At 38.2% G+C, this 1,125,783-nt stretch overlaps 5 protein-coding genes across 20 annotated transcripts; 2 read left to right on the top strand and 3 right to left on the bottom strand.

Annotated features, from left to right (window-relative positions):
* Positions 1-177,335: 177,335 nt before the first annotated feature.
* Positions 177,336-402,223, bottom strand: NALCN (sodium leak channel, non-selective). 2 transcript variants are annotated; one of them, XM_035557055.2, is made up of 44 exons: positions 402,116-402,223; positions 399,547-399,729; positions 379,683-379,766; positions 377,927-378,066; positions 377,087-377,215; positions 356,434-356,588; positions 321,079-321,221; positions 320,861-320,965; positions 318,017-318,103; positions 285,559-285,690; positions 277,645-277,812; positions 272,696-272,887; positions 265,606-265,743; positions 262,019-262,093; positions 231,357-231,493; positions 229,530-229,671; positions 217,660-217,733; positions 210,184-210,285; positions 209,680-209,749; positions 207,965-208,056; positions 207,697-207,819; positions 205,391-205,447; positions 204,902-205,022; positions 204,672-204,803; positions 202,750-202,917; positions 201,474-201,578; positions 200,646-200,752; positions 198,637-198,757; positions 198,453-198,551; positions 195,479-195,572; positions 194,835-194,941; positions 194,355-194,429; positions 191,502-191,621; positions 190,381-190,449; positions 188,490-188,638; positions 187,700-187,793; positions 186,731-186,863; positions 186,058-186,173; position 185,607; positions 183,173-183,329; positions 182,347-182,497; positions 180,052-180,201; positions 179,258-179,375; positions 177,336-177,760 (listed from the first exon to the last, which is right to left on the bottom strand). In XM_035557055.2, the coding sequence occupies exons 1-44, from the start codon at positions 402,221-402,223 to the stop codon at positions 177,567-177,569; spliced, it is 5,217 nt and encodes a 1,738-aa protein (XP_035412948.1). In that variant the 3' UTR covers positions 177,336-177,566. The 2 variants fall into 2 exon arrangements, with proteins under 2 accessions (XP_035412948.1, XP_035412949.1); XM_035557056.2 differs by lacking the exon at positions 318,017-318,103.
* Positions 402,224-420,475: 18,252 nt separating this feature from the next.
* Positions 420,476-566,378, top strand: ITGBL1 (integrin subunit beta like 1). Of its 2 annotated transcripts, XM_035557119.1 has the most exons (12): positions 420,476-420,577; positions 421,805-422,016; positions 422,096-422,197; positions 480,268-480,414; positions 485,545-485,667; positions 489,299-489,439; positions 492,189-492,329; positions 496,800-496,946; positions 545,691-545,807; positions 559,202-559,348; positions 564,624-564,737; positions 566,253-566,378. In XM_035557119.1, the coding sequence occupies exons 1-12, from the start codon at positions 420,486-420,488 to the stop codon at positions 566,342-566,344; spliced, it is 1,575 nt and encodes a 524-aa protein (XP_035413012.1). In that variant the 5' UTR covers positions 420,476-420,485; the 3' UTR covers positions 566,345-566,378. The 2 variants fall into 2 exon arrangements, with proteins under 2 accessions (XP_035413012.1, XP_035413013.1); XM_035557120.1 differs by lacking the exon at positions 422,096-422,197.
* A 6,030-nt stretch (positions 566,379-572,408) lies between these two features.
* Positions 572,409-982,649, bottom strand: FGF14 (fibroblast growth factor 14). Of its 13 annotated transcripts, none has more exons than XM_050708059.1 (7): positions 982,456-982,640; positions 981,982-982,046; positions 748,603-748,642; positions 677,424-677,534; positions 667,822-667,925; positions 576,821-577,019; positions 572,409-574,254 (listed from the first exon to the last, which is right to left on the bottom strand). In XM_050708059.1, the coding sequence occupies exons 1-7, from the start codon at positions 982,502-982,504 to the stop codon at positions 574,118-574,120; spliced, it is 705 nt and encodes a 234-aa protein (XP_050564016.1). In that variant the 5' UTR covers positions 982,505-982,640; the 3' UTR covers positions 572,409-574,117. The 13 variants fall into 13 exon arrangements, with proteins under 13 accessions (XP_050564016.1, XP_050564022.1, XP_035412992.1 ...); XM_050708060.1 differs by lacking the exon at positions 982,456-982,640 and adding an exon at positions 790,272-790,350 and having other exon boundaries at positions 572,415-574,254; positions 981,982-982,035; XM_050708062.1 differs by lacking the exons at positions 981,982-982,046; positions 982,456-982,640 and adding exons at positions 790,272-790,350; positions 829,327-829,421 and having other exon boundaries at positions 572,415-574,254.
* A 79,809-nt stretch (positions 982,650-1,062,458) lies between these two features.
* On the top strand, positions 1,062,459-1,112,589 carry TPP2 (tripeptidyl peptidase 2). 2 transcript variants are annotated; one of them, XM_035557005.2, is made up of 30 exons: positions 1,062,474-1,062,668; positions 1,067,606-1,067,734; positions 1,068,207-1,068,302; positions 1,068,671-1,068,775; positions 1,069,439-1,069,563; positions 1,070,265-1,070,428; positions 1,071,494-1,071,648; positions 1,072,028-1,072,104; positions 1,072,629-1,072,756; positions 1,074,386-1,074,485; positions 1,076,898-1,077,046; positions 1,077,175-1,077,290; positions 1,078,864-1,079,032; positions 1,080,888-1,081,045; positions 1,081,443-1,081,519; positions 1,083,383-1,083,489; positions 1,084,202-1,084,356; positions 1,085,424-1,085,540; positions 1,086,777-1,086,877; positions 1,088,357-1,088,453; positions 1,088,719-1,088,856; positions 1,090,318-1,090,562; positions 1,090,760-1,090,838; positions 1,092,693-1,092,731; positions 1,098,694-1,098,845; positions 1,098,966-1,099,062; positions 1,099,999-1,100,129; positions 1,101,426-1,101,633; positions 1,109,652-1,109,771; positions 1,110,400-1,111,324. In XM_035557005.2, exons 1-30 carry the CDS (start codon positions 1,062,507-1,062,509, stop codon positions 1,110,487-1,110,489), a joined length of 3,786 nt encoding a protein of 1,261 aa, XP_035412898.1. In that variant the 5' UTR covers positions 1,062,474-1,062,506; the 3' UTR covers positions 1,110,490-1,111,324. The 2 variants fall into 2 exon arrangements, with proteins under 2 accessions (XP_035412899.1, XP_035412898.1); XM_035557006.2 differs by lacking the exon at positions 1,092,693-1,092,731 and having other exon boundaries at positions 1,062,459-1,062,668; positions 1,110,400-1,112,589.
* On the bottom strand, positions 1,111,696-1,118,848 carry METTL21C (methyltransferase 21C, AARS1 lysine). The gene is made up of 5 exons (XM_035557086.2): positions 1,118,700-1,118,848; positions 1,114,963-1,115,123; positions 1,114,002-1,114,144; positions 1,112,365-1,112,482; positions 1,111,696-1,112,090 (listed from the first exon to the last, which is right to left on the bottom strand). Exons 1-5 carry the CDS (start codon positions 1,118,846-1,118,848, stop codon positions 1,111,696-1,111,698), a joined length of 966 nt encoding a protein of 321 aa, XP_035412979.1.
* Positions 1,118,849-1,125,783: the final 6,935 nt, after the last annotated feature.

The following is a 1,125,783-nucleotide window of genomic DNA, read 5'->3' as shown; positions in this document are numbered from 1 at the left end:
TAATTTAAGCGTATACAAATATGTGGAGGATTCTGTGAGTCAAGGTTGAGCTTTGCCTCACTGGACTAACTATGACGATTGCAGGCCTTATATTAGTTGAGTCACTTCCACATTGCTACGTTATATTTTGTTCAGCAGAGGATTTGTCATTTTCACATTTGCTGATGTATTTATTCCTACTAATGGCCCATTCAGATACTCAGTAGCTCCTTTGCTCGCATTTCTTATACATCTGCACATACTTGATGTATGTTTTATAACCGGAATTTCATTTGTTCAGTGTAAGTCTGCTGATATCATCAGTTCTGGTCAAATTTATCTATATCCACACAGCCAGATTAACAGCTGATATAAATCACCTCATTGCTTCTTATGTCAATACAACAATACTGATTAACATTTCCTTATGATGTAGACAACACGTACAGTAGCCATTCCTTCCCACTTTTTTCCATTTTGAAATAAGCCCGTTTTTTATAATTTTATTATTTTGCTTTACACATAATATAGCAACTTCTATAATGACCTTCTGTTCTGTTTCAATTAACGTGAAGAACTAACTGCAGAGCAAATACTCATTCTGGAGAGTTCCCTCAAAGCCTGATTTAAATCAGCTACAATTGCATAATTTATCTCCTGTCTGTTTCTTCAGAAGGGTTATTATAGTGCTCCAGTTTAAAACAGTTCCTAAATACAACACTATTTTTTTAAAAATCTGCAGTTTCTGGGAAGGTTTATGTGTGAGGTGAGTATCTACTTGTGCTGTAGTTTTCTCAGCATGCTAAATTGATCCACCTAAGTGGCTATTGCATCCTTATTTTTAGAAGCCTGTCATTGCAGATTTGCACAAAGGCCAATCTTTCTTTTGTAAGAAGGGAGTGTGCAAGAGACATATTTCAAGGGATCAGCATTTGCGAGTATTGCAGTGACTTTGCAGACATGAATAAAATGTCAGTGACTATGGTAATGAGGGATTCAACCAAAACGTTTCAGAAGCCTTAAAAGACTATCAGTCTTTACCATAGCTGCATTCGAAACAGATGCCTCTTCATGCCATGGATTTTGCCTTCATTAATGTGGCTGTGCCCATTAAGCACAATTGCTCCTAACTGGACCTAATCAGCTGCTCATTAGGTGTTGCATGGTTGGGGCATGCACAAGCATCACATGCAAATGTGCTAGTTGCTTGTTAAAAGTAGTTCAGTGGTCTCTTTCTCTAGGCAACTCAATCCCAAGTATTCTGCTATGAGGCCTTTCAAGGTCTCGGGTAGCTAGTTTTGTGTGTAATTATATATATTTGTGTGTGTATACATATATCTGTGTACACAGGCAAACTCATATGCTACAGCTGCAGTCTTGATAAACCCTAAATGATAAAAATAAAACACAAATGAAACAGAAGTTACAAGATTGTTGCAAGGGGAGTGGAATGAATGAAGGTTTGTGTTCCGTGGATAGGTGTCCCATATCCCCACACCTTGCTTTAGTAACTGCAATTCCACCCATGACCAGTATGAGTCATTTTCATTCGGATCTCGCTCCGTTCTTCCTTTTGCTTTTTCGCTTGCCATCTGTTCCAGATTCAGTTTATCCTGCTACTACCCAGAGCTGTGATTGTGTTCACCACTGGATGGCCCGCCCAGACTTCTGGGCTACCCCACAAAAAGCGTGATAGCTTGGTCTCTTGGTGAAAGTACCTGTCAGGTTGCTCTCATTTACACAGCCCCTACGATTTTGATGAAACATGTAAGAACTCCACATGCTTGCGTTGAGGCTCCTGCACTTTGATAAATCTGGATCATGTGGGCCAGAAGGTTTTAGAAGAGGACTGGTGAATAGACCCCATAACTTAAATTTTCCTTAGAAGTCAGGCTTCCACTAAAGTGCTAGATGCTTCAGCCCTGCTACTGCAGAGATATCCTTGCTCGCTGGATGAGAATGGGCAGATCCATTAAGACTTGTTGCTAAATCCATGTAATGTTTAGCAGGGATTTGAAGGATTATGGCTCACTGTCTTAAATTACATTAAAGTGTACGTTTAATCATGCACTTTCCTTCCCCCAAATAGGTAGCTAATACATATTATTAAAAATTATAGTTAATCCTGAAAGCGAAAATCATGCTCTACTATGCAGGTAGTTGTGAAATGGGTTCTTGTCGATATGAAATGGAAATGTAGCAGGTCAAACACTTGCGAATAACAAATATTCTGCTGCTCTGTTGTTCTCTGAATGATAAGAATCCTTATCACTACTCTTCACTGCAGTTTTTCAGAAATAGTATAGCATATACTTTAGCTTTCATAAAATATAAACAAGTGCATATTGGTAATCAACTTAAACCTTTCCAGGAAAGTACCAATGTAGTTATGCCAACTCATTAAAAGTTCAGCGTTGAACTGCGTTGTAAGCCTGAACTACTTCACTCTGTGCACTCTGCGCACCTGCCTGGCTTTTGTCATGTTAGAGAAAATACAAAGTTTTTACTTAACCACAGTACATTTTTTCCCCTCCACTCTCTCTTTGCCAGACATTGAAATGAAAGTAACTATCCACGCTTGACACAAAGAAGCAGAAGATAAAAAAGAAAATTTAGGTGGAAAGTGAACTCTTAAATCTTTTTCAAAAGTACTCAAATTTCCTTCCTAAAATTATTTCACGCTGTATGAGGAATAGATTGGAGACATAGTCAGGCTGATTGCATGTGCTAAAATATGATTTAAGAATATTTCCACGTTTTACATTTAAAAGATTTTATTGTCCTAATCAAAGGCCGTACAAGCATCCATTCTGTCAGAAACAATTTGTAATGTACTATTTTTACCTTTCATTTTAAGTCTTTTATCTATGTTTATATAAATAAACAAATATACAAATATAGAAATATATATAAATATAAAAATAGGCACTTTCAACCATGTCTGTAACTGTCTTAGGGTTAAATTGATGGGAACCTTACTGCACGCTACTCAAAGTTGTACTGGGCAATTCATTAGAAGATTAGGGAAATGATAATCTAGTGGAAAGCCAAGCAGCATCTAAAATAAATTCTCTTGAAAAGCATTTGCAACTGTGATCAGAGAGCTAGGAAAATTATTTGCCTTTCCTTATATTACACAATATTTAAAAATTGGACCTTCTTTTTGCACTTACACAGCCTAAGAGAAATATAAATGCTGAATATGGTAAGTCAGATGATGACATTTTGTACTGAATAATCTAAAACGATATGAGGTACAAGGAAACAATGAACTGGGGCCTGTGCCATTTTCTGTGTAAACGTTCCCTTCCCAACTATTTTTAGCTTTTCAGCTACAGGTCTAGCTTTGTCTTTTATTCCATTTTCATAGACCTACTTACCTAACAATGGGCTCCATGAAACCTTGAAAGTTCATCCAAAGAACTCCAGGACCAAGACCTATATATAAAAAGTAGGGGTAAAAAATGATCTTTGAAGCTAACCCTAAAAATGGTAAGAGACCTCTTGGGAAATATATTGAATGAAGCACTCTGTAATATAAAGAAAAAAAGAGAGAAGTTAATATTGCGTGATTCATATGAATCCAGTTCATAACTCATAAATCAAAATCTAGATTGAAAAATCTCAAAACGGCATCGGTGCAAAGCTGTTGAGCAGCATCAACCAACATGCAGACATTAGACAACATCAGGCTGCAGACCAAGACATCAGACAGAAACACTAGCATAAAACGCAGAAAAGATTTTAAACTTTTCTCATTTCTGGCATTTGTGAAATGAAGCTAGTATTCTTACTAAAATCATTTCGTTTAATAGACAGGTCTGGCTGTAAGTGTGAGATCAGACACTGATGCCTAAATTTTTGTGTCTACCCAAGAAAGAACTGAGAAATATAAGACATATGAGCATATGAGTTACTGTGGAGTGAAGCTAGAGTGGTTGCTTTTAGATAATTTCCAGCTGTTATTTGTAAATAACATTTTTCTTCTCCTTCTTGCTCAATGGTAATTATAGCTGCATAAGACATTTAAGAAGGAATAGTTTATCTGTTTTTTTGTTGTTGTTGTTTCTTTTTCTTTTTTTCTTTTTTCTTTTTTCTTTTTTCTTTTTTCTCTTTTCTTTTTTCTTTTTTTTTTTCTTTTTTCTTTTTTCTTCTAGACTGCTTGGCAAAGGAACGCCTCTAACTGTAGAGGTGGAGAAGCTGAGGAATAATGAGATAAAGTCACTTATCCATGACTGCACAGCAATTCAGTGTCAAGAGCAAGAAACACAACCCAACAGAGTGGATTAGAACATGGCATTTTTCTTTCTGTTAGGAATTCTGAGGTCTTAGAAAAAAAAAATCCTGCCTATCCAAGAGAACTCCATCTAAGGAGAAACAAGACTGAATTCCTCAGCAAACCAGCTATCATCTGGAAGGCTTTTTGAAGACGAATTGACATGAATCCTCCAGGCAGCCTGCCATCGTCTCTGAATGCTGTGGTTCTTTCTGGCTCTCCGACTAGGGAGAAAAAGATTGTTCTCATCTCTCTCCATACCCTGACTTTAGTTCTGGCCTGGTTCCTGGCCTTGAAGATTTTTGTCCGTTGTTTTGATTGTTTCCTCTGGGGAAATTATTCAGAAAGGTATTTCACGACCAGCTTTAGAACCCAATTCATGTGGCTCCTAACATAGCCCCTTATTCATAAGTCTGTCTGGATAATATTTTGGCTGCTGAGTGCTTGGCTTTGTACAGAGCCCACTACATTTTTTCTTATTCTTCTGCTGCCTACCCAACCCTAATTCTTATTTCTTTTCTGGTAAGGTAGGGCCTCTGGATCAGATTCCTGTTGTGATAGACATTGTACAAAAATGTAGGAAATACGTTAATCTCTGCCCCAAAGAGATCATTTTTCAACCCACAATTTTGTAACATCTAAACCTGTAGAGCAGCATTTTTTTAATAACATTTAGTAGATCCTGCAAAGAGTAAGGCAGGCCCATCCTTCCATCAGTGCAATTCTTTTGCATGGACACAGGCAAACCATTTATGTGCCCTTCTGTTCTGATACTGCTACAGAGCTCATTAAATTTCCTTCTTGCAAGGAAGGCCTGAGGGCTATTAATTACTCAGTTTTACCATGTATAAAATGGGCAGAATGCTACTAATCTGTTGACAAGTCTGCAGGAAGCTGTCCAACTGTGAAATGATACTGAAAATTTCATTTTCCTCAGAGATATTGTCATCTCACTTTTTTTTTCTTCTTCTAAATATGTTAGGAAAGCACTTCCCATTACCATGGAGACTAATATTTTATTGCAAAGATTGTAATTGCAAGCAAGTTTCAAGGTTGCAAGCAAATTTTCTAGAAATCAGGTCAATTGATGAAGTACCTGCACTCACTGTCAGCTGCTACAGTGCACATCACTTTTATTCTGAGTCTTATTTACATTCCAAGCCCCAGGGCTCGACTGCCAGCAAATCAATTGTGGAATTGTTGGGCTGTGATAGATTCTGCAACAGGATAATCAAGGGAAAATAACTTCACTGAAGGGTAAACTTGCTTGCATCTACCCCAGGGTACGGCAGAGTGGCAATGTGTATGCAAGCAGTGACAGCCAAAGAATTGATGCCCCACAGAATCATATGTTGGCTTACCCATGGCAAGTTGTTCTTGTAACTGCAGAAAAAGATCGGTGGCTCAGCGCAATGCAAATCAAGGCCTGACTTATAATAAGCATCTCTTGCAATTATTCAGTTTGATTAACTGAGAAGGAAAAAGAAAGAAAAATCTTACTGCCATTTTTTTTCTCACATACTCATTTTTTTTAGCACATCAAAGATAGGTTAATTAATGTCAAAAAAAAAAAAGACAAAAAGAAGAAGAAAAACAAATGGCTCCAATCTGCAGGCTGGATGTAAAATATGAAAAATGCACTCCAGTCCCACTCCCTGAGGCAAATATATGGAGAGCTTTCAGCAAAATTGTCTCTTTGAACCTTCTGTAGAAACCTTCAGGCAGAATACGTAGACCTAAGAGATTTCATGGATTTCTTAGGGAAAGGACATTTCTACTTGTTTCTTACTTTTGTATTTATTCCCTTCCAAGCAAGTCAGAAACTTGAAGGAATCTTCCCACAGGTGCAGTGACCTGCACGATCTCATAGCCCAGGCATTGGTTATTTTTAGTAAAGGTATCTGTGGCTTTAAAGAATCCTTGACAATCCACACGCTTTTTGAGCGTTTGTATGCTTTTTCTGTATCCACTGAAGGCCCATTTCTGAAAAGCACTACGTGCTCTAATGTCTGTTGACTGCAGTGGTAGTAGTTGTATGAAAGCAGATCAACATTTGGGTAAGGAAGATCAGAATGGTAGCCCTGGCTAGTATCTACAGGCATTCGTGTTATCTTCTAAAGCTTTCTTCTCCAAATGTGATTGGTTTTGAAACCATTTTCCAAGATACCAGCTGTCAGTGAGCAAGTCTGCTGTATTTCACAGGATCAAACTTGGTAATGCCATGTCCCTGACCTCAAATGTAAAGTGATGTGTCACAAGGAGGTAACCCTAGACTTGCCTGGGTAAATTATCTCTCGGTACAACACCGTAGAGAAATGTCAGAAAATGTTGTGTAGCATTAATGAACAAACATTTCTAAAGGAGCACATTAACCCAAAAGAAGTTTTCTGCTTTTACAAGACTATCATGATACTCACTATAACCAGAAATAAATGCAGAGAAATTGCCTGATGTAAGACTGCTAAATCTGTTTGAGATACATACAAAATGATAATATAAATGTTTAGCTGTATGACTCCTCTTAAATTCTGGGTTTTGTTAGAACTGATACTCAAACTCCAAATTCTGAAAACATATTTAAAAATGTTATTTTCTTAGTGTGTTTTATTAGCATATCACTTCTTAAATGCTAGGTAGTGTTCGACAAATGGTATACTGAAACATGAATAAGAGTGATATCTCTAGCAGAATGAGAAGGAAAAAAAAAGATATAAGAAAAAACTAAGACTCAAGGCAATAATTATAACAGGCAATTATTCCAATTATATTATCCCAGGAAGTTCTATAATATGAATTTTTAAACATTTGCTTTAGTGCAGTTATGGCCCCCTAAATATGTGGCAAAAGATTAATAGCTTTCTACTGCAATAATATATATATATTTATTTTTGTGCATCTCACTTATGCTCATGCCATTGATTTTACAATTCCTTCAGGAACCATTACTTCGTGTTTAGGTTCACCAAATCTTGTGCTGGAATGATGCAACATAATCTGTATCAAATCCTTTAAGTATTAAGCTAAAGTTCATACAAGATAAGATTTGTTTAAAGTATTTATCCATCTTGAAAATTAAGCACAAAAACTTTGAGAAAGAATTTCTAAAATAATTTTTAGAAGGCTATGTAGTTCTCCTGAAATATAAGTAGAAACTGATTGCTAAGGCTGTGTAGAGTCAAAACATATTGATATAGTTATACCAGTGGTTTCCCATGCTGTTGGACACCGATCAGTTTTGGAAAAGGGATTTCAGCTTCATGGGCAACATTCACATGCACTACCTACACACAACATTGCATCCATCAGGAGATAAGCAATACACTCTCCAGTTTCAGCTCGATTTTTATCAGTACAGCATTACGCCTTGCTGATTATGATCCTGATTGTATAATAAGGAAAGAAAAAGGAACATATGGGAAAGTTTTCACAGTGCCTAACTTTCCTCTTGCTCTAAATTCCCCTGTATGGCTTCACAGGCTACAAGCAGAGACTAGCAAAACTAACCTTATAAGGCTTCTGTGAATTTCACCACAAAATCAAAACTGATTTTCTGAATCCCGTGCAAATAACTCACCTCTAGGCCATCCACCTGTGTTATCACTTTTGTTTTGGTTTGTTTTGCTCTTGAAATAATATTGAGATTTCATATTAAGTCAACTGTCTAATTTAAAAAGTGTAGTTCTCTAGTAAAGATCTTCCTTCATCTTGTCACATCTATAGCATTGCATCATTGGCAGTAACAATAACACTTTTTCTTTTCCTTTTTCCTTACTGTATTGAAATTGTGGGATGGCTTATTTTGGAACAAGGTAACAGACCTCCTTAGCTGAAATATGCTGATGCTAAGTGAGTTGCTCTCTGTGCACCCATTTCTTGAAAGAACCACCTCTCACCTTCAGCCTGATGGAAAACCAAGACTAAGAGCTTGGGTGAGCTTATTTCACTTGGCAAAGTTTAACATTTCCACCAGCCCATCTCTACATATTAAATATTAGCCTATGTTAAATATTTCAGTGAAGACAGGCCAACTTGGAGTAAGTTCAGTGTGTGAACCATTTGGTTGTTTTATTTAAGCAAGGATATTTGTGTTTTTTAGAACTAGTGGAATTATCTAGACCTGATTGCTGTCTTCTCTAAAATTAAGTCTTTTTTGTCTTTGGCTGAGGTAATTTAACTACCTAAATAAACTATCATATAAAGAGTAGTCGTATAGTTCTTATACCTATTTGTCTTACAAGCAGCAGATAAACCAATTAAATACATATGAATATATTATTCAACAACAGTAATTTTCTAAATCTTTAAACAGAAGAAACAGTAACAATTTGTTAGAAAAACAGCTAGCTGAGGAGCAACATTGCTCAGGTAAATCTATATGTTGTAGTCAGATTCATGTGCCATTTAGTCATTCTACGCTCTACCAAAGCTGTGCCACTGTCGCTTCACACGTTTTGGTTCAAGGAAGACCTACAGCACCAAAATTGCCTGCCTGTGTCTTTAGATATGTACACCAGCTTCTTTTTTGTTGTTGAAGATTCTCAGGTTTTGGAAGTAGGAAATCTTTTTGTCTGTTAAAATATGTAGTGGATTTTATACTATTGCTTTTTAAAAAAATATATCTAAAAGCCTAATCGCTGTGAATTCATGCAGTATTGTTTGACAGTGTGTGTTACTGGTAATAATTAAGTCATATATTAGCAAGAAAAGTGTTCTCAGAGGAAGTCCCCAAGGGCCACTTTAGCTGGCGATGGTGTGTACTCTCTGGAGAAAGACTACCAAGGTCAATTGGAATACTTGAATGAATTCTTATCAGTATGAATGAGGATGGATAAGGAATCCGTGCTCAGATTTGGGAGATTGAAGCAGGATTTAAATATACCATTTAAATGCAGATTTACTGTCATTCTTCTATCCCCTAAAGTTAATTACCTCTCTGATGTGAGTATGCCATACAGCAGGGTGACAATTTATTTTTTTTTAAATTTTTTTAATAAGCTCGGTGCTGGAAGGTTTGTATGAAAACACCTCTTGGATTTTATGTTTGGGGACTACAGGAAAGATAAAGCAATTGCTGATGAAAACTGTTCCTGTTTCTGAATTTGGCTTGCTATTTTCTGCATCAGGTTTATTGTTCTGACTCAGTCCCATGCTGCTCAAGAAAAATTCCAAATCAGCAAAGATTATACACATAAAAATATCACTGGAAGACAATCAATATTTTGTTGGTATAGAGATATATTAACATATATATCAGTGGGACAGTACTTTAGGTGGGTCATTTACAGCAAGCAGCAAAAGGTGCCAAACAGGAAAAGCAGGTGAGAGCAAATGAAGTATAAATATGTACGTATATATTTATAAACATATTTATACACACACTTGCACACATATGTACACGTTTATATACCTATGTATCTATATAAAACAGTGAGGAACTGTAATGACTGCTCAAAACATCATGTCTAGAAACCTGCTTGGAGAGGAATAAAAGCAGCTTTTTAACTGTCTCCTGATAACTAAATTGTTATTTTTGAGCATTCACCATACTGTTATTTTTTTTCTGCTTTATTCATATAGTGTCTTGCAGTTTTTGTGGCTTTGTCATTTTTACATCAGAGATTTTAAGCTTGTTCTTCATTGCAAGAGTGGAAGTTCTGTGGATCTCTCAGAACTCCATGTCTGTTACACAACTAACTGTGATTTAGGAGGGCAGGATTTGGCACAGGTGATTCCTTCTGTATTGCTGGGTCCAGATGAAGATCTTCTGCAATAGAAACAGTGCTTGCTGGTGTGATGGGAGAACAGGATTGTGGCTGAACAGGAGAGTAAACTCAGTTGCACAGTAAATGTATTCTTAAGCCTATACCCATTTTTGTTCCATCCTGTTAAGCTTTCACTTTAGTGAAAAGAAGAGCTGTAGGGGAACTATGCATAAATGTATGAAAAGCCAGGGAAGAGTTCTGAAGTAAAATTGAGTATGGCATCGTGACTTGCCCTCTCTCTCTCTCTTCACCTCCCAGCCCCCTTCTCTCCATACATATGTATATGTTTGGTCCATACACAACATGTTTTGCTACAAAAGTAAAAGGCAAAGTTGAGGCAAATTCTGTACTGTCTGTAAACGTTGCATACATTGCTATGGGCTTTCAGTGGGCTCAGGTTTTCAAAGGCAGCTTTGATAAACTAAATAGAGAGCAAAGACATGTCACATTTGACTTTTAGCAGGGTACTTTTGATGAAAATAAACAGCAGATATTTACGTTATTGAACCAGCTAGCAGTGAATCTATTTTTGACAAGTATATTTAAATAAACACATATGCAAAGTATTTTTGAGGCTTCTCCCAGAAGATAACCCAGTAATTTATAGGGATAAACAAAATGTCCAGCCACCCACTAGGTGGTGGCAAGGAGCATAGTCAGGTAAAATTGTATTTACAGTTGTATATGCACTGTCTTTAGCAGCAGAATCAGATTAATCTGCCATGAAATCCTCCCCCATAGGCAGATGTTACAGCTAATTCTGCTGTATAGTAGGGAAGTCTTGTAGCAGTGGTCTAGGACAATAGACTTGCCCAATTAGCCGTGCTGTAGAGAAGCAAGAAAAGGAATAGTTGGTGCAGGGGTGGGAGCTAAGCAGCACAACCATGCATCTGTGCTACAGTTGAGACACCCCAGGAATGAAATATTTCCCAGTGACAGCTATTTTATAGAGCTGCAAAAGTACACCAATGTATTAAGACAAACAGAACACAAATTACAGCAAATATTTATTGCTTTTAAGACAGAAGAGTGATGCTGGTGAGTTAGAATACAGAAAGAAAAGCTGTGCAACAGCTGAAGTGCCTGCCTGTGTCTTCCTTCTCATAGACCTGTGTTACTTTTCATCAGTTCTCTTCAGTAGTGATGGGTGAAAGCCCTCACAGATATACAGTCAAAACCATCTGCAATGAGCCCAGACTAACTCTTTGGTAGATGATAATATGCATAGAGCATCTGGAACACCAGATTCCTCATTTGGTGCCATAAGGGTGGTGATATTAAGGGAAGTAGCGAGCGAGAAACAAACAATCTGTGGCTGACTTCTGGAAAGGTAATGCTGAATGGGAAGGCACCTTTACCATCTGCACGGCCTGTTATAAAAACAAGACAGCTGCCACAGAAAGGATTCTGGTGTTCTATGTATGCTCTGCATACATCTGCTGCACACGGCTAGTGTGTGTATTGCACAGGGATTTCATTGCCTGCCCATGAATACAGCTACAGAAGCGCTGGGAGATGATGCCAATTGAACAGCAGAATTTTGCTTGCACTTATAAAAAGAACATGGATTACCCCAGCATGATATGTGGATCATAAATATCAAAACAGCATATAAAAATTGCCCAAGAGGCAGAGTGTCACCTATTGCATTTGATGAGGTTGCTGCTGCAACCACTGACAGAGGCTGAATACAAGCAAAGTCAGTTCTACATTGTTTAAGGAAAAGGACATGTATTGTTGGAAGATGTGTTTGCTGTAGTCTGCAGGAAGAATAAAATACACTGTGAACCACACTTTGTCTGCTGAATGAATGTTCAAATACATTTACGTTGCTGACTCTCAAGCATATAGCTTGATGCTAAACAAGTCATACTGCTAAGTGTTGTAAAGGTTATAGAGGAGACTAAGCTGTAAATTTGCTATTGCTCTTCTCTAAGGGTAGGCCTCTGGGTCACAATCATTTGCTTGTACGAAACTCCTAAAAAGGCTAGGAATTTTCTGACTGCAGTGTGGGACTTAGTAGTTCCCACAGCCATTCTTTTTCCAGACCACATCTGTCTACGTGGTGTGCTTGAGGGCAAACTAGCAGCTTGTAGGCAAACTTTCAACACTGAGTTTGTGCATCGTGCAGGCTAGTCTGTCAGTGTGAGTTCAGTGGCACATACCCGTCAGATCATTTAGAAGCCCGCATTTGCTCAAATACCTGCTTGATCAGCACACATGATCAATGTATACCTGTGTACCTGAAAGGGCTCACATGGACCAGGAAGCTATTGCATACATAGGAAATGGAGGGGATGCAGAACATACCATGCTCACAAGGGTTTTTCTTACACAGCATTACAGACAAACCTGTTGTCTTGTTTAACCACCACACAAAGTCTTCATCTGACAGTCAGCTGCCTGATATTCTTTCACGCCTGTTCTCAAGCTCAAGAGGGTTTTCTAGTTACCGACGGACCGTCTAGAGTGAGTGCCTCTTTTAATGTGCCTTACCCTTAGCAAAAACTTCAACCCTTTAGGAAGTTCCTTCTTAAAAATGTTCTGCTCATCTCAGAATTTACAATTTCTCAAGGCAAGCAATGTCACTTTAGAAACAATGGTACCTTTTCAGATTGGTAGAATTTCAAAATCTTGCAGTGCACAAAGCATCCGGTTCATTCCTTTTCCTTTCTGATGGAATTGCTCCTGAAGATATGGAGTAGAGTTTTGAATGGCATTTATATCACCACTCCCAGGAAGACCATCAGATAAATTTCCTTCACTTGAAGTCAGGTTCAATCAAACTGAATGCACATGGCTCTTTATCTACAGCTGAGCTACTCATTCCAGGTTTCTTTACAGTTAACTGAGAGAAAAAATAGATGTGCCTAGATCCCAAATTGTGAGATTTAGAGATCTGTATTAATAGAAGCTGGATTCTAACCTGACAAAATCCGTTTGTCTCCTTTGACACAGGAAACCACGTGTCAGTTCTCAGGCATGAGATCCTCCTAGACAAAGAGAGTTTCAGGAGACAGACCCCAATAAAAGCTTCTCAGTGAAATGGATAACTTTTTATTTTTTAATACTTAAAGTCTTAAGTACATGGTACAAGAACCATATAAAAATAACGCAATACAGATAGCACAATAAGAATTCATATCTTCAATAATATGAAATGCATTAACAGTAATTATGGCCATAATAACTGAGAGAGAAAACAGGTGAAAAGAAGTGAATAAAAGCAGTCAAAATGGACTTTTTACCCACCATTATTAGTTAGTTAACCTATTGTGGAAGGATTCTTACCTAATTTGCCAAAGTTTAAATATAAAAAATTTAAAGAAGGGTTTAGGAGAGTCTGCAGATGGGAAACAACGTGAACACTGATTCAATAACAGTGAAGTACTGCTTCAGAGCATAATTCTTCTTTTATTGTTTTAACTGTGATATGAAATCAGGCTAATATATACAACAAGATATTATCAATACTAAATTATATTAGTCTGTATGAGGTAGAAAAATTAATCTACTGATAATACAAAACAGTCTCACTCTTACATGAGGCAAAAGTTAATTCTGTGAATGAGCTAGCTTCTCTGTTTTTGCTCATAGGAAGCCCAGGCATATTTCTTGGGTACAAATGTTCTCACCATCAGTGTTTTCTGGTCATCTGATTTCCTTTATGTGATTTTTACCCATGTATTGATAAAATGCAACTAATATCTTTAACCCGTAGTATTTAATGTATTAGTGTCTGATACATGTGTTAAGATTTATTGCTGGGTTTGGAAGCTGCACTTCATATCTTCCCTCTGTTTCTGAAATGCTTCTGAATCACGCTAGAGTTCCAAAGCCTTGAGGACCATTGGGGCTGTTCAAATGGGGAAAAATATTCAAAATAACTCTACATATAATTGATGTATTGGGTATACATGACAAGGTTTTGGCAACAAGCAGCTTCAGGGGTGGCCTATGTGAGCAAAGCCCAGCAGCTGCCCCATGTCAGATCAGAGCCAGCTCCAACTGGCTCCAAAAGGGAACCGCCACTGGCCAGAGCTGAGTCAGTGATGTTGGTTGTGCCTCTGGGAAAGCTGATTTAAGAAAGGGAAAAAAAAACTGCTGCACAGCAGCAGCTGGGAGAGAAGGGTAAGGAAATGTGAGGGAGACAGCCTTGCAGACCCCAAAGTCAGTGCAGGAGGGCAGGAGGTGCTCCAGGCACGCAGCAGCAGCTCCCCTGCGGCCTGTGGAGAGGCCCCTGGTGGAGCAGGCTGTCCCCCTGCAGCCCATGGGTCCCACATAGAGCAGATCTCCACGCTGCAGCCCCCCCGTGGAGGAGCCCCCAGTGGAGCAGGTGGATGTGGCCTGGAGGAGGCTGCGGCCCATGGAGAGCCCCCGCAGGAGCAGGCCCCGGGCCGGAGCTGCAGCCCGTGGAGAGGAGCCCACGCAGGAGCAGGGGTCTGGGGGGAGCTGCCGCCCACCCGTGGGGGACCCGTGCTGGAGCAGTTTGCTCCTGGGGGAAGGACCCCGTGGTACGGAGCCGTGTGGGAGCAGTTCTTGAAGAGCTGCTGCCTGTGGGCAGCCCCCACAGGCTCAGTTCGGGAAGGATGGCATCCCGTGGGAGGGACCCCACGTGGAGCAGGGGCAGAGAGTGACTGTGAAGGAGCAGCCGAGACGAAGTGTCAGGGACTGACCGCAGCCCCCATTGCCTGTTCCCCTGCACTGCTCACTGGGAGGAAGTAGGAAGGGTGGATGAGAGAAGGTGTTTTTAGTTCACTTGTAGTTTTTCACTGCTCTAGTCTGCTAGTGATAGGTAATAAATTACATTAATCTCTCTATGCTGAGTCTGTTTTGCCTTTGATGATAATTCCTGAGGGATATCCCTGTCCTTATCTCAACCCATGAGCCCTTTCCATTGTATTTTCTCCCGCTTTGCCTTTGAAGAGGGGGAGTGAAAGAGAGGTGGTGGTGGAGTTCAGCTGCCCAGCTGGGTAAAACCACCACGGATTCACAGTTCAGTCCCATCTCTCATTTTAGCACCAGTTACATACATGATCTTGGGCATCATTTACTTTTCATATCAAGATTGAACCCCTGCGGGTAATTTCAACGGTCTTATTCTTGCACTCCAACAGAGGTCCAAAATCCATTGGCTTCAGCAGGAGTTCTTCAGCTGACTTTCAAATGAGCTTTGAATCAGGTCCTCAGTAAATATGGATCAAATACAGAGAAAAACTGTTTTGTAGGACATTTTTCTGCCAGGATTCTCCATTTACCATTACATTTCATGATGATAGCCTCTTCAGCTTTTCTCTCAGCAATTGCTTTAGATCAGCTAAAAGACCTTTTTCTCTTTTTAATAAAAACACATTTAAAATATCTTTGTGCAATCTAGCCTGCTGTTACCAGCTGCAAACTATGCTATTACATTATGCATGGTTCTTGTCTGCTTGGAGTATGGAAAATACCACCTTACTATAGTCCTTGTATTAATGATTTTAATGTTATGCTAAATGTTCACAGTTTATTATTCCAATAAATATGGCAATCTAGTGATATTTACACATTCATAATGGGTTGTTAATAATGATACAATGTGCTCCTATTTGGTATTAATAAAGTCAATTTGAAATTAATTTACTAAACAGCAGAGAGATTGTTCTCTAGTGCATCTGTTTGCAAAGAGGCTTCATATTAAAGAGGAGTCAGGTAGAGAAGATTGCTCACTGCTCTGGGTTTGTGTGTTATTGAGCAATTTTCCATCCTCCCCTTTCCATGTTTATAGATTTTGATAACTGCTACAATTCACTGAACTTAAAATTAATGCTTAACTGCACTTAATGCCTATACTGCTTATTTGAATTTTGATTCTAAAGACAAACAACTGCAGAGTTATATATGAAAAAAGTATCCTTTCAAATAATGTTTAGTAATGAACTCCTTATATTCCAAACTTCTGGCATTGGTTGGGCTTAACTTTTAAAATAGCCAGCTGCTTAGTAGAAGATGTAAAAAAAAGTTAAAAGCAGAAAGACCAGTAAAACTATACATTTAATAGTTCATAATTCTGTATAAAATAAACATAAATAGAAATTAATAAAGATCAGAATGAATGTACAGAAAATGGACATAACTGCTTTGCAGATAGAAGTGAAATACAAAAGGTTTATTTACGCAAGGTGAAAGTATTGAGCAACAACAGACCTACTATCTAATCTCAACTGCATGCAAGATCAAATTATAATGGAATTCATAATTTTTAACAGAAAGGTAACAGAAAATGAGATAAAATGTAACATGTTTAGCCAAGGGCAGTTTATACCAGAATAACTGGATTCATTTTTTGGATAACAGATTTTATAAAGAAGAGATATATGAAAGATCTAATTTATTTGGTTATGGATGATGGGATTCATCTAACTAAATATACTTGTCTGCTCTGGAGACACCTACTTCTAAACTTATCACCCCAGGCTCCCTTATTAGCAGTGCCTAAAAAAAATTCCTTTTAGGGTATGATTCATGCCATCCTAAAGTCAGTATCTAAAATAAGTCAGGTGAATCGGTACACCTACAAGTGCTTATTTCTCTCCCTTGACTGTAGAGTTAGCCAGGGGTGACTAGCTCAGCTGCAGATAACCACCCTAAAGACACTGAAGTTAAATGGAAGTAATTCCACTGAGACAGACTAATTTGTGAATAAAGCATCTGAAATGATGTCCATAGGAAAGTGCTCATTAATAAGACAGAGGTAAGAATTTTAAGGTAGGGAGCTGTTTAACGTGAAGATGACAATGGGCAATGTTAAATAAAAGATGTAATGGACTGAAGGAAACTACTAAAAACATTTTTCATGAATTAGTCTTTGAGTGGATCTTAATATTTTCTTTAATGACTTTGGCATGAGAAGTAGGATTGAACTAATGATATCTGGTATGGAACTGGGTTGCGTTGTCAAAGCAGGAGAGAACTTAGATGTCATACAAAAAAAAAAAAAAGATGACCTTAAGGATAGAACAATGGGAATGAGACGGAATTTAATACAACAAAGAACAAATACTTCACTGAGAGAAAAATCTGAAAATATTGCCTAGGTGCCTAAAGTGTATTTTGAAAGAACATAGATGCCTAACTTTACTGGAAAAATTACAAAACAAACAAACAAAAAAACCTCAACCAGCCAACCAAAAAAACCCCAGCCAAACGAAAAACACCCATAAACCTGTTCAATCATCTGTGTGCCTGAAAAGCAATAGATCCTTCAGTTTTCTACTGAAAATTGTTTATGTGCCAAAAATTTTAGTATTCTGCATAGTTAAAAGTACTGCTACTGTGGTTGAACTGAATGTTTGGGATCACCCCCTGCCTGGACTTCTTTGGGAATTACAGTCTAAGTTCCCCAAAGAATGCAGTGCTTCTAAGCATTTTGTCCCAATACCTAATATATTAACATTCAGTTTTGCCTTATTTAAAGTCATCAGATAGTGGCAGATGAGAAAAGTGGCAGATCAGAAAAGCCTGATTTCTGCACAATGGCGTAGTTGCTTGCATTCCTGAGAGTTGTGCAGCCCGACCAATGCATAACTTAACCATCTGGTTATCAGAAAGGTACTCTTCATTTTTCATGGGCAACAAAGAATGTAAGACTCAATGAGGCCAAAAAAGTATAGTAGGAATTCATCTCAGCACTCGTCTTTGCTGAAGAAATAGAGGACTTAGATCTGGCTTTAAGTTTTGTTGCTGTTTCTTAATCGTGACTGCTAATCATGGAAGTGCTGAGAGGAACCAAGATGACTGTGATTCCAGTTGAGTGGCATGGCCACTTGGTCATTCCCTTCTACTTGCTTGAACAGTGGCCCACGTGTAATAAGAGGTAAGGGATTAAAGTTCCCTTCTGCCAATATGCAGTTACAAATCTGAACCCTGTTGGCCATGGAAAGAATAAAATTCAAGTGTCCTATTCATCTGGTAAATGTTCTAATCACCAAGCCATTCCTGAAGTCAGTCAACATCTTTCATGGCCATCTTTTCAAACTGACAAACTAAGAGTCATCTGTTGAAATGTAGACCCTCCAATACAGAAGTCTTTATCAGAATAGTTGTCTAGAAACCTTCTCTAGAAACCCCTAAGATGTGATTTGTTATTTGTTTCATCTCAAGATAAATACCTAAAAGCAGACAAATTAATCTTTCTGGGAGAGCTTATTTCTTTCTCCCCATTGGATATAAAAAGAGACTAGCTATATCACTGAGAGGTAGATATTATAGGTAAGACATGACAGGTCTGCATGTGTGTGACTTAGGTACTTCAATGCAGAAGATGCTTTTTGTCTCTGAACCCATTTCACTTCGTATCATAGGTCTGCAGTCAGAACCTAAGCTCTACAAAATTTCCCATTCCTCCCACTTGGCTCTCCTCATTGTACAGTTCAGATGTTGCTCTGCTTAGTGGTCTGGTGTTACAAAGCTCTTACAACCCACATTCCTTTTCCATTCACAGCATATGGACTGCAGCATTTTGGAGCTCACTCGTAAATGTTGTGTTTAATTTTTAGGTTATGGAGTGTTGAATATCGCAGTGCTTAGGAGAAATGAACTATCAGGATGTCCCAACACTTTTGAAGTGCAGGGGTCTAATAATCACAAACTCAGTCCTGGTGAGAGTTCAGCCAACAGATAATGGTGAATACTCTGCTTTACTCAGACGTGGCATCCCACTCTGTATGCTGCGTAGAAGAAAAAGTGCAGACATCTGAATCTCAGCTCCTTTGTAAAACTCCTTCCTGATGTCAGAAGAGGTGAATCTTATTTTAATTTATAAAGTGTTGCCATGAAGCATCAGATTAAAATTGATGAGCTAGAGCTCTGTGCCCCAAAAGTTAATTGGGAAGAAGCTAACCTTTTCTTTTTCTACATCAGGCTCTGTTTTTTTAAGCAGAACATTTTTGTGCCCTATTCTTTGTCATAATCTTTTCAGTGTCAGAAATCGTTTTTTTTCTGTCGGTCACCTGCGGGCAGTAGGGGCAATGATTTTGTTGTGTGATGATTTATGAGGGTGAAAAAAGAATGACCTGCTTCATACGACTTGCATTTCAGAAAATTCCAAAGACTGAACATAACCCAGGAAGTGAGAATACAGATTATGTTGGCTCTGGTGTTTAAAACAAAAACAAAACAAAACAAAACAAAACAAGACTTCAACAAATTTAAAAGCAAATAAAACAAAACCAGCACAGGGAGGATGATCATTTATGTGGCTTTCTGACTGATGATTCATGCTCATCCCTGCTGGGTGTATATTTTGGAGAGGAACTTAGAATACCTCAAGCTATTTTCCTTCTTTTGCTCACTTCTCATGTGTATCACCAAACATCCCTACTGTGTGTTTTGGTTGTGAGGAGGAGGGGATTCTGTAGCTCTGTGTGAACGCCTTGGATGGGGTCCAGCTATAACTGAGAGAATCAGAATAGATTATTTTTAATGACAATCACTTGTTCTTCTTTTTAACTCCACATCATTCCTGACATTGTTACACCAGAGTTCAGAGAAGCTAGCCCCCCTTTTGTGTAAAATTACTACAGAAGTTCTGTTAATTTTTTTTTTCCCATTGCCATTTGCCATTTTCTTTCCTTCTCACAACACACCAGCTTTTCAGCAAGGCACAGGTAAAATTTTTGGCACACTTTGTTACTCCGATTATGCCTTTTGCAACACCAGCTATTCTGAAGGATTCTGAAAATTTGGACTTTCTGCAGGAAAATGGGCTGAAGCATTGGAGAAGGTCAGTGAAACCTCATTTTTCATTTTATACTGCTACACTGACCACAGCAGCTCTGCTGTCACCTTTTCTGTGGTAGTTGCTCTTAACTGCCTTAAGCTATAGACCTCAAGCTGATAGAGGGAGCTGAACTTTCAGAAGAAGGTGAAGACACGAGCTGCCTGCTGCTACGTGCAGTTGCAGGGGAAGCCAGGTTGTTCCTGGCTGCGGGCAGCAGATGCTCAAAAAGTAACTGCCAAAACAGTGTTTGGGGAAACAATACATGTGTTACTTGGCACCAGAGTATTAGGGAAGCCAATAGGTTGCCTGCTTTTTCACTCAACACAGTGACATACAATGAAGTGGAAGATGAGACTGTGCGATCCTAAAGTCCAGTGGAGAATAAAGATCTAGGAATGATTTCCTAGAACTGTCAGAACTGTGTATCCTGTGAGAAGCCGAATGGAAATTATTCCAAGCTAGTTTGGCGCATGTATAATGAATGGTAAAAAAGAGTACTAAAGTACTAGTATAGATATAAGGGTTACCAGTTGTCTTCTGTTACAGAAGGGTGCCTTAGTTTGACAGGAATTTAATGCCTTTTTTGCCCCTTCCTAGGCTGATTATACAATCTCTCACTCTTAAACACATTTGACAATCACAAACATGTTTTATCCAAATTGCTACAAAATCTCTCTGGCTTTGTTCTTTTATTCACGCATGATGTGTCAGAGTAGAAAGCTGTAACTTGTTTAAGATTTTCTTCGATCAAAATACTTTTAAAGTGTACTTAGAAGTGAAAGGTTCCATTTGGCTTCACTTTTTTAACACCACCATTAAAACTAAAACTGGAATAAAAACAAATCTGTTGGGCTGCAATATTTGAAGCGTTAATAAAAGCTAGAAAATTCAGAACTGGAATTTTATGCTCAGAGTGAGTGCTGCAGAAGTTTGCAAGCAGTGGCTAATCTTATTGCCACTGGGGATAACAGCCCTGGGAATTTACCTTGTCTCCTAGAGTAACAATTTTTTAATGAATGAATAAATTTCAATAAAATATGAGATCTCCAGCATACTTTGTTCATACCGAAGAGGATCTTCTGGCTTCAGAGTGATATTATGGGGAATTCATCATTCATGCTCTTACGTCTCTCTCTGTAACTTAAATGACTTCATATTCCTCCTTAACTATACCCTTGTAAGGGCACTGGACATATATATATATATTTCACTCAGCAGTCAGTCTGGATTTCAGTCAAAGGATTTTTCCTTGATTTTTGTAGCATTGTCTTTGTAGCATTTGGCCACTGGTAGTCATTATGAGAACAATGGCATCGAAGTAAATGTAATTCTAGGGAAGCCCCCATGCTTGCCTGACAAATCATAACCATTCTGAAGCTGCAGTATTAGGTTCCTTCTAAAATACACCTCACATTTCTTCCAGCTATGTATTGCCCCAGCAATCTGTCAGTAGTGTAAAAATATTGGAATGCTCCACTAGAATTCCTTTAGTAACTATTTTGTGCTTCTTGTATGGTGAAATTAGAACAATGTGTTAAAAACAAAGAAATATGCTTTTTTTTTTTTCTACTTTTTGAGATGTTTAATCTAAGCTGCATTAGTGCATTAATTCAGAAGAAAGGTGTAATTTGTTTTACCTAACTGAGGCTGTACAAAACTCAGTTCTTCAGTCCATCATGGCATCGTGCAGACTGGCAGCACCATAGGGGCTGAGGACATGGAAGCTGAGGGGGGCTCCCCATGGGGCTGGCAGGTTAGGGTCTCCCCAGCTAAGGTCCATACCAGAACCCCAGCCAGGGAGTAGGGCAGCGGGGGGGAAGCTGGGGGCAGCTGAGTACAGGCTGCCAGGAGGAGACAGGTACAAGGTCGAGGCGGGAAGTCAATCCACAGGTCAGGGTCCATGTCTGGGTCTTTGTCTGAAGTGGTGGGGCATGGCAGAGGCATGTCTGCAATGCAGTATGGAGGCTGCGTCTGGCAGCCTTTCCCCAGTACCAACAGAGAGAAGGAGACAGTCTTTCACACTTTTGCTGGGAAATCAACACTGCCACATGCCCGTATGAGCTGCCTGTATGCAAAATGCAAGTGGCATGGGGAACAGACAGAAGGAATTAAAGGTCTGTCTGCAGTTTTATGGGTATGATCTCATTGGGATCACAGATACAGTGAGATAGTGCACGAGTGGAGTGCTACAGTGGGTGGGGTGGGTACAGGCTTTTTGGAAAAGAAGGGCCAGGGTGGCAAGGGAGGGGAGTTTCTCTGTATTTGAGAGAGCAGCATGAGTGCGTGGAACATGTGGTATGCCAGATGGAGCTTATGGGACAGGATTAGGAGGCAGACCAACATCAGTGACATTGTGGTGGGTATCTGTCATAGATCAAGAGGAAGAAATAGATGAGGCCTTCAGACAACTGGAAGAAACCTCACATTCAAAGGCCCTGACTGATCAGGGACTTTATTCACCCTCTTATCTGCTGAGAGGGCAACACAGCAAAGTCCAAGCAATCCAGGAAGTTTCTGCAGTGCATTGAGGACAACTTCCTAATGCAGGTGATGGCAGAGCTGACAAGAGGAGATGCTCTCCGGGATTTGATATTCACCAACAAAGAAAAACTGCTGGGGATAAGAAGGTCAGAAGTTACCTTAGCTGCAACACTCATGAGATTGTGGACTTCAGGATCTTGCAGGGAGGAAGCAAAGTAAGTAGTAGTAGGAAAGCAGATTTAAGCCTCTTCAGGGATCAGTTTGCAGGAATTCCATGCAAAATGGTCCTGGAGAGAAGAGGGGTCCAGAAAAAAAAAAAAAAAGAAAAAAAGTTGATTTTTAGGATTTCAAAGTCTTTCTCCTCCAAGCTCAAAAGTGGTTTATCCTGATGTGCAGGAAGTCAAGCAACCATGTCTAGAGGCCTGCAAGAAGGGGTTCCTCACTAAATTCAAGCACAAAAAAGAAATCATACAAGGGTCAGGCAACCCCTGGGGAATAGACACTGCTGTTAAGAAACTGGAAGTACACAAGTTCATGGAACCTGATTGAATGAAGCCACAGAAGCTGAGCAAGCCAACCAAATGTCATTGTACAGCTACTCTGTTGTCTTTGAAAAGCCATGGTGAATGGGAGAGGTTCCTGAGGACTGGAAAAAAGCAAAGGTCACTCTTGTCTTCCAAAAGGCAAGAAAGAGAATCTGCGGAACTGCATGTCAGTCAACCTCACCACGATCCCCAGGAAGGTGATGGAGCAACTAATCCTGGAAACCATTTCCAAATATATTAAAGACAGAAAGGTGATTGGGAATAGTCAGCATGGGTTTATGAAAGGGAAGCCATGCCTGCTCAACCTGATAGTCTTCTCTGATGAGTTGAATGGCTTGGTAGACAAGGGGAGAACTGTGGATATTGTTCATCTAGACTTCAGCAAGGTTTTTAAACGTTGCTAAACACACTCATTGACGAAGTGATGAAGTATGGACTATTTTGTGTGGAAGTATTGTATTTTGGGGTGCATCAAACATAGCATTGCTAGCTGGTTGAGGGAAGTGATTGTTCTGGCCTCTTCTGTGCTGGTGTGGCCTCACCTCAAGTACTGTGTGCAGTTTTGGGTGCTACAATATAAGAAAGACATAAAACAATTAGAGAGCATCCAAAGGAGGGTTGCAAAGGTGGTGAAGGGTCTAGAGGGGAAGACATATGAGGAGCAGATGAAGTCATTTAGTTTGTTCAGGCCAGAGCAGAGCAGGCCGAGGGGAGGCCTCATGGCAGCCTGCAGCTCCCTCATGAGGGGAGCAGAGGGGCAGGTGCTGAGCTCTGCTCTCTGGGGACAGTGACAGGACCTGAGGGAATGGCATGGAGCTGGGACAGGGGAGGGTCAGGGAGGATCAGGGAGGATCAGGGAGGCGTTAGGAAAAAAGTTCTTCACCGAGAGGGTGGTTGGGCACTGGAACAGGCTCTGCAGGGAAGTGGCCACGGCACTGTCTGCTGGAGTTCATGTGTTTGGACAAAGCTCGCAGACGTATGGTTTGATTCTTGAGTCATCCTGTGTGGAGCCAGAAGTTGGATTTGATGATCCTTTTGGTCCCTTCAAACTCAGGATATTCTATGATTCTATTGTTAGGTAAATGTCCAATAAGGTGGCCTGAAATGTGGCTTAAACGCTGGCCTCCGAGGCCTGTGATCAGCAGCACAAAGTCTGCCTCAAGGCCAGTAATGTACCACCACCAATACTGGAGCCAATACTGTTTAATGTCTTCATTAATGACCTGGATGGTAGGACAGAGTGAAGCCTCAGCAGATGTGCAAATGATGGAAAATTTCAAGGACTGGTTATTAGATGTTATGGCTGTACTAGCATTCACAGAGATGTCAATAGGCTGGAGAAATGGGCAAACAGAAATCTGATGAAGTTCAACAAAAGCAAATGTAACATCCTCCACCTGGGAAGGAATTATACCATACACCAGTACAGGCTGTGGGTCAATTGGCAGGGAAGCAGCTTTGTAGAAAAGAACCTGATGGTCCTTGCAAGCAACAAATCAGACACAAGGCAGCAATGTGTCCTTGCATCAAAGAAGGCCAGCATATCAAGTGAGGTGATCCTTCCCTTCTTTTCAGTACTGGTGAGATTATGAGATTGGAGCATTTATATGTGAGGAGTAGCTGAGAGAGCTGAAACTGCTCATCCTGGAGAAGGGAAGGCTCGGGGCAGTTTTCATCAGTGTACATAAACACCTGAAGGGAAGGTGCAAAGAAGACAGACACCACCTTTTCAGTCATGCCCAGTGACAGTACAAGAGGCAATGGGCACAAACTGAAGTAGAGGAAATTCCGTTTACACAAGAAAACATTAATTTCCTGTGAGGTTGATCAAACAGAGGAAAAGGTTGCCCAGGAAGGTTGTGGAGTCTTCATCCTTGTAGACATTCAAAATCTGACTGACAAGGTGCTGAGCAACCTCCTGGTGCTCTGAGGGGCATTGGTCCAGACCATTTCTGGAGGTCCCTTCCAACCTCAAACATTCTGTGATTCTGTGAACTGGGAAAATAAAAATTTTCACATGCTTACAGTTCTTTTAGGTCCTGTGTAAAAGAGAGACCAGTGAATGGAAAAAATAAGTAATGGTGTCTCCTCACTGAAAAATGGTGGAAATGCTGTAGGCTGTAGGTCTTTTATAAGTTGCCACGTACCATGACTTCTTATTCCACCAGTGCCATCTACTGTATATGAACTAGAAACAAACACCTCAGGAAAAATGATAATTTGCAGAAGTATGGCTTTTTGTGTATTTACTAAATCATCGCATTCTGACTGGAGGAATTGCAAAGAACAGATGCTAACTGATACAGCAGCACACACCCTACCGAGAGAATAATGTGACAGTCCTTGCTCTACTTGCTAAAATATATTTAAATTTAAAATGGCCTTGCATTTTTTCATTTCTGTGTGTTATAATGAACATTCATTTCACTGAATGATCCAATAGAAAAATTGGCTTTAGTTTTTACCCAAATTTCCTGAGGGCTTCAAAACAATAAACACTTTGGCTACACCTATTGGCATTTACTACACAACAGGGATATGTTCCTCCCATCCTGCTACATTGAGGATGAAGAATATTATCACCTACATATCTCATTGTTACTTCTATTACAATTGCTCTCTTGTGATGCAATTCAGAAATGAGGCATTTTTCATTAATGGAGTTTGCCATGGAAACTCATACTTCTGCTGGTAGTACATGAGACTTTATTCTCAGACATCACTAGGTTTTCTGGCACTATATTCTTCTTTCATGTTCTTAGCTGCAAATATAACTAAAGCAATAGCACACACATGTATGCATGTATGCATGTGTGTATGTATAGATATAATGTGTATGTGTATGTGCAAGCATGCACTTGTTCGTAGACATAAACACATATGTGCATGTAGAACTATGTGGACAGAGGCAGGTTATGCTAAGACGATCCTCCAGTAGAGGCCTGCTCTAGAATTAAATTGCCCCACTGTCACCTCTTCATGACTCATAGGGACCCTGATGTCACCTGCTGCCCCTTAGAAGGATCAGCAGAGCTCTCTCTCTGCAGCCTGGCATAAGTGCGCTGAAGAGAGCAGGTAGGGGGCGTTTCTTAGGTGAACAGTATGTATGCAGAAAAATGCAGTTTTTATTTGAATGAAAATATTTGTGAAACTGAGGTTCTTTCTAAAATATTAAAACTATTGGTTCTGGTATTTACAAAGTGCTGTTTCAGTTGCTTATTCTAAAACCATGTTTCACTACTGCATTTAACAAAATCTATTTTGACTAATAGAAGCAATGACATTACAAATATTCTAAAGAATGAAAGAAAATAAAACGCCTTGTTTGGGGTTGACTTTTTTTTTTTTTTAATCCTACATCACTTGTTATGACTTCAGTGAGGAAAATTAGAAGATAATGCTTGGAATAGGCTTGAAATGCTTTTCTTTATGTTTCTTTTTCAAAACATACACTCATTTGCCAAGTTCTTTTTTTTTTCTTTTTTTTTTTTTTTTTTTAAGTTTGTACATAAAACTAAATTTTGAGTGAGTTTGACCTGGATATGGCTTGGTTAATATGAGCCTAACCTGATGTAACCTCAGCCTTAACAATGCTGTGGTTGGCACACAGGGTAACTAAGATGATTTAATTGATTTTATTGATTATATTTCATTTTAGACAAGACCTTATGTTAATAAGTTTTCTTCCACCTACACTGGGGAAATAGGTTAAATTAAAACACATTCTTATCTAGTGATGCTTGGGCTACTTGTTCATAGGACACAGAAAATCAGTGACACAGCTGGAAACTTAAACATGGATGTCAGTGCAGTGTTTTAATGGCAAGTCTGTCCTTCTGATATAACAATTGATATCAGAAGTTATGTTTTAACTTTAACTTTAATTTCAAGTAAAATAGATATAAGAGACTGCCAAAGATATAATTTAATAGCTAATGCAGACAATCTGGGTGAATTTTTAAATATGTCTTTGCTGGTGTCATGAATTGGCTGGGACAGGGTTAATTTTCTTTGTAGATGCTCACACAATGCTGTGTTTTGAATTTTTGATGAAAACTGTGGTGACAAGACACCGATGGTTTCAGTTGTTGCAGAGCAGTGCTTGCACAGAGCCAAGGACTCTTCTGGTTCTTAGGCGGGGGGTGCACCAGGAGCTGGGAGGGGACACAGCCAGGACAGCTGGCCCAGGCTGGCCAGAGGGATGTCCCATAGCGTGTGGCATCATACTCAGCAATAAAAGCTGGGGTAAAAGTAGGAGGAAGAGGGGAACATTTAGAGTGATGCTGTTTGTCTTGCAATAAACCATTACGCGTGATGAGCCCTGCTTTCCCGGAAGTGGCTGAGCACCTGCCTGCCCATGGGAAGCAACGAATGGATTCCTTGTGTGGCTTTGCTTGCACATGTGGTTTTGCTTTACCTAGTAAACTGTCTTTATCTCAGCCCATGACTTCTTGTACTTCTACCTTTCCAATTTTCTCCTCCATTAACCTGGGGATAGTGAGCAAGGGGCTGTGTGGTGCTTAGCTGCCTGCTGGGGCCAAACCACAACAACTGGTTGCAGACAAAGTTTTCCAATGGGTAGCTGAGACCTTTTAAAGAAGGTCTTTAAAAATATGACCCATCTATGATCTGATGGAAGAAACTGTTTGACATGGTTGACACTGACACCTGAAAATGACAACTTCAAATATAAATCTACTTAAATATTTAATTACTGACTGTTTCAACTATATTAATCAGGAAACATGCTTATCCTCTTACTCTTAAAGTAAAGAGCTTAGAGATAAGTGAATATAACATTATTTATTTCAACATTTTAATCAATTGAATTCCAACTGCCAGGATGCAGCATGTTCTCTCTCTCCACTTTACACAAAATTCTGTAGAAGTCAGCATCCTCACTGTGGATCTGAGGTTCAAGCTTCCTCCTGGCACGGAAACCTGGGCAATACAAGCTTGCCCAACTGGCTTGAAATATATTTGTTTACTTGTCTCTCCATTTTTTGATTTCGAAGAAGAGGAGCTGTATTTAGTTTCAGTTGGTGGAATGGTCTCTCACAGAAAGTCATGGTGTTTTTTCTTCTTTCTTGAATTCTTCTTTCCTTAAGGAACTTGCTATGCTTAATTTTGCTTTATTTTAGGATTCTTGTGCCCTCTCTGACCCCAAATGGCCTCTGTGGTGTTTATTCACAATTCTTGTAGGTGAGAATTCTTACCATATAACCTGGAATATAGGAATTTTTTCTTGCTCTTTCCCTTTGATTCCTGTAAGGCTCAGTCACGCTGGCAGTGGCTGAAGCCTATTCACACCTCTATTCCAAAGCACATGTAAGGTAAGATATTTCCTTCATAGCTATGCTGATATCCTGTCGTCTTTGGATTCATAAAAGAAAGCTAACACTGCAGCTAAAAGGAGAGTAGGGAAAGAAGAGAAATTTAGGTTCTCAGATCTGATCAATTAAAATATATATTGCTACACATAGGTATAAGATGATGAAAATAATTCATTTTTCACAAATCTCTTTTTCTACCCCCTTTTACAGCCTGCATCTTAATCATTCTTGTAATTTCTTTCAATAAAATTATGGTATAAATGTATGAATTTTCACTGTTTCATGTTTCTTTCAGAAAGCAGAAAACAGAAGAAAATGGTTTCCTAATGCTGTTCCCATTACTTCTATTTCCAAGGCAATTTCTTAGAGGCACTTTTATCTAGTCTAGTCTATCCCATATCTGGCTGGCAATGAATGAACACATTGAATGTAGTTATTGATCAATAACATCATAAACGATTCTAAATAACAGGTTTATTCATGTGTCTTGTCAGAGAAGAAATAATGCAATACATTTGACAAAGTAGATGACGGTGAAGAATCTAGTGTCTGTGAAAACTCTTTTCTATATAGGTACCCTGACAGAGGTCTGTGGATCAAAACCAAGGCTGTGACATGGATCTAACTATTGTGGTTTTGACAAGATGACCAGGGTCTTTATGTTGTCAAATTTTTTTTCTTATGTAGAAAGGTTGTAATTATTTCAGGGAGCAAAGGATAAGCAAAACTTCAGGGTAAGAGACATGAAGAGGGCAGCAGGGAATTCCACTGCCTCTTCAGGCCAGTAGTCAAGTTGAAACACAGACATTATACATACTGATTTTTTTTTTTTTCAGAAAGCCAGTAAACATGAAATGTTGAAGTACCATTCCACCCCCTTACAGATAATAAGGATCACAGCAGTTAGGTAAAGGAAAGATCAAACAGGTTGCTTTGGTTCTCTACTGAAACTTCGTTCCAGTGTCTATGTCCTGCTTGGTGCCAACAATTGCTCAAGTTTTTTGCTTAGACCCTGGTCCCTCCTAAAACTTTAGTTACTTTTAAAACAGCCTGAACCAAGGAGTGGTTTTAACTACAAAAATTAAAAAAAGAAAAGCATATACAAACTTGTAGATGAAAATTAGTTGTAGGATTTTTCAAGCTTTATGTATGTAAGTTTTCATTTCAGATATGGCATTACAGAGATTAAAAAAAAAAGCAAAGAAAATATTCACACTGGTCACTTGTGTCTTATTTATCAGACTTTCCAGAAGTGCATGAGCCTGAGTCTGTTTTTAATTTTCATGCCTTATATACATTTCCAGTAACTTGGTTGGCCTTTTAGCCTGAAGAGTGGTTTCAGGATTAATCCCCTCATCCTTATTTATGGCATAGTGTTCAGACCCTTTGTCCAGGTCTAGTTTACATCAGTGATGCTGCCTGTAGGAGCAAAAGCTATTATCTCAGTGAGCACTCCTGGGAAGAGAGCATACTGTATGTTGATATGTAACAGATTGCAAATATATTCACAGAATTATCAGCAACTGTGTGAGATGTTTGACATGCTTTCCTAAATAGCTGCTCTTGTTATTGATCTTTATAACTTTTTGCCTAGGTCTACATGGCATCAACTGAACATGCAACATCTAGGCTGGTTACAGAGATTGCTTCAAATTGGTACCTTGATTTTCACGGGAATATTTTTCAGCTCTCTAGAGAAAGGGGCTCATGATCTCACCCATTTCAAGTCAGGCTATCAGGCTATTTCTCTGAATGTGGCTGTTATTAGCTCCATGTCAGTCTTTTTTTTTTTTTTAATGTAACTGAAGCGTAACATAAATGAGTTTTCTAGACTGAGCAGATTTTTTATGGACTTTTTAATAAGCACCAACTCTATTGTATAACCTTTATCAGAACCATCAAACAGTAAACAACAGCTCACAGCTTAATTGTTCTTTTTTAACTGCTCTGTGTATTTGGCTAAAAACAGCTTGGCTGTCTTTGAATCCATGAATTCTCTATGAAACAATGCCGCATAATCCATAGTTTAAACAATGATCCAGGTTTTCAAGAGTCAGTATGACAGCAGCTGAGGAAGCAATGAATGTTATTCTCCAAGGGTCATTTCCCTGACAGAAAACAGTCTTTTAGTTACACTACCAAATTTTATTTTATGTAGCTTTGTATGTATGGGACGCATTACCTTCCAAACAGTTACTGTTTTGTGGGTTATAATCACTTCAACCCCCCACAGAGGTAGGCTGATTTTAAGTAAACAGCAGCTGTCTATAAAGTTTTACTTTCTTCTCTTGGATTTTCTTTGTTTTTGTTGTTGTTGTTGTTGTTGTTGTTGTTGTTGAATCACTTGTGGTGCAAGAAAGTGACCTTTTTGTATTTCAACCATTTTAATTTTTTGGGGGATAAGTCTACCAAGACACTGTAAAAATGTGAGAATGATAGTACCATGTAAACAACAAGCATACGTCTTAAGTTCCTGAGCTACAAAAATCTAACAGAGTAGCTTGTTTGAAGGAGGAAAAAAAGGAGGCAGGGAAAGAAGGAAAAGGTTGTGCTGTACACTGGTCTTTTTGCTACCTGGTCTTCCCATTTCCAGTGCAAGTTGTCTGAGCTCGGGGAGGAGCATTGGAACACTTGTAGGAAAAGTCCCAGCCATCTGGTCTGCCTAACATGGTCAAGTAATGTTTTTACAAGGGAAAATGCATTGAATGCAGGTTAGCATTAGGTAAATAAGGGTAGACAGAATTTGTCCTCAAGGTTACACCCTGTGTGGTGGTGTAGATACAGGACTTAGCTTCTTCTGTTGTAGCTGCTGTAGTTTATCAAATACACTCAGGGATTATGAAAACACCTCTACAGATATGAATTCAAGCCCTTGTTCCAATTTATTTTTAAAGTATTGCTGAGGGTACTTAGGTCCATTAACCTCTTTAGCACCTCTTGTAGGTAATTTGGATTGCCTTTTCTAATCTTGTTTCTTATTTTTGGGCAGCATACTCTGCTATTACAGCTTCTCTGAAAAGAGTCTGGACAAAGGCAGACTACCTTGGGACTGTCATGGGCTTGTGAAATGTGAGTGCTATAGCATTTTGTCTCAGTGTTTCAGTCTCTGTGGATTTATTTCTCAAGCCCATAGTACTTAGGGCATAACCTTTTCATATAAGAGGTTCTGCTTTATGACAGAGCCGAACAATGACATATCTTGGAAAAATGCATAATACTCATGATGAATACATCTTTCATGATCATTAATTACCTGCTAAATTCTCAAGGGCCTAACTAAGAAAATACTTAACTGACTGGTAATGCAGTGGCCAGCATAAAATTCATTACTGCTTAAGCATAACACATTGATCTCCAGGGTATTCTGAGACTAGTGTGTCTTAAACATGTTTTTCAAAGAAGCTACACAACAGTTTGGTGAGGCAATTAATTTACCATCTATGTTTCATCCAGAACAGACTGTTTTCATATCATTTCCTTGTAAATGGGAGTGAATAATTCAATCTTGTGTCTAATGCTACAATTTAATGGTCAAAACCAAACAAAAGCTCTGCAGCATAAGATACTTGTCTGTTTCTTTTAATGTTTTATATATCTTAGCATAATGCATCACAATATATTATGAATAGATGGATGAAGAAATTAAGAAAACATACGGTTTGTTCTTCTGTACCTCATATTTATTGCCATGATTTATCTGATCTCCGTAAAGTGCTGGTTACTGCTGCTGAAAATATTAATTCTTCACAGGATGAAGCATTCAGCTGCTATCATAGCTCCAGGCAGTTCTTTCACATCTGAATGCTAGCAAGACGCATATGATTTATTTTCCGTATGAGAACACATACTGGAGTCCAGTTTTAAGAATGGTCTTTTAGCATACATTATATGGCACATTTCCTATTGAAACTTTGGCTTCTGCACTGAAGGACTATTTTTGTTATTTGTGACTTATCTTATGTCCTGCTGATTAATTCATGTTTTTTTCTATTTATGTTATAGATTTTAATTGCCAGTAGTTAGCTGGTAAGGTATCTCAGCATGCTAAAGAAGTCCTAGAAGTGTAGCTCAATTACCAGGACTATTGAGCCTGTCAGAGATTACAAGGGGAGATGAGAGTTTTTATGGTTCTGGATCTCAACACGACAGGTAATAAGGTTGTTTCTGGAACAGTACTGACTCTCACAACAAGCCAAATGTGTCAGTATTGTCTAATCACCATAGCTGAGGAACTTCTATTGTCCTTTCGTTTTGCGCTACTCTGAGTGTGTAAACTGGTGTGAATATTCACTTACCATCCAGTGTTTGGCCACCTAAAACATACAGTGCACAGCTGCACAAGGGCAGTGAGAAACACCCACTCTTCTCATTGTATGACAGAGGTGAAAATACACATAGTTACTGTACAGAAGCCATCACTTTGATTATTACGTTTATGCCTGGAAAACAAAAAAAAAAAGAAAAAGAAAAAGAAAAACAAACAAACAAACAAAAAACAAACAAACAAACAACCAAACCACCACCACCAACAACGAAACAACCAAAAAGCTAAGAAAGAACTTATTCAGGATATTTTTGAGTCCAAAGTGATATTTCATTAGAGCTTGCTTCAAAGTTCTTCTTATCCATTAAGGAGACTTAAATTACATTACATGAGCTGCTAACCAGCTGCACTATAATATTATGCAAGGATTTTGATTGCTTGGAGAAGAGACAGTATACACCATATTTAGTTATTTGTAATTTTATGCTAAGCTTTGCAATCTGGTACTGTCAGTTCTGTTAATGTGTTAACAGTTTGAATATTTTATGTTGAGTCATGCAGCTGCAATTTCTGTATTTTCAGATATGATAAATAAAGCATATTCCTACAATACTGTGTTAACTGTAAGGTAAAGGTACTTTGTGCACTGCTGACAATCTACCTCATACACTGATATTTACTGGGTAACTTAAGAACTCTCCTACTATGCATAATTTAATAGCTTTCTCTAAGGGAAACAGAAGAATTAACAGAGTTGGTGGCCTGTCTAGTGAATAATTGGGATAATCTTTACATATTGCACTGGATATAAAAGGCTATTTGAACCCTTCAGTCTCAAAACAGAGACAGTTATCACCTGGGTGCTGTATGTAGACTGTGTCCCCCTCCCTTCTCCATTTTCATTTTGATTCCATGTTTTGCCAAAAGAAGTTGAGGACAATGTTGCACCTCTAAGATTTTGGTGAGGTCAGGAGCTGGTGCAGCATTTGTACAAGCTGTAGCAGTGGTAGGTATTCCAAACAATCACAAGGTCTTTTTTTGCAGCACAGTCTGTAACACAGATTGCTTTGGCTGCAATCTTTTCCTTACTGCTATACATCTGCCAGATCACACCCCTCCTAAGACTGCATGAATGACGTCTGGACAGAACCAGTGGACATTCAAGCTGAATTGCCAAGAAATAATTTTGACTTCCAGAAATAGAGACAGATGTTTTATAGCCTTCTTCTACATCCACATAATTGTAACCAGAACACAGACCATGACCAAGACCGTGAGTCTATATGTATAATCCTCTTTTATTCTTCTTTTCCTTTTCGCTTTGGACTGTTAGCTGTTCTGTGCCTTTCTTTTTATACTGCTTAGTGCCTAGCTTGTTGCTGGTACCACAGGTATCTTACTGCAAACAGAAGACACTTCAGACAGAAAGAAATCTGCTGTCTGTACTCATAAAAACAGTTCCTCTGAAACTGATGACTCTTCCTACATATCGGTCTTACATACAGCCTGAAACTAGCTTGTATGAACATGCCCAAGCACATACAAGTATTTGGGTGTGAGTCTCACGCTTCAGAGGCAACACTTTACCTCCTCAGGATGCCGTGAATGCAAACTTTGTATTTCTGTGAAGCACTGTCAGCTGGCAGTATAGACAATGATATTTGGGATTGATTGCAGGAGTTAGGAGAGTCAGTTTTGGCTCACTATGTGGCTGTACCTGTTTCATAGTTAACAGGTTACAGTAGTACATCTTGTGAAAAAGGACAGCAAGCTCAGGTAAGATGTGATGTGCACTGTCTTCACTTTCATACCATATTTTGGCCACTGTGTGTTTTATTAAGGCAGATTGAAGAGGCAATATGGGTCAAGAAATTCCATCTTGGGCAAACATAGTATAAGGCTAAACTAACTTTTCCTATTACTCACATCATCCCCTTTTCTTTTATGCTGTCACATGGGATGGCACAATGTATAGGCCAAGTATCTGCAACGAACTATTTCCCTTCCCTTCCCTTCCCTTCCCTTCCCTTCCCTTCCCTTCCCTTCCCTTCCCTTCCCTTCCCTTCCCTTCCCTTCCCTTCCCTTCCCTTCCCTTCCCTTCCCTTCCCTTCCCTTCCCTTCCCTTCCCTTCCCTTCCCTTCCCTTCCCTTCCCTTCCCTTCCCTTCCCTTCCCTTCATGGATCCTTCTGGAAGTCATTACTCAGACTTTGGTGGCAAATGCTGTCTGAAATTTAGGTCATTAGCTGACAATGTGCCAATATTTTCTGTGCCTGCAGTTTTGCTAAATTGTTTATTTTTTTTCATGTTATTTAATTTCATGTTATGTTGGACAAAGCAATTTTGAAGAAAACACTATACTCTGAAAATCAATTAAATTGCCAGCACTAGTAGCTCTGAGCTGGATTTTTGCTTATATGAAGAAAAAGCCTTTTAAAAGAGGGAAGAAGCAGGGTGAGTTTTCACACATGGAGCTTCTGCTGTATCTTTCTACTGCAGGGCAGGGTGGGGAGAATCTGTGCAGTACCCTTGAGAAATTTGGGCCCTGCAAATCCAGCTGTTTGTGATGCCGCTACAAGCTTTAGCTTTCCATGCTGAAACTTCAGCACCAATACTATTCTCCTGACACCTTGCCTTTCTTTTCTGAAACCAGCTGCTCTGCTATTATCTGTGATCTTTGTGTGGGAAAGCTGTTTGACCCAACCAAATAAGATCACAGTGAATAAATCAGAGGTCTCCTATGGGGATAGTGACAAGGTCAGCTAAAGGCAAGGAAAATAAAGATTAAATCACTTATAGTCTCAAAGTATTCTTCAATTGTGAAACTTTGTTATTCACCTACTTCTTTGCCCTTGCAGAACAACTGCTTGCTGAGGCAATTGGATAAGACCTCAGTACTTGCATGCTACTAAGAATTATACTCTGGGTGGTTTGTTTCCATTAAGCTCACCACTTGATGTAAGAATCTCAAAAAACAAACAAACAAACAAACAAACAAAAAACTAGTACAGAAAAAGAGAGTGATTTATTTCCTGTATTTGTATTTTAGAGATATTACCATTTTTCTTTTACTCTTAGTTTTATGCAGCCTCTCTTTTCCCTATAAATTATTGATTTTGTAGACAAATAACTACTCCGCTGCCAGAAGTTAAATGTCTTTGGCTGCCAGGCACATGAGCTGGCCCTCAGCTTGAGCTCTGAGAATCACTCAAGTAGAATTTATGAACAATAGAATTGATATTCTATTTTTGCATGAATACTTGTCAGTGTGGGTCAAATAGCCAGAGAGCAGACTTTGAAATGCATGTGTGTACTGAAACTAAAAAAAATATAAATCATCCCAGCGCCTTGGCAACTGCCTTTTACCTGAGATCCCTTGCTCCTGGCTGGAGGTTTGCTGTGGCACTTCAAGTTTCCTGGGGAGTGTGCAGATCGCCGAGCACAAGGTGCTCCTCGTGATTAGTGTCACAGGCTGAGTAGCCGCGTTCTGGAGAAGTGGAAAACCCAGAGGCAAAATGAGAAGCAGGAAATTATTAGAATTAGAGTGACAGGTGCACAAAAACTCATAGAGTACTCGTGTTGCCCCTGCATTTTGACAGGATGTTATGCACATAGCAGCTCTTGGTGCGGGTGAACCTGGGTCAGGTGGAAAGGAAAGTGCTCTGGTCAAAACACATCTCCTCACTCAAACAGAAAGGAAACAGTATAAAAGCACAGGCTCACTGACACATGTGACAGCTGTGGGTAAAGGAAGATTTCTGACAAGATAGTTTTACATTACAGCTCACCTGTCTAGGTGTATGTGTAGAGCAAGTGATGTGTGCTGCAGAGAGCTCTTCAATCCTCTGAAAGTAGAAGAAGAGATGTAGAACAAATCCAGATACAGATGTACTGCAAGTAAAGCAGATAAAGCAAAGAAGAGAGGAAAATCTATCCTATCCACACACTGGGTTGGCTACAGGCCAAATCATAGAATCATTAAGATTGGAAAAGACCTATAATATCATCTAGTCCAACCATCCACCTACCACCAATATTACCCACTAAACCATACCCCTGAGTACCACATCTAGCCTTTCCTTAAACACCTCCAGGGATGGTGACTCCACCACTTCTCTGGGCAACCCATTCTAATGCCTGACCACTCTTTCTGATAAGAAATTTTTCATAATGACCTAGCTGAACCTCCCCTGATGCAACTTGAGACCATTCCCTCTAGTCCTGTCACTAGTTACCTGTGAGAAGAGGCCGACCCCCAGCTCCCCACACCTTCCTTTCAGGTACCTGTAGAGAGCAATAAGGTCTCCTCTGAGCTTCCTCTTCTCCAGACCAAACAAACCCAGTTCCCTCAATTGCTCCTCACAGGAGTTGTGTTCCAGACCCTTCACCTTCGTAGCCCTTCTCTGGACACACTCCAAGGCCTCGATGTCCTTCTTGTACTGAGGGGCAAAATCTTCAGCCAAACTTTTTAATGATCAGTCTGTATGTGAGAATTTTCTTTTACTTACACTCATGATCACTTCCAAATTTAAAGTTTCAATTTCCCTGCTTTTGAAGCTGTTACTTAAGATTCTTATGACAGTAGCCTCACTTGTGAAGTCCATCTCCATCTCACTTATCCTCTTCTCTAGAATCAACCTAAAAGTTGACTCCCCAGTCTTTCCTGTTGTGGCACTGCTTCAGCATCTTCAGCATGTTTAGTGCTTGTTTCTGGACACTTTCCACATACCTTGCAGCTACACAAACATTGTGGTGATGCACCATGCATGCCTTTCAATTTCATAATATGAAATTCATGGATTTTGGGAGGTTCTGCCATTATTCACACTAGCTGCCGGAAACCATAAATTTCCAGTCCTCACCACTGTGAGTGTCCCTTCTAATCTTCCCTCTCAGCAACCTCTATGTAAAGTTGAGTCATCAAGGTTACACAAAGCTGTGAGAACGAGGTGTGAGAAGTTCTGTAGACAGATGAGAAAAAGTTCTCTCTCCAATTTGGAGAGACATGGATTTGACAGATGGACTACTCAATGGGTAAGGAATTGTCTGGATGGTCACACTCAAAGAGTTGTGGTTAATGGCTCAATGTCCAAGTGATCAGTAATGAGTGGTGTTCCTCAGGGGTCTGTATTGGGACCAGCACTATTTAACATCTTTGTTGTTGACATGTATGGTGGGATCGAGAGCACCCTCAGCAGGTTTGCCAGTGACACCAACCTGTGTGGTGTTGTCAACACGCTGAAGGGAAGGGATGCCATCTAGAGGGACCTGGACAGGTTTGAGAGGTGGGTCTGTGTGGACCTCATGAGGTTCAACAAGGGCAAGTGTAATGTCCTGCATCTGGGCAGGGCAATCCCAAGTGCTGCATTCATCTCCAGGGTCCCCACTGTAAGAAAGACACAGACCTGTTAGAGCAGGTCCAGAAGATGATCAGAAGGCTGGAGCACCTCTCCTATGAAGACAGGCTGAGAGAGCTGGGGTAGTTCAGCCTAGAGAAGAGAAGGCTCCAGGGACACCTTTCTACAGCCATTCAGTTCTTAAAGGGGACCTAAAAAAAAGATGGAGAGGGATGCTTTATCAGCGAGTGTAGTGATAACACAAGGGATAATGGCTCTAAACTAGAAGAGGGTAGATTTAGGTTAGAAATTAGGAAGAAATTCTTTACTATGAGGGTGGTGAAGCACTGGAACAGATTGGCCCATTCTTGGCAGCAATGAACAGTGTTCATCTTTTTGCCATTGTTTGAAGTTTCCTCTCACTGTGTAGCTGGACCCTGTCTTCATCCTTGTCATTCTGCTTGTGACCATATAGCAAATAAGAGGACACTTCTGCTAATGTGGAGGACAATTGCCAACTGACTTTCAGCTCTTTCATCAGCTGTATTCATTCAATATTGCTTCATCGTTTCATATATACCCACCTGAAATTGCACATTGGTCTCTCATGACTGAGAACACCTCCCTAAGCAGCTTCCAATATATCTCCCCTTCCTTGGTGACTCTTCTAAACACAATTGTGTCAGCTGTATTTCAGCTATTTTTTTCAGTATTTTGCCTGTATTATTGTGGGAAACATAGGAATTCAACACTGTTACAGTTAAAAAATGGAGTTCAGGAAAGAACTCTTAGCAGGAATTGGATTAATATCCTGTGATGGCCTCCTAAATATCAAGAATGCATCAGACCTAGTTCTATGAAGTGCCTTGTATCTTCACTGGCATAAAGGTTATTTATGTTATCTGCCTTCAGTGACAAACCTACCCCTCTCCACGCTTGAGTTCTCCTAATCACATAAAGATTTTTCTATAGTAATTATACCATGAATATACAAGTACCTCTACTGCAACTATGTATTAGTATCTACATGTTCTGGTAAAAAACTATAGTATTCTGAGTTGTCAAAGTGTTTTTCACTGTAAAAGATATAATACAAACTTTTTCAGCTGTTGCCAAAATTTGTGGAAATAAAAGGAAACTGCACACAAATGATCAGAAGACAATGTAAAATGGACATGGTATAACAAGGAGAAAGTGCAGTAGGAGATGAAAGGACACCACTGGAGGATGGTGCAGGAAGAAAAGCAATTTTCCTCCCACTTCTATCTTTTAAGATTTCAATATTTAATTAAACACTGAGTATAATAACCTAGTAATAATCATATCCTGGGCTAATAAAGTCCTTGGCCTTCAGCCACAGAATCTATTAGTCCAGATTATGCACATTACTTTATAAACAAAAGGTGCCCTCAAGTTATTATTATAATCAGGTTCTTGAGTTGTTAATTTCCACTACAGAAAAACTACCAGTAATGTGTTGAGATAAAACCAAAAGCAGTAAAGTAAGTCAGAATGAATAATAAGGTTATGAAAATGTTCAGGTGGACACTGTCTTTGTGTAAGTAGCTTTCAGTTCAAATAAGAGAGTCAAGTATCTGTCTTCAAAGCAATGGAAGAAATTTTGTTCTGGTCAAAATGTTGAAATAAGAAGCTTTGATTTTTGATTGTCCTATTTCTCTGAAAAACATTCAGTTAGTCTTGTGTTTGGATTGGCATATTCTTAGGCTTTTGGTTTTAGTCACTATACTGTATGAATGAAACTTAATAGGCACTTGGACACTTTTCTGGTTTATCTATTTAGTTTGTCTATCTCATTATTTCATATAGGTGTGAAGGGATACTAACATCCCTTGTCTTAAAATGATATATTTTTATATCTTTCAATGGTACTGTGGTCATATATTAACTACAACAATGAAGCCTCCTCCATCTCTTGGTGAAGGCTGGCATTCTTCCAGTCACATCTGTTGTAGAACAGATGAATTTTGACTATCCTTTATTCAAGTAGTTTGCAGTATGTTTTCAAATAAAAAAATCTACATTTAATGCCCATTACCCAGGAAGAATATTGACTTACAGCATGTTAGTGTTGTAAGTACTGAGTGCTGTGAAATTGCTTCTCCTCTGCAGTGCTGTTTGTTTCCAGGGTTAAAAAAAAAAAAAAAAGTAAAAAAAAAAAGAGGAATTACCTAAAATTTAAATATAATTAAATCACATTAAAGATTTTTTTTTCTTTGATTGAAGAACAGAATACAATCTCAGTTCTTTTGGACCCAGGGTTACCACTGTTTTTCAGAGTCCCAGGCACTGTACGTTGATTAGTTTCCAAATGTCAGTGTAAGAACTCTGCAAATCCCACTAAGGAACCTATGCCCATTATTATTCCTCTTTTACTAAAATATCATTTACACAGCTTTCATCTTGACTCTTAAGAACTGGATGATAGTGGGGCTGCATGATTTTAAGTTTCTTTTAAATGTCTGAGATCAAAACTGTACAGATTATTGATTTACTTCACACATGACACAGTACAGTATAGCTGGGAGAAAAACAATTACTATTTTAATTCTTAAAGGTGCTAAAACCCCAATAAATTCTGTAAATAGTGCTTTGGTTGAACAAGCAATGAATATTTAAGAAATATCCCTTAACTGCAATATTTAAATACAGCAAAGACTGTGTTCCACTGAGGCTATTCTGTTTCCAACATTAAACTGACTTTGGATGGAACCTTTCAGGCATATGAAAGAGGAACATTCCTCAGCCCAGACCCACCTGAGTGAGAACACATGATATCCTTTGTCTCAGTCTTCAAGAATTTTATGTGTACACTCATGTGCACTCTCCGTAATTCTTTCTAGGACTGGTATCTGCCTCCTGAAGCTCTAGAACCTCTCCCAGATTTTGTTGTGGCAATATCACTATGTACTTAGAGGCTTTTTTGAAGATTGCTTGTTAAATATTTAACATAAAAATTAAATGTAGCATGAGTAATTTAAATTACTTCTTGCAGTCAAAAGCAGTAAGTTCTACAGATGAATTCAGATGTACTATATTACGTTTAGATGTGTTATATAGAATAGCTGCACTATAAATACAAAGTCCTATATTACAAATACATTCAGGCAGAATGTCATGTCTTTTTAAACAACCCTGAAGCAACAAAGTAGTTGCAGGATTTACAGTCCTTGTGCGTGTTTAGATAAAGTGTTTTCAGGATTTTTATTTGGAGATGCTCACCATTTTTGTCAATCCAAAGGCATGAATATTTGTGCTCTAATAAAAAGGGGTAAAAGCCATGCTTTTTCTAGTTTAGTGCTGCATTTCTTGACAAGGACACAGACTTGCCTTGTCAGTGTCCATCGCTGAAACACCAGGGATGTTTCAGCTCTCTTCAGTAGTAAAAAGAAACCCAGAAAAAAATAGCCATTTATTTCTCAGGTCTGGAAGATCACATTGTCTAATGCATTTAACTAAAGATCTTCTTTGTCTATCATTTTAAAAACAAATAAATCTTATGTTTTTCCTACAAGATTACCATCTTCACTGTTGCATACAACATGTTGCTGTATCTTTTCTACCATCTGTTCTTTTGTTATTTCTCTCCTACTTTCTTGCCAAATGGATGGAAGACAAAAATCTTTTTATGTTGACACTCAGGATTACTTTTTTTTTTAGGGTAATTTTATTGTTTATGCAAAGAAGTGGCAAAGCTGCCTGTCCAAAAGTTATGGATAGATCTGTAGGTACAGTGTAGTCTCTGTATACAGCTTCATCAGAGATCCCTGTAACATTCCAGTATATCCATGACTTTTGGGTTCATGAAACATGTATATCTGCCAGTAAATATTAAATTTAGGCTCAAAACTTTCTAACAGGCAGTCCAAAAGTCATTTATTGCTAGAAATCATGTATAATATGAAAAGGGAAGGATCTTTCTATTACATGTACTCTTCCTAAGAATTTGCTGCTGGCTGGTTGCTGCCAACCTACTGCTGAAGGCAAAACTACAAAATTCATGTTCTGCCACGACATAACCAAATCTTTATACTTATTTTCATCAATTTGCAATGTCATTTACTGAGTGAAATCATTGCTTCTTACAGCACCAGCATTTATCTGTGCAAATGTTTGTGATCGCCTCTGCAAGAATAATTTAGCAAATCTCTTATGAATCCTTCAAGAAGAAACAACTTGGTTCAGATTCAGATAGGATGTTAGGCTGTCTGAATTTCACTCCCAGAGTCAAGCTGCTTAATTGCAGATGTCTCAGGGCTCACCTTAGCCACACTTACATCCATTTATGTGCATTCAGCACTGACATGTTTTGTACTAGCAAAAATCTCTTAAATATGTGGGAGCCTGACAGGGAAGATTCGTGCACTGGGCCACAGTCTGAAGAGACACTTTGATGCCCACCTGTGTATGAAGCAGTATGATGGATACCCCCCTCCTGGTGGGAAGAGATGACCTGTAGCATCAAGGTGCCACACTTCATAGCTCAAGGACCCAACCCTTTGGGGGCTGGAACTAGGTGATCTTTAAGGTCCCTTCCAACCCAAGCCACTCTGTGATTCTATGATTCTATGACCCTGTGTATTTGATGCGGCTAATTGGTGGGTCCCAGATCTGCTAATCACCTTGCACGAACATCTGCTGATCCTACCTCATGAATATCTTGCAAGGAGTGGCACATCTGCTGCTGTAACATAGCCCTTTCACAAACTATTTTTTAAAGACAAGGGTGAAAGTTCTTTTTAAGGTGCACCCAATTTATTAATTTCATTTTGCTTATGATAGTGAGATACTCCAGGTAAAAATTTGATTGAAATAGACTATGGAAGAACTTCAAGCAGCAGTTTTTTGCTATGAATAACCTAAAGTGCAGCTCTGATTTCCATTTAAAACTAGCTTTCTATGAAAACAGTGGCTGCAGAAACTCTTTTTTATGCAATCACATTGGTGATTATTATTTTTATTGCCTTTCAGAAGTGGGTTATGTTTAGTCTATGTTTAGAAATAATAGGTGTAGTAAATCATAGGTATCATTGAGCGTAAGTGGGTAAAAGTGACTGTTTTACAGAACCCAAGGGATGTCTCCTTAATATATATATAAATCCAAACCAAACCAAACCAAAAAACAACAACCATTTATGGAGGCTGGGATTATATACCCTTAAAGAATATTTTGAGATCCGTCCACTAGAAGATCCTTCAAAACACCAGTTAAGTAGGCTGACCCTCCGTGGGGTGGTTGACATTCCCTGGAACTATAATGGCTATAACTGATCTGTAGGATGGGTGAGAAAATTAAGTATTGATTTAAGAGTAGGTCTGAGGTTGCACAGTGTTATTAAATTCAATTTGGTGGTGTTAATTCCATGTTTCACACTTTCTCAGAAGATTACACCATTATTTTAGTTTCCCCAGCAACATGATCCTTGGATTCTTTTTACTCAGAAAATCTTGTGAAAAATGTGAGTAAATAGAACATACACACGTGTATGGGAGCATGTTTTTCTTTTAAAAGTGTTCATGTTTTTTTGCATTGATTTTCACATATCAGATTCACACTATGTCAGGAATGTCAAAGGTTGTTTTCAATCTTCTTTTACAGTTTTACACTTCCCATAGATTGTTGTGGTGTTACATTAAACAGGAATTATACTTCTAAAACTGCAACAATTTTAGTAGTATCTCTGTATTTAGAAGCTGTGTTTAAGTCTGCTTCCCGGCCTGAAACCTTTGACAGCTATTATGTGTCAGTGTACATTAGTGGTGAATCACAGTTTGATTTTATAGCTGCTTGTGCTGTGTGTCCTTTTAATGTAGTGTACAGAAAAGGCAGACCATGGGCCTTGTACGCTTCTTGAAGTCAGGCCCAAGTGCTGCACATCTCCAGAATTGCTCACCAGAAAAGGAGGTAAAGGGAAATTCCTGAGGCTGCCAAAGGGAAGAAGGTGAGGGTCTTGCCCGTTTCACGCTACACCACAGCTCATGAAACTATCCCCTGGCTGAGACAGCTACTTTCACCCCATCTAGTGCTGCAGTGCAGAGTTCTGTGGATTTAGTATGACTCTCCCGTGACCATAAAACACAATAATTATTTTCTGTCTTTTTTACAGTTCAAAGGTGCTGAAGTAACATGAGGGCTGAATTGCAACTCCTCAGTGTGGTATCGTCAGAGGATGAAACTAAAGGTATATCTTGGCTGCCCTGGGATGTGGAACAAGGACCTTGAGGGGGCCGGCCCTGCTGGGGTCATGTTGGAGGGCTGTTTTGAGGGGAACCAGGCAAAACCAATATATGACACCTAGATATCTACTTTGAGTGGTCCCGACAGAAAATTATCCCTTGAACTGTGCTTGGGCATTGTCTTGGAGGCAGTGGTTGCCTAGTGTCCTGAAGCAGATCCTGAGTGAGAAGGGGTCACTGAGGAGTGTAGGTGGTCACAAGCGCAGTTCTTGAACTCTCTCTGGAAGAGCAGATGTGTTCCCTATCCTAACATTAGACCAAGCAGTATACCTGGATGGTCCCAAAGGCATTTTCTTCCATCTTATACAGAAACAGAAAATAAATTCTTTCTTGTAGGGAAGAACCTGGAATTATCTCACGTTTCCAATGCTAAGACTTTTGCTTTGAAGTTTCTGTTTCCACCAGTGTGTTGAGATTTATATGTTTCTGTAATTCTAAAAGGCAATATAAATCCTCAAAATAGATTTCCCAGTCTCCGAAAGCAATTGTTATCTTGGAATCAGAGACAACCTTGAATGAAATATAAGTGAGGGACAGAGAGAGGCAGTGAGAGTGAACTTCATCTTGTGATTCTGCCTTCTGTTGCCATATGACCTACAAAGATAAGAGTGAGGTGAGAAAAAAAAATTGCACTTTTCATGCTAAATTAGTCCCAAGATGCTTCTGAGCAAAGATTGCTAACTAAACCACATGCTTTGTAAGTGATTAGGTAGTGTTTTGTTTTGACTAATTTTCTGTATACTGGAGCTGAAGTGAGACCATATGGTTTATGTATTGTAATAACCCTCTCCTAAAATCGAAAGAGTTGGTGTTGGATTAAAACACTCTGCTTAAAGAGAGAGATAAATATTTAAGACAGAGAGATTTTAAAAGAGACAAATTAAACTAACAACCATTAAGAAAACTGCTACAATGTCAAAAGAAAAACAACAAAAACCCAACAATTGGAAATGTCAGCCGATCTTTTAAATATGGAATGTTAATAAGTCCATACTATTATTGTGAGTACAAGTTATTGTGAGGATATCTTAGGATAAATAATCCAGTCATATAAGCAAGCATATTTTTAAAAACTACCAGAAACTGTTAGGAAAACAGATGATCTATGATAAATCTTTAGCACAGTATGCAAGCATTTGTCACCCTTTTAAAAACACTGCTCTTCCTTCACAGCCCTCTAGATTTATGTTCATTAGTATATGGAATTTTTACAGGCTTCCTTCTGAAAACATGAGACACATATTTTCTCTAAAAAGGTTTTGTTTTCCACCATGAATTTCCTTTCACTTTATGCAAATAATTTTCTTGCTAATCTGTACTTATTTTACCTGGCCTCATCTGTGCTGTCATTGACCTGACAGAGCAGTGGGCATAACATTCAAGCACAGCCCTATTATGCTTTAGCTCATGTACCAGAAAGCCATGCAGAGCTGTCATAAATCTCACTCATAGATCGGCTGCTCTTCCTAGGGCAGCTCCTCAGCTCAGCTTGTTCAGCTTATTTCTATGATACTGAAATGTTCAAACTTCCCTTTTTTAAAAAGCACGTTAGAAAAATTGCTGGTGAAAAACACAGTCAGTGTGGCACAATTCAGGCTGTAAGGAAGACCAGATAGATAGGTCTCCATGTGGATGTCTGCTGAATGTTCATCATTTATACACACAAATTTTATTAGATTTTCCTGAATCTGTATGTTTACTTCATTGGTTGACATAACATAGAATAGGGAAAGGAGAAGGCTTTAATTAGTAAAGTTACTAATAGCTCAACTACTTTTGAGACTGGTATTTCTATTTGGAAGAGCTGGAGATAGGCTGGAAGGGAAAGGGCTTCACCCAGCTGTCCCCAGATAGACATGTAGTGCTAGACCCAAGGTGATGTAGGGTATTTGTCATATGTACATGGTGCTGCCAGATGTGACTGATAAGACCCAATGTAGACCTTTGCCCTTTCAGAGATGCAGATGCAGACTAAGTGCCATGTCCCAGACTATCTCACATGGCAATGTGTTTTTGCAGCTGACTGGGGCCTCAACAGTATGTGATCCCTCAAACTATTTCCTCTTCTTGTCCTTGACTGGGAAGCAGCACTAACAAGAGCAAGGCTGCTGCTTCTTTTCTCTCTCTCTCTCTCTTTCTCTCCTTACTAACATAACCACTAATGGCAATTTTAGCCCTGCAGTAATTATTACTCTGACCTGAAGCACAAACTCATTGAGTGGAGTCAACTAATAATGATTTTCAGTCACAAGTGATTTGAATGATTTTGAACTGGTGACCTAGCTATAGAGGTGAAAGTCGCTACAATTATTCCTCTGAGCAATTTTCTTTCCCCTGAATTAGTTTGTTTTACTATTCTTCTCAGTTTCATAACAGAAGCAAGAGTTGTGTGTCTGAAGGCAAGTCTAAATTGATAGTTGTTTAATCACCCAACCTGTGTCTACACATGAAATGAAGAGGCTTCAGCTAATGGGGATCTGAGGTAGTGAATCCATCTGCTGCAGCTCTACGTGCAGTTTAATGTATCTTACTACTGATAAGTTAGTGAATGAGTATCCAGATCCACTTTATTAAAGTCTGCAAGGAGTTCAGGTACAATGTAGTGACTTACCATTGCAGGTCTTTTCTAGTTCAGGTATCTCTTCACTATGCTCTGTTTCACTGTGTGGACACATTGTCTGTAATTTGCCTGGTGCCATGAGTCCTGCCCTACTTTTGAACTCACTTATTTTATTAACATAGCAGGTCCTGCTGCACAAGATGCAGATTTCTCACGTTGTCTGAAAACAGCTCTGACAGCCTGGTGTCACCTTATGTTTGACCAGTTTGGATTGACAAGTTATTTGTCAGGATGACAGTGGTCAAGGCGTGTGTTCATGCTTTTTTGTGATGCTATTGTTCAAATACTAAGTACTGCAAGCCTGAACTTTCCCTAACTTACCTGTTTTTCTAAGACTGGGATGACTGGAATTCTCAAACTGCAGGATTTTCTTCCAGAAATTCATTCTTTTAGAAAAGTTTACATAAGATATTGACACCCCCAAAGGCTTCCCCCCCCCCCCCCTTTTTTTCCCTTTTTTTTTTTCCTTGCCCTTCAACAGATAGTAAACCAGCAGGTACCATGCATAAAAAATACTGGAGAAAGCACTGACAAAGGAGTACAGGCTGAAAATTTTGAAGACATTAAGTGTTTACATGCATGGCTAGACAATGTTCTTTCCCAAGACAAGACCATCCCAAGTAACAAGACCATCAGCTTCCATCAGTATTACCTTCCACTTAGAAGGTGCAGCTTCTTTCTGGCTAATGAAATTCTTTTTGGCGTATCCTTTTTGGCTTGTGAGGCTGTACAACTGTTGATGTGACTGCAGCATACTTCACAACTTTTGCAAAGGTAGAGATGAGATGGTTTCACTAAGTCAGATATGGATGCTACTGCTGCAAATAGAGCAGGCCTTGAGTCAGGCAAAGGTGTGGAACTTAGGAGGCCTTATATGCCCACATTTATGCAACAAATATATATATACACACAGATATATATATAATCTATAAAGTAGGCTGCATACCAGGGTTACTTTAGGAGACAAGAGAGGCTTTGTAACATATTGTTCTGGCTTCTAAAGGAGTTTGCCATTGTTTGTTCAATTAGGTTTTTAAACCATTAGGGTCAGGATCTGCCAATGTTCATAGAGTGTTTAACTTCTGATATGTCATACAGGTTTTGTAGGTAAAGCACTGACATCTCAAATGTAGGTTCAAATGTAATTTTTCTTCTAGTTAGGGAGAGTCTGAAACCATACCTCATAATATTGCTTGCCTTTTTATACATTTCAGTAATAACTTTTGGTATAGCTTTGGCTCTTCATTTTGTACAGCTGGGTGATCAGACTGGTACATTTAGCAAAAAGTAAATATTAGCCACTTGCCAACGTGAACAATGAGAACAATAATGACAAAGAGGCCAGATCTGCCTGCAATAAAACAATGGAAACCCAGCAATGTTGTGCAAACAAAGCCAAGCCAGGCAGGCTGAACCAGTTTTGCAATTTACATGAACAAACCACTGAATCAGACAAAACAGTCTGAAACAGAAACTGGAAACCAAAATTCCTCTTTCAGCTCCCTTTAAGCACTGACTGGGGCTGAAAACTATGCTCCATTTTTCACTGTCCTTGTCTCACTAAATATGAGTGTTTTTTTTTTTTTTTTTCCTACACATTGCAACATCTTCAACAGGAGAAATTAGGAACTTTTACTCTATATCACCATGTAATCTGTAGTACTTTGGATGGAGCCTGAGCGACAAGACATATGGCCTTTGTCCACTCAAGAAGAAGATAGAACTGATCCTGAATATTTCGTACACTAAATGAAAGCTCAGAAAATGTGGATACATTTAAAATTAATGCTTGCAGACTAACTTTGTTTTACTTTTTGACTTTTCTTAAAATATTTTTTTGGATTGGATGTAAAAATGCCCTTCATTCAAACTGTTGCTTTTTGGTACATCTGTCTCTTCAAACAGTACAATAGAATAGAATACTTAGTTGGAAGGGGTCTACAAAGATCATTGAGTCTAACTGCCTGACCACTGCAGGGCTGACCAAAAGTCAAAGCATGTTACTGAGGGCATTATCCAAATGCCTCTTGAACATTGACAGGCACGGGGCATCAATTGCCTCACTAGAAAGCCTGTTCCAGTGTTTGACCACCCTCACAGTAAATATATATTTTTTCTTTAGCACCTCCCCTGGTGCAGCTTTGTGCCATTCCCAAGTGTCCTGTCATTGGTTACCAGGGAGCAGAGACCAGCACCCCCCTCTCCATTTCCCCTCAGGCAGTTGCAGAAAGTAATGAGGTCACTTCTTAGTCTTTTCTCCCCCCAAAAAAAACTAGACAAACGAGTGTCCTCATCCTCTCCTCATAGGACGTGCCTTTCAGCCCTTTTACCAGCTTTGTTGCCTTCTTCTGGACACATGCCAATAGCTTCATATCCTTTTGGTATTGTGGAACCCAGAACTGCACACAATATTCAAGGCAATATTCATTCTCTTTCTGCTGAGCTGCTCTCCAGCCACTCATCTCCCAGTCTGTGCCTGCGTCCAGCATTACTCCATCCCAGGTGCAGTACCTGGCATTTACCTTTGTTGAACTTCATGTCACTGATGATTGCCCAGTGCTCCTATCTATCCAGATCCCTCTGCAAGGCCTCTTATCTCTCCAGAGAGTCACCAGCACCTCCCAATTTAGTATTGTCAGCTACCTTGCTAAGGATGCATTTCACTCCTGCATCAAGATTCATTGCTAAAAATGATGAACAGAACTGGTCTAGAGTTGAGCCCTGAGGATCACCACTAGTGACTGGCCACCAGCCAGATGTAGCCCCATTCATTACAACCCTTTGAGCCCTATTGTTCAGCCAGTTCATCACCCAGCATAGCGTGAACCTGTTCATCTCACAGCTGGACAGTTTGTCCAGAATGGTACTGGGAGGGTTGGTAGCAAAGGCCTTACTAAAATCCAGAAAGATAACATCGACTGCCTTCCCTTAATTCAGTAAGTAGGGGACCTTATCATAGAATCATAGAATGATTTGCAAGGGACCTTAAAGATCACCCATTTCCAACCCCCCTGCCATGGGCAGGGACATCTCCCACCAGACCAGGTTGCTCAAAGCTCCATCTAAGCTAGCCTTAAACAATTCCAGGGATGGGGCATCCACAGCTTCTCTGGGCAACCTGTGCCAGTGCCTCAGCACCCACGTAATAAAGAACCTCTTCCTTATGTCTGATCTAAATCTACCCTCTTTTGCCTTAAAACCATTACCCCTTGTCCTATCAAGGAGATAGGAAGGAGATCAAATTACTAATTCAGCTTTTTCTGTTCATGAACCCATGTTGACTATGCCTGATAAAAGCTTTGTTCTTTAAAAGCCTTTCAGTATTCCCCAGGATAATCTTCTCCTCCTTGCAGTCAGCAGGGAGTGACTCACTCCTAACACCTTTCAAAAATTGTTGGGAGAGGTCCAGATATAAGATCCACTAACTACTTCAGTACTCTGGGGTAAATCCCATCAGTCCCAACGGGCTTATGAACATTCAGCTGAATACAACTGTTCCCCTACAGTTTCAGTGACCACAAATGGAAAGTCACTGCTCCCTCTGTCATGGTACTCCGACTCAGAGGACCAAGCAGACTTACTTGTTCAGTGACCATCTTCATCAAGTATCAGTCCAATGTTTTTATTAGACCTCCTTTTGCTGCTGAAATACTTAAAAAATCCATTTTTATTGTCTGATAGTGTAGTGGCCACTACCAACTCAAGCTGAGTTTTGGCTTTTCTTGTTTTCTCCCTACAAATGCAAACTGCAGCTCTGTAATCTCTCTGTGACGCCTGACCTTGTTTCCAGAGATTGTATATTTTCTTTTCTTGCATAAGTTGCATGAGGAGTTCTCCATTCAGCCAAGCCAGTCTTGCTTAACTTGCAACACAATGGGATTTTACACATGCACACAAGTGTTTATATACAGCACTCTGAGAATGGCTTTCCTGAATATGAGCTTTGTACAGGATGCTGCTGCCTTCTGCATCACCCCAGCTCTTAAAAAATCTTATGTTTTAAATAATTCATGTAGCATCCACAGATTTTTACTGCAAGTGAGGACCATGCATTTGTGTTGGAAAATTGAAAATGTTAACTTATTGAAAAATTACATATAGAAGTTGCTACCTACAGATGATCCACTCAAGCTGCATATGTTCTTAGAATTCTGTTTGAATATCATGTTATGAAGGACTCTCGACATCTATTCACAGTAACATAACTGGTGTTTCAGGTCCCACAGAGTTTTTGGACCAATTGTCTGTCTTTGAAGCTCTCTGTGCATCTCTGTACACTTGTGCATGTATTTATTGTGCTTGTTCATGCAGATTGGAGTTAATACATTTAATTAATTTAGATTATTTTTCATCCCCTCACCCATAGCTGGGAAAAACTCAGATTTAATTTTTTTTTCAGTTCATTGTTGTAGCAGAGATGTGGGTATCTTGGAGAAGCATGCAGATCATCACTGGGAGGGTGGAAGAGAGAACAGAGCTGATAAGAGAATTGGACTCAGGAAACTTGAAGGCCAAGGAAAAGTTTGGAGCTAGAGAAGGCACTGCCAGTGATGCTTATGGTAACTTTGCATACTATCACTTAGTTTAAGAAGACATTTACTGACATCCTAACCTGCATTTTATACTTCAGTCATACTTCGGGACTTTTCAGGTCTTGTAGTTACTTAACTTTTATTTTTTATTTTTTAAATAAACTTTCAATATTTTCAGGAAAGTATCTCAGAAATATTTTCCCCAATAAATTCACCACATAAAGTTATTTTACAATGAAATTCTTTCCATGCCTTTGAATTAAATAGACCAAGATTCTCCCCAGAGGGATTATTTTTTTGTGAATCTGGCTATCTAATCCCATTAAAATTGGCAGTTTATAACTGACATCTCATTAAATGACAACTTCTGCATACTACTAGAATTGGTGCTTCATTTCAGTTAGTCAAGGCCTGATCCTATAACCTTATGCAAGTAATATTACAAAAGAATAATCATTGATTGCATATGTGAGGTCTCTGGGTCTACAGAATAATATATTTTGATGAGTTCAATAATTATCTGTAAACGTTGTTGTTCTTTTATTGTGTGTGATTCTGTTTCTGGATTTAGCTGTGTAATTCTGCACATGTATTAGTCCTTCATTAAGAGTCACAATAAATTATGTAGCTGGAGTGAGATAATTGCATCTGTGGGGCATAGCAAACTGCAAGCTAGAGATGCCAATTCCCTGAGGTTATGATTAGTCTATAGGAACCATTCTCCCTTGAGCCTTATTTTGTTATTAGTGTTAAGTCTTTATTGTAGTGAAGACGCACTTCAGCATAATGGAAGAATCGTACTCTGAGTTCAAAAATTTCTTTAAAAGTTAGGTGAGAAGTAGGGCACAAGAAAAATTTAACTCCTTACATGCCAAACTTCCTTCTGCTAGAATGTATGACAAAGAAAAAAATAAGGAAATATCTGCTGGCTTCTGCTAAGGATGCTACATACCTCTGAATGTAGCTTTAACAGTCTTGCCACCTACCTGCCACTCAAGTTCCTCCATCTCAGAATGAGACTTGGAAAGCCATTCTTACAGAGAATTATAGGAGAATGATACTCATTCCCATTTGGTGTCAATGGAAATTCACAGAGGGAAGTCAGATCTCTTCAAGGTAGTTTCTCCACTGAGTTTCGACATGTTAGTTATTACAATGGGGTAGGTTATGACCCTCATGGATACAAGTTGGGTGCTGAAGCTACTGATCCTGGTAGATTTGCAAATGATTTGCACCAGTGTAGCTGATAATGTTTTACAGTAGTGCACAAACTCAAGCAGGCTGACAGACCAGGCTGCACTGATAGATAATATGGAAAGATTCTTTTGTGGGTTCAGTTATTCTTTTTGATTTTGTAACTGAAATGGAAATAAATTTGCAGTTAGTTTAGAAGGACCAACAATTTCTACTGAGATCCTGACATCAACGAAGAGGCTTTTGCAGACATAAAGTTAGTCATAATCTGTCCACTGACTTCCATGGTAGCTGGCACAGATCTTAAACAGCATGAAGCAAGAGTAAGCATGAAGTTAAAGCTGACAGCACATCCCATCTCCCAAGACAATTCAGCAATGCATCAACAGTCACAGAATCTAATAAGTACTTAGACTCCAGGGCTTTATTCAGGTTCATTGATGATATTGATGACTGAGGAGAGTAGATCAGAGGATAATTTGACTTCCAACAAATTACCAGCTATGTGTTCTATGTGTTTATGGCAGCTGGGGATATGTAGAACCTAGTCATATATATGTCATATACATATAGTTATATACATACATATAGTCATATACAACAGCTAAGATCCTTATTTTGCACCAGTGATGAGTGAAAACAACTGAAAAACAACAAAAACAACAACAAAAAAGCAAGGTTGTGAGGTATGCCCTGGTTATTTAGTAAACAGGTCTGCAGTAGGATATTTTCTTTGTGATTTCCTGACTATGCTGGGATAATTGCCAGAGTTAATGTTTATTTGGGAGATATGAAAGTGTTTTAATTAGATGCTCAGGTGCCAAAAGGTTAGGGTAGAATTGTTCTTTCTTTCCAGTTTTTGCAAAGAGGACACAGAAGGATCCTATTAATATTAAACAAAGAGTGAACACTTCATGAAGTCTGGGAGAAAACATTGCTGGCAAATAAAATAATTCCTGAGAGGACAAAGGCATTTGAAACTTTGGAAAGGTTCTTCATTATTAGAGGAGTTTTTGTTGGCAGAATATTTGGAAACATGCACATAGCAGCCCTATACTTTAGGGCTCATGGAAGTCATGAATAAGTCAAGAAAAACATTACAGTTTATTTAATCCTTCTATGGCTCCATAAATAAGTATCACATTTGTTGGGAATTATTGATTTTTTTACAGTCTGTTGAAGGATTGATTCTCACTTTTCTCTGTCTCAGGAAGAATGTTTCACCAAAAAGTCTTATTTGTACTTGTCCAGGGGATGAAATACCGGGAAACAAACATAAGCACTGTTTACACCTTACAATGTATGCAGGTAAATTGCATTTGATGCGTCTTCAGTTGCAGCAATTGTTGATAACCTTCATGATAACATAAAGTTTTTGTTGTTGTTGTTATTTCTGGAATGTAAACCATTCATATAGAAACGGCTATAAAAATATACAGCTTCGAACGTGGTTTCCCTCTTTGCTGCCATGCTTACTTGTATGAAACCTGACCTTTTGAACTCACGCTTCATTACCTCAGAGACACATGAAGGCAAATCTCCGGAAGGTAAAGCAGGCACAAGTTTAGTCCGCCATCTCTCTCTTTCTCGTAAACTTCTCACACAATACATGAACATTCCCAGGACAGCACAAAAGGCTCAGATCAGCTGGAGCAGTTCAACTCAGTCACTGTCTTGAGAATTGGGTGGTGTGGACATATAATATGATTACATTTCTTAATGTGTGGATGGCTTTAAATTCAACTTTTGTTCACTGGAATCTCAAAAAGATCATATTCTTTACTTCCAAAATATCTACTGCTTCATTGTGCTTGAGGAAATTCATTCTATTACATTCTTTTTTGTTTAATACATGGCTTTCTGGTGTTATCATATAACAATCTCACATTCGCTTCATATGAAAATACTTTACAAAACTGGTCTTTTGATTTTTCACACATCATTTCACAAAAATATGCCACAGATTTTTAATTGTCTCAGCATAAATGTCAATGCTATATGTTTATCTTACTCAAACGAGTAGTTTCTGTTGAGGAAATACAGAAACAGAGGGACACTGTAATAACATTAGCATGAATAGGTTGATGCAGCATTATACCCACCACACCACTTTTGACAGATAGCTTTCTCCTCTGCCAAATAGTTGCTCTGTGACTGGCAATTTAACTTTAGCTAAAAGCTCTCTTCATTTCCCAGTTAAGAAAAAGAAAAAAATGAACAGTTTTGTACTTTGTCTACACTTCCACAGGCCTCTCTGTTTCTCTCTGTTGATAAAATTTCTTGACTCCTCTGTGAGATAACACTAGAGAGAACATCCCCTATTATGTGTTTTCAAAGTAGGTTCTTAAATCTGTAAACGGTTCTTTTCCAAATTGTAAGGTAGTTCAGTGTCAGAGTTCGCCAGGACCACAGTTTTACAGTGTTTATTGCTGTTAAGGTTGTCTCGTCTTTTTCTTGTCTTCTGCAGACCAGCCCTGGTTCACCAGTAATACTGCCTAGCCTTATCTGTGTAAAATTCTCTACCACTGAGGGCAAAGGTGACAAAATCTGGCCCTCAGTAAAGAAAAGGATATTCAGAAGGAAAAAAAGAAATGTGTGGTTAAATTAACCAGACACTAATGACTAGTTGCCATGAGCACTGATGAATGAGCATTCAGGGATGAATTATTTATCTCAGCTTCACAGACAATATTCAGGTACATGTTGTGTAAAATTAGATATTATATTACTAGTCCAAAGTTTAAACACCATGTATAATGCCTGCGATAGCTGAAAAACTTCTTGACAATTGAATGTTTTTAGCTTGTTAAAAAACTCAGAAAAATAGTGTAAACTTTTTGCTATGCTCTTTATAGCCATGATGGTTAACAAATCAATTAACATGCTATTATGTTAGTAATTCCTATCTGTATGGATTTGGCTTAATAAATGTTGCAAGACATCATTCATTTGTATTGCTCCAGAGAACATACACTCTCTGAATTCTACTTGTGTTCATTAATTCTTTTCCACTTCACACATAAATATGGTACTTGACATGCTGTCTGTGGTGATATATAATAGCAATTTACTTCTGACCTCAAGGTCGCTTTCTTTTTTGTGTGCTATGACCTAAGATTTCAGAAAGCCTGTATGAATGTTTATGGTGGATCTGGCACTCTCCAATAACCCCTGTGGCTATGTGGTAAACTGTTAATTACTTCTAAGATTATCTTGTATTCTAAAGATACAGCCCTTTTAATGTGTATTTGCTGTGTTACAATCATGCCAAACTGCTTCATGGCCTGGAAGGAGGTATGTGCCTACTTCTTGATATACAGAAGCACTTCATACCCAGTTCAGGCTACTGCTTGCAGATGTACAATTTGTAATATTAGTTGTTGTTTACCTCCAAGGCCTGAGTTTATTAAGTGAGTAGGCTCAGATTAAGGACCTGGCTGAAAGGGACTGGCTGGGTAGTTCAGCTGGAAATCCTCCACTGGGAAGATATAATTGTTTGTCATAAAAAGGAGTTTAGTATAAACTCTATAATTAAAAATAAGACTATGTTATATAGCATGCATCCCTCATATTTACAATTCTGTAAATGAAGCAAAATCTCTGTATGAATTTGTAAGCTAGAGAGCAATAGAAAGGAGAAATGATTCTGTTGTGTAGCCTGAAGTGATGGCTGGCAGCCCTGGCCCAAAGGACATTTGGGGTAAAAAGAAAGAGTAAAGTAGAGATGCATGTTCTATTTCCAAAGTCTGGTCATTATGCATAATACCACTCAGTCTTCCTCCAATAAAAAAAGGACTGAAAGCATCAAGCAGCTAACGATTTGGGGGTTTGAAAGGTCCTTGCCCATGAATATCTGAACTTGCCTTTAAGAGAGCAAACTCAAGATGTGTCTTGGTGTGAACTCAAGTACAACCTGTTTGCAACCATACCCTGCAATTTATTACTTGTCAGTTTCATCCAGAGAGTAGGTGGTATTTTATCACTACCAATTCATTTCTTCGTCCCCTTATACATCAGAAACATGCAGAAAGGTCTTCACAGCAGTCTTCTTGGATATATGAACAACAAACAATAAGTCCTTAGGAAAGAATGGTATCAGTTGCAAGACATACATTCAGTTGGTGAAAAATGGAGATACTCATGTCCTCACTCCTTTGCCAAATGTGCCAAATGTGTGTGCCTGGTCTCGAAATGACAAAATGGAGGCAGAGCACTATCTGGAAGCTTTTTTGCTTATACCAGTGCAGGACCCTGACTAGAGGTGAGGAAGCTGATTAGAGAGGACTAACTTCAAGCCTGTGTTGACCACAGATGCTGAATTCATGAAGCAAAGAATGGAGACCAGGAGACAAAAAGACTGAATGGGGAGTAAGAAGGAAGGTAACTGACTGCCCATCAGTCAACAGAATAGCAGCAAGTATCCTGCTTAGTATTAAGTCTTGGATACTTTTTACAACCTCATGTGCTGTCCTACACCGAATTTGGCATAGATTGTCGTCACACTAAGCTTCAAGTGAGACACCTTTACATGTAGATTCAACCTATTTAAACATGTGTGAAGCCTGAATGTGCATGGTGAAGCAGTTCCCCTATAGTCATAGCCATACTAAGATGCCCTTCCATGAAGGGAAAGGTTAAATCCTCTTGTACAGGTTTGTGCTTCTTACTCAGAAAACATCCACCTGGTTCTTTGTGAAATACATAAGAGAAATCATATATCTTTTTCCTTGTATTTCAATATAAACAAAGTTAATTGTTCTGAGGATCCTTGTGACATATTTCCACTTTCCATTTAAGACTGAGGAAAAGCTTAATGGTCATAAGGTCATAGAATAATTCAAGTTGGTAGTGCCCTGCAAAGGTTTCTAGTTCAACCTCTAATTGCCTAGATAATTCTTTTTGTCTTTTTTGAAGATGGGTGCACAAATTACTTCTGTCCAGTCAAATAAGTTGACAAAAAAGGCAACTGTGTGGTGGTGAAATTTGAAGAGCTAGGAACAGTGGTTTTTTTTAATAATTATTAGATGTTTCTAATATAAAAGATGCGATGAATCATGAGAAGATCATTTTTTACTGAGAATCATGAATTCTAATTTGTGTCTGCTCCACTTCATAAGTGACAAAGATTACATTAGAGACAGGAGTTCCAAGAGCTGTCAAAGGAAAAATATATAACCAAATAGGAAGGCTATAAAAACAGTCTTCAAAAACCTCCCACGCAGTTAGTTGTTGTTGTTGTTGTTGTTGTTGTTGTTAAGTCACTATGCCCTGTTAAATCAACTCTGTACTTGCTTTCATTTTTGCAGTAACTTCCCACCATCCACTCAAAATGTGTGAATGATTGCTCCTTAGCTCTTCTGGGGGTTCTCCAGAAAGATTTTAGATTAGGATAACGGATACAGGATTTGAAGAAAAGAGCTGATGGCTTTTTCTTCATTTCAGAAAAGATGTGATGGACCTCTTCTGACATCTGAAGAAAGCTTCCTGAGGTTCATACTTCAACTGCATTGCTCAGGAGAAATAATACTTCAAACTATTAAAATCCATGAGTTCAGTCCAACTGACTTCTAGCTCTGTAGATTTTGCAATTTTCGTTATAATTATTCTGACTAATTAAAATTTGTGTGATTTTAATGGTTTATGGAAGCCTTTTTGTCATGTGCATTTCAAGCTATTTGTTTTTTTCAGATATTTTCTAAATTATCTTATCATCTCAAATTTGTGTAACCAGGCTGAGATCCCACTAGAATGAGATTAGTGTGTAGACATTTCATCTCTGAATTTTCTAGCTACATATTTAAGTATGATGATTATCATAATTCCAGTATACTGATATTCACAGAATCACAGAATCACAGAATTGTAGGGGTTGGAAGGGACCTCGAGAGATTATCAGGTCCAACCCCCCTGCCAGAGCAGGTTCCTTAGAGCAGGTTGCCCAGGTAGGCGTCCAGACGGGCCTTGAATATCTCCAGAGAAGGAGACTCCACAACTTCCCTGGGCAGCCTGTTCCAGTGCTCCGTTACCCTCACTGTGAAGAAGTTCTTTTGCATGTTGGTACGGAACATCCTGTGCTCCATTTTGTGGCCATTACCCCTTGTCCTGTCCCCACAAACCACTGAAAAGAGGTTGTCCAAATCCCTCTGTCTCCCACACCTCAGGTATTTATAAACACTGATGAGATCCCCTCTCAGTCTTCTTTTCTCCAGGCTGAACAGACCCAGGTGTCAGCCTTTCCTAATAGGGAAGATGCTCCAGGCCCCGTATCATCTTTGTGGCCCTCCGCTGGACTCTTTCCAGGAGATCCCTGTCTTTTTTGGACCGGGGAGCCCAGAACTGGACACAGTACTCCAAGTGAGGCCTGACCAGGGCAGAGTAGAGGGGGAGGATCACCTCCCTTGACCTGCTGGCCACACTCCTTTTAATGCACGCCAGGATCCCATTGGCCCTCTTGGCCGCCAGGGCACACTGCTGGCTCATGGTCAACCCGTTGTCTACCAGGACCCCCAGGTCCTTCTCCTCAGAGCTCCTCTCCAGCAGGTCGCCCCCCAGCCTGTACTGATATGTGCAGTTGTTCCTTCCCAGGAACAATTTATATTCCCTATATTCCAGTAGTGTGGAATTAGAATTACAAAGCTAGACCTGGATATGGTTCAGTCTGTGAACATGAAGTCTTTTGTAATTGTGGATGTGTAAAATTAGCAATCTAAAAGACTGCAGCTGAAGATATTGTCTTTTTTTTTTTTTTTTTTTTTTTTCCCCAAACCCACAATAAAACAGCTTCATTGTGCTGCTTTCTCCTCAGTGATGACACTATGAGCAGTGCAGCTGGAGAACCTCTGTTTTTAAGGGTGGAAAAGTGAAAACTGACTCAAAGAGGGAATGGCAGGTCAAAAACACTGCTTGAAGAACAGACCTTTGTCACTAGAATGGCACCACTCTTCATGTTGCCAATCTTTTTGCATTATAATTGATATATTCCAGCAGCCTTTATGCATGCCCTGCCACTTCTGCTCTGCTGAGTTCTAGTCTTCCTTCATTTTTGCAGGGTTTTACTTTCACTCTGCAGGTTTCATAGACTGTTTATATTTGAGCTACTCATTGACTTTATATGATTAATCTATGACAAAGGGAAGAAATTACATACCTGCATGAAATAAAGGTTATATACTCATCTGAAATGGGGCATCTTGACTGCTAGACTCAATGAAATTAAGACTGAAATGTTTTATAAGACAAGGGTCAAGATGCAATCTATGGAACTGATGATGAATATAGCTTCTATCCTGTGCCTGAGGACGAACATAGGTGTGTTAAAGACTTAAAAGAATGGTAATCTATATTAATTAAAACTGAATATAGAAAGGGCAGAAGAGGTAGGGGCAACAGTCCATGTTAGCCTTCCACCATTTTTCTGATTTAGCTGCTCAACGGATTTATATTATGTGATTATTTGGGGTGTCTCTAAAAAAAGAAGCAATGGAAAAGAAGAAGATGAAGGTATGGGATACAAATGATCAAGGCAGAAACAGTATGATAGTAAGAAATTGGTGTAACTAATTACTTGCCAGAAATGCTGATATGGAAACTGGAGGAGGGGGTTCCCTTCTACCTTTTTATTCTTGTTCTCTTTCTTTCACTCTTCTTGATTTCTGGTTTTCAAATGCTGGAATGTGCAGTCTAAATTTGCAATAAGAACAAGTATAATTTCAGGTTGTTTTTTGTGTTCTCCACTGATATGGTCTAATATTTCATTCTATCATCAGTCTTCAGATTAAGGAAATGGATGTTTAGAAAAGAGATTTCTCAAGTGGTAATATTTAAGATGGCTTTGCAGGGAACTTGAGAACTCTTTAGGAGAATATCTATGGAAGAAAAGAGAGGTAGCTTTATAATTGGTTTCCCCCTTTTCTATTTACATTCTCTGTGTCAAGCTCCAGAGGTTAAGGAAATCAAGTCTTTGAACTAAATATTATTATTTCTGCCAGAGAATGGGACCAGTTTCTCAGTGTAGTAGAGGTAGCTTTTAAAAGGAGAGAAAATTCTTTTTTGGTTTCCTTCTGGATTTGCTGGCAACTCTCCTTAAAGAAGCTTGACATGGTAGTACTTTTGTCTTTGGCTGGAAATGGTCATGCAGAATACTGGAAGTCACTCAAGTCCTTCACAGTTTTCAAATGAAGCTTGGGTTTGCTGTGTTTTTCTCCCTTCAGGTTTTGAGCCCTCCCTCTGAGCATCTTCCTGAGATGTGATGCAGTAGAGCTAACTGGGAAATCTCAGAGCACTTTTTGGAAAAGTGAAGAAGGCTCCTCTACATTTCTCAGCATGGTCCCAGTGCTGCTGGAACCCAAAAAACAGAGTCCTGAGGTGAGCAGGGTAAAAGATGTTGTCCTTATTTACAGACTATTAAAAACAAGATGCTAACACAAAGTTTCTTTATAATTTGCTTACAGCTATTTTTTTTCCAGGATTCCTCATTATTATTTGAAGTATACCCCAAAAAAGACTTTACAGTCTAGAAAGATCTTTGTGCTAACTTAAAAATTTAGGACACAAGCAAGTATTCTAGGATGAGCATTGATGGAAAATTACAATATTGTTTGCTGTCTGCTGAAAACACAAATCTAGGAGAATGAATGTTATAGGGAGACCTCAGTGGTCCTTGTGTTCCTCATGCTCTTTATAATTCCTCTTTCACACCAGTGCTAGGGAGGCAGCTTGGTAGCTCCAGATAGTCTGCTAGGCAACTCGCATCTGGCTCTTTTTAAGGGAGTTACTCTTAATGAGCTGACACCTGGGAAATCAGAAGTGAATGCCCAAAGTGACATCTTCATTTCTTCATCCACTCATATAGGAAGTATGACAGCCTGAAAGTGTGAGACTTTGCAGTCCTGGGAGACTAAAGCAGCTAACAAGCATATTTGCTGTTCAGTGGCATAGCATGAATGGCCATGTCACTTACCTTGATCATGTCAGGACTCTGCTCCTGCAGATTCAACTTTAGGGGGACCATACTAGTGAGGGCTTCCTCTTTCATTAGGGATTTAGTTTTCACATTCACAACTCTGAGAGAATCTCTAAATTTTTTAACTGCAGTGCAGCATTTTTTTCATGCTCCTCCTGTGACATACACTGTTGTGAAGGGCTTCATCAGTTTTACAGAGTGGACACAGCACAGGCAAATCACTGACAGAAGGAGAACAGTTTTCAATTTGCCAAAATGTAGACTTCATAAGTACTTCCACTGATAAAGAGGCTTTGAAAAGGCATGGTCTTGTGAGCCCTGCAGCCAGAGTGAGGAACTAGTGTCTATTTCAGTCTCGCACATGTGTAGAATACAAACAGCAATCTCAAATTCAAATACTGTCAAATAAAACTATTATTAACCTCTTGTCTAAAGGATTTTTCACTTTTATTCTCCTGAGGTTCAGCTGCTTTTACTACAGGTTATTTGCAGCTCCCAGGGTGACCTTAGTTAGGAAACTCATTAAACGTCTGTGTCTCGGTTTTCCAATCACTAGAAGTGTTGATGATAACATTTACTTACTGAACAGGGTTCTGTAAGGCTTAATTAGATAACATTTCCAGAACATTTTGGAAATGCTGTAAAATCTTTACCCTGTAATTGCTGAATGTTACCAAATTAAGGCATGGGTGGTATCTCTGGCATGTACAGTGTGGTGAAAGATGTTCTAGTTTTGACTGAGACATCAATATGTCATGTTGCATCAGCCACATGTGTGAATGGTACCAGATTTGCATATGGTGCCATATAGTTACATATAGCCTGTGATCCTATATAGCAATGCCTTCCTAGTGTATTAATGATAACACACATGAGGCTTGATAATAATTTTGTGCTGATTTCATGCTAACATAATTTCATTAATTTCAGGAATGCCTCATTTACAACAAAAATGGCAGAGGCTATACAAACTCTGTATATGGCTTGCATTGAGCCTGATGGGTTTCAGTTTTGTCTATATAGGAGCAAGTCTTTTCCATTTTCATTTATTCTATTCAAGGTTAGAATGAATACAGGAGTGTGGTTGTTACTCTTATTGTGGTGGATGGCAATTGCTATTATTAGTGCTTGTTGCTGAGGTATCTGGCAAAAATGCAAATGGAAAAGCCAGGCTCTGGAAGGATGAAATGACTGAATTAGTAGCTCTTCTTTGGAAAACTGAAAGCATGCTTTAGAATCAGATTTTGCTTCTATTTTTATTCACTTGCACAGATGTACACACACTCTGACAAGTCCCTTAAAGCTTTAATCACACTCACTAGAACCATCACTCTGCTTTGTGCTTTACATCAGATGATAATGGCTGAAATTGGCAATCTTCACAAATTCCACACTAGATTTGTCCTTGCCTTGTGGCCGGTGACAATTCTGGCATTGGCTCCAAAAGCCATCACCTTCCCCCTCCCCCTCTTTTTTTTTGTTTTCATTGGCGTTATTAAAACTGTCAAGAATATCTGTAGATATAGCTTGGAGCTTTTTCTTCTGCAAAAACAGACATGTTAAAAGGGACGAAATAACTACCATTTGCTATAAGCTGGGTGGGGAGGAAAATGATTTGAAAGTGCCAGTCCAATGGTGCATGCACTCGGCCATCTGCTACAGGGACAGCAAGCTTTGGAGGAAGGAAAGGAAGGTTATTTTCCACTTTCTTCCACATTCCTGAACTGCCACAGTGCCAGTGCACAATGTTATAGTCCTGCTGTAGGTTTTCTTGTTGTGCCTTTTCTGAGTGAAATGTAGTTCTTGTGTGACCAGAACCATGAGTGAGCAGCTCCCACTGTACCTTCTGCAGGTGCAGAGCAACATTTCTAACTCTGAGAGGACAAGCTGAAATAATAGCAGGTTTGGGGTCAACTTGCCATTTCTTCAAGTGGCCCAGGATGTACTCATCTTTTAATACCGTGTAAGTGCAGATTCAGTGCAGAATAGCTAAGATGCAGTGAAGTGGCTGGCAAACCAATGGGAGAGTTTTCCTAAGGCTTGCCATTTGGGAACTTCTCAGTTGTCTTATAACTAAGAAAATCAGAACTTTAAATATTCACTTTGCTCTGGTTATGAACACCATCCTTGCACAGTGCCTTAACCTTTGAAATGCTAAAGGTCTTCTGTTTGCATCCTTGTAGTCTCCCTTTTACATGCAGTCTACAACCTTTTACCTAAGCTGTGGCAGTATTTTCCATTGTAGTTCTCATTGTTGTTCTGCTGTTATTCTCCCTATCTTCCACCATCAAACTGCGATGTCACTGTTAGGTTGGGTTCCTCATGTGAAGCAGTTGCCACCTGCAAGGGAATCAGCTCATTACCCGCTTTTTCTTAATCCTTGTTTCAAAGCTTTTAGTTCACATCAGAGGAAAAACAGGCCTCAGTGAATAGCAAAGTACCATTTAAGCAGTAGTCATTTAAACAGATAGTAAGTGTCGCTCAATGATGTGCATGCACAGATTGACGACAGATGATTGGACTGCACCTACAGCTGATCAAAACGTGCTCCAGTCAGTGTTAATAGTGGGAACAACTATGAGGGAGGTTGAGTGGGTCCTGATGAAAAGTATCCAGGATTATCAGAAGAACCTGCCAAAAAATCATCATCAGCATTTTTTTTTTGCCCTTTGTGGTAACTTTGAAGTCAATGTATGGCCAACCACAAACCCCACAAATAAAACTTTGTGCATGTAAGACTATCTCAACATCCTCTGTGTGACACCACACTAAATGCATACAAAGGAGGGATTCAAGACCAGGATGATTTAGCTATTGATGTGAGCTATTGTTTTGTTGAGAAGGTCTGACAACATGAAACCTTAAAGATCCCTAATTATTCAAAACAGGAAAGAGGCTTAGCAACCACTGAGCTCATCACAGCCAACTTCAGTACCACCTGGTGCAAGAGAGGAAACACCCTGGTAAAAGTGGAAAAATCAAGACCTTAGTAGTGATTGAGCATGATCTGTGAGAAAAGTAAGTTTGCTCTTCCTGTTAGAGAGGAAGGAATAAACCAAGGTAGGATTCATTATGCAGCTCATATGTTGCTTGGTCCAACCCAATGAATTCAGAACATTTCCCCCCTACCTACCTTGAAGAACATATTCCAGGTAATCCTCTGGCATTGCTAAATGTTTCACCCTGATTGATAAATTTCATCAAGGAGGATTTGTCCTTTTTAATGGGAGTTTTCAGACCATCAATTGCACAGCTTGATTCAGGACAAAAGGTAGACTAATGAGCAATCAGCTGGCAGGCCTGCACAGACAGTCCAAGTCATGCAGTAAAATAATAAAAGTTCCTCTGCCATTTCAAATTGGGCACTCTACCCTAGCAAATTTAATTAGCATTGAATGCTACTTTTTCTATCAATATTTGGTAACCTACTAAGCAGAATGGAATAGTGTGGATTGTGTTAATTAGATCTATCCAAAAGATTACCTGTGTGCTTATTGACAAGGGCCTAGTTAACTTGCAAATAAAGACGTATATACACCCAAATTTCCTTGGCTATTCAGACAAGAGGGGTAGGTGCTTTTGGAGCTTTGAGTCCTGGCACCATAACCTGCTTACACATGACTAATGGAATCAGCATAGCTGTTGTTTCTATTCCCATGTTAGCACATTCATTATTTTTTCTGTTGATACCTGACATATACAATTGGATTATCAGTCCTATATATCTAATTGCATTAAATAAAGCACCTTGCAATATGCCAGTATGTAATGTGATTGGAGCCCTTTTGTGGCATCACTGAAATTTCTGTTTACTTCAGATCTGAACTCCCTTGAACCACCACGCTATGTCTATGTCCTATTTCTTTTCTGCTTCATAGCAGGTGTTGGTGAGTAGTTGTCCCTTATTTACACCAAGGGAAAGGATGAGTGTCACTTTAGGAGCTACTCTCCTTGTGTTTTTCTCGCTTCAGAAGTCTCTTCCTCCTCAAAAATAAAAAGCAAGTAAGCAAACAAGCAAGAAAGCCAGGTGCCAGCTGAGTATCTCTGGGGTTTTTGTTCTTCTCATCTGGTAAGCACAATTGAGAACAACATTCACTACAGGTCACAGTGAAACAAGCCCATCTGCTTGGATTAGCCCAAGCCTGATCTACCGTGCTAATAACATTTGTCTTCTCGTTTCATTGCCTTTATAGCAGCATCTTATGCCTTTTACATACTTTTGTTTATAAATTATTGAATCTTAGTACACGTAGACTTTTCTGCAAGAAAAAAAACACAGGTAAGACAGCAGAAAAAAAATCTGAAATGAGAATGGGTGGGAGACAGGTAACAGGAGAGATGTTGTTTTCAAGTATACAGGTATGTGGGGTTTTGTTTGCATTTAGAGAAGAAATCCTAACCTATTTGTCAAACAATCTTCTGTTGATAGGCTTTCTCTTGCACTCATCAGTGTTATTTAGAACATATATTTTCACCTAACCCAGGGCATTATTATTGCAGATGATTTCACTCGCCTTCACAAAAATACTTCCAGAGGATTCTGCTGTCTGAAAAATTTCTAAATCAGCTGTCTTAAAAACTTCCCTTGTGAACTTCCTCATTCAACTTATTTTTGGAGTCAATCTCGAACTATGGTCTATGAACAGTCTTTCACTGTGGCTTGTAAAGATAGGATTACCCATCGCATTAACATTTAATTACCTCACAAAACTGGAGTCTTTGAATCTCTCCTTTGGGCCGTACACAACATCTGGGAGGTTCACTACTTAATGCATTTGAATGACCAGGAAGATTAATACAGGAATACAAAAAGCATCCACAGGCACTTAGCACTCCCTCTTATGGAATAATATAAACAGGGCTTTTGCATGCCTGAAAAACAAACAAACAAACAAAACCCAAACCAAAAAAACACATACATTTAAATTGAAAATGATCTGTAATATCTTTGTCTTTGCAATAAATATATTTTGTTATGTTTGTTATTCTCCCAAACTACAGCAAATGATCCACTATTGTCACTCAAGCTGACACGAATAATCACAATTGCTACTGTACAGGTAGCAATGGTACAGCACTGCACTATTATAACTGTGGATTATAATTATTTCAGCTTTAAGATAAATATGATGATGCATTTTGTTTGTTTGTTTGTTTGTATTCTATCGGAAAGAAGTAATGCACCCATTAGAATGATTATTTTTTTCTTTTTGCCTGAAGAAGACAATGCCATAAACCCAAAAGGAAACTCTTTTTTTGCCATTCTAAAATTAGTAGCCTAAATAAACATCGATGCTAAACAGCAAAAGATGAAGATGCTGTGGTAGACCTGGAAAGAAAATCAAGGACTACCATGATCCATAGTCTTTTGGACGAGATGATCTTGTAGGTCCTTTCCAACCTTGTGTTTCTATGATTCATATATTTCTTCAAGCCTAGGCAAACAGTGCTGTGTTTGCCATAGTAATGTGAAGCATGATCCCTTCCTCAGATTTCTTGGCATGTTGACTTTTTTAGCTAACCATCCTAAACGTCCCTACGATTTTAGGCAAATAGAAACCTGAAACAGAAAAACCACCTGACCTTGAAATAAAAGGTCAAAAAGCCTGATCATTCCTGCTTTTTTTTTTTTCCCTGTAAAATCTTGTCTAAATTTAGTAATTAAAAAAAAAAGAAAAAAACATAGTCCAAACAAGTAACAGTCTGCACATAGTCTGCAGCCATGCAGCCACATTAAAAAGGGTTAAGGCCTTCTGTCAGTGTTCCTAAAGAAGTCTTCTGTTTTTCATTTGCTAGGAGATAAAGGGCGAGGAAGGGATTTTGCCCAACCTGTTACCTGGGTCCATAAATATAAGCAGATATTCTTTCAAAAGTTCCGTGTTTAAGGGTCACTTTATCATAAACATTTTCTGTTTCTAGAAGCAAACATAAAAAATATAAGAAAGAACATCTTTTTCTTGCAGAGATTTTACATTTCCAGCTTCTTGTCGTAACATTAGAACTCCCCATCCCAAATCCTTCTTGACAGACTTCTCATGAGCTCTCTCAAGCTCTCTCCCTTTCCCACTAGCTCTGAAATTCCCTTCTGGTTGGATTTGCAGTGGCCATACACATGTACGTAATTGGCACATAACTCCTAAGTGTGTACCAAAAGCCTTCGGTTACTGAAGCATTGCATCACATGCCTGCCTTCATGTTACAGCAACAAGTAGAAGAGAGACACAATCCTCAAAGCTGTGACTTAATTCACAGCTTCCACTCTTGTTGAAGCAAGGTTTTATTTTTGTCACTTCAAGGAGCTCTACAAGAACTCCAAGGCCAAGATCAGAGTTGTTTATAGGTGTGGAGGGACTGGACTTTCACCTGTGTACTTACCATATTTTCCCCCCACAAAATGAGCTTTGAGCCAGAATCACTGCAAAGTTAACAGGATTACTTCGATGTTCTGTGCACTTTTGCTCTCTTTTGTTTGTTCTTTCCCTTAGCATACTGGCTACTACATAAACTGTTCTCTGGCATAGGCTTCATTGCATGACAAACCATGGTTTGCCTATCTAGTCATTCCAGAGATGTAATTTCTGGATTGAGATTTTTACACATATTTTGGGAATGCAACCACTTACATGTCAATGGGGAGGGAATGTCTCAGTAGGGCTGAGAGCATCTCCCCAGGTGCTTTTCAGCTAGAAATAACTCAGCTTCTGTTAGTGCCTGTCTAGCAATGCCCTTCTGTGTAGCCCAAAGGTGGAAATGAATGGTATCTATGAACTCTGTCACCCAGAAGAAAAGAAAACTAATGTGGTTTGTGTTTCTCCTGTAGATCCATTCCTCTTCCTGCTTTATGTCTGAACAAAGTGAAGGTCAGCATCTGAGTGGGATCAATTCATGGCTCTGCAAAAGGTTCCCGTGACAAACAACAAACAAAGCACCTTGTAAGTGAGAAAAGCTAAAGATTTTGCTCTGCAAAATCCACTGCATTGCTCAACAATCTCAATAGAAGCTGAGGAAGCTATGGATTTTGCAAAATGAGATAACGACACAAGCATGAATGGGTGGACATGAAACAGTTCAGTTATCCTGGTATTTTACTGCTATAATCACCAGGCTTCTGATTATTCCTGATCTCTTCTGACAATATACATAAATAATAAGAGTTGTTTAAATCAGATTATTGTCAAATAGGGACACCCATTCATATTTGAAATGCCTGTATGCAAAAACCTAAAATGAGGCATTTTCAGAAGCATCTGCTACTTTCTAAGACTGAAAATATGAATATGTTTTCTTTCTTTCTTTCTTTCTTTCTTTCTTTCTTTCTTTCTTTCCTTTTGTGTGTGTGTGTGTGTACTTTTACCTCTGTCTATCAATGTCTAAAATAAATGGAAAGCTGTGGAAAATAAATGAAAACCAATGAAAGAGAAACATTTCATTAGGCCCTAAAAAGGCTTTGTTTAGATTTGGACAACCAGTTTGTTGATGCCAGCTTGTGCCTGACACACGGTGTTGTTTTCTGGATTTTTACTGTTTTTAGGCTGTTTACTGTTGTACAAACAGATCAGAAATCCTCCTAACAGCCCTGGGGAGGAACTGCTAATTGACCCCATTCTTTCGGGGTGTGTGTGTGTGTGTGTGGGTGGGTGGGTGGGTGGGTGTGCTGCAGCCTCCTTGCAAATGTGTGCCATTGCCCATCTCTCTTTAGCAAGCTGCAGCTTTTTAAGAAGACTGAAGTTGAGGAGAAACAGTGTATTTGCTCCAAAGCTTTGACACTGCCTGATGTGGCACTATTAGGGCTGGGCAAACACATCTATCATGGTTTAACCCAGCAGGCAGCTCAGCACCACATAGCCACTCACTCTCCCCAGGTGGAATGGGGAAGAGAATCAGAACAGTAAAAGTGTGAAAAATCATGGGTTGAGATAAAGGCAGTTTACTAATAAAGAAAAAGCTGCACATGCAAGCAAAACAAAACGAGGAATTCGTTTGCTGTTTCCCATTAACAGGCTTCCAGGAAAGCAGGGCTCATCATGTATAATGTTTACTTGGGAAAACAAATGCTGTTGCTCCAGACATCCCTCCCTTCCTTCTTCTTCACCCCAGATTTATTGCTGAGTATGACACCACAAGGCATGGGACATCCCCCTGGCCAGCTTGCGCCAGCTGTCCTGGCTGTGTCCCCTCCCAGCTCCTGGTGCACCCCCAGCCTCCTCGCTGGCAGGGCAGCACGAGAAGTTGAAAAGTCCTTGGCTCTGCCAGGACTGCTAAGCAACAACTAAAGCAGCATAAACAGTGGTATGTATGGCACAGCATACGACATAGTGTATTATCAACACTACTTTCATCATAAATCCAAATCACAGCATCATAAGACCTCTACAAAGTTAACTCTATCCCATCCAAAACCATAACAATATCTACCCATGTCCAAGTCCCATACTATCCAATACATCCTTATTAACCACTACTCTTTGATTAATACACAGTTTTAATTCCCTTACTCTATGAGCCACCCCTGTGAAATGTCCATAAAATGTCTACAGAGCTCTTTAAGTCCACGACTTAGGTTTTATCTGCTATGCTGGTTGCTCGGGACAGGTGAGGAGAGATGGTGTGTTGCATGGAGTTACTGGCCACCAAAGCCAGCTCAGGTCAGGTCACGACTGCACTTGCTCTGCTTTTTGGGAGCCTCCTCCTCTATCAGTTTGAGTGGTTCCTGCTATAGGACCTCCTATAACGTGCAACTCAGGTCACGGTTTAAAGCAATTTAAAGGTATATCCATCACAATCTCCACTCCCAATCTCTTCGGACAAGGCTATAGAGTTTAAAATTGTAATTAATTCCCCCCCTTGCCCCTCACCTAGCTAGAGAAAAGGGGGTCCTGCTCTAAGTTCCTATTATATGCAACTCAGATCATGGGTTATAACAGTTTAAAGGCATATCCATTACAATCTCCACTGCTTGTCCTTTTGGATCAGGCCATAGGGTTTAACATCGCAATTAACTTTTCGCCTTGCCCCTACTCCAATCCATTGGCCACCATCCCCTGGAAGTGTACCTGCTCCGACATGGCCTTATCCACGAGCCACAGTCCCTTCAGAGGAGTACATACCGTGTCGTGGCCTTATCCATGGCCACAGACGCTTTGAGGTATTCTGTCATGGCCTTATGCACAGACATGGACACTTCAAGGTGTCCGTGCACCTGCTCAGCACACTTACCCATGACCACCATCGGTTTGAGGTGAACGTCCCCACATGTGGACTCATCCACAGGTCACAGTCCCTCTGACTCAAGTTCAGTCTGGAGCTTCATCCTGCCCAGTGCTGCAGCAATGTCCTTGCCATCTGCCAGCCCAGGCTCATGGCCATAGCTGTTATCAAATGTTCCTAGGCCCAGCAAACCAAGATGATAAGGAGTACAGCAAACAGCAGAAGAAAAAACAGCCACTAACAAGCACTAGACTAATATACCATAATGCTTGCAAGCTCTGTGGCAAGCACAGGAACCTGCAAATCAGCAGCTAAACAGCTATTAACTTAAATTCCTTCTAGCACACTCCAATCTAATCTGTCATTATCTCCACCCTTCAAGACCCACACTGGGCACCAAAAAAGGACTGTTGTGATTTTAACCTGGTACAAGCCTCTATGAAGAAAACTAACTCCATCCCTGCCAAAACCATGGCAACATCTTTCATGTTATACACATGTTTCAGTGACATTTCTGGAAGAGATTGTCATGCCCAGAAGGCGGAGAGCTCCTTGCCACCACTCTCCTGCCAGGGGGAGGAGATCGTCCTCATATCTGCCTGCTGCACTGCTCATCTAGTTGCTTGCTAATTCATCCTAGGTTTGATTAGCCAGACAGGCTTAAGGAAACTAACTGCTAGGTCTTCATTATCCCATCTCATATTTTCAAAGGAAACAGATTGGGAGCATTCATCTGAGCTGCTCAGCTGGCTACCTGATCAGCAAGTCTTCTTCCATGAAAGAGTAATGACAAGCAACTGCATGTGAGCAAGGGCGGGTGAGCTCTTCATCTAGCATGGCTGAGACCTGCTGAGGATATGTGTCCAAAGGCAAATGCAGGCTCCTCTGATGGTACAGGGAAAAACATTTCCAGTGTTCCAGAATAAAGCTTCCAATCTTGGGGGAAAAAAACAACTCAGAATTATTTGGAGACAGTGGAGAAGGAAGTCCCAGAGGTAAGGAACTTTGCCTGTCCCAAAAGTTTACCTTCATATTGCATCTCAGCTCCTTCAGGATTGAAGTCAGCAGTGCTGAAGCTGCTGGGGAATGAACCCTGGCTGTCTCTCTTAGGTCAGCTACAGCTACAGAGATCTAGCTTATAGCTGTGTATTTTGGGGCAGATTTTTTAGAGCTCTCAAACAAAGAAAAAAAACCCACAAAATTTTTAGTGACATTAATGTACTGGAAAGATAAGGAAAGTAATACAGCAGTGTAGCTGAAGTTTCAAATTGGAAGCTCGGGGGCTGGGTTAATAACTTTTCACAGCAGGTTTCCAAATCTTTCTTATCACAATTTATAAAGGAAGTTGAACCATATGACGTGTGTACAAGGAATACAAAAGATATGTAAGGTGAGTTTGAGTGGCGAGAATAAATGTACAAGACCTGGCAAAGAGCAGCAAACCTCTGCAGTAGTAGTTGCAAGAAGGCAAAGCCAGACCACCAAGGGAAGTCTGTACGTGTAGATGCAGGGAGAGGTAAGCTTATGTCAGGGAACAAGCTGCTGGTACACTAGGATTTACTCGACAGCATACAGAGTAAAGGACAAGAACATACACATGTTGAGGATAGCCAGTATCAGAGAACTAAAACAAGAGAAAGCTGTGATTTGCAAAGTCAGAGGAGAGTCCATCATGCAAATGTGACAAAGAAGAGCTAGCTTATTCTGAAAATAAAGGCGACATTGCTGAGCTTTAGGCAACAGTTTGCCAAGTTCCAGGATCTCATTCATGATAGTTCCAGATGAAGCTTTTCCTCTGTTTGATTATATGTTGCATTACATGTATCTCTGCAGCCTGCATTACAAAATTCTGTATGCCTGTATGAAAGGTGAGGTTATCCAACACCTCTGAAAAAACAAGAGCATGGCAAACATCAAGCCAGATCACACCTCCAGTCCACCTAACTCTCTGTGGTATCTTTTTTTATTGTCAGCAATGAATGTTTCAAAAGGATACTTGAGACCTGGGAAGATGACAGACAAAATAATCTCTCCTTCACAATATTTTTGCAAAGGAAAACACTATTGTCCTCTCTGAGGAAGAATAAAAGATTCAAGAATATCATTATATTTCTCAGACATTTCAACTTCAGTTTGGATTTGTGATGTCCAAATTTTAGATGCTGGCCTGAATCTATTGGTGTCTCCAATAGATGGAGGACTCAGTCAATAATCCTTAGTGACCTTTAGGTGAATTATAATATGGAGTAAGCAATGAAGATAAATGCTACATCAAAATTTTTCTATTTACTGAGTATAGTATTTGTGATCTATCTTCAGGAGGTTTTAGAAGGTTTATTTTGGCCTTCAGGAAAGTTTCTCACTGCTGAAAAATGAATTAAATGTTGATGCAATAAGACATGAGACAGCAGTGTGCCCTTGCAGCAATAACAAAAAGCTAACAGTATCCTTGGCTGCATTAGGGAAAGTATCACATGCAGGTGAAAAGATGATCCTTACCCTCTACTCAGCATTGGTGAGGCCACACCTGGAGTTCTGTGGGCAGTTTTGGGCCGCTCAAGTACAAGACAAGCATGGACATGCTGGGAAGAGTCCAATGGAGGGCCACCAAGATGGCCAAGGGACTACAGCACCTCTCCTATGAGGAGAGGTTGAGAGAGCTGGGAGAAGCTCTCTCTCTTCTCTTCTCAGCCTGGAGAAGAGAAGGCTCAGGGGAGATCTCATAAATATGTATAAATACCTAAAGGGAGGGGATGAAGAAGATGGAGCCAGGCTCTTTTCAGTGGTTCCTTGTTCACAAGACAAGAGGCAGTGGGCACAAACTGGCATCCAGGAGGCTCCTTCTGAGCACCAGGAAGCACTTCCGTGCTGTGCCAGTGATGGAGCACTGGCACAGGTTACCCTGAGAGGTTGTGGGGTCTCCTCCTTGGAGATCTTCAAAGGTTGCCTGGACATGGTCTTGGGCAACCTGCTCTGGGTGGCCCTGGCTACAGGACAGCAGCCAGTGGCGGGGTGAGGACAGGTGGGGTGAGGTGGCTAAAGAAATGAGGATAAGGAACTATCACAGGTATCTTTCTTCCCTGGGTAGCTTCAGGAATATAAGTTGGTGTTAGTGGCCCTGGGAATACAGACACCATGCTCAGAATATCCTAGCATAGGGCCGAGACCTGGGTAAGAGCCAAAACTGATGTTCTTTTTATTTACTCTGGGGCTACTGAAAACATTGCTATTTCACAGTGGAATATGTGCGGGTCTTTGGAATGAAGGGAAGACTTTGAGTGGTCTGAGGCATGGTTAAGTCAGTGTCAGTATTTTGCCCTCCCTTTCCCTTGCCTGCCTTTGGTATTCATGCTTTTAAAGAGCAGAGAAGCCAAAATAAAATAATAACAAGAAAACAGAACTAGGATGGTTAACTCTGAAGGGCTAAGCTGCCATCCTTTGAGTGTGATGAACAGCAGCCAGCTACAGATGTGAGCATCTGAAACATATCCTGTAAACTCAAAGAGCTAAATCTAAGAAGGGGGAACTTAATAATTTACAAAGAGAACTTGTGAATAATTTAAAGGTTGCAAGAGAGCCATTCCCTGGCCTGAAATCAGTTAGTCTGGTTGCCTTCTTGTACTTGTCAGGCTGGCAGCTCTTCCAGGGAGGGGGGTTGACTGTTCTCTGTGCTTGTTCAGCACCCAGTGGAGCACAAACGTTGAGAGGAAATAATAATAATAAGTCAGTGGTGCTAGCAGCCAACAAATAGCAACCTCAAAATAGAAAGAGGGGGGGTTTCTTGCTGCTTCTGCAGAGTGTACACCTGTTTGGAGGAAACAGTCGAGGCAAGACAAGATTTCTCCACTCATTACACAGCCAGATAGGGGTCAGTTTTTGGAATGCACAAATGCCACATCCCTTCCAACAAGATGATTTCCCTGGTAATCTCAAGCTCTCTTCCAAAGGCATGGCTCAGTACACATCCTCAGTGCCACAACCACATGGATTCCTTAAAGCAGAAGATGGCCAACCCAACTAGGGATGGTGTCATCCTCTCTGTCCACCCAGCTGTTGAGACAGATAGGTGTCATTGGCACTGTGTGTGACATGCTGCATCAGTGGAAACAGATCCTGGATAGGAGAAAGGCCAGGCCATTAATTTTGAGTCTGGCAAAGTTTTAAGCAAACAAATAATGGATAGAAAATCAAACAAATAAACAAAAAAACATGCCATAAACCACAAACCACAACCCTAAACAAACAAACAAACAAAAAAACAGGAAATCTTAACTCTAAGCTTTGCTACCAGCATTGCCTGCAGTCACATTTCTTTTTCCTCAGACTATCAGAAGCCATTTTTCTCAAAACAAACATGCTCTTTTCTTTTCTTTTTTCTTTTCTTTTCTCTTTTCTTTTCTTTTCTTTTCTTTTCTTTTCTTTTTTCTTTTCTTTTCTTTTCTTTTCCTTTCCTTTCCTTTCCTTTCCTTTCCTTTCCTTTCCTTTCCTTTCCTTTCCTTTCCTTTCCTTTCCTTTCCTTTCCTTTCCTTTCCTTTCCTTTCCTTTCCTTTCCTTTCCTTTCCTTTCCTTTCCTTTCCTTTCCTTTTCCTTTCCTTTCCTTTCCTTTCCTTTCCTTTCCTTTCCTTTCCTTTCCTTTCCTTTCCTTTCCTTTCCTTTCCTTTCCTTTCCTTTCCTTTCCTTTCCTTTCCTTTCCTTTCCTTTCCTTTCCTTTCCTTTCCTTTCCTTTCCTTTCCTTTTTTCTCTTTTCTTTTCTTTTCCTTTCCTTTCCTTTCCTTTCCTTTCCTTTCCTTTCCTTTCCTTTCCTTTCCTTTCCTTTCCTTTCCTTTCCTTTCCTTTCCTTTCCTTTCCTTTCCTTTCCTTTCCTTTCCTTTCCTTTCCTTTCCTTTCCTTTCCTTTCCTTTCCTTTCCTTTCCTTTCCTTTTTTCTCTTTTCCTTTCCTTTCCTTTCCTTTCCTTTCCTTTCCTTTCCTTTCCTTTCCTTTCCTTTCCTTTCCTTTCCTTTCCTTTCCTTTCCTTTCCTTTCCTTTCCTTTCCTTTTTCTTTTTTCTTTTCTTTTCTTTTCTTTTCTTTTCTTTTCTTTTCTTTTCTTTTCTTTTCTTTTCTTTTCTTTTCTTTTCTTTTCTTTTCTTTTCTTTTTTCTTTTCTTTTTTTTCTTTTCTTTTCTCTTTTCCTTTCCTTTCCTTTCCTTTCCTTTCCTTTCCTTTCCTTTCCTTTCCTTTCCTTTCCTTTCCTTTCCTTTCCTTTCCTTTCCTTTCCTTTCCTTTCCTTTCCTTGTCTTGTCTTGTCTTGTCTTGTCTTGTCTTGTCTTTCCTCGTCTTGTCTTGTCTTTCCTTATCTTGTCTTTCCTTGTCTTGTCTTTCCTTGTCTTGTCTTTTCTTCTTTCCTTTCCTTTTCTTTCCTTTTCTTTCCTTTTCTTTCCTTTTCTTTCCTTTTCTTTCCTTTTCCTTTTCCTTTTCCTTTTCCTTTTCCTTTTCCTTTTCCTTTTCCTTTTCCTTTTCCTTTTCCTTTCCCTTTCCCTTTCCCTTTCCCTTTCCCTTTCCCTTTCCCTTTCCCTTTTTTCTTCACAGCAGTCATCAGATCCAGCCCTTTTCCTCCCTTTATCCCTAGTCCCAGCAGTTAGAGCATCACAAAATACAAGTTTTTGCCTTTCTCAAGAGGTATATCTACTTGTAATTCAGCTATGAAAAGATATCCCAGCACGAGAAGAGCAAATGTTCTTTTGTATAAAATTTAGTTTTCTGAATCAAAAGTAAAACTGAAGTTTTAACACTTGTGTTTCGTAAAGAAGCATAAGTATACCATTTGGAAGTATGCTTGGTGTGGTCTGATTTCACTTTACTTTTGTGCAAGTCTGTCAAATCTTGGTGTTATGTGCCCATCCAGTTGCCCATTTTCCCTGTTAATTATTTCTGGACACATTTGACAGCTTCAGTCACTTTGCAACAGGATAGACATCCATTTCTATGAACTTCAGGAGGGTGGGTACTGATGAGAGAAGTCCTGTTGAGGCTCTGGCAGTGTGACATTCTCCTTTACTGACACCATAAAAATTCAACAGGAGAGTTGATCTATGAATGTCCCAATTCTGACAATAGTTTCACTGGTGCTTGAAGCTTCTTAGGGACCAAAGTCAGCCAGCTACAATATTCAAGCCTGACAGTAATCAGACTTTATTAACATCTCACAGCAACACTTATTCCTTCCTAACATGTCCTGAAATTGGAACCTGAAATATTTTCCTGTTGCTGTCCTGAATATTTATGTGCTGCTGCTGCCTATGTGTGAGTTCAAACAATCTCTGTAAAAAATGGCTGCCCTAATATGTAGATAAAAAGACATCTTTATCACTTACCTAAAAGCCTAATGTGTTTTTGATATCGTTTGTTACATAAATGTCACATAATGTCAATATTATTATGGGACAGATGAATAAGTATTGTAGGATTTGTTCATTAGCTGTTGACAGATAAAAATCTGAGTGGGTGGACGTGAAATAACACCTTAAGATGGTGCCTACTTGATAAATATTGGGATTGTAATTGCACCTCTAGAAATCGGCTCTAAAAATAGAGTGAGACAAAAGAAAATGAGATGTCAATGAGAATTTATAATAGTGTTTTGTATAATGTCTCCTTCATTAGCATCCATCTGGACAGAACTGATTAAGTCTCTTAGCACACGTCACTGGGCAGGAGAGACAAAGATGAAAGGATATTCAACAGCAGACAACAAGAAGTTGTGCCATTGGTAGAGTGAATGCATAAACATCGACAATCTGCAGGCAGCACTACATTTTCCGTGTTTTACTTCTAACTAGTACTGTCACATATGTGATTCAAAAATATGTTATTTTCAATCAGGGCTTCTCTTGTCTGCAGTTTCCCTTGCCGTGTAATGAACACACTCAGAGGGCAATGCACAATCTCGTCAAAGGCTTGATCCAGACAGAAGGGCCAAAGTTGACGGAGACATTTCTAAAAGACCAGGTGGAAATGCATTCCATACAGAGAATTAATTAGAGAAAGTGAATGCATTATTCAGGCTGTTGAACTAAATGGAAAAACAAAACAAACCAAAAAGCTAGAACAACATATGATAGATTTTCAGGTTACAGGCAATTCATTATCAAACAAATATATTTATGTAGAAAAGATTTACTGTCTATAGTAAACTTTTTGGATTAATGGTTTTCATTAGCAAAAAAATAGCAGATTTAAACAGGTGAATCACTCTACAAAGATATCCCATGCTCTACTAATGCAGGTGGTATTAATTTTGAAAAGAAGTCAAGCATGGATTTTTTTTTCCTTGCTAAATGTTTCCCTAAAATATTAAATTAAAAACCAAGCCATTATAAACAAAAAAACACAATCAGTTTATGCATTCTGAGTTGTCCAGGCTTAGCCTGAAATCAGATGGATAATTTGTCAGGCTTTTATTAGGAAGTGTTAGGAGAGTCACTATAAAACCATTTAAATCACAGGAAGTTTCTGCATTTTTAGCTCTATTTTACAACAAATAAATAAAAGCCAACAAACAGTTTATGTTTTATTGTATACTGAAAGCACGATCCAGGAGAGATGTCTGCTAAGGCCCCTAAGAGAGGGAAAGGCTTCACTTTTAGCTTCCATTTTCTTGGACACTACAATGTGCACATGGAGAGAAACCCTGCCTATGAGCAGAGATCAGTCTGAGCACTGCGAAGGATGTCTGCAAAGCTCCATGGGGAAAAGTCGTTTTGAAGATTAATGGTAAGGCTATTGAGTGCTTGGGATTCCTGAGCAAGATGAGGCTGGCACGGGAGCTGCTTCCCCATCCCATTTCCCTCTTGGGATTCAGAGAGCGTCACCGAGAGGCTGTTTCCAGGGATTCTGTTGCTGCTGCCAAGCCAAGCCAGAAGGCGTAGGAGTCCCTCTCTGCCTTGTCAGCAGCTGCTGTGAAGGGTTTCATTAGCCCAGGCAGTGTAGTAGAGTTCGGCTGCAAATAGCTGACCCTTTTTGGAAATCCAGCAGTTTTCCTTCTCTTGGCTGACCTGATGCATCTCCCTTAGCCATTCCCTTCCTGAGTAGCCTTGACAGCTTTCCCCGTTGGAGTGAGGCTGGCTCACCCCCAGCTCTCCTCTTGCAGGCTGTGGACTGTACTAAAGACCACTTTTTCTGAATGTTTGCATCTTGATTTCCCATGGAAACAAGCCTGGGATGATCCTTTCTTCAGCCCGTGCGTCTCTCTCCTCACTCTTAATAACTCTTGAACTCGGTAGTTCCTTCCAGACAGTTTTGACAGAGAGACTGAGGTCTCAAAAGTAATTACGTTTTTAGCAGTTTTATAAAAACAGGCTGTTGGGTAGATGAGGGATGGGATCAAGAAAACTTGCAAATTCACCCCTGGCTCACGTCTGATCCCTCTGGCTTATTGGCATGACTGAAAGTGCCAGCCCAAGGATCAATGCCAATGTATTCCGTGGGAAGACATTGCATGTATTAGTGGTGTTAATGGAAAGGTTTTGTGTGATTTGGCAAGCAAAAATAGTATCAGAGGACACAAATGGCAAGAAGTGGAGGCTTTGTCGCATTTGATGCTCACGGAATTAACTTGTTCTGCATGACTGAAAGAACGCTTCTGCAGCCAACACTATGAAATTCATATCTATTCATTAGTTCATCTCTGGTTTGTGAAGCTGTTCGTCAAAGTGTAGGCCAAGGGAAAGGTTTATTAGTAGAAGAACCATACCAGTAACATGATCTGATCAGTGCAGAAGTGCTAGGCAGGCTTCTGACTGGTGCCAAAATTAGAGTGAGGTGTAAAATAAGGGGCCTCTGCATCACTAACAGTAAGTTTAAAAACAAGGGGGAACAATTGGTGTGTACTAAATTGGGAAATGTCGCTGTTCCATTGCTCTGAAGTCTGCTGTACATAATTATAAGGACTGACTCTCTAATGATGTATTTTACAGATGGGTTGTTTATGACAACATATATCAGGAGAATGAAACACTTAGGATCGCCCCATAAATATCTCCCTAGCACCAGCATTCTGCTGGTATTTATTAGTAGATTTGATTGTGCTCAGGATGGGGGCCAGGCATTTCTGTGAGCAATGAGTGCTCTAAAGCTATCTTTTTCTATACAGAGACCCAAAATTGCTCCATAAAGAAGCAGCCCCTCTATTATCCCCACAGTGAGGCATATAGGCAAAATTGGGTTACTATGTATTGCAATATTTATGATTACAATTCAAAAGAAAGGTCCCTTAGCTTCCCTGAAGGAGCTCCAAACCCATTTAAATGGTGGTTACTAGCTTGCAAGTTGTTTTTTGCCTACAGTTCTAGCTGGAAATTGCATCTGCTATGAAATGCACATATCTTTCCAGCTTTGCCCTGTTTCCCTGCAAATCTCGAAAGCTGTGAAACCAGGAAAGTTGGAAGAGGAATGCTTTATAGCATTATGAATTCACTGGCATAAATACTTACTAATCAGAGTGATAAATTTCTGTCTGATCCAAGCAACAAAATAAAATAAAAAGGACATATTTGTGCCAGCATATATCAGAACCCCTTGAGCTGCGCTGCTCTGTCAGACTTCATAAATATTGGGTCTGTCATGCCAGTTCAGCTGCAGAACTGCAGACGAGACAGCAGGCAAGTATTTATTTGATATGATTATGATTTAAACTTCATGTCTGATTCTTTTCTCCCTCATAAAGCAGAATATTAGATTAGATGTTGCCACGTGTGCACTGTAATCAGCCTTCTTTTCTCTGACTTCTTTTTGATCGATGAGAGAACAGTTTTGCTTATTTTACTTCAGCCACGAGAAAGATAATTATATGCATTTCTGAAAATATGAAGTCATCAGAGTTGAGAGAAATGGCTCTGAATAAAATACAGACTCAGAAAAATGATTATTTCTATTATTAGCAACCAAGCACGTTCTCTCTGACATAGTTGTGGGGATACTTGAAATAATCTGTCCTCTCATCACCATTGTGGAATGTACCAAATAACTGCACTTGAGCCAGATGTGTCTCCACTAGCACTACAACCATCTGTAAGCTACTTGACTTAAGGTAGTTTGGGGCGGGGAGATCCTGAGAGAGAAGAGAGACAGGCAGTTAAAAGGCTTTCCCCCCCATTCATCTCCTTTAATCTCTTCTCTTGTTTCTGTTTTTATCTCATCCATCCTTTGGCAGTAGGGTGGCATGCTAATGAGCAAATACTTGGTGCAACAGAGACCGTCACTGGCGAATAACTAAAGCTGGTACCAAATGCCCACTCTGCAGTTTATCAGACGGTGTGTGATTGTGTGTGGTTACGTGGGAATTCATATATATGTGCGGATTAAGAAAAGTGAATAAAGATGCTTTTATTTCCCATGCTCCATAACAGGACAGTAAACATCTGACATATTCAAACTGCTCTAGTTCTGCTCTTTTTCCCTTTCAAAGAGCTGTTCCTGTGCTAGGATTCATATAACTTCTTCTTTTCTTGGCTTTCTACTGAATATAATTTGACATTTGCAATGGAGTTGCATATTAGATCCAACCATTTTCTGCTATGCTCTATTTCTATAACTTTTTTTTTTTTTTTTAGTGCATCCTTCTGGAGGAAGGCAGTGGCATTATACTGAAGCAAACAGCCAAACATATTTAAATCAGGTTCTAGATGAATGTCAGCAAATATCAAAGTGACAGCTTGCTGGCATTTACAGTTCCATCTTCAAATGCTGAACTATGCATTTAATCTATGTATTATCTGTTCCTGCAACAACTTTTTCCTTATTACGGGTAATATAAGTGGTGCTTTCCTAAATATGTAGGCAACAGGTGTTCTGTCAAACAGCAAACTGAAGTTAGAGGAACAATAAGAAAATAATTCTAGGTCTGTAAGATGTAGATCCTAGAGACCAAAAGACAAGGCCAATGTTTGTTCAGGGGAAAAATATACTGTAGAAATAGCATTTTGTGGAATAGAAAAATTGTATAAAGCAAAGGTGAATTGCATCACATTTTTCTGCAAGTAGGAGTGTCCCTTCTAAAGCTATGGTGTATGTTCTATACCATCAAGCAACTTCATGAAGTTGTTTTGCTATCACCGAGCAATTTTCTTAAAATACACCTCACAAAATAAGATCCAGCTAATATAAAAACTTATTTTCCTAATTTATTAAGATGACTATTTGGTTTTATGTATATTAAATGTTATTTTTTTTTAGAAATTGACCTTATTTAATTTTATACAAGCTTGTTTCTTCAAACAGAAACAGTATTTTTTTATTTCACTCAACTAAGCTTTTCTATACATTTATTGTCACCAAAATTCATTTTTGATCTGCTAAAAATCATTTGAAAATGGTATTTGAAATTACTTACTTGTAAGCTCCATTTTTTGCCACTTTGTGTAAGGGCATTTCTGATCATGATGTGTGCAGAAGTATCTCTAGTAGATGCCACAGTGCACCCTGGTTTGCTCAGTGACATGGTCAGGGTTAGGACTCATCAGAGTAGTCAAGTCAACTATTACAATCATTTTCGATATTTACAAAGTGATCTTTCTGACCAGATGTAGAGGAGAAAGAGAAACTAAACTGAGCAGAAATTGTAAGAAATGGAGGTGCCTGTGAAGGTGTAAAGGAAAAACAAGGGCATGTGTGATTTTGTACATGGCAGAGTGGTGCTATGTTGCTTGGCTCTCCAACTTTAACCTGGCCAGGGTTAAAACTGAGGAAGAGCTTTTACTGAGGATAAAAGAAAATATGTGAAAATCAAACTGAAGCAACTGTGCTTTCTTTCCCCTGCAAGTAAAATGGTCAACACAATGTCGCGAAACTGAAGCACAGTTTGTATGGATGCGTTATGAGGAAACATTTGAAACAGATTGCAAGGGGTGCAAAGTGCCTTCCTTGCGTTTTGGATGAAAGCTAGGTGGAGGCAGGGTGTGTGTGCAAACCTCTTTGTTAGGAAGGGAGAGCTGGTGAGTGACGCTGATTTGGTGGTTTAGAGGAATCAATTATGGGAAGAAGGGAATGAGCATTTGCAGCTCCAGCAGGGTTTGCTGACATGTCCAGCAGTGCTGATGCTACAGTGCTGCTCCCCAGATGGTGGGCGGCAGATGGCTGAAGCTGCCTGCCCTGCATCCCTGGCACCTCTGCAAGCCTGCTGGTGCCATCAGCTGGCTCAGGGACAGCTGCTTGGCTGCAGGGTGGAGTGCTGGCACCCCCAAATTTCACTCTTTAAACTTGTATGCCTCTGATCTGGCATTGTAATGCTGATGCAAAAGGCCACAGGTGGAGAAGTTGGAAAAGCAACAGATGATAGAAGAATGGAAGATAGATGAAGATGAAGATCAAGATCAAGATGAAGAAGAAGAAGATGAGGATGAGAAGGAGAGTGCATTCCCAGGGAAGGTGACCCAGTGGAGGAGCTGATTCTCTGGACAGGGCTCACAGCTGATCCACCAGAGCAGATGAAGGGGCTCACCCCTGGCTGGTCAGCCATACCTACCTGGTCTGGCATCCCTACAATCAGGTTTCTGAGCTCTTTTCCTCTCTTTGACTTCAGACCTGTCCTCAAAGCAGCACACCCAGGCATTTGCAAGATCTGCCTTTCCTCTGACCAGAGCTTGGACTGAGCTCCTGGCTCAGCCAGTGACCAACATCTGGAACATTTCCATATTTTGATATTTTGGAGGTGCCATGTCAGGGTCTGCTCCAATTCCTGGCTGCCTCCATAGCCAAATTTCAGGTCTGTGCAACCCCCTTTTTTAGGTACTCCACTCTCCTAAGTACTTTTTCTTTTTTTTTTTTTTTTTTTTGCGAGAGAAGGCAAAATAGCAGCACACCCTGTGGTGGAATTTCTCAGATGGGACACCTTGTCATCCCAGGTGTGATGCTCTAATCCTTTGCCAGAAATGCAGAAACTTTGGGATTAAGTACCACTAATCCTGCTCATAGCAAATTCCTGGCCACTGAGGCACCCTCTTGCCAACCGGGCAGGAAGAGTAGCAACACCCTCTAAGTCAGTCAGAAGAGCTGAAACCTGCCAGCTTTAAACAGGAGAGCTGGCTCTCCCTCACTTTGATTTATTTCAACTCCTGCCAGGTAGAAAGAGATAAAGCAGGCCAAAATTCAAATATTTCCTTCCTCCCATGCCCTCAGCGCTAAAATAAATAGAAAAATAAATTCTTGATAACTAAGCAGAGCTCTGAACTGGCTCTGGCAAGTCATTACAGTATGCAGATTTGTTTTCTTTTTACACAAAACCAGAATCAAAATCCTATATAAGCTTCTTTTGGCAGTACCTGAAATAGCGTGTCTGATCTTTTATGCCACAATCCCTCACTGAAAATGCTGCATGCAATTTAAATGCTGCATGAAGCATTTACTGTTCATACTCTACGCAGAGGGCTAATGGAAGAAACAGGAATTTATCTTATTGCAGTCATTAATGTGACTGTCTTCAGCTACACAGGGTAGTGCAGTATTCCTGGATATAAGCGGGCCCCAAACTATTTTTTTATGGTCACATATAAACTGGCCCATAATAGCGTATCAATAAACCTCAATTACACTCAGGAAAATACTAAAAGCAAAGCTCAAGTGAAGTTCAATAAAGTCTACAGGCATATTAGAGCTGTGTTGAATAGTGACATCCATCTGGTATTTTTCAGTGACTTCTAGTCAATTACTACATTTCATCATATGTAATCCTCTTTTATCTTCAGCTCCTGCTGCTACAGTAATTCTCACTCTGCTACATCTGTGGCTTTACTGTGAATTTTTATCACCTAGGAGTAAGTGAATTTTTTTTTTACTAGCAGTTGCAGTGTACCTGCTTGGTAAACAAACAAACAAACCAACCAAACCCCAAACAAAAACAAACAACAACAACAACAAAAAGAGAAAGATTTAATTGCAAGAGAAGTGAAACACAAACCTAAAGACTGCAAGGTAAGGATGTAAAGTAAACCTGTCCAGATATGGAGAGATAATGAGGAGCATTGCGAAAATAACTTCCCAATTCAAACATGAATTGTTGAAAACATTGTGTAGGTTGAAGTGTGTGGAGTGTCATATTTTTAACAACCTCCTATGGTTTGATCATATCTGTGACAACCTTTTAAAAAGAACATTCTAAAAGAATTCATTATTGTATTTTTCTTGGAGGGGGAAGCTTTGGCTGTCATGTCCTTATGATGAACATGAAATCCAGAGGTGTTATTTCATGTTGAAGAATGCAAGGTTAAAATCTGTGGCAGAAGAGTTCATCTTGCCCTGCCTGTGCTCTGTGTGAGTACAATCACGTGCTAAGACCAACAAATGCTCCCACTGGTTTGCGTGCAGAAGGAGAGGGTAAAAGCAAAAGCCTGCTCATTCCACAGCCTCATGCAAAGGACAGGCAGCATATAAACCTTTGTGCTGCGAGGAGCAGAGGGACCCTAATCACTGTGCTTTAGGCAGAGAGACCTGGACTGGAGTAAGTGTTGAGATTATCTATGGGAATACTGATTTATGCGTGGAGCCATCCTCACAGCTACCCCAAATGCAGGGGGCACTTCTAGATAGGTAAGGATCTGAAGGAGTCAAAATGAGAATAGCCCCACACAGGAAAAGGGTAGAAAAGAGCAGTGATAAATGCATGGCATGGACCTGCACCCTGGCTGTTCTGCACTCTTGCAAACACCCAGTTTCATGACATTTTCAGGTGATTTATATCCCTCCCATGGAGAGGCAAGTGAAAATGTCACCTTATGGCATGGTCTTTTTCTACAAAGATGGCTTTCCTTCCCAAGTACAAATTCCCAAAGGGTATGGAGCAGAGTTTCTTGAACTTTTTTTTGGTTGGAAGTTATTTTGCTGAAGATGAGATAAAAAAGAAACACGGGCTCAGCTTGTTTAGCCGAGTGAAAGAGAGACTGATTGCTCCCTCAAAACACCTCAGGGAAGCAGGACTCTGTAAGGCAGAAGACAAGGCAGACAGCAGAACTAAGTGGTATAAACAGGCTAGCTCTGCACATAATCTGCAAATTAACAGACTTCTAACCAGAGAAAGAATGAGGCTCTGGAATGGCCTCCCAGTAGGAACTGGGACTGCAGGAGACATAAGTAGATCCAAGATAGAGCATGATCAGCTGATGAAAGAGATAAAGTGACATGATTGAAAGAGATAGCAGGGAACAGGATCTGATGGTGTGGATTGCTTCCAAGTCTGTACTCCTATGGAAAAAAAAAAAAAAAAAAAAGAAGAAGAAGAAAAAAAGCCTTTTGCTTTAAAAACAAACAAATACAGGCAAACTATTTCACTCTGTCTAGTTTCTCCAGCTGGAATGAAAACGTCATGGATAATATCACTGAGAACTGCAAATGAGAAATTAAAACTGGTTCAACATGCACATATTACCCTTCCTTGAAGACATTCCCTTACCCTTCCTTGAAGACATTACATTACATTTATTTTTCATTTTCGGAGAGGTGGATTCAGGGACAGCTAAGTCCCTCTCACCTCCCCATACCAGATGTACCTGGAAGAGGGATGCTGCTACCCCAAGGACAATGCTGCAAATGCACATTCAGGTATTCAGAGTTGGTGAAAGCCCAGAAAAGCAGCTTCCCCTACACCCTTTGAAGTCCACCCCAAAGAAGCAAATCTAAGTCTCTGTTCTGATTTGCTTGGAGCTTGAACCTAACATTACTCCTGAGTTGCAGATCAGATGCTGGAATCAGAAGAATGACATAATTCCCTAGCCTGACTAGCTGCCTGCTTAGATGCATACATTCAAATGTCATTCAGCTCCCCCAGTAAGCAAATATGCAGCTGCCATGAGAGAACAGTTATACACTTTAAGCCTTGGTTATAAAACTTGTTATGTATTATTTACTCAGTACTGACAGCTTGCTCTGTGCTGTGCAGCACACAAAGTGTTCTATGCCCGCAAGAGCTTTTGATCTCAAGGATTAAAAATCAGACACATTCCAAAAGTTTAGGAGACACCGTCTGAATCTGGATTACCAACTGGGGGTACAACTGTGCACCCAGCATCCTGGCCTACTGCTGTCTTGGAGAACAGAGTATTTGCTCTCCCATGCACAGATATTTGTTTTCTTTCTGTGGAAACTGAGGTGCATCAGGGAAGGGTTCTTCACCTTGAGTTGGGATAATGCTGGGATATCATTCTTCAAAATCAAGGCTGCTACTCTTTCTCTTGTATGGCACCTTGTTTAGTGAGAGAGCATTTGACCTGTGCTTAGCCTGGACTAAGGCTGAAAGAGTTCCTCAGACCTGTATCACCCAGCTGGCAAAACACAGACCTCAGACAGCAGTTGATGTTCTCTCTGGTGCTCCTTGGTAGGGTGTATTTCTACCTCGCAGTGATCAAGTGGCTTTGATAATTTCTAAAGATTGTGACAGGATTCAGGATGCTGGAACTGAAGGAGGAACGCCATTCTATGCATAAAGAGGGGTGGATAAAAGATGTGGAAGATGAAGAAGGGAAGAGACTGAAGTAACTGATGGAGCATGGGAACCAGAGGACAGAGGACAAAACACAAAAGGAGCTACACGCAACTTCATGAGTATGCTGAAACTAAAGATCCCTAACAAATAAGAAAAAGCCAGTGAACACCAATCTTTTACTTGGAGTGTATTTTGGTTATGATAAATTAAGATTACTGGGTCTGCAGGGACGGGATTCAGCTCAGTGATAAAGCCACCTAAATTTGTGTGTTTATACATCACACTTTATGTGTGAGCTGTGAGTACAAGCTCCTGCTGCAGTTGATGGAGGTCTAGGAGATCAGTTACCTGTGTGTAGGTGATCAGTGCTTTCTGAGAGGCCACAGAGTAACCAAGATATTTCTCTGCAGATACCAGGTGTGTCCCATGACTTATTCTATCCTGAGAGTCTGCTTAATGACAAACAGGATACCCCACAGTACCTAAAAATAAAACCAGAAGCCTAAGTATAAGCAACTAAATCATGTGCCTAGTCAACACAGCCTGAGTGATCCAATGCATGAGTGGGCTAGGCCTTGCAAATGATGCCGAATGGCTGTCTGGCCCAGTCGAGGGTGGACTCAATCCACTGCATGAACTTGGACATTCAGTACCATGGGGGATCTCTCCTGAGATCTCTGGTGGTGCTCAGGAGACTCTCATGCCTTTTTTCACTCAATCACAGGATGGCTAAGGTTGGGAGGGACCTCTGGAGGCCGTCTGGTCCAACTCCCTGCTCAAGCAGGGACACCCAGAGCAGGTTGCCCAGGACCATGTCCACATTGTTTTTAAAGATCTCCAAAGATGGAGTCTCCATAACTTCTCTGGGAAACCCGTTCATGATACAGAAGTGCTTCCTGATGTTCAGAGGAAATCTCCTGTGTTCTAGTGTGTGTCCATTGCCTTTTGTCCTAGCGCTGGGCACCACTGAAAAGAGCCTGGCTGCATCTTCTTCATCCCCTCCCTTTAGGTATTTATACATATTTATGAGATCTCCCCTGAGCCTCCTCTTCTCCAGGCTGAGCAGTCCCAGCTCTCCCAGCCTCTCCTCATAGGAGAGCTGCTGTAGTCCTTTGGTGATCTTGGTGGCCCTCCATTGGACTCTTTCCAGCATGTCCATGCCTGTCTTGTACTGAGGGGCCCAGAACTGTTCACGGTACTCCAGGTGTGGCCTCACCAATACTGAGTAGAAGGGAAAGAGCACCTCTCTTGACCTTTCTGCTCCAGTTGCCTTCCAAGTTCTGTGTAAAAAACAACCTCCTGGTCTTTTTGCATTCACTATCATCAGGCAATATTTCCAATAATTACGCAGTGTAACCCTCTGCCATGCAACACAATTAATCTTTATGAAGTCATAGTTTCACTGAAGTGGAGGACTTGCTGGTGTCCATTAGTGGCTGTTGATTGATGTAATTCTCTTTATTTTGGCTGCCCTTAAACTTTAATTATGAAATTAGAGGTTGTTCAAAATGCTGCAGTTAGGCAGCCTCCTGTTACAGCTTTAAATGATGAAATTCTTCCTGATCTTCATCTTCTGAGCTGGCTTCCCAAACAGTTAATAACATCTTACATCGGGTCAGATTAACAGGGTTCTCTAGCAGTACAAAATTTGGTGCTCTGATTTCACAGTTCTTGCTTTATTATTTTAGGCCCTCATTATACTTGCAATGCATTAGGGACCAGAGCTACATAATGAGAAAATTCAGCTATCTTTTTAAACGGTAGCTTGTGTTCAGTGAAAATCACCATTCTACTGTCTTTTTACACACTTGGTGTCCACGCATCCTCTTCTGTTTTCCCTCCAGGAAGAGCAGCTGTATGAGGTTCTGGCTGAAGAGCCCCCTTCATGTTTCATTAAAGGGTTGAATAAAGAAAGAATGAGAAGTAAATGCCTTAAGTCTTCTACTGGAATCAATCCTTTGGAGACATAATCATGAGAAGTGTGGGGAGATTAGAGACAGGCTATGAATGAAAGCTAATGGCAGGGGATGGGGGTCAAAAACACCTAAGTTGCAGAGTCCAAGCTTATTTCTACCACCCTTGTTTATTCTTTGACATGTTGCAGTAACCAGTCTGTCCTGACTATAGTTTTGATTTTGCAGCTTTTGCAAAACCGAGTCAGAACAGTATGAACCTTCAGTTCAATTCAATTTTTTGAGACAGAAATAATTGCCTAGTTCTGACTTCTCCATTTCTTTTTTTCTTTTTATACATCTCTTTTATTGGCAATATGTAAAAGTATACTATAAACAAAAATACAAAACAAAGAGAGAGATCAAATCCTGACAAGTTATACCAAGAGAGGAACATAATCAGGGCAGTTTTATCTGAAACTACTGAACTGCCATGTGTTCCTGAAAGATAACTTCCCATATCATAAACTTCAGAATACGGCAATCAAAAAGATGATGCCTTATAATAAACACAATATTATTTTAAGATTATTTTAAGTTTAAACAACACATACACTGAATCAGTGCAGCATGGCTAACTCAGCATGAACCAATGTTTGTTTTCATAACTTGTACTGGACATGAAAACACATATATTTACTTTCAAAGACAAAAAGCTGTGAAGAAAGGATACAGATAAAAGCAAGAGAAACAAAGAATAAACAGCCATTTAATTTTGAAGTGATCATATTGGGATAAAAATGTTAGCTCAGGTCAAATAAAGCAAATGGGAATGAGAGAAAGTGATCAAGGACTAGAGAGTTGAAACTGAGAGCCTTCAGATACCTCTGTAGAGGCATTTCTGTCAGAGGAGAGACTTCTACAGGAGAGCAAAGGCAAGTCTTTGAAATACGGACCTGAAACCTTGACAGGAGGGAGTATTAGCTGCCTGTGTAGGTCTTGAGGTTTTCAAAGATAAAAACAATCTCATATATGAAGAACGTGAGGCATAGTCTAAAGGGGCAGCCAAGGAGGGAGGGTCAGTGCCCCTCCGTGCCCCTTCCCTGTGCAGAGGCACCTGGGAGGGTCAGGTGCAGAGACCACACTGGGCCAGTCTGACAGCACCTGCACCCCATTCAAACACTGATTTCCCAGTGTGTTCCCTTGCCTCAGAAGGGTCATGCGTTCCTGGTGGATGGAGAAGGAGGGGATTGTCATCTGGCCTATGGGGACTTTGAAGAGGACCAAAGACTTGGTGGTAGACCTGCTCAAGAAGAGCAGCAGGTTTTGGTGGGATGTCTGTCTCTGGACAATGACATCTGCAACTACTTTAAATGGAAAACACCAGTTTTCAGACCTATTTGTAGAGTACCGTGGTGTTTAGGTTTCGGATGATTTATGCTGCCATGTCATTCTGCAAGTCAGGTCTGATAGGTCAGGTCAGTGCTGTGCCACTGCCGTTCCTTGTGGCACCAGGACATGCTGTGTGGCAGGAGAAGCACAGCACTGGCGCCGTGCTGGGGGGGAGGTTCTGTTCCTCGCTGCTCCGGTTCCTGTCACTGCTTTTATCTCTGCTTCTCAGCTCTCAGCCTGGCTGGGAAGCCTGACCCACTGAGGAGACAACAGAGAAAGCAAGCTGTTGTACCCAAGGGGCATTGTAGCAGCAAGTCTTAATTGAAGCATTTTATCTGCTGGGTCTCTTATATATGTGCGTATGTGTGTGTTGGAGCATGACAGAAAGCGGGGAAAGCAGCCTTAAAATTTTCTACTGGAAAGAAGTTACATTTTAAGTTTTTGGGGCAGTCCCACTGGTTAACAAACTGAACACGAGCTCCCACTGAGATGCACTGGCTGAGAATGCAGATGAGATGCAAGGAGGTATAAACAGCAGGATGTCAGGCAGGAGTGGGAGGCTGTATTGCCTCCCCATACAGCACTAATGGGATCATTTGCAGAATATTGTGCCCCATGCTACTGCCAGGCTTCAGAATTAAAAAAAAAAAAAAAAGGAAAAAAAAAAAAGGAAAAAAAAAAGGAAAAAAAAAGGAGAAAGATGATAAAAGCTGAAGAAATTTTAGAAAGGATCATTTTAGAAATCTAAAGAGATTTTAGAAAAGATCAGGAATGAGTATATGTATGGAAAATATTCTCTGCCATAAGGCTCACATGGAAGCAACCCTTTTAGCCTGTCAAAACAAAACAAAACAACCACCCTACCAAAAACCAGAAAGATTTTGAGCTGAGCTGAGAGCAGTCTTTGAACACCCCTGAGGATGGAAGCACCTGACACTAGAGCATGGCATTTTAAGGGGGGGTAGGCAGTTTTGTATAGCAAAGGTAATTAATCATTGGAGCAATTTACCAAGGGACGTATCTTTAATTCGGAACTGAATCCCTTTCAAAAATATATTATTTAACTCAGCCAGGAATTACCCTACTGTTTTGTAGGAATTTAACCCATACAATCACAGCAGCCCCTGTGGCCTTGAAATCTATTAAGCTATTATTTTTTTAAAATTGATCCAAGCTATCTTCCCTCAGATAGTTCAATTGCTAACCCAATCACATCAGCCATCTTAGGGGGATTATTCATAATTATGGAAGAGAATGTCATCTCTGGGGAAGAGAGGTAGAGGCAGTGATTTCTTTGTGTTGTTTAAATAAGTCTGAGCTCTAGTAGAGGATAATGCATATGAAATCGTAGCTGTGTTCAGTGAGGTCAGTCTAAAAGGAGGCATGGTACAGAAGCAGCTTTAGGGGAACTAAAATTAAATCCAGAGGAAACTCCAGGTTAATAAAGCTTGTTTCTGAGGAAGGGCAGCAAGAGCACTGATTGCCCTGGCCCAAATGCACATTGTATATCTTGACTCTTAAAAAACAAAAGCAACAATACAAAACAAGTCAAAACAAAACTAAACAAAACCAATTTCTTCATGCTCTGTATAGAACAGACACTATGGAAAAAGATGAAAGATTTCATGTGACAGTCATGGCAAAAATGACAGATTTTATAGATATGAACTCACAAACAAAGTCATTTAGGTCATAGAAAATAAAGTTCAAAGTAATTTGAGCTATTTCTGAAATGAATATAAGTAATGAAAAAATGTCAGCCTATGATCCCTGCATTTTTAGTTAGAGAGTAGGGGATAGCATAATGCCTGAATAATTAAGATACTACAGACACTTGTGGAAGCAGGGGGAAGAGCCGAAATAGGTCTTTAGACGTGAGTATGAATTTGACTGACTTTTTAATGACATACATAAAAACAACCATTTTCATGGCATGCTTAGCATTTCATGGCTGGTACCTTTTCAGCCTTTCAGTAATTAAAGGGGGCTTATAAAAAAGATGGAGAGGGACTTTTTACATGGGCAGATAGTGATAGAAAAAAGAGGAACGGTTTTAAACTAAAAGTGGGGAGATTCAGATTAAATGTTAGCAGGAAATTCTTCACTATAAGGGTTGTCCAGAGAAGCTATGGATGCCTCATCCCTGGAAGTGTTCAAGGCCAGGTTGGATGAGGTTTGGGGCAACCTGGTCTAGTGGGAGGTGTCCCTGCCCATGGCAGGGGTTGGAAATGGATGGTCTTTAAGATTCCTTCCAACCCAAATCACTCTATGATTCTATGATTAATATTAACAGCAATATGTATATGAGCTGGCAGAATTAGATGTAGTATGTGAAGCTGATATCTACTTGGCATTTACTTGCCCTATGATTACTCAGTCCAGCTTCTTGTACTCAGGCCCTTGCTTACCACTCCCCAACAAGTTCATGTTTTCTGTTTGAGCCATACACAGGTTTCGGAAAAAAAAAAAAAGAAAAAAAAAAGAAAAAAAGAAAAAAAGAAAAAAAAATCTAACAACCCCCTCCTCCCCGGCCATCAGGAAGGCAAGGATATCATGGGATTCGACCCATTCCTTCTGCAAAATAATACACAGCCTTTGCATTACTTTGCAATGCATTTGCAAAGCAATACTAATTTATCTAGTAGGTCACGTAGCTTATTGATGATGTGAGTTGCACTCACAGGGTTAGTCATTTTGGTATCAGTGAGATTCCCTGAACGTATAATATCTACTCAGTGGGAATGAGGCTTCCAGAATGGGACTCAGAGAATATAAATGTCTTGTGCCCTAAAGCAATAGCTGCGATGCCCTGGTGTGGATTTGCAAAGTGTGACAGAGATTCCAAATGAAGGATACAAAAAAATTAATTATGCAGACAACTGAACTTGCTGAGGATTCCTTCCTTTAGGGTACATCATTCTTTCTGCTACCACAGGCTCATGATTATTTATTTCAGCTCATAATTTTCCATCACAAAAGTGTGGAGACACAAATCTGTGCCAAAGGGAGATGACTTCTGAATTAGAATTGGAAGCATCCTCAGAAGGCAGCAGGATATGCACTTAAAATGTGATTCAAGGGGCAAGGACAGAAGAAGCTGCTTGGGGAATCAAGTCTAGTCCCCTATAGGGGTGGCAGTACTGAACAGCCCTGGGTATGTTTAAACAGCAGAGCAAGTGTAAGCTGCACCATGTCTTTCCCTCCCCAGACATTCGCACTGGGAAAGCTATACGTGACCCTTTCCATTTTAAGGGGGCCAGCTTCCCTTCCTGTAGAAACTGGTCACGGGGACAGGAGAGTTTACTCATGTTTTGGTTGCAACCTGCAGCATGGAGCATGCCCACAGTGCACACCCAGAGCAGGGCATGGAAATGTGTTTCCAGATCCCAGGAGAAAAACGTAGCAGTTGGCTCCTTGCTGTAGGTGCATGAGTCCAGAATGGTCTACAGAATGCTATGCACCTAAAGCGTTTCCATTTCTGTATCAAAGATGCAAATGCACAAAATGAAGAGGCACCTCACGTGGACATTAATTTACACATGCGAACTTAATTTGTTCATGCAGTGTTTAAACCAGGAATCCAAAGGATGCTATCAAAAAGGATTTAATATTTCGAGAACTAGGGAGGCGAGAGCGCACAGAAGGAGTAAGGCTATTTATGGATTCAGTGGTAGTGCGAGTGTTACATAATTCTTTGAACTGGAATGTAAAATTGCACTAATTCTTTGGTTTCAGTTCCACTTTGTCTGAAACCGAAAAGGCTTGCTTGCAGTTCGTTCATGCTGTGAACCGATGTAGAAGCTTTTTGCAGATAGTTTTGGCCTGTCTGAATACATTATCGGGTTTATTCATGTAACTGAGACCATTTAGACAGAATTGGCAATGCTCTATCTTCTGAGTTCAGAGAGATCAGTTTGCCTTAGCAAAAGTTGTTTTCCCTGCCTCCTGTCTCATTCATAAAAGCTGACAAAATCAAAACGATCCTAGTCCTGGGATTCACACCCTTCACCCTTTGCTGTGTAAATTTCTGTGAAAGCAGACGGAAACCAGACGACATTGCTTTTCATGGGTGCTTTCAAGGCTGAAGCGGGAGCTGAGAGGGAAGTGCTGGAGAGCAGGTACGCATGAATCACCTCTCATCTAGATGCCAGGATCAGCTTTAGATACCTGTTCTTACAGAACACAGCCTGGCCATAAATATTCCTGTTAGAATGAGAGGTGAAGACGTGTCACAGCTGTGATCTTTGCTGAGCAAGATGAACGGGGCAGCTTGATGCTGTGCTTTGGTACTGACCCATTGGAGATGCACTTTGCTAACGTGTGCTAGGCAATAACACATGTTCACAATGTGAAGGCCTATGCAAGTAAAACTTATGTACTCAGACTTTCAAGTCTTAACAGAGTAAAAAAGAGCAGATATAGAAGAATTTTCTGGGTAAAAATTAAAGAAATATCAATCTTTACAAAGAATTGTTTCAGGATTGATGAGTCTCTGTTGGGTTCTTTCATAGAATCACAGAATCATTAAGGTTGGAAAAGACCTCCAAGATCATCTGGTCCAACCATCCCCCTACCACCAATATCATCCACTAAACCATGTCCCTAAGCACCACGTCCAGCCTTTCCCTAAACACCCCCAGGGACAGTGACTCCACCACCTCCCTGGGCAACTCGTTCCAATGCCTGACTGCTCTTTCTGAAAAGAAATGTCTCCTCATTTTCAACCTGAACCTCCCTTGGTGCAACTTGAGGCCATTTGCCATGGGCTTGGAGAGCTGAAATGGAGGGAAGCAAGACGTTCCACAGCCTATGTACCAGTGTAAATATTATTTGTTACTGTTCACAGTGCTGATAGCAGTGTTATTGTGGAGATACTTAAAGATGTATTACAAAAAGATCATCCCTGTCCCCAGTGAAATAGCAGTGTGAAGAGGCAGAACAATCACAGAATTAGAGAGGACATACAGGCGCAGAGGATGATGTGAATGGCAGAGGGTTGCACAGCAGGTCAGTGGCAGGGGGGCACAAACCTCCAGTGTTCGACCCAGGCTGTGCTTCCTCCCCAGCTCTCAACTTGCACTATCAAGGGGCTTTCCACCCTCGGTGATTGTTCTTAAAATAAACAACATGAAAGCATCCCATATGCGGTCCCTGAATTAGTGCAGAATGGAAACTGGTTTTACAATGTCTTACATTGTTTCCCTGCTGCTGCTGTCACTTTTCAGCAAGATACCCCAGACAGCAGTCTGGCTCAGCAATGACAATTTCAATTAAAAACATTTGTTTTCAAATCCTCTTAACAGTTTCCACATGGTGAGAAGTGCCTACTCTCCCTATGTGAATTTTGGGTGTAGGACAGTGAGCAGAGCTTCTTTCTATATGGAAAAAGTTAATTCCATAGTGGCTTCATTTGGCGTCATGCTGTAGCAGTGCCAGGGTTCTGCACTGTTGTATATCTCACAGTACTAATGTGCTTTTATTAGAGAAAATTAGCCTTTTCCCAACTTAGAAAAAAAAGCAACTAACGAACAAAGAAAAAAGGAACTGCATGGAAAGAAAAAAATTTGATTTGCTATGATATCTAGCCTCTAATTTTTCTGTTAGTATTTTGCAGATCCTATTTCTGCAACGTTTAGGGTCATGTACAATTTCTGGAATTGTAGGCAGATTTAAATAAGTCGAGCAGTTCCATAGGTTAATATCCTGACATTGCAAAGTAAACACATTTTTTTCCAGCTATTCAAGACATTATTTTCACATCAAAAAGGTAGGATTAAAGAAACATTTATGATGTGTTGCAAATGTGTCCGATGACCACGGTTGGGTCTGGGACAAAGAGTTTTTTGGAAAACATTGTTTTCCGTCTACTAGCAACGTAGCCCCTCTTCCTCCAAAAAAGCAAACAAAAGAAAGCACAATAAAAACAAACAAACAAATCAAACAAACAAAACAAACAACTCCCCCAACCACAACAACTAAAAAAAACTATTTTCCCTCTCAGTACCAGACTCTACCTTGTATCACAGAAGAGTTGCAGCAATCAGCAAAATGTCAAGGGGCCAGGACCTGCCCCATGTTTGAAAGTGATAGACAGATACATTCCTGTCTGTAGTGAGAGGCAGACATGAATAGAACCCTATCCAGGCATTTTCAGCCTCGGAGGAAACAGCACTCACTAGTAGTGATTAAAACCTACCCTAGGGTGACACAGCAACCTGGTTCCTTCATTTTGCAGGACTGCTTGACTCTTTTAAGTACCTTATCTCTCTAGATACCTTCATACTTAACCTGAAATTCCTTCTGGTGCTTATTATTAACTGCCTGTGAACAGTAGTCCTGAAATGACTGTTTTTGGGAGATGGGTAACATCTCCCATTTTCTAAAGCTAGGTATCTTCTACTTTTGTGCAGGCACTTGCTTAAATTCCTGCAGAAGCTGGATGCATTCAGATCTAGCTTAACCTATGTCAGAACAGCTACTACCTCTTGTGCAGGTGTCTAGGTGCTGGAACAGTCAACCAGGGTGAGAGAAACTCAAAAAAGAACTATCAAAAGGCCCAAGGCAAGTTCAGATGATGCAAAGGGGCATTCTTTAATATCTATATAATATATCTATGTAATATATATAATATATAGATATAATATATATCTACATATTATGAGATATGTATTTATATATGTATAGCATTATGAGAGTATCCCCCTCAGTTCCTGCTGCAACACACCTAAGTCAGGCACCAAAAGTAAGCAGACTGTGGAAACTCATGTTCTTTTTCTCTGTTGCATCAACAAAGGACACGAGCATTATGTTGCCTGTCTATCTGAGTGTAGCAACTGTTGTGTGACTGCAGTCAGGGACTTCCCAAGTAATATAGAGACCATATTGTTCCATAAGGATCCAGGTTATTCGTGTTCAGGGGAAATTAGACTACATATGGAGAAAGTGATGGAGAGAGGTGGTGAGCTGACTATGTTTTAAACTAGACAATTTCAGATTTTACAGTTACATTACTGGACAGCCTCCCTGTTTCAGGAGGACACTGTGCTGTAAGCAAAGATTTGGTGGCTTGGAAAGGGCAAAAATGGGATGGGAAAGGTATGAGCAAGTAGGATATGGAATATGGCAGAGGAAGTCTATACTTCAAGGAAGACAGAAAAGCAGAACCCCAATGAAAGTAAGACCCCAATGACAGTAAGTGATAGATGCGCAAAGGAGTAAAGTGGAGAGGAGATTTTCTCAAAAGAACTCTACACAACCAGCAAAGTGAAAGCAGCAAAGCAGAGGGGTAAAATGGATACCTAGGTTATATGATTTTTTTAAACAATGGCAATCAAAGTTTTAGGAAAATCCTGTACCCTGCAAATTGTCTTTAAAATTCCAGGAAACACACTGGGCTTTGTGAATCCCCACGGGACCACCATCCTGAGGAAATGCTGTTGAACCCTGTGTCAGTCCAGATTTCATGGCACGAGCAAAATTTAAGGAAATTTTCCTAAGCAGGAAAGCAAAATCAAATAAGTAGTAAAATTATTTTTGAAATATTTTTTAGTAAAGTTCAGTAAATAGTTCTGGAGTTTCCATGCACAAATATATTAAATAAACACACGTATCCTATAGACCTGTGATATTACTTATCATTTGTATCTTTCTTCTCTGTTCCATTGCAAAGGGCATGAGATTAAAGCAATATGTGTGTTATAGAACTCACCATTTTATAGAGCTCACCTTACACGGGAGGCTCCTAGAAACAAGAATAGATATAAGCAGCTTTTTGACCAGCTAAATAATATCTTTTGCATTTCAATAGCACTGGAATAATGATGTAGTAGAAATGAGACGATATGTATAACTAAAGTTTTATTGCATGTGGACAGCTTAAGGCACAGCTATGCAAGACTTGATGCAAGCCTGCTGATCTGAATTTTCATTGACTTCAGAGGCCCCTTGCGAACATCCACCAATCAATAAGTGAATAGATTAAAACAAGAGCCTTCTAGAAGCAAGTACTAGAGATGCTTGTTCTATGGATTGGTATTATAGCAATTTAATCCTGGCATGAGAACAAATATACCTGCTAACTGTCTGAGTAAATTAAATGGTTTGCTAGAACTGTTGTTGATTTAGCAGGGCTGGGTTCATGCTAAAATTACATTATTGTCTAAGGAAAAGGTGTGGAGTAAACAAGTTGTCTCTCTTTAAAGTTCCTGGAGATGGACAATTCCAGAATTGTATTCATCTCAGGTAACACAGATACCTAAAATGCCTAAGAATAGTGAGTGCACCGACCATGCCAACTTCGTATGTCCAACAGGCATCAAAACTAGTTGACTTCAGTGGCCACCTAGAGATCCAGCCTTGGTAGCCCTGGATGTTTTTCTGTCTGAATCACTCATTAGCTTCTTGAGTTTAGATATCACAGTTTCCAGGATGATTAATTTGAACATCTATAACAAGCATAAAACAACAGTTTCAGGTACCAGGTGATTGTTTCTGTGATCTATCTCCTCACCACACTGATACTCTGTGTTTCTGGAGAAATCTGGATTGAAGAACAACCTAGAAAGGAGATGTTGCTCTGCACAAGGTTAAGAGATCTCTCTGTTTTCCTGGTAGATGAAGAACACCCAGAATGGAAGTTGATAATCTGTCAGATTTTGATCAATTTTAATTTTATTCTTCTCAGGCAGCTGTGAATTTGTCTTTGAATGTTGGTGGGGTTTTGTAACTGAGAAAATAGTTCTCCTCTGGAGAGCAGTGGTGATCAGAAACATGGCTTTTTCAGGCTGCCCATACCTACTTCCTTTCTACGTCAACCAAGAATGTGTTGATATTCTGTGATATGTTGATATTCTGTGATATGTTTTGATATTCTGCACTGCAGAAGTGAAGAAAGCACGTGAGCTGGAGCTCGTGCTCCCCAAGGCATGTCCATTCCTCAACAGAATCATTAACTAATTTCTGACATCACCTGCTGGGCCTGCTAATGTTTGTCTTGCTGTGGCTGCACAAGTTAGAAAGATGCCAGCTTGTCTGGCAAGATCCGAATGGAATTTTAATAGTGAGCAAAACCAGTATTAGCACTCTTGACAGCAAAATGCGGAAAATAATGATACAGCTGCTATCAGCAAAGACAGTAGTGAAGGCAGGAAAGGGGACCAACTGTGTGTGTACTCTGGTCCATAAGAAACAAGCATGACACAAATATTACTTTGAGTTTAAAGAGTGATTGAGACTGGAAAAGTCAGAAAGTAAGATGCTCCATAATCTTTTATAAGGATTGCTTTCTTACCACTGTCTGGTACATAATGGTATTTGCTGCTGGTTTTCTCTTTGTAGTTTGATTTGCGGGGGGTTTAAAATGTCAAAACACACTTTACCCACTTTTTATACACTCATAAATCCAAATAAATAATAAAATAAAAATTGGGCCATTTATTCAGTCACTTTTCAGAGTATAACATTATTGTTAAAAATACAGGTTTAGCTGCAGGGTAAACAATATTTCAGCATTATGTTTCCAATCTGTCAATCTGATCTGAGCTTAAAGGTCTCACATTCTGTTTTTTCCATGGAAACAAAACACTTTTTTGACAGTAAGTATAGCTTAAGCTACCTTATAGACAATATGCATTCCTACTTCTCTGTTCTTATTACTTTTGAAAATTGGCCAGTTGTCAGCTTGAATGGACCTTGATACCAGGTACTTTGAAGGTCATTATGTGGCTTGAAGCAGAGGATTTGGCAGCACAAACATTGACAGACTCTGAGGTAAATAACTGACGGGGAGGAATCTCATTCCATCTTCCTGATCACGGCAGTCCTCCCACATTTATGTTTATGTGTAAACCAAAGATTATACATCCTTAATTATAACTGATGACTTGTTTCACCTTTACAAGCTCATTTTGTGATGCTAAGTAGATCAATATACATAAACGTCCTTGTATTATTTTGTAGGCTAAGACAGCTCTGTCCTATTCTACTTTTTGGACTTTATCACATTGATCTCAAAGCCATTTCTTTATTCCTTGTAGCTAACTACATTGATGCTCTATTCATTCTCTTTTTATATCAGTTTTATATGTTAAGTCTCTAAGAAGAAAATATCACTGGCTCCAGTTTTTTGAACACCATGGAAGTAAAATTAACAGTGATATAGGTTGTAAAGTCTCAAGTTGTCATTATTTGGAAGCACATTATAGACTATCTCTAGTATGTAGAGCTCTATTGGGTATCTGATCCTCCTGATTTGCTTACTGACCAACTCATTTCTTAAATCATACCAAGTTAACCAATCCTAGAAAATGGATATATTCAAGCTGCTAACTTTCATTTGTTCCATTGTTTTACCTTTTTTTTTTTTCAGGAAAAAGTGAAAAAAAAATCCAACTCCTTCTGAAAATTAAAACTGCATGCAGTAGATGTTTCACTAGAAAGGCCCAGAGCAAGTATTTGCATCTAAGTGGGAAGTGTGGAGACTGGTGAAATAATCTTAACAATATTTCTAAAAGTAAAGAAAAAGTAGAATTTGTTTATTTTCTGACTTTGGCATAAGCAACTCATTTGTATTTCTGGGTGGCCAAGAAGTTTATACTGGAAAGTTTATCCTATAACCCCCAAACAAAGCCAAACCACAAATATTTAAACAGCTATAAATATTTTATAGTAAGATCCACTGGAAAAAATAAAAATAATAATAATAAAAAAAACCCTCTTGTGGAAAAATCTCCCAATGAAGGAGACATATGAAAAAGTTTTCAAAATTCCTTCATTTCTGAATTTGGACAGAGACAATGGGAAGTTGTCTGCTCTCTACATGTAACATTTGTAAATACTGAGTTTAAAATGTTGATTATAGTTGTGTGAGTTTACAGTTTTACCTCAAAAATATTTTCCTAAAATAATAAAGACTGCTGAACATAAACATACAAAATTAGTTTCAGTATATTTTTCCAGTAAAATAGAAACTAAACCTTCTTCCTTCCATGCTTGTTACAGAAGCCTACCAGGGGACATAGTCCTACTTGTCCTTACTTGTGCTGTTTAGTACCAAGTAGCACCCAGCACACCTAAGTTAGAAATAGAAGAAATTGGCTTAGAACCACAAACTCACTTGCCGAGGCGACCGGCTCCGGGGCAGACGCGTGCTGCAGCGGAGCGCGGGATCGGGACAGGCAGGGCTATTTTTCGGGCATCGAGCCTACGTGAGGGAGCCGCCAGGCACCGGCAGCCCTCGTGAGGGAGGCTGACGAGGCGTAGGCGGAGCCAGCAGCGTCAGCGACAGCTCCTCCCCCCGGCCGTTCAAAGGCAGCCCTTAGGGAGCGCGAGCGACCAGGGCCGGCAAACAGGGAGTGACGCGGCAGTTAGCGAGGGCAGGGCGGAGCGGTCACACCCGCCCATAGGGACACCTCCTCTAACGGCACTCTCCCGTCAGCTGGGCTGCAATGGTCTGCACCAGGCACGGTGCTTTCTCTAGGAAGTCAGTACACACCCAGACCGACTGCCCGTCCAAACATGCGGCAGTTCAGGTCTCCGGATGCGGGGAGTGTCTGAGCCTCTTGCTGCCATCGGCGGGAGGCAGAGGGACTGCTTGCGTGAGGTGCGAGCAGGTGGACGACCTGGTCCGCATGGTGGCGGAACTCAAGGAGGAGGTGCAGAGGTTGAGGGATATCAGGGAGTGCGAGCGGGAGATAGACTGGTGGAGTGACTCCCTGCAGGACCGGAGGGAGAGGGACCAGGGTGAGACACCCCAAAGGGGGGTGGACCCCCTACCCTGTCGCCATCGGGCAGAGGGAGGGGACCTGCGAGTTGAGGAGGAATGGAGACAGGTCCCTTCTCGACCTCGCAGGAGATGCCCTCCCCTTCCGGCGCTGCCTTCCCAGGTGCCCTTGAACAATAGGTTTGAGGCCCTGGAGCTTGAGAGACCGGTGGGTGAGGACGAGGTAGGAAGCCTACCCAGGAGGATGCCTGAGGTGAGGAGGTTGACTCCACGCCTCAGGACTGCCTCCACCAAGAAAGAAAGAAGGGTGATTGTTGTGGGCGACTCCCTCCTCAGGGGAACGGAGGGCCCTATTTGTCGGCCTGACCCCACGCATAGGGAAGTCTGCTGCCTCCCTGGGGCCAGGGTCAGAGACGTTACCAGGAAGCTTCCAAACCTGGTTCGCCCCTCTGACTATTACCCGCTTTTGATAGTCCAGGCTGGCAGTGATGATCTTGAAAAGAGAAGCCTGAAGGCTATCAAACAGGACTATAGGGGGCTGGGACGATTGGTGGAGGGAGCGGGAGTGCAGGTGGTGTTTTCGTCTATCCCTACGGGGGAAGGGAGAGGCACGGAGAGGACATGGAAAGCTCACGTGGTTAATAGGTGGCTCAGAGGCTGGTGCCAGCACAGAAATTTTGTTTTTTTTCACCATGGGGAGCTTTACTCGGCACCCGGCCTGATGGCCCCAGACGGGTCCCTATCTCCAAGGGGAAAACGGATCCTAGGCCAGGAGCTGGCGGGGCTCATAGAGAGAGCTTTAAACTAGGCAAGAAGGGGGACGGGGCTCAAACAAGGCTTGTTGGAGCCGTGCCGGGGGGAAACAATGGCTAGGCTGGGGAAGAAGGCGATGGCCCAGCTGAAGTGCATCTACACTAATGCACGCAGCATGGGTAACAAACAGGAGGAGCTGGAAGCCATCGTGCAGCAGGAAGGCTACGACTTGGTTGCCATCACGGAGACGTGGTGGGACCGCTCCCACGACTGGAGTGCTGCAATGCCTGGCTATCGGCTCTTCAGGAGGGACAGGCAGCACAGAGGGGGTGGTGGCGTGGCTCTCTACATTAGAGAATCTTTTGATGTTGTGGAACTCCAGGCTGGGAATGATAAGGTTGAATCCCTGTGGGTTAGGATCCGCGGGAAGGCCGGCAAGGCTAGCGTCCTGGTCGGGGTCTGTTATAGACCGCCGAACCAGGATGAGGAGACGGATGAGGAGTTTTATAGGCAACTGACAGAAGTTGCAAAATCGTCGACGCTTGTCCTCGTGGGGGACTTCAACTTCCCGGATATATCCTGGAAACACAACACGGCACAGAGAAAGCAGTCTAGGAGGTTTCTGGAGAGCGTGGGAGATAGCTTCCTGACGCAGCTGGTCAGTGAACCCACCAGGGGTGGTGCCCCGCTAGACCTTCTCTTCACAAACAGAGAAGGACTGGTGGGAGATGTGGTGGTCGGAAACTGTCTTGGACAGAGTGACCACGAAATGGTAGAGTTCTCTATTCTTGGCGAGGCCAGGAAGGGGACCAGTAAAACTGCTGTCTTGGACTTCCGGAGGGCTGACTTTGAGCTGCTCAGGACGCTGGTTGGCCGAGTCCCTTGGGAGGCGGTTCTGAAGGGCAGAGGAGTCCAGGAAGGCTGGGCGCTCCTCAAGAAGGAAATCTTAACGGCACAGGAGCGGTCTGTCCCCACGTGCCCAAAGACGAGCCGGCGTGGAAGAAGACCGGCCTGGCTCAACAGAGAGTTGCGGCTTGTGCTTAGCAGAAAAAAGAGGGTTTATAATCTTTGGAAAAAAGGGCGGGCCGCTGAGGAGGACTACAAGGATGTAGCGAGGCTGTGCAGGGAGAAAATTAGAAAGGCCAAAGCTCATCTGGAGCTCAACCTGGCTACTGCCGTTAAAGACAACAAAAAATCCTTTTACAAATATATCAACGCGAAACGGAGGACTAAGGAGAATCTCCATCCTTTACTGGATGCGAGGGGAAACCTAGTTACTAAGGATGAGGAAAAGGCTGAGGTGCTTAATGCCGCCTTTGCCTCAGTCTTTAGCGGCAATACCGGTTGTTCTCTGGATACCCAGTACCCTGAGCTGGTGGAAGGGGATGGGGAGCAGGATGTGGCCTTCGCTATTCATGAGGAAATGGTTGGCGACCTGCTAAGGAGCTTGGATGTGCGCAAGTCGATGGGGCCGGATGGGATGCACCCGAGGGTACTGAGCGAACTGGCGGAGGAGCTGTCTGAGCCGCTTTCCATCATTTATCGGCAGTCCTGGCTATCGGGGGAGGTCCCAGTTGACTGGCGGCTAGCCAATGTGACGCCCATCTATAAGAAGGGCCGGAGGGCAGACCCGGGGAACTATAGGCCTGTCAGTTTGACCTCAGTGCCAGGAAAGCTCATGGAGCAGATTATCTTGAGGGTCATCACGCGGCACTTGCAGGGCAAGCAGGCGATCAGGCCCAGTCAGCATGGGTTTATGAAAGGCAGGTCCTGCTTGACGAACCTGATCTCCTTCTATGACAAAGTGACGCGCTTGGTGGATGAGGGAAGGGCTGTGGATGTGGTTTACCTTGACCTCAGTAAGGCTTTTGACACCGTTCCCCACAACATTCTCCTCAAGAAACTGGCTGCTCGGGGCTTGGACTGGCGTACGCTTCGCTGGGTTAGAAACTGGCTGGATAGCCGGGCCCAGAGAGTTGTGGTGAATGGAGTCAAATCTGGTTGGAGGCTGGTCACAAGTGGTGTCCCCCAGGGCTCGGTACTGGGGCCGGTCCTCTTTAATATCTTTATCGATGATCTGGATGAGGGCGTCCAGTGCACCCTCAGTAAGTTTGCAGATGACACCAAGCTAAGTGCGTGTGTCGATCTGCTCGAGGGCAGGAAGGCTCTGCAGGAGGATCTGGATAGGCTGGAGCGATGGGCTGAGGTCAACTGTATGAAGTTCAACAAGGCCAAGTGCCGGGTCCTGCACCTGGGGCGCAACAACCCCAAGCAGAGCTACAGGCTGGGAGATGAGTGGCTGGAAAGCTGCCTGGCCGAGAAGGACCTGGGAGTATTGGTTGATAGTCGGCTGAATATGAGCCAGCAGTGTGCTCAGGTGGCCAAGAAGGCCAACAGCATCCTGGCCTGTATAAGAAGCAGTGTGGCCAGCAGGTCTAGGGAAGTGATTGTCCACCTGTACTCGGCTCTGGTGAGGCAGCACCTTGAGTACTGTGTTCAGTTTTGGGCCCCTCGCTACAGGAAGGACATGGACGTGCTCGAGCGAGTCCAGAGAAGGGCGACCAAGCTGGTGAGGGGTCTGGAGAACAAGTCTTACGAGGAGCGGCTGAGGGAGCTGGGCTTGTTCAGCCTGGAGAAGAGGAGGCTCAGGGGCGACCTTATCGCTCTCTACAGTTACCTTAAAGGAGGCTGTAGAGAGGTGGGGGTTGGTCTGTTCTCCCACGTGCCTGGTGACAGGACGAGGGGGAATGGGCGAAAGTTGCGACAGGGGAGTTTTAGGTTGGATGTTAGGAAGTACTTCTTTACCGAAAGGGTTATTAAGCATTGGAACGGGCTGCCCAGGGAGGTGGTGGAGTCACCATCCCTGGAGGTCTTTAAAAGACATTTAGATGTAGAGCTTAGCGATATGGTTTAGTGGAGTACTTAGTGTTAGGTCGGAGGTTGGACTCAATGATCTTGAGGTCTCTTCCAACCTAGAAATCTCTGTCTGTGTCTGTGTCTCACTGTCACATGGTGAAGAAATCTTTCAGTAACTAAGCTAGCTCCATGCTCCAGCATTGCAATATTATCTGGGTGGCTAATCAGACAGCCAAGAAGCATGGTGCCAGCTGCCAAGACATACACTTGCCCTCCACAGTAGAAAAGCACCTGTGGTGATCAGAGCCATGCTACAAAACTTCTGCTGTGTCCTCAGTGAGCCTCCAGAAGCAGGGACAAGATTATTCAGACCTGGAGACCTGTGGATAAAGTCTTCAGATATATTTTCTGGCTTGATTTTCATAAAATCAGAATACGTTCAAACCGCTCATTTCAGAGGAAGTAACATTTGAGAACACACTTGGGAAGTGGAACTTCACATAGCTGGGATTAAATGTAACATAAATAACCCTTTGTGTCTAGCATCCTCTTAAAGTAAGTCTAATAAAAAAGACACGAAGCAACAAGAAAGCCACAATTTAGGATCTGCTGGATCTATAAATAGAAAAGCTAACTCATAAGGAACTAGCACAGATCTCCATAAATACTCATTCACGACATGTTTACATTTGGGCAGCTAAGCTTAAAGGATATAAATTTTAGTATCACTTGGCCATTGGTAAAAAGTATGAAACATACTGTGTCACATGTGGAATTTATCTTATCCACCAGGAGCCACAAAAAAATCAGATGTCTACTAAGAGCTAATCATTTAGACTCATGCTATATAGTCAGCAAAGACAAACCAAGAGAGCTCCTTATCCTGCCATGTCTTAGACACCTACCATTACATGGGTTAAGCTTCTATCTGAAAATGTCAATTTCCTCTCTAACTATAAGGAAGACTTAAATTATTTGATTAGATTTGAACCCTACTTTTTACCAGTTAGGGATAGAAAGCATAAAACATTAAGATAAAATAAAAACTTGGAAAACATGAGAACACAGAAAAAATAAAAAATGCAGAAAGACAACAGACAAAATTTGTAAAGGGTTTTTGTAGGAATCCAGTTTCTAGTTACATTTAAAATTAAGAAAGAAACCAAAAAGCATGGACTGTATTACTAAAAAATATTTTAAAAAATGTTTTTAAAGAATCCATTCAGCAAACACAAACCCTACATTTAAGCAATCTACTGACCACACCTTTCATGACCTTATTTTTGCATAAAGAAACACATAGCCAACAAATTTTAACAATGGCTTTAGATTCTGTTTTGTGCTTTTTTTTTGCTTTTTTTTTTTCTTTTTTCCTTTTTTTCTTTTTGATAGCCCCTGAGTCAGTAATTGCATAGCAAAGATAAACTCAAAACAATCTGCAGCTGGATCTAAGCAGCATTGTTTCACTGTGTTATTTTTGTGACAAATGAAGCTCTCCCTGTGTTTTGGAAGGAATGGAACTATCCAACAATATCAGAGCATTCAAACTAACCATCAAGATACTCTCTTTTGCTGATCACCTGAAATGCTCTAACATAATCTGTGTGACTTGCCCTTCAGCAGATGGTGTACAAGATTTTTCTCTTTGGGATGTAGTAATATTAAATATTTGTATGGAATCCTGGTCTTATCTTAGTGAGAAATTGCCCTGGTTGTGCATGTGCATGATGGTATGGCAAGATACTAGGAAAAAAAATCATTTTGCATAGCCTGCAAGACTGGCTACCCTTGCCTTCTGTGAATTTACAGAGCAATCTTTTCAGCAAACTCTGCAGAAATAAGATAAAATCAAACTAGAAAATAGTCAGGATCACATATGGTGTTTACAATGAATTTTTTTTTTTTTTTTTTGTCAAAGACATGGAAGCCATGTAGATTAAGAAAGAGGAATTCCATACAAATATATGAATGCTGGGTAGTCTTAGAGGGAAAAACTTATGCTTAAGAACCCAATGTAAAGAAAAACATCTGGAGACTTCTGAATCCTGAACAGTACATGGATTCTAGCTAACTGTAAATAACCATGAACAAAGAATATCTCAGTAGCCAATATTTTTCTCTGCTGGTATCAAATGAAATTCATTTGGTATCAGCTGGAGTTTTTATAGTGCTAATGGAAGTTATTTTCAGTTATCACGTCAGCCTATAAGTATACAAAGGCAGCAATTTTGCTGGTAATCTGGAGATCAGTTTGTATGTAGGGGGTATACTTTAGTCTGTTTCTGCAGTGCAAGCTTTTATCTTAATAAATATGGTGAATCATAAATAAAAAGGAGATGATAAAAAATGAACATTCAGCCAGGGCTAAGGCTGAGTTTGGAAACATTTCATAGTGTGAATGTTTCAACTGTAAAATGATGATGTCCAGTAAGTCCTGTGCTCAATGGGGAACCAATGCACCCAAGAACTAAATATGACTGATATTTTCCCTACAATAATTCTTCTGATATTCCTTTAATGCATGACATGAAATATAAACTAGTAAAATTCTGCTAGGCTACACAACATATATGTAATTGCAATTCTATTTAATAAACTCATGCTTTTTAGCACATATCAGCCTGCTGAAGGATAAAGTAGCCCAATAAACAAGATAGAGTTTAACTCTGCTTTTTATAGCTCTCCACATCCTAACAACGCCAGTTTCTAATTGTGGTATGCTGATTACTATTTCAACGCACTTTGTTAAGAGGCAAAATCACCCTCCAAAATTGCTCACTTAGAAGAGCTTTCATATCTCAAAACTGTGTTACACATTTTCTCTTATGACAAATTTTACATTAGCTAGTTAAAGTTTATCTAGCGTAATGCACGCATAGTACTCAGAAGTTACGCAACATGGGGCTTTACAGCGTGTGTAGACAATTTGGCTCTGCAAGAGAGTAGGGATGGATTCTCAAAAGGCAGTGCAGCTGAGCTTCCTTGTCTTGCTTTAAAATGTCAATGGCTGTGGAGTGTTAACAGTAATGGCCCTCAAAGGTGAACAGAGCTGTCTGTAATACTCATCAGTCATTACGGCGGTGTGAGATGCAGACCGATGCACTGTACAGTGTTCCCTGATGCCCCAGAGCCTCAGTTGTCACGCTGGGAGGTCCATCAGGGTATAAAACATCTCCGAAACTGCTTGACTGCTAAAATTGCCATTCCATTGAAAATAGACTGTGGTGTGGGCGCAGATGTTATGGACCCAAGTTTCATCTTCTCACATGGCTGGGACCCAACTGGGGGTTCATCGCTCTTGGAATTGCTCCCATATCCCACTCTGGTTGAGTCCTGTGATGCTCACTGTGACAGCTACAGGCTTGTTTCTTACACATTTATAATGGAGAAATACCTTAACTCACCATGTAATTACATGCAATATTTCTAAATTAGGATGCCTGCTATTAATGTTGATAATGTAGCGCAGCCTAACTGTGTACTAACCTTCTGTGTTTCAGGTAAGTCATAATCAGCTAATGAGATAAACAAAAGCAACTGGCTGAATTAAGAACACACTGTTGCTTTTTTTAAACAATGCTCAACTCCAACATTCACCACTATTTTCTACTTGTGTTCAAATTTGTGTTATATGAAAGGCACACACTCTAGTTTTCTGAATATTTTTTAAAACGACAAAAGGCATACAGTTCATTTTTTAACGTATTCAATGAATGTAACTAAATTTATTTATTAAGCAGAAATGTAAATAAAAAAAACTAGAAAACCCTAAGCTGTCACAGACTAGTCCTGTAGGATTTGCACCTTCAAGGAAACCGTTTCCTTGGAAGAGTTACAGGCATGTAGATTAAAATCAGCACTTGTTTCATCATTTTCCATTTAGGTAAGAAAGCATTGTGATACAACAACCATTTGTTTATCCTTTTTTTTTTTTTTTTTTGTAGTCTTCTTCACCTGTAGAGATGGTTAAACATCAGTCCCCATTCTTTTTGCTATCCTGGTAAAACAAGCGAGTCATTAAATATAGCTGAACTGACAGGCAAAGGCAAACTTACACTTCTTTAAGTTACCAAGAGGACAAAGCCTTTTTTCCCAGTACTACTGGATCTTCACTGTCTTACCCTCTGTACAATCAGTTCCACTTTTGCAATAATTCCAAGACTGTTAAAAAACATCAACAATAACAAAAAACAAACAGCACCACCATGATATTCATACTTATTTTGTATTCATGATTCAAGGCAGTACAGAATTAGGATTTTTCTGGTGAATGCTGGTGTGTAACAGATGTAATAATTGTGGAGAATTTGCATTGTAGTGTGGTGACAGGCCAAGGGTTGGAGTGTGTGTAAATTGCCCACCTTTGTCAGTGCTGTAAGGTTGTGTTGATTTTGCTGTAAGAACTTTTTGTTGAGGTAAGTGAAGTTTGAAGATTGTGTGATGAATGTATACTTTAATGTTAATTCTCAAATTTTTATTCTTAGGTTAGAAGGCTTTTGGAGAATTATATCTGCAGTGCTAGTCAGCCTCTGGTTACACTCAGAAAGAGAAGTTCAAGTGGCAGAAGGTGCTGAGTTTTGTGATGGTCCTTAGTTTCTGTGTGAGTTCAGTCTACAGTCCTGCAGCATCCAGTCCCTTGAGAAAGCTGTCTGTCTGAAACAGAAAAGCTATACCTTTAAAACAGGAAATTACCTCATGCCTGCAGAAAAGAATTGTCAACTACATAGTCAGCCTGCAGCATTACAACATTTTTAATTATTCCAGGCTTAAGACACAGACAGTCTTAAAGAGGAAGCGCAAGACAATTGATATTTTATGGAAACCCAATGCAGAAAGCAGAAAAATGTTTTTATATGCTCCTAGGATTCTGTTTTGCTGAAGATTCATATTGAATATTCAGTACTGGTTGAAGTCTGGGTTATTTCATTGCTTTTGTCCCTATGGAAGTGATGAAGGCATATAAAAGAAAGGAAAAATCAATAGGCAGAAGATAGGATGCTCCCTCCTAACCACAAAGAACTACTTGATTAATTAGGAATACTCACACGAAAGAGCTTAACAACAGTAAAGAAAATGAAGTGAGGACTTGAGTGTACTTCTGCGGATGTAAATCTCTGCAAACTTTTCAGAATGTTGTCCTTTGCTTTTTTATCCACTTACTCATTGAGTTTGCAGTTGTAAATAGATGATGAATATGAAATGAGTGACACATAAACATTGGGAGGCATAACAAAAAGAGATGGAATTTCCTTTTACTATTCTTCAGGACAGATTTAAACTGTTCTAGTGAACCTTTTGAGCCACCATTTCAGCTTGCACCACTACGGCTCGTACTTGAGACAGCCAAATGTTGCAGAGAGATCCCTGCAGATGGGAATGGTATCCATTGACAGCAGCTGATCAATCATAGGCAGTGCAATAGCTGTTCCCACTGCACCTTGTAGCCTGCACACACAACTGTCTGTTTTCAGGTTATAGCTTACACTGAGTGAGTAGTTAGCCTTTGCCTAGTTTCTCTTTCTGCTCGCCTAAGACTGAGAAGCTGGATGTTGGGCTGACAGCAGGTCAAATCGATACAAACTTCTTCAAGGCTCAGCACACAATTGGATGTGTCAAAGAAAAAGATGAGGTTCCTCTGTAGAATGAGCATTTTGGTCTGAAACAGTGCAGAGCAGTTGTGGCTCTTTTCCAGCAGCCAAGAGATGCTTCAGAGGTGCTCAGTGAAGGTTTTTTTTTTTCTCAGCCCAGGTTGTTTCATGAGCGAATGTACTGAATACTGGCAATGAAGGCAGGCTGTTAGCTGAGGTGCTGCGTGAGCTGGATCCTTAGTAAGGAAAAGTGACGAGGAAAAATTTAGAGCTGTATGATGCTTGCTATCTCTTTTCCTTTATAAAAAGGCAATAAATACTAAATAGTTTCCTCACATGACAGTCCCATGTAGGGATTTACTATGGCTGAGTCAGGGCTGTTGTGTGACCACCACTGAGTAAAAAGGGTGGTACATGGAAGTGCTGATGGACAGTCACACAAGTCTCAATTAGAACAACAGCAAAGGCATTTAAAACTGTTTTCCAACTAGTAATAAACATGTGCAATGCTATCCCATACCGAAAAACAGAATTTCAAATGAGTAATTAGTGGACCCAGCCTACCTTTCAAAGAAAGTTTCGTTTATGGGTATGCTTCCCCTTTCTGTGAAACTATATTTGACACACGGTTTCTAAGAAATTCACAAATGATTCAGGAATGACCAACAAACTCCTTGTCCCCAGTTTTCTTATCATGACTGACCTGAATTTCTTTTAAGTCAATAGGAATGTTGTTTGGATGTCACTGAGCATCCTATAAATCCTACTTGTCAATTCCAATGAGATTATTTGCAGATATTAAGGCTGACAAAGTATTTGTGGATTTGAACTGATATTTATCAAATGTAAAACTGCAGTAATGGTGAGAGAAATAAACAAATTGTGATTGCTTCTGTTTTTTGTTTTTTTTTTAACAATGAAGGAGAAGAATAAAGAATATTTGTTTTATATGCGATGCAAAACTTGCAATGCTCAAACTAAAAAAATCCCAAACTCACAGTAAAGACATGGAATGTGTTCTAAAGCTGTTAAAACAAGCAGGGAAAATCAGATTGGCATAATTCTCATGAATATTGTAATTAAAACTAGATCAACAGTAAAACTTGAATATTTGCAGTGTTACTATGCTGAAAAAAAGTTTTTATGTTAATTTTTTTTTGTTTTTTATGTTAAATTTATGTTAAGTTTTATTTTAAGTTTTATTTTAAGTTTTATTAAGTTTATTAAGTTTTTATGTTAAATTATGTTAAATGTAAAATTATGAGAAATTTGCCTTATTTTTGTAAGGAAATAAATTGCTGCCTCTGCCTCCATCAAATTCTACATTCAAAGCTGTGGAACTTAAGTAACAGGAGGAGAAAAACCAAATATTTTCTTAACAAAGTTTTCTGTGTTTTGGCAGTAGCCATCTGCTGTAGTTGAATATTGCTGATACTGAGAAAGTTACAACCATCATATCCAGATGTTAGAGATTTATAAATACTGATTTCAAAGAGCTTGAAATCATTAACCTGATTAACCTGAACTTATCAGGTTTCTAAAATGAGATTTTAGTTTCTTGTCCCCTTTCCCAATATTAAAGCTCAGATTCACTTTCCTATATCTTATTTAGTTATTGTTTTATATTATCGCATCAACAGCCTCTTCTATCTTCTGGATATGCTAAGTTTTCTTTAATTTGTGACAGAGTATTTTCACATGAACAATGAGTGAAGAGTGTTTCTTCCATGGTGAAGTGTCACATTTAAACTCAGAGATGGCTTCCAATTTATTATTATTTTCCCTTAATAAAGGGACTACTATGTTCATAGTGTCGAGAAAATTACCTGTTGTTAAAACACAAATCATGCCCATCACCATTCTAGAAGTTGCTGTTTAAAAACAAACAAAATCAAAATACAACTTGATATAATAATTATATTCAGCATCATTACATCATGAAGATATCTTAGAAAGAATATTTTTCCTGTTGGGTTGAACTGGCATGGAGACTGTCCCTCCAATGAAAGTCAACAGAGTTATATCAGAGTATATATTTTATTTTATTTTTTTATTGTCTCAACACTACCAAACCTGTAATGAAAATGCAGAGAACATCTGAACTTCTTTTTCTTTTTTACATTTTCTCCTTTAAAAAAGGAAGAAGGAAACAACAAACGTATGAAAAGAAAGCTTTAACATTTGAATGTTTGATATACAGAAAACAAACAAACAAAACACCATGATCTCTTCTTTGAAGTTCATTTTTTGGACATTTTGGAGCAAATGACTCCTTCATTCTGCATACCAGAAGGAATGTTTATAACAGCCTACTCTGAATACCTTTAAACAGCCTATTCCAGAAGGAAACAACCTCTAGCTATGTTGAAAGCACAGTAAATCATAGAATGGTTTTGCTTGGAAGGGACATTAAAGAACGTCTAGTTCCAACCCCCCTGCCATGGGCAGGGACACCTCCCACCAGACCAGGTTGCCCAAGGCCCCATCCAGTCTGGCCTTGAACACTTCCAGGGATGGGGCATCCACAGCTTCTCTGGGCAACCTGTTCCTGTGCCTCACCACCCTCAGAGTGAAGAATTTCCTCAGTGTCCTATCACTCCACTCCTTGACAAAGAGTCCATCCTCAGCTTTCCTGTAGGCCCCCTTTAGGTACTGGAATGCTGCTATAATGTCTCCCCAGGGTCTTTTCTTCTCCAGGCTAAACAACACCAACTCCCTCAGCCTGTCTTCATAGGAGAGGTGCTCCAGCCCCTTGATCACCTCCGTGGCCCTCCTCTGGATCTGATGTAACAGGTCCATGTCCTTCTTGTTCTGGGGGCCCTAGAGCTGAATACAGCACTCCACGTAGGGTCTCACAAGAGCAGAGCAGAGGGGGAGAATCAACTCCCTTGACCTGTTGGCCATGCTGCTTTTGGTGCAGCACAGCATAAATCAATGCTTTGCCAATGGTGTTGTCCCCCGTGGTTGTCCCTTAGTGTTTCTTGATTGAATTAATGCAATTATCAGCCTCTACAATTGAACTTTTAAACTTGACAACATCAGACACAATGGTCTACAACTTATGGACACAAAACTGCAAGTCTGTTTTTTTCACCTTAGCTTTGGGTGAGAAGCTAGACTGAGGAATTCTAGAAGAGCTTCTTGTTGCATCCCTTCATCTCCTTTGTGAAAAACAGATACCCCGTTAAAATTAGTCTTCTGGGAACCCATTGGGCATATAAAAGGAAAAAAACACTTCCAGGAGGAGATTTTTCTCATTCTCAGAAAAGTGTCAATTAGAGTTGCCTTGGTGAGGAACCTCTTTCTGTCCATTGCCTGTTGAGTTTGTGCAAAGGCACTTGTACCATCTTAGCTGAATCTTTACAGAAAAAAAAGACCATAGGAAATTTCTCTGGAAATGGTCTTTTCTGCCATCAGACTAGCTCAACAATGGAAAAAGTACCAGCTTAACTGAAGATGAAAAGAAAACTTCTTCAAATGCTTTTGTAAATCTTCTGTTAATAGCCAGCTGCAGAACCAGTGGGGGAAAAAAAAAAAAAAAAAAAGGAAAGGCTGACAAACACTGTAAACATTTGTATATTTTTATCAGTCAATCTGATGTTTTCTTCAAGTGAGAGATGCGGAAGACAGATGAAGAGACAATAGGTGCCAAAAATGTTTTTTTCAGCAGTAAAAAAAAAAAAAAAAAAAGATTTTGTTTTGGGAAACATGGCCCAAAATAGTTAGCAGTGCTCTGAGGCATGCCCATCATTTTTTTTTTGAAAACCATTTCATTTTTGAAAACCATTTCATTTTGAAACCAGAAGACATCTGTGGCTATCTCACAGACTGTTATTCAGACTGATGCCACTAACTCTAAACTTTTTTTGACTGTTGTAAGCATGGCTTTATTCCCAGGTGCTTATTCTGTACTCTCGGGCACCAAGAAGCCACGGTTGTTTCACTGAAATCAATGCACTCCTCAACATTATCTTTCATAATAGGCAGTAGCCTATTGATCATGACATCAGCTTTAATCAGTTTTTATAAAGGTTTTAGTTCTTGTTTAAGGCACTTGTATGGAGGCAGATGATTTCATGGAGATTTAGAAAGAGTTTAGAAAGAGAACATTCAGTAAAAATGTCAAAATGTTATCAATAAAAAAAAATCTTTCTTCCTGTTAATATTCCTTGTGCTTTACAGAGGACAGTTGGTTTTAAAGGAACTCAGGGTTCAGCCTTCACTACAATCCTCTGAAACAGGCTGAACATGAAATAATCACTTTCTGTACTTAATAGTTGCTACACAGACACAGATTTCTAGGTTGGAAGAGACCTCAAGATCATCGAGTCCAACCTCCGACCTAACACTAAGTACTCCACTAAACCATATCGCTAAGCTCTACATCTAAATGTCTTTTAAAGACCTCCAGGGATGGTGACTCCACCACCTCCCTGGGCAGCCCATTCCAATGCTTAATAACCCTTTCGGTAAAGAAGTACTTCCTAACATCCAACCTAAAACTCCCCTGTCGCAACTTTCGCCCATTCCCCCTCGTCCTGTCACCAGGCACGTGGGAGAACAGACCAACCCCCACCTCTCTACAGCCTCCTTTAAGGTAACTGTAGAGAGCGATAAGGTCGCCCCTGAGCCTCCTCTTCTCCAGGCTGAACAAGCCCAGCTCCCTCAGCCGCTCCTCGTAAGACTTGTTCTCCAGACCCCTCACCAGCTTGGTCGCCCTTCTCTGGACTCGCTCGAGCACGTCCATGTCCTTCCTGTAGCGAGGGGCCCAAAACTGAACACAGTACTCAAGGTGCTGCCTCACCAGAGCCGAGTACAGGTGGACAATCACTTCCCTAGACCTGCTGGCCACACTGCTTCTTATACAGGCCAGGATGCTGTTGGCCTTCTTGGCCACCTGAGCACACTGCTGGCTCATATTCAGCCGACTATCAACCAATACTCCCAGGTCCTTCTCGGCCAGGCAGCTTTCCAGCCACTCATCTCCCAGCCTGTAGCTCTGCTTGGGGTTGTTGCGCCCCAGGTGCAGGACCCGGCACTTGGCCTTGTTGAACTTCATACAGTTGACCTCAGCCCATCGCTCCAGCCTATCCAGATCCTCCTGCAGAGCCTTCCTGCCCTCGAGCAGATCGACACACGCACTTAGCTTGGTGTCATCTGCAAACTTACTGAGGGTGCACTGGACGCCCTCATCCAGATCATCGATAAAGATATTAAAGAGGACCGGCCTCAGTACCGAGCCCTGGGGGACACCACTTGTGACCAGCCTCCAACCAGATTTGACTCCATTCACCACAACTCTCTGGGCCCGGCTATCCAGCCAGTTTCTAACCCAGCGAAGCGTACGCCAGTCCAAGCCCCGAGCAGCCAGTTTCTTGAGGAGAATGTTGTGGGGAACGGTGTCAAAAGCCTTACTGAGGTCAAGGTAAACCACATCCACAGCCCTTCCCTCATCCACCAAGCGCGTCACTTTGTCATAGAAGGAGATCAGGTTCGTCAAGCAGGACCTGCCTTTCATAAACCCATGCTGACTGGGCCTGATCGCCTGCTTGCCCTGCAAGTGCCGCGTGATGACCCTCAAGATAATCTGCTCCATGAGCTTTCCTGGCACTGAGGTCAAACTGACAGGCCTATAGTTCCCCGGGTCTGCCCTCCGGCCCTTCTTATAGATGGGCGTCACATTGGCTAGCCGCCAGTCAACTGGGACCTCCCCCGATAGCCAGGACTGCCGATAAATGATGGAAAGCGGCTCAGACAGCTCCTCCGCCAGTTCGCTCAGTACCCTCGGGTGCATCCCATCCGGCCCCATCGACTTGCGCACATCCAAGCTCCTTAGCAGGTCGCCAACCATTTCCTCATGAATAGCGAAGGCCACATCCTGCTCCCCATCCCCTTCCACCAGCTCAGGGTACTGGGTATCCAGAGAACAACCGGTATTGCCGCTAAAGACTGAGGCAAAGGCGGCATTAAGCACCTCAGCCTTTTCCTCATCCTTAGTAACTAGGTTTCCCCTCGCATCCAGTAAAGGATGGAGATTCTCCTTAGTCCTCCGTTTCGCGTTGATATATTTGTAAAAGGATTTTTTGTTGTCTTTAACGGCAGTAGCCAGGTTGAGCTCCAGATGAGCTTTGGCCTTTCTAATTTTCTCCCTGCACAGCCTCGCTACATCCTTGTAGTCCTCCTCAGCGGCCCGCCCTTTTTTCCAAAGATTATAAACCCTCTTTTTTCTGCTAAGCACAAGCCGCAACTCTCTGTTGAGCCAGGCCGGTCTTCTTCCACGCCGGCTCGTCTTTGGGCACGTGGGGACAGACCGCTCCTGTGCCGTTAAGATTTCCTTCTTGAGGAGCGCCCAGCCTTCCTGGACTCCTCTGCCCTTCAGAACCGCCTCCCAAGGGACTCGGCCAACCAGCGTCCTGAGCAGCTCAAAGTCAGCCCTCCGGAAGTCCAAGACAGCAGTTTTACTGGTCCCCTTCCTGGCCTCGCCAAGAATAGAGAACTCTACCATTTCGTGGTCACTCTGTCCAAGACAGTTTCCGACCACCACATCTCCCACCAGTCCTTCTCTGTTTGTGAAGAGAAGGTCTAGCGGGGCACCACCCCTGGTGGGTTCACTGACCAGCTGCGTCAGGAAGCTATCTCCCACGCTCTCCAGAAACCTCCTAGACTGCTTTCTCTGTGCCGTGTTGTGTTTCCAGGATATATCCGGGAAGTTGAAGTCCCCCACGAGGACAAGCGTCGACGATTTTGCAACTTCTGTCAGTTGCCTATAAAACTCCTCATCCGTCTCCTCATCCTGGTTCGGCGGTCTATAACAGACCCCGACCAGGACGCTAGCCTTGCCGGCCTTCCCGCGGATCCTAACCCACAGGGATTCAACCTTATCATTCCCAGCCTGGAGTTCCACAACATCAAAAGATTCTCTAATGTAGAGAGCCACGCCACCACCCCCTCTGTGCTGCCTGTCCCTCCTGAAGAGCCGATAGCCAGGCATTGCAGCACTCCAGTCGTGGGAGCGGTCCCACCACGTCTCCGTGATGGCAACCAAGTCGTAGCCTTCCTGCTGCACGATGGCTTCCAGCTCCTCCTGTTTGTTACCCATGCTGCGTGCATTAGTGTAGATGCACTTCAGCTGGGCCATCGCCTTCTTCCCCAGCCTAGCCATTGTTTCCCCCCGGCACGGCTCCAACAAGCCTTGTTTGAGCCCCGTCCCCCTTCTTGCCTAGTTTAAAGCTCTCTCTATGAGCCCCGCCAGCTCCTGGCCTAGGATCCGTTTTCCCCTTGGAGATAGGGACCCGTCTGGGGCCATCAGGCCGGGTGCCGAGTAAAGCTCCCCATGGTGAAAAAAAACAAAATTTCTGTGCTGGCACCAGCCTCTGAGCCACCTATTAACCACGTGAGCTTTCCATGTCCTCTCCGTGCCTCTCCCTTCCCCCGTAGGGATAGACGAAAACACCACCTGCACTCCCGCTCCCTCCACCAATCGTCCCAGCCCCCTATAGTCCTGTTTGATAGCCTTCAGGCTTCTCTTTTCAAGATCATCACTGCCAGCCTGGACTATCAAAAGCGGGTAATAGTCAGAGGGGCGAACCAGGTTTGGAAGCTTCCTGGTAACGTCTCTGACCCTGGCCCCAGGGAGGCAGCAGACTTCCCTATGCGTGGGGTCAGGCCGACAAATAGGGCCCTCCGTTCCCCTGAGGAGGGAGTCGCCCACAACAATCACCCTTCTTTCTTTCTTGGTGGAGGCAGTCCTGAGGCGTGGAGTCAACCTCCTCACCTCAGGCATCCTCCTGGGTAGGCTTCCTACCTCGTCCTCACCCACCGGTCTCTCAAGCTCCAGGGCCTCAAACCTATTGTTCAAGGGCACCTGGGAAGGCAGCGCCGGAAGGGGAGGGCATCTCCTGCGAGGTCGAGAAGGGACCTGTCTCCATTCCTCCTCAACTCGCAGGTCCCCTCCCTCTGCCCGATGGCGACAGGGTAGGGGGTCCACCCCCCTTTGGGGTGTCTCACCCTGGTCCCTCTCCCTCCGGTCCTGCAGGGAGTCACTCCACCAGTCTATCTCCCGCTCGCACTCCCTGATATCCCTCAACCTCTGCACCTCCTCCTTGAGTTCCGCCACCATGCGGACCAGGTCGTCCACCTGCTCGCACCTCACGCAAGCAGTCCCTCTGCCTCCCGCCGATGGCAGCAAGAGGCTCAGACACTCCCCGCATCCGGAGACCTGAACTGCCGCATGTTTGGACGGGCAGTCGGTCTGGGTGTGTACTGACTTCCTAGAGAAAGCACCGTGCCTGGTGCAGACCATTGCAGCCCAGCTGACGGGAGAGTGCCGTTATGTACACATGCCTCATGGGTTAACCATGCCTTCACTGAAATCTCTTCTGAAATGCAGAGAGTACCAGTCACGTGTTCTCATATCTTGAATATTTACTTTCGTATTTGGAAGCAGAACATGTTCTGTGATTTATTCATTGAATGCTTTATAAACATAATTGCAGGAAATTTGTGTAGGATGCTTTCAAGCAATGTCCACAGTCATGAACAAATACATTGCTTACTCCACTAGCTTGAACAGTAAGTTTGAGACAAATATTCAGCTTACATCAAACCAATTCTGAGGTACACATCCTTTGCATAGAGAAGAACTGACGTTTAAGGAAAAGTCAGCAAGAAAAGTGAAGAGCTGTGCAGAAAAGGAGATTTTAAAATCCACGTGTTTTTTTTGCATCACAGAGAGGTGGTGATTTTTTTCCACCCTCTTAGGTAACCCAGTATCAGCATCTCTCGTAACTTACATGTCAGTCAAGAATATTTTTAGGTCTTGATCCTGCACACTGAAGTAAAGCATGTGGGACTTTCTGCAGGTATCTAATTGCCATACCTTCTGTGAGTTGTTCAAAATTAGGTGTTATCTTTGCACATAACACACCCAATTTTCTGTTACAGTTTTCATAAATAAGGAACATTCTCCTTGAAATATATTAGCCTTTTGAAATGCAGTAATAAGCCCTACTGAAATAAGAAGCAAAATTTTTCTGTGAGTCCAAAATCCTATTCATACTTTTGCCTGCAGTAACTTGCATCTATACAGAGATTCAGTTATCATTATGGATCTATCAAGTGCAAACCTTTAATTGTCCCAGAAGCTACACAAGAGAGACATTCATATTTTACATTTTAATTATGGCCTTTGCCTTATTACAAATTATTTTATCTGAGGAGAAAAATCGTAGTAGGGGGGTTTCTTCTAAAATAATATCTTATATGATTAAGCCCCCTAATGTCATCTGATGATTCACAGTGATAGTTCTCATTTATGGCCAATTGACACCAAATGTCAGGAACAGACCTGAGGGCAGACTGAGCAGATTATTTTTTTACAGTTGAAATCAGCCAGCACACCAGCTGTATAATTCCACCATACGTTACTACTTTCAGGGAAAATGGGAACAGCATTTCCTCAGTCTTTTAAGGAATGCAATACAGCGCTATCAGACTTCTGGACCTTGGCCCATGAAACAAATTTTTATGGAGCTTCAGTACTCTGATCATACTCTTAAAAATTAGGGTATCCAATAAACAAGCCTTTGCATTATAGAAATTACTGATCTCACAGCTTAGCTTTCTTTAGTGTTCTGTGATCACTGTAAAGAAAATACGATTAAAATGGAAACTTTTGAGGCAAAAGCAATAAATAAATTAAAAAAAACCCTGTCCATCAAAATATCTTCAATTAACAGTTGGTGCTTTCTATTTGATTATCTATGCCAATTTCAGTAAGTTCTACCACCTTTAAAATATTTTTGCTCTGTATAAATTGGAGTACCAAATCCCTAGTGGCAGATTTCACCCCAGCCATACATGCATGAATATAATCTTTGTGCATATGCAGAGATGGCCATCCAGCCTAGGTCTTTCTCTTTCCAGGCTACAAATGCTTCGTCATCCAGTTTTAATAAATAACTTATTCTGAATGGTAACCATGAATTCCCAGTCATCGTGTGCTTTATCTGTACTGACTGCAGACACAAAATCCTTAGTGCACCCTTCCATATGCCCTCACAACCCACCCGTGCCATGCAGCCATTTGTCTGGGCTTGTTTGCAGCTTAAGAGCTGTTTCTCCTTTCCAGGTTGATTCTCACAGCTTCAGAGCTTTCAGTAATGTAGGTAACGTGGTATTGATTTAAGACCTAAATTCAGTGGGATCATTCACATGATTAAAGTTATCATGTGCTAAAGTGTCTACAGCATCAACACCCCAGAGTCATTTTGCACGTCAGTCTCGAGTTACAGACTCCCTAAGAACATAGAGTCCACCCTGGTCAGTTCACTAGCTGCATGTGCTTCTTTGCAGCTATCTGTCCCGTCTCTGACTATGGCTAAAACATTATTTCTAAGAGGTTTCTTGGAAAAGTACGGGAACAGGACAAGGTATATGATACTTCTCCTGAAAACTCCACCAACCTCTGACTTTTAGCATCACCAGGTATTTTCTAAGTGAAGTATGGTTACAATGAATTTAATAATAGTTAGTGGAATTCCCTTCTGTGAGCCTAAACAGTCTTCTCCTGAACTTCTAGTAAGTGGTCCATCCTGGGGCAATGAGTCCCACAGCTGAGTTAAGACTAGTCTTTTTTACCTGCTCCTCATTACTGATGCTCATCACATTTTCAGTAGTTTAAATGTATTTAAAGTTTTCTATCTTTTAGAATTTACGTAAATAGGTATTACATTATATGGTATTGTACTGTATTGTACTACATTACATTGCATATTTGGGGGTTTTATAACCTAGATAGCTATACGAAAAACAGTAGAGACAGTTAATTTCCAGAAAGACAATGTTCAGTTAGGGCCAAGGTGGCATCAAGTACCACAACTGGCTATGTGAGGTCCCTCCACACATCTGCATCAAATCAGCAACCCGCAGTGCTTCAGGGCTCTCATTTTACCACATTAGCTATTTTACCGCATTAGCCATTTTACCACTGAAGGTTAGGAGAGATTTGTCACTGGCTTCCATGGGAGCCATATATGAAAGACTCAAGGTCACCCAGCTATAATGTACCATATCCATGAAATGAACCTTTATCTCCTAACTCCTTAGGTACTGCTTTAGCCTCAAGGTGAGCTATGTTTTCAAGGTACCTATGTTTTCGTTGGATATATTTTAACAAAACAAAACAAAAATATTAATTTGTCCTTCATTCTGCATTACTCATATCTCCTGCAGTATGTCTTGGTTACATTTCTCATACATTTTTGATCTGGAAAGAAAAATAACATGCAGTATCTTCCAGCTAAGTAAGTTCTCTGTTGAAAAATTAATGGAGTAATTTTATACTTCGTATTGATCAGACTTTCCAAATAGGCTTGTAAACTGAAATCTAGTCTTCCTCAGAGGAATCAAAATCTGAAGTCTCATGCCATGCTTACCCATGTTTTTGGACAACTTTGAAAAAAAATAACAGTAAAGCGAGGTCTTTTCTGCTCTTCAGAGGTATGCTGAACAGAGGCAAAGAACCCATCTGATAGTTCATTGATGACCAAGACTTGCTCTCAGTCAAATACCCTGGGATATACAGAAAGATATGTGACTATAGCTATGACCTCCTGTTCATTTTACAGTGGAGATGCTGATGAAGTGTGAGCAAAGGGGTTGTGAAAAATATGTTTCAATGCTTAAAAAATACTTTCAAAATCCATTCCCCCACCAACACTTACCAAAACAGCCTCAGCCTTTTGGAAACTTTTTGCCCATATTGTTTTTGTCAGTTATTTTAGACTGGGGACCATAAAGTACAGCCAGCCAGAAATGTGAGTCTTTTAAGGGTAGTAATATTATTAACTAATGGCATGTTCCCATGCTGCCAAAGAGACCAGATTCTATGGTGAAAGAAAAACAACACAGAAACAGAAAAGCACTAATACCCATTATGATGTTCATCTCTAAACATTCTCTGAAGGCATTTTATGAACCCATTTGCAGGAAATGAATCCATACAAGATATGGGTTTAGATGGGAAAAACAGCACAAGCTGCTATTTATGTACTCTGACCTCAGAAATGGTATCAGATTGACTGTCAGTCTCTGCAGAATGAATCAACAGCCCCTGACATCAGGGATTTATTCCCTAACTTGACTCATTTGGTTCCCAGAGACAGCTGTGGAATTACTGCTGTTTGCTGACAGACAAAAGTGTGACTATCACCTCAGACAAATCAAGAAAATATGATAGGGAGTTGTTTTAATTAAAAGAGAAAAGCAAAAGGGAATTATGAGTTTCAGTGAGGAGCACTGCTTGCTAATTATCTAACATATGTGGGAGATGTAAGCTACTACAGCTAGCACTTGGGAGAGATGGGATGTAGTGTAGGATTTACATCAGTAGCCAAGGCAGTTCCCAGGCTTGCGCTCTTCCAGGACTGACAGCACAGGTCTGGCACTTTTTCTCTTCATTGCTGCCTTTGCCTTTTGTGCTGTAATGTTGGTGGAAGGGAAAGCAGAGTAAGGATTTGTGTTTGTCATTTTATACCTGGTACAGAGCAAAGCATGTACTGTATAGGTTGCTTGTATGTTGACCTGCAGGCAAAAAATAAATACACAAAATCATTTTTATGTTCTGTCATCTATTCATAATATGTTAAGGAGACACAGAATGTTAAAATGTTCCGGATTTGCATTTTTAGCATCTCAATTAGACTGATTACTGACAATAAATTAAAATAATGATAATAATCTTAATTCCTACTAGAAAACAGCAAAAGGCATGGGAAAATGTGAAAAATATGAGAAAGCTAATTGGGGTAGTAAAAACTATTAGTAAACCAACTGCCAACCTTCTGGTATTTCTGATTTATTTCTTTTTGGTCTATTTGATGTCACTTGGTCTAAAAATCCAATATCTGTATTTCCAAATAATAATAAAAAAAAAAAGACAAAAGAAAATCAAAGCCTTTACAAGTGAAAGACTTACATAAATGTGCAGCTTATAATGCTGAATAAATGCACTTGGCTTTGCAAATATGACTTGGCCAACTAACTAATATTTTTCAAATTTGTTCTCAATCTACACAAAACCTCATTAACCTGAGGATAATTATTCATACATTAAAATTTTCATTTTATACCTCTTCAAGGACTAATCGCATATGATATGCATGGAACAAGTTTTGAAATGGCCACTCTGAGCAAGGAGCCAACGTTTCAGGTACCCAGCTTTATAGATACAGGACAATATTATTGGGGAAAAAAAAAAAAACACTTTTGTTATTTTTTCCCTCTAGAATTAATCTTGGGAATCTCTCTCTCTCTCTCTCTTTTTTTTTTTTTTTTTTTTTTTTTTTTTTAGTAATCTTGGTTGGCAAGGTTGTAAGGTTGCAAAAGGTTGGCATCTCACAAATGAATTTGCTAGTGCTGATGCCATAAAGCTGGTTGGCACTATTGATATCAAAGAGAAACAGAGCATTATGTTCAAAGTGGATGACCCTGCAGGTTAGAGGGTTAGAGCTGTGATGAAATTTAATAGCACAGAGTGAAACTTCAGTCATTTAAGGAAAAATAACAATTACTGCTGTGGGTTCATGAGCTAGCTGAAAACAGCAGGAAGCAGGAAGAGGAGAAAGAGCTCGGTGTTGATACTTTATCGGATGGCCATTGTCTGATGACCTTTTAAAATGAGGCACAGTTCAAGGCTGTTGTCAGAGCCTGGGTGGAGGACTGGGCAGTGTTGTGGTCCTTCACATTGACTTGGTGCTGTCTGATATTGGTTTAGCCATATTGTGAGAGCAGCCAGGTGTCTGTCAACTAATCTGTATGTGCTAAACAACATATGAGAGGTGCTTACTGTCATGGTGGCCTGATAATGGCAACTCACTGTAAAAAACTCCTGTTTCAATTAGAAATGAGCCACCTTGTCAAAGACCCAAATTGACTCAGGGATCCATTGCCTCCTGCATAGGAGGCTCCTGGTCTCCAGTTCTTCCTGACCACCCCACAGGAGCTGCAGAGGTTATAAGCAACGTATTCCTGGAACTTAATCCACTCTACCTGCTTTTTTATGGTCGTAATAGGAATTCATGTTTTCTCTGCTTTTAAATCCAGTAGCTAGTAGTCAGATTAAATTCCACGCTTTAGTATAAAATAAATGTTTTATCATGAGGCAGCCCCTGCAAGTAGGGACTGCACTATTACTGTGTGATGCCTAATTCAAAGGGGTTTATATTTGATTCCTTTGCCTCTTAAAATAACCTTGAAACATTTTTTACACCAGTTCAACAGGCAGAGGAGATTATTGCTATATAGAATTTGCAAAAATGTGTTTGAACTCTTAGTTTTTTCAGAACGTTCATCCTCCAAACAGTAAGATTGTAGTCTGTTATCTGGTACAGTGCATTTAATAAAGAATATTGAAGCCCTGATCATAACTGTTAATTTTCAGCAGCAATAAACAAAGAATCCTACAAAACCTGTAGCATTAATAATTATATTTGGATAATAATAAGTTAATAACATTAATAATTAGAAGTTAACATGTTATTTATTATTTGTTATTGTACTTCCTGCATGTAGTTGTATTTTAAACAGTTGGCAAAACAGATCCTCTTGAATCCCTGCTTAAAAATGTCTTCCTGGCTATTGATGAAGCCTTCTAATGATAATATAGGTTATTACAGCACTTTCACTTTGTTTCTTTTACAGTACCGTCAGTCCATGTCTCCAGACTTCCATAAAATGATTTTGCTTCTTAAAAATACAAAAGTTGTCTGAAGACTGAACATAATGTCTATGCTCCTAGCCTTTGAACAATTTTCATGCTGCTTCTTACACTCACTCTGACTGCATTTTTTAGGCTTTTGACTGGAAGCTTTGTCCCAGCTCTATATCATGTTAATGGTTTATGATCTCATAGTTCAGTGAACTTCAGTATTGTCTTGATTTTACTCCCTAGCCTTGAATTGTGATCTGAAGCTGTCTCCTCTGGTCTGTCTCTTCTCACTTACCGCTATTCTCACCCATGCTGCTATTAGCACTGATGAGAACACGCTTTGATGAAGGGTAGGTACTGCTGTTGGTTGTTAATCTCTGTGCATGCATATTGTTGGATTCCATAAAGTCAACCAAAAGCTACAACCAAGGCTATGAAAAGGAGGACATAGAAGGGTCAATTCTCATGTCAGCAGCATGAATGAGGATCTGCCATAACAACACTAAAAGGATTTGTAGGTGCAAGGCCATAGAAAAGCAACATGAAAGCAACAGCATGAGAGCAACGAGGGAAAAATACTGCCCTGGAGGTTCTGGAAAATGCTGCTATGGAAGCCTGAGTTAGAGGGTACAGAGCTGGCAGTGAAAAGCAGGCTGCAGACCTGTGACTGGAAAGCCCTCGGCAATGCACATGGTACATCAGATACTGAGCAATTTTATGAAGTCCAAAAGTTTCCCTCACTTTCTCCCTTACATGAAAATATATTGCGAATTGCATTCTTTCTAGGATTACGACAGAATTCATATCTCTTTAATACGCCCTGATACCTGCCTTGCTCTTCCTCATTTAACTGTAGAGTACTAGACAAATCTTGAGTCTCTGAAGGGCAATAATAAAGAATAGTTTATAGAGTGGGAAGGGAAGATCAGTAGTTTTCTGTTCTTGATGTGCTCTGAAAAGTTAATTAAGAGATAAATGAAGAAAATGGCTGTGAAGGCGGGAGGAGAGCTTGTATTCCCTTCTATTAGCATCAACTGAGTCTAACAGAACCCATTCACACCACAATGATTGATTTTCTAATAAGCCAAGCCAGGAGGTAGCCTGTTTTTATGTTTCCCATCTTTCTTTGAATATCCTGCCTAGGGCTGTACATAGGAATGGTCTTTTATGCAAATGAGATCCAAGTAATTTTAGATGTCCCAAAAAGGAGACATCTATGTGTGAATACTCTGCATGGCTTCTTGATCTCCAAGGAAGAAAAGAAGTGTCTGTGTTATTTCTAGTCTGACTGTCAGGGCTCACTTCATGCCAAAAACTCCTTTTTGTACAGAAGGGGTCTTTCAAACCTTAGCACTTCAGTAGTCTCTGAGACAGCCCTTAGGTCTCTCTCCTCCCTTCAGTGCCTCCACTTCCTTGGTGCACAGGGTGGAAATTCCCTTCTGTGTATCCTTCCTCCAGCCATTACACATTTTGGCCATTTGGCCTTGGGGTTTTGGCATCATACAGGAAAGAGGGCAGTTGACAGACTTTTGTTGACAGCTTAGGGAGATACGGAGAATAAAAGAGTAGGTATATGTAGTGGGGTCCAAGAGTCTCTAAACAAATATTGAAGACCACCATAACTCCAGGGCATAACTTTTCTTGAGGCTACGCTGAATACATGGAACAGGTCCCAGCAGTGTCTGAGGGGGCAGCACAAAGGTTAAAAGCTGAGATTTTTTGGCTGCTGGCCTGTGTATTTATCCCATTGGACAAAGAACTCTGGTGGGAGCACAGTGAGAGACATGTAGGAATTTCCAGAAATAATCCAAGAAGTCAATATATAAGAAGAAACTGGTCCTCGTGAACTTAAGTATGCATCAGGAATAGACAGGTCTGATAGTCATCTCTTGCATGATGTCTTGGGAAAAATGGTTTCTTTTCTACCAGGAAAAGGACAGAGAGAGCACCCTGAGCAGAGAAAGCTCTTCACCCACCTCTTGGAGCTCTTGCTCACATGGAGGATATGGATGGTAGAGAAATCCCCTTGAAGGGGAAGTTACCCAGGAAAGAGAAGGGCAGTCTAGAATCTTGAGTCTAGGTGAAGATATATGCATTGGTCATGATTAGTCTTTGAGGATGGTGGGTCTGGCAATACCAGTGGACCTGGTGTCACACCCAACCACTTATTGCACTGACTCATAGCCTTTAAGACTGTGAAAAGACAGTGTTAGAACAGGTGAGAGCCTGCAAAAGCACCCTGTGCTTCTTGAATCCCTCTGTATAAAATTGCCTCTGTGTCCACCAGTGGTGCTGAACAAAAAAACAGCAGGAGAGAAGGAAAGAAGTGTGCTATTTACTCATGCTCTGCTGCCTAGATACAATACACTATACACTGGAGTAACAAGGTGCTATTGCTGACATTGCATGTACTTCCATGACATTTTATGTGACCCGACAGAGGGAGTAGCCAGCCTGACCCATGAGGCTGAGGATGGCTTTACAAAACATGTGAAGATTATGTATACTTCCTCTGTGATCAGCGTGCATTAAGCAGTCATAAGGTTGGCCGGTCTTCTGAGGATGATTAAATGACATCAGCTTGGTTATATCATCCAAAAACTGCCTTGGAGAAGATTCAGTAAGGACATCAGTTTTGTTGATGAGCTCAGTGCAATGTCTCTCCTTCTAAATTCCACAATGATGTATGTGTGACCAGTAGCCCCAAAGATGGACGGCCCCCATGATATTAAAGATTGGCATGCGTTTACTGATGCACAGTGAGACATTTGACTGACACACATGCAGCCTGGTGAGCACCCAAGGGTCATTGCTCACTCTCTTGGGGCCCAGAAATGTGTAAGCTGTTTCTCTCAGGCCAGGTATAGAATTGCTCCTCTTGAATGAGGCCAGGAATATAGCCTTGCTCAATCTGGAAATATTGGCTAGTCTGAATGCAAGGATAACATTACAAAACTCAAAAGCCTGTGATATATATGTAAATCGAGAGGACATGGTCTAATAGTCCCTATGGCCTTATTTCCTGTGAAAACGATGTGCATCATTAGTACTCAATTAGTCCTAACAATCATCAAAGCAGGCTCAGAGTCACCTAGCACCAGGCAACATGTTGTCTCTTTAGGTACAACTTGAAGATTATTTGAAAATCCTACCTGGGAGACCAAAAATACAGGAAACGCCCAGCAGTGGTCAAGATTTCATCTGATATGAACTACGTAGTAAGAATTGATATTGGAGGACCCAACTTAGTACTAGAGCTACTCAGGTAAGTGTTGCAGCAAGTTTTGTTTGAGATAACTCTATAAGACACAAAGATATCATGCAGTTTCACATCAGGAGGAAAAATACAGAGCCGGAAAAGAAGTGCTATAGAAATGAATGAAACATAACTTTTTAAAAAAGTTGAGTCTTTGGCAACATCTTTTAATTAAAAACAAAAACAAACAAACAAACAAACAAAAACAAACAAAACAAAAAAAACACAAACCTCTGTGTGACACTTTTTTTCATTAGTTTCATGAATGGATTGAAATGCTGTGAAAATTGAGAGGATAGTTGCAGTGTCTCCTGCTGCAAAATACTGAGGCAGACACAGTGGTACAGTGTAACACTGGCAATACACAGAAGGAATTCTCATTTGTAGTTCATACTTGCACTCTGAGCAGTGCCTCGCAGTGAGCAAGCTATGATTTTCCTCTTTGTCTAAAATTGAACATCTACGAAGGCTCACATTCATCAAAAGTAGATGAAAGTTGAAAAGGTTGAAAAAAAAATTACACAAAGAAAGTGGAGGTAGAGAGATTTGTGCCCTGAGAATCATAGAATCATAGAAACACAAGGTTGGAAAGGACCTACAAGATCATCTAGTCCAACCGTCCAAAATTTGTGGTCTACTGTCACAGTTATCCTTTCTGTAGAATAAAGAATGCTGCAGATGATCCCCATAAGCCCTCATCTTTACACTGCTTAGGTTGGTGAACATGAACTGATATAACTATAACACCCTAAAAACTTCATGGATCGTCTTATTTTGGTAGAGGTGCTGTTTTTTTGGCTGAGTCTGGTGCACAGGTAAACGCCAATTTCCAGATTTAGCTGAGCCAATGGAAGATGATACAGCCCTTAGATGTACATTATCCTGTCTTGCTGGAGGTTATTAACTTGCTAGATCTGTTTTCCTAATTATAAGTTCAGATTTACCAGTTTGACTTCAGCAGAGCCCAAACTGAATGTCTGTCAAAGCTGAGATTCATTTAACAGAAATATGTGAGATCCAAGCAATTAATACCAGTACCATTCAAATAAACACTCTATTATCTGCAAACAGTTCCCTTGGCCTCTCTCTGGTAATCAGGGATTCTGAGTTTTTATTAATTTTTTTTTTTTTTTGTAGGTTTTTTCCTGGTTGGGTTTGAACAAACTAAGATTTTAGCTTATACATCTTCTGTTAAACATCCTGATGCACAGCTGGATGAATGCACTTGTCCTCTTTAGCTATAGCCCCACTAATCTATGCACCTGATTTTGTAGTCTGTTACATGTATTTGTGGAACCCTGAATGAGCTACAGCCTCAGGCAGATCAGCTCAGACCTTCTTCTATAACAAACTTCTCCAAGAAACCTAAGAAAGTTTTAGACTTGGAAAAAGTCAATCTTTACTGGAATAAAAACTAGAAACTTAGCCTTTGAAATAGATATAACTCAAAACAACTAGGTCAGACAGAATAAAAATTATAATGGTTTATGCACAGGTCCTTCGTGCCCCTGTGACTTTGCGGGCAGATTCTCATTTCAGGCTTAGTTGCAAATAACTCAGTGACTTTCTCAGCCTTAACAAGGGTTTCCCAGTCCCTTCTGCCCCCTGGGAAATTCCTTCTGTTCCTTCTCAGGCCTTGCCATTGGCTTTCTGGATATGACTGAAGACTCTCTGGCTTTCTGAAGGAGGTACAAGCTCCCAGCTCTCTGCTGTCTGTGCCCCTATTCTATGTCATTCCCTGCAGCTTCAAGAACCTTCTCCCCATGTAATTTCCTTTACAGCCTTGCTGAGGAGCATGGCAAATAACTGAGAATACAGAAATGAAATAAATATCATCTGTCAATTTAAAATTGGCAATCTAAATGTGAAACTGAAATAACACAGAAAACCCTTATTATTCAATACCTTCCTTCACAATCTAACAGACGAAAGTAGCCACTTGCATTATATCTCTCTACATTACTATTTGGCAGGCTTTCTCATTCTCAAAAATTAATCAGCTAAGGCAGGCATTTATGTCAATAAGAGCAAGGTTTGGGCCCATAGACCTGCAAAGTGACACATGCATGTGCTTAATAATTTGCTATAGACAAAATCAGTCAGGTAAGCTTCGACCAAAGATTTAAACTGTCTAAGACAATCAGCCTGAGTTTGCCTGAGAAGAATTAAGTCGTTCCACTGTCAGACTGGGCAATGGTTTCTGACAAGGGGTAGTCAGCACTTCTAGAGCTGGATGGGGAAAAGTAAATCTCTCTGTGGCCTAAAACCACTTGCATTATTCAGCCTTTAAGAGGCACTTTCACTTCCAGTTGGACCAGCTGAACTTTATTTGTTGCTGAGTCTTAAGTGTAGCCAGAGAGGGAAGTTTCCAATAGACATGCCAGTGGGAAAATGAACATAGCTATATGCAGATTTCATGGCGTCATTTTTAACATATATCTTGACTTATCAGTACTCATCTCCCTAGTAGATCTAGGACACTAAAGGCATTCAGTAAAGAAACCTTTCACAGTATTACAGATTTCCTCTGAGAGCTTGTGCCAGGTCCCTGAGGGTACCACTAGGCCTTACAGTCCTCACTGGGCCTCTCCTGGGACCCACCACTCAGAACCCCAGGCCCATTTTGGCTCAGCCATGCTGTACTCCAGCTGCAGCTACACCACAGGGCTGCCTGTGCCTGGCCCCATCTCAGTATTGACAGGGCCCCTGCTCACCACTCCCCAAAGTTTTGGGGGCCCTGTTTTTGGTCCTGGCTCTTTTTGCTACACTCAGCCATGGGGTCCAAGCAGTGCCCTGCTCCCTGGACCTGAGGGAGCAGCCTTCTGATGCTGATTTTGAAATTTGCAATGCGTAACATTTGTAAGTAGGTAGCCAGATCTGCCAACACCAGCTGAAGGGCATTTTCCAAAGCAACAAAGTGTGTGCAGTCTGCTGTCTGTACTTACTCCTTGCCATCTCACCTTCTCTGCTCTCCTTGGTATGCGCTTTGTACTTCCATATGGGAGGGCCTTTTCTTTTGGCAATTCCCTCTGGTATCTTCTGTTGCATCTCTTGTTCACATATCTTCCTACAGCTGTGTTTTTTTGACGTGGGAAAGGGCTGCTGAAGCAGTATCTGTTTCTCTCCTGGGGAGGACTGCAGGTGCTGCTGAACATGAAATGAGCAGACTGTTTTGGGGAAAGTGTGTCATATAGGGGTCTAGATTCACTCATAGTTTATGGCACCTAAATTTAGGTTTTCACTCTTAGGTACTCTTAGAAATAAGCTGTCTCTAGCACTCATGTTGGTCAATGGAGCTCTCCAGTCTCCAGTTCTGAGACAGCCACCTTCCATTTGGTCACGGATATTTAGAGACCTACTTTTAGATACCGCCTTTCTGAAGCTCAATCACAGGCAGGAAGTTGCCATCAGAAGAGCAGTTTCAGAGATGCCTAGGCTGCAAGACGTCTGTATGGGCTTAGCAGACACAACACAGGGTGTTAGGGTGACCCACATGCTGGAAGGCCAGACAGGCTGCCATATGACATCTCAAATATCACTGGGTGCCCTTGCTTATGTAAAATTAACTCCGTAATCAGTGTTGTCACTGAGGTCTTGAGAGTGGTTCAGTTTGCTCTCCATCTGCTGAGTGTCTCTCATGGTTCCTTTGACAATACCAATGCTGTCAATAAGATTTCTATTAACTAGAACAGGAGTTCAGATACATCCATTTGGAATTCTATACAGAGGCACCAAGAATCGTAGAATCATTAGCATTGGAAAAGACCTCCAAGATCAGCTGGTCCAACCATCCCCCTACCACCAATATCACCCACTAAACCGCGTCCCTAAGCACCACGTCCAACCTTTCCTTAAACACCCCCAGGGACGGTGACTCCACCACCTCCCTGGGCAACTCATTCCAATGCCTAACCAAAAACTAAAACCAAAGCCTAACCTACATTTAATCTGTTGGTTGCATACCACTCTCAAACTCTGTAGCAGTATAACAGTGCCAAAGTATAAATCTTAAGCCAAGATGAAGATTTAAAAACAAACAAGCATGCAAATTATTATTCAGTCCAAAACACCTTAAAACAGCAGATTTTTCACTGTGAGAAGTTAAACTACGTTGTGTTTTTTAAGTGAGAGATGATATTCTCATAGATTTCCAATTCCTTTACACATAATTGAAGCTGAACACTTCAGAGTAATACCAAATATATTCAGATTTATGATGCCTTTGTAGGAGCTGACACAATAGCTATGTTCAAATATCCTCTGCTATTTGTAAAATAAAGTTCTTACCCAGTTGTCATTTACACCGTCCTTTAGACCTTTAGTGTGAATAAGGAATGCTCCCATAAATAATGGTGTGCAGTCCCTCCTTCAACGTCCTGACAACCCAAATTGTTCATCAAGGTAATACCAAACAGCTGTCATAGGAACAACCTTAGAAATACCAGTCCCATACTTTGCATGCAGAAGTTCTTTTTCTGCAATAAACACACTTTTTATTTCCTTCTTTTGACATCACCAGAGATGTGTATTTGCATTTCAGTAAGTGTATGTAATTCCATTAAGAGCGATTGGAAAGTGCAGCAGGAAAACCTATATCTTACTCCATTCATCTCTTGTATCTGCCACTGTGTTTATCTAAGAGTACAGAAATTTCAATCAGGTCTCTTTCCATAAATTCTGTATAAAATGGAAACTAACAAGTGCCTTTATTTTTTTTTTTCTCAGAGAAATTTTTATAATAATTTTCTCTGAAAATTGTGGAATATCAGCTGGTTATAGATTACCAAAAGCCTCTTTCTGTAACTGCAAAAGTATTTATTCTTTATGAGATAAAGAGAGGAAAAACATGGCTATGACAGAAAGTGTGTTTTGTCTCTTTGATAGATACTAGATTTGATGGGAAATCACCTAGATCCCACTTTACCTGGCTGTGCTTAAAAGTGCTTTATGCTGCGAATTATAAGAACAGATAACACTATGTAGAGAAGAAATCTCTGTTAAAAGATGAAAAATGTACTTTATCTCTGTGCATTTCCACCGAGTTTTTGAAGCTTGCAGGCCTAAAGCTAGGCCTGCATCCAAGTGTAGGCAGCAATGTTTGTATCTGCATTTCAAAGGTAAGTTCTGTACACACAGGTTTGAAGTCTGTGGCTTTTAAACAAATGTACCTTTGTCTCTTATGAAGTTGGAGAGAGTTACAGAAACTGTTTTTTTTTTTTGTTGTTGTTGTTGTTTTTAAACACCAACCACAATCTTTAACTTTCATAATCTATGAATGAAATTTCTCAGGAAATATTGCTGAGCAAATCTTTACATGGGTTTTATTCCACTGAGACGCACTGGAGAAAATGAGAAACTGAAATGGGGCTACATTTAAGCAGGACTGGCCATTTGTCACACCTATGGGACTAGGAGAGCAGAGTGAATGACGCCGAGGCTGAAACACTTGCGAATGTCTTCGGAATGAAATTAGCAGCAGTGTACTTGATAGAAAAGAATGTTCTTCCTTTGTTCAGTGTTTTTGTGCCAGAAATTGGAAAGTGAGATGACCTAATTATTTCTTTATTGTACCAGCATGTCTTCAAGTGACTGACGTTTCATAATGATGGAAGATTATTGTTGCTAACTATGTCGCTGTAGAAGACACACACACTCTTTCACTTCAATTGGAAAGTGTTATGTTCAATAAAGACCGTTGTTTTGTGCTGAGACTTGCAGCTCAGAAGTTTGTCCCATGGGTTTCTTATTATACAAAAGTAGAGAGATCCAGGGGAAAAAGAAAGAATGAAAATTTAGAAGAAGACTATTTCCTAGTCCAATCTTTGCAACTCAGACACTAGAAAACTTTTTTCAAGTTACTCGTGCTCTTTATGCATCTTCAGAAGGAAATAAATTTCCCTTCGTTTCTCAGTGAAGCCCTTTAGGGTTCGCAGTGTTTTAATTGGCAAGAATGAGCTGACACAGAGTTTCAATGACAGTGATTATGAGAAACAAAAGTGCACATCCTTAAAGGCCAAAGGCTGCACTGAAACCTATATCATCATCTCACAATTACTTTTTTTTTATTTTTTTTAATTTTTTATTATGTGCTAGGAACATTACAGTCTACGAGACTTCCTAAAGCACCGATTCAGCTGTGAAGTAAAATGTAATATTTTATCGTCCTGCCATTTTGTCAAACTACCCACGCATTGTTAAAAGACTGTTGGGGATTGTAGAACCTGCATTAATTTCTACATTCATTGGCTACAAAGATTAGAGTGCCTCTGTATTTCTGCTATGAGAGAATTCACACGTGTTTAATTAATGCTAGGTTATAATGATATTCACTATAATTTACTGTGTCATTATGGCTTATTGTAGATACTCGATTTGAAAGGAGGTGACAAATTTGTGCCTGGAAGAGATGACATTTTTTAATTTTGCAGGTGATTAAAAAGTATAGGTCAAATTTTGTCCCCAGATTTCACAGAATTCCTCTGAGATGGAATCTGGTCCTAGTTTACAATAGACTTGTGCAATTCGGCAAAGAAAGCTCATTTGCACTATGTTGAAAGAACTATGTTCTACAGGGTATATAAAATAGCTCAGCTTGTCTTCAACTGCTAGCGAACTCATGTAGGTTCAAGCTAATTACTTTTTGGCACAGAGAGACCTAAAGTTGTAGTTGCTTGTTTTGAGCAGTCACTTATAAATTAACTGTCAAAATCACCCCAAACTGCATGAGCGCAATGGCTCATTAGATTGGCCAAAGTTAGCATATAAGCTTTAAATCAATTTATAAAATACATTGGCTTTGCTACTTGAATTTTTTCGTAAAGCCATTACTTGTCTTAATGCAAGTTAATTTTACCATCTTATATTTTTTAAACTTTATGCATTAAGCTGCCAAAGCCTAGGCAACAAGAAAAAACTCCATGGGTATGCATCTCTCACAAGAGTTAGAAATAGCTTCACTGAGACAATATAACATCTTGTGCTTTGACAGTCAGCTTTCCCATTAACATAAGAATGCTTTGGATCAGATCTTATGAGAATAGTTTTTGAGTTCTTAGACACTTTTAGTTTTTTTTTTCTATATATTTCTGAACTGTGTTTTTTATGTTAGGAAGGGCCTTACAGTAAAAACAGAGTAGAGCCAGATCGTATTTTATTATGTCTTCATATGAAATGGTTTATGTTGCATTCCAGTATGCCATAAATTAAAAGTATTTCATTTTGTCCTCTGTTTTTTTTTGTTTCTTTTCTTGATTGCAGTCCACATGTTAATCTCTGAATCTATATGTAGACTAAACGAGAAAATTTCAGGACTGAGTGACTGGCACTGATTTCAGAAGTCTGATCATAGTTATTCCAATTTGAAAGTATTGGCCTGGGATACCACATACTTTGGAAGATTTCTTATTTAATATCTCTTTGAAACCTGTTCATGCTTTATGGCAAACAGTGGTATTGATCTGTGTGAGGAAAAGACCTTTCTTCAACAAATTTCCTGTGTATATGTTCCTCTTCTGTGGTGGTGTTTTGTGTGTGTGTGTATTTAAGGTGTCTTCAGGGATTTTCTGAACTGGTCAGTAACTAGGCAAAACTCATGTCTTCTTGTGTATAATACTCCACAACTGCCCCAGAACTCATTATTTGGACTGCAGCCACATGAATTCTTAGTGACAATTGTTCATTTGATGACTAATGTCCCAACCTTCAAAAACAGTGGGAGAGAGCCAGTAATCATTACGAAAGGCATTTCACAAGGCTAATATGTAGCACTACAGGAAAGTGTTCACTTTTTTCTCTTCTAATTTAGATCTGTTTCTGCTTTTCTTTTATCTGCAAGGGGAAAATTGAAAGCAGTTTCTATGTTTCAGTCTCTATTTTTTTCAAGGCTTTACTAATTAATCTGGTGCCAGCATCTATGCAACTACTACTCAAATTTATCTATAAAAATAAACACATTTTTCAGAAAACTGAAACCAAACATGAATGGAAGCTTTTCAGCAAAGATTTTAAAACTTCAGTAAAATTTTCTCCTTTATTTTGCTTTCTCCTTCACCCCAGGTTCTGGGTGCAACTGGCAGCAGATGCTGAAAAACTCTGATTTGGCAAAAGTTCAGCAGCTTGATGCACAAACACAAAGCTTGATCCATGAGCACCATGTGAGATCATGTGGGACTGAGTCTAGTAAAGAGATTTAGATACTTTAGCTAAGGTTTATATGTTTTTCTAAACATTTTTGCCTGTAATTTAATCAAACTGCTTCATCTTTTGTAAATTTATTTTCTCATTTCCTTGGCTTCTTTTTCCTTAGTATTAGATGATCACATTTATCAGTCAATCAGTAAGTTGTCTGTGAGATTGCAACTTAACCTGCTGTCCTGGTTTCGTCTGGGATCGAGTTAATCTTCTTCATAGCGGCTGGTGTGCTGCAGTGTTTTGGATTTAGGAGAAAAATAATGTTGATAAAACACCAATGGTTTAGCTATTGCTGAGCAGTGTTTACACTAATTTAAACACTTTTCAGCTTCTCATGCTGCCCTGCCATTGGGGAGACTGGGGGTGCACCAGGAGCTGGGAGGGGACACAGCCAGGACAGCTGAACCAGACTGGCCAAAGGGATGTCCCATGTTGTATGGCATCATGACCAACAAATAAAAGTGGGGGGAGTTGTCTAGGGGGGCTGCTGCTGCTCAGGGACAGGCTGAGTATTATTTGGTTGGTGATGAGCAATTGTGTTATGCATCACTTGCCTTTTTTATTCTGTTTGTTTATTTATTTATTTTATTGTTTTCTTCCTTTTCTGATTAAACTTCCCTATCTCAACCCACGAGTTCTCACCCTTTTACCTTTTTTTTCAGCTCTCTCCTCCATCCAACTGGGAGGAAGCGAACAAATGGCCTTGTGGTGTTTAGCTGCCTGCCAGGTTAAACTGCAACACCTGTGAATAATAGTGCTAGAAAAGCAGGTTCTTCACTTTAATCTTTTTTTTTTCTTTCTTTTTTTTCTTCTTTTTTTTCTTCTTTTTTTTCTTCTTTTTTTTTCCCCACAAATGAACTAATGTTTCTTTTTCCCTGTTTTTTTTTCTTTTAATTTTACTTACCATAGTGCCATAGTGTGAACAAGAAATAAACAATTTAATTGATGGAATTGAAAAATGGGGATAAGTGAGATGAGAATCTACTTGAAAGGCTTGAGCATTGTGCTCCAGACAATTTTGAGTTGCCTATGTAATTGTCATTAGTCATTAGATTTCTTATGCAGGACCTAACTCACGTCTGATTTACTTCCATGACAAAAGACTAGCAAAAGCTTATAGAAATGCAATACATCATTTTTTGCAGTCTGTGTGCACAAGTCTAATGCTGCAAGATACCTTCTATAGTTGCAACAAGTGGTGGCTGAGGGATATTTTGGATTTAGAAGCCATAATCAGGAAAAAAAAAAAAAAGAATGTAGTGAAAAGGTAGATTTTTCTGGCAAAGTTTTTGTACTTGTGTGATCCATGAGTACAAGGTTAGATGGTTGACTGGGAGTTTCCCTATGACCTGAAGAGCTGAATGTCACCACATCCCCTCTACCAATGCTGCTGCTGAGCAAGGCGCTGCAGGCTCCTGTCAAGGAAAAAGAAAAAAAAAAATCAATCTTTATGGCAGGTAAATGAAGTTTCCCTGGAGCATTCATTTGATCTGTCCCTGTGGAAAGGATAGCTTCCTTCCACTGGTAGAACATGCTGAGAACAGTGCTTTTTTTCTCTCTCATGGTGTCTTCATTCTAAGTCCTGATGCAATTTCAGTAACTCATCTTAGACATCTATGGATTAAATGCATAAACCTAAGCCCCGTCTGCAGCCAGTAGAGGAAAAGAGGCCCTCAAGAAGGCCCCCTTCTTGACAGTGGTCTGAGGGTGCAGTGTCATGATCGGCCTAAGCCTGTATGAGATGTGACGCTGCTGAAATGGATTCACTCAATCTCCCTCCCACTGAGCACCTGCACTGCCCTCCCTGTGGTGGGTCTAGTAATCAGACCCACCTTCTCAATGAGAAGGATTTCTGCTCTTTTCTTTTTGTCCAGAAAATGAAAAACACCCAGTGTCCATCAAGCTGATTTGACTCATATCACAGCCAGCATCATCAACACTAGGGACTTGGCTTGAGGGTAAGCATGGGTTAGGCAGAAACACAAGAGAACCACAGCCTTGGGCTGGTAAAAGGTTATTGTGAAACTTCAACCTCCCAGGATGAATATCTGTTTGGATTTTCCTATTTCTTTCCTGTAATTATAGGAAATGTAGCCAGTTAGTGTGTAGAGAGATGAAGCTGGGTGAGATGAATCTAACCTTTTAATTGGGAATCTAAAAATAAGTTACTACAGAAATACTGTAATATTTGGCTAATTTTTTGTATAGAGTAACATCTAAACTACAGTCATATTTGCTGTCAGAAATATTTAATAGTGATATAGTCTCTTGGGAAAGCTATGACTAGCTGTTATGCATTTGTTGGGAGTTAATCCAATATTTGTTTCCAAATATAAATAGGCTTTTCTGGAAGTCAATTACACTAAATATTTATGCTTTTACATGAAGTTTGTGTCTCTTTTCTGGACTTTATTGTTTCATTAATTTCTCTTTCTTTACTTGCATAATCTCTAGCAAATACTTTCAAAGAATTTGAGTAACTGAGTTGTCTCTAGGTAAGACTCTACAGGAAGATGGAGATCCTACCAGCTGAACCTTGCTTTACTTTTACTTTTCCTGTTGGGAGCCTGTCCACTAGTTCCAGAGTCTCTAGTCTTCAGCAGACCAAACAAGAGGGTCATTTCACTGTGTGTTACTACCCTGACAAAACAAGTATTAAGATCTTTTGCAGCTCACATTAAGAAATATGAGTAAGTGGTTTCCTACTTATTCCATAATGCTACAGCAACTGCAGGAGGGAGAGAATTAACAACTTCTTTTCTAAGAAGGAGAATCAACAAAGCTAGTGGTGAGATGTAGTCTACCTAATTCAGAGATCAAACAGGTTCTTAAAATTTAGACAAGGAGTGAGGCAGTGCACCTGAGGTAAATGTCCCAGGTTCCCACATAATCAGTGGCAACTGATTTAGGAAGATCACAACAATTTAGGTAGATCACATTTCCTCTCTAATCCTTTGAAGGCATCTTCCACTCTCTGTTACTAATACAGGAAAGGTAGGCATCATCTTTAAGACACCAGGAAGAAAGTCATTACAAAAAATGGATATCTGAGCTAGTCATCCTAAAATCATTTATTATCCATGGACAGGGATATACTGAGGGTACAATTCTCAGCTCCACACAGACATCTAAAATGGGTCATATGGACAGGACCCTGAATATCTTTATTTTTCTCCATGAAAAAGGGAGTTTCAGGTGATTACTTCAGGTGCAGATATACATGTTGCAAAGCTATGAGATTTCCAAGGTTGTTTACTCTCACCATAGATATCTAATATTTACATCTGTGACAGATGCCTATTTTGGGGGAATAGCTGCCCCTGTCTGCCCGGGATATCTGCCAGATCACATCTCTGTGGCTCTTCTGATGTCTGTAAATGAAGGAACTACAACTGTATCTTTTCCCTTTGTTTGGATACTTACAGGATCTATCTTCCTTGGCTAGCTGCCCAATTTCACAGAAATTAAAACCAATTATAAGACAGATGTATATCTAAGAATACCTAGAGATAAATATCTGCATTATAGATAGCTGAATTTAGGTAGATTGAATCCCATCCACAGTGGTCATGCAAGACTGCTTCCACAGAAAAATAGGCTGAAATGGGTCAGGAATTTAAAATAATTGCTTCTCCCTGCATTAGTGTAAATGGGCATTTAAAAACAATGTTGGAGTTAACTCTACAGCAACAAGAAGTGCATTTACTGCGTGAGGGAATACACAATTGAGAATTTTAATGCTACAATTCAGTGAGGGGTAGCAAGAGTACAGTGTGAATTTAAGCCCTAATATTTCAAATGGGCTTCCTTTTTAACTTCAGCAGGCCCAGGATTAAGTTGATAGTGAAGGGGATGTTATAAATTAGCATGTACAATAAGTGATTCTTAGACCTAATTACCTGCAGCATTATTGTAGTTGTAAGATGTGTTAGCAGTACATTTACAGTGCACATTAGTGTCTAAAATGAACTATTTGATTTCTCCAAAATAACATTGAAATGGAGGTTAAAATACCTTTGTGACACTTTTTTTTTTTTTCACAGCTTTGCAAACTTAGTATCAAAAATAAGCCTAGTTCCCATATTGCCGATCTGAGCGATGTCAAATGACCGAGAATGTCAAGTCACCTCTTTGAACAGAAATGGAACAGGATGCCTTTGTCATGCTCCTGACAAGGCACAACCAAATTTACCCATGACTAACAAGAAACCACAGTTAGTAAAAACACGTTATAATTAAGAAGGCTGTATCTCTTTTATTCAGTTCTTCCATTATTAATATCCATCTACTTCTCAATTCCTTCCCGCGAATAAAACAGCAGTTTAAACAAAAGTAGCTCCATTATATTTCTGCATTGCATTGCTTTGTCTTCATTCTGTGCTGGTGACAGGTTCGCTTGGAGGTTAAGCCAGCCTAATTGCATTAACTATAAGATTTAACACCAAGGAGTGGTTGGATGCTCTGATTTTTCTGGTGATAAAGCTCACTAAAGAAGTTCTTGCCTCCTCTCAAACCCAGCTACACATGCCTATTCCCTGAAGGCAAACCATTTTCTCCTTCTTAATGTTGCTCAGATATATGTAAGTTTGTGTTCTAAACTGGGTCAAGAAGGTGGTCCAGGTTCAGACAGATTGTCCAAATAATATTTATTTAAAAAAAAAAAAAAAACCTTCACTAATTTCATGTTTATAGTCAAATAAGGAACGTGTATGTTCAGATCAACACCAAGCAATTGAAAATCACATGTTCAATGAAGTAAAAAAAAGATAAAAGGCCAAGCCATAAAAGCTTAATATATTATTGCTTTTTATTAGCTAGGCAACCTATGGGTTTCATTCCATTTTTAAAGAGAGCATCAATGATTTTTCCCAGCAGAAAAAGATGCCATTTCCACCATTTAGTCACGATATTTGTGGAAGACAAATGATGAGTTACATCTCTTCAATGCCTCTGTATCTTCCTGTTTGATGCTGAGATTCAGAGAATCTTTTGACAGTGGAGGTGAGGTACTTTTATTAGTTAATAAAAAATAGAACAAAAGTGCGTGGTCTTCAGGGAACAGTTAGTTTTATTCGTGCTGCTGGTTATGAAACACAGAGTGAGGGTCATATACAACTTTCTGACATTTGATTGCAAGGCTTTTCTCAATGCACTTCCATCTTCTGGGATCGAAGGTCCCCAGTGGCTTCATTCTCACACTAGACAGCTATATTGACCATCAACCATAAAGTCTGCTATAAAGAACACACTTTGTACCTCACACTGCCTAATTCAAAGTACATCAGTAATTTCAAGGCAACCTGAGTAAAAGCAAACTTTTGCTTGCTTTTCTTTCAACATCTCTCTTAAGAAGGACGTTGGTGTGGTTGGAGCAGTCCTTTGAACTGAGACTGGAAAGCAGGGCACATACAAAAGCTTGCCTGCACAAATGGAATTTGCTTTATCTACCAGGTGGACAGTCCTATCTTTTCTATTCTTGAGACAGCTTTTGAAGCAGATGCTTCCCCTACAAACAAATGTCAGCACATCTTTCTTCTAGATGAGATGTTTGTTTAGAGAGAGCTTGTATAAGGGGAAGAACCTCTTCTTCCTCTAGGGAAGTGGTGTCCTGCTTTTTTCTAAAGTGAATAAAAATTATGATGCTCAGTTTTTTAAAGTAAACAGTATGAAATAATATTTTTATTAACAGTTAAATTTATTTCAACTGTGCATCAAGAAAGATAAGAAAGATATAGAACCAATAGTTCAGATCCTTAGCCGTTGTAAATCACGATGACTCAGAGCCTTCATGCAGGAGATGGCACCAGATGACTTCACTTAACCGGAGTCTTGTTCCTTTGGAGGAGGTGCCTGTCAAGTTTTATCTTTGGACTGTGGTGTTAGAAATGATAGAAATCACTGAAAAGCCCAGGTTGGAACAGATCTCAGAGATCACCTGGTCTGACCTTTCATGGTAAAAACAGGGCCTACATAAGGTTTTCTAACACCAAGAAAGCCAAGTTGTAAAATTATCCAGTGCTGGAGGATCCACCAAATCCTTGGGGAGGTTATTCCAGTGACTGATTGTTCACACATAAAAAAATATTAAAAATAATAATGATAATAATAATAAAATCCTCTTACATCTGATCAAAAACTATCTCAGTATAACTTGCACCCATCGCCCCTTGTCTTTCCCATGTGTCTCCTTGTAAAAAGGGAAGTGTGGGGTTTTCTTTCAGTTTGTTTGTTTGTTTGGGGTGTGTGTGTGCTGTGTGATCCACAGCCTTCCAAAACTGATATACACCCTCAGGAGAAAGACAGGACTTACCAGATCATCTATAGTTGGTTATAATATAGCAAATGTATGTTTCTTACCTTCTTTTGATAACATTTTAGAGACAAACTTTGTCAATGGTCATTAGAAAGTATATGAAATTCCTAACCTCCTTCGTAGTTCAGCTCCCAGCCAAACTGAGAATGCTGAATTGCATCTCAATTCTTTTTTTAAAACAAAAGTGAAATTTTAAACTGTTTTTGTTAATAAGCAAATTAGATGTCTGGGTCTACAGTCACAGGAAACTGAAGCAGGACACCAATCCACAGGTTTCCTTTCTGTGTTTTGCTGGTAATTTTAATCACAACCCAAAAGGCCTGCATCCAATAACTCAGAGAAACTTCAGTTTAGGTCTTATTCAGTTCCTGAATTTTCTGATAAACTGACTAACAAGGGTCCACACAGATAGCTGTAAGGCTTTCTTAGCATTACTGAGAAATATTTTTCAGTAGAAATCAGCCTTACTACAAGTATTGTGCATTCTATTCAGCATGATCAGAAAGTAATTCCAGAGTCTTCCTTCCAGTTTGGTTGTACAGCAAAATATCTGTTTGGTGGTAAATAGCTATTAAGGAGCTAAGAAAATGACTTTTTAAGTCATATGACTCAAGTTCTTTTCATGTGCTCTCTAAGTTTCCCATGGTTAGTAGATTGATTTGGTCAAGTGCTACATTTGGCAAATTTCATTTAAGCATCTCATGTTGAAGTGACTGGAAGTTTCACTTAGAGATTGCAATCCCTGACTTTCTGTTCTGCCTTAAAAATATTGAGGAGTCACAATGCTTAATTACGGCTCAGATAATGTTTAGAAGGCTATAACACAGGGAGGACTGTCTTGATCTGTTTATAATACAGCTCTTCAACAAAGAGAAAGACAAAATCAATTTGGTATGTAATGGGCCACTCTTCATTTATTTTTCTGATCTTCAAAAAATAGTCTCTAATGCAATGAAGAGTTACAATAAGATTTATACACATTAGGATAATCCTTCCCCACAGCCTTCATTTCAAAGCTTTCATAGTCTCGTCAGTCAATTTATTTCAGCATCATAACAAAAGTAGGTCCAATCTTCTTGGCTTTCAACACACCTTTATTTTGAGCAAATCAAGCTTGTAATAACAAGAATTAGAGTCATAGACTGGTAGTGCATGATAATGGCTGAATCTCCCAGGGTAAGTAGTTGTCTTTCACAAAATATGTGTTGATTTATCTTCATTAAGGGGCGGAAACTTACCACAATGGATCACACAAGAATTTACTTGCCTAGCTTCCAATTTACATCGTTGGGTCCTTTTATTAATTAAAAGAGAGGTGTTAACCCCTTTTGTTAAAGTTGCTGAAGACTTTTCATTTCATCTTTGTGTTTTAGTTACTGAAAATTTTCAAGCACTTCCATTTATAGAAACCCTCTTTGAGGACCCACTAGAACGTTGCTCCAGGCTTATGCAAGTGTTGTTCTACAGAATCAGATGAGTAAAAAGTAAAAATGAGTCAAATATTTCTTTTCTGCCTTAAGGGGGTGGAATAAAGGAGACAGGAAAAATAGATGAGGCATTTTTTGAGTTTGGGGAGATTTAGAACAGGCTCTTGTTTTAAGCAGCTGTATAAAATGATATGAGATGAGTGAAAAGACTTTGGGCTGTAAGTGGAATTTGGCAGGGAAACAGCTTTTGCTGAAAGGAACTATCTATGCTTCTTGTGTGGGGAATTGGTTTCATTTGACCAAGCCATAAGCCTTGTAAAATTATGAGCAGTAGCTGTAAAATATGCAGCTTTTAAAATGTATACTAGACACATATGCATGGTAAAGTTAGCTATGTAATGAAAACCTAGTAAGGTAAATTGCTGCAATTCAGCCAAGTCATCTTGAAAATGGTGTCTTGCAAGACTCATCAGGTGCTAAACGACTGCATGTGCAAAAAAGGGTTCCTGCTGTCTTAGTAAAAGACATTATCCTGCACTTACATGTCCCAGGGATGTATTGCTCGCTGGCTATTGTCAAGGACAAGAAAATGGACAAGACAGGATTTTGGTCCAGTTCAGCATGGCAATTCCTATAGTACTAAGAACCTAAATTGTATCTGAAATGGAAAAGGCAGAGTATGAACTTGAGATCTCCTAAGCAAAGCTCATTGTGTTAGAAAACGCAAACCACACTTAATGTGTCTGGTTTCACTAGATTAAGCTGTGAGCATTGCGCCATGTCACAAAGAAAACAGTGGGCCAAGACCAGTGTTGGACCATATCAGTGAGCAGAAAGGGATATTTTGGTTTCTAGGCCAAATTCCCAGCTGAAGGTTCAAGGATGCCCTTTTGTGTGTCTATGTTCTAAGTCTGTGTAAGAAGATGCCCATATAGCTAGTCAGTATTGCTGCTGCCTATCAGCGTACATAAGCTTTCAAATCAATTTTGTGGGGATTTTGCCATTATTCTGGAAATCTCATCAGAAACAACTGACTGGGCTATGCTCATTAAGTATGATCACCTTTTGTTTACAAAGAATAACAATCTATGTCAGACGAAAGAAATAAAGCTCTGCAGCAGCTGTTTGTAGGGTCAGGGGTCTTGTCTACAAAGGTACTTCAGAAGTTATTTCAAACCGCAATTACATCTTAATATCATAAATTCCTATAATTTTAACCTGGAAAAAAAAAAAGAGTTTTGCATTAATTATTTTTGTGACCACTCAGCTCCTCTTGTTCTTGTTTCTTACTTTAAATAACTTATGTGCAGTCTACTTTGTATTACATATGCTTTCTCTTCAACATCCCTTGTTTGCCATCATATCACGTTCCAAAGGTCTAACCAAAACATCTGAAGAAAGTTCATACCCTTGAGAGCACTAAACTCAATATTACTTAGTTACGCAGTCATACTAAACATCCTAAGCTAATACAAAAGTCAATTAGTTTGCTGATTCATGGAGACTTTTTCTTAGGTTTCTGCTAGGATCAATAAAAAATAAGGTTGAATGTGCCTTCCAAAAGGCAGTCTGGGTTACAAGAAAGCTTAGAGCTGAATTATAGATGGCTATTGATGATAATTGATGATTAGCTGCTTTGCTTAGTACTGGTGCAAGCTTCTCATCTGGGGAACTGTTGAGTTTATTGCAGGGAGTTCTCAAAGCCTGTTAAGGAGAGCTGCCCCAGGAGACCATGCAGGCATCCTGCACAGGCAGTGTCATAAGGGTGTATGTCTGTGTGCTGAGGCTTTGCCTGGACATCCAGCATCATAAAAATAAAGGCACAGGAGAGGTGGTCCTGGGTGGAATGTACCTAAAAGCTGTTTGGGTGAGAATCAGCACTGAGGGCTCCTGCTGTGTTTAGAAAGCTGTTCATTTAAAACGAACAAACAAACAAACAAACAAAAAACTTTAAAGAATTAGTCATTTGAGCCCCTGTGTCTTTCAGATCTGCCAATCAAGCAGGGCACCATGCCATATCCCCCTCTCCCAGGGACGTGTTTCAAGAGGCCGATTCCCGAGGAGCTGTTAGCCAGCCGCGCTTCTTAGCAGTGATGCTCAGGTGTTCGCTTAGGAAAAGAAGTAGGAGGCATTTAAATCAGTGTCTCGGGCTGCCAAGATCAAAGCAGAAGTTGCACATTTTTAAAAGCGCAACGTGGCAGAACATCTAATAGCTGTAGTGTGGCAGCGCAGCTGGTGCTGGGAGCGCAACACACGAGTGGCCTGAGCCTGGGATGTGGTTGGTGGCGCTGGCAGGATCTGCCTCCCCCAGCAGGAGAGCAAAGGGGGAGATCCCCAGAGCCTCCTGTCAAAGGGCTGGACAGGGGAAATAAGTCAAAAAAAGGGGAAGGAAAAACATCCATACAAAGGAGTATGCAACAGCAGTCTGTAACTTTCCTTGGTGCTGTTAGCTCTTTAAAGACCCATGCCCAGAAGCTCTCAGCCATCAGAAGGCAGAAGAAGAGACTTGGTATGGTGCCTACACTTAAATCCATCATTACAAAATTCAACTGATTGAAACTGCTGCTGACACTGGGAAGAAAACAGGGTAATTAGGCAGCCATGCCACTACTCTTGTTTAATTTGTATTACCAAAGCAGCTGGAAACAGGAGGTATTTCTCTGTCAGTGTGTGTTACACACATACAGAACAAAGAGACAGCCCCTCTCCCCACAGCTTGGGACCTTAATGAAACAACAAAAATGCTGAGAAGGGTGAGAGGTTGCAGCCTGAGCACCTCCCCAGGAGAGGGAAGGTGGGAGCTGACCTGTCTGTGCTGAGGGAGGGAGAGAAGAAGAAAGAGAGAGAGGGAGAAGAGTGCTGCAGGGGAGGAAGGCACTGCCTTTGTCTGACACAGCTAAGCTGGTGAAAGGATATGCAGATGGGGTGAACTGACAAAGTCATAGGTTTAGGGAGAAAATCCTTGCAGTGATGTCCTGGCTGCACCCCAGAAACACAAGGTGGCATTTGTCACAGCTGGAGCAAAAGCTGTTGCACATTGGAGCTATGGGATTGTAATGCTGGGAGCATGCCAGCAAAACAACCTGGGCATTTACTGGTAGTTCTCATGCAGTCTGCATGAACTCCAAAAAGCAAAAAGCCAGGCTGTGAACAATGACAATGTACTATAGCTGGGGCCAGGTGGTCAGCTGTAGCCATAAGTGTTTGCTTAAAAAATGAAAAAATAAAAAATCCACCCTCCCCTCCAAGGATTTACAGCTTGTCAAAGGTGTCAGTCTGACAGTCCTGGAGCCTGAAGTCTTCTCATTATCTGCAGACCAGGTGCAGCATGGGAGGCAGTAGGACAAGTTTTTCAGCACTGATGTGACAAGCCTGCCTTTAGCAATAAGGTGCCAGTTTTCTGAGACAGATAAATTGTCGTTCTCCTGATGGAGTCTGCAATTTGTGGTTGTAGGAGTGGTGGGTTTCAGAGAGCGATTTCGTTCTCATTGAGAGCTGAGTTGAGGCAAACCACATGTTTTGGATTGCTTGAGTGAGAAGTCAGTCAGAAGCAGTGCATTACAGTCAAGACCCATTACAGTGCAATTTAAAGTAAGACCTCAGACAAAAAATTGGTGCCCCAATTCAGTGCTTCAGAATTTTCTCACCAAAGCTCTGCGTGCTGAGTGCTGACTTTCACCCCACTGAATCATTCAATGTCCTACAAATTCCTGTCTTAGATCTCATTATACCTCTTCACCTGGCTCAGTAATCAGGGTCCTGAAGTTTTTAGGAAAAACTGGTGAGAGGAGCATGAACCAGGTTTGACCTAGAGTCAGCAGAGCTGCCTCACTCAGGTGCTGTGCCCAAGCATGTGCACTTCCACTTGGAAGTTTCTTATTCAGTGTTTGACATCTGATAAAATGCAGAAGCAGCTCAGTCACTCAGGACCTGCAGATTAATGATTGACCTCAGATTCCTGATAGCCTGGAAACTAGGGGGGCCTGGACGGGCAATCCTACATCTGGTCAGGAGGAACTAGAGGAGGAACTCCATCCCACTTCCCTCAGAAGTGTCCTAACCACTTGGCCATCACACAAGAGGCAAAGGCAACTGAACTGCCGGTTTTGAGCTGAGATCTCTGCTGCCTGAGTATGTAAAAACAGATTCTGGAATACCTGGCAAGGGCCTCTGCTTTCTGTCTTAGGTCTGAGGATGCCAGTATTGTAATTTTCTACATCTCTACTATCTCCATGGATGGAACAAGTTTCATAGATAATTAAACAATAGATTCCAAGGATTGGTTTACAAAGACTGCAGCCTATCTCTGCAATTTGGAAAGCACTAATTAAGCAAAAACCTCATGCTTTGTGTATGTATGGTCAGAGGAGTGTTATGGGATCAAATGTCTAAGGTAGGTGCCTAAAGTTTTTCTCAATTTTTCCTCATGTCCTGAATATTTTTTTTGCATCTCACCCTTAGCCTGGAACTCCTTATTGGCAGAAACCACAGTTAACCATCATTTAGCTTGGGGCTTTCGTTTATTTTCTTCATTTTTCATATCAGGCAAACTGGCTTGTAAACCCCTTGAACTCATTTAATATTTGGAATTACACTGGTTGTGCTTAAGGCTTTCACTAGTTTATGCAAGATCTTTGAAGTACTAGCAGTATTGTCCAGGATAGCAGTATACTTTTTGACTTGCCTTTTGATATTCTGCACTGCAACTGGAAGATATCACCATTTTCCAGTATATGTTCCAGATTAAGCTGATGGTTTCAGAAAGCTCCTCACCTACTTTCTTTTCAGATTTAGATTGTCTGTGTGTGTGCAAAAGAAAATGTGAACCTTACCACCTATTTCACCATGAAGTAGGTGGTAATTCACTTTTTGATGTCAGTAGTAACTTTCTCCATCAGCATCAAATAGGGTAGATACATCATCCTGATTTAAAACATAGAATAGATATATTTACTGAATATTTTTATACCTTTGCTTCCCATTTTGCCATCTGCATCTATAGTGTCTGAAGGAAGGCTCATTTCCTTCTGAGTACATCTTGAGTACTCAGTGTCTTTATCAGTATTAGTTGTTTGCTTTCCTCATTTGTATTTTTCAGCATTCCCTTTTATCCACTCTTTATGCATTGATTTGCTTCAAATTTTTTATTGATTATTAATGCGCTTTTTTTTTTTTAAAAAAAAAAAAAAAGCAATGGGCTGTTTGCCCATGGCATTTATGCAAACTATTTTTAGAGCATTCTTGAACCACATTTAAAACTAGTCAGCTATGCCAACAGTTGCTGTAATTTTTAGAAAATTGGTGGTTTTAAACACTTAAATTCATACATCATCTGTTGGTGCCATGCCTGTTTGTACAACACAAATGTAATCAGATCATGATCATTGCTACCTAGGCAACAGATAATTTTTAGGTCATCTTGTACTGGTGATTGGCTTGTAGAATACTGTATCCCCTGGAAGCAGGGGTTTATTGTTTTCTAGAAAAACAAACAAAAACAAACAAGAACAAACAAAAAAAACCCACTCTCTGTTCTAAACAGCAGCTATTTACTGTCAAATTCCTAGATGTCTTTTTTGAACAACTGCTGTAAAGTCATTTCAAAATGTGGAATGCCTTTAAGCAATGGTGCTTAAAATTTGATGGCATGGACTATTCAATTACTTGAACAAGTTACTCATCAAAGAACGGGTCATAACTTCAGAAGCAGATGATCATCCCTCCAGAGCAGGAAGACAGGGGATATATCAGTTCAGAATTGCTTGTTTTGTGTGGAAATTGACTCATATGATCTATATAAACCCTAGGGGAGATCCATGGTTTCAGGAACAGTCTGTCATGTCTGGACTGGTGGCTTCAACAGGTAGGAGGAGCAGGCATGCACTTGTCCTCCCTTCTCCATGAAAGTACGTCATTGCCAAGTGTGATGCGAAGATCTTGGGACTTTGGAAAGATCTGGATGGAAACAGCATCTCAGACAATCAGTCTGGTCCTGACTGAGAATTCCTCTCTTACAAAATGGATGAGTGTGGGACAAAATGGATGAGTTGGAGGGACAAAATGGATGAGTGTGACCGCGCCTTGTTCTACAGATCTCAGATGTTAAGCCTTGGAGGGCTTAAGTCCAGGGTGGTGGAGTCCCCTTCTCTAGTGTTGCACCCAGCACCTGGAAAATTGCCTTCCACCTCTTTGTTCTTTGTGACCTCTTTGGTCACAAGGGAGGTGTTTGTTCAGATTATATTGCCATTTATTCATCTTTAAGAGAGGAAGGTGGCACTTTGCATATTAATAGATTGAAATTGCACATCCATTTTCAGCGTTAAGTAGACCAAACAGTCAGCAGATATTTATAGTAAGTTCTCAACCTTACGGTAAGTTTTTATATTTGAAACATTTGGGTAACATAACCACTCAGCTTTTTAAGTGGTTGCCGTAGGAAGAAAGAGAAACATTTACATGCAGCGAAGGAGAACTAAAGCAAGTCTTGCTAGGTACTGTTCTGCATTATCTCAGGCACTTCAATGTCAATGGGGAATTGGGCATGGCAGGCATCCAAGTGCTCAGCTTTTTACTACCAGTGATGTTCCCTCTAATGTTTTTCTCTTTGAGTGGAATTCATCAGATGTAAAATCTGAAGAGACATTATACCATTCTGATTATCCTCCATTACTCTTGATCCATATGTGTTTTAATACTTCTGACCCCAAATGTTCAAAATTCACAAATCACACTCCCTTAAGTGATATTGAGTTAGAACCCAGGAGATTTTAGGGAAAAAATATAAATAAGAAAGAGCTTTTTTATTTCTTTCTGTTTTATGAGCTGTTAGGGTACATATGACTCACTATCATAAGGATTCGCCCGTAAAAGTTAGGTCTAGGTATTTCTCCTTGCCTTGCCTTTCACCTCCCTTTCCCTTCCCCTTTCATATCCTTTTTCTCGTCCCCTTCCCCTTTCTCTTTCCCACCGTTTTCTCCTGTCCATTTTTTTTTTAAATCTGTAATTGAAGCTGAGACTCTCAAAAATAATATGATCCTTGTCTCTAAGAAAAAATACATATCACAAAACTGCTAATAAAGGCCAGAGCATTAGCAATATTGGAATTTACCTTTTTGGACAGGGTCCCCAGGCTGCTGCATAGTTGCCCTTCTGAACATGGTGTTAGAGGAATGATGCTTCCTTTCTCTATTTATGGTTAAGCAAAACCCAGGGTAAGAATGATTCCTGCCCCATTTTATGTCTTGACATTATGTACAGTGAAGAGAAAGATTATGAGTTATTCTTGTGCCTGTCTTCAGTTTTTTAAATGAGGGATGATAACTTTGTTCATAAAGTATGTGAAGTCTGTGAGATCAGTTTATGGTTCCCTGTAGGCCATGGCTTGACAATATGATTAATTCTGCTATATATATGCATATACATGTATAAATGATCACAAAGGAAATCCTTAACTATTTAACATGACCGGTAAAAAATTGTTTTACTTTGTTTTATACTGTGGAGTCTAATGTGGACTCATTAACTTGAAGTGTGCTCACTTACGTGTCTACATATGAACGGGGTTTCAAATCTCTGTTACAAGTGATGGAGATTTCTGAAGGAATTGTCCTAACTAAACATAGGAGTACAGAGTCATTTTAGGCCACTCAGTGTCCAGAGGCTATTTCAAAAAAAAAGCAGTTAGCTTGTTTTTTACCTGTCTACCCTGCACAGGTATCTGGGGTGCTCCTGAGCATCTCACAGAATCACAGAATCGTCTAGGTTGGAAGAGACCTCCAAGATCACCGAGTCCAACCTCTGACCTAACACTAACAAGTCCTCCACTAAACCATATCACTAAGCTCTACATCTAAACGTCTTTTAAAGACCTCCAGGGATGGTGACTCAACCACCTCCCTGGGCAGCATATTCCAATGCCTAACGACCCTTTCAGTAAAGAAGTTCTTCCTAATATCCAACCTAAACCTCCCCTGGCGCAAATTTAGCCCATTCCCTCTTGTCCTGGCACATTGGTACCAGACTCCTAGAGGTGTCCCTGTCTGGCCAGCACAGTCAGTGGGGCCAAGGGAACTGCTCAGCTGACTTGTGGGTGTCTGCTCTAGAGGCAGATGAATCCCTCTTCACACACAGCATAAAGATCAGTCTTTAAGTTTTTTAAATAGAGGCATCTGGCACATCTCTGACACCCCAAGCAGTCTGAGATAGCTGCACTGGGCTGACAGGGCTGTTGTGAGGATCATGCCTTGAGGACATAGTGTGACGTAGTGGCTGGAGACAGGGTGGATGCCTATAGGGCATCTCTCATGGGCCTACAGATCACTGTGTGGGAAATGAACAAATCTTTATGTATTGTCTGGATTTCCATTGAGTATATAGGGAACTAAGACTCCCAGCTAACAAAAAGATGGCTCAAACTGTCTTAATCTGTGAACAGAACCCTTCTTTGGTTGTCATATAGTAAGGTACAAATGTACAATTTAAATCTGACAGATATTTCAACCGGTGGCATTTGCACTGCACACCTGCACAATGGTTCTTGTTACCCACCTGCACAAAGGTAAGACATTGTTCACGTAAGAAAAAGTCAAAGATAATGCTTGCATCTACAGAGAGCTAGTTTTTGGCTCAGTTTCCAGATTATTAGTTTTTGTCTTGGTATGCCTGTGTGTTGTTTTTTTTTACTTCAGTGATGTATTTTGGAATTTGTATTGCACACTTTCAAAATTCCCAAATGTATCATTAGAGAAGCACACCAAATTATGGGTTTTCAATGGCAAGATGCATATCTGTCTCTTAGCATGTGCATTTTATGTAAAACATGAAGATGCATCTAATTTACCCGCTACTGTGTGACTTTTATATTGAGGTTTTGCTATGAGAGTTTCAAAAATTGTTTTGAACCATTGGCTCATGTATGAAGGAGCAAAACAGCCAATACATTGCTGCTTTTTATTAAGGCTAATGCATGCTAATAAATGCTAATGTCATTTTCAGATAGTGATAGTAGGCTCCAGTATAAAAACCAGTGCATTAGCCACAGGTAGACAAGAGATGGATACACCACTAAACTCAAATATCACAGATTAAAAAGGAAATAACCTGAAGTATCTGGCTGTCCCCTTCTGCTACAGAACGACAATCCTGAGATACTGCATTTAGACACGTTTAAGTCTTTCTAGTACCAGTGAAAGCCGATACTTTACAGGATCCCAGGTGTGGCTGTGAAGGTCACTATATTTCCTGTAGAAATGTTCTAGTCATTTCTGTGTACATAGGAGAGATTTCATTCCACCTTGTAAGGATAAAACAGAGATCTCCCCTGACTAAACTGGAATCCCATAAGTTAGGTATACCTCTGAAAAAAAGCAGAACAGGGAAGAGATACTCTCTGAAGTCAGTCAGCCATAAAAAAAATATTGCAAACGACGGGAAAAAAATAATGTCAAGGATTCAGTTGTATAGATTCTCGTTAACTGAGAAAAAAGCCAGAATGCCAGGTTTTTCTCTGGATACCAGCAAAAATTTCCACCTGATTTTTGCTGAACAACAGAATTGCAACATTTTTACATGTTCTTTTCTTCTGGTTAAGACAGACAATCAGCTCTCACAAGAAATCACATTTATGGTGCCCCAGGTGAGAAGCAAACGATGCATAAATGCCATTCTCTCTTTCTGCTGTAATCCTGAGACTGCACCCCTCAGCAGACTGTGATAACAGCTGTCCACCCACAAATACATAGTCTTGTGATAAGGTTAGCGTGAACAAGTTTGGTTAATTTGATTTGTTGCATAAGAGCAGCATACAATCTCAGGAATAGTCACAGAGTAACAGAAATCTCATAACAGACAAGGATTATTTTCTAAATAGTTATTTCAACAGTGAGCAGAGCTAGATTTCCTGTGCAGGTTTTGTTTTACTCTCAGAAATTAAATATTCTAGAAAACCGATGTCTTGGGCAACCCTGTGTAAGTATGATCCCTGCCCAAGTCATGCATCTTTCCAAAGTGAGTGTTTTGGTATCTGGGGGTTGGTGCAATGGCTGCAGAAAGCTCTTGCAGTGCAGCTGACACAAACACTCCAAAAGCTGGGCTGGAGAACTGTTAAACACTAAACAAAGGAGCCATCACTGTCTTTATTCCTCTATTATTTCTAAAATATTTGGAAGAAGACAGTTGATGTAAGCATTATTCAGCCCTTTCTCAGCCTTGTTGCTACTTTTCTGTTCACTTTTAACCAGAGTACTATAAAAGCACAATCAACAAGAGATAGGATATTTTCTGTTCCTTAAAATCAGAAGCTTGCTGTGCTTTGCTAGTTTTGCTACCCATTAGCCAGAGGGAAATCTGATATTTTTCCTTTTCTGGTACATTGAAAAACGCCCCATCCAAGGAATTAGAGAAAGAAAATAGTGACTGAACACACAAAATAGACAGCAAGATGACAGCTGGATGATGGCAATAATATGTAATCTTGAGAATGAATTTTGTTCATTAAGCCTGCAGGGATCCTACACTCAGCCTCTGTAAAACAAGGTCCTTAAAAAATTGCACATAAAGACTAAAATGGCTATAATACCTCCTTTTGTAAGTGACAAAGTAATCACTTAAAAACATGAACCATGGCTCTGCAATGTGACTTGGGTCTGTGTGTGAGCAGGACCCAAAGATTCGAGCTCTTTTAAAAAATGATCGCCATCGGGAAGTTCTGGAGCAGAACTATGAGAATAAGAGAAGTTGTATTGCTCTTTAAATCACGCACAGGAGCAGCTGCATTTTGGTGTCTGCTGTTATCAGCTTCATTCTTTATGCCACCCCTGTTTCAAAATCCTCTCATGAGCTGCCCTTTTCCCCTTTTATCATGTTTTCGTTTCTGAAGTGGAACTGGACACGCTGAAATCTGCAGAAGACTTTTCTTTACTTCTCTGGTGGAAAGTGGTCATATTTGGTTCATCTTAACAGCCCCAATAAAAATCCGGGCTTTCTTACATATCCACGATAATTTCTTACCCCATAACCCTTCCTTCTCTCTTGCTGTCTTCCTGCCTTCTAATTTTTCCATCTTCTTCACCAGTGGCAATGGCAGTAGGTGCAAGCAGACACTCAAGGAGCACAATAACTTCAGTAACAGATATTATTAGCTCTATTCTTGGTAGTACCAGCAGTTGTGTACTGAAGGCTTATGTATACTCCAGAATATGATCAGCTAAACAACCACTTTCACAAGCATAGAGAAGTGACTAGACCAATCTGTACGCTCACCTCCTTTTTCATATTTAAAAGATTTTTTTTTCCAGGTTTGTCAATAGATTATAGAAACACATTGCTCAAATCAGTCATTCATGTAAGTTGTTGAGGCAACATTTTCTCACACATAAGCTACCTTTCCACAAGTCAACAGCAGGTAGTAGCAAAAAATGAGTGACATCTTTAATCCACACGTGCAGCAGTTAAAGGCTTCATTGCAAATGTGTATAGTAAGGAGGGACAAGCTTCAGAGAAGGTGGGTGACTATATTTAGTACACAGTGACCTGTTAATAAGTAGACTGACTAGGAGAAGGAAAAGCAAGTTAAATGGTATGGGCAACAATCAGTGGAGTCTGTGTAAACATCAGTTAAACTTTGGAGGGTCTGAAGCAGTCTGCATGGGAGCTCTGACCTCTTCTGTTTCTGACTGAGACTATTCTAATTAATGTGACTCTCCAGGGCCCCTGAACTGATGCTTAATTTTGTGCATGTACCTGATCACCATAAGTAGAAGCCCAGAAATTCAGATTGCGGGTGCTTCACTATATGCTACTGAGGAATATTTTCTGTTTGCATGCAAGACATGAAGTCCCACAAAAGAATTGCTCAGGCACTGCTTTGAAAATTCACTCCACACTAGTCAGATCCTTTTTCATTCAGCCTTACTAAGACCGAGTGTTACCTTCTCTATATGTGATTTTATTTAAGCTATAAATAGCATACTTTGTAAGAGTATATTTTCTCATCATTTTCAAGAGTATTTAAATACACCATGGGCTTTTTCTTCATGCACTTTTGCTAGGAGGTGGTTGCATGTTGACACTTTTGCCTCAACAGCAGAGAAGTCTTATTAAAATTGATGGTTTCCACTACGTGACCTTTTCAAAAAGCATTTTACATCTAACTTAAGATTCCCAAGCAATCAAAAACCTATTATTTATGCTACATTTCTGTCCCATTTAATTTTCTCACTCCTCTTCCCCCTAGAAACAATTAGAAACCAGACAGGTTTTTCTCTAAGAGACTACTTCTTAATGGCACGCAAACAGGAGCTTTCTGAAACAACATCATATCCCTATACAGATGGAGATACAGGCAGCCAGTGACTAAATAATAAATCCGGGCTGCCTCCCCACTGGGAAAATCATAAGTGTCAGAGCATGAGCCCAGGCACTCTGGTGCAGTCAGCTGCTCTGCAGAAAGGGTGGTGGATCTGCAAGGGCATGATGCCACGGGACGCCTTGGAGACCTGTGCATGTGCTTCAACCCCAGAGGATGCCCTTGGTGAGAGGTGCAGGTCCTCAGCAGCTAGCTCACACTTTTGTATGCAATTTCACCACGAACACCTAAAATGTCCCTTGGCGCATGCCGCCACAGTGGCTTTATCCCCATTTTCTGAGGAGAGGAAAAAATGTGTGGACTAAAGGTGAAGAGTGGTGACACAAGGGTTAACATCGCTTGGATGTAATTTTAATTTTTTTTCTTTTTTTTTCTTTTTTTTTTTCTTTTTTTCTTTTTTTTCTTTTTTTTTCTTTTTTTTTCTTTTTTTTTTCTTTTTTTTTCTTTTTTTTCCACAGATGCATTTCTAGTGCCATGCTGGGATGCTAACAGACGAAGCACGTCTGTTTCCATGTCCCTTAATATTTCAACCTTTTATCTTCTGGTCCAGTGAGAAAGTGGTGCAGAACTGAAACGCCACCCGCACTGTGACAATTCAATTGTTGTTTTATATTTTTAAAATGTCCCGTAGTTCATGGAAATATGACACCACTAGAAAACCAATAGGAACTATCTGGAATTATTTATTTGCCTCAAACATCAGATTTTTAGCTGCAGCAAATTCATCTTTCCTTTGTAAATATCTGCTAGGAATGGGATCAGCTGGATTAAAATAATTGAGGAGTTAAAGTATCAGTACAGGGAAAAGAGTTTGTTATAAGCAGTACAAGGTCAAAAGGATGCCACATAAAAAATATTGTTATTTTTCCTTAGCTTTTTGTTGTATCTTTGAGTACAAACTGAGATTTGACACTAAAGGATGTACACTAATCCTGGCAGCTTGTGCCCTTATGCTTTTAAAGTATATCACTGATGAATTTTGCTCTTTCGTGACCATTGAGGATTTTGCATTTCCATCTTAGCATTTAAAACACGTTTCCTGCAAGTGAGTAGGATGATGGTGAAACACTGCAGAAATGCTTCGGGTATATTGACCTTGAACTAGGCATCTCTTGCTGGCAGCATAAGGCTGGTTACTGCTGCTTCTCATCCGGGGCTGGTGGAGTAGCATGAGGGAGAGCACTAGTTGGTGACAAAATATGAGCACTGTGCACATACATGACCGAACACATACAGAGGTGGGAGAGGTATTTGAATCAAACTCACTAATTAACAAGAATAATTCCACATCCTTTTCTGCACTATATATCATACAGTTTTGTATCAACAGGTCAAGCAAGGAAAATTGCTTTTTTTTTTTTTTTTTAATAAAACAACCAATTTTGAAATTGCAGAGCAGGTAAATACATTGTATAGTTTGAAAGAAATTTGCAAGTTAAGTGTACTTCTCAATAAAAAGGGACTGATATTTATTTTATAGGCTATTATTTCTAGAATTGCTAAGTCCTTTACTGCTACATTGCAGTAAGTAAAAGCCAAGGGATTATTGATGTATGCTCTAATTAATCATTTTCCTCCAGATCTGTGGGACCACCACCTATTCTAATAACAGAAGATGAAAAATAGGCATAATTCAAAACAATAGCGAAGTATAGCATGTGAATGGATGGAGAAAAGCAGACAAAACCAAGCAGACAAGCGGTGGTAAAATGATTAATGATTTGTTCAAAAAACTCCATTGATTTGATAATTTGGGGCTGAATGAGGTGTATTTTGGAAAGACCAATTAGCTGATGGCTAGGAGGAGATAACAGTGTGTGGAGTGCCCTTGCTGAGTGCATAAGGACAGCAGCATCTAAAGGTTAAAAATGAATGCATAAGAACCTGCTAGGAAACAATTCAGCACCAAACGTGCATGAGGTCAAGTGTGAAAACAGTTTCCTGCTTATTCTGTTTTTTATCTCCAAGCACAGAAGAAATCAATAATCCCATGTAGTGCACACTTCTGAATAAGAACTAACCACCCCATTCTGGGCCCATTCACATGAACTCCATGTATTGCTAATAATAATAATAATAATTTTTAAAAAGGGTCTTTTTTCTCCATCACCATAAATTAGGGCCAGTAGTTTACTTCTTCTTGGTGCTGCTTTAAATACAGCATAGTTCGTGGACACTACACACCTGAGAGGGACTTCAGCAGACTCTACACGCAATGCTGAAACATCCAAGAATGGGAGGAAGAATTTGCCCTAATTCAAGGAGCAGCATTTTACCTTCCTCCTCTCCCTCTCTTTGCTGCTCTCTCTCTTTAAACGGGGGCGATTGCCTACGGGAGCTGAGGCAGGGATTCACAAACCCCATTCCATCAGTCAGTCCTCTTTGGTGCACCTGAGTTTCTTTTTTCTGTTAGCAAACATTGATTTTCTTAGTTTTGTTTCTTTGGAGGTTTACTCTCCAAGGCTCCGCTCGCTCTCATTGTGCTGCTGCAGATCATCAATAACAGCACAAAAAACTCTGACAATAATGTGGGCTACTTACCTGCTGCTCTGGAGCCACAGCACAAAAGCACAAAAGGAAGCAGAAGGAAGATGCTCTGGTGGTTGATCCCTCCTTGAAACACTGCTCTTCTGTGATGCCAACAGCAAAACTTTGCGGTGGTCGGGCTGCAGCTGAGCAGAGACCTCTGCCTAGCACCATGGCTGGCAGCATCCCTTTGGTTCACTGGTCTCTTGTGCGTCTCCACCCGATTTACCCATCCCTTGTAAAGTTTTAGGTGGGGACCATCTTTTCAACTGCTGTGTCACAGGGAAATGGTCACGTTGTTTCACAGAATCACAGAATCACTGAATCATCTAGGTTGGTCCCCTGGGCGCACACTTCTGTGCGATGTGTGGGCATCCCAGACCTGAGGGTAGCCCTGCCACCCCCCACAGCTTGCCCAGCCACAGAGGGAGCCCAAACTTCCCCGAGCAGCATTCTGGAAATGGCATTTCAACCCAGGGGATATCACATCTGAAGAGCCATCCACCCCCTCCTGTTGGACAGGCTTGGCCTGACATAACGCCCATGCAGTGCAGGGACATCTGATGTGCCCAAGTTAATATCCAGGCTTGGAAGCACAGCAGCTGAAAAGGCTGGCTTGGTCTCGCATTTTGCAGGCAGAACGTAAACTGCTTGAACTACTATTTTTAATTGAAGTTCTTCAGGATTTTGCTACCACAGCTACAACAAAAGGCTTTTCCAGAACCGTCCTCTTCTGAGACTCAGAAATATTTGTCTAATTACCATCCTAAATATGTTCACAGCCACTTTCTACCCACTGCCTCTTGCACTAGCAACATTCATTAGTCTGAATAACAGCTATTTCACAGGCGGCAGCACAGGAGGCCTGGTGGGGAGCCCCAAGAACGAGACAGACTTGTGGGCATCCCAAATCCATTTTTCAGGGAACTCTTCAAGGATGGGGAAATGGCTGGGTGAGAGAGCTGCATGGAAGCCAGGCTCTCAGCTGGTGGGGAAAACTAGCAACTGTAGGAAAGATTTCTGGATGAAAACCAATAAATGCATTATTATACAGGATTTTACATGCAGTGGGACCCAGTTAGCTTCACTTGGGAGTGAAAGACAAATTTTCCTTGGTCATTATTGCATCTCCACACCTGATGTAAGATGGTTTCCAGGGGAAGAAAGAAAATCTTCAGAAAAAAAGTGGAATCTTCATCTGCGGATTTAACTAACAGGAACTTAGCATTAGAAGGAAGGAAGGAAGGAAGGAAGGAAGGAAGGAAGGAAGGAAGGAAGGAAGGAAGAAAGAAAGAAAAAGAACGAAAGAAAGAAAGAAAAAGAAAGAAAGAAAGAAAGAAAGAAAGAAAGAAAGAAAGAAAGAAAAAAGAAAGAAAGAAGAAGAAAGAAAGAAAGAAAGAAAGACAGACAAGGAAAGAAAGACAGACAAGGAAAGAAATGAGGAAGGCTTATCATTTCAACCTGCATGCAAGAATGCTTAACTCAGCAAGTTAGAAGCTAAATTCACACCCAGACCCATTGCTTTCTCTCTTGTCTTAACATACTCATCAGTTCTTAGCTGATGGAAAAATCTGATTTCCATGCATGGCCAGAATACAGTTTTTGGGCTTCTGGAGAGATATTTTCTTCCTTTTCATGACGTGTAGCTAAACTAAGTCATCAGAGGCTTCCCTGGCACAAACAGTATTGAAACTAATGGTAGCAACAGGCTCTGATTTAATTGCCCCAGCCTAGGGATACCACCTTGTACTGGTATCTCCAAAATTTAGCGTAAGAATTCAAAATTAAGTCACAATTTCTTATTATTACTCCCACAGCTGCTGCTGCTCCTTCCAAACAACATAAACCTGGAGGTGCCTTCACAGATATGTCCTCCCCATCTTGGACTCGCTTTCAGTTTTTGTGTCCCAGATTTCTGCTCGTAGCAATTTTGCCTGTATTTAACTACTTAACAAGTGGGTATTCTTCAACAGTTTTTCTACCTATACTCAGGCTAGTAAATCAGCTCTTTCTCTCTGACCTGGAGGGTAAAATTGTTTCCATAGTTTTTCAGCTTTCCAAAGCACATCAATAAACTATTTTGAAGATTGTTTTACTAAGTTTGTATAAAGCACAAACACTCACTTCTAGTTTTGTTTTTAAGTATTGCCTTCTCAGAGTTCACTGATGACTTTCAGATGCTTGGGAGCATGTTATGCCTCTGGCAGACTTCCTGGGAAATTTACGAGTGCAACAAGCCTCCAGTTCTTCAGGGGACTTCGAATAAACTTATACATCAGCATAACAAGAATGAGCAGCAAGCTGCTGCTGGTAGTCACGGACATTAGAAGACTGCCCAGGGACAGGACGCTTAGGAAATTAATAACCTTTACACTCTAAGTTCTGCTTTTAAAATGTAGAGGAGATGAAATGGTTGTTTGTGGATATGAAACCAGATCAAAAAGACTGAGCAGAACTCTGGAAAAATATTTAGGTGTATGGGTCATTTGTCAGCTTGGGCAAGGCAAGTAAGCTGGATAATAAATAGTTTTACTTAAGTGCATACAGCAAAGTTAAGAGATGCCTGTTGAAGGCTGAATCCTACCATTTCAGATTCATATGGCAGGACTTGTGGTGCCAGGACTTTGTCTTAGAGGAATGGACCACTTGAGCTGGAGGGCTAGTCTGAAAAACAGAAGAGATTTTGTGCACATCTGAAGGCACGTCTCTTTCTGAAGTTCAGGAGCTGACTAAGCCGTTATGTTTCAGGTTGCTGCATGTCACTGGTGGACATACTACAAGATGACCCATGTTGCTTGTGTATATTCTGCATGCCAGATGTAGCCCACGGCTGGGCATGAATAATGGAGTCATACTTACATGTGGGATCCTTTGATAAGGGTCTGACTATGGGCTGTTGCTTTACGGGGACGGCAATGTCGCATTAGGCTGTTGTTGAGACCTAGGGTCCGAGATGAACTTCTTTTGAACATGGGGCTGTGCCAAAGACCCCAGACACGTCTGTGCGTGGAATGACTTAGCGAGGGAGCCTGGAACACAGCAGGAGGCAGAGCTCTTGTGGCAGAGGCATGCAAAGTAGGAAGCACCTGGGTAAGCCTCCCACTTGGCAGTGGCACCTGGCAAGCCTGGTAAGAAGTGACCCCAAGACACCACGCTGCGTCACGTTTAGTCCCATAAACCCCATTCTGCAAAGGAGCAACACACAGCCATTATACAGACAGAGCCATATGCCTCCAGCCTCCCCTAAATTAAATCTTTTCCCAGCCTTGCCACTTTTCATCACACAGAAGCCAATGGGTATCACTGGGTTATGGGCATCTTCAGCACTGCTCTGTGGGGGTAGCCTTGGCAAGCACATTTCCAAATGTCCGTGTACACCAAGATTTTCAAAAACGCTCATTTCCTGCTGGAGACGAGGCTCTCCATGCCCACAACAGAGTGGCCTCAGGCTTTTCTCCACAAGACCTTAAAGATTCTAGACTCAAAAGTCCTTCAGGCAATGACTGCCTTTTTGTGCATATTGTTATAACACCAAGGAGACCTGAGCTTAGTGGAAGCCATCAAATGGAAAGCGCTGCTTTGGAATGGCTCACAAATAAAGAACAAAGGATGACTCTCAGAGAGGAGGACTTAATCTGAAAACAAGAAGATGCTAAAATAATTATTATTTGGAGCCCAAGAAACTGGGATTTGCAAAGTTGGGGGTCATTTTAAAGTAAACCTACTTTAAAATTTGTTTTAACTGATTGCTTTAACTTGATCATCATTCACCTCAGCAAAAGAACAGGTGGTCAGGGCTTTCATGTTTGGTAGTTCATACTGCATTTATGCTTACATGCCCTGCAGCACCCCACATCAGAAGGAAACAGCGTGGTAAAATAACACACACACACACCAAAAAAAAAAAAAAATTAAGCCTGCTTTTATGTTGTATTGTTGTTTTGGCTATTGTTGCTAGCAGAGATTCACAGGAGAAGAGTAGCAATTAAAAACCACTGGAGTGACTTCGGGTCATTTTTAATTATTTGTGACACTAGCAATGAAATGCTAATTCCAAGTCAGCGCAGCTAAGGCTTACCATCCCTACAGAAACTCCTGCTACCGAAGTTCCAGCCGTGTTATCATAGAAATGGCACACTTTGCTGCTTCTGGGAAACTTAACACCCAAGGGGACACAATCAATGAAGGTGTGACTCAGACAATCGCACATATGAAAGGAAAGGCAGCTTGGGCACCAAAGCAGGAGGCAGAATTGGACTCGGAGGGAATTGCATGTGCTTGGGTAACAATCTCTAGGACACACCAGATTTGAAGATGGTGGGGGAGGATGAACAAGGGCCCATTTCTGTTGATGGTGGCCTGGAGAGAGCTGCTGTATATAAGGTACAAGGGAGATGTGAGACCTTCTGAGCCCAACCAAAGGCAAAGAGACATTTCTCACTGCTCCTCTGCTTGGCTGATGATGAGCTGTTCGCACCCCGAATCACCAAACTGGCTTCACAGCAACTGGCTTCTAAAAATTGCAAAGCAAAATGTGAAAAGGGAAGGGGAAAATGTTTCTGAAATCCAGAGGCCATGCATTCAGTCCCTGAATAGACCTTGTCAAAGGTCCCTGGGTGCAATGTAGTACTTTTAGGCCTTTTGCTTTATTTTTAGATCAGACAGGTTTCTACCGGTTTGACCCATTTTTTATTTTACCTGATCAAAGTAAAAAGGCAAAAAGCTTTTCCCCTTCATGCCACACAACGTGAGAGCTTTTATTCACCACAGCACAACTAACAGTATCAGAAAAGGGTTTTCTTCTACTTTGTAAAGTATCTAAATATATAAAAAATATACTTATGTTAAATATTGTCATTATATGGAACAGAAATAATAATAATGGAAGTAGAAAACAACTACTTCTAATGGGAACATACTGATCAACACTGACACATCTTGCTTGTATTGCTTAATACTCCAAGAGCCTAACAAAAAGACACAAACACTATTAAAGGATTTTTTCACTCAAGTATTTTAAAGTTTTCCTTGTACCTGCTGCTGCAGATTTGACCATAAAAACAGAAGATTGACTATGCTGAGCCAAGCTAAGGTTCCAATATCCTGTCTTTGGCAGAGAGCAATAACAGATGCTTAGAGAAAAAATGTAAGAAATAGTGCATTTATGGAGTGATTGTTCCCCTGGTATGCACTCGTCGTTTCCAGCAATAACCATTTAAGAGTTTCCCAAGCTGGCCGTGGCATCCAAACCATCACGTTTAATGAAGGAGTCCTCTCGCTGGGCTGTCACCAGGTTGTTGTAATTAGGTACCAGGTAATTCCGTGCCAGCTGGAGGTGGGCAGCATCCGGACAGCTCCCAAAAAGGGCTCCAAGGGGGCAAACCTCCCACCTGGCACCCTTCCTCCTACAAATGGGGGACCTGCCACTCGTCTGCGTGTGGCCTCACAGCCACCGGCACAGCATCCCTCAGATTCACCCCTGTGCAGGTGCCCTGGTCTGCGGTGCTGTTCCTGGGAGTGAAGTGACAATTAAAAGAAAAAAGAAAGAAACATGAGCACTTCCAGAAGCCCTCATGGTAGCTATTGCTGCTGGAGAGCTGTAATTTTGTGTATGTTTCAGAAAAAAAAGAAGTAAAGCCTGTACACACTTCCCCATGGCTTACTGAAGCAGTTTCCCAGTAACTGAGCATCCTTCTTTATGAATGTTTCAAATGACTGAATGACTGAGTCCTCCCTTAGGTCTAAGACACTGCTTTCTAGAAGAAATTCAATAAATCCAATTTCAATAAATCCAAGTGCTCTTCTCCCCTTCCATTATTTTTCTCTTTGTGCTCAGACCTAACAGCCTCGCTATATTTGCTTGTGAAAGTCCGACCCACTGTGTTGGTATGTGTTACGGATGCATTTAACCACTCAAGTCCCAGTTACCCACTGTTGGTGAGCTCTGATCTGAACAGGGTCTGGCTGGGTGCACTTGGACTATGTCCATGTCCAGGTGCCCAGGAATAAAAGGGATCAAAAAAAGCAGAGAAAACAGACAATGTCACAAACAGTTTACAGGTATTTGTATCATGGAGCCATGGACAAGCTGGATTTTACCTAACCTGCCTGTGGTCAGCTCCCATGGTAGCCTGTGACTGAGATGTGCCTTTTTAAGTTGAGTTTTTCCCGTAGCTCTGACACACCATGCAAATCTGGGACAACACACCAACACACCTCTTCACTCCTACTTTGTGTGATCCAGGACTTATGAACTTGATCACGTCTGGTGGCTGTTGCTGCAGTAAATTTGCAAACTCTTGCTCAGCTATTAGATAGACGCCTTAGAGTCCTGCATTACAGTGAAAAATACATCCACATAGATGCCGATGGCCCCAGTGCTTACAAACTGCATTTTGGGGAATGTCTAATTGTTCCAAGTGCAAGAGCCACACAAAACAGACACAGCTGGTGAGACCTTACTGGTCCCTCCTATCCCAGGTCTCAAATAACAGGCTGGTTCAGCCTAAACAAGAAGCCCAACTGCAACGGGGGTCACTTTGGTGAAGGGCTGGGTGATGGATGAGGTGTCTCAGCCACCCCAGATGAGTTACTGTGCTGGATGCTGGTTGGTCACAAATGCAGCCTTGGGGGTTATGAAGCACATGAAGGGCAGAGCATTTGGAAATATAATTTACATGTAGATAAGTGATCAGTGTCATAGAATCATAGAAGGGTTTGGGTTGGAAGGAAACTTAAACTAGTTCCAACCCCCTGCCATGGGCAGGGACACCTCCCAGCAGACCAGGTTGCCCAAAGCCCCATCCAGGCTGGCCTTGAACACCTCCAGGGATGGGGCATCCACAGCTTCTCTGGGCAGCCTGTTCAGTGCCTCACCACCCTCAGAATGAAGAATTTCATCCTTATATCTAAGCTAAACCTCCCCTCTTTTAGATTAAAGCCAATCCCCCTTGTCCTATCACTACACCTGCTGACAAAGAGTCCCTCCCCAGCTTTCCTGTAGGCCCCTTTAGGTACTGGAAGGCCGCTATAATTTTGGCCCGGAGCCTTCTCTTCTCCAGGCTGAACAACCCTAACTCCCTCAGCCTGTCTTCACAGGAAAGGTGCTCCAGCCCTCTGATCATCTTTCTGACCCTCCTCTGTACCCCATCTAACATGTCCATGTCCATCTTGTGATGGGGGACCCAGAACTGAACACACTGCTCCAGGCAGGGTCTCGCGAGAGTAGCATCAGAGAATCACCTCCCTTGATCTGTGTCACCTGTGACCATTTCCACAAAGGCAGACCATGGAAAATGGAAGGATTTGGAAGATCCTTCTTGGCCCCACTTTCAGGGCTAAGCAGAGAAAGCCGCAGCAAAAAGCATACATGACAGCTACGCAGGGAAGCTGTAAGGACTTTAGGTTAGGAGGCTGTCATATTAATGTTTTTTTTGGGCTACTTATGTTTTTAACAACTCCTTCCACCCACTGCTCAACAGAGAACACTTCACCAGAAACCAGCCTCATCTCTTTACACTACCACAAAACGTCCCGGACTTCTCTTCTGCAGTGCTTGTGTGTCGCTCCTCACCTGCCTGACTCTTCTTGACAGCAAGCTTGCAGAGCTTCACCCAGGAGAGCACTTTTACCAAAGAGGCTGAAATAAAGCAGGGTGTCATTGTTCCAACTCTTGTTTTTAGTAATGTCCTTGGCTTTGAAGCAGCCTGAGATACCATGCTACACCATCATTTGCAAGATATTTTTTTCTTTCTTTCTTTTTTTTTCTCTGTGAGCTCTGAGGAATTCCTTCTCCCTCTCACTATTACTTTTACAGTGTACTATACACTCACTTGCAGGTGTTAGTAGAGATAATTTTTGTGCCAATTAAAGCTCTGATTTGGCACAGAGATCATACAGCTTTGCAAGTTGCTTTTCTCCCTCTTGGAGAATTTGTTTCCTTCTTCTTTCTGCACCTCAGCTTTGAGGACAGCTCTGTACTAAACAGTGGCACGACCTGACTTCCTGGGCTGCTCTGCATGATTTTGTACGGAATCTGCTGGCGACACATCTGATGCCACCACTGTCCCTGATTTCTAAGCTGATGTAGTGAACCTGCTCTTCATACTGAGAGTGTCCTTGCTGCCCTGAGGCTCTACTGACTGCGTGACTCCAAGTCTGCAGCAGCCTACTTGTAGTTATTAGAGGATGACGACAGAAATTGCCAGTATTTACTCCCTTAGTTCCTTCCCACCCAGCTAAATGTTGGGGAAAGATGGAAAAGAACAATGGAAGGATTTTACTTTGATTTGTGCTCCTGATAGCGTTATCCCACTGCACACAGGAAAGAAAATCTCTCTCTCTTGCATCCCTTGTCTTAGCACACAGAAGCTGAGCAGCGTAAGAGATGTTTAACCGTGAAGCTAAATGCCATATGCAGTCACAATAGTGAATGGCAACCATGCCCTCGCTGCAAGACAGCAGCAGTACGCTGTGTGCTCACAGGCTGTGAGCATCACTTTGCAGTGCACATGCAGCAAATTTCAGATGTTGTTGTGCATTGTGCAGTGGTGAAATTTTTTAAACTAATTCATGTGCAGTTCGAGTCAGTTAATCCCTTGGTAAGACAGCTTACCTGGCAAATATTTTGACATGGCATAGAATCCTGTGGTTTGTGTTAGATGAATCCTTGAGGTAGAAGCCCCAAATAGCATAATTAGTAATGTCAAACAAAGATGTGGGCACATAACCAAATGTGGGTGAACCACAGCTGATCAAATCACTGCACACAGCTGAGTATGCATGTGGGCATGTGTGTAGCCAGCCTGAAACTGTGAAATAAATCACATTAGCTTCAAGGGCCCATTAAGGAGAGGCACCACAGGATCATTGCAGCCATAGGGAAACTTCACGCTGGCTTCAATGGACATTGCATATAACCCTGTGCTTTTTCATTCCCTTTCCTTCTTGATGTAAAAATTGTTATGAAAAAATAACACCATTCTCTGCTTTTCACGTTAAAGCACAGAAAGAAAGCAGTACTTCAAAATGTTTCCCCAAACGATTAACTATTAGTCAACAAATGTCATCTGTAGTGGTATTTCTTATCCAACCTGTATTGGGTTTACATGGCAAGGTTTTGGTAGCAGAGAGGTTGCAGGGGTGGCCTCTGTGAGCACAGCCCAGCAGCTGCCCCATGTCAGATCTGAGCCAGCTCCAGCTGGCTCCAAAAAGGACCCACTGCTGGCCAGAGCCGAGACAATAAGTGATGTCGTTTGCATCTCTGGGAGAGCAGACTGAAGTAAAGGAAAACAACAACAACATCCTGCTGTGTTACAGCAGCTGGGAGAGGGGAGTGAGAACCAGCCCTGCAGCCACTAAGGTGAGTGCAGCAAGAGGGCAGGAGGTGCTCCAGGCACGTAGCAGCAGTTCCCCTGCGGCCTGTGGAGAGGCCCCTGGTGGAGCAGGCTGTCCCCCTGCAGCCCATGGGTCCCACACGGAGCAGATCTCCACGCTGCAGCCCCCCCGTGGAGGAGCCCCCTGGTGGAGCAGGTGGATGTGGCCTGGAGGAGGCTGCGGCCCATGGAGAGCCCCCGCAGGAGCAGGCCCCGGGCCGGAGCTGCAGCCTGTGGAGAGGAGCCCACGCAGGAGCAGGGGTCTGGGGGGGAGCCGCCGCCCACCCGTGGGGGACCCGTGCTGGGGCAGTTTGCTCCTGGGGTATGGACCCCGTGGTATGGAGCCCTGTGGGAGCAGTTCTTGAAGAGCTGCTGCCTGTGGGCAGCCCAGGGGCAGAGAGTGACCATGAAGGAGTGGCGGAGATGAAGCGTTAGGGACTGACCGCAGCCCCTGTTCCCCATTCTCCTGCACTGCTCGAGGGGAGGAGGGAGATCTCCCTCAGGAAAGGGTGGATGGGGGGAAGGTGCTTTTCTTTCACTTTTTGTTTCTCACTGCTCTAGTCTGCTAGTGATAGGCAATAAATTATATTAATCTCCCTATGCTGAGTCTGTTTTGCCCATCACGATAATTGTTGAGTGATCTCCCTGCCCTTATCTCACCCCTTGAGACCTTTCCATCATATTTTCTCCTGCTTTCCCTTTGAGGAGGAGGAGTGAGAAAGAGGTTGTGGTGGAGTTCAGCTGCCCAGCTGGGTAAAACCACCACATAACCATAGCTTGTAAATGAACATATGCTTAGAGTCAAGGAAAAAAAATATCCAGATATGGAAATCAGACATCATAAAAAGCAGGTGTCACAGTTCAAATTATTGAGCACAATTTGTCTCAAAAAAAAAAAAAAGTGCATTTATTTCAAAGTTGAGGTGCTAGATTTTGAAAATTACGTCACTCCTGAATTTTTCTTGGAGTTGAAATACAAAGATAAGCTGCACTTCAGCTGACATGCAAATATTGCAATCACCGGAGACAGAAAAAATGAAACGCTATTGCTAATGCAATCTTCTATTACAAATTCTGTGCATATCATATACAGGTGGGAATGCAAACGTCATTAAGTTTTCCAAAAAGTCATGCTTCCACAAAAAAAATAAAGCAATTTTTTCAGTACGTAACACAAGGTTAGTGAAAGATCCCTTGTTATGTAATCACGCTTAAATTTCCTTGGCATTGTGGTATCTAAATGCTGTGCAAAACAAAAAGATAAAATAAAATTTTGCCACAGAGATGATCAACCTACTGATCTTGAATGTGTGTGTCTGTGTACGCACATGCAGACAGGCAGTGTAAAGCAGCGTTAGCCCTCTAGTGTTAGGAAACAAAAAAAAAAATGCCTTTAAATTTCTTGTAGTTCTGAGATACCTTAAAAGATGGCTCAGTTATTGAAAATTGTTGAAATGGCCTATCTTTGGCATTTCTGACAGTCCAGCTCAGGAGCATTATAATGTTTGATCAGAACTGTGTCTGACAGAACATCTATTAAAATACATCGCAGCTGGATTGGCTCAGAGACCCAGTTGTACAGATTGTACTAAGACATTTTCCTACTGAAAAGCACTGACTAACTTAAGAGAAGAAAGACATTACAAAAGCAACCCAAGCCCAAGCTAGCAGCATTTGTACAAACTGTTTCTAAACAGCGAAGTAAGAGGGAGCTTGGTGTCCCTGACTCCAATGGCATGTGGCAGGAGCCACATGGCCACACTGCATGGGGAGAACCCTGTCACATCCATAAGATGTAACACTTGGTCCTGAATATCCCGTGGGCCATGTTTGGTGCTTATATGGCCCTCGTAAGCAGCCATCACATATTCTTCGCATGTTTTGTTCAGTTCAGTTGTCTGGAATAAGGCAAGGGACATGTCGCACCAACCATAGCGTGAAGCTGAGAGGACATGCTACATGCTCTGTGGCATGGAAAGGGGCTTCTAGGGATGACTGGGAGCACAAAGCTGCTCACGTCCTATCTGAGGGCTGTGCAAGCCAGAGGGAGCAACACACAGCATAATCTCATCCAAAATGTCTCCTGGGAGGGTGTTCCCAGAGGGAATTACCCAAACTGCCCAGCAATGTCTTGGAGCAACCGGGCTGGGGGGGCCTGACACAGAGCTGGAGCTGAGCTTAGCCAGAGACCCAAAGAAAGACTTCCTCTATACAAAGAATTTACAGCCATATAATTAAAGGTGAGGCTTTTAAAACCAGTTAAGATAGCTGATACATAGACCTGTGGGAACACTCTTGCCATTAGAATAAAACCAAGGTTATTTGGGTTTAACAAAGATCAATAGAAAAAAAATCTTTAAAGTGAAATAAGCATTTCCACAGGTATTCAAACTGATTTAGTGAAATCAATTTGCAATAACAGGTTAAGTTTAAGCTGGTGCAACTTCCTTGTGTAGATAAGCTCTTACAGATATACGTTGAATTGGAGTATGCATACAAAGCCGAAATACATTTATAGGCCAAGGTCAGAGATACATTCTTGCTGTTGCTGATCCAATTAAGATGAAAGTTTTAATATTTGGCTTTTAAAACCAGGAGTATTTGGCAGACCTCAGGAGCAGAAGCAACTGGGTGAAGCATTAAACTGGCCAAGTTCAGGACATCGTACTTCCTGGTGGGAGAAAAGGTGGAGCCGGTTACAAGCAGCCGTGTTTGAGAACTTCTTACTCACAGCAGCTACAACCATTCACTGGATCATGCCCTCAAGAGCATCCACAGAACAAGAGTGGATTACACGCACACTTAACATCACAGATCTAAAAAGTTTTGGCAGAAAAGCTCAGGTGAGCCTCACTGTGCCCATCACCTGCTCTTGGCTGCCCAGGCACCACAGCGCTGGAGGTTTCCCTTCCGTGGTGGAGCAGCCAGCTGGGCCCTGCATCTGCTCACCTTCTGTGGCCAGCATTTGGCTAAACCACTTCCAGCAAAAACAGCAAAATGTTCTATTTATTTATTTTTGTATGCAATATACTGATAACAAAGGCAGTGATCCTCTTTTTCCTCTGTCACTTTTCCATATGACATTCTTATGCCAGATACAAAGATTTATAGGAAAAAGAGAACTTTTTCCGTATGGAAATATCTGAGTGAGTTTTTGTGCATTGTAACTATTCATGTGGAAAAGCAGTTTTTGTCTGACCAAAATATTGAAAATTTTAAGTCAGAAGCAGCAAATAGGTGACATTTTCAGCTAGAAACAAAAAAAAAACAAAACTCAAAAACTCTTCGTTTTGAAACCGAGGTGCATTTGAAAAATTAATATATCAAGGAAACAGTAAAAGGTTTCTAAAAATATGTTTGTTTGTTTTTTTTCTTTATTCTTAGCTTGGCCAGAACAACTGAGAAGCTTGTCTTTAAGCAGAGACACAGATTTTTATCTTTTTTGCTTTTAAATAGGTGCTAAAACAAACAAATAGGTAACTCTATTTTCTTTTCCTTTCTCCTGTTTACAAGTGTAGTAAACAGACTCCCCAGGCAGTTTGAATTTAGAAATTCCAAGAGGTGAAAGTGCCTGACCTGTACAACATGTACTACTCTGGAATGGGCACTGAGATAAAAAAAAAAAACAAGACTGATTATCCGTATAAACTGGCATCCCATACGACATTATAATGAAAGCATAACTGTGTTGAATTCCCCATTTCTTGGGAGCACATACTGAGAATGCAGAACATGCCACTGCACGGTCTGCCTCACATGCAACTGGGGAGTGAAACCTAAAAGAAAACCAAAATACAGGGCTTGAGAGAGGATGCAGCATCCAGCTTCTCTGCCAATGAATTCAAGGACTATCTTTCTTCTCTTACCTTCAAGGATGAACGTACCCCAAAGTTACACGGAGAATCCCCTCTCAGTGACTTTCATCATAGGGATGACCCAGAGCCGTATTGCCCAAGTCTTCGTCTAGGACAGTGTTATCTATCTGGTATAAACCAGTTTGTTTCCAACCTCAGTGGAAGATTTCCTGATACAGAGCAATGCCTACTGAGACTCTGGAGGCTCGTGCCAGTTATGGCTTGAATTCAGAAGGAAGAAAAGACTAATGTCAACGTCTCCTCAGGCTGACAGACGTTTTTTTCCTTTTCTACCTATACTTAGACATTTTTTGCCCTTCCAGTAAGCTATCATTTTATGAAACGCAATTTTGTAGGTGCCCAAGTAGTTTGCCCAAATTCCCTAGTGCAGATATGCAAGGCAGATAAATGCATGAAACCAGTAATGGCACTGAGACATCTGAGAAAGAAACCTGTGGAGGGGGGCTAAAATGCAACCGCCTGTACACTTAGCTCGCTGATGGGTTAATAACTCGGTGCTTAGAGGTTCGTCATTGAGAACAATGGGCAACAGCTGCTAATGGGGTCGGACACTAGCACCCTTGGGAGGAAGAGGAAGGTTAATTGAATTCTAGTGAGGCTTCCTTTGTATTGCAGAGCAATTGAAGAAAGCAGGGCAGCCAACTTCCCAGCATCAGCAGCAAGTTCATCCTTGGTGTGATTAAAATGCCTGCAGTAGAAGGGACGGAGTAAGCCTTCTAAAACTAAAGTCAATGAGACTGACATAATCATATTGGTAACTCTGACTGACAACTCAGGCCAGAGTTTATTTTCAGGTGTGGAAATGCTGTGGGAGGAGAAGAGCAGGCATCCCGGATGGGAGGCTTAGCACAGATCTTGCTTGCTGGGGCTCCAAATGTACTGTTACAACAGTGCGAGCTCTTTTCCTGCTTTGGTTATTCATGGACATCCTTATCTGCACAATAACAAGAGCTGTGGGCATGTTGTGAATAACAGAAGAGAACAAAAAAGATTATTCTTACAAAGTCAGTCACTTGCTTTTGGCATCCAAAGCTCTGGCTTCTCAGAAGCTGTGATACTGGTCTTTGAATGTAGACAACACTGAACGTAATTTTATTTTGAAGATATTTAAGCCTGATTGGTCCTGATTAGTTAAAACAATGATGGTATTTTAGCTTGCCAGATAAAGTGCATTTTATATTTTTAGCTCTTAATTCAGTTGGATATCATCCAGTAGCAAATGGTTTCAAATTATTAATTTCTTCGTTCTACATGTGATTGTCTGAAAAAGGACCTGACTTTGGAACGCTATTAAGATACAAGTCTGCTGCATGTTCTCAGACTTCCCACAGGAACATTTTTCTTTGAGCACTGACAACATGCACTACACATTTTGCCCCAACCAAGCCACCAAGACTTTTACAGCTTGCTTCCTATGGAAGAGAGCTCTCCTTGGGGATGAAAAGGGGTCTAAACACTTTATTCTTTTTATTTTTATGGGATAACGCTGGATTTAATTCTATGAGCCAAGAGCGCTGTAGGTAGTGATATTCCCCTGGCAATTTTTTGTTTACCTTTGTCTAGGATCTGTTCTTGTTTGAAGATTTCTCCAGGGCTGTCTGGACTGACTCTAATTTCCTAATGCACTATTATTCCCTCCTTGTCTCTCTTCCATTGTTTGTGCATGTTGTTTTGAACTCTGCTTCTTCACCTTCATGTGCAAATGTGCAGTGGTTGCTCTGTGGCAAAGTAGGAGATTATTAGTTCCTCTAGTTTTGCCAGGGGTGCCATCCTAAGAAGGTTTTCACCCTAATCTAGTCCCCTGGGTGCTCTGGTGTGTATTATTTTCATATCTATGCAATTGCATTTCACAAAGTGAGGGAGGCAGCAGGTGAGCACTTCTTTCTTAGAACCAGATTGCAGGTTAAATGAATGGTCCAGGGATCTCCAGTGTTTTGTAAAATGTTTGGAGGCAGCCTATAAAACCATCACAACCTTTCCACCACAAACTTACCCATCACACACACATACACAAACGTTCACATCTTGGAGCTAACCAAAGAAAAAGAGTTAAGCAGAAATAAATAATGACCAATCCTATGTAGTCCCATTTTCTGAATGAGAAACATTGTGGCAGTACTGCTGAGGTCAGTCACTGAAACTCCCTCTAAAAAAAACACAAAGGCCTTCCAATTACAGGAATTTCAAAGCATCGCTTTAAGTGATCCTCGATAAACCACACACCTAGCTACTATGCAGCATTATCACAGATGAGCTAGATATAGCGAATGCAGTTAGAATGAAAACCAGGGGGAGGAATATTGCTTAAAGCAACTCACTTTTATTGACAGAGTACTGTAAGGCAAGGAAAAAATGTCTGCCAGATTTTTTAAAAAGAAGATTTGCAGCAAGAATGGTTCAGAAAGATCTGCAGTTCAATATATTATTGAAATTTCAAAGATACCATCTTTTATAAATCCAATATTTATCTTATTGTCATATATACAAAAGCTGAACTTAAGCACAGAATAGAACACAAAATCATGGATTTGCATACGAGGTTTTGTTGATGGTTCTTAATCTAGCCAGTAAACAAGAGAATGCACAGCTTCTGTTACATATAGTTAGAATTGACTAGATCTAAACTTAAATATATCCCAAAGCAAACAAAGAAACCACAAAATACAGATGTGTGCAATATGACATTTTTTGGAAAAAAAAATCTAAACAATGTTCAACCATATACTGAGAACAAAACGCTGATAGATGCCAAGAAAAGTGTATTTTATGGCCAAAGCTAATTTTGCATTTATGGTGAAGGCATCTGTGAAAACAATTCTGTATTCTGACCACCCTATGTTAATATTTTGGCCAGAAAACATCACAAAGCACTGGCTTTTGTTAGCTTTTTAAAGGATATATATTTTAAGTGGTGATATACATTAGCTGTGAGCCTCTTTCAAGATCTCACATCAGGCCATGTTAGAGCAACCTATCATTTCCATAGGAAACAATGGTAATGGAAAGTCCCATCTACGCTAAAAAAACAGTCAGTGGCCGAGCTATAAAATGTACAATCTCTCAGTTCTTCCTTGAAGGAAGGGCAAAGTTTAGCCCACATTTTTAGACACCTTAAATTCTGAAACTAACAGACTGTGTGCAATACTGCTCTGCTATATTGGGTTGCTTTTCTTCTCTACCTCCACGTCTGTATAGCATTGGCCTTTCACTGGAAAAACTTATGAAAGGGACAGCTGCTTTTTCACCAGCAATAATTTAGCACTATCAGTGCTTCATAAAATAAAAGAATGCTAACATGTAAGAATATTACATATCAGGGTAAAAGGGACAAAGATACTTAACCACAGTACTATGTCATGCTTCAGCAGTGCACAGCTATAGCATGAGTAGTATCATAGGTAAGTAAAATTCACTTCTACCTATACAGGCAAAACTGAACCATATTTTAAAAGCCATACAACACTACTCTTTAAAGAGAACCCCCAACATGCTAATTTCTATCACACAGACAAGAACAAAGTTATCCTATGGCTACACAAGGAAATGGGACCCAACTAACAGGAGAATAATGACATATATGACCAGCATAATACATATATGTAACCAGCATAATCTGAAAATGTAGCATAAACCATGTTTTTTCACATGGAAGTCTTTTGATGGATGATTAAATGTACAGTTTTTATGTCTTTTTTTTCTTTTTTTTTTCTGTATGAAAATCAAGCTCTTTGCATAATTAACCAAAACCCAAATATATTTACATTTTAAAAGCCAATCCTTCACCTTCTGATTTTAAAATGAGTTATCTTGTATCTTGCATATTTTAAAAAAAGGTTCAGAAAAAGCTTAGATTTGTAATTCAGAATCTGCACTTTGTAAAAATACTTCCCTTGAACATGAAGTCAGTGCTGACCTCTTCAGGTCATTTGTGAATAGTAAAATCTTTCTAAAGAAATCTTAATAAATAAGAACTGAAGGAAAACACAAGAAGAAATATATTACCTTTGTATTGTAAAGTGTTGCAATTTTAAAGTACAGTATAGGTTGAAGAAAAACACAGATGCGTATATCAAAATGCATTTCCATTATGTACCTGCAGAACACAAAATCTTTCAAAGCTCTGTCTCTGCTAAAGGCAATACAGTCGCTCTGGCTTTAATAGTAGTGCTATTGTATACAGGTTTCTTAAAGTACAGTTAATACCTATAGAAGTGAACTCTAACATGTATGTGCTATGTTTCATATGGCAGAAGGATAAGCAATTGAAAGATTTTATGACACTGATTTTAAATAAATCGTACATCACTTACAGTGTGTTCAATTCTAAACATAGAAAATTAGATTGTGTTTGAAGTGGTTGTTGTTGCAATCTTACTTAAATCTTTCTCAGATATCAAGTAGGTCCTCTCCACTTTCATCGCTCTCCACAGTTAATTGTCTTGTCCACCACTTCTTGACTTCTGATCCACAAGATGCAGCATCAGACATGGGATTCATTTTGCATACGACAGATTTCATAGTTGAACGTCCACCAAAGCGAAGGTTGACTGAAGACACAGAATGGCTTATTGGTTTGGGGGCTATGAAAGTAAACAGAAGGCTCTGTATTAGAGTAGATTTGCTTCTTGAACATTTCTGCTTAGAATTCAGGTATACAGAACTAGCTGGACTGGGGTAGCTTTGAAGTGGTTTAGTGCAGAAACAGAAAGATGCTAACCTAATGATTTTTTCAGCTCCAGCTGCTCCCACTGCTCCCACTCATCTGCTGGTAGAGCAGTTTAACTAAGCAGTGCCTGATTTCCTTCTGCTGGGATAGCTGATGCAATAGGTCTCTCCTTACCTGGCTGATTAAATGATTTAGGTAGTACTTACACGAGCTGATGTACTGGAAAAATGGTGAAAGTGTTACCACTTCAACCAGAAAAATGGAGGAAAAAGAGCATTTCTATGCCTAGAAAGCGATACTTGACAATGGCCTTGGAGTAGAAACCAGTGCAAGGTGCTGGCATTGCTTTTGGAAAGCAGTAAAACAAGTGTAAGTATATGAAAACTGCAATTGATATTAATGATGTTATTCATAATCTTTGTTGGACTGGAAACAGAGTACTTACCACATGCCAGCCTGTCCTGTGTATGGGGGTGCCCCTCATTTGCTGTCCAGCATCGAACAGTCAAGATTCATGTGGTCAAGATCAGTGCTAAGAAAGGGAACCCTGAACTCCTTATTCTTATTTGGAAAACATATCCAGCTGGCTATAGTCCAATGATCCCTCCTTAGCATGTTCCCTGTTTTACTCTTCCTCTCTGTTTTGCTCAGTGACACTTAAATGGAAAATGTGGACTGAAAGCTCTCTAGTAAGCTATTCCATTTCTTGGACAAGTACTCTGGTCACTAAAGCAGGGTTAATGGTATTCACTGCATGATGATCTCTCTGACTTTATACGTGGCACCTTATACACTACATACACAACATAGTCATCTCTAAACTGGACAGACATGGATTTCACAGAATCACAGAATCATCTAGGTTGGAAGAGACTCCAAGACCACCGAGTCCAACCTCTAACCTAACACTAACAAGTCCTCCACTAAACCATATCACTAAGCTCTACATCAAAATGTCTTTTAAAGACCTCCAGGGATGGTGACTCAACCACTTCCCTGGGCAGCCCATTCCAATGCCTAACAACCCTTTCAGTAAAGAAGTTTTTCCTAATCTCCGACCTAAACCTCCCCTGGCGCAACTTTAGCCCATTCCTCTTCATCCTATCACTGGACACATGGGAGAATAGACCAATCCCCACCTCTTTACAGTCTCCCTTAAGGTACCATCTTCCAAACTTTCAGAATTGGCAGAAAGGAGAGAGATTGCTGTATTTCAGCACAGATGAGGGTAGAAAAAGTCTGATGTGAATGCAAGCTACAGACAGGAGGTAGAACTGTGACTTATGAAGCCTCTCCCTTGGTGTTTGCTCCATTTTAGTCTCTCTAATACTTCATATTTTTTTATGGTCTTGTTACTGTACAGCAGTAATTTGGCGCATGGGGACTCTACTGAAACACTTTTTTCACTTACCTGATGGCAAACGCCACTGTCCAAATTTCCGCTGAGGTTTCCCAGCATCTGCAGAGTCTTGTCGATAGCCACCTCTGTCAGAAAGCGTTGGGCTAAGGAGCTGCTGCTGGCTACTTGTCTGAACAGAGAAACAAGAACCTCAGTCAAAGTTCCCCATCGCATAGAAAGCCCCAAGAAAGGCTATCTAACCTTTCTATTCTACTTCCAACTTTGTACGCGAATCCAAACAATATATATTACCATTTGTTAAGGCAATATAGTTTCTATTCTTTACTGCCCCAAAACTCCACAACCGATTTGAAAATAAAGACCATTTGGGCTCAATTCCATTATGCAATTTCACTGAAGGGTACAAAATTGTTCACAGCCTTCTACAGTGGAGTCCTTATGCAGTACCTTCCTCATTTCCTACTCTGGAAGAACCCAGGACTCCTACTCACAGGACCCAGCATGCCCGATGCTATCATTCCCAGTGTAAAAACTACTTGAGAATTCTTGAAGAGGTAAACTTCATGTCCCTGACCCTGTACATAGCTCATGCTAGAGCTGGAAGTTGGTGCTGTGAGTGTTGTACTGCTGAGTTCACCCTACATAGTGCTAGCTAAATAAGCTGGGGAATTCCTGCCTTAGGTCATCTTAACTTTACATCTAAAGGCAAAGAGGAAAGCAAAATAAAATATAGCTTTCAACTTTTCCAGAGAAAATGACATTTCAAAGAACAAATAAGAAAAATTGAAGTTTTTTTTTTTTTTAAAATTTGCTCTGAGTAGCTGATAGTCTCCTGGTTAACATACCTCTGGCTGCGCGCTGTTATCTTGATTAATAGCATTCATATCTTCGCTTGGCTGTGTTGTCTCAATGCTGGGAGGATTCAGAAATCGGCTCAACTCCTGCTGTTGACTCTCTCGTAGACTATGGATAATGCTGCACGACTGTTGTTGTTTCTATCAAGGTACAATATGTGACAAAAATAATGTTCTCATTGGTGTATCTCAGTGTTTGATTGTTTAAAAAAAAAACAAAAGAAAACAAACAAACAAAAAAAAAACATAAACTTTTAAATATTTAACCAAATAGTGAGTGCCAAATGTGGATTCCAGGTGCATCAATAAAGCCACATGTATCAGATGGCCATTATTTAAATAAAGTGACTACCAGCACATCTATCCTTTATGTATAAACTGAAGGCTAAAACTTATAAACTACATTAAGTGGAAGACAAATTGCTCATAAAAACCTAGAGGTTAAAAATACATACAGTTTTTAATTTGTATGCTAACTTTTCTGCAAAAGAAGAAGAAACAAGGAAATTGCTAGAGATACCATAAGATTTACATGAATGCAATGAAAAAATTCTGATTGTTTTCATGGACTTTGGAACAGACTTCCAAAAACAATGAATAAAACAGTAGTGGAAACCTTGGGACTGAGTATAGATTTACAGTACAAATAGAAAAACAAAACCACTACCATTATAATCATACAATCTAATTTGCTTTTAAATTAAAATAAACAGCCCTTAGGAAGGGTTTCACTTGCCTGGGTAGTTTTCACAGGCTCTCTCTTTAAAGACTAACAAGAGAATTTGAAAATACATCTTAACTTCCATAATTATATTCAGTTTATAAAAGGTTCATATAATGTGAAATGATCTGAACTGTATTAAGAGAATGAAATGAACAGCATATTTAACATAGTGTAATTCAATATCATAATGAAATGAACATCTGAGTTGAACAAACCCAGAACTGAGAGCTGAGATTAAATTTACTGTCATTGCTATTACAGAGACGGAACCAAAATGAAACTATTTATCTGAATATGCCTTGAATGCTCATGTTTCAGCTTGAATCTGCATTACATTCATATCGCTCAGTTATTCTTTCTATAAATTTGCAAACAGGAAAGGCCAGATCCCATGATCACAGATGTTTACAGAAAAACTCCACACAAGAAGTAAGCTTTTATAAAAATAAAAAATAACAAAACCTGGACTCAGCCTTAGAGCCACTGAAAAATCACTCATTAAGATAGCCAGGATAAAACTTTTTATATAAAGGATGAATTGTTTTTTGAAGAAAAGAGGAGAATAATTGCAAAGGCCAATTCAAATTTCCTGAAAATACTTAATGCAAATTTCATCCAAGACAAAGTTTGATCAGCAAATACTGAAGTAATGCTGAGCAAAGGCAAAAATGTTTCTGACAATCAGCAGCACTGTGTAAAGAGAATACAGAAGCACTGGCTCTATCTGTGCTAGTGAATTAAACAGGCTGAGATTTCCTGCAGTGCTGAAGCCAAGCGGTAGGCCAAGACTTGAGTGATCTGGCTGACCTCCTCTACCACACAAGAAAGCTTCAACTTCACTGCTGACTGGGAACAGTCTCTACTCGCCCTGAACTGTGCCTGGAGGGCATTGGTGCTCCTGTAGCAGGGATCTGGAAGGCCTTATGGCAGGAGTCTGGGAGAGCAGGAGTTTGCATGGACCAAAACCGGGCCGACGAACATGAGTGTGGGTGATCCCTTGCCACTCCTGCGCCAGTGACCTGGCCCTAGTTAACCTATTAGCATAGACACAGCTACTGTTTGCAGACTTGATTTGCATGTACACATTGCTCATTTGCACACAGTTAATCTCATGGCTCATTCCAATTATGTATCTTGATACAGATTCCATTTGAAGAGTCATCTGCTGGTGGCTATTAATGGTATCTTGTGTCAGCAGAGGCAAGGAAATAATACAATTGTATTTAGAGGCATGATTAGGCCTAAGAGGTTTCATCAAATGACATTGTTTTTCCTTTATTCCTTTGACTTTGGTCTTTGCACATACATCTTCCTGATGTATTGAAAAGACAGATATATTTTTGGCAGGAAGAGAGCTTTTTGCCTTCAAAAGATGATTATTTTTCTAATGCTTTGAATTGATCTGTTGACATTTTTTTTGCTGAGTTAGCAACTGCTACATTCTTTTTCACATAAATATTATTGTGGCTCCAGAATAAATTAAGCATTGTGACAGCAAATTCCAGCTTTGTTGCAATTTAGCAATGTTGCAACCATTTAGAGTCTGTTTTAGCTTGACTTACTGCTCTAATTCGCTTTAAGCACTTCTTCAGCCACATGCGTATGGTCTGTTTGGCCACCTCCTCTTCTATGGTATATTCCAGTTGTTCCCTAGCAAGCAGCTCTTCCAGTTGAAGACTTTTTCTGATATCCACAGACCTATATGAAAGCATGCTGGAAGAAACATACATATTGTCTTTTTTAAATGCTGATCCACACCTAATTGAATTTAGAAAATCAAAACTCATAATTAATGAAAAAAAACCAACAACGTAATTTTGGCGCATGCAATGAATTCATATCTGAAGCTAAAAAAATGCTAAGATGATTCTAGAAGAGACTTTTGGTGCTTGAAACAAATGAAGACTCTAGCAGCTATATTAACAATCCAACAAAGGTGATTTGCTGAACTGTAAGCAGCTAGGGCATTTGTAGCTTTGGTGTTTTTTTTTTTTATATAAGTTTTTACATTTAGATAATTCTGATTCTGTAATGTTCTCATTTCTATTTTATTTCTAGTCAGATACACTGTCTGTTTACTTCATGTGTGAGAACAACTTTGCATTTCTTGGGATTCAAGGTCAATATAGGACTGCTGGTTAAGACAATTTGTCTCAAACAAAAATGTTAAAATCACTTACAGCTGATTCCTTAAGATCCATGTTCTCCATCATAAATATTTTTTTCAGGAAAAAAAGGGAAATCCAATTTTTGTATTACATTTTAAATGGCAATGCCTCTGTGGCTATTGATCTTGCCTTTTCCCAAGATTAATGAATACCTTTTAGCCTAGCAAGAAATACAGGACATTATATGAGTTCTACAAATTTAGAGAAAATCTCACAGTACCTCAGCACATCGTGGAAAGTGACATCACCACCATTATGCAGCCGTTCCATTTCATAGCACATGTGCTTGAACAACAGCTTGTCCTTGTCAAGATCCACCTCCAGCCTGCCACGCAGAAGTCTCAGCAGAAATTTCACTCGGAAGGTAGGAATTACTCCTGGGTAAAATTGCATAATAGCCGGTATATTATTACTGTGATCTAACAACCAACTCAGATACTCAACTTGATTGGTGAGAGAAATACTATTTCTCCAAAGATTCCATGTCAAACCTTGCAGCCAGCTCTTCAGCACATGCACATCACTTGTAGTTCATGGAACTTTGCTGTTATTTGAGTGATACATAATGAGATTCTGTGCTGTTCATTTTGTCAGAAATTTTCAGAAATTGCTTCAGGGATTTAGTTTCCCCATTTGCATTAATCTGAAATGAGTTATAACACCAAAAAGCTGCCTTTGAAAAACTGAAATTAAATTACAGTTTAAACATTCACAGCCTGGCCTACACCTAGCTGTAAAACTCTCCCTTTCTGTGTGAATTTTTGGACAGGATAACGTTTGTAGTTCACTGTCTTTTCAAAGGTCTTCTGTTCTAAGATTCAGCGTAGCCTAACTGGATGTATTTTTGCTGTTGTTGTATTGTTGTTCCGCATCACAGAGAGATACTGTCAGTCCTGGGCATGACAGATGCACAACTCTCCACCTCCATCAGTACAGACTGTGGCTTCCAATGCCACCACAGCCACCTGCCACCTGCAGATGACCAACTTCTGTCACCGTATTTTCATATCTTAGTGATGTCATGAATCATTCAGTTGATGATTTAGTTCAAGTGGGTATCAGAATTTCTGAATAGCTCAGGCTCTCGGATGCTTTTCTCATCCCAGAATCCCTGAATAATTAGGATTAGAAAAGACCTCTGGAAGTTATCTTGTTCAGCCCCCTGCTTAGGCTGGGCCACCTAGAGCCAGTTGCCTAGGTCTGGGTCCAAATGGCTTTTTGAAGATCTCTGAGGAGGAGACCCTACAACTTCTTGGGACAACCTGTGCCAGTGCTCCATCACCCACACAGCAAAGAAGCGCTGCCTGATATGTTCTGAGGGAGCTCATTTGAACTTGTTGCTTCTTTTCCTGTCACTGGGCACCACTGAAAAGAGTCTGACTTCTGCTTTGCACCCTCCCTTTAGGTATTTATAGACATTGATCAGATCCTCCTGAGCCTTCTCTTCTCCAGGCTGAATAGTCCCAGCTCACTCACAGCCTCTCCTCAAATAAGAGGAGAGACTCCAGTCCCTTAGTCATCTTTGTAGCCCTTTGCTGGACTCCCTCCAATAGCTTCATGTCTCTCTTGTACTGGGAAGCACATCACTGAATGCAGTTGTACTGGGTCTGGCTGGGATGGAGTTAACTTTCCTTGCAGCAGTCCGTACAGTGCACTTGTAGCTAGAATAGCATTGGTATCACACCAGTGTTTTGTTTATTGCTGAGCAATTCTGGCACAGCATCAGGACTCCCTCTAAACCCCCTCAGAGCCAGTAGGCTGGGGGTGGGCAAGAGGATAGGGACAGGATATTACCAGGGCAGCTGACCTAAACCAACCAAAAGGATATTCCATACCATATGATGACACACTCAGCAATAAAAGGTGGGAAAGGGGAAGCAGGGGAGGGCTCTCATTATGAAGACGTCTGTCCTCCCAAACCGCTAGGTGTATTGAGGCCCTGCTTCCTGGAACATGGCCAAACATCACTCATTGATGGGAAGTACGAATAACTTTTTTTTTCTCTATGTGCTTTTGCAAGGCCTTTGCTTGTTGTTTTTTTTTTCCCCTCTTCCTTTAATTAAATTATCTTTATCTCAACCTGTGAGATATTTTTTGTTGTTTTGTTTTGTTTTTCTTTTCTTTCCAGCATACTCTTTTCACCCTCTTCTTCTGAGGAGGGGGAATGAGAGAGTGGTTATGGTGCAGCTCAGCTGCCCAGCTGTGTAAAACAACATCAGTACTCCAGGTATGGCCTCACCAGTGTTGAAAACAAAGGAAGGATCACCCCCTTTGGCCTGCTGGCAACACTCCCAATTAGCCTTAGCCATTAGCCTTGTAAGCTGCTAGAGCACATTGCTGACTCAAGTCTACCTTAATGTCCAACAGCAACCCCACGTTCTTTTCTGTAAAGCTGCTTCCCAGCTGGGTCACCCCAGCATGTTCTGGTGCCTGAGGCTGTTCCTCCCCAGGTGCACAACTCTTCACCTCCCCTTGTTGAATTTCATGAGGTTCATCTCAGCCCATTTCTCCAGGCTGCCCATGTCCTTCTGGACGGCAGCATGACCCTCTGGTGCTGAGTTTTGTGTCATCTGCAAACTTGCTGAGAATGCACTCTGCCCCATTATCCAGACTGTTACTGGCCTCCCACTAGGCTTTTTGCCCCTGACTACCACCCTCTGGCTGTTCAGCTACTTTTCAATCCATCTTGATGTTTGCTCATCCAGCCTATACTTCATTTGCTTCCCTATGAAGATCTTACTGGAGACAGTGCCAAAATCCCAGCAAAGCACTTCTGAATATCAGACACATAAATAGATGTGGGTCTGCAGAGTGAAGAAAACGAAACAACTGTTGTGGAGCTGGGAGTACGAGTTCTACTGCGTTGATACTATGAATATTTACATCTGTTTTTAAAACTGCTGTTGTAAGTACTTCATGGTGGTAAAGATTACAGGTTAGTATTTGATGGATCATGAACAATGTTAGATCATGTTCACTGAGTTTTCAGAACCTGGAAAGTAATTGTTCAGTGAGCTTTGTCAGCAGACTTTGTTTTTCCCATATGATTTTTCAATGAAAAATGTGGACTTACTGGATTTCAGTGCTCATTTTCAAGTTTCTTACCTCTCTCTTGTCATCAACCATGTTCCAAATAATTTGAAAATGCCTAAGATCATTATAACTTAAAAGTTGGTCTTCTTCAGTTGAGTAAAACAATGAGAAATTCTCCACAATGATAGCTAAAAAACACAAAACCAAAATACACTGTAAAGAAAGCCTGTAGTACCATTCTAACTGATGAAATATAAGCAACAATGAATTTCAAAAGAATGTGAATTCTGCTGTGCAAGCTTCACAGCCAACCAATGCCATTAGGTGAATGTTCAGATGAACATTTTCCATGGGCTATACCATGCTGCATAAATATTCATTGTGCTTACTTTTAAAAAGTTGTGCTTAAATGCTAGAGAGATGCCTAATCAAACATTTTCTAAAATCAGTTAGGAGAATTCCCACAATATTGGAAAAATGTTAACTGGAGGATAGGGAAGGTCAGAACATAATACATATATAATTACACACTACAAATACAACACATCTCTGTTCAAAAAACTTGTGTTCCCAAACTTCCTAAGTTTTAGCGTACACCATGCTAGAGAATTATCAAAAGCATGACATGCATATATGGTAGCAGTGAAGGTACAAAGTAACTTCATATCTGAACAGCACAACAGACTAAAGTCTAATAGACTACATGCCAAGATGGACTGTTATGTTATTTCATATTTTCACTTACCAACAAGCAAATTTAGCATGATGTATGCAATGATGACATAAAATGAACAGAAATACATAAGAGCACCAGCATAATTTCCACAGTCTGTTTTCCAGTAGGTGCTATTATCTGGTGTACAAAATGGAGGCTGAACCTTTAAAACAAAAGAAAACAAAGTCAGTTATTCATAAAAAGTCAATCATCAATTTCTCTGCAATACATATGATATATATGACTATCATTTTTTTAAAGCTTCATAATTAAGGAATAATGCTGAACATCAGATGTGGGGGACATTTCCCTTTATAGAAAAGGAGGAAAGATCTTTTTCATTGACTCTTGTGGGCATTTTTTGTGGTTTCTTTAGTGGTTAGAGATCAGAAAAAGAAAGAGGCATGACAAAAAAACCCTAGGCATGGATCTCACTAACACATACAAGGCACTCTGCAGTTCTACCATTGGAAAGAAACAAATTGGTGTTCTGAAACATGGATTTCAAAAAGCTTCCTTGTGCATTAATTTTAAGAAGGAAGTGAATAATTCGATTTTCATTGCAACAGAAACCACGGGCAGAAATTTATTTAAGCAATGTAAAATGATTCAAGGACAAATTCTGAGGTCATTAAGACCTTCATTCACTTGGAACAAACCACAGTACAGGCATTAAAGACAAAGTTTATCTGAAAGTCCCCTTGCCACAATCAAAGGAGAGATAACAATGGAAAAGTGTTTTACTGCACTTCCAAATCTGAAAACACATTTTTATTTTAAAATCATTTAATAGGTTAGCCCCGTGAAATATTCCATTACGAGTCTGTGATTGAAACTGCAATTTTTGTGTCATATTCTGAGGTTTACCAAACTATGTCTCTTGAAGAGCTAAAGGCAAGCACATCACTCCTTGTACCACCTAAGGTACTGGAAACACACTGAGATGCAAGAATGTTTCCTATTCCTTGCCTATTTTATCTCTGTTAGTATTGTATTTACCATGCAGTCGTGCATAATTTTGTTCCAGTCTTCTCCAGTAACTATTCTGAAGAGTACAGTAATAGCCTTGCCAGCCGACGAAAAATTTGCATGTCTGTTTTAAACAAAAAGAGAGAGACAGAGAGATCATTTTATGTCCCAGAACTAAATTATGGCAAGAAAAAAAGGCAAACCATTTCCATTTTCTACTGTTCTATTTTGAACTGAAAATAGTTACAGTATTGTCTGAACGATCTCATTGAATTATTTATTCCATGACTTAAGATACAACAACTAAAATTTAGCTCAGACACAGGTTTGAATATTCTGGCTCATTCTTTTAAAGAGCAAAAGCAGACTCAAGGCCAGATCCTTTCTCCTGTCTCTGTTCTCTTCTTGAAGTCTGATGATGATATTGATTGGGAAATCTGCTAATGCTAAGTTGACAGAATTGTCCCCTCTCTGTATCAATCTGGTATATAGATCCTGTTGCTGCATGACGCCAAGAGTATGCAGTAAGCACACTGTGTTTCTGCAGCTTGTGGCTAGTGCTTTGCTGCTCTGAAGTGTATTCCAGCTGGCATAATGAAAAGAAGATCTCAGTCTGCTCTGGACTGGACTGGGTGTCATTTGGTCCAATGCACAAGGATTGGAAAGATGGCTCAGTGCTTCCTATCAGAAATTCTGTTCAGAGCTCTTCAGCTAGACCAGGGGACGTGTCTGTTTTTTACCAGGGATAAGCTTCTAACAGAATGTGATTTTTTGGGGGTGCTTTTTAAGGAACATCCCCATGAAACTGTACATACTGTACCTATTAATGTTCTCTCCGTATTTCACTGTACCAAATAAAACCACTCCAGCAAAAGCATAACAAAGGAGCAGTAAGAACATTCCCACTATGATGAAGAAACTCTTGTACATGCTGACAACCACAGTCAGGAGTAGCATTTTCAGTGTCACCTGGAAGGACAGAAAAAGCAATCCATAATGTCATTCAGGAAAGCAGAGATAAAAGTGAAAGGAGAGTTATTGCAGTTGCCATTTTGACAACGAATTCTTCACACACATAAGTTAATAGAAGAACCCAGTGAAATGGTACATTATGAATCTGATTGGAACTGAACGTTTTGTGTCTTCCTTTGAAATTCAGTGTGCTTTTTACTTGTTGAAGATATCACCACATCCACCTAACAACGTCAAAATGTTGGTCCTCAAGCAGTATGTATAAGATAATACCATATAGGATGATATAGCAACAATACAGCATACGCTTTACTATAATATTCTAGGATCAGTATACTCCAGAAGTATCAAAATTAGCATTGTACAAATGGTGGTACAGTAAACTACTGTGGGCTTATCTCAAGGAGTGGGCTAATGTACAGAGAAGGGGATTTCCTTAAAATCAGCACAGATTGATTAAACTAGTTAATTTCTCCTGCAGGTTGGCCAAAGAACTTAAGAAGAGACCATAATTCTGGAAATTACATATGCAGTGGGTCTAGATAATAGATATTATTTTCCAATGCAGCCATATTGTACATTTATTACTCTAGATTGCCCTAATACCCTTAAACACTTTGGATGCTATAGAAAATTGTCTTTAATGGGACTGAGATAGTGGTTTTCTTTAGAATCATGCCAAACTGGTAAATCATACTGACTTTTAGGTATCACACTGTATCACAGCAGACAAATTAATGAGACTGATGCAGCTCCTAACACAAAAGCACAAATGACTATGTTAAAGCCTTGGAAAAACTTCAGAATCAATCAGAAAGCTTTGAAGGCAATTACATGGTCTGGCTGCATTAGAAGAAGCAAGGATATTTCATTTGACTTCCAAGGCTCTACAGGCTCTGTGTAGTTTGATTGAAGGAAAAGTTTTTATCTTTACTCAACAAACCTTCTGGATCACTGTTCTTAACCCTGGTGACCCACTGCAGCAATCTTTACTTTTTAACGCACTTACTTTAATATATCAGACTTCACAGAAAATGTTTGGATAATCTAAGTTCTACAGCAAGAGAATGCAGTGTCACCACATGTTAAACAAATGTGTTTGTTCTCTGTCTATGCTTATTCTGCCAGTCTACTTTCAATTACATCAGAGCAAATCCAAGCACGAAAGAAATATAAACTTTAGAAATGACTTGCTTTGTAGCCATCCCAGTGCCTCCAGAAGAATATCTTGGCACATTTTTTTTTCAAATTGAATATAAATCCTTTACTGTGGTAAGACATACAATGCTAAAGAAACAGACCTACATTCTGGAGGAAGAAACTTCTATGACAGAACACAATCATAACAAGATGAGTGGGTCTTCCACCACTCCACTAGTTAAATAAAATACATAGTATGCACATCACACCATACTGAAATGAAAAAGACTGAGAGTAGCACAATACATGTTCACAGAGTTTTAGAGAACATTTTTTAAAAATCTGTTTGTAGTGCAGTACCACTTTTATTTTTTTAGAAAGTGCAGCTTTTCCAGTAATTATAATATATTATTATTATACGATACCTAAAACTGTGGCTTTTATAAGACAGCATATAAAATTGGAGACTGCTGCTGGAAGTCTCCTTTGTTGGCATATAATATTGATCCCTATAGAATGTGCACTAGAGACACATAGCAACTACTACTTCAGTCTACACATGAGCACTGCAATGGCTGTAGTAGCTAATTTATACTTACATGCTTCCCACAAATTGAGAAAAACCTGAAGACAATTACGCATGCCCCCATCATGTATGTGTACGCATTCTGGAACAGAAACATGAAAGACTGAATACATCACTTTCCCCCAGTGATCTCACAGAAAGATAAGGGTAATCTGTCTTCTAATAATGAAGGGAAGTCACCATATAAAATAAGAGAAACCATGAACTAGTAGCACCAATATTTCAATAAGAATGATGAAACAGTAAGAAAATAACAGAAGATGCTCTACCACTTCAAAATACTAACCCAGCCTCCCCACACATAAAATAAAAATACTTTCAGTCCTCCTATTAGCTGGGCAGTAATTATGTCCAGCTCCCCTGGTCTACTTGTCTAGGCAGCTGCTTGCTTAAAGAAACTCCTCAGGCCTTTCAAACCACTCAGCAGCAGGGAGCAAACTGAGGATGTCAGAGCAAAGGAGTAGCCACACTGAACATGTTTTCCTCCAAACAGAGCTTAGGGCAGACAAGTGAAGCCCCAGCCGTTATATGGTGGTGACTTCCACAGCTGGTGATTAGTGACAAGCATAAAAAAAAAGGATGAGATGGAGGAAAAGCTGATTTCTTCCTCTCTCTCCATGAATGATTTATTCTGCCTTCTTGGATTAAACACAGCCTCTTAACCAACATCAGTGGGCCAGAAACACTGCTGGGTTTGGGACAGATTGTACCATTCAGCAGTTTTGAACTTATGCCTTCTGCCAGTTCTTTGCTCCTATCTGGATTCTGTGTGTGGTCTACTTCCTTGCTCCTCATGAAACTCCTGCTGATAAGAGCTCTCAGTCTTTTCAGGTTCCTTCCTCCTTTTCAGGTTCCTTCCCCTCCTCATTTACATTCCTGCTAAAGACTTCAATTTTCTACCATATTTACAGACACTACCTCATACCAGTCAGACGACTTTCTTACTTCATCATTGCCCAAGAGAAGGATTCCTTCTTCTTAGCAACAAGCTTAATTTGTTTCATCCATATTTCAGCCTTTTACTTGTTAAACTACCAAGAGCTTATCTGGATGTAGCACAGTGGTGATCCTACTGCTGGTGCTTAACAGATAAAATTAAGCTTAAGCACTGGAACTGCATTTTGTAAATCTTACCAGCAAGGCAAAGTGAAGTATCACCCATATAACTCCAAGAGATGTCACCAAGAGATCATACCGATTTCTTCTGCTTTGCCAGAAGCCAGAAGGTGACATGGCAATAATCTTCATTGTGACCTATAGATAAAAAGCAAGTTTTCAGTTGTACTGAAGAAATTACTATTTCTTACTATAGGAACCTCTTCCATTCTCTAAAATGGTTGATGGAGTACCAAAGGAGTGCAGCTGACCATGTCAGACTGAATGATTAATGTATAGATTACTGAAGTGAATGTGGTTTTAAGATTTCTTATAGTTAAACAAGTTATTAAGTTAAAAATGATTATGCAGATAACATGTAGCTACAGGAGGTAGTAATATGCTATATAGCTGTCTATACAAGCAGGCTAAAATCACATAATCATATTTGAATTCAAGAACACAGTTGTGTTCTGTAGATCCTATATTTCAAATTAATTAAAAAGCATTCCCGTATTGCAAATATTCATTTCTTTGAAGAATTGTCTGTACTCAGCACCATCTGTACTCAGCAGTGTATAAGAGAAGAAAGCTAAGAACAGTAAAGGCAGTACATTTCACAATGTTCCTGGTAAAAACTGCAGCAAAAGTGGTTGACATTTCCAATATAGGTAACAGAAGTGCAGACAGGAAGCTTAAGAATTGATACTGATAGGAAACTCACAACAAGTAACAGATATTGAGGTAGGGTGATGCAGGCAGAAGGGACACCAGAGAGTTTGTCATACACAATTCACATCAAATCTCAAAGCAACTGAAGTGTTACTATATAAAGGGAATAATTGCCAGGCATTCATTACATGATTTTTTTCCATCCCAGCTTGCAACACTGCCTTTTAGCAGTATTCTTGAAATTTTTGAAAACTAAACTACATATAAAGGGACACTAGTTTGTGGCAAAAATCTGTTTCTCTGGTTAGTTTTCTGATGTATATTTTCTGAAGCCCAAATAAAGAATATAGTCTCTGACTCTCTAATTAGCATTTGAGGTACCTAAGGGTGTCTTGCCTCACCTCTATCCAGTCAGTTCAGATGCCCTAGAATATCAGAGAGAGCTGCATGGGGCTGGCAGGGATAACACATGACCTGTAAACAACCTTGCCCTCCTGTAGCAGCTTGTGGAGGCAGGGGGAGATCAGCTCTTGATGCCTTCAGTTATTTAGGCAACCGAATCCCACCTTACATCTCTCCTGATCACAGCAACAAATCAAACACCTACCTCATTTATACAATTTAATTAGATAAGATGGGGTGTCTATAGTCTTGAACTGAATATCACTCCTTGGAAATAAAAAATCACATCTTGCTTTATTCTGTGATCATCAGTGTTGCAACAAAAGTGAGATTTCTGAGTTCTTCCTATTCTTCTATACCTCTTCTATACCACATATAAGGATGTGAGCATTAGAGGTTTAGGACAGAACCAGGACTCATAAAACTGGATGCAGGGCCACTAACAAGATAGAAAGGCTTGGCCTTCCTCAAGTACCATGTCTGCTAGTGGTAGCAGACAACGTACATAGCAGAGTCTGAAACATCATCCTGCTGCATTAGGGAAGATCCTGGGCAGGAAGCTGCTTCCTATCTCCATAAATCGAGTGCACTCGTAATGTGATAGCTTGCCTGTTGAGACAGCCAACAAATTTTTCCTGGCTCTGAAAAAGTTCCTTTGAAATTCTAGAAGTGCATTTGTTTCCCCTGGCACTGTAAGAGGAAAAGTATTTATGAAGACATAGTTACTAGGTAAGTTAAAACCTGTCTATGTATGATAAAAATCAAACTTTTCTGTGTTTGCTCAGTCTCTCAGGAGATATTGATTTCTCCTGGGTAGAGAAAAAAGAAGCAACAACATGGACATACTCTATCTACAGCTGCTACAAGGTATTCACTTCATTGTTTATTCATCACTGCTGGCAAAACCTATCACTGGAACATAGGAACTGTCATATTGGATTAGAGTGGTGGGAAATCTAGTCCACTATCCTGTTTATGATAGTGGTCAGTACCAGCTATTCAGAAGGGACTGAAAAGAAAGATACTCAACAACAAACTTATAAAATAATTCTGTATTAACAGAGGAAGCACCCTCTTTAACCTCATAAATGTGTGCTTTGCTATGCTATGGATATCCTTATATATAAAAAATAATAAAAAATTACATTTTACATTTTATAATTACATTTTAAAATATATTTAGGTCCTTAGATTCCAGTCTTATGAAAGCAGGCTAATTGCAATTTGCTCAGTTGATTCTGATGACAATTTTGTCATAGATACAGAACAGTTACCACACAGGATCCAGATCGGTACAACAAAAGATAGACAATACTAGAATTTGACATAGCTTACTGAAAGGTATTAAAATGAAATAATATGATTGATAATTTAAAAACAACAACAACTGTGAGAGGTTTGAGGATGTCACAGCTACACAACAGTGGGGATTAATGTCCTCTGTCCTGAAGGTCTAGGCAAAATATAAATGGATCAGGCAGAACTCCTGTGACAGACAGGCATTGTGTTGTAGAGTGAATTTAATTTGAGACATTCTGTAAAAAAAAGAGTTCACTGGGTTCACCAAAAACACAAGTTGAAGTGATGAGAGTTGAACATATATAAAAAGCCCCAAGCTCAAGGTGCCATAGCATTATGACTATAATAAATGAAAAGTTATTCCTATAGTACACGTTTCAGGACAAGCAACATGGAGAATCCCAAATGTACATGTTATGAAATAAAACTAGGGAAGAATGAGACGGCATTCCTAAAACCAAAACAAAATATACACATACTATTCTTAATCTCAAGAAGACATAAAGTATATTACTTTACCTCAAGGACAAAAATGAAGGTGAAAACAACAGACATCGTTGCTAAAGGCACAGTCACTGGATCTGCAGCATCCCACTGAAATGCAAACAAAATCTGTTCATAGAAGAGTTGATGTTAAACAGAAATAAATGTCTATTCTTGCCTTAACTTTTCTTAGAAGTATTTATTAACGAATAGATTTAACTTTAAAATATATTCAGATAGGAACGGTATTGAGGTGTATTCTTCTCTTGCGGATTTACAGCTGAACCAGAAATTAAAAATAGTTGACCAGACTACAAAAAGGCAGAAATTGATTTAGCTCCACAAATTACAATTAATCTACAGCGATCTGTGCCAGCTGAGATTTCTGTATCCAGAAATCATATGTTTCACTACATTCATCCCAGTAATGGCTCGATTGATCGTTAATTGGTGTTAGGAAATGTGCAATACATTCTACACGACTATAATAAAACACTTAAAAAGAAACACAGTTACCTTAACTGATAACAGCACTGACTGGGCCAGAACAAGCACAGCAATAGTTCTCTTAAAAAATGGATGCTGAGTTATATCATACATCTTAGCTCTAAAGCCATCGTTATCTGAAAAAGAAAGAGTTATGGGAAGAGAGTTAAAATACGCAGTGGTATTCTTCCCTCTCCACTTCTTGACATATTTTCTATGTTCATTAGTGGCAACATAAGCCTTGACCAGTTTTGAAATTCATTTCTAATTTTCTGCTACAATTTCCCATATCAAATAGGCCTTCTGAACATATAATTTCAAATACTGAACACCAGTGTTGCATGAAGGTTTTGGTACTTGTAGGGCAAGTGCATCATTCAACTGCTGTCAGGTTAATACATTCCATTCATATCATTAAGAGCCAACTGCAAATATATTTCATTTAAAAATTCATTTTTTCATTAAGGCTTATCCTAAAACCATCGAAGCGCAACCTTTTTTGGGTTGATTTTAATAGCCTTACACAGAGATCTGTGGTTGCAGCCTGTTTCCACATTAACTTATGCACAACCTCCTAGTGGCCTCACGATTACAATTTTAATTTGAATCTCGGACTCCTGGGGAATTACGAACACTAGGGCTCAACATGAATAAAATTAAAATATCTTTGATACCCGGACGAGGTGGGAGATGAAGAGGTTGTGCTATCTTCAGTCTGCTTTTCAGATCTTCCCATCGTCTCTGATCTACAGTCAGTAAAGCTGTCCCCTTAATAAACAAAGGGAAGCGTATAAAGCTTTTGTCATATAAAAGCAAGAACATTTAATGCAGTAAACATGAAAACAACATCCTCCTTGGTGTCTGAAATAAAGTTACATACGCAACTCTCCTTAAATAACACAGCCTGGGTAAAGGAGTCAAAGTATCTGCCTGTACTCAAGAGGATTTTGGGATGCATTAGCCATGAGTTTCTAGGACTCAGCAGGCACAGTTGTTGCTCTTTGTAGCAGCAGCCCAGTGTGGCCAGTGAAGCACTGTAGGATGGATGTCTTCCATTTGACTGAACATCACTTGCCAGGAAGAGCTGTTTTAGAGTGGTCGATTTTGTCTGGACTTTGCTGCAAAAAATCCTGCGGCTTGTCAGTGTTGCTATAGTTTCTCAGATAGCAAGCCTTCTAAGAGTCTGCTGCAGCTCTTCACAGCTCTTCTGCCTGGGGTATAATTGAAATAAAGTAAATTCACAGTATACTGTGAATCTACAAGAGTTCTCCACAAAGGAAGAGCAAGAAGAGGTGAAGATACACACACCTTCAGGACAGGTTGTGGTAGATGGTAATGTGTTTTCGCAACATAGGAAAAAATAAGCAAACCCCAAACAGAATTCAACATTATTCAGAATGACCTTCAAAACAAAATAGGGTCCTCATCACTTCAGAAAACTGTAAAATCTCAGGGAAAGAGTCTGGAGTTGCACGCACAAGCGAGACCTTTTCAAGGTAAATGTCAGAGCCCCGTCTCCCTGACACGCAGCGGCCTACCCAGGTAGCACAGGGCCGCGCTAAGTCTGGGCTTCCCTTGGCATTGGCCTGTGTATGCGCTGGAACCGCAGCCGGCTGTGCTGCTAATAAGGTCAGGAGAGCTCCCTCTGTAGCAGACATAATCTCTTTATGAAGCTGCATCCCCAAATGGCACCCTGGGAGCAGGTGCCTTCAAACATGATGCAGACAAAGCAACAGATACAAGGATACCTGTTATTTGTGTCAGGTCCCAAACCGTACTGCTTAGAAAAGCTTAAAGGCAACTCTTTCATCCAAGTGTGTGTGTCTGTTTTATGTTCTTGGAGGGCTTTCACCACAAAGAAGACAAAAGGTGGCAAAAAAAGTGAAACATAAAATTTATAAACGGAGTTGCCAAGTCGATCTGTTTCTCAAAAACTGCCATTCCACCAGCCAGATTATTACAAAGGGTCACAAAGCACAGCTGGATCTGTGACTGGGGCTACTACTGGCATAGGTATGTTTGCATTCAGACCTCAGTTCAAAGCCGCCAGACAATGTTTGAGTCAATCACATCTTCGCTGCCAACTGGACACGTGGCATGGCAAGCGATGCGTGGGGGCTGAGCAACAGAGGGGGCTTGGGACGCTTTGGGCTGCAGCACTGGGATTGCTGGAGACCCAGCCCTGAGTCCCCTGTGGTAGTTCCCAGACCAACATCTCTAGGCCTGAAGCTCCTAGACATCCCGTGAAATACTATGGCATATCTGAAAATATATTATTTCTTTCAGAAAATTGTTGCTTCTCATGTAAAACGCTTTACTCAGTAACTGTCCAACTCTCACCCTGCTCAACAAACTCCTTCCAACCTCCTTCCTGGTACTATTTTAACCACATATCAGCTATGAACTTTCCAAAGCCAGCATCTGGCTCACACTGTTACTCACTGTTACTAACCTCAAACAGTCCTCACTGGACTGTTTTGCTCTATTCTTTTTGGACTAATTTCTAGCCCTCTCTGTATGTTATTTCACATTTTTTTCAGTTCCTGTATATTTTTTCATTCTACTTGATCCTGCTATTTTTTGCTGTTTGCTTTTTTTCTGCATAATTAACATATTAATCTTTTCAATTCAAATTTTAAGTTTTCTTTTTCCTCATAGTAAATTCTACAGAATTATTGCACTACTACTCCTTAACTGCAGTTCATGATGCTGTACTTGCCCACACTGAAGAGAAGGTAGCGTGTTGCTCAGCTCCCTTCCAGAACGAGTCAAGTAGTTTCCACAAAGGGCACACCTGACAGTTGTGTTTGCTGCGAGTTCATGCCAGGGCCATAGCAAGGGCAATGCCAGCACCCAGTCTGTCTCCAGCTGTAGCTCACCAGGATGTCTTGCATCCCCAAGCCCCAGAGGACACAATGATCCCTTCCCTCCAGTGCCATGAGTGATAAGAATATCACTCTAGATAGCTGTAACACAGTCATCTCATTATTTTGGGGCACTGTGAACTGCAAGATAATAAAAATCACTAAGTATGTCTTGGTGCCACAGGAGCACCACTAGAGGCTCAGAAAAAAGGGGACTAGTTTTTCTACTTCTCAGGGTAATCCACAAAGCCCATTTAAACCACATTTTTTTCCTAGAATACTTTGTCTTTTTGTTTGAGTGATGGACAATTAATTTTACAGTGTGCTTTGCTGTCTGCCAGGAAAAAGCCATGTAGCTTTCTCTGGATCTGAAATGCTATAATTGCAGGGCTATAACGAGACCATTTATTTGTAACACATACAAGCATAGCATGACTTTTTACCTGCGACTGCATGTATGCCTGCATCAAACTAAAAGAGCAGACTCTGGAGCATTTGTAAATATAGTGTGCTTTAGGTTCATTCTCCATCTGCCAGTATGGCTGCATCATAAATAAACTCAAAGAGCTTTGAAAGAGAATGTGATGGATTGCCATCATTCCAGGCTTGAGTTTTATAGCAAATACGGATTAGGTGTGTCTGAGGCCATGCTTGCAGAATGTAAGACTAGTAAGTTCATCTTAAAGGCAGTCTTACACCACCAGCTAGTGTAGACAGTGTAAAATCACATTCAATATTTATTGCAGTGCCAGTTCTATACACAATAAATCACCTCACTCAGTACCTTGTTTTCATTGAAATTAGCGATGACAACTCCAACGAAAAGGGTCAGTCCAATCATGCAGCCAAGGAATACAAAAACATGTATATAGATTCCATGGATCTGAATAGAAGAAAAACATGATTAATTGTCCAAACAAATCAAAGTATGTGCTATAGAATTCAAAGACTCTGCTGCTTTTCCTTACCGGCCCAACGCGATGAATAATAACATCTCTGACTTCCACCCAGCCTTTTAATGAAAGAACTTCGAATAGTGCCAGCATTGCATTCCCCACATTATCAAAATTAAAATTCCGAGGATTTGCCCTGAAATGAGTATACAAATAGGTGTAAACTCCTGAAATGAGGCTGTTCTTTCTATTTGTTATCTTTATACTTTATAGTCTACCATTTAAATACCTTGCAAAGTTGGTGTGAAAGACCAAAAAATATAAGAAAAGTTGTCTCAAGAAATAATAAAACAATAGCAGCAGTAATAAATATGACTAGCTTTATTTTTCTTGATCCCTATGTATGTTTTATATTGTTATTCATAATCTGATTCACAGTAATGAATCTATAACAGGTTGCTGCATCTTAGTGTTTTTGTCAATAAAGCAAAACACAGCATTCGTGAAAAAATGGATTTAATGCCACTGGCCAGATTCTCTTAAATTTACTTTAGGGAGATCAATCTCAAAGCCACATAAATGATTCAGACTTCTAAGTCAATGAGATAGTTTTGCAAATGTTATTCATAATTTCATTATCACCACAAACTGATGGTCTAAAACAAAACTTGCTAAGAGGAAATCACATCTTCTTGGCATTCCCATACCACGGGCTCTGACTTCATCTATCATTTGAGATTCAAGAGGATTTCTCCAGCTGAAAATTAAAAGTACCCACTATGGGCTAGGTTAGCACATTGCTCTGCCTCTGCAATCTCAGATGGATACTCCAAGGAGCTGAATTAATTTTCAAAAACTTATAAATGCAAATAGTTGGATTCCAGAAGAATTGTTGAGTATTGGGTGCTTCTGAAAGTCTAACCACTCAGTGAAAAAGAGAGCTCCCAGACGTTGATATATATTTGTTTTTATGTGGCCTTTACTATTGCCCTTTTTGTGGCCCTTACGTGTCATCAAGCTCTTGAAAATCTGGCCAGACATGGCCAACAGGTGGCATGAATGTCCTTGAGGTAAAATCTTTTCCTACAATAACAAAACATTCCCCAAAGTTTACAGTTATGCTGATGAAGACAGTTTTTGCTTATTTCTGGATCAAGCTGAAGTGGATTGAATTTGCTTACTCGAGGAAGAATTTTGTCTGAAGCATACAGAAACAAAGACTTCTGCAGATGTCAGAGTTTCACTGACTGTTTGAATCACAGCATATTATTTCATTACTGTAGGATGGCTCTGAATATACCATTGCTGGTGCTTTCTTTACCAATTTAGTCAATTAAAATAATTGTGGCTGTTAAGCTGATTTTGCAAAATGCCAATCAACTTAAAAATATAAACAATTAAAGAGAGTTTTTTGCTTGTTCAGGTCTTAGGAACTATTAAATGCACTGTATCAAAATATTAATCACAAATATAATATTAGGTCTTAAAGAATTATCACTGCACTGTTGTGCCAGATAGACCCCAAGCATTCCCTACATGGGACACAGGAAGCAGCTGGCAGCTGGCATAGCTGAGGGCCATAGAAGAGAAAGGTTGGTTTCAGGCATGACTTGTTCACTGGTTCTAGTGGCTATCTATAGGCACATTGATTTCCACTTCTTTTTCTTCCTAGCTTTTCCCATTTATTCTGAGGTTCTGGTGTTGAAGAATAGCTCCCAGAATGTCTTCATAACATCACTAAGCACACTGAAGTGACAATCTTGGTTCAAGCCAATTACTCCCACTGTAATAATAATCATATGTCTAATTCCTGAATTCACAAACTATGTTTTTTTTTTTTCTTTTTCTTTCTGCTTTATGAATAAAACAGCTGGCTAAGATTGGAAAACTTTCACATGCCTGGCTTATTACTAAATATACCAGAATTCTTACCCCCTTATTACCTATAATGGTAAGATTATTCTTACCCATTTTACTTATAATAAAAACACTCCATCAGCAGTCTAATGCCATGAGATTTGAGTTATACTCTACATCAATAGCTGAGATTTTGAAGAAAGACAGGCCAAGGTGTAGCAACTCACCAGACTCGTGGCACCCAAAATCCAGGCTTTTTCTCTCCAGGTCTTAGCTTTAAATTGAGATTTTTGGAAACACTTACATTTATTCTGAAGATGCCATGACAATCTTCCTATAGTAAAATAAACCATAGACTGAGATTAAATAACGGCCTGTGTGAGAGGCTATAATGCCAATATAAACAGCACATTTGCCATCACAGGGAACCAGTGTAAATGGAAATGATAGGTTTTTTTTACAGGCCTGGGATTAATAGCCATGGACCTTTACCCAAAGGAAAAATGCAGCTTAGAAAGGATTCAAAAGACTCTCCTCCTTCCAGGGTTAAGAGCGCTCTTCATTTTGCAAGCCCATCTAGCCTTTCACCTCTTTCCTACAGACCATTGCGTTCTTTAAGTAATGATGGTATTTCTCCAAATTAAGTAAGAAACACAGCTAACTTTCTGCATGGAACCAATAAAGCATTCCCAGTGCTTTTGATTTCCAGCAGCTAACCTATTTTTAGCCACTGATTTAGTAATGCAGAAGTCCCATATTCCATGGTTAATTCCATGTGACATACAGTCTTTTGCAAATAATATGGAATGAATTTCACAGCTTTTTCAGACAGTCCCCAATATCTGGACTTACTTTCCTTTTTGACATGAGAACCCAGCCTTACCCTCACTCTTTTCTTCCTTTATCATTTTTCCCTCCTTCATCCTGCTTCTGAAACAGAAAGTGCCCAAGATCTCCATTTCTCATATGATCGCTCTGATTGCCCCATTTGCTTTCCCCAGCAGGCAGAAATGGCACAGCATACTACTATTTTGAAACAGGAAAGCAGTTCTTACCCTAGAGATGATGTGAGGATCATTGCATTTAGCCAGTTTTCCAGCAAATAGCTGTACTCCAAAGCTTGCAAAAACAAGCATTAATGTCAGCAAAAGAATAGAAACCTGTAAAGATGAAGTTAGACTTGTCAAGCTCTCCTCCTGCAGAGTTGAGAAGGGGGGTCAAATCTTTCCGTGAAATGCAGGAAGAATCATTTTGTTACATAAACCTGGAGATAAGGCTTTCATAACGTTACTTCAGGTTCTTATCCAGTAACCAGGTGCTGTGTTATTATTATTATTAATATAGCATCTAAGAATTGTAGATAAGGATCAAAGCTTTCTTGCGCTCAGTGTACAACCTTGCTAAATTCTGCAGACATAAGAATTTCCATTCTCTTTATAAAGAACTCTCCAAGTACTTAAATATGTGCATTTTCTGCTTTGCTGAATCAGGCTTTACCATTTAATCTAAGTAAGCCATCGTTGGATACTTAATTCTACGATATCTACAATAAAGATATGCATGAGCAAGTTATGATGTAAATACCTTTAACAGGTTACAGCATCTATGAAATGCTAACTAGCTTTGTACTTTTTGTCATTGCTGTATTACTAACTGACTACAAATATCTTGTAGCTTGGCTTTTTGTAACAACCTGACCTAATACAGCATTCTGTTCCAGCACAAACTGCCTGGTGTTTAGGCTGATACACACCACTTAGGGAAAGATGGGTCCCAAGACAACAGATTAGGTTCTAAACAAGCAGTCAGAGACTCCATTATTATCATTACTTTTACTATAACTGCGAATTCATGAACATTTATAATAACGACATCATAATGAGATCCAGATCTATGATAAGCAACTGTATTGTCTCTGGTTGCCTTTCCAAAAAAAATGGAGTTATAGACCTTCAGCTCAGAGATCAGGTTAACTTTTTTCTTGAAGAGCTGCCATACCCTACTTCTCATCTTCCTTCCCCAGCCAGACCAGTGAAAAGGGGGTCGATTTCCTTTCAGTAGTCTTTCTATGTAATTATGGTCAAATATATGCTGAAAAAAGTATCATTTAAAAAATAATTATTACAGTAGCTTCATTCAGTATAAATGAAAATGAGTTATTTATATTCCTAATTTTTAACCTGTTCTGTGCTCATCTGTAGTGGTAGCTACAATGAGATGTAAACAGACAGTAATGGAGATTAAATAACATGAACGATATAGAGAAATGTTTATCTTATTACTCCTCTACATCTGTTTTTTAACAACAAGAAAAAAATAACCAAGACATACCAAAAAGATTTCTTTAAATCCACTAAACAGCTCTCGTACAACTTTCCTCATCTGAGGGACCAGTTTGAATATTCGAAGAGGTCGGAGGCAGCGGAGTACCATTAAGAGCTGAGCTCCGGATTTGGCAGGGACATTCTGAGGCATCCAGCACAGGAATATCAAACTCACCTTGAAAAGACAAAGCAGAAAAGGCAAAGAAGGACCAGGATTATAACGTTTTACCTGACATAAAACAGCAGAGAAGATCAATAAATGCTTCCCTTCCTTAAAGGGAAGATTAAGGGAAAAAAAGACTAATTTAGAAAGAGGACTCGGATCTCCTGTAGCCTGGCTGATTGTCCTAACTAATGGGCACCAGCCTCAGCCTCTGTCTTCGCCTTTGACTCAAAATCTATTTTATTCTTTTCAGCAGATGGAACAGTTCCAAAAGAAGAAATCAAATTGGTTGATTCAGAGGAGGGACATGAACTCTTTTCCTGGACCAGGGCGTATCATCTCTCCCTCCTCTTCTCATTTCAGAGACTCTGTCCTGAAATCGAGATATCCTCACCTTGAAAGTGTTAACAGTTTCCTCACCAATTCTTCCCACCACTTTGTTACAAGTATAGGTAGCATTGTCATTCTGTGGTTTTATCATATGAATGATATGCATTGCAAAGTGTGGCTATGTTTTGTAGCCTGAACAACCTCTGATAGGCAGTTATTTATTAGAAAGTCTGTTAATTACTTCTGATTTTTTAAAAAGTATTTATAAAGCCAGTGTTATTACAGGGGGATAGAGGTGAGAGTGTTACACACACGTAAGTGCACAAAAAATGGAGGATCAACCTGATACCACCAATATGATTTTAAATGTAGCACGATTTGTTAAAACAGTGGTAAGAGACAGCCACTCTTAACAAAACAAAAACATTTGCCAGTGCTTCCAACTTTCTTTCATATTGTTTTAAAATCACAGGCACATCTAGAATAACCAATGTACACTGCTTATTTTTTTTCTTCAAACGAACAGAGGGATTCAGAGGGATTTCAAGAGACTAATGCACTTACTGATTATGCATACTATAGTAGGAGCTTTGTGTAAGTATGCATATTTTTATTTATGGTAACAATGGAATCTTTGATACAAATTGATCGTGACAAATTTTATGCAGCACATCTGTCTGGTGGATTAATCTCTAAAAGATTTAATCTAAATCCATCAAAGCAATTTTACTTAGTAATTTCTTCAGTTATAAAATATTTCATACTGTATTATACCGAGCACTGGTTTTGACACATTCTCTGGTATTTATTGTCATATGTGAAGAGGAAATGGAACCCCTTCTCTTATATTTAAGAGGAATGCAAGAAATTTCTGGGGAACAATTTATTGAGAACAATTTCTAATAGGTATGCAATACAGAAAGACTGCTTTGTTTTCCTTCTGCTACAGCAACACCAGCAACAAGGATGTGTCCTTCTGTCAAATAGCAGAGGCTTTTGAAATATCTTTTATAAAGCAGAAGAACTGTCAAGAGGGGAGGAAGCAATGAATGACAAAGAAATAGATACGCAGATTCTCCTGCATAAAAATGCTAAAGCAAGGTCAGAGATCCTGAGCTTATGTTGGAATGAAATGAGATCTAATACTTAAAACAGATCAACAAATAAACACTTAAAAGGGACCATAAAATGTAAAACCTACACTGAGTTGCCAGACACTTATCAAACGCCTGTGTATTTTTAAATGTCTGAACAAATATTTGTATACATAACTGACAGTATTGCACATGAATACGGTTGTGTTTGCACACAAAGTACACTACTGCATTTGCAACAGGGTGCTGAGCCAAACCTTTTAACACTCCTAAACATTTATACATGCAAAGAGATCAAAATTAAGAATGCTACAGAAAACTCCCATAAATATAAAAACTTACAAGATATATGAATATGTCCATAACTCCTCCAAAGTCTCTAATGACAGCTGTTGGTGTAAAAAACAGGCCATCTGCCATAATCTTCAGATTAAGCTCAATGCTCATGAATATTACAAAAACATATTCAGCAATCTGAAAATCAAAGCAGAGAAGTTATAATTTAGCAAAAGCAGTGAAGAAACACAGGGTGGCTGTGCTTCATTAGAGGTAATATGATTCATTGTCAGTACCTGGAGTGTTGGAGCATGCATAACTCTTCTAAACGGGGACTCAAACATCATGGAAATGCAGGAGCATATAGTAACAATGATCATGACCCAGTCCAGGTAAGTAACCAAACCCAGCAAGTCACTGTGAAAAATACATAAGGATAACCAGTACAGAAAGGCTGAGTACTATGTCATTTGTGTTTTGTCTACACCACAGTTAAGCAATTCCCTATGAAAAGTAAATTAAACTGAGAAATGTCAAAGGTTTCACTATTTCACAAATATGTAGTAGAACTAGGGAAATTACAAACAACTAAAGAAAGAAGACTGATTAAAAAAATCCTCTTCCTTTTCATCTTCCTCCCCATACAAATCCACGGAGAGAAAAACCTTTCTGGGGAAAGAAGAGATATGCAATGTGCATGCACACATACACACACACATGCATGTGTGTGCTCACTTATATTGCAGGCTTATGTGACCAAGCAAAGTTACTTTTGTAGTGCTTACTAAAGCTGATGGTATTTGGTATTTTTCACAGCTCCAGTAACCGGATCTGTTTTAGAACTATAAAAAGAAGAAAAGATACAATCATTTACATTTTATTTTAGTCAGCATTACCATTATACCATGCATCCATCACCTCAACATAATTCACAACCAAAATCAAGGACACATTTTATATTGGCTTAATTTCAAATGTCTGTATAAGTTTTGTTTAATTCTACACAATTTTAGTCATATTATCAACATAGCTAGTATCACTTCATGGCCTACATGTACTTTCTCTAGTGACTGTTTAGCTGGCTAGTTTTTTAGGTCTTGCTTTTGTAATCAAGGACTTAATTTTCTCTTTCGCTTGGGGGTGACCTGCTACTGAATTTTATGTTCCAAAGTGCTTCCTCAGGAGTTCTTTCCTTTTACCTCAAAACCTATTGGACTTGACACAAAATTTCTTCCATAAGCCTCATTTCTTTTATTACTCATTTAGTCATTTCCTGATTAATATTTCTAGACTTTCCACATCTGATTTTTCCTGTGAAATTGTCTTGCTTCACCTACAATATCCAAACACCCATTAGGCAGCCTGAGAGGGTAAGAACTGCTCTGTATATAATAAGCATGTATCTAGGTGACATGAGTTAAGATCTTGCTCCAGCAATTATTCAGGCTTTTTATACAAAGCAGAATGGCTTCAGCAGGAGAAGCTGTAAGAATCCTATCCAAGAATTCTCCTCTGTCCCAGTGATTAAGGGCACTTTTTATATATCTTTCAAATCCTTGTAGCAAATCATGCAGAGAAAGGATCTGCACTGAGGAATCCTATATCCCATGTGAGGGCTCTAGCTATTGGGATGTGAAATTGCCATCACTTCCTCACTGAGCTTGAAGTGAAAAAAGGACTGACCTGACTTGAGGCATTACCACTAGAAGAGATTTCATGGTTATGGATTACAAGAATGTAAGATGCATACAAGGAGAACAAGTCATATCTTCCACAGACAGGCTCAGCCACTTGCACACTTCAGTATACAGAATATACTTGTTTTGGTGCCTTGTCACTGAACTCACTGATTTTTGTGACTTCTTAAGCTCATACCTCTTTCCCACTTTATATACAGTGGCATTCCTCAGCCTTTTTTACTAGAAAAAAAGTATGCATCTTATCAGTTTGAAAAGATCTCTAAGAATATCTTGCTTGGCAAGCTGCGTGTGGCAATGAAGAAAGTAGGCATGATTTAAACAAATAAATATTGTTTAACAAAATCATTTTTTTTCTCACGTAATTACAAGCATTTTAATTAAACTGTTGTTAATATAAACATCCCGTTACCTTTAGGCAGTCCACATTTCTAGCAGGCACTGACATGTATTTCAGATGTGTGTTTGCGTATTTTGTTTTGCTTTTTCAATTTGTAACTGCTTCACAGGCCAGTGGCTGCATGGGAGACCTAGGCACTTAACTTCAAGGATGTCCTTCTATGTAAGTGGCAGAACGCTTAAATATAGGTATTGTAAAGCTGAGTATCTAACCTTCCTGTTCTACCTAAAAGTAATTTGTTGAAGGGCACAGAGAAAATCAGACCTGAAAAACAGACCTTCCAAGTGCCAAGTTCATGGCCTTGAACTATCTTGTCTCACACTTTGTTGGTAAGATGACGTACATTAACCCCTTTAGGGTGATGTGCACCCTAAACAAGGGTGCTAGCCATAGACAGAAGTTTAAAAGAAGAGTTGTAAGATGGCTTTATATCATGCTACTTGTATACCTATTCCTTCCACACTCACATACACCTACAGCTTAGGTACTGAGTCTGCATGGTTTTCAGCTGGTCTCTGCTTTTCTGCTTTTATCTCCCACAGCTGAACACCTCCCTCATCCCATTCTCAGTCTCTAGTTATGGGCTAAGGAGTCTTCAGGTGAGCACAGGTGGGATTCATTTATCTTCACTTTTTTCTACTCTGTGAATAACTGTTGGTGTTACTTCTTGCCTCATGATGAGGACAGGAACGGAACAGCAAATTGGTTCACCAAGGCCTAAAAATGGCAGTATAAAACACTACCCTGCAGTTTCCCCACAGTCTTGTCTCAGCTCTGCATTGCAGACTGCTCAAGTGTGTTTACCCTTACATAGCATTTTACTGTTCCTGTCCTCCAGAGCAAGGCTACCCCAAGGGCAACTGGCTGCCAGCTGTTGTTGTGACCATATGGTAGGCAGTTTCCCTTTCAAAAGAAAAGTTATGCCTAGGTTTTGGAGAACGTGAAAGAAAGCAAATACTCGTCTGACCCAACTGTTGATATGAAATAAACTTACGCGTTAAAGCGAGCTCGTACAACAACTCGGCAGAAATTCCTGAATCTGTGCTCACGACCAACAATGAAAAGTGGTTTGTCGAAATATGGATGATTCTCTCGAAGCTCCTCTTCTTGGACTTTCCTTTTAAAATACAGAATGTGAATTACTAAGTGATATGCATTATACCTGGCAAAAATATTCTTCTTATTTCATCAATACTTTTTCCTTCATATAGAGAATACTTAATGCAGAAAAGTGTGCACTTAGACTGTTGATTTTTAAATACCTTTTCATTTCAGCTTGTTCTTTTTTTTCTTGGATCATTTTTATCTCACTGTCTTCTCTCTGTGCATTTCTGTATCTCACTGTGTTGGAGTGCTAGAAAGAAAATGATCCCTTTTAAATGAGGTTCATGGGTTGTTGTTTTTTAATGTTTCAGATGAAAGTAAGATATGGTATTTTACATAGAAATATTCAGATGAAAAATCTTTCTTTCCGAATGCACAGCACATCAACTCAGCCAATCATCTTGTACAGTATTTTCTAACTACAGAACAAGGTTGTTTTTATTTTCAGCAAGGTTCATTTCAGTTTTAATTTCATGTGAGAAGTCCTGCAACTGTTAACGTTAAAAGCAAAGGTCATGGAAGCACAGTTGGTGTGTCTGAACTAGAATGAATACCATCAAAGCTACCAAGGACAACAGTTGGGAAAGATAAGGCTTTAGCCACACTTTTGTTTTCTAGAGCCTGCTACACCAATGAGGAGACTCGGGGGAGACCTTATTGCACTCTACAACTACCTGAAAGGAAGTTGTGGGGAGCTGGGGGGTCAGCCTCTTCTTGCAGATAACTAGCCGTAAGACTAGAGGGAATGGCCTCAAGTTGCACCAGGGGAAGTTCAGGTTGGAAATTAGGAGACATTTCTTCTCACAAGGAGTTTGTAGGCATTGGAATGGGTTGCCCAGGGAGGTGGTGAAGTCACCGTCCCTGGCAGTGTTTAAGAAAAGGTTGGACGTGATGCTTAGGGACATGGTCTAGTGGGTGATATTGGTGGTAGGGGGATGGTTGGACCAGGTGATCCTTTTCCAACCTTAATGATTCTGTCATTCTCTGATTAACTGCTGGGCAAAACAAAGAAAGACAGCAAGTTGTGCACAACATCCAGGTAGTGACCACACAGACACACGGAAGGGGGAGGCTGAGTGAAGATGGTTGTCTAAGCTCATCCAATGGAGGGTACAATATTACTGCTCAGAGTTAGATGATTCTTTGGATCACTTCTGGAGTGGTAATGTTGGGTGTCCTTACTATCGGACACAGGCAAAGCCACACCCTGCTTTAAAATATTACATACCTACACCTTTCTACCACCATGCGGAGTAAGTCAACAATTACTTCTTAGGCAGTTGTTTCTAAGTATGAAAATGGCTGTCATAGTTTGCAAATGGAGGGACAAAAATCTCCCCTTGACATAGTCACAGAGATCCACATAATATCAATATGAATTTGCAGGAGTGAAGATGCACTTAACTGCGTGAAACTATACCACAGTGAAATCCGTGATTACCATTCTCCCTTTTAGTCTTTGTCCTTTTGTCTGACAGTTCATGTGTTTGAAAAATATTGTTAAGCTTTCACTGGGAATTTTGAAGTGTTGTTTTGCCACCCTGAGTTATTTGTGTAATTCTAGAGTAAGGCCTTTTAAAGTGTCCCGCATAGCAATTTTTGTGTTCCTAATGTAGTGTCTACAGCTTCAGCAAATCTATCTCAGCAAGTGCTCCAAAACCAGTAAGCCTATCAGTGATAAAACCATCGCAATTATTTTGAGGATAATTTAAATGCAATTACAGTATTTGTTTTGTGATTTCAAGATTTCAAAAGACAGACTGTAAGCAAGATCACAGATAAAAAATTAGCCTTACACAAGCATTTACTATCTAGTACATATTCATATTTCCTATATTCCCAAGTTGAAACCATCTCTTCTGTGAGGACTTACATCTTGAGTCAACGTTTCAAGAGACTTTCCTCTACTGATTCGCTGGCTGTTGGAACCATGTCTTAGTGACCTGAAACAATCATAATCAATTTAACGATATATCTCAAGATGAAACTTTGACCTTTATAGGATAGCCATTATAAAGTACTGTTCTCCAGCCATAAAATATCTCATATTCTTATCATTTTTTTCTTGCCAACATCAGAAGCTTATATGTACTTCAATTGTTTTCAATCTGGTCTAACACAAGCCAATTTATTTCCTTCTGATCTTTAAATTGATAGCTTTGTTGTCAGCAAAGGAAATGACATTTGAAATAAAAAGGCATTTTTTCCATTTATACACTACAATGAATTTCATTACATTTACAGTGAAGAATGTAGAATTCAGCTCTCTGTACATGTAATTAATTTCATTTTTACACATGCCAGGTATTGCTCAAATTTAACTCTGTTCATCACCCTCATGTTAAGAACATTTTTAAACCATTCTGTCTGTTTTTACCTGCGTTCTTGTCGTATATGATGCTGGACACTAAGTATTGACCTTTCCTTTGCAGGCTGCCCCTCAAAGGACCCACTCAGCATGCGTTGTCTAGTGCAGGCCCTATGAAGAAATATGTTGATGATGGCATAGAATTTTCAGCATAAATGATAATTTCTGAGGTAGTGCATTCAGACAAGTCAGATTGGCTTTCTGGGAAGCAAGAGTGTGGTTTAACAGACAAAAACAATAAAACAGCAACAGATTTTCCATGAAAATATATTATTTCCAAGGTAATGACTCCCACTCTGCATCATAACCAGTCATTTGGTGAACCTTTTCCGTGTTTTAGCAAGGCTTATCTTTGAAGTATTTTTTCAGTTTTCTGTAGAATTTATGTTCCCTCAATACTTAATTCTTTAAGTGTGCAAAGGGTCAAGCAATGCATCAATAAGCAGTAATACCAGCTTCTCAGCAACAGGGACGGGGAAAGTACAAGTGCAGCTGTCATTTTTGGGTACTTTCCTTCCAGGGCTGTACAAAGCAAAATATTTATGTCCATGCTCCAGACTTACAGCATATCTTTGAGTGGTCTTCTGTAACTGGGACCAAATATGGTTTGAGATGAAACACCGCACACTGCTGACATCCTGTAATATGCAATATCTACTTTCCAGGAAGGCATTGAACTTGCAGCATTTTCCTGCTTTTTTTTTTTTTTTTTTTTTTTTTTCTCACTTGTTTGCTCATTTGTTTCCTTTTGCTTTTAGTGAATTTTGGCAACCACATATTGTACACTATTTTGTCAGAAATTAGTACTTAATTCAGAGATTTGGTTAGTAAGTGTGCTTTAGCTAAACAGAGCATCCATATCCTTCTTTCACTAGATAGATTTGCTTAAGAAAAAGAGAGGTTTCCATTAAAAGAGAGTTGACAGAACTCCTCTGATAGCTGAGAAATGGAATTTCAACCTTAGAAAAATATTTTCACTTTCCAAGGGTATTGCAATTCTAAGTTGACACAGTGCATGACTTATTGCTCATTCTGTGCTATGCAAACGATTATTCAGAGAAACTCACACAAGACCCAGCTGGTGATATTTCATACTTTCTAATGAATTGAATCTCCTTTTTTTTTTTTTAAAACATAAAAAACCTACATGCTGTTGGAGGGACCACTCTATTCACCACTCTACTCTACCTACGGTTGGATAAATGCTATTCTTGACAGCACGGCATCATCATGCTTGATGGCAAAAGGCTTCCTGACTGTGTACTTTCCCCACTATGACTCTGTTTTTCACTCTTCTCTGGTAGTTCTCCTTCTTTTTAATTAAAACACATAAATAATAGGAGTATGGATCCAAAGTGAGATCTGGAAGAAAAATGAGAAGCTTAGAATGCTTGTCAGTGCCATCACCTTCAATCACACTGTCATGCTAGAAAAATACTTTGTGCTACACTTGTTAGAGAGTTTTGTATTCTCATTGTCATCCCTGCCTTGCTGTTTCAGCATTTCTTCTACCAGTTGTTAGAATAATTATTATTTTCCTTGGGTTACAGAAGAGGATTTCGGAAGAATTGATAGAATCAACTGAGCAGAAGGAACCTCAAGGGTTCGACTAATTTATCATCTCTCTCAAAGCAGGATGGATGGTATCTACAGTGCTTTGGGCAGATGTTTGGCTAACTTGCTTTGCAATACCTGCAGTGTTGGAGCCTTCACAGCCCACTAGCCCAATGTCACCACAGTGCTATTTATCACAGAGATCTATAACATGGTGGGTCTATTACTTGGCACTAAAAACATAAATCAGAGTAACTTCTTTCCAATGGATATATGCATCCCGGTATTTCTTTCTGTTTGTGTTTGCAGGAGGCAGGTGAAATCCCATGATGTCATATGCTCGTGGAGATTTAAGAAGGTAGCGACTAAATCTGGATTTTGTGCCTCATGACAATCATCATCATCTGAACTTAACTAGATTATTTGTTCTGAGAAATGCACAGTATCAAAGCCTGGCAGTTAGGAAGAAAGAAATCACACACTTAAGAGAAAATGCAAATTATATGTAGAGAAACTTCTCGTAAGTGATTTAAAACTGATAAACATGAGGACTAGACAGCAAAAGCTTCAGGAGGTTTGACAAGGAAATGTGCAACGTTTCACACCTTGTGCAGAATACCTCCATGCATCCATGAAGGCTGTGGAGTGACGGGCTGAGGAAAAGGATCTGGGAGTCACACTGTGCACTGTATCTAGCTGGGATGGAGCTAACTGGATGGTAAGTTGAATATGTTCCTACCATGAATAAGGCGAACTACCTACTATATTGCAGAGGAGTGTAGTCAGCAGATGGAGGGAAGTTATTATCCCTCCTTTACTTTGAGCTGGAGAGGCTGCACCTGGGGTACTGTTCTGGGTACTCCAAGAGGGATGCTGAAACACTGGAGCATGTACACTGGGGTTACCCAGTTGGCAGGTGGCCTACAATACAGGGAGAAATACTGCCAGAGAAAGTTGAGGGAGTTGGGCTTCTTTATATTGGTGAAGAGGATGTTAAAGCGTGGAGCTAAGCTCTTGTTAATGCGAGACGACAGAAAAGTCAGCACTGGCCAGAAACTGTGGCTTGCGGGGTTCACACTGGACATAGGGAAAACCTTTCTCAAGAGTAGGGTAATGCAGTACTGGAACCAGAGAAGGTGGAAAATGCACAGCTGACCAGATCCAAGGTTAGCAGTAGACCTACTTCAAGTGGGCAGTTAGACAACATAACTTTAAAGTTCCTTTCCAACCAATATGTCTGTGTTTTTCTGATAAACAAACTAATGATAAATGTTTGCTCAGACCCTTATGAGAGGAGATGTATGATATCACTGTATTACTGTCCAGAGAGAATTTATTCATAGATTAACTTTGTAACTTTCCTAGAAGCACACTCAATCTCATTTCTTGCATACTCCAATATCCAGAAAAAAAAAATCACTGTATTTTAATGAAATATTTGTATGAACACAGCCTGAATTAAATATCTTCTAGCATATTAGCAACTTAGTAGAACTGGATATTTAATTCAAGCAATTCTTTGTTTTTCTTCCCCCCAGAAGCACTCATGGCAGTTTCAGTTTTGGATATATGATAAATGCACTTCAGTGAATTAGCTGTTTGTGAAACTTAAGCACTTAGGCATGAGTTGTGTTATTCCCTCAGGCCCAGTAAAAGCATCAGACAAACTTTGACCAGAACAGTGAAAATCCTGTTGCAGATGCCTAGCACCAGTTTACAGTTTCACTATAGCATCAGCTATAATGGAAAGCAAATTAAAAGCTACTCATTTTAAAAATGCTGGTTTCCAAACCTGTCACAATATATTTTATAATAAACTGAATTTTAGTGATTTTAGTGAGTTTGATTGCCTTATCAACAGACCATAGAACTTTCAAATTATTCCTTGTGTTTTAGAAAACATGGGCATAAGCCCTTACATGAGAGTGACTGATCACTGGCACAGGTTTCCCAGAGAGGTTGTGGAGTCTCCCTCCTCAGAGATCTTCAAAAGCCAGATGGACATGGTCCTGGGAAAACAGCTTTTCGTTGGTCTTGTTTGAGCACAGGGCCTGGGGGGCTTGATAGGTAGGATGTCCTCCAGAGGTCCCTTCCAACTTCAACCATTCTATGATTCTATGAAGTATGGTTTAATAGACACCAGAATCATGTTCTGCACTATGGATACTTTGATTATATTTTGGCCTATGTGAGACTACTGTTAATTTGCTCAATTTCCCCACCATTCTACATCATTCACGACTTATCCCCAGCACCAGAGAGAACAGATTACTTTATAGACAAGATTTTGACTGGATCTTCTCCACCTTCACCACTTCAAAAAGCCAGTGGGAACAATCAAGGACTAGACACTCATTTTTAGATGATAAACCCACAAGGAATGAAGGTCAAAAGAACTGTATGCACAGAACTTGCTTTTAAGATAAAAAGCAGTGAACATAGCAAGAAAGAGTGGTAAAACATGGGAAACACTGAAGATACACAGAAGGAATGAAATTTGCTAGAAGCAGTGGCTATTGCTGCTGAGGAAAACACATCTTAATTTTTGGGAAAAATGGAGCTGGTTGTAATTCATACTAAATGTGATCTTGCTTTGAAAAAGTTATGCTAACTGCCGATAACTCACTTTTATATTCCTTCATTTTCCTCAGAAAGGTGAAGCTCTTGATTTATGTGAAGAATCAGGCTGCTCTGTGCTCTGATAATGGCAAAGGTGATGCAAGTCACTGGTCAGAGTCAAGGTACTCAGGACAGTAGCTGCCACATCCTTGACTCTGCTCCCAGGACTAACTGCACCAAGACCTCAAGAGGAAAAAGTGAAGGCTGGTTTCCAAGCAAGGCTCTTCAGAAAATAGGTGGTTCACCTGAAATAGAGTAAGAAACTTAGAGGATAATGAAAAGACCCAAGGTAGCCTCTACTTTGAGGGACTAGCAGTCCATTTTGTTGCATAATGTAACAATAGATGAGCAGGTGAGACACCTAGAATTGAATGTAAGAACTGTAACTCTGCATGGTTAGGACAGTTTATGCCCTTCTTCTTCCTCTTGGGGGAAGAAGATGTCAAACAACAGTTCAGTGTTTCACACAAAGAGAAAAACAAAGTTTGGATAGAGGAAGATGCACAAGAAAGGGGTAACCGTACCTGTTTTCCTCCTGCTTGGTTGGTTATGTTGAAAAAGTTAGAATTTGATTAAAATGCAATTTTGCAAGGTTTAAAAACTAAGGGGAAAAAGGTAAGAGGTGGGCTTAAGCCAGAACAGACTTAAAATGCTCTTTTTAGTACAGCAATTTGGTCAAGCTGAAGTTGCCTGTGGGCAGCTTTACCTTGAAGAGGCATTGCTCTAGATAAATGATACTTAATTCAGGTAGACAAAAACTAAAAAGACGTTTAGAAGGAATCTTTTCAGAAGGGATGTCTTGAATTTTCTCTTATTGTTTTTGGCATAAATGTCATTTCTTCTTTTGTCAGATATTCAGAATGGCTGAGATTCGGAGTATATAGCTTTTATGATGAAAGTAAAAATAAGAAAAAGAATCTCCCATCTCTTGCACATTTGGGTTTTCCTGTGTTCCTAGAGCTGAATCCAAATTTTCAGGTGTAAAGATTATCCTTTTTTTAATCACTTCTTTTTCTGTTTGTAAAGCTCCCTTCCACTATTATCATGGAAAAACTGGCAGTGCTCAGCACCAGCATGCCCATCACTGGCAATGCTCTCTACCAGCATGCCCACCAAATAGATACACCATGAACACAACCTTTTTATGCTGGAACATGCAGTGGAGATGTCACAGTTCAAAGCCTACTTAACAATTCTGAGGCATAAATACATATATTCTGAGGATATGAATATATCATTGTTCCATTTCCTCAGGAGGAGATTAAAGACTGTCTCTTTGTAAGTGACTTACATGCAGCCCTATAAAGCACTGGAGGACATATGATCCCACATTTTGCTTACTTGACAGAAGTTCTCTCCTTTTCTCTGTGTTCCTCAAAAATTCATCAATCATGACACAGGAAGTAGATGGGAAAGCACATTAAATGTACATTAAATTATCAATTTAAATAGATTAAAATAAATTAATAATTTAACTAATTATTAGATTAAAACTTTCTTCTTCTGCCTCTGAATCTTTTCTTCAGAGGAATTCAGAGATGAATTGATGAGAAGTCCTCCTTGATACATAGATTTGGCAGAAGTCAGGCTCTAAAGGACCAAGAGGAAGTCAGTGGGATTGAAATTGGAGGGACTGATTTCTGATTCTGTCCTGGTACCTCTGAAAACCTTGTGAAGTTCAAACAAAGGTTCATTTGGATTCTCCTCCCACTCTGCTTCAGACTTCTCCTGAAAAGGAGGAAGTTCGGGGCTGATGGAAGAACTCACCAGAAATTGAGCCCCTACAGATGTGACAGTTTAAATAAACAATATATATGTATATATAAAGTGACGTATTCTCTCTGTCCATGTTTTCTCTGTGGAATAGTGTAAGGAAAATGCCAAAGAAACTGAAATTTGTGTAACCCTAGAGGCATCAATAACATTTTGATAATATAATAATATAATATATAACATAATAGCAAAGAATATATATAAAAATATATATAACATAATAGCAAAGAATATAGCAAAGAATTTTATTATGAATTCTTTACTGAAACACTGCCATGAAGTGTTTCAGTAAAACCATATTTTTAAAGGTTTTTGATTAAGACAAAGAAACAGGTATTTACCCATCCGTAACAGCGATGCCCATAAAATCAAAGTATATTCACGGACTTCAAATGCTTATAAAAAGAGCCCTAAGTTTTCTTAAAAATGAATACTTATGGCCTTTCAGTTATATTTCTTGTTAATATTTTGACAAAGAACATTCACTTGAATTTGTAATTGTTTGTGTTTTCATTACAATGGGTTTCAAGATAGATAAAGTTGCACATTAATTTCTACAGTTCTCTGTGTGCTGTATTCTTATAGAATATTAAAAGAACTAAAGAGCTGTAATATTTCTCAAATAGCATGTAAGTATAAGGCATTTTTCAAGCAACTTCACAATTCAGAACTCACACTGAATTCTTAGTGCACTGCTTCCCATAAAACACTGCCATACTTCATCTAATCCCACAACTGTACTTCTCAAATCAGTTATTCATGCTTATACCGATTATTTCCCTGGGACAAGTCATTTCCCAGCCACAGCATTCTAGAAATGAACCTGCTTTGGTGACAATGTAAATATAAAATATGAATGATCTATAATTTGTTGACATTGCTAATACATATTGTATCAATGATAATCATTCTAATGTGAAACAGACAGTGGCATGAAAAACTGCAGCATGGCATTACACAGACAATAGCTTTAAACTTGGGTCTTAGAGACTTGGGACTGCATTATTTCCTTACAGTACTGAGTATTTACTTTTTATGGAATACCAAAGTGAGTGATTATTATTAAAACATTCAGGGATATCTTCTACAGAAGTCACAGTTTTAAAGTCTTTTTCATTGTATGTCTCCTACTTGGAATACAATTATCTGAAGTCTATGCTTTCAAGTGCACAAAGCCTATGAATATTTATTTGCATGTCTACACAAGAACTAGGTTGGAATTCTTTAGGCAAAGTAGCATTGCCTCTGAAGAGATATGTTTGGGTTAATTTTGAAGGAAGAAGTGAAAGGAACTGAAACACAATCCTTCTACATAGCACAGAGTTCAAATACATGTTGAACATGTACATCTCTCTCTTCTTGCTGTTCAAACACATAATATACCCAAAGAGCAATTTATCTTTGATAATGAAGACAACACATGTACTACAAAGGGACAGGTTATCATAAATATTGTACATGCAGTAATATTAATGAAAAGCAAAGTTAGGAGAAATCAGTTGACATTCAATATAACACCAAATCACTGCTGATTCCTACCTTAAAATTTTATTGATTGCTGTCTCTTTTTCAAGAAGATTTCTTGCTCTGATGCTGAAAACAGATTTACGGAGCTATAAAATTAAGAAAAAATGTATTTTTTAATTGCCATGAAACAGCATGCACATTGACAGACCAATGAAACATCGTGCTGAGTGTATATAAAATTAAACACATAATGTTGTCTGTCATACAGATATTTTTCACAGTCTGTGGCACTAGTGTTTTTTTTACAGGAAAATGGTAGAGGAAAAAGATCAAAATGGTCATGCAGGGCAAATTTCTTGAGGAATGTGTAAAGTCCTAGCCTTATCTTGCAGCTTTTGGCCTTCCTATCGCAATCCTTAGCTGGCTCTGGGTGCAAAGAAGCAGATAGTTTTGCTGATTAGCATTAATATTATTCCCGTTATTATATTTTCTTCCCAAGTTGGCCAAGTCACAACTTTGTCTTAATCCTTACTAAGCTTCCCCCTGACTGCCTCTGGTCATGATCAGCATTTTAAGCATGTACTTGCGAACATTGTTTGGGAATTCCTGGACGTTAAACGAAAGGACTGGGCTACAAGAAAAGCAAACAATTCCTGAGAAAGTGGTAACAAACATGGCAAATCAAAGAACAAATCACAGCTGAAGAATTTAGCTGAAGAATTGGACCTGTGATGACCAGAAAGCCTCTAGTACCTTATAAGACGTAATTCTGTCAACTGTTTGGAGATTATCATCTTGAAACATACGTTTGAGACAGATATTAGGAGCTTCTAGCAATATGTGCTCTTTTTAAATAAATCAGTCTGAAATGGAACCTTTAAGCACATTTCTTTAAAACTGTTTATTATAACTATTTGATTTATTTAATTTGTGCATGTCTGACTTAAGGATGTAAGTATTACTTACAGAAGTATTACTTACAGATTTCTAAAAAGATACCACAAATCCAGAGTCATTCAACAAACAATTTTGCTACAACTTCTCTCGAGACTTAGATCGACTCTGATTCATGGTAGGATGTCCACTGTGGAGAAAAATAGAAGCCTAAAAATTACCTTAAAACTTGTTACTTATTCTGGCTGTCCTTAATATAATGGCTACTGCTTTTTAAGTCACACTTGTAACAGCAAACTACAATCTCTTTCCTAAAAATTGCCTTTTTAAGTGATCCCTTTCACCCTTCTAAAGTCCTAACTCATCTCTGTATAGACCGTGGAAGTAAGAACACGGATGAATTGAAAATACCACTATTCTTGGAATTCTAGGGTTTTCTTAAAAAAATCTTGCAGCTTGAAAACTGAAAAAGGGTATGGAACACTTCAGAATGTAGTTTGGAAAATAAGATATTGGCATGTCAGGAACTATTCCAAAAATACTAACAGCACTGTTAGTATAGTATAACTAACATAATATGTTAGTATAATATAGCACATAATAAAAAATTGTTCTGTTACCTGGATATTGTTAACAGCAAGATAAACTGAAAATCACAGTATGATATAAACCAGTTAAATGTTTTGTAGGAGTAAATATTTTATATATCAAATCATATTTCAGTATGTTTAAACTTATTTACAGTACCTCAGCATGGTACCTTACTATGGATTTACATATAACTCGTACTGGTGAAAGCAATGGCAACTCTTTCACATCTTTTTTTCTTCTAATGTCAGCAATTAGGAGCTGAAATTCCAGATGATTAATTTTTTCCTGTATACAGATTGGGGAAAAAAATTCCAAACCTCAGGAGTACCTATGCTTTTGCAATATTAGTTTTTTTGTTTTGGTTTGTTTTGGTTTGGTTTTTGTTTGTTTGATTGTTTGTTTTAGGACTTAACTAGAAATCTTAAACTTAAGGGAATAATGAAGGGGGAAAAACAGCTTTTTTGATTCAGTTGTTTTTTCTGTTATAGATAATTTTCTTAGAATAATTAAAACTGCATCAAACATCAGGGAAAAAAAGAGTACTGCTTACTAGTGTAATCCATTTATTTTTAATGTCAATTACTTGCTTGTTGACGTGTCTTAGAAATGTAAAGTATTTCAAATAGTGAAAGCATTAATTTCCTTCCAAATCCAGTTTTTGTTCATCCAATTTCAGAGAAAAGCTGAGTCAAATCATTTTTCCTGAAAATTTCTACAGCTCCCTATCTGCTATAGACCACTTATTTTAGGTGTTTAAAACAGATATCAAAACACCTTGGCATTAAGCGTGTGGCCCAAGAAGGAAATTTCACCCAGGCTGTCAACAAGGGAAGGTGCCCAGGAAAAGTGGGAGTTTATAGGGAGGCTGGGCATATGTACAGATACATTTAGTGCCTCCCCAGGCCATCTAGTGCCAGCGAGTAAGAACAGCTGAAGAAAAGCTGCTAACATGTCTAGGCCAAGGATTACATACATCTGGCACATTCAGCTTCTGGGGACTGCTGAATCCTCTCTCTGGACAGTGCAGTTAACAAAGAAGGACTAGATGTGAAACTAACTCCTGAAGAAGTATGTACTTGGGCATTAACTGGTCTGAGCATACCCGATGGATTGAGTTTTAGGTGAAGGTCTGAAGGTTTGTTATCACCCTGTCCACCTCTCCATTGTGATAGAATTTAGACTGGAGCCAGGTATCCCGTTGCTTAATCCAGGAGTACATGAACATGAACAAGGTCCTACACCTTGGTGCCTAGGGATCTCAGTGGTCCAAAATGGAACTGATAATACATACAGCTCAGGAATGTCCAAGGATTACACCTTTTGAAGATTATGGTCCTCACTGCTCTTAAGACTTAGGAGTCCTTGCTTCAGCCAGAAGAAGCAATACAAGACAGTATTTTTAGATGTGTACAAATGATCCATTTATTATATTTAAAGGATTCAGTAGTCAGTCAAATAGCAACATGTTTAAGAAAATCAAACATTATTGTAGATTTTTAAAATGTGCCCTTATTTCTATATAAGATAAAGAGACCAAACTGCTTCCCATTTAATTTCCCAAATTTGCATAGCACACCAAGCAAATGCAATAGTACTGTAAAAACAGCAAATGGGGCTGATGATCACTATTTTGTTTAATAATGCCTGGATACAGCATGCTGGTGTAGGAGGCTGGCAATTAAAAACTTGTGGTACCTGCCGAGTTCTTCAATGTTGCAGAGGAAATTACTAGCAGTGCTAATGTGGAAAACACATTACTTGATCAGATGATACAAAATTAAATAAGTATACAATACTCTACTGAGGTTATTTTATTGTCTATCCGTGTAGCCTGCTGATTTTTTTATTATAGATTGTGATGTACTGAGGATACCCTCAGTGTATCATTATTAACCATTATTTATTTATTCACTTATTTATACAGGCTATAAGTACACTTAGTGCATAAATAACAATGCCATATAACGTTCTGCTATAAAGCATTTTTTCTTAGCACAAGACACCATCCTGAAATCGCCTAACATTATCTGTTACCGTTAAATATGTTTTCAACAACACATTTAAGGAACTCCTGGAGGTTACCTGGATCTGTAAGGAACAGCTGTGACAGGTCAGCAAGCTACCAATAATACTTCCTCGATGAAAATATTTTAGATAGGAAGTGTGTACTCCTATCAAAACATGAATAAAACAGCATGGTTCCCATATTCCTTTCAGTTTATTTATACAAGTGTGCCTGTAGACACAGAATTAGGAAATCTGTTTGTAGTGCTTCTTCCACAAGCGCTGGCGTCTTTCATTGCTGCTGTTGGTAGGACAGACTTCAGGCAGATAAAATGACTCATTCCTGTCAGTGTGAACTTGATCTGAATTCTGCATTCCTATGCAATTTGTCCAAAATGACAAGGACAAAGCAATAAACCACTGTAACCATTGCAAAGGCAGCTAAAGCACAGAACATTGTTGCTCTGCAAGTGCCACCCGCTGCTTCGAAAAGGTACTGCAGACATTTTAAATGAAAATCTTTATTTAGTAGTACATGTAAAATTCCTAGGCTTTCTATCCTGGAAAAAAAAGAAAATTCTTTGTGTAAGATTTAAAGGAAAGCAACACAAGACAGTACCATTGCTAGATGACTGCTAATGATTGCGGATCAGTCCCACAACTGGCACAGCACTGCTGACTTCAGGGAGATCTGTGATAAGTGGTAACAGTTGATACATCTCAGCAGTTTTAAGTTTTGAGAAATGCTATTCATTGTCAAGTGACAATGCATTCATTTTGCAAGTGACATGTATGTGGTGCACAACAGCAGCCAGCACTACATAAATCAATTAATTTCAACTTGAATTTGACATAAAATAGCGTGTTATCAAGAGGTTAAACTGCGGTGAGTAGTGTATTATTTTTATATCAGGTGCAGAGCTGACAGAAGAGACAAGTGCTAGGTGTTCTGCAACACAAGAGGAGACAAGGTCGCAAAGACAATAATGAAATATAAATCTCTGAAATGTTTAGGTGACAACAGAAAAAAAAAAGAGAACACAACATACTTTTCTAAGTCAATCCCTCAAGTGTTATAAGAACATTAGAATTTTAGCTTAGTGCTGCTAATAACAATCTTTTATAGGCAACTGCAGGACCATATGGGAATAGTCTTCTGTACCATGGTAGAAATTCCAAGCTAGGGGAAAAAAATCATCCCAAGCTTCTGTTTCAGTTTGGAATTTGTTGGATGCCAATTAATGGTTTATGTAGAGTTGCTGAATGAACAGATTGTTAGGTATTATATCATTATTTAAACATGTACAGATTCTAGGGAAAATATGAAGAGTCACTACAGTAAATGATATTTTAGAGTTATTTATAAGAAACAGTGAGGAAATGTTTATTTGGGCTGAATCTGTTCAAGATTTGAGCATTCCATTAAATACAAGATAATTTTGGCCCACATGAATTTGCTGTGTAGCCTCTCAAATGCATACATAATTATTTGTTCAACAACATCCTGTCTATGCATCTTCGGCTTGAAGAGATCAGACTCTATCAAAATGAATGTGAGAGAAACCTGAAGAGTGTTGGAAGGCCAAACTTCAAGACTGCAAGTTGTTGGTAGGCACCTAACAACATTTCCAAAAGAATTGATGCAGGTTAATGTTTAAATCGTGTAGAAATCAGTGGGAAATTTCTACAGCTCTTTTGAAAACTTTACTTAATACTTATAGAATCATAAAGGATGTAATTACAAGGAACCTCTAGAGATCTATATCCCTCTCTCAAAGTAGAACTAATTATTTCCATTTCGACTTTGAAAATCTGGCCCTTGGCAAGATTGTCCTACATAAGAAACAGGCTCACAGAACAGTCAAGAAAGTGGCCTACCATTAGCTAAGTGCCACAAGGAGTCAAGGGCTGTCCCTTTTGATCAGAAGGCTTGAGTGAGAATTGGGCATTATCTCCTTAACTGTCTCAAGCCATTGACCTGAAGTAGTCTTAATTCCTTTTGTAGACCTTGATTGCTGCCTGTTTCTTAAGGAAAGACATGCTCTTCTAATTAGCTGATTACTGGTCTGGAAAATCTACATGGTCTTTCGTAACCAGGAACCTTTTTCAGTTAAGTCTGAGAATGTGGAGAGGGCTAATACCAACACACTCAGAAAACCCCAGAGACTTAAAGAGGATGCTAATAGTCCATCTCAGACACACAGGGGAGCAGCTCCAGGAAGGGAGAAGAATCCCTTTCTTTAATGTTTTGTCATAATATGGTTGGGTTTCCGTCTTCAGCATATCAGAGCTTTTTACTTTCAGTGTTTTCTTTTGTTTTCTTCTGTTTTCCATCTTTACTCCAGGCAGAAGCCAGGGAAATCATGGGAAAGGCCAGTAAGGAGGGCTGGGTAGATTACTGATGGCTGCCAACAGAAGGGTGGAAAGTGAGGACTCCTGGCCAAGCTGATATGGGGTTGTGATATACTCTGCCGGTGCACAGCGATGGAGCAGGAGGCCCCACTCCACACCTTCACTTCTAGGTAAGAAGGTACTGCCAGTCTGGGCTGGACTGGGAGCAGAAGAAGACTGAGATAGAGCGAGAGTTTCAAGTTTGAGGTAACCTGGGTCAGGGGAATAAGGAAGAACGTTACTTCTGGTTGTACAAGCATATAATTCCCTTCACTAGAACAAAGTGATCATGACTATATTTAATCAGTTTTTGTGAATGAGTATGATAAGTGGGTAACAAGAGATCAAAGGGCTTGGAGAAGGCGATCTGGATATTCAGTAGAATCAGGGAAAGGGAGAGTAAAGGCTCAACTGGAAAGGCTTTTCTGCAACCCAGCCCCTCATCAACGCTTCCTTCCTTCCATACTTATGTATGCTTTTGTCTGTTAGAATCCATCAGCCCTAAAAATTTTGCCATGTATGAATTTTGGTTGATTGAAGAAACAAGAGGGGTATGATCAGCCCCCCGTGTTTTAATGCATCTTCCCAGACTTTGCATCAAACTCTTGAAATCTGTAAGAGCAAAACTGATAAAAATAGAAAGCTAATACCAGAAAGAAGTGCTGAATTGTGGCACTTTGAAAATGACAAAGTATCCAATCCCCAGTTTCCTTTGTTTCAGAATGTAATTGAAAATTGGTCTTTTCCAGGCAGAATTTTGAGCACACTATGTAGAGGCGAGAATGACAATTTAAAATCATCAGTAGCTAGAGACAGACCATAACAAGAACAGTGTCTTATTATTATTGCAGTTCTATCTTCTCTGCTCTGAAACATGGTCACAAAAGTAAAATATTAACAAATGAAATATGTATGTGGTAAAACGCTTTATGAGAATGTACTTCATAAGTTTTTCTTTTCCTGTAAATTTATTATTTCAACATAGGGACATTGTTACATATCTGTTTTATCTGAAAATAAACAAAATCTCTGAAAAATGCAAAATTAACAAAGAGGCCTCCTGATTAATTTTCAAAAAACCTGAAATGCATCAATGCATTTCCATATATTAACTTCATTAGAAAGATCTCGATAAGAGTAGACATGGGACAAAAATCATCTCCTTTGAAAATTAAGGTTGTAATGACCAAGAAAATGATAGGTTCATAAGCCACTCTCATTCTATCAGGTAGATTGTTTTAATGGCTTTTCTGAATGTTATAACTAGACAGATTTTGGCAATATCCTGTGAATGACATAAATAGGTAAGACTGAAGCACTTGGCTGTGTTTAATTAACAAGAGGTACAAGGAAACTGAAGTTGTGAGCGGGGATCTACTCAGATACTCAGTAAGGGTAGAATAAGATGAGGTTTGAGTGATTTTTGTTGATACTTATTCACAGAGTTCTGCAAAAAAATACTTCAGAAAAAAATGTACTCTTAGTGTTTATAAGTACCCTCTTCTGCTTGGAATTCATGTGCAATTACACTTTATTAGCTTCTGTTGTATTCAAAAGTAGTGTGATATAGTCATTCTTTCAAATTACATAGGGAAAAGAAGAACCAGGAACACAACAGAATGTTATACTTTTTGTGCCCATGTTCTGCTTTGCACAATACAATAGCCAAAGAAAAGTTCAGAAGAGGCTGATTAACTTGGGACATGAGTTTATTAGCATAAGAAGTACAAATTCACCTCTGGAAATAAGGATTTATGAATAAATATTCTACCCTTGTTTCTTTTCTAAGAAGAAAAAAGAGGAATAAAGTTTATAAGCATGTCTTCACGCCTGATGATTTTCTGAAAGGTATCTTAGGACACCCTGTTTTTGATTCTAAAAGGTATTTCAGCTCTAACAATTACAAACACCTTTTGCAAGGAGAACTCCTTTCAGAATACTCTCAGAATATATGTGGTTCTTTTTGCAAAAAAAACCAAAAACACAACAACAGAATAGTTAATGAAAGAAGCTGAGCACAGGCCACTAAAAGACATGCTGAAACAAATTTCCACATTAAACAACAACATCTTATCAACAATAGGTGGCATGTCTCAGCAGCTCACAAATGGAGCATCTATGATGCTAACCAAACATGCATTAACAGTTGTGGTCAATCTTGTGTGTTCAATGTGTGTTTGAAATAGTAAACAGATAAAAATATAACCTTTCCCTGAGGTGTTGAAAACCACTGATTTCTACATAAACCAAGGGGAGTTAATCTCCAAGGGAGTACTCAGACCCTTCCAGGATGAGGCTTGTAATTGGGTTGATGTTTGTGTCCCATCCCATCTAGCTTTAACAGATATCAGCAGGATCACATCTGGAGATGAATCCAAATAGCCTAAAAAAAAGCGGATGCAAAGCTCAGCAGCCCACCTGCTAGGTAACACAGGTCATCATGAACATGTCACCTCAGTGCGCTGTTCTGTGCACTGACTCCCCAAAGAACACAGAATCCAGCACGAGGTCTGCTGCTTAATATTCATTGTCCTCCATGGTAATGGCCGTGGCTACCTTTGAGATCAGCATTCCCTTTTTGACCATCACCTCCTGTCATATGGCTGCTGCTGTAACTAGGAAATCAGCGGGAGAGGCATATGGTGTGGGAGGACGAGCTTCCATGGAAGCTAGACCTCAGTTATGGATCTTGGTCCCACAGGAAAAAGGAATAGCTATGAACTTCAATGCTTGCGGAGCTAAAAACAAAACTCATACAAGTGAAAGGAAACAGGATGATACAGGGGATGGAAAAGAGAAAATACATTTGCTACTATCCAGTTAATCTTAAAAATGCAGAAATAAAGGCACTAGCTTGTTTATAATATTTCAACTAAATGGAAGATGCTAAAAGTCTGAGCTATAAACAATGTGGATATATTGAAAGCTCTTTTGCTTTGTTTTGTAATTCAGTCCTGCTGTGCCACAGCTGTAGACATGCACATGGGCATATCTACATAATGAGCCACAGGCATTTTTAAAGTTCATCTCATAAGCCTGTCAGATTTGAAACATAATTTAACAGTGATGTGCTGTGTTGTGTGGTCAAAGATAAGTAACCTGTTCAGGAGCGTCCTCCTTGCAACATTTTTTAGCATGGCTTACTAAAAGTTTTACGTCTCTTATGAAAGCGCTCTGAGGTGTTTGTGCCTTCCTCTGATTCTAGTCTCGAAGTTAAGAACCCAAGTCCAATGCTCAAGAGCCAACTCAACTGTATTTTACTAGACACCTGATTTGTTGTAAATCTTACAGCTTATTCGCTTTTGTCCCTTAAAACTGGCTGTAACTGTCCCTGAGGCTCTTGTGAGAGCCATCACAGTGAGATGTCTTCATTTTCTGCCAACTTCCTTTCTTCTCGTCCACCCACTCACACAAAAATTATCTGTGTACACATATTTCATCCTGTTCTAAGAAATCACTGAAATATTGGTTAGCTAAGGAATTTCCCAGCATACTGTGAATAATTTTCATACAACTGTGGAAGTATAAAAGAACACTTCCCTCTGTCTTTGTAAAACTCCCCTTCTCCAACATCTACAATGTTCACGTGATGACATTTTTATTTTTTAACCCTGTTTTTCAAAACTGTTCTTTTGATTTGGCGTAGATGAAAATAATTTCAAACCGATTTTCATTATGGTTATGGGTAACAAATAAATACATTTTTCTACTATTTCGAGAAGATAAAATACCTTAAAATAGGAAGAATTCAATGAAAATCCACTCCCCTCCTACAACTTAAAGCTGCTTTTCAAGGAAGTAGGTAATTATAATTCTGAAAAGACTTACTAAAGCTGTTATATAATAGAACATAGAATGATTTGTTTTACTGATAATGACAAATTATAGGTCAGATTGATTTTGAATGAAAAAAAAGTACCACAAATATAGTTGCACATTTTTGGAGAAAGAAAAGAAGAATGTTGATGAAGTGGGAAGTAAGGGAACATATGTATCATATACACTTCCAATCACTTCAGCAGATATGGAATGCAGAAATGCTATCTACATCCAGAAGAAATTGGAGGAGCCAGCCATATTTCAGGCACCTCAAAGGAAGCCAAGAGTCAAACCTGACAGCAGAATCCCACCTTTTGATTCTACCCTATTTTTTTTCACCAACTACAATGTAAATGAGATATGAAAAATTTCTGAAGCCACTGTCATCAGAAGCAGTGGGAGTGCATCCTGGTATGCAATGGTACCAGTAAAATATTTGTTCAGGTTTCTATTCTTACATACATGCAAGGTTTACATTTAAATGCAACCAGTCATTCCAATCTTGTTTTAAGGATACGATATTTTTAAGAAGATTTGTCCATACAAAAGTAAGGTTGCTTTGGCAACTCTAACTATAGGAAGCCATAGTAATTACTTTCACAAAATCCTACATAGTGCTTTCTCCCTCTTAATAGGAATGTGTAAATACCTCATTTTAAGCTACATTTATCAGAAATATTACTCATCATTAATCCTACCTTTGAGGCATGAAAATCCAAAAGTACATACTAAAAGCAGGTTGAATAGTGCAAAAACAATTTGCAAAAACTTATTTCAATTAAAAAAGTGAAGTCAGATCATGCATATTTGCTCTTGGAGGGAAGTGAAAAACTGAAAAGAATGTACCTTTCTATTTTCATATTTCAAAATATCATTGAATAAACTGTGCCATTTATTCATGTATCTTAAAAGACAATCAACAATGATTCACTTTTGTGGACAGCAGGCAGAAGAAATTAAAACTCCAATGTAATATACTTCAGCTACATATTAATGTGAACAGATCTACCAAATCATTGCACAGCTCTGCACTGCACACTGTGGAGTTCAGTGTGTGGCTCAGACCAAGTTTAAGGCCTCCATTCATCTCTTCATCATGTGGTAGAAATGTACTCTGATTTCCCAGGCATGGTGTTTGAGATCCATCATTAGTAATATTTAGTGTAGTTCTGCTGACCCCTACGTTTGCTAGTTAATAACTTCTCCAATATTTCTGCTGTGCTTGTTAGAGTAGATGGTGCCCATATAGGCTTGATTCCTTCCCATGGACTTGTCTGCTGAAGAATATTGCACCACAGAGCTCCCTCTCAGGCCATGCTGTTCAGCTTTGGCATACTGATGGCATAGACTACACTGGCCACAGGAGTGCGTTCTTGCATTGCATTAGGTAAGAAAATTAACAGTTGTTTGTAAATAGGCTCTTTACATACACTATCAGAGGAGCATTGCTTTCCCTAACTCTGCTTCCTGCCTGTACGAATGCTATCCTGAGTTTCAGTTGCAAACCATGTACTTCCATGGTATCTTCCGTGGTACACACTAAGTTTTTTTTCTGACCCTGTAGTTTTGCAAGGTACCAGAAGTCACACACATTTACTCATGCTGCTGCACCGTTGTCATCATCATTCCAAGCAGTCCTGGTATTTTTCAAAACCAACCATCCGCGCCAGTCCAGCTGGGAGACTATCAGCATATAGTACAATGAGCCTCAAAACTGTTTGTTTATCATCTGTTTTCTAGCAAATCCCAGGCCTACACAGAGGTTAATGCCCTCTAAGTAACTAGAATAATTCTTAGGTTTTTACATATCTCCACTGATTACACTTTACCTTGTTTCAGTGAGTGTGTAAAGCACTGTAAAAGTAGCAAGACGCTCAGAAATCCACTGTGATATTCATAAACTTTTGATTTTCTACTAGCTTCGCAGTGATTAACAGCAAGACTATTTTACAAAAATTAGGTTCATAAGATGGATGCTTTGAACAAAACTATGTATCACATCCTGCATTTTGAGTCGAAGGAGAGAGAATTCAAACAAAATAAGGCTCTACTATGATGTCAGTTTTAGGATACCTAAAACTGACTACTAAATTAAGTATACTAAATTAAGTATAGCGTTTTATTCTGTGTTCAGTTGCCCTAGCTTGTGTGTGCTTTTATGTAATTTGACAAACTGAATAATCTGAGGTCTCTCCTCACAATACTCGAGGATAGACATATATTGCTGTGAATTCTTGATTTACCTTTTGATCAATATATTTGTTTTCTTCAATTGCTGATCTTTTAGAGTGGTCACATGAGGAAGAAGACGCTGAAGGAAGTCTTCGCAGCAGACAGCTGGTATCTTGTTGCTGGCGATCAATAAACTGCTTCATAAAACTTTCCCTTGTGAACAAACAGAGGATATTGATAGATTAAAAACCCAGGAGCAGTTAATATTTGCTTTTCTTTACAATGTGTCACAACCCATTAGTGCTAAGATAAACTGTGAGAAACGGATGTACTGACCTGTAGATGTATAAATGGACAGAATGAAGAAAAAAACAACTGATACAACTTACATTCAGTTTATTAAAAGCATCTATAGCTGAATTGAGAAGTGTGTGGCTTGCATGTAGCTTTGAAGAAAATAGTTTCACTCCATTTTATAATAATAATTTTATTTATTTATTTACCAAATAAAGTGCTAAATATTTGAAGTGCCTCTTGCAGTTTTTGGCTCTTTTGAGCTCATTACACAGTGAGTTGTTACTGCAATATAAATCAAATGCTGGTATAATCCAAAGGAAACATACTTCCTGCAAGAAATTGTTTCTTCAAGATTTCAAACAACATCTGTTCATATAACTGCTTTGAATGCCAGTATTAAGGCACTTCAGCAATTCTGTGCTTCACATATGCCACATTTAAAAAGTATTTCTGTTTACAAGAAACATTTATCTTGCTGTCTTTTAAATTTAATATCATTGCCCTGTTTTCAGTGTAAATTGACTATGTCATAACTAATTTTTATCTGGAGACATAGTTTCACATAGTACTATAGCTTCAGATTTAAAGATTTAGCATGATCACGTTTAGATGGTGCCGGGAAAAAACACAGCTAGAAAGAAATTAAAAAAAAAAAAGAGGGAGACTGGGAGAGCACCCTCAATATATAACTAAGCGGTATTTTGTTACTAAGAACAAAGTTATCTGTGACTGTTTCCTTGAGGTTTGGAACACTTTTTCCTGACCTTGTTCACCAGCATTATTCTTTGTATTCAGATAAGATGGTACAAACAGATCAAATTAGTTGTACTAGTATCCTTGTGAGTTTAATCAGAATGTAATATAATTTCAGAAGACAAATAACAATGACATCCATCTTTCACACCATCCTGTCTCCAAGCATGTGCTCACTGGGGATACTGGTATGGGCACAGCCTGACCTGCTCGGCCAGCCTGTGCTGTTTCAGCAGTCTCATCAGCCTGTATCTGCAGCAACAGCCCTTAGACTTCTGTAATAATTGTCTTTTCTTGGCACCACACCAATTAAAACAGTAATATTAATTGACGATCCAGTAGCCAACCGAGGGACCTATCCTTTCTTAAGGTGAGTTTTACAGCAAAATAGTAACAGTGCACGTCCAAAGAGGGGACAAGGTCATCACAATGAAACTGCTGTTTGATGGCCTGCATTATCCACTCTTAATGATTTGCTGCCAGTTGATCTCATCTTTAAAAAGCCACATGAGAATTGATTAGACTGCTAGCTGTCCATTTCAGCCAAGAACCTAAAACCCAAATGGGAGTGGAAGAACAACAATGTAGTTTTCAATCATATTTTATTTGTGTTGGTTCCAGTCAATCTAGTTCCTTTCATGAATATGTTATAATGAGTGCTAGGATTTTATTTTTTTAAGTAAAAGTAAGATAAAAAAATGTCAGCTCCTTTCAACTCTGTTAATTCTGTTTCAGTTCTGATTTTCTGAAGTATCTGTTTCATCCATAAGCAAAACAGTTAAATATTTTTGGAGCTCTGTGGCACCAGACCAGCTTATGGCATATTAGCAATGGGAATATTTCAATACCTTATTTTTGGAACTGTGAAATCTGAAGGAAGCTTGGAGATTTTCACCATTTGTGGCCTGTTTGGAAATTTTTCAAAGATGCGTAGACGCAGTGGAAGCTTCTCTTTTGTATCTGCATTTGCTTCACTTTGCTTCAGCTAAAAACAAGGAAATGAGAAAAAAAGAAAAAGCAAAAATTTGCTCTGTAATATTGCAGCCTTGTTTTTCATAATTCAAATAATAACAGCAATTATCTAAAGAAACAGAAGATGGCAGCAAAGAACTACAGAGGGTAAATTTGGTACTCTATTTTATTGGTCTGCCTGTGCTAGAAGCTGACAAATTCCAAACAATACCATGCCTTTAACTGAAAGTCATAAAATGGGAGGATTGCTAATAATTTTAATTTTAAAATATGAAACATATTAATGCCCTATTCAATATGGTTGTTTCTATGTTTCCTTCACAGTTCCCTAACACTTTATCATGGAAATAAACATCTATGCTCTTTTCTTATTAGTCACATCTTTCCGTATTTCTTGACAGCCCTAAAATATTCCAATAGAAAATAGCATTTATAAAGGGAGTAATTTTAAAGAAATCTAGCTTTCAGAACATGGAAGTAACAGGAAAATTGCATTTAGATGAATATTAAAAATAATATCAAAAGACTCAAAAGAATCCATCTACGTCAGTAATTCTGATACTGAGCTGCAGCAAATCTAATGATGAACATTGCATTTGTAAATATCCACAAACATTTATGCCAAGGAATACCACACATTTAAATACAGAAAAGGCAGATACACCTATGTGGACAGATAATGGATACATCTAATTATATAAGATAAAAGAGATTTGATATGGAGATATGATTCCTGAATTGTGATTACCATGTTTGCAACTCACTTGTGTTGCAACAACATAAGACCAAGTCAGAAGGATTCAGTGAAACACATTTGTTTTTACATTTATGTTAAATGGGAATTTAAACATTAAATTTCTATCTAGTTCTATATATTCAAATATCATGTGCCATTTCAGTTAGCACACATCTAGTTATTTAGATATGAAGTTTAATTCTTCTTCCCATGCCTGCTTGTGAACGCAAGCTTAGAAGCTTATACTTTAAAACAGAGTTGCCCAATCAGCACCTGCAGGGAATACTGCTGATAGGTATCAGCTATAGATTTTTACTGTGGTGAATTGCCCAGGAAGTCAAATGGAGTTTTAACTCCCATTTGCACTGCCTTGTGTAATCCATGCTTTCACAGCATGCTATAGAAGAACACCTGCTTTGCTGCACTGTCATGCTATCAGCAACATCACCACTTCCAGCCACAGGACAGTTTAAACTGAAAATCAATTCATATTAGGCTGGATACAAGTTGTCAAGTGGATAGAAAACTGTTTGAAGTGCTACAAACAAAGATTAATGATTAATGGTAAAGCACAGGGTCAGAAGAGAAGGGGAATGGAATATCGCATAAATCTGTAATATGTTCAGTCCTACTTAATGGCTTCATTAATGATCCTTAAATGGAAGAAATTATGACATTAATGAAATTCACTTGATATTAAAACGTGGAGTAAAATACCACAGTGGAGAAAAAAGACGACAGATTTAGAAGTAGGGGCAGGAAATAACAAAGACTGAAAATAATTCTAGAGCAAGAATAAGAGAAGAAACTAAACCAGAACTTGTACTTCAATACAGCATCAAAAGGGCAATTTGGGCACCAGCCAAAGGTTGGTTATGTATTATACAGTCTTAGAAAAATGGTACAGAAGTTCACAGCTCCTCTCTCTGCTGCTTTGAGGAGCCTGTACCAGGGTAAGCATTCAGTTCTGAAGACCATTTAAGCAGTCTCACACGGACAAGCCAAACCAGTGCAGAAGAGAGACATGAAAAAAAGGAGAGAGCTACAGAAACCAGTTGGAGCGGGAGAGAAAAAAGGAATGAAAGACTTCAGGGGACCAATATTTATATTTCAGCAACCACAACTGATAGTGAAAGAAGAGGAGGAGATGTAAAATTATGGAAGAAATATTTGAAAATATATTATTTCAAGAATATAACAGTGTGACCCAAGTATAGGAATTAAAAGATGAAATTAGGGAATTTTTAGGCTGAGGATAAAGATTAATAATAGTTACAAAGAAATCTAGGAGTGTTCAGAAAGGCCTCTGGAGGGAAGTGCCTCATCATTCCAGATTCAGGCGAGACAGAACCCTTGAAATGCCAGCGTACCGCAGAAAGAAATCCTTCACTGTCACGGAAATGAATCAGATTATCTACCAGGGCTTTTCTGCAACATTGTGCTGTTGAAAAGCTTTGGGAGGGGGTAATTTTGAGAAGAAAAAAGGGTTTTGAGTTTCTGCTAGTTTGCTTTACTGAGAAATCTCTGTATAAATAGGCAGATTCTGGCATGGACAAATAATGTCCCTTGCAACTATGGACTCCCATTCACAGAAGTCAGTGTACGCAGAATAGAGTGCACACCACAGATTGCAATGCTGCCTGAAGTCTCAGCGCAGAACAGATCAGGGAGAGCTTGGAAACAGGGAACTGCATAGCTGAAGTGATAAGCAAGGGAACAGAAATATCCCCCTTCTAACCAGGAGAATGATCCAAGACAGGCTTTAAAATAACCTAAAGTCAGAGCAGTTCTACCGAATCTCTCTCCAATTACTCATGCTGTGATAATATTACATGTTGGGGAGCGTGAAGCATTTAGCTTCACTGAATTCTTCTCTACACATTTAGGGTGTAATTGTTGCTCTGCATGACACACATCCCATTTTGTATTGCTGCTTAAATCCTTTACATTTCAACTTTCTTTAACAGATAACAAACACGTATATTTTTAAAGGTACAGGATTTTTTTTAAAGGTACAGGATTATGTTGAAATATGGTGATGATGGTGCAGAATGTTTCCAGCAACAGCTAAACCCAAAATAAAATACCAGGACTTTTTTTCTATGATTTTTATTTTTTTAGTTATTATTATTATTATTATTAGCAAGGAAATGTGCATGGGCTTGATTTGTACTGCTTGGCTCTTGTCTCCAGCTCCTAAGAGTCTACTGGAAGCAGTTCAATGACATTTTGTCAGCCTGGGCTGGCTAAATTCTCATGTGCCTGCTAGAACAATTCCTGTAAAACCACAGAAGGAATTTATGTCTATTTTCACTATTTCCATGGTGCTTAAGTTTATAAGGGCAGATTTAATGGCACAATGCATACAGTACTACTGTCTGTTCTGAACCTAGATCAGAAGTTATTAAAACAGTACCTAAATGGTGGGGAGTGATGGAGAGGAAATCTTAATTTGGGATTCCACTGGATAATAGCAGTTGAATAACACATTCAGATACAGGCCTAAGGCACCAAGATATCTAGATCTGGTTTACATAACTATCTCAGATGAGTACAAAAGACAACTGATAGAAAGGTACACTTATTGATGGTGTTTAGATTTATTTTTATTTTTTCCAGAAAGACATGATGGCCATGCCTCCATTTGGTTCAAAGCAGTTTGAAGTGAATCCCCAACTATCTTCACTTGCTGTTTGGTGATTTATTTTGTGAGTTGTGTTGGTAAGCAAAACAGATTCTTTTTGGAGGAAACAGAACTGCAAGCTCCACTCCACTCTCATTGAACACAAATGCAATCCCAATCACTAAGACTGATGGAAGGATCAGAACCAATGGCTGCTTGTTAGGGTGGCTTCAAACCCCTTGTGCAATGGGGTATTTAGTCCAGTGTTACACCAAATCAATTATTTAGCAAACACACACACAAACACCCTGAACTGCATCTCCTGTTAACTGTGATGCATCAGCGGCTGCATTGTTGTGATTCTCTCCTGTGGCACAGTTCAGGGCATTAACGGCAGATGACTTCATTCATACTACTACATAATACTACAGAATATTTATTTGTGTCTTCAAGGCTTCTTTATAAAAGGGTGACTGTTAAAATCACCAAGACCTGGGCCCTTAAAACCAAAGAGAACCTGTAAGAAGTTGTTCTAAACACATGAAGTATGGTGGTGAAAGTGGAAGAAGAAGGTAGAGGCAGGGGGAATAAAAGAGACATCAAGTAGTGACGAGTGAGAAATAGGGGCAGGGTCAGCTCTTTAGCACATATCCACACTGGTTATGGTCAGACGTTTGAGCTGGGATGGTCAGCAAAGCAATTGCCCAGCTGGAGATAACAGCCTTCCCAGGAGGATGCTGGCATTTCCCACATAATCACACTAGTCCAGCCAGGACAAAAGAGCCACAGCACAAGACCGTTCACAAACCATCCCTCCTCTGCCAACTACAAAGACTCTCTCATCTGTTTTAGAAACTAAAGTGATGACATTTAAAAATTTTATAATATATGCTGTATTAAAGTAATTGAGTGACACGCTATATACTGCTGTATAGAACCTGCATAGATGAGTAAAGCAACAAATGGTGGATCTAAATTGTTTTCTATTTTAAAGCATTGTAGTACTATAATCTCACAGATCTCAATCACCAAAATTGTGCTCGGGGCAAAAGTAGCAAGTTCTTTTCAAGTGTATACTGCAGCTTCTTTGATAGGCAGGAGCTAACAGCCTGGGACATTGAAGTGCTCTGGGGTCAGGTAATATAAATGTGATGACTTTAACAGTTCAAAGAGCTAACTAAGGTGAGTTTCTGTTCATATCACCAATTTGCATTTAGAGACAGAAACATCCTTGAAAGTAATGTTCTTGGCAAGGCAAACTGAAAGCTCAAATTGAATACAGTCATTGAGTTTCTAGGACATTGACACATTGGTGGGAACATGCCAGAGGAAAAACAGAGTTAACCATATCCAAAGGGGTAAGATCTACCCTTCCTAACTTTTATTTGTTTCTCTATTCAATTAATTCGGGTTGTGGAAGAAGAGCTAGTAACATGCAAAACGTTAAGAATGAAAGATGCACTTTTCATGTAGTCTGTGAAATTCACTTAAACATTGCATAAATATTTCAATGAAATTAAATAATTATGAGAAATGTACTGCATTGCTCAAACTCTTGTCATTTCAGTTGACAGTTTTCATAACAGGCTGAGCTCAATCATGTTCAAAATTAAACGCTGTGCAACTGATGTACACACAGTTTATTTAGGAACTGGCCAGCCGCCCAGAATACTTTCATGGTGAGTGTGGAAAGTTCAAGCTGTTGGAGAAAGTTCAGGGGGTCTCACTACAGGATAGTTTTAAATTAATATTGTTTGGTACATTAGAGTGCACTGCTATATATCATTTTTTCACTGGAAATATCCCCTAGGGGCTATATTTGAAGAATGCAGTTGCTATACACTATCTGTGCTACCCTCTTAGTAGGATATGCGCTGTGCTCCTGCACCACATACTTTGAGCATGATACAAATACAGGAGGGGATGAACAACAATACAGACTGATACCAGCACCTATCCAACGGTTTTCCAGATATTTTTTCTCATTCAAATTTTCGTATTTATCATCATCTGATTTGTCAACAGCAACTCTGAATGTAATCCAAGTAATTAGTAATGCTAATTATAGCATTAAATGACACATTAAATTAAACAATTAAAAATCAGAATGGTGGGTTAAATGAGCTGTTTTTTCCCTTTCTGTTATTACTCTGAAGCCATATAGGTCTGGTAAATTTTTGGACATGAATGAGAGCTGTACTAAAAGAAGACATGTATGTGGGTAAGCTTTCACAGCCCAGACTCAGCTTTGGCATAAATTTGTGCCAACACATTATACCTACATTGGATTAAAATTCAAGAGAAATCAAAAGTTGTAATGTAATGTAAAAAATACTACTATTTACACCTGTAATTCCAATAAAAATGAAGAAGCAGCTCAGTTTTCATTGAGCAAACTGCAACATGAAAATAGAAAGGCAAAAAAACAATCTGAAAATTAAGGTAAAAAATACTGATAAAATGCAGTAGGTTGAATTTGGGTAGAAGTAACACTTTCAACACAGAAAAAAACACAGCACTTATGACATGTAGATCCTATTAGGTTTGTCTATAGTGCTAACTAAAAGGCTGCCAAGGGCCTAACCCCTTGCCTAGAGTCCTACCAGCTGACTTCAATCATACTTCATAATATTTGGCTCTCGGTTTCTCTGGGTCCCTTGGGATGGCCTTGAGACATAATTACAGTAGTTATATTTCTATGCATTTTCCAATTCTTCAAGGCACCTGAAATAAAGTAAGAGTTTTTATGTGCAATTCACCTGAGTCACATTTCTGTGTTATGAAATTTGGGTTGTGAACTGCCTACTCTGAGAGAGACAAGAACTTGTGAGTTTGCCTGAAAGCATGACGCTTTCTGGGAGAACATGACAAGGACTGAGTGGCTTAGAGGTGACAAACCTGGTGAAACCTTGTCCATGCTTCCTTTGAAAGCAGTCACTCAAGTAAACTATTCCCTAAACTATTCCCAAAGCATTGTCTGGGAGAAAGTCCAGGAAATCAGGTGGAGGCCCAAGACAGAGCCAGCCACGAGCAAACAGTTAAGCAGCGTGCATAGACAAGGGCTCTATGTTTCAGCTTGCTCTAGCTCTCGTCCTCTTTTAGTTAACAGTCTAGATGTACCAACTGTGCATTTTGCCCTTTGGGCTCACCTAAACAAATGGGGACATTGCAGGCAATAAAAATTTCTCCCATGTAGCAACTATGAAACAGAACCTAAATTGATTTTAACCACATTCTGTGGTGCCTTGGGGAATTTTCACTGAAATGTAACAAAAAATATGATTACAGTGGTGCTAGCATTCACAGCAGAGACTGCACTGTTGATAATCAAAGGGTAAAATAAACTGAAAAAGTTCCCAGCAGATGGAGGAACAAGATTACACATATATTTCTCATATGCACAAGATTATTTTTTTTATAAACAACTTTTATGTGTCACAGGGTTTATACGCTGTGTGTAGTATGATTGGATGCTGTGATTGCTATTTCCCAATTGTTCATTTAAATAACTTTTTCCTCAATTTTGCATGAAGTCTCCCAAATTAATAAGATATTGAGTAAAGTTTCACAAATGTGTTTTCTTAATAACTTCCTTTCAGTAATTGTAGCTCCTATCGGTTCTTCATGAACAAATGCTGCTGAAAAGATGTGATTGCAATTCAAATGGCATAAAACTCCTCTGGCAAAACTCAGCTAAGATTTAGTCCATTTATTTAATAGAGGACAGGAATCCAGTGTGTCAGAGAGTTTCCCTTTGATTGAGATAAATGATTTTTTCAGAGTGATTACTTCATATTCTCTACAAGCTTGGACAAACATTGCTATGTTGATTAAACTTCAGCCGTTCTTCCATTTTTTTTCCTATCTTTTGGTGACAAGAATTGCATTTAAAAAAACAACAAATGAAATCTGTGATTCTGCACAGTCAGTGACCAGATTCAAGGCCTAGGAATGTGCTTACCAGACCAGATTCAACCTCCATGCCTTCAGACTGAGGTACCTACCTTAGTTAATTGCATTTCGGTTGTTATAGGCTCTTTATAGCCAAAAGACACAAGTACACACTTCTTAGTGGTCAGTTCAGATAGTGGGTTTGCTGTGTCTTTCGGCCATGCTTATCTTTTTCCATTGACTAAACAGGGAACTTAAATCCAGTATGTTCTTTAAGTCACATGTGTGATGCCCAGTGAAATAGATAATGGAAATGAAACATACATTTAATGCTAATACATTAACTGTTCTTTTAATAGCTTTTTCACATAAAAATTGCATCTTTGCCACTTTCATATTAATTATTTTTCTTTTGGGGTAAGTAGCAGAAATATCTTTGTTTCCATACAAAGGTTATTGAGTCACAAAAGAATATCCATTATAATAAAAACATGCATTACATGCTCCATTTCATCAGAGGAAACTACTTGAGACTTCACCACAACTAGGCACCATTATTTGTTATGAATTGTATGTCCTGATGAATAAGCAACTAACATATTCTCAAGTGAACAAATGCACAAGATGTATGATTTCTGCTCTTGTACAAACAGAATCATTCAATATTGACTAGGTACAATGTGTTAATCTTCCAAGACATATGGCAAGATTAATTACAACCTGAATGGGTGCTTCTGTCTGGGAAGCAAAGGAAGTAGCATTGCAGAGAAATTCAGAGACTCTTAATGTCCGCTTACCTATTTCAGACCCTGCACAAAGGAAGATTCATGGAGGTAGTTCTGTAAATGGCGCTTACCAACATGTTGTCAAGACATACAAATTCATCTGCTCTGCTGGGTTCACAGAAAAATAGGGCCAATCTGGGAAATGATAATTACAGACAGACTTTCAAAGGTTCTCACCACAGGCAGCGCCCATTTAGTTAAAAAGGAGCTGAAGAGAACCGGGCTGTGATTGACCAAGGAAGTCATCATCTTGACCTCCTATCAAGGTACAGACAGTGAGAAGCATAAAAAATGCAGAATGGTACTGAGGTCACACGGATAAAAGACTCAATCTGCAGGGAATCTGTGTGCCTCTGCTCACAGCCTGACAAAGAAAAAAAAAAAAAGTAACTTTCACTACCAAATTATAGGAAGACTGGAATTTGATGCAAAAACATTATTCCTTGTAATTCATATAGGTCGATTAATGGATTAATGCATTGTCCTGGGGATTACACAGGATGGATCATGAGTAAACTGGTGTGGAGATACAGCATATCCAACTTGATATACTCCAGAAGCCCCTTCCAACCTGGACTTTTCTATGATTCTTTTTTGGTGATAGTTATCTGACCCAAGACAATTCTTCAATTGCCTTCAATTTCACTGTTGTATGCCTGTATCTGCCATCTCCTGATAACTTGTACTTTCATTCAAACCATTACTGGGCTCTGTTAGATTCTGTGAGAGTATAATTTATATAACTTAGATTTAAGCTAGTATTTGTAATCAACACGGTGGACCAAGTTCTGCAATTGAATATCCATAACACTGAGAAAACATTACTGAAGTTGAGAAAAAAAATCATGGCTGAAGCTTAAGGGCAGAATACAGTGTATTTCTTTAAACAAGAAAGACTTTGTCTTTGCACAAATGAGCTGCCCCTTGCTTTTTCAGCAGTTTCTTTGTTCTGAATCAGAGGCAGTACATTTTACTTGACACAGCTGCCCTGAGTTTTAGATTCATTGTAGTTTTACAGTATTTCTCCAGTACAGAAATTCACACATAAAATCAATTTAAACAAAGGACACGAAGAGGCAAACCTATATGAGTAATAATGGGAAGGCCACAGAGGCCGATGCAAGCTACTTCAGAAACCTTGGCTGGACTAGATGAAAAGAAAGATAGTTTGGTGTTACTAGCTGTCCTTTCTACCATACAAGTTTGCTGATGAAATTTTAGCTGGGGCTGGAATTATGCATCCTGCTTTTCCCTTTCACAGGCAGTGGGAATGGTCCTCTTTGTGTTCATGTGATGATGGATTGCATCTTTGGAGAGGAAGATATGGCATGAATTCTCCCTTAATTCTGAAATAGTGCTTCCATTTGTTGGATATTATGCAGCAAAAACTGTGTGCTTCCTCATCTTCCGTCATGTTTTTAAAAGAGTGCCTGATTCATTCTTGAGGAGCTGTAAAGAGAAGTCCTCTGAATTCTAAGTGGAAAGTAAGTGACTTACTCTAAGGAACCTAAAAATCTCGACAAAAATGTAATGAATTCACCCTTCTAAGCAGCTAGCTTTTTTAGTTAGTGAGCAAAGAATTAAATCTCATGCAAAGCTTCTATTTTTGTAAGGATCATAGAATCACAGAATCATAGAATCATGTAATGTTTTAGGTTGGAAAGGACATTAAAGATCATCTAATTCCACTCCCCCTGCTGTAGGCAGCGACACCTCCCACCAGACCAGGTTGCCCAAAGCCCCATCCAGCCTGGCCTTGAGCACCTCCAGGGATGGGGCATCCACAGCTTCTCTGGGCAGCCTGTGCCAGTGCCTCACCACCCTCAGAGTAAAGAATTTCTTCCTTATAGCTAATGTAAATCTACCCTCTTTTAGTTTAAAACCACTACTCCTTGTCCTGCCACTACACTCCCTGACAGAGTCCCTCCCCAGCTTTCCTGTAAGTCCCCTTTAGGTACTGGAAAGTTGTTATAAGGTCTCCCCAGAGCCTTCCCGTCTTCAGGCAGAACAACCCCAACTCCTTCAGCCTGTTTTCATAGGAGAGGTGCTCCAGCCCTCTGATCATCTTTGTGACCCTCCTCTGAACTCATTCTAAGATGTCCATGTCCTTCTTGTGCTGGGGGCCCCAGAGCTGAAGGCAGCACCCCAGGTGGGGTCTCACGAGAGCAGAGGGGGCAAATCATCTGCGTCGACCAGCTGGCCACTCTGCTTTTGATGCAGCTCTGGACATGGTTGGCTTTCTGGGCTGCAAGTGCACAAAGGATACAAAGGTTGTCTACAGTGTTTACAGAAGTACACAGATCCACAAGCTCCTATGGGCCTAAGACAGTTCAGAAAAGGCAATGCAAACTTGCATGACACAAATGAACCCCAAAGCAAATACAGCACGGATTTGCAATTGCCATCAAAATAATGAGCAATGCTACACAAGCCCTCTCCTTCCTTCCAAAGACCAACAGGATTGTCCCTTGCTTCAGAGGATGGAGCATCTAGAATCACTATGTGCACTGGGAAGCACTTGCATTTTTTTCTTAGGTATCAATGAAATAAAAAATAAAGATTAGATGGTGATATAAAAGCTAGGTAAGTATCTTCTTCCCTAGTGATATAAAATGAAGCAGCAGCAGCTTACATTTATATTTTCGTTACTGCTATTCACACATTCATAGCCAATCGAACTCCCATCTCTCCTCCTTGAAAAGTGTGTGCTTTGACTATGATCATCGACTAGAATTTTCGAAGGCCCTTATCTGATACAATAAAATCTTCCTCCAAGAGAAACCCTCTTAAATTGAATGTGTGTTCTTGACAAATAATACAGTACTGCAAATACCAGGGAGTGGCAACTTCTGAAATAACACCCAGATGTTTATTTTACCACTGGGCAGAAATATATAAGCCAGAATTTATGATCCAGTTATACTGTTTTTAAAAAAAGATGGTAGATGAGGTAAGAGGTGGAATAAACAAAGGTGGAAGCTACAACCTTCAAGGAGACTTTCAAAATTTTTTTAGTTACTCAAAAGTAAAGACTCTGGCACAAGTAGTTTTCCAGCTGACCACATTTTTCAGTTTTGGAAGGACAGCTTGTTTTCTAGAAATGGAAACATTCTCTGTTAGGTTTTAAAATAACACTGCTTTAAATACTCTGTATATGGCCTGTGAATGGAGGACCAACATGTGTTTTTGAACTTCCTAGTATCTTCCCTCTATGATGATAAGATGGATTTCATCCATATTATGTAGTACTTAAAATTCAGTTTGGAACCATTATTGTACTTTCCATGTTAATAAAATGTGCTCAATACTTATCTTTCCTACCAATTGTTAAAAATCCATTTACATGGCATCAGATATAATGGAAAGGTAATTTTTCATTTTTATTCTATTTTGTATTTATTTCCCATTTGGAATTACCTCTAGCACTATCCTCAGAATAATAATACTCTGGAGGCAAGTAATCTAACTAGGCTTTAAAAAGCTCCTTGATTTTCACACACACACTCACATATATATATATATATATATATACATAATGTCATGCCAAGAGGGTGTTTAAATTAGATATACCAATTATAACACCTTGTTCACACAATATGTTCACAAAAAAATCCCTATGCTGAAACTCCTACTTCAGTGATGAAACCTCAGCACCCAAAATTTGGAAGTGGCAGGTTCGATGCTACTGCTGAAACTGTCATTGGCATCTTCCTAGATCTGCTGAGTGTCTGGTGGTGCTTGGGGAAAGGCACCAGGATCAGGCTCTGTGTTCTGACCATCCCAGCCCTATCAGGACTGGATTAGGAATACCTTGATTTTTTGCCTTTTAGCTCTTCACTGTGCGATCCTGAGGAGAGGAGAGGAGAGGAGAGGAGTGGAATTAAAAAGAAAAAAAAAAGAAAAAAGGAAAAAAAAAGAAAAAAGGAAAAAAAAGAAAAAAAAAGAAAAAAAAAGAAAAAAAAGAAAAAAAAGAAAAAAAGAGAAAAAAGTAAGAAGAAAAAAGAAAAAAAGAAAAGAAAACCCCATTCACACTTAAAGGTACAACTGGGTCACCAAGTGTGAATATGGTTTTGCTCCTTGCTGAATAAAGGAGTTGTTAATAGCTCTGCCAAAATGATGCTTGCATTGCCAGGATAGTGACACTCCTTAGTATTAATAGGAGTAAGGTCCAAACTATCTTCTGAATGAATAATGACTGTATCTGGATGGCCTGGACTTCCCCTAGAAACAGCTTGCTTTCAAATACTAAGCTGCTTCGCCAGAAAATACATCTGAGGAGAGGAAATGGAGACACAGAGGAGGCAAAAAGATGGACTCCCTGAAAAACAGCATCAGTAAGCCACCTGAATGCAGGGAGGCAGGACTTCTGATTATTTCAGACCGTCTTGCTAATATATATTTTTTTCTGTTATTGACAAGATGTTTGTATTTCATGTTAAAAAAATGCAATTTCCAGGAAGTGGTGTTACAGAAATTCTATCCTATGCTTAGAAAAATCTTAGAGGTTTTGCAATGGATATTAAATATGACTTATTCCAAGATGTGTTAGTTAAACTGCCAAATGTGCTTGCAAATGCAGGACACTTTAAATAGACTTACCCAGTGAACTGAAAGCTTGGTCTGATTGTAAAGCTGTATGTATAGTTATACAAAAAGAGAATACTGTGGAAGTAATAACAGGCACTGTAGGAAGGAGAGAGCACTAAGGAATTGTTTGACTGGAATGACTACACTTTGTAACAAAAAAGCTAAGGGACATCACAGGAAATAATCAAGTGGCAGATTCGTAAATATCTCTTCACATGATGCATAGTAAAATTTATCATTGCTACTGCACACTGTAAATGGTAAAATGTACATAGATTTGAAAACAGATTTAACAAATACGTGCAAGAACTACTAAACAAAAATACAGCACGTTAGGCACAGGAAGTTCCCAAGCCACATATGCCTGGAGAGAGTGAGTATCACTGAAGTATGAAATATCACTAGAGAATGAAATACTACTCACTGTGTGCCTTCCCTGTTCTTCTGCTATTCCCCAGACATCTTTATTGGCCTCTGCCAGAGACTGCATATTGAACCAGAACAATAATTTTTTTCCCCCCATTATAGCTGTTGTTACATTCTGAACCTACAGGTTCTTCCTTGGAAGAACCTTCATAATAACCTTTTTCTCATTATGAACCTTCTCATAATAGACGTTTAAGCACAATACTGGCATTGCTTTTTTACCTAAAACATTGCTAGTGAAATCATATCAGTCATTGGTCAGAAGAAACCACCAAGTGTCTGTCAGTGCCTTGGTTTTCCTTTCAGATGACTGCCATGTTGGGACCAATCTAATCAGGGCTAAAAGGGAGACACAGGTTACCAGGAACTATCCCTGCCTCAGAAATAGGGGTTCCTGAGGGAAAGGGCTGCAGAAGGCTTCCCTCTAATGTCAGTGACCATCATCTTGCATGAGTAACATCAAGTAAAATCATACTCAAAGAGCAGTAGTTTTAGAGTAGAGGCACAACATGACTTATATTTGAACTTGGTATACTTGGGTGACCAAAATAAATTATTTTAATGATAACTTTTTCTCTAAGGACAGTCCACTACCATTACAAACAAGATATGTATGTAAGTACCGCACACCATTCCGTTACTGACAATAGATAAAATAATCTTGTGGAATTACAACATGCCCAGTGGAAAAAAAAAAAAACAACAAAGTACTAAACACAAGAAGTCTCATTAGAGGTGCTGTGTTTTATATATGGCACTGTAGGAGCTGTTAAAACTTGAGGATTTTTTTTTTTTTCAGAAGCAGCATTCTTACAAGGCATGCATACAAACTTTCAAGCTTTGGGAATACATTCAGCACTTACATAGAATTGACCTGATTTTGAAAGGGATCTGTTGTCATTCTGCAACCTGCAAAAATCAGGGCAGTTTGAAAAATTCTGTATATTTGACAAGTTTATTGCGTGTGGGTGGGTGTGCACACCTGCATTCACATATGCATATATAAGGAAGGTATTTGCAGGAGCAGAAACGGAGGAAAACTTTTATGGTTCTGAAACCATTTGTGCATATGTGTCAGTAAATTCTAAATCATATAAGCTGCTAGTATGTTTATACATTTGAAAACAAAAATATATATTACGTTTTTGTAGTTCAACAGGAAAGCAGACACAAAATATACATTTAGGATACGATAATCATATGCCTAGAACAGAAAAATATGCATCTGCAAAAACACTCAGGAGGTCTTCATATTCTTTACTGTTTTCAAATAGCATAAAAACAACTGCATAAAGAAGAGCTTGTCCTGACATTTTGATCAGTGCTTTTTTGCCCCGAACATAACTGCTTATACCACTGCCCAGAGGGTACCTCATCTTCCCAGAACTCACATGTTATTTTTAGTGCAGGATGGAATGTAGCACACTGTAAGCATTCTACCTACCCCAAGGCACTGCTGGTATAACCAAAAAATATCTGTTTCAGATATTTTTTTCTTTTTTGAATGGCTTTAAAGATAAATATTAAGATTCTTTAGTTTTTTATCTTTTTTTTTCTCTTTTTTAAAACCTGTGTGAAATATTTTAAACCAGACTTAAGTACGCGTTTCTTTTCAGAAGGATATGGTCAATGCAAATGACAGTTCGCCTCTCCATTCTTTGTTGTGAACTGCATTGTACCTTTTTTACTAGTTCTTTGTGTTAGTCTGCTCTCCCATCCTAGTTTTTAGCCTGATGCTTGGAACTCTCTGATCTGTAAGTTAGTGAAATTAATTGCTATTGGCTTGTATGTTTAATAGCTGCACTTCTACAAACATACTGCTTCCATGTGTAGGGACATAATATGAACCTAAAGTGACTGAATTTTGAATTACTTCTCCAGTAAAAGTTGCTCTGTGACACTGAATTAATCTCTGTCAACTGTAAGCAATTAGCTATGTAACTTAGCTTAGTAGAACAGGCACCTGGACTCCAGCTGCAGGAAACAATGAGATGGAGAGAAAGATCTGAAGAAGACAATTTAGGATACCTAAGATCTCACTCTGTCTCTGGAGAAGCCTATTCCTCTCCATTGCTCAGAGAATGGAGGCAACAACTATATTGATAAGGCCAGAAGTTAGAGACTGTGAACCCAAGCCTTAAAAGTCAGCTCCTACAGGACTAGTGTTAGTGAGTTCTAGCAAGATCTAGGCTTTAACATTTAAATGATTAGCTGTGAGCATTTATAATTTAAAATTCTGTATACCATTTTATGATGGCTTTGATTTAGTTTAAGCATTTACATTACTGGCTCAATCTAGTATATATGTCACTGTATTTCAAGGTAAGATAGGTAAGGATTACACCACCTCTAGTAGTGTAAACCAGAAATGATTTTTTTTTCTATAAAGAAAAAGAAACACCTTGAAAGGTTTCTAGAATAGCTTGCATAGCCAAACAACCAATACCATTTCACTATGCTGAGTTAGTGGCACTGTTCCCACTATGGCAGTATAAACGCATTAACTGAGATCTACTTTTTTGTCTACTGCTTTCAAAGGAGCTGGGCAACCACCAACAATATGAAGTTTAACGAGAGCAGGTGAGAGATTCTGCACCTCGGAAGGGGCAACCTTGAATATCAGACACATGGTCTGATTTTTGGGTGGTCCTGTGCAGAGTCAGCAGCTGGACTTGATAATCCTTGTGGGTTCCTTCCAACTCAGGATATTCTATGATTCTATTCATATAAATGTAAATTATATTACCTGGTTATGTGAAAGTAAAGTTTAATCTGCATGTATCATGCATCTTTTTCTTCAGCACACAATCATCACAACCTAAACACTTATGCATAGAAGGAGAAAGTATGTGGACCCCTTTTCTGTGCTATCTCCTAGCAAAAGCCCTCACCAGCATCTAATAATTATTACAGATATTCCGACAGTGCTTAGAGGTTTCAGCAGAGCCTGGGACCACACCGTGTCAGACTCTATCTGTATCAACACACTGTAAACAGGCCTTGTCTGTCTTCAGGAGGTCAGAATCTGAATTCACCGAGACACAGGAAGACTGGACTGTAAGAATTTCTGTTATCCCTGTTTGGTAAATGTGAAAGCAAAAGGTTAGCATTTCACTCATATTCAACTTGCTTTATTCTTTAAAGTGATAGTAAGAGGCCTCCATAGAAATAAGGAATGGTCCTTAGTGACCTGTCCAAATTAGCAAAGGAAGCTAGGTTTCAAGAAAATAAAGCCTTTCTCCCCCAAGTTTTCACAGGGACACTGAAAGACTTATGGAGCTCAAGAATGAAAAGACTAGTGGGTGAGGCATGGAAAAAATGAATGTCCAAAAAGATTAAATCAGGCCTAAGGTCACTGGTGCTATTTGAAATCATGCAAGAGATCACTTCTGCTCAGTTGGGCATGACATTGCGAGGACAGTCCTGAAAAATGGCAGTGATAATGATGATGCAACATTGACCTAAGTTTATACTTGACATAAAAAATCAGCAACCAGATAGCCGGTAATGTAATTCAGAAATCTTAGCTGCTGCTTGACCATTTTGTGGAAGTTTTATTGACACATTTCGGCAATAGGAATTCATCATCATTGCACTGTGATGACCAATAGACAGTAAGTGTTACCATGGCCATGTCTCATTTTTCTAGATTTTGTTTTCTCTGGTGGATAGGAAACTCCATTTTGAAGTACACTCATTTCAGCTGCCAACAGGAGACCTTGAACTCACAGATTTGATTTCCACATGAAGTGATACTGAGTGGAGATGATGGTCGTTATCTAGGTTGTACTGCAGTTCACCTTAGCTTTATCTAACTTGATTCTGTTGAAGTCGATGTTGAAGCCCCTGCCACTTGCACCAGTAAGTCAGCTTTAGTATTTTGCAGTGGCAGATATAACTGTTTTTTAGCTAGTAGGGTTCTTAACAGAAAAAACATAGGAGACGTGTGTTTGTGCGTCTGTGCACATATGCATGTTTAACACAGAGGAGGTCTGAGAGAACAATATCATACAAAGCAAGAGTATATGCTATTCTTTTTCAAAGTAACTCTAACAAGACAAGGAACATTTAGTTGTTATATATTGGAAAACAGAAAGCAATGGCCACCTCATTGTGAAGGCCCTTATAACCTTCTGCACACACCTGCTCATGCTCAACCCAAATTGCCATGTTCCTTGTAAGCTTAGGGGGAGCTGGTGAAGTCCTCACACAAATGCACAGAACATGCATTCTCTGTATCACATTAAGTGTGGATAAAAAGTATCTGCTGAAAATTTTACCATCTCTAACAAATTAAAATTTTCAGCAGGTTTCCATGGGTAATATTCTACTTTTTTATTATTTATTTTTTTTAAACTTAAATGCATTAAAGACTGTCATGTCAGATTTTTAAGACAGACACGTTTTGAAAGAAAGGAAAATAAAACTGGTGTCAAATGTAAATGAAGATCACATTAAGGCACTCATGGAGAAAGTCTAGTAACAATTTCTTACAACTCCTATGAACTATGAACTCCAATATAAGCTACGGATTCAGTAAATGAACTAGGAGAAGTCTGCTTTCCTAGAACTGAACCACAAAATAATTTTTTCACATCATATAAAATAGAAAAATACTGTAAGGATTTTGAGAGAGATTCACTGAGTTTTTAAAGGAGAAGAACAAAAAGAGGAAGAGGATGAGGGATAGTCCAGAACCATAGAGATGAAGTACTGTTTTACACCATGTGTATCATCCTGTATCCCATCAAAATGTATTGTCCATTGCTTTTTGAAAGACTTTAATGTAAGCCTATGTTGACATGATGTGGTAAATGGATAAAAACTGACACCAGAAAGTCTTTTTAGAGAAGCTTTATGCATATCTGTTGATATCACAATTCAAAGATTAAAAATGACAGCTAGCATTAACAGTTTTAGTTCCTACAGTAGCTCTGGCAAGTCTTTAAAATTACTTGCAGCTACTGCTAGCAGCTTGTTTTCTCCAAGCTCATCTACATCTTTTCATGATTTCAAAATTACTTGATACACATCAGAAACTTACCTAAGATACAGACTGAACAAATGAATGCATTGTATTTTTCTCATCTGTTATCCATATGAGTATCCAGATCCAAAAGGCTAAGGCATATACTTAACATAGGGAGCATTCTAAAATAACAGGCTGTTGAATACAGCTACGTTGTTTGATACAACCTTTGTTGTTGTTAATGTTGTTAAAACTGCCAATTGTTTAAAGCTTCACAGTTGCAGATGTTCTGGTTTCAGAATAATGCAGATTCTTGCACTCTAAATACACATTCACAGATGGTTTGGGCTGCAGATAGCTGTGTACCTGTGCCTTGTTCTGAAACCTGAATTGTTTATGCTTTGGTTTTCATAATAAGGTGAAAGGGAGGATCAAGGACTCTTCCAAATCCTTATTTTCTTTTCCTTAACAGAGTGCTTTTTAAAATGGCTTGTGTTACAAAGAGCTATTTCCCTCCAAAAAAAGGAAAGTACTTAGTTTGGCAGGCAGTTCACAGAATACCGGCTAACTGGCATGTGAACGTGTTCTGTGGGAAAGCAAGGTTCTACATTGAGAACACAAGCCCTGTAGGGCCTTGGCTGGTTTATGTGCTTTCTTTTTAACAGAGGTGAAAATCATTGTTTTCTAGAGCTCTTTTACAGTATGGAACTGTATTTTCCAAATCCACATTAAGGAAACCTTTTAATTTTTGTATCGTTTCAAGAATCCCATTTCAATTATCCCTCATGCCAGACAATCTAGATTTCCTTCTCCTTCTGGAACCAAGCTTAGGAAGAACTTCTCAGCCTTACTCATTGTACTTCACCACACAGGCTTCAGTTTGGCTGACAGTCAGATTGTAACTTATCTTCTCTTTATGACCAATTCTGCTGAATAAATTACTTTTTTAGCCCTTACCTCTGTAAAGTTATCAGAGGAGTTTAATTATGAAGATTTATTGACAAAAACATAAGCAAAGATCAACGCAAAAATACTTATTCTTAGAAGTTCACAGGGAAAAGTTAAAGGAAAATAAGCAGGGGACTGAGTTCAGGTTGGTTTCTTCAGTTGTTCTATAGACAATCATACAGAAAGACAGCAGCAGGAGTGTCTAGCAGAAGCTATAAAAATAGCATGTATTTTCACTAGCGAGAAAACCAATGTGCTGTTTCAGTTGTTAGAACTGCTTTACATAGAGATGATGAGTATCTGGAGGGCAAAAGCATATGGAAACCAAATTCCGTATCTTAGTATCTAGGAACAGTTACAAAGCAAACAGAACCTAGAAACGTTTAAATACACTGATAAACTGTCTCAGCAAACATCGTGTGCTTCATCAAAACAAAAGTTATCATGTGATTCAGGCCAGTGGCAGTACCCTGGCTTTTTCTTCCTGTTCATTTGACTTCAACAGAAAAACAACAAAAATAACTCAAGCCTGAAAATGAGTTAAAATTTGTAACCTTCCCCAGCACTGACAGTAGAAACATGCTATATGTGAGACAGAGAAAAGCACACTAACAGAAGACTAAGTTGCAGAATGGACTTCTGTGTTTAGCTCTGGGAAAGATCAGTGTACTGCTCATTTTTATCTCTTTGCCAGTGTGACTCCCATATTGGAAGCCTGGTTTGTGTGAAAGCTTTTTCTCACATCACAAACTTCAGCAATAAGTACATGCTTTGGACACAGAAACACTGAGCATCAAATATCAGTAGGAAGTTTTGTCCAAAAGAGAGCAGTGATCATTTGCAGAGCAACAGCCAAGTTCAAAAAGGAGAGAAACCTTGAAAGACTGCAAGGAAACCAGTACTGCATTTGTGAATTTTTGGAGGCTCTCTTAATAAAGAGATGGCTGTTTTGCAAATTTTCAATGATGGAAGGATGGATAAATCTCTTTGACAATGAATGGGGAGAAGTGAATACAGGCAGATGTGAACATATGAACTAATGTAAACAAAAGACTATCCTTATTGCATCTAGATATGAAAGAAAAAGAAATGACGGGTGAAAAAATTAGAACCATAACAACGATGGTGCTGAGCATATTGACAAGAAGAATGAAGTATCATAGGAAATAAAAAAAAATAAATAAAAAATCCCAGAATCCTGGTATTGATGTAGCAACACAAGCTAATGTGTCAGTGCAGGGAAAATAAGATGGATATCCTCAACATTATTGATGGTACAGTTAGAGCTTTATTCTCTGGGGAAGCAATTATTTGTGTCTTTGTCTTTCAAGACCAAATATAACTAAAAAAACTTAGTGGGATACATTAAGACCCATGAGAGCCACATTTCTGATATATTCCCATGGCAAATGGTGAATATCTGGTTTCACACAGTCCATCCTGTCTTTTTTTTTTTCTGTGGATACCTTTTGCTCTTCAACTGAATAAGGTCCATATTTCCTTCTGTGCCCATAAAGAAGGAAGTTGGGAAACTCTGCAAAGACCCTATTGGATTCTTGTAACACACCTTTAGAAAACTAACTGCAGTGCCAAAGCCAGGAACCTGTTACTTTATGAACCTAAGTTCACAAACTACTAACTCTTTCTCTGCTGCGAATGGACAGAGATAAGCAGCTTTAAATGTTGATTTTTGTGCTTCTTTCTTTCTATTAACATGTGAGTGCCTAACCTAAATTAGGATCCCAACCAAGGAACTTCTGTAAGATGCTTAACATTACAGATGGTGATTTTGGGCCTCAGTAATGTAAAAGCACCCATACTATTAAATGTCAATGAAACATGGTTCCCAAAGTTGGAGATTCATGTCATTAAACTTTATCCATTGGAAGTCAGACACTGCCTAATTAGTTGTCTAGACTCCCTCTGTAATAAATAGAAAAAGTGAGCACCCATTTTGGAAGGTATGAGTCATTTCTTAGAGGGTGACTATGACTACAGGGGAAGCAGAGATGACTAGTTTAGACTAATGTCTAACTTTTTGCATGGCTAACAAAGTAACATGAATTCTGTCCTTTGACATTTTATAAAATGCAACCTTTATCTAAAAGAATAAGAATTTGTCCTCTTGGTACATAATTGTTCTAAAACTTGAGGATAGTAGCTTCTAAAATTCTGAGTGTTGGATAAATTACAAAAGCATGAAAACGTTTTGTTATGCTGCTTACTGCATAAGCACAGAGAATTCTAAGGATTTATTTATTTATTTATTCAGTGTATATTAGAATAGAATAGAATAGAATAGAATAGAATAGAATAGAATAGGTTTCAGTTGGAAGAAACCTACAAAGATCAAATATCAGAGTACTCTGGGGCTGATCCGAAGTTAAAATATATCATCAAGAGCATTATCCAAAGTCCTCTGTAAGACAGGTAGGCACATCAACCACCTCTCTAGGAAGCCTGTCCCAATGTCTGACTATTCTCTTGGTAAAGAAGTTTATCCAAGTCTAGTCTGAAGCTCCTCTGATACAGCTTTGAGCCATTCCCAAGTGTCCTGCCACTAGATGCCAGGGAGAAAAGACAAGCACCTCCCTCTCCACTTCCCTTCCTCAGGAAGTTGTAGAGAGCAATGAGGTCGCCTCTCCACCTCTTTTCCTCAAAACTAGACAAACCCAGTGTCCTCAGCTTCTCCTGAAGAGAAGATATGCTGTTACTTCTGTCTCAAAAATAAATACATCTTTTTAAGTGCACTATGTTTTTTTTTTATTATTATTCTTTGGAGATTTCTTTAACAGAAATTCAAAACATGTATTTAATTGACATGTAATTTGAATGACATTTGAATGAAATGACATGTAATTTAAACATGTAATTTAAGTTAGATATGAAAAGCCCAGACATTGGAAATATTTTTATCTGCATAAAAATAATAACTGTAAAATCAAAAACTAGTGGGGTTCTGCAGAGCTCAACTTTAAGGCCAGTTCTCTTTAATGTATTCATAATTGACATAGATGCAGAACTTGAAGGTATACTAAGTAATTTTGCATATGGCTCTAAATTGGGAGGAATGGTTGACTCTGTCAAGAGCAGAGAGGCCTTGCAGAGAGATCTTGACAAATTGAAGGGCTGGACAATCACCAATAATACAAAGTTTAACAAGAGCAGGTGCTGCAACTGGGAAGGGACAACCCTGAATACGTACAAGCCTGAGGGATGAGAGGCTGGAGAGCAACACTGCAGAAAGGGATCTTGGTGTTTTGGCTGATGGCAAGTTGAATATGAGCCATCAGTGTGCCCTGGCAGCTAGGAGGGCCAGCCGCATCCTGGGGAGCATCAGGCACGACACTGCTAGCTGGTCGAGGGAAGGGATTGTCCCTCTCTGCTCTGCAGTGGTGCAGTCTCACCTCAAGAACTGTGGGCAGTTTTGGGTGCCACAATATAAGAAAGACATAAAGCTGTTAGAGAGTGTCCAAAGGAGGGCCAGCAAAGATGGCGAAGGGCCTAGAGGGAAAGATGTACAAGAAGCGGCTGAGCTCACTTAGTTTGTTCAGTGCAGAGCAGGCTGAGGGGAGGCCTCATGGCGGCCTGCAGCTCCCTCATGAGGGGAGCGGAGGGGCAGGTGCTGAGCTCTGCTCTCTGGGGACAGCGACAGGACCCGAGGGAATGGCATGGAGCTGGGACAGGGGAGGGTCAGGCTGGGTGTCAGGGAAAGGTTCTGCACCCAGAGGGTGGTTGGGCACTGGGACAGGCATGGAAGAGGTCATGGCATCGAGCCTGCAAGAGTTCAAGAAGAATTTGGACAATGCTCTGGGACACACTGTCTGATTTTTGGGTGGTCCTGTGCAGAGGCAGGAGCTGGACTTTATGATCCATGTGGGTCCCTTCCAACTCAGCATAGTCTATGATTCTTTGAACTGATTGCATGTGAACTTAAGATCAAAGGTATACATTTTGCTTTTTCTCTCCAGCTTACAGACAAACAAAACTGAAAACTATAGCAATCACAGAAAGGAAAATTTATATTTGTTCTTGGGATGTAAGTTGGAATTCTCTGGCACGTGAGTGCTGCTATTAGTTGAATAAAAATTACAACTCTACAAGCGACTAGGTTCCAGTAACCCTCTTAAAATCAACAAGATGCTATGGTGATCAGAATCCTACAACACTGAAAAAATACTTTATCCTACTTAGTATAAATCTTTGATTTGAGTCTTTTATTTGAATTAATGCTACTTTAGAGAATAATGTATAAGGACTAAGCACAATTTTTAAAGACTAACTTACCCTGTCTTCACTGACATTAACCAAAATTTTATGTATGCATTCTTGCATGAAAAGTGATCGGTATCAAAATCATTTTTAGAATATTGTCCCCAGAAATATTTTGTATAATGTTCAGTAAACACCAGGTACTCTTCTTTTACATAGTAAGAGGCCAAAATTTTCATTATAAATCAGGGATTTTCTAACCTTAGTACCAAGCAGAATAGTGAAGAAACAGAAGTAACTGCTTAGTGAGAAAAAAAGAAGTGTTAATTGCTCTGTTTCCCTAACAACAAAACTAGAAAAAAATCAAAGAAAAACCAAGGCAGATTTTAAGACCAAACGGATTAACACCTAAAATTTTTCTTCCTTTTTTTTTTTTTCCCTTTTGTTTATTTTTAAAGACATCTGTACCCTGCTGGTGCTGTAGTTCTGGACAATCAGGTGGTAGTGGATTCTAGTACCAGTACCTCCCTACTCCCTATGCCCCCATCACTACCACCACCACAAAAGACAACAAGGAGTACTACAGAACCAGATGCCATCATCGAATGGATAGTACCCAAGTCTTGATTAACTTTATTCTGCTACAATTGCTCCTTCTTATCAAACAGAGTACCTAACAGTTTCCTTCTTGTCTTTCACTATGAAAATCCTGTCAAGAATACTGATGCTTGTTGAACTGTTTCATTTTGGAAAGCTTCTAAGCATTTTAAAACCTGACCCTAAGTCACTGACGTCAAATTGAGTTGTTCAGACATTAACTGTTGCCAAAAACAAGAACCTATCACAAAAGACAAAACAAGCAAAGAAGCTATCTTTATCTCCAGGCTTCTCTGTTTATGGAAGTTTCTGTTTTCAACGTCAAAGAGTTAACATTGGGATTTTAAAAAAGTGAAACTAAACGTAGTAAACATCTGCTGTTTTTAAAAGCACAGAGGCCAAATAATGTATTTCTAAAGGCAGGATTTCTTAAGAATATATACTATATGTATATACTTATACACATCTCTGCATCCTCCTGCATATACAGCTTAGATATGGATTCAGGGAAAAAAAAACAACTTGTATGAATTTTATGGTGTGGAGCAGAATGGGAGGGAAAGGAGTATGTATATCTGGCAAGTACCTTCACTGGTGAGAATAAGAATTTCATTAAATTGGAAGAAAAACGTCCTTACTGCATATTCCTATTAACTCCTCCAAGAATTTCTGTTGCTAGGTAGTAATGCATGTATTGAGAAAATATTTTTAGTAATGAATGCAATCTGTACTCATGTTTTAAATGTGCACAAGAGAGCAAAGACAGCACATGTGTGATGGTATGACAGAAATCTGACCTTCCCTAAGGGAATATTCCTTTGAAGCAGCAGGACTACACTTATGTATGACTTCAGTAATTGAAAGTGGATGGATACTCCTGTCTGACTTGAGGGGCCTAGGCACCAGAGGGACTTTGTTCTCCTCCTCTCCATGTATGAAAACCCAGATGTTGTCAAATTATATATGAACCTAAAGATGACACTTCAGCTTTGATTCTCTAGTTCTAAAATAGGGACACAACAATCTCATCTGATATAAGCCTTAAGATACAGACACAGACACAGACACAGACACAGATTTCTAGGTTGGAAGAGACCTCAAGATCATCGAGTCCAACCTCCGACCTAACACTAAGTACTCCACTAAACCATATCGCTAAGCTCTACATCTAAATGTCTTTTAAAGACCTCCAGGGATGGTGACTCCACCACCTCCCTGGGCAGCCCGTTCCAATGCTTAATAACCCTTTCGGTAAAGAAGTACTTCCTAACATCCAACCTAAAACTCCCCTGTCGCAACTTTCGCCCATTCCCCCTCGTCCTGTCACCAGGCACGTGGGAGAACAGACCAACCCCCACCTCACTACAGCCTCCTTTAAGGTAACTGTAGAGAGCGATAAGGTCGCCCCTGAGCCTCTTCTTCTCCAGGCTGAACAAGCCCAGCTCCCTCAGCCGCTCCTCGTAAGACTTGTTCTCCAGACCCCTCACCAGCTTGGTCGCCCTTCTAAAGATGAACCCTTCAAAGTTAGTAAGGTAGGCAGGGGTTGTTATCACAAGCATAAAGCATATCAAGAACATTTTATCTTCTAATACTGTTGAAATTACATATATTTTAACTGTGGAGCTCCAGAAAATAGGATTACAGAAGTAGGATAACATGGCCAAGGAAGAACTGCTTACATTCAGAGATGCTTGAGAGGCTTGCTCTTTCCCTTGTGGAAATACAACACACTTATATGGTGCATTGTTTTAACCATCACTGAGCTCTATGACTTTAGTTCTTCATTGTGCTACCTGCAAATTGCTTCTGAAATCCTGTTCAGATTATGGAAAATTAGAGGCTTAAAAATGACTGCACTGGGTCGGATCAAAGGTCCATCTCACCAGTGTCCAGTCTCTGACACGACCAGCAGAAGATGTCTGGGAAATGAGTATAAGAACAGATCAAATACAAATCAGTTATGCTTCCTGCATACTCTCTCTGCTTTGACAACCTCTGGGGCTCAACCCTGAAATCAGTAAATGTGTGGAAAATATGATAGGAAAAGTTAACAGAGCCGTTGTGAAGGAAAGTCATGCTTCACAATCTGTTAAGAGTTCTTTGAAGTAGTCTAACAACACCTGGATTATAACTCATACTATGCAGCTGAATATCCAGAAAGAAAAGTCCAAAAATTGGCTTTCAAAGAAATCCTTTCAGCTTCTTAAATTTTAAGCAACAGTTTATGGACAGGGGGCAGAAGAAAAGAATAAAAGGGGAGGAAAGCAAGATTGTAGCTGATAGATTTCTTGTTCCTTAGATCTTTGTCATCCGCATAACTCATGATACACTGAACGCCACAGAAGAGGGCATCACTGGAGAATGAGCAGGATCAACCTCATATCTGAAGATGAGCTAACGTGTTAGGGTCAGTCTGTATTGCAGCAAAGGATCAAGTTTATTGTACAGACAGCTAGTGAACATGAGCTATTGCACAAGCCCTTTTCACTTGACATGAGCTATCAAGGCAGACAAAGCCCAATGAGACATGTGGCAAGTGATGGGAGATATATTGTGAATGAAACACAGAGCTGTAAGAATACAAAGAATGATTCTGTTCCTAAACCAACTGAATGGCGTATTGGAAAAATAGATTCTATTCCTATGTACACCTGTGAAGCTAAGTAAATCACTTAAATCAATCTTTTACAAGTGTTATTTTTGGTCCAGATACTTATGAAGGGCATCATAGAAAGTCAGGAAGGCGATTAATAGTTTTGTCTTCACAGCAAAGCTTGAATACTGTACAATAAATAATACACACATCACACATTGTACAATAAAGAGAAAAAATATCAGCTAGTTGCTTGTTAAAGTGAGTTGTATGTGTTCTTTGCCCTATATGAGGTTAGACTTTTGGAAAGAATATTATATAATGATCTAATTGAAAACTGAATCATGATATATATCCTCAAATAAATTGAGGATATAAATTCACACAGGTACATTTACTTCTAAAAGTTTACTAGCTTTTAATTACATTATTTTACATTCTTACTTATAATCTCCTACTTGTGTAATGTATTCTTTGCTTGGATTTATTCTTATGTAAACACATTTACTGAACCAACACGAATACCAAGTGTTTATATTTCACTTTACATTTTAGAGTACATTGCAAATATTAGCAAATTAGTCCCTTCTCAATAATCTGAAAGATAAGTAATAATATTTCTGTTATCAAGATCAAGAAAATGAATTAAGTTATAATTAAGAAGTACACATCCCAAAGGGATTATTAGCTAGGTGTCATATTCTCCCTTCTTCCTTGAAAATCATCCAATACTTCATCATTTGAAAATGCCCCCAAGCTTAACAGCCATTAAATGTAGAGAAAAAAATGCAAATATGAGGACAGAAATACTTTTGAGAGCATTATAGTTTCACCATTTTTAACAAATCAATGTCTTTTACATTAACAGTTTGAATGATTGATTTATCCCTTGGCACCATTCAGCTTTGAATTATAGATGTCAAAAAACTTCGTTTGCAGTGATACAGATCTGTTTCCTTATAGAAATGGTCTTGATTAAAACATAACAATTACCTCACAGTCTTCCTTCTTCTTATAGTTCATTTTTAGTGGAGAATTCAAAATATCATTGAATTAAAAACTCTTCCTGCTTTATCTTCTGAGATAAGACAACCAGTATTTCAGTATAATAGTGCACAGCCACTATCAGCACTGAGCCTGTGATACCATCGCATTTACCCCACAGGAAACCTTTTCTCTTCTAGTCACTTAGTCAGGTGTGCAATCATTCCAATAATTCCCCGTGATTCAGCTCCAAGAACCAATCTCTTACTTTCTTTCACCTTAAGCATTTTTAAACTGTACAACACTTTTCATATGAATTTGTTTGGATAAAACACCAGAAGAGAATATATTCAGTAGTATTGAGCAATAGTCTTTGAAGAGAGGCTACTATTTAAAGTAATATTTTAAAGCATAAATACAAGGGAATCACTGTCAGCCAACCTGGATACATTTATACATCAAAATGGTGTATAATAAATGCATCACTAAGCCAGAGTCAAAAAAACTGGCATGTTCAATGGCAAAGTGCAATCCTTTCCCTTAAATACTGGCTTGGTCATGGGAATAAAATGTACTGTCAGTGAAGTGATGGTGCCACACTGCATGACAGCTAGAAAGTTTGGCAGCTAGAAGGTCTGCTCACTTGGGCATCTGTTTTAATATGGCTCAGCATCCAACTTGTGTAGTTGTGCTGCTGCCACTCTCAAAGTTATGAAATTCGGGGACTTTTTTCAATAATTATATTTACGTCTTTTAATTGAGTGTGATCTACTTATACTCTATGGTTATGATGGAGACAGGGTCACTACCTGGCTAAGAAGATTTTGGGCTAACACAGTGGCAAGCACTGCAAGTGGTGCTGCTTCCATGGACATAGCCAAACACTGCTCATTGATGGGAAGCAGAGAATATTTTTTTCCCCTCTTTGCTCTATGTGTCCTTTGCTTGTTTTTTCCTCCCTTTTCCCTTTGATTAAATTATCCTTATCTCAACCCATTAACTTTTTATTTTTTAATTTCCATCATACTTTCTTCTCCCCCTCATCTTTTGAGGAGGGGAAGTGAGAGAGCAGTTGTAGAGTTTAGCTGCCCAGCTGGGTAAAACCACCACAGCCTCTCATCATTGCTTTTTGTTCACCAGTTCCAGAGGAGTGCACCTAAAACATGAAGTCATGCTGCTGTCATCTCATAAGCAAAGGTAGATTTTAAAAGTGGTTTATGAATCAAAGAAGCCAAGTTTCACAGGAAAGCTACAGGATTTTATGTCTCAAGCTGTTCGCTTCAGAAAGTTGATTTGTGCTCCTAATTCATGCAGACATTATGAAAATTTTCCTGTAAGATTATCAGTATGATATCACATTGCTTATCATATATCTGAGTCATTTTCATTTCAGATCATTTTACCTCTTGAGACTAGTAAGGAACAAAATGAGTAAACTTGATTTGGTCTATTCAATTTGCATACTCAAGATTGTCTGGCCATCCCAGAATCAACTATAAGATCTCTCATTTCACATATGTGAGCTGATTAACTGATATCCAGTATTTATATTTCTTTGTGCCCGAAAATGCCTACTCTTTTAACTCACTGCATTTGCAGTATACACTGATATTTAATACTGTAGCAGCAAATGCCGTAATGATTTTTAGATTGAATTCTATAAAAAAGATCTTAAAGGGCCTATATTTTTATTTTGTAGTGCCCTGAATATTAGAATTTTGGGAAGGAATAGTAGTTTGACACATTACTATTATTCAGTGAGCATACATGAAACATACAATCCTTAAATCCACATTTAACATTCTTAGACAAATGGAAAATTTATAGAAAATAAGCACAACCAATACAAACATAATAAATGAGGAAATGCATAACTTCAACTTTAAAACTAAAAGAGAAATAATATGGATGGAAAAATAAGGGAAAGTTAATCTGGCACATTAGCTTCAGTGCAAAATAAGTAAATTGTCTGGGAGATTATTTTTCAAGGATTAAAAGAATAAAATTCTACACCAATTGCTGATGCACATTAAAGAAAAACAAAACCAACAAATGATGGGTGAAAGAAGGCTATAACCCAAATATTTCTAAAGCACTTTTGACATATTAAGCTCTCAGTATGCTATCTCACACATGAAATAGGCAAATGCTTATGATTTTGTGTCTCTGCACAAATAAAATCACACCCGTGTATTTATGTAAAACATAGAGACACCTTCCTCTCTGGTGATTTTCCCACAAGGTCAGAATGGCCAACATGAGCCCTCTATAGTTATATTTGTTTTATGTGATTTTCATTCTGGGGTTCAAACCCATAACAGTGGCTTCTAGGTAATCTTGATCCTCAAATCTGGAGAATCAAGAAGCAAGGTAACTTTGACAAGTGTCTTTAGGACTCACCCAACACATTCAACGTAGGCCCCTCTATCACTTCCTGTCTGTTGACTCTTGCCAGTACTCTCACCTGCGGCGGTTCCACAGCGTGCTCATATACTGTCATATGGCTCATAGCATTTTAACATTTGAGGCCTAAAGTCAGGGAGATTGTCTGCCTTGCTGTAAATCAAGTATTTTTACTTAATTTTACTTACAAAAGGCTATGGGAACTACATCTTACAAAAGTTTACCCTCTGCAGAAGTGGGTCCATGGTTTGGTGATGCTTCTTATCCTACTGATGACAGATGTGGTAAGGGGAAACACTGTATTTTCGCCTTTTTTTTCATAGTGTAGTGCAAATACAGACCTATAACTATTTAGGCTGTAGTACAGTAGTCACATGGTAGAGCCTTTGTGAACACAAAAATAAGCTAAACAACATTTTGTTTATCAACAAGCAGATTTTAAGCAAAAAGATTACCTAGCTATGATTTTTACATCATTTCAAATATATGACAATCTGGGGGGTTGGAGTTAGATGATCTTTAAGTTCCCTTCCAATCAGAGCCATTCAACGATTCTATGATGTAAGCTATTTTCTAAATCTTTTTTTTTTTTTTTTTTAATAATCTCTTAATTTCTACCTTATAGTGTGTGATGGTCAACTATCCATCAAAGTACGGCTATTCTTTTCAACATCTACTGTTTTCTTCATACTCATGAAATGTCTCACATCTTTTGCCATAAGAACAACAGTAGAGAAATGTTTTATTGAAAATACTTTCAAGCGCAGAAAAAACATGTTCTTACTTGTTTAAGTTTCTTCAGATCTTCATCAAGTTCCAAGTTGTCCAGAATAACAGCAACAAACAAACTGAGTAGAATCTACAAAACAATTACAAATTATTTTTTAAAGCTTGCCTTATATTTCTCCAGAAATACTATTAAATACAATGGAAAAGTGAGGGTGCTATTGATGTAAAAGGGGGTACTGCCTTTGACATTTGTTGAACTAATATCGCTTGCCTATATATGCCCGCTAGTCATTTTGTAAGTAGTAAATTGTTTCTGGCATGTTTGGCTTGCTTAATGCTCACAATGTCTCTGTGCAAAGTAGCTAACTGCACTTGGAAAGAAAAGTAAAATTATTTGAGTGCATCTGGAGCCACAGTGTTGGAAACACATGCATTTTCAATTACTGTCCATTAAATATTGTGTAGATATGCCTTTAGGAGGAAGAATCACAGAAAAAGAAAGTATGTGTATATCAGATGATATTTTCCTTGCGTAGAGGTAGTGACTAGAGGCCAAATAAGGGGAAAATTTCACTGACATAGCTGTGAAGGAGACAGAACAGGCGGAGAATTGATGTAGGTGAGGGAGGATACCTCGATTCAGCATCTCTCTTCAGATGACGTCTTAAAGCAGCAAATGCATATAGATGTAGCTTTACAGCTACTGCAAAGGTTTTAATCTCTGAGGATCAAGGCAAATATTTACAAACACATTGAGCTTCTACAGGCAAGCACCAATTTCCTAGAGATATCAGTAAGGATTTCATCTCTTTTACAGGAGTTACAGGCCTAAAATATTTCTTTGGTTTTGAACCACTGACTGACAACCAGAGCAGACAATCATATCTGTTCACAACTGTTGAAGTTTGCTGTCGTTCAAGCATACTGGAAAGAAGACAAAGAAAGGACTCTCACTCATAAACTTATAAAATGCCAGTCTTCAGAAAAGGGATTTTTTTTTTTTTAAATAGTGAACTGTCTTTAGCAATATTTAGAATTTCCTGCATCTTTTAGAAAAGACACATTAAATATGCCACGTACTTAACCAGGACTTCAAACTGTTTTCGATGATCTGATTACTGTGAACTGTGAAAGTTAAGATGGCCTTCAGAATGCAAACCAGGACAGAGTTCTGAAAAAATGCTTAATCCGTGGCACATAGCACTTTGATTCCCAATTGCTAATGAACGGTTTTGCTATCATTCTGTCAGGATTTTACAGTATGGCGTTTTTCTTCTTCAGATACTTTACACAGCCTATGATACTCTAGTACCTGCAGCTCAGAGAATACTAGTTAAGGAAATATTGTTCCACACGAAAAAGAAATACAGTACTCATTAAATATATCACCGCTTACAGCATTGCTGCTTCATGCACAGATTTGTATCAAGGCATCAAGACTTTCATTAACTCCGTTTTCACTTTCTTCAACAAGAACCTAAGACCACAGTCTTAGTACCACAAAAGAAACCACAGGACCACAAGTAAAAAAAGGAAAAAGGAAAAAGAAAAAAGGACCACAGTACCACAAAAGAAAAGTTAAAAGCAAACTTATTACTTAACTTCCTCTACCGCCATCTCAACTAATAACAGTCTTGACTTCCAAGAGAGGTTTTGTTTTTTGAGCTTTTCAACTTTTCTTTGCTTTCTCATGTGAAACCTATTCATTTCTTTCCAAAGCTCTATAGTCTGTGTTGCCAAATGCCTGCAATTATCACTTCTCAATTCTAATCCTCCCCCTTCTTCTGGCTGGTGAAAGTTATTTCTCCATTTGACTTCATTTTTGTTTTTCACTTAGGGCTGTTTATTCTTAGATCTCTTCTGTTTGGTTTCAGGAGCAGCCCAACCGTTTTCATGCTACTTTACCAATTCCACGATATTTTCTTTCTTTAAGCTTCTTTTGCCTCTAGACAACTTTGTCCTACATAGCTTTTCTCTTCCAAGGTTTGAGGAAAATCTTAGAACTGAAGCTAACAACTTCATAAGGCCAGGTAGTTTTACAAAGTTCTCTTAAAAAATAGTTTCTTCATCCATATAAAATTTGCACAGGTGAATGAGGAGTATACACTTATAGAGCAAAGCAAGGACTGCTTACTTAAACTGTGAATGACCTGGAAAAGGAGTGAAGGATGGTGTACAGACATGAGATTTAGCTTCTAGCAAAATAAGTAGTTTGAGTAAACAAATGTAGGAATCCCAGAAAATTCTTTCAAAACATAACACATAAAGCAGAATACTAACAATTTCTTACAGCTAAGTTACTTTTAAATTAAGATGTGAATTTTTAGCACAGAGGTCACCTGGCACTAGTTTATTACTTGTTTAGTGCTTATCTAAGAGGGAAAAAAAAAACAGATTCCAGTTCACACTGGAAAAAAAAAGCAGTAAGATTCGCTAACCAGCAACTTTTTTAAAATTCATAACCAAAATCCTCTTCCTTTTTGCTTTTTTTCCCCACTTCCCATGGAGTTTTAAGGATTTCTTTGGCATAAGAAGTTGCTTTTCCAGACCCAATACTCCTTAAAAGTATAAGTTCCATGTAACTGCTGACAATGTACCTTTGCTCAGATTATATTTTAATTTGGTTAAGCAGCTCTAAGAGAATTGAATGCCTTTTACTGCCACTTATTGAGGATTTAAACCCATGTGAAGAAATCTCCTGCACCCACAATTACAGTCTGATCAGTCAGTCATTATGACTGAAGTGGAACACATAATAAAGTAAAAATGTAACAGGAAACTGATGGAGATTGTATAAATACAGTTAGCACCTCACCTAAGTAGGCAACTGAGCAAAAAAACAATACGAAGAAAATGAAAATATGAATAAGTGCATCAAAAACTGCAGTGAATGCAAAATACAAAATGAACAAAAGTAGGAGTGAAATAAAAGTGGATAAAATGGTTATTCCCCCAATTGTGGTATTTTCTCTGTGTTGGTATTCAAAATACGGTGCCAAGCCCTTATTGATGTAGGATTTCCAAAACCATGTTTTCCATACCATTTTCTCTACTGAAAAATGTAATCATCTCATTTGAAATGCATACAAAAAAAACATCTTTTTATATATAATCCCCATTTTCATACACATGCAGGAACTGCTTCATTAATTCTCATCCTTTTATTGCCTGATATACTATATCACATATTTTCCATGCATTGATTTTGCATCAGACAACAGGAAAGCACTGCTTTATAGTTAGGAGTTTGCATCCTAAGGCTTAACAATTCTGACTTTAATTATAGCTGCAAAGAAACCGCAATGGAAATTGAGAAGACCATTTCAACATGATAAATAAAAGTGCTTGCTTCAGTCTGCAATCATCAGAGCTGTGAAGGCACAAGACAGTTAACAATTATATTATTAGTCTACCAGTGTGACTTGAATCTTAGGAAGAACAACTCACACCAGAACAAAGGCTCCCCACTTATGCCACATGGCTGAAGGGTGAATTCTACTACATCAAAGAACTAAAACGAAAGCCCCCTATGCTGAAAATAAGCATCACAATTAGTTTTAACTAGATGAGAAAAGCATTGAATAGTTATGAGAGTAATTCAAAACAAAGAAAAGCACAGTGCATTTGCAAGTCAAAACTTACCAGTGTAGCAAAAAGATGATATAGTATAAAATAAATGGCAACTACTGGTGCCCACATATGTCCTACAGCATTCAGTGTCTGATCCATGACATCTACCCATCCTTCCTGTGTGAGAATCTGAAACATTGACATGAATGCCTGCAAGAAAAAAAATCACATAAATATTAAAAATTCATTAACTATATTAATATGTTTTTATAGACACATTCCTCAAGTTGATTTAACAGAGCAAAACATTTCCTTTTTCTTTTTTTTTTTTTAAATCTTAATAAATTAGTGTATTTCAATGTGTAAAGTCAGGTGAAATGTTATTTCAGAGCACAAGCAGAAATAAATAGCTTAACCTCTGACTGCACTGTAATCTGCAACTTATAAGCATAGTCTTGCCTCCATTAGCCCATATAAATACCTTTTTGGTTTCCTTGTGGGCTAACAAAATAGGAATGATAACCTGAGCATCACAGCTCATTGTTTACAATACAACACCGTATTGTAATTCTTTGTTTATGTACATTCTTCAGGGTTGCCTCTCTATAAATATGCCTACAATAAAATGTAAAAGTTAAACGAGATCATACATTGATGTTATCTTAACAGCAGAAGCACTTTAGGCTTCCTACCGATGAGACTAAGCAATACAAAACAAGGTCCCAGTTCTTCCGTCTGTTTCAGTCAGTCATACCCTTCCCCTACACTTTTTAGAGAATCACAGAATCATTAAGGTTGGAAAAGACCTCCAAGATCATCTGGTCCAACCATCCCCCTAGTACCAATATCACCCACTAAACCGTGTCCCTAAGCACCACATCCAACCTTTTCTTAAACACCCCCAGGGACAGTGACTCCACCACCTCCCTGGGCAACCCATTCCAATGCATAACCAAGTTTTGACGGTAGCATTCTTTGTGCAATTGTTTCTGTAACATTTTCAAATTCCTTCAGACCAGGGGTGCATGTCAAAAACAGAAGGAATAAATGAAATGTTTTCCTATCTTTGGTGACAGGATATGAATCCAGATGAGCCCTAGAACCCACATGCCTCATACCTTTGAAACTCCATATGGACACTTGAGCCACAGGTCAAAAGGCAAGCACTAAACAGTGTAAAGCACAAGACAAGCTACATCCCAACCCATGGTGGATAGTGAGATGCCAGTAATATGCCAAAACTGTTATCCTTTTGCAGTGTAGACAAGTGGTCACTATCCATTTGTGCAGCCTAGCTGCTGGAGGTGTGTTAAAATCTTTTCAGGTCAGAATTTGGAAACAGGCTCAGAGAGAATGAGGCCAAAGGTGGTACCTGACACACACACTCTCAAAATGAGCCCTCTGGGTCAAGCTGAGACAGCTCCATTTTACCAAAGGATTGATTGCTCATGGAACTGGGAATCACCAGGAAAAAAACAGAACCTGAGTCAGGGGCAGGATTTATATGATCAGATTCAGCCATAATCATTACAGACATTTACATCTGGATATTCACTAAATCTTGCTCGACATTGCTCATCTGCTTCAGCAGATGCATCACCCTCCGTCTCCATCTCTTCGTTGACTGTGGAGGCAAGGTGGAATGCATAGATCCAAAGGTTTACATAGTCACTGGCTCAAGGTAGGTTAGCTAATGGCATCCATAGACCATGGCACAGACCATAACTCAATATGACAAACCTGTGAGCATGAAATGTACATCATACAAAGGCACTGACGACTGCTCCACCTTAGTCACAGAAGTTTGAATACAGAGTAGGAATGATGTGTGGATCCTGAGGGTACTAAATCTTTCAATGATGCCAAACTATCACACAAGTTTCCTTTGCTTTTGCCTGGCATCAGAGGTACTATCTTTCCAGAGAGCAAAGATCAAAACTGAGATCTTACTAAAGTATAATACATACCAAAAAAGTGCTAGAAATTGAAGACATTACACCCATGAAAAAACTTTATCTGGAGAGCCTTTCATATCAACTTATCCTAAGCCCAAATGCATGTGGAATAAGCTGAAAATATGTAGATGCAAACTTTTTCACTTGAAAAACAATGAAATGGATTCTCATAAGCAGTCAGGCTAAGACCATGGAGTTTGAGTGAGGCACCTATTTTTACAGTTTTTTTTGGAATTAAATCACGCTAACCAAATTTTCAGAGATGATTAGGCCTACACGTCCAAATCACTCATAAGAAGGGAAGCTAAGGTGTACATGGAATAGATCAAAGCATCCAAGTGAGCAATTGCACACACTGGGGGATGAAGTTTGGCTTATGACTGCAATTTCTGTGTCAGCAATATCTTGACCAAATGTCATGTCCCAGCTTTTCCTTTCAACACATAGATCACACACAAAACAAAGGCTAGTATAAACTAGAAGAGAAAACTGTTCACTATTACCTTTCTATACATCCTTTATGTCAGCTAAAATCTCTTCTACGTCATGTGTTAGGAGAGCCCGAATACAGACTGGAATTTGCACAGTGCCCTCTACTTGCATGTTCCTGCCCATAGGCTTGGTGTTAACCAGTGTGCTGCAGGCCTGTGCCCAGGTCCTGCCACAGGCACGACGCCTTTGAACTCGTGTCCCCTCCCAGCCACAACTGCAGACTCCTTGCATGGTGCCAAGACAGAATCCTATTAGTGATTCTTTTCCTCACAAAAAATCATGCTGAGAATCCTGCAAAAAAACAGGCACAAAACTAACCCCTGACCCTGTCAAAATACCAACCTGTGTTATCTAGCTCTGTGAAATACCTCAAGTCCCTCCCATGCAAAACATATGGAGAAGGAGACATCTGGTATCTGTGGCTGTGGAGAGGCTGTAGACAGGGGAGCATGTTTGAAACAAACGGGACATTCAGACTCCTTTATATCAGCCAGTGGTCCTTAAGGACAAGAAGACAATGACCCCATCAGTGCACAGCACTGGTTCTCAGCCTCCTGTTACGAACTGCAGATAAAGCTAAAAGAGGCATTTGCTGTTTCACTGTGCTCAGAGCATCTCTGGAGACAGTGGTGGCCATACCTGATGGGTGTGATGCTCTTTAGCGAAACATAAGATAGGGGGATACTACATTAAGTAATACATCCCACTGCTGGCTTTAAAAACACCTGGGTTACTGGGTAATTGAACCAGTGCAGTATCCTTCATTCTGAATCACATTAAAATATTACAGTTTCTTGCTCTTTAAAAACATGTATTTTAATTAATTCTTCAGGTATAAAGATACCTCCAATTCTCTGTTGTGGACCCCATATTAGCACAGGCACTAATGGAAAAAGCCCACTTTTAACACTATAAAGATTAATCTTCCATCTAAATCAGCTGTCCATAAAGCATGTAGCTATTTAAAGTGGCCTTTCAATATCATTTAAATATTTAGTTATCATGTTAAAGTCCGGTATACCACAAAATGTTAGTTTTAAGAAAACACGGCAGTGCACAATGAGTTTGTTTTGCACCCGGCAATCTCCTTCAGAGCAAGCTATTTTTAGCTGAAAGGTGCTCTTCCCACTGTTTATTTTAAAATGAATTTGAAATGCAACTATCTAGCTGACAGAATCAACATCTGTGAAGATGAGACTTAGAGATTTATGCAAATGGTGACTTTCTGAATTAATTTATGTTATAGAAAAGGCTGTCAACTTCTTTGAGTATTTATGCCCTATTACTTAATTAGCTGTTTTGACGATGGAAGTCAAACTACCTTTTTATTTTTAGTGGAAGACTGGCAAATGTTTGGTGGTACGTACAGGCAAAAGTGCCAGGTCTGATAGCCTGTCCATCTATTTTGGGGTGGTGCCACGCAAAGAACTACTTTCAGCTATAATGTACTTGACTTGTAACTGCTGCTTTGTCCAAAAAAAATTATGGGCCAAATCCCTGAGGAATTTGGTAATCAGTTCCCAAATTCCCTAATTCATGGAAGCTGTCCTACAATCAGTGGGATTACTTCTGCAAATGAAAATAACAGGATGTACGCCAATGCTGTGTAATGCTTGCGCTGCATCTACCCACGTTGAACTTTTTCTCTTGACACAGTAAGAAGTGCTCCATGACACTCTGTGAGAAGAGCAGCTGCCCTCCAAAAACATATCCACAGCACCGAGATTGTAACTGCATCAGAGAATTAAGACTATGTGGTTTAGCTTTTTTAAGGGAACTTAAAATTATATTGAACTAACAAGCCACAAATGGAGCTTCCTCCAAGCTCAAGGCTAGGTCCTGGTTTTACTGAAGATGGTGGGATTGTTGCTGTTGGGATATGCTGGGCCTGGATTTCATTTTGTATTGACCCATTTAACAGAAGAGCAGCGTTCCTGGCTTATCGTTTATCTGAGCCACGGGGTAGTCAAATATATGGCCCCAAACTTCAAGAGAAACTGGGGCATGGAAGTCAGAGACACTAACAACATATTTTGTTGTCTATACAGTGAATGCTTAAATTTCTTAGCAGCCATCTTACGCTGCTGCCTTTGAACAGAACTCCCCTTCTCATTTCTTCTTCATTTAGGGCCCAACACTCAGCCGCCCTCTTTTTTATTTCCCCTCCTGGCTCAGTATGTGCAGCCAAAGAAGACACGCAAAAATAGAGATGGCAGATCTGTTAGAAACAGGAGAGCAAACATCTATATTTTTACACTTTAGTATTAGAGAGAAAGCCAGTCCATTTGGAAAGTTGCAATGGGCAAAAGAAGAGTGAAATTTGTAACCATGGCAACACCAAGCTTGTGCCTATTGACTGTTGTCAGGAAACTATGTGAAAACATGCAATTTATGGGCATTAGTGAAAGGAGGAGGTCTCCTTGTTCCAAAACCCATACTGTGCCTTCTTATAAAGCACTTACGGCTTCAAAAATGATTTTACGTTTTGTCTGTCTCACTGTGGAAGGCACTTCAATGTAAAAACTCCAAATTTAACCTCTGGTGCCACCACTTTGTTAGCGTACTTGTCCTCTGCATATTCAGAAGTGAAAGAAGCCCACAGCAACAGTGCTGGCCATTTGGGGTTCACTCTTATTTGGGGGTAAGCCCCTAAAAATTCATTGTCACAAATCCTGCTGATGCAGACCTCGTATTATCTCCTACATTATATAGTAATGCAAGCATTTCTTCTGTACATTATGAAAAGAGTATGTTCCAGGCAAACCCAGAGCTGCATATTTTATTACTGCCTTATTGCAAACTCGTCTTACTTACTTGTCTTGCATTATTTGTCTTATTCTGTGCTCTTTATTCAGAGCAGACAACATTAGAGGTAATCCCCCAGCCTTTAGTAGGAAGACACACTTTAGAGGGGCATTGTCAGTCAAAATTTCTTTAGTACAAAGTTTTCACTGACTCTATTGAACTATTAAAAACTGCTTCACTAGAAAATTACAGGAAGAAAACATACTGTAAATTAGACTTCTGAATCATTTATGACTAGCTGAATATGTATACAAATAAACAATATCTAAAAAACAAGCAGGCACTCTTACTATAGGCTATCATACAAAAGCTATTGAAAATATTTCAATTCATTACTACTGGAACACTCCTTTATTATTGGTAACTGGCCTTGCATTTTTTTTTCAGAAAATTCTATCAGAAAATAGAAAACAACCTTGGATATTTTCTGTTTTTTTTTTTTTTTGTTGTTTTTAAATGTATAATTGACTGGAGAAAATATTTTCTCACTCTTCAAATGTATTTTAGTATATACATATATCTGTTAAAATTCAATACACTAAAAGTTCTTATTAAATCCTAATTGGCCTCAGATTGAACACCCAAAATCATTTAAAACTTTCCTAACATCCTGATATATCTTGGCAACATTTTACTGCAAATCAATCTTTCTCAGATATTTATACCAATTAATCTAGTTAAAATACACGTTGTTGTGAATGTCTCTTATTTTAATTATACTACAATAATTCCTTCAGGACTGTCATCACCATTTTGCATAAATAACAAATTAATAATAAAACTAAATTCTATGGCACTTTCAAACTTCTGCAGCTGGATTTTTTTAATCAGAAGTTATGCATTGGACTTGGACTTAGAATACGATGGTAATATCACTCACTTTAGAGACAGAGGCCTGATTTCATAAGTAAAGCATAGGTTATATTATCTTCTTTTTGCTTTCTTCAGCATTTCAAAAATGAATTATACTGAGTTCGTTATGATCCTACTGGCTGTTTTTCTAAGCACATTTTCTAAACTAGAAAGCATGGCACTACTTTATTCCCCGTGTGTAGGTAATTTTTGTCTTACATTCGATGGCTAGCATCCCATAAATCAAATCCAGGTTGATAATTACAAATTGTTGCCTAGCCATTTTGTTTGCTAAATGCATGATCCTTGAGGCTGTCTTGTTCATTGTTGTTTAATTGTTCCCACCAATGCACTTTCACCAAAATAGATGCATTGAATAACCAAGCTGTAATGATAGAAACAAATAAATTGTGACTAGAACCAATCCATGTACGCTCAGTCTAATACATTATTAAAGAAATGGCAGTATTTTCATTCAGAACAGTGTGCTTCAATAAATACATTAGCTCCAATTTCCGCTGATTTTCAGTGTTCTGTTCTGAATTAACGTAATGCCCATAAATATCCACTATTTATACCCAAAAGACAAACACTTACTTTGTCAATGCAGACAGGTTTTATAACCCTATGTAAAACAAGCATTCCTATACAAATCAAGATCAACCACTTCACAATATGTAGATATAAATCACATGAAGACATTTTATAGAAATTTTGTGGATAATATCTATGACTATGCAGATGGATTTTTTTTTTGTAGCATGCTAGACTACTGTTAAGCCATATGCTTTGTTTTATCATCATCCATGTCCACACATAAAAATTCTCCATATTCCCTGAACAACAGAAACAGAACACAAAACTCAACCAAAATAGAAACTTCGCTACTGAAGGAGCAGTGGAAGACTATTGCACACAGAAAATAAAATTATTTTCTCTCTGCCTAACTTGATCCTGCTCCATGGTTCTTAGAAGAAAAGGAAAACTGGTCATGTAATAACTAATATAATATATATAAGAAAATAATAATACAAAGTATCAATGCGTCTTATACTTGCCCGTGGAAAGGTTGTAAATCTATCCAGTTCTTCCACAAAGCAAAACATCTGTAAACTGATCGCTGACATTACAATCAAAAGGCTGGCAGTGAATACAACCAAACTCCCAAGTTTTTTTCCTGGTCCAAATATCTTATACACAAAATCCTCCAAAGCAGGAGAAATCTTTATAAGCCGAACTACTCTAAGAACCTGTAAAGAAAGAGAAAATACAACTGCATTAATTATTTGATTACTATGTTAACCAACAACTTTTCAGGAGACTTCAAGGCAAAAGGAACCTGTCAGGCTGTGTACTTATCTAGACGTGCCTTCGGCTTTGTTTTAGCTAGTAACAGCAGTTACCTAATGATCAGGTGACTGGTCATTATTTTGTCTATTTTGTCTTTTGCATAGCCTTTTAAAATTGTGTGCTGTTAATGCTTATTGTTCCATATATCTTTGCATCTAACATATTGTAATAAAAAGCTGAAATTTTGCATAGAATAAGTTATGTATGGTCCTTTCATAAAATGCAGCATCAAGGTATACAGGCACGGTATGACAGCAGAGGTCTTGAAAGTATAGGCACAGGAGTATAGTGAAGGCCACAGTGCTAAAATCAACTCACCAATGACCCACGGTCATCACAGAAATGCAGCTGGGGCTTTTTTAGGGGTTACAAAGGGAACAAAAACATACGCAAAACATATCATAGATAGTAAATCTGGGTGTAATGAGGGATTCCAGAATAATAAAAATGGTCTCCAGCAGAGGACAAAATAATCTGTCTTGATATAGCAACTGAGAATTGATTGCAATGCTAGGTAAATTGCTCCAAAGCTTGCTTATCATCACTGTTAAAAAATCAGACTTATTTTAAATGGACAAGGTCCTGAATAGTCTTTGAAGAAAGCTCTGCTTAGAGCAGCAGGCTGAACAAGATGATACTAAAAGGCCACTTCTAACCTAAACGTTTCTGTTATTTGTTACTCCAGGTTACATATCTGCATGAAAACTGCCAAATCTTCTTCCACAGGTCATCTTTCCATTTCAGTGACCCAAGGCGAAATTGCTTGACATTGCGTACAGTATAACCTAGCAAGTTTGGTAATAAGCACATGCTGCTATTTCATACTCTAAACAACAAGGGAATTTTGGGTGGTATTTCTCAATATCAGAGGAAACAGCACTGGGGGCCACTGATGTATTTGACATATTTTACACCTCTCAGTGTTAGTAGTGGCAGCAGAACTGTGATCATGTATGGAATTCCTGACCCATTTGCTACTGAATCTACCTTGGAAAAGCTGGTGAAAACTCTGATCCTCCCATGTAGATCAAAAAACTGTGGCAGAAACAGTGACATGAATGTTAATATCAACAGGAGGCAGTGGCAAACCACAGCAGTCACTGGAGACAACTGACAGGATTCTATGACTCTGTGATTCTCTGTGTGGCAAATGACATTTGGCAGTTCTTAAAAAAAAGATTCTCTAGCCCAAGTTAGAGCCCATATTTCCACACGAATCACATTGAAACTGAAAGGTAGGAATTACAGTGCAATTATAGACTGACCCTATGTGCAAGTCAAATACAATTACCGTGCTGCTTTTGGATAGAAAATAAGATTGACAGAAGGATATGGCAGTTATTCACAGAAAGACTTCAATGTACCTTGTAGCTTGCTAATAATGTACACCTTTGTATTTTGCATGCAACTCATCTCCCTACCTATCTGTTGAGTACCCAGAATATGCTGTAATGTCTGGCAGGGCTCAGAACAGGCTTTACTGTCAAAGTGGAGGTGGAAAGTTAACACCAGAGAGCAACTTATTTCAAACATAGCAAACCCCTAGTGTGAGATGGGGGAGCCTTTGCTGTCTTCAGTATTTAAAAAGGGCCCTGGACAGAGAGCTTACACTAGACAGCTTAACTTTCACATCGTTAGAATAAGGTGAGATACTTAAAAAACGTTGGTAATGTATTCACATTACAAATAATCTAAGTACAAAAAACTGGTTACTAAGACAGTGACAGCCAAAGACATTAGTGAGAATTCTAGGTACTATGAACATTTAAATGTGGTGTCTTTACTTACAAGATCTACCTGCAGTGTAAATGTTAGCACATCTACTTAGTGCGTAAATGTTCTTCAGTACTAGTGTCAACAATGACCCCAGTGGAGTGAAGATTTCATGCTAGTCCGTATTCTGAGTTTTGTTTTAGATAAACGTACTTTAGATAAACTTTACTAAATGCCTTATTTTTTCCCTTCCTTTGGGGAGCTTTAATTGACCTTTAAGCAACACACTAATCTTATTGATACTGTATTTTTCATTTATTTTCATTAGGCAACAAATTAAATCTAGCAAAAGTACACTGTAATGAACATTTATTCATTCCATGTAGTTGGATGGCAAACTGTATTAAATTTGAAAGATGTAGAAGGTACCCTATCTGGATTAAACGTAAAAATATGTTGAAAAATGAATCAAAAATAAAACTACAAGAGAAACCACCGCTCTGTCCCAAATAATAGCTGCATTTCCTAAAAGTGATATTTATTCAGAAAATGACTCAGCAATATGTTCCCAGACACAAATACTCTCTTCAATCCAGTGTAGTTCAAATTCTGTTTAAATCTCTAATAAACTGGCATTTTTATGCCAGATATCTGCAATAATATGCAAATTCTGCCATTTCTCCGCTGATGAGATGTTCTACAGATAATGGCCACGGAGTGGTGCCTTGCTTGTTCATAGACATTTTCTTTCACAGACAGCTTTGCAAAGTGCTTTGAATGAACATACAGCGAGTATGTTGTCAGTATGTTGTATGTTGTAAGAAAGACAGGTGGGAAGCTGGACAGTAGCCAATGTGGTGAAGAGCAAATGATGTGCTGGCAAAAGGTAACGAATGATGAAGGCCAATGAATAATGCAGACTGAAATATATGCTAAGGAAGACTAGACAAGGAAAATAATATGTCTGCTTACTATCCTGGAATGTGTCAAATAAGACTTGTGTTTTCAGTAACCTGTTTTGTTGGCTGACAAGGAACACATTTAACCTGTCATTATTAATATCTAAAGGCCTGGAACTCTGCCTACCATCAAGATTTATCCAAGTGAAAAAGACTTTTTGACCTTGGTTGATTTGAAAATGTGTTATCTAGCTTGCCAAGAAGCTTAGTTGCTGGAGAATATGGTGTGTACTTCCTTTACACGCTGACATCAAAGGTAAAGTATTTTCCAACCTTACTGTCATCTGCCTCTTTGGGGATTTGGATTGCAAAAGACAACCCAAATCGTTCAGCATAGCAACTGTTTCTGCTTGTAAAATTTATGTCTTTTATACACATGTATTTTGATAAAAATCATATCCTGAAATTTTCTGTCAGAAAAGCAAGCACTTAGAAAAAAAACACAAAACAACAAAAAAGGGGAAACTACTTAAAATCATTAAAAATAAATAACTTCTTGTATTATTTTATTACCAACATCTGGCTATATTTTAATTATTCTTTCAGTCCTATGATTTAGTGATAATATTATGTATTTAGTCCAAAGTGCCCATAATTTATACTTAAAAATTCTAGAAAGAAATCAGCAAATGTGAGCAGGCTCTGCCCTAGTAACTGTGTAGCAATGTGTTAACTAAGTGGCTAACTAATTTAACTGAGAGCTCCCAGTTAGGTTTCCTGGGTGCTTTTGCACAGGAGTGCAAAGGCATTCTCCTGTATCCTTTCTTGCATATCATGCCACGTTTGAATTACAAAATTTTACACGTTTGGACAGCAAAATCAAAGGTATAATCATATAAAAGCTTTCAAATGGTACCAGGTGAAAGCAAAACAATTTGAAATTTTGAAATCCTTCTTGAGCAGGTTTGTAGAAAGAATACAAGATGGGATTTGGAGAAGTCTGAAAAGGCCATTATGTTTCAACCCACACCTGGGGAGAGTGCCACCCACATAGTGTACTCACTTGATTACTGGGTGTTACTGGAGCTCATCACATATATCAACAGGATTTTGTCAGGCCATTTATTGTTTGCCTTTACTTATTATTAACCTTGCATCATGACAATCCACTGCTGAATAATGGACAAACATGATATGCATCCTTAAGTATTTTTTTTTAAAGAAAATCACTTTCTTCAGCAGTGTAGAATATAGCACATTATAATGAATCTCAACACCTTATCCCACAACTGGCGCAACCCTAAGCACTCTGATGAGGCTGAACAGGGAATTGGTTGGATTGGTTTGCAGAAGAAGAATTCAGAAGTCTAATTAATCAATCTTTCATTGTCTCTATTCCCTACTCTTCCAAAGTGAAAATGTAGGAAGAGCCTCAACACACTTTCCCTCTCAATTAGGAATGGTCAGAGAGCTATAAATCAAACCCTAAGATGGTTCTGGAGAAAACCCACGATGACTGGAGTGGAGACTTGTCTCGGTTAGAGATGTGGCTGCTGCAGACATTAAGATTTGAAAGAGCAACAGCAAGTTTGTTGAGGTGTCAGGGACGGAAGACAGGAAAGCAGTGGCGGACTCGACAGGAAAGCAGTGGTGGACTCGACAGGAAGGTGACAAAGTAAACAGCTGTATGCAAGGTCAAAGCTGAATGAAGGACGAAGAATAAACTAATCCAGAACCTACTGAACAGTGCAGCCTAGGTAAGATGGGAGTTACTGAAAAAAAATAAAATGGGAGTTACTGAAAACAGAAAGTTGCAGGACTGCTAGACAAAGGCAGAAATAATCCTATTTCTGTAAATCCACCCAAGAAACATAGTTAAGAACAGACTTAGTTGGTATTTTAAAGACATTTTCAACAGGAGTCAATATTGTGAGAACATCAGTAATCTAAGAATAGAAGTAAATGAGAGTGAAATATATACTCCTTTTGATTGGTAATGTTTTTAATTGGTATTTAAGGTAAAATGTGAATGTAGCTGATTGTACCTGGAAATATGTAAACTGAGAGTGATAGAGGTCTGGATAAATGTGAAGAGTGGTTCCAATTACAAGTAGTAACTCAAATTTGTGAAGAGATGAGCTGATGTATCCTGTGAAACCCAAACACCAGATCTTCAGGAGAGCTTCTAAATCAAACAGAACTGTAAAAGCAACCTAGACGAATATATAAAAAGAGAGAGAAGTGTTCAAAACACTGAGTTCAATTAAAACTTTCTATGTCATAACATCTATAAAGGTTTTGTTTGGTAAAAATAAAGATCATCATTGTATTAGGAAAAACAATCATTCTCTATACGTAATAAACAATGAATAATAGATTTTTAAAGAAAATTCTGTGATTGCATGGCACTTGTTTGTTCATTGGTCAACTATGAATAATATAGAACTGAAATGAATTTTTACATTTTCAGAACAATTTACAGAAATTGTTATATTTTGAAAGCTTTCTATTAATACACATTTATAAATAACTATTAAAATGATATATTTTTAAAAAAAGATAATATAATGAAAATCAACTGTGACAAATCATGTATCTACTATTCCTTTAAGTAATTACATCTACTGCACCAAAAAACTAGTCAAATTCTTTATTCAGCTTCCCTTACAAATAGTTGAAAACTTGACTTATTCATACAAACAGTTGTACAATCTGACACCTAAGTTTTCAAGAGTTATATGCTCAATTTGTAAATTTGTTGATTAATACCCTAATGTTAAATTCAGATCAGACTTTTTATAAATTCTGTCTTTTTAAAAAATTTTTTTTCTTGCTCATATCATTCCTTAAAATGTACACTTTGTGAACATTTCTGAAGTCCTAACACCCAGACATGTAGATGTCACAATTTGGAGGGCATGAAATAATAGATCCAATTAACTTTTCACTTTGTGTACATGTATAAGAAGGAAAACCTGAAGAGACTTTTTTCCAAATGTGAAGCAACACATATAAGCTGTCTGAAAACTTTTAAGCGATCTAAGAAAGAAACCAAAGTTAAAAGGTCTCTTGTTTGAAAACTACAGAATCCTAGAATGGCTGAGGTTGGAAGGGACCTCTGGAGATCATGTAGTCCAACCCCCCTGCTCAAGCAGGGTCACCTAGAGAATCACGTCCAGGTGGGTTTTGAGTATCTCCAGAGAATGAGACTCCACAGCCTCTCTGGGCAACCTGTTCCAGTGCTCTGTCACCTTCACAGCGCAGAAAGTTCTTCCTCATATTCAGATGGAACTTCCTGTGTTTCTGTTTGTGCCCCTTGCTTCTTGTCCTATGACTGGGCACCACTGAAAAGAGTCTGGCCCCATCATGTTGGCAACGTCTCTTAAGATATTTATATACATTGGTAAGATCAAAATTGCTACTTCAATTTTCCAAAAACTTCCATAGTAATAAAACAACTGAAACAGGTTAAAAAAAGGGGTGATGGGACTTAATCATTAAAACAAAAACAAAGAAGAGGAAATTCAAGCTCAATCCAGAATTGGCAAATTTTCACAATTTTAAAAAGAGATGGTGTTAAAGAAGTTGAGCAGAGGGAATAAGGAGGGAAGTTACAGAGGAAAAAAAACATATAACCCATGGGGTTCTTACAGAGGCCTTTCCTGAAATAGTTACACAGTGAAATGCATGATATTCACCTTGAAAAAAGGGAGACAATTCTGTATAGATTTACATCTTCAAAACTTACTCTCTTTCTTCTCTCATTAACTAAAACCATCCTGGCTAGACACACTTCTTTCTCACTTGCTTTCTTCATTTACCTCTCTATATACTCTGAGATATTCTCTCCCTCATTTCCCAGCGGCCAAGAAACTCAGTATGGAAAAGATGTTTTTCCTTCTCTCAGCAGTTTTTCTCTCTGACCCTTAACACATTTCAGGGCATAAAGGAGACACTGAAATAACGTTAGGTGGTATCTATATGCAAACAATAATTTACAAGTGCTGTGCAAACATTAACAAAGTACAGCTCAAACCTTCTTTGAGCTAAAGTATTATTAGTCTTTTTTTATTACAGAATGTTATGGTAAAAAATGGAGAGATTAACTGATCTCAATGAGGCTTACTGGATTTGGTAGGTGGTAACAAAGTTAGAAACTAATATTTGAATCCTGAATCTGACAGTGACAGTCTCTGGGATTCTGCCTTAAGTACTTACATTATTTAAAATTTAAACACTTCAGTCCATCAAAAATATATTTATCAACATGAAAGATGTTGTCTTTGAGACAACTAATTAAAATTTTACATATTTTATGTGTACAGGACTATCACAAGAAGGAGTAATGATGGAAATTATACACTGAAGTATATGTCCTATGCTAATTCCTCTAGACCATATAGCTGTTTATGGGTGGTGCTATCAGCTATACTTACATGGCTTTCTCAAGGCATGCAAAACAATTACCAGGCTTCAAATATCCTCTGAATGATTAAATCAAGGCAAAATGCTTCATAGCCCTCCAAATCTTTCATTAAATTAGGAAAGAAACATTGCAAATAAATATTTGTGTGATTTCATATATACACACATTAATGTACACAGGATGCTCATATTCTCGAATGTATCTACCTATTTTTTTCAGCTCTTATAGTTCAAAGAACTCCAGGAGAACAATATGCCAAGTCTGAAGAAACTACTCCTCCACATGAAAACTTCTATCTAGAACACAAGGAAAATGCTATATCAAATTTTTTTAAAATGAAAGCTCATTTCTAAAGTAAAACAGATCTAATTAAGTCTTAAAAGAATAAGGGGGGCAAATTAGGAATGGGGGGTAGAAAGCTGCTGGAATTCAGTTTCAGAGCAGGTGGAATAACAATACTATTTAAATACACACATACATACTTCAGAGTACATAGCCTTCCCATTAGGGACAAGACTAACAAATATGATGTTAAGTGTATTTTAATTTATTCTAAAAATGTGTGGGCGGGATCATTTGCATTTTACATGCTTGTCAAACGAATTCAAACCACTAGCACTTAAAAATGTATCAAATGGTTTGCATAACATCTGATTACATTTATACACCTGTCTTCCTGCTGACAGAGCTTGTATTTTTTTTCCTTCCTTGTAATTAATTACAGGAGAAGATTGAGAATATCTGAGTAGAACTTTTTCTTAGGTGTGAAATGTAATGCAATTTTACAGACATTTTTTAAAGCTGAAATCACTCCTTCCATTGCTGTAGACAGGGGAAAAGCAGATTCACCTAAGAAGCCAGAATAGACCTGCACAGGAAACCAGGTGTAACACATGAGCGGCCACCCTCCACCAGTTTGCAAACTTTGCTTTGCCAAAACGCCTGGCTGTCCTTGCTCTGAATGATGAAATGAGGGTGGAAGGCAAGGGAGGCAATGGAGGAGCTACCCGACTGCTCTCTGAGGGCTGCCTCCCAGCCAGCCACCTGGAAGCTTTATAGTGTTAATGCTGCCTTCAGCAACACTTTTCAGGCCCTTTGAAACAGTACTTGCAGGAATCTCACCTGTGCCTGGTAAGACTTCTAATGTGTAACCTCTGTTAATGGAAGACACTGTGGCAGGTGCATAAAGACAAACATTCAGCACTGCTTTGTCTAGGTATTGAGCAGGTTAAGTCAACACCCTCAGTCACAACTACCAAAACGAGTTTGGAGCTCTACTCTTTCCAAGTTTGCAGATAATGTATGGTTTTCTTGGCTCATCCTGTTAAGTCTCTCTTTGCTTCCTTTGCTGATGTATACAAGCTGAAAAGCTTCCCCAATTTTCATTTACTACTGGGTATACTAAATCATGCAAAAAACAGAACCTGGGTTTAGAATTCATTTCTACCCTCTTTTTGCCTCACCTTTGCCTTGTTTTCTTTTGAGACTGTCTTCTCTTTCCAACAACAACAAAAAAGCAGGATTTTTTTCTTGGTACTGAATATCTCAATAACTTAACTTTGGCTTGTCTGTGTAGTTTAAATGGACATAGTTGTGCATTTATAGGCCACTACAACTTGTGACCATGAGAATGGAGCTACTTCCATTCTAGACCACACTAGACCACATCCGCTCCTTAAGCCAGCAGCTTCCAGGATGACTTCTGGAAAAGGCACCAGCTGGATGCATTTGCTTTAACCTGTCTGGCCATTTCCTTAAGCAAAGGGAATCCTCACTGCTGTTGGCTGCTCCAGTAAGCTGTCTCTGAAGGGAAAGCTTTCTCCAGACCAGTTTAATGGAAAATACAAAGCAACAGCAGTGCATCCTGCTCAAACCAGTCCCTCACCAAGGAAACAACACAGTCACTGTGGAATAGTCTGCATTCTTTGAGTATGCAGCCTTTTTAAGGCTCTTAAAAACAATTTATTTGTATACACTGTGCTGTGAATAATAAGATTCACAATAACTGAGTAGGAAATGAAACCAGCTTATCAGTTTCTCTTCTTTCCTAGGATTTTTTAGGCTTTTCAGCTCTTCTGATGCTGCATTTTATACCACCTGCCATGAAGTACTAGGGGGTTGTTATTTGATTTTCATAGGTTCTGTAGTGAATGCATCACAGGTTAAAAAACAAACAACAAAAGAAACAAAAGCCAAACGGACATCAAACCAGTATGCCTTACAGATAAACAGAATACCTTTCTCTATTCCAGACTAATTTAGCTTTAGAAAAGTAAACATATCGAACGTAAGCAAATTATTTTTCTGACAGCTTCCTCACTAATAAATCGGTATTCTGATCAATCTAAGCTATGCAGAGACAGAAAAATATATCCTTAAAGAAAATGAGACATTGTTCATAGGTCAGAAATTTAGTACACTAATCTACACAATACACTCATTTTGAAGTATAAAACCCTGGCAAGTATTTCTGTTGAAAAAAAACCCTAAACCCTAGACTTCAAATAGATGTGGAAGAGAGTATTTCTAGCACTGATTAATAAAAGCATAATTATACTATATATTCAGTGCCAAAATAGAAATAGCACATGCAGCATTTCCTATTTTGAATATAAATAGAATTTAAGTTATTTTGTTAAGAATCCAGGCTCCACTTGCTGTATCCTGGGCATAACGAAAAAATGCCTTCCATGAAAAGTTCATGGTCTCAGGCTTTAATGCTGATTTAATTATTCATTCCGGCCTGGAGATTAAAATGAGTTTCACTGTCTTCACTTCTATGAAGTGAAAATATTGTCAACCCTGCAGGGGTTATCATAAGAGAATCCAGACTTTGTTGGTTTTATTCCAACATCTTATTCCCAGGATCATCTTCTTTCACATTCATGTTGTTTTTAGAATATGCTCAGAACTCAAGACAAAATAAAGATAATACATTTCAAAGATAATACATTTCACAATTACTCTTTCTATGACAACTGTCTAAAAGTTGAGATAATTTCAGTATGTTAAATGTGTGGGCTTTTTTTAAGAATTTGTTTAATGTCTGGAACAAAGTAGTTTCATAGTTCTTTGGGAGGAGGTTGTTTAGTCTTGCTTATAATTTGAAAATATGAGCCACCATTTAGCTACCTTCTGTCTGAAATTCTGGTTCTAAATAGTGTAACTAAGCCAGAACTTGTTTTTTTGAGATGTAGGGTGAATTCCACATTTGAGATCTGACGTGACTCCTACCATTTGCTGATCAGCAGTATGGGATATATTGCTATGATATGGGAAAGGACTGACTTTATACAGATGTTTATTCAGTTTAACAGTGACAAAGTTTACCGGATTTCTTAAAACTATGTAGATTTAAAGGTTTTTTGAATAGATCCCTTCCTTTCAAAACACTTTGCATATTTGATAATAGGAAAATCCATTAAATCTATTAAGTACTATCAGAATATACTATAATAAACATTAAATATTTTCTGAACATTTTAAAGTGCATATTGGCAAATGGGCTGTCTTTGGCTGTGAATGGACTTGGCTAAGGAGCTCAAACACCCTGACTTTAACAGCCATTTTAAAGAAATTTCAATCTAGCGTATAATTTTGCTGGAACTCAAATGCCCAGAAAGACGAGGAGGTTTAATGCAATGCCGAAAAGTAAGTTTCTCTTCTAAGAGAAGGGATAAGGTTGCAAGTGTTATACTTCAAGGCTGTGATCCCAGGTTTCAGTGAGGAAACAATCACACAATTTGCCAACCAGCAATGATGACTAACAAACATTCATAGTAGTCTTAGATATCCATCCCTCCTAATTACTATTCAGTTTGACATTTTAGGGTGCTATTTAGTCATCCACTTCTGTTACCACTTGAAAGAAAGGAGGAGAACGCAAAACCAGAGTGGTTAATTTCACATGCATTAATCTTTGCTTTTCACACAAACCCCAGTAACAAAGACAGGTATACTGGCATATGCAGCTTCTGTTTTAGGTATTTTTCCTAGGTCAAGGCCAACATTTACTCAATGTTCATACAAAATACAGCCATCCTCAGTTGCCTGAGATAGAACAGGGAATGGTGCAGCACTGATGCAACCTGCACTCTTTTGAAGTTTTGGACTCTGGTGCTACCTTTAATTTTTCTTTGTTTTCATGTTTTTTTCTCAGAATTGGTGAAGTCTCTGCTTTGTAGAACTTTAAGAGATCACATACAAATTCTAAAACTAACAGAAATTTAAAAATGAGTACCAACTCAACTTCCCTTAAAACAATGAAATGCATTAACCACCATAATGTTAAGCACTACAAGGTTTAAGTTTTTAAAGTTGAGCACTTCAGTGTGACTCACAAGTCTATTCAGACATTTAAAACCCCAAGAGTACAAGCCATCAAACTTCCTGACTTGCAATTCTTCTGCCACTGTCATTGTCAGCCTTGAAGGCAATACCAGAGGCAGCGGAATCACAAGTCAAAACATGCTGTCAAGTGCCCTAGTCTAAGAATGTCAGCCTTCAGGAAGTGAGGCCATAAATTACTCTCAGGGCTTCTTCTTTTCAACTGGACCCTTCGGCTCCAAAGAAGGACTGTGTAATTATTGAAGTCAGGGGAACTGCAGTAACCACACAGCTAGACGTGTACAGTCCAGGCAACTGTGATTAGCATCTTCAGAGAACCAATCTCAGTGAATTTCAGCAGTGGTGGCTTTATCCTCCGGTAAAGTGACAATTCATAGTGCTCCTGGAATTAAGTATTGTTAATAAGGAATCCTACAGTACTGATTTCACTCTTGATTCAGAAAAAATATCCATTTGAAGCTATACCTATACATTACTACCAAAGACTTCAAAGCTTTTATTTATTTTTTTGATAACTGAACTAAACTAAAAAACTAAAAAGTCATGTAAGCAATGTTCTAGGCACTTTAGCATGTGCTCTACAGCAATATCTTTGACAAACTAAACAGTCAAGCAGGCTCTCAGCCAGAATGCCACATAAAAAGAAACTGTTTTCCTCTGCTTCACTGGTTCAGGAGCACATCCTTCTCCTTCGCTAAATTTAAGACTGAATAAATGTTTCTTTGCAATGTGCTCTTGAGGTTACTGAAGCCAGGCTACTCGCAACACTATTCTGGCTATGCTCAAGGACCATCTTGAAGACCCATATATGTCAAATAAAGATGATTTAGAAAGAAATACAATATTTAAAGACAGAGTTTTGCCATTTTTTAAAGTTAAATTCTTATGAATGTTACAGTTCTGCTAGAAAAAGATAGCAACTCAGCAGCCATGCATTGCCTGCAAATGTTATACTTAAGCCTCAGCTCATTACCACTGACATTTTGTTTGAGGAAATTACCTTTCAAAAGGTTGTAAAATAGGGCTGTCAGACATTGTCAGACAGAGGAACTTGAACAAGTTAGCAAAGAATTCTTGGAATGCTTAAGGGAATAAAAAAATTACGCACTTAAATGTGCTTGACATTCACATTTTCTACTTTAGCTTATCTTGAAACACATCTAGATAGTCGTTTCAGCATACTCACCTCAGCTAGGTAAAATTCATCGTACTGTCTCTTGAAATTTTCTCCTTTGTAGTAGTTACTAGCAGCAACAATCACATCTACAGCCACCATGCTTAGTATGAACATATGAAACACTGATGACCTCATCATTTTCTGCAAAAGAAAAAGAAAATTTTATCATCAAAATGAGTCAACCACATGTATTATAAAGCTTTATTACACTGTCAAAATACAATCAGCTATAATAATATGTTTTATAAAGCTTTTTTACAAAATTCTAAGTTATTAATCTTTAAAAACATTCCAATATATTGCTTCAGCTGGTTTATATATGCAAGATTATATATATATTTTTTTACTTTTCAGTTTGTTATTTGCCAATTGGCTTCTTACTGGAGGTTTATGATGTAACGTGATTTACATTACTTTAGTAAGTTTAAAGCCTAAATCATATTTCTAACTACTCAGTTCCCCTTGGTTAATACTCCATTTTGATTTCTTCATGCAGATCTTACTGACTTGTTCAGGATCAAGTAACATAAATTCTATCTTCATCATTGCCTTTGCTCCAAGAAAGACAAGTGATATGGGATTTTCCCACAGTATTCTCCTGGAGAAGCTGGCAGCCCATGGCTTGGGCAGGTACACTCTTTGCTGGGTTAAAAACTGGCTGGATGGCTGGGCCCAGAGGGTGGTGGTGGATGGAGATAAATCCAGCTGGTGACCAGTCATGAGTGGTGTTCCCCAGGGGTCGGTGTTGGGGCCCATCCTATTTAATATCTTTGCTGATGATTTGGACGAGGGAACTGAGTGAACCCACTGTAAGTTTGCAGATGACACCAAGTTGGGGGGAAGTGTCTATCTGCTGGAGGGTAGGAAAGCCCCGCAGAGGGACCTGGTCAAGTTGGATTGATGGGCAGAGGCCAATGGGATGATATTCAACGTGGCTAAGTGACAGGTCCTGCACTTTGGTCACAACAACCCCATGCAATGGTACAGACTTGGGGGAGAGTGGCTGGAAAGCTGTGCAGAGGAAAAGGACCTGGGGGTGCTGATTGATGCTCACCTGAATATGAGCCAGCAGTGTGCCCAGGTGGCGAAGAAGGCCAACAGCATCCTGACTTGTGTCAGGAATAGTGTAGCCAGCAGGACCAAAGAAGTGATCGTCCCCCTGTACTCAGCTCTGGTGAGGCCGCACCTCGAGTACTGTGTTCAGTTTTGGGTCCCTCAGTACAAGAAGGACATCGAGGCTCTGGAGTGTGTCCAGAGAAGGGCTACAGAGCTGGTGAAGGGCCTGGAACACAAGTCCTGTGAGGAGCGGCTGAGGGAACTGGGGTTGTTTAGTCTGGAGAAGAGAAAGGTCAGGGAAGACCTTATTGCTCTCTACAGGTACCTGAAAGGAAGGTGTAGGGAGCTGGAGGTCAGCCTCTTCTCACAGATAACTACTGATAGGACTAGAGGGAATGGCCTCAAGTTTCGCCAGGGGAGGTTTAGGTTGGAAATGAGAAGAAATTTCTTCTCGGAAAGAGCAGTCAGGCATTGGGATGGGTTGCCCAGGGAAGTGGTGGAGTCACCATCTCTGGGGATGTTTAAGGAAAGGTTGGACGTGGTGCTTAGGAACATGGTTTAGTGGGTGATATTGGTGGTAGGGTGATGGTTGGACCAGATGATCTTGGAGGTTTTTTCCAACCTTAATGATTCTATGATTCAACAAATGTGAAACTCTTGCCTAAAAGTATATATTATTCTATAGTAGATCTCCACATCTGGCCCAATAAACTTGAAGTATCTTCAAGGTCCCTTCTCTGCCTTGACAAGTTTGTATGTAAACCTCTACATAAGCATGTTTAAATGTAGGTGAGATGAACTCCACCTGGGACTGTTGAATGGGCAGCCATGTGAAATGCTGACAGCCTCCTAGCAGAGCTTCACATATCTGTGCACTAAATGCTTTTTGTTACCCGTTCTAGAAGAACATGGTGTTACTATACATTAAACCATCTGTGAATGAATGGTCACTAATATCTACAGTTTTTTAGAATCACAGAATCACAGAATGGTCAAGGTGGGAAGGGACCTCTGAAGATCATCTAGTCCAAGCCCCCTGCCGAGCACGATCACTTCAGCACATTGCACAGGATGGCATCCAGGAGGGTTTTGAATATCTCCAGAGAAGGAGACTCCACAACTTCTCTGGGCAACCTGTTCCAGTGCTCTGTCACCCCAACAGTAAAGTGCCCCATCATATTCAACTGGAACTTTCTGTGCTTCAGTCTGTGCCTGTTGCCTCTTGTCCTGTCACTGGACACCACTGAAGGAGCCTGGCTCTATCTTCTTCTCACTCTCCCTTCAGGTATGTATAGAAATTCAAGAGATTCCACATTCTCTTTTCTAAGCTAAAAGTCCCAGCTCTCTCAGCCTTTCCTCATAGGAGAGGTGCTACAGTCCCTTAATCATTTTTGTGGCCCTTTGCTGGACTCTCTCCAGTATGTCCACATCTCTCTTGTACTGGGGAGCCCAGAACTGGACCCAGCACTCCAAGTGTGGCCTCACCAGTGCTGAGTAGAAGGGAAGGATCACCTCCTTCAATCTGCTGGCAACACTTTTCCTAATGTTGCCCAGAGAGCTGTTCGCCTTCTTTGTGGCACATCGCTGACTTGTTCAACTTGTCCCTCCAAACTTGCAAGGACTTTTCTGCTAAGCTACTCTCCAGCTGATTGGTCTTAAGCCTATACTGGTTTATTCCTTCTTCAGCACAGGACTTTGCACTTCCCCTTGTTGAATATCTTGAGGTTCCTGTTGGGTCAGTTCTCCAGCCTAACAAGGACCCTTTAAATGGCAGTACAATCATCTGCTGACCAGCCACTCCTCCCAGTTTTCTATTATTTGCAGAGTTGCTGAAACTCTGCTGCTGCAGAGTTGCAGGTCATTAAAGAGGATGTTGATGAACAAAGCATGGCCTTGCAAGAACATTGTCCAGATCCCTCAGCAATCATGGGTGTATCCCATCAGATTGCATGGACTTCTGCATGTTCACTTTGTTTAAATGTTCCTTAACCTGATCCTCTTCCACTAATGGTTCCAGACTTTCTCATGAGTTTCAGGACCTGGGATTCCTGAAGGTCAGTCTCACCCATCAAGACTGAGGTGAAGAAGGCACAAAGTATCTCAGCTGTTTCCACGTCACCAGCTTCCCTAACCCATTCGGCAGCAGGCCCACATTTTCCCTAGTCTTCCTTTAGCTGCTGTTATACCCATGGAGGCCCTTCATGTTGCAGATTCAACTCCATGTGGGCTTTGACTTTCCTAATCCCATCTCCGCCCAATAGTAGCAGTACCCCATCTCTGCTCAGACAGTAGCTCTGTATTCCTCATGGGTTACCTGGTCCAGCTTCCACCTCATGTGTGCTTCCTTTTTATGTATGAGTTTTGACAGCTGCTACTTTTTCATCCATGTGAGACTCCTGCCACAGTTGCTTGATTTCCCACACTTGGGGATGAAACATTTTGAAGCCTGTAGAAGATCCTTGAAAATCAGCCAGCTGTTCTAGACTCTCTTCTCTGCAGAACTGTATCTGACAGAGTTCTCCCAATCAGATACCCAACCAGAAAAAGTTTCTCCTGAACTCCAGGGTCATGGCCCTGCTTTTAGCTTTATCCCCTCCTTGCAGAACCCTGAACTCCAACATTTCATGGTCACTGCAGCCAAGGCTGCCCCAACTCTCACAACCCAACCAGTTCCTCTTTGTTTCTAAGAGATCCAGCCAGAACACCTGCCATCATCATCTCCTCAGCCTGTGTTAGGAAGCTACCATCACAGCACTCCAGAAATCTCCTGGATTGTTTGCTCCCTGCTGTGTTGCACCTCCTGCAAATATCAGGGAGGTTAAAATGCCCCTGAAAAAATTGGGGGACTGTGAATGTGAAAACGTTATAGTAGAAGTAAGTAACATATGTATTTACATTTGTAAGGATATATTAACTGTTAGAAGACTTGTACACATATTTGTAAAATACTAACTCGGTCTTCAGTGAGCTGAGGCTATGTTGACAAATATATATTTACATTTTATGTTTAACCCTGCCAGGAGCTTAGGGTCTTATTAGGGTCTTGACTGAACTAGAGTCCTGCTGTGTTTTACTTACTGTTTTTTTTTTTTTGTCCTTTTTTTTTTTTTTTTTTTGGTGATCAAACTAGAACAGAGTACACTACATATGGAAGGCTGCAAGGACCAGCAGTTGTTCAGGATTTTAGCAAAGACCTGCTAAAAGGAGAATTCATTCTCTTTGAATTCCACTTAAATTGCAGTGGAGTGGAGGATTTGCGCAGATGTATGCATTCAGCTAACAGGAGTGCCTCTTGCCTCTTAACATCTGGATTTAATCTGTGATTCACTGTTAACATTGGAGACAGAGGACAGTCCAACGCTAATTCCAACTGGCTTTCTTTTGACCCTAGTGGCACAAAAAAATGCTTATATATTCCCACCAAGAAAGGGAGACTTAGGAGACTGACAGGCAGAAATGTACATAACAAGCCTTGGCTCATAACAATGCCTAAAGTGCAGTGAAGTCACTAAAACTTGAGTGGCTAAATGAGGTCTTGCTTTTATTTTTAATGTACAAGGCATGCTATCAGGGTACGATAATAAAAGACATGACTACTGTTTTCAAGCATGCATTTTTGTAAGTGTATGATTCAAAACAGGTAGCATCTTATCTGTTACATTTCTATTTCACACAAGTTCTAAACAGACAGCTAGTCTCTCTGCATATTTTACACTGTATTTTTAATAAGTGTCAAAATTTCCTTCATAGTAACAAAAAGTATTCTGTCTCAATTGTGAAAGGACTTGCTAAAAAAAACTAGTAAGTCAGGCTGTAAAATGCGCTTTTCTCTCCCTTTGTAAAAACAAAAACAAAATCAGGAAAGAAAAATGGTACTAGAAGACTAAACATACATAAACCACCTTGGTATACATGTATAAACATGCATATTATCTCATTACGGTCTGTATCTTGGGATACTCGTAAAAAGGTTTTCCAGTGCTATATTTAATTCTGGAAAAAAAAAATGCAAAAATGTAAATAATATGCTAACAGAAGTATAATAAGCTCAGTAACATTCAATAAAGCTTCTTGTCAATTACTAAATGCTGCCTTCCCCTCTCAGATAAACTGAAAGTAGACAATTTAGCTAACAGTATTATGTTTGCATATCACAATTCAGCACCAAGATAATAATGAAAGAGGTCCAGACAGGATACAAGCTAGGCACTGGCTATATAAAGGCAGCAACACCTGGATGAGGCAGCAGATTAGGAGATGGCTGTGGCAGGCAATGTCAAAAGCATCCTGTTGCTAGCAGAAAGACAGAAAGCCCAAAGGGCCTGCAAGACGCAAGTATGTGAGCACATGCACAGCAAAAACACTATGCTGAGGAGACCCAAATCAGAAACTTATTACTTTTAAATCCCAGGACTGGGCTGCTCACAGGCGCCATATATGCATCCTGTGGCTTCATATTCTATTATAACTTCTTGGTATCAAAGGTGAATATATGCTCATTATATATAAGCACAAAATATTCTTCCTGGAGGAACAAATAACTGGATTTAGATTAGCTGTGTGACCCTTTATGACATCTTTATTACTGTGCCTTGAAACATCGAATGGGCTACTTTCTTATTTTTTTCTTTAGCATTGCAAAATCTAGCTGCTCACCTGTCATGAACACTATACATGATAAGCTTCCTTCCTGTTGGCCTCTCTGTGACAGACTGCAATATCCTTAGGAGATCAGTCTAGCCCACACACCTACTGTGCCCAGCTTCCCCCCTACTTTCATCTGTCTTATTTTGTTCCTTTTGCATCACATAATTTAATTCGGATTTGTACCCTTGAAGTGGCTCAGCTGCACCTCTATTGTAATGTTTGACCACGAGTCTTCACTGTCTCTACAAATTTCTGTAGGACATTTGGAATGAAGTGTAAGAAAAAGCTGAATTTAGCCCACAGCACTTACCCAAGCCTTAAAAATTATTTTGGATCACCAGATTAGCAGTGTGTCATTTGGAGTACAGCCCTTTTCAGAGCACAGAGCCATGGAAAATTCTCTTTGCAAACTTCAAAGGGACATAATGCCAGGTTTTGTTCTTGTTTAATTTACTGACCTTTTTCAGCCCTTGGATGTACGTTTCTTAAACTGTGCAGGAATAAGATGAGAGAAATGTTCTGATGTTGCTGTCAGCCAGTTGCATGATGGGAAAATTGACTCTAATATTAAATTGGACTACGATTAGCTGTGCTGAAGCAGTCTCAAGTGAAATGTCCTGTTGCTGCCATCAATCAGCTACAGCAGTGAAGAATTTCTTACATCTACTGTGAGTCACTTCTAATGCCAGCATCCGGCTTCACGCAGGATGACATTTCTCAGTGTCCAGGACAACAATGTGATGAACGTGGATGGCACAGGGCATTAAACCTTCCAGGGCCCCCAAAACCAGTGTAGGACAAACCTTGAACAATCCAAACTCTTTCAGTGTTTGGAAACACACAAGGGAGTTGAACATTTGCTTTGTGAGTAGACTGAAATTTCATGAGAGCAGGAAAGCCTTCTAAAATTCTACATTTTTATTTTTTCTTTGCATTAGGAATGTGTTTATTACAGCTGAGGCACTCTAAATGAAAACAAACAAACAAACAGCCCCCCTTATATTTAACATTGCAGATTCACCCAAAAGCTCAAGTAAGCAATGACATGAATTGCTGACTGGAGAATACTACCTGGGTCACTTAGTCTGACAGAGCTTTACCACACATGGGCCTAAAGCAGGCTTTTGTCACTCCAGGAGTGTCAGAACATAGTACACTGCTCTAATACTCCTTCCAGCTTCCTACATGGCAGAGGGAGGATGAGTGACATAAATTGGCCTTTGTCAGCTCTCTGCTGTGGAGGATATCCACAGCTGCTGCCACCTTACACAGCCAGAGCCATATATGCCCTGGGTTAGGAAAGCAGCACTCCATGCAAAATGCAGTCACGATGCAAACTAGAATAACTAAATGAGATGGAAGTATGTTTTCCTGATGCTAAACACCTTTTGGGGGCTCTACTTGTATCAGGTCATTCCTTATACCACCATCCTTTACATCCTATTTTTATTTCAAGTCTATAACAGACCTTACTTACCAAGTGAGCAGGTATGCATTGCAAACTTCTAGGGTCTGACTGACCTACTAGTAACATGTGGGCTATTTTACCCTGATGTTACTAGCTCAAAACTGGCCAAGCCGGTAATGCTCAATATTATCACATGAAACCTTGAAAGAGGTGTCTTCACAGGGGGCAATGGTTTTAGTTCAGATTTATGGAAATTCAGACTGCATTTGACAATAATTAACTCTTGGTGATTACCTAAAGAAAAAATGCTGTGACAAATTGGCCTGAAGAATAAAAAAAAATACCTACAAAGTCCTTAAGTTTATTAGTACTGAGCAACACACGGTGACAATTTCATACACAGAAGAAGTTCTGCTTGTTTTGGCCATTTAATGCGTTAAAAGCTCAGAGGACATAATTGTCAGACTGGCAGGGCAGCTCTTAAAAGTACCAGATCAATTAATGAGCAGTGTAAACATCATTTAACTAAAAGACTTTGATAACTCTCTATATGGGTATGCAGTCTTTTTCCTAAGTTAATACTCTCAAAGTTTGTATCCATCAACAGGAAAAATACAAAATATCTTTGCATTTTAGATATACTTTAACATTTCATAAAACAGCAGCATCTCCTCCTCCATGTTTGAATAGGATGGCTTGGGCAAGCTGTTTACTCCCTTTTCGTCTTCATTAGCTTTTGTCGTTTACCTAAGGAAGCTAGGTCCTGCTAAAATACTCCAGCAAAGCTTGCAGACATGGCTATCAAAAGACTGTACATTAGCTACATGATTATTGTGGTTAATTTTGCACCTATCATTACAGTGGCATTGTGGATTATTTGTACTAATGTCTACACACGCCTACTGCAACACGACCCGTTCAGGTAGCTAGAATAGCTTTTGGTTTATGAAAGTTGTTATTTACATGTGGACAAGAGAGTTTATATTTTTATATTTTAAAATAGTTATCACAATTGAAAAGGTTATATTTATGCTACTCCAATCTTTTTTGCTCACAGGCCTGTTACAGCCTAGATTGTGCCAATGTAGTGGCATGAAGGCAGTATGACTTCTAGCTCATTTCCATGTGCGGCACCACCGTGACTTGTGGGGGCATTAGAATTTGTAACTGCACTGTAAGTCTTATGGTACCTGGTGCTTTTCTTAGAGCACCACTAGCTGGAGTTACGTGAGTATCACAGAATACAAAAGCATTGTTCAGAAAAGCTAATAGAACATTACTCAAGTTCGTTATGGCAGCACAGAAAACAGTAAGTCAAATAAAAAAATAAAATGCATTATCGGTAAATTCTCATACTTTTTGGCCTTATCCTCAGAGCTTGACCCACAACACCAAAATACGTATAGAGGGATCATGTGTTTTATATAGTAGGGACAAGTTAAGATGTATGCACAGAATTCTTACCACTAAGAAAGCAACATGGAAAACGGTCACTCAACTTGCTAGCCAATTTTGGTTTGATATTGGCAGCAGGAGACATAACATGCCTCAGAGTCTATTATAAGGTACAGGTCCTGCAACACATCTAGAATTAACAAAAAGAAAGCTTGACTTCTAGGATTCTGTGCAACATGATTTCTAAGAGTCACTGAGTAAAGACTCCATCTTGGCCTAAAGAAAAGACAAGGTTTGATCCTGTACAGGTTTATTATACTTGTGGTGTTTATTTAATCTTTTTCTTTCTTCTTTTTTTTTTTTTCTTTCTTTTTTTTTTTTTTAATGAAGTGCTTGAAGATACCTTGTCTATGAAAGAAGCTTTAGAAAATCACATTCTATACACTGCTAATCATAGATAATTCATAGCATGAATAGGATAAATTTGATTTTCATCTTGTTGGTTAATGGCCATCTGAGCAAGTACAAAATTGTGAAATTGCAGAAAATTTTCCCTTTTGTTTGCAGAACATTGTAGAGCATTTTACAAGCTGTGTAACTAATTTTCTATAAACCATTTTGCTTTCAACCTACTTTATGACTGCCTGACAAAGATACACTTGTAAGGAGAATTTAGCAAATTATTCTCATGCTCTGCAATCTGTACATTTATGGGAATTATTAAGCATTAACCACAAATTTTAAGGGAACAGGCTTTTTAATATCTTATACTGATGCAGTTATATATCAATGTACGGCATTATAAACCACTATAAATCTGAGATATCATCTGTATTGCAGAGGAACTTCCAGGTGCTGGAGACATTCAAGTAATGCAACTTCATTGATGAAACAAGGTGAAGGGTGAGCTTGAAAGACACTGAGAGGGATGGCATATAGACAGTGCAAAGAAAATCTCAGCTCAGACATTCACAACTTCGGTGAAAGCAGGGAGGTAGTCCCTCCTTTCAAATACAAGCTGCCTGTCCCAGTGAAGTGAGAATTGAACAATTCCTCACCAGTTTAGGCAATGGAAACGGTTGCTTTAGCATTCTTCATGAAGGCAGAGAACCTTTCAGGGCAGTGATATAGTAGAGATGGATGTAAAGACCCTTTCAGGTACAATAGTCTAATGGAAAATCTCCTTGAAAACTCTAGTAACTTTAAGATGATCTTGTACATCATGGAGAACCTTTGTTCACAGTCATAGGAGATAATGCAGAAGATATGGAGATATTCAAGGAAGCACAAAACCCCACAGAACAAATAAGATCTTAACTCTTGCAAGTTTTAGAATATGCAGTCAGAAACCTTTCTATAAATGCTATATATCTGGCTGCTGCAGAGGTGACTCTAGTCTGGCAGAAAGAACAGCGTGGACAGAAAACTGCCCTGGCATGAAAAATATTCTACGCATTTCACTTTACCATGCTTCTCTTTTCCACCTTCTACCTTATCTGATCAGCATGTAAAAGTTGAGGATCTATGTGTTTTTACACGGTGTGCTATTTCTGTGGCCTCAAAAAAAGCTGCAAATGGGAGTATTATTGAATAATGGCACCATATCAGAACAGGACAATATGACATACCAGAAGATGCAAATATGTGCTCTAATATGCAAGCACAGTCCTGCTTTTCATGCTATCATAATACATTTTTTAAGGCAACACATATCACTTTCAGATTATTTGTAGCTAAAATTATACAAAAATCAGCAGTTGTCAAGGTCTATCTTCCAATAATCTGAATGTATTTTTAATATAAGCAAGTCACTGAATTGTTTGAAAATACAAACAATTCATGAATCTGTTATATTGTACCAGACCTTCCTGTCTTCTTTTGCTCAGCAAATTTTGATGAAAATAAAAATGTACTTGAAAAGACGAGAACAGAATTCTAGTCAAAGAAAAAAATTAAAGTCAGTAAAACAGGAAGAAAGAGAATATACACTTAGGAAGTAAATGAATGGAAGTAGTGGTGGAAAGCTTATCGAAGAGAAATGAAAACCTGTAAGACATGACTTTTACAATTAACCAAACTTTAAAGGGAAAAGTTTCTGTCAGAAATTATATACTCTTTTCCCCTACATCCTAGATTTGATAGCCAAAGCCTTATTTCTGCTACAGGGCAAAAGACTGTTGCATATGCCTTTTTCAGACAAGCTGTATTCTGTTAATTCCCATCCTGTAATAACAGAGTAAAGCAGTAGTATAGATATGCTACCACTAACAGTAGCCACTTTTCTCCTTCCATAAACTTCCAAGAGAACAGTCAATAAGAGAAATGGTGACTCTTCTGCCCTAAGAATCCATGAAATAATGGCTTCTTTGAAACTAAATGAACCTCCTCCTCCTCACCAGTTTATAAATCAGCTAGCGCAGATATGTCATTTTCTTTGCAAAAGATACAGAGGAAGTAAGCAGCCTTTCAGTGCCTGCAATCTGACTTAGAGAAATGGAGAGCTGCAGCTGCAACATAAAAGAAACCTAAAAATACTACTTAAATTGTTCATGACAACAATAATGCATAAGGATTGTTACCTTCCTCTCAGATTTTAAAACTCTTAGTACGTCTATCATCACCTCAGCAGTAATTTTCTTAAAGCTGCATACTCTGAAATTCAAAACAGAACTGACATAAGATGAATACAAATTTAACTCTTTTTTTTTCTAACCATTGCAACAATGTTCAATTCAGCAAATACAGTGAGTCAAAAGAATTATTTTATACAAAATGAAACAAAATAGGCCAAAGTAATTTTTGGTTTATTTCTAGTCTCTTCACCTAAGCTGTAGGGATGAAGAGGACCCTGCACTTCAACAAGATATAATTAATCACCTATCTGTCCTGTGTGGATTCGTATGCTTCCTAGCACCATAGTACTTTCAGAAATAAAGCCTACAGCTTCTTTTCCTTTCAAAATAAAAAATATTCTACATTTTCAAATTATCATTGATCTCTTAGCAGCAGCTTAGATATCTGAATTAGTTTAAAAGCACAGTGGCAAATGCACTTAATGTCAGATGCAGGAAGAGGTAAAGACCCAACCTAACACTCCCACCACGCTACATTATGGATTAATATACCATATATATACATAAATGCATTTTAAAAAGTATGTACACACATCTGTATATATGTATGTGTGTGTATAAACACACTTAGAGAGTAGGCCAAATTTCTAGCTGATTGTTGATGCTGTGCTCTGTTGGTGACATTATAATGGATGCTTTTCACATTCTTAATCTACATTTTCTAATTTTCTCTGAAATCTCAAGTTGCTTCAGAAACTGCATTACAACATTATATTTACATATTGTTTCTGAATCCTTTAGATATCACGAATCATAGAATAGTTTGGACTGGAAAGCACTTTAAAGATCATCTAATTCCACTCCCCTGCCATGGGCAGGGACACCTCCCACCAGACCAGGTTGCCCAAAGCCCCATCCAACCTGGCCTTGAGCACCTCCAGGGATGGGGCATCCACAGCTTCTCTGGGCAACCTGTGCCTCACCACCCTTGTAGGAAAAAAAAATCTTCCTAATATCTAATCTACATCTACTACCCTATTTTAGTTTAAAACCACTAATACTTGTCCTATCACTCCACTCCATGACAAAGAGTCTCTCTCCTGCTTTCTTTTAGGTCCCCTTTAGGTTCTGGAAAGGCCCTCTTTAGGTACTATTTTATGTATGTTAACAATGCTGACATTTCCTATTTTTGTATATTTTTATTTTGAAAATATGTTAACCACAAAAAGGAAAAAACAAACAAACAAGCAAACAAAAAAACAGCGTAATAATAATGTCCTGCTTACTATGTAGCAGGACAGCTCCATCTCTAAGACTAAATCTATTTGTCATTATTCAAAAGCTGTACCATGTACAAGCAGTGGTACATAAAATATTGATCACTCCTATGGCAACACATTAACTCTGTTTTTGACTAGTAACCGATTATGACATGTGCTTCAACTTTCCTCCAAATTGCAGGGGTTATGAGTGAGTACATAAGGAATTTGGAACCCCCCTGCCCTATGGTGAAGTGATGGTGAAAAAGCAGAAATAAAACCCAAATGTTTCAAAGGCTGTCTAATATGAGAACAGCAATAAATATGTCCCTCTGAATAACTTCTTTTCCAGTATAAAAATATGTGTGTGGAAGCATTTAGTTCCCCCTTCAGACATTTTGCTGCCAGAATTTCCAAACGACATAAAAATGAGGTTCTTAGAAAGCAGATCCTTAAGGAACTTTTCTTTAGTGGGTTTTCTTTTTACTACTATTGAATTATGCTATTTGCATTTCCCAGACAAAGACTGGGAATCCCATCCTTCGTGGAAAAGTTCCAAACTCAAGTAGAGTTACTTATCTTCTCATAGGTCTTATTACAGCTTTTTATCTTACTACAGCACTTACAGCATGAGTGTTTTGAAATTCTTTAATGAGCTAAATTTCAGTGCTTTTTCATAGCTCTTAGATGGTTGAGCTGTTTAAAATTTCCAGAAGTACTTGGTCAGCATTAGAAGTACCAGAATACGTCAATTCTTTGAAAACTTCCCTTCCTAACCGAAAACTGCCAAATGTGTGCTTTGTGCAATTCTACCCAGAATTACTGAAAATCTTTTCCTGGGTTGTGCTGCTCATTTGTATCGATTATTGATTTCTGATTGCAATGCCTTGCCTAATAGAGTTTTAATCTTCTGGGTTACTGTGTGTACTTGTCTTAGGAACACAAAGTACTATATAGTTCGGATAGGCAATAGTTACCTCCCTTAAAACGCTTCAGGTTCTGGTCTCTATCACCTTTATATAATGGCTTTTATGTGCCCAAATGAAGCAATAAAACTTCACACTGTGAGATAAGTTTTTATGTCAGGAAATTGGTAATTGAATTAAATTCAGCACACAGTGGATGTGTTTCAAAACACACATGCATCTGCTTCATACAAAAAGGTTTAGAACATTCAGAAGTAGTTACTCAGGTATGGGAGGGGAAAAATAGAGAACATACCCATAGCAGCATGCTACAGAAAATCTCATTTTTAGAAAATGATGTTTTTCTAAAATGAGTTACTTGGCTATATAAATAAATATAAAACATTTTGATGGAATTTCCACCTTTTGATTAGAACAGTTTTTCTTTGCATTTTCCTTGCATAATTTAATTACCACACTCTTCTCAAAAACTTGTGATTTACATATAAAAGCAGAGATTACTTTGAAATAAATCAAATGCTCCATTAAAGAAGTGATCAGATGAATAATTAGAAGGAAAGAAGAATTTGCACTCAGACTCAAAACCTACTTTCTAATAAAGCAGCTTGCATTCAAACACAATCTAACTCACAGAAAAGTCATTGGAGTATTTTCACCGAACTGGAATAGTGTGGGAAACTGCTGACTACTTATAGGCTCTGTCACCTTTAGTCAGGGGACAGCAGAGCTAATCAGAGATTTCGACTGCCATTAATTTGTAGGGCTAGAGGCAGTGACTGCCTATGTCCTTTCCTTTTTCTTAAAAGGAATCCGTTCTCCAAGTCCACCCACTACACCCATTACTGAGCAAAAGCTGTGAAATCTGTCTTCCCTTCACTAAGGTAGACCTGGAGGTGTAGGTATGGAAAGGTAACTCAAACTAGTGTGGCCTGGATGAAATACAACAGCATTTCAGAATGAAAATAGGTTGAATCTTAGGTCATGAAATTAAGGTTGGATTTGGACTGGACCAAACAGGAATCTGATGAGGCAGGCATCATAAGATATGGGAGGCTGCAGCCTTCTGGTTATTTTGAAGTTCACCCTTACAAATTTAGTTGAATATCCACTCAAAATTAGTTTGGTAATTGAATGAGTCGCACAATAACTCTTCAGTTTTGTAACAGAAGTGACCTGTAATGGTCATTTTCAATGTTGCTGCCTTCTATAATGTTTATTTTAAGAAATTTATTTAAAGAAAAGAGATAAAAGACAGTAAGATTGTCTCAAGTCTAATAATCCAAATCATCATTAATCCAAATTTCAGTCCTCTTTGAAAATCATTCCACTACCTGCCCCCCCCCCCAAAAAAAAAAGTATTTCCCAAACCTGCACGTCATTTCTATGCTTCTTACTGTTTTTCCCAAATAGGATTAAGAAGAGTTAAAATGTAGATGCCATATGAAAAGAGATAAACACACCACACAGTGTCATAACTATGGTCATACTTATTGCAGAAAACCCAGCAGGTCTTTCAAAAGGCAAATCAACAGATGGATCAAATGCAGGTAAGTCTTGTTTCAAAGGCTGGGAGACCATTTTTAGGGGTGTAAAATTCCATTTTTTGGACTCTTTTCACCATCACAACTTGTTGGAACTGTGTCTGCTGCTTCTAGTTTTCTGGGTAAACCTTCTTCATGTCTGCTTAGCTGCAGGTAGGCCCTATTTGTAACAATGTCAGTTTTACAACAGTCTTTTATAAGAGCTGCTTTGCTGAATGCTGCTAGAAATGGATGAGATTACAGTAAAATAAGTGGGACTGAGAAAGCAGTAAAGACACCCAAGGTAATATGTGACTTTGGATGAAAATGATAAATTTTGTGGGCATGCCCTCAATACAGAAAAACATCATGGATAGGAAAATGTTGTTTAAGAAAGAAAATATGTTACTTCAGCTCTTATGATGCTCTTCTCCCTAAAACCAATCCTTCCAAAAATTATTCCCATATTTTCATTTCACAAATATTTACCTGGTGTGAGAGTACATGGGGTGGAAAGTAAAAAATCTGATCATCACTTCAAGTGAAGGACAGGAAAGCAGAACTGAAGCAAAGGAGAACAAAGCTTTTAGTACCATAGTGAGCTTGTTAAGAGTACTTGATGTACCTTGGTGGCAATGACAGGGGATTTGCCATTTGTGCACTGTGTAACTCATTCTAGGATAAGGATTTACATGAGACTTACTTCTACTTCTTGCTTTTCAACTGGTGAGTGCGCTGTTCACCTAAACATGCAGAATGTTAAATCAAGGTGGGAATTGAAAAGAAAAGAAATTAAATAAAAGAGAAAGGCAGGTTAAAAGTTTGCCATCAGCACATACACAGCTGTTTTAAAAAGTTTAATTAAAAAAATAATCTATAATTGTGAATTGATTTTGATATATACTAAATCAAAATGAAGCAGCTAATTAGTAAACTAAATCTCTTCTAGTTTGAATGGTAAGAGTTTCCATTGAAGTTAACTTCAAAGGGTTTCTTTAAAAATGTTAGCATCAAACATTTTTGGAGCAACAAAGGAATAGCCTTTGATAGGAAAATTCTGTTGTCCTATATTTGTAGCACATAATTCGTATTAGATAATTCTCAATGGAATTATAAGGTATCTCATAAGACTTGAGGAAAGAAGAAGTATGCTGTAATTAAATGATAAAACAAGCTAATAACATAAATCTGATAATATTGGTGCAAGTTCTGCAAATTTATATGTTTTCTCATTTTAAAATTATTCAGTTGATTTTATTTTTCCAAGAAAGAAGATCTACAGCTCTTTCTTAAAAGGTTACGTTAATATATATGATAAAATAATATTTTCATGTATACACTCATCCCTGAAAAACAGGAAAGTATAGAAATTCCAGCTATTTCATAAGCATGTACTTTATATGATTTTGATTATATCAGGTATTAAGAAAGCTATTTTGTCTTTACCAAAACCAATGGCCACTGAAATACATGCAAAATTGAAGAACTATTTGTAAGACATCATGAAATACACACTCCCAGTGTACTTTTATCCTCTACGAATTATTTAGAGGGAATTGCTGTCATTGTCATATTGTAGTATACTGAGTTAATATGCCCTTCTAAATACCTATGAATTACAACCTATACAGACATATATGTCTAATTTTCAGCTTTGGCAAACTATAGCTTTATTTTTAACAGTGAATATGGGTGGAATCTCGAATCACCTTTAAATTACCTAGGCTTTGAGCTATCATCAATGGCCATCTTAAAATTATATGAATCACCTTCTGTAGATTTCTTTCTGCTAATGATAAGAGTGCCTAAGGTGATCAACTTTGATCAGCACATTTAATTGTCAGACTCGTCAGGCAAAAATAACTCCATTCCTTCTACGTCTCTGTACAACCCTTGTATTAACACCTATGCATAAATATCTATCCTTGCCCCCATTCCCACCCATATGACTTTTAAGCAATTTTTAAATTAATTTCCAGTTAATGTTGCTATTCTGCGATTTCAAATAATGCTGTTATCCCACCCACAACCTTTTCTAAACCACAGTTAAATTCTATTGTTCACTCTTTGCATAACAAAGCTTATTTTTTCTTAAACAGCGAGTAGGGTTAATCTTACTGGTTATATAGACATGATTAATAATGAATAGAAACAGCGTATACAGTGTAAATTGAATATTGATTTACAATGTGTTTTTTTTTTCTTTTTTCTTTTTAATTCTGTGACTAAGGAACCTAAGTGTCCATATTATTACAGACAATTTTCCAAATGATTTTTAAGAGTGACTGCACTGTTTCATGTATACCCACTGGTATTACTGGCCTTTAATTTAAATGATGATGCAAGTTCCTAATGTTTTTAGCTTAAGACATTTGCATAATCACAATCCACAGAGAAGAGTTTGTAGCATTTACTATGTGTCCTGTATGTGCACTAAACTGTCTCATCATAAGCTCCTTACTGGTTTATGAAAACACAGCAGACTCACATCTGGAATAGTCTTAGAGATCAAGATTTTCAAACAGCCAGAGGATTTAGGCACATAAGTTCCTCTGAAGAAATTAAGTAAGTACAAAACAATTCTTGGAATCGCTAAAGTACAGAACATCATTAATTCCAAGAACTAGACAGTACTGTAGAAATGCGTTCAAGATTAAGCATATGCAGGAAAATGAATTTATTATAGCTACAGTAAATTTAAGGAACTTCCTTTTTTCATTATATTTATAGCTGGGAGAAATAAACAGCTAGTTTCTCCCACACCCCCCTAGAGCATGTCCCTTTTGCTTCATGGGTTTATGGCATTTTTATTTGTTTCAAGACTGTTTGATATCTAGATTTATTTCAATCTATTTCAAACAATTTTTAATGACTGCCAAAACAATACTGTATATTCAGAACATTAGAGATGAAATCCTTCTCCACTGCAACTGGTGGCACAGCTCTTGCTGCGTCTGACAGTGCCAGGGTTCTACTATTTCTCTTCTGCACTTCTCCCAAATGGAAAGAGAGAAACTTTGGAGGAACAGAGGGTGGAAAAAACTGCACTGGCCACACACCCTTTCCTCCTCAGTGGATGTTCTTCTCTGAGGGATAGGTTAGGAATAGGTAGAACAAGGTCTCTAAACACTGTCACTTGTCTCTACTTAGCATGGCAAAACACTGAGAATTCCCCACCAATTTCCTTTCAGAAACCCAGACCAAAAGCAGTGAATCATCCTCTTTTGCAGCTTGTTCAGTGAATAACAACCTGCCTCAGACCACTCAAATGAAAGACCTGCAAGCCAAAGTTGATGTCTTTGTACCTGGTTTTTAATTTTTCTTACCGTAGAATAGTTTGCAGATAAAGCTGGTCTGGGGACAGAATTTTGAACAGAGAATGAAAGTTGTTTCTAATAAAAAATATTGTATATTATTCTTAGAATGTTTAGTTTGAAGCCAAACTGCTTTACTTCATTCTTTAAAACAATGTTCACTTGAGATAATACGAGAGCTCTTTGTATTGTTCTGTATCAGTTTTCTCTTTAAAGAGTTTGTTGACTGACTCCAAGTCAGTATTGCTTTTGACATGGATCTACTCAGACCTTTTCCTTAGAGAAATCTGCCCTAAAAAGACCAAAAAGCTTTTAAGCAATAGTACCATCAATGAGAACAAAAGCTCTGTATTTTACTTGAAAGAAAAGTAGAAAGTTAACTCTTTAAAAAAGGAAAAAAACAAGCAACAACAAAAAAAACCACATAACTTGATCAGAAATCATAGAAATCAAAAAGGCTCATACACAGCTCTGTCCTTGCCCCTGTGTCCTTGTAGACAAATCATTGTTCCAGGCTTTGTTTTAGTTAACACAATGACATTCTCAATTGCAATAAACTGCTCAGCCTGCTCTATTCCCCAGGAACTTCCTTCTGCCACCTCTCTGAGGACGCCTACTCACTGCCACCTCAAAGTCTCATGGCATAAGCTGCAAGATCCTAATTCTATAATGTAACTATACCTTGCCTGAGATCATCCACACCCTTTGCAACCATCTCCATGCGAAGTGTGCTCTGTGGTATCCTTGAAAACGGGTCAGTGCTCCCTTCTCTCAGGTGAATCCTTCTGACTTGGAGCACACAAATAAAACAAATATACCAGAAAAAAATACAACCTGCTATAAGGCATAGTGTAAACCAGTATCCCACCCATGTCTGCACGCTTAACTTTCCACAAACAATCCCAGTGGCATCAATAAGAGGACTGGGGCACAAAATCCTTACACATTTCGAAGGCTTTAATGAGATTCATACATATGCCTATGTTTGCTAAACTGAATTTTTGCTGAATAAACTACACATATTCGGGAGACAAAATAAGGACCTATTTGCTTAATAGGTTTCGTTGAAAATTTCTTCCTGTTAGAATTAAATTTGGGAACAACAGAACAGTATTAAATCTCCAAAGATATAAAGTTACAAAATGCTTGAATTAAGGTCACGTATGTCTGGTGTGTGCATGCTACAATGCAGTCTTTAATGACATGGTCACTAAAGCTCTGAACAAGGTTTCCAATCTTTTCAGTGAACTTGAAGGAGCTGTAGGATCCACCTCAGTAAACAAAAACCCCTGCAACATGTGGTGGAGTGAGGCAGAGAATGGCATAACCAGAAGGATGGCTTCAAACTAAGGCAGCCAAATACTTTCTTCGAGAACTGTATTCGATGTCTGCACCTGCTGAAACTCTGTGATGCTAACCAAGCTGCCAGAAACTTTTTCTAGCCTGTCATTACTACAGTGTTCCTCATTTTAGAAGTATCTGACTCAATAGGGTGAAAATATGAATTGCTAGTGTGTTGCCTGCCATGTCCTGCCACGCTTTTCCAAACTATAGATGAATATTGAGTTAGAGGTGGCTGTGCAATATGGTTATGCCTTACCAGTGCCATAGCACCTTTCTTTCTCTCTCTCCCTCTCTTTAATTCAGTGCTACTGGAATTTCAATCTTTTATTCAACAAAGTCATTTTAAAGAAATTGACCAATGTTCAGAAAAGTGGGAACTTTACTTAAAAGAGTTAATGTACAACTATAGGAAAAATGGCTTGGTTTGCATAATGTATGGTTACTAAAATTTCCCTTTCAAACAAGCTTATCTTTGAGTGCGCTTAGTAGAATGATTACTATTCGTGTGTGATGGAACAACAACAAGCAAACAGTGCTCAGGTAACAGCTGTATTCTGATCTCAGCAAAATGCTTATACTGTGGGTAGGTATGGGTAAAGTCTACTTGATACCTAGCAGCAAACAAAATACTGTTTGATTTAATAGGAAAGGGTTAATCAATACAAAAAAGAGTACAGTATAGTAGTAATACAGAAGGTATTCTGGCTCCATGAAGCATACAACTCATATGCACACAGTGGAAAATAAAGACCTCCAGAACAAACAATTCAGATTGTCCTCCAGAAGTGAAGCATGGAACTGCTCATCCATAATGAAGTTGCTCAGTTGCTCTGTTATAGTTGTTTTCTTTATTTCTGCCCTGTTCAGTAACTCCTATGCATAAGGGTGTATGAAAATGAGTGAAGCATGTACAACTTTAAGACTTCTACTTGAATGGCAGCAACTAAGTGGATGAGGGAAAGTAGGTCTGAACAGTGAAGGTTTATCAGACTTGGTTAAGGACAGCCAGCATAGACCAAAGGCTATGGGAAGAAAGAGAGGAGAGATTAAGGATCGGTGCATGGATTTATTGGTGGTGGCTTCTAAGCTCTGTAGAACCAGAAAATCTTACTTTGGGCATGGGATGACATTGAGTGACTTAGGGTAAAAATAGTAAGACTTCTCTTACAAACAACTATGAGTAGTTAGTGGGAGGCAGTTTCTCAGCAGAAGAGAAATGGCTTAGAAGATACCAAAGAAAACTGAGAAGATATCCAAGATGATAGCTCTGAGCCAACAGAATAACAGACTGGATGGCAAAACTGTATGCAGATAAAGATAGCATGAAGGAGAGAATCGGGTGTACAGTCAGCTTTCACTAATTAGTGTTCCAGTTCCTCCTCTGAATATCTAGGATCCTACAGAGGAAAGTGGAGGCTAGAAATAAAGGAGCACGGCACACATACTGCCAACTCTGCTATGTTAGCAGAGATTAGCAGAGACAGATTCTGAAATCAAGCCCGCTAGTGTATATATCTGCTTTCCTGAGTCTAACTTTTCTGAAAAGTCAGTGCTAGAGCAAATGGTATGATTTGAACATACTTTGAGCACAGTGCAATTAATAAAATGTCAACACATACGTTATAAATAACGGGTGGCATTAATAGCAAAATAATGTATTGCACTTAGAGTATGAAGTCTCAGGCTTTATTCAATAATTCAAAGTGGAATTTCCTTAGGAAACTTATCATGGCTACTAGGCAAACCTGGTGAAAAAAATCCAACATAACTGAGTGCCACTTTTTTGTGATTCATTTCTATCCTTCTCATCTTGTAAGAAAGTAAAAGAATTATCCACTGCATCAAACCTTTACCCCCTACCAATGAAGAACTATTTTCTAGCCTTTTGTCCAGCCTGGCTTAACAAGAACCATAGGAGGGCATTTCCCTATTACCACACAAACTCTTTCAGAGAGCCTACAACATTAATTGTTTACTATACATTTTCTGTTTCTTAACTACTCTTAGTCATACTTCCTTTGTACCGTGTAATGTACAGTCTGCTTTACCCTAGAATAGTTTTATGTCCTCTCTACTCACTCCTTTTAAATACTCAGCATTAACAACAAGGCATTCTTGTTTTCCATGCCTATGAGTTATGCTTTATCCTCCCCATGTTATGAAAGAATTTGTTAAAAAGCTTTCATCTGAGGAAAATTAATTCTCTCGTACCAGCTGGTACTTTTACTATATTAAATGGAAGAAAGCCAAGAAGCAATTGCAAAAACTAACCACCATGACCAGCATGCTTAATCGTTATCTGGCTGCATGGCTCTGGTTCAGACCTCTTCAGATTGTTCTCTTCATGAGCAACCATGGCTCCCTCCATTCTGTCCAATCTTCTAATGTCGCAGAAATCTGCAGCCTTGACCAACCCCTCTCACGCTGGTATCAAACCTAACAGTACGCAGTGCACGATGTCAGCGTCCAACCACAGAGTTAACACTCTGGTGAGCTGCAACATAACCCTCCTAACATCTTGGACACTCAGAAATGAAAAACGCATAGAGAAACACTTGTACCAGAAGGACAGAAGGATGTCACAGGGCTCAGAAAAGAACAAGGGCCAAGTCATGTGTACAGTGGACATGACTGCGCTGTTCTAGAGAAGCAAGCATGAATGCCACAGTCCAGATAGCCTCTGGGCTAGGTATCCATCCTTATTGTGACATCCTTATTGTGACATCCTTATTGCACTTCTATTGTGACAGTTCAGTTTTATAAATTTTCCAAAACCTCTGAGATGAGAACATAAACTATATATTTTTTTTAATATGAAAGAATTAAAATAACAGACAATAAAAAAGACCTCAAACTGCAGAATACCCTGAACATCAAACTAAATCTCAGGCTAGAAGTCAAAGTACATCTATACCAAAGAATGGCTGCAAACACTTGCTGTCAGTTTACATACAGTAAACACCAAGCAAGTCAGCCTTCCTCCATATGCCACATTTCCATTGCCTCCTGGACCTCAAAGCCCCTCTTTTCAAAGATCTGAGGTAAGTGTAGGAGGGAAGGGGAATCCTAGGAAGGGAAAACAAATCTGTGAGGGAATCAGCTTGAAGATCTGAATTTACTGCACTGAAAGGCAGCTTTCTAGCTTGTAAAAATGCATAGGTCAGCTGAAGATACTTCTTTCCAGCTGGTGAACTTCAAGATTCACAAAGCATAAAGGATATAAACTTTGATATGATATGACTGTGCAAATACTTCTCTATATAACAGCATTTATGTCAATGAAATCACACATACAAAAACATGATTCTCAAAACTCTAGGTACCTTTTACTGTTTTCAGTAGGATTTAATAGTTGCAAAATACATATGAAAATTCAGTAGGCATGCTTGCAGAAACAAGACTCAATTTTGCTTTAAATCTGCATAGAAAAAAAAATAAAATGTAAAACCATAGAATCATGGAGGCATTTAGGTTGGAAAGGACCTTCAATATCATCAAGTCCAACCATCAACCTGACCTACTGAGTTACGTCACTAAACCACACCCCTTAGTGCCATAAACTGGGGACCTTTCTCATGTTCAGAATGATTGATGATCTTGATGTGTTTTAAGCAACATCTTTAAAGAACCAATGTAATTGCACTACTGAGTGGTAATTAAGCTGTCCCCTCTCAAAAAAAAAAAAAAAAAAACACCAAGAAGATACAGAACTGTATATTATAAAAGCCTATTTGTGAGATAGAGCTTGAAATAGAAACATTATTTTTTTTGTATTTTCTTCCTAAGAAAAAGCTTTTCTGCTTTTGCATTATATAAATTTTACTAAGCTTCCAAGGACATACAAACTCTAAAAACAGATTATTATGGAGTACTGGAGAAAAATGGAGGTACAGACTTTGGCTTTACAGATTTATCCTAAAACCACTGGCACACCCAGAATAGGAAAGTAAACCCCCTCCACTTGGATGCAGTCTGTAGGGCAATGGACGCCACCAGATTCAGATCCTCAGGCGCCCTCTGGCAATGCCTTCTTCCTCCATTGGCTGTATGAGGACCCTGTACCTCTATGATTGTAACACAGCCACCTGCTAAGGGCTTAAGGACATGTGGGATGAATCAGGACCCTGCTGGCTCTCAGAGAATTTACAGTCAGTGACCAGAATACTAAGAATATGATAAGGCAAAAACTTTTTCTCATAAAAATACTTCTGAGAAATGTGGTTTTGAGGTCAGATATGTTTAGGAAACCCTGAAGATATTTTTTTTTCTCATATGAATATGAAATAGACACTTGGATATTTCAGGATTTACCGAGAGCTGTTTGTTTAGCTCAGATTCACCCGAATTACTCTTAGGAACTTCACTGAGGAGCTGAGAAGGCCACACAGTTCATGTAGCCTCCCCGTGGAAATGAAGAAATACAGACAATACAAGAGGCAATTCAGCACCCCCAACATGTGCATAAAAAATTCACTTTCAGATTCATGATAGGAATCACGCCCTTCACTGACTACCGAGTAACCCAACAATAACAAAAAGATACTGCAAAGAGACAATTTTTAAAGTTTCAAAATTCTGTAAAGAACCCAGATTTTAAATCTACCAATTTAGAGAGCTGTAGTACCCGATGTTCTATGCAGTCCTAGTGAAAACAGACCTTTCTTTGAGAAATATGGAAAATAATGGGGCAAAAACAACTCTTACGAACAAAAAAAAAATCCCTGCTAGTTTTATTCTAAGACTCTGCAGTCTTCCACTTTGCTCAGATTTGTCATCCGAGTTACAGCTCTAAAGGAAGTCATGCTGCTGCTGCTGCTGCTTCCAAGAATTTGATTGCTGTAATTGTGCTAAACACAAAAAAGCTACATGACAATTTAAATACCTGTTTTCAATTTGATGGGATTTGAAACACTGGACATATTTAACCCCAGAAATAAATTTTTCTAACGGAAACTCAGCTGAACTTTAATTTTAGTGGCATTACTGAATAGTTTCTATAATCTACTGACACTGATGTGCCCCTCAAATTGCAAGTGCAAATTATGAGTATAGGCTGTATTAAAGCCCATCGCTGAAAAGAACGCGAAAAAAAATGGTCCCCTCTGCCTCTTCAAATAACAGCAAAAACACTTCGGTTAAAAAAAGAAGCATATAGCCAGAGCAGTCTTTAAAAAATATTATAACTTGCATATCTTTAGCATGTGAGATTTCTTGCTAGTTAATTTGACCACGATGTTGAAAGGGCTGAATGTCACTACCTAAAGTCACTTCATGAGTGAACTGTAAATGTCTATGCAAAAGAGTCAAAATTAAAAAAAAAAAAAACACAAAACAAACAAACAAAAACGATCCTTACATTGGAGCATAATTTTTTTCTGGGGCCCCATTTGAAAATCAGGGTTACAAAAAAGGTTCTACTTTCAGATTTTCCAAAAATAAGGGGAAGTTCAGAGATCTTGACCTATTATAAGTGTCAGCCAAGGCTTCCTTAAGTCTGACATACAAGATTTTTAAAACCTACTGCCTCAGAAAAATTCCAAATAAAATTTTAAATCTCCCAAGCAGATGCCAAGGGCCTCATATGACCATGTCTTCTGCTGCAGCAGGCCCTCCTCTAATAAAGAATCCTGCCAAAGAAAACCATTATCCTTTCATAAGCTTAAATCATAGTTTAACTCCTATCTGTTTTGTGTTTGTGATGGATTCTGATACTCTAAGTCTGCAGGAAAATTACATGTCCAAGCTGAGGAATTCATGTTCATGAAATCTATTTGTTCAAATGTAGAACAGGGAAACCAGTAATGTGTTTCCCTTCTTTCTGTTTATTTTCTGCAGTTAGATTGCTACAAACTGTGGCTAGTGATTTACTTCAATTGTAATGAACAAGGACAGGTGAAGTAAATGGAAAACTCAGGAGAAGAAACTAAGAACAAAGAAGAACTATGTCTTTAAGTCATTGGTAATGTGTTTAGTTATAATGGTTACTAGGGAAAAGAAGGCAGGCAGGCAGGGAAGAAAAAAAAGAAATAGAAAAGAAAGAGAGAGAAGACAGGCAGGGAAGGAAGGAAGGACGGAAGAAGGGTCGGAAGGAAGGAAGGAAGAAAGGAAGGTCAGAAGGAAGGAAGGAAGGAAGATTGGTTCTATGCTTTTTCAGGTGGAAATACGCATGTAGTTCTATACCTGTTGAAATGACTTTTCCTTTAAATGCATGTAGACAATAGCAGAGAAGTAGAAGCACTGACAAAATTACTATAAGAAGTTAATAACCATTAAAGTAATTAATGTTTGTTAGTGGCAGAAGGTCACCTATGGGAGATTTTACACTTTTCTCACAAGTAACAGACTGGCCCCCAAATACACCAGCTGATTTCTTTTAACCATTTCCTGACATCCAGCGTCTAGTTCACTTTTTTTGTAAGTTTCCCCATCACTGCTAATTCAATTTATATATGCACGTATGAAATAAACTACCCACCATCCACACCTGGTTGTTTATAGTCCTCAGACACTCGTCTGCCCTCATCTTGATACCGACTGTGTATTACAATACTTTGTGATCCTGTCATTGCTAAGTTCTGTAATTTCAAATACTTCATTTTATAGAAAAAAGTAGCATCAATCTCAAAGTTATAAGCGATAATGTTTGTACTAAAATTGCACTATTTCTGAGTAATCTCAGAAAACCAAAATTCTCAATTGTAATCAACTGAAATGCTGTATAGTTACTTTATGTAGCTTATTCCTGCAAGATGTTCTGGATGCCGAAACGATAAATGGGTTCAAAAAAAGGCTGGGCAAAGTCATAAGTGACAAATCCACCAATGGATACTAAATATAATGGCCTAAATTTAACATCCACTCCAGGAAGCCCCTAAATGAATGATTGCCGAAGTCCAAGACAGAGAATGAGGGCATAAATGGCTATCCAGAAGCTCAGGGAAGGATGATCTATATATGCCTATTTCTGGTAATGGCCAGTTTTGAAGACAAGACAAATGCATTGTTTGTCTTATAGTTTTATGAGCATTTGAATACCTACATTATGAGGCTTACTGTTTTTCAGATTCTTTTCAGCTAAAAATGGCAAACTTAACCATGCAACAAATGTGTTTGGGTAAAATATGTTTGATCCCCCAGTATTGTGGGATTTTCTTTAAAGATGTTGCTAAAAAAGGGGATCCTCAATCTTTTTGAATATGTGAAAGGTCCCTGTTTTGTAGCACTAAGGGACAAGGTTTAGTGAGGAGACTCAGCAGGTCAGGCTGATGGTTGGATTTGATGATCTTGAAGGTCATTTCCAACCTAAATGACACTATGATTCTATGAATTCATATTAGAAAAGGATAGTGGTTCTCAACAGCATAGCAGTTCATTTACATTATAGTTGGCCTGTCCAGTCCTTCCTCCAGTGAAATGGACTGTCTGAATTTCAGCTGTCTGAATTCATAACATCTTTTAATAACAAACTAGGTAATGCCAGTTTACATTCCTAGATGAGACAGTGAACTGTGGTATAAACCAGGATAAAACTCACCGTCTCTCTAGTTGCCATTGCTACTGTGATTACACTGAAAGAAGAGGGAGCAGGCAGCAGAGGATGGCCACAGCTTTAGCTTCTTCATGTGTCATGTCATAAAGCTGAAACTGAGCACACATTGAACACCATCCAGTTTTGTGAATTCTCAACCAGAGTCTGAGAGTTAGCAAGATGATGGAATTTCTACCCCTCTGCTCCACAGTTTCATAATTTCTTCCCACACCCTATGAACAAATGGGGAATACTGGGAGTCTCTTTTTTACATAAAGCCCAGGATTTACTATCTTCTTATATGCAACTGAAGGTAGGATGGTACTGTGAGGCTGGACTTCATTTGTGCATGTTCTTCTGTTGCCAAAATCTTTAGTTTCCCCACAGTCTTACATTCCATCTCATTTTTTTCCCTGTTTTACCTCACCAAAGCATCAATGGCTTGCTTTCACATTACACTTTGCATGTTCTGCTCCTGAGTCTCCTCTGTAAAACTAATATGGTTGTTTTTCACTGCTGTTTCAGTGCCAAGCACATCACCAAACTATTGAAGCTTCTGTTAATTGATGCATTCTCTGGATTTTCTAAGCAAGAATAGGGCATAGAAAAAGGTAGATTATTTCTTTTTTAATGAAGAGTCTCAGCAGTTTAGGATTTGGAATCAATTAAATCAGCATCTGAATAAGTTAATGAACTCATTCAAATCAAAAGTTCATTTTAGCCAACTGAAGGAGAACATTTTCCTTTCACTCTAAGACAGGACTTCAGTTAATTGAAGGAAATGCATTTATGTATGTATTTCGTGAGTAAGAAGAGAATAGGACTGAGTAGGCATACCTTTTGCTGGATCCCAAAGTTACAGTAAAGGGCAGATTAGTTTTTAAATAGACTACCATGCTTTTCTGGTTCACCGATAATTACGTCCCATAAAAGAGAAGAGGAGAAAACCGATTTGTGCTCTTTTTGTTACTCCAGCAGTGAAAATCCCTAAATACTGTTTTGTCTCACTTTTCTCTCACGTTCAATATATCCATTATGAAATTGCTAAAACACTCAGTTCCTGCTTTTCTAATCATGTCTTCTCCACCCTCCATATGTTTTCTGTCTTTCTATATTACTTTTGATTTCTTTGTCCTCCCCTTCAAGGTTCTCTAAACTTCTGTAATATATACAACCATTCTGACAATAACACACAGCATGAAGGACTAACTTTTTTGAGGGAAAAAGACATGATTAAATTTCTGACATTAATCGTATGTTCAAGAGAACTGTAATCATAATAATGCCTCTTGCTTGTTCAGATCATAGCTTTGTGACCTTCTACTTCTTCCCTAGACAGTGCATATGATTAAAAGTGAATATGCTATCTTTAACTTGTGAAAGATTTTACTATCATAATACAAGTGCACACGCAGTTTGTGAGTAGGTGACCATTTCCATTCATGCTTACACATTGCACACAGTGCTCCCTGGCATTTTCTAAATGGCATTCCATTTCCAGCTGTGTCTGTCATTTCTGCTGGACAAAATACCCCAAAAAATTAGCATGAACATGGAATTATTGTCTGTCTCATTGTTTTCCACAGGAACCACATTTCCAGACTTTCTCTGTTCATTACAAATCCATGTACTGAGAAGACAGAAGATGTCATTTATTGGTACTACAATACCAACCCGTTTTGTGGAACAACACGTGAGTTGAAACTTCCCAGTTCAGCTTTAAATCAGTATACATATACAAGTCTCTGGGGACTTAGAAGAGAACGAAGGAGTAATAAAAACATCAAGAACCTCTAAAATAAGCAGGAAAAAAATAATAAAATAGTAAAAAAATGTGCCTTTAACATGGGATTAAAGGGGTAAATACATCTCCAAAGATTTTTAGAGGAATTTTTTGGAACCTGGTACTCAGTTTTTCTTTGTTTGTGAACTGAGAGCTTCCTACCGTGCTCATAGGAGTAAATCATGGTAGGCAGGAAGTTCTAACACACTGCAATGTGTTAAAGTAATATCAACAACGGCAAAATAATGTGGCAATGTGGGAGCCTCAGCATACATTCATGCCAAATGGTTTGTGTTGAAATGGAAAACACAAAGATTATTTTTCAGTGACAAAAGAAAATCAATATTTAAAATCAATGCCAGTCATGGGGAGCAGTGAGAACAAGCAACAAAAGACCACAAAGCACCTTTGGGAACAATTGAAAGAAAAATGCAATAAATAAAAAAAAAATTATACTGAAATAAAAGCCTTTTTGCCCCACATTAGGTTAGATTTGCAAATCAAAATCAGGAACATTACTGTTACTGACTTCTCATGTTTCTACTTCCAGGCAGTTCTAAAAAACTACAGAAAACTTAGCAGATATGTGTCTGAGTTAAATAAGGGTCTTCTAAAATACAAGATTAACACCCATCCTTTTTGCCCATCTCTCATGGTTTAGTCTTACCACTTTTAACTGCTATGCTCCTGTATGCAAGTGCACATTCCAGATCTATACATACATGCTGGTTCTGTTCTGTCTGTATGCCATTCAACCACTAGAGAGGAAGATGGACTCTCTCAAAAGTTGCCTGAAATCCCCTTTTTGCAGATCAGCAGTGATGGAAGTGTAAAGACTGATGATTTCATTTTACCTAATTGGGCAATTTGGTTCAATAATGACACGTTTGAGTGAGATGAAGCAAGTTACAATAGCTCTGCATAGTCCTTCTGTCTGAATTATTACTAGCTTAAGAATAGCACCAGACCTGTGTTGGTCTACATGCCATTGTAATGTTACACCTAAGACAGCAAGGCCTGCTAGGCTGAAACACCTGAACTCGTCTTTGGGAGTAAGCAAGGCTGTACAAAACTAAAACTACTAAAACCTGACAGATCCAACTAGTGCACATTAAATGACTTGTAAAAGCTCTATTAGAAAGGTTTTATGATACTTAAAGCACACACATCACATCATTCTTTCCCCCACCACTCACAGCTTTAGAGAGCTGGCTCTATCCGTTTACTTACCTAGATGGCACATCCCCTCTTATTGAAGTGCCTCTCAAATAAATAGTCAGTATGTTTAAACACTACAATAGCCAAACCTGGGACGGATACACTTTACCACTTTAACGAATGTGAAGCAAAGCAAAGACACCTACTAAGTAGTTTTCTCAAGGTCTACAGGAAATTTGTGCCTGGCCAATAAACTGAACCCAGATCTCCAGAGTCCCGCTCCATTTCCTGAGCTGCTAGGGTACTTCCTCTCCCAATGCACAATATAGTTTGTTGAAGAAGTAAATTCTAAATTACTGAATACATCGAATAAGCGGAGTTTCTCCAAAGCACAGACCAACACCCATATTGAAAGAGAACTTCTAATAGCATACCCTTATACATTCTGGGCAGTAATACTTAAAGAGCCCAGAGAGGAATTAATAAAATCAAGCTTACTAAGACATTTAATTAAAATGATACAGAACTATAGAGTCTTGAATACCTTTTTCTGGGAATTCCATCATTCACAGGATATTGGATGACAATATACTTAACTAATGAAGATCAGAAGAATGCATATGAATTGAATGTAAGCCAAAGGCAGGACTTATATTCTCCAATCTGATTAACTCTTTCCCAGATTCAGATTTATATATCATGTTTCCCTTAAGGAGCAAAAGCCACCCAAACCCATAAAAAATAATAACCACATCTCTCAGAAAGGACTTCATGTACCCAGTAAGGACTTCAGAACACCTCCAAAATACTGCAAAGACTTTAAATACATGGATTTTTTAGAAAGCCTATTTTCTTTTTACTTTTGGACTGATAGAACTAAAACAATAACACATGGTAAGATGCATAAAGGCATGTACGTTTATCTAGACTTTGAGATTTTGCTTTCTTTGCTCTGTATTTTTGTCTTTGTTTCATTAAAATAAAGCCTTTGGGGGGTACTATCCTAATAAAATGGTATTTTAATGCATCATTTTCCTTTGAATGTCACTCACATCCAGCAAGGTCTTAGATTACTGGAAAGCCTTCAGATGTTGACAAAGGAAAGAAGGATGAGAACTGTGAGCTGAGTTGCAAGAATACCGTTACAGCACCCACTGATGCAGCAGGTTTATGTTTCCTGGAACGCACTTTACCATGTGTTCACATGATACCCCAAAGGGGTGAAAATGCAATACAATGGGCAAAGGCAGACCAGGTAAGTCAGAATGCTATTCTAACGTTCATCATCAAACATTTGTTTGCCCAGAGAAGGTGTGGATACCCCATCCTTGGAGGTGCTCAAGTCCAGGTTGGATGGGGCTTTGAGCAACCTGGTCTGGTGAGAGGTGTCCTTGCCCATGGCAGGGGGATTGGAAATGGGTGATCTTTAAGGTCCCTGCCAACCCAAACCATTCTATGTTTCTGTGATTCTAGCTGGAGGAGTTTTCATTGTGAGTTCAGCTACATTTTATCTACATGCCTGAGACTGTTACTTGAGAATACCAGAAATGATATTTCTGTTGCTTTCAAAAACAAGAATTAAACTTGAGAAAAGGAGTCATCAGTTAAAACATATGCTATAATTAAATATATGCCAGTAGTTTGACAAAACAGAGAAATTTGAGAATGAACAGCTTGTGGAGTGAATGAAACATACTTGCGAGCTTACCATTCAGCAGAGTACATGCTGCCAACATGTACATGTATTTTAGTTTACATGTTAAACCAAACATAACCAAAACTGCCATCAACCATCAAGCTATCAGGTTGCTACAGTAGGTTTGGTTTTCTACTCTGAAACAAGTTTGTTTCATTCAGAAGTGTCATTATTTAACATGCAAATAAAAATTTGAGCTACTGTACAATGTGCCGTAATAAAAAGGGATATATAAAAAATATTACCTATATTAGCCTAAAATTATTTAAAAAATGAGGACACATTTTTACAAATTCATCCATATCCAAGTGACAATATTAGATCTCAAAGTTTGAAACACTGTATGGCGTACTACCTACATGCATCTTCCCCTACTTCAGTAAGCCTACTTTCAAGATGGAACAAGAGGAATGAAGGAATTCTGTTTTTAGTATGATCAGTCAGGCTTCTTGTTCTATGTTATCGTATTTTGTAATTACTAAACAAGCATTTCTATTGAGAATAACCTGGGAGTGAACTTGGGTTGTACCTAAAGTTTGATAGGTAAAGGAGAATTACTTATGTTACTTTAAATTAAAAAAAATATATATATAAAATCTTTCTCTTATGAGGACACAACGTTCTGAGTACACAGCATTTATAAGGAACACATTTTTCTAATCTTCTCACTTCGGGTGTGGTACATGTTTTTTTTGCTGATCTGTGGTTTTGAAGAACAAGCCTACACTGCTGAAAGCAATAGATTTAAAACAATTTATGACTATAAATATTGTAGTTACTATTTCTTACCACAGTCTCCTTATGCCAACATTTGAGTGGTGCTGGTTACACAAGTGATTTATTAAAATGCGATGTAATACCTGTAGACATGCAGGAGCTCTGCCCTGGGGTTTATTCACATCAACAGCCACAAGCTGCCAACCTCCAGCAGCATCTTCATGAAACATCTTGAAAAGGAAAATAGTTGTCAGAAATGTTGTACTGATAAATACTATTGAATTCTAATATATTCCCCTTAAGGACATTTTGATCATAGTTAATTTAAAATAAAAGGGGAACAGCATTTTTTTTTCCTGCAGAAGAAAAGCCACATACTCTTTTCCCAACATAAATAGATTCTGAATTTTACTCAGATAACATCAAACACAATGTCTCTGTTAGTCCTAACATAGAAACTAATTCAATTCAATTCTGATCAGTATCATTAGATGGTGGTACTCATTCAGAATAAATTTCTTACTTAGTAAACTTATCCTAAGGAAACACAAACACATTGTGACCTAAAGGTAAGTTTCATGGTGCATTTGCAAACAAGAGACAACCCTCGTCTTTTTTACTGACAAAATTATTTTCCTCCAAGGATCAGACTTTGCTTTTCTTGCACTGATGCACATCAAGAGTAGCTGTGCAGTTCTTCTGTACTGTTACCCAAAGCTCTTAATTGCTGTAAATATTTGAATGATATGCCAGCTCTAAATGATGTAAATGGAAAAAAATCTCGTAAACGCAGTGGTACTCAAATTTTACCAATTCTGTTGTTTGGTGGGTTTTGTTTGTTTGTTTGTTTTTCTTTCTTTTTTTTTCTTTTTTTTTTTTCTTTTTTTCCTTTCACAAATTAGGACAAAATATGTAGACTGCTGGTCTTAAGGAACGGTGAGAAATTATGTCTGGAAGTGATTAACACTGTCCTTGAAGGTGTCCTTGAAAGAAAATGAACAGCTCTACCATTTTTAATTGTCACCTATGAGTCTGCGTGTACTATGTAATGAAGTGTGGAGAAGTTCCCACCTCACTCCCACCTTTTTCTTGACACACAACACCAAACAAGTTACTGCTGGAACACAGCTACCGCAGCAAGGTTGAATCTTAAAAATCTTTCAGAGAGATGTGCTCATTAAACTGAGGGCAATGTCACACATGTGGTTGTGATGCTGCTAAGTCCTTATGTAGCATCTCTGCACCAGAAAGAGTTGCCAACTCAGATCAGCACTGAGTTACTCCTCTTTGTACCATGCTTTAATGTGTAGTGCTGGAGGGGTTTCCAAGAACCTTTTTTCTATCCTTCTCTAGAGCCCCCTTCTTTGACTCTCAGACCTTTTCCATAGGACTAAGTTTTGGGACTAGATCAATGATTTATGAAGCAGGAAAACAAAACAAGATACTGTTGCTCTTTGTCAAGGTTATCTCATGCACAAAATAATCAAGGTTTTTAACTTGTATCTGGTGCTTTGAACAAGAAATCCTGTGAGAAATTTTCTGCCCTTCTTAATGCAGAAAAAGATAAATCTTTTTTGTAGTTCAGTAGGCTGGACTCCTTTTATGCCTCTTTAAGCGAGTGACTCAAGAAGCAAAGTAATCATTTACTTGTCTCCAGCACACATACCATTTTTATTTTGCATGATTCTATTTATATTCAATATGTTCATATTTTTCAGCATAATGACATTATTATGGGCATTTCTCTTATTCTTGGAATTCTTTAGCATTGGCTGCTTCTTGAATTTCCCTATATAGACCTCTCTGTTCCAGCTCCTCGCTCAGAGTATGTAAGTTAAGCCTATATGATTGAGGTATTTGTCCCATGAAAAACATTACATTCCTCAGGCAAAGTATGTATCATGTGGAAAAGTCCTTTTTTTTGTTAGGCATTAAGTTGGTATCACCAAGTCTGCTTTGACTAAGCAATATATAGAGTAGAAATGATTTCCACAAAGTCTATTTGAGGCCAAAAATGTAGCAGCAAGTAGGAAAGGGAAGATTTACACAAGGTTTACAAGAATATCCAAAGGTATATCAGAAAATATTTAATAAATAATTTTGAAGGCAGTTAAATCCTCTGGCTTAAGAAAACAAATAATCTCTAGCTACAGTCGTTAGAACGGTTTTCCTCATTTGTATATCACTTATCTAGCTTCCTAAGGGCTTTTTGCAGGTAGTTTGTACTGGTCCCTCATAGATGGCAAACTGCACTAGCCTGGAAAAGCCTGACCATTTGTACACTCAGGATACCTGATATTATTTTTAGAATAATAAGTGAGAGAGTTAATATCTCAACCAGTTATCCCTTTTTTTTTTTCATATTGGGTCTTTCACAGTACACAATCCAAGCTTCCTGACATAGCTTCTTCCTACCCATTAGCTTATAACTAAGCTCTCACTTTCTGTGGCAACCTCAAATCTCAGCACTGCTCTTTCATTGCCTTAGCACCTCATTCCTCCTTGGTCTCAACATGCTCTTTTCAGTTCCAGGACTCACTTCCCCAGACACTTCAGCTACACTCTGACCTCTCTTCTTCCAGATACAGTTTGTGATTTCAGCTCTTCTTCTTCAGCACAGAAAGTGATATTCACTAGCAACCCTAATTCCAAACCCTCCAATGACATGAGAAAAAAAAAACACCTTTATCTTAATTAAAACAAAATAGAAATTCTTCCATAACATACCCAGATACCCAGAGAACCACTTTACAGTCTTCTTTACCATTCTTTTTTTAAGAAAGCCTAGTAGGATAATATCTCCCAGAACATAATTCTATATGAAAATACATATATCAACTTTAAAATATATGTGCTAACATGTAAAGTGAAATAAAACTGAACATAGTGGGATGAAACAATAATTCATGGGAATTTCTGGCTTATTATTAATTCCTAAACTAAAACCAGTCAAGTTCCCAAAGAAACTCAGTATTTGGGTGCTTCACCTGGGTGGTGGCAGTTGAGGTGGTACTGCTTCTGGATCCCCACATCTGCTGAAACTGCACTCTAATTTCTGCAAATGTTTCAATGATGACTGCGATGAAAACATTCTATAAAAAGGAAAAGAAAGAATGGCTGACATAAAGCTCAGCAAGCAGAAAAGAGAATAAAATCATTCAGATCTGCCTTTCAGATAGTTTTAAAAGAAGAAATTTTTCAGTACCTTCACAAGCCAGGCCAGAAAGAAAATTAAGGTGATGAAATAGAAATATGAACGCCATCGGGGAAAGCTGTCGATTGCTCGATACATAAGGAACACCCAGCCTTCCTGAGAAGCAGCTTCATAAACAGTAAATATGCTTGTGCCTAAGGAAAAATGAAAATGTTTGCCATTAAGCCCCATGAACTTTTTCAATATTAAAAAACAATCATCTTTTATCTAGTTTTCTTTTCTCGGAAGGATATTAGCTCTCCTCTCCCCACTTCGAAGAGAGGATTTCAGGTGCATTTCTATGTTTCTTCTTTCTGCAATTGAATATGAATTGATTTTATATCAGACCAGACTCCATTCTCTCCCTGGACACACATACATAATCCCTTAGATGGGTTCATTGGGAGTATGCAAATGTCTCCAAAGGTAGAATTTCTCCCATCATGTGATTTCAGCAGCACCTGTGAGAAAAGGCAGATTTAATTAAAAATATCAGAAGCAACATTCAGTAGGTGAAAGGAATCACTATTAATACAAGCAAGACTGAACAAGCAACACTACACCAAAATGGTGCTTGATACTAGTCAGCACCATTTAGTGTCTACAAGAAGCTACTGAATGATGTTAAAGCTCAGGCAGATAGCCATGGTAGTTGCATTAACATAAATGTGCTGTGTTAAAAAATGTTAAAGCATTTTAAAGTTGAACTTACTATAACATTCTGGAGAGGGGGAAGAAAAGTTATTAGGGGTTTATGTGTGTGGAAACCACTATAAGATCAGTACAGATATACTCTGCAAAGTGCAGGGCAGACTAGAGAGCAGGTTTAAGTACGCTGAGTGATGCACATGTCTCTCAGTTCCACCACTAGCTGTAATTTGGCTCAACAAACATTATGCTTAGCAAAATAGGAGCTACAGTTACCTGCATCGGATGGGATGCTAAAATGACTGTGCCTGTGCCCCAGTTCACAGAAACAACTCGAACAGAAATTCAGGTTCTCCACTCAAAGGGAGCTGGGCTGCTCAGGCTTAGATGGCCTTTTGGTATGGGCACCAGGGTTTGCAACCTGAATGGTGAGTCTTAACTTCAGCACGCTTGGACGTGCACTCAGCTGGCAGCACCCACACACAGCTACGCTCCCTGCCAGGGGAGAATGCATCTGTTGTCCTTGTTTTATTATTCCAAAGACAGAATGCAGACAACATCAGACCTTCAGCCCTTTATTCTATAGAAATGGATGCTGGATTGATGAAAATGAAGTATCTGTTTATTTTTTATGCTTTGGGGTTGCAGACACTAGAGGCTGCAATTTGTTGGAAGCCACAACACAACTCCCATCTAAGTTGACAACACTTTTTACACAAGGGCTAAATTTAAGTGCTTCTGATTTTGTTTTCATCCCTTCCATCAGTTAGCTATTGGCAAGTCTATAAGACACAAAAGGTTTGAAAAGGGATAGGTCTCAAAATCTCAAATACAGAAAAATAAAATAAAATAAAATAAAATAAAATAAAATAAAATAAAATAAAATAATAAAGAAATGCCACATACTCCTTATCCTCTTCTCTGTTTTTGCCACCTAAAAGGAACAGAATAATAAGTCTATTATATGAGCTTACACTAGTCTATATAAGATAGAAATTAGGGAAATACAAGGAAATAAATGAAAAGTAAAGATTTTTATAGCTTTTTTTTTTCATAAGAAATAATATTCTGGTATGATTGAAAACACTTGTTGGGGATCATTCTTCTTACCTATTCATTTTTCCTTCTGGGAGGCCAGTAAGTAATGACAGATCAGCTTTGCTTTACTGAAAATGGATATACTTACAATGTCTCAGTAATTGGAAAGTGCTAAATCTGCTAATACACTCCAAAGTGAGTGTCTCCAAAATTCAGTGATAAACTTGTCGTGAGTTACAATGAGAAAGAGTTTGGTCCTCTTTAAGTACAGAAGAATAGGACTGTTTGTACAATTTTTATATATAATCATTTTCCTCCCCCTAACTACGTAGTCCTGGAAATAAATGCATAATAATAAATAAAGACAAGTAAATAAATAACACAGCTAGTGTTAAAGAGAATCATGGTTAGACCTAAATTGGACCAAATACATGACCTGCATGTAAACAGATCTTGCCAATGTAAGTCTGACTATACAGCACTGATTTTTCCTGCGTCATGCAAGATGGGGGAGAGTTGCACCTTCTCTGTTTTCAGAGCTCTTTGTGGAATTACTGGAGAGCTCCAGCATGAACCTCTGCAGAAAAGAGAAATGTTCTTTGACAGGTAAAGGAAACAAGCAAGCCAAAGCAAAAGAAAGCCTAGACTGCTTAAAAGAAAAAGTCTATGTGATATGGTAATTATTTTGAAGGGAAACGATTAGAAATGGAAATTTCTAGTCTTGATTTACCCTACTGGCACAGAAACAATACAGCAGCTACTTTCTAACTTGATGTTAACATCTAATGCCTTGAGCAGACAAGCATCCTTTCTTCCCTTTACAGTTGGACCAAATTTCCTTCACCCTGGTCTCTCATATGATATCCCTCTTCCTAGAAGGTTGCACCATTTTCATGTTGAGTACCAATTTGATTATGCTTCCCATCCTATCTGACCCATCTGAGCATTTCTTCCCCTCACCTCTGTCCTCGTCACAGCACTCTTATGCTCATCTCATACTCTACTCCTCAACATTTCAGGCAGGTCTTGTCTTGTCTTGTGCACATCCTGAGAACAGCATGTATGTGGTGCAGCAGAGGTGAAAGGAGAGAATGAGACAGGAGTGGGGCAGGCCAAAGCATTCATCATTTGAATGAAATGTCATCAAAATAAGTGTTTTCCAAAGACACAATGCTTTTCAGAGCTGTATCTGATTCAGTGGAGGTCCTTTAAAAGCAGGAGACTCTTCCTGGAACAAGAATTTGTATTCAATATGACTGGCACAGAATGGAGTTAAAGGCCCAGTTTCTCTCCAACTGGAGAGCTCTGGCATGAAATCTCCTTCAATTTTAGGTAGACACGCGATGTGAACTGCAGTAATCCAGTGTCCCACATGGAAACAATCAGGTCGGAAACAATCAGGTCTTAATCCAAAACTGGATTTTTAGCTCTATTCCATTTACGTACATTTTAAATCTCCTGGTTTTACCCTGAGAAGGAACAAAATTAAACTGTGAAATTAAACTATGAAATCTCACAAACTACTGTGAAATTGCAGAATTGTCCTACAGTCACCTTTTAACTCTGCTCCACTACTGCTTCATTTCATGAAAGATCTTGCATAAAAGAGAGAAGAGCAGCTTGAGGAGTGCTGCCCTTAGGAAAACATAGCAGCTGCTAGCGACACGGAGATATTGAGCAGGAACCAACCAACTTCTCAATCCCTCTACATTTGCACCATCCACATACTGCTGTGGTAGGTACACACAGGTGGGATGAACCTGGAAGTGTTTTTTCCTTAGGGAGTCTCCTTTACAGATGGATCTTCATTGAAAAAAGGAGACAGGGCTGAATGAAATCTTTTTGTATACAGTTGCTAGTTTGAACTATAGGTGTTGAGTGGCTGATATGGTCACAGTGGGTATGCAAAAATGTTAATCCAGTCTATTAATTTTTTTGGTTATTGAATTCCTTCCTATTTATTGCATGTGCTTCTCAGGACCAATGGACAGAAATAAATAATATTAAAAAAATAAAAAATAAAGAGGAAAGAAAAAGCAATCAAGCACAGATAGCAAAACCATTCCCGATTCTTCAGAAAAGAGAGTGGTCTTTATCAATACCGAAATATTCATCAGTGATCACTTCATGGGTATTTTGCATTTCAAAAATTCAGAAAGTAATGGTTCAATTATCTAATATTATACTGTTGCTGAACTGATTAAATTATTGAACAAAACAGTGCTGTTAAGGACAGGCAGAGATTAAGAAAAAAAAGAAATCTATTAAAAGTTGCTGGCTAGGAAACTGTAATTAGTCATTACCAATGGGAAAGTCACAGTAAAGATTAGTAAAATAAGCGGGGATGTCATGCAAAGTATTTATAACACACACACTGGGCCATCTGCCACAGTAAGCCACAGTGAATGGACAAAAATGCAAAATATACCCATTTGAAATAATGTGTTCATATGTGACATTAGAGTAAAAGTATGCCTTGTATGTACCTGGTACAGGTGTTCTTAAGGTAATCTTTCCACATATTTATGTTGCAATAAAACACTTCCTTTAACCATTATAAAGCAATTGCCCCTAAGAATATACATTCTTACTTAATGTGTGTGACTAGAAAGAAACATTGCTTTCAATATTGATGCCAGAAATCATGCTGCTAATTACCTCTATAAATGCTGTTTCATCTGGATATAGAATAAAAGCATGACAGTAAGGGATCCAACACCATGAAATATTTTGTTTTCAATATTTTTTTTCTTGGTTAACAACTTCATTACTGCATGTTTTTTGCTCTTCTAAAAGTTACATCCATTTAAAGACAGTCAGCAACCAACTCTGTTCTTTGTGAGTCTCTAATACCTGACTACTTCTCCCAAAGCAAATGCAAAAGCTATTAAAAAGATTCTCCTGTCATGGCAGCTCTGTTTTTCTCACTATGAGTTTTAAGCGATGGTAGGATACATCACAAAACAACCTGACGTGGCAATGCAGCCATTTGTGAAACCTAACTTATGCCCCAGATCAAACAGCAAAATTCTCCTTTTCCATAGGTGTCAGTATTTGTTAGTATTCTGTCCATCAGTGACACAGTGCCTTCCTCTACTAGTTTGGAGGGCTTAAGCCCTGACCACATAGTGCTAGAAGTGCTATGGTTAAGGCACATGAGAGCGGAGGACTTCCTGTAGTTGTGTAAGTCAAAAAGGAATATGTGTGTCAGGGCCTGGAAAACCTGCAGAGCCTAGCCATTTGAATACACAACAGGCTCCATTTACTGCAAAATATGGCCATCCCTTGCCAACGTCCTGAACGTTTAATCAAGATTCATCTAATTTAACTATAGGCATCAGTGAGACATTTCAGTCATTAAAATGCTTTGGACCATAAAGATCACAGAACCATAGAATCATTAAGGTTGGAAAAGGCCTCCAAGATCATCTGATCCAACCATCCCTCTACCACCAATATCACCCTCTAAAGATGGTTAAACACATGACTGAAATGGCACAGTTTAGGCATGTGGGCATGGGTAACCATAGTCCCAAACCTAGTCCCAAATTTGGGACTAGGATTTCAACAGCTGCATCTACAATATTGTTAAGTATTAGTAAACAAAAATATCTACAAAATATTTAGGATAATTTTCCTATTGTGTGCCTCAGTAGATGGCTAAAACTTGGTCGCAAGAAAGATTAAAGTCATTTATGAGGAACTTTCTGATGACAACAGGGTTAAAATAAAGGAATATGCTTGGAAATTTTTATGTTTTAGTGATTTTGTTTCAACTCATCCAATAAATTCCACATTTTTATGTTACAGTAAAATACTTCCTTTAACCATGTTGGATGGTTCATCAAAGCAAGGAAGGAAAACACAGATCAAATACACAAATCAAAATAAATACATCAATATCATAATCTGTGTCAGACTCAAAAGACTGCTTTTATATGACCAATACATATGTCTACCTTTGGAAATATTTTACAACTGCACGTGGTTATTATCAAAAAGAAAAGAAAAGGTCCAGAAAATGAAAGATTTAGTGGAGTATGGGAAAAAAAATGAATCTTGCTCAACTTGTGCAAAATTTTCATTTGTTTCATAACTTAAAGAAGAAAGACAGTTATCAGGAGGAAAAACTGTATCACTTCTAGTTATGCTCATTTAGGTATACAGGCATTCAGCACTGAAATGTAGGGAGCTTATGCCTTCTTCAGTATATATGTTTCTTTCAAATCTGCCAGCTGGGAGCATTAGCCTGAAGGGGCATAGAGAAAGAATTGTTGCTTTACCACCCAAAGGACAAATGATTATAATGACTACAAATTATTATAATTGAAGAAAATTCTACTGGTTTCCATGCCTAACAGAGTGCAAAGTTGCCTGGCTCTTCCACGCTATGCAGATGAATAGTGTACTGGGGAAAAAAAAAAAAAGAGAATTAAAAGTACCAGTGCACATGGTTGATGATTTTTAAATACCCAAGGAAAAGTTATTTATGGAAAAAACAAAACTTGACAGAAGAGAACAATAGCATCATTATGCAGGGATTCTATTCTATACGGTATATTTTATATTTATGTATATTTTACAAAGATACAGGATTTCCTGCTCCCTTTTGAGCCCATGTGACACCACCATGACCTGTGGCATCAGATCTTGCTATAATCGGCTCATCCTGTGAATGGACATCAGGAAAAAGGGAGTGCACCAAAGCTGTCACTTCGAGACTACAGAATTAAAGGAGCTGAGCTAAAAGGTCATATGCAAAATTTACGGGGTCTGAAAACACAACTCTTTGCTCCTAACTCTATCTTGTTTCAAGATTCAAAATTTCACGTTATTAGGGGAAAAGAATACACTGTGTCAACGTGTTGTCTTTTATTAATACCTATGTCCTATGGCATTTGTAGCCACTCAAGGTGAAAAAAAAGCTCAAAATCTAATATATGGAATGCCACTAACTCCAGCATTTTTTGCATATGTATTCTATGTTTACTGGCTGTGTTGGATCACTACATCAGGGTTTTCTCAGTTCTGTTGTGCCTTGCTGTGAAGCTGCTGAGAAAGAAAACACAGAGGGGAGGCCACCCGCACCAACTGGGTGAACTTCCATCAGACAAACTTCTAGTGGTCTGTGTAGCCTCTAGAAGGAGACTCCTATATTGCATGGTTAGGAAAAACAAAACGAAATAAAACATTCACCATTCCTGTAAGACAGATGCATGAACAGTTCAGTTTTGGGAAAAAAAAAAAAAGATAAAGGTTTTATTTTGTATTTTTTTCTTTTTAATCGGGAACCTATGGCAAGTAAAAATGCATACTTTTTATTAAAAGCTTACAATACTACATATTGTTGTTACCCGTTAAATGCCTCAGGTTCCAGGTAGGAACACGCCCGTTTTCCTCATGCTACAACAGCCACTAGATGGCGATCATGCACCTCGAGCACATCTGGAACATCAGGCAGCAGCTAAGCCACCACCCCAGACCGTGCAGGCTGATAACCTCCCATTGAGCTAGCAAAAGGATTGATTTTTCTATTTCCCGGCAAAACGAAGCAGCCTTCTGGTGCTAACTTATCTCTGCTGTGCTGAATCCTGAAAGGTATCCTTCCTTAGGATGGTGTTGTGAATGTTGTGCCCATAAAGAAACAACCTCTCTCCTAGCTACAGAAATGTTACCAGCCTTGTTTCTGTCCCTGCTCACTTTCACTGATGAAATCATGAAGCTGAATGGTCCTGAAATGAACACACGGATATTCCCACTGACCAGCCAGCTTTTAGTTTATGTCTCCTCTTTCAGCATTAACACATTTGTAAAACATTGCACACAGTCAGGATTTTCCAGCTATCTTACCCTATTGCTTTGGTGAAATTAGAAGTGAGTAAAAATCGCCCAGAAATGCAATGACAAAATTGTTTGCACTTCTGGGAAGCAGACAGTAGATACGACTGACATTGTGAAAAAGATCAAATCCTGTATGGCTTAATGGGGTTTCTTGCTTGTCTCTGAGTGAGTCATCCAGTCCATTTTACTCTCCCAAACCAACTCATATCAGGTAGTTTGCCAGCCAGTAGAGATGAGGAGGAATGGAAGAAAAACAAACTATACCAACGCCCTGCTCCTCCTTTGAAACCTCAAGCCCACTGTGATTTATGTGTGACTGAGCTGCGGCAAAAATGGCAAAACAGAACCTGTACAGAGCGCTGACCTGCAACAGAAGGAAAAAAACAAAAAAACATTCCCAGTCTGAACACAGTATTTAACCAATGAAAGTGCAGTAACTTTGAACTACTGGTGTTTACTCGTGATGTTATTGATTCTTCATTCTGAAAATCTGCTTCCTTGAGAGAAGATAAAGCATCTATGTATGAAAAGATACTATACAAGGAGACCATGTGCAGAAAAAAACAATAAGGAGATAAAGAAACACTGCAAATATAAGTGCTAGGATCGATGCAATTTGTTCTACACATGTGGTAATGGAAAGATGGAAAGTCAGAGAAACTTCAGCAAAAGTTTTGATGGATGGACTTAGACAATTACACTATTTGCAAATACAACTTTGGTCACTACTGAGAAGTGTTAGCTTGCTAATATGAATGTAGTAATGTTTGCATATATATTGGCTGCACAGGGTAAATAGGAGCATTGCAGTTCATACTTACTTATACCATTAGTATCTTACAAGCGATAGTGCCTGTGCTCCCTGATTTAATATTTTACGTTTTAAAATCTGTTTTACGTTTGTAAACAAGTCCATGGTGTAAACCAGACAATCATTTTTCAAAATGACTTTAGGTGTGAATATATATGGATATTTAACCAGACTAGCATTCATATTTGCTTTTCTTTAATACCTTTTTGATTAAAATGCTTCTCATCTAAATGGTCATGAATAAACTGACAAATAGAGATCCAGAATGTCAGCAGAGCTCAAAAGCTGGTTTTATATGCATAAGTACATTCTGCTTTTCCCTTTTTGCCGTCACACAGCTGTAGTGCTAATATACACTCTCATAGAATCACAGCTTTTTTGTGTGTGGCAACTTTAAAAAATGTACTGGCAGTTGATGAGGATCAAGGAAGTGCTGAACTGTGAATTGCTCACACCTCGCACACCACTACCTGGAAGCTTTGCAGTACAGTCAACAACTCCCACCTCTCCTTCTCCCTAGAGAGTCTTTTTAAGGAGGCAGCTTCTCCCAGGTCCCTACACTCCCATCCTCAGCAGCACTGGCAGAACTTGAGGCTGGAGCCTGGAAGTAGGACACTGCCATAGCTGGTAGCTGTGCTCTGACTGAGGGCTCGACTCACCTATCCCTGACAGGCATCCAGTGCTACCTGAAACCTCAGGCAGAGCCCAGCTGGCCTCCAGGCTCTGGTCCTTTAGGGTCTTTCAAATCCAGGAGAGCAGTCTAGAGCTAAGCACAGTGAAATTATGCCAAATACAAAACCCATCCTCCTCTCAGGAGAAACATCTGTTGTGCAGCATTACGATGGAACAGTTTCAAGGTGGACATATACCTGCGTGAGCTATTCTGGTAAATCCCATGGAATATCACAGAGGAGTCAGGGTCACCAGCAAAGACCAGGCGCTCCAAGCCACGTGCTTGGACAAGCAGTTTGGACTGGATTCATGCAGCTGGCTTCAGAAAGTACTAAAACTGAGTATGTTTTTTCCCTATCAAGCCCTAATAAAACTCACTTTCGGACCTAGAAAGCAAGAATACAGAAATCCCTAGGCCTTGCTTTTAAAACTGACAAATGCTGTGAAGATGGGCCTGCCACCACCTCAGTCGTTCTAATGAAATGTCTCTGATTTAAAGTACAGTCACAGAAGAGAAAATGACTGCTACAGTAAATGTTATGACAAAATAGTGTAACATAAAACATGTTAAACAGAAGAAGCTCTATAATTTATATTAACTTATTCCTTTGAAAATGAGCCATCTTTTTACAGGACTGTTTTTTCTTCTTTTAAAATACATTATGTATGTAGATGCCTCTAAAACTGTACAGTAAAAGTGACAGTCCAAAACCCAAGCATTCAGAAAATCACACATTGTTACATTTAAAATTTAAGAAACACATAAAGGGTTATCATACTAAACCTGAAAATTCGAAGAATGCTCATGCTACAGACATTATGTATTTGGATTGTCATTCAGTCACATATTAAATATTAGGAATGTCTATTAGAATCAAGATAGTGATGGATCCCTTTGTTAGAGAGAAAACTAAGTATGCAAATCTTTCTTGACATAAGGCATGTAAATTCAGCATTGACTTTCATACTGTCAATCAAAACCATTCACTTTTTGCATCAATTTTTTTTTCCAATAGTCAGAGTAATCCAACTCATTTTAAGAGCAGTCATGAAACAGCAAAGATAGCATGTATCATGGTGTCAACTAACTTGCTTAACTAATAAAAAATGCACCTCCTTTGTAAGAAGAAAGAAGTCATGTATTGAAGTGTGGAAGAATGAGACCACAGAACACAGATTATAGAAACATTTCCATATCTAGCATGACCACGATGGTGTTTTACTCAAAAGCAGAGTTAAATAAGAACCATGACTGTACATTTTACATATGAGTAATTATTTCATCGTGTCTTCAGGCTGGCCAACTGATAGCAACTCTCTTGAAAGCATGAAAATGGATGAAAGCAGAAAAAGTTCACTAAAAGAAAAAAATGTAGGAGCTACTGAAAACATGCATAAGTGATTCAGCTGAACAGAATAATAACTGGGGGCGCTGGCAACGCACAGAGTGCATAAAATTGTGTGCATGTTTGGGAAATAAGGTTTACAAGAAGTTACTTGACCTAAGTGGAGCATTAACAATGTAGTATTTATATGAACAATAACTGAAGAATCAGAGAAGCTCAAGACAAAAGGCCTTATAGAAGAAGTAGGCTGGTACAGAAGAGAAGAAAAGAAAATCATGTCTACGAAGTGCTATAAAAGCTCTTGCAAGGGATTTTGAAACCTACTGCAGTGTATTTTATTTGACCTCCATGACAACGTGTTTCATTATTTCCAGTGGCAGTGCAACTCCTTCATCCTGAAGTTTCAAACTGTCCAACCAATCATCAATTTAAAAAGAAAAAAAACTCACAACGGTACAAATATTTAACAAAGGAAACAACCTCCCCATCCCCAGCAGAGGCTGAAAGAGACAAAGGTGAACCAAAGAGAGCTTTTAATTTACTATACAAGAACCCATGCTTTTGATTGTGTGTGGGAAGTGGTTGCTCAGTCTGATAATAAGTAACAGCAGGTTACGTACACAGGAAGGTATTCAAGGACGAAATTCCACAGTGTATCATTTCAATAGCTTTGTAGGCTATATTATTTATTTTACCATAGAGCAGGAGACTCAACAATTTAAAGGAATCTAGACAATCAAATCTATGCCTCTGCCCTAAAGCTCTTTCAGTGTCATTCAGTGATTCCTCTGGGTATTGCTTATGGATTGTATGCATTTCTCTGAAGATATAATCCCTCCCTTAAAATGAAAAGATCAGCCCCTTCCTCTTTCAAAGATAACATTTTCAAAAGCAGTTGCATGAAATTCAGTCCATCCTGCAATCAGTGATAAAACAGCCATCATCTTAAATCAGATACGAATCAGGCCAATGTTGAATGCATTTGAAGATGCTTCCCCATAGCATCCTAATTTAATTGCATCTCCCCCTTGCTGCAGGTATAGTGTATGTCTGAACAAGCCTTTCTTTTTTTTTTTCTTTTTTTTTTTTTTTTTTGCGTTAAGTTTCACTTGAGAACAATGACAACAGTAGAAAAGCCCAACTAGCAAGATCTGCTGAATACTCGGTGGCTAGAAATAAGACAGTAGCAGTACTTAGCTCAATGCATTTCTGGAAGGAAAAACAAAACAAAACAAACAAAAAAACAACAGTAAAGCTTGTAAAGAAGCTTGAAAGCCAAGAAGGCATTATAAAACAGATACATGTGAGAAATCTCATTAGCCTCTACACATCCGAATAACAGGAACAAATATACAGTGCTAAATGCATCTTAAAAGACTAGCGTTATCTGAGGAGACAAAATATTCAAATGGCAGAAAGGAGCTCTGTGACTGTTACAAAAACAAACAAAAAAAACACAACAAGAGACAGTCACTCAATGACCCATTTAGCCATTAATGAGTATTCCCTGGTATCTGCTGTATGCCACTGAAGGTAAAAGAATTTACTCTGTTGATGTGAGAGCGAGAAGCTTGTCCACTAGCTTAATGTGTTAAGGAGGAGGAGGAGCAGACAGGGAGAAGTGGCTTAGTATGCTGCTAGCTCACTGAACCCCACAGCACCTCTGTGAGGTAAGTGTAGTATTAATCCCATTTCAGAGATGGATATAACAATTTAGAGACTCTAAGACCTTCCTCAAACAAAAAACAGAAGTAACGTCTAAAATGGGATTGTAACTTAAAGGTTTCTGATTTTAAAAGAGGGATTAGATTTTCAAAATTTTTGTTCTTTAGCTGGATGTTCACAGAGAATGAACCCAAATTTATTTAATAAAAAATATACAGAGATACCAGCTACTATCGATACTACTTCTTAGTTCTCCTTCAGAAAACGAAAGGTTGACTTGAAAAGAAAAGCAATTCTTGTAGCATTTCACTACTTTTATTCTTGACTGTCTTAAATAAAGTGTTTGCATGACCAGAGATCTACTGGTTATCAAAAGAATTCTTGCAAGATTAGCACTAATAGACTAAGCAGCTGCCAGTTTTATTTGGAGATAAAAATCAAAACCTTTTGGCAAGAACAGCTCTATAAACTGCCAGGTATTTGGGGGCAGAGAGAACGTTCAAAGTTTTAATACACTCTGTTTAAACCTTGTTTTCAATATTATCTCCTTCTGCAGAAATCCTTTCTATGTTTATGCACTACTGGAGATAGTTCAACACACCCATAAGAGAAATTTCCTGGACTTTTCACTGTCAAATCAATGTTTTTTTTTTTTCTTTTTTCTTTTTTCTCAGATATGCCTTCTCTTTTTTCTCAGCATAAAGTTTTCCTGCAAAGATGTTTATTCTCTGTGTATATGTGTGTCAGCTCTGTGCTTTGACTCAAAGACACTTTAATTTCTTGTAGACCTATGATATTTAACATATTTTTCTTCAAAGCTTTTTGCTAAAGAGGAAAATATGGCATTTTGTACTGAGCCACATGAACATGTGGTTTGAAAAAAAGGGACCGTGTGTTAAAAAAAATGAGTTTTGGCATTGCTCAGTGAAAGAGTTTCCCAAGAAATACAGATCAGACCTACCCCCAATAACGTTTTATCAATAGATGAGCTAAACAGACCTCATTCTCCATGTGAAAGCAATTTTCAGTTGGTGAAACGAAATTAGGGCTTTTGGACATGAAGGCACAAACAAGTGACGTGTAAATCTGGGGATGACGTTCTAAATGTTTTCTTTTCAGTGACTACTTTTTTGCCCACTTTGACCTGAAAAAGATGCCTAGAAGTCCCTTCACTGAACTCTAAGGCACTTCTAATTATCTACCATTTACTTTGGAGTAAAAGCATACATGAGGACAGCTACTGCTGGCATTTATAATCAACACAGCTTGTTATCCTCAGTAATTTGTCTGCAGGTCCTACCATGGCTTGGATAGGGTTTTATGTTGTTATGTTCCCATGTTTTCCAGAACAGGAATCAAATCCTGATCCTAACTTGGAAGCTCTGCCAACAAACTTGAGTGTTTTTTTCAAAGAGAAATCTATGTTCACAACTTTAGAATTGCACTGCCCAAAGTCAGGCATGTGAGCTGATGTTCTGATAGCTAAAACTAGTTTGACTCTTTGAGATGCTGATGGAGACAAGCTCTAAATTTTCAATCCTGGCCCAAATGCCAGTGCTTGAAGCCAGATGGAATTTTAGCATTCCTTTAGTAGAGACAGAGTTAGATCTCTGGTTCTGCAATTCGACAATTGAAGTCCCTGAAAAACACAAAAGATGTTGGGAAAATAGTAGATTGATCAATATGTTGTTTTCAAATAACTTATTAAATTGCCTGCCACATTAAAAATAAAGCTAGAGATTGATTCTGCAAGATGCAATCAGAGAAGAAAGCACCACTGTTTCCAGACCCATTTATTTTACAGCATCTGGGAGACGGGCTTCCTAAATGAAGATGAATACAACAGAAAATCTCAAAAAAAGCGTGCTTTCAAAACTGACCATTAGGCAGATCTGTCTTGTTCTGGCATTAAAACCTTTTTCTGTGACTTTCCCTAGGAACTTGTAGAAGCACCAATTAAATGCTTTCAGCAGGATTAATGTGCTTGGGTCAGAAATAGAGGGGAAAAACTGCTAGTAGTTAGTAGCAAACACTGAAATAACTGAGAGAACTGTAGAATTCGTCCAGCAAGAGCTGTTTAAAAGCAGATGAGATAAGCATCTGTAAGTAGTGATGGTAAGTAGACGTGACTTAATCTTGGAGAGGCCACACAATGAGCTGGACCCTCAAATAAATTTGAGGCTCAAGCTAGTTTTCTTCAAGTTTTTTTTTCTCTCCTTTTTTTTTTCTTCAGCATTAAAGATTTCTGTGTCACAAAGAACATCTGAGACTGAGGCCCCTTTACCTGCAACTATTGTCTTCCTTGATAAGGAAGACATTCCTTATACTCTCATACTTAATCCTGACAGAAACATTCAAAATCAAAAAGAAAAATATTTACCTCCAGTCACCTGATAATATTGTAAATTATTACCTGTACGATGAACAGAAGATGGAAAAGGTATGTGATGAAACCTGCATTTGTGGGGAATTCAAGTGATAAAGAACTTCGCTGTCTAAAAATGTTCAAGAAATTATTTTTTTTTCTTAACTATTATAGCTAGTGGCTTCAAACAGCTACCCAGCTTCTCTCTATAGTGCTGACAATGCAAATTATTTGGCCTGGCAAGAATATGGCTTTCTTGTCTAACATCCCATTATTTGCCATAAGAGCAAAGGAAGCTTTTCAAGGCCATCTACTGATCTATCACAAACAACAACAAAAAAATATCTATGGAAATTAAGGCTGGAAAAGGATGAGAGAGGAAATCCTCTTAAGTTTTTCATAGTCATGTAAAACCAGTACAAAGTCTCATCCTTAGTAATTATATATATATATATATAAAAAAAAGTGATATTAACATGCATAAAGAAAATTGTGTTTGTTAAGGACTGGTCCAATGAGGTCCTTTTCTCTGAGTGGGAGAATAGTATAAGAAAAATAATATGTAGCAATAGTAAGTAAAGAACCAAAAATTGAAGTGGCAAATATTAGTATTGTTACATTATCATTCCCTAAATTGTAGTTGTAAACAATTAAGATTCCTACAAAGAAATAAAAATTGCCACATATAAATCTATGCAGTCGCCTATAGTTACACAAAACTATCATGCTCATTTCCTTTTCATCAAAATCTGCATGTTGACCAAGACGATAAGCATGTTATATTCTTTACAAGCCAAAAACTTAATTTTCAAAATATTTTTGTTGGAAAGCTAATGGAATGAAACATAATCTGCTTTCTGACAGGTAACAAAAATAAAATAAAATAAAATAAAATAAAATAAAGCCTCTCGTAATTTTAAAATGAGTTGTTTGACCATAATCATCAAGTGTTGACATAGCCCTTCATATGCTTGGATTTCTCCAAATGCTGCACATAGACTCTACAAATTAAAGAAGAGTTCAAAGTGCAAAAAACAGCTTGCATTTACATTTCATCTGGAAAACGGTTGTAGGAGAGATGGCATAAAGCCAAGTTCCACTACTTCTAAACTGGCTAAATCATATTCTTCAGTAAGTATCTTTTTTTTTCCTTTTTTTTTTTTTTTCTTTCCTATAGTAAGCATTCATGAGTCATGGGTTGTAGATCTGACTTCTGCTGAAAATGGTCATGTGAATCCCATTTCTAACAGTGAATCATCTGGCAGAAGTGAAGCGTTAAGCTTACAAAGGAACCTTATTTTTATTACACGGGTTAGGGTGCAGGGATGTAAAGTAACACTGTGAATAAATAAAATGTCACTCAGGCCGTGATTTGGTGATAAATTAACTCTAGCTGTAAGGCTCTGAATACTATGGTAAACGCATCACGTGACAAGAGGTACTGCCAGTTAAAAAATACCACTTTTTGATGGTTTCACTTTGAACCAAAAACTTGCACACTGCAACATGTATTGCCTGTCTGCACCCCAACTTGTTCCAGAGTAGGTATTGTCTGGTTTCCTACCTCCCACGTAAAGGTATTAGGTGTACATTCAGTACCACATACCTCTATGACTCTGACAGTAAGGCATTCATGTATCCTGCCTCGTCTTAAACAATCTATACTACAAGTTGTAACACAAGTCAAACCACAGCCTCAGTCTGTTGCAAGCCAGCACTTCTGAGAGCACTTATGTTGTCAAGTAATGTGGCTCCTGTTCCCTGATGTGTTCCCATGGATGTGCCTGTACTCTGTGTAGCTCTCTCCAGCCTATACATACCCCTAATACTATTCCAAATAAGCTCATATCTTCAACATCCTCCAAAGGTTGGCATTTTCTCATGCAATATACATCTTCAACACAGGATTATGAAACCACAACCCTGGTGGGCTGTGGCAACATGAAAGCGACACAGTGTTCACAGGAACTTCACACTGAATAATTCCATAAAATGTTTTAGTTGTGTCTTGGGACCATAAAGGTGACTCATGGGGTCCAGTGGGGATCAAAACCAACCACTGTACAAGTGGATACACAACCATTCTGCTCTAGGAGGGACTAGGCCTGAGCTGTTTGAACATGAGTCAGTCAACATGGGAAGAGTCTACTGGAAGAGTGTTGCCATCAGGTCGATGAAGGTGATCCTTCCCCTCTACTCAGCCCTGGTAAGGCTACATCTAGAGTATTGTGACCAGTTCTGGGCTCCCCAGTACAAGAGGGGCATGGAGCTACTAGAGAAAGTCCAGTGGAGGGCTACGAGCTGGGCCCGTTTAGCCTGGGAATGCTGAGAAGGGATCTTATCAATGTGCACAAATACCTTAAGGGGGGTGTCAAGAACATGGGGCCAGACTCTTTTCAGTAGTGCCCACCAACAGAAGAGACAACAGGCACAAAAAGAAGCACGGGAAGTTCCACGTGAATATGAGAAAAATCTTTACTGTGAGGGTGACAGAGCACTGGAACAGGTTGCCCAGAGAGGCTGTAGAGTCTCCTTCTCTGGAGATACTGAAAAACCCTGGATGCGAGAACCTGTGCAACGTGCTCTAGGTGACCCTGCTTGAGCAGGGGGCTTGGACCAGATGATATCCAGAGGTCCCTTCAACCTCAACCCCTCTATGACTGAGACTCTGTGACTGTATCGTGTTATTTGTGGACCAAAAATCAACACCAAACAGATTATTTTTGTTAGTGTAAATCCTGTCTCTGTTTGAATTCCACAGTTCACACGTTGTCACATTGTATGGCTCACCTGCGCTACACATCCAAATAACACAAGGCTAAGTACCTAAAGGCAAATACAACCTCTAGGAAGTAGTAGGAAGTTCCCAATTTCAGGTTGCCATAATACAGAAGATACAGAGGGTAAGTATCACTACGCACTTGTCTCCAGCCATAGCAAGAAGTGTAAAAGGCATTATTGGCATTAGAACAAGTGGCCATGAATATGAGGTAAATGTATTGCAGGTGTTTTCTAATCACTAAGGAAATGAAGTCCTGAAAGTGTTTTACATTCGTTTTGCCTCTTACATTCCTAAGTTTTCCAGCTGAGACTTCACATTTTTATGAACAATGCACATTTGGCACAGTTCCCTGTAGTCTTGAGAAGGAGTGGACAATAGCATCACCCACCAAGGTTCCTTCCAGTTGTGTTGCACTGTCATGAAAAGCGATGTTTTTCACATCAGTAAATCTGCTGATATAAATCCCAAAGAAAAACCCTCTGAATTCAACAGCCATGTTTTGTTTGTTTGTTCCGTTTTTGTTTCTCGTTTTCCAAATTAATGCAGGACTAACCCTCAATTAGCAAATAATACAAAAATGTTAATTATTTCACTTTCATTGGCTTCCTGACGGGAAATTTCTAAGAATGCATCTAATTAGATTGCGCAGGAAGGATTAACACTGTGCTCTGTTGTGGAGGTTCTCAGCAATGGGGCTAGTACTACACAACAGCTAGAGAAGGTCACCTTTTGATTCTGAAAATGGTTTTGTTACAAAATACCCGTTTACTCTGAATAGCACTGAAATTCTCCAGAATAAATTCTTTTAAATTGCACCTTCCCCATTGTGCCTGAGGACACTGTGGACACAGTTGCAATCCTGCATCTTTCACAGTACATGAATTACTTAAAAAAGTAATATTATCCCCCATGCTTTAGTCAAGAATGTTCACTACAGCAGCCCTAAACATTTGAACACTTATTACTCGCAAAACTGGTGTCAGCATAGTGGGTAAAATCTATTGCTGATTATAATATTTAACTGAAATGAAGGACTGCGTAAGGACCAGAAGGAACTAAACATAAATTTAGAAAAAAATAAATCATAGCTCTTGGAGATACCAAGAGTTTCCATATCCCTAAAAGCACATGTGTTAATGGATTTCATAGCACTTCTAAGGAATGAATGAAATCAGAAAGCATCTGGAGAAAGACAAGCTGATGCAGACTAACTAGTGTGGTATGATAACATAAAGCATTGTATCTGTCAAATCTGGCAAAACATTTGAGAAGAGAAAAGACAGAAGGCAGATAGGTGTGAAGCAACTAACATAGCCTATTTTGATTAGGATTAAGATGCTTGTGAAATTACTGTAGAGCAGGTTAAACAGCTTTAGTAAATGCACTGCAGAAGCAGCATTCTTCTGATAAAAGACTGACCACGTAAAAGACTGCAAAAACTAATCTGATTGTGAAATAACCATACAGGCATCCACTAAATGAATCCCACAAGATTTCAAGAGCAAATATTTAAAAACAGTACCCTCCCTCAATACTCCAAACTTTCTTCAGATTTTCTCTGAGAGAATTTAGTGCCCCAATTACCTCAGTCAACGACCTTAGCTATTTCCAGACCATTTGTCATCTTGATATGTGAATGTCAGTGGGATACATATCCATGTCTGTGCTATAATAATGGTAGAATGCTGACTTATTAAATGGCTTCCATAATATGCATTTTCTATTCACTGCCACTACCCCTCTATGAATCACCATTATTGGTCCATTGTTCTGTATAAGATACCAAGGAGAAAAAGAAAACATCCAGGTAATGGCAGAATTATGATTATGTATGAACTCCAACAAAAGGAAAATACGAAAAAGAAAACACAGATAGAGGCTGTTCCAGAGAAGAGGATTAAATAGTAATACAACTGAATTTTTTTGTTGTTTGAGAGACAATAATAAACATATTTAATTAATTGTAAATTAGCCTCAGAACTGTAAGTGCAATGCCTAAAAATAAGGAAATGTCAGATGAAAAGCAAATATAAGAAAAATATATCTAGAGTGTAGCAAAGTTGGCTAATACAGAAAGATATGTAAGTAGTACACATACCGCTATAAAAAAACATTCAAAAGCTGCCACAGGCAGGTAATTAAAAGAAAATAATACCATAGTTTATCAGAAGAGACATATAGAAGTCCTGTTGTGACTAACCTATTTTACTTAAATTTGTAAGCCCCTGGGTAACTTCTGTCAAGATGAATCAGTGTTGTATAGAGTCAGCTCCTCTAGAAATAGAATAGTTTACTGAAGGTTTTTCTCCTGTACACATCGACATAACATCTGTGCTGTATGTATTACCCTGCCCCACTGGTGACTGGCAGGGTCTTCTGACAGGAAATTTGCTGTTTTCACTTCTTTTGAAATATCTGCAATAATTTATTTCAATTCTTAATTCTTTCATTAATTATAAAAGTATATAACTTAGCTGGAAACCTGGGCCAGGTATTGCAGCTGTTTAAATTAAGTGCCAAAATATTGAGCTTAGTTACTGCAATTTTCACAAAGGAGAGAAAAAGGTGATAATATTGTGTGGTTTACTCCTTTTCAGATGTGAAATAAGACTCCTAAATGAAGGATTCACAACAATTATGTATTTTTAGTAGGCATAAACTGTGGTCTAAAATGAGGCAAAGTGCTGCTCATTATGGTAACCCTCTATGTGGCAGTACTGCAGTTCTGTTGGAAAAGTAGAAGACAACCTTTTAAAGGAGTGTTTAGATGAGAGTGGAAAATGCTGATTACAGTATGGGAGTAGAAGCATCTTGACACTTTCCAAGATGACCTGTCCCACCTTTGGCGGAGATGGAATAGCATGTCTTCAAAAAGTCTTCATTTCTGCTAAGTATTAGGGAGACATCCAAAGCTGCCTGTACCACTAAAAAGTCTGTCCATTGAAAATAACTGCAGAGATTTTAGGAAAAATAACAATTATTTGCATATCCAAACAATTCACAGCACAAAAATGTCCCTGTGGCACTGAAATCAAGATCTATTTCCCAGCACTGTGCCCCAAATACAGAAAAATATGGAAGTGGCAATTATTTATTAGATGTTATATTTATTCAGATCACCTACTAGATTTTATAAGATCTATCTCCCAGTTTGATCACAACCAGAATTTATGATCAATGTAAAGAATACGTACAGTATGTAATGTTCTTAGATCACATGCTTTTATTCTTTCAAGTGATTTCTATTCTATTTCAGTTCCTATGAGAAGGACAGGAACTGGAATTGCAGTCTTACAGTTACTTGAAGTAGTATTTCAGCAGTTCACAGGGCATCCAAAGTATTATACTAATCTTTTAGCTTGTAACCAAGGTCTTCTCTGAATACAGTGCATAACAGATATTGTGCAAGAATTTCTTCATGTGACATCTTAATGACAATTTCTACAGTACAATACAGGAGCTACTGAAGGTACCCAAGAAGAGTAGGGAAAAGACACTTAGGAAAAGAAACATACGATCTTTAAATATTGAGTTACAGAGTAATAAATTGAGATTGTGCACTATTTACTGAAAAAGGCATTTTTCAGTAAATAGACACACTAGCCACAGCGCAATACAGAGTGGCAGCACGTGAAGCCAGTCACCACAGATGTGCTGAAGATTCATACCTACACTTCTGCTATCTGTGTGTTACCCCCTCTAGAGTGACCATCTGTGATCCAGATTTTCTGGAATTGCATTATTCCCCTTTATTCCCTAGCAGAAGTGGGAAAGCCAAGTGCAATCTGGCCCTGTGTTATCAAATCTTAAATCAAAGATGATTTGGTAAATCACTCTAATTACAATAGCAGAGGGGCATGTTGCATGACTATCACAGATTGTATTCACAGTAAGTTTTTGCTTATTTCAATCAGCTTTACAAAAATGCTGTTTAGGATAAAATAATCAAATCTCAGAAGGCAAAGTAAAACAACACGTCCCATGCTTTATGCAAGTGTTGAAGGTCAAAGCTTGTAAAGTGGTCACATACTGAAGCTCTTGTCTGAAAGTGAAAATCTTCCACTGAGAAAACAATTACCTCTATTACCCAGTAACTGCAGCTTTCATTATGCAGAGCTATATTCTCTTAATGGCACGGACTGATAATTACACTGATAGGATCTAATTTTCTTGGTATGGAATGACAGGTTTCTAATTGCCTACTTCCATGCTTTGCCCATTGGCTAAGAGTTTTCTGCTCCATAGTGCGGCTGAAATCAGTCGTGCCTTCGGTTTCAGGGCAGTGCGCACTGCTGTCACACCTGTAACTCCTCTATTTTCTCCTGTTGTTCTCTTTCCTTGCCAGACTGCGAGCTGTTGAGCAGCTATCCATGCACAAACAGCTACTGTCTTTGACACAAGTCTTTCTTAAATTCCCATGCATAGTGTATGAGTGAGAACTCTCACACACTGCTGGGATGGAAGGTTTGTTTTGCTTGAAGCAGCTATTTCTATTGATTTTTTTTTTAGTAAATCCTCATTACGGAGATGTGTATTTATTTCCCTTTGACTATGGCATGCCTAGCACATGTGTTCCCTGATTGCTTTATTTAGCCTCTCAAAGTTACCTGACCCTTTGATTAGCATTCTGCATTAGAGGAACAAGAAATGTCACTGTAGATAATAGACTTGAGTGTTTAACTCATGCTTCCCATAGGAATTATAAGTAAACCATAGCAGCAGTACAAAAGCAAATATCCTCCTCTGCCTTCACAGAGTGCGTATCATCTCAGAATCACACCGGGAGGCTTTGCTATGCTGGAGCAGGAGCAGCAGAAAGTAAGCACGAGGTGGGCACCTGTGGAAACAGTATTTGCACTGCATTTAACTCCTAACTGGCGCTAGTGGGCACTGACACACAGGAGACTCACGGGCAGCAAAATGTGAAGGCTTCCTAGAGGCTCCCTTTGGGAGCCTGGGTCCTGCAGGGCCAGTTGCAATGTCACCAGCACCACATTCCCCAGCAGTCTCCGTTCCAGGACTTCTTAGAACCATCTGCTGGAGCAAATAAACCCCCTTGAGACATAGATAGGGCAGAAAGGGTAGGGATATCTAGCTCAGTAAGAAGCCAGCACTACTGCTGGTGCAAGTGAGCTCTACTGAATTGTAGGTTTTCTCATTGTTATGTTTGTGATCTCCTTGTGATCACAGGGAAAATGTTACTTACACAGAATTTAAGCCTATACTGCTTGAGATAAATTAAGAAACAGTGCATGAAATTCCATGTCAATAAGGGATTGCTATGAGGTGATATAACTTAAAGTGGAAAAAGGTATAAAGATGTAACTAAAGCTTGCATATGACCTGCCTCAATTTTCACTTTCTTCTAACATTCTCATAAGACTTTTCTCTTCCATCCCTTCACCTTATGACCAGCGACAGTTTATGGCCTTCAACTTAACATCAGCAAGTATGTTGTTTTAACACTGCCATCCCTATCACACAAATACTTATCAGAAGGTATATCACAAAGAAAACTTAAAAACAACTACTTTCAAAATAAAATCTAACCAAAACATTTTGGTTCTCTGTGCAAACCATTCTTTCACCCTTCCCAGGTACAAAAGAGAATGAAAGAAAGAACAAGGCACAGAGCACAGGTGTTAGGCAGGTCAATGCTTTCCGTGCAGGATACTATATTGACATGGCTAATAAATATATCAAACTATACATAGTAGAACAGGATGGACACCAGCAAAGATCCACAATTACAAACATAATTGAGATCATAGGAAAAAAAAAAGAAGTACAGTTTTCTGGAAAGCCTTTCTGGAAAGTTGTTTTATTCCCTTACAAAACCAACTACTTGGCTGTTGAAACTAACACCTAATACCCTGGAATGCCAGGGGAAGTGTGTTCCAGCAAATTCTCTTAGCAGCAGTAAAGTTTTCTTCGACTGTCAGTACAAGACAACTGTACTAATCTATTCACATTAGTTTCACCTGACTGCCTGGTTTAATGCAGGACTCAATCACTGTGGGATTAGCACAGCAATAAATTAAAATTCTGGAGGATTGCTCAAATTACTCTTAAGTTCCCCAAACTCTTATGACTTCCCACAAACCATTTGTTAGTGTAACAGAACTATTATTTGTGCTATTTGTTGTTTGTCTATAAACCATTAATTAAAAAAAAATAGAAAAGGTCTTAGTTAATGAGGCAACTAAAATGGCATCATTGAGGAAAGTGGCAAGTACACAGAAACACTGAATGGCTAATGGAGTTAGCTGGAGCATCCCACTATATTTTTTTTTACTCCAAATTCAGGCCACTTATTTACTTGTAGTGTATTTAAGATACAGTCCTTTCTTACCAGCTGAAACTTTCTCATGAAAGACTCTCTGCTAATACATTCCTTGATAAAACTTAATCTACATCACACACAAAACAATTCAGAGGCAGGAAGAGACTGAAATTTGTTGAGGAATATGCTCCCAGATAAAAGTGTGATCATTCGGCATTGTGTTCCCTTCAAGTGAAGAAATGACTGGGTTTCTCCTTTCCACATACATCTATAATCCACGCAACTTCACTGACCTACATTAGAGAACCTCTATTTTAAAAGGACACTGCTTGTTTAAAGTGGAATTGTCATACTAAAGAACAAAATTGAAATAAACTGAAGATTTCTCACAAACTACACCTCTTCAGTGGAAGGCTCATCAAGCCCTCAGGTTTGAAAGGCATTTTCAGTCCTTCTATAGCAATAATGATTTTGCTATGTCTCAGAATTTTTGCTAAACAAAGCAAATGGTCCCTCACCCTAGACCCACCATCAGCCCGCATATACTTTGTAACTGATATATCTCATCTCTGTCAAGAAGAAATAGTGAATTACATGTATTTGTCTGCTTTTCATAAGCCTTAGTACATATATTTTCGAAGCATAATGTACAGAGATATTCATTTTTATAGATAGTTTAGAGAGGGTATTAAACCCTGTCCTGTCAGACTGCAGGAGCAAGTCATTTACAAAGGACAACCAACCTAATTATGACCAAAGGAAGTCAATCAGTATGGGCCAATCACTCTGTGTCTGCTCAGGAGGAAGCTCCATACGGAGGCTATCTGTATTTCTAAAACTAGTCTGCTGCTAGCCTGTCATCTTGAGAAATAGCTTAAAAATTGGTATTTTGATTATAAGGGTTACAAACCATTGAATAAACTTAAATTTAAGTGAAGAAAACAGATGCAATGAGGATAGGACTGTCTCCAGATCAAGAAATAACTTCAAAGAGGCAACAACCCAGCACGAGCATCTTGGAGACCACCTAAGACTGTAGCACAGATGTTCCGACAACATTGTATTTGAACAAAGCAGAGACCTCCTTTTGGAGCTGGGCTGAAGTACAGGTAGCAATAAACCATAAGCATTCATTTAAGGGGGGCAAGTGACTAGCATAACGCAGGATATCCTTGCCAGGGCATGGAAACAGTGGAAGACCACCATAGCACTACTCAACAACACAGCCATGAAAACTACAGGACTGGTGACCTGCTTGGAGAATTATGTGGCTAATTTTAAAGTTCTTGTTAATATTTCTCATTCAAAATGGGAAGAAATAGGATTAATATATAACGTTTGCTTTGCAGAATATGGAGATGGGTGGAGGGAAAAAGCTTATTGCTGTCGTCTGCAGGGTGCTGTTTATTACACTGTGCTTTACTGTGCAATGTGACATAAAAGTAAGAGAAGTACATGAACAAGGCATCAAAACCGTCATGACTTGGCAAACAGAATAAAAAAAATGAATTTCTGAGAAAAAGCATCAAGGAAAATAATTTTGGATCATGACAAGATTCCCTGAAATGTTGTTTGGACTTGACATATCAAGAAGATTTCTGGGAGAGGAAAACTTGATCTAGAAGATACTATCTTGTATCCTGTAGTCTGTAAAAGATATAATACTAACAAAGAACACAAAACAGCATAAAATAAGATTAACAGAGATTCTGACACTTCCAGACTCACATGATGGCTAAAATTACACATTCTGCTGAAGAGCATAATGCAATAGCATGTTAGTGGGCAAAATCCTTGTAGAAAGAAGGTCATTATTGCGCTTTCTGAAGCTAAGCCTCTGTGCAAACTCAGTTTGGACCCTCAGTAAGGGGAAGAGTGGCTAAACAGTGAATGGAATTAAAGGTGACCATGAAGAGAGAGGAGTGTTGTGTTAAAAAGTGTTATTTCATATTTTGTTAAAACTGAATATAACGTACATACACTTTTTTTTTTTAATGCAGGAAGGAAGAACAGGTTTAGAATCATTAAGAAATGTTTGGAGAACAGAAAAAAAAATATAAATAAGAGTAAAGTCAAACAACACTCAAGAATGTAAGTGCTAAAATACAGCACAGATATTTATAATGAAAGAAAACATTACCCACTGACCATGGTAGCTTGGTATTATTTATCTTCTGTTATCTTTTGTTCAGAGAATAAAAGTGTCAGAATAACTAGGGAAAAATAAAGCAAAGGACAATGACCATTCCTCCTATATTATGACTGGGTGTTATTCACTTCACAGCCAACAAGACTTAGAAAAAACTGTCCAGTCAAAGAATAAATAATATATAGAATTGATACTAAGGCCCAAACGAACTTGTGAGATAATTTAATCCAGAACTAAACTAGAAGAATTTAGTATTAATTTGCATAGCAAAATAAAAGCTGAGATTTTCAACAAATGATTCCCGCGTCAAACCAAGTACTTTCTCTTTGGGCTCTGGCATGGTTTTAGGAGAGAGATCAAGTGTTTTCATTTCAAGACTTTCTGGTGGTCATTTCTATAGGTAGTGAAAATTAGTGATAAAAAAAATAATCATGTTTTCCTAAATTACATTTGTCTAGGTTCAACTTCCAGCCACTGTATTGCATTAGTACTTTTACTGCTAAATAAAAAGAATCCCCAAAACAAAAACGAAACCCCTAAGGCCTTCTGTCATTAAGCTCTTTCTGATGGGAAACTAAACATGGCCTTAGTATGCAAGTCCTTAAGAAGCTGTAAGCACTGAAAACACTATTGTGCCTTAGGCCTACAGAAGGATTTACTAGTTTACTCCCTTTCACCTTGTTTGTTTTATCTAAGGAACAATCTGAACTTGTTTACCTCATTTACACAGCCATAGCTCCTTGCCCACAGTGCTCACATCCTTGTAACTCAAATCATTTCCCAAGAGGAAAAGCACAACAAGGAACCTAAACTGCTCTGATCTTGTGTACACAGGGCAAACAAACCACTTTCTTTAGTCCTTTGTGGTCACCATAAAACTGTATCATCTTCTGAAGCTGCCTATTCAAGGGCAGTCTAAGTCTAAAATAGGTTTATTTACATGGCAGGGTTTAGCTAGGCAGCAGTGTCTGCAGGGCTTGTGGCAGCAGGCAGCACATGAGCATGGACACCCCCAAAGAGACTGTGGCCCATGGCTAAGCCCATTCTGAATCAGAGGACATGAACACAGAAGGAACAACAGAAGAAGAGGACAAAACAAGGAGAGGCAAGAAAGAAGTTACTGTGAATCCATCATGGCTTCGGTGCCCCCCCTCACCTCACATGTGGCAAAAGCAGGGATTGGGGATGAGGATGTTGGCCCGAGAGGTGTGCTGACTGAAGTTGCGACAGGCGAAGGAGGGAAGGTATTTTACCTTCTTTAAGTGTCTTTTTCGCTTCTGAATACCTGAATCAGTGATAAGAAGTTTATGGCAATAAACTGGCAATAACAAATGAAGTGAAATTCCTTGAGCTGTTTTGCACACAACAGTGCCTCAGCTGGGATCAGGGCCCTATTGCTCTCTGCAAGGTAGGCCTAGGTAGGAAATCCAATAAGAAAAACAAAAACCTACCACCATATTTAAAATAATGATTTTCACAGGTTTCTAAATCAGTGGACTATTGGGGCATGCTTTAAGTCATTTGGGTTCACATTTAGATAATACGACTTTTATCTCTAAGCCCTCTGAATGGCTTCCCTAATTACATTCTGGCACCTTTATACACTAGCATCGTTACCACTTGTCATGTTACTACACAGTAACTGCACAGGTCACAGTCATGGATGAAGGCCTCGTTATTAGGCACTTCACATGCAAGCACTTGAATCAAAGAGCTGTATAAATGGAATGGCATTAGACCTGTTTATCAAAGTATTTAATACTGTGATGCACCTGCTTGGATAAATGGAGCATTAAGAATCAATACATAATATTAAATGTACACATTATCTATAGAATAAAACTCTGAACCCAGGTTTTGATGAAATCAATACTGAGCCAATGGTTTTCATAAAAGCTCTGCCTTTGACTGGTACAATTAAGTGGAGACTCTTAATTACATCCACTCATTGCTTTTTATTATCCCAGATACCAACAGACTCAGAGCCAAAGGATTCAGGCTGTGGTGGTGATGCTGCTCTGCATTTCTGGCCTTCTATGACTGTCTAAAACCACACTGGCTTCATTCAAGTTGAGTTGCCGGCGTGAAAGCACAGTGTGGGAGGAAGGCGGCATCTTAGGAGGCTGAAAACAACCGTGTAATCCTTTTGACTATCAGAATTTCCTACTTTGAACAAATAACCTGCAAATATAATTTTTACTCTGTTCATTAACTTGAGGTTCACCATTCCTCATGGACCTGAAAAGCTCAAAGTGGGCAAAATAAGTAGTTGCCTAAGACGACACTCATAATCAGCTGCCTCCTTCACCTATGCCAGGGACCTGGAAAGACCAAGCAGTTGCTAGTACCTCCCCCAACAGAGAAGATGGCTGCATCAGGTGGGCGTGGAGTGACAGAGAAATGAAAACATCAGCCTCCGTCACCAGTAACAGGCTCTGTTCTTCATCCAGTGGCAGCAGAAATAGCAAGTTGGATTTTTAATCATTTTCTTTTATGTTGCTGAGTCTTGTTAACATTCAGCCTCCTAAATGTTAAAGGTGGTTTTAAACCACTTTCAGTGGAGAAAAACTGGAAGTAACTCCAGGAAAGAATGACAAAAAGCAGGTCTTTATAGTACTCCCTCAAGCCACCGTGTCTTTGTTCCTCACTTTGCTCAGTTTTCTGCACCCAAATTTATGATATAGGTGTCCACACAAGCAAATGGACTTGTAGCTTTCAATGCTTGTTGTTTCCAGGAGTACCTAAGTGGAGATTTGGACTGACTTCAGCTTTTCTTCCAGGCTGGTTTGAGCATTCTTCCTCCCTTTCCAGTTTGGCTTTCCTATGAGTATTACACCTCACCACACAACACACAACTCAGCCACTAGGAATTCTAACCCTACAGACGGACACACAACCTTTCAGAAACATGAAATATCTCATGGAAAATACATTTAGTTGATTGTGGCAGAGTGAGGTGCAAAAGCCAGATTCATGGCATATGATCTTAACCCTAATTGCTTCCTTCTGAATGGTAGACCTAATGGCACCCTACTCTACTTCCATTTTAAGTGCTGTGCCTTTTCAATTCAAACTTGATACACACTCTAACTTGCTCTAACAGGTCCACATTTTTCTTGTGCTGGGAGCCCCAAACCTGGATGCAGCACTCCAGGTTGGGCCTCACGAGGGCAGAGCAGAGGGAGACAATCCCCTCCCTTGACCTGCTGGTCACACCTCAAACCAGTGTAACTCCAGCATTTGGTGAATAAAATTCCAATTTATGCCTAAACAAATAGCTATTTTGATCCTTTTACAAGTCCTTTATTAAAACAATAGCTATAAGTGAATGGAGGAAGTTGATTTCAGCCCCACAATGATATTTCCATTAACTAATATTAAATTAGGTTCACTTTTAAGCTATTTGTGGCAGACATTTTTCACAATGACATATAAAATATCTCTCCTAATTACCAATTTAAAAAAAGACTCTCAACTGTTGGCAAGCCAAGAATATGTAAATTCTGGGTCACATATTATAAGGGAAAAGTCCTTATAATATGAATGTGAAATATCTGAGACCTAAAGCTCTGTTACTGTTTTATAGCCCATGAAATGAGATGATTTTGCTGGCTCATTGTACCATCAAACTGTTCATTGTTACTGTGAGTAATGTTTAATTCAGGTTTAACTTTTTTATGTGTGCTTTGAAGCATTCCTTACCATTGAAATTTCATTATTTGTCTCCAAGATGCAACATGTATGTGTTTATCTCCTATACATAAAATGGACATTAATACGGTAGTCTTTGGCAAACACTCTCCACAGGTAATGGAGGTTATTATCATTTGGTAGGGTACTGGCCTTAGCAAATGAGAGATAGGTTGTTGGTGATAGAGCACCGAATAAGATCTCCTGCTTCTCTCCTCAGAATGATCTTTCATAGCATAAAACTTCTTTCCCTTCCTTCGTAGAATATTTTTTAACTTCTAGGCATCTCTGAAATTTCTTTTCCTTTTGAGAATATGTTAAGCAATATGTAGCACTGCAAATCATGAGAAAGTAAGTCTGTAGGATTATGTGAAGAGTAAAATCGGTAATGTAGCTGCAAGTGTACATCTGTAGATGACTACAGATGAGTGCACCCATGAGGCATGTGAAATGATTACTAGCCAGATTTTACAAAAATCAGAATGCAAAAGGACCTTCATTGTATGGAAAGCACAGGTAAGGAGAAAAACTGCCCAAGATCCAGCAATGGGCTACGGTCTGGTACTTTTTCTGCCTATACAGCACCTTTTCCAGCAACATCCAAGCAGACAAACATACCAATATTCTTAGCATGGCCCTGATAGCAATTCCTGCTATCATTGACTGAATGTAGACAAACACTCAGACAAACAGTGACATGGAAGGCAGAATTACTTGTCATAGTTCCCCAACTGCCAAGTCTTCTGTCTTCTTATTTAACTCAACAATTATATTTATGCTTTTTAGATATATCAGATGAAAATACTTGCACAAATACAGTCACGTGCCCAATGAGTTACACAGTAACTGGGATTTATTCGTAGAACAAAGGTCATTTTTCTCAATAGTTACCCCAAGATTTTTGAACACTTCATGACACTGTCATGCTATCAGCTACACCCTATGGGATTAAACATTGTTAAGAAAAACACAGACAAGAAGAGAGTAAAATGAGAAAGAAGAAACAGGCCAACTGTGAATGCACCTGATGCTCTCAGTGGGAGTCAAGGCTGAATGCTGCTCTAATATGAAGCAAACATCAACCTTTTTATAGCAGCCTGAATCAAAATCAGCTAAGAAGTCTGAGAAAGAGAAGAGCTTGACAGTACTATACAGGTATAGTCAGTAGTAAGGAGTTTTGCCTCCCACATCCACGCAGTCAGCCAAGCCTTTCATTCATACCCTTTCTCTTACTCCCACTCGGCCCCACAGGTAGTATTCAAAAAACCTTTCAGGCATCCTGACGGATAAAAGACTTCATTTAATACGAAGGTTCCCACTGCACGGGAGCAACACCTACTTAAGAAGTCAAGTTGTGTGTCAAACTGTTGGAAAGAGTATTCGGATTTCTACTGAGTTCCTGAGCAACTTCCTACAAGAAAGCAGTAACTCCTTGTAGCCTCCCATCAGCTGAAACCTTACGCATCTGCAATCCTTACCTAGGGGACAGATTACTCTTTCTCTGCTATTACTTCCTCCCATCTCAGCACCTCAGAGTAAGGGATTTGGGGTACTGAGGCCTTAACTAATTTGTTTTCTGCTCCATGTTTCAATCATTATCCATTTTCATAAACAGTTCTAAGACATACCTCTGTGACTGTTGCCTGCAACTTTTCTAGAGGCAGAGCCAAACAGAAGTGTCCTGGTTTTTAATAACTTCACTCTCATTAGAGGTTACAGTTGTAAATTCGACAAAACCAATCAGTGCTTTTAATTTCATTCTACATCCTAACTAGAAATATGTATGTTGAAGAAAAATGGAGGCATTAGCTGTAGATATATGCTGATGTGGCGCATGTTTGAAAAATTATCACAAACATCAGGCCTAAGCATTATAATATTAATACACGTTGACGTTTTGCAGACACTGGAGAACCTATGGCACAAATCTTACTATATTATTGCTATACAAACACAAAATGGAAGCAGTTTTTGTAAACAGAGGAGAAGCACTTAATCTTCTACATCTTCATTTTAAAAGGCTTTTAACATCTCTTAAAGAAGAGAAGGCTCTGGGGTGACCTCATTGTGACTTTTCAGTACTTAAAGGGGACTTACAAAAAAAAATGGAGAGCAACTCTTTGCTCAGTCAGATAATGACAGGACAAGGGGGAATGGTTTTAAACTAAAAGAGGGGAGATTTAGATTAGATGTTAGGAGTAAATTCTTCAGAGAGTGGTGAGGCAGTGGAACAGGTTGCCCAGAGAAGCTGTGGATGCCCCATCCCTGGAGGTGTTCAAGACCATGTTAGATGGGGCCCTGGGCAACCTGATCTAATGGGTGGCATCCCTGCTTATGGCAAGGGGGTTGGAACTAGGTGATCTTTCATGTCCCTTCCAAAACAGGCCATTCCATGATTCTATGATTGTCTCACTGTGACAACATACTGAAACGTGGCTAGGGGAAACTATTCCGTGGTGGGTGCAAAACCCTTTGCCAAGTGACCTTATAAGCAGCTACTAATGACACATTGTCAGAATGGAAGACTATCAAATGAGGTTCCATCAGTCTGTTCTTGATCTGGATTATTTACTTTTTTTCACCTGTGACCAAGTTGATAAATTATATAAAAATAAATAAATTATACTCATCGGTTTTCAGATAAAAGTAAACTTAAGAGGTACTGAAAGTATTCAGGAGGAAAGAATTAAGACTCAAGAAGATCTTGGTAAATTGAAGAAATAGTCTGACAAAAAGAAACTATAGTATTCAACAGAGACAAGTGCAAGGTTCTACATTAAAAAAAAATAAGTAAATGAATACAGGATGGGAAACAGTGATGGCAGCTCTTACAAGTACACAAGGGCTGTAACAAACCAGAAAAACACATGAATCACCGATTCCATGCTGTTGTGAACATGGAAAACATCTCACTGGGATGCAGAAACCATAATAAAGCTTAAAAACACATGAAGTAAAGGCTTTACTGGAATATTCTGCCAGTATTGCACTTCAGCAAAGAGGTGAATCAGCTGGAGAAAGTCTAGTAGAAGGCCAACAAGAATAATTTAATGCATAAAATTTAAATTGTATAGCAAAAGTCCAAAACATAGAACTATGTTGCCTATGTTCCCATAGAGGGTAGAGGAGGCATAATGATAGTCTTCAGATATGCAGAAAAGAATTTTTGAAGTTTTGTCTATGTCCATACTGAATAAGATGAAAAATTACAATCTTAAATCACAAAAAGAAAGATTCAGGTTAGACTTTAGGAAACTCTTCTTATGAGTACAGACAATGAAACAGTGCGATAGATTGCCTGGAAAGATTGTCTGCTTCAGAGAGAAAGTGGATGGACTAGATTATTTTGACAAGATGACTTCAAGCAGTATTTATCAATAGTCTATAACTATGTTCTTCCTTAAAAAATACATGTATGCAAACAAATATACATAAAACAGATAAATACAACACGTCAAAACCAAATATAGAAAATCTAAACTGTGAAGTACCAGAACTTACACTATCTTTCCAACTTTCATCCCTTTAAAGCCGAGGTATTTGTAAAAGTGGGAACAGGGTATGGCCAAAATTCAGGGATTTTCCAAATATATTGTTACTTACTTGGCATATCCTTACAGTATAAAAAACCCTATTAACTTACATCTGATTAGGACAGTGTGGTTTTCGCCCCATAATAAAATTGTAAAAAACCTCTCCCTTTCTGTTTGAAGAAGAGAAATTATCAAATATTCATAACTTGTACTTATATACTGCAAATTAAGTGGCACTAATTATACAGTAGCTGCCAAACTGCTATGCTCTTGTGATTTTTGTAATGATACATTTCAGGAACCAGCGGGACAGGCTGCATATAATAATATGCAGAAATAAAACATCAATGAATGTACACAATAAAATACTATAATTACACAGGAAAGATCTACTTCATTACTTACCTGTTAACTACATATAAAGGTACATCACAAAATGGAGATTTATAAAATATTGATAAACTTGCTGGTTATTAACATGTTTTTAACATTCCTAGTTTAAGGAGGCTTATTTTTTGTGGCAAAACTGCTGTGAATTACCCAGTATTTTGAAGTTTAGCAATCAGCATTCAATTGTCAACTTCTGACTACTGTACTGCGAGGTGCTTATCTCCTGATTACCAACATCTAGACAAAAACAATGCATTAATGACAATTTTCCTACATCTATTAGCAACCTTTGATCTTTCAAACGGAGCATCCAGAATGACTATCGATAAAGCACAGGAGCCTTGGGAGAATGGAGTTTCAGCCATTTTTAAAACCTGCTTTACCAATCAAGGCACCCTTGGACAAACTATTTCACCTGTCTTTGCCAACCTTTGATTGTCTTTGGATGCCTTGCCATCATTAAAAATGTTTATTAATCACTCAGAGCCTTGTTCAAATCTTCTATATACCTAAGCTTATCTAAGGCGTTGCAAACAGTTTTCCCTGGTGATCAGGTAGGCAGCTAGAATAACAACCTTCAATGCCACAACTGATTTTGCACATCAAGATAAGAAGGGTGATTTCAATCTGAGGCATAATTCTTCTGGTGATATACCTATCCTACACTTCACTGCTGAACTGTCTCGAACTAGAGAACTTCCATGTGGATGTTTTTAGCTTCCAGTGTGAACTCAGCTCATATTTACCCAGGCATGGCAGTATGCTACTGACTTAAGAATCTGAAGGTCGTCTGACAGATCAGACAAGGTTGTCCTCTGAGATCTACTGAAGACAAATTTCATATAAAAGGTATGTACTACAGGTACTGCTATTCAGCTAGCAGTACTGGTACAACTGTTGCACTCGTGGCTTCTGGAAGAAACAGAATACAACTTGGTTGAAATCATTTTTTTTCTCCTCAGAAAGGGAGAAAAAAAAAAGGACAGAAATGGCAGTTTCTGTTCAGAAATTCTTTGGTATCACAGAGTACCTGTCATAATAGGAGACTACTTCTTTTAAGTCTCTGGCTCATTGTGTATATTCAGTGGCCTGGGAAACAACTGAAGTAATTTCAGCTGCAAGGGCTTTCGGTTCTCAAAAAAATCCTTTTGGATTGTAGTCATTCCATCAGTAAACCTTTTTATTACCTTCAAGTTCATCTGAGGCCAGCACAACAGTCTACTGTCTAAAGCTCAAGCCAGGAAAAATGAAATATAAGCTTATCAGTCAGAGAGAGGCATCAGAAAGAATATGGCCTGTAGGCATGCTTTTTCGTTTGAAAGGAACTCCCTACCTGTACTTATGAAAATGTACAGCTGCAGGCTTCTGTTGGACCTTTGTCTGTTAAATAAAAGTGAGATAACCACAATTTTCTGATAGGGTAACTGCACATTTTCCATTCAGATAAGGATCCTGCCACAGCTGCCTGTACTGTTGCCACCTTTCTTGAATTATTGTTCTGTGTTCCCTGTGGGGATGGCACGACCCATGCCAACTAGCAGAGTGCATTGTGCTGGTCACTCTGAGGTGTTTCTCACAGAAGAAAAATTGCACCAGTAGTACAATATCTATCTGCCTAACTCTCAGTCATTTTACTGAATGCTATTCTGACTTAACACAGTTTGGATCCAGGTTGTCACAGACACACATGATCTCACTTTCTCCCCCTCCTCCTTAGTATTGAGAGGATAACTTTAGTACCAAGTAATTCTGTGTGTTTTTCCTTTTTTTTTTTTTCTTTTTTTTCCTTTTGCATAGGAATTACTACTAAAATTAGACAAATAAGATGAACTATATACTCTAAAATGGATCATAAATAAAGCACAATAATTAGTCATCGCATTTGCATATTGGTGATAATCAACAGTTGACTCTTTTTAAATAAAGACATTGTTTTAAAGTTATTTAAATCCTGGGAACCCAAGCAATGTAAAAATAGATAACTTCATCATTCCAAAGCAAATAGCACAGCTTCTCTTTCTGGCATGTGCTCTACTTGAGCAGAATACTGATTGCACTTGATATCTTTTCAGCACAGACATGAGCTATCTGTTCTACTCATTTCATAAACATTTTTAAATGGATACTGAAATGGATTTTACCAGTAGGACAGACCTATCTCATTAAAGCCACTGTAGCCCAGCTCTTGCCTGCTTAGTCCCAGATCTTCAAGGTCCATGCATTTAAATCCAGGTGGGCACTGGTAACCTTCTTCTAGCTCTCTGGAACAGTGGGTGTCTGGGATAGCTAAATTATTCCAGGTTACGTTTCTGTGAAAAATACAAAATTAAGGTGTTATATAAATTCAGCTCAGAGCAAAACTAAATGCTTGAAAGCAAGAGGAATTAAATGTCTTCAGACCTATGAAATGACAGTACAAATATAAACAGAAGCTTCATACTAATACTTAGAGACCTCAACAAAAACGGAGAGTCTTCAAGACACAAGGAAGTTAACAGCTGTTCCAACTGCTTTTTCATGAAATATGGCACTTACTGCTTCAGATACCTTTGGAAATCCTGAAAACGTGTTCAACTGCAGGCAAAAATGTGACTTTGAGTTCCACAGACACTACCTGAGCTAGCTTTGACACCTTTTAACAGGATCATTGTGGATGACTTGTCAGCTATGTATGAATGTGTTAGCTTCTTGTACCTTGGTTAGGGCAGGGTTCTACCATAGATAGCTAAATCCTTAATCTTGCACACATATAGCCATAGTCACAGAAAAAGTCAAATCATTACACATCTAGTGTAAGTACTGATGTGACTGAAACAGATGTGATTTACAAGGCCAAGAATGGTTTGGTAAAACAGGTGGAAAAAGAAAAAAAAAGTTCAAACTGGTTCAAACTGATTTTTGCTGGTGAATATAATACTGGAAAATAGAAAGACATGCAAAAAAAGACAGCATTGCAACACAGTGTGCTGGCCAGTGAGAGGCCTCCCATTTTTCACTGTTGCCAGAGGCTGAGCATCACTTGTCTTCCCAGCTCCTCTGGCACATTGGGTGAGCTGCTGAAGAGGCTCTGTCAAGCTGCACTGCAATGGGAATTCAGGTAGTTCCAGTGCTAGGGGACAGTGAAGTTAAAAGGTGAGGGAGGACAAATTTGTGGCTCCCTGGTCTGTACCTGTGGCATATACACATGAATATATATACAAGTACTCCCAAAATTTGTAAGGAGAAGCTCAGGCAGTTGATTCCCTATAGGCATTCACAGCACACCATTGATAATGGCAATAAATATGGAAGAGAGAGAATCACAACCTGCTCATCCCATTTCCCAAGTGTTTTAGTTAAAAGGTACACCTTAGCAAAGAAAATTCATTCCGAGCAGGTCCCTGTTATGGTCCACAAAGCAACACAGCACAGAATTGAGGATTCACATTACTTGTGCTATGAGCCAACTGGGTAAACCAAAGAGAAGCAAGGTTGCAATACAACAGCTCCAACTGCACTGAACAGGCACACGAGCAAGCAACATCATTTTTCTCCCTGTTTGTACTCTCTCTTCCAACAAATGGAAATCCTGATTTTGGCTCAGTCCCAGGGCAATTTCAAATCAGACTTGGAAAGCTAATCAGGGAGAGTTCCGGTCTGAGGAAAAAAACAGTCTGTAGCATTTCTCCATTCATGTTCAGGCTGATTTTGACTTTCTAGTCACAGCACAGACTTCTGATACAGAAACACCTAAAATGAATTACTGAAAGTTATAAAGAAAATCTTGTAGTATTCACCCCGTTATCCTGAGGCTCCAGACCGATGCCTTAACATTCATCACTTTAATTAATCTTATTTGTCCACAGAACAGGTGAAATTTATAGCCTGCCTTTTAGTATAATTAGCATTTTATTGTTCTTCTGAAAGTCCTCTTCTTTTAATCTAACTCACAGATGCATTTTGACAGGTAAATTGGGTGAACAGGAGTCATAATTACTTTATGTTTTTTGCCTTTATGCACTGCATGCGATAGCAATAGATTACTATAAATCTGTCAGTGTGAAACTAAAGCTTCCTACACAATTTTTCCTAGGCAATTATAAGTACAGAGAACTGTGGCTGCACCCGTTCTGTAGCCATTTCTTCATGATGCCTGAGAGCCATACATATCTGCATAGATGAACACACAGACACATAAACACCTCCAGCCAATGTTATAAAGGACTCCCCAGAAATTTAGCTATCTGCTTAACTAGAAAGACAGATAGATATACAAGCATATGTGTACCCATTTCCCTTTTTGTAAACGTTTAGCATATGTCACTCAAGGATTTAAAATTTCTTCTGGGCACCTTCAGTTTTTTATACTAGAATGTGTTAGTTCATACTCAGTTGTGTGCTTTAAATACTTCAGGTTTGTGATACAAAAGCCATTATAATATAGGATTATTATAAGACAACATTTTATGAATATTTTCAGAAATGTAAATTAATTCATTGGCTCAAGCAGATGCAGAGCCCAGGCTACTGGTAGCTAATGAATTTTACATTATGGTTTGCATTAGAAAATCCCTCAGATCCAAAAGGCTAGCTGCATGAGGACATGTTATTAAAAGTACTGCCAGCGTCATCATTACAACGCAAAGCACTCATTTTAAGGGGTTCATTTAAACCTAGTTCATAGAATCACAGAACGGTTTGGGTTGGAAGGAACCTTAAAGATCATAAAATTCCAACCCCCCTGCCCTGGGCAGGGACACCTCCCACCAGACCAGGCTGCCCAAAGCCCCATCCAGCCTGGCCTTGAACACCTCCAGGGATGGGGCATCCACAGCTTCTCTGGGCAGCCTGTGCCAGTGCCTCACCGCCCTGAAAGTCATTTTTGTATCACATCAAATCTCCTGAAGAAAAGCTGTTTCCATGCACCAGGCATGATTTAGACTAAAAAGGAGCAATCTCTGATTATAGTACCTGTACCTATACAGGTATAGGCTTTTTAGGACCAATGTCACTAGGCAGTTCATGTTGTAGTTCAGGATAGCAATAAGAATAGATTAGCCTACATGGAGTAGACAGTATTAGACTGCTAATCTAGAATTGGCTATAATATCACCAGTCATTTCCAATACAACGTGATTTAAAATATTTTATACCTTCATAGGCCATACTTGACATCAACGAAAGACTGAAGTGCTGATTCAGCACATAACTAGCTTCAAGCATCTGAGAAGTTCTGTTAGGCAATGTACTTAAATACCTTGCTGAATAGGGTGCCTAGATAAAATCACATATACTTGCAACGTGAAGAAAGAAACAATTCATCCCAATAGGCTGAGTACTTCTCTGCATGGTATTCAACATGTGTGGAGTACAGCATCAATCCAATAGGTGAGCTGAGAAATCAGTTCAGCACAGGAATGCAAAGGACACACCAGGAGATAATTGACTCCACATTGCTCGATCAGAATCCATCAATACCAAGATTGTTGCCAAAGACATGAGAGCACTTCTCTGATATGCTTTTAACTGCCTGAAGAACTTCCTGACTACATATGCACTGCATATGGTGTACGTATCACAAGAAGAACTCGAGGCAGTACATGTGCCCCTTTTCTATGGCATCTATTCAATAGAAATTGAGAAAAAAAATAGGATTTTTTTATTCTGGTATTCTATTATTTTTTAAAGATATCACCAGAAAGCTAATTGAAATTACCAACTTACTCATGCAGTTTCCAGATCCAGAAAATTAGAGAAAAAAAATTATAAGAAGGAAATTTATTTATAAGGCATAAAAATATTGCTCCAAACAGTGAATTAGGTAAAGAATTCACTAACTAAATATGAATTAGCTGCAGCTGAACGATCTTCTGTGTTAGCCAAGAACAACCCTCTCTCTACACTAAAACCAGGTGTTGCAAGGCTGCAGGCTAAAGGGTACACCAGCGTTCAACACGGAGTACCCCAGGGGTCAATACTGGGTCCAGTCCTGAATGGCTACAGATGGATAACTGCCTCAAACTCTTCGAAGTCAAAAAATGATGGTTCCTATGGTCAATAAACCAACTCATCAGTCTTGGTCTGTTTTCCCCCTGTATCATCCTTCAGTTTTAGAGCACAGAACTTTGTCTTCTAATCAAGAGACTCCTTAAAGAAGGTAAATTACAGAAAAAAATACTCTTTATATATCTATAATTAATGGCTGTAATCTTATACCCATAAAAAACAGGAAATCTGAGATTAAGGTTCCTATGACCACATTATACCAGTAACACTGCGTAGAAAGAACACGTATATGAACTTTTCTACTTAGAATATGTCTTGTTAAAAGATCAGATAGCTCATGCCAATTAATGTACAGTTGCTGTTATCACTAGGTAGTTAAAAATATTTCTTTCATATTCTAAATTATTTTTGTTTTCAGAGACTCTGGGAATTTGAGACAGGAAACCTAAAAGGATAAGTGCTTGCTTTTTAGCTGACTCCTTGTGAAAAAAATAAAAGAGAAAAGGGTTAAGTTTTTTTTTATTTTCTTGGTGACCATGAAAACAATCTAAGTACCTACAAAAGCCGAAAGCCTCCTTTCATCCTTTCAGTTTGCCCTTTTAAATGTAACTTGTTTCCCAAATCCATACGTGAATTCTTACTGTGCTAACCTAATCAATTCCATTTTCTCCAGTGGGAGCTCTGAACATACAACTGCTATTAACAGATGGTTCTTAGACTACTTCCTTACACCACTGCTCTTTTTATAGAAGGACCAAGCAATAACACGAGCACTCCTGCACAGTTGTTAGAACAATAATATTGTGGTATAATATTTATAAATCATTCATTATTTTATAAGAACTTTGTTTCCATCATGTAGTTTTCTCTTGACCACTTTCATAGTTTTTATCACATTATGACCTCTGCTAACAAGGTAGATATTAATATATAAATCAGTGATATTGATATTTCTAAAATTTGCAGTAGTAGTTTACCATTATTATTGAGCATATCTTTTCAAAGTGCACTCACTGTCAGCTAACCCATCTGTCACCAAAGTCGGAGACATATATAACCATCAACCTCAAAACAAGGGAGTCATACTGTAATCGATTTCTACTCAAAATCTCATTCACTAGATCTTCCTGTTTCTCCAAAAAAAAAAAAGATTGCAGCTTAGAACAATGCTGCTGCTGGAGTCATTACAAGTTCTAGACAATCCACTAACAGTATCATCCAAAATCGCTGGTGAGAGATAAAGAAATTTCAGAGAGTACCCTGCTGGCTTAAGGATTACACTTATGCCTAGGCACAACTCTCCCTCTGATATTTTATAACCTTCTCAAGGGTAACTTTTTAATGTTATGTTTTACATTTAGACAAACTCAGGTCTAAAGTCATCATGCATCATATTTACAGAACCAGTTTCCTGTTTTTAATCAGAGAACAAAATCTGTTTTATCTTTTAAACTGTAAGTGTGAAAACATCATCCACATTTAATGTTTCTCATAATTATATCTGTAATTATAACCATAAAGCTCTCTAACCTGTCTAGTAACAGATTGTCTCTGATATCTATTTATTATTTTTATCACATTAAAAAATAAAGTAGTGCATGCTTCAAGGACTCATGACTTTAGGGACACTACAAGCACAACGCTTCAGCTTTGGCAACATGCCATATTTTACATTTTAACTTGGCAAACACAGATTTCACTACTCAAGATTTAGTAACTGAGGAGAATATTAGATAGCATCTGCTAGGGATAATTATATTCAAATCAACAGGCCCAAATAACTGAGGGCATTTCTCATCTCCCTATTAATTTTTAATAAAACTTGAAATAGCAGGGGAATCCCAGAAGAATGCTAATGTGCCATTAAAGGACAAGCAGTATGACTGGTTAGCCTGACATCAACTGAGACAAAAGAAAGAATGAGCTGTTACACAGTCTAATTGATAAAGAGTAAAGAACTTGAATGTAATTAATGGCAGGCAGCATCAAATACAGAAAATAATTCTCATCATACTAGCATGATTTTGATAAGACTGCAAATTTGCCCAATGAAATTGTCTAGCTTAGACTTTGTAAAGTAATTAATTCAATAACACAACTGATTAAAAAGTTGGCATTATATAGTATTGATAAAACACAGGATAAAGGGGCTGAAAACTGATTAACTGACATCTTAAGAAGTACTTGCTATATCATCATGATCTACCATAATCAATGAGGGAGAAATAGTATAAAATCAAGAACAGGCATAGAACACATAAATTACACTAAGGACAAGGCAATAAGGTTATCAGGATCACTTGGTTACCTGAATCCAACAAAACAAAATGTGATTTAATACAGCCAAATGCAAAGTTGCACAGGAAGGATCACAGACAGCAAATGTTAGCTCTTATGACCTACAGAATAAAGAGGATAAAAGAGGATGGGAATGCTATGTTATAGAATATAGATGCTATGTGAGAGTTTAAAACAAGGGGCTTTAATAGGGCATCCTCTCATATTTTTCATAATATATCATTTCTGATCTTATTTTATCCATTTTTTTTTAAATCCACTGCATTTGTGGATAGAGGAAGAGCAACTGACATCATCTAACTGGACTTGGACATTTGACACTATCCCCCATGGTATCCTTGTCTCTACATTGGAGAGACATGGATTTGATGGATGGACCACTCAGGGGGTAAGGAATTGGCTGGCTGGTCAAACTCAAAGAGTTGCAGTCAACGGCTCAATGACCAGGTGGAGATAGTAACAAGTGGTGTTCCTCAGGGGTCAGTGTTGGGACTGGCACTATTTAACATCTTTGTTGGTGACAGTGGGATACAGTGCACCCTCAGCAACTGTGCCAATGACACCAAGCCATACTGTGCGATCGACCAGCTGGAGGGAAGGGATGCCATCCAGGGGGACCTGGACAGGCTTGAGAGGTGAGCCTGTCTGGACCTTGTGAAGTTCAACAAGGCCACGTGCAAGGCCCTGTATCTGGGCTGAGGCAATCCCAAGCACAAATACAGGCTGCGTGGAGAATGGATTGAGAGCAGCCCTGAGGAGAAGGACCTGGGGGTGCTAGCTGACGAGAGCCAGCAGTGTGTGCTTCCAGCCCAGAAAGCCAACCACATCCTGGGCTGCATCAAAAGAAGTGTGGCCAGCAGGTCAAGGGATGTGATTCTCCCCCTCAACTCTGCTCTCCTGAGACCTCACGTGGAGCACTGCATTCAGATCTGGGAACCCCAGAACATGGAAGTATTATAACAAGTCCAGAGGAGGGCCACAAAGATAATCTAAAGGGCTGGAGCACCTCTCCTATGAAGACAGGCTGAGGGAGTTGGGGTTGTTCAGCCTGGAGAAGAGAAGGCTCTGGGGAGACCTCATTGCGACCTTCCAGTACCTAAAGGGGGCTACAGGATAGCTGGGGAGGGACTCTTTGTCAGGGAGTCTAGTGATAAGACAAGAGGGAATAGCTTTAAACTGAAAGAGGGTAGATTTATATTAGATATTTGGAAGAAATTCTTCACTGTGAGGGTGATGAGGCACTGGCACAGGTTGCCCAGAGAAGCTGCGGATGCCCCATCCCTGGAGGTGTTCAAGGCCAGGCTGGATGGGGCTTTGGGCAACCTGGTCTGGTGGGACGTTGATCCTCAATCAGCTGATCTCCTGATCTAGTGGCAGGTGTCCCTGCCCATGGCAGGGGGGTTGGAACTGGGTGATCTTTAAAGTGCCTTCCAACGCAAACTGTTCCATGATTCTATGATCATGGCAAGAAAGAGCCAGTGCTTCCCAGGCTGTACAATCAGAACGATAATGAATTAATATATCTCTCTGCATTGCACTCACACCAATTATGATCAATATTGTGCTCAGGTTTTTTGTTCATATATTATTTTCTTTTTATTTTTTTTTTAAATTAAAGGAAAGTATAGAAATATGAAAATGAGAAAAAAGAACATGCTTAGCAGCAACAGAGTTAAAGAGCTACATAATGTTTGTTCATTAAAAAGCATATTGAAGGGTGCCTAAATTATTGTGTGTAAGTGGATTCACACAGGGAAAGTACTGGGAATTACAGTTCTGTGTAATCTAGCATAAAAAGGTGTAACGTGAATAGAAAGCTAACAGCTCAAACCAGGCAAATTAAGATAATGAATTAGGAACATAGTTTTTAACAGTGGAACAGTTTCTGATATAAACTAAAAAGCTCTCTTGCTTATAAAGCATTCTTCTGCTCCTACTCTAACCAAGAATAGATACATACCTACAAGACACACACTAGAGTCAGATGCAAGCTATAAAGCTCCCTCCAGGAGAAACATAACGAAGTCAGACTAGATGATCCAATCGTTTCTTTTGACTATAAATTTAAACTATAGATACTGTAATATTTTACCACTGCTATAATACATTGTCTTTCAGTATATTTGCCCCACACTACATAGATTTTTATATCTTGTCATTCAGTTCTGGTCTTTAATTGATTATTTCTATGTTCAGTTTCACGTTTCAGTATCTTTTGGTAGTTTTCACAGTCTGCTAGTGTCAAAGCTCAAGTCTTTATAGACGAAACTGCTACTTTCTTTTGCTTCTTTGGTCAGTTTTTGAAGAAAAAAGAAATGGTTTATGTTTATTTAATAAATTAACTTAAGTACTGATTTTATTCCCTTTCTCTTCCATCCATATGCAGTCATAAGGTACAATTAAATCAAACTGCCTACTACATAAGGCAATAATACTAGTCAAGCTCTGATTTGATTGGGCTTGTGGCTTTATTCATTTCATACATGACCTAAGTAAGGGTGTACAAACTGTGCCATTGATGTTTCATCTATTCCTATTCACTTCACATGAGTTTTGAAGAGACTGAAACACACCTCAAAGGGTTTGGAGGCTTGTGGGTTCCATAATACTCCAGAAGTACCTTTCTCTCTCCACAAGCCAGAAAGGGAATTCAAGGCATTTAGGTTCCTAACACTGGTGCTGACATCAAAGCCAGATGACTCTGTACTTATGACAGATCGCTTACGTTATCCAAAGCCAATGCTGTCACCACGTGAATAAGAACAGGATGATTGCAGCTACTTAAAAGCTTTGACAGTCCATTGGTTTGATCACTTGCTACCAAAATTAGAGAAAATCTCATTCAATTCACTTCATCATTACCCTTCAGAGTAACAAGGCCACCAAAGTTAGCCACAGAAAAGTCATTAAAAGAAGAACTCTTTCCTATGGACATTGCTGGAATGTACACCCAGCCACGAGAAAGCAGAGCTCAAAAAAGAAAATACAAACGTTCCAGTGTGGATTTTTTCATGTGTAGTATGCATGGATCAGTACTTACACTGAAATTTGATCAAATGCCACCTGGCATAACAACTCTATGACGGCACATTTTTGTGGCTGCTACAATCATTCATGAGGGAACTGAATTCAAATAGTAATTACAAGATACATATGCTAATGTAAGACATTTCATAGGAATTAAAACAACATGAATAAATGGAATTCACACAACAAATAAGGCTATCAATATTAGTGCTAATACACAGGAAATAAAAAGGAAGAGAAAACAAATCCATCTAGCTTGCATGAATCTGCATTTCAACAAAGGGTATCAAATTAGACTTATTTACATGTTTAATGTTCAAGTGATCTCCTACCTACAGTATGTATGACAATTCAATAAAGTACTTCCCTAGAAAATTTAAGTGAAAAACACCTCAGTTCTCTTTTAAATTGCAAGGACATGAACTGAAATGTATGAAACAATCTAAGCTGAAGACTGGATCTATTTTGACTTTAAAGTATGTTCAGGATCACTTCAAAAAAATTCATAGCAAACTGGGTTAAATGAAGAAAAATACCTTCTCAGTAGCTGTCTACCAAATGTAGGGGAAACATACGGTCAGCAAACTGCATTGCAGAATTTGAAAATCATAAGCCTGAAGTTAAGCTGGGATTCTTGTCCATCAAATCTCACAAGCATTTGGGACCCATCACTCACAACAGCAGAGTTAGCTACACTAGCTAACTGGCAGGTTTACCTCTCTCTCTGTTTGGAACACTGCACCTCGCTGGTTTACTTCTGTGAACTTCCATCTTAGCCATGAGACAGGGTATTCCTCAACATCATAGAACAATACTGCACTAAATCTAAATCTGAACTATATGCAAAACAAATTCCTTCATATGGCTTGTGTTGTGAAGTGTCAAGACCCCACACAGGATGCCTTCAACAAATGTGTTTACATAGCTCAGTCACTAATGCGACATCTGAAGTGGCAAGAGCTGCGACTCTTGGCATAGCAAAGAAGTGGGCTGCTATCACTGAGCACCTCAGAACAAACTTTCAGCATCACCCAGCTAACTCCACACGGAAACTATTAGGCGTCTGATAAGAGAACTGGCCATTCCACCAAAGCTCTCACTTTATCCAGAAGAAAGCAGTGTGATCCCTCCGTTTTAAAACATAACCTGATATGTCAAAACTGCTCAAACTGGATCGTTGCCACCTCTTGCACAAAGGCTCGGGGAATGGAAAAGAAGCACTCACGCAACCCCTGAGAATCGGCTGGGATGTCTTGCAGGTGAGCCTGACAGATGTCTGTGGTGTTTGGTGGCTCCAAGCTAATGCTTGGGGTAGAGGCTGAGCCACAGGTAGGGAGCTGGCTGGGCACCCCTGCGACACTGTTGCTGCGCTCTGATGGCAAGGAGCAAAGGCATGCCAGGGTAGTTCCAGGTCTGCTCTGACCAAGGTGGATTCACTTCCATTGATTCCTCCACATCTTCTAGTGGATCCACCTCCATGGGCTCTGGCTCCACGCTGTTTGGCAGAAGGATAAGCCAGTCCTTGCTCGGGACAGCCCAAACAGGATGCCTTTGAAAGTTTTCAGGCCAGGGTGCCGAACCAGGGGGTCATCCACTTCCATGCCTAGGCCCCATGCCACTGTCTGGTTCATTTCCATGCGTGGGTCCAATGCCGCCATCTGGTTTACGGCCATACTTGGGTCCCATGCTGCGTTCCGGAATGCGTTCCTCTGCTCCATGTGGCTGTCTGGCTGATGCTCCTGCCTTCATCCCACACCACCGTTGTGCCAACGGGAAGGCCCAGGCCCCCAGGTGCTGTATGGTTGAGGGGACAGCCTGTGCCCTGCACCGCTGCGGTGTGAATGGTAATGCCAGAGCCTTGTGTCATTGCCACGCTCATACGTGTCCATGGGCTGCACGCCAGAGATCCGTTGAGCACTAGTGTCTGTTCTTGTGCCGCAAGCACTATCCCTCTGCCCATGCCATTTCCCCTTCCCATCAGATGCCTACCTTCTCAGTGCTTTCTGGGACTGCATCTCTGTCCTCGCACACTGAGGAGGGCTGCTGCTCGCCTTCCTGCTTCTGGTCTTCTTGCTGCCACACAAGCTGGCTGCCAGAGGGCCTAGAAGCTCAGCGAGTGGTGGGCCAGCTGCAGGGGGTCCTGTTTTATAGGGCCCGTAGCAAAGGCGGGGCAGTGTTGGCCACTGTGACCTCAGCAAGCCTCTGTGATGCCCAACGTTAGTGGCCTGCGTGTGGCCAAAGGCAGCTGTGTTGGGAGCGGACTGGAAGATGCCCGCACATGGGAGAAGGAGGAGCACTTCCCCCCAACTTGTTGTCATCTGCAAACTTACTGAGGATGCAGTCAATTCCCTCATCCAAGTCATCAGTAAAGATATTAAAGAGAATGGAGCCCCAACACCAACCCCTGGGGAACACCACTGGTGACCGGCCAGCCGGATTTCACTCCATTCACTACCACTCTCTGGGCCCAGCCATCCAGCCAGTTTTTAACCCAGCAAAGAGTGTACCTGTCCAAGCCATGGGCTGCCAGCTACTCCAGGAAAATACTGTGGAGACTGTGTCAAAGGCCTTGCTGAAGACTAGGTAGACTATGTCAACAGCCTTTCCCTCATCCACCAGCCAGGTCACCCAGACATAGAAGGAGATGAAGTTGGTCAGGTAGGACTTGCCTTTCATGAACCCATGCTGACTGGGCCTGATCCCCCAGTGGTCCCACATACATTGCATTCAAGATGACCTGTTCCATCACCTTTCCTAGCACCGAGGTCAGACTGATTGGCCTGTAGTTCCCTGGCTCCTTCTTACAACCCTTCTTATAGATGGGCATCACATTAGCAAGTCCCCAGTCATCTGGGACCTCTCTGGATGGCCATGACCACTGATAGATGATGGAAAGTGGCTTGGCAATCACCTCTACCAGCTCCCTCAGCACCCTCAGGTGGATCCCATCTGGCCCCATGGACTTGTGACAGTCCAGGTGGAGCAGCAGGTCTCTAACTGTTTCCACCTGAACTGTGGGGGGTTTCTTCTGCTCCCTGTCCCAGACCTCCAAGTTGGGAGGCTGAATACCCCGAGGATAAGTGGTCTGGCTAGTAAAGACAGATGCAAAGAAGGCATTAAGAACCTCAGCCATTTTTTAATCCTCTGTTGTCACGTACCCTCTGCATCCAGTAAAGAATGGAGATTCTCTTTGGCCATCCTCTTTCCTTTAATACATTTATAAAAACAATTTTTGTTATCCTTGACCATAGCGGCCAGGTTGAGCTTGTGCTAGGCTTTGGCCCTCCTGATTTTTTCTCTTCATATACTGGCAACTCCTCAAGTTGCCTGTCCCTTCTTCCACCGGACATAAACTCCCTTTTTCTCCTGAATACAGAGCAAAAGTTCCCCTGTTCAGCTACACCAGTCTTCTTCCCCGCTGGCTCATCTCATGGCACGTGGGGACAGCCTGCTCCTGAGCCTTTAAGACTTCCTTCTTGAGGAGCTTCTCGCCTTCCTGGACCCCTCTGCCCCTCAGGACTGACTCATAAGGGACCCTCCCTACCAGTGCCCTGAACAATTCAGAGTCTGCCCTCTGAAAGTCCAAGGTAGCAGTTTTACTGACAACCCTCCTGACTTCACCAAGAATAGAGAACTCTACCATGTCATGGTCACTCTGCCTAAGACAGCTCCCTACCACCACATCTCCCACCAGTCCTTCTCCGTTCGTGAACAGCAGGTCTAGCAGGGCACCACCTCTGGTAGGCTCACTGACCAGCAGAGTCAGGAAGCTGTATTCGACGCGCTCCAGGAACCTTCTAGACTGCTTCCTCAGAGCTGTATTGTATTTCCAGCATATGTCTGGGAAGTTAAAGTTGCCCATGAGGACAAGTGCTGGTGATTGATCGACTTCCACCAGCTGCTTATAGAATGCCTCATCCCTCTCTTCATCCTAGTTTCACCAGGATGTCCGCCTTGTTGGCCAACCCCCTGATCCTTATCCACAAGGACTCTCTACCTTTTCATTCCCAACTCTGATCTCAACAGCATCGAAACACTCTCTAATATAGAGAGCTACGCCAACACCCCTCCTTAGCTTCCTGTTCCTTCTGAAGAGCTTGTAGCTGTCTATTGCAGCACTCTAGTCATGGGAGTGGTCCCACCACCACGTTTCAGTGATGGCAACTAGGTCATAGTTTGCCTGCCACACAATGGCTGCCAGCTCCTCCTGTTTGTTGCTCATGCTGCGTGCATTGGTGAAGATGCACTTGAGTCATGCCACTGCCCTCACCCCCAACCCTGGGATGGCTCTCCCAGGCTCATCTCTATCGAGTCTTATTTCCCCCCTGTCCCCCTTCATACCTAGTTTAAAGCCCTCTCAATGAGCCCCACCAGCTAGAGTCCTCCCCGGCTAGAGTCCGTTTCCCCCTTTGGGACAGGTGGGACCCAGCAGCAGCCATCAGGCCAGGTGCTGCGTAAACCTCCCCATGATAAAAAAAAAATAAATTCTGTGACTGCACCAGCCTCTCAGCCATGTATTAATCAGCTGGGCCTTCCAGGTGCGCTCAATATCCCTCCCTACCACTGAAGGGATAGTGGCAAACACTACCTGCACACCCACTCCATCCAGTAACTGCCCCAATTCCCTGAAGTCCATTTCAATAGCCCTCAGGCTTCTCTTAGCAATTTCATCACTGCCAGCCTGAATTATCACTAATGGGTGATCTCAAACCTGCTCTTCACTTACAGTGGTTGGGACTCTGCTTCCCCAGCCTCCATCTAGGGGTTCAGGGAAATGAAAGACTTGGGAAGCCTGTCTGTCAGTGAAGACGGAGGCAAAGAATCAGAGAATCAGAGAATCTCTTAATTGTAGTGGTTGGAAGGGACCTCAAGAGATGTCCTGCCAAAGCAGGATCCCTAGAGCAAGTCTTAAACTAAGAGAGGATACAGTTAGACTAGGCCTTAGGAGGAAATTCTTCACTGTGAGGGTAGTGAGGCACTGGAACAGGTTGCCAAGAGAAGTTGTGGATGCCCCATCTCTGGAGGTGTTCAAGGCCATGCTATATGGGGCCTTGGCCAACCTGATCTAGTGGGTGGCATCCCTGTCTATGGCAGGGGTGTTGGAGTTAGATGATCTTTAACGTCCCTTCCAACAGGAGCCATTCTATGACTCTTCTCTGTGTTTCCGGGCTAAGATGGATGTACCACTCAGTGACAGCTGCTGTCTAACCCATCAATGTCAATACATCCACAGATTCCTCCATTACTTGTCTGGCTTACTTTTGCAATATAAATCATAAAAACATAGAACAGACTAGGTTGGAAAGGACCTCCAAGTATCATCTGGTCCAACATGTCATGGAAAAGTGAGACTAGATGAAACTATCTAATACCCTGTCCAGTTGCATCTTGAAAACCTCCAGTCATGAGGATGAGGTTGATCCAGTGATTGACTGTTCTCACTGTAACAAAATCCTTTCTTGTATCAAGATGAAACCTCTTCTGGTGTACCTTGTACCCATTGCCCCTTGTTCCCTCCATGTGGGTCCTTGTGAAGAGAGAGCCTCTGTCCTCCATGTAGCCACCCTTTAAGTACTGGAAAACTGTGATGAAGTTCCCCCTGAGCCTACAAATTTCCTGCAGAAAGTTCAGTTATTTCTAGGCTCTAATTCTGAATGGCAATTCTACGGTAAAAAAGCTTGTGGATACATACAGAACTTTCTCTATTGTGAAGATGAGATGCGGTTATATGTTACTTGTATTTATAGTCATCCAATTCGACAAGAATCTATAAAATCCACTCCAGTTTACTCAGAAAGAGTACTAATCAGCCAGAGGAGAGGAATCCCATTAATGCTGAAAGGCTGAGCAGAAATGCAATAAACCTTAATGTCTCCACTGGAACCAAAGCTATGTAAATCCAAATCTTCTCAAATCTTAACACAGGTAAGCATGTACCATTAGTGAGCCACCAAGAGCCAAGGCTACTCGGTTTTCCATCTTAGATCTTTGTTAAAACTACACCTTCTCATTCAAAGTGGAGCTGGACAAACAGAAGCTCTGGGAAGCCTATATGAAAGAAAATTGCTTTGGATAACAATCTATTTAACAGTTCTGGTCAAAATCAGGATTTGTGCTCAGAAATCATGCACCCTTTGAAAATGAGGATGAAGACCACTTCCCTTGGGTTTCTGTACTGGCCATCACCTTAACACTGTCTTCCACCCTTTTGATAGGATCCCATTTGAACAGGATTAACTAATCTGTTCTGTTTTTAACTAAGTTCTGTTTTAGTCTGATGCTGTATTTTTCTTGAGTTTGGTTAGGGTCTAAATAAAATCTGGCCTGGAAAAAACAAGATTTCTTCCAGTTTTCTTTCCCCTGAGGAAATACCAGACATATCACCATTACAAAGATTCTCAATAAATCCCAAACACTATAATAAAGTAGTGCTGGTTGTTTAATTGGCATCAACAAATTAATATGCCCTGTTAAATAAGTCTTGTTATGTTGCTTTTTCAAGTTTGGCCTTTGCTTTTTCCCCTTTCTCCAAAACTTGATTACTCATACTTATTTTCCCACTGCTGATGTAAGACATTATCTCAAATCCCTTTTGTTCTTTTTAATCATATTTATTTCTTCTATTAGATACTGTGGTAAGCTTTAAGCTCCAGTGTCTTTGAAGCTGTTTTCTGACATTTTGGGGGGCCTATTGATAGACAGAGGGAAAGATGACCAAGAACCTCTTAGATCTTTTTATTACTTGGTAATTATTTTTCTTATCTGTCTTCCTGGTCAGTTCTTACTTTAAACCTTGCAAGAAGGATTTTAAATTGACTGCCATGGTGACAAGGCAGACAGGTCTACAGCAATACTCAGCCCATATCCTACTGAAAGCATAAACAAAGGACCTTAAAGAGTGAGTTTGGAGAATTAGGTAATTTAGGTACATTTTATGTTTTTTAGCCGTGCTAACCTCCTTCCTTTCGCTGAGGGAAAGCTTCCTTTCCCCTATAAAAGGAAAATACGCTGTTGTGGAATAAATATAATCTAATCATGCATTACAAAAGTATTTTTTGTGTAGTCAAACATATCTTGGTAATAAAAATAAAGAAAACACTTAGCAGTATGTCTGTGAAGATTTATAAACCTCTCTAACAGAGCCAAAGAAAAGGTTTTGAAAAAATTTCTCTCGCGTGTCCTTGTGGAAGTACCTTTTGTACACTGAAGGTGACCAAGAATAAAATAGAGTAGATTTGGGAAAACAACCTACTTTCCCCACATTTGTTCACTTCTTTGAAATTAATTGCAGATATGACAAAAGGACTTGTCAAACTGCTTATAATGTATCAACTTATTTAGGTAATTGTATATTTATATATTACATTACAACCATACTGTATGTCTTTCAAGAAACTAAAGAATCACAGAATCATAGAATGGCTTGAGTTGGAAAGGACCTTAAAGATCACCCAGTTCCAACCCCCCTGCCATGGGCAGGGACACCTCCCACCAGACCAGGTTGCTCAAAGCCCCATCCAGCCTGGCCTTGAACACCTCCAGAGATGGGGCATCCACAGCTTCTGTGTCTCACCTTCCAGTGTCTCACCGCCCTCACAGTGAAGAATTTCCTCCCAACATCTAAGCTAAATCTCCCCTCTTTTGTTTAAAACTATTCCCCATTGTCCTATCACTATTTGCTGATGTAAAAAGTTCCTCTCCATCTTTTTTTATAAGCTCCTTTTAAGTACTGAAAGGCCTCAATGAGGTCTCTCTTGAGCTTTCTTATATCCAGGCTGAACATCCCCAGCTCTCTCAGCCTGTCTCCATAGGAGAGGTGCTCCAGCCCTCTGATCAACTTCATGGCCCTTTTCTGGACCCGCTCTAACAGCCCCGCATCTTTCTTGTGCTGGGGACCCCAGACCTGGACGCAGCACTCCAGGTGGGGCCTCACAAGGACAGAGCAGAGGGGCACAATCACCTCCCTTCCCTGCTGGCCTCTCCTCTGTTGATGCAGCCCAGGATGCAGTTGGCTTTCTGGGCTGCAAGCACACACGGCTGGCTTGTGTTGAGCTTTTCATCCTCCAGAATCCCCAATTCTTTCTCTGCAGAGCTGCTCTCAGTGAGTTCTTCTCCCAGGCTGTGCTCAGGTCTGGGATTGCCCCAAAAGAAGATCTGTGATAAGGAAGTCTACGCAGTATAGCACTCATTGGCAGAAAACAGATACGCCAGTCAGAGAAATCATCAGGAAAAAGCTGTAACAGAAGAGCTGTAAAAAGACAAGTAATAATCACAAAGGGAACACTGAGTTAGAAAATTGTCTAGGAAGATGACAGTGTTCCCCATATAGAAAAATAAGTCAGGCAAAATAAAGAAGATCACATGAATGAGGGAAAAAATGACTCAACATCAAACGAACAAACAAAAAAACTTTTCAGCCTTTGGAAGGAAGTTGGATTTTGCTGATTTCACAGACATAATGAAAAACTTAAGACTGCAGTTAGCTCATTCCAGTATTTCTGTTTGTCAGAGTTAACATTAGAAACTGACTGAGGAGGTGGAGAGACAGGAGGTCAGGGAGTGTGGGCGTCAAGAGGGATGGAAAGATAAAAGAACTTGCAGCAGTCAAAGAGGCAATGAGTGTCTGATGAGGCTGCCACGTCCTTTCAAATAGGAAGGAATAGCAAGATTTTAAGATGCCATTTGCAGGAGATGCTTGTCTCCTGTATAATAATAATTCAGAAGGCAGTAGACTTACTAAGGCTGCTTTCTAAAATGGATGAGTCTTGACCTCAGTAATAAGATTTTACCCTTTTTTTTTTTTTGCCATACAATTCTGCTTAGTACGAGATAAATCACACAAAATCTAAGTTCTCAAAGGTGGCCACTAATTGTGTGCTTTTCATTTTCAAAGCTTGACTTGGGAGCCTCAGATCTGGCTTGCAGAAATACTGAGTGTTTACAGCTGTGGCTCATTAGGGGCTGTGCTTTAGTCTCTGAAGTTACTCAATGCCAAGTACAGTCAGCACTGGCCATTCTCCATGGCATGGAATAGAACCACCTGAGGTAGAGAGATGCAGACAGCCAGACTCAAATTTTGAGGGAAGCTTTACTATGAAATTGAGAAACTGAACTTCAAAGACAGAAGTCAGATTTTTCTAGGCAATTTTCATGCTTTTGTGCTCTACTACGTCAAAGCTAATAAGCTCTCCTCGATTGAGAGGTGGCATGATGCCTACTTTCTAAGAACATTCTGGGCACTAGTGCCAGCCTCCAATTTGTCCTCTTTTGGCAGTACAACTGTTACTTCTTTCTATTTTTCCAATCCACTGAAAAGCTATGCAGGCAGTTCTGCTAGGACCAGCCCTGACCTATGTGAAGAGGGGACAGACTAACTCCACCCAGAGTTGCTGCCTGGCATGAAAAAACAATCACATATGTATAAGCGTTCACAAAGCATAATGATGAGTATTACAAAAAGAAGCAGAAATAAGTGTTTTCAGAGTAGGAATGAGCAGTATGTCACAAGTAAGGTGTGAATCCACATGTCAAGGAGAAAAGTAAAAAGATACTGTTCATTGTGTGAGAACCCTTCATTTGTCAGAGTAAATGAAGGAAAAAAGTGGTTTTCAATGTAATTCTACTCATACACAACCATAGGAGCCATTTAAAGTTAGAAGTCAGTTTTGGGGAAGGCAAAAGCGGTTAATTACTTTCTGAAGGTGCCTATCTCAGGTATCTAAAATGTACCTTAAATTAGATGTCTAACTTCTAAAGAGCTAAAAATACATACACAATGATACTGAAAGAAAAAGGAGTTAAGACTAGACTTGATGTTCAAGTCTCACATTTCTTTATTCTGCATATTTCACTTTTCCATCTTTAACACATTTTAGACAGGCTTTTATTTTTTATTTTGTGTGCTGGGTATTTGACACTTTTAACCTTTCCCTGTAATTCAGCTTTTCAACAATCTAAATTTGAACCATAACCACTTTCCCATTATTTTTCAATAACGCAGTATTCAGAGAGCAACTCAGTACATTCAGAAGAAACTAAAATTATGAGCAACCTTAAAATTACAGGCTCATTATTCCATATCAAAACCACACCTTATAATGTCCCATTTCATCTTTTTCAATTGAAATCAGGGAAGGGCTACATTCACTGATAGAAGCAATAACAAGATGCATGATCTTTCCTGTGTTACCAATCCTATTTCCTGTTTTCCCAAACTACATAGGTAAATCACAGAATCACAGATATCACAAATACATTTTTCACAAAGATTTTTTCCCATGTCTATGGGGAACTAAAAAATCCGTGCTATAAAGATTTTCTTTTAAAAATGAGAAAAAGTCAGAATAAAATATCTAATTTCCTAAGTGAAAAACAACCACACAATATAATACTCAATGCATAAGAAAATATCCAAAATTCAATCACCTCTTTAACAAAACATCATGTAATGTCTAACATATTCCCAAGTAATTCTGTAACCTTTTTTATATCTGCCACTTTTAGTAATCTCATTTTGTATTTGATAGTTTATTGATCCTAGTTCAGAAAAATCTTTAACACGCTATTTTGCAATAGTCTGACTTTTTATTCTGCACAGTAGCCGATTAAGCAGTGTTTTGCGTTTCTTATAATGTCTATTCTATCTATTTTACTTTCTGACAAATTCAATACAGAAATAAGAGGATACACTTTTGACTAATGCAAAGGCTTCAACTCCAGAGCTAACATTTCCCTATCCAAAGAAGGTGAAGCAACAAAGAAATAGATGCTATAGAATCTCACAACAGTGGTCAAGGATACATCCAAGCCGTCAACTCAACAGGACAAAGAAGCGTATACTTACTGTAATCCTATGAGCATCCCAATGACAAGAGGCTACATATACTGTGCTTCAACTTACCCTTTTGTTTAAGTACGTGCTGAATCAAAAACATGATGTACATTTGATAACCAGTGTAGAGTATTAATTGCACTTTCCAAAGGCTGGGTAAAAAGGATCTTTAGCTTTACATCTGAGTATCAGGTCCCAGTAAACTCTCATCCCAACAAGGGTGTGAGATTCTGTGGAAAGTTCTGCCCTTTACCTTAGGTCTTGCACCATTCCCAGACATTCTGGGAAAAGACAGGAGAATACAGCAAAAGCTGATGAAACATCAGTGACTTGACTCAGTTGAAAGCAGCAATGCTCCTCCTAAAGGCTCTCCTCCTGTCTCAATCTCTCTCACTTATACTCTAACCACACACATCCCCATGCACTCATCCCCTAAATCAGACTGCTGCTCAATACCCTAATTTGTCATCTCTGTTCCATTTTAAATTTATGTGTTTTTTTTTCATAATTCATAACCTATTTGCTTCCCCAATTTATCCTGGGGAATTTATTTTGGTGGACCATTTTTAACCTATTAATTCCATTTTACACGCAATGACACTCACTAAAATTATATATATGCACTGAAAGAACAGCCTCACATTATGCCTACCCAGGCCAACTTACCCTCGCTGTGTGTCATCAGTCACGCAGTGGTATGTAAAAGTTCCAAACATCTGCACCCCCAGGATTCCATACAGGAGGAGAAAAAAGAGAAGGAAAATTGAAACGCTCCAGATTTGCTCTCCAGAACGCCTGGCAAAAAGAAAAACAGCACACTGAGTGCACAGGCAATGTGAAGACACCTCTGAAAAACTGCAGAATAGAAAGTGTGATCACACACAGAGGAGTATTTCATCCCACAGAAAATTTGTCCTCAAAACTGATCTCTTGCTCTGTGCCAGAGCCATGGCAAAAAAAAAAAAAAAAGCCATGATTTTTTTCTAAACTAAGTTAGAGTTATTAAAACAGCTGTAAACTATAAAAAGCAGAATAAAAATAAATAAATCAAATGTAGAAAGTCTAGGTTTTGTAAAATAGTATCTAACGAATTGCACAGGCAAGATGAGATGATGAAGTTGACATCAAATGAATAGAAGAAACCCTTTCACATTACCATTAAGTGTTTTTTACCATTATATGCTGTACAGAATATACTTATGTGTGTATGCTTGTATGTGTCTGTATACATATACCTTCACCTTGATTATTATATGCTCGCACTAATCGAAGAGAATTTACTCCAACTGGTTGAAAATTGCTGGCTACAATTATTAGCAAAATGATTTAAGATTTATTTAAATACCTGGCAGTTTTGATCACTTTATAGAAACCTGATAATTCCTTAAATATAGAAAAGAGCAAGTTTTTTTTTTTTTAAATGCACATTGAGCATTAAGAGTCGTCCTCTGAGCTGCTTGTTCAGTGTTCTAAGTCTGTTGTTCTTCAGATAACAGCCTTACTTACTTTAAGATATTTGTTATCCTGGTTCTTGGCAGCTCAAAACGAAAATATATCCGGAATGCTCGAATCATAATGAGTGGTCTTGGAATCCGCAACATGCCCCAAGGTGACATCTGATCAACTATTTCAGCAATTTCAAACACCTACAAAGAAAAGAAGCATGTTTTTTTTGACAACCCTGTCCTGTTCCTCTTGGTACTTACTTACCCAATTTTTAAAACTACGAACACTATATATGATTTTTATTTTAATTTTCATTTTCAAGCGTCTCTTGGTTCATTTTATGATTCATTTTAAACATGTTTTTTAAAAGAAAAGTCTTAATAAATCCTTTAATCCATTTCTAAGTTATCCTAATGAAATTCTAAAAATATACTCTGCCTACATTCATAACGTTTCTATCTCAAATAACTCAAGAACAGCATGCAACTTTGTGTAAGCTGCATGCATGCGTGCTAGTCCTACCTCCCAGGTTTCCCACAACTTTATTAAAAGTGAATAATTTACCTTTTCCATTATGAAAATCAGTATCTGATAATGAGGCACACCAGCAAGGCTTTTCATATTATATAAAAGTAGATACATCCTGATTGCCGTACATGTTGCAATATGCTTATAAATTCTCCATTTAATTCCAAGAGCATGAGAAAACTGCACATGTTCTCCTATGGCTCCACTTAGGACACAAATTTCTCAGCCAAGCCACAGAATAGGGAAACATTTCCGTAACACTTTGACAGGGCAGGCACTCCAGAAGGACTATTTAGCTTAATGATTGGGTAAAAATGTCTTGTCTTTACCCTCATCTCCCATTCTGAGAGCTACTGCTTAATGTAGTATTTGTTCAAAATACTAAGAAAATGGAGGGGGAACCTGGCAATGCACAGGCTGGGTAACCTGTGGTGCTCATCTGTAACAGCCTATCTTGACTGTATATGTATACATGATGTACCAAATTCTTCACTGTGTATAAAGCAGAAAATGACAACGTATCTTAAATTTTTCAGAAGTGGCTAAGCTTTGCCTAATGGCAATCTCAATGGATCTTTTACAGTCCCTGTGTTATTAAAGGCCAAATCTCACAGTCCTTGATCTATTCTCATTCAAAAAATTGGCTTAAGGACCAATTGTTATGTGGGACACAATTTGACCTGTACCTTAACAGTCCATGCTTTTTTTGCAACAGGTCCGACTTCATTACTTTATGAAAACTTACCACATTGTTTCCAAATGTATTTTTAAATATATTTTTTAATATTTTATATTTACCTTCTATTATGGGGAAGGTTTTGTTGGGTGTGGCCCATACTACATGAAACCCCTCCGCCTACCCAGTCAATATGCCTACAGAAATGCAAATATCTACTATTTGAATCAGTCTCCCTTTAGCTGCCTATGCTACCATCACATCCAACTAAACTCAATGAAAGAAGGGGGACAATGGAAGAATAAGGGACAAATGGCTCTCTGAAGATACTTCTCTCTCCTTTTGATTATGCAGAGTTTATGGTAGCAAGCTTCAGATTGTTAATGACTTCTCAGTGATAAAAAATTAAACAAGATAAATACTAAAAGATAAATTCTACTGCCAGTGTAGCTATGCTGCAATGTGCAATTATGGTGCTATTGAATTCAACATTTTTAAAAATAATCAGACCCATATACACCCATTCTTCCACAGCTCATAATTACTTGTCTGTGTCACATATCTTCCATAATCAAATACCTATTAATTGAAAAAGGTAAGTGAAATAAGTACCTGTAAAACCAGGGACACCCAAAGACAAAAGACCATGAATCCATCAAACACACACCAACGATCCTTTACATAGGAGCTATCACCCTACGAGAGAGAGAAAAGCTAAGAGGTTTATTGTTGTTGTTTTACTGTCAGGATTTACTAATATCACAAACTAAAGTTCTTGAAAGAAAGAAAAGTCTTCTCTGAACCATTTTTAAAATGCCACTTTTGACAGACTCCGAAAGCCCAGTGTTAGTAAAAACATATAAACACACCTTGTGAGTAAAAATAAATGGTAGCTTCAGTCTTGTGCAACACTTCTCTTCAGCTTGTGTCAAAAATAATATATTAAGAAACCTTTTATTTGTACTTTGACATACATCAAAAAACACACACACAAATGAACACAGGACTCACTTTTCCACCGTCTTGCCTATTACATGATACTTGCACAGGAAGGTAAGTTTAAAATGCTAACAATCCAGTATTATGCCATTCAGTTACTTCAATATTTTTCAAAAGCTTCAATCAATTCAGTATAATTTTACATTCATTTCTCGTAAGTTTTAAACAATTTTTCATGCTCTAGAAAAGTCCTGCCATTTACAAAACACTAGAAAGTAATCACTATCTCATCACAATGCAGGCTTTCAAGTTTTTTCAGACTCTTGAGCACCTCCATATGATCCCAAAATGATAGATCATTCTTTAAACTTCAATAAGAAGCTGTATGTTGAACTTTTTATCATTGATATTATCAGCACTCCATTAGTTGTCTAGGACAAGGTATTCAGAGTATACCTTTGCACTACTGAATAAAAGAGACTCAGGACAGAAAACTGAGCACTGCATCCTCGATCACCCATATGCCTTCCTACCTGTTCTCTGGCTCTGTTTTATACTTCTTCAGTCAGCTCACTAAAATAAGACCATAGCCTGGTTTTGGTGATAGTTCAATCCAGAGACCATTCCTAAAAGGCAGCACAGATAATACTGCAGCAAAGCTCAGTTTCCTCCATACTGCACTGCTCCAGTTTGAACAGGTATGGGGATACCTATTAGCTTAGGTATCCCCACATCTCACGTCACTCCCAAAGACATAAAACACACTCTCTCCACCACATAATATAAAAACACTGCTAATGGCTCACACTTTATTTCAAACACTGAATTGAAAAAACAAACAAACAAAAAAATCCCTACACTTTTAGGTAGATTTCGTCTGAAGGTTACAGAACTCTGTGTACCACCCAGAGCATGGAAGAAGTTGTAGACAAAATGCATACAGATGCAGCTTGCTGAAACAGATGCCAGATGAGACTAGACCTAAGGAATGTGAATAACCCAGTTTTATGTAATATAGCAGTAAAAATGTATGCAGAGACATTGGTAGTGTATCTCAGGGCACATGAACACCCCTTTCCAAATCAGGTTTCTCACAACGGATTGAACATGCCCTCCTCTGCCTTATACACTCTCTGGTTCCTTTTCTCTATTTCGTGTTCTTCCAGGTACAGTGTTTTCCATCCACTTGTCACAGATATAACTGAACGAAAATGATTTGTCAGGTCTGAAAAATCTTGAAGTCATTACCGGACTTTGCCTGTTATGTGATTCCTGGCTTGATACGCATTGTTTCCTATCTGAGGGATAGCTATTTCAGTAAACTTGTGCTTGTTTTCAAATGTCTCAGCATTTTCATCAGTTCTAAAAGCACAGACAAGAAGTTTTGTTTTAATGTAATATTTTCAATGTCATACAGTATCCTAAAAAGGATTTATCATTCCTTGCAGTAGGTGACAGCAAGATGTATTGTGTAAATAGAGATAAAATATGTTTTCTTGTTTGTTTTATCTCAGTTGCAAAAATTACTTAAGGCAGAAGTGAACAAAAAAAAGGGTATAAGGATAATACAGTACGTGATTTTCAAATCAGAAATAAGGGACAGAGAACCTTAACGCTTTTCAGATAGGTTTTCTAACAAATAAGGATCTTAAAGTTCTCCTCCACCTAAGAATTATGAGAAGGAAGGCTGCAAATCAGGAAATAACAGAATTTGTGCATCATAATTTTAACCCGTCCTTCCTAAAGAAAGACTTAGTTCCCTGGTAAAGTCTGAGCTAAGGAACTCTTCACTCCTGGCTGAACAAACATGGTTGTTTCAGCTGCTATGTTCAGTATCCACGAAGCAGACACAAGCTATCCCTGTTCCCACTTACTACACAAATCCCCGGTGGTGTTTCAACATGCAGCCTGAGTCCTTCGGTGGCACATATGAACAAAGATGTTGATTGGTCTTTCTCTAGCTGAAGAACTCTTTGAAACTCACTTGTCTTCGGCACCATTTGTGTAAAGCAAGAAGTTTTACCTGAGTTGTGCTATACACATCTGAGCACAAACTTAGTTCCTGTATTCACCCTCCTCTGAATAATCCCTCAAGCACTCACTAAAAGCCAAATCTTTTTTTAGAAATTGCTTTTTCTCTCCACAATACATGTGGCATGATTGAATCGGCTCTGATCCTTTACCTTACAAAGGAGGATGTCATGACCCTTTTCAGTCTTCTCACCACTTGCGCTGCTTCTCCATCTTGCTTCTCAGTGCCAGTTCAGGCCAGCTTCCCCCCCACATCCTCCCACTGAGACGGGTTTTCACTGGATCACCCACAGAAACTTACGGCATGTGAATTACATTTACAGAGACTACTAATTTTTGGAGAGATTCAGGTCCTATTTGCTTTGCATGCCTTGTCTAAATCCTTTTCACATTTGTCATTTGTCTGGCAGTGGACATGGTGGGGAATCTTTAATGTGATTATACTGTGTATTGCTATATGGGATATTATTTGCTGTTGGAGGCATTTTTAAGACAGGATCATAAACTGCTTAACATGAAAATCAGAATATACTTTTTATTATGAATCTGGATACTGACTTCTAGCGCTACTTAATTCCATGAGAATCTAATTCAGACTAAACACAGGCTAATACTCACATATTAATAGCACTGAACAGTGAGATTCGTTCACACTATTCCACCTTTTTTATTGGGTTCAAATTCCATACTCATGAAGACAACAGCATTCTGTTCTTGGAAAGGAATACATATATATGAGATTTAAATACATGTGGTTACCTCTCACCTATGATAGTTAAAGCACTATGTTAATTCCTCGCCCTTTTTTCATCATGTCTGCTGCAGTCTGAAAATTATTTGTAAGGTTGTTTTAGCATTTTCCTGTGAACGCACTATTGTATACTATTTACATCACGGTTTGTAAGCCTTTGAAATGTGGTCTAAACATTTGCAAAAGATGAAGGATTAGTACTGTAGACTAAAACCTCATGCTGAGACTATTTCAAACCTCTTAAAGCTATTAAAGTTGCTGGCTCCCTATTGCCTGCAGTGGACATTGGATTCTTTAATGTGCACAGCAAGTAATGAAAGCTTCTCCACACATTTACAGACAAAAAAATCCCTCCTGACAGAGCAGTGGATGCTAGTTCACTTACACAGTCCATGACCACAGGCTTGGGACAGCCTTTAGAAGGCTTTTGTGAAGTAAACCATGCCCTCACTTAATGTCTCTGCCAGGTAAACTAAGGGGTGCCACTTGAACTCAGTGGACTAGCTAACAGCTAGCTTAATAGCTAACACCTATTAAACACAAAGCATTTTAAGATCCTCAAAAAATCTCAAGTCCAAAGTAGCAATAAAGCTTAGCTAGATGGATTAATCTTTTCTTCATTAAATAAAGGCCTATTCATTACTTTGCAAGCACCCTTCCCAGTCTCCCCAAACAGTTTCTCCTAATAACACTACCAGCTTCTCCCTCAGCATTTATTTACGCTAGTGCCGCTGTTAGGCTAGTACACAACCATGTAAATGGCATTCTTGGTAAACACTCCATGTGGAATGGATCAGAGGTTTGCTTCTCTCTCAGAGATGCTCATCTGAATTAATCTGAAATTTGACATCCCAAAAGAAGAGGCAAGCTTGACAAAACAGTCTGTAATTGCAATATTCTCTGCCCTGTAAGAATGTAAATGAGTCCTACCATGTCAATGCAGCCTTAACTAAGGAAGAATACCTCAAATTCAGCATAAGACCTACTTAGTGTTCCTTTAAATATTTGAAAATAGAAGCAAGAAACAAATCCCCTCCCTACACTCTCCTTATTTCACCATTTCTGACCAATTTTAGTACCTTTACATTAATGGAATACAACATATTAGCTCACTTCTTCATTTTTGTTTTCTACTTGGTATACTGATAACCTAATGACAGCACTGAGATACAGAAAGACACAGTTTCTCAGTTGTAACCACCACATTGCAGATAAAGTAGCAACTGACATTATTATGTGCCCTAGACAGCAGTTAAACATATTCATCGAAGAAAACCCCACACTTTATAAGATCCAACTCATCAGAAATGTGAGCCAATATAAAATACTGATAGAACCACGGCCAGGATCAATATCACACTTGAGGAAATCATACCACGAGAGCCATTGCAGTTTAATGTCCACCAGAAGGGAAGATTGGCCAGACTGCTGTTTTGTTAATAAAAGTTTATTGTGTTGTCAACCTTGCCGAAGACAAATTGCTCTGTGAAATCAACATCTGAACTGCTCAAAACAGCCTGCTAGAAGATTGATTAGGCCTGCTGATTTTGTTAAGCAATTTCAGGACCTGAGTGGCAAAGGAGACAGTTTAGCTAGATTATAGTGCAGTCTATCACCTAGGTCATTTCTGCCCTGCTTCTCTTTTAACATCTCAGGAACATTGCAGGATGAACGACAAATCACTGCAAGTGAAAAGCCTCCTCTGCCTCCCTGCTTGCCTTCGGGAATTTCTTTTTCTCTCTCATCCCTGCTACAACCTGTTCTCTGAATCCTCTCCTCCTGCCTCTTCCAGCTGCCTCTGTGGGAAAGCGAAACAAAAAAGAAGTGACTTGACATTTGCTCTGATAGTAATCAGATTTATCATCATCTGCTCTGGAAAGCAGTTCTGTAGTCATGGGTCTGTCATTAGCAGAAACTTAATTCTCCCACTTCTCCTCACAGTCTCTGACACAGGACAGCTGAAAGATGGCACAAATGCGACGAGACCAGCATGCTCAGTAAAAAACAGCTAGCTGGCTATTCTATCATGGTCACTGGATCCTGCATGTTTTGGCAATAAATAAAACACATCAAGAACTCTAGCAAATTTTTCAGATCACCCTGCAGGCTACTTTGTGTAGCACTACAAATAAGCATTAAGGGATGGAAGCTGACATTTACTGTCATTTTAGGAGCAGCATAAATACACAGGAGGAAATAGAAGAAATAGAGGTAATGAGAAAATGGGAGCATCGTTTTTCCCCCCTCCACTGTGCTCATTATAACACAAAAAGAGCAAGCTAGAACAGAGGGCAAAGCTGAGTCAGGGACAGAAGAATCATCCTCCCTCCCCGTTTCCTCACTGCACACAAACACTTGTAGGGCAAGGAAGAGGGAATGGGACAGAGAAAGAAAACAGATCTCAAGGGAGCATCTTGCATAACCTCCCTCCCCTCTGCAGAGGCAAATAAAAATACACACGTTCAGGGTATCTAACTCCAACTCCTACTCCACCACGTGCACACATACACCCCTTATGTCTCTGGCTCAAATCCAAACTTCTCCCATTTTGTTAAAACCTGCTGTTCACAGGTTTGTTTAGTAGCAGAATGATGTGGACAAATCCAGCCCAGCCCCTAGACTTACAAATACTTCCAATGTTGCCCTCACACAGATGAGAAAATGAAGAGATAAAGCCTAGCGAAGAAGGAAAGCTGTCTCTGACTTCTGTTCTCAATTCTCCTCTCCTGTCCCCCAAATAAAATGATTTCTCCAGTCAGCTCATGTGTCAAACATCAGCCCCCTTCTCTCTTCTTCAGAGCTTTGCAGTTCCTAAGCTGCCCTGGAGCCTGACTTAGGTGGTAATGCAGACAAGCATATGACTCCCAGCTCCACTACCCACTCAAAGCCCAGCCTCTACTCTGTTTTTACTCTGTGTTTTGAAAAAAAAAAAAAATAGAACCCCGAGTATTTTACTACGTAAAAACTAGCAAGTTATATACTAGTCATCCTTTAACACAAAGTACTTCTGGAACTGTAAAATGATGATCCATGCAGGAAAGGAAAGAAATTGAGAATGATTGCTTATCAATGTTGACAACCAATGAAAGCCTGGCATATTTTTAAATGGGTGGTCACTTCCAATTTATCCCTCTGCAACAGTGATAGTATCACTTCCGAACAAACCAAAATATATTTTTTAAAAGTCTGTATTTGAGTAAAGAAAAAACAATAAAAGACGAGGCCACCACTTCTCGTTTCTGTACGTCTTCCTTTTCTAAAAAAAAAGTCTTCATTACCCAGGGCAGGAACTTCTTTAAAATATATTCTAAAATACACTCACATAGCAGCAATCCGTCTGGACCAGCCAATAGAATTAGAATTGTGAAACATAACTCTAAATGTTTATAGTGGGTGTAGTATTACTTTATCATCATGGAGTTACACAAGTTCAATTTGTACCTACTTGTGTATTGCACTAAATTGCTCCATCATCAGATGCTTCCAACACATCACATAGTGCATAATTTACCTCTGTCATAACACGTAACGTAATATTTACAGTAATCTTGTATTCTATACCAGAAAAAAACTTGGAAAAATCACTTAATGTTACAGCACACAAAACAAAGCTACTCTATTTATAATACAAAAAAGGAAGCACAGCTCTTGCAGTCCTTTGAATTACAAGGTGATTCTATATATGTGACAGACACAGAATGTACACAGTTCCAATCTACCATTACAAAAAAAGCTATAATCACTACAGAACCACTGCTTCATCATTTGCCATAAAATAAAATAAATAATTAAACAAAAAAGATATAAAGGGGATTAGTTGAGATTTTCTGATTATTACCCATGAAAATGTAAGACTAATTCATTCATTAAAAAAAGTCTCAGATGCATTTTTAAGGTTTGAATTTTGTTAATTTATGTAATTAATTTCACCAAACTTAGTACTTCACTTTTCGTAATGGGAGGTCTTTGAGCTCTACCATTCATCATCTCACTTGCTGCTACTGACAGCCAAAATAAAAATAAAAACAATAAAACAAAACAAAACAAAAAGAAAATAATCGGAAATAGAATTTTTATTGGGCTGTTCAGAGAAAGACAATAAAAAATGCAGTTCAATTTCATTTGACTCAGTGACCTATGTCATGAACAAATGGCAATAGTTTCAGGGAATTTGCAAAAGGAAGAAACAATATGTATAGTGAACTAAGAAACAAGACTTTCAAATACACACACAAGGACCATTTTACTTGCTAAAAATCCTGTAACCATATTTGCTGTAAAACAAACAACAACAACAACAACAGCAACAAAACTGAGAGGAGTTAACAAATGCTGTTTTAAAACAAAACTGATGACGAAAATTTAAAAACACAATACAGAAACAGACATGAAAACATTATACAACGCTCTTTTCCTCAAGTACAAAAAGCATCAAAGAGATTGACCATTTCCACAGACCAATCATAGAATCACAGAATCATTAAGGTTGGAAAAGACCTCCAAGATCATCTGGTCAATCACCCTACTACCAATATCTCCCACTAAGCCATGTCCCTGAGCACCACATCCAACCTTTCCTTGAACACCCCCAGGGACGGTGACTCCACCACCTCCCCGTTCCAATGCCTGGCTGCTCTTTCTGAGAAGAAACGTCTCCTCATTTCCAACCTAAACCTCCCCTGGTGCAACTTGAGGCCATTCCCTCTAGTCCTATCACTAGTTACCTGTGAGCAGAGGGCAACCCCCAGCTCCCCACAACTTCCTTTCAGGTAGTTGTAGAGAGCAATAAGGTCTCTCCTGAGCCTCCTCTTCTCCAGACTAAACAACCCCAGTTCCCTCAGCCGCTCCTCACAGGACTTGTGTTCCAGGCCCTTCACCAGCTTTGTAGCCCTTCTCTGGACATGCTCCAGGGCCTCAATGTCCTTCTTCTACTGAGGGGCCCAAAGCTGAACACAGTACTTGAGGTGCGGCCTCACCGGAGCTGAGTACAGGGGGATGATCACCTCCCTGGTCCTGCTGGCTACACTATTCCTGATACTAGCCACGATGCCACTGGCCTTCTTGGCCACCTGGGCACACTGCTGGCTCACGTTCAGGTGAGCATCATCAGCACCCCCAGATCCTTTTGGAAAGGAATGGCCCAACACACCTCCCATATCAGCAAAATCAGCATACGGCACCTCCATTCAGCTGATGGATAAGTAATTCAGACAGCCCAACATCCAGAACTGCCAGGCACTGTCTTCCCATATAGTCACAGAGGACTAACATGTTCCTATCAACGCCCAACAGCAGGTATGGCTACAGAACACACGGGAGCTCCACGGGTGTATTACACGGCTGCTTTCTCAGGACACCACTCCACCACTGCTGTTGAGTGGTAACATGCCCTGCAGAGAGATTTCATGGGTTACTGCACAGAAAGCCTGAATTTCATTTCCCTCTCCATATGCTCATTAGCCAACTGTATCCAGTGCCATAAGTATTGCCTTATGAGCTGATTCGGCTCCCTTGGATGTCTTAATGGTTCACCAACTCTAAAAGTGGGTAATCAGGAGCAGTATTAATACAATTCCCCTCCCTGGAACTGCAATCACTGTTTCCAGGAAGTACATCGGAAAAAAAATCTACACTCTGAGAATGATTAAATGTTGGAACAGGCTGCCTAGATGTGTGCTAGCATCTCCCTTCCTGGAAATATTCAAGACAGCTTCATAGGCCCCTGGAAAACACAACTGAAGGCCCTGCTTTCAATCGGAGGTTGCTCCAATCTCTGTAGGTCCCTTCCAATGCAGACTTGTCTATGACTCTGTGCCTCTAGGACAACCTCCCCAAGATGCCAGTTCTTCAGGGCAGACTCCAGTTCTGTATACAGCTCCACATGCATGTTTGGAAGCACTCTGAAGCCTTGCAAGGGTGATGAGTGTTAAATGCTCTTGTGATGAAGTGTTTGGTAACAAGGCAGCTGCTTTAGCCAGCAGGATCCTGCCCTCCCACAGCTCCCATTTCACAGTGGATGCAATGTGCCTGTTTGGATGCGCTGTTTCAAGGTGAAAGCTCACGCTTTGAAACATCAGATATTGCTGGGACATTGTGCCAGGAGACTTGATACGCAAATGGTCCGATCTCACATCACAAAACCCACATTCATAGCCATCATTTGCAGCTCTCCTTCAACAGAAAAGAGCCACAATGATGAAAGCTGAGGTAGATGAGGAGGCAATTTTCAGACAAAGGATTTTATTATTCAGTAATTAACATTATTAAAAGCTGATGAAGCCATATTATGCTAAAAAGAGCAGGAAAAGTTTATGGAAATGATAATCTTAGTATAGCCATAAGAAAGCAGTATTTTCAAAATTCTCACTAGTGGCAGTGAACAACATACTCTGAAATGATTTTTTTTTTTTCATTCAGCTTACTACCTTAATACCCTCCCATTTTTTTAATCTTTTTTTCATGAAAATACAGCTTCACAGAAATGTTCTTATTCACTTCCACAGGGATTTGGATGCCATTATGATTTTTCTTCTTGATGGCTTCTTTCATTCCCTCGAATTAAAGACAGAAATGTGCATAAAATAATAATAAAAAAGATATTGTTTAATTATAGCACATTTCTCTGAAAATGCAAGTTGCAACACAGAATGGCATATTAGGGATAAAGTTCACTTTCACCCGACCTGAATATATAAAATGTTAGTATGCTGATTTAACTGCTATCCCAGTATTTGTATCATTCTATCCTGATATAAACTGATAGACTAGCAGTGTGCCTTGATGATAGCTGCTTTCATGAATAAAAACAGTAAAATCATCCCTGAGATTGCTATTAGAATGGGAAAACATAACATCACTGAAAAGTAAAGTTTTGTCCATCTAATTGGACTGTATATTGAAAAAGCATTTTAAAAATATATTATGAAAGTCAATATCATTTTTTTAAGCAACCTTAAAGTTAAATTATGATCATGGTGGCAAGTCACTAAATACACTGGACATGTATGTTAATCCATGCCCCCAAATAATTTCTCACTAAAAATTTCTACGACCCATTGACTGGTTAGAGAAATTGCCTTTTTTTTTTTTAGAAATAGTGCCTATGTAAGTTCAGCAAGTAATTTAAATGCTTTTGATTTTCTAATACTCAAAAGTAAAAATTGTAGAAAAGCCCCACTGTGTAACAAGTCATTATGTTCCTGTAATAAACACTCCAACAAAAACAGGCACAAGTAACCATAGAAACAGGTGCGTATATTCTAGAGCAGTGGTCTCTACCCTTCCCTGGCCCACAAGCAGTGACACTGAACTGGCAGCATGCTGCAGGCAATTTCTTGTTTGTTTTCCTCATGATAATCAGTTTTAATTTTTTTAATTTCCTGTGACTGGAAACAGCATCAGAGCATTTTGCTAGCAACAGGATCCCAACAGACTGGGAACTGATGTCCTTGCAATGGACAGACGTGCTTCGCAAAACAGCAACAGATGAACACAGGACTGAAAGTCTTATTCTAGTAATGGATATCAAAAGTGTTATGAAATAACATTTGAAGACTATCGATCACAGCTGCCACAGATGTTTAACTGGATATTCCAATATTTTTAATGCCAAGACAATTTGCAATAATATACAGTTTGCCAGAACAGACTAACATGGGACCTGTACTACACATCTAGGTTTCCAACAGCATTATATATAGTACAGAATTCTGATTTTTAATATAGATCTGTAAAATAATTTACTGTTAAGGACATATAATGTTCACCTTATAGTCCCAAGTCATAGAGTCAAAAGGGAAACTCAAATCTCAAGTTAACTGGATCTTTGTTTCATGTTTGCTTTGTGAGATTTTTTAATACAAAGGGCAAGCAGTTTTCTCTTTCTATTTTTTCCCGTCTGCAGAATTACACTTTAATCAAAGCATCTCAGCATTTTCTCATCCCCACCAGTGATTCCACTGGTTGTATCCCTGCCTTCCAGGTCGAGCTTGTTGCTCCTATTTGTGATGTGCACATCCTGCGACTGAGCTCTCACCACCAGGCATCACAAGCCATCAGTGTGTGCTGACACGGGATGACAGGAACCTTATCTTCTGTTTTATTACCTGACCTTTGAAAATGACACAACTTCCCCATCCTTAACTCATTTGTATGCCATGGGGTATACAGCTTATCTAAAGTCACAGAGAACATTAATTTTGGAATTTCCATCTTCTGTTTTAATCTGTAACACAGCACAAACTGACCTGACCAAGTTATTAAAAGCTGGTGAGCAAGCTGACAACATTTCACTGTAATTCAATCAGCATTTCCATCATTTATCAGAAGGATTACACTCATTTTGTAATCTCTCCATTCTTGTTAGCTGAAGGTGGAATGCTTAATATCAAAAGTACTGAAAAGAAGGTTAAAAAAGGTACTTGCAATAAGGTATAGTACACATAAGTAATCCATAACTCAATAAAAACTTCTGAATGAGGATGATTATGGAAGAAACTCATTTAAGCATAAATGAGTTAATGGCATGGAGTTAAAGAAGAAGCTGGCACCCAGCTGTCTGGATATTTTCTGTAGTGCCCTTTGTCCATTAACAACAAATCTCTAAATAATGAGTTACATTAACCCCTCACTGTGAGATACCTAAAGGCTAGGTGCTACCATCCAGACTTGTTACCTTTAAGCTTCCCTTATAGTCAATGGAGAAAAACAGTCCAGATGAATTACCTTTTGGAAGAGTCTATTTTGGACACAAACAGCTAATTACAGACAACTGCAGACCCTCAAATAAGCTTTGATGAGTCCTACTAAATGTGTTTCTATTTTAAGCCCTAAAACTAAGAAGTGAAAACTATTTCATGCAAGCAAAGATGACGGAAAAAAGGGGAGAATGTCCAAATGGCCATCAGCTGCCACTGGAAACCATGGCAGATCCCAGCTTAGATCATGGCAACCAGGGTATTTCATTACAACATGAAAGTGCCTGCTCCACCTCATGCTGCCTGTACTGCAGGAGGAAAGCTGTGTGTTTGCAAAGAACCGAATATAACAGCGAGTCCACACAGCTCAGATAAGGCTCCAGCTGGCTCTGTCCATGCTTCTCTCACCTGGAGCTCACAGATAGCAACTACAGCAACCAAAGCACCTACCAGAAAAATTATGACGAAAGCATGCTGTCCTCATGGAGCTAATGCTGCCTGGGAACATGTGACATGCTGAAAGCCATCGATTTCAGTTAAGGAAGGATCCTGGCTGTACTACTTAACAAGGGAAACAGCTCCAGCCTGTTGCGATCTGCGATCACAATCTGCGATCGAGCTGGGAGAAGATTAGGCTTTGTTTCAGCTCCTGTATGAATTTGCAGTGCTGAAAGCTAATGATGCAACCATTTCCTTCAGACTCTTGCAAGAATACTGAAGTTGGTGAATGGCATTCAGTGCTACTGAAACAAAGTCTGACAAATACAATTCGCAACTTCTTTAGTCAGTAGAAAAGTTTTGCTGTGAATGTAATTGATTTAACAATAGGGGAAATGTCAAGGACCGTTACTTCTGACTTTCTATAATCTCCTTTGCTAGCTGACATGTGTCACAACTACACAGCAAAAAGAAAGACGTTTCTATTAAATTCTGTATAAGATTTCTTATTTTCAGCATGATGGTACTAAATTAGGTGACAACTACACTTTTTTAACAGACAGAAGAGCAAGAACTCTCACACCTTCTATTTCAAAGTGTTACTCTTTTAGCAGAGGGACAGAGTAAACCGTGCCTGCTTGTCACAACAAGATTTCAGCGTAAATTTTGTAATACCATAGTGACTGCGATTAGAAATCGCAGTGAGTATGGGTTATAATGAAGATAACTCCACATACCCTCACAGTGTCCATGGAGTGAAACCATATCCATTCATCTCTCATTCCCTAGAGGCAGAATTGTTAGCAGAGACATCTGTTCCTTGGTTTCTTTTTGTTGCCATGGTCATGAATTCTTTTGCAACCTAGACATAGTTTCCTCGAACTTTCTCAGACTTTGGCACATTTTCCTCTTTGGTAATTTAAAATGCCAACAGGGTAATTATGTCTAATGCAAGCAACCTACCTGAAGTATTTCTCTCTCTCTTAATACAAAGTCTGAAAGTAAAAACTTCTAATAAAGAAAAGATACCTTTAAAGTAAATTATCCTTACCTTGCTCATTCCCATGTGATATGACTTTCGGAAGACAGTTTATTAGAAAGCAGAAGATAATTTTCGTATCACACATTAAAAGAAATACCAAGTCCTTTCATCTGAGGTTAGGATTCCTGCTTTCTTTCCTAAGAGTGATGCTGAGCTAATATCATGTCTGTTTAATGTTTCAGACTTATCTTTCAATTCTCTGTCCACAATTCCACCCCACCTCCTTTTCCAACGTGGAGATCATTTTGGAAACTTTCCTTGAACCAGTGAACAGACCTATGTAATGCACATACGGTCATGTTCATAAGTGCCATTTGAGCAGCATATAAAATGTGAGCTTCAGTTCGACAGGACTGCAAGTCTTGTCAGTGGGTTTAGAACTTCATTCACAAACTATTTTCAGCAGCTACAAACATTAGTGAATTCGTGGTGCTCTCAGAAGCCTGCCAATCAATCAGTAAGTTACGAAGAAGACATAAACTACATATAATGGGGAGCACAATTCAAAACTTATTCAAGATACAGGGAGGGAGACTGATCTGCTTTCATTTAAACAGTTTTAACATTCCTTGACACAGCTGATTTATAGCAGAGCTCTTTCTGACCGAGGAGCCCGAGATACAAAACTAATCAGAACCAAAGAACCACTGAACAATACTTACAGTCCGAGAAATAAAGCTCAAAATCTATGATCAATTGAAGGAAGTGTAATTCTGAACTGAAGAGATGTCAAATTGAATTCAGTAACTTTTACTATTGCACTAAATTTATTACATTTAATACATTAGTACACGGTGTGGAAATAGGGTGGCAAAAAATGCTTTCATTTCTTAGAAAACTAATTTCATTCACCAAAAAAAAAAAAAAAAGAATTATGGTAGCACACAATGTTTAATTTCTGGATACAAATCTAAATCAGTGGTTGCAGGCAATAAGATAATTTTCAGCTCAGTGTAAAAGTCCCAGTTTCATGATCCCAACAGATCAGAGGTTAGTCACTTACCTAGACTTACCTAGGTCTGCAAATCTGCATAATCCAGATATTCTGGCAATCACCTTATTATATGTTTCCTGATAAACTCTAAGTAACATAGAGCATTTCTGATCAAATAAAACGCTACTTAGAGCATTAAAAAAATGGTTGCCAAAGAAGTAAATGAATTCTGTGAGAGTCTGATTGATAACAAAACCCACCACTGTTCACTTTACTATCATAAAAGATAACCCTGACTTCTGCTAAATCTCTGATACTACAGAGTGTTACTTGGCCACTCGAGACCAACGGAGCTTTGTGTTTCAGGAGACTATGATTTAGCCTGTATTTTTGCTGAGCAGATGTACCTAAGTATAGCTGTGGAAAACATTTCACCATGAAGACGATCTTAAATGAGAGGATCAAAAATAAAATTTAATTAAGCAATCTCTTGAAATACCTCTGAATTTTTCATTGAGCTGAATGAATGATGAGATTGGACACCATGTTAGGACTGGGAATCTTTCTGTCCATGACAGTGATAGCTATTGTTTTTACTCTATTGACAGCAATGATTACAAATAGAAGTTTGGTTTCATTAAGTTAAAACATTCCTATTCCTAAAATTCACATTAATCTGATTTTGTTAAATTGCATGGATTCCATGCTTTAACACCCAGTCTTTGCCTGCATATCACATTTTGATGTTTTAACAAGTCAAAGAGATATCCTGGCCCTAATTCTTACCTTCAGTCACCCCTGAAGCAGAGCTGTCCTTTATATTAATGTTTCTAGATTTGAGATAAAGAAATAATATGTATGTAATAACTGTAAAAGAACCTTATTCACAGTTTTATAAAAATGTCCCTTTTGTTTCACACAATCCATAGCTTTTTTAATGTGTAGAATGTCTGTGATATTTACCATTAATCTTTTTAATCTCTTTAATTACTTTCAAAGAAATCAGAATTTTTAAATTCTAAAATATTAGGTCTTTTTAAAAAATGTTACAATTTGATTGGCATCTGCTAACATATTTCCTTTGTTATTTATACAAAAATATTCATGTGGGTAAGTGACATCTATTAATTCATGTGCTGCTCAGAGAACAGAATTTACTTTAAAATCTTTAAAATGTGAGATTTACACATAAAGTTTGCACAAAAAAGAATCTTTAAATATGAAAACATGCATATCTAGGAAGGCAATATTTTTTAAAAAATCAATATTTAAATATTGTTGTATTTATTACAGCAAATTTTCATGACTGAAATCCATCTTAAAAATTATTTGCTCATAAAACCCTAATAGGTTATGCATATATCAAAACAGTGAGCCACCATACTTTCTTTTTTAACTATTTCAATAACTTACTTGACTAAGTAATCAACACCTATCTTCTAATGTCATCAAAATATTTAGTTGGCTCTATTTCAAATCTATCTGAAATAGATTTAATACTGTGTACGCAGTATTTTCCTGAGCTTCTATATTATTTGACAGTGAGCTCTAACATAGACCTTCATTCTTCAATTTAGAACATAATTTAGAATACAAGCATCAAAGAATACTGTAAAAAACAAAAACAAAAACAAATTGATTTGGTCTAATTCTTTGTCTCATGTAAAACAAACCAATACAAGCTGGTTTAATGTTTGTACATACATTTTATTAATGTTGGCTGGCCACATTATAGAAGACTATCCTAGAATTTTGTGTTTTAGAAGACCTCAGTTAGTAAGAAATTATGGTCTGTACTTCATTTTTCAGAGATGAGTTTCTAGGGTACAGACAGACATGTTATTAGCATCTGTTTAAAATTATGACAAGTAGAAATAGCCTATTATCCCCAGAACTATAATATGAATATCATCACAAGCCCTTCAGTCATTTCTTCCAAAGTAGTGCCTATATGCAGAATACAATCTGTTAGAGTGCACATTTATGCCCATTTGAATTCTTCTAAAAGAGTCAATCTAGCGTAACACCTATTAGAAGCAAATAGTGTATGACAGCGGTAATAAATATCTATATGCTCTTTTGAAAACAAAAGCACCTCAGACCCTATAGCAGATATATCCTATACTATCATCTTCTGGTTTCTTTAATGTGTGTATTTCATGCCCCTTGCCTAAACGCATGTCAGTGTCTATTTTCTTTGTAAGTGGTGGATATCAATATGAGCAGTGCCTTTGTAATTCAGAAAGTCCCCTGACTGAATCAATTGTCTTGTCAAATTGAACAAGAAACAACCATTACTCACAAGGTACAGGCAGCCCTAAATTTAAATAGACTTTGCTAGCACACTAAGAATTATTCAGGAGGAAACAAGAGCAATAAAAGGCACAATGTCACAGTAACATTTCAGTTTAACTTTCCTTTTGGGGTAATAAAGCACTTTGATGGATGTATCACTTTATTTTGTCACTTAGTTCACATAGGTAAAAAGAAACTTTTTACAGAGAAAAGGCTAGATTTCTCAGACACTACTTTCCTTTTCAAACCCCCCTGGGAATCAGAGGAAGGAAATTTAAAACTTCTCCTCAGAAGGTGTTAATTAGACATGACTTAACATTTTCAAAAATCTTCTTAGCTCAGCTATACCTACATTGTTATTAATTTGGACTTAAGTGGATAGTACCTACCTTCTCCATAAATTAGATTTCTCTCTGGACTAAAATTTTGCATTAGTCAAGGTTCAAAAGTTTGTTAGCGTTTCAAATCCAAAGGCCTTTACAGAAATCCTGATTGATGGTAAAATTCAGTAGAACCACACAGCAGTGCATGATTCTCTAACCTAAAATTACTGGAAGTGTTCAAGGCCAAGTGGGAGGTGTTCAAGTCTAGTGGGAGGTGTCCCTGCCCATGGCAGAGGGGTTGGAACTAGATGATCTTCCAAACCAAACCATTCTGTGATTCTATGAAAAGTATTGAGTGCACTTAAATTAGAACCACAGTTCATAAACAAATTCCCTTCTATAAAGATGTTTCATATACAAATATCTTTAACAAATGTTAATAGGCTTCTAAACTGTGCCATATTTTACTTTGATTGCCACTGTCTTTGAAATTCCATGGATCATTACTTTCTTGGCAGAGTTACAATACTAACAATTGAAGCAATATTTTCTCTAGAATCAATAATCCAAAGAGCGAGTCAAATAATTCACTAAAAATGGATTATTCATTGATTAGCATTCAAAGAAACACTTGGATAGCATGTTCAAAAAGCTCTAATTTAACAGCTGAAACAAGTTAAGGCTAATCCTATTCTATTACTGTTTTATGAAGTTTACTGCACGTAATACAAGCCCATATTGTTCTCCTACAGTTAGACCCAACTCACATTAATAGCATAGCCAGCAGGTCTGATGAAGTCATCCTTTCACTTTAATCAGCACTTCTAAGACCACATCCACAACTCCAGTTTTGAGCTGAGTTCAGGTTTGGGCTCCCCAGTACAAGAAACATGGAAAATTGTGCTAGTCCAGCAGATGACCACCAAAGAGGTTGGGGAGCTGGAGCACATGACATAGGAATAGAGGGTGAGAGACACGGGTCTGTTCAGCCTTCAGAAGAGAAGGTGAAGGGGAGACCTTGCTGCTGTCCACAGCTGCATCATCAAAATACAGAGAAGATGGAGCCAAACTCTTGGAGGTACAAAATGGTAACACAAGATACAATGCACCAAGTTGGAACATGGAAAATCCTGGTTAACTACCAGGAAAAAATATTTCTTGCATGAGGATGATCAAATCCTGGAGGAGACTGCCTAGAGGACTTGTGGAATCTCCATCCTTGAAGGAGATTGAGATTCATATGGACACAACTGTGGGCAACTTCATCTAACTGGACCTGCTCTGGGCAGCAGGCTGGACTAGATGACTTCTGGAAGTCCCTTCCAAACTAAATTATTCTACAACTCCGTGAATAGTACCAATGAAGGCAATTCATTCCAGTGTTACTATATCCACTGAAGAATGCTAAAAGACATTAAACTGTAAGCAAATCCTCAATTGTTAAAATAATAATAAATGCAGCTGTTTTATATTTAATCTATCTTTTAATAACAGTAGCTGTGCCTTAACTATTTTACTGTATTTTTTATCTAATAAAGAAAGAGTAAAATGTCAAAGTGCAAATCAAATAAACTGCATCCTCATCTATACACGTATAACATGAATCAAGGCAGTGGAACAAACTCCAGACAGCTATTCATTCTGTGAGAACAGACTCATCACACATGCTTCAAAGCTGAGTTCATCAGGTCTACAAAAATACAAATATTAACAACCCAGTGAAAGACATTAGAATATGCAGCAATATATTATTCATAACCGATAGGTGCTTACTGTGAATGAAGCCGGTATTTCCATACACAAAGGCTAAGAAATTAAGCTCTGCACAAATATTACACTGCTGGCTGTCCCTTCCTCTCTCTGCTCTAGTATTCACATGCCCATTTCTTTGCAAAGCCTGTACCAGCTGTAATAGTAACTCGTTATTCTTACACTGTTCAAATGCTCATACTGGTCACTACCCCCCCATTTGTGGGCTTACGTGTCCTCATAGTCACCTGCCTAATGGACATCTCTGAATAAGAGAGTGGTTGTGGCCAGAAATACCACTTCACAAAGGATTGCTTTGGCTTTTACACAACTTGAGAATATTTTCTTAGAATTATCTTATTTCAGTAATTTCCTAAATACTAACATTAATGTTGCTTTAACTTTTGTTATTAATATTTATTAAATATGATGACATAACAGCCTAGTTTGGCAGTGAACAAAAAATGCTACCCACTAACTCAGAAGGAAGTGGAGAGCCAAGAAGAACCTAGGATGTCTCTGGAGTCATCAAGGCCTCTCAGTAGTGAAAGGGAAAGCTAACACTGATTACCTACTCTGTGCAGTAGTGACAAAATTATATTGTTGATAAGCACCACAGATGTTTTTTTCTTGTAACCAAATTCATATTTTTTCACCGAAGACTGGAAACAATCAGTAAAGTAATGCTACATAACGACGACCACTGAAAAACTCTGGAGGTTGATGTTCTATTGTATCCACTAATACAAGTTAGTCCAGCAACAACAGTAAACATATGATAACAGAAACATTTGTTTACTAGCATTCTTTATATTAAGGAAAAAATACAGAAAAGCAAGATAATTTTTTCATTCAGCTCACTGTTAAAACATATTTTCTTCTTTAAGTAAAGTAACCACACAACAAAACATTCATGCTTGCGAAATGAAAATCAAAGTTCTATATCCAAATATGCATCTCCAGACATTTACAAAATATTCTTATTAATGTATATTCAGTTCATTTAGCTTTTATTTTTTTATAATAATACAGTGAAATTATCCATTCCTTTGTAGGAAAACATTATTATGAATGTTGGTAATAAATTTAGGGGGGATTAAATAGGCAGAAAAGCTGCATCTTTCTCATCCTGTCTTTTTTGCTTATATTCCACGGCATTGACTTTTATTAAGAACAATCGTAAAAAGTAAAGTAAGAAGTTAACAAAGATCAAATGTCAGTAACATATATTCAGATCCATTTTCTTGAGCACATGTAGGGTATTTTTAAAATGCTTACCTTAACTATGCCACGGATATGCATTTTTGCTATCATCTCTGCAGTATAAAGGAACATCAATAGAGTATCGAGAGCAAATGTCACATACTGGAGAGGAGGATAATGCTCGAAGGTCTTTGGGGTGTTCATACAAACAGAAATAACACTGATTATGGCACAGATTCGTAGTAATGAGTGTACCCACTGAAAAAAAAAAAAAAACAAAAAACAAAACACAAGAAAACCAAGACATTGCAAGATTGTTTTAATTTTCAAGAACAGCTCAAATATTTAGCCTTCATAACTTGTACAGGCACTTTTTGTAAACACACTTTTGCAGCTTTCTTTTACATCATAATCCATGTATTTAAGGTCTTAATCTCAAAAATAAGCTCTCATGATTTTATGAAACAAAAAATAAATTATTAGTTAATCTGGGAGGTTGCATAATTCATAAACCAAGTATCAAGACCCAGGAAACTGAGAGTCAGGATTCTATCCTTCCTACTTTGCAGTTTTTGCAGTCCAATTTATTTTCAAATGACAACTTGCCATATTTTATATTTTATGCAGACAATAAATAGAATTAGTTCATGTTATAAACTGGGGGAATACATTAAATGAAAACATCTGTGGAAAAAAATTAATTTCGCATTTAGATTAACTGATTTTTCAGTTATTTAAAAATTTTTTTTTTTTTTTCAGTTCACAATTCCAAAAATGAAGAGAGGCACAGGGACTAAAATCATACTTCCATTTATGAAAAGAATAAATATAAAAAAGACTATGTCAAAGAAAGCTACTTCTTAATATCAGGATTCCCTTTTGTTCCAAACAAGTTTTGTTGCTGTTAGAGAACAGTTCATTTCTATGACTACTTAGGTCTCAGTCTCAAAACAATTTTTATTAATAAGGCTATATTCAGTGCTAGGCACAGTGGGAGATCTAATGAGAAGGTAGAATGTATCAGTACATGCGCTTATCATTGGATTTTTTTTCTCTTTTTAAATCAAAACACCACTGAAACATCTTTAAAGTCAGACAAGTGTAATGAATCAGAGCTGGTAAGGTCATGTCTATCAAAAAAAAAAAAGACACTTCAGCAAGCAAAAAAAGAAACAAAACTTTTTTCATCAAACAAAAAGAAAAGAAATCTAAAAGTGTATTTATAGTAATTTACAATTTGCGGAAAAAATATACAATCTTTTACACCAACTTGAACATTTCAGTATCAAGAAGCTGTAAGAAAACTCACCTTTTTTAACACTCACCATATGCCCACCTAAATGTAATGATATTTGACCTAAACTAAATAGCTCTACTGTTTCTGAGCCCAAATTAGTAATTTGGAAGTGTAAGGCATCTGATGTATTGTTTATTACGTCCCACCTTGTTTCAAACCTTGTTTAAACTGAAAAGAAATAACATAAATAGTAAAGTGTGGCTTATATATATATGTGTCTGCCATAGTAAAATGTTATTATACTTGCTAAGCAATATGCAACTAGTATACCAGCATGACAAGAAAAAAATGATTCCATCCAAAAGCTGAATGCTGTGCACTGAGAAACGTATGTAAGTAACCCAGAATATCTTTCTGCAATGACATTTTGAGCTAATTACAGAATTCAATAGGAACATTCTATTTAAAATTATTTAGCATGAATAATTAATACACGGGTGTTGTCTTGTAAATGATTTAGGTGTTAAAACTCAGAAGCGAATCTTAGAGATCTGGGATCCATACTGCAAATGAGATGATAGTTCAACTAAATGAATGCCATGCCAATAACATGTATTAATTTATTTCAGAATATTTGACTTTTTGCTTTCACAAAGTAAAGAATTCTACTCTCCTTTAAGAGAAGCATAAAAATGCCTTCTCTACAAAACCATGAATCATTCAAAACACAGCAATCCCGGATGCTCACTGACAGCTGAATATGTGATTTAATCATAACAACCATCTTTTCTTGGTAAAGGCATCTTCTTAATACTGCACATTCTGTTAATAACTCTGTTCCCAATGAAGCAATCTCCAGTTCCAAGCTGCCAGACACTTCTTCACCTATCTATTGCTTTAGGGCACATTGTAGGTGAAATGATACTAGAAAAATATGAGCTGTACTTGAAACTAAACAACCAAAATACACTATTATATTCATAAGGGATGTAAAAAGGGAGATTTGAAAGTAAAAACTTTCAAGTCAAAATGAAACTGCTGGCCACTGCTTTAGCAATGAAATGCTCTTTCTGACATTCTCTTCAGAAGTTCACTTTACGAACTTCTAATTTCAATAAACATGTTAGAAAACAGAGACATTGAAAGGATAGCTACTTAATAAAAAAACAGTCAGTAGATGAATGTTGGCAAACACTGCTTGATCATCCCCATCACTCTGTAACAACCAAAACCAACCTTTGTATTTAGTTTCGGACTTTTTGTTAGAAATGAACTGGTAGATCAGCAACTATAGCTCGATATTTGCTTCTAACAAATATCTATTCCAGAACCTTTCTTAGAAGTCATATTTCAACAATACAAGTTACATTTAACTTACAATTAGCGACTACAGAAAGAGATACGTACTGGTTTGTTAATCCACAGAATATCTGCATTGTCTGACAAAGATTCATCAGGACCAAAATCTGTAACTGGTTGGGCCTCCACCCTTGAACTCTGTTTCCTCTTTAGCATCCTGAAGTTAACTTTTGTTATCTATGATCATGAAACCACCTTGGGAGAAAAAACAGAGAAAAGACATTAATTCACTGAAACCACTTTATAATGCCCTTTTGAACAGTTTTATAAGTAACCTAAAACATTCTGGGTTTATGGCAAAGGGACTTTGTATTTATTAACAGGATCTTCATTTTATTAAAAAGCCTTGCCTATATAAATCACTGACATGACTCTCAGTTCACAACAATTTACATAAAGGTATGCAACCCAATTACTAAAACTTAGCAGTGCTGGCAGAAAACTTGGACCAATATGCGAAGGCAGCTATTGCTGTGAACTTAAACCGAGAGAAATCATTGGATGGATTTCCTGAAGCCATTTAATTTAACGGTGACATTTCCATTTATTATATTAGGCTAATATAAAGCCCAATAAGCCAAAGGCAAACAGGCAATGTTAAGTAGCCAACAGATTTTATTGTTCTTTACTGAAATTGGAAGTCTTTTTGCTACTTACTTCTACTGTTAACATTCATTTTTCTAATACCTTTCTTTAATGTCAGTAATTATCTATCCAACAGCAGGACAGTTGGCTTTCTCTGGGGCTTACGTTGGCACATGGGAGCACAGAGGAAAATGTGCTGTTTCCCCAAGATTAGGCTGAGTTTCGACATTCCCGGCACAGAGGCTGAGCCTTCTGCATACCTCAGCACTCAAAGCAGCAACCAGCAGATGCACTATGAGAGCTAAGGTGAGCTAGATATTAGCATCAACTTTCCCTCAGACACAGGACAAGAGTGCCAGAATCAAAATAATTGCAGAGATAAATATGTGTTCTCCCAGGGAGTAACAGCCTACCTAGCAGGGAGCACTGGACTTGCATAAGAACTGCCTTTCATGAAATACAGTCCCTTAGGGATGTTTTTTTTTCAGGAAGGTGAGGGGGAAGGAGAAAGCAAGATCTTCGGCCTTGTCATGAACCTTTACCCTGGACCAAGTCTGGTTCGTAGATGATACTATATTTCCAAAAAGGTTGTCAAAACTAGTACAAAATACTTCAAAGCTACAAGTTGACCATCAAGTATCTCAAGGTATGGTGGTGACTACAGCAAGAAAGACTGTCCTTGGAAGAAGCAGTAGGTTCAAGAGTATGGAAGTGCCTGTATGCTTGGTCTCAGCTGGCCTTTCCACCATACCAGCCACTGCTTCACGTCCACTCTGCACCTATACATCCCTGGCTGTCTCTTCTTTAAGCTATCATGGCAAAAAACCTATTCATGTTCTTCCAGCTCCCTCAGAGTCTACTGCCACTCTATTTTCCCTCTTTCAGATTCGAAAGGTCAGCTCTACTCAAAAGGTCCCTTGCTCTATTTTCAGAAGAGTGCTTTCTCTCATGCTGTCCCTCCATACGTAAAGCCCTCCATACATAAGGTAAAGTTAGGTTTTTGGATTATCCCCTTTCACATCTGTCAGTAAATTAAAACTCCTGAGCATGATATTTGTGTCATCATCATGACCTGCCTGCACGCACCTTTCTCCTATCTGCTGTCTAATATTTAAAAACCAAATCTGGACCATTGGTCTGAGTTTGGACAGACCTGAAAGCAATAGGGTTGAGGTCCTAGACTGACGATCCCAGCTGAAGGAGCTGAAGTTATACAGTATTTTATTTTATTTTTTTTAAGAAACAGAAATGATATAAAGGCACAAAATAAGGGGCAACTTCTGACACCTTTATTTGTGTTGGACAATGAATCACAGCAATCATAGTGCAAGTGGAACTGATAAGCTGACACTAAATATATGCAAATATTGTTAAATGAACATTATAGACTAATAGTCTAACAAATGAGGGGTTACAAACATACCCATACAAGTTGTATGTCCCTTCAAGACTCATGCTTAAGCTCCGTGCTCCCACTTCCTTCCCATAAATGATTTCACCACTTAATTCTCTTTACCAGTTTTTACTGCTTTCTCCTATTTATTTCCAAGCCTATTGTATTGACCCATTTTCTCTATTTGGACCAAAGCATAACTAGAAACTCTTGAAGCCTTGGAGCTGTTGGTATTTTTTTGAGGGCACGAAGCTTTAAAATGGCTACATTTAGTAAAGTGGTAAGTTTACTGCAATTTCTTGGGAGCTGCACTTCTCGAGACCTTGGAAAAAAAATCTAAAATGTTTCCTGCACATACGATCCTTTGTAAACCGTTACTTAAAAGCTATTCAATCAATAAAATATTAATTTTATGCTTCCAATTTCTGCATTTCCTAGTATACTCTTAAGAAAATACATAGGAATAAATAGAGGATCAATAAGGCAAATATGATCAATAAGAGAATTATGAAAAAATTCTCAGGATGTGAAACATGGACAAGACACTACTGTTTTGTTTTGTTTTGTTTTAAGATGACACTCTAAATAAGCAGCTATGTCCATTTGGGGAAGAAAGTAGACAATTACCAAAGAATTGCTTATTTGTACATCTGATGGGTGGGAAGATGAGCCATATCTTTCTAATGAAACTCCCATCTACCCTTCTACCCAGTGACACCAACTTATTTGTTTTTATTCTTTATTTTTGCAATTGATATGGACACATGAACTTTAGATGTTAATAATGGATTCAGTTCACATTCTTAAGTGTTGTAACTAAAGAGATCAAAATTCTTCCTTTTAAGGGGTAGTCTTGAATGAATTGCCATACATACAAATCCAACAGAAAACAAACATTTACGGAATACAAGAACCACCTAGTTCATTTCTCTACTTGAAATGTGCAGAAATCCCCATAAAAAAAAAAAAAAAGCACCACCACAATACCACAATAAAGACCACAAGTCAAGAATCTTCTGAAAATGGTCTTTAGCAAGATTATTATTCAAAAGTATAATAAGGTTGCTCTCAAGCTTTTATGCAATTTGTTGTTGTTGTTTTTTCACACTGCTTGCAATTTTCCAGGGAACATGCAGCCTTTTACATGAGTTTGTTACTGCAGAACACAAAGCCTGGTGCTTTGCACTCTGCCCCGTACATGTGAAGAAGTTTAATGTGTGGCCTACAACACCTTTTGCACCTTTTTTTAAGAGGGAACTAGCTGAAAGATGAATGGGAGGAAGGGAGCTGTGCAGGCACTCCTTGCAGCGTGTGACGTGCAGCAAGCACCACACCAAGCTGTGCTAATGGGGAGGTTGCAGTCCTCCCTAACTCTGACTATAAATCCACCCCTGCAGTTCCCACATTGATTCCGACATACATCATTAGGTCTTTCTTTGATCACAATCTGTTATTAACATGAAAGGCTTAATACATTCCCTAGGATATATTTCTAGCTCCGGAGTTTTTAAGAAATACTGGGTGTGGGACAAAGACAGGTTTTGAGACAAGAAAATACCATGGAGTTTTAGGGCTACACCCACATCAGATTTCTCTGAAGCATTTTCTTTACAATAGCAATGAAAATCCACAGCACAGGTGTCAACCTACTCAGGCAGGAACATAGCCTTTTTGCTTTTAAAATTTTCCTCTATTTTAAGACACAAAAAAACAATAAAGGAAGAAAACAGAATATGAATCATGCGCTGTGTCCCTTCTGATCCATTTGGTCAGCCTGCTCTCCCTCTCTTCCCCTGAACTTCAACATGTTCAACAACTACTACACTATCTCAAAACTAAATTTTGAGACAATAAACTATCAGCATTACAATAAATTTGCAGGTTATGATTAAATCAAAGTGTTCAAGCACAATAACTGGTAAACTCAAGACCCACTGTGCACTTAAGGAAATAAGAAGTCTGAAGAAGGTCTAATCCCAGTTTACGATATCCACACTAGCCATAAGACACTTCTGCTAATGGAAGTTTGCACTTCCTACAAAAATCAAAAGACAAATTAAAAAAAGTAGCTGATCCTACCTACACAACATCAAAACCTGAGAAATCTGTGTGTTGTTTATATAAAAAAAAAAAAGTTCACTACATACAGCATATTCTGCTCAAGAGCTCTCTATCACAAACTCGGGAAAATGTGCTTATAAATTCTGGTAGATAAAGAAAGCAGTTGAAAAATGACTTCACAAAAAATATATAGAAAAATAAAGCAGATATAACTATCTTTAAGGAGAGTTCAAAAATTAGACAAATCCTTTGCATCATCAGTGTCTGGTTTCCAACATATTACTGTCTCAGTCTGTTGACTTTGTCACCTGAGATTGTGCGATCAGTGACTGAAGGTCCTCCCATGGCTGGCCACCTACAAGAACTCCCTTCCACGCAAATTCTCTCTTGTCTGAAAATGTCAGCTCCAATTCCAACTCTTCCCAGAGCTGGGACATACAAAGTGACTCCTAAAATTGTTAGAAAATTATTGGCTTTGAACTTTTTACTATCTGTAATATCTAAAATCTGCCAAATATATAATGAGTGGCAGAGGGAGGACATGGACACCCATACAAACAGCATGATGATGTTAAGGAAGAAATTGCTCTTAGCTGTACTATGGTTACAGGAAAAATATAAGTTCTCCTTCTTTTATCTCAATAGTCTTTTTCCTTTCCCTCTTAGCAAATTGTCACTGTTTCTGCACCAAATTTTAATTCCATCCCTGCTTTTCAGTGCAGTTACATGTGCAAGGTACTTTAGGATTTGTTTTCATGTACCAGAACATTTGAAGTGAGCAAATTATAGACATGATAGTACAGATATATGTAAGTTTATAAGGGTAAAGACAGAATTCCAATGGATACAGTCACATGGCACATACCACTATGGATGTTATTAACTCATAACTAGTTTCAAAGAAAAGCTTATGTCAGTTATTTTTCTCTCTGTGTGGTATTGGCATTTCATCGATAAAATGCCCTAACAGACCTCCCTCCTTAATTTAAATGCAACTTACACCTAATAGCTGATCAAACTTCAGTATTTATTAAAAACAAACAGGATTTTTCACAAAGAAGGTCTACTGAAGGAAATATCCTAGAAAGCACTTGCATTCACAATTTCAAGTCATCTGGATACAAGTAGGAAAGAACAGCTGGTGACAGCTTGTTTATACTAACAGGACCCCAGGCCAAAAAGATCATACTGGCGTTCAGCAACCAAGGAAAGTGTAACATTTGCTGATGGCCACCAGCGTTCACAGCATCTAGCTTGAAAACAGACAGGTGTCTGTTTAGTTCTTCGCTTTAGTTCTTTAGTTCTTCAGCTTTAGTTCTTCGCTCACAACATGTCTTGTGTTGTTTGCAGCTAAGGACAATGCTCACACCATATTTACTTCTTATGAATTTCTTCCTCTCAGACCCAGCCAAAATGATTGAGGCCTACTCAGCAAGCAGAATCAAGTATCAAATTGCATATAAAGGCAGACATGACTTCAACAAGATATACAACCTACCACTACTACCACACGAGGTCATGGGACAAGTCCCTTTTATAGTAAGCCTTTAAACAGCCACAAGATACAATTTTGAAGAGCATACTCACAGTATTGTGATACAGCCAGATAATGAGCTTCACAGCTTTATATAAAGTTTGGCATTTTCACATTTTTCAATTAAGAAACTGCATTAAAAAAAAAAACAAACAAAAAACAGGTAAACCACCTACCTATTGCTTGCTACGCTATGACTAATCTACTGCAGTGTGGTCTATATGAAAATCCTTAAAAGCTGACGAAGAAATGCATCAATGAGCTTAATAAGAACCATGCTAGAAAAAATACAAGATCAATATTCTGGGATTTGCTTTTGTGGTCTACTCATCACCAGGTGGAAACTGTTGCCCCCAGTGAAAGCAAGGGGATTGATAGCAGGTCATTCTTCAAGAGGATTCAGGGAGCAACCCACCCTTTTTAAAAGATCCCACATTCTTTAATTCCCTATGAATGCTGCAGGTGATATAGTTTGCAGGATTTTAAAGCAAGGGTTGAGGGCACCCTTCCCAGAATGATGAAGGGGTAGAAAGGAGCTTCTCCGTAGGCAGATGGCTGGCAGCATGCCTGCTTAAGCGATTATTTTAATGTTGCTGGGATTTTGTTGTACTACTAATTACACACTACGGTGCCTAGAACCTTGTATACGCATTTTTTCAGAGTTTAAATTGATACATTAAAAATAAAATAAATAGTGATTATTTACTTTTAGCCTTGTTACAATTTTTACTAAAGTAATTATTAAAAACTTGAATATTCTAGATGGTTTCCCTTTTCCAAATTCTTCTGTTTATATATATTACTTTAGGAATTTCCAGAGAAACTGTTAATACCCATGTATTTTAAGCTGGAGATCCTTAAAACACAATCAGGACTCTTCCTTCTCATCTTCTTTTCTTTAAAAAAAAAAAAAAAGTTGGCCTGTGATGCAGACTCTCATTGTTGCAGGACAGTTTCCCCAAGTTGCAGCCACAACCTTTGGTATTGTATTGCCATCTCCATAAACACAACATTGAATGTAATGGCCCAAGAACAAAAGGCCAAACTTTGGGAAAGTTTTTTGGGAAAAATTTAACTGGAAAACTGAGAACATAGAATCACAGGCTGACTCAGGACTCACAAGGTCTTTAGTCCAATCTCCTGCCCATGGGTGTTCAAGTCAGATGTCAGACAAGGCTACAGTTTACCCAGGTTACTCCAGTCTGGTCCTGAATACCACCAAGAACGGAGATTGTACAATTTCTCTGGGCATCTTGTTCCACTGCCAGAGTATTCTCACAGTAGGGAAAAATAACATGGATGAAAGACGAAAAGATCATAGAAAATAAAGGAAGAGAAAACAAAAATAAACGAGTAGTAACAAGGTAATTTGCAACCATCCTTTAGAGGTAGTATCACCAAAAATAAGACATTTACCAGTACTTAACCTGATACAGGGAACTTCAAATGGAGGTTAAAATAAAAGGGAGAACAGAAAAAGACTGAAAAGGAATTAAAATGTGATTCAACATATAACTGGCATATTTGGCTGATTTTGTTCTTTACCTCAAAAAAGATTTCATGCTCAAAATCTACAGAAAAACCAAGTAATTCTCTAGCCATGGAAGTACTGAATTAGTAACACAGTAAAAATAAGTTTATTTCATGAATGTGACCACCTCCATTTTTCTCATAAAGACAGCAAAAATCTTGTTTTCAACTGCTTGAATTCCTAAATAGCATGAGGTAGGGAAAAATCCTAAACCCCAGAAGCCAATAGTAGTTCTAGCTCATCATGACATGTCTTAAGAAGAGATTCTTATCCTGGAAAATCAGTGACTTCGCACCTCTTCCAGAATTTGGTCCAGTAATTTGGCCCATTACTGCCTGTAACACAGCTTGATATTACTTTCTCGTGGGGAAAGTTTAAGGCCCAAAATCTATGTGGCTCAAGATCTGGGCCTGAATGAATGCCGCACGGTGTCTATGGTAACAGCAATGCCCAAAAGGTGGAAGTCAAAGCAGAGTATGTATGTTAAAAGGTTGTATTTCCAGGAAGCATATCTCAAATGGGAACAAACTGTGGTGGACCACATTTCAGATTAACATAAAAAAGACATGCCAAACATATGGGTCTACATTACTACAACACAAATTACATGGTACTTATTATGGCTTTAATATTTCATTTCAAAACACAGCACTTAGCTAAAACAGTTGAGGAAATAATTCCCCTAGCTGTTCCTAAATGTTCCCAGAGACATACTCATGAACTTGCAGAAAGCTGGAGTCTTCTAGCAGCCTGAGAGATCAGCTCAAAGCGGTATTTGTTTTCTCCCTCCATTGAAGTTTCTTGTGATTTATACAGCAAAAATTAGTCCATTTTTAATATGTATTATTTCTTTTTCTGGTTGGTTAGGGGACAGGTGGGATGAGGCTGCTGTGGAAGGAAATGAAAAGAGGGACAATGCAATGAACCAGGAAATTGAAGATGTGAAAGACAAAAGACTCAAACAGTGTACACTTTGTATTTTCTCACTGTTAATATTTGCTTTATGAGTGACTCTGAACACAACAACAGGTAACTGAAGAAACCGCAGCTAACTTAAAAGCCACGCTCGTAGGCAAAGGCCACCAGAAACCTCAGCTCTTCCTACAAACGTGCCTTTGACGTCAGGATCGCTAAAACAAAAAGACGTGGACAAAAATAATAATAATAATAATAATAATAATAATAATAATAATAATAATAAGCAAGTCTCCATTCACATAACGAACCGAGGCCCTTGAAACTGCGCGTTAACCCCGGGGAGATTCCCCTGGGGCCAGCATCTCCCCCCGACCACCACCGCGGGGGGTCCCGGCCACCCCTCCCGGCGCACCCCCCAGCGCCCCCCGGCCGGGGCCGCTCCGGGCACCGAGCCCGGGCTCGTTCTGCCCAGGCCGAGGGCCGCTCCCCCGGCCCCGAGCCCGCCGCGGCCCCCGGGGCTCGGTGCCGGGGCCCTGTCGCCGCGGTCTTCCCGGGGTGCTCGGGGGGGGCCGGGGAGGGAGCGGGGAGGAGCCGGGGACCCCAGTACCGAGCCGGCCGCGCCCGCCGCCTCCCACCTACCGCCAGCATCCGCCTTCATGGCGCGGTCGGGAGGGGCCGGCCGCGGCCCCGGGGTGTCGCGGGGAGCGGAGGGGGCCCCGGCGGCGGCCGCCCTCGGTCTCTCGGCAACAGCGGCGGCGGGTGGGGCGGCCTGCGGGTCCCGGGCGGCGGGGGAAGGGGGAGAATCGCCGCCGAGATCCAGCCGGGTGCCTCGGATCGGCAGGTGCCGAGGGGAGAGGCGGCCGAGGCGGCCGGCGGTGTCCCCACGCACAGCGAAGGCGCAGCCTGGAAGGGGGATGCAGCCCGCTGCCTCTCGGCCCCTCGCAGCTGTTTTGGCGTGGGGGGCTGGCTTTGTTCACCGAGCCCCGAGACAAATAACGGGTGAAAGAAGTAAGAAGGAGGCCAGGATGCTTCCTACCGGCTCAAACTGAGCAGTAGCTGGGCAAGAAGCAGCTACCCAAACAGGAGAAAGCAACACTGTGCCACCGAAGTGTGTCTGTGCAGCAGCTCTGTAGGGCTTGGGATGTTGGTTTTGTGTTTCTTTTGCTTCTGTTTGTTTGCTTGGCGTGGTCATCAAGTACTATGGTAGTTTTTTTATTTTGGTAACCTTATGTGTGCGTCTCAAAGCTCTTCTAGTAGCTGCACACTTCTTTGTGACCACACAGAGTTCACTGCAATGGTCACATCACCTGGGTGGTCTTGTTCATTGTCTGATTACTGAAGATCCAAATAAAGGCTCGGTTTTGAGCTCCACGGTAAAATAAATTCATAAAGTAGCATCATTCATAAAGTAGCAAAGAGATACCTTAAATAAATTAATAAGTACTTGGGAAACTGCCTCTATACATGAAGTCACCATGTTCCAATCTGTATTTTTATCTTCTTGGGCCAAAAAAAGACAAAATTTCAGTAGATTATTGTTTTATCTTTACACGATTGTAGTTGGTGCGATATTATACAAACTCATAGCTTTCTGGAGCCTGTAAAATTAGTGAAATCGAAGAGGTAATCCTGCAAATACAGTTGTTGCGAAGATAGCATTAAAGACATGGAATAGGATTTGAAAAACAAAACCCCTAGTAAAATAACACAGAAAACAGAAGGAAAACATATGGCATAAATTGCATTAAGTCCCGTTAGATTATATCTATTTGATGTTTACAACAAAAAACTAATAAGCCAGTTAGGGAGCTGGCCTCAGGATTATGGATGCAGCCCTGCCGGTGTTTACGTCCCGCATTAACAGCATTAGCAATTCCGGTAAATTTAAGCACCTAATTTTAGTGTTTGCAGAACTAGTGTCTTTAATAGCAAGCAGCCAGCTGATAACTAATGAAAAGGAAAAAAAAAAAAAAAAAAAAAAAAAAAAAAAGGAAAGCGGATCAATTTAGGAATAAATGTGTTTACAAATAATACTCTTCATATTTTGTCTCTTTTCTGTATTATGTTTTATTAGTTGGAATAAGTTGCTAGGCAGCGTTATGCTGGTGGTGATAACATCTTGTGAATGAAAAGTGACATTTGCAAAAAGTGAAGCATAGCAGCTATATCTAAGGAAAAGAAATCAGCATTTGCTAGCAGATGTGGTTTTGTGCGGGAGCTTTTCTGTGGACATACTGGCCTAGGAAAAATAACGTGATAGAACAATTCAGGTTGGAAGGGACCTTGGGAGGCCACCTGGTCCATCCAATCTGCTGAAAACAGCTCAGCTATGAGATCGCACCAGGGCTTTATCCAGTTGGGTCTTGAAAACCTCCCAAGACAGCGACTGCACAACCTCTGTGGGCGACCTGTTCCAGTGCTTGACTGTCCTCATTGAGAAGAATTAATTTTCTTGATGTCCAGTCAGACCCTTCTGCTGTCTCTCCTTCTCCTCTCATGCACCTCAGAGAAGAACCTAGCTCCATCCTCATGACACCGTCCTTGTAGGCCCTGGCACGCCGCTCTGAGGTGCCCCCAAGGCCATCCTTTCTCCAGGCTGAACAAACACTGCTCCTTCAGCCTCTACTCATGGGGCAAGTGCTCCAGTCCAAACCCTCTTGGTGGCATGCAACTCACCTTGCTCCCGTGTATTAGTGTATTAACATCTTTCTTGTACCAAAGGGACTCAGAATTGGATGCAGTATTTTACGTGCAGTTTAATCAGTGCCAAATAAAAGGGGATGTTTCCTGACATATAGTTTGTACCATGGAATACGTATTTCCTACGTGTTTCACACTTCTACTTTTACCTGGTATCGGATTTGGTAACACAGCATTAAAGTTTGCCCTCTCCACCAATACGGAGCTTCTGTAAACTGCAGGCTGTTAACAGAGACCAACGCTTTCAGCAGAAGGTTGGGTTCTCTGGGTCATCTGTCCATAAGCATGACTTGCATCAGGTGCTGCTGCTGCTGGAAAAAGGGTTTAGTTCTTGATACCTTGACGTGCCTGCTATGCACAAGGAAAAAATAGTAGTATCTTTCATTTGAAGACTTGTGGAGGCAATGAAGGTCTACTGTCTGCTAGAAAAAGCCCTTTTCTGATTTGGTAATTCACCACAAATTTACCTTCATGACTGCCACAGAAAAAGCAATTATGAACATTTTAGAAATTAAGTTGCACGTATCACTATATGAGTATAAAGTGGAAAATGTAAATATTTATAAAATTGCTGGTTGAATTTTGCCTTTTAAAATCCATGCTAATATTTAATATTTGGGGCTATAGCGTGGTTTTATTTTGATTTAGAAAGTTCTCATTGACTTAAATGGCAAGCCAAAAATCGACATATAAGGACTGAATTTGGGGGTTAAGTGGAAGATGTAACTTTACTGTAATGTGAAATATGTCGAAAAGAAAGATATATCTTAGTAAATATTTGCTTTTCTTCTCTCTAAATCTAGAATAGAAAAATGAATTTTCTTATTCCTATCTCAAACTCCAACACACAGTTGAATCTGGCCATGAGGAAACTTCCATTTAAAATGGAATTTTAGAAGATTCCAGAAGACTGATATTGAGAATTCAAGGCGACAGTTCTCAGCCATACCTATCACTTTAATTTCTGTAACGTGTTCTGCAAACACAGTAAGGTCTTCCTGCATAAAAAGTGATTGAGAAACCAAAGTTTTCTAGGCAGGTCTCAAGGAGAAAATAAAAGCCTTGTTTTGTGTATTTCATTGCAGAATTTGTTTAGCCCTCAAGCCCCATGATTTATTTTTATTTATTTATGTATTTTCTGGAATGCAGCTGACTCAAGCAATGATAAAGATAAAAATTAGAGTCATGGTTTTAATAGGCTGCGCAAAAGCAGGCAAGTATTGGACGTCTCATCTTCCCCGTTTTCAGTGAGAAAGAACAATTGTTATGAAGGGAAAGCACTAATGCTAGGCACCAGCTCTTCTGTTTTACAAAATCCAATTGCTACTCTCTCAGTTGCTGATATCTATGTAAATACACATTTCCACAGCAATTTGTGTATTTTAAGTAGTTGAAAATGGGAAAAGCAATATTAGAAATAGTGAAATTACAGACTTTTATTTCTGAATGTATTTGAGCTTTATTTGTACCTCTCTTGTTCTCACTTTCCATACATATCTTAAGGAGTTGAAGAGTAATGGATTTTTTTTTTTTTAGGAAAAAAAAAAGAAGAAAAATTATCCCAAGGAGCTGAGCTTAGTGGAAATGCTATTGTTGGAATTTGATTTACCACTTAGAAAAGAACTCACTGCTTGATCAGATTTCAGATATTCCATAATGAGTAAAAGAATTCATGAAATATTCATTTTGAAATGATGGTTAAGCTTTTAAAAAAAGGTCATAAAATGTCATTTAGAAATTCAGAATTAAACTTCAGACCCAAAGGAAGATTTAATCATTTAGGCATGGGATAACAGTCAAAAAGTGCTAGATTCCTGCTTTGTTGCTGTCTTACCCCAAAGCATCCAAAGTCCTTAGTCATCTTAATGGCTGTTACCACAGAGTTCTCCAGGAATCTTAAGTCTGCTCTGCACATGCAAAGCAGCACCACAGCAGCATGGCAGGGCTCTGCCTGATTAAAAGTGGTACAGCTGCCCGGGTTTCCTCCATCTGTCTGCTCAGTATAGCTCAGGCTGAGAGGTGCTCTCACTTAGAAGCATATAACCGTAACAAAAATCATCACAGAGCAACATCAGGCTAATGACTGGTAGAGAAGGTCAGCTAGTATTCATGAGAGATTTTGATTGGGATGGATTGCAAAACTTCCATTCTTAAGTGTCTGTGACTAGTGTCAACATTGAAAAACCAAAATAGATTATACAGAATATGCTTTTCACATTTTCAGACCTTAAGCAGGGTCCTTAAATCTACAACTAACTGTGTATATATGTGGCTTACTTTTCAAAAATGCTTAGTACATGGAAGACGGGCAATATTTGTCACCCCCCAGTTTCTCTTAATTTTGGTCTCTCCTTCGTTTTTGGTTTAATAACAAGCAGCAGAACCCAGTGACTGAGCACTGAAACCATACAAGAGGGGTTGCTGTTGTCTGGAGAATCTGGTGTGCATATGTTCACTTCAGATGTAAACCTGAGATACTGCTGTTTTCCTCTAAGAAGTCAGCAATTTTCATTTTTTAATTTACTGTCCCTAGGAATAACTCTTCAGTGACAGAGACGAGAACTGTCCTTCATTATACAGTTAATTCTGGTAACTAGTTAAAAATACAAAAATCAAAGTTTCATTATTCTTATTGTTTTGCTGTTGTTGTTTTAGATTTTTCAAGATTCCCAGCAGCAAGTAGCACTGTCCCTTTGAAAAATAAGACACAGTGTGACCACAGAGTGAGGGTTCATGTCAAAAAATGTGCAAAAAATGTCCATTTATGTCATTTCTTGGCCTCTTCAACAATGCTGTTAGCTTGGATTGCACCAGACCTTGACTTACTTTCTAAAATAGGTACAAAAAGATTAAGAATGTAATAGTACGTTTTTAAAAACATGCTGTTTTTGCTGGCATTCTGAGCTGTCTTGCAAACTCACGCTTAAAAATCTCATGCTGCTGTAAGGCCTCTGTAAAAGCAGAGTACTATTGCTGTTTTGGGGAATTAACTTGTAAACATTAAATAAACACAAGACCTATCTACTATGTAAAGTTTTGACTAGGACCTGAAAGAGTAAGCTAAGGTTTTACACTAGAGTATAAAACAATAACATCTTGATTAATGTTGGCCTATGAACTGTTTGGATAGCTTATATTCTCTACTATTCAGAGCAGCAACATTCTGGCCAGCTCAGCTTTAATCTTGTTTTAACCTTGATCCTATAACTCCAAAAGCTATTTCTATTCCCTTTGTGGTACCATCAGCTGTCCCAGATTCCATCTCATGTCAGCAAAATGAAGACAAGGTTTTCTGCTCTGCACAGCTCTGGCATCTCTTGCTCATCTCCAAGGCTGCCATCGGCTAGTACAGCAATGAATCTCAAGAGCTGAGTGCATTTCCGAACTGTTTAATTTAGACAGATTTCAGTTATCTTCATCAAGTACTTTAGTCTGCAGATGCTAAAATGGCTTGTCATAGGTTAGGTCTTTAGAGCTGTCTAGTTTAGTGATGGTGTTTCAGTGACAGAAGTGATGCAAAATCACCGGGAGCTTCCAAAACTCCTCATTACAGATTTTATAGAGAAGTAATAACTTGTGTGATATGTGGGATTTTCAACTTCTGGTTAATTTTAGAAAAATGCTGTGGAAGTGAATGCCTCCGCAAAGTCTCCTCATAGAAAAACTGGTGGTGTTACTATACTGGGATCCATGGAAACCCAGGAACAGTATTTGACAAATTTTGGTGGTCTCCAGTTATATTTTACGATTAAACTCTTCACTGGATGCACATTTTGCTTTGTTTTGTTTTATTAAAAACAAACAAACAAACAAACACTTAAAAATAGCATGAAATTTTGGTTTGCCTAATGCTTTCATTAAAGTGACAGCAAAATTATGCTGGCCACTAAGAGACTGTAATAAAGGAGTAGGAAGAGTCCATCTGCTTCCCCTCAGCAAATCCAATCTCGTTTAGCAGCAGAGTATGTAATCAGAGTCAGAATCAGAGAGTGGTTGAGGTTGGAAGGGATCTTTGGAGGTCATCTTGTCAAACTCCCTGTTCAAAGCAGGGTTACCTACAGCCGGTTGTCCAGGTCCATGTCCAGACGGCTTTTGAATATCTCCAAGGAGGGAGACTCCTCAACCTCTCTGCACGATCTCTTCCAGTGTTAGAACAAACACTGGAACAATTCTGGCACAGTGACAGTTATGATGTTGCTTGCCTTCAGAAAATGAAAAATCCATACCAGATCCTGTAGGCTTTTAATAAGAATGCTAATAGTGATGGACTTAAACAGAGGTTCAGGTGTAGGTGTGTTTAGCAGCACCTATTTTCTTGGTTCCACATCTTTATTTGAAGACATTTCTTGTCTGACAAGTGTTACTTAAATCTATTGCCTACTTTTCAGAAGGCTGTTCAATATTAGCAGTACGTTCCAGTTCCTCCTCCTCCTCCTCCTCAGCATTGTGTTGATTTTCTCTTCTCTACTTTTTTCTCTGCAGGTGGTGACATTACAAAGTGTTAAGTGTACATGTACCAAGCACCTACAGGTCTAAAGCCTTCGTCTGAAACTCCAATGTGTAGGAAAGCTAGCATTTTATGAATACTGTACTTAGTGTAGGTGTATGTTATCCAGAAAAGAACAAAGCTCTTTAAGATTACATACAGGAGTGGCTGAAAGGAAGTGAGCTGTCCTCATGACAGCATGTGAGGTTCTCATTTAGAAAGAGACTGGTTCCTTTTAAATTGATTTTACATTCTGTTTGGGAGCCTCTTAGACCACATAGTGCACATATATGCACACATTGTACATAAATGTACACAATGTATGTATATGCATATATGCATATATGTATATATGCATGCACACAAACATTCAAAGCTTAAATGATTAAATAATAGACACAAGCAAAGGTTAAAATCCAGTAAGGAAGCACTGAGATACAGTAATAGAGGCAAGCACATATGAAAGCAATTACTAAACTTAAGCTCTGGGTGCACATTTTAAATACTCCACCCTTGGGCTGTTTAACTGCCTTCTCCAAAATCAAAAGATCCACAGCCAAAATGTGTGTACTGCTTAAAACCCTGACAGATGTAAATAAATAAAAAATAAGAAAGTGATAAGGTCAACATATCATGACAGATGTTTTCTCCTCGTACCTTTGAAGTTACAGTTTGCAGGCCACTCAAAGGTCTTGCACACACCTATCACCACCAGTCTGCACAGGAAAAAAGAAGGAAGACGAACAGATGGCAACATTTTAGTGTGTGGATGAAAGATAAATTTAGTGCCAAAAGGGAATTACTATTGTTTAAAATGCAAAGCTTTCTATTTATTCCTCTGTAACTCCAGACTTCTAGCAGTACAATATCTGACAACTACATTGTTCTTAAAAGTGCTGCCTTTTTGATTTTTTTTATTGTAACATTACAGATGAATTTGAAAAACTATCCCACAGAACTCATAGTACTGCATTAAGCATGGACTTCAAAATTCAAGGATTGTCAAAAATAAAAGTCTGCCAATTTACTTACCTTTTCACTAGATCCATCAAAGTCAGATGCAAGAGTTTAGCACAATGGTAAACAATTTGCAAGACTGAAGCCAATAGATTGGTCTTAATACAGGATTTTTACCATCAGCATTGCATGAGAAAATTCTTTAACATATTTTCAATGGGAAATATACAATAAAGGGCAGCAAAATTGTTACAAAATTAGTATAAAATAAGCAGCAGCTATATGCAGGACTGTAAGATTTTTTTTTCCTCCTAGATATTCTTGTTCATGTTACAGGGCAAAATTATGTGTTGTATAGAGGATAGCACACTACAAGTAGACAGCAAGTTTTACAGGCTACAGCTTCAAGATAATCTATTAAAATAAGGCAGAAGTCGTATGTTTAAATAGTCCATTTGAATCATGTTTGGTTTTATATCTTCTGGAAATAAGAATGTGTATTTACTATTAGGCTAGAACAATTTTTTCCCAATCTCTTCTTTCATGTTTCAATGAAAATTTATGTTTCAATTGAATGCATACTTGTCTAAAAATTGGACTTTACAGGCCCCAAATTGAACTTAAAAACAGTTCTTTTGGCTTGTATAAGACCAGCAAAGCAAAGTCAATTGTTTGACTTACTGTTCACAGGAAGAGCACTAGCAGAACTATGTCTGGTAGCAGTAATCCTGGGAATTGTACACTTGAGTTCACTATGTTAAGCCTAATTACACTTTTGGGAAAGGCAGCATCTAAATAGAAGGATTTTTAACCAAATCTTAAAAAGTTTCCAGAACAGTATAATCTGTGGTATACCAGATATTTAATATGAGAATAAACCAAAAGTTATTCATTTTGTGAAAGCTACTGAGAGCTTTTGCCTTAGGCTCTGGAACCAGTGAAAGCTTCTGTGAACTGCCTACTTCAGAAATGCAGACATGGATGTGTAGATCAGGACACCTATGCCATACTATCTTACATGGTGGAAGTTTGTTTCCTTAAGAGCTTTCCATACCAGGGAAGTATCAGGCAATCAGACAGATAACCACAGGATGGCTGAGGTTGGAAGGCACCTCTGGAGGCCATCTGGTCCAACCCCTGCTCCAGCAGGGCCACCCAGAGCAGTTTGCCTACAACCACGTCCAGGTGGCTTTTGAAGATCTCCAAGGAGAAGACCCCAGAGCCTCTCAGGGCAACCTGTGCCAGTGCTCCATCACCCGCACAGAAGTGCTGCCTGGTGCTCAGAGGAAGCCTCCTGTGTGCCAGTTTGTGCCCATTGCCACTTGTCTTGTGAACAGGCACCACTGAAAAAAGGCTGGCCCCATCTTCTTTGCCCCCTCCCCTTAGGTATTTATAGACATTGACGAGATCCCCCCTGAGCCTCCTCTTCTCCAGGTTGAGCAGTCCCTGGTCTCTCAGCTTCTCCTCATAGGAGAGACTTTTTTATCCCTCTATGCATGACTTTTCCAAAGAAATATGTGTGGCCATTCCTGCCAAATTTCACTCATTTGGAGTGCGCCTCCTTCCTTATAGCTTAGTTTTAAGCCACTTCCAAAACCACCCACTGGTGTGATGCAGCACTGTGCTGTATTTTAACAAGGTGTTGGACGCCAGCTCACTCAGGATGTTTTATTTGGGGTCACCCAGCCAGGTGCCAGCCTGCAGTGTGGCTGGCACAGGGTGAGGCTTTCAGCAGATGGCCCCAGGGCCTGGGCACAGGCTTGCTGCCACTCAGTCCCGGGCTTCTGGGGATCACACATCCTGTCCCCTCTGTAGTCCCTACAGACAACACCTCGGCCGTGCACGTTTCCCTGACCGCCTCGCAGCACTTATCCCAAACAGCCATCCATCAAAGGACGCAGGGATACGCATACCTCAAATATTTACGGTGCCTGAGCTTTGAGACTGAGATAGTTCGTTCACATCTGTGCACGGGCCACTTTTAAAACATCAAAATAAACCATCTGGCTGCGCAACTGTTTCTAATTACTTCCCTGCTTAGACTGTAAACTTTGGGGTTTGGCACCGGCCTCCCTCCCAGAGCGCTGCCCAAATCCCGCTCCCAGGCAGCTAATCAGCGCCACTGCAGCGCGGGGGGAGCAGCCCTGGAGCTGGGCTTGCCCAGCTCACAGCTCTCTGCACACCCGCCAGCTCTGTCCGTCTGTCCGTCCGTCCATCTGTCCGCAGGAGGCAGTGGGAACGCAGCTCGGCACCATGTGTACACGGGGGCTACCGGGGCTGGCGCTGCTGGTGGTGGCCATCACCTCCCTGCCTGGCCTGCGCCCCGCCGCCACTCCGTCCCTGAGGTAAGTGTGGCTCTGAAGTGACCATGGTGGGGCTGGCACCCTCCTGACAAATTGGGGTCGGGGTGTGGAGAGAGTTGGGAGGCACTGTGCGAGCTCTTCCCCTGCCTGCTGCCCCGTGGTACCTAGGGAAGGTGCTCGGGATTGAGGAGGGCGCGGACGGGTGTCACATGGGTGTCAGGGCTTTTTGTTGCCAGGAGGTGTTTCCTGTCCGAGATGGAGATATTTTGTATAGTAAAGTGGGGAAAAGTTGGACAGTGATGGCTGCTTGTACCCAAACCACCAAATCGTTCTGCTTGAGTTGAGCAGAAGCCTAACCACAAATCCGTGTGTGTTCCTGCGTCTTGGTGTGGCAGCACAGCAGGGTGGTTTTCCTTGTGCTCTTTGCCTCCACCAGGGCCAGCACCTGTCTGTGCTTACTGCCAGCGGCTCTTTTACTCCCAAGCATGTAACATCTAGTGCCTGAGAAGTACTAACCTGGATCCTCAGCATTCCCTAGCGCTGTGAACACCTGTCTTTGGCACCTGGCCTTGGCCGGTCCTTTGTTTTGTTTTCCTGCAGTCCTGATACTGAAGAGCCAATGCCTGATTTTCCTTGTGTATGTCCTGCAAGTCCTGATCTCCACTGCATGGTACAATCCAGATCTCACATCTGTATTCTCCTGAATTTATTAAAACCACAGCCACTAACTATACTTTTACATGGAAGTCAGTGATTTCTCCTGTTTCTGTTCAGATGAAGTCATAGATCCTCTATATCTGACAGCCTGAAGACTGCAAAAGGATTACTTTTGCAAATATATTCTAGTAGAATCAACCATAGGCTTGCTTTTTGGTATTCTGTATTCCAGTTATGGTGCCTAAATGTTTGGATGTATATGTCATTTTTAAAGCTTTTGGAATAATTCAAATCAGAATGTTTCATGGCAGATAATCAAACTCTATGTGTATATGCATATATACCAGATAGGCGTAATGAAAATGATGAGCCTATTGCAGTTTAACATGGTAATTACAATACAACGTAAACATTCCTGCAGATAACAAGGAGATTTCTGATGAAAGGGAAGAAAATTGGGTGATTTGAGGCAAGCAGTAGTTTACAACCATAAACAAAGCTGTGGCCTTAAAAACGGTGCTTTGGGGAACAGGTGAAGCCCTGGCAGTGGGGTGGTTTCCCCCACAGCCCCTGGCTTTGACCACAGCTTCTTCTCTTTGCTGTCCTCCTCAGGAGTGCTTTGGGCAGTCCTGCTGCATGCCACCTGTCCCGGGCCGAGGCAGAGCTCAGGTGCCACGTCCCCGGGGGACAGCTGTGCAGCGGCAGGGGCAGGTGCAATTGTGGAGTCTGCATCTGCCAAGTGACGGAGGCTGGCAAATACTATGGTCCGCTGTGCGAGTGCCATGACTGGGTGTGTGAGACCTACGACGGGAAGATCTGTGCAGGTAAGGAAGCCGCTGGGGTGACTGAAGATTTATAAAATTAAGAATATATGTCATAACCAGAAATATGTTGGGAACACAGCATGCAGATACAGTAGAGACATAGCTATGAATGCATCCCTGGACCATTGGATCATAGAATTTCAGAATCATATCATTTGGAAAAGACCTTCAGGATCATCAGGTACAACCATAATTTAGGATCTTTTTAACCACTAATTCAGATCTTTTTGACAGAGCTTCATAACAGAGGAAAGTGGGGAAACTCTGAATGGGGGGTTGTCGGCACATCCAAGAAGATTAAAAGGTATAAGTCAAAGGCACCATCTCTGCCATGAAATGGGACTTTACCCATTTTTTAGCAGCAAGGGCAAAAGTAGGAGTAGCTTTGGTATGGAGACTCTGCAGACAGTGTTCAGAATCTAGTGTGGAATGTAATATTGCTTGTTTGGTGTTTTTCATGTAATATTGCCACATTTGAACTGCTCACCTAATAATGGTGTGCAGTATCTACCAAGGCTTTAAACTATTGCTGAGCAATCGTTTTTGTCCTGTAATTTTTTACCTGAAGGTTTGCTGTAACAGTATCACACTATGGGTGTATATATAAAATGCTGTTTTTCTCCAGTAGAGATAATGTTTTCAAATAGAGACTTAAAACAATGTAATTGTGTTGTGGTTTCTGAGATTTCCCCACTGACACTGTATTCTTTAATGGCAGATGAAATAACGTACGTTTCTGGGACAGATTTTAGTCCCTGCCAGTTGCTGGGACGTGTTGCTTGGTTTGCATCTAAACATTATCACTCTTTCATCTTTCCAGCTGTCTTTACTTAAGTTTCTGGTCTATTTCTGTCAGATTTTTGATATATTTTTTTTAAAGCAGCTTAGAATAGGATTTTAGAAAAGAGCAGGGAGAAGAAATGCCATCACATTCCTCAGGGGATTCAGTCTGGAACTTGATGAAAGGGGCCACATGGGCACTTCATTTCTAGTGTCCCTGCTTAAACAGCTTTACCAGATTCACACAAACGTGTCATCTTTTCAAGCCAAAAACTGCAATTAGGTCAATGGGAATGTTACTGGAGTTCTGCTAGCAAGAGGATAATACAAATGCATTCCAGCAGTGGGTTTGGCAAATTTTGTAGGAAAAAAAGAGCAACTTATTTTAGCAACAATGTAGCTAAGAATAAGTCCAATAATAACATGAGAAGATCAAGAATGGGATTATAAGAAAAATGTTTGTATCTGGCACCTATGACTTCAGAGTTTTATGGAGAAACTGATTTATAGGCTCTCTAGTCAGCAGTGTAAGCCCAGTTACATAAGAAATATCATAGGACCGCTGCTCATGTCTGTGCTTTGCTGTCCCAAAGGTGATTTTTGTGATCAGTGCTGTGATTTCAATATGCTTGGCGTTGTTACTGGGGGAGTTGTATGAAGTGAAACTGAAAGCTCCTCCAGTTTTAATGCTGTACTACAAACTCAACTGTTCTGTTCCTGTTAATGTCATGAGCAGTGGCTGAAACTTTTGTCTGCGCTTTGATGGAAAGGAGTGCTGACAGGATAAACAAAACCAAGAAATTTCGAACAATATTTAGCTTCTGTGTAGCACTTTACACATCGGTTTAAAGATGCGAATGTTAAGTGATTAAATGTGTTCTTATAAAAAGCAGTTTTTGTAGTTGTCACCTTTTCTAGTTGGAGTATTGAAACAGCATTACCACTGAGATGTCAAATAATTAAAACTCACTTTTCTGCAGAGAAAGTAGTAAAAAATTCAGTACAAAGTTATGGGGAGGGAAACGGCTGCTAAGGACTTAATTTTTTGCTAGTTCAGCCTTTTTTTTAAATATATATTTATTTGTCAGTGCTGTTGAAAGTCCAAATGACTTTGTTGGAGTCCAGGGTTAACCAGCACTGCAGGAGAGCAGGTCGCAGGTAACTTCTTCAGGGCCGAGAAGCAGAGTCTGGATCCAGCCAGTGGAAATCCTGCTTCCAGGCTGTGCTTGCCATCCTCTTACACATTTTCAGTCAGTTAGCTTTAGGATGGGTGCATATGGAAGGACGAGAGAATAGAAAAGATGGTCACATCTGCTGGAACTGGCAGAAGGCTGGTCTTTATGTTGATGACTAACGCCCCCCTTAGTCCCCCCAGAAAAACCCCAAAGGCAAATTTTCAGGAGTAGTGCCCTGTCATGTGGCTGGCATCAATAGATACTGATCCTCAAACACCAGCATGACCGCATTTATCTTCCTAACTATCCTGTAGTTTTGTTGTATGGCACATCAGAGAAAAGTCAATATTTCAGTTTTAATATACCAATTCTTGTGTGTATGCCAAGTATGGGGAATTTCACATTCTTGTTTTCATATTCTGAGAACAAACTTTGTACTGGTACCACTATTACATTAATTCACTATGTGAATCTACCACTCAAGCATCCAGACAAGTCTTTTCTGTTACTTTATTTCACCACTCTTAAACAAATTCAGTATGTTTCAGCAGAAAGAAAAATTGTGTTGACTGTGACTGACCATTCGCTGGACAATATCTTCTGATGTTTCTTAATATTAGGCCATCAAGCTGATTTCCTATGTATGACATACATTTGTTTCTTTGCATTTTAGAGGCAAGGACTCAGTGATGAAATTATATTCCTTTTAGATGAATAGCCAAAGTATCTTACTGAAGTTCTGTTCCCGTTTTCTTTTTTGCTTCTCTTTTCTCTATTTTTAATTTGTTATCTACTGTGCTATTTCATTGCTAGTCTCTCCTGATGATTAAAATAACTGCCGAGTGGTACCACATGCAGAGCTTCTGGACACTAATTGAATATTCCTCCAGAGAGCCACGATATTTGAGATGAATGTTGTTTCAAATGAGCCACTTTTCACCCTGACAGAATGATGGCTTTTTCAAGTGACTGATGTCTAATCATTGGTGATGTTCATATTCCAAGTTGGACAGACAGCGTTGTCTGTGTCACTAGTGCCAAGGACAGTTATCTTGGTGTTTCCAGGCCAGTCAGTTCAGACATACTTTCATTTCCATCTCCTGTCCCAAGCTAAACAAAATACTCAGTTGCTCAGTATGCAGCTCATTATCTTCAAGGCACTTTCTGGGTCAGATCTTCTTTCTGGACCAGTTGTTGGAAACCCGTATTCTAAGGAGGGAAAGCCTGAAGATAGATGAGATGTCCATCTGTTTATCTGTTGCTTTTTCTTATCACAATGGAAAAGAAATTATGCCATGAGTAATGAAGAAAAGCAGATACAAATGTCTCCCTCTGTCCTTTTACTCTCCCTTGCTTGAGACTTTTCTGCTGTATTTCCCTTCCAAGATGTTTCCAGAGGCTTTGGAGGGGATAGTGATCAGTTTTTTGTCTTTTATCCCACTAAGACTGATAAAGCAGTAGGTGATTTTTCAAGGAGTTAAAAAAGAAGAAGGGAGAAACAAAGTGCTGGAGTCTTGAGTCACTGGGTACTCTGTCCTCCTCAGTGGACCTTCTGTCTGCCTTTTTGTCTGCCTGCTTATGGAATGCGGAGGAGAGAAAAGTCCCAATACTGTAATTTTCTTTGCAATGTTGGTGACATCTTTATTTTGTCATCTGCTGTTGGTTTTCAAGGAGACAAGAGTAGGAAGACTGCAAGACAATGAATCATAATCCCAAAGCACTTATGCTTCATTCAGGGCAGACAGTGTATTTGATGCTGTTTATTTTCAAATAGTAGTTTTAACCTCAGACAGTTTCATATTGCCTCAGGCTTTCTTAGCATAAGCAGAGCCTGTGTTGTGTGCAAAGGAAAATGGAATGTGGCATGAATTCCCATCAAAAAGCTGCTTGACACCAATTTTTCTTTGGTATTCAGAATAGAGGAAAATCAATTTTAGTGGATTTTTTTTTAGTTAGTCCTTTCTAATGTGCCTGTGATTAATGAAGATAGAAAAAGTAAACTAAGCATAGATGCCTGTAGCCACCTGGAGTGGGAGCACTCTAGGTGTTCCTAGAGAACAGACCGTGGAAATCGCCAGCTGGAACACGACAGAGTATGATTTCACTGCTCATAGCTAGTCAGATCAAGGGGTAGGCACGACTCTGTGACAGCAGAAAGAAAGAGTGCAACGTAAAGGAAAGGATCCTCTTTGCTCATAACTAATTGAGTAGCTCTGTCTTTCCATAGTTCTTAAGATTTGATAAGCAATTTTTCCCCTTCCGAACTGAAATACTTTTCACAACTACTGAATAATAGTAGCACTGCATGATTTACTGCCATAAGCAGTTGCTGTGGGAATTTCGTTGTCTCTGCTCAGGCCAGTGGAAGATTTTTCTGACTCTTTCTCTGAAGTTGTAGTTGCTGTAAATGCTGTACCTATTTTAAGACTAGTTCAGCAACATAATGGTAGTGTCAATCGTAGCTTTTCACAGCCAGAAGTGCTATCATAGTTATGTGAAGGACAGAAAGATAACTGTGCAATTATTTTCCACTCTGTAAGGCTTCAGGATACAAGCTAAATTATGCAGAGAACACAAGTGAAAAATTAAATGGACAAGGAGCAGATGCAGAAATACAAGATGAATCTGAATTAAGGTATTGCTGTAATATGTAGTTATGCATCTATGTAAGTTTATTGGATACATCACTTGGAGATAAGTAGGAAATTGAGAATGGAATTTAAAGAACATTTTGAGCTGATGCTCTTTGCAGGAAAGCTGAATGGTGTTCTTAGGCAGAACTGTCTCAGTTGAGTTGGAAGTTTTCAAACAACTGTACCTCTGTATTCCTATCAAAGTGAGGTCTGAGATGCTGATTTTTCATTCTTGCTTAAAGTGGGAAGAAAAGCAGTCTGTGACCTGCATTGATTGCCGATTGATTTGGAGTGAAATTTGAAGTCCTGGGTTTTGAGAACAGGTCTAAGCCTTTTCTCTGTCTAAATTCAGCTGAGGCACATGTGATCACCTGGGACACAGCTTCCTAAAATGGCTAAGTTAAAAACAGGACAGGAGGCTACTGTCAAAAACAGAGGTTATGAGTTGTTTTGCCACAGCCTGGATTTCAGAACCTGGCTTCAAGTGACATTTCTCCGGAGCAGGGGTTTGTAGGTGTGATAATAGCATATGCATTCAATTCAAAGCAGGCCCTCCAGATTCTAGTAGGAGTGAAATTGTGATAGCACACACCGCAGTATGGGCTCATTCTGCTAAGTGCATGTTGTCCCAGGCAGGCTTACAAAGCACACTGTGTTATCCTGTTGGTACCTGAGGTAGGTAAAGTCAAGCAGCCTTGGATACACCTACAGCTGCTGTAGTTCCAAATGCAGCGTGAACATTAATGGCAATGACTAGTGAGGCATGAGGAGGAAGCTCAGACGGAGACACTGAGTGAGATTACAGGAAGGGAGGCATCCTGAAAGTGTCTTATTAAAAGCTTTGTTGTTGAATGCCTAGCCATCATTTTGAGCACCTTCAGTGCTTTTCAAACTAAAACACTTATATGCAGATATTACTCACGGAAAATGTGTGCTAATTTAAAAAATAAAAGTGAGTACAATGGGTAGGAGGAAGGAGAGGCTTTTCACAGCCTCTAACAGAACTGGAATGCAGCCCCTCAGGCTATCGCCAACAGCAAAGTGGGGATGAGAGCAGCACCTCCTGCACCTTTCACCCTTCTTCAGGCTAGGTTGGCAAGCTTGTCTGTTGCAGAGAAAAAGCAAACCTTTGTGCAAGTTTTGACAATGTAAATAAGTGTTCTGAAGTGGGTTTGAATTTTTATGCTATTCATGGGCTGATAAAGAACTTCAGTCCTTTCTTTATTTTAATTGGAAAGCATGCTCTTTATGACAAAACTGCTTTCACAGACTGAGCCCTTTGATGAACACTTGTGTTTCATTTTCACTAACATAGAAAAGATGGACGATGAATAATAAATATTGCATTTAATGTGACAGAAGACTGTATTAGTGATCTCACCTGTTTCAGCCTTGGATGGGTTTCAGGAATTGTTCTTATGACAACCTCTGTCAGATGAACTGACTGGATTGGTAAGATTTTCTAAGTTTATTTCAAGCTTTATTGTTGATAGCTGGTCCTGCAAGGGGCTTCAAACCCTCCATTGCTTCTGCTACTGGACTGTAGACTTTTTAGTGTAGGTGTTCCCAGGCAGTTTGTCCTGTCAGGGAACAGACAGCTGATCTTAAAAGTTTCCATAACCTTTTTTAGGTTGGAAGGAACACTCTGCTAGCTGGGTCCCAAGAATAAGCAATTTAGGCCTAAAAGGGACTGGCATTTGGCTTCCATGCCACGAAAGAGCCCAAAGTATATATGCAGTACCAGAACTTATTACTGTTTTAACTCAAGTATATGGTGGAGGGAGACCTGTGTGGTACATCACAGCTGTATTGGTGCATTCAAATTCCCTTCAGAGCTGGAAGGGGTGCAAAGAACAAGGCAAAAGTGAAGGAGCTGGGATTTGATTTTTTTTCGGCTTTTACTTTCCCTAGGAAGATTTTTCTACTGAAAGATTTTTTCTAGGGGATTTTTTTTTTTTGGCCCAAACTATTTGCAATTTCTGCTCATAGTAATAATACTAGATTGAAAGACACATATCCAGACCCAGAGGTGTGCTTTCCTTCACTCCGCTGTTCCAAGCATGAGTACATACTGAAAATAATGTTCTTTAAACAGTCTTTTAAAAGGCTGTTTCAAAACTTCCCTTCCTAGTAAGGGAGTGGGTCCTTATATGCAGACAGAGGTTCAGGAGGTGGTACACAGGGAGTGGGCTGAAACACCAACTCAAGCAGTTATATGATCAGATTCTCATATGATGAAGAGTAAAGCTTCAGAAGAGTTAATTGCAGTCGCACCTGTCCCCTTTCATGAAACAGCAGTTCCTAAAGATCCTAAGATCTGCTTCAACCTTCTGTCTGTCCAACGGAGAAGCAGCAGTGATATAATCCAAGGTATTTTCTCATCGATGACTGGAAGAGTGGCAGCCAGAATCTTCAGAGACATACCTGGGGCTTTTTATGGGGAAAGTGACCGGGAGTGCCAGCTCTGACATTGGTCTGGAACTCAGTGAACTGAGTAATAACTTTATGAGGTGGAAAATGTTGCAGCCAAGCACTATTGCCTTGGCAGCCGCATGTGGCAGCAGATGTTGTATCTGGAGCACCTGGTCACAGCATTGTGTTCCTGGGGTCAAAGTTATTCCAGCAGTTTTTAAACTGGAAAGACTAGCAGCAATGAATGAGTTGTACAACTGCGGTCTGACTTTCAGCGGTAAGTCTGATACCTTCTGTTACAGAGTCATAGAAGTCAGTATTGCAAATGTACTTAGCTCTTTGTCTGTTGCTATTGTAGTCAGGTAAATTCTGTGGAAAGTAGATAACCACTAATAAATGTATTTAAAATCATAAAGTGGTCTTGAAGCACTTCAGTGGAGTACTGCTGTAAGCCTGGTACTTCCAGTGACCATCTTTTGGAAGAATTTTGTTTTGTTCTCGTTTCTGTTTCACCCACAGATAATCCTCATCACAAACACAGCAAGTGTAATGAAGCACAACTCCCAGTTTGAGCTTAGGAACAGATCCAGGTGACAGCTATCACTGCAAGAAAATTGCCCATTATCTCCGGAAAGGGTAGTGTCTTTAGATGGGAATTGAGAATATAGGAGCAATTGCAAATGAATACAGCTGCTCTCCATTTATGTGGTTTCACATACAGTTTGCATTTGTGGAAATCCTTTTTATTTAAAGCAGAGCATCCAAGTTTCATTTTTACAATTGTCCTTTCTAAAATATATATAAATATATATATATATATGTATTAGTCTTAGCTGGCCCAGCTCTTACTTAACTTCATAAGCCTGACATGCCCTGGAGGACTATTTGAGCTCTGTATTTCCTGCATCTCTTAATAAAAATCCATCTGAGAACTACCCTGAACGAGGCACTCTGAGAAACTTGTTCCTTCACTAGTTCATGGTACAGTGAACATTTCTTCCCTTTCCCCTAAATCTTTTTCACATTCTCAGGCCCAGTTTGGGCTTTAGTGCATCATGTTACATAGAGGGACTGGTGAATTTCCCACTGCCTTTCTTCACCAAGACTGCTTAATGAATTGAAGCATAGAAAAGAAATATTGGAGTATATCATTGGCATTGGTTTTAAACCGCTTTCCTTTGTTTGTGGCCTCTGTTGAACAAAGAGACTTAACTGTGGCATAAATTTGTGTTTCACAGTAAAAAATAAGTGTACAAGCTCTTTTCAAGATTTATAATGCTTAATTTCCTACGAGCTTTGTGTATGTGATGCACAAACACACACACAAAAATGATTGGAGATGGGATTGGCAAAGTTACCAAACCTCAGACATATACTTTGTTAGATTTAGGAGTGGATCCTGTCACTCCTCTCTACTATTTGGGTTAAAATATGTTTTAATAAAAGCAAACATAGCCTTTTTTTTTTCTATCTAAACAGAAGCCTATGTTTTCTTCTGACATAAGTCTAATGAAATCAATACAGTTATGCTAACAGAGAATTGGTCTCTAAACATTTCTTTCCTTTGTTTGACCAGAATCTCCAGTTAATAGCAGACAAATATCACAGCAGTACCATACAGACCATGTCATTTACTTGCAAATGGTAATAGTAAAATAATAATAATAATGAAATCTCCAAAGTTAAGAATGCTTTTAATTTCAGCAACATTTTTACAAGATTTATTTTTTTTTTAAATTTTTGTGTGTATTGTACTGCTTTAAGGAGTTACGTGTTACTCAGCTGTAGTTCGACAGCATGCTTACTGAAATATTTTTTCTCCAGACTTGGACTTAGCAGAAATGAGACTTTTGTATGAAAGCATCCTGATAAATGAAAACATAATTCTTTCAGAGTTAGACTGCTGTATTAATTAAGGAATCAGTTACACTGACAGAACTATCCCAAGTTTTATTAAATGGTCTGCTGATTTGGAATGTCAGAATAAGATTAAGATTTTGTAATTAGATGTGCAGGCTAAATGTCAATCCCTTTTCTCCTCACCAACTTAATGCTTTTGTATACGAGTTCTGTAGGGTTTTGTTTTGCAAATAAGCAAATTCCTTTTTAATTTCAACTGCTAATTGCTTAAATGTGTATCTGCTACCCTTACATGAAGGTTAGAAGAGTTTTTATTTACAGATAATATCCAGAGAATATAGCGCGATTTCTCCATAGGTGGTTTCAAAGAGGTATATCACATAGGAATTTTTTGAATTAAGTTCTTGTGGAATAGTATCTTGGAAGCTATATCTAAATAATACAGTAGGCAGAGTTTTAATTTTATTTCACGGGTCCCTAATAAATGTACTCATAGTTAGAAGTTTTTTAAATAAACTTACTCAACGTGGTTCTTTATTTACCAATCTCTTTCAAAACAAGCGTGTAGTTCCTCTGGCTCTTCAGATGGGCTGTAGTCCTCTGACTTTAAGGGTTTTGGGTGGTGTCTTGGTTTTTCCTCCACCTTCTGCACAAACAGTGCTTGCCAGCCCCAGTCTGAACATTTTGCCCATCTCTGACTGCGAAATTGTTTTTTCCTGCCACCACTCCCAGCTCTCAGAGTCTTTTATGAGTTTTGGGTGGTCTCTATCTGGCCCAATTCCTTGGCAGTGCTCTTAATTAGGTTTCCTAATCTATTCCTCTGGCTCATCAAAGAACAGTTTCTGTGAAGACCTGGGTGGACATTTGAGCCACTTTGTCTCTCTTAACAATTCCTTGTGGCTCTTTCTCAGCTCAATGACCTCTACTGTCATGCTTGTGTCCTGGGACTGTGCTTTCCTGGAGGAGGTGTGCCTCAAAGGGGAGCTGAACTGCCTTGGGTATTCACAGACTTGTAGAAGTTAACCACAGTTGTATGACAGTAAATACTCTATGTTAGCTCATGCTTTATTCATCTGAGTGCTGTTCAGTTGTAGAAAGTCCTGGTAGGAAATGATGCTAAATCACTGAATTCTTAAAATAGGTTTAAATCATGTATACAGCACTGTGTTGTCATTTCTCCCAGCTTTCCCCCTTTTCCCTGCCTGGACCTGGTGGCCTAGCACACTGAAATTTTAGAATTTAGTCTACTTACTCTGAATTATCTATTCATTATTTTTCTAATTCCCCAGAGAGGGCATTTCCTGCCCATAGCAAAAAAAGCTTGTCTGAGGGAGACTGTGGGATCCCTGTCAAGAGGGGTGGTTCAAGAGCAGGCTGCACAAATATCTGTCAGGAGTGATAAGCACACGCTCGTTTGTGCCTCCAGGCACAGAAATGGACCAGATGATCGCTTCCAGAGGTCTCTTTGAGGCTGATTTTCTTTGATGCTGCTGTGAAGCCAGTTCTCTGGCCTGGTGCTCTGCTTTAGTGAGGAGGATCCGCGGTAGTATAATGATAGTTTTAGTCATGCTATTATGTTTCTAAATTGTAATAATTTATTGAAAGGGTTGCATAACCATTGTTTTTAATCTGTTAAGCCTATGAACTTTCATCTTTTGCAGTATTTATAGTACTTTACAAAGCACAGATGTCTGTTTCCAGTTTGTGTGGCTACACTTTTAAATGACAACTACCAAGTCTCTAAGCACGAACAATCCTGGGGACAAGATTGTTTGTTTAAAGTGTAAACATTATTTTAACAGAGAGGCAGAAATTAATGCTAATTATTTTTTGAGATAGGTGGTGGATTGACTACTGTAACGAGTTGGGAGCCATGGAAAAACTTTTTATCCAACTTTTGTAATTTGATGAGAACAAAGCACTGGAAGCATTAAACAGAAGCATTTTCATTTTTCTTTATTTGCTTTGTTTAGCCAAATACATTCTTAGTTAGCCACTGACTTTGTCGATAATTGGCAAAATGTACAGAACAGTAAGGGAAAGTGAATTGTTGCCATGCAATTTGCTGTAGGATAATGCATACCATGACAAAAATGATATTCGAGAAACTCCTTATCCTTTTTGGACCCATTAAACAGAAAATAACTTAATTCCTACTTAAACAGCGACCACATCTGTTCTATATTTTTCACTGGAAGTAAATATGTAAAAATGTTTTGTCAGATAATGAAAAAAGAGTAGCAAGTAAGATTACATTGCTAATAAAATTATAGACATAGGCCATTTTTTTTTTAAGTGCTGGCATGGGAATATGCATTCCTTATATTGTCTCTATGCAAAATTATACCCCTCTGAATGCTCATTATATTTGGACAGCAATGAACTGCACCCTGTGCTGATAGCTGAAAACATTATCCAGATGGATGGCCCGGCAAAAGATATTGCATTATGGGGGAACAACACCTATATCAACCTGATTTCTGTCATAAGAGTGGGAATTTGGGAATTGCCCCTACCATTCCCTTTTTCACCTTAAAAGCACCCAGTTATACACAGGGTAATCTGAGCACAGATCTCTATAAATGTTTCTTCCTTCTTTCCCTCTGTTGGTCCTCCTGCATTGCCCGAGCATGTGGTCTTCATCATGCTTCTTTTCACATTTGTAGGAAGGAAGTGGGCAGTTCCACCCCCCACCCCAGTCCTGTCCTTTTCTCTTGCTTCCAAGAAAATGGAAACTTTGCTGCTTAACTTTTCCTTTAGCCCAGTGTCCCCCACATCCCTTTAGGCAAGCCCTCTGTGGAACTGTATGTCCTTGCTGATATAATGGCATTCGTTGTTTGTTGCTGCTGAGAATCAGTGGTTTCAGAAGTTGCTATAACAGAAATACCTGCAGTTCTAGACCATATATTCTGTAAAACCAAATAACTTTGTGGTACTTAAAAGTTGTTTTTTTTTTAGGGTAGCCTCCGAAGAAAAGACAGTAGTTTAGAGGGTGGTGTTGCTCCATCTGTGTCGCACAGCAGAATTGTCACCTCGCAAGCGTAGTGATGAAGTCCAGTGTTGAAGAGTCACGTTGTGCCTTGGCATTATGGACAGTCCCACCATACGCTCTGTTCTTTCCCCTTTTGCCCTGTCTTTCCTCCCTGTGTGAGTCACATAAGTGGCTTTAAATGCCTTTTGGTGAGTCATATATTATTTCTGACAATATTTTTTTCTAATTCTGTCCCTACTTTAATGTCACTATGTACAGAGGCTCTTTGCTACCTAAAAGCTACCATTTCATTTGGTCATCTACTTGATGCCTGTATAATATGCACTTGCTTTTCTTAAGCTTTCCTTTTTCTTTTTTCTTTTTTTATAATAATGTCAAAAACTCAATCTTTTGTTTATATTCTGAACTGTCAGTTTGATTTTTAAATCCTGTTTCAAAAATGGATCAGACTGAGCATTACATTGGCTGCATACCTCCTCACACCTTCTGGCAAGCATCAGCAGCCAAGAATTCCACTCTGTTGTGGCTTATTGCTTGGCTGAAAAAGATTCTAAATGCACGCAGGAAATTTAATGTGGTGGAAGTGAGAGGAAGAAAAGGTTTGAAGGTTGGAAACAAATGGTAAGAATTCATATACAAGCAGCAGCTGGAATGTATGAGAATACATGCAGTACAAAGTGTTCCTCAGAGCAGTAAAATGTAGGTCTGCCATAGCAGCCACAGTTTTTAAATAGTGAACTAATTTTGTGATGATAACATTGACAAAATTCCTAATCCAATGGTTTTATTCAGCCTGTAAGTGAAGGAGACAAAAGACTGAAGACCTTGTGCATGTGGAAGGGGAGACTAAACTGGCAGATGCCAAAAATCGATAGGTAAATACTATCAGCTTTCCAGGCAAATGGCTAGGCAGGAAAATCCTGTTTTAGACACTTGGATAGACAAGACAGAACTCTGGAAAATACGTGGGAGAGATCCAAAAAAGATGATTTGTTTGAATGCTGTGTTGAAACGTATTGGCATTACAAGATATGTTTTGGAATTAAAATGAAATGAGCAGGGAAATGAACATAGTTCAATGTCTTCATTTTTTTTTTCAGGGTAATCGCTTCTTCCTGAGTGGCGTTTCAATGCTAAAAGCACTTTAGCATTCTTTGTGACAATAAATGTACTTAGAAGTGCAATTTAAACAAAAAATATTAGTTTTCTCCCCACCCAAAATACTGAAACTTGTAAAATAAGCAGTTGAAAACAATGCCTGCATCATAGCTTTTGAAGCTTCTCAGTTTGAAAACCAGAACATTGGTTCTGGTTCAAATGCAGTGATGCTACTTGATGACTAGTGCATCACCATCTAAACTCCAAGAATCATGCTTCTAGGTGCTATAGAGAAACATCAGTGCAAAGTCAGATTGAATTTTCCGTGGTTTTGATAGGCAAACCTTAAAAACAAAGTCGCTTTGTTTTGTAAATGGACTATCAGCATCCATAAAGCCATTAGTACCATCTGTTCTGCTGTTCTTGCATAGAGTTTCTCTGTTGGTAGAGTATGTATTTTGGCCAAAGGTGCTCTTTGATTTACCTGGCTTTCAAACATTTCCAAAGGTAATATAATATAAGATTAGCTCTGCTGAGAGTTACTTGGTCTACAAATGTGTCTTGAAACAACTTTTTTTTTTTCCTTTTTATTTGCAAGATCTTGTCCTAGTGATGTATTCAGATTTCAGTTCATTTTTTCAGCTACTTTCCAAACACCTAATGGTGAGATATGCTACACAATGCTCTCTGAAGACAGAGTACTACATACCATTTATATCAGCCCAACTCTCAAATTCTGTTTTCTCTTACACGTTTCCATCTGTAGTTTAACATGGTTGAGACATTTGGTAAGCTTTGCTGTTTTGCACTAAGAGCCTAACAACACGATTTACAAACATGGGGAATAAAAGGTGACACAGAGCTGTGCAGTGCCCTGAATAGGTTTGTGGGCTTCTCTGTGTAAGTGTTTTAAACCAGTATTGTCATGAAATTTCAAGAGATATATTTTGATTCCTGAGTAATGCAATGTGGTCCTCATAATCCTATAAATAATTACAGAGTTGGCAAATTGACAGAAACATTGGTATTGGAACAAATAGTACAGAGAATGCCTAGAGGCAACTGTTCATCCTAGAGGATGAGCAGGAGGATTTCATCATAGAAGATGAAACAAGGAAGAAATGAATAGGCATAGGGTTACTATTAACTATTAGAAACAACATTCATATCTCCTTATTACTTGCCTGCCAGCAAAACATGCGGTGCTTGTAGAGGCTGTGGTAAAGTTAGAACATACAGAAGGGACTCAGGTGCAAGTAGCAGAGGCTGCATAGGCATGTTTTTCTGGCAGCAGAAATTATAGGGTTAGGAAAATTGAACTTCAGGAATATTAAGATCAGCTGTACTTAGAATTTTCAAGCTCTTCTTACCATTGATATCAACCGTAGCTATCTTTGTGTCACAATTCTGATTCTGTTGCACGCTTCCACTAGAGACAGACTCACCTTCATGATCAAAAGGAAAGTTTCTGTTCTTGTTTCTGAAATTCAGCTGTACTCCCCACCAAAAATCCATCACGTCAAAAAAAGTCTTTTTTTTTCTTTTTTCCTGACTTTTATGAAAAGTGCTAGTTATCTCAAGCAGAAGTTTTGATGGGAAAGAAATGAATACACTCCTGATATAAACAGATGGTAATACATTTTTTGCATGTGTACACACCATCATAAAGTAAGGCTTGCCCAGTCTCAGTGCTTTTACTTTTTACCATCTTTTTCCATCAGCATTGGTTAAATTGTGAAAACAGAAAGACTGGGCTGGTTCGCAGCCGGTCTTTTAGACAGAATCAAAGAATGACTTAAGTTGGAAGGGACTTGTGGATTTCATCTGGTCCAGACTCCTGTTAAATGCAGGGCCAGCTTCGAAGTAGGATCAGTTACTCAGGGTCATCAAAGACATAAAGTCAAAATATATCTATGTGTCAAGCTAAAAAGACTCAAAAGAAGTACGGGTGAACTTCTGCTGAAATAGTGCTTAATTCATCTGAGGCATTTAATAAAAATTAGCAACAGTTAAAAATAATTTTTGACATGAGGAGAGATGGGTTATGAAACCAAACCAATCTATTTTACCATTTTCTATATTAAAAGTGTACTACTTTTATCCTGAGAATTGTTTTTTAAAGTTCTGTACTTCAAATCAGAGAAGAGCAACCCTTGAGATAAACAGATGCAGAAAATAATACTTTTATCTTCAATTGTCTTTTAAGGAAGGGCTGATAATTAGGTAGCCCATCCTATCTCATTAGCACAGAGTCAGTCCATCTGCCCTAGGTAACCTTCTGTTTGTCTTATTTCTCTGACCTCTTAAGCCTCTATCAGACTTGGCTTTTTCTATTGAATATAAACTAAATGTTTGCGTTGATTATTCCTGGGTTTCTCCATGAACTATGTGATGAACTGTTGGGCATTTCCTGTCGGAAAACTGCGGGAAGGTGATACACGATACATGGCCCTCAGAAAGCAGGGGAATAGAGACTCACCTAGTCCTGCAATTGACCGTTTTTTGAAGCTGTAGGACCTTAAGGGTTCATCAGGCAAAAACAAAAACAAAAAACCCTGAAGGAACAAACATGAAAATTTCATCATTCATATAAAAGAATAGAAAAAAAAAAAGATTTTTTTTGCTTTTTGCTTGGGTCCAATCATCACTCTATTAGCATAGGACCCAATCATAAAATTACTGTTTGTCTCAGACTTTGTGTCTAGTAAGAGGCCATTAGTAATCAAAAGCAGTGACATGGTTCATCACAGCTGTATCAAGTTGTGTTGTCACTCGTCACTGATGACTTAATGACTCCAAGACTCGCTATTTCTGAGGACTTTGGCTGAAGATTTTTTCTAGCACTTGATTACAGCCTTGCAAAGCCTGCTGCTTTGACACTACTTAAAAGCTGGGTTAAGAACTGGAACGTCTTGTTGCCCTGGCTCAACTTGACTATGGGACAGGTTAATTTAATGTGTCTCATCCTCCCTTCTATAAATGGGATATAATGTTTATCATCATTCTGCAAAAAAATATTTTAGATGGTAATGGAAGACTTCCACGGGGCTGTTTGGTGTTAAAAATATCTACTACATTGATTCCAAATAGTCAGTCTGGGCTTGTCTGTTAAGTCTGATATCAGGAATAAAACTACCAGAAAAAAAGTTAAATAAAAAACCCACCTTTGCTCTATTCATCCATCAGTGGGGAAGTAAACAGTTTGTCTATGATTGCCTGTCTCACTTTTCTATTACAGTCTATTTGTTCTTCCCACCCTGTAATTACTCCATTTGATCTGCTAAAATATCCTGTGATTCACATTCAAACTATTTTCAGAAACACCCCTTAATTCTGGCTTGATATTTCATTGTTCAGTAAATATGAAGAGATGCTTGAGATTTGCCTTATTATAAAGTTCTGGCTAGCCCTGTGAACTTACTGCTGTGTAATTCTAATTTGGCAGCAACTAAAACTGAACAAACTGAAGAATAAGCTAACTAACTAAATAAACTAAATGATAAATTAGAAAAAAAAGTAAAGTAAAAACTGAATAAACTGAAAACCAAGAGATATAGGCAGCAACAGCAGGAGGCACAGCGGTTGCCTCTTCCCTGGTACTAAGTAACTAAGTCAAGGCAGCCCTGCTTCAATGGGATACTCTTGCCTCTTCTGACATTGCCTCTTCATTATGAGTTCCAGCTTGATTTTTAACTATTTTTTGGTAACCTTTTAACTTTCTAAATTTTGTATTTCTATATTTTTGAACATTTTTCACTTTGCCTTTGTGCCTTGCACGTGAGGAAGGGAGAGCTAGCTCACTGCCCCAGGCGGGCCAGATGCAAAAACCATGCTAAGACCAGCTAGGATGTCAACAGGGGTCACCCAAGAGGGTGGCTGATTGCTTGGCTGCATTGGAGGTGGTGAGCAAGCGCAGGAACACAGCCCACCTCGGGCTGTAAAAAAAAACCATACTCATTTTCTAGAAAGGTGTAGTGCTTGTGTATGCCTGTGTTTTCCTGTGTGTACATTTGATGTGTTTATCTGATCAAAAAGTTTCACTCCCCATCCCCAGAAAGATGATGATAAATGTGGAGCCCCATAGGCTTGCTGGATGTCTCCACGCCGGAGAGACAGTGTCTAGGCTTTGCCTGAGGAGAAAGGAAAACACCAGGTTCAGGTTTTTGGCCTAGTATGCGATCTTGGTAAGCATATAAAAAGCCAGCAAGTTTTGGGGTAACCCATTCTTTTTGCCTTTCTAAGAAACAAGGAATTGTTTTATATATATATATACAGGAATGATCCTTTATATATCAAAGCAGAATAAGATCTCGGTGTGAGATTTTGTGTTCATTTTTTAATTCTGAGCCATGTATTTCCATTGGGAATTTAATGGCTTAATGGCTTTCTTTTCTTTTCTTTCTTTTTTTTTTTTTTCCCTCCCTACTTGCCTTTATCTTCTTATTCTTCTTATTCCTTCTCTAATATTTTTGGTATATAGTGCTGCTAACCTTGCTTTAGCATTACTGATTGTATGCTGTAATTTACTACTGGAGCTGACAGGTTGCTCCCAGGGATTTCTGGGTATGGGGTTTTGATTTAAAAATAGAGTACTGAAAGGTTATAGGGAAAAAATATAGCAAGACCCTTGCCAAACTAAGTCATTACTTTTAGGACCATCTTTTACCCTTACCTTAATGTTTTTTCATATAAAGATTTTAAAAAAATTGGAATATAGATCTACATTGTTTGAGTAGCACCACAGTACATTTTTCCTAACTTTGATCAGGAAAATAAAAATTCTGTAGTGCTCCAATACTCAAAAATCCTCTTTGCTTTTAACAATAAAACAAACAAACAAACAAACAAAAGAGAAAAAAATACTGATAATAGTTTCAGAAGAAACAGTACTTTAGGGAAGTCAACAATTTGCTTTACAGAATTATCACTACAGGCTTTGAATGAACAGTAATGAAAATACATGCAGGTGTGAGCTGCTTATAGCACTTTTAGAAAATGTGTCAGACGGAAAAGTATGAATAAACATTAACATTTTTAAAGGACTACATCAGCATTTAAAACTGTTTGGAAAAAGTTGACTTTTACTTTATGTTATGTGTTTTTCTAGTTTTGCTGCTTTATTTTAATAAACACTGACATTTGAAGAATATTTTATTGTCCCAATGCTTTTGGTCTATTCTCCTGAAGCATGCTTAAGTAAAAATTCTAACTCTTTGCCTGTTATCACTCACCTTGTTTTCTTAGAAAAGGATATTTTCCATCTTACCTGGCAATTGTTTCCTCACTTGTTTGAATATTACTCTTCTTACTGTGAACATACTTGGCATTATTATGGCTAGGATAATGCAAGGAATCATATATTATGCCTCTTTTCATTTGATTACTCAAATAAAGACTAATAGAAATGTTTCCAGCTTAGACTTTCACTTGTGCAAGTTGCTTTTTTTTTAAAGCTATATTTATAATGCTTGTTATCTTATTGATTAAAGATTAATAGTTTTTAATAGTAGGTTCCTTCCTTTTATTTCCTTGGATAGCTCTGTAATCTAAAGTGAAATGCAATTCTGTTTAGAGAAGTTACTCTAAAATAATATTCTGTACTGATTACTTTTCCATCAATATTAGATATCAATAGAAATTAATGGAAAAAGTAAAATTGATTGACAGTCTATTAAAACAAATGTCAAGTACAATGTTAATAATACAAAATCTCAAATACAAAATGGATGATAAGTATGAGAAAAATGAGCTTGGGGTCAAATAGTGCCTTGGGAGTGAAATAAATTTTAAGGCTTTTCACTGCTGTCTATTATTCACTTTTTCACTCTTTTCCCTCATCCACTTCTTTCCCTTTAATTACAAGATATTAGTTCTTACAGAATGTAGTCAGGAGAGGAAAAGATGATAAATACTGAACGACCTACAAGCTTAAATAGCTTTGATGTGTTAAATTATCTATTAAAACTAAATTAAAATACCTGAAGTAAAAAATTAAGCAGACAAATACTAGACATGACTACAAATTAAAACACTTTGATTTGTAAAGCCTTCTATGTAAAAATAAATAAATAAATAAAATTACTTGATACCAGGAAATGTCCAAAAGGAAAGACAAGCAAGATCTACTCCTGTAGTGTTTTTTATCCAGTATATATAGTGCATCTGTCACATTAATGCAGTCTAATGTACAAATAAAGAAAACACTACCACTGCTACCGCCACATCAGGAAAACGTGTGAAAGACAAGGGAAACAATAAATGGAACTGGTGGAATTCACAATTCAAAATGAGTGTTCAGTAATGGAAAGGCTGAGTAGAAGGATCAAGAATTAGGCAAATGGTAGGGGATGAAGACTAATTCAGTGAAGGAACTCAGATTTGTTTAAATGATCAAGATATGACTTTGTGTCTATGTTGTAGTATATTCATGCATTTTAACACATACACAGAAAACAAACAAAAACAAACAAACAAACCCTTTCCCATCTAGATTAAGAGTTGACCACCATTGAACACTGTAAATAATTGTATGGTTTTTACTGGAGAAGATGTCCCACAGCTCAAAAATTCCCTGCCTTTTGAAGAATTGAGAGGCTTTTCTTCCTCAGAGTAATATCACTCTTCTGGTTTGAATTGGCTTCAGGCATAGACCCCAGGGCTGAGACAGCAGTGAAGGCAGCATCTCAGAATGGGCAGGGAGCTACCTGAGCCAAGAGTTCACAATTCCAGATCATGCCTGCGCTGCCCTGTCTACCCTTAACTAGATTTATTATTTGCAGTTGCTATCCTTGCCTTTTCAGTCTTGTAGCTGAAATGCCTGACACGAGTTCTTGCTTCCTCACCTATGTTAGATGAGGCTGTCCTTCTATCTGCAGTCAGGCTCGAAGGTCCACATCACAAGGAGTAGCAACTGAAACAAACTGTCTGCAGAAATCATGGATTTTTTTATGTTTCAGTGTCTTAGATAAGGTATATTTCAGGGCACAGCAGTAGAATTTCACCAATCCGGATAAAAGACGAGTTCAAACCATCAGTGTGGGTGTGCCTTTCCCATGCTGGTGTGCTAAGTTATCCTGGGGCAGGCGAACTGGCTCTTTAGTCAAGAGTAAGTCCTTGAGCTCAGTGCATGGGCAATGACATCTGGCCTCTGCAGTCCGGGCTTAATGGTTTCTACTGTAAATTTATGAACCTACTGAACGTACTCCTTTTACAAGGGGAAAGCAGCTTTACAGCATCAGTTTGCAGACAGCCAGAGTTGTTTATTTGCTACCAATAGATGCTGAAGTTTTGTGAGTCAATATTAGGATGGTCTTTAGGGCATATAGCACTAGATCAGTGATGTGTCTAACTGACATCAGTGATGCTTGCATGATCCATCTTCTCTGAAAGGATTTCCACTGAATCCTGGTAATGGATCTGGCATTTGGTGATAAGGTGAAATAGGTCCTGGGAGCCAGGAATGCTCAAGAATATTAAAAGAAGTGGAAAAAGCACCAGCATGTTCATTTTATCACTAAATTTATAATACTGGCTTGTGGTAAGGAAGTGGGAATGTCCAGTCTTTACCACCCAGACTTCTCTCTTTAAAAGGACATAAACAGAATAAAGATGCTATATCTCAGGGATTCTCATGGAAAGTGGCCAGTATATGGAAGTTATTTCGATTAACTCAAAAAAGGATCCCTGACAAGATAGTATTTAACAACAATTCTTGTTGTAACAAGAAGAGATGATTGCATCTTACTGATGTGCTGCTGTTTAGGGATCCTTTGAGAAAGTTGATGGCTTTATGAGTGGACAGGAAAATACTGATGGAAATTGGCGCTGACCATCAGCAGTAAACAGTCTGTGTGCAACTAGAAAGGTTTTCACATTGGAAATCAATTATGAAGACAACGAACTGTTGAATATGAAAATTGGAAGTGAATATAATGCTGAATAAATATGAACAAAAATTAGCCTTAAATTGAATGTTTGAAATAAGAAAAGTGATACTGAGGTAATAGAGTTTCTTACTTATGAACAAGATTATTTAGTACTTAGTGTTTTTGTTATACACTTATGATTAGTTTAGCAGGGCTAATGAATAACCTTTCTAATTTTTTTAGATGCTTTTCAATTAGATTCAGCAGAAAAAAAAAAAGGCCATTCTTACAGATTATAGAAGGATTTAGATAAATGGAATGGATGGGTTAATAGATGGCAAATGCTATTCAATCCACTTAAGTGTGAAAGAATATGTCAGAACACAGAATAAAATACTGTGGTATCTGCTAATAGGAAGCTTGTTTCAGCACACAGGCCAGGCAGGAGAATTCACATGAGGTATTACAGAAACAAATCGCTAATTCATAAATGCAGTTAATGGGGCTGGGAGAAAGAATAGACAGGAGGAAACACTGTCTGGGGAGATATTTGCTGCTGAAATAGAAAGTAATTGCTTCCCTTCCAGACAAATGGAAGGATAGTTCCCAAGCAGGGAAAACACAGGCTGTCACTTGCTCCGGGAAGATTCATTGTATCATCAGCTCTCTTTAGCACAGGTTTTGGCTTGGCTGTGAAATGATCCTAGAGATTTGTCCTCTGCAGCAAGGAAAGCACGTATATTGTAAAGGTCACAACAGACGGCATTGCCACCTATAGGTGGTGCCAGAGGCTTGCCTCTGCACGAATGTAGCGTTTCTCATTGAGGAGGTGAGAAGGAGATTAAATCCCCTTTGTGCAAATTGGGTCCAAGCTGCACTTACAATTTCTCAGATAAATAATATACAAAAGAAGCTGATGCCTTTGGCTTTAAAATAATGGCCAAACTATTTTGTCTGTGGAAAATATGTGCTGGTTATTTAGGAGATGAGCATTTCTTGGTGCTCAGCAGACCCATGTCTCCCTTGACAAGCAGATTTACAAGAAAGCACAATATCTGGTAAAGTGTTTCTGTGGCATTGCTTAGGGCTTAGGCCCTTTATTGGCATTTTTCTAGTGATGACTGTGGGGTGTAGCACAGGGTAGTGTTGGGCAAATGCTTCCAAGCACAGAGAGGAAAGCAACACCTCTCAACTGCGGCAGGGAAAAGCTGAGAGACAACAAGGTAGAGGTTGCAGGAGGCTTTGTGTAGGATTGTTCCTGTGTTGTTCCAGCTGGGAAATAGCTCGAGGCTGCCTTCTAAGGGAGTTCAAGCCAGAAGACCTTTGATGCTGATGTGAAGAGAGAAGCCACAGAAGGAAAGCTAAAAGCTGCTGATGCAAAAGAATAACTGTTTAAACAATACATGTGAATAGTTGGCCAGATAACGACTTAGCCAGATGGTTACTGGGCTGTTGGACTTCAGATCTGAACAAAGTCTGATCCATGGGATTGAAGGGGTGATTATTATACAGAATGCATGCAGACAGCTGGAGAAATCCAGCTCGTACTTAACTGGATTTTTTTTTCTTGCGAGGAATTGTATTTCCAGTGCAGTTGGATGAGGAATTAATTTTACTTAAAGGCAAGTCAGGAGTTCTGAGACTTTTCTTTTTTATTTAAGCTTGAACTTGGCAATAGTCCCCTGTCTGATGTAGGCAGAAGAACGGATGTGTCCTGGAGGATGAGGGGAGGAAGGGCCCCTGGGTCCTCTGGAGGTGATTGCACCATTCACTGCTCTGCAGACTTCCTAGATTTGTACAAAATTTCTCACAACAGGCATTGCTGGAGTACTGTCATCAGTGAGCATCTTTGTACAGCTGATGCAACATGAAAAAGATTTTAAGTTACTGAAGGAAAGAAGGTGTGTCTTTTGTGCTGTTTCTAAGTGCACAATTCAGAATTTCTCCTGGTTGAATAAGCTGATGACATCAGTAGATGCAAACCTATGGAAGTCAAGTGAAACAGGAACAAGGTTTTCACGAACAAGCTTATGCATGTGAAGGTCGTGTATATTTTTATGTTTACCAGTATACATTTTGCACCACCAGGCTTCCAGTAGGTCTTTGTGCTATTTTGAGTTATGGCTTCTGTGAAAATGGATATGCAAATAAACTTTTCAAGTAAGCCTGGAGACAAACTGCAGTAGAGGATGCTGTCATGGCAGGATGATGGCAGCGAGACTGTGAATGAATTAGGGACACCATTAAAAAGAACAGGCGAAGAATCGTGACTTTCTTTAAGGCACTCACAGGCATTTCTACTGAAGAATACCCAGTATACACTCTGTTTTCAATGCAACTCATGAATTTATTGATTCAGTTATCAACCCACTGGTGAATGATGGTAATAGGACTGCTTTTGCAGCAAGCTTGCAGAGAATGGTAAGCACACATTTTCATGATAATGAGCTATCAGCAAAGTGCAAAGGAAATCAAGCAGTAGGAAGACGTATAGGCAGAACTTCTGCTGAGAGCAGCATACACGTGTTCAGCAGTGGTGGTGATGCACCCCAGGGCACAATCATCCTCAGCGCCAACTGAAGCAACTATTTCTGGAACATCAGAGGCCTCAACTCAGACAATGCTCCTGTATGAGCAGAAGAGTCTGTGCCCTGGTAGCAGAAGAGGGGCTGGGGGCTGCATCTGATGAAGACCCAGAGCTGGGTGAGCCTGAGCCACGCCGTAGCACCAGGGGGAGGCAGCAAGGGACCACAGCGCAGGACGTGCTGTGGTAGGGGGTGGAGGCCCTGGTCAGCCACCCTGGCCTACCATCTAGTGTGGTTTGTTGCTGGCCAGAGGCATGGATTTGAGACATGGAGAAACTGGTGAGGCTGGTCCAGACTATTCTCCCTGCTGCTCTTCCATGAAGTACAGCCAGGAGCATATCAAGTGTGACTACATGGCTCACTTGATGAGGTGAGGGACAAGGCCTTGGGGGCCCAGCTGGCTTTCTCCTTTATCCTACTGGTGGAGGAGTAAAGATTTTTAATTTTGAACAAAAGTCTCAGTTCACATATATCTAGTTACTCCTCTAACTTTCATGAACCTCTTTAGAAATGGAGTAAGTAGGGTGTCTAAAAGTACTTTTGAAAAGAAAAAAATACACTCCCTTAAAATAATTTAAATTTTAAATTGAATTAGCCTTAGTAATGTTCTTCTTTAGGTCTCCAGGATGCGCAGAAGTAACTGTCAATAATCTTTTTCTTTGTTTTAATTTGAATCACAACATTCAGGATTGAGGAATATTTCTTTAACTAGTAGAACACTTGTAAATGAAATGAACTTCAGTAAGTTTTAAACATCTTTTAAACTTAACCTTAATGTGTGCATCTCATAAGCCAAAATACTGCATTTCTTATAAGACCAAAGTCCCATTCTGTGGATTTCAGAACCCCATACTTCTTGTCCTTTCAGTTCCAGGAGAGATTTTATTCACTTAGCTTTTCAGAGCATCTGCCAAAGATTAGGTTTTAAATCTTCATATCAACATTGTGGATCCACAGTGAATGTGTATATTTACTTTAACTCATTTCTGTTGTACATAAATGGTTAAAAAAAAAAAAAAAAAATGTTGTCTCCTCTCCTATAGAAAGCATTACAAGTTTGAACAGTAAAGAAAGAAAAGCCTTATAATTCATATTTGGAACCTAGAGACATAGAGGAACTCAAGATAGGGTATACACTGTGTTGGTGTTATTAGTTATATTTTGTCAGCAAATGTTATTCAGCACTTCTTGCTGCAAAGAGCAGTGAATGGATCACATCCACAACCACCAGAAGTTTCAATTTTCCTAACTCATGCCTCTGCTATTTCAGCATAGACAAAAAGAATAAAAATTGTGTGGTCCCTATAATTTTGCCTCTGTTGGGATGACTGTAGGAGGGTCTTGCATTTTGTCAAAGAAACAATTCCCATTGATATCACTAAATGCTGTGGTTTTGTAAGAGCTGTAAAGTCATTCTCTGTCATCAGCCTCTTCACTACTTTCCTACTTTAAATATGCAAATGTTATGATCTGGAGTTCATTCAAACATCCTGTTACTCTCTACCAAAACATTGGTGAACTTTGTTTAGTTGTTTTCATGACTCATCTCAGAAATCTTTATAGAAATATTATGGAAATGGATTTATGTTTCAATTACTTGGTAGAGGGTGGTGGTAGTTATAACATATTAGAGATACATTTATCAATTAGATGTTTGGTAAATTTCTTTCTCCTGCAATTACTCTAAATTTCCTTGACAACAACTAGTGAAGGCATGGTCTGAAATTAACATTTTTTTTTTCCCCTAAAGTAATTTTTAGTCATTAATTTTGTACTGTAGTTATCTCTGGTAGGATTCCTATGCTGAGCTCTGGGTGTGCTTGTGTAGCAGAAACATCTGGTTATTTGGCAGATTCTGCAGACAAATGTTTTGCCAGCTTCAGGGTTGTCTCCTCATTTGCCTCATGATTTGGCTTTTCTTGGCAAATTGACTTGTCTTCCTTAATGCCATTTTTGGGGTGATTTTCTTTTTAGGATAAAGGCAATAATTAAAAGGTTTTATGTGAGTGCTTATATGCTCAGACTTCTGCTTGGACGAGCACTGAAAGAGCACAAGTGACAGGAGAGCAGGTTGTTCACTTAAATTAAAAATAAAAATACCCTCTTTGTGTTTTCATGCAGCACTTGGTACATAAAATAGCTGAAAGTGCTAGTCAGGATGATGATGGGTGCTGTCCAAGAAAAACCTGATCACCATAATACTGCCCTGGAGAGCATTATGCTCTGACAGTATTTGTACAAAATATATCTTGGCATAGTGTATGTAAATTTTTGCAATTGCAGTTACCAAGGCACAAAAGAAAGCCCTGGGATATCTGGCAGCATTTCTCAAGGCATTCTGTATGCTGAGAAAGTAAAATAGCTTTCCAGGAAAAATAAATGACTGGATGTGGGGAAGTCCTGATAACAGCACTTTGTATAAGGCCGATCAAGAAAAAACATCAAGATAATAAACAATCCCTGTAAAATATACCAAGCTCTATCAATAGCATCATCCACTCTGTGCACACTGAAAAGGAATAATGGATAAGTTTGTATGTTTTCAACATTGCAGACCATTATGATTTTCTAATGTTGTCTAAACTGCCATATCAATAGTTCCTTTGCCTAGTGACAGAGTGCTTTCATATGCTATAGGTAAAAAGATGATTACTTGTTAAGATTCTGAACATGCAGACACCTAAAGGTTTGCCCTGTTAAGCTACTCTAAGTGGACAAGCTTTACCAAAAGAGACACAATCTCCTACAAGTGAATTTTTAAAAGTACTTATATGAACCTACACTATTGCTACATGAAAATGCATGCACAACATCAGGTCAATTATTACATTTTGGTCTTCAACTGTTAGATTGTTTTGGAAGGTGGGCTCATCAAGGGGGCGGGAGTGCTTATTTTTTGGCGTTATAGATAACAATCTGTCCAGGCAGCTGCTTTTAACATTGGATCAGAAATGGTAGTTGCAATAAAATTCTTACTGTAGAATATTATCTTTTTTGAAGTCTTTTATTTGCACAACACATTGTAGATTCATGGAATTGTCTTCTAAGTAATTAGAAAATATTTCTACATACCAAGTAGAAGTTTTCTTTTGTTAATTCACTTTTTAATTACTATTATTATTTTTTGATCCACTCAGGGTTTCAGGCAAGGCAAATTACTAACTTGGGCCTATTTTCAGATTATGTCAGTTTGTGTCTACATCCTTTGACTAGTGATAAAATGCTGGGACCGCTAAAAATTGGTGTAATTGCTTTATAACATAAGTGTCTACTTTGCTGTGTACAGGTTATCTTTCCCCATTCACCTTGTTCAGTTCTTTTCTCTTTTTCTCTTTTTTTTTTTTGAACTATTTTATAAAAGAGTGAACAAATATGTTTCCAAGCATCTGGAGTTCTAAGTGCTCTAAATAGTTGTATTCTGAGCAATTGTATTCTGTTACAAGGCTTGTAAAAACACTGGGAATTGGGTGCCTTATATCCTCATTTGCTTCTCCAAATCAGGCCTGTTTGTACAGAGAGATTATTATGGCTTTTTAAGCTGTGCTTACTTTCATACTTTTTTATTATCATGATTTCTATAGTGAGTTTTTCTTTCCCTAGACAATAGATGAGTAACATAATCCTGCTGGATATTTCAATGTTGATCTCTTTTGTCTCACTCATATAAATGCTATTAAGGAGGCTTATTTGCTTCACATTAGTTTGCTAGAATAAATTTGACTAACCCCCAGGGGCAATGTTAATCTCTTCTGATGCAAATTCTGCTTCACATGCCAAGACCAGGTGGCAAGGCTAGGTATTAATGGCATCTTAGGAGTTTGAGGCAGTTTCTTCAGCATGTCATTCTTTAGCCTGTTTTATTACACCTGGACCATTCATCTGGTTATGTCTGCTGAAAGCCAGTCATGACTCCCCATTACTTCTCTCTGATTTTGATACATAGTGCATGCAGAGATCCTAGGTGCATCAGGGCTGTGTGGTGCGCTGACTGCCTATTTGGGACACCTGAGATCCCCAAATTATTGCTTGTTTGTGGACAAAACTATTGAATTGGAGAAAGAATTTCTAAACTGAGATAACTGAAGATTCATCTTAATGCTTGCTACCTGGTGAAAAAGCGGTAAAGTTGGAAAAGAGTTTGTGATGACCTAAACACTTCTTTCTTCCAGCCTCTGAAACTGATTGACTTTGAAAGTGAATCCAGATTAATAGTTTAAACGTGGCTTGTCTGAATGGTATCATACTTGGCAGTACTCCCATTTCTTTATGTATATAAACATGTGCTATGCTGCTCTTTTAGTGAGCTATCAAGAAAAAGAAAAGCTATGCTGGAGCAGGGTCTGACATTTTCAGATTTGAGAAAGATGAAAGTAACCCTATGTAGCCACTTTTGAATCTTTTTATTTCTAATACACTAGAGCAATTATTCCAGAACATTTTACCCATGTGAAAATATGTTCCCTATGGTGCTATCAAAATAACTGTGACCTTAGCATAACTGCTGCAAAAAGTGATGGCCAAACAAGCAAGTGCTGCTTTAATTTACTTTCCAATTTTTTAAAAACAATGGACAAATACCCTTATGCTATATTTCTTCTTTTTAACCTCATTTTCTTCTTCTCCTCTTTTTTTTTTTTTTTTTTTTTAATCTCTGTTCCACTTCAAGGCACAGGCACTTCAGTATAAATGAATACTGATGATGAATTAATTCAGTCTACACTAAATCTGCATAGGCTAAAAGTAGGTTAGGGTACAAAGTTCTGGTTTCTTGCCGAAGTGATAGTTTGAGGCCAGCAAAGGTACATAAGAGTGAATTATTTCACTCATCTTGTTATTTTCTCAAATGAGGAGTATGACACTAAAAATGAAGCCTGCCTTTAAAAACTGGCTATAAAATGTCATTGCAGCATTCTATTTCTACCTCCTAATTGTGTATCGCTATCTTGTTTACATGCTTTCAGTAATTATGTTATTCTGTAACCTTAATATTGCTCCTTACAGGTATTGATTTTGATATTTTTGAAATAAATCATGTTTTATACCTATACCTCATTTTGGGGCAGCTGTGATTTTCTCTTATATCCTATCAAAACTGCAGTGGCAGTCTCTTGTGCTCTTGATGGAGGGCTGTTTTTTTTTTTTATTATTTATTATTATTATATTTTTTGTCTGGTAGGTGTTTTGTTTGTTTTGGTTTTGGTTTTTCTTTTTATTTTTCTGTTTGGTTTTGTTTGTTGTTGCCCCCAAACAAACAAACAAAAAACCACCACCAACAAAAAAACAAAATAAAACAGACTAACAGGCATGTAAAAGAAGATTATCACGCTTAGGTAGTTTTCTGTACTTTTGGGAAAGAATTGTTACTGTGTAGGACACATCTATTTTCTTCAATAGGCCACAAAATCAAGTCATGAAAACATGTCAGTCAGACAATGACATTTCTTCTGTCACTTTCCAAATAGATAAAGCAGAAAGAATAACACTGGATGTTGAAAGACATTGCACTGTAAATGCTTAGGACTTGTTGATGGTAGGTCAGTTTTGCAGGTAGTACTTGCATGGAGTCTCTGAAACTCATGGAGAAAAGGAACAGGTTTTCATTGTTTTACAAGCAATGAACAGTGAGCCAGAACCACAACTGTGGAGCTTACAGTAAAATTCTTTTGGGAATCCACAGAAGCCACTCAAAGTGACTCCTTCTTGTAAACCCAGTTTCTGTTGTTGCTGTGCAGAAAATGTATACATACTTTTTTTTTTTTTTCCTGTACTGTGCAGTGAATTTCTACAGGTTCTTGTATATTTTAACTTTTAGGCAGCTGTCTTGCATAATCTGTGTCTTACTGAAATTTTGGGGCTACATTCATCCTCTTACAATGTGTGAGTCTAAGAAAATTCTAGGTGTTGGAAGAGCCAATGCAAAAAAAAAAAAAAGTCTGCACAGCTAAATTGTTTGTTTGTGCGAATGTGTATATGTAAAACTTGATGCCTCTGTAACTATCATCTTTTTCCTCACTGAGTCCTTACAAAAGTGATGGAAGTTTAAAAAACACTGAATGTGAATTTATCTAGTAGGTTTTCTGGTCAGGTGGCCATACTTAATTTCTGTTTTAAGGAGACACTATGTGCTGGAAGATTTTTGTCCTACCAGGAATAACTATATTTTAAGCTGTCATGGTTCCACTGCTGCTATTTAATAAAGAGCTAACATGTTGACTACAATAGGACAGAATTTAACTGAAAGGTGTAGTGCGTTTCTACCTGGGAATCTTTTACACTTTATGTAAGTGAAGTGAGGCAAACACAAGAATAGATCTTAGGTGAAGAAATGTGACACTTTTTACCCTTAGGGACCAAAACCGCACGGAGTACAAATTGCAGAAAGTTGACATGCACATACTCATATGGTCTACCTTACTAATTGCTCTGAAATTCCTCACTGGCTGCTGTATTTTTAAAATACGAAGAGAAAATTACTGTGCCATTGCACTTTATAAATAATTCTTGCACATTTAACTCATCATTTTCATCATTAGTCAGGAAGCAATTAACATTTTAAATGCTAATTTTTAGACTATTAGGGGAATATCCGTTGATATTAGACTGCTGAGATGGGAGCATGCCATGGTATATTATTACGGCATGAAGACTGTAGGGAAGAATACTACATGTTTCAGTCCAGTGTCATCAAGAAGTAAAGCAATACAGTTCCATGGAAACCTGCATGATTTACTTTAACATCTGGATAAAAAAATACCAAGGCTGAGGAATATATAAAAGCTTACCAGAGAGAAATTGGAAGAGAAACAAACAAGAAAGCTTTTTTTGAATGTCAGAGTTGTATTGTTTTTAAGTAGAACATTTGGATTAGCTCATTTTTGAACATTTAGCATTAGAAAATTTTCACCCTTTAGCCTTTCTTGTTGTGATCCAGCTGAGATCATATTAAAACAGTGACGCCTGGAAAACTCTGGTACTCAAAAGCAGGAAATAATACTCAGACAGACATACCCACTGATGGGACATACAAAGGGCCATGCTTCCAGTTTACTCACCATATCATTTTGCATTCCAGTCAGCAGAGGAGATTCTGATTAAGATTTTACAGGACGTAAGAAACTCATGTATGAAGGGTGGTTTTAAAGAGAGACAGAGACTAACTCAAAATATAATGCTTAGGGGATGGATAACTGCAGCAAGGCTTGAGAGCTGTTTTTGAGTCCTGGCTTTGCCAGTGACTTGCGCTGTGATGTTCAGTCAGGGTTTCTGCTTTCAAAAACAAGCGTAAAGATACTGCCTTTCTTCTCAGAGCACTTGGAGCTTTGTGTAAGAGCTAGGCATAATTACTCTTTATTGTAAATAATATTAATATTAATAATAATGACTTGCTTATTTGACAAAGACAACTGAGAGAAAGTTATAAAAGTTACAAAACTGTATGTAGCATGTTGTCCTTATCCCCTCCCTTCCCTTTCAATGCTGATGCACTCAGTTTTAGAAAATCCTGGTTCTAGCTCTTTAGACATGGAAGTGTGAGAGAGACTTCGTTTTCCCTTTTCGTTACGCTACTAGTTATGATAATTGGCAGATTCATGTTTTATTAACTACAGAAACAAAATTGCTAGATCCATCGAAAGCCAGATGCTGTTGGTTAGGACATACATTTTGCCCTAAGCAACATCTCATTTCCATTTTGCTAACATCTGTAAAACACCTAGTCTCATAAAAATTTGATGGTTTGATGAATTGGCTGAATGCTGTGGGCTCTATTGTCCCTCAACTCTCTCCTAGATGGCTAATAGAGTTCAAAGTCATTCTTTCAATCTCCTGCTTTAGCAGCAAATTTACTAGTAATAAAATAAATACAGTAAGGAAATTCAGTTATGTCTGATCAAGTTCACTGCTTATACACTCAGAAAGATGCACCTGTGTAGCAAACTGCTGGCAAATGTCCATCTAAATGAGTTTGCTATTGCACACACCCGTTTTGCTGTTTCCAGCAGGTCGCTTCTCAGAGCTCACTGGCAGTGCTCATTTGCCTCCAATAGTGAACATTTGTTTACATAATGATTTCTGTCTAATAGGGCTATCTTTGTTCAATCCCAGTACTTTCACTTACAACCAATTATAACTTTTAAGAACTGCGAAATCTTTGGTTTTCTACTTCCCACATAGGAAATATTATTAACTTACGTGTGACACCATAGTCCAGCTGGAGTTAATGGGAGTGTGAGCACAGGCTGACAGTGAATATTTCATCCAAGCTGCATGGGTGTTTTCCACAAAGCCAATTCCAACTGATGTCAGGTTCACAACAGGGCCATTCAGATGGCTCTGCAAAATAAATAAATAAATAAATATTTGAAGTAATATCTATACATAGTCATTCTATAATAAATATTCATATTAAAAGTTTATTATGAAAAAAATGATGATAAAAACAGCAGCAAGGAAAATACAACTTGAAACTTAACAAAATAAAATAAAAAGTGACTACTCAGAAATTCAAACTCACTTTACTGGAAGAATTTCCCTGTCTAAAAAAAACCCAACAAACAAACAAACAAAAAACACAAAACAAACATACATAATGTTGTATTTAGCTATTTTCCATGGCATGTTGTAATGGAATTATTTTGCTTCATCACTTAGAAAATTAAATATTCTTAGAAACTGGATTGTTACTAAAAAGATAGGAAAACCAATGAAGTGTCATAGCAAGCCTTAGGTTCCCACATGCAATTGCAAATTTCTGCAAGGGCAAGAAATGACTTGTAGCTACAGATACAGCTTCTTGTATGAATACAAGAATCTATGACTGATCCATATAATAAATATGTAAATTAAAAACAAGTTATTCATACAAAGTCCCAAATTCATGATATGTCAAATCAGTGTATACAACCCCTCCAGCTTTTCTTACTGATGTTAAATCACAGTGACCTCTCATGTTTTCATACAAGACAAAAATTTTCTGAGTTCTGCAGGGGAGAAGGCTCTGCAGAATGTCCTGTTCCTTTCTCATAGGAACCTATAAAGTTACTGTGCATTAATTAACACTCATGGCTCTTTCAGACCATCAGATAAGTCATCTCTTGAAACAGAGGTGGGAAGCTAGCATTGTGTGAGATGTTTCTATCCTGCACTGGTGAAATTAGGGTGGAAAGTGCTACTGAAAATAGCATGAATTTTGTTCCTTGGTGCTTTTTCCTTTCTCTCTGCAGTAGGACAGAGTTAGTAGCAGGACAGAATGTGCTGGTACCGTGGGTGACACAAGATCTTGAAGATGAAATCTGATTTCACCAAGACTATTTTTCATTTTGCTCGTTTTCACTGCAAATTAAAGCCATGGTATTAGAAGTATGACTGTTCCAGGCTTTGTAGCTTAATAGCACGTGGGAAGCCTTCTGTGTTCAGGTCAGCTCAAGATCATGCAGATGTCTAGCTTTTCAGCTTTACTCTAAATCCTGGTGTTCCCTTCCTACAAAGTGGGTTAATATGTTTAGAATAATTTTCTCACTGATCTATTTTTGCCAGAAATAGTGAAAGGGAGAGTTTCTGGCTGTGAAGTAAGAGAGGGGAAAATATGTACTGAAATAACTTATACCACGTAGAAGAAGATATTATACTTAACTAAAAGATAAGTCTCAATCAGCTGCCCAAATACAGTGCATGGCTTTTCCAGTAAGTAATTTGTTGCTGCACCTCAATCTCAACTTGAGTTGAATTTGAAACAAACAAAGCATCCAGATATCTGTACTTCCACCATTGTGCAAATCACAATCTGAATAATATCACAGTGGTATCACTATTTTTAAAAACAACAACAAAACAAACAAACCAAAAAGGAATAGAATAAGAATAGAATAGAATAGAATAGAATAGAATAGTTCAGTTGGAAGGGACGTTCAAAAATCATCATGCACAACTGCCTGACCACTGCAGGGCTAACCAAAAGTCAAAGCATGTTACTGAGGGCATTATCCAAATGCCTCTTGAACACTGACAGGCATGGGGCATCAACAACCTTGCTAGGAAGGCTGTTCCAGTTTTTGAGCACCCTCACAGTAAAGAAATGTTTTCAGTCTGAACCTCCCCTGGTGCAGCTTTGTGCCATTCCTGTGTGTCCTGTCATTGTATATTGGGTTCACATGGCAAGATTTTGGTAGCTGGGGGATGCAGGGGTGGCCTCTGTGAGAAGAATCCAGCACCTGCCACATGTTAGATAAAGGCCAGTTTCAGCTGGCTCCAAAGCAGCCTGCCACCGGCCAGAGCCGAACCAATAAGCAATGTTGTTTGCACCTCTGTGAGCACGGGATTAAGAAAGGGGAAAAACAAAACAAACAAACAAACAAAAACTGCTGGGCAACAGCAGCTGGGAGAGCGAGGAGTGAGAAGCAGCCCTGCAGCCCCCAAGGTGAGTGCAGCAGGAGGGCAGGAGGTGCCCCAGGCACGCAGCAGCAGTTCCCCTGCGGCCTGTGGAGAGGCCCCTGGTGGAGCAGGCTGTCCCCCTGCAGCCCATGGGTCCCACATGGAGCAGATCTCCGCGCTGCAGCCCGTGGAGAAGCCCCCGCTGGAGCAGGTGGATGTGGCCTGGAGGAGGCTGCGGCCCATGGAGAGCCCCTTCAGGAGCAGGCCCCGGGCCGGAGCTGCAGCGCGTGGAGAGGAGCCCACGCAGGAGCAGGGGTCTGGGGGGAGCTGCCGCCCATGGGGGACCCGTGCTGGAGCATTTTGCTCCTGGGGGATGGACCCCGTGGTACGGAGCCATGTGGGAGCAGTTCTTGAAGAGCTGCTGCCTGTGGGCAGCCCAGGGGCTGAGAGTGGCTATGAAGGAGCGGCAGAGACGAAGCATCAGGGACTGACCGCAGTCTCCATTCCCTGTTCCCCTGCACTGCTCAAGGGGAGGAGGTAGGAGAGGGTGGATGTGGGGAAGGTGTTCTTAGTTTGTTTTTAGTTTCTCACTGCTCTAGTCTATTAGTAATAGGTAATAAATTATATTAATTTCCCTATGCTGAGCCTGTTTTGCCTGTGACAATAATTGTTGAGTGACTTCCGTCCTTATCTCACCCCTTGAGCCCTTTTCATCATATTTTCTCCCCCCCTTTCCCTTTGAGGAGGGGGAGTGAGAGAGCGGTTGTGGTGGAGCTCAGCTGCCCAGCCACGTAAAACCACCACACATCGGTTACCAGGAAGCAGAGACCAGCACCTCCCTCTCTGCTTCCCCTCCTCTGGAAGTTGCAGAGAGCAATGGGGTCACCTCTCAGCTTTCTCTATTCCAGATGAGACCACCCACGTGTCCTCAGCCTCTCCTCATAGGAGATGCCTTACAGCCCTTTTAGCAGCTTTGTTGCCCTCCTCTGGACACATGCCACTACCGTAATATCCTTTTGGTATCGTGGAACTGTTGTGGTTTAGCCCGGCTGGCAGCCAAATACCACACAGCCGTTTGCTCACCCTCCCCCCTCCCTCTCCGGGATGGGGGAGAGAAACGGGAAAGTGAAGCCTGTGAGTTGAGATAAAGACAGTTTATTAAGACAGGAAAAAAAAAATAGTATTAATAGTAATAATGTGTACGAAATAAGTGATGCACAATGCAATTGCTCACCACCCGCTGACTGATACCCAGCCTATCCCCGAGCAGCCGGCCCCCTATATATTGTTCAGCATGACGTCAGATGGTATGGAATACCCCTTTGGCCAGTTTGGGTCAGCTGTCCTGGGTCTGTCCCCTCCCAGCTCCTGCTGCATCCCTAGCCTGCTCGCTAGCAGGACAGAGCGAGAAGCTGAAAAGTCCTTGGCTTGGTGTAAGCACTGCTCTACAACAATTAAAACATCAGCATGTTATCAGCGCTCTTCTCATTCTAATCCAAAACATAGCACCCTGCCAGCTACTAGGAGGAAAATTAACTCTGTCCTAACTGAAACCAGGACAGGAACCCAGAACTGTACACCATATTGAAGGTGAGGCTGCACCAATGCTAAATGTAGTGGGAGAATCACCTCTTTTGACAAGCTGGCTATGCTGTGTTTAATGCACCCCAAAATGCAGTTTGCCCTCTTTCCTGCCAGGACACACTGCTGGCTCACATTGAGCCTTCTGTCTACTGGCACCCCCACATCTCTTTCTGCTGAGCTGCTCTCCAGCCACTCACCTCCCAGACTGTACCTGTGTCCAGCATTACTCCATCCCATATGCAGCACCCAGCATTTACCTTTGTTGAATTTCATTCCACTGGTGATTGCACAGTGTTCTAGTCTATCCAGATCCCTCGGCAAGGTCTCTTGCCTCTCTAGAAAGTCAACAGTACCTCCCAGTTTAGAATCATTAGTGCACATAATAAGAATGCTTTCAAATCCTACATCCAGACAATTGATAAAAATGTTGAGCAGAACCATCCCTAGAACTGAGCCCTAGGGAACACTGCTAGTGACTGGCAGCCAGCAAGATGCAGCCCCATTCACCACAACCCTATGAGCCCTATTGTTCAACCAGTTCATCACCCAGCGTCGCATGAACTTGTTTATCTCACAGTTCGGCAGTTTGTCTGGAATGGTAATAGGAGGGATGGTATCAAAGAACTTACTAAAATCCAGAAAGATTACATCCACTTCATCCACTAATCGGGTGACCTTATTGTAGAGATCAAATTACCAAGGCAGGATTTTCCCTTCATGAACCCATGTTGAATATGCCTGATAAAGCTTTTTTTTTTAATCTTTTTTTTTTTTTTTTTCCCAGTGCCTTTCAGTAGCACCCAGGATAATCTTCTCCATAACTTTTCCAGGGACTGAGGTTAGATTAACATGTTTGTAGCTTCCTGGGTCTTCTCTTATGACCTTCTTGTAGATGGCTATAACACTGTCTTGCTTCCAGTCAGCAGGGACCTCCCCAGACTTCCAAGACCTTTGGAAAATTGTTGAGAGAGGTCTAGCTATAACATCACTAACTTTTTCAGTACTCTGGGGTAAACCCTATCAGGCCCCATGGACCTGTGAACACTCAGCAGGTATAACTGTTCCCCTACAATTTCAGTGACCACAAATGGAAAGTCACTGCTCCCTCTGTCATGGTCTTCCAACTCAGAGGACCAGGCAGCCAAGATCTATTAGTAATATAAAAGCTGAGGGAAAAAAGGCATTAAATTCATCTGAATTTTCCTCATCCTTACTTGTTAGGTGACCATCTTCATGAAGTATTAGTCCAGTGTTTTCCTTAGACCTCCTCTTGCTCTTGATGTACTTAAAAAAGCCTCTTATTGTCTGACTCCACAGTGTTGTGTTGGGTCTGTCTGGGATGGAGTTAACTTTCCCTGCTGCAGCCCATACACTGCTGTGCTCTGCACGTGTAGCTAGAACAGCAGTGGTATCACACCAGTGTTGTGTCTGCTGCTGAGCAATGCTGGCACAGCATCAGAGCTCCCTCCAACCCCCCAAGAGCCAGCAGGCTGGAGCTGGGGAGGGGACATCACCAGGGCAGCTGACCTAAACCAACCAAAGGGATATTCCGTGCCATATGATGTCACACTCAACAATAAAAGGTAGGAAAAGGGAAGGGGTGGGCTCTCATTATGGAAACATCTGTCCTCCTGAACAACAGCTATGCGTTTTGAGGCCCTGCTTCAAGGACGTAGCTAAGCATTGCTCGTTGGTGGGAAGTAGAGAGTAATTTCTTTGTGCTCCCACATTGCCTTTACTTATTTTTTTTTCCTTCTCCCCTCCCCTTCCCTTCAGTTAAATTATTTAATTAATACCTTTTTTTCCCTTAATAATTATTTTCCTTTAATTAAATTATCCTTATCTCAACCTGTGAGTTGTTTTTTTCCTTTTCTTTCTCTCCTCTTCTGAGGAGGGGGAGTGAGAGACCGGTTGTGATGGAGTTCAGCTGCCTAGCAAGGTAAAAGCACTACAAGTGGCCAATGTCAACTCAAGTTGAGCCTTGACTCTTCTTGTTTTCTCCCTGCAGATGTGAACTGCAGCTCTCTAATCTACTGTGAAGGTGACCTTGTTTCTAGAGGTCATATATTTGCTTTTTCTGCGCAAGTTCCAGGAGGAGTTTCCTGTTTAGTCAAACTTCTGCCCTGCCTAATTGGTTTGATACACAAAGGGATTGCCTGCACCTGGGCTTTTAAGAGGTGATTCTTGAAAAGTGACCAGCCAAGTCCCAGGGGACACTCCTAAAGAAAGAAAATGGAGTTCTGTATTTCTTATCCCTACACATATTCTCCTGGGTAATCCAGCCTAAATCACCCTGATCTATTATATGTTAATGCTGGGAGGTCTGGAGGTATTTCTTGAGACTGTTCATATTAGTGCAGAGGAAAAACAATTCCAAAAAGGGAAAGAATCAAACAATTTAGCAGCTGTTTGGGTCTTGGTCCAAATCCCGTTGAAGTACAAGAAAGATATTGGTAGACACTGAAAATGAAATAATTGTCCTATTCACTTATTTTGTAATCTCAATATTAAAACACCAGCCATGCAAGGATGAAATTCATATTATAATTTGCATTTTGCTTATAAATTGAGCACTAGAGAGATGTCATTTTCATTGACATATGCTCCATCTACTTTCTTTTTGGCAATTGTCCCAGTGTGGTTCACAGAGCAATAAAGGTAGGATAGATTTTTAAGACTTTTATGTAATTTGATTACTTGGAAAAGTAATGTTGAATTGTCCCTCAAGTCACCTGTGTACTATATTCAAAAGCAGTAAATTTGACAAATGATGGGGAGAGCAGACTGTGTTCCAGAAGGACAGATGGAAACTGGAAGAACTAAGGAGACATGTACATGATTTACTGAGGACTGTAGAGAATTTTTATTTTTAATATTTTTTTTTCAAAATATCTACTTTCATGTAGAATATACATCCTAAAACATTTTAACATTCTCTTTTCATTATCAATAGACTCCCTTCTTGTTAAAGGATATTCCTTCTGCTGGTGTTTTCCATAGTCAAGTTGTTCAGTTTGTGTGAGAAGACATTATTTTTCACCTGGATTTAATTTCTAACCATCAGTCATTCAGTAAACAGTTGTATTTGGCTAGTTCCCTAATAATATTTGGGTACTACTGATTTTCTACTTTACAGTCTGGCGTTTTAAATATTTCTACATTTGGTCTCCTTGGAATCTCGGGATATTCATATATTGTCTTTTCTTTCTAAAAATGTTTGTAAAAATATTTTTGCTTATATTCAATGCAACCTTGCCTTTGGAGGATGAATTCATCCCAAACCACATACCTTGGGGGAAAAACAAAACAAAACAAAACATGTAAACAAACAGCCAGCCCCTCAAACTTATCTTTAGACATGTTTGTCTATGTAAAGAGTTTACATACAGTATTTGTGTGCAAGAAATTTTATGACTAGATGCTTTCTGAGCAGCAGTTATCTTTCCTGAATGCCTACAGCCTGAAGCAATTTATGGACCTCTATTGTATGCGCAGGAAATGGAATGAAATCTGGCACTTGTTGCTAGGCAAATTCTGCCTACCAACATAGCACTTAAAAGTAATCTGCAAAGATCTGTCAATTTAACTAGTATGCATGCTAAAATGCTTCCAATACAGTTTGCCTGTGATGTATTTCTAAAATGAATGTAAACTTATTTTCCTAACCAGTAATTCATGCCTGCAAAATGTAAACCCCGCTGCTTCTGTAGGCTGTCAGCTCCATGTGGGAAAAAGAAACGTTTCTTCAGGTTTTTTTTTTCTTTTTTTTTTTTCAGAGTGTACTGAGCACCCCTAATGCCCATTGATTTCAGTAAGAATTAACAAAACTCACAATTGGTCTGTAATACACACAGTTTGGCTTTGAAAATCAGAACCCTTATTCAAATGCTATGGCACGGGGAGGGGAGTGGATGTAGCAAAAGAATTTAGCTGGCATTTTGAGTGAGTTCAACATTTGCTTCTGCTCCATTGCATGCTGTAGACATGGCAGTGCAAGGACAATTACTGTGGGTTTTGAGGACTGGAAAGCTCACAGGAATGCATCCTTTAGGGTGTTCCTAAAAAACACTAATAAACTAGAAAGTAATCTGTTGTTCTATATGAAAGAAAATTGTGTATGAATATTTATGCATTTGGGTAGCGTAGAAGCTATTAGAATTGTGTGATGATTTTTGTGTTCTGTTTGTCTGATCTTAAAGCTTTTCCAAGATCTGAAAAATATCAACTAAGTGGGATTAAACCTAGCAGTGTTTTGCCTGAGTTCGTTTAGATGCACCTTTTTCATGAACATAGACACAGACACACAGACACAGACACAGATTTGTGACACATACTTTTAAAAATGTTTGCAACAGCGAATGTTTGACAAATTTATATTCAATCAAAGAGTAGAACATTCTTTCTTCCCTTATGAAATAACACTGTTTTCTCATGTGGTCTGTTATATTGTAGGTATCTACCAAAGATCCCAGTCATACACATTTTGTAGCTTTGTAACTTTGATTGGCAACTATAATAGAAATGAGATTCTGCTTTGCTCAGTGATTGTCATTCAGACATTCTTTGCAGGGAACATAAATTTGAACTAATGGCAAGAAAATTGAACAGTTCCTCTATTGATTTGTTAATTCTTATTATTATAAAGACATTTCCTTTAGGGTAATTGCATTCTGTTTGAGAATATCTTCTACAAGGCCAGAACTGTCTCTTGATGTGATTACATCTCACCCTTTTGACTGACAAGGTTGACTCTTTTTGGCAAACTATTTTATTATGCTTCTTGGTTTGTTTGGTTTTGTTTGCATTTTCCTCCCCGCGCCACTGCTTTCTTCCGATTTCTTTTAACAATTTCTTCTTTTAACAATTCTCTCTCTTTCCCCACTTTCCCTTTTCATTTTATGTCCTCTGTTTGTTCTGAATCCTCTCTATAGTTTTGTGGCTTTGTTCAATGTATTCCACGTTGTATCCCAGTCCTTTCTACTCATCCATGACTGCTTTTTTTTTTCCTTATTTTATTTATGTACTTTCCATCATTTTTTCTTCCTTTGATCCTAGGTTCACTATGCACCCTGTATTTTATTCTGCTCCCTGCCTACTTCTACAGCCATAATCCTTATGCACTTAAAACAGCTCTGACTTTATTTCCCCAGCTTTTTCAGCCTTTCCTTTTCTTAATATGTTGTTGTTGTTGTTGTTATTATTATTATTATTCTCTACGGGGGATATTGGCTGAGGTTTTTAAATTCTTAAGGAAAAATATGATCTCAGCTTTTAGTATTTCAAGTACCCTTTGCAAAGTAGTTGTGTTGATCTGTCATTCACTTTTATTGGTCTATGCCATCCTTGTTGGTCTTACACTTATCTATATTCATAAGTTTCAGCATGTTGGCATGAATTTGTTGACCTTGTCTAATCTATCTTTCAAACTGATCTACTTCCTAGAACTAGTAATATATCCATAATAAGCAGACATTATTAATTTCTGTGAGAAGTGATTTTCCATGGAGTATGAAGGATGCCAGGGTTACACATTTGAAAAATTTTGTGAAATAAAGCTATGCTTCCAAAAAGAGGAACAAGGGAACTTGGAGTTGTTTATGTCTTTCAAAGTACTATTTTAACAATTTTATTTTCTGTGACTCCATTATGTTCTTGTTTCAAGTTAGTTTCTTTCTTTTTGTCTTCTCTTTAAAACTCTATTAATAACCATTTAATTCTCTGACTGGCCAGGGTCTTATTGTAACTAGATGGGTTTGTGATTATGCCATGCTTGAAGAGGCGTGAATAAACAGCATGAACAGAAACAGAAGAGTTATGAGTGCAATACACGTTATGTTAGAGTTTCTATTATTGTGTCTCATTAAGAAGCTGAAATGCCTTGTTTTCATTTTTGATCTGAACTTTCTTTATTGGCTCCTTTTAGTTTTTCTACTCCTTCTACCCATACCTTCCCCCTCAAAATGTTTCTAAATTATACAATTAAGAGAAGACCTAGGGAAATAAGAGAAAAAGAAATGGTCTTCTATTGTCAAGCCATCTTGGTGACACTTCTTTAATGGTTTGATTCCTTTTTTCTATTGTCTTTAAAATATTCATCATTTTCATCTCAGATTTAGAAGAACAATAGGAGTCTTGGTTACTGCATCTCTAATTTGAGAGAGAGATTTTTGCTCTTCCTTTTCCATCTATTTCCTTCAAAGTTATTTGGAATCTTCTCTTTCCAAAGTTGACATAGAATCTGTCTTTTTGTCTGTGTATGCAAAATATTTCTTAATAACAGTCACTCACATTCTCTGTGAGAATAGCCTTCCTTTCTGAAGGAAAACCATTGATGTTTTGAAGATCCCTTGATCATTTCATTTGATGATAGGGCTTGCATGTCTTGAGCAGAATGATTAGACTTGAGAATGAAACCAGACAAATTAATATCAACATGAGTATTGTCTTTGACTTCAGAAGGACAGTCTCTTCTATTTACTTCTCTCCTTTCAGGATGCATTCTGTATGATCTCTAAGAAGAAAATGCACAGTGCAAGGTGTAGGGAGAAGACCACTGATTGACATGAACTGAGTGTGGAGACAAAGCTTGTCTCATTCTGCCATATGGATACCTTCAGCACATTAGCTAAACACAGTTGTATGTTTTCCACCACATTTAATTCCCAATCTGAAAGCATGGGTAATTTTTTTCCCCCATGATTTTTGGGTTCTGTGAATATAAGTGGCCACACAAACACCTGGTAGTACATAATGATATGCTAAGATGATATGATAATAGAACTATGTAAGTATCTGAAATGGAAAGAATTCAGGACTCACCTAAAATTACTTTGGAACTTTGAAATATACTTTTCCCAGAGTGTCATACTTTCTCAGGAATGGAAAATGTCATTCAATTGTTTGGATTTTTTGCTAAATTCACTACTTATTAGCTCTACACTTAAATGTGCATCAAGGAGAATAACAACATAAAGGAGCTGATTAGTTCAATTATACCACCCACACCCAGAAATAGTTTTTTACACTAGGAATCTGAAATATAATGTTTTAGGAACAAATAAAGCAATCTGTTCACCTTTTATCCATTATGTTCTTCTAGTTTAAGAGATTTCTCTGATTTATTTCAAACCAAGGAATAAAAATAGAATTAATTTCAGTTTGCCATGAATTGCAGTCTCTGGTATTTTAAAAATGTATAATACTGTGCTGATTACTCTTTGTTTAAAAGGATGGTAATCTGTACGTACTATCGCTGTTGGAGCCCTGTTCCCACCTGCCAGCTATTTTCTCCCTGTGTCTCTGGATAAGTAGTTTTTCATTTTTCTCTTCTTTAAGTTGCCTGATGTAAAGGATAAATAATACAGTAGTGCCCACTCTGCAAAAGATATGCATTATTTTTCCTCTCCCTATCTTCTCTGACCTTCCCTTTTAAAGAAAGTTCTGAGCAAAATTGAAACTCTTGAAAGTTCCCACACAATTTTGGTGCCGAACGTGAGGCACCTATGTTAGGAGCACAATAATCTTGCTAAAATGCTTACATAGGTTTTGCAGATTGTGCTGTGCAAATGTGCAAGGGGACTTGTACTATATGTAAAGTTTTCACAAAAGGCAACTGAAGAAATCAGGTTCTAACAAATATTTGACAAAATAGATGGATTTTCTTGAAAAGTATCATGTTTGCTACAAGATGTCTAGGGGTCTGAAAGCAAGAATAATGTACATCCTGGTATGGTTAACAGAGACTGACTTCTTTTCTACAGAAAATAAGCAGGTCTACTTAAGATGTAAATCAAATCTAACCTCTTAGTGGAGCCACCTCTCTCTTTCCCTTTGAGTCTAGACAAGCTTAGGGTGATCAGGTTCAACTTAGCTAAGAAACTCTTGTGCATTCTTTTGCACGGGAGGAATTGAAGGGCCTTGTAATAATTAACAATACCCAGATCCCAGACTAATCTCAAGTGGTTTCATAGTCCTCTCCCAATAAGCAACTGGAAAAAAAAGGTCAAATCTTATTTTTTAATCACCTCCCCTCCTTCTCTCTTCTGTTTTTCCTATATGCAAAGAAAGTGCAGAAAGATTTGTTAAAGAATCCTGTTTTGAACACCTTATTCCTGCTACCTTCTCTTCACTGATCCTCCCATTACTCCATTTGCTGTGCCTTCCTGGTCAAATCAAGTTATTGGATTTAGAACATTCTTAGAAGTCAGGATGCTACCGATCCAGACCTGGCCTTTTAAAAAAATTGACTACAACTGCAAAATATTTTATCTTCCATGTCTGTTAGATTAGGGGTAAAATTTCCCAAATACTGTAAAGCAATTTTTTGAAAGTCATATCTATTTTAGTTTCATCAAGGAGCCAGTGACCAACTTGGTAAATTGGCAAGTCTGTACTTTGGAGACCGTAATAACAACAGGAGGTGCTGCAGGTGGTTTGGCTAGACTGTAGGAACAAACTTTCAACTGAAGGCATGTTCTAGGAAACGGGATCAGTCTTATTTTGCTGAACTTCAGAATTTTCTAAAAAATGTAAAAGAACCCCATGGTCTCTGAGCAGGTTAAAAGTTCTCAGATGTTTATCTTTTCTAAGAACATAGGGAAAAAATTAGACTCTAATGAAAGATGATTAATGTTCAAAATGCAAGGGAAGCAAAACCTAATACCTAGCAGTAGAGTGAAGGAAGAGTATATCCAAAATAAATAATGAGAAGCACGTTTAACATTTGGCAGTACTGAAAAGAGTGGATAAAGGTGGTCATTTCTTAATGTGCTCAGAATTACATTTCACGTTTGACCCATGCTCTTCATTGGAATGCTGGTGTGTGACCGTTAGGTGCTCTGATATTTCCAAAACTTTCTAAAATGAGATTTTAATGTACCTGTGTGTGCTGTTGTTGTCGTTGTTTCACCCCAATAATGGACTATTGAAATTATGTGCAATGCTCATGTGTTTTGTTTTTTTTTGTTTGTTTGTTTACAATATTACTGCAAGCTAGTACATGCATGAATGATGCAGTTTTATACACCTCTTCCTTCCATCATGAATTCTCCCCATGTGCTAACAAAAGTTTTAGAGAGGTTAGTGACTCAGTTTCAAGGATTTATAGCTGGTATTTCACAATTTAAGTCTATGCTGTGACAAGATATTGAACTGTTGTTTCCTATTTGTATTTTCTATGTCAAGTGTGAATCTGCATTGTTTTGTAGAGGGAGAAGCCAGACACAAGTCTAAAGGAGTCAGTTAATGATCTTTATTATTTCAGCTCAGGGATTCATAAATTACTAGAGAACTTTCCTGTTTAACCAAAAGACTGAAAAATATGTTTTTGATTTAAATCTGAGGAAACTCATTAACTTTGTTTACGCTTTCTTGTTGAGATGCTGCTGTGTGAAGCATGTCGACAAAGAATTTATTTTAAACTAAGCTTTTCAACAAAAGCTGTAGGAAGAGTGTACAAGTATATCCTGTAATTTGCTACATATGTAAAAACATCATTAAATAAAATTAATATCCATTCCAATTCACTAATATACTTATCACAAAGAGTTTGGGAGAAATGATGTTTTGCAAGGCACATACACAACTTCAATAGCAAATATTAACATTTATTCTATTATTAGTAGAAAACATTAAATGTATTTACTTCAAAAATGAAAGTACGTCTTTCAGAAGATCCTTGGTTTGAAAAAAAGTCCTTGAATGTCCAGTCAGTCATTCCTCAAAAACAATTACTGAGTAATGATAACTCTTCATGATACTGCTAAATTTCACTTATGCATAGTCATTGTTGGAAGCCCGTATTTGTTGTATGACTGGGTGTCCTCTATTCTCCCCACCAGTTCACCATGCGAAGGAGATGTAGCATAAATTTGTTAGTTTCTGACTCGATGGTGACTATACAATCATTGAATATGCTTTGTGCAGTGAGTTGGCTTGAATTAAGCGTAGGTTCTCCTGTATGCACCTCATATACGGATCACGCCAGGTTTGTCATTTTGACCTTTTCGGCATTAGGTATACCACACTCTGACTAATAGCTAAGGCTCATTTTTGTACTCTGTGGAATTGTCTTACCCAGCTGACATGTTCCGTGTAATATTTGTGTAACTGGCATGTTTATTGCCAGCTTATTTAACAAGCTGCTAACCAGCAAACTGTAGATCTATTTTATTTTATTTTATTTTTAGGAGAATTCTATGGAGAATTTTAGCACACCTGTGCTAGTGTTTGTTATGGATCACAGTAAGAAAGGCACTCAGACTCTGTAAGATATTTGTTAAAATGCCTTTTATTAGAGATAACACAAGAGGGAAAAAGGGTGTAGCACAAATAATCTTAAGCTCCTTCAGATGCTAGAAGCCCCAAGCTGTGCAGCATCAACTAGACCTCTAATCATGGCACAGTAGGCTGCATGGATTCTGTCTGTACTGAGGTTCACCAACATTATGGCCTTTAGACTTCTTAGAGGATTATTTTAGAGGTAAACATCATGGGTCATTTTTGCTGTCAAGAGAAAGGACATTGACATGACAACATGCTGCTTTTATATAAGATACAAGCAAGGACATGCAGGTGGCACCCTCTCCAGACATTGAATGGTAGCCTGGCCATACTTCTTACATAGCAAATCAAACATTACTACAGCCAACTCACCCATTCCTTAAGCAAAGTTTGTGGCGTTGACCTGTGCTCTGCTTAGTCTTCAGTACTAGCTGAATTCATCTTGAATATGCAATATGAATACCATAACTTTACCCCTAAAAAAAATTGTCTGAAAAAATAGATAAATTGAGTGATTAGATAGGCTGGTTACTTTTAAAATCAGTTTGTACTTAACTGTACATGTTTTAGCCTTATAGTCCTTTATTAACTCCTCAGTTTAGTAATTAAGCTCTTAAGGGTGAGCTACAAACTTCACATTAATTCTACTTTTCCTTTACCCACTGGTGAACTAAAAGCAGGCCTTTTGAGAATATGTCTTCCACTACCCCAGGTTTAGAAACCTTGACTTTACTGCAGGAAAAGGCCACTGATGCTACGCAGCTGGTTTCTTCAACAGGCTGTTCTCAGTTTCTGCATCTCTGTTGTCGAGAGCAACTCAGCACACTGCAGGAGTCCTTCCTTCTCCCTCATACAGACTGGAGAACCAGGAAAGCCTTCCGCTTGATATGTTTTTATTGTTATGTGTAGCATTAAATTGTAATAAAATCACTAAACTCATTCTGTAAACAACTCCTCTGCTTCAGATAGTTGGGAAAGGCCAGCAGGATTTTAATGTTCTGCAGTGCTCCTATCATTCAATTATAAATTATCTGAGGAAGTAAATATCATTCTGCAAAGAAAGAGCAACCCATGAAACTTACCTGGTCAGCCAGTGGTTCTTCTCCGCTGACCCAAAACATGGGGTGGGATACGAGAAGGCTGATGGCAGCTGCCTGCTAAGGCTTCGCCAGCTTCAACTTCCCAACACAAATTATGGGAACAGAAGGGGAACTTTGGCCATTTCAATTTGCCATGAAGTTTATTACCAAAATTGCTGCTTTCCCCCAAGTGTTAGCTATAAACAGCTATGCTTGATATCAGAGAAAACCAAGTACTAATTTCAGTCAATGCCTTGCTCCAGTGCTAACCCATCAGCTAGCCCCGCGTGTGGTGGTGCCCTGTTGTGGTGCTGTGCTGGCCTGTCCCACCACCAGGAGCAGGGCAGCTCTGGGCCTCACCACCTCCCTGGGGACAGGCACAGGCTAAAGACCAGCCAAGATGTGAGCCTGTTGGTGGGCTCAGCTCAGCGGGACCCATGGCTGGGCAGTGCAGGGCTGTGAGAAGCTGGTGACTGGCTCTGCTGTGGCATCGCTGGGGCAGGGGCTGACAGCTCCAGGGACTGAAATGGGCTCCTGTGGCAGGAACAGGGTGTATGTAGGAAGTACCATCTGTGTTGGGCAGGGACAGGAAGAACTGGTGGTGTCCCCAGGGACCTGAGGGGCTCCCAGCCCAGTAAAACTGCTGAAGGTGATAAAAACATTGCTGGGAGAGTGGCCCCCACAGTTACGCATGGTCACTGATGCTTGCTCAGAGTATATGCTTAATGCTTCAAGTGATTTTGGGGTGAGAAGCAGATCTCTGAGGCTGGAACATCAGTGGTCCTTTCTCTCTCTTTTGGGAGAAAGATCCACTGCTGGAAAACTTGAGAGCTCTGGTAGAAACATGGCCTCCAAGCTTTCCAGACTTGCTGGTAGGCATACGAACAGGTGAAACTGTGGAAACACAGGTTCCTTTTTCATGCACATGGGAGTCTAGAAGTCCTTTGATGGTTTGGCTTAAGTCAAATAGCTGCTGGGCAGGCCTTTGGAGGCACAGCTGTTAATAATTTTTTGTGCTTTTTTTTTTTTAAATAAAAGCAAAAGCATTTATATATATATAAATATATATAAATATATATATATATATATATTTGGAGGGGTTGAAGCCAAATATCAACTGTTTGATCTCATGGATCAACTGCTTCATTTTATCTCAATGTTTAATCTCAAGAATTCTACTTCAGTCCAATTTGTATCAGCCTTCTTTGGGCTTATGAAGACAAAAGGGCATGTGTAGCCACAGATGGTGGAAGGAGCCAGTGAAGGGTATCTGGGCCAGCTGGCACTGGCTGAGCTGTCATTCCTCAGGGAACCCAGAGCACACACCAAATCAGCTCAGACGCAGGAAACAGGGTTTATTTAACTCAGTTATTTCAGCGCTTGAGTATAGTAACACAAATATGAACCTTCTGGGTTTGTAATCTTTTTTTCCCACAGGAATGTAGTTTTTAGAGTGTCTACAGGTTTTAGAGTGTCTACATGGCTGAATATATTGTTTGTTTTTTTTTTTCCCCTTCTCTGCAAGTTATTTCATAGAAAGGAATTGTTCATGTCTCAGGTATAATTTTGTTTATGTGGAATATCTGCACAAAATTCTATGCTGGGAAAATAATCTACTGAAAAGCATTCTTCTAGAGAAGCCAAATAATTCTCAATCTGCCTATTAAAAGATCTTCCTACTTAATAGTTGATTATTTTTGTTCTTCAAAAAATGAGAAACTATTTGGTTAAAAATAAGTAACGAATCTTTCACGGAACCATTGAATTATTAACAGAAACCTTGACTCTAGACTGTTTTGATTGATAAAACTAATTTACCTCTGTCTTCCTGAGATATTTATATCATCTGTCTAAACAGCATGAATCACATTTAAAATTATATCAACTTGTGCCACCTCTGGGGTAACAAACTGAAGCTGATTCAACTGAGTGTTGCTTTCCTTCATTTTATTCATTCCCAATATCTAATTGATTTTTATTACAGTTGAGTCTGCTCACTTTAAAGGGAATTTGGATTGATAGCCAAGAGAGTAATGGCAGTAATCAGCAATATCGTAATTTTTATTATATTTTGTACCTGTATGACAAGGCGCAGGTAGAGGAAAAATGCATATTGTCTTTGATTCTTGAAGTATGTGTTTGTATACATAGAAACAGCTTTATTTATACTAATTACATTTGCAAAGTAATAAAATACATAGTGCTTTACATATATAAATGTGCAGTTTACGTACTCTTCAAGTAAAGGACTGTGAAAGATAATTTGGACTCAGAACACTGTCCAGCACATAAAAGGGCTAAAACCATACATCAAACTTGCAATGTGTTGCAACAGGAAACAAAATAAAATTGGAATAGTAACCTTTAGGAAATGTGGAAATGTCTTGCACATTAGTTTTCTGAAATGATGGCCAAGAAAGATTTCAGAATTTGCCATGAAATGAACTTGGGAAAAAAACAAAAAACCAAACAAACAAACAAACAAAAACCGAAAAACAAAAAACTATTCAGGTACTCTGTAACTTCTTGACCATAAAAAAAAAAAAAAAGAATTTTATTTTGTAGTTTTGCAAACAATCTAACAAAACTGCATAGAAGACTATGTTTAAATCAAGAGCTGGGATGAAAATGTTTTATTCACTTCAGTTGTGTTTCTTATTCCTGTTATTCTCCCTTTCCCCCCCAGCTATAACATTTTCAAAACCTTGTGGTTTACTTTTAAATATATATATATATATATATGTTTTATTGACTTTTATTGCAATTAAAACATTTTACTTGTAGTCTATAACTTGTTGAAAGTGTTCACAGTAAACAGTGAACTTGTTTACTGTGTCCAGTTCTGGGCTCTGGGTGTAAAAGAGGGAGTGCTACAAGGGAGAGTCCAGTGAATGGTTACTAAGGTAATTAAGACTGGGACATCTCTTGTTTAAGGAAAGGCTGAGAGAACTGGGAGTGCTTAGCATGGAGAAGATGATGTTCAGGGGCATTTTATCCATGTCTATAAATACCCGAATGGGGACTGCAAAGAGAATAAAGTCAGGCTCTTCTTGGTGGTGGGCACAAACTGGAACACAGAAGGGTTTGTCTGAACATCAGGAAACACTTGGCTGTGAGTGTAACTGAGCACTGGCACAGGCTGCCCAGGGAGATTGTCCCAGGGAGAGACTCCCTCTTTGGAGATACTCTGGGCAAGTGGATATAGGTAGCCCTACCTGAGCAGAGGAGTTGGACCAGATGACCTCCAGAGGTCTCTTTCAAACCGCAACCATTCTGTGATTCTGTGATTCTCTAGTCATGACATACACCAATGGATATATAACTCACATCATATATCAATGGGTATTACAAACAACTGCAAAATGTAAAGTGCCAAGATTCCAATTATATCTAGGTGGCTACATTCAGTGAAATGGCTGTAAAATGAAATTCACTTGCCTTCCCAACAACTAAACTCTTTAAATGTTATATGATCACGGAGCCAGAGACTATTAACTAAAGCATGTTTGTGCTTTATCAGATGGATAATTTAGTGTTGGCTAAATAGAACTTTAGGTCGTAAAATCTAAAATAACTCTTCTAGCTACAATGGAGGAAAGCAGACAAGTCTGGACACCCACAATAGCCTCTCCTGATTTTCAAGTGTGATGAACTAAACATCCCCATTAAGCACTGTAGGCTCAGATCCTCCATATTCTTCTATTTTAATATATATTTGCTGAAAACTTGGCTTCTGATGCCATGTGTTAGGTTTAAGCAGAAGAAGGTAGATGGAAGTGTAAAAAGGGCTGAGCAACCACATTACCTGACACACAGAGTAGTATGCAGAGAGATTTTAAGAGTGCGGGAGACAATCTCACCTATAGCTGTCTCTTGCTGTGACTGATTTTCAGTACTTAATAGAACAGTGAGACAGAAAAAAACATTAAAAAAAATAAATCATGTAATGCACCGAGTAAAAATCCTTCCTTGGTGTCTTTCAGAAATTGTTGTTCTGAGCTTCTGAAATATAGGATTAGGCAGTATATAGTAAAAAAAAAAACACGACCAGCATGTTTAAATAGAGGCTTCCATAGGCTTTACTATTAATTCTAATCCTGGCAATTGAATTGCAATAGACAGTAAAATGGGTTTACAATTTCAAGACTAAATTAAATCATGAATAATGAACTCTTTTGACAAAGGAAAATAACTTTAGTCTCAGCAGTGAAGAGTATTCTCTCTCTTTTTTTTTCTTTTCTTTTTTTTTTCTTTTTTTTTTTTCCATTTTTTGGCCATAATTTAGAGAAATTAAGTAAAAGTTCTAATTCTGTAAACAAAGGCTAATACCTTTACCTTCTAGAAGGAGTTATCTGCCAGCACTGTATAACTCATTTTCATGTCTAAAATATCCTCCAGAGGGCAACTTTTTGATTTTTTTTTAATCCCAGTTTAATTTCCTAGTTTAATTCAATTTCTAAGGATGCTGATTTTAAAGTATAGTTCAATCTGATCCAAAGTTTCTCATTTCTAGTACTGTAATAAATAACACTTTTTATCTAATGAAAACTCAGTACTTAAAGATCATGTATGATGTGGATGTGAACATTAGGCACTTAAAATATTCTTCTGCGAGTAAGACTAACACTTTTCATCTCCTAGTGTATCAATACTACTTTAAAAACAACTTCTTTGTACAATTTGTATTGGGATTTGATTGGAAGTTTTAAAAACTGCTGCATTCACATTGGCTTGAATGATAGAGACCACAGCAAAATATTAACTCCTTTTTGAACAAAGAGATTATTGGTATTAATGATATTGCAGACTATGTATAATAGAAATATCTTTTTATAACTATTTGATTTGTAACTTCAAAACTAAACAATGTTAGTGGTCATGCCCTCACATCCACCTCTGGCATATTTTTTATATTGTAATATGTGCTCTGATTGATTTTGTCCTTTTAGTACACTATTAAAAGTTTACTTCTACTAGATTTAACACAATTCGTGACATTTTTATTGTTAAAGCGCATCTAGTAGTAACTAAATTGAAATTGTTTGTCATCACTTTTTCTTTTACCTCTGAAAATCCATTTCAGATGGACTTCAAAGGGGTGGAGCAGAATGCAATCACTAAGCAGAGCTGAGAGGCACACTGTGTTACAGATCCAGCGTGCTCTTGTCACAGTGACTCAGTCACTCTCTCAAGCTACTGTTCATATCTGTTATTCTAGGCTACTTCAAGTTCTGGACACTCTAAATAAACAGAGAAAATGGCTTAACATAAGAACTTCTATGTTCAAAGTTTCTTGCATTTTTAACAGCCTTTTGGGAATACTTAACTAAAGGTTTGGTTTCTTTTCCTCCCTAAAGCCCTCTGGGCTTACTGTGTTCATTTGAAAATCTTTGGTGCAGTTCTTATCAGAACTGTGATTTGATGATAAAAGGGCTTCAGTGGCAAAACTGGCTTGAAAAGTTCCACTATCATCAGGCACTTTCATCTACTTTTTGGAGAGGTTTTTTTTTTTTTCCTAAATGCAAATCAGTTCCCTCAACCAAACTATAGTTTAGCCTCATAAGCAATTGTGTCAGCACAGGGAGAGAAACAAGTCACTGCGAGGGGAAGGAGGAGCCAGTATTTTTGTGAAAACCCCTGCATGGCTGAAACTAATTTCAGTATGGCCAGAATCCCTAGGGTGCAAAAGTCTGGAAGGCAGCTGGAGTTTATTGGAAGTAGCACAACAGAAAGAACCGACACCCTAGGCAAAAAGAAAGATTCATTTGAAGTGTATTGGCATAGGAGAAAAAAAGTAATGATACCTGATTTATTTATTTATTTATTTTAAATTGTAAAAATTCTGAAAAAAGGGACTCAGAGATATGCATCTGCTGAATGCAAGGCATAGTTATGGAGATTCTCAAATGCAGTTCAACAGAATATGCCATATCAGTATTCTTATCCTAGCATAATCTGAAATATTTTCACTAAGTTTACATTGGTGTAAAACAGCAGAATCTGCTTCACTAAGTACAAAAAAGAAAGTAATGCAATTGAAGAAAGTATTAAAACCATCTTCACTGTACTGGTCTAGGTTGAAATCAGAGAACAATATTTTATTTTTTTACTTTCCCAAAGTTTTCAAGTCTTACAACTCAATCATCCTTCCTATCTATCATCCAAATTTAAAGAGGGAATCCATAACAAGTTCTTCATATTTCTTCACCTACTTAATGAAGTGTTTTTTAGATTTGAAAAGCGTTTCATGATTCACTCAGTGGTTGCTAAAAATGAATAATAATGAGCCCAATTCAATTTTCATGCCAGCTGCTGATTTCCTTCTGATGGCTGACTTTATGCTGTAGAAAGAAATCCTTATGCTAAATCTTACCTGCCTGTAGGAAATTGATTCCATTACAATGTAAAACTGAGAACTGCCCAGAACTGTGTTCTTACATAGAGTAATTGCACTTTAGTTATTAAAAATAAGTGAAAATGAGGACATCTGAGAGTATTTTAATGTCTGGTCAGACAGCCTGGTTCTTTGTACTCCAATAAGAAGCTTCTCTTGTAACAAGAGTTACTAATCTATAATAATACTGCACAACCACATAAATAAGTATTCTACCAAAGGCAGTATCTCCAACAGAGTTGCTTATTGAACCAAGGACTTATTTAATAACTTGGTCCTTGCAGTTTAACAAGTACATGATTATAGTTTTACAGTTACCCATAGACAGAGTGTGCTCTTTTCATCTTACAGAGAAAAGGGTGATTGTAGGTGCAAAAGCATGGCAGATAAAAAAACAAGTTATTTGTTTTGAAAGTATTTATTCCCCATTAGAAAGTTTTACCAACCGGATGTAGCAGATCTTTTAGTCACAGTGAACATTAGGAGGAAATCAAAATATCTAAACTAAAATGGCACAAAGGTGGAGAGAATCTTTTCCAGAGGGAGGCACAGAAATAGCACTAGTACTGCAGAATGCTATAATTTCTGCAGGAGCACAGAAACGGAAGTAATGTTCCAAATCAGTTTCTGGTTTACCCAGTGATTGTATAAGATAATTGTTTTCATCAGCTGATTGAGATCAACCTTTATGTAAGCTGGTAGACATCTCCTTCTCTCTTATCCAAAGTATGTCAGAACATTTAAAACCTGACATAGATTATTGTATGGATGAGTGAAGCAAAACCAAAACCAAAACAAGCAAAACCCCCAAACCACCAATGTTTATTTGCACACATACATGTCATGTGTTGCACCAGACTCCAAAGTCACGACACGTATCTTTGTGTATCCTATTCAATCATTGTATGCTTACCAGTAGTTTAGTGAAGAAAGACATCCACCCTCAGAGGGCTTTCCATCCCACACAAGATCTGAGTCACCCTGCAGAAGTGCCTGTCTCTCATGATGGATTATAGATGGATCCTAGTGAAATCAGGCTTCCAAATAGGTGCCTTGAAGAGACAGAGTTCAGTTCTGGTTTCAGAGCTGTGACAGAGATTTCACCTTTACATCTTACTTTTTTACTAAGTACTTAAGAGTTTTATGTCATTGGCAAATGTTGCTAGCCTACTCTGAATTCTTGTTTCAATATCATGAAAACATATTTTTAGTTCCAAAACATCCTTTAAAACATCACTGATAATCTTCTCCTATTCTTGTAACAAGAATCCTAACTTCTTCTGTCCCTTAAACCAAGGTGTGATTCTTTTGCATTTCTGTTGTACATTACTCAGAATAATTTATATTTTTTTCCTAAGTGGTATTGTATTCAATGCATATGTTCAGATCATCTAGATTTCCTGTGTTTATTTTCTTGAAATATCAGTAATCTTATAAAGAGAGACGCCAGGTTAATTTGACATAATGATAGTCTATTTTGGGATAAAGCTGTTATTCATTATATTCGATTTTTCAATACCTCAATGTCTTTGCAAAGCTTCATAGTTTGTTTCAAATCCTTGAAAAGGACCTCATGAGGTCAGAGCCACTTGTTTTTTAGTGGCCTAGGTCATGTACATTCCTTTTTCTTAAAATATATATATATTTATTTTATTTTTCAGACATTTGATTGCCAGCCTGATAGATTCATTAAAAGTCTTTGTTCTTAGACTGGCCTTTCATGTGCAAGTATTGCAAGTACTCTGGAGCAGAGATATGGGGTCTTGCCCTCCTGGTCTAGACACTTCCTTAAAAACAATTTTATGTCTTAGTTTTGTTCTCATCTTCGATGAGTAATTTTCATTTCCACAGTCTGTATCATTAGCCACACTGCATTTGCTAATGTAGTCAACATCCCCATATTAATTTTGTTTTGGACTGTCTGTAAATTATCTGTAATCTTAACTGCTCTTTGCTGCTTGGTGAAGTCACTCTTTTTTTTTCTGTTTTCTTTTTATTTGAATGATGAAAGTACACTTTAGTACTTGCAATTTTGCAAGATCTGACCCTGCCTAACATTTTCCGTTCTCACTTTCTCCATATATTTTCTGACATCAGACAGTTTTCCTTGCATATTAGTTTCATTTTCTACCCTATGAGCTCTCTGTATGCTCCAGATAGACTCTCCGAGGTGATTGCTCATCTAGTTAGAAATTGAGTCCTTTATTATGAAAGGTTTTTCCACATGTTTGAAGCTGAAATTTTTACAGCCCACAGTCACAGATTTTTTCTTAAAGTAATTCTAGAACTTCCTGTAGTCTTCACTATTTCTTTTTTTTTTTTTTTAATGTGAATTTCTGATTTATTTATGCTAAACTTTTACTTATGTTACATTGATTCTTAAAAAATGGTACTCGTGTTGTCAGTTACCTTGAGACAAGCCTTTCTTGATCAACTATTTCATAAGGTCTTATAGCTCATTTTTCTTGTGTTGTGTGACATATCCTGATACCTAGGGCTCACACTTTATAGTAGAATTTACCTTCTGGGAAGTTACAATATCACCTCACAGCTTTCACAGGATGATTTACTCCTTATTTACTATTTCATAGCATTATTTGCTTTCTAATTAAAACAGAAATCTGTATGAGACAAAACAGATTCAACACAAACCTTTCTGAAATGAATCTGAAACCATTAGAAACCTTTTGTCTCCTTTCTAATTTTCTTACAGCCTATGGAATACTTGGCTGATAGTTCATCACATCGCTATTTTTGCCATGAGAAAAAAACGTGGTTGGTGCATGCTGATGTAGGAAATAGGCAAGAAGAGGATTACTGTGGCCACTCACTGCATGTGTACTGCATTGTCCATGTGACAGGAAAGGTGTAAGGAGTAATAAGTAGGTTTACTGCCTTCTACACTTCAGTACAGTCCTCTCACCCAATTTTTTTGAGTAAAATATTGCCATTGCTTGCCATTAAAAAAAAAACTTATCCAATGGATATAAAACTTATCCAATTGGATATAAAATATCCAATAGGATATTTTAAGGGCGCAATCAAGATGACAATCATGAATGCAATCTCACAAATTCATATTAGTTAAATTCCTTATAGTTTTCAGTAACATGCAAGAGTTAATCTTCCATTATTTCACTCAGTTTAATTTCATTAATTTATTTTTTAAAATATACTTTAGTCAAATAAAGCCAAACTCCGCTCTGTATAACTATTCTTATGGAAGTCTTATATTTATTTTCTTGAAGTGGGCTGTATAAATGTAAGTGGCTTTTTTTTTTTCCTTTATGCATCATATATTATTACTGAATATCTAACAGAGATGTTATTGCTGCTGGACCAGCAATACTAACCAGATATGGCTTCTGCTTTACCCTGTCTTTTAGGCATGGGAACAAGAAAATCAGTACTCCTTTAATTAGTTTTTTTTTCTTTCTTCAGCAGACATCAAACTGTTGAATCACAAGAGTGTCTAAAATGGAAAATCCAAAGTCACTGTGATATGTAATCCTTGAAAAGAAGTAAAATACAGGGAGATAGTTATGTCTAGTTTTTTTTTCAGCTACCTGAGGATTTATCTCCATTTTCCAGAATGGCTTATGCTACTGCCTGTCAGTGAAGCAGAGTAATCACAAAAGCAGGTTTTTATTATATATTTTATATCCTACTCGTTTCTCTTCTCCTTTACCACCAGAGAGTTATTCAGCATTTTTTAACAAGGTGGCAGTTCCTGTTTTAAAACAAGAACTAACATGATTCTCTCAGTTGTTTTTGAACTGTTTTTTTTTCCAGCTATTGATTTTTATTTGTCTTAGGACCACCTTGGAATGCAAACAAAATTTTACTGAGCAACAAAAGATACTTCTCTTTCACTTTAAAATGTTCTATTTACAATAGTTATTTAAATTTCTTATTGGCAGCAGGCTGGGCTTGTATTTTCATGTAGCTGACTCTTAACTGCTGGCAACAGATGCATTTAAAATAGACTCTGATAAGATTATATTTTTGAGATGTAGTTATTGGAAGAGAATCTTCTATTAAGTAGATATGCTTTCAAATGGTGTTTATTTTAAAATTGAATATTCTATTTTAAAGGATTTTACAAATGTATTTACATTTACAACACACTATTGTAAAGGAATGCTAAAGAATTAAGTGACAGAAAATTGCACCTAGATTTTCATGTGAAATGTGATATGTAATATGCAACATATGTAGTGTAAATTGTTACACTGTCTATGTATTGGGGTATTTTTAAAGAAAATAAACAGTTCTAGAAAATTTAATCTTTCTTTACTCTTAATTCTTCATGCTATTACATATATTACACATTTTAAGCAACGTATTATTCAGTTGTTTGAAGGACATGATCCCACTGAGCAGCTGCATTGGTTCTTTAAGACACTTCACACTTAAAAAATAATTGTAAGTAAATATAGTCCTATGAGTACTAAAACATGTGAGTTTCCCAATATTATGGAAATACTTAAAGGCAAAACTCAGTTTTGTAGCACCAGCCAAGTAGAGTCTAAGTGGGTGGGAGAGGGCTGGAGGAATCAGTAGCCAGAGGAGGCTTCAGAGAGAGGGATTTGCACCTTTCAGTACAGGGGGAAGCTGGAACTGCTGCTACATGAGGGAGTTACTGTAGCTGGCCCTCTCCATGCACTTTTTCAGGATTTATGCCATTATAGCTAATTCCTGTGTCCTCAGGCTGTAGTTTCTGGCTGTTCTTTGCATACAGCTGGCCAAAGAGGTGAATAGAATCTCTGCACTTCCAGTTGTATTGTGTTAATTAGTTAACAGTTGAGAAATATGGGAATGAGAAAGAGGTGGAAGTAATAAGAAAGCCCATTGTTCACACAAGATGTTTTAGTTCTGTGTTCCATCATAAACATTTTTTTGTAGATCTATCAAAATGACATATATTAGATTTCAAAGTCACAGTGATTTCAGATGTCTCTATATATTTAAGAACATATTTATTCATTGCTATTTATAAATGCACATGAATGATGCTAAGTGATTCTGTTAATGATATTCATTTAAATCTATAATTGATGGAATCTATTTTAAAAAATGGATCAGAAAATATAACTTTCTGAATGAGAAAAAAGGACTTGACACACTCTTTACTTACACTGCTAGGCCATGGGAAGTGTGACTGTGGGAAGTGCAAATGTGATGAAGGCTGGTATGGTGAAGCTTGTCAGTATCCAACTTCTTGCAATCTTACACGGAAGAAAAGCAATGAAATGTGTAAGAATTCCCAAGATATCATCTGTTCTGGTGCAGGTAAGACGTCTTTTGTTGGTTTTGATGGCTTAAGAAGTTCTCTCTGTGTTATCTTGTGTATCATTGTATTTTATTTTCTCACTAAGAATTTTACAGAGTGTGTTTCAAGAGACTGAGAAATAACTGTATAAATACTAAAATGCTTGATTTTCCTTTAGGCCCATTCCTGTGCACATCATGTGCAATGATTCAGAATGCTTACTTCAGTAGTCTAGTTTATCCATAGCTGTTTCAGGTTGATGAAACTGCAGTTATGTCATGAATTCTGCCTATCAAAAGGTAATGGCATTAATATAAATAATATAAATAATGGCATTAAAACAGAATGTGACTTGTGTGTATATATCAGTAGCATGCAGAGATCATATTTGCAAATACTTTTTCAGGATGTTTATATACTATACAATTTTTTGAGACACTTTTGAGCTTATAATGGGTTTACATGGCAGGGTTTTTGTAGTGGGGACTGCAGGGGTGGCCTCAGTGAGAAAAGCCTGGCAGCTGCCCCATGTCATATAAGAGCCAGCTCTGGACGGCTCCAAAGGGACCTGCTGAGGGCCAGAGCTGAGCTGAGTGATGCTGGTTGGGACTCTGGGAGAGCAGATTTAAGAAAGGGAAAAAAACGGCTGTGCAACCGTGACTGGGAGAGAAGAGTGAGAAGCAACCCTGCAGCCCCTGCAACCCTGCAGTCAGTGCAGCAGGAGGGCAGGAGGTGCTCCAAGCACACAGCAGCAGCTCCCCTGCGGCCTGTGGAGAGGCCCCTGGTGGAGCAGGCTGTCCCCCTGCAGCCCATGGGTCCCACACGGAGCAGATCTCCACGCTGCAGCCCCCCCGTGGAGGAGCCCCCGCTGGAGCAGGTGGATGTGGCCTGGAGGAGGCTGCGGCCCATGGGGAGCCCCTGCAGGAGCAGGCCCCGGGCCGGAGCTGCAGCCCGTGGAGAGGAGCCCACGCAGGAGCAGGGGTCTGGGGGGAGCTGCCGCCCACCCGTGGGGGACCCGTGCTGGAGCATTTTGCTCCTGGGGGATGGACCCCGTGGTACGGAGCCGTGTGGGAGCAGTGCTTGAAGAGCTGCTGCCTGTGGGCAGCCCCCGCAGGCTCAGTTCAGGAAGGACGGCATCCCGTGGGAGGGACCCCACGTGGAGCAGGGGCAGAGAGTGACCGTGAAGGAGTGGCGGAGACGAAGTGTTAGGGACTGATGGCAGCCCCCGTTTCCTATCACTCTGCACTGCTTGGCAGGAGGAAGTTGAAGAATCTGGAGTGAAGCGAAGCCTGGGAAGAAGTGGGGGATGGGAAGAATGTGTTTTTATTTATTTCTCACTACCGTACTCTGTTATTAATTGGCAATAAATTAAATTAATCTTCCATAATCCAAGTTTGTTTTGCCTGTAACACTAATTGGTGAACGATCTTCCTGTCCTTATCTCAACCCATAAGCTTTTTCATTGCATTTTCTACCCCCGTCATACTGAGGACGGGGGAGAAAGGGAAAAAGAGTAGCTGGATGGGCACCTGTTACTTAGCCAAGGTTGACCCACCACAGAGCTGTGATGATGATTATTGAAAAAACATTGTGGAAGATCTGCTGAACCATTTTGATGGGGTACTTCATCTTCACTTTTCTGATATTGTGGCTCTCTTTGCTGTCATTCTTTTATTTTACAACTCATCCTAACTTAAATACAAAGTCCTTTCCATGTAAAAATCAGAGGATAAAGAGACAGCCTTTTAGAAGACTCTACTGCATCGTAGTAAATTTTTGAAAGGCATTTGCTGCCTACTAATCAAGGTTTGAGACCAGAAACTGCCTTCTGTTTTTTCCGGACTATTGCAACAATCTCCCAGTGAGAGAATTTTTTAAGAACCCCACTTCTGCTAACTATTGTTGGCCTTTAATTTCTGACTGGGTCCATACATTTGCATACAACTAAATTTCTCACAGGATGGTTGCTGGTGTGCCTGGCATGAGAAAGAATATGGGACTCAGTACAGAGAAGCTAGGCTCTCACAATAAGAGGTGAGAGAAATTTAACTTAAAATTCTAGGCATCCAGCATACTGAGTAAATGATGCTTGTTATTTATGACAGTGATGTAGATTATATGAAACTCACGATTGTTTGGCTAAGATATAAGAAAAAACTAAATGTGAAACTGACTCAGAAATATGCATGGTAAGTTGTGATCAAAGTACTTAAGCAAGAATGATAAGACATTTTCTTCTCTTTCTTTCCTTGGCTAAAGTAGCCGCAGTCTGTTTATTGCTCAGTCTTCACAAGAAAAACAATGCAGATGAGCAATGAAAAGTGGCTAAAAGGGGAGCGTCTGTGAATTCAAGAGAAAAATAAGAGGTTTTGGTTCTGCTGGTATTAAACAGGACAAGAATACCAATGAGACTGGCTAGGGAGCTTGGGGTGACTTAGAGGGGCTGTAGCCATACATATTTATTTTTTGTCTTCATGGGATTGCCTTCCAATCTCCTGCTAACTTTTCCTTTGGTGTCTGAGCTCTGTTTTTTAATTGCTGTTGAAAGATGGGAAGGGATGACATGAGTTGTTGCAAGAACAATCCTTCACTATCACACAGCTCACCATTTATTGCAATTCCTGGCATGAACCAGTCAATATCAATCTTAAATTTAACTTTTCTGATCCAACTATTCCTAATCATTTGTCAGACTGAGTGGGGCATCCTACCTAAATGTAGATCGATTCCCTTTCTAGTCAATATGGAGAAATGGATGCTTTAAGACTGTCTGACCTCCTTAGATGCCCAACTTATGAATCATTTGATCTTTATCTCCTTTCATGTTTGTGAATTATCTCTTAACAAGACAGTTTTATCAAAGTTGTTATTTGTTTTTATTTCCAAGTAACTGCAGCAAATAATTCTCGTTCTGGAGTTTGCTTATGTTATCAGTTATATTATTATTTTATTACTTCAGCTCTTGCACACATTTATAAAGTTGGCTTTTTTAGATTAGCCATGTACATCATGGAGCCTGATTATTCTTCTCTTTGGATGAATATTATGTTTAGTAAAACCTGTACTATAATTACTCATAATGCTGAGAAGTGAAATGATTTCTGCAAACTAGTTGCGTAATGTCAGCATAAAACTTCTCTTTTGGAGGACTTATTTTGTGTTAATAACCATGTTTGCCAGAATATGTTTGTACCTAACAGGAGGTATATGACTTGTGAAATAAGTTTCTAAATGTTTTTGTTTCTCATAAAAAAGTCACTGTCATAGTGATGCCAGCGACTCCTGAAACAGCTTCTACAGGCCCATTGACTACAGGGCCCCATTTAAACATGCTACTGCACAGAGTTTTGTTCTTGCAATTTAATACAGGTTTTAGTTGGAGAAAAGGGGTTTCTCGTACAGTCATGATGGTAATACCTTTGTTTCTGATGTTATTTGACAGTACTTTGGGTTTTTGACTGTGTAACTCTTTAGTATATACATATATATATATATATATTATGACTGTTCTATGTTATCATGCATCATGTTCCAAAGCAGAAGATACTGAAAAGGTGGACAAGAAGGCAGTTTTTTGCTTTGTCCTGGCTCTCTGAGGGAAAAGGAGGGGATGGTTCCTTTCCTGGGAGCAACAAAATTCTTTTGTTTGTGAGGGTGAGTAATAGAGAGACAGCCACTGAGGTGCGGTGGGCAACCAGACAGAATCACAGAATCACAGAATGGATGGGGTTGGAAGGGACCTCTGAAGATCATCTAGTCCAACCTCCCTGTTGAGCAGGATCACCTAGAGCACGTTGCACAGGATGGCATCCAAGTGGGTTTTGAATATCTCCAGACAAAAAAGACCAAGAAGTACATGTGTGACCAGGCTAGAAGCGACAGAAGTGAGATCTGTTTACAAATGCATTTCCATGCTTTGCAATACCTGAGTACTCTGTGATTTCATCACATCAGAAAGTTTTCTGTTGTGGTTTATGTTCTGAGAAGATCCAACTTTCTGATTCCAAAGCATCTGGGAGTCCTGTGCGTACTTACATCAAGGGAGAACCTCAGATAGACCAGCGTCAAACCACCTGCTGGTTTGACATGAATCAAACTCTCATACTTTTGCCTAAAACTTTTCGATTTGTAAGTTTTTTGTGCTGCTGTAGTGGCAAATCAACATTTTTTTTTCATATCTCTTAAATTTCTTGCAAGATCTACTCTCTGCTGAGACATCATCCACAAATTGAAGAAAAATGAACATTAAAAACTTAAAGTTGGATTGGGTCAAAGTTCTGAAATAACGAAATATTATTATGGAGGTACCTACAATCCTTCAAGTGAATGAAATAACTTGAACTCTGGATATCAATACCTCTGGGAAAAAAAGAAGCTATTGGCGTGCAAACTGCAAGTGGTTGGTGGAAACTGTATTAAAATGTGAATAGAGAACACTATCAAGAGTTTTAGTAAATATCATAGAGTTGGCTCTTTAATCCTGGCTTTTAATATGCACTTTGCAGTAAAATTGTTGATATGGTATAATAATACTTAGAGTTTGTTTAATACTACTATGAATGTATTTCATTACAATTAGGTTGTATGTTGCCTAATATACTGGTATGGTAATCACTTTCTAGATTGAGTCTTAAGATTTTTAAATCTTATTCCTCAGATAATAGCTATAGAAAAGGGACTGGAGACTTTAGTGCAAAGGAACTTTGTGAATTTATTCAAAAATATTTTCAGGTGCTCAGTAGCTAAGCACTTGTTCTCATGTAAGGTGGCTGTGGAGCTGGACAAAAGCAAGCTTCATTCTTGGGAAGATGACTAAGCTCAATTTTCTCCTTTTAGTGGGCAGAAGATATAATTTCCAAAGATGACTTCATGTCCTAAGTGTATGAAGTGAGACAGACATCCCTGGGATTGAATTTTACTTAGTAAAATATAATGCTTCTTTTTAAGAATGAACCACTTTAATATTGTATATATTTAGGGCTATGATTAGACCTTTTGTTGGTATGGATTGTTTCAATTTCTTTCCCTATTTGGTTAGCTCATCCTTAGATTTCAGCCTGCTCAGAAATAAAATACATGCTGTCTCTGATGGACTGATGAAACTCTTTCCATAAACTGCAGTCACTGAGTTATATCTTAAATGTTTTCAGGCACATGTCAGTGTGGCAGGTGTAAATGTGCAAACTCAGAAGGAAATGGACTGGTCTATGGTAAATTTTGTGAATGTGATGACAGAGAATGCATAGATGATGAGACGGAAGAGATTTGTACAGGTATGTGTTTTAGTGGGTACAATAAGAATGGGGAAGATGAATGCAGTCTTATAAAATAATTTTATTATGTGGACCTACAAAATGTCTTTACTGAATGCATGAATTAAAAACAAACAAACAGACAAACAAAACAAAGCAAAGAGTACTGCTTGCAAATTGTAATTGGGAGTTTCAGATGCAAAAATGAGCTAAGCAGCAGGTTAGAGAATGAAGAAATCCTGTGACATCCTACTCTTTTTGGAAAAACTGGATAGAGGATTTCACAAGATAATTCACTAGGGTACTTCATACCTTACTGTGTCTGTCTTTGGAATAAAATAAGTAATGTGAATGCTTTGTGGCACAGATGACTGTGAGAGGGAGGGACATAGAGAAAACAAAAGAAAAAAAGGAAAAGAAATTATTAAGAATTTTGGGCAAAGAAGCAAAAAAAAAAAAAGAACAAGAGTAAATGTAGGATGAGAACTCAAAAGCAATTCAGGCAATAAAAAGGAAAAGGAACAAATGAAGAAAAACTCCACCTGTGATAGAAAAGGCAAGAGAATAAGATAGAGTGAACTCTGCTGATAGACATGCAAACAAAATCCAAGCAGTACTTTAATTTCATTATGAATTAAGAACCTAGCAATTAAATACTGTGTAATACACACCATTTATAATATTGTAAATGCTGTTGCATATATTACTAGGGAGGCTTGTCCTTGAAATGAAAGGTACTAGAAATATTTTACAAGCTAGAAATATTTGACACACATGCATAAAGTGTCTATGTGCATACAGGAGGATTCAGAGCTGCTTTTAGAATATTCATACTCTGATTACACTGCATGTGTGTGTGCATGTATGTGTGTAAAAAGATAAGAGTAATTATACCAAGTAACTTTATCTATCTCTATCCACACACAGAGAACAAAATAAATTCTATTTATTTAAGTGCCTTATAAGGCAAGAAGAACTATTTTTTCCCCACAGGATTAGGTAGGGATTTTAAATGAAGGTAAACAGAATGGTCCTTTGAAATCTAAATCTAGGACCAGAGGACAGCATTTCTGGTAATTACCTAAAATAAAATGAGTGGAAGGCAATAGTATTATGTGCCAATGATCCTCTTTGTATTTATTTGATCGTAAACATTAGATATGGTACCAGCTATGATAAAAATTCACCACTTATTTAGTTCCAGTAAATTCTCCTTTTGCAGTTTGTCTTTTTTCCTGTCTGTGTTGCTGTTGATTTATATTGTTAGTTTTCTCTTAGCTTTTATTTCTTTTATTTCCCCTCGTTTCATCCAATGGTGCCATGTCTCAAAACTGACCAGATGCATCTCTGTAAAAAATCTAGTTTAATGTGTATGAGGAAATAAAAGTATGCTGATACATAAGGAAAAAAATGTTGGTAGATTCAAGTCTGTAATGTTTGTAATTCATCAGTACACAAAGCTCTGATACCTTATGTAAGGTTTGGAGCCATACAAAGTAAATATAAATTGTTTGTGTGCTTGACTTTGTTAGATAGTTGTAAACTAAAAAGTTTACGCATTTAGCATGAGTGTTAGATTTTGCTTTGCTTTCTAACATGAACCTCTGCAGTGCATAACAATGTGTTAAATCAGAAAAAAATATGTGACTTAATGATCAAAGGCACATAATTTCATAGCAGAAAAAGCAGACCCTACCCTCATATCTGGTTATGGCTTCTCTCTCCCACCCTGATGTCTACTCTGATATCTTCTATCCTGTCTTTCCTTCTACAGAATTTCCACCACAGTAATCATTCAGGATTATTTATGAAGTAAAAAGAAATGCTGTTCCAACCCAGGCAAGCTGTAATTATCTAGCAATGTCCCCTGGATGCTCTCCACAGAGGGGGGTGAACCTAATCAGTGCCAGTTCTGCTGTCATAGCGTGTGTAGCACCTACTTAGTTGCTACATACTCTTTGTTTCCCTTGAAGGTCTCTGGCTATAGGCAAGTCTTGAAGACTGTAATTGTCTTCAAAGAAAGCCAACTCAGGAGGATCGAGCTAGCAAAAAACCCAAACCTTCTATTTATACACTTGTTTTTAAGGTCTGCAGCTGTGAGCTGGGATTTTATCCTGGAAAAGCTTAGAATGCAAAGCTGAGATATGGATAACATGCATTTTAATCGTCGCACAAGGGGACTGCCTTTTTTAAGCAAGTCACTTATTCATTAGAGCAGTTACAACAGTGCATCAAGTTTTTTTAAGCTTCAGTGTTTTTTTTTTTTCTTCTTTTTTTTCAGTCATTTGTGATTGTTTCACTTGATATTTGAGGTTACACAAACTTTGGAATCAAGCTGTAGCTTATTTTTCATGAAGTATTGTGGATTTTAACAAATTAAATTCTGATCCTGATCTTTTTTTAATCTAAGGCTGTGTGCTTTAATGGAGCGACTTTGTCTTCAGTCAAGGGCAAGAGATAGTGGCAAATTGTATTATTTGTATTAATTGTATTATTTGGAGGTGTTCAAAAACAGGTTAGATGAGGCCCTGAGCAACCTGATCTAGGGGATGGCATCCCTGCCTGTGGCAGGGGGGTTGGAATTGGGTGGTCCTTGAGGTCCCACTAGGAAGAACAGCCTATTTGTAATATGCAATGTGATAAGCTGTATTTGTTGTTTAGTTATATACGTAAGAAGATATTATTCTCTTCTGTTATTGTTTCACATGCCAGCAAACAATTGTAATGAAAATTCTATATGTAATTGTAAAAGCAGAACAACAACAAAAAATGTATCCCACAGGTCTCAATTTGCTCTCTTACAGTTAAGGATATCAGTTGAGTAGATTCTGTTAGAGACAACCAGGTCTACTAAGCTTAGCATACCTAGAGTGAAAAAAGGACAAGATGCTGACTTGATCCTGGGTCCTTGCAATAAAGAAATTAATTTATGACTTTTTAGTAAGAGTTGCAGCTACTTAATTTAAATGCTTTGTGTCATTGAAGCACATGGCATAAGTATCTTACTGGAACAAAATGTTCGGGAGCTTGTTTCATGAAGTCCCAGGTGACCCATGTATCTTTTCAAGAGATGGGAGGTTTGTTAAATGAACATTTAAAACGTTCATTTTCCTAATTCTTATCATTCATGAGCTGGTGCATCTGTGTTCAAAAATGTTCTTGCTAGGTAAGAAGAGGAGCCGTATACAATGTAGACAGTTTGTTGTAAATCAGCATCCCTCTGATGGAATTATCTGAGGAGCTGAGAACACACAGTGCTTTGTTAGATATGCCCAGTATGGTGGGAAAGTGTGTCTCATCTTCGTATTTACAGCTGTGCTCAACTTTAACTATCACATTTACTGCCTTTCAAATTTACCTTTAAAGGTTCAAAAAAAGCTTGCAAAAATAAAAAAGGTTAATGTCATTTTCTTAGTGTTTATTAATGAGAGATCTGTGATTAAATGAAAACATGCTCTGATATAGATGGGGAGAAAAATAATGCAGATATCCTTTGTCTTATTTGATATAGACAAATACAGTCTACAAATTGTTTCTATTCTGAGTCTAGCAGTAAAAGTTTTTAAAAGAAAAATGATCAAAATGGTTAAATTGCTAATGCTTCTTAAAAACTTGCCTCTTTCTCACTGTATAAAATTTGTTTTGGGTTAAGGCCATGGAAAGTGTTACTGTGGAAACTGTTACTGTGAGGCTGGTTGGCATGGAGATAAATGTGAATTCCAGTGTGACATCACCCCTTGGGAGATCAAGAAAAGATGCACATCTCCAGATGGCAAAATCTGCAGCAACAGAGGTGTGTCATTTGCACATTCCTTCTCCACGTATTTATGTATCTTGCTTTTGTTTTAAAATATGTATTTTCTGCAACAGGACATGCATTGTGTTTGTTGATGGTTTCTAGTTTGTTCTCACTGATTTCAAATCTGGATATACATTTCTAAATGAGTGGATGGATACCTGTGTTTCCATATAAACTTACATATATACACACCCATTTTTAGTTGAAACTGACCCAAGAATAGCAAGTTCTTCTTGACCTTCATTTCTGTAGTAAGACCGAGCAGGAGAATTTATCAGTACATCTGCTCTGGTGAGAGACATGTCCTGTTAAATTAAATATTAACAGATTGATGACTGATGGATCAGTGCTTTAAGGCCAACAGGACTGTGTGCTGATTTACTCTTAAATAAGACCAAGGACCTACAACTGAATAGAGAAATAAAAACACAAGGCTCATTTTTTTTTCCACTGCAACCTGAGAGAGCAGCCAAGAGTTGTGCAGTAACAATGCAATGAATGTAAATGACATTGGAAAGGTAGATTTTACACAATAGTTCTAACTACATGAGTTTTTTTTTTGCATAAAGTTCCAGAATTTGAATTTTACCTTATACTTCTGTTTAATTTTTCCATTTTTGGAAAAAAAAAAAAAAGCACAAAATGAGGTTGGTATTCACCAACCGCAATGTTTGGCTTAGTTGAACAAAGAGTTAAAAGAGCATGTTATTTTTTGGCAATAGTACAGAATAATTACAGTAGAATGTAAGTTCAAGTCTCATAGATACTTCTCTTAAAAACATCTCTGCTGACAAAACCTGCTATAGTGTGAACATCTAATTATCTTGAGAGCATTTAGAAAACTCTTCTCTTAATTATGAGGAAATCGAAGTATTGGCTCAAATACAGAGATCATGTAGGCTCATTTAGTTTTGGGACCTCAGCAGTTAAAAAAAAATCTGTATTTCTGGAAGTAATAAATATAGAAGTGTTTCAGATCAGAAGTTTTTTTGCACCAAGAAAGTAATTTCTTGTCAAAGGAAATTTTAAATTTGAATGTGCAAGTATTTCTTTAAATATACATTGCAACTGAGGGAAATTAAGATAGTACAGCTGATATTCTGAATAACTACAAACTCCCATACAAAGATGCATTCATGGGATATTTCCATATTTTTTACCCTTTCAACTATTTATAATTTTATCCACATAAATTTTTTTTAGGCTGTTGACTACGTAAGGTTGTTTTCCAACATGGTGTTTCTACTCTCTTTAGTCCTATTTACCCAGATTTCTGTTTACACATTTTGTGACATAGGTACAGTTCATCTTGTCAGTCATGAGTGTTCTAAAAATTATATTATTGAGGCTAACCTCACTGTCCAGCTTATGTCAGTGCTAAGATCATTAAATTATTTGTATCTCTCCACCAACTGTCTAGTAAACCATCTGAGACCAGATGTGAACCTTTAGATTTTTTAAACTTTGGTGGGATGATGCTTCATATCCTCATATACAGGACAGCTGATCCAAAGTCACTTTGAAGTTGTTTTGGTGAGGTTTAATCACTCCCCAGAATTATTTCCTCATTTTCTGATTTTGTTGTCTTTTTTTTTTTTCCCTCCTTCAGTAAGGTCACTGAATTGTGAAAGAATCAATAATCACATGCAAATTTCCTAAGGGCTGTCTTGGTGGCTTAAGCACTAGACAAGGCAGCATCTCTTCCGGCTTCACATGACAATCAGACATGCATGATTGTGTGGACCTTCTCTTTTTAGAGACAGTGCATGTGTACCATGTAGTCAACCTGCCCTGTTCTCCTCAAATGCATTTTGTTGTTCAGAGTAATTTGAATAAGAAGACAGTCTTCAGTGGAGTAGCAGAAAAGTGAAGCCACTGTCCAGGAAATTGACTGCATGCATCTGTAAGTTTAGGCTGCTGCCTTGTACCTGTTAACATCTCAGCAAAAGCTGTGAATGTATGGCCCTGCGGAACAATCCATAAAGGCCTTTTGTCCTTTCGGAGATGTTGTGTCTATTTGGCAAGCACATTTGGATTTCTGAAGAAGGAAACTGTATTTCTGTGTGTGTCTGTTCTGACTTTTCCTAAACAAGTATCTTGTATGTTCTCTGTATATCGGTAACATTATGCCAAATAAATATCTCTGTCACATATCACATTTTCATTCCTATTGTAAATAATAGGATGTGGCCATGCATACTGATTTGGGAAAAGTGAAAAAAGTATCATTTTCATGTAGACCTGTGCTAATGTTCTTGTTATGTAATTTATCACCTCCCAGCCATTTTCAGCTGGATTAGAATTTGTATTTCCTTTTAGTTTAAATGTTTATGCTTTAACATTCATTAACTATCCACTGTGTCCAAGCCAAAATCATTTAAACATCATTGATTTTTATCGTCATTAGTGTCAGTGCAAATTACTGTTGATGTCAAAGATTTACTAATGTTTTGTGCACTACATTTTTGTTGACTCCTAATAAGGTTCAACAGCAAAAAGAAACTTGAGCAGGAAGCCAACTTGTTTGTACAAAGTATTACTACTAAATTAATCATAGAAAGTTTTAAATCATAGAAGATGAGTATACACTCATGATTAACACTTGCAGCTTTGACACTGCACTCCTGTGAGAGCAGAAAATTCATGAGTGTAAAATTAATGTAATCAAACTATTATTGCTTTAAATTACTCGGTTAATCTTCTGTCTCTGTCTCTCTCTTTTTTTTTTTTTCCTCTTTCCTAGGCACATGTGTATGTGGGGAATGTACATGCCATGATGTGGACCCAACTGGTGACTGGGGAGATATACATGGAGATACGTGTGAGTGTGATGAAAGAAACTGCAAAGCAGTGTATGATAGATATTCTGATGACTTCTGCTCAGGTAAGAAAAATGTAAAAAGGACCTTTTGTTTTATAACAAAAGTCTCAAATTGGTCTAATTCTGCTCTTTCTTACTGCTTCAATTCTCATTTTACCTGGCATAAAATATATCAGGCTTTAGCTGGTTGGTTGGTTTGATTTTTTTTTAAATTTTTTTGAGGAATGGACTTTTTAAATTAAAAGCAAAAAAAAAAAAAAAAAAAGTAAGTCTAACGCTTTCTTAAATATCTTTTATTCTCTGTAAATATGAACTATTTATAGGTGCTCAATTCCCTTTCAATACTATCATCTTCAGTGTAGTCTAACATAAGTTCATGAATGGCTGAAACTTTATATCCTATCTTAGGGAAATTTAAATTAGATTGTGCTTTATTTGTTATTGTATATTATGTGGAAGGGAAGGGAAGAAATTCAAGAAAAACTGAATTAATGAGTTAATGAAAAATAGTACCCTCAGAATACCAATTCATCTAAGAACAAGAAGTGGAAAGGTCAAGATGTGGAAAATATGAATGTGTTGTCCAGCTACACACCACTGTCTATACATCTCAGACACTTTCATCTTCCTTTTTTGGATTGATGCTTCTTATGTCAACTAACGCCAATGCATTCCTTCTAATGCATTCCTCCTGTTTAGTATGAGAGCAATCTTATACAAAATTGCATGCAATTTTGTAAAGCTGTTGTTAAAGATATAAATACTGGGCAAGAGAGGAGGACTTTGAGCAGTACACAACATGCAATTTATACACAGAACTTTGCTAAAACACGTAATGATGGTTTCAAATGGACTTGGCAGATGACAGTTTGTCAACTATAACATGTCCTGTAGAAATCTGATCTGGCCTAATTAATAATAGGAAGAATGCAGTCACATCAAGGAAAATAATGAAGTGGTATATTCTTCTCCTCCTACCAGCATGAGTGATACCTCATAGAAAGTTTATAGGAGGTGTTTGTAGTAGGGATAAGAGGCTGAAATAAACACAATACGTAAAATTCTTACTCTCTTGTCCTGTCTTGTCCTGTTATAAAAGTGCAAGGTTTCTTGTCTGATTTTTTTTTTTAATATTGATAAATCACTAGCTAACAAAACTGAAAAAGAAAGAAAGAAAGAAGCATTTCTAAAAAACCTTTAGTGAACTCATTGTTTTCTATGGTTTTGGCCACCTTCAAATGCTATATAGGTTTACCTAGTTAATATGCTGGAAGGATGTAGAACTGCAGCTATGATATCAGCGAGAGTTTGGGATGCCAATTTTTGAACATATTACTGTGTTCCTGAGTATGTTTTAGCACTCAGGGATTGTTCAAAATGTCAACACCAACTAAGGAATACAAAACTAAAAAGCATGGTGAATGTGTTCTGTAGTTAAGGGTGAACACAGGGGTTTAAATATAGGTTCAAGCAAACCTGTGGCACCTACAGCTAATGCAGCATCCCTTAAACAGGACTTGAACACACTCTTTCTTAGATGTTATTGCCATTGCTGCTGCTGCTGCGCTAAGTGGTAATGATTGAAAGAAAGCACAAGAAAGTATGGACAGTTATAAAGAAGTGGGGAAAGGTACTGCCATTTGACATTGTACTGGGGACCAGAACAGGATTCTTTATAACACAGACATAACTGCAAATGAGAAAGTCTTGAGAGGTATCAAATGATGTACTCATACTACTAGCTTATATAGCAAACTCATTTTTAAGTATAGCTTAGTTTTTCTGTCAAATGAGAAAAAATTTTCGGTACCTCTTCTTATTCTTATCCCTTCCTCTCTCTGTTATGATTCAGAAGAGAAGCCTATTTTAACCTTAGTTAGCCACCCAAGAATTCATTCCTCAGATAGGTTGTGTAAAATTCTCCACATCTTCACATGAAGCAGTGTGAACAGTGTTTTGTTGTCCTGCTGCTTAGTCCTCTTTCAAAAATAGACAAGATGCTTAAGTGTTAATTTTGGTTTATTGTGGTAGACAGACAGCATCTGCAATTAAATCCAGGACTTACTAGCAGAGTTGTAATTGGATAGTCTTTTTGTTTGTTTATATCAAATAAATATACTTAGTGCCCAAAGCATAAACATTAGGTGTATCTGCAAAACATCCTCATTTTTCTCAGGTTTTAACAATTATTTGTAAATTGATTTTAGGATGAATCCAGGAGGGATTATTCAGATTAGGGAGAATAGACCATCTCCGTTTAGACCAACATCAAACCGAACTTTTCCCATCTTGTTCTGCTCACCTAATAGGTAGAGATAGGAAATTCACTTGTCCTGAGTAGTAGGTTGAAATGATGGGAAACCATGTTTACATATAAAGAATGAAATGCTATGTTTATTTCATAAACTACAAGTGATAGGAATTGGCAGCCCTGCTGTGAGGATTTAACATCACACAACAGCAGCTCCCTCCAGAAGTTTCATATGGCTTGGGGTGACTGTCAATTTGCAGCACCTCATATTGGTGACTGGATGCCTTCTTTGAACTTCTGAAATGATGCTCAGGATGTTACTTAATGATTTTCTTTCAGCAGCGTTCACAACATTAAAGTGATTTTCATTCTTTAAAGAGAATAGCCTTCCTGACTTGACATACAAAGGAAAAAGGCTTCCATAAGAAAATTCTTATGTTCACACATCTCATTAGCCTTATTTTCCATGGCTTTAGCAACAAAAGTATTATATAAAAGAACATCATCCTCTCATAAGTATCTATCTATATCAGAGAACATATGTCCAATTCGCAACCTGTCAGCAGGTACACATGCAGCAAGGGACAGAAGAGGCTTTTAACACTTTCCAAGGAAAACAAATAACTGAAGCAAAAAAAGTTGTTCTTGTGAGCTTAATAACACATAATCTGGGAACTACTCAATGCATAGAATGCTTGTTTCCATTTTCACCTCGTGAAGTGCATATATTTCATAAATATAATATAAGCCAATATTAAAATTCAAATATAGTTAGAGGGAGATATAAAATGTGTATTTCTGATTTTCAAGAAGAAACTGGATAGACAAGTAGGCGTCATCAGATAAATGCTTTGGAGTCATGTATCCAGCATATGATGACTATATGGACAGTGTGAGAGAAAATCATAGGAACACAGAATCATCTAGGCTGGAACAGACTTTCCTGATCACCAAATCCAACCATCAACCTGGCCTACTGAGTACCATCACTAAACCATGTCCCTTAGTGCCACATCTACATCTCTTAAATACCTCCCAGGATGGGGACTCCACCACTTCCCTGGGCAGCCTGTTCCAATCACCAGAGACCACCCTCTCTGTGCAGAAATTCTTCCTAATATCCAATCTAAACATCCACTGGCACAACTTGAGGCCTTTTCCTTGCATCCTATCACTTGTTACCAGAGAAAAGAGACCAACAACGTCCTCCCTGCAACTCCTTTCAAGTAGCTTTAGAGAGCAATGGGATGTCCACTCAGCTTCCTTTTCTCCAGAACAAACAATTCCAGTTCCCTCAGCTGTTCCTCATAGATCTCACAGATTTAATCTGCTGTCACAAGTCATGAAAATAAATATTTACTTTTATGGTAAGGGATGTTTTTACTAGTGCTAAAGGAATTTTTTGTATGGTCAGAATCCCACTGCTTGATGCAAAGAGATCATGATTCAAAGGCTCATGATGAAGCTGGGCAACTAGCTTGGGTTTGCTTTGTCTGGATATGTTAGTTTTCAGATAGAGGAAATGGTCTGGTTTCTTAACTTTCTAGCTTAAATTCTCAGGAGGGATCCATCTCTGACTACTCTAATGGCTGTTACTTTTTTTTTAAAGAAATTTCCCATAAAAGCTTCTGTTTATCTCAGTTGCTTTTCTTCATCCCAGCATGCACAGTGAATGTTACATTTATGTTGCCATGTTCAGACATGGTCCGGAAGAGTCAAGTTAGCTAATGAGGTACCACAACCACATCTGACTGCCCTATGGGGATGAGGATTGATTAAGCCCAGCATTTTGTTATTTGCACACCATTATTTAGTAGAAGACACTGGTCTGAGACTTGGAATTGCTGTGGAATTGCTTGTCTCTAGAGGATCACATTGATTGCAAGTACATAAAAGATGGTATTGGTACATTACTTAGAGAATATGCTGCAACTGTGGTAGGAAAAAAAGAACATAGAGGTAAATAAAATATTGCCTTATGACAACCTCACTTCTCCGGACAGTGAGATGTGTATTTGTATCCTCCTTTCCACTCTTTCACATGAGGAGTGTGTGTCAAGTGACGAAACACCTCTTACAGAAAAAAAAATAAAGGAAATATGTCTCAAATGGAATAATATGCAGAGCTATTGTCAGAAAAAAAAAATAGATACAGTGAGTTGACTGTATTTTTTGCCAACTGACACCTTAATAAAAAAAAATTGATACAGTTCATCTAATCATGAGGTATCAATACCTCTCATCAGCATGGAAGTTAATCTTTGATTGTATTCATTGGAAAGGTCACGGACAGTGTAATTGCGGAAGGTGTGACTGTAAAGAAGGATGGACTGGGAAGAAGTGTGAACATCCACGGTCTTGTCCATTGTCAGCTGAGGAAAGTGCTAAGAAATGCCAAGGAAATTCTAATTTACCTTGCTCTGGAAGAGGTAAGCATTTTCATGCTCTAGAAGCATACTTCCATTAAAAGAATTTTTATAGGTTTCCAGCATTACTACAACTGAAAAATGTGAAATTTCTTGGCTTACTGTGGATAAGTCAGACCTGCATAATTTATGAGCTATTTATAAGGGAGGACAAGAATAAAAAGGGCACCTATTTTTACTGTCATCTATTGCATTGTATTTTATGTTACTTGCCTCAATATTTGTTTTGGGAGTTAGGAAGGAAGCTTTGAAGTTTTGCTGCAGTTAAGTCTTGCTAAGGATATATTAAAAACATGAAATTATTCTTTGTATTCTTTGACAAAAACAGCATGAGATTTTCAGTCTGTGTAAAATGCTGTGGCACCGTTGTGATAGAACTGTTCAGATTCACACTGCCAAAGAACTTGCCCTAATGAATGCAGGACTGATTTCTAAAATGCGGTTATTCTTCAGTGCAGTTTCCTAGTTAGCCACTGGCTTTTCATTTGAAAGCATTTCTTTGTGACGCTGTAGCCTTTTCAAATCTCTGACTAAAAAAATATACAAACTCATAGGTACAATTGAAATGCACATTGCAAGCAAAACAAAAAACATTGTTCAGAAGGACAAGGACCTGCTAATTTTCATTCTCACTGTGTGAAATGTATTTCTTGTAGAGAGCAGAGAGAACAGTAAATATGACACAGACTTTTGCTAGAGCTGGCAATTGAAGTTATTATGAATTCTGCTCACTTAATGTTTGCTGGGAAAGGTCTAACGCTGGTATTGAATTATTACATTTGACCCTAAATGTCATTTCATTTGCAATTGCTTTTTCCAATAATACTATCTAACATAGAAATCGTAGGCTGTCCACCCAAGTTAGCACTGTAATAATTATATTTTTCTCCTCCTGTAAATGTGTAACAACTCATAACTTAGTAAATGTGGGATTAATTGTATCTTAAAAGAAATATGTGTTAACAGACTGTTGCTTTCTTTTTTTTTTTTTTTAATTACACTACAGTTTTCCACTAGATCACTTCTCTCTAGTATTGCTAAAAATTCTCAACGGAATTTCTGGGCACAAGTTAGGTGGAACATGGTCATCTCAATCAGTCAACAAGGGAAGACTGACCAATGTCCCAATGTCATCGAGCTGGGCACTTTAGGCCTTTGACAAGGTCCTGCGCAACATCCTTATCTCTAACTAGGAGAGAGAAGGATTTGAAGTATGGACTATTTGCTGGATAAGGAATTGGCTGGATGGCCACACCCAGACAGATGTGGTCAATGGCTCTATGTCCAGGTGGAGGCCGTGATGAGTGGTGTCCCTCAAGGGCCTGTATTGGCACCAGTACAGTTTAATATCTTTATCAATGACATAGACAGTGGGATCAAGTGAACCCTCAGCAAGTTTGCAGACAACACCAAGCTGAGTGGTACAGTCCATACAACAGAAGGAAGGGATGCCATCCAAAGGGACCTGGGCAAGCTTGAGAAGTGGGCCCACGTGAACCTCAGAAGGTTCAACAAGTCCAAGTGCAAGGTTGGTGCAATCCCAGACAGGAGGACGGACTGGGAGAACTCATTGAGTGCAGCCCTGCAGGGAGAGAGATTTGGGGGTTCTGGTGGATGAAAAGCTCAACTCGCGCCAGCAGTGTGTGCTTGCAGCCCAGCAGGCCAACTGCATCCTGGGCTGCATCAACAGAGGGGTGGCCAGCCAGTTGAGGGAGGGGATTGTCCCCCTCTGCTCTGCCCTTGTGAGGCCTCACCTGGAGTCCTGCATCCAGGTCTGGGGTCTGCAGCACAAAAAAGATGTGGTGCTGTTAGAGTTGGCCCAGGGGAGGGCCAGGAAGATGATCAGAGGGCTGGAGCACCCCTCCTGTGAATACAGGCTGAGAGAACTGGAGTTGTTCAGCCTGGAGAAGAGAGAGCTCTGGGGAGGCCTTACTGCAGCCTTTCAGTACATAAAGGGGTCTTAAAAAGCAGATGGAGAAGACTAACCTTTTACATGTGGGCAGAGAGTTACAGGACAAGGGGGAATGGTTTTAAACTAAAAGAGAGCAGAGTTTTAGAATAGATATTAGGAGGAAATCCTTCACTCAAAGGGTGGTGAGGCACTGGAATAGGTTGCCCAGATAAGTTGTGGATGTGTCATCCCTGGAAGTGTTCATAGCCAGATAGAATGAGGACCTGGGCAACCTGATCTAGTTGGCAGCCCATGGCAGGAGGGTTGGATCTGGGTGATCTTTAAGGTCCCTTCTGCTGAGCCATTCTATGATTCTATGATCTGTAGGGAATTCAGTGCATTTCATTTATCATGCTTGCAATAATTATAACTAAAACAAACAAGACTTGTCATTTATTTTTCTTTTCTTATCTGCTTCTCTAGGAGTTGTGTATGTTGAGCAATTGGAGTCAGTTATATTATTTGCATAACAAGGCCTGAACTCTGCATTCAGTGCTAAAAAAGTATCATACATTTTGAGTCAAATGACAGAGAAAAAAGAACGATAGTGATAAGAATAAGTTTGATGTGAATAAAAACACAGTCAAATTATAAAACATTGTTCTGTTTAGATGTTAAATTTTGAAAAGTTTTACAAAGTATAATGGGAAAAGTGAGTTTAAAGCTCACTTTTAATGTTAATGTTTAACGCATGTTAATGTCAATAATTCTATCCTCTTGGCTTTCTGAAAAACAAGACAAAACAAAACAAAACAAAATCCAACTGTGTTATATTGATGCAGTAGGAGGGAAATAAGTCCCTTTCAAGTGAATTCATTTAACTGTTCTGGTGGTCAAAATTTTAAAATAAAATACAAACAGTATCTACTGGAACAAAAGGTTTAATTGATAGCAGTTTTCACTGAACTTTGTCAATTTTCTTTGATTATTTTCTGAGAATACTGAGTGTTAGGAGGAGTGCAAAAGGCGCAGAAGTGTATCTAGGGCATAGTATGATAGGCAACTGCTGTAATGGAGGGACAAGGAGTTTTGCATTCCACACCTGAAAAAAAAAATCCTTAAAAGCTGTCATTTTTAAATGGAATGTGGTATCTCGTTTTAATTCTATGAATAATTTTGTTTATGAAATTTGGAGAGAAAAGGAGAAAGGAGTAATTTTAGACTAATCATTTGTAATTTGCTCTGTTTTGTTTTGCTTTTTTTTTTTTGAGCCTGGACTCCCTGGATTTCCTCTTCTTCCACTATATTCTGGATATAATTAAAATTGTAGGAAGGTTCCTGTACTGCTGAAAGGATATAGGTGTTTAGTTGCTATGAAAAAAAATTGTCATTGGACTTGCACAGTTAAATTCTTTGGTCCTATTTGAAAATTCTAGGTATTGTCATTATAGCTCATCATGAGCAGAAGTTACATAAATTAAGGATTTCCAATCAAAACTTCTGGGAGTGGGAAAGGCCATGTAATACAAGTTTTTCTGAAGTCAGGAGTGAGCAATGTGTAACAAGGGAGGGAAGGTTCCAAAGAAAATTGAAGTGTTTCTTTTCCATTTAAACATTATTCTTTTGATGGTTTCCTTGTAATATTTTTCTGTTGGCTATGGCACAAGGACAGTAAGTGTACATCCATGGCACTGCTGGCAAAGTTGAGTATATGTGAGTAAATATAATGGCCTTACTAAATAGGATATTTTAGTAAGGCAGTTCATATATGGAGTAGAAGACATAATGAAGAACCCAGAGATGCTGCTGCAGTTTATGACTTTTTCCTGTATTGTGTGTCCGTGAAGACTGCTTTCTGCTCACCTCTAGCTTTTGTTTCTAGGTTAGTCAACAGCAATTCTGATAGCTGACACACTCTTTTGTAATCACTTTTATGCTCTTGGATAAAGACATTGAAAGATAAAGCATTCTTATGATTTTTAATGGCATTACAGGTAGCCATAATGTGTTGGGGAAATAGGAAAGAAAGAATTATTATAATTCATAGGTTTTTTTTTTTTTTCTTTTTCTATAGTCTCTGCCTAAATGCTGAGATATGCTAAGATTTTCAAGTAGAGGAGGTTGAAACTTCAGTTGTGATGCCCTTTTCCCAAGATTAACATAATTTATATTTTTGTTGATGGCATTTTCTTGTTGAAATGTTAAGTATGATTTCAAAGTTAAGTATGATTTCAAAATGTGATAATTCTTCACTTAAACAGTGCACAAATAAATTCCTTGCTGCCTCAATAAGCATTAAAAAAATATTCTTTCAAAACCTGTCTGGCCATGTTTTTTTTTTTTTTTTTTTTGTGTATTTTGCAAGACTTTCTTATACGGAAGACTACAAAACTCCCAATGATTCAGTCATTTAAATCTTCAGTAATAATTACAGAAGGTGAAACATAAAAAACAAACAAAAAAAAAACACAAATCCTCTAAATAATTCATAAAAAGAGGTTTGGAATTTATGTATTTTTATGTCAGAGATTCGAGGTGGTGCGGGTTACATAAAAATTTTGTCTTTTGTTTTACCTTATAAATTTTATAACATTAGCACAAAAATCATGGCAAAATTATCCTCTTTAAAAACTGTCAATCAATCTGAGGGACCAAAATCTTCCATCTTTGAACTTTATTTTGAGAAGATGCTTATTTTATACCTTATGTTTTGCTTTTAAATGTAGTAATGATTAGAATGATTAGAAAAGGACAGAGAATGTTAAACTAATATTACTCTTTTTTATGATTCAGAATAAGCTTTTTATGATTCAGTCACCCAATATTTTTGTAATATTAATTTTTCCTATAAAGTTCCAGATTTTTAACTAAGTGTTCCCAAATTTTTATTATTCACTTATAATGCAAATTATGTTCTTCCATAAGCAGGAAAAGAGAAGACATCAGCAACGCTAAGTAAGAAAATTATTTGTTGCATGTGATACCCAAATTTAAAGTTAAGTGTTTAATATATCGGGGTACATGAAAGTTGTACTAAAACATTTAGAGAATTAAAAGGAAGCTATTAAGAACGTGACCTAATTTGATCAGCACTATCCATAAAATGCTGGAATACAATCTCTCAGTCTGCCTTTTGCTCTCCAGAGAGCAGATGAACCAGGGTGCTTCTATTCCAGATCTTAATTCCCTTCCTGATTTTCCCCAGTTACTCACAGGAATAACAAACTGCTTCATGGATGCTGATCAACATGTGGAGATAGCAGAGAAGCTGCCAAAAATATCTTTCAGCATGGTCTTCTATTTCTTAGCTGCTTCAAGTAGGTGGAGATAGAAGGCTTTATATTGACATACTGAGCAGTAAGTGGGAATTTCTGTACTCTCAAATGATGTTATAAAGACAGAGGAAATATATATCCTCTCAGTTACATCAATCAGGCTGTCTTTACTTTCAGTAGTTCCAGTTATATATAATGGGAGGGATCAGATGACAATTTTGGGAATTCAAACACACTATCACTAGGTACTTTCCAAAAATGACTTTCCATAAAAAGCGTGTTGAGGAGGAGGAGAGTTTCTAGCTGGCTTCATTCATATAAAATGCGTAATACCTTCTACACTTTTATTCCTGAGAGTGGTTTTCTTTTTTTCACTTGCTGCCTGACTTTTCACTATAGATGCAATATTTTAATAATAAAAGTCTGTCCCTTTTAAGAACACACTGTACAACAAGACCAGTGTCAAAGATAAAGGAGAAGACATAGCAAAAAGTTCTTATGGTAGGGAATAAAGAGATAGCTTATTGTTATCAGGATTAAGGGACAAGACAAACCACTTTTCTATCTTTATAATGCACATCACTCACTTGAGTTTCCCCTTAGGGCAAAAAGCAGATGTCAAAATAATTATTACAAAAAAGCCTTGAGGAAGAGAACTGAAAATAAAAAGAGTAGATTTTGAGAATACTAGATGATAGCTTTCTTTTTCTTTTTAATAATCTTGTTCTCTTCACTTATCCTGAGTGAAGACAGACATCCCATGGCAGTGATTCAAAGAAAAATAAATGACAAATCTTCTTATTGGTAGTGTCTTTTGCCATTTTAATCTCTTTTCTATAATTGCTTTTATTTATTTTTCATATGGAGAGAATGAGACTATTTCTTTATCCATGAAATTCCCTTTATGCTTGTACTCTAGCAATGGATATCTAAAGTACAAATTTTTTGGATTCTGTATTGATTTTTTTTTCAAACTCTCCTAAGTCCCACTTATCAAAATATTAAATTTGTTATATAGCGTTTTGACAGTTTTTTCACCATAGTTACTTTACAGTAACTTTGCTGTTTCTTCTCTGTAGAATTATCAGAAAGTGTTTGAGTTAGTGTAAGAGCAACAGTGCTCAATGCATTATTACAGATTCCCTGTGGTGAACTGAGACAGTGAGTCAATCCCATGTGTTCAGTGCTGGGTTCTGTAATTTATATTGCTAGTCTGCAAGATACTGTCTCCTGGAGTCTAGAAACAGAACTTAGGGACAAGGATCAGTGACAACCCCGAAGAGCAGTGCCACTGTCCAGTGGCTGCTGCAAAGTCCTAATACTTTTGGGGATATCTTGGCTGTACTATTGTATATTATATCACAGAATCACAGAATCATCTAGGTTGGAAGAGACCTCCAAGATCACCGAGTCCAACCTCTGACCTAACACTAACAAGTCCTCCACTAAACCATATCACTAAGCTCTAAATCTAAATGTTTTTTAAAGACCTCCAGGGATGGTGACTCAACCACTTCCCTGGGCAGCCCATTCCAATGCCTAACAACCCTTTCAGTAAAGAAGTTCTTCCTAATATCCGACCTAAACCTCCCCTGGCGCAATTTTATCCCATTCCCCCTCGTCCTGTCACCAGGCACGTGGGAGAATAGACCAACCCCCACCTCGCTACAGCCTCCTATATATTTTATGTTGCTCTGAAACATAGCTCATCAACACCTCAGTTGACACAGGAGATACTGTAAATTGATACAACATACTATGTCATGCAGAAGGAAAGAGAAACCTATGTCTGTGTATCAACAGGAATGGAAATCAGATATAAAGACGCATGCTAAAAAAAAAAAAAAAAGGCAGAGGGAACTATGCTGTTTTCTTCTGAGCTTTATGATGTCTTACCCAATTGGTCATAAATATGACATAAAAAAAAATCAGTTTGTAAATAAATTTTGGGATTAGATCTTCAACTACTATAGCTTCATATAAACCTATGGTGGATGTTGTTCAGTAGATCTTCATAATTTTTAAACCTGGATGCAAATCAGGTCATCTGCTCAATCCCTGGAAGTGTTCAAGGCCAGGTTGCATGGGGCTTTGAGCAACGTGGTCTGGTGGGAGGTGTCCCTGCCCATAGCAGGGGGGTTGGAACTGGGTGATCTTTAAGGTCCCTTCCAACCCAAACCATTCTGTGATTCTATGATCTCTCTGTCAGATAAATCCCTGCAGAGGTATGATGCCTTACAAGGGCCAAAGGGCTGTTGGTGGGAACCAGTTCTGTGCTTTCATCACTGCAGCCTTCTTTACCATAATTTTGTGTCCTCACAGTTCTAGTTCTTTTGTTCTAAGTGCAGTTATTAATTAAGAACTTTGGGGTTCCTGTCTAGAATGATATTGTCAAAACTGACGAACTGAAAAAATCTTGTATTTCTATTAGGTACCTATCGAAAAATGTATTTTTTAAAGACTATTGCTTATTGACTCAGTAAAGCAAGGCTGTAGTAGAAGTTGCAATTTGAGTAATTCAGTATACTTTGTATATGACAGGATGGGATTACAGAAGATAAGTGTAAACAAACCTAAGGTAAAATCTAGGTTACTATCCCTGCTACCAGATCTTTATTGCAGCCTCTTACTATGCAAATTGCACTGTTTAATTGAAGTGTAAATTACTCTAATATACATCATCTCTGAATTTGGCCTGCTGTTTTCATTCATTTTGCATGACCCCTGCATTCTGAAGGAGGTCTTAATTAAAGCACTATAGTAGATAGTCTGGCAGCAAATAATGTTATTAGCTGGTGTAACAAGAACAGAACATAAATGCAAGTCATGCGTCCAAGTGAGCATCTCTAACTTTAAGATTGAGCTCCGTTATTCATCTGCTCTCTGCTTCAAGCAGAGATGCACTCTTACTGTGCTAGTACTTTAATGCCAGATGAGCAGTGTTACACAATTTGGTATACCCTTATAGGCTGGACTGGCACTCCAAAGTCCACTTGTCATCTGTTGAAGTCTAAGAAAAAAAATAATATGAACAAATAGTTGCACTACCCTCTCTCTTCTTTCTTTCTCTTTCTTTTTAGTTTTCTTTCTTTCTTTCTTTCTTTCTTTCTTTCTTTCTTTTTTCCTTTCTTTCTTTCTTTCTTTCTTTCTCTCTCTCTCTCTCTCTCTTTCTGTCTTTCTCCTTTCTCTCTTTCTCTCTTTCTCAGTAATAAATATATGGTTCAGGAAGTACTTTATTTCCAATTAAGTGTTTTTTTAATCTGTTCCGGTAGAGGTAGGGTGTGTTGGAAGTTGTCTGTTTCTGAGATGTGGATGATATTTGCTAGATTAAAGGGGTCCTCAAAATATTTTGTAATAGAATGTGTGAATGTTCTGAAGTTTCCCGCTGGTATTCAAAGTGGGAAATCTGCAAAGAGGTAAAGAACAGAGAAAAAGTAACATGTCTGTTTTATGATGATACTTAGGAAATACGGTTGTGGGATAAAATCAGCAGTATAACATTTATTGCTTGCAGAATACCTACCATGGATTCCTCTTTACAATGAAAATGACTTGCTCTTTTTCAGTATAGTACTTCTAGATTCAAATACCTTTCTTTTTGTTCTTGCCAGTAAGAAAGAGTGCAAGACAAAACAAATTCTGATGTTTAAATGGATATGCAAGATGCAGGCACAATTATTTATAATATGTTTATATGTTTATATAGTTATTTATATACATGTATATTATTATTACTGAGTAAGGATCAGAGAGCAGACTAACAAAGGTGATGCTTTGGTCTGCTTCAGACCATCTAATCAAGAGAGGATGTAAATGAAGCCTTTTGCAGATAGCGGAAGGAAACCTCAAGATTGTTCTCCTTGCTACACAGAGGCAAATTCAGTCACCTTGATACCTGCTGGATGATCAGGAGAACTCAATGCAAGTAATCCAAATCTCTGACACAGTTGGAAGAAAATTTCGTGACTAAAGTGGGCCAGCATGGGGGTCATGTCATTGTCAGGCTGTTTTCTGTCACCTTTGAAAGACTGTGGTGACTGGGGGAGGGTTCATGATGATTGAAGAAAGGTAAAACCAAAGGCAATTACAGGTCAGTCAGCTTAATCTCTGTCTGGGAAAGTGAGAGAGCAAATCCTCCTGGAAGCTATTTCCAGCTACATGAAGGATAAAATGTTGTCTATAAACACAGAACATGGAGTTTTACCAAGGGCAGATAATGCTTAACTGACCCGATTTCCTTCTGTGACAAGGTGGCCATCTGTATGTATAAGGGGAGAGGAGAGAATGTTGTATACCTTGTCTGTAGCAAAACCTTTGACACAGTCTCCTGGAGTATCCTTATTGTCAAATTGGCAAGATGTGGACTGGCTAGGTGAATGGATGGAAAATTGACTGGTCTGTTGGTCACAAGGAATGGTGATCTGCAGAACAAAGTCCCTCTGGTAGATGATTACTAATGGTAACCCTCTCAGGAGCTGATATGAGACAGTAATTGTTCGACATCTTTGTTAACCTGGATAATGGGACAAAGTGCACTATTGGCAAGTTTGTAGATGATAAGAAATGGGGAGTAGAAGACGATACACTGGAAGGTGAGGCTGCTATTGGGAAGTACCTGGACAGGCTTGGAAAGATGGGCTGACAAGAATTTAAGCAAGGCAAATGGAAAATCCTATATCTGAGAGGATTTTCATCATAAGAGTTAATTTCAGTGGCTAAGAATGGATAGGGCACAAAAGGCACAAATCTGTAAAAAGTTGGACTTCATTCCTTTCACTTCTTGAGAGGAATTTATTTTTCTGATGGCTGCAAGCGTTAACCACATGATAGTTCCCCCTTATTCTCTCAGTCGGTGCCTCTGAAATGCCACCTTCTCTGGACACATTAAAATTTTTCTCTTGCATGTGAAATGTTCTTCCTTGTTCTTGTTCTCTTCATTGTAATTCTTGCTCCAGCAGACAAAGACGACCTCTTTCATCTGTGAAAGACATCTGTGAAAGAACTTGAAGGCCAGGTTTATCTTCTCTCTGACATCTATATTCTGCACATAATCTCTTCTGTATCCCAATCTTGCTGAAGTGTTCTTGGCCTGTATTTTCCCATTTTGGATTGGTGGGATTCTCCTGCTGTTTCCAAAACACTCAGCGATTCTTAGAGTGTCTTCTGACATAGATGGCATTTTTTGTTCAGGCATCCCTGTTTCTTCAAATTTTTGAACTTGACTTCTTGTTAAGCAGAGCAGGAAGCATAATAAAAAAAGGGGAAAAAAAAAGCATAATGTGTTTACCTTACGGCCATTCAATATAAAAATCTTAGCTTTGGAATTATTATTCAGAAAAAGAATATATGAGAAATAATATTTTTGACATGTTATGGCGTGTAAGTTTAGGTTAAACTTTCACAGTGATGTGTATCAGTAGATGATGCATGTACCCTAGAAGAATTTTCCATATATTAATAAGATGTAATAGATCACAGACTTAAGTTATCAGGCCAACTTATGCTGTTTACAGTTGAAAGATTGGGGTTAGTATTCAAAAAGTTCAGGCAAAGCTTTGCATAAGTGGATACTGCAAGTGCTACACTTGGCAGCAGGCTGGCAATGTTGGAACATTTCCCTGTAGTGGATTGCTGTAATTATCATAATTGCCATTACCTAATCAAAGAATGGACTGACACTCATTTATGCTAGACTTCCTTTGAATCTTTTGTCTAGTCTGTGTCTTTCATTTGATTGTATGGTGGGCTGAATATAGACCCACAACACATCAACACCTTTGATGGATAGTGTGTGTTTGCGGAGTCTAGAAAAGCAATGTATTGTTGTGAATGCTAGATGGAAGAATTGCATACACTTAAGTAGGAAGTCCTGATAGTCAGAAGTTTGCAGTAAAATTTATTTAGTTTCTGTTGAAGGATTTCTAACAAACATCAAATATGCTTGTTTTGGTATACCAATATCATTTGTAAAGAGGTAGAACAAGCTATTTTTTTTTTCTAGTCACAGAAGACAAGAACCAATTAAACTTAATAATAATTTTAAAAGTAGATTAGATTTTCACTGCTCCAAGGTGTCATCCTATTTTGATTCACTTCAAAAATCATCTTTAACCTGAAGTCAGGATTTATCAATGTCCTGAGTACTTGCAGAAATATGGGAATGATTCACACTGCAGACAAAGTTATTCATTAGAACGTGCAAGGGCAGTTGTCTGATGGAATATTTATGCAATGCATACGAGGCAAGAGAGAAATGCAGGTTCACCTTGCATCTTTGGAAACATAGCAGGTGTGCAAAACAAAAGTACCTGTAAGTATCATCTCTCTGATTACTTTGGTATATCAAGTATTTGTAGTTTGATCGCAGTAACAGAAGACCTTCCAAAGAATCTCTGCTGGAAAAACAAGAACAAGAAAAACAAGCAGCTGAGGTGTGTGTACATGTTTATATGTGAGAGCTGATTAGATTTCACAGCTTGTTGACCAGAAAAATATCTGATAGAAAGTCATGAAGTTGTTTATTGCCACAAAAATTGAAATGAAGGCCAGTATTGTTGAAAAATTTTGTTCACATCCTCATAATAAATGTATGTATATTGAAACATTACTGAATGAGTCAGCTTGCATTTGCAAATGCAGAGCTGACTGCTGTTTGCACAACAAAGCACTTATTTATTTTTACCTGTGCAGCTGCATACAGTAAGGAGAAAAAAAGTCAAGACATCATGTTAAATATACGTTAGTTATTGTAAACACAGTAGAGTATTCTGGGTGAGGTTCATATCTTGAATTTAGCTAGTTATCCACTTTGAAATATTTCAGCCTTTGTTTTCAGTGGAATGACAGTGCCTTCAGATGTGAGGCAATCTTTGCATTAATTTTATATTTGTGTGTCGCTAAAAGATGAATTGTCATCATTCCTACTTTTCTCTACTGTCCTTAATGAGAGTGACTCTCAGGCTAACCTTCGGATGCCTTCATCTGGGTTCTATGAATTTCACCAGTTTATGAAATTGTTTACCCCAACTGTAATGTTTTATTACACTACAAATAAAATTAATGGATATCTGTGTGGGCTTGAGCGAAGAACCTCTGCTGCTGATACCCGGATATGAGTCCTTGTTCTGAATATGTTATTGTAGTTTATGGATTGTTTCAAGCTGCCTTAGCAGTGCCATCCAGACTAGAAAATTAAACAGTGCTATGGATCATCTCCAGGCACTGCAGCTTGTTTGCCTGTAATGTCAAATTGTTAGAACAATCACTGGTCTACTTCTGCCCTGTGCCAGCTAGTATTCTTTCCAAACCATTCCTGTTTATAGTACAGGAATTAGCGTGGGCTAGTGACTGGTCCCAGCAGGCAGCCTGGATAAGGCCACCTTCAAGGAAGACAGCTCGGTAGTACGGAAGCCAGTTCTTGCGTGCCAGATGGCCCCAGTGCCAGGGAACAGTCCCAGTCCCATTTAACTGACTAGTAAAGAGACATCTATCAAACACCGTGCTGTTGTTATAACAATGAAGAATGACCTTCTTTCTGCACTGTGGTTGGTACGATATGTGTTTAGCCCACAGGAAAAGATGAAAGAAAGAGGAGTCTCCAGCGCACCTTGCCAAAGACCTGCTGCCTATTGTGAAGCTGCTGCCTGCTCTGTGACTTTTCCAAGACAGCAGATTATGTAAAATGAATGGATCGGTGCTGTCCCCAAATTGATTTTGTATAGTGAAACACAAAATTAATAGATTCCCAGGTTGACTGAGTAGTTAGATTTCTTCCTTGTTTTGTGCTTATAAAAAATTCAGTTAAAAATACCTTAAAGGCCGTGAAAATTCAAATGGAAGCAGTCTTTTTAGCTGAAAACTGTTAAGAATCAAAAAGGTTTGGGGTTTTGGTGAATATTGTAAGACACTTTGCTTTCCAGAAGCTGTGTTTTGGAAAGGAAGCCTGCAATGCATGATGTGATTTTAGAAGCCCAACTTTCCATGATACAAAAATTAAACCTCCCTGCATCTACACACTTTTCTTAGTTGGGTTTAGACCAGACCAGATTCCAGCCTGAATAATGCTTGCTTGCTTGCCTGTCTCATAGTTTCCTGTTTGAGGTGTTTGAGATTTCTCTTCAAGTATTTTGCCATGTAATGTTTATGATTGCAGAATGAGCTATTCCACTCCCACAGTAAATGTATATCAGTAAAGCACTTTTGAAGAATACAGATACAAAGACTGAAAAGTTCTTTCAGTTCTGTAAGGGACAAAGACATTAAAAAGCTAAACAATCAATTTTTTATGATAGACAAAAATAATGTGTTTTATCAATAGTTATATTCTGGTTTAGCTAAATTCTAGTAAAGTGCTATTTACTAGCTTTGAATGAAGCACTGATGGATATAATAGAGATGCAGGTATTTGTAAGAGTCAGAAAACTACAAGGGAAATTTATGAAGTCAGTGAATATCATTTTCAAAGTATGTAGGCTTTCCTATCAGGAAGAAAAATCCAACTTGTTTAGTAAAGTACTTTTAAGAAATTAAGACATTTAGTAAGTGCCAAATTTAAGTCAGTGTGATCTTGATATTTTAACTGACTTTTTCCTTTGCTACTTTTTGAGGCTGCTGTTACAGTGCAAAGGAGCACAGTGATCAATTATATTATTTACAAGGAAAATAAATAAATTAATTAATTAAAAAAAAGACAAAAAGAATGGACTAACTTGCAAAAGCATGTAACATTTGATTATTTTTTTTTACTAAAGAAATTAAAAAGGAAAAGTTTATGAGTTGCTGTTAAGTAAGAACTGTCTTTTAAAATATTTTCTTTAGAAAAGCAGTTCTCTAGTGTTTCAGATGTCTGTCAAACACCTGTTGGTGAAACTTGGCAACATTTTCTATATGGATAGTGCTTTTAAGTATTTTGTTCCCCGTGACTGTACAAACAGTTGCAACCTTGCATTCAGTAGAAAACTGAAACAACAGCATAAGCTGCACAAAGAGAGTGGGAGATGTGAAAGTGCTTCCTTACTTTTAAGAGATCTGTGTACTATGAGAACCAAGTACAGACTGGACTAAATATTTTAACTGGAAGCAAGGAGCCTGAGAAGTGAGATTGAAGGAAGTATTCTGATGTCTCACTGAGAGTTTTTGCAGTTATCAGAGGAAAGTAGGAAGTATAATTAGCAACTAGGAACCTAAATACTTTCTGAAGTCTTTGTTAGATATAAGTTTAAGTATCTATATGAAACCTTGGGAAATAACTCTATGGTAAAAATGTTTTCTGCAGTTTATGGTTGAAGGAATTGGTGCAAAGTTCAATGCTGGTTCAACATTAAGAAAAGTTAGGCTAAAAGCCAGTCTTCATGCTAAGAAAATCTTAACAAAATTTTCTTCAAGTCAAAATCTTTGTCCCAGAAGGTGTGAATCTCTTTCTGTGATACTGTTTCTCACAGGCGAACTAGAAATTGCTGTAATATATTATCTCATTTTTGTTTCCTGAATATCATTATTGAATTTCTTTTACAGGAACTGCTGCAGTTTTTCTAAGTAATAGGTCCATTGGTTCAAATGTTCTGCCCTTTCATTGCCATCTTCATTTGTCCGATGTTCAAAATACTTTAAGCAGACAGCTTTGTCAGTTCTGTTAGGAGCATTACTTTATGGCACACTTGAAGTCTGATATTTGTCTTTGTCTGTGTTTTTTTTTTTTTAGTTTTTCATACAAATCACACTTCAGAGAACCAATAAAGCAAGACATGACCCAAAAAACCTGAATGCTTCCAATTAAATCATAAATTCTGTGAAATTTACTGGAATTTCAGCTTTCCAGTTCTAAAATTGAAAGCTTTGTGTTGGGTAAAACAAAATGAAACAGCTATCTGACTATTATAGAGGTTTTCAGAAAGATGTATATCAAATCCAACAAATTGCTGCCACAAAAATGTTAATAATGTCTGAATCTGCTAAGTCTGTAACATGGAGCCAGAGAAGGGCAGCCAAATGAGTTACTAAACATTAATGGTTTTATTTTGTTTCAATTTATTTTATTTTATTTATTTATTAACCTGGGTAAATGGACATGGATTTAAAACCCAAGTACCTGATTCTAATTTACTATTTTCTCATAACACTATATGTACACCTTTTATTTCTCATATTTGTAACATAATAAAATAAGCAATTATTTTAATTATAAAAATAATGTACATTATAAATCAGTCCTTGCTCAAATATCTGCTTCAAAAGGACAACATTTTACTCAATGAATGTTTTAGGAAAGTTGCATTGTAGAGTAGAACTGAACATCAACCTCTGTAAGTCTAATACATTCCTTTTCTCTACCAGTTTACTCATGAATTTTTTGAATGCATCTTCTGCCTCTTTTGGGCAGGCCAACTTTGGAAATATATAAACACACATGCTTTTCTCCTCATTATGAAAGGTGATCGTTTTGTAACTATGCCAGTGCAGTGTATGTGTATCAGACTGTGGAACATACATACAAAAAAAAAAACTTCTTTCTAAACAGGTCATGAAGCTCCTTTTTCCTAGAAGGGACTTGTGTCCAAAAACATTAGACACAATGTCTAGTGGATGTTAAAGAGAAACCTGGAACATAACACCTGATTTCTTAAATGAACATTGGACTCTAAAATATAGTACATAAAAGCAGAAACCTTACCACAGGGGCCAATTTACAAACAGTGCTACTTATTAGTGCTGCCAGTAGATGGCATTCTTTATATTAACTAAATAACCAATGGTTTAAAACCTGTTTGTTGGTGTTTTTGGGGGGATGGGTGTGGGAGTAAGGTTGACAGACATTCCCTCTTCAAAGTATTAGAATTTTCACAGAAATCATGCATATCTATTTTGAAATGGTTCATCAAATTTCATTATTTCAGTTCAACATTTTTTTTTGTCCAAAATGAAACAGTCATTTCAGATTCATGTAAAGATGTAATTCATATGACGTGGTAATTTTTATTTTTGTTTGGGTGAGAAAGAAGAAAGGATTTTTTCTTTTTAGAATGATAAAAACAATATGTAACAAGGAACTGAAAGTTTAATTTTGCTGCTTTCATTCAATAAAATTACTGTAAGAGGTATTTTTTTTTGTGTGTGTGTGGGGGGGGGCTGGCTATTACTTACTGTCCACAGATCCTACAGACTATAGCAGATCTGTCATATGCTTGGGGAATAACCTAGCAACCTGAGTCCAGGTGTAACTTATAGATCACTAATCTTTCTTTCTTTCTTTCTTTCTTTCTTTCTTTCTTTCTTTCTTTCTTTTTTTCTTTTTCTTCCTTCCTTCCTTTCTTTCTTTCTTTCTTTCTTTTTCTTTCTTTCTTTTCTTTCTTTCTTTCTTTCTTTCTTTCTTTCTTTCTTTCTTTCTTTCTTTTTCTTTTCCTTTTCCTTCCTTCCTTCCTTCCTTCCTTCCTTCCTTCCTTCCTTCCTTCCTTCCTTCTCTTTCCTTCTCTTTCCTTCTCTTTTCTTCTCTCTCTTTTTTTTTTTTTCCTTTTGAAAGCTTAACCCAAATCCCAAATCCCAAGGAGATGTATGTTGACAACAGAATGTTTTTGACCTCTTTCAATGGATAATAAAATGAGAGGGCTGCTCACAAAGTAAGATACTTTGACAGAAGCTAACCTGAAGATTTTTAGAGCATTAGTAATATTGGAATCCATGACCTTTACAATGATAGATGAGCTACTGAAGTGTAAAAGATATTTCAAGATATGTTGCATTACAAAATATATCACATATTCCACTGCATAATCCAGATATTGATCCTCGTGGCTGTTGTGTGTGCGGAATGTTTATATCACAGGCACAGCCAGTAGGTAGGAAGTGGACACACCTAAAGGCACGTGCACTACAAGTCTAATGTCTAGGATACTGGAGTAATGTACACTTGGTTAAATTTGGAATCATATGCAAATGGAGTCCATCACTTTGTGCCTTTACAGCCATTGTTTACCCAGATGTGAACCTGAAGTGAGTGTGGGCAGCAGCAGATCAGATTCTAGGCAAATGAGCCTCCTCTGGTTCTCCTCTGATTCAAAATCCTGTAGTATCCCCTCTGGTTGGAGGAGGTACTATCAAATAGTGATGCTGAATATATGTCTACAAAGTAAGGGATTCATATTGGCAATATTTTTATTTCTAAACTTTGAATGGCAGTGATTTTTCAGTCCCTAATAGTAATGAGTAATGTCAAACTGAAGAACTAGGTGGAAAGATCCTCTGTCCCAATAAGTCAACTGACCTGCATAGGCTTAGACTGTGTAATACTGAAGAAACAAAATAATTAGAATTTTACTTTGCTGCACATTTTTCTTACTGGACAAAATCTTATATTACCCTTGAGGTCATCAGAAGTCCTGCATGCAGTAAACTGGTCACAGTGTCACTGGATAGAAAGTAATTAGCTACAGTGGTGATTCTTGTCATGATACTGTAGTTGAGCATCAAGTTGAGAGCCAAGGAAAAACACAAGTCTTTTAATTATGTTTATGATTATGGGCAAAATATCTGTAGAGCGGTTGTTCAGGTCACACGTAATGCTCTGCTACTCAGCGATTATTCCATTTACCTAATCTATATTGGAAATGTCCTTCACAAAGGCTACTTAATTACTGAAGATGCTGGCACATGAATTTGTCCCAAATATTACCCTACTACATGAAGAACTGTGTTAATTTTTTGGAGCTTGAGAAGTCAGAAATTTATCCTTCACTGCACAGAGGTTCAGATTTTGATGCAGATTATGCACTGGAACACATTTGAAGAGCAGTTAGAAGTGTCTCTCACCCTTTGAAGCTTCATATAAGATTTAAGTTAACAGTGAAAGGAATTAATATAAACAGAAATATCACAAACATATGCAGACTTATGATTTTATGTATGTAGCGGCATACTCGAGTTCTGTTTGCTGCAGATATATCAGATTAAACTACATGGACTTCAGTGTTTGTTGTGATTAGCAAACTTGATTCAGTTATCCTTAATCCTTGCCTTTATCAAAAAGCACAGGCTACAAATCTGTGTTTTATCATTATTGAAATGATAATTAATTAGAGCTGGCATACAACTGTTATAAATTCTGGATCTTTTCATTCAAGCTTTTACCTCTACTTACATTTTTTTGGGGCTTGTACCCAAATGAGTAATAGTTCTGTTTTATTAATTTCAGAATTTTTTAATACTTAAAAGCTGTTACATAAACAAGAAATATGCTGATCTTTTTTCACTCTTCTGGATGTACAAAGAATTAGGTGGTTAGTCTGAACAGCCTGCGCTTTATTTTGTGTTAGGTAGATTTTATTTCATATCACAGATTCAATGATGTTTATTGATACCTTTCTGTGACCTTATTACTGATCCATTTGCAATTTGAATGGGATGCACCATTGATTACCATCTGATATAGATATTTGCAGTAAATAATCAACTCAGAGGCATCTTGATCTCATATGTGATATATTGAATTTCATTATTGGCATTTGACACTCATTAGTCATAGGTGACTGATTTTTGACTGGAAATATCACAGTAATGTTATGGTCAAGAATGTATTTGTCTAGTTTTTGTGAGGATGTAGATGAGTAGTAATTGAATAATAAAGAGCCAGTGATTATTTTATAAACATTTCATGTAATTAACACAGGAAAAAAGAAAAAAGGTAATGACGAGTAGAAGATACATCATAAAAAGTATAAATATATCTTTCTCATTTCCTTACCATTAATAGTTCTTTGGTGGCAATGGCAACCAAGCAAAAGAACATAAATAATAGCTCTGAAGATGCACATGGAAGGGCATCATAAATATAAAAATGAATACATTCATTAGTATAGTTTTTTCTGAGGCCTAAAATGAAGTGTATAATGATGAGCAGTTGTATCTAAATCAAATCAAAACCTGTAAGAATCTGTAACTTGTAGAATGACCTACCATGTCAAACTTAAAGCATTAATTACAGTTCCTTTCTTAGGTTATCTCAGAGACCATCAGCCTTTTAGGTAGGAAGCTTGGACAAAGAACTGTCAAGGATGACCTAGTAAGCAGATATTCTATAGTAGGGAACAAGTAATCTAGTAATATTCATTCTCCTGTTCAGCAGTTTGTTTTGTTTAACTTGTAAATTCTTAAGATTAAAGTTTATTTTCTTTATAGCAAACAGTTAAAACTTTGCATGATGGGTTTGGGTCAGCTAGAGTTAGAAATGATGCTGAAATGCAAACAGAACCTCAAACCTTAAATAACATCCATATTAAATCTGTGGCTCTTTTAGATGTGAATGATAATTCACACTGACTGACCTTATAGATCGTGCTTACTGCTATGGCATTGTATATTGACTGTCATTTTGTGATATGGCAAGTACAGCTGCATTTCTGAAGAGATTTTTCTGAGGTGGTATATGTTCTTTTTCAATGGGAGTGACTCATTTAATCACAAACTAAAGATTGTGACATTTTCAGGTTTTATTCTGTCTTATCCTTATCCATGTGGCTTATTGTATACTCTTCGGTGTCGTACGTTGACTGAATTCAGACAGCAAGGTAATGTAATCTTGTCTAGATTCATTTAAAATTTTAAAATTGTCTAGATTCATTTAAAAGGATTGTGGAGCAGTAGTTCCTTTAGATAATAGAGTGTGATAATGATTTGGTCTGCTTAAAAACTTGTAGAAAGGAAACAGAGGGGTGGCTATTTCACAACTCTTTCTTATAAGCTCTAAAAAGGCTATTCCGCCTTTCATAACAGCAAGTTTTCTTTGGGCTTTCACATGCCCAGATTTCCAGTGGCAGGATGTCTAACCATAATGTGGATTATTATAGGCAACACAATTTTCTGAGGTTTTGAAAATTCAAATTTAAAACAATTTCCTTTTGTCTTGCTTGTGCCCCCTTTAAGAACTTGTATCTGTGAATAGATGAGTGAGATTTACTTGCACAGGCACTTGTAGAAAGTGAATCTCATGTTCAAAAGCTTGAAGATTTGCACTCTAATTGCTATACTTTTTTTTTTTTTTTTTAAACAGTTTCATAGCTTGATTCAGCAGACTGGCAAAATTTTTCAGTCTCCTTCCAGAGGCAGTAAATATGCCAGTCAAGGACTTGATTACAATTTTTACATTAAATTACTTTATGTCAGTAAGGACTGCATTGCTAAAGGCTCTGTATATTTTATAGAGAATATGTTCTGGTTTCTAAAACTCTTTGTCAGTATCACAAATACCTTGTGCCTAGTGCAGAAAATTCTGCAGAACTGAAATTTCAGAATGGGTAATACCCTTGCATTCTGCTGAGCATTTTCCATATAGTTTTACATGTAGGAGGCCTTCAGGGAGTTCTTCATTCGTTCATTGGGGAGACAATTATATCTACACTTCTTCAATAAGTTTTTGCAGAATAATAGCCATAGTAATGATAAATTTCTGCCTAATGATAAATTTCTGCCTAATAATGGCAGAAATGTCAGTATAAGGCACTATCATCAATAACAAATAAGTCATATAATAAATGTATCATGTAGATCTTCACTCAGCTTTTTAAAATTCCATTGGGGACAGTGGGGGCTGAGTTCAGAAACCGTTATGGCAAGGTAAATGTTCCTGCTGTATCCGAATTTATATACAGCTCAGCAGTGAAGCACTAAAACAAGAGGATAAACTCTAGATAATGTAAAATTGAACCTAGTGCAACAAAATAAAATGTAAAAAAAAATGCTGGAAAATATCCATCTTATTTTCCTACTGTACTGGGTGCAGGTGCCACTTTCAGCCAGTTCCAATGGCCCCAACGCAGGGCATGGCCAGGTCCAGCAGACAAGATGGTGGCACCTCATGGAAAACACATGTAAGAAAGAGCAGAAAACAATGGATCTGGGCCCATGACGAGCCCACACTGGGACAGGCTTATCCTGAAGGACTGTGGGAAGGACCCATGGTGAAGCAGGGTGAAAGTGGGATGAGGAAGGAACAGCAGACAGGAGCTGTTACAGGCTAACCACAGCCCCATTCCTCATTCTTTTTGCTTGCCAGTACCTGAATTACTAACTAAATACCTATTCTAATTGGAAGTTAATTAATTTTCCCTAAGCTGAAACTGCTTTGCCCACAGTGGCAATAGGTCAGCAATCTTCCTGTCTTTATCTCAGTCCATGAGCTTTTGCACTCTTTTTTTTTCCCTATTTTCTCCCCTATCCCATTTTTGTCTTTAGCATTTGTCTAGGGCAGGGTATCAGTTTGGGCCAGGTGGGCCAAGTCCTTTGCCACTTTATTTATTCTGTGATTTTAAAACATGTGGAACTCAGACTCTTTTTTTTCTCTCCTCGCAAATGTTAAGAGAATGTTTGATGAAGATTGTTAATTGTCAGAGCTAAACCCAAATCTCTGTTGTTCCATAGATTAGGAGACAGAGCACTGTGGTGGTAATTGTTTCTGGGGGAGAATGCACGCTATAGTCTCTTTCTGGCCTCTGAGAAGTGTTCTTGAAAGCTAATAAATAGAGGCAGACCAAATTATGCCTGATGTTGGATCACCTGATATAGTATTGTGTTCTGATGCAGTAGTTGCACTGAAGATAAGCATCATGCGTACAGCTGAATGAGAACAGCCATCACCTAGTAGTGTAAATGTTCTCTATTTTTGTGCGTTTTACTTATACCCATTCAAGGCTTAGCCAAGTTACTCCACAAGGCATTTTTATACAATTTCTGTTGATTGCAAGGGGACTATCTATAGTGCACTTTAAATAATTTTCAGAATTTTTTCTTAAGGTGCATACAGTACGGTCAACAGCTAACATCTTGTTGAAGAATTACAGGATAAGAACATGTGGTTAAGGCTATGTAAAAGTAGGTTAAGTAGTCAATATGGAGTTTCATGTCTCGGCACATAAAAAAAAGGAAGGGTGGGAACTTAATTTTTCCCTTGATTGTACTATTTTTAATTTGGTGTAATTCCGTTATTTCCTGATTTGCTCTGCTGCAAGAAGACAAATATTTCTCCTTTTCTGTTCTCATTCTGAATTTTAGGAAAGTGTTTGGTAAAGATTTGTCATTGACAAATGTAAATCCAAATATTCTTGGCTTTAGTGAATTTAAAGCTGAAAAGACAATTGACAACTCAGATGTTTAGTCTCCATACAGATATTTAGATACTGTGGTCATTAGTGTCTGTTTGATTTGAGAACAATGTTGTATCTTCAAGAAAGGCATATGACCCCGAATGGAAGGTAAATATATTACTTTCTCGGTTAGTGTTTTGGTGATTAAGCAGATCCGTTACTATAACCATTTCCAATATAAATGCCCAACAAGTCATTGATATTCTCTCCTCTTATTCCACATTAGTAAAAGATTATTTCATACTAAGCATAAATACGAAATTTTCTATGTATTTACACAGTGGTTAAAAATAGTTGGAAAGAAGATTCTTTTCAAAATTTTCTCCTCTTCTTTTTTCTGCTTCATGTGATTTAAAAAAAAACAACAGTACTTACTGGTACGTACTACCTTTGTTCAGCTTGTCTATTTTAACCTATGGCATTGGAATTTAGCAAAACTGTGTATCCTGGAAAAAAAACAACAAAGGATAGGCTAAAGTGCTTTCATGGGTAAAAACAGATGTCTTATGAATGAGCAAAGACTTATTAACAGAGAAACGGAAACAACTGAGACTTTCAAAAACTTCTTTTTAATTCCTTGGTCTGGGATTTTTGCCCTCTCCCCCTTCTTTTTTTTTTTTTGCCACTGTCAACTTTGTTATTAACACCCAAATGTTGAGATAATATTCTGGATGATAATAATGCGAGGAATAGGACCTGTCCTCTTTTCCAAAAAGCCTCCAAGAATAGTTCTTTTAATTAGGCATGTAGCCAAGTGTATTAGACACATTTGTACACTTTCTGAAGCTGTTTAAAGTGCTATGAATTTACCAAGCAATACATCACAGGATAGTTTTGTAGTTTTGCTCATAGCTCCAAGGTAACCTCTTGTTTCAGTCTCCTGAGTGGTAGCTCAGATCCTTCTTAGTGTTTGCCTTCAGAAATATGACATTAGCTCTAAGGAAGCATAAAATACATGGTTATGGAAGCATAAAATACATGATGACTGCATGGTGAGTCTTTTAAATCACACTATTTGTGTGAGATTAGCTTGCATAATGGCAAGCTAATGATTCTATTGTGTCTATATGTTTAATAAACTAAATCAAAGTTTATATTTAGGCACTGAATTTAGTCACAGGCTCTCATAGGCCTAGTTTCAGTTACTCCGTGATGATTTATATTCTCTTAGTGCCTCTGATCTCCACTTGTGAGTTGGCAGCAGCATTTCTGTAAGCACTCTATGCCTATGTGGCAACAGGTGATGGCTCTTGTCTCACAGGTTTCTTGTTTAAGGAAGGACTGTTCTGTTTTGTTGACAATGAATAACAGAATATGGGAGACAAAAGGGAACATTGCCTTCTCAGGCTTAGTGGTAGCTGAGATTTAAAGTGTTCTTTTGTGTTGCATGTTATCAATTACAATGTCTATTTCTCTGCTCCAGGCTTGAACAAACTATGTTTTTTTATTGTGAAGCCTGATATTCCCCAGTAAGAAATATATAACAGGGTACTTAAAAACAGCAGGAAAGAATATTCCAAACTTTTAGCCTGAATTACTGAGTAACACCTGCTCTCACTGCTCATAATGGGGCTGAATAACCTTCATAATTGACTACCACTTTAGTGGAACAATGAAGAGTAATTACAAGTGTTACACAATATTTCAGAACAACACGGATGAATTAGATTGCAACAGATATTTGTTGTTACCTTCATATTTATTCTGTCAGAAATTATTTGCGCCACTTTCTATTTAGTATGATTTCGGTTTTCATTTGATGTTAAAAACTTTTGACAAAGAGATGAAGAGAAATATTGGGCAGTTCTAGTAATTAGGCCAGGTTTGGTACCTAGATGTGAAATTTCAACATGGTTATCTATCTGACTTTTTTTTTCACACCTTGAAAGCTTCTGTCAGCTACTTCAAAGAGGACTTTGGGATATTGAAAGGAATAGGAAAAAAAATGAAAAGAAAATGCAGAATTATTTTTCTTAAAGTGCTGTTTAAAGTGCATCTGAAAGAAGGTTTATCTCCATTTTGCAAGGAAAAAGCTTAAATGCATCAATGGTGATGGCATTTACAGTTCAACCCATGGCATCTGTGTACTGAAAATCGTAAAGAAAATTGCATGTTCGTGGCTGAGTTCATAACAGTCCCCATATTAATGGTTGTATTTTCATTCTTTGTACGTTTTGGTGGATTTATTCAGGCTATCACCTTAATGGATACTCCATAACAGGTGGTGCCTCTTAGCTTCCAGTTCATTAACAGGGTAGCACAAGCTATTTTCATTGTCATCTGTAAATATAAATAGAGGATACCTTTCATTATTATACACAATGAGGTTATAGTCAAACTGGTCCTAACTTCTGGGAAAAGAGAAGAGGGAGCAAAACATGTGCATGTAGTCAACAGTGGAGTTCTGAGCCTGTTTATTCAGACTTCTTGTTCCTATTGCAATTACTTCTTTTTTTTTTTTTTGTTCTGAATCACTGTGAAATCCACATTTGTCTTCCCAACTGTTTCAGACACACCCTGCAGATACAGCTAATTAGGAGCCAACCACTGGTTGGAGTTTCCCTCAGTGCTTTCCACTGATTTGTTTTTGTTTATGATGTGTTTTGTGTGCTTCATTTTTGTGATACATTTGTGCAGTCTTATTTAGCCTTCAGATCATCAAGTTATTGGAGCATCAGTGTGCATGGCATGAAAAGAAGTGACTCATTCATCCATTTCCAATCTTTTGTTTCTTCAGCTGATTGAAGGGTTCAATAAATTACTGTGGTTCATAATGACTATAAAAGTTAAACACTATTTTTATCTATTCAGCTGTGTTTTAAATACAGCATTGGGATCTATCATTCTGTCATGGAGAGAGGCTCTGGAAGCATTTGACAACTTATAATCTTTCCTCCTTCACATATTCATGAGAGAGGAAGATTATGCATGCAAGCAATAACTTTACACATTAATTATTGAGTCAGATATCAGGAAGACCATAACTTCATGAGAGACAATGCACAGAAATACTTCAATTTGAAGCAAAGATAAAGCTCAAGGGCAAAAATTGTGTGGCTTTAGTAACAACGGATAATTTCCTGCCCTTCTTCCTCTATCCCTTATCTGCATTGCAGACTAGAATATCTTTATTATGAAAATCACCCAAGGGATAACAGAAGTGAGTTGCAGGAGATACAGATGTTCATGGGGTTCATCAATGGGTTCAGGCCTGGTTAGTACCTATTATAGGTGGTGTAATCTGATTCATGTCTCAGAGAATCAGCTGTGTTTCTTAGCATGAGGAAACAGGTCAGCAGGGCCACGAACCTGTAACTTTCTACACTTTGGCACATTACTTTTTTTTTTTTCCCAGGAAAGAACATGGAGCCAGCAAGCTGCCTTGCCCAGACCATGCAGTGCTAAAGGTGGGATTTGAGTACATCTCTCCCCTCTTTATCACCTGCTTATTTGACTTAATTAATCATTGCTCCTATCTCAGTACATCAAATGGTGCTGAGGTGGCCCCTTTTATTTGTTCATGGCTGTTGGTGACTCACAGTACTAACTCTGCCAAGTAATTCAACTGACTGTATTTTGGAGGCCCGTACATTCATTCTTAGACTATTAGTGCTTTTTTTGATGCTAGCACTTATATTTCATCCTAGTGTTGTACAGGAAAATTCACTGAAATAATTTGTTTGAAAGAAAGAGAGAAAAGCACTTCTATTGCCTTTTCATCTACAAACTGTAACACAGAAACAACGCTTGGCAGGAGTTAACCCATGATCTTGAATAATCTTTCAGAGATTAAAAAATGGAGGCATACTGAGCAATTCTTTTCATTCAAATGACATTTGGATATGAAGCTTCCCACAGCCCTTTATCAGATAACGTGGACTGGATGTGAAATGAATTTAACGCAGAATGAGAGATGACTCTTGTCTTTAACCTGGAGTCTCATGATAAACTCTGCAGAGTAGAGATCCTCTAGTTTAAAATCATAAACAATCTATTTCTAGTCATTTTAGCTTTTCCTGTATTTTACATATGATGAAGAAAGCAATTAGTTATATGCATACATAGAATCATAGAATCACAGTATGGTTTGGGTTGGAAAGGACTTTAAAGATCATCTAATCCCAACCCCCTGCCATGAGCAGGGACACCTCTCACCAGACCAGGTTGCTCAAAGCCCCATCCAACCTGGCCTTGAACACCTCCAGGGATGGGGCATCCACAGCTTCTCTGCACAAACACTTCCAGTGCTTCACCACCCTCTGAGTGAAGAATTTCCTCCCAATATCCAATCTAAAGCTTTCCTCTCTTTTAGTTTAAAACCATTCCCCCTTGTCCTGTAACTCTCTGCCCATATAAAAGGTCCTTCTCCTTCTTTTTAAGACCCTTTTATGTACTGAAAGGCCACAGTAAGGCCTCCCCAGAGCTATCTCTTTTCCAGGGTGAACAACTCCAGCTCTCTCAGCCTTTCTTCACAGGAGAGGTGCTCCAGCCCTCTGATCATATTTCTGGCCCTCTTCTGGACTTGCTCTGAGAGATCCACGTCCTTCTTGTGCTGGTGGTCCCAGACCTGGATGCAGGACTCCAGGTGGGGCTTCACAAGGGCAGGGCAGAGCGGAGGGGGACAATCACCTCCCTCGCCCTGCTGGCCACCCCTCTGTTAATGCAGCCCAGGATGCAGTTGGCTTTCTGGGCTGCAAGCATGCACTGCTGGTTCTTGTCAAGCTTTTTGTCCACCAAAATCCCCCAAATCCTTCTCTGCAAGGCTGCTCTCAATGAGTTCTCAACCCAGTCTGTATTCATGCCTGGGGTTGCCCTGACCCAGGTGCAGCACCTTGCACTTGGACTTGTTGATCCTCCTGAAGTTCACATGGGTCCAACTGTCAAGCTTGCCCAGGTCCCTTTGGATGGAATCCCTTCCTTCTGCTGTACTGACTGTACCACTCAACTTGCTGTCATCTGCAGACTTGCTGAGGGTGCACTTGATCCCACTGTCTATGTCATTGATAAAGATATTAAACAGCACTGGTCCCAGGACAGACTGCTGAGGGACACCACTTGTCACTGGCCTCCACCTGGACATAGAGCCATTGACTACATCTCTCTGCATATGACCATTCAGTCAATTCATTATCTACTGAATGGTCTGCACACCAAGTCCATATCTCTCCAATCTGGAGATCAGGATGTCATGTGGGCCTTGCAGAAGTCCAGGGAGATGCCATTGGTTGGTTTTCCCATATCAACTGGTGCAGTCACTCCATCATAGAAGGTCACTAGATTGGCCAGGCACGATTTGCCCTTGGTGACGGTGTGCTTGCTGTCCCAAGTCATCTCCTTGTCCTGCTTGTGCTTTGACACTGCTTCTAGGAGGATCTGTTCCATGATCTCAGGCACAGAGGTGAGGCTCACTGGTCTGTAGTTCCCCTTTTTAAAAATCAGAGTGATGTTTCCCTTTTTCCAGTCACTGGAGACTTCACTTGTTTACTGTGACTTTTCAAATATATGTATGTAAGTGAATGAACACAGTAGCAATGACACTTGGTACTATTGCATAATTTGCTCTGTTCAGCCATAGTATATGCTGCTATAAAAAAGGGTCGCAGGTAAAGGGGTCTAGGATATGTAACTTGGAATTCCCATGCTTTCCACGCTTTTGTATTTTTGAGACTTTAGGCTACTATCACATTTTTTTTTGACAGAAATGACATATTCCCCTTAGAGTACACTTCAATCTTTTTTTTTTTTTTTCTTGAGAAGGAGTCCATTAGTATCATCGATATGCTTTGAACCTGTCTTGACAGAATACAGATATTCCTCACAGAATTGTACTGTCTTTTTCTTCATCATCATAGACTTGAAATGATGGCATTTTGAGAACTTTGTTATACATCAGAGCTCCTCTCAACAAGGTGCAGAAAAGTGTATTCAAAAACTCTAGTGTATTCTCCAAAAATCTCAGTGACTTGAAGTTGTTTCATAATTGTCTTCAATAGGTGTCATTTACTTCAGTTAAACTTACTTTCCTTGCAGACCATGCTGTTTAAGATCATATTCTATTAGAATTCGCCTATTAAAGTCTTCACTGAGCTTTGCATTCAAGTTGTTGATCTGCTTTTGAGGCTTGTTGCCTTGCTTTGTAAAACACCATAAGGCTGTTTGTCATCTTGATTTTTTTTTTAATTGCTTTGTGTGGTATTTGGACTTCATTGCAATCCATGTATGCTCTTACACAACATCTCTACCATATCCAAGTGCATTTCTTCTGCCTGTGAAGGAAGAGTGCTACCACTTGAGATCTGCTCTTTCTCTCATCCTTTCCAGAAGGAAGTATTTGGTTTTGAGGAGGTGAATTGCTGGTTTATGTTAGGAGATGCTGAAAAATAACTACACTCTTTCCTCAGAGCAGAAAATGGTAATTCTTGTGGCAGTCTTCATGTTCTGTAAATATTTGCTTTCAGATTACAAACCTGCTTCTGAGAATCTCTCACTGTAATGTAGTTTTTTGCTTTGTTTTGGATACAAAAGTGCATTGTGTCTAATCTGAATATAAGACCTTACTGTAGATCTTTACTCAGGTAGATAATGATAGGACAAGGGGCAATGGTTTTAAACTAAAAGAGGGTAGATTTAGATTAGACATTAGGAGGGAATTCTTATCTGTAAGGGTAGTGAGGCACTGGAGCAGTTTGCCCAGAGAAGTTGTGGATGCCTCATCCCTGGAGGTATTCAAAGCCAGGCTGGATGGGGCCTTGGCCAACCTGATCTAGTGGGTGGCATCCCTGCCCATGGCAGGGGGGTTGGAGTTAGATGATCTTTAAGGTCCCTTCCAACCCAAGCCATTCTATGATCTTGTACTAGACCTTAAGACAAACTATTAGGTATTATGGTCAGTGCTCCTGAGTGACTCAAAGATAAGAACCCTGATATTTTTTACAAGCTGTTTGATTCTTTAATGAAAGATAATAGAAAACTAAGTTGAAATTTCTTGATAGGGTATTTAGGAGTTTTAATCCTGTCATAGTTTCATTTAAAAAGTTCACTCTTTTCTGATACTTCTTACAAATACTTAACTTCCCTGGGAAATATGTTCAATGCGGAGTCTGGTTCTTATAGTGTAAGACTGATAAGCAGACTGCTTCTTTCTGCTTTAATGAATGTCACATTGCTTCTAGTAGGGTACTTTCTGAGGCCTCCCACTCAGTCAGGTGAGAAAAGTGATTTACTTGAAGTACATCCTTTATAGAAATTTGAAATTTATCGCTGTTTTAAAGGTAGCTGTCAAAAGCACTCTGTTAAGAATTAATTATTGTGTTACTTAGAAGTCAATAAAATATTTTGCTGCTCTGATTTGCATCCTAGTTTATGTATTTGAAAAAAAACACAACACAACATAATCTATTAGAAATATCACACAGCCTTTGCAAAACAGATACATAAGTGAATTTTCAAAGGAGTGCAGGGTAGAGATGTTGGGTTTTATAAAATATTCCATTTCCCAAACTGTTTCATATTTTTTTTATTAATCATAAGTGTTGAGTGCAAATGCATATTGTGCATTTCCATGAGAAGCTTTTAGGAAGCTTATATTTGTTTTTCCCAGAAAATCTCATTCTCTAATTAATCGACCAACTTTGTTTGTTTGTTTGTTTGTTTTCCTCCTAGGATAAGGAGGTATTACAACCCTTTATGTTAAAATTCTGTGATTTTTTTCTGGGTAATGGAAATCCACAAACATATTGGTGCCATAGTAGATCAGAGGAGGAAAAGGACTAAGATGAAGAGAAGACATTTTTACCATACAAGTGGCCACACAATGACAGGGTTTGCCTGGACATGTTGTGTAGTCCCCATCCTTGGAGTCATTCAGATCCCAGCTGGACACAGTCCTGGGCAGCTGGCTCTATGCGACTTTGCTCTGAGCAGTGACTAGATGATCTCCAGAGGTGCCCTCCCACCTCAGCTGTTCTGTGATTCCTGTTGATTACACTGTTGCTCACATCAGCTGAACACTTTCTCATAAGGGCACATAAATCTGTTTCATTTTGTGGCATCTTTTCATGGTAGCAGTTTCATTTTTTGCCAACAATATGAATGAATTAATTTCAGTTAAAGGCAAGGCATTTCAGTCCTATAGGTGTCAGAGACAGGAATATACGCTTAGTCCATCACTTTTCCAGTTTGAGGTGGTGTGATTTCAAGATACTAGGCTAATGCTTGAGAGTGGAGCCGTTCCTATATTCTAAGACAAAGGAAAAGCCAAGACACTCCTCCATGTGTATATCTCTGGTTTAGTTATCTGTGTGGATATTGCTGTTAATTTATGTTGTGCGATGTTCCCTTTTTACCTTGTGTAACAGATGTGTTGGAATTGGAAGGGTGCTCATCGTTTAACTACTCAGTAACTCGCTCCCTTGCAGTGGGCAATCCCTGCGACTGCCTGGGCTCCTCTGGGAAGAGAGCATTGATGGAAGAGGAGAGCCACAGGGGGCAGTTCGGAAAGCGGCTCCTTCGGAGTTTCAGGTGCTGAAATAGTTCATCCTTTTTAGGCTGATTTACTGTTCACTTCAGCCTTTGTGCTATCTAGCAGTGCTCTCCTTTACTGAGATATTTGGAGTCACAGGCAGTCTTAAAAACAAGTATTTTCATTAAAAAATCTGTCTGCAGCAGACTAATATACAAGCTTCCCCCCAGCCTGAGTTCCAGATGCATCTCCCTAGCTACCATGGATCATACCTAATCAAGGGCTTTGTGTGGCATATACAGCTGTCTAGGACTTAATAAGATTCTTCAGACAAATACATCATTTCAGAAGGAACACAGTCCACAGATCAGCTCGAAACTTTTCGGCATTGCTTAGAGTTTGTCCATAGGGTCTTCTACAGAAAGTCCCCAGTTTGTTTCATAGTATGTTAGCCCAACAAGAACGAGCTCCAGACATGAAACCTCATTATCACAGCAGCATGCTTGAGTTGCTAAACTCTGCTAAAAATCTGTGTTCATGCTGATAAATGAGTTTTGAATACAGTCTGTTTGGAAAGGCTGTGCAGACCAATCCTTAAATGTTTTATCTTCTTCCTAGCAGAAGCAGGTTATCTGGGAGGAAGCTGACATGCAACCTCCTATCCTTTAATAAAGGAGCAAGCAGAGGCTTGCTCTGTGTTCATTATTTGGGTGTACTTGTTGAAATTGACATGAATGAGAGAATTTCACTATTTGACTTGTGAGTGCCTTTCACACTGTTAGAGATCTGTGTGCATGCTGCAAACTGCATCGTACCCGCCGTTTCAAATTTTCCTCCATCTTGAAGCTCTTTTAATCTGACATTTTTGGATGGTGCTGGGGGGTATTTTCCTTATTGACCTTCAGTGTCCTGATAAGCCCTGTGATTAAGTGATTTTTGGTACAGCTTGCTGTGAAATTTCAGCGTTTGTCACTTTTTGCCTTTAAGAAACACTTGCATGCGTGTGTGTAGTCTTGCATAGTTTCTGTGTGTAGAAGATAACTGTACTAATGTGTAGTACACTTTTTCAGATAAAAGTCTTTTTGGGGAAAAAATGCCCATGAAAATAACTGTATTTGCAGTATGGAAATGATGCACTTGGCATCTCTCTTGACATTTGGGTTGTGTTTTTTTACATGCTGATTTTATTGGTTTTCTGGATATTGCACCTCTGCTTAGCCGTGGTGACATTTTTGGGGGTAAGCCTAGATTGTCTTTCAGATACTATAATTGTTTCTTTTGTGTGTAACATTTTATACATATTTCATATACTATACAACCTATTTAGCTTGCTGACAGTTTTCACTTTTGTAATGGAACTTCTTGGGAAAATACATTTCATTTTCATTAATTGCATCTACAAATACAGCAGTGGAGATGCAGCTAGAGACAAGCATAATGTTTCCTGTTGTGATCTTTGAGACAGGAGAGATGAATGAGTCTTTATTCAAGTAGCTGAGATGATTGTGGAGGTTTCAAGGCAAATATGAACTTCTCTCTCTGTGGTCTGTGGCCCTGAGGGTGACAACCTCAGGCTGCCATGGTCTGTGCTGATGCAGCTTGCTCTGGCAGTAGCCTGCTGCTGCTGTGCCTGCTGACCCCATTCTCCTTTGTAACCTGAAATCCAAGCTGCTACTGCAAGGCAGACAGACCCTACTTCCCTGGCAGCGACTTTGAGATGCTGGGGAGGATGCGGGACTGCTTCTCTTGGGAAGGAAGCAAAGAGAGAATGACTTTTTAAAATAAATGCCCCTTTTCTGTGAGTGTACGTGTGCATGCACTGCAGGAGTTTCGACATGTTTTGCATGCTACTGATGTTATAGTGCATGTGGTTGCTGCTGATTTTCAGCTGATGTCTCCGCTGCTCTTTTTCCTCTTGCAACTGATATTCAGTTCCCGCTCTTGTCTGATCTACAATTACCACCCCCTGTAACTTATGCCTCCTACTTTTTCTCACGGAAAAATAATGACTGCTACTGATTATTTTCCTTATTTCTTCACACTCCCTCAGCACCAAGCCTCTCCAGCCTCCCCACACCAAGAGGGGCAAATGAAAATAGCAACAAAACTACCAATTCTTCTTCGGCAGCCTCTTATTTGCTTCTGTCAGTGCTCCGCGCTAACTTAGGTTCCTGGGGAGAAGGGTTAAAGCCCAAGCAGTTGCTGGGACCTTACATCATCCTGCACAGGAATTTAATAATGCGGCTTTTCAACTGCAGAGAACAACTCAGAGGTCTAAATACAATTTTCTTATGTGCTATATTAATAAAGAAGAGCCTATACACTTTTTAATGAAATAAATGCTGCTTAATTCATTATTACAAGATGCTAAAAAAAAAAAAAAGCCTTTATTGGCTTGACAGCAGTTCTGCAGAATTAATTGCTTTTTAAGCATAGCATTAAACTTGTTTTTATTTGTCTGAGTAATTTTGAGTATTTTTCTCTAAAACACTAATAAAAATAAATCCTACATTCATGCTGTGTTTAAAGCAATTTTGACAAATTTAAACTGCTAATACCAAGCCTATTTTGTTTCTCTAATAAGACACTTATGAGAAGTGTGGAATGCTCCATCTAAGCCTGATTTCCAGCTGAAATCAGGTATGTCGGATCTTGCCAAACTCATTGTGTTCAATTTGGTTAGCAGAAATTGTTTGGGGGATTTTATCTTATTTGCTAAACAGAGCTCTGACACTTCCTGGAAAAGGGCTGGTATGAATTTTTAATAGTCTGAAAAAATCCATATGAGAAAACATGACTTTAGTGTTAATCCATTCAACGCTAAAATCAGAGATGGCACCCTAGTGCTGGAACAATGTTTCCCACCACTGTAATTTACCTCTTGTTTGCTCACTCGCACCGTTTAAATCCCTCTCAGTGAAAGCCAGGAGCCACAAATGCTACTTTACGCTTGCTCAAAGCTGCCTGGTTCTGTCTCCAGTGCTTGTTGTGGAAATGCAGGTCAACAGCTGAATTAGGCCCTGGGGGCAGCTGCCTTTCAGCAGGGCTAGATCCTGCCGCTGCTGAAAGATGCTCTGGAGCTCAGGCCTCAGTAGGAGTCACGAGTGCCATCTGCCCCGAGCATCGCCAGGCCACAGCTAGCACCAAGGCTGGTGGCTGGTAAGTGCAAGCTCCTCCGAGCCAGTACTTCTAATGAAAAACAAGAGCTGCAGGCTCTTGTTGCTTCTTTGAGCATAGCGGGAGCCCAGGGCTGGGAGTGTCCGACTTTCACGACAGCACAGGAGCTTCTGTCAGCTGCTAAGTGGTACCTTGCAGTTGTTAAGGGGCAGTTTCCCCCACGTTCTCTTCCTCCATCTGGAGATTCCCTTTATAAACTTCCCCTTCTTGCAAGACATAGGTTATTATTTTATTATTTTCTTTTCTTAACACCACTTTGCACACTGACTACTTTAGTTCTTGGGGTGCTGGTGCTGTGCTCTTGGGTGCTGCAATCCTGTTTCCTGTGTGTAGACAAGAAGGTAGGTTGCTTCTGATTCATCTGAATTGAGATGTAGAATCCACGGTGAAACTCATAAGGTGCAACCATGTACTTCAATCCCTGATACCATTTCTAATTATAAAAAGCCAACATACAGGAATGGTTGTTTTTACTGAAAGAAATATCTAGCTGGATTGAATACCCCAGTCAAATGCTGTTTTTCTCCTGATCGGCATATGCTCCCTGCTGTGCCACCACGCCTCCCAGCTGTTATGGCCACCATTCAGTCCTTATGAGCTGTGCTGGCTCAGACATGATTTGGTGCTGCTGCGTGAGAGGAAAGGTGGCCATCGCAGTAACAGCACAATTGTTCTGAGATGATAAAAATCAACCAGCAAAGTTTTTAAGCATGGTGGTGGAAGAAATATTATTTATTTCCGTAGACTCAGCGGTCTGTAAAATGATACATTGCTTCTGAGTTCAGCAAGGTGAGTATCTTGATTAATCAGAGCTGTCTTCCAATGGAAATGGGGTCTGATTATTTATTATTATGGAAAATGTGTTGGCTCTTTCCACAGATAAAGTAATTTTGATTTGTACAGGAGCTCATTTGCTTTTAGGGAATAACATAGCTTTTTTCTTTCACACCACTAGTTCATAGTTAGTCCTTAATTCTCTTTTAATGCCACTTTTATTCTTCAGATTGGAAAAAATTTCCTAAGAACACCTGGATTTCCACTTTCTGAAGCATATTCCTCAGAACTACTCACTCTCATCCTTTTCCTACTTTTGCATACCCGTGTATTTTTGAGATTATTCTGTTTTATTTTTTCTGAGTGGCAGTCACAGATTTTCACTCTCCCTTTGTTTTTATTTTTGGTGGATCATCTCATTTCTGTTTTCACACCATCTCCCACTTATTCTTCCACGATCTATGGTATTTACCTTCCTCCATTGTCTGTTCCTCATCTGCAGACCTCTTTGCTGTTCTTTCCTTCCATTTCACATCTTGTCTTCATTTTCAAGCTGTTTGGAGCACCCCAAACTTATTCCTCAAGCCAGTTTCTACATGTTTTGTTTTTTATTCTGGCTTAATTTCCATATGTGTCCCATTCTCCTCCTCTAGGGATGTGATGTCAAAATCTTCTTTGCAGATTTGTAAGCTTTCAGTGCTTCCTACTTTCCTTCTTCTCCCATACCTTTTCATTCCCCATCCAAATTTTGCTTTCATCTTCAGCTGTGGCTTTAGTCCTGGGATCTTGTATTCTGTGTAACGTGTTAGATTATGCTTCTTACATATTCCAGTGTGGGTTTACCAAAGTGTGACTAGTCATTGTAATGGTCTTCTTTTCTCTCTAGGTCCCATCTTCCTCTGACTTGGAAACCATTTAGTTAACTTTTCCTACTCCTACCCTTAAATACAAAAGCAGGAAAAAAAAAAAAAAGAAAGAAAGAAATTAAAAAAAAAAAAGGAAAGAAAAAAACTCCCAGCAAGCTCTCCAACCTTTAAACTCACATGAAATCTCCACTGTTTTCTCTTTGTAGACTTTGTCAGTGGCTATCTTACTAGTGAGCTTTCTTTATGGCTTCAAAGTAGTAAAACGGGCTTTTATAGGGTTTATTTCACAAGCTTGAGTTATCTAAAGGACTGAGTTCTTCCTTTTCCTTTCCACTGGGGTAACAGTGCTCCTAAGTTGCAAAGAACTGCCCGTAGATAGCGGGACTGGCTAGAAGGTCTCACCTACCTTCAGATTTCTGTAACAGTAACTATTATCACTGAGAATACTATGTTCTCCATATATTTATTGGAGGGGAAAAGGCAGTTTTAGCTTGCAATTTATTGGACCTGTTTAGACATCTATTTCAGAATGAGAAGAATTCTGCTGTAAAATTTCCTATTTCTGTAAATATAAGTTAAAGAATGCTTGAAACCCTCAAGGTACAGGAATCAGTGATGCATAATCCCATCCCTTGCATCCACATCTTTCTTTAGTGTCTTGATCCACCACTGTCCATATTTATTAACATTTCATGCATATTACAAAGGTAGCAACGTTCTCATAGCTCATAATGTAACTTGAAGATGATTCAGTAGGGTATTGATCATTTACTGCTGTTAATGGATAGAGAGAAGAATGTAAAATGTAACATGTTTAATATGGGTTTTGGAGTTCAAGTATTTGTGGGGAGAAGAGGCACAACGATTCCTACTGTGGATGGCTTTGATGTTTTCTTTCTCTACACAGGGAAACAAAACCACTCAGTCCACTGGCTAGGTTCAAATTTCTGCCCTTAGTTGTTCTTTTGCTTGGTTGATTTTAATATTTATTATTTTTGTTCTAAACTGTTCCAGTGAACATCGCTTTTTTTTTTTCCCTTGAAAGGATTGCTTTTTTAGTCAGCAGTCTCATTTCTGATAAAGTTTTAAATATTTAATAGGGCAATTGGTCTGTGGAAAGCACCATTTGCATTGTCTTTGTGTTCTTTCATGGTGGCTGAGGAGATTGACAAAGTAGTACTTTGTGTAACATCTATACTTATTTCTAAAACAGAAAAGGATAGATGTTTTCAGTTTAGCATAGAATTCCCTACAGTACTTATCAGGCTTTACCTTCTTAACATTTTTAATCAGTTGTAAGAGATCCTCTTACTCTGATTTATATAATAGACCTCGGCTTTTCTATTTTTGCTTCATTTGACTTCAAAATGTTTCCTATGCTATAAAAAATGGACATTTTGTTTTCACATTCCAGTTTTCTATATATAAGTGTTGATAAGAGTCTCACTTTTTAAACAGTAACTTTTCAGGAAGAAAAAGACAAATCATATTCTTAAAACAAGAGAAATGATATTTAATATCAAGTATATTACCCACATCTTATTTGACCATTTCTTCTCAAATGCATCTTGACTGAATTTTTCAAGGGACTGGTCATGTGTTTTGAATCCTACATCTGCTGGAGAGCTTTTTGCATTTCCTGGGGAATGCTGGACTCCTTCTTCTTTCTTTCTCTCTCTAAAGAGAAATGAATTATAGGAGGAACTGGGAGTTGTATAAACCTCCCTTAGCACTACCAAAAGTTCATTTTGAGCAGTAGCATAGCAGTCCTGTGACTTATTTGAAAAATGCTTTCTTCATAGAATCACAGAATGGTTCAGGTTGAAAGGGACCTTAAAGACCATCCAGGTCCAACCCCCTGCCATAGGCAGGGACACTTCTCACCAGATCAGGTTTCCTGAAGCCCCATCCAACCTGGCCTTGAACACCTCCAGGGATGGGGCATCCACAGCTTCTCTGGGCAACCTGTGGCAGTGCCTCACCACCCTCATAGTAAAGAATTTCTTCCTAATGTCTAATCTAAATCTGCCCTCTTTTAGTTTAAAACCATTAACCGCTGTCCTATCACTACACTCCCTGACAAAGTGTGTCTCTCTTTGAGTGAGTCTCCTCTTTCTTGGTGCTTTGTTCCTGTTCAGCCTCAAGCATCTCTTGTTCATCAGTGGCATTTCCTCCTCTCCTGTCCAGTGGGTGACATGGATCAAGGTACGGGGCTCCTCCACGTGTTTCTGGCTGTCTGCCTGTCCTGCCATGAGCAAACACAGCACTTGCTGCAGACGCAGCTCAGGGCTGAAGGAGGGATGGGTGGCGGCTTGGTGGGACTGCAGTGCTCTGTAGCCACAATCCAAGCACAAGGGTAAATTGATTGCTTGTGGCCGACTGGCGAAATGAGTGTCAGTTCCAGTCACAGAAGAAGTCTTGGCAGATACATATGTCTTATTTAGTGGTAACCCTTCGAGAAATTTTGGGTATACTGCACGCTGTTAAGCTGATTTCTTGCTCTGAGAACTTGCATCAATGTTTACATACAGGCAATTTTTTCAGGCTTAGGCTCTTCGCAGCAGTTGCTTGTGTTTGCTAATTAAAATATAAAATGCCTTAATTTTAGTGTTCCTGATTACTGTTGTATTTGTCAGGGAGGTTTGGAGACTGATCACAAATCAATCTTCTCCATGGCAGACATTGTAGGAAGAGTGTGACCTCACTGGCAGGCTTTAATTACTTGTTTCATGTGTTTCAACTGTCTTGAAAACTGCTAACTCTCTTTAATTCTGTGCTTTAGTCAGGTCCTCCAAACAGGAGGCTGAGTATAAATATGTGAAGCTCATAATTACACCTGTTCTGTCTAATGCCTTTTTAACATACAGTGCCCTTCTCTTGTCTACTCACAGGGTCATATCAAGGCAGATGAGCTCAGAGGGTATTGTGTTCAAGAAATTCAAACAAGTACACTTGTAGGGTGGTAGGTAATGTGCCTAGCTGGTCTCCTTTGATAACTCTTGGTTCACTCGTGTTATTCCTCTGCACTCTTCCTGAAATACAAGGAATCAGAGAAACCTGCAATGAAGAATTTACTACTAATGCTTGAAATCAGAGAGAGTGAAAATGAAAGATTGTGTGGTTTTCTAAAGACAAAGATTGCATATAAAAAGCTATTAAAATGGTGCTTTTAATTCCCTCATTATACATTGTTTATTTTTCCTCAAAGCCAACCTTTTTGGGTCCCAGGAAGAAGTGTTTTTTCACAGTTTTCACAATTACACTTGGGGCAAAGATTTTAGGAGCCATAAGGCACTGTCTTTACAGCAGATTAAATAGAAAGCCTTGTAGAAAGAGGCTAGTGCACAATCTGGCCAGTTGGCAACAAAAGGGGAAAATTTGCTTGTGAGTGATTGGTAAGAGCATTTTAACTTGGAACAACTTGGAAGATGATGCAGTTGCTAGGTAATGTCTTTCATTTCTAGAAAAAGTCTTGAGGTGAAAGCTAATCAATAAGGTAGATACAATGTGATGTCATTTGTTGCCATGGTTTCTGAATTTAGCAGTCTGTTATCTGCAAATAATATTGATGGTTGCTATGCAGTTGAATCTTTTCATATTGTTGTTTTGCGATTATACAGCTCTTTAATCTTGGCTAAAGCTTCAAAGAACAGCGTGTCTAGGAGTTTAAACATTATAATAGATAGGCTTGTATTACAACCCTAAAATATTTTGCAATTTACTACCTAATAAACAACAGGCATCAGCAGGAAGTGAACAAGGTTAACATTTTGGTGATTAAACTTCCACAAAGCAGTTGACATTTTCTAGTAAATTAATCTGCAAATTAAATATCTCTGTGGAATTAGTGCTATGACTCATTACATGGCAGATCATGTAAAAGAGCGGTAAGCAGTCAATCCCCTGGATGATAAGGCAGTCAAATGTCTACAGCTGCAAATGGCTCAAAAGTCATCACAGCTTCTTGAACAATGTCCTTATGTTTCATATGTCTTTTGCTGTTGCATTGTGGCTCTTCGTTAAGTTTGGTGTTTGCTAGAAAATATTTCATAGCAGCTTATGGAAAATATCAGGCTGAGAAGCAAATGAGCCCTATTTTTTCCTGATAGTTGTCAAGGCGAAGGAAAAGTATTTTCAAGTCAGGTCCTTTAAATCAAATACAATATTTCATATTCTATGGAGAAGATGTTAGTTTTAGTGGGATGCCGTGTATCCTTTACTTGATTTATTGGCATCTCTTTACAGTAGTTTTTCCTGTTAGTTTGAGTTATTGAAAGCTTTTTGGAGGGAAAGAATGAAGAGATGAAAAGACAGCTCAGTGAAAGCTAGAGAAGGTAACACAGGGTGATCTGAAAGCCAAGGTGATTTGTAGAAGTAGAAAATCCATGGTACCCATCAGTGAAGCATTTTAAAGGGGGGAATGGTCAACTGGAAAAAGTAGAAAGAGAAATAGAGTGAAAAGGAGAAAAGAAGGGTTGATGGAAGAAAGAAACTTGTTTTATTGGGGTGAGAGAAGAATGGGGGGAAGGAAGTGTAGAAAAAATCAGGTTACAGTTTGCTGAATTCTAAGGTTTTTACATCTTCGGAGTGCCATTTGCCATGCTGTCAGGTCTTTTTTTTTTTTTTTTTTTTTTTCCCTCCAACTAATTCCTCCTCCTCTTCCATATCCACTGTTCTTTGCCTTAACAACATATTTCTTTAGAAAGTGCTTTGCCACCTTCTTTCTTGTCTTCTTCACACATCTCTCTGCTGTGTGGTGACATTGACTATCACATTTCTTTCGAACACAGAAGTAATTGCCATCATAGTCCTACTTGTCCCCTTAATATAGCGAGCGAATTGTCAAGGGCGTGCCCCCAGCGGAAGACCCGAGGAAGGTGGCACCGGGAGAAGCGAGGCGTTCCTTCGGCTAAGATCCTGCTCTTGCAAAGCGGGCAGGAGTGTTGTGGATGACTCCTCTCCTGGAACTCCTCTAGAAATCCCCTGTTGGCTGTGCAGAAACACAATAGCAGCCTTCAAGAAGGGTGTCCTCAAAGCACTGCTACTGAGAGGAGGCAGATGGAGGAGACATGCCGGCTTGATGATGATGATAGATGTCAACAAGTTAACAATCTGAAAAGGAAACTAGCAGCACAGCAGTGCTTCTTACCCAAATGTTTAAAGAAAGGGAGGAGGAAGGAAAAAAAAAAAAAAAGCAAAGCAACATGGAAGAGAAGAAACAAATCAGTAGAGATGATCAGCTAGAGCTGTAAAAGACTATCTGATGCTAAATCTGTAAAGTGCTGCTGCTGACTGGATTTGTCTAAAGAAGTATTTCGCTATTAGGCTGCCACAAAGGAAGTGCATTTACTTCAGATGCCATATGCCAACTGTGCAATTAGGCTTCCAGTCATACATGCTGCCTGTACTAAAGCAGGGGGCAAGCCTCAGCCATTTGCAATTGCTGTTGCATAACGCTTGCTTTTACAGCTCTGGATATTCAGTTTCTGAAACTGCCCTGAGATTTTTTGTTGTTTGGGATAAAATACTTGTTATCTTTTATTTCCTCAGGGTATTTATCTTAGGGATATTTATTTTCTGTGGTGTTGTTTTTTCTTCCTTAGGGAAAAACTAAATTGTCAGATAATTTTAAAAACAGTTTCACATAATAAAATAACTCAATTTAAAGCAGATTAAAAAAAGAAAACATTTTCTGTCTTATAAAAAATAAACAACAACACAACACATTGTAATATAAGAGGGACAATTTGGTACATTGTACTAGGGAACAAATTCTTAACACATACATGCAATAGTGGCGAGTCTGAGACAGCTTTAACAATACAGTTTCTTAATTTGTGAATTTTTGAGGTTTTTCTTCGGCCAAGTCCTGATACCAATAGCCATTGCAGGAAAATGAATGTAGGTGAGAAGCAGACAAGGGATTTTTGGTAACTTGTGCACAGTAAACTGTACACAGCAAAGTCCCTAGAGCCACCATGACACTCCCAGCATAGCATATGCGTTGTGATACCTTACAATCTGTTCCCAGCCCTTACACAATGGGACTATGGTGTTTCATGTAGAATTGGATGGCCCAGTGTCACTGAGCACTCAACTCAGATTTGGAGTGGGTTTTCCAAGCATGATATGAACACTAAAAGAAAAACAGGGATATCAATGTCAGCATTAAGTGAAAGTATCCTGGCCTTGGAAGTCACATACAGGCCTAAGGTGATATAATGCAACCTAGAACAAGAACTCATCAGCTATAGATACAAATCTTCTAGCTGTGTGTTATAGCTATGTGATGTAGTAGGTTGACTGTCATTACTATAGACCTGTGAATAGTGCTGAACGTAATACCTAATGCAGTTTTTGCAGTTGACAGCTGGCTGTTTAGACTAAGGAAAATACAGATATTTAACCCACTTAAATGTTTTAGCAACTGTTGGTGCTATTTAATAAAAACCTCAGAGCATGCTGCTACAAGTTCACTTCAGTGTAGAGAATTCTTGACACAAAAAGTAGTTCACAGATCTGAAGTCTGGAAACTTGACTTGAGATTTATTAAAGCAATTTTCATTTCATTTTATGTCTGCATGACTCAGCTAAGCTCTTCTCTGGAGCTTTTATATCTTTAGTTTGGGTCTTGGGTCAGTCATGCTGCAAATAATCTCTTTTTATGAGTAGACTTAAGGCATATGTTTGTTTTTCTGTGTATTGATTTAGAAAGAGTTAGTTCCCAACCCAAATCTGAACAAGTGGTTCTTGTAATAGTTGCATCACACTTTTTCTTGTATATGAGAAATTAAATACACATTTTGATAATTCACAATATACAATATACTGCAGAACAAAGTGCTTGCTGCTTGAACATTGTGAGGAAAAATCAATTCTCACCAGATCTCCAAAAAAAAAAAAAAAAAGCGCCCTCCCAAGGTCTCTAGCACCCTAATAGAGCAATTCTGTGCACACTACGAAAAGCAATCCTTCCTGATTCTTGTAGCTTCTGTTCCAGTACTAAAGAATCATTAGTCTCATCTGATGTTTCAAATGCAAGGAGGTTGTTGTGCAGGATTTTGTCTCCTGGGCTTTCTATCTTTTGTGTGAAGACTCATGAGGTGCAGGACTTGGCAGAGTTAAGACACCACACTAGTAATGCATCTCCTACACGTCTGTTCCTCTCTGTGATGTTCACCACGAATGCACCAACATTGCTACCTGTGATAGCGGTTGGTATGTCATGGTGAACAGCACGGGGCACATCCCTCACTCTGCAGCTACAGCTCAGCACTCTACTGAGAACAAGCCACATTTAGGGCTCTGTTGTTCTTCATTTCTCTGAGAAGGTAAAACAGCCTTTCAGTGCAGAAAGGAGTGTTCAAGTCCAGCAGGAGAATTGCATTTTTAATGTGGATGTTGAATTTTGCTGAAGAGGTAGCACCAGCCCGTCTAGCTATTCTATCAGAAATCATCAGGTATGTTGGAGCATTTGAGACAGAACTGTACTGATATAAGTTCATAAAGCTTTTTTAGAAGAGGAAAACTTTTATTTTTTCCAATATAACTAGAGAATTTCAGGTTCAAATATTCCTGGTAGAATATTGCTCCTCCTTGCCCAAAATCCTTGGAAGAAACTAATCCCAAGGTTTTCATTCTTTGTGTGAGATCAGGCTGATATTCACATGTTTAAAGAGGTTGTAAGGATACTTTTGCATGTATTAAAAATGCTTCCAAATGTGTCCTTTATCTGGCACCTCAGAAACCATCCTTTAGGTCCAAGAATTACCAACATTTTAAAAGCTGGGGATCCTTCCATGTATTGTCCTAATTACTCTTTATAATGAAATATTAAGCCCTCCTCAAATCTCTACATATTCTGTGTCAATTGACTATATGTCAACCATCTATATCAGAACTGAACTAAATTAGTAATAAATTAACAGTTCCTCAAGTCATCTCTATTGTTTAGAGTAAGAGAAAGCATTAATATTCCCCAGCAATGTGAAGAAAACTATAAGGCACTGATATTTTTTATAGGCAGTACCTTATTTTTATATGAGCAGTTATTTTTTTTTTAATGAAAAGCCATCCTAGGTGTGGGAAGCCATTGTAGACTACTTTGGGAATGGGAGATGCTAAATAAACTGTTTGTCCACTGTTTTCTGTTTGAGTTTATGCATTTCTCCACATTGATTAAACTCAACTGGATTACACTTGCTCTTAATGCTTCAGACCGAGCAGGGTATGATGAGATTGTCCACACTATTTTTGGCAAGTGTTGCATTTTTTGTACTCATTTTCTGTACCATTTATTCTCTTTGGCAGTCTTTTGACTCTGCCAGTCAGTGATTTTTCCTTTTGCTTAACTGAAGCTGCTATATTCTATCTATATACTTCCTTAAGTCATATCTGCTTCCCCCCACCCAGCATGTCCCCTGAAACTTTGTGATCTTCTGTGCAAATCTTGACAACCCCCCTTTATCTGATTTGCCATTTCTCAACATTATTTTGGATCAACTGCTCCTGTCCAGCATGAAATGGGTTCTGATGATACAAAGACACAGCAGCTTTACTGAATATGCTCATTGCTCGAAATTGCTTGATAACAAATAAATTGCATTTTCTGTTAGGTAGTGTTTTCAGATGTTAAACCTGGGACAGCCATGGGGCAGAAAAGTCCTTCCTGAAGGCACACTGCCTTCTGTTCATCACTAGTGTGAAATATCATCCTTCCTAGGTGCTGATGAACCTGGTTTGCTTTCAGCACAATCTCAGCTTGGGCTGAAGGTTAGTGCTGCAGTTTGGTACTGTATTCCTTACACATAAGAGAAAAAAAAAAAAAACTAAAAACTTTGTTTTCATTTAGAAGATAAAAAATCAGTACTGTGCATAGAAAGATCATTTATGTTTTAGAGTTATAGACGGGAAAAGACAATGAAGTACATTTTATTATATTCTGTGTTTATTTTTACATTGAAAGCTATTGCTGTTTCTTCCTGATGTTTTTGCGGCAATAACAAAGTAAAAATGTTTTATTACACAAGTTATATACTTCTAGCGCAGTGCTTTAAAATGAAAATTACTTGTATGAAAGAGACTTTCAGTCAGTCCATATAGGGAGCTGGAAATTGGTTTGAATGCAAGCAGCTAGTGTCACAGCAATTTGCATGGCAGCAAATTTAATGTATGTCTAAGGCACTGTTTACTTTAGCTATGCTTTCATAAATGGTGGACAAAAGAAATGAAAACTACTATAGTAAATGATGAATAAAATCAAAAGCTAAATGCTCAAGGCCCAGATTTTTAAAATTCTAGAGTCAGCTACCTAACACACTTATGGGTTTTAATGAGTTGTGGCATTTAAATTTCCTTTATAAACAACAGCAACAAAAAGCCCTAAGCTGGTCTTTTTTTCAGTCTTCAAGTAATAACAATTATCAGTAATAAATTAAGACTCCTATTGACATCAGCGGCAGAAAAGAGTGCGAAAAAATGTTAAGAATGTAGACAAAAAATGTCTTGTATAATTATTCCATTTTTAGAAAATTGCATTGTAAAAAGTAGGTTAAGCTTTTCAATACTAATAGCTAATACAACATCCATCATAAAGCTACCTTCATCTGAAGTCATCAGACGAGGCAATTTACTGTCCCTGTTCAGTGAGGAGAGGAAGCCAGTTGCTATTAAATGTCTGAGGTGAATTTGTTTCTCTTTACTCATAAAGTGTAGCTCTCTCTCAGACAGTTGAAAAGGTGATTAATATTATAGCCCTCATGTGTTTAATTGTTTCTGTATGCCCTGGAATTTAAAGAGAATTTAGGATGTGTTTGGCAGTAGCTTTCCCTCTATAATCAGGTTGCTATGGTAAACCTATTATTCCAGACAAAGAAAGGGTATGTTTAGTGAAGTGCTGATCCTTCTTCAGTATAATGTGAGCTTCAAATTACTTTTGAACGACTGAATTTGTATGGTAAGTATTTTGACACAATAACTAAGAGAATAAGGTTGCAGAATAAGGTGTGGCTTCTGTTATTTCAGTAGCAGACACATTTGACAAGGTAGTAGTATGGCTGAAGCAAACTCGCTCTTCAAACATCTTCTGCTTTTCCCAGGGAAGAAACCTGAAATTTATTGTTACAGAACGATATTAATTTTTTGTGTTTATCTATATGGGGATAAACTCAGCCTTTGAATTTTACATTTGCTGCTTCTCATTTAGTTAGCTGTTCAGAAGCAAAATGGATTTAAATCCTCTGTTGAATTACCTCCAGAGTGTGCCCACCTTACATGATCTAACCAAAACCTCAGTACTTTTGAAGGAAAACATGCTTTTTAAGTCAGTACGAAGTTGCAGTTATTTACTGCCACCACTAAATTCCCTTCTCACGTTCCTCGTGCTGGCTTTGTCATATTTGGAAAAGGAATGGTGAAGAAATAATTTGAGTACCACTTTGAGCATTGTACTAAGCTACTATGACTGTATCTATGAGTATTTCAGAGTGGAGAAATAGCTCGGGGAAATTCTTTTCCAGAGCACTAGCTGACTGAGGTTTCTGTCCATTTTCAAGAAACAACCAGCTCTGCTGAGATCCACAGCCAGATGATCTAAATCATACCTTAAACTCTGTGGGAAGCTAGCCAAAGGAAAATATGAGGCACAAGTACCAACAAGGAACTTGGCCTGTTTGAATGTTGGTGTTTTATTCATTAGCTAAGACGAGATAAGTGAGGAAGTAAATCCCTTTCAATTTTGAAAAAGCAAACTGAGCTTGTATCTCATACATGACAAAAATGTGCCCTATCTGCCTGGAGATGGGATATTCCTCAGGTTTTCCCCAGTGAAACTGTTGCACATGAACAAAAACAAATAAATATTAATTGCAGCAGGGACTGAGAGGAACCTGATCCCATTCCAGTGCAAGTGCCCAAACACTGGTCTCTCAAGTCATTCTCACTTATTAAATTACATATTACAAAAGGTAATGCTTAATTACAGAACATGCAGGAACCTCATTATAGAACCTTCCTTTGCTCATCCCTCTGGAGGATTTTCCATCTCTGCTGACTCTTCTCTTCAAAACAACTTGCTTAAACTGATTTTATTGTCCTTCAGGCATCCTCCTTGTACCATTAGCTGGCCAGGTTGCCACTGCTCAAGACGGTTCTTTTGTTTATTTTTATAGTCTTCACAACAGATGGGTCCTGTTCACCAGGTACCTATCTGCCTAGGGGCGGCTGACTATGCTTTGGGACACTTGGTGATGTAACATTTTTGTAGAAGCCAAGATGTCTAAGATGGATGGATAGAAAGAGACTGAGATCCCCAAACAGCGACAAGTTGGACACATTAAAAGTCTCTGTACATGTTTAAGTATTAAGGAGCCATTTTGTACCAGTTACTAATGTAGCTTTCCTTAGCAAATAATTATAGCTTAGGGAATGCATGCAAATAATATCAATCGTTCTTTATACAATTCTATTTTAAATGTTGACATGATTACCAAATACCAGTGTATTTCATGATATGGTAGGTGAACTTATGAACTTCCTATAATGTTTCTTTCTGGAACTAGTATCTTCAAACAATTGCCAATGCAACGTCGTTTTAGAGTAATGTTTATTATAAAGGTATCATGAAGCATTTGCTATTAATTCAATCAGCATGTCTTTTTTTTTTTTTTTAAGATTACAGCACTTTAGATAATCATAAAGCATCTTTCTAGACTGGATCCTGGCACATACAATTTCAGCTTGAAAATGCAATGAACATTAATGCTTGGAAAGATGAAGAGCAAGGCAGCTATAAAATAAACTTGAAATTTTGTCCAGAATTGATATGATCCATCCAACTCCAGTTTAATTAGACTGATTTTGTTGAAAAAGAATTGTAACAAAGTTAATTTACAAGCTGACAAAATATGGAGTAACAATGATCTGGTGGTATGTTGACCTAAAAGGTTTTATTGTCACAAAGCCTACAGTTAGAAAAGCCCCATTACGGTTCCACTTAACAGTCCTTTCTCATTGTGCAAAATATTACAGCAAATCCTAAAAAAAAAAAATAATACACATGTCGAACTATTTGGGTGCATAATGAAAGGCTGTGCTTAGAGGGCTTTTTGCTTGGGAGCAATACTTGCTCCTACTGTATCTTTGGGTTCTGCAGTCAATGGTGTCCCAGACCTGAGCTGAGTCACATTGATGCTATGATTAGTTCCAGAGAAAAAGCCTTTCCAGAGAAAAGTACCCAATGCACATCTCTGGTGGTCCTTTTTTTGCATGTGTTATCTCTTCTCAAGCCTATCAAATTTGCTATTTTGGTCCCTGGCTTGTGTCATATTTTGTGCATTCTTACAGTAGCATCACGTTAAAAGAATTTACAAATATGCAGTCAAACTTAGAAGTTAGGAAAGAAAAAAAACAATATTACCTTGACTTGAGTCTTCCTTGTATTTGTGTAATTTAAGACTGTCCTTAATTTTATTTATATATTTATTTTTATATCTAACCATTTAACTCTGACTGCTCTGAGAGCTTCGGAGAAAAAAATCTGTGGGTCTTGCTGAATCTGTTCCCCCTTTAAGCTCTGTGGATTTCTCCTGTGAACAGGTTGATGGAAGGGGGAACTATGACAGAGGTTGTGCTTTCTACTTCTATTTCATCAGGTCTGGAAAAGAAAAATCATAGTGTTTTTTTTTCTTTTTTTTTTTTTTTCTTTTCCAAATGCCTGAGAGAGTATTTAAAGAGTTATGATTCTACATGAATAAAGTAGACTGCATCTGTGTCCTGTGCATAAGTGATTTAATTCTAATCAAATACATTAGGAGTTTCTGAGGTTTGTGCTAAATATTTTAGATCAATTACAGAGGTTAATTATGCAGTTAAACATGTGGCATAGCTCTGTTATGCAAAGTTAAGATATGAAACAGATACAATGTCAATGACTGCTTATTGTTGCTGTTTCCATCGGGATGTGACAGTGATATACTTTGCTTCTGGTTGCCATGGAGGAGGGATAGTGGTTTGGCTTTGTTTGTTTGTTTGTTTTGTTTTAGGGCTTATGTGGATACTTTAATTAATACAGAGTGACTTGTAGTTTGTCTTTGGGAGGTAGACTATAGAATAAGTTTGTTGTCTTATTTCAGTTGTTTCATTGCAGTTGTGACTCATAAACATTTGTTTGTTATTACAGGGAAATGTGAATGTGGCCAATGCACTTGTTTCCCTCCAGGAGACAACAGAGTTCATGGTAAAAACTGCGAATGTGATGATCGGCAGTGTGAAAGTGCAGATGGTGAAGTCTGTGGGGGTATGCATTCACTCAATATAATATAATTAATATAAATCTTGGCAGTTTATAATTTTATTTTTCCCTTGATTTCATAACATAATGGCACTATAAGTTATTGACATCATTGACCAGTTATAATGGATTATAGATTTTTGTAAGAAACAAGCCTTGTGTATATTGAATATTAGTGAATATTTATTTAAAAGCTTCAGAAGTGCTAAGAGTGAAGTAGACTAGATACAACTAATAACATATATGTAAGTGCTGTAGTACAAGTCAGCTTCCATCAGTGTTCTTTAAAGACGAATAAAGATGCTCAAATGGAAACTTGAAAAATTAGGTAATTTTTCTTTTGCACTTAGTATAGTTGATTTATTGAGAATGTTGTATTTAACTTAATAATGACCAGCAATACATTTGAATATTTCATATTCAGTAACAGTGATATTTCTATTTTCTTTAAAAGGAGAATGTATTACAGAAGAATTTAAATGCTTGAGATACATTGCCACTGTACATGTATATGCAGATGGTTTTTTTTAGTGTTAACAGTAAAAACCTCACTTGTTGATTTTTCAGTAATGAATGTCGGTATTAAGCAATATTTCAAGTTATTTTTAGATATGTAAACACATACCTACCATATAGTATTTAAAAACAAATGAGTTGTATTTGTCCTAACTTCTATCTTTCTATATTTTATTGGCTTTCTTTTTGAAATATTCATAATATTAACAAAGTAGTCAGTATGAATCTTGACACATTTAATTATATTTCTTATTTCTATGTAAGAAAAAATCATATTGCTTCATAATCCTTGTGTACATATAAATTCTGACTACAGGGAATATTTCTTCAAGGGCTCTGCCAAGCAGAATGGAAAAATTCTTGTTAAAGTCTCTAACCAGCAGTAATAATAGTTTATAACATTCAATGTAATTCAATAATATGAATGTGTAGAAAAAGAACAATTCGAAATTTAATTTTGTTCAAAGGACATAAAAGCAGATAAAAGCACTGAAAAGCTGGGTCATATTGGTTATAAGTTAAGTAGCTGGAAACCAAAAATTCGTCATCTTCCATGATTAAAAATATCCGTTCCATTTATGTCATTCATAATTTACATTATTCAATAACAATGCTTCTGTGTTAATACTTCTAATTAAATAGCGCATTTTGGAAATTAGAGACAAAAATTCCATTGTTCCTTATTAGCAAGGGCACATTTTAACTTGTATTGTTGGCTACAGGACCTCACATTGAAATGATAATCAGCTCAACACTTGAGCTACTGTCCATTTTTTACTGTGTAGGAGACACTCTAATTCACACTATTACCTGAATAAAGTCTCTACTTTAGTCTAAACAGCGTTGTCTGGTGGCAATGACAGAAAATAATTAATTCATTTACAAAATAATACACTTAAAATTTATTTTCCTAATTTTGAAACAATGAATAGAAAGGAAAACTAGCTCATGAAATTACAAATCAAATGTAGTCTTAAGCTCAACTCCTCCACTTTTATTCAAGCTGATAGTTTAATTAGTAATGATAATCTGCAGTTGAAAAGGAATTATATGGGAAAACACAACTCAAGTGACTGTGTCCTGCTTGAAATTGCAGTGCACAGCCTGCGTTGACAGGACTTCATAAGGCCAAGCCTGTGATTTTGCTTTTCTAGGGAGCTGAGTTTACTCCTTATTCTTTCCCCCCCAAAAAACATAGAATAAGCACCATATCAGGAATCCTATTGTCCCGTGCTCTTTTGTAAGTAAAGGGAGAGAAGTAAGCACAACACAAGGTGATGATTAAATCCACCAAGATTGGAGGTGACCTCTGAAATGCCTCAAGAGAGACCAGAGAATTTTTTCTTACCTGTAGCTGACTGAACAAAATGAGGTGCAGCTGGTCTCTAGAGTTTTAGTCTTCCCAATTAGAAGCCACGCCGCTGCTAATGCTGCCCTCTAAAAATTGTTGGATTTTTGTGGTAGATCTGTTGGGATTGCAGTGGTAAATAACTGGCAGATTATTTTTTTCATATTCCTGACATTTTAATTCCTGCTCTTTCTATTGTATTTTAAAATATCAATTTGTTTTTAGATTATTCTACATTTGATTGTAATTTACTCCTTGAATCATGTTCCTATATCATAATTATGTATGATTATATCTGCTCTCATTTTTTTTTCGGCAGAGAATGTTTTCCCCTCTTTCTCTGTTTCTGTTCTCAGGCCACGCAAGTATTTCTTTGTGCTTGTCTGGCTTTTCCATGTGAAGTGTGCCAAGATTCAAATTAACAAACATAGATGTCTTACTAATCACACAGTTCCCTTCCATATAGCAATTTTCATTCTCCTGGTTGCTGGAGCTCAGTAGTGTGTGTTCTTCATTTACTTTCCCTCCTCTTTTTTTTTTTTTTCTCTTTTCTTCCTTTCCCCTTTTTTTTAACTACTGGCAGATCCAGAGCCCTTATTTTCTTTCATCATCCTGTGTCCATCTGTGCTTCTGATCCACCTGCCCAAGAAGCCACCCCTCTACCCCAATAATCTGTTGCCTTTCCACCTCCTTAAATTTCTAGCACTTGAGGGAGCACCTATTTAGGTGTAAGTACAGGAATGTCTGCATATACATTATCTTCAGAGAGTCCCCATTGATTGCAGATTTCTCTTCAACTCACCGTTTAAGAATTGAAATCCCTCCCCTTCAGATTCATAAGATGAGCTTTTTACTCCTTATTCATTTTCTGTAATTTCAGCTTCCATTCTGTCTTTTCACTGAAATTTCTCTTCCCTCAGTTTCTGATGAGATGTAGGAATGTCTTTCATTGTTATCCTCTTCAGCTCCTCACAGTGTCTGATGTGACCAAGAGCTTCAGCCCTGCCCTTTAGGAATTATCAGATATTTTGCTTGACTATCACTTCCGAAAACATTTCGAATGCTTCTTTAGATATACGGTATTTCTCATCTCCTCACTTTTAGGAGATTCTACCAACTTTAGCCTTGTGTTCTTTCCCATTTTGCAATCTATCTATTTAAAGAACTCCCACTAATTTTGTGTTAATGGCACACACATCTCTCTCTCTTCCTTTTGTATTTGCCAATCTTCCATCTCAGCCTGAACCTCTTAAATCTCTTGCTGAACTGCTTATTCCTTCCTCTTTCCGTCTCCTCTTTACATTATTATTTTTCTACCACTGTCACTACCTAGGCAATTACTGTCAGGCCATAAGGCCTTGGTAGTAACTCTGGCTGCAGGGAATTAGAAGCTGGACTCTGATTGTGCAGAGTCTGACAGTGAGCATTGAGTGCCTGTAAGTACACAGAAAGAGGACCAGTGTTTCAAAATAAAATGCATGCTGAAACGAGAAATGTGAATGACAACCTAAATCATTTGGATAAGAATTGTTACTGGCCTCCTCTGACCAGCAGAGATTGATTAATAGCTTGCTTTCCAGTCCAGCTGTCCATGGTAGAAAGACATGAGGCGAAGGATATGATAAATTAGGGTACAACTGAGTGAGACCTTATTACCATGTTTCTGCATGACTGTAGTGAGTCATTCACTTAAAAATTCAGCTGCCCATCACTGCAGTACCAGGAATAGAGACATTGCTTCTCCACAAAGACAGAAGTTTCACGAGGACTCAGCACAGATTCCACAGCACTCTGATAAAACATACATATTCCCCTTCCTTTGCCCAAGCCTCTGCAGAGACTTAATATTCTATGTCTGGAGCAGGTGTCTCATGCAGCTTTTTTGAGATTGGTATGTTCTACCTATCTAAGGACCTGTTCCCTGGAGTTCAGTTTCTTTCAATGATGTAAGATTTGCCCTTATGTATTGCACTGCTGATCCTCAGAAATATTTTACATCATATTTTCTTTGACTTTGGGCAGTTTCTGATACTTTCATGTGCAAATTAAATGCTTTTGGTGCCAACAGCAGCACATACATAACTGGAGAATCACAGGTATGCCAGCACGAGTTCTTTCGCGGTACAGCTGTGTCACTGATATACACAAGGCTTAATCTTTGCATATCCTGTGTCCTGGCGAGAGATACTTTGCTCACTCCTCTGAGGTTATGGCTGTGATACCAGCTGCAGATGTGTCCTGAGCTTTCAAGACTCATTTGTTCCCCTACTGTGTCCAGTAATGTTTTTCAGTGATATCACTGCTGGCTGCTCCACCTCATTGAGCTGACAGTTCCTCTGCATGTTCTGCTCACTTTCAGGACTGAGGGCAGGCAGGCAGTAAGAATTCAGGACAACAGTAAAGATCAATTTGAAATTGATCTGATAAAGCTCGTAACTCCATTCATTTTGATTTGCTCTTTGGATTGTTATTGGCCTTGCTGTGAGTTCTTGTCATAACAAAGCATCATCTATTGAAGGAATCAAACAGAAGCCCTTCTGGGTCCTCCACATGCTACCAGTAGGTGCAGGATTATGCTGCTTAATAATCCTATGATGAAAACAAGAAAAAAAAATTGGTTGAAGCTCCACACAAGCTTTACTGAGGTGTTTAGCAAAGATTGAAGCTTATAACTCATAGCAGGACCTTTACATGGAGAACAAGTCTTACGAGGAGCGGCTGAGGGAGCTGGGCTTGTTCAGCCTGGAGAAGAGGAGGCTCAGGGGCGACCTTATCGCTCTCTACAGTTACCTTAAAGGAGGCTGTAGCGAGGTGGGGGTTGGTCTGTTCTCCCACGTGTCTGGTGACAGGACGAGAGGGAATGGGCGAAAGTTGCGACAGGGCAGTTTTAGGTTGGATGTTAGGAAGTACTTCTTTACCGAAAGGGTTATTAAGCATTGGAATGGGCTGCCCAGGGAGGTGGTGGAGTCACCATCCCTGGAGGTCTTTAAAAGATGTTTAGATGTAGAGCTTAGCGATATGGTTTAGTGGAGTACTTAGTGTTAGGTCGGAGGTTGGACTCGATGATCTTGAGGTCTCTTCCAACCTAGAAATCTGTGTCTGTGTCTGTGTCTACATAGCTCTAGGGATGCTGCCATACTGTTCTGTGTCACTAGTTCAGTCTGTGTCTTATATACTGGGCCACCAATTACGTAATCAGCTTTGATGAGACCTTTTCATATTCAGTCGTGGAAGTTTGTACTGTCATTCATACTAAGAAACAACTAAACCTCTCATCACCCTGGTAAGTCAAATATTTGACTGGTGGCAATAGAATACCTTGGGAAGTCTAATATGTATGTTTTCAAGTAAGCAAATTGACTTTGATGATTTCTTAACTATTTGTTTTGTCCACTGCACATCAAAATATAATGGTAACATTGTAGAGAATGCAGTTGGGTAATGGAATAACTGGCATGTCACATCCTGTCACATCAAAGAGTAAATGCAGCTATCTTCTTTGTTTGTTTGTTTTTACCAATGTATTTAGGCTCATAAGTTAAGGATTCTGGTTGTAGTTTGGAGCCTTGTAAAAGTGGAGGAGCTGCTCTGTGCTTTGGAGAAAATGCTGAGGTAATAAATATCACTTCACTCAGGTCTGCTTTCACATCTCTTTCTCCTCTAAGATTAGGAAATCAGTGAAGCAAAACTCTACATAAGGCTTTATTGGAGGAGAATTTATACATATATATATTTTAAAAATCCCCAAGTAAATTCATTTTCACCACGCAGACACATTCTCTCATTGTTTTAATTCACTCACACTCACATGCTCACATACTTGCAGGCACCGAAATATCTGGATTTAAATGTTTGGCCAGGACCACTTGTGTGTGATACAGAAGATGAATAAGAGCCACCTGCCATCAAGTCCTTACTAGATCTTTTCTTCTTGACTGTCAACAAGCTGCTGGTCTTTAGACATGTCTTTTATATCCTTTAGAACCCATTCTCTTGACTGAGGATTTTGCTTTCTTTTACCTCCCTAAGATTTATGCAGGTCTGGTGCTTGTTGTCTTGACATTCTTAGGACAATATTGTTCCTGTTGGGCTCAAAAGGAAAGGAATGACATACTATGTGCTGCTTTGACGTCCTTTGTTGTTGAGCACAGTCTTCTGTTCACATCGAGTCATCATGACATGCTCTTACTAAAGTAAAGGCCTTGTGGTCTTGACAAAATAATGCATTTGTCAGTTTTTCTGCTATGAACGTGCTGTTGGCTGTCAGTGGGGGTCATGCTTTTAACCTCATTCTGGTGTTTTTTCTGGTGGTTACCTAAACATTTCCATTCATACTTCATTTACACCAGTCTTAAAATTTCAAATAGTAGTGTATGTATTAGCAGAGAACAAGGGAACACCTACAATTTACAAAGCCACAATTGCCAGCTTTCTGTTTTATACTTTTGCAACAGACACAGAAACTTACACATCATGTTCTTAAAATTAGTGAAGGATTCTAGGATCACATAATCATTACCAGGACTTGCAATGCAGGAACTGCCTCTCAAAAGGCTAGTATTGCCCCTAATTGCCATTCTCCTTTGAATATAAGTTTTTCACTATCCAGCCAGGCTAAGTAATTTGATTCAGAGGACATGCTGACTTCCTTTTTTGGAATATAACTATGCATTATTATATGGTGAAGATATACTCCAAAAATGGTTAATTAATGAAGGTTTCTAGGTCCATACTGCAGAAATCATGAATGACATTTATTCTCTCATCTGTGCAGTGAGGCAGAAACATGACATTTTCAGATGGCAAGTTCTTATGAGACCAGTAAGACCATAACCATTAATATGAGAAAGCTATGATTAATGATATGCTTCATTAAGCAAAGCTAATTTTTAATATTATGGTGCAGTTGCTGTCAGACAATTTCCTCATTTCTTGCTTCACAGTAACAGAAGTAACAGAAGTAACTGCTTCACAGTAACAGAAGTATATAGGACATAATATAGCTAAAACGCTTAGGAACACCAAATAGGAAAGAAAAAATGATACCAGCCTATCTTCCAACCACAGACAGCTTTTGAAACTGGCTGGTCTGAAAGTTCAGAAATAAGAATTCAACTCCTGACTCTACCATGAATTTCACAGACTATATGGGGTTGTTGAAAGCCTTCAGTTGTCCAAACATAGGTACTGTGTATGATTTCCAATGCCCAGAGCTATCCTACCTGACCCCAGTGTGGCTCTACAAGGACACAGGGAGACCTGTATAGTTGCCATGAGGAAATCCTTGATATTTTAGGCTATGTCAAATGGTGCTGGGCATCTGAACTGAACTCATAATTTCTCTGTGGTTCCTGTTGCGTTCAAATAACATTTTTTTTTCTTCCCCATCTTTTCTATTGTAAACTCTTCAGAGAAGGGACTAAGTTCTCTTGATTGAGAAATCTGAAGTCAGTCATTGTCACAAAATTCAGAATTTTTATGCTATTTAGTAGAGATGTTTCTGATGTTTATTACTGAAAATGAATGCAGTTGATTCTCTTGAGGAAAAAAAGTTCAAACACATGATTAGAGGGTAAAACTGATGCTGAAAAAAAAAAAAGTAAAAATGACCATACGATAACACTAAGTAGAGAGTCAGTGATTCAAAGCCTATGTCCTTGCTTTTAACTGCATTATCCTAGCTCTGAGGCACATCCAGAGACAACAAATATATTCAAAAGGCAACCAGAACATGTATTAATGTGCATGGTGTATTCTGTATTAAACTCAGTTGGTTTTACTTAGCTCAGTATTTCACATTTTTTCTTTTAAATGTACTGCAGATTTCTGTCCTGGTCATACAGACATTTGTGTAGGTGTAGGTGAAACTTTGCATAGATGCACAGAGAATTTAGTTTGTTCAGCTTTTAAGACAGCATAAAACATGGTTTAGGATTGGAATAAGGTTTCTAATTGAATATTTCTGTTAAAATGAGCAATAAAGAAATTGCTAATGCACCAGTATTTAAGTTGACTAACAGATACTAATTCATAAAGGCCAAAAGGGGCTTGTGTGTTGAACTTCATATATTAGAATATGAATAGCCATTAGACTACAAACAGCCATTACGCTATACGCAGGTTTCGCCTATATTGAAGTCTGTGTACTTTGTGCAGCTAAAGCCTGTCTCTGAGAAGGGCATACAGCCATGTTCTGAAGACTAAGAGATGGGCAGCCTATGCCAACGTCGCTAGTAAGTTAGTTCCAGTAATGGTCATCCTTGTATAAATGCTGTTTTATTTCTGAGATGAATTTGTCAGTACTAGCTTTTCTCTCTGGTTCTTGCTTTGTTTTTCTGTGGTAGTTCAAGAATTCCAAGAAGGCAGTTGAGATCCTGCTGTAACATTTCTTAGTTTTTTTTTTTTTTTTTTTCTCCCACTAAGCTACAGATACAGATCTTTGAAGATCTTTCAACAAGCCATTTTCTCTGCCCTTTGAATTCTTTCTTTGGAACTTTTTTGGGTCTTTTCCAAGTTTTTCAAAATCTCTTGAAATATGGATTATCACAGTGAGTTTCCATCGTGTCAGTGCTCTAAATGTTTCTACTCCTGTTCCTACTCAGTTCTCTCCTCTTACATGCATGTGGGGATTGCATTAGATATTTTTACCGTAGTGTTCCACTGGAAGTTTCTCTTGAGTTACCTGTCTATTGCATTCCTCAAGCTGGAGCTACAGTCCACCTTTACTAGACTTGGACAACACTAAGCAAACTATTATGAAAATATAATAGACAATCAGTATTTTGTTTCAGATTTTTGTTAGGTTTCTCTGCCTGTAGTTGTCACAGCTGTTCCAATCTCCTGGCATTCTCCTGGCATTCCAAGATTCAATAAAAATAAAAGTGATCAAGTACTTTTTTTTTTAATCAACTCGTTTAGTATATGCAGGCAGGTTAGAAATACTTCTCCCAACAGATGATTTTTAATATTCTTTTATGTTAATAATATAATGGAAAATACTTTACTATTCTTGGGTAATAAAAAATAAATCCTGTTTATATTTAAACATATAGAGAAATATTTGTTTCATTTACTGTTTCATTCTAAGTTGGGGATTTTGCACTATGCTGAGATTTTTCATATTCCTAAAACACTTTTTAGACCTGTTATTCATCTGGTTATTAATTTTTCTGGCATCTCTTTGTTTTTTATTATGTCAGTTTTATTCAGAACCAATTTTTTTATTTATATTCATTGATATCTATTTCATCATTCTTTCTTTGGCTGTACAGACTTCTCATTCCTAACTAGTAGAGTTAGTAGAGTCTGACAACATTTGGAGTTGGCTGCATGTGTTCTCTGGAATTGAAGTTCCCCACAGCCACACAGTTTTCTTTCTAAGCATGGTAAGAAATAACTCATTCTAGTGTCTAAGTTGATTTGGGTCAATCGGGGTTACCAATTACCTCTGCTAGTAATCTGTCTAAGCTTTTTTTGTCACTGCATTCATCTTTCACATTTAAATCTTGTGGTTATTGGATTGATTGATAATTCTAAACAAAGTGACAGCTTCTTTAATATGATCTTTTTCTCTCCTTTGCTCCACTATCAGTCTTATTTTTCTACTGAAGATTAATGTTTAAAACATTCTTATTACATATTTAAATGTTAATTAACACTGATTTTTATGAATGAAGATTTATCGTCTCAGAGCCATTGCAGTATGCAACTTGTTTGTGATTTTAAGTGTTTTATGTTAAGTCTGAATTGATGATAGGCCAACACTTTCCAGTAAATCTGTTTGATCTGAACAGTTAAATCAGTATTTCATCACGTTAGCCAGTTCAATTGGGCTGAACTTTACATATTCAATTAGAGATTTTCCTTTTCCCCTTCGCTTTTTCTGTGATTGCTGTATTCTTGAATTTTAAACTCCTCCATGAAGGGAATTATCTTCAGATCTAAAAGGACCTTACATGCTTTTTGTTGCTGTTGTTCATAATTTTGAGAGTCTGAGATTCATTGGAATGAAACCGGGACACTTTCAAAATAATTTGAATATTGCATTCCACTGAAAGCAGTGGTTATGATGTTTTGGCCCTTCTTTTTGGTTGGTTTGTTCAGCCATCTTCAGACAAATGCAAAGACTGTCTCCAAGTAGGATATACACAACTGAACCAAATAAAGCAGTTATTCACAGGCTAGCATACGTGGAAGACAACGAGGAATTAACAAGCATTGGGCTAAGCGCTTGCATGCTCACCACCAAGGTGGATTGGGCCCCCACAGAGTTGCATCTGCCCAAGCTGGCATCAGCCAAGAGGGGACAAGCCAGCTGCCACGGCTTCCACAGAGACCCCACATTCCTGGGGAGCTGCTACCAACCTCTACTCCACTGTAGCACTGATGGCTCAGCCTGGGTCTCGTGGCTGCAAATGTACCACTCTGATATCCACCGGCACCCATAGTCTCTGTCCATTAGGTCTCACAACAAATTTTGGTGTGAGGATGTAGGTCATGCAGCCAGGACAAACTAAAGCTGGCCTTGGTGCCTTTGGACATGGGCAGCAATGGACCTAGCAGTGCAGGGGGGAAGCTTGCAGCAGGGGGAGTGTCATAACAGTGAAAACTATTGCCCTTTGGTTTCTTCTTCCACCAGAAATGGAAACACAATGTCTTGAAAGATTTGCAAATAAGTAGGAGGAGACATCTGAATGTATTGTAGGGAGAAAATCTAATTGAGAGAGATGTAGATAAGTCTTTGATGACTCCTGTACCGATAATTCCAGCATTGTTTCATGTCTCACATCTCATCTCACCTCATCATATAGTAAATATTATTTGGGTAAATTAGACTCCTCAAGACAAAAGAGTTCTTTATGCTTTGGGGATTTATATGGCTGTGCTGGGTGTAAGTGGCAAAGTTTTTTTTGGGGGAAGGGGGGGAGTGATTGCAGAGGTGGTCTCTGTGAGATGAGGAGCTGCCCCATGTTGTGCACAGCCAGTTCCAGATGGCTCTAGAATAGAAGGGAGGGGAGGAGGGGAGGAATGGTCAAAGAAAAAAAAAAATGTATGTAAAAATGTCATGTGGGAAGTTCTAAGCTTTATGCTTTATTTTCTGCAAATTAATGGATTATTTGTTACCTTTTTATTTGACTTGCATGAAAGCTTTACAGACATGATCATTCTGTGCATGCTTTAAATCATAATGACTGTACAAGAAGAATGATGCAAAATTATTTCCTCGGTTAAATCAGCATGGATTTCTTACTATTCTTTGCTAAAATGAGTACAAGTATTTCTATCTCCATAAATAATTTTCCAACATCTAAATCAAGTAGAGCATTTTGCTTTTCAGTAGCTGATGTATTCTTAAATCTAATCTGTATGTTGCTAAGAAAAGAATTAACAAGGCAGATAAAATGCTCTGACAGTAGCTTATCCCATAGTAAGTTTTTGTAGACCATTGTATGCCATCTACCTGGAAGCAACATATGGGAAAGTATGTCTGCTTGTTTTCTTCCTCTTGTGTTTTGGTTTGTGGTATAGCTGTTGCTTCCCAATCCAACACAGAAGCTAAAGTAGCATCAAGTGTCTATTATTAATAGTTATCAATGTATAATATTTGATATATGTTAAATGCATATATGTAAATTTTTAATTCCTGAATGTCAGTTGCAAAAGTGGGCTAGAATACTCTCATAATAAAACTATATGTCATTGTTACCAAGCATTTAAATTTGTGGAGGTAAGCAGACCTAAGAAATAAGGAGCAATCAATACATAATCTGGGCTATAAAAATGAACATTTACATGGCTGTAAATATGAACATCTCCAAGATTTTGGAGCTTTCAGTATTTTTCTAGTTTAAATTAGTGATGTATTTGGCTATCAGTAAAGTCTTAAGGAATTCCACTTGCTGCAGCTACAAGATTTGTCTCTCCTTTGGGCTGCTGTCAGTACTGCCTCCTGGTTTACAAAGTCAAGTTGCAGTGTTGCCTCACTGGAAGAACACAAATCAGAAAAGTAAAATTGCTGGTTTGCATCCTACAGCTCAGTGCTTTGCCAGATACTCCTATTGCTTTTTGCTTTTTCCTTTCTTCCCAGCTCCCAGATTATCTTAGTTCCTTCATTTCCACTCCCATTGCCCTACATAACTGGTGGGATAGGACAAAAGTCGATGGTATATGTAATTTGCTTCTTTTAAGCCCAGTAAACTGAACAGCTAAGGATTTATTTTATTTTATTTTTCCAGAGAAATACAAATCTGTGTTGAAAAGTGAAATGCTGGCTGGGAGACATTTCTTACTTCTTTTTCCCATTTTACATTTCTGTACTGTTTGCATGTGCTGGCACTTTTTCCTTCTTCTAGCTTTTTCACCTCAGCTTACTATTTGACATATTTTCCTTTTTTTTTTTTTTTTTCCTTTAAACAAATAACTCTCAAAAAATCTTTTTTTTTTTTTTTCCATAAAATCAATTACACCATCTAGGCTCCGTATTTGGACAATGTTCTAGGGTTCCTTTGGCCTTTCCCTCACTTGCCATTACCACTTCTTCTTCCACTATGATTTCACAGTCTATTTCTGTCCACTTATGGACACTTCTATGTTTTGTTTTCTGGTCCCTCTTTCCTTTTTGTACTTCCATTTCACCCTCATTCCTCCCTTGTTATTAATCATCATTTGATAGCTGTCCTTCCTACCATATTTTTCTTCTGCTTGTTCACCTTCCCTCTCATTCAGGCTTCTTGTCTCAATTTGGGAGTTTAAGTCTGTCTGTGCCCACCTAGTAGCTGTCTCTTACTTCTTCAGAGGCCTTCCTTGGTGTCATACAATTTGAAGGATACTCTGGAGGATGCTCTGGTCTCTTCCTCCTCCCTGCTTCTTCCTCAGTATTTCATTATAGTATCAGGAGTGAAAGTGGCAAACTTTTTAAACTCCTGAGCTGAGGTAGGGGTATGTGTAGAAGAGATGCAGAAGAGAAACAGGATTTTGTTAGGGTGGTAAGAGCAACTATTTGTCGGGTCCCTGGGTTTAGGTACAGCCAGTTTTAGGAACTGCACGAGAGCCTGGTGGAATGATCTTCATCCTCCATCAGATTTCTGCATGAGTTAATCTATAGTCATTGCAGAGTATGCTGAGTCCAGACTCTGCACATCAGCCGCTCCATGCACTGCAGTAGTTGACCAGCAGTGATGGGCTGCTGGAGGAGATTGCACCTTTTAGCATCCTTGCCTGCTCTGTTGTGTTCTGCATTTCAGTCAGTCCTGAGCTGGGGTCTGCTTCTTCAGGTGACAGTATGGGATATGCAGGTGAGACTTTAGCACAGGGCTGCAGAATAAAAGACATGGGAGGGAAGGGGTTGTGTCTGTCTTCAGTAGGCTGTGGTATCCCATAATGCTGAGTGACGCTTAGCTTTCAGGATGAGGGAAGACTTTCAGCACGAAGGAAAGAAATGGGAAAAGATCTGGAGGTGGTGAGCCATACTTATGCTATTCAGCATGTCACTGTTTTCTGCTCGTTTTGCTCATAACCTACCTTGGTGTCATTACAGGCCATGGCATCTGCTCCTGCGGCCGATGCATTTGCCAGAATGGGTGGTTTGGAAAGTTGTGCCAGCATTCAAGGAAGTGCAACATGACAGAAGAGGAGAGCAGAAGTCTCTGCGAGTCAGAGGATGGTGTATTATGCTCGGGGAAGGGTAAGAACTTGCAGCTGAGCTACCCCATGGCAGTGCGCTGGCAGAAGAAAATGATCATATTGTGGCAGATTAATGTGTGTGGCAGTGGGCTGTTGTTTAGTAACCCTTGCTTTAAAAGGCACCTATTATTAAAAGGATGTTACATTCGGCTCTGTAATGCACTTACATCCATTTTGTCAATGCCCACCACAGCCGTGCACGCTTAACAGTGTTGGTCTCCTATGCAATTTGTTAATAGCAGATAATTTCCTGCATGTGTTTATCTGACTCTCTGTGTCGAGCAGATGTACATTATAAACTAAATGTTGGTGCTCCATTCAGTCAGAGGGACAGGATAACACTGCAGTGGACAAGATGGCAAATCTAATATCTCAGGCAACAGTAAGTGGGGGAGAGTGTTTAGCAGCAACATTTGATATCGTTAACCTCCCTCCCACAGCACAGCAGCAAAAGAAAGGTAGACATTGTCAGCTCCCATGACAGAGCCCCACAAACTCTCTCATTTACTGCTTTTTATTCAGGTGGTTGCATCAGCTTCGGTCCAGCTATAAAAGAAAACGCCAGAGGAAGAAATAAAATTTAGAAAATATTCATAATTAACTGAAATTGTTCTCTGAGGTTTTTACCTTGCAGTCTTTCAGGCTTGGAAATTGCATTACTGGAAAGAGGGTTTTTTAGCTCCCCCATAGTGCAAGCTATCTGTTTTTTATATAATATGTCTAAAAGAGAAGAGACAGGAAATAGGTGGTGGGATTAGTTGGAGGATAGAATGCACCTGGACACAGATGTGACATTTCCTCTGCCCATATATCCATTGCATAGGGAAGAGATTATCTTACCTGCTAGCTGGAAAAAACAGCTAGGACCCTTGTACATCAGGCAGATTTCCAGTCGTCCCTTCTGGTAACTTTTATTTCCATGCAAAGGAAATGTATATGGGCTTTTCAGCCTGACCTTCTTCCATCTGTTTTATTGTCAGAATTTCCCCCAATGCACCATTTCATTTGGTTTTCCTACAGCTGGTGCAAAGCCATAGAAAATGAGGAAGTTGCACTGTTTCTCTAATGCTTTCAGGAGATATGGCTATCTTTAAATAAGCGTATATGAAAGAGAATACTGAATTACTGGAGAATTGGAGTTACTCCGTTCTACTGCAGAAGCTAACTTTTCTCCTCATAGCCTTGATCCTTTGAATCTTTGTATAAACCGTGAAGGTGAACAAACATGCTTCAAATCAATAAAATACACCATATCGGATTCTAAATAAATGTAAACATGAAAAATGATCTTGAATTTTAAAATATTTGTATTATCTATCTGCCATCTTTTTGTAAGGATGGCTTAGAGCTATTTTTTCCAGCCTGTGGGTTTTGCTCTGTCAACAAGTAACTTTGAGCACATATATCAGGGCTACAAAATAAACTTGAGGCTTTGGGAGCAGAACATCTGGTAGGAATTTGCAGAGACACCAAGGATTTTTTTCCCCCTGTTTGCTAGGCTGCCTGGGGAGTGGTTTGGGATCTGGTCACTGATGTAGGCTAGAGCAGTCTGAAAATTGCTCTGTTATCCACAGCTGCATGCAAACAGTGCTTTTAAACTTGGCTGCAAGAAAGGAGGCTGTACAGGCCCAGGTTCTCTACTGTTTTAGTGCACTGTTGAATCACAGGAATTGCAAACCTGGCCCTAAATCCATATTCATGAACACTGGTGGGATTTTTTCTTAAGTTTCTTTGGCCTCTCAGCACAGCAAAGCTTCCAGTGTGATGGAAAGTGTCCCTCAGGACAGTCAATGCAATATAGTTGTGCCAAAAAAGATGCTAGAGCAGCTTTATTGTGGAAACATCTGGACATAAGCAAGTGCTTGCTCCAGCAGAGAAATATCTATGGAAGATAATTTCCAGAGGTATGTAGCCAATGAACATGCAAGAGGCAAATTGCAGTGCTTAGACAAGCTCTAATGTTAGGCACTGATTTTTTTTTTCCTTAGGCACTTCAAACTTGGGGAGCAATCTGTTTCCCTTACTGATGGTGCCTCTGTTTCCTGTGAAGGACAGGAGAGGCATTCAGTGAATGGAAGGATTGATCTAGTCCACCTAAATAAAGGTTACTGGGCACTTTTCTCAGGGAGGAAGCGCCAGGCTACCTCTGTTTGGGTAGGATCCCAAACCTACTTCAACTTCCCAGCTGTGGTAGGCTAAAGAGGGCAGCACTTTCATAGCCATAGGGATTCAGTTGTGAGGAGGAGGCTGCTACCTCATGCATCTTCTCTGAGCAGGAAGGGGATCACAGGCAAAGACAGTCAAATTTCTCAAAACTTTTTTTTCTCTCTATTTATTATTGTTATTATTATTATTATTATTATTATTATTATTATTATTATTATTATTATTATGATTTAGGTATATCTATTGATGCTTAAATATGTCTGGAAAACTTGTCTTACTGAGTGCCCATACTTTAAAATGTTGGTCATAGCTAGTGTGACTGGCAATGTCTAGAGGCCAAAAATAAGAAATGGTTCTTCCTGTTTCAGTGCATTAAGCAATAATTAACCATTACTGGTCAAATAACAGAAAATTTAGAACCTGCGCACTAACGAGAGTGCAGAGTTTGTTATTTCCATCTTTGCTGGAAACCTAGCCAAAGTATGCAAGTGTTATAATGGATTGAGGGAGCTTGAGTTTCTGTGTTGGATTTAATTGTCTAAGGAGTCATGGTTTTCAGCAGGTAACTGCTGCACACTTGCAGAAAATTACACTGTGTAAATATAAGCAAAGTCGGACATCCACATGCCTAGGCTGTTTTCAGAATCTTGGCTTACTGACTGTGCCACCTGTAGTAAAAGCTCTTCCCAAGGAAAACAGCAACACCCACTATACTGCTGCCTCCCTGGCAGTAAATGTAGGGCTGCAGATGGCTACTGTAATGGTGCAGGACATGCAGGCTAAGTAATGAGCCAAATCTCATCCAAGAGGATCTGGCCGGCATCCCAGGGAACACCCCGCAACTCATTAGGCTCGTTTTAATTAAACTGAGGAGGCTCCCAGAGCAGCATGCCCTGTTCACGGAAAAAACTTGGTACATTCATTCTCCCTAACAGATTTTACATTGTCAAGCCTGATCTTCCTTGCTTGACTTGGCATTAAATTTGCTGTATCTTCTTCAAAATAGTTTTAAAACATTGTGAATATCCATCAGTAGCAGCATCAGTGTTTGATTATGCAGAATCGTTTCAAGTTTCTTACAATGATCTTATTTACTATTTTAATTTCACTAAAACTCTGATACTATTCATCATTATTTTCAGCTGTTGGTACCTTCTAGCTTTTATAAACAGGGATATCTGGTTTAATGACACTCAAGTATGTCTTAGTGTAGCTCCTATAGAGTGACCATGCAATATATATGCAATTTTCCATTGCCTATTTGTGTAATGTCATCTTTTATTCTTGTAAGGCATGTCAGTATTTACTATGCTGATGGCACAGTAAGCAATACACACTGAACCCACAGAAAAAAATAGATACTTAACCAAATACTCCCATCCCCAAATGTTCCAATCATTAGTTCTTCCAGTGTAAGTTTACATGTTCCAGGTTAAAGCATTTCTCTAAAAGTAGGCATTAATTTTTGTCAACTTACAATAAACTGAATAAATGAGTTAAATTTTAATGAAAAAATTAGCTACTCTGCTGAGGCTGCTCTGAAGTTTTAAAGAATTAAGTTTCAGTGATCAGAGAGACTTCAGCGCTTATGGAAAAAAATGGGAAAATTGGTTGACGTCAACAAATCCACATTTAAGAAAAAAAATTTGGATTTGATTCAGAGGTCAGTGAAAGGAATGGAAAGGTGTGTCAGCCCCTGTTAAGTAACCCATGCATTCTGTTTAAGTTATGTCTGACGGAATCAAGCTTCCCTCTCTATATAATTTTTTTAATAATGCATTAAAGAAATCAGTGGCTTTGTGCTGTAATCATTCTGGAAATATTGCAAAAAGGTGTGATTTTCAACAGTATCTAACTCGTTTATAAGTATGTCCTGTTAAAGGTCAACAGCCTCTTTGGTCACTTTAAACTCCACCTCCCATAAATGAAAGCTGCAAATGTATTCTTTGTTATCATTTATTTGGTGGGTTTTTCTTTTTTTTAGAGCTTTTTTGTATAGTTTTGTTTTGCTGTGTGCTGTAACGTCCTCTTAGAGCTAGGTCCACAAAAGAATTTTTGCTCAAAGGATTTTTTGCTAAGCTCCTCACCTTGGCATTAAAGTGTCTGAACTCTGTATAGAGAAGGAGGTTCCAGCAGCTGAGGATGGGTTTCATAAAAGCCAGCTTTCTTCAGCCAAATGTTGCAGTCAGCCAGGAGGAAATAACCAGTGGTATTTATAGTTGCAGAAAAGCCTCTCTCAGACCCTTCTGAAACTATAGACTTCTCAACATATGATTGTCCAGGGGCAACTGTCCTTTTTCAGGATTCAGAGCCATGAACCGTCTCCTGAAGATAGGGATGTCTCTTGAGTTTTTCCTTAAATGGAAGTTTCTGGTTCCACCCCACTTCTTGGTGGGTTATGGGTGGTGTTACCTGAATGCCACCACAGAGTCCCTCCTTCGCCTGGGGAGGTGCGACCTGATGTCCCTGGAGAGGAGAGCAGTTTGTCCCAACAAGGGGAATTGGGGTACTGTGCAGGAATAAGCAAACTGCTGAACAATAATTATGTGCACAAACACTTCCTGACCTAGAGAAAATATTTAGTTATTCCATGGGAGGTGGAGCTGCGTATTTTGTGGTGATGAAGGTTTTTTGGGTCTAAATGGTAGACTTTGGGTCTTTTGTAGACACATCCCTAAGGGCATTAGATGAGGAGGGCCATTTTCTTCTTGGTATGATTATATTGCCTTCAGTAACAGTGGGTCAAGGACAATTTGAGCTTTTTCCAGTCAAAAAAAAAGAAAAAAAAATAAATAACAGTTTCTGGGAAGAGCGGCCCTGATTGTAGGTCTCGGAAACCAAAGGAAAGCTTCAAAGTGTGAGTCCTGATTAAGTGAAAAAGCAGAATGAAAGCATTAGGAGGAACGTCCTGCCATACTCACGGTCACTTTCAAAGAATCCTTTTATTCAAAAAGCTTTTAGCTTGATTATTTTCTTTTATACAATAGCTTCCTAGGTAGCAATTCTGTGCATGTGTGTGCGCATGTGTGCACGCATGTCTGGGGATGTTATTTTCTAGCCTGAAAATGACAGTGCTCTTTGACTGTGAGTAATAATCTTTGTGATTTCAGGTTCCTGCCACTGTGGAAAGTGCATCTGTTCACCACAGGAATGGTACATTTCGGGCGATTTCTGTGAATGTGATGACAGAGACTGCGACAAACATGATGGTCTCATTTGCACAGGTGCAGTACGGGCTAACACTTAATTACTCTAAGAAACAAACAGCGCTGATGGGAATTGTTAGACAAAGCCCATCTTCTTTCACCACTTATGGAGGAAGTGCATTTGTGGGTTATTCAAACACACTGTAATTGTTTCTTCATCCGGTGTGATAATCAACTTAAGATTTCAAATCAACATCTGAAAGTCTGAGTATGAATTTAGATAAGTAAAACAGCTATGAAATCCATTCACAATTTCCATTGTAGTAGACTACAATTGACTCTTCTTTGACAAAGAATTTACAGTGGCAGCATTGTCATCATAAGATCTCTTTAACTTTTGCTCTTGTGCTGGATTCTCTATGTGTGTAATACATTTATGTCACAGAAAACATTCACTTGGCTGATGATCTTTGGTAGGTGAGAGGGATAGAGGCGTTGGTTAAGGGATCTTCCTTCAATCAGACAGTTCTCAGTGGGAGGTTGAAATACCTGACAGTTTTCTTATGACGTGATGGCCGGTGATTAAAGCGGTGTCATCCTAACATTGTCCAAGTATTCAGGTGGCAGATGCAAATAAAATTGGGGAGGCTGCCAGCAAACCCTCATGACAAATCTGGTGACAAGCAGTAACAAGGGAATTGTTAAATTAACTTGCTGGCTGCTTCCTGTTACAGATCTTAATTTTAGAAAATCTTTGCTGAGCAATTATTAGTTGTGGAGGAAGTCTGTGAGATGATTAGAGTCAGGCTGACAGTAGTAAATTGTGTTCACAAATGTGGTATCCCAGCTAGCCCAATTAGCAAGGGTCCTTTTCTGGGGCAAGTAGCCAGTACAGAAGCAACAAAAGACTGATTCGTAGCTGCAGTGGCCATTCACAGATCTTCATAAAGTCGGTAGGAAGAGCATCTCACATCAGAAACACAGGCTGTAGAGATCTCCAGGTGAACATCCAGGAGTCATGAAAATTATTGAAATAACATCAAAATATGGGACTCAGTACTTAATGTTTCCCCTTTGCAAAACAGTACCAATGCATTTTTCATCTAACAGAGAGCTTGATAATATATGTATAACACTTTTGAGAATTTAAGTTTAAAGTTTTTCAGGTTCAAAGGGATATTTTTATTATTATTCTGTTTGTAACATTTTATCTCTGCATCATCATTAAAAAAAAAATCTTGTTTCTTTTTGTACCTCAACATACAGGGTGAACAGTGAGCCTCAACAGCTGGGTGCAAATAACAGTGGCATAATTACAATATTTGCAATTCTGCTGATGGCATTATTGAGAGAATGCCTATTAATTCTATGTAAATGTGGGTTTGAGAGTTTGAGGTGGCTTCTTAATGCAATGGTAGAATAATTGCTTCCTTCCACAAAAAAAAAAAAAAAAAAAAAAAAGTTGGGGGAATGATAAAGGAACAATGCAGCTACTTTAACACGTCTTTTTCCTCCTCATAAAACACATTCTGATGTAGCACATTTCAATAATGGTAATTGCCCTTTATTCATTCTTTATTCATTCTGTTCTAGGCAATGGTGTTTGTAACTGTGGAAACTGCGAATGCTGGGAAGGATGGAATGGAAATGCTTGTGAAATCTGGCTGGGGACAGAATACCCTTAACAAAGGACACCAAAGACTTAGAGGGTTTTTTTTTTTTTTTTTTTTTTTTGGGTCTGACTATTCTTTAGGCTGCTAGAACATTTAATTTGGAAGTAATCAGTGTGTGGGTGTGCATTCCCGCACATATACATGGGTGTAAATACTCTAGAACAGTAATGTGAGAGTCTGCTCCTTAAAGAAATGAATGAGAAAACTAATAATAATAATAATTTGGGAGCAGGACAGTCCAAGCTCTAAACGCTGAAATTATAAAAAAACCTGGCCCTCTACAGTGTTTTGGTAACTTCAGTGGGGCTGAGATTACACCCCTAATGCCTATTTCTAAAGCAATCTTTGGGGAAAAGTGTGAGAAAGCCTTTTATTTTTACATTATCTATTTGGTTGTCAGCTCTCCATATCAGTATGCAACAGTATTGCAGTATAAGAGTAGCACTAGTTAAGTATTTGTCAAATACTTAATTTGATTAATTTTACACTGTTTATCAAATACTTTGTTTGACCCTTTTTTCTTTCTAACCATCCTGATTATTCCCCAGATCCAGAAGAAGCAGTAAAGAAGCTTATCAAAACATTATTTTTTTAGTCAAAGAATTGTATTTGTATAACTGATGTTCAGTTATATGACAACCACAGACTGAAAACCCAAAACATTTGAAGAAACCCTTGTCTGCAAAAGAACTTCTTAGTTTCTGTTAAAGTGTCATAAGTTGGTTATCCATTCTACATACTACAATACTTTCAAATGCATAGCCTATAGAAGTATAAGGAATTAAACTAATAAAGAAATAAATGTATGATTAGCTATTCCAAATATATAACCTGCAACTCACATGTACTTTTCTCATACTGTTTTATGTATGTATAGCTGCCTAGTCCTTTTGAAAGTAAAGCAAATGAAAATTTGTTATACTAATAACTTTTAGGATGACAATTCTGTATGTTATTAGCAATCACTGCTTGGAACAGATTGCACTGTCACACATGGTATTCATTGAATTTTACTGTTTTCAGAGAAGTTGGGAGCCTGAAGGTCAACTGACTTGCAAAATCAGATGTGTTGTGCAGTAGTCTGGTCTCCACGAAAGATGCTTAAACAATGACAACAAAGTAATTGAAGTTTTAATACAGTAAATACAAACAAAGTATTTTTGTATGAACAAAAATTTTATTTTTATTTTCCAATGATGATATGCTCAGTGTGAAATTCACATTGAGTTATGAACGATGCACAACTATTGGGACTTCCCTAACTTATTTACATATGAGTCTCTCTTTTTTTTTTTTTTAAATACATGTAGATTTGGCAGCCCTTTAATTCCTCAGAGCAAAAAAATACATACATTTTAGTTTCAAAAGTGTTTACATTTTGTGAAATCATGATTGAGCAAGAAATTGCTTAAATGTTTTGAAAATAACTTCTTTTTAATATCAAACTAACATTGTGGTTTAGGTGCCAAGGTCCTGATTTTTGAAGAGATACATGACTCAGAAATAAGGGAACTATAATATCATTTGAAAAAGGTATTTCCATTATTCGTCTAGAAATCTGTTTTCTTTTAGAAAGGACAATTTTGAAATAGGAAAATACGATGGTACAGAACATATAATAAAATGCAAAAAAATTGAATGAATGTATTTAGTCACTTTCATTATTCCCCCTTCACATGTAGCTTTATCGTTCCCATTTTTTTTCCTTAACCTGAATTCTTTCTTTCTAAAAGTGAAGCTTGTGAAACCTATGTTCTCAGGGAGGCATAGTAAAATCACCAAATGTCCATGCATAACTTATATGGGAGCTATGCACATAAATAATGAGACATGTATCCCAAAGCTGCTAATTGCTCTCTTTTTAGATAACCAAAATATCAGGCAGAGTTCTAAAAGGTATTGATACAGTATTAAGAAACTTCAAAGTAAAATTCATCTTGAAATAATTATTTATCTTTTATACTTATAACTCTTAAACTGTGTATAGCTTAACAGGAATATTTTCTTAAAATCTAACATATATTCATTTTGTCAGCCCTGATATCTGGGTAGCACAGATTGTTGAGTTTGTTTGTATTTATGAATACTGCTGACAATCCTCTTATAATCAGTGTTTTTTACATACATTTTTCTGCTGAGTCAGAGAGCAAACAATGAAAAATACAAAGTTGTATTTGATTTCCTTCCGTTTGTATTTAGTATTGTAATAACAGAAGTATTCTGTGATTCTGTGATAATCAAAACTCTTTCTAGATTCATTGGATGCTTTTGACTTGTTTCCTGGTATGACAAACTCATTTATTTATACGTACCATAGATCAGCCTTGGAATTTCAGGTACTCATGTCCATAGAAAAAAAAAAAAAAGATTCTTTAGATGGTTACAATGTCCTATTTGATGTATTTTACTTTGTAGTTTGCTTTCATTTAAAATTTATATACCTAAAGAGTGTAAGATTATTCTGTTTTGTTTTGTTTGTTGGTTGATTGTTTTTTTAAATCAAAGTCAACATTTTGGCTATTGAGTGGATTACATGGCCATAGAATTTCAAAAGTGTTATCTGCATTTTTTGTTAAGGTATATATGGAAAAACATTAGAATATTCTAAGACAACTACTGTCAGTGGCTAATTAAAATGTAAATTATCAAACCAAATGGTGCTATCACTATAAACCTTAAAATATTTTCTAAGACTGCTAAAATATAATGAATACATATTTTCCTTTCCACTTTTTATTCTGTTTCTTATTATGTTGCTTGAACATTCCTCCCACCCCCTTCATGCTGAGGTAACTGGTGATGGGACTCCCAGCAGTTCTGTTTTGTGGCTCATTTCCTCACTGGAAAAATGAGATCGGAAGAAATAAGATTATTATTCCGTATATGTGAAAATAATAGCTGTATTAATAAATCGTGATTTTTAACACCTCATTCCCTGTGACAGGAATTCCAGATACATAAACACTAATAGTGGGAAGAGGCACAAGGGACTGAAACATACCGGCTGATTCTTTGTATGTGGTGGATGTAAAAACTTGCTTCCAAGGCTAGTGGCAAAAGGTGTTTGTAGGTGGTGAAAACAAATTGGATAAATGGGGAGTTCATAATGGATAGATTGATAAAGCTTATAAACAATGATACTGTAGCCTTGCTTTGTTCTGATAGAAAGAACACAATCCAGAAGTGTGCAGAACGGTTCTACAATATCAGGAGTATGCCTATTGTATATAACATCTGTAAAATTATCTATAAAACAGCTGTGGATTGATTTGCTTGTGCAAATTATTAACCTCCTCATGATCCTTTTTTCCCTGGCCATACACTCTTACAGAAACACATACAGGAACATTTAATCCTGTACCTGCTTTGACATTTCTGATGCACTGTCCTTGTTTCTTGACAGAACAACATCTTACTTTGTAGCTAAATGATACTGTGATGAAAAAAAATCTGAGTATTTTGTCACTAGGTAATAGAACAAAGATTTTATTACATCTTTAAAAATAAATCATAGCATTTGCATTACTCACAAAAAAAATCACACACAAAACCTGTTATTATGCATTTTAAAATGCATTGCACAGTATATGAGTTTATCAAAAGGGGCATTTAAAAGAAAGATAACCTCCTTACTTTGCCTAATATCACTTGCTTCCCATCTGAATGGAACTGAATAATTTCTTATTTATACCAATAAAGAGATGGATCAGCAAGACACACTTTTAATGTGTGGACCAAACTTCCTCCTTTCACACCTCATCACTTACAGTGTTTTTAAACCAAGAGAAAAAGTTCAGAAAAGGCCAGAGTTCTTAACCGTTGTTTCAGGCATATACCACAGTCAAAGTGAATTGCTTTTTATTTATATTTGGGGGTGGTTTATTAAGGACCAACCTAACTCTACATCCATTAAAGTATATGAAAATGACATTATATTAAAAATATGATTTGAGAGTGGCTAAAAATCCTATCATATGAAGCAAAAGCTGTGTTATGTCAACTACAAAGAATTTAAAAGCTATAGACACTTTTCTATAGGCTCTATAATGTCTCTTAAGGATGCTTGTGTATTTATAAAATATTTGAAGTACAACAGAACAGTGCTTTGTTGAAGTGGTTCATATCTACTTAAAACTGGATTTGTAAAACTGTGCAGGTGTGACTGATTTTGCCAAATAAAACTGTAGTTGAAATGCGGGTTAAAAAAATATAAAGAGATGCCTATGTGCAGCATTAACATTTATGTGCATTATGAAATGGTAACATGAAGTTAGATTGCTGTGCAAACAGTCTCTGTGAGGTTAGATAAAACCCAAAAGAACAAAATACAAAGCAAGCATGCAAAAGCTGCAAATTCACAGACAGGTGGACATGTAAGTACAAAACACTCAATCTGTAAATACAAATTAATTCCATCAGGTTTACTATACAGTATGTTAGTAGTAACAGACAGTTGGAAACAGCTTTCACTTAACAGAAAAATTAATTTTGGAGGGAACAAAATGGTGAAGTCTCATCCTGGAGAACAGCAAGAGAGGTATTATATTAAGGAGCTAAAATTTTCTTTGGCATGGTGAAAGGGGAGAATTGAGTTTGCCATCCTATTACATGAAGTTTCACCGAACTGTGGCCAGCGCAATGATGTTTTGCACAGTCTACTTCTTACATAAACTTTCTTGATGTTTTTCGGTATGCCTTCATATAAATGTTTTATTCATCATGTTGAATCTGTGTATACAACAAATAATATTAAACACAAACTGTACAATGCAGATAAACTCTTTGCATGTATGTTTGTAAATTCGGTAATACAGACCAACAATTCTGTGATACACACAACCTACTACATGCAGTTCATCCTTGCCATCCTTCTCCCATGCAATGGATGAGACGAGACAAAATTAAATGGAGGAGCCAAAGCACAAAGACACCTTTGCTAATGTTTAAACAGACCAGAAAAATAAATAAAAATAGGACATCTATTAATTAGATTAAACACACATGAATTTAGACTGTAGAAACAAAAATAGAAATTAAAAATATTATGGTGCATTTCCAGAATATATTAACTGCTTACAAAAATCAAACCTGGCCTTAATTGTAGCCCCCCCCAAACTGGTTCTCAGATTATAATTACCTGGGATTGGAAGTTTAATGTTAAAAAACATACTTATGTAGCATCAGGCTATGAACCAGAAGCTCCTTGCACAACTTAGCCAGTTCTCCAGTCCTGTCTCTCCCCAGGCTCTTACACTGGCAAGAGTCAAAAGACAGCTGGACTGGGACATGAACACATCTATTCCGTCCTCATGAGCTCTCAAAAAAATTAGGCGAGAGAGAGAAAGAGAATATAGCCTTCAGCTGTATTAGGTGAATTGCTTCTCCTCAGAGACCCAGCAGGTAGGACAGTGTCAAGGCTGCTGCCTCTCATGGGTCCTCCTGATGCAAAGCAAGCCTCCAACTCATCGTGTGAGTTGCTTTGGTTTTGTTCTGTTTCCTCAGGGATGGTGCACAAATCCCACTGGACTGGGTGGGATGAGAAGGGTGCACCGAGGTTTTTATCAAAGTGTTGTTTTTTCCCCCCCACACACATTTAGTGCTAGCAGGCAAGGGCACAGTCTAAGTTAAAGTTTTGTTGCATGTTTATCACAGTATTAAATTAGCTTTGTATTATTTTGTTTTCTTTGTATATGGTCAAGCATGGCTTCATGCTTGACTCATTCCTTCCCTGGAAAGAGCCAACATCAAGTGTTCACTTGTTGTTCTCATATTACATATATAAACAAGGAAGTCTGGCCTACCAAAAAAGAAATCAGAATTTAGCAGCTTTATAGTAGCTTCCTTGAACAGTGCACTAAAAGTTGCATATAAAAACAGAACACATTTGAAAATTAGCATGAAAAGTTCATTTAGACTGAATCAGTTATTCAGCTGAGCAGATAGGAAGTTTGAAATAACCAGTGGTCTCTTAGGGCCACTACAGCACAAAGACATGATAAAATAAACTGCAAGAAATACAATAGTAAAAAAGGAATGGATGATTTCCTTTTTTTTTTCTTTTTTTTTTTTTTTTTTTGTCTTTAAATATCAAGATAACAGCAAGAGGCCAAGAGAGTGTTGTCACACAGTTTTCCAGACTGAGGTACAGTTTGGTCCTTGTTGCCCTTTCTGAGAAACAAATACCTTAGTAAGCATACAGAGATTATCCACATTCTTAGTTTCTGAAAGCACGTGACTTAAGTATGTAACACTTCAGTGGCATCTCTGTGGTATTGTTTAAATCTTTTTTCCCCCTAACATCGGTTTCATTGTTCAGAAGTGACAAACTCAAAGTGATGATAGTGTTTCTCATAATATGATCCAAGGCTTCAATTTTGTAATGTTTTTGATTTCTTCTAGGTTCATGTAGGAGAAAGTACAGTAGACAGAGATCAAGGCAAGGCACCTTCAATCTAGCAATTTGGTGGGCATATTATCCTAGGAAGCTGGGTAGAGGTACGTACTGGAATATCAGTGAGATACATAGGACTGGACTTTGCATGCTTAGCTAAAAATAAAAACAAAGTTTAGTAATATGTCCAGTTTTAAAACCTTTTATTTTAAAACACCAGAAATATTAAACTATAATTTTTAACTACCCTTTGCATTGGTGCTGCAAAAAAGAACACAACAACATCCTTGCCCATGCTTTGCTAAGTAGGTGTGGAAATCAGCCAAAAATAACAATGGCATTAAGTTCTGTTCCTTAAAAACAGGAAAGGATTATATTTGAAATGGATTTAGGTAGCGCAATTCTGGTTAATCTTAACTTCTTTTGTTTATTGGTGGTGGTTGTTTTTTAAACAATGAAGATTTAGTAGATGAAAAATGAGCCTTAATTCAGGCCTACAAGGCCTACAAAATTCTTTGGACCCACTTTCCCAAAAACGAGTGGGTCTTGCTCGCTGGGCAAGGCAAATGTTACCATTACCAGTAAGCCTGTGATATGTATAAAACACACACACACAAAGAAACTATAGGGGGATGCCAAACACGCGTTTCAGAAAACTTCTTGTTGGTTGTGTTTGACACTCTTCCCTCCACTATAATGCCAACCTCAGAAGCACGGTATCTGTTACTAAAGAGTATTCACATTGATCAACATTGTAAGCCAGAGACAACGATCCTATTCTTTATAGATATAATTTGTAATAATAGATTTTTGAAGGCTTCCTGATTCCCTGATTGCTTTCAAAACTAAGCCACCGGCAACACTTAAGTTATAGAGAAACACAATCCCTGCAAAAGGTCACAGACAGTGGAGCGAGCAGCCTTATAAAAAAGGGAAGAAGAGAAATCCATAATAGCACAGGTTTACAGCATCTACCTAGAAATTACTTGATTATTTGTGTGCTACAAAATAGAACTTAAACACATGGATTTTGCTGAAACTGGACTCAAAAAGGGATTATGGGTAATTGTCAGCAGGCAAGGTATCAAGTGTACTTGTGAAGTATGTCATTCACATGAAGTGTCACAGTCACAGAAAAGATATTAAAAAGGCATTCCAATATCTGGTAGGGCATTCCATGGTCTGGGTTTAGCTGGTTCGTCCAGGTGTCTTCTTGTTGTGGGGGGAGCTACATGTTGAGATTTATCCGCTTGCGACAACTCAGTTCAGAAACAGCAACGCGCAAGTACTTGCTGCGAGCTGATCCACAGACACTGCAGAGGGGAAGTCCGGCAAGGATAAATTGCTCAACTGCACTCGGGACTCAGTCAGTCACAACACCTGTGAGGATCTGGCTATGTCGTCTTACTCTTGTTAACTGGTTTGCCGCCATTCATTATTGCAGATGCACTTGTGCTTTTACTTGGAGTTACCCCAGCCTTTGGCACTGTTTCTCCAATATCATGCAAAGATGGTTCTCGATACATGGCAACTGAGGGGAGGAAAGGAAAAAAAAAGAGACATTCTTAAGGATGTATCTCATTTAAGAACATAACTCAAATAAGATTAATTATCTACAATAACTAATATGTTAATATACTCCACGTTTCTTTTGCATGCAAGGGAAACTATTTACTTTGACAGAGGCTTGTTTTACATGACTGTTATCTTTGCTTGACCCTCCACATTTCTCACTTCTGCCATGTCTGTGTTAAAAACGGCAGGAAATTGTATGTTTGCCTGTTAAAAGTAAACTATAGAAGCCTCAGAAATTAAAAACTACCATTCTGTCTATGCATGAGGCAGGCATATCAATGTACATATATTTTTATATACACACATATCTACAACCCTTAAATAAATATTCTATGAGTTTTTAGAAGTAAAGTGTTATGAGTTGTCTAGACTTAAATGTCCTTTTTCAGTCCTACATTGCAAGACTAGGCTTGGGTACAGTTGTGCTAAGTTATTTGTACATCTGGCTCCAAAGTCTGAGGACCTTGGCCATGATCTCTTGAGGTGTTCACTGAAGAAGTGTCCAGGTGTGTTCTGCAGAGTCCACATGAAGTTTGGGGGTTTTATTCCTTTCCAAAACCATATGCAGGATCCACTTATCTTCACTGAACAAAGTGTAGAAAACTCCAAATTAACTATTAACAGAATTCTTAGATGAATTAAAACTTTGCCTCTGGGCTTCAGTCCCTATCTAACCACTTCAAATCCTTTGAGGAAAATACATGTGTTCAATTACACAGTTCCAGCATTAAGCTGCCTTAATGACCAATGCTCTTGGATCATTCAATTTATTTTTCCATGTCAGTGAATCAGGTAATATTTCCACTTACGCCTAAGTTCAGTAGTATTTATAATATACCAGAGCAGTGTTAAAAGACATATCAAAGCAGTCAAAGGAATTAATCATCACACTATGATTTGGGGGGTGGATGTGTGCTGTTATAGAGAGCACAATTCCTTCATTCCTTGGCTAATTAGAGTAGGAGGCAGGAGCATCAAAGTACGGGCCTTAATCTTCGGTGGTGTGGGATTTCATAATAAATATGAAATTTGATAACTAATCAAATACTTGTTCTAACATTTCCAGTACCAGTACCATAATCTAAATCCTTTTATGGCTTCTGAAAGACTGAAATTAAATGTTTTCTCTAGAGTCTGGATATATCTGGGTAAGTCTGGATATGATTGTCTTCAGGGCGAGCCCCCATAGCTGTGTTTAGGACAGTTTTCTGGTTAATTAAAGAGCTTGATGAAGTAACACTGTGACCTACAAAAAAATATCAAGTCAAATAACATGAGATGAAACTATAAAGTAAGGAATAACATAGAAGAGCTGTAATATTTAATAACTGTCGTAGGCAATGTAAATATATATATATGTATATATATATATATATATTTCTATGCCTTGCCTGGGCTATTTTGGAAGCATCTGACCATCCAAACATTTACAAAAAAAGTTGTTTATTTCCTAATCCATATGAACGGATGTTACTTTTAAAAATGCACTGGGATCTCCCCCTACAGTTCTTATAATTTACAGAGGTTGACTTATAAAATGTCAATAGAATAGAAAGCTTATGTAAATACATAAAACTTGCAAAACAAGGGAAGCACAAAGGCATCAGCCTGAGTTCAAAGATGAATTTAAAACATAGGATTGTTCAGAGTTTCATCATAAAGAATCTAAAACATTTAACAAACTGATCCATTAATCAAAACTTTCAGTTAAAATGTTAAAAGAAATAAATGAGACTGCTGACTAAAGCATTACTTGTATGTGTTTTAAGATGTTAAGTTATGAAATAATTTTCAGAATGACTGAGGCTGTGTGTAGCAATGATCTCAGTGAAGTTTGAAGTGCTGCCAGGACAGGACACAAAAAGCAAAATAGGTAAGAAAAGGCCTGCAGAATAAATAGGATTGATCATAAATTCTATTTCCAAGATATAAGTGAATGAGTTTTCCAAGGAATGTGTGACACCATTTTAGTGTGTAAGGTCAGTAAGACTTTTATCTGCTTCTACCTTTGTTTAATGTCCAACTTACACAAATTATGTGCATTACATCAACTGGTTAAGTAATACGGTATGATTTATTTTATAAACAGACCTTTGTGTTTTGTATTAGAAGGTTTTTACCTTGAAATACTGACATTTCATCCATTCCAGTTATAACTCCCAACTATCCTACAATATCCATTAATTCATTCTGATTAATGAAAAGAGTATTATCTCACTGCAAGACTCTCAACAATTTTTGCTGCTAGCAAGAGAATATTTTAACGACAGCACAAAGCACTTCCACAAAAGATTTCTTTTCTTGCAAAATCACCTCTTAATCCCTTGAAAGAATGTTTTTAGACCTGTCCTTTCTAGCATCAGTATGCCGAAGCACAAATCTGCTCCATGAATCTTGGCGACTGTCACTTGGAGCGACCCCTGTGTGTGGCACACATATTTGCAAAAGATATTTTAGAAACCATTCCCTCTTCTTTTCCTGGGATTTATAGGAAGATCTGCCAGTGATGGACTGAACCTCACCTTCCAATGGCTTGGGTAGAAAATGAGCTGCTGGTTTTGTTTTCTTTACTCTGTTTCCTTTCATGACCTGCCCCTCCTTGTTCAGCCCCAAGAACCAAGCCCTTCCGGACTCCTGTTGTCTGTAGAGCATGGACGAGTAGATTACATAATAATTTTCAAAAACAGACTCCTTGAATTTGCACTCCGGTGTAAAAAGTTCCTGTGGGAGGAAAAGTAAATGTTAAATGATATCTCTGAAATGCTGTTTCTGTTTTGTTAAGTCATGAACACCTCTTGATTAGTTTAATATAAGACTTATAATAAGGTTCTGTTTTGAGACCAGAAGATCTGTTTTCCTCTAGATGACGTCCAAGTGAAGTTATTTCACCTCTCATGTATGCCTCTCTTTCCCTGTTTGTGCAACAGGGATAGTATATCTTCAAATACAGAGGAAGCAGCACAAACATAAAAACACTATTTAAAATAAAGGTATAGTTCTTTCTTGCTTTTCTGCAAGGATATCCTTGTTTTTCTTGATTAAGAAAGACTGTGCTAAAATAACATTGATGAGAAAACAATTGTTCAGTTTTAGCATACTCAGCAGGTGTAATAAATGCAATAAAGTCCCTCTATGGTTTACAACAGCTAATATTTAATGCTTAAAAATTGATGTTACCAACATATTATAAAATATATTATTTCCTAGAGTAGGCCTTGGGGCCGGTAACACTGCAGGACAACACTATTTTCATGTACAGATTTCTGGACAAAGAAATGTAATTCCTATTGACATCCTCAGCATTCATGTCAATATTGTTAGTGTTTCCAAAAGTCACGTTCAGTAACAGAGCAGTTGTTCTGAACTCTTTATTAAGATTAACCTATGCACTAACTTCTAGACCCAGTAGCCATACTCTTTTAACTTTAAATAAAAACAAGTAGTAAAACAATAGTAAAATAAAGAATGTAAACATATATTGGGACAGTTTACCAAGGTCCTTAGGGAAAACAACAACAACAACAACAACAAAAGAAAAAAAAACACACAAAACAGCAAGTTAATAAACAAAATTACATATTTTAATGTACATTAAATTTAATTTACACTTTTTATCATGAGAAAATGGGATTCTGTGTGAATGTAGACTGATTTTCAGTCTTTGGTCATGTCTGTTGAAGGTTGCGGACAATAATCCCATCAAAAAAGGAGAAGGTGGAAGTAGGAAAGTGGAAGACGGCTTGCTAAGCCTCCAGAGCACAAAGTTCTTAGCCCTAAATCCTCCTTTTTTTTTTTATTCTTATTTTTATTTATTTATATTACTTTCAGTTATCTTTCTTAAGAAATAAAATTCTGGAAATATAATATATATTCTCTTCTCCATCACAGTATCTTTTCTTTCTTTCTCTACTTCTCTCTGTCTGCTACTGGCTCCTTGCAATACTCAGTTAAAGCTCAGCAGATGTTTTCAGGATCTGCAGCCCAACAACAGCTGGCTATATGTTTTAAGAATTTCACAGCTGTTTCTGTCTTAACGGTTTTCCTTTCTGGAAATCAAAGTGCCTAAAGATACACTTCCCCACCTGGGAAAGCAGAGATGGAAGTACTCTTCTGTATTTGTACTAAACGTCACTTAGTGCACAAACAAGTTTTCTTCTAATGTTATGGGGTATACAGTATTTGTATTGTCATGGCTTAAGTTACCACCTGTAAGCAAAGCTGTCTTAAGTGATTAAGCTTTCTTAATTATGGAGTAACTTTTAGCTTCAAATAAGAAGAATTAGTGTATTTTCTCCAACAGCACACTAAAAGCAGTTACTGCAGCAGGCAGGAAAAAATCTGGGAACCTGCCCTGAAACAGGTCGCTTTAACTGTGTGAGCAAGTACACTTAGGGTCTATAGGTAACACCTAAAAATGAAAGACATATTCTCTGATGTGTGCAATGGCCATCTTTTTGCACCACCACTTCTTTACCACCTATGTGCACGGATGTATTTATGTACATATGCAGAAATGCAAATACAATCTGTACTAGAGGCACCAAAAACCCATGAGAGGAAATTTCTTAACAGCAGCTTCTCCTTTGCCACGTTTTTTTTTTTTTTCTCCCCCTGTTCCAAGGCGGCTGCTGTTTTTGCTACTCTCCTTTCCCCTCTGCTGATTTCAAATCACAGTAGGGCTCAAGGAGACTCAAAACCAGAAGGCTGGGTGGCATGCTGGAGGGACTACCTGCTACACCCTAGCACAGGTATTTACATGCAAGTCATGTTCCTCAGCTGTTGAAACAGCAGATGCTAATCAGGAATTGCCTACACAGATCTCCTCATTACCTGCTTCACTGAAAAAGCTACCCCCTGTGCTCCCCACTACATTTTATTTCCTTGTAAAAGCTCAATTACCATAAACACTACTTCTTAGCCAATAGTCACTTTTTGCTATAAACAAAAGCTATTTGTCCTTCTCTATTCCTCCTCACTGGATGACTGCCTGTGAATAGTATTTATTTATTTATTTATTTATTTATTCCCCAAACAATATCCATTAGGACACTTAAAATTCTGTGAAAACCATATCCCACGTTTGAATTAAAACCAGCTCTTTGCTCAACTCCATTATTTGGCATGTGCTGTAGTGTCTCTAGCACTGCACAGCATATGAGACTTTAGGTATTTTACTTTACAAAATAATAATAATAAGAAAGGATTGTATCAATACAGTTACTTATATACTTATATACTCCTGGATTTAGGCTGATAGTGATAGACTGGACAAACTGGCATCACTACTATTCCATAGTTATAAAAATCAAAGTAATAGTCTGATGATTTTTTTTTTATTATTTGAAGGAAGAACCAAAGCTGAATGACAGTGTTCTGCCCCAAATTATTGCAGCTACTACACCAGATGAACTGGTAGTACAGCAGTTTTGGACAGGGTTTGCATTCATCCAATCTATTAGGATGCAGTTCTGCCTGGGATAAACTCTCAATCAAAAAGTCACTTAAATATATGCTAGATTAAAGCATGATGCTAATAGCTTCAGTGAAGTGGAAAGAGTGAAAATTAAGCACCTGATGATGACTATACTGAAATACAGCCACCAATTCCTCTGCAACTTTCAGAAGCGACTTCTGAAATGGGCTCCTCCCTTGGTTTGAATATTTCTGACTTCTAAAGCCTTGCCACAGACACCATCTCAGGTGGCTGAAAAAGCTGCTAGCACATGTATTTTCTCCAGTAAAGCAGCCCTGGCACCTAAAATGATGCTTTTTGCATGTACCTAGGCCAAGTCTAGCTCTGCAGAGCTAAGCCTCAACCCAGTAGGAACTCTCAGAAAAATGACTATCACGGGCTAACAGCACTCTCTTTAAAAAAAAAAAATCAACTACAGCCCACTTTATTTGAAGTCACTGTTAGAGGGAAAACAATATGATGGCATTTTATAAGAAAAACTCAATGAGAGCACTCCCCTAGGCTACCTGCCTATCTATATCCAGACAGAAGGAATCTAAATCTGCATCTGAGTGACATGAATCATTTAGATCTTCCCTGCAAGAATGACTTTTTGGGTTTTGATCACAGGACAATCTTTACATTTTGTATTACAAAATCAATGAATTGCAAAACCAGACATGACTTGCAAACAAGAACTTATGCTCAGGATTTCTTTTCCAAGGTCAGTACTCAGATTTAACCTGTAGTCTTACATAAAATGTGGTTTTCTTCTGTCAAAGCAACATTTGAAAAATAAAGTACATGCCAGCTGCCAATTTCCAAAACCCCAGGAAAGGGCTTTGGCTGTAAACTGCAATCAGTTACAGCTTCCTGGGTCCTATGGAAGTGAAGGATGTATTAAATTGCACCTTGCTGGGAAGAATTGTCACTTGAATATTTTTGCTAGCTTCCCATTAAGCTTTTGCTTGGTGTGAGTCTTATTTGGAGATATTATAATTCTCCTGGTAGCTGTAGAGTTCATAAGTATCATAACACATAGGTTGTAAGTTCCCCTGTTGGGATCAAAAAGTTCTGCCACTGAGGAGACCTTAGTTTTGGGGCTACTACCAGTGTTGCCAAAACTCCTCATTGTAGTATTACATCATGATAGCAGAGCCTTAGCTCACGGAGTCATGTGCTGACGTCAGAATCTGTTTTCATTAAAGAACAAAACACTTTTTTTTTTTTTTTTTAAAACCACTTTATCCATCTCTCAGGAATGCTGGAAAAAAGGAGCTCAGGTAACCCATGCTGTTGATAAAAACAGGGATTGCTGAGAGGCTATTCAGATGACCAGTGAGATGAATTCCCTGCCAAGTAATGTTTATGTCTGTCAATTGGAGGGTACAGTTTGATGAGATGTAGCTAGACCTCCATGCTAATCAAGAAGATGCCACGCTAGCAAAGGGCTGTAGTTCAAAATCAAAGTACAGAAAGCTTTACTGTCCCCAGAATTGTTGAGTAAATAAAAATATTTGAATGAGTTATCAGTGTAACTTCCACTTGCCAGTCTTTGACTATTTCATCTGTTCAATTTAGCTAGCTTTAATACTGCAATAGTCATTTGTAGCGACTGTTTTTCACTTAAAAAAAAAAAGCATATAGTTTTCTGTTACAGCACTCAGAAAGAAGAAATAATTATGCAGCTCTGAACAAGACACCTGTGTTGTGAACCACAGAATTGCAAAGTAAAAGCATGAGCTGGCCATATAACTTCTAGATATTGTTTAAAAATTATATGAACTCCTCCTGCAATTTTAAACTATATCTGTATTCAGTAAGTCAACCAGTAATGAACTGGCAGGACTGTCCAAAATATAGCCTTTCACTGCACACCATGAGGGATAACATAAGGCCATGGCTCTACCACAGTCATCGAAAGGCATGAAAGAAGCCCCATGGACAGGGCCTGCTACAAAAGTTGCCTGCCATCTGCTCCTGAACCTTCAAACCTCTTTAGATTTGTTCTTTATATTGAAATATAGGAAATGAGGGTATCATTCTAGTTACAGCTCACAGAAGTGATATACCTAGCAGTCAGCCTCTTGAACTGCAGCCAGCAGCACATAAGGAGGCAGTGGATTCCCCTGGAGATGGGCACAATGGGACCCGCTCATCCCACCAGGCAGCAAATGCGCAGCTGCAGGTTGAATGAGTTACTCCATGGTGCTAAGCAGAAAACACACCAGTAAGACAAACTCAAAGAGACTGCCAGGTGAGGAACAGCCAGTCTAATCAAGCACAGTAGAAAGACCTGATTACCGATCCATTTCAGAACTCAATACCAGTTTTAATCCTGTTTTAATCGTATTTATTATTTGCACTTTGAAGTCCAGCTGATGAAACAGGGCATCGATGCTTTAGAAGTACAGACCAAGCAGAGTCTGCCTGATGCAAACACCTTACCATTCAAATACAGAGTGATAGAAGGTATAAAGAAACAAAACACCCCAGCAATGATCTCAGCATGCTAGTAGCTGGTTATCAAACATTTTTGCTAGGAATGATGACAAATGAGTTCTAAAGAGAGGCTGGAGAAAAGACAACACTAGTTCTGCAGATGCTTATGAGAAACTTCTGCAAGGTGAGAAAAACAGCACAGAGTAAGCACAAAGGTATTTTGGGGGTGTTAGAGGCTAGCAACACAGGAACCAAAAGGAGGAAGCAACATTTTGATAGTGGATAATAAGGTTGGAAATGACTCATGACGAAGGGCCTTAAAATTAAAGAGAAGCAGTCTGTGTTTAATGAGGAGAAGGCACTCAACAGAGAAGAGAAATACAGTTAAAATAATGAAGCTGGAAAATGAACTTTGTGGCAGGCTTCTGAACTGAAACAGCGGGGGTGGTACTGCATTTGTCAGTGCAGGAGGGGAGGACACTGGAGTAATTGAGGTGTGTAACGATGAGATCCCAGACAGCAGTTGCTGTGTTGTAGAAGGGTAAAAGGCACTGTCATGCAACAAAAATCGGGAGATATGGAGGCTTCACCTGCTTAGGAGAACTGAAAAATACCTAAATCGACATTTATCTGACTTGCTGCACACTGAATTAGATTAGTTAGGCTGTTGTCTTGCAGAATGCTTATTTGACAAATGTTTATATAAAAGAATAAAAGATCTACTCAAGACTTCCCATCCATAGCACCATTTTTTTCCAATTCTTAAGCTGGCCAAAATGTTACAGTTCAAAATCATCTTGTCCAAGAGTTCCTCTTCAATTGGCAGAAAACCCAACAACATATGGTTAGATACTGTCTTGATAAAAGAGAAATTGATAAAGCTTTCCCTGTATATTCAGAAGACATGTTGCTGATCTGTACCTAAAATCCCCTAATATAGATTTCATTTTTAAACATAGTAACAAGAACAAGAAAAGTTGGCAGAATTTTCTGTATGCAAACTGGCTGAGTAAGATACCAAGGAAGAGGAAGACTGCAGGAGACTAGCTGCCATACTATGAACTTCGCAGCAACATTACTAACAAAGCTTCAAAATAAAAAGCAGTAATAGCTGAACCTGCCAATCCTACAGGCACCCCATGAAAGCAGCAAATGCTCAGAAGTCTGTGTACACATATTTCACGCTCTTAAGACAGAAATTTTTCTTAATATACTCTTAACAGTCAGAGAACACCAATATTGTCTTTTCAGAGCTAGTGTTATTTATTTTCTCCGGAAGATTCCTAATACAATTCCTAAATAAATAAGTAAACAAACACAGGACATGATATCATGCAGAAAAGAAACAGGAATGATCCTGATGGTTAAAGAATCATTGAGAGTGCAGTCAAGATGCCAGCATGTAAAAGCAAAACTTTTAGCTATAATTCTTGTCTCTCATCTTGGACCTTCTCAAAGACATGATGACGTGAATATCACTGCTTGTACAAAAAAAAAAAAAAAAAAAAAAAAAAAAAAAAAAAAAAAAAACGACATTCATGTGAAGGAAAGAAGGGATTGTGCATAAAAATTATGGAAAAACAGTTCCCACTTCTTATAAAATATTTTCAGGTTAAGAACTGATAAAACAACAACAATAAAAACCAACTTCTGACTAAATTTAGGCAAAAGGAAATGTGAATCAGTGCTCTTGCAAATATTAGCACTTAACTGGCATTCTAATTAGCAGTGATCTGACTGGTAATATTAATAATGTAGCAATTCTGTTATTCATGTACATTCATGAGATTCACAGTAAGGTCAAGAATAAAAGGCACACAGCATACACAAACTAGCAAAAAAAATATCTTGGACAGGTTTCTGTGTGTTTAAGATGGTGTGTTTAAGATGATTGATTGCAACCTGAATTTAGCTTCATTTTCTGTCCAGATTGAAACAGAACATAAAGCAGTTTGGATTACAAAAACTTCATTGTTTCATAAAAAAGGAAGTTGCTTTGCTTGCAACCAGCAGTGATGGTTGTATTAGAATATAATTGATCACAGGCAATAACGTCTTGTATGGAAGGCGGTACGCATACTCATCACTTCCATAAACTTACTATTTGCAAGGCTAAATGTCAGATAAAAGCGTATTTTAAATAATAACTTTAAGAATGATCCCAAATTACTACTTATAGAGGCTTGTACAACTCTTCTCTCTCTCTCCCCATCCACACACAATATTATATCACAACCAGTGCTGAGATATTTATGTGCTTTTGATTGATACCTACACTTCAGAGTCATCAACTCAGCAGGACATGGATGGAATAGAACAAAATTCCCTTGATGCAAGGGAATATATGATATATGTTATTTAATGTTGTACAGTTTGACTGCAAAAGAGAACTAATGTTTTTGAAATGAAGCCCTTAATGCAGAGCTGAATCATGACTCTCACATTAGAGTAAGTGAATCAAGGTCATTTAAATTCAAAGATATGCAAAAGGAGGTTTGGGGGAAGAGGCCTGGAAAAGGTACCTAATGTTTACAACTGTGTTTTTAGCATTTACATGCCAAAACTAGAATACATCAAGAGAAATGATAAAAAAATATTGCCTCACCTGAAAATTAAAAATTAAATTTAGAAATATTAGTGATAAACCAGATTTGTAAATATGGGTTTAGAATGGGCTGCAGCCCACCCACAACCATCACACATTGTAGCATGTGGTCAAGTGTAACATCCTCCTTAATCTCCACAGACGTATAATGGGGGGTGACGTTATTTTTTTGCTTCAGTCCCACTCTGAACTTCCACAGAAATTTATAGTTTCTGGCTTGAGTGCATCCTTGGCTTTAAAGGAAATGCAGCCAGAATCCTTGTAGCAGTGAAATGATATATTCTTTCTTTCCCCGAGAGCATAATCTCTTCCCCACCTAATCCTCAGCACCTAGTTTCCCTTAAAATTTAAATTTGCAGTAAAAATCTGCTTTAAGGTTTCAGATTAAACACCAGCTATAACTCTTTGCTGTATCAACACAGAAAGACATCTTTTATCTCCTGTACACACCTGTGATTAACGAAATCCAGTATCAGTAAGACAGGTACACACCCCAAGGCATGACTAGAAGAAATTGTGTGCATTGTAGGGAATATTTTCTTCTGCTACTGTTATGGGATGTTCCAGAGAAGAAAATGAGTAAACCAGCCTATCTTTCCCAGTCACTTCCACTCAGAACAGCCACGATTCATCAGCATGTAGACAGCACCAGGTTCTCAGCCGGAAAAGTCCAGTGCCAAGGGAAAAATGGGAAAGCACTAAATTAAGACACTGAAAGGAAGGACTTAGCAAAAGAGCTGTAGAAACTAGCCACAGTGGGTGAGGGAAGAAATTATCATCCATTGCCAATCAATCCACTGTTCAATCCACAGGTAAATAATGTAGGAGTAGCACAGACTGCTCTCAGATTTAGACTGAACCTTTCCAAGTGACAGTGGAATTTTTTGACACAATTTTATCCAGACATTTAGAGTCATCACTGTAGACAATCTTCTGTGTTCAAAATACCTCAAATAATATAAATCATTATGAAAACATGCAAAATAGTTATTGAAATGACCAAGTACCAAAAAAAACAACCCAGAGGATAATTGTTTCTCACCAGTTATCATAAATGAAATTCTGCTCCCCTGCAATACACTGTAATGTTGGATAAAGAAAACTGATTCCAGCTTTTGTCACTGTGTGACTGGTATATTAGCATTAATTAGCTACTATTATGCAATGTCAAATGGGGCAGTATATTTTCATAGACACACTGTTGTTATATAGTATTTGCAGACCTCGTTGAGTACAATAGTATGATATCTCCGTAACTATCTACAAATGCAAAAGTAAACATGACTAGATGGGAAAATTCTGAGGTATTCTGCAAGGTATACTTTAGACTCTTTCAGTTCTACATGTTCCTTCCAAAAGATGTGTGAATTTATGAAATTTTTAAATGGGTGTCATTTACAAGCTGAGGAGCTAGAAAAAGTCACAAGAACACTCCAGTTATAAGAAGTGGCCTACTTTAGTGTACTTTTTTTCAATTTCTTTTTTTTTTTTTTCTTTACAGTTGTGAGCTTGTTTTTCTGCCTGCAGTCTTCTTTCTATGATCTCTCAGTGCATGAATTAAACCACTTAAAGAATCAACTATTATAAAAGATAGGGACTGGAATGAATACAAGCCTATTAACTTAGGTCAGTCATTTGAACTTGTTGATATCTCTTTGTCAGCCTTTTGCTCTTATATGCTGGATGTCCATAAGGATAAGGTGAGAAACAAGACCAGTGAAACCTCAGTCTGAGTTGCAAAACCATTCTGTAAGAAATGTATTCAGTTCTCCAAGAAAATGCGTTAGCTAAGTCTTCTTTCAGTTTCATGACTCAAACCAGCTACAGCTGACCACTGAAGGCGGGAAGGCAAAGGGAACAGAGACCATTTTGTCAGGTGTTTGTTACTTAACTCTTGTTATGTAGAAAATATGTATTTTAGGAGAAAAAGAACTGTTATTTGCTTCTTTCACTGTGCCATGTCTGTCAAGAAAAAGTAACATACGAGAAAAGTTGCCCATCTTTAAATTATTTTACATATAAAATCCCTAATTTTCTTGCTAATATGTCACAATCCAAGTTGCTAAAAATATCTATATATATGTCTCTCATGCAAACAGTAATTTCAAAAAAAAAAAAAATCTTACGTGTTTTCACTTCATATACTTCATTCAGAAATCTAAAAATATTTTCCTGCTATTATTTAATTCTCATAGCATCTACACAACTGTTACTTCAAGGATCCATTTTTAGAAGAACCTTAAAGTACAGAGATTCAGACCCAAACTTTCAAAAGATGCACAGTGAATCAATACCAAAGACAATATAAAATCCATTCTGTCTCCTGTTTTAACTAAACAAATAATGGGAAATAAAATGTCAGCCACTAAAAGATATTTTTGGAATGGCATCACACTGTTAACCAGTCAGAAGTGGTGAAAAGAAACAAGTTAGACAGCTTTGTGTATATCATTACATGTTAAAAAAGAAGAAATTTAATGTATCTCATTAAATAGGAGATGATTATATGCAACTTGTAACATACACTCAGCAGTGATGCTTGTTTTTTTTATGGATGGGTAACAGCAGGATGATTATAGATACATCCTGATGCTCAGATAAAATTCCTCTTTTAGCAACAAGACTATGAAGGTTGATTATGAACAATGTGAGTATATAGATGTCTGGCAAAAATCATAAAAGGATAAAATTCAGAGTGGTGGCAAAGGATTAGGGCTTTTTATTTGCTTCAGTGTTGCAATATGTATTGCAGATTAAAAAAAAAAGTTTGCAAATACTATTAATAAATAGCATTCATAGCAACAATAAACAAAGCAATATTTTTATAAATAGCTGCTGGCAACTGAGTGATAATCAATGTCACTATTTGCTCAAAGTGTTAGAAATCTGACAATTTCCAATAAAATCATTCAGCCCCTTGCTTTCAGGCCTCCACCTACTTCATTGTATTTTATAGCATATTCCTATAATTGTCCTGTGGAAAGTCGAAGCTTAATATTGCATGGATGACAGCATATTGATCCTAGAGCAGTTTTAATCTATTGATGAACAATCGTGGTGAATAATAAGATATGTACAAATCTAACTTTTAACCCTTCTAATCTATATATGAGGAATGTAGACTGCAAACGGGAAAAACAAAACAAAACACTTTTTTTGGCATCTGCAAAACTAATGGGAGTTTTGAATCTTCCCTATATACTATTTTGTATCCCTCCTCTATATCCTATTGTTTTCCAACAGAATTCATTATACCATGCCACACACGCTACAGCTTTTGCAAGGAAGCTCAGCTGTGGTGAATATGTTTCTAAGAAAACAATGTGGTTTTATACAAGACTATAGTTGCCTTTACTTCTGCTTGAAAATGCATTTGTCACCTGTGTTCCTGAGAAGTGGAAGATATTCTCTTTGCCAACATGACCTTAAAAAGGCATTATCTATTGACTTTAATAGCTAATTGCAAAGACAAACTGAGCTGGGAAACATGTATCACTATTAAATCATGTGTGTAAAAAGAACTAGAGGCATAGGACCAGGGTTAAAACAACGGCCTACTTGATAGAGTAAGTCTATCTCTAACCCACCTTCAACTGGCAGAAGAAATGTAATCAATACACTAATGAAGGTGTTCCCTACTACATCATCTGTAAGAAGCAAGAGCAAACTCCCGAATGCAAAGGAAAGACTGGTTTTAGGTCTTACAAACAGCATGCTGATATATAAAGCACGTACATGAAAATATCAGGTATGTTGATTTCCAAGTCCATTGGAAATGCAATTCTTTACCTGTTTCACCAAAGCTGAGGACAGTTCTTCAGCTTCCCAGAGAACAGTTCTTTTACCTGTGGGTTACAAGCATGAATTTATCATTTAAACCCTGGTGCTTTAGACACCAGAGGCTCTTGATAGCTCTCACAGCTTTCCTTTACACCTTTTTTTTCTAATTTCTTATGCTTTACCTAAAGAGCTTTTGGGTTGTTTCTTTTTCTCCTTAGCCAGGGTGGTGAGCCTGTGCTCTAGCATGTGCCTACAGCAAAGCACTATTTCTTATGGCCAGAACTAACAGAAAGAAAAAATGGTTTGTTATTCGGAGAGAAGCTTAGAAGCTTGGCCCTAAGTATATGTATATATATTCTCATCAAGGAAAAGCAAATGGTGTCCCACCATTAGACCATGCCTTAATTCCTCCAATGCAACATTCCTTGTAATTACTTCTCCTAGATATGCAAACTAATTTATGGAGTGTCACATTGTCAGGCACTGTCTACACTTTTGTAACATTCTGCCTTCTTGCTTACAAGATCATGATTTATTTACTTTTAATACTTGTTTATCGAAGTTCCATTTTTCTTCTCCATTTCCTTTAAGTCTTTCAAGAACCTTTTGAACTGTATTTTCTCTTTCTCCCACAATAATAAAAACTACAGCGTATTAAAAACATTGTTACAGGTCATATGAACTTTTTCTTCCTGAAAATGTCACAACATGTTGTACAACTTGTACAACAACTTGTACAACATGCCCACATACACTGAAAAATGTATCTGTTTACCGTGTTCTCAATCAGGGCAAAGATTTGACTTACTGCTTATACTTTTATCTTTTGAGCTATAAACATACTACTCTGTTATCATCAGTTTTATCTCGATTTCCATTTTTTTCCCACTGCGTCCCAAATGCACTGTGTGGTATGTGTCCTTAGAATAGATAAAAATGGTATATGTGTTCTGCTCTTAATTCTTTTTTTTATTATTATTATTATTTTTATCAGTTATTGACCTGAAAACATTTTATGAAAGGTGGAAGCTGTTTTCCCATAATTTTTATGCACAATCCCCCCCTTCCTTCACTTGAGTAAGTCTACTGAAAATATAAAAATCAGGATTTGGAGGGCTCTAATCAAGAAGGTGCCATGATACTTCTTTCTCTATTGTCCCTCTTTCGACTGGGTTAATTCCTTCCTTGCCATTGTATTTTTAAAAGTTCTGAAGAATATTAATTTATAGAACTTGTATCCTTTCATACATTCACTGACAGACCTATGGAATGGTCTCATTTTAATATTATCTCTGCCCTGCTCCATCTTCTCTTCTGAATTGTATGTGCTTTGCCTTCTGCATTGCATCATGACAAGTCTAAGATCTAGGGTTTTGTGGGTTTGTGGAACTGGTGTTTTTTAAATGTTATTTATTTATTTTGCATTAAACTAATTCAGATTCCAGCAAGCCATTATTCTTTCTCAATTTCAGTCCCTGTATATTTTCACATGAATTGAACATTTATAAATTTTTCAGTCTCGGTCTAGAGACAAAAGGCCAAATGGGTGCTGAATATGAATGATCCTTCTGTGCCTAAATGACACCATCCTAGGACCAGAATAATCCAACCAGAAAAAAACAACAACATGTTTTTAGTGTTTTGTTGTTGTTTAATGTTTGAACAATGCTTAAACAGTACCACCTTTATGAACGTTTAGGGTTGCCTTAATGATTACATATAATTTTTGTATAATCCAGTTTGGTTTAGATATTGAAGTCATATTTCAAATACATTTATGTAGCTCTTGGATGTACAGGACAGTGCACCAGGCCTATACCAAAGAAATATCAAACATGCACAAGGGATGGACGAATGAATAATTTTTCTCTTGAATGACACAATGTTTTTTTACAAAAGTCAACTAAAACCAAATAAATTCATTCAGTGATTTCAATTTCTTAAAATTAAGCAAACATGAAGATAAGGCATCTATGCTTAGAGCCAAATTTCAGTGCAATTTATTTACCTTTCTTTTAGTGTCTGTCTTTCACATTGGTCTAGATAGATACAAGAGCCTGATTTTCTGTAAAGCCTGTGTAGAAGAGTCTTTTTTTCAGTACTTATCACAACTGAATTTTGTTCTCCAATTGTATAAATATATAAATAGAAATGGATGTATTGTTTTGTTTTTACCCTAACATTCCCAATACAGTTGCTTTTGTATAGTCAACAGGCAGTTTTTTCTTGCTGCTCATAATTCCTTACAAATCGTGATTTTCAAACATAACTTCATCAAAAAGAAAGTTAAAACAAGCAGCCTTGGAACAAGCAGTCAGAAAAGAAGACATTAGATTAGCAGAATATTTTTCACCAAAGCATTTGCATTTCTCTAGGTCATGGGGGTAAAAGAGAAACCCAGCATCTATAATTCCAAAATATATTTCACCACAGGGAAAGACAGATGGACCGAAGAAAATAGGAATTATTTTTCCTATTTTAAAAATATTTTTTGATAGTGTTGAAGTATATTTTTCATTTGCAGGAAATAGGATAACATGAGATGTCATTCAATACTTTAAAAATATTTTTTCTCCTACATAAAATATTGTACAAGATATTGGGAATGAAAAAAAATCAATTGCATACATTTGTATTTTAAAAAGTTTCTTCTGTATGTAGCTGTAACACACTGAATATTGTAGTAGCCTTTAACTCATAGGTTTAGATACATAAGCTCCACTCAGGTCTGCTTTTCCACTGGGACTTGAGCGGCTGGTAAGACTGAATGAGTGTCACGGCTGATCTCATCTGTGCTACTCTGCAGCAGCCCCAGAGGGATGTCCGGACCACCACATCTCTATCCATGCCCTCTGCTGTACTGACATGTCCCTCATGACAAGGTGCAAGCCTGCAGAAGTGACTGTTTCCACAGTGGAATAAAGGCTGAACATGCAACAAGCTTGCTGTGCCCATAATCTCCAAGTGCTAAGGCAAGGACAGAACACAGCTACATTTTAAAATGTGCAAAACCAATGATTTTTGGAGGAAGAAATAAGAGAAAGGGAACATTGACTGCAATAAATGGAAGATTTTACAAATTATTTTTGGTGTTATGCTGCCTTGTTTTCTTTCTTTTTCTGGAACAGAGAAGATGTGGATGCCCCATCTCTGCAGGTGTTCAAGGCCAGGCTGGATGGGGCCCTGGGCCCGCACACCAAGTTTTGTGCTGATGGGATGCTGTGCTGCATGCTGGCTGCACATATGTGTGCAGGTGGGGCAGCTCTGCTTTTTGAAATATTGTTCATAGAGACCTCTCCACCTATATATCCTGCAACCCATTCAGGTTTGTTTCTAGAGCTTCTTCTAAATTTAGTGACACAGACTGGCATTTTTCTTATCAGAAACAGTACCTGGGACCAGCTGGACAGTAGGTAATGTAAATTTCCCTGCTTTGCCCAAAAAGGTAACAAAAAAAAATGTTTTCTCCCCAAGCTGTGGACCTCCAGACCCATGAAGGGGACATAGCAAGATCTGGGAAGAGAAAGAATGTGTTTAGAGGGCAGTTAAGCCACCATAGAAGTTTTGCAGCCCATGATTGTAAGAACAGGCAGGATTCTGAATAAACCACTTATTTGAAACTTCCAAGCAAGCAGTACATTTGCTCGTGATGCACCCAGAGGAGCGCCGTCCAGCCCCCACCACAACGGATCAATTCATGTCAATGAAGCTATTTTAGAAACTGAAATTAAGTAAATGGATTCTTACTTACAAGAAAAGGGGGATAAAGCCTTCTACTTTATTTTTCTAACCTATCACTATACCCAGAATGTTATTACAGGTATTCCATTATTTGCTCCTATCAATAATAACAGAGAAGTGCAATATTTGAGAAAAAAATAATATAAAAAAAGATCCCTTCTCTACCCACACAGTGTCTGTCTCCTGCCTGACACTTCTGAGGCTCATGACTTGTGCACCACCCACAGTTGGCATACCTTTTTTCTGAAGAGTCCTCCGGTGTCTCAGCACATATATCTGCTAAACAAGCCTGACTCGAACCTAATTTACATTGGATTACAAGGCAGAGATAAAATTTTGAATTACTACACTGATTGGAAAACTGATATAAAATACTTTGGGTCCTCACTGTGGGATAAAAATTAACATTTTAATTACTCATCTCTGCATGCCTAATAAAAGTATATTTGCTTCTTAAACTGAAGGTGAGTTGTTCTCTTTAGTTAAGCTCTAATTTTTTCATTGATTAAGGAAACAACTACACAGCTACCTCTGGCCAGAGACTCCACCAAATACCAACCAGTAAATATATGACGTGGTTCTCTGGGTGTACAACTAAATGCCAGTGATCTCCTAAAAGAGATTGCCTTTATTCAGGGTGGGCACGGCCTCATCAGCATTCATCACCCTTTGGGGGAAACCAGTGAGGCAAGATAGAGCAAACAAGGGGAAGCTTGATAAAGCAAGGTGAGGCAAGATAAAGCAAACAAGAGGAACAAGATAAAGAAGGGGAAGGGGAAGGGGAAGGGGAAGGGGAAGGGGAAGGGGAAGGGGAAAGGGGAGGGGGGAAGGGGGAAGGGGGAAGGGGGAAGGGGGAAGGGGGAAGGGGGAAGGGGGAAGGGGGAAGGGGGAAGGGGGAAGAGGGAAGGGGGAAGGGGGAAGGGGGAAGGGGGAAGGGGAGGGGGAGAGAAGGGAAGGGGAGGGGAGGGGAGGGGAGGGGAGGGGAGGGGAGGGAAGGGAAGGGAAGGGAAGGGAAGGGAAGGGAAGGGAAGGGAAGGGAAGGGAAGGGAAGGGAAGGGAAGGGAAGGGAAGGGAAGGGAAGGGAAGGGAAGGGAAGGGAAGGGAAGGGAAGGGAAGGGAAGGGAAGGGAAGGGAAGGGAAGGGAAGGGAAGGGAAGGGAAGGGAAGGACCAAGTGACATAGTGAAAATATATGTCTTGCCTGATTCATTTGCAGTAGTTTCCCTGGACTTTTTAAGAGGCTTCCAAGCAATGACTTTGAAGGCCCCTAAGTCAGGTAAGGCCCTGAGCATAACCACAAGCAAAACACAGTGTGGGGTTGTTACCAGACTGCCAGTAGATCATTTCCCTAGGACCAGCCTGGCTCCTGCGAGGGATGAGGAGCCTAGTTCAGGAAGCACATGGGCTGTGGTTGGCCATGATGACAGGGGGGATGTGGCTTCTTTCCCTGGTACCCTCTGGGGGTGTGTCCTGGTTTCAGTTAGGACAGAGTTAATTTTCCTTCTAGTAGCTGGCAGGGTGCTATGTTTTGGATTGGGATGAGAAGAGCGCTGATAACATGCTGATGTTTTAATTGTTGCAGAGTAGTGCTTACACCAAGCCAAGGACTTTTCAGCTTCTCGCTCTGTCCTGCCAGCAAGCAGGCTAGGGGTGCAGCAGGAGCTGGGAGGGCACAGACCCAGGACAGCTGACCCAAACTGGCCAAAGGGGTATTCCATACCATCTGATGTCATGCTAAACAATATATAGGGGTGGCTAGCCGGGGTGGGGGGGCCGGCTGCTCAGGGATAGGCTGGGCATCAGTCAGCGGGTGGTGAGCAATTGCATTGTGCATCACTTGTTTCGTACACATTATTATTAGTAATACTATTATTATTATTATTATTATTGTTGTTGTTGTTGTTGTTGTTGTTGTTGTTGTTATTTTCCTGTCTTAATAAACTGTCTTTATCTCAACTCACAGGCTTCGCTTTCCCGTTTCTCTCCCCCATCCCAGAGAGGGAGGGGGGAGGGTGAGCGAACAGCTGTGTGGTGTTTAGCTGCCGGCCGGGTTAAACCACAATAGGGTGCCTGTCCAGACCCCAGATTTTGGGGTCTGTTTGGAAGTTGCCATAGTGTATAACAGCAGTAAAACTTGACTTAAGCTTCCTAGATAAGTAGACAAGGTCTGATGGAAGCTAAATATTATGTATTTCTTCTCCCTTGTGACCAGCTATAGGACTCAAGGGAACAGCATGAGGATTCAAGAGGGGAAGTTCAGGCTGGGTTGTAGGAAAAGATTCTTCATTGAGAGGGTGGTTGGGCCCAAGCCCAACTGGAACAAGCTCCCCAGGGAAGTGGTCACAGCACTGAGCCGGATTTAGTTTAAGAAGCATGTCTCTCTCAGACATGTCTCAGACAGTCTGATTTTTTGGTGGTCCTGTGTGGAGCCAGGGGTTGGACTCAGTGGCACTTGTGGGTCCCTTCCAACTCAGGATATTCTATGATTCTATCATTTATTTTTGTATTCTTCTAAAGGAGCCCACAAACCGGGTCAGTGGGTGAAGGACACTGTTCTTGGCTGGGTCACAGCTTGGTTTATGAACATGATGATAAAATTTCTCTCCCTTCACTGAAGCTCAGTGGATACACAGGCTTTCATTATCTAAGCCATTTCTTTATTATGCTTTTATTAGATTTCTTTTCTAAAACCATGTCCTCGAGCAATTGTGGTTTTACATCTTTCTAATACCCATGGAGTATTTCTTGCTCCTATGTCACTCCTTGTTTATAGCTCAAGGTAAAGACCTTCTGTAAGTATCAACACAGTTAAAAGTAAATAAAACAGTTAAAAGTAAATAAATTGTTACTTTTATTTAATGAAACATTTTTCTTTACTGATAATTCACTGCTTCAAAAGGACAACAGAACTAGTAAATTACAAAGCAGGAGGAATTCTTCTTTAATTATATTCTGTTTTACATGCTTTTAAATGAAACGATAAATAACATGCAAAAATTACAATATTAGCATAATCTTCTCTATTCTAATGTCATGAACATTTTTCTGACTTGCTTAAACCTCTTCAAGGAGTCAATCCTCAGAGCCAATGAGCAGAATAGTAAAATAGAGCATATTTCAAAGCTGAGTAAAAGTATCCTTGCATAATTTATAATCATCAATGTTTTATTTGTCTAAATATAATATTTATGACTCTCATTTATGAAATTACTTAATGAAACATAAAATGTTATGAGCTATAATTTATTTTATTAAAGTGAAAATCAGGAACATTCAATTACTAGTATGGATAATCTCAACTGAATTGAATTGCTATTGCTGGTCACTCTCTAATTTTCTCTAAGGCAAAGAAGCTGCAAACACATTACTTACAGAACAGCTCTTCTTTCTGAAGAATAGAAAGCGCTTGCAGCACTTGTTATATTTATTTTACATGGAATAAAACAGCATTCTTAAAAACTCTCCACGGCCTTTAACAAAGCTCCAACCCGTAAACACTTATAAATATTAATAGCCTTAATTAGTGTACCTGACACTAGGGGGACACTCATATACGGAAACTAAAACATATACATAACTATAATTAATAACTTAATTATTTGAAGATAGATAAAGTATTCCAGGTATTTATCAGTGCAGGTTCCTGTAAGCAGATATGGGGATGACCTCAACTGTTTCTGCCATTGATAAAATCACAATTGAAAACTATCAAAACACATAGATTTATAACCCAGAGATTTGAAACGTAATATAAAATAAAATGCCTAGATTGGGATACATTTCTTTCCCTTGCATAATTGAAAAGAAACTCCTATGCTTTCATAGCTGAGATGCTTATTCCAAAGTGGCAAATGCATTCATACTCTTTATGAGTCAGTTAGCTGTATATGATGTTAGTGACAGTGAATGGAATGAGGTCAGCTGTACTGTTAAAAAAAAATAAAGAGATTACAGCTACACTAAAACCAGAAAGCAAATGGTAAAATTTACAAAAGCACCTTGAATTGTTGAATATCAGCACTTTGAATATCAGTCCATTAATTTTGCATTTTACTCTGTGTTTATATTTTCCTTATATTACAAGTTGATCTTGATATATGACAAGTTGTTTTTTTTTTTTTTTCCTTGGCAAAAGTCAGATACACATCTTTTCAACAGCAAAAAATCTTAAATTTGATTTATTATAGATACACATTATCATCTGATGCAGTAAGTCAATATGTTCCAAAGTCTGCTCTGAAAAAGTACAGACCACTTCTCTCTTGCTATGTTATGTACCTCTTCAAATACAATCCCTTGCTAAACACTCCTTTCTGCCTTTCACTTCTCTGAATATTGCTGATGCACAAGTTCAGCATCACTGCCCTGCCTTTCTGAGCTCATCTGAAATCTGAGTCAGAAAAGGTTCTTCCTCCAGTGGATACTGGATTTGCTTTGCTTCTTGTGCTTCTTCCTTAAAAACCCACTGAGAGATATTTTGGATTGGGACACAGTTTACTATGACGCAAATCCAAATATATGAGCTACTCCAGGAGACCAGAACTACAGGACACCAGGCAGTAACTAAAAGGAGTCATTAATTCTAAGTTCAACTTCATGAAACTGATTTTCAAGCACTTGTTAAAAGATATATCAAACTCTTAAAGTGGAACAGGTAGTAACTAAACCAACTAACCCACAAAACTCTATTCTATTGTAGCATTAAGTGTTTCAGATCCCTTGAGCTACACTCTCCTTGTATTTTGAATGCCTCAGCAGTTAAATATACCAATGAGTGATATTAAAAGGCAGTCAGAGATAACATATTAATCAGAGACTTCCTACTACTTCTAGCTCAAAACATGGCACTCAACTGTAAAATGTAAATTTAAGTTTCACTGAGTAAACTGCATTCAAATGTGAGCATCCAAAACCAAAAATGTAATGACCTCTGCCTCTAGATGATCATGTAATAATATTAAAATTCCAATTATAAATAATTGACATTTTTATATCTGCCCTTTGTTTCTTGACCTCCTTATTAACTTATATAGGTTTCATTTGTCTCTCTAAAATTATACGGAGAAAAAAAATCTAATCTTTTTTGCAATCATGAGGTTAGGACACTTGGGTGTGAAACAAAAACATTGTAACCATGCATTCACTTGCAGATTCACAGATCTTTTATTTGCCTCAAACCCACATCTATAGTTTCATTCCTAAAGCAGGATGAGTAGACAATTGAACAATCCCACACCGTTCTTCACAAGAACTGGTGTCAATCTCTTGGCAAAGCAAAGTTTTATGAGCCAGCCTGAAATACAGCTACTCAGTGCAGATAAACATCAGGGACCCAACAAGAAGTGAACTTCTGTCATCGCAAATCTTTTTTAAAAGAAAAAGATTAGTGCATTCGGCACCAAGAATGAACACAACTGAGCACGATAAATCCTAATAATAATCCTAATCTCCCTATAGGAGAAATTGGTGTGAGATCAAGGTTTAAACCCTATGGAGGTAAATTTCCTGCTCTGTACACTTGCAAAGAAAAGTTGTAAACAATCCCCTACCTCCCACCTTTCAGTATTTTTCAGAGGGGTTATGAGAAAAACCTTGGGAGCAATGAGTTGAATTATTTTATTGCCATATATTGCTAAGGGTTGCCTGGTTGGAAGGGTTTAGCAGCAGAAGGGGCTGCACGGAGCAGGAAGAACAATGAAGGTACATCATCTCCCAGTCAGCCCTTCAAGATTACAGCAGCTATGAGAACGAGTGAAATAACAAGTTCTCCTCTTGTTGTCTTGAGGGGAGGAAATCCCAGCTATGATTTCTAGATGTGGAGGCAGAGCAGGGTGGCCTCACTGCTTATAACAAGCCATTGATTGTGCATTGGGCCAGTGGCATGGGACATGGGACTTGGCTGGCTCTGGCCTGCCTGGAGCTTTGCTAGAGCTTGTTCAGCTGCAGCAGCAGTTATCATAGACTCCCAGAATAACTCGGGTTCAAAGAGACCTTTTCTGTGGAGAAGCACCTGGGGGTCCTGGTGGATGACAGGTTGACCATGAGCCAGCAGTGTGCCGTGGTGGCCAAGAAGGCCAGTGGGATCCTGGCGTGCATTAAAAGGAGTGTGGCCAGCAGGTCAAGGGAGGTGATCCTCCCCTTCTACTCTGCCCTGGTCAGGCCTCACCTGAAGTTCTGTGTCCAGTTCTGGGCTCCCTGGTACAAAAAAGACAGGGATCTCCTGGAAAGAGTCCAGTGGAGGGCCACAAAGATGCTGTGGGGCCTGGAGCATCTCCCCTGTGAGGAAAGACTGAGAGATCTGGGTCTGTTCAGCCTTGAGAAAAGAAGACTGAGAGGGGATCTTATTAATGTTTACAAATATCTTAAGTGTGGGAGATGGAAGGATTTGGCCAACCTCTTTTCAGTGGTTTGTGGGGATGGGACAAGGGGCAATGACCACAAAATGGATCATAGGAAGTTCTGCACCAACATGCGAAAGACCTTCTTCATGGTAAGGGTGACAGAGCACTGGAACAGGCTGCCGAGGGAGGTTGTGGAGTCTCCTTCTCTGGAGATATTCAAGGCCCATCTGGATGCCTACCTGGGCAACCTGCTCTAGGGAAACTGCTTTGGCCAGGAGTTTGAACCCGATGATCTCTCCAGGTCTCTTCCAACCCATACGATTCTGTGATTCTGTGAGACCTCAGAAGGTCCAACTCCCCTGCTCCAGGCAGAGTCAGGTATGAGAGGAAGCTGCTCAGGGCTGTATTCTGTTTACTTTCTAGATTGGTGGAGAGCAATTACTGGAGAATGTCAACTCTCTTATAATTGAAAGAAAAAATTCTAGTCTTCACAGCTCCTAAAAGACTCTGAACAGGTGGACACTCTTGCTCAAAAGACAACAGAAAATTAAATTAAACTTTATGTTTACTATTTGTTTTCAGATCTTGTAATTTTTGAATCAATGATTTCTGACGACTTGGGAGAAACAGTGCACAAGCATACCTGTGACTAACTGGTTATCCATTCTAAGTCATTTCCAACTCATATTTAAATCAGCTTTTAGCAGATGATAATTAGCGTACCACCAACCCAAACTCTTTGAATTCTAAGTGTTCATTTTAAAACACGTGAAATGTCCCCCAAATTAAGTAATAAATATCCCTTTTAGATTGATTTACCAAGAACCAAAGAAAAGCTAGGAAGACATTCATGCAGGATCTAACAATGGCTAAGATCCAGTATTTTATATATATATATATATATATATATATATTTAAAGTAAAAAACCACAGTGAAACCAGCCCCAAATGATACTGAAGTTAATCAAGAAATTGCAAATTATTTATTTTTGTGGCAATCCATATGCTCTACATGTCTGTAGTCATAGCTTCAGTCTACTTCTGAAGTAAATCAGAAGACTAATTCTCTGCCAACGTCACCGCCTTATACTCGCGTTGTTTTCTGGATTCATTTTATAGCATCAGAAGTAAATTGTTGTTTGAAAAATATTTTATTAGTGGAAAGAATAGTAAATAATTCATTTTTCCCATACATTGCACTTAGTTTGGATTTGCAATAAGCTTTTGCAGTATATTAGCCTTAAGACTCCTACTCACCATATTGTTAATACCCTTTATAGTACCATAAGAAATAGAGACAAAATTAATCTACTGTTCCACTGCTAATCACTTACCACATTTAAAACAACATATGGCTGAGGCTGAATACATTTGAGAATTCTGTCTGTTTAGCAAAATTTAATAACAGCTTAAATTAATCTTTCCTTTAAATTTTATCAAGATTACACTTAAATATATTAGTAGTATTCTGATGCATTTCAATCAGAAATAGGTAACAGCAAGGCAAAGTTTAGTGTTGTGCATTATTAGCTGCCTCACAGAAGTGAGCAAACATTGCTATTCTCCCCTTTTTTCTTCTGAAACACAAGCATAGGCAGGTCCCAAGATTAACAACCCAGTGACAAGTAAGAACAAAGGCGTATTTGCATTTTCGAAAATACCCACTCAGAAAAACTCTCTGTCTGCCTAACACTCTGTTTACCTTCCTTTGTTTACTCTTTTATCAGTACCACCCTTGTTTATTTTAATTGCCTGCACCACTTCCCAACTTGTGTTGATCAAATTCTTTAGTATCACTTTAGTGTTGTGCAGTCCCACACTTTGCTTCCTCCAGGTCTATGGGAGGCCCTGGTTTCACCAGCCCCATGCACATCCTGCACAGCACTTTTTCTTGGGGTTGAGAATTAGCCTTTGCCCACTTTCTTCTAGTCAGCACTAGCTGTTTTGCTATGTACTTTCATTGTTCTCAATAAATAAATAAATCCTTATTATTAAATAGCAATTCTTCATCCATAGCAATATTGAAGAAGAAAATGGATGGGAAAATGCAGACTTCTTGCCTATCCATCATTTTGTTTAGACAGCAACAAATAAATGGAAACAATATGACAGAAAGGCACGGGAGCCTTTCTGACATCTCTTCCACAACCAAAAAACTAAGTGTTTACTGTGATAATTTTTGAGCCTGGGATATGAAACCTGTCAAGGATTTTGCAGCATATGTGCAGCATTTCCAGTATATAGAGAAATAGGCCCTGTAATAACTTACAGTCAGAGACCAGGAGTGTTGCCAATCTTTATTATAATTTTTCAGAGCACAAAAAAAGACTGTTTCTGAGACAATCGCCCCACAACACTTGAGAGCAGATTTAGCTACCAAAAAAACAAAAAAAAAAAAAAGAGAGAGAGAGAAAGAAAGAAAAAAAAGACCAAAAACAGGGACGAAGTGGAAAAGTTTTTTCTGAAAGTGTGGGAGGAAGCAAATGAGCATCTTTTTGTAGAGCACATAAGGAGAAAATTCTCAGGTCAGAAGCAAACTGGAGTGCAGATGTATACAATTTACAGTTAAGGAAATAAAAGAACAGCAGGCTATTGTAAAAACTGAGCCACCGTTAGCCAAAATACATCAGCAGCACATTGAGGTTTTTGTCCTGCAAATTTCTGAGCAATCCTGCTCTAACCTATAATGAATGTAAGTGGATAATACACTGCTAACTCCATGAAGACATAAAATTGTTTTCTCTATGGGGCTTTTGGACAGCTTCAAAGCATGTTCTTCAAGAATAACAATCCCGTGTCTCGTTCACAGCTCTAAAGATCATTCAGATCTCACTCTCGACAGATGAGGGTAAATAACTGAAGTGAAGATTATTGCTCAGACCCTAAGAGTTGCAAATGAACTGCTGCACTACCCAGCAGGTTTCCTGTTAGTTTTAATCAAACAATTTCCCAAATCCAAAAAGTGCTCTTTGGAAGGGATCAGCATCCTCTGTCTAAAACCTCCATCATGCTGCAAATGACTCTGGCCTTCATACGAAACAGTTCGCCAAATGATGTGTGCTGAACAACACTTTTGTGGAACTCCTGGAGCAAAGCATTGTACACTGACACATTTCACGAGCTGCCCTATATTCTCAAGAGCAGTGACAAAATAAAAACATGTAATCATTTTGACTTTTTCCTGTGCCTAGTCCATGCTGTTTGGCTATCTAGTGTGAAAGTGAATAGCTGATGGCATTTTTTCTTTTTGTGAAAAAAGAAAAACTCAAACAAAACACATGAACAAACCAACAACACAACAAATCTGGGAGTTCAAAGGACTGTGGAATTGCTCCAAGATGCTTTCTGATGAGTCATTATCCAGCTGTCTGAAGCCATTGGCAGCAAGGACATCAAAAACATATTACAACTGCACAGCTTTAGTGCTTGCTCCATTTTTTTTTCTGCCTCGATGTACTGCTAACTACAATCTTTGTAAGATATTTATTCGCTTAGTATTTTGCTAATATTACAGTATTAGACAGCTGTTGGGTGGCCTCAAATGGTGCTATTCAACAGCAGTAGCTGGAAATGTCACATTTCCTCTGACTACTCCCTCAGCCACATTTTCCTCCTTGTCATTTTTTTCCACATATGCCTGGAAGAACACTCTCATTGCAGCTCGTGACCTACATTAGGGCAGACTGGCTGTCGCAGCTGCAGGGAGCACCTTTTCGTGCTGCGGCTGCCTCCCTCCTGCAGAGCTCCAGCTCTGACTGCTGCTTCTCATGCGAAGTCTCTCACACCCCCTCCAGTCTTGCATGAAATAATCTGAGACTTTTAAAAAATATTCTGAGGAATTATCAAGAAATTAATTATGTTATACTAGTTACCTTTGAAAAATGCTGCCCTCGTGCCAGACAGACAAAAAGCAATCAAGGATGCATACAATAATGCATATAAGCACATGCCTCTTCAGAGTTTAACAACCATTATGTTTTCCACACTTGTGGCACATAGGACATATATTCCACCCTAGCAGTAGCACTGGGTGCATAGGATCCAGTAGAACTGAATATAAAGCATATCTTTAGCTATCAAGTCTTCTTAGATAGCCTGTTGAAAGATGATACCTTCACAGAGTGACCCGTTGCATCCTGAAATGCTGAAAATAAGTAGGTTTAATTGTTCCCTTGGGGTGTTGGTTCTCTTGTACTGGTCATGGAGAATGCCTAGAAGACTGATTCCATATGAATTGTTGAAGTCAGGAAAAGAAAATCCACACCCATAGGGTGAAGAATGAGTATTGACTAGTAAGTATATGACTGCAAGTGTGTCCTTGATTAATTCAAAGTAGTGTTTCACTTCTCTTATTTTGTGTTTGGTGTTATAGAGATCTATACTGTCAGCACCCAATCAGTACCTAACAGAAATAGCTTCTCTATAAAATAAATGCTGGATGAACACCTGAGCACAATCAGCATCAGGGAACCTCAGGGTTTGAAGATTTCCTGATGTTTAGTATCCAGCTTCACCAAATGCTTATTGCAACGGTAAAAAACAAGAACAAGAACAACAACAAATGTATTTCATGCCTGTTTTTTAAAGAAAAAAAAAGAACAAAAACAAACAAACAAACAAAACCCCACAGAGGTGATTAGAAACTAGTTTTGCCCTGATGTCTCAGAAGCTGTGTCAGGATTTGCAACCTGCTCTCCAGTTTAATTACATCGACTGGGAGAACAGGAAGAGTGATATAAAGGTCTTCAGAGTGCTCTTCACTTAATTAAAAAAATAAATTTAAAATACATTTTTATTTAGAAATAAAAATTAACTAAAAAACTGCAAATGGAAAACCCTACACATTGTTCCTACTTGCCTGAGCAGACTGAGGAAAATATCTCAGGAAGAATGTATTTTTAAGAGAGAATTACTTAGTTTTGAGGAATCTTCAGCAATATGTACTTTAATAGTAAAATATGATTCTCCTATCATAACTACCAAAGACATTTTTCAGGGTAGTATGCCTTACCGAAATGGTATGCATCTGAGAACATTTTCTATATACTGGAATAAATTTATGATCAAAAGAGTATATTTAACTAAACATTACTGACTCCTGCTACAAATTGTGTTTATACAGAGGAACCATAGGGTCCACGAACAGGACCTCAGACCTCATAGATACAGACTTGGCTGCTTCAGCTATCAGATGATCAGATGATCAGGGCTAATATCCAGTTTGTCAAAGAGAAGGGGGAAAAAAAAAAAAAAAAAAAACACCAACAAATGGCAGTGGTTTGGTTTGTAAAAAGTGAAGTTTCATATTGCTAAGGCAATCTATATACATTTTTATACCACTTCTATCACCATAGTAACTGCAGCCTGAAAGGTGTTTCCAAGACACTAAGAGCAATTAACTTTCCAGGAGACATAAAGATGTATATTTTTTTTCTTTCCCCCCTCAGGTAAATTAGTTAGATGGAAAGGAAACCTGTGAGCAGCCCCAAGGCAAACAAAGAGGGCTGAGCAACAGCCTGGGTACTGCTGTGGGTAGCGGGGAAAGCAGAGGGCATCACCACCTGGCAGGTGGCACACAGGTCAGAGTGACCCAAGGTAACAGGTCTTTTCTCATGCTCCCAACCTACAGCATGCAGCCATCTAAAGAAACCGTTAGTCTACATAACCAAGTTGGGTGGGAGTGCTGGTTTGTTCGAGAGCAGAAAGGCTATAAAGAGGGATCTGGATAGGCTAGACTGATGGCCGAGGCCAACTGTATGAGGTTCAACAAGGCTAAGTGCCAGGCCCTGCACTTGATGCTCAACAACCCCACACAATGTTACAGGCTGCAGGAAGAGTGGATGGAAAGCTGCCTGGTGTAAAGGGAACTGGAGCTATTGTTCAATAGCCATCTGAATATGAGCCAGCAGTGTGCTCAGGCAGCCAAGAAGGTCAACGGCATCCTGGCTTGTATCAGGAATAGTGTGCAGGACTAGGTAAGTGATTGTCCCCCTGTACTCGGCTCTGGTGAGGCCGCACCTTGAGTACTGTGTTCAGTTATAGGCCCCTCAGTACAAGAAGGACATCGAGGCCCTGGAGCATGTCCAGAGAAGGGCTACAAAGCTGGTGAAGGGCCTGGAACACAAGTCCTGTGAGGAGTGGCTGAGGGAACTGGGGTTGTTTAGTCTGGAGAAGAGGATGTTCAGGGGAGACCTTATTGCTCTCTACAACTACCTGAAAGGAAGTTGTAGCAGGATGGGGGGGTCAGTCTCTTCTCCCAAGCAACAAGTGATAGGACAAGAGGAAATGGCCTCAAGTTGTGCCAGGGGAGCTTTAGGTTAGATATTCGGAAAAATTTCTTCACTGAAAGGGTTGTGAGAAATTCGAACAGGATGCCCTGGGAAGTAGTTGAGTCACCATCTCCAGAAGCATTCAAAAGACGTGTAGATGTGGTGCTTAGGGACATGGTCTAGAGGTAGACTTGGCAGTGCTAGGTTAACGGTTAGACTTGATGATCTTAGAAGTCTTTTCCAACCTAAATGATTCTATGATTCTATAACCAAAAACTTTCTTCACAACTATGTGATATCACTAATGCTTTTGCATACAAGCAGCAACCAAACAGGGCCTGATATTAGTATTTCTGCTCTGAGAACCGAAAACCACTCTCAAGTGTCACCAGCTTTAATTATAACAGCCAGGAGCCTCCCTACAAAAAATCTTACTATAGGAACAAAACATCCTATTAGTCATCACCCCACAGTGTACAGTATTTCAGAAATCAACACACATAAATAACTGTTTAAGATGCTATGATTTCATCACAACAGAGTTTCTTTCAGGACAGATAGTATATCTTCTGGCTGGCAGAGTAAATAACACAATTATGACTAATTAGTCTTAGTAAGTATATTTTAAAGTCTATGTGGTCTTCTAGAGAGAGATTTAGAGGCAAATCCAAATATCTCACAAAAATTCAAGTGGCAACAAAACTCCTCCTTGTCATCACCCTTCCTCTAATGATGTTCTCCATACCACATTTTTTCTTATGTAGTTTATTAAAAAATATATGTTCTTCATCTCTACCTTGCTCCCGATTCATGATAGCCTATCTTGGCTTACAGCTGTCCAACTCAGAAAACAGAGCTACCAGTGAAACTTCAGGCAGAACATTGCACTTTTTAAGTGTATGTTTCCTTTGACAAAGTATGAGAGAAATGGTAACACCCATAAATTCAGATCATGCAATATTCTAAAAGAACGGTAGCTCCAAAGGCCATGGCATTGACCAATCCTGGTAACATTGGAGCTTGCTTCAACAGTAACAACTGGTGATCTTTCCTCAAACATCCCTTCATCTATGTTAATCCAACTGTGGTTTTTTCTGCAAGAATTATTTCACTTGGCATTTCATCATCGTGTGATGAAAAAGCTAATCACCTTATTTCGTTACTTTCATTATTAGCAACTCCCCTTGCCTTCCTGTCTTACAGTTTTCAGAGCCAATCACTTGAGGAACTTGTGATTACCACTGTTTCCTCTTCACAAACCCTGGGAATCTTGTCCTAAATTTATCACAGTGCTTTGCTAGTACTAGTCCCTTAGTTGATTTTCATTTATCCTTTTAATCTCTTCAGGTAGTCAATTATTACCACATACTTACTACTTTACTTTTTACTACTTTGTTTTGTTTTGTTTTTTTTGACATGACTTGGGGTAGGAAGTCCATGAGGTAGATCAGTCATATCTGTGAGGCTATTGCCTATTTTTCTCCCTTAATCTAATATGTTTGTAAATGTTTATCCTAGTTTGATCATGCAATTTTTAGCAATTCCAAATGTAAACCAATGTCTTTTCTGTTGAAGGAATTTCTTAGTTTGTAAGACCAACTGGATGTTCATAGTTATATGAGTAACACAGGAGGAGAAAGGCTGTGTTAATTTCATCTATTTTCAGCAGATAGTCTACATTATTCTCTCCATTAATAGACTCTTAGACAACACATAGTTTAACTGCTTAACAAAGATTAATCCATACCTAACAAAATGCCTTTACTTTCCCTTGGAGAAGTAAACTAGTAGGTTGCTAAACTGGAGTGCCATAAACTAGTAGGTTGTTAAACTGTAGTGCCATAAAAGTCCTTTAGCAAAGGGAGAAGCTTCTTTCTGATAATCGGACAGGTCAGCAAAAGATGTTCATGTGATGGAGCTGAAGAATCCTGTTTAAAACAGATTAGGCAAGTATTTCTTGAGGACATGAGTTATAATAAGGATTATTGTGAAAGGCAGTAACGAAATTACTTATTTGGTGTCATAATAGTTAACTGTTTTAAGACCAGACAAGCTATGCAGGATTTCAACTATTTCATTATTATTTTCCAATAATGTTTTTTCTGCATTGCACATTATAATTTATCATATCTTTAATTGTGTAAAAATAGCTCATATTTTCAATACCAAAACAAACAGAAAAGAATTGGGAGGAATATCATTTTAGGAGATTGTTATAGTGTAGAAGTATATAGTTAACTTACAATATTGGCAACGAGGGTGCAGATAAAAATATATGGCCAAGATTTTGAATGGTGTCTAGAAATATAAATGTCCAGACTGAGCTGTGATGCTTATATGAATCATCTGTAATTGGCAGCTGGAATACTGTCCATCCTGTTCTCCTTTGGCTATAGCAGAACACTGGATGTAGTGGCCTGGAATAATAAATACCCTTCATGGTTCATCATTCTCTTTAAATTTAGACACAGTGTGGGCTCTGAATGTGCCTTGGTCTCTAGTGGGTCATCTATATAGGGATCTGAGCCCTGGCCCCTGTGATCACTGGGTACATAAACCAATGGGTTTGTTATTTACCTCCAATCTACAGTAATGGGAGTGTGTTGGGTGGGAAAATTCTGTATGCTAATCTAAAAACATGGTCAGTAAGGAATAATTATGTGTTCTGTAAGCATGTGCTGCTAAGCGCATATAATTTTTGCTAGCAGAGATTACAGCAGGAGGAGCCTGTTATTTTTGATTTCTGTGGGGCATTGTTTCACCTGCCAGAGCTCAGAACACCATGACAGACTGCAGTGCAGAAACATGGGCACGCATTTCAGAAGATTCATGGACAGAGCTCTCTTCCCTCTCTCTAATTCAGATTTCCAGCCACAGGTCTCTGCACTTAATAGAAGTCAGAGTTGAAGATGACTTATTTACTTAGATCCGAGAGCAGTCCATGGGAAGCAGGAAGGGGCTTTACAGTATAATCAGCAAATGGAAAATGCTGTCAGTAAATAGAAACATCAAGAATAAAATATTTTTTGTTCATGTATTATGAGCCTTTCCAGTTTGCATATCTACTAAATATTATATAGAATATACATTTTTCAGAAATGTTCCCATTAGATATACCTATAAACTAAAAAACAAACAAACAAAAAAACCCAGCCTGTTATGGTATCTTTGCAGTAATTTTCATTTCAGTACAGCACTACCAAAGGAAGATACTTATTTTCAATAAGTAAAATGTTTTAATGTAACATCTCGACTTTAAAAAAAAATCTCCATAGATCACTGGCAATTCAGAATATAGGCAGGAAAATCTCACAGACTCTGTGCCATTACAGAACCCACATTCAACAAAAGAACAGAATGAGGACTTTCAGTTCTTGAGTTTGGAGACTTTCCAAATAACAGGATAGCTTAAAGTGACTGAAGACATCTAGCCACTGTCCAGTAGCTCTTGGGATCACTGTACATCACAAGCTATAGTGTCCCAGAGAAACTATTCTTATATAGTGTCCCAGAGACACTATAGCTCAGTGACAAAAATGTGTAGCAGGCAGCTCAATTCCAACTTGATGCTAGTATGTATTGCCTATGTGGAGAAACAGTCACTTAAATACAAAATAATAAACTTCATTTGCAGACATTTTTTGTTATTAGAGCAGGGAAAAAAAAAAAAGAAAGAAAGAGCTTGAATAGGTGCCAATTATACTCTCCCTTAAGCGAAACAACCTGCAACTTATTGGAATAAGTGATATTAACATAGCATTAGCTATAACATTAACATAGCATTAACATAGCAGTGAGAAGTCTGGGACATGCAGTCATTTCCATGCTTTCCATCACAGCAAGCGCTTTGTCTTCTTTTTTTTTTTCATAGCTCTGTCAAATACAATGTAACCCAATTAACACTTTATCTAACCCTTATCAGCACCTTCTTCAAATGACTTCTGAAAAGGAAATGAGAAAACTTCTTCAGTTATGTATAATAAGGAAGTTAAATAGCGTAGAGTATTTTTCCATACTAAATGGGAAATAACTGATAGTTTTGAAACAAAATGTGTCTTTCCAGATAGATGTAGGTGCATTCATTGATGAGAAAAATTTGTGTAAACTTATATATGTCCTTGTACATACAAATAGAAAAAGGTGTTTTTCATGGCCTACCCTGCATTAAAGAACGTTATGCTTTTAAACATAATCATAAGACACTTCCTTTAATTTGTAGGTGCTACCAAGAATGCTCCCAGAAAAACAAATAAACAAACAAAACTGCTTCTGTATTAGAATTATCAAATGCATGCTACCCAGAAATAGGGCCTCCTGGGAGAAAATCTGAAAACTACTATTCAAATTTCAAGCTGTTCTAAGAAATGAAAGAAGTATGCACTACAGGGGAACACTATTACCACAATTTTAATGAAACTAACTTTTGTGCCTAAAAATCTCTTTACTTTTTCAGGGTAACATGTCAGACTGATTTTATTCTGTGCTTCAGCCATAGTTCTGCTTCAGTAATGGTAAAGATTAAATATTTAAGATGCTTTGCTGTTGTAGTGCTAGAACTGCAGCAAGAATTCAAATGGAAAATTATTTTTGTCTTGGACAAGTGAAGGGAACAAATCTGGAAAACATAAAACGTCTAATTGACTCTTGGCTGTGAATGCAAAAATTGAAAATTACCTGTAACTGGAAATTACAGATTTTCATCTGTAAGTTTATACTGTTGAACCAAAACATTTCTTCTGCTTTCCAGACTAAAAGAAAAACTCCCAGGTACTAAGAATACTGTCAAAGAAAGAGTATATCACTAAGGTAGCACAGCAGTGTGCCAATAATGCGTGTTATCAGGCAAAGTGAGCAAAACACTGAATAAGAAAGAAAGGAAAGATACTTTTTTCTACCTGGAATACTGCTATCTCCAACTGAATTGAACGGTGAACTCACATTCTTTAATTTTAGTCAAAGTTTTCAAATAATGAATTTTGGAAGAGTCCATACCACCATATTAACATCGACTTGCCAATTTTTTCACTATTTGGAAATCATAATGTTACTCCATTCTTTCAACAGTGAGTTAAAAATGAGTCAAAAAGTTTTCTAACAAATCTGAGGATTTCTCTTGATGAAGTGAGGTGTCCTACTGATGATAAAAAAAATGTGTGAATAGCCAGGAGGTGAATTAAAAAAATAAAAGATACCTTCAAACATTAACATGCTTTCCAAAATGATTGCTCAAAGGGAGAGCTCTCAGTCTCAGGCAGGATATATAGAGGTTATAGATGGATGAGCTGAAAGATCTCTCAGGAATCCATAGCCCATGTTTTCCCTCTCCAGGATGCCACATCCATCATCTGAAGATATGATTAAGGGAACAGAAATATGTCTACTTATGAGATTTCCCATCTTACGAGAAAATAAACACATATTTCCTATGCATCTATTTAACATACTTTTTGCATTCAGAATTCCAAGCACATGGAGCATGCATCTACCTTTACTTGTAGAGTCTTACTTCACTTCAAATATAATGGGTGACTAAAATGAAGTTGAAACTTAACGCATGTTTTAAACACCACTGATCAGCAGTTCTAAGACTGTAATTAAAAGGCATGTTTGACATCTGAATTTAACTGACACCCATATATATGGCTTCAGGCCGGTCTCCACTGCCATTGTGGTTTGTATAGCACTAATTGAAATGATTCGCTTGAAGGGAAACTTTCTGACAGCTAAGTGAGTAAACAGCTTGGATTCCAGCTCCCTTCAATCACTCTACTTTTGTGATAAAGTAGGAAGTGATTTTAAATTTAAACTGTCACTAAAGATCAAACCTCAAGGTTAAAAATAAGAAAGAAAGAAAGAACTTTTTTTTTTTTTCCCCATAACAACAGCAAAGGTTCAAGCAGAACTGTGTTTTAGTTATGCCAACTTTGAAACAGAGTGGACTAGTGATAGGCTGTGTGCTATAGAGAGGCAAAGAAATCAGGAAAACCCATTTAGACTGAAAAATGCCATTACCACCAAACATGTTTATTAAATTAAGATTTGTGCTAGAAATGCTGGTTGAATCTGATGGAGATTTAGAGAAGAGAGTTTTGACATGAAAAAGCTTACCAAGAGCTCTTGCTTGCTAAATCAGAATTATATAGATATATGGAAATCCAGTGGCTGTTTTCACAGGGATTTTTAGCTAAGGACAGACAATTCACAAAATATTGGTATGGTGACAGCCTTTTGCACTCCATTGCCTTCACTTTTTACTAAACAGAGGAAAGAACTGTTTGAAAAAAGACAAAATCTCTAGGTTTGTTCACCCAAAGCTTTGCAGTTTCCCCACTGCAGACCAGAACATTCCCAGCAGTCAGGGTGAATTCCTGATTCTACTGTGGAAGCCAATGCCTCCCTAGTCGCTGGAGTGGGGATTATGGACAGAATTATGTGGACAGATTTCTGACAGATCTCTGCCCAGAGAGGCTGTGGATGCCCCATGCCTGGAGGTGTTCAAAACCACATTCGATGAGGCCCTGAGCAACCTGATCTAGTGGGTGGCATCCCTGCCTATGGTAGGGGGGTTGGAACTAGATAATCTTCAAGGTCCCTTCCAACCTGAGCCATTCTATGATTCTACAAATTGAGGCATGCTAAGGTCATACAATTCAGAAATATTACAAGTGAGATTGGACTGCTCAGTGTACTGGCAGTGTTTCAAAAGCAAGCAGGCCAGATACATTGATGTTGTGGTCAATGGCTCTATGTCCAGGTGGAGGCCAGTGATGAATGGTGTCCCTCAGGGGTCTGTCCTGGGACCAGTGCTGTTTAATATCTTTATCAATGATGTAGACAGTGGGATCGAGTGCACCCTCAGCAAGTTTGCAGATGACACCAAGCTGAGTGGTACAGTCAATACAGCAGAAGGAAGGGATGACATCCAAAGAGACCTAGGCAAGCTTGAGAAGTGGGCCCACGTGAACCTCAAGAGGTTCAACAAGTCCAAGTGCAAAGTGCTGCACCTGGATTGGGCAATCTCAGGCATGAGTACAGCCTGGGAGAAGAACTCATTGAGAGCAGCCCTGCAGAGAGACTTGGGGGTTTTGGTGGATGAAGAGCTCGACATGAGCCAGCAGTGTGTGCTTGCAGCCCAGAAGGCCAACTGCATCCTGGGCTCATCAACAGAGGTGTGGCCAGCCAGTGAGGGAGGTGATTGTCCCCCTCTGCTCTGCCCTTGTGAGGCCCCACCTGGAGTCCTGCATCCAGGTCTGGGGCCCCCAGCCCCAGACCTGGATGGCCCCCAGAAAGATATAAATCTGTTAGAGTGGTCCCAGGGGAGGGCCAGGAAGATGATCTGGGGAGGTGCTCCAGGCTGGAGCACCTCTCCTGTGAATACAGGCTGAGAGAGCTGGAGTTGTTCAGCCTGGAGAAGAGATGGCTCTGGGGAGGCCTTACTGTGGCCTTTCAGTACCTAAAGGGCTCTTATAAAGAAGATGGAGAAGACTGACCTTTTACATGTGGGCAGAGAGTTACAGGACAAGGGGGAATGGTTTTAAACTAAAAGAGAGGAAAGCTTTAGATTAGATGTTAGGAGGAAATTCTTTACTTAGAGAGTGGTGAGGCACTGGAATAGGTTGCCCAGAGAGGTTGTGGTACCCCATCCCTGGAAGTGTTCAAGGCCAGGCTGGATGGGGCTTTGGGCAACCTGCTCTAGTGGGTGGCATCTCTACTCATGTCAGGGGGCTTGGAACTACATTATTTTTAGGGCCCTTCCAATCCAACCCATTCTATGATTCTATGATTATAATAAGCCATTTCATACAGCACTCTTAAAATGGTCTCCTCATCATCCAAGAACAAGCGTGAAATGATTTGCCTACACAGCAATCTGCAGTACTGTTCCCTGTGTGAAGAGAGGTAAAGGAGATCATTCTAACCTTTGCAGTTGACAAGTTTTACATAGAAAAACTTTATATAAGGTATTCATGCTTTAACATACAAATAATTTATTTTATACATTTGGAGGAAATATATCAACATAGCTGTTACAGTAAAATTAACATAGACCAGATTATCTTTAGTCAGTTTTTATCTTATACATCAGTTTTATTTTGTTTTTAAATGCAAGGCACAATTTGTTGCCCAAGTATCAAGAGGGGATTTCTTTCCACATTACCTAAATTAAATCTTTGAAGGAAATAGTTGTATTGGACTATTGCGACATATGTCCAAATCAGAGGAAAAGTGATGATAGTATTTTGGGCAGACTATAATATTAACTAGTGATACATACTTCACTAGAAAATGGAAAACTACTTCTATTATTACTATTACATTAATTGAGATGTTTTCTTGCAGAATATATTTTCTATGTACTATATGTTGTGAAGTATTTTTTAAAGAAACTGTCAAACTTCATGTTAAAAGAATTTCATTAGACAGATGTCTCCATCTACAGCTAAAGTACTGGAGCAAGCCAGCCACCTCTCTTCATTACACATCAGAAATCAGCCCTGAAGTGTGTCTCCCCAGAAGTTTGCCTACCTGAATGCACTGAATGATTTACATCCTGATGACAACTGAAACTATGAACAGCAAACACCAGCTTTTTACTTAAATTTTGAATTGAAAGGTAAATATAAAATTGAACCAAACATCACATTTTATAAATCTGAGGGCTAAAATAAACTTTTTTAAAAAAATATTTTTTAAATCATCTTGCACACTTACAAAGGCTTGGAGAGAAACAAGATTTGCCCCAAAATTGCTTTTGACATGTCTTCTCAGACACTTACACAATAAATGCTTCACTGCACACACAGATGGAACCACAACTTTCAGCCTAGGGGAACTTCAAAGTAAATCTTATAGTTCTCAACCTTTAACTGAAAGATATCGTTCACAGTAACCCTGGATCAGACCTGTGACAAATCACTGAATTTTAAAAGGTCAACAAGAGCTACCCATGTCCAAAATTTTTCTCCCTAACATATAGTGAGAAATTTCATGTAGAACTGCTAGCACCAGAGTACACAGAGAAAAGGGAAAATACATCAAAATGAGAGAACAGAAACATACTGCTGCTTTCTCAGAATTAAACTAAAGTTCCTTACTTCCTTAACCAGTAATAAAATTGATAAGCTTTCCCTGTATATGGCTTGAAATTATGGGGACATTGCCTGTTTTGATTTGCAGTGTGTTGACTTCTTCAATTACATCACCAAGGGGGACCATAAAGCAACACTTCTTTATTACTCTTTAGGCATTGCCAGCTACCTTATCTTAATTGGCTTGAGGCCTGTTTCTGGAATGACCACTTCCATAACTCAGAAGCAATGCACCAGCACTTCAAACCTTTCAAAGCTCTATCTCAAATGCTTTCACATTTCAGAACAAAGATTCCCTACCAAGCAGATCAAAAAATCTCTAGCATTCATAAGGAAGGTGTAGAAAGGTACCTCAATGGTTCTTTTGCCTTACTATCCAGGAAAACCATTAACATTGAAAGCTTATAAAGAAGCTATTACAGAACTTAACGAGATAACACTTAGACTCAAAATAAGTGAAATCTTTTATGTAGCAGAAGACATTTAGGTCTGTATTGCTAGCTGACAGATCATCTCTTGATAATGGAAGCCAATACAAGAAAAATAGCACAACAACACTGGGAAGAGTTTATCTGAGATACCTTCCTATGGCTATATGACTAGTTCAGATGAACAATAAAAGTTTCTGTTCATAGTTAAAAGCTTCATTCAAGCTTTGACAACCAAAAAAAATTGCCCAACAGGTTGCACGGTACAGAATGAATGCAGTTACTGGATTTTTTTAAACTATTATTATTTTTTAAGTAATAACAGACCTTTTAGTTTAATGAGTGACTAGAATAAACAGGTCAGACCACAAAGAAAAGGGGAATGCTTCTCATTATCTTCTCCCTCTTTCCATTTCAAATACAAGAATATTAATTGCAGATCACAAAGGAAAATGTCTTTTTTTATGTGCACAGGTGCCTAGGTATATGTCGAACTTCAGACACAAAGTAAAACTCAGTTAAGTAATGATGGAATAAGTGATAACCTTCAACTGCTGCATGAACAGATTTTAAACCACAGAAGCAAACACAAAAATGCTTTTTGAATTTTAAATCCAAAAAACTATAAAGAATTTTCTTCCTCTTCAACACAACTCAAAGTCCCAGTGCAAATCTCTTTTGCTATAAAGTTTATTTGTGTACCTCCCCTTCTCCCACCCAAGGGAACCTTGGAAAGGACTTTGGCTGAAATACCAGCAGGAATACATTCACTGAAATACTGCTTGGTACAGTGACATACATCTGGCTGGAATATCCAACCACTGGATGTCACTGTTACTCCATATGAAATAATCAAATACAGCCTTGAGATCACCACCATCATAGAGTAGATGTCTACTGCTAACTCCTTCAGGAAAAAAAAAAAAAAGGAAACTTTGAAAAGTACAGTTAATTTAAAAGTCAAGAGAACTGTAAGGGAAAACCACGCTTGGAAAATAAATTCTTAGGGAGTCTGCAGTGCACTGGGTGGACAATGTTTGCCTATGTTACCATGCCAAATTTTGACTTTGAAAGAAACTGAAGGAAAAGTTGCCTGAAGAATGGGAAAACAGGTCTGAAAACCCTTACATTTCTGAACTCTGGGGCTGCAACTTGTTTCCAGTTAATAACCATTACATGTAGGCATTTCTCTGAAGGTACATTTCCAGTTGGAAGATGATTAAATACCGCCAGAAAGACACACATGCACACAATCAAAAATTTCCTTAAGTCCTCAGCTAGGTATCCTACTGGTGAATGGCTTTCAGTTCCATTAACTTTCATGAGTAAATTGGTTTCCTGGTGTAAAGGGATGTAAGCAGTTTTAAGCTGTCTCCAATTGCATTGTAAATGGAAATTTCAACACTTGTATTTGTCCCCTATACCCCCCTCACCTCCCCAAACAAACAAACAAAAAGAAAACAGCCAGGGGGTGGGTGAAATCATAGAATCATAAAGGTTGGAAAAGACCTCCAAGATCATCTGGCCCAACCATCCCTCTACCACCATCACCCACTAAACCATGTCCGTAATCACCACATCCAAATTTTCCTTAAACACCCCCAGGGATGTTGACTCCACCACCACCCTGAGCAACTCGTTCCAATGCCTGACTACTCTTTCTGAGAAGAAATTTCTACTGATTTCCAACCTAAATCTCCCCGGCGCAACTTGAGACCATTCCCTCTAGTCCTATCACTAGTTACCTGTGAGAAGAGGCCGACCCCCAGCTCCCCACACCTTCCTTTCAGGCAGCTGTAGAGAGCAATAAGGTCTCCCCTGAGCATCCTCTTCTGTAGACTAAACAACCCCAGTTCCCTCAGCCGCTACTCAGAGGACTTGTATTCCAGGCCCTTCACAAGCTTTGTAGCCTTTCTCTGGACATGCTCCAGGGCCTTGATGTCCTTCTTGTAGTGAGGGGCCCATAACTCAACAAGGTGTGGCCTCACCAGAAAATAGTACAGGGCGATATTCATCTTCTAAATATAATGCAAAAATAAGCAAGCAAACAAAAACCCCTCTTGACCTCAAATGATTTTCTCTGCACTAACACTGAACATGAAACTGCTTTGATGCACTGGATAAGGCACAAACCCATTTATTTTTCCTTTTTCTACCATGCTTTACCAAGCTGTTGTTTTATCCTTATTTTAACCTCCTCACTTGGCTGTCTCTATAATTTCCAGTAGCCCCTGAAAATACAGAAATAACTGAGCTTGCTATTTTTAACATCACCTCCACAAACCAATATGAGGTTTTCTGTAGAATCTGAAAAAAGACATTATTTTAATTAAATGTATATATAGTTGTTCTTAATCAAAAGGTAAGCTCCTAGTAAATATTAATTCTGTATTTGAAAAGCAAAAGTAGTCCTCATTTTTAAATGGCTATGATTTGTTCTCAACATATTCACGTTACCTCTTCGCTATCATTTCAACTTCCATTTCAAACTTTGATAATTTTTGAAACTCTTCTTGCAAATTAAAAGTAAGCATTAGGAATGAAAATAAAATCTGAAGTTAATAATAAGAGTTTGAAACCTGCCTAAAACATACAAGCATAAGTAAAAAATAATGTCTCTAAATTTCCTTAATTTTACTGGTTAATATTACTTTGTGTATGTGATAACAGCAGAAAAGGAACTTTTTAAAAGTCATCTACACATTTTCCAGTTGTTTTTTTTGTAGCTAAGTAAGTTCAATAGTACTGAGTTTGTTTACCCATATTAAAATAGGCTCTCTATATTATCAACATTAACTACAGGGAAACTGTAATTCTACCAAGAAACAGATTCAAATTTAACATAGTGCTTGTCTATTTCCAGTCAACATGTGAATCTGTTATTATGGTTAGATATTACACTATTTTATTGTCTTGCTGCTCAGGTACTATAATTTGCTATGCTTCTAGTTAAACTTAAAGCTTTAGAAAAGGTTAGAAACATATAATCTGTAAAATCAGGAAGAGGGGAATCCCTGTGAATCAAAGACAGAAAAAACATACAGAATGCCTTAGAAAATTATCTGTTCATTTATTAGAATGCAGTGGAAAATACTATTTTAATTATACAAACTGAGGGATTTCCAGAGAATTGAAAAAGCAGAATTCAAACAGCTTTTTCACTATAAAACACAGCAGTGATGTCATATTTCTACATGACAGAAAGAAAAAAGGTTTGCGTCAGTAATTAAATGAGATTGAACAGTCATAGAAATTCTTTGGAAACAAGAGACACAAGAAATAAATAGCCACAGTGAAAACATTTCAGCAACATAACAGCATTTAAACAATCGTACTAGCTCCAGATGAGGGGAGATGAAAAATAATCACAGAGTTGACCTTTACTGAATGGCTCATCAAGCCTAGCTTGCCCTTGAAACCAGCAGGACAAAGAGACCCAGCATTTCATGAAGCATACATGAAACCTTACAAACTGTGGCCACCAAACCTGCCAGCCTGTTTTTGAAACCAAGATGTTGTTCACATTTTGTTAATGAAATTGAATTTGGTAGATAATTCATCAATACAAAACACCATCCACTGGAATAACAGGTTGTAAAAGACAGGCAACAGTAGAGCATGTCACATGTACCCTGGCCATTTTATATTAGCTGTTGTCTATACATTACTCTCATTTGACTTCTCTTACATTAATTGAGTAACCAAACAAAATGTGGGTCAGTCAAAACTGCAGTCAGCAACAAAGATTCTGCCATCAACATTTTAAACTTCAATAGAAAAGCAGAAATGAGTTAAAGAATTTTCATGAAAGCAAAAGATCTCTGAAATTGTCTTTTTGTTGTCTTTAGACTGTTACAAGAATGAATCCTAGGTGATAGGAAGGAGGGGGGGGGGGGTGCGGCAGATGTGCTGGGGGAGAAGAACTCCTGATTACTAGAAGACCTCATACAATATATTACCAGACAGTGCAAACTACTGAAATTCTGTAGATGATACCTTGAGGCATTTCCTGGCCTTATCTAAGTCCTAGTTTGAATTTTTTTGTCTTTAATCTTTTCACACTGACTTTAGAAGACTCCCTCTTTCATGGATGATTGTTAAGCAGCTTGTCTTGTCGCTTGCCACAGAGGAATTCTGACATTGAAAGGGTATTTTCTTTGATGAACTGTAAAAAAACCTGAGTGTGAGACTGCATTGTCTTCAGCCTTCATAATGGGATTGCTCATTAAATGGAAGGTAAACATATTAAGAATGACAATTTCCATCCAATCATTCAATTTAAAAAAGGACAGACATTACTTACAAAGTCAAATAACACAGCAAGGTTATCTCTAATTAGGATTTTACTCTTACAGTACAACTGTCAGCATTCGGAGATCATCTGTTTACCAACAGGTATTGCTGCAACTGTTGTTGGGCTTTTCCCTAAGCAGAGAAGAAAACTGGACAATTACAGAATCATGTACAATATCAATGGCCCAGTATCTGTCAACATATGTCGATACTGTAGAGATGACCACTGTTTTTAGGCATACATTTGCAATTGCATCATTTGTTTACACACGAAAAAGAGATGGAAGTCAAGTGGCAAAGGTGCCAGAATTGCATAATCGTTTAAGTACTGTAGGGGCTGAACTTACAAACACTGCTGAGCCCCATGCTTATTAGCATGAATATCCTTACTTAAATTGTTAGAAGTACTCAAGCAAATAAAGCTTTTAATGACTGAAATTGTCTGAGTCTTGAGGTCCACAGGTGCATAAATGCAGACCATTACACCTACGTGGAGTCCCCTGACTTCCCCAAAAACTTTCTGTTTAGGTGAAATTATCTGCCCACACAGCTCTTTTATTAAATAAATAAATAAATAAATAAATAAAAATTAGAGATGCAGTTTATGGAATAATATACCAGAAAATTTCTTTGAACTTGAAGAAGAAATTGTTTGCTTCTTGTTCAAACAAGGAGAAAATAATATAAAGATACAATGTAGGTGCCAAAATAGGACTGTTTGATGGAAATATGAATACCCTCATCTTCCATATTTTTTCTCTTCTTTTGGTGACTGTAAAAAAACTTCACTTCTATATGTTTATGGAACACACAACTCCAATTTGTAAATTATACTATATTTTGTAGAGGTTTTTCTCATTTTCATTTGGAATATACACATTCTTTTAGAATTGTTGATGTTCACTCCAACCAAAGGTTTTTTCTCAGAACTTCCACTTTACACAGACCAAAGATACAAAGAGTAAAGACCACATTTTAAAGCTGATATTGGATTCACTTTTGATCCAAATATTCTAGTGGTTTCTGCAAAGTATGTCACACCAATCCTTATATGGACTACCTGTAACAAGCTCCACATGGTATGATGTAAATATAAAACTTGCTGGCAATTATTGAAATAACTCATTTTGTCAAAAATCAAAACTGAAAAATGAATGCAACCTGTCACACTAAATTAAACATAATAAATGCATAAGAAGTCTGCTTTCATCTAGACATGAAATATACATGATCCCAATGGGCTTCTGAGTCTCTGTTGACTTACAGCTAGGGAGAAAGTGTGGGCCCATCTGAGTCCCAACTCCAATAGCACAGAAAAAAGCTAACAAATCTACTAGTTTACCAAGAAAATGTGAAAAATGGACATCTGTCTCAAGCCACTAAAGACACGAGGATCATCCTAGCTTTGTTGAAGTAGTGCTCACAATGCCATTTGCTTTGGGTGCAGGAAATTTCTATTGCCAATGTCCTTTTTAGCTTTTGTGAGGGCTAGCATAACTTCACAATTTCTGTCCATGGATGAGAAAAATTGTATGTGTACGATGTACATGCCATGTGTGAATATGCATGACTGATAAGAAATATATATTTAAAATCCTTCAGGCAGCAACTACATTTTCTATTTTGCACTCTTTTGTAGTATCAAAGTTCTGTATGCAACAATAACTATCTACAAATTTTTTACAAACAGCTGACAATTTTTTGGTAATAGAGAAAAGAAGTGAACGTATATTCTTTCTCCAAAATGAAAGAGCTGCCTAAGTAGAATCTCTAACCACTCTGTTCATTTTTAATACAAACGGGAACTAGTGAGGAAATTACAGTTCTAAAGTATGCCAATACTTGAAGAGAGCAAATGGACTCATGCATGTCAGCTAACAAAACATCAATCCCAGGCAGCAGAACAGCAAAACACAAAAACAGAACAGATTCAAATTGTTTTAATTAGTAGATAATTAAAAGTTAGAAATCTAATTAGCTGATATAACATGATATCATATTATCATGTTATGGAAAATATGTCTTGTCAGAGAAATCCTGCTTCATTCTCCAAGAAGACTTTAAATTTGTCATCTGACAAAGGTGTTTGTATACACCATATTCAGTTTGGTAAAGCACCTGACTTGATATTTTACAGCGTATTGACTGACAAAATTAAGACATCTCAACCATGATCCTTTACGGACTTGTCCTAGATGCGTATTCTGCTGTATTCATCAGTGACTCCATGACCTGTTAGCTGATGAGAAAAACAGGTACTAGGTGGACTGTTAGGTAAGTGGGGCAAATTCAGACAAAACACACGCTAACATAGCCAAATGGAGATTCAGGCATTTAGGGACAAAATGCAAGTAATACTTCTAAAATATGGAGGAAGAATTATGGAAAATGCTAAATTTAAAAAGGAAAGAAGTTCAGTGTAGACAAGCTACTTAACTTGAATTCTCAGTGCAGAATGTCACGGCAAACGGGGCTAATAGCAGCCTAGACTTGATAAAACAAAGACCATCTAATATTCAGAGAATGTGGCTCTAGGCTGTATATACAGCATGATTGGAATGATGGAATAACAATGATATAACAAAATATCTGGTATATAAATATTCTGGTATTCAAGCTTTTATATTTGGAGACGTAGGAGTAAACAACTGTGAAGCTGTCCAGTGTTTCATTTACCTGTTCTTTCATCAAGGTTCTTTCTGGAAGATGTATATTACATATTTCCGGAGACTGATGCAAGGGTTACTGTTGAAAATGATGAGATGTTGAGTCCTAAAATGTATAGATCTTGTGAGCAGGTAAACAAACTAGTCAGCCTGAACTGGCTACTTTTGTATCTCAGTGTGTGCTGGACTGTCTCTGCAATTAAAAAAAAAAAAATCCTTCTGAAATTACTTACAATGTATACTATCATTTAAATTCATAGGAAGGCTTCCAAGTGAAACTTGAATGCAAGTTTAGGTCCATGTATGAATAATATATCACCACAATATCTACTGAAGATAGCTGTACAAAAGAAAATCCTTGCTTTGGGGCACTTGGGATCATCCTATACTGCAACACCATGTGAAGATATAACCAAGATATAACCAGACATAACCGAGATAACTCCTACTGCATAGTGTATCTCTACAGCACAGAAATAGCCATGCAGGGATAGTTAGGTTTGGAAAGGAAAAAAGGTACATGAGCATATTTTTGTACCTATACTAATTACTTACATGAGAATTTAGAATATTCTATAGTGCTGGAATGATGAGGCTACAGTGCTGCTGGTAGTTGTGCTAGAGACAGCTCCTCTGCATCTAGCTTGTGTATCTGAATGTTTTTCTGTTATGTGTTACAGGGTGTGCCCTGCATTATAGGAAATGCTACTGAATTTTCCTTCACCTACCTCCCTAGTATCCATGGTTATTACATGATTTTTATTATTATATTATAAAAATGAGGAACTAATATAAAGTTAAATGAGATAACTGATGAACTGATTAAGGTGATGCCTACAGCACAGGCTGAATAATTTCAGGAAAGTTTTGCCTTGTGCTCTGGGGCACAAGGCACAAGACAGCTCCAGTCCAAAAACTCTGTGCCAACACATTTTTGAGCTCACGCTAAACAGTTTTTGGAGAAACAGAATACATCAGCTGGGCATGTCACAACACTAACATGATTTTGAATTAGATAAAGATCATAATCTGATTTGTTGATATACAGGTCAAGTTTGACCACTGACCATCCACCATACAGGTGAACACAGAATATCAGTGGTAATGCCAGAAACACAAGCTATTTTGCATTCCATACCAAGATAAAACTTATTGTACAGAAGAGTTTAGAATTAACTTATTGTATCTTTTGTTGAGCATATATTGGAAAAGTATATGTTTTCAAAGAAAGCTATATAAAAACCTACTTGCTGCATATGGATACAGAAAAGATATTCCTAGCAAAACCACTGAACAAGATTAAGCTAAAAATATGTATTTTAATTTATATTATTTTGTATAGTGCCAACATTTTTATTAATTAATTAATTAATTTATTTTATAATTGCATTATTGCTAAGTCTGTACTGTACTGTTATGGAGCCATGAGTGCTAACCTGTGGCTTCTAGTGCGTGACTGCAGGGCATTTAGATATAAGAAAAAAATATTTTGCAACTTACAGTAACATGACTTATCATCACACACTATCCCATGAAATTGGGAAATGTTTCTACAATTAACTGCATACCCACTGACAAATACCTTCTCTGTTCAAGCAGGCATGCAGTATCTACTCAAGCAGGAAAACAGTACAGTTCATAGCTTTGCAAGTAATAACCTGATATGACAGAGTATTCTGTAAAAATATAACTTTGCAAAAATTCAACAAAATGTTTTAACTACTTTTACTGCTTACAGAAAGGGTTTCAAAACATGGGAAATTGGCTATTATTTTTGACTATCTTATGAGAAGAAAGAGCCAATCACCACTGGGATAGAGCCACTGCATTCTGTCTAACAGAGAGAGACTTTCCTAAGAAGCTTTTCAAGATATGAAATTTCACGCTCCCAAGATTACAGAACTCTGCAGGATGAAAAGAAGAAACAAATAGCAGATAATTTCTACTGATTTCAGGGGACAAAACCAACCTAAACTTCATATCATGAAAAATTCTCATTCCTCAATCTGTTTTGATCTAAACCAGTCATCAACCTTACCAAATCTTACAACATCCTTATTGTTTGGATTCATCTCCTTTACTTTTTTTTTTTTTCTATAAATTTGTCCATTAGATTTATAATATTTCAGCTTTATAGAATTTGTGAGAGCACAATTCTATTTTTTTTTACTGGAAACATTCTCCAAGATTTCCACTGTATCATTACAGAGAAGGATAGAAAAAATCATCAATGAAAAAAGTGTAAAAAAATGGTCTCCATGTCATTGCTCAAAAAGTTTAAAAAGAAAAAGCAGTAGTCCAGGTCATTCATACAGGTCATTCAAGAAAAAAATATAAAAATATATGTGTTTTTAGTGCTTAATGATTTTAACACATTCCTAGTTAGCATTAGATTTTCAGTAGGGAAGTATACACAACAGTGCCAACTCCAATCTTAATTAACAACTTCAAAGCTAATCTGATGGGATAACAACATTAATTAAATTCACAGATAATACTAAATTGAAAGTTGCTGTAAGCTGTAATGGGATTGGGGATATAATAAAAAGGAATGATAACTTACTAAGAGGAATTACTCCTCAGACCTGAAGATGTTCCTGTACCAGTATGCTCTATCAAAAGCTAATGCAAAGCTAAGATTTTAAGTTCTGGTCATTTCCCACCATATTTTAACATTTTATTAAAATGCGCTTACTTTGATGTCAAAAGCAGTAATGATGATAATACAATGACACAGAAAGAAAGCATGTCTCACATACAGTAAACATGAAATAAAAGTCTCTGGAGAAAACATCTTGGAACGTATGCAGGGAAATTTTTGACTACATTTTTCCCAAATTAAATGAGTCCCAAGGAGAACAGGATAGTACAAGTGACATCTCGGAGAGGTATGTGTGGTACCACTCTTTATTAAGGCTCTGAGATTTTGGCTACATGCTGCTATATTCACACAACTGATTTCTTGAATCATATGACTTTGCTGGTACTACACTTGGAACACTATATGCAGTTTGAGGCTCCTCCCTGCTGCTGAACTTGAAGATTTTTGGAGGAAATGAGCAAAAGTGGTTGAAAAGGCTCCATTCATTCAGAAAAAAAAAATATATATATATATATATTTGAAAGGTAAATCATGATGATGAGAGGACAAAATACAAAATTCCACATCCAAGTGTGCATTTAGAGAAGAGGGTGATCAAGGAGATGGAAGCAGGTATAATTAACAATAACAGGATTCACATTCCCAAAACTAAAAATAGATATTACTAAACTAGCTAGACTAATGTGTTTCCAACCATTAAATTCATCCATATTATGCTAGATTTAATTGCATCCATTGTCTAAGAATTAATATTCGCTAATAGACTTGTTATCTGCTTTATTAGTGCTCATTATGCTAAGCTACACTGCTGTATTGGACAGCTGCCATTCCAATTTTATTTAGATTTTGTATACTAAATATATTTAATCCATTACTGCTGCCAAACACTAAGAAAAGGAAAGATCTATGGTAAGAAAAACTGAGGTTATATATCTAAATAAACACAATCCATTTTATACAGTATTATTGAATAACAAAGAATAATCCTACTATGACAAAGGAGAAGACCAGGTGGGATAGATCTTTTATATCATAAATATCAATCAAACTGAGAGTATACTAAATCAATTTTTAAAAGATTTATCCTTTTAAGGATTTTAAAGGATAAAGTTTAAAATGTGCCCAATATTTCACTAGACACTTAAATGTTTTTATCAACAAAAAAGTTGTTGCAAGGATGGCAAGACTGAGTTGTTATTATAAGGAGGCATTTTGAGATGGGACTGTGACAGCCAGCTAGAAGACAATGTAGTTCTTGTTATGTTCACATAAATTTTCTTGTAAAGTTTGCATTAGTTTCTCAGAAGTATGAATTATTATTCTATTCGTTAACTTTGTTCATATTTTCAAAATTATTTTATGTAATCTGCCTGATGATTTGCAGAAAGATAGTTTTGCCATAGACTTGATATCTTGTATTAACTTCACACTCACACAAACCCCAGTGATGATGCTAAGCCGTATTCAAAAAAATAAAAAAAAAATAGTGTAATAGTCTGTTTCTTCATTTCACCACAGGGCAGCTACTGAGCATAATAAAACAATATAAAGCACCTCTAGACTAAATATGTCAACTCCAGAAAAATCACTTATAAATGCGTAGCATTTGTTGCTACTATCACTTGGGAGGTATCAGCTGAGGCAAGAGGGTAAGAAACCAGGCTCAGTTATACCCAGCACTGGTCACATACAAACATAGCTAGACCAAGCTCTCTGCAAAGGATATCTTGAGTTCAATTTCCCTCCTATGCTAAACTATGTGCCTTGACGTAACCTGGCCCATGCTAAAAACAGCAAGTGCAGTGAGTAAGCAAACATCCTTGCCAGTTAACTCAGCTCTCCGTAGCAAGAGATGTGGTATTTTGCAAAGACAAATCACTTTGTGATAACCACATTTTTATTAATTTTTAAGTCTTCATATTAAGACTGCGAACAAGTGGAGAAAGAATGAGAATCAATGCATGAGTAATTCAATAGCATTCCTGAGGAGCTGCACTATCAACAGGTGGGTGCTACTGCAAAGGGACGTAATGGAGAGATGGTAACCTACAGCTTCATCTATTCTGAAGCTTTTTACCCTGTCAAACCAAACAGCACACAGCAGACTGACTGCAATTTCTTCCCCTACAAAAAAAGGAATAGTGTCAAAGATGAAGCACTAGAAGCCAAGAGTATACATGTTTTATATGTATAACTTACTGAATTTGATGACTGAAGAAAAATATATAATGCTTTTTTATAGAAAGTCTGACAAAAATACATTTTTTAACTCTGGTTAAATAAAACACATTCTTAGTTAAAAGTTACCAAAAGAATTAATAAACATTTAAAGAGTGCCATTATCCAAAAAGATAAGTGAAAAAGTCAAGTTGTCTGAGTGTATACCTCAACATCTCAGCAATAATGAGGGCATCTCAGCCCTCATGGAAAGCTTGATTATGCCAGAATTCATCCAATGATGTCCACGTTCACGGTGTAGTTTGAAGGCTAGTCAGTAGAGGCAAGGGCCCCCCAAAACCAAATTCAGCCCTATTAAGTTACTTTCTGGTGGCTCCTGTACCCTCTATCCCACTGTTTACAGAGGCAGATAGAATGACTGAACTCCTCAGTTAAGCATGACAATTAGATACCTGAAGTCAGCTCGGTGAACCTGGGCATTATCCCAGCTGTTTCTCAATGTTCAAGTATATAACAACTATGCTTTGTATAATCATAGAAGAGAATAACACACTTTGCTCACTACTGGCATTTATCTGAAATCAGGCATGATGGTAACCATACAACGTGGGACAATAGACTGGAGTTCAGATGATGTTCTCCAGGATATTATTAGATTAGTAAGTCTTCCTTGTCCTTCTCTCCAGTTCCCACATTTGCGTTCCTCTTGTTTTGCTCTTGTATAGTAAGTGACAACTTAAGACCTTAGTAAATATATGACTGTGTTGGTAAATGCAACTATCGGTCCTTCCTTGTTTCACAAGTTTGTAGGAATAGTTCAGGTTTTCTCTTAAACCCATTGTCCATGCATTACTCTAGGTTCAAGTGAACTGAAATGTACTTTCATAAAATTATGATTAGAAAGCTTGTTTAAAAGCTCTCCCTAAAAGCACAATAAAAGCAGTTACCATTCTCCTTCAGGAGCAAAATTTCTCCAAGAAGCACAAAAAAAGAGAGACGACAGGAATCCAAGGAAAAGATTTCCTATTTTTGTCTGTGGGGTTGACAGCAATAAACAAAATGGTAGCTTTTTTTGGCTTTTTTTTTTTTAATTATTGGAAATTTATTTTAAACATTATAATGGCAAGAGTTTGCCTGTTCATCCATAGACAAATACCTGCAGCATGCTGTGTCACAAAGAATAGCTGAGGTCTCTGAGATGTCAGATTCTGAATACTCCCAAACAGACTCCTCAGAATATGCAGCTACATTTCGGAAACTGTCCAGTCCTTTTAAGATCAGTTGTGTTTACTCTTAATTCTAGCAAAATTATTCACAGCTCAAATTCCTAGGACTCCTTTCTTCTAATTCTTCCTAATTTCACCTGCAGCTTTCAAAAATACTGAAAATCCTCAGAACCATGACAACCTTCACTTCCCCTGCAGTGTTGTGAGGTCAGACCTGTTTAACAGAAATGGTGAAGAAAGAAGGGGAGAAAAAAACAGAGGCATTTCTTAAAGTAATATTTTTGCTTGCCACTGTTCTCTAATACTTTTAGAGATGTACAAGCACAGCATAATCCCCTCAGATCGCCTTCTTTTCATACAATTCAGTATTGCCAAAGTAAGCTGGGTTACTTTGAAATATTTCCTCTCCCTTCACAGCTTTGCTGCTAGACCCATCACAGTAAGAAGCATTCAAGTAAGAAAGCATGACTTCCCAACTGTTTAAATTATGTAAAATGCTAACAATATTCTAAATACAGGAAAACTCTGTCTTTAATGCTCCTCTCTGACAGTTCACCAGAACCGCATCCATTTCAAAGGCTTCCGCTCCCCGCATAGAATTAAATAGCTGCTACAAATGTCCTTTGAATAAGAGCTGCCATCAGTGGGATAGGAACACAAGCAGCCTGGAGGCTGGTATCAAACAGTCCCCCAAAAGAAAGATTATGAAGCAACCAAGGACATCTAAAGAGAGAAATCTAGGCTGAGAACTATTTAAGGAATTATCCTGAGAGAGGTTTCTTCCTGAAAATATAGCAGACACGGCTTACAATATAAAACATTTTCTACTAGTACAGTCCAGGGCATATATGTATTCTAATAAAGTTTCAGTCCCAGCAGCTGAATCCCAGCCTTCTACAAGCAAAGTAATAGTAATTGTTGGAGCTACGTGAGCCTTTTATTGGCACGTCTCCATTGTGGCAGTCTGTGTAGGTGTCTGTCAGCACAAACAGCTCTCTGCCATCAGCCTGACAGTGCCATTGTCTCTGCAACGCTGACTCTGTGGATCAGATTTTCCATCTCTGCTGCCCAAGGATTACATGACTACAAATTCAGGAGCTTTAAGACATCACTGTGTCTTGGAAGAGTCCCTCCTTCACCTTGGTTATCAACACAAGTGCACAGTAGTGCTCCATATAAGCTTTGTGCCTTGATAAAGAAAGGTATCCTGGATTTTTATAACCTGAGGATAAAAAAAAAGGCACAAAAATCTAGCTGCAGGAAGTCATGAGGGACTACAGATATTCCTTCAGACATTTCAAAACAGACAAAATTTAATGGAAGACGAACTTCACAACATGGTGAAAGCACAGCTCTGAAGCAAGAAAACAATGGAGATAAATGAAAGACAGTGCTGCCACATGCTGGTATTGTGTATGTGTTTAATACCATTTTGTACAGGGACTCAGTACCAGTTAATGAATGCAGAAGACTCCTGCAGCACACAGAGAAAGGTTCCCCAATACTGCTTAGCAAGGAATAGTTCACTGGGAAAGGCAACACAAGATGCAGAGCCCACAAAGACGAAGGAGCTCTTTCAGACTCAACAAGACCACGGAGAAAAATGGAGAAGGAAATGATTCACAACTCTCCATACCACAACTATTAAAAGAATAAACAACAAAACAAAATAAACAAACAACACCCCCTACTCTTCATTGTCTCACCATTTTGTTCCCAATGTCCCATCACAATCATGCCAAAAACATTGTTTTCCCAGCCAATCTAGTTTTTTATTTGTTTTTTGTTTTAAAAAGAGGCCGTAAAGTCAGCCAAAAAGTCTGGATTCTGCAAAGAAACCACCTTAATAGAGACTTCTAATGTAGTCAAAAGTAAAAAAACACTCACAAAGGAAATAAAGAAAAAATACGGAACAGTACCAATTCAAGTTAATTTATGTGTGTTGAAAATATCAAGGCATATCTAGAAACAATTCGGCAGCTGAATACCTGGACTTCACCAATTTACAAACATACTAAGAAGGACTCAACAAAAGTAGTGGTTTTATCAAAAATACTTTTTTTTTTCCATGCAAGATCAAAAGTTCAAGTACAAAACAAACTGCTTGCATGCTGCACTTCAGTTCAGTAATCATGTAGAAAATATTGAATGTTGTAAGAACAGAACAGAAGCAACCCCATTCTCTGTAGGGACTGAGATTCATTTTACCTCTTGTATGCTAGCAGACATTTATTTAATTTTCCGTTGTGTAATGACAGACCTGTTCTCTCACTTTTTTTTTTTTTTTTTTTTTAAGAAAATAAGTTTTATCTTAACACAGGGAGGAAGCAAAGCATAGGCCATCCTCTTGTTTAGATGCTGGTAGAGTAGGTGCTGGCACAAACTTTTGTGCCACACAATGTGCTCACGCTCTACTGAGGAAAGACATTTCAGACAGTACATGCCTGCCATTCTTTGCTACTGTGCTCCAGCAGATTACCTCTGTGAAGAAGCAAGTGGCACATGAGAATATGGGTATTTCTGAGGTAGCTTCCAAAAACAGCAGCAATATTTGGTGAGTTAACCTCTGGCTTAGATTTGTGAAATTTCTGCTGCCTACATAATTGTATTCAGTGTCTCTAAACCATCTTGTGCCTGCTCAAATTTGGACTTACTCTTTCTCATCTGCTTTTCAGTTTCCTGAGACAGAGAACAGTCTGGGCACAGAAGAGCTGCCATTGGGATATTAATGCCCTCAATTCCCTTCTTTCCTTATGGTTATTCAGAGTCACAAGTCTGTGGGTCAGAACCACCATTCTGGTGAAGACCATAATTGGTCTTGCAGCTTGCTGTCAGTGGATGATAATTATGCTTACTCCAGATTTTCTGATTTCATACAAACTATCTTTGTCCAACAGCAGTCCCAAATATGACTGCCAGCTATATTTCCATTGTCAAACCATCTTTTGCTGGTCTCACAGCCAACTACGCTGCAGGGGTAGGAGTGGGATGCAGTACTGCAGGAATGATATTCCCCCACACAAAAGTTCTGCAACAACTAAAAAGTAGCTGGACTTTCCACTGCAGTCTGATTCCCACACCTTCCAGTATTTTACAGGATCACAACTACTACCCCACTGTATGCAACTGCTCCACAAATGCCTGAAGCATCTGATGACTTTCATTTACTGTCTTCAGCATGCATCCCTCAAGTGATAACATTTCCATTGTAGTATCCTTGGCTGCTCTGGTTACTGCTTTGAATGACGGAATATAAAAGGCTTGGTGTCTAAAACAATGTTTCTCTCCTCATTTTTCAAAAATCGATTTGAGGAAGTGGTGAGAATACTAAGTCAGTTTGACAAAAGTGGCTAGGAGACCAGTTAGAGATAGTGGTTGGATCCTTAAACAAAACACATAAAAGAGAAGATGGAAAAATGAAATTGTAGAGAGTTTGATCCTGAACACCTATTAATACTCTGAGAGCAGCATGGCACAATGCAAAAATATCCTAGCAAGTTGTAAGCCTGAAGGTAGTATTAGGACACTAGGGTGCCTGCATACTGCTACAATTAATTATTACTGTAAAATGTTGCTGTGAGAAAGGGTTGCCATGGAAAAAGATTCAAAAATCTTTTGAAATCCAGCTTCATAACAAAGGTAGAAGCTGTGCAGAAACTTTGATAGTGCAGTATTCTAGTGCACTGTGGAGTACTTGCAGTGGCACTTGCAGTGCACTTCATATCCATACTGGAGAAAAAATTAATAATGCAGGCTGTATCCTTAGAAATCCTGGAAGAACAAATGTAAAGTACCGAGATATTATATAGCATGATGCATTATATTACCTGAAGTAACACAAAAAATGGGTATCACAAAATAAAATATTTTTTGAATGCATATTAGGATGCTTGACTCCTACTGAGATCAAAGTCAATTGACTATTGACTTATTGACTGCTAGGAATATGAATCTGACTTTAATATAGCATAATTACCAGGGAGTACTACGATATATTTTACTGAGTGTACTAAGATAGCACAGTGTCAGTAACATATCAAAGTAAAGCTGAGATTCGTGATAGCGGTTTTTAAACATATTGTTGTAATTATCACTCAAGACACTGCACAATCCTCACATTTAAAGGCACACAGATATAATGCTGAATCAAAGCTTTTATCCAGTTACTTCATATACACGGAACTCACTGGGGTTACAAGATTTCTGATATAAATATATACAGAATAAATAGCACTATAATAAGCTGTAGTACAAATATTTGGCTCGTTGCCTCATGGTTCATGGACAGTTTAATGATGGAAAATATGCTTCTTTTGTGTTTCATTAACCTTCTCACTGCCTTGGGCATAAGTCAACTGCATTGCTCTAAAACTGAAGGAATATAAAACAGTGAGGTAAAAAAAATGAAATTCAGTTATCAATCATAACAATTTAGTCACAGACATGCATTAAATTCAGAACTGACAAGCAAATGCCAAAGTTACGTACATCACTTTACGCTAGTATTAATCAAAATATTTATACTGTTCAGTTGTGCAAGCTGGCATACACAACTCTTGTGGTGAGGAAAACTATGCAAGAATCTACTAACATTTTTAAATTGGAAGTATTGGAACTGTGCTCCCCACTTTTCTGCAAGATATCTAAACTATCAGCAGCCAAAAGTCTCTTAACAGGAATGCCAATACTCTTTCCTTTTAAAAGCATCACAACACTGAGTGCCTTTAAGGGCTAAATTCAGTGCTGTGATCCAGTGAGAATCTGGAAATCCTCAGATCCCACTCCTGGAAGGTAGTAAGATATGATGTTTAGAAGTGATGACATTTTAAGTTAGAGAAAAGCTGCTATTGACACTAAAGTGATTGCTGTTTGCCCTAGGGCTCAGGCAAATCTAAACCCATATTTTGGGACAGGAAAAAAAGATATTTCTCTGACAGAGTTGAAGAGAAAAATCAAAATGTGCTTGTTCTGAAGCCTCTCAGGAGTCCCGAATAAATCTGCCAAGATCATGATGACAGAAAATAAGCAATGTGTATCTCTCTAGTCTGCCAGTTTTGTTTCAGATGGACAGAAGGAGGAAAGAGAGGTGGAGACTCTATTAGTCATCATTACCTATATAGCTTTAGTACCTATGATGCCTTCTTACAGAGCTCATTTCAGAGGGCTTTCATGCTGGAAATATGTGTATGAGAAAAGTTATATAGCAAAAATTCATGAAGACTATGCAACCACACCCAAATCAGATTATTTTTTTTTGGTTGTGATGGGGAGGGATGAGATTGAACCTAGGTATATCTATGCATGTAAAAATAATTCTTCCCAAACCTGACCCCAAATATTTAACTATTTTATCAGCTCAAACTGGTTCCTAAAAAGAAATGTTTCTGTATGGTTAAAGGACCATTCAGATGAAAATCAAAAGCTGAGAGTTTGGATGTGCATTTGCAGAAAACATTGCTGCAGACAGTATCTGTGTGTAACCTGCCACCAAGCAGATGGATGCAGCTCTGCAGGGTGAACAGAACAAGGAGGCAAGGAAATTCACAGCCTGGTCTCCAATACCACCATTAGGCAGTGCTGCAATAATGCTACAGGTACATAACAAACAAAACAAAACAAAAAGAAACAGCATGTGCAGGCAAGTTGGGAAATAAAGATAAAAGCAGAAGTCAGTTTGGAATATTTCCAGTAATATATATGTTGAACCATTAACCTTTATTTATTTTTTCCTGTTTTATTACAGGGCACATGAACAGAGTAGATTTTGTACTATTTTACATCTGTAAAGCAGCAGAGAAAACAGAGTGGGCTTTGGTGCATTGGAGATGTTAAAAGACATTTCTATTATGGACTAGGATACCTGTGCATGTTCCTAGGGAATCTCCCTTCTCACCTGTGGGATCCTGTCTCACAGACTTCAGTCATCTTGCAAGTGACCTCTGGGGAAGAGCCAGCAGGATTTTTCCACTTTGGTACAGAGGTTTGTTACCACAGATTTCAGGATCTTCCTGGGTCTTCTTGACTGCCCATCATTTAAGGGCATATCCTGCTACTGACAGCAATGCTTACACTTGACTACAAGCAGAAACAAAGCCATTTCTTGTACCTTAACATTTTTGCTCATCATTTTGCCTTCTAGACTCCACTCAGCCCTTGGCATACCTGCTTTGTCTAATTATTTTCTACACTCAACAGCATGTGAGAGGATTCAAGTTGGAATTAATTACACTGATATGAAGCCACTGGGGAATATGTCAGTGCAGATTGCTCATTTGCTTCATGGGATAATGTGTCAAGGAGGAAGTAGCAACAATATGTCAGGCAACCTAATATTTCCAAAGCCTGACACAACACATTACAGGAATGAAAGATGCTGAGCTTTAGTACAATCACAAAGCAAACACAAAAGCACGTTGCTTTGAAGTGAGTTTTATGTGAAAGCACAGTTATGTTTGTGGATAATGTGCTGTGAAGCTTTGCCTTTTGTACTGATTTCCATTGCAAGTTTAAAAATCTGTGCAGAAGATAAATATGTTTAAACAACTTTAAGACTGTAAATATCACCTGTACTAAGCAGGAGAACGGTAGGTTAGTGGGGACAACCTCAAATTCAGATTCTCTATTTTGGCCTACATCTCAACAGAGAAATCTATTTGAAGCTTCTTTAGTGTACAGGGAAGAGCTGAAATGAGGACCGTTTTTAACTTCTGCTTTAATTTTCTTACTTGCCAACTTCACATCACATTTTTGCCTCTAGTCTTCATTACTGGGTTTTGAGAACAGCTTTCTGCCCACCACTTCCCCAACCTATAAAAAGAGCAGTACTTTATATTATTATATATATAAAAGAAAATTTAAACTGGCATTAAAACAAACAGACATGTAACCAATTTTGCTTTGTGTTACATGTTGTTAGGACAAACTGTGGGTTGGATTTTCCCAGGCTCAAGGACTAAAGAACAAGAAAACTCTAAAATTACCTCCTATTTTGCCAGCCAGAATTAACTGTTATCTGCTTCACCTTTAAATCTTTTATATGAATTGTTCAGCAAAACATTCTCCAGTGACTGCTATTCTGAATGAAGAAATTGTCTGATTTCATTGTTCCTAAAAGATCCAAAGGTGATTTCTCTAATCTACATCACTGACTAATGGTCTGCAAAACTGCAGCTTTTAAAAATAAAGTAAAACAAACACAAAAAAATCTTAGGGAAGTATGAAAAAAAGAAAACCAAAAGAGTGTATGAGAAAAGCACTTCATGCTTTCCTATCTCTGAATCTTTTATGCTGATGGTTTCTCATTAACCTGTCTGGTGGTATGAAAACAAATTGTGTGCATTGATCACCAGATCTGAATGTGTTTGGGACCACCTTGGTAGGGAGGAGACAGATGAAAAATACCAAGGTTAGGATTGGTAGGCTGGGGGGGGCTCTTCACAGTCCCAGTTACAAGGGAGAGGAATAAACTTGCTTGGTGGTAGAACTCCAGCTCTAAATGCCAGTATGCCTGCTCCTTTACAACAACTGGTTTTATGTTATCTAGTCAGGGAATCATTCGAAGGTTCAGCCGAGAAAGCATGAAAACGAAATTTTAAAAAGAGCTCAAAAAATGTTTTTTGAAAAGAGTCACCACCTGAGCCTCCAGCTGCTATGCCACTGAGGCTGGACTACTGCTGCTATCTGAGCTGACCTAGTTTAAAGATAGTTATGCCAACATTTTACAGAAATATAGCACAATCAACCAGAAGAGCAGCAGTCTGATACACCAAGATTCATAGAATCATAGAATGGTTTGTGTTGGAAGGGACTATAATCATCATCTAATTCCAACCTCTCTGCCATGGGCAGGGACACCTCCCACTAGGCCAGGTTGTTCAAAGCCCCGCCTAACCTGGCCTTGAACACCTCCAGGGATGGGGCATCCACAGGTTCTCTGGGCAACCTGTTCAGTTCAATTCAGGAATTTCTTCCTTATATCTAATCTAAACCTACCCTTTTAGTTTAAAGCCATTACTCCTTGTCCTATCACTCCACTCCTGATAAAGAGTCCCTCTCCAGCTTTTCTGTAGCCCCCCTTTAGGTATTGGAATGCTTCAAAAAGATTTTCCCAGAGCCTTCTGTTCTCCAGACTGAACTACCCAAACTCCCTCAGCCTGTCTTCATAGGAGAGATGCTCCAGTCCCTTTGACCATCCTTGTGGCCCTCCTCTGGAGTCGTTGTAATACTTCCACGTCCTTCTTGTGCTGGGGGTCCCAGAGCTGAACACAGTGCTCCAGGTGAGGTCTTACAAGAGCAGAGCTGAGGGGGAGAATCACCTCCCTTGGCCATGCTTCTTTTGTTACAGCCCAGAATATGGTTGACTTTCTGGGCTGCAAGCACACATTGCCAGCTCATGTTGAGCTTCTCATCAATCAACACCCCCAAGACCTTCTTATCAGGGATACTTTCAATCCATTCTCTATCCAACCTGTGTTTGTGTGCTTGGGATTGCCCCAGCCTAGATGTAGGACCTTGCACTTGGCCTTCTTGAACTTCATGAGGCTCGCACAGGCCCACCTCTCAAGTCTGTTCAGGTCCCTCGGCATGGCAATTCAACAAATTTGTTATTTCTTACATCTGAAGGGTAAAAGCATCAGCTATCAAACACAGTATAATGTTCCCTAGTGGCAAATTGTAAGAAAGGTTTATCGATTTTTATTATTTTTTTTTAGCAGTTGACTACACTTACTGAAGCAAGCTATGTTGCAACACATATAGTACTGTATGGGATGGAAGATGACATATGACAAAAACATAAAATTGCACAAAGTTTCTGACAGAAAATGGATTGGTGTCTCCTCATTTCCATTGTTTGAAATTGCTGCAGTTTTAAAATTTTTGGTTTATGTGGAAGTTGTAAGACACAGCTTAAGGACCAGGTTTGAACACACTAGAAATCTAAGGTGAACTGAAAATGAAACATAAGCAAAGGGTACTGAGAGGGAGGGAATGATATGATTACGTGTGCACTGAGGAAGGACGTTTCCCAATTGGGCATGGACCTGCTGTTAGTTAAGGTTTCATAAATTTTGTTGTGATGCAACAATAGCAATGACTAGGAGAGGCCAACTGGTATAGTCCTCATTGGCTTGTTGAAGCTGTAACACTGATAACTGCATATTACTACACTCTGCTAGGAGAAACTTTCCAGCCTGAAGGAAATTGTATTATTTGACTGCAAAATCAACTGAAAGTCACAAAATGGTAGTTTAACTAATCACTGGGAAACATATTTTCTTCATTCACACACAATCCGTTTGGCAACTACACATGGGGCTAATTCTATGAACAAGGAGACAAACTGTAGCTTACCGTTATGCCAGATTTAGGTAGAGCTAAAGTCCTAAAGATGACTGCAGAACTAGTGTCTAAAAAATATCCTGGTGCTGAATCCAGCAACTTTCATAACTGGGGCAACAAGTCTCCCAAGGAATCATGAAGAAGAATGTTTAAATTAGATTTTGAATACTTACATGCACAAAAGAGCACTTGTGAAATTCAGTGTATGGTTCTTCTACAGATGTCACCAGAATGCAGCTGTACTACAAAATCTAAGCATATCAGATCATTACCAAAGATAGGAGTTCTCTAAAATATTTTTCTTGATAAAAAGTTTAGCAAATGTTTAAGAAACCCTTTTTACAAGTCATTTATAAACTGGAATGTTAAATTTTACACAAAGGATCATAAATGTGATTTTGTGATTTTTTAATTCATTCCAACATTTGTGCACATAATTCCTAAAACATGCTTCTAAATGTATACCTTTAAGTCACTAAAGTTCTGCCTTGCATACTCATGGAAGGTGTATGGGGAATCAAAGCTACTTCAAACATATTACTCTTATTGTATTGAAAATTCCTATGCTGAAGCACATACAGGAAACTTCACTATAGCTATGACCAAAACTACATGAAGATTTGAAGAAACTTAATTGTGCAACCATTCTCTTTTTTTTTAATTATTTTTTTTATTTTCCCCCCAAATTATTAATCAAAACATCATATTTTTGAAACTACACCACAAACTTTCATTTCTCTCCAACTTAGTTAATTCACTATTTGTATATAACAGCTGAAACAACATGTTTCTATCAATTCTGAGTTTTGAACTTAAGATGTTTAGCAAGAAAAATATTACATTGTTATCAGTACTGGGGTATATGATTACAAATACTTACAGAATGTACCAAAGGCCTGTGTGAAGCAGGATATAAATTATGAACATTTTGAATATATCGAATAACTTACAGCAGAACACCAGAAAAAAAATTTACACCATGGCAGATCGAACAAAAGAGGTAGCCTGCAGCCAGAGTTATGAATGAGTTATTAACACTTATTTTTTTCAGCACAGCTGTAATGAGGTCACATTATCTCTGAATTTCTAGTTATAAATTTTCACAAAATAAATTACTGTATGAAGAAATGCTACAAGTTACAGAAAATACAGAGCTAGTGGAGAGCTTTCCACATAAGGAAAGAACCTCTAAATGCTCTTAGGGTTTCTAGTTGTCTGTTTTGTCAAGCTGACAAAAGTTCCAAAGCTATTTATTGTAACTAAACACCACTTTGTTCTTAAAGCAGGATATTGTGTTACTTTTACTGTGTACATTTAAGATGCTTTTTGTTTCTGTTTTTGATGCTATTGTTTGTTTGGTTTGGTTTAGTTTGATTTTGCTTTTATTAAACAATTATAAGGGGTCCTGGAATGAGCAGTTTTCTTTGTAACAGTAAGAAATTTACAGCAGTACAGAAAGCCAACTGGAAAAAACTGTAATTAAGATGACTTACATTTCTAACTTCATCAATCTTCATATCAAAATTGCACAGCTAATATGCAACCATTTTTAATGGCATATTAAGCCTGGGAAGTAAGACTGTTATAGAATTACATTTTAAATGGAATACATAAAAATAAAAAAGATAATAGAAATCATATCTGTTTTAGTTTTCAAGGAATGGAATGAGGTCAAATAGGAAATCAGCAATGATAACTGAAAACCAGGCAAGTTGAGGTATGTAGAGGTTAAATGTCCCGGTGTCAGCAGTATTACAACTTAATTACTACTTAAACTTTGATCAGATTTGACCACGAGAACCAGCTGCCTTCCTCTTCAAGCCTAAAACCACCTCCCAAAAGAACTTCTTCTACAGTGTGTTCACATGAAGGCGAGTAATACAGTATTTTAGCCAAACTGAGTTATTGGTAGAAGCTTGTACAACCTGCACAATATAGAAAAGCAGAGTTCACCCTACAAGCACAGCATCCGGGGCTGGATGGAGATCTCCCCTTTCCCCAGCAGTACTGATGGCTCTGTATCCTGGAGCCTCACCAAGTCTCAAACTCAAACTCTCTCAAAACCTCTGGAGTCTCAAAATGCAGGGATAATATTTACACTACTTACTACACAATGAAGGTATTAACCAGTGTTAAAACTGACAAATTCACATTTGCAAAAGGTACTGGAAAGGGAAAGTTTGAATTTGGAAGAATATCTATTCCTAGGATATTCAGCTTGCTGAAAGTCACAGCTGATGACAAGAACAGGCTCTTTGAAAAAGCAGAACTCCATAGTTCTATAGTATTCTGAATAACAAATTAAGTGGAAAGAAAAGTGCAGACTGCTTTGAGCAACTTTTTTTTTTTATTTAAATAAATTCTTCTCACTTCTTCCTATCTTCAACTTCAGCATTGCATAAATAAATAAATAAATAATAATAATAATAATAATAATAAAACACATTAAAATTGAATTTGATTTAAATGTCAGTCATGAGAGAGACAGATGTTTTTCAAAAACAAAACATCAAAGCTTTCTTCCCTATAGACAGAATTGAAAAAGATTCTACCTGGCAGCTTAGTTAAACCATCCCATAGTCTGCAAAATCAAAAGCTAAAATTATATCAAAATAGGTAATCTTCCTTATGAAAAAGCTAGTGGTTATTCAAGTGAAAACACAAGAGAAAAACAGGAAAAGAAAAAGGTTACCTTATCATATGTGAAAACAGCAGACTTACACCTAAAGTCAAGACAAAGTATGGACATAATATGAAACAATTGAGTGAACTGTCTTCAATTACACGAAATAATTCAGGGCACCAAGTTTAGACCTACATTAACTTCTGAAACATATAAAATCAGTTATGTCACTACTGTCTGACAGTATTTGTTATTAAAATGTCACGTTAATCTTTTGCTTTAGTTTGAGGTAAATCTGTTTTGTCTAAAATATTAAGTCATTAATAAAAGCATATCCGTGAAAGGAAATAAAACAGATGCATTCTTGATAAATACTGAACAGAAAAGAATATAACAACTATCTGTGTTTACTACATATCCGCATATATGTCACTGTACCATGTGCTACTCAGTTCTATAGGCAACAGACACATCAGCTGTTCAACTGAAGCACAACAAATCATTTTTATAGCATTGATTTGCAAATTTTGCTCACTGAATTTCATGCCGAATTCTGCCTTCAGCCATCTGAAATGAGCAAGATCATTGCTAGTAACAATGATTTCTTTTGCCAACACAGCACCCTCATTAAAAAAACTAGCAATTCAGAAAATCATTCCAGATTCTTTAAAATAAATCTGTCCTTTTATTGGAAATAAGTATTCCTGAGTCCAACCAAAGTTTGCTACCTTAACTTAGTAATCAACATTACCATGAAAATCTCAAACTGAGACTTGGAAGGACTCTTCAAAGGAACTACCTATAGTACATTTTTTTCTGTACGTACAAAAAAAAAAAACAAAAATCAAGTTTTGCATGTACAAAAATAAACCATTGATTTTTATTAGTTCCATAATAACTGCGCTGTTGCTTGTTCTGTGAGCTAATGACTTTCTTTTTTGGATTAAGTCACGTCCTCACATATTGTTATATATCCTATATACACCTACTGTTATTCCAATTGTGTTTGCCAGTTTAAGATAGAATATTTCATACTAATGGAAAAGAATATATTTTAAGATCATATATTTTACTGTACAGCACTTGTTTCTATTTTTGTGTGTGGAAAAAAATAGTAAATGATAATCAAGGTTCTACCTCAGTTCTTTTATCCCTCTTTTATATTTTCAGCCAAAGATTTGTTTCGTAAAGAATTATATGAACCACTGATTATGAACTGAACCAAGCTTAGGATTATATATTTCACATAGAATCATAGAATCATCAGGGTTGGAAAAGACCTCCAAGATCATCTGGTCCAACTGTATCACCCACTAAACCATGTCCCTAGGCACCACGTCCAACCTTCCTCGAACACCCCGAGGGACGGTGATGCCACCACCTCCCTGGGCAACTCGTTCCAATGCCTGACTGCTCTTTCTGAGAAGAAATTTCTCCTCATTTCCAGCCTGAACTTTCCCTGGTGCAACTTGAGGCCATTCCCTCTAGTCCTGTCACTAGTTACCTGTGAGCAGAGGGCAACCCCCAGCTCCCCACACCTTCCTTTCAGGTAGTTGTAGAGAGCAATGTCTCCCCCTGCCCTGAGCCTCCTCTTCTCCAGACTAAACAACCCCAGTTCCCTCAGCCACTCCTCATAGGACTTGTGTTCCAGGCCCTTCACCAGCTTTGTAGCTCTTCTCTGGACATGTTCCAGGGCCTTAACGTCCTTCTTGTTGGCATGCATAGAGCCAACATGTGTCTAGTCTCCTTTATGGCCTGAGTTTTAACAAGTAACTCTAGTTAAAAAAAAGTATAAAATAAATTAAAATAAATTCACAGCCTCCCTTCCCCTCAGTAGCACGCTTCAGTCAGTTTTTGATCTGCAGCTACAGCATGCTTAGAAATTACTGTTTCTGCTGCAACAATGCACGCACAAAGTAGGTACGTCACTCAAGATCTTGCTAATTAAAACTCCCACACAAAGTTTTGATAATACTAGTGGAATTTCCTCGAGCTGGTGCATAGATCTGACATGCTTCATCTATCTTAATGTGGCACAGTCAGGCCTGACACCATTATCACAGCTCCTCAGAAAGAGGAACAAAAACCAAAATGCACTCTTTTCAGCTGTCTGTGCCTAGTTAGACAGCAATAACTTGCATACCTGTCCTCCAAGAAACAGATTTTGAACCAAAGTGCCCCACCAATATCTTCAGACAGGGCAACAGCAAGAGTAACCAGGCCGCACACCACCCTGGTTCTTTGATCTTATAGTGCCTTGCAGGAGCAGTCTCAGTAAAACAGATGCTCCACAGAAGTCAGAACAGCTTCTTAAAGATTGATTATAGGTGGAGCCACCCCCTGTACCCACAGCCAGGCCCCCACACGCTGGCTACATTTTGCAAGAATAATGAATATTGGCAGATCCCAATAAGAGGCAGAAATCTCCCCGGTGTCCAGCCCTGTCTCCTGGGATCACTCTGACCAGGCACGATGCCAGATTCAGAAAGCTCAGAAAACAGATGAGATGGCATCACCTTGACACAGTCACTCACAAATTACACACTGATACAGCTCTCAGCTAATTACTTTAAAATAAATAGATAACAGTAGTGATATTTCATTTTGAAAGTAAAATTCACGGATGGCTGTTAGCTGAGAATTTTTTTCAAATATCCTCTTGAAGCTAGACTTTATAAAATTCATATTGAGTTCTGTACCTATAAAATATGATGGATATCTTTGCATCATTAAGGAGTAATTTGCAGCACATGTGATTGTGATGTCAGTTGCTGGCTAGTACTGATCTATGACCACAAGTGCAGTGGAATACTGCTGTTGCTGAGACAACAAGGATATCATTTGGGGGAACATAAAAATATAAAATAAATATGCTCTTGAATTAGTAACAGAAGATGGAGGGAATGCATAGAGGCACAGCAGAATTATATACATGGCCTTGAAAAATCTTTAAATATTGCCATTACTCCACCTGCCTCATGCTCTGTAGGTAGTAAGAGCATGGGACACAGAAGGCTTGCAGCACTATAAACCCAGTTGAAATCTGAGTGAATATAAGGCTCCACAGAGAAAAAGCACATTGTAACAAAGTCCATCTATCCCTGCAACCCATCTCCATCAGTGGGCAAAACCAGATCCCTAAAGATTAAAAAAAAACAACAACAACAAATCCCACAGTGAACATTGGGTACATAGAGGCCCAGAAGGACTACCCTCTATAAACAAGGGGACAAAAAGAAACCCAAACTCATACAACATATTCAGGAGGTATGTTCCTAGCATGCTAATGATCTATATAAAATGGAAGCTACTTATGAACATTGTATCCCCTCCCATCTTACAAGAGGTACAGCAACAACACATGCATGTATTACAAGGGAGATAGAACAGGACAAAGGCAGAACTCTTTCAGATGAATAACACCTTTCTTTCCAGACATCTTAGAAGACACTGGGCACCATGTTTATGTGTAAACTGGAAGATTAGTTCTGAATAAAGGACACAGTGATGTTATAATTTTGTTTTGGACTTGTAATTGTGGAATTTCCACATTTTCAATTAAACGCTTAAATCAATTTGCTATCCACCAGTGGAGAAGGAGGTCTGGGAATCCAGTGTGCTGAACTACACATACACAACTATAATCTATATAATTTTATATTTTCAGTGATGACTCCAATTACAATACAGTATTCTGCCCCCCCGCCCCTCCCCAATCTTCAAAACATTTAGCTATTGCTGTATTATATGGCTTAATTACAGCCTTATGTTTATCACTTGTTATACTGAACACGCAATCTGCATGAACTGACTTTACAAGCCAATCAAGAAAGCAATGCCACCATGACCCTGCATGTAATTTTGCGTGCCAAGAAACAAAGGCTATCATATAAGGAGAATCTGTATTCTAAATGAACACAAAAATGACAGCACAGGCATCTCTCTCTGAAAGACTAAATTATAGTGTAGGATAAACTACCTGCCCTTGGACTTCATTCAAATTTAGCATATTTCAAAGACAGCTTGATTATCTGTGTGATAGCCTCTGTTTAACAGCACTAACTCAGATTGTTTTATTTATTTTCAGTAACATAACTCCCAATCTATGCCTGTATCAGAGAACAATCAGGTCAGTAGTCACTTTACATCCCAGAAAATGCAGAGTTTTAGATCTCTTCCTTAAGCAAATGAAATCAAGGTAAACTTGTGCTCTACAAATCAGTTGCGAGGAAGTCACTGCATTCATTTACATACTCTTTCAGTCGTACATTCTTGGACCTGATCCATGAAAATTCTGGATCAATATCCTTGTGTTTTGTAGAAAGGTTAGCTGGGTAATCTTCATCACCAACATCTTTTAGCTGATTAAACCAAAGGAGGTTGCAGACTCCTCTTCATAATGGTGGTAGTTATATTCCTTGCCAATGCCTACATATTTATTTTTTGAGTCTTTTATACGTATGTACTACTAAAGCAATCTAAAAAAATGTAGAGAGATCACAGCAGTATGATGGATTACCTCAAATACCTCCTGATCCACTTGCAAAAACTAAAGATGAATAGATTGGTGCACTAGTTTTATGTGGCCCCCATTTTTGACTGAACATGAAATTTTACTTTTTTATCTTTTACTGAACATATCCAAACTCTCTTGGAAAATTTAAGTAGCTATTCTATACAATACAATTTTGTTCTGAAACATTTTCATCAACTTAAAAAAAAGGTTCAATGCTCCCTTTTTAATTTTTGCGTGTTGTGGTGGCTTTTTAAGTCTTGAAGTCAAAACAATCTGTTGGATTGTTTCCTAATCTCTGCAGTATTTCTGAAGTATGTTTTACCTTCACAGCAAGCTCTAAAGGTTGTGCCCTACTGCACATCCATGTCCTATATAACTGCTTTCAAGACAAATTTCTAGGCATTAAGCCTATTTCTAGATTTTGCTGGGAAGTAAGTAACAAAGGAATGAGGAAGTGTTGAAAGCTGCAGAATGCAACACAAGTGCACCCTGCAAGCTTACACTGAAGCTTCTTATGGAGGTATGCTTTGGAATGTAATAAAAAGTCACATTAAAGTTTACAGAATTAGTTCCTCAGAGAATATAAACCTCAGTTATTAATGTTATTTAGCATGCTAATAGGACCACCGTGAACTTAGCTTACTTGTTAGTTGTGACAACATTTCATATATTTACTATTAATGGTTACTTCTGTTCTGTTCTTGAAGAGGTGGAGTAATGAAAAGGTAAGCAGCATTTAAATTTCATCCATGACTTTAAATGAAATATTTCTCTACTCTTAAAATACCTTATCAAAATTGTTTTCCTGTGCTTTCCTAACTTTTCTCCACTCTCAGAAGCATGAAATATGGTATTAGTTATAGGATTATCACCCCATTTCTGAACTGTCATCTGGTCATCATGCCATTCCCTCCGTGAATATTATTTGCTCCTTTTGCAATGAAAAGCAACTCAGACTAAAATGCTCACAGTACACAGTAGAGCTAAGATACTGAAATTTTTGAAGAAACTTTGAACAATACCTAAACACAGAAGGGTCAATTAAAATATAGCATTTGCATAAACAATTTGTTAAAGTAATTAAGAATTGCTCCTACTATCTTTCTTTCACTTCATAAAAATACTGCCTTTCCAGGATATATCTAAAACTTCTCAGACCATAACTCACAACAAAACTAATGCTAGGAAAAATGAAACTTAAATCACAGAATTTTAGGCATTTTTTTTTTTAAAGTGTTAGTAGTTCAGCTACTTCTCAGTACATGGTATCTCATTTTCTGTGATAACATAATTACATCAGAAAATAGGCAATTGTTTCAACATTCTGTTTAATGATAAGGGAAGTAGAGTTTTCAAAAGTATTCACCCTTATCTGGGTTTTGCTCCAACTGAATTTAGTCTTATGCTAAAATGCACATTTTTATTCTTGGGCCATTGGAGCTGCTGAAGGAGGTTAGATGTTTTCTATATAGCTGTGAAATTGTGCTGTCGTTCCATCAGATTTCAGGTAGGGACAGAGGCCACACATTAATTCTTCTTTAAGCTCTGCTGGAGAGCAAATGAAGATCATTGCATGCATTGTTTTCTGATAGATAATTAACACTGTATCCTTTTGTTTAATTCCCCCTCCTCCCTGCCCCAAGACAAAAATGAAAGTATAGAGCTTCATGTAAAAAGGGGCAACACTGAAGACCAGTGTGTTCAAGCACAAATATAAAACAATTTACAGTAAAGATTCCTCTATACTATTTTTTAGTTTTGCACATTCAAATAAAAACTCAAATCTCTACTATAACACTAACATTGGGAAGGAAATTAGAAAAATAACCAACAGAGACCACAGAAAAAAGCAACCCAAAAGAGAAAGAACATGGACAAAACATTAATGGAAGGATTTTCTATTCTCTGTGGAACTAACTGGATTTCATTTTTATTTTGACTCATTCCCAGTCTCCTTTCTGTACCCTTTTTTTTTTTTCTCTGTTAACATTCAAAATAAAGCTCTAGCTGTATTTTGCGAGGAAGGATAAAGATAAAAAAATTGGGGATTGCTATTAGTGATGTAACTATCTCACTGCAGATCTACAGCACGCCAGGCTTTGTTTATTGCCTGCCACTGAATTAAATAGCTTCCCTGTTATTTAACAAATGTGTCCTTTTTCAAAAGGAGTGTATAAATATTGCCTTTGAATTAAATACATTAATACACCTTATCATATCATATGATGACAGCTACCAGTTACAGTGACTGAATTTTAATTTTTAAATAACATTATACAAATCAAGCGACTTCACCTTACTACCTTAGAGTAAATTTAGGTTTTCATATATCAATATTTGTACAGTATTCCTTAAAGTTAGCTAAAAATTCAAATGAAGTACAGCAGATATTAATTCACAGCTTCCAGGACTCAGCGAAAACACTGTTATTACTTACTTTACACTGATTGACATAAAAACTTTGTTACATGTTAAACATGAAAAACACATGGCAGACTTATTTGTACAGTGAACAATAACAACACATCCATGTACCTTCTCTTATAGCTTTTTGCTGTGTGGACATTATAAATATCCTCTCAAAGGGAGAAAAGATGCAGTGCAGTCCTTGCTGTAACAATTAATTGTGATTCTGTTAGTACAGAACAGAAATTTCCCAATTGAATAAAGCAAGATGCTTATATGTAGGATATGGCTATAAAAACCTAAGGACAGAAGAGAAAATAAAATCATAACAGTTTTGTGATGACAATATTTTAGGACACTAATACTCAGGGAGAGATAAGGGGAGGGAGAGAGATGAGTGTCTTAGATGAGGAGGCCAAAATCAGATACCCTGTGGGAAGGAAGGACTTTGCAAACAGATTGCATAAAGAGGTACCTGCAAGGAGGCAGGAGTGGGTGGTGACTGCTGCAAAGCCCTGCGAACAGCTCCATGCTGGGCATGTTTGCTACTGGGCGGGTCTGAGGTTTATAAGCAAAGAAAGCTCTGATAATACAATGGGGAGTTGTGCTGTGGTTTTTTTGTTTGTTTGTTTGCGTTTTGTTGTTGTTGGTGGTGGTGGTGTTTTTTTTTAGAGCATAATTTAACTGTCTGATAGATCAATCCACCACCAGCTCATGTGCTCAAGTAAGAGAAAAGAGGAAATCTGTATTATATACAAAATTGGCAATGACCTAGTATTACCCTGTACAAGCTGGTGCTATGTAATTGCAGTGTTACTTCTTTATAAACAGACACTTTTTTTTTTTTTTCTTCTGAAAGCTCTGCCTAGTGAGTCACACACCTGGAAGTGAGCAGCCTCAGAAATTGTCTCAGCCTCTGAAGCATCCCCTGCTGTTAAATTCACTGGTATCTTTCAAGCCTTCTAGAACAAGTGTGATATCTGTGGGAAATTCTCAAAAACAAATTCACATGGCACCACAAAATGTTACTGACCCTGGAAAAGTGCTCACTAAAAAACAGACGACTCTAGATTTCAGTCCTGTAAGTCTAAATTCCACAGGGCTCTCACAGTCTTCAGTTAAAAGGCTAAATTTATTGTAAAGTAAGCAACCAAAGCATACTTTTAGATTCCTATTTTATATTTCTAAGCAGGAAGTAGCTGAGGGACTCCAAAATAATGATTCAGAAACCATATCAACTATATGGAACTATTCTGATTATGCATGACACTGATGAAAATTTTCTCTGGAAAATATACTAAATACTGACTCAGACAAATTAGTCCAGTGAAATTAGACCTAACAGTCAGAATTGTACAGGTCTTAGTAGAAATAAAGGCAGACATTTACTACCTTTTCAAATCCAAGACATCACCTTTCCCAAATGACAGTACATTGTTCATATTTCCAATTAACTAAGTTTACTAGAAGGAAAAACTCAACCTCAAATCTTTTCATTATTACTGTACTCACTGAAATCCTGCAATGGGCAGTTCCCTAGCTACTTCTTTTTCAATTCTGACAGCTTGATTAAGTGTTGCAGTCCAAATGACAATACATCCAATGTAAAAAAAAAATGCAGTTAGTAATTATTTGGTTGCATTATCTGTCAAGGGCCAAGGGTCATAGACTGTCTAAATGAGTGTAATCATGTAAACGTTGGACTTGAAAAGGCATTTTGGAAGAGAGGTTATATGGTTTGCTGAAGTTTCCAGCTCTGAATCAGAAATAAGTCTGTCTATCTCATGCTGACAAGCTTGTCTAATTCATAGTTAGAAACCTCCAGTGAGATGATTGATAGGCTTTTACCCTGTCCCAGTACCTCATGTGGTTAAAGCTTTTTTTCTTGACTTCACTGATAATTAAACTAATTACTTCTTGTCCTATCTGAAATGAACATAAAAATAGTTGTTTACTTTCTTTGTGCCTCTACAGTACAGATTAATGTAATCCAGTTCCCCAACATCAAGCCCTACTAAATTCAAGATCAACAAGATACGCAAAGTTTTCTTCTTACCACTAGGTGAGCTACTTTATCAAAGATGGTGATGAGACTGATTTCACACAATTGCTTCCTAATAGATTCACGTGGGTTGTTTCTAACTGTATTCATATTTCCACGCTTATAAAATGATTTTTTTAAAAGAATGTATCTATGATATCTGGAAAGATACTGTTTGCTAGATTCTACCTACTCCTTTCACCCCACCCTCATCCCTCAAAACTATATACAATGCTTGGTCTGCTTTGGGGTTTGTGGGATTTACACACTATCCCTTTGCATGTTAGAGGACAGTCAACATCAGGCAGTTCTAATCAAAACTAGTCTAAAAATACTCTAGCTTTGAGTGACTCCTGTTTTGACTCACTCTCTATTGGGTCCAATTAGTTCTGGTGACAAATATCTCTGTGAAGACTAGAAGCTTGGACCACTTTGGCTTTCTTAATGACATATACTGCTCCTCATCCTGCTAAGGACAGACCAATAGGCTCATTATTTCTTCTCCTGCTTTTGGTGTATTTATTCAGGCTCTTATCACCTTCTGTGTTTCCCACTGTAACTTTCAGCTTTATCTTTTCAAAATTATATGCTTCAAATTATATGCTCCATACCTATACTTAATCCCATACTTGTTTCCACTTGTTCTGCAACTTGCTCTACGATTAGTATGACTAATGGTCAAAGCCATCGCTGTCTTTTTTCTCTTTTTTTTTTTTTCTCCTAAATCAGGTCTCTCTTGATAACCAACAGCTCTCCTGAATGCAACAACTCATTGTTTTCTCACTCCATCATTTGTGATCACCTTTACCTGTAAGCAGCCTCCAAATCCAGGTTTTCCCTAAGTCCATCAATTGAAAGTACTGCTGTATTACAATTTATGCACTGAATGAAGGTGCTGAAACTGTTTAAGGTATCTGGAATACTGATTTTTTTGGGGACATTTTGCAGATTTGTGTTTATATGTGGTTCCAGACAGAGCTCCATTGAAATTAAGGGGGCTCTGTTTGAGGTTGTGGTTGACACCTATATCAATTCATTTATATCTCTGTCTAAAAAATGGTTCAAAAAGCCAACAATTGGCATGGACAAAGGAGGAAAGGAGAAGGGAAGGAAAGTGGAAAGACTGCAGTAACACTGACAGGCACTGGCAAAATCAGCATTTTCAGCTATTTCCTCTGGAGGAAAATAAGACACTCCAGCACCTCTATGAGATGAGCAATATACAGATACTGAATTAACAAAATATGTGGCAGATTAATTTGCATTGTAAATATTACTTCTTCCTAAGTAATTCTTCTATTCTGTTTAAAACACTTGTTTCTTTCTATTTAACATAGTTTCTATCTTGTAAATAACCACAATTTCAGATGAGAAACATACATTATAGATAGTATTTTCACCTTTGTTAAGAGGTGTTTGTGAGTAAAAGAATTAAAGAAAAAAGTTTTATTCTTTATAATTTTTCTATCTCATTTCATGGCATAATTCATAAATAATAAAATTCATTACTTACCACTAGGTATCACTTAACACACTTAAGGAAGAAATAAAATGGAGGAAAAAAAAAAAAAAGGAATTCTATACTCGTGATTTCAAGTCTTCAAAACTATTATATTTATACCTATATTAATGTCTAAGAATTACTTGTGTTCTAGTTAATCACTTTTTAATTAATGTAAAAGAATTAAGGTTTAAGGATATAAGTATGTTATATGCATATTTTATGAGATAAAATGCACATTCTAACAAAGTTAGAAGAATTGACGGAAGACAGGAACCAAATTAGAATCACGTAAATGTCAAATATTGTTGCTGTATATTGCTTAATTCTTTGCTAAGGACCAAAGGAAGACCAAATAATGCACATTCCCATGTTATAAACAAAAAACAAACACCAAACAACCTCCCTCCCCCCCAAATACAGTAGAACCAAATCTCAAAAATATAAATCCCCCAAACTTTCATCAACAAATGATTCTCCTGAAGTCTTTTGTCTTTTTGCTAATGAAAAAGTAATATAGATTCCCAAATGTAAAACGTCATAGTAATGGTATTTAAAGAGAAAGGGAGAAATAACTGAAAATCTTCATTACATATTAATAAGCCTTCTATTTGTGCTATAGAGAGCATTCAAGTTTGCATAATAAAACTCTCTTCTATAGTTTACAATCACATTTTACCTTTCAGATCTCATCAGTATGATATATTTATTCACAGGTTTTTCACATCATTTACCTCCAGTAGCAGATTTGATTCAGTATCCTTTTACTCATGTGGGGCTCTCTAATTTCAGAACAAATTCTGCAGCAATTTCTCTTTCATATCTATGGGGGTTCAGGTGCACTTGTCTGCTTCCTACCTCCTGGTAATTGACTTGATATACTCAGAGTTGTGCATTAGAAAACTGTATTCACCTTAGTATCTTATATTTCCAAGTAAACTTGAATTTTGTATTACAGTAAATTTTTTAACCTAACCAGCATCATACTGTGCACTACTGTCTAGGTGGTACAGTGTATCCTGATGCATTCCCTTTAAAAAGAAAAGTTTTTCTTTTCATTTACAACTGATACAAAAGTCTTTTTTTTTTTTTTTCAGCAATTCTTGTGATTATAAGTAATAGAAAATGGAAAAAGTTATCAAAATACTTTTGCTTGCTAACTCCATGTATATACATTTAGCAAATTCTATTACAGAAAAATGAATTTATCTTTGTCTCTGCCATTCTTACCTAGGCTTATGCAGAATGAAAATATATAGCCACCCTTCACACTGGACACAGCAGTCTTAATAAACAAAAATAGAAAATTGGATGATAGAAACTGTTACATACGCACTTTTCCAAGAAATAATTTGTAGATCAGTTTTGCATAAGCTACTTGCATAATTCTCACTGATTTTGACCCCCTCAGGCATTCTGCTTGCAACCTAATACTCCAGCGGATGCAATTCTAACTGCAGTAATACAGCAGGATGGCTTTATCTTCATGTTTACATCACAGTAAAGGATATTGTTTAAGTAGGCTGTACTGCAGACTTTTTCTCAGAAATGTAGTTTTCATTATATATTTTTAGCATTTTTTTTTAGGCAAGGTAAGGATGAAGAAAGAAAACATGTATAAGCCAGGTCCTATGCTCCCCTTTGAAGGTTTGATTTTTATTTTTTTTTCCCCTGAATGGCATAACTGTCTTTGAATTTCCTAATGCTAGTATGATACAGGCTTTTTGCTAGGACAAATGTTCATCCTGCCTTATAGACCACTAATTTTCAACAAAAAGCATCTGAAGCTGATCTTTAAAGTGAGACGGAAAGAGTGACAGATGCAAAATACAGTTTCATTTATTATACTCCCTGTCATATATACATACATGAAACATTTGAAAATATAAAAAGCAGGAAAAATAGCCCCAACAAATTATACGTGGCTTCAGGTAAAAAGTGTCAATAGCATTCTTTAAGCCCCAAATCAATGCAATCATATAATCTGCTCTATACATGGTGAACTACACTTAGGAAAAACATTCAAACAGCTGTATGGAGCTCCTCAGGGACAGAAGCTCTGACAAGCGAGAAGACTGATCTCTTGAGATATCATACTAATGGCTAGTTTTAGATGTTACTTTATTTTATTGGGCAGCATCTTAAAAAGCATAGCAGTTTAAAGCTAAGGTAATGCTTTGTTGTCATATTAGTTTTACTGTACATAATGAGTATAAAACCATTTTAATATAAAGAAATGGAAGCAAAGGAGTACCTTTAATTTCAACCTAAGATGTGACATTATTAAGGCACTTTTAAGGCAAAGAGAAAAAGAGATATTACTAATCTCTATTACTAATTTCTTTTTACTCAACAGAAAGAATGTTGTTCATCTTTATTAACATAACTCCTTTCAAGGACAGACTTCAACAAGTGATATATATTTAAGTAGAAAAGGATGTATAAAAGTATAACTATTTTTCTAAGTGATAGATACTTTTCAAATCATCTATTAATAGTATTCAGAAGTAGGAGCCTAACCTAACAGCAGTGTTAACAGGGTTATGGCCTGCAGCATGCAGCATTTCATAGCATTTCATTTAACTGTTACCCAGAAAAAAAATAGGTTTTATATTTTCAAACTATGGGATTTTAAAATAATAATGGATTTTTCAGTTTACTTGCTTAATCTAACATCTGAAATGATTACTTATGTTTAATCTGTTTAATGTTACTTTTATTTTACTATTCTCTGCTACAGAAGTTCAATCCAGAAGAAAATAGAGTTATATTTAGCAAAACATTTCCAAGAGGTATTAGGACATTAAAAGTTGAAGGTTGGCTTTTGGTACTACTGTTTAGTCTTACTCTAGCACAACTAGGAGATTTCCATCGTCAGGATCAAATGAGAAAAATCATGTTGTGCATTTAGAGTTGTATCTGTGTAGTGATAAGGTGGCTCTATATGAAATTCCCCTGGGAGAAATTATATCTTAGTACAAATATTCAGGTAATCCAGTTAGCTAACAAACCAAGCCTGAGGAAAGAAACAGTCACCAGAAATGGAAAAGAGAGAAGCAAAGATACTCAGTTTAGACATCAGCTTTGAACATGAGGTTTTAGCCCATACCAAACGTTATTTAGAAGGAATATTTGTTTTCTCACTGTGTTTTGACTGAAATGATAAAGAGACAGGACTTTTAGATGATCTGCTTAAAAGACATTTCTGGAAACAGTGTATGGATGAAAAATTTAATTATTCTATGGTTTAGTGGCAGAAATTAGGATATTCAACACTACAATCCATATACAGGCATCCGGAAAAAAATATTTCAAAGTTTTGTTAAATTCATTCTACTATAAAATTATCTCAAATCATCTGAATTTAGGTCAATCATTTTAGAAGTGCAGGTTTTCTCATTGAGAAGATGCTGTGACTCCATTTGAACAACTTCCCATGGCACAGTGTTGAATTTGTTATGACTTCTAAATTTCAGAAAACAATGTCAAATTTGGGAACCTATGTTCTAACCCTGTCAGATCCCAGCTTAAAAACAGTCTACAGAAAGAAACAGGGACTCTGTGCAGAGTAGCTTTTACTGTTACATGCTCACTTATCTCAATTATTTGCTATGTATTTGATATATACTTCTGTTACCATGGTCACTTAAACACTTCTAAATTAAACATCTTCCTTTATTTATTTAATGAAAAAGGAAGATAATAGTGTTTACGAGGATTCCTGCCCAGCACACATGGTAGTTACAAAGCTGGATTCATTCCCGCATGCCAGCTTCTTTGGGGTCCATAGGTGTAAGCCATTAACAAAACAAGAAATATCTGTCACGGCACTATGGGTATTTTCTGGTGCTGCCCAGGCTCTGGTTTCACAGAGATATTTTCACAGAAGCAGTAATTTCCCCCCACTAAGGCTACCTGCAAGTATGAAACTGCTGATGTATATGAGAATTCCTCAGTGTATTCTTTTACTAGTAGAATATAAGATTATTGTTTTAACAGCCTGTCCTAGAAAAACCTGCCTTCCTCTCAGTGTTTCAATTCTGATGTTTAGAATGCATATAGCAAAGAAAAATATGTTAAACCAAACATAAATATAAGAAAATCCTTTTATTATCTATTCATACTCTAAAATAAACAAATTAGTCCTTTTAATATGTATTTGCGGCTAGAGAACCCCTTGCTGCCTACCAGTGAGGGGAATTGAGTTGGAAACCTTTATAAAAAGCACCAGGCCATGAAATGCCAAATAAAATTCCTTTTACCATCCAGAGATAAAGGAAAAGAGTACTGTACTTCTTTAACAAATAGGACTTGACAAAAAAGAGAGAAAATAGATGTGAATGTTTTTCAGCAGTTGTTGCTTTGCTGAATAGAAGAATGTGAAGAAAAAGATTTTTTTTTGAGAAAAAAAAAACATTGCACATGCACAAACATATTTACCAAACTTCTTAAGACCCTTTCTTCTACAAAAAAAACCACCATCCAGTCTGATTAGAAATTACCAAGAGATGGTAATACCAAAGAAGGCAAAACACTTGTCTAATGTTCTTTGTATTTTTATAAAGTCGTTGTTACATACCTTTGAATGCAATAGTTCCTGCTTTGATTATCAACACTTTCCGTTTTATTGAAAGCATGGCAGAAATACACTGAATATACAAAGTACATAGAACCAATTATTGTAAAACTGGATAATAATTTGGATTATTTAGGATGTCTATTAACAGAGAATGGGTTCATTCTTGTAGGACCGATTTTGTTAGTTTGTTTGGTTTTACTTTAATCTATGTGATTAAATTACTCTTTATGTATAATTCATACTACTTTTATTTGGGGGACAGGGACAGTATACGCTTACACACCTCTTTCATATATAAGCAGTAGGAGCATGGTTAAATACGTTCATATTCACGTTGATATTTTCTTGTGATTTTTCTAGAATTCTGACTAAAATTTCTAAGATTTCAGTATTCTCCCCAAGAATAAATCAGAATACATTCCAAGATGCTGACAATTTTGATGAGTAATTCCTGTAAATAAAAGAAACTGTTTACCTCAATAATTACAAAGTACCTTTTTCAAAATATTTTTAATTTATAGTTAACATCTTAAATCACAATATTTTGCTTTTTACAAGCTATCGTTTTTCCTTTTTACCCTGTAAAAATCTTAAGCAAACATCAAGATTTTCCAGTATTTACTACCATTTGGAAATATTCTTAAAAAATTCCAAGAATGCAGGAAACAGGCAATATTTATTTGGATAAGTAAAGTCTTCCATTTTACCTCACACTGAGTCCAATGAGATACATAGAAAATAAATAATTAAATAAATAAAAACACTTTTTTGCTGACTCACATGATGTACATGATGTCTGAGCACAATCAACTTTTCTCCGCTCCCATTAATATTCAGGAATTAGTGTTGTGAACAGCTACAGGTTCACAACCATTGTTCACCATTCCCTCATTCAGTAATACGTTAACAGTTATGCTTAAGGACTTCATTTGTGACTTTTCAATTAGCTAACACATCAAAATTTTCATCAAATTTACGTGACTTAGTATTTTCATTCCACAAATCTGCCCAAGTAATTTTGGCTATTCTAGGCTCACATAGGAATATTTGCACTGAGGTCATGAGGACAAGGCTATAGTATGTTTATGTTTAAGGCCAGAACAGCAGAACTCCATGCTATTTTTCTGAGTTTGGCCTATCTATAGACTAATGAAATGGAACATACCTCTTGACAACTAACAAAATCTGTGATCTGCCAGAATTCAAGGACACTATGTGGAGCTTGTGTCTTGTCTGAATCTGACACCTGAGCACCCCCACATTTCCTACCAGGGTTAATTTCAGCATGTTTTGGTGTGGCTATTTTCACTTTAAATAGTTTCAGGCAAAATATAACAATAAAACTGTTTTCATGTGATTGGCAGAGTATGAAGTAAACATCCTATGATTTACTTGTCAATCATCTAATCCTAATCCATTCTTCTGTCTCCGTCTTTTTCTCAACGCCATACTTATATATTCGGAGCTACGAGTCAAACACAGTATTTTAGACACCATCTCACTATTTCTCACTTCATCTACAGACCGGACACCTCCATACAATAATCATTGAAAATCAAAAACTGATCTATCTACTACTCAAATCATGCCAATTGAAGAAAAGTGGCTTTCACAATTCTTAGTAGGATAGCTCTAGATAGGATGTTGTCAGCTTTCAAAGATACAGTGAAAATTCTACAAGTATTCAGGGGAAATATCAATTTTATCTCTTATTCTGTTTTCAAGAGCTATTCTACAGCCACCCTCAATGCTCAAACAAATGCTAAATGGGTGATAGAATTGCCTCAGTTGATTCTTCTGAAGTTGTCACTTCTAATGCCTGAAAGACTGATTCGTTCATCTCCTTTGCTGCTGGTGCCAATAGATACTTGAAAATAAAGAGACAAGGGCACACTCCTGATCTTCAAATGTCAAGAAGAAAATAGTCAACTCAGTTCCCCTCGTGACCAATATAAGTGTTGAAAAAGGACATTATATGCTTCATCTTGCTATCATACCCAAGCCTTAAAAGAAATTCTCCAGAAAAAAAAAAAAAAAAAAGGAAAAATAAAAACACATGGGATGTACACTGAAATTAAATATACTTTCTACTAACAGCATTTGGATGTTGAATTCCCATCATGAGGAGGGGAAATGGAGAGGGAGCTGCTGATCTCTCTCATAACCAATGATAGAATGTGAGGGAACAGCACAAAGCTGCACCAGGGGAAGTTCGAATTGGATACTAGGAAAAATTTCTTTACCATGAGGGTGGCCAAACATTGGAACAGGCTTCCTAGTGAGGTGGTTGATGCTCCATGCGTGTCAGTGCTCAAGAGACATTTGGATAAGGCCCTTATTAATATGTTTTGACTTTTGGTTAGCCCTGACGTGGTCAGACAGTTGGACTTGATGATCTTTGTAGGTCCCTTCCAAGTATTCTATTCTATATTGGACAGAGAGATTCTCCATCCTATACTTTGTTCAAGAAGAAGCTGAATTAAAAAAGATACTTATACTTAAATCCTTCTGGTACCTAGCAAAGTAAAGCCCAACATTTCCAGATCCCACTGGAACTAATGGAGAAGTTCCTACCAAATCTAACAAATTATTCTATGCTGTTATATAAAGAAAGGTAATTCTTATGAAAGTATGAAATTACAACTGCTGCCAAGTTCACAGACAATACAATCTTTCAATTTGTATCTCCCTGATTTATGGAGATAGCACTTCCAGATTATTCTTGATGAATTATATTTTACTTTTTTTTTTTTTGTGTGACCAGTCTATCTTCACACTACTGCATTAAAATGTGCCTTGTTCTTCCCTCAGCAGGGAACATCCAAACACATTCTAGCATAAAGAAAAAAATATTAAGTATGATTGCTTAACCACAAGCAGGTTTAATTTTTAATTAAAATTTTATAAAAATTAATCCTTTTTTTTTTGAAAAAAAATAAAGATATGCTCAACCATTAATGTAAAACACTGGGGGGAGAAACAGTAACAATACTTAGCAAATGAATAAAGAGTACCCTTGTATACTTCTAGCTATTCATAACATCTTCTAAGCTACATTTAGGAGTAGGTCTTTTCTTAATATTATTCTCTTTCCTGTTGATCTAAACTCTGTTTGATTTTGGCCTGTAGCCTGACTGGCAAAGTGACAGGGTATAACTACTTAGGGGACATCAGTCATAACATGGAGGTCAGATGCTGGCCAAGAGGGACATGAAGAAGAGAACATATTATGTTTTTGAAATGTTGGCTAAATTTTATTTTGTGCCTGAGGTATAAAACAATCTTTATCTTTCTAAAATTCATCAGCTGTTAGGCAATTCTGCAATAAGTAAACAATTCCATGGTGAATTAGGCAATCACATCTCTGTTGTGGAAAACTCTAGGTCTGAAGCTGAGTACATCTGCAGAGCTGCAAAGAACCAAGGTTCTGTTCTGTTTTTATGTTGAAACACTGTTTTCAGCTTTGCAGCCACAGCTACACTAAAGCTTAAGTAATATAATGTAAAAGTTTGGCAAAGCTGAAGAAGCTTTACCAACCCATGAATAAGCCAAAGCCATTTGCAATGTAATGCACTATCGGAAAAATAAATCCACAGGTGCACAGAAGGAATTCAGTCTTCAGCTTTTTGTTTCATTTACTCAAAGTACAGGTTTTCCTGTAGACCCTGCATATTAAGTCCAGAGGTTTGTGTTTTGGCAAGTAGTAGTATCGTGTCACTTTTTATTATAAAATATTTCGTGACAAATGTATCAGGAGAACAGAATGTAGAGAACATTAACAACTGAATTCAAACGTGATGGGGTGAATCACCTTCTCAACCCTTCTCCAAAGTTTTTAGTGCAGGATTCAGGTTTTACTGCTTATTTTCTAAAGATTTATGATTTCTCTTGAGGTGCCCTCAAGGGGAGACAGTACTTCCCCAAGGCTGTATTTGTATTCTGCTAAAAAACAAGAATCCTTGTCAAGTCAACAGGAATCAGTCAAGAGAGCTTCTCATCTGACAGATGTAGAATATGTTGAATAAATATTGCACAGTAAACCTCACCAGTTTAACCCTTGTAAGAGGGATTCTCACAAGTAAATCCAATAGTTATGCCAACCCCACTACCACCACAGTCAACAATCATAACTAGCAACACTTAGGCCAACACTTGCTACTTCTGAAAATTTCTGAGTTCTCCAATATCCAGACAATATTCCAGAACTTTGACACTGGGACTTTTAGTTGATTTAAGATACATTTAATTACACTGAGCTGTAGGTGAAAAGCATCCCGCCATTGCTAGATGTTTTTCTGATGACACATCACAGATATTGCATGGTCAAGTAACAAAAAAGATGATATACATATATTCCTCCCAGAACTCTGCATGTGTCTATCTCTATCCAAAACTGCCTCTCTGGGTACTGAATAGTTTCCTGAATGAGGGAACGATGAGGGGGGAGGAAAGAGTCACATTTGACAAAGGAAAATGTGAAAAATAGATTGTAAGGTCTATGACACTTGTATAAATGAGTACATATGATAATGGACTACCCAATAGGGAAATCTGCCAGCAGAGAGAGTGGAGGATTGAGAAATTTGACATGAGATTCTAAGAGAGATGAAGACCTGACATTTCCTATAACTGTGTAGAAGTTGTTACTGGATACTTACTTTCATAGCCAGTTTTGTATGAATGGATACCTGACAATCAGTCCTAACACATTTAATTAAACTGTAAATAAACTCTAATCAGCCAATAGTCAACTACAAATTTAGCTAAAGGGGGAAAAGAAAAGTGGTGTTATCCCTTCTGAGAGCTTTGCTTCCATGGGAATGAGAATGCTTCAGACAATCCCAGTTGCTTCTGTGGACATATTACCCACAGTCTATCACAGAAACACATGCTGTAATGACATGCTGACACATGCCAGGCACAGAAACAGAGGAAAAGCCATGGAAGCAGCCCCTGTCTCTGCCAGCATGCACACACAAAACTATAAACACCCTAGGACAGATCCCAAATTAATACTGTGTCAACAAGTAAGGGATGGTAAATACTAATCCAGAAAACATCTATGGCTATCGTATTGAAAATAATACGTTCCTTTTAAAACAGTGGTGAAGACTATCATGTTTTGATATCATTTGATATTTATAGAAGCATACATTTTATACAAAACCCTACTGTATAGGTTTGCACACATTTTATAGCATTGTGTTGCAAAGGTACAATGATACATTAATAATCACATACTTGAGCCCACAACTTCATGTTATAGGACATGATTGGCACCTTACCAAGCTCCCTGAAGTTAAAGAATACTTACATAGCTTTCCTTAATTACATAGGTAAATACATAATTTATTGGGTAAAGAAAGCAGAATTTTGCTTGCCTAAAGCCATTCTTCAGCCTACAATAAACTTTTTTGAAAATAAATGTTATATTTAAAAGCTCACAATTCATTTCTCTTCAACCATCCCGGTGTCTAGCCATATATCTTTTAGAAATAGACCTGAATAACAGAAGATTAATTAGCTATTCAACTATGGCAGTAATAAACAGCACCATATGCGTCTAATTGTTATTCTAGTCCACACAGAGTTCATTTTTATTTCTTACCTAGAAATCTTCAAGATGCATTGAGAGGCCTTCATTACATCAAATTTGTTATGGAAAGCATTTCAACTAACCATAAATCCATCTACAATTGTCTTCATTATTTTAAATATTAATTAAACAATAATGGAAAGAAGTAGTAGGTTTTGATAAGAAACATGCTTTTGATAACTTTCTAAAATCGGAGAGATTTTTAAAATCTTTGGTAGCCACTTTTCATACTTGCATGCAACATTTGAATAAGATTGAATAATAATGAAGAGAAAATTAGAAAATTTGAACATGATCCTTTTGATATGCTTGTGCAGTGACAATTGCCAGGGAAATAAAAGAATAAAAGGGAAGAGGGGCATTGAAAAACTATATGATGATAAGAGAGCATTCAGCATTTGGGGTTACAGACAAGCCTGAATGCCTAAATTGAGGGTAAAGAAACATCCAGAAAAGTGTAATTGTATTTATGTAACAAAACAAACATTGGCCAAAGTACAGCGAGGTTACCACAAGAAACAAGAAATGCTAGAAGCACAAATTTGACAGACTAGATTAAGCTGCTGGTCCATCAAGCCTGTGCACAGCCTTTGGCTGTGAACCTTGTGCAATAATTTAGAGGCAAACCTCCCTCAGTGCATCTACAGTTAAGAGATGCCATATACTGAGGAGAGCATTCCTTTTGCTTTCTGTGTCAATCACCTTATTTCCTGAAGCATGAGATTAGATCACCCTCATTTTAGCATGCCTACCTACCGATACTATTCATTGTCATAGAATTAGTTGAAAAATATTCAGCTGTTGCTTCTGACTCTGCAATCTTCCATGCTTTGACAAGAAGTTTGGATGAGAAGCTTTTTAATCTTGATGCATTTACTTGCATTGCACATTTTTGTAATCTTAGGGAAAAAGAATATATATATCAAGAGATCTTTGCATGTGCATGAGTGTTAAATGTGGGAAAGGAAAAGAAATATTTTAACCAAATATGAAAGTTTTTTTTTATAGACAAATATTGTGAATAAATCTTGTAAAGGATATTGAGGACCTCAGTGATCAGGACATATATATTTGGTTTAAGTACTGAGAAACATCACTGCAAGTTTTGAGTCAAATTGTTTTATCCGCACTACAGCATTTAAATGGCAGCAGGGTGAAAGAGCTGCCACAGATGAAGCCAACCTAAAATACTGTGTTCTTTTCTAGTTCTAATGATCTTTGTTGTATATTTAAAGTAGCATACTTCTACTACATAAACTTTATGAACATTAGTTCAAATAGTAACCGCTTTTGTATCCTAAACACAGAGAGTAACAAACAAAAGCATGAGACTCCTGAGCTGTGATGATATTATCATAATCTTTTCTACAGTTCAGTCCCGTTTAACTGTGCTATTTCTCCACTTTCTTAAATCTCTGCTTATCACAGTCTCCTTATATCAGACTCATTCCATTCGCCTCTTTCCTTCTCATTTCTCTCCTGCCCCATCAACTCTCATACATCTGTGCATGCCTCCTTTTCCCTTATCTTGTGTGTCAAAACATTGTCTCAAGCAAATTCAAACCAAAAACGTAGTGAAAACCTAGCACACTGAAAAAAACAAGAAACAAACAAACATGGACTTAGTATGCATTTTGCACCCCTTCTCTACTATGTAGCAGGGACATCTGACACTATCTTGTACATTACAACAGGACTCTGTTATCAGTTGTTCCTTAAGTGGCACCGTAGTATAAATAAATACATTAGCAATTTGCCATATTTATTTTTGGCAGAGAACTTGAGAGACAAATTATCTACCTCCAAACACAGATATAAATAAGCATAAACTATGCAGATGTTTTCCTCCTCCCTGTCACTGCATCTCAATTCCTTCTGGAACATGTTGAACTTTTTATTTTTTTTTATTTTTTTTAACCTCCCAGGCAACACATCCCAACCTACAGAAGAACACATCCCGGAAATGTGCTGTTTAATATCCTCTCAGAGAAACTTTTGTTATATAAAGCAAGTATAGATCACCTTCCCATTGATATCAAAGATAACAGTCTATGTAAATAAGTTACTCATACATAATAGAGCACTTCAGTGGTAAATGTTTAAAATTAGCTGATGATTCTTGCATAAGATCTGAGTGCATACACAGTTAAAAACAGCACTGTTAACATAGCAAGTTTTCAAAACCCTTTACCACAATTAGTGATTTTCCAATAATTAAATTCACCTAATTTCCCCTCTCCAAAGCATGCCACAGTAGTTCCAAGACACAGATAATGACAAGCGAACTGAGGTCCAATTCCTGCCTTACTAAAGTCAACACTGGGATGTAAGATTGCAGGAGCAGGTTGAGAACCTAATGCATAAGACACAAGAAATAAAATCTTATGTTTCTTATTGATCACAGCATTATTACAGGAGTCATTCCATTCTGATGTGCTTACATTCACAAAACCACAAATACCTCAAAAGCAGCAAGATTTACCTTATTCAGTATTTTTCTGACTCTTAACACAGACACCTACCTCTAAAACTGTACAGCAAGCTCATATTTGCCCACATCTCTCTACACAGATGTATTCTTAGCTATTTCTGCCACACCTTGCATGATGTGGGAGTGGTACAATCTCTGCCAAAACCTAGGTTTCAGCATTGTTACAATGTGACGAGACAAAAAACAACAGAAAAATGCCATCTTGATGTCACATTAAGCTCTTTTTAATTATTCTCATGAAAAAAACATATGGATTTTAAAACATCGCATTTCTTCTCTGGTTTTGCCTAGTTTAAACTTCCTTTTGTTCTCTTTATTATTATGTTGTGTGTATCTCTGAACCTTCAAATTACTGCACATGCTAAGCATTAGCATTCCAAAGCACAAATAAAAGGTCTATGAAAAGATACAGAAACTTCTTTTTCATTTGACCTTGATTTAGATACTAGAAATATGTATCACTTCAGTTCACTTTCTTTTGCATGCTGTCTGTGCTCCCGTCTTCTTCCTTGAGGTTGAAACTTGTTCTCATCAGACAGGTCAATTATTTGGGCTTAAAGAAATAGCGGAAATATCAGAACTGAGAAGCTATTGAAATGTCAGGAGAAACCCTTAAAGACTTTTCTTTCAGGTGAGAGTTGTGATATAGCAAATATGATTCACAGTACCAGGTATTGACATTTTCTCTCATTCATGAAGGCTCTCACACAGACTGACATCTTACAACCACAGAAACACTACCTAACCAACACCCTCAAAGCCATGTAACGTGACTGCTCAAACACAAACCTTCATCTTACAAGATTATTTTGTAAAGCAAATATTGTGCTGTCTCTACTTCTAAAATACTTTATAAACATTTTGTAACAAGAAATACAGCCATGCCTCTCCATTTTTCTCCGCATTTTCCTGACAGTCTTCCCACTGTCCTGTACCCATAACGGGAGCCCTGGAGGTGCAGATCACAACTCCAGCCTGACAACAAATTAGAGGAGGCGATACACTCCAAGAAGACTCTTGTATCTTCATTTTAGTAAAACAGGAATTATAAAATGGACTAACATATGTTTTATCTCAGTTCATCCCATTCCAGCAGCATAAAGTGTTAGAAGCAAAACAAGAAGCTGCAGCCCCCACCCCCACCTCCGAAAATTGAATTAATTTTTTGCAGAGTCATTTGATCAAAATTAACATAAAAATCAACAAAAGCATCTGCCACATATTGTAGCACCATCTTCTGCTGCACACAATACCTGCTTCTAATGAGCAATCAGAAGTGTGTGTGCTCATTTTTTTCAGTATATGGATCCTGTTCCACTCCTTTTGATTTTGACAGGCTCAACCCTTGAAATAAAATCTTATCTTGTTCACCCTTCCCAAACGTGAGATCAACGTGAGGCATATTTTTGGAGTTTAACATGAAAAGTCTGTAACTACTAAGTCAAAATCTTGCTAGTAATCAGCATGGTTCTTTGTTGAACAGTCTCCAGTTTCTCCAACTAGCTTTCGCAGTGCTAAAGTCACTCATAAACACTGACATATTCATAATTCACCAATTCATCTGAAATAAATCTATGCTTTGCTTTATAATACCCATTGTTCACTAACATAGCCAGAATTAGAAAGCTGTCACTAAATAAATATATTCAAATTATAAGTGGATATACATATAGTATAGACACACATAAATAATGTTGGATTCAATAAAACCAAGCTTCAAAAAAGCTGAGCTTAATGAATAGTCTCTGAGTGCTAACCCTTAAAAGTGTAAGGAAAAAAAATGAAAAGGCTCTTTTTCTCATATTCTATGCCATTTAAAATAATGAATTATGGCATTATAGTAATTCCTTTACATTCACTGAAAAATAAGCTTTTAATTTTGGTTAAGTATTTTCTCTTAGGAATTCTGCAAAGTCCTGTCAAACTCCAAAGATTTTGCTTCTCCTTTATTTGACAAGGCTTTGATGGTTTCTTTACAGGGACCCTGACTTGATCAGTCCCCAAAGGACAGAACACAAATCTCAGCTGCTGCAGCAAGCAAAACAGGTATGAAGCGCTCTTGAAACTGACTTTCCTACACAATTTGTTGTCCCTCCATTTCTACTCTAAAAAAGAAATATCGTGATAACACTTGTCTCTGATATTTCTTTAGCTTTTTTTTCCCCTAGTTCTAATTCTGTGAATTAATTGAGAAAAGTCTTACACAAATATGGCAGAAAAAAAATACGAGAAAAACAGGGGACTCCAAAACCGGCAAAAGGAACCACAAAAAAAAAAAAAAAAAAAAAAGCAAGAAAGCATTGCAAATCTGCCTAAGACAATCTACACACAAAACTGATCTCTGTTACTGCACCTTCATTTTCCTCTTACTGAATACCTCATATACCTCATCAGAGGAAGTTGTATCACACATAATACCCTTCCTATCAGTGTTGTTGCTTAATTAGTCAACATTATGTGAAGCTTATGATAAAAATAATAGAGCTGGCACTTCCAGTCTCTAAAGAGAGGCATTAATAAGTAGGATATTCTTACAAGCTACAGTTTTCATAGACTGTGAATGGAAAAAGACACTGAGACATTCTCCAGAGAAGGGCTATACAGGACTTCAGTCTCAATTTAGAGTACAAATACTGCTTAGTCTATAGCTTCCATTTTTGGATGTATTTATAATTAGTTGGTAAGATATCTAAACACATGAAAATATTAACAAGTGCTTCTATTATTTGACACATTTTTCAATGATGTCAGTTGTCATACCAAACTTTGAGAAAACTTTTTTTCTCCCAACCTCCCCTAAATCACCAAGGGAAAAACACGATACATAGCTTCTGCATTGCAACAGATACACAATAGTGACGAAGAATAAATAAATAAATAAATAAATAACAGCAGCAAAACACTAAAAGAAAGTGGTTAAAAATATTTTTCTGCAAAGGACAGTATTTAAAATATTTTGCATGCAGTATTTCTTCATCTTGATCCTCAGGGAGAAGGCTTTATTCTTTCTGTTGCTTTGTCTTATTTTCAAATGCATTAGTCTCTAAGCTGAACACAGGCAATTACTAAGATCAAAATATATAGTCAAATTTTTCAATACATTAATATGAAACTATCAAACCTGTATTACAACACTGATATTTTGAAATTACTACCTATAAATTTGCATTAAATTCCAGAATATTAATACTTTTCAACTTTGACAAACGTGTAAGTTGAAAATCTTTTGTAGAAATACCAAAGCCAAGCCTTCCACTCAGTTTTCTGATGTTTCTTCTCTTTGTCACCTAATGGGCCACTCATCTTTTATTCTCTGTACAAGGAATAGTAAGCAGTACATTCCAAACACATACATTTCCTTACCTCACACAAAGTAAAATGACAGATTGAGACACTCTCCCAAGAAATCTTTAAATGAAATATGTTAAAAAACATAAGAACATGCACAGAATAACATTCAGAGGTGCTTAATGAGTTTCCAGTAACCACAGGAATATAAGAAGTCGTTAAGTCCAAAAGTCTTGCCACCAGTGGCAATTAAAAATACACAATCTTGCAATAGATTATACATGGACTACATTTTCCATTTATATCATCTTTTATTCATATCCATGAGATTGTTCACAACCTAAGTAATATGTATTTCTCAAGAAGATGATATAGGAATAAAGCAATTCAGATTCCCACTGGTGTCATGGAAATATCTTGTTAGATGCTTTAAGGGTCATGTTCATGTCTATTCGAAGTTTGGATCCAGCCACCTCTCCTTATCTTGCTTTGTACTTTCCATTCCTTTCCCTTCCCCAGATGACACCATTCATTTAATTTGGACTGTTTCCAGAATCATACATAAGCACAGGGGACACCAGAATTTGTTCATATAGGGCCTCTCCTTGCACAGTAACCTGCCAAGAAACTGATACGTTTTCTGAAATTTATAGTTCTTTCTGAAGGAAGAAGAACTCATTTCAGAAAATTTTGGGCAAGAATATACTCCAACACACAACAAAGTACTGTTTATCATACTGAAGTGAACTCCCTGCATTAAGTGTTGGAACTGAGAATTCAGAAGAGCATTAATGCTACCAGCTCTAGTTTTTTTTTTTTTTCTTCTACCTTTCTTCCTTCTGTCATAAAATATTGCATGTTATATGTCTTCCTGTGATAGATTTTTTTATTATTGTTTTGAACAGAAGATAAAAAATGTTTCAGATCATGCTGCTCGAGTTTCCAACAGATATTTTATGAGCAACAATTTTCTCTTTGTCTTGACATTGACATTCAAGATTAGTTCCATTTTTTTCTCCCTAATTAGGTTTTCCAAGACAATTGTATTTTTGAAACAAACAGAATACTTTCCCTGAGGGCATCGGAAACTTAATCTGTCCAATTTCCTTTCAATGGATATTGAAAACAAAGCAGTGCATTGTAACTCAGTAGGGAATTAAGAACTACGTGACGTAAGAAAAAGAAAAGGTACTATGAAAATAAATTCAACATAGAGGGCAATGAAAATATAGTCATGAAAAATCCTTTAGGACACCTTTTTAAGACTTGACAGAACTGCCTGTTCCTATTAAACTTCATCTGTCTTCTAAGGGAGGTTAAGACGCTAAATTTACACAAAATTGAGGATTTTCATATTCATAACAACACACTGACTGAATAGCATTAAATCATTTAGAATATCCTAAATGATCAGAGGCCTATCCAATCAGTTTATATAGCAGTATTGCTTATGACTCAAAATATTTTTTCTTAAACTTTGATTGTTGTACAAAGATACTGTCTTTCACAGAACTCATATTTTTTCTGACACGACAGAAAAAAAAATCCATTATGCTAAGAATACAGTTATAAGATTAAGATAAAAAGTAAGGCTGTAAATGACTTTTTATATGGAATTTATAAGTCTTATCTTAAAATAAATATAACTGCTGTGGCAGCTTTTGGATTCTGAATAACAAATCCCTAAGAAAATAACTGCAGATCTTTATTTCCAGATTCTGGAGAAATTAACGGAAAATAATAATCTTTGTGGTGTGTTGCATGCAGCCAGTATACCCCACCAGAAAAAGAATTCTGCAGAAGTCTTAATTAGTACTGCTGACACACACTCTCATACATAGGACACAGTAATTTCTACTACATACAATTTACAGATGTACTACATAAGTACATGAGTACACAGGTGTGTGTACCATGTGTATAGATAAATACAGAATGTTACAGAACTTCTTACAAGTGACTACACATCTACGTTACAGTGTAGATTTCAGCTTTAGCTGTGCCTTTTACACAGAGTTCAGAAAGGTACTTACTGATGTGTAGAGGAAACCTTCACCATTTAGGGCTATATACAACCCGGTTTTTACACCCTGGATAGCAACAACTCGAAGTCCCACTGGTATAAGGTTGAATAATGCTGTGAAGAAAAAAACATGACCAGATATGAATATACTATGGTTATTAAAATATTTTAATGAACAACATTGATAAAAAGAAAGACAGCTCTTTCCTTCATATTTTTTCTTGACTTTAAAATTAAAACTATTCAGAAAATATTATTTTTAGTAAAGTTAATCCTTAAAATTAAAGCCTAAGTATCTATTTAGCAGTAAGTCCTGCAATATTTCAGTATTAGGTACAAGTGCCAAATAGCAAATACAAAGCAAATACAAATACAAGCACTGCAGACACAAGTATCTCAAACGATCTGAAAAGAGTCAGAGACCAACATTTCCTTCACCAATATAAATGGATCAGACGGGTAATGCTTATGAGATACCCTGCAGAATACATACCTTTCTGATTCAGGCAATTTTTTTTTAATATTTTTTTTTTCTTAGGCATCTTTATGTTACTGGTTTAAGATGTACTCTCATCAAGATTGCTTTTAAGGGGTCTGTGATTTGAAATCTGAAAAAATTACTTGGTTTTGTGAATGGTATATTTGATACAAGCCTCAGCTAATGGTAGCTGCTTGTCCTACTTCAGGAAAGCACTGAAATATGTGCTTGACTCTGAAAGTGTATCAATATTATTGAGCTGAATATAGAATGTGTTCAAAGGCAGAAGTTCTGGCAAATCATGCTTTGAATTAAAAAGTAGATAATAGCAGGTACCCTAGCAATGATATAAACCTCTGTAACAACAAAAGCAGACACAGCTTTGATTAGTCTGAAGAATACTAGTGGGAAGATGGAGAGTTCACTACAACAGAAGAAAAACTGGTATAAGTAAATTTTACTTCCAATATATAAATTCTATATCAAACCATTTTTTTAATAATGGAAAAACGAGCAAGGAGATTTGAAAAATCTACTTTCTCCTGAAAAAAAAACATCACAGAATCATAGAATGATTTGGGTTGGCAGGGACCTTAAAGATCATCCATTTCCAACCCACCTGTTATGAGCAGGGACACTTTCCATTACACCAGGTTTGCCAAAGCCCCATCCAACCTGGTCTTGAACACCTCCACGGATGGGTCATCCAAAGCTTCTCTGGACAATCTCTTCCAGTGCCTTGCCAGCCTCCGAGTAAAGAATTTCCTACTAATCTAAATCTCCCCTCTTTTAGTTTAATACCACCGGTCCTGTCACTCCACTCCCTGACAAAGAGTCCCTCCCCGTCTTTCCTGTAGGTCCCCTATAAGTACTGGAAGGACACTACGAGGTCTCCCTGGAGCCTCCTCATCTCTAGGCTGAACAACCCCCGCTCTCTCAGCCTTTCTTCATAGGAGAGGTGCTCCAGACCTCTGACCATCCTCTGGACCCACTCTAACAAATACATGTTCTTCCTGTGCTGGGAGCCCCAGAGCTCAACACAGTACTCCAAGTGGGTTTTCACGAGAGCAGAGTCAAGGGGGAGAATCACATCTTTCAACCTACTAGATACACTTCTCACACAGAATACAGTTGGATTTCTGCATTGCAAGCACAATACAGTTGTGCATTGTAAGAACAGGAAGCTAAATGGTATTTACAATTCAGACCTAGAATCACAGCCAGAAGATTACAATATTCTTCAACAAATCTTTTAGACTGCCCACTGCATTTAGTGAAATTACCTGTGTTAGAAAAACGAGACACAGACCAATTCTTATTCTAAGAATTATGCCAGCAAACACACCTATACTAATTTTACTAACTCATCAGGAAATCAGATGCAAAGCACACATCAAACAGTCTCTGAAGAAAAGAGCTGGATGTGCCAGAGTTCATGCTGAGCAGTTTTTCACTGTGGATGTGTCATGGATTCACAACTACTTGGATGAAAACCAAAAGTGCAACCACTGTGTTCAATGTGGGCAAAGATAATAGTTGTACCAAGCCAAGTCTCAGGAACACAGTAATACCTATATTAAGTTCCTCAAACTGTAGGAATAGCATCCATAAGTGCGAGCAGAAAGTGTGCACTATGAGGCTACTTGTAATTAGAATGGTAGTGGTAAAGCCCAAATCAAGAGAAAAAGGGCAATACGTTTGCAGTGGATAAGTGTATTTTCATACAATGTGAAAACTCCTGGGTCATCTAAAGACATAAAGTCACAGATAAAGCTGATGAAATCAAAAGCTGATAAAGCTGATCAAATCTTTACAACTGAGAAAACATGTGGATTGACTATTATAATTTAAAGATAGAAGTGGATGAAAAAAAAAAAAGAAAAAAACACCCTTTCCTTCAACAGCAACATTCTCTGGAATATTCTCATGTAGAAGAAAACATATAGGATCATATGTTCCATAAGATCTTTTTTCTCTTTAGGAAGACACAAAGTGAGCCAGAAATTGTCGTGGCAGCTGTAGAAAGAAAATTGTATTAAAAAGACCTCTGGAACAACAGAAAAGTTATGGAACAGAGGTTTCATACAAACAGAAAAGTTATGGATTTACAAAGAAAAATAGAAGAGATGACATCAGATAACGATTAGCACAAATATGTAGTATTTGAATTTCAGTAGTTTCTGAAAGTCTCAGTCATGCTAGGCTCTTACTGGGCTGGTCTCTGTAAAAATACTGCATACAAACAAGATTCCCTCTCTAATTTATAAAAGATAAATGTAAACCAGTGACATATGGTAGTAACAGACAAGATATCCTAAGAGTATACAGGTTAAGCACTACCTGACTTGAGGACTTTGAAATGTTCAGTATAATTTGGTAGTTTTAAAAAATAGCAATTACCCTCAAATGAAACAATGTCCAAAACAGAAAAACGACTATTCAGGGTGGCGTAGGATGAGCCTGTCACAGTAAAACTAGGTTTTGGAGGGAATTTACCATCAGGGCTTTTTACTCAAGCTAAAAGGACCAAGAAATGAAACAGGAATGGACAGACAGGCAGTTAATTTTGTTTTCTTTCTAGAAGAAAAGAAATTCCAGGATATACCTGGATATGAACACCCTATAGAGGCTGGGCAGCAAATATTTAGGGGATGCCAGGAAGAAACAACAAACAATATTTTTATTAGGAAAAAAGGTGAACATTAAAAAAAAAAACAGCATGAAAAACTGCTAGTGAAAAATAAACTTAAATCACAGAGGTTCAGTCAAAACTTGTGGAATGTAGACTTCATTTACTATAACATCCATAAAAAAAAGCGGCAGAAATAGAAAAAAAAAAAAGAAAAAAAGAAAAAAAAGGAAAAAAAAAAACATTGAAGAAAAATTAGTGACCTGTAACATAGTAGTGTTTTATGCTACCTATAAAATTACTGGAGTGGCTTATAGATGTTGGTGAATTTAGAAAGCAGTGAGGAGGGGACATAATGTATCTTCTACTGCCACCAACTATTAATCAGAGATAGTAAGAGCTGCTGTAATTAGTGTAAGACCATAAAATTTTAGAGTGTGATATGAATTGCTGTAATTCTGCACGTACTGAATATTCAGTATTTACCACAAAAGCTTTCAGACTTTGGAGAAAGTAGGGAGGCTAGTCTACTATTGATTGATAAATGCTCAGCAATGTGCTTCACACTGAGATCAGCAAAGCATGTACCAGTAATGCACGGCATGTGATTTCTGCATGCTCTGAAGGTGGCCAAAGGAAAATCAACTTCCTCCACAGCCAGGCTGTGCCATACTCTTTAGTGAGCAAGACTTCAGTGTCCAACTGCAAATTTCAAACCTTTCTAGGATTTTCTTGTGTTATTCCCCACTCTAATAAGAACCTGCCTTATAAAAGCAGAAAGCTTTCCACAGCTTGCTGGCTTATCAGATCTGCACAGCCAAAGCTCTACTCTTACCTAAGTGGTGATAAAAAATAATTATGCCCCTAGCTTCTGTCTGTCTTTTAGACAATCATCCAAAACCAAAAATAAATGGGGAGTTAGGTCCCTGAACATTTTGATTTTTCTGAACCTAGCCCAATGAATACACTGATATGCTGAGAGAGACAGAACTCTTGATCAGCCCAGAAAATACAATTCTGCCCGGTACTCAGTTCTCTTATGCTTAAGTATAAACCCTGGTAAATCCACCTGCAAATAAAAGGCGGGAACATCAGGGAAATCAAGAGAACCAATAGACAGAAATGGTGAAAATAAAACCTTTTCTCCTCCAAAGCTCTGAGCCTGTGCACACTGCCTTAGCTCTCTTTTGTATTCCATCTAATCCATGACTGTAAAGCAGATGAATTTACTTCCTTTTCTTATGCCTGCGAGCCTACTTTCACCACATACAAGATCAGAACATGGAGGCACAGGGCAGTCAAACGCAACAACTGGCCAGAAAAGAGAAGAATTTTAATTGTTATTCTTTTAGGTGTCATGGGGGAGATTTGCTGGCATTAATTTGAGTTGGATTCTGATCATCCAAAAGTTTTAGCCAAAGTTATAGTAAAAGCCCTCTTTTTGATAAGTAATAACTCCTTCCTTTACTTGAGCAAAATATAAACGTTTCATTTTCCCTATTTTCTGTATTTTCCCTGTGTTGCCATCATAGTATATTAACTTTAAATCTGAAATATCTGAAATTAGATATTTCAATATCCCTGTGAAAGTCTATGTATGTATGACTGACTACAAGAAATGTATGTATGACTGACTACAAGGAAATTGCCATTACAGATCATTGCTTTTCTCAAGAAACTTGCTAGAAACCAATTGCATGAGGCTTATTAACTTGCTGTCTGTTCTGCATGTGCACTGCCCTGGTGTCAGTTAACAAAACTTCCCACAGCAAATTTGCAATCAGATCAAGGCAAGATCAGATCAAGGCAAGGCAAGTATTTCTTTAATTTATTTCCATCTACAGGCCCACAGGCAAAAACAACAACTCCATCTGAACATCTTTTAGACTAATAATGAGTGCAGGGAGGTTGATATTTAGAGATCTGTACATCCATTTCTTGTGGTGCAAACCCATTCTACCTGACAGATATAACACGAGATGTAATTAAAATGCACTTTTTAGTGTGGCGGAACATGGCCTCCATTGATCTTGTCATACTAAGACTATACTGATAGGAGAAATGGGCTTTCCTAAATTCCAGAGGTTGTGTTGAATAGATGACTGGATGCCTGCGTAGTTCTTTGAATACTACAGTAAAAAACTGCAAAATTCAGACTGAAAATATTTCAATTTAGTAACACAGATTTAAAAGCATTGAAAGTGTTGTTTTTTAATTGTTGTATGCTTTATTTCTAATTATCTATTTTATCTTATGAGGATGCTGTAAAGATTATTTATTAATATCTTCAAACCAAAATGTTCTAGTGGTACGCACCTTAGATATTAAAAAGTTAAAAGTTTCACATTCAGTTTGGAAGATATAAACAGAGAATTAGGAGCATGCATTAAAAGATTAAAATAAAGGAATGTTAAATAGGTGCATGATTTCCTGAACTCAAGCTCTTCTAGGTACCAGGTGTCATGAAAGAAGTAAAGTGTGGTGCTACATAATTAACCAATAGATGTGCACAGCATAGCCAAATCAGAGTTGCTTGGGTAATCTTAAATTTCGCACTTACTGTTTATGAAATAGGGCTAAAAATGAGTGATGCCCTTCTAATATATTTTAAATATTACTGTGATTTCATATGAGGCATGAATAGCAACATTTGAATGTTAAAATGAGGATTATCATGCATCTAGGGAAGTATCATAATGTTGAATTTTTTCAGTGGTTGTCTGAGTTCACATATTGTCTTCACGTGAATCAAAATAAGCCACTGGGTTTGAAACTCAGAAATTAAGGAATTAGAATTGCCTGTTCCTCAAATTTGATTATTCTTCCTACTAAACCTACCTTTTATTTGTGAGACAAAATGTTGAAGATAAACTAAAGCCTGAAAATGAGGCTTTTTGGATGGGGAAGTCACAAGGGGAATGTAATGCGTGTTACCAAAAGCACATGGATATCTATTTCTTTACAGTTTCTCTGTGGTAGGTTGGTATTCCAAAACAATAATGGTGAGGTCCCTGGAGATCATTGTGAGCACCTACCCCCAATGTAAGTTTCATTTTCAGCAAGCAATGCTGAGAATTGCTGTAAACGCTCGAAAATTATGACTCTTACTACTCCTGCTGAGTAAGATCACAGTAACCAAGTCTACTGCTTTAACCACAGGCACTCCTGCTTTAATTAAAACAAACAAACAAACAAAAACCATATACCAGAAACTGTAAGGCATTGAATGAAGGAAAAAGAGAAAAACAGCTAAAAGAAAAAAAAGCAATCTAATGAAGCCTCTTTCCACATATTTCTGAGAGTTTGGCAAAAATGCAGACTGTACATACAAGATAGTTTAAACTAATAGCCCTCTTTTGGTCATGTGATTAGAGGAAACTAAGCACCATTAACCAATGGTATTAGTTCATACTCAATCACAAAACGTAACTACCTAAAAAATACATAAAAAGAGATAGCAACAATGAACTGAAACCCATCACTCCATTCACAATGGTTGACACTTTACAATGGGTTACTCTTCAACAGCTGACTGAAACCACAACTCATTTTGATTTCAGATAGAAGCAAAAGACCCCATTAAGGAGGACTAGCAAGAAGCTTTAAAGACAAAAATGAGTGTTAACATAACCACTCAGTCTGAACAGACTACATTTCAATCTTTCTCAGCACTCTCTCTCCATAACTGTGACTCCAATAGTATGTAACATGTTTACTGGCATACATACAAAATGAGTACAAAAAGACCTGTGCTTGAGGTAATTTTAACTTCAAGCAGTGCTCTTACTGCTTGATAAAAGAAATTTCAACAGCACAAAACGTAGCAGCATGACTGAGCTTCAAACAGTTTCCTTGCTGAAAACAAAAACCTCTTCTCTGTCCCTTAGCATTCACTCACTTTGGTTTCTCCAAGACAGTGAACTACTCAAAGGCTGTGCAGGTGATGAGGACTCCTTCACAGGCTGCAGTGACAAGGAATAGTGCAGAACATACCTGGAAGGCTTGGCAGAGATGCATGCTCTTCAGCAATCTCAATTTCCTCTCTTCTTATGAAACACACTTCAAACAGAAGACATCCTCACCACCAAGGTAAGTGTACTGTATGTCCTATTGACAGCTAATAGATGTCCATCCCTTTGCCCACTGGGTACATTAAATAGGCAGACTACAAGCTCACTGGTCAGAAAAATTTTCCCCTCCCACAGGAGGATGAGGCTCTGCTTCTTCCTTTACAGCTGCCAAACCTTATTTACTGGTTTACTTATTTTCTCAGACATGAATTATCATGATAAAGAGCTCACAAAATAACAGATCAGAAGACAAGAAATTATATCCACAAGAAAATTATATTATAAAGTAAAAGAGAAAAGGAAAAACAAAATATGCTGCAATAGAGAAAAGTGATAGAAAACAAAAAGTTCAACAGGTCATGGACTGGGAAGGGAAAAGAACTAAGGAGAAAGATTGACAGCACAAAAGAAGCACACATAATCATATATTCATGACTATACCAGATGGATCAATCTTTTCAACTGCTGATATGTTGTTGATACTAGTCGATATACTGGCAAAGTTCAATGTGAAGATTGTATGTTTTTCTGGCAAACAACATTGATTTTATACATCTTTATGGTGTAACCTAACAATACTATAAAATTGGACTACTGAAGAAATAAAGAGTGAAGCACTCCAGTTAGGGAGTAAAAATCCCTTTGCAGAAAGAATCTCTTTAGCCTAAAAGTCATGTTGAATTAAAACATAGTATTACCTAACAACATTTATCCAAAATATGGATTATATGGATTACATCCAAAATATATCTGGTATTTGGTTGGTTTTGGACAAGTTCTATGTTTCAAAATATTTATACTATAAAATATTAATTCTGCATTTTGGAGCAACTGAGAAGAATAAGAGATGGCAGACCAATGGAAATCCAGAAAGACATGGAAGAGGGGAGAGAAAGGACAAATAATAAACAAAAAGATTTGTGAAGCTGACAACAGAGAAAAGAGGAAAGGAAGGCATGATGGGCTAGTTTTGCAAAGATTCAAAACCACAGATTTCTAATATTAAAAAAAAGAAAGAACATAAAATATTCCAAAATTTTTGCCATCATACACACCTCTTCATTGAAGTGGAAAATTAGAGAAAGACAGGAAGTGAGTGGAGAGGGAGAGAAATAGAAGCTTGCACTCTAAGACACATTACTTAGATCTCATACAATCAAAGCTTTTCTAAAAAGGAATAATCTTGTCTGTACAACATCTTAGTATTTGGTCTGGTACAGAAGTGGGCATGACAGATGAACACGCTAAGGAAATGGGAAGAAAAAAACAACAACAAGGGACAGGGGGAAACAAGCAAACAAACAAAAACACACTTGGAAAACAGAGAGAGAAATATTCATCAAAATAGATTAGTCAATTATTTTTCTCAATTCTAAAAATAATAGAACAATAAGAGAAGATCATGTTATCTGCTGATGAAATGTTAAAAATGACAGCCATGCATTAACAAGTAAAACAAGGAGCATTGCCAAAGAAAGCAGAAGCCTCAAATCCCTTAATTTCTGCAGCCTAATTCCAACATTTTTGAGGAAACTAAAGACTTATTTATATATGCATAATAAATAGATAAATCTTTTGTATTAAAATGCTTTAAATAGACCCCAAGACCACATAGAAATATTACTTAAATGTTCTATTATCATTGAACTAAACAAAATACAAATGCACTCTGCAAAATGGAAAATTAAAAGTCAAGTTTTTCTAGAGGAAGAATACGTTTGTTTAACATTTGCAGCTGAAATTATCAAATGTATATATGTCCATTGAATGAAAATATGTGGCAGTATCATAGGAAAAGAATACCAAAGCAATGATCCACACTGCCCATCGAGACCACTCTTGTTTGGAGTATTTTTGAAAACTGCCTACTGTAGCAGTCCCCACACTGGCAGAAATCCTGTTAAAATCACTGGAACTCTTGCTGGTATAGGGACAGACTGTAGGATCTTTAGCTCCAATTCAGCAAGGCACTTCAGCCTCTGCTTTAGGTAGGACTTTGATAGTTTGACACACATTTATTTGCTTTGTTGAGTCAGGGCCTGTATGATCAGATTTTCAAATATTTTTTTTATTCCCGTCTCTTTTTTTTTTCTTACTTAATCAAAAATAATAAATTTCTGTTAAATGCATAGTTTTATTTTTAAAAGAATACATAATTTTACCATTTTTATAAAATTATCGGAAGACAACATTGGCCTAAATATCTCACCCCCAAGATCCATCGGCACTTACACCTTCAGAGGGAATACATTTAGGCCAGCATCCTGCACGAGACGTGCCAGAGGTTATTAGGCTTCCAATTGACAGAACCCTCTTCCTTTTGACAAAACATATCAGAAACCCTCCAAATACATTAGAAGTGTGTCTGCATGTATACACTTGAATGATTCAATCTGCGTGTGAGATTAAGACATTCCCCTATGACATTCACTTACTAGAATTACTGCTGTCATCCTTGGTTCCATCGAGACTTCCATCGGGGTGCATTTGCAAGTAGTAGCCTTGCCTGCAATATAACCTGGTCACTATACCCTTGAGCTGGGGATCTGAAAGACAAACATATTTTGTCACTAGCCTCAAAACTTTTTCCAAGACTTATCCCTACTTCTCTCACTGTAGAAGGAAGTTTGGTGAAGCAGCATTGCTGTCTTAAAGTTGTACTAGAACAAGATGGTTCCTGATGGAGATGGAGAAAAATCTTTCTGCAGAGTATTATTATGCCAGTTTCATGTCCTGTTCTCTGTCTTAAACATCCTTAATTATAATTAACAGAGGTAAAACGAACATAAAAATAGAATACACCAAACACCCATAGTCAAAAGACTTAAACTAAATTAAATTAAGCCCTACAAAAATTGTAGCTTTCAGCAACAAGCAGCAAACCTTACAGAAACCCACAAAATTAAAATAAATAAATAAATAAATAAACTATTTGTATTTAAGACTTGTTAGTAACTTCCTGTACTTCACATAAGTTCTAAGATCACGTTCTGTCTCATTTCACTCTCTACCAAAAGTCATAAATTTATCTGGTACAATATTTTCTGATAGTACCATCTGAGGAGTTCCCAAGATACCAATCTAGAGGCAGATATGATTCACCTGCCCTCTCCCATCCCCCAGGGAATAACAGCCACAGTCATGGCAAGGTGATTGCCATAACTCTTCTTTACCAGATTATAAAAAAAAAAAAAAAAAAGAAAAGAAAAGAAAAAAAAACAAACAATAAAAATACCTGAGTAAGCTAAAAGTAAATGGGAATTCAGGTAGCTGAACAGCTAAGCTACCCTATCTAATACTCTACAATTGTAAAAATTGCCAAGCATTGAGTAGGGGCTACCAAGCAACAACTTTGTGATTCATCTCAAGGATGGTGCCTTACCAAACCACTTAATAAGCTGCTGAAGATTTGGTTTAGTGATGAAGAAAAGGACATCACATCTTAAAAAAAAATAACAGCACTACATGTGTGATACTGCTCCTAATATTGACAACATAAACTATTAGGCCCAACTATGGCCATTCAGTACAATATGGTATAAACTTGTGGAGATGTTGGCATTAAAATCTTGTATATCACATTATGCTTAGCTCTGCAGTAATGAACGCAAAGACTTTGAGGCAGATATGTAATAAAATGAAGAGATGAAATTTTAAGGCAGAAATTATTTTCATGCAAACCTGTGGCCAGAATATAAAATCCTCCTTGAATTTGTATATAATTGCTCTCACAGTCAATCATGCTGTGTTACTTACAGTATCCTAAGGGAAAGTGAAAATAAACACTAATAAATGAAATTGTCTCTAAGTGGAATGTTCTAAAGTTCTCTAAAGAAGCTGAGTTCCATGAAATGTGCATGAAAACGGTACGTTTTTCTTGAAAATACAAATTACAAAGTCATATGAAACAACAAACACATCTAAATTAAAAATATAAGTTTAAATTTTAAATATCATAGAAACTGTTACTAGAAATATTAACACAAACTGTTGAGGCATGGAAATAAAGTATTTTGTGATAAACAAGTAAGAACATTAAAACTTTTCTTTTGCTTTTAAATGAAAATTTTGCTTTATTCATACTTTAGCAAAAGTTCCTCTGTCTTTATATGAGAATGATCAATTTTATATATATATATATATATATATATATATAAATAGAACAAATTTTATTTTCTTTGAAAGTACTGCCTTATTCAACCATATCAGGCAAACCAAAAATATTTTCATCATTCAAAAATGAAAAGTGAATTCCTCCTACACAGGTGCTATTCTTTTCATCTCATTCTTTCAGTACACACTTCCAAATTGACAATTTTAAACATACTTGCTTTATACATACTGACATTGTATCTTAAAAGACTAAAGAAAATAACTAAAGCAAAATTATTATAATCAGAGCTTTAAAAAGTATTTACAGGAAAAAAAATCAATATTTTGAAAAGCTGTTTCTATATCCAACAAACAAGAATTAAATCTGCTTTTAACTTAAAGTATCCCACAGGAGGGCAATTAGAGTCAATTCACTATCACCAGTTGTTTACACCTACCACTACAAAGGAAAAATGCAAAATTTAGAAGTGATTTTCAAAGTCATTCTTTTTAGTTATTCTATTTATTTTTTAAATTCTCAAATAAAATCTACTTTCTTACAAGAAATCACACAATCACGTCTATGTTTTCTCCAGAAGCATTACTTAAAATTAAACCAAAATTTACCAACTATCCAAAACTGTATTTGAATGAAAATAATTTGGTAAATAGTTATGCATTTCAGTTAGCATTTCAGACTTCATATGGTGGGGAAGGGCATGAGTCCCCCATTTATTTGTTCACTCAAGTTCAAATACAGCAAAACAATACTGTAACATGAGACAAGAGGACCTTAGTCGTGTTTTCTCTCATTTGTACAGTTTTAATGGTTTTAGTTGTCAGAGAACTGAACAAAATAGTTGCAAAACAGCTCTTTCACTCAAATGTTTCATTCAAAGCTGGAATTTATTACTAATAACATGATATCAATTAATATTTTGATTATGCCACATAGGTCTCTATAGACCAAAACAAGGACAAAAAAAGGTCCTTTTTCCCACAAAACATAGCAATTGCAACTTTCTTTTTACCTTTTTTTTTCTACAGATTATTAGAACCTTGTTTACCCACCCTCCTAAGAAGGTCTTTTCTACTTCAAGGTTAAAACTAATTCCTGACAAAAAAATGAATCATAGAATTTTTACAAGTTCTTGATTGTCATATTTAGTTATAATAACACTTCAGGTCTACAAATCAGAGTAAGAGACAAGCTAAATATTTAAGCTGAACAGTGCTCAAAATACTGGGAGAATTTGACAAGACATGGTTGTTTTTATTTTATTTTTTATTATTTTTATTTTATCAAAAAAAATAACCTAAATTTAGTGATGGGGTTGTATACAATGACTCATTAATCTCAATGTAAGTCATAATAAGCAATAGTCAAAAAGCCTACTCTATATAATCTGAAAATGGATAAAATATCTTAAAAGAAGAAACAGACAATCTTGTCAGGCAAGGAATTCATCTCTTCACCTTGCAGAAAGATAAATGATTCTTTCAGGTCAATTTTGAGATACTTGGGCAGCAAGCAGTACAGAGAAATCCTCTGGTCTCTGTATTGTTACACCATTTTATCTATCCATTGTCACTTGATAACATTACAGAAACAGTCTCAGCTTCAGACAGTTTGCAAATGAGTTTCTCAGATCCTTCTCGAACACACTTATTTATTTATTCTCATTGTGTCTTAGAAAGCAGGAGCTAATAGCAATACCCAGTAATACCAACAAAAGTCTACTGCTGCCTGTCCTCAGGTGCACCCAATACCTGATGCTTGTAACTCCCACCACAGTCATGCAGGTAGATGGAAAAGCAACTATCCTCACCCTTTACTCCCCACACATGCCTTTTTCTTCCCACATGAAAGAGAAAGCGAATGGCAAGAGAATGCAACCAAATAATAAAACACAAATTAGCAGGATGAGAATGGATGATCTAACCAAATAGCGCCCATTTCTCATATTTTTATTATAGATTTTATGTTAATGGTTCTGTGGTAGTCCTGCTTGTGTCACCCAGACAAATATGTGGAAAAAAAAAAATTGCATTCAATTCTAAGCACTTTGATTTCAGCCAAAAAGAACAAACAAACAAGCAAACAAACAACAACAACAAAAAAGACCCACCCACCCCCCAAAAAAGCCCACTTCACCATGGGTCAAAATTAAAAGTCAATTCAACATCTCCTAATGGTTTTTATTGATCTTCTTTTAGGTCTATACTTCTGATTTTGAACGGTTTACTGTGACAATAATGCAATGCCCCACCAATGGAAAGAATCATTCTGGCTTGTAATATTTAGAGATTGCCTCTAAAATTTTGGGAATGTTCTCCTGAATGGACAAATCAACACATTCCTAAACCTCTCTTCCACAGCAACCTGCGTAAGAGCAGTCACTTGCAGCCCCTTTTTATTGCTGCTTTCTCTTGTCAGTGGCAGCAGCAGGAGGTATGATTGCAGTTAGCATGCACACTGTCAGTAGCCTGATGTCCTCAACAAAGACAGAGTTTAATTAAGTTGTCTTCTCTTCTCCCTCTAATAGTGGCTACAAAAACTGTTTTGTCATCAAGTCTTGACAGGTTGAGTACAGCTTTTGCTTTAGAACAATTATGACATTTGATGTTTTAAATTAAAAATCTTTTCTGTACACAAACAGAATATTTTTATCATCTCCTCTTCCCTCACCTCTCCTCCTAAGGCTGCCAGGACAGACCTCTTCAGAAATTTTATAGATTTAAAATAAACAAGGTTATAAACTCATTAGAAACGTTACGGCATTTACCTTTCATTTCAGACATAGATGAACTTACAATGCTACAAAACAATGGCAGGTATGCCCATTGTATTTTAACACCATGAAAAATCAATCCCTTAGAATACACTGAAGTTTTAATTTTACATGAAACTCCTTGTCTTGCTTTTGGTGCAAAAGTTTAAGTCTTAAAACTAAAGTTATATTTTAAAATTTATTTTTATTTTTTACCAGAGGGCTTTTTGTTGGTTTTGTTCTTTTTGTTTGTTTGTTTTGTTTGTTTGTTTCATCCTGGCGTAATTTACCTACTCCCTCTCTTGTGTAAATAACCTCCGTATATTTGAGCTGGCAGACAAATGCTTAATGGTGGCTTAATCTCATTCTTATGGAGAATAACCTGCACTAACCAGTTAATTACCAGTCTGCCACAAGTTCCTCAATGAGTCACATGAAAATGTATTTAGAGTATTTAGCAGTATTTAGAGGTAAATTGTGCTCATATAGCATAGCATAAAACTCATATTAACGACTGGTAGCTCCATGTCCTTCACATTTTACTTGCACTTTATTATTTGTATTTCCCTCCTGCAGTTTTTACTTTTGGATAGTTAAGTACTAAAAATACCACTCATGCTGGTCCAGAATAAACCAGCCACCTTTTTCGGCTCTCTGATGCTCCAATAGTCACTGTGACTTGCCTATCTTTTTTTTCTTTTTTTTTTTTTTCTCTCTGACACAGTCTGCATTTGTTAAGAATCTTCTCTCGCCTGTTAAACTTGATTTGAAATATCAAAAACATTTCTAAGCTGTTTTAGGATTAAAAACAAACAAAGAAAACCACAACCATTAATAACCTGTTTTAGGACTAAAACAACAACAACAAACAACCAAACAACAACAACAACCAATGAAACAAAGCAACGCACAGGTTTCTTGGGAAGTTGTGAAGCACAGAACCCACCTGAAGCACAGACCTGTCTCACCCACTCCACACCCACCTACCAGCTAGTACTCAAGGCCCAGGATGTTTAAAAGGCCACTGCTTGTCCCCTTCTCACAAAAGAATTCTGACAGTACTGTTGTGTGGAGTTTTGGACTGGGATTTCTGCAGTCTCTCCTGCTGAAACCATTCTATTTCATATAGTAAATTAACTGCCCACCACAGGAGGCATTAGAGTCTACGTGCTAGATCATAGCTGAAGGCAGCCTCTAGCCCTTCATTGACATCTATGCATAAACTCCTTAATGTTTCATGTTAATGTATGAAGATCATATAAAATTTTAAAATGTGTCAGTACTACTCAGTAATTTAGAAACATTTTCCAACAGGTAATTCAGCTACAGAAGGAGGGACCAAATCCGATGTAAAATAATGCTTCCTTATTTTTAGATTCTCATTTGAACTATCCCTGTCCCTGTTGAAACACTTTTCCCAATTTCAAAAAGTTGTCTTTTCAAGCATACTGTTGATATTTTAATTCCAGCAGCACTGAGGAGCAGAGGTACAGTCAATACAGAGAACTACATCATACCCTTTTCTTCTTGTTTTTGGTGCAAAACCTGCTGTTTCCCAGCACATAGAAAAGCAGGATCTTTTGATCCTTACACAATCACAAAAGACGGCGTCTTCAAACAAGTATCCAGCCAATGAAGAGTTCAAGATGCAAAATTTATTTTGTCCTTCATTTAACAAAGATAAAAACTTAAATGCTCATCTAAAACCCCCATGTTCCTTCATCCTGAATATTAAACTCAACTGTTTGTGATACAGCTCTTGCATTCAAAAGCCTTACACACTCCCAACTTCTTTATAATTGCAACTGTCCTGTCAGTCTGGTCTCTATGTGTTTCCAATGTTTTGATCTTTTGTTTGTTTGTTAGTTTTGTTTTGTTTTACTTTCCATCTCTGATTCTAGTGTTAATGATTTCAATATCTCATAATACACACCAGCCAACTAAAGCTTAATTAAAATCTTTAAAGAAAAATGTCTTTTAAAGAAAATTTTTGCTCTGTTCAGAACGGAAAGGAAAAGGATATAATGTGAACTCAGAAAACCAATAGCCTCCATTATTCCCTGTTCCCATAAGTAATAATAGTACTTATTCTGAAATGCTGTGGCTTTGTTACTTCTCTGTGCTCACTTATTTTTCTGTCCTCTCAATGATTGCAGAGCACTCAACTTTGGTGTTTATTTTTAACTCTACTTTTTGTCCATTCATGCCTAACATCACAAACCCATCTCTCACAGAGCCTCGCACTGAGAACATATTTAAGAGGGACACAAAGTCCTGTCTGTCTGCACTGTCATTGTCATCAACATTTTCACTGAGTTGATGAAATTTCTTGGTAAACTATGAAAGCATGTTGGAGTTCTGCAAAATGATTGCTTTTCTTGAAGGCATAGCACTGTACCATTTGTGCTGCTGTCTTTGCCTTTGTATTGGGAATGTCTTTATGTTAACTGCAAAATCGGGTCTCTTCCACCTGTGTGCACAGACGTTTTGTCTCTAGGACTTACAATACATTTCTAACTACATGAAATTTGTTTCTTGCCATGTGGTTTTACATGAGCAAATGTGATTGTCAATAGACCTACAGCAACTTGACTCCTTGCTGGGATAATTTTCATCTGTTCAAATTCACAAGGTGATCAGATTTAATAGACTCATCTATAGCATAATTATTAACAGTCTCATTTACCAGCCATTTTACTTTTTGCAGGATGGGAAGGGAAGAGGTTTACGTTGTTAAGAGAACACACGGTTTCCAAATAAACATTTTAGACAGATCATGTTTAATTTTAGTAACTTTATTTAATAATTTGCATTTATCTTCCTACTTGACTATATTGTACATTTCCAATATTTTTGATCTTGCAACATATGATTTTATTTCTGCCTAAATACTGTCTTCTAGTGTTGATCCGTGTTTCTTCTATTACACTAAAATTCAAAGGCCTCTAATTTCTCATTATCTAAAATACCTGATGATATGTTACTCAGTTAACACTAATAACATTTAAATGGATTTAACTGTTACCTAACAGGCATCACCTTCCACTGACACCAAAAATTATCTTTGCACAGCTATACTCATGCTCTCAAAGTTCACTTTGAAATGGTAATAAAATTCTATTGTCTATTTTACACCAGCTTTGTTATTGTAATTTTTATTTAACCTTTTAATTTTAGATAAGACAAAATATATCATGTTTTATGAATCATCTTGTCTTTGGAAAAGCATTTTCTACTATTTCGTTTAGGATGCATTTTTATAGTTGAACATCTTAGTTCTACCTAGTATTTTCTTCTTTCTAACTTCTGACAATAAAACATCATACAAAATATTGCTCAACGTTCCTCTTGAAAACAAAAACATTAAACAATGGATACTGGGTTTAAGTAATTTTTGTGTCCTCATTTTTCCAATGGGCTCCACTTTGGTAAACCTCCCAAAAAAGGCCCCATGAAAAAACAAACTTTATTTTAGTCACAATCAAAAAATATCAAGGCACCACAATGTGACAGATTCTATTACCATTTAATTTATGTATAAAAGTTGACTAGTGTGTTGCACTTTGAATCAGTGCATAAGTGGATTTTAAGAATAAGATTTTTCTGAAGATGTCAGTAACCATTGTAAGCACAATAGGATGGACATGAATGATCTTTTCAGCTTTAACTAAATATATGTCAGACAGCACCTAACTTGCCAAAGAATGAATATGATTCTCCCTTTCCTAAATATTTCATATTTTTAGAATGAACTGTTTAAACATCACATTTATTTTTACAGTCTTGATTATTGGTCTCCTTGCATGCTGCATCACAAAGCAATGAAATATTTGAAATCAGTCCGTATTTCTTTGACAAACTGACTTATAGTTAAATTTGGAAAGGACTTAAATAATCTATTGAAAAAGTATTCCGAATTATCATGGCAATGCTCAATGAAAAGAGGATAGCTTGATAATTTGCAGTGCTAAGTATTACATTCTGAACAACATTCCATTTTCTATTGTTACATAGAGGAAGCTTCTTCAATAATACCAAGTGGCAGGGGTCCTTAACTTGTTATTAACTTCATTTAATTCTTGCCAGAATACACAAAAACACATAAAATGAAGCAGTATATTCCCTCTGCTTAGATATGTAATAATATTACTTCTGAATTGTGCACCTCAAGAACAGACTGTATTCTACTTACTTTTAGTTTCTTGCCAATAGCATAAAATATTGAAAGAAGGCACATTACTTCTGAGAAATTTTACATTTTTTTTCTACTGACTAGCCTAAAAAGTGCAGGCAAACAGATAAATCACACTGCCAATAAATGGCACAAAAGAGATTTTATCTGGTTACAAAGCAATAGCTAGGATTTGCAATGTATGTCACAGACTCATTGCAGAGCAAAGAGCCTCAATTTTCTTTGGTAACTGAACAACATATAAGGCTTTCCAGGTTTCAAATGTAGCAGTTTCCCAGTATCCTTTAGTGCAGCATTCTCAGTTTCTACTGCCACCACCACAAACAGATGCATTACAACACTTTATAAAATTATAAAAAAATCACAAGTTTTTATTTCCATTTTAGTTGGGTTGAGTGGACTGAGCTTACGTTAGTGCAGATTTAAAGACACCCATCAGAAAGCCAACATCAATACAACTCTGTGTTCTTTTTCATCTAAGTTGACAGTTCAGTACACAAATGTAAACTTCTGGTTAATAAAACAATTAAAGCATTAACTTGTGACCAAATGCAAACAAACCTGTTTAATACTTGAAAAGAAAATCACTCAAAAGGAGATGAAGAATTACCAAGGAATTTGATAAATTAGTTAAGTTTTAATTTAGTGTTTAACAATGTACAAACCACAGGGATTAGTTATTTACATCTGACAGAATTTACTATAAAAAAATATTGATCAGTAAACTGACTATGAAATTTCAAACAAAAAGTTAAAATTTTCCTTCGTTGAACATGTTTTTTTGTTTGTTTGTTATTTAATTGTTATGCTTTAACATAAATCCTCAGTGCCAAACCACATAATTCACCAACATTATCTGAAGATATTTGTCTACAAAGTAATAAAATACCAGCAAAACGTGAACTGTTAAATGCAAACTACATTTTAGTTCTCTTCATGAACAAGTAATATTACTGGAGATATAAATAGGACTCCAAAGATATGAAGTCAGGGTGAAAAGATAATTGATTATCCAATGTGAAATGGATAATACCATTGTGAAAGGGGAACAAATGCATTTCTATACTTGTTATTGGCTAGAAACTTTCTTTATTGTTTAAAATATTGTATAAAGTAAGCTTACACAGGTCCTACAAGGCAAGCTGAAGTTTGCACTGTAAATATTAATAAAATACGTTAAATATTTAGGAAAAAAATATTTGTGTAGGAAAGCATGAATACTCTGGAATTAATTCACACAAAAACTCTATGAAAGAATTTTAATATCATTATACATACAGTACAATTAATAATTATTTAGTATTTTTAAAACATTCCCTTGTTCTTTCACAAAGTGTTGCTATTTTCAGTTTATCTTTGAAGCCTCTAAAAGCAAGAAACCTTTAATATTCAAGAAATGTCATGAGTTATAGGAAACAGAACTCCTTGAACCAGAAAATAGCAAGTTATACTAAGTATTTCAGTTCTTTACTTTTTGCAGTGTAACTAAGAGTTATCTTGGACTTTTAATTAACAAGGGAGCTGCTGAAGAAATAGTAGACATTTTCCTATATATTTCCTATACTTTATTCTATGCACAAGCGCTTTTACAGTTGTGATAATGCAGTGAGATAGAAAGACAAAAAGGAAAGAAATACATTGCTGTTTTGGTTTTCTGAGATTAAGTTTTCCCCAAAACCTCCCTGTGAGAAAGACAAGAATCCTGGTTAGCCTACAGACTGAAAGACCTCTATGGTATTAAACACAATTGGTAGTTTTAAGAGAAACAGCTTGGAAAACTGATCTTCAGCTAGTGAGACAAGGAAATAATCCACTGTACTTTAAGAACATAGCCTATTCCATTTCTACTTCAGCATTACAGATTTACTTCTTCTATAATCAGCATTACGAAACAGTGTCTCTTTACTGGAGGTAATTCCTGATTGTTTTTTCTGAGTTCAAGATTAACTTGGGCCATGACTTCAAGGATTTTTTGTTGTTTGTTTGTTTGTTTATTTGTTTTGTCTTCCCCCATCTGTGCTACCATGAAAGTTAGCAACATACAGAAAGAAAAGATACTCTTATGAAATTGAATGACTCCAGGAGCTTGGCTTTAAGGAAATCAGTAAATTTTGACATTGATACGGGACAGATCATAGAAAACTGCTGTAGGCTGTCACTCATCAAGCCCTTTTTTGAGGGATATTGGCACAAACATTGTCACCTTGCTTCTCCTGAACTACTTTTGCTCCAAGCCTCACTTTAGCAAGAACAAAATCAATACAAGCGGCAAACTCCTTTGATGCCAGATGATGCTCCTAGAGAAAAACAATCAAGCATTTGTCCCACCATGATTACTCTGGTTCTCTGGCTACTTCCGTAAGATTTAGGTACTAACCAGAAAATAAGAAGAACTATACTTGTAACATCTACTGGAAAATGAGCAGATACAGTTCAGGTCAAATAGATTGTTCACTAACAAGTAGTAAATCCTCTGATTCTAAGTATTTTGATGATATAGTGGAGACAGACAGTAGAGACTACACCAGATCCTCATGAGCTCCATGAACTAGAAATGGTACCTGTTGTTCACCTCCGAAAAAGGAAACCATTCTGCAGATTCTCAAAAGACTGCAAAGGTCTGTTGGGTTTTGGAAGAACTCAGAGCTGGTTAACATTTTGATGGATACTCCAAAATACCTCAAAAACCATTGAAAGGGTTTTCAGTTTCTAAAACTGATTCTCTAAAACTGATCTCTAAAGTTGATTAGAACATGCACCAGAAAAAAAAATAGTTTTTGAATACATAACCTGAGAGTAAAATAAAAAAAAACTAAGGGCTCTAAAACAAATCTCCCATCCTGTGTAGTGCATTCTTGCTGTGACCTCATAACCTGTTTTTAATCTTCCTTTGCTTCCAGTCCAGCTCATCTACTACTTGTACCTTTCTTAAGTCTATCAAGTACCTGTACAGGCTCACCTTGCCCTGTTTCTTACATCCTGTCTTTCACTTCCTACCTGCTGTATTCAGCAATCCAGCATCTTCTCCCACCTGTGTATCTCCGGATGTGCTAAGCAGTCAGGAGGACAAAAGACCAGCCTCCTTCCTGTTGCCCAACCAAATCTTAACCTTAATAACAAAACGTGATTGTAAACTCAAGCAAATAAACAAATATGCCATCATTCACATACATCTTCCTTCAGAAATTTATAGAAACAGTAAGATTATCTTTAGGCTAACAATATATTTAACCAGAGGTACAAACTTCACCTTGTAATTACCAGGGAAATAACACACACTGTAATTTCTGGATGTATACACACAAACAAAGCAACCAGCAACTTATCGATACATTTTGTAGAGCAGTGACTCAGAATGAAGACGCATGGCAGTTCCAAATATATATATTCTTCTAAGATGTGTAATATACAACTGGCAAAAACAAAAACAAAACTAAAACATATTCCTCAAGTCTTCTGAGCCACAATACTTCCATGAAGATGGTTCCCCCTTCACTGTCTTCTTGGTCAAACCTAGTTATACTAGCATCATTAACTGTCAAGGTTGACGTCAACTCTCTTAATTATGGATGACCAATTACATGTAGGAAGGTACTAAACAAAGCAAATTCCATGACTTGTAGTCGGTGTCTTCCAAAGACAAAACAAGTGAGAATCCTCTGCTCAGGTATGGGTGTCTGAGCTATTTATCCTGAACTCCATTATAGTGGTAGGGAGAAATGGGCAGCTCAAGGCATGTTTTCCCTCATTTCTAAAGGAAAGGTCAAAAATGCATCAAATTAATTAAATGCAGGAGAGCCTACTTGTCTACCCAAAATCAGGTATTAAGCAGTATTTAGCCCTGTTCATCCCCTAGAGACACTGAAGTTCTCAAGTCTTTGGATGAGCCTTCCCTCCCTAGGACAACTCCAGTCCCAGACTATTCTCTTTGAACTGGACTTATGGTATAACCCAAATAGACCTTCTCAGATTCTTATTTTGTGTCAGGAGACCCACCTACACTATAAAAATGCTACCATATGGGCACAATTAAATTTAGTTTGCTTAGCACCCTAATCTGGCAGCTGTTGATGTTTCTCACTACAGCGTTTCCATTCCACTCTTTTCTTAGAAGCTTGTCCTGTAAACTCCCTTACAGAACACATATATTCAACTAGCATGTTTTAAACAGAAATGAAGAACAATTTTATTCTCTCAACTCATTTATTTGTACTGCAGCAATACCCTGTTAATTCCAGCAAAGTCTGAGATGCTACTGTGCCGGACAGTACTCAGAAGGGTGAACAGGTATGCTTAGAAAGAAAAAATTAGACTCTTTTCTGAATATTAATATTAAACTATCTTTAAATCTCTTATGCGTCCTGAACATTTGTTATACTGACAACTTAAATGTTATTTGAAACTGAAAGATTAGAGATTGAAAAGCAGGAAATCCAACCCCAGGATTTCCACTGCAACTTCTGTCCATGCCTGGTGACATTCCAATGATAGCACCAGTATTGGTGGATATCACTGAGCAGCTGTAACAACTGGTGCAAATTTGACACTGTAAGGATGTCTTAATGACAGCCTTCAACTGAATGTTTCCCTCAGCTTTCTTTAGTTACACATCTGGCACCAAAGCTTTCCAACGTGAGAGCAAGGCTTGCTGTTCCTCACTGGGAGCCCAGTGCAGGGCAGGCAGCCCCAAGCCCTACCAGCAGCACTGAGCATGGCTGACACCCCCTCAGCTGCAGTCTCATCAGCACACTAATGCACTGGCACACTAACTTCAAAACCCCACGCAGACACAGTGTGGTGTAAAAAATCCCTGCCTGCCATATTTTCATTTTCTAACATTCATACTCACTTAGACAGTTTGATGAGGTGCCTGGGGGTTATTCCATTGTACCTTAACTACAGATGCTGCTGGTGCTTCATGTATAATACTGCAGGTGAAACCCAATAAAGTTTAGTATCACACTACATCTCGTCTGTGTATTTACATGCACCTCATCAACAATATAGCATAGCATGAAATACCCAACACTTCTACTTTTTATTATGATGTAAAATAAAACTTTTCCTCCTCCTCAGTGTAGTCAGAAAAAAATAACAGAAAGGATATCTCTAATTCAGAAAACTGTCTAAAAAATATCTGCTTCCTCTCCAACAAAGCTTACATGGTATATGAAATTTTTGTTTTGTTTTTCAGAGGCCTTCAAGGTAGTTCTCTATTTTTATACACAAATAATAGCAGAAATCTCTGTCATAAACCTTGTTCAAATTTAACACACAAGACAAATTCCATTTTCTACACACAGACAGGAAGGGCATATATGAGCCTTAATTATGCTTTATTAAGTTCTTCATTAAAATCCATGTAAGTGTCTCTGTCAAGCAGGCTACACTTGATTTTTCTAAGAAATTATTTTTAGCTGTGTGCAGTGCATGGATTTACCAGAGAAGGAAGAGCAGGAAAGCGGAAAGAGAAGTTAAAAGCTCTCATCACCCTGACTAATATGCTGTCATGCTTCTGGTGACACGATGGTAGCAGCCAGTCCCTGGTGCAGCAAGCACCCTCCCTTCTTTCTCCACTCCCCATCTGCTTTCACACCGCAGCTGTGGAGTGCTACAGAACTTACAGAAGGTTTTTGTAGTGCATTTTTCTGTGGACAAACCAGAATTCTGCCACTTTGTAATCAAAGCATCACTTCAGCTGTTTCTGCAGAACATAGCAACACAGCAAAGGAAGTGCAGAACATTGGAAAGCAGCTGAGCAATGACTTTGATTTCAAAATAAAGCCTGAAGATTGGGGCCATTCCCTATCTAAAGTAAGCATATAGCCTTTGCCCACTGTATTACCAAAACAACAGTTTATTATTATTATTATTTTTATTGTCCCTTCCCTTCCCTTCCCTTCCCTTCCCTTCCCTTCCCTTCCCTTCCCGTCCCGTCCCTTCCCGTCCCTTCCCGTCCCTTCCCGTCCCTTCCCCTCCCCCTTCCCCTTCCCCTTCCCTTTCCCTTTCCCTTTCCCTTTCCCTCTCCTCTTCCTCTCCCCCTTCCCTTTCCCCTACCCCTTCCCCTTTTCCTTTTTAAAGTTACTTCCTCCTGATAACAACAAAGTAGAGAATTAGTAGCAACTCCTGACACACAGCTCAGAAACTATTTACACCATATGACCAGAAAATTTTTACACCACATGAATTTAGGTTTCGATGATGAGTGCATTGACTCACTCTCTGAAAAGTCATAAACTATTCAGAGAACCCAATGCTAAACACAGAAGTCTAAAGTTAGATGACGTGAGTAAGGGAACAGTGGTGTTACCCACTGTATTTGCAACAGGAAAAGGACTTGTATCTGAGACTTCAAATCACCAGAAACTGACTGAAATAGGACAACTAGCCATTGTTATTAAAACAAAGAGCCACATGTTGTGTTTTTTTTCCCTGAAATTAAAGAGAAAAAAAAATGATATAAAAAGCAATAAAGAACAAAGTAAAAGCTTTTCCATTCATCTCTATTAGACCAAAATGAAAAATGCTGTATAACGTCTCCAGTATAAAACAAAACAAAACAAAATAACAAAACAAACAAACAAAAAACAAACAAACATGGGTCACACCAAAAGAAACAAACAAAAAATCAGAAAAAAATCAGTAAGTCAAAGAATTTATATTATTTAATTTCACAACATACTAAATATTTAATTCAAAGAGCAAATATTTAATTTTAAAGTTGTGTAATATTTTTTTTTAATTTAAATTGTCTGACAATCTGAAGTAAAGAGTTACTTCAAAACTGAAAAAATTAGAAAAATTGGAAATGTCTACTTGAAAATAAAAACCTTACTCCAGAATGCTTCTAGGTTCTCTTCTTTGTCCTACAATGAACAACATGGTTGAACTAGTTTGTCTTTGAAGTCTTTTGTTGATATAAGTTCTGCATTTTAGAATCAGGAAGCTTGCAAAGAAATGTATCTTTAAAAACAGCCTAGTCCTACCTATCCCATCTAACATGAAGAAACACGAAAATCCTTACCACCTGAGCTAATGAGATTTTGGCTTCTGGTTTCATCTACCAGAGCAGTTCTAATATATGTAAAATTATCTAAAACCTAGAGAACTTGTCATAGTGATATGCCCTATTCTAAAATATAGATACATCATGGAAGCTACTGCAAGACTCAAATTCTCTTAAGAGCAGAATCTACATCCTTCCCATTCAGAAAGTGTCATGTACTCATGAACTCATGCACAGTAAGTGCCCTCTATTGAAACTCCTTAGCTGCTTCCTGAAATCTCTGGAAGTCCAGCTCTAATGAAAAGAAAAAACAAAGTTAGTTTTTGATTTCTTGTCAAAATTGCAGCATAAGTTGCCTTTGCATTTCCAGTTTGCATTTCTTTTATTATTACAACATGACTAGTTTTGAGTATTTTTACATAAATATTTTAAAGACCATACAATTATTCATTGAAATTATTATTTCTTTATGCTGGGACTCCGGCAGCATGAAGAAAGTGAGGACTGCCCTGTTCACTAAGCCCAGATGTCAGGATGTGGCAGATGTTCCTGTTCACCAAGCTCAGATGTCTTGGTCAGGAGAGGAATGGATCTGGATCCACTTTGCAGGGGACTGGACTAATCCAAAGCATGTTCTGGAGGAGAATGAGCACTGGCCTGATATTGCAATCACAGTAAAAATGCCCAGCTGCCAGCAGATTCCCAGGCAGATCCTAAACACAGGAGATCAGCATCACCCTCACTTGATAGACAGTAAAGCACGAAGAGGATGGATGTGTTTTCCAAAGCAGCAATGAAAATGAGGTTTTCCGCATTTTAGTTAAGGATGTAGAAGCCACCAGGTACCCCACCAGGTTGTAAAAAAGGATGTGCAATGACTAGAAAAGACACAATTAACAACTGGATATACAGAAACCACTGTTTATAAGCATGTCAGAGGCCAGTTACTACCCTGATTTCCCACTAAATTGGATGTGTTTATTTGTATAATATAACAGCGTTAATCCCAGTGTAAAAGCAGGTGGAAGGTTTTTAATAGAGCAATTTAAAGTGTGGGAGTGAAAGCAAGGGGAAAGACTTGCCACTGTTAATAAAATAAATGGATGTCAGCAAAAATAAACATCACTTATCAGAAGCCTTCTATCTGTGTAGCAGAATGACAGCTTATAAAATCTTTTCCCAGTGCTTTAATATCTAGTGATGAATGCAACTGGAAAGACAATAAAAGACACCCTTGTCAACAGTTTCCAGACAATTCCAAATAAAATAAACTAATTTAAAATTATATTTTGGACAATTCATACTAACTACTGGATATATGTAGTTTGGAATAAATAATTTATAAATGAAATTATCCCCTTCAAAACCTCGCGAAGTATTTTAATGGCAGTGTTTGACTATTTTTAATAGATCTAAAACTTCTCTGAAAAACCTGACATTTAACGCTGGACTAAATTGGAAATCAGTATGAAGATTACCTTATATAGTGTTGGGATACCAGTAAAAGTCTTAAATGTTGAAGTTCTCAAAATCTCTTAAATAACTAAATATCAGTAACTGCTTCAAGTTTCTTCCACAGAAGTATCTGAACTCCAGATATGTAAAAGATAAATGTTAGTGATATGAGCTAAAATTAAGACAATTTACTTATTCCACCATAAAAGACACCTTTTTCTTTAGAAACCAAGCTTCTCTTTGAGATAAGAATCCTCTTCTTTTTTCTCCTCAGCTTCACAGACCTGGGGACTAGGAAGCTGAGCTGCCACTGCAATGCAAAGAAAGGCTCCCCAACAGTTCAGACTCACACTCTGCCAGGGAGCCTGCTGTCAGTCCAGGAACAGGAGAATGTTTTGAAGACGTAGACAGCTTGGTTTTGGAACCTGTAGTACTTTCAGTGGTCTCAGCTTTCCTCAGGCCCACCATGCAGTTTCTCAGGAACCAGAAGCAACCTTGTAGGTCCAAAGTAAGACTCTGGAATAAGAGTCATTAAGACTTCTAGAGTATGCATCTCCCAAGCTCTCACAGCCTCTCTTCCTCCACAGCCAGTGGAGCCCTCTGCTTCTGGATGTCATCCTAAAAATAAATGTCTCTTTCATTAACTGCATGACAGCCAAAGTATGAATTTTCAAGTTTTGGTCAAGTCTGTCAAGTTCGTCAAGTCTTGATGTCTACACAGTCAGCATTTGCATTCGATCTGATGAATCTCCTTCCGAAAGTCTAAAGAAACTCAACTGATGGGTTGGAAAGCATACTGGAACGTCAATGGAATCCAAATATCCCAGAAAAAGTAGTGTCCTACAGCCACCATCCCTCCATACCACCATACACTCTCTGATAATGTCCTGGCATTGGTAAAAAAAATATCAGTAACCTATTATCTGACTACTACAAAGTATTTTGAAAAAGCTTTACAGCTATCTTGATTTTTTTTTCAAGAGAAACAAAACAAAACAAACAAAACAAAACAAAACAAACAAACAAAAAAGAAAACAAAACTTTCTTAAAGATTAATTAAAAGGAAGAGAAAAACAATACCAGATTTACTCACACAAGAATAACCAGAAGTCTAGCAATCTGTATTTTCACTGGAGGTACAGTTTAAATTCTTTCTGTTCAACAAGCGAACCAATAAGAAAAGGAACTCAAATTTGAAACTTCTATATATTAGGAAAGTGCTCTAACCACAGAGCTGTTTGTTACATCCTGGGATTCAACAAAAAACTCTCCAGCCTCAAGACTCTTTTCCAACAAAAAGTTTTTAACAAAACAATCTTTTTCTGATGGAAATCAGGCATTTGTCCAAGCCGAATGGAAGAGTAAAATAGTTTCAGGTAAAAACAAAACATCAGTCCAACAAACACTATCAGATGGACACAAAAGACTGTAGCTTATCTGTCTCTGAAGAACTTCTGGAGACACTTGAAAATCTTGCTTTACTTGCTTACCCTAAAATATTTGGTTAATTCTCTTCTCCTTCCCTGATGATATACAGTCCTAAAAAAAAAGCAATTATAGTTGCAAGCATAAAGAATAAAACCAAATGCAACTGAATATAGCATAACAGAAGGTCATTTGAACAAGTCGCAAAATTAATTACCCAGGGTTTCTAAAGAGTCTCTTATACATTAGGGCAAAGCTTCACCCCACTTCAAGAGAAATAGAAAATCTCAGATTTTACACACACACAGGTGCACTATTCAATCCTCTCCAGCAAAGGTGAAGCCCACTGATCACTGTACTCACTCCATTATAATTATGTAAAAACATGAAATGGCACAAACCCTTACAAAATTTATGTTCAGTAGAGTTGCTGAAAATAAATCTTTGATAAACGATGCTATTTAATTTATTAAGACATACTCTACTCATTTTGCTAAACCACGTACCATACTTATCTCTGCTTCCTTAAGATGACTGGAATGATGATTGGACATTTGAACGTACCCAGCTCTTGATGTTAAGCCTAGTATGTTGCCATACTTCAACATTCAAAGGTTAGCAAGCTTGTTTATGTTTGATAGTACAAGTTCTCTAAGAATTTATGCTAGATAACCAATGGAATGTATTGAAATCTATCTGAATACTAAGCATGGCTCATTTTAGTATGCATCCAGTAAACTTCAAAATGAAAGTGAACTTAAAGGAAGACATACTTTTGATTCAACTGTAATGTGTAGAAAGACAAGTATTTGCTCAGTTTGTTTTATCCTTTAGAAAAACAAAATTACCTCTGTCTTTTATTGCTTCAGAAAATAATTCTATTCTTCTTTTGAAACTGTGAAATGAGTGACCTTGTATCTGCAAGGTTACTGGAAAAGACATATTCCTTATAATCATTCCTCTAAATCTGCTAGTTCATAGAATTAGTACTAAGGTCATCCTGGCTTCTCAAAAAGAGTACAAGTGTTCCCCAAAATATTATTTTTCCCCTCCAACTCCGCAAAGTACAAAGAATATAACCTTCCTTTTATAATATATGAATTACAGAAAATACATAATGCAGCATACAGCTTTTACTGTCATTCACAACATCTTGTGTAGCCTGCATGACTTCCAAGCCCAGGACTAGCCAGAAAGTCTGCCACCCCAGAGCCATTCTTCCAACGTATTTCACATCATCAACTTGTACTAGCATCTATCCACACTCTGCCAGTTCCCCTCCCTAGGCATATCACATTCTAAGACAGACAGCATGCATCTACTAAGGATCATCAGTAATGAAGTATTGTATGCTTTCTTTATCAGTCAGATATGTTTGAAAATAAGAAATCAGGGAAGAAAAGAAGTCTGGAAATGGAAAGATTGATGAAAAATTAAGGCAACCTATTCCAGGTGATTAGAGAATTTTAGGCAGTGCCATATATCTCACCTTTTGTAAGGTACCACTAAGCTTCCTCTAAATAGCTTAGCAAATTAAACAAAATCAGCAGTGTGGATCACACTGAGGTTGTATTAGAAATTTTTACCAGTTAATTGCTCACTGGTACATTTCAGCAGTAGTGTAGAAAGGAGTCAGGTGCAGGAGTCATAATAGACAGGGTAATAACCTTCCTGAGTGTTAGCAACACTGAAGTTTCTGATGTTAAAGCAACAGTGTTAAAACTTACAAATGTAAACAAGGCCAGAAGGACATCAGAATTATCAAAAATTAATGCGCATAAATGTACTCTTTTTCTGAAGTGCTAAATGCATTTTTTGTTGTTGTTAAAAGTCTGTTCATGCATATATTTCTGCCAGGGTTACTTCTAATGTGCAGTATTACTCTCAAAGCATTGCTTGCTAGATCTAGTGATGGAATGAGGAGTAAGTTCTGCAGCTTCACATGCCAAAATTAGAATTTCAGTTTTGAAAGATATATGTAACTTCTGTACCTATAGAAACAAGGAACATGGATTCAAAGTGTCTGATTTAGTTTACCAAAATCTTTACAGAAGTGGGTTGTGGCCACAAGCAGGTTTTGTCCTTACAGTCCCAGAATCAACTGACTATATTTTATTTTCCCTTTACAGAAATGAAACCAATTCCAATTACCTGTTTTAATAGCAGAAAACTGTAAGAAAAATAAACTCAGTGAAATACACTGAGGATACAGGAATAAACCTGCAGTTCAGAGCTGTTTCAGTGAATTTCTAGCCCTTCTGTACTACTCATCATTAAATGCCTCTCCACTCCTAGCAGAACCTGACTTTACTGCCAGCTCCACTCCACTGACCAAAATTACATAATTGCCATTAAGTAGTATGTCACAAACAAACTATTACTCCCCTTGGTTTTGTTTTAATATATGAAATTGCAGGAGCATGGCAGATAAGAGGCATTAAAGAACTTGTAAATTAAAAGTTAAAGCTTGACTACTTCATGTTACAGTACTTTTTCAGTAAGTCCTCTATACCCACCATAGGTTTTTTTAGATGAAACAAAATAGGTATACTCATTTTAGTCTTTTCCGTTGGGTAATCAAGTACCTATCCAATGTGGCTATACAGTCCCGCCCAGGGAGGATGTGTGTATCAAAACAGGTTTTGACTGGCAATCCTGTCCTGACAAAACAGAAAATACAGCATACTTACCAGTGTGAAACCCTACAAAACTAAATGTTAGTTTGTTTTCCCAGAAGACAGTAAAGCCATTTTCTGAACAGCTTTGTTTAATAAGTTGTTGGTATTACTACTACAATTTCCAAGCCACAGCTTTTAGGCAGCCAGTGCAGTTTCCAGTCCACTGTAATGTTCTGCTCTTAGGAGCTGCCTATTAAGCAGACCACAAAACACTTCTCTGCTTTTCCTTTTTTTTTTTTTTTTTTTTGAGTACTCTCAAAGTATAGGCATAAGATAGCATGCTTTCCTGTGATTCACTTCTTTTCACAGCTGAGCCAAGGGCAATTAGGTCTCAACTTCATCACAGAGAGAGTCATATCGTTCTCTTCCAGAGTCCAGGTGCTTGTTGAAGCAACATTCCCCACACTGTACACACTTGTCACAAGTATATGGAGCAATCTTAACATCTAATATCATAACTGATCTACATGTGTTACATATTATAGTTGCATCCTGCTGCTAGGAGAGTCAGACCAACTTCTTCTCTCCTTCCTACTGCTTTTCAAATTTAATTTGCAGACAAATAGCTACCCAAGCATAAGCAGCATATAAACACCATGGTATCTGTTTCACTGCTCCCACTGGAGCAAGAAGTGAGACTGAGCACTGTCTGATATTACTGTAAGGAGTAAACAACAGCCCAGCACATCATGGCTAGCCTTTCTTCAGCCTTACATTCACAACACTGGATGACAAAATAAATCCCCATGACTCCAAATGGCAAGAATGAGCAGCTGGATATTGGGATGTTTGGAGAACAATTCTGTTTCCTTTCAAAAGCATCTCTGCTGAAGTTTGCATGCAAAATTTGTGGCAAAGGGCTTTCAGAGCTATAGAAATTCATATTTCTCCTTCTTTTGTGGGAATGCAAATAGGAAAATTTCTCTCTTGCTCCACACATAGAGTCCGAATGACCCCAATAAAGAAAATTAATTTAATCTTCTCACCTTCCACTGAAACAGCTGCTTAGATGCCAGTAAATAAATAGACAAACTGACAATATTCAAAATGAGCTCACCAATCAACTGCCTTACAATTGTTTAAAAAACACTGATCCAGTAAAGAGAGAAGAATAAACATAACAAGCCATGCACTCAAAATGCAGAAAGTCCAATTGCATCCAGAAGAATGACCAAGGGTCAATTCATCATAAAAATGTTCTCTCAAAGCTCAGCAAGAGATACAAGACCAAAAAAGCCTATTATTTCAATAGTTGTCCCCTAAAGACACTTCTCTGTTTCCATGGTAGTAGACAGAAGAGTCCAAAACTGTGCAATTTTCAAGTTACAAGAAAGAGAGAAAGAAAGAAAGAAAGAAAGAAAGAAAGAAAGAAAGAAAGAAAGAAAGAAAGAAAGAAAGAAAGAAGGAAAGAAAGAAATTAAAAAAAGCCTTCATAGGGATAAAAATTCAACTCCATAACCAAATGGAGGCATTCAGGACTCACTGAGCTGTCAACATATTACAGCCACTGTGTGAGACACTGCTGATACTATGGCAGAAGTGAAGAAACATTTTTTCACTTCCTACACAGCTATGACATATCCCTAAAAAAGAACTCTGTATGCCACAATCTATTGGACTCATGATAAGAGTTGTGCCATTAGTGCTCTGGTGTCACATCTGCACTGCTTTAGAAAATAAACAGTATACACCCAAACTGTTTGCATGTGATAGCACAAACCTATCAGGAAATCAGCTAAAACTAACACTAACACAACTGTTACACTGTCAAAAACTAGATGCATTTTGTTTAATTAAATAGATTAATAAATAAAAAATAAAGACTGTCTCTATGGCAGGTCTTTGTTATAGTAGTATTTGTCATGCTTTGTATGATTAATGGCAACAAAAATACCTAAAAAGAAGCAAAACCCTTATGTTGCTTCAGGCTCCAAACTTTTCTGGTTTCCCTACTATAGTGAGAAATGGAAGTTAATCACACTGCTTACATGAGTAGGAAGCCTAAATTCAAAGACAACTGCTCCAAACAACCCCAGTTGTCCTAGATGGCTAGTAGTATCAGTAGAGAAATAATTAAAAAAAAAATTAAAATGACATTCCCTTTCCAGCTTCTCTTAATCTACAAATACTACAATCTTTGGTCACGTTGATTAGATGCATTAATTTACCCTTTCCACACCCTAATAGGGTTGAATTTTCTTAAAGTTTAGCCAAAACTGCAGTGAATGCTTTTGGAATAATAAAATCGGTAATTTACTAGTAATGCATCCGCCTCTCAACGACTTATACTCTATCCTTATGCTACTTCAGTAGAAAAGAGTAGAATACAAGCTTATATTTCTTATACCGATATATCCCTTGCTATATTTAAAACAAATGCCAACTGAAAAAAAAATAAAATACTGATACTGTGTGAAGCTGGTAACGAGCTAAAAAAAAAACATAGAGTTAAGAATCTTTAAGCATAAACATTTTCTTTTTTAAGATCAGATTCACTATGTTCCTCATGCATGTGCCACTGGTGCTGCTCAAACCCTGTTTTTGTTAGTTGTTATTATTGGAACTCTGCAAAGAAATGGAGAGTTTTAGTAAGTCAGATCCCAAATTTTTGTGTTTATTCACAACATAGAATAGGATCTGCCTGGTGATATCCAACAAGCTAGTAATCTGCCCTAATAATCCAACAGAAGTGTTTTATGCCACAGGTTCATTTCAAACATTATGTCTGCCAACATGAAACCTTGGTAAGCAGGGTGATGACTGGCTGATTGAGCTGTACTGAATATGATAAGCAGCCCTGAGATGGCTATTGGCTTGATTCTGCAACTGTCATCACAACAGTGATACAGCTATTAAACCTTAGTTTAACTACAACCAGATTATTCAGGTTTAGATTTTAGCAGTTTTTAACTATACGGAAAACCTGATGTATGTTACACAGAAGAATACTTTTTATAGAGCACTACATTTCAATTTTAAAGATTTCCAAAATCATGTGCACTACATCAAAAATCTGTTTTAGAGTAGTAACATCACAACCTCACAGTCGCTTAACATTACTCAGACAACAGAATTTGCTAAATAAATTTACATCAACAAAGGACTAAAATGTTAATTTTCCTACTTGTACACAAATTGCAAATTAGGGAGCATCTGTCCTTTAGAGCTGGAATTCAAATATTTGTAACTCCTTTTTTCTTAAATATTGCAACCATCAGTGAGGTTCTGTGGAAACAGGTCTCTCACTTGCCCTACCACAAGTCTATGGACATAAGAAATTGAATGATGGTTCATTTTTCTTTGTCAGAAAAACAAAATATAACTGGAAGCAATAATGAAGCGGGATTTACCAACCTAATGCCTATAAGAGTTCAGCTGTAAAGTAACCTCTGCACAAATCCATTCTCAGAGGGGGAAAAAAAAAAAGAAGAAAAAAGGGTTCTCAGAATCCAGACTGTTAATTTAAGTGAGCCAAAATTATGCTAGTAATGAAGGCAAGACTATGGTCTTCATTTTTTAATATTAAAAAAAATGAAGTTATAAATCATCTGTGTACCAGACTTTGTCTGGAGTTTGAGATGAACATAAAAACTGGATACTCAAATAAAGAATATGCATATCAAAAATATGCATATCAAAGAATAACCTGTTTGGTAGTCAAAACTGCTGCTGATGTATATATATATGTATATATTACATATATTATATATGTATATATATATTGTATATATGTGTATATACATGTATATACATGTATACATATGTATATATATATATATGTATAATATATATATATGTATATATTAATAGTTTTCAAACTGGTTCCTTAGGAGGAACATATGTATTTTCAAATGATTATTTTCAAAATATACACAAGCTAAATTAAAAAATATGTATTAGAAACAACAAAGGCTTTCATTTCTTCAGACTACCAGCATCAGCAGGGATACTTTTCTTTCTATTTTTCTATCCCAGGGACAGTATTCTATACAAAAATCACTAACGTATCCTAAGCTATTTTATAGTTAGTCCTGTTTCTTGACACAGTCACCATCCAAGATAACTGAAAAGATCATGAAAAGGAATTAATAGCAGGAGAAATCCATTACTATTTTTTTGTGCATTTCCAAACAAGAAAAGGGAAAGACAGTCATATATAAGTCTTCAACCTGTAATCATGCATGTACATGTCTAAGGGCAAGCATGGATAACAGACGGATGACATAAGTACATCTCCAGGTACAAGCCTGCCCAGAGCTCTAGGACAAGGCTTGCAGTGAACAAAAGGGGAGCCTTGCTAAAATCAAGGAAAGCCATTTTGCCATGCAAACCTTTTTCTCATATCACAGAATGAGATCCTATAGCTGATGCAATTTTATTTTTGTTGGCTTAAATACCACAGTTTAAAATGCTCTTGAGAAAAAATATACACATTTCATGTGTATTTGTTCTGATTACATATCAAGACAAGTGAAAGAAGGAAATAGAGCAATGAAGTTTAAGAGTTCATTTATTTCGTAGTAACTGGAATACAGATTACAGTGGTAAATGTTTCAACTCATCAGAATTTCATATGAAGAGATACAAACCACTAATTAAGGTAGAGGAATTCAAGTCTCAGTTATACATAAACTACACAGATGAAAATTAGAGAAACATCTGTTTAATCTGGACACTGACAATGCATAAGGTAGTTAAGTGTGTGAATTATTAAATGCTCAGTAAATGTTGCAAGATTTTGGACAAGTCATGAACTATAATCTGTGAACTACACAGTTTAGGTTACAAGAAGGAGTAACTGGAGAAAAAATCTTATTTCATTACAATTATGAACATATCAATTTATTAGAAAGCTGTTTTTAAATACAAAGAAGAAGAAAAAATCATGGATTAAAACAAATATAACTCCCCCCACCCAAATACTCAATTTATTTATCCTCTAGCAAACAGAACATTCTTTATGAATTACCAATAAACTTCATACACAAAAATTGTTTGTTCTTATGCAAAGAACACTGTTGGAAATTCTGGAAAGAAAATGTAAATATCATACTGAAATAGACTTATTGTTGGTACTCACTATTTCACTACAGTGTGCTTTTTAAAAAGCACTAACATAGTATAGGTATTATAGATATATAATTTTTACACACACATATATATAGACATATATAAACATATATAAAGATATCTTTCATTCATGCTATGGAAAACGCTAAAATAAAAGCTTAGCATATTTAGTGGAAAATCTATTGCTCCAGTTTTATACTGGTAATTAAGAACATGAATATCTATAATGCTCTAGAAGTACACATTCTTACAAAAACATGTAGAAATACCTATGTGTTATTCCATTAAGGGAGACCTTCGTAGCAGCTCCTACCTCTAAGTTCATAGTTCCATAAGAATCTTTACTGTGAAGAAACCTGCTAACCTTCTAAGTCTAATGTATCTGTTGTTTGCAAAGTGACTTCAAAATCAGTAACAAAGACACCCTGAGGCTTGAAAAGTCCTTTTTCACTGGGACATGAAATTTCATTCAGATTTACATGCACAATGAACCATTAAAAAAAAAAAGAGAGACTGATTTTAAAAAGATCATTACTTTCTTTCTCACGTTTGCACTAAAAAATAAAAATAAAAAATAAAACCCTTAAAATAGTCTAGCAACCAAAAATATACGTTTTGTGGAGCCAGGCTTTAAAGTAACAAAGCAGCAGCAAGCTACACATTAGCTACATCCTGGAGATTACGAAATAATGTAGAAAGCTTTGAAATGTAAATGATAATTAAATACTTTAGAAGGATTTTTTTTTTTTTTTAACTTCTACAGAGAGAAAGACTGTGCTCTTGTGTTTCATTGTATGGAATTATTCTTACATGAAATAAAACTCTTGACAATATTTTAAACAAATGCTGAATTCCATCATTTAGTTATGCTGATTACTGCCCATCGCTATTCTAAACCTGTTTCATTTACAGGAAATTCATAGCACTCTAATTCTGGTGCCTTTGAAAAGGTCTACACCTGGGCAAGGGATTACAAGCAAGACTATGGATTTAATTAAATTGTTTAATTTAGTTACATCCTAGAGACTATCCTTTATCTTAGAGCAAGGATATACTTCACATTCCCATTTCAGTCAACTTTACCTAGCTTCATCTGCGGAAACCTTACTAAGATAGACAATACCATTTTTATTAGCTTGTGTTCACCATTTTATGAAATGGCAACAGAAACAAACTTGCATCCTGAAAACCTCGGGGGAAAAATGTTTCTGTATGTTTTTCAACATAGTACATCCATTCAAATTTTATATCGATCTTTTATCACTTATTTCATTTTTATGTTAGCTTTTCTTTGAGGTGCCAAAATTATCCACCTTTTTTGTTCACATATTTATTTATCTACAGCAACATAAATTATGTAATGTCACATATTTCAGGATATGCCAAAACCATCTATTGTTTGGAACAGAATCAGAATTTGAGTTCTGAGTTTGACTTCTACATACCTCCAACTTGTTCCAGTTATGTATTGCTAAATCCAGGCACCAAAAGCAGCTGGATTCTAACACCAGGAAAGGATATGTTCCCTAATACTCACTTCCATAAAAAATATATTGGAAGATCAAAACTTCATCACATTAAGGTTACTCTCTGATTTATATAATTGAAATGCAAAACTAAATGTAAACAAACTTTATGGTCTACAACACAATGAAAATAGGTTGCAGATTTGAGGTCACAATAGAGAAATTCAGGGCTTTACTAATTTTCTCATCCTTTTCTACCACAAAATATAGTATCATCTATTCCTTGTATTTTCACACCACTCAGAGTATGGCAGAACGTAAAATCTGAATTAGCACTAACTACTCTAAAGAACAAAAATGTACCAGTTTCAAAGAGTCTCAGAAAAAACTGATGTCACAGTAAGAATATATGCAATTGGGGTATATTTTCCTATGTATTACTAACTCTCTAATATTTGCCAAAGGTAAAAATGAGCTTACATATAACCAACTAAGGCAGGCCTCTATTCACTTGTTCAAAAAAAAAGGTATCTCATCTCACAGTTCTGTGCATTCTTATCAGTTATGTTTAAACTCTAAATCGAAAGACTTTAACAGCAAAGTTTTCTGCAGTAAACATTTTGATTGTTAGCTCTGTATTTAAATTTATTACTGCCACTAATAGATCAGTGAAACTAATAGATCATATATTTTTAAAAGTCTTTAAATACAGCACAAAAAACTGATCTCACCTACAATGTTTCTATCAGTATATTACCACGAAACAGAAACTGCCTGTACTGAAATCTCCCTTAATATAACACTTAACCAGATAAATTATTTCTGTAATAAGTTTAATAGGTACAATACCTGATACACCTTCTAAAAACAAAACAAACAAACAACAACAACAAAAAAAAAAAACAGAACACTATGTGTGGAATGAAACTGCCTGAACTTTGGAGATCCAGCAAGATCACACAAGAATAAAGAGCTAATTTGCAAATGAAAAGTTAAGTCAGCAATTACAAAGTGTAGAGTGTGAAAAGTGATGATTGTGATGATAGGAAAAGTGAAATTTGTTTTCTTCCAATTTTACATGTACTCCAGATAAGCAAAATTCCTGAGGCAAATAAATGTAGACCAATGTTTATCAGGAAGAAAAAATGATAAAAAATACACAGTCCTTTACAGATGAAACAAGCGAGGAATTCAAGCCAAAACAACTATGATTTCAAAGAAATCTTAACATGCAACTACTACCAAACAGGATGTTTAGAAAACATACATTAAAATACTTACTGCTCTCTGAAATTATCTGATTTCTACTTTCAGCATAATATTTTAAGATATACTATGTTTATAGTTAAGTTTTTCTACTCGCTTGACATTAAGATAAGAAATATTTTGAAATAACTTTGGTACAGCACTACACGTAGGTTAAAGGCCCACAAAATTCTTTCACTAATGTTTGAGATATTCTTAAAAACCAATGGTCCCTAAAATTATGTTACCATTTAAAAGTTCTCTTTCCCAATTTCCTCTCAAAAACCTCTCATTCATCACTTTTAGAGCCACTAAGACCAATTCAGTATAAGAGAATTACAGTCCAGCCATTATTAAATTTCTTTTTAAAGCCTCTGTTAGCAAGAACAGAGTCTATATGAAATACTGAATGTATGGAAAAGAAAACTTGACACTCTGTCTAGCAGACCACACATTTAAAAAATAAATTTTAAATATGCTTATAATATTTTACATAAGAAATAGAGTATTTATACATTTTCAATTAGTGATGAGCATTCAATCCCTCGAATAGATAAAAAAAAGATTTTAAAATAAATGTTCTTTTATATACACAGTTAAGATGAGGTCATTAGTTCCAAAAGGGTTGTGGGTTAACCAATTTCATTAGAAGAAAAATATTTAAGAATTAACAACACTAGCTAAACACCCAGCAAAAACACCTGCATTTTCTAGGTTTTATACTTAGACAATGCAGAAACCATGGGCTTTACTGAGCTGTTAAGAATAATTAACTCCAGAGACAGTCACACAGAAAAGTGCAGTTACAGGTTGTGGTCCAAGGAAACTTCAAACAAGCCAGATCATCCAAAGATTGGAGTTAATGGATTGGAATTCTATGCAGGTTCTTAAGTTTCCAGAAACGAGGCATGTCCACATACATTCCATTTATATCATTCTACATGTAAGGAGAACTAAAAACTACTTCAGGCATTATGTCTATGGGGAATTATCTATATCCAAAATTATGGGCCACTCCCACATATGCCTCAAAACATTAATTGATATTCTGAGGATTTTTCCAAAAATGCTTTCTTCGGAGAATTAAATTACCTTTGTAGATGCAATAAAATCTAATCAGCGCATTTTCTGAACATGTTCCCTGGGTTTTTCTTTCTCATAAATATTAATATACAAAATCAGAGGCCAAGTCATTCCAGAATTTATACACTGTATGTATAAATTTAGAACTCTAAATGTGGTATTAACACAGAGAAACACTAAACATTGCACTTGGTTTTTAATACATTTAAATGTTGCATATTTTCCAGTAAAATAATCTCAAGAGACTTAATTAAACAAATGATGACTGTTCAGATTAGCAAAGAAGCTACATTTGAAGATGAAAATATACACTAAGAAGTTAGAATTTGCACTTAGTGGCAATCATACGTTTTTAATCTCTGTACACTGTAGGTGCATGAGGTAAAGTACTGGCTTTTGTTTTCTTCCTGTTATTGGATAGTCCCAGGTTATATTAGGTTATTTCCCATAACGACCTAAAATTTTGTCTGTCAAGCATTCCATTTGTGATTATATTAACATAAATTGGGAAACAATTGGAATTGAACAATCTCTAATCCAGAAGAAGAGGACGATTTATAAGTAATTGATGTCTGGCATCAATGTCAGGGAAGATCTTGGCTTCATGGCTACCTGAAAATTAATGACAGTGATTTCTTCTGCAGATGACAAGTAGAATAAAATGAAGATGAGATAAATTTGAAATATCATAATACTAAACAATATGAACCCAAGCTGTCTGGTGAATGAAAGTGGTTTCACCTATTCAGTAGCTTACCAGACAAGTTTTTCACAGAAATCACTTTGATTACCAGTCTAATTCATTAGCCAAGATTTAGAAAAGCTGTTTAAAATTACCACTGCATCTATCACTGGAGCCAGTATATAAGCAAATAAAAATACTACCCTTTACCCTGAGTGAGCTCCTGGATCTTTCTTTTATGCTACCCTTCCTAACTGTTAGTCTTCCAAAACATATTTCTAAAAGAAGAACTATGCACAGAAAATTAGTCACAACAGAAAAAATATCACATTCAATTAGATATGCATATGATATTATTGTGTTATATATTTATAATAACTTGATTTGTGCACAAATAAATCCCACTCAGCAAAAGTATTATCAGGAATTTTTAAAGAAGAGTTTAGAAATAAAGAATATTTTCAAAAGTTTGCTAACATCTTGGTAAGTGTGCATATATTGTGTATTTGTCTATCACGTACATATGTATACACAAGAGAAAATGTATATTTTGAATTTAAAAAGCAGCATATCTAGGTTTTGCTGTCTATTTTAAAGATGGGTAGACATCTATTTTTCATATGGAAGTACTTTACAAAGCAAAACACTTTTAACTCCATGTGTCTAGCTTTTACTGATATATGTTAAAGATATTTTATCTATACTTCTACACTTCCATTGAACTGAATGAAGAAGCTACAGATTGTTTGTCACATTTCGGTTATCTCATTTTTCACAATGTTCTCATGACACTCTGTATATCATCTACATAAGATTTATTTGTCAGAATTCCATAGTGCCTTTCTGACAACAGATGTTTTGAAATGCATCCTGTTTTGCTTGGCAAAGACTTATTCGGATGGGTTTGACAGTAAATTTCAGTGAAGAATTCAGCAATCATTTAACTCTGGTTAGGTAAACTAACTCTGGTTAGGTAAACTAAAAAGTGACTCACATAAATATTAATTTCTATATAAATTGCACATTTAAAGCAACCAACTTGTTTAATTGTTTCTTCAGCTTCCCTCCTAATAGCATACAACTTTGAATCCACAGGTACTCCAAATATCACTCTATGAATCATGAAAGGTAAAGTTCATACACAGTAAAAGGCATAATAGTATTTTTTCAGAAGGAATTATTGGATGAACAGTAATTCCAAGACCTTTGCATAAATAAATGAACTTCACCATATCTCCATTTGAATGATTCTTAGAGGAAATTATGTTTGATGCGACAGACTTTACAAGTGAACAGCCCTTATTCCAATCATTCTTTTAGAAATCATCTGTATGAGTGGTATGGGTTACAGGTAAGATACATACTAACCAAATTCCCTTATTCAAGCGTGACACAAAGTGCCTTATGAAAAAGGAATGAATGAAGAAGGATGAGTTTGGAAGTCTCTTTTAAGCTTCATCCTTCCTAAGAAAATGTTTGCATTTCAGTGCTGAGAGGTAGTCAGTTAGGAAATCCTCATAAACTTGTTCTCATGCACAAATATCACATACATAAATCCACCATTATAAACCAAGTACTCGAGTCTTCTTATGAAGTCTAGTCTTCTCTCACATGCAGACTGCCTAAAAATAAGCCTGCATCGAATTTACCACTGACATGCAGGGAAAGCGATAACTGATCTTCCCAGTATCACTTACCACTTTACTATCTAAAAATGGCAAGATTTAGGTTACATTAGAAGTTATAAGAAATAATTCTTATAGTAATAGAGCCATGTAAAAATAAAATTGGATTTATTTTGACAATGTATGATATTTCAAATATGAAGCATGGGAAAAAAAAAAGGAGAGATTGATTAAGGCAGATCATTAATTGTGCTTCTTAAAATTACCTTCCAAGCCAGCTTAAAAAGGAGATATAGTATACATACCAAACTACAACACATGGTGGCATTCTCTAATGTAACAGTATAGCTTGCACTTCATCTTTGACTGGTATTATCCACGTTTTGAGTTATATTTAAGATTGTCACTCTTCGTGATACAATTCTTTTGTTTTAAAACTACTTGTTTCCTGAGAATGAGTACAAAATAAGTCATCACAAGTTCTGAACACTGTTGAATATTGAGTATCACAAAATAAGAACAACTAGGGAAGTCGTGTTATCGCTTAACTCCTTTTATGCCTAGTGTCCAGACACAAAGTAGTGATAAAAGGCAGTCCCTGTGGTACCGGTTTTAGACATGTTGGGCTTGTTGACTACTTGCCATCTACCCAGGACTGTCTGCCAAACTTCCTCATCTCTACTCAGAAACCCTAACTTGGAAGAGCAGTGGGAAGGCAGACACACAGAGGGGGATGCAAACATGGGCTCCCAAGGCTGCCAACCATGACATATTTCTTACTTTCGTAATTCGGAAGTTACCGTTTCCTGCTGCTCAGGGCAGCTGGAGTGGGCACCGCTACAGGCTGTATGGCAAAACCACTCAAGCAGCTTAACAAAGGGACTCATTAGCGACGGCTCCCTCGAATTGTCTTCCCAGACACCGGACACATGGAAGGCTTTACGCGCCGTTTACTATTCGTCCTTACAACCACACCAAAAAAAATTTAAAAAAAAATCAAAGGGAGAAAGGGAGATGTGGTGATGCGGGTGGGGTAAGGCGACTCGCCGCAAGCCGCCACCTCGCCCAAGGAGACCTCCGGAGCTCCGGATCCCGCGGCCGGAGCCCAAACCCGCGGCTGAAAGGAAGCCCCAGGAGGGGGCAGCCGGAGCCAGGGAGGGGCCCCCCTCGCCCGGGAAGTTTGTGGCCACAGGTCGCCCCCCCCCCCCCCCCCCCCCCCCCCCCGGCTGCTCCCGGCCCCAGGGACGCACCTTGGCGCCGCAACCTCCGCTTCTTGAGCCCGAAGATGCGGACCTTGGAGAAAATGTCCACCAGGTTGCCGTTGCAGAGCCCGCGGTTCTTGCTGGGGCTGTTCCGCCTCCTGCTGGCCGAGGGCCGGTCCCAGTGCTGCTCCCTCGCCTGCCGCTTCTGGCGGATCAAGCCGCTGGCGATGGCCGCTGCCATGGCTGCTCGCCGGCTCGCCCGCGACGGGCAGGGGGGCGGGCGGCGGGGCGCTCAGGCCCGGCGGGGACCCATCCCCGGGGGCAGCGGGCTAGCGAGAGCCTCCCTCCTTCCCTCCGGGACGAGGGGCGGCTGCAGGGGGGAAGCACCCCCGCCCCGCTACCCCGCAGGAGCTGCGCTGCCGCCGGGGGTCACCGCATGGGCGCCCCACCGCCCTGCCCCGGCGGCTGCGGGCGGAGGGGCGCGGAGCGAGGCGGGCTCGGGGCAGAGCAGCGCTCCGCGGAGTCCCGCTCGGACCGGGGGCTTCGTCTCCCCCCGCCTCAGTTGCCCCCTCTCAGCCCCGCGCTGCCGCCGCTCGCTCGCCCGCCGCTGCCATCGGAGCGGCTCCGGGCGGCTACCGCCGCCACCTCTTGCAGGCTCCCGCCTGATGATTGCCAAGTGCTTCGGAAATCAGCATCTGGAGAGAGCAATCTCCTTCTCCTGGGAGAGCTGTAATCACAGCTCTTCAGTCCCACCCCGCTCCAGCCTCCCTACACACGCACACGCACACACACACCGCACACACACGCACCGCTGGAGCTTTTTTGTCCTCCCGAGCCGAGGGGCGGTGAGGGTAAAGGGGGTGGAGGAGGGACGGGAGAAAGGCAGGAGAATAAAGAAAAAGGGCCGAGGGGCGGGAGGTGTCGTTGACGCCTTTTTCTTGTGGGAAACGGCGAGTTCCCAGCGGATCCCCCACCAGCAGCCGCTACTCCCCCTTTAGCTCTCCGGGGTGCTCCCCCAGACACCCTCGCAAACACGCACACCTTCACGCCAGCTACCTCGCACTCCCTCCGACACCTTCGCAGCGGCTCCCTGCCGCCCTGCATCCCCCGACGCCTTCCCTCATCCCCCCGAGCCTCCCTGGGCGCCGCCCGGCTCTGCTGCCCGCAGCCAGGGCACGGAGGAGGGTGGGGAGGGGGTCTCCGGCGGGGATGCCGACTGAGCAACCCCCTCTGCTCGCCAAACGGAGCACGAAGCCCGGGAACGGGGGTGAGCGGCGGTGACCCGCCGACAGAGTCGACCAGCCAAACCAATCCCCCACCAGGCGCGGCTTTACACAAATATCTCCTCCGTGCCTAAGCCGGAGATGCTCTGGGGGCAGAGGACGGCGGGAAGAAGGACCGCGGTCCCTGCAGGGCAGCCCACCCCGCCGCAGCCCCTCTCCCGGCCAGCCCGCCCGGAGCTGGGCAGGGCACGCGGGTGCGCCTCGCACGGTGGCGGTCCCACGAGCAGGGGGGTCCTGTCGCATGGGAAGGATTCAGAGCAGTGAGAAAGAAACACTCCTACGCAGCCGAAGGGACCTTCCACCGAAACCAGCATGCGCTCATGGTCTATACCAAGCCTATACCAAGAGCAGACTTTTAACTCGGAACGTAATCTGTTTTCGGAGGTTTCAGAAATGATGAAGGATTTCCCTAGGGCACCCACAAACAGACACAGCAGGTAGATTTATTGATCACCATCATAATGTAAAAATAAAATTCTTTCTTAGCGTTTTTTCATAATCTACATCTTGGAGCCCTTGAGCCGTCACTAGTCAGGCTTGTTAGATACTGAGTCTCTGCCCCAATGAGTTCACAAACAACACAGGTGGTAACTACTATGTAAAATATCACTTCTCATCCTTTTTCTTTATTTTTTTTTCATGTTGGGTCATCTCCCATTTCAAATAAGGGCTCAATGTTTTTCAGGTTTACTTTCTGCTAGTCTAATGGTGAAACTTCCTGAAGTTGTAACTAAATACAGAAATAATGTAGAGTTATCCTACAGGGAAAGGCTTGCACAGGCAGATACAACAAAACAAACATATAGCCCTTATACTCTCGTCAAAGTGCTCTACTTTCTAGTTAGATGCCTTTTTCAAAAACAATAAATCAAACAAAAACAACTAGAAGCATTGAAGTGTAAATATGCATCCGGAATAATTCACATCTAGAATATTTCACTGTTTTTCGATATAGAACCTGTAGGTGTATTGTAAACAAGTAGGTTCTTGTTTCAGTGGAGGCTTCAGCATTTCCGATATTGACCATTATTTCCTACATCTTTTAATCTATGAAGGACTATTTTTATACAAAGGGCAAAAGTTTATGAAAGGAGCTCCCTTATACAGGGATTTTGTATTAATTCTAGACCAACTAGGAGCAGAACATGCACAATCGGATCTGGATAATACATTTTAATTCTATTTAAAAGTGTCTCTAAAGAGATTCAGCTAAAACACTCACACTGGATTCTCCGTCTGGCAGTTTTTACAGAGCAGCAATTTCCTTGTAACTGCTACAATTACCTTAACTAATGCAATTAAAGTGAGGGCTATTTTTTAGTTTTTTTACATTTACAGTTGACTGTGCTAGTTTTGCATTAGGCTTCTTTTTTTTTTTTTTTTTTCCCCATATTTCCCAGAAAGTGGGCAAGACATAGTGTTGACTTCTGTAGGTCTTTGTCTAGGTGTAGATGCTCCAGAGGGACTCCCACCGGCCCGGCTCGGCCCCTGCCTTCAGCACCATGGACAGCCGCAGGAAGCCCGACGGCGGGTGGCCCTGGGACGTCGTCCCCTGCCTACAAGGGAGGAGGTTACAGGACACAGCCCACAGACCTGGCTCCTGGCTCCAAACAAAGGAAGGAATGAGAGGGAGTGAAATAAAGCCCATCCCACTGTTATCTTGAATTTTCAGAGGAATTTAGGAATGGTATACAAACAGCCCTAATTTTTGTGTGTGAGACTCCCTCTGTAAAGTTCCACGTTCTTTTGCCCTGTACTATCCATGATACTACCCACTCTATATTATCTATTACTCTCATTCTATTTCCATAGTTTCCTTCAAATACTGGACCTTTGCCAAAACACCCTAACATTTATCAACATTATGATGCTCGGGGTCATGGCCAAAGAACGAAGATAAAGATGGGCAGCATGCCTATAAACAAGAGAAGATGTGTTTCTTAATGCAGAGATCAAAAACAATAGCTTTCCACTTGCATCTCAGAAATGCAGAGCAGTTGTTTACTGTTTGAGGTTTTGCAAAGAAAACTCAAGAGAGCCATCTGCTGTCTTAACCTGTGATAAAATGTGTGCAATTCTAGTCAAAGTGAAGCTTTTCCTAACAGATGGATTGTAGAAGTAGGAACATATCTGCTATCTTAATGACTAGTAAATGCATAAGATTATGCATTGAGGACAAATGGAAATATCTCAGTTATAACATTTGCTACATTAAAATAGAGTTTTATTTCTGATTAACAAAATTCTCAATGTGCAAACAAATGATTTAAAGCAAAAGAGGGAATTTTCAATACTCTTCATTTTTCCATCTGTTCATTTCTAACTACTAACTTATAGATTTCAGGAGTCTACTAAAATAAAAAAAAATAATAATAAAAAAGATTTTTTAAAATTACTTGTTTTAATGAATTTTTGAGAAAAGCATTCACCATATAAAGTGTATGTGAAATACTTGTTTTACCATATATTAGGATATGAAACCATATTTTTTTCTTAATTTTATTTTTGGCTATATTTCTAGGGACAAAACTTTTCCCATTTCATCTAATTTTAAATGTAAATTATAATGTGTCATTTTCAGGCATCAAAGCTTAATAAGTGAAAATGTACACCATTAATATTTGTGTATATTCATGTACTAGTGGTACATAGAATGTTTTTATAGGAGCTTCCATTTTAAAAAAAAAGATTCTATACTTTAAATTGTATCCTAACATAGATCTATAGGCTGCAAAATTTACAGAATCAAAACCGTCAAACTGTCATCGTTATGGTTTAAAAGCTGTGTTCCTCTCTCTCTCTTTGTCCACTTTGTGTATGTTCTCAATTGTTTTGGATAAGGTTACAAGCTACAGATTCATTTCTGGCCAGTACAGGTATGAAGACTGTTCTTCCTTTCATAATTCATTTCAATATAAACAAAAAGGTATTACCATAGGTATGTTTCCACCTACACAAACTCAGCCCATGTTTCCTCCTCCCAGATACCCTGAAACCATTCCACATATCAAAAACAAACAAATAAAATCAGAAAAAATGCACCCTAAGAAAAACACCCCAAAGTCCTAACAAGCATAGATTTTTCTAGAAGTGTAAAATGCCAGATTATTTCATTGCTGCTAAAGATGATTTAGTTTCATGAGAGCTAATTTTTATTACATTTTATGGCCAAGAGTAGACAAACACAGCCTGCTTATCTGGCTAAATAACTTAGAACGTGATGCTGTAAATCCATCTTATTTTATATTCTAGAACCAATTAGTCAAGTATTGTGAATCTAGAAGTTCTTTTGGACTCTGAAGAGCTGAAGATCATTTTGTATCCCTGAAAAAGCAATTATTATTTTTTTGAAGACAGTCTGTGCTATAGTTGCAAAGAAGATTAATTCCTTACCCCTTAAGCTTTCTTTCAAACTGGGAAGGCTTCTTTGGGAGTAAAAGTACCTGTCTAGTCATAACAATAGCAAGGTATGCGTAAAAGTACATCTGGGCAATTGAGAAATTTTAATGTCATTCCAAGAAAAGATGTCTCAGCAGTGAAAAATACTTGTTTATAAATTCTGAAGGATGAATTGAATCAACATTCCAGTATGTTCAGTGAGACAGCAGACTGATTACCACAGTGCTAGGCTTCTGATTCTGAACATTTGTCAGTACTGATCAAAATTATTAAAGGTTGCTGATAATTTTGGTGGAACATAATTCAAGTGTCTAAATTCAATTTACATATCAAATCAAATACCTATCATACTTATCAAATTCTGCATAATGAAATGGCAAGGAAAATTGATACAGTTCTATGGAAAGGATTATTCATGTAACTACAAACTTGTATCTGCCTGAGGTATGCAATGTGTTTACACAGAGGGGAGAGTGGGTGTTGGAAAGCAACAGTAACTTCTAATTCTTTATTTTTCTTCGAGGACAAAGCTAGAATAAGAGATATAACTGAATGACTTGAATAAGACAGAAGAAATATGTCCAAGGGTTTACTCTATAGGCAGCTGGGTGTTTAGTTTTTAAACATTAACAACATAGAAAAATATTTGTTGACATAAAAGGTCATATTTGTTGAGAACATACCAGTATGAACATATGAAATGATAGATAATACATGTTGCTTTTTTTTTTAGAAAGCTGAAGTGCTTTCCATGCTTATAATAAGATGAATATTGTTATCCAATGAGGTTTAAACAGTTTAAATTAGTTCAGTTTTATGTGTTCATGCATTATTGTAAACCTATCCAAAGACAATCCACTGTGAAGTGCTTCAATTTAAAATCCTTAATGCCCCAAACACTTGATGCTGATTAGACTTAGTATTAGTAAACTTAGACATTAGTATTAAGAATGAAGTTTATTAAACATGCTAATATACTTCAGAATTTGAATATCTGTGCTTTTACACTGCTCTGTATTAAAGGCACTCAACTTTCATCTCAAGGTGCACTCAAGGAGCCAAATCCATACCTGCTAAACTGTACTGATTGCATATGAAGTCCTATGTAATATATATATATACACGTATATATATTGAAAAAAAGTGAATCCCTTTAAATAAGATGAAAGTAAGTTTCCAGTATGTGGTTTAGAAGACTGCACATGTTTTATCCAACTTCTCCACAGGCTTTAGACTTACTCAACTTTATGTATCCAAATAATTAGACAATCTGTTAATGAGTAATTAATGTATATATATATATAAAAAAAATCTGCCATGTAAGAAAGTCCTATATTAGGTTACTGGTTATGCAGAGAACTATCGAAAACTAAACATTAATATGCATAACATATAAGGAAGTAAGAGCCATTATATCAGCTCAGTGCCAATTGCTTAGCTAATGCAATAAATCTTATACATCAACCAATTTTTTCCAAACATGATCTGGGATATATCTGCAACTCAAAGAAATAAGTACATGTTAATTACATGTAAGTAAGGATTCGGTTTCATTTAGGGAACTGAATAAAATTGTCTGGTAGATGACAAATAGGACAACACTGAACATTATTATTGGGTTGTTTTTTATAAATTACATATTTTGAAATTGCTTAGCCTTGCTTTTGCTTTTTTGACTTTGCTTTCCTTCCTCTCAATAGCATTGATTATATTGTAGCAATGAGTCTCATGAATAGTGACAACTCAAGGAATATACCTGTTTTAATTGCTTAAATTTTCATGTTCATTTCTGTTTTTCTGTTAGCTAACTCTTCATTCTTCTACAGTGAAAAGAAAAGTGAATAGAGATTCTCACAGTATTTTCACAATTAATCTTACACCAAGATAAGACACACGGTTATAGCTCCTAATTTTTAATACTTCTCCTCTGATATCTTTAACGAATATTCCCAGTTTTCATCTTATCTATCCTCTACTTCTGATATCGCTTCTTCTGAGATTAGGTGAATGAAAGATACCACCTGGATTGACAGGAAAATCTGAACAGCACAAAGATCATATGAAGCTCTCCAGGATAACTCAACTGGGTCCAAAACCTATCTCCAACAAATCTCTTTGAAACAACATTTAACAAAAACAATGAAGAAGCAACGACAACAACACAAACACACACACACACACAGAACAAGACCACTTTAAGGGACAAATCTATAAAAGTAATTAAAAATGAAATACACTGCATTTTCTTCCATGATATCTATATCTATGATTTTAACTTTCCATATTAAATAGTCCCCTTGAAGAGGGATTCTTAAGTACTAATAACAGAATTACATAGAAAAAAAAAACAACAAAAAAAAAAACCTGCCACCAAAGTTCTTTAGAAAAAGCTTCAGTGACACAAGCCATAACAACTTTCATTAAAGAAAAAAAAAAAAGCTACCACACATCTCTAGTGCACACAGATACATAGAGCAGTTTAAGTATTAGAGACCTAAAAACAGTGATGAGCTTCTTTATTAATTTGTAGTATGCACAGCTTAAATCAACATCTGTTGCATTTGCTTATCTAGCCACAACAGGACTGTCTTCTATTTTGCATGAATTCTGAAATAAGCAACAGACATTTTGGAAGTAACTGAAAGTCACTGCAATGTGAGTCTGCTAAATTTTATTCTACAGAAACAAAAGAAACACCATTCCTGAGAAATATAGTCTCAAGCCTGCAGTGAACTTCCTCTGCAGTTAATACAGTTGACAGAGCATGCCAATATGTAAGCTATTATACCTGCTTGACTTAATACTTCTAAGAGGGCTTTCTACTCTTAAAGCAGTAAAAGAAAAAAAAAAAAAAAAGATTGCAATGAACTTATTCGCAGTATCTTGAATGGAAGAATGGAATCACCACAAATGTAATTCTTGACACACATTGATTTTTGCTACACAAGTTCTTGAAAAAAAAAAAAAGACCTATGGAAAAATAGCCATCAATATGAAATTTTCCAACTGCAAAGAAGAAAACATCTTAGCTGCCTTTATAACTGTAACTTGGGAAATGTTTACCTGCATACACATATGCGATTGTTCCTTTCATATAATTTGAAATTTATTATATCACGATATTTACTAGTTAATTAGATGATTACTTTCCAACTAATCTCTTCATAGAGGAGTCAAGTCCTTTAGTCTTTTTGCTCATGAAATAAATAACATCAGTGTATACAGACAACACACAATATATACAATTACAAAATATATGAATATGTAAAATCTTACAAAGAATATTTGACACTTGTATATGAAAAGATGTTTATAAGAATTTGGGATGGTTAGTATGGGGATATTTTTATTCAGATGCCTTGTCTGAGTGACATTTAAAAGTGCATAACCTGTCTGCTCTTTATGCAACATTTAAACCCCTAATTATACACTGAGTTTATATCTTCTGCTTTAAATTATTAGGAAACTCTAAATGCCACCCAAGCAATATATATATTGCTTATATATATATATATATATATATATATATATATATAAATATATCAAGCTTACTGACATTTTTTTTTGCAAGTCTTCCCTAATACTTATTTTAAATCCTTATATAAGGGTTTCTCACTTTTCTTGGAACAGATATGAATGAATAAGAACATCCCTTCCTTTAGGGTTCAGATGCAAGTAGTAATGTTTTCTATAAAAGCCACAGCTGTTTCCTTGTTTCTAAACAAAAAAGTTAAGTTCATTGTCTGCTATTTCTCCTGGAGTAAATTAATGACAGATATAAATCTTTTTTTTTTTTTTCTTTTAATTATTTTATATATTCAGGAGTATCTGACATGATAATGCAATTTATACTAGCATAGGGAGATATTATTGTTTGTGATCCTTAATGTTTCTTTCATTCTGCACTATTTTCATTAATGGAAATTTTTTCTTTGCACTGACATGCTTTGCATTGTTAAGCAAAAAAGCAGAAAAATATTATCTTCCACAAAAATACTAGAAGAAAATTGATTAAAATAATTTTTAGGTACAAGACTTTTCTCATCCTCTCTCTGAGAATCAATCTAATTTTGCTTTATTACTCCTATAAATTATCTTATCAAGATAGAGCTCTTAAGCTTTTACTGTCTCATCCTCAATTTTGAAAACACAACAGTTAGCATATCATGAATACTATTCATAAATATAAAAAATACACCTATTTTCAAGTCTTGAGAAAAAATATTACGATACCTGCTTATGTTACTATGCTGACATTCCTGACTATTAGCTGAAATGCCATAGCATTTATTATTGGCAGCAATGGCATTAATCACTAACATAGTGACCTAGTACTCCTATAATTACCTGAAAAAGTCCAAGAAACCTAAATTATGAAGTATTTCACAATCAAGATTGTTAACTCATCAAAACTGTTCAACAGGGTATCACTCTAATGCGCAGTGCAATTATCTGATTTGCCAGCAGTGGACACTGTTACTCTAGTTATCTACAGATATATTGGCTGGAGAATAACTTGCAAGACATACTGATAAATTTTTCTTTTATTGCTTTCCCTGATGTAAGAACCTAGAGTTATTTACAACAGGCAAAAGCTGAATAAAAATTGTATGATAGGGATATATTTCAATATTTTTCTGGCAGCAGATAGATTGTCCATTTCTTTATATATATATATATATATATTATTTTAAAGTAATTAAAAAAAAATCCCAACTTACTTACATGAGATTTTTTTTTTCCCCATCATAATCATTTTAGGTCCTAGAAGATGTTCTGATACAGAAAAAGAAAATTCCTTCTTTTCTCTCTTTCACAGAACCATGGTTCTCACAATGAAACTGTAAATCCTTCTAAATGCCTTAATGTTTTGCATTGCTTTTATACAATTTTTACATTTAATGAAATCAGCAGGCTAAAAAAAAAAATATAAACAGTACATTTACTTCAGAAGCCTTTACCAGTCCTTGAATAATATAATTGTTCAAAATCTGCAAAGTACAACTCACTGACACTTTTACAGGTACTTTAAAGTTAAGCTGAAGTGTAGATATTGGATAAGGACAGAAAACATGTTGCAGAAGAATTAGCTAGGAGTCAACCTAGCTGTTTGGAAGAGAGTTTCTATTCATCTTAGAGACAGAAAGAAAATCTAAGCATTTAAGAAAAGCAATGCACAAGATTAATCACAGATAATAAATATTATCTTTCTAGAGTTAGAACATTTACAGCAAATCACCTTTTTAATCCCCATGTTCAAATACCTCATTAAGCTCCCCCTAAAATTCCTACCAGTCTAGTATTATGTAAATGCACTTCTCATGTAAATATCTGTAGTATCTTAATAGCGTAATGTTCATTATCTGGCTAATGCAGCTGAAAATTTTCAAATAGGACCTAATAATCTGCTGACAGTATGTATACAGAAGGCACCCAGAAAGTCTCCTAGATCTATGCTTTTTGTCACGTGAAAAGTCAGTTGTAGATCCAACTTTTTTTTTTTTTTAACAATAATAATCCTTTTAACTGCTGCGTTTGATTTGTAAATTGGTATCAAGCAAGGAGAGGAGCATGCATATTTTCAGTGGTAGGATAGTCTCACATCAACCTAAGACTATTTTGAAATCAACTCCCAGAAAACTGAGGAGGTCTGAAATGTTGGTGTGAAGTGTATCTTACAGCTGGCAGCATTTCAATACTTAAGAACATTGAGCATTGTCTGGGTCAATGACTCTTGTTCATAGCTTCTTATTAACTAGATAGAAGTGACTTAGAAGCCATCAGTCAGTGGATGAATACAATCAAAGCAGAACTGACCTACTACATACAGGCCTAGACCGAGAGACCTGCTGAAACTGCTGTCTAGTCCCATCAGCTCTAAAACATGCTCACCCTTGAACACAGGTAGGCAGAACACTGTGCTGCCCCAAAGCTCCATTTTCCCAATCCATTCGTCTTGAAACTAAACTTGTTACTGGTGTACAGGGTTCCTCATACACAAGTCTTTGAGTCTCATTTGTTACCAAAAGTCTCCAAGTGTATCTTGCTTTGCTTTTCAGTGTTCAGATAAGCAAACGTAGTTTTGTGTTTAAAAAATAATAAATAAATATATATATAAGAATTTTCACGAGGTCTCAAAGCTTTTTGATTTAATTCCAGCCCTAGCTTATGCACTACGGCGACTTGCTTTAGCTACAGATGTAAGGAGGAAGATCTAAATTAATACCAGGAAACAGCTTGATGAGTGGAAGCTCTCTTTGATGCAATTCAAAGCTGTGCTCTGTAAATAACAACTGAGTGGTTCTGGCTATGCTACACTGATAAGGAAGAACAGAACTCATTAGAAATGGAACATACTGGCAGCCAAATTGCTGTGAACCATAGCTGCTTGACTAATATTCTCTCTCCAGATACAAAGTAATACTTTCTGGGCCTTAAAAGACTCAAACATAAACAACCTACACATCATTTATTGTGGAAAGAGATACTTATTGCTGCAGTTTTATACATGTGGAATACGGTATGCCTTGCTGTAATTATCACTCATATAAATAAATTTTCAATGATTTTGTTTAAAATTATGTTTCACGAAGTAATAGTGCTTATAAGCACCATATAATAATAATAATAATAATAATAATAATAATAATAATAATAATAATAATCCACATTTTTTAAACTGACTGTTAAAAGCATTTTATACAGGTAGGTCAACTTTCACAGAAATCAATTCATATTATTTTAAATATCCTAATTAAGAACAATAGCAACAACAACAACAACAACAAATGAATCCGTCTGTCTCCCAGTACGTTGTGGAAGTTAAGATCAATCTTGTATATAATTTCCTTTGAAAAATATCAGCACCTTGCACACCAACTTCATTATTTCAAGATTTGGCCCATACTTATCTTAAAAAATTTAACATATATAAAAAGCTAACTCAGAATTTTTTTACTACAAGAATAAAGGAATTACAGGTATGTTATTTGCATATTCAAACTGAGAACACACAAACATTAAACAGACTGGACAATAAAATAAATGAAGATGTTCTTCATATAAACTGCTGACCAATTCAGTGATCCAAGCAAATTTCAAATCCGGTCAGAAATGAAGGAGGCTTGCTTTCTTCATTCAAAGTATTCAATAAAAAAATGAAACTATTAAAAAAAAACTTTTTGGAAAAGAGAAAATTTCTTTTGCAGACTGAAAATAAACTGGGCTTCCCCCCCTCTTTTCTCCCTCCCACCACCATAGAAATGATAGCATGTGTGCAAAACATGGCAGTAAAATCATAATTATCTATTTTCTAGGTGAGGGTATCATATTGTCACCAATCAGCAAATCTGATATTAGTATAATGGAAATCCAGATCATAACACACATAGCAGAGTTGGAGAAATAGTATCTTTAAGGAATGGTAACATTTCAATGAAAGACATAGAGACTGTTCTAGGAAAAGCCTTGCTCTGTTTGTGCCTTTTTGATGTGCTTCAAATAAACATTAGGACTAGAATCAGTAGACTTGATGAGCAAATCCCTTTTATAACGATATTACCCCATCATTAACTATCACAGAGTTTGAGTTATCAGGGACCTTCACAGTGTTATTCAACACCCTTTATGTGAAGTCATTTGGCCAATTTTGAGTTGCTGTGTGCAAGACCTACTTTTTTGTTTGTTTGTTTGTTTTTCTGTTTCTAAAGGGAGTAATTAGATTTAGATTCAGAAGCCTAATTCTGTTTTTCTGAAATGCACCTCTAATTCTTAAAATAGACTAAAGCATTTAAGTTGCTATGGGAGTTTAATAAGAAAGCTTCAGATAAGCTTTCAAAAAAGGAAATCTTCAAAGGTATTAAAAAAAGTTATTAATTTTCAGTACTTAATAAACCATTGTTTTAACTGGGCTTTCTGTATTCTAGCATCAGCTGAAATATCCTGGATTTTCTTTTTTTCCTGTTTAAAATGCTTATACTCACCAGAAATCTTTAGGCCATTTAAATTTTCTCACAAAAGCCAACAAGAATGCTAATTAAAAGATTATGTAAAGCAGTTTTAGTATGTAGGCATTGAAACATTATAAATTATCAAGGATTACTGACTTTCACACTTTCAGTTATATCTGCAGAAACTTTCGTAATTTTGCATCGTAGCTGTGATCATTTTCCTGGTTATTCAGTGATGCCTGAACACATCTCTAGACAAGATTTCCTCTCTCTTCTCACTGCACTTACATAAATAACCTGACATACCACCTAACCAAGTCTGCCTGTACTTAATAGTGTTTTCCTGGGGTAGGAGAGGGGAAGGGGATTGAGAACCTTAGATGAAAATCTGAGGTGCTTTTTGTTGTAAAGCACTCCTGGGTTGCAGGACATTTTCTGAGAAGGAAGACAAACATCAGCCCCCTTCACACACACACACAAACTCTGAATCTAAATGAATATTTCAATTTAAAATATATCCCAGTTGAGGTAAATATTTGTGTTAAAATATTATGTAATTCATTGTGTTGTTTTTTTTTTTTGTATGACTAATGCTAATTTTGTTCACTGAATTATGTTAAATATTAATTCCAAAAAAAGGGAAAAAAATAATGCAGTTCTGCTATGAAACATATTTTATTGAGAAAGATGACACAGGTTCATTCCTTCTAACCAATAGCACATTTTGATATCTCTTGGAAAAATATATGTTAATATCATTTGAATATAAAGGCAAGATAAAGCTGCCCTGCTCTGGGTTGCTCAGTTCCAGATGAACACAAAAGCGCAGGCAAAATATCCCCACTCTTTTTCTGAGACCTTCTTGTGGATACTCAGCTCGCAAATGGAAATTAATGTCAACAAACACGCTTTTCGTAAGACATCTTTTCTTTATCTCTTTTCTCTGCTTGGTGGACAGTAACATTGACTCCCCTGTTAGGCTGCACCATCCCTTTGGCATCATATACTTTGCCTTGCTACCAGAAATACAGTTCCTACACATTGTCAAGATCCAGTTTTTGAATTACTAATTAATTTCGTTTGGATCCATTATAATGAAATCTTATGCTCTGTTTTGTGGTGGGGCTTTCATTTGTATGCCACTGAAGTCCAACCACAGTGATATAACATGATGGTTGCCTGCTGAGCTCTTTGGAGGAGGGTCTTAGACTTGTTCTCTTCATTCCATGTATCGAGTGTGGGGACCTAATTTCTGTGTCAGCTAGGCCAAGATAAAGCTTCCAGTCCACCAATGATCCCCATGTGTTCAGAATTTCTGATTACATCATCTGTACCAGCAATAGCTTCCTCCCATAATAAGATCTCCTTCTATGACAAAAGTGACACGCTTAGTGGATGAGGGAAAGACTGTGGATGTGGTCTACCTTGATTTCAGTAAGGCTTTTGACACCATTTCCCACAATATTCTCCTCAAGAAACTGGCTGCTCATGGCTTGGACTGGCGTATGCTTCGTTGGGTTAAAAACTGGCTGGATAGCCGGACCCAAAGAGTTGTGGTGAATAGAGTCAAATCCAGCTGGAGGCCAGTCACTAGTGGCGTCCCCCAGGCCTCAGTACTGGGGCCAGTCCTCTTTAATATCTTTATCGATGATCTGGATGAAGGGATCGAGTGCACCCTCAGTAAGTTTGCAGATGACACCAAGTTAGGCGCGTCTGTTGATTTGCTCGAGGGTGGGAAGGCTCTGCAGGAGGTTCTGGATAGGCTGGACTGATGGGCTGAGGTCAACTGTATGAAGTTCAACAAGGCCAAGTGCCGGGTCCTGCACCTGGGGCACAACAACCCCAAGCAGAGCTATAGGCTGGGACATGAGTGGTTGGAAAGCTGCCTGGCAGAGAAGGACCTGGGAGTATTGGTTGATAGTTGGCTGAATATGAGCCAGCAGTGTGCTCAGGTGGCCAAGAAGACCAACAGCATCCTGACCTGTATAAGAAGCAGTGTGGCTAGCAGGGCTAGGGAAGTGATTGTCCCCCTGTACTTGGCTCTGGTGAGGCCGCACCTTGAGTACTGTGTTCAGTTTTGGGCCCCTCACTACAAGAAGGACATGGAGGTGCTCGAGCGAGTCCAGAGAAGGGCAATGAAGCTGGTGAGGGGTCTGGAGAACAAGTCTTACGAGGAGTGGCTGAGGGAGCTGGGCTTGTTCAGCCTGGAGAAGAGAAGGCTCAGGGGCGACCTTATTGCCCTCTATAGGTACATTAAAGGAGGTTGTAGCGAGGTGGGGATTACTCTGTTCTCCCACGTGCCTGGTGACAGGATGAGGGGGAATGGGCTAAAGTTGCTCCAGGGGAGGTTTAGGTTGGATATTAGGAAAAACTTCTTTACCAAAAGGGTTGTTAGGCATTGGAATGAACTGCCCAGGGAAGTGGTTGAGTCACCATCCCTGGAGGTCTTTAAGAGATGTTTAGATGTTGAGCTTAGTGACATAGTTTAGTGAAGGACTTGTTAGTGTTAGGTCAGAGGTTGGACTAGGTGATCTTGGAGGTCTCTTCCAACCTAGATGATTCTGTGATTCTGTGATAACAGTGGGATGAAATAAGTGCTGTTGCCAGTATTGGAGAATACAAAGTTCTCATGCATAGTACAGAGTTGTTCTCACTTTAGTATAAAGAGGGCTATAATCTCACCCATGTCTATATGCTTTTCTAGTAGATCAGTAATTAGTATTCCTAGTATAGGAAAAACAAACAAGCAAACAAACAAATAGAAACAACCAGAAATCTGAAGAACAGTAGGTAGAATTTAATAGACAAAATACAGTTTATTCTCTGAAATGCTCATTATTATTGTCAATTATAGGTAATTTCCTTGCTTACCCTCTCCCCACATGGCATGTCAAATAAAAGAACAAAATAAGAAGAAGAAGAAGAAAAGAAGAAAAAGAAGAAGAAGAAGAAGAAGAAGAAGAAGAAGAAGAAGATGAAGATGACATAAAAAGTTATTAAAATTTATGAGTGTACTCAGGGTGCATTCTTTCCAAGCCTAGAGCATAAAGAGTCAGAACAACCCATCTCACTTGTAATCCTGCCATAAGGGATTAATTTGCGATTGAAAATAGTTGCCAGTTTATGACATATATATATACATATATATACAAAACAGGGTAATGCAATCTCACTCAGAAGTTGACCATTAGGATGTGTGAAATGTTATCTTGCTCGCCCCGGCTCTATATATTCTAAAAATCTGATGGCACAAAGAGCAACAATAATGCTTAAACTCACCTAAAACACATTATTATGTACTGCAGTTTCCTCACAACAAGATCAAAGATCATTCTTTTTGTACTGTGTACAACTGATCCAACTCAAGGTCTAAACAATGTTAACATTACACAAACTTTGAAAGAGAGAAAGAAATGAAAGAAAAGAGAAGAAAGAATCACAGAATCATAGAATATCCTGAGTTGGAAGGGACCGATAAGGATCATCGAGTCCAACTCCTGGCACCACATAGGTCTACCCAAAAATTCAGACCATTTGACTAAGTGCACAGTCCAAACGCTTCTTAAACTCCAACAGGCTTGGTGCAGTGACTACTTCCCTGGGGAACCTGTTCCAGTGTGAGACCGTTCTCAGTGAAGAACCTCTTCCTGATGTCTAGCCTAAACCTTCCCTGCCTCAGCTTGACACCATTCCTGCGGGTCCTGTCACTGGTGACTAACGAGAATAGATTGGCGCCTTCCCCTCCACTCCCTCTCATGAGGAAGCTGTAGACCGCAATGAGGTCTCCCCTCAGCCTCCTCTTTTCCAGACTGAACAAGCCAAGTGACCTCAGCCGCTCCTCATACGTCTTCCCCTCTAGGCCCTTCACCATCTTTGTAGCCCTTCTCTGGACACTCTCCAACAGTTTTACATCCTTTTTGTGCTGTTGTGCCCAGAAATGCACACAGTACTCGAGGTGAGGCCATACCAGCGCAGAATAGAGCAGGACAATCACTTCTCTTGACTGACTAGCAATGCTGTGAAAAGAAAGAAAGGAAAGAAATGAAAGAAATGAAAAAGAAAGATGAGAAAGATGAGAGAGAGAAAGAGAAAGAGAAAGAGAGAGAGAGAAAGAGAAAGGAGAAAGAGAGAAAGAAAGAAAGAGAAAGAGAAAGAGAAAGAGAAAGAGAAAGAGAAAGAGAAAGAGAAAGAGAAAGAGAAAGAGAAAGAGAAAGAGAAAGAGAGAGAGAGAGAAAGAGAGAGAGAGAAAGAGAGAGAGAGAGAGAGAGAAAGGGAGAAAGGGAGAAAGGGAGAAAGGGAGAAAGGGAGAGAGAGAGAGTGAGAGAGAGAAAGAGAGAAAGAGAAAGAAAGAAAGAAAAAGAGAGAGAGAAAGAGAAAGAGAAAAAGAGAAAGAAAGAAAGAAAGAGAAAGAAAAAGAAAAAGAAAGAAAGAAAGAAGGAAAGAAAAAGAAAGAAAGAAAGAAAGAAAGAAAAGAAAGAAAGAAAGAAAAAAGAAAGAAAAAGAAAGAAAGAAAGAAAGAAAGAAAAAGAAAAAGAAAGAAAGAAAGGAAGAAAGAAAGGAAGAAAGGAAGGAAGAAAGGAAGAAAGGAAGGAAGGAAGGAAGAAAAAGAAAGAAAGAAAGAAAGAAAGAAAGAAAGAAAGAAAGAAAGAAAGAAAGAAAGAAAAAGAAAAAGAATTTTCCCATGTGTCCTTAAGATATCTTCAGCTAGCGAAACTGCTAAAAAAAACACAGTGTGAATCTGAATACAGGAATGTATATATAACAAGCACAAGCAATAAGTGATGTTTAAAGACTCAGTTTTGCCATTAATAAGGATTTATAAAGACAAAATACACAAAAAGCTAGATTAGGCTCACATAAATTTAGTCACTGGAAGTACAGAATTTTGACTCCCTCTGTTGTGAACCAACCTGTCCAAACAAGACAAACACCAAACCTTTGGAAAATCCTCACAACCCTCTACTGACCATAAAAAATCTCATAAGAATTATCCTAAGAATTAGGTGAGACCCAAGGGAAGCTTGCAACAGCTGTAGTATAAGAGACATATTTTTGCAGCCAGCTATGTACATGAAGGTATGTAGCCATACCCTCCCTTTATTCATCCAGTTCAGGTTCAGTGGTTGTGTCCTCTTCATAATAGAGATCAAGATTTTATAAATTCATTTTGTGAAACCTGTCATTAGCTCACCTTCATCCTGTCTATCTATATATGTTAACTATTCCTTCTCTACTTTTCTGGATCTCTTTCTGTTCCTCTGAGTACAAGACAGGTAATGCAGAAGCTCTTGCAGAAGTTCTGCCCAGAATCAGAGGAGTCACAAGGCAGGGTGAAAGGACTTTGCCTCTGAGTGCCCACACTGTGCCAAACTGCAATCAGCATGATGTCCTTTTTGGATTGTGGTGAAACAGGAGAGGGAATATAGTTTTTTTTAGCACTTTTTTAGCACTGTCTTAGTGTTTAGATGGTCATAAATTTCGTAACATTCCACAGACATGCTTGCCAGAAAGTTCTTCAAATGACAAGTAAAGAGAGCACTCAAAATTTATTAGCTACATGTATTTTGTCTAAATAAACCTTTGTGCAAACTGCTACTTTCAAATCTTTCAGAAGGCTCTTTTCAGTAGAAGATTTGAGATGCTAGATTCGTGACAGGACAATAAGCTCCTGGGGACTAAGGGACAATGACTAAATATATATATATACACGCACACACACGCACATATATACACATATATATATTACCCTGAGAATTAAGAATAACATACAATTTTTTGAGGATTATTTTGCACTTGTTTGATTAGATAGTACTTTACTGATCTCCTGAGCCATTAATCTTTGCAAATCATATCCAATCAGACATGCTTCCAGTACTTAGCAGTGACAAAAGGTAGTGAGGCAGAAGGTACATTACATAATTTCTGCCTCCAAGTTTTTGCTATTACTTCCCCTCTATCCACAGTTCTTACCTTTCCTTTCCACATTCTAAATCCTTCAATATTCACCAATCTTGTAATGGATTTTACACTAAACAGTCACTGAGTGGGGTGAAGAACTGCCACAGGAATAGGAACTCAAAGCCAGAAAACTCTTCTTTCATAGGGAAATTTTTCTTACAAGGCTACTGCCATGCCCATACCTCCCCTCTCCCATTAACTGTGGCACAGGGCTACATCTTGAACAGGAGGAACAGTGTCCTCTCTCTCTTTCCCTGGTTTGCAAACAGTAACTCCCAAAGTCCTCCTGTCTGCAAAAGACTTATAGTTCACGTCTCATGATTCCTATAGTCTCCAACAATTAAGTGTATAAATACAGAGACTATATAGAAAAATAACCATCATTTTCTACAGCACCAGCTGCATGTGAATGCAGGAGAAATTAACTAAACTCTAATATTTAAAGTAATGAAGAGGATTCAAAACCCTCTGGAGAGGGTTTTGGTTGTAAATACCAGCCTAACAAATACAAACATTTTCAGAGTAGTTTATAGCACAATTGCAGAGTAGAAGTAAAATTCCTTTTTTGTTATTAAGGACAAGGAACTACAATTGAAACATTTCATTCACAAAACACATGATTTTGATTGACCAGGAAACTACTGTAGTAGCCTAATAACAGCAATTTTTCACATTTCAAAGTCACATGTGAAAAACACAGGTATTTTCATTTTAGTGAAGAAACAAATAAAAACTTTAAGAGAGAGAAGAAAAAAAAAGATCTGAAAGGTGCAGTGTTCATGGATGACAACACTGGAACATGGCTATATTTTAGATTTGGGGTTTATACTGCTTTAAAGATCATATTAAAGTAGCTATGTAAAAATCATGGTAACAAATGCAGTGGTAATTTCTGAAAATCTCAGTACTCCATGCTGCCTATAAAATGTTAGCAATACCAGCCATTATTCTGCATATCATGGAATAACTATCAAAAAGCTTTTTGGCTAGAGAAGAAACTGACTTTCAGCATTATTCTCCTGTTATTGCTGAAAGATTATATTTCTAAAATTCCATCCTCCCCCCCCCCAACAGAATCCAGAATAATATGCTAGTATACAAAAGGCTTATATTACAGTTGGAAGGAAACAAGAAAGTCTTTTTTTTCCTGACATAGAATTTAAATGCAAGATGTAAATTCAAGTAATACTGTCAGTTGCCTTACAAGCCATTTTAATGAGAAAAGTTCACAGTAGGTTGCACAGCCATTAACAAAAACATCAGTTACAAATTAAAAGGTTGACAAGCAATTCGGAAACATTTAGCCATTCCCCACTTCTTGTATATAATGGTGTGGCAGAAGCAAAATAAATTGCCATGTAGATGTCAGTACAATGTGCATAAGAAATGTTAAGGATTAGTCAATGAATGCTCCCACAAAGACATTCAATATGCGCAGACAGTTTCTTTCCTCCTGTGTGCCCTTTTGTCAGCTTTCAAAGTCTGGAGAGAGCAGTTAAGCATGGCCCAATAATGAAAAGCCAGGAAGAGTAATCCATTTCCTGTTTAAAAAATCTTAAGAGGTATAGAAATGCAACTTGCTGGTCGCTGAATATGTGAATCCAGTTTTTATTTATTTATTTATTTATTTATTTATTTTGGAAAGAAAGCATATTTCTTTTTGCATTTGCTCTTTTTCTGTTTAGACAGGTTCTGACTGAGCTGCAGTTTCATTTTACGTTGATCTAACCATTAGCCTCCAGTTCCCTCTGTTGATCTCTGCTTCCCTCTTCCACTGACTGGGGAGTCAGAGCAGCTCACTGATCTGTTAGTGAAAACCGTTAGTTTTAGCACTTTGTATCTGCTAGTTCATGATACTGATCCTACTTGCCCTGTAGCCACCATGATGCAAGAGAGAGAAGAAGAATGTGAGGCCATGAAGAACACAAGTCCGCTCATAAAAATGGCTTTAAAAAGCTTGACATAATTCATTAAAACGTCTAGTGCTTGGTAAGAGATTACTGCCATGCGTATTTGAACTTCTGAAGCTTACATATCAGTTTAGGATCTGTTAGCACAGAGGTAGTTATCGCTACTAGAATTCTATGATGGTAATATTCTATCACAAAGATGACACTAATATTTTATAGAATTAACTTACCTTTTTTTTTTTTTTTTTGAAACCTCCTATAAAGAATGTTACAGGGACTCTTTGTAAAAGAGAGAGCATAACATGCAAAGAGCGAGTCTATTTCATTAACAATGCCATGAACATAGGATAATTCCAAGACTTCTGTATTGAGAGAAAGAAGATGCTATAGACTCAAGGAATTTTCAGAGACTATTGTAACAAGGTCACAAATGCTCTATTGCTCTATTGTTGTTCAACATTGCATACATTTCTGGATCTGCTAATATCGTCTCTTCAGAATTTGAAGCCAAAAAATATATGTTAAAGCAAAGGGTCTTGATTCTTCCAGTACACTTTCTTATACTACTGAGAAGATGCAGACTAGCCTGACTCAAGTCTCAGTTACAGGTTCTGATGTAAGAGGCTTGTAATAGTATGACCTCTGTACTAGAGTTCATTGATACTTCACACAGGAACTATCACCATGAGACAAGCCCTATGAAGATCTGTGGTACTGTGGGCTTGGCTGTCCTGTGTAGCAAGTACCTATGAAGACTTATTCCAGTCTCTGAAAGGGGAAAAGACTATGAACGGTGAATTAAAACCATGGAGAACAGCATGGGCTGGTGACCTGTAGTTCTGATTAAAATGCAATTCCCTTCTCACCCCCAAAAAAACTAATAGAAGAAAACTACAATGTACTGGAGAGCTAATTAGTCTTGGATATAGAAGCAATAATCAAATCAAATCATCTTTCCACTCTGGTTTTTAAAGAAGATGTTAATGGATAAGTAGGTATGAATGACTGGTTCAGTTAATCCATCTAAACAACCTATAGAAGAAAACCTTATTTATCAACTAGAAAGAATGTTTGCACATGAATTCTGTTTTGAGTTGCTCACTGACTTGTTTTCCCATTTATTTCAAACATACAGATTCAATTGATTACATTGTGAGGCAACATAGAAATTGCACATTTATATTCATTATGAATTTGAAAACCTCTTTCATGCCAGCCCACTTCATAACAAGCACTTTCTTTTTTTTTTATTATAGTGATAGCACTGATGAAGTGACTTCTCATGGAAATCAGTGGCAAAATTTTAATGATTTTCATAGATAAGACCCAAAATAGCTGCCAAATGCAGTACTCCAAATTTATTTCAGATGCATTTTAAAATGTTCATCTCTGTTGGGGTGGTGTGGAGAGAGCCGCTTGTTATTTCTGCTCACATATTTATTCATAAAACAAGAAATATGAAAAAGCATAGTGAAATACTTTATTATACATAGTTTGTATCTTTTCTGTTGTGATGGTCAGAGCAAATTGTGTAATAAGTTTAATGAAAACCATCAGAAAGTTATAGCCCTAAACTGCCTATGCTGAAATAACTTTATTACATATTAAATGTAGGACATTGCTTTCCTCAGCAATGAGATCTGTGCCACCTTCCTCCAGAACCAGATGTGTGTTTAAACTCAGACCCTGAACTCCAGCCTGCTATTAAGTAAAAAGCTGGATGTGTATAAATAGTATGGATAAAAAGAGAAGAAAAAGGAAAGGTAGGGGGAAGTACCTGAGAAAGGCAGAAGAGATAACTAATTGCTACTCAAAAATAGGAAGCATGAAGAAAACAGTTTCCCAGTGAAGGACAAGGATTATATAGAATAATTCAGAAAGGAGGTTTGCTAAGTTACCATAAATGTTTTTGAAGTCTCAGCCTCAAGAAGAAGGTTGATTATTCTATTATTCCTAACTTCCCAATTTGCTATGACCTTTACTTAAAAAGGCATGCTTTTTTTTTCATATTTAATAGTTTTTTGTTTGTTTGGTTGTTTTTTTTTAATAGTCCAAATTAATTAATGGTTAAAGAAATGACTGCTCAGGCTGAAGTAAAGATGAAGTGTTTGAACTTTCTAATTTCAGTTGAAGCCTACTTTACATGTGAATGAGCAGAGGCATGACGTATTAAAGAAGGGCTCTCCTTGCATATGATTTTAGCAGTGTTAGAACCAAATGCATTTTCCATTTAAGGGATATTTCCTCAAAAGAATTAAAAGCAAACAGAAAATAGCTCCTAGAACTACTCTCTTATTCCACTAGAGATTCAGAAAAACACCACTGATCTATTCATTCTTCTGAATTAAGATAATTTGCATTACATTGATAGCTTCACACACAATAGTGACTGTGTGACAATATCTGTCTCTGAGCTCATTCTCAATATCCTATACCATGAAGTGAAAGTAGCCTCAGAGAGTTTCATTCAACAGCTTCATCAAAATTTTATATCACAGTAGATATAGATATAGGTTTTTATTACATGTTGGGGATGAAATAAAGATGTGTGAACTAATTTGCTTCAGCCATGAAGAAATGTTTTAGTTAAGGATTAAGTTCATGGCAAGTTTGAAACTTAAAACCAAATTCATTTTTAATAATTAATGTGAGAAAAGTGTTTTGTTTTGTTTAAAAAAAGAAAAAGAAATAAAATAAAAATGTGAAGTTTCTATAGTGTTCCCAGAGTCAGACTTTTACACTTCTTTTGACACATTCTAAAATAAAGTCAGTATTTGTTTGAGACTAGTCATGGGAGGAGTTATGCACTTAAAAGAATATTCTAAATGATGTTATCATTTTGCTAGTCTTAACAAATCCCATAATCAGAAAAGAAAAATAAGATGTTGCTATGGCTCAAATACCATCAGAACTGGCAGATCCATATCTCTTGTATCTTTAAAGCTGTAGTTACAATGGCAGGCTTACACATCCACACAGAACGAACTGTTGTTTTATATTTGAAACCAAAGGAATACGATATTTTTCCCTGTTCAGCTATAAGAACGCCTTGTTCTTAAACTAAAGGCTTGCAGTTGAGTTTCCCTTTAAAAATAATTTGTTGGACATAAATCATGCACAGCTTGCTCTGGTCCGTAGTATCTAAGGGAAAATTCCAAAGAAACCCTTCCACTTCTCAACTACATAAACAAGAAGCTTGCTCCAATAGCAGATGCTCTTGTATTTATCACCCTAACATTCAAGCTATCAGCCTAGGTCAAAGCTGTCAAAATCAAGCAGGCTTTTAACTCCCGAGACAGTGCTTTTAGGATTTCAACCTACCCATCTCAAATATTTGCAAAGGATGTTAATCTTCATTTTTGGAAGGTCAAACCAAACTCCTTGCCCAAGGTTATAATGTCAGGCACATTACAAGACAGCAAAAATTCCTGTGCCCTTTTCCATCTGTTGTACCAATACAAATTCCCAAAGCTTATTATGATTAAAATATACATAGATAGACATATATTCACCTTAAATACATTTTCTAAAATAACCTCATATTTTGATATGAGAAAAAAGAATGTTAGAACATATATAGTGGAACAAGTTTTGAGGATGACAGCTGTAATACTATTGAATGAAACAGTTCCTTATGTAAATTGGCTCAAAAGGAAGATAAAAAATATTTTTGAAAACCTAAGCTTAGTAAAAATGTATCATGAGGTAACTATTTATTGAAAGCATATTTCTTTCAAGAAATATCTCCTTAGTCTTTGTTGTTCATCTATTGTACCATAATGCTAATGCTTAAAAACTGAGAAGTGAATAAAACTAAAAACAGAAGCCAAAATAAAAAACAATTAAATTATTTTTATGACCATGAAATACATATGGTGAAAACTGAATTTAGATTGGCTGTGGTCCCAAAAGTCCCATTAATTTTGGCTTTCAAATCGAGAAAGGCTGTTTGGAACAGCCTCAGCACAGTGGTGTCCTGGCCTAAGACTCTGAGGCATTACAGGAGAACAGTAACCATGTGTAAATGTACACACACACACATATATAAAGCAGACATGAAGCAATGCAGTAATTCATGCAAAATTCAACATATACATTCTCTGTCTCTCACCTACATTCCTGAAATGTAACAACTTGAAGACCAGATACTTGTCTTAAACACAGCCTACTAGATTCTAATCAGGAACAAGGAAAACTTAATCTGCTGTTAACAGGGCAGAAATTTGTAAGAGAAATACTAAGGCTAGTATGAATGAAATGAATGGAAATGTGTGCTTGTAGGGAAATGGGAGAGGGAAAGAGAATGCACTGGCATACAAGTGAACAAGCTTTGATTTACAGGATGTAGGATTCTGCCCTGTAAAAAAGAATTTGTCAGAAGCATCTATAAACTCCTGCCAGGAAAACACACCTAAGGAAAGCTGCCTGAGCCCTGAAAATTGCACAGAACTCTGAACTTTTAGAATCTAATGCTTGATCTGCAGGCTGTCCCTATTCCACCTCTCCCCACCTTGCACCATTTCTCACTGGACCAAAAGCTTTATTTTTTATGTGTTGACCTTTCCATTTAAAAAGAATAAAGCAAGTGGGTTTTTTTTTGTTTGTTTGTTTTTGTTTGTTTGTTTGTTTTTGTTTTCATTTGACTTTCCACAGCTATGTCTCCACTAGCTTCTGTTGCCTGACTGGCAACATGAGAACAAAGGATCCATAGTCTGGAAGACCATGGGAGAGAAAAAGGTTCCCAACAAAAGGGAATCTCAGAGATCCAATGATTAAATCCAGTGATTAAATCCAGTGATTAAATCCAATGATTAAATCCAATGATTGATCCAGTGATTAAATCCTGCCAGATATAAATTTCCCTGTCAAAAAGAAGCTATTGTACCCCACTCATTTGCTCTGTCATCAGAAAAATACCTGTACTCTACCAGCTGTTGCCCTGCATCTGTGTACTAAAATGTGAGTAATGGTGTAAATTAAAGTAGCCTATATGGTATTTGTCCCTATATCAAATTAAGATGACCTGAGAATGAGAAAACTCATTCTGCTTTACACATTACACACCTATCCATTTAGTTTTGTGTTCAGATTTAAATCATGACTATTTGGAAGACGGTTTTGAGTAGTCTTAAAAAAAATAAAAAAATAATCTTTCTCAGTTTCATTTGTGTTTCTGAAAAAAATCTATAATGTCTGTTACTGAAAGATGTGCTTATGAACTTCTGTTCTTATGAACTTCTAACAGAGATTTTACCCAAAAATGCCAGAAGTAAACTGAAGAAAGGAGAAATAAAGAAGCACAGCGTTAACCAAAAGAGCAATTAAACTAGTTTTGTATCTCCCACCCAAATTGTTTTCTATTTTGATCTGTTGTACCCCACATCTTGATAAATAGTAAAATTAAGGATCATACCTATAACTAAAGTGACAATGAATTGCTTCATTAGTGTTTGCAGGCTCCATTACAGAGCAAAAGTGCACAACTGAGGTTTGACATAAAAGTAAACTGTGTTTAGGGTATACTAAAACCACATTAATGTGTCAAGTATAATCTTTCAAACTAATGAAAGTCAGCTGGAACACATTAACTGTTTCCAGCTGTCAAAATAATACATTTAGCTTTATTTCTCAGGTTAAGATGCAGGCAAAATTGCTACTTTAAATGCTAAAGTTCTGCAGTTGGCCCCAAGTTACAGGTGAGGGCACTATAAGCAAAATAAAACCTTAGAACAAGCTAAATACAGATACACGTAAAGTGAAACATTTTTAAAAGGCACAACATAAGCATGCTCACTGATGTGTCAAATCATAGAACAGTTACTCCCAAGATTAACAGCATTTTCTACTTGGTATATAAGCACTGTGATTGGAAGAATAATTGAAACATTTCCCTGGAAAATTTACATTGTGTATACACGCGTATAGGAATTTGAAGAAAATTGCTTAAAAATAAAATTCATATAATCAAACAAGATTACATGTGGAAAGTTAAATCTGCTGCCCCATGCACTTGAATCAGGGTACAATTTGAGAGATGACTATACAGCAAGAGGAAAGAAAATACTAGCTAAGACTTTTTCCCCTATGATTGTGAAGCCTCATTTGGTAGTGTTGCAAGAGACGTGATATTTTAAAGCTTTTTTTTTTTTTTTCCTAAGTAGATGCAGCTGTAGAGCATTTTGGTACTTGTTTTAAAATAGGCTTGCATGCTCAGAATTATATGAAATTTAAATACTAGTTTTTCTTTCTTTTTTTTTTTTATTGTAATATATTGATTAAAAAATAGCATTTTGTTTGTATTTTGTCTTACTTTTATTTTACTAATTTGAAAGGCATTTCCAAAGATCGTTACATTGATTTTTCCATACAATGCATCATTTCAGCTCAGAATACTTATCTAAATGAAGCAGAAAAAAAAGAGCCATGCTTAGTCAATGCTGTAAATCAGATAATTTTAAAAAATACTCAACACCAAACTGTTCTGATAGTTAGTGAAGTGATTTTCCTATTTACTTGCCTCAGTACATAATCCAAAATTTCAACAACAAATGGATAGTATTTTTATTTAAAAGTTTTGAACAGAGTTTCTTTCCTGACATCATTATAAATTTTATGAAGCTCCTTCAATCTTTCATTTTACTTTCTCTGAGTAAACTTCTTAAGAAAAAAAAAAAAAAAAAAGGCCCCCCAAAATTTGAAGGAAGAAAAAAAATACAAAATTAAAAAATTACAAGTTGTTGATTAAATTTCAAAATTGACAAAAATATATTTCCTTTCATATTAATTTCACAGTAAAAATGGCTCAATGTGAATGTAGACATATTCCTTCCACTGTTACTTTTTTTTTTTTTTTTTGATAAATACAAGTAAGTTTTGCTGAATCTTCCTTGCAAAAGAAAATTAAACAGTTGGTATTTATCAAACAAACCATAAGAACACTGTCTGGTAAAACACAAATTAAAATCAATTGCCTAACTTTATTTTTATTTTCTGGGAATTCAAACTGTTAAATAATACTTGTAGTTACCCCCAAATATATTACTGTATTTTAACGTTTAAAACTACTTTCCCATCTTCCCTTTTCCTCTACCCCACCCCTCCCGTGCCACCAAAAGAGCAATGAACCCCAAAGCTATTACTGGTGCAAGTATCCTCTAGATCATAACAGACTTAAATATATCTATATATTACAGACCATCCATTTCATCTTTTCCTTACCAAAAATAGTAGATTTTTTAAAAATGAATAATTTTAGATAATGCAATTCAACTGCAACAATTTGTGATGGATGAAACTTCATTTTCATTGAAAATCATTTTGATCATGTATACAACACCAAACAGAATATCATTTAAATCTTGTGTGTAACACCGTACAGAAGGTCAGTTTCCATCAAAGGAAAATTAATCAAACTCTCCCTAACTAAATTCACAAATTAGAAGTCTCAGACATTTGATGACAAGCTCTGTGACAAGTAATTTACTTCATGAAGGACACAAAAACACTCACAGTGGGAAAGTGGCATAAACAAGTTGAGGCTTGCCAGCAATGCTCTTCCAATGCCAACTGCAACAGGAGGAGAACCTCAAGGCAGAAAGGTGACTCTGCCTGAGCCAAGAAATCATAAATGTGTGGCAATTATGAGCACATAGAAGGAAGTAATTTGCATAAGAGATGGCATTGCTGGATGCCTATGTGGCCTAAGAGATGGCACATGGATGTCTATATAATCCATGGGAGATACCTTTACTTCAAGGCTTCATGCAGATTTGAGTCAGCGGCAATATTTACTTAGCCCTGGCTTAGATTCACTGATTCATCATTGATCAAGACCAAAAATATCATTGTCGTGTTCTAGCACCCATTTCCAAACTTCTCCTGGTATTTTGTTTGGTTCAGTCAGATTTACTTTATTTAATTTTTTGGGTTTGCAGGCCTGCACAACAAATATAGCTGAATTAATTTGTTGTATCCTGCAGTGAAGTAAGCTACACATGTGTAAGAAAATAACAGCTTTTGTAATAAATTTATCTTTCATTATCTTAGCAAGACTAAGTATGAATACCATAATAAACTAAATATTCATGCAAATAAATGTCTGGAAAAAATGACTAATTTTAAGGCCAAGACAAATAAACATATACTCGCACATTTCTCTATCGCATAAATACATGTACTAAATGGCTAAAGCAACAGTGCAGCTTATTTATGATAACTCTTGTATATTTAAAAAAAAATATTTTTCTTGGTTCCTCTGGATTTTGCTTTTGCCCTGGCTGGGAATGTATTTGAAATCTTTATCTATTTATGGAACCACAGAAAATGAGGTACTAACTACTACAGAGAAGATAAATAAAAGGGTTAATAACAACAACAACAACAAAATCATTTTTTAAAAGTGTGCACCCCCAAAAGTGAGAGGAGTAAATGGAAAAACAAAACAAAACAAAAGCTACAATGCATTTGTTTATCATTAAGAAACTTGATGACACATTTTAAAAGGTGTTTATGTGGGTGTACATTTCAGATGACAAATCATTTCTTCAGGACAACTGTACATTATTATTAATAAATGTTAACACAAATATAACAATTACCTACCATATTCTCTCAAGATATGATGCTGATATTCCACAGATGTAAAATGATTAGTAAATTCAACATATCCAACTATTGAAAGAAGGCTAGAGGTAGCTTATAAGACTGCCTAATATAACAAATTAAATATCAAAAATCTCTTAATGGGTGAAATTTATTGCATTGAAAGAAAGAGGAAAAACACATCCAAGAAGATGTGAAACTTTTTCAGATGGGCTGAGTGAAAAAGTTTCACCAGAACATTCTTTGGTGCTTTTACGCTGAAATTTGTGTTTTGTTTTTAATATGATCCTGGTCTTAGCCAGTGATGTCAGCTTTAAAATATGCTTCAAGAACAGAACTAAGAATGGTGGTAAAACAATTTATGAAATGATGCATAAATAGCCTGTGCAATTTCCCTATGAGACTTGAGAAAACATACTGGCTTCTATCCAGACATCAAAATGTAATTAAATATGATTTGTTATGTATATTTATGGATCATTCACATCTGAATATTTTGCTTGCTTAAACTGTATTAGCGTATTTGGCCCAGATCTACAAAATATTTTAAGTGGAAAACTACATTAGAATAACTCTTCCTGGAGGAAATCATTTTCTCTTTGTCTCCCTTTCCACAGATCGAGAGCAATTAATAGTTTGAGACATTAGATTAGTGTTAGACCATTAATCTAAATATTTAAAATAGTGACAGATGGTGCAAATGCAGCACATAGTGTTATCCTGCAGAATGGAGAGCTCAGCTATAGAAGCAACACCAATTTTCCATATGTTCAGGTCAGTGGTGAACACTTTAAAGAGAAAATGATTTGCTACCAACAAAATTGCCACAATTTCTATATAAACTAACAAGTTGTCAAATTAGCTCAAGAGCAATCCCATGCCACATCTCAACCTTTTCAGGCCTTTAGTCAGAATGCTTTTTCAAATACAGAGATCTCCAGAACAAAATATCCAAAATCTCATCAGTGCTTCCTGTAAAGATGAGAAATCTCTCACCTATAAACTCCTGTCAGATTGGCCTTAACCTTTTCTGTTTGGGCTTAGAAGGTCACAATTTTTATTTAAATAAGTGATATCTGATGAATATCTCTAGCAAAAGAGGAGGGAAGAAATACCCAAACAGCATTGTTCTCCCTTTCAGAGAGGAGCCTGGTTTTCTTTTGATTTATTAGAGTTCTTCAACTTTTGCTATGGCTCAAACAGATTTTATAAGACACTTTAAAACCCCACAATCTGCACAGCACACAGATGCAACAATAAAGATGTTATCATGGTAAAGCTGTTATCCTTGGCCATGTGGTAATAAATACGTACTACTGCTTCCTATATTAAAATACACTTGCTTTAACTTTCTTTTCTACCTCAGACTCTTCCTTCCTCTAAGGTTTTATTTAGTCCACTTTATAGTGACTCAGACCAAATTCTAGACTCTTTAATGTGTCTGCATTTCCATGAAACTACCTTTTTGTTTGGTAATTAACACAGCAGGCTGTCAGTCACAAACTAAAGACAGTCAGGAGCTCTTATAACGCTAACATTAATTTCACCTTTTGCCATACTACGCTATCAAAGTCCAATTATTCTCCCAAATCATACAGATGATTACACTCTGTTCAGTTATGCAGATATGGTGGTAGAATGTAGAAAGGGACTAAGTGTATTGGGTTTATGTAGCAAAGTTTTGGTAGAGGATCTGCAGGGGTGGCCTTTGTGAGCAGAGCCCACAAGCTACCCCATGTCAGATCAGAACCAATTCCAGCCAGGTCCCACAGTGGAGCAGATCTCCATGCTGCAGCCTGTGGAGGAGCCCCCGGTGGAGCAGGTGGACGTGGCCTGGAGGAGGCTGTGGCCCATGGAGAGCCCCCACAGGAGCAGGCTCCGGGCCAGAACTGCAGCCCACACAAGAGCAGGGGGCCTGGGGGGAGCTGCCACCCGTGGGGGACCTGTGCTGGAGCAGTTTGCTCCTGATGGATGGACCCCGTGGTACGGAGCAGCTGGAGCAGTTCTTGAAGAGCTGCTGCCTGTGGGAAGACCCCACAGAATCAGTTTGGGAAGGATGGCATCCCATGGGAGGGACCCCACATTGGAGCAAGGGAAGACAGTGACCATGAAAGGAGTTATAGATGAAGTGTTATGGACTGACCTCAATCCCCATTTCCCATTCCCTGTGCCACTCAGTAGGAGGAAGTGGGAGAGGATCTACTGGGGGGAAGGTGTTTTTAGTTTGCTTTTAGTTACACACTACTCTAGTCTGCTAGTGATAGGCAATAAATTATATTAATTTCCTTATGCTGAGTCTGTTTTGCCTGTGATGATAACTGTTGAGTGATCTCCCTGTCCTTATCTCAACCCATGAGCCCTTTGCATTGTATTTTCTCCCCCTTCTCCTTTTGAGGAGTGGGAGTAAGAGAGCAGTTGTGGTGGAGCTCAGCTGCCCAGCTGGGTAAAACCATCACACTAATTAAAAGTATTTGTTTTAGAACAAAAAATAAATACAGCTGATAAAGGTACTTAACTAGAAAGGAACACACTAAGTAAGCAAGGAGAGTGCTGTAAAAAAATTTAAGCAATAGTAGATAAAACCCTTCCATTTCATAAAGGAAAAAATAATCCAAAATTATTTTTCCCCATTGAGATACCTAAATACTACAGGCTAATTGTATTTACTTATTTATTTGAAAATGCTTAGCATCCTGTAACTATGGTAGCAATTGCTTTGCTGAGTGTATCTTTGTTAATGTACCCTTTCTGTAGTAATGCTTCCATCACCATCTGGCAGTGACACTTTTCTTGCTTTAGAGAAAATTTCTTCAAAGTCTAAAAATGAGGCCATTTATTTTTAGAGGGAGGACTGCCCTAGCTCCTATTGACTTGCAGAGTCCCAGTCAGAACCCCTGTAAATTCACTCATGTGATTTTGATGTCTTACATGAAAGGGACAGTCAGCAGTATATCAAAAAATGACTGTGCTAAAAAGCACAATCAGTAGCCTTTCATAGATAAGGTATATTTTTCAATTTTTTTCAAGAAGAGATGTTTTAAAAATCATGTAGTCCACATCATCTCCTTTGCTTCAGCTTACTTGAACAAAATCAGTTGTATCAAGCAGATGGCAAAATAAATTCCATTATTAATAAGACGGGTTCCAAGAATATTGCGTGAAGACTGGGAAATCTTTGGTTTCCATGGTAAATTATTTGACTCTAATACACTTAATAAACATGGCTAACATTCCAAACTCAGTGGGTCAAATGGAAATAACATAATCAAAATTATTAGGTCAAATAAATAACATAAGAACTCAGAAGAGCAAAATACCAGTTTGGACAGATAGAAAAGCAGGAGTTCTTTCAGCCATGGTCCTCCCTACGTATTAACATTACAGTAACTTCTCTGAACTCTGCTCTAAATCAGAAAACATTATATTTGCTTCACAGGTATAAAAGAAGTATTATGTTTCAGTTTAGAAATAAGAAAAGTGCTACTAAGTATTTAATTAAATTAAACTCCTTTGGTCATTGTTCTATTTTGCATATCTGTTTATTAAAATGAAGTTGATTGATAAATAATTTATTTCTGTGTTAGAAATGTTCTTTGAAGTTGCATAGAAAACAGCCAAATAATCCTCCCAGGTTTAAGGGGAGTATAGGTAAGCACTAAACTGATGCTAGAGCTTAAGATACATTTTACACACATTTATGTCTTCGGTGTACATGCAGAGAACAGAGAAGACATAGGCATGGGACTGCTTTTTTCTAGATCACTCATCCAAGCATGCGTCTCTACTGATTTCTCCCGTCAAAGGTCCAGACCATGAGATCACAGAGTGCTGTTTTGCTCCGTGCAGTGAACATCTAAGACAGGCTCCTTTTTACGCAAAAATTTGCCTTTTTTTCTTTTTTTTTTTTTTTTCTGCATGTTCATATACAGCCACCCTCTGCCTCAGGTGTGTTTTTGTTTTGTTTTGTTTTTCTAAAAGTAAGATATATTCAGAAAAAAAGGAAAAAATAAGTGGGGAGGGGGAGGGGAATTGACAGTAGCAGCTTAGGCTGGCATTTGGAAACAATGCAGAGCACAACATGTAGCTTGACAAGAAACATATTGATGGAAGAGAGATATATTGATGGTCACTGTGGGAGAGTTGAGAGACCACATGACTTTCAAATTCTTGGATAATTCTGTAGTGTTTAAATACTTTGTCAAACAGATGTGTTTTAAACTGAGCATATCAAACATGAACATTTGAGAAAGGATATTAAAAAAAAAAAAAAAAAGCCAGATTTCTCAGTGAGAACTCCTTAAGTTACCTCAGAGAATTGACTAAATGTCTAGTTATCTTTGATGATTCAACATCTTTTAGGCTTGGCATCCCAATACACCTCCTGAACAGCAGTGTTACGAAACCTGCTTTTTTTTTTTTTTTTTTGAGTACTACTGCAAGTTTTCCCTCCTTTACAAGGTGTCTTTGATACACTTTTTTTCTTATGCTCACTGAATAAAAATACAATAAATTAATTAAATATGAACTAAATTATTTTATGAAAGGACTGAAAAGAAAATTCTCTATTAATGATCCAGTTTTATCTTTTTAAAGGAAGTTAACATGTAACACAGAACTTTGGAAAGGTCTCTGAGGAAGACCACTACCAGTTTTCTGACCAGAAAATTAAAAAATAGCATGCGGTTTCTTAGGCAAAAGAATAAAACCTAATGTTTATATTTCATTCTTTATAAGGTAAAGAAACCTAACTTTTATTGAGACCACTAATCTCTCTTTGTGTTATAAACTTATTACGTACACAGTCCACTTCACTGGAAAAAAAAATCATCTGTTGAAAAGAGAAATTTTGCTTTTTTCAATCTCTTATAAACTTAATATTTTTAAAATGCAGAAGCACTTCAGTGTATGAATTATCAAAAACTCACATGAACAGAAATAGTAGAACTCTCAGAGCTACAAATGGCTTGATAAGAAATGTGAAAATAACAATTTACCCTCCCTCCTCCCCAGATCCTGGCCATGGTGCTAGGACAAATGGTTGGGAAGGAACAGCTTTTGATGGGGCCAGTGTCTCTACTGAGCCTGAATAGGTAACCTATTGCCCACCTCCTAACAAGGCTAAAGGAAGATGTGCTGAATCATTAAAAAGATGCTGTGGTGGTCAGACATAACTTCAAAGAAGTCAGTGGTGCCATAACATGAAGACGTTTCTCGAGCATTGTTAGTCTGGAGTTCATTTCATTGTGTACATGGTATAGGTTTCTCTTGCCACACCCTCAGGAAAGATAGTGTATTGGTAATTCTCCTGCCCTAGGAAGTAGATGCAGGCAGTTGCTGCTTCTCTTTGGCTGACATCTCTTTTTTTTCAACATCAAGTCCACAACTAACACTTTTTATAGTACCGTCAGAATCCCATTTTGGTACTTTGAGAAATCTCTTCTCTTATGAGAATTATTAATAGTTCGAAACAGGCAAAACAAAATGGATAGGCATGTTTACAAACATGTTATAATAATTATAGGCTTAAAGAGCAAAAACAGAGGACTCCAGAAATGATTTTAAAAGGCAAAAGTCATTATACTCACAGTAAGAAAAACATAACATGTTTGGCATAAAACAAGAAAAATAAAAGATTGCCAAAAGAATATCCCAGCTGCAAAATAAACAGGCATGGACATACAGCTACTATTAATTGATTTGTTACACCTAAATAGCAGTTTTCAGGTTCTGAGAGAATTTCAGCCACGCCATCTCTCATTAACAATGTGAAATTTCAGTATGACTGAAGAACTAGAATTATTATTATTTTTTAAATATGGTAAACTTCATACTCTAGCTATCCATTCTCAAAATCAACCATTCAGTATTCGTAAATGTTTCCTTTCACTATTTATAATAGAAATATAATAAAAATCTAGCAAATTGCAGAAAGTACAACCACATATCTGTTTCGAAGTATCCACTTATGTCCATAGGAAAGCTTTGCTTGAAAAGGTTTGTAGTAGTCTTAGCAAATTGTCATATCTACTTTGTCACATTAGGAGGGTTGTTGCAAACACTGTTTGCAGGAAATATAGAAAATGCAAGACTGATGTGATGCAACATATATTTTGCACTCACAATTCAGCCAACACAGATAATGGGATCTTTGTTGCTAACCAGGACTTTAGGTGCCACAGTGATGCCACGGGCTCTTGGAGTATCCAAGTTCTTCTACTCCTTTCCATTCCTCCTGGTAAAATAGTCACTACATACCTATTCCCGTTAAAATATATTTCATCCACAGTACTCAGAAAAAGAGAATATAACCCAGAGGTGGCTGCCACTCTGCTATAGTCCAAGAAAACCTCTTGAAATTAAAATGGACAACCTTCTAGGCTGCATGGAGAGAAGGAAGCTATCATTTCCATAGGATTTGTGAAGGTTTTGCAGACAAATCATGATCATATAAAATAAAATTAAATAAAATGAGATTAAATTAAAACAAAAAGAAAAAGAAAAGCAATTCCTTCCTCATCCACCTCAATTAGAACTTAGTCCACAATAATTCGCAACTCTAGAAGTGCCATTTTTCTTGACATCTTAGTAGCCCATACACTCTCTATCAAACAGACAGCTCTATTCAGTATGTGTCATGTCTATGCAACAAAGTTATCATGAAAATTAATGGTAACATTATGAACCTCAGAATAAAAGCAATTAACTTTTTTCCAAATGCCAGAAGGAAAAGACATGCAAAACCTCTACATCTTAATTAGTTCTCTATTATCTTATTTCATATTTTTCCAAAACATCAAATTATTATCTGCATAAAGTACACTTTGGGGACTAATTTCCCAGCATGATGAAGTAGTTTTGCTCAATGTTGACAACACGAATTTAGATTTTACCTTAGACTGGGAAATATTCCACCAAAAGGCTGAATTTCCTTTTAAGTGGACCAGAAAAAAAAAAAAAAAAGGCATTTCTAGTTTCACAATAGAAGGAAATGTTCTGACCAGAGGCATCATTGGTCAGTCCATAAACCACAGCAGCATGCTGAGAATTAACGTAATCCATTATAATAGGTTTTTCTCCTAGCAGATATTAAGATTATTTTACTGAGTATCAAACAGATAAAATTTATTCTACCTTTTCCATTTACTTTCTTGACATACAATCTGTGTGGGTCAGTTAACATACAGGATCTGATCCCTAATGTGCCCTTATCAAAAGGACTACAGATTCACTAATCTTCCGAGGTTTTGTTGGGTTTCACTCTTGTTTTCAGCTGAAATGGAAGAACCTTCTGATCACTGTGGCAAACGCAAATGCAGCTTTCATTTCACAATTATTTCACAGATATTTACGAATTGAATATATGACTATTTTTTTTGTTGTTTTGTTTTGCTGTAGCCGTACTTCTCCAGATCTTAAGGGTGTCATAGAAAGTAGTAATGATTCACTAGGCAGGCATGTTCTCTCTTGGGCAATAGTGAACCAATAACCTAATAATTCTAAGAAAAGTTTCTTTAATGAAGATGGTATCTTTCTTGAAACAAGTTTTTGCTTTTTTTTTTTTTTGCATCATTTGCTTTTTTCTATTCCTTTGATAACTGAATTCAGTATTTTTTCCATAATCTTTGTGCCACAACTATGATGTTTTATATATATTCCTTATAAACACTGCCAATTTGTACCATTTTAACATGAGGGCAGAAGTTAAGGGCACCTTAATAAAGGAAAATAAAAAAGAAGAAGAAGAAAAAAAGATATAATATGGCTAACTTCTGTGGTTTTGAGCAAAATGATCAAACACTACACAGCACAGTACTTTTTAAAGTGCTAGCCTACCCTTAAAAATAATACAGGTCCTGTGCTTAGCAGCGATCTTCCCTTTCATTTTATGAGAAATATCCCTCTAACCTCCAGACAATCCTTGCTGTGCAAGGCTGGATGGATTCGCCTCTTGCCATTCGAATTAATTAAGACTCTGCAACTAGAATTTAAGTTTACAATATTTTAATGAATTTTGACCCAGAAAATCAGGCAGTTATCTATCAGATCTACAGTATTAGCTTTTTGGAAAAATAGCACACTGTATGAATATAGTAGATTTAATTAATAGACAGATAATTGCCCTTTCCCATCACAGCTGTTTTCTCCAATATCTGATATACTGCAGGCTTTTAAAGGTGTTTTAAAAGATAGTGTATGAATAGAGGATATATATATATAGGATATATATTATATCCTAGAGGACTAAGGTATAATAATGGGATATAGAATCTGTTTGGTTTAACTTCAGTCTCATTGTGACCAAGAATGAGTACAGAGTGACCCAACACCTATTTAAATACATTGTATTTAAATATGCATTCTTTCTTAAAATACTTCAGCCAATTAACTAACAAAAGCTGGGAAGTTGTGTTTTTTATAAAAAGCAGAAAATAGCAGTACAAAACATCATCATACGATCAAGAACATTCTGTGTTAAGATTGGTAAGTAGGGAGAGACAAAGGAGAAAGGGAAAATTACATACCACTATTTGTGTTTGTTGTAGTCCTCCCTCTTCTTCCACCCTACAAAACAAGATCCCATACAGCAAGCGTTATCTACCTACTAGGAAGTAGGAGGTAAAAAGACTGTCAATCAGAGGGGTATTACATACAGTAAACTTCCACCCTTTCTCCCCCTTGTAGTCATTGGAGAAAAAAAAGGGCGGGGAAGGGAACAAAAAGAGATTTTTTTCAGATTTAGGAAATATACTAATGTGGAGAAAGTCACTATAATGCAAAAAGGAGAAAGAGGGAGGAAGGTAGGATGGGAGAAAACAAGACTATGACAAACACAATTACTTGTACGTAATTTTACACTTTTGCATGTCCTGTCTCCTCCCATCCTACAAAATAAGATTCCATACAACAAGCAGAAGTGGTAAGAAATGTAGTCAGGAGATGATAGACTCCCTTTTATTGCCAGCCTGAGGAATTCTTCATATAAAATCATCCAGACTAAGTAATAAGTCTTGTTGATAACAATAGTGGCAAGAACTGCATCAAGGATCAAATCTCAGCTTTGCATACAGCAGATGTTGTTGCCTCGTTTCTTTGGTATAGAAGATTAAAATGCTTTCAATACACTGCTCATGAACAGGCAGACAACTACATTTTTTCTGTACCCAGTGGAATATCTTCACAGAACTAAGTAATGCTTATTTCAAGTATTTCTTAAAAATTCCTTTCCCATAGAATAAATCAGATGTCTTTTGAGTGAGGACATAGTGTCATCTAGAGTGTGGTCTAGGTTAAGGAAGATAGAAGCATATGGTGACCAGTGCCATCTGACAGCTCTTAAGAAAACCAAGAGTTATAGCAATTTATATAACGCAGAAAACTGAAGGAAAGAGAGACAAACTACACAACAAACTCCATCTGTAAGTAGCTGACTCAGAAAAATAACAAGGTCTGCCTCTTTTTGTGTAGAAGCAAATGAGCGGTCTCAACGAGACTCATACAGAAAATTTTGGAATTTCCAGGTTTTGAAATACAGACTATCCTTTTCTTAGTGTCTGTCAAGTCCTATCTTGAGTACACTAAGTATGGAAATTTCTGAAGCACAAAGAAGTGGTTTTTTTTGATGTTTGTACTGAAAAGGGGAATTAGCACCCGGTAACTTCAGAGATCACATGCCTACAAAACTACCCTAAACTAAGAGGATTCAACAGCTGTTACACAGCTATAATGCGTAACAAGATAAAGAGAAATTGATGTTAGAAGACAAATATGATGGAATGACTACTAAACAGAGTGAGGCAGGTGGGTCAAAATTGGTTGTAGATAAGTACAAGAAGATTGAAAAAATATTGTTGAAATGCATACCTTGTTGCAGGAGGTTATTTCACTGAGTCTACACACTAAATCTCAAAGTATAAGTGGGCAACTAAGCCAAAAGTAGGAGGTCTGGGTGGGGGAGGTGGGGTTAGATATTCATGCAGTAACAGGTCAAATGTTACAAGATGACACAATGTACATAAACAGTCCCTGTCAATTTAAACATGTTTCTTTTAACTACATGTTCTACAATATAAAAGAGATGTTCTTGAGAAAATCATAAGTCATTCCTTCATTTCACACAGGAACCACGGTTCAGTCACTAAGCTATAGTAACAGGAATGTAATTAAGGTGTACATTTTAGGATAATTATTACAGTACTATGAGCATTACAAACTTTACAGTGATGTTAAAAAAAAAAAGATTTTAATAAAAAAATTATCTACACCAAATGCAAAGATGTAAACATATGAAGGTTAAAATTCTTCAACACCTTTTGAAGTCTCCTTTAGAATAATATAATTAAGTCACAGTGAGTAGACAGAGCAAGAGGGAACAGCAGTATGACGGAAGAAGCAAAATCCAATAAATGGAAATAAATATTCAACATCTATAGGACATTTTTTTCCAAGAGTAAAATCAACACAAGTAAAGTTAGAAGGCAGTCTGAAGATCAAATAAGTCAATACATAAAAGACTAAACTATGAGCTAAAGAAGCTATGAGAAAATAGAAATGTTCCATCAATGCAAGGGAACAGAGCAATTAAAATACATTGAAAGCAAAATAAATGATCTATTTGCCTTGTTATAGATACAAAATAAAAAGTTATAAACTTCTTTTATTTAGGTAGCAAAGAACAGCTATTCACTAACATTGACATGTTAAGACAGTCAAGAAAACTGAAAATGCACAAATCACAAGTGAATAGAACTATGTAGCACCTCCAAATGACCTGCTGGGTTTATGGAAGACAAAGAAAAAGCAACCCGGTAGCTACCACACACAGGCAAGTGATACAGACATATGGTATCCACCAACCTTGGGCTTCCTAAACATACAATTTCTGTCTGAGTTACCTGATGCAGAGTTTTCAAGCGGGCTTAAAGTCAAAATCTTGCTACAGATCCAGAGAACACACCACCTCTACTGTTGTACCTACAGAAATGTTTTCCAGTGGAGAAAGGATCTCAGATAGAAATTCCGTCAAGGAGAAGAACCAGGAACTGCAGCATGGGGCCACATGTGCTGGCTTTTTGACTGTGAAATTTGTTTTGACCCTACCTTGACCTCCGGTCAAGTCTTCCTTACACATATCAGTGACTGAAGATGTAGGATAGCACACTTGGATTTCTCATGCATATTCAAACTCCCCACAGTCATACACATTTGATTAAGCAGGAATATCCTAACAGACCTGGCAGTCAGATTATATCACTGTTAAAAGCAGTTCGCTGCCAGATATACGGTCCTGCCCAGATTAATCAAAATAAAGCCCGCACAGTAAACAGAGTACAGAATACTAAAGAAGGCCAAAATCTCATTGAACAGTTCAGGTAACATGAGCTAGGTCCATCAACTCTACACTCAGTCATCTTATCTTCAAATAATACGTAAATTTTTTTCACCAAAACCATGTTAATGGAATGAAACCCTCAAAGAGCAAAGAAAGATTTGTGCAAAAGAGAGAGCGCAAAATTTGCTGCTCTTGACCAAAAAAATAAAAAACAAGCAAACAAACAACAACAACAACAACAAAAAACAGAAACATTGGTTTTAAATACATATATTTTTACTGAAATGAAATTATCATTCTTCATCTTCCAGAAAAAATGTTGTGTCCCAACAGCTCCACTGAAGTTGCTGGAGCTTTACGGAGAGTATCCTGAGTCAGGTGGTTTCCGTATAGAAAAGATATAACATATTGGAAATATGTTCAAGAGGTTCTTGTGAATTAATCTAAAAATCAATAGAAAGATTTTTTATTTCTCAGAAGAACACTATCCCACTTGGGAGTTCTCCTACAGATCTTCAGAATAATTTTTTCTTGATAAAGTTTTGTATCTATATAGATGTCATCATGTAAACAATGTGTCCCGCTGGGCTGAGTAAAAGACAGCTGTAATGCAGGACCAGAAGCAGGCAGTGCAGAAACAAAAAGAAAAGCAGACATTTCTATGCAGGAAGCCTTTTCTAGCTGGGATGAGCTCTGTTCAGCAAATGGTGAATGTACACAGAATTAAGAGTACAGAATGAATGACTTCTAAAAAAGTGAAAGACTAAATACTAACAGTTACAAAAGTCTACCCACTTTTGTATGGAGATGAAGGACAGCTTTATCTACTGTAAAGAATGCATCAGCTGCCAGAATACTGGGGGAAAATAAAATAAAATAAAATAAAATAAAATAAAATAAAATAAAATAAAAATAATAAAGACAACCAAGAGCTTAGTTATTTAACAAGAAAAAAAAAAGCAGAAAATGAAATTTCTCCCAAAATTATAGAAAGAGACTATATTCACCTATATCTGTAACATTTTAACATGAGCTCAAGTAGAAGACACACATCTGAAAATAACATTCAAACATTGGAATTTCCAGTTTCCTTGAAATTCTGTTTGGTAAAAGAGGGGAAAAGATTAATAGAAGGGAAAAAAAAAAAAAAAAAAAAAGAGAACCATAACCATAAACTGAGGAAATGAGACAACTATAACTGACTGTGCTCTGCTAGAATCTCAGTGATTCAGGACATTTCTTGGACAACACACAGAGCTCAATGCTGGTAGAATATAAATCTTCTGCTCCTCCAAGAGATGGAGGAAACCTGTGACGTGGGTCAATAACTTCAACAAAAGTTTGAATATGATTTATGAGATATACCTCATGCCAGCACACCATTTTCCTTTGGAAGCAAAAGGCTTGGTCTCAGAAGAACAACTGTTAGGAAAACCAGTGAGCTAAGATAACATGTACCTGGATTGTTTATACTTTCCATTATGAAATTTCCCTTATTTCTCCTCATTTCAAGTGGGTGGAGTTATATTACTTGTTGTATGGAAAGTTATTTTGTAGGCTGAGAAGAGGGACATATAAAAATTATGATGAAATCAGGGAAATAGTGTGGAAAAATTCTTTGTGTGAGGCTGATCTGTCTTGAAAGATGATCCAAAATAGCAGTATTGTAATCATCACAAAACAACAGTGTCTTGGATGTTAGGGAAGTAGAAGAAAGAACAGATGGGATAAACTATTTACTAGATGAGAGTATTGAGCTCTGTTTTCAGCCATTTACTCCTACACAGGTATTGCTCAAAAAAGTGAAAAAAAAAATCTGCAACAGTGGTAACATTTATTAAATGCAGGAGACCAGACATTTTTCACAGGTTTCAGATGAACATTAAAGCAACGTCCATGAGATCACACAATTTTGTTTCCATTCTCTAGGTTTTTTGCTTTTAACCATTATCCTCAAAATGAAAATAATCTGTATTCTATTATCAACCTCTTGAACATCTTACTCTTCATAGCCAATGTTTTTGAATGAAGTTTTCTGAACTGATTGTATTAAAGAAACAAAAATGCTTGCTTGCACAAATACAGGTACTTTTTCATAATGAACTTGTGCTTGAGAGGAATTTTCAAGTCAGAAATGGAGGAAAGAATATTCCAGTTAGATTCTAGGCCATGAATCTATTGTCTGGGGCAATTAGGCTTAGTACTACACAGCTCACTAAAAATACACATATCAGAGCATAAAGTGCAATGCAGGCATTTCCTAATTACTTAGAAATGTAACTAACTTCCTCTGGCCCAACAGCCTTTGTAGCACAACCTAAGTTATTAGATACACACATAACAGTTCCCAAATTGCAATATAATTAATAATTATTCTCTAGTCACAACAGTTAATCACTCACTGTACTGTAAACAGGCAATGTGTCAAGCAAATACCAGCTGTAAAAATGCAGGCATATAATTAAATGAGTTTATTTTGTTTATAAATCAACACCTTTTGCTATCTTATGTTTGCTTCATAAACGATTACAGTTTGACAATACCATGTTTAGGATCTTAACCCATTGAAAATGAAGACAATTGTTTTCAAGTTGCCTTGCAGAAGGAAAGAACATACCATGAATTCCCTAGACTATAAACACTGTAGTTAAGTTCAGGTCTGATGGGATGTGATTATGGGGATTGCAAGGAACTCCAGAAACTCTAAAAAAATGTTATAGATATTATTCTACTGGGCTTCTACAAGAAATACAAGAATAATAGCATATTACTACTGACTCGTGTTATAGTCATCCATTTAATATTCTGCTTTGCTGACACATTTAAGAGAGATGCTGCCTGAAGGAAGGATGTCATTCCTCAATTGTACAAAAGCTATAGCACAGAAATTGACTTTACTCTGTTTTTACAGCACACAGTGGGTTTCTGGACCATAACTAGGTCTCTGAGGTACTACTGCAGTATAACACATCTAACTATACAATAGCCGTGTAAAGCTAGTCAGTTATGACGGTTTCTTCATCACGCCATTACTTCTTTGAAAAGACTTCTTGCTTCTTTAAATATGCTTCAAGATAAAGACACTTGCTTGTAATATTTTGAGTTGCTAGCCATATAAATGTACTTTTCTGTTTGAAAATACACAATGAATGATATTCTTTCTAACAACAACAACAACAAAAAACCTAAGTGTGAATCCAATATGATAACACTAGAAAATAGTTCATTGAACAGCATTATAACGGGTATCAGGAAAGAGAGAAGAGAAAATCCTCTATAAAACATACCTTCAAAAGCTTTTATAAGAGAGATGAACTGGAACATGTAATAAGAAAATAAAGTGTAACGTATAAATTTTACATGAAAATCAAGAAGGAAGATGACAAGATCTTCTAACCTAGAAGAGAAAGCATGATTCCCGACTAAAAAAGCTGATTCTCATATGAACAGAGTGAAGAAGCATACACTTGGAGGAGAGAGAAAGATCATGAAGAGATGGGCAAGAGCTGGAGTCAGATTGGACAACAGAATAAAACAAAATGTGTGTGTATATTTGTATGTGTGCCAGGGGAGACCAGTGTCAAAAGAAATGAAAATAGAAAATAATTAACAGAGGATAGAGACAGTAAAAAGATAAAAAAATATATATTTTCAGAGAATATAATTCATCTGTAAAGAATAATGTGAACAAAACATCCACAAAGTAAGTGGAGTGCAGGCAAATTAATAGCACTTCAATATCTTTCAAGAAACTCCAGTATTTCAGCGTATTTCTAAACAACACGCTGTTCTGAATGCCTAAAATAGTGTTCACAACCTATAAAAATTGTGCAATATATTCATGTATTTAGACATAACATTTAAATACCTAACGTTGCACAACTATGTTTGAATATTGAGGTCTTTTTGTATGCTACGACAGTTTAATCTAACATATAATGGCAGGCCTGTTTTTAAAACTTGTATCCCTCCCCTCACTAGAATAGGAACTCAGCTGACTAACATCAGTTGTAGAAGTGTTGATTATTTCTCCTCCATGCATTGCTTTATTAACTTTTTCTTCAGAGAATATTGTGTGCTAAAGCAATAAGAACACATGAGATTAGGCTGTAACAGCTTGAATTCAGAGCTGGCATTTTGACCAGTCTGCATATCAGACAGCTGTTGAGTGGCACCTAACTTGTATCAGCAGTTATTCTGGGTGAAGCACATAGTCTTGCTTATTTCCTTTTTGTAGAAAAAAAAATCTTTTACTGACAAATCTCCAATCTCCAGAATGGGCTCAAAAGTCAAAACAAAACAAAACAAAACAAAACAAACAAACAAACACCTGCACACTGCATGGAAAATGAAGTGCCTACCAGTCACTTGTACCTTTTAAAACTCCTTCTTTTTACTGTATGACTCATCTTTTGTAAGTTTTTGTAACTTGCTACTTAAGACTATTGATCATAGTCTAGGTTTGCACACTTTCCCATGGTCTTGCTACAGTTATCTTTTACATGTCAGCATCAGAAAGGGACATTAATAAATGCTGTGTAGATTTTTTTCTAATTGCACGGCTTCCAGCAAAAAACACAAAAAATCAAAAATGCTTAGCAACTGACATATTTAGAATATTTTAAAAAGCCAATGCCTTATTTTTATAGCTAGATAAGATTAGAGCATCTTGCTGGTGTTTTAGAAAAAGCAAAATCTAGCTCAGGAAACCCAATCTTCTTTCAGTAACACCAAGTGAAAAATACCTTAACAGTACAGGAGTTAGTTTGGACCTTAAATATATTTTTCAGTATGTTATCCATCTCTGCTAACATTGGAAAAAGACAAAGCCTGCTACACAATATTCTAATTTTTTAAAATAATACGGAAGGACACTATAAGGCATACTAAAATTAAGATATAAAGCAAGAACCTGCTCACTCAAATATGGTTAGAGCTACTAAATAAAGCATTCACTGTATTCACAAGCAAGTAAACCCTAATAGTTCCTAATATATACAACAAAAGATTCAACTAGTTTAAATACTTTATTACCATAGACTGATGAAAATTTTCCATTTCCTAAATTCAACTGTCCTTCAAAACAGTATAATTTAATCTGAATTCAGATCCCACTGTCAAATTTTCACTTATAGTTGTCTAGCATTAAGAGAAAAAAAGTTCAGCTGGATTTCTACCTCAAAGAGTCTCAAAATTCCTTAACAAGTAAGGCAAACAAAACAAAATTTGATTTCATATCAGTCAATCACACACATAATAAACTCACTTCAGCAACACTATCCAAAGGCAGGATATCCATATTCCTGCAAATGAAATCTCAGTGTTCTTCCCCCTTTACTTCTCACCAATTTCAAAGGAACCTTTGAAGTAATTATATTAGGATATAGGTAGTTTTACATTATAAATCATCACATGGATGAATATTCAGTGTGTGTCATCACAGTTAACACATAACTATTAAGAAAAATTGAAAGGCAACAGACTACACAGTTATGAAAAAAATGTACCTAGATTTTATACATTTAATTATTATATTCAAGTGCCATTTTAAGATGATAAATTAACTAGTTTTTTCCAACCAGCATTTCAGCTTAATTAATAGTTTGCATAGCAGGCTACAGCTTCAGCACATTCTCTTGATTTAAGCACTTCTAATAATGCAGTGTAAAATGTAGTTAAAATATTCTGTTATAATTTACTATCTTTGGCTCTGGAAAACAGAAAGTTTCCAAATTCTATCCTGTTAGTCATTTTTCAGTAAGTTCTATATGAAAGTAAACTTTCCAATTTTTTGACACTTTTTCATACTGCTGGGAAATTCTATGTTAAACATTAATGCTAAAGGGTCTCACCTAAAAATAAAAATAAAAATAAAAAAAAATCTTCCTCTTCCGAAGAAGAAAACATCTTTCAGCTGGCAGCAGAAGGAGTGACAAATCAGCTGTTCCTGAATCATGACAAGCAGAAATCATCTGTTATTAACATAGAGGACTACTGCAGAAATCACCTGTTATTAACGTAGAGGACTACTGCATTTTAAGGATGCTGCCTGTCCAAAAATGCTAAATTTTGTGGACACTGTGTCCACATAGGACTAACTTAGCCCACTGCAAAACTACCATGTTAAGCCACTTGAAGCATGTGAATATGACTGTTTCAGCCTTATAAAGGCTCTTATACAGAATTTCTGAAGCAAGTAGGATTACAACAGTTTATCAGATTTTTTTTTCATTAACAATCATGAGAATTTGCTGTATTTGAAGAATTTTACTATTGCCCATGTTTCTCACAGTGCTAAGCATGCATGCGTTCTAGACCAATGCCAAGGAATATTCACAAGATGTTTTCTTCTGTACATACAGCTTGAGCTTTTAGAATTGCTCTCCCCTTCAGCTGTTGGGCTCAAATTCATCCTACCATCATATTGTCTTTAAGAAAATATACTGAAACAAAGACTGAAAGTGATACCTGCTTATGTTTTCATTTAAAGCACCTCTCACAATCACTCTCCCACCCCCAGCCCCACCCCTCAAAAGCCCAACTAAACAAAGCCCAAGAGAGCAAATTACTTTCTTATCTGTTAAAAAGTTCCTGTTGATTTAGGTTCAAAGAGTGCTTCTTACTTTTTTTTTTCCTAAGAAAAGCAAAAATAGGTCTTTAATGAAGCTTCAAAAATATATATTTTCACTATAGAGTAAAAATCACCCAGATGATAAAAATTTAGTATTCTCACAAGAAAGGGAGCAAAAATATTTAGTTATTCAATATGGTCAAAACATACAATACAAATGACATGTCTACAATTATGCTATCCCGCTGTCATGGAAAATAACAATCAGAATTAAAAAAGAAGAAATTGAAATTTTTCTTCTAAAAAGAAAAATTTTTCTTCTTTTCTTCTTTATATACTGTAGAGACTGGTTAAATTCAAACATAGATATCATGTCCACCATTCAAAATCATTTGAGGGAAAAGACACAAGAAAGGAAGCCACTGGTTTCCAGTTATTGTCTGTGACAGGAGGATGTAAAAATAACAGTCCAAGGGGTACAGCAGGTCAGACACATTTTTGCTCAGCAACCACTTAATCTGTCACTCCTGATAATAAAGAATGGTTAAATTCCATTTATTGTGGTTAATTTTGTATCCCTGTAAAGACTTTAAAAGCTTGGCCTCCAAAACCTGGTACCAACCAACTGCCCTGCAGCTGGGGACCCCACAGCCTAAAGCCACCTTCAGAGGAAAAAACATCTGATTTTTCCTCATCTTCCAGAGTTTCAGTGGTTCTTTGCCCATTCCTCTCCTTCACTCTCCTTGTAGACCAGTAGTTACCAGAGGATACTTGCACTTTGCCCTGGTATTGCTTGGGGTCAGGCAATAAACCAGCAAGTGGCAGGAGGATAACAAAAGTTAGACACTTCAGCATCAGCCACGTTTGGGGGCCCAGCCACAACTGTTCTGGATATCACTGATTGGATTTGCCATCTCCAATGACAAGAGATGCAAGAACAGTATCTTTGTTAAACAAGCATTTTTAGGTTGTAAATGAATGATGCTAGAAAAATGATGTTTTAAAAACTTTACTCAATTTTTGCTGGACTTTTTTTTTTCTTTTTTTTTTTTGGTGGGGAGAGGGTATGACCACTCTCTCTTGCTGTCTTCTTATCCTCCTTGCTTTTCAGCTTTCCATCTTTATTCAGCTCTACAACTTATTTCTTATTCCCCTGTATCCCCTCCCCCAGATGTAGTTCTTTTTAAGTCTTTAAATCCATCCTAGAACCAGCCATCTCTGTAAAAACAGCAGTATTAAATTTTTGTCACCCTTGCCAAAGAAAAAAGAAAAAAAAGAAAAAAAAAAAAGAAGCAAAATATTTAAGATACCATTTTACTGTTGCAGAGGCAGCACAAATGTTCTTCCAGTGCTCTTTGTTTTGTGCTACAGCTGTATTTTGTGCTTGCACCAAGAATTGTATCCTGTGATGTATGCTGGAAAGCCTGAGCACTTTTATTAACAATGAAGTAAAAAATAGTTCGAGGTTTTGTATCAAATCAAAGGCAACAAAAAGCTTAGTTACTTTCACAGAAAACAAGAATTTGATTTTGTGAAAATAAATTCTATTTCAAAGGTACTTGGTCTTTTAAAATTTACTGTCAGATAAAATTAAAATAGAATTGGGTGAACAAAATATGAATGCACATTACAGAGAAAATGAGCAGTGGAAGGAAAAAAAAAATCAAATATCATACTAGTGATATTGTACTCCATCTACCCAGAAGAATAGTGGGAAAGAAGAAAAAAATATCAGTTTCTGACGTAGAATAATTTATAAAATGGATAGCTATGCTGGCTGAAATAATAAGAAGGGAAAAGTCTGCATAAGTCCCTCTCAGTCACTGTATTCTAAAATTACTGACAGCTATGTTCAAACAAAATGATTCTCCACAACTCTGGTAAAGTCAGGATACAATTAAAATTTAGCAAAAATAATATAAGAAACACAACAAAAAAAGTGGAAGTTGTGATAATTTTTTCAAGACAAGTGACAGGAAACAAAGTGCATGAAAATAATTATAAAAGAGCTATTTTTTCCAGTTGCTCATATGCAGTAGGAACATGAAAAGGCAGGAGGTTAATTACCTTCTGTAAATAATGTTTTCCAGAGAACAACTTTGCTAAGTGTAACAGGTTCATTGGAGCTGCAACCATTACTTATTGAAAACAACTGTCCAGAAATGTATATTACCTGCAATAGGGAGGAAGTGATATAAATCATATTTTAAACAGAAGTCTCAACTCCTAGAAAATTTTAATAATTCCTATGTGTAATTTTACCTGTATTTTTAAGTTTCTCCACCTTCAGTTTTGTGACTCAGTCTTATTATTCCTCTTACCAATACAGTCTGAAACGTTTCAAATATATGACAGCGTTTCAGAAACTCCCATGACACCCAGCTATAACCATGTCATTCATACACCATTTATGTGACTTTTTCTAAAAGCATGTAGAAGAGCGATATAAGCAATATTATAGCTTCAGAACTGCCAGTGTGATGCTTACAATTTCACCTATCTGATTTTTCTGTCTCTGAGAAGTAAAGTTACATTTACTGATATCAGATAGATTTGAAAATGCCAAAATAAAAGTACTGATGATAACACAGCTTAGAATAGCTCACTCTTATCTGTACAGGAAAGTGCCAATGATAAGTTCAAGAGAATAGAATTGATGATGGACTGCAAAACTGCAAATGTTGTTCTATGAACCTTTCAGTCTCTGCCTTGCTAACCAACTCCACGTGCCCACAGTGTCGTTGCTCACAAAACAGGGAAAAGAAGACCATACACAACTAACAGACTTGCACATTATGATGATGAGTAAAGACATCAAATACCATGTCAAAAGAGTAAAATATACATTTTGTTTTCTTTTTCAACCAACATAAGTCAGCATCGGACAGATTTTAATTTTTGCTAGATTACTGGAAGATACCAGTTTTCTGGAGGTAGAGCGGCTATCAGGGACATGCATGGTCACATGAAAGATTCTTGGATTCAGTTACCCATACTGAATCCACCAATCTATGGAATTTAGTGCCTCAAACTTCTACCTTGGTGTATATACAGTACAAGATTACATGGGATAGTTTTGATTCATCTGCTTTAACACTGGAGCAAAAATTGAGAGATTGATGTATATGTACATGCAGATGTATATGTATATGCAGAATTAATTTCAGTTAATAAAACTTGGAAAAAATCTAAAAGCAAGTTATTAAATAGAAATGCTTGAACATTTGAAAAGAACAAACAAATTAACAAACTAAAAAGTTTGTTAAAAATGCATGTGATCTTGTTCTCTTTCAAGTAACTGAAGTACTATACAGTTAAACAGTTCATCTACATGTATACAGAACTGAATGAAGAAAACTTACAGCAATTCAAGTTTCCATTTCAGGTTGGAAATTAGGAGAAATTTCTTCTCAGAAGGAGTGGTTAGGAATTGGAATGGGTCGCCCAGGGATGTGGTGGAGTCATCATCTCTAGGGTAGTTTAACGAAAGGTTGGATGTGGTACTTAGGAACATGATTCAGTGGCTAACATTGGTGGCTCAGAGACCGCTGGAACAGATGATCTTGGAGGTTTTTTCCAACCTTAATGATTCTATGATTTACTCATCCATGTACAACAATATATGAAAAAAAAAAAAAGGAAAAGGAACAGAAAAAAATCAAGCGGAGAGAGAAGCCAATCTTCTGCAAGTCATACAGTCATGAAGCTACTATGAAAAGCCACAGAAATCACCTCATCTGTTAATCTATGGAATAAAGTTAGCTTACTTTAGTGAAAATAAATACTGAATAATACAAACGTGTGTGGTCATATGAGACCTTGAGGAAAACGGGAAAAAGAAAGGACAAAATGGTAAGAAAGAATGGTAATATAAAGCAAACAAAAGAGCAGAAAGCAAATAACAACAAAGCACATTTATTTATGTATTTATTTAGTAGTAGTAGTAGTGAAATCATATTATTTGCATATGTGCTATAAATATCTGCCATTACCACCATGGGTCCACTCCTCAAAACCAAATTCTTCATGTGCTTTTGAAAGATTCTTAGGTTTTTATCTTTTTGAATATAACCTTAGAGCTGATACTTACATATGAATATTTTGCAATTAAAAAATAAAACAAAATTTATGTATTTTACTGCTGGTCTGAGTGTGTCTGTAAGAAAAAAATGCATTGTCCCTTACATACTTAAAACATAAGGAATATAATGGCCTTTTCACTGCTGAAAACCTCATGCTGCCTATGCTTCATGAATCTATATGTCTAGTTGCGCCAAAAGGGCCTCTAACTCCCAAATTTTCTTACGTTGTTCTCCAAGTGCTTTTCAGCAAAGTAATAGGAAAAAGCAAAACTAGAGTTAAACATTAGTTTCATATGTCATGTGTTTCTAACCTCTAAAATCTTTTCACAAAATGGACCGGGCACAGCAAGTTCAAGATTTGGAGCTTTAACAATAAAATATACTATTAATGAGAAACATCCCTGGTTGAACTCCTTGTCTTTGGACAACTTCTAGAGATAGAGCATCTGACTCATCAAGGTTTAGAAGAATATATCTATAACCTCTGCATGGATCCTGAAAAAAAGTCATGGCTACTTTAGAAACTATTAATTATTTGCAGTGCTATTAGAAACTTAAAATATTTGAGAAGGTTAGACTGTAATGATTTTTATTGATATATATATTTATAAGTGAACACACATGTTCTCACCAATAAAAGAATCAAATTTCTGGAAAAAAAAAATACTCTGAGGTGTAATGGACAAAATAAATTCTATCAACTGAAGATAAAGATTTACCCAAGGAAACCAATCAACCAAACAACTTTCAGATGCTCTTTTAGAGCAAAAACATGGGAAATTTGTAAACCTAATCTATTTCTTAGTTTTAATTGTTAAATGACATCTACATAATATAGAAACATTCAGAAGTTTAACTTTTCAATCCAAATAAAATTGCATTTTCAACTGATTATGGAAAAGTATTCTTTTTTTTTTTTTTTAATCAACTGTTCTCATTACAACAATTATTTGCAATATCAGATGGTTCAACATTTTTTTTTCCAATAAAGAATTCCTGAAGTAATGTGAGTGTTAGAAATAAGATCATATTTCATTAAATATGGTTACAGCTTTCTTCAAATCTTGTCTCCACAAAACTGCTATGATACAGGTGAGGTGCGTGTTGGGGGAAGCTACTCAACAAAACAATGAAACAAAGCACCCACACTCTGCCTCTTCTCTGTTGCTTCACCATCTTTTTGTTATTTTCCACACTTTGCCCACTCATCTGAATTTGCTCCAAGTGATATTTAGTTTTATAACTGAAAACAAAAATTGAAATTCTTCTAGATAATATTGAATAAAAAGCATAAATAAAACTAAAGGAATTCTTCAACAAGCTATTCTGTTTGTTTGTTTTCTAAATGCATGACTAGAACAATAAAACTCCAAAACATTTTACTGGTTGCACTTTTCCAATTAAATTTACAAAGTGTTTTGACACACGAGACCGCTGTAAGAACAACTCAGAAAACTGGAACCCAAGACCTATTACTGATTCTATCATAAAGTCTGAAACAATACTGATCAATACATATCAGGACTGTCTAACAAACAAACAAACAAACCAAAACAAGCAAATGTCACCAACATTCCTTTTATTTACTTACAGCTGAAGAAATTTAATTAGAAGATAAAAACATGGACCCTACCATATACACATAAAACCCAGTAAATTGTAAGATCCGCTGCTTTCAGTTTAAGTAATATTTAAAGTTTACTGCAGAATCATTTAGAAACATAAAACAAAGCACGTATTGACAAGAGAGTCCACATAAAACAAAGGCCTTTAAAAATGTGTAAGAAAACAGAAAGATCTTAAACATACAAAGGCAAGAAAATAAGATGTTATCTATATTGTATAATCTTGTGTTTTCTTTCCATATACAGATTAATTAAAACAAGTTCTGTTAATCTAACTAAAAAAAATAATTGGATTAACAGATGAAAGTAATCACATCTGTTTAATTTTTCAGGGTATTTTTGGTGCATCACAATTATCTATTTTCATAGCTCTTCATTCTATTTTTATTATTCTAAATTAATTTTTACTTCTCATGGTGCTGAAACAAGTAATCAGAAGAATAATGCAAAATACTAATACAAGAAATTCAGTTGCTATTAGATCACTGAGACAACCCATATTGACTTGAAATCAAGCTTCACTAATTATCGCAAAAGTGTTTCCTCCCGCTAACAATGGAAAATTAATCAGATACAGGAGAGCTATCTTAAACAAGAGTAATGTGAAGAACATATGAAGGGACATAAAATTAGAAGGCATAACTCTCAGAGTTCCAGTGTTTGTATATTTGCAGTTCGTTATATATTGTGTGTCATTTTTAGGACTCATAATCTAAAGACTTGACAGGTTCCATAGGGGAAATCTGTATATATACCTACATATATATTCAAATTCCATATATGCAAATTCCATGGGATGGCAAGTAGCTTCAGTTCTCAAAGACAGGTGGTAAATAATGGAGGCAACAATTTTGTTGTTTGTTTCATGTGGAAAAATGGAAAAGGAAAAGAAAGAATAAATTGCAAAAAGACTAAAAGGCAAAGAAAAAAATAGAATGAAAACTGACATGACGTTTTCTTGTTTTGTTTTTCCAGTGATGAAGAACAGCTATAAACATAAGTGAGGGGTGAGACAAAGACTAACATCTTTCAAGACTTAGATTTATTTTATCCTCTAGATGAAATTAAGTTACAGGCTTTCTGCAGTTCAGATGGTGAATCACATTTAATACTGCCACGGATTCATTGCCTTATTCACATGTTCATTTCATTACTACAGCTTCTCTGTCACAGGTATTAGGACAAGCTGAATTCTCTGTTTGGATAGCCAACAATTACTCACTACATTCTTTATTTTATGTGTGAAGAAAAAAACATATCAGGCCTAAATGAGTATGACCCATTTTGAACAGTTCTGATTCCAACTACAAATTTCAAGGTTTTCATGAAATGACTTTAAGAAGGAAGAGCTATATAAAGGAGAAGGAACACGCCTGAAAATGGCTATGCCAACTGCTGGTCTGGGGATTTTTTTCTATTTTATAATTCTTACAAAGATCACAATTGAACTTAAGATCATTAGAGGGAGTTGATGGGAAGTGAAAAAAAGGTAATTGATGAAGCCTTAAATGTTTATTTACCGTAAACTGACTTGCAAGTACTAGTCTGCTATGACAACTCTCCATTCCTCATTATCATTATTATTTAACCTATTTTGGCTGCTGCTCAAAAATGTTAATTGAAACTAGAAGCTTTTTCTCACTTCTTGCATATTGCACCTAATGATCTAAATGCAGCTCATCTCAGCAAAAATCCATGCAGTGCAGGGTGATACTATTTATTTTTTTCCTGTCCTTTTCTTAATTTTTAGACAAGAGGGAACAGATGTGAAAAGATGTCAAAAAAATGATTTGCCAAATCCAAACATTTGGCTGGAACACATTTGTCACTTTTCACAAGAATTAATTTATTTATTGATTGATTGATTGATTGATTGAGATGGGAAGGGGAAAGAATAAAAGAGGAAAAAAAGACCTAGAGAAGTGATCTTTAAATAACATTCCCAACAAGGATTACACTAGGGAGATGGAGACTGGTTAAAATCCACTTGCTGTAAAACCTACATCAGGTAATTTAACCCTGCTGTCCATACTTCAGCGAATGCTGATTATCAGGCTCTTTTCTGTTGAAAGACTAAACATAGTAGAACAGGGAAAAAATTACATTTATGTCTATTATATTCTATAATATACATCTATTCTGTGATAGATGCAAATGGCCATCAGCTCATCTCCAAACACTAAGTCCTGCTGCAGAACAGAACACATTTAAATTGAGACGTGACCTATGAACAAGGGAACTAGCCCTCCCAACTCTTCCTACATAAGCTTTTGCTACAAAGAATTTCATATGTATTCTTTTATAGTGTTGCATTAAAATGTTACACATCATGTAATACACTACAAAAAAAGCATCATTTTTAAAGTGTTTTCAGACTCTACTTAAACATAGGTCTCAATCCTTAGCATTTTAGATTGCAATTAATATTTGCAATTAAAATTATTATAAAATAATCAGAATGCCATTACTCAACAAAAGTCAAACTATAATTCAACACATAACACTTTTCCATAGCAACTGCTGAAAAAAAAATATTTCTCATGCACATTCATACACACATGCACATTCATAAAAGGAAAGCTAATTCTTTATCGTTTTCTAATGATGCAGCTAAAAATCTAGGACATCTACAGGGAAAATGAAATTTAAAAATATCTGCTTAGAATGTGTAGCTAGTTTTACTTTAAAAAAAAAATAAATAAGAAAAGCATTACTCAGAATCAGTAAAAAATTGATACTGAAAAGGAAAAAAAAAAATCCCTAGACTTAGACATTGATTCTTTCCATTCCTATAATACATTTTGGATTTGTGGGGAAAGTTCAGATTAAAATCTTTTGAAGAAAATACTGGAAAATATTCAGCTTTTTAATGAAGTTTTACACTGAAATGTAAGGCCTGCTACATAAACTAGGATTCTTCAGCCCAGGCAAAAACACTGCTGAGGGTGAGATGTATAAGAGCTTTCCATAAATTCAGAAGTGACATAGAGAAGGTAAAAAGGGAGCAAGAATACAACAATTGTGATATCAAATGAGTTTAGGAGACGACAGGTATGAAAGAAACAAAATCCGTGGTCAACCTCTTAGTCACTGGATACTGTAAATGAATCAAAGTTTAGGTGAGTTGCAAAACTGCTTAGAATATTTCTTAGTCAAACATCCTCTGAGTCATATTAAATAGAAACATTCTGTCTTTGGCTCCGGAAGCCACTGAACTGCCTGACACTGGAAAATGAGTTTCTGGAAAAAAATCTCTACCCCCACCCCACCCTTTTCGTATTCTTCCCCAAACAACACTTTGCTGTATTCCACCTGAGTGATAGCGTACAGAGCTAGGTAGACCTTTGGACAGATTATATGCCAATATATTTTCAAAGTCCATAACAAACCTATTGACAAGAGGTATTTGCTTTAAGATAGCTAAAGTCAGTACTTTTAACTATACGGACAAAGGCAGCTCAAAAGAAATAAACAAATAGAACTAAGCTTGTGATAAAGCTCACACACTCAACTACTAAAACATGAGATGTGCCATGCACTTATCCTATTTTCCAGCACATTCAACCAAAAATTCAACCACTGCAAACAATGGAAGGATCTAAACAGCCTTAAATGAGCTTGGAAGGATGGTCTGCATATGGAGTGCCCTGAAGGGCTCCCTAGACAGTCAGCTACAGATGTTCCCCTCCTCTCGGAAGACAGCACAGTAAAGGAAACAAACCATCAAACAAAAACTGATCAAAATACTGTACAAAGCCATGTTCGAATATGTTACTTTTAAATGAGCAGGTTTTATTCCAGTTGGTATACACTTAAATCTTTTACTGCATCTTGGTAGAAATTTAGATGATTAACATAGCTTGATATTAATACCCAAAGCACTAAATATGCTGCACAACAATTTGGTTTAAAGAGACGTACGAGTTCCAGAAGGTAGGGGTGTAAACTGTAGAACACATCCTAAAATAAAATAAACAGCAGAGGGGTGAAACAAATGTCTTCTAATAAAAGCAACTTATTTTTAAAATAGTTCAATTTTTGATTCTTTTACACATGTATCTCATGTATCTCATTTTGTAGAGGAAATATAATGATCTTATCAGTCATTTGCATTTCTGGGCTCAGTTTCCCTATGGACTTGATTTTAGAGGTCTTTTCCAACCTAAATCATTCTGTGATTCTATGATGCTATGATCAAGCTCGTTAGAAAATACATGAGTACCAAAATCTCATTTATTTTCAAGTATATCCTGACATTAAGTACAGAGTTATTACTTCCTTAAAAGTGTATATTGCATTATTACCAGAAAACTTAGAACTGGAAGGGAAAAAAAAAAACTTATCATAAACAAATACTACTTCTCTTCATCAAAAGTTAGTTTGCAGTGGAGACCTTACTGCTTACATTTAGATGTTTATCATCATGACTTACAAATATATGCTCTCAGCTTTTTAAATAAACAGTATGGCCAGTCTGTATAACCTTATGGAGTTCCTTCACCAGGAAAAGAGAGAAACACAAGAAAAAAGCCATATTGAAACAAGCAATATCCCCTCCCCCCCCTCCCCAAGAATTTGTCATCAGGCACTATTTAAATTTAAATTTTATATTGCAACTGTTCCTGTGAACTTGCTAGAAGCTGCCATTAGTTATAACCACAGGTTGTTGTAACATGGTAAGGTTTTGTGAGAAACCTCTGCAGCTTGCACAAGTCATTCCGCAGGGACATTTCAGTGTCCCCTAAAGGAAGTTTCACATGAAGCTTGGCAGCCAGGATGACAAAGCATGCTAATATGTCACTGGAGGCAGAGAAGGCCCTGAATGTCACATGCAGCAGATACTCATGCCAAGTTCTTACCAATGTATGGAAGTAATCATAGCTTTCATACTGCACTGTTTTTCCAATATGTCATTCCTATGTCTATGGCTACCCCTACTCTAAGACCTATTCTAGCATTTCTGAGCATAACCTGGTGCCTCTTAACCTTCAAGTGAAACCCTGGAAATGACTCTCATGCTGCAGTGCCCCACATATGAAATGTACCTAACTGGGTGATCCAGCAAGATTCAGTGCTGTTGCTTTTTCTCTTTGGGATGAGTGGTGACCAGCAGTGAATAAGACTATTTCCATAAAGTAAGAGTGTTTAATGTTAGCTCATGACAATAGGAAAGTAAGTTAAAAAAAAAGTAAGAGGTCTACATGTATGTCTTGTGACTGGATACCAACAGTGCAATTGGACACATGACTGTAATAGGCACAGATTTATTCAGGCCATTTCTAATCAGGGTCATTCTGACACCCGTAACAGTGATGTGGAAGAAATGGATTTTGGTGCTGAGCAGATTCTATCAATAACAGTTAAAAAAAAAAAAAGAAAGAAAGAAAAAACACAAAACAAAACAGAACAAACAAACAACAACAATGACAACCAACCAACCAAAAAAAAAAAAAAAAGCCCTGTTGCTATCAAAGACCCAAAGGACCCAAAGGACAAAATGAGAAAACCACTGCAAAAATATCAGTTTTTCCCTTGTTCAATATAAGCCATAGCATTGCCAGTCTTATCAAACCATTGCATTCCCATTAATGACTCAGGGATTTGAAATGAGAAAACAAGCCCAATCTGTTTTTAATTTATTAACAAGGAAACAAACTCTCCCCTCATTCTCCTCTCAAAGAATAAAAACTATTATGTTTTCTTTAATTGTGCTTCAGCTTTGGAATCAAAATAGCCAACTGCTACAGGTATTGGAAAAATTAGTTGATTTATTGCAAAACTTATGTAAAACAACACATAAAGGGAAATCAAATGTTGCTAATTGTTCTCTAAAGTGCTTTCCTATGGGCAGCAGAAGAGAAATAGAAATAGCCACCTAAGACAATGCATAAATATTTTATTAATTTATACAGGTTCTACCAGATTTTTTCTTTTTTAATGAAAACTACTGAGAAAAAGTGTCTTCATTTTTATTCCCCTATTCCCATGCCCCATCAAGACCATATTGATCATATGGCAAACTCCAATAATTGCAAACAAAATGTATTTAAATTCATAATTTTGAAAAACTTTTGCCGCCATAATTTTTAACATCCCCCCCCCCAAGATATTTATACTCCCTGACGTAGATATTACTGATTGTTACAAAGTTTGAATATTTCAGAATATTAAAACTTCCTCATATCCTGCTCCAAATCTCTGTTCTGAACAGAATGAGCTGAACATTATAGTTTAAAAACATTAACCTCAACATCTACTCAGCTCTGGTGCTAGTGATACTGTGCTTTCAGTTTGCTTCTCTGGGGAATCTAATGTTAAATGCATCTTTTTTGCTTTTTAGCCCAGCAAGACCATGGAAGCAAAAGAACAAGATTAGACTGTACACTGTCTCTGAATACAATTTAAAATGTTGAATGAAAACCCAAACTAGCCTCAATAAAAAAGCTGTGTACAGCTCTGGAGCTTGTCCTGCTTCAGCCTCTTCAGTTCTGGACCTTTCAGGAACTGCATGGAAAACAAACTCCTGTGATACAGTGTCACAGCTTTCCACAGTCCCTGATGGCAGTACAGTACAACAGCATCATTATCAAGACAAAAATGAAACAGGAAGAGAAAAAAACAGCTCGAGCTTTTGCCCCATCCTGCCAGGCAAGACTTTGCCCTGTGAAGAAGCTTAGTCTTGCAGAAGCTCATTCTTGTGAAGGTTGCTTTGTGCTGTGGTCTGTGAACAGGTTTGGTCCTGAATAGTCTCATCAGAGAAACTGGCAAATATCTGCAGAAGCCAGAGAACTCTACATGCTATGTGTCTTTTTACTGATTCCTCCAAGATTATGTTCTGCCAATGCATTTTCTTCTGCTGTTGTCCAGGCACATTCAAAACACCTATTAGCCCTTCACTCTCACCAGTAATATATTAAAAAGCTTTATCAGCTCTCTAAGAGCTGATCAACCCTCTAAGACCCATCAATCCATTATCTTAAATTATCATTATATCCTATGTATTTAAAAAATTGTTGGATATTATAGGTAATATTCTTTTGCAGTGCATGGATACAAGCAAAGTGGGGACAGGAGAGGACACTATCCTTTACTGTAGGGTTGGGACAATGAGCTACCACAAGTTACTCTCTCTCCAGCTCATTGAGCTCTATGTGCTGCACTGCCAACCATGCCAAATCACTGAACTTGTTTGCTCATCCCCAACAGCCATCACCTTCTGGGAGAAAGCTAAACATAGCAAGACTTTAACATCCTTAATCCACACATGTTACAGCCCAGCATAAAGTAGGTGAGGAATTTTTGGAAACTTGCTGCTGGAAGACAGGCAAGACAAGCTACTACAGAAAAAGATGTCCAATCCTCATTTCCAATTATAATTTAGCAGCACTTCAAAAAATAGGCAACAAACACAGAAAAAAAAAAAAGCGCACAAATTTATTTAAATCACCTGCATGCATTTGGTACATTATTAACTCTTGAGTGGAGTAGAAACAGGAAAAAAAAAATCTAAAAGGATATATTGAGACATTTCCAGGAGAGAAGCAAGAGACTGAGACAAAAACATCCCCACTCTTAATAGAAAACCTGAATTTGTTTAGTATCATACTGTGACAATAAACATGGCTTAGATGCTGTGATACAGACATGGCTTCTTCGGTCCATTCCACCTATGAGTGCATAGAAGCTCTGGAAGAAATGCAGCACCGTGGAGGAGGGTGAACTGGAGATCACTCTGGAGAGCACCAATTCTAAGTTTTGAGCAGATGCTCAATTCTGTCCATATCACCAAGGTGGTCCTTTTTATATATATTCTCATAGCTCATTTTCAGGTTCAGCCATGGGAGACAGCATCCTACTACCAGGGACATGAAAAAGAGGTAATTCTAAGTTACAATAAGAACCCTTCAAAACAGATGGAAAAAGGTGATGCTTCTAGAGCATCCTCCCCTCCCTGGAGGATAGATATATTTCTTTCACCGTTGTTTTAAGTTTTGAACTGTTCTTTCTAATTACTAACATATTTGTTTCTTGTTTCAAAGTGATTATGCCTACAGAATTTTGTTTCTAAGTTTTGCCATTAATAACCCCCCCCAAAAAAAATAAAAAATAAAAAAAATCTGCTGATCTCATATAGTGGGGATAGGGAAGTAGCAGATAGTTTCCGCTTAATGCAAGAGAAGAAGCCAGGGCAAGGGGCAGGACAAAGAAAAGCAGTCCAGCAAGTCTTGGTATACTACTTTAGGAATGAATAAATGTGCACAAATAAATTTGTGAAAATGTTATTCCAAAGAGATCCAGGCACTGAGAGGAAAAACAAAATTATCTCATAAAAGTATTGGAAGCTTTATAAGTGATGAACAATCCTTTTAATGTTTTTTGTGATGTGATTTAAAGAGTTCTTATTACTTTACAAGAAATCCAGGGAACAATGTTCCTGTCTCCAAGAACATAATTATTAAACTGAAATACATACCCAGTTTCTGAGGCATCAGAGAGCAGTCTCCCTCTCTCAAAAACCTGGTTTAAATCCAAGAGGCTATATGGTCTTTTATTCTACAAGCTTTTGTAAAACTCAGAAGCAGACTGGAGCTACAATAAAACAGTCATCTCTGAACACAGGTAGTAAGGAGGTAATTGGGGTTATAGGCCAGAGTCCTCTAGATGCATCTGAATTTATTTTAACTTCACCCAAACAAACAGTCCTACTGAGATCTGAACTGTATGAGAAAGCCTCAAATACCAATGCCTTCATACTTGGAGATTGGTAGCAGGAGATGCGGTACAGCAGAAAGGTGTTTAAAACACATTTACATAAATAAAATTCAAGAATAGCAGCCCTGCTTCTAGCAGCATTCATTACAGTCTTCTGAAAATGAGTCTGTTACCACAGTAACCAAGCTAATATTGGCTTTCCAGCTTGCAGACATTAAATCTCTTAAATGCAGGTGCAAAGGATGAATTCACAGTTTTGGAACAGGTGAATTTTCTCTGCCAAAAATGTCTGCATTTGGAAGAAAGAAAATGCTACAATTTTTTATTTACTTATTTATTTATTTTTATGGTAAAGCTGTAGCAAATCAGCAACCCAAAGAAAGCAGTGGAGGGGCTTGCGATGTTAGTAAAACTTGCACTGGATGGAACAGAAGCTATAAGTACGCAGTTTTGCTGTTCTTTGCCCAGAAATATCAGACATGATTCAGAGAGTAGTTCTGCTGATGGTTAAGGTGAGCTAGAATTCATTTCGCTCTCTTTCAAATGTAGGAATGACAGGCAAAATATAGATTGGTTTTGGTCAAGTGAGCAGCTAAGGTTCTGAATACAAATAAGCAGTAGACCCGTTAAGACACAGCATACTTCCCAGGGCTGTTTTCCAACGGAGGAAAAAAAAAAAAAAAAAGGGCCTTGGAAATATCTATTGTTTTTCAAGAAAACTCTACTGTGCTAGCCTCTCCTACTAAGCCAGTAGTACAAGTTATATGTAGATGTATGTTGTAGATACCTAATTTTTCCCAACTTAGTGGCTAGTACCAAGTTACAGGAGAACACTCATTGCTAACTCTCTTTAGAATTATTTTCATGGCACTCATTATTACAGCTTTTTATTTTCTTTTTTTTTCATTTATACTTATATTGACCATTTGCCTGTTAATTCCAGTCTAAAGAAACACTTATGAACTAGGAGTTTTACAACTGATACATTCTAAACAATATACATATTCCAAAGAAATTCTGTATTTTATGTTCAATATTTTATGTTCCAAAATGAAACTGTATTCTGGAATTAAATCATTATTAGATAATATTTTTAAAATAGATAAATATATGCATGTTCATACAACACCTAAGCCCACTATCTGTTTCGCTTCTAGTATCATTTCTTGAAAAATCTTCACCAGTCTAAGAATATGGACACTTGGGGAAAAGAAGCCAAAAGCTGCTAGTCCCAGCTGCAGGAGCTGTGGATGCCACCAGGATGCCCTAATCTCTCAGAGCGGTTGTGCTCACTGTAATGTTAATGAGTCACTTCTTTCTCTCACTCTCTGTCTAAAGCATTTTTAAAAAGTGACACAGAGGTGATCAGCCAGCTGGAAAAGCCACCCTTAGACTATGCAGCACACAGGTCAAATTGGCTTAGGAGAATTTTCTGCCTTTTTCAAGTGCACAATCTCACTCTAGCAGTTCCAAGTCCTGAGGTCCAAGTTTCAGAGTAACCAAAATAACCTTTCCCAATTCATCTGCTATTTGTTCAAAATGATTTCAGATAAGCTTTCTAAACACTAGAAAGAAATAACAAAAGAAACATAGTCTATTGCATGAGGACATAAATTATCATTCTTGCTTTTCTGTGGGCATATTCGGGGATTTTACTTAGTGATTCACCCAAATGTTTTTAATAAAGCTTCTTTCCTCTCTTAAGTTTGACTGTCAGAAATGACATTTCAGATTTAAAGAATCTCTCAGGCATATTAGATGAAAACAAAATTTGCAAAGAATAAATCGAAGTTTCTTATAACAGTTAGTGGATAATCTCGCTCAGTTTTAAAAACAGTTGGCATCTTATCCAGTGTTTTGCTAGTGCTCATCTTCAGGATCACGATCTTTGAAGTAGCTATGTTGGTCCATAAGGAGTTTCTGAATTAACTCTAAAATATTTTCTGTATAAACACCATTTAGAATACTGAACATTTTAATAGCAGACATATAACTGAAGAAAATTCAGTTATATTCTGAAAATCTATTCTGAAAATATCTATTCTGAAATCTATTTTTTCCTTTCTCATGCTATAGTAACACCTTGAAGACTAAGCATCATGACAGAGTAAAGTCGCTGTCTTATGAATCGGCACAGATCAGAAAGACCTTTGCAAATACTGACAGCTGGGGTGAACAAGAATCTATACTTACAATTTATTACATATTTATTATATATACAATATATAATATATCTCTTTCATAAAAATATTCGAAGATGTTTGATGCATGGGAAAATGGAATGCATCATGCATTCAACATTCAGAGGAAAATGCAAAATAAAATTGTTTTTCTACATTGAAGTATGTTTTATTGAGTTTTAGAAAAAATTACAGAGCAGCATACTATTAACTGAGCAGATTTCAGCCTGCTACTAAGTCATACATACCATGTTTCCTTTTAATTACATCATCTTCAATCTCTTACCACGGAATTTGTGAAGATTTTATTATCCTAGTCCACAAGCAGTGGTTCAGTGTGCGTAGAAGACCACCAGCATTCAAACACTCAATGTCACTTCCTAGCCCTCACGTTTGCTTCCGTATAAATGAAGGACGCTCTCTGTGCTGCTTGTTCTTCATTCACAGTCAAAGCCATTTGTGCCAATATACCAAGGATATTAGGAGTGTTCTTTTGACCAAGTACATCCAAACTTCAGTTCTTGCAGTTTGTCATGAAAGGTAAATCTATGTAAATGATAGTTTGGCCAAGAGAAGAAAGCCTTGAGTAAATCTTTACTTCAGATATCTGTTTTACTTAATATCTGATAGGAAATCATGACCGAAATGCACATATTTTAAACTGAAATTAAGCACTGATTTACATAAAAAGTATAATAGCAATTATCGGTTAGATAATATCATTGTTATCTAACATAATTTTGAAATGTTTTTCCTTGAAGTAAAAATATTCACTTCTTTTTCCTTTAGATTTTTAATTACAAATTGATATCAAATATAATCTAGTGGCTCCAGGCTTTCAAAAATGTTGATTAAACAAAAATTACTCAAAGTTTTCAAAACTCATGTTCCTCTGCCCCAGGGCCCTCAATATTTAACTTTGTTATTAAGGGAAAAGTAGTTGAAATTATAATAATGATTTTAATAAATCTAGAAAATATCTGTAGTAGTTGTAAGAATGCCTATTAAATTAAAAATCTTCAGTTCACCAAACCTATGCAGCATGGGACTGCTTAAAATCCAAACACCAAACAAAACATGGGTGATCCTGACTCCTGTGCCTTACAGAAATTCAGGAATACAGTCACCAGGCAGAGTTGTCATCTTTGCACGACACAGCAACAGTAATGTTTTTTGTGACAAGTCCTATTTTTCATAAAATTATACTGACTGACTCAAGTCAACATTCATCCTCTAATATCTAATGAACTGAATCTCCTGTGGTGTCCTCAAGGACTGACAATGAGCTAACTGGGTTACAGTGTTCTAAATCAACCTGTATTTACATTTAAATAATCAAAGAATACTGAGCCATTACATTTTACAGCTCTTTTAAATGCATCATTAGTATCATATTTACTAAAATTTGTCAGACTCAAAGCTTTTTGATCAATTCATCTGAACATCTTTAGTATAAGTTGTCAAACCTGCAGATAGAAAAATGCTTATTTTGCAGCTGATATACAACTTCTTTAGCTTCTGCTGAAATAGGCAATGTGGTACTACTTCTCTGACACCCTCACAACTTTCCTTAAAGAAATAAAACAATTCACTGTTTCTGTCTTTTCTCCATCATGCTTGATAACTTCATAATTTAAATTGATACCAGTGCAGAAATTCTGATATGGCAGAGCTTGACTGAACTACTTGCTATGCACATAATCTTTTCTGGAGTGTCTAACTCCTTCAGTCACTCACTCCTTCCTCCCTAAATTAATTTATTTTCATGATTTAACATTCTCTAAGAGTCTGGGTAATGTCACTCACCTCAGCTATCACTTGTACATAGAATATATTCCATTAAATTAACGGAATGTATACTAAAAACAGTGCATATAAACAAGCACTTAAGATTTCAGAACTTTGGCATTTTCCATGTACTTGAAGGAAAACAGAACAGCCTTTCAGCACTTTGGTGCAGTTATGATATTTTAAAAATCTAAACCTGAAATATGCTAGAAATTTTGACAGGTATATGTTGGTTTTACACCTGCAAGAGAAATAAATAGTCTGAAGCAGACACTAATTTCTGACTCTCAATTTTATAGTTTGAGAAACAGTCACATAGTGTATCAACATAGCATAGAGAACTCAAGCTTGCAATTTTGCACAGTGTTGTGACAGCTAAGGGTTCCAACACTGTTTCAAATGAAGGTGATGTATTTTTGGTATGAATTAATAATAAAACATTAACCTTCATGTAAGAAAACTGTTGTTTACCAACAATCCCCAAACACAGGCTTAGTTCATTGTCCCATTTTCTTCATCTGCCTCCAAAAGCTCTGCCTGTTTTCAAGGCTTCCTGCAATATTCCTCCATCATTATCATTTCCTTTTTCTTCACCAGTCACACAGTGTTATGGCATATAATGACATATAATCTGCATTCATTGCAAAAGCAACAACAGTTTCCTTATCACCTTCACATCAGGTTTAATTTCTGGTAAAATGGTAAGTCACAGACTCCTTTTTGTTATTGTAAAGCATGCTGCTGTGTTATGGAATTGTTTCCCTACTTTACGGAAAGCTTGAAAATCCTATTTGTTTTAAAGGAAACTCTATTCTTATTTTTTATTTTTTAATTTATTGAAAAATTCTACTTAAAGTAGTTTTGTCAGATGGGCTCTTAATGGGCAAGAATGTCTAGGTTTTTCTAAGTCAAAAGATTAAATAAATCCACAACATGAAAGAAAGGCATTAAAATACTAGAATAAACAAAATGAAAGGGGGAAAAAATAAAGTAAAAACATTCTAAGTTTTATTAAAGTAAGAATCTTCTTCCCTTCAAGGGTCTATCACTGAATTGATCTAAAAACAGACATGAGGGTAGCACCTCACTGTTCAAAGCTTGCATCACACTTCCCTAACCCTTTCCTTCCCATTGAAAAATGTGTGCCAGTCATCACTCATGCATAGTCAAACCTAGCTGAAGTTAGCAGTTCCCCAGTTTCACAGTGATGTAAATAATAATAATAATAATTAAAAAAAAAAAAAGTGAGACAGCCCACATACTGCTTCTCTGTATAGCCATAATCCCTTTCCATAAGGTTGCTCTCACAGAGGCCCACTTTAACTCAAAATGAACCTGAAACTTCAGTGCCTGGTCAAGTACCTCGGAAGGATTTTCGACATAAGATATGCAGAAACATATGGTTTGCATTGGGAAAACTCTAGCACTTAAAATATTTACATTATTATTTTAATGCACAGATTATTTCCTTCCATTAAAATAAAAATAATAATAATAAAAAGTTTGAAAAAAAAATATTTTTTATCTCCATAGTAGGGCACACCAAATATTTAAATCCAGTTTCTCAGTGAGACCCCATAAATATTCTTATCAAAGATAAATATTGTAAAAAATATGCTACTGTAATTTTGAAACAGCACAAAATTCAGCACAATAATTTCCACTTCACTATGTAACTTTCAGTAGAGGAATTTATAAGTGGTTTCCCTGTCACATCATATGAGACAAGTCTCTAATTTCCAAACATTTCCAATGAAAATATTCTTCAGATTGATAAGGATTAGGTAACAGAGATTTTTCAGTTCTTCAAGAAAGAAAAAAAAAAGAAAAGATTCAATAACACTATATTCACTGTCTTGATCAGACACCATGACAGACAGAAATAAAAGCCCCTCTAGAACTGTGACATGGTAAAAGTTTAGTTGTCCTCTGATCTGTTCACTGACTATATCTCCTTTCCTTGCTGAGACCCTGCAAGAAACCTTGGGAAAAACTTATTAATCTTTCTCTGAAAACATTATTTGCTGACCTAGCTATAGCACCAGGGCAAAGTTAAACAGTTGGTTAATTTAGATTTTTACAGTTCTGCTAAACTTAGTAAAATTGATGTCATCGAGCACATAAGCTGTCTCTAGAAATACACAGCTTCTTTTCAGAGAATGAAATCTTCTGATGGACACAGGCAGAGATGGATAGAAAAATAAAATTCCCCTCAAAGTTCTGAAAATTGTTTTCCTTCTTTAACATTTTACTTTTGACATTTTGTGAAAGAGAAACAACAGCAACTTCTCCATCCAAAGGATACTTTACCAGAACAGTCCCAACACAGATGTGTACACCAAGGTCTCTCACATTTCAAGGAAAGGAGCTAAGCTCTGATATACCACTTGTTCCAAGACAGATTTGTCTCATTTCAAAACAGAAATTAAGTCCTAGAAAGAACTGTTGAAAATTACATTTGGAGACATGCTTGATTTTGATGAAATTTGATGTTTTCTTGCCAGAGGAAAGTGAAATATTGAAGAGCAAGAGCCAACTAGAAACAATTCCTGTCCTGAATACTTGATCTAACCACTAGTGCTGAGACAGATTTCTAAGCTTTACACAGTAAGGATGTAGCAAAACTTGTCTCCTTGTGAATAAAGCTGAAATCACATCATCAGCTGTGCTTAGGCAAACTAGCTTCTCTCTGTCTCCGAGCAGGATAGCTGGGAATCTGTGAATTTTACTGAGGGAAAAAATAAAAATAAAAAAGGCATTGGTGCCTACCCCCTTTTTTGTAGCAATACTACTTAGGATTACAATTCACCTCCCACTGAAGAGTCCCAGTGTTAACATCAACCAGTAAACTTGTCTGAAGTAGAGCTGACACACTAAACAAGCAAATCTTCATAAGGAGGCGTTTTCAAAAGCCAATGAGAATTATTTTGCTGCAGCTCTGCTGCATGTCTCAGAAGTCAGAAAATAAAAGACTTCTCTGAGCGTGCTGTCAGTGATATCAACACTGGGGGCCATCAGTGGGAGGTGAACAATTGAATCCTATACTCAGAAAATGCTTTTCCACTTTTTTAGAGATCTGGGGGGAAAAAAATATCACATTTGCTGAGTTTGGAGTTTACTGTTGCTAACCAGTTTCAGTTTGCTGACTAATATCCTTAAAGTTTTCTGCCACAATCCCACAGTAATAGAAGTGAAGAGGAAAGGTAGCACAAGGTGGCACAATGGCACACACCATTGATGGTCGGAAACAGGGTGCCTAATTAACATGAAAGTCAGCATGCAAAGCATTGATTCCTATCAGTGCTGATTCCTCCATCAAGCTCCTCCTCTCTTTGCTGTGCCTGTGAATCAGAGCTGCCAGAACAGCCCCCGGCTCAGTGGCCGATACCCATGGGAGCGGCAGTGACCAGCAAGGCTCAGTATGAAAAGTGTAAGGAGGAAGGCTTTATGCATCATCAAGCCATCCTTTTTAATGCATGCAGTCAAGCATGAGACTCCACTAGTCCCCCACTCACTGGGATGCAGGGTGTTTTTTGGCATGGTATCTTTGTCATGTTTAGTGATACTTTTTTCCCTAGGGAGCCATAACTCATCTATGCAGTTGGACACATTACATACAGTCCTTCATTCTCCCTGAAGAGGGACAGTGCAAAAAAACCTGCAAGCCACCATATCGCACAAGATAAAAATCTGGTTCTGAGATTCAGTCTCAGAATCTCCCCATGCTGCTTGGCATCTGCCATTAATACGATATTTTCCTTTCCAGCTCAGAACATATGCCTCTTTGTGCATGAGAGAAGATTGGGTGAAAAAAATGACATAATCTGTATCTTTGTTAACCCATTTTCAGGGAACCGAGGTCCCATGACATTAGAAAGATAACTAGTTTTTCCATGTGCTAAAGCAAGATAATCTCCTGTGTTTTGTTTCTGCTGGCATCTTGTTTAGTACTTCTGCAAATAATATAATTTATTTGAGCCATTTGCAACATTGAACATGGAATTCAGCAGACAGCATGCAGGACTGAATTGCACAACCATATGAGAATGAAATGGTTTCCAAAGATAGTTACATTAAGCTTACATTTGCAGAATAAATAATTCAATCCTCATACTCCACATTTAAATATTTATACAAATACAATGCTTGTCACAATTAGTTTGATTAAACTGTTAAGAAAAAAGGAACTGTGCAAGAAATGAGGCTTCATCCAGGAGGAGAAGCTATTTATATTGCGGTTAATTATATGAAATTACAGAAGAAGCAGCAGGTCAGGATGCAGTTCTCCACATCCAGCCAAAGATCTGATCCCTAGGTCATTCAGGGAAGGTTTCTTACACCAAATTTTTGTGTTTATTGAGCAACAGAAGACCCCGAGCTTATTTTGCCTCAGTTTCTCCCTTTCCCCTTCTCCCAATAAGACTTGGAAAGTCTTATTTATAGACTGAAAATGAACAGTGGTTTACAAAATATTCATTTTCTTTCACAACATGCTCAGTACAAATTATTTTATATCACAGCATGCTCACCATACCTCCTTGAAGCAGGAAGTGAAATATTAATTGCAAAACCTTTTCCCTTTAATCTCTGGGGCATTTCTCAGGAAACTACAAAAATCAAACAGAATCAGAGAAAAGGCTGGGTTTGTGATCTCCTTTAAAGATCAGAACAGAGATTATTTCTGATCTCTGTGATGTCCAGTGCTAAAAAGTTTAGGGGGACAGGATGCCACTTGTCCTCTAGGAGCAACTGAAGCTCTGACCACATGTGCAATTTTGGAATGCTGCTGTACCAAGACTCAGGAATGGGTGAATGGGTCACTTTTATTCTGTGTTTTTCAGTGACCACAGGAAAGAAAGGATGACTCCATCCCTAACCAAGGACAAACTGAACAGCATTATGTAGCAGCTTTAACCAAAAACAAACAAACAAAAACAAACAAACAAACAAACAAAAAACTAGTGGGTGGAAGGGATCCTGCAGGACAAACCAAACTGACAACACAGCTTACCATTCAAGCTATAGCTAAGGGATCTGCTCTTGACATCAAAGGCCACTGAACATAGATTGTGTCCAGAGGACAAATCAAAAATCCCTCGTTTCTATCTAGTTATTTTAATAGCATTTGTGGAATACACCTCTGAGAGCCAGATTAAGAATGCTGCAAAGATTTATAAATACCTGTTGTACCTTTCAGCGGTGGGTGGTGGTGCAAGAGCACAGAGATTATAAAGGAAAGCATGAAATACTGCCTTTAACTGACATAGACCTGCCAAAACATGCCAAGGAGTTTTTTTCTATGATTCAATGACACCAAAGAGTGTAGTTGCTGTAACTTTGAGGCAAACTACATTCCTGTATGCACGTGAAATTTTGTTTGTTTTTTTTGTATAGACTGTTAACGTATTTCCTTATACTCCACTTTCTTTTTCCTTCTCCTTCCAAAATAAAATTTTAAAAAGTTTCATATTTCCAAGCATGAACACACAATTACATTAAAATAAAAGCTAGACTAAGAAGAATACTGTCAAAAAGGTGATGATTTAGTTTTCCAATACCAGCAATAAGCTCATGTAGTCTTGGGAAAACTCTTGCACCACCTAGAATTATATGTTTAGAAAGGAACTCTAGTGAGCCTGAACCCGGCCCCCTTTATTGGTGGCATCTGGGAGAAGGTTAAGCCTAATGGTATACACAAAGATGAATACATAACCAAGGACAGAACTGGTGCCCTGTCAGAATGAAAAATAGGTTTATTGTCCAATTTCCCTATTTCTCCAAAGTTTGTGAAGCAAGAAGAAAAATAGATGGACAATTACCCCTGCTTCCCTCCTATGTGGTCAAAGTTAGGTATCTCATAATTGTCAAATCCTACCCTTAAAATGTTTCCTTGCCTCGCACAGCAACATCACTTTATGCAGCCACAGTCCCCAAGAAATCCAAAATGGATAATCAGATAAATTCAAAGAATTGATGTAGAGTTTACTAATAAAAACTGTCACCACAGCGCAGAACCGCTTTTCTTAAGTAAAAGGAAAAAAAAAAAAAGAAAGAGAGAGAGAGACAGAGAGAAGGAAGAAAGAGGCATCACAGACTTCATTCTTGCAGAGAAGTAGGAGGAGAAAGGAAGTACACATGATATGGGCATTTATCAGCTTGAATTTTTCAGGAAATGGATTATTCGGACCCTTCACTTTCTCCCCTTCCATTTCTCTGTCACCAAAACAGAGCAAAGAGCAACATTTCTGTGTCAGAGAAGTCAGGCATCAGGGGTTTTATTGTTGTATTTATTACTACATACAGAAAATTCCTCCCCAACAGCCCTCAAAGCTGGCAGCCTGCTGAGAGAAAGAACAGTAGAATACATGAGCTATTTACTGTATCTGCCAACTTGCCCGCAAGATTTTTACAGGGCTGGGGAAAGGCTTCACTTTCACATTGATCATGTAGTAAATCAGTAAAGGCAAATTCCAGCCAGTATCTTTGTGAAGAGGATTCAACAAACCAAGACTTTTGTGCATCAAAATCATTCTTCCATATTATTTTCTTGACTATTTTAAATTGTATTTGTAGATTAGTAAAGCAGTGGTAGCAGAGAAGACTTTAAACCAGCTTAAACTGGACCTGCTACTGAAAGAAATGTTCATGACAGATCAGCTTTAACATGGAGAAACTGTCCAGCAATGTTACTGCTTAAAGGTTTGTGCAAGCCCAAGGACTTGGCTGGCACAGGCGTAGGAACAAAAGGCATGACAAAAGATTTGGGTATGAGGGGAGTTTAGAACTGTTTTTCAATACTTTGGCCTGTCATTTTAAATATATACTGGTTCAACATATAAAAATGTTATTTCTTATATGTTTGCAATATCTCACAAGATTTCAAGTTACAAAAATATGCAGGTTACCAGGGGGTATTATTTGAAGTCTTATTAATGAATAGTTACCACTGCTCAGTTATTCTTCAGAGAATCACGCAGGACTGCAGTCTGACAGATGGCCATGCCCTTCCCTTTCAACTGCCCGCTCTTCCCTCTCACCCGTTTTTTCCCCTTTATTTTGGTACTAAAGGATGCACTTACTTATCCATGATTACGCCACTTCTCAACAGTCATGCAATCAAGGCATAATTTATTCCATCAGAAATGTGAGAAATCATTTAGAAAAACATTATTCACTGTCAGCTGAGTCTGAGTCAGGGAAAAAATTGTCCAGAGGTTGTAGAAGAGAATGAACTTTTAACCATGTTATTAATTTCTTTGATTTCACAATGTGCTACTGTCTAGTCATTGTCCCTTGAATATAAGGTTTCTTCATATTCAGAACACTTTAAAAGCAAATCCATCATAAAGCAGGAGAGAATGATAATGCTAACCAATATTTCTACAGCAACGAAGGAAAAAGAATCACAGTGACAAAACATATTCCATTTTTGTCCTCAAAACAGTAGTGTCCCTACCATATAAATAACTACAGCTTACTTGTATTCTACATACAATAGATATTTTACTACATATGTTTAATATGTCAAATGCATACAAATGCTAAATAACTCTTTGATTGCTGGAGATAGATTCAGTTGATTAAAACATTGCTTAGCATATGTGAAAGCAAAGTCAGGGTCTGTTCCTTTCTGGGATTAAGTAAAAAGAAAGCAAAAAGCAAACACTGTTTAAAAAGCAAGCGTTTTTAAGATTCACGTTAAGAAACAACTGCTGCTAAGGGCTCTGTTTATTTTACCTTTCCATGTCATGAGTAATGGAAACAATTAAAGTTCATGAAACTAGCTCGGTGTGTCCTGGGATAATGAAGAACTCAGCCACTGAGCCTGATCCATTAAAGCGATCCATCCATGTAACTCACAGACTGTTTTCACACATCCTCTAGGAAGTCAGAACAAGACACCTCGGTCAGAATAAACCTGTATTCCCAGAGAGATCTTATGGAAGATCAAGAAACTTGAAGAAAATTCAGCTTTCTGCAACCATAAGACATACAAGCAGAAGGAACAATAATGACAAGCCATGGTTTTCCCTTACTATTCTGGTTTTGAAATTGCTCTGAAATGGTGACTAGGGTAAAGAGCAGCGCTGAAAAACTTTAGCTTAAGTAGAGATTAAGGACATTATTAACATTTATTCCGTAATCGATTAAATACTGTCTTGCATAATCATCTCTCTACAGTACTAGCAACTGTGTTAAAAAAGGAAAAATAAATAGACTAAGGCTTGCTAAAATATCATTATGCAAAACATACAAAATTCATTCAATTGAAGGTGAGAAAACAGGGTGTTCTTATTAGAGGTTGTTCAAAAGCCAGACATGGAAAAAGCCATAACAGACAAGCAGACTGCAGAGAACAATCCTACCATTACTGCATACTGTGGGGACCTTCCCATCTCTCTGTGTATGTCTGTTTCTCTTTTAGTAGAGTAGTTCCAGAGTTGGAAGAGACCCACAAGAATCATCGAGTCCAGCTCCTGGCTCCACACAGGACCACCCAAAGGTCAGACCGTATGTCTGAGACCGTTGTCCAAATGCTTGTTGAACTCTGGCAGGCTCGGTGCCATGACCTCCCTGGGGAGCCTGCCCCAGTGTCCGACCACCCTCTCAGTGCAGAACTTTTTCCTAACACCCAGCCTGACCTTCCCCTGTCCCAGCTCCATGCCATTCCCTCAGGTCCTGTCGCTGTCCCCAGAGAGCAGAGCTCAGCGCCTGCCCCTCCGCTCCCCTCATGAGGGAGCTGCCATGAGGCCTCCCCTCAGCCTGCTCTGCTTGGGGCTGAACAAACCAAGGGACTTCAGCTGCTCCTCATACCTCTTCCCCTCTAAACACTTCACCACCTTTGTAGCCCTCCTTTGGACACTCCTTAATAGTTTTATGTCCTTTTTATACTGTGGTGCCCAAAACTGCACACAGTACTCGAGGTGAGGCCACACCAGCACAGAGTAGAGTGGAACAATCACTTCCCTTGACCGACTAGCAATGCCATGCTTGATGCGCCCCGGGACACAGGTGATTCTCCTGGCTTCCAGGGCACACTTGCTGTTGACCAAAATGCCCAGTTCCCTTTCTGCAGGGCTGCTCTCTAGCTTTTCATCCCCCATACTGCACATATAGCCAGGATTGCCCCTTCCCAGGCACCGAATCTGGTGCTTGCTCCTGTTAAACTTCATGCAGTTGGCGATTGCCCAGTCCTATAATTTGTCAAGAACTCTCTGCAAGGCCTCTCTAACCTCAACAAAGTCAAAGGGTAGAAAAAAAGGGTAGAAAAGCAAGACCTCATGACTCTATACTGATAGCCTCAAACACATAACATGTTCTTCAAGCTTTGGTAACTTTAAGATTTATCAGATTTATATTTCTGTAGACCTGTTCTGAACCTATTTTCTAGGTTCTAGACCTATTTTCTAAAACACATGAATAGGCATATCTCTTTTTAACTTTCTTACAAAGAATGCATGCTAATAGAAGAACACGTGGTCTTTACAGCTCAGAGATAACTGTTTCAGTACCCAAACAGTTAAGATGTCTGGATGCCTGCATTTGGACAGCAAATGTTTTTGGTTTGCATCCTGAATTAAGTTTATCTCCAATCCTTCTAACAAGAAACAACTTTCTTGTTGCTGCAGTGTAGAAACTTGATTATTAGTGATACAGAAAAATATGCCTAATTATTCACCTAGAGTTTTTCCCTTGATCATTTAATTGGCCTTAGATCACCTTTATTGGATTCAATTACATTTTCAAAGGAGGAAACTGCAACCCATTTAATAAATGTGCTTCCCAAAATTTTACAGATTCTGGCAGTGAGAGCGAGGGTAAAAAAAAAGAAGCTATTGATTACAAGGGTACATTTGTTACAAAAACAGTTTTTTACCAGCTTCAAAGTGTTAGTATTGAAGATGAATTTGTGAAAGGACACGTTCATATCCACAGAATCATGAGATAACTGCTGGGTCAAATAATTAGCATAACTTACATGTATAATTATGCTGTTTTTTCAAATCTTGGAAAGCTCAGACATGACTATGCATGAGAGTTCTACATGCACTTTAACTTAGGCTTATGGTCTGAACATTACCACTAAACATTTTGCACTTTGCAACTGGCTTAAGACATAGTTCTGAAATTTAAAAAACAAACCCTTGCTAGTTCTGTAAGCTGTTCAGATGTGCAGCGGTCCAGATCCAGCTGAGAAAACCTGCCTGAGAAGTCTGACAGACACCTGAACAGTCAGCAAGCAAAGAAAATGTACATATATGTATATATTTGCATAGTGTTTCCACTGTTGTATCTAGTAACATCATGCTCTGTGGTCAAAATTTCATAAAGAAGAATTAAACTAAAGAAAGTCTAAAGAGCACATTGTAGCTTCTGGAAGCATGACTCTATAACCTTCAGCAAATGGACCATACAGATAAATTTCTTGAATGCTGTAGTCAGCAACAAAATAACCCAAGTAGAAGTTGTCACACTTGAACTTAATAATGTATTTCAATAGATTTGTTTTTAGTTTTTTTTTTTAACTAAAACATTTTATTTTTAGAGCAATAATGCATCTAAGTGTTTGAATGTAAATGTTTACTTTAATAGAAAAAGAGATTTATTCTTTTTTTTAACTATTCCCAAGTAAGCTAGAAGGTAGTTAGAAGACATCAACCTCTGTGTTGAGATTAAATAAAACTCAATGCATTTTCAGGGTAATCTGATGCATAGCAAGCACTAATTTCAAATATTATAATTCCAAATATCAGGAGACAAAGTAGATAACACTTTCTCAGACCTCAGCTGATTGCATGCAGCAGTCAGTCCTCATGTCAGTTATGCTTCATCTAGAATTCAACAAACTTTCTAGCCTGAATTGCCAAGTTTTTTAACATTCAGAAGCTCAGAGCTACTGCATATACTGGTGAACCATACTTCTGCATTATTCCACATCAGTTCATGCTTGTTTTAGACCTTTGTCTTCCCACCAAATCAAATAGGCAGAACAGTGGATAAAATCTGAGAAGCCTTACCCACAGTAGCCCATAATTTTTCTACTCAATCTGACAATCCAGACACAGACAACTACATTTGCAGTTACTAGAACAAGAGACATTTGCCACCCATGAGGAACAAAATTGCTCCTGTTTCAGGAGAATGCTCACCACCATGTTTCACATATTCAGGATGTTTTACTTTCAAGCTTTCCTAGACACAAATTTTCTAATGATATTCATTTATTTCTGTAGTGTATATATGTATATTCCATGTGGATTTATTTCCCTACAAGCACATCTCAAAAAAGTAAAATCACAGATTTATTTAACACATTATCTGGTACCTAGGAAAATTAATTAGAACAAGAACATAATACCTACACAGATTTCTGTTACAGAATTTCACAGCATCTTAGGTTAATGCTGGTAAGCATTTGTTGGCCTTTCCAATGACCCTTCAAGCACTTTTACATCAAAGTACAAGTTAGAAAAGTAACCAGCTTCTAGCTGCAAGAAATCATAACCAGGAACCAAGTTAATGTTGTTTCAATTGCAAGCTTTAGTAATTAATTTCCTCTTTCATTATTGAAAATTGCCTTAAAAATACTATAGTCTTTCCATGAAAGAACCTAATTTAGCTATGTACAAGCAAACTTGAAAAACACAATATTATTTTACAATTAAAAAAAAAAAAAAGTTTAAATATTGTATTTTATGACTTTAAGACATAAATATACATTATAGTCCTATTACTTTGATTTTACAAGTAGACCAAGAAAAAATATTTAGGTCTAGTCACAGTGAAAGTCTAAGTGAAGTAGATGGAAATACAAGTGGTAGGTGAAAATTAAAACAACTACTCTTTCAGTCATCTCAACTGACAGACAAAAAGATCACATACTGGAACACAGGGAAGATATTCCTGAGCTCTGCAGCTCTTATTTCTTGTTGAAGCTCTTCTATAACATTTGAGGAGGAGACAAGTGAGAAATATCTAGTGAACATGGTATCTAGAAAATACCCAAGTCCCCGCTTCCATTAATATTTAAGCTGAGTATATATATATAGCAGGATGCAAAATAAAGAAGTAGAGATGGATCTCTCTCCAGTGGTTATTTATTTTCAGAGGTATTTTACTTTGCCTTAGTTTTTGAGAGACTGAGTTTAAATTCTGATCAAGAATCACAAATCTCCATCCAACCTAACATATGAGCTGTAAACCCATCATAAAGCAGACTTTATTCTAATACTAATAATCTCTTCCCTCATCTACTCATTTGTTCATCTTCTTGAACAAGCCAAAAACATATGAAACAAAAACAAAAACAAACAAGAAAAACTAAACAGTGGTGCACATGAGTTCAATAAAAATTATAGCCTACAACGTCCAGATTGCAGAATACAGAACAAAACTGCAGTACTTGTATTTTTACTCTAGTCTTGTGTGCAGATACCGTCCCTGGTTTGGAGAGGGAAGGCAAAGGATTACTGTTTACAAGCAGTCTAAACTGTAAACTAGGGAAAGAATAGCAATAGTCAAGTGTACCCATGATTTTTATCTGGACAAAAAATATTGCTCCCATTGTTTTTGATACTTCTCTCCACATGGCAATATGCAGAATATGCAGATTGCCAAATTTCAGGTCTTAAAATTCACTCAACACTACCAGGAAAAGATAGCTGAGGACCTGGATTTGAGACTTTTGAACATGAAGGAAAAGTCTTTGAATGGAAGAGCTGGCCAAGCTGTAATTTAGACACTGGCAAAAGCTTGCTCTGGAAAGATGGAGGCCCAGCTGCATAGAATCCTATGTTTGGCAAGAAGAAAAGAAAAGGAAAAAAAAAAAAGGATTAAAAGGGTTCCTTAGAGTATCCTCCAATAACTGAGCCTGACCTGTGTCTTCAACCTTACAGACCTTTCCTGCCAGGAAGGGGCACAGAGGAATAAGAGAAAGGTACTAACACATACACGTTATGAAAAATAAAAGGATTAAAAAGATTTTTACTCATTCCCTGTACTGTTAACTACTGCAGGTTCCATGACTTTAGTTTATAAAACATGCATATTTGCACAAGTTCTGAAGTAAAAAAAACAAAACCCTTTTTAAGAATAAAATTAGAACCTTAATCATGTGTATATATATTTTTATATGCACAGAAAATAATCCTATTCTGTGAAGGACAAAACTGAGAGGAAAGGAAGATTTATTTTAGATTCATGTAGCTAGAAGCTGTATATAAGGAACTGTGGTCCTGTTGGCAGAATAAATAAATAAAGAAAGAAAGAAAGAAAGAAAAGAAAAAAAACAGTACTTCTTACTATACAAAAAAAAAAAAAAAAAGACCTCCTGTGCCCTATATATTCTTATCTGCAGAAACCACACATTTCAGTTCAAGACCTCTTTCCATATTTATTTTTTTCCTACAGAAATTTTGCTGACCATTTTATTACTACATAAGCTATTATTAGAAGAAAATATGAATAGAATATTTAGCTATGTTTAATCTTTGGCTATGTGTTTATTTTTGCAGACTGTATTACCTGGACCATGTTCCAGTACTGACTGGCTGGAAAGAAACCTGGCAGAGGTAGAGCTGGGGGTCCTGGTGCATACCAAGCTGGACATGAGCCAGCAATGTGCTCTTATGGCAAGGAAAGCCAACAGGCTCCTGGGCTGCATTAGGAGGAGCAGGTCTTTCTCTACTAAACATTGCTGGTATACCCAGAGAGCTAGATCCAGGTCTGGGGTCCACAGTACAAGAAAGACATTGATATATATAGCACAGCCAATCCAGCAAGTGCTCATGAAGGTGGTGAAGGGACTGGAGCATCTCTCCTATGGGGAGAGGCTGAGGACCTGGGACTGTTTAGCATGGAGCAGAGAAGGTTCATGGGTTCATTTTATCCACATGTATAAATACCTGATGGTGGAGTAAAGAAGATGGAGCAGAAGTCTTCTCAGTGGTGTCCAGTGATAGGACAAGAGGCAATGGGCACACACTGAAACACAGAGAATTCTGTTTAAACACAAGAAAACTTTTTTTACTTTGAAGGTGGACAAGCACATGAACAGGTCATTCAGGAAGGGTGTAGAGTCTACATCCTTGAAATATTCAAAAGCTAACTGGATACAGTCATGGGCAACCTGGTCTAAGTCACCCTGCATTGGACAAGGGTATTGGACTACATGATCTCCTGATTTCCCATCCAACATCATCTATTCTGTGATTCTGTAATTTTTTTTTTCAGTATTTGTCATGTTGTTCTGACTTGTATTTGTTTATAATTTTACTTCACAACATTTGAATTCTTCTATTAGAAATTTTGGATCTGTAGAAAATTACCGTGTTCTAAAATCCACTTTAACATGTTTTCACAGTCATAACTGTCAAGGTTTCAGAAAATTCAGCATCGTATATGGTCCCCTATGCATAAGGTAGTTTACTACACTGCAACAAGTTAAAGCTCAGTTTAGCAATAAGAGAGTCTTCATAACGTTCACTGTTATCTATATCTCTCAAAGCCAATCATTAACAAATTAAATGCCAGTAAGTCTGTAAAAGTTGCCCTGGTTTCTAAACCGATACTTTTTGTTTTCTTATTTAGGTAGAAATAAATGACCATTCTTCCATAAGTGCCATAAAATTAAATTATGTGTATGAGTTCAAAATGATTTAGCATCTTTCTGTAATGACTTAATAGTTCCTCTATCCAAAACAATGCAGTATATTAAAATAGCCAAATCTGCAAGGAACAAGGTTAGTCAGGAGAGTCTACCAGACACCACTGGTCACAAATACTCAAATGACACAATGCCAGGAATATGTGAAAAATAATGCCACAAAAAACAAAGGCAGTCCAAAATAATTTCAGAAATCATCTAAGGTTTATGAAAGCTATATATATCAGGCTTAAACTTTTTTTTTTTTTTTTTTTTTTAAACTACTTGCTCAGGTGCTATTCTATTTTCTTTCAGTAGTCTAACCTTAAGAAAGGGCTCATGCAGTTATGGATAGGGAATGAAAGACATTTATGTTCACTGCTGGTGAATCTTCATGCTTATTTCCTACCAAACTTCTCAAGCACAGGTTGTCTTATACTTAGGATCCTAACACTGCTGTTGTAAAAGGATTGCCCTTTCCTCACCTGTTTGTACTGTGCTTAGCCTGGTGGGGTACCAGTCTCTGTCTATCTCTGTCTGTGTGGATCTCTAAATGTTATACTAACACTACTACCCAACTTTACTTAATATTACCCAGACAATAACTCTATTACTCAGTATTACCCTAACATAGACATTAAATCATAAAATCATTGAATCACAGAATGGTTTGGGTTGGAAGGGACCTTAAAGACCATCAAATTCCAACCCCCCTGCCATGGACACCTCTCACTAGACCAGGTTGTTTTAGAGCCCCATCCAACCTGGCCTTGAACGCTTCTAGGGATGGGACATCCACAGCTTCTCTGAGCAACCTGTTCCACTGCCTCACCGCCTTCATAGTAAAGACTTTCTTCCTAACGTATAATCTAAATCTACCTTATTTTAGTTTAAAACTATTCGCCCTTGTCCTATCACTACAATCCCTGACAAGGAGTCCCTCCCCAGCTTTCCTGTAGGCCCCCTTTAGGTACTGGAAGGCTGCTATAAGGTGTCGCCAGAGCCTTCTCTTCTCCAGGCTGAACAAGCCAGCTCTCTCAGCCAGTCTTCATAGGAGAGGTAATATCTATGTAAAATCACTACATCCTCCAGCAGAAGGTGTAACGTTATACCTACCACATTCTAATTGCACACTGCTGCCAAATGCACATTTCCATTTTATCTCCTGCAATGTTTCTTGTGCACCAGGCCCTACAAACCTCGGGCTGCAGGGCAAGTAGGATAAGCTTGATGATCTACTGAAGCCCTGCACCCTGTGTTTTCATTAGTTAATTCTCCACAAGACAAATCACTGTGAGTCATCTTCACGTTGCAAAAGTGCAAAGGAGACTGAAACTGCAGATCCTTGGGGTTTTGTGTGGGGGTTAGACCCTCAGTTAAATTTCACCAGCTGCAAAACGAAACTGCATTCAAACAGAGCTGAAAACAGCTTTGGTAGGGCTCTGGCTGATCATAATAAGCATGAAAATGAACTAGATGATCTTGTTCACAAATGCAGTCACCAAACTTTATTGATTTTTAGTTTATCCTGCTAATCAGACTACTGATGGTAATCCAAGGAGAGCACATATCAAGAGTGACAGAAAACAGTACATTAAAAAAAATAGTATTTATAAATTAATGATGTGGGAACTACTTTTTCATTTACATGTATTTCTTCACCTCCTCAGAACCTGGGAGGAATTTTGGGCTGACCTCATGGGCCAACCTGATAAATAGAAACTAATCTCCACCAGACCTTCTCCCAAAGGAAAGTTTTTTCCCACCAGTCAAGAGACCAAGGACTCTTGTAAGAGATGTCTTTCATTCCTCTGAGAAATTTCAAACCTGTACTGATAATTTGACAAGAATTACTCTGAGCTGCTGCATATGGAACCAACTTGACTGTATAGATATTCAATCCTATTTTCAGAAACATGAAAATAGGAATCATGCTTAGTTACAAAGCAATCCATTGACACTCATCAATAAAACAAGAAAAGCAACTTAGAAAAACATATACCACGGGAAAGTGTTCTTGATTAGATCCCTAGCCTTGGATGCAGACTCCATTTCTTGCTTTCCTATAAACGTCTCAGGATAATTTACTGTTACTAAATCTACAGGATGACTGAGATTAATGTAACACCAAACATCAGAAGCCCAGAACTTAAAATGTCTGGGCCTGAATTCATAAGAGACTTAAAAATAATCCAGTAAAAGAATTAGCTGTCTTAAATTAGGCATGTCTAAATGGTAATGTCTAAATAATGTCTAATTTGTTAAAGCTCAATCAAAGAGCAGAAAAGAAAATTCAGAGCTAGACACAGAACAAGTGTACAATGCACAAGGAGAACTGGAGATAAGGCAAGGGACTTGTGCTCTGACTGGGAGCTCACCAAATGTCTAGCAGCAGGAAATATAAAAATCAAGAGACAAAAACACGTTATTTCCCCTTCTTTAAATAGTGCCACTAACTGATCTCTAGGTGAACTCCAGATTTCAAGCTCTTCTCCTGTAGTGTCCTCCATGGCCCAGGGGACCAACAACATTGGCCAACATTTGGCTGCACTTTGCAGCCTGTCCCTTCTGTCCCAGCTGCACTGCCAGAGCAAGACCCCCAGTCTGACTACCTAATGGCTGGCCATACCCCAAGGACCGTATTCTGAGTCCTGTTCCCTAAGACTACCACTACAGTTTACAAGAAACTGTCATTAGATAAAATGAGCAATTTTTTTTTGTTGTTTTGCTTTATTGGCACTGGGCAGTAGAGCTGTAGTACAAAAAGAACAAGCATAACTGCAAGAAAAATACTTAGGAAAATGAAAAATCAAAACCTGAAGACTGGATTTTCTCATATCACAGAACCCAATGGGTGTTCCAGGCCATGAAAGCAAGAAACTTAGCCACCTTTCCTAGAATTCTGTCAAACTGCCTGTCTTACAGCCAGCACCAGCTAGGGGTTCAGATATCCAAGCAGAAGCCTGTAGTCATACACTGTGAGATGTCTCTGTAAGGATAGCTTCAGCAACTTCTGAAAGAGTTTTACATGTTGCAGTCTTTCACCATTAGGTTAGAAGTTAAAATGATTTCTTCTTTTTCCCTGTTTTCAGCTTGGTCATCTCATGTATCAGGCGTAGGTTTTACAAAGGATGTTCAGCAGGTTAGTTCTTCTCCTCCCTCCTTTTTAAACAAATAACAGCTAAATAGGAAAAAATAATAGTAATAATAAATTAAAAAAAAAATCTGAGGAGTGGTGGATAAAACCCCTCATCTGTTTCAAAAAGAAAATTAAAAAGAAAAAAAAAACATAGTATAGTGTTGTCATACATGTTGTGTATGAGACCCATGCATTCTCCTTAACACACCTCACTGTTCTTATTTCAGCAAGTTGTGTATTCACACGTATCTCATGATTTAAACCGCAGACATTCTAAAACTTTTTACTAACCATTAGATAGATACCTCAAAGGGGAATGGAGGTGGGGAACCTCCCCACCATCTTAACATTGTTTGTCATAACGTTTGGATATGGTTTGGATAGAACAGACTAAAAAATGTCCATACGATGAAGCAGAAAAAAAAAAAAAAAAAAACAGCTCAGCAGTAAACTTTCCTACTCTTATTATGTTAGCTCTCTAACATTTTATTTTGACTGATGAAGGATATAAGCACTTTTTTTTTTTTTGTCAAAATGTGTCTTAGCATAGAAAAATAACCAGTTACCAGATCAAACTGGGTTTGCCCATTGACTCATTACCCAGTGACAGTTGTTGAGATGTTTTTCTCTAAGCATGTGGTTCACTCACACAAAAAGTTGGGAAAACACAACCTCACTCATTTCTTTTTTTTTTTTTAATTTTTATTTTCTCCACTGCAAAACTGGTTGACAATATGCACTCTTCTGAAAGATTTCAGACACATATGTTTATATGCACACAGAAATTCTATATACTGAATAATTTCAAAGAATTCAATCTGCTTTTGAGCTTTAGTATGAATTCAAAGACCAATAAAGCAAGAAAAAACATTTCTGGCATTAGCTGCCTCTCACATTTTAGTTCAGCTCTCTCATTAGCACTTATTTTTTTTCCCATGAAACTAAGGAACATTATTGCCTTCCTAAGTATACACTCAGAAAAAAATTGCATCGATTGCTAAACCCGGAGTGGTTTGTGAAGGAGCTAGATCAGAATGCCAAGCTTAGTACATAAAAAAACTGAGGAGGAGTTTTGGCAATAAGTACTACTAAAGATTAAATCCATATGAAAAATCTTCTGACATTGTTTGGAGATATGCTACACAAATAGACAAAATCCAGTGAAATCTAAAGCTTTTCACAAATTTTGCACCAACCATCTGTGCTACAAGAATGGTCCTAGAAGAAAAATTACTTGAGTGTCCTCTGTCTCAATAATTAATGCCAACACAGAAATGTCATATTACAATCATTACTTATTTATTTTCACAAATATCTAAAGATTCCAGAAATGTCGATTCAGAATAAAGCTAATTTTCACCTGTGTCCCCAAACAGGAGAGCTTACATTCTTACAACAACAGGAGCCCAGGCTTAATGCAGTGAGAAACTCTGAGGACCCTTATATTCTTTGTCCACTGTAACTCAATGTCAAGCTGTAACATTTTTGAATGAATGTGACAAAGTATATGAGCTATTTTCTGTTTGTATTGCAAGTCTACTGTAATAAACCTCTGTCTATAACTAACATGTATGAAACACATTTACTCACTTAAATCTCCAATACTGTTTTGCAGCAGGAAAAAAAAATAATAATAACCAGGGTGGCACTCACTTACACTTCAATACTAAATTTAAGTAGGGGCCCTCACTAATTTTGGAAAAGATCCACCATGCTGATCATAAACATGTGTCTATACTTGCTAGGATACTATGTCATGGGCCAATTACAAGGCCCAGTTTCCTTCACACAGGACTCAGAAGTATTTTGGTGGCAAAATAATTATTTCTATCACAATATTAGGTAATGAATCCACACGGATCCTGTCATTGAACTCTTCTGAGCACAAATGACACGAGTAGGTTACTCCTTTCCTCCTTGATAATAAAGTAGGTCTTTGTTCTAACTAGAGATCTTAGGAAAGCACTTTATTCAATTAATTTCCTCTGTCTTTGCATTTTGCATTACTGTGCTATGACTTTATTTTTTAATAATAATTCACCTATCTTATAGAGAAAAGTTTAATTCTAAAATATGGGGGGGGTTTGGTTGGTTGGTTGGTTGGTTGGTTGATTTTGGTACAGTTTCCTTTACTTGCTTTTCACTTTAAGTTAACTAGCTTCTCACGCTGCTGTATCCAGAACAAAAGAAAAGGAAATGCATTCTCTAACCCTAGACAAGGCTCTCATTGCCTTTTATTTTATTTTATTTTATTTTAATTTATTTTATTTTATTTTATTTATTTTATTTTATTATTATTTTATTTTATTTTATTTTATTTATTTATTTTAAGGAGATGCAAAGTTAGGTATTCAAGCATTAACAACATCCATTTGAAACAGAAAGTTATGTTTTTCAGGGGGAGATAGCATCCCCTGGCAGTATGAAAGCTGTATGCCTTCAACACTCTCTAGAGAAAGGAATATTCCAGGCATAATGACAGTGAGATCTTAATAGGAAGAAGATTACTCTTCCACTGGGTATTGTTAGTATACGGCTTTCCGTGTCTGAAGATAACATGGTATTACCAATTTTTCTAGGCTACCTTTAGGCATGTTTATTATTTACCACCAGAACAGTAAATTCTGTAATACAAACAGTGTTAATGCTTAGAGTTCAGTCTTTTACATATACTATTTCAAGGATTGTTCAGAGCAGGCACAGTTCACACAGCATGAAGTATTAATTCATTAAAAACCAGTAAATACAAGCAGTATTATGTTTTGCAATAGTTAATCTTCTTGAGATATTGTCAATAACACTATAGGGGATAGTAGACTAAAGCATTCCTAGTATATTGATGTAGAAAGCGCTAATACCAGTTTCACCTCGGCCATCATCTAAAAACGGTTTCACTTTATACACTGAATTTTTTTTCCTACTCAGAATCCTTGGCAACTTTATTATTAATACATATGAAAATCTTAGACAGAACTAATTCCCTTAATAGAAAGGTTTGCTTACAGTTTGCTGTCCTTATGTGCACCCAGGTGGATGATGTGAACCAAGAGGCTGTGGGGCAGAACCCAAAATCTACCTACCAAGAAAGAGAGTGAAAAGACCCAACCATCCCTGTACACATCCACACAAAGAGCCCTGTACCTTCCTTTGCTCTGACTGCAAGATTTAGCTGATCACACAGATGGATTTTGAGCACAGATTTTCCTTCTCGCACAGAGATTTATTGAGCTGTAACAAACGATGAGAGTCCCTGGAAACGGGTTGCTGGTGCTAGTCCTGTGATATTGCTGAACTCTGCTGACAGGCTGGCTGAGAGATGAGGGCAGTGCCTCTGGTCTGATTTTTTACAGCAGCTGCCAGCAGACACACGCTACAGATTTTATGTGTCATGTTATTTGAAACTATGTACGCATACACACACAAAGAAATGAAAAGTGCAATTCTGGTATAAAGCTGTATGTGTCAGCAATAACACTTGCAATCACAAGCTCTCACCCTTCCAAAACTCCCCTTGACGATTCTGCTAGAGCATTAGATTATTTTGATAGCACGTTATCTGTGAAAATACAAATATGCTCATTTCTCACAAGGAGAGAAAATAAAACATGGCTCTTTAATTCTCTCTTTTTTTCTTTTTTTTTTCCTTTTTTTTTTTTTTATAATTTTAACATAGGCTAGAGTACAGACTTTATATGAAAACAGAGATCTATAACACTTCTACATCAGCTATTTTAAGACTTCATGAAAGAGCAATGACCATTCAGCAGACTTTGGTGAAACATTGAGAAAGGCTGAAAACCTCACAACTGCATGCCCTTCATTTCCAGGGTCAGGATACCTTTCATTCCAAATCCAAACACTGTCCTAATGATTCTCTTCAAAGGCTGAATTGCAGCCAATATCAGTTGATACAAGCAGTCTAGAATCATGACATGCTGCATAAGTACTAAATTAGCAGCAGCAAGACCTATCATGAGATTAATTAACATGAGACCCTACTTCCCTGCTCTAACCAAACAACCTGAAAACAGTCTATAAAACAGCAACAGAGAAAACAGTTAAATACCAGATCTAGTGAAATTTCCATCAAGAAGAACAGTGTTTTGCAAATTCTGCAAATTTGTTAATATTAATTAGTATAACTATAATTTCCTTTACTGTGTATATAATCTCATCACTGTCTGATGGTCAAACAATAATAACAGTTAATCTATAAAGATATACTTTTAAAACAATTTTCAAGATTTTTTTTCTCTCAGAATTAATTACCAAACATTTGTCAAAAAACAGAAGAAGAATTTAAAACAAGCAAACAAATAAACATAGTTAACTGCACTGGTCCCATGTGGTGATAGTTATTACGTTCAACATGAATACAGTAAAACTAACTTACCCTCCACAACCAAGATACAATTAGTTAAAATCAATTTTTCTTAATTTAATATATATATAATTATGTTGGAGGCAGGGGAGACTCAATTCAGCCTACAGCCACTCAGCTTCATTCCCAGAGCTAATAAGTCACTGCTATGGTGAAAAGTATGACCTCACCACTTGCTTCATTCAGTGTGTTTTGACAAATTACTGAAGAACTCCAATTCTTCAGTACTGCATCTAGTCAAGAATATTTATAGGCTCCCTGTACCTGCTCATCCCCTCCTTCTTACTAAAAAATACGTCTCCAAGGATGACTAACTGGAAAGGGGAACACAGGCATCCTTACTGGTAATTACAACTGCAGTGGACTGCCAGTCTTACAGGTTTGCATCTTCCTCTAGGGCTCCAGGCTTCACAAGTGAGACGATGAAACTAAAAAAACTGCTGAGGGACATTTACCATTTTACTTCAATTTCCAGTATATTATCCAAGGGGTTGATGACTAATTTCATTGTGGAAGCTAAAACTGAAAAGAGACACTGGAAAGTTGGAATGGAAGGTGGTTAGACCTGGGAGTAGGATCTCCTCATTAAAAAGCTAAAGGAAGGCTTTAAGTCCTAGTGCTAACTAAAAGGCCACCTAAAACCTGGAGTTTTAAAATCATAGAATCATAGAATCAGAATGGCCTGGGTTGAAAACGACCTTAAAGATCATGTAGTTTCAACCCCCCTACTCTGGGCAGGGTTGCCAACCACTGGAGCAGGCTGCCCAGAGCCGCATCCAGCCTGGCCTTGAATGCCTCCAGGGATGGGGCATCCACAATCTCTCAGGGCAACCTGTACCAGTGCCTCACCACCCTCTGAGTGAAAAACTTTCTCCTAATTTCTAACCTAAATCTCCCCTGTCTTAGTTTAAAACCACTCCTCCTTGTCCTATCACTATCAACACATATAAACAGGCATTCCCCCTCCTGTTTATATGCTCCCTTCAAGTACTGGAAGGCCACAATGAGGTCTCCCTGTAGCCTTCTCTTCTCCAAGCTAAACAAGCCCAGTTCCCTCAACCTGTCTGCATAGGAGAGGTGCTCCAGCCCTCTGATCATCTTAGTGGCCCTCCTCTGGACCCATTCCAAGAGCTCCACATCCTTCTTGTGCTGGGGGACCCAGGAGGAAATGCCCAGGAGGAAATGCCCAGGAGGAAAACAAGACTGCAACATCTCAGTACACACTGCTTCCACAGTGAAAACAGTTTGTTCTCCTGCTTATCCAAGACAACAAGTTGTTGACCAATGACAGATTTTCTAAACTAAAACTAAAGTTAAAACATACTTCTAAGTATATTATCACAAATCCAGTCTTTGGAATATACTTAACTTTGTACGTTAGGACTATGTAAAAACAGAGAAGTGAACTTTCAATGATATGAGACATTTGAGTATGCTTCTATAATCAAGAGAGAGGTAGAATTTGCTTTCTCCTATTAAACATTTCATTACAGCAAAGCATTGAACCAGAGGTGCAAATAAAAAGCAAGTATTTTATTGTTTGTGCAGCTACGTATTTCCTATCTGATTCCTGTTGACAAGAACTTCCAAGTCAAAAATCTTCCACAGCAAAGATTCAACAATCACCTGCATTTTTATTATTTTTATTTTTATTTTTATTTTATTTTATTTTATTTTGTTTTATTTTTGGTGAATGATAGCAGTACAAATGAAGAACCAGATTTTTGTGAGTGCCCCACCACTGAAGAGCTTGAAAGTTGATTTTTCTCCATACCAAATCAAGAATATAAAAACCTTGTGTAAACAAAAATGGAATGGAAGACCAAAAATTTCTGTAGAAAACTGATGTAGTAAACATCAGTCGGTAAACTTATGTTTAAAAGCACAGTGAAACCAGAAGCCATTCTGCTTACTTAGAGGCAATATGAAAATATGGCAAATGTCTGCACAAGCAGTTTTGATGTCACTGAATGATGGGAGCAACAGTACAAGCAGAAGCGGCCAGTGGTTCATCCCTATGATACATCCTGGAGAGGAATAGACAGATAGTAAAGCCCTTCCAAAAGAGTTTTCTTTCCTTCATTCAGGTACCCAACATCTATCCACTCTCTCTCTGGCATTAGATTTGGATGGAATTTTATAGACAAAACATTAAAAAAAAAAAAAACACAGAAACTTTCTTGGTTGTTACCTGTCCATGAATATTTTGAATGGGAATAACTATACATATTAAAAGCCCCAAACTATTAAGTTAGGAAAAGATGGATTAAAATACTTGCAATTAATTGTATACAGAATAAGGAAGAACTCCAAAGGTGGTATACCACCATGAAATAAATAAGCTTTTCAGTTTTTGTTGTAGTACATTTTTAGAAGTGAAACTATGGGTTCAAGTGCTTCAAATATTGCACATGGCTGGGCATTTTAACAGCTTTTACAGGTAATACTCTTGACATCCATTAGAGCTACCTCTCCTAAGGAGCATAAAAAGAAAGAAAATCCAACAAAACCTCCAACAAACTTTTCAAATGTAAATTTAATACAACAGCAATCTTCTAAAAAGGTTTGCAATTTCAGAATTTTCTACCTAGACCCAAACAGAAATAACATCAAACTGGGAATAGAAGCACTGATGCATGGGTAAGCAAGGAGATTTCTCAAGCTTTTTTAAAAATAATTTTGTATATATACAAATGCATTTCACCTGTAAGTATCAGATTTTTCAGCAAAGTAATAGAATGCATAATAAATTATAACATTTTTAAAAACAGTGTACTGACTCACTTTCATTTCTTAAAAACTCAATTACTGACAAATAGATTTCATAAAGGAAAGAAGGAAAAAAATCCAACTTATCTATATTAGTCAAATTACAGAATGTATTGCTTCATTAATTCAAATAAATTAAATTCCTTAATGCAAAGGCATCAGACAGATCTTACAAATGTAGCATGCCAACTTCTGTCTACTTTTGATCTACTATGAGCATTTAGTTAAATTTCTGCTTTCAAACAGCCTCATCTTGGAAAGATTTATTGCTCTTTAATTTTTACGCTGTAAAACACTCCCAGATCTCAGTAGAACTATTCATGTCATTAAATGTAGAGCATACACATACATCTTTTGCAGGACTAGGGCCCAATTCTCAGACTAAGCTCCAAATTCAAGTACTAAGTCAATATTTCAGCAGAGGGAAAAAGGCTGCCAATTGCCTATATCATTCATCCAGATTTCATAATATAGGAAAAAAAGGGGGTTGAACTTCCCCTTTAACAAAGTATCTAGGCAAACCATTCAAGAGAAGATATATCCTAGTTAAAGATTGACAAGTTGCGACTCTGTGAAAAAATTAGAAATGAATACATAAGAGAAAGTCTGGCTGTTTAAGGCAATTCATATTGTTACCTCAATATCCGAAAACACAGATCTCATTCTGTTACTATTTTTTTTCCTTTTGTAGATATAGACACATTTTTGATTGAATGGAAGTGCAGAGAAAGCATTAAAGGCAAATGTAGTGAAAGCAAAAAAATGAGGGTATCTAATCCTCTGAGGAACAAAATCTTGAGCTAGGATTAAGGAGAAAAAAAAAAAAGAATTTTATTGTTCTTTTAGGCCTAAAATTCATTCTCTTGACTTTGGTAATTTAGAACTTAGGCATCAAGTGCTGGGGTGCAGTTCTTGATTCAAAGACCTAACTTCAGCTGCCTGTAGTCCCTTTACAACCACTGGAGATCTAGTCAGTATCTTCAACAGAGACACGAATTATCATTTCACCATAAGCAACCACCCATGCTGGTCAGCTCAGCAGCGGTCTCTGGTCCACGACGTATTGACTGTACCTCCATTGACTATAAGAGGTCCCAGAAACCAGCTCCAGACACACTGGTATCTTCTTGGATGTCTCAGTTTGGATCTGAGTCACATCCCTCATCTATGTTGGGACTTCAGGCTTCTATTCTAAACCCAAGGAGAAAAATAAACACCTCTCAAGGAAAGCTCATCCCTTCCAAATCGTATATAGAATAAATAGGGTGAACTGTCTCACGGAGGTGCCTGTCCTGCTTCAAGCACAGCAAGGCAAGGTTTTCTGACTTACTTTGGAGCAGATATACTGAATGAGACTTATCACAGAGCAGAAACCTTCAGTGCTATCATTTAAGCTCCAGAGCAGCAAGATAAATCCCACTACAAGGACTGTCTGGAATGGATGGTCCTTTTGAGATGCTATTCCACACGACTTTTTCTTCTGAGGCCCAATGCAGCCTGACTGAACAGCAAAATTCAGTGGATGTGCAAGCTTATCTCACTTTGGTGCCCACATGGAGCCAATTTGTTCTTAGGGAACCACAGCATTAATGCTCACACCCCATCTCCAAACACAAAGTTTTGATATGTTTACTATTAAGGGGATGAGTTTCCTTTCTGTTATCTGAAACTCTTCTTTCATCCTTGTTATTGTCAATATTTACCACAGTTTCACTTCAGAAACAGAAGTCATTACTGTTGACCACAAATTCAACCTCTTCATTGGCTTTTCACAGGTATGTAATTTTCAGTTTCAAATACCACAATGCTATTTGTGTTATGTGCTTAGGAACTAGAGCTGAATACAGGCTGCATTATCCAAGTCATAAAACTAAAGCACTCTGCGGATAGAACTAATGCCTCAAATGTAAAAAGAGAAAACTAGTGGAAGACCAGTTTTCTCTGTCTACAAGTTAACTTTGTCATCAAATGTATTTACTCTGAAGTTCAGAATAAAGCCCAGTGGATATGAAGCCCTCTAGTAATTTTATAATATAAATGACCACTTGGAGGTGCTAAAGCAATGGCAACTGTATATTCTAGTTATCAGGAAATATAGGTCTTATCCAATATGACCAGGCTAAGAGTGCTGTTTTTCAAATGTCACATCACTGTCTCAGCACGCGTGCGTTATATTTTTAGTCTCTGGCCTCTTTCCTGGACCTGCTGTTTCCCTCCAATGGCAAGGATGTGGCCTCTCTCAGAGGGTCGCACTGTCAGTTTGTTTGGGGCACTACAAAGTGGAGAAGTGCTTTTTCAAACTTACACTCGCATGCATCGATTGCTTGCCTACTATGGAAATGCTGCCACCTCCAAAAGAGAGCAGTGAAGCTACAAGCAGCTTAATGCCAAATTCCTAGCAACTTAGGGAAAGGTGACATTGTGATAGGTATTTCAGTAGTGGGTTAAAGCAGCTGTGCAGTATACTGTTGCTCGAGCTAAAGAACTTGACGAGAATTTCACCAAAACCCTGAAGTTAGAGCTCTTACGAGGAGCCTGTTAGGACTACTATGGCATCACTTGAAAGAGACTGATGGCCCTGGTGGGGCTTAAATAGGTTTCTGGATGATGGGCAGGGTAGGGGGGACCTCAGGAGAGGCTGAGAATGGCCAGAAGATGTACCGGTGCTCTGAGGACCCTGACAATGCATTTTTTTGTGGAGGAGGTTCATCACATTTTGGTATGACAAAGCCCTGTTTTCATTTTTGAAATCTGAGCAGATTGCAGTTCAAGGAGACACAGTTGCACAGGGAATCAGGCTGCGCTGAACATATCATATATTCTCATCACTGCATCTGTGCTTGAAAAGTGAGTCTTCCTAATGAACTACTTACAAAAAAAAAGAAAAAAGAAAAAGTCCATGCATAAAACTGAATGGGCCTGGACAGATCCTTCAGTTGAGCCAGCTTAGACCATTATGGTATGCCACTTAAATGACGCTGAGACTCTTTTGGAAAGATTTTTTGAAAATCTTTCAAAGGAAGCAGCATCTGCAGAGCTTCTGCAGCCATTGGTGCCAGAAGCGTATTCCTACCACCTGAAACCCTGCACTGCTGGCAAAGCTATGAATTCATGGTGTGATGATATAAGGGAGAACTGAAACAAACGAAATGTCTTTGATGTTCCAAAGTTAGAAAGAACTTTTTAAGTCTTTCAAAGTTTTCACAGTTTATTATCACTCACTGATTAATAAACTAGCAGTTCTATAAATTATCAGCCAGTGAAGTAGGTAATTTGGAATATATTTAGTAAAGATGAAGATACATCTACCCTGCCCCTTGTACACCATTTCTGACACTTTAAGATACAGGCGGAGTCTTGGCTCCACTGAACTCATAGGAATTTTATAACCGATCCCTGAAGTGATAGAATTCACCAGCTATTCTGTTTGTTCATACAGGTATTGAATTCCTGACTTTGAACTTATGCTTCTGTGCTGGTTCAAGTGTGTTCCAAATGCACAAAAAAAAAAAAAAAAAAAAAAAAAAAAAATTCAAGCAGCAAGAACATACACAATATACATTATTTTTGACACTGAAGGCATCCACAACAGTGCAAATTATAGCAGTGAAAGTCTGTAATTTCTAGCAATATTGGGATTTATATCAAACTTGAACAAACAAATAAAAAAATGGATAATTCTGATAGCGTTAGAACACAGCACTGTGTCCTGAAATCTCCTTCCAAGACCATAAATGATGTTTTTTTTTGTTCTTATCATTCTTTGAAAAATGCTATTTCTTTACAACTGCCACAATCAAAAGGTAGAAAAGTCGTATTACAATAAAATAAACAGGAGACTGCCAGTTTGAAATCTCACACATAACATATTGTAGGCGCACACACAGGTGACCTGTGGGGACTTAATAACTCAAGTATATGCAACATAAAGCAAAGTTGCATAGAAATGCAGTTATTTTATAGAAATCCCAATAAGAATTTTAATAAAACTTACATTAATTGTAATAAAAATCATCTTTGTAAATGTTACCTGGTAAGCTAGTGCTGCTGAGTTGACAGGCAGTAATTTGTTAATCCAAAGTGGTCAAACTATTATGAATCATGTGGCTGTACTCTTTTCATGAAACCACTGTTGAATAACAATTACTTCATACATGATATTTAACTTAAGATGGGAGAATCAGCCTCTCCCACATGAAATAATTGCGGCTCAAAATGCCTGGATCACTTCATTGTTTTTCTGATTGGGAGTAATCACATTTCATGCAATTTATATTAAAAAATGTTTGCAAATGCGAGGTGAAACTGACAGTGCCAAATGCTACCAGGACACTGAATTTACAGGTAAGAAAAAACTTTCATAAATCTTCATAAATGCACTCCTCCTTATCTCAATTTAGAGAAAAGTGACATCTACTCAGATGCATAAAAAGTACCAGCTACATTATATATATATATATATGTATATATGTGTGTGTGTGTGTATAAAATAATAATAAAGACATTTGCTTTGTGCTTTTTGCTGCATCCTTATAAATCACTGCCAATGCAACAAGTTTATTTGCTCTACATGGATGAAGATCACTACCTGTAACAAATTCTGAGAATCTGAAGTTGCAAAAGCAGAGTTGGATTTGAGATTCTAGGCTTTACATATCCTAGCAAGACTTTGGACAGATTGAAAGGTATCAATTATGTCAATATCCCAAATACCTAATTTGAACTAGAAACAGTCCTATTTAGTGATATTGTTTCCTCTCAGTACATTTGCAACAAAACAGCAGTTCTTACTCTTTTTGTCCTACATTTCTAGAGCTGGTAGCAGTGTAAACACAACATGGCAAGAGCAAGCTGTCCTTAGCTACACCTGAGCTGCAGGGCAGGCTCAGGGAGCACCCAGTGCTCACCATAACCCCACTGCCCCTTCCCCAGCAGCCTCCTAGTCCAAAAACCCAGCCTGCTTTTCTAGGGGAGGAAAGAGATGGAGGACAGGAGATTGGAAGAGGAAAGAAGAGGCTAGGTATCCTCTTTGCACCCCATTGTGCTGCTGGGGTGCTGGGAGGCACCCCTGGAAGCTCAGAGCTCCCATAGCTCAGATGGACACCCACTCAGAATATCAGCTGCCCCATGGCCCCTGATAAATGCATGCATTTAAACGTGCAGTCCCTGTAAAACATCACATATCGATGAGGGCGTAGATTGGCATACAACAAGGTTACAGAATTGAGCCCTGTGGGCTGCTCAGTTCTCTTCTCATTATGGCTGGCCATATTGCAGCAGCGATATTGACAGTGATCACGTCGGATCTCTTGCACTGCACTGCATGCAGATACACAAGATGGCAGTTTTCCACCCAGGAAGGTTTTGTGTTCTAAATTTAAATGAGATCCCATTTATAAATAGCAACACAATAATGTGGCTAAATAGTTTCATTTGCCAGCATCATAATGATTCCAAATTACATCAATGGAAGCAGAGAAAATTAACAGCTTTGCCTTAATCCTTTGTATGTTATGCTGGGGAACTTGTCAATATGACTGTTCCAAGCGTTTCTATTCCAGTATCTTGATATAAAGAAAACAAAATAAAATGTCCTCAAAGACAATCATCTGAAATAGAAAGGGTGTGAGGATTAAGATAAAAAGTCCAAAGTTGAAGATACTGCTCATGGCAACTACTGAGATTGGCTGTGCTTCTTAAAAGAAAAATAAATAAATAAATAAAGCAAGAATCACAGAAAGCAAAAATTAACTTCCCTATATTCTAGTGGAATTCCCCTACAGTTTAATATTGATTCCTTTTATTTAACAGTTGGATACAGCTTGCTATACAACTTGGTTTCAATGAGCTGCTCAGTAGAAACTGTTGGTCTCCATTATATTGCTGAAGCTTACGCAGGCATAGCTAAATGCCATGTAAATAACAATCCATAGCACATTTCACCAGATGGCTGTTCAAAAACTTGTGTAGGCATCCAGAAAGCCCACAAAGATAGCATTCATAATGGGCATAGTTACTAAGCACACCTCTAGAAGCAGTACAAATATGAACAGCTAAAAACAGAATAGGTCTGATTTATCACTACCCAAGATTCACATGACTCTAATTTCAGCAGTTTTCCCAGGAATCAGTCCAATCGAGTTCTGGTGGACAGAGTTAGAGTGGCTTTAGGCAGAGTTACATAGAAACGAATCAGATTCTCTACCTATTGCTATTATAGATTTCTCCCTCTCTAAAACCAGGAGGAAACGAGATATTTTTGAGGATAACTGCAAAATCATATCTTCTTAATAATCATGATATAGTAAGAAAGAAGACAAAGATGTTTCCCAAGGCGAAAAGAAAGTGGAAAATGGGGAGATAAAGCACTACCTTGCAAATCAACTATATGCATATACTCCAAGAGTCTGACAGCTGGTGGTGGACACTGCCACAGCCACTCTGGGGAACTGTTGAATTATATACAATAACAACAACAACAAAAATAAAATATATATAAAAAAATGATATGCCGTTCAGGAAGGATCAGGCTTGCTAGGGAGGCTGAAGTAGAGACAGGCTCAGTCTGTAATCCATCCAGTAGGCTGCCAGCCTCATTGCCAACAGCGATTCAGAAGGCACCTTGCACTCTCCCTAGCATCTACACAAAGACTAAAATATCTTCATCTTGTTTCCATGGGCTCATTGCTCCCCCAAGACTTTCTTATTCTTTTTGGGTTTTTGTTTGTTTAACTTACTATGATCAGTATATGTCTAGACACTAATGAAGAACATATGATAGTTCATTTCAGCTCCACTGCAATTAAAATTTCTGATTTCTAAAACATGAAGATGAGCACAAGCTTTTGCTGAAACTTAATAAAGGTAATTATGAGAGCTTAAATTGAGAGAATATCATACGTGAATCTTTGTAGGGAAATTTCTGGCTTGAAATTAAAGCCAACGTTGTAAACTTATACACAAAGATTCCGGGAACAAAACAGAATCAGATAAAGTAAAATAGATAAGAAACTAAATAATACAGTCGAATCATGAAAATGTCCCCCAGTTAAACACTGAGTTCTCTCAGTAAGTGCAACTGAAAAGAAAAGCTGACCAAAACAAAATATAGGACTTTTCTTCTGTTCAACACTATGAACTATTTCTGATGACAGCTAGCAAATATCAACAAGTCTTGTAACATATAAATCAGATTTTAAAAAAAGAAATGAATGTTATAAAACTTTTCAATACTTACTCAGAAAAGTGCCAAAAAAAAAAAAAAGAAAGAAAGAACATTCACTTGTGTATAATATAAGATTACAAGATAAAAAGCATTTTTTTTCTGTTTAATCCCTGCCTTTTATTATGCTTTAGTCCCCAGCACAGTAGGCTGGTACAAATTACATTTTTTTAACTTATTCTGGAAATAAAAATGTCGCCCAGTGTTTTTTTTTTTTTTGTTTGTTTGTTTCCTGCAGTATTATAACCTGGTGTATATGCATTCTAATGGTAAAATGTTGTTTTTCTGGTTCATCCATACCACAGTTTAAATAAAAACAGCTGTACGGGCAGGCATACAATCATCATCACTTTTGGTCAGGGGTTTTTGGTGTTTTTGGAGCTGAGATGACCTCAGAATCAAAGGAAGTGAACTTCTGACCACAGAGAAGAAAAATTAGATTCAAAAAAGAGGTCTTTACTATTATCACCCTTATAGCTTGGTTTATGGGGGTAAGAAAATGGTAAAGGTATATGAAATGGGAGACCTTAGAGAGTAGGACGAAGAAGGGACGAGAGAGCTTGGTAGATTAAATGGGGTCAACCTTAAGAAAAAGGAAATAGTGTGGATAGGGGTTTAGAGGAATATATTCTGGAATCTGGGTAAATGAGGCAGGCTGAACTTCAGAGTTGATCTACACCTGCCCAAGCTTTAAAAAATCACATCTAAAGACTCAGTTGTAGCCATACATATTCTGATCATTGAATTTACAATGGGTTCAAAGTAACTTAAAAGTTCAAAGTTACAGAGGAGTGCTTTGTTTTGAAGTTTTTTTTTCTTTTTTTTGTCATTTCTTTCTATTTTTGTTTTTTGAAGTTAAGCCTTGAGCAGTAAGAAGTCAAATATTACTTCCCCAAAGTCATAATAATCTGCCCTTTCTTCAGTTTCTTGTTTTGGGCTTCTGTTTTCACAGAGACATATTAGATATCTCAATATCTAGATAATATGCAGATGAGAAGTGTAGAAAGTAGTTAATATCTAGATAACTATAAATAAAATAAACTAAACTAATCTAAAGTAAACTAAACTAAATTGTTGCCACTGGGGAGGAGAATGGATGACATGAGAGGGTGATCAGGCACTGGAACAGGCTCCCCAGAGAAGTGTTCATGGCACCAAGCCTGACAGAGTTCAAGAAGGACAACGTTCTCAGACGTATAGTCTGAGTTTTGGGTGGTCTTGTGTGGAACCAGGAGTTGGACTGCACAATCTTTGTAGGTCCCTTCCAAATTGGGATATGATTCTCTGAGATAATATCAAAGGCTTGGACAGAACACAGACACCCTGGTAGAGTTTCTATCTGTAATCAGGACTTATCCTTACATCTCCATTATACATTAAAGTAATTTATTGAACTTCTCCTTGGTTCATGCTCCTTTTCCCAGTGATTCTTCAGTATGAAACTTTCTTCATGGTAAAATCCTTTTTTTTTTTCTTTTTTCTTTTTTTCAGAGCAAAACAAATATTAAATGAAACTACAGCTACAACTAAAGCTACAGCTTTAAATTGATTATATTTCTATAGCAGTAAGAATAACTCTTTACAATTTTTACTTTAGATTTTCCTTATTTATTAAAATATTTCCTTCCTCATTATGCACCCTGTTTTCTCTGATGCTCAGGGATGCCTCTTCATTTTAAGGCTATCCACTATGAGGCTGAGAATACCATGTGCCTTGAATAAACTGTAGTAAAACTTTGCACACCATGCAAGGAGAAGCTGAGGCTTTTTCCTGATACAAAGAGGAAAAATAACTATTAAAAAAAAAAAAGGATAAAGAAGAAGAAAAAAAAAAAGAAGAAGAAAAAAACAGATGAATTGTGGGATTAAATGTAATTAAAAAGAAAATGAAAATAAAATAAACTATTAAAGGTGTCCAAGTTATAATACTCCTAATGATCTAAACCAGTGAAGGCAGCATAATCAATGATCAGAGGCTTGCTTGCAGTGCATTTATTACATGTACAGCTGCATTTTTTTTTTAAAGTGATAGTGTATGTTGCTGGTCTAAAAACATTCTCACTGAAAAGATAAAACAAAAATGCTCATGTCAAAATCAAATTACAATCTGTTTTCATAAAAAATATTTTCTATGTTTAATTTGGTTTACATTTAACTGTTTGCTTAACTGGAATGTGATCAATGTAAGAATAAAATCTAGACTGTAAAAAATTTTTTGTATCGCTCTACGTCAGCCATCTTTGGCTGTTACTAATGTTTAACCATCCTCCAAGAAGCACTGAATTTGCTATAATGCAATGCGAAAGGACATATGAAGCAAAGATATCAATTATTCTTAAATACAGAACCTATAAACTCTCAATTTATTATCATTCTAACATAGACATAATTTATCAAGTACAGCAATAGCTGTTTTCAACAAGAATGAAGAATAATATTTGCAAACCTAAAGCTGACTTGGCATACACAATGGTATTGTCATAAACCTAAATGCTGTTTTCTTTGTACCAAGGGCACAAACATTACCAAATGAAAGAACAGACTGTTAAGAAGGAAGATTTTGTATCTTCCCATCTTTCAGACAATTGGAACCCTTTATTTAGTCCTTTTGAAATACACATTTTTGCCTTTGAGTCCAGTTCAAGAAATGTTGTAAGCCATTCAATGTCTAGGTCACAGAAGAGGAAAAACTGAGAACTAAGCTCGTGTTTCTCATCCACTTTCAACACAGCCTATGCCCTTGCACTAGTCACTCATCTACTGGCAAGTCTGCACTAGAAAATGGACCAGTCAGGGTTAGAGGCTTTTATATACTTCTTTGACTACTGTTTGTCTACAACTCTGAGTGGATGGATGTTGTTTCTTAAAAGAATCAATGCAAGAATAAATAGGTGACATCATAACCAAACATGAACTTCTTGTTCTTTGAAAATGGCACTTTCCAGTAAAGCCAAATAAGAAGTATTAAAATTATTCTATGCTTGAAATAAGAAAATTAACAGGTTGCTCTCTGTTAAAACCAAGAAACACATATGCCTTAGTTTCTATAAGGATTTGCTGTTGGTAGACTGTTTTTTTGTTTGTTTGTTTGTTTGTTTTGTTTTTTAAGTAGTTCCATGATTTAAATAATATCTGAGATTCACGTATTTCTGCTAATGACTGTCTGTAGGGTTTTTTTAGTTTTGTTTGTTTGTTTGTTTGTTTATGTTTTTTTTTTTTGGGGGGGGGGAGGGTGAGTTTTTTTTGCATGTTTTAAAGAAAGGAATGATCCAGCCACCTTTAATATAAAATTTCAAATTTCAGTACAACACACACTCAATTCTGACTCCTGGCAGTCTTTTGAGTTATTTTCTGATAGATATATAAGGAAGACAGCTTTTGTTCTTAGGATTTTACCCCAAATCCAACATGAGTATGAGGTGTCTCCCTTCTCAATCTCAATATTCATTTGTGTTTAAGTATCATTTTTAAAGTGTACAGGTTGATTAGAAGGGGAAACATTTCAGTCATGTTGCTAGATACATGTGATTATGTATATGATAAATCCTAAAAATTTTCAAAGCCATTTCCACTGTAAATCCGTGAATTCAAATAAATTATTGAATAAAAGCCACCTGAGGATTCAAAGGAAAACAAAGCAAAACTAAACAAAACAACCATCATAGAGGAGGAATTAAGATAATAATGTAATCTCTCATACTTCTTGTGATCCCTCTGTGCCTTGTGACAGGGCACCATATAGCCTTACCCTTTAAAAGGAAGGTTTGGGAGAAAAGCATTCTGTCTCGAGTAGGGCCAGAAAGGAGCACACGCTCTACAAAGAACGAGCTGTGTCAGCCTTCTGTACCTCTGTAGTCTTTCTCTTTTCTCTCAAAAGAAAGAGGGAGATTCCAGATGAACCTGCCAAAAATGTAAGGGTGGTCAGAGAATGTCCATTGACCATTTCATTAATAACCTTCTCCAATAGCAGCACTACATTATTGCTGATACTAGGAATTTTTTAAATTGCCAGTCTCACAGATTAGCCAGTGCTAAACAGAATGAACCATATTAATTTAATACATGCTATTGTTTCACACCCATCTGCATTACTGAAAATGTTTCTATTCTATAATTTTTTAAAAAATATGTAATTGGTGTAATAAAGAAGATGTCTGAGCCATTTGCTTTGTACCAACTTCCTTATTCCTTTGGAAATCCTAAATCAAATGGGGTTAACTGGCAGATCTTGGCCACCATAAAACAAAAAGCACTGGTTTTGGATTGCTGTTTCCTCCTCCCACAAAGGCCAGTAGGATTCCTGGGGATCCTATAAGCCAAACCTTCAGAGAATAATCCCTAGCGAGTTATAACCAATATTCCAGGTGCAAGTGGGAGATGGGTGTGGAATAACCTAAGACTTCAGAATTGCACACTTGTCATTGATAAGAAAAAAAAAAGGGGGGAGACAGAAGTAAACCAATTTAGCTGAACAAAGCAAGGGTAAATACAAGAAAACTGCAGTAAATCCAGCATATATACTTTGTTGAAACTGACAGTTCTGACAAGAGAACAGGAAACACTGCCTTAAATTTTTCTGTTCTAGTATGAACACCTGAAAACCAGTACACTGCAAAAGATATATGCTAAGAGTAAGCCAAAGATGTTTGGCAAATAATGGCAAGTAATAAAAAGCTGACATGGCTTCCATACAAGGGAAATTATGAAATTCATTAAGTCCATAGGATTACTCAACCTTGATGAAACTGAATGGGGAAACTGAACATAGACAAGATAAAAATAAAAATAAAAAATAAGTGTTTATGGTCAACACTCACAACCAGGTGCTCCATCAGGCTTTCTATAGGACAACTAATCAATAGACAAGCTCCCTCCAGATTCACTAAAGAAAACCTTCACACTGCAAAACTTAAAATGAACCAGAGTTTGTTTCTTTTTGTTTTCTTCTTACTTTTTGAGCCTTTTTACTCATTGCAGGTTCCATTACCAACATTTTCCCTCCTAAAGAAAGCATCAGAATGTAATTTCCTAACAATTTTAGTGTCTTGACAGACTTGTTCATCTCCTAAAGCTTCAAATGAGAAATGTGATCGTGATTCACATGATACAGCTGGAAGAGTATCCAAAAACCACTTCATTTTCACTGAACTTTTGCCAGAAGTGGACAGTACCCAGTACAGAAAATCCTGTTCACTGCTGCTGACCATGACTATTTCCACTGCAGAAAACAGCAGCTGCCATGGACTCTCAAGAGCTTAGCAGATTAGTGGAACTAAATGCTTTGCAATATGAGTAGGTTGCAAAGATGTTGCAAAACTAAAGGATCCTCGCAAAACAAAAGTTCACTGATATGTTGATGTAGTTGTATATACAAAGTAAATTGTACAAAAAAGTATAATAATAAAAAAAATACACGAGATAGTTCAGGCTAGATAAAGCATACTTTCCCATGATAGTGGACTATGTAAAGAACAAAACGGGTGTAAAACAGTACACAATGAGTACCAGACAGAAGAGTCCACCTACCATGTGAGTATCCGGGTGAGGACTGATTCCCCTTTGGTTGGCTCCTCCCTGTAACTTGGTGCATGTTAATACACATTTAGATGTTCCCAAGAATTGTCTAGCACAACAGAAATACTAGCAATTATCAGTTGTTGTGTTTTTTTTTTGTTTTTTTTTTTTTTTCAATTTTGTTTCGTAAAAGTAGCAACAAAGTCAGCCCTGTTCTCTTTAGTCCACCCCACAGCAGGTGGGTCCTGCAAACAGCACAAGGCGTCGCTTTTCCTGTAACAGATTGATGGAGAATGCGGGCAACTCAACAGCCAAGGCTATGAGAGCAAGAATGTGAGAGCCTGAGTGGAGCAGAAATAGAAATTGTATCACTGTCACACACAGCGTACAAGAACACTTGAATACCAGGATGGTAAAAAGGTCATAACCCATGTATGCCAAGGCAGGACAGGGAGGGGGCTTTAGACCCACTTGGGAATATTGCAGCCATTGAAGGAGGCTACAATGTCTTCTATGGAAGGAGCATAAGTAGAACAACAGGGTCCTGACCCCTGGACATGTGAGGCTTTTAAAAGTCTATTGAGTATAGTTGTATGAGTTTTGGGGAGCCTTAGAAAGACAGGATTGCTTATGGGAAAGGAGGAGTTAATGTGGAGGGCAGCCTGGGCTGGAGGAATGTTGGGCAACAGGCAGCAGCTCGTGAGAGCACATGAAGATAAGAGCAGGGCATTAGGGGGAGAACAGCAAATACTGTGGGGATCTCAGTGGGGAGTACAAGGCCAGGGAATGTACCTTGGCTGCAGAGGGGCTAAAACAGCTGCTGCTATGAGGGGATGGTGAGCGTGGGAGAAGAGACTGAGGAAAGAAGTTTCAGGTGTAAAGCACTGTGAGGGAAAAAGAGCAAACAGTGAGTTTGATCAGGCTAAAACAGCTGTTATAGTGGTATTGGGTAAAATACAGGAGGGGAGACTGGAGGGTGACAAGCATGACTCTTACAAAAATATAACTGATAACCTGGTAAAACAGGTAGAGTGGCTGCAGTACAAACCAGAAAACAGCTAGCAAAATGGGTTCCTGAGAACTGTCACAGAGACCCTGGGATGATCCCAGTCCATCTGAGCATATTGCTTGTGAAAGTAAATTGTCCCTAGTCAAGCACTGACACTAGATTGCATGTGCCCCTTTGCATAAAGCGGGACAGACATAAAAACAAAGGCAACCTGTAGTGGTAAAAATAGCAGGGGAGGGAAAAGCACAAGTGAAGAAAGCTACCAAGACCTTAACCATTGAAACACACCTGGCTACTACTCAGATTTGAGCTTTATCTAAATAACTGGGGCTTTTGAAGATCAATACCTATGTGGGGGTCTGGTGGTTTAAGAACCACAGCTTAGTTTTACTGGTGCCAATCAAAATTACATGGCTAAAACAGCCTATGCAGCCACTGATTGGGTCATGTGTAATGAACTCGCAGAAATACCAGCCATAGGGAATTAGAATGGTTGCAGCCAGTGTTGAGATCTGTTAAGGCAGCTGTATTTGTGTCTGCAGAGCTTCATTTGGAAGAAAAAAAAAAAGACCAAATGGGTCCAGAGTCACACATTGTTAAAAAGCAGCTACTGTCTGTAGTTAAACTGTTGCTGTAGTTGTTAAACTGGGGTCTGTAGTTATGAAAAGCTATTCAAAACTATGGCATTGGAGGATTCACTCATCCATTGCAAGTGATTATGGGACCTTTGAACCCTGCTAACATAAACTGGGTGGATTGGGAAAGGCAGGTTGAGAGGGAGAGGAAGATTCTCCAGGAAGGAGAAGCGCTTAAGAAACTCAACCAAAAAGGATAAGGCAAATAAATACAATAGTAAAATAAATACAAGCAGTTATTATGCTTGCTAATACAGGCCCTGAGGGCAAGCAAGCCAGGTCCCTGGAAAGCAAGGACAAATCAGACCCTCATGGTTCTAGTTACAGGGCTTGCCTGCAGGAAGACACAGAGGTTGTTTCTTTTTATTTTATTTTTCCAACAGTGCTAGATGAGTCATTAGGATGGCATTTCAAGGGTGACAATAATAGGGTTTGGAAGAAAAAATCTGAGAGTCTGGGTGCAGATACAATGAGCAGAATAAGAAAACACCTACTGCCTTTATGCATAGGTTGGCAGAACTGTATGCTAGAAGTGAAAGAGAGGATCCCAAAAGTCAGGTGGTGAAACCAATGCAAGTGATCTCTGGAGAAAAGAAAGCAACACCTTCTTCATCTTCATTGGATGAGAAACAATTGGATTTTAACACTGGCCATGGCCACTCCCTCTGGGACACATTATTAAGTTAATGTATGATCAGCCAGAGGATGCTAATAGTACCAACCCTGCTGGTGTATCTGTAAAAGTAACGCGTGGCCCTATCCTGTTAATAGAGTCTGGCACTGTTGCTAATGTCTCAAGGCACACTGAGTGCCCAGCATAATGGCAAGTTTGCAGAGCAGAGTGGTGGTATTGTATTCAGGAACACAGGGAAAAAAAATGGCATTTTAGGCAATGGTCTCCAGTTAGGAAATGGTTTCATTCCATATTCTTCCAACAATTGTTTATAGGGGAGAAATACAGAAATAGAAAGCCCATAGAAACCTTGGTTACACAATGGCAAACAGCAGTGAAGCTCCAGAAACACTTGAAACACAGGGTAAGTGGCAAGAGAGGTTGCACTCTCTTGAGCACAAGTGTGCTCAAGATAAGTTGGAGAGTAGAAATATTAATACATTTGTATTAATATCAGGATCTGATCCAAAACCATGGAAACTGTATGTGAGGCTGAGGAAAGATTGTGACCCACTATTATGGTGGATTATGGAGTGCTAGCACAATGACCCACTTTATATCATTTACCAGTGTGTCAAAGACTGATGGAAAGATGCGAAGTCTGAATTTCAGGGCAGTAAACACTGTAACTCCACAAACAGCTCTTGTTAAAATGCCAAAATGCATGGCTACACAATTACAAGGACAAAAGCAGTTTTCAGTCTTAGGCCTTCACACTTTTTTTGTTATTCCCCTAGAAAGGAGGGCTTGTATAATTTTGCTTTTAAATATTTTTAAGGAAAAGATGAAGTCACATGAATTACTCAAGTTTCACATGAATTACTCAAGTTTCACAATGGCCCTGCAGTTTGCCAAGCACACATCACGTGAATGTATGATAAATTAATCGATGAGTGAAGGAAAGTGTAATATCAGGTAGCAATAAAATACCACAGATGTTGTAGTAAATACTACTTGGTTTTGTTCAAAATCTGTACATTTTTGATAACTAATAAAGTTCATATGTCATTCATGTATAAATGCACAATATTACATGTTAGGCTAATAAGGAACAAGAGATAGAGCATTCATAACTCCTGTGACTACTAAAGGGGCTTAGGGTACAATTTAAAAGAGGAACGAAAACCTTTACAATATTTGAAATCTACTAACACCTGAAATATCACTCAAAATTTCTCTTTTGTATTCAAGAGCAGGAACAAAGTAAGGTTTTATATAGTGAATTGTTTAAAACTCCTTTTTCCAAAGTATACATCATGAAAAAGATCCATTTTCCAGACCTTTTTTCAGTATAAGAGGCAGCAGCCTTAGATCACTTTTTATCACTAGACATTGATATCACAAGATGTATTGTGCAGCAGTCAGTTATTGAAAACAACAATTTGGCTTTTTATAAAGCAATTGAAGCTGCAGTTATCTGAATGGCTGCTTGACAGGAACTGCTTGCAAACTACCTTGGTTTCTGCTTCCTCAGAAATGTTTCCTGTGGAGTCTCAACCCAAATGCTATCTAAGTGGTAAAATTAGACAGGAATATTTTCAGAATTGTACTGTTAGTGTAACTGTAGAGTTTAAGAATTATTAATAGCACCTGTATTTTAGTATTTGATGTTACTAAGCGTTTTAAAAATAGCACAGGACAAAATCCAGATTAAATGAAACAGGTTAGTGATAATATTAGAGTATTAGAATGAAGGTTAAACTTAAATTGATGTTTTGCTTCTGTATTTTTATTAACTCGATAATTTTTTTCAAAGGCTCTGTAAACTGCTGAATTGCAAAAACGCAAGGATAGGAACTTTAGGTCTAAGAACTTTAGACTGCCTGTATGGAGATGACCCTACATTTAACAAACTGTAACCAGTAACGTGTAAACTGCAGTCTCTTAGGTTGATCCCAGCCTGGCATTTATGATGTTTTCTAATGTCTTTCACACTTGTTTCTTTAAGGGAGCAACGGTAGTATCAGGGTGGTATTTGGTATTTTGCTATTGTGGTGTTTTTTTTGTCTGAAGACATTTGAAATAGCACCATAGTGATATGACATTATGGCATTCCTATTGCTAAGAAATGAAGCTGGGAATGACATGGGGAGAGGGAAGCCAGCATTTCCTAGCATCAGCATGTAAAAGGGTTTTCAAATGTTCTTATGCTCATCCATAATAACAGCCTCTTTGAAAGGCTGCAAAAACCTCAGCCTCAGCATACAGTCATAAATCAAAACAACAGCCAGATGCAAAGCAAGGGTTTATCCCTATTCATCTACCAGCTCAGACTGCTGTAGTTTTTGAAGGCAGAAAATAATCCTCAATTACAAGATAATTTTCCATCTATAGTTTTCTATAACAGACACAAAGGAGAATTCCTAAGGTGCACTCATCATTCTCCACAGCATTATACAAACAAAAAAAATCTGTCAATGCAAAGACCACCATTGATTTTAACAGCCAATCTAGTATCAGGTACAGAATGTTTGCTGCATGGTTTTTCACCCCCTTTAAAAGAAAGTCCTGATGCAATTTTAACAGCAGTTGCAGAATCACTACAGCTTCATGTTGTCTTGTTAATGAATAGAAAGAAATGCCAGCACAAGCTGGTACATCAGGTCTAGGAACACCTTGCTTCTTCAGTGGTTTTAAGACTCACAATCTATGTACATTAAGTTTTTTCTACTCTACAAGGCAGCACTTCCAAGAACAGATTTTGTACTGTAAGAGAAATTGGCTTTTTTTTTTTTTTTTTCAAAAATATAAATTCTAATTATTGTGGAAGGTTATAGCAGCTGATAGCTTAAATAGCCTATGTCTAATACATTTTCTTGAATACTACCTAATAGAAACCTTCAAGGTGTTCTATCCCATACAAAATACCACTTCAGCATATTAACAGAGACAGATAGGTTTAAGGGCATTGAATGCCTATTGAGACATGTCTATTGAAAATGTCTCCTTAAGATCACCTTCATTAAAAACATAATTATTTAAAACAAGTTTGATTTTCATTAATCTTTTCTTTTAACTCTTTGTAGGGTTTACTTTTTATTGTACTTATTTTCATATTTTAGTGCTATGCATGTGTTATTAATTAATCCATATAAATTTTCTTGCAGTTGTAGGAATTATCCATTCACCTACAGAGAGAGGGAGAAACTGAAAATTCTGTCAGATTTAAATGATGAATTTTTAATGTAGATTCCTTTTTCTGATAAAATTGTTTATCTTGTGATATAAAATTAAATAAAATAAAACTATTTTTAACTGTGATAAGCGTAATAGAAGTTATATCTTTAAGAAACACCCTGGAATATCTCTCTACTTGCTCTGTAAATTTTTGTATGCCAGGAGGACACAGGTCTGAAGAAAAGGGAAACATTTACCCTCATTATGGGGGTTACATCATACACACAGTTCTCTTCCAGACTTAAAACACCCTTTCAAATGCATTCTGGTTGCAGGTTTTCCCGCACCCATTCTTTCCCAAAACAACAAGTATTAATACTAATAATTTGTATGTGTGTATGTGTGTGGCTGTTTTTTGTTGTTGTTTGTTTGTTGTTTCTTTTTTTGTTTTTTAATGTGCATAGCCTTTGAAACCATGATCACCTCACTGACAAAGGTGAAAATGTGCCTGTAGGTTTAGGTGGGCACAGGCACCACCACAGGACCAGTATGTTGCAAGCTGTTTCCAGCTCTGGTGCTGCTCAGCAGTCTCCATTTGAATGGCTGTGGGTCTTCATGCTTGGCCATTCAAACTGTCATAAGATCATTTAAATGAATGGTCTCTGGAGTTGCTGTCTGGACTAATAAATAATCTCAATTCTCACATGCACTGTAATCTAGCAATGTACTGGTAGCTTGGCTGTGAATATCTTCATTCAGAAAGCAGAAAGCATTTGACGAACTTGAGATACTCCCACCTCCTCTGCGATCTTGAGCCCTTATGCTGTGTGTGTACACAGTGCAGGCTTTTATGCCAGATGATGACAAAGATTTTCAATATACTCCTGTCTTAATAGAGCTGCAAGTCCTACATCAGTGGTAGAAGTATAAAGTCCAGTGTAACATTATGGTAAAGTCCATTATTTAACCTTCGGATTTCATATACTGCAACCACTTGAGCTTTACGCTTGCAGTCTATGAAGTAATAACAGTCATTTCAGTGAAATTGCAGCCTTACAGATCTCTGCTACATACACAGCCTTCCTCACTGTAACACAAGTTTTACAAGGCAATATGTAGTACCTTGAACATTTTAAAACCTGATGTGAATATTTGAAAGAGCAAAGCACTTTAGAGTAGTTAACAGTAGTGGATGGATGACAAAAATGAGTTGATAGTACTATTTTTCTCTAAAGGTGAGAGAAAAACAGATGTTTTCTCCTTTTTCTTGGTGCTCAAATAGATATTCTTTTTCAATATATTCTTTAACAAAATTTGATGTATTTCCATTAAAACTTTCCATTGTTCCTGTCTCTCCCTGCAAAAGACAGCAGCCACAGCTCCCTTACTCCCAGCCTGCTGGCAGCTAAACACATTGGGTTTCTCATGTGCTTGTAGGTCCCTACGTATGTGCAGACTGCCCAGAACAGAAACAGCAGCCTGGGCTGGTGGCACAGACTGTATGCCATGCTTTTGTGCCTGTTCCTTTTCTTGGAGCCCTGAATATTTAATAGGAAAAAGAAAATCCTCACCCTGGCCTGCCCAGGAGCCAAGGCCCAGCTGCCTAGTGGCTTCACCAACACACTCACTTTCTCTTACAGATGTTTTATCTAATCAAAGGTCTGTTTTCTTTATTCTGGAACATACTCTACATGTTAATACCAGCAAGCCATGTTTAAATTAGAAATGAAAGGAGATAATTTAAGAATGAAGAAATAACTGACCCAAATTTTCACACTCTCCCCAGGGAAAATGTGTTTTGTTCCCTCGAGGATCATTGTTTTGCCTAGGGAAGCAAAGCTCCTGAAGTCTGCGTTCTGTATTCCACACGTCTAATGTGAAGTAAGAGTAGCTTGATGTGAAGGACATCTTGAAATATTCTGCCTTTGTGAATATGAATGTAGGGATCTGCAGTAACTGTGAATGAACATTTACAACAAACTGTGAGCCTCCTACTGATACACTCAAACACAAAACAGGAGGCGAGAGAGAGAAGGAAAAGAGATGAATTTGTTTTCCTAGCAAACAGCTGTCTTCTTTAACAGAAGAAACTAAAAAGAAAACAGTGTGTGAAGAGGCCAAAAGCTGCATTAATTACAGTATTTTTAGATGCTACAAGCACAATTTTGATAAACAGTCTAAACTGAAAAAACGGTACTGTCACTGCAATTAAGTCTTTTTTCTTGGTGCAGCGTCATCAATGCATGTGCCTGCTGAGAATATATTGTAGGCTGTGCAGTGCAGTTACCCTTTGATTAATGATTCAAGGCAATCACTAGGGACCACACAAACTCCTGGGGAATGCCGCAGCAAGCAGCACAATGTCATCATTTATTTTCTTCTCTTGACCTACATTAGAAAGAGTGACGATACATTCAGTGTTAAGGGCCAAATTTCAGCCATGGTTATACACAAGAAGTTCCCATGGAGGTAAAAACAATAAGCACATGGTTTAGCAGCAGAATTTGGCATAGAAAGGTTATTGCTTGGTTCTAGGGGTGGGATTTATTTATTTAGATCATTTGGGAGGTGTGGGAAAGTGTCTAACTATTCTGTTAGTTTTAATGTCTAGGACTGCTGTAAAATGCACACACCAAGAAAAAAAAATCCCTCTAGGTAGAAAAAGCTAGATTTCATTTCTTAGCTGGCTAATATTTCTGTTTAGCCAGAGCATGGCATTAAAGCTGGTATTTTATCAGGACAGACTTAAAACTCAGCCTGAAATAATCTTTTTGCTAGAGGCTCCTAAAACTAGTGACATCAGCCTGTCAGTTGGATTGTTTTTCTGCACTGACATGAAGTCCTCTATTTCATGCCCATGGGCAGTGATCATATATTCTCATGAAGTATGCAGAGCTGAGCAAGTCAATGCAGCATATTTGGTTTTGTAGCCTTCAGCAATTAGAAAACACTAAAAGGCTCAAAATATCATAGCACATCATTCAAACAATACTGTTTACGTTTGGGTAGCAAATCTGTTCTCTGCTTCCTGATCTGGTCCTCTGTATAGTATTTCTCCTTGCCCAAGGTCTGAGATACTATCTTCAAGGTACGTCATTCTTTCAACCAAGGTTAACTGAAAGGCCAGCATTAGCAACGCCGCCAACAGCACTGTTCCTCTGACATAGTGAAATTTTCTACAGTGAGGGTGAAGCTCGTCTGCACTAGAGACATCATTTTCTCCAGGGCTAAGTGTTTGAAGTGTATTTCCTGAATAACCAAAGGACATCTATGTGCCAGAGTTATTTTCAGCTTTGACTCCTTTTATTAACTCAAAGCATCTCCAGTTCTCTCATTTTTCCCATAGGGGAAGAACGCAAGAACAAATATGGTCGATGCTAGTCACATTACTTTCTACTCTTCAGAAAATTGCTCAGACATTACAGTAAGAAATTCTACATGATATAAAATGGAACAAAAAAATATAAACAATTAAGTATATGAGAGTGCAGTTAAGGAATATTTCTGTTTGTAGAGAGAATTATGAGCTTATGTAGCTTCAATGGGATGTTAAACAGGAATGTACAAATCAATGGAAAGTTAATATTTTTGCTAAGTAAAAGTATTATAAAAGTTTCTACATTATGAAAAAAAAAAAAAAAAAAGGTAATTAAAATTCCTGTGATGTACTTTACGAAATGTAGTCCACTGGGTCATATACACTGAAAAGTGACTTCAAATCTGTGAATTATCACCCATTAAATATTTCCTCTGAGCATGATCATAAAAAATATCCAGAACAAAACAACGTACAAAATTTTAAATTGACCAAAACAAATGAAGACATTCATTACTGGGGCATTCAACAAGAATTTGCGTTTTTATCTTCTACTGCATAAAAAAATAGACTAAGTTTGGCAAGTCAAAGCAGCTGCTGAAACCATCTTCTACATATTTGCAGGTAGTTGACCAGCTGGCACAGGCTGCAATGGCTTACCTCACCTTCAAACTGGAGATTATTTAGTTTCTACACCTTTACAACTGGAATGGCACACTAAGTTTTCTGTCTCATAGATATAATCTCAGATTCATCACTTAATTTTTATGAAATATTAAACTTTATATGTTATTAAAAAAGTTATTTCTACTGAAAAAATACAAGTGGATTATATCTCTTAAATTAATAATGTATGTCTTCTGAATTACTTAAGGGGAGTTACTTTTTTTTTTTTTTTTCCCTAAGCTTTGCATGTAAATAATCTGCTTCGGCTATAAAAATACATCTTTTATCCTTTTTTCCCCGTCCTTGTGTATAATCTTTGTATATAATATACATAATCTATATAATCTTTCTTTATATAATAAGAGATATATTTTCCCTGAAAAGAGTAAAGCTTTAAGCCCTCAAAATCCGGTTTTCAAAATCCTTCAGGTGCCTGGAACTGTGCTTCTATGCTTAAGAAGAACTGAGAGAGTTGAGGAGTAAGGTTACTTTATTGGCAGACACTCCCCATTCCAAGGATTTCTCTCTTATCCAATAACTATTTAATATAAAAATAGGTCCTTGGACCAAGCACCAGAACCACTGTATCCTATTTCTACTCCCCTCCCCTTGTACACCCTAACAGCCAGAGAGTTCTGTTCTCAACAGCTAAAAGAGAGAAATTGGACCAGTTTCAGTGGAAGGAAAAGGGTAACCCAATCAGTGTACACTACAAATTTATATTTCCCTGATTATGCACTTCAGGGACTTAAATCCTTCATCACCTCAAACTTATTGATTTCATTAATCCTTCATCACCTCAAATATGTATTTTGCTATTGGAAAAATAACTTAGAAGCAGCCAATATAACATTATACATCTGAACATAAACTGGTTCACCTTGTTCCAAAGAAAGGGGGATTAATTGTTCTTTAGAAAGGCCCTTTCTCTTTCCTTCAATGATGGAGAAAGTCAGGGTGAATACAGGCAGCATGAACCCCGAACTCTGTTGCTGCTCCCTTTCTGCCTCATGACCTCATGTCTACACTCATACACTCTCAGCATTCACCACACTAGAGAAGCCCAGTTTGATAAGAATCAAAACTGACAAACTACCTGATCAAGCACCTCACTGTCCTTAGGGACTAAAATTCAAGGCCTGAAAACAAAGAGTGTAAGACATTACTAATCACCCAGATAGAATAACAGCACTGGTTGCTATGCCATGAGAGATTACAGGCAGGAAGGACAGGAACCACAAGAACAGTAGGAGCCTTCAAATACTTTTAAGAAGATTGGAAAATGTCATACTGGAACATAACACAGAGATCATATGTTTACGAGGCCATCGATGAGTACTCCTTGAAGCAGCTGTGAAGGCAGTCCACAAAGTGGGAACACCCCTTTAGCTTTACCCTGACTATCACAGGTGGCTTTGCTCAAAACAGCACATGGGAATCTAAATAAACTTTGTAGCTGCAGACATAAGGTGAGTCAATATCTCTACAGGCACAACAAACACCAGAAAGATACACTGCAGTTTTCCTCTATTTCAAGAGATAGAAATGCACAAGTATGAAGAAACTCGTTTAAAAAAGAGCAACTAAGATAGTTAAAAACTTACAGACCGTTTAACCCTTACAGAATTATTGAGGGACCTGTACTTTTGAGCACTGTCATAGCATATATTTTTTAAACCATTGTTACAGTTACTTTCATAAAACTACTATCTCAGTAGTAATCAGAAAATAAATCAAGTATTAGGAATTGATGGGAAAAGAATAGAAAGCTACACAAAGAGCAAATTCAAAGTTTGCAAGTCTGGGGGTCACCCACATCTTGAACACTGCACAGTTCTTATTCTGTCATATCAAAAAGGACATATCACAGAACTGGAAAAGATTCCAGAAGAAATAGTGCAGGTAGTCAAAGGAAAGAACAGCTTCCATAGAAGGAATCATGAATGTCATGGCAAAAGGGATAGACAGTGAGTATTTGCTGCCTCTTCCAATACAAAAACTAGAGGCATCAAATGAATCTAGGAGAAGTTCATTCTCAAAGAAACAACAAAGGTGGTTCTTTGTGCAATTCAAAGCAGACAAAAGGAACTTGCGGATAAGAAAAGTTATGAATGATAAAATTTACAAGAGCTCAAGGAAGGAATGGACAAGTACTTGGAAGAAGCATCTGTCAGGGGTTAGTAAGCACACAGAAACTTCAGGCTCTGTAAATCAGCTGAGTGGAAAACATTTGGAAGCTAGGAAAGTATTCAGGGGAAGTATTGTATATGGCCGTCCCTGTTTGTGTTCTCCCCAAGCAGATGGCTATAGCCATTGATGGAAGCAGAATACCAGATGAGATGAACCCTTGGGCTCCCATAGTACTGATGTTTCTAATGAGGAAATTCAAGAATATAACTTTTAGATAGCTAGAGTTAGACAAGATGGAACTCACTCGGATTTCTAAGCAGTAGGAAAAAACTCCAGCATGGCTATTTCAGGGAGGAAAAAAGTATGTGTTTCCCCTGGTAAATGCATCAGTTGTCATATCATCTCTGTTCATACAACTAGACATACAAGAGATATTATATTTTGACTTGGAAAAATATTTTATCCAAAACTAAAAGCATCCTTTAAATATATATATATATTCATAATATGCAAAACTAGAATATAAAGGAGTGCTCTTTGAGATCAATTCTTAAACCACAACCTAAGCTACCATTTCAAGTTCTGATTAATATATTAGCCTTCTTCTTACTGATGAAGATAAAATAATTTCTATGTTGCTTAAGATATAAGGGTCCTTGAACCAAACTTTATGATTTTGATTTTTTCTTATCTATTTACTTAGATGTTGTATAATCCAAAGCCTTGCTTCTCCCTAACACCACCCCCCCCCAAAAAAAAAATAAAATAAAATAAAATAAAATAAAATAAAATAAAATAAAATTCCAGGATCCTTTGCCAAAATCTCACATTCTCTAACTCACTATTTCTTTGGTTTTGATTAAAACCACATTTTCTGAACTTGTGGAATTAAAATTATTGGAAAAAAGTTGAAAATAACAAAAATATTAAAGTCATTTGCATGGTTTGTGCATGTGGAAATGAGCTCTACAAATAAAGCATGACTTTTTTTCTCATGTATTGACTTCTAACTCATATAATTAAGGAGAAAAGGGAGAAAATCTCCTGAAGAGTGACAAAATATTGGTTTGTCCATGAACAAGCTGAACACTTGCCTAGCACCCTGATTAGGATATATTTTACTGCTGTCCTGAGCTTACAAGAGGCTTTCAGCAAGCCAGGTGAAACTTGGTATGACAACCATCCAGGCCTAGGGATGCTGTAATGAGTCTAAGTTTTACTTTTCCCTAGGGAAATATAAATCCTGCATGCATTCAACTGTTGTATTTCTGATACACGTGGTGTTTTCATAGAGAAGGTAATGAGATATTTATAAGTGGCATGATACATTGCCCTGTAAAATTGATGAGTAATCTGTGCATCATGATCCAAGAGAGTCAAGAAATTAATCAGTCACAAAGTATCTCTTGCTTCTGAATTTTAATTTTAGACGAGCTGTGAAAACTGTAAACTATTAAGAAGACAAAAGTTAACATTCTGCAATAACACGTGTTTTCTGCATCTGGTTTGAAAACAACCTAATAGAAAGATTTAAACACTTACTGATTTCATTAAATAATACGGGTGAATAATACCATCAGTGGTGCTGTTGATCCACCAGACAACAGGAAAAAAGGTAAGAAAACATCTATAAAAAGAATATTTGGAAGGTTTTGACAGGGGGGAGAACTATCCAAAAACATGAATTTATACAGCCTTGGGCAGGCAACCTTTTGTAATGAATTACACAGGTTACAGGATTATCTTTCACAAGTGGCTTTCAATCACTTATGAGGAACATTTCAAGAGCTGGAATAGACCGGTGACTAGACAGAGCATTCTTCTACTGTTACAAAGTAACAGCCAGAAACTTAGAACACGGCTTTGGACCTTAGAGTTAATTTTCCTTTGGGCTTCTCCAGAAGTCACATAAATATTACCTGTTTGCCTGGAGATGGACCTAATTCAGCCTTAGATAAGTTGTACTAAGAGTTTTTTCAGAACCCTGCAAAGTTCAGAAATATTAGCATCAGATAATCACACCACACTGGTGTAATGCCTACTTTAAACAAACCTACAGTTTCTCATCTAAAAATACCTTGGAATCTTTTCAGCAGGAGTCATGATATTGAAGAGATTATTCTTAAATTCATTGATTCCATTGCGTTTTGGATTGGTGTGTAATCCTTAAACTTTATGAATAATATCACAGATTAAGGAATTAATTCTATCAAGTACAACTGCCAGTCATTTTGTTGAGAAAAAAAAAGAACACAGTAAAGTAAGCCAAACCACATTCTTCTGAAAACATTGATTTCATGGTTTGTTCTTTTATCTCTCCTAGAAAGATACTTGTTTTTTAAATTTAGTATCAGCCTTCCGACACCTTTAATTCATTTTTTCTTTCAGACTTCAGCTAAAAGACAATTGAAGATCTAAGAAAATCTTCTCTTAAAAGACTTTTAGAATTTATTTATTTTTTTCCAAAAGGAAATCATGACTTGACCAAGTTATTTCAACTAGAAAAATAAGAATCCTTCAATGCTGTAAAGACTGGAAAAGTGTTTAAAATGACTTGGATGTAAGCATCAGATATACATAAGAGAAATAAATGACAAAACCTTGAGCAAATCACTGTCTCTCCAAAAGGCACAATGCTCATCTGGTTAATGATATACTCTTGAATCTCTTTGAAAAAGTTAATATTTTCCTCCTCATCTCTGAACTGATGAAAAAAGACACAGAAGAACTCAAATTCCTTCAAGCCGTACAGATCTCCATCAAGAAAAAGAATGAATTTTAGAGTTAAATTCAAAGACACCCAACCACATACTGAAAATACAGTGCTCATTCAGTTGCAAGAATACACATGTACTCCACTGTATATTCATTCTACCATCCAATGTGGAAAAATTTAATAGCCCTAGAAGATGTAAAAGGAAATGTTAATGACTTTTTTAAATGTCCCTTTTTCCATTTTAAGACATAGAATTGCTAATCAATTTATTCCTTTCTTTCTGACTTTACGTTAGGGATAAGCAACACAAATATGGTTAAATCAGAAGTAATTCTCAATCACAAATCAAGTACTGGAAAGCAAAAATTAAATTGTGATGAAAACAAGAGAAAAAGAAAGAGAAGCCTGTGCATTTTAACTGTAAGATGCAAAAAAATAAAACAAGTCAGCTGGCTAACAAGAAGAGGTAATGATCTCTGCTGCTGCTCTCCAGAAATAGATCAAGAACCAGAGTTTCTTGATTTTTAGAACCCTTTTTTTCTTACCTAAAAGTAAATTACAAATTAATTAATATTACGAAGAGCAAGGCTTTTATGAGAATTACAAAGATAATATGCTGAAAAACTAAAACAGCAAATCTCAGTGCCTTTCTGAACTTTCTATTCTAGATTCCCTCTAATTTGCAACAACTATTGCAATAAATAAAGAATACATTTCTTTTAATCTAAACAGATTTCTCTACTTGCATGTTTTTGTGCAGTTCAGCAACTATTCGAAGCATCCCAACCTGTCCTTATATCCCTCTTATTCATTTTCTGATTTGATTTTTTCCAGTTAACTCCTATCCTCTCTGATATGACTTCTACACTTTCCATGTGATGTTATCAAACAATACTTTTAGAAATAATACAAGATACTTATTAAAGTGGCTGTTTTATAGTTAATTTAGCAATGACTATGCAAATGTAATGTCTGAAGATGTCGTTACAGTAATTTTTCTCAGGAGGTTTGGAGTTTCTCAAACTTACCTTCACCTCTGATTCTTCATTGGCAAGAGGTTATGATTCCCTCCATCAACAAGTTCAAAAATTTGCCCTCATTCTCAGAATTGTCTTTTACTGAACCTCTCTGCTGGCTTTATTGATAGATTTGAAGATAGATGTTTTCTAGTACCCTTTTCCAGAGAGGAAATGACTTCGTATAAAATGTGAATATCACTATGGGCAAAACAAGAGAAACAAACAAAAAAAGGTCAAGAACAAAACTTCACTTTCAACCAAGATCATTTTCTCCTCTTTCTCCTGACATTTTCAAAAGCAAGATAAAGATTTTTAGTTTCAATGAGGTGTACAATGACAAACCCTAGCTAGTTGTCCTAGTAGTTTCCTTTGGGGAAAGCCTCTATTTGAGAGAAGTGAGTCATTAGTTTCTGTGCTTTCCAAATGATGAAGTAGATGTCTTCACTGCACTTCCTCAAGCACTGTACTCTAGTTGCCTTATATAGCAATAAAGATATGTCAGCAATAGCAGTTGGTTTTTTGCTTAGGGATTGGATTTCTCTCCAAGACCCTCTCTCCCTCTAAAAATGGAGATGAGGTTCCATAGAGAAAACATAAAAACATGAGTAGACTTATTTCTATAAACTACAGCAGAATTGTGTATTTCTGGGAAGTACTAAAACGGGCTAACAAAGACAGGATATTATAAGCAGAACCAGTTCTACTCTTTGTGTAACAACTGAAAGCAGCTATGCTCGTTCCTGAAGCCGGAGATTTGCTAAAGCCACAATACTTGTACCTGGGCATGCTGTCAGCATTTGTTCCCTACAAAAACCAGTACTGACAGGAGGAAGAAACTGATAGATTTAACTTCTCAAAGTAAGAATTTGCATGGTGGAGCCCGAGGGAGTGCAGTGACTAGGAAAGCTGAATTTGGATCCTGGCCCTGCAAATATGCAAATAGTTCCAGACCTCACCGAAGCTAGCGAGATGGAGTCCAGATTTAGGAGACCTCTGTGAGGATCAGTAAATGGCAACATAATCATAGAATCATAGAATTGTAGAATTACAGAGTCATTTAGGTTGGAAAAGACCTCTAAGATAATGAAAAGAAAGGAGAGCAACAGAGTGTATGGGAACAAGATAGATCTCACAGAAATGTAAAAAAAAAAAAAAAAAAAAAAGGGGCAAAATCTTCCCCTCAAACACAGCTTTTGTGTCCCCCATAATTTTATAAATTTAGAGTCTAACTATTTGAACCTAATCCATCAAAAAAAAAAATCGTAACTATGCAGTGCTCAGATACAAAACTCTCAAGAACATTAATAGCTCTGTGGATGAATTTAGAGGCACATTCAAAGGCTGGAATGCAGCTGGCAAAGAAGTTGTCAGTGGAAACATAGACATTTCATCCTCCAGCTTTCCTTCAAACAGCTACTTTCAGTTGAGAATTTCTACTGTTTCCCTCCACTGTTTACACGTGGCTCTTCAAACATTCACCACTGGACGCTGCTTAGTAATTACTCTTCCTGCACTGATGGAGGACTCTACCAGAATTCAACACAACCTACAGCTACCAGCTCTATTAGAATGACATCCAAGCCCTTTTTAGCACTGCAGGTTCTTCACTGACTTCATGTTCATCAAGAATGGTGACTGCCCACAACTAGCCTACCTGTCCAATCAGGAACTTTGTCCCAGTAGATGACTCCCATATTGTAATCCCATATGAATGGCATGCTTCCCAGGCTACTCCTGGGATAGCACCCTTGTCTAAGTACTCAGAACTTTGACCAAGTAGCCTTCAGGTCAGGCAGCTCCTCTCATTTTTCTCTTTGAACCTTTGTCATAGACTGCATTTCTGTTTGCTGTGAAAAAAAATGTCTTTGAAACACTTTCATACCCTGAATAGAGAATACCCATATAAGGTTCCTAATGTGTTTTTAGCAATGATTGCACTGAGGCTCTACTTCAAATGTGAGAACAGGATGCCTCAACAGAACAGCTCCACATCTCAAGCCCAAGTGTGGAGTCTGCCACCATAAATGTTGTGATTAAAATAGAAAGCATTATTGAGCTCAGACAAAAAAAATAGACCATGAAGTACACCTTGCTAAGCTCATAAAGCCTCTGCAAAATGGGTCAGCAAGGTTAAATTTGCAGTACAGATGTTAAAACCAATGCTCCAGCGCCAATAACAGAATGTTTCTCAACATTTTTAAAATGTTTTCTTCCAAAGTGTTCATATGAAGATGAATTCTCAGTATGGACTAATACTTTCAAAAACCTCAATGAAGTCTTTTTAAACAGGCAAAGCACTGACATAGTAGATTTTGATGTTGTCCTTATAGTTACAGCTTAAATATATTTTCAGATGAACACAAAACATTTTAATTAGGAATCATTTCATGAATACAAACCTTTATTTCATGAATACAAACACTAAGCTCTTAACTCAGGATTTTCTCAACTTGGAGCGCCTATGAACTTTCCCCTATGCCCTATTTCCACTGTGTAAGTGGCACACCTGTCATTTCTATAGCACTTTGTATGAATTCTCCCTACAGATTTTTCAGTTAAGATATAATGTATTATATCAATTAAAAAGAGATTTAAAAAGAAGAATTCTACAAAAAGGAATAAACTTTTGAAGCCAGCCATGAAAACAGTAGCTTCACTGTCAATTGTGTTAGCTGAGAGTAACCTGTTGCCAAAAATGTGAGATATCAGATCATATAATTTGATATATTAAAATACACCACCTGCTTCATCTGCTTGCCTTCATTAATAGGACAGTTTCTTTACATATTGAAGTATTTGTGGGATTTTTTTTCCTTAATCCATCAACTATACCCATGAATAGTTGTTTACTGACTATAAAGTAACATTTTAATGTTTCATCTGACCTCTCAGTTTCCCTTCATGATGAGGGCTTGCTATTATGACAGTTTTCAGATTACTCAGGGTAAAGCTCAGGACACATTTGTCTAGAACTGCTGAAAGAATAATTAATATGTATATGTCTAGTTCTTTAAGAAACGCTTACTAAATTTGTCTAAATGTAAAGTGATATTTTGCATGGCCATGCTATTGTTTATCTTGATTCTTTCATATGAGTTCTATATAACTACCTCCTAAATTACTCACCTCAACATATTGGCCAACTTGAAACAAAACATTGGCTAGAAACAAATGAATTCTTATTAATGAAATGGAAAACAATAATTCTTATTACTGAAACAGAATACATACAGTACCATTAGGTGAGGGCCAGTGAAAATGACTGGCAAATATCTTTTGATGTACATCATACTCCTGAGTCCAGGAAATAAAGCCCAGGCTCAACTCTTATCAGTGCTCCTTGGACTCTGCCAAAGCTGTGAGGGTAATCACACAGCAGTGCTACAGTGTCAGCATGCTGTCATGGGGGCCTTGCCACTGGAAAGCAGAGCCCTTGTCTGTCCAGGTGTAATATCTAGAACAGGCTCGGCAAAGCACAATTGAAGGGCTAATAATCTCTGCCCTAGAGAGCATGCCCTCTGACAGTTTATGTAGCATTGAAATTCATAAGCAAGGCTCTTCAGACCATGCCAAACCCTGAAATAGCCATAAAACTCTGCATAGTCTGTATCCTCTGCTCGTGAAATTGAGAAAAAGTCAGGGCTTTAAAAGAAAAGCTACAGATAAGAGGTAGCACAGGAAAACAAATGCAAGTGCTTGAATTATAATTTTTATTCTTTCTCTCTCTCTCTCTTTTTTTTTTTTTCTTTTTCTCTTGGAAGATGTTCCCTATCATGTGATGAAGGAAATGGCTTGATGAAATACTGAAAAGACCATCAGCTCTGGGTTTTGTTACCCTACCTTAGTTATCCCACCCAGAATCCATGAAGCTGGCAGCACACTATATAATTTCTCTCTTTGCTCTTTTCTTCCCCTAGTCCCACAGGCTTCCAAACGGTGAATTGGCTGTACAAGATAAAATATTCAGATAAAAAATTGTAAAATAGTTCAATATCTTTTTTTCACAAGGGAATTCTTTTTCTTAGTATTTGTAATTTTTCTTATGATGTTTGGTTCAACCTGTTATCTAGTGAATAAAGGAAATCACAGAAAGAAATGTCCTAATGCACCAAGGAACATGTCTTTATGTGTCTTTATTACAACATTTGCGTGTTTTGGTTACAAAGAACAATAACTACCTCCAAAAACATTGTTGCATATAGACACTGTAGGTAGATAGTTTTTAAAATGGTACACACTAACTCATTCCCCAAACACCCTTGCTGGTTGCTCGCTTCCCATCCTTTCTTTTTTCAGGAGGTTCATTGAATCACAGTTTTTTGCCTGCCTGAGCTTCACCCACGCATTATCAGGAATGAATCATATACCCGTAGCTTCTTCTCTACCCCCAGCCAGAGTCTCCAAACAGAATCAGCAGCCCAGAAGACAGCTCCAGATTTCAGTCATGCAAGCAATTCTCCCACCCTGATAGATGTGGGCAACCACCCATGCCGTTGACACAGTTCAGATGCTAGCTGCGTACCACAGAGCAGCAAGGTTGCACTGCAACACAGGTACCATTGGAGCATTTCCTTCCACAATCCTTTTCCTCACCCGTGAAATACCCCCCCTACTACGCTTTCATCCAGGAAGATGGCTCTAAGTCAAAGTTTCTAACCCTGATCATAGTAGCACCACCCATATGCATTCAATTCTCTCTCCACACTATTCACCCATGCAGGGTGACTTGGATTCCCAGCTGATAAATGGTTGTTGTTTTTTTTGGAAACTTGTGAAAGTGGCTTACAAACTGGGGTTCAGATTGTCCTATATTTTAAAAAAGAAACAGATGTTCTACTCATATAGAAATTACTGATTGGTGTAGTCTTGAAGTCATGGACAAGAATCAAGCTTTTCTACTGATGATAAAATATATACATTTGCACTAACAGCTTTTTTTTTTTTTTTTGACTTTTTTTGCTGTTTTTACTTGATGCACATCTTTAAAAAGAAGGAGGCTTTATTGTCCAGAACTTTGTTTCCAGAACCTATTCTTTTCTATAATATAGTGTCAAATAAAGTAATAGAAAAAAAACAGGGACAGGAGACAGGGAAGCAGGAAAAAATGGGAAAAAGAGGAAATGAAAAAAAGAGAAAAGAAAAGAAGCTCATGAGCTCCTTGAAGTATTCATGTTCAAGTCATGTCAATACTGAGGAGAGAGGCAGGCACAAAAGCTGTTCACAGATCAGAGTTTGGAGAGACATTAGTTCCAACTAGCTTTAAAGTTTTAGGTGCCTCATTATGAACATGTGATTTGGGAAGATCATTTTCTTAGGCTTCTTATAGAATCAAAGACAATACAGAACTTCTCTAGATTCAAAGTATATCTTACCTGACCAGAAGGCCAGTCTAGATTTCTGTGGTAGGTGTATAACTTGGTGGTATGGATGTCCCAAATGAGATATCTACATCCTTGAACTTAAAAACACAATTTCAGAGGAATGGACACAAGAATTTAATGATACACCTAGACAATATAAGCATCACTGTGTTACTGATTACAGCAGTATGTGTTATTCAGATTGCATTCTCAAAAGCTGTTTGAAGATTCATAATGCTTCCCAACGTTGCAATATTAATAGATTTATCAAAAAAGAAGAGCAGGAAGGCAGATCTAGCCTGAAAAAAAAAATAATAGTAATAATACCTTTGATGGAAGAAGTACAAATTGTGACAGATGAACAAAGGAATGTCAATAAAGGTTTAAAAGAATAAGAAATAAATTGTAATTTAATTTAGATTAATTTATGTGTTTTGGGGGGTAATGTGGGAGAAGACTGTTGGGAAGCAAAACTGTGGAAACACGTGGACTCACAGGGTGAACAATCTTCACCGCTATTCTCTTCCTCCTCTGGAGTCACCGGCTCATTAGGAGAGTGAAGTGAACTTTCCTACTTTTGGAAAGTTGTCCCAATAAGACCAGCAGAAAGGCTATTAAAGATTTTACTACCACACCCATCATCTCTGCCGAAATCTTGAGCAAGTCTTGGGAAATGTCTTTTTTCTACTATTCCCTATTTTTCTCCTCTGAGAATGTCACTTGGACATGCAAGGCCACCTTTTTGACAAGACAACTTTTTTTGTGAACTTGTGAGAAATAAGGTAACTCAATAAAACTCCCAGCAGCCCAATCCTGATACAGGTTTGCCACATCACGGAGCAGCTGATGAGGCCATGTGTTCTGCCTACATTTTTCCAGCACCTGAGACAAGAATGGCTTTTTCTATTTTTACTACTTTTTTTTTTCTAGTACATTTTGTCTTAAGAAAAAAACCTTAAAGCAGTAGTCCATATCAACTAACTTTTTCTCTTCCACCCCTTCCCTAATACCTAAGAGAATAGTTATTAAACAGTTCTAAATACAGTAAAAGGCAGTCAAGCATGATGTTCCTCTGTTAAAAACAAAAACAAAATGAACTCATGCACTTCCTAGGGAAAAAAAAAATGTTTAAAAAGGAAGACAAAAATGAAGAAATACTGCAAAAATCAAAGCCTCGATTCATGTTTAATTGCTTGCCATTGCTCGGCATTACCTGTTCTCGTCTCTCATCCATCCTGCCCAGTCTTTGATAAAGGTTGCTAATATAAGGTAGCCCACAGCACCCATTGGCATCTACATTAGCATGTAGCCTGCTGCAATAGGAATGGATCTGTGCAGCAAAGCAGCTGTTGTTAGAGGCCTGGCATCCACTAAAATGTTGATATACATGCACGCCTAGTTACTTAAAACTGCATATGATCTCTGAATTCATCACCCACAGTGAGAGAGACATACTAAACTTCTTTGATTCACTAGGTTTATTAATAGAAACATAATGTAACTCTGCTTTTTCTATTACACAAAAAAAAAGAAAGAGAGAAAGAAAGAGAAAAAGAGGAAGAGGAAGAGGAAGAGGAAGAGGAAGAGGAAGAGGAAGAGGAAGAGGAAGAAAGAGGAAGAGGAAGAGGAAGAGGAAGAGGAAGAGGAAGAGGAAGAGGAAGAGGAAGAGGAAGAAAGAGAAAGAGAAAGAAAGAGAAGGAAGGAAGGAAGGAAGGAAGGAAGGAAGGAAGGAAGGAAGGAAGGAAGGAAGGAAAGAAAAAGAAAGAAAGAAAGAAAGAAAGAAAGAAAGAAAGAAAGAAAGAAAGAAAGAAAGAAAGAGAAAAGAATGAAAGAACAAAAGAAAGAATGAAAGAAAGAACAAAAGAAAGAATGAAAGAACGAAAGAAAAAGAAAGAAAGAAAGAAAGAAAGAAAAAGAAAGAAAAAGAAAGAAAGAAAGAAAGAAAAAGAAAGAACGAAAGAACGAAAGAAGAAAGAAAGAAAGAAAGAAAGAAAGAAAGAAAGAAAGAAAGAAAGAAAGAAAGAAAAAGAAAATACAATATTGGTAATATTATAGTAACATCAAACAAACATTATACAGATTTCAGAATTACCCATTGTAGCAGGTGAAGTACTTGAGTAGTAAAGTAGCATTTGTGACACTGTAATGTTTCCTTTCACTTCAATAAAGTCAGAAGACACTTTTCTAATATTTCTCTTTTATAAAGGTAATTCAGCTTATTAAAAGTTCATGCATTTATTATTTTGTTGTGGTGGAGACTGGGTTGGAATATCACTCTAACTTCTTTGAGATAGTTTACTTCTAAATTTGCTGGATAAATACCTTTTATTAAGTTCTGCTTAAATACATTAAAAACATTCACGCATTTCAAGAAATCACACCCATTAATACAGAAATCACATCCATTAATATATACAGAGAATAGTTGAAGAAGAATTCTAATTAAGGTTCCTGTGCTGTCTGGCAGTTGGTAAAAGGAAAAAACAGCTACTGTGGCCAGCATGCCCTTCCAGATATGTCATACTCTGCTTATCTTGGATTTGTGACCCACCTACAAGGATAAATATATGATCGACACAAAACACATAAAACTAACATTCCAAATATTAAATAAGAATGTGCTATAGTTACAGTTAACAAGCAGTCAAAAGTTAGAATATTGAAAAAGAAAATTTGTCTATGAAATATTAATTCAGTGTTCTCTGTATAGGCAAAATGCATCAGTCATTAATTATACTTTCATTTCCACACATGACAATCCCTTCTCACTATTAGCAGAATGATGACAGAAAAAGTTGTGCTCAGCCATTTCAGATCTAAGATGAGTCACATTCAGCTAACGGTCATCAAAGACTTGTTGAATACATATAAATTTAAATTCTTCAGAATCACATAACTTTTGTTTCCACTCAACATATTTCATTAAAAAAAAAAAAAAGACCACTAATCAGCCAAAGACATTCTTAGACAGACGCACTGATAGTTTCAGTCCAACATTCACATTTGTCAAAGTTGCAAAACCTCTCAAAGCACAATCTTCCAATGAAAATAAACAAACAATCACACAACAACAAAGAACACCCCCTGAAAAGCCATCGACCATCCAAAAAACCAAGCCCCACACCCTACCTGGTTTCATTATTTAAAAAGGTTATCATTTGCATGTTATAAGCCATCTTAACTGCTTAAAAAATAAAAAATAAAAAAAACAGATGTGCTTTACCATGCTCTATTTTCATTTAAATAATCTTCTGCAAGCGCCTTTCTGATTACCTTATGAAGAAATATTCTACCTGAAACTTTTCTTGTGCCAAGTGAGTATTCTTCAAAAATCTTAATGAATGCTGTGGGGCTCTGGATGACTCTGGATGCCTCATGGTAGCCTCGGTGGAGGCTCCATTGACATGCAGAAGCACACTCTGTACAGAAGTACAGAAACCTCCTCAGTCCAGTCCAGGTCTAACTCCAGAAGAGAATTACAGGGTTGTTTAATCTTGTGCAGTTTAAATGTATCTTTTCACCTCTGAAGGAAGAGAGACTGGCATGTATTGCTAGCTTCTCTGCCAGAGTTGAGGTGTACTACATGATCAATCATAACAGAGGAAGTGAAGAAAATAATATAATAAAAACACTTTACTGTGTATAATGAGTGGTTTATTCATACGATTATGGAAAACATTTTGAAACAGGTAAGATTAAGCACCACAGGAAACTGCTGAGGTACATTATTTATCAATATGATCTGTGCAAGTATTTGGCCCCCTTTTCTTATAAATAATTTTCCCTATGCAGCGTTTTACCAGGCACTAATTGGCAGCACTGTAGGTAATCATATATTTTCCCTTGCCTTCAAAAGTCAAAGACTGAAGAATAATGTTCTTAGGCTGATATTTTTATCCTCATTTCTTCTTATTATTATTATTACTTAAGGAAAGGCTACAGCAATAACAGCTAAAATTTTAAATGGTACATGAGGTCCTCAGTGACTACTAAGTTTGTATTTCATTCTGTATTTTATTTTATTTTATTTTTTTTGTATAAGCAAAGACATTCACAGCTTTTGTAAATATAACCAGAAATCTTTCTTTAGCATTTAAGTGAATATATTTTGAATTTGATTTTACCATCACTTTAATATCACAGTAACTTTATGCACAGTATTCTGTAACTTAATGGCCCTTGACTGTTAAGTTACCAATGAACAGTTATCATTTGAAGTGTTATTCTGACCCAAAAAGTAAAACTCTTTGTGATATATCTTCTGATAACATGCATTTAGAGATTCAAATGCAAAGTTGACGGACAGCACTTGTGTCATCACATGCAGTGGCTAAGCTAACCATGTTTATTGAATGAAGGAAGCAAATTTTGAACTTTTCAGGCAGCCTGTCATGATGAACACCAGGGAGAGGTGCTGCATATATTATGATGGTAAAACTCTTCTGCAGTTTGCTAAAGTTTCTTTTTCCAGCAGACCTATGATCTGTTGCTTACAAAAAGGCTGGGAATCTGAGAAGCTATCTCCAGATTAAGTGTTTTAGGAAGCAATCATCGGATACATTCTGAAAACACAAGCATCCAGAATTATTTTGTTGCTTTTGTGGTATACTTCATTTCCAACAGCTCAAGGTTAGTCAAACTGCTTAGCTGTCTAAGGACTCGAGGTTATATATATATAATATTATATATATAACTAATATATATAACTATAATATATGTTATAGTTATAACTAAGAGGTTATATATAGTAGTTCTGCACTTAAGAATTCAGTTTTTAGTAACTATGACTGAAGACAGTTGGAAAGAAGAGGGGAAAGTAGCAATTGCGGGTAGAATGTTGCAGACTTAGGAGGGATGCCAACATCACTTCAGACCATGATGCTATACTACAGGTTGGGTAGAGTTCACCCAGGAACAAAGAAGCAGGGTATTTGTAGGAAGTCTTATAATGCCTCTACCCTGGGAAAATACAGTCTGATTGTGGTGCTGGGCCTTGAAGGTGTAGAGCACAAGTGTATGTACTAGTTGTGTACGCTTCTAGACATGATGGATCATATTCTGGAGTTACAACTAAGGACTTGATCCTTACATTTTAAAATCAGCCTCATTCTTCACAAAAAATCAAAATCTAAGAGAACTGATGCAATAGGATATAGGAAACTAAGTACATCATTTTCAGTTTACTCATCCCAAAACGCAATATCTAAAAGGACAAATTACAAATATAGAATACAGACCTGAATCTATTTTCTGTCCCTTCATTTGTGTATGAAAGGCTTTCTTTAAGTGCTTGTCTGAACATAGCTATTTCACAGGATATCATTCTCCTCACTGTAGGCAGCCTTGTAACCCCCAAAATTTTATTTTGATGATATATCCACAACAACCAAGGCACCAAAGAGCCCTTCTATTTAAAATTCTCCTACTTGGCTGGAGCAGCTGCCTTCATGAATCTGATACCTTTTTGTTTACCAGGTGAATGCAAGGGCAGGGACAGCGACAGAGGAGGTACAGCAGACTGGCTTCTCAACTGTGACCAGCTGGTATTTATCTTGAGCAAGCTCCTGTCCTTCAAAATACACATAGCATGGTGGCAATTCAATAATAACAGCTTTGCCAATTTTTCCTTCCTTTTTCATAACTTCTTACTCCCTGTCCAGAACCTCATATATCCATAATATGGTGAGGAATCTGCAGACTGGAGGTATACCTTTTTCTATTCAGACAATAACACAAATGTGTATGCTAATGCCAGCTGTGCCAAGGGTACTGAAAAGCCGATTCAGCCCTCTGTCCCCTCTCCAGAAGACAAGATACTTGAACACATGTTAAGCAGAGCACAGTCCTATGCCTGTAGAAAGCTGCTGCACTTTAAAATTTCTGTACTTTGCAATGTTTGTAGCAAAACGTTCCCTTCGAGCATTAGCCATCTGGCAAGGTTTGCTTATCGAATCTTTCTGTGTGCCTCAGGGGAGAGCTGTGGGCAGATCTAAGGCAACAACAAATATACCAGATTAGGCCCTTGGTCTTTTTAGATTGTTTTTATTTTAATGGAAAGTAGAAAGTAGAATATTCAACACGATACCTTAAATTCTCTACAAAATTGCCCTGTATTGTGGTAGCATGTACTTTTTTTACACAAAGAACAGTCTGTGCTTTCAAAGCACTTACATATATTTAGATTGGAAACACTAACCAGAAAGGAACCACACAGCCAGGGTAGGTATAATTATCATACTAATATTCAGATCAACCCAAAATATCTGAAATTGTTCATCACATCATAGTAATTTATAAAAATCTGACACCTGAAAATAGGCTGCTGGCCTACTTAGGGAATATTTGTGTGACTAAACAACCATGTGCTTGAATTAAAGTTTCAAAATCAAGCCAATAGTTGGTAATTTATTCTATTTCACAGAGTCTTATATTTGCAAAACATGGTGGCAATTTTTTTTCCTTCACTCTTCAGAAGATACACATTTTGTCAGAAGAAAATAATATCAAGCTCAAGGGAAGACAAAGCAATCCAGTTGTGGATTTATGATTTTGTTGTTCAGAAGGCTGCTAATTCAAGCTTTCCCTTCCCCCCACTTTTATTTTTGTATGACTACATAAGAAATCTCTGTCAGAACAATCAGTCAAAGAAACATTAAACACTGTGTTATATGGAATACATGCAGTAAATAATCATACTGGAATCAGATTATCTCAAAGAAATTGAAGGGTATGGGCTCCATCTCTTATGTAAAATACTTTATTTTGACTGAAGCCAAGTGAAGACACCACCAATTTAGGAGATAAATATCCTTCTCTTCTATTCTGCTTCTGCCTACCCAGTACTTGTTAATATTGATGTTCAGATTCTGGAAAGAACACACTTTTCAGATTAAGATACCCAAATCCTTAACTTTCCAATTTCATGTGTTCATCCCAATTTCAAGTGGTCAGCTGTGAGACATGACCAGGTTACTCAGGTTTTTATCCTGTTGCATCTTGAAAAATTCCAAGGATGGAGCCTGAACAACATCCCTGACAACATTTCCCACAGTCTGACTCTCTTCCTGGTGAGAAAGTTTTGCTTTATAAAAGGTTGGAACCTCCCAGTTTTCAGTCTGTAGCCACTGCCACTTATTGTACACCTCAGAGCCTGGTTCAAACTTCCCACTCCCCTCCCTGTAGGCATCATGTAGCTGCTGTTATTTCCTCTGAAACCATCTCTACCCCAAGCTGTACAAGCCTCTCTCCCTCAGCCTGCCCCACCACCGAATGACTTGGTGGCCCTCTGCTGGAATTGAATTCATCAACGTCTTCCTTGTCCTAGAAGAGGTAAGGACCATGGGCAAGATTCCAGGTGCTATGTGAAGCCAAGAGGAAAGACCACTGCCCTGACCTCCTGGCTGTGCTCCCACTGATGCAGACCTGGATGCTGTCAGCCATCTTCACTGCCAGAACTCCCTGTTGGCTCTGTCCAGATCACTGTCTGCCAAAACCTCCAGCTTCTCTCCGCAGAGCTGCTCCCCAGCCTCTTTCATTGCAGAGGGATGGTTCATATTGGCTGTGGAACTTCATATTTCCTTGTGATGGATTTCATGACTGTCTTATTGTCTCACTCTTCCTGGCTGTCAAAATCCCTTTGGATTACAGACCTACCCTCAAGTGTATTAACTCCCTTATTTGTTGATGGTGCCTTCTATCTCCTCCTCCAAGTCATTGCTAAAGTTATTAAATAGGATAGGACCCAGGATAGACCCTTGCAGTACAGCACTTGTAACTTACCTCCAGGTAGAGAACAATCACTGACCTTTAGCCTGACCACCCAAATGTTTTTTCACCCATTTGGTAGTCCATTGATCTAACCTGTATAGAAGAATACTGTGGCAGATGGTGTTGAATGCTTTGCTAAAATTAAGGTAAATGACATTCGCTGCTCTCCCCTCATCCACAAATACACATATTATCATAAAAGACAGTCAGGTTTGACAAATATGATTTGTCCTTGGTGAATTAATGCTGACTTCTCCCAATAACCTTCTTTATTTGTCCAGAAATGTGCTCCAAGAGGACCTGTTGTATGATATCCCCAGGGACCACAGTGAAGCTGACTTTACCTAGTCCCCCAGGTTATCCTTTTCAGTCTTTATGAAGACAGGTGCAACATTTGCCTTTCTCCACTCATTGGGTTTGTACCCTAGCTCAGCGACTTTCAAAGGTGATAGAGACTTTCCTTTTAAGATCATAAGTCAGTTCTCTCAGCAGCCTCAGATACAACCTGCCTGATCCTATGGACTTGTATGTGTTGTGCTTTTTCAGGTAATCCCTGGCTCAATCCTCACCCGCTGCTGGACATTCTTCTTCTGCCTGAAGGTTTTCACTAAGCACAGAGGCCTGTGACACCTTTCTGGTGAAGACCAAGCCAAAGAAAGCACTGAGTCTTATCTGTGTTTGCAAATGTGTTACTAAATCACCCACTCTGTTCACCAATAGACTTACATTTTCCTCATTTTGCCTTGTACCATTAATGTACCAGTACCATTAATGTAGCAGTAGCAACTCTTCCTTCCTTGAATATCCCTTAACATTTTCAACTCTAGTAGAGCTGTGGTGTTCCCAACACCATCCGTACAAGCCTGGACAGTGTTTCTCTATTCCTCCTTTACAACTATCCTTGCTTCCATGTTCTGTGTACTTTCTTTATGTGCTAGAGCTCATTCATGAGTTCTCTATTTAACCGAATGGGTCTCCTTGCTAGCTTTCCTGAGTATCATGATGGAGAATTCTTGTGCTTGAAAGATGCTGCCCTTATGGAACTTTACATGTTGTCCTTAAAGACCTGCCAGCAATGCTGAGCTGGTTTGCCTTTCAGAGCTACCTCCCCTGGATTCTACCTACCAGTTCTCTGCAGAAACCAAAGTTTAGTCTCACGAAGCCCAGGATCTGTGCTTGGCTAAAAGCCTTCTTCACTCCCCTTTTGTTTTTAAACTCCAGTATTTCATGGTTCCAACAGTTAAGGTTACCATAGATTAATTATCACATCTCTAATCAATTCTTCCTTGTTTTGCATAGCAGATCCAGGAGACTATCATCCTTGCCTAGCCAATCTTGCACCTGTGTTACAAAGTGCTATCTGACATCTGTTCAAAGTCTTTTGGATTGCTTGCATACCATCTTGTTGCCCTTCTAGCAGTCTGTCTTATGATGGGAACATTTTTCCCCAAGAGGATTTCTAAGCAAATAAGTCTTACTTTATATTCATTTACATTTAACAGGTGTTTTGATCTTGTGGTTGTTTTTTGTTGCTGATGTTTTGTTTTGATTCTAGCATCTTAGTTCAGTGTCTTTTGAGTATACCTCAAGCTCCGCACTCTGTTTTTTTATCCTACACATAACTTTATGGGTAAGCTATGTTATTAGATCTTTTTCACACCAAAATGAAAATTTTACACAGGTCAATACTTGAATCCATAGGAGCATCTTTACTTCCTCAAAGAGAGCTCTTCCACACTCTATTTTATTTAAATCTTTTCAATTGTCCGTACATTACTTTTGGTATACTCAGTACAGTAGTTAAACTTCCTCATTTCCCATCTCCCAGAATGAGAGTTCAACTTAACAGCCAGATCCTGCCTCTAAGTCCATAAAAGCACAGAAGAGCAGGATAACATAACCATTTCAAGACAAAAATATTTTGCAGAAAGGTGGTTCTACCTTCCACTAAGCCAATTTGGTAACAAAGATCCCAATGCCTCAAACAACTTCCTCCACCCCCCACCCCCATGCCCATTTGCAAATGAGATAATAAAATCCTTCACATACAACAAGGCTCAAGTTGGGAGAGGATTGGCAGCTGGTGAATTTTTTAAAAGCCTAGGGGATTCACGGTTTTATGTTAGGATTACTGTTGGCTTGTGAGACTCCATGTATCATTATTAATTCTCTAATATACTTATTTTTTTCTGTAGGTAGAATAATTTAATCTATTTTTCTACACAGTAAGAAAAGGACTACGTAACTGTGTAAATCAGCTCAAGCAATTATGTTTCAGGTTAACAATTTCTTTCCTTATATGCCTGTACTCTGAATGCAAAGATCATTTTAAGTAGTGTAAATTAAATCTGACTGCTCTGTTAGAACAAATGTTGCTTGTTATTTTGAATATGTCAATCTTCAGTACAATCAATAAGCAACTGTATAGAAAAAGGGGAGCATGGGAAGATTTGCTTCTCAGTTGTTGCTCAGGCAAAGGAATCTCATGCAGAAAAACAGCTTAGGCAACTCTGGCTGGTAAAGGGACACAATGCAAGGAATGTAGGACAATCCTTTACCTGTTTGTTTCAAACTTTCACTAAACAACAGTAAACAGACTGAAAAGACTAATATTAAAAAGTAACAGATTCCTCAAGCAACAGGTTCCAGCCTTAGAAACCAAAGATGACTGTAAAAGGATAATCAGAATTCATTGCTGCAAAAATAATTCCTCAATAATGTGAACACACATTATATCAGAATATCAGAAACAATTTCAAGATTTGAGGATGTCACTGCAGCACTCGAGCACCTTGGAAAACAAATGTGACACATTTTTATTTGAGCATAACTCTTTGCGGAAGAGGGTGATCAGAGAAAGTGCTAATTCCAAACAAATAAGACACACGTTACTTCAAAAATAAATCACTTTTGACATTGAATTTTACAAGGTAATGGGGCAAGTATTATTATTATTTTCCCTACACCTGAGTAATGCTCTGATCAAAAAAAATTTTACCTTGTGCTTTTTAAACACCTGCATGAATGTCAGGTCAGATGAATCAGTCATGTCTGAGTTTTTCCCTCTTCAAAAAAAAATTTTTTTTTCTTCTACACAATAAGAAACCTTCTCAGAGGTGACTCATGTACATGTTTGTAGTTCAGTTTTTATGATGTGGACTTTTTACTCATTCCAGAACAATTTGTAGCTTAGTAAGAAATAAGCACAGTGCTCCACCCCTCAAATGCAATCCACTAAGTCCATTTGAGCCAAGTACTGCCACAGCAGTCAGTATAAACCTACCTGGACAGTGTACAACCACATTAGTGTAAAGGCAAGTCCTAATTCAGCTTTGCTGAGGCATGAAGACTTTAGGAAAGCACTTAGAGAAATCTTCTTGATCAGAGTCACCCTGATCATGTCCTAGTGTCAGGTGAAGTGTCCTAGTGTCACTGAAGAATGGCTTACTTCTCTTATTTGAATGGGTATGAGAATAAATCCAAGGACTTCACATATACACAAACATCAGAGGATCTGCATTTGTACATTCTTGGGCACAACTACATTAAGCAATTCTTGGCTGTTAAGTTTTTATTTTTATTATTTCTTGTGTTGTGAACTCAACCCATACATTAAGTGCTGTAAGAATAATCATTGGTTTAGATAGGTTGAAATCTTGAGCTAATTAATTTAATGCTTTGTTGACTAACAGTGATATGGAACCACCTAAACCAAGACCTATTCAAAACAGTCAAAACCCCTATGTTACTTGGTAAAAGAGATACAAAGCACACAAATTTCAAAATTTCATCTTATTTGTATCTCATAAATTTCCATTCACCCATATAATTTTCCCATTACAGGTTTGTTCTCATTTCCCAGCTGAGAACTCAAACAATAGGACTTCCAGCATTGCATTAGCATAGTATACCTTATAAACCTGAGTGAAATCTTAGATGGCCTCCACCAACCCTCAATGTGATAAATACAAAAACAAGTGGAGTCTTCCCCTCCTATCGAAAAAAGAAACAATCATAATAACCTTGTTTTAAAAACAAAACAAAGCATTTTCAAAACAAACCAACTGCATGTTTAATACCAAATTACTTTCAAACATAAGGTTTCATTGTTTTGAGGTAGTTTGGACAGTCTACAAATACCCAAATGCTTCTCAAGTTCTTAAAACCTGAAGAACAAAATTAGTCCAATCCTCGAAGTCAGAAGTGCTTGAAATTCTGTGTGCACAGAATAAGTTGGCAATAGAGTAGAAGACAGTGTTTAGCCTAGTTGTTGATTTGATTTCCACAGAAAAATTAAACCAATTCAAAATATGCATTTTCCCTTTACTAATATATTCATATGTATAGTTTCACTAATGTTAGCTAGAAGCACAGTTCATTAATGAAAGATTATGCCTCAACATCCTCTTCCTGAAAAATTTTAAAAGACAGCAAATTTAAACTCTCAGAGTGCATTAAGTGACTGAAATATCTCCTCAATACCACAGCTAAAAATAATAATAATAAAAGAAATCATTTCTATACTTATACAAGTGTCCAGTAATTCAAACTGGAATCACAAAAGAACCTCCTTTGGTTAGAAGCTATTAGCTACTGCAGTATTTCCTTTCTGTCTGAAATTGAGACAATTATTTCATCAAAATTAAAATTATATAACTGTTGTTCTTTTTCCAAAAACTGATACAAAAAAGAGACTTTAAAAAAAAAAAAAAAGAAAAACAAATAAATAAAAGTTTGATTAATTTTGTAGTTAATACTCAAGAGAAATAACTTTTTAACCATTCTAACTCAGCTACCGTGTTTTAGTAAAACAAAAAACCTTGCTTTTCCTGCTTCATAACATTTAAAACAAATCTTTAGAATTATTAGAAAGTGATAAATCATGAGAAGATGCTTATCCAAATTCCCAGCTATTGAAGGATCACTGAGAAGGGGCAGATATGCATTCCTATTTCTTTTCTTTCCTTCTTGTTCATTACAGAAATAATTTAACTAATACACATCCAATGAGCATATTTCTAGCAAAAATAGGAAATGTATGTGTTACAAGCCAATACCTTCTGAGAAATTTGCAATGAATTTGGTAAGTATACCACCATCCTAAGTATCAAATCAATATAATATTAATATCCTCTCAGTCTGTCATAAAAGTTTATATCAGGATAAAAACTATGTTCTTTTATCCTCTATAGGGAATCTCCATTATAAAAACTTTATCTCATGTTTTACTCAAAAATAAGATTTTAAGCATGATTATTTAATAAATCCATACAAAACACAAAAACGTACTTTACTCAACTTGCTCTACTCTGAAAATATTACTTGGCAGCCTACATTCATTCCTTTCTTAGGGAGTGAATTGTCTTACCAAAGAAACTGAGAGGTGATATTGCATCTCTCTAAGGCTCTTTTGCAGCTGGACCTTCTGTTGGAAATGAGATGTGTGCACTACACAAACCTCCATTATTTAGGACTCATAGATTCCCTCGATGCTCATCATTCATGCCTTAGCAATTTACCAAAACCTATTCAATCTTTTTAAGGAAAAAACACCACTGGGCATAGACAAGATTTCACTGGCGACAGCCTGGTTATTGGAAATGTGATAAAAACACATTACTCCCAGTCCTGACACTGTTTCATGGCCACTCCACTCTCAGTCCCCTAGACCTGCATCCAATATCTTCAAATCTCCAAGGTTAATCCATATCACTCTCTCATGGTCATGGCAGCCACCCCTGTCTCTTCCAGATCTAACCTCTGGCTGACCTTCCCCACTGAGGGACACTTGGGTGACAGCCTACCCACCAGGTAGATCTGGCAGGCAAGTACAGTGTATCCAGGGTTTAGCTTTGCACCTACACCTCATCAACATGCCCACCCTACCTGCCACACGGACAAACAAGCTCACGCTCAGCCCCAGCCAGGCATTTGGCACAACTTTCCAATAGATGTCTTTTTCATTGGTCTTAAAATCTGATTAGGAGCTGTATCATCACCATCCAAATACATGATAGCAAGCACTTCCCTTCTATTTTTGACTTTGAAAATCTATCATGAAGAGTCATGCAACACCACACTGAAAGCATGCCTATCCTGTCAAAAAAAAAAAAAAAAGAAAAGAAAAAAAAAAACCAGACTGATTCCCTTCCTTGAATTTCTATAAGAAGTTGAAATAATCTAAAAACAAAAATTAGGATTTTAATCTGTTTTTCTTTCCCTCAAAAAAAAAAAAAAAAAAAAAACAAACAGACACAAAAAAAAGTTCATTGAACAGATTTCCTCAAGTTAGTTTTCTATTTTGACAACCCCAATGAATACTAAAACAAGTACACCCAATTTAATACTATAAAAGAGACTGAAAAAGGAAAAAAAAATCTTAGGAAGTGTGCTTACATGAATAGTCTAATCTTTTCTTACCTATTTTTTTCCATGTAATATTTTTCACATTTATTTTGTTTTTAGATGCATTCATCAGCTCTCGCTCTACTTATGATACAGGAAAAGTTATCTTTTTGGATTTTGTCAGGCAAAGATTACTTATGCCAAAAATTCACTGAATGGATATCCAAATGGAAAAAAAATATATATGTCAAATATGTTAGATGAAATTCATCACACAAAATTTATTACCTTTTATCACATTCAACTCTGACAAAATAAAAGAAAAAAAACGTGACAAATATCAAATTAGCAAGCAACGTATTGAAGATGCAATTTTGGGAAAGAAGAAAACAGTAGTTAAAGGAGAAGAAAAGGAATACAACTGTTTAATTCAGTTACAGATGCACAGTAGGTTAAAAACATTGGCTTGCAGAAATCCTAAAAAAAAAGAGATACTCCCAGGTGGTATTATTCAGTACTGCTTTATGCTTCATCTTAATAAAGAGAATTGTGCTTCGCCACATCCAGCAAACACCCATGAGCTCACAAGAAGAAAAGGACGGCATTTTTTGGATTATTATTGTTAGTTTCTTTTGTATACTGTTACAACTGTCACTTTTTAAAATATTAAATACCCTGGAAGAAACATTGACAAAGCCTGAGATTTGAAAGAAAGAGCACTAAGGTGAGCCCACCAAGCCAGCAATTTATAGCTACAGCTTGTATTCACCTCACCTACTCAGCAATTTAAAGATCACATATACTTAAGGAAGTCAGCTACCCAGGGGAATTATGGCATTACCCTTTACAAAATAGAATAACAAGGATTTTGCTTCTTATCCATTAAACATCAGGAGGTTGTAATAAGTCCGATTACTATAATAGCCAATTCTAACATTTATTCCCAAATCCTGTTTTATAATCAATAACATTATTTTATGGATTCAAAATTTATTTTTCTTCCAATATTTAAGAGCCTTTTCAGATGTACACATACACCATATCAGTCAAGCACACATTGTTCTCCCTGCTCTTCAAAATGGTGCTCTAATAAGCTTACAGGCTTGCCGACAAAATGAAGCTGATGAGGCTGATGGGAATTTACAACTTTCCATCTACTTCAAAGCAACTCAATACATCCACATCATGAGCATGCAGTAGACACAACCACCTTGTAGCAGAACTAACCAAGAAGAGCTGCCAAATATCTCCTGTGCATGCCTCTACAGGACAATATGATCATGAACAACTGATGCCCATCCCTGTTCCACTCAGCTGGAACAGTGAGATGACTTCCCTGGGTCATTGCAGGATTTTGTTCAAGATCCAGGTTGTGTGCCCTGGTGGTGTGATGTCAACATGCTGGGTGGCCATGTCAACACACCTGCTTTGGCCAAAGCCTCACTGTAGATCCATTTAAGTCAGTAGTGGAATTATACATTACCCCATTTTAATATTCTTCATCGTGATGTCTTTGTGTTACAACTTCTATCCAACTTGCTCAAACACAAGAACATATGTATATCTACACAGGTAGATATCTACATATCTACATTTGCAAGAAAAGCATAAGACAGTAAAGCCCAGACAGAAAGAGAGGGACTTTCCTGGAATTAATTCAAGATGTGATTTGTTGATAGCTCCAGCTAATTTATGGTGGAGCTGCCACAGTTCCTCACTTCCTTTAGCCCCAAAACCAATTTCACCGGAAAAAAAAGAGAATAAAAATAGAAATCATGCTTGCAGAAAGCAGTGCCATCTACAACTCCAGCTGACACTGCTTTATTCCAGCACTAATACTGCAGCTGCAGGTTGTTTGTAAGAATCAGCCAAGTAGCAGGCCTTTCCGTGCTTCATTTCAGCACAAATACAAATGGCTTGTATCTCCCCCATGCCAATTTATAACAGAGCTAAACCCCATGTAACCTGTGGCTAATATGAAGTATATTACCTGCACTGGGCTTAGAATTCTGAGCACGTAAGTGTGGATTACAACCCAGGAGGGGTTGTAATCTTTCCAAAGAGTATGAGGAAACTAAAATCTGTATTCATGACTGCTGTTATATGCCTTAGTGTTCTGAAGGGTGTGTCAAGCGAGAAAAAGCTTTATTAAAATGGTAAGAATCTGCACTTCACCCTGGTGCTTCCTTACAGACTCAATGTTCTCTGACTGCATATGATCACACTCATAATCCTGTCACTTATCTACTGAAAGAGACTGACCTACTAGGAGATGAGAAAGATATGAGAACAACTTAAGGCATAATTCAACTCAGAGCAGAGAATTTTCATTACGGACTAATTTGAAAATTAACCATTACCTAGAAATTTAATGGCTTTGCAATCTTCAAAAACTCTTACACTCAGGTTTGTAATTATGCTCTTGTATCACATCTTGCGAACAAAGTGATAGCTATCCAGAAACTACTTTGGTATGTAACTACTCATAGGAAAAACTCAGTTACTGATTTGGGGTTAGGCATTCTTTTTCTTCCTGTCTACACTGCAGCACAGTTCTTAACAACACAGCAGACAGCCAATCCATCTGGGTTCACGTCACTTGGTGAAGTGCCAGCTGATCCTGTCATTTCCGACCAACTTTTCCTTTAACTGCAAAACTACGAGTCTGTCAGTCACCCTCTGAATCTGCTCTTAGTAGGGTCCACTCAATTTAAAATTAACCCTAGCATTTCCATTCCCTGCTTTCCACTCCAACATATTAAAAAGTGATTAAATATGTATTTAGATTATAAAAAGTGATATTTATCTAATAACTAAAATGTGTTATTTTCCTGTTAGTTCAGCTTTTAGTGCAATCTTGTACTAAGCTGCTTTCAGCATTTGAAGAAAAAAGAAAAGGAAAGAAAAAATAATAATATTATGCTTATAACACTCAGCTAGTCAGAATCAGCATACATTTGTATGAAAACTATACACCAGCTTTCATATGAATTATTCTCTAAGTATAAGATTCAGGGAGACATGCCATTTGCAAAGGACAAGCTGCCAAATACTCAGTTCACAGAAACCTTTTTCTTCTAATTTTATACCTTTTTATGGTAACTCCATTTTTTTTTCATCTTATATCACGTAGTTATTTCTTAGCCTCTACACAGTGTTAGTTACTACACTTCTGCCTTGAACACACTTTCCACAATGACTATGATTATTTTTGGCATTCAGAAATGAAAAAAGCATTTTAAATTATATTTATAAAGAATCTGATTTTTTTTATCAATTAGGATTAATATTTTTACTTGCCATATGAAAATTACGATATTTCTCATTTATAAAATCATATGCACATGTATTAGAAAACTTAGCCTTCAAATTAGACTCTCCACACTTCTCTGCACAGTAAATTTGAAGAAAAGCTGTGATCTTCAGGTAAAGACCATAAGCCTGCACTAGAACCACCTATAACAAGATGAAAAACCTCTGTAATTTCCCTGTGTCTTGCAGCCCCATTGGCAAAATACAAATAATAACTATATGACTACACATGTCAGTGGTGCACAACAAAACTATGAATTAAGAAGATACAGACATCTGTGAGTTAGCTGTGAACTAGCTAGAGTAATTTCTGCGAGATGTTGGAAATCATGACCATATCTGCAAGATATTGGAAACCTTGACCACTCTACTCTGGATCTGTTTCGCAGCAACCCAACTTCAGGAGCTGAAATCATCCCCAGACAAGTGCCCAACCTGTCCGCACAGGTGGTGAGGAGAAGATGCCTGGAGAGCAACCACTGCTGACTGTATTCAACACAACACAGGGAATAGGACCTATGCGGTGCTGACAAAGCTATCAAGATTCAGGATGGGGGCTGCTGGTGTCAATATGTGTATGTACCATACTTTTTCACATTGGCAGCTTCTACCTCTTGTATGGATGCCTCTGTCAAATGTTTGCAGGAAAATGAGTGCGCCATGGTTGATGAATACTTCAGAAATGCATAATTGTAAGTAACCCTGGAGGACAGATACACCATCTAACTAACCTCATCTACTTAAAACAAAGAAATGTCTTAATCATGTTTATTATTTTTTTTATTATTATTTTGCTATTTCAATATAGATTTAGGAACCCTTGGTTTTTGGACACCATGTTGCAAACACTGTTGCTCTTCTGTAGAGTACAATATTGCTTCCACAAATATACTTGTCTGAGATAAATCCAAGAGTGAAATTTATCTTAGAAAAAAATATGTATATGCTTTACAGAAGACAATTACTAAATTGTTATACATTATTAATACATGTGAAAGTCTGAGGTATAAGATTTTTACTTCAAAAGGAAAATATGGCAAAACATTTACAACTAAAAATTGTCTATTTATTTCATGTGTGATATTCTAACAAGCATTCAAGTACACTGTGGTGGTTGAATCTCTGGCAATGCATATTTTCACCATTCCACTCTGAATATCAAATCAGCCTTACACTGATCACTGCAATGAGAAATGAACCATTTTAGAACTGCAGCAGTTATATTAAATTAGTATTACTTAGGTATGTCCCTCCATAACTTTTTTTTTTTTTCTGTATGTATAGGCCTAAAAGCTGATGACACAAACTAGAGAGAAAGCATACAAAAACGTGGAAAAAATGCCTCTCAACTTACATGTTGCCTCTCGATTATTATATTCCAATCCCTATAAGCAATCTCGTCTCGAGATTCTGAAGTTAATACTGTACGGGGTTACAAAGTACTGTGTAGTTTCAGCCATATGAGACTATATTAAGGTCAAGATTAACATGGCTTGCACAAACTGTTGCAAATGCCTCCTGCAGGGAGAAGCAAAAAACATTGGTTTTGTTCTCAAAAATAATGAGGAGCAAGATGGACTTAGAGTGAGAAGAGCAGGGGGGTCCTCTCCCTTGGGTAAAGAGCCCTGTGTTACTGGGCTGCCTCATCTCAGGATACGTCTCCCTGCTGGCACACTTTCCATTTGGAGGACTGAGCTAGGTCTGATAGACCCTTGAGATGCAAGAAATAGTTTGTTTTACTAGGAACTGCAATCATAAACAGAATGCTTTCTAAAGAGCACCACATTTCTCCAACAGGGTCATTTCCAGAATCATCCCACTGTGTTAATGGTGTTAAACCACAGCAGTCAATGCACTTGGAATTAGAGATAAGCAAGCACATATTTAGACACCATTTGCTCTGGACTTTGAGAGTGTTTGAGGGTCTCGGGCTATTCCTCTAGCTGAAGTTTATACATCAGTCCCTAACTAAAATGACTTGACTCAAATGAGTAGAAAGCACAAGTAATTACAAGGCAAAGTGAAGCTTTGTGGTGGATGGCTGGATTGCCCAGCACAGCACATGTAGCCCCCCTTCTTCTCTTTTCCCTTATTTTAAGTCTCTTTGTATAAAAATGGCCTAAGAGCCCCCAGAATAAGTTAGGAATAGGACAAGAGTGACTGCAACAACTACTTCAAGGAACAGTGGTCGATCAGGACAGCTCTCCCTCACAAGCACCCAGAGGCCAAGGTGTGCACAGGGTAAGCAAAAGCATATAGTCACTTAGCTATTTCAAATCCATCGGAAATGTGTGTCCACTTGCACGGGTGACAGCATTGCTGAAGAAAGGTGAAACAGCTCTGTGAAACGTAGCTCTTTCAAGAGTACTTATCTGCTATCTAGTAAAAACCTGTTCTGAAAGCAAGCTGGAGGCTCTATTGTGCCTTTATATAAAAACACCCCCCTTCAAAATAGACAAGTTTATCTTTGTATACCACTAATAATCTTCCTGTTCATCAGTAGTTGTTTTTATTGCTCCATTGTCTTGTGCTTTGTGAGCCACATTTAATGCTAGCTGGGGGAGAGGGGGGAACAGGGAAAAGAAAAAACCCACTGTCATTGTGCATTAGCTTACTAGTTAATGCTTGTTAGTTATGCCTGATTTTGGAAAATACCTTAAAATTTTACACTTGTATGGAAGAATTTAATTACATATATGGGGAAAAAGTCACTGTGTAGGTCTTTATATAACGAGACACAATGAACATAATTTAGCAAATTAAAGCAGTATATCCAGACAAGCCTATAGCTCTGAGAATACAGCAGTGAAATTGAACATAATATGTCCTCTTAATTTTTCTCAGCCATAAGAAAATTATTTATTTTCTTATTAAAAGAATTACAGAAAGAATAAGTTTTTTTGAAGGCACTAAGTATTTTAAGAAAACATTAAGGATAGTATAATATGAGTCTCTAGGACTGTTTTTTTTCCTAGGTGTTGAAAAGTTAGGAATGTTAAGGAACAGCTGACACTGCCTAGAGGAAAATATTCCTATCTATTTCATTTCAAGGTTTCAGGACATATCCCCCCTGACAATTGACAATTGTTTTGTCAGCTTAGAAGCATAAAAAGAAAGCCTCCAAAATTCTGGCTACTGGAAAATGGGGTAATTAATGAAAAGAAGGTTCATAGCATGCTTGTCCTGTCTCCAGCAACTTCTGCAGCTGACTCCTAGCATGATACTGTGCTAGATGACAGACATGGATTTCTTTAATTACCAAGTTATCTTTCTCTAAGAATACCTTTCTCTCCTGAAAATGAAAGCATGAAAACTTAGATTTGAATTTCACTCATAATAAACAAATGCTGCAAGCCACAGATATGATTCATCATCAAAGATGAGAAATCACTTTTGTTAACACAGAAGAAATATTTGGAATTCTGTAGAAAAAAAAAAAAGCAATTATTCAAAACAATCTGAGACTGAGGTCAAAAAACACAAACATGACCACTAAGTTTATAAATAGTTTTGTAAGACCAGCTTTTATTATTCAGTCTTTAAACACATACAAAAAAATATTTTCTCTCTGGCTAGAAACTAAACTTCCCCTGCAATTTATGGCTCAGTCCCACTCTCACAGAAATGAATCTTATGAGTGTATTAATTTTATTGGAAGACATGAATCTCCTACTCAAATAAATGTATTGATGAGTCTTAATGATTTTTGTTTGTTTGTTTGTTTTTTCAACAAGACAGTATTATTATTTTCTAAGCGTTCAAGATTTTCACTTAGGCACTGGTTTCCAGTACCTGTTCATAACGGTGCTGCTTCTGTTTCCTGAAACTGATATAGCTGTTCAGGGGCAACCTCCACCGCCCAAGGTACTTCTGTGATGATGCTGCACATGCATATTTGAACTATGCTTCTTCAGAGTTAATCTCTCCTATCATTTGTGTCCAATTTGGAACAATGTAAAGATTAATCTGGCCCAAACAGGAGGATTTTCAAATTTCTCACAGCTAGGTAACATCTGATCCACTTTACATAGATTTAGATCTATGTAGATTTAAATTTATAGATGGTTGCAGTTGGCTGAATGCTGAGACATTAGGGACATAAACATACACATGTTTCTTAAAATAAATAAATACAAAATAAAATAAAAATTGAGGATGGGCACTTTCAAAATAAATGAATTAACTACTTCATGTTGTATTCACCCCCCCCGAGACATTACCAAGATAAGGGTTAGGCCTCTAATTATTAAAGATGGGAATATAACTTCTATTTCTGTTCCTCGATAAAAGCAAGACTCCGTTCTGATTCCATTAATAAAAACTTCTGACATCTTTAAGAAGATGCCTATTCCGATTAGTAGCATATATAAATCTTCATATTTGCAAGAAAAAAATAAAAAAGGAGAAAACAAAGAAAGAAAGAAAGAAAAAAAAAAACATAAAAATTAGACTTACTTTTTGTTGAACCAAGTACATACTAGAGAAGTCTCCCCAGTACAGAATGCTTTGGCAGCAAGTGGAAAAGAAGTATCAGTTTCTGGCAATACATGAGTCTGTGATCCAAGATGCAGAATTAAAATCTGACTTTCCTGCTTTTGACTTCTGAAAGCTCGAAGTGGAGTTTCTGATTTGTGTTTGGATCATTGGTACTCTTGTAACCTGCCTTAGTGTTGCTCTCATTGATTTTTACCTAAAATTACACTTCCAGAAAGTGGTTGTTTAGCTCCATGTTGAAGCTGAGTAGAACAATCTCAAATCTTTCCCTTTGAACACTGCAAAACCTAAAATCCAGCTACAGGTGTCAGTTGCCACTACTCCATAGCCCCACACTTTGATTCCATGCAGTGAAGGTAACACAAGATCTAGTTTAGAAAATGATTCAGTCCTCAGTAGTCCATCCAGAGACAACATAGCTAGACCAAAGAGAAGGTAGTAAATCTGTTTGTTGCTTGTATGAAACAAGGAATAGGTGGCAAAACAAAGGCACAGAGATTAAAAGAAAAATCATCCAAAACAGCCAGATGTTCAGCTCGACAACTTGTGGTTAAAAATGCTGGGACAGTCTCATGGGTCAAGCAACAATTCAAACCTCTGCCTTTTGTCTTCCCTCTCCTGGTACAGAGTGCCAGAAACAATGGTAAGAGAAGTTCAATTAAGGATGAAACTAAAGAGAGAAAAAAAAAAAAAAAAAAAAAAAAAAAAGGAAGCTATGTGACTTACAGTCAATCAAAAATAAGTTGTCTTGCATTGTTTTCAGGTCTAATTCAGGGCATTGTATTTGTCTGGGTAGCTTTTCCACGCTACCATAATAAGTCTATAACACCAATATAGAGAATCCTGTGACTGGTATGGCATGCTTCTTTAAGAAAAAGATTATCCCACTACTGTGGAAATTTCTCATTACCACTGTGGAGATGTTTGTTTTGGTATGGGATAGAGGAAGGGTGGAGGGCCTGTTCCACAACAGATATTACAGTATAAAACACCTCTCACAGGAACATCTAGAGACATTTTATAAACACTGATGAAGTCTCTTGAGACCGTGACTGCTTTGGGAAATAATATGCTTGTATTGTGGAAAGTTACTCTGCTTATCTGGAGGAGTTACCAAATTGCACAAGACCATAAATCCATAACAAAGCTCTCAGTAAATGTAGGTTATTGCAAAAGAACTGTAAGAGAATATTGTGGCAAAAAAAAAGCCAAGGTGGGAGGGAGGGAAGTTCTTGCAGGGCAGCATGCGTCAGTGGAGCTCAGACCTCCCTTCCTGCTCTTCAAGCTGCTTCTTTCACAGTGCCTGCGACAGGCACCCGTTTTACTTGCCCCTTCCTACAGCTCCATGTCTTCACATGCTACAGCAGGAATGGCAGAAGGAAGGCTTGCTTTTCTGTGTGAGAGACTGATGGTTTAGAAGATGAGCACCTGAAAATGTTTTTATTTTTTAGAGCATGCAATTTTCCCCCACAAATACACTTTTCTTAATATGCCTTTAATTTCATTAGTAGGCAAGTACTTGGAAGTAAACTTCGAAAAGTACATTAAGTGTCATGAACACTCTCAGCTTAGGTGCAATTTTAATTTAGCTAATGTTCTTTAATAACATGGCATCTGACAGGCAAAACTATTTCCATTCAAAAAAGAAAATGCATGGGAAATTTCAATGACTGTTAATTTTATATGTAACATTAAATAAATTATATTATTAAAAATTAGGTTGTTCCACACAAGATCCTATTGCCAAAACAATATCTCTCAGCACTAATAGCATTTTGACATTTATACCTATAAAGTTATTATTATGCACCCATTCTGATACAGTGATTATAGTGATTTCTCATATAATCAAACAGGGAAACACTCCAGACCAACTGGAAAAATAAAAATAAAAACAGAAAGAATGGACATGTCCCAATGCACCACAAAAAGGCAATTAAAACTTATGTTTCTTTTTGTTGAAGTTATTGATATTTTTAAAATGAGCTCTCAGTTTGCACACTCACTTCAAAGTGGGAAAAGAGGACAGCTCACCTATCAGTGCCAGCTTAGATCAGTGAAAAAATCTGTGTAATTGCTTGCATATATTTTCACAGATTTTCCTCCTGTGATCCTGGACAACAAGGACAAAGGTTTTCCAATGCAAAGAACAGAGAGATGGACACAGTTATTAACTTCCAGAGAGAGTTAAACCCTAAATTGCCTACATACTCACTAAAATTACCACACTGCAGAGCAAGCAGTGTAAGCAGAGTTGTTCTTAAGCACCTCAAAATGCCTCTTAAATACCTAAGAATATAAACTTCTCTGGCTGGGATGTGTTTCTGGGGGACTTGTTCACTTGCTTTTTAGTATTTTATAGACAGTAAAATGACTTGATATTGTATATTCAATGAAACCATTCAAAAATCATTTGTGCTTGGACTTCTTCAAGTGAACACCCAGATGGACAGTGACTTAACCTGTTTTGCTTTATCCTTAGTTATAACAACTGTCACCTTAAAAAAGCTTTCACAGGAGACAAGGCTTTGACAGACAGGCTGTGTACTTTCCAGAATGCAGTTCATTAGGAAATAGCTCCAAATCTTCAGCAGTTTCAGTTATAAATTTTTCTACTCCTTCAGTTCAGTGAACCTCATACTACTTCTTGTTAGAGTCTGTGTCAGAACTGTTTAAGAAGTGCAGAATAAAATGCAGCTACTACGTAATTCCGGTTAAAAGTTAATCATCAATTCACACAAAGTTGATCAGTGTGGACTAAGCTCACTAGATACCAAAGATGAAGACCCATTTCAGATACAGTAATGAAAAATCCCAGCAAAGGGAAATAAAACCTTGATATTGGAAATGAAAGAAGTCCTAGCAGGGAACAGTTTGAAAAAAAAAAAAAAATAACACACACACACACATATGTAGTGTATACATATGTATATATGAGCATATGATCATCCAAGATCTCAGATATAAGGATTCATTATCCACATGTTTATTAACTTAATGCACAAATAGTTCTCAGAAATCAGGATGATACTAAATTACAAACATTTGTTGTTCTCATACAGAAGCATGGAGAACAGGCATTTTCCGTGTGTTTTGTTTTTTTTTTCACATATTCAAATCACATCTTAATGTGAAAATAATAAATGAGTCTGCCTCAGAAGGTTCCTTATTTTAGAGTTCAGAAACGATATTGGGTTTTATTGATTACTTGTATTCAATAATTGTGAAAGTGCACACATATAATATGTACAGCTAGAATGACACAGAAACATCTGCCAACAAAAAATAAGTTGATATTCTCTACTTCATAGGGGCTCACCACGCATATCTTTGATGTTCTCCTTTCAAACCTCTGCCTCAAATGACACATGATTAAGCAGAGTATGAAATGCGATTAACAGCTCAGATTAGATAAAATAGTACATATTTTTAAAAGGCAGTGTTGGCTTTATTAGCAACATTCTTGGCTTTGTCTTTTACCCATACATAAGGAAAACAAACTAATCTGGAACACCTTAAACTGAAGCTCTACATTCTTTTTATACTGTTTAGTTTTGGGTGGCTGTGAGGATTCTCCTCTTCACTAACCTCTAATTAATGAGATCAAATAATCTCATCTGTTTTACCTGTCTTCCTTTAAACCATCCTAACATTTTTTCCCCTAAACTCATTTAACCCTTTTACTGGAATAGGAGCTTGGAGCACTCTGTTCTTCCTAAGAGGGCTTTGGCGTCCATACGAGTATAGCAAGGGAGAAGACCTGCTTTGTATTCATCAGTGCTCTTATCCCCTCATCTGGGATTATGATAAAAACAGAACTAGAATAATCATTAAAGATCATCTAGTGTAACATCCAGCACTGAGACAGGATAAGATATACCCAAATAAATGGAGATAAGATAACAATCTAAGTATGCCATTAAGGTCAGTTTTCTTGTAGTTGAACAAAATAGCAGTGCATTTGAATTCATTTCTTAGCATCAGTTCTGCAAACATGCCTGTGTAGTAGTCATTAAACAAATATTTAATTCTCTTTGAGTCATTTTAACCACTTGTGAAAGAAGTACAATAACTAAAAATACAAAACATTAACTGAAAAAAATAAAAAATATCCTAGTGCTGAAGGCACTTACTTTCTTGTGCTTTGTCTTGTTTAATGTAAAAGAGTGAATTAGGAGACTTTTCTTCTCAGAAAGAGCAGTCAGGCATTGGAACGGGTTGCCCAGGGAAGTGGTGGAGTCACCATTCCCGGGGGTGTTCAAGGAAAGTTTGACCTTGGTGCTTAGGGACATGGTGTAGTGGATGATATTGGTGGTAGGGTGATGGTTGGACCAGATGATTTGAAGGTCTTTTCCAACCTTAATGATTCTATGATTCTATTAAAAAAGTATGCAGAAAACGTTCTAAATTATCAAAGAATTATAATTCCATTAACAATTTAAAATTATAAAATTACTGCAATCTTTGAAAAGTCTCTAATGATATCTGCTTACTGTATGTGTAAAGAATAACTATAGATGACATATCTGTATTCTGACCTAAATTGGTTCACTTCCTCTACCGAACTGTTTTCTTGACACATATCCAAGCTCCAGCTGTAGAAAAAGGAGATATGCCAAACTTGGCTTGTACTGAACTTAGAAGAAAAATTACAATAATTTTAAGTTTGTGCTCAGAATCAGAAGACATTTCAGTTCTTAGAACAAAATATTATAAACAGAATAATAGCAGTGTCAAACTGTTATTTGTAAAGACTGTATACACAGTTATGATTGCAGTGAACTGTAAACACACTATTTTAAAAATGTTATGATGTCGCACATAAATTGTTAATTTAAAGAACATTATGGTTGCAGAAGTTGTTTGCTCATATTTAGCCTTTAGGAATGCTAGAACTAAGAGTGTCCATTTCTTTAAAATGTTTCTCCACAATGCTTAGGTGTTATTAAGTATATCATCTTGACAGCACTCATCTGATCAACAGCTATGCAGCATTTCATTTCTTTTCCTTGTTGTTTAAGGCTAAGCCCAATAATTTGTTTATTATAGATGATTTAAATCCTGGTCTGAACAACAAAACAACATTTCCTCATGGTCTTTTTGAAGGCTGCCATCATCTATGCTAATCAAAGTCCTCAGGAAAATTCATCTCCTTTGCAGGTGAAGGCCACCAGAGAAACCCTGATTTCACATCCAGGAAACTGACACAATGACATAATGTTAGAAGTCTCCACAAATACTGAATGAAAACTGACAGATTCCTGCTGTGTCTCTGTGAACCAAAATACTCTTCAGGCAGAACTCAGAATATTTCCATGGGACTGACAAAAAACTGATATGAAGATAACCTTATCCCTCCTGCAGCAAAATTTCATAATCTTCCTCCTAATCACTGAAGTGCAGTAGACCTCCTTTATAAGTGGGGTGCAAAGTACTTTAGCACATAGAAAAACTTGGTAAATCTGTTCACTTCCCATCCCATCCCCCTCTCTCCTTACTGAGTTTTTTTTGTTTGTTTGTTTGTTTTTTCCCAGAAGCTCAGAGGAAAGTAAAAACTGAGAATTAAAAGGTTTATACTTGCAAATCAAAATGGCTGCAGGATGATTGGGAGAGCCATACACATCTGCAGCACCCACCAGACCTCAGCACACAGCCTGTGGCGCTGTGTAGGGAGCTTAGGCCACTATCTCCAACTGACTGTGTCATATGAAGAAGCAAAGATGCAGAGTAAAATGTAAATACAGAGAAACTGCTGTAGTGCTGATGATCTAGAGCTGTCACAATGATGCCATTCAAGCATTACTTTACCACTTAAGCGGTATTCTTTGGGGCTGCTTATATCTGGCCAAGCCAAGATATCTATTATACAGGTATTTAAATCTGAGTTACTTGCCTTCGGCTCTCTTTACAGTCAAAGTAGAGAAAGAAGCAGTTCCAGGGCATGATTCATCTCCTCCTAAGGCAGGCATCCAAAATAGGTCAGATGAATCATGCCCTAAAAGCATCTGTTTCTTTCCATTGACAGCAAAGGGGCCAACACCAACGAGCTCAAACACAAACTGCTACCACATAGAAAACTTCTGAAGTTAGGGAGAGCTGAACCCCACCCATGCACTACAAACAAGTCGAGGTACCAGAGCTCCACTTTACCAGTTTTGGTCTTGCTGGGATAAAAGGCTCTTTCTTACTCATTCTCTAACCCATTCCTAAAAGTACATCTTTATCTTTTCCTCTTCACATAGCAACTGTTTTCCTATTCCCTTCTTTCAGAGGCTCATATCACCTTGAGCTTTACAGCATATCCTTCCAGCAGCACTCTTCTAAGCGCTCTCTCCTACTTCCTTAAGCACACACCCCGCTTCTCCTAAGTGCATTTATCCCTTCCAGCTGCATTTCATCATCCCATCTGTCTTCTCAGTGCCTGTTAACCATTTATCTGCCTGAAAGAGGCTAAAAGCCCTACCTCATGCTGCAACTTCAGATACTCTTATAAACCTTTATCCAACCTGTGCATACTGAGATATATATTTTCTCTGGAAATGTGATAAAACAATATAAAAAGTATTTTTTTTGGCTCTTTGGAAATAAGAAATTCGTATTTTTCCTTTAAAAATATTCTCTAGCATTCAAGCGCACCCTGCGCTGTAATAATGAAAATACTACAACAGGTGATACTATAGCTCAAGTACAATTAAAATAAAACATGCAAGTATACAGAAACATATTTCATGAATGAAGAAACTGTGTCTTTTTTTCCTTCCAAGTGGAGCCACAGTCTGTACACTTCAGGGAAAAAAAAATGCTAACTGCGTTTCACACAAGTTAGAGGTTACATTGCCATGCACCAACACAAATAGCAGCAGCAGCACAGACAGCCCCGCAAAAAGGGAGACAGCATGTCTCATGAAGTTTAGTTCGGTAAGGAATAACTATACCCCTACAATTTGTGAAGGAATAAATCTGTTCTGAAGAATAAAACATGGCACATTGTGGAAAAGGGAAGTATCTGATCATTTTCCTTTTGATCTGAAATAGCCTTTTAATGCATGACTACATGAAACTTAAAGAAGGCCAAGAAATGAAGGTAAAAATAAATCTATAGATGTTAAAGTCTTTATTAAAAATGAAGAGCAAAAACAAACAAACAAACAAACAACAACAAAAACAAAAATATGAAGTTTTTCCAGTTTCTAAATGGTAGCTATCACATTAAATTGTCTCTACAACATATGAATTTTTCTGAGGTTTTTAGCAATATTTTTTCTAATTCCAAAATCTTCAACACACCCACAAAAGCATAGTGTACTCTTAGGCTTAAAAAAAAAAAAATCATTTTAATTTTATATATATGAAAAATATTACTGAATGAAAAGGAACTACTACATTTACATTCAGATAGGTGTATGCTTGTAGGACTACAACCTATTTTTGACAAAGTATATTTCAAAACCCACAACTCCAATGTTTTTTTTCATATCTAATATTTTCTCTTTTTTGTATGATTCAAAGAAGATATGCAAGTATAAGTTTAAGGGAGAAAAAATGATCAGAATTGAAATCAGCATTTTTTTCTCTTCTTTTCAAGAGAGAAGAAAGTATCAGATATATGAATAGAAGGATAATTTTAATAGAGCAAGAATGTTTGAGGGTGACTTTATGGCGAAACTGCTTTTATAACTTGACTGTTTCTATATAGTTTTAGTGCTCATCACCAAGAGCATGAGTACTGACAGTCATTTGCATGATTAATAAAAATTCATGCCAAAAGCAAATATATGACTTTATTACAATCTATAACTGGCACACTGACGCTGTGACCTGGGAAACTGTGCTCCAGTGGATGTGAGGGAATTGACATGCCCACCTCAAGTTCTTCTATGGGAGATAACTTTCACCCCAGGAACAACAGTCTGTCCCAGCGACCCAGCTGCAAGAACTGAAGCTCCATATTTTATCCAGAGTTTATTGCAATGCATTTATACTTTGGCCTTAAAAAAACAGATACAGAAACGTTTTTTCTAAGTTTAAGAGTAGATATGGCTTGGAAGATAGAAAAATTAATTTGTTGTTTTAATTAGATGCTGTTACTTACTCCAACTTCCAAAATAATTTCTTAATTTTTTAAAAAGTTATTGGCACATTTTTTCTTGAACAGTGTACATATCGTCCCCATAGTACATGTATAAAATAAACTCATGACACCATTGATATCTACTGCATGGGACAGAAATTTAAAGGGATATTATAAACTTGAAAAACATATTTTCAGTGTTATCAGTGATATTTTAGTGCTCTTCAAGAGAGAAGCTTGAGCTAGGAAAAAAAAATAACTTTTCTGAAGTTATATATTAAATTTTCTAAAGGCTTTTCAAACCCAAATCACATATTGACCTTGATAGTATTTCTTTAATCTTTTTATTCTTTTTCTTCCCAATTCCTATGTTAAACATTGCTTTACTATTATTTAAATCTAGCAGAACAAATCTGCACTGACAGACGTCAATTTCTGACTTGAAAGACTTCTAAGCTTTTAACATGGCTTGTGTGAAACAGCTTAGTTTCATTCCCTTTAAAATCAGGCATACTCGTTAAACAGGTCGATTTGATTGAATTAAACCATGTTGTTCACCTATAGTTTCCATGACAGTATATTTGTAATTCTAACATTAATTACGTTTGCTAAAGATTCATATTAACAAGGATGAAAGTGCAAGATGGTACTCCCTTGTGTGAGTTACTCAATAATGCATGCTTAAAGACTAACCTTATTGAAATTTAACAAATTACCGAAAGAAGTTCACAGATTTACACCATAAATATGTGTCTTAACCCTGCCGTGATATCCGTGGAAGCAGCCCTCTGCAGTTGTTACGTCCCTATGCTTTTACGTCACCTTCTACAATGTTGTCTTACAGCTTGATCTCCTTTATACCAGGCTATTATTTTGGAGTTCCAATTAATTTTAACTTCTTTTGTATTGCACAAGCCAACCTTCATGCAGGTAACACAGTGAGCACTCCAGCAGGGTGCAGTCCCATAGCATCACCAGGCAGGATGGGGTGGGAATGGGTCCCACCACAGCCAGCAGGAAAAGGCAAGGGGAGATGTCAGGTTCCAGGTCATGCCAGGATGCAGCAGGGAAAGAGGCTGGGAGCTGACCTACCTACAGTGTCACTGAGGCAGGGACTAACAGCCCTGCTGGGCTGAAATAGGCCATGGCCAAGGGCAGAGGCCCCAGCTGTGCCTGGGCAGGGCCATCAGGGCTTGTGGGTGCACTCAGGGCCCAAACAAATACAATATAGGAATGCGGAAAAAAAAGTTCCAACAAACATCTTGTCTAAATTAATTTTATCCATCAGAAGTACCTGATATAATTAACGCCAAATTACCATAAATCCATGTCTCAGTTATCATCTTCTTTTACAATGTAGTGGAATAGGACCAGTTTGCAGATCAGTTCAATAAACCATGAGGAAAGGAAAGGTTCAAATTGTCCAAAAGTTTTGAGCAGATAATTAGTTCATTTCTGCCAGATTTCCGAGTTACCAAGAGAGCCTTAAGTGGGAAATTGAACAAAGCAGAATGAACTGGAAGGATATTACTTTGAAAGAGATTGCTTATATCAGATTTGTTAAGGAGATTGACATTTACAACAATAAAATTTATTTATGATTTGTGCAGCCACCAGAAAAAGTAGATCAGATTGCAGCTGATGTAAGTTGGCCAAATGCATTCTCGGGAAATGAGACAAAGAGTATCTCAGTATCAACATACCAACTGACAAGTCTTTTAGCAAAATGATACTGTTAAGTGCCTTCCAATGGACAGGTGCCAATACTGTTATCCTGCCTCTAAGCAGCTAGCTGTCTGTTACAGTTATCTGTCCAAAGGGAATATCAGTAACGATGTTCTGAGTTTCTTTTGATTGTCTTGTTAAGTAATGTCTTGGTACTACCAGCACCTTGAAAAGGAGGTCAAGGTATTAAGGTATCTCTTCAGACTTTTTAGCCAGTGCTTTTGGTTAATACTATTTGCTCTTAAATTTCAGGAATAAAAACAATTCAATAGATATGAATATTGCTGTGAATTAGCATCCCATTCAGATTTCTCCATCAGTTCCTCACGTCTGTTTGTACACATGTGCTAGCACCAACATAATTGAATAATTTAAACAAATAACTCTTTCTGTGCTACTTCTTCCCATACATTTGCCATTCTGAAACAATACTGAGGCCATGCAACATTCAGTACATAAAGTTACAACCAGCCAGAGCATTCAACATTCAATAAATAATAATTATTTTAAATTCACGATATTGATGGCATTGGGAATTGTGGAGGGGAGGCTGTTCAAGATTTCTAGCCAACACATACCCTTTTGGTAGCAGTATGAATCCTCTGTATAGAAAGTCCCAGGACCAAGGTTATTTCTTCCAGTACTAATTATTTCTTTTTCTCCCTCATTTATTTTATTCTCCTGAGCAAGTAGTACAGTTTTCTCATTCCCTCCATGGCATTACAGTCTCAGATGCCTACTCACTATCAGCAATTCCCCCAACCCCGTGATACAATCCTTGTTTCTAAGCAGAAAATTTTATCAATATATTAGGAATTAGTAATAATAATAAATAATAATAAAAGCAGAAGCACTTCCCAGAGCCTTCACTTTATTGCTGATGTCAGATGTTCACAAGTTCTGAGTCAGGTCGCCACATACTACAAGGCAGTAATTAAGGTGAGAAAAGTATACATTTCAGGTGCCTTTATGTCCTGGTTTCAGCTAGCATAGAATTACTTTTCCTCCTAGTAGCTAGTAGGGTGCTGTGTTTGGGATTTAGGTTGAGAATAATGTTGATATCACACTGATGTTTTAATTGTTGCAGAGCAGTACTTACACTAAGCCAAGGACTTTTCAGCTTCTCACTCTGTCCTGCCAGCAGGCAGGCTGGGGGTGCAACAGGAGCTGGAAGGGGACAGACCCAAGACAGCTGACCCAAACTGGCCAAAGGGGCCATACCATCTGACGTCATGCTAAACAATTAATATGGGGTCTGGCTGGGGTGGGGGGCTGGCTTGGCGATAGGCTGGGCATCGGTCAGCAGGTGGTAAGAAATTGCATTGTGCCTCACTTATTTTGTACACACTATTATTAAAGTACTATTATCATTATTATCTTTCTTTATTTTATGTCCTCATAAACTGTCTTTATCTCAACCAACAGACTTTTTTTTTTTTTCCTGATTCTCTCCCTCATTCCAGAAAGGAATGGGGGAGGGTAAGCGAATGGCTGTGTGGTGCTTAGCTGCTGGCCGGGTTAAACCACAACACTTTATTATACTTTCTTGATTTTCAGTATTAAAACAACATTTTTGAATCATGTTTCCTGGCTTTTTTGTTGCAAGCCCTACAGCAAAGAACATATTAAAAACTGTAGCTGGTTTTCTGATATTTATATGGCTCCAATATAAACCAGAACCTTAAGAGCACTTCCTAATCAATGATGAATTTAAGACCTATGGGCAATACAGTTCTTTTCAGTCTATTTATGGAAAATATCTTCTGCTGAATGTTAAATTACCATATCTCAGCTGATTTTGTACCCATCATTTACTCCAAAAAATAATTAAACACAAATTTTCTTAAGCTTAATCTGTGTTGAAATAAATCTCTGCAGAGCAAATCTTTGTTGATTTTGTAACAGCAACATGGAATCAAGAGGGTTATTTTCTGACAGTAACTATTTGCAACAATAATTCTCATGTCATTTTATCAAAAATTCCTCCAGCATACCAATACATACTTGAAAAACAGTTGGAGATAAACTTTTGCAGAGGATTAAAAAATAGTGTTAGTTACTGTGAACACGTGTGAAAACATATGCATATTTACAGTTGTGTTCATTCATCTCATGTTATTTCACAAAAAATATATTGGATATAAAATGATAGGCATTTCTCTCTGCTTTTCTTTTCTGGATACAAGCCAGAGCACAATTTTAGGCTTCACTGAAATACTTGTTTAAGTTGTTTGCACAATTTTCCAAACTAAAATGTTACTGCCTGTACCATTCTTTAAATAAGCACTTGGCTTAGCCAAACTATAAAGAAAAGACTTTAAAATTCAGGTGAAAATAAACAGATTTGAAACTGCTCTGTGACTAGGAGATTTAATTCTTTCCTCTTCCCCATTCACTTCCTAGATTTGGCAGTCTACTTAACACTTTTAACAAAGGTGCTGGAGCCATGTATAATTCCTAAATCATGTAACAATTGGTATACAAAAACCTGACCTGGAAATGATCAGCAATCTTGAACAATCTACAGCACAACTACACAATTATTTTGCAATGCAAATTACAATCCTCTTAAGCAAGATTTTATGCCTGGGCTGAGCCTTGTCAGTAAGATTCAATCTGCTAAACTCCAGCACCTAATTTGTACTCAAATTTGAGGCAGTAAAGCCATTAACTAAGGAAGCAATCAAGTTCCCCATATTACAAATGAAGAAGGTGAAATGCCTCCAGAGGAATAGCATGTACATCTGACACAAATACACAGATTCAGGCAGAATGGCTCTCTCTTTGAATACCTCTAAGTTATCTAACTCTTTGCACTTGTACTTCTACCAAAATATTTTAGGAGACTAAATTTATGCACATTAGCCTATATTAAGTAAAGGTCCTCACCAGTTAGCTCTATTTGGCAACAACATTTACCTGCAACAGATTCTGATGCCCAACCTCAGATATTGCTATTGATTAAATATTTATTCACTTCTGTGATGTTAATGCATTCAATTATTGATGCATAGTTGAGCAGAAAATTTAGAGAGAGGTATTCTGGTATTCATGAGAAACTTGGTGACAGGAGTCTCATGCAAATGCATCAGTAAACTTGGGTGAAAATCAGCAGATGCGAAGGGAAAGACGAGAATAAATATGTGGTTAATAGTGTATATTGTAAAAGCTTTTTTCATATTCCACAGAGGTTGAGAAGAATAGAATCTTTTAAAAACATCTAAAACAAAACTTCAAGAAAAAGAAGGCATATTAATAAATTAGAAGAGAGATTAAATTAATGATGCTTCAGTAATGGTTGCAATACTGAAATCTCTTTTCAAATCTGTCTTTAAAAAGATGACAAAAAGAAGCATGAATAAATGGAATGTACTGTAGACACTGTAAAATAAACTATTAAGAAAATGAACATGAAAAAAGGCATGCTACTTTGAATGAAGCATATCACACTGTGCAGCTGTCTTGGAAAAGCCGCAGGAAAGTAAATGCTGGAAAACTGGAACAACACCTTAATGGCTTACAAGGACAACATTTTTCAAGTACAGGCACAGCAGTCCCAGTAAAATGTGAGTGTAGGTATAAAAATGCAGGTAATGTCCCCTAAAGATTTTGTTAAAATTTAAAGCATTCCAAAGAACAAGAGATTTTGCAAATGAATGCTTCTACTACAAATATTTAGTTAATTTAGAGGGTATTATTATATATTTAAGGTTTGTCATTTGTTCTTTTTTTTTTCTATTTAGAGAAAATTTTATCTATTCCTTTTTCACAGAAAAGATATTTGAATCTTTCTAAATACAAAGACAATTATTCTACTAAAAATGTATATTTCTGGTAGCTTAAGAAAAGCCCTGTGTTTTCTCCAGCAAAACCTGGTGGAAAAAGAACACGAGAGACAAGCCAAAGTACCAACACAAAATTCTTGAACAAATAATAAAAAGAAAAAGCTTTCATTTACCTATAATAGCAACGGTAAGGGCAAATGAATGCTCAGATGACATGAGCAACATTACTTGCAAAATAAAAGGCAAAATTAACACTAGAGCCTGTCACTCACAGCCATATAAGCTTTGGGCATTACTAACAGCCTTTAAATGTCAGGGCAAATGAACATTCAACTAATGTGTCCACGTTTATATCTTTCAACGCTAATTTCCCAGACACACAGAATAGAGTCCTCATGATTCTGTATCAGAAAAAGAAACTCTTATTAGAGGTTAGAACTAAATCACACATTGTAGAGAGCTTTGTTTCAATACAGTTTATGTTCTTATAATTTAGTTAATATAACAGGTGTGCATAGACATTAATTTTGTCTTGTCAGCAAGAGACTATTTTAAGCAAATTCTGAATAAAGTCAGAATTATAGTCAAGGGGATAATGCAAAGATAACTTTTTTTTCATTTTGATATGTTCAGAAAACACTAGTTTCCACTTCCAACATGAATTTGGTCTTTTTTTTTTTTTTTTTTTTTTTTTTCTGCAGAGCCCATATTACAAGGCAGTGCTTTGGCCAGGAAAAAACAGAACTTCAAAATGAAAACTAGTTTTAGCTTCAGGCTGTAGTTCAGTAAATGTAACTCTAGCTAAATATAGCTTTTCATTTTTTATAAAAACAAACCTGAAAGCTGTGCAACTCTATCAAAGTAGTTGCACCAATTTATTTATTAATTTATTTTTATTTGGTGGCAAATGATACTGGTATTCAGGTAAAAGAAATTAATGCTTCACTGTTGAGCAAAAAAGATGCTTTTTATGGAGCTGAGATAAAGTGGGATGTTGCGGAAAAGGAGATTGAAAAGCTGGGGGTTCCAAGAGAATAAAGGTTAGTTGTTAAAAAGAATAGACAGCTATAAAAGTGGATAAAAAAAAAAAAAAAATACTGTCATGAGAGAAACCATAGGTTGGAGGGAAATGAGGAAAAAAAATACCATCAGACATCTCTTAAATTCGTCTCAAAAGACCACCAAGACACCATGAATTCATACTAAGTTAAATCGTTTTTTTCAACCTTGTCTTCTGAAAGTTACTTACCTTACCACAGGTAGCCTGCTCACTTTTATAAGACACTTGCTGTATATCTGAAAAGACGATTTTCCTCTACTGCTTTGAAAAACTAGACCAATTTTACTGAAGTGCTTAAGACATGTTTGAGAGTTTGGCCAATATTTAATAGTTTTATGTGTAAATGTAATTTTTATAACTATTTTATTACATATATTTAATAACAGATGTTCATGCATGCTCAACGTGCAGCGTATCACTATTTCTACCATTAGTTATCTTTATATTCAATAACAAAGTTACATTGACAACTGCAGAAAGGCTGAGTCTTATGTCTGGATAATGTTTAGTCCTTGTTTTACACTTCAGTAACTGGATACCTGGTCTTAATAATCTAAAATGGGATAACTGATTTTATTGATGAAAATTAACTATATGTATTAAATACATGTATTTCATTTTTGCATATATTTCATTTTTGATTAAAATTCAGTTGGGTTAAGATTTGAACTCCAGGAAAGTTAACTAAAATTCTTAGATATGAAACTATACTACATGAATTACTATCAAATTTCTAAAATGAAGTACATTTTAGACATTTTGAATATGGGGGGGGGGGGGGGGGGAGGGGGGGTGGAGGAGGGGAGGGGGTAATAAACAGAATTTTCTTCCTGTAATAGGTGTAATAAAAAACCTGAATTAAATTTATATCATGATTTCAGTCTAAGAAAAAATCACCTGAAACTTAAGGTTTCTTAAGCTTTAAAAAATAAATAAAAAAAAATTAAAATTGAATGTCACCAGCAGAAATGTAAAACTACTACATATATTATCAGATGTAGTTTCTTAACAGTGTGTCATTCAAAATGTTACAATAAATGATGCAGAACATACCAGATTCCAAAATACAGAGACTGCCATTAATAACAGATAAGACAGCAATAATTACAATTTTTTGAATACACCATGAAAATTTTCACTATTGTGGATTTTTTTTTCCAGTCCTTTAGTAGGTAGAACAATCTCTTCTTTTGATTTCCAAAATTTAAACTCCTGAAGATATTCTGATGCAAGACATATGCTTAAATATGTGCATGACTTTCGGAGGTGGTGGATATGCAGAAACTCCCACTATGTCAGTGCTAACTTCTGGATTCAATTATCTCATCTAAGACATGTGGCATCATTTTGAGCGTTGTGAGGTATCCTGTCTAACCTTAGCTGTCACTCCATAAGGCAAAGAATTTCCTAAATTACTTGTGTTATGTTAGCCAGCAGTATTTTAAATGGCACTTCACCTCTGTTTTGGCAACTGAACACTGCCTGAAGTATTTAAATTTCAGAAGACTGAAATTTGTCTACAGATATTTCTTATCTGTACTAATAGGATATATTCTGCACCTAAGAAAATACTACGTATTTCGTCTGCTTAAGAGGTTATGCCACAGTTCCAAGTAGAAACTCTCATCCTAGTATTTTTGTTGGCAAAGGCCCTGAGTCTGCATGGATCCCATACAAAAAGTCACTTTTGCAGACTTGGAGTTTATCCTGGTGTTTCTCTTTTTCAGTGTGATTGCAACTAGATTTGCCCAAATTATGACCAAATTTGCCCAAAATGATATATAGACAAAATTCATGAATACCTACCACTGCACTAAAATGTATTTATCTCTGTCTTTCTGTAATAACCTGCAAAAAAAAGAGGTTGATATATTCCTGGAAAGTTTTCCTTTAAAAAACAGTAAATTGCTTCACATTTTGACCTCCTAAAGTTTATATTGCAACTGCAATCCATTCTTATGGCATGTTCATCTGGTTTGCATTAGCTAGCTTACAAGCAAAATAATTAAAAACAAAGGGTGATGTTAAGAAAGTGGGTATTAAATTAAGCTATTCACAGAAAACTTAGCACCATCTGCTAAGGTACATAAAGTTTCAAGGAACAGTATAAACTAGCCAAGAGTTAATCATGAAAGATAGAACTTTGTTTTATTTTCTGTGAAATGCAATAGAAGTGTAGGAGCTAAGTTTTTACCGGGTGAAAAATGAAATGTTTTGACTTATTAAGTACCGCAGGTGCAACTTTTTTTTTCCAATCATTTTGGAAGCCTAAGCAGCTTGTTTGAAAGGAAATGATTCAATGCCCCTACAGCTTCATCCAGGGCTCAGTCAGTTACTCAAAGAAGAGGTGCTAGTGCATAAAGTAATGTGTTTCTAGTCTAATTTCACTGAAGTAGAGCTTCACTGGAAATGAGAAAAGGAAGTCCAGATAGGATACGTTTACATATGAGGCATCAACAAGCTGTATTTTATCACATAAGAAGTCTGCTATTGAGTGATACTGAGAGGTTTCACAGTGTGCCACATGACAGCCTTAACTGAGAAGATTGTAGAAAGACTACAGACTTTGAGGAGAAGGGAAAGTTAGTAGAATTACCCAGTTAGTACAACTGTGGCAGCCACAGGAACCAGATCTGGGGTTTGGTTTCTTATTTCCATAGCATCCTTCTTTGCCCTTCATGCTCTAATTTCTTAGCCCATTTCTCTACAATTTTGTATCCCTTCCTCACCTGAGCAGCAGTGGATGCAGCGTAGCTGCGTGCAGCTCTGTGCCTACTTATATGGACAGTGTATGCTGCTCAAATAGAATTTTGTCATTCTTTCTGGGAAGAACTTGAAGGATTGGATTAATTTTTTGACCACCAAATCAGGTCCCCATACTCAGTAGTTAAAGCATATTTTGGCAATGAAGCCTATAACAAGTGTTAGAGGTTATAGTTAAAGAAACTGAGACATGTTCTCAAAGAAACTGAGAAGTGTTCTTGAAGAAACTTCAGCAAACATACTCTCTGCGATGAATGCTTTATGGTAATGACCAACCACATATTCCACGCGGAAAAACTCGCTTGGTATCTTTTGCAGAGGGTAGACATAAGACCTGGAAGGAACTGTGGGTCAGGGGCATATTTCTTAATACCTAGGGCCACACAACAGACTTTCAGCATGAGAATGAAGCCACTAAGGTCTATACAATTTAACTGGAAACTAATATGTTTAAAGCTAGGTATGGCTGTCATCCTGTGCAATATGGAGCTTCTTACCAGTCATGGTAAGTATCAGTTGAATTTGAAAAAAATTGAGGCAAACAGAGAAAATCATTTAATGCTTATGTACATCCCTCCACGAGAATAACCAAAACTAATTATTCGAAGTTCAGACCTGTCCCCCCAGGTGAAGTAGAGCTAGTTCTGCTGCTCAATTAGACAGTAGCACAACTGAAGCACAGAAGAAGAGTGATGAACTGAATGCAACTCCGTGGGAGATCAGTTTTCTGCAAGGGCACATATTAACTTCCTTTCCCCGACTCCACCACTTTTCCACCTCCCTGCTCTTCTGATTAAAGGGCAAATCCTCCTGGTAAAGTGACTACACAAACACTATCATTTACATGCAACTGTATTATTATTATGCATAACTGTAACAAGGAAACTTTGACAGCACTTGGGCATGAAACACTTGCATCAGCTTATAAATGTTAGAGCATCACACAAAAACTGAATAACCTCTGTGAAATTAAACATGTTGAAATCTACATTATGCCTTAATTCTCTCACTATTAGCTGTGTAATAGTCACCAAGCACTCCAATTACACAAGACGTAAAGTCCATTATATGTGTTTATTGAGTGTAGATCTCTTCCAGCATCAAATTTAAATATAATTCCTTTCAAATTTCTCCCAAATACACATCCATCTTGACAGAACTTTGCTGTTGAGTTCACAGGAAGGCTTATGAGGAGTCAAGTCTTCTTATGAAGTATTGCAGTAAAAGAAAGTGCTACTTCATTTCTTAAATTTGTCTATAGATTATGGAATTGCTCTGTGTTATCCTGACTTTTCAAGGTTAAAGAGGGAAGGACTGGATGTGACAGTATTTGGAAGGAATTGTGACAATCAGTGTCTGTTCCACAGGATAAAGAGGCAGAAAGAGCTGTATGGCATCTCCAGGCTTCCAGCAACCTACTGCAATTGCAAACAGCAGTATCGAACAGGAGGGCAGATGGCATCCCTTCTAATGAACATCTGCAGTATAACAGAAGAACTGTACTAATGGAAACCTCTAAAAACTCACTATATCAATTATCCATTCATAAGTCAAGAGCCTGTACTAGTCAGGAGATAATTTCAATTTTCTATTATATTGTTATTTGCAAAATAACATAAGAAAATTGGAGTACAGGTACGGATGAAGTTAGGACAGGTGATTCTGCTGAATTACAGTTGCTGTTAAGTAATTTTCATTTTTTTCTTTACAGTTCTTCTGCTCCTTTTCTAGAATGCTTACCAAATAACTTCTTATGTTTCCCAAGGTTTTAAACGAAAGAGGGGCAGTTAAAATGAAATTTCTAACTGGCTTCCAAGTCTGAGTAATGCTTCCAAATTCACAATGATGAACACTGAGCTCTTCTCCAAATACTAGCTCTGCAAATCTCAACTATCAGAAGTGGCCTGAATCTATTCAAAAATCTTTCTGGTACAGAAGCAGAAGACACTTTAGAGCATTCTTCTAGGCAACATCTCATACACTTGTAACAACTGATCTGTAATAGCACAACCATAGTGATTTCACAAGAGTAAGCAGAATAAATTTTAAAAGCCAACAATCAGCAAAAAATCGTCATCTTTTTTGACAAGTCTAGCCTAGAAGCCACAAAACGTTCCAGAACCTAAAATACTCAGCATTGCCTCATCTAGCTGAGACAGAAGCTTTTAGGAAGAAAACTGCCACATCCAAGGCTTCACTGAAGTTTAAATCTTCCAAGGTTAAAATTACGGATGACGGCTAAATTTAGTTGGTGTTATGACAGTGACAAAGGCTGTTGTGATAGATTAGGTTACGTCACCCTTATAAACTCTATAGGAAATTAGGAATTTTTGAGTCCTCTGCTCTCATCATAGCGTATCTGGGTGCAAATGTACTCCCTGCTGCTATATGAGGAGCAGGAATGACTGTTACTTTCAGAAACAAGGAAAAGAGACAGTCCTGAGGATACAACATGGTACAGTTATCACAGGACAGACTGGAAAGGTGTTCAGATTGCAATTATGAGGGGCCAAAACTAACATAAAGATGCTTGTTTCTTTTTGTAGTCATCTCAGGAAAGTGCTGGCTGCTTCAGCACCTGTATTTCAGCACTTCTTGAGCTCTGGCGGAAAAGCAGAGCTCACAGCAGTAAGAAATATATTGCCCAGGATGCTGCATGAAATGATTGGGTATCTAAGATCTAGATGCCTTCCAAGTTTTGCATGACTGGTAGAGATAAGGTAGATTTCACAGCATACTTCCCCTCACTATCAGAACTGCCCATCTTGTGCTGATGCAAAGAATATATTCCCAGCCTTGACCCAGCTGATTAACCCCAGCATTCTTTTGCACTGCGTGGCTCAAGAAAGGTGATGAGAAGGCCTACTCCCTGCTTTAGCAATAAACACACACACACAAAATCAAGAGTCTGTGCTTGCTCTAGAGAAGGTAGCTCAGTATTTGATGCTGTGCTTTGCCACAAGGGGACTACTTCCAGACACAAGGCCTGCAGGGATGTACATGCTGCCACCAATCCTCCCTCCAGGGACCACCTCTGTGAGGCTACCTGAGTCCTGTGGTGTTATCCTGCACAGGTGCTTTATCCTCTGCCAGATTAAGAGGCACAGGTCATCTGTGAAAGACCCATACAGCCCCCTGCTCCCGAGCAATAATATGAGTCATCTTGTTTTTAATATTCACACCTCCCGCATGTCCTCCTGGGGAAACAATTCTTGAATGCAGACCCACCGCCTCGTGTCCCAGCGGCTCTGAGGAGCGATGCCTTTGTTAAGAAAACAAAAGAGTACAGAATCTGTTACATAAAGGGCTGGAGATGAGAGGTGGAGGAGGGAGAGAGGTATCTTCCCATAATATCCTGTCTCAGAGAGACTGCCAACAGACAAAGCAGGCACTTTGGAAGCAGTTCAGCTTCCTGTGTTGTTGAATAGGTCTGAACCTATTGTGTTCCTACTGTCTCTCTTTAGACTCGAGAATTATTGGGTATAAAACAATGAAATTCTGCCCAAATGTGCTCTGCTGCACAGAACTGCAGAAAGAAGTGCGCCTTTGTCCACTGTCAGGTTTCATCAGAAAAAGCAGATCAAACACTCTAGTCAAATGAGTTAACAGACTCCAGTGCACTTTCAAAGGATGCACAGCAACATCAAAAGTCACTGTTGAGAAAAGACATTTGGAACCTGTGGTGGGTTTTACCCTTTGATCCGCCTCTGCAACGAGGCCCCCACCCTCTAAGGTTTGTGCCCAGCTGCTATTGAAATCAGTGGTAGAGCAGCTGGACTCCCATTAGTAATCTCTCAGTTTGGTGTGTAGCCTATGTTTCAGCACTGGACAGAACAGTTAGCAGATCACTGATTGTTTTTTTAATTTCTGAATTGACAGAGAATCTGTTTTTAGCACCCCCCCTTGATTAGACAAATTTCCTTTAAGAAATGGGGGTCAGCTGATGAAGAAGAAAGTACCCTAAAGATTGTCCAGTCATAGAGTAGCTTGCCAGAGTAAAGTCGATTTGCACTGCATGAGCCATGCTGTACAACTGTTTACATACAAAGTAAATAAATAAATAAACTAAATAAATAAACAAACTTGGACTAAATTTATTGCTTCAGAATAGTTGCCTTGGATATCCATGGCTAGTTTCCTGATCCTCTTAAAAGTCCTTGACAAGATCTCAGAATTATATAGTGGCTCTTTTATTGCCTTTAGGTTTAGCAACCAGCATGAAAAGAGCCAGATACTTCCAAAAATTAAAGGGGCACTCACAGCACACATGCTTTTCCCTTAAAGCTTAATCTGTCAGCAGAGCAATAATTGTCAAAGCATGCTGATTCTTCTGTAAAGGACTAGTAGATTTATGATGAAAAACAAAGTAGTTCACTGTTTTATTTGAATTGTTTTTTCCTATTGCAATTTATCATCCTATATTTATCATCCTTTCAGTGAAAACAGTAGAAACACAAGTCTTTCTGAGCTTCCAAATATCTCACTGATTCCACAAAAACTTTGCATAAGCTCTTCAGAACTGGGTCCTATCACAGGGCAGAAACATTTAATGACATAAATATTGCTTGTCATGAATAATTATTTCCAGTGAGGAACTGTGAGAATCCATCTAATGGCATGAGTAATGCAAGACAGTGACACCATTCCCTTGAGGCTTTTTCTGTATTATTGGCTTTCCCAAAACATTTCCCTCTACTGGCTTTCAACAGCATGATGAACCACTTACTGATTATGAGTGATCTCATCAGCACTAACAATGTCCTCAAGACTCAGCACTATATCTCCTTTGAAACACTTCTATCAATAGCCAGGGATCACATAGTAATTATCAACAGCATCAGAGGCAGTTCAAACTATTTTGTCACTTATTATAGGCACTTCTGATATACTGCATACTTTCCTGTGTGTAGATGACCCAAATGTGTTCTAAACAGTTCCAAATTTAACATCTCTGACCTATGCAAGGCTTGCTCATAATGCAAAATAATATACCTCTGACTTCTGTACAGCTTATATATTCCAAGAGAGAATATATCCCATCACCAACAACAGCTGAAGTTAAAGCAGTAAATAGTATTTGTTCTTCTTTAAAGTTCTTTATAAGAAGCCTGTTTACAAGCCACACTAATTCAGCAGTTACCCCTCGAGTTCCTCACTTTTTTCCTTGTTCATTACCTCCTCCTCCCTTCAGCACCACAGTCCTGGCAATTCACCCCTTCCCAGTTGCTTCGCAGGCAGCAGAGAGAAGCTGCATAGACACACAACCACCAGGCATGTGCACAGGCACTTGTGTGCACCTCCCCTGCTCCTGATGCTTTGGCACAGCATGCTGCCTCCAGAACAGGACCCACACAGGCCCACCATGTGACCGAATGTGATGGTAGAGCCCTGATGATTCCATCACATGACAATTACAGAGATTAAAAAATAGGAAATCTCTTTCAAAGTAGGCTGTGAACACACTCTGATTGGTATCTGCATCTTCATTGATGGGGCGGCACGTTTGTTGCACAGTTCAAGGTGGAGAAGCTGAACCATATGCTCTGTGACCATTTGTAAACCCAAAGCACTTGTCCAAAGAAAAACACACACACACACACACACACAAAAAAAAAAAAAAAAAAAACCTGCATGTATACTGATGAGATCTAACACTTTTCTCCCAAGTAACCTCATTTACACCCTTGCACTGTGTATGGGGAGAGGCAGCTGATATATAAAACACCTTTCTACAAGCACAGACCCATTTTGAACTGTCATTCTTCACCCAGCACAAGGTGCAAGGGGAGGGGGGGGTGCACAAGAAGGATGTTGTAGAAAGGCATAACAGCAGCAAACCGTTTGGAATAATTTAATGACCTCCAACCCAGCACATCCTTTTTCTCACAGGTACATCACCATCAGTGTCCTCAGATTGATGCCTTTGCATTTACAGACTGAGGAATCTCTGCACTGTCATCAGGCACTCTTTTAAGCAGCAGAGACATTTAAAGCAGGGGCAAACACTGCAGAACAGCTATGCTGCACAGTCCTGTTGCTATTATTTGTTTCCTCAATATGCTTCCCAGGGGAAAGAAGTGCACTCCACAGTGTACAAACAACATCACACCATTATCTTCAAAGCATGAAAAAGATACCAAAGCAAAATGCAATTCAAAAGATGACCTTTATGCACTATTATCTGCAGTGCGGTAATTAATTTTATCTGCTTTGCACAAATGAAATGAAGAGCACTTTTGCAAAATACAGAAATGAATAAATAAGTAAAAAGGAACCATCTGACATTTCTTCCAACACATCCCTCTCTGTTCCACATTGTAATGCTGTACACACGGGGCAGAAATGAAAGACAACGCTAGCAACCCTATGTCCGAGCTTTGAAGTGCTCACTTGTTCACTCTCAAGTGTTACAAAGAATCTTTCAGCTTCTGATGCCAAGAAAACCTTTCAACAACCAGGACTTGATTCTACCTGTTATGTAGTATCAGACATTTCTTGTGAAACCAATCTGAGAGAGTCCTGCTGGTATAATTTATGCTTTTAGATGCAAACTAAAAATTTCTGGCCCAGGGTGGACCTTGTTGTATTGCCTGGGTAAGGGCCAGCTTGGTCTACTTGTGGATGACATGTCTGGCTTGCAGTGAAACTGGGAAATCAGAGGAAGAAACTTCTGCAAAACTATGAAAAGGTTTCAAGTTCCAGAGAAGAAAGCCTAAGTATATCAAAAAACGACTTCCCTTTTTAACAAGGCACACAGCCTATTTGTTCCTAAAATAGGTCGCCACAAACAGAAGTCATAGAAGAAACCCAAACTGACATTCTTGCATCTATTTTAAAGAGTTACACAGAATCACAGAATCACAGAATGGCTGAGGTTAGAAGGGAGATCTGGAGATCACTGGTCCAAACCCCCCGCCAAGCAGGGTCGCCTAGTGCATGTTGCATCCATGTGGGTTTTGAATATCCCCAAAGAAGGAGAGTCCACAACCTCTCTGGGCAATCTGTTCTAGTGCTTTGTCGCCCTTACAGTAAATAAATATTTCCTCATATTCAGTTGGAACTTCCTGTGTTTCAGCTTGTGCCCATTGCCTCTTATCCTGTCACTGGGCACCGCTTAAAAGATCCCATCCTCTTGACACCCTCCCTTCAGATATTTATACACATTGATAAGATCCCCTCTCAATCTTCTCTTCTCCAAGCTAAACAGGCCCATCTCTCTCAGCCTCTCCTTGTATGAGAGATGCTGCAGTTCCCTAATCATCTTAGTAGCCCTCCGTTGGACTCGCTCCAGTAGCTCCATGTCCCTCTTGTACTGGGGAGCCCAGAACTGGACATAGTACTCCAGGTGTGGCCTCAAAAAGGCTGAGTAGAGTGGCAGGATCACCTTCCTCAACCTGCTGGCCACACTCTTCCTAATGCACCCCAGGACACCATTGGCCTTCTTGGCCACAAGGGCACAATGCTGGCTCATGGTTAACCTGCTGTCCACCAGGACTAACAGGTCCTTCTCCACAGAACTATTTTTCTCATATCATATCCCTCATTTCTAAATTTTAGCAACAGACATGCTCCTGAGATTAATCCAAGGGAATGAGGACTTGCTGATTACAAATTGTAGAGAGCAGTTAAGTAGAGCCAAGAGATACACTTGTCTTTGTCTTTTAAAATGCCATTGGCTCTGCCCTCTGATTTATACTAGCAATCAACATTTACAAATACTTCCAAGTTAATTTGCCACCAAGTAATTACAACAACAAAAAAACAGTTTTTGTTTGTTTGTTTGTTTGTTTGTTGATTTTTCCCATCAGGAATATATATAAAGTTTTGTATGTAACAAATACACAAACTCAGTGTTACCTGCCTTTTCACCTTTACAGTAAACTGAGTGCTATAAGACGACTAAATTTGTCAAAGAACAAGATAGTTCACTTCAAAATATCATTTTAATTCATTTATTTATTTTTAATGACATACCAATTCTCATTGAGGTCAGTTTGCACTTTCCTTTTCCCTCTTTCTGTTTTTAAAGGAGTAAGATGCCATGAAGTGCTCTGGGCACACTGAAGTGCTCTGTACAATTCTGAAATGCAAAAGAATTATTTTTAATACTTGACTACAGCCATGCAGTGCATGTGGTGCTAACTCCACACTCTGAATTCCTTGCAAAATTTTGGGAATCCAGCTTTTGGGATTGTCTGCACATTAGGTCAATGGTCCTTGTCAATATCAAATTTGCACTGATCATTCAATTATGTAGAGCACTGTGTTAATATGTTGAGCAGTATATTAATTAGGCCAATAACCGAAACATATTGCAGGGAGATTTAAGCTTTACAAAGCTGACAAAGATTACTGAAATATCAAACAGAAGAACAGAAGAATATGTTTCAATGAAATAATTAATTGTATGAACAAATTATTTTTAAATTATCATAAATGTTTTTTTTATCCTTAACTGAAAAAAAAAAAAAAAGTTAATTAAGATCACAGAAATATTTTTACTGCTCCACTGCCACAAACAGTGACAATTCTTCAGGCCAGCAGTGCCATAGCAAGCCATCAGTATACAGTATAGTGGCTGTCACTCATTACTTTATAAAGTCATTCAATATTTTAGAGCTTTTTTTTTCCCTTTAAATTCTGTAATCATGAAAGCTCATTGCAATTACAAGTTTTATTAAAATATATACATATAACAAAAATGAAAACTTTGTGATTGTGATGAAAAACTTGAAAACACCACATGAAAAACAGGGAAAAAGAAGTTGAAAAACAGACAACAACAACAAAGGAATTGTAAAAGTACTATTTTCACTACAAAATATTATTTTGTACGTTTGAAATTGACTTCATATTTTTAAACAAATAATATGAAAAATTGTTTTTTGGTATCTTTCATTGTTTACAAATCTTCAAGCATTTAAGCAATGTGCAGTTATGACTTCCATTACTTCTGAACCAAGGGTTCAGAAATGTTCGCTAGCTTTGAACCCTTTTATATTATGTAATTAAAATGACCTACTACAGGCTGTAGTTTTGAATATTATTGCTCTTATTGAAGTTTCTGGAGATTTCTCAATATAGAAAAAAAATAAATGTGCTACCTTAGGCTGGACATCAGGAAGAGGTTCTTCACCGAGAGGGTGTTCGCACACTGGAAGGGGCTCCCCAGTGAAGTAGTCACTGCACCAAGCCTGTCTGAATTTAAGAAGCGATTGGACTGTGCACTTAGTCACATGGTCTAAACTTTTGGGCAGACCTGTGCAGTGCCAGGAGTTGGACTTCATGACCCTTATGGGTCCCTTCCAACTCGGGATATTCTATGATTCTATGACTCTATACCAAGGATTTTTATTTTTGTTTCAGAAAATGCTCATAACTTTCTAATTGACTCCAAATATAAAATGTATATCCACAGCACACTTCAACAATTCAGGGCTTTCTGGGGCAATAGTTAATTTTTATTGAATTGTTGATATTAACTCTTGCCCCAGAAAGCCCTGAATTGTTGAAGTATGCTGTGGATATGTTTCAAGGTTCATCCCTTTTGAAGGAAATTGCTGATTTTATGTGTCATGCTTTCCAAATGACATTATGTGCCTGTGTATCTGTAGACTGATTCACCTGTTTTTCTTGATGTTAAAATCTATTGAGAATTCTTGCATTCTTGGGAGAATAAACATTACTTCATCCTACAAGTGATCTCAGGCATTATAGTAAGAATTTTAAAGGATAAAATATATTACTCAATGTGAGTAAAGGAGGAAAAATCCAGTCAAACTTAAATGTGAGGCTTTCAAAGAGTCTTAAAAGTCTCGAAAGGATTACCTGGTTAAATAATATTGCATTTGAAAAACTTCTGTTATACTCTATGTATAAAAACATATGGGTTAGGCCCCAGCAATGGAGATATGCTAACATGAAGAATCTATCTGTTAGTCAGTCTCAGCTGTATTTTAACCCCATTTTGTTTTGTTAGATCAAGTTTATATTTTGCATTCTTTTGAATGAACCCATTGTGTAATGCTGTCACCTCTTTTTTTCTACCACCATGTAGACACAAAAGTGATTGCCTAATTAAATAGCCCTGCTAAAAGAAGCAAATTAGCACCAAGCCCTTTAGAAGAAAATTACATAAAGAAATAAATAATCTGTTAAGAAATTAGTAGAAGTCAAATAAAGCCGCTTACAAAAAGATGCATTTCAACATGATGTCCTCTCAAAGAAACACTACTTCAAAGCAGGCTTATATTTGTTCAGCCAGCTTTCACATTGTTTGGTTTTAAAATGTTATGAAGCAAATTAGGACTTATAATTTAAAAAGAGATTTTTTATTTCCTTTTTGCTGTCAGTAACATGCTGTATATCTGATGGGTTCCATTAGTTCAGAGTCTGGTCTTTTTACTACTGAAGCAAGAAAATACTTAATGTATTTTGCTTTTATATATCCATTTTTGTTATTACTAGTAGATGTTTCTTGCAGCTAGTCAAGACTGAGGGAGATTTACCCATTGATTATTGCATTTTACCTAGCATAACAATTTACTGTTAATTCTTATTTCGATAATAGGGTAAAACTGGAGGAACAATATTTCTTGGATGGAAAAAAAGACAATGAGATGAAAAAGGATCTTTTCAAGAAATACCATGTAACATGTACTTTTCCTGAAATGTACACTTGTACTGCCTCCAAATATATTGTTCAATTATTAAAAATCCAATATAAATTTAAAGTAGCACTTATCAGTTTTAATGTTTTTGAATACATCTTTCTTCATTCACAAATCTCAGGATACGAAAAACTGAACTTTATTTTAATTGGAAGCTCAAGCCTAACAGAATCAATACTCAGCAGGTTCTGCAAACTGTCTACATCTGTGGATGACATGGTCTTTCCACTGTTGTGTTCAAGGTAGGACTGAGCATCACAATTCCAAAATGGCTAAGAAATTGAGAGGAAATAGCAAATGGCTAAATCTGGTTAAGATAAATTTTCTCATTAAAATAAAATGTAAAGGTAGTTATTGAAGTGTTAATACATTGTAGAAATAAAGCTTCTCCGTGTCTTTCTGCTTTATAATGATATGTTTCTACAGAAATCTTATATTTATCAAATAGTTTTCAGGAATAGTTTGCTATAATTCATTGTTCATGTGACTATATTATGTCATACACTTTACCAGGTATAAAATAGATTTTTCTAGCTTTCAAACTGCTTCATAAAAACTTTAAACACACTGTGACAGAAACAGAAATTAGTATCATATTACTGACAGCATCTCTTCATCTTTGTCATGCCTAACAGGATTTTAAAATTGCTATTTTCATACAAAGTAGAAAGCAACTTAGACCACTAAGAAAATATTTGCATATACTTTCAGCTGCAGGTTGTAGATACAAAGTCAAAGGTGAGGGAAAATTTCATGGTATGTTAGCAATTCTGACCCTTTTGGGACTGATAAAAAGAAGGAAGTAAAAATTCTCACTATGTGGCTTTGTGTGCTTTGTTGAACATTGAAGCACAAGGAAAAACAAGAAAACAGGTACTCATCCTAAACTTAATTTATCTTTAGGCAAGATAACATTTAGGGTCTACAACCAGTAGTACTATTTAGCTGCAGATTAATATATCCTGTCAAACATGAAATCAGTTGATTTGTATGCATCAGTTGCTACAGGATGTGTTCTTATATTTTTAAATATTCCTAATACATTGTCCTTTCATCTCTTAAATAATAACCACAGAAACAATGGATTATTTTCACAGAGGTTATATGATAACTGTTGTGGTTTAGCCCGGCTGGCAGCCAAACACCACACAGCCGTTCGCTCACCCTCCCCCCTCCCTCTCCGGGATGGGGGAGAGAAACGGGAAAGTGAAGCCTATGAGTTGAGATAAAGACAGTTTATTAAGACAGGAAAAAATAATAACAATAATAATAATAATAATAATAATAATAATAATAATAATAGTATTAATAGTAATAATGTGTACGAAATAAGTGATGCACAATGCAATTGCTCACCACCCGTTGACCGATGCCCAGTCTATCCCCGAGCAGCCGGCCCCCCACCCCGGCTAGCCACCCCTATATATTGTTCAGCATGACGTCAGATGGTATGGAATATTAAAATAATTAATTTGGAAACATTTTGTTATTTCCCTGGTTTGAGAGAGCAATGGCCATAGCGAAAAATATATCCTTTCAGAGAAGTCATTAATTCTGAGAAGAGCTGGTACACGAACGACTATTCTACTGTGTGAAAAACTGCAACACTTAATTTTCCACCACAATTAAGTGGTCTGTGTGAATGATTGTGCATAATATGTAGCAAGCCAACATATTTTCTCCATAATTCCCCTTATCACTTGCTTTATTTTCTTATTCCACAGTTTTAGCATTGCAAAAAATTCAAGACTTCTGTTCTTGAGCTCTGCCACAGTTGCATTTGTGATCTGCTTGATTTGCATGCCGTCCTACATCTGACAGTCATTTCTAAACGATTGAGAATTTTCTTCTGCAGAAGCTCCGGTAAGCCTTATGACAATTACTGCTATCTCTGCAGATGCATGAAAACTGCTCTCCTACTCATCTTGGAGAACGTAAAGCCTCTCTGTTTGTACTTTGACTCACCAACTGGATGTTACCACCATGGTAGTAGCACTGAATACAAATATGAATAGATGGACTTAAAATATATTTATAATATCAAAATGTAGGCAAATCATTGCAGATGTTTTTTCTTCCATCCCTTATGGATAATAAATCTGAGACTCTGTACCCTACAGGGGTGGTATTGAGCTACATAAACTGCTTATAGTCACTCTGGAGTTTTTTAATGTATATAACATTTCATATTTAAGTCATTTACCATTAAATTTAAAAAAGATAAGACGATGGGGGGTGGGGGGTAGTTAGTTAGTTGGTTTTGGTTTAGTTTGGTTTGGTGTTAGTTTTTTTGTTTGTTTGCTCTTAGCTCAACCTCAAATAGCAGGGTGATCTGGAGAAGAGAAAAAAGATTCAGTCAATGGAAAAAAAAAGTCACAGTTTACAATCTCTTTTTTGTTAGGTCATTCAGCCTCCAAACTGTAGTCCCAGTTTTGGAAGTGAGAGAATTGTTTAGAAGCAGTCTTTCAACTCCATTCTCTTCAAAACTCTCATTCAGTCCACTTTTCAGGGGGCTCATTTCGCTTACCACTTTTGCATCTTTTTAACTAGCATCTCTTTAGTGACTCAGAAAAAAAAAAAAAAAAAAAGGGTGTAAATTATTGCCTTATATTCCTGTGCATGGCCAACTGAGATGGGATGAAAATTTCCTGAGCACTGGTGAAGGAAGAAACATTCAGATTTAGCTGGAAGGAGTAGTCTCATCCTGTTGTTCACAGCCCAATCACATTTCAGAGCAAAGAATTGACCGCACCTTTTCAATAAAACACAAAATAAAACATGGATAATGTGGCAAAGATTTACCGTTCACGCAGTCACTAGTGACCCTCTCTAGGAGTTTAGTTCTTTGCTCTCCATCACCCTAGCAGTATGATAAGTGGAATTTTCATGTGTAAAGCCACATCTGTGATCATTATTTCAGGTATATAATTCAGCCTTGTGAAACACAGGAAGGCAGACTTAAATCTGCCTTAAAAGCCTGGTAACTTAAAGTTTACCTTAAAGCTTGGTAGCTGATTTTTGTCAAAAACATTATTTTCAGGCTTCATTTTACCCTGGAAAGGAGGTTTAATCAACACTGACATTGCTCTGGGTTGTTCTGCAAAGGTTTGATAGATTGTGCTTTCCAATCACTCATAGGACAAATGAATGAGAAAATCTGTGTCCTGTTTAATTAGAGTTTTTTTTCCTCTCACAAAGAAATTGAAGAATAAATGTCATAAACTGTGGGAGGAATGGTCAACCAAAGTCCCCAAACCTCTAAGCATATTTTTCTTAACACTGGGCAAAAGCAAAGACAAACTGTTTTTCAGAGACCTTATTTTCAACAAAATGCTACTAGAAGTATGATGAAGAGGAAGACATGGAGAAGAGTAATGAAATAAGGCCATGCAGACATCTAGCTTTTCTGTTATGTCTTGATGGAATAGATCATATCAAAGATTTTATTCTTAACAATAAATAAAACCATTTCACTCTGCCATGATCTAGCTGTGATGGATTGTTGAGTGTTTTCTGTGCACCACAAAAAAAGAGAGAGCCACAAAAAAAAGGGCAGCAGGTGAAAAGATATTTAAACCTTAAAAGCTCCCAAAGGTTAAAGGAACACAGCAGATAGTGCATAAGCCTTCCTAGAGTTAATTCATTTAAGTAACGTCGATAAAATACCTTCCCTTCAAAGGACTTTAAAATTTCTTAAGAGAGCTTTAGGAGAAAAGGAGAAATTAATGATATTACTAAGAAGTTCAGAACTTGATAAAGAAAATAATTCAGCCTCTGGAAATTACAATTAATTATCAAGAGATCTGATGGAGTTTTTACAGCTTTTTAATATAACCTCTACATTTCATATTTATGAACCACAGCATGATGTAACTTGCACTCAGATCACACTTTTTGGATTTGTAACTACATCAGCTAGATCTTCCTCATTAAACAAGCAAAATACCCTTAAAAGGGGCATTCTGAGGAATAAGCCAAGATAATGGTCTAAGCCAAGATAATGGTCATCAGCTATTTCCATGGCTTTGTATCTCTTGCTTTTAATATTCCAAAGTTTTCTGAATATGAAACAGATGTTATTTCTTTCCTGCATCCCTTTTGTTCAGAATATATTTGTTCTGCATTTTTGTGGTAACTATCTCTGAGGTGAAGTCCCGGTGAAGCTGAGGTTCTGGTACTTTTAAAACCAAATTAGGACTTCCAGGCTCCACCCTAATCTATCCTTTGAGCTGTTATTGTATTTGAGAGCTATAAAAAAAACTTATGTTCACTTGGCTTTTGCATCATCCTAGCTAAAGAAAGATTGCAGCTTTCATCCTATGGAGAACATGCAGTGTTAAGAAAAAGATGTCTTTGTTAACAGAACTGAGAGACCATCTGGGCAGTGTCTGTCCTTAAATTCATCATCCTTTACACTCAGTTTTAAAAATACTAGGAGAAAAAGGTCTCCTTTCTTAAATATATATATATATATATATAAGAAAAATTGTTCAAAGTAAAACTTCAAGAATAAGAAACTATCAAAAATAGGGAGTAGAGGTTTGAACAAAATTTCAATGAATTTTTTCACCACTTACCACTGTATGCCACACCCTTCATGAAACACTAACCTACAGTCCCTGCACAGGGCACTCAGACCTTCCTTTTACAACGAACACAGCATGAATGTAACTGGCTTCTAGTTCCAGTTTTCTGACATTTATTGAAAGAGAAAAATAAAGATCAAGGAACAAGGGTGATGGCAAACGTAATAGGAGGCAGAAGAGGAATTGTGTGTTTATGTGTGTTAGAGAGTAGAACAAGTTCTGAAGAAGAAAGTAGTTAGCCTTAAATTTCTTTTGTGCCTTAGCCCAGGTGTCTTTGCATCAGATTTCAGTTCAGCATCCAGCACCAATACTCATTTTCTGTTAGAAAGCTGAATTATAAACCTCACTTAAGAATTTTTTTTTCTTAGCAGAAACCGTATAGCATAGAACTGAATGAGAAACTGCTTCTTATGCTGGTAGTAGTTAGGTTCAGGAAGCTGAAAGAAGATCAGGATTTGAAATCCTCCCAGAAATCTGAGAAGATGGAAGAAAAATGAGAGAGGAGGCAGATGGGATAATTGAAAATATGCAACATATATAAACGTAACACACAACAATATATTTAAAGTACAAGAAAGAACCTTCCTGGGCCATTATTATTTTTCTTGTCATGTTTTTAACGCCGGTAAATATTATGGGAAAGATACATTGCAAAAAAACTCACTAAAATTTTCTTTTTGAAAGCATCTGAAACTTATGATTGCTAATCAATATTTTTATGAAATTATTAATTACTGCATTAATTTTATCCTTCCTGGGGGCTGCAGGATACTCAGTGTGCATGAACAGCCTAGCAACAACACCCATGAGTCTTATTTCCATAAAAAAAAATAAAATTAGTTTGTTGAAGGATATTTACATTTGAAAGATGCAGTTTAATTAATGATCACGACAACAAGCTGAACAAAATGAGAAAAGGTGACTGCTGGCTGTGTTTTGGGTGCATTAATTTTGAAATAAACCTGACATCTTAAAAACAAAACAACAAAAAAAAGTGCGTTATTTTGCCTGGATAAATAAATGAAATTGTTCATCATTTTTAGTCCTCAGTTGTGAAAAAGACGACTTCGTTCCAAAAAATGAGGCTAAAATTGGCAGATAAAAAAAATTACCTTTCAGGAGAAGCAGGCTTCTAAATTAGATTGTCCCTTTATGAGTAAGCAGAAAAGATTACTATGAGACTAAGCAGATCTACAGAAAAAGGCCTGGAAAAACACACCTTCACTGGAGGAAGAGTCTTAAATACAACAGCTCATGACTCGTGCCTTACAGTTCTGGAACCCAAGGAACTGGTTGTGAAGTCCTAGTACATGAAAACAAATATGAGTGAGAAAATAGCAGTAGCAAAAGGAAGATGTGTTGCATGCATGTTTCTGATGATTTCTGTGTATATTTCTATGATGATTTCATGTTTATTTCTATGATTCTATGATTTCAGAGAAAGAGAAGTATAAAATATTAGTCTTGCAACAACCAACAGCTCTGGAGCTTTTGTTAACACTTAACAGTGAATGGGCCTGACTTTAAAACTAAATTTTAAGGCCAAAGACAAACCAAGAAAAATACAACAGCACTTCTATCATTTATTTCCTGCCTACATGAGAAAAAAAAGAAAAAGAAAAAAAAAAAAAAGCTTAGAGTTAAGCTTGCCAGAGTTAGCAGAAAGTTTCCTCAAGAGTCTTAGACAAAAATCAAACTCCAGCAAACGGTGGGCTTGCTGGTAGCAACATTGTACTGGAACTCATTTGTCAAGCTGTAATTTGATTTTTAAAAATAATGAAGAAGACAAGGGGAAGAGAGACAGAAAGGAAAGGCAAAACACTGGATGCTTTCCATTTCTCAAAGTTAAGATCCAAATGTAACATCAAGATGATGCTAATATTATACAAGCTTGCTGCACTGCACCAAACTCGCAGAACATACTGCACTACTTAAAACACTGCCACACTCTCTCTACAGCAGGCTGACATAAAAGAGCCTCCTAAGTTATTTCTAGCATTAAGCTGTTCATCAGATAGAGAAAGTATTCATTTAATCACCTTCAAAGTATGTAATATAGTGCTTTGTTGTCTGTTCATTGATATGTATCTAACATTACAGTGGTACGTAAATCTAAAATCATTGTGCTTTTTTCCTACACGGAAGTTTCCTTTTGTGAGAGAAAAAAAAAAAAAAAGACTGAGTCTTCACCTGCATCTTTCACATTAGTCCCAGAAGGACTTTCTGTTATAGAGAAGTTTTAGGGCAAGGCAAAAGATCATTCAGGCAATAAATAGAGTAAATGTCACAGTACACTGCAGGAACAACAACAATAAAAGTTGAAATATTTATAGAACATATATCAACATTTATACAGCTAAAACATTGAAATCTGCTTAATTCTAAATAGAGAATTAGTAACAGAACACAGGGAGAAACCTCTGCACAGGAATACAACAGAAACTTGCAACATTTGCCTCTCCCACCAGTCTAAATTTTATCAGTCATGAAAGTCTCAGAGTCTAATTTTCAAATCCCAATCCAATATACTGGCAGAGGATGCAGGACATCAAGCAGATCTAGTCACATGCCCTACATTGCACCTTTGGATCAGTACAGCTTGGGCTCTGCCCATTTACTAAGACTGCACTGGCATACTCCATAACCTTAATGTGGGACATACGCAGTTCATCAGGCAGATATTAGACATAAACTGGCTAATTGACACCTAGAAAAGGCCCAGAGACCTTGGTTGGATTACTGTCTATCTGTTGGGCATGAATATATATGTCCAAGCATTGGCAAACTTTCAATCAGAGAATTAAATTGCTACTTTTTTTTTTTTTTTTTTCTGACAAGGTTTTGTCTAGGTCTGTGTACCTCCGTTTTAGGAAGGAAGAGCATCACCATAGGGGTACAAGGAATGTTGCACAAGGTAGTTTCAGGGCCAGAGGCTGGCTCCTGTCTCATTTTATTTACCAGTAAAAAGAAGCAAAATCAACCCACAAAGAGACTGAGTAGTCACTAGTTATATATGAGGAACAGGAGAGTTAGACATGTAGACAATATCTAAGACTCTTGCAATGGCAAGGAACCAGTCAGATAGAAGTAGCCATATGATTTCAGCTGGTGTTCTGTGGTCCATGCTGAAGAAAAAAGTGCAAAAATCCCCAAAATATGTGCCTGCCAGAACAGGGGTTTCTAGCTTGATCACCTTGAGTCTTTATAGGGTCATATCTTCTCATACTATTCTGTTTTGGGTAACACTGTAAGAAGATTTTTTTTTTCTTTAAACAAAACCCTTCCAGTATTCTGTTTTCCTTACTAGCAACCTAGACTCCATCAAGAATCACAGACACCCACAGGGAGGGTTGTGCAGCACATGGCAGATCTGCTTGAAACAGTGATTTTTCCACAGACTACCATAAATCTCCATTTTAAGATTTAAAACTGATGACAGATGCTGGGCCAGATAGCTCTCCCTCAGGTGCACTGGGGCAAGTGCCAGGGTCAGACAATTTTGTGCGAGAAACTGGATGAGGAGCATGACCTAATTCTAGCACATGTACACTTCCTGTGCCAGAAGTACCTCCAGTGATATTACTAGCTGTGTCCCATATGGCCTATTTCTGCTCTCATTTTGATACAAAAACACCACTCAGTACCAATACCCTTCTTATGAGTCACATCCAGTGGTTTAACTGGTTCTGTGACCAGATTCATCTCAGTCAGGAAATGTAAACCAAAATTTAATAGAATAAGCTACAAGGTACTAATGAGATTATTATATTTAAGCCAAATTTGTTGTTAGTGGTTTTCCTTAAATAAAGAAAATAAAGGTCTTTCTGCCTTTAATGGTACACTGAAGTTTGATGCTTATAACTCCTTGTGATAAAGTGTACATGAACACTGGAAATATTCCACAGATGCTTCCACAGCCATGAACTTGCACTCGTGAATGCCCTTTGAGCAATTGGAAAAACTGAAGATTTGAACATACAGTACAACAGTGAAAAAGAATAGAGTAGCTGACAAGAAGTAGAAAGTTAGGGTATTAAAACAGGAGGGAAGGAAAAACAGGTGAAGAAAATGAGAATACCATGCTGTAGTTGTACAGAGGAATCTGAAGACCTTAAATACTTGTCACTCACTATGCAGAGGAGAGGAGAGAAGAGGAGAAATAAGTCAAAAATATATTATGTATCTACAGGCAGGGTATTTTTATATTTAAAACCATCTGTCTTACAAAAGTTCAGGTCGCATCATTCAGTTAGATAATTATAAGCCCTTCCAAAGACCCAGTTTTAGTAGAAAATGCTAACTTGATATGAGTTCCTGCCCTGAAATAACTATAGGTTTTGCTAAGACTTGGTGGTGGGAAAATGGATGGTGTCAAAAATCCTTTAGTAACTTCTGCTCCCTAAGGAAAGGTAGATTTGCACAGCTGCAAGGCTGCCCAAGTCACTGGGGCCCCAGTAGCCCTGGCATCCGTGAGTCAGAGTGTCAGAGGTGAGTCAGTGAATGATAACCCACAGTAGGTCTGCATACTGGGGCTTATTTAAGAACCAGTGAGGTGAGAGTTTTACCCTATTTTATTATCCCAGGCATCCACTCCTTCGTTGCCCCAGTGCTCTTGCCATGATTTCTTGCTATCCCTTCCCAGCAGGGATGTCACTGCTGGCCCATGACAATCAGGCATCAAGTCAGATGAATTCCAGCTGTGTTGCTGTACACTGTGACCAGTCATAGGTTTTATGGGCCAGTGTCCCCAGGTGTCCCCTGTCATCCATCTCCACACAGCTCTTTGATGAGATCTTTGGTCTCCAGGATCACTTCGAGGATCTTTCTTCTAGCCAAGGTGTTCACCTTCCTTCCAAGCTCCCTTCTTTCTTTTGAGATTGTTTCATCTTTTCAGAAACTCTTATTGGCATCATCTCTCCTTTCCAACATCTCAAGCTCCCAGTCGTCCCAAACTAAATTGTCTACATGCAGAAGCACAACATGGAATCAGCCTCCTCATTGCTGTTTCTGGCTCATGTCTCTCTTAACAGGAGGACTGAGGTGGTGACACTTGTTTAGTCCAGGTGTTACCAAAGTTTATAAGCAATTTGTACTGGTTGCAGGTAGTGAGTAGCAGGCTTCTGCTTGACAGTTCAAAAGTTCAGCTTTGAACGTCCACCCTCACACATATATACATCCTACTATCTGCCTCATGGCATTCACAATTCAATCCATTTTTTTTCTCCTTCAAGAGTTACCCTATCTCAGATCAGGCAATGTCACCTAAAAACCTAGAAACAGAGAAAAAAAGCCACGTATGCTGTATGACTACACCAGATGAGGAACCCATGTGCTTCCATACTCTCCGGTCAAATTAGGTGACATATTGTGACACATCAAGATGAAGCCTGGATGCTCTGCCTTTCCTCTGGGACTTTCTTCTGCATGGAAGATACAACGATTTTAATTACTCACTAACTGGGATGATTGGAGGATCAAAATATCCTGCAGCATACACCCATACACACAAAGATAGCTTCTTGTCCTGCCTGTGCCTTCAGATGAACAACGTAGTAATAAATAAATAAATAAATAAATAAATAGTCATTTAGGTGTTATATGTAAAAAATCAGTGATGCAAAGTCTCATATCCAGAGATACAGTGCACGGACAAAGGCAAAGGTAGTTAAGAAACAGACACTGCACAAACATATTGGAAAGAGTTCTTTGCTTAAAATATTTAGATTTATAGAATAGAATCATTAAGGTTGGAAAAGACCTCCAAGATCATCTGGTCCAACCATCACCCTACCACCAATATCACCCACTAAACCATGTCCCGAAGCACCACGTCCAACCTTTCCTTAAACACCCCCAGGGACGGTGACTCCACCACTTCCCTGGGCAACCTGTTCCAATGCCTGACTGCTCTTTCTGAGAAGAAACGTCTCCTCATTTCCAACCTAAACCTCCCCTGGTGCAACTTGAGGCCATTCCCTCTAGTCCTATCACTAGTTACCTGTGAGAAGAGGTCGATCCCCAGCTCCCCACACCTTCCTTTCAGGTAGTTGTAGAGAGCAATAAGGTCTCCCCTGAGCCTCCTCTTCTGTAGACTAAACAACCCCAGTTTCCTCAGCTGCTCCTCACAGGACTTGTGTTCCAGGCCCTTCACCAGCTTTGTAGCCCTTCTCTGGAAATGTTACAGGGCCTCGATGTCCTTCTTGTACTGAGGGGACCAAAGCTGAACACAGTACTCAAGGTCAAAGATTCAAAGACACAAGACAAAATACTGTTGAGCTTTCCAGGGATCATATTAAGAGGACTAGACAAATCTGACAAAGTCAAATACAGGCCATGACAAAGCTGATGACAATCACCACAGTATTTCAAAGAACTCAAGATTCACTGGACACAGAGGAAGACAGTGTATTTGTAACTACAATACACACTTGGAAGTACACAAATGCTATTTTCTGCTCTAAATACTCATATCAATAGTATTAGATGAACATTTCTTGACTGAGACAGGGAACACAGCAGTTTCTTCTCATATGATAGTGAGCTATTTACATGAAGGTATGAAACGGGAAAGTGGCGAAGCTTCTCTGCTCTCTACTGAGCCATGCCTAGTGAGCAGTATTGAGCCCTTTCCTGGCAGGTGGAAGATTTGGCTAACTAAGGAACTGAACTGACCTTTGCTACTTCCTGCCTGAGCACTTCACCTGATGACCCTCTCTGCAGAGTTCTCTTCCAATCTCCTTATACTCTCCCACCAACTGCCTTTTTCTTCCAAGACCTCTTGGCATGGTCCTTCACTTTCCCCACACAGTCTCATGTTGTCTGTCCTATATCAGATTGCTTCTCTTTCCTTCTCCTTCTCTTTCCCATGACCGCTTTCAGACTCTAAGCTAATAGTATGAGCAGAGCTTGAGAGTCTGAGCTCATATCTGCACCATCACACAAACACACATATCTAATTCTGGTCTCCTGCAACCATTAGAGATTTGGGCTTTGGCTCCAGAGGTATCAGGAAAGCAGTTTCTGCCCCAGAATTTCAGCTCTGTTTTGAACAGCAGTGGGCACTAACACTTTGTGTTGAGTGTGTTTACTCTATGCTAGGAGTGCTCCAGGGGTTAAGGAGAGGAAGTTCACATCTTTAGATCCAAATGGGGCTTAAACACAAGCTTATTTGGCCACATCAGGAAAGAAACAGCCTGTAGTTGACAGAAGTCAGATATCAGGTGTCTAAGGAATTTTACAGAAAGAGCAGCATTCATGCTGCTTTTCCAGGGTTAGGGAGCAGATAAGCAGCAGTTTCCACATCACAATTTTGTGTACTGGCTTCTGAATTCTTCCTGAGACATATTTAGATTTTGACATCTTTCTTTTGGGTCCAGCCCTTTCTGTTTCAGTCAGATCTAATGCCCTCAGTACTATCATTAAAAAGTCTCAGCCACAAAGCCAGTGATTGATGTGATCAAATAAGGCATCCATATGACTTGCCAGATGTAATACTGTTATACACTCCTCACTTTAACACAGATGCCAAAACAAGTCTGTCTTTCTCATTTGCAATAACATGGGAGAGACATACAGCAGACAGTCAGGTTACAGAGGCTAAGGCAAATAATAGGAGGCTACTACCTATTGTGATACAGTGACGCATAGTGCCATCAGAAAAGATAAAAGGAGTATTCGAGATTCAAAGAGACCAGGAAAGAAAGGTTTTTCTGTTTGGAAATAAAGTTTAAAAAGAAATTCTTGCCAAACCTTATATATCTTCTGCTTTCATAAGATTCTGAAATGCTAAAATTATGTTGCAGTCATTATTCACAGCCGTCCTTCCCAGAGGCGTACTGCAAATACACTTAGAGATAAAAAAGTTCGTGTTCAATCCTTTTCCAAAGCAAAGCAACCCTGATAAGTTACCAAGAACCTGTCAGAACTTCTTCTAGAGGCCAGCCACTTTAACTTCTTCCTAATTATAAAACGGGCATTCAGGTCAGTGAACTCTATCAATCTTCTCAGAAAACAATGAACTCTAATTGGATGTTCGCTCTTGATTATGCAGCTTAAAATCTGCCCAGATGTGTCCTGCCACAAAAGACTGTTCATCACCCAGCCCAGAAGCTCAGTCAAGGAGTCAAAAATACACCAGTCTATTTCTGAATGTGAACTGACATCACAAAATGTTCCATCAACATTAGTGACATATTTTTCTAAGGTGCCAAGGCAAATCAAACACAAGGGTTAAATTTCCTTTTACCTTCAGGGTTGAGGACTAGAATTTTTGTTACATGAAATAGCATAGAGCAACACGGCCCCCAGATTCCTCTGTAATCATCCACTTTTGAGTTAGGTGTGTGAAGGAATAAAAAAACATGTATATCACAAAGTTTCAGTACATGCCCTCTATATATAGTTCAGACCGCTAATGCTACTTTATCAAAAATAATCAAGAAATGGCATTATTCTTGACTAAAAATCGATGTCTTGAGAGTGCAGTAGAAATAAAAACCTCTTTAATAAACATCTGTTTATTACACTGAAATTTTCACAGAATCACAAAAAGGCTTGAGTTGGAAGGGACCTTAAAGATCATCTAGTCCAACCCCCCTGCCATGGGCAGGGACATATTTCACTAGGTCAGGTTCCTCAAAGCCCCATCCAACCTGTTCTTGAACACTTCCAGAGATGGGACACCTACAGATTCTCTGGGCAACCTGTTCCAGTGCCTCACCACCCTCTGAGTAAAGAATTTCCTCCTAATAGCTAATCTAAATCTCCCTTCTTTTAGTTTAAAACCTTTCCCCCTTGTCCTATTGCTAGCTGCCTATGTAAAAAGTCTCATTCCATCTTTTATATATGACCCCCTTAAAGTACTGGAAGGCTGCAACGAGGTCTCACCAAAGCCTTCTCTTCTCCAGACATAACAACCTCAACTCTCTCAGTCTTTGCCTTCTTATCCTCCTCGTAGCCCTTCTCTGGACCCACTCCAGCAGGCCCACATCCTTCTTGTACTGAAGGCCCCAGAGCTGAACACAGTACTCCAGGTGGGGTCTCATGAGAGCAGAGCAGAGGGGTAGAATCACCTCCCTCGACTTGCTGGTTGAAGCTGAAACTCTGAAGATCTCAAGGTGCCACCACAGGCCAAATGATGGAGATCATAATCTGATCATATCCTCTAGGTAATAAGCAACTAATTTAGTCTTGCAGGATATGGAACAGCAACTGCGTCAGAACTTACACTGGTGCTGTAATTGCATACTATCCAGATTGAAAATGAAAGACAGGCTAATAACAACCAAGATCTTCATCCAGAGAAATAGTATTGATTCTTTCCATGCCAAGAAGTCACAATGACAGCTTTAACACTGACCTATAATACAAGTTACCCTACAGTACAAGAAGAATTATTCGGTCTATAGCAACTACACAAATCACAATATCTATACAATGTTTGTGAAATTGCTATGCTTAAACCACGTAATGCAAACCTAAACAAACCGTCCTCCTGTCCTTGTAAGTGATTTCAAAGGACTTCTGCTCCAGTTGAAGGTCAGATGAAATCATGGATACAAACACTTGAATTTCTGACACAGTATATATGAAGAAGAGGTATGGGCTGATAATTATTGTTTTATGGTTTTTGAAGTCCCTAAAGCAGGGTATGCAGGAAACTGGACAAGGCGTACACTGTGTGGAATACATCATTCTCCTCTTGCAACTAGCAAAGACACCAAGGTGTATGTGATTCTGAAGATAAGCATGTGTTTATACAGGAGTCATAAAAGAACGGAGATGAGGAAGGAAGGAAGGAAGGAAGAGAATGAATTTTAAAAATCTGACAGTTTTACAGTCCCATCATCTTGTCTTTTGTCATGTATATGTTGAAGTTCTCCGGTTTCTTTTGAAGAGACTGGGAAGTTAATGCACTGATGTTTTCTGAAAACAGCATGAAAATTCCCACACAGGAGCCAGAGAGATTATCAAGACAGAATAGAGAGATCTTCATGTTCATATGATGGCTAATGAGAACCAACTGCACAAATAAGCAGCTGGCAATTCATTCAGCCAGTAATGGGTGTTATCAAGGAAAGTTTAAGTATTTCTATACTGCCTTGTTCCTGGGCACGTCTGTATGACACAAGCAGAAGCACAGCTGAATTCAATGCCTTGCTAAGGTGATAATACTGCTAAAGTACAGTAATAGGATTGTGGTTAGACTTGTGTAGTTAACACCGAAATCTGTGCTCCTGTCATCCTCTTGTCAAATACAGGTCAAAGCTAGTTTGGGGATATCTGTACCTGCTGTGATTGTGTCTTCTACCTGCAACATAAAATAACCCAAACTGGATGAATGCTATGAAAAGAAAACAGGCAGCAGGAACCCAGACTGTCCAACCTCCATTTATGCTTTAGAACACTGTTTAAGCATCACAATAGAAGTACCAAAGATGTTGATGCAGCCAATGGATAAGAGCCTTTAAAAAACCCTGACAGAGGCCAGTTTTGGCCTTTTATTGGATACCTTAGTCTGGCCAAATCTTGCATTTTTAATATGCATTTGTATAAGCTGATGAGCAAACAATTAAAATATGATTCAAATATTCATGGAAATCAAGGTATCTGTATTAACTGCACATAATGCAGTCTCATTTTCCTACCACATAATTTGTGATTATTTCAACATCCATAATATCAGTATCCTCGAATCCTAAAGTCAGAGTGCATACACACATGTACAATGAAAAAAGATTAAAATAGCTAATTCAGACATTAATCTAGCCTGCCTAGCACTGGATTTTGCCTCAGTCTGACTAACTAAAATCTGCTGTTATTCTGATTTCAGTAAGACACCTTCTCGTGTTGGCAAGAAAATGCATTATTTGAACTAGTGGGGTTGATTACAGTTGGAGAGAAACTCAAAGCACATAGTTGCTGTGTCTGTCTGTCCTAAAGGTTACTCTAGTACAGGCAGTCTGAGGTCTCAGACTGGAAAAACAAACATATAAAGATAAGAGATAAAATTCATTATTATTTAGAGCTGAACAAAGTCACTGAAAAAAAGTAACACTTCCAGTGACAGTCTAGGCAATTTTGGAGCTTACATCTCATTCTCAAGCAACATTTAAGAAGACAGTGCAATAGACTGATGTACACTATTGTGCCTGAGGTAGTAGACAGACCTAGATGAGTTTTAAGCACATCCAAGGAGAGAAATCCCGTTGATTTCAAGTAGTTCAGAACTGTCACTAGACTGGCCAACATCCTCAGTAACCATTTCTTGAACAATGGTGAAACTCTATTATGGGTTATCTGCAGTTACTGGTGAAGCTATTTTACTAGATTTTTGTAATGTAATGAAAGACATGGATTCCATAGCCAGTCTCTTTCTAGTACTGCCTGAATCCCTATGCTGAAAATTTATTAGGATTCTCTGTTTGAAAAACTGCAGGTGGTAATAGAACCTGCAGAAAGGTAAGATCTTCACAGTTTGATGCGGTGGAGTTCATAAAATATAATTACTGTGTGGCCATATGAACACTGTATTATGAAGGTGTGAATCCTAGTCTTATTTTATGAACTCTCTTTATATCTTTGTAAAACTACAGCTTATATTTTCATTGTAAGAATAACCTGATATATCTACTATATTTTTACTTCCATTTTCGTATGAAGTCTAAGGCAGTGGTGACATCACCAACTAGTGGAGATTCTTGAATCTTGAAAATCTCTTATTTAAACAAAAATGCCATGAAAGAAGATGTATATAAAAAAATAATATTAATAATAATAATAATAAAAAAAAGTGAAGCCACGCAGATTAAAAAGAAAAGGAAAAAAAAAAAAACTATTACAAGACAAAGTTATCTGGACCACACCAGAAAAGGAGGTTGCATTTTTTAAAGATTGACTCTCCTTCAATTCAAGGAAAATGATGCTGGAAGGAAAAAGTCAAGCTAGGAGAAAGAAAGGAGAGTAGTAAACCAGATCCTGCCTCTATATTTTCCTTGTACTTAGTGAAAACTTGGAATGTTTGCAGAATAGGAGCTGGGTGTTTCAGGTGTTTCATGAAGTGACAGGCAAACCTGAGCCCCTGTGTGGTACTGGTCTGGGATGACATTCTGCTCACAAGACCTGAACACGTCCAGTTCATGCTGCTCATAGTGCAGCCAAAACATCAGCCTCATTTTGAAGCATTAGCAGTTGACCCCCCCACCTCAGGCCCCTCTGTTTTTTTTAAATCTTGAAGATGACAAGAAAGAGACTGGGTACTGGAGTACACCCAAACTAAAGGAAACTTAACGGAAAACATGGTTTCATTTGCAGTACACCATATGGCAGTAAAGTGTCCATTCAGAACATCCTTTCTTGTAGCTAAATTAACTAAGGTTGTTCTGTGATGGTGTGCAATTTGGCATTAACCTTTTTTGATATTTATGGCCCTTGGTTTGGAAGAGTATGCTTCAAAAGTGATCTCAGAATATTTCCCATTTATTTATTTATTTTTATCTCACTCTTCTTTGAGAGATTGCCACTTTCCTTGCAAACAAGGAAATAAGATGCATGAGTAATTGTCACTATATTCTTTTGAAATGAAAAACATTTTATTATTCAGCGTATTTGTCATCCTCATCCTCTCTCTTAGCTGTATAACTTCCAGCCATAAGTACCTATTTTAAATCATGTGTATAGATGCTGATATTTCCAGCATCTCAGAGTATATATTTTCCATGTCTCTGAGCATCCTGAATCGTTAGGGGTATGAAACATGTAGCAGAGAAACAATTTGTCTTTTTACTGAATCAAACTCTTAAAAAAAAAAAAAAGATTCATGCTGAAAGAAGCTATAAAAATTCCAGTAAAAAGAGAAGACTAAACAATGAATAAATTCACCTCAATAAATTGTGCCTGCAAAGACCAACTCAAAGTCACTGTTTTTTCAATGACAGAAATAAATTCTAATATTCCACTTAAGAAAAATTTTCTCCTGATACTTCTAGGCATTTAGGGGAGACACTTGATAAAATTTCAGCAAGACTGAACACACAACTATATAGATCACCAACATATGGCAGCGAGCTCCATAATCTCAGCTCTGTTTATTTACCTTCTTGTTACAATCTACTTTTTGAAAATCTGTATGTCTAGCTCTTTTGATTGAATGCACAGTTCTCGTTTGGATAGGCAGCTGACAACACAATGTTATATGTATGTAAGTGGGAGCCAACATATCTGAAAGGCCTAGGGTCTGGTAAATTAATTACCAAACCTATATAAATTGAGCATTCACATCTGAACTCTGGACATCTCCTCTTCCTGACCCTGGTTGAGCTTGTCAAGTTATCCTACATGGGCGGAATAATTTATGCCAAAGAAAAAAAGGATGATCTAATATGAACCTGTCCTGTAACTTTCATTAGGAGCACAGAAAACCTGAGTATGCTTCCAAGTGAATTCTCTGCTAGGAGCTCTATTTTCCTCTTTATCTACAGAACTGGGTGAAGAATTGCAGTATGTATTTAAAGCAGTGTTTTAAATCAGTGACTGCAGAGGTACTTTCCTGGAGAAGGTGAACGGCTCTCTGACACTAGCTGGACCATTCAATTTGAAAGCAAAGCATGACAATTCTGCAAAAATATTTTACCCCTTAAAACCATGCCTCTGAGCAAAACTATGAAACTAGTGTCCCTATTTGTAACCTGGAAGGAGGAGAAAAGTCATATTAAAGAGCAGAAGCATCAGTAAGGACTCACTGGGGACTATTGAGCTGCTGGAGAGAAGAGCAGGGAGGGTTTATTAAGCCGCAGCAGCACCAGCTGCAGAGATTTCAAGCTTGCTGGCTGGAAAGTGAAATTTGCTTGCTATTTTTCAGGCAAGAAAGTCAGGCAGAAGTGAGCAAAACTACCTGAGAAAAAATGCCTTTGGAGAGAAAGTTGCCTAGGAAATCTTGTCTTCTCAGAGCACACTAGAGAGCAAAGCAGTTTAGCCATAAACCGTCAGACAGTTTGAGGTTATCAGAGGGTAAGGAATTCTCCTATTGGGGCCAAAAGGGGGGCTCTGGGTTTGCAGACTGTCAAAGCAGATGAATAAAGCCACACGCATAAAACAAATTAATTCCTCTGAAGTTCCAGAGTGATTAAGAAACTCTTGTTTTAGGGGAGAATGATAAATTATTACATTAACTTTAAAACATATTCTCTAATCCCACTCTTCAATCTAGCTGGAGAAGCATCTTTGTGCTTTATTTTTTTTGTTATTTATCTAAAGATGAATAATTTGCAAAATCCTTAGGTGTGCAGAGAAAGGACTACGGTTCAAGACGAGAGCAATGAGTAGACACCCCTTACTCCCAGCAACACATCTTTTGACAGTTCTCTTAACTGACAACATTAAAAGTAATGTTAAAATGAATTTTTGAGCTTTACATTTTATAACATGGCTTGTTTGAAAAATATCTAATCTTTATTAGAGCCATTCCTTTCAGACGTTCCTTTCAGACAAAATTGGAGGTTGTTGAACTGTCATTTTAAAAAAATATTGCTAATACTATAATACTTAACACACCTCGGGAAGTAAATAAGCATCAGGTTTGTAGTGGTCATGTCACCTGGAGCCTTTTTTTCCAGGTGCCTTGGTGACTTGGCCCAAGAGTGCCACTCTGCCTTCTGTTGAAAACTGGTTACCCAGGTTCATTTGAAAGGATTATAGTCTTGGTGGTTTTCAGTTTACATGTAAAATGAAGGTCTACTTTTCAGCCATTATCAGTTCTAGTAGCTTGGAATGATGGAAAAGAGAAAGGCATCAAAAACATAGAGAAATCATCTCCCATCTTGGGAAGAAAAGAAGGCAAACTGTCTGTTAAAAACATGATATCTCTTAAAGCATAACTCCAAAATTTTTCATACATTAATCAGTTGACCTGATTAATCTATGCATCATATACCTACATCAAAGAGTTTCATATTGCACATTTCTGGACAAGTCTGTAACTGTTACCAACAGTGTAATTTAACACACATTCAGGTACCAACCTCAGTGTTCTCCCAGGACACTGTACAAGCACAGAGATCCATCTGCTTGGAGATTTTGCCATACCACGGCCAGTTATAGCCCTTACCAGACTTAGGCAGGAAATTTGAGGTACTGGTGAGGAGAGGAGCTGGATAATGCACCTTCAACATTTGCCTCACTGAGAAGATGAGGTGCCAAATACTTGTTGAGGGATAGCAATTTTTCAAGAAATAAAACTTGTTTTTACATTTCACTTTCTATATACTATAGCAGAAAGCAAAAGAAAATTTGTCCTGGCAGAAAAATTATGATGACTGTTTAGCAAGTTTCTCTTCAATGTCACTTTGTTCTGTCACAAAGACTGCAGTGCTGCAAGGCTCAAACCTCACTGTAAGAATTAAAAAAAAAAAAAAAATCACTATACATGACTGGAAAGTCCTTGGCTGCAGTGCATTTTCTACGTATCCTTACCAAGATGTAGTTTGCAAAGGACTCATAATCTAGAGAAAGTGAAAACTAAAGTGAACCTCTTTCAGGTTGTGTGAACTTTCTGATTCATCGTTTTCTTTATCACAACAAAATTAGAAGGGTTGTGCCAACAATAAAAAGACAGGGATCGGGGATGGAGAGTAGAAAGAATATACTATGCATTTAATGCTTCTCACTTTTTGGCCAAATGTAACTTCAACACATACGGTAGGAATATAGAAAGAGATAGGTTATCTAAAAGGCTAGATGAAAGTCCTAGAGGAGGAAAACTGTCTTAGTCAAAGGGAGATCCAACTGTGAATGCTCCAGAACATGACCTGTAGGACGGATACAATGGAGCTTACAACAACAAGATGGAGTCTTGGTAACTTGACTAATCTCTTCCAAGAACTATAAGGCATAGAGTTCAGCAAGAGGAAACAGACAGCCATGCCTATGTAGCACCAATCTGATATGAGAAGCAGTACAGTCATGTTAATGTTTAACTCCTACCTTGCTTGCAGCAATATCTTGCTTGCAGAAAAATTAAATATCTCAGAAGCCCACAGTGTTACCTCAGCCACTCAGTTCCTTCCTCAAAGATTGCATCAGACTGGGTTTCATACATGGAAATTCTGCTCTGATGGGCTGCAACACATTCCCCATGCAAGGGCCCAGAGGAGAATCAAAGGTAGGTACCACATAGTTTCCAGACAGACAGTCTGCTCTAGAGGAGCTAATTCTAAAGAAAATGGATAATGAACTATATCATTATATCAATGAACTAGATCCCTGTCTTTCTTTTATTTAGACTGTATCCTTAGTGTCTACAAAAAGTCACGTAGCCAATATTTTGAGGATGCAGACCCTCACTACAGAATGAACAGGGAAGGAAAGTAGGGTATTGCCCTATAACAAAGGGACACCTTGGCAAGAAGATTAAAATCAGCTCTGCACTGCAAGAAATGAGTCCAAACTCTTTTATTTCTGCTGCCAAACTATGTAGGAGGGTTGAGAAACTTGTAGGCAAACAGATTTGTCCGGGGAGAAAATGGTATTTTCTTGAAAAGGTTTTTTCTTTTTGATTGGTTCTCATTTTGCTTATGTAATGGACTTTGTAACCAAGGTGGGTAGACCTGGATAGAAGTTATTTAGGGGTCCTGCTGAAACAGCTAGTTGAAGACCTAAATATGCCACAATAGTCTTGATCAGTCTTAGTAAGGTGAGTCTTTAGAAAGCTAGAGAATTTTCAGTGGCCAGAGTTTTTCAGAAGTTGGTGACCATGGTCCTGTAGGCTAGATATCTTCCATGGACATTCTTCACGACAACTCCTTTCCATGCTTTCCCATCTCTCTCATCAAGAGACATTTGCAGAATTCTGGCTATGAAATTGTTCAAATACCTAATCTTCAAGATGGAAAAGTGGCTGATCTGGCTTCTATCGAGATTTAAAAAAAAAAAAAAAAAAAAACTTTTCCTATGAGTCAGAATAAAATCAAATTATACACAGACTAGATTACATTAGAGAAGGTCTGTTTCTTAAAGTTCCTTATCTGTTCATTTCTTATTGTAGTCAGTGAAAGCAAGCAGATTCACAGAATGCTGTTTATAATTGTGAGCCTCACACGTGCATAGAGATCAAATTCTAATCCAGTAAAAGTCTAATTCCAACAATGATACATATAATTTTCACCTGACTCCCAAGCAGAGGATTTTAACAGAATAATCAAGCACACTGATATGCATTATGAAGTGCATTAATGTCTCCTGTTAAGTCTAAGTGATCCTATTACAAGTATGCAGGCTACAATGGATCCACAGTAGAGAAGTATTGCATAGCAATTCATGTGTAGCTCTTCCTGATGACAAAGCAGAGACAGTGCTTGTCAGGAGTATCAGGAAATTAAACTTCTTTTAGACATGGCTTAGATGTTCAGAAGGTGCCATGGAGGTCTAGTGGTATAAGTGTGATGAAAGCTCACCTTCAAAGGAGCTCAGAGTTTGAGGACTCTGCCAGAAAGGAACTCAAGAAGCCATCTCATCCAGTCCCCAGCCTGAAGACAAGTAGCAGCTACATCTCCATGTTACATGAGAACAGCCCAGGTTTCAAGGAGAGGCTGTATATTTTATTTGAGCACCTGAGTCAGGAGCTGTAGGTGAGCTTTCAGCCTCAGACACCAGGGTGATAAGTGCATGGGAGTTCACTGCTTTTTCTGACTGTATCAGTTGAACATTCAAAAGATAATGTCTCTCCCTGTGAAAAGAGCATCCTTTATGTTATTAAACCATCACCCCTAAAACAGAAGTTTCTGTGCATGTTGTAATCATACTATTCTCTTCTCTTACATGAGCGAGGTTGCTACTAAAATAATTTATATTCTGGTGGACACAAAGCATGGGAATTGAAATGCTTTAATAAAATATTCTCTTGCCACTGGAAATAACAAGAGTTTTAGTTTTTAAGAGTTTTGAACAAAAAGGAGTTCCTCCTTGACCTTTTGATAGGAAACTTGACCCTCTAAATAAGTGAAAATCTAGATAAGTATTGTTATATTATCCCTTAGTTAAGGGGCAGCTTACGAGACTTCTCAAATAGTCTGTAAATCAAAAATTTCACATCCAAATCACAGTTACACCACTTTTCTATATAACCATTTATCACTTTTTATCTTTGCCACCCTCCCTGATCTTGTGTTTTCATTTGGTCCATTTATTTCTTTTAAACATTTTGATTAACTAGACAGGCCTTTAAGTAATGCATAAAATAGAAATAATAAATTTTAAATAATCAAGACACCATTCTTTTAGCACTTTTAATTATGTTTATCTTGCCTTAGTTTGTAAGCTATTTCTATCTTTCTAATACAATAAGCATGTTCACTTGTAGACAGCTATTGTTATCAAGTTTTTTTCATTAATGTCTGTAAACTAAATAATTTTAATATTTTATGTAAGCATTTCTAAAAATACAAATTATGTTTAGGACCAGTTTTTCAAAGAAGATATTTCAGTCAAAATAAGTTCAAATATGCACCATTTAGAGGTAGCCACTTTTTTTTGTGCCTTATACATTTATACATAAATATTCATTTACATATAAAAATGACAGTTTTTAAGTCTAATATCTTTCTGATATTAAAGAACTAATTAGATAATGTTCGACATCCATATATCTAAGACCTTTCCAAACTATAAGTAAAACCTCTGCCACAGTGAAAACCTTTCAGGAACATGGGAAACTAAACTCAACTCTCACTCATCTAATTTGAATATCATTATATCATTTGAAAATGCAGTAGGTGGTTCCATATTTTGTACAGAAGGGGACAGAGTACCATATATTGCCAGAAGAAAGAAAATTATTTGTAGCAGGTATGTATTTCTTTAAAAGTCAGCCACCTGAAGCAGCTGAGAGGTTTAGAATATTAGTGTCTCTGGCAGAGACAAATTAGTGGGCAAGTGAATGGTCAACGGTGTTTAAACACCATTCATCTTCTAAAAGCTTTCTCATGATTATCAACTCCACATCTGCTGGATTCTCACATACCTCACCTAATTTATATATGAACACTGCTCATGACTGCTGTTTGTTGGGAACTTAGGTCTTGTACAGTTAGCTACCACAAACCGGGGGGGGAGGGGAGGGGGCAGGGGGGGCCGGGGGTGGGAAGAGAAAGAGAAAAAGGTAAAAGAAATTCAACACATGAAGGACAGAAATATGGGACAGGGATAAATGCTTGAAATGTTATTTTGTTTTATTCTGAGAAGTCATGAAGATCTGATACTAGCTCAGAGCTGAATGATATCATCTCAAGGATAACTTATCCATCCGCAGTAGCTTGTACCTTGCCTAGAACTTTTTTTAAGAACAGGGAAAAAAAGATAATCATAAAATAAATTCAGGTGTTGAAGAACGAATGATTGTTTGATTATCTCAGTTACCACATTATTTACTTGAATTAATCTATCATGTATGTGTATATCCTAACAGCATAGGTTCTTCACCTTAGTCCCTTACCTCAGTGTAAAATTCATTTGAAAGCCAGGGCAACATTATTATTATTATTATTATTTTAGTTCTGATCATGAGATAAGGAAGTGGAAACAGCTAAAAGCTTTGTAATTATAATATCAAGCATCTCAAACACTGAAAAAGCTATACAATAAGTCATCAGTTTGAATCTGAGAAGTCACTCACTCATAAGACAACTTCAGCTGTTAAGAATTGACATTACAATAACTCAGAGATCTCTACAGTGATATGGAATAGTATCAAGTTCCTATGAAATCTGAAGAAATACAGTGCAATTTTAACCATGATAGCAGTCCAGTCCAAACCACCTCAAAGCTCCAAATGCATCTTATAAAATAGCACTAGCATTTTTGCACACAAACTGGCACAAAAACATTTTCAGCAAATAACTACATGTTCCTTAATACAGTTTGGTCACTAGAAGGAAAAAAAAAAAAAATCTCTTGAAGAAATTGTTGCATACAACTCTATTTAAAATCCTCTTTAAATCCTGCCTGCAGAATTGAAGCCCCCAGTATTAAGGAGTCACATCAAATGTCCAGCATTGTGCAGCATGCACTTAAGCAAACTAAGCCTTGGTAAAACGTAAAACTACACAGTAGCGAATGTAATGAATAGATAGCTGAATTATTCTGACTCTAAGGGAAGAGGTTGACCTATCCTAGAGAGTGACTGAAAGAATATTTGATCCCTCCTCGTTTCCTTTGGAACCCCTTCATTCAATTGATTCTAGATGCCAACTATGAACTCTTCCATTACTATGAACAAAATTTAGTATCTACAGACTCTCTCCTGAAACTCTGATAATCAAGCTAGCGGAATTCTCACTGTATTACTTATTTTAAATAAAGCTTTTCTAAAAAAATATATTTTAAAAGTGAGAAGCAACCCAGCATGCTGTCTTTCTGTAAAAGCTGCGGTCAGATTATCTCATAAAAAGTTCTCTCTTGAAACATCCAAGTAAGCAAATATATTAATACAAGAAAATCAAGTAGACCGATGTTGTACTTCGGTAATCTCATTTTAATAGCCAGATCATTCATGTTATTTGTCTTGTGATTACACATTGAATTTCTTAAACTACAGAGCTACTTCCCAGCTACTCCTATTTGCTGTCTTATCTGATCCAAAAAGTGCTCCAAGCCATGGTTCCCTGGGCTCTGGCAGGCAGACCATTTCAGGGTCTGTCATGGACAGAGCCCCCACAGTAACCCCACTTCTTTGCTGATCCAACAGGACAGAAAAGGGACAGCAAACTCTTCTGGGTATACAACCAGCTACCCCACACTTACAGAGCTGCATGGGGAAGGTGCTGCTGCTGATGATGCTTTCTCCTCCTTTTGCTGTCACCCATGGATTCATATTTTCCTCCTCCCTCCTTTGGCAATATTTTATTCTTCATAGGACCAGTTTGATCTGAGTTCTGATCACCCCCATATCAGCAAACTCTATTGCACTGCCCTCCCCAGTCCTCCTGCATGGCACAGAGGCAGCAGAGCCGATGGCAAAGGACTGCCTGCTCTGGACTTCCTACACACAAGAGCACTGGTGGTGAACAAAGACCTTCAGATGAAATACTGAGCTATAGTGCAGAAGTAATAAAGGGCTAATTTAGATAAGTTTTCATTTCCTTTTATTATACCACTATTTCTTTTTGTAGGCATACATTGCTTTCTCTCTGGCTCTGCAAAGCAGGTCAGACCTGCACCAGGGAAGAGCTATCCTGTGAGTGCCTTGACCTTTTTAAGGATTGTGCAGCCTGGAAAGCCAGAAATTATATCTAGATGGGTTTCTCTCTATTTATAAACCTTTTTTTTTTTTCCTGCTTCCTGTGAATAAGATTATATAAACCTTGTGGATTGAGTTAAAATTATTTCATGATTTATTTCAAATTAGTTTTGTAAGAAAATAGGAGACAAATGCCCAAACACAAACCAATGTATCTTAGGGAAGAAACATAAAAAGGATACTATAGAAGAAGTCTCTTTATCCACATGAGAGAAATTGATAATAAATTGCTACATCAGGCTCTACATAATGCTTTTTTTAAGATCTCTGTAATCTCTTTTGCAACACCTGATTTATTTCTTTTTACAACCCACATAAACTTGTTTCAAGTCTTTTCTTGAAAACACTCTGATATCATTACTAATCTCTCAGATTTTGAAATCATTCAAAACAAAATGAGAAATACTTCATATCCCACAAGAGCAAAACAGTTATATGCGTGTTTAATCATAAGTATTTAATTAGCATTCTAATGTACACGTGAAACTGAAGCACCTAACTGAGATGGGACACAAAATGAACATAGGAACTGTCTCCAGAATACATTTTTGCTGTTGAGCATAGGCATCAACAGACTGGATAACTAACATAACTTCAGCTGAAAAACTTTTCTTAGGGTTGGACCAGAATGATGTTTATTTGCTGTTTTAGAAAAAAAAAAAAAAAAAAAAAAGTCAACATTAATCCATTTCTTGTCTGAAGAAAGCAACAGGGGTATTCAGCTACAAAAAAGGAGCATCAATCAGGGGATACATTACAGGCGGGCATGAAAAAAACTTCCCAGAAGCAATGATAATCTGTCTAATCAATGCCTCATACAGAATACTTCTGAGAACAGAGATTAACACATTTACCAGATCAATGTTATCCCTGGCCTGAGCATGTCGCAGTAAAAGCATAGCTTTATACATATATAACCAAAACATACCAATTATGATCTGAGTTTCAAATTTTTGAAATGACTAATTGAGGGAAATGGGATAAAAGAACTCTGCAGCAACAGAGTCCTTTAAAACATTGGATTTTCAGCGCGAATAAGATGATTCTTATAAGTCGTTATATCATCAAAGCAGAGCTGCAGCCAAGTCTAAATTTTCCTACTTATTTGCAGTAAACTGTACATATCTTGACCCACTATATGGATGATCACTTCAATGGTGTTGCTGCCTGGCCAAATCTCATGCAAGACAGACAGCTTCCTGTCCAGCTCAACATGCCAAGTATCATCAAAGGTACATCTCCTTTGCACACGTCTTTCTTTCTGCCTAGAAATTACACTAATGCAATACCCGAGGAGGGTTATGAAAGGAATCCCAGTGTTTACCAGGTTGGTCAGTACAGTAACAGGAGCCCTGTCCACATTGTCACATGTTCAGAAACTATAGGTAAATGTCCACTTCAAAAATATAGATCAGCTCCAAACGCGTATGCACAAAGCCTTCCCTTTCCAGGATGCCTGCCTATGCACTTAAGCAGACTGTATGCATACAGATGCATTTTTGGTGTGCACTCTCTGCCCATGGCCAGATCAACTAAACGGCACATAGTTACTGCTACCCTAGATAAAACAGACTCATTCTGCAAAGGACTAGCATATGCTCTTATATTTATGACACCCGTAAATTTTCAGTTCTCTGAAGTGCTAAGATAGACCTTAATGGAATATAGGCTGTTTAAAGTTACAGCAGATCTTCTTATGCTGGTTATAACCTTGTCCAGGATCTCGTCCTTTCCATCCAGGAAGGAAAAGAAAGGACCATGGGCTTTTTTTTTTTTTTTTTACTTCCAGAAAAAAAAGTACTGTACCCATACACTACCCTTTGCAAGCTGTTACTGGTGTTTTTATCTGTTGCAGAGCTGGTGAAGGTGCAAGGCAGAATCTCTTAAAGATTCAGTGCCAAAATATGCATTTTGTAGTTTCAACTACATTCATCTGCACAAAATATCAGATATAGAAAACAAATGGCAACATTGTAAATTTCCATGACACATACAGTGCAAGAGAGCTTGTGTATTAACAGGAAGAAGCAATACGCTGTTTATTCCCAAAGATAAAGTCTTTGTTAAGAAAATAAAAAAATAATAATAAATAATTAGGAATATGTCATATCTTCAGGGCCATTTCCCTTCATCAGTGAGTGACTCATTAAAATAAATAGCATCTACAGAATACCTACAGGAAAAAATAATTCTGTAAATATATTGCTTGAATTTTTAGTAAAGATTTTACAAGAAGAGAGATGCCAGCAATCTTTACTCTTCCTGAAAAATAGGGTGCCCCTACTTTCTACTGAGATAGTCTTGAATTTTGGAAGCAATCAAAAAATACACCTCGAGTAAATTGACTAAGATCAGTGATTATGTCACTTGTATCTGTGGTATTCAAAGCCTACCAGCACTAAATGTCCCATGTTTCAAAATTAAGTATGCAAGTCCTGGACTCTTAAAGTATACTTGACAGTGGAAGATAAGTCCCACTGACTGTTCCAAAAATAAAACTGAAATGTATTATTACTGAAAGCTAATATTAAGAATATAGACAAAAAAACAGTATTTGCTTCAGTGGATTTTATGCCTGAAACGTGTTTGTTGATGCTGAACTTCAAGCTAGTAAAGTCAATGATGATGTCTTTCAGATTTTGTGATGACTAAAACATTTCCTGCCCTTTTCAAACACCTTCTTTAGCAATTGGTGCATGCCATCCTTAACACTTGAGTGTGACTACCTTTGAATCATCAGATTCAATTAGAGGCACCATGTTATCTAAACAGCAATGTTAAATCAGATAAAGGGGATAAGAGGGAACACAAACTGCTTTAGTGTGAAAAAAAAGATTAGGTGCATTCATTACAAAATAGCTGGTTATGTGCAGGAGTAAGACAGTGTCCTACTAGTATTTGAAGCCTCTTAAAGCCATTTTGGGAGAGAGAGATTTTAACACGCAAAGCAAATAATATTCTTCCTTTTTTTTTCTTTTTTTTTTTTTATGTTAGGATTAAATTAGGAAGAAGCACATTTTTTGCCTATTTACAGAAAATGCCCTCTGAATTCAGCCACTGAATCATCTGGCAAGAGAAGTAGTACAAATCTAATTTTCTGGGACTTTTAAAACAGAAGTCAGTATCATTTCAATAATACAGTAATAACGCAGTCATTCTCTACTGAAATGTAGGAAATGATCTTATGTTTCCAGGAGATAAGCATGATAGATCCTCTTATCCTTGCAGCCAGAGTAACAGCTCTGTATGTGATGGGACCATCCTCCTCTACATGCCATTTAAGTAAGACGGAAACACCAGAGATTTGTGTAGTCAGATTTTTCTCACCCTTACACTCCTTACAGTGATACTGATGCCCCAAATGACAATGTTTACTGTTTTTCTCTATGCCAAACTGGGCATGTCTTAACATACCACTTAACATACCACTTTAAAAATAATAATAATAATAAATAAATAAATGGTAATATTAAAAAAAAAAAAGAGAGCGAGAGAGAGAAAATTATTATGTACAGCCTTGCTGTGGCTTGCGTATTGGTACAGCACAAAATAGAACACAATGTGCACATCACAGTAGGTAGAACTTTACCTTACATTCACATCAGGAGGTAAACATGCCATTTTACAATCATTTTATCAAAAAATTCAATTATCTAGTATTGAACAGATGGCCTAAATACAGTCTTCCATAACCATATGATATGCAAGGTGGTCAGATGAGTGATCAAGACTGTTCTTTGTCTTTTAATCTCATCAGCCAGCCAAAAATAACAATAAATTAATCAATAAGCCCTTCAAACTTCCTATGTATGCCCCAGTTATCTCAGACAATAATAAATACTGTGGTAGCCATTCAACAATCTACCTGACAAAAACATTAAGTTTTAAACAGTTTCATCAGTTGAGATTAATGTCACAAATTTTAGAATTTCTGTAAAGCTGCTATCTTCAAGACCATAATCTCAGTGTTATCTGAAGATCTCAGAAGCAGCTGAGGCTGGTAAAATGTTATCCATTCAGTTTCTTGTTTTGCTCTGTTTTGGTATAAAGAAAGTGCAGTTCAATTTATTTTTCCCATTATTACAAAATAAAAACCATCAGTTTATATCAAGTAATCTTGCAAACACACTAACCTACTACATTTATTTATTTATAAAGTGGATAGCTGAAAAGGATTACGTTGCTTTTCTCATGGTGCTTTTGAGCACATGAACAAATGTGTGCACCGTTTCCCTACACAATGGAACTGAGAACTTGGTTGTTGGACTCATCGCATTGGTCAGGCACAACAGGTGTGCCAACCCCTGAAGTCACCAGCCCAGCAGGACTTTCCCTGTGCTTGAGAAGCAGTGCTGAGAAGAAACTAAGCCTACAGATGCACCAATATAAGAATGATGGAGCCCTCAGCTGCAACATCTTGCTTGCTAGACTTCCAGCTTGTGTTGTGGTTTCTAGCAATGTTTTTTTCTAAGCTGTTTCTAAGAGTATTTGAGACCATCCATTACCACAGAATCACTTTTTTGTTTGCTGTCATTACTGTTAAAGGCATTTTTTCTTTACCAGATCTTAAATCTTTCAGACTGTCTTCTGAAATCTTGAAAATTATGCAAAAGAATAAGTCAAGAAATACTATAAAAATGTACAGATAGATGTTTTCCCATAATCAATTTATTTCCTAACTGTTTAGAACTACTGCCAGACCTCACATACATGTCCAGATTAGCAATAAATAAGTGGATGCATCTTGTACAACATAGGAGCAGTAGGAATGAGCAAAAATGGATTAGAAACCAGACAAAACTCATGTAGAACTGCATAGCTAAACCAGACTCCATTGGTTACCTTCCAAGGCTGATCTTTATAAAGCTAATATATCCTGCTGTATTTAACATTTGTTTTCTTTGGCATATGTCTTTTGACACAAAAGAAATACAATTTTTGTAAAAATGTAAAGTCACTGAGGTATTATGGAAAATGCAAAAGGCCCTTAAGAGGCTAAAACATCCTGTGAAGAAAGAAAAGTGAAATTTAATTTGGAAAAATGCACAGGAAAATAGAATGCCTGACAGAAAATAATCTGACAGAAGTGTTCAACAATACGATGCTGACACTTTTTACTGAGCTAACACCTTTCATTAGAATATCTAATTTGTTTTACCAGACGTTGGGAATAATTCTTCTTTCTACACTTGGAGTAGACAAGGTCTCAAAATGTGGCATGGCTTGCTTAAGACTAAACAAAGGAAGAGTGAATTACAGTGCAGATAGCAGAACAAACACAGCCTGTCTGCGGTGCCACATGCATGGTCACAGCATCAGAGGATGTTCAGAGACTACTTTGGTTGTGGTGAGATTCTTCTGACTACATCTTTCAAAACTACTCCCTATCCTTATCAACTGTTTTTTTCCTTTGTTGTTTCTCTTTTCTGCCTTCTCTTTTCTGGTCAGCTTGTGAAATACTCTGTTCAACCATTCTGTGATTCTATGATCTCTACTTATTTAAAGTATTTACTTTCTCCGGGGTCCACAGAAGAAAACAGGTGAGGCAAACACACCTTCAGTCTGCCTGGAGATGACAAGAAACCCCTGGACTTAGACAAAAAAGGCTTTTCTTCAAATCTCTGTTCAAAACAAGAACAAAACCAAACAAATAAAATTATCTTTTAAAATATTTCCTTTTTTGTTTGTTTGATGTTTGCTGTTTTTTGGTAGACTTTTTTTTTTCCTTTCTTGGCTCACTTTTTTTTTTTTTTTTTTTTTTCTGGGCTTTTCACAGAATCACAGAATTGTAGGGGTTGGAAGGGACCTCAAGAGATCATCAGGTCCAACCCCCCTGCCAAAGCAGATTCCCTAGAGCAGGTTGCCCAGGTAGGCATCCAGATGGGCTTTAAATATCTCCAGAGGGAGACTCTACAATCTCCCTGGGCAGCCTGTTCCAGTGCTCCGTCACCCTCACCGTGAAGAAGTTCTTTCACATTTTGGTGCGGAATTTCCTGTGATCCATTTTGTGGCCATTGCCATTTTTGTATCTCGGCTTCTAAAAAACACTTAGTTTGATGAAAATCTGGGCAGACATAAATGCTATGTACATAAAAATCCTTCAGTGAGGCAGAGGGTAAGCATTTACTTACTATTTTCTGGGCCAATAACCAGTCCCAGGCTAAAAAGCAACCAGAATGTTCTGTAGACTATGTATTTATTTAGGCTATCATAATTGAAGTCAAAGCTCCATTTTAGGAAGCATTAAGCCCTGGTGTATTGAGAAAAGAGCTCTTTGTTACTTCCCTCAGTTGTCAATAATTGCAATTCTGAGCAAGTTCCCAATTAGTCAGAGCTAAATGCTCAAACTTTTCCTTCATAGCTTCCTAAATGAGAATCTCTGAGCCTAAATAAATATAATATAATAAATATAATATATATATTATATATTATGTTATAATATAATATATATTATAAATGTAATTTATTTTAATTTAAATACATAAAAGATTTAGCACTTACTTTTAAAGATATTCCTAGGACTACTGCATAAGTAATTCACACCTGATCTTTATCTGGCTGTTACATTCATCTAGAACAGCTAAGTGCTTTGCTGTTGTTTTCTGGTTTTGTTTTTTGTTTTGTTTTGTGTTTTATAAATCTCTATCTCATAGGTTTGTGTTTTACTTTTGATATATATATATATATATATAAACTGTCATAGAATGTGGAGAGCTTTTAAACTGATTATATAACTCACAGAAAGATCCATTCCATTCTTAGTCATCAGTAGCATTATTAAGCTAGCAGCTGCAATCCACTCACCCTTTTTGCTTTTATCATGAAAACAGAATGAAATTTATCAGTTATCAAATACAATGCCTTCTCTGTATGAATAAATTATCTTGTGGTTATAACTTACAAAATGTTCCCATCTCTAAATGCATCAAGTCATTTGGATGACACTACACCACAAAAATTATCTGAACTGTCAGAAAGCTGGAATGACTTATTGTATAAAAATTATTCCAATTTTTAGAAACTCAAAACAGTAGCAAAGAAGAAAAAAGATAAGTCTTTCGAGAATATTGGTCATATCTAGCTCAGAGTGAATCACCATTGAAGAAATCATGTTTGTTCTTTCTAAGGAATCAGTGATTTACGTTTTAATGACACTTGAAAGGACAGTCATGATCCCGTCTTTCAAACAAATCTTCCCTCAAAACAGTACTGTACGAAATTTTGAATTTATCAATTTTAACACCGTTAAATTAACAACAACGAGTACTTTCTTAGTTTTGCCACTCAGATAAAGCACCATGAAATGATGCAAAGCCCAGATTGTTAGAGTTATGCCTGTTTTTCGACTTTGATTTTTTTGCTTGATTCTGACAAAAGACTCTCCTACTCAAAAAGCCCCACAGATGAGGGAGATGCATACAGAACTTATTGATAGAGCTGGAAACTAATAGAGGACCTTATCCTATTTTTTTGTGACTCTGAAGATGGAATTTGGCCAAAATGTGTTTGATAAATATTTGCATAACCATTAAAAAAAAAAACTACTAAATTTATATAAAAAATTAGAAACCTATAAAGAGGTGTTTAGGTTTTCTTCTGTCCATTTTAGTGACTATAAGGCCACTGAGGTTTTGGTTTTCACAGTAGACCATAAGTCTTTTCAAAAAGATTTTTCATAAAATAAAATTACAGCTTCTTAAATCAGTAAAAGAAGGTTAAAAATAAACTTTTTTTTTTTTCTAAAGACAGCAACTTCTCCCTCAACTGCAGAAACTTCAAGCAGTTTTCACTTGAGCTGAGTCAACACAGATTGAGCTAAAGCATCTGGTCCTATGAAAGCTGCTGTGAGAGCTTGCAGAATGTTAAATCCTATTTCAGGAACATCGTGGTGACACTGTAATTATCACACTGCACTACTAAATAGGCTCATGTTCCATTTCAAACACACAGAGCTTCTGCTCCAGCATAGCACAGAAACCATAAGCTGGGCCTGGCTGGTGACCTGGCTGGTGGCCTTGCTGGTCCAGTAATGTCTCTTACAGCAGCTTCCTAGGATCTCTTCAGAGGAAAACACAAGAAATCCTGAAATAGACAATTACGAAAGTACATCTTTGGAGGGAAGAAATCTTCCTAATCCCACAGAAATAATTAAAGTTTGTGTTATTCCTCAGAGTGTTGAGATGCTAAATTTTCCAGAATCCCAGAGGTGGATCCTTGGCATGTAGGCTAGTGTCACAACACTGAAGGCAAAGTGGCAGCTGTAGCTGAGGCACCAGCCTAGTTACCATTTTTTCTTTTCCCACTCTATGTCTGAATGCTTTAAAGTCCATATAAACCTTCAGCCATGCAGTTAATCTTAACTCTTTTCTTTGATGGTTTCCTAGTTTATTCCTGGGCATGATCAAAAATATTTTAGTTGTATGGCCTTTGCAAAAATTATTATAAAGATCTTTGGTTTGTCAAGCATACCTACTTTTTCCTTTTACTTTAACATTTTTCTTAATGATGCTCTCCTGAGAATCATGGGATTAACTTAGTGTTTCTGCTGCTTCAACCTTCACCCTGTCTGCTTTGATCAGACATTATCCAAACTAAAAATAAGACAGCTGAAAATCCTTCTAGATGATCACAGACAATATACAAAATCGTGCCTTATAAAATGACAGACAAAACTATAATGGGTCTGGTCTACCTGTGTATGGATGACTCAAGTAGCAAGAGGAAGGTAAAGTGAGGCACTGTTTGGACATCAGCTACTCTATTGTATGTTTTATGCATGAGGTAATAGGAATACACTGCTATGATAGTGGAAAAGCAAGATGGAAACACTCTTGATTTCTTGCCATTCATGGAGGTTGCGGATGTAGTCCTTTAGAACGATGCTCTCTAATGTCAAATAGTGTAAAAGAAAACATTTTTTTTTTCCATCACGTATTTGCATTTGTCTGCTAATACATAGAAGGAAGTCAAATGCTGAACCAGGTTTCCCAGACAGATTGTGGGCATTCTTGGAAATATTCAACACTCAACCCTGAGCAACCTCATTTGGTTGAGCCCACTCTGAGCAGGAGTTGGACCAGAGGGACTCCAGACATCTATTCAAACCTAAATTACTCCATGATGCTGTAATAGATTTCTATCTTAGACATTTCATTTTGATGGTATTGAAAGGTAAGATTTTTTAATTTAAAAAAAAAAAAAATCTTTTTTTTTTTTTTTTCCTGTAAGGAAGCAGGTGTCAATGATCTACAGATAGCATTTATTGAATAGAAGGCCTCAAGTCAAAGGCACATGATCTATACATACCATCCAAGGCTACTGTGAAAATAAAATATTCAAATGCAAGTTTTTTTTTCTCTGAACCTCTCTCTTACTTATGGGAAAATGGAAGACATCAGTTTACTAGAAGCCATAAAGACGTGCTCTTAAAAAGAAAACTCTCTTGTTTTCAGATTTTGACAATCTTAACCTTTCTTACATTTCAGAATAACATCTACTTGACTATATGAGAACAGTTTCTTTTGTATTTTAAGTATCTAACTATCTGATCATCTTTTATCTTATATCATCTTAATATGGCTTGAACCCACAGAAGTCTTTGATAAACTGGGACATGTTCTAAGTATGGAGAAATAAAAAAAAACGAGATGTATGGAATCTCTGAAGGGCTGAAAGGCAAGATTACTTGAAAGAAAGAAATTTCTGTTATTCATTTATGAAGGACAAAGCAGAAGAAATTGATCTATGTTTTTAAAATGTAAGACTAAATAAGGCTAATACTGAATTGTGAACTTCAAATCTAAAATACAATGTGGAGATTAAAAATTCAAGGAATGAAGGCATCCAATAAGTGATTAGATTTTAATTTGACCATGCCTGTCTAAATATTCATTACTGAGTCAGACAATATTTATAAAAGTTGTTGCAACATGAATCTGCATGTGTAACAAAATGGAGATAGTATGAATTGTGGTTAATCACTTTTCATGCAAGTGGCAAGATCACGTAGACACAGGCTACATTTATGCCAAACACTATCAGTATGAAGCTTCAACAAATTGGAATTCGGAGGCTTTTAGTGAAGCAAATACCACCCTGTAAATCTGTCCATAACAAGGACTGATTTTCTTCTCAGTGTTTCTCATCACAGTGAACATTAGTGGGAAGAAATTACAGTACTGTGCAGATGCTTCCTCCCTGCCAAAATGAAGTCATTTAGGGGAGAAAAAATAGAAGTTGCCTACTAAGGCGTTTGTTTCATTCTATCATTTGGGTAAAAGTAGAGGAAAAATTATATAACAGAGAATCCAACAAAAAAATACAGATATGTCATTTATCTAATACTCTAATTAGTCAAAGACCTTAAAAGCAAAAGAAAACAGACAACAAAACATGCGTTTGTGCATTCTTCTCTTTTACCATGAGCTTAAAGTTGTGTTTTTAATTAGAAGTGATAAGATAGTCAAAACTAATCTTAATGATTAAGACAAAAACTTCCTGACAAAGGGTGTTGTAGTCTAAAGTGACAAATGGGTTCACTTTCTCAACTGTTAAACATGCCAGGAACCTAGATATATTTATTTTCCCTAGAAATGGCCACAGAAAAATGGTTATCTGACAAGTCCATTTTCTGCTTGATATGATATGAAATCTCAAAGATCCCTTATTAAATAAAGACATGTTTTAAGGGGTGAGGTCAGAAGAAGTGTGATAGGAAAATGTTATTTTAAAAACCCTGTAGCCTGTAAAATATATCAAACAAGATGAAAGGCAACAAATGTGCTTAATTTAATAAAGTATGTTTCTTTCAGGCCAAAGAAACCACTACTTTGACTTCTAGGCTGGCTTTTCAATTATGAGTGTGGGGAGAGATATCAGCCCAAAATACAGAATTTCATCAATGTTTAGGGTAAAATATGAAAATGCATGAGAAGCCATTAAATGTGTGAGTGGTGCGGTTGATAGACAGGAGGAAGGGATTCCGTCCAAAAGAACCTGGACAGGCTTGAGAAGTGGGCGCACATGAACCTAATGAGGTTCAACAAGTCTAAATGCAGGGTGCTGCACCTGGGCCAGGACAATCCTGGACATGAGTACAGACTGGGTGAAGAACTCATTGAGAGCAGCCCTGCAGAGAAGGACTTGGGGGTTCTGATGGATGAAAAGCTTGACAGGAATCAGCAGTGTGTGCTTGCAGCCCAGAAGGCCAACTGCATCCTGGTCTGCATTAAAAGAGGAGTGGCCAGCAGGGCAAGGCAGGTAATTGTCCCCCTCTGCTCTGCCCTTGTGAGGCCAAACTTGGTGTACTGTGTGCAGGTCTGGAGCCCCCCGCAAAAGAAGAATGTGGATCTGTTAGAATAGGTCCAGAGGAGGGCCACAGAGTTAATCAAGGGGCTGGAGCACCTCTCCTATGAAGACAGGCTGGGAGAGTTGGGACTGTTCACACTACAGAAGAGAAGGCTCTGGGGTGACCTCATTACAGCCTTTCAATACTTAAAGGGGTCTTAAAAAAATGATGGAGAAGGACTCTTTACTTGGGTAGATAATGATAGGACAAGTGGGAATGGTTTTAAACCAGTGGAGATTTAGATTAGAGGTTAGAAGGAAATTTTTCACTCAGAGGGTGGTGAGGCACTGGAACAGGTTGCCCAGAGAGGTTGTGGATGCCCCATCCCTTGTGGTGTTCAAGACCAGGTTAGATGAGGCCCTGAGCAACCTGATCTAGTGGGTGGTGTTCCTGCCTATGGCAGGGGGATTGGAGCTAGATGATTCTTGAGGTCCCTTCCAACCCAGGCCATTCTATGATTGCACAGAACCACAGAATCACAGAATGTTAGGGATTGGAACAGACCTTGAAAGATCATCTAGTCCAATCCCCCTGCCGGAGCAGGAACACTTAAATCATGTCACACAGGAATGTGTCCAAGCAAGTTTTGGAAGTCTCCAGAGAAGAAGACTCCACAAGCCCCCTGGACAGCCTGTTTCAGTGTTCTGTCACCCTCACCGTAAAAAGGTTTTGTCTCATGTTTAAGAAGAACCTCGTATGTTCCAGCTTGCACCCACTGCCCCTTGTCCTGTCATTGGATGATCCTATGATATGATTCTAAATCACTTAGAATGACTTCAAAAATTCCCTCTTAAATTCTTAATTCAAAACACAATTTGAGGCAAAAGCTTCCATAAATAAAACAAATTGGTTTACTTTTATAGGCCTTGTGTGGAATGTCACAAGGGAATTCTGCATTCCCAAAGCAGAGTATAGGGTAAGGACTGATGTTAAAGATGTCCAAGAGGAATAAGGTAATAGAAGAAAAGGAGGAACGCTACAGGCAGAGTATATAAGAGAGAAATGCTTATGGTATTAGCATCAGCTCATTACTTTAAATAGCTTTAAAACTATGGGAAACTTTGTTAAATGTCCTAGCCATAAATAAATAAATAAATAAATAGATAGGTAGATAGATAGATAAATAACCTTGGGGAGGGGTTATTCACAGCATTAGCCATAAAGACAGCATGCAGCACTTTGCCTAGTATGGACAAAGATAAAACAATCCCTTGCCTGTACCCTAAGCAATGTCTGGTGACTCAAGGAGAATTACAATTTAGAAAAGCCACCAATCCAAATACCTTGGTTTTAAGTTAAGCATGTTTTCCAGAAAGGTGCCCTATCTAGATACGACGACATAAGAAATATAGTCCTCAATAATTTGTTCTAACCATCAGTCACTTTCAACATAAAAAAAAAAAAATTGTTTCTAATAAGTCTGTCTGGTTTCAGCTATCAGCCACTACTTTCTGCAGTCTTCTCCAGCTAAACTAAAGAACTTTGTTTCTGACATTTTATCTTGAGCTTGTAGACTGTAATCGAGACACATTATAAGAGCCTGAGTTTTGCAAGTACCATTCTAAAAGGTATTTTCCCCGGCCTCAAAGCCCTTTTCCATATTTTTCTCCTGCATCATCTTCTTTTGCTCAAGTTTATTCAGAAAAGTGACATCAGAACTGCACATACTGTACAATTTATTAGCAATCAGAACAATGCTGTATCCACCTGCTTTTACCCCGTGTTCACACAGTGTTTATACTAACTTGCTCAAAGACTGAACATAGTCTTTCTGTAAAAGTACTACTCTGGTGCCTATGTTGAGGTGTTCACCCACCAAAATTCCCAAGCCTTTTTGCAAGTTGCTACTTTCCTGTACACAGCCTTCCATTTTATATACATGGTCTCCTTCCCTTGTCCTCATGTATATTTGTTCTAGGAGACAGACCTTCCCAGAAAGCCAAGCTGCACTCTTCCTGGAATATACATTTCTCCAGTTTCTATAGTTTTCTTTTTTTGTTGTTGTTGTTTGTTTTAAATCAGCAGTGACTTTCATATTTCATTTTGAAACTTTATGATTAAAAAAAAAAAAAAGTTTCTCAGGTCCTAAAAACCCCAAAGCAAGAATGACATGTAGAACTAAATGAACAGCTTTATGAACCTGCATCTTACCCACACAGGTTTTTTTTTCAGCATTTCAATCAAATTTATAATTCGTCCAAAATGAAATAAGGCTTGTTTGATAAGACTTATTCTCCATAAAACCATGTTGACTGGCCTTAATGAACTGCTTATTCTTTAAGACTTTAATAATTACATCCAATATCAACTTTTCCATTATTTTGTCCAGGACTGATGTCAATTTACCCATGTCATATTTCTCTAATGTTGCTCTGTGATAGTTCTCTTAAATTGCAATATTTTCCTAATGTTTATTAAAAATTAACACAAAGAAGGTAGACAACTTCCCAGTCAGCTTCTTACAAGTTCTGCTGATTTAAAACTGTTTACCCCTAGCAGACATTGTTTAACATACTAATTGTCTATCAACGAGGACCAGAATGACTAAATTATTTTCATGCAACAAGAACACATATCCCTATTCCTTTCCAAATACAAAAAGAGAAATATTTCTTGAACAGTTTTGTTTCCCTTGAATCATGTTAATAATGTGATCATTTTCATTCCACATTGGACTGGCACCTCTGCCAACATTTCTTTTTTTTTCTTTAGTAAAAAGAAAAAAGAAAAAAAAAATCTAGTGCTGTTACATTTTTCAGGTTTAGGTTTTTCCCTGACAACTTTGACCTTCCCAACATAGATGCAATAGTTCATAACCTCTAATAGTTGCTTTATTTATTTTTTGTCAGCATTTTATTTTTTAATTTATTATGCCTGCTGCTGCCATCACTACACCAATAGCTCAAGAAAGGATGATAGCCAGAACTTTGCCTATGGTTGTCACTTATTCCTGTCTATACTTTTAAAAATATAGTTACTTGTTCTCACATGTTCTTCTTTGCTTTCAGGGTTTTGCTCTTTTGAGACACAAAACAAATTCTTACTGAGATTTCCACTTTTTTCTTATAATGAACATAATTACATTATGATCACTAGTCCCTGGTCCCCAGATAGCCACCACCTTTGAGTACTATGGCAAATTCATCTTTATTCATCACACCAATGACAATTTACTTTGTTTTAAAGACAATATTCTCCAGCTCAGATATGACATCCTACATTTTTTTAAAACTATATTTTGCTATCTGTTGGGGGAAACTGAGCATGTACCATCCAAACTCAGTTTCTCCTTCCTCACATTACACACAGTGAGTTGTATTTGAATAGGGACAGGTAAGAATTCATACTGGGAACTGAAAGCATGACAGCAGAGCACCTGAGGTAAATTCTGAAAAGTAACACGCTGTGGGACAGCAGGGGCTTTATTCAAATAGTTGCACCATCCATAATAAAAAAGGTAAATATCAGTATGCAATGGAAGAATCTGAGAAACAAAACTAGGTGATTTAGTCTGCCTGGTAATGATATAAGATATCACAGAAACACAGAAAATGAATATATATGCAGGTAAATGTAAATCTCGACCCTAAAACATATAGGAAAGACAGAGTTTTTGTATTGGGTGGAAGGAACATTATAAATGAAAAATATGAGAAGAAAAAAGTGAAGAGATACCTACAACAGAATATGAGTGAATACGAATCTTGAGACATAAATACATCACAAAGTGCATCTATTTCAAAAATCAATTGAGCAAGAAAAGGAAATCACTTGCACAAATTTAAGGGATATAAAAGCAGAAAAGAGAAGAAAAAAGAAGAGAGAAGAGAAGAGAAGAGAAGAAGAGAAGAGAAGAGAAGAGAAGAGAAGAGAAGAGAAGAGAAGAGAAGAGAAGAGAAGAGAAGAGAAGAGAAGAAGAAAAGAAAAGAAAAGAAAAGAAAAGAAAAGAAAAGAAAAGAAAAGAAAAGAAAAGAAAAGAAAAGAAAAGAAAAGAAAAGAAAAGAAAAGAGAACATGATAATCAAAAGGATACAAAAGTAGAGAATGAGTACAGTAAACTTTTTAAACAACAGCATAAAGAAAACTCGGAAGTTTTTAAAAAGCGTAGGTGGTAAAATACCAACAACTAGATCTCTAAATAGAACAGAAGGAAGAAAAAAAGAGAATGAATAGGAAAAGGCTAAATACTTCTATAGTATAGGAAATTAATTTTAGGCAAATTAACACGAAGAAATGATAGAAAGCAAAATGTGTCATGGGAAAAGACCATGGGCACTGTACTCTGCATAAGAATTCAATGAAAACCTCTATGCACCCTGCAAATCAATAAAACAAACAATGCTAAGAAGTATGATACTGAACAGAAAATATCAGCATGATTGTAAGGTTGCTACTGAAATGGTATAGCCTTAAATGGAACAATGCCTTTAGTTCTCTGAAAATGCAGAAAGCTCCCATCTTCTTCTAGAGTCACGGAAAGACCAGAGGGTATGAAAAACGAAGATATTAAAGGTTAAAAAGGAAAATAATCTTCTACTCAGTTTCATAAACATTTGGATAAGATTTGGATAAACTGAATAATTGCAAAATTAGAAAAAACTGTTGAACGCAATATAGAACAAATCCATAGAGTTTGCTCTTCTCTTTATCGGGCAGGAACTCTTACAGTTAGTTCACAGAGAAAGTGTTTTTTACAGGTAACACTGCCACAGCATGCATAAAGTTTTAGGCAGTGTTTTGGAGAAGTTCAAGTAGAAGCCCTTCCTAGCTTAAGGAACAAAGCCAAAAATATTTGTTTGATAACTGACCAATGGAAGATGCATATGAATATCCTAAGCCAAATAGATCTTAACAGTGACTGTCAGATAGAATCATTAGCAACAGGCAGTGACAGGCCTTGAGAAGGAAAATAAGGTGTGCCAGGGAGAGATGGAGAGCCCAAGAATATGGTCAAAGTAAGAGCTTAGAAAAATAACTTTTCAGAGGATAAATATGTGCATGGAAAGACTGTACTTGGCAAGGTCTGCCTCTTCTCTTTTCCCATATTTCCCAAAAGGTGTTACAAATGTAGGTGAATGAGAAGGAGGCAGTTTGAAGAGAAACTCTGGCAAGTGAGATTATACTGTGCCCCAATATTTGCAGTATACAGTCAGGAAACATCCATAAACTAGTGTGACAGGATAATATAGCTTCACATTATATATACAATATATTCAACATGTTTAAATCTTAGAAGAAAGAAAAACTAATATTTCAGATAACTGCTGGAATTTTGAGAACCACATTATATGTACATGACATAGGAATCTCCCGCAACATCCACACATAGATACAAAATAATGTCAGGGTGTAAGATTTTTATAGAATTACAGAATCATTAAGGTTGGAAAAGACCTCCAAGATCATCTGGTCCAACCATCACCCTGCTACCAATGTCACTCACTAAATCATGTCCCTAAGCACCATGTCCAACCTTTCCTTGAACACCCCCAAGGACGGTGACTCATCCAACCACCCTGGGCAACCTGTTCCAATGCCTGACTATTCTTTCTGAGAAGAAACATCTCCTCATTTTCAACCTAAACCTCCCCTGGTACAACTTGAGGCCATTCCCTCTAGTCCTAACACTAATTATCTGCGAGAAGAGGCCGACCCCCAGCTCCCCACACCTTCCTTTCAGGTAGTTGTAGAGAGCAATAAGGTCTCCCCTGAGCCTCCTCTTCTCCAGACTAAACAACCTCAGTTCCCTCAGCTGCTTCTCATAGGATTTGAGTTCCAGGCCCTTCACCAGCTTCATAGCCCTTCTCTGGACATGCTCTGGGGCCTTGATGTCCTTCTTGTAATGAGGACCCCAAAACTGAACAAAGTACTCGAGGTGTGTCCTCACCAGAGCGGAATACAAGGGGACGATCACCTCCCTGGTCCTGCTGGCTACACTATTCCTGATACGAGCCAGGATGCCGTTGGCCTTCTTGACTACCTGGGCACACTGCCAGCTCATGTTCAGGTAAGCATCAATCTGCTCCCCCAGATCCTTTTCCTCTGCACATCTTTTGAGCCACTCTGCCTGTAGCACTGCATGGGGTTGTTGTCACCAAAGAGCTGGACCCAGCACTTAGACATGTTCAACCTCATCTCGTTGGCCTCTGCCAATCGGCCCATCCTGTCCAGGTCTCTCTGCAGGGCTTTCCTACCCTCCAGCAGATAGACACTTCCCCCCAGCTTGGTGTCGTCTGCAAACTTACTGTGGGTTCACTCAGTTCCCTCATCCAAATAATCAATAAAGATATTAAAGAGGGTGGGCCCCAACACTGGCCCCTGGGGAACACCACTAATGACCGGTCGCCAGCTGGACTTCATTCACCACTACTCTCTGGGCCCGGCAGTCTAGCCAGTTTTTAACCTAGCAAAGAGCGTACCTGTCCAAGCCATGGGCTGCCAGCTTCTCCAGGAGAATACTGTGGGAGACTGTGTCAAAGGCCTTGCTGAAGTGTAGGTAGACTACATCAACAGCCTTTCCCTCACCCATCAGGTGGGTCACTCAGTCATAGAAGGAGATGAGGTTGGTCAGGCAGGACTTATCTTTCATGAACCCATGCTGACTGGGCCCGATCCCCCGGTTGTCCCACATACATTGCATGATTGCATTCAAAATGACCTGTTCCATCACCTTTCCTAGCACCAAGATCAGGCTGACAGGCCTGTAGTTCCCCGGCTCCTCTTTATGACCCTTCTTACAGATGGGCATCACATTATCAAGTCTCCAGTCATCTGGAACCTCCCCGGATGATCATGACTGCTGATAGATGATGGAAAGTGGCCCAGCAATCACATCCGCCAACGCCCTCAGCACCCTTGGGTGGATCCCATCTGGCCCCATGGACTTGTGACAGTCTAATTGTTTCCACCTGAACTGTGGGGGGGTTCTTCTGCTCCCTATCCCAGACTCCCAGGTCAGGAGGATGAGCACCCCGAGAATAAGTGGTCTGGCTAGTAAAGACAGATGTAGAGAAGGCATTAAGAACCTCAGCTTTTTCCTCATCCTTAGTAGCTTAGTAGTCACGTTCCCCCCTGCATCCAGTAAAGGATGGATGGCCTGATTGATCATTACGGAACATTTTTCTCTGAATGTTTAAATGTTTTCTGATGGATTAGACAGAAACACTATGCTTTTTTTTCTTTTTATTAGTGACCTTTCTTTTGTCTCTCAGAACTGTCCTTTATGTGAAGAAACAGTCTGTATTTAAGAATGAAGTAAGTAAATATTGACTGCTCCTCTTACTGAGTCATATGGTCACTGAAGATGTACTAGAACCAGAATATCAGGAAAAAACACACTTCTTGATCAAGTCTGGATCAAAGTTTCCTGTGTCCTACAGTTCAGGAGAAACTCACCACAGAAATCTGCTAGACATCCACATCTGACTTAATCAACCTGAGCAGTCTGCACTCAATAGAGAGAAATTGGTGTTTCCAGAGAGCAATAGAGCTCAGCCCAAACAGGCTGTCTAAAAAGATCAGGTAAAGCACTTTCTGCAATTGTCCAAGGATTACCAAACCAGATTTAGAGATTTAATTCTCAGATATCTCCAGCAAGATGCAAGCAAAACCTCCTTGTCTTTCCCTGTATTCAGCTCTGGTGAAGCCACACCTTGAATACTGTGTTCAGTTGTGGGCCCCTAACTACAAGAAGGACATCAAGGTGCTGGAGTGTGTCCAGAGAAGGGCAATGAAGCTGATGAAGGGTCTGAAACACAAGTCCTATTAGGGGCAGCTGAGGGAGCTGGGGTTGTTTAGCCTTGAGAAAAGGAGGCTTGGGGGGATCTTATCACTCCCTACAACTACCTCAAAGGAGGATCGTAGTGAGGTAAGGGTTGGTCTCTTCTCCCAAGCAAGAAGCAATAGAACAAGAAGAAGTGGCCTCAAGATGAACCAGAGGAGGTTTAAGTTGGGTATTAGGAAAAATTTCATCATTGAAATGGTTGTGAATCACTGCAACAAGCTGCCCAGGGAAGTAGTTGAATCACCATCCCTGGAGGTATTCAAAAGATGCATAGATGTGGTGCTTAGGGACATGGTCTAGCGGCAAACTTGGCAGTGCTAGGTTAAAGGTTGGACTTGGTTGTTTTAGAGGTCTTTTCCAACCTAAATGATTCTATGATTCTATCTTTATATGTCTACCGTGAATACTAGAATATATGTTTAACATTCTTTTCCTTCACCTTTTCAAGGCTTGTCATGCTTTATGACACACAAATTGTCATAAAATTGGTCCAACCTAAAAAAGGGAGTGGGAAGGGAAAACATTGAAAATCCATCTGCTTATCCCTTGGTGATCTCTGTAGAATGGCCTGACTGAACAAAATTCTTGGCTCCAAAATCTTTGAAATTTCCCAAAACAAACATCAAGAGCTGGGGATCCTACATATTTATGCCTACATCCTGATGCATATTTTTCCTAAGAAAATACCTACTGCATTTATTTATGCATTTCTTTTCAATCTGATAACGTACAAAGAGGTTTCATTTTGGTTACTTTTAGGACAGCTTCTACAAAATCTTTTATAATGTTCTACATTTTTGTGAAACACAACTCATTTGCCTTGCTTCACTTGACGTTTGAGCAGTGTATGTCTTAAGATGACAATGTGTGGAGCCCACAGCATACGGTCTCTCTACTCAAGACCTGAGCTCAACTGCATTTTGATAAGAGGTGCATAGTAAGATATCATAACTCTAAGCAACAGATCTACCTCAGAACAACCTGTGCCACTGGTGTACCAGCCCATTTTCCACCAAAGCCTAGCATTACCATTCAGTTAGCAAAATGTCACTTCACTTTGCCAATATGAATTACATTTCCACTTCAAAGTCATCTACTCAGATTATTTTTAGAAATACCTGCAGAATTATTTTACTACCAGAAATCAAGTCAGAACACATATAACCCATCTTATTCTCTCCCTTCCCTGACTTCACACACACACAAAAAAAAGGGGGGGGGGGTGGGAGAGGGGGAGACAAAAGTCTTGGTGTGGTGGCAAATTATGAAAAATTGCAGTGGAAGCAACCCACACTGTTATGCTGACAGTTCATCAGCATCTCCTGGCCAGCATCTCCTGTACTGTTCCCTCATTATTTTACGGCTCTAACCAGGTAAATCCACCCTACTACATGAAATATCTTTTGCTCTTCTTCATGTTTGTCATGTACCTCCTGAAACAATACACTTCTGTTGAATAAGAAAAGGAGGGATGAAAATCTGAATAAGCTTTGTATGCAATTCACAGAGCTTCAGTGACAAGTATCCTGATGACTATTGGGAGCCAGTGCAGTTTTTGGCAGACTGGGGACAGACGGCTATGGTAAGTCTTCCATTTTTCTGCACCAGCCTCACATAGCTCCATGCAGCCAAGATACTGAAAGGGCAGATTTTCTCTAAATCTTTCTCCAGTCTTACAGACTAGCCATCATCAGGCAGTCAACAGCTGGCCATAGGTAAAATATTGGAGGGTGGAAGAAAAAGCTACATTTGCAAACATACTGTACTCAATAACCTAAATGGCTCAAACTCCCAACCTCTCTTACAGAAGACTCCTTTTCTGATATTGGGTGATTTTGTATGTAAATTATGTGCAACTCCAAAAAGTTTGTTCTTCAAAACATCTCAGACACTTACTTGGGAAGCACATTAAGAGTTTCTACAAAACATTTACCAGTACATGATTTTCTTATAATTTATTGAATGCTTTACATTGTCATTTTTAACCATTTTTGAACTAGGATATTTCTGTAATGTCTTATAAAAGATTTTTTTATGTGAAGAATGAAAGGGAAGAATTTATCTGAATCAAATTATGTAGTCTTGATAAATAACATATTTCTCCTTGGGAGCTTACAAAAATCTCAGGGAGGAGTTAGAAGAGTAGGAGAATGGAATTTCTCCTTGCCTTTTCTGGGAAAAAAATTACCGGTCATTTCTACAAGTAGCAAAGAAAGGAGGTTGCTTGTCTCCAGAAACCACATATACAAGGTATTTTATCAATTTGTTTGGAATTCAGTAGCAATGCAGGGAATTCTGTTATTAATGTTAAAAAATGAAATTAGTTTTAAAATTAACCTAATGTTAAAAATAAGTAATAGCTGATTTTTCTAGTGATTTTTTTTACCTGCACACTTGTAAACAAAATGAACACACAGCTATTGTCTTTTCAACAAAGACATTAGAGGCATGCTCAAAGGAAAAGAAAACAACTTCCAATATTTTCTTATTTTTGCTTTTTGAACAGGCAACTGAGAAAAAAATAGCTGTAATTGGTGAAAAGAAAAGGCCTTCAGAGATGGGGCAAGCCAAGCAATACAGTAGAAACCACAAGAGTCACTGTATTGGAGCAATAGGCACTGATGGTCAAACAAAACAAAGCGACCCTTGTTCTGGTGTCCTGTATGATAAGTCAGCCAAAATGTTGTCGAGGAATTACTCTTCTTCCTGTTGTGATTTCAATAGTTTCTTTAAAGAATACCCTTATTTCACCTGACCAAAACTCAAGGTTGACCTAGCTTAGATTGTATTATCCTTAATGGAAAACATAACTAGTTTCGATAAAGAAAAATAGCCTAATTTGAATGGAAGATTCAGATATATGTTCTAACTTCTGACAAAATAGTTCCCAAGTTCCCTCCATGAGTTAACTGTACCTAAATACTGGTTTATATTAGTCAGAACTTATCAACTTTTTCCTACAAAGGCCATTCTGCTCACACATGATAGATGAAATCCTTTAACATTCTGCTCATGCACAGTTCATTTTTATTGCTTAAAACGTATTTAAAAAGACTTTCCACATTACCACCTCCATTGGAAAAGTCAGTTATTAAAAAAAATACACCTTGGAGCACCCCTTTCTACCTTATGTCATCAATACATTATATATTTTCTGCATGAGTTTTGAGATCTAAGAAAGAAACATGTATTAGTTGAACCAAAGGGGAAGCAGCCATCATTAGGCATTGTTTGCTTTTAACAATCCTCAGTATCTGTAGGTAATGATAATGCTGACAACCAATAATCTTCTTCTAATGAAGGTAGAGGTTTCATCCCACCTGGATCCAAAGTGGAATGTGGGAGTTAATCCCTGTAGAGAAAGATTTATAGGCATCAGAGACCTTGAGAAAAATGCCTGGAGTAATAACCACGGTAGGCTTTAATGTCCTGTTACTTTCCTCTTTTAAGGAACTGAAATTCTGTTATCGAATATCTGTGATAGTTGTGTAGGAACATCAATTCATCACAAAACTTGTATTTGATTTATTTATTTTTTAGTCTCTCTCTCTCCTTCCTTAACAGATAAGTGGATTGGAATATCATTAAGAATGTGACAGGTTATTTTCTTATGAGTTAAATTTAGTCTTCACTACAACTTTAGGACGACATTTTATATTGCTTACAGAACCAAACTTTTAACAGCTTCTGGTAAGCTTTGCAAATTATATCCTTCAAGTATTGAAACCATTAATGCTATGTAATATTATATCAGTTTCTATATCTCATTGCAAGAGTTAGAAAATATCTGTAACTGCAATTTTAATTTCATTGCCTACACCTCTGAAAAACAAAAAAATAGGAAAGCAAGATGATAGCCAAGATGAAAATAATTGGTGAACTGAGCAGTGGATAATAAAGTTGAATAACTGAGTCCTATTTCCAGATATTTCCAGTTAAATCAACAGAAGTAAAAGCATAATTTGAGAATTCATACACACACACACACACACACACACAAAAAAAGAGGATTTTATAGTCATTTTGTATCTTAGTATGAATCTTCGTTCCTTTGAACATGACACAACATAGGGAAACTATCCACAAATGCGCTGAAAGAATATTTTTTGGACTTTTTCCAAAAAGTGCTGAAATTATAAAAAAACATGTTTTTATGAAAAAAGCAGTGCCATCTTAATGCATTGAGTCAATATCTTTCTTGGCTGCAAAGTATTTTACTTGGTCAGATTGATAAGGTTGCTTTTTTTTTGTTTGGTTTGGTGGTGGTTTTTTTGTGTGGTTTTTGTTTTGGTTTTTTTTTTTTGGAAGAACAAATTCACCACTAATATTATGCCAAACAAATTATTCAAAGTACAGTTTTATTGGAAAGAACCTCATGAGTTTTTGTACTGACAGACAATGAGTTACTTCAGAACCAACAAAGATGATTTTTTTTCCTCCCTGGAAAATCTTTTCCTATTGATATGCTGTCTTTTCTACCATTTCTGCTTTGCTCCAACCCCAAAATTACCCATTTCCAGAAGGCTGTTATTGCATTTAAAATAATGCATCTTCCTTTTGAAGCCTATAAAGTGTACCATACACAGCACAGTAAATGTACCAAAACACTTCTTTTAAAAATCTTGTCTAGAATTAACCATTCCTAGTAGACTTACTCATCTCTGACAAGATAAGAATAACTCTTACTGAAGTAAGCCAGAGCCATAGATAACAGTATGCTTGGGAATAACAGGAGATCTCTTCTTGTCTTAAGCTACTTCTAGATGTGTTTAAATATATATGCATGCTTATGCAGTATATGCAGTCACTCACTGCTGTCACATACTGGAAACTACTCTCAAAGGTAGCTTTAATTTTGCAAATAACAAACAGCTGAGAAGCCTACTCTCTGGAGAGACTTTTAATGAACCTCCATAAGTCCTGTTTTGTGCCTATCTGACATCATAATTTAATCTTGCAAATATTCATCAGGCCTGAAAATTGCTAGAGAACAGAAAGAATATTCCCTCAAAACCTGAAGAACATTTAAACTTAATTAGTTGCTACAAATAAATTACTTATATTTGCAATGCTAATTCGATGACCATAATATTAAATCTTGCATATAATATTTTTTTCTTGGTTAATTGGGAGACAGCTTGCTGTTACCTAGTCAGTTACCAGATTTTAGTCTTTCTGAAAACTTATTAATGATCAAGATTAATAACAATTTGTATTGTAGCCAGCATTGTAGCTCAGCCCTACTGCCAGTTGTTTCTGTGAGTTTTTGTCCCACTTGACAAGTACTGGGATTTTTCAGATGGTGACTTCAGCAGGATGAGGACATCTCCCATGTGTGATCGTTCTCCATTTATTGACTAGCTGTATCTCCAGAATTTCAGGCTCTTTTTCTGTAGAGTAACTGAGGGAGTTCTTCTTTAACATGAAAGGAAGGTCCTGCTGTTCTGAAGCACTTGGCCAAGATCTCTGGTTTCAAACCTTTAATCACACAGAATTGATATGGAGTGGGGAAAGCAGTTAGCCATCAAAATCTCAAAGTCAGACTATTGTCAGGCTGTGGTGTTTTGTTTTGTTTTTTCTTTATACTTTCCTTGTTCAGGTTATAACCTTAAAAAAAAAAATCTGTTCTTCAGTATTTCATAACTTGTGCATTGAAGTCCCACTGATCAGTAAAATTTGCTCCAGTAAATATGAATACCTTAAGCCAATGTTTTTTTGATATCGAGTGTTCAGAAATAACTCTTTCCTAAACTGTTTCTCAAGTGACTAATATTTATGATTCTCTGTCTATTGCAAATAGCAAATTGTGCTATCTCACAGTATTCAAAACCATCTTTGTCACTTTTCAGGAGTCAAGTAGTCTTGATTATTTTTCCAATCAAGGTTCAGCATCTAGATATAACAGTAAGAAATGCTTTAAAAAATCCACTTTATCAATAGCCAAGACAGATTTTTTTTTATATTAACAATCAGCAAGCACTTTTCAAGGCACAAATTTAAGAATCCATGAGGATTTGAAACTAGACATGATTTTCTATCAACAAAGCTGATGAAAAGAAAATGGAAAGAAAGAAAAGCCACAAAGGGGAAGCCATTTTCCAGTTGTCTCTATCCACACATGCTTTAGGTGACCAAACTAAATTTTGAAGGTGTTACATTATTTGTACCCAGTGATCTCCTGCCATCAACCTGCACAAAAATCTACTAAGAACTTGCAATCTCGTCTGAGAATATATGGAATCTACTGAAAGAAAGCATTGTCTGCAGGCTGGGTGTCTGCTTCTCTTCTTCTACACAGTCTGAAGGTGGAATATAGACACTGCTTCCCTGCTATTATTAGCTCTGTCACAAATACAACTTAATTCGTTATTAATTTGTGAGACGTTTTACTGATTCACCTTACAAATTAAAATAATAATAATAATAATAATTTTAAAAGAGTATTTTTAACCCTTGCAAGCAGCCCCCCAGGCTCCTCTCATCCTGAGCTCCACATGAGCAGCGTTTGCAAACCGGATGGTTCCCTGCCACAGCCCTTCCTTCCTGTTGCCTTTCCCCAGTGCCAGACCATGCTGCTCAGCCAACCACAACGTGGGTGTGCAGAGCTGAGAGGCTGGTCCTACCTAGGAAACTGGTTTGTGGAGCATAGCAGGCCAGGACATAGCTCTGTGTCATGACATGAGCTCCGGAAATATATTTTCTTGGAGGTAAAGCCCATTTAAGAGACTCCCACTCTGGCTTCAGGTCCCTGTACATCTGCCACAGTTCTCAGATGCATCAGTTGTGCATTTTTTCTGAAAAGGTATTTTTAAACCAGATTATCTCCCAGTCTTAGTGTGCAGAACAGATCTGCAGACCACTTGTGCCAGTGCAACCACAGAGCTTGAGAGCTGAGGTGGGAAGGTTGGGATAAACAGGCAAAACCTGAGATTACATCAGCTAGCTTAACTTGTGCAAATGCATCCTGAAAGTGCACCACTGTACTATCTTCAAACTAAGCTCTCTTTTTTTTTCCTTATACTATAAGAAAAGAATTAATAAGAAATGAGGTCAACCCTACTAGTGATGTACTGCTCATTGCTTCAGCTTCTCACCTTCCAGTAACACCATTAGATCATCAGCTACAGTGTAAAAATAAGTGTAGCTATGTCTATACAATAAAAAAAAAAAAAAAAAAAAAAAGTTAGAACAAGGAGGCAAAGAGAAAGCACAGAGAGGGGATGAAAAGAAACTGAAAAATTCAAGCTATGTGGAAAAAAAGAAAGAAAGAAAGAAAGAAAGAAAGAAAGAAAGAAAGAAAGAAAGAAAGAAAGAAGGGGGAATCAAAGCATAGGATCCCACTTCAAATCTGCTTTCTTTCTAGCATGCTACAATGGACACCCTCATCCTCCTCCTCCTAAGAATTAGTATAGCGTGCACAGGTACAAAAATATATTTTGATAAGGATAAGACATATTGCCATAACAAAAAGGTGGATGTCTTCAATCCTTTTCAATACTTTCTTTCTTCCGTGAGTTGCAGAGTTCTTGTGTTTGTCCCTTTGACTTTTTGAATCATTAGAATGATCTTTTCTCTACAGCACACACACAGATTTACTGTGAATTTTCCCAGCAGTTCTATATAATATTCAGTAGAACGTGAGCAGAAGTGGCCACATAAAGCCATACCATATTATGCAGGGAATAGTGACTTGTTTGAATGCACCCATCCTGCTCAGTTCCTAACATGCACAGTACTGGTGATCTGCGCCCAGGAACATCACTGACCTGATAAGAGCATTTACATGAATATATCAAAGAAAAACACCAGTGTTTGACATGATGAGATTAAATGAATCATGATAAGTGATTTTACCACTATATTTTTATTCATCCTGGGCCACTGATTTAAGGACCACTGATGTTCACTGAAAGTTTTTCAGGTCAACAATATTTCCATCAACGGTCTTAGCAAACCCACAGTCTCATTTTCATCAGATAACGTGCAACCAGCACACATGATCAACCCCATCTGATTTAGCTAAGGGCATGGGAAGCCCTGTATCATTCCTTTCCCCTGGCCCATATCTGCTCACTCTGCACTCAGTTGGCAGCAGGTACCTGTGGCCCTGAACATGCTGCGCTGATCATTTTGTTGCCTTGTGCACCGAGCACAGCATTATTAAGCCTGACAGATATAAAGACACATGCCCTGCCTAGAACATATATATCACAGAAGTGGACAGATTGTCCAGGGGATCTGTAACTTCACAGCTGCTCTGGTACTATAAGAGTGCCAGACAGAGACTTACAAGAAGAGATTCCCAGTGCGGGTATCTCTGAAACATGCAATCAGCTGGCACTGCCCTCCTGTGCACTCTGCTGACAGACCCATCTTCAGTTCACTGCCAGCACTTCCTCCTAATGCCTATAAGGAAGAAAATGTTTTTGGACAAAGAAGTGATGATGTACCCTACACCATAAACTGCAGAGGAGAAAAGATGCAATCTATAGTTTGCTTTGCCTACATTCATGCGCCATATGCAGACTTGATAAAGTATGGCTTTGTGATTAAGCAATACCAGCTGCTAAACTGATAAAGTGAGGAAAACATCCAAGGATTTCTCATTTTTTAACTCATCAAAAAGGAGGGGGGGAACAACATAAATTGACATAATTGTTCCATTTGAGTGGCGCTTCATTTTGCTCATCAATATGAAAAATAAAAGGCTACATTAATAGCAACTACAGCAACCGGATTTTTCTCCAAGAGCTGCCTGCCTTGAGCCCTGGAGGAGTTCTCTCACCACTCAGACACATGGTAGAGGAGCAATAACACATCTTCCCCCAGCAGGTTTCAAGCCTCTCAGCCTTCTCTTTTTTCCCCAAGCAGAAAGCACGTAGAGAATCTGGCCTCATTTGCAAGTGTTTTCAAGAGTGCCCACACTGCAGCTTCCAGAGGATACACTCCCAGTTCCAGCACAGCACATGTAGCACAGCTATGGCTGTGCATCGGGCAGCAATACACTAGACACAATTTTGATGGTAAGCAGTGTTTCTCTCGTGAAAAGCACTGGCCCTTACAGTTTCACTCCTGGCTGCACCATAGCCCAAGGAGTGGGATGCTAGCAACTGTTACACATCCACACATTTTGCCCCCTGCCTCATGCCTGGTGTGATGGTCTTGATAATTAATGAGAAATCTGTCTTGGGGTTTAGGAGATGAGTTTTGTCACATGAGGACTGATCAGCTGGAAACCATTAGAGGAAAGAGCTCAGGAGGCAGACACAAGCAGGAACACCAGCTCCCTGCCTTCTAGCTGCTATTGCCAAGAAGCCCAATTGAAGTAGGTCTCTACATGGCATCTTATGTTGCAGGTCAAGCCCTAATGCATAAAATTCTTTACATATGGGCTAGTTCCCCATTTTTATACTTGAGCAAACCTAAACAAGAGAAATAGTACAGCAGCATGTTGTTCTTTTGTTTACTTCTTCAAAATGCTTGTAACAATGATTTTCTAATTTCTACTTTCTTAAAGCAGAAATGTAATAAATCAAAGACTTTGAAAATACAGACTATTCCTACCACAAATTAATTTTATCATGTCCTTCTCTTAAGCACACTGGCATAACTGTTGATGTGCTGGATAGATTAATTTCCTTCGCTACAACAAACCAAGGTCATTAGTCAGAAATCATGTTAAACAGATATATTGTTGTTGCAGAGTACATTGTCTTTACCTTCAGCATGCTCTGGCAGCTCTCACTACTCAGTCTGACTCAGTATTTCAAAAGTACTGTTCCCACACCTTCCTACATATACTTGGCACAGCCCTTTGACCTGCTACACCAACAGGAACCTACATATCTAACACTTGGTGAGAAGGAGCTCAGAAAGGCTAAGAAAAACATGTTTTAGTCTAATTAGTGGTTCCCAAGTAGTCTGGACCAACAGATTGCTGTCTTACCGTGACATTTCTCATGAACTCCTGAGTACGGTGCCACTAAGCAATGTGCCTACTGTGAGGTAAGAGACATGTTTAGTTACAGGCAGAAAAGAAATAAAAGTATATACTAAATGAGTTCCAGATTGAGATGAAGTATTCCACAGGACTTCAGAAGACCATTACGTATAATATTAATTGTGCAACATTACAAATCAAAGTAAAGTAATACAAACATTGCAGGAAAGAAAGGCATAAGAAGTATAAGTTTACTAATTTATCAAAAGGAAGTCTTACTGCTATGTAGGTTGAAAAATGTAAATAAACTTTGTGACAAATTTTCCCTAAACTTCCCTGAAAATCTCACTTCTGGGGTGAAAAAGTGTCCCATTGTGCCTGCAACTGAGAACTGAACATGAATATGAGTCTTTGCCAGAAGAACATTGCTCCAGGGCAGATCCAATCTTTTACTACCTGATCGATAAAATTAAGCTGCTTTATTATAAATAGGATGAGTTGTTGCAATTATAGTATCACCTTGTTTCCAGGCAGATTCCATTTAAACTTAAACCTGATTTTTATAGCCTACAGTTACCTAAATCATGACCTTATTTGGTAGCCTGTTATAATTGTGCAGACAAAAATTTTATTCCTTCTACCATTTCTTACCTGTGAATATTTCATTTTGCTTTTCTTCCCCTGACATCTCCTTCTGCTCTAGGTGAAACACAGAAAACAATAGCTTGCAGTGCATTCTATAAACATCTCCAAAAGGCACTGCTGCACCCCTTCTAGCATATTAGGAACTTTATATCTTAATTTATCTTTATGTCTTCCTTGATGTTTTTTCAGCCATTATAGTGTGTTTTTGAGGTTCTGAGGTACTCTCTAAGACCTAAACTCTCTGCTGTGCTATATTAGAGCTGATGGAGGCACCAGCAAATATCATCAGCTGTTTGCTTCCATGGGACAGCTTTGTACCATTTAGCATGGCCTTAAAGACTTCCAGTGATTTGTTGACAAAAATTAGATGATCAGAGAGCTGGAGCACCTCTCCTGTAGAGAAAGGCTGAGAGAACTGGGGATGTTCAGCCTAGAGAAGAGAAGGCTCTGAGGAGACCTCATTGCAACCTTTCAGTACTTAAAGGGGTCTTATTGAAAAAATGGAGAAGGACTCCTTATTCAAGTAGATGATAATAGGACAAGGGAGAGTGGTTTAAACTAAAAGGGAGGAGATTTAGACTAGACATTAGGAGGAAATTCTTCACTGTAAGGGTAGAGAGGCACTGGAACAGGTTGCCAGGAGAAGTTGTGGATGTCCCATCCCTGGAGGTGTTCAAGGCCAGGCTGAATGGGATCTTGGCCAACCTGATCTAGTGGGTGGCATCCCTGTCTATGGCAGGGGGCTTGGAGGTAGAAGAGCTTTAAGGTCCCTTCCAACCCAAGCCATATGATTCTATGATTAGGAAACTACCAGTTCTAAGCCAACCAGAACATGCTAATTAGCACCTAGAAAGTCAGTGTTCCTTATGTTTTTTCTTGATCACAATTCAGAATTATAAATTACTCTTAAATCTCTCAAACTCTCCCTAACTTCTTTGTCCCCAGATAACATTACTCACATTTCCAATCTGCATTCAGCTGTTAATATTTCTGGCTTTAAAACTGTGTCAAGACACTGAAGCTGTTTTGACAATGAAGGCTGTAATGTAGGTTTGATGCAGCTCAGAAAGAGGAAGAAAAAATATATTTCAAATAAATGAACAATCAGTTTTAATATGTTTCGTCAAGAAGATCCAGGCCATGATGGCAGCAAATGACCCATAGACTTTGAAACGCTGGTTGGTAGATTATTTTAAGATAGAGTCTTCCTAATACAGAAATTCTGCAGTACATATTATTATGCACTCAGGCTCAAATTTTTAAAACATGATTGTCCAATGTCAGCTTCCTAAATCAAACTTAAGTGCCATATTTCCAAAAAAAGCTGAATGCCAGCAAGTCCTGCTGCAGTGCTTTCTACTTCTGTGGCATGCTGACTTCAGTATGATAAATACTTTGATAAAACCAATCCATTTATTTAGATGTCTAAATAAGGGCTGAGCTAGCATACCAAATTTCAGACTGATGAAAATGATTTTCCATCAAAGTATGAAGCATATCTGCAGTGAAAATGCTGACACATTCTTAACAGTAACAGCAATTCAAGATCCCAGAATAGAGAATACATTCACTTGTTCTCAGAAAAACAGTTAATTCCATTAAACCCATTATGACTGCTGTTTGAATCCCCCACTACATGAGTGGGACTTGGTAAGCAGTGATTTTTTGTTAAAGCATGTGTATAGTTCCTGAGCAAATGAGCAGATAATAGACAGTTTTTCTAGAAGCACAATCATGTCCAGAGGGTGTCCTAATAGCAGTAAAATTGTGCAGCCTTGTGTGTCCCAGAGAAAATGCCAGGATTTCTGACATTTGCTCAAACCATCCACATCTCCAACATATGAATGCCAACAGGGGTTTAGGGAGCAGAGGGGCAGGGAAGTGGAACTGGGCAACATGAGAAGTGCAGAATCATGTATTAGTAGATTCACAGTGAGTCACATCCTAGCATATCTTTACCTCTTTTTTATTTTAAGAAACAAATACAAGAGAGAAAACCTGTATTTTTACAAAACAAAATATGGTGTAGAATAAGGACATATTCTGAGGCATAAGCAATATGGATATGTTTTTGACTAGCTCCTTACGTTTAAGTCATTGCTTCTCAAGTTCAGCCCTTGATTTTTCTCCTGCTGTGTATGGTGGCTGCTGAAGCAATTGCCGTATTCTGTTGCATTTTGTTTGTATTCCAATAAGTAACTGGACTGCAATAAACTAAATGTTAAAGATGGATCCTTAGCAAACAATGAAGACTTCTATTTCAAAATAACAAGGTACTGTACCATCTGTGCCATTTACAAAATGTTGCATCACATCTTCGTGAATTAACCATAGCATGTTGCTGTGACTCAGCTGAATCCTTGGTTGCAACATACTCTGTGAGCCGATGGTGTAGACAAATGAAGAAAGAACAAGAGTTTGATGGATTTTTTTTCCTTTTTGGTGACTAGATACAGTGGATTGAAAATGTAATGGTAAAGCTGTGGCAGCTAGGGTTATTTTCTCTTAGCAAAGCAGGCATTTCAGGGCCATAAGAGGAATCAGACAGATGATGAACCAATTCAGAATTCATAATTCTGCCAGCCTTGTCATGTTTGTGACCATTTCACTTGCTCTTAGTTGTCTTACTGTTCCACAGCATTTCTTAAATTCCTCAGCCCACGTTCAAGACTTTCTCTTTCTTTGGCACTACACAGAAGAAAACAAGCAACCTTTAACAGGACAGCCAAACAGTAGCCATAAAGTTGGTGCAACCGGCTTCTGCTCTACTCTGTCTTGGAGCCTTCAGTGTAGAAAAGGCACGGCAGAAGCCTGCCAGAGTAAAAGATTTACAATACATGCTGTGTTACAGTTCAGAAGCTATCATTAACTCACTGGGAGAGGAAAAAAAAAAAAAAATCTCAGCTCCCTCACTAAACCAAAATGCATTCTCCTGTCGAGAACAAAAAAATACCATAAATATTAGGCTCCTAATAAAGTATTTTTCTTCCCTTTCATCTGACTCACATGAAGCCCAATAAAGAGGATGCTATACTGCAGAATTGTCGAGGATTGTGATGTTTCCATTCCTACTAAAAACTATTGCATTTACAGGACTGAGAATACCAACTCTCTTGAGGGTACAAAGCACTGAAATTCCAACAAGAACACATGCCTGAACTATAGCGTAATCCAACCAGTATTAAAACCATGACTGTCACAGTAACCTCAGATTAACTGTTGCCTGGTGAATATACTTTGCATTGCTAGTCCAGTCCCCTGGGAAGTCCAACAGAGTTTCTGCCCTGTTCTCCAAGGTGCCCTTGGAGTCACAAGGAAAAGGCAGACAATGCCTGTGGCAGTGACACCCATTCTGTTAGTTATATGTGGCACAATAGATACTCAACAATTAAGGCAAGCAATGGGCTGAAGAACTGAAAGCTAGAAGGACTAAAGTAATGTTGGCAAGGAGAAAAGTAGATGGAAATACACAAATTCTTCTGTAATAGCACTCCTCATGATGAATGTGTGCCCTGAGATCACCAAGACCTTCTGTAACCAGGCTGTTCACCTTGTTTTATGACTCCTTTTGTGTATTTGTAACCACTGCTACAGAAACAACTTCTTTCCAGGGCTTAAAGAAGATTGGACTTCTTCTTGTCAAGTGACAGCTGGACTATCATGCCCTCATATGTAAAGCCTCATTATTTACATAACTACAACTCTGAGCAGTCTCTACAGTTCACCTCTCTATGGCACTTCTATCTCTAAAGGACCTAATTCAGTCAGAACAGAGAAATAAATAACGTGATTAAGTGCATCACTACCAGTCTACCCTGTTAGATAAATCAAATTCAATAATATCAAGACCTCCTCCTTAAAAGTTTATTGTCATGCAATGATCTTCATGTGATCCTCCAGAACAACTATATCACACTATAGCAAAAGGACTTCCATTTACGTTATGGAACAAGCAAAGGTCCAATTTTGTTCTTCCTTGTACCTTTTCTCTGCAGATTAAAGCATAAAGGCAAGTTGTTTGAACTGACTACCTACAGGTTAAGAGGGAAGTGCATAAAATGGTGAATACATACTTAGATATGTGCAGAAACCAATGTCAGAAGAAAATCTTGTTGGCTTTGTTGATCCTCACTAATGGCCATAGCCAAGACAAAGTCAGTTATTTAGTTCAAGCCACTTTTGTGATTTTTTGACTTTTCCCTCCTGTGAAAGGTACAAATCACATCTGTCATGACTTTTCTTGTCAGAGCCTGAACTTGGAAAATAGATAGTTTTCCCTCTTTCATAAATTGCAGATGTAGGAATGAAGCTGTTATACTCCACAAAAACAGTATTTCCTCAAAAACAACAAAAAGGCTCTTTAATTTAACATGGTTTTAAACTAAAGCAATCACTGTTATTGCAGTTACAGACTTCACAGTGCTCTTTTTAATCTTGAACATAGATTTATGGCTCCCCAGTTCTATACGAATAAATCACAATCTTTGGTCTTGTTATTATCAAGGTTTCTATGGAAAAAAAAGGTCTTCTTTGGAAACCAATGACAGATCAAAGATTATACATACACCCACATGCACACAAATACATATTGTTTTTCTGGATATATTCACCTCCTATCTGAGAGAAATGTATGTGTATATATATATATTAAAGGAAGGCCTGAGTGTAGAAGACTATATGTCAAAGGAGAAGGTTATTTAGAGGCCTTGGTGTAAGCCATGTATTATGCTACCTGCATCTTTTCACAGCCTCCTTGATCCTCCCAACATATTTTGCAACATCACAACCAGCAGCAAAAGTTTTGGTGTGAATGTCACCACCAGGCAGAGCCTCCCTATACCTGAGGGATTTCCCAGGTAAGGGTATACACAGCACAGCCCAAGCTGATCAGCTTCAACTCTAAGTTGCATCTGCATGGCCTCACTGAAATCGATGTTTGTGCACCTGGCTAATTGCAGGTCATTTTCTCCACAGTGAGTATTATTGACTCAATGGCAGCTATGTGTTTGATCTTTCTTTACACTCACCTGGGAAAATGAAAACACATGAGTGAACTAGTCTTCAGCCTTTTTCAAAAGGATAGGAATGAATGATAGACACAATAGATAAAGGAAAAAGGTAGCAGTTTTTCATAAATAATCAAATTATGAATAACTGTGGAATTCTATCTATAGCATACAGGTGCAAACAAAAATCTGAATTGCTAGTGACAAAGCCTGGCTTTATCCAGGCAGTACTACAAAAATGAAAATATATATTTAATAAATAAATAAATAAATAAATAAGCAGCTACAGCAGTAGGAAGGATGAAGACTAGAAAAGCCTTATTTTCCAAAAAGGAAATTGTGACTGGAACTAAATAAGAAACAGGATAATACACATACTTTGCTTAGCAGCCTGCTGTGTAAGCAAGTGCTTTAGCGACATGTAATTAAAGAGTTGCTTTGACATTGTTTATCTGTGTGTGAGAATACAATATTTAGCAGTATTTCAAGTGCTAACAATGCAACTTAAAGGAAAGAAATAAAATGAATTATTCAAAATAGTAAGAGTGATCAGAAGAACATAGGCTGATAAAAAACAAAAAGCTTGTATTTATTGCAAAGTGCTGGTTACTAAATATGTAACATTGATAAGCACCAATAATAGGAAATGCATTTGTTGTTGATAACTCTTAAATAACTGAAAATGTTGAAAAAGAATAGATCACAGTAAGCATTTATGCCAGTCTCATAGAACAGTGGGTATTTTATGTCCTCTATCCATTTTGAATACGTCATAAAATGCTATAAAAGAATTGCACCTTTAGAATTATAACCATATGGCTGCTGCCATTATAATAAACAGATTACTGGTATGAATATTTAAATCATATGCAGTATATATACAATGAAATTAATTCTGATGTTTACAGCATTGCATGTCCTTAAAGCAATGCAGGCAAAGTACCTGCAATGCACCCGAAAGCTGTTGTACACGTCAATAAATCGTAAGATTGCCTGAGCTTTAAAAAGAAACAGAGATATCCAGAGTCTGAAACAATTGGAATACAACACAAAAAGCATATACACAAAACATAAACTCCAGTTTTAACACTTTTCTTCTTATTCTTATAAGGACAGTTGGCAATATTCACTTTTATTATATGTTTTAAATTAGACAATGATAGACATAACACTAATAAATTACAATACTTGCAATGTTATGGCTGTGAGTTTACCCTGTATAAGCAAAGTATATGTAAAACAATTTCATTTCTTCAGAGATCATGACATTTATAAACTACTTTCTTATAAAATGAGATTAAGGTTGTTAAATGACACACGTAGACACATTTTACTCCAAAATGAGAAACATAACTCATGAATTGATGTTGGTAGATGGTATATCCATGTATTATCCATGTATATAGGTATATTCATACAATGCACTGATCCTTTTTACTGTAATGGGCTTCCAATAACACCGCTGACTTCTGTCATGTTATTCCTTTGACATTTCTTCAGTCATAGACATACAGCATAGCATTATTTCCAGAAATAGATTTCACTAAACACAGGAGTGATGAGTAGAAGTCCTAAAGGCATTGTTCCTCCTTCTCAAGCAATTAATGTGGCTCCCAGACACAAGTCATTTCACAGCCATTGAAAAAAATAATAATAATAAAAAAAAATTATATATGTTCACTGTAGTGTGAAGGCAAGAAGCTAAAGTCCTCAAAACACTGTACCTACAACCACGTACATTAATAAAGTATTAGTCTGTATTAGAAAGACACTCTTTTACCCAAAACAAAAGCAACAGGATTTGCTTATCAAATACAAATGCAAAGTTTGCACCCTTTCTGAGCACATCACCTGGCATATATTTATCCTTTCAATACCACTGGGTGGTAAAGAAGTATCCACACCACTTTTTACTTGGAAATCTAAGAGCGGTGATTTGGTTTTCCCAATCTTCAAGAAAATACACAGAAGAAAAGGAATAAACTTGGTCTCTGGTGCCAGCTAGCATTCTTCCTATTATAACCAGCATCATTTCTGACATTTAAAGTTGAACATTCAGTACAAAGTACATAGCAATCCACACTAGCAGCATTGCATTGATGTTATTAATTCAGTTTTTCTGTCTGCTTTTTGAAGGAATTTCTGAACAGCTGGATATACTATGCTATTCAGGCACAGAAGATGCTGTGCATTCTGAATGTCTGAATTTCCTTTCCTCTGTGCCTGCATGTTAGATCTCAGAGTTATCAGAAATTTGTTTGTTGGGGGGAGGCTGTAGTTTGTATTTATTGGAAAGTTATTTTGTTTCAATCATATGATTCAACGTGATAACAGAACTTTGCACAGTCTAAGCACCAAAATAGTGCACTCTGCAATGTGAAATACTCTGTTGTTGAAGCAGGGAGAAAGATACAGTATCTCTCAAAATTCAGGTATAGGTTTTTAAAAATCATGCAATAACATATGCAAGAAATCCCTGGTTTTGTTTTGTTTTTTGTTTTTAAAGTAAGTTCTATTAGTTGACATGTTGAAGAAATATTCTGCCACGGCATCACTGCAGTATAGTTATGTTGGGAAATACCCACAAGTTTCAAGAAGTCAGTATGCAAGCATCTCATAATGGTACTATAAATATTGTCTACATACAGAGTATGTCATGTACCAGTTGCAATATGCAATACGTCACACTGCAATTAAACATAACTAAAAATAGTATACTTCTCCTGCATTTTGAATTTCCAACTTACTTTCTCATCATGATTAGCTTCTGTGACAAAATCATACCAGTTCTTTAAAATCTAATTACTGATTCTGTAAGGGAAACAGACTGACTTATGCAGCAATGATCCTGAAATCAATGCTTTAAAATTTCTCAGCCTGATTATGAAGATTGCTAGATAATCTACCCTAGCAGTAAGTCTTTGATAAATGGTCAAATACTTTCTGTTGAGAATTACCATGCTTTGGACAGTTCTATCATCAGAACTACAAAGAGCTATTCTTGAAAACACTTTTTGGCTTCTTTGCACAAATATTTTTCCAACACAAGAACTGGTAATGACGCACACTCTTTAAATCCCCTTCAATTTATCCTGTGATATTTTTTTCCAGCAATATAAAATGTGATACTGCAAGATACTGAGTGTTATAAAATACTAAGTGACTTTTACTCCTATGAATGTCAATTCTATTTCTCACAAAACTGGGATGATATTCCTTATCTTCTGTGAATAAACAATCCTTGGGGGGAAAAAAAAATCTAACCTGCTGCATTCAGTATATTTCCATGAGAAAATACCTTCTCTCAAAGTCTTCTTGAAGATGTTGGCAAGTTCTGAAAATAGTTTTGCCAACAATAAAGCAATAGCTATTTGTAAGGTACATATCTGCAATTCAGCATGCAAATCCCCTTTCTTACAGTCCACAAAGTAAAATGAAATCCACAGAAATTTTAAGAATCTGATGCAAACTTTAGCAGACTTTTTATGAGGTTCTGCACAGAGTGAACCTTAGAAGATCAGCCCCTTCTGATGTTCACTGTTAGAACATTTTAATTAGAGGTCGGCATGTTTGCAGTTGATCTTCATCCTTGATGATCCCTGCCCTTATTCTTAAGCTATACTGAAGTTGACGTAGATGCAAACCTATCATTATCTATTCATCCCAATACTTCATCGCTTTTAACCCTAAAACAATAGAGGTACTGCACAGTACTAGTACCATTCCCTCTAAACATTCAGATGGAGTATCCAGCAAAACTGAAGATTTGCAACCAGATGTCCTCTTTTTATTCATTCTAGATATTGAAAAAATTCAATGTGTTATTTTCAAATATAACTGAGTCCCCATATAAGTATATGATCAATGCTAAGAGTCACTTAAACTGTTGTCATCAACAACAATAAATAAACATGGAATATTTTCACTTAACATCTATGCATTGAACCTAGTCTATAGAATCTAATAAAAATAACATTTACTAAAGCTTAAACTCTGAAGGATACTATTATGCAATAAGAAACGATTTCATACAAACTTTTCAGCATTCAGGTACATGCAATTTAAAGTTTCAATCGATTACATTATCGTATACTATCCAGAAAAATATATAAATCAGCTGTAATGGAAATGCAGCTATTTCATAGACCCTGATATGTTTATGATGCTTTTAAACAAGTCAAGGCAAAACATTTCTTGCATAACTTAACTGAATTTAAGAATTATTAGGGAAAAAAAATTAAAAAAAAAAATTTTTTTTCTTAATGCCTGATGGACAAAGCTATCAGCAGCAGCCAATATGTCTACCCATTACATGATTTACATTGACATTGCAACTATAACACTATAAATCTGGGTTCTGAAAAAAATTAATTCTTTGAAATAAGCTCATATTTATATTCATCTGAAAGACATGGGGGGAAACCACTCCTAACAACTTATTTCAAACAAAATATGATTAAAAAAAAAAAGAAAAGAAAAATAAATAAATAATAATATGTAGAAGTGCCTGCTAGACTAAAAATAAATAAATAAATCTAAATATCTCAGTGCAACCAGTTAGCTTTTTCTGACTTAATGTAGTAGTTTCAGACTAATTGCCAATATGTGAGAGTTTTCCAACTGAAATATAGAATAAATGTTTTCCAATGCTTCCAGTTATGGAGAATAAGATTTAGGGGAAAATTTTAAAAATAAATAAATAAATAAAAGAAGGAAGAAATACTATTCCAGCAGTGAGTGTCTGTTGCCAAAACAGACTTATCAGGTCTGTGACAGCATTTTGAACAACCCTGAAATTTTTCCAAGTCATGCAAAGATGCACTTCACCCTCAGCAGCATAGTACCAACACAGTGTGCACCTGTACCAGCCACTTTATATAAAGGAGAGGCTTTTTTTAGGCTTTTTTTTTTTAGGCTGATATTTGCATCACACTGCAGGTGTGCTCCACCCCTCCACCCTCCCGGTAGTCCAATGGCTGAAGTTGTGTGCCAAGGTGCCTTGGGGCACCCCTCCTGCTGTGTGGACACAGGGTCCTCCAGCAGCTGCTGCTGCCCATAGGCTGCCAGCAACCCCAAGACAATCTTGGGGAGCTGAAGAGAAATCTTCTTCTGATCACCTATCAGTACCACAAAGTAATTTGAGTTGGAAGTGACCTCAGGAGGTTTCTAGTCCAGCCTTTTGCTCAAGCCAGACCTGACACCAGAGACCAGGTTGCTCAGGGGTTTGACCAATTTGCACTGGAAAACCTTTGCAAATGCAGCCTGCACAAACTCCCTGGGCAGCCTGTGAGCACACCACAATGGGTGTCTCCAGTTGTCAGCTGGCCTGAACGTCATTCCAGTCTACACATCATGTGTCCTTTGAGCCCTCAAAACAAAATAGATCGCTCTTGTCCTCCCCTCTCTGTGCTGTACCAGTCAGTAGTGGAAAAGCACACACTCTGTGCAGATGAATCACAGTGTATGAATCCCACCTCCCCCTCAGATGTAGTACGTGGAGCTCTGCTGCAGCACCGAAACTGCCTTCTGACAAAAGCACTTTATTAACTGTAACTTCAGGAGAAAGGAAAATCTTGAACTTACCTGAGTTACATGTTCATACACTAAAAAAAAAAAAAATCAATGTTAATCATGCATTTGCACCTGCCCACTACAGAGTGCTTTAAAAAGCAGCTTCCAAGGATGATTCCTGGTGTGCAGGAATGGTATCGCTCTTGGTATCACTCTCAGGAACTAATTATTTTCACTGTCTCTTAGGGAATTATATCAACAAGAGACAACGGAAAAAAAGAACTGGGTCCTTATTCACAAACTAAGCCATAAAGGCTGTAGCTCCCATAATAACAAAAATAAATAAATAAATAATAAAAAGACCTTTTGTGAATTTAATGTTGCTATTTAAGAGTATTTTCTAATGAGTAAGGCAAACAAAATAAACAATTATATTTTCATAAAGCAGCTAAAATGTTAGTATGCTCTCAGGTTTTATAAGACAATCACATAAACAACTGGTTAAGGTCTTAACAGAGAAATTATTTTGCCTGTGGCTAAGGACTCCAACACACAGTCTGAAAGGTCTCTTGCTTATGTCAGCTGTACATCGCTGTAGCACCAGTGACTCCCCTCTAGTTTAGAACAGTTATTCCAGATTATGATAAATCAAACCCAAATCCTTGCTACACTAATGAGATCCTTGCACTTCGAGAAAAATACAGGCTTTTGAAACTTGAAATTAGAGCTTCAGGTTTTTTGATGACTACTTGTAATCGTATTCTTTATTTTTGCAGTATTGTCTCAGATATGGAAGGGTGTTGCTCTTTTATGACTTTGTACCTATCTATAAAAAGAAGATATCTTTCTCAACAATTACTTGGAGGAAAAAAAAAAAAAAAGTGGGGGGTGGGGGGATGGGGAGGCTGGGGAGGGGAGGTTTGCCATGTATCCTACTTGCAACAGTAATTATGCCTGGGAGTAAAAATAGGGATTTCATTTTTCCTCTAAGGAAAACACTTTTCAAGAAAGCCTTATATAAAGGTTACCTTTCTTCTGAACAAAAACCATTATAGAAAGATCATTTTAATTATAAGTACATTCATTTCTATCAAAACTGCAGGTACGCACTTACAAGTGTAAATTCCATGAGGCTTACCTGCTCCAGTTCTTACCAGGTACAAATAGCTAGTCTGAAAACTCATCTTTTAATTGCACCTCTTGACATGCTGAACAGCGCACAGGTATTGTGTTCAAAGGCAGCAGTGCATAATCAGGCCGTGTATAACCATAGAAGTCTACCTTCTGGCGTATAACTCTACGTGTGCATACGTGATGGCACGTATAATTGTAAGAAATACTTTCTCTTGCCTTCCAGACTGGATTTGAAAAGATGATGCATATGTAAAGGTATACGTCTGTGTGTATGCATATTATACACACAGAACAGCAGCACAAAAGACTGGTGCATACTTATTTGTCTAGATAAATGATGAGTTTACTTGATTTTCCTTACTGAAGTGAAACTACATTTTGCTTACTTTTTAGCTTGTGCGTCCTGCACTTCCCTAGGGTGTTTATACTTTCAGCACCACTCAGCTGCCTATCAGCCACTTAATCTATACAGAACAGCAAATGCCAAGTGATACAGCCTAACAGAGCATATCTCCATATCCATTTTGACCATATCAGACTTTGTTTTGGATTGCGTGCATTTTCCATGGAATATCAGGTTCAAGGCCCTAATCCCTATTTTCAGATCACTCAATGTCTGAGCATGAAGATATCTAATAGCTCGTAAGCATTAAGGCTCTGGTAAATAAGTTCACCCTTCCAGCAGAGTATAACTTGCTACAGTAAAGGCTTTCTCAGTAAAATGAATGGCCACCAGAAAATTCTCTTCAAATGCAAGGTGCATTTCTTTGAGTCTTCTCTAACAGAACCACAGAACAACCATGTCCATCTTTCTAATAATCCAGATCACTCAGTTTCACAACATGCACTCCCCATTTAAGAAAAGGAAGAAACAATTAATATGCTGTTTTTTGAATATATTAATATATTAGACATTAATAACATTTAATGCATTTCTGAAAGGAGCAACAATGAAGAAGGAAAATATTTCCTGACATAAGAATTCTCAAGTGCAAAACAAGGTTGTGGTCAACCCCCTTTCCTTACTCTACAAATGTTCTGCTTTGCTCAAGCACAGTAACTGTTAAATATTATTATCCTATAACAAGAACACAGTAAATTAACTAAGATACTGTGTGCAACATTACAGATTTTTTTTGTATCCTATACATGGCCATCCAAATGTGCCCACATCCACAGCCCAAAAGCCTAGTTAAAGATATATTCGCCATCTCAATGTACTCTATTTTTTACAATACCTGTCTAAACTGACTAGTTTAGTTAACTGATAAACTAGTTAAACGAGTTTAAACTAGTTAAACTAAACTGACTAGTAAACTGACTGTCTAGTTAATACATACAGGTTTCTGTGCCCAAAAGAGCAACTGAGAGCAATATAGTGCCTATAGCTATAACACCTGACTCTCTTTGTTTCACAGGCACTCATGATTCACTGCCCAGGCAAAACTGGATCAAATCAGATGTCTTTGGCACAAACTCAGAGTAAGTCTCAAACTCTCACCACTGGTTTCACATACTGACTGTACTGCTCCACCTGACCTCATGCCATTACATTAAATTAGAGTCTCTCTGCATTTCAAAGATTTACCAAGATATTTTGGACTCACCTTATTTTTATAAAGTGCATTAGAATGTATTTCTCAATAAACAATAGAATCCTTGCTACTTCACCTTCTTTTTACTTAATCTCCAATTCACTAAATAGGGTCATTTTCAATGGCTTTACCACGTGGAACAGTGAGAAATAATAACTATCAACAGTTAAGTCAAATTTAGCACTTATTACTCAGCAAGAATTGCCTAGAAACAAAACATTTTCCATAAATGCATTTATTGTTCAAAAACATTTTGAACATATTTTAATGCATGCACCTCCTGCCCTACAGACTTTAATAACCTGTCCGTTGCAACAATGCATCATAAGATAGATACTCACAATTCAACATTCTGGCAAAATTGACAGGTCTCAAGGCAAAGGTCTCTGTTTCTGATTACACAAGCATAATTCATCTGATTTGCAGTATGTCAGTTCGTGAGCCTGAATGCAATATTTACTTTTCATGAATATTCTGCTATAATTAATAAAAACATTGTTTTTGTAACTGCTTCTATGAGTAACCATGTCGTCCTGGGCAGAGTCAAATTATATGTAGGGAGAAATCGAGTGAAACAGCTTCGCCCAGCTCTGTTCCTACTTTTCAGCACAAATCAAAGGAGTTGTGTACCTCAAATATGTCAAGAAAGTCCTAAAGAGGAGAAACATTGCCATGAAATTAAGATCATTCTGCTTCTCTGTTGTTTGTGTAAAAGAAAAAGTATGAGCTATTCTCTTTCTGTAAGTGCCAAACACTTAGTATCAATCATTAATAATTTCATAGCAAACACGTAAGTGAGCCATTTGGTATTCATCAGCTTTGATGTGCTGCCGGCCCTCAAAGACCTTTTTAAAATATGTACAAAGTCCGCAGTTACCAGACGTATTTCTGGACCATTTTCCTTCTCAACCCATAGTATAACCACAATGTAACTACAAAATTACAGTTTGTCATCTCTCTCTTTTTAATTTCAATTATAACTTGTAAAAAAAGTCAACATCCCCTTACAATAGAAATCATTCAGGTTGAATACTCATTATGTGATCAAAATAGAGAGCCGGGAATTAGAATAGGTACACTGTATTTATAACGCCCTTTGAATGTATCCCACTTTTAGTTTCCCAGCACAGAGAATCAAGACTTTAAGTTAAAAATAGTCCTTCAGTCTTTGGTCTTTAAGTCAAAATTAGCACTCGAAAACATTCACACTTAGGGAATTATAGCTCCAGCAACAAATCTCACCATTTCAGTTGCAACATGTGACAACATTCTTCTGCAGCGCACAAAATGCTAGCTTAACGGGATGTTCTCTCTTAGGTAGAAATTCAGGAGGTGCCGCAGCTCCCGGCTGGGAGTGAAGGGGGCTCTGAGCCAGAACCCAGAGCACGGTGCCACAGCCTCCATCCAGGACTTAGGAGAACAGTGCAAGGCGGTGGCGGTGCCAGAAGGTGGTGAAGTCGATCTGCTTTGGGTCCATGTGGCACATCGCCAGCCCGTGCACTGTTTCAGTGCGAGCTCGAGGAGGTGGCAGAACCTGCTCCTTGACCTTCATTTTCATTAGTCCCCTGCTGAACTAGCATTCAGTATGCATTTTACCAACAGATATAGCTATGGTGATCTGACTTTGATTCAAATGGAGCTGATTTTTGAAAGCTACACCATAAAATGTATGCAACACGGGCATCGATAATGTCACCATCCTTCATTCTGTAAGTTGTGCAGTCCACAAGCATGCAAAATGAGAGTGCAATAAGAAGACAGACTGGATTTAATACCATCCTTATGCTTTGCACAAATATAGGAGGCCTCACACTGAGCACAGCAGTAAAGTCAGCCTAACGTTTCTCCAATTTGTTTACCAGCTAGCTCTCACTCCCACAAATTTGCAGACTGCTAAAAATGACTTTTCTTCATTTCAGCTTGCTCCTACTGGCTGCCTACTATGGTTTGAAATTTCCAATCTGACCACAGAATAAAGTGGGAGCCAGTAATGAGACAAATAAGCTGCTAGAGGTCTGTTTCCCAGTCACCACTTGGCACAAACCAAAGCACCTGGCCAGTTGTCTAAAGCAACTTATTTTTCTGGGTTGGCTCGGATATTCATTCACCAGGACTCACTTCAGGTAATAATATTGGCTAAGATTTTCAATTGTCTTCCGATAAACAAGAGCATATGGAAGAATACAAAAGACAATGAACTATACCATATCTGTTGTCTAAACTATATAAGCTTCTGCATTGGAATGTTAACATCAGTTGACTAATACCTGATGGCAGTAATGAGGTACTTTGTCAAAAAGTCAAATAAAGGCATTAAGTTAATGAAGGAATAGCTAACCTTTCAGAACTTAAAAAGAACAGTAACAGAGAAATGCTCTTAAATGTTTTTGCTTCCCCATTTTGCTCACTGCAAATTTTCTCAGATTTTACAGGTATACACATACAATATCCAACCTCACAAGATTATAACCCACAAGCAAAGCCTAACACAGTTACAACGTTAAATAGAGCAGTTCTGTCCTGGCTTTGGCCATTATTAGGAAAGGGCTATATCTTTTTGCTGTGGAGTATTCTGGGGAAGCCTTCCATAGGGACCTCCAATTTTCTGCTTATGGTGGTGTGCTTCCCCTAGCTCCTTGTTCCATGTGCCACTCCCTGTAGCCCTCCAGCCCCCAGCCTTGCATCTTCATGAATTCTAGCACCAGGCACTGTTACTGTCCAGTTTCACATCTCTTGTAAAACTTCTGCTTTCCTTTTTCTCCACCCATTGTGGCTAATTAAAGGACCAGCTCTCCTACCTCCTGTTCCCTGGATGTTATTTCCTAACAGTTTTTACCCTCTCTCTGCTCACCTTTTCCCTGTTGGGATATGATTACATGCAAACTGGGCTAAGACTGGGAAACACACAGATACAAGGCACCTGCTACACATTCTCCTTTGCTTCACTCTCTTCCACTTCACCCCAAGTGAAGGGAGAGGGTGTGCAAGGGGATGTAGCAGACTTCTTGTTTTGCCCCACAGGTTGCAGCTCTCAGGGCAGCAGGAGCAAATGCAGGCTGTGCAACAGCTGCCTCAGCTGGGAGCATCCTGCACCCTGTCCAAAGCCATCCTCCAGCCTCGCGCTCTGGCAGCCATCCCACCCTCTGCAGCCAGCACTGAAGCAGAACTGCTGAGCTGTCAGCAACTTCTCACAAGAGGCCAATTTTTACACCGCATAATTGTAGCAATAAAAAAAAAAAAAACATGAGAGTTGGCAACCCGTGTTAAATCTGCATGCATATCTGATTAGCTGAATCTTTAGAATACACAGTCTTAGAAAATATTGCAAAATTATTCAGTTTAATTTTTCAAAATTCTGGATTGAATTCAGTCAAAGTATAAACCCTGTTTTCTTCTTTATTCCCTCCCTCCAAATGAGTATAATCCAATTTTCCTTTGAAACTGTGACATTTTATTTTGGATTGCTTGGGATTTATGAACAAAAACAGAGGAACAATAATAGGAATGAAAAAAAAAGAATTTGATAGCTTCATCTTTATTTAAGCAGCCAGAGAATGAAATAGGACACTTTGCTCCAGTTCATTCTTTTTCTTCCACCCATTTTCCCAGAATGTATCCAGAAAAGAACGCTCCAAATTAGTTATTAAGACTTATAAAAAAGAGTCTCAAGGGCAGTTTTGTGTACCTCCTACAGAGCCTTAGTCTAAGAGTTCAAACTGTTGATATCAGAGTGCAGGAAAGGAACCAAGGTCTTACAGATCTAGGCACTGATGGGAAATTTACTCTGGCTTGCCTCAACAGCTGGCATCAGAAGGCCAAAAAGAGGTGCCATCCAGGCTGGACTGCAAAACTTGTAGAGGATTACCAACAGGCAAGATTCCCATCCATTTGCCAGACTGACTTGGACATATTTTCCAAGACAAGAAACCATAATATTGCAGAAAGTTTGGGGAGAACAGCTAGGGTCACATTTTCTGACCCTACAGAAGTCTGGCCCTGAGATGCTGCTATTTCACCTTCGCTCGTGAAGGCTCACATGATGAATGCTGCATTTCATGTTGTGGTGAGGGCTGCCAAGCATCCATTTCTTCTGGCATTGCTGTCACACAATCTCAGCTCACAGCTTGCTTTCCTGCTTCCACCAGAGCTGCCTGGGCAGGCAGCTGACACCCTTGCCATTGGTTATCATGACATATGGGACCCATGCATACCCCGACACATCCTGTCTCATACTGAGGAAGTCAAAGTAAGGAAGAACAACCACTTTCATCCCAAGAGGAAGGGGACAATTTTATTTCCTGACTCATTATCCATCAGGCTACTGCATGTGACAATCCCTTCCAAACCTGCCTTGTGCCTCAAAGCTGCCTCAAAACTTTCTTCCCAGGCAAGGAGGAGTAAGCCCACTGGAGTCATCTTCCTGCTCACTGGGTCCTCGCAAGAAACAGAAACTTCCAGCAGGACACAATCTCCTATCTTCATCCCACCTTCCCTAGCAGCTTTCCTAGCACCCATGGCCCTATAAGAAGACTCTCCACCACCTACTTAATATCTGTCATGTTTATGGTTATGTGCAAATAACAATCAAATGCACAAATTGTCATGAACATTGATATTATGTCACTCATACAAAAACTGAAAATCTGCAACAAACACAAAACTAAAAATGTATGTCTCTGTGCATGAGCTAAAACTGAAACCTTCCCTTTCCTTTGTTGTTCCAAAGGTATACATCTTTTATTTCATAAACATTCATTATGCAAACTGCCACAGGCATACTATAAGAAAAGCTGTATCAAATTGTTTTACTATAGTCCCAGTTGATTTAAATTTTCTTTAAAATATTTCAAGCAGCATTTTGAATATTGTATTTTGCTCAGTGTGACTATGTGAGCACTGAAACTACTTTCTAAAAACAATATTGAACAATTTTATAAACCTCATTTCAAGATTTCCATACAACATGCCAGGTCTGGTTATATAATACTTTCTTTTAAAAACAGCACTGCAAAACCCAAGTTTCTGTTCAGAAAGTGCATAAAGGAAAATGTTGCAGTGGCTACACTGGTTTTGCTTCAGTACTTTGAGACGTAGGTGTTTACACACACTTGAGAAAAATAAGCCTTCCATAAAGACTTCCTAGAAAAGCCCAAAGTAATGAATCATTCCCAAAGTCTTAAATAAAATTCATCCATTTCTGTGGTAAAAAAAAAAAAAAAAAAAAAAAACTTTTTATTTTTAATTAACTCTTACAGCTTTAAATAACGTGGTTCTGCAATTTCATAAAAATAGACTGTAAAGTTTTACCACAACAAAAATATTTAGTCAGCATCTAGTCATGTTGATGCATAAGGGGGGGAAGCAAATCACAATAGTAAAAAAGAAAATCTAGTGGTAAAAATAAACTATGGATTCTGCATACTTTCATCAATCTACATACAGTAGCTGTCAACTCGAACAGCAACTGCAACCATTTCTCTTGTCAAAATCCACAGAGAAATTCTATTCAGTTAAGTATGTAATGGTCCTCAACCCTGAAAGGTGTTTGGACATTGAATGCCCAGTAAGAAGCTGGCACTTACATAACTACCTTCTCTACATGGAGGAGACGCCTCCTCTCCACAGCTAGGCTCACACCAGAAACAAGATACACGAGGTACCTGGCATCAGTTTGTAACCATTAGGGTTTTTTAGCCCTAGATGAGCAGCAGTTTCAGATGAATCAAGACAGCTTTGCTTGGAGCCACTTGGCCCTCCCCACATTGCACTCTTCAGGACGGCAGGTTATTTGAAACCTTATTCAATTGGGCATGGTATAACACAAGTACACACAGACAGCTTGGTTTCTAATCACACCTGAACTAATAAGCCCTCCTGAGACTTATTAGCGTCAGCTTGAGCTGTCTGGAAATATGTCTTGCCCATATTTAAAAAAGCCTTTCAGTCATTGCTCTGATAAGGTCTACTGCATCAGTGAAGTAGAGCAGACGGCTGAAAAAGCACCACAGAAAACCTCAGACTGTGTATTTATAACAGACTTAGGAGAATTTAGCAGCTTACGTCTCTGAAATTCTGGTTGTGCTGTGCATGCTTCAGCCCAGGGCTTTCATCAGTGGGCAGGGATGATTTTGTCTCCAGTTGCTCCTGCCACCTGGGATATACTACCTCCTGTGCTCTTGTGATGCTCAGCCAGCGAAGATGAAAAATAAAAAGCAACAGGCAATCATGTAATTAAAGCCCAAATCTATCATAATTAATATGCATAATGAAGATCGGCTAAGTAGAAAGTTAACTGTTACAACAGGAGATTGCCTTATTCCAGGGAACCTTATTCCTTCCTGGTACAACTGCCTGGAAACCAAGGGATTTAATCTTACTGCTGTAGCTAAAGCAACATAGTTTTCTAAAGTCATTTACACCTAACATGAATGCTTGGATTTCGCAGCTCCTTCTAATGTATTTTAATTTAGTTACTTGTTTTTAATAATGTATTGACAAATATTGTCAAGCAGCAACAAAAACAAGACAAAAACAAGCACTGTGATTGCATGCAGCAGGTTTAACTGCCTCACATCCCTGGTAGCTATTTACTTTCTTTTAGATATCTGGATGCCAGGATATGAAGACTAGTGAGCAAAGAATAGTTTTTTGGTTAATGCATTGAAAAATAAGGTTGTGTTCTTAGAAAGAGTATTAAAGAAAAACATTAAGCTGTTATACTTTTCTATTCCTCATTTCCCTATCTCTAGATCAAGGTTAGTAAGACTTCCTGAGCCCATAGAAATTTTCAAGTTCTAATTAACATTTTCAGAATAATTTATGATCATGGATGGATGAAACTACTTTAAAGCAATTCATTTTTATTGGTTCTCTCGTCTATAGAACATCTCAGAAGAACTGCATGTTGCACACTGAATTTCTGTCTACCATACAGAACACAGAAAAATGCAGAACTCCTTGCTATGCCCTGTTCTCTTAGAACATTCAGAATACTACTGAATTAATAGAGTTAAATGGACCTGATTTTACATGAAGAAAATAAAAGTACAACTATGATACATCTGAGTTTCCATAACACTAATTATTCTTTGCACTACTTTCTCTTGGAAAAAAAAAAAAAAAACAATAAATAATATATATATTGATATTGGCATTATCAATAAAAACAGCCAACAACTTTTATCCCTTCTCAAAACCACTACACTTGCAAAATATGCTGGAGCATTTTTCATTACTTCTATTCATACAGAATAAAAAGCAATGCACTTGTTTCAGATATTATACCATACAGCAGTCCCTCTGGGAAGTAAGTGCTGTTGTGACAGCAGCAAATCTCCACAGTATCACTGATGTGAAAGAAACCCGTTCAGTTTTCATCAAAAGAGATGTTGTTCTATGGTGAGGGTTTGGCTAATTCCTCTCCTGAGGCTGTTGGCATCTTGCTGCAGAGCCAGCTGCTTAAACATAGGAGAATTGTCAACTTTGCCTCCACATCATATAGAGAAATGTGTATGGCTCTTGGGCAATTTTCTTTCACATGTTCGTAGAGGGAAGGTTAAGGCCAGAGGAACTGGGGCATGCTTCTTTTCTTTGCTCCTCCACTGTCATCTGAGCCCCTTGGGGTCAGCATTAAATGACATTTCTAAATTGAACCAGAGAACTAGAAACTCTTTCTGCTGCAAAGAAGTATATTTACATCATATTTCTGTGCACAACCTTCATGCCACAGACATAGTTAAGTATCGGGTCTTAAAAGCAAATACCAAAAGTACCAGAAAATGGAGTGATCTCAATCCTGCAACAAACAGGAGGTGGTTCTCTCTTCCCTCAGTTTGTTGATTGCCAAAGTCACTCTCACTCAAGCATAAAGAACTGAAAATACACCCCGTTCTTGCTGCCTGCATTGCACGTGCTGTGTTAGAGTCATCCAGAGATCAAGCACATCCAGCTCTGAACAGATGCTCGCAAAGCAGTGGAACAGGTACTATTGCTTTCACTCCTGTAAATATTGTGTGTTACAAACTATATATGAGTCACAGCTTGAATTCCGAGATGAAAGATGCTAAAAGTCCCAGCCATTCATCTCCTTGCTTAGAAGTCAGTATTTGTCAAATATTTGAAATAACATACTGTAACTTGTTATTCTTAGTTTCCACAAAATATGACAGTAGCCTACACCGTCAACAGATCAGATAAAATGTGGAAAACTGGAGACTTTAATTGCAGCTTAACCAGAATTATTCCTTACAGCAAAGGGACAAATGAGTGAGCAGTGAGAAACTCATGTTCTGCCACACAACACTTTGAAAAAATACTATGAGCAGCTGTGGCAGAGTTGTCAATTTTAATTGCTAGCTGTGGTGAAGCAGAGTAGTGACTTTGTGGTTGTGTCCCACACACCACTGGGAAGCAAGTAGTCAGGAACCTTTTTAATCAAGAGGATTGCACAACTCCATGTAATATCAGAGTCAGATTTGTTGTGACTGGGAGAAACGGGTGACTATTCCACATCCTTCAGCCCCACCAGTGTAGCTCTAGTCTTCTGGCTGCCACGGAGAGATCAGAGGCATGTTTTTTTTCCACTTTGTCAAGCAACAACCTCCTGGACATCCATCTATGCTCAGAATAGAAGAAATAAGTTTGTGCCAGCCACTGCTGGAAAACAACGAAGAGAAAGAGCTAGGCACTGCCTCATCTTTGGTATGGCAAGTGACAGGCCATGTGAATAGCACTGTTTAAATGAGTGAACATTATTGTATAGGGATTTTTTTTAGATGCATCTGGCAGAATCAGAACATATTTTAGTGCTTTTCTGTCATAACAATGGTAATACTATGCAGGTAAAGTAGAGGCAGTCGGTAATAAAATTCTATCCTTTGTCACTGTCCAGTTTGATGTTGAATCTGGATAGAAAGCAGCAAGCTTTGTGGTGTCTTGGGGTGAAAAGCAGAGACTGTCCATTCTATTTTAGTCAGATGATATTATTCCTATTTTTTTTTTCTCCCCTGAAAATGTATTTCAAGCAATACAGTTTCCAATCTTGGTTCTAAAAGCAAAGATGTATATGATCAAGCCTTCACTGCCTCCACTCCTATAGCTCCTGTGACCAATTTAGTTAGTAAGAGAGAGCAAGCCACTGATAAGACAAATGAAGAGTTACCTGCCTTGTATCTCTGGAATATTTTCAAAGACTACCAAAGACTCAGAAAGAAATTTCTTTAGGATCAAGGCTACCTAGAGTAAACAGTGAGTAATCACTAACTCTTAAAAGACATTCTAATGATTCAGGTAGTATATGTTCCTATTTATATAATTAAAATAACCTTAGGGTAAAAGAGAAAAAAACATAAATAAAATACACTTTTCATCCATTTTCATGCTGCTTGTTAAATGTGAACATTTTTCTTATTCTAGGCAATAAAAAAAAAACTTACAATCTTTAAGTTTATTTTTTAACTTTTTTTTGCTGCATGTTTACCACCTCTATTAATAAGGTTTTTTAAATGACTGTATTTTGTTACTTGTTTATTATATTAGGCCTATGGACCACTCTCCAATTGAGTTTTTTAGTAAAACTATACACCACATTCAGTGCCAGTTTATAAAGAGAGAGCCCCTAGTAAGTCAATATGGTTTGATCTGTTTATCTGAATGGCAGTTTGGCCCAGCAATCTCAGTGGCTCTTGCATCTCCTCAGACTTGCATGTAGGCAATATTTTTCTTTTGTATTTGTAATGCAGGATGTGAATGATAAGTATCAGCTCAAGCACCAGTTTGTGAATGTAGGAATTGTCATCTTTGCACACACAGTTCTTCAAAGCTACAGACTGAGATTTGATTTGGTGGCACAGTAAGTACAGCGTGCAGCTCAGTGTGTACATGCTGCACTGAGAGCCGCTTAATGCAGGAAAATCAGTCTTTATCTAGGCCTTCTGAGGTACAATACAAGCTAAGTAGAGTCCAAACCTGTGGAGAGAGAGGAAAAGCAACCTGCAACATTTTTGTTCCAGTCTCCAGGAGCAGAGGGGAGAAAAAACAAAAAAAAAAGAGAGAGAGAAGAATAAATAAATAAATAAATAAATAAATAAATGTAAATGGTGGGAGGAAAGATACTCATAAAGAATAATTTCTTGGTGTCTGAAGCATAAATACAGCATTTGGACCATTTTCAGGAAAAAATTATCTTAAATACATTGAATTTGCACTTGCTTTTTGCTACTATTCTTTGTAACACAATCAAAGAGTAGCAGCTTCACCCAAGCAGAGACCGAGATACAGACAGGGCTGCCAACCTCCTGCTGCTGAATGGATACAGTTTTGAAATGACTGAGCTCTTCATTCAGTCTAATGCTAAAATGCACTGGTAAAACTATGCATTGGGAAAGACTGGTTAAGAAACTGAATGTTAATATTACCCCTTAAATACAAACAGGCCAATTGCAACTTCCATTTTACATTTTTGCTAATTGAATAAGTCCCATGTATTACATCAACATAGGGCAAGTTTCTCTTAAAAACTCATCCAGGACTACAGTAGTGTTCCCTCTTACTGAAAAGCGCCTTGGAAGGGGTTTTGAATGTTCCATACAAAAAGTGTTGGTTTTTTGTTTGTTTGTTTGTTTGTTTGTTTGTTTTGTGCTCTATCACGTCCTTGTATATCCATCATAAATATGATTATTTGATTCCTGTTTAGACATCTTCTTAAATCCTCATCACAATATGCCCAGAAACGGAGCGAAGTTGAGTGGACACAGTTGAAATGGCTGCTGTATGATGAAGAAGAATCTAAATAAAGGTCATTTTATAAGCATTAACAGCCTCGTGCTATCCATGAGCCTGGAAGAGCAGGAAGGGAGGAGCATACTCTGAGTACTGTGAGAATAGTACGTGGAAGTGCAGGAAGGCTCTCTACAATAAAATTAAAGCTATCTTTCTTTTTTCACCTTCTGTAGAACCGAAAAACTTTTAGTAGTAATAGCTAAATATTTGAGATCTCAGGAACAAAACCAAAGCTCATTTGTAGGACATCTGGGTACCAGTGGATTTACTGGGCTTTGTTCTTTCCTCACCGAACTCCCAGCACACAAATCCCACTGCATGCAGGCTAGCTGCCACAGCGAGCAGAGCTTGCACTCTCTCTAGAGAAATTTCAAAAGCCTTCTCCCTCCCATCTGTTATTTGAATCTACCCTAATTTCTTCTGAGCAGAGCTTGCTCTCAGAAGGGCAGTATTTGCCCCACAGTAAAATCAACTCAAAGTTCAAAGTCTCTTCACTCCTAAAACAAAGGTTTCCTCCATTACAAAACAGTTTCACCATGCTTAACCTCATCTGGTAGCGGGGCCAAGCGATGCACTCTAAGGATGACAGTAATTGTCACTCTAGCATTAAAAGCAGGCTTTGTATACTTCCTTTCATCACTGGAGAGAAGTGAAGGAGAAAGAGCAGAAGATCTGTTATAGAGCACAGCAGAGGTGTCCTAGCTCTCAGGTTTTTTAAAATCCACCAGGATTTTAAGTACATGGAACCATTCAGTGCTCCTGAGGCCCCGCACTGCAGGGAAAGATGTGAACTGACAGGAGCTTTGTACGGTACCCGCAGAAGTGGAGAGAGCAGCGGAAAAGCCTTGCTCCAAATCCCATTCCCAGGTGGAAAAATGTACCAGCTGGTTGCTCTAAAGCAGGATTTTCACTTTGTTTCCAACAGATTTGCCTGAAAGGAGGATGAGAAGTGAGAGATGAAGCAGGAAGGAGGGGAATAAGCAGATGGACTGTGGGAGAAACCGCTGATAAAAGTAGTTTCCTCATGCTTATGTCTTCTGTGGTCAAAGAAGGGGAAACACAGGAACTCTGTAACTGGATAACTTTTATCAAAAATTAAAGTATTGCCTAATCTCTAACCAGGTTACTACGCATCCAGGGACAGCAACAGTCCTCCTAACCATCCGCTGTGGAATATTATGACAAAAATATTGTCTTTTCACAGGACTATGACAGGAAACATAGGAGTTATGGCTAATTTTTGACCTTGAAAATAGTGTGGTAGCAGTTTGCCTAGTTATGAACAAAAGAGAAAAAAAAAATAAAGTAAAAAAAATACACTGAAGTAAAAAGAGGTTGTAAAAATATCTGAGTGAGAAAGCTCCAGTGTAGTCCTTTCTGTTTGAAAGCATTGGGAGTGACAAAAGACTTGCCTCCTCTTGAAGCACAGCTACAATTTGAGTATGCAAAGTACCACACTATGGACACTCCTCCTTGTTAGCACTAAGACAATTGTTAATGTAATACTGCTCACCGTTAATTCAAACAAATTGCATACAACTGGTTCCTATAAACTCGAGAAAATACCATTTCACCACCTTGGCTGCCTGAGTGCCTCAGTGCATCCTCAGTTAAAAAGGTTTAGGCACTGGCAGAGGATGGAAAGAACAGCGTGTTCAGTACCACGAACCTTCTGCTTCAGCTGCTCTCTAAGTCAAACAGCATTGAACTTCAAGCAGGAATTTTTACATTTTGTTTATGTGATGAACCCTCATTTTGTAATTAGTTGAAGAGTCAACTCAGCATCATGTTACCTACTGGCCCATAATATGTGTTAGTACGTGCCAGGGCAGCCATTCCAGCAGTGCTCTTTCAGAAGTTTATCATAAACTTACCATTAAATATAATCCTAAAAGGATTAGTATTCTTAGTGGTACTCTTTGAAAAGTACCATTTATAGCAACAGACGCCACATGTTTCTGCACTAGCCAGATCTTTCTGTACTGGATTAAATAAATAACTAAATAAATGATCATACTCTGTTATGTATTTAGGACATTGTTTTTGTACACAGCAAGGACTACCACGTGTAGTCCAGGCTTACTAATTTGCATGCTGCAATGTTTGCAGTTTGAACTTTCATTTTCTGATATTCCCTTTTTTGGAAGGATTTTTCAAAAGCATTAGAAGTTCCAGCTAACTTGGGAAAGCCTTTCATTTTATAAGTTTGTTTTGAGGTCCTTCGCTGAAAATCACCAGCACAAAAATCCCCAAGGCAATTCTGCTCCTGGTGGTCAGCGAATGCAAGATGAAATAAACGATGAGGCCATGGAAGGACTTCAAGGTCCTTCTGTCTAGCCATAGACAGCAAATTTTCTCACCTTCATCAGGGCTGATGCAATGAGACTTCTGAAATCTCTTTGCGTAACCACCAGTTTGTGTTGGTTTCCTCTGTTGCCTGCACCTTAACAGTGAAAAAATAAATGAATCCAAAAAACAAACAAACAAACAAACAAACAAACAAAAACATACAAGCAAACAAAGAACTTTGGGATTCTGAGAAAAAGCCCAGTTCTTTTTAGAGGGAAAACCCAAAAGGACTGTGTACATGTGAATGAAGAACTGTTGTTCTGTCTCAGCTGTTCATTTGCTGCATTTTCTACCGGGTTTCTGTAGATCTAGATTACTTTCATTATGTGTTAATTCCCTTGGATGCAAACTGGAGAAGACATGCTTGTTCTGCAAATTAGCCACAGTAAGTTAAAATAGACATGAAGATGGAGCAGGCTGAGAATGATGTTGTAAGAATTCAAATAAGAGTAGATTAGGCACAGATCCACTTAATCTGTACAATTAATATCTTCCATAGGAAAAAAAAAAAAGGGGGGGGGGCCTTCTCCTTATGGAGACCAAAGAGTGGTGTACTAGGAAGAAAGGATTTGGGTTAGCAAGATTTGAAAAATCCAGAACAGTGTGCTAAAGCCAAAAAAAAAAAAAAAAACCTCTCCCTTTCCTTCCTTTGAGCGCAAAGATAACTTCTGTCACACAGATGGTCTCATAGTCTGATCATGGAGAACATGTACCCATTTTTGCCCTGTAAAACCTTCTCTGGAGATCTTTGTTGACCCGATATGACACCAGAGCACTACAGCATACAGCAAACAGCAAGGATCTTCCAGAGTAAGTGTTAAAGGTGGCTCATACAGCTAGCCTGCCAAAAAGAAAGGCACTGTAAATAAGGAGGTAAAAGAAAACTATTGCCCAGCCCGGAAGGGGAAATGACGAAGGAATATTTGGGCTCTTGGAAAGAAGCTCAAAGTATTTAGACCAAGTTAACCTAATTGCAGTGCTGTGTGAAAGGTCCTAGACTTGTTACATTAGTGTTATGCTAACTCAAGAAACAAGCTTTCAAGATACCTAAGAATTTGAGAAGTATTTGTACTGAAAGTCTTTTACTCTATTTTTAGCTTTACTACTAAAAAGACTTTGACAGATTAGAAGATTTGACTTGATTTCCAAATGTACAGAGTGGTTTCAGAAATCCCATCTCTCTGTAACAAGCACACCTGCTGAATACAGTCCTCCACCATGGTCTGTTTTAAGGCAACAGAAAACTATGTCCCATCATCAAGAGCATTCCACAATTGGTTTTATTGCAGGCAATGCAAACACAATCTCTTTTCATGTTAAATGCAACACCTTTCTTTGTCACAAAGTAATGACACTTGGGTTTCTTAAGATACGTAATTTGCGAAGAAAGAGTTACACTAAGAAAAAACCTAAGGTTCTCAGGGAATTCATGAAAGGAGAATCCACTGCCTAAATTCAACCTTTTGGTATTTATCATTTAATGCAAGAGTAAACATACCCTTCGGTGCCTCAGAGGAAAGAATTAAGAGATTCCAAGTGCTATACACTGATTTTACTAAAGGTATTTAAAAAAAATGGTTTATGATCTCTAATTCTCATTAATGCAGGCAAAATGCACACAAATATACCAGTGCATGCTGACAGACTGTAAGCCAGACCCTTTCAACTCACAAACCGTGACTAGTTTTAGCCTGTTAAAATATACAAAACATCAACAATCAGTAAAAAAGATTCTTTACTCACTCTTCTCACAACTATATAAGGAAAGGGAAGGACCGGTAGCCATGCAGGAAGAAATATATATCCTTTTATTAAAAGGAAGATTGAGAAGCACGTGCAGCAGTAACTCAGGGTGGTGTCAAAGAGCTCAGCAAATTGAAGATAAGCATGCAATAAAACAACAGCTTAGTCATTTGACCTATAATGTTGACCAGTTTCGTTGCACATGCACAAACAGATGAAAGGGTAACGTCAGTGAGGAAGAAGGTGAGTACAAGTCAGTGAAGTGGAAGAGAAAGGTTTCTTTTAGAGACAGAGGAAAACTCTTGACCTTCAGCTCTTCCTTACCCTGGAACAACATCTTCTGTTTGTCAGGGAAAGGAGAAAGGAGAAATCTGTTGCTTTCCCCAGAAAGACTGAGCCTTCCCTCCTGGCTGGTTCACCTTCCTCAGAAATCCATTATGATTTATTTCTTGTCAACTCAGGTCTCTGCTGTTCAGCCGCCAGACTTACTCCAAAGCTGGGTGCTCTGTTCTCTTTTCTTCACCAGCTTTCACAGGGTTAATCAAGAACACATGGAAAGAACTTTCCTAGTTGCTTCCTTCTCAGAGCTGAGATATATCCCTTCCACTTAAGCTTTAATATCCCCTTTGCATGCCTGGGATGGTGACATATGCTGGTATTAGTCCAGGTGTGTTCCCACTCTAAGGCTGGGGGTACAAGTAAATCACCCTACAGGTACAGCTTGCTCTGACTTTCCTTAGAGGAGTCAAAAGGGGTTCTCTAATTCTCTTCGGCTGTGCTTGTACTGTAAATAAAAGTGCTAGACCCCTGGTCACTCACACTTGTTATTTACGTCACAGATGTTTTTGGACCACTTCAGCTAGCTTTCTCCACCCAAACCTGCTAGGGATGGCAGTAACTACTAGTAATGTGTATATGAGCCAGCCATAGCCATTTGGGCTTGGATTAATCCATCTTCCTTTTTAATCAAGCAATATAAGCTCAAGCTTAGGCTTCTTGGCAGTTAGGAAGAGCTTAAGGTGGGGGAAGAATATGAATGCCCAAATGAAGGAGTATAGTTCTTTACAATTCTTACTTGCCACCTGATGATAAGATGAGATTGACTCTCCCCTCAAAGTTACTTTAGGGTCTCCAGAATAAGCTTCTTTAGGCAGATTTATGGTGATCTGGTTTGTCTGGATGGCACCTAAAATTCTTGGCCTACTTGGCTGTGCACTTAACAAGCTATTGGAAGAAAAAGTCAAATTAATATTGAACCTGTACTAATGCCTGCAAGTGTGCAGAAATGCCTTTGAAACCTCTTGCTAAAGATAAAATATAGTTAAATGCTTCTGGTGTTGGATACCTCTACAGTTTATATTGCCCATTTCATGGTGTCTGATAAAAAGATTCACAAAGCTGAAGATCCATAAAAGCACACACACCACATTTTAAAAACTGTGCTGTAAATCAGATTTAGGGCGGAAAAAATAACACATTTCCTCTCACCAGCAGATACTGTGGCAACTACACTGATGGTTTAGGGTTAGCTTCATTTACTGTTAGCTTGTTGGCCACCCTCACGACCAGACTCGTGTGCCATCTCTAGTGAGCCCGCAGGTGTTAGCCTGGGCAGCTGGGGCACACGTAGGACACCACATGCCCATGCAGGTTCAGAAAAGTAATGGCTGCCAGGCATGCTCACGCAGACAGACGGCAGACTATCCACATGCCAGCAGGCAGGAGGTACTGGACACTCGGTCTAAGGTCACCCTGGAGGCCACTCCTTCAGAGCTGTGCAACAACAGATGATAGACTCATGCGAGTGTGGGAATGCCTTTGTTTTATGAAAACAAAGTAGCATTTACAAGGGTATCTCACCTTTAGTGAGATACCTATAAATGGAATACGTTGAGAGAAGCCAGACTCTATCAAATATAACTCCTATATGTCCTTGGTAAAGGAATGCTTCTAGAAATAGATGTTTTCCATGAAAATGTCCTTAAATTTAAGGTCTATTTGCTCTTCAATTGATAAGTAGCTTAAAGAATTTCTAAATTCTGTTTGCCTGAAGGACTCTGTCACTAACCTCTCTAAATGACTACAGATTCCTTTAATCCCTGTATTATTTACTTTATAACTTCTTTTGTCATTCTGGTTTTCCATCTTCCTCTGAGAATAAGTGGGAGAGAGATCATCCCACACTGTTCAAGTATCATCCACACTTAAAAAAAATCTAACCTAATGTACTAACATCGCATTCTGACTTACTTTTGTTTGAACTTCATCAAATTCCACCCCCAAATTCTTAGCCTATATATATGACTACTCGGTCTTAGTAATTACCTTTTCCCCATCTTCCATCTTAATATTATTAGCAAGTATTCTTTTTGGCAGCCAACTTAAGCCATAATGACTCCAGTTAGTCAATGAAAGGCAAGAAAATGGGCCTCAGCAAGCATAATGAACTCTCATCTTGCCATTTCTCCCGATATTTTGTTAAAAGGTTTTAACCTAACCTGCACAACTTAAAGTTTACTTCTGCTCTGGTTATAAGGTCCCAGACTGCTACCTCCTCTTTCATTCTGGAGGAAGCTGACACAACAGGGATAAAATATTTCTGATCCAGCATTTAAGAGGCCATAAAATTAAGTAGATAAATTACCATTCTATTCATCTGTACATCCTTAGGTTCAATTATTTTTTCTCATTGTGCTTACAGTTTTTGTTTTTGTTTTGTTTTGCTTTGTTTTTAAGAGCACCATGTCTAATTAGGCATCTTGAGGAGCTGCTCGTATTGTATTTTCCTCAGTGGTGTATGGCAATGTTCAAAATTGATGTGCGTGCTTTGACAGTGCTCAGACAGCCAATGTCTTCTAAGATAATCTTTCTCTGAAAACCTTCAATGAGGAGAGAATATCTTCTGTGGCTTACAAACCTCAGGACTCACCTCCATTTCATGTCAGTAGTACCCCAGATACATCATCTCTTATAAACTGCAAAGACAAACTGAAATAAGGAAAGACACCAGAACATAAAATCACAATGACTCCATTCCCAGTTCTTTGGCACACATTCCTCCAACCATGATTAAACTCATTGATTTTACCCAGATAGATATTGCCTAGGAAGCTACAAAAGCTTCTTTTTTTTCCCTTACACTTCCACAACTCCACAAACATTATCAGGGTTTAAAGTCTAGATACAAAACAAAATACAGGCTTCTTCAAAAAAAAAAAAAGTGTCTTCAACACAAACACTACATAATGACATATTTGCTGTAGAACAATCCTATATTGTTTTTAGGTGCTGTTCCATGGAAAAAAGAGTTAATGATACAAGTTTCAAAGGTGAGAGAACTCATCTTCAACATGTTTCAAATTTTTTTTTGCAAGTAGACAGAGCTCAATACTTCAAGACACAGGCAGAAATAATGCATATAGTCACCTGCTTTGTCACAAATGTTCCTAGTCAGCCGGAACCCTAAAGTATGTTGCACTGAAGTGGCATATTATAATCTTCTCACACAATAATGTCTCCAAACTGGACTACCAAAAGTGAACTCAATTAAAGGTGAACAAGGTGAATCAAAGGTGAATCAAAGGTAAGCAGGACCCAGACTACAAGTTCATTCTATCTGTACCCTGCTGAAGGTATAGACATACATGGCATGTCTTGCACCTGCAAAGGATTTGCAGTTCTCTGGGAATTCTTGGGAGCAGCTTTAGTAGGGTACCATGGTCACAAGCTTCTAGGAGACACATGGCACCCATGTGAACAAGCACAGCCAGGCCCCAAAATCTACTCTGTACCAGGTCAAGTAAGAAGAGGTCAGCAATATTATCCAGAAAATTTTCCTGGAAGCTGAGTTGTCCGGCTTTAACTGCAGAATCCCGCATAAAGCATTTTATCCTCAAACAAGTAATATGCTCAAACAGTCCCCAGGACAATAGAAAGGGGTGGCATTTGTTCTTGGGTTTTCTGATTCCTCCTGCTGATTTTACTGTCCTTTCCTAATCAATCACAGTTGCTTTGCTGCCTCTACATTTATGTACTTCTGCTACTGTTCTGCTATTGTAAATTAGCAGCAAGAGGGAAACCAATCATTCATACAGCTCATGTCCAATAAACCAGGATAGTTCATCAGCCTACCCTTCATCCATCATAAATATCTATTACTTCAGTAATAACCTGTAAGATAGCTCTGCTCACTGCCACTAGCTAATTATTCAAAGTGGAGAGAACTTAAAAACATCAGAAAGAATTATAATTAAGGGCTAATTTTCCTCACAGATCCTAACCCAGAGAGCAGGTGAAAGAACTGAGAGATGCAAGATGATATTATGGAGACCACGGTGTCTGTGATGGGCCAAAACCATATTCACGGTTATAAAACAGGTCCCAGTAAAGCCAGGAGATTAGAAGATGTTTTGGGTGCTGGAAGTCTGTATAACCCTGTTTTTTGAGACAGAAAGTCACCTTTACATGGGGACAAAGCATCAGTTCCAGGAGGAAATCCCTGGGGGGCACAAGGCTTTACAGATTTTAATGCACCTGTTAATGCCATTTAAAAACATGGATTTTAGTAAAAGCTTAAAGAGTTCAAGCCACAAAATGACATCTGGGTTTTAGATAGCCTAAAGTTAATTCACATCTGAGATCTTGTGCTGATCTCTTAGTGGGATAATCTGTCTAAATCATGCTTAGGTTGTTTCTTGGGGACTATTAGTAGTGCAGGTATCTACGTGCAGTTTATAGTTGCAAGAATATCTGAACTGTAAAGTGTTTTCTCATACCATGAGCCCTATGAATTAATAAGTACTACTATTAATTTAACTCTTATCAAGATATTCCTGATAGGACAATCTATTTTATCATCTAATGCCATACTAATGATTTCACTGCTTTTTTTAAGCAGTTACCTACTCTATATTTTTTCCATACCTTTTTCTGTATTTTCCACTATGTTTTGCACTGTTAGTTCTTGGTCATGTCATTTGGTGTCTGTAAATTTACCTATCTTAGCAATGTGTGATATGTGTAGAAAACTACCAGACAACTGCAGTGCTCCATAATGCACTTCTCTGACAAGAAGTAGAATGGGAAACTGTTACCTGGGAGTTTTGTTTAAATATAGAAGGACATGCTTAGAAATGCATTTACTGAAAGAGTAACAAGTCTGGCAAACTTGTTTTCTTTAAATTAACATTTTCAACTCAAAGCCTCATTAAAGGACAATGAAATTCTTCAAATTTCCTTTGCTAGCATTGCTGAGAACCAAGAGATTTATATGTAAACAGAAGTATCTGATTTTATATGCAAGCTCTCTCTCCTGCTTGAACCATTTAACAGTGGTACAAATTCTAGTTTTCAGTGACACTAGAACTTACTTCTTTAAAAGCTTGTTCAAGGCAGCAATATCCCCCTCAAGAGAAAGGACTTTGTGAAAACATGCCCTTTGCAGGAGATACTTCTGTATCCCATAGCCTAGAAAATATACAGGAATGAACTCCTTCTAGCTGGATGAAAGCAGAAGCGACCTGTAGGTGCTGGACTCCATCTTCCTCACTGCGCTGTGGCTCTGTGAGCTTCTGGGCTGTGGTGAAACCATGGGCAATGCTCTGAAGACACCTCCACACACAACCAAAAACCTCCACTGGCTTCAGCAGGACCACAGAGGCAGATTCCCCATGCAAAGGGATGTGTCAGCTGCTGTTTCATCCTCTTCCTCTAAAGCCAGAGACAACTTACTTCCTCAGCAAAGGCAAGTTACACTGCATGGGAACTGAGATGATAGAAATGCTGAGTATTTTTCTGACCATTCAAGGAAGGAGAAGGGACCATGAGGGAAGTGCTCTTCACCTTACATATGAGATACCCCTGAAAAATCCCCTGAAAAAAAAAATACTGAAAATTTCAATAATCAAGAACATGAAGTGACAATAGCAGTGTTAGCTTCTGATTTTCAACAAAAGTCAAGCAAAGGAGCACTCACAGAAAGTACAAACCCCTTCACATACCCCTTCCACACATGGTTACTTGGAGCTCACTGCCACACAAAGCTTTTGAAGAACAAAGTAGAAATGCTCTTTGACAAGTTCCTTCATAGGCTAATAAATGCAGAGGCCTGAATAAAGAGATTTCTGACAGTCTGGTGATAACTGAAAACTGTGTGGATAGGTTAGGAGAAGGATCAAACACAGATTTGCCTTGTTTGTTTTTGTTTGCTTTTTTTTTTTTAACTCCACCTACTGCCCAGTGCTGGAGATAGGATACGTTCAAGAGCTGAGGCATTAGTTGCACACATTCTGCGTCCTCATCCTTTTCTTAGCTTTCCAAATGAGAAAGCTGCATGAAAAAAAAATGATGACATGATGAATTTGCAGAGAACAGCGAAGTCTATTCCTGTATGAGACCTTTCTGGAAACTCCTTAAAACAAATCTTTCATATGGGATTACAGCTTATTTTGGATCATTCTTTGACAGTAAAAGCGAAAATAATTTCAGTTAAATTAAAATGTTTAACCCTGCTACAATTCTACTGTCTTCTGAGACCTGGTTAACCTTAGTGCCACCAAAAGATCAAGCCAAATAATTTCCAAGATGCTACCTTCTGTATGCAAACATAAAACTTGTTCAGTGCAAATCCTTATGCTGTTTCCAGCTAAAAGTAAAATAAGCAGGTGTCAGAATGAAAACACAGGATACGGACATCAGAATTACACCATCAATTTCTGCCATCAACTGAGTGCCATTTATTGTCATTTACCACACACAACTATCCAATATTAACTGCCAAACTATTAAAATTTGTTTACGTTCTACACGATATGTTACCTAGACTAGTCCATTTACTACAGGTGTTATTATCCTGACTTGTGCATTGAATTTTACTACAGATATTATTATTCTGACTTCTCAGTGCTGTCTCATCAGCAACTATTTACTTCTCTTGCTATTATTTAATGGGAGTGCTTATAACAGAGTATGCTACGGACATACAAAGCCTGCATTACATTTATCCATTAAAAGCCTTTCACTTAATGATTTTGGAGGGTTTGCCCTTGTAGTGGGTTTACGTGGCAAGGCTTTGGTAGCAGGGGGCCATAGGGGTGGCTTCTGTGAGAAGAATCTAGAAGCTGCCCCATGTTAGGTAAGGGCCCCACTGCTGTCCAGAGCCGAGCCAATAAGTGATGTTGTTTTGCGCCTCTGTGAGAGCATATTTAAGACGGGGAAAAAAAAAAACGCTGCGCCACACAGCAGCTGGGAGAATGAGAGGAGTGAGGAACAGCCTTGCAGGCGCCAAGGTCAGTGAGGAAGGAGGGGGAGAGGTGCTCCAGGCGCTGGAGCAGAAGTCCCCTGCGGTCTGTGGTGAGGACCATGGTGAAGCAGGCTGGCCCCCTGCAGCCCATGGAGTACCACGGTGGAGCAGGGTTCCACGCTGCAGCCTGTGGAGGAGACCACGGTGGAGCAGGTGGACCTCCACTGACAGAGGCTGCGGCCTGTGGAAGACCCCTGCCGGAGCAGATTCCAGGCCGGACCTGTAGCCTATGGAGAGGAGACCACGCAGGAGCAGGTGACCTGGCAGGAGCTGCTGCCCCTGGGGGACCCAGGTTGGAGCAGTGTGCTCCTGAGGGATGGACCCTGTGGTATGGACCCATATCCAGAGCAGTTCTTGAAGAGCTGCTGCCTGTGGGAAGCCCACGCCGGATCAGTTCAGCAAGGACTGCATCCCGTGGGAAGGACCCCACAGCACAGGGGACGAGAGTGACCGAGAAGGAGCGGCGGAGAAGCAGCACTATAGACTGACCATAACCCCCATTCCCCCGTTCCCCTGCACCGCTCGGGGGGAGGAGCTGCTTTTGGTTTCTTCCCTTTGTTTCTCACTTCTCTAGCTTGTTAGTAATTAGCAATAAATCTTACTGTCTCCCTATGCTGAGTCTGTTTTGCTCATCACAATAATTACTGTGCGATCTCCTCATCCTTATCTCAACCCTTGAGCCCTTTTCATCGTATTTTCTCCCCGTTCCTCTTTGAGGAGGGGGAGTGAGAGAGCAGTTGTGGTGGAGCTCAGCTGCCCACCTGAGTAAAACCACCACAGCCCTCAAAAAGGTCCCGTTCAAAGACCATGCGTTCCTTATTTGAACAGCAGTTTTGCTGGTTATTTACCTTTGGCGCAGAGTATATTCAAAAAGACACATCCCTTACATATGTTTTGTTCATTGTGAGTTCAGTCTGTCATGGTGCCAAACACCATCAATTCCCCTTGCAACTATAATTTTGAGTACTTTTGAGTGGTTTAGAACCTCTCAGGATCCACTTTGAGAACATGATAAATAATTTTTGAAATATCCAGTCTGAAGATGAATATACTCCTTTGAGCACTTCATCACGTGGCCTCCAACAAAAATATTTTCCTCGCAGCCACATTGTTCTGACAGTTGAAACGTGCTCTTTGATGCTGGCTCTTTCTCAACTAAAACATGGTCCCAGTTCTGCAAAGTTTATTTCCAGGTACACTGTTTGTCTGTTGAATACAGTCTTTCCATGCAGTGGCAAGTAGCTCTCAGGTACTTTAATTCAAGCCTGTGTTGCACCACAACAGGTTTGGTTTTTTGTTTGTTTGTTCTTTCCCCACAACAGAGATTTTCCAAATTTAAAAGCATTTGGTGTTTTGTTACTCGGTAAGTTGTTTAGTGGACTAGTAATTTGTCTTTAAAAAGCTATCATTCACTGAAACACAGAGAAAAAAAAATCAACAACATACTTTTGCAATGTTGGACATGTCTGCAATATTTAACAAGCCAACAAACAAGGCATAGGGCAGTAATAGTGCGTTCAAAATGCCAAGGGAGATCTTAAACAGAATTAGGTATAGAAATGAACCCATAATAATGAGACCAGCCCTGACTACCTGAAAACTGCTCTACTAGGACTCAGCACTCACAACCTCATTTGGCTAACTTCTGTGAATATTCAGCACAGTTTAACTTGCACACAACCACTTCATTTGTCCAACCACCTTCTAGACTTGCAGCATCTAACTCTACAATTACAGAGAAATTTCGATAATGACCCCATAAACTACAAAATACCATCCCACGGTTGCTGTAGTGCCCAGCTGCTTCTTTCTTTAATTTTCATCAAGTCCTCTTGAAAAACTGCTTTCCAGTTTCAAGCAGCTCTCTCCTCTCCAAACTACATTTTTACAGACATTTACAGGACGGAAAATCTTTGCAAAGAAAGGGACAAATTCTGAATGTCTAAATCACTCCTTACCTGAATTTGAAGTCAACGGGGATTTTAGCTCAAAATTAATATACTTAATCTAAACAGGTAAGTGGAATAAACATCACTCTTAAAGGAAAATGGCATACACATAAATATTTAAACCAATTATTTCTGTAAATGCATTTTTCATATTTTCTCCAAGCCTAAGTCATCCTTTGTATATTTGAATTCATTTATAAATGGCCTATCATTAGCAGACATTGAACATTGAGGTATAAGCATTTTATCACAGTAGGGAGATTCATGAGCAGGCATAAATTTCACCCCTTAACAAGTAGAATATGCAATCTAATTTGCTCAACAATAATCAAATTTGTATAAATTCACAAAACGTATTCCATAAAGGACAAAACTTCAGTAGGTGAGATACATGTAAATAGGCAATTTTACATCTGAGTGAGAGAAGCACACCGTGGCTCTAATAACAGCACAGGAATTACGGTATTTAGGCAGTCAGAGATGCTTTTCAGACCTACTTGAAAGAAACTCCAAGGACCCAATCCCGCAGCTCTTACTGGGGTCCTTTGCCTTTCAGTGGGAGGTTTGCTTTCCGTGAGTAAAAAACACACCGGGTGGCCCCAGTTTGCTTCAAATTCAGATAATGACTCACACTATATATTTTATGAGCAGGACCCAAGCTGCTGTTTTAAATAGATTCAATCTCGCATGACTATGCTCAGAAACTTTTTCAAGATGATAAGTGACCATGAAGGAGCAGCCTGACTGCTTTATGGGGATTATACAGAGATCCCAGTTTAGACACCGCTCGCATGTCAGATGTTCTTCTTTTTAAATAGGTTTTGTGCTTGAGATTGATCCAGGATTGATACTAACAGAAACTAAATTCCTCTATCAGCAACATATTTATAGTAATGCCAATTTCCATCTACTCTCCTGTCAACACCCCTGACTGAGTTGGAGAGATGCCTCTCCTTGGAGGTAGATGGAGAGGAAATGCGATACATCCTCTGCCTGCTGGGCTGCCACCAGGAATGAAATGTGATAGCGCTGGGGGCATCTCGTGCCCCAGCGAAATAACCCGTCTCCCATGGGCAACCTAGCAGCTGTCAGCTGGTAAAAAATGTTAGTCACTTCCTGTATTTGCCTTAAAAAACACCCGGGGTACTCACCTTCCCCATATCCTCCCAAGCTCCAAATTCTCCTGAAAACTTAGCCATTCCCTAGCAGAACATGCATAGTGCAGAGCCACGGGGGGAAGCCATCAGGATGGCATCTCACCATTACAGGCCCTGCGGTCTCAAGCAATGTTTAACTCTTTCTGAGAAAGTGTTCCTGTAGTCCCACACTTTGTGAAGTCCTCTGTGTGTGTGTGACAAGCTGGAGTGGCTGAGTTAGGTAAGAGTAATTACACCTGCAAGTGAGGCCCGGGGAACCTAACACATTGGAAATATTTTCATGCTGGGCAGGACGCTGAAGGTACATGGGGCTTCATTGCTTTGTGCGTTATTAAACTCCAGGAAGAAGACAAAAAAGTCAATCAGTGCCAGCAAAGCCACACCTACGGTTCCTCAAAGTTTTCCTCCTTATGAAGAAACGCAAAGAGGTAAGCAACTGTAGTGCTCACAGGCTGCTCCTCTTTCCAGGATCTGGGATCTGAAACACTGCGTTCAGCCAGATGCATTTCCACGACAGACAAACCAAAGCCTCCTGCCCCAACCCTGCCGGAGCTCTGACACCTCCCGCGGGGCTCCCCATCCCTCCTGCCCCTCTCGCCCTGGCTCCGGACCCTGCTCTGTGCTGGGAACCCCCCCGGGGACAGCAGGCGAGCCCCGGAGAAGGTCAGCACAGGGGGGAGAGGGCTGCAGCCAGCCGCAGGGTGGAAACGCCAAGCAGAGAACACCTGGAAATCCGTTTCTGGAAAGAGACCGGCTGTTGTGAGGGACCCATACAGAAATAAATAAATAAATAAATAAATGGCATCAGGCCGCAAATAACTGAACGATCTGAAATCTCAGCTGCCTAACCTACCCGCTTTTCCCCTTGGCTGGCTCAGCAGCCGCTGCTCGCCCGTGTTTGCAGCCTTTTGGAGAGCGAAGAGCCCCGCCGATCCTAAAAAGTTTTGCAGGCGAAGGAGAGGGGTGGTGGCAGGAAGGGGAGGCCCCCGGGGGCGTCGCGGCCGAGTCACCCCGCTCTGCTGAGGGCACCGCACAGCAACTGGAGGTGATTTGTCCCCGGTACCCCAAGACCCCCTTGCCCGGCCCAGCCTCTGCGAGCAGTCGCCGTTCAGCGCTGCCCGGGGCCGGAATTTGGGGACCAGGGGTCTCCTCCTCCGGGGGGGCGATGGGAGAGCGGCTGGACGGGGGCACCGCGACCCCGGCCGGGGGGCACCATCCCCGACACCTCCGGGGCCGTCTCTCGGCTTCAGGTGCAGTTTCCCAGCAGCCCACCCTTTTGGGGGCCTGGGGGTGTAGAGGGGGGTGTGTGTGACGCCTCTCTACCCACCCCACCCCCCCCGGGGCTGCGAACTGAAAGGTCTAGAAACCACCTCCGCCCCCAAAACCCTTCCCAGGAGCATCAGCATCGCCTCTCGCTCAGGGCACGGCGGCGCTGGTGCGGGCCTCCCCCGGAGGGCGGCAGCGGGCTCCGTCCCCCCCCCCCCCCCGAAGCCTCCCACGGCGGTCACGGCCCCTCTGAGCACGGCCGGGGCCGGGCAGGGGCAGGCGCCGTCGTGGGGGGTGCGAGGCTGCCCTTGCCCGGAGTGGGGGGCACAGAGCCTGGAAGTTCCCCTCGGCCCGGGGGGGGGCGTCTCGGTGCAGAGGGAAGGGGCAAGGGAAGCCGGGGGCGGCCTGCGGGAGGCTGCGGCCGCTCCCCAGCCCCCAGCGGGGCATTTCGGCTTCTTTGGTATGCTGAGAAGTGGCTGCTCTTTGCTGCAGCGCCGGGGAGGGAAGGGGGGAGCCGAGCTGGCAAAGCAGGAGCGGGGAGAAGGGGGGGGCACAAAAAATCCGCCGAGGTGCCCACCACGACTCCCCGCACCTTTGCGAGCAGGGCAAAGCGGGGTCCGGCCCCCGGCTGGCCGGGGAGCAGAGGGGTGCTGGCTGCCGGGGCTGCTGCTTGGCGGTGTTGGGGTGTCAGAGAGGCGAGGAGAGCCTATGATCTACTACACTGCAGTGCCAGCGTCAGGAGCCTCCTGCTCGGGAGCTGCCACTGCAGGGCAGCCGGCACACGCACACGCAGAGCATCCCTCCCCACGCAGCCCGGGCTCCGGCAGCTCTCGCCTCCCTCGGCACGAAGTGCTTGCAGACAACCCGCCGGCCGGGGGAGCGAGCAGGGAGGAAAAGGGGGGGGACCGGGGCTCGGGGGGGTTAGGCAAGGAGGGCCGGTATTTCCCCGAAAAGCCTCCCTACGAACCGGACGCCCGGAGCCGGAGGGATGCAACAGCGGCAGCCGTGACCCTCCCCCCCCCCCCCCCCCGGAGCCGGGTGGTCCGGGGCACCCGCATTTACATTTCTTATGTAATGCACCGCAAGTTTCCCCGTCGGAGCCGGTCTGAAGGGAAGCGCATGATGCCGGCAGCGAGGCAGAAATGGAGAAGCACGGCACGGCCCCCGGCGGGTGTGCACGGAGGGGGCATCCCGGAGGAGGCGCAGCCACGCCGGCCGTGCTGCTGCCGCTCGCCTCGGCTGCCGTCTAGGGCACAAACCCCGGGCAAGCGGCCACCCCCGGTCCGTGCCCCCCACACACGCCCCCTCCACATCCCTGGCTTGAAGTCCCGGTGGAGGGGGGGGGGGGGCGATAAACGGGGGACCCCCCCCCCACCTCCTTTCCCCATCCGGGGGCGGGGGGTGCCGGGCTCGGCTTGGGCAAAGCCGAACGAGGCGAGTGGGTGTGGAGGGGGCGACTTATGGCGAGCTGAGCACGAAGTGCGGGGCAGGACCGGAGCCCCGGGGCCGCTCGCCCACCGCAGCGGGGCCGGCTCGCACGGGCACGGCGGGGCCGCGCTGCTCGGCCCCGCAGCGGGCGCCCCGCAGGGGCAGTGCCCGGGGGGTTCGCCCCCAGGAGCCGGGAGGGTGGGCGCTACCGGCGGCCCCTCGGAAAGGGCAGCGAGAACAAAGTTTCCTCCTCGGAAATAGCGCACGGCAACTAGGAGATGCGGACCGGGCTATAGGGTCGCCTTGGATTATCTTTTTCCTCCGTGGTGACAGGGGCTGAAGCTAATCCGTGCTGCTCCTTGCTTATTCATACACGTATGCACATGCATGTCCGTGCCGGCCTCGTTATATTTCCCCCTTCTCCCCTCAGCAGGATTGCAGATCTACCTCGGCGAGCAACAGACAGGGTAGCATAAAAGAAAAACAACGCAGTGCAATGGATTGCTTACCAGTTTGGTTCTTGTTTTTCTTAAGACTCTTGCCACAAAGACACTGCAGCATATGCGATCCTTTGCTGAAAATGTTCCAAAGAAACCACATTGATTTGGGCGAAAAGCAATCCAGCAGCTTATACACCCTGAGAAAGAAGAGATCCTTGTGGTTGCATAATAATAAATTGAGACCAGTTCTCCTGAAGAGGGGCACCAGTTTTATCATAGAAAAAATGATTATATTCCGATCTTCTCCCAGTTTTTTTTTTCCTCACGTGGTATATTTCTTTGAGACTTTTCAATGGATGCTTTTTTCAGCCAGGCTGAACGGTTATTCCCCCTAGATCAACATTGGATTATAACCAAAAGCGTGGAAAGAGAGAGAGGGAGAGGGAAAAAAATAAATAATAAAAATAAGAAAAATCCCCTTTTTCAGCGCGAAGCCAAACGAAAAGTAAGGTAGCGAAATCCCAGCCGAGGCCAAACCCTCACCGGAGACGCCGGCAAAACGCGGCGGAGAGATCCCCGAGGAGAAAACCATAGCCTGGCACTTGACTGCTAGGAGGATGGGTGGATCCGCAGAACAAAAGCCACGGCAGGATCCATCCTACTGAGCGCCTGCCATTGTGCGGCCCCGCGGCGGGAGAGCGCACCGCCGGCCCCCGGCGAAGCCCGGCTTCTTCTTCGGGCGGAGACACCGCCTGCCGCCCTTCTCCGGGCGCCGACCCCGCCCGCAGCCCCCTCCCCGCCGCCCCCCGGCCCCGCTGGAGGCCGCCGCCGCCGCCCCCCGCCCGCCCGCCGCAGCCTCGGCGCCCAGTCGCCGCCGGGCGCCCGGGGAGGAGGAGCTGCGCTGCCCCCCCGGCCCGCAGCGCCGGCACGTACCCACGTGCGGCAGGGATGGGGGCGAGGGGTCCCCGCCAAGGGTGCCGGGCACCCCGGGGGTGGGTGGGCTTTGTCCCCCCCCCCACCCCCCCCCGCCCTGGGTGGCGTCGTGGTGCTGGGGTTGGGGCGGTAGGGGTGGTTGGCACAGCCGGCAGCATAAATGGGGGTTGGTGGGGGTTGGATGTGGGAGGGGTGATGGGGGGGGTTGGGGGTTGCCCCCAAAAGGGGAAGGTGCTGTTTTGTGTTAGGGTGGTGCACGGTGGAGGCCTGGGACACTACTGGCGGGCTCAAGCACCGCGAACACCCACAGAGGCAATGCAAAAATAACCCCACAAAGCACCCATTGCTCAGACGAGTTGACAGGCCCACAGACAGACAGACAGACAGGCCAGGTCCTGAGCAGTGCCACTCACTGCAGTCCAATGCAGGGAGCCCCCCACACTTTCATGGGTGTGGTTGCACCCATGTATGGCAGCGGTGGCACTGGGAGGGCTGGAGGTTGATGCCTGTGTTCTCCCTCTCCTCTCTGGAAGTTGATGCCCGTGTTCTCCCTCTTCCCTCTGGATGCTCTGCTGGACTGCGTGGATAGTAGAAGGTATCGGAAATGTGGGACAGAGAGCGTGAAGCAATGAGGGAAAAGACAATGAGGTAACAGTAGAAGGGAGCTGCTGAAAGGATGAGGGTGGAAGAAAACAGGTGATAGAAGTGGGAGAGTGAACAGCTCTCTCTCCCGCTCTTCTCCTGTTGCCAAACTATCTGATCACCTTCTTGATCATCTTTACCTCTTTGGACAAAGGTCCTGTCGTTGACCATTTATTTTTCCCCATATTGGAAAAGAGAACTCCCAGGACACTGTTTTCACCTCTGACATTTCTATTTGTATTTGCCTTTGTTCAGACATGGTCAGAGTTTGGTGTTTTCTCCTGAGGCCATGGAAGCTGCCATTGCTCCAGGAAGTGTAAGACTAAAGTGTGTAAAAACTCAGGGGGTTCTCTGTGGGCTTTTCCTCCCCCATGAAGATGTCTGTCTGTCTGGCTACCAATATTTGGGAACTCTGACTGTTAACATCAACAAAAGTGCTGGAAACTGAAAATTTCCAATAGCTGTCGTTTCAGGGAGTTTCTGGATTTATGCGTTATAGATGAATTGCTTGGTTGTGAGATCCCTATCTACGTAATATTTAAATGTCATTACCCTGTTTTATTGAGATGAAGAATAACACACAGGAACGAAGTGCCATATTGTGAGAAGCAACCCATGGAACCTGCAGAGCATTATATGTACAGGAAGGTATCTGCCTGTAGGCACCCAAGTTTGCAAGAAGGAAAATAAGCAAAACCCAGTGGATAAAATTTAGGAAAAGGTAGAAAGAAAGTGAGGCAAAGGTCACAGAAGAAGTTAATGCTGAGAAGCGTCTCAGTCCCTTTCCCCATCCCCATGGCCATGCTGGCTGTTGAACTAATGAACAACATTAATGACAGCAGCATGCCGGAGTTACACAGGCTGCTGGGAAGACGATCTGGCTCGGCCACCTTGCAGCCAGCTGGCTGGGAGTTCATAGCAGCCCTAATGCTATTCATGGTAGCTCATATGTCACTGCTCCCTGCAAACATAAAACTGATCTAGAGTCTTCCCAAAAATATCAGAGATCCCCGTCTATCTTTCGTTGACCACCAGAGCCAACATTATATAGCTGGGAACAGTCTGTGATCTGTGAAAAACAATAAATCATTGACAAGCTTTCCACCCCAGTAATTGGTTTATGTACCTCCTCCAGGCTAGCATGTAACTCCCTATTTCTAAATGAAAGTAAAACTTCTCTTTAGCATCTCACCATCATTCAGGTGTCAGGATCTGTGACGGCAGAGACAAAGGGGTCTCGTTCTGAAGGTGATACGTTATTTAAGGCTTACTGGAGTTAGGACAGAAGCAGGAGCTCTGTACCTCCTTCACCTTGTGAATCCAATAACCTAATGCCTTTGAGGAGATCCCCAAAACAGGGCAAATATGTGGGGGAATACCTGAGCAAGAACAGGATTCGTTCAGAATTCCTCTTTATGCAAAGTCTAAGTCATGGAAAGATTAGCCTTTTGAAAGAAGAGTTGACCTGATGTGAAGAAAACAGAGGAAATCTTTTATTCTTAGCTGAAACGTATAAGAACCTCGAAAAGTCTAAAACATTTACTCAGACTTGTTTAGCCTAAGTATAAATTATCCTTTTCAACACTTCAATTAATTTATAAATGGCCTATCATTAACTGGCACTGAACTGGGTGTAAGCATTTCATCACAGAAGGAAGATTCATGAGCAAAAATAAATTTCATACTTTACTGCATACAATGGGCAAGCAATCAAAAAAAAAAAAAAAAAGGAACTGGACAAAAGCATTCCCTCAAGGGTTCTGATCTGCCTTAAGGACCATGGAATAAGGAACTTTACATGAAAAGAGATATATGCATAAAAGATGTGCAGACCCGTGGAAGAAAATGCCATCTACAAGTCAAGAGAAGTGAAAATCAATATGAGGTATTTGGTCAGATCTTTTTCCACGGATTTCAGGTTCCCTTCTGGGGGAAATGGAGAAAGCAGAGAAAGCAGTAGTGAAATATTCTGAGCACTCAGGCTGTACAGAGAAAACCTCTGATTGGTAGAGACTATTGCAGGTTGAGGAGAGAAGAAAAACATAACAAAATGAAAGGTCCCTTGATTTTACAGCATACCACCAAGATTCCCTGTCTTCTGGATGAGAGAAAAGTCTCTCTTTGAGAAGAGAGACAGTTTTCCCAGGATGTCAAGGCAAACTTACCATATGCACAGCTTATATGTTAGTGGGGCTGAAGACAGAATAACCCCCTCAACCCAAAGTTTCTGTATACATTGATTCCAAGAGTAAGTTAGAAAAAAAAAGAAAAGCTTTTTAAAAATCTGCTGCAAACTCCTTGGTCTTCAAAATTACACAGCTTGTGTTATTTTCATATAGTCTAGAAAATACTAGGACGGTAGCTATCATTTAATGAAATTGAGCCTGTAGAACATGGCATCTAGAAGTCTGTCTGTGAGCTAGATGCTTTTACTTCATTATAGTCCATGGAGATCTAGAACTCAATTTGGGTGCTGAAACTTAGACATCAAGTGCCGTTTGACTCTTCCTAAGATATCTTGCAACATCAGGCATGGCAGATATGATTCTGTATCTATGGGAGACTTAGGGCTTTCTGGACCTGCAGGTGGAGGCCACACAGTATCCTAGAGCATCTCAAAGGACCAGTGATGGTTATCCATGCATAGCCAACTGTACAGAGCTCCTAAATCTCTGTTGATTACAATGGAGCTTAGGTACTCAGCTCACAGGTTTACATGTATACAGATACCTCATCTGAGATGTCTTATCCACAAGCTGTGTCCCTAACTAAAAGTTTACAACTATAGGCTATTACCACCCTTGGGTACAGCTGGTTCTAAAATCCTCTTCATCTCTTTTTCTTCTGTGCTGGGAGTAGAGTCTAGAGGAGTAGATGAGGCTGAACTCTTTGTCATATTTCCTGGTAGATTTTTGCACTATTCAATGAGAGAAAATCAGAAAGAAGTGCCCAAGTATTAAGAGCAATGGAGATAAAGGGATACAGTCTTTTTGGAAATTTCTACTTTGCTCCTAGCTGTAAAGGGAAGAAGGAGGGATTGTCATTCTCCTACAATTTACCATATGGGCACACACACTGACAGAATGAAAGGAGTGAGCTTGAATACTGGATGGTCTTACAAATTAGAACATGTTCATTCACCAGTTCCAGGCCAGTGCCAAATTCTTTAGGACAGTGAGGGTGACAGCTCTTATCTGAGAAAGAAAGGGAGACAACAAGGAATAGACTCTTATCTCACAAGCAGATGCTAGTCAAATCTGTAATTACGTATGTACAAAAAGAGGTTGCCAAACATTAGGATTTACCTGTTGTTCCAACATGATGAAAGAGAATTCCTGAGGGAGCTCTTGTTAATGGTGCTAAAAACTGGTGCTGCAATGGTGCCCTGTGCTGGTGGTGTCTCGTTGAGCTGCATGGGTAAAGGCGAACATACTTTGAGATCCTGGGATTGTTTTAGGTGGCTAGCATAAGTGGATGTTTTCTTGTACATGAATGGTGCCCTTCACTATCTGTTTCTCTCCAACCAGCCTGGTATCTCATGATGGCATCTCATACATGGGAAAGAAGCAGCTAACTGAATGGGGGGGAAAGGACCCTTGCACTGCCTGCTCAGCAGGGGCCTAAACAGGTCCTGATGTTCGGGAGGAGTAATTGTGGGAGGAATCCTACTGTCTCCATACAGCATAGTAAGATTTTATGAGAGAGTAACGGGGTTGTGGGTGGGATGTGAGCATGATGCGGACTGAGTGCTACATAACATGGTCTGACACTCCAAAAAAACCCTAATCTGTTACCCTATTTTGGACTGCAATTACAATGAAATGCTTTACAGGGAGGTGCCAAGATTGCTTTACTGAGCGATTTGTTATTATTACTCTAGTAATGCCAAAGAGCTTTAGTCATGGATCAAGACCTTGGCATACTGGGCCCCGTAAAACTCAATCAAAGACTATGCCTGGATTAAATCAGTGTTTTCAAGAAACAATAAGAAACCTAGCTTGGAGGAAACACCCAGATTGGGGTGGTTCGGATGTTGTCACATGTTAGACAGCATTTAATTCATTATTCAACATGAGGGATGTTCACAGAAGCACAGAAATGATCCTGCATGTCTTAACTGTGAACAAAGAAATGCTCCTGCATGTCTTAACTGTGAACAACTCCCCTGATAAAAGTGAGGTCCAATGAACGTAAACACATATCAGTCCATCAGGGTATGTACCACCTCAGCCTTTTCGAGGGGAGAAGCGAAATGCAGATCGTCTGGCAGAGCACAGAGTCCAGCAAAGGGGATGACGTGATGCAGGGGGATCCTGTGTAGGTTTGTATGTGGGATTTGTCTTCAGAAGGCCTGTTAAAGTTCCCTCCATCACCCTTGTGGCAAGCATACCCGAGCAGGCTGTTATGGCCATACTCACCTCTGTCTAACCTGCAGCAATCAGATGACAGTGACCACTTTTAAGGCACTTAGCAGGGGTTAGAGAGTAGTGTGACAGGTGAGAGATTTACAGATTGAGCTTTTGTGCCTGCAGCCACCGCTAGTACTGGCTCCAGGCAGCTTCAGCACAAAGCGTCGCTCAACTCACCGACACTTTGGAGAGAGGAGCCCTGGCTACTCCATGGCGGACAAGTAGCTGTAAAGCATTGTGGTTATGACAGGGGACTGGGAACATCCCTTACTGAATTGAGAGGCTAAAACTGCAGTGATGTCCTCTGTGGGTGCGCAAGTCAGTCACTGCAGAGACCATGATCTGTAGCAAATGTGAGATTGTTGTTGTCGTACAAACAAAATACAGCCATGGGTACTAGAGCAGAAGGGATTCATTTTTAGACAAACCTGGTCCCAGCACTGATTTCAAATGCAGATTGTGCCTCTTTTCTTTCCCTTCAATAATAGAAGTTTCATAAAGTGCAAGAACATGTAGTACAGGGTAAAGGGTAGTAATTTCAGAAATATAAAAACATTGAAGAAGCAAGGTTCTTGGAGTTAAACAGATACACTGAAAGAAAGGTCTCAAGGACTTAAGGGCAATGGCATTGGAGGAGCAATTAACTGTGAATCTAAGCAAATATTGCAGATTTTAGGACAGAGGAAGCATTTAAAAATAGCTTAGTCTAAGTTGTTTAGGTGATACAATGGTTTGGTGTCTGTAGTTGCCTGATTTAATTTCAGATATGTGTAATTGCTATGAAGACCAACTAGTGAAACTTCTATAGTTCTTAAACGGCAAAACATTTGTGTTACAGCTCTGTGGCTAAATTAAAAATGGTGTCAGGGAAGGACAGCAAAATGCTCCAAGTGGTTTAAGTGGAACAAAATAATTCTGCTTCAGCAGAGCTTCTGAAAAGCTTTTACATTTGTGTCTCAGTTTTATATTTATTGTATTTGAAAGATGTGAAGAAATAAAACTATTAGCTAAAGAAGATAATGTAGTGTTTTGTGGCCTGAGCAGTAGGAGGAGCAAAGTATCTGAGAGATCCCTGGAATAAAAAAACAGCAAACGCTGATGAAAGCATAAATAAAACATGATACCTTATACTTCATGCTATGATCCAACAAGAAAGCATAAAATATATGTTGATCTAAATGAGAGTGTAATTGATACAGAAAGCAGACTCGGTTCCTGACAAGATAAAGAGAAGTACAGTGGTGACAAGACTGAACACATGTTTGCAGACTGTTTATATTTGTCTTGGTGCCATTTAGCAGAGCACCCTAAGGCAGCAGCTGCACCAATTAAAGTGGTGGGCAAAAAAGGTGGTGCAGTGGGCTGCCAAGCTGTTTAAACAGATAGCAGTGAAATGTGCAGCACTGTCAGCATTAGGACAGATCACCAAAGAGATGAAATCTGTTTGCAACCAAAGCAGAGCAGGGGAATTTGCAGATATGTACCTGCTGGACACAGAGGACTTTCTTCATGAAGTGTTTTTATCTGCGGAGCTTTCATATTAACACATATGTTCCCTGAAACAAGAATCCATCATCCACAGGAGGAAATCAGAGTCCTCTAAAGGAAGAGAATCCAAACCATTCAAATAGTTTTGAATTTTTATATTATTTTTGAGTCTTGACTCAATAGGAAGTGCATTCAACTCAGCCATCAACCTATGATAAGATAAAGAGTACCCTTCAAATGGGTACCTAAGAAATATCTGAAGATACAAGTCAGCTCATCTATTTAGTTGCCTGACATAGAAACTGATCTCACTGAATCACTCTGCCACAGGAGACAAGAGGGGAAATCCATTCTGTCCTACCTGAGAACTTTCTTTATCTTTCCACTGATTATTCAGAGGAATGAAGCCAGCCTACCTGCAAAATTAGCCAGTGGCTGCAGTTGTAGCCCCAGAGGAGAGACTCTTCCATCTAAAGAGAGTGATTATCTTTCACTGTATAATTACTAGATTATGTAGATCGTGATAGACTATCACTCAACCACTAGTTGTTGCCATTAAGTCCAGTGTACCAAAACATACGTAGGGCAGGCACTTGATCTGTCTTAGGGCCCTGCACTAGATTCAGGCTTTCTCTTTCTGACATGTCCACAAATACATCAAGCTCGAGAGAGAGCTGGGACAGATTTCTGGTTCTTCTTTTGCTTTTCTCGAACACTGCAGAGACATGTAGAGTTTCCCTAGTTAAGTACAAGTGAGAAGCATGTTTAAGTAGCTTGGTGGAGAACCACACTAATGTGGCTATATTTCTCAATATGAACATAAAAGAGACATGGTCACCACAGCACTGTTGCTCCAGATGTGAGTGATGGAAGAGCTGCACAGCCAGAAGGCCAAAAAATCAATGGGCAAAGGAAAGCATGGTATTAAGCATGACTGTTACAGGGGCTAAGGAGTCTTCCCTTTTGTTTCTCTGGTCACAGAAAAGACTGATCCTTTCAGCAACAGGGCACATCTACAAATGCAGAACTGGAGAGCTGGTGAAGCTCCCTCTTTCAGGAGAGAGAGACATACAAATTGTGAATGCTCTGTAAAAATTGTCATTGTAAGGAAAAAAGATATTTTTTTGTCCTTCTCCCAGCACAGTCTCTAACACTGTCCTTCCTGGCATCAGCATAATGAACAATAAGACATTTCTATGAGTACGTTTTCAGAAGTGTTAGGACAAAAGGCAAAAGAGCCATCCTCTGAACTGCTTGCTGGAAGAAGTTATTGACACTACTTTTCTCCACTCTTTTCATGTCTATGGGTCAGGGCTACAGCCCAAGCATTAAAAATATTTAAGCATTTCCCATTGAAAGCAATACGTTGGGGACTAGACCCATGATCATAATGATAAGATCACTGACTGAAGCTTTTCTCTGCTGTATACTATGCATATGTCAGATGCTATAAAAGAACGATTTGTGAATAGTGCAGGTAAATAAGACAAAATGCAGTTAAAGGAATTAAAGAGCTTAGTAAGCAGAAACAGTGCCAAGAGCTGTTTAGTTTTGTGTCTTTTTTTTTTTTCAGTGAGAGCTCTCTACATGCCAGATTTCATTATCACTAATCATTTTCACAGTAACAGTGATAAAGAGAAACAATATTTTTCTTTTCCTGTTTTCTTTTCCTTTCCTTTCCTTTCCTTTCCTTTCCTTTCCTTTCCTTTCCTTTCCTTTCCTTTCCTTTCCTTTCCTTTCCTTTCCTTTCCTTTCCTTTCCTTTCCTTTCCTTTCCTTTCCTTTTTTTCTTTTCTTTTCTTTTCTTTTCTTTTCTTTTCTTTTCTTTTCTTTTCTTTTCTTTTCTTTTCTTTTCTTTTCTTTTCTTTTCTTCTTTTCTTTTCTTTTCTTTTCTTTTCTTTTCTTTTCCTTTTCTTTTCTTTTCTTTTCTTTTCTTTTCTTTTCTTTTCTTTTCTTTTCTTTTCTTTTCTTTTCTTTTCTTTTCTTTTCTTCTTTTCTTTTCTTTTCTTTTCCTTTCCTTTTCTCTTTTCTTTTCTTTTCCTTTTCTTTTCTTTTCTTTTCTTTTCTTTTCTTTTCTTTTCTTTTCTTTTCTTTTCTTTTCTTTTTTCTTTTCTTTTCTTTTCTTTTCTTTTCTTTTTTCTTTTTCTCTTTTCTTCTTTTCTTCTCTTTTTTCTTTTTTCTTCTCTTCTCTTCTCTTCTCTTCTCTTCTCTTCTCTTCTCTTCTCTTCTCTTCTCTTCTTTTCTTTTCTTTTCTTTTCTTTTCTTTTCTTTTCTTTTCTTTTCTTTTCTTTTCTTTTCTTTTCTTTTTAGTTTTTCTCTTCAAAGTTCTGGCATGGTGTTCTGCTGATTGATATCAGTGACGGCCCCTCTTGACATTTTTGGTATTGCCAGATCTTTTCTCAGTACTGTCATTATTGAAGTCAGAGATTTGCACCACACACAAATCATATCTTCCTTGCTTTTCTCCTTTTACTGGAATTTATAAAAAGATTAGAAAATGATTGGATAACTCAATAACTCTGATTTATCAATATAGTACCTTTATTCTGCCCAGGCATAAGTGGCTATACAAGTAGTACAAGTGTCTACAAAGCAATGGAAAGTAAGGCTTTTCCAAAGATGTTTCCTGTCCTCATTTACACTAAGGCCCCATTACTTGCCATTCTAGAATAAGAAAGGTTTTGATCCGGAAGAAATTTACAGTTGCACTCTCACTCTAATATTTTGTACACAGCAAGAATGAAGTAGCAAGACATCTATAAATGAGAATTATGCTTCAAGTCCCTTTTTGGCAGTGCATTTGGAAAAATGAATATCTGAAATGAATTCTTTTTTGTTATATCAATAAAGAGTTAACAATTCCAGTCAAGAAAGCAAAGGCAAAATATACAAATTCTTGCCTTAGGATAAAAGGTTCTAAATGAAAAACGTAACTTCTTTCTTCAGGACTTTCTCTTCATGTCAGTGACTAACTGATGATTGTGCTGAACAAACTGCTACTGTAGAATACCTCTCTAAATTGCTTTTTTCCTTTTTTCTTTTTTTTTTCTTTTTTTCCTTCCCAAAAGGAAAAATATTCACTCTAAGCTTTTCATGATTTTTTTCATATTCATTCCCAAAACCCAAAGGATTAATTTCAGGTCTGATATGACCAATTCACCAGCTTTTCAGCTAGAATAACATTTTCAGTTATGACAAGGCACTTCCACTGCACAGAGATCACCAAATATATTTCAGTTAAAGGCTTTACTTTGCACTTGGAGCATGAGCCTTACAGGTAACAATCTACTATTTAATAAATTAAAACACAAAGTGGTCTACTTTTCAGCTGCAGATGAATGAGAACATGTTGTAAATAATAAATTACAAGAGAGACTGACAATGTATCCACTGCACATCTTAGATCTTGCATTTATATTACACTAAATGACTAATCTGTGGTTTGTGTCATGGAATTGTAGAACAAAGTACAAAGAGGTGTATTAAAATAAGAGTGCCTTTCGAAAACAAAGCCCAGGTTTGTTTCCCATCTGCACCCTCGATGATCTGAAGTTAACTGTCAAATCACTGAAATTGCTGTCCATTATTAGAAATACAAATAAGAGCAGTGTATAGCTTAGAATAATCTAATCATCTTCTTTGGAGACATTTGAGCTCTTCTGATATTATTTTTTAAATAAATAAAAAAATGAGAGAGTGACAGACTGCTCAAGGGTAGTTCTTAGATAGTTTTCATTAAAGAGAGAAAGCAACAAAGCATAAAAAAAAGCTATTTTTTAACCCCATTTACCCATCTGAAGTCACACGTAGAGCAGCAAGATCAAGAGTCCTATAAATCAGCTTCATCAAAATTAATATATGTTCAAATGTTACAGAAGATGAAGAAATTCTGCTAGCAGTTCTTCAGTCGAGGCTTATTTTCACACGGGATGATAGGAAGTGAAGGTTTGCAGAAGTCATTGAAGAGTGAATAGATTAGTGACGATATTAATTAACCCTGCTTCTATTATGTACTAGGTTTCAATGGAGTTTTAATGAGAGTCCAACTCTGGTGATAGCTGGCAAGGAAGAAAATACTGCTGTGGAAAATTAGGCAAAGAAGAAAACAGTTACACTCTTCAATAAACTTAAGATTCACTATTTTTTGAATATATTCTGAATGCCATCCCAGGGATGCCTGAATCTGGATGAGAGGGAGCATTTTTCATCCTCTGTCTGCTGCAATAATAGGGAGTGGAGGATCTGCTGAGAATGAGCCCATAGGACATAGGAGTCTTGTGTAGATATCTAGATATCCGAGGTTTGGCTGTCCCTGGAATATTTTGGACTTACCTAGAGAAAGATAAGCAAACAGCATAGGCTGATTCAATAGTTTCCAGTTCTGGTTTATGATAACCTCTTTTTACACCATTCACAAACTCGCATGGGATCACTTAGCAATGCAGAGAGATCCACTCATACAGGAAAATCTGACTTTGACAGTTGCTAGTTTCATTAACATGCATCTTCATACACCAGTCATTACAAAGAATAAAATGGCATTAGAAGTGATGAGAAAGTAAGAAAAAAAAAAAAAAGAAGACAAAAAAAATAAACAGGGCAGAGCCCCTGATGCAGTGTACCTTGCCAGCAAGGAGTGCCTGGATCTATTGCAGGCATATTACTATCTCTAAATATACCTGCTTCTGACCGTTCAGGTTTAGGAATATGGGGACCCTACTTCTTCCTTGTTATAACACACATTGTAAATAAATTGAGTTAAGAAAGAACAAGAAATATGGTTTGATAAAAAGAACGTTTAGATTATCCATGGTCTGAGCATACAAAAAACTTTCTGTTGTCTCTCAATTTCCACTGAAAAAGACAGGAAGCTAAAAGACATATAAGCCAACTGGAAGCACTTGTAAACTTCCAGCTAAAATACCTACCCAAAAAAGTAATTTCTTAATTGCTTTTTGGACCATTTAGGCACCAAATCTACATCTTCATTGTGTTGTTGAGGTTATTTCCAAGTTAGCTGCCATGAGGTACTGTAAAATTTGAAGGCTTTAGGGCTTTTCTGCAGTAAGACCATTTAGCAGGCATCAGCTGTCAAATAGGGCCGAAATGTGGAGGGAAGATGAAAAACAGAAGAAAACTTGAAGGTCCTCCCTCACACCACACTCAGAGCTAGATACACTGCTTTTTGTCATTGTCCACCAACAGGAGTAGAAGCTAATGTTCCACACAGTATTGAAAAAAGGACACTGTCAACCTAGCTTTAATAAATTAAATCAAAATCTAATAAAGCTACTTTCTCAAAAGGGCACCTGCCTCTGAGATCATCTCCTCTATATTCTTTCTCATTATTTAAACTAATTTTATCTAATTTAATTTTTTTATTACTTTTCCATTCTCTGCTGCTGTATGAGACCATTTCTTCCCTCTACACACATGCAAGCAACTTCCAAATGTTCCCCTGAGGATGCTTGGAAATATAGCTGAGATCTCAGGGACCATGTCACTGCTTTAGGTACCCACATGTATCCACCTGTGTCTGTTCTTTGCTTCTCCTCTTCCTTTGCTTCAAGCAGAATGAGGCTAATTGGGAAAAACTATTAAGTCTGATGCTGCAATTCTTAACTGCCCCTTCTTAGTTGCTGCATGATATTACAGTACTTTAATACCTCATGAAGAGGGTTTGAAACACCTGAGGCAGAGAGGAGACTGTAGTATTTGCATCCCATGTAGCTGCTCTGTCCACTAGGCTATCACACAGAAAGGTGGTAGCAGCAGCAAATAAGTTTTAAAAGGTTGGAGCAAGCCCAGCTTTTTAAAGAGATGACCTTTTTCAAGTGCATGATCATGTGAGGAGAAAAGGAAAAGAGGTGGCATGACTATGTCAAAATTGAGACTGAAGATGTTTGTTGAAGAAAAACTCAACATGAGCCATCAATGTGCACTTGCAGCCCAGAAACCCAACTGTATCCTGGGCTGCATCAAAAGCAGCATGGCCAGCAGGTTGATGGAGGTGATTCTTCCCCTCTGCTCTGCTCTCATGAGACCCCACCTGGAGCACTGTGTTCAGTTCTGGGGCCCCCAGCACAAGAAGGACATGAAAGTATTAGAATGAGTCCAGAGGAGGGCCACAAGATGATCATAGAGGCTGGAGCACCTCTCCTGTGAAGACAGGCTGATGGAGTTGGGGTTGTTCAGCCTGGAGATCACAGACTGCCCAGAGAGGCTGTGGATGCCCCATCCCTGGAGGTGTTCAAGGTGTTGGATGGGGCTTTGAGCAACCTGGTCTGGTGGGAGGTGTTCCTGCACATGGCAGGAGGGTTGGAAATGGGCGGTCTTTAAGGTCCCTTCCAACTTCACAGACTCCACTTCGGTTCACATCACAGAGCAGTTGCAGCTGCACTTCACAAGCTCAGTTCCTTACAGATGAATCTAAACTGAAAGATGCATTTTAAGATTACATCAGTTTTTCTCCAGCCACTAGTGGGCATGGGATCTGTGGGACTCGAGCTCATCTGAAGGAAAGTCCTCCAAAATGCAAGTAGTGTGAACAATGGATCATCTGTATGAACTTTTTCGCTCTGTAGATACATTCCTATTATGCCACAGGGCTTCCAAATGTACATAGCCTGTGTGACCTTGAGTCACAAAGCTAGCCCTAGCCTTATCTAGCAAGGAATTAGCCATCCTTATTACCATTTTTGGAGGCAAAGATATTTTTTACTTCTGGAGATCAAATTCTTTAAGACCTCTTAAATTAATTCTTCAAAATAAGTCTCTAAGACTGATGATACCTGTCTTCATGTTCATGTATCTTATATAATAACAGTAAAATGTTAGAAGCCCATTTAAGACACCTTCTTATACTTAAGAGAGAGCTTTAAAGCATGTTAAGCAATTCATGTGTTTTGCAGTGACTCTTCAGCAATAATAAATTTTAATCATTATGGAAATTAAATAATCTCAGTATAGCAGGCTGGAGAAATGACCTGACAGGAACATCGTGCAGTTCAACAAAAGGAAATGCTGAGACCTGTACCTGGAGATGAGAAATCTCATGTACTAGTAGATGCTGGAAGCCAGATGACTGGAAGTGATGTTTGCAGAAAAGGTATTGGGGATCATGGTAGAGACTGTCCCTGGGGCTATTCAAGGAAAGGTTGGACGTGGTGCTTCGGGACATGGTTTAGTGGGTGACATTAGTGGTAGGGGGATGGTTGGACCAGACGATCCTGGAGGTCTTTTCCAACCTGAATGATTCTATGATTCTGTGTTACACTGATGAGAGGCTAGAGCCTGAGCTGGAAAACGTCATGTGGAACATGTGGAACAAGGTAGATAAGGCTGCATTTTGCAAGGTCCTGCAGTTCTGCCACCTAACCTAACCCATAAAAGTGGCCTAAAAGAAAGCTGGAGAGGGAGTCCATCAGGGAGTGTAGCGATGGAACAAGGAATAATTACTTTGAGTAAATGGAGATTTAGATCAGATGTGATGTGAGGAAGAAATTCTTCAGAAAGTGAAGAAGAAATTCTCAGAGCACAAAGCACACATGGGAATTAGGGCTGAAGATACGCCTTGCTTCTGTTCTTTTCTGTAAATTAATTTTAATTACCTAAAAAACAGTGTTAAAAATAAACCCAGGGCACAGGATGGGAGGTGGAGGGCAGTCCCTGCGGCCGAGGGGCAGCCTTTTTCTCTGGCAAGCCAAATGGCCCCAGGGGAGCCAGCCCCAGAAAAGGGGCCCTGAGCCCTTGCAACCCTCCTCCTTCTTCCACGTGAGGTCATCTTCCAGGCCGCTCCCAACACAGCCGCCTTTGGCCAAGCATGGGCCACTCCATCACAGAGGCTTACTGAGGTCACAGTGGCCACCACTGCCCCGCCTTTGCTCTGGGCCCTATAAAACAGGACCCGCTGCAGTTAGCCCACCACTTGCTCAGCTACTAGGTTTTCTGAGAGCCAGCATACGTGGCAGGAAGAAGGTTAGAAGGAGCTAGGCGAGCGGCAGCCCTCCTCGGTGTGAGGACAGCAATGCAGTCCGAGGAAACACCGAGAAGGAAGGCAGCTAATGAGAAGTGTTATGGGCAAAGGGAAAGCGCCGGTGGCACAAAAGACACCAGTGCCCAAGGGACCTCTGGCGCCCAGCCCACAGACACTTACAGGCGGTACCATTGGCACCGCAATGATGCGGGGAACAGGCCGCGCCCTCAGCCATACAGCGACAGGGGGCCTGGGCCTTCCCAGTGGCACAGTGGTGGTGTGGAGTGAAGGCAAGAGTGTCAGGCGGACAGCCGTGGGGAACAGAGGCGTGCCTATCATCCAGAATACAGCGTGGGACCCAGCCATGGCCATAAAACAGATGGCAGTGTTGAACCCATGCATGGAAATCAAGTGGACAGTGGCATGGGACCTAGGCATGGAACTGGACGACCCCTTGGTTTGGCACCCTGGCCTGAAAACATTCCTCATGGAAGGCATCCCATTTGGGCAGTCCCAGGCAAGGACTGGCTTGTTCTTCTGCCAAACACCGTGGAGTCCATGGAGCTGGGTCCACAAGAAGAGGTGCAGGAACCAATGGAAGTGGATCCACCTCAGCCAGATCAGACCTGGGACTACCACGGCATGTCTTTGCTCTGTGCCGTCAGAGCGCACCAACAGCATCGCAGCAGGGCCCAGCGAGCTCCCTACTCATCGTCGCTCAGGCTCCATCCCAAGCATTAGCTTGGAGCCACCAAACACCACGGACATCCTGCAGGCTTACCCGCAAGATGTCCCGGCAATAAAGAACTCTGTTGCCAATTCTCAGGGGTTGTGTGAGTGCTTCCTTCCCATCTGCCAGCCCTTGTGCGAGAGGTGTCATCCCTTCTGCACAGAGCCTCGAGGAAGAGTACAAGCTTCCTTCGGGCTGCTGTGCTGGGGTGACAGGAGGAGTCCCCAAGGGCCACCATGCACCTTTAACATTTGTGAAAGTAGACTGAGGGGTGAAAATAGTAGTGTTTAAGCGATTGTGGGTGGCTAATTACTGATATTAGGAGTGAGTTTCTATATCTGAGTAATTGGTAATGACAGACATGGAGAAGGCTGAGGTACTCAACAATTTCTTTGCCTCCGTCTGCACTGGTAGACGGGCTTCCCAAGTCTTTCATTTCCCTGAACCCATAGATGGAGGCTGGGGGAGCAAAGTCCCACCCACTGTAAGTGAAGAGCAGGTTCTAGACCACCTGATGAATCTTAACAGGTACAAGTCTATGGGACCTGATGACATGAATCCCAGGGTCCTGAGGGAACTAGCTGATGTAGTTGCCAAGCCTCTCTCCATCATACTTGAAAAGTCCTGGCATTCAGGTGACGTCCCTGGTGAGTGGAAAAATGGAAATGTCATGCCCCTACTCTTCAACAATTAAAACAATTAGGATACATTTCTTCTCAGAAAGAGCAGTCAGGCATTGGAACGGGTTGCCCAGGGAAGTGGTCAAGTCACCATCCCTAGGGGTGTTCAAGGAAAGGTTGGACATGGTGTGTAGGGACATGGTTTAGTGGGTGACATTGGTAGCAGGGTGTTGGTTGGACCAGATGATCTTGAATGTCTTTTCCAACCTTAATTTTTCAATTTTTCTATGATTCTATAATTCTATGTACTTGGGTATATGGCATTCCCATTTGACACTTATCTCACAATCCTGCACTCCGGAGTTTGACTTTAAGCATCTTTCTGCTCAACGTGTTAATTATTTGTATCCCATCCAGAGATCTGCCTCAATTACCTTAATCTTTACATCTAAGGTCATTTGAGGATGTGTCCTTAGGAGCCTTTATTCTCACTGATTTTGTTAAGTCCCTTAGAGCCCAAGGCACTCACATCTCCATGAAGAATTCACTGTTTCTATTATATCCAAGAGGCATCTCAAGGAAAAACTAAAAAGCCTCTTCCTAGATTTACATCATTCAGACCCTAGCATAAAAATAAAGTAAATAGTTTATTCTGCTCTTTTTCCATAGCAGCTCAGCAGTTACTCTGTCTGTTTCCTGTCAGTCTTTCGGGTAGCTAGAAAAACAAAGTTCCTCCTCATATCCATTAGAGGAATGACTTCTCCACAGAGATACCTTCTGTTCCTGCTTCTTTCTCAGGCCATCACAAAGCTGACCACATGTGTCTGAGACAGGAGGCAGCTTCTTTAGTGTCTGCAGAGATTCGGATCAGAGAAAGAGCATTACTCACCAGATGCTCTGTGGACTTACACATCTTCTGAACTCTCTGGAAGCATTTACAGATTAACTACTATTAGTAAATACCATTTTTTTTTACTGTCATCTAGCTGAGGTCTACAACTTCTTCCACAGCCCAGATGCTTTAAACTTAAGCAGCCATATTTGCAAGGTCTAGTTTATTGTTCCATAAGAAACATGAGTGTTAAATTCTCATTTCTCATCTAGGACTAGGGCATAACACTGACCAAAGGGATACTCATTTCATATGCAAAGAAATACATTGGAAATCATTTCTCACAAACTGGACAGCTCTGGAAACCCAGGTCATATTTCCCGAATGTGGTATTGCAGAGAACATAGGCGGTACTGTGCAGAAAGCTGGCCAGTGCCATGTGCAGTATCAGTACTTGTCTCTGGATCTAAACCGCATCAGTGATAGCCGATGAGCCTTTAAAAATCCTTTACTAAAGAGAAAGCTTCCATGTAAGAAATTGCATGCTGTTGCCATAAAGTATATGGCTTCCACCTGAAAGACCACAGCAGTGCTGTTGGCTTAGGAAGGTGCTGAGGTTCTGGTCAGTGTGGTTTGTGCAGACAGACCTTTCCCACGTTCAGTGTCTTGCTGACTGTGGTGCAGTTTGTGTGAACTTCATCTGCTTCCCGATTAACACTAGGACCTTCATCAGCCACAATGTTAATTCAGAGTTGTGTAAAGCCATCCAATCAATGTGAATGATTTTATACTTTCTGCTGGTGTTAGCTGTGCAGGCCAGATGTAACCACACAGACTCTGCTCCGTGTTTGAGGCTACCAGCAGTTCACAAGACAATTCCACAGCAATGTCCAGGGGCATCTACAGAAGTCAATGAAACTGAAACAAAATTTGTTGCTGATGGTGCTTAGCATATCCTCCAGCACTTACATTTGCATTGCTGGCAATCACAACGTGGTTGTAAAGTGACAGATGTGGAATCAAACCATTGAAGAACAATAAAAATTAGAATCCCATGAAACCAGTTGTACATGATGATCACTTATCAGAACATGGCTGTATTGTAACATATGGCCCATAAAAAACGTTACTCGGTATGTTTTAAAAGATAAAAGAATGACCTTTTTAATTGCTGATAAAATTGGCTTGGTCCCCAGGCAATCCAGTTTGGAAGAAGCTATACAGAAATTAACCATTTTGTGACAAAAAATAAGTAATAGATTGATTATATTTCCAGGAAATAGCGTAAAAATGAAACTTAGAAATATGGGTTGACTTAAAATTATCATTTTAAAAAAGAATAATAATAATTGCAAGAAGAACTAGAAATCAAAGATAACAGAAGCCTCCATTATAAGCATTAATTCAACTAATTACAAATTATATAAATAATGTATCTCATTTAATATTCATAGAATCATAGAACGGCTTGGGTTGGAAGGGACCTTAAAGATCATCTAGTTCCAATCCCTCTGCCATGGGCAGGGATGCCACCATACTGACCTTGAACACCTCCAGGGAAGGGGCATCTATACATCCTCTGGGCAGCCTGTTCCTGTGCCTCGACACCCTCACAGTGAAGAAGAATAGAATAACAGACTGGGTTTGATGAGCTAATAATACAAAGATTTATCTACAGGCAGAAACACATTATGCACAGGGTACATTATTTTTATATTCATAAAAGGTCCATTTCTCTTCTTATGAAAAGATTGTGAGATTTGATCTACAGAAGTATCATAGGATGCCCCAGTGCGGCTGGTGTAAACCCATCACGGTAACTATATCAGACGTTGATTCACATCTCTGTCTTATTTTAACCCTGTTACTTTTCAAATAGTCATTTGTAGAGCATGACACAGGGTCCAGTGCTTCCTTTTTAAAGCACTTTTTTCCTTATATTAAGTGCTATAAAAGCATTTTCTTGTGAAGAAGTCATAGCTCATTTTACATTTCTCTTAACTGCATTTACTTAACAACTTCACCACTTCGGAGTTACAGTTGGGACTGACTCATAAGATATTTATATAAAGGACTATTTTATCTTGTAGTTAAATTCCCATATACAGACATACTCCAACCATAGATAGAGCAAGACAAGATCAGTACCAAGCAATGTGGATTTATATTTAGGACTGCTGAAGTAAGACTCAATTTTACAAAAAGCCTCTAAAGTGATCTCGCTATTTACTCACTTCCTAATAGACTAACCTGAGCTTATTTCTAGGCAGAAAGTGCCTGTGAACTTAGAGGAATGAAGACTGTTGCTTTTACAACCCATTTACTACCCTACTCTATGCAGAACATGCAGTAGTTACACAGTTATATTGATTTGTTCCTATCATAGTTTGCTCAAGGAGGTATCTCATTTATTTCTTAACCAGGCTGATTGAAAAGTGTTGGTTCTTCATCAGGTACATCCTTTGATGAATTTAAATGAATATTTTATTGCTTTTTCCCTGAAAATCAAAATAAGAACATTCAATGCTTTGACAAGATGCATTCTCTTCCCCACGTATACAGCACTACCAGTAAGATAAACAGAAAGAGATAAGAATAATTATGAATAACTAAAATCCCAAACTACCAGTAAAGATAAAAGGTTGAGAACAAAATTTTATTGTTTTGAAAAGGAAAGGATGGTTTCTACAGAAAAATAGTTTGAAAAACATGAAAGTTTTCTTTCCCCTGTCTAATTGGCTGTCTAACTGGGGGAGACACAAACCACAGCCAATATTTGTTAGAACACCTTTTATTGCCAAAGTTGTTATGGTTAATGGAGGGAAACTGTTAAAATTAGTTGCAGGTAATCATCCATCAACAGTCATGGTCACACACTTGCTTACAGCCCCTGACTTTTTTCAGTAACTCTTTCTCCATCTGTGTCCATGTCTGTAAGTTCCTGTAGAGCCTATTCACACAAATCTACATAGAGGGCCTTTTATGACCAATTGAATTTGTTGTTTGCTTTTGTTATTGTTGTTGTTTGTTTTGTTTGTTTGACAGGAGGAGAAGGAAAGCAGGAAAGAGCCTCTTAGTGTAAAATCTTAAAAGCACAGCTGTATTTTTCTCCCTTGTAAAAATAACACTTTGTTCTAGGTCTCTGCTTAATCATGTTCATTACCGAGCTACTGTGGAAAATGTTGCTTATAAAAGCCTCAGATCAATATGATAGATATGTGCTAACATTGAAATTGTTGGTAAGACTTGGAGAAAGCTAACTGATAAACCTGAAGATATCAAATCACTACAAAGTTGAGCTCAGCAGTCCCCTGAGGGTAAGTTAGCTATCTCTGCTGGTAGCTAAATCTCAGGAGTTACGTTAAAACTTTCACGGTATTACATGTATTAAACTCTCCTCCACCCTTGGTGTCATAACCAATTCATATATATTGACAACTTCTTGACATGGCTGACTGGAGAATTGCAGCTATTCAGCTATTTCTTGCAACTTAGAAAGGAAGCAGGCTCAATTCAATCTGAGTTATTTGCACGGAAAGAGGAAGGAAAGTATATCAAAATGATAGAATGCACATTAAAAAAAAAAAAAAGGATGACAGTATCAAAGGTAAGAGACCCTACACCTGTCCTTCTTTCTCACCTGGTAGTTAAACCTTTTTGCCTCAGAAGAGAGGGTGGATTTTTTTTTTCTCCCCTTCTTTTTACACCAAAATCAGTTTGTTAAGAGATTTTCCTGGGACAGACAGAGACAAACTTCCCCAGGTTTATGATGGTCTGCAACAGAGGCTGTCCCACTCTGGAGCGAGGATTCTCATCATTGTGTTAATATCTACATGATGGGAAAGTGGAACACCATGGTTATCATTTTCTTTTATAAAAAGAGTGGTCATGCTTTATTAGGTCCCTATCTTCAAAGAGGACTATGCGGAATGTATTCTGAAGAGATGAAGTCATCTATTATCTCATAAAGTGTCTATGAAGTTAATGAAGAAAGATAAATGTCTGATTTAGCGAGGCTGCACTTCCCTTTCAGTATCTTCAGAGACACCTAACACTCTCCATTAACTTTAAAGGCAGTGTAGGCACTTTCTTTTCCTCACCAGGTCCAAATACCTACAATTTCAGCAGATTTTTGCACATTAGTTAGACACGCTGGGTTTGCTTGCAAAGACTCCCCTTCTACAGGTTTATTATGAAATCAACCTTGTAATTCTAAGTTTCCCGTGTAAAACAATGTAATGTCACATCACATAGTACATATGTTTGGTACTTTAGGATACAAGGAAATAATCAGCTGACTTTCAAAGCATAAGGGAACCAGCCTGACTGTCCATTCCTTACACTTCTTTTGGTCTGTACAGCATAAAATGAATGTAAAACATCATCTACCAGCCTTTTAGGCTCAAAGAATTGTAAGTCTCTGTGACATGGCAATATTTCATTCTATGTTTGTACCCTGTCTGGCTCAAAGGAGTCCTGGGCAGGGAGTGGAGTTTTGAGATGCTATGACTAATGTGATTGTATATGGATTTTTTTCATCTCAAAATCTATTTTTTTTTCCTCTGCCAAAAAGGTCTATTCCAAGATCATTTTAATAAGAGCTTGGAACCAGATTTTGAAGGTGTGACCAAAAGCAAGAGTTCTTGCTGGGAAAAGGGATGAGAAGCAATGCCCAAGGAGAAGCTGTGTATCATCCAGGTACAGCAGGTACAGGGAGAGGTGAATCCAAGGTGCTGGTCAGCTGTGCTAGGTGTGGGGAGAAGTGGTAGAGCAGACCTCATTACAGATTGCTTCATATTCTTGTACAAATGTGCTAAAGGCTGTGACTTCTGTCCCCTGTGTGAGAAAGACTGTCCCTCAATTTTCTTGCACCTTCTCTGTTTGTCTTTGCCTCCTGAATGTACTTCTGCCTTTTGTGAGCTTCTTATGTTGGCACTGTGAGCTCAGACACCATTAGCTCCTCTAGCTTTTGGCCAGTAAGATGTGACACCTTTCTGCTGGTGACAGCTTTGAGCCTTACCCCTTGCCTATGGCTGGAAGCAGCTGCTCCCAGTTCCAAAGGATGACCTAGGGTCATGTCCCAAGTGTTGCCTTCCAGATATCACAGAGGTTGCATGTGGTTTGGTGCACCAGTTCCCTGCTCCTGGCCAAGAGACCCACAGACTTCCTTGTGGGGAAGGAGAGAGGAACCAGGGCAGGCAAAGGTGGGCTGTCCATCATCACTGGCAGAGCATGCACATCCTGGCAGTGACTGACTGGAGCTGAGGCAAAGAATGGCCCAAAAGACTCTCAGTAAGCCAACAGCTTTGGGCTAACAAATGAAATCTGACATCTGGATTTGACACTATATTCATGAGGGAGATCATTATGAGAAGTGGTGATTTCATCTTTTCATGGAGCATGTCATCTTAAGAGGCCAGAGCTGACTGTTAAATTACTTAGACTGACTTCTCATGTATTAAAAGCATGTAAATGTCACCCACACATTCCTGTACTGAACACAATGACTTTAATTAGACTTAAATCCTTAGGCAACTAAACCCTTTTGTACCACAGAGGGAACAGAGAAGATTGAGGAGTCAGTCTACAGTGAAGGAGATCTACTACAACAGAAATTATCTGTTTCTCTTTTACTTAAACTGGAAAAAAAAAAAGTGTCATGAGTCCTTCCAGTATGGAAATATTTTTCATCCCATAAATATTTCTTTATCATCCTAGATTTCATGTTCAGTTGAACTTTAAGTAATTGTCAATCTTGAGCCAACTGGCAGGACCCACCTGGTGCACCTCGGAGTACCAGTCTATCTGTTATCCTGCATCCAGTTCCAGTCAGAGTCTAGTACTTTAGATTAAGGTAGAACCATGGAAAAAAATACTTGGCCAGTTGTTCTTCTTATTCAAATGAGCAATTGGTGTGAACCTTGAAGGAGATGGAAGTCTTGGGAATATATTACAGCGATTTACTGCACAGCTGCCAGTTCTGTAAGACCATGTAGGAAAGACTATTGATCCTTCTGTTCCCTAGGGATGGGTGGCTGAAAGTAGGCAGCAGAGTAGCATTTAGAGTCACAAGATCTGAAGCAAGAAGGAACACAACCACATAGGTTTACTTATACACCTGCCTATGCAGCCTTTGAGCTCTCAGAAGCTGTATCAAATACTATCTTTAGGACAGCAACTGACGTCACCTTCTAATTATAGTGACTGCACCACCCTCCAAAATCAGTGCTAATTTATCATCCTCCCTGCTCAAAAACAGCATCTTGTGTCAAGGTGAATACGTTTGACTGCTGCTTATTGGATCTGGCTATCTCGTTATGTAAGACTGAAAACACTTTCAGTGTTGCTTTCTTTCCTTAAAAACAGAACTACACACTTTCAGATTTTTTTTTCCCCTCTACATGTATGAGTAGCTACGTAAGATCTTATCTTGGCCTCCTTTTCATAAGCTATTCAGGATCAGCTTCTCATTTTAAGAGTTATATTTAGTTATTTGATTTTATGTCTCTTCCTCTTGAAGTGATAACAGAACAACTATGGTAGCCCAGCATATTACAGCAGCAAAGAATTTTACTGTAGCACAGTAGCACAGCTATTGCAAAGGTAGAGCTGTTACAGCATTGTGTTGCTCTCATGTGCAAAGGTAATGTTGTAGCACCCCTCCAGTTTGATATTTCCTTTCTTCTTGATCAAGGGTAATGTCGGAGCCTCTACGAACAGCACTTTTCTGACACTGAAAGCTGACAGCAAGGTGGTAAAGATGGCCATTGAGTAAGCAAAAAAAAAAAAAAATAGCTTCTGAATTCTGGAAAAACATTTCTGAAAAAGAAAGAAAAAGAAGAAGAAAGAAAAAAGGAAAAGGGAAAATAAGCAACATTTTAGTCTTTACGAAAGGAGAGAACTAGAATGTTTCTATATTATATTGTTAAAAGAAACAGGAACATACTACTTGACTGATACATTTCTTGTGGTACTGGACCTGCTACCACTTCACTAAAAAGAAATGACAACACTAATATTTAGGGAAAGGGCAAGGAGAAAATTAAACAGAAAATAAGTATCCTGACTACCTCACTGTTAGAGTGAGGCTCAAATACAAAGGGAACAAAAAATCTGAATATATGTCACATCTGATAGCAAACATGTTCTCACTGATAGTTCTATCACATTTTAAAGCTATACAGATGCACCTACATGCAGAACAAAGTGTATAATTCACTGATTAAATTGGTAATTTGAAATTTTGTATATGAGTCAAAAAACCGCTGATATGCTCCAAATATATTCTGTCAAAATGGTTTGGAGGCCATGAAGAGAAAAATATTTATGTTGCTAGAGATATTTCTCAGAAGAATTTTTGAAAGTATAGTTTTATTAAGGCATAGTTCTGACATAATTAAATTATATCAGAGTAGAAAAGAGCAAAATATTTTTGAATGTATGCAGTGACTGAAACGAACCTATTTTGAGCTATCTAATAAAATAGATCTCTCTTATCTTCAGGGAAAACACGGGAAATAATTGAACACTGTTAACAGAGAAAATAAAATATATATATATATATTGTCAAAGAGAACCATTTATGATATATATTTTACATCATACCAATTTATCATCACTTAATGGACATGTCCACAAAGTGTAAAGAACACAGCTCTCTTTTTCAATCAGCAGCAACAGCTAAGTGGAGTATTTCCAGATTTAGAAAGTGTATTACATTGGCAGTAAGATAGCCATGTAAATAGTTTACAACCATTTCAGAGTGCAATACAATATGTTGGCCTAAGTAGATCATGAAAATTGTGCATTTATGCTTGCAAATTGAGTAATTGAATATTCACTGAAGAGGAAAGTTTCATAAGACACAAATGCTAGTTAAATACACCATTTCCACCATCTCCTATGGAAGTTAGGTCCCTAACAGATTTTTACACGTTTAAGAGTCTTTCCTGCAATCACCTGATCTAAAAAGCACAATTAGATTATTTTTTTTTTCCATTTAGAAAAGCCAAATCCTTTTCACCAAAGATTCAGTAGAAGGCATATCTCCCCAGGATTTTTTATTTCTGCTAATGTTTTCAGTCTTGAAGGACTGAAATTCCTACCAGAAAGCTCTCAGAATGGGAACAAAAAACATCTTGATTGAATTTGATCTCTAAAACCAAATAAAAACAGGTTGCCACTACTACCCACCTTTGGAGCTAAGATGTTATATATGCATTCTGTCTTTATTTGAGGAGGTATAAGCAGTCCAGGGAATAGAGTAATCCGGGTAATAAATAATATGGAGAAGGCATCCCGCTGTGGATGCTGAGGATTTAAACACCAGAGTTGGTTGTGCCTAAGCTGGACTTGGATGACACATGGGACTGCACAGGAACACAGCACCTTTGACTTCAGTGTTCTGAGCTTGTTGAGCTTCATCTTTAAAATAAAGGGTTTCCCTTTGAAAGTTTCCACTCCCTACAGCAATATTATTCTTTATTCTTTTTGTTTTGCCCTCCACAGAAGCACCTATGTACAGCTTTCTTTGAACCTCCTGATGCTACAGCCAGTCTCATTGTGGTGGTTTTACTCAGCCAGGCAGCTGAGCTCCACCACAACCACTCTCTCACTCCCCTTCCTCAAACAGAAAGGGGGAGAAAATATGATGAAAAGGGCTCAAGGGGTGAGATAAGGACAAGGGAGCTCACCCTACAATTATCGTCACGGGCAAAACAGACTCAACACAGGGAGATTAATTAAATGTATTACCTATTACTAACAAACTAGAGCAGTGAGAAACTTTAAAAAAAAATCCTAAAAACACCTTCCACCATCCACCCTTTTCTGTGTCCTTCCCCGAAGCAGCACAAGGGAACAGAGAATGGGGGCTGCAGTCAGTCCGTGACACTTCGTCTCTGCTGCTCCTTCACGGTCACCCTCTGCCCCTGCTCCACGTGGGGTCCCTCCCACAGGATGCCGTCCTTCCCAAACTGATCCTGCGGGGGCTGCCCACAGGCAACAGCTCTTCAAGAACTGCTCCATGAAGGAAGGATGAAGCTCCTGACAGACTCCCTGCTCCTGCGTGGGCTCCTCTCCACAGGCTGCAGTTCTGGCCCGGGGCCTGCTCCTGCGGGGGCTCTCCATGGGCCGCAGCCTCCTCCAGGCCACATCCACCTGCTCCACCGGGGGCTCCTCCACAGGCTGCAGCGTGGAGATCTGCTCCATGTGGGACCCATGGGCTGCAGGGGGTCAGCCTGCTCCACCAGGGGCGTCTCCACAGGCTGCACGGGAACTGCTGCCGCATGTCTGGAGCCCCTCCTGCCCTCCTTCTGCACTGACCTTGGGGGCTGCAGGGCTGCTTCTCTCATGTTTTCTCACTCCTGTATCTCCCAGCTGCTGTTGCACAGTAGGGTGTTTTTGTTGTTGTTGTTGTTGTTGTTGTTGTTTTGTTTTCCCCTTTCTTAAATCTGCTCTCACAGAGGTGAAAACAACATCACTTATTGGCTTGGCTCTGTCCAGTGGTGGGTCCCATTTGGTGCCAGATGAAACTGGCCCATATCTAACATGGGGCAGCTTCTGGATTCTCACAGAGGCCACCCCTGCAGCCCCCTACTACCAAATCTTGCTATGTAAACCCAATACACTCATAAATTTAGTTTCTTATTATTTTATAGAAAGCTAAATGTTGATGGAGATTAGGACCATATAATTAAATAAATTTATTCTTACGACAACTCATGCCAGTATTCAGCCCTACAGTTTTCCACTCACATGAGTTTTGTGCCTTTCTGCTTCAGAGAATTTAAATTCATTTTTCTTCATGGTCACTTGGATAAGCAGAGAAAAGATACCACAGCAGTCTTCATTTTAGCCATGGAGACAATCTGCTGTGATATCAGCAAATCCGACAAGCCTGACCCCAAAGGTTACCCATCTCCCAGTAGATCTCAGAGACAGTCAGTGTGCTATCTTTGGCCTTCAGCTAGTGCCAGGGAGACAATCTACACTTACAGTTTACTAATCTGGTATTTTACAAAGGAAAAGATAGGTCAGGAAATCCACTTTCTCTGCCTGCACTCTCTTCTTGTCTTGCAAGAGAATGCCATTCTCTTCTTCTTTGTCCATTCCTCACTTTTGTGCAGGGGCTTCTCTATCCCTCAGCAGGTTCTAACACAGCAGGGTCCTTCAGTAAGAGCAACTGAAAATAAATATCTTCACTCTTCTCTGAGCTGCAAAAAATTTCCACTTGTTCACTTTTCTAGAAATCACAAGGTTTTGTAGGATCAACTTTTATGTATTAAAAATCTAAAAGGAATATTTCTGTGCAACAGCACCTTTAAAATACATTGAACGCAGATGTACATACAAAAAATGAGTAATTGCTTCAGTTTAAAACTACCTTCTCTCTGGTGTCCTACAAGGATTATCTTTCCTCTGAGGAAACGTGTGTGCCAGTGGAGGAATCCGCCTGAGTGCCCCCAGCTCCTTGCTTTTCCTTTTCCACTCCTGACCCTCTGCCTCTACCCAAAAATCTTTTATCTGGAACAGTTTTCTATATCCCTCCTGAAAACTGAGTTTGTTTCTGATATGTGTTGTTGTGGACACCTTACGGACACCAGGAAATATGAAAGAGTAGCCATGTTTCTGAGAATTTAAGGTGTTCTGGCTTGGCTCGTGTTGATAGATCATCTTTTAGGTAGTGTCTAGCATTTACTTGGAGAAAAGTATTACCATCCCTAAAAGTGAAATTCATGAGCCATTTGTTCCTTTTCTACTAGTTCAGAATGTATTTTAAGAAACAACAGGCTGCAGAAATTTTGGGTCATTTGGGGGAGGTTTTGGATGTCTTCAGCCTTTCACCTCTTTCCATGTAATAACAATTGATGTTGATAAAATGAGGTGATAGTTGCAGAAATCTTCACATAATCATGGGGATTTCTCTTGCAGGATGCTGAGCTTGAGCTGACTAACACTGGTATGTGTAAAGAATTGCCAAGTACCTCTGCATCTGGGCTCTGCTTGAGCCTTTCCATTCTTAACTTCTCTGACAGCCAGATCAACACGCATCAGCATGATGTAAAACAAGTTGCACCAAAGCCATGAATATCTTCATAGTTACATGTCTTTCTGTATTTAAACAGTATTTGAATTGGAAAAAAAAATCCACTTAAGAAAACTGGAGCTTAAACAAAATACAATGAACAAGTTATAAGTGGCTTAAATGAAAACATACTTATGTGAAACTAATAGCATTCATGAACAGTAGGAAATCACATTTTCTAATGAATGAAGTATTGTTGATTGCTTCACAGTTTTTGCCTTTACACTCCGTTTGTGCATGTGTGTGCATTTGGGAATAAGACCATCTTCTCTGTTATTGTTCCTTTCAGGAGCACCAAGTCTTTCTTCTCCATTAATTTAATAGAACTGACCACACAAATTGTCACAAGCCTTTAGGAAGGTAGATGGCTGGGAGGACAAAGCAAACCAGAAAGACACAGTTTATTTTTTTGTTTTATTTTTCTTATACATTCTTTCTACATTTTCTGCTTCATAGAGGCACTTTTTCCAGAGAAGGAGGGTGACAAGTGATTCACAACTTTCAAGTGTGATTGTTTTCTATGTCTAGTGGAACTAACGTAGTGAGTTGGGTCTTCTAGCCACTGTGGCTAATAGTAACTCATTTCTAATGCATTCTTACATTGAGTATTCATTCACTTATCTTTTGTTTATTCTTTGAAAAATAAACTAAGCCGATAAATGTTTGAGCTAGTTAGATATGGATGTTGGTTCAGGCTTCAGGTTTTGATATTTATCATTTTGTTCAGTGAAATGGAACATTTTAAAGACAGTTAATAAATCATTTTGTCAGCTGAAAAGTGAACCACAAGGAAAAGAATGGAAGTCGTAAAAAGACTTTTAAAAATATCCTATACATATTCTGTAACTTTTTGTGAGAACTGCAGAGAGAACATTTTCAGTCAGTCTCCTTCAATCCATTCCTGCTTGTCCTCTGAAACTTTTTATGCAGCTGCAGGGTCTAGCATGAAAAATATGTGCAAACACCAAGGTGAAAGACAGATGTGGCTCTTTGTTCTCATTGGCCCCTTTGGATAAACCCAGTACATTGTAATGGAAGTGCCCACAGGACCTGCTGTTCACCTCTACAGGCTTATATGAAGTGACATATAGATCTGGAACTGCCAGAACCAACGTGACTTTTCTAACAACAGACCAACACCAACAATTAATGAGTGAAACTGACAGTCAGGTAATTAAGTGGCCATTTCACTTGGACATTTGTCTAAATGCCAGAAAGTTCAAGGCATTAAGTTACAGGATTTGAGCAGTATGAGAAGACAAGCAACACTGGTATGGATACATGGAGCTCATATGGGCATACGAGCCCTAAATATAGCATCAGTGAGCAGTCACGGACTCCTAAGCTCTGAGGTGTTCTGGTCTGGGTGCAGGCCATGGTCTTGCAAGGCCAGCTCTGAGGATTTCTGCATTAGCAAAGCCAAACCTGAACTGAATCTTTGCCTAGTGCTTAAATGCAGACTCCAGTCCCCAGCCTAGCCCAGATGTGATTTTGAATGCTATTGCTCGATTTCTGCTAACAATATAATTACACAGTGATATAACTGTATAGCATGAAAGCATTCAAAACGTAGCCCTAAATTTGCAATTCTTCTTCATGTAAAAGACCCCATCTGTGAGAGGAAGAGATTCAGAATGAATTCAGTATTCTTGGTTACATTTCTTTGTATGACCCCCCAAAATGCAAATTGAACAGATGGAAATATTTCAGAAGGAGTCTGAAATGTCTTTTGTGACTGTTGTTAATGTAGGTAACAACTTCCTGCAGCGAAGCCAATTTATTCAACATTTACTGTATTGGACAACAGGCGTCCTTTGTATGTGATAGCAGGTAACAAAGTATAGCACCTTTTGTAACCAATTTTTGTACATCAGTGACTGTTTTGGAGCCTGTGATTATGTGCAAAATATTTATGCCATAATTTTCAGAAATTTTATCCAAATCCTGGTGACTGTCACTTTGCAAGAGCTGAAAAAGCAACTCCACATTACTGGAGTTTGTCACTGGACTGCTTTGACAATTACAGGATGTCCAACACATGCAGGAAGAAGACAGACCAAAATTAAAGCTGCAGTTCTTCCTGAGCACAGTGTTCTTCTTTCAGTTGCACTGTCATCAGTATTCAGCACTTCAAGCAGTGGGATGTTATGGTTTGCTTGCCTGGTGTATTTCAATGCCTTCATAAAATAAAAACCACACATTTAAAACCTAAAGGAGTGATGAAATGCAGAACCAAGATGAGGAACCTGCATTTTAGCAATGCACTGCTAATCGGTTGTTGTGGCTTAACCTGGCAGGCAACTCAGCACCACACAGATGTTTGCTCACTCCCCTCAGTGAGATGGGGGAAAGAACTGGAAAAAAAAAAAAAAAAAGGTAAAACTCATGGGTTGTGATAAAGAGAGGTTAATAGGACAGAAAAGGAAGGGAAAATAATAACCACAGTAATAACGTGGGCCAGCTGTCCTGGCTGTGTCCCCTCCCAGCTCCTGGTGCACCCCAGCCTCCTCACTGGCAGGGCAGCACGAGAAGCAGAAGAGTCCTTGGCTCCATGTAAGTACTGCTCTGCAACTAAACCACTGGTGTGTTATCAGCATTATTTTTCTCCTAAATCCAAAACATGGCAATATACCAGACACTATGAAGAAAATTAACTCTATCTCAACTGAAACCAGGACACTGAAGTATTAAAGCAGCTTAACTCTGCTTATTTCTGCTACTTCAGGAGGCTATTTCTGTAGACTCCTTGAAGTGCAGGGCCTCAAGACATCCTGGTAGAGGTGTGTGTGTACTTCATCTTTCTGAGGAAAGTACTGGAGAAGAATGTAGACTCTCAAAGTCTAATTCTCATTTACAACAAGGCCTTCTCACACTGACCTAGCTGCCGATACAGGAGCTTTAGAGCATGACAAAGGTACAGCCACACTTATTATTATTTATACTCTGTCATAGCATGAAAATGGAATTTCCACATCCTTGCCTTGATGGGCCAATGAGGCCAAACAGTGTTCACCTCGCTTGCATGACTAACCTCATCATCTCTACAGAGCTTCATCTCGTAGGTAAATGGGAAAGGATGGGTTTGAAATTCCACTGAACTCAATTTAAAAGATTCTGTCAAGGATGAAAGACTAAGGCCCCGATCTCACAAGCATTTTCTTGTTTTACTTCATTTGTCACCCTGTATTCCTCATCCTCCACACACGCTTCTTTTTAAAGTTTTGCCACACATTGATCTCTCATGTGGAGTACAGTATCTGTGCCAGAAGATTATTTTTGAGGATGCTCAGAGTAAGCATAGCTCTCACATCGTCACGCATAAGGAACCTTGAGGTCTTACGTGCAACTACTTTGGTCTCTCTCAGAAGTCCTTTGGAGGCAAAAGTACTAAGCATGCCTGCTCAGTTATGTAAGTGGATGCTGCTATTCTCTGTATTTTATCCTCTTTCCATGTTCCCTCCAGTTTGGTATGAATGAGGTTCATTGATTTGATATGTCAAGTTAGGATGTAAGCTAAGCACAGAGGGCCATCTTTTGTGCTTATATATAACATGCTGTGTATACCATCTGACTGCTGGGTGCCCAGTGCAATGGATCCCAAATCCGTACTAGGACTACTCATACGTGCCACTGCATTACAGATAATAACAGTATTAGCAATAGTCATAGGAATATATAACTAGTGTTACGTTTTTGTTTGTATAACTATTTGTGAGCTTCATAACTTTTTTCTATGAAAAAAGACCTGTGATTTCAGCACCAGTGGAGGCTGATTTCATTTGCAGGTAATACAAGAGGAAATTTACCCCAGAGTCCTGATCATCCAGCAAACCTTTTGCTTTTGTTTCCCATGACATTACTTCTTTGTGAGGATATGAAGTATCTGAATACTGATTTTCAAGAAATAGTTCATTTTAATGGGGTACAGGTAATGTGAAAGTATAATAATACATTATGCGAACACAAAGCTATGTTTTTAAGAGCACTATATAGCCTTGATTTAATTGTTTCAGTTCACTCGATTTTTCTTGGAAGAGTGTATTCTCCAGAACACTTCCCCCAACCAAAGAAATAAGAATAAAAACACTTCAGTTTGGCATTAGTTATTCCAATTACTTCTAGAAAAGAACAGCAATGTTGGTAGTGTTCATGCTCTGCTGTTAAGGGCTTAAAAACCTTTTCCTTAATTACATTTTTTCAGACAATGCCTTCATTTCATATTTCCCAAGGCAGATAATGCCATGTCTCAACACGTCAGTTCCTGGCATACAAGTCACAATCTTCATTATCCCAGGTCATGGGACAGAATACACCAAGGTTGGTATAAGTGGATGTCAAGAAGCACAATGTAGGATGTCGTGGGTGAGTCTTTGACATGCAGTGCTTTTCTGCAATATGTAGCATTATGATAAAAGAGCACCTTCTCTAAATTCTCCAGTGTCTAAAGTCAACAATCTCAAAGTATGTGCAAAAGCATAAGGAAATCCAGACCTTGCTAACTTGCTCCTTTAAAAAATCTTTTAAATAGGATAATTACCTAGTTAAAATTAGAACCAGGAGTGTTTCATTATAAAAGGATCTTAGATGATATGAGTCTCTTCCTGCTCCTCATCCCTTAGGATCCAGGGCATTCAACTTTGAGAGACAGGATCTCTCCCTCACTCTGGAAATCATCAAAGTCATTATCTTAATTGTCTTTATAGGAAAGTATGGCCCTTGCTTCAGAAGGCTTGCTTTGTTAGGCTCCTGAAATGCACAGACAATTAAAATATTAAATTGGGTAGACTTACATCCAATTATCCCTTTTATCTCTTGTGTTAGAAGTATACTAAGGTTATTTATGAAGGTTCATTTATTTTAAGTATGGAAGTAGTTTACAAATGAGAAAAATAAATATAACCTGTAAAAATGACTTTTACTACATAAGAATAGAACCCAATGATTTCAGCAAACTAATCAAGGTACCTGCATCAATCATTTACAAAAGCTTTAGCTAGAACTTCCTGTAATCTGAATAAAAGCAGGAATTAATTTTGCATCCATTTTAAGCACTTACACATCCTGTAGCCATCAGGGGCAGGGTATGCATAGCAGGGGGATTGAACTGTAATAAATGAAAATAACTTATTCTTTGGGAAAAAAGGCAAGCTATCAACTTTCCCAGAAAATAAATAAATATAAAAATAAAAGCAGAGCACCTCCATCTCATGTTCTATTTATCAACCTTTCATCACCTCTGCCGTTCTCAGTACATATTTCTATGGTGTTGTCTCCAGACTTGAGATGCATTGTAATATTTTGATGACGTGTGGTGTTCTGAATCCTGTAAGTAGCACTTGTTTACTCAAGCTGATGAGGCTTGGGTGCAGATGGGTTTGTTGTTTGTGACAACAAAACTCAGGAAGAAAAGGATCACTTAGAGCAGACCAAGTGTGAGAGCCTTGGAAAATAAATAAATAAATAAAAATCAAGTAGTTTCAGCTTGAGAGGACCTATATTTTTTAAGCTATTTCACTGAAGCCTGAAGTACACAAATGGAAGCAAATTTTAAAATGCTTTTACTTTCTTGTATTTTTGTAGCTGTTACATGAATTATTTAAATCAGTTAGATAAAATGGAGGAGAGTGCAGAGGGTTCACTTGCTCTTTGGTGCTCTCCATTGAAAAGAACTGAAACTGTCTCCTAAAATGCAAGCGCAGTCTTTCTGCAGAGGTGTAACAGACAAGTGCAAAGCTGAGTAAATGCCACAGTTACGTGCTCATTTGCACATTGTTTTGTCCTGAAACCAACATTTTCTCTGCCTGAAGCCTGCCGCCTCTTGCACGACCAGCACTGAGTGCAGTGGTGCTCTTGCAAAATACCGTTCTTGCTGTGATACCACCTTCCCCTTGCCTGGAGTGGGAGGAGAGGATTTGCACTGTGCTCTGCTTCTCCTCAGTGGTGTAAGCTTCTTGCTGGGGTCTAGCCCATGGCTCAAGGAGCTGTGGAGAGCGTCCCTAAGCCTTGCTGCACTCCTGAGCTGAACCTTCCCTACATATGCAGTGTGGAGTCAGGCACTTTAGGATTACAAAGCATTGTATCAATAGAAGAGGGCTGTGTGCGTGCAGTATGAATCTGTTTGTCTTCCCTAAAATTTACTGGTGTGACTCATGACTGGATTTCTCTGTGCCATTAGTGGGATAATTGAAATATTTTTCCTGTGGTCAATTTAACATGCTTTGTACCCAACAGTAAGATGATGGGAATGGCAATTACACTCTCACATGAATTTTGTGATTTTCAGTCTCCACAAGCAGGGCAGAATACATGATTTCTTTCTAGGTGCATGGCAGTGCACAAGTGTGCACCACCACATGGCAGTGTTCAGGGGGCTGTCAGCTGTGGCTGGAATACAATCAAGTCTGCCTGTGCATTGCTAGAGCCAAGATGGAAGAGGATGTGATGGCTTAATGCCAATGAGCAGGTCATCTCCACCACACTGCTTCCTCACTGCCCCTCCTGAACACAGCAAGAGGAGAAAATACAATGATAAAAGGCTCATGGGTTGAGATAAAGACAGGGAGATCGCTCTCCAGTTACCGTCACAAGCAAAACAGACACAGCATAAGGGAGCCTAATGCAATTTATTGCCTATTGATCATAGAGTAGAGCAGTGAGAAACTGAAAGCAAACTAACAACACCTTCCCCCCATCCACCCTCTTCTACCTCCTCCCTCTGAGCAGTGCAGGGGAATGAGGCCTACAGTCAGTCCTTAATGCTTCGTCTCTTCCTTGATGTCTGCAGGGCTGTTTCACATTTTCTCAATCCTCACTCTCTCGCTGCTGTTGCACAGCAGTTTTTTTGTTTTGTTTTGTTTTGGTTTTCCTTTCTTAACTCTGCTCTCCCAGCGGCCCAACCAGCGTTGCTCGCTGGCGCAGCTCTGGCCAGCGTTGGGTCCCTTTTGGAGCCATCTGGAGCTGGCTCTGATCTGACATGGGGCAGCTGCTGGGCTCTGCTCACGGAGGCCACCCCTGCAGCCCCCTGCTACCAAACCCTTGCCATGTAAAACCAATACATTGAGCTGAGGGAAAAGTGAGGAGGACAGACAGACAAAATGAGAAAGTCAAGGAAACTACTTGGTCTGGTACAGAGAAGAGATGAGGAAGTGTTTTGAAGCATGTGCTGTAGAGAAATGAAAGGCTGAAGGTGTCCTGCTTTTTTCTCTTTCATTACTTGTCAGCACTTGCTGGTTGCAGAGGAGCACCCTCACAAAAGATGCAAAGAACAACCCTCACTCCAGAACTGGTCAGATCCCCAGTGTTTCACACAGCAGAGAAATATTCATTGCCTTTGTGAGAGGTCTCAACAGCCAAATTTGTGGTGATGACACCACACTTTGGGGTCAGTCAGACTTCTCATTTAGGCAGTGCTGATAATCAAGCTGTTGCTCTGTGTCCCTGTCAAGAGAAGCAAATGGGGAAGAGCAAGAGCGTTTGTACTATGGGACATGAGGAACAGTGTAGAAGGTCTGGCTTTTGGACATGCAAAACTTTGTCAGCTCCTCAGGAAAACCAAAAGGATAAGAGGAATGAAGAGAGTAAGGGCAAGCAGCAGCCACAGGTCACATTACTACTTCAGACAGGAATTGTGTGCTTCTTATCTATATAAAGGACTACCCCAAAAATGGCATGCTTGGAAAATGCCCAACAAGGGACTACAGCATACACAGAAGAAAATCAGTAAGCTATCAATGAAAAAACTCTACAAAATGTGTATTTTTGTACTGGATTAAATTTTGTGGGCTACTGATCAAACTGAAACATCACCCAAAAGTCGTCTTTTCATGGTCAAAAACACTGGGCAAAAAACCTTTTTAGCAAATGCCCTGGAAAACCAACAAAGCAGTCAGAGAATGGCAGCAACCCCTTCTTCACCACATGGGCCTTATCTGGGCAAGGGGAATGTGGCTGGGGATTGATGGACACGTTTCACAGCCTGTGTCACTAATCTGAGTGTCTGTTGCAAGCTGAATTGCCTGAAAATAAACTTTTTTTGATGTTGTTGAGGGGATAACCTCAGGTTCTGCAGCAAGTGCACATCTGGGATACCACTGAAGGCTGGAAACATTTGCAAGAAACATCTCTCAGGAGTGAGTTCCCTCCCTCAGGCTAACTGTCAGTCAAAATTACAAATACTGCGGTCTATACAGTACTATTCTGGTATAATTCAGTTGGTCCAAGACCCAGCAAAATGGAAAAGAGGAATTGAATTTGACCTGATTCTTTTGGGTTGCTGGCAGACAAATCAGATCTGGGCTTCCCATTTTCTAAGCTTTTTCTATGTCACTCACTTCAATGATACGCTCATGTACTTGAGACACCTCTCAACACTGCTACTTGCATACAGAAAGCTGTATTTTACCCTAGTGGAGAGATGTGCTAGTATGGCCATACAACTCTGCTTTGCATGTGAGGCCATTCAGACCCAGATCCAGACTCTGTGAAGAACAAATTTTCTTTTACTCCCAAAATTTCCTCCCAAAAAAAAAGGTCTGACCTGCGTCAGGACAACTCACATGAAACAAAGATGTTAGCAGGAGCTTTATACTGGGGCTTTGCTGGGTAGAGGATTTCACCCTCAATGACATTATGGTGGCTTCCTGGATAAACATTAAAAGACAGACAGAGGTTGTTTTTTTTATTTATTTTTTATTATTATTTTATAAAGTGAATATTAACATCTTTTGAAATACTTCCTTGGATTTATTTATATTTTTTTTAGAGTTAGATGGAGTGATTATAGCACTTTAAAAATCAATCACTGTTCCTTTTTTAAAAGGTTCCTTGCATTTACCAAGCTGATGAATAGCCTAATTAAATTCAAAGGAGTTAAAAAAAAAAAAACAAGTTCAGAAACTGAAGCATGCTGAAGTACTATTTTGGGGAACACAAAATATGACTATGTCAAAAGCCTGTTTGGTGAAGCAGCATGTGATGAAAACTGTCTTACTCAATTGAGCCTGCTCCCTTCCTCTCTCTCATTAAGATTTTGAATGAAGAGTAGCAGTGCTGTTTTTTTCAGGATCGGAGTTCCTGTTTCATCATCGCCTTTTCCATATTCAGTAGTGATGTAAAACAGGAGGAAATCAGCAGTAGCATAAATTACTGCTGTGTTTTGTTATTGTTGTTATTTTTTGTGGTGTTACAGGTGAAAAATAATTTTTATGGCTTATTTTATTGTGCACGCAGAGCAGAATTCTGTTGGGTTAGGCATTGCGCAGAGCATAAAGAGGGCCGAGTTACTTCAGTGTAAATTGACCATGAGAAAAAGAAAAAAAAAAAGTGTTTTCTCTTGAAATGATTACATTGTTATAACTGATATATTTTCATTTTTGTATCTGTAATTATATAACTACTTTTACCTATATGTTATTTATAGCTATTTATTGCTTATATCTATTTTATGTCTTCTTTCTCTCTTACATTTCTGTCCAATGAAAAAATAGAAGGGTGCTACAGACTTTTACATTTACTCATCGTAAACTTGTAGTGAAGTTTTCTTTTAGATTCTCGAGCTTGTTTAGATCTCAAATACAGCAGCAAGGATTAATGTCACCTAAAAGATGAACCATGGATCTCATGTATGAGAAGTTTCTCCATCTGGCATTCGGATGCTGAAGAAGCAAACTCCCCTTTCTGCATATGGATCAACTGTTTGTCCATCCTCCAAGCAATTGTTGTAGGGATCAGCTGTACTCAAAATATTAACCAATATTTCAGTTTAAATGAGGTGAGAGATATGGAAGGGAAAAAAGAACATTAGAGCTATTATTTTTACCCCAACTTTGGAATGTCTGAGTGCAAAAGAAGAGTTTTAGGTGGAGAAAATGATAGAGAAGAAAATATGGTTGTGATTAGAGAAAATGTAACATGCGGGCAAATAGTGATGAGGTACCAATGGGTAGGTGGAAATGGAGTTGAACTAGGGCTGAGGGAGAAGATGACAGAAACGGGAGGCATCTTGTATTCACAGCATAAAAGCTAGGGGTAGTGGATGAAGGGAGGGAAGTTGAAGGACTGGAAAAAAAAAATGGGAACAGTGGTCAGATGAGAAGGGCAGTGCCTAAGGAACAGAGAGATGGAAAAGTTTGCAACAAGCTTGTTAGAGCAGGCCAGTGAGAGAGAAAGAGAGGACATTGTAGGGATGGAAGATCCATCCCTATTCTGTCCCTAAGTGTGGAGTACTGCAGTTCAAAGTGCAACAGCAAAAATAGCATTACAGAGCAGAAGGGGCAGGTGTCAGCTACTGGGAGGAAAGAGACAAAGCAACAGGGCAGGACACCAAGCTATCATGGTTTCTAAATCCTGTGCTCAGGGAAATGTGGGTTGACATATTTTTTCAGACTGTCAGGTTCTGAGGCATGTTCAAGATTACCCTTTGCCTTCCTGTGAGCCTACAGGAATCTGATTTGATATTTAGCGCAATCTCCCAGGCTGCTGCAATCATTGGCTATTCTGCAGGTAACGAAAGCAAAATCAAAACCAGTGGAGAGAGAATGAGAGACTACCCCTGATTTTCTAGTTTAGAATGCTTTAGAAAAATAAATAGAAGAATTTCAAGTAAAAACACAACCGCCGTTGCCTCCTTCTGTTGTTTGGATTTCTTTTTGTTACCACATATTGGACTTTGACATTACTTTCTCTTTGCTTCCAGATGCATTACCGCACACTTTTCTACAAGAATAGTGTCACTGGCAGGTTTGGGTTGACTTCTACTGACTGACTTGGAATGTGAAACCTTCCAGGGGAGATAAGCTTGTAAGTAGCTCCACAAAATTCCTACTTGTCTCTTTTTTTACATTATACAGAGGTTATCAGACAGCCAAAGTTCAGTCACCCTCAAGTGCAATTCACTGCTCAGGAGTACACAGGTGGCAGAAGAATTATTGCAGAGTGGCACAGCGTGATTTCAGTGTGAGAATGGTCCACCCAATGAAAAATTCATAAAAACTAAAATTTGGAGTTTCTGAAAAATGTCTCAGAATGAAAAGACAAAGCCTATAACAAATTTAATAGATGAGTTTCCTTTTTTTTTAATGCATGTTTCTGAAAAAAAATATAGTCTTGACCATTTTACTTGGATACTATAGTTTTCAGTTAAACTCTCTTCTTTTTTCTTGTTTCTCTTGATTTTATTTTTTACCCTTTGCACCTCTGCAGACAATGATCTTGGGCCGGTACTAACAACACAACCTCCTGCCAGTATGTCCTGGCAAATGGCTGTTGTGGCTACACTGAACAGCAAGTACAGCTGTGCATTCAGTCTGCAGAATTCTTGAAACTTTTAGAATATGACTTTGCTCATGTATGGTGAAACAGGTTTGCAAATCCACATTAGGATAACCACATTAACAAGATGATTATCATTGCCTGATATGTGCCAATCCCACAGGGTGCAAACAAGGTGTAAGTACTACTTCTCCATGTTTGAGTTAAAGAGCTGTGTGCTGGTTCACAAAACTGTTTCTGTGCTCCTATACTTCATTTTTCTTTTGGCTAGCTTTGTTTGTAAAACCTACATGCTGTGTGCATAAGGCATAAGTGACCTCTTACTGTAGATTTCTGGACCTGAAGATACTGCCCAAGGCACTCAATTTCATCACAGCACGTTCATGACTCAGCTCCTGAATATAAACAGCCTCAGATCTCTTTGCTCCCCCAAACAGCACACTGCTGGGGGCAACAGCAGAGAACTACAAGACCAGCTAGCCGTGATGTGTTTTGTTGGATAATTCCTGGATAGCTGGAACATTGAGATTTCTGAATGTTCATTATTATCTTCCTTTATGTTGAATGTTTTTTGTTTTGGTTTTGTTTTTAAAGGCTATGTTAAAACTCCATTATGGCTCTCCATCAACCACATCAATGTGGGTGAGAGAGTTTGTGCACTAAAGTTATCCATGCTCTTATTTATACCGGGGAAGGATAAGATGCCCAGGAACAGCCAGGGTAGCCAACAGCTGTGGGTGACAGTGGGGCAGGACCTTGACCCCCCCTAGTACAGACCCACAGGATTCATGCAAGAGGAGCAGAGCAGGTCCAGGGACAGTCACCAGGGTCAGCTGAGAGTCCAGATCAGCAGTGCATTTCATAGCAATGATGCAGAGATAACTCAAGTCAGCACATCGAGGTCAGGCTTAACACAATACAAGACTGAGTACCAGCTTTCCTGTTGTGTAGCTCAGGTGATGACCAGAAGCTGAGCTTAAAGCTCAGCTTTAGCCTGGTTTTCAAAGCAGAGCCCAAGTGAAGGGGGTATGGGGAGGACCACATTCTCCGACCCAGCTCCTTCCCAAACATTTTCTCCCAGACTACAGAGCTGGGCAGTATCAGAGCTGGCCTTGACCATGGGCAGCCAACCCCCAGAAGGGGAGAAGAGAAGGTGGAAGAGGTTATTGAGCCTATGTCCAGTCCAGGCATGGACTGGATAGAGACCTGCATCCAGGAGCTGGAAAGCAATCTGCTCTTTACCGTTTAGAAACAGAATTTAGAGAGAAAAGTGGAATAAGTGCCCACCAATTTTAGTGCCCAGAGTGAGACAACCAGGTTCTGGTATTTCAAAGTCATTACTCTTTTGCAGCCCATGGCATGCAGACATCAGGGTTTATTTTACAAGAGTTATTGTGAGAGGCTATTGGAAAGAGTTTGGAGTGCTACCCACGGATTACTTTTTGTAAAAGCATCACATGGCTTGTTTTGGCATCTCAATCCAAATGGTTATCATCTCAATCCAAATGGTTATCATGAGTCCAAAAGGTTTTGCCATCTCAATCAATGGTTAATCCACCATGCTCATTTTGGGGGTGCAGACAACCCTGCATTTCCATCTAACTGGTGCTTCATAGAGATAAGATCTTCAGCCACTGTAATGATCAAACTTTATTGCCTCTACTGCCAGCTGAGCATGATTGGTCATTTTCCAGGTTGTTTAAATTTATGCAGATCCTTATGAGAGAGAAAACACACCCTGCCAGTAAACTTCAAGGTTCTTCTTAATGTGTGGGAGCATTAGTGCTCTTCACAAAAACAGTTTTCGTAGCAGAAAGGCAAAGAGCTTGTCTCCAATCTCATTTTTACCTAAAATCTTGAAAGAAATTACAAATTCTGAGCCTGGGAAAAATCTAGCCCAGAACTTTGGTTAATCTTTGGCAACATTTTAAATAACTCAAAACAGAGCCTTCTAATGGAATGTGTCAGGTAAATTGAGCTGTAGGAGGGATTGTCAGCTATGCCTACGATTTTTATACTCATCTCCTATTGGAGATATCACTGTATAAAAATCTTAAAACGTGATTAGCATGAACACTGCACCCTTCCTAATAGTTTTCCTTATTTGAGCCTGATAATTGTCCGTTACATCACCATTACTGCAGTTAATTGTACCTTCACAGGTTTGCTATCTTTGCAGATAAGTTTTAACTCAAGTAACAGCTCTTTTTTAGTGTTGGTGTCTGATGGTCTAGGAGCATCTTAGTCCATGTTTCAGGTCTTCTGTGGCATGCAGATAACATAGATGTCTTAAGCTAAATCCACGAGGGAATGTGGTATGAGACCCTTTACCACTACTTGAGTGATCCTTCTGCACATATCTAGCTTTTAAATGTCTGAAGGTAAGTGAAACAAATCCCACCCAATTGGAGCTATTGTCTGTTACCCTCCTCACTATTAGATGAAGCAAAAAGAAACACGAGCAATTCTCCAGATCTTCTTCACTTTCTTTTGCGGATGTCTTCTTTTTATTGTCATTCCAAGGGCCCTGAGGATGCTGTCTTGAAACCAATTTCAAAATAGACAAATTCAAACCTATGCAATCAAATAAACAGAAGTTTAATAGCCCAGTCACATCTCCCAACTCTCTGTACTGAGTCTGAAAGTTATGTTTTCATCCCAGGTCATAACAATCCAGAGGAAGAAGGATTTGTAAGCCATCTTTAATCATAACATTGTCAATTTTTAATTTAAAATCCTCTTTAAAATTTAAAAATTGAAGTTATGATTTCCCTCTAATTCAGCTCAAGAATCTTTTATTTTTATATCTTTTTGGAAGACTGATCGAGAATGAAAACCCTCACTGCTCTGAAAGAATATCGTATATCGCCATCTCAACACAGAATCACAGAATCATAGAATGGCCTGGGTTGAAAAGGACCTTAAAGATCATCTAGCTTCAACCCCCCTGCTCTGGGCAGGGTTGCCAACCACTAGAGTTGTCATAACAACATGTCATACATGGATTCTTTTGAAGCTATTGGCTTTTGTCCTTGCTGGAAAAACCCTTCACTTGTATTCTTCAAGAAGTAACAGTCTGATAAATAATGGAAAGTCCTTCTTTCCTGTCATCTCTTCCAATTTCTTCAAGCCAGATGGAGTGTTCTCTTTCTGCTTCTCCCACCTTTGATTTTGGAAACACTAAGCTATTTATTGTGCAGCTAGAAGTCACAGCCTGTCTTTCTCTTCTCATCCTATTTTGTACCTCCTGCTGCTGTAAATAGTTCCAGGCTATCACCATGACTCTTCTTCAAAGCTTTTCCAAGCTTATGGAGAATGACTTTGACCAAGTTTTGTCAGTTGCTCCGGTGTCCCCAGAGATCCCAGCAGTACCATGTCCACAGGAAACCCAGAGTCACCAATTCATAGTATTACAAAATAGACATCTAGGGCAGGCAGGAGGGCCAGGGACCTCATCCAGCCAGTGCCGGGGAATGCTGGAAGCAGCAGCAGAGGCACTGGCAGCTGTGTGCCCGTAACCTCAAGGAAAACAGCATTGTATTGGCCATTCTTGCTGTGCGTTCAGAGAGTTTTCATCTAAACCCCACAGGCTAGCGCCTATTTCTTTCCATACTGGTATGTAAAGATAATTCTACAGAATTCGGTAGCACTTGTTTGGAAGAATTGAGGTTAGAGAGGAGCTGTATCGTCAAGTCTTACATATTTAGTAACTGACATCTTCTACTATATTTAGCTTGTGTACTGAAGAGCAGATAGCTGATTATGCAACAAATTGAACTCTTTCCGGCCTTTTTGCAATGAGTAGGGCATTCAGAAACCTGATTGCAACTGTAAACAGTTAATAATTATTGTAATAAGGGCTGTTATTATTAATCTAGCGTTAAATTTCAGAGATTTTCAAAGCATTCTACAAAATAATGGAGGCTTGTAACACTGCTGTGAGTTAATTTAGACCTGCCATCAGTTTTTTTGGTTTTGGTTTGGTTTGGTTTTGGAACTGAAGATTAAGGGACCAATCTGGAGAGGAATGTAGATGATATTGACCCAGGTTTCAGTTTCAGCATTAAGATTATTGATAACATTTAATTAAGTGTTTACGCTCATAGAACTTCCACGCCTTCATAACTGAAACTGCAAAGTTGTACTAAGGTACTATTAGACAGACTTTTCCAGAAGCTTCCCTTGCTATTTATAATGAAGGTACAATTAACCCAAGTGTTAATGAACTTATAAATCTTTCTAGCATAACATTTGTAAAATGTGTGAGGAAAAAGAGGAAGGCTGGAAGAAAATTCATGCAACAGAAAGCTATTGAGTTTTTTTTAATCCCCAGTTACTGGTGAACCAACTGTATAAGTATCAGACATAAGGATTTTTTTTTTTTTTTTAAGAATGGTATTTTTGCCAGTATTTAATTTCACATAGTTGGCACTTTCCAAAGATTGCCAAGGTACTGAAAGGCATTGAGTATTAGAGATCTGAAGAAATTTCCCCAAATACCCATGCCTTTTGTCTCCCAGAACTTACCTCTTAAACTTAAATCCTCACCCTCTGCTGAGAGAATGAAACAGATTTCTGAAGAGTCATAGAAATCATGGAATCACAGAATGGTTTGGGATGGAAGGAACCTTAAAGATGACCTAGTTCCAATGCCCTGCCATGGGCAGGGACACCTCCCACCAGACCAGACTGCCCAAAGTCCCATCCAACCTGGCCTTGAACACCTCCAGGGATGGGGCATCCACAGCTTCTCTGGGCAACCTGTGCCAGTGCCTCACCACCCTCACAATGAAGAACTTCCTCCTAACATCTAATCTAAATCTACCCTCTTTTAGTTTGAAGCTATTCCCCCTTGTGTTATCACTACAGTCAAAGGGTCCCTCCCCAGCTTTCATGTAGGCCCCCTTTAGGTACTGGAAGGCCACTGTAAGGTCTCCCCAGAGCCTTCTCTTCCCCAGGCTGAACAAGAGGGCTCTCTTCCTGTCTAGGAGAGGTGCCCCAGTCCTTTGATCATCTTCGTGGCTGTCCTCTAGACTTATTCTAATATTTCCATGTCCTTCTTATGCTGGGGGCCCCAGAGCTGAACTCAGTACTCTAGGTGGGCACATCTCTGTGCTTTACAACTCCACAAGTAAATCAGGAAATATGCTGTACAAGAAGCAGGCATCTTAGACTCCGGTTTCTCCCCAAATGCTAATTATCAGTGCTATGCTTAAACAGTCTGTCTGTTCTTTGTGACCAGCTTCCTAATCATTTAATAGATTACCATGGTAAAAGAATGACTTTGAATGGTTAACCATGCAGTTAATTGGCTGTTATTAGTCAGAAATATTGTTTAATACTATGTTTATGTAAATAGCTGTAGGTGAATTGCCAAACTGATACAATAAGTCAAGAACAAAACCTGCAGTTCTTTCTAGTTTCACCCAGAAAGAAAGAAAGAAAGAAAGAAAGAAAGAAAGAAAAGAAGATGTAGCTGATTCCATTGACTTATTTTTGTTTGATTCATTCATGCTTATGCAGCATGAGGTCGTAGCCATGGAAAGCTTTCACGTGTTTATCCATTTAAAAACCACAAACATTACTGTTAATTAATTAATGTATATTTCATCCTCTGCTGAAGTGTCAGCCCTGGGGAGATGGATGAATTCATATTCTGTATTCCCTAAGGAACCACACATTACCTGTGCATTACCACCCATTGACACAACAAAGCAGATTGGTTTTATCTAGAACAAGTTACATATCCCAAAATGGGAGCATTTCACATTTGACTTAATGTATGCTTGTGTAAGTATTACTGCACACAAAATTAATTGATTATTTCTGTTTTTCTTCTGATAAATATACAAGGTCTTTCACTTCCCTTCTCTGATTTACTGACATTTTAATGTAACTTTTAATGAGTTACCATATAAGTCCTTTTCTCTTTTAGTAAACCAATTGCCATTTTATTTCTGAAATTCTGTTTAACCGTGACAAGCAATAGTTTCACATGCAGTAGAACTTCAATTATTTCTCCTTTAAACACCAATAGTCCATTATTTTGTTGCAAGCCACTCTTCCCAAGAAATACCAGTTATATCAGAGCTAAAGTGTGGTAAAAAGAATTGTCTGTTTTCCGTATGAATCCATCCTACCCTAGCTGAACAACCTAACGTCACCTATGAGACAACAAGGAGGCAAGTGCTTTGCCCATCAAACAAACGATAAAATACTACATAATCCCTGTCCCTTCAGCTTTCCAGTTTCATTCAGTCTCAAATGAAAGTAAGTTTTATTCTCTTTTCTTTCATTCTGTTTCTACAGTTTTGTGGTTTGGGGTGTCTTTTGTTAGTTTGTTTTGTTTTGTTTTGCTTTTCTTCCAAATAGCAACGCTTGGGATTTAGAGAGCAATGGATTACTTTAATGATTAGTTTCCTCAACTTTAATACCCATGATTTCTCTGACTAGGCAAGAGAAGGCAACAGATACCAGAGCTGAAATCCAGACTGCTTTGTGACATTAATTGGGAAGCTGATGTGGATGTCACCGTAGATCAGCAATGAATGCAGAAGTTTCAGTCTCCGGGCTCGGCCTTACCTGATCACATTATCACAGGAACTCTGTGATGGCTGAGCCACAGTGACGGTCTACAGATGTGCCCTGGCTCATGACAAATGCAAGGCAATATGATTTAACTGAGCCCACCGTGAAGAAGGATAGCAGCTAGTTGCTTCAGAAGCTGTGGATGCCCCATACCTGGCAGTGTTCAAGGCCAGGTTGGATGGGGCTTTAGACAACCTGGTCTAGAAGAAGGTGACCCTTCCCATGGCAGGGGGGTCGGAACTGGGCAATCTTTAAGTTTCCTTCCATCCCAAGCCATTCTGTGATTCTGTGACTCCATGATTCTATGATTCTATGACTGCTCTGCTACCAGTTAGCAATAACATTAAACATATATGATGCTAAGATATAAATTAACTAGAAAACCATGGATATGAGTCAATTTGGGAAATCATTGTCTTAGAGGTTTGCTCAGATTAAAACTCACTTTTGCATAAACATATGATATATAAGCACCAGCTGATGCTTTACTCTTTTCTGGATTACTATCATTAGTCAATTTTCAGTCTGTTAGGACACTTAACACATGTTAATCTACACAGATTATCTTGTTTTAGTATATTGTCCTTCATCCTTACATTTTTTCAGGCAGTAGGTCTGTTACAAAAAGCACTATGTTACTTTTAATTTTTATTTTATTTTAACCTAGCACAACCTACTGCCTTTTGTTCACATATGTAGCAGAATGTCACTATGGTTATAACTGTGCTACTTTTTTTAGCTGTTTTAACAGTATGCTGACATTTACTGAAAGCTAGAGATTGTGCTGGGGTAGTATTTCTCACATCTGGAGCATATTGCCCACTGTGGTTTGCACTATTAATTCAATTTCTGACATAAATCTAGATGTAAATTTTATTCATTCTCCTTGGTTTTCACCAAATGAACTAAATTTGTGGTTTTGCATTATTTATGTGCAATTTTCCTTAAGACACTCTGTGAAAATCACTATGTAAGCAAAATTTGTGCTGCATGGTGTTATTAAGTATTCTCTTTTAAGCTGTACAGTGAAAGAACAGTATAATTCATTTTGTTATTTGTTGTAGCTTCCCAAACAAATATATATTGCTAAAATATTTTTTATTAAAAATTGATGTGTCATATAGCTACTTCCAACTGATTTTAAATCAAACACAAATAGAATAGGCAGGAAAATTTTCAAAAGACCTGTTCATCTCACATATTTTCTCCAGATTGAAACTAAAATGTTTCCACTGGTAAAACACAGTTTCAAAGCTACTACATGTAATTTCCTATGCCAGTATTCCTACAGACGTAAAGATTTTGGAGTCAGATCATCAATAACAAAACATATGCTTTATAGCTGAGATAGGTGAATCAATCTCCTTTCTTTCACTTTGAATTTTAATATTTCAGATCACAGTGTGGAACACCATGGTAGGCAGTACTGCCTGAAATATTCTGCTGCTGAGAAGGCAATGTGAGAACTGCCTTTTAAAATAAAAAATCCCATTTTTATATCAGACCAGGAGGTGATTATGCACTGCTACTTTGCAGTTCACCATAACAGTGGTGAAGAGTGAATAACTTCACCTTGAAAACATGTTCAGCTGGGTTTCTAAAAAGATTTTAGCCAAACTGCACATTCATGGTAATCACTTCTGGTGCATTAGACATCTAACAGATTTTTTTTTCTTGTTGTTGTAGCACTATATTTTACAGTTGTTTGGAAAACAATTTTACAATTTTTTAGTTGCCTTTAATGCTTTTAGAGGGATAGCTTTGTCTATGGAGCTGCATAAAAATTTTATTCTCAGACCTACGGGATCAGCTTCCATCTATCTTCATAGTATTGATAAATGTATATGCAATCTCATCTAATTTCTCTATGCCATAGCTTAAATTGGCAAAAAAAAAAAAAAAAAAAAAAAAAGCAGCAATTCACATAAATCCTATACATTGCCTTCTTTAATAATCATTAAGTTTGAAGCCAAACACTACAAAAGGCAAAATGTCTCCAGATACCAATATGCATCTGTTTCATCGAATGCAGTAAAGATAGGGAGTCAAATCCAAATGCAAATAACCAAAAAGTGGACAAATGAAATTTATAACCAGATCTGAGTTTATGTGACTTGAAACTGTTTTTAACACTATTGAAATACCAAGTTAAAACTGTTTCTTGTTTTATTGACATAGCTGAGGCATGGCAAAATTTGAGATCCTCTCCTAAACTTTACTGTAGTCCAATTTTGACTTGAAGGAATCATCACCTTTTGGAGTCACTGAAGTACAGTAGCATCTCCTCTGCTCTTATCACTGCCTCTTTCCTTCAGCTTCTCTCTGGCTTACTACTCTTTTCCATGTCCTGTATCTGCCTGCCCTTCTGTCTTTCCATTCCTCAGTCAACATATTGCCATTGTATATTTGTATTTTTCCTACTTTTCTGGAATCCCACTTCCTGAGTGGCCTCTTTTACTCCATATTCTCTATAAACACTCTGTTAGCTTGTGTGAACACAATTTTAGCTTCCTAAACCTATGTCTGCTGCTCTACCTAAATATCTTTTTGGGTCGGATCCAAGCTAACTGGCTTAGAAAACAGACTTGTGCCTCAATTTTCTGTTCCTGGATCACTGGTCTTTGTAAATTGGATGAGTGTCCTGTATAGCTAATGGAGTGAAGATTGTGCTTTTGAAAGCCTTCAGAAAGAGGTATTATCTGCCTAAATTTAAAGTGCAAGTTAAAAGCCTAAATTATGCACACTGTGTGCCCTGTTCCATGACTCCCTGGAAGCAGAGATGGGATCAATATTTAGGGCTGTACTTCCTTGGCTTTAGACTACTAAAATTGAATTTTCTTTCTTCCTATCCTTCTTTTATGTTATTGTCATTGACATTTCAGATGTACTTTCAGTAATTCAAATTTCCAGTTGTGTACTTCTCTCACATTCTTATACTTCTCTTGGGCAAATTTACTTTTCTAACAACCTTGTAAAACCATCCCTTTCTTTATACCTACACCAGGAAAACCTACTTTCTTTTTTTTTCTTTTTTTTTTACTTTTTCCAGGATTACAGTATCCTTCTCTTCCTCTAGTTGCTCTCACTAAACACTTCCTTCTTACATTTGTACGGTTTGCAACATTCATTCATTTCTGCTCCAAATTAAAACTGTTGTGATTTCTGAGATCCTCAGTGGGTTCCTTTCCCCTTGCAATACAAAGTATTAAGTCTGGTCTCTCCTGTCAAGAGAATCCATGCTAAGTTGCTGCATAACTGTGGTTCTTCTTGTGTGAGTGCCCTTCTGCTCTCACACTCTGTCTCTGATCTTCTCTGACCATTTTCCTACTTTGTTTCTCCTTTGCTCTATTTTTTTCTCTCTTTTGAAGGATTTCATGTAGCTTTAGCTTAAAGTGGCAGAGGCAAGGGCAATGCAGAATACACACTGGGAGGTCCCTGCTCTCATCTGGCCTGTCAGGACCCTCTTCCTCTCTCCATTGACTACAGAAAGATGCAAAGAAAAGCCTCCAATTAAGCAAGTCATCTACAGTGTCTTCTCCTATACTCTCCCCTGTGATCTTTCCTATCCAAAACACATTCTTCAAGTCTTCAGCCTTCCCAATCCAACAATAGTGCCCTGGGTTGTTGCCCAGTGGATAGAGGCACTAGTATCTTCAGGTTGGATTGCTAAGGAGAGCAGAGGAATTCATCCTTTTCAGTCTGAAGGATACTGGTAATTGCAGTACTTGTACAAGATGTTCTCACGTGCAGAGAGTGTTGTTTCAAATTGTATTTCTTACATAGCTTTTATTTCTTCAAGTAAGATTTATTTTTAAAACCAAAGCATTCAATTCAGTAGATGGTTTTTAAACCTCCTTACTTTATGTTTAAACTGTATTGAGAGTAATATTTCAATTAAAATATTTGTCTTAAACTTGAATGACAAAGCAAATATTAGTGAGAGCTGCTGCACCACAAGAGCTGCAGAGAACGAAACAATCTTTACAATAACAACAAAAAAATTTGTCTTGCTCACTTGAGTAGTGAATGATTATGGCACCTGCCTGTGAACTGCACTTTTTGTCCTAATTGTACTTTGAGTTCCTAGACAAGGGTCACGCAGAACAGAAAAGACCCTAGAAGATTCTAGCATGTGTCAGTTCCAGTGGACTTTCACTCCACGTGAAATAGTGTGAGACCATCAGTAATTTTCCCATGGAAATCCTTTGAACTGCCATATGTCCACTACCATGTCTCACTGACCAAAAATTCTGGCCTCTTGTAACCCAGAATACTATTGACAGGAATTAAATAAATATATAGAAGGCTTTATTTATCTGTGCCTTCCTTTCCAGTCACAAAAATCACCATTCTTTTCACTGACAGGTGTTACTGGCTCAATATGAAGTTAGTGGTCAATCTGATATTTATTTCAAGGTTATAAATGAAAAAAGGACAAGAAGTCTTGCTGTAAGATCTTTGTAGCTTGCTCTGTGTCCACTGCAGAACTTTCTTCCTGCCACACAAAACTTGTAATGTTTGCCTTGTCTGACTTCATATGATGGATTACTTAAAGTGAAAAATTATTCAGAGATAACACCTCACATCACTCTGGTGAAATCTCACATGAAGATAAATGCTTGACGTGCTCTGAGCTCCGACTTGTGGAAAGTAGAGTTTGAGGAATTTCAACAACAACAATCAAACAACAACAAAAAAGCATATATGAATGAGCACAGAAAGATAAGAACAGAAGCGTAAAATAAGAGTAAGAGCATTGATACAGAGGACAACACCTCATTTGTGTCTGATCGGCAGTACTTGCAGTCTGGGAATGAAAGGAAAAGAAACATGACTATAAGACAGTTTTATTCAAGGAGTGATATAAAGTAAAATTAAATACTAGATAGCCAGATCCCTGGCAAAGAAACTAACGGGACTGACATAAAACAGCTTCCCTAAGATCTCCTCAACATTGGAAGTTTCCTTTACATGGATAGCTTTGGATAGAGACTTCCACTGTTTACTCGACTGGGTTTATGGCACCCTCATCCAAAGCTGGTGTCAAAGGTCTTGGCCTGACGGAAAACAAAGGAAGCTTAGGATTTATGTCTCATATTGTTTCTTCTGCTCCTCCTAATCGTGTGGGACATCTCAGGGGTAGAAATGGCACAGCTAGTAAAACTGGCTCAATTTTCTGCAGTGTTTCCATACTGACTTTGGGTGATGTGATGGCCTAGAGATACCCTTCTGAAACACAGCAAAAAAGGTGAGAAGACGGTATGGTGTAGGAACCAGGAAACTGTGCCCAAAAACACTGTCTGAAAGGTAGCAGTAATAAGTAGTTCCCTCTCCAACCATCTCTTCACACACAGAAGTTCCCTAGATGCAGGTACTCTGCTTGTGCCTAAGAGGAACTGGAATTTGTCACAGGCTCTGAACACTTACAGATAGCTCTGACATGACTCTACAGCTCCTGGAAAGGTTTCACTTAGCTGTGAGGGAGGAGGTGAGGGAGGGTTCTGAAGACATCCTGGAAGGGGAGTGGGAAGACCTTTGGCAGTCAGTAAGCAGGTGTCCTGCTTTGTAGCGCCATTCTGCCATGGGGTCCCTCTGACTGCATGTGAAGCACCAAAACTCATGGTTCATGGAGTGCTCTCTACTTAAAGAGAGTGCCAGTCTGTTTGCCTTCTAGGGCCTGGACTTCATAGGGGTTGAGGCATGTATGGAATCTGGGCTAGTCCTATGAGGAGCAGCTGAGGGAACTGGGGTGTTTAGTCTACAGAAGAGGAGGCTCAGGGGAGACCTTATTGCTCTCTACAACTACTTGTAAGATCAGTCTCTTCTCACAGGTAACTAGTGATAGGACTAGAGGGAATGGCCTCAAGTTGTGCCAGGGGAGGTTTAGGTTAGAAATGAGGAGACATTTCTTTTCAGAAAGAGCAGTCAGGCATTGGAATGGGTTGGCCAGGGAAGTGGTGGAGTCATCGTCCTTGGGGGTGTTCAAGGAAAGGTTGGACATGGTGCTTAGGGACATGGTTTAGTGGGTGACATTGGTGGTAGGGGGATGGTTGGACCAGATGATCTTGGAGGTCTTTTCCAACCTTAGTGATTCTATCATTACAGGGGTCTCTGCCTCTGGCAGAAATCTGGATGTAATGGAGGCTGCCAAAGGCTCAGTACACAGCAGGAGGAGGGTGACTGAGAATATTGTGTGAAGACTGTCCATGGTGGGGTCATTCTGTGTCCTCCAGCCTGCTCTGAACAGTGTTTCTGACACATTTGACACCTTCTGTCATTTGCCAGAATTAGTCTCATTGCCATCAGGAACTTAATTCAGTTGCCCACACACCTGCATTAGCACCATTTCTGATGTCTGGCAGTGACGCGCTTGCTCTCTAGCCACCACCCTGAAAAGGACATGGATCCCTGGCAGTTCCTGTACCATGTCTGCCACCATTGTAGGGAAGTTTCAGATGTCCCAGGGCATCACAAGTGGCATTAAGTGGGAGCAACTGAATTCAGCCCCTGGATCTGTGGTGGCTCAGGCAGATTTAGCTTGCCTGGTAACACCTGTCATTGTTATTTAGTCAGCGACTGTGAGGTCCCCCTTGTGGAGGGCAGGGACGCAGTGCACTCCTCTGATGCTCTCCAGGCATCATGAGGCAATCACTGGCTGTCATAGGGATGTGGGCTGTCCAGCATCAAAATTTCTGTGCTGCAGGGAAGGAGTCCCTGCCAGCAGTATCCCCTCTGATTAGGACCACTAGCACCCAGAAATGCAAAAGCTGCACCGTGCATATTGGAGCTGCTGAAAGGAGTGCTGTGCATGAGTGTGTGGGCCCTGAGCTACAACACCAGACTCCAAAAGGGCATAGGGACAACTTGTAGGTATAGTAAACTCCATGACATCAAGCTTGTATGGTAAGCTACAAGACATCCCAGACATAGTCCAGTCTACACTCAGTGTTTCACCTTTAAATAAAAGTCTTCCCTGAAGAAAAATATAATAGCTTCTAAGTATTTCAAATTTTGACGCTATGCTAATGTTTCTGAATGCTTTTTTCATGCTTACAGATCAGTTCCTTGGAGAAGGTACTGTCTATTTTCTCTGAGGAACAACATGTCTTTGTCGAGAGTCAAGCAAGAAAAAGAACAAGAAAGGCACTCAGCAATTTTTATTCCTGCCATGCAAGGTTGTTTCAGAAGTCAACAAGCAATCAGTTACTGCTCTCCAGTTATAGTACTTGTGGTTGAAGAAGCTTCAACCTTATATTTTACAATTAAAAGAAATGAAAAGCCAACATTTCTACCCAAATTTTGTTTCAAAACAAGGAAATTTTATAATATCTAAACTGACAGTCAAAATTTGTTATATAGGGAACTGGTGTCAGATCCAGCTGTAGTAAAAACCTAAGACTGACAGAAAAGTTTGTTATACTTGGATTTTATGACAAGGTAGAGTAAACAGGATTTTGACTGACAGCTTCTAAGGGAGACAATCTTACCATCCCTGTACTGTAAAAAGTATGTTAGCAGTAGAGCACAGTAAGTGGTATGTGTGCCAATGTACAACAAAACCTGTTCAAAATTCTGTTGCTACTTAAAAGCACGTGCTATAAAGATGGCTTCAGTTTTTTCTTTTTATGATGGATTGAAAAGAACATTAGAAAATCAGATAAACTTGTTTGAAGTCTTTAAATTCTTTAAACTATAATAACTTTTTTTTCCTGAAATGTTATATTTTCATTATTTATTTTTTTTTAATTTTCAGGTTAATCACTCTTTGACTTTGCAAGGTTTTTGTTGTGCAAGCCTCATCTTTCTTCTGTTTTGTTGTTCCTTTCTGGACTGTTTGTACTTCAGTTACACCTAACACTATATCTGAACTATAACAAGAGGGCCAGAATTCAGCACAGTATTCATATTCAAGACCTACTGCTATTCAGTATAATGTATTATTTTTTTAGTACATATTTTCCAGTCTTCTCTTCAGACTGGCCCTTATAGCTTTACACAGGCAAGCTAAGCTTCTCCCAGTACTGTACTTTGTCAGATGACAAATGGGCATACCTCTCTATTCATCACCAAAGCAGCAGCACCATTCTAACACACAGGTCCTGTAGTTGAATGTAATTAAGATGTACATTATTGATGTGCCTCTGCAAGAAAAAAAGTAGCAAAAATGTATCTTTGCCATCAGGACCAATCAGAGTACAATGGCCTCTATGAATATCAGTTTTGTAAAGTATCTTATGAGAGGATTTCTGTTTTAAATAACCATCTTAGGAAGGTCCTTCCTCCATTCTTTCATCTGACATTTCTGGTTTCTCTACCAGGATTTCTGCATTCACTTTTCTCATTAATTTCTCTCCACATAATCTGATAGTAACTCCATTTTATTTCCACGAATCACCTCAGTCTTTTCTCTGTTCAATTTAACTTAGCTCTGCTCACTATTTCTTCCTTTCTTTCATCCATTTTTTCCCCTATGAACCCTTACTCGCTGCTTCCCTAGAACCATGCTCGTCCTTTCCCATCTGCTACAACTTGGCCATTTCCAAAATTTCTTCACTGGGAAACTTCTGGAAAGTTAGGTCATTCTGTGTTTCCCAGCTGTGAACACTTTCTGTCCTTTCCCAAGCTCTTCAGAACCACCTAGAAGACCCTGCTAGGCTCAAGGCTCTTTGCAATGAGTGATCCACTCTGTAACATAAATGTCAGGGTCTCGACAAGCATTGCCTTTCAATGAAGAATTGAGGTGTAAAGTTGACAGTCTGCCCATGCAAGTTCATGGCAGAAGGTGGAGATAGATGGCAATTCAATGCCTCTACCACCAAATCACCTGACCTTGTAGCTGATAATACTGAGTCATGGTATCAGTCACACAGGAGTACAGATGATTCAGAGGTTCATTAATGTACTTCTTTGACGTAGCTGGAGAATATACTAATTAGGCTTTGAGATACAGCCAGAAGATTCAAGAATCTTGTTGTTTCCTTTTGTTTGCTTGTAATTGCTGTTCTACATTACAGCAGTTTTCCATGCTAAGGGAGTTATTTCTAGTTGCTATAGAGTGCTACATTACCCTTTAATGTAACTCTCTGGTGACATTTTTAAATGATTCATACACATTTTATATGTACCAGCTTATTTTTAAATGGAAGATGTAGAGGGAAACTTTAAAAGACATACATCTGTACTGGGAGCCTTGTGGAAGACATTGTATTGGGGGAGTCAGTGAGCGGGGACAGGCCTAATCTGCTCTGCCGGGGCTGGTACTTAGGGCTTGAGAAGCCCATGTGTTGTTAACATAATCTGCAGACCCGTGTTGTGCTTCCCACACCCCCTGACCACAGGAGAACCTCAGCCAGCTCACTGTTAACTGGGGAGCCTACAGGCAGCTCCCACTCCCTGCTGGCAACAATGTTCTCATGTGAACATCCCAAGGAGTAGAGTTATTTTCTTGTAAGGACATCGTACAACACCTCAAATTACCAACAGGGGAGAGCTTCTCTCAATGGACAGGATCTGCTTTGCCCAGCACAGCACAACATGGAAAAATGCACCCAGGCTGCATGGACGTGGGATGTCTCTGAAGGGGCTTAAGATTTACTTCCTATCAATATTCCTCTTCTTATTCTGTCTCATTAAAGCAGTCATCTTATTAAGTCATAATACATGTATTTGTCATAATATATATCTTATTAAGTCACAAAGTCAGGCTTTTCCCCTTGAGCTCCAGCAGGAGTCTTGCACCAGCACTAGCTCTCTCCCACCTTGTCCCCAGCCACCTGTGCAGAACAACATCTTTGTCACCCCCCTGACTGCTCCCGCACTGTGTGCTTATCTCGCTTGCAAAGAAAGCCAGCAAGGTTCTTAAAAGAGCACTAACCTGATTTTTAAAAGATATCTTCAAAAGTGAAAACTAAAAGGATAAAAAAAGAAGAGAGTGAAGCAGTTTCCAGTAACCGAATTCAGAACCTCATTCTGAATTATTAATTTTTTTCTGCAGTCATTGAATAACACTATCTATAAAAACACAGAGTGTTTTCATTCGTATAGCTTTGTAATGGTAGGCAAAGCAAAAGAGGAGAGGAAATAAAATCCATGGTATAGTTATTGCAAAAATACTATTCCGAGCTTGGAAATCCAGCACCTGAGGACTTCTGATTCCTAGGTAAGAAATTTGGTTGGGCTTCTATATTCTTAGAATAATGCTTATATTTCTTAGGCAGAAAGTCAGATGATGATATGATTAAATCATGGAAGCATAAATCAGGATTCTCATCCAGGTGACTTTCATGAGAAACTTTAATTAAACTTTGATTAGTGTAGATTCAAGAGGAGAGGTATTTTCGTCTTGCCTTGCCTATCCACCTGTGTGTTCATCTCTCCGTTTGTTCACTGTGTAATAATTTTTGAACCTGCCATCCAATTTCAATCAAATCTGACAGACTGGTCAAGGTCCTAAGTATCACAGACTCCAGGAAAAGCAGTGGCTGGGCAGAAATGGGTCCCAGCTGAATACTGGCTTGAAAGTAAAGGTGGTGATTTCTCAGCCTCCTATCAATCCAGAGGAGCAGCCATCACCTGGAAAATGGCAAGTGCTAGCAGTGCAGCTGGCCAACACAGGGCAGCCCAGAACCTTGCTTTTTTTTCTCTCTCCTTTTCTTTTTTTCTTTTAAATCTTTATGCTGCGTAAGATATAGAAATGTACCTGTCCTTTCTGATCAGTCCATAAAATCAGTTAACCCATATCCTATTTGCAGCAGTGACTGGAACAAAGAGAACATTTGTACGAGTACAGAATGGCCCATCTACAATGGGACACTTATTCCCATGCTCTCTCAGTTAATAGCTGTAGCTTGTCCTGAGACATGATGTTTTATATTCCTTCTCTCTTCTAGGTTGGCTTTCTGAGGACAAACGGAATTTATGTGATTGCTCTGCCTACCTGTCCAGGTGCCTGTTATGCTGACCAACCATTGAACCCACTGGTTGTTTTCCACAAGACCTGAAAAAATAAGAGAAGTCTACTAAAGACTACTACGTTATAAACAATGTGAAAATTGGTGGTTCTTGAAAGGGACTTAAATTAATGTTCCCACTGAGAAAAAGGCTGGCAGAACTCAGTTGTAATGCACTCAGTTTGTCAACAGCTGGGAGCCAGTCAGCACATATGCAGCTACAGTAGTACTGCCTCTTGCAAATAAGCATCACGGGCTCATGCATCCTGGGGAAAAATAAAGGAGAACAAAGGAGGGGATGAAGGATACAGCAAATAAGTTGTATTACAACTTGCAGACAATTTGTTTCAGAGACTGTTGCTTCCATAGTAATAATAATAAAAATAAATAAATAAATAGACGCAGACACAGATTTCTAGGTTGGAAGAGACCTCAAGATCATCGAGTCCAACCTCCGACCTAACACTAAGTACTCCACCAAACCATATCACTAAGCTCTACATCTAAACGTCTTTTAAAGACCTCCAGGGATGGCGACTCCACCACCTCCCTGGGCAGCCCATTCCAATGCTTAATAACCCTTTCGGTAAAGAAGTACTTCCTAACATCCAACCTAAAACTCCCCTGTCGCAACTTTCACCCATTCCCCCTCGTCCTGTCACCAGGCACGTGGGAGAACAGACCAACCCCCACCTCGCTACAGCCTCCTTTAAGGTAACTGTAGAGAGCGATAAGGTCGCCCCTGAGCCTCCTCTTCTCCAGGCTGAACAAGCCCAGCTCCCTCAGCCGCTCCTCGTAAGACTTGTTCTCCAGACCCCTCACCAGCTTGGTCGCCCTTCTCTGGACTCGCTCGAGCACGTCCATGTCCTTCCTGTAGCGAGGGGCCCAAAACTGAACACAGTACTCAAGGTGCGGCCTCACCAGAGCCGAGTACAGGGGCACAATCACTTCCCTAGACCTGCTGGCCACACTGCTTCTTATACAGGCCAGGATGCTGTTGGCCTTCTTGGCCACCTGAGCACACTGCTGGCTCATATTCAGCCGACTATCAACCAATACTCCCAGGTCCTTCTCGGCCAGGCAGCTTTCCAGCCACTCATCTCCCAGCCTGTAGCTCTGCTTGGGGTTGTTGCGCCCCAGGTGCAGGACCCGGCACTTGGCCTTGTTGAACTTCATACAGTTGACCTCAGCCCATCGCTCCAGCCTATCCAGATCCTCCTGCAGAGCCTTCCTGCCCTCGAGCAGATCGACACACGCACTTAGCTTGGTGTCATCTGCAAACTTACTGAGGGTGCACTGGACGCCCTCATCCAGATCATCGATAAAGATATTAAAGAGGACCGGCCCCAGTACCGAGCCCTGGGGGACACCACTAGTTGACCAGCCTCCAACCAGATTTGACTCCATTCACCACAACTCTCTGGGCCCGGCTATCCAGCCAGTTTCTAACCCAGCGAAGCGTACGCCAGTCCAAGCCCCGAGCAGCCAGTTTCTTGAGGAGAATGTTGTAGGGAACGGTGTCAAAAGCCTTACTGAGGTCAAGGTAAACCACATCCACAGCCCTTCCCTCATCCACCAAGCGCGTCACTTTGTCATAGAAGGAGATCAGGTTCGTCAAGCAGGACTTGCCTTTCATAAACCCATGCTGACTGGGCCTGATCGCCTGCTTGCCCTGCAAGTGCCGCGTGATGACCCTCAAGATAATCTGCTCCATGAGCTTTCCTGGCACTGAGGTCAAACTGACAGGCCTATAGTTCCCCGGGTCTGCCCTCCGGCCCTTCTTATAGATGGGCGTCACATTGGCTAGCCGCCAGTCAACTGGGACCTCCCCCGATAGCCAGGACTGCCGATAAATGATGGAAATATAATAAAATGGAAATATAATAAAATGGAAATAAATAAATAAGACCATACAAAAGACTCATAATTTTTGTGTCAGCCCCTCCATGTTAGTTACTCCAGAGGAAAGGAAGAACACCCTCCCTGGCACCACGGGAAACTTTGTACAGAAGATTTGCTTGGAGTACCTCATTGTACTAGCAGAAGCTTTAACAAAAAGGACTGAAGTGTTTATGAATTTTTAAATCCGTGTAAACCACAGTAGTTTAATTACATACAAAAAAGGCTTGCATAACCTTTGGAAGGTGTTGAATATTTCATCTCAGCCTACGGATGCTGGAGTGCTCCATTAGTTGTAAAAGCCCAAGAGGATGTGTGGAAGTGGTGTGTGAGAGTGTCTGTACGTATGTCAGAGCAGGAATGCATTCACACACATATACATGTATGTATGTGTACATAAAGGAAGAGAGAAAAAAGATACGGGCATTGTAATATTGGGAGAGGTAGGTTGTAACTTTCTATAAAGAAGCAGGTATTTATAAAGATATAATCATCTTTCATTATAAAATCCTATTTTAATGGTACCATAATTTTGACTAAAAGCATTGTTTTGGCCTGAATCTTGCCTGACATTTCCTTTACAGGGAAAAGGGAATGCTTACATAAAGTCTGCATAATACTCATAAACTCTTATCTGAGTATCAGAATGTTAAACAATACTCTGTTTATTGTAGCTGGCATTTGCCTAAGATGTCTTTGTTTCTATGCAATCAGCTTGCTGCTGTATATTCTAACTCCTTGTGGCTATTTGAAGAAAACAAGATTTAATTTAGCAGGGTTATTTGTTGTTAATTTGTTAGATAATTTGGTCTCTACTGATGTAAAGAGAATTTATTCATTCAGTCATTTATTTTGCTACTGGCTTCAGCAGAAGCACACTGTATAAAGAAAGAATTCTCCTAATTCCAGTTCAGAGGCAGTATATGCCACATTCCCTGTAGTCCAGGATGAATGGTCCGCACCTGCTGAAGAGCAGGGATCTGAAATGAGTTCAGCACCCATGTTGGGTTTATTTTGGAAACTGCAAGCTGCATCAAAAGACTGATACTCTTTTTCTCTCATAAGAAGAAAAAAATAAATAAAAACTCATCCTGCTTAAGTCTTGAGAGAAACACCATTAAAATCTAAAGCATTTGCAGATGTCAGCATTACTTGAAGTCATTTTGTAGATAAAGAAGATCAAGGAAGGTCTCCTGCGCCACTAAATCATGGTGTTACCTACCCTGGCCATTGTGCTCTGTGGTCTATCAGCCCTTTAACCAGCGTATAAGCAGAGGTAAGCTGTCTGTACAGCCGTGCTGGGTAAGTAAGACCGTTCCTCTCTTAGTAGATACTGAAAACTGCAGCTAATATGTTTGTTTTATTCATCTGCCCTTGCACTAATAACATCTCCCAGATTAACCCTTTAATAGCATGTAAGAGTTTAATCATTTAAAGCTGTTCCATATTTACCCTTTATTAAGTAATTTACACATAGAGTGGAGTCTGGAATAAATTTCATGATATGGGCATTCAAATCTTTCTCCAGGAGCCACAATTTCAAAAAAAAAAAAAAAGTATAAAAAAGCATGTTTAACTGATGGTCTGTAGATACTCATGGAAGCGGTTAAGGCAATAAAGAGCTGGTCTTTCTGATTCCTTGTAAACTTAAAGAGGTCTGGCAAGGAGTTGCTCTCTTCCTGTGCTGGCAAGCCAGGCTGCTGCTTTGCTCTCTTCTCTTTGTTTAGTCCCCATTGTCCACAGTACTCCTAGGCCCACTTCTTATCCCAGTGTCACGGGATGGAGTTTGTCCAGAGCTCCTCATCTGGAAGGCCCTGGGCTGGCCTGTCTGCCTCATGTCAGTGTGTGTTTCCTCCAGGCAGACGGGGTGAAGGGCAGGTTGAGCTGAGCCTGCAGGACCTGTCCCATTCATGCTGCAGGAAAGTCAAAGACCAGGCCAAGTGGCAGCAGAGGCCCAGGCTTTTTCCTTTCACATGCCCTGAAGCTCCTCAAAACCCTGAGCTTTCAAGCAGCACTGGGTCAGTACAGACACAAGACACACACATCAGAAACGACATGGAACCACGCTTAAACACAGCATAGACTTAATCTTGTCATCTAGTATGAGCTCAGGGTTATACTTCATTTGACAGTTTTAAACATTTTTTTTAATGAGCACTAGCATGAGACTCAACCATATATGGAAGGTTTTGATGCAACCATAGGAATTTCCACCTGCGTGACAGAAACTCTCCTTCCCCTGTACATTACGGGTCAGGAGCTGTAGTTAGGGCTCCTGACCAGCACCTGCTATATAATCCCACTGGACACCTTCTCAGAAACAACTGTATCACATTTGGCTTCTAGGGTTCATCTCTTATGTTATGCTGTGGCAGTTGCTCTGAGTTAATGACTTGTCACCACCAGAAAGGAGAAGGATTCACTTCCCTGTCCTGCTCCCTTCCCAACAGAAAATAAATAAATAAATAAATAAATATGGTTAGCTTTGTGCTGGATTAGGACACTGAATTTATTTCCAAAAGCTCAGCAGGAGGACCATGCATGACAGAGAAGGAAGCAAGGCAGACATAAAAGGGAGCAAGGCGTCTTAGTCAGCAGTGGTGAATTTTAAGAACATTCATCCCATCCTGTGAAAACTAAGTTTTGAATGTAGAGAAATGAGCGTCTTCTAACCTAGCAATTTTAAAATGGATCTCACCCAACTGCAATCCAGGGCAATTTAACCAAAAATTCAGTGCATTCATTTAAAAAGCTAATTGCAGAGAGATACTAAATTTATTGAGATCGCTAAAGGCGAAGTGCATCAGTGCATTAGGATTGCTTTGTCAGTGCCTAACCCTATCTGTATGAGGAACACACCCTAAAATCCATTTCTCTGAAAAGGATGCTTTTAACTTTCCCTTTTTGCCTTTGAAATAAAAATCTTTATTGATTCTGGTTATCACCTGGAAGACATAATTTCACTTAATGGACTTGAGCTGTTCCCATAACTCCCCTAAGCAGTTTTTATAAAGATACCTCATCTTTGTTTTGCTCACTGTCCTCTTTCTCCTGATCCTTTTCTTCAACGCTGTATAATCAGGCAGAATACTATCAGTTAGTCAAATTGCAGTGCAGATGACATTCCATCAGCCAGAAGGAAGAAGACGAATTACAGTCTGGTATAGACGCACACCAATATCTAATTGGTTGACATTTTGAGAAATCCTGAGAGATTTTCGGAAGATGGGGATAGGAAGTAGAATAAGGCAGGGTGCTAATAGATTTTTATTTATTTATTCATTTATTTATTTATTGGCAAAAATCTCTAAAGAAAGCAACTGATGGCCCCATCTTTGAGTATTTTGAAAACAGGCATGGGTAGAGCATTTTTCTATCTCTAAGCATTTTCCATCTCTACTCTCTGTGATGCTGCCAGGAAACACTTCAAAGTTAATTAGAGAATATTTGTAAAGCGCTTTGAATATTCAAGTGCTGTGTAAGTACCAAGGCATTATTAACTATGATTCTAATGAATTAGGGAAGAACTTAAGAATCCGGTAGCACTGAGCAGGCAGTGGTGCTAGGCTGGCTAAGAGAAGAGATGTGCTGGGAGGGAAGAAAAGAGCTTCAGAGGTGTTCTGCAAACTTACCTGAGACACGTGCAGCAACATGAGGAGCTGGCCATCCTAGACAGGCTCAATCATTAGTCACTGGGTTAGTTCATAGGTATAATTCTCCATTACTACACATTCTTAAACAGAAACCTCTGCAGCTCTTTGGCAGCTACCAGCTCCTAGCTGGGAAGGAACAGCCATCCCTCTTTGCTGCTCTGTTCCTATAGTGGTTAAAGAAGTTGGGCTTCTTGGTGAATGGCAATTTTCGTGTTGATTCTGATGGTATACACAGAGCACCCCACATACTCCCATCCCAAAGGGAACCTCACTTCTCCTGGTGCTCCTGCGTAGCTGTGCTGAGCTTTCAGCTGGACCTCATCTCTCACCCACCTGAGAACACAAGACTAGAAGTGGCAAGAACTCCATGACACTTTCAGTGTTCATTTATCTTGTTTTGTTTGTAACTTCCCATCACCCTGCTGACTTATAAAGCTCAGCAATGGGCTGCTGTTCACTGAGGGAAAAAATCCAGAAGACTTGTAAGTGCATGTACATTTGAAGGAGCAGAACTTGAGTCCCAGCAAAAAGCACTTTCTTACAGCAGTCTGCTTCTCCACAAATGTTTGGGAAGTTCACTCTTTCCAATAGATTTGGTTCCTTTAAAATCCCTCCAGCCTGGTATGGTTTTGAATAGAGGCCTGGTGACCTGCAACATTTAATTTTGAAAAACTGTTGGTTTCTGTAGTTTCTTGGAGTCACGGAGGCACAGGTAAGCCATTTTACTTACCTTTCTTCAGAGAGCCATGGAGATCCTCATGAGATGGATTATTCACCTCCTGCCTGTGTAAGTGTGCCCTTCTGTGAGCACAAAGGTTTCATGATCCGTGAAACAGCTAGCAATATTTAAAATCAGACCTTTTATGCTTAATGAACATAAAGTGCCTAACTTTAGGTACCCAATATGAGTACATAGAAATGTGCTTTTGTGCATAGCCTGTTGTAATTTTCTGTTCTTTTTTACACTCTGCTATTGCTGTCAGCAATTTGGGGTAAATTCAAGGGAGAAGGGATAATAGGGTTAATCAAACAAGCAAAGAAACTTCCCTGGAAGCACATTAAAGTTATTAGACACAATTTTATTTTATATAAACAATGAGACAAGGGGAAGGTGATGGGCAAGACTCTGAATACTGTTAACATCAGGACAATTGCCACTGATTTTAGCAGTATGTAAAGTTACCTAGGCTATTGCGGGTGATGAGCACTGCCAACATTTTCATTCTTAATATTAAAAGACAAGAAATTGAATATACAAGACTGAATGAAAAGGAACTGTACCTAAAGTCTCAGGGTTAAGAAATGTGCACTTATAGCTGCTAATTCGTTTTACGTCTTTTCTCAGAGAGTAGGCAAGCGGTGTGCCCACACAGGTTGCTGGCGGACTACACTTGATGAAGGAGTGTCATGCCTGCATGGTGCGAGCTGGAAGGCTGCCACGTGCCTGTGCGTCATCTTCGAGACATGAGGCAGCAGGCGGAGATCTGAGCGCGTTTCTACCAGAAGGTGACAGTCCTCATCCTCTGTCACACGGCCGGCTGGTGCCTTGCATTTCTTTCTGAGCCTCTCCAACTGACAGCCCAGGTTTCACTGCTCCAGGTGATGAGCCCTGGATACTTTAAACATCCAGCAGTGCTTAAATAATTCATTCAAGCCTTTTAACACTGTTAACACTGATGGAAAGTTGCCCTGGGTTGTGAATCACTTCAGTTCTAGTAGGGCTTCAAAGGGCCTGGTCTGCAGGACTGAGAAATGCTATAGGAAGTGCTGAGATTATATTTATTTTCTTGCTGGCAGAAAAGGCAAAAAGTCTTGACCTGGTGACAGAACAGACCTCGCTGCGCACAGGGTTGGGAGGTCTTTGGTGTGACCCTTGAAAAAGCAGTTGTAAGTGAGCCCATAAAATGGAGAGAGGAATTATTGATGTTATCAATGGGAAAACAACACTGCCTTTTCTTTTTGCCCACATTTCTGAATGGCAGTGGACACTGGAGCCTACATGATATGGAAAGGAGAGACTCCTGCCTCTTTTGGGTATGGCTGTTCCAATGTAATGGCTGCCAGGACACTATTAAACCCTATGAAAGTCAGGGTTTTGGTTTTAGGTGTCTTCTAAGAATATCAGCATAACAGTAGCTAAAGCTGTGGCAAGCTTTACCTGAAGAACTATTAACAAGTTGATCTCTCTATATATTTATTTATGACAAAACTACCATAATGATTCATATTTCCAGCATGCTAATAATGGTTTTGCCATTTGATTGCACTCCATTTCAGAATAAATATCAGTGTAATATTTAACAGGCAGAAAAAACAACCACTTAGCATTATGCAAAAGCTGGGGACAAACATGGGTATTTCTCCTGAGAAAAACTGGTTCTGAGGTTGACAATTCTTCACTGGTAAAATAACATCGATTTAATATTTGGTTTGCATTCTAGCTAGGCAAACTGAAATACAAGAAGATTATGAGATAAAGAAATGTAATAACACTGTATTTTAAAAATCTGACTTATGTGTATATAGAAGTAACTCCGTTAGGACAGTAGACAATGTAAGTTCTCATATGCAAGAGTGCATACAGAGGTAAATATTGCTAAATACTGCAAAAAAGTACGAGCAAATAAACATTGATGTGAACAGGTATTATATTGCCTTGTTTAAAGGACAAATTAAATGTTCAAAGAAGATATATTAAAAAAAAAATGGCTACAGTTAAAACACTGGAAGGAAGAAACACTGGAAGGAAGAAGGGAGAATTAGATCAAGCAGTCATTTCCAACTGAAAGAGCAAACAGCTTTTTTGGTGGAGAACCAGGAGAATTACTTATTTTCCTGTAAGGGGCCTTGGAAGGGGTCTTGGAAGCCATGTTCTGTATGTAGTCTGTGACATCTCTAATACTCCATCACAATCTTCCTTTAACCATATGGCTACACAAATCTTAATTCTAAGGCAGCTAAGTGATCTGCATTTAGTTCTTTGAAAATTATTAAGAATTTTTTTTTTACTAGATTAGTAGTTACTTGTCCTTATGATGTTAATATTATATCCTACTTTTAAAATAAATTTATATTTTACAATTTTGTTACTATTTTTTTTCCTCTAATACCACTTTATGGGGTCTTCAGTATTCAGGTAAGTAAAACACTTCAAAATTTTACTGAAGTAGGATATATCTACAGAACTCCCTCTTCATTAACCTCATATTATCCATATTGGTTAAAATGATGAAATAAGAGTGGCCACATTGTCTCAGACTGGAGGTCTCTTCAGCCTGTATCCTGTCCTTGGCATGAACCAGATGAGGATGGCCAAGGGAGTACCTAAGAGCAGGACAAACGCGTAGGATGCTTCCTCCATATATTCTCCAACTGTTTGTGACCTGTAGACTTAGTATGTTTAGTACATATTAGTACTATATATTAAATAAACATTTAATAACAGTCACTTGACAGAACTACAAGGGCTTTCTGAACCCATAGATTTTTAGTAGTTACCAAATCCCATTAAAAAAAAATAAAAAAAAAAAATCCTGCAGCTTAATTATACTGTGTGCCAGGTTTTGTACTGGAAGATAAAGACAACTGAATCCTATTCACCTTCAGCATACACGTGTTTATAGACTTCTGCCTTATCCCCTTCATTTCTCTTTCAGACACTTCCAGAGTCCCAGTTTACTAAGAAATCTATGAACTTGCTCAAGCTTGTAGCTCTTCTCTGATCTTGTTCCAGTTCCAGTTTCTTATTTCTTCTGTCTGGACATTTTTTGCATTCTTCCCTTTTTGAGATGAAGCAGATGAAATATGAAGCAGATGAAACATGAAGCAGATGAAGCAGAACTGTATGTAGATGAACCATGGAGCTGGGCATAATGATGTTCTATCTTATTCTCTGCTTTTTTTGCTAAAAATTGTTGATATGTTGATACTGTTGATATTTTACCTGTTTTTTGAACCCAATCAGGCATTGATTTGATGTTTTCATCAATGTATCCACAATAATCCAAAATGGCATATTTGGGTATATATATATACACATAGATATATGTATAGATATATAGATATATCTTATATATAAAATATGTGTTACAAAGCAATGGGTTTTCCACACATGTACATATTTCTCCACAGTCTTCCCTTGCCTTCATTTTCCTGTATCATCTGAAAACCCTTATCTTGCCATTCATCTCAGTGACCCCCATCTCAAGGTACATGCATGTGTCCCAGCACAGGTCTGTGCAGGACTCACTTATGACTTCCTCCCATTTAAAGAGCTGAAAAAATATTTCTGTGTTGTGTTTCCTATTTCAACCAATTGCTTGAACATGAGCAACAAGCATCCACTGGCAGCAGAGATGACCAACAGCATGCAGGGGCAGAGCCAGAAGATCAGGGGCAGTGGCTATCCCCTTCTGCTCAGCACTCACTAGAATACATCTAGATACTGTGAGCAATTTGGGGCCCCCAGTACAGGAAGGATGTTGATAAAGCATGGCAAGTTCAGTGTTGGCCAAAGCTGGAGCTGTCGCCCTTGAGGAGAGGCTGGGGCACCTCACGGCCACTTCAGTGCCAACGGGGATGGCATCAAGGAGATGGGAGCTTGACCCTCCAAAGCAGTGTATGGTATGGGAGGGTGAGGGACAATAGGCATAAATTTAATCTTGTCTGGTTTCATCTTTTCTGTCAGCCAAAAACAGTTTAAAACCTGTGGATTGTCTGCACAGACTTAAAAATCAGTATGCTCTGCCCATGCGTCAAGGTCTCTTCATGCTCACAGACACTAACTCCTTTGTTTTTGAGGGTTCAAAAGTCTTGGAGTACAATTCTCTGGACTTTTTTTCACCTCACAGTGACTTACGCCTTCACTTTGTGGTTCCCCTTTCCTGATCATACCCGTATTCCTCATAAATTCATGGGCAAGGATAAGTAGCAGACTCTGATCCCAGGGGACATTTTGGATTAGTTAACTGGACAGGACAGATAGGTGTTAGACATCCCACTGATGTGATGTTGAAAAAAAAAAAACCTCTATATTTATTGAATTAGACCTACTTATAAATTAAATCTAATGGTTATTTTGAAGGAAGGAAAGAAATTACTAATCAAAAAGACATACTTTCTAATATCCTAATGTTATTTGAAATATAAAATATTTGAGTGTTAAATCAAAGAATATCTAGTAGAACTTCAGTGCAAAGATCTACTTATTTATTTCTACTATCAATTTAGATTTTCTAGAGAAAATGTATTCATTCTAATAAAAGGTCTAATTGTTAGACTTCAGAATGATGAAATCAATACTCTGAAATTTCTAGGATGCAATTTTTAAAATAAATAGTGAACATTCAATTTATAGAATTAAGGACAATGGTAGAAGATATAGAGTTATCCCACATAATGTTTTCAAAGGACTACAATTCATAGCAATGAATGATGCTTCAGCTGTGTTTACACAGAGCAACAGTCACATCTAGTGGCCACAAAGTTAATTATTTCATTATATTTTGCATGGCTAATCTAAAAGACATTTTGTATATTAGCAGATGTTATTTTCTATTTAAATGGTATGCATCTTAATAAGATTTGAAATATCCATCTAAGAAAGATGCACATATCTGAGTACAAATACCTATTTTACAATTCTGAATTATGTTAGAGCAAAAATGTTACAATTGTAAAGGATGGAAGAAGCAATTCAGAAGGCATTTAAAGATGTTCATATAGGCAAAGTGAATTTGATTTTGCATGGGAGCAATGGGTGATGCCATTTATGAACCCACTCAAATAGGACAGGTAAAATGGTCAGATATACAGAAATATTAAAAAATTGGGGTTTAAAATCTTTGAAAGCAGAATCACCACCCTGAGGCTTGCGGTATATGACAGCAAGCAAATATGTACAATGTTTTATTGATCTAATCCTTCTGGGCACATAAGAGCATATGGACAAAAACCTTTCCTCTCTTGGTGAGCCAGGATAAGTTGCTCTTTTGGTGGAGTACAGATCTGCCTGGGAAAAGAAAGGAAACCTTTCCGTAGATCAGACAGGAGTTATGTGTCTACAACTCCAATGGACTTTTTCAAAGCATGACAAAGGCAGGAGGGGTTCCACATGATCCAACAACAGAGCCTTACAGATGGTAAAGAAACAAGTTGAAATACCTACTAGTAAGAGTCACCATCGCAGAAAGTGATGGGACTAAGTCCAGCCATGCAGATGGATGCAGTATTAAATCTCATGCTCTTTCACCAACCTGAATGCAGTTTACCCTGCACACCATAGAAAACAACCTGCATGGCCAGATCTCCTTCATAAGTCTGTACTGGGTTTACATAGCAAGGTTTTGGTAGCGGGGGGTTGCAGGGGCAGCCTCTGTGAGTACAGACCCATGTTCTTGAAGAGCTGCTGCCTGTGGGCAGCCCCCGCAGGATCAGTTCGGGAAGGACGGCATCCCATGGGAGGGACCCCACGTGGAGCAGGGGCAGAGAGGGACCGTGAAGGAGCGGCGGAGACGAAGCGTTAGGGACTGACCACAGCCCCAGTTCCCTGTTCCCCTGTGCTGCTTCGGGGGAGGACATACAAGAGGGTGGATGGGGAGAAGGTGTTTTTAGTTTCCTTTTAGTTTCTCACTGCTCTAGTCTGTTATTAGTAGGCGATAAATTGCATGAGACTCCCTTGTGCTGAGTTTGTTTTGCCCATGGTGGTAACTGGTGAACAATCTCCCTGTCATTATCTCAACCCTTGAGCCTTTTTCATTGTATTTTTTCCCCCTGTTACCTTGAGGAGGGGGAGTGAGAGAGTGGTTGTGGTAGAGTTGAGGTAGCCATCAGTGTGAAACCACCATAGGCCTCTGGACAGCCTTTCCAGGAAAGGCATGCAGCATTCACCACTGTTCACATCAGCATGAGTTTCATTCTTTTGGATTACATTGCATTCATTGAGGATGACTTTCCCAAATTTCCTCTGCCTTATGACAAACTGATCAATATCACCAAGAATTCAGTACATGTAAGTTACTTGGGGATTTGAGATATAGGATTTGGGTAGCACATCTAGACTCTTGTTCTTGTTATAGGACTGCAAGTACTCCTGTAGTGTGTAGTTCAGTGTAAAACAGCTACACCACACTGGGAATGATATTCAGCTTTTCTGGGAACTGGAATTAAGCCACAAAAAGAACAAAAGGCAGTCAAACTCTTTCCATTGTTCCTGTGAGCTCTGGTTTGAGGGTATTATGATTTCTAGCACATGAAATAAGTTCAAGGGAAGCAGGTCATTCCTGGGTCAGGCTTACTTTCTGGGTCAAAAGCAAAGAAAAAAGTTCTGAATCACAGTGGCTATTAATAAGATCGATGTAACAGTAAAATGAGATATGCCAATGTACATTTGTAGCATTGGCAGCATGAAACGTTACACTTGGATTTCTCTAATTTACTCCTTTGCCTAGCTTCATTCAGTGATTACACAAAAGTCACGGTTGTCTGAAGTAGTAAATACAACACTAGTTCAAACATTTCTTGATTATTTTTTTTTTTTTTACTTATCACATAAATGAGGAAAGGAAGCTTGTTCCTTTTAAGCTTGCATTGAACTTGGTATGACATTTAAGAGAGTTTGCCCATCACTGGTGCAGTACATGGCACTAACACAAGAAGTAGCAATGCAGGTGTTGCATTGAGGTGCAGAAATATGACCTGAAACATGTCACAGACCTATTACTCCCTGCAATCATTTGCATTTACTTATTTTGCAGCATGAAACTGTAGGAAAGGATGAAGCCACATGGGAGACATACCAACAATACACAGGCAGACCCAGCACGTCAGTAGTTTTTACTATTTTGTCTGTAGTTCTTTCCTTTTCTCCACTTTCAGGCATTGCACTATGTTCATGATAAAGACATAGTAGACAGAATACAGCCAGAGATGTAATTTGTGAATGTCTGAACATTTGAACATGTTCATAAATCACCAGCATTGCCAAAGGCTGGCCCTGAGCTTTTCACACAATGTTTGGTTGAATTCTATGATTACAAAGCCATATTTTAAAAGCTCATTTTAAACTTTACCACACGTAACTGGCATTAGTTGCAACAATACATAGAAAAAGAAAACTGCTTAATTTTTAGTAGATTTTTTTCTCCCGACCTTACTAACAGTGGGTATGTTTCTTCTTCTCAGTTACTCTGTTCGCAGTTGGTTTATAAGGTCAAGCCTTGCTTTCATAAGCTGTATTTTTCACTTAAACTTTCAGGGTTTGTCCTTTAACATAAGAGCTGTAAAGCTGCTGGCAGAGCCTTTGTGCTGTTTTTGTCTGGCATAGAGTTAATTTTCTTCATATAGGCTCATGAGATGCTGTTTTGTATTTATGATGAAAATAGTATTGGTAACACAGTGATGTTTTAGTTGTTGCAGAGCAGTACTTACACAAAGCCAAGAACTCTTCAGCTTCTCATGCTGCCCTGCCAGCAAAGGGGCTAGGAGTGCACCAGGAGCTAGGAGGGGACACAGCCAGGACAGCTGGCCCAGGCCGGTCAGAGGGATGTCCCATACCAAATGGATGGCATCATGCTCAGCAATAAAACTGGGGGGAGTTACCTAGGGGGGCTGCTATTGCTCATGGACTGGCTGGCCATCTGTCGACTAGTGGCGAGCAATTCTGTTCTGTATCACTTGGTTTTTTGTCTTTTCTTGATTTTTTCCTGTTTATTTCCTGTTAACCTGTCTTTATCTCAGTCGACAAGTTGCCACACTTTTACCTTTCTGATTCTCTCCCTCGTCCCACTGTGAGGGAGTGAGCGAGCGGCTTTGTGGGGCTGAGCTGCCTGCCGCATTAAATAAACCACAGGAGATGTACACTTAACCGTGGGGGCCAATGGCCAAACTAACCCTAGTGTGTCTCAGTACAGGATATTCTTTATCCCACCAGTAAGAAACATGAACAACTTTTAGTTCTGAGTGTTTGCTGCCCTCAAGAGGAAAACTTTAATAAATATATGATTTGTGATACTACTCTGTTAGAACTAATGACTGAGGGGTGTTTTTTTATATTTTGCAAAACAAAAGTGCATCCCAGTCACTACATCACTGGCAGAATATGTCTTTTCTGAGTTTTCACAACCAATCACAAGTAGCTTTGGAGTTATTCTTATTTTTAAGCCAGATAAAAAGAAAATCCATATGCCATGTAGCTGAAATCCCACCATCGCCACCATAGACTTTCAAGTGGAGCCTAAACAAGCATGTGGAAGACAGATCCATGCAGGGTTACTTAATAGACAAGCCTCATCATGTTTAGGAAATAACCTGAACTGAAAATAGTAAAAGGTTCAGAGAATATTCACAAACATCACTTGTGTTTGTCCAAGATACTGGATCAGATGGACATATTAGCCACTCCTAGGTTGTGAAATTCAAGCATAGGTGAAGTAACCTAAGAAATGACCCTGAGGAGACGTGTTCTCATTATCTTCTGGAAGGAGCTCTGTGCTGTTCAAAAGAGGTATTTCCTGGAAATAGTCAAAATCTTTCCTGGAGATTCTTGGCATTTTGTTCGCTTAGCAACATTCTACCAGTGAATTTCTAAATTTCTTTTAGATTCCTATCTAGTGACATCTTTGTCTTTCCAAGAAAATGGAAGAGTAATAAAAAATGGAATTAGAGGGTAACTTAAGAAAAACAAGCAAGCAAACAAACAAAAAAGGATTAGTTTGAAGATTTAAGCTCGTCTATTCATTTATTTACTGGAGACAGTGGCAAGACTTACATTTTTTATTTCACGGGGATCTCAGCAGAAAATGTTGTATCAGACGTGTGCATCTGTATGTAAATCATGGAGATTAAGTGAACAGTACCATAAAAGTCAAGAACAGCATAGATTATGCTGCTCTTTGTCACCCACTGGAAAAGCGGGGGGGGGGGGGGGGGGTGGAATCCATTACCTTCATTATCTTGTACAGGATCTTATGGTTTTCTCCTATGCTTCCTTTTCTCTTATGCCATGACTTTCTTTATGTCTTGAAGAGAGCCAGTGAAATCCCTGCTGAGGGCTACTAATTGTGTTCAGGCATTCATTAAAAAAAAAAATCTAGGAAAATTACTTACAAGATGTTAAAAGTTGCTACCTGCTGTGACTAGTTTGTATGAGGTTTGTAGTTGCCTCCATTTATAAATGGAGGTAAACTCCCACTGAGTATTTCTGCCACTGCATGTGGCAAAACAAAAAAGGAAAGATTTAAATGTGGGAATGGACAGCACTGTAAGGTAAGAGCTGTTCCTGTTTGGAGAGTTTTCTCACAAGACACCCTTGTATGAAAAGAAATTCACTGTAACTTTTCTTACCTTGATGCAGTTCTCTTTTTATTTTCTTTCAAGACCAGCTTTACTTTAAGCAAATTCCTCAGTCCTGACTACTGGAATCCAATAGCTGCTCCTCATTTCCTATTCGTGTAAGCCAAAGAAATATTTGGTGCTCAGATTTGTCCCTTATGGAGATAAAAGCTAGAACTTTAGAGTTCAGAACATCTACAGTTTAGTTAAGGTTCATCTATAATAAAAAACTGTCAATAATGTTGTAAAAGTGGCTACAAGAAATTTTCTATATACTCTTTGTTGGCTTACTGCATGGTTTCTGTCTAAGAAAATAGTTTCAGATGTCTCATGTATTTACTTCTAAATAAATAAAGCATTTATAAATCAGAATCTCCTGAGTTCCATCATAAGGTGTATGAAAATATTTCATATACATATGCATACATTAATATATTTTTCAGCCTTTCCAAGATGGGGCTTTAGAGTTTAAGCAGGTATGGGAAAACTTTGAAAACAGCTTGTAAGGATGTATGCTTTACATTCAAGCATAAATAAGCTTGAATTGCTATACTTAATTCTATAAAATTGTAACTTGCACAAGAGTATGTACCTTCATAAATTTGAAAGGAAACAAAGCTGTGGTGTCTTACAAAATCCAAATAATTAAAAGCATAAAAACACCCAATGACTCTCATTTAACAGAGTATGTGCTGCTGCAATGCTGGCTGCTTGGGCAATCACCCTGTTAATATAATATTCCTGTGACTGCAGAAATTTAATATAGCAGAAATCAATGTGAAACTACGGGGATGAAGACAACTTATGTCATACAAAACCAATTTGGGTCATTATGTTCATTATCTCAGAGATTTTACTCCCTTACACCCACACATTCATTTGCAGCAAAATGTGTGTCTGGCCAATTCCACTTAGACATGACACAGGAGACAAGGGACATCAACTCCTAACTACACCTCTTGGATTCCTCTTGCTGACAATGGGTTTTGGACATCATTTTAGACTCTTTAGGAGTTAGTTACCATGGCATCAAGTTTTGCCTGAGAATCTTGCTTACTTTACCAGAAACCTTAGGGAAGGTTGCTACCCATGGTCTGGTTTCCTCGTTTGGGTACCCTTGTGGCTACGGCCTCGCTGTAAATTTGCTGCCATCCTCCTGTTATGAGTTCGAGTCTTCTGCCGAAAAGTCATCATGCTGTAGCCTCATCGGAGCTCAGGCCATCCAGTCCTGATGTAAACAACCCATTCCTTGGTGTTTACTCCTTTGACTGATATTAGTCATGTCCTTAGTTATCAACATATAATGTTCTTCAACGTTTGGTTGGTATTGTTGCTTCTGGTGCTTTTACATACATAAATTTCCATCATAATCCACTCTACAAATCTTTATATTTCAGTTACAAATCTCTACATAGTATGCAAGACCAAGTATGGGAAAAAGGCTTAATTCTGTTTCAAGGTTCAGAGAAACCTAAAAAATCAATCTGCATGCTCACCTCTAGGAAAAGCAAGTACATATTTATATCCAACAATTTCTTTGCTCAGTTGTGCAATGAAGTTAAAGACCCTACACCTCTTCTTGCATCTGTCCTACATGATGAAGGCATGGTTCTCTCAGTTTCATTTTTGTTCTCGAACAGAACATAATAATTTGGCTTTGAATGCTCTCTGGCTAGAAAACTGATCATGGAGGCCACATTTGCCAGATCCTCATTATTCTGTGCTATACCATTGCAAGCCTCAGCCATAAGTAATTCTCTCTAATTCCTTGGAAGGTCTGTCTCATTCTTCACATGTGGGGCAAAAAATGCATGTCTAATTTTCTTAGGGAAGATAAATTTCAAGAAAGTCTCTTTGAGATTGGAACACAACCTCCAATGATTTGGATAATTACTTGGAAGGAATGCTCGCTATAAGTGTCAACAGCCAGCTGTGCTTGGCTGAGGCCCCTCAAGCCTCTTATGGCTGGAGGGGTGCCAGAACCTAATATTCTCTGAGAAATTCTTTGAGATATTCCCCATTAGGAGAGCTTCATGTTTAATACCAAATTTCCTTATTTGTAGATATTTGATGTTACTTTGGATTTGGAATATTTCAGAGTGACACAGCAATGTACTGAAATGACGAGCGCAACATAGCAATTGCAATATGTTGTTGAAACACAACACAAATGTAATTGCCATTATATGGTCTCTATATGGTCATTATTACAACACTGGGCGTCCCTATCACAGAGGATGAATATGTGGGTTGAAACCAGACCAAGCCAGTTGCTGTCTTCAAAATTAATTTTGTTGGTTGTTCAGCTTTTATACTTTATAGGTTTGTCTGACTTGCCTACACCCTTCTCCACCCATGCTTTTCTCTACTTACCCATGTTTTTCTCTACTAATTATCTCAGGGAAGGCTGTTTACACAACCCAAAAACCCACTGGTACAGCTAGATATCTAAAACAAAGGTCACTCTCAACACCTTTCGTACTGAGGTAAGTTCAGCTTTCTTTATGATAATTGGTGGTCATTCCTTAAATTCGTCCCTGAGCCCATCACCCTTGCACATCTCTTTTGAGTCTTCTTCTATTGCAGGGGTTTAATGTAACAGGGTGAAATTCTCTCCTTTCCTTCTTTTTATACAAAAAAAAATAAAATAAAAAATGCAAACTTGAAAAAGGCTCATTAGTTACAATGAAGATAAAAGGCCAGTATACCATTTAGTTTTGCACCTCTGTTTTCAAGGAAATGTTTAAAAAATCAATCAAACAATCAAAAACCAACCATACCTATAATTTTGTACCAAACAGCACCTTAGAGGACCATCAGCTGTTTGAGGTTGAACTGGTACTGAACATCAGTTGCAGATTTTTGCTGAGGCCAATGTCTTGCCAAATGAACCCTATCTTAGTTTTTCAGCATTAATCAGTTATTTTAAGTCACATTACTGAGAAAATGTTTAAAGCAATATATGAACAGTTCTCCATATGAATATAATTTTAGACAACTTTTAACAACTTTGTGAATGAGAGCATAGCCTAAAACCATAGGCTGGGTCTCAAGAGTCTGTGACAAAGAGCAATAAGAATTCATTAATTTCAGCTTCTGATAACTTCAACAGGCATATCTGAAGTATGATTATGTGGGAGAGTAACAGCCAGCTGTTGTGACTAATGATCTCATCATTTAAGATGTATACAATAATATTCTTATCTTATACTTATCAAGGAACAAACTTGGCAAACTGACCCGATCAGGTAAATAACTTTGTGAAGACAAAGCTGAGGATACATTTTCCAGGAAGGAAAGACTTGTTATCAGAAAGATTTGTTGTCAATACTAGAAGATGGGTATGTGTTTCTCTCTACGAAGAAAATATCAAAAGTGCTTACTGCATAGATCTGATGCCTTTGTCCATCCCAAACTGTTCTGTACTAATCAAAGAACAGAGTACTAGGACTGAACCTTTTCTGACAATCTTTATGAAATAGATCCACCAAAAGACTTACACAGGCTTGTAGACATCCACTTTGTGGAAGTCTCAGTATGGGACCTGGTAACCAAAATCTAAATCCTGTAAACCCATTCCCTGCCAGAATGTGTGGCAGACCATGTGCAAGGGCTCTCCATGCAGCATGTCTAACCTAGGAGGGACCATCTCCACTCTGCACCAGTACAACCATGCCAGAAGTGTCACAGGAACCGGTCCCAGCAGCTCCCAGCTGCTTTTGTGGGATAGTTTTCAGCCAGGTTAATTCCCTGATATACTCCACTGCAAAGCCACACCACCATAAGAGACTGGGGAAGCAGAATGAGAGCGAATGGCCACAGAAAGGCCAAGAACAGATGGGAAACCGTTCCTTCTGGAGAACCCGTGTTGATTTGCACTTACATGGGACTCATGAGAGCCAGTGTGAAGGGAAGACAGCCAAAAGGAAATGACAGGAGTTAGGTACACCTTGCTCTCCAACTCTTACAAGGACCATCTATCCCTCAGAATTAAATACCAAAGCTAACCCTCAACATGAAGTGGGAATGAGGAGGGACCTTTACTGAACACCTCAGTAATTAATGAACTCACTCAGAATATTGAAGTCCCTCCTTTGCCTAATGTGTTTTGATTAACAGCCTTTGCCCCTGGTCTAACTAGTAGGCTCATTCGTTCTTCCAACATGTTACAACTGAGGCAAGGTTGAAAGAAGATATGAGTGGGTGAAATCTGTAAACCAGAGATCAAGGTAGTTGCTTGCAAGTGAATTTTAAGAGTTCTTGTGCTCAGCTCCAACTGATACTTTGCATAGAATAATTCAGTGTTAATTAGAGAAAGAATGAAAACCCCAGTACTCCTGCATCCATGTCAACACCTGCACTAGCAAGATACTGGGTCATGTTGCCTCTTGTTCACTTTGGGATGCTTCTATGTAAAATAGAAAAGGCTGACTCAGAGAAAACCCTGCAGCAGCCAGAGCTTTTAGTCTGCAAGCTCAGACAGAAGAGAGATCTGAACCCAAACATCCAACTTCTGGGTGAAACTTCAGGCAGAAGACGCAGCAAGTATCCTCAACATCCTTGTCTGAAGCATGTTAGGGCTGCTCATGAAATCAGAGGGGATTGTCTCAGTTCTGTGCCCTGGCAGGCCTAGCATGAGCAAGGTAGAGAACTTCTCAGTGCTGTCGAGACTGAAGCAGCTTTGCTGATTCTCAAAAGCAGACACAGAAGCCCACCTGCTCTGAGGGGGGTGGCTTTAATGCTGCTGTCCGAATCAGACTGTCCCATCACAGCAGGGAACCTGTAAACAACATCTTTGGCAGTGGTGGCACATTTTTGCCAAAGCACACGATAGACACTGTACCCAGTAGTGTTCAGAGAGCATGCTGTTACACATGCTTATCATCCGGTGACCTGGAAGCCACTCTCTGGATGGAAAATGTGCATGAAGTTTGCCATCCTCAGAGATGAATCTGGATGGAGTACCACTTGTCTACAGAAGTCAAGCTACCTGTAGCTGTTCAGATGTTGTGAGGAGGCCTAAAACTTATTTCACAGTTGAAGAATAATTAGGGAAAATGAGCAGCCATGGCTTTCACTGCTTTCAAAGACATCTGCAAATCAACTTTCAAAATCTGGGTCCTGGGATGTGGCAGCTGTTGCTTACTCTTTTGCTTTGGCTCACTCCCCAGATTCACATACAAACAGCCGAAATGGTTCCTAATATGGGGATATGAATCTATTTAATGCAGCGAACCCAGATGAACTGCTGTATAAACTTAGATCCCAAGAGAAGCTAAATCATTATTCTAACGACCAAACCATATTGTCTCAAGAAGCTTTGTGAAAAACTCTTGAGTTTTCAACATGGCAGCTTTCCTTTTGCGGAACAGCAACAGTATTACTCGTAGCAAAATAAAGCTCTATTTATTACAATTCAGAATATTAGATACGGTAAACTTAATTAATGTTGAGAGAGGGTATTACTCTTATAAAACAAATGTGCTGCAGACTTATTGTAAAAAGCCATAGAACCAAACCAAACATTAGAAACTTGAGAAGCCCAGAATTAAATGTAAAATTAAAAAAAAAATCTCTTTTTTTTTTCAGATCTGCAAAGGCTCGGTAAGATGCACAGGCTTAACCTTAACCCTGTATCACAACACATAGCATTTGTGTTAAAACATGGTTATGAGTTTTAAAGACTGTAAATTAAATCTGTTTTTCTTTTTTCTCTCTTGGTACTGTTTCAATCTGTTAAAAGCTGTTTGGCACATCTTCCTCATATTCTGATTTTTCCTGTAGAACCTGCCCTGCTACTTGGCAGTGCACACCACTGAGTTACAGCTATGTGTACAGTTAATGTGCCCGATAATTAGATGAATTGTTTGTGATATAACTCTGAGATGAAGGCAATAGAACAGTGCAGAAATTTTCAGAGTTAGTAATAAATGTCTCTGAATTGCAACATACAGCTTGTGTATTGCATGTGATAGGAAATATTTTGAGAATTTGATGTACTTGGATGTCTCAAAATGTATTAGTAATTGGAAATATTTGACTTCTGATGATCTGAATGTGCTGCCAGAAATACAAGTATCTCCCATTGATTTGTATTAGCAATGACACATAGAAGGGAAACTAAACCCAAACAGGCAATAAATTAGATGTTACCCAAGTGAATAATGACATTGTCAGAATAATTGTCTCCCGAAGTAAGATCAGTCAGTGTTTTATGTAATCCCAAAAAATTTGAATATGGCTATCAGACACCAGCAGTATTCTAAGAAACAGTCAATCATATGATATCTAGACATCAGAATTTAAAATTTTGACTTTTGATTGAAAGCCAAACAGGGAAGCAGATGGAGCTCCACAGTAAGTACATACAGTACAGCTTTGACTCTTATATATATATAAACATATATAGAGAGAGAGTACGTATTTTTAAGGCAGTGCTTTTCGGGTTTATCTTGGTACTTTACGTGAATAAAAATTCTGTAGATTTCTAAGGCTGGAAGATCTTGATGAGCTGGAAAATATTGTCAATGGTACCCCAGAAAATAGGGAAAAAGCATAATGTATACCACTGTTTGCTGGGAAAACCAAACCAAACCATAACTCAGAAAAGCCCCAGTCCACTTTGCTTCATGGGGAGCACGACACCCAGATAAATCTTTTTTTCTTCTCAGTGTGACTCCCTGAGCAGAAACCTGCCTGGGGAAGGCAGATACCAAAGGATCGTGCTGTTTTGGCCCGTTCAAGCGGGTAAGCGGGCTAGGGCCAAGCTCTGCAAGCGGGATGGATTTTCCCTTAGTTCTTTATAGGTTTGGTTTCTGTCACTCTGCAGTTGATTTTGTTTGTTTGTATGTTTACAAGTTTATTAACAATGAGGAAGGCTGGAAAGCAGCTTTAAAGACCCTCTTGGAAGCGGACGTTTTCCCTTGGCAATCTCACCAAAATTTTTATTTGGCCCTCATCGCACCCTTTGGGTTGTCAAGGTGGGGTATGAAAAGATGGGGAATGAATGAATGAATGAATGAATGAATAAATGAATAAAGGTCACACAAAGCATCTCCACATCCTCTTTATTTATGACTGGCGGGAGCGGGCGCAGCCCCCAACCGCGCTACCCCCGCGTCCCCTCAGCGGGGCGCATGCGCAGGCCCCGGCTCCGCCTCCCCGCCCCAGCGCGGCCCGGCCTGCCCTCGCGTGATGGCGGCCGCTGCTGAGGAGCCGTTCCCTTTCCACGGCCTCCTGCCCAAGAAGGAGACCGGTGCCGCCGCCTTCCTTGCCCGCTTCCCCGATTTCGACGGCCGTGGGGTGCTGCTGGCCGTGCTCGACACTGGCGTGGACCCGGGGGCGCCGGGCATGCAGGTAACGGCCGGCAGAGCGCCCTGAGTCACCGCCGGGGCCTCCGCGGTCGCTGGCCGAAGCGGCCGGGGTGGGCTGCTGGAAGGAGGCGGGGGGGGAAGGTTATTTTTTTTATCATTTGTCTATTAACGCTTCTTCATCGCGGAGCTTGTCCGTGGGTTTTTATGTCACCGTTGCTCGTGGGCTCTTGTCAACGTGTTTCCGAGCAGATGTGGCGAGGGAAGCCTCGAGAAATGGTCCTCACGCGACCCGTCTGGGTGTTGGGGCCTTTGTGTTAGCTGAGCGGCGTTGGTGTCTGCCCTTTGTTTGGCACGGGCACGGGTTTTGTCTCAAGTAACCTCATGCAGGGACCTGGCCCTGGCGTCTGTTTAGTTCAGCCTTCATAAGTGACTCCTGATGTGCTTCAAGGGAGTAACAGGGTTAGTGAGGAGGGCATTTGGGGTGGATGGTGGGACTGGGCAGCTGCTGTAACTTCAGTTAAGCTGGACTGAAGCTAGCCAAAAAGTAGCCAAAAAACAAACGGGATACTCCCTTGTCTGTCCATGTCATTGATAAAATGCAGTTTTGTAGGCATATATATATAAATGGGATGTGCAGAGTTCTGAAGTTATACGTGAAAGCAAAATGCCTCAGGGGTTGTAAAGAGGAGTAGTGAACCAAAAAAGCATGAGTTCGTGGGCAATAAGGGGATGCTTTACTTTGGCATGGATTAAAAAAAATAGGTATGGTCAAGACTGAGGTCGTGAGAGTTCATAATAATCCGTTAAAGTCTGAGGTTACCTGATTTCTTTATCTGGAAGATAAAATATTAGGGAGTGAAGCAAAAGATTTGCAGAGAACTTTGGAAAAAGAAATACAACTTCCAGTGGATGAAAATGAATTTCAGGGGGTGTTAGGGAAGCACATAAAGAAGCTGTCTCTGTGTTCTTCCCACAGTGCCCACCTCATGCAGCTGGCAGGATGCACCTTGCTAAACTATGGAACGTGGCAGCTTATTGCACAGGGCGTGGGGAATTACAAAGGAGATTCAGGCAGTGCATAGTTTGAAACAGAGCTTCGTAAATGTTGCTTCAGAAGGAGGATGTCCTCGCTCTTTGGTGAACCGGGCAATTTACATTTTGCCTCTCCAGAATAAGGCGGTATCCTGGGGCGAGACAGCATACTGCACAGTAGGAGCAGTCATGTGGTGACATGCAGTTTCCAGCCTTGGGATGCCTTTTCCCTCCTGCCCTCTTCTCTGCTGCTGCTTTTTCTTGCTGTCAGACTTACTGCTGGTTCTCAGTGTGGCATGGGATTAGAACGTGGAGAATTGAGTCAGTTGTTTAAAGCAAAAAGAGGGCACTATGCAGCAAAGTTGATAGGTATTACATCTTTTAGTGGAAGTTATTGTCAATAATAATTAAAGGCCAAAATGAGCTACCCTGTTTTGAGTATAGTGGGGTTCTTAGTCAAAACAAAAACAAAAGGTCACGTTTTGATGCTCCACAGTGTCTCATTCTTAGGTAGGTTTCCTTTGCCTTGTTATTTTATACTTTGGTTTGTCAACACCTGTAAATGTGTGGCATGCAGTCAGTTGCTGAGGGACAGGATGATTTAGGGTCAGAGTATGACAGAGGAGAACCTTTGTGTTTATATATTTCCCTGGACATTTGCTGCTATACAGACGTTAGTAACTGGGCTTTACAAACCTACTTGCATCAGTTGTATTTTTCTGTTGGTTTTCTTGCTTTGCTACGTAAAATGTTAATCCAACTTGTACTTATTTTCCTTTCCTTTCTGAATGTCTTGTAGCTGGTGTCCTAAAGTGAACTTTCTCACCTAGACTTCCATTGCTTTGCACTCTGCCTGTTGCCACCAACTCACAGTTCAGTTTGTCGGCTTCTTTCATACTGCTTTCTCCCCCTCTCAGCAAAATCTGTTTCCTAGCGTTATCTGCCAAATCCTGGCTCTTGATTCCTCATTAAGGCACAGTACCTGATGAAATTTTGTGTGGGCGTGGAAGTTTAATGGAGTGTTGTGGTTGTATATGTGTTGTCTTTGTTCATCCCCACCCTGTCATTTCCCTCCTGCTGCTGTTGTTTCTTGCTGTATTTCACGATAGATAAGTTGTATGGTTGGATAAAAGTATGCTCAAATGCATCTGGCTTTGCCTTTTTAATGCAGCATCATCACAGGGAGTGGTATTCCAGTACTTTTCTTATACTTATCAGCTGCCAGCATTATACACATGCTTTATTTTTGAAGTGTTCAATTTACAACTTCATGTGTTTTACAGAGTCAGAGCTAACATGAAATCACATTTTTGAAACTTCAATAAAAATGTATAAACAACAAAATCATTCTGGTATTAACAAGTAGGTTTTTTTTTTTCAAATGATTGTAGGAAAACAATTATAGTAAAAGTACAATTGTGTTTTTTTATGGATACATTATAAAATTTTTTTCATTGCGTGGAAATTTTCTTTTTGTTTAATTTTACTGCAAGATGTATTGAAACATACCTCCTGTCTGTAATACATTCAGTACTTCAGGATTCTCTGATCAGACAAGGAAATTGATCAAGTTCACATTGATTTTATTTCTTCCCTCGGAATTACAGGACCTGAAAAAAGCAGTTGAAATCTGAGTTTCACTGTAGCATTGCTATTGGTGGGCACCATGCCAAGCAGCAGCTCATGTCCGCACAAGAACCCGTATCAGTTGCTTGCAGTGAATGACTGACTGGCTGGATCGCTGCCACTAGGAATTGAACCTTGGACCTTTGCAACTCAAACGCTCAGTTCTCTGTGGCTGACTGAAAGACTCCGATTTGTTGATTGTAATGGCACAAACACACGTGTGTGTTTGGACCTGCTATTCAGTGGGAAGGCAAAGAGCTGTGTAGTGTAGGAATTACACATAGCATTTCTGGAGTGGCTGGGAAACAACCTTCAAAACTACCCAAGCTCACTACGGCATAAATTGGTGTTCGGGCCACCTGTTGCAGTATAACTTGTCTGCTTCGCACACGTCACCTCAGATTATGTTTTAGTTCTTGTTTTCTTGTGCTTTGATCACTGAACAGCTTATTTTTCAACACGCCTCTAACTAAAGTGTCTGATTCGGGTAGTATCTTGCTGTATTAGTGGAGCTGCTCTTGACTTCCCTGTGAGTGGAGGCAGGCATCTGAAGACATTAATTACAAACACAAGAAAATTATACTTTGTGTGAAAGCCTATGCACTGAATTGCCCAAGTACGTTTTCCCTGCTGCGTAATGATTGTTCAGCAGATGTTTTAGCAGGTTAACGTGTTTTTAGGGGTTTTCGTAACTGAACGTGAATTTCTATGAACAGACTAGCAGTAGGTGGTTTCTGCAATGAGAGCTGTTCTGTTTGTTACCTTCTGGGAAATAGGAATCAATGCCCTGTTTGTACTTGTTGCAGTTGTTTTTGACAGCTATTAAACCTGTTTTTTACTGGGGGGGAAGGGACATGGGGGCAATTGTTTGCTGCTTTGTGTTGTTCTAAACCACGAGAGTTTGAGACTTTGGAGTACTTGTCCTTATTTGTTGAGGTGTGATAAAAGCCTGGTAATTGTCTTTTTTGACAGCAGGAGTGACCTATGAAATTATTTGATCGTGTTGTTCGTTTCTGCTGGCTGGAATCCACAATTCCAGAGCATGATTTGTGCAAAACTACCTGCCATGTGTGTTATGTGTAGGATCAAGATTATTCATAGAGCATGAAAGAAAAAAATACCAAATATTTAAACAGTGGAAAACAGCAAATGGTGCCAGAGTTCTGAACAGGAAGCTTATTTCCCTGCTTTTGGTACAGTTATTATATAGGTGTTTGATTTCTTTATCAATCTTTAATGTAGACCTGTAAAACTAGGTGCTTATGGCCAGTTCCTGTTATCCTTCAAGCAGCTACTTCTGCATATGGAACAGTTTATTTGCTGAGTAAACTGATATAATAGGTGAAGCATGTTATTACAAGAAGATAGCATTGAATATTTTTGCCAAATATGTAAGGGTCTTAGTCATACTCTTAGTAACTGTAGTAGGTTCCTCTAGTTGGTTGGGGCTTTAGGTGTGTCAGTGGTTTCTTTATTTTGCTGTATATCTTGTAAAAAACTGTTTGCCCTGCTAACTGTATTCATTCTCAAAATTCATTGGAAGTCAAATGGTGTGTCATTCTTCAACGTTATGTGATATTTTTCTTCACTTCTGAAGCTCCTGGTATTGCTCCTGTTTGATCCATTTGGTTCTTTCCACTTAAAAACACTTACTGCATATCCCTGTGGTTGGGTAGACTTGGACTCTTTCCCAGTAGGAAAACTGGACCTGCCATAATGTGTATTAGGGCTAGTTTTCATTTAATTGGAGAAGGCTTTGAAGTTGTGTTCATAAACTCTGCCTAGCAAGTCAGCTCTCCTTTCTCCTCACTCTGGTAAAACTATTCCTTACACAGTATTAGGTATATATAGCAATAGCTCCGAGCACTTCAGGTTTATTAAAATATGACACACAACCCTTGTAACAGAAAAATAAGATGATGATAGTTTGAGTTCCTGCTAGATTTATGCTCAGTTAAGACTCAAGCTTATAACTACGTGTGGTTCAGCACCTTTCATCTTGCTAGGTTTGTGCTGACATTACTGTAAAACTTGGCTGGAGCAGTAGGGTGAAAGCAATGTTGCCAATCACTGGAACATAAATAGTAGTTTTTGCGAATAGCGGTTTTGCAAATCAAGGGAAAATTTATAAGCCAGGAAGATAGACGTGTTGCTCTTAGTTCGCGGTTTAGCTGCTTTCAAGCTGTTTTTAGGTCCTTCTGTTAAAGATTAGGTGGTTAATAAAGTTACTTTTTTATTAACAAAAATTTTAAAAAAAATGTTGATTTGTATGCTAGAGGCTAATTAACTGACCTTTCAATTTTGCTGTGCTTACATTTTCAGATTACAACTGATGGGAAGCCCAAGATAGTTGATATAATTGATACAACGGGCAGTGGTGATGTAACTACATGTACCATTGTAGAACCTAAAGATGGGGAAATTATTGGTCTTTCTGGAAGATCCTTAAAGGTGAGAATCTGTATGGTGGTACAGAGAGGCATCTACCAGCTTTTCTCTGAATTTTATGCGAATTGATTGTAACAGTGAATCTGTTGGTCTCTTCCTGTTGTTATCAAGGATAATGGTTCTGGTCTGTTGAGGGCCTAAACTACACCAAGATGAGACGATAAACATTGAGCTTTGTCCCCGTCAAACTCTTAGTAACTCTTGATGACAGGGTGTTTCTCCTTGTTGATAGTACCTAGTGTTGATTGCCCTAGATCTCTACCTAAAATGTTGATACTGGGGCTGTGTTTTGAAAGTACTGTGGGCAGCTGATAAAGATGTTTTGACTGCAATGCCATATTAATTGATACTGATTTATGATGTACACAAGTCTGTTCTGCTAAGCTCCCTTACACAGTAGTGATTTGGTTGTTGTTTGCTTGTTTGTTTTTGATGCCATTAGTTAACCTATTTCTGAATGTACTTTTTTTTGTAGATTCCAGCAAACTGGGTAAATCCTTCAGGCAAATACCACATTGGCATAAAAAATGGTTATGACATCTATCCTAAAGCTCTTAAAGAGAGGATTCAGGTAAGAAAACTCCTTTTGCTTTTGGTGTATAGTCATACTTTACCGTTCTGATGTGGAAGTTTTTCTAGAAAACTACAGTATGTGCTTTGCTAACATACAGGCTGCTACCCAGAGGTTGAGAGGTGTTCTTTAACTGATTTCTGTGAAGTTTCAGTCACATCAGGTGGTCAAGTGGTCCACGTCAAATTAGTCCATTGAGGCAAAGAAGTCTAGACATTAGGGACACCTTTTTTTCCTGTGTAACAATTGTTTACTTACAGTATTATATCGAACCTTTTAGACATTGTGTCTCAAATCAGAACTCGCAAATGGCTTTGTAGTTTTCATACTTTGACATATGTATTGAGGAACACAATTTTATATTACAGAAGGAACGCAAGGAAAAGCTCTGGGATCCTCTTCACAGACTGGCTCTAGCAGAGGCCTGCAGGAAACAAGAGGAATTTGATGCTGCTCATAGTTCTCCCTCCCAAGTTAGTATACTTCTAAATAAGTTTGTAAACTTGTTTATGATTTGCTCCTGGTTGAGAGGATTCAAATATTTTTATTAGATGAGTGAAAGAAAGAGACTTGGGATAATTTACAAGTGCATCTTCTGACTGATTTTAAAAATAAATGGGTGGGTGGTTGTTTGATTTGCCTAAAGTTGTTTACTTTCTAAACTTGTTATCAAATATGAAAAGGGCATTAGTTCAAATATATAGTACCATATTTATTAAGTTTTATTTTTAATTCTAGATGGTAGCCTGAGGAAAAAAAAAGTTGTTGTGCTCAAAGTTGGAATCTTGTAAACATATCCCTTCTAAAAAGTAGATACTTTTTCGTTGAAGTACCAGACGTTCTTTTGGGCAGTTCCATATCGTTTAACAATCTGTAAAAAAAAAAAAATAAAAAAGGCATTAAATGTGATAGAGAAGTTGGAAATAGTTATACATACCACACCAAGAATAAATAGTGCATTTTTGGAGACCATTGAGCTTCTAGATGTTTGTGACTTCTGTCATAGTCTTGCATTTTTGATGAAGTAATGGAACAAATATATAACATTACAGTGATGAGCCATATTCCTTTCTGATTCATACCTACATAGTAATGATTTAAGAAATGATCTTAACTGTATTTTATTGCCTTGTTAGGTAAATAAGCTAATAAAGGAGGAACTTCAAAATCAAGTGGAACTGTTGAATTCTTTTGAGAAAAAATATAGTGATCCTGGCCCAGTATATGATTGTTTAGTATGGAATGATGGTGAGACCTGGAGGTAAATACCCCAACTTGTCTAAAATGTCTTGTTTCACATGTAAAGCAACAGATTGCATTAAAGAGTGTGTTAATTTTTACATCTGGCTCCCTGTAGAGGGGGCTTAAAATTTGCTTTAAAAAAATCCTTCTGTATCATGATAAACTTGTGATCCTAAATGAAGACGGGGTAGAATTTAAGTCGTACTAAAATCAATACAGTACAGAGTTTAAGCTTGTGGGATTTTCTTCTGAGGCAAAGAGTAAAATTTATTTTAGTATCCACTGGAAATAGGAAATTAATAATTTAAAAATGCATAAATCAATCTGCACAAGCTTCAGAATGTAATATGTCACTTCTCTTGACTGTTAAAGTGTATCATACAAACCAGTAGCTAAGACTTTACACAAATATTTGTGTACCAGTACTGAACATCTATCTTTACTAAAATTTCCTCAAAGAAAATGTGTGAATTTCCATATGCTTGCTTCACAAAGAAACTTATTTGAATTTAGTAGCACCTGAAAATCAGTTTATTTAGAGATCTTTGTTTCTGAATCAGTCTGTAAAAGGCTGGGTTTAAAAATATTGACTTAAAGATGTAAGATACCTTAAACACAGGACCAGGCCTGTTCAAGCCTTTGTGTTGCTCCTGTGTGAAGACAGAATAACTGGAAGTATATAACAGATGGAAAATTACCTTTTTTTGTTGTTGTCAACAGAGCCTGCATAGATACAACTGAGAGTGGTGACTTAACCAGCTGTACGGTGTTGAGAACCTACAAAGAGGCTCAGGAATATGGATCTTTTGGAACATCTGAAATGTTGAATTATTCCGTGAATATATATGATGATGGAAACCTTCTTTCCATTGTGACAAGTGGAGGTAACTGAAAGTAATGTTAAGAAAACTTTGCTGCTGAGGAGATATTGTGAGCAGCAGCAATTTATATTGTCTCCTGGTTCTGATATTTGCAATGGCTTAAGGCGGTTTATTAATACAGCACTCACTACTAAGGAATTAAAAATCAGTATTCAGATTTCCTGTGGTAAACCCAAAACAACATCTTGTTACTAAACTTGCTTGCATTTTTGTTTCTGAAATACAGTCAACTTTTTATCCGTATGTTTGTATACATAGTGTATTCATAGTTAGTTACGCTAAGATGTTCATGTATCTTACTGGCGTATGCTTAAAGTAGTGAACCGTATTTCAAAGAAGTTTGTTTTTTTGTTTTGTTCTTAAATGTAGGGTGATTACTGAATTTCATTGCTGTCCTTTGTGCTTTTATAATTTAAGAATCTTAATTAAAACGTCTGTGATGTGCGCCTTAGTTTTTATTTTGATTTATCTGAACTTTTTTGTGATGGCAGATGTCGCTGTAGCTCCAACTGCTCTCATCCCATGTTTGTGCATTCTGTTTACAGTCCTATTTTGTTTTGGAAATATTCTGAGTGGTTAAGGTAGTATGGATGTATTTGATTGTAAAAACGTTCTAATTTCTTATGAAACTGTCTTATCTCAGTAAACTACAGAAACAGTTCTGGTTTCTAAATAAGTGATAATGTTGTGAGATTCCTTTTTATAGTTATGTGCAGTTTTAATTCTAATTCTTTTTTTAATCCCTACTATCCGGGTATTTTAGATACAATTTTTGTAACTTTTGAGTAGGAAACGTTGAGCCTTTCAGGTAACTTCTGTTAGTGGAGTTAATTAGTTAATAGTTCCTTCTCTTATCCTGCCTCCCCTCAAAAGCTGTTTTTGTTTTGCAAATTGCTATTCTTTACTGGCCTCTTGTCTCTTAGTATAATGCAACTTTATTTAAATAAAAGTAATTTGTATTATAGTTCAGTAAATGAAAATAAATTGAGAAGCAGTGTATTAAATAGGTATATATATAAAAAAAAAAGTTCAATAAACATAGAGTGCTATGGCTTCTCATTTGCTCAGGAGCACATGGAACACACGTGGCTAGTATCGCAGCTGGGTACTTTCCAGAAGAACCAGAACGAAATGGTGTGGCTCCTGGAGCTCAGATTCTTGCAATCAAGATTGGTGATACAAGACTAAGTACAATGGAAACTGGCACTGGTCTAATAAGAGCTGTGGGTATTTCACTGGATAAATTATTAATCTCAGCAGTTTAACTGAAGTGTAGAATACTGTGGAACGCTTCCTGCTTCAGTTGTTTATAGGTTATGTTTTTTATTGTCCTATTTAATTACCAGCTTTAAAAAAAATACATTTTCAGACTTATCTTGGGACTAGTGTTTTAATATAGAAGGTTGTTCAAGGTCTGGAGTTTTTTTTTTCTTTTTGGTTATAGGGAAAATGACTTTTTAATGTAATTTACTTTAGTCACTATGTTTTGTAGAGTCAAAAGAAATAATTCCTTTTTCGTAGATCAGTTTGAGGAAATGTTCTTTGCTGTTCCATAACTGACTTATTCTAGACTAAAATGTATTTTCCTTTTTACTTTATCAGATGATAGAAGCAATAAAATACAAATGCGATCTTGTCAACTATAGCTATGGAGAGGCAACACATTGGCCAAATTCTGGGTAAGTGCTACAGTGGTTAGTATAAAGTGTGTTAACAATACAGAAGTGGAATTCCAAGTTTTGGTTTTGTGTAGATGTTCTGTCAGTAGGAATGAATTGTGCAGGCCCAATTGGTTTACTCTTTTAAATATCTTCAAAAATTAAGTAAACATACTGAAAGTGCTATAAATTTATAATACAAGGAATATTTTAGAATAGTAAAGAATTCTTTTAGTGGGAACACCATACAATCTGTGTTGGTTTTTTGTTTGCTTTGTGTGTTGCTTTTTGTTTGTTTGGGTTTCATTTTTTAAACTTAATGTTGCTACATGATTGTTACTCCCTTCTAAAATAGAAGATGTTTTTTGTGGATAACTTCAGTACTGGAACAAGCTCTGCTTGATTTACGTATTATGCAGCAGACTGCATAATATTCCTCTGTGACTGGTCCTGCAGAGATTCTGCTTAGGAATCGTGGGAGTTTTCCTATGTGGTGGGGGGGAACATATTGTTGATTAATTACTTTTTTTTTCCTCTTACTTCAGGAGAATTTGTGAAGTAATTAATGAAGCAGTGTGGAAACACAACGTAATCTATGTTTCAAGTGCAGGAAATAATGGCCCTTGCCTTTCTACAGTCGGATGTCCTGGTGGCACTACATCTAGTGTAATAGGTACTTTCCCCCCACCTCCCCCCAAAAACAGAAAATTAACGGGATTCAGCTTCTCTCTGGTCAAGCTGTGTACTTGTTACGTGTTTGGGATCACAAAATTGATTGCTATACTAAATCTAAAATATTTTCAAATACTACTGGCCTACAAGATTAATTTTAAGGGAGGCATTTACAGTATGGTTAGGTATAGAAATTTAGATTATCTTCTTACACTTCAAGAACTTAACCTATGTAGAAAACAGGTGGTGGAGGCAGATGATGTAGATTTGATATGCCTTTGTATAAAATTTGGAAAAGAAATCTTTGTGGTCTGATCTATCTGAAGAGTACAGAATTATTCTTTTGAACTGTAACAGTGTAAGCACACCACTCAGACCTTTAGCTATTTGTAAATGTAACTAGTAAAAATATTAGCAAGTTTGAGTCTGATTTGTCTCCTGAAAAGTCTTGTATTACATCCTAAATTGTCAGAAATGCAGTTTTAGAGGATGAGGTATAAGACTTACCAAAACATGTAACTCTCAAGGGTAACTTTTCCTGGTTGTAATTTTATATAAATCCTCTGGTGCAGCATTACTGCAGTACACGAGGTACTAGCGAAATCTCTCATGCAGGCAGTACAGCAGATAGACTTTCATGGTTTGAGAGAGACTGTTTCAGGACATCTACTAGAATTAACACTCATTGCTTCCTAAAAGCTGACTTGCAATTACTCTACCAGTGAGACTGGACAGTTGGGAACTGCATTGGCTTTGCTCTTATAGTGCATCAACTCTGTCAATTCAGCTTCTTTGTTGTATCACTCCAGAGACTGGATCTGCATGGAGGTAGCTTGCTCCTTGTCCTCCATCTGAAGTGAACAAGATGGGTTGGTTTGAGGAGAAAACCAAAATACAGTTGGCAGGATGGCTTAGTTCATGCAGTGTGGATGTGGACTGTGTCAAATGTGGTTCAATTAGCCTGGTGTGGTGGTTTCGTATCGTTGTGATAGTGCTTGAGTCGTAAGAAGGGAGTATACAATTTAGAACAGTCACCCTGAAAGGATGTAATGTGCTTGCTTGACATTGTGTTTTAAGAATAAAATTTAGTGGGCTTTCAACTTAGCCATTGACATGCTCTAGGTTCTTTGGACTGATAAACAAGAATATAGTGACTGTCTCATGGCCATGGTGGTTGAGCTGTGTGGATGTGGCCATCTGTTTGAGGTGGAGTGGCTCCAAGCCGTGTGAACGTGAATGAATTCATACAGATTCCTTTGAGGCAGCCTTGGTGTAGTTTGTAACAGTATAAACACAGCCAAAATTATTCTCCCCCTCCACCCCAAAAAGGGGGCGGGCACGTTAGTGATCTGTTGTGAAATAAATGCAGAAGGTGAATATATACTGTTTTAGTTGAGTAAAAATGAAACTTTGAAATTATCCATATTATGTAAGATTTTCTTGTTGTACAGTATGACTATCAGCATGGCTTTTACACTTGCTTTGTAAAAAATATTTGGACTTAGTGAGATGCAAAATTCGTGTTTGTCCATTTTAAACATTAAAAAAGTGTTTGGTAATAAATTTGAAACATTTTATTTTTGTTTTATTACAGCTTCAGCGTACATCTAAAGTGTTTTTTTTTTAATAGGTGTTGGTGCCTATGTGTCACCTGATATGATGGTTGCTGAATATTCTTTGAGAGAAAAACTACCAGCAAATCAGTATACTTGGTCATCCAGAGGGCCTAGGTAGGTTATGCTAAAAGAAGAAATTCATTACTTTTGGGCTCAGATTAGGTTATTCAAAATCTAAAAATTGGTCATTAATACCAGAATGACAATATATCTTTCCCACAGGAAGAGCTTAAGTAACCTGCTGTTCTTGGAAAGTCTTAACATGTAGGGGGCTGCGGTCAGTCCCTAATGGCTCATCTCCGCCGCTCCCTCACGGTCACTCCCTGCCCCTGCTCCACGCAGGGTCCCTCCCACGGGATGCCGTCCTTCCTGAACTGAGCCTGCGGGGGCTGCCCACAGGCAGCAGCTCTTCAAGAACTGCTCCCACACGGCTCCGTACCACGGGGTCCATCCCCCAGGAGCAAACTGCTCCAGCACGGGTCCCCCACGGGTGGGCGGCAGCTCCCCCCAGACCCCTGCTCCTGCGTGGGCTCCTCTCCACAGGCTGCAGCTCCGGCCCGGGGCCTGCTCCTGCGGGGGCTTTCCATGGGCCGCAGCCTCCTCCAGGCCACATCCACCTGCTCCACTGGGGGCTCCTCCACAGGCTGCAGCGTGGAGATCTGCTCCATGTGGGACCCATGGGCTGCAGGGGGACAGCCTGCTCCACCGGGGGCCTCTCCACAGGCCGCAGGGGAACTTGTGCTGCGTGCCTGGAGCCCCTCCTGCCCTCCTGCTGCACTGACTGTGGTCTCTGCAAGGCTGTTTCTTTCACATTTTCTCACTCTCCCAGCTGCTGTCACACAGTACGTTTTTCCCAGAGGCCCAACCAGTGTCGCTCCCTGGATTGGCTCTGGCCAGCAGCAGGTCCCTTTTGGAGCTGGCTGGAGCTGTCTCTGATCTAACATGGGACAGCTGCTGGGCTCTGCTCACAGAGGCTGCCCCTGCTACCAAAACCTTGCCAAAACCAGATAGAATGTCTCAGAAGAATTTGATAGTTACATGATAGCCAAAAGAAGAAAAAGAATAACATTTCTTCATGGGTGTCTAGGCTTTCCTGTTTTTCTTTTAAGTTATACAGTACAAGTACTGTATCCTGTATTTTATGATTTAGCCTATAATATTATTGAGTGAAGAAGAAAACAAACATAACCCGAGGTTGGTCCTTGTTTTTTTTGTTGTTTACATAGGAACTGCTTCCCTATTTGCAGTGGTCTTTAAAGTTAGTCATCGTGGTGTTTTTGTATTTTTACAAGAAAGAATATTGTTCCAAGAACCTTATTTATAGTTGTCATGTTTCATGGAGGGGAGAGGGAAATGTACTCTCTCTCCCTCTGGCTGCAAGAGGGAGAAAGACTTATTAATATATAAAAAACACATTTTCTATGTGCTGTCACTTTGCATTGTAAAATAGACAGAATGAGTGTATGTCAACTAGAAGGCCAAAGTCTGACCGTAGAGGCATTCTCCTTGTGTAGGGTGGAACACAGGTGACTGAAGAGTTCCTAAAGTTTTGCCAGAGCAGGCTTGGGGAAGGGGGTCAGTCTGTCTGAGTAAGCACTAAGGGCTTTCAGTCAGATATGCTGTCACTGCTTGGCTGGAAGAGTCATGATAGACAACCTGTAGTCTGTATAGGACTCAAAATATATCTAATTACATTATGTTACAGAATCATATTGAGAATGCTGTGGTTCGAGACAAACCTTGCACGTGTGAAGCTATTAGTGCAGGATTTAAGTCCACCTGAAAAAAACCTTGCCTCTGCACAGCTCAGGCACCGTGCTAAATTATTCCAATGATACACTTTTTGTCTATACAGAGCGAGGAAGATTGAGCATGTGTCTCATGCAGTTGAAAATTAGGTGCTGCTTTAACTGTGTTGTAGGTACTCACTGTTTTTAAATATGCTTGGGCAAGAAAGAAGGTGACTCCATCACAGCTAATGCTGATCCACCTCTTGACACTCTTTGTCTTCACCCCTTGCTGTCTTTGTCTCAGGTTCCGTATCATAATTCAAAATTTAACCTGCTTGTGAAATGGCTATGTGCACAATGCAGATCTGTAGATTTTGGATCTTTTCTAGTCTTCCTGTCCCTTCTACTATTTTTCTTTTAAAATAATAAAGGGTACAAGGGTCAGTAGAATACTTATTACATACTGAAGTATTTGATAGGTCTGTTTGCATGCGTTTTCTAATCTAAATTCCAGAAGATACTCTGCTGACTAAACTGTAGTCCTTTGTAGAGTATTGAAGGAGTGAAAGTTCAGAAAATTTTGACTGAGAAAACAGGCATAGCTGATGATGAATTTGACATTTTAAGTTGCAATTTATGTCATGCTTTGTCTTGTTTTTAATGGGTTAATGTTTTAGTGAATTAAAGTACCTGAGAATGTTACCTAATGCTAAAATTATCTTAAGTGCACAGATAACTTCAAGATAAAGTATGCAGAATAAATGTTTGTTTTTCAACGATTCTGTTTTTACACTAGCACTGATGGAGCCCTTGGAGTAAGTATCAGTGCCCCTGGAGGTGCTATTGCTTCTGTTCCAAACTGGACTCTGCGAGGAACACAACTCATGAATGGCACATCTATGTCTTCTCCCAATGCATGTGGAGGCATTGCATTAGTACTGTCAGGTAATAGGCTATAATTTTAAATGTAGGTGCATAATGTAAACGATATTATAGCAATTGTTTTAGGAAAAAAAAATCTTACTTGCAACTTTTTAATTATTTTCCAGTAATACCCTTATTTTTAATTTCAGGACTCAAAGCTAATGATATTCATTACACTGTTCATTCTGTCAGAAGAGCCTTAGAAAATACTGCAGTGAAAGCTGAAAACATAGAAGTATTTGCACAAGGACATGGTATAATTCAGGTCAGCCAAAAAAAAGGGGGGAGGGAGATGAAGACCAGCATAACGGCCAGTGGAAAAATGACTAAAAAAGAAAGTTTTCTAGATGAGCTCAGACAGCTTGCTCCCATGCTACTTGATTAGCAGATTTGATTCAGGGTGAAGAAGGGAATGTAGTGGGAGGGGAGGAGGAATCGAATATTTCTCTCACTTCAGCATACAGTTGGTTTCTCTAGAATATGTGTTAACTTGACACATTCCTAGACAGACCAAAAGGGTGTGTGGACATAAAAGTAGGTTGTGGGTTTTTGTCACCCACATACAGATGTGGATGCCTAAATTCTGTCTTAATGTCTGAAAATGTTTTTATGCTGTTGTCAGAGAACTGAACTTGTTTTTTGTAGACAAAAGCTGGAACTGTAAGTTCTGGGCGATGCAAATAGATACCCACGCTGGTTCACAAAGCAGTACAGCTGCAGTTTTGCAATGACCTTGCTGTGAGTGGGCCTGCAGAAAAATCTGGGCATTCATTGTATCCTGTGGTCTTTTAAGTAGCTTGGAAATCTGCAGTGTAAACCTTTTTATGATAAAGGCATTGTGAATGAAACTCCCTGTGCATAAGCTGAGGCTCTTAAAGAGCTGCTGCTATGTTTGCCTGCAGTCACTTCCATCGTAGCCAGACAGAGGTACTGAGATTTTTCTGTCATGCTTAATGATGCTAGATATTAAGAGCTTAACCCTAAATCCATGTTCTTCTGATGCTAGAACCCAGTAGCTGATGCCTTCTAAGTATATATGTAATGCTGAGTTTGGTACAGAAGGCAGCATGGTGGTGGCCATACCAAATAAAAACGTTGCCAAAGAAAAATGAAATGCAGCAGTTGTGTCTTATGATTTACTAGTCTGTGGTAAAAGCATGTGTTAAAATGTGGTTAAAACTGTGACCTGAGAGACAGAGGTTATACTGTATCTGCTTGTTTCAGAGGAGAGTCCCCTACTCTGATGAAGGTAGCTTGCTGAAGTATAAGAGTGTAAGATTTTTTGAGTCAGTAGAATAGAAAGCGAGGTAGAAGGGTCTCTTTTCAAAACACAAAGATGACCTTGTCATCTGAGTTTAAGAGAATGAACAATCAAACGCTTATTTCACATCATTATATAAAACTTACATGGGCATCCCATCTTGCTTGTATGTGTAAGTGTTTAACTTACAGTACTGTATAGAAGGTTTAAATGCTTGACTAGTTTTGCTCTATATATGAGAAGGAGCAATAAAGTAGTACTGTAGAACAGGACCTATGTCTTCAGAGTCATCTCTGGAAACCTTTGCTATGCATCTTCTGATGAATTTATTGCAAAGGGATTTTGTTGTATCGTTCCTTTAAATGTTCTCAACCATTTCAGTGTTCCATATGGCAGTTGCATGCTGTAAGTTTTGTCTCATTTTGGTATTGAATATCATGTAATGTAAAATCAGTATGAGTCTAATAGGCATTGTGTTAGTTACTTCACTGCTTGTTGCTACACTAGATGAATGCTGCATGTGGAAGATAATATGCAATAAGGTTGAAATGTGTTAATTTAGAATGTGTTCTAATAGGTTGATAAAGCCTATGACTACCTCATTCAGAATTCATCATTCACAAGTAACATAGGCTTTACTGTTACTGTTGGAAGCAATCGTGGAATCTACCTCAGAGACCCTGCCCAGATAGCTGCACCTTCTGATCACGGGGTTGGCATAGAACCTGTCTTTCCTGAGAATACAGGTAGGAAAGAGCTTGCTTTGTATGAGGAAAAAAATGGATTGTCATTTTTAAACAAAAAAAAAGCTGTGACAGAGAGGAATGATAGAAGTCTTGTACTACAGAAGGCATAAATGCAATTCTAAATTTGTTGGTAAATAAAGGCAAGCAAGTAAACAACTTTCTGATTTAATCTTAGATATTTAATTGCAGCACTCCTATGTTTCTGGTGAGTCTGTTGCTTCAAGCTTCCTCTCACTGAAAAAAGGCATCTCTGCTCTAAAGAAGTTCGAAGTGAAATTGTGGGGCACAGGAAAAAATACAGAAAAAAAATACAGAAAATAATCATATTGTTAATGTTTCCTGAAATTGTAGAACTTGGGAGATATTGTTGCAGATAACTCTTGACAAAGAATGAAGAATATTCTAAATAGGGAAGAACTTAAGTAATCTCTGGATATTTAAAGACCACAAGTTCTAGCTTTGCATTTCATTCACTAGCTATTAGTGGATAAGCATACATATACCTAAAGGTAATACAGGAATTGATACAGGTTTTAGTTATTTATTGATAGGGTGAGGAACTAGTGCCAGTCAAAATAGGTTTGACATCTTTTTTCCATAAACTGGTTTGCCCCGCTCTATTTTACTAAATAACAGCTGGGACTCGCCTCCCTGAGAAATGGAGTTGTATCATATTCAAAAAATGAACCATGTGAGAGCTTGTTACTGAGGTTAATTCTTTTCCTAAAATCAGTGATCCGGAAGAAGGTTGGCATGTGACAGTATGGTGAATTTATTTAGGAGAAGAGATGATGTGAATAAGACAGGTTACTGACTCAGAGTACCATAGTTGTGTGATCCGTTCCATTGCAATCAGTAATTTTTTAATTGACAATATGACACTGAGAAATAAAATAATTACACACTATAATGTGTAAATATACACATTATGCTCTTCTGTAGGAAGCAAATCTGAAAATGTAGTTAGATATTTGTAATGGGTGACTGGCTTGCAGCATGATATTGTTTCCCTTGTACTTGTCCTTTTGGTCATTTCTGTGCTGTCTGGCGTCTTCAGGAAGACGAAGTTTGGGCGGATTTAGTAGGATATTAAGGAAGACTCATCTGCTCAGTTTGTCTGTTGAAGTTCTCTTTGAGCTCTTACCGCTTCTGAGGTACCTCTGTGGAAAGCACATCTGATAATAGAGAACTCTTTTTTGTACCTTACAAAGATGAAATGAAGTTAAATATCTGAATGTTAAGCTAAGGTTAATTAAATCTAGAAAGCATTTTATTTTTTTTAAACGTCATTAATCTTTAGAGCAGGATAAAGGTGACTTTTATTCAATAAAACATCTAAACTCCAGGGCCAGGTGTTTTTATAGAAGCTATGCTTTAACCCATGGTTGTTTCGACACAAGCTGATTCACAAAATCAGCTAAATTGACTGTTTGCAAAGTCAGTCTAGATTATGATAATAATTCTTTTAATAAGCATAAACTCTCACTTAGGTTGCTCTATAATGTAATTTGGTAATTAGTGTAACCTTCAGAATGAGTGTAGTTGGTTTTTATTTTATTTCTGGGCATTAGGCGAGACTTTGCATCTATATAAGAATACTTATACCTGCTTCCAGGCAATGTTATAGGCAACTGAAGCATTGCTTACTAGCTTACTGACTCTTTGAGACTCAACTGTTTTGTTAAGAGATGATATAGATCACTGTCCTTTTTTGGAGAATCTGACTTTAGGGGACTAGGAAATTGGTTCCTATTATATTTTACTGAGATGGGTACATTTTATTGGCAGATATCATTACAGTAGAATATGAGTACATAACTTGTTAATTAATTATTTTTAATTTGTTTCTTGGCAGAAAACACTGAAAGAATATCTCTCCAGCTTCATTTAGCTTTAACTTCAAATGCACCATGGGTCCAGTGCCCTACTCATTTAGAGCTTATGAACCAGTGTCGACACATAAATATTCGTGTGGATCCACGTGGACTGAGAGAAGGAGTACATTATACAGAGGTATTAAAGTATTGGTATTCTATTCGAGACCGTATACCATTTTCATGTTGCCTCTATCAACTTTTTTTAGAAGTAATTTTAAAGAAATAAAAGCTTTATGCTTTACAGAACAGAAAATGCTGCCACACCTCCATATTATACACGCTGAATCCAGTGTTCAGCAGCAGTTACTCTATACAACTTTGTACGGCAGATGTAGAGAAGATTTTAAGTATATCTGTTTGAAAAATAAAAGCATATACATGGAAATAAATAAAAAATATATATATTGTGTTCTAGGTATATTTTCAGCTTTGAGAATTCAAAACACCCTGCAACTAAGTCATGTAGTTCAATGTTGTCTTCTGTAATTTCATTTTGACCAAAGATTTTAAATGGCTGTATTTTATTTTGTCAGGTGTGTGGATATGATATAGCGATGCCTAATGCAGGTCCTCTGTTCAGAGTTCCAATAACAGTTGTCATACCAACAAGGTCAGTAAATCCAAGCTTTACTGTCTTTTTTTAAGTTTAGTTTTGTGTACCCAGTTTACTTTTGTCATTTATTTCACCTTCTTTCTCTGGGAGTTCTTGAACTTACTATGAACACTGATAGGGAAGGGAGCAGGGCTCTGGAAAGTTTCTTGCAACAGGCTTGGACAGCAGTGGCGTTCGCTTTTTGTTTTGGTCTTGGCAACAAGAAGGCAGTATGTTCTTGGTCACAATAGCAGCAGTTTCCTGGTCCATCAGAATAAAGATGATTTCTGACTTTTTCAACAATATATCAGTATATTCTTAGGTGTATGTCAGCTGGAATTTTTTTTACTTCTAGCTGGTGGACTAGAGTCTGTAAAGGCAATGGACGTTATTTGTCAGGTAGAAATTGGGATAAACTTCCATCATAACCTTAATACAGAAAATTTAGAGAGTTAGTATTGTGTTATGGTCTTAACTGTTTTAAACATGTGACTTCAGTGATTGTGATAAGAGAGATTATTAAACCTATTCAGTGGACAGTCTGCTCAGAGGAAGAAATATAACGTTTTTCTAACTCATTCACAGAAATATTACTACTTACATGCTTTAGCTCACTTCAGTGGAAAGTCACTCAACCAGGAAATCCAGTTTCATTGAAAACCTTTGATTTTTATGCTTAAGTGCAGCTGTGTTTTGGGTTGGGGAGACCAGGGGAGAAGGTGTCTACATAATGTGGTAGAACAGATGTTTTAAAATTGTTTAGGTGCATTGTGCTGTCAGATCCTGTACTGGTACAGTTCTTGTACACGTAACAGAAAGAGTAGGGGCAATTACTACGTTTTGGACACTCAACAAATAATTAGCTAGAAGCTGGAAAAACAAATATCATAAATAACGCCTGAGGAGAAACTTAAAAACACTTTGGGACCTTACTAATTTGCTAACATCTCCTTGTGAAGCTGTGCGTGAGCAGTATTCCATTTAATAAGTTAATAAAATAAGTAATATTCTCTACTCTGTATAGTGCAGTAATAATACTTTACTGTGTTCTACTCTGTGCTGGTGTGGCCTTGCCCTCAAGTACTGTGTGCAGTTTTGGGTACCACAATATAAGAAAGACATGAAACTATTAGCGTCTTAAGGAAGAGCTGCAAAGATGATTGAAAGGTCTAAAGGGGAAGAGGTATGAGGAGCAGCTGAAGTCCCTTGGGTTGTTCAGCCCAGAGCAGAGCAGGCTGAGCAGAGGCCTCATGACGGCCTGCAGCTCCCTCATGAGGGGAGCGGAGGGGCAGGCACTGAGCTCTGCTCTCTGGGGACAGCGACAGGACCCGAGGGAACGGCATGGAGCTGGGACAGGGGAGGGTCACGCTGGTTGTTAGGAAAAGGCTCTTCATCGAGAGGGTGGTTGGGCACTGGGACATGCTCCCCAGGGAAGTAGACACAGCACTGAGCCTGCTGGAATTCAAAAGCATTTGGACAATGCTCTTGGACCTAGGTTTTTTTTGGGGGACTCAGGAGTTGGACTTGTTGATCCTTGTAGGTCCTTTCCAGCTCAGATATTCTGTGAGTATCAGTGATAGCCTCAAAAGGAGCCTCACCTAACGTTGACCACAGGCTCATTTTTTTTCCCCTTTATAAGTCTGTTTTGCTTAAAGTCAACTTTTTTTTTTTTTTTTTTTTTTTGGGGGGGGAGGGAGTATTTCTGGCATAGCAAATAGTGTGATTAAGTAGAAGCAAATCTGCAAATCAAAATGTATGGAGCTGGGGACTGAATATCCTCAATTATAGTCTGTTTGGAGAGTTTTTATTTAAAAATACGTTTTTAGGAAAAAAAATGGTGCTTCACAGCTTGATTAGTACTGTTTTCTTTTTGATGTACAGAGTAGATGAATCATCAAGCTATGACCTTGCATATACAGATGTTCATTTTAAACCTGGTCAAATCCGAAGGCACTTCATTGATGTTCCCCAGGGAGCTACATGGGCTGGTAAGGAAAATGAGCATATTGGTTAAATAAGAAACCACATCTGTCACACTTGACAAAGTTGTTCTGCAATCATTCCAATATCTGCATGAGTAAGAACTTAAGCATTTTACCCATGAATATGTAAAATCTGTATTTGATTCTAAGCTCTTACAGGAGTGATTTTTTGGGGAGGGTTATCTCATGGTTTCTGTTATGGTGGAATACCGTATTCGTCTTTTAGAAGCTAGCAAATACAATCTGTCCGATGTGTGCCTGGCTTTTAGCATTTATGGCCATAGCATTGAAAGATATCTTAACATAAGGTGATGGGCAAGGAGCTCATAATCCTGCAAGGACAAAAAAGAATCTTTCATTTGGACTGAAGTTTACTGATAAAACTTAATTTGAAATTCAGCAGCAGTCTGTGCTGTACAGTTGTATAACCTGTACTGTCTGATTAGTTTATACTATGTAGTTGAGTCACATTTCTTTTAACTGATCTCTCTGAACTTAATTTTCCTTAATCTGAAGGGGTCCTAGTAAATAACTGGTAGATAAGCATAATTCACCTATGAATACTTTGTATGTTATGCAGTACATACTTTGGTACTACATAACTTCTAAAACTGAATATCTTTTGAAAATAGTCCTTTAGGCCTTTTTCTGTTGAATCTCCATTTCCCATCTAAAATTTCTGGATGTTGAAGCAAAACTTTTTTTTCTTTACATCTAGAAGTGACAGTATGTTCATGTTCATCTGACGTGACTGCAAAGTTTGTGCTTCATGCTGTTCAGCTAGTGAAACAAAAAGCATATAGAAGTCATGAGTTCTATAAATTTTCATCCTTACCTGAAAAAGGATCAGTGACTGAAGCATTTCCTGTCTTAGTAAGTTATATTGGTGGGGTGGGAGGAACAGTGTTGTGTTGTTGTTGTTTGGTTGATGCTGATGATTAAGAAAAAAGCCCAAGTCACACATTTCTTATAGTAGTGAATGCATCTGTTCTTTTTGGTTTTAAAAAGGTCTCTAACAGCTCTGTAGTGTTTTTTAATTATCCCATGTTGCCATTCTCTCTTCAGTTTTAGCGCTTGTTTATACAGGCTAGGTTTTCCTTTTCAGGGAGGGAAAAGAGTTACTTCAACAAGTAACAGGGGCTGTAACTTGTTGAAGAGATAGAGTTCAGCATGTACTGAACTCTAGTGATTAAGGTGATAATCTGAGAAATCTTGTTGAGGTCAAGTAATACTGACTTGCTAACATTCTTATTGCTTAGATGTAGTAGACTTATCTTGGATAATGTTAGTTCAAGAGTCTAAAACAAAAACAGGCTGTTCAGGTATGTGGATGATCAAGTCCACTGCTCAAGTTTGGCCCACTGCACTGCTTAATTGAGACGTGTAGCTCTAAACGCTAAGAGAGGTTGTAATTTCTGTTCAGTCCTGTACTCTGTGTGAAAAAGTCAAGAGGGGGGCACTAAGCTTCGTTCATCCCACTGACTCTGAATTAATTTATTATGTTTAAAACAACCAAAAAAATACTGCCAACAAAAAACATCCCAAGCTTCATGTCGTCTTGAGGTAGAGAGCACTATCTCTTTTTCTGATATGTATTGATGTCATCTATAAACTAACTTGTCTGCCTAATTTGAAGGGTAGGAAAGGAAGATGTTACATATAAAAGCTGTATACCTTCCTCTGTAGCGTATACCCCTGGTACACTTCATTTTAATGGGAGTAATTGGACATACTCTTTTGTTAGAACTGTCTTGTATTTTCTGGATCAAGTGTAATGTTTGGTTTGCTACCATACAAACCAATATAATTGGTGTAAATTGGGCATGATAGGGTCATCTTTGAGTCATATTGCTTTTTTTTTTTTGGTTTGGGCAGAGTGAGGCTGGGGTGAATAGAAGGAGAAGAGACTGTGTGTCTAACCTTGCATTTTTGTTACACAGGCTGGAAAAACCATTGAATTTTGTGTTGCTCGGTGGTGGGCAAGCCTTAGCGATGTTAGCATTAATTACACAATTTCTTTTCATGGTGTACTTTGTGCTACTCCACAGCTAAACATGGTAAGTTTTCTAGAATGTTTATTTAGAATTATTCTGAAGTCCTCTGATAGAATTAAAAAAAAAAAAAGAAAGAAAAGAAAGCTTTTATTCACTCTTGCCTGTATTTAGGTAGACTAAAAGCATGGTTATACGTGAGATGTTCATGTTTTCTCTTAAAATTAGGTAAATAGGAGCTTAGTCCCACACAAATGCCTAGTGCCATTAGTTATGAATTTTTTATGCTTTTTCATTATGAATCACTGGGGAGAAAATTAGAGAAAAAAAAAAAAAACACCGGTAGAAAGGACGTACTAAGATATTCTCATTGCAACTATTGCAAATGTTTGTGTGAAGAAACTTTGCTGGGATCACAGTTCTTGAATTTGATTGTCTAGACCACCATTGCTAAAGCACAATACTCTGAATAATATTTCAGAATAAAATGTCATTAAAAGTTATTTTCTGTTTTGTTTGGTGTTGTATTGAGATGTGCCACTTGGTTTGAGATTCGTTGTTTAGGGCAATTAAGGGTACAGTGGATGGGCAGTATCATGACTTCAAGGTTCTGTGATACCAAAGGATTGAAAAGTTACTAAAAACATCAGTATCATGTTATTTACAGTACTTTGTCTTGCTGCTGTCTTGTGCAGGATGTTTTGGCTTGACTTTGCCTTCCTTAAGAGAGGGTGCTCTTTGAGAGCCGAGATGTACTACCTGCTGGAAGTGGCACCATACATATTTCTCTTTGCTCCTTCCATTTTTGTTTTTTTAGATAAGGGTCAGAGCATGTTATACCTTTACCACAGATGAGGTTGAATGTATTCATGCTCTAAGAGCTGAGTAACTTGGGGGGGAAAAAAAGGTTGCATTGTGCTAAGTTACCGGGTGTTGAATTAGTAGAGCAGGAGGAAGAAGAGGTGGTATTGGTGTTGTGCATAACAGCCTTTTTACTAAAGCAGGTTCAAGCTCCTCCTATGCCAGCAGTATCAGAACAGCTGTAAAGTGGATAATAGATAGTCTTGGAAAAAAAAATATAACAGACTTTTGGTCCTATTGATGATGTGTTTTTTTTTTTATGTCCTAGTGATTCTGTTTTTGTAAAATAGAGATAGGGTTGTGACACTTTCAAACTCACACAGTATTACTTCTAATGTAGATAGATAAAACTTCCATTATGTTTTCAAAGGATATATTGAATGGTCCACATCTGATGTTACAGATGCATAAAAGCATAATTGTTATGTATTTTTTCTTTAGCATGCTTCAGAAGGCATTGTACGATTTGATGTTCAGTCCATGTTGAAGTATGAAGATATTGCTCCGTGCATAAATCTGAAAAGCTGGGTTCAAACTCTCAGGTACAGTTTCTGGGGAAAGTGGGAATGCTATCAGAATGTGGCTAAAATAGTCACAAATGAACAGTGACAGCTAGGATAACAAGAATATTCTTACAGTATCTTAAGTGAGTTTGGAAGTATCAGTTGGGAAATTTTATTAAATTTTTCAGCACTTTTTCTGGTTCCTTTTAGCTGTGACAAAATTGGACAATTATGGTGACTTCTTCCATATAAATTATTTTTCTTGAGCTAAATTTAAAAGAAAAATTTACAGAAACTTTCCAGTGCCTCTAAAGGAGAGACAGAGGTAAAAGGCATATTAAGATCTAAAGAAACAAATTCTACTGAGTTATTTGGTGTCATTTTTTGTTGTTTGTTGTTGTTTGTTTTAAGCAGGTACTTCAGATCCTGCCTAATTTTGACCTGGGAAGATTTTCTCTCTTTTTGCTTGATTGGAAGTGTTTCTTGCAGGCTGTGGTACAACATTTTGTGTTTCTTCTGTTATCAGTTGTCTGACACATGTTGATTTCGAGGAAAAGGGATTTTTGAAAATTACTAACAATTGGAAAATTACTAATAACTAAAGTTGGTAGTTTCAGAAGGAGAAAGAAATGCCATACAGTTCAAGCTGTACTTTTGAGTACGGCTTAAAGTAGGGGTTGGGGAGCGCTGAATGGTTTCTTACTAGGTTTCTGAATTTCAAGTGCTTGGAGGCAGGTTTGCACTCAAAGAGCTGATAGGATCTTATAGATAAATTTCATTAATGTCATTAAAGGTTGTCAGAATTGTATATGTGAAATGCAGTCTTATATGATGTATAGGCCACCATAATTCTCCAGTTCCTTTATTTCCAAACCAATGGTTTTCTTATTTTGTTGTTTTTAGCTGATGTTCTTTGATGCTTGTGATCTGAGGTGTTTGTGCTTCTCTGAACAATAGCTTGTCCCAACTGTTTCTGAGTTTCTACATAGGCATATGCGTTAGCGTTTTTCCTTGGTGGTATTACTCTGATTTCTTGTATAAATTCTCTTTTGACATAAATTTCTGTAGCAAACAATTATCAACCACTTCCTCTGTCTTCTAATTACTATGACATTGATCTTTCAATCTGTGAATAAATGTGCTGATTGCAACACAGATACTAGGGTTTTATAGCAACCTGTTTTTTTGTCTTAATCCTGAAGTCTCTCTTTTCCTATTTGTTTTTTAAGGCTTTTAATTTTGAGCTTAGATGTGCTTGCTGAGTTCTGTTCATTTCTTTTTTTTGGCAGTGTCCATAATGTTTCTAAGTCGTCTTTTTGAACTGACATTCATTTTAACTGGAGAATTTGTAGTGCTTAGGTAGTTAACATTTCTTAAAATACTGTTATCACATGTGCTGTGCTATGTACTATTAGATGTACTTGAGAATCTATTTATGCTTAAGCAATACAGATTTTGACAACAGATACACGTTGCTTAATAGTGCCTTCTGGTTTTTTATATTTATTTTAACTGCAGACCAGTGAGTGCGAAAATAAAACCTTTAGGATCCAGGGATATTTTACCAAATAATCGTCAACTGTATGAGATGATTTTGACCTATAACTTCCATCAGGTAGAGTTTATGCTTGTTGTTTTTTTCAAGTCAATAAACAAACATAGCATGCTTTCTAAAAGCAGTTTTTAACTTTACCTTTCTATCAGAAACGAAGCCTAGATTTAAGCTCTAGACTGTCTACATTAGTAACTTTAACTTGGTTGTCTTTAGAAGCTACTGTGTCTTGAAATGGCTTCGGGTCAGCTCTCTTCTTGAATATGTGTAATAATTATACTTGTTTTATTCAATTGTGGATGAAGTATTTTGAACTTTCTTTTCATAGCCGAAGAGTGGAGAAGTAACTCCAAGCTGTCCACTTCTTTGTGAATTGTTGTACGAATCTGAATTTGACAGTCAACTGTGGATTATTTTTGACCAGAACAAAAGACAGATGGGTTCAGGAGATGCCTATCCGCACCAGGTACGGAGTTATATATTTATTTTACCTTTTGTTTTCTGCACAGTGTGAAAGCTTCGTTTTTTTCTACCTTTCAAGCTGTTAGTTCCTAACAGTTTCTGATACGTAGTCATAATGTCATCTTGTGAAGAGATATGAACAAGTAAAGTCATTGTACCGTTCAGTGGTGATATATTTGTATGGAAAAAAAACCAATTGACAGGTTGCCATGAAATAGGACATCATGATATTTCTTCGCTATTCCTCGGTTTGTCTTCTAAACAGCCTTCTAAATGCTGAAGCTCAGTTAATTCTGTTGCTGTCTTTCAAAGGCATTTTCAAAGGAAGGATTAGTCATACTGGAAATGTACAATAGATTGACATTAAAGCATGACTTCTGAATCTTACAAAGTTCAGGAATTGCTTTATTTAAGCTTATATCCCTTACCCTGTATTTTTTAAGTGCTGTAAAATGTTTAAAAAAAAAAATAGTCTGTTACCTGTACCTGGTAGACTACCACACTGTGCCTCTCTGGTGTTCTGCATCACAGAACAATTCTAAAATAATTAAAAATTTACTAATCTGGGAAGTAATATCAACAGGAAGCTTGATTCTAACCTAGAAGGAGATTCTGGGAGAAGGCTAGTCCTGAACAACTGTCCTTCTCAGGGATGCCTTTTGTATTATAGCATCAGCAGCAGAAACATCCTAAAGTAAGCTTAGCATGCTAGCACTAAAAATATCCACAAAGCGACTTTTTAAATTAGTAGAAATTAAAGAACATTTTCATAACTAAGAATCTGTGGATTTTATGTTTGTTTTGTAAATAGAGATGATGTTACCTGCCTATTCTTAACTGCATGTATGAAAAGTTTTGTAGAATCAGGTCAAAGAGACTGCTAGCTCTTTAAACTGCAGCCTTAGACCTTCATAGGAATGTTGGATCCCTCGGTGTGAAACTGGTATAGAATCATATAGAATGGTTTGGGTTGATAGGGAACTTAAAGATCCATTAGTTCCAGCCCCCCTGCCATGAGCAGGGACACCTCCCACTATATCAGATTGCTCAAAGCCCCGTAATATTAGAGATGGTAGGAAATATACTGTGATCTCAGCCACACAACACCTTAAGTTGCGTAGTGACTTGAAAATGTATCAAGGCAAACCTGCAAGAGGTTTTGAGTTGAAAGTTTAGCAAGTTGTCTGATTTCTGTTTGAGCAGTTAATACAGTATTATAGTAGGAATTAATGATATAATCCCATTTTGTGGTCTGAAATTTTTTTTTCAGTCAATCCAAAATGCTTCAGCTGCTCTTGTCTTGATAGTGCTCCATTTTCAGGAGGTTCCAAAACTAAGCTATCTAGCATATTTTAAATGGTTTGAGCTATTTGGATCAAGAGAAACATGACAGTTTTATTTCTGGGTTTCTGTGTGCATGGTCAAGTATTTAATCTTGACATTTACAATAACTTCTTTCTTTCAGTATTCTGTGAAACTGGAAAAAGGAGACTATACTATTCGGTTACAAATTCGCCATGAACAGAACAGTGAACTGGATCGCATCAAGGACCTTCCATTTATTGTTTCTCACAGATTGTCTAGTACCTTGAGCTTAGATATTTATGAAAACCATAGCCTTGCTCTCTTAGGGAAGAAGAAATCCAACAGTTTGACATTACCACCAAAACACAGTCAGCCATTCTTTGTTACGTCTCTGCCTGATGACAAGTAAGTTAACTGAGGTCCTGTTTTCTTCTTTACTTCTAACCAATTGCCTCTACACCTAACTAAAATTATGCTGTGTCTGCCTGTCTAGGCTCAGTATTCCTCTTACTTGCTCTTTCACTGTTTGGATTCTTTATTGTAGCCCCAATGGCACAATAATGGACCTAGTTTTTAACACAGACTTTTCTTTCTTTGAACAGAATACCAAAAGGAGCAGGACCAGGATGTTATCTTGCAGGAGCTCTTACATTGTCTAAAACAGAACTTGGAAAGAAAGCTGTGAGTATTTTAAATGGATGATGGCCTCTTTCTGAAACTTCTGAAGTGGGTAAATGGCATGCCAAGGAAGCACTGTATTTTATAGCTTTAGTACTTGAAAGAGCAACAGTTTTAGTGACATAACACATTTTAGAAGCAGTTGTTTTGTTATAAAGTCAGAATAACTTCTTAGTTTTGTTTTCATCTTACAATTTCAAATTAATTACACCTTCTAATTTTTGAATTCTGACTCCTTGGCTCTGAATCCCTGTATTTCTAGAAGCAACTGTTTTTTTGTTGGTATGGCAGTCTTTAAGAGTGGTTTTGTTCAGTTGCCTAATTAGTATTCGTTTTTGAATGAAAAATGTACATGTGTTTTGTGCATGTTGGTTCTCTGATAAACAGCTATACTCTTCCTTGCATGCATACAGTTTTCAGCAAAAACATAAGTGCTTCCTTAACTTCTACATGTTACTTTTACAAAGGAGGAGGCATTTTGCTGACTCAAATGCTTAAGCAGATATTCTTACCTGCTGCACACTGATGTTGTCAACCACTAATATGACTGTATGCTCCAACATAATGATATAAAATCTCTGTATGTCACAGTGGAAAAAAGCAATAGTTTTTTTTTGCTCATAATGCAGCAATCCTGTAAAAAACCTGTTTTCATTCAAGTTAGCATCCATAGTGCAACAATGCTTATAATAACCAGGTCACTCATGTGTGTATCTGGTGCTAAGGTATCTAGAAGATTCCCTCAGCTCTTCAAATATTTTCAAATAGTTGGCAAAGCTGAGAATAAACTTGAATCAATGCTGGTGATTAGCTGGTATTTAGAAGTAATCCATCTATGTCTATATTTCACTATTTGGAGGTGGGCACATGCTGTTAAATCTTGTTGAGTAGACAGGTTTAGCTATTTAGTCTGATTTGGTTGCAGGTAGAACTTTTGGGGAAAATTGCATGTATTGTCTTAGGTATAACTGCAAGTTAGATAATGTCTGCTAAGTATGAATGAATGATGGGTTAAAAATATAGTGAAGTACTTTAAAATTAGGTTTAGATTTCTTGTGATTCCTGCAAAGTTGCAAGTATACTTCTAATGGAATCCATGTTAAATCCATTATAGGAGTGCAGTATAGTTTACCTAACTTGAATTCTGTGCTTCCTTGAATTGTTGGTTGTAATTCTTTTCTATCTTATTTTACAACTAGATGAAGTGTTTTTAGACAGTGATTTCTGGGATGGGAAGTAGGAGGTAGTAGGTATTGCCTATCAAATTTAATTTCTTCATGAAGAATATGAAAGAGCTTACATTGAGAGAAATTCTAGCTGAGGCCTGTCATGCGTCATACTCTAAGGCTTTACTGTTATGGTCATATTTCTTTGGAAAAAGGATGATACCAGTTAACATCAGATTCTTTCCACTGCCTTTAGTAAATCTGTAGTGTGCCAGCAGACAAAAAGAGAGGAATAGGTAGCAATGTTCTCTCTAGTTCAGCAAGTAGGGTGCAATTTGAGGGAAAATACACCTAATTTCTGTATATTTATTAAGAAATACAGAACAATGCCACTAAACAGTCAAAATCTGAAATCTGTACTTTTGAAGTGAATTTCTGTAACTTCATTAATTTAAGCTAAGTGGTTAACAACACTTGCTTGTCTTACAGGAATAACAGACTATACAAAACAATGCATTGTTTTATTAATTTTAAAAAGAAAGCATGCTTTAAGAGCGTGTTTGGTCATAGATGTGACTTAACAGTTTAAAAATATGTAGGTTGAAAGTATAAGTATAATTGTACAGAGAAGGTGTCTCCATCCTGTGTGGTGTGTGCATGTTTTCTTACAGTATGTTATTCTAACTCCCAGGGGCAGTCTGCAGCAAAGCGACAAGGAAAATTTAAAAAGGTACTGAATGTTAGTTTTTGAAAAAGATATACTTAAGTCTTTTTGCATATGACTTAAAGAATTTGTCTACCAGTATTGATTTTTAATTTGTCTCCCTCATCTACCTCCTTAGTCCTGGGTTATTTGCTTCAGCACTTTAAATACAACTACTGGTAGAATGGCAAAACACTACTGTATTACAAGGCTAACTGAGAGGCATGTGAGCATCTGAATACTTCTGCAATAAGTGCCATAAAAAATGCATGTGATGACTAGTGGTCTGTAATGATTATTTCTGTAAGATACTCAGGAATCTTCAGTATTTGTAGTCAAGATCTTCAGTGGCAAGTGTTTCTGCCTGCTGTATTGTGCCTGCAGGTCAGGAACTGAACACAAACCTAACACTTTACATAGAACCGAATACCTAACTATATACCAAAACAGCTGTTTACAATGACTTTGGTATAGTTGTAGAAAAGATAGTCCAATAAACAATTTTTCTTAGGAGGGATGGAGTTGACTGAAAAGTCTCTCAGTTCAATATTTAGATGTATTGGAATGTACCTTGTTTTAAGTTGGTTTGTACACTGATGTAGCAGGTAGTGGAATTCAGGAAGAAAATGTAAGATGTATCTCAGGGAGGTGGAGGGAGGAGTGATGAACACAGCAGTGTTTAGTTTTGTGCTTTCTCATACTTTTACATTAGGTAGTACGATGTATTCCCAGCAGACAAAAGACTGCTTGTCTTCTTTTATATGAAAATCTATTTTAACAATCTACCTTTATAGAACTAGTGTTTAGGGTTTTTTTTTTTTCTTTTGTTCTTTTGAAGTTGTAAAGCTATTTGCATTCTTTTGTTTTCACGGTACTGTCTTGTGGAGTTCAGGATTCTTGTTAGAAATCAGGTGTGAGAACTATGAATGCCACAATTGATTGCAGTAATCTAATTTTTTGTTGTATTTTTTCTTGTTAATGCTGAGCTGGAAAACTGAGCCTGTTAACTTAATCTGATATTGGTGTAATAACTGTGAGGGAATGTGATCAGGCTTTACAAGAAGGATTTTAATGTACGGTGCTGCAATTTTATTTTAATATGCATCTGAAATTTATGCAGGTCAATTCTGGAAAGGTGATTTTAAAACCCATGTGAATGCATGGTTTCCAGTGGATAGGATATAAAGTCTTCATGAAGTGGATCTGTAATAAGGTGGTTAATTTCTAATCATAACTTAATTTCTTTAACAAAACGTACTGAACAGATCCAGGAGGCTACATGTTCTGTTTTACTGTTCTTTTTTTTTTTTTTTTTTTTTGGTTCTAGAGCAGATCTGTGTTCAGATCCAAATAGTGTACACACCCAAGCCAAAATAAAAACTGTTCCTTTTCTGGATACTACCCCCTATTATGTGCAAGAGGCATCAGCATACGGGCAGTGAATGCATAAAAGCACGCTGTGTTTCGGTGCGTTGATCCATGAGAGCTCCATTAATGAATAGGGTTTTTTTTTCAAGAATACAAGTCTGTGGGCTTCCGAGTTGACAAGTTTTGAGTGTTTACCCTGCCCTGTCACTTCTAAGTGTATGTGCAGCACAGATATTTTTCCATGCTCAAAAACTTGCTTCTGTATTTATTATGTGGCCTGGCCAGTCAAAAAGGTGCATGTAGATTATTTTTCAGAGATAAGTCCAGGCCCTCTTGTAGTATTAGAAGTGTTTATTTCCAAGTCTCATTTTTATTTTATGCCTAGTTCTGCTCTGATACTAATGACTACTCTGCAGAAAAAGTTTTGATTTTGGGGTGTCGGGGGTTGTTAGCTTGCCACTATGTGCGTGATACTACCAGAAACCCAGGGTGGGCATTTCTTGCAGTAAAGTGCTTCTGTTTTGCATGAAAGCAGTTTGAGGTTATGCCAGAAAATAACACCCTGATTTTCCAAAGAAGACATCTAATTCTTTCGTAACTAGACAAAAACGTCAATGGGTTCTTTTCACATAATAAGCAAGAGTCTTTGCCTTACTGGAAATGTAGTGCAGAAGGGTACATCTAATCCCTGATATTCTGCTTTGAGGACTTGATTTTGTCTGAAGACAATAATAGAAACACTTAGGTATGGGTTTTTACAAAGTATCTTTCTGTCTTCTGTAAGTGCAGAACTTTTTTTTATTAAAAAAAAAATGAAGTTCAGTTGTCAGACAGATAGGGTGAGTGTAAAGTTCAGAATTCACCGATGTTTTCCTTTGAACTGGTCCCCACTGAAGTGGAGAGAACCCCACTGTCTTGGCATGGGAAGCTGATTTACCCCTAAAAGTGTGCTTGTTTCTTATTGGAGCAGCACATGCTAAACAGCTGTGTGGGGAAAAAGCAATGGTTGTGTACCGTACTTCTTTCACAACCTAACTTCTGTCATTCAGTTAGAATCTGACTCTTCCCTTGTCTCCAGCTTTTGTCCTGTATGTGGTCAGAATGGAAACAGAATTGACTTTTTCTGGTCTGTCGGAAGCAATTTTTTTGTTACCTTACATAATGCAACTTTTGAACAACAATATCATAGGATCACAAAATAATTTGGGTCAGAAGGGACCTTAAAGCCCGTCCAGTTCCATCCCCCCCTGCTGTGGGCAGGGACACCTCCCACCAGACCAGGTTGCCCAAAGCCCCATCCAGCCTGGCTTTGAGCACCTCCAGGGATGGGGCATCCACAGCTTCTGTGGGCAGCCTGTGACAGTGCCTCACCATCCTCAGGAAAGAATTTCTTCCTTATATCTAATCTAAACCTACCCTTTTAGTTTAACGCCATTCCTCCTTGACCTGTTGCTACACTCCCTGACAAAGAGCCCCTCCCCTGCTTTTTTTTAGGCCCTCTTTAAACACTGGAAGGCCACTGTAAGGTCTCCTTAGAGCCTTCTCTTCTCCAGGCTGAACAACCCCAACTCCCTCAGCCTGTCTTCACAGGAGAGGTGCTCCAGCCCCTTGAGTATCTTTGTGGCCCTCCTCTGGACTCGTTCTAACACTTCCACGTCCTTCTTGTGCTGGAGGCCCCAGAGCTGAATGCAGTGCTACAGGTGGGGTCTCAGGAGTGCAGAGCAGAGGGGCAGAATCTCCTCCCTTGCCCTGCTGGCTGAAGGACAGAGCTCGTACATCTTTCTCCCTACTTTGCCATCCTTTCCTATGCAGTTATAGATAAATGGCAGTGGAAGCCTGATAAATATCTGAAGTCAAATGTAAGAAGAAATATGTTGGATGACTTCTTTCAGCATTAGACGTTATTCCTGTCTAACCAGGAGGCCTTCAAAAATGCAATGAAGTGAATGTATCTGATCAAATTTTGTGTCAACCTGGCTGGTGACTTTAAGGAACTAAATCAATTTTCAGTTAAACAAGAATACTGCCTTAAAAATAACCAATGTTGTGCACGCTGTTTGCATCTTAAAGTAGATATGAATTCCTTACACACTTTCAGCTGTGTGTATGCAGACATCATATGCATGGTATTCATTAAAAGGAAAATGAGACCAGGGATGTGTTTCTTCAGGAAGTTTTTTGCTGTGCTTAGTTACTCTGTTGAATGGTTTGAAATGCAAATAGCAGTATTTTTTAGGGCTTTTCCATGTGAAGTACCGGATGTCAAAGCATCAGACAGAAGTCTAAATTAAAATCTTTAAATTTAATGGTTAATTGTTAGTGTAGCTCTTTTGAGCACCTTGTAGATGTTTTATGCATACAGTTTGTAGTTCTAGTTAGAAGGAAACCCTCTGAGGCTTATCAAATTGTGCACAGAGCACACTGATCAAAGTGTGTATCATGTATACTTCCAAAGTTTTTAATGTTGCTTAATCTTTTTAGAGGATAAACAAAGGGTAGTAGCTTCCTCATTAGTTTGAAAGTTGCCTTCAAGTAATCTTTCCAGCGTATAATATGCTTGCTCATTGCCATTCTGTCTGTAGCTCTTGCGAAGAGTTGCCTTTCTTCTCCTTAAGCTCCGATGAGCCTTTCTTTAAGGGCAAGGACAGTGTCTGGGATGTTCAGGTAACTCAGGGGCTGCACAGTTCTCATAGAGGCGAGGCTTGAGAATGGACAGGCCGTTTAGATACATAACCCCAAACATGTTGCCAAGTACCCGCAAAGAGAACTTTAAGGAAGGAAATCTTGAAATACTAGAAGAATATTTCTAGGGAGGCAGGTTTCTTTCTTAGGAAAATGTTAGTCTCAGCGTAGGATCTATATTAAAAAAGACATTGTAAATTACTGATTCAGATTTTCTGACTGGACTAACTTCGTAGGCATTTTAAAATGTTTGGTTTGCTTTAATGAAGTACATTGTTTCTACCTTTCTAATTACCTTAGCTAGCCCCTGTACCACTGGGTCCTGACTTTTGTACCCTCTGCTGCATGCTTTTGCCTTCATGACGTGTTTTGTCACACTCTGGCCTGGGTACTGCTGAGGTCTTGTTTAGGTGTATTGCCTGGTCGTGCACATCATACTTGAAGTGCACGTGTGCAGGGTAGTGCCTGTGAAAACTACACTTTAAAAACTACACTTTAATGTGTACTAGTGATCTAAACTAGGTTTAAAAAAAAAATCTGTAAACGTTACTTTTGTGCTTTACCTGTAATTACATATTAAATAACTGGAAGGATTGTCTTAGGGGGGGGAATACTGCCACTTAGTCTTACCAGTATAGTTTTCAGTAAACCCTAGCAAGCTGCTGATCTGTTTGGACTGTCATTCAGATAAAATTGTTCTGCCTCAGTGTTCTTTCATAGCTTCAGAAGCGTAGTGCTTAAGTCCATTATTCCAAAGTTCTGCGTAACAATTTGTAATAGTCACCTTTATACTCATTAATTGACTAAAATAAATCGTGCACAAGATTTTATTTCATTATGCAACACTGACTTCATTTATGGGGAATGTATTCATGTAAAATCTATTTTGGAATAATTGGTTTGAATACCTAAATTGCCACAAGAATTGAGCAGGCAACACAATAGTTTACGTGATATTCAACAGGCTAATGGTATCTGGAGGATTTAAACTTCTCTGTGAAATACTCGGTATATAGACTGTCTGGACATGTGCCCTCAGAGTTAGTAAATGAAAAACAAAAAAAAACATCTGCCCAGCAGCTGTAATGTCTTAGAAGCAATGACTAAAGTCTAATGCTGGCTTATTTGGAAATGCGTGTATAAGTTATCTCAGGAAGTGGGCTTCAGAGCATTGGCTAAGGTCAATTAGAATTTTCTTTTTAATAGCTGTAGCTGATTTTCATGTGATATTTGTTAACTAGTGTAGCATGAACTCAAACTATGGTGATATTTCATTGCTAGCATATAGAGTTTTCAAAAATAAAATCCAGCTGTTGTCTGCTTAGTATGAGCACAGCTACAGGTGAAACTGGAAAGAAAGTCTGTAGCATCAAACTGGGCAACAGTTGACTGTGGATGCACCAGCTTTTCAGTAGGCACAACAGGGAAGAAATACTCTCTCAGAAGGAATAAATTTGTGTATCCTGTGTTGTAATTCATGTTTATATTACTGTAGTATTTTTAGAATTCAGTCACGTCCATTTGTTTGTTTAGTACCCCATTTGTAGGATAGAATCTCTGACTCCTTTGCCTTTTAACCGAACTATTTGCTTTCTTTAAAAACAAAAAATTAAACTTCCAATTCCCTAACTAATATTATGTAAAATTATCTGAATACAAAAATATCAGATTTGTTCAGTCTTAAGCTTTTTTTGTCTTATACCAAGTGTGCTGTTCTGATACTTAGATCCTCATATTGTGTTGTTTTTTTAAAAAAAAAAAAAAAAAAAAGCTAGAGCAGTTTCGGAATTCTTAGTGACATATACCTTTTGCTCTTGGAATCCTTACTCACTGTATGTGAGTACTACTCAGAGTAGTTGCTTGTTATGATTTAGCTTTTCTATCGCATCAGAAAGTGTACTGTATCCTTCTCAGTATGTACCTCTTTTCCCACCTCCAGGATGTCCTTACAGTTCATTATCATCTGATACCATCACCATCAAAGAGTAAAAATGGCAGCAAAGAAAAAGAAAGAGAACAGGAAAAAGAAAAAGATGTAAAAGAAGAATTTGCTGAAGCTTTACGAGATCTAAAAATACAATGGATGACCAAGTACGTCTGCTGTCATTACTACACAACCTTGAAGCAGCTATACAAAGAAACTGTATGTTTAATGCCAGGATTAAAAACTCCAGAATCTGTACTTTCATGCTCTGTCCTTCTCTCTTCTAGGCTGGATACCCCTGACATGTACAATGAGTTGAAAGAAGCCTTTCCTAATCATCTTCCTCTGTATGTTGCAAGACTTCATCAGCTGGATTCCGAAAAGGTTATTTAACATTACAAAACTTTGTTTGTCTCACTGCATCAGTTTGGCCTAAACAACTGAATCTTTCTTCCCACGTGTTTGGTCTTGAAGTGACTGCTTTAGCTGTACTTAGTATAATAAAGCAGAAATTTCTAATTAGACTGGCAGTAATATAATAAGTCACCTCCATAACATGAATTCCTTAACCCTGCAGTAGTATGAAAGCCTTCGTAAAGTATGTTTGCTTATCATTTGCTCCTTATTCAGTTCAACATATGAAAAACATATAAACATGAGAAAGCAGCTTCTTTACTGCTTCAGGTTTCAATGGTATTATTCTGAACAGTGGTACCCGAGACAAGCACACTTTCCATTGTGCTCCTTCACTGAATTGGTAATTTCTCGTAGAAGAATTGCCCAGATAACTGGGGACAGTAATCCTTTTAAATAACACAGTTAAGTCCATCATATGTCAGTGTTGCCAAAAATGAGAACCATGAACTATTAAACAAAAGTCTATGTATATTTTTTTTGTTCATCTTGAAGATAAACAGCTTCATCTGTATGTCAGTTGTTTTTAGTCAGAATTTTTTTCTGTTTGTTTGATTCTGATTTTGCATTTCTTTGTGAAATGAACAACTGCTACCATTATTTATTAAGAGGATTCCTTTGTACTGGAAGGGCTTTTTCTTCCTGTAAAAACTGCATTTTGCTTATACGTACCTTGTATTTTACAATCTATTTTCAGTAAAATGTAGTACATATGTGTGAAATCTTGATAATGCAGACTTCTCATCAGGAGTTTCTGCATGAAAAGTTGGAAAAAACGTAGAAAAGTTCATATTGAATCACTTCATGTTATTTCTGTGTGCCTTTGCAATTCTCCTAGTGGTAGTAAAATCAACAATCAAGTAGTATGATTTCATATTGCTAAATACCTTTTTATTCTTCATTTAGGAACGTATGAAAAGACTTGATGAAATTGTTGAAGCTGCAAATACTGTGATCTCTCATATTGATCAGACAGCGTTAGCAGTTTATTTTGCCATGAAGACTGATCCCAGACCTGATGCAACTACTATAAAAAAGTACCTACCCAGTAAATAATTTTCTTGCATCCTATTTTTCTAATCTATGTACCTTGTCTCTGCTGTTAAGAATTGGAATGACTATAACATTACTAAATGACTTATGAGTTGTTTTTTTTTTAGGCACAGGTAGTTTCAAGTTTGCTTTTAAGAAGTTTTCATTCTTTATTATATTTCAAGAATGCAGGAACACTGAAGCCTGCAAATTTTTGCTTTGAAATGTTAAATAAACAAAGGTGCTTTCAGGATGTAAATAAGACCAAAAAATGGGGTATTAAGTTTGTATAAAGATAAATCTCAAATCAGAGGGAAAACTAAGGCCTCGCTGTGGAGGTGTGTGTTTGGAATGCTAGCTGCCTTTTCATAATACCTTGCAACCTCTTGGCTGTGGATTAGAGGGCAAAATTGACAGCAGTTTTAGAAATAACCACTTGCCAAAGATTTAATTTGTGAAAGGCATGGTGACCACACTTGTGCTTACAAGTATTTTTGAGAATTCTTAGTTTAGTTTTAGATACGTTCCTCTGAATTACCAGTATACATCCCTAGGAAGACAGTAATTGGAACGTGACACCGTAGTCTGGAGAGTAACTGGTGGATTTTCTAGTGCGTGTTGAGGTGTTGTTTTAGTCACAAATACAAGAGCAACAGATTTGAAGATAAGTCCCTTAAAAGAGGAGGTGCACATTTTTTTGTTATTTTAGATAAAATACAGATTTCAGTTATAAAATGAGTCTATCTGTTCTAACTTTCCTGAATATTTGCATATAATTCTAGAGTTGCTGATATAAAAACGAAGTTATGCCATAATACATTTCATTCTAAACATTTCTTGGGAGGTTGACCCATTAAATCATGTGGTTGAATCTAACTTCTGAAATTGAACACCAAATGCAGCGGTGCTTTAAATGCATGCAATTCCTTTGAAGTCAGCAGAATCGTATCTGCTTATGTTAGTGTTGGATTTGACTCCGTTTATAATGCCAAGAACTGTAAAGCTGTATTTCTAGTTGCTGGCTTACGCAGTTTTCAAATCCCGAGTTATCCTTGCCTTAAAATGCCAAAGATGTTTCAGATTTGGGAGAACAATTGAGCTTGTATAATGCAGAGTATCTCTAATTTCTTTTCCAATTATTTTTATTTATGGTAAATAGCTTTATTTTTAAAATGGTCTGTGTGCTTATTTTCATTTCGTGTGCGCTAACTGCTGATAACAGTTAAAGTCAGTACTGATTCTGTTTGTAATGATATATCTGTGAAAAGTCCTTAGTATGTTTTCTTGCTATTTTTATCTAGTGAAATGGAAAAACAGAAGAGTACTTTAGTGGACGCCCTTTGTCGAAAAGGAAGTGCACTGGCTGACCAGCTTCTTCATCTGCAGGCCCAAGATGGGGCAGCTTCCAGTGATACTGAAGGCAAAGATGAAGATCACGAGAGCTGCTCAGAAGCCTTGACAGAGACATTCTGGGAAACAACAAAATGGACTGATCTTTTTGACAGCAAGGTAAGAGCAGAGCAGACTTTTTCTTTTGCGTGTTGTATATTTAGATGATCTCTCCCGGAATTATGCACCACCTTTGTGAGCACAGCCTCATACATTCCTCTCTTCTACTTTTTCACGCTGTCCCCATTAAGTTGTGCTTCCTTAATGACCTTTTTCCACAGAGGTTTTGTGAAGCCTATCAGAACCGTGGTAAGGGATGGCTCTCCGCGTGTTAATGTAGAGGTTAAGGGAAGGGTGTAGAACAGTACCAGATTTCCATGAAAAAAGGTGCTGGCTTTATTGAATTGCTTCTTTCTGTACCTTTCAGGCAATAGTTTTGGTTTAACCTCTGAGTTGTTCCAGCTGTACACAAGTGTGCAGCATCCCTTCTCTGTTCAGTCCTGCATTCTGTAGCCTCTCCTACACTATGGACAAGAGAAGTTTTGTGTTTTGATGTTAGTAATGTCTATAGAGGTAAAAGAAGAAGCCCTTGGAAATGATTACGCTTAAATTGATTAGCACAAAATTCCCTGTTATTTCAGGGTTCCTAATCCTGAGACTTAAGTTTGTCTGCTTCATTCAAGACAGCTATTCCAGAACAAAAATCTCTTGAGGCATTATAGTGGCATTATAGTTGTACGGTTTTTAATATACTGAGTTGATTTTGTATGTTTAATGGGTGCGTTATTCTGTATTATTTAATTAGTTGCTGTGTGTAACTCTACATATGGCTGTGTTAGTGGAAGATGATGTGACCAGTGTATTTATTTATATTTCAGTTAAATTGCCAAAACACTTCAGATAGTTACAAAAAAAAAAAAAATAATAAGTTACTTAATTTACTTGACCGTAAGGACTCTTCCTGGTTAAGAACTTGTGCTTGAACTGGAGGCCTGAACAAGAAGGTTGATGGTATCTACCCTCACTTCTTTAGTGTATATATTCTTGTACACATACATCTTTTAAGCATTCATCTTCTAAACTTTAACCAATTATAGTATCCTGTGGTAGCAGATTTTATGCTTTAATCATGTTGTATGTGACATGATTTTCCTGCTGCCTATCTTTAAATGCAATATTGTATTCCAGTGTAGTGAAACCTGTCCTACTTTTATCTTTTGGTTGTAAACATGATGGGAATATTTTCAGTGGAAAAACTGTCAGTGTAGTCATCCTGTTGGAAGCTGATCAAGAAAAGCATTTTGGTCTGGAATGAGTAATTCTGGCTTGAATTGGACAGATTAGGGATTTGAACCTCTCTTGGATCCAAGCATGGATCCATGTCTAAGTTCATGTTCAGGTTTCGCTCTGAAAATAGGTTCTTCTTTATGTTTAAATTAGAACTAAAAGGCCAACTTTTTTTTAACCCTGTAGTAGCATTTCGTATGTAAATGACTTCTTGCATGTTATGCAGTGTGTTTGTTTGCTTTCCCTCTTGGTATTACCAGTCAAATTGAAGTCTAAACTGATTGGGGATACTTCTAGTGCAGAAATATTCTAGAGTGCTTGGGATATTTTGAATCTGGTGGCTTCTGAACGTGGAGAAAATGAGTCTATCGTACCCTAATGACACGGGAGGTACGTCGTCCCATGCTTTTCTGCAGCCTGTCTGTCCTGTACCCATACGTAGCCTCACTTACTCTACCCATCTGGCCCATGTACAGCTTGTCTTCTGTGGTCTCTCACTGCTGAACAAATTGCCCTGTATCAGCACAGTTGTGATTACTAGCATGCGTAGTATTATGGCGGCCACAAAGATTAGGGGACTGGAGCATCTGTTGTATGAGGAGAGACTGAGGCTGTTCAGCCTGGAGAAGCCTCGAGTAGATCTTTTCAGTGTGAATAGATACGTGGTGCTGGGGCAGCCAAGCTCTTTGCAGTGTTCTCAGCAACAGGATGGGAGGCAATGGGCAAAAACTAGAACACGTGAGTTTCTACTTAAGCATAAAAAAAAGCTTTATACTGTGAAGGCGATCCAATGCTAGAATGATGTTCCCATGTGGGTGTTGAAGTCTCAGTCCTTTGAGGTATTCAAAACCTGATCAGACACAAGCTGGGGCAATCTGTTCTAGGTGGGCCAGCCCTGCAGCCCCCTGCTACCAAGCCCTTGCTATGAAAACCCAACACATTTGCATAGCTTGTTAGTTTCTGCGGTGCTTTTCTTCGTGCTTTGTGTGATCTATAAGCCTGTATGTTGGTCAGTAATTATGCAATGATAGTTTTGCTATCAATTTTTTGGAACTGAGACTTAATTTTTCACATTTTTACTTTTACATTTTCTCTTTCTGGAAACTCTGAAAGGGATGAGGAGTGAAAATACTGTGAAAATACTTAGGTCTTAGTGGGATTGAGAACCTTGCTTTGAAAGGAGATAATAGTGCGCTGTAATAATCTTCCCTGCTAACAGATTTGGAGAAAAGGACTAAGGCTGGAGTCAGGGAAGTTATTTTCAATAAAGAAAAGGTTTTTGTTTCTCTTCATTGTGTTACAGAAATTATATGCTTGCTGATGATCGTATTCTTTCATTTCTATTGCTAACAGGTGTCATGTTCCTCTAGTAGTTTTCTTGAGATCTAGCTGTAGTTAGCAGTTACACAGTTCAAATGAGATGTTTCAGCTGTTAGCACTGTGGTTTCCAGCCAGTGAAGGAGTGTTATTTGTGTGGTCATTCAAAAACATAAACGTATGATGAGTACCCAATTACGCTTTTTTTAAGGATCACTATTAATGTCCAAGACTACAGAATTGTATTATGGTATGGCCTGACACAAAAAAGCATAGGGGGGAAAAAAAACACAATTATATTCCTCTTATCTTCTGTTGTAAATGCTGAGAATAGCAATACATGTGTGTCATGGGCTTTTCTTCAAAAAATGAATTCAACACTTCTTAGTTCCTCCATTCTACCCACTTCTGCCAAACTGCATCTGATGTTCAAGCTGTCTTGTCAGTGTCTTCTGTCCTATAGACAGGTCAACAGAATGCTTTAAATATCTACAGTAGCATTTGGTCTTCCTCCTTTGTAACTTTTTATTTATGTAGAAGAAGCAGTACTGTAAGTTTTCAGCTCAGTGTTGCATGCAATGTTCTGCTTTACTTCTGGAGTATTTTGCTATTTTAAAAACAAATTAAGCTGCTTAGTGCAAATAAGTTTATTTTGAAGACTGGTAGAAGGAAATTTTAAGTTTTGAAAATTAAGAGGAACCTTACTGCTCATGTAGCTTGCATCCTTTGAGGAGGAGAGTTTAAGAATAGTGTCGAGGACTTAATTCTGCAAAGTAATATTTAAGGCTTCAAAACAGATTCTAAGATTGTTAGAATACTTACCAGGTATTGTTGCTTGAGTAAGGGCAATAGCATCCATTCTGTTGATAAAGATCTTCAGTCCAGCTGACCCGTGCTCGGCAAAACTCACCTTAATAGTAACCAAGAAAATGACTGTAATAGTTTTTCTGTAATGATGCCCTGGGCAGACTTAAGCAGGAGTGATAAAATGAAGTGTTGTGGCTTGGCTATATTGCCTAGCCTTGGATGACTGCCTTGCCTTTTGAAGAACAAAAGTTTGGAAGAAGGTAAAGTTTGAAGTAATGATGTAGGATCAGGAATAGGCCTCGTATAAATGTCCTTCAAATGAAGGAGTCCTTGAAAGGCAGCCAAGTTATTCCAGTTTATGAGGTTGGAACTTAAAACGTGGAGCTCTTAAAACATGGAGCTCTTGTCTGTACAGGAACATGGCTTTGGGTCATTGATGTTCATAAGATGGAACAACTGGGTGAGAACAAATGGAAAAGAAGCACTAGAGTTACTGCAGCGATGATTCAAGTGTTTGTATGGCTTTAGATAGAATATTGCATTGAGAGAAACATGGTGCTTCTACTTCAAAGCTTCACTTAAGTCAGAGTTCATTCAGATGAAAATAATTAAAAAGCTAAGTGAATTTCTGAAAACCAAAAGAGAATGTTTTCTTTTATGTTGTTTCTAAAGGTGAGTTGAGAATGTTATCACACACAGACTTGTTTCTGCTCACCCTCTAGTAAATCAAGTGCTACTACTGGTTTCACCTCTCTTCTGCTGTTGAAGCATGTGTGTTACCAGAGGGCATTCTTAAGTTCCTTTAATTTCCTCTTTTCCATTGAAGTGTCATGCTTGTGTCATCATTATAGCAAGTGTGTAGGGAAGCTGCTGCTGACTCTTGATAGTGAGTACATTGTTGTTCACACTTTCAGCTATTCTAGTTAGATCATTTGTTTCTGAAGCTTAATTTTAAATGACACAAGAAAGAAAATACTTAAGTACTCTGCGCACAAAAGCATTTCAAATACACCCTACTTGAAGCAGTTCTATTCAGCCAGTATTTGTTTGATCATGCTAACACATTTGTGATAGTGCTTTAGGTGTTTTTAGTATTGGAATATAAATTCTGAAATTTTTCTTCTACTCAGAACATAATTTCAAAATTTGTTGGCCCAAATCCCCAGTTTTAAACAAAACTGCTACAGGAGACTAGTGGGATTTGCTTGTTTGTTACTGGGACTGACTCATCTATTGAATTTAATGCATGTTAACCTTTAAATTAGCTGTTTGGGGATATGGAAAAAGTCATGTTTAAAAATAAGTAAACAAATAAAATACCCAGACCTTTCCATCCTGCCTTTTAAACATCTTTAGCCTGGAGTGTTTTTCATATTACTGTCAGGTGCAGCTGTCTCTTCCAACTGATCGTGTTCAGTCACTGTCAAAAGCTTGTTGCTGTATACTCGATTCCATGAACTCCTTCCATCTCTAGAAAATGAGTCAATTTTTGTATGAATATTGCTTTTATTTATAATGAAACATTTGATAGAGCAGAGAGTCAGCAAAGGTAGCCAAGAAACCTTAGTTTATTGCCATAGATATATATGAACCTGAAGAAACTCAATTGCTGGTAATAAGCGTGACAACTTCAATATTCTTACAAGTGGTTGGAGTGTGTGTTATCTATAGGTTATATTGTGTAACCTAGCATTGTAATTATTTGTAAATGTAGGTACGTTTTAATGAACAGTTCAAATAATGAAGTAACTGATTATATAAGTCTGTTTTCCTTTTCCTATGTATTGGTATGAAGGTACGAATGGTTTTATTAGGTAGTTTAGTATTGAGGAACTTAAAACATACTGGTTTTTAAAGAGCATTTTCAGGCTTTAAAATACTTCAGCCCTGCAGATGTCTTGAGATCGCTTCAGAACTTTATCATCCAAAATACACATCTCTATGTAACCATCAGCAACTTAGGCAAGTAATGAGGAGCTCAATATCCAACTACCTCTGCAGGTCGGGCATTTAGTATGCTTATCACAGGCCATTAGCTTGGGGAATGTAGTATTTAACAGTGATTCCCCCAAACCCATTATTCTAGAAGTGCACGTTGGTTTTGTTTTTTTTTTATTACCCTTTGTTTATAGTTCTTTGGCCAATCTGGTCCATGTCACTTGTTCTAGAAAAGCTGGCCTTTATGTTTACTGAAATTATGAAATAATATGAAATATTGAGAATTCATTTCTACTCTTTCATATAGCAACTGCTTTTGTATATAATAAATTTATTTGCTGTTGTTATACGTTCTGATAGCAGCTGTATGTTATATCGTAATAGCACTCCAGTTTACATTTTGCTTACACATATCGAGGAAACATTATCTTCATTACTGTGGTACTATAAAGCTTGCAATATTTTAATTATAAGGTTTACCTTAACCAATATATGCACAAGTTACAAAGTATTATTTCTTACCTAAATTTTTTGCTTGTAAATCCATACTGGTTTTAAAGCATCTATTATGTTATTCTTAACTTCTGAAGTGCTAACAAACTTTTGGTAGTTTTGGTTAACTTGCTTACAGCTGACTTTTTTTTTTTATCAAGCACTAAGACAAATTATCATCTCTTATCAAAAAGTCTTGGAGCATTGTTTTAAACTTTTGGTCCAGCAGAATTTTTTTATTTTTTTTTTCATGTAGAAATACCCAAACTTTTATTTGGCCAGAGCAAGGGTGTTTCGTAAAATGCTTTGTTTTCTTGCCACAAAAACTCTAGGAAGCCCTGTTACGAAAGAAATGCTGTCAAGTGGCTTTCCTCCTGCCTTTATCACTGATGTTCAGTAGCCATTCAAAACTTACAGGGTCAGGTAAGAGTTTTCTTAATAGAGCAGTGACGTTATTTTTGGTTAGCCTCTAATATGTTATATTTGCTGAGAGCTCCAATGCATCTTTCACTTGATTTCGGTTTATTTGTTTGTTTCTGTTTTTGTTTTGTGGTTCTATCATCTTTCCAGAAGGGATTTTTTTTGTTGTTTAGTTTAACCAATTTAGTCTGCTAATGGACCCACTGAGCAGTTATTCAGAAGTGTTTGCTGATGTGTTTTGCTCTAGGAAAATATCCAAAATAATTGGATTGAGAACACAGCATGCAAAATACTTTTCCAATAGCGATATTTGGAAAATTTGTATGTGAATGGTGCTGTAAGCTCATTGTTGCATATATGTCTGTTTAAACTAATACGAATTGTATTCAAAAGCTGTTGTAGCTTAAGTGAATACTTCAACAGAACAAAATAAGTACTTGAAGACAGAAGAACAAGCAACTCTGAGTGCTTGACATATACTTCAGAGCTTGAAAATTACACCTTTTCTTTCATGATAATTAAGCGTGTTATTTCTTCTTCTAGCTCAGTCTTTTAAGCATAGATCCTGCAAAGAATTGTGTGTGCAATTAACATTCAGTATAAGCGTGTTCAGGTAGCTGAAATTAGGAAGGGTCTTCAGTCCTTACAGGATAGGGATGTCAGATTCCTTAACATTTATATTTCTGGAAAGTATGTACATTTTTGTATTGTAATACAAAGTATTTTTTAACATCCTTGAAGTGTTTCTGTTAGCTTCTCAATTCTATGTTTTAAGTATACCTTGCTGGGAAAATGTGACTTTTATTGGAGGAGTCAGAGAGGAAAGGGATAACTATTGTACTAAGCGAGAGCAAATGAATAGTAAACTTTAGTACCAGATTTCATAAAAACTTTGCTAACCACACTAATACCATATTCTCCAATCTCGGTGCTGTCACTATTTGAGGGAAAAAAATAATAAAACCTACTTAGTATGAGCCTTCCAAAGGAAGTGTATGAAGCTGTGCTTAATTTGGCACTAATTCTTAGTGTTGTAACTGGTGAAGTGGTATGAACTATCTGGCAACACCCTGAACACCCTGTTTGAGTGTTCAGAACCTAGTTTATTTTACATTAACTCTGAAGTAGACACATACATTTGTACATGCCAGTTATACCATTGACAGGTATTGTAAACTCTCTCTTTGGAGTTTGTATCATCAAGGGGAAGCTTTGTTATAACCTGTTCTTAATACAGGATCAGTATTGAGGAGTTGACCAAAATCTAAGGCTTGTCTTCATGCTTACCTGTCTTCATTGCTTGTTTATAACTATGTGCATACCTGTGTGTGTGTATGTATATATATGTATATTTATATATACACACGTATATACTCATACATATATACATATATACATATATATATATATCATTCAGTATATATGTTCATACTTGTTTCTGCAGTAAGTTCATTTCCTGGGAATCGAAACTCTCAATTGGGTCTTTGTTTCTGTGGGTCAGAGATACACCTGACTGGTTCTTGGCTATTTTTTTTAATTATTTTATACCGTACAGTTGCCTCTAGCAAATGGAAGTCCAAAGAAGCTAGAAATGTGGTGAATAAAAAATTTGAATAATGAAATCTGTATTGCATAAGATATTCTGAAGTTGGACGTGTTCAGGAAGTCAGAAGTAGTCTCTAGAAAATTTTTGTTTATAACTACTACTGTGAATCATCTGTTTTCCTGCAAAGAAAAATGCAAACTATTTTGTGCATATGTTTTACTTTAATACTTTAAGTCACTTCTGCTGCCTGAGCAAAATCTGCTATTTTTTGCTAAGCCTTGTAGGATTCAAATATTAAAATATCTAAATTGTGTTTGTTTTCACATTGTAGGTTTTAACTTTTGCCTATAAGCATGCATTGGTAAACAAAATGTATGGCAGAGGTCTCAAGTTTGCAACAAAACTTGCAGAAGAAAAGCCAACGAAAGACAACTTGAAGAACTGCATTCAGGTAAGGTTTATCTAGTAAACTAATGGGCAATGTTACTACTGAGTAAGCGTTTAAAAGTAAGAGAGGTATAATCCCTTTTATCTTTTACATTGTAGAACTCGCCAAACTTTAACACTTTAGCTTCATTCAGGTTTTTGTGGTTTGGCCCATTTTTTTTTTCCTTCTAGAATATCTCATTTGTAACTATCACTTTTAGCAGATTTACCTTCTGGAACTTAGTGTAGGACATTAAAAAAAAAAAAAAAAAAAAAAAAGTTGAGATAACTTAGCAAAAAAAGTATGTATATTTAAATCATATTATGTTGATTTTTAACCACTGCTATTGTTAGTGGTATTAATCGCAAATAATGCTAGTAGAATATAGGTGAGGAAGTAATAGGAATTACAATAACTCCTATAAAATTTTGTCCTCCAAAATATTTGTGCATTAAGTTGAAAGACTGTAAATCGTGTGGAATGGTTTTCTTTTTCCCCCCTTCAGGGTTAAGTAATTCAAAGATCTCCAGGTTTCCAGTCTTACGTTTCTAATTGTAGACTTCTTAAGTAAGATGTTCATGTGAATGCAGTGTTCAATGGAAGGGTTTAAATAAATCCATCTCACTTTCTTTTAACGTTTGTTTCTCTTCAGCTAATGAAGTTACTTGGATGGACTCATTGTGCAACTTTCACTGAAAACTGGCTTCCTGTCATGTATCCACCTGATTATTGTGTATTCTAGAAAAGTGACAATTGTAAACCGAAAGCGATTCTATACGGGCAGGATATGAAAAGATAAGTTTGACTTTCTATTGGAACGCATGTTTTCATTGCTGAATGCTGATTATTAAATTGTGTGTATTTATCAGTAAAGGCACCTGGGTACAGCTTAATACCTGTTAACCGAACTCCAGTCATCAGGGAGTTTCCTTATTGTGCATCCCATTGCTGGCAATGGATGTGCCAGAACTGCCAACACGAAGGATTTGGAATTTGGAATTAGGCTGAAAAAGCTTACTGCATGCACGTTAGATTCTTAACTGTTAATTTTAACTGCAAACCTGTAAAAGCTCTGTATTTTTTACAGTAAAATGAATTTTAACGTTTGATCTTAATTTCATTTCCAATTGTATGAAGGCCTTAAAGCTACTTCAAGAGTAGCTAAAAACTTATTTATTAGACTAAAGTAATGGGACATCATTACCTGTATTGTTTGCAAGAGTTTACATTTGTGGGTTTTTTGTTTGTTTGTTTTTTAAGAAAAATTCAACCTCTCAAACTGTTACAACATGTAACAGAATTGCTGATTCATAGGTGCTCTTGTAAATTTTCATTTTGGAGTGATGTCAGGCAAACTCAAAAATCCACGTGAAGCTGAGTATCAGGACAGGCTGATACGTGTATAAAAGTGCCAGACAGTTAAATCTTAATCAGGTATTGTAAAGCTATACATATATGTTTAATAATGTTAAAAGTGTAAGACAACAGAATAAATGTGCAAGACTGAAGATCAAAAAACACCATGTGCACTCTGATACTTTAAAAGATTATTTTATAATTAATAAAAACAAATAATGAAGCTAAAAGTTGTATTGGTTTCTCCAAGGGTACATAAATGAAACTTGCTGAAACAGAAATTCACCATACAAACTGCAGAAGTTCAGTGCAGCTGAGAAGATCAATGCTTTCTGCTAATGCCTTTCTACTAACTTATTACTACTAACATTGTTCTTTCAGTGGAGTGAAATTGGTCTGTGAACAAAATCGTGTGTGTGAACCTAAGACAAATGACTGTATCATTGTCTTGCCCATTTTTTTGTAACTCATAATGCAAAACTCAGATACAACTACAACTTTACAGACATAAATGCACAGAGGGTGCACCGTAATACTATATCACATTCCAAACTGCAAGGTGCTGACAAATCAAAATCAGTAATTGTTTTTTTCAATTCTCTCTTACTGTGGCTTTAAGCAGCTTGACATTTGATTCTGGAAATTCTGCTAGGATAGTTGTATCAAATATACTGCTAAGTTTTTCCAAAAATTCATAGTCTGTACTGAATCTGAATTTATTTGCCCATAGTAATACTGTCCCTGGCTGACAAAAATACACCATTGTTGCTAGCAGGGGATCCAGAGCTGTATGGTGGTATACAACATCACTTGCCAGTAGGAAATCATAATGGTAGGTTGATGAAGGAAAGTCTTCATTGAGGCCTTCTCCCCATACCAGTTTTCTCACTTCAGGTTTGTGGATATTCATATTTTGTGTATTACTTGAAATATTAAATGAGAGATTTTCAAGAACTTCAGGCAAATCAGTTGCTGTGACATAAGCTCCTAAAGAAAATGTTAATTTGTTTTAATTCATAGGTATATAGTTGAACATATTTATGTATAACTTTTATCTGTATAACCTCCCCCAGCCTTCCCCTCAGCAATAACTAGGGTAGTTACTTTATTAACAAAACTGTATTTGACAATAACTTTCATTTTTTTAAAAAGCAGTGTCAAACAGTCTTAATTTCAACTGTTGCTTCATTGCTTTAAACTGACAGGAGCAGATCTAGGTTATCTTTTGTAAGAAATCCAAAGGAAATAGGAATTTACTAACCTAAGATGCAGGCGACAATGGAAACTAAGCCTGTTCCAGCGCCAATTTCCAAAACTTGCTTGTCTTTGAGGTTGAATCGTTCTTGATTTGATTCCAGATATTGAGATAAAGCCAGTGCCTAAAATATCAGTATCACGTATCAGTTAAGCTGCACAACATTTAATTTGATTTTTTATGCTGTTTTTTATACAGTGGAAAACACCGAAGGCTGTAACATAAAGATAATATGGAAAGAAACATTGTGTCCTGTTCTTTATATGAATCCAATCCAGTTCCTTTTTAGTTTCAGGTTTTGTGAGGTACAAATTTGCAACACACATCTATACACTTTGTGATTCTTCTCACAGCTCAAGACAGGTAGTGTTCAGGTGTGAACTGTACACAGAACAGCAAATGAGGTTTAACAATATGCACAAAGTCATGTTATGGTTTATAATAATGTTATACTTTATTGTCATAAAATAGATTTAGGCTTCAGCAGAGATTTTTGGAACTCTTTTTTTGCAAAGGATTTTTTTTAATTATCCACTCAACACCTGTCTTGATGATACTGTAAATTTCAAAGACAGTTTACTGCTGCGTAGGAGAACAAGTATTGCTTATCAGGTGTTCATAAAAAAAAATAAACAGCCGATTTATTTGCTATTCATAATTAATATAAACAGATGCCAAAGAAATTAACTGGCCCTTTTCCGCTTCTCTTCTTTGGAGTGATGTTACTGTTTGAACTACTGTGCTTTTCATAATACAACACTGACTACCTGCTCTGGGAATGCTGACAACTAATGAATCACCAGGCCACTTTGTGCCACTCTTGGTTTTCTTGGAAAGTTTTACCATCTGCATTCTGACACCTGATTAATTTGAGAACTGATGCTCTGACATAACCAAAATAAGCTACTGTTTCACTTATCCATACGCTTCTTTTTTATTTTGAAATTCTCAGCCATTTTTTGTGAGCTTTTTCAATAAATGTGGATCTGGAAAATTCTGAAATCCTAATTTTCATGTCTCCATCAGTTGACCATCTGTTCCCATTAAAGACACATTTCTGAGTCTGCATAAAATTCTGTTTTTCAGAGCAGGGAGAGCAAAGACTGGAGCACACCTCTTTGCAAGTATGGTTTTCCATACTGCAAAGGAGTTATTCCAGACTGTTCTGTAAAAGAAATATACGTGTTTTAAACTCCTTTATGTAATCTCTCACAACAAACTCTCACATTTTTCTTCTTTATTTTCCTTCTAGTAATGGTGATTGTTTGCATCCCAGCAGTGACTGGAAACATGGAGGAAGCTTGAACACTTCTATCCATCTGTTTCCAAACACTTTTTTTTAATATCTGCATCCAGTTAACAAATAGAAAGATGTGTGTGTTGGTGGTTTTTTTTCTCCTTTCCACTTAAAGGTGCACATTTTAAACAGAATTTACCATTTGTTCATTTACATGTCACAGTTGTTTTAGTCCAAACGGTATTAAATTAGCCATAAGGCAAAGCTTTCTGTTGAAGACACAGCTTGGTTCTGCACAAGGAAGCTTCTGCTGTCAGCTAAAGAAATTTCATTAAGATTTGTATGCCATTGTCATGACTGACTTTTCTGTCATGTCAACCTTCTGGATGCTGTGTTGAATACTTACCCCGGGCCATACCACTGCTCCAAAGTGTTCTATGGATTCCTGGATGACGATCTGGTGGCCTGCGTAAGTATAGTGCTCTTTGTCAAAGTAGTGGGAAACTCTGGGAACCCAGTTCTGCAGTATTTTAAGAATTACTGGTGAATCTGTGAGAGAGAGAAGATGAAATTTGTATTTTATATGCATGTGTTTACATGCAGCAGATACAAACACCAAATTTTTGCATTTTTTGTCTTTTTATACTCATATCCTTAAACTTGATAGGCCTGCTAGAAGAAGAGGATGACCAATAGAGATCTAGGATGCTAAGCTTCTTTTTACAAAAAGTAAAACGTCTCCACTTTAGGTTTTACATCTTACATTGAAGAAATTGCAGCATTTTTTAGTGGCTATCATTTTTTAACCATATGTCCACAAAAGGAGGGTTGTGCGATACACTTTTTAAGTATGTGTTGAAATACATGATATACTGTTCAGTAAATGTCAGTACTACAGTTGTGTTAGCATGTCTCATCAGAGCAGGTAGCCTATTAGCAGGATATGCTTGGTGATACAAAATTAACTTTGGCTGCAAAAAAGCATGCTTTGACTTGCATGGATTTTAATCGATGGCAGCCTGGAATCCATGGTAGGTGTTCAAGCAGTTTAGCTGGAGTTGAAATTTTGTAATACCACAGCTTCAATAGTGCCAGCCCAATTAATGCACGTTATGATCATCTCTCTGATGGTAATTGAGAAATAATCCTCAGATATCTAAATAAAATCCAGAGACCTTTTAAAATATATTTATTAATTATGAGATAGAGTACTTTTTTCTAGATTTAATGTGATAATGGGGGGGAAGTAGAAAAATAGACTTCAAAATGAAACGTGATGGTAACACTTACTATTTCAAGACTAAGGAAAATGAAACTATGCGATGCTAGCATGCCATAGCAGTAGCAGTATTTAAAGTGGATTAAACCTGAGTTGGATTCTGCTGTTGATGATGCACATGTGGAGCTGCAAGTGCAGTTTTCAGAGTCATACTGCTCTTCACAGGCTTCTTCCTCAGTTTGGCAGTCCATTACTCTTTGTATTTTGTTGGGGAACCGTGGCTGCTGTGCGGAGATCATGGCACAAGAGCTGAAATAGAGAGGGGAGGGAAAAGCTGGAGGGCACTCCGTATAATATAGGAGGGAGAAAAAAGTGAGAAGTTTGGGTGGGTTTTTTTGTTTCTTTTGTTTTTATGGCACGATGAGGGGGCAGGACACCATGATGAGAGGTGGCATCCCCACTCAGGAGGAAATTGCTATAAGCACTTTCTGGTAATGCAGTCAGAGTTCTCATTTTATCATACAAACAACAACAATTTATCATAATGTCACTAAATTGATACCGCTAATCGGTCTGAACAGTGAGCTCCTTGCACATTGAGCTCCCTGGTGTTCATACAGGTTGAAGCAACAGCTGAAAAAGTTGAACTGTCTTTCAGTGTCTAAGACTTTTTATCTAAGACTTTTTATCAGTGTCATTTACCATGCCTCAGGACTTGGCGTTCATGTGATAAAACTGGTTAATTTGCCTTGGTTTTGCTTTTGTTACCTTCACCTCTCTGCCTTCTCCTGCAGAACAGCTAATTGAATTGCCCCGAGATGCAGTGAACTGCACAGTGCATAGATTGCAGTCAGGAAATAATTGCAGTGAGAAGATTGGAACAGTGAGCTGCTTTGGAGAACAGCACGTGTGTCATGTGGCTCTGCATCTCTAGTGCACGTGGGCAGCACCCAGCATCGTAAGGAGCTGTTTGATACCAGCTAGTGACTGGGAGCAGGGATGGATCTAAATCTGCCTGGGGAGAAACAAAACTGCCGATGAAACTTTTTGCTTAATGTGAGTTTTAATCACTGTTATATACACACATACATAAATGAAACTGGATCTTGATTTCCTCTGGCCAGAGGCTGTTCAAATTCACCCTTCCCATGTATCATGATGGTTGGAGCGTGCTGAGTTTTATCCATGACTGGCCTTTTCCCATTCTCGAGAAGGCATGATTGCATGATCTCTCCACCACATGTCCGGCCCTGTAGACAGGGTTGTGTGATTTGGGTTGCATCACACCACAGGGGGCTCCTCTGGATATCTTGTACAGAAGGGGGAGAGGTTTGGCAGGGTCCCGGAGGCTCAGCAGTGCCTTCAGGTCGTTTTTTAAGTGGCCGAGTGACTGCTGACTTGTGTGGGTGCTTTATTTGCACACATGATACTGACACCATTGCAGTTTTACTGATACCTGATATATTCCTTATTGCTACTCTGTTTATTCGCAAGGACAGGATTTATGTTCTGACTCCTGTAGCAATGCATTTGCTCAAAAGTTGTGGCGGTGATTCTGTACTGTTAAAAAACAGAATGCTTTAAAGCACTTTGATTTTTACCGATATATGTGTTTTTTTGTGGTTTTTTGTTGTTTGTTTGTTTGTTTCCCTCAGAGGGCTTCCATCTAGCTAGCAACAAGTTCTGGCTGCATATCTTTTGTATATAATTTAAGATATGTTGGAGGTAGACAGGTAGGAGACTGAAGATAATGCTGCAGCTACAGCATTCCCTGGCATTTGAGTGCATGCATCAATGTGTTTGGTTTTTTTTCCTCCACTTTTGATAACGTGCCTCCTTAGAAAACAGCAATGGTTTCTATGCAGCCTCACTTTTCAAAAGTATACTGCCTGTTCTCAGGAATGCCTTTTTTTTCATATCTGGAGCTAGAATAAAATCTGATCGTGTTTTAATGTTATAGGAAATTTCTGGGAAAATATATTAATGCTTACGTAATTGGCAAGGTGTGACATGAAAATAGAAGAATCTGTAATAACTGGTGACTGCTGTGGCCAGGAGAAAAACTAACTCGAAGACAGTCTTCTGAACATATCGTACTAACACTGTGGTGAGCCTGGAATGGTCCTTAAGTCCATAAGGAGCCTGAGCTCCTAGAGGACAGTTCTGGGGGAAAGGGTTTATTTGCTCTGCATTTATACATCACTTATCACAATGGGCTTTGGTTTATGGCTGGACTTCTAGATGTTATAGCATTTATATCTTTTCATAGGTGTAACTTTTGCAAATAGAAAGTTATTATTTTATACAGCCTGCTGCCATAACTATTAATGATACATTTCATGAACTGAAGTAAAAATTTGTTGTTTTCTTTTTAGGTACAGACTATGTGTAGTCTGGACTCAAGTATATTACCGTCTCGGGCTCAGCGATGAACAGCTTTGTGTTATTATTTTAAATGACAAACTACCTGAAGACAAGTCAGTGTTGAGTAAGCTCATTGCACATAGGTGATGTCTGCATTATTACATGCCCTGTGTGTAAGATGGTCAAGTTTCTGCTGTGTGACTAGAACTGACACTTCTTACTATTCTGACAATTTTCTGATCAATATTTCATTGAAAATGGTACATCTTACCAAAAAAAATGTAATAATAATATGCCAAGCAGAATCTATTCCCTTAGAAACTGTTGGCGCGCTCTGATTGTTCACAGCTAATTTCCTTGCAAAGTGATTCTGAAGGGAAATCATCTAAGCTTTGTAGTTTCCAAAGTATTTAAACTAGTATTGACTTCATTAATGGACTTTAACTGTCACGAACAAAATGGCTTACAAAATCACATTTGATTTCTTCAGAACGTGAGGAAGAGAACAATTGACAAAGTTATGTCTATTTATCAATGTTAAATGAAATTAACAAGGTAATAAAATACTAAAGGGTGAATTGAACAATGAATATAAACCTTACAGTTATAGCTTACCCCCTATAAGAATAAACTTTCTGCCTCTTAACCTTCATTGCTTGGAAAGATCTTTTTAAATCTGACTACATGGAGGGGAAAAAAAAAAAAAAAAGGAAGAAAAGGTAGGTTAGTGAGCAATACGGTGTCACTTCAGCTGTGAACGCAGCTTGGCTGAAACATTTATTTCTTTCACGAAGTTATACGGCATTGTCTGTTTTAGTCTGAATTATTTGGCAAAAGCCACTTCCATCTGCTCCAATGGGCAATGCAGTTGCACTGTGTTCTTTGTGAGTTAGGGCACAGCATGCTGTGCGCAAACATCAGTGTTTCCTTGGGTTCATGCAATATCCTTATGTTCTCATGCACTGAATAATATATATATGTATATATACACACATATATAACATATATAGTCTCACACATATATATAACATATATATAGTCTCACACATACATATAACATATATATAGTCTCACACATATATATAACATATATATATAGTGTGTGTGCATATATAAAAATGCTAGGAAATAAATATCAGCGCTAGGAACATCACTATAAACCTATACCATACGTGAGCCCACAAGGTAAATGCATCAAAATACTGAAAAGCAGCAGCGAATGTCAGTCCTGATGAAATTGCAGGAGCGGGGTGTGCCCTAGTGCGTTGGCTGGCCTGGCTCTCTGCAATCGAGGAATACAGCGAGCCCTGTTCCCCGTGTTAGTCAGCAGAAAAAAAAACACGCTGCAGACAGGGTTAGCGGGCCAGCAGCACGGTTACCTGCTGCGACGGAGGGCGCCGAAGGTTCCTACAGGAGGATGCCCGTTCCAGAGGTTTTTATAGGGGCATGCACCTGGAAGGGATTGCCCTGTGCCGGCGGGGGAATGGCGGGCTATTTACAGCAACATTACCAGGCACTTACTGCCTCACGCTAAACTCTTTTCCAGCTGCAGCATGAAACGCAAATGCTCCTGGGCTTTGCGCTCCGAAGCTTTCCAGCCTCAGGAACGAAACCTCAGCCTCCTCCGACCTCTTGCTCTGTTTTTCCAGTCTGCTCTTCGTGTTGGCCATTACGATCCGCAGTCCTGACCCAAGTGAGCTGCTGAACGTGGGCAAAGTAGCGCAGTAGTAGCAGTGGCTGTTTGGCTGTAGCCCAAGTGCGGAGAAAAGTTCACGGGGCCGTGAGGCTGCTCCTGCCAGGGGCTCTGTGTTCCCGTGTGGTCTGCGTAAGCCAAATGTGTATTCCTTTGTATGCTTCAAGAATAGGAGGGTTATGTGCATTTACCACTCCACTGTGCCTCTGCCCTCCCCTCTTCTTGGAATAGATTTATTAGGAAGAAATTGGAGTAGAAAAGTTTGAGGGGAGCTGTGGAACTTGCGAGGCTGGAAGACAGCCCCTGGGTGAATGACTGAGGGTGGACAGTAGGAATGAGAGAGGCAGGTGGCAAAGCAGATTAAGCTCAGTGTGCAAGGATTTGCATCTTTGGGTGAAGAGCTGGTAAATTTGGGTAACGTTCTTCTCGGGAGTGACCCAGAATGAGCCTTTCCCCCCATGGGGCTGTGCATTTCCCACCTCAGCCACGGGATGTCTCCAGCAGTCACACCAACTGTGTGAAACACTTCGATGCTCGCTCCAATGCTCCCTGGTTCTTTTTCTCCAAAATCTAGTATTTTTTTTTTTGATCCCTGAGACCGAGCATTAACTCTATTAGACTGTAACTCTGTAAGGTACTGAGTCTATTTAACTTTTGTGTCTCTTCATTGAGCATCTCACGCAGCCCCCTGACTTTACAAGCCGTGGAAACAAGTGGTCCTGAGCTAGGAACTGGAAGGAAATTGGAAGGAAAAAGGCAGGTATGTCGCTGTCAGTGACCAACACCCCTTCTGTGGTGCTACAAGTACAACATAATGCATAGAGACAGGCTCGAACTCGGTGTCACTGAGAAAAGAGATCTTAGTGGCACTGGAGACAGCTATATAAAAATACCCTTCCGAAGTGTATCAGTAATCAAAAAGATAAAGGGACTGCTGGGTTTCTATAAGGAGGGGGAAAAAAAAAAAAAAAACATTTTTATGCCCCTGTAGGAATTCAGGGTCTCCCTCACTTTGAGGATTTGCTGGAGGGCCTTGGAGGCCAGCTGAATGACTGAAGAACAAGGGGCCCCCAGCTCTAGAGCAGATTCTCCTCACCTTTATTGCTGTAGGCATCTGCTGAGCTTCTCTGGATGTGGACAGCGTGTTTGCATTCTCCAAATCGCAGGAGCTTCTTAGCTGCTGTCAGCAGCTAGCTAAATGTCTGAGGCGTGGTGCTGACAGGGCCGGTGCTGTTTGCTGAAGGGCAGCTGATTGGAAGGTGGCATTGGTTCCAGGTTAGCATCTCCGGTGGGCTGCTGCTCCCACCCCTGTGGCTGTGGGATGAAGCCCCGGCCCAAAGTCACCAGCACCCAGAGGTAGTGGTGGCCTTCCTGACCCACAGCAGCCGGCAGTGCAGAGCAGTGCAGGAGGGGGGGTCCTCAAATCAAACGCAGCATTTCCATTATTTTTAAAGAAAAGACATCTTCTAAGCTTAGCACAGGCCGCATTTTACTCACCTAGCTGAGGTGGGCAGCTTCCTCCATGGAGAGGGGTGGATGTGGCATCTCCAGAGGCTCTTGATGTTTTGAGCACAGCAGAGGTCTGAAGAATGTGATTTCAGATGTTTGCCTGAATGCTTCACCTGGGTATAAACTGTTATAAGTCCCACCACCTTTTGCCTCACGTGATGTACAGCACTCAGGAATAAACTGCTTTGGGAACTTGCTCCTCTGTGGATCGGCTAGTTTTTCCCATGGTAGTTGTCATAAATAATCATATGGTCTTCATACTACATAATAAAAGTGCTGATTTTATTGGGAGGACAGAACTCTTTGCAAATGTAAAGCAGAATCCACAGAAAAAAAATGTATATAAAGCATCTTTGTGGATTGTTTGTTTGCTTTATGACATGACTAAACACAGGCTTATGGATCTATGACCCAGGGAAAATACCTGCTCATATTTATAGCTTTAAAAATCTCCCTTATTGTCTGTGTGGATATGAAATATGTAATGCTGTCCAAAACAACAGGACAGGAAGTTGTTGTCTTTTCTTCTTCTTTATCCGATTTAATGCTACACACTAATTTCATCAGGGTTAATCTTATTTGCACATAAAATGCAATGAGAGGCTTCAAGCAGCAAGCTAGGCCGAGCATTGCGAGATGATTACTTAAAATTGTGCTCCCACTCAGGGGATCATTGTGCTGTGGTACCAGAAGTACCAAAGTTTGATTTTCCTCTAATTTCCTTGTCCTGGAGGTTTTCATCCAGCTTCTGTAAGTCTCTCCTGTCGTGGCACAGGCCTTTTAAGTGAACTACTACAGGTTGTGCAGGTACAGCGCATTGCACTTGGGGGTTGGTTAGTGAGGGCTGGTGTAAAATCAGCCACATGCTTCTGCTCCTCTCAGCAGAGTTACTTTTCAACTTTTCAAAACCCAGAGCTGTTTGCCTTCGGGGAATCATTTCGGTTTGCTTCTCCTCATTGACCTCAGTCATCCCCCTGCCCCTCAGTGTCTGTGTGGCTCTGCTCTCACCAGGGCAGGGTCCGCCATGGTGACCCTCTTCCTCGTTGCTTTTTGGCCCCACCTGTCAGGAGATCCCTTCTCCCTGGGAATGGAGTTGTTGAAGCTGAACTGTCAGTTCAGGTCTGAACTCCCTCAAAGCGTGGGAAGAATTTCAGCCCTTCACTAAGGAGCTCTTAGCACTGCTGTGGGGTTTTCTCTTACCTCCCTGGCCCCCTCTGCTATTTCTCAGCTGGTTGCTCAGAAAAGGACTCGGTGCCATCTGCTATTTTTTTCCTTATGGCAAGGAATGAGATCCTGAACTAATTCCATGGAGCTTTTTATAGAGCAAGGATTGTGATGGTCTTAATTTACTGAACGGGAAGTTTTACAGCAGGGCTGCCTTTACACAATCTGTTTGGGGCTGGTTACTATATACACAGGGGAGAAACCGACTTAATGTTGTAACATTAAAATTAAATTAATTGGGGGTTAAATTCGGCAAGTCCTTGTTCTTCAGGTAAATCTGCTGAAGTCAGGGAGAGTTTAGTTGTGGTAAGAGATGATTGAATGGCTGAGTAACAGGACCCAGCTGAAGAGTCTCCTTGCTTCCCTTCCACTTGTGAAAAGTGTGGTGTTTCCCTAGAAGAAAGACAAAAATGGATTTAAAGTAGTTTCAGGAGAACAACTAATGAGTAGCTTAAGCAAAATTGCAATTAAGTAATTAGTTTTGCAGCAGGAGTTAAGTATTTAGAAATTACATTCTCTGCAGACCATTAGTAGGAGTAATTCGACCTTATTAAAAAGAATCAGAAGAGTCCCTGTTGACTTGGCAGCCACCTGAATGCAATGTTTTTTAATAAACCTAGTTAGGATGAGCTCAACTGTACAAATTCAAAGGTCAATAGAAAGTCTGTTTCATTAACTATTGTGCATGCAAGTCAAAAATCAAATGCAAGTCAAAGCAGGGCTGTACCCGAGTTAGTCCTCCAACCTAATGATGATACTGAAACTGAAGTGAAAATGTCAGAATGTGACCATAAAGTAAATTTCTGTCAGTGAAGTCAGTGGGATTTTTGCCTTGAACTGTGACAAATCAGAAGACTTCATTTCCTCAGGCATAGCCATAAGATGGCTATTGTGTATTTGGTATTATGTTTTGTTTTTTCATTTATATAATGAATTTTGGTACAAAAGGGGTAGCTTGAAGCCTTCAGATTCACTTGGACTTGATCAACATCTGTGCGCTACAGTATGCAATATGTTTTAAAGCTCAGCAGCATTGTCCAAGAACTGCAGAATGTAATCCTGAGTGACTGCTGATACTTATTTTTTCAAACTCATTACGCTCCCACATCTGTCGTCGCATCTTTCTAACCTCTGTCCATAACTGTAAATGGGCTCTGCATCCAGCGCTGGTTGGCCTGCTGCGTCTTGCTGTGCACCTGCTTCACGGGAAAACCCATGCTGATTGTCTCCTAAGGAGAAATAAGGTGTTGACTTTGCTCTATAAAAGTCTAAAAGAATGAAAACCTGGATATTTAGCCCTCAGCTTTCTTCCTACAACAATCAGAATTCAAAGTTAAGCCCTTCCTGCGTTGTTAAAGGAGGAGCTCCTGGCACCAGAGCTCTTGTGATTTCTTCAGGACTTCTGAAAGAGTCTTCAGAAAATAGGTGTCGGTCTACAGAAGCACAAACTGGGCTTTGTTGCCTTTTGTGGACATGAAGCAAAGTCTGGCTGTTTGAAGGGAAGGGAGAGTTTGGCTGTTTTTTTTGTGTTGATTTTTTTTTTTTTTAATCAGAGGGACCCGTGAATCTGGGCATGTTTCCTTATATTGCCCCATCGCATCAGTGTGTGCAGGGGAGGTGTGAGGTGAGACGTCCCAGCAGCACAGCTTCGGGGCTTGGCAAACCTTTTGTTGTCCCGCTGCCCCAGTGGTAATGTCGCATGTGCATAACGTGATAGGAATGGCCTGGAGAAAGCCAAATTACGTTATCTGGAAAGTACCAGTAATACTTAAAGCTATGAAATATTTGCCTGGCAGCTTCTGCAAGGTTATTCAGAAAAGATATTTTGGGATGACTACTGCTGCAAGGCTAAAACTGCTCCCCACCAGCAACTCCAAAAAGAGGGGGTCGCTTGGTTCACTGCAAGCCAGTGGCCCCCAAGGAGGACACAATCCCAGACGGGGAGACAGTGGCCCGGTTCCGATGGTGGAGATAGCTATTTTCTGCATCCACCTGTCCTCCTCCTCCTAATAATAATTTATATTTATTATTATAAAGTACCCAGCGGGTAGGCATTCTAACAAAGGGCAATGGTATTTAATGAACTGTTTACTTATTGTGGATGCCCCGCCTGTGGAATTGTTCAAGGCCAGGTTAGGTGGAGCTTTGGGCAACCTGGTCTGGTGGGAGGTGTGGAAGGATGGTCTTTAAGGTGCCTTCTAGCCCAAACCACTCCGTGACTCTATTCCAGTTAAAAACAAAATATATCAGGGTCTCTCAGTATTTGAGCCTACCTGGGGGTAAAACAGACATTTTTAAAAGCTGTTTGTAGAGCATGATGGCAGCATTTCAGTGCAGAGAGAGGCCTGAGGAGGGGTGGCCATGCTGTGTAAGGAGCCACCAGGTGCCACACACATCGTTAGCAGCAGTTACCTGGCTACAGGGTGTCTGGAAAGCTGTGCAGAGGAAAAGGATCTTGGGGTGTTGGTCGATGCTTGCCTGAACCGGCAGTGTGCACAGGTGGCCAAGAAGGCCAATGGCATCCTGGCTTGTATCAGGAATAGTGCAGCCAGCAGGACCAGGGAGGTGATCGTCCCCCTGTACTCTGCTCTGGTGAGGCCGCACCTCAAGTACTGTGTTCAGTTTTGGACCCCTCAGTACAAGAAGGACATTGAGGCCCTGGAGTGTGTCCAGAGAAGGGCTACAAAGCTGGTGAAGGGCCTGGAACACAAGTCCTGTGAGGAGCGGCTGAGGGAACTGGGGTTGATTAGTCTGGAGAAGAGGAGGCTCAGGGGAGACCTTATTGCTCTCTACAGCTACCTGAAAGGAAGGTGTGGGGAGCTGGGGGTCAGCCTCTTCTCACAGGTAACTAGTGACAGGACTAGAGGGAATGGCCTCAAGTTGTGCCAGGGGAGGTTCAGGTTGGAAATGAGGAGACATTTCTTCTCAGAAAGAGCAGTCAGGCATTGGGACGGGTTGCCCAGGGAGGTGGTGGAGTCACCATCCCTGGGGGTGTTCAAGGAAAGGTTGGACGTGGTGCTTAGGGACATGGTTTAGTGGGTGACATTGGTGGTAGGGGGATGGTTGGACCAGATGTTCTTGAAGTTCTTTTCCAACCTTAATGATTCTATGAACAGAGCATGGGCTTATCCAGTGCTACAGTAACGGCAATGCCAGGAGATGCCACCCTTGCTGCAAACCAACCTGCTTGTGTGTCCCGTCCTCACGCTGCCTCTACCCCAGAGCTTGCCCCTGCAGGCGGGCTGCCTGCCTTCGTGCCCTGGCACAGCCAAAAAATTCCTTCCCCTGCAGTAATCCACACACAAATTATGAAGTTTGATTGGAAGAGTGATAGTTTTGTCGGTTTTAATTGCCACCTGTTCAGCAGTGCATCTCTTCTAAAGACTGAGTACCAGTTGCACCATCACAGCTGTTTTTCCCTGCAACAATTGCCACCTACAAGGACTTTAAAAACAAGCAAACAAGAACTGAGGTTTGCACTGCGTGACTCGTCTATGATGATGTGTCTTTCAGCCCACGCCCAGGATCGAACATTTCAGCCACTCCAGGCAGTTGTCGCACTTCAGCAGCTCCACGTTCAGCAAAGCCTGGCCAAAATGTGATCTGGCCCACAGGGAGAAAACAGGAGCAGCGTTGATGAGCAAACAGCTTTCTTTCCAAGTAAAAGAAGCACCCACAGCAGTAATTAATATGGCCCAGCTTTGGGAAGCACTCCCACCCTAGGCGAGCCATGTGTAAACCTTTCAGTCCCCAGTCTCGCTTCTGTGACTTGAAGTGGGAGGGATCCTTTACAAGAATCCCACTATAGCTGCAAAAATTTTCTGAGACACCAAATTAAGGAATTTTTTTCTAAAGGGGTTGCTACTTATTTATTCCCTGTGCTGGTGATAACTCGTGGTTTGGTTTAACTGAACCAAGTACAAGGGAAAAACAACCTGCTGTAAACAGAAACCCTGCATATGTGCAGGGTGTTTTTGTAGTTGTAGCCTCTTGGTTTGCACTAAAACTGCTCTTCTTCTTCTTTTTTTTTTTTTTTTTTTTTAAATGATGCTTCTGAATTTTGATGTCACAGAGTCCCTGGCTTAAATATGGTGTGTTGCGATTGAAAGGTGGCGGAATTTATTCCTTTAACTTAAATGATTATTTTCATGGTACAAAAGATAGGTTCACTTTTATCTG

This window comes from Cygnus atratus, chromosome 1, assembly GCF_013377495.2.
Source record: "Cygnus atratus isolate AKBS03 ecotype Queensland, Australia chromosome 1, CAtr_DNAZoo_HiC_assembly, whole genome shotgun sequence".
Classification (NCBI taxonomy): domain Eukaryota; kingdom Metazoa; phylum Chordata; class Aves; order Anseriformes; family Anatidae; genus Cygnus; species Cygnus atratus.
The sequence above is the reverse complement of the archived record's forward strand: the minus strand, read 5'-3'. Positions and strand labels throughout refer to the sequence as shown.

Coding starts and splice junctions, on each gene's coding strand:
- NALCN (XM_035557055.2), bottom strand. CDS start 402,223: ATGCTAAAGAGGAAACAGAGTTCAAGGGTGGAGGCCCAACCAGTTACA. Junction 285,691..318,016: donor GAGCTCCTGCATGTCTACAG/GTATTACATCGC, acceptor TTTCTTTTGCAG/AAAATGATGAGGTCATCAGT. Junction 231,494..262,018: donor ATCTGAAGAAACTTAAACAA/GTAAGAACATGT, acceptor CCTTGTTTTTAG/CTGAAGCAAAGTGAAGCAAA.
- ITGBL1 (XM_035557119.1), top strand. CDS start 420,486: ATGTGTACACGGGGGCTACCGGGGCTGGCGCTGCTGGTGGTGGCCATC. Junction 545,808..559,201: donor AGATGGTGAAGTCTGTGGGG/GTATGCATTCAC, acceptor GTGTCATTACAG/GCCATGGCATCTGCTCCTGC. Junction 559,349..564,623: donor TGTATTATGCTCGGGGAAGG/GTAAGAACTTGC, acceptor TTGTGATTTCAG/GTTCCTGCCACTGTGGAAAG.
- FGF14 (XM_035557099.1), bottom strand. CDS start 982,189: ATGATAAAACTGGTGCCCCTCTTCAGGAGAACTGGTCTCAATTTATTA. Junction 577,020..667,821: donor AAGGTTTCCTCTACACATCA/GTAAGTACCTTT, acceptor TTCCTCCCACAG/GAACTTTTTACACCGGAGTG. Junction 574,255..576,820: donor TCTACCCAAGCCATTGGAAG/GTGAGGTTCAGT, acceptor TCCTCCCCTCAG/TTGCCATGTATCGAGAACCA.
- TPP2 (XM_035557005.2), top strand. CDS start 1,062,507: ATGGCGGCCGCTGCTGAGGAGCCGTTCCCTTTCCACGGCCTCCTGCCC. Junction 1,083,490..1,084,201: donor CCAGGGAGCTACATGGGCTG/GTAAGGAAAATG, acceptor CTTTACATCTAG/AAGTGACAGTATGTTCATGT. Junction 1,092,732..1,098,693: donor GACAAGGAAAATTTAAAAAG/GTACTGAATGTT, acceptor TCCCACCTCCAG/GATGTCCTTACAGTTCATTA.
- METTL21C (XM_035557086.2), bottom strand. CDS start 1,118,848: ATGGCCAACACGAAGAGCAGACTGGAAAAACAGAGCAAGAGGTCGGAG. Junction 1,115,124..1,118,699: donor AAAGAGTTTAGCGTGAGGCA/GTAAGTGCCTGG, acceptor TCTCTATTTCAG/CTCTTGTGCCATGATCTCCG. Junction 1,112,483..1,114,001: donor GAGCAGTGGTATGGCCCGGG/GTAAGTATTCAA, acceptor CTGATATTTTAG/GCACTGGCTTTATCTCAATA.